Raw genomic sequence first — 1,153,433 nt, forward strand, 5'->3', positions numbered from 1 at the left:
GCCACAAAAGGTGCGAAAGGCAGAAGTTTGCTGCCGTGGGTACGAGAGACCTAAGGACTTGCCCGTAGCCCGGGAGTCCATAAAACGATCCAGCGCAATATCCGCCTTCTTACCACAAAGACCCTTTGGCTTCGTTATTGTTAACAATATAAAGGTTTTTCTATTTTTTTATTCATATTTTCTCCATAAGAAATGACGTTATATTTCTTTCATATTTAATTTCATAAGTTTATCCAGAAACACGTGTGGACACTATCATACGTCAATAGTGGAGAAAACACTCTGTTTAAACACGTACTCCCAAAAGGACTTTTGTTTGCTGCAGCTCACAAATAAACTAATTATATGTCACTCTCTCTCTCTCCCCATTTTTGGCATGCTGCTGCCTCCATCACAAAATACCTCATATTACATGACGTGGTTAGGTATGCTCTATCCAGTATTTAGATTTTGATTTTCCATAATTGTGTATTGTTAGATAATTTTAAGGTTACGCTAAAGAATCTTCCACCGACTCAACATCTGGGATCTGCATCCACATATCTTATTCTCACTGTAATTTCCAACCCGTACTTTGCATTTCTTGCCTCATTGCTTTTGAGGACTAGGAGACAGTCTTCATCCTCAAAGCAGATACAGCAACATATCTAAATACGTCTGAGATTTGCGGCTCAATGCCTATCAATCCCCACTGTTTTCTAATTCTTCTGGAAAGGCCCACATGCGTCAGGAAGTTTCATTCCCGAAATTATTATTCTGCTTCTATTCCATTGAATGTGAGCAGTGTACAATATTGGTATTAGTCCCCTATTTAAATTCTGACCCGTCCCTACCCAGAACTCATACAACGACCACTAGTCTCACTGTGTAAGACCACTTAGTATTGAGATAGGTAGGTCCATGGAGTATGGTGTCTTGACCAATCTCATCTTTATAGCTCAGAAGCTGTCCACCAACATGGTTTACATTGTGTCTTCAAATATGTTCTGCTGCACCAGTAAATGGATATTTGATAGAGCTATGTCATCTGGAGGATCCGTGTTACGTTACCTTTTTTTATTTTTTTTCCAACAACAGACACTGCATCAGCCGGGACAAGTGGCAAGCCATGTAACTTACATCTAAGTCATGGACCGCTAGTCTACCTCCGCTTTGGAGCTATCTAATGACTAATATTGGACTGAGGGGACGCGTTGCACTTCAAATCTATGCAAAACCATTCCTGCCAAATTTTCAGAGAGTACCCACGGAGGTGCCTCTTTGGAATAGAACTGCACTACATGTTTCATGCACATCATTAACTCTAAAACCATGTGGTCCATGAACCAATCAACATGCGCACAGGTGGGCAAAAGTAATCACACCCGGTGTACATGCACATGCATTTTAAGCACGGGGCCTCTGCAATGCCTCATTCATTTCCTTTATACCATAATTTTCATGGTGGTGTAAGAGCTGGCAGTCACAGTGATAATCCAGTGAAAAAGTTGTAATTTCTTGATCGCACTGCCTGAGAGGCATTGGGTAGATGAGCCACCCCCAAGCAGACACAAGTGTTCCGGTCATCCAATTACCAGGAGCATTAACAATTTACGACATTTATCAAAAACTATTTGTGGGAGGGAACACTGTAGATCTGTTAAAAAAATTATTGGTGCATTATGTAAAATGTAAATTTAATAAAATGATTACTGAAAAATAAGTTTATTCTGCTTTCCAAGTTATTTTTATTCACATATTTACAAATATTATTGCAATAAAAAATAAAAAATTACCAGAAATTGATGTTCATCTTCAGGTGACTTCTTTTCGTTGCAGACCCCGCAGAACTCGTCAACAGAATCTAGATGTAATATTCAGTTAAATTAGAACATCTTAATAGTAAAATAAAATAGAAATTACACTTATCTGGTGTTTCAATCACATGTTTTTAACTTTATAAAAATTACTATTTTTTATGCATATGTCTACAATCAAGGAAATTAAGAATATTACAATTTTGAAAAAATTGCATGTTTAACCACAGATTCAGGAATTCTATGATGGCAGATAATGTGCATGTTTAAATGCATACCAAGTAATACATGTAAAGAGAGAAGCATGTCTGTTGTTACATTAACGGATTCATTGCTACAAGTCTAATCATCCATTTTTTAAAAAAGGGTCTCTTTATGATGGCAGCAGGATCACCACCCCCGTGCCGGTGGTGTTGATCCTCCCACCATCACAATGTGATTCAACCACCCCAAAATTAGGATGGCGGCGGAAATCACATTGTTTACACGGCGTGTCTTGCAAGTCGGTCATTTTATGTCTGACTTGTGTAACCCTTAAAAAGGTCTTCATTGCTACGGTGCTTTACACGCACCGCCCTAGTTATTAGTATGAGCCCGTCCATATGTATTTTTGCGGCGGATATCCAGCCTCCAAAGAGACAGACTGATAGTCTATTTTGGTGCACGTTTATTAAGCACTATTTGAGGTCGCACTGTGCCTTTGGGGTGTACGGGTACACACAAATTTTTAACATGAACAAGGTGGCATGCACCACCTTGTGCCTGATACTTTGTACTTTTAAAATGCACATAAGAGCCTTTTAACATTGCGGAATGTGCTGTTGCCTGAAGCACCGTTCGCAATGTTAAATGGCCAGTATGCACCTGCCCTAATGGGGGGCGCATCCGAATTGGGCTATTGGGACTGCCGGAAATCTGGCTGCCGGTCCCATCAACATTAATATGGTGGGCTGACTTATGTCCGACTGCTATCTAAATCAGCCCCTAAGTACAGGTCATATAGGTAATATTCAATAATTACCAAATAAATATATATTTTATATTCTAAACTTGACATACTTCTTTGACGGTGTAATAATTTTTCAAAACTTAATGGGAAGAAAAATGACATTTTTTAACATACTCAAACATTTACATTTAATTTTAAATAATAACTCACTTTTATATTTATTAATAATTAGCAATGGATTCAAAACATTCAGTTGCCACAAAGGGATTACATATAAACCAAAAAGAGACATATACATTTTTAAACTCTAACCTGATGACTCCATTAGATCAAGCGCAATCTTGATTCTTAAATCATCCATACATTTAGGATTTTGGGTAATTTCTGTTAGCGACTGATGACTGAGGTAGTGACCTGCAAACTAAGAAAATATTGGAAATTCTTACTTTCCTTAATGAATTTAGAGTAAACTGTCTATGTTATTAAAAAGATCATGTTTTACATTATTGTGCGTAAAAACAAATATTGTGTTAATAGGATGTCATTTTCAAAGCCATACAACATCTTATTTCCGTTAGTCGGAACAACATCACAGTTCTCAATCAAACCACATTATTACACTACTTTTGGTTTTGTTGATACCCAAGCTGGAATCCCAACCTGGTTCCAATGGGCGATTTAACTTAGTCTGTTCCGCCGTCAGCAATCTAATCTCGGAAAGGCAACCGATACAGCCTTGCTTCCACTTTCAAGGCACATTTTTGTTTTTTATTCAGCACTTTCACACTGGCCAAACAACAATTAAAACTCTTTTGAAAAATGACTTTGGTAACCACTAACAGGGCTGCATACTCCCCTTGTCCTCCACATTGTGTAGTTGTGGGCACATGTAGTGCCACATCAAATACAAGCCACATGTGGCTGCCACCTCAAGAAGCCTGCAAGACTGTGCAGTGTTCATTAAACTAAGCATTTTTTTAATGTGGCTTGTGCTGCGAAGATCAGCATAAGGTGCAATTGAAAAAATTCTGTATCATACAGAAAACTCAGATATCAGATTCATAATTTGAAAATATGAACTTGGACTCCTTGTTGGCAATTCTGCTTACGCAATCATGAAGGTTTAATGCGATTCAAAACCGACATCGTAATCCGGATGAATGTGTGTTTAAGTGTTTTTACATGACGCTGGCTTTTTATCATCAATGAACTCTCCCTCTCCTGCAAATTATTTCAGAAAAAGCACTTGTGACTACTTTATAATATTTGTTTAAAAAATTATTACTAAAAATCAATGCAAACTGTTATTATTTAATTTACAATTATCCACTGTTACATTTCATAACACCAGTTAAGGTTAATAATAACTTGAAAATTCGTTACCATCATGCAAAAAACACCGCAATTGAAGACGTCTCTTTGCTTTTGGGTACATTGTACCACCAATTGCCAATTTTTGTAGCCTGGACGCTTCACACCCTGTAGGAAAGTGCTTTTGAGACATATGAATTAAGATGTTACAAATGTACTGGTTTTCCATCTGAATTAATCCTTAACAAACAATAAAAAAAACATGGTCTCCAATAATGTTATAATGGAAAAACAACATTATATGTTTTTTTTTTTTTAAAGAAATCTTACAAATACAAAATAGAAAAAGCAAATAATTTTGGGGAAAGGGTACCTCCAATTAGTCAATAACTTTTCGTAACTTTTGGGATCGGTTGTCAATGAGTCATACAGTAAAATTTTCTTTGTAAGAGGTTTCAATACCTGTGGTGAATTAAGTGAAATTTGTTGTGAAAACATACTCCGAAAGACAAACGCAATAACTAAATGTTATATTTACTTTAAAATATCTGTTCGTATCAACATAGGTATAGAACATTAAATTAAATTCTATTCTATAGACATAAATATAACCTCATATGAATTGTAAATTTAACACAATTACTAACAAAATTATTAACAATAGTTCTTATTCCTCATTATGAAATTAGACTGTAATGTTTCCATTTATAATGTTTACTATTCCTTATTAAAGTATGTTTATAGGGGTGTAGGGTCGTGCCACATGGCAAAACCCAGGACTAACCACAATAAAAATATTTTTGTATGAAGAATATTATAATCCACCCTTTCAAAAACTGGCTTGGTATATGGTTCTCACTTATGAAAGTGTAGCATCGTGCACCAATAGAGAGAACTTTTTTGGTGATTCCAGTTTTCAAAAACAACTTTACAAAGCTCTATAAGTGGTAGATTTGCAGAACAGATTTCATGTTTACTCGAGAAGGACTATAAAGCACTTATGTTCACAATGCAAAATGATATGGTATAGGTTAAGTGAAAAAAATAAAAAAAAGCACACAGAGGAGCCGATTCAGATTCCGTCCACAAAACGTACCGACTGACACGGAGCCGGACAAGCAACAAACATACATGGACCGGCACCCTATGACCCGTGCAGTACAATGCAACGCGTGTGAATTACAAACGTCATGTACGGAATACAAGCCTTACAAACGAGCCATAGGGAAAACAATGATCTGGCTGGAAAACAAATGCTAGTTGCAACAACCGACACCATCCTGGAATGAACCCGACCGACAACTAACCGCGATGTCCGATCTGTGCTGTACGATGCAATGTGTGTAAACCCTGATCTACTCGCACAAAGCCCAAGAAGCATAACCGACACGCACAGAAAACCGGGAGCACAAGTAATAGAGATCTATGAAACCGACACGTATGACAGTCAGCGCGAACAAAGCGGAGAAACACGCGCGAGTGAACATCAGAGTCCAGATTGCGTGTACGTGTTTTTTTTTTGTGTGGTTGGTGTCTGACTTACCGCCAGCGCTGTTGGCGTCGGTTCCTGATCCGGTCATAGATGTAGAGTACTTCTTTGGCCTCTGCAATGGGATTAAAGATGTGTTCGTGTCGTACACGCTGCTTGTTGCTCTTTTCGTACCTGTTGCAAGCTGGTGCGTCTCGTAGCCGTGGATGGAGTTGTGAAGAGAATTGTAGCTGATATGCTTCTTTTACGGATACTGTGACGTGCCATTTTTAAAAAGACATTTAACAAAAATGAATGACTTAAAAAGTTAAGACTGGATAATAAAATGAAGGAGACTGGTGGAACCCAAAGCTGATAGAAAGTTAAGAGGTACCTGCAAGCAAAGGTAACAGAGTTTAAGACACTCAAAAGTGAACATGAGGCACTGAAGACGAATGTCCAACAATGTCAGAATGCAGGAGATGTTGATGATGTCCTTTAAGTAGCAGCTCTGTGGACGAGGAGACGCCTTAGACGACCAGGGGCCAGATACGAGCTGTCCCAATCTCTGATGTTGAGTACAAAGTAGTCACTGTGCGACAGGAACACAAACATGCCTTGCCAGTTAAAAAGAATGAGGTTAACAAAAAAAAAGGAAGCAGTGTCAAGAACAGCAAGGTCAAAGGGACTCCGCACATGCATGTGAGTCGGAGGAGGCAACATGTAAGTGTTGGAGCACACAGGTGCGTAACCTGAGCCTTGGTACAAGTAACGGACCAAATGAACATGAGTAGCACGAGGACCTCTAGCCAAGAGATGCAGGCACACAAATTACAGATAGTGATGGGGTCGGAGATCTTTGTAGAAGAGGATGCTGGAGTTAGTAACTTATTTGAGCCTGAAGATCTATGGATTAGAGAGCCAAGCAGCCTATGCAAGTTCACTCATTGGACAGGGGTTCTGTTAAAGGGTTTCCAAAGGGTGAAACAGGCCTCAAAGCTATTGTCAAGACTGCGCATGCCTCGATAGTGATGCTGAACTATAATCTGTGTTACTCAGCATGTCGGAGTGCATTGGAGCCCACAATTTGCAAAATTTGCAGCAGCGTTAATGTTTTCGGAGATGCATTGAATTGACTCCTTCTCTCCAAGGAATATTGCTTCTGGTGTGTTTGATAACCACAGGCATGTTCAATAACCTGTATAGAGCACAGACACAGACTTTGCAGAAAAAAAGACAAGTAAGATCACGATACCAGGAGCAGCATGAATCTCCCCTCTTGTATTATGTATTCCTTAAGTGATGTCCAACGGAGTTCAGAGTGTACAGATGGTCGCAACTGAAATGGTATGTTATTTGAATCTTGCACATGAGGATTCCATGGACCCAACCTCCAATAAGTCTTTAAGTACCATCGATAAATGGTTGTGATAAAGACAGTGTCCCTCAAAAAAAAAGTATTTGAAATTCAACGGGTTTCGCCTTTGGGATGATCCTTGCGGGACGCCGCAGATGACTTTGGTGACCTCTGATCGAAAAGGGGGGAGGCGGACTCTCTATGTTCTTCCGGCGAGCAATGATATGATCCACTTCAGTGCCTTCTCTTGGATACCAGTGTTGCTGACGCGTTGGACAGGGGTGCGGTGGCAGACAGTGTCGAACGCTGCAGAGAGGTCCTGGAGCAGGAGTGCCGCTGTTTACCCGTTGTAGAGCAGGGCTTCTATGTCGTCGGTAGCTGCGATGAGGGCGGTCTCGGTGCTGTGGTTGGCTCTGAAACCGGACTGCGAGGGGTTGAGGGATCCATTTGTCTCGAGGAAGGCAGCAAGCTGTCTATTGGCGATCCTCGATGACTTTAGCCGGAAAAAAGGGAGGAGCAAGATGGGGCGGAAGTTCTTCAGATCGGTGGGGTCTGCTGTTGGTTTCTTCAGTAGGGCGTTCAGCTCGGCATGCTTCCAGCTCTACGGGTAGGTGGCGGGGTTGAAGGAGGTGTTGATGACGTCTCGGAGTTGGGGTGCGATGGTGGAGGCGGCCTTGTTGAAGACGTGGTGGGGGCAGGGGTAGGTCAGTCGGAGATCGCGAGTGGATGGTATTCATCGTGTGGGCTGTGTCTTCGGTGGTCACTGTGGTCCAGGTGCGGATGATGGCGGTGGGGGGCGTTGGTTTGACGCTTGGGTGTGAGGGTGGTGTGCCGAAGCTGTTGTGGATGTTGGCAATCTTGCGGTGGAAAAACGAGGCGAGGGAGTAGCACAAATCTTGTGAGGGGGTGATGTCGTTGTTGCCGGTGCTGGGGTTGGAGAACTCATTGACGATGCTGGAGAGTTCCTTGCTGTAGTGGGCGTTTTTGTCCAGTCGATCCTTCAGAGATGTCTTCTTGGTGGTGCGGATGAGCTGGTGGTGCTTGCGGGGGGCGTGTTTGAGGGCGGTTATGTTGTCAGTGGTCTGGTCGAGGAGCCAGCCAGGCGATGATGATGTCGGCTGCGGCTCTGTGACCGATCCTTGGACCTCCTCCTGGACCGGGATCGAGAGGGGCGCGTAGCCGAGTGGCGAAGCTCGAGAAGCTTACGGGACCGCTAACGCCTAGCTTTCGAGGTCAGGGCCTTACAGTCCAAACACGACTCCGCGTCGTAGTAGAGGCACCAGCGGTGGTGATCTGTCACCGACATCAAGCGGTCACAGTCATCGCTGGCCTTGAAACCAGGCATCCTACCGGCACCAGATGTCGAGACAGTGATCAAAAGGGATCAAAATACTTATTAAAAAAAGACTAAAAGGGGAACCTCTACCAGATCGGCACTTACTGGCGCGGAAAAAAGAAGAACTGACATCAGCGCGAAAAGGTGCGTCTAAGTACTCCGACGTCATTCCGGCGCACGACGCCAACGATGGACGCGGAGCCGCAGATGACGCCTAGCGTTGCGCAAGGGGTATTGCTGAAGAAAATTCTTCCGGATCCAGTCTGACGCCTGGGGATATTCTAAGGTGAGGAATCTAACTAACGTGTTTATTATTTTTTATTCAAGGAAATCAAATTTATGGCTTGAAAGTGGGCTTAGCTTCACCCGGTACACTGTATAAAGCATCTCTCGCAGAGCCAGGGCATAAGGTGCCTAGGCAAAACCTAAAAAGATTGGGTAGACAGTCGGGAAGAAAACTCCCATGTCCTGTGTACAGTTTTACGGCAGAGTGGTAGGCAAGGTCACCATCAAGTAGTTGCAAATTGGAGTATGCTGGGAAGGCAACAATTGTGTCGTTTAATTAGTCGCAGTGTTTTTGCCATGCGACCCCACCATAACGCAATACAATAAATAATATCGGGTGGTGTTCATACCTCACTGTGATAGGATATGTTCGGTTCTGCCTTACCCTTAAGAAAGCTAGGCTCTACAGCAGGATGGGAGAAACATGTTTTTGGGCGGCAGATGTTCTATCTTGCTGTACACGTCTATAACAAAGGTCCTGGGAGGAGCTTTAACGTTCATGGAAAGATACATCAAACAATGTTTACATGTGTGGATTTATGAATCCAACATGTTTGGTTTCAAAAATGTACATCGATTGTTAATAACTGTTTTGAGTTGTTTAACCCTTATTGAAGCATGGTCGTAATCACTGATTCACTTGCCACACTGGTGAATAGACTAGATAGGCTGTAGGGTAGTCCGGTTCATGCAATGGCAACCTCCAATTTCTAATGGAGAATAAATTTATGATTTCAACAGCCTGCACTATGTGTAACTTAAATTTTTAAAGTGTATTTACTTTATAAATATGGGACCTTACTTATGTTGTAAGTGGTGCAACCACCGACTTACACATGCTCAAATTATAATTTTTTTTTAAAACAATTTTATTGGGTTTTTTTCTTGTGTGGCACATGACATGCTTCTGTCCTTTGGAGACTGCTGGTGTACCTTTGCACTCTGTATCTTCTTGTTACAGTATAGTTTGGAATTTCAATGCTAACCAAGTATCCAATTAGGATTGTACCTAAGTGAACACTTGGTCAATTGTTTTTAGGAAGCACATAAACTGTGGTTCTGAATTGCTGTAACATAATAAGAATTGACATAAATACATAATAACAACTGCAAACAGTAGGGGAGACCATGAAATGACATACTACTTTCCATTATGGACTCTATAACGAATGCAAGCCCTCTCATATTATTCATATATAATGTTCAAATGTATGTCTTAGAAGCAAAAGAAAAAAAAGTGGCACTTACTAAAAGAATCCAATGAGCACCAGTATTTGTAGGACACACAACGGTTTCCATAGTTTCATAAGGTACCTGCACATTATATAAAGTGGTCATGAATAAATGTACGTGTCTCCTGAACAAAAACCTTGTACACTAACATTATTACTAAGGTATAAATGCCTGTCCAATCGTCTTTCAAAAATAACATTATTGTCTTTGAAGACAAGCAATTATTGTTTTTCACTCTTTAGACATTTGAAATGTAGACCCTTTTTTAAAGTTTGTAATTTCGTATTTGTATGCCGCTTGGACACTTGGCAGTGATTCAAAGTTATGTTGCTAAACCATTTCAGCCTCACAGTGTGACAAGTAACATAAGAAATTTAAATAGTTACCCGAAAAACAGATGATCGATAAGTGCCCATGAAGATTGAGGACGACACTGTCGCCGAAAGTGCTAAACACTAAGGTTAAAAGAAAAAAACATCAATAAACATATTCAGAAAATTGTTTTTTTCTTTGTATTCTTTTTCAAAGTAGAACTATACTTACATTGGGACTTGACAAGCATAACTTTGCAAGGTACGCATCTATAACCTAATAAAAAATAAAATAAAAAAAAAGACATAGTATTTAACTAATGCTTTATTACAACACCGGCGGAGCGAAGAACACAAGACTGGCTAAAGGTTAACAGTGGTGGCTCAGACACCGCAACACGAGCGGTACTGCCAGCACACTCAGAGTATGCAATATGGTTGGCGGACTCACCGCAGTACATCAAAGCATGTTATGAGTGTCCTATAAAACAATGGGTACATGGAGGTTACAACTTCATGTACATTGTGTTGTAGAGGAAACCTAGGGGTGCCTACAGTGCCACTTGTACTTAATCCACATGTGGATGTACAAAGGGTGTCAAAACTTGTGCACTATTGTGTGCATGCACAGTAACTGTTGAACGGTATAGAATTTTCAGTACATGTTTTGCAGGACCATTGTGAGGCAAACTCCCTGTAATTACAAGAGGATCAACTGAATACAAATCAAATATAATGTGGCAGGCAAGCATGATCGTTGGTGGCTATGGGCAGGGGCGTGCATTAGAGAAACACACCTGACCTTGTATAGTTAAAATTCTTAATCAAGCCGTAAGTGTTCACAATCATCTTTTTAATCCTCCTATTTTAATTTTTTCTATTTGTAAATTAGTTTGTATCTATAACATAAAAATTTTGTAGTTAAAAATGAGTTTACATAAAAAACTAAAATTAACTAGTTGATTACAAAATCTCTTAGATGTAATTTTTTTCAGCTTACAGTACCTGTTATTTGGATGTTTTTTCTTTATTAAAACTTATTCTCCATGACTTAAATGTGTTTTTTGGTATACTGAACACCAAAGAAAAGACGTATTATTATTTAAAAAGTTTATTTTTTTTTTCAGAGATAAGTCATCAGTGAAAAAACAAGCATGAAAATTTAAAAAAAAAAATATGTTTACTTTTGACAATTCTAGATTAAATCTCAAATCATTTATTGCAACATTATACCAAAACAATCATTTGTAAATTTTTGTTACAAAAGAACACATTCTATACTCTTAGTTAGGGTCAATTGCTATTACTTTATTGCAAAAAAATATGCTTAAACGCTTGTTCATTTGTGGTTAATTTTGTATAACAGCAGGATAGTTTTTTATTAATTATTTTATAACATGTGCTGTGTATAAATGATATAAAAGCAAACCTCATCAACTATCCATTGGGGCGATTTTAGTGAATGGAATGAGTAATCGTACAATTTTATGTTTGAAACTATTGCTTCCAAACGTCCAATCGCAGGTTTATTCCATACAGCCAAAAGTTTTTCAACGTCTGGAGAAACTTTATGTTCCAAATCTGTGGATACATAATTTATCAACAAAAATTTTAACATACTTTACAAAAATCACACTTGGAATTCGATATTTCAAAACGAATATGTAAAAAGTATTTCACTACATATTAAATTTTTTTTTTTTTTTTAAATGTTAGTTCTCTTGAGTAAAACTATTGTAAAACATCAAATAAATATATATTATTCTGGCATTATTGATATGTGGTTTTGAAATCAACCAACCCATGGTTAGAGACTTTGCAACAGAAATGGTAGCCTTTGAATGTGACCGCAAAATCACAATGAAAACTGTCAGGTTCACATGACTCCTTAAAGGCCATACACATAACCAATGCTGTCTCATCTGTCGTGTTTATGATGTTGATTTTGGACACTAAATCCATGTTGGTCTCTCCGACATTAATTTGGTGTTGGAAAAAAAGTTTTATGTGGGCCAGCATGGTCAAATTCCACTGTGGCACTCCGCATTTGTCCACAAATACCCTGCACAACGCTAAAGAGATGTTTGAAAAATTACAATTTCCATTGAGAGTCTAAAACACGCGCCGATTTATCTTAAGCACAAAATTACATTATAAAAAGGTGGATTTCCAAATGCCCCATTTGCGGGCAGAATCTAATAGCAGTGTGCCATACGCTGACCTGAGGGCTGTTGGTCCAACAACTGCAGCAATGTCAATTTGAGGCAATTTAAAAACTGTATTAACTTAAATAATGTAGTGCACTTTTAAAAAATAAATTGAACATTGTGAAATCGATTTTATAATTTTAATTTCAATAGAAGTTTAACATTAAAAAAGAAAACATGAAACATGCTGAGTAGCAAAATTACAATTATAATGAGGTGGTGTTGCTATGCCACTTGCCGATGGAGTCAGATGGATGGGGTTGCATCCCCACACATAGGCAATTGCCTAGGAGAGCAATGTGTGAACCTCTGCCGGTTAATGAGAACGCTCCTTTGACACTGTGACCTACACAGAGGGCGAATAGCAGCGCAGAGGCCACTCAGGGAGCCAGAGACCTGGACAACCTGACATTGTAGCTGTGTGTGTTGTGTGATGTAACCGGGTTTGCCTGGTATACACAGGTGCCCCTGTCGGTGGAGTAGGTGCTCAACAGAACGAGCGTGAGATAGCTGTCAAGGTGGAGAAGTGACTCTTTGGAGGAGGTCGCAGGCTGAATCACTGTAGTAAGGAGTTTCCTGATAGGCACCGTATTTAATTTGAGGGGAAGAACCTCCCCTACGCAACAACAGAAAATGAATGAACTACTAACTTAGGCAAGGATGTAGGGGACAGCGTCCAATGGTTTTGGAGATAATTTCAGCTGTACTGTACGCTCAAGAAAAATAAACCAGTGCGGTTACATCATCACACTGAGATGTGAGAGGGTATTCAGACTCCTAAAAATATTTTTTCAATGACTACCGGTCAGTAGAGATGCTGAGCTCGATATAGACCAGCCCTTGAGGGAACTACACCGTGTGACGCCAAGTCCGGGGCTGAGGATGGAGCTAGCGGCGTAGCCGTGGTATGAGCCAAAGACGATGCAGTGTCCGTAGCCAAAAGACATTTTGAGTCCAAGCCATTGAACTTATGCCGGAGTTGTCAAGATCGAAGCCAACGGCTGCACCGAGGCTGGATCCATAGAGGCACAGAGGGAGGATACACTGCGGCGCAGAGGCCGGATCCACGGTGGCACCAAAGCCAGATCCATGGCCTGAGCCACATTGCAAAGGTCGCAGACAGCGGTCGTGCATATGCCGACAACAACGGCGGTGTAGCCGAGGACGGAGCAAACAGCTGTGTTGAGGCCATAGCTAATGGACCAGACGGACAACATGGGGAAAGTAAACGGACAATGGCTGAGTGAAGTACCTGTATTTTGCCGGAGTCGCGTACAGTCCCCAAAAATGCGGGTAGGCCGCAGGCAACAACGGAGGCCCCAAAGGAGCAGTGTGGGAGCGACCCCATGCTCCATCTATCGAGTCTCGTGAACAGTGAGGGGAGACGAAGAGCCACGCAGCTTATTCGACTTTAAATGGCATTGGGACTTACCTGTACCTAATTCAAATGAACGATGGTGTGGTCGGAGCCAGCGATACATCGAACACCTACAGGAGCGTGATCTTGAGTGGCGCTGGACAGAGTGCCTGGCTTCCAAAAACTTCCGGGAACACTCCCGCAAGTCTTCCGCGCCATGGCTCGACAATCAGGGCACGTCTCGGGTTGATGGCGTGCCCGAAGCAGAAGAGAAACACATTGTGGGGATCCGTCACCTACATGGTCCGACACCATTCCTGTCCATCCCTACTTCACCAAAGTTGAAATGTATACCAAAAGAAGAAAAAAGTTGTATAAACAAAGCCTTATAGGTGATTGTCAATTGCCGTGAGGGGAAGGGCCAGCTTGTATTCAGTATCGCAGTGACGGGAACGCCTTGGCCCTTACCTCCAAGTGCCATGAGGATAACAGCCCAACGACTCCATGCAAAGAAGTTAGAAGAACAGCCTACAAACTCCAGAAGCCCCTGCTCGGCCCGAGTGGCAGCATCAGACAAGCACAACAATTCCAATCATAATGAAGCGCCCGGGCAAAGTCCGGGCCAAGGGTGTGCCCGTCCTGCACCCGTCAAAGCCAGGAAGAGGAATAGCAGCGCCAGCTTAATTACATGGCTACTGTGCCATAGAAGGGACGCATGTGATTAAAATTAAGGTAATGTGCCGATTTGTCCTGCATACTATTTTTCATAGTGACACTATTGTTTAAATACATTTGAGTAGTGATACTTGGGACAGACTTTGCTGTGACACTGGTTTACTTATAAAAAATAATATTTCCCATGCTCTGACTCCACCTTACAGCATTTAATTAGCTTATTGCTAGAGTAACCATGGAAAAAGGTAACACAATGGAAGGTTTGGGGTGGAGAATGGAGCATCGAGTGAGATAGGTAAGGTTAAAAAGGCAGTGAAAACTTCCAAGCACAGCGCTAATAATTGTGTTATCAACAGGATAGAGACCCTAATAACAGAATGTGAATGGATTCTCATTCAGAGTTACCTGTGGCAGCTATCGTCGAGAGAAACCCATTATGAAGTGACCATGAGCAACCCCGTTGTACGACAATACCGCCTTTGTTTCAGAAAGCTTTTCTAAGCCGTACTTAAACTAGTAGCGAGACCAAACATACCGTGTTAGCACAGGTGGGAATTGCCTCCACACAGTTCAAGATTAATCAACTGATGAGAGATTCTGTAATCGATTTAGAGGCTACTGCTATTTTCAGCTATAACCGGTTTACGTCGTTGCCAAAGGCCTCTGATCTGCTGGAGTAGATAGTGCAAAAATTCAAAATCCTAAGCCCTAACACCATCACAGCTTTGTATAAGCCAGTAGGGACTGGTGACCCATGACTTGAAGCTCTTATGCAGATTGTTAATGCGCTGAGGCTAGAAATAGGTGCAATGGGGGTGATTATTGATTTAGTGTCAGTAGTTAAACTAATAGACCCAAGTGGCATGTAACACCTGCTGGCTGCTAGTGACACACCTATCCCACCTAGGGCACAAATGAATGCACAAAAAGAACAATCTATTGCACATCATGGCTCTCTCTCCTCTCTCAAACCACTTGCTACTCAGGACATTACGACACATGATTGTCAACAGACAGCTCCCTCACAAATCTCTTTGCTCACTGACAAGGCCGCACATCTGCCTCTACAAGGTATTAGAAAAAAAACTAGAACTTTGAAAACACCAGTAGATCCTTGTCAGCAATCTACTGAGTATTCTTATTTGAAAAAACTTTTGTATTACCCACCTGTACAGACGCGAACAGTCTATATGGTCAGTGTTTAAAAGATTAAATCACGTGCTGACCACGAAAACTAAGACTCCTTTAAAAATAAGACCTTACATTTGATTTGCCATGTCAGGGGCTGTCTGTCATTGGTACGGGATGACATAGCCTGGGCTTGGCGATGTACAATTCATTACCGTTCTCTTGACTACATTGAACTTACCTTTACAAAGCCAGATGAGGCTGCAAATTTGTGTGCACTAGAATTTTGGAGTTGCCTTGCATGCTCTTCAGACATTCAATTCAGAAGTTAACCAATACTTACTGATACAGTGGCCCAGGTAAAAGTAATTGAGCAGAGTGTTGAGGGTTGGTGTACATTAGATGGGAAAGACTGACTGAGAGCAGCCGACAGGGCTTACAGAGACCGGTCATAATAGGAACACTGGACCTCAACACCACCCACGCTACATCCTAGTGTCACTCCACGCACTCGACCAAGGAGAAAACAACTACTGCAGTCCAGCATCGCCAGCAGACACACAGAGACCCTTCAGCTGTCAGTGCTGCCGGTACTCCTTCAGCTCCAACAGGAATGCTTATCAAGCACAACACACCAAGAAAGATCTTGCAATACTAGCCACTCAACGTCTTTTCACTGTATATACATGCCAACTAAGTATGTGACCTCCTGAACAGCAAAACCATGGTGGTAAAATTCTTCACCAAAAACTAAACCCACACCACCACGGCCCTGAATATAGCCATCGCCATTCACAAAGGATACAAGATCTCCAGGATGGACAGCCACATCCCCACGGAGTATTAATCACCATAGCCCACAATTCCAACATCCACCTAAGCACACTACCGGAAGAGACGACAGACCTGATAGAACACCGGCACTTAGAGATACTGGCCACCTCTACCATCACACTTATCACGCTGCACCATAATACACCCACTACACGACGCAAGGATGGATAATGGACAAGTCATATAATAGATTAATAGATCTAGCCAGCAGAAAACTAAAAGTAAGTCTACCACCCTTTCTCTTGGGCCCAACACCTACCACCTGAACAATCACCAACAGGTCCGTAAGTCAGTACAACCCTCTTGAACTTATACATGTCTATACTCGCCACCATCCTCTCAGGATACGGAATCAGCATTGACTCGTATGCAGACAACACCCACCTCATCCTCTCCCTATACATCAAAGCCAACGGAGCCACAGAAAAGCAAAACAAATGTAAAAAAAAGGGACAAAAAATTGGCAAAATGGATGAAAATAAGATGGCTACAAATCAACAACAACAAAGCATAAGTATTCATGATAGGGCCACACCCCAAGGCATGTAAGGACACATGGTGGCTACCCAAACACTCACTAGCCCACCTACCCACTCTGTACGTGCATTTAAACATGGATTCCTTCGAAATACCAAGATCAAACCAGACTGACAGATCAACATAGTCACATGCTCCTTCTTTCACATGCTTTGCATCTTACTGAAGACCTTCAATTTGATGTCTGACAAACACAGAAAAAACGCAACACACACACTCGTCATAAGCAGAATAGACTAGAGCAAAGCACTCTATTCCAGAATAAACAAAATCCTCACACGCAAGCTACGAAACATCCACAAAACCGCTGTGAAACCGGTTATCAACATACTGCAACACAGCCACAAATCCAAATACCTGCACACACTACACTGGCTCTATATCGAGGCTATAATCACCTTCCATATGCTGATCCAAGCACATAAAGCTATAAACAACACCAACCCAGCATACCTAAAAACCACTATAAACTTTCACTCCCCACAAAGGACACTAACAGCAGAACAGCTTTCCTATGCCGTGGTTCACCGCACCAGAAAAAAACAGATCAGGAGGACGCCGAATATCCTTCATCACAGCAAGAGCATGGCACAATATCATGCTCCATAGCACACAGGCAAACTCATTCCACATTTTCGCAAGATTACTTAAAAACATGTCCATGTTAGACTAGAACCTACACCGTCCCCTGCATACCCACCGGCTTCAGAAGCCTTACAGGTGAGTAGTCGCGATTCAGCCAACCACGGATTGATTGATTTCATTGTTTGGTATATCGTCAGGAGGAGGAAGTTTAGGGAAATCAATTGGTGGGAAACAGAGAGCTAACAGTATCAGCAATGCTAAGCATCATATACATTTCATTGATAAATTGCGCATAACTTACCCTATGTAGTTTGAAACATAGCGTGCTTCTTCACGATGCAATAATGCATGATTTGAGAGGTGTAAAAAGTTGAGTTTTAACACACGGTGTGTTTACAAGTCTTGATCTCAATTTTTTCTGCGGTAATTGTTTTTTAACTTATTTAAATATAGGGCTGGCCGGTCCCCCTTAGCGGTCTTGACCTTGTCTTGTTGGTGGAGGTGGTGATGGAGGATTGACGTACAGACAGATTGTTTTGATGGACTGTCATCTTGGTGGACCAAACAGACATTGCAGCAGCGGGGAAGGACTCATCATATAAATATATCATTAAGTCTCCAAATAATGGTGGATTGCTGATCCGTTCGATTGAGAATAAGATATGAGTTAAAATGCTGTTTAGCTAGATTTGTGATGATGATCAGGTTTGTGCTTGAAATAATGAGGAAACAGAAACAACAAGGGAGAAGCTTTCGAGGCTCAATATAGTTTTTTCATGTTACATGCTCTTATTTGAAAAATAAAGAGAAATATATGTGACTTGCTTATATGTAATAACATAAATCTGTATTAAAAGTGAATTTTATCAAGCATGCTGCATTTTTTGTTTATTTATTAAATTCTCAACTGACTTTGAAAAATTCGAATAACAGTACATATATTAAAAGCCACAAGCATGTGCAATAAACAGTACAACAAGCTTATGAAGGTGTTATAAAGATTTTTACAACTTCAAATTGCTTTTTAAATATATAAAAAGAAACCTCACCACCAATCATTCCAGTTGCTTTTAATACTACTGAAACATCCATCTCCTCTGAAAGTGTTTCGATTGAATGAATTTCGTGATCTTCTTCACTGGTCATGCTTGCTGGAAAATATTTTTTTTTAACTTGATTAAAGGGCTATAAATTGTTAAAAATTTCCCTAAATGAACGCATTGCAAAGAAGTATGTTAAATAAGGAGGTGAAGTTCAAGTTAGTAACAACTCAGTTTCGAAAAACAAACAATATTAACCAAAACCACCACAATCCATTCATAAAACGAAGATTATAGCAAAATCATTTTTTAAACATACAATTTTTCAAAAAGTTTATTTTATTAGAAAAAACGTTTTGCTTTCTTTGTGTTAAATAAGTACCTTAACAACCAAGCGGGTGCACTCTATCAAGGGTGATGTTATATAATTTAAAAATTCAGATCCAAATTACTCCAAATGGAAAAATAAAAACATACCTTTCTTTGTTTCGCTGATGCCGCTTGATGTATACGGCCTCAACATGTCCAGATTGTATGTTCTACGTAGAGCGATGTTGCTAGCATTAATCAATGTAACGCGCTTCCCTTTTATTTCTGAAATGGTGTACGGTCCGTTAAATTTATGTTGTAAAACACCTCCTTTTCTCGTACCTAGCCTGGAATTTTTCAGAAGCACTAACTGTCCCTCTGTAAAGGTGCAAGGCTTAAATTTTTTGGTTACTCTCTTTTTAAATTTTTCTTTTTGTTTTTCCTGTGCCAGCTCAATGTTCTTTTTGGTCTGCTTCTGCAGCTCTTCTCTTTTTTTTTCCTTTTGGTAGACAATGTCCGCATATTCAGATTCAGTCGGTAGTATAAAGTAAATCTATTAAAGGGAACATCAAACTCCATATGTAATGCTAATCATATTCCTGTTGTTTAATTGTTTTTTAATAATTCTTCAATACATGAAAAAAAATATTTAAAACAAAAAAAACACAATTAAGCATTCTATTTCTAAAAAAAAAATTTAAACTAAAAATGTTAAAATATTTTTGACAATCAATGTGAAAATACATGAAAAAGGGAAAGATATAATTAATTGTTAATAGTTATCAATACTTCAATAATATCCTGCAAGTAAATATCTGTATCAATACACAACATATATGAATCAGAAGAATTAGATATGTGTAAGCACTCTGAAAATAATAGAACATTTTAACCATTTCTCAAATTGAAACGAAAAAAATTATTTCATACCAGGTCATCTGCAACCTCACTTGGAAATCTGGCTTCACGGCCATACATTAACAGAAAAGGGGAAACTTTTGTTGTTGAATGCGGCTTTGATCTTAATGAAAACAATGCATTGTCCAAAAACAAATCCCAATCGTTTTGATGTTCGTTGACATATTTCGCCAATATGCTGCAAAATTATAAAAAAAATAGCGCATAGAATGAATGTAACAGACAATGTATAATCAAGTGTGATATATTATTAGTGAAATAAAAAAGTTACAATTATGTAATGTATTCTTTAATATTGAAAAAGACTTTTCAAAAATGGTATTCAGCACAGTGGTCATCATTAAGATGCTGGTGGGACTATTGTACAAACAGCACAATATAGGAAGTGTGACAAAGTGACACTGATCCGCAGTACCGCTGCCCTCATTGTGATGCGTACGACTTTCACTGAAATTGCGAACACCGTTATCTCTTGTGCTTCTGGCTGAACCACACGGCGCAATCGAAAACATAGAAATTAAATACATTCCTGGACCTAGTGCCAAACATGGTCCATGGATGTTGGTGAACTAGGCAACATTGTAGGCAGACAGGGGGTAAAGGGGCCATGCTATGGACTACCATAGCATCGGTCTAACAGCCATTTCCCGTGATAAGAAACTCTATGAAAGGACATGCAGAAAGGAACTTTGCAATTCCAATGCTGAATTTTCTAGTGATTACCGACCAAGCAATGGTAGGATTGGCTTAATTACTATTATTTAGCATGCTTTATTTCACAGCACAATCCTAATTTGTTTTTAAAGAGATTATTTGTCAGAAACACCAAAATCCGGTCAATATTCTTAACATTAAAAAGAAATTTTTTAAAAATAAAGGTCCAGGATAAAATATTTTAGAAATAAAGACTCTTAAATAGCATTACCTTTTAATGTTAGCATTCGTACGCTCATCTAACCCATTTGTCTGTGGGTGATATGCTGCACTCACAGAACGTTGTATTTCTAATAGTTTTGATAATTCAAAATTAACCTGAAAAATAAAAACATATATATTTTATTTAACGTTGTTTTATTTGACAATAGAAATTATCCAGAAAGTGAGAAGAATGTAATGATATAGTAGATGAAACTCTTAAACATATCTAAATGCATAATACATACAATAATGGAAGAAAAATAATACCGGTCATATAAATAAAGTGTTTTACTATACAAGGTTGAAAATCAAACAGTAAACTTCAGCATAACATGATATTGCCTGTTTTGATTTGTTAACTTTAAAGTCGAATTTGTTCTTAAAAACTAATAACAGGCAAATTTGAGTAGTAATGTACTATTTTTAAAAATTAAAAAGGAATAAAAAAAATTGCACTTTTATCACATGGACTTTTATCAAATTGGTTCTGCACCGATGAGTGTTTTGCAATTTATATAGACCTGATCCCTAAATGAATAAAAAATGATTATGACACAAAGGGTGCAACCATGCACTGACTTAAACTGTGCATACACATTTTTAAGTTAGAAATGTAAATAAATATGACCGATTTATAATTTCTGTATTTATTGTAAAATTCATATCCATTTAAAATATAATTGCTATTTTTCAAAAAATAATAATTTTGCATAGATTATAACAAGATATGACAGATGTAATTACAATTATTTAGATAAAAATATTCAAATAATTGTAATGTAGTATGTGAAAAATAATTGAAGAAACATTGATTTATCTTAATGAAATATTTTAAATTCACCATTTTTTCTGTTATAACATTTAGAAAACATACATCATAATACATTTTTTTTAACCTTTGTAAATCAAAATCTTTAAAAAAAAAAATTAGTCATTGAAATTTTTAAAGATTTTAAAATTAAAAAATATATAATAACAAAACTTTGAAATGTATTTAGGTTTGTCTTGTAAACTCACTTCATTTACAAATTCACGTCCTTGGTCTGATAAAACCCGTTTTGGACTTCCGTGGCGTAGGAAAATTTGAACTAGTCTGGAAGCCACGTCGGCAGCACTCTTGGATTTGAGTGGGAATGCCTCAACCCATTTTGAAAAGTAATCAGTTGCCGTCAAAATGTATTTGTATCCGGAATGGGTGGTTGGTAAAGGTCCCATTAAATCAACTCCTAAAAGTTCCCAAACTTCTTGGACCTGTAAATTAACATATTTGAAAAGACGGTAATCAAAATAAAAACAATTTTTTTTTTCTTTCATTCAAATTTAATAATTAAGTAAAGTGTCAATCCTTTTCAATTGAAATTATAAATCACACATACAGTTAAGGTCATAAAGAATGAAATAAGACATATAGTACCTACTTTAATTGGTTTTAATTCAGCTGCAATCTGGAGTGCAGGTTGTTCTTTTTGGCAACTATCACACTCCTTTATCTATAAAATCAATAGAAATCTATTAAATAACAATTCCTAAATAGGTTAAAAAAATAACCAATTATCATCAACTTTTATAATTATGATCTCTAATAAGTGTACGTAGTATTTTTGGAAATAGAAAAACCTAAAACTTACCGTACATGCCTCACTTATTTTTGAAAAATGTAATTATTTAAAAAACACCTGCAAATCATTAAATATTAAAACAAAATATCCATAACATACAGCGTGTTTAAAATGGTAAACACAATGGTATAGTTGTTAGATTGCTTAAAAAAAAAAATTAATGACACTTTCAAATTAAGGCAGCACTTTTTCATAAATATAAATTTGAATTACTCAATATTCCATATAATTAATGTATGTGGCAAAAGACCGGGGGACCCGTGACGCGATCGTGGCTTGGAAGCGGCTGAGGTGCGGAGATAAAAGGACGTTCGGGGCGGAGAAGGAGCACCCCCCCCAGCTGCTGAGTCGAGTGCCGATAAAGGGCAGAGCTGAGACCCTGGAGCAGTTTGGAGACGGGGAGCTACTTCTGAGATGGGGCATTTGAAGACATTGAGCTGCGGACCTGTGGGGACCACCAATCATAACGGGCTGCTTTCAACAGGGAGTCTGGGATGTATGCACTGCTGGGGTCACTGCCTTAACTGCGGAAGGGAAACGATTTCGCAGACATTGAAGGGCCATCACACGCTTCAGACACCCGCGTTCACCGGTGCAGCCCACCTGGGTGCCGGATATGGATTGTCAAAGGCGTCGATAGTGCTGAGGTTTCAGCGGATCTGAAAGGGTGACCGTTGGGAGCAGGGTTCGCCACGCAGATTGGAGACCCGAAGAGCTGACCTGCGATTATATTACCGAGGGCCGATATCAGAGCGAATTGCCAGGAGGGCTGAGATACTAGCCTGAGCGGAGAACGAAGAGCGCGGCAAGGACTGGAGAGTTTAATGAGCAGCAGGGAGAGGATGCTGGACGGGAGACAGGAGTGTGACCTGGTGCATGGTGAGGTAGATGTGGATCGACGCTAGGCCTATACCACCGATACAGAGACAGTATGGGGAAGACAGATGCCAGTCAAACGAAACTGAATTTTGAGAAGGCGCGGAACCCAGGCACCACAAACAGGTCCACCCCACGAGGGACGGAATGGTCCGCAGGAAGGAGCTGCGGCGCCAGAAACAGACGTCCAAAGTATCCTGCAGGATATCCGCCATGGCTTCGCCACTGTTGTTGAGAAGGTAGACCGCATGTCGACAACAATGGATGCCATAGTCCACAAATTCTAAGGGCATGAGGAGCGGCTAACAGCAGAGGAACGGCACATATCAGACGTGGATGATGTGACCTCCAGCCAGGCCATGCGGCTTGGCCGGATGGATAATCTGTTGAGGGTAATTGCTGCAAAGATTGAGGACTTGGAAGCGCGCAGTCGGCACAAAAATTAAGCGTACTGGTAATTCCGGAATGAACCAATGTTGGACGCTTTGAGGAATATATGGAAAAGCTTCTTTTATCCTCGGTTGCCACAGAAGCATTCTCCAGCTAGTTCATTGTAGAAAGTGCCTATAGAGCTCTTGGAACGTGGCCGCAGCCGGGGGGGGGGGGGGGGGTCCGAGTCAGATTATTTCGAGACTATTAAACTACAGAGACCGCAATGGGACTCTGCGTGCTGCCAGAGGCAAACAGACTCTGACGTATGATGGGAATTCATTTTCCATATATCCTGACTTTACGCCCATGGTACAAGAGGAGAGGCGTAAATTTATGGAGGTCAAGGCTAAACTGAAAAAGGCACAAATTGACTATGCGTTGCTTTATCCGGCGTGCCTCAGGGTGACATATAAGGGAAATAAGCACTTCTTCACCGCGCCGAATCAAGTGGAAGACTTTGGTAAGCACCTGAAAAGATATAATCGTACTGGTTGCGGAGGTCCAGCTGTGAAGCGGTTGGTGTCGGAGAGAGAGGCAGAGTACTCCCTGGAGGCTAATGCAAAGGGACATGAAGGGGTCACCCTCGAGACTTTATTGTACACTGGTTTCGAAGTGGCAACCGTTGAGACTGAGGCTGAGTACTGTTGCTACCTGATGATCTAAGCAAGCGAATTATCTTTTGTGCCGGGCACCCCTCTGGCCCCTGGAGCACAAATGTTTCCTTGGGTTGGGTGTGAGCTTCGGCTTGTTTTTGGGGCGAGAGGTGATTGTGCGTCTACTTTGTGGAAGCCCCCATCGGGTATTACCCTGGGGTGGTTCGCTACGCATCCGAGATGGGTGATGTGGCATATACGATTGTAATGGTTGGATTGGGGAGGGCAGGGGGGGGGAATACATTGCTGGGAATTTGGGGCTGCTTCAGTGGGAGGGGGTGTGAACCAATGGGGAAGTTGATGGTTACAATATGTTTACCTCCAAGAAGGATGCTAATGAACATGGTCTAGGGAGGATTTTGGCTGAGTTCAAAGTTGTGCATCTCGGATTGTCAAAGAGCCTATGTGATATAATAGGAGGGTTGGCACCATACCATGCTGGAATAATACTTGGGGGCATGTATGTTGATCAGGAGTATGGCTGATTGTACGGTAGGCAGTTTGAATGTTGTCACATGGAATGTTCGGGGGCAAGGGGACACGCGGAAGAGGCGAGAATTGCTTGCGAATCTAGACAGGCATCAAACACACATTGCCATGTTACAGGAAACACATTTTACTCCACAGGTGGATGGAGGGTTTGCCACCAAGTGGGCAGAACACAGGATTTTATCCTCCTAATCTTCTTATACGCGTGGGACGGCTATACTTAAGAAAAGACAGGTGGCCTTTCATCTTGTTGGTTCAGTTGGGGATGCACAAGGGAGATATTGTATAGCGTGGGGGAGATTGGGCTCGCTGTCGGTTACACTGGCCTGTTGTTATGGGCCAAATTTGGATGACCCTGCTTTTTTCAATGCACTTTGGCCCAAGATAATTGAGACGGGCTCCTATAATCCAGGGTGTGATAGATTGCACCCGGCCTCCCACCATTACAACAAGGCGCATGTGGATACTCAGGGACACAATTGATGAATATCAATTGGTAGACGCTTGCATGCACACACGAACTTTGATGAAGGCACACATTACACGGCGCAGGCAGCATCATGGGCGAGACTTGATTATTGGTTGTTGTCTAGGGGGCTGGGCCACGTGAACTAGAAGGTGCAACATCTGGCCAGAACATACTCTGATCATGCTCGATTTCTTCTCACGCTGTCCTACACGGACCTCAGGGTGCCGAGAGGTGCCTGGAGGTTGCAGGCCACCATGCTGCTGAAAGAGGTCTTCTGTTGAGGAATTGCTGGAGGAAATACAGGACTTCTTTGCCCATAATAAAGGCTTAGTCGACAGTGTAGTAATTATTTTTGAGGTGTTAAAACTAACGATGCGAGGGTTCTGCATGTCCAAGGTGTTCGGGGTGCTGAAGAATCTCACTAACACATTATACAGGCTGGAGAGGGAGGTAAAATGGATGGAGGAGGAGATGGCACGAAAACCATCTGCCACGTTTCAGAGACACACTCACATAAAAAAAATATAGCTACAGCGGAATGGGAGACATGCTTTCAATGGAAATAATGGGGGGCATGCTGCTATGGAGAGGATGACAGACCGGGGAGGTTCATGGCATCCTCATTTAGGAAAGCTAGCTATTCTAATCATATCCTGGAGATTGAAGAACTTGAGGGTGAGGTGTACAGGGATACAGCTAACATTCTTAGCACATTCACGAGGCATTACAGGCAATTGTATACCACCACCAGAAAGGATGACTTAGATATGGAGGGTTTCTTGGGGGATGTGGCGCCGGGGTCGCTTATTGAGGTGCAAAGATAGTTTTTATGTGCACCGTTTGAGTTGGACGAGGTTCTGGAAGCTATTATGGGTATGCAATCCGGGAAAGCCACTGGAACGGATGGCACCCCTATTGAATTTTATAAGACGTATATAGATATTATGGACCCCGTTCTGAGTGAAGTCTACTAGGAATCGCTGGAGGTGGGCACCCTTCCTGCATCTATGAGGGAAGCACTTAAAGTCTCGCTGCTGAAGCCGGGGAAATTGCCTCGGCAGTGTGATTCCTATAGACCAGTATCCCTCCTACATTGCGATACTAAGGTAATAGCCAAATTAATTGCCAATCACCTGAATTTGCTCTTGGAAAATTTGGGAGTCCCGGAACAGTCTGGCTTTGTGCCGGGAAGGGCAACATCTGATAACTTACGGACACTGTTTGCGATTCTTATCAATGTCTCACCTGATTTGCCTCTAACGGCCGTTTTCCTTGACGCCACTAAAGAGTGCAATTTGGGAGAGTGGAATTATATATTTGGAGTAATGCTACGAATGGGCAAACCCAACCTATTTTTGTCCTGGATCAGACTACTATTATAATGTACCAATATCAAAGATACTTATAAATGGACACAAGTCGCCGCCACTTACAATCATGAGGGGTACCCGACAGGGGTGTCCACTCTCTGCACTAGTCTTTGCCATTGCAGTCGTTCCGCTAGCAGTGAAACAGCGTAAACATTTTAATGATAAGGCATTGAGATGCAATCTGCGGCAGATCCTTATATCATTATACGCAGACGATATTACATTATATATCCGGAATCCTCAAGATAATTTTAACCCGACACTGCGGGAGTTTCAAGTGTTTGGGAAACTGATGGGGATTCATATTTACTGGAACAAATCCAGTATATTCCAACTAACACAGGGAACGCCTAAATTTACATTGGATTACCCCTTGGAGTGGTGTGATAAGGACCTGCGCAAATTGGGGGTAAGAATGACGAGGGTCAAAGACGACCTTTAAAGATTCAATTATGGTAGTGCAATAACACAAATTGCATACTGTGTGACCCGATGGGTCACGCTCCCCTTGTCCATGGAGGTGGCGAATCTCTTTGATTAAAATGGTGCTCCTGCATCAATTAATCTACTTATTTCAAAATATCCCGTTTTAGCCAGGGAGAAATCTCTTTACGACGCTCATGTCGGAGCCAACGCAACTGGTCTGGGGAGGTCGGCAGCCGAGGCTGCAATGGGAGGTGCTTAGTAGCCCATACTCACAAGTAGGATTTGGGGTGCCACACTTTTTTAACTATACTACCTCAGCGCGCAGGACCACTACACTTGGTACTGGGTGACACAGCCAAAGTATATACCACAAGTGACGGATGAACATTGGCTTGCACATCCGATACCAATATTGCACGTAGGGATAAGACCCCAAAGATGGTCACTTGCACGCTCGAGGCTTAGCGTCAAATTTGGCCCATTTTAAAGACACACATGCAGTACGCGGCTTTGTTACCACTCACGTACCATCCAAATCTGCCTTTAATGCAGGAGACAATGTGGCATAAGTTCATGGAAGAAATGAATATTCTGAACTGGGGTGACTTGTATCACGAGTGAAGGTTTCACACTGCAGGTCAGATGTTGCGGTGTCCAAACCAAAGCCCACTTGATCCGTTTCTGTATATGAGTTTGAGATAGGGTATTCGAGCTATTACTCCGAACTTCGAGTGAACCAGTGGCGTGTGCTCCGGTGCAGGTAATTTTGAAGTGCAAGAAGGCGACACGATTGGTCTCATTAATTTACAGAACAGTACACAGTCAAAGGGAAATAGCTGACCCGCTCTCTCGTGCACGATGGGATGCGGAGCTTACTGAGAAGCTTTCAGATGAGAAGTGGGAGTATTGCTGTATGAAGACTAAAAGAGTGGCGGCCAGCAGTACACTCTGAATGATACACTAACATTACCTGCCTAGACTATAATACACACAGGTCTAAATGTATAGGTATCGGCTGAGAGAGACGGATAGCTGTGCATCATGTGTGGACCCTGGGGGACATTTTCTGCACCTGGTGTGGGTGTGCCCACAGGTAAATGCCTATTGGCGACAGGTCTTAGAGGCGCTGACTCATATGGTGCATACGCAGGTTGACCCCACACCATAGATGGCGTTGCTTGGGTATGTCAAGCCGATACAGCCAGCACATAGGAAACATGGGGAAATCGGGCTCTTGATAGCAAAGAGGAGGGTTATTTGTGGATGGGGCAGGGGCCGAGCACCAAAATTGAAGGATTGGATTACTGATCTTGTGACATGCCGAGAGAAGCTTGATACCTACTCTGAGTTATTGCCTAGTGTTTCTGGTCCACGAAACATATGGGCCCCCCTGACCAGTAATTTGCTTGAGTATGCGCTGGTGACATTGGGACCGAAGCCAGGAGGGTTGTCACACTAGAAGGCCGGAGGCTGCGTGTCTGGATATGGAAGAGTACTGGAGCACAGAAATGAAGAGTTGCTGAGTTCTCAGGTGTCGGCCACACACCACTTTGGATAGTAGACTGGAAGGTGTGCTGTGAAAAAATATTAGGAGGCTGACCTACGTGGTTCTCATTGATGATTAAAGTGATGGTGGTGTCATTTAGTACAGTACTTTTGCTACTTGGCCCTCGAAGGTCTCACTGAGTTACTGCCATGTTGAGAAAGTGTATATGTTTATGGCGACAATGCATCAGAAGACATTATTGATGTCTTACCAATGCATTGTGTATTTATGCCACATTTCAGAATATGCAACTTTTTGGTAAAAATAAGAAAAAAAAAAAAATAAATAAAAAAAAAATCCTAACTCACCCATTGTTCAATATCAATGGTCATATGTGGCCAATAAAATCTGCTGGTAATACTTTTTGAAGTTTTATTTATCCCAGTATGGCCACCAATACGGGAAGAATGAAATTCAAAAAAAATTCTTTTTGCAGCTTCTGCACCTTTGATCACTTTTGTGCTTTTCCCTCTACCATTGTACACCAAACTGCCATCTATTAGAAAAAGCAAAAGATAAAAGCATTACCAAAGTATGCATGTCAAATAGAAACAAAATCTACAAATTTATCTCTAAACATACTCAAACATATGTAAGTAATTAAAATATGTCTAAAAACTAGTTGATTCAAAAAACCCATATTTTTTTAACACGGGATTTGGTTATGAAGCCATGTAATAGAAGCCATATTTCTAATATATATATATTTTTTTAAATGTACTTTAAAAAATAAAATGTTAAAAGTTGCACAATTACAAATTGACCGTAAAGGGCTACGAACAAGGGTTGGAACCTTAATGGCCACAACAAAACAGGCTGGTTGTTTTAGTTTGTGAACTGCTTATTTCAAGTGAGGAAGTCATAAATTTAACATGGAAGTTTTGGCGGCTTGCTTGTGACGGGCTTGGAGAATCTGTTTGTCATTTGGAATTTAGCCTGTAATATCAAAGGCATGCATATTCTCCCTTGCAATTAAAATGTTGTGTTTTCAAACACCTTTCCGTGACGACGTTTGTGACACCAAAAGGATGTTGGAAATGGAGTAAGGGGGGGAACCAGCGTTGATTACTTGGGTTGACGGCCTCTGGTTGGAGACCAAGGGTGCACACAGATATGGGGCTTCCCAGTGGATTCCTGTTCAGAATCGCAGGCACCTCAATGTGTGCGACACTGGGTGCATGGCTGAAGAACAAATGTTACTTACCTGTAAACTGTGGTTCTCCAGTATTGGTGTATTTCATAGATTCATCTGCTTGAAAATTCCCGTCGCCGAAGTGGGAGTCAAAAAGCAATAAGACTCATCTATTTTAATATACAAGACTAAAATCCATATATAACTCAACATTATATATTTCATAACAACATACAAAATAAAATGTACCATAGGATAAGATTGACACATAGAAATGGATTGAAAAAGAAATCAGTTTACTGATATATCCATGAAGTTTTTATAGTCCAAACTTCAGACAATGAGGGTCAAACACCCTCTCGAACCTTCTCCTCAGAGGCTCCGGACCTCAGATGTTATTAGCACAAGAGTAAAAAAAGAGTCTTAGGCGGAGAAGAGAGCCTCTGAGGGGAGGAGGGTGGTTTCGGATGTGAATCTATGAAAGACAACAATCCTAGAGAACCACAGTTTACTGGTAAGTAACATTTGTACTTCTAAAGTATTGGGGTGTCTTTCATAGAGTCACATGCTTGAATAGACTAGTGAACAGTAATCATAAACCGTTAAGTTGCAGTCTCAAAGTTGCATGAAATACAATGACATAGCATCATAGAATCAAAAAAACAACCCTAGGAGGAGGGAATTAACAGAGGCTCAACATATTCAAAAAGATTTAGAAGAACTGCTTGGCCCACTGCAGTATCGGTTTCGTTGATTGCCTCCAGGCAGTACTGACTCGTGAAAGTGTGCCTGCTGGACCACGTAGCTGCCCGGCATATCTGATTAATGGGCACACCATCGAATAAGGCAGTTGATGAAGGACATCGCCCTTGTATAATGGGCCCACACTCATGATGGAAGAGGTTTTCGAGGTTTCTGATGGCATAAAAATATTGAAGAAGAAATCCAATGTTCAATAGTTGGTTTGGTAACAGAATGTCCCTTACAGAATCGCCCATAGGCAACGAACAGTTTGTCAGATTGGAGAAATGGTGCTGTTCTGCTGATATAACATTTGAGGCACCTCTTTAAGTCCAAAGAATACAGACTCTGTTCCGCTGGAGATTGCGGATGAGAAAAAAAGTGTTTAAAATCACAGACTCATTAAGATTGAAGTCGGAGGGCACATTTGGCATAAAAGATGGGTTTGTTTGAAGGATAAAACAGTCTGATTTAAATTTGAGGAAAGGAGGCTGGATTGTGAAATTGTGCATGTCACTCACTCGACTTGAGGAAGTCAGAGCAAGCAGGTGGGCAACCTTCCAGGTTATGAATTTAAAATCTGCTGCGTGGATTATCTCAAAGGGCGCATTTATAAGTTGCGCAAATACGATGTTAAGACGCCATGTGGGTGGAGGAGGCCGAATGGGTGGAAACATCTTGAAGAATCCCTTATAGAACTGTTCATTCACTATAGAGGAACAGAGAGAGGAAGAGCCGTCATGGCAAAAAAGAGAAATTGCTGGAAAAAATACTTTGACTTCAATGAGAAAGTCAAGAGTATGGCAAATGCAAAAAGAAAGGCAGATTGTGTTCCGGAGAGGCGTGCACTGGGTGGATGTTAGCAGACGAACACCAATGGCAGAAGCGTTTCCACTTTAGTTTGTAGGTATTCACCGTGGAAGGCGCACGCGCCATAGCAAGAACCTCTATGTAGGCAGGCAAAATATTTAAGTGACGAAATTCAAGGCACTCGGGTTACAGGCCGACAATTTTAGCAAACTGGGATTCAAATGGCAGATACAAATGTTGTTAATCGTGAGAAGATACGGCCCGGGAGTGAAGAAGGATATGCTCGCATTGTGAGCAGAGCAGTAACTCTGAGAATCATGTGTTCCGAGGCCACAGGGGAGCAATCAGGAAAATGTGAAATGGCTGTCTCTGCATTTTCCACAACAGTCGAGGTACCAGCGGGATTGGTGGAAAAGCGTAGGCCAATATCTTGCAACAGTCCCTCTAAATTGTATTCCCGCACAACCGGTTGTGGGTAAGCCAACCTGTGTAAGGCTGGCATTTGCTGTTCTGTGGAGTTGAAAAGAGATCCAAGCACGGGTGACACCAGAGTCTGAAGACGAAATCCAGAGTCGGCTGATGCAACTCCCACTCGTGTATCGATGACGTGGACCGTCTGAGAGAATCAGGCAGAATGTTTGAAATGTCTGGTAGGTGGTCTGCTGTGAGCATGATCTGATGGAGTATGAACCAAAGCCTGAGCTATCTGTGAAAGCATCAGAGATTTGTTACCGGCATGCTTGTTAAGTGCTTGCTGGTGGTGATGTAGGTTTGAATGAGTACTGATTTCTCTAGCCACAGGAGTTCTAACAATTTGATTGCACAGAATATGGCCATCAGTTCTAGCATGTTTATGTGCAAAGAACATTGGGACAGATTCCACTTGCCTTTGATGGACAATCCTAGAAGGTGACCGCCACACCCTTCCAGGGAGGCATACGTGGTAAGGACGAGTTCTGGAGCCTTTGCCAAGCATGAAGTCACATCTGCGAGGTTGCGTACACCAGCACAGAGCTTGTTCGATGAGAGAGGTTACGAAGATACGGTGACTGAATGAACCGGAGAAATGGCGCAACTGCTTGTCCAGTTCTTACTGAATTGGACGTCTCCTCATTCTGCAATGCGGGATCAAAAAAAATGCCGGAGGACGCCATCCACAGAAAGGACTTCTAGATGCAGACTGAAACAGACAGGTTTGATCTGATGTGAGCTGCGAGGAGCAGGATCCGTTTCTGCCGGTGGTCCGAAACAAAAGCCATGGCCATGGAGGGATTGAGAGTAGCGCCTATGAAAGCTGTGTGAAGAGGCGGCGTGAACTTATTTTTTGTATGTTGACTGACATTCACAGAGAGTGGAACAGAGTCCGTAAAAACTGAGTGTCTAAAGATGCATGATGGTAAAACTGAAACTTGATGAGACAATCATCCAAATGTGGGAAGATTTTAATGCGCCGCAATCGTAGATAGGCCATCACCGGGACGAGGACCTTCGTAAAGACCCGGGGGGCGTAGCGGAGACCAAAGTGCATGACTCTGAATTGAAAGTCTATGTAGCCTACACGGAAGCACAGGTATTTTATGTGGCGTGGTAGAATCGGGAAATGGAAATAGGCATCCTATAGATGAATTATCGACATAAAGTTGTGGATAGAGAAGATGAATAATTTCCCTCAGTGTAAGCATGCATAAAGTCTGATACTTTACAAACTTGTTCAGAGCCCTCAAGTAGAGGATAGGGCGCCACTCTCCATACTTATTTAGAATGAGGATAAAACGTGAATAGAAATCCAGCCCCTTGTGAGTCTTTGGAATGACTTAGATTGAAGATTTTTGGAGCATGAGTTTGATCTGATGGAAAAGCTCCTTGAGATGAGCGGGAGGAGGACTGATTTTGGGGCTGTTTCGAGTGAATTTGACAAATTCCAGAGCATGGCCTTTTGAAACAATGTCCAATACCAAACGTTCTGAAGTTATTTGTGACCAATTTGAATTTAATTTCGAGATTCGTCCTCCAACACTGATGGGGGGGGCCTTTAGTCTGTTGTTGATAAGACTGAGGAAAAATGCTGATTTCCTTGATTGTTTGAGCGGTATTTTGTTGATCTGCCACAAAAGGAGTAGGTGGTGCTGCGTCAACGAGCACCCAGAGCAGGCTGTTTTTTAAACTTAAGTGTGCCAAAGGGAACGAGCTAATTCTGTGTCCTTATTTATTATTTGGAGCACATAATCTACGTGCTGGCAAAACAGCAACTCCCCATCAAAGGGCATGTCTAGTATTTTTGCATGTAATTCATGGAGAAAAGAAGTAGAGCAAAGACAACCATGCATCCTTAGAACAGCTGCACAAGCTAGCTGGCGAAAAGCAGTTGAGGGAATATCAACAGAGCAATCGATGATCTATAAAGATGCTCTTTCTCCCTCATGACGTATCTTGAGAGCGTCCTCTCTAGAGTGCTCTGGGAAGAGGTTAATGAAACCAGCCTTCTCGGACCACATTTGTTGGTCGTATAGACCCAAGATGGACATGGTATTCGCTGCTGTGACAGTTGTAGAGGAATTGGTTTAATTATTTTTACAAATGGCATCCAAGCAACGACCATCAAGGTCAGGTGAAGGGGTAATTAGAGAAGAGTGATTGTTTGAGTGACGTTGTGCCAAGCGGGTGATCACAAAATACGTCTTTGTCTGGGATAAAATGCAAGCAGGAGAAGAGTCTGGAGCCTTACATTTTTTCTCAAACCTCGTGAGAACTGAAGGAATTTTATTTGGTGTTTTACTCAATTTCATACCCTTGTTCAGATAAAATCAACTATGGGCACAGCCCGAACATGCTTCTGAAGCTGAGCTTTAGAATGATATAGAAAGCAATCCTCCTCTCTCACTAACATTGGAAGATGAAAACGCTGTGCCGCCCTTTCCATCAACCTGTATTATCAACAGGAGGTGAATTCATTGGTGACCCCGGAGGCAGAGCAGGCGAATTGATCTGGTAATGGTCCCAGTCAGCCATAGAATCATGATCATCGTCACCCGGGAGTTCACCTTCTTCTGTAAGCGGAAGCATTTCAGAGTCACCCTCTGTAGGAGGTACTTGTAAAGGGACAGATTGTGTTGGTTCCGCCAGCGGCCGAGGAGGAGCTGGAGTATTTGGAGGCGATTCTCGATGAAAGGCGTGGGAATAAAATGGGAAACGCCGTTTGTAATCGTCCTGCATAAATTGGAGATTAAAAATGAGGGATAATGGCAAATGTGCCATTTGAATCTGCGCAGGAGGTTCCTCCTCTTGCTCCTGAGAATAATGGTAATCCTGGTCCTGATTGTCAAAATCTTGACTTTTTATGAAAAGGTCAGATGGACTGCGAGCAGCCCGTAATGTTGTATGTATGTCATCCTCCGATGCAGAATCATAATCATTGGCAGAAGGAAACAGTTTTGGCGGTGGTTGAGTTGTTGGTGGCACTGTAATGTAATCCAAAACAGCCTGGCGACGCAACATGAGCGAATCGTCGACAGCAGCAGGCGTTAGCGTAGAAACAGGCACCAATGGAAGAGATGCAAGATTTTTCTTAGACGAGAGACCTGCCATAAAGAAAAGAGACAACACCGTCGAAGAAGCAACCGTGGACGAAGCCACCGTGGAAGAGCCCAACACCGTTAACTAAGCCACCACCGTCGACGATGTCACAAGCGTCGACGAAGCCGCGGTCGACAACGCCGCCTTCGACAAATCCGCCGTCAACGAAACCTCAGTCGCCCCCGTTGAGGAGGATATCTTCTTCAAGATTGTCGATGAAGATTTAGATGTTAACGTGACAGCCACAGGTTTATTAGTTGTCAACGAAGATATAGGAATCGTCGACAAGACAGCTTTCAAAAAGACAAAAACAAACGTCCACAAAGATAGCGTCGACGAAGCTACCAACGAAGGCATAGGGAACCTGCTGAAACCCGTTGTTAACGTCATTGACAAAGTAGTAAAAGCTGCAGATTTATACAACGTAGTGACCGTCAACGGTCTGGCACGTTTATGAGAGGAAACATGCGCTGGGAGAACCACAGATGCCCGAGAGTGTGATATCGGGAGCGTGGGCGTAGCAGCATAGTGTATTGGCACTTCAGCAACCTACAAAACTTGAAGCTTTCTCTTTTTAAGAAAGGGGAAGGGAAAGTAATGCACACTGAGACGCTTAGAGGATGCTCCAGTGCATCCCAAAGCCACACTTTTGCCCTCAGCGAGGATTATCTGAGACTTTAAACTTCTGTATCCACACAAGGAGGCGGCCCTCTCTATCCTTTAGTCTTCTGAGAAAAAATCCTGCAAATTATGGAGTTTCCTACCAGATATTCAGGGTAGAGGCAGTATATAGACTTCTCGTTAGGGTCCTCTGACTAGAGACTCTACTTGACATAAGAAGCGCAAGGATGGAAAATAGATATCTAACTTGAAGACATCAGGAAAAGTGTATGATATACAAAACCTGAGGAAAAAAATGTGCAGAGCTCAGGGAGACTCCATTCACACGACATGCGTTAGAAAATCAGAGGTCCAGAGCCTCTGAGGAGAAGGTTACAGAGGGTGTTTGTGCCCGATTGTCTTGTAATTGTACTATAAGAACGACCTGGCTATGTCAGTAAACTGCTTTATTGAAAAATCTATTCCTATGTGTTATTATTATCCTATGTTACTTTTGACTTTGTATGTTATTTGAAATATATAATGTTTATTTATATATGTCTTTAAATGTTATATATTTGTACTTATTTAAGTAGATGATGCTTATTGCCTGTTGTATGTACTGTGTGACTCACACTTTGACGACGGGGGAAAGACACCACAATACTGTAGAACTGGTTTCCCTTACCGTCAAAGAAGCTCACATTGAGAACAATGAAAGGCGAACAGACAGTGTTATTTGGCATTGTAATAGGCAGTTTGGGACAAACGACAAGGTGTTATTGGAAGGCTGTAACGAGTCGAGTCTGTGCCAGGCTGATGGAATTTTGATAGATATCAAATAAAGGCCCTTCAGATATTTAAAAGTAAAGCTGAATAATATGCGATATGTGTTATTAAAAAAATTGATATTTAAATATAAGTTAGAGGATACCCAAATAATATTTTTTAATTTAAACAAATCCCTTAAGTGCATGTCTAGCATAAAGTTTTAATACATAAACAAATATTTAAAAAAATAGAAATACCGTCTATGGTGAATTTTTTCGACAGTCTACGTAAGCCCTGCTTCTGGATTTTGGTGTAACCTTCCGGATACACATTACTGCGCACATAAGCAAGAAGCTCATTGTATTTTGTAGAATCCATTGCGCCCTAAAAGCAAAAGAAAAAAATTAAAGTTAGGAGGACATCATAGATGGCAGTACACAATTTTTCCATGATAACATTTGTATGAAATATGGTTAATTTTGTACACATGCGTTACAAACTTATGCTTTAAAAAACTGGCAAAGACTTGGAGCCTGAATTTTGTTTTTCAAAGCACGTACCAGGAGGCCACGCAACTAGGAAATAACTGTTAAACAGCACAGCAGCAGACCACACATATCTAGAATAATTTCATGCTCTGGAGGGCAGCGTGACAGTCAAGCAGAGTGGATGTTTAAAGGCTAAAATGTGAGACTTCAATGGCAACCCAACCGGACCATAAGTGGACGTCATGGACTGTTTATGTCATTGTCACCTCCAGGGGTACAACATCCATGATTATGCGTGAATGAGCGGGTCTTTAACTCCGGGGCAGCTAGCTAGTCTCATTACGACCTGAATCCGAAGCTGGGGGGACTCACATGAAAATCTACTATGTTGTTAACACAAGGGGAAAGAATAATGTTTCAATTAATGCTCCAAATGCTACGTGCAAAGGTTGGGAGCCCCTGCTTCGAGGTTGAAAGCTTTGACACAGGTAAGGATATTGATTTAAAATTAAGGGAACAATCACAGTTTGTATAACACCCTCATTAAAAGTAGGTAGAAGTGGTGCAAGGGATCACGCATAATATTGTAACCTGAGAATCTGTGATATAATAGAGGATAGACACCTACATGAACACCTTTCTGACTATAGTCCTTAATTTGTTTACATATTACTTTGTAGATAATTAATGACAAGGAGGAGGTAACTTACCTGACCACTGATGTACACTTCAGCCATGTCAAGGACAACTCCATCATCAATCCAGTTTTCAAAGTATGAGGAGCACTCGAAAGTTAAAAAAGTCAACTTCTTGCCCAGTGGCATCAACTCCATGATTGGTATGAATACGTTTTTGGTATTCATAACACCAAAACTTCAGGTCTGCCACCCAGCACTACTGTAGACCCTAAAAGGAAGCACATTGAAGACTCTTGCGTAGATACCAACTCTGTTGTGGATTGAAAGAAAGGTTTTTGTGATGCCCAGTCACCCTCAACCCATCAAACAAAATTGATGATCTAGCGGTTACCATCTGGATAACACAATTCTTTAATTAGAGTAGATCCATACGAGTCCCACAGACCGCGGACAGAGATGGTGACTCAAGCAGGGCATTGTGCCCGGCAGAGGTAGTTCAGGCTGCAGATCCCTAGGCAGTGAGCAATATATTGAACCCTGATCACATCTTACACCCCAGGTAACCGTAATAAAAAATGGACCATTGGTTAGCAACTTGTATGGCTCCCATAATTTTGAAACGTCTTGTCTAGGAGGTTAGAAGCTGGTAATGGCTGATATTTTAAAGAATGGCCAAGAAGGGGAAATTATCCATCACGGCAGAAGTGTACCCTTCTATGGCAACGTTGGTAGCAAAAAGTATCCGTGATCCTAAAAAGGGCATGGACCATTAGTTGAGGTTGTGACTGGATATACTAATGGACAATCCGGGACATCATGCCTAAAAAAGTAATATTGTGGATGTTTGAAAGTCATAGTTAACGCATATGTATGCAGAGACCCTATCGAGCTCTGAATGCTGAGGAGAAATTTTTCTTGTGAATGCAATTGAAGCACTTTCAACAGAATGTTGGCAAATGTAGATGAACAAAGTTAAACCATTGTTAGAGCACCAGGCAAAGTCTGAAGCAGTCCACATGGTTGTAGCCATTTTTTTTAAAACCAAAAATAGTAAAGTAATTGTGTAAATTGTTAACAACTTCAACTAGTTTGAGAATCAAACGCTTCTCCACCCAGCGTGTTTTTTGTGCAGCCAGGCTTGGCAGGGGGTGCTGGATAGTCCGTCCCAAAAAACAAGAGTCCTCCCGGTATGCAGTATCACGCAGAAGACAGTTACAAGAACAAATAAATTTTTTGATTTTAAACTACCACATCGTCCAAATACCAGATTGTACACATACCCCTGGGGCGATCGAGGAACAGGAAACAGTTCTTCGAAAAACCAACAAGGTGTGAGTTCTGAGTTTCCAAGATCTATAAAAAGTGCGATACTATGATTTTTTGGTACACTATAGTGATTATTTAAAGTGGTATGCATGTTTATTTTTTTTAAGAAAATCTAAAAGACTTTAAGTTAGAGTTTAGAGATCACCCTACTGATTTGGAACGTAAAAGTAAACTTTCCTTCCTTAGGGAAAACATTATATTAATAGACAGAAGATTTAAGATGTCATGCAGAAAAGGACCATGATGTCCGCTACACTCCACCCAGGGCGTTTCATCATCAACATGTTCACGATGAACAACATGTAGGATATCGCCCATCGCCCACTGATGCAGTGGCTCACTTACCACCACTTCAACATAGAAGGTATACGTGTTCTCATGGACCTTGAACCGTGCAAGTACTTGATGGTCTGCCTTGAATTCAAGGATCCATACCTTTAAATCGTTATATTTATGCCCTTCACAGAATTTTATTTCAGTTACAGTGGAAAGCACATATATTTGTGTTTTCCTCGCTCACTTTCTGTCTCTGCTCCCATCCTTGGTGCATAAACCAGTTTATGAAGTTGGTGTTGGAGCAGCTGCGATGTAAAGCCTTCAGACTGATAGTATATAAAATGAAATATGCTTATAATGAACCCATTTGTACTCAACACTTGCACGATCCACTGCAACAAACTGTAAACCATGTATAGTGCCGGATGTTTGTGGTCTACTAATCCAAGTAATATCTCCTTTGCTCTATGTATATGAAATTCAAATAAGACTCAGTCCACGCACATGTGAACTTTCCTTCTCGCAAATTGAACAGGAGCATGGACTAAATGCAACGTACAGTAGCAAAAGCAAAATATCGGTTTGTCATCGGGCACAAGTGGTGGAACTCCTAACGTCATGAATACAGTTCATATTTCTGCTTCAGATCCATTACAGGGCCCTTCATCGCCTGAAGTGATCACACCTACTTAGAGGCCACACTTATTCACAATTCAATGGCCTTTAGGAGGAAGCCATGACAGGAATGAAATGCTGATTCTCTCACATGTAGGCGTGGATCTGTTTGCCAATTTTCTGCTCCCAACCAGACATTTAGCGATAATCACACGCCAGTGGTTCAGACGGGGATGCTCGGTGCATGGCTATATCTAGCAGCGGAAAATGTTGTTATGAAGAACAGTCTGTACTAAAATGGGCTTATTTAATTACAGGATTGTTTGTGGTGAAGTGTCGGAGTTGGGTCAAGGAACAATTCTGTGTATTCCTCAAAATAGACAACGTGACAGCAAACCGATACATAAATAATCTAGATCGTACCGAATAAAAAGCCCTATAGGATCTGGTGCAAGATCTATGTGAATACTGTCTGTCCAACATGAGATGGCTATAGGTGGAAGACCTTACGGGAACGTCAAACAAATGTGAAAACAACCGCTCCTGCCATTATAAGGCTACCAGTGTTTGTAAAGTAGACCACAGGGTATTCTAAAAACTGTAGTAACGTTGAGGGACTTATTCATAGATATGTTTTCATTCTTTACTGGATTGCCAACAGGAGGCAAATTACAGATGCAGCACGGAAGCAATTGGAGTTGTTGAATTGATTCAGGTATGGCATGTGGAGCATGGTTCTTAATTTACCCCATTTAGAATGTGAATAAGAGTTTAAAAACAAATGATGACAACGCTGGCGGATCAGGAGGTGATGCCCACAATATCGAGGGTACAAGGAAGGTTGCCAGTACTATTGAGACCTTTTGTGATTTTTCAATGGGTGTGCTAAAATTTCATAATATCCTCCTTGATTATAAAGGTAATCCCCTTCACCTCCTTTTCACATGAATTCCTCACCTGCACGTCTAGCGAGTAACATTAAATACATTCATTTTGAAGGAGTTTGGACCGAGAATAACTTACTTTTAACAAGTTATTGGTCATAGAGATCTGGCTAAAAATTCCTGCTCAAACTGTTCAAGATGTGTGAGTTGGTGACTTTGACAAAAGAAAGATCGGATTCGGGATGATGTTGTCAATTTCTTAACTTCTTTGCCTGATTTTGTTGAAACCGACAAAAAGTCAAGATTTTTTGAAATTCAACACGTTTGGATCGGAAAGATTGGCTGGAAATTTACCTGAAGATGGTAATCCAATCATACTATCCCTGCCTAGCCGCCGTTGGTAGTACACCCGATGGGATGTGAACAAAGTATTAAAGTAGTTGTAAACATGGATAAATAATAAGTACTTGTACAGAAAAAAGATGTCAATAAAACTGGCAACTATTCTATGTTTTATATCCTGGTGCAGGGTTTCCAACATGAGGAAGTGTAATCTCACTGTCCTAGTTCACGCATAAGGGTGTTCCATTTAATATATTTGTAAGACATAATTGTAATTGAAAGTAATTGTCCTAATCTGCCTTTCCAACTGGCGTCAAATCATGTTTGGTAATAGGGCTCGAGGCTTATGAAGAGGCAACAGTAGATATACGTCCACAGTGAGTAAGACAACTGCTCAAAGCTCACAATAAAGCCGACGATGCAGTTTCATTACCTGCGATTGAGAGATGATTTTGCGGGGCTATGCATAAGAAATGAAGAAACACCGATTAAAATTGAGCCTACTCTGTTAGTGGGGCAATGCCATCCATAGATTTCTGTATAAGGCTATTGCTCAATAATATCCATAATTCGGGAGATTGTTACTCGGATTCAAAATTTTAAAAGATTTTATTTCATCTCAGTTACATAACTGGTATCTTTGTTGTTGGTCAAGCTTTGAACAAGCCTAATCCACAGCCTCACTCAATAACATAGAATGCAAAATTTCCTCTTCTAAAAAGGAAGTGTTCAATTCTATTAAGGATGTGTAGGCAAGGATTCGACCAAGTGATCATTCAAAGCACATACCAGAAATAATACTTATGCATGTGAAATTACATATTTTAATTTATTGTGATTGTACTTGCTTAATTGGATTGTTATCCAGGCTTCTATTTTGTTCTTCAAATGACTTGTTCATTAGGAGGATGAACGGTTTGTTCAAATATTCGAGTTTTCAAAGGATTATTTGATTTGGTTGAGGATGAACGTAAACATCGAAGATCCCAAAAATTGCTGCATGTGATCTTAAAAGCTGAAAAAGAAGGCCAGAGAATGTTTGTTGAAAAGGGATTTAATGCAATGCTGCACAAGTGGACAATTTTGTTGTATATTTTCAGTTGCCATTTTGCAAAAAATACTGGAAAATGTTTTTAATTGCAAATTTATAAAAGAATAATAGAAATAAATTTGTTAGAAATAGAAAATGATAAACCTTTAATCTGCATAGGATTATAGAATAGGTAGTTTCCTTTTTGATAGATTGAAAAAGTTCGATTTTACAACAGGTTTTATGTCTTAGAGAAAATAATTGAACTGTTAAAGAATGGTTTCCGCAGGATGTTTAAAATGAAGAGACAGTTAACTTATAAAAATGCCTGGCCATGATTTAAAAAAAAATGCATTTATAGGTGTTGGGTGATACAGAGAATCAATTGGTTGTAAAAGTAGTCTCCTGAAGTGTAAAGCTAAACTTACACAAAACATATTGGTAACCAGATAAGTGAGACATAACTTAAGTACTATATTAATAGGTGTTAAAAGAAGTACTACAATGGCAGTATTCTCTTTCAATTTACAGACGATTCACACCGAAAGTGAACATTACAAATGCGTTTAGTATTTTCATTTTAGAGGAAGCAAATGATTAACTTTGCTAAGAAGGAAAGAAGCGTGAACTTTAAACGTTTAGTAAGAGTTGTAGTTAATTTCACAAAGTCTGATGGCAGCACAAAACATGTATTAAAGAAAAATTTGGGCTATGATAACAACATGTATATTTGAAGCTGTTAAAACTTTTTACTAAAATAGCCTTTGGGAATGGACGACAGAAAACATGCTTCTTGTGTTCCAGGAAATAGCATACCAAACTTACTTCCATGTACAATGATTAATGAAAATACTACCTTTTGACGAAAATCTGGTACCTCCTTTCAAAGTTTTTCAAGGAGTTGCTTTTGGATTGTAAATTGGTGCTAGAGTGGGAGGAAAAGTGAAATCGAGAACGAAGGAAAATTGTGTGCTGCGTGATGAATTTAATGAAAGACACACTGTCTGAAAATTTAAAGAGTTAATTAGAGGTTAAAAAATATCAATTTCCCTCCAAACAGGGTCCTTGTGGCACATGGTGATAATGTAAGATTGACTTTGATCGATGCGTTGATAAAGCAAGCTATTGGAGAGATAAATGGTGTCTGCACCGTTTTGCTTAGAAGTGGAATCTGCAGCGGCTGGTGGTAGGACTAATGTAGAGGAAAGGATAAGCATCTCTAAAATAAATATTTTCAACCTGTAGAAAAAACGAACAATACACCTTTTTACAAAACAAATATTAATGAGTACAAAACATAGTGAGTATAAAAATGAAATAGAAGCTAATGAACCTATATACCATTTACAATGCCAAATTGAATTTACTCTCAGCAAAAACAAACCAGACATAAAAACATTAAAATCTTGTTCATGTACAAGTAAAAAAAAAACCATTTATATAGTTTTGTCTATTATTTTCTAAATTAAAGCATACTCTCAAAGCAAGCAATGAATACAAGTAAACATGATAAAATGGTAGGCTATGTATAAAACCATAAAGGGATAATGTTGACCGTTGACATTATTAATACATTTTCAATAATTGACATTGCAAAGTATAAAATTTCACAATTAAAAATACGATTGAAAATACTGTTATGTGTTTGCCACATTTGTAATAGCACAGTTTGAACAAAGTATGAACCTTTTTAATTAACGGACACATTTACCAAAAAGTCAAATAGCTCACAGTTTCTCATTTATTTTTAAGGCTGTTAAATCAGGATAGCACAGCTCTCACACAATAGAAAGCGGGCAGGCAGAAGAGATATAATTAAACAAAAATTAAACTCACTGTGAAATTGCTGGTCCGGGATGCTAAAGGTTTTTACTTACAAAGCTGGTCTAAAGTCTAAAAAGTTGGTGAAGAAAAATGGCATTTAAAAAATGTTAATTAATATTTGAAAAAGAGAAACACATTTTAATTGACATACGAATCAGTACTCATATTTTAAAAAAAGTAATGGTTACCCTGAATAATACTGGGGTTAGAAATACTTACACGCCTGTTACAGGTTTGGTATTTGACCGACCGCCAAAGTAGTGAATAAGTGGCGTTGGCTGATGTAGCAAACAAAACATAGGTGTTGTGAACGCCTATTCAAAACTTGGCAAGTCTAGCAAATCTGGTCCCAAATCTCAGAAGTAACTTACGACAAAACCACCCATAAAAAATGTTGGTATCAAAAAAAGGACATCTACTTATAGTAAAGTAAGGATTTTATCTTAATTCTATTTTAAGTATGTCTTAAGTCAAACTTTCGAAAAAATCCTCATTTTAAGATTACTAAATGCCTTTGACAACTTCCAAAATTAATATGGCACAGTATTGATATAAAATCTAAAATTTAATCCTACTAAGTGCCTTCAGTGAATAGTCAAAGTAGTAACTTGAGAATTTTGTTTTAAATTAGTTTGGTGAATCAGTTCACCAGTGTTTTTTTGAGATCTGCAATGGAAAAGCCTAACATAGGATCAGCAGTGAGATCACGCAATATGACCGGGCTAAACAGCAAAGGTTACTACAAGAATATTAAGATTTTCTTCTAAGTAAGGTTTTACATGTGAGTTGAAGCGCAATGAAGAACATGTTGGAGAGGAAAGAAAAGGTGAAGTGCAGAGCACCCCTCTGCCTTCAATGCATGTGTTGTGAATCTGGGGGGCATAACAGGTGGCAAAATGTGTGCATGCACATAGGTTCATGTAAGTCATGCACTTTGTACTTCATAACGTTTAAGAACCTTGTAGTGAAGTCACATTGCAATACCTCTAACAGTGGGGCCACCTTACAATGAGGCATTGGCATGTTAATGCCACGACCCACATGTCTCCTCCTACTATAAAATAACAATATGTTGAGAATCAGGCGTTATCTTTAGCGAAGCAGTGGCAATGGTTTTTCAAAAGCATCAACATTGATATATTAAAACAGGTTTCATAGTCCCTTATTAGGTATTTTAGACTAGGGCATAGGATGGTGTATTTCATTACCCAAAGAATATGCAATTCGAAAACATTGTTATAAATGTTTTGATACCACCAGCAAAGGAGAAATGCAACATATGTGGATTAACGAACAATCTGACTTCCTGCAATAGTATTGTGAGTGAATATGCATACAGTCCCAATAATGCTGATACATGCATATGACCAGTTTACAGAATTATATACTTTTATTGTGGGGAGGCCTCAATGAGAAATATAGAAGTTAATAAGGTAAAATCGTGTTAAAAGTTACCCTGTTTTACAATTCTTCTAGGCGGTGCATGCACAGCGTGAATATGGTAACCCCAGTCCAAGCACAGGAAGAAATGCAGTTTGTGTTTATGTGTCTGCCCCAGTTGTAAAGTGGTTTGTTGGTGCAAAATGATTTCACTGGTAAGTTTATCATAATAGCATTAAAATTGAGGACAGCGGGAACACAATCTAAACAAACATGAAAACATGTTTTTATTATTATTACTGTAGGAGGTGTCACTGCGCTAGCGTTGATTGGCACTACAAGAGTGCCAAACCCCTAATAAAGAGATAAGTTGAAAGAGCAGATTGGTCATGCATTCATATTAAAATGTTAATTATTTAAATGAGTTGTAACCACTGCTTGCATGAGGGATCACACAAGTCGGGAAGTTGATAGAACAGAGTAAGTATTAAATAATGTAGGACAAAAATCTTGTATGTAAACTTTTCGATTAAGAAATAGCCTTGATGAAAACAAACTTTGCTAGTTCAGAAGAATATCTAATAAAAAGCATGGGCTAGATTATTAACTGAAAGTTTACATTAGAATAATCAGAATCAATGGTTAATTGTAATTCTGCGCACACATATCAGAAACAGGAAATGATAGATCAAGAGAAAATAAAATGTTGTGTATGTGATAATGAAAATGTAAAGGATAATTGAAGAGTAATACTGTATTAAATGTGCCGAAGTAATTAAAAGTAGACATAAAATATTTTTTTTTCCTCAAATGACTATGTTGGTAAATAACATAAGTTTGTCCAGTCTCACAACGTTGTAAAGGAAACATAAGCGTCAAAATGATTTTAAAATTCTCACCTGTAACTGAATTTTCTGTGCAAGCAAAAAACAGTGTACTTTGTGATATCCATAAGTTACCGTAAGATGTCAGAATAAGTATGTTTGTCCAAAAAATTGGTATTATATTTTTGGATTATAATAACTCAAAACTACTGATTTGTTATGAGTAACTTCTGAAGCCCTGTCCGCCTTCGATAGAAAAGAGACCTGCTTTGAAAAAAGGGTAAACTAAAACATAAGTGACTAGACATAAGGAAATATTCTACAAGGAGAAAACGTGAGCCACTTTATGCAGTGTTATAATGCGAAAGAAGGACACATGTTTAATAGAGCAAAACAACAATAGCACAAGAGTAGTGAACATGGTGGAATTATATGATGCAGCCCTGTTGCAGCAAAATGGACAATAAAAATGTAACATACAAGACAATATGTAGAATATAAAATGGTTCCGTAGTAAAAAATCTACCACTAAATGACACTTCAGTGAGTGCAACGATAGTGAATGTGTTGGATATCAGTCATGTAAAATATACAACGCTTACTCTGGTGTGTGTAACATTAGGGCAATTGTTAAACATTGGCCATGTAAAACGGAGTATTCGAAATGCAATTAATGCTAAAATAGGCAACGTGTTTGATAAAGGAGGGGTAAATCTTACTGTTCCCAACACGATTAGTGCAACAATAGGTAAATTGAAGGATAGCGGACAGATAAAAAATAATTATACCAAATGCAGAGAGTGCAACAGTAGGGAAAGTGTTGGATAGTGGATGTATAACATTTAAAATTCAAAATTCAGTCAGTGCAACAATAAGCATAGTGTTAAAAAGTGGAAGGGAATAATTTACTAATCCCCATTCAGCTAGTGCATCGATATGTAAAGTGTTGTATAGCTATGGGGAAAATTACATCTTGTAACTGCAATAAGGGGCAGATTCTGATCACGGTCAGAAGAGAAACGAATCTGGTTCGGCAGTCCGATATTTAGATTAAGCTGCATCTTTTAAAACCCATCCGTACACGGGTGTGGGCAACAAAGTACGATCCGAAGATGCACTAATTATCCAAATTTCTCGTTGCACGCTGTGACTCGGAACGTCCAAATATATTTCAATTTAAACGACGCCCGCAATGTAGACAATTCTCAAACTAACGAGTAAGATGCTCGAATAAAAGTGATAAACCGAGTGTAAGCATCCGGCTTGCCAAAGTTCTTGGAGTCTGACACCAGCAGCAATCCGACTCACACACAGGGTGATACAAATGGGTCTCCCACACACAGGCATGTATGGCGCGTATGGCACTGACGCGCACACAGTGCAGGATGCGCACTTTTTTAAGACTTACCCATTCAGTCAATGGGTGAGCATATACGCATCGTACAACTGGATCACATTGACTTCTATGGGAGTGTGAACGAACCAAGTCCAACAGCATACATGCTCATCGTACTCACTCGGTAAAACTGTAGGTGTCCAGGTCGGTCAACAATCACTCCGGATCCAACTAGATCCAAGTGCTTTACCACACAGACAAGAATCGGCACATAAGTGTAACAAAAGTGTTATTTTTGGCTACAGGAGGCATACAATGAACTATTAGCACTCCCGGTTGTTACAAAGTATGGAAAAATGAAAATATAGAGTACTTAAAATAAATATTAACACTAAAGTGAGCGCAAATGCATGGAAAGTGTTGGATAGTCGAGGTGTAAATTTTAGTAATCGTACTCCAAACAGTGGAAAAGTCGTGATACTATAGGATTGCTGTTGGGTAAAAATGTATATTGTCAAGAGTTATTTTTAAAATTTGTAACCCAAACAAAAAAAAAAACTCAAGACATTGTTTTTATAAAAAACCAACAATATATAAAAACAGTAAAAAATAAAAAGCAAATATATTTAATATACCAAATTAAAATAAAACATTGTTATGGCTACTGCAAATTACGCATAGCCACAGATATTACATTTAAGAAAAATAATTTCCAAATAGTATTTATTTATGTGAAATAAATGAAGTCTAAAAAAATGATTGTATTACCGACATGTAGTTTTTAAATGTCATAACCTATAACACCAAAAGATTGACCTGACAGATTTAAATTGAAAAGCAAACATATTACTTAAACTACATATTAACTATAGTTAAAAAATATCAATCATGGAAAAAAATGAAAAGAGATAATCTTAACAAACTTAAAACCTTTACCAACAAAATAACACATATTAAGTTATACTTTTAAAATGTAGTATTTCGTTAATTCTTAAAATGTTAATATTTAAAAAATAAAAGTTTTAAAAAACGAATTGAAAAAAGTTCTAATAAAATGACCCAACACCTAATGAGCTATGTAAAACAGACACCAAAACCACTAAAAATATTTGTGCTAATTAAATATCAATAAATGTTGAATATAAACGATGAAGAAAATGTTCTGAAAATAAACATGACTAAATTCTAAATGTTAAGCCTACAAACGATAAAAGCGACACATACATTAAAATGTGAATATTTCAATTTTAATTTTTCACTAAGTTATTATGATTTCTGAGCGATTAATCTTATTAAATAAAATACCGGAATTTCCAAATTTAAAAACCTGAACCAACCAAAAATAATTAACGAGACAATATGCGTAATACATTTGAAATAAATTAATTATTCTCATTTTGTAAACAGATCTTAATAAAATGTAAGGAATAACGTACAAAACTTAAACGCTATAAACAAAAAAATTCATTAAAAAGTAAGCATTATTAATTTGCATATAATTAATATGCAATAACTAAACATTTCAAATTCAATAGGAGTAAATTAAGTACCTAAAAGGAACAATATTAAAAATAAAGTAAAACAATATTCGAATTAAAAACATGACTTTTAAATTAATGCAATTAATATATCAATCATAAAAATTTGCAATAGATACCCAAAAGAGGGACGATCTTTTTTAAATGTGAAACAATAAAAATTAATATTTAATTTATTATCAATTTGAATAATAAAAAAAAAATACTCATTCATAAAATTGTTACTATTAAATTTGCTTTGTAAGCCATATGTCTGCCAGACACAAGGCATGGAAAAATAACACTTGAAATTTTGTTTTTTAATAAACACGTAACAAAATGAAATATTATTAAACGCACGAACAAATATTGATTTTACATATATAAAAGAAATTCTATTTTAATAAAAAGCTTATATTTATATAAAAATGCCGAATAAATGTAAAGTTAAAAAGTGATATCACCATGAATCTTATAACATATTTGGTATTAATTTCAGATAAAATCAGTAAATGTAGTGTAGTACAGTAATTGCCAAAAATTTCTTATACAGAATGGTACAGCTGAAACTTGGTACGTAAAAAAAAGCGTAATAATTATATACTGAATACAAAAATTTTTAATGTAAAAATGAAATTAGTCATATTATTCCATTTGTAACAAGTTTTTACGACTTATAAAAAAGCAAAAAACAAGATATAAAAAACAAATTAAAAGAAGGTAAATTATATTTAAGATATAAAAAATGTAGAATTAACTTTACAGCACATTCACATAAAATACTCAAAACCTGTAATAAAAACAATAAACACAAATATTTAATTTTACAAATACATTCAATAAGTATCCATGAAGTATATATGAAGCGAATATGATGTGGATCAAAATGTAATTTAACTTAAACGGGTATGGTGTGTCCCGCGAACGACCATCGATTGTCAGTTCTGAATAAATAAGAACAATGCAAGCAAACTTGTTGGCCCATTAGGATGAGTGGCGGAAAAGCAAACAAGCGCAATGGTAGCTGTAAAACACCTCCCGTCACTACAGCAGGAAAACCGCTGGTCTAATTATTAGGGTCCGCAGTGGAAATCCCCAGGCGGCGGTCGGATAGCGGCGGTTAACATTATGGCGGGCGGTGCTGGCAGCAGCACCGGACCAATGACCAAACAAGCATGTCCGTGCACTGTGTTGCAGGCACTGGACAATGCATGACACCTTGGAACAGGGACATGTAGGTTAGTAAATGGGTACCACCACAGTAAACCAAAACACCAGCCCAACACAGTTGGTGTCCCCAATGGACCCCCGAGACATTCTGCGCATTAGTTTACATGGCGGGAGCACCGCCGCGGATAGCTGGCTCCCGCCGCCATCATAATCGTACCGGCGGTGCTTGGCCCTGATCCACGACAATTGTACCTGTACAGCTCCGCACGCCAGGCAAGAGGGCGGACTGCAAACGCCAGAAAAATTGCAGGATGGAAAGCACACCACTGCGGTCACAAGCGCAATGCTAATCTGACGGGCGTTGTTCAGGGCTTCGATGGCGTGCAGATATCCACCACCGGTCTGGCGGTTGCTACCGGACACACGGCGGAGGACATGCAACCTAACATCCTAAGGTACCCCATTGTGAGGTTGCAAACTGATATATGTCTATAGTAGTGTGTGCGTTGTTAATAAAATTGTGCAAATGATTAGAACTTGGTTGGAAGTAGTTCAAAAAACCATACGTCTTGTTTCATAAAGACATGTTATGGTTGTACGACAGAAGAAGGTGACAGCAAAACGTGATAGATAGTTGTAATAAATTTAGTCATGACTGGTGTCTTAAAATATACATAACCCAAGGCAAACCGATAACTACTCAAAAAGGACAGGATGATGAAGTTTATTGAGGGTATGAATGAAAGCTCCTGAATAGTCCTGAAGTTTGCAAAATAAGGAGTAAGATTAAAAGAAAATAATAGAAGAGTGAATAAGTCCCAAAAAAAATTCGGAAAAAGTGTAAAATACGCTAAAAGTCACCATAAAAAATGTGATAAAAAAAATGGTATGCTGCCAGGCAAGGAGTGGAAGTCATAGAACTATGGGCCTATCAAAACAGTACTGCACTAAGCAGAAATGACAAAAATATTTGTTAGAAGACTGGTGGGTATACAAATGTGCAATCAATACTACTATGTCAAGACAGAGACGAAGTTTGTTAAGAAAACAGTTAAAGAAGCAATGAGTCATGAACTGTAGAAAAACAATGATGGATTAATTGTAAGCATGAAAGACAATGCAAAACATTAGAATAGTACAGTTCCTGGGCATTTTTTAAACCATGGGTGGTGTAAAGGCTATGACATTCTTGGTGTTTGGGGGGGGGGGGGATACAAAAAGGCGGCAATAGAAATACATGCCTGAACAGACAGCAATAAAAAAACGGTCGTAAGACGCTAATTAACCCGTCAAGACAGATATCATTGAAACTTTGTTTATGTGTGGTCACATAGGTTTCGAAATTTCTATGCAATTAGCTAAAAAGCATTAACACGCTTACCTTAGCTCAGAAAACCTGTGCTTATATCGACATACCCCATTTATTGTGCATAAAATTGAACAATAGAGTATATTATATAAAAGATCTACCCATTGCATAGTCTTTGGCTTGCGAGTCTAACCACAGAAATTGGGAATTCCTCAAAAATATGTTAGATGTGTTGTATATTAAAATGTAACGATGTTACCAATTTAATAATAAAAAGGTTTCTTTACAGTAATTTATGTGGTGTTTCGCTATGCATTGACAGATGCTAGGGAAACAGAATAAAGTTGATGCATATCCCTTTAAACCATGTCCCAATGAAAAGTCAATTCAATTGTATTTGCAGAGTTTTAGCACATTTAGTGAACTCAGGATACATGCATACACAGAATGAAGTACATTGGTATGCTTATACCATTGTTACCATATCCCCCCAAGCACTTTTTCTTGTAAACAAAAATTAGATGAATATGCTTTTGCACAATGTAAAATATGCTGATTGGCTAGGTTTTATTGGCGACTCATATTAACCTGCACAATATTCTGTTATTAGATCTATAATTATAACCTCAATTCATAATGCGCACAGAGGTTTCACACTTTTAGTCCAATAAGCATACACGCATGAACACCATAGCATTATCTCGTAAAACTTGTAGCAGTATCTACAAACAAACTGCACATCCCTGACTTCTCGGCATGGATTTGAATAATAGGCTTTCATCGATGTGGTATTTGCACTTTTCATGGCCTATCAACTTAACGTTGCATACTCTCATTTTGTATTAAAAATATTGAATTAAATTGATAGTACATTCCTATGTGATTTAACACTAAAAGATAAGATTGTCTGCTTCTGATTGACTTGCATTTTTGAAATTTAAGGGAAATGCGGTATTGTGTATGTTTCATGTAATGTATACGTTTGAATTAATGTTATAAATAAAGTTGGGATGATTAACACAAGTTTACCAAAATGCAATTTTTTTTGTAAAAAATTTGTGTTAGTAACATTTTAAATTAGTTTCAAAAAGAGGAAAATATATGGTTTAATCATGATGGGCAACAAATTTTACAATTTCTTATAAAGTAAAGTGTTACGTTAGGTCCAACGTTTGCAACGTTTATGGTTTGAATTTACAAAGTATTTGAATACTAAAAAAAATAATAAAGTCAAAAAAATGTAGCAAGGCAGATGACTGAAGAAATGGTATTAAGTTAATTACTGGACACCTAAACAACATAAAGTTTAGGGGGTAGTAGAGTACCAATATTAGTGTATGTAAATATTTTTTTTAAAAACTCAAAAAATAAAAATATTTAATGAATGAAAAAAATTGGAAAAAAAAATGTCTACCTCATAAAATTTGTCCGTGCAAAGCGTAATAACAGTTTTAGGTTTTTCAATCATTATTGAAATAACGCCCAAAACAAAGTATAGGCATGTCAAAATGTAATCATGCGTAAAATACTACTTTAGAACTAAAAAAGGCAAATGGACAGTAATGCACATATCTAATCACTGTCAAAAAACACATTGCGAAACAGAAGCTGAAGCAGTTAGAAAGTGGACGAAGAACACCTAAACTCCTCAACCAACTACAACAGATATAAATATAGCGGAAAGAAAACACTAGAAATGGATCACCAAATGTGCCAACAACCTCGCCCCATGCAGAAGACAAAGAGACAAAAAAAAAAAAAATGAGGTTCAAAAGGGATAAAGAGGAATCAGCTAATGCCAAAGACAGGGGAATAAGAGAGGAAAACACCATTTCGACACCCACATAAAATAAAGCTATCAGAGCACAACACCGAAGCAACAAATTCTTAAATATACAAAGAAAAAATTCATCCCTGACATAATCCTCTTCAACGACCGAAAGTCAAAGGAAGTCTTCGCCAACAGACAGGAATTTGAAAAACAAAATAGGGAAAAATCAGACGTCCATCACTCACAAAACCGCGCCAAGAAAGTCAACTGCTTCTTCAAAATTAAGCTGAAAATGCTGTAAGAAAATCTAGAGAACAAAGACGACAAAAGAACCTGAAACCCACACAACCAATGACAACATCCACCTGACCCTTCTCACATAGGAAGAGGGGTATGGAATCAAATAAAATATCTAATTGTCCATGGGGCAGGTTGCTTAATAAATCCAATTGTCGTGTAACAAAATCAACTTGTCCCTTTTGTGCCATGTAATGCGGTGGGAAATCGTAGCAACAATCTCAGTAAGTAAAATCTCTTAAATAGCCTCTCTGATGATGCCAGAGCTACAACCATAGTAGGGTTTGAATACTAGCAATCGACTTATGTAGTCATGTTTCCGGAGAACTACATACTGAGGCTGAAGTTAATGGTAAGCAATAGTTCTGGGGTTTGAATGCAATTTTGAGTCTGTGCAAACCTATTAACTTGCATGTTTTAAGGGGTTTCACAAACTCTGATCTAAGCTTTTACCATACTAGGAAAGCTTGAAAATGTACTCATTACTATAGCAGACATAAAAAGTTATTGAAGGGTTAAGAAAATATTGGTTGAGTGAAAAAGAAATTGCTAACAGTGTGATTTGGCATGAGCAAATCAAAAAATCAAATAATTTGTAAAGCGCAATAAATACCAAAAAAGGTTTCACGGCACTGAGGGTGGAGAGAGGGTGGTGGGGGTGCTGTTGCCAATGGTCGAACAACCAGTTATTAAGTTGTCACATGCAGGTTAGAAAATCTTCAATTTGTTGTAGGTTGAGTGGGAGGGTGTTACAGGTCTTGGCGGCGCAGTGGGAGAATGATCTGGCTCCGGCTGTGGTTATACGGATGCGTGGAACGGTGTCCAGGGAGAGGACTGCGGAGCGGAGTTTCCTGTTGGGTACGTAGAAGGAGAGTCGACTGTTGAGATAGGCTGGGCCGGTGTTGTGGAGTGCCTTGTGAGCGTGGATCAGGAGCTTGAAGGAGATTTTTTTGGCGACAGGGAGCCAATGCAGGTTCCTTAGGTGGGGGGGTAGTGTGGTCGCGGGACGTCGAAGATAAGGCGGGCAGAGGCATTCGGGAATCTTGGCAGTATGTTGATGAGCTTGGTCGGGGGTCCGGCGTAGAGGGCGTTTCCGTAGTCGAGTCTGCTGCTGACTAGGGCATGGGTGACTGTTTTCCTTGTGTCTGTCGGAATCCATCTGTAGATCTTGCAGAGCATACAGAGGGTGTTGAAGCAGGTGTAGGAGACAGCGTTGAATGGTTTGGTCATGGTTCATTTCGAGTAGAGGATGACTCCCAGGTTGCGTGCGTGGTACTTGGGTGCGGGGGGTTGTGCCCAGCGACGCGGGCCACCAGGAGTCATCACATGCAGAGGGGTTGGGCCCAAAGAAGAGAATCTCCGTGTTGTCAGTGTTCAGCTTAAGGCGACTGTCCTACATCCAGTCGGCAACGGACTTCAATCCATGGTGGAGGTTGGATTTGGCGGTGAGGGAGTGCTTGGTGAGGGAGAGGCACAGTTGTGTGTGGTCGGCGTAGGAGATTATGTTGAGGTCGTGATGTCGGCCAATGCATTCAAGAGGCGCCGTGTAGACGCTGAAAAGCGTCGGGCTGAGGGAGAATGGCTGTGGGACACATAAGATGATCTCGGAGGCTTCAAACCGGAATGGGGGGAGGAGCACTCTCTGGGTTTTGCCGGAGAGGAAGGAGAAGGTCCAGTGCAGGGACTTGTCTCGAATCCCTGCTTCGTGGAGTCGTGTGCGTAGTGTGTGGTGGCAGACGGTGTCGAAGGCGGCGGAGAAATGCAGAAGGATAAGGGCAGCCAACTCGCCAATGAACAGTAGGAACATGATGTCATCTGTGGCAGCGATGAGGTCAGTCTCAGTGCTGTGGTTGCTGCGGAATCATGACTGGGGGGGGGGGTCGAGGATGCAGTTGTCTTGAAGGTAGCAGGTGAGATGGATGTTGACTATCCTGTCGATGACATTTGCTGGGAACGTAAGTAGGGATATGGGCCAGAAAACTTTTGAGTTCGATCGGGTACGCCTTGGGTTTCTTGAGTAGAGCATTGATCTGGCCGTGTTTCCAGCTGTCAGGGAAGGTGGCGGTGTCGAAGGAGAGGTCGATGATGTTGCGCAGGTGGGGTAGAATGGAGCTGATGGATTTGTTGAAGATGTGGTGTGGAAAAGGGCAAGACGGCGAGACAGAGTGGATTGTACCCATTTGTGTCTTCGATGCTCACGTTGGGCAAGGTTGTCAGGGGGTCATGGTAAGTGGGGTATGGTGGGTCCAGCGTGCTGGGGCCTGTTAGGGTCGACAGGGGATTGAAGCTGTCGTGGATGTTGGCGATCTTGCGGTGGACGAAGGTGGAGAGGGAGTCGTACAGGGCTTGTGACGGCGGGATGTAATTGACGTTGGAGCAGGGGTTGGAGAGTTCCTTCACGACGTTGAACAGCAACTTGCTTTTGTGTGCGTAGTGGTAGCGGCGGTCTTTGAAGGAGGTCCTCTTGGCGGGCCTGAAGAGGTGGTGGTGGTTGCAGATGGCGTCTTTGTGGGTTGCACAGGTGCCCGGCTAATTCTCGATGTGCCATATGTTCTCCAACTTCCAACAGGTGCATTTAGACACTAGGAGTTCTGGGGTGAACCAGTTGGCTCTCTTGCTGGTGTATCTGAGGGTTTATTTTTTCAGCGGGGAAAAGGTAATAGAGCAGTCGTCCATCCCTCGTATAAGGGTGCGCGCACCATAGTCGGGGTTGGTCGGTGGGTTGAGTGCCAGGTTTGTCTGTAGTTGTACTTTGCTGGTTTTGCCCCAGCAGCGACGAGGGTGTTTAGGGTGCGGTGATGTGCGACGTGTTTCCGGAAGGTGAAGCAGATACAGTGGTGGTTAATACAGGTGGGTTCGGAGACGTGGCTGAAGGAGACGTGGGGGCTTGAGGAGAAGATGGCGTTGAGCGTGTGTCCAGCCATGTGGGTCGGCATCGTGATGACCTGTCCCAGTCCGAGTTAGGCGAGGTTGTGTATCAAGGTGTAGGAGTTGATGTTGTTGTTGTTCTACAGATGGAAGATGAGGTCTCCAAAGAGTATGTAGTCAGTGGAGGTCAGTGCATGTGTAATGATTAAGTCGGCAATGTAGACACAGAATTGAAGTCGGGGTCCGCGCGGTCTGTAGACGAGGGTGCCTCTTAGGGTGCTGTTGGGGTCCGTGTGGATATGGAAGTACATGTGTTCGGCACTGCTGAAAGTGTAGTCTGTGTTTGTTGATTCCCTGATGGTCTTCTTGTGGACGATGGTGATTCCTCCTCAAACTGCGTTGGTGTGGTCTCTGCGGGCGATCGTGTATACATAGGGGCTGGCAATGGCGATGTCTGGGGAGGAAGCTTCATTCATCCAGTTCTCGGTCAGGAAGGCAACGTCTGGTGATGCAGTTTTGACTAGGTCACAGAGATCGATGGCGTGTTTGTATGCGGAGCGAGTGTTGATCAGGATGCATCAGAGCTGGTTGTGTTCTGTCGTGGCGGGTGTCTCTGCATCTTAGATGCAGGAGAAGCTGCAGTTCCGGCAGGCAAAGGGACCATGGGTGCACCTCAAGGTGTCCATGCAGCAGGTGAGGGTCCGTCCTGGGTTGAGAGCGATGAGGGTGCTGGCGTCGTATCGGAGGCGGTCTTTATGGCTGGTGCGGGTGCTAGGGGTTCTGGTGATGGGGGCGGTACAGGCACGGACGGGCGCAGAAGTAATTGACTTATGAGCTACAGCAGCGCACCCACTGCGCGCGGCCACCACTTTAAGGGGAGATGGAAGGGAGGACAAGCTGGGAGGCAGGTGACAGGGGGCAGCGAATGGGCACGGAGGGGGGCGGGGACGCAGGGGATGAAGCGGCGGGAATGGGAGCGGCAAGGGGGGGGCCAGCAGGCACAAAAGGCAAAAATGGGCAGCGGGGCACAGAAGGAACAAGGGAACCCAGGAGAACGGGGAACAAAAGGCAAAATGGGCGGCGGGGAACAAAAGAATATAGAACTGCATATTGTTGACGCTACAATGCAGATAACAGTTATTTTATAGTAATACTATTTCTTGGCCGAATTCAGTAAAGTTTGTGAATTCTGGATAACCGTATATCTGCACTTAATACAAGGACATGGGGGGGGACTTTTGAGAATTTAATAAATAATTAGTCCTATAATGAAGTCGGGTGTTAAATATGACATTTGGCGTTTATTCAATTCTGTCTATCGGATAGATTTACTTTGAGTAACAGCATTCTGTTATTTCACAAGGAGCTTATCTACACAGTCTTTTTGTTCAGTGCCAGGAGCAACAGTGGGAATGTGTGCTTTTAGCGACAAAAAACAATGTTTGTTTTTGCAAATGTTTGTTAAAATGGTGAAGGCCCACCAGCTCCAACACAAATAAGGATTTAGAAAAATAATGCCAAAACAAGTCTCTAATTGACAAAAAACGAAAAGCTGAAAAAGAATTTAAGACCTAAGGGATTTAACAAAGCTTGTTTACTTTGATATTTCACATAATGTTATTAAAACTGGTTATATTGATTTTCTATCACAAATACTTTTGGAAGATACTAACATACATCCACAGAGTTGAATAAATGTGATGCAAAGAAATGGTACCTAAAAGTTGGCAGTAGTTGATTGAAATATTTTGGGATTATATTGTAAACATTTTTGTTTAGAAAACAAAGAATACTCAATCAAGCTTTCAAACTTCTGCAAATATTTGAATATAATCATCGCAATATGGAATCATTACACATAGCCTCATATTGCTAAACATTTAACACGGGTGTATCCATTTTCATAGTGGAACCACTGTCTGTGCAGTTTGAGCTCATAGCATTTACGTAGAGAGCTAACCCTAATTATAAAGACGCTGCATTAATGAACCATAAATACAGGTTTAAACAGCATTAATACATGGACACAAATATTACCTTAACTGCAAACAATCGCTTTCAATGATACATAAGGAAGAAATGTAAACTGGCAGACAAAGTGTTTTATACTGTAGGGGGTTGGGCCTACTTGTCCCAAACACAAAAAAAACATGAAAACTTGAAGCCCATGAAAACAAACATTATGTCCCAGGCATCAGGCTATAGGAATTCTACATCACCTGGGGGGACTTAGCCAGAAAACACACAAAAGACAATGAAGCGCATTCAGTCCAGATCACCTAGTGACCCCAGACAGACGCACATTTTACACAGAGCCGACACTGCCATAGAACCAAAACTTTGAAAAAACTATGAACATGCTCCCTTCAGACCGTCAGATTCACTGGGAACTGGAAGAACGCATAAGTCAAATCCATAATAAAACAAGCCTAAAAAAGAATCAAGAAATTAAAAAAAGTTACAGGCCATGTTTCTGCTCTCTTTCAACAGCAAAAATTCATCGATCATGCCGTCAACACCCAGCACGCACATTTGAAAGGATAAAAAAACATCCTAGACACCAACCAATCCAGATTACACACTAACAGTTAAGAAAACAGCCTCATCAATGACACTAATGACATAAGCAGGCTACTAGCCAAAAGCCACACAGCAGACCTCATCCTCCTGGACCTATCAGCAGGCTTCAAAACCATAACGAACCGCTCACTGGTCAACAGGATCAAGAACGCCAGCATATAGGAAAAAGCATTCAACTGTATACGATATTTTCTCTCAGGCAGAAGACATAAAATACAAATAATGCCCTTCCTGTAAGAAAAAAAAAATATCAGATGCGGAGTACCAAAATAATCCTCCATCAAGCACAAAATCTACAACGTCTACCTATACACCTTAACGAACATTGTCTAAAAAAATTAAACTAAAAATAATCTCGCACAACAATGACAGCAAGCACATCCTCCCACTCAACAAGTAGGCTCACAACACCAGAAGCTATTTCAAAGAGGGGATGAAAGCCATCGCAACCTGGAAGAGCAACCGTTGGATGAAGCTCAACACAGAGAATACAGAAGTAAAAATACAATGCTGCACTCCCTAGGCATGGGACAACACATGGTGGCCAGCGGCCTTTAGAATACCACACAACACAAAAAAGCACACACGCAAACAGGACCATACTGGTCTCTAAACTCACAATAAATTGACAGATTAAAAACTTGTCCTAAGCATGGGTCAAAAACCTCTGCATACTTTGCAAAAAATTAAAATGGATAAAACCGACTACTGAAAAAGAATAAAACATGCACTCAACAAAAGAAGAATGTACTACAGGAACAATCTCTGAGCAGGTAATCAAAAAAAAACTCCTTCAAAAACTCCAGACTGTGTAGAACACAGAGGCAGACTCATCCTCGAAAATTCTAAACAAAACCACATTAGCCAAAACCGGAATGACATCCACTGGCAGCCCATTGCAAGAAGAATAACCTTCAAGGAGCGAAAACATGACTACAAATGCCTCCATAACAAAAAACCACAACAGCTGAATGACCAAACCTCCATCATCCCCCAAGCCCACAGAAACCTCCGGTCAACTGACATAGAAATAGCCACCGTCCCTAGTTTCCACAGGACCAGAGAAAATAAAAGATCGTTATCCTACATCACAGAAAAAATTTGGAAAAAACTAGAAATACACGGGAAAAAAAACAACACAAATTCAGAAAGGACCTAAAGACCTTGCACTAGGAATAATAAAAAAGAAGATGCTCAGAGCACCACCCGAAAAAAAAGAAAAAACATAAACGCCTTGAGACACTAACGGGGGAGTAGTGCGCTGTACAAAAACATGGGGCAGATTTATGTTCCCTGGCGCATCCCTGAAAAACAGCAAGGATGCGCCAGGAAAAATGCTTCACGCAAGTTTACCCTTGCGCCACACATGATGAGCAGCATTTACAATGCGGCGCATCATGGCGCAGGAATAAACAGATGCATAACGTTTAAGATGGAATAAGGGCGGCGCATTGCTAGAGTCGTGTCGCAAGCACGACGCAACTCCAGAAATGCTCAGGGGCTGAACATACATAACATGGAGCGTCATGCCTTAAGCCTGCTTCAAGAAGGCGCATGGTTTTGACCCAGCAGCGTCGGAAAAGTAACTCAGTGAAATCTTATAGATTTCAGTGCGTCACTTTTGCGATTCTTATTTCAAGGGAAGGCCCACCCTGCAAACATTAAACATGACGCAGGTGTAATGTAGCGCAGGGCTTTACAGCGTGACGCATGTCCATAGGTGCGACAAAATATAAATAGAGCGCAAAGTGACGCCAGGTTTAAGCCGCCGTTGCAAGTGACGCAACGTCAGCGTAAAAGGGGCAGAAATCCGTAATAAATCTGCCCCCATGATTGACTAAAAGTTATGGGGATTGAAAACGAGCGTTTAGTAGCAGAGGGTGCTGGATTATGTCCCTTGCATGAAGGAGCTTACCATTTGTGTGCCCATCTTGCTCTTGTGCACACACAATTACAGCAATGTTATTTACTCCTGACACAAATAGGAATAAAGTACTGTCAAAAATTGAACCCACACTGATAACAAAATGAGAATCATTGTCAAAGTCCAAAAACAAGCTAAAAACCCAACCATATATCACCCAGGCGCGCAACACCCATTGGACTAAAAGGGCTTCAGCCCCCCCGCCCCCGTCGTGTGTGACAGAGCCCAGGATGAGACACCTTCCCGGGCCAAAAAGCAGCCGCACCCGAGCACTTCACAGGTCTTTAAAAGACCATTTGCATGTTAATGAGGCCTCGCCGTTGTTTCACCCCGTCTAAGAGCCCCTGCAGCTCCACTCTGCCTATTGCTTACAGGTCAGCCCATTGCTTACAGGTGAGCCCTAGATTCCTCTTAATTCCGAAAAAGAATTCCGCACCCGAGCACTTCACAGGTCTTTAAAAGACCATTTGCATGTTAATGAGGCCTCGCTGTTGTTTCACCCCGTCTAAGAGCCCCTGCAGCTCCAATCTGCCTATTGCTTACAGGTCAGCCCATTGCTTACAGGTGAGCCCTAGATTCCTCTTAATTCCGAAAAAGAATCCCGCACCCGAGCACTTCACAGGTCTTTAAAAGACCATTTGCATGTTAATGAGGCCTCGCCGTTGTTTCACCCCGTCTAGGAGCCCCTGCAGCTCCAATATGCCTATTGCTTACAGGTGAGCCCTAGATTCCTCTTAATTCCAAAAAAGAATCCCGCACCCGAGCACTTCACAGGTCTTTAAAAGACCATTTGCATGTTAATGAGGCCTCGCCGTTGTTTCACCCCGTCTAGGAGCCCCTGCAGCTCCAATATGCCTATTGCTTACAGGTGAGCCCTAGATTCCTCTTAATTCCGAAAAAGAATCCCGCACCCGAGCACTTCACAGGTCTTTAAAAGACCATTTGCATGTTAATGAGGCCTCGCCGTTAATACACCCCGTCTAGGAGCCCCTGCAGCTCCAATCTGCCTATTGCTTACAGGTGAGGCCTAGATTCCTCTTAATTCCAAAAAAGAATCCCGCACCCGAGCACTTCACAGGTCTTTAAAAGACCATTTGCATGTTAATGAGGCCTCGCCGTTGTTTCACCCCGTCTAGGAGCCCCTGCAGCTCCAATCTGCCTATTGCTTACAGGTGAGCCCTAGATTCCTCTTAATTCCGAAAAAGAATCCCGCACCCGAGCACTTCACAGGTCTTTAAAAGACCATTTGCATGTTAATGAGGCCTCGCCGTTAATACACCCCGTCTAGGAGCCCCTGCAGCTCCAATCTGCCTATTGCTTAGAGGTCAGCCCTAGATTCCTCGCAATTCCGAAAAAGAATTAAAAAATAAATATAACTCACCTTGCATTCGCATTACAATATAAATGTAATTCTTTTTACGGAGTGACAGTGTCGACGAACGCCGTTGTTTCACCCCGTCTAAGAGCCCCTGCAGCTCCAATCTGCCTATTGCTTACAGGTAAGCCCTAGATTCCTCGCAATTCAGAAAAAGAATTAAAAAATAAATATAACTCACCTTGCATTCGCATTACAATATAAATCTAATTCTTTTTACGGAGTGACAGTGTCGACGAACGAGAAGTTTTGGGTTTTTACCGAGAAGTTTCGAGAGCGGTGGGAGGGTAACGCGGAAGATATCCAATTGGTTGTGGTAGCTGTCACGGAGGATTTATGTCGCGCGTGTGCGTGGAAATCTGCGCAGGGCAATGCTTCTGCGCATGCGCGTAGACTTGTGCGCTGGGGAGCAGATAATTATAGGCTCAAAGTTTTGTGGCTGCATACGCGCCTGCGCAAACAGATACGCATGCGCAAATGCTCAGGGGGAGCGCATAGCCGAGGGGAGCAATCCATTATGGAACAGGGGTTTATTAATTGAAAACATATACAACGTTTCTAATTATTTATATATTAACAGAATGGTTTCTTGTAAATAGTTGTGATTCCTTAAATGTGCAGTTATGGAAAACAGACGGGTACTCTGTTTTCTTGATTCATTATGCAAAATAAGCACTTGTCACTTTAAATACAGAGAGAAAACTATAGTATGTCATGTGATCAAGGACCCTGGTGGTTCGAAACGCATCATGGCGGCTATGCACAAAAATTAAAATAAGATTGCACTTACAAAGTGGAGTTCATGCCTTTTTCGGTTCCAAGAGAAGCAGGGAGCTGGTTGGAGAAAGGAGAACGGAGGATATATATATATATATATATAATATATATATATATATATATATATATATATATATATATATATATATATATATATATATTATCTACTGGCGGTCGCCAGTAGATAGTTATAGTTATAGTTAGGACCGTGTTTCCATAGGAAATCTCAAAATTCTATTTTGAATAACTTTGGCACCGGTTGATGAATCCTCGCGAAATTTTCAAAACTAATGGGGCGGTACGCTCCGCTCCTACCCTGAAAGTCTCGGGGTGATTCGTCAAGCGGGGGCTGAGAAAAAAGGGGGGTCCCAAAACGCGTTTTCCCCATGCATTTTTCCATAGGACCTTTAGACACAGCTACAGCCCGAACGGCTGAACAGAATTACTTGTAATTTGGCAGAGAGGTAGTTCGCAGGTCAAGGATGTGCCTTTTGTAGGTCTTTTGTAAATCTGTTCAGTAGTTCCTGAGAAAATAGCATTTAAATCAATATATATATATCTGTAAGAGCGCTCCGTACGCTTACCGTAAGCTTACCGTACGCGTACGGTGCCGTGCGCGAGCTCAAATCTGATTGGTTGTCACATGACTGTAAACATTCGAATCGGACGAAATCAGGAAGTGTCGGCTGCCATTTCGTGTGTTTCACACAGAAAAAAAAAGGGAGATAACGTGAAAAGGGGGCAAGGAAGAGAGTTACAGACCCCCTAACATTTGAAAGGGGGTCAAAGAAGGACACAAAAGTACGAAAAAAACATTTATTAATTTTTTTTTAAAAATCGCGGGGTACGGTAGAAAAAAAAAAAAAAAAAAGAAATAAAATTCAGATTTAAGTGTTTAGATATTAGGGGGCTCTAAAAAGAGCCGTTGTGTTTATGAAGTGATTTTTTAGTGGTACCTACAAGTAAGTACCGATGCAGAGTCTAAGGTTCAAGAGGAAGACTCTGTTCCCTTCATCAGTGAAGTGTACACCATCTCCTCTATAAATGTCTTGCATGTTGTAACGCAAGTTGTTGTGGTAAATGGAACCCATACCATAGTCTCGGAGGAAAGCAGAAACAGATTTGTTGACATGCTTTCTTGCTTTGTCAATCTGTGGACAAAAATGATTGGACCAGTTCCATTTTTGCCTTTGGCATATGTTAGAATACGCAAAGGCAGTTTTAGGGAAAAGTGAAAACAGTTGTGCAAAGGTCTCCTTCATAAGCATTTCCAGACCTACCCCAGTCAAAGTGCCTAGGTCATTGCCACCACAGTGCACTATTATGAGGTCAGGGTGTTGGATTTGCATGAAGGATTTCACCAATGGCATCAATTGGTGCCACTTTAACCCTCTCTGACCAATCCATTTAATGTCTACATTTGGCAAAGCAAGATCTCTCACCATACCTGTTTTCTCTGCATACTTTTCACTCCAGAAGACATAGCTGTGCCCTACAATCCACACTGTGAACATCTTCCAAGGAGATCTGGATGCACTCAGGAGGTGTATTTCAGTAGAATGGGAAAAAGAAATGAAAGACAGTTTGGAAATGGAGGCATACATATTTTTTTAAAATAAAAATAACTCATTGGCTGTTTCACACCATTCTACACTAAAAACTAGGCTGCATGTGTAAATTTATAGAAGCATGTTTTGTATTGGTACAGAAAAATGTGTTACCAAAGAACATTACTATGGATTTGCTGTTAGGTTTGAAAAGTCAAGCACTCTTGCACTTTGAAAATGAAACATTGTGTGGTGAACTTCTGACCTGACTCCACACAGCAGTGTTCCATGAGCTGTTGCTATGGTAGCAGGCAGAAGTCAAGTTGGGGGAAGGGTACTTTTGGAAAAGGGTTGGTTTTCAACCAATAGAAATGTGTGATTACATTTGAAAAAAAGGGGGAAGCACTGAGATTTGAAATTAACATGTATATGTGTGGAAAAAGAGAGGGAAACATTGCCATTATCTGGTTCTGCTGAGAGGAGAGAGGTGTACAGAACAGAGATCCTGGCTCTGATAATCTGCTGTTTGAGTGCCACATTTCTTTCACAACTAACTAATTTTAAAGGTGAGTTATGAGTTTGAGAGGGGAGGTATGTGGTAAATTAAGAAATGAATAATAGAATTGGGATTCCTTTTGTTGAAGTTGTGTTTATCATTTTGTGTTTTGGGAGAAATTTAAATGTAAGGAACATGTAAAATATTATGGACTATGTTTTGACCCTAAATTAAGGTGTACTGGTATACATGAGGAATACTGTTTTCTGCATAGAATCAGAAGATGACTCTGTGTGCAAAGAGGAATTGTTGTCAGAGATTTATTGCGTATTACTCTGGTAATTTTCCATTTGCATTAGTAGCAAAGGGGCAGCTATTTTTCTGCAGAAGCAGACTCTTAGCACACACCCAGCTGCTTATCCTGTAGAATCATGCATAGTATTCACAACCGAGTGGGGTTTGAGGTTGCAGTGAGTAATGCAAATACATTCAGCATCACTAAGGCTGGTTGCCCTTGCTGGAGTGTAGTTATTCACCCAGGTTACACATGTTCCTGGTCTCAAAAAGCTGTTTGGACATGTGCTGTTTTCAGAATCTGAAAAGTGGATTGAAAATGTGTCAGACTGTAAAAGTACTTATCACTTGCCCAAAAATGAGTAGTAAGTGTGCTTTCAAATTGGCAAAGAAATTTCGTTTTCTGCCTAATATCAAACCATGACTCTGTGTGCAAAGAGGAATTGTTGACAGAGATTTATTGCGTATTACTCTGGTAATTTTACATTTGCATTAGTAGGAAAGGGGCAGCTATTTTTCTGCAGAAGCAGTCTCTTAGCACACACCCAGCTGCTTATCCTGTTGAATCATGCATAGTATTCACAACCGAGTGGGGTTTGAGGTTGCAGTGAGTAATGCAAATACATTCAACATCACTAAGGCTGGTTGCCCTTGCTGGAGTGTAGTCATTCACCCAGGTTACACATGTTCCTGGTCTCAAAAAGCTGTTTGGACATGTGCTGTTTTCAGAATCTGAAAAGTGGATTGAAAATGTGTCAGACTGTAAAAGTACTTATCACTTGCCAAAAAAAGAGTAGTAAGTGTGCTTTCAAATTGGCAAAGAAATTTCGTTTTCTGCTTAATATCAAACCATGACTCTGTGTGCACACAGGAATTGTTTTTAGATATTTAATTTGTGATGGTTTTATTGTGATTTTCACTTGTAGGAAAGGGGTAAATAGTATTTTAAGATTTGAAAAGATCATAAAAAATATAGTAATATATTTAAATAAAATAAAGGAATTTTTTTTTAGTTTTTTTCAGGTATTGCTGAAGAGCAGTGAACAAAATAAATTTAAGATGCCTACAAAATCCAGACTAAGGAAAAAACACAAAAAAAATCTATATTTGAAGACAACTGGAGGACCTAAGTTAGTTGGAGATGCTCATGTTGGGAAAAAGAGAAAGTCTTCTGGTAAGCAGACAAAAGATTTTTTTAAAAATATCTTCAAAAAAAGGAAAAATGTACAAAATGTCTGTACTGGAAATAATGTTTTAAATAGAAAACAACAGGAAAAAATTGAGCATTTAGTTAATGCAAATATACCTTCAGAAACAATAAAGATTAACTTAAAAAGAAAAACAGCGTTTAAAGAGATTCGTAGAAAAATGTTTCAGAGAAGAGTTATGTCCAATTTGATAAAGGATGTGAAGAAATATAAGAAAAAAGCAAAATTTTATAAGAGAAAAAAAGAAATTGAAGCCATTGTAGTAAAGGCTTTAGAATTAAAAAGGAAACTATTCATTTTAATTTTGAACAGGATGCGTACATTAGATAAAATGGTCAATGTACTGAAATCACAAAGCAAAAGGAAAAGACTAGTGAAAAGAACAAACTTTTGTAAAGTGTTTTTAGGAGAATGGATGCATAGTTCAAGTAGTGAACCTTTTTTTAATGAAGAGAGTTATCTTCAAAGTAATAGTTTGCTGCATGCAGTGGACACCAGATGTCGTGCTTATGAAGTGAAAAATGGTTGTATAATGGAGAAGGAGAAAATGGTTCCAAGAGATGAGGAACAAGTGATGGCGGATGAGGTTATGGGGAGACGTCCTAAAGCCCCAGTGTATACTTGGAATTGTAGTAGTATTTGCACTGTGCGTCAGGAATCTATTGATAAATTTCGTGAGTTTCTAAGAGAATATAGTGAAAAAAGTGTTAAACAGAAGATTAAGGTGCTTCAAAGTCTAGATCCATGCAGAGTGAGAGAGAATACTGGTTTGCAGGGACATTCTCTGGCTTGTCTATCTAGAAAAGTGTGTAAAAGTGTTTTTCATCATTTTAGGATGCTGGCTGTTCATCATACTGAAATGAGAAAGTTTGTGAGACGATTGTATTTTGCTAAAAGTCCAGCAATAAAGTTAGATGAATTGAATAGGGCTCTGTTCCGTGGATCGGTATCAGATGTAGAGAAGGTTACTGATGAAATTCAGTTTAGTTACTTTGGTCCAGAACAAGACAGTGCAGGTAATGACACGGTTATTGAGGAAGATGTGGAAGAGAATGTAGAACCCTCTGTAAGTAAGAAATTTGATGATCAAATGACAAAATTTGCAATAATCTCTAATTAAAGACCAAATATTACTTGTATTTGTTGCCGCAGAACTCATTATAGAAATCAAACCAGGAATGTTGATCTCTACAGAAAAAGTGAAAATGAAGATAATTATAAGTGGAAGGATTTTGCAACATATATATTTCTTGAAAATTGTTTTGAATTGGATGAAGATCAGCGTATTTGTAAATACTGTTATAATAAGTTAGAAGAAAATAGAATGCCGACCAGAGCTGTACATAATAATTAAGGCTCCCTGTTTTCCGTTTTTACTGATTTTTACAGATAAATACAGACAGAAAACCATTTATTTTCTTGTCTGTATTTATTTTTAAATGCGGATAAAAACGGAAATTGGGTGCTTTTTGAATGATTCTAAATACACTTTGCCAAGACCACCAGGCCAATAACTGTGTAGATTGATAGGTAAGGTATTACAAAAGAAAGTGATTTTAGTAAAAAGGCTTAAACAGCAGTGCCTATGCACAAGGGTGATACTGAAAAGTGCATATTTTCATCTAAGTGCATTGATTTATCTTCTGAAAGGTGTTCATATCACTGAAACCTGGCAGGCATTCAAGCATGACTGCATATTTATTGGTTGAATAAATGTGGAAATATACCAGTTTCAGCGTTACTTTTTAAAAAAATGTGTAATAAATATGGATAAATACAGATAAAGTTGACAAAAAATAAATATGGATAAATACAGACGGAAATGACCAAAAAATAAATACCATAAAACCGGGAGCCCTAATAATAATTTAGAATTGGATGCTATTCCTGCCGAACTTTCTGAATTAAATACATATGAGTCTATACTAATTCAATGTGTTCATCCGTTCCAGACCATAGTACGTATGGAGCCCAAAACTGGTAAATTACCTCCTTCAGATTTACTGAGAGGTTTAAAAGGTAGAGTGGTGTATTTGCCCTTGGATTTGAAAAAAAATATGGAAACTATTGATGCAGATACTTTGGAAAGTGAACCATTAGTTATTCTGGTTAATGGTGTACCTACAAAGAATAAGAAGATTTGGCAGGAGCTGGTAGATGTACGGAAAGTACAAAGAGCAAATTTGTATTTGAAAAGGAATAACAAATGGTATGAATCAATTTATATAGAAGAAGAAGAAGAAGATTTACAAGAAGACACAGAAACACCAACTGGACAAATTGAAAAAGTGGACAAGTCAAAGGAAGAAGAAATTTATGAACATTTTAGCATACATCCTCTTCATTCAAAATAAGTTATGGGAGACACTATTGATCTGTTTCAGATGAAGAAAGCAAAAGGAACTCCCGTGAGTGTATGGGAGGAGAGCTTGGAAGCTCGATGTTTTCCCCAGCTGTTTCCTACAGGAAAAGGAGGACGATACGATGAACGTCCAGAACAGATTCCAGCTTCTGAGTATCGGACTACAAGACTATATGCAGAAGATCCAAGATTTCGACAAAGTATTCCTTATTTGTTCCATCTTTTATTTGAAAGCGACTTGTCTGCATTATCTTATGCAGTAAATCACATTTTAAAAAGTGGAGTACATTTACAAAATGTGTCTGCTAAGGATTTTATGGAGAAAGTGCAGCACCGAGATGATCATTTGGAAACACAACTGATCAATCTGATGGCTTGTCAGCGTGGGACAAATGAATATTGGTACCGACGCCATGGTGAATTAAAATGCATGTTACGGAATTTAGGAACTCCAACATGGTTCCTTACCCTAAGCTGTGCCGAGTACGCTTGGGATGATTTACTGGATTTTCTACGAGAGGCAAATTCAAACATTAAAAACATCTAATACAAAACAGCAGGAGAACTGTGCTCATTGCATCCGGTTAATGTTTGCAGATATTTCAATCATAGATTTGAGGCCATGATGTGCTTCATCTGCAATAAAAAAAATCCACCTCTTGGAGAAGTTGTGGATTTCTTTTGGAGAAAAGAGTACCAAGCAAGAGGTGCTCCTCATATTCATATGCTGTTGTGGATCAAGGATGCCCAAAAATTTGGAACAGATACTGATGAAGCAGTGTTATCTTTCATTGAAGAATATGCAACATGTGCTATACCAAAAAGCACAGAAGAGAAAAAGTTAAAGGAGCAAGTTTTACGTTTCCAAAGTCATCGGTGTGGAAAATACTGTCGACGGAAATACAAGAGCAAAGATAAATTCTACACTAAATGTCGATTTGGATTTCCTAGACCTGTTCTTTCAAAAGGAAGAGTAAACAGTTTTATGTCAGCTGTGAGACATACTATTACAAGAAAATCACCTAAGAATACCTACAACCTAAAAAGAAAAGAAGAATCAAAAAATATAAATGACTACAACCCTGTCATTTTATCCATGTGGAATTCTAACATGGATATACAGTATGTAGCTGACAATTCCATTGCTGTTGCAAGATATGTAACGTCTTACATTACTAAATCAGAAAAAACTGAATTAAAAGAAATGTGGGAAGAGATTTCTCACGAGAAGACTGTCAGTAAGAAGCTATACAGTTTCAGTTTAAAGATGTTATCGCATCGAGAAATTGGATCCTACGAATGTTCAGATAGGTTATCTTCTGCAAGTCTCTACTCGAAATCAAGAAGAATAATTTGGGCAAGTTTAGGCCTTGCAGCAATGAGAAATCGGGTACTGAAATCTGTTGGAGAAATAGAATATTTGGCCGAGAATGACCCAGAAAGTACAGATATTTTGAAATCAAACATGTTGGACACATATTACCCAAAGAGAAGTCATCATCTTGAGAACATGTGTCTCTATGAAGTGCTGCAGAACTACATTTATTCACGGAAAGCCACAGAAGACATCAACAATGGAAAATATAAAGTCATTGGTGAGGAAGGATGTTTGGTGAAGCAAACAAAAGGAAGTTTGATAAATCACAGGAAGCTCAGTTGCGAAACTACTGACAAAAAGGAATTTTACTACTTGGCTCTTTTACAGCTGTTTAAACCATGGCGTTCAGAGGACGAACTACTGGGAGAATTTCAAAGCTATGAAGATTCCTTTAATGCTTGCAAAGACAGCATAGAATGCAGTACTTTCATAACTTATGTCCAAATGTTAAATGAAGAAATTGAACAGGAAACTACAATTGCAGCTGAAGTAGCTAGAGACAGTTCTCAAGACAGCCAACGTTCTGGAACACTCAGTCAAGATCCCCTAGGACAACCAATCGTAGAAAATGAAGCTGCAATAGCTATGACTGAAGTGGAAACGGCTATGAATCAAGCTCAAGAAGAATTAATAGACTTACCAAATTTGGAAAGACAACTGAATGAAGAGCAGCAACAAATTTATGAAGAGATCAGAAACAAAATTGATCACGGATTACTACATGAAAAAAAAAATGCTCATGCACATCATTTCAACCAATCAGGATGTATGTAAGCGGACAAGCTGGAACTGGAAAAAGTTTCTTAATAAAAGTCATCAGAAGCTACCTACAGCAAAAAACGGATTCAACTTTGTCTTGTGTGGTTACTGCTCCAACTGGGTTAGCAGCATATAACATAAAAGGAATCACCTTACATCGTTTGCTAATGTTACCAGTGGAGCATGAGAACAAAATACAATACCACAAGCTAACTGGAGAAGCATGCTTGGAAGTTTCAAGAGTATTGAAGAAGATGCAAGTTCTCATTATTGATGAGGTGAGCATGGTATCAAACTTAATGCTTGCCTTTGTGCATTTAAGAATGCAGCAAATTCTAAGGAGAGACTATGACGTGTTATTTGGTGGAAAACATGTCATAGTTTTTGGGGATCTTCTACAGCTTACTCCAGTTAAAGGACAACCAGTGTTTAATACTGTGACACACGAAGACACAAAGAAGTCATTGGGAAGCATTGGTAATGCAAATATTTGGTCCTTCTTTGAGTACAAGGAACTTACTACTAATATGAGGCAAGCAAACGATGAAGAATATGGAAGTATTCTGAAAGATATCAGAATTGGACTACTCACTGAAGCTGGCACGAAAGCATTACAGAGTCGGTTGCTACATAATTTATTCCCAAAGGAAGAAATAGTTGCAGAGAAAATATACAAGAACATTGCAGAAAAGAAAAGTGTAATCTGCTTAATGCCAACTCTACGTGAATGCTCAATATTCAATGAGGAACTTTTGAAATTGGAAAAGGAAGAAATTAGGAAATTGGAAGCAGTGGACAAAATTCAGCATGAAAGAATTACTATTACATTAACAGGCAAACTGAAAAATAAATTGGATTCACTAGAGAAGAACATTTCCAAAACTGCTGGATTAGAAAAAAATCTATATGTTTGCATGAACTGTAGAGTATTTTTAAGGAGAAATTTGGATGTTGAAAAAGGTTTAGTGAATGGAGCTATGGGAAGAGTTGTGGGTTTTATTAATTACCAGAAAAAAGATGGAATTGAATGTTTAAAAATAAAATTTGATCAGATAGAAGAAGTTATAGACATTTGTCATTGTACAGTTCGTTTCATGCTTGTGAAAGACTTATATGTACGTAGGAAGCAGTTTCCGTTTTCTCTAGCATATGCTGTAACTATTCACAAGTCTCAAGGATTGACTGTAGATTGTGCTTTTGTGAACATTGGTTCAACTGTGTTCAAAGAAGGTATGGCTTATGTTGCTTTGTCACGAGTGAAAACATTATCTGGTTCATTTATGATAGACTTTGATGACTCAAAAGTTAGTGCTGATGCAAATTGTGTAAAGGAGTATAATAGATTAAGAAGAACCTATGCTCCTCATTTAGGTCAGTATCCTGTGTTGGAAAAACGTGTTGTTTCTCGAAAAAGGAGAATTGAGAATATCTGTAATGAGGATGTAGAGAGGAGAAAAAAAAAGAAGAGTGATGTAATTGCAAGCAAAAAGAAAAAGGAAAATGTTGAAGAGGTTGTTGGTTGTCATTTTGAAAATAGCTCTGGTGTCAACAGCTACGCTAATGTAGTGCTGAATGTTGTATTTTATCTTGAAAGTTTGCAAGAGCAGATAATAGTAAATCAGAGAAAAAGATTCTGTTCTGAGTTGAGTCTCCTTTTTGAAAAGCTGAGTAATGATAAAACTAAAATAGAAAGTGCTACTGAAATTAGAAAACTTTTAGATGTATGTTCAGGATGTACACAGTTTTCTCAAAATGTACAGCAAGACGCACAGGAATTCTTGATGTATTTTCTTCAGGTACTGGAAGAAGAAGGGGTACAATTCGAAAATATGTTTGGTCTCTCTTATAAATGGGAACATAGTTGTGAAAACTGTTTCAATACATGTGGCTCTAATGTTGATTCTGAAAGGTTTATTTATTTAACATTGCCAGAGAGTAAAACAGTCACTTTTGCTAAATTAGTTAAAGATGCTAATCAGAGCATGGAATGCGGTGAGTGTAAATCTGACATGTTTTCAACGTTAATTTTAAAGGAATACGGACAGTATGTAATTTGCAACGATGTAGAGCTGATGGTTCAAAATTGGATACTTTAATAAAGAAGTTTACAGGACAGCAATTATCAATTTCAGGAAAAACTTTTGTAACAGTTGCAATAATTTTCCATGATGGACCTACTGTAACTTCTGGTCATTACACAGTTTATCTAAAATGTAAAAAAGACTGGACAATGTGTAATGATTGTCAATTGGTTTTTAAGCAACGTTTGCCTTTTGATTTAGCAAATTCCTATCTAATCTTCCTGAAACCTAAATTTTAGAGAGAATTGGCAACATCTGTACAAATCAATTTTAACATTTTATTGGATTACCATTGGAATTTTCTAATAAAAAGATTTTTAAAATTACCATTTGGCCTAAAGGAAAGGTAACCAATTGTATTGTGGACTTATTTAATTCCTAATTAATCTTTCGGAAACCAAAATTTTAGAGAGAATCAGTAACATCTGTACAATTTAAATTTTGGAATTTTATTGGATTACCATTGGAAATTTAATCAAAAAAGAATTTTAAAATTACCATTTGGCCTAAAGGAAAGGTAACCAGATGTATTGTGGAGTTATTTGAGATATATTATTTTTGTGATTATGCTTCTGTAACAAAATTGTCAGACGGTATTTTTTAGAAATAGTTATTGTTATTAGATGATATTTTTTTGAATATTTTGCATTTCTATAATGTTATGTTTAAGTGAGAAGAGATTCTGGGCTTTTTTAAAACAATCTTTGAGATTGTTATTTTTTTTTTTTGCCCGCTGTTAAGTGATGAATGCAATTGCTTTCACGATTTATAGTGAAATGCAATATATTCTGAAAACAGCAAAAAAATGGCAAAAAATTGTTTTTGGAAAATATGTAAATACGTGTACTGTATTATAAAATGTTTTATTAAATATTAATACTTTTTTCTTTTTTTTCAGATTGAGAAAGAAAATTTTAGAAAAATAAAACCATTTTTCAAGCAATTTCAATAAAATTTAAATTGATAATTAAATTTTTGGGTGGTCAGGTTAGTCAGAAATTTGATGGTCCCTTTTTTCCACTTCTCCTCAAACAGATTTTCAGTATTTCGTTATTAATCCCTCAAGGACCTTGTAATGTGGTAATTGTTTTTTAGTGTTTTTTTTTTAAAAAAAAAAAAATACGCTTACGGTAAAAAAAAAAAAAAAAAGTATTTAAGAAAATTTTTTACAAAGTTGAGAGGTAAGGTTGGCTCTTAAAAGAGCCGTTGTGTTCATGCAGGGACAGAGGAAAGGAAGAATGGGAATATTAGCTGGTAGGACAAATGTGCTGGTCTATTCTGTTGTTAATTAGGGGAACACTGGTCTCCCCACGAACAATTAGACCATGGCAATTTGAGCACCGCATTGTAACCCTCGCAAATCGATGGTTAGTTTCCACAGGACTAGAAAAAGGTGAATCTCCCCCCACAGATGAAGGGCTCAGCTGAGCTGCCGAAGATGGACTCGGCTGAGCTGCTGTGGATGTGCTTGGTCGACTTACTGAAGGGTTTCCTCCAGTATGTCGAGCATGTGTCCTAGGGTGTACATCCTCAAGGTGTCTTAACATAGTGTGATTCCCGAAGGAATACTTCTTATTAGGATTACCTCTAGAAAGTACACGCTGGCAAAGCTTGCAAGTCACTAAAGCAACATATACTTTTTTCTGGCCCTCAGGAAACGTAAAATACTCCCATATAAAAGAGCTCTTCTGTTTCCTCCTTCTCTGCCTGATGGTGGTGCTGCTAGCCTCACTCTCAGAAGAGGAGTGCTGATCTGCCATCGTATCCCAAAGACAACTCAGCTCCTTCTCCTAAGGGATCACAAGCAGAAATGAGGGGAATGGGTGTGGTGTAGGAGAGTTCTAGAACTGAAAGTACTTTAAACCAATCAAAAGTTTAGTTTATTGATCACATGACCCACCGTGCGCGTACGTTACGCTTACGGAGCGCTTACGGAGCGCTTACGGTAAAAGTACGCATGCGCGTTTAAAAGACACGCGCACGCGCGCATGCGCATAACAGGCACGCCCCAACACTTCCGCGTAACGTGCGCGTGTAACGTATGTGCTTACGCGCCGCGTACGCAGTACGCACGGCTACGTAAATTGCGTAACCATACGCAAAAAGAGTAGAAATATGACGTACATTACGCAAAACGTACGCTTACCGTAAGCTTACCGTACGCGCACGTAAAAAAAAAAAAAAAAAAAAAAAAATGGAAAAAAAGAATCACTATGTTATACTAATATATCTTACCTGTTTGGTAACAAAAAAAACAAGAGAAAAAAAAATATATTGCAGAATTTTGAAAAATTAAGCATAGTGTTTAAAGAGAATATAAAGTAAAAATAAAAAGATGTAAAAAACCTTCAAAAAAAAAAAAAATCACACGTTTAATATAAGAATTTGTATTTAAAAAACCATACAAAATCACTGAAAATACCATGGGTTTCACACACGTTATAGGTAAGAATTAGCATTTAAAAAACCATACAAATTCACTGAAAAAACCATGGGTTTCACACACGTTATAGTTAGGAATTAGCATTTAAAAAACCTTGCAAGGGGGGAGGAGCCTAGCGCTTGACCAAGATGGCCGCGTGAGCCTTGAGCTCCCGCGACCCTCGTGCCCTCCTGCAATTATCCTGTCCTAAATCCTGATTTTCATGCACGGAATCCTGCAGATGAGTCACAGCTGGGGCGATTGACGTTGTCCGGGCTAAGATCGCCCACCGGGAACCGAAGTTGTGCATGGCGGAAGATTGCGGCCTACCTCCGAAGGATGCCAGGGGCTTGCGTTGGCAGGATGCCCAGCCACTAATTGAACAACAGCGGCCTCGGGAGGTGTGAACTGGCGGACGGGTGCCACTGCACTTTCACTTTCGCTTTCTCGCCCTTTGCTTGCTCTGGGTTGGGAGTGCTTCATGCTGGTCCCCTGCTGTCTGGAAGACCTCCACTCGGCCCTGGCTGGCTGCTGACGTCCTAGTTGACCCTGTTTCCTCTGGCTGAGTGAGGGACGTCTTTTTGCGACTGACCGCCCTGCTGTTCGAGATGTCGACCAAATCGGAGGCAGACAAGTCGAAGTCTAAGACTACCAGGCGGGGAGGATATACCCAATCCAACAATATGGATCGCTATGCCCAGCAGAAGGGGTCGCCTGGTGGATCGGGACAGTCACTGGAAGCACAGAAGGCCGATTCATCCCCAGCCTCGGAGTTATCATTGCAGGATATCAAGGGGGCGATAGATGGGATGCAATCTTCGATTGGGCGACAATTCGAGACCCTGGCGCACAAGGTGGACATGATTCTGGTTGATGTCAACTTGATTCGCGCGGACCTGGGTAAAACCAATGAGCGGGTCAAGTCCCTGGACCTCAAGACTACTGGTCTCGCGGACGATGTCTCGGAACTCCAGGCTGAGGTTCGTAAGCTACGAACCGCGAATGACCTCTCCGCCAACCGGCTCGAAGACTTTGAAGTTCGGGCCCGGCGCAACAATGTGCGCCTTATTGGGGTCCCGGAAACTTCGGAGGAGCTCTCCGTGGATTTACTCGTCGAGGACTTGGTGGTGAATCATCTTGCGCCTAAGGGCCTTGGCAAGTTTTTTGCGGTGGAGCGGGCTCACCGAGTGCCTGGTGGACGGCCTAAGGTGAGAGCCCCCCCGCGGCCGATTGTCGCCCGGATCTTTAATTTTCGGGATCGAGACGCTATCCTGCAAGCATCGAGTGTGACAGGCCCGGTGCCTTTTCAGAATGCCTCTGTGAGCTTTTATCCTAACTTCACCCAGATGGTGCAGAAACAGAGGCAGAGTTTCCTGGGGGTGAAGCGGCGGCTTAGGGAGATGGACCTGAAGTATGCCATGCTTTTCCCCGCCAGGCTACGTGTGGTGTATGAGGATCGGACTTTCTTCTTCGAATCACCGGACATGGCGGGGGACTGGTTGGATGCGCTCCCTTGGCGACAGCCCGGCCGGGACCGCGTGGATGGAGCGGAAGGCGACCGGGATGGACAGAAGTGATACATCCGGTGTCGGTCTGTTTTGACTCAGCCCCGGACAGTGACTCGTACCCTACTGCAATAATGGGAGGGCGGCGGGGGGAAGATAGGAGCTCTTTCCTCTCTTGGGGTACTTTTTGTAGATTTGTTTTTGATAGGGCGACAGGCACACTGCAAGTTGGGGGGGCTTTGTAAGCTGACGCAGGGGTGCAGGGAGGGGGGGATTTGGGATGTTGGGGTTGTTGTTGGGGGTTGTTTTTTTCTTGCAAGGCGTAGCAATGGTTGTCAGTATTGTCCGATCGTGGTTCTCCGGGGGGGGTGGAGGTCTCTTTGTGTTTGGGGATGGGGGATAGGGGCTTAAACATAATTAGCTGGAATGTCAATGGCTTAGGGGATCGTATTAAACGGGGGATAGTCCTGCAATTCTTGAAACGGACCTCGCCAGATGTGGTCCTCCTGCAGGAGACCCACCTTATAGGGAATACATGTTATGCACTTAACAGAAAGGGTTATAAATTCATTGCTCACTCGGGGTTTTCCTCGGGCTCCAGGGGTGCGGGCATACTTGTTAGAGCTTCCCTACCATTTGAGGTTGACTCCACCATCGCTGATGACAGGGGGCGTTTTGTGGCTGTGGCGGGGAGGTGGGAGGGCAGAACGTTGGTATTGGTTTCTGTTTATGTCCCTCCTGCCCTGCAGGCCTCCACGTTTGCTGATCTGGGCAAGGCCTTGTTGGAACTCCCCGAAGGGATGCTAGTGGTGGGAGGAGACTTCAATGCGGTTGGGTCTGGAATGCTCGATAGGTACCCGCCCAGGGACACCGGGGGTGCTCAGAAGTGGCTTCCCGACTTTATAGATACTTTTGGTCTGGTAGACTGTTGGAGGCTACGGCACCCCACTCAGAGACAATATACCTTTCATTCCGGGGCCCACGGGAGTCTCTCTCGGATCGATTACTTGCTCACTCTTGCTGCGCACGCCTCATTGGTATCTGAGGCTAGGCACATGGCACGGGGCATATCTGATCATTCGCCAGTGTGTTACAACAAACAATTGATGGACGGAATGCTGACAATGCAGACATTCTCCCCCAGTCAAGAGATCTGGGTTAAATCCATCGTTCTTTTGCCCACTACGCCACCCCAGTTTAGACATGGCCATATGCAAATCAGTCTTGACCCTGTGCCTCATGGGAACAGTCCAGCCCGAACTGCCAAGCCATGTCTTCCCTGGACCGGAATCAAGCATCCTAGGACCGGTTTCTGGCTATCAGCCGTCATCAGCCAGGATAGCTTGACTCCAGTGGCGTAGTGAGCACGGGTCCCACGTCTGGGAATACCCATCCCACTTAGGGCGAAAAGCGTTACAACAAACAATTGATGGACGGAATGCTGACAATGCAGACATTCTCCCCCAGTCAAGAGATCTGGGTTAAATCCATCGTTCTTTTGCCCAAGGAGTGGGCAAAAGAACGATGGATTTAACCCAGATCTCTTGACTGGGGGAGAATGTCTGCATTGTCAGCATTCCGTCCATCATTTGTTTGTTGTAACGCTTTTCGCCCTAAGTGGGATGGGTATTCCCAGACGTGGGACCCGTGCTCACTACGCCACTGGAGTCAAGCTATCCTGGCTGATGACGGCTGATAGCCAGAAACCGGTCCTAGGATGCTTGATTCCGGTCCAGGAAAGACACGGCTTGGCAGTTCGGGCTGGACTGTTCCCATGAGGCACAGGGTCAAGACTGATTTGCATATGGCCATGTCTAAACTGGGGTGGCGGAGTGGGCAAAAGAACGATGGATTTAACCCAGATCTCTTGACTGGGGGAGAATGTCTGCATTGTCAGCATTCCGTCCATCATTTGTTTGTTGTAACGCTTTTCGCCCTAAGTGGGATGGGTATTCCCAGACGTGGGACCCGTGCTCACTACGCCACTGGAGTCAAGCTATCCTGCCTGATGACGGCTGATAGCCAGAAACCGGTCCTAGGATGCTTGATTCCGGTCCAGGAAAGACACGGCTTGGCAGTTCGGGCTGGACTGTTCCCATGAGGCACAGGGTCAAGACTGATTTGCATATGGCCATGTCTAAACTGGGGTGGCGGAGTGGGCAAAAGAACGATGGATTTAACCCAGATCTCTTGACTGGGGGAGAATGTCTGCATTGTCAGCATTCCGTCCATCATTTGTTTGTTGTAACGCATTCGCCAGTGTGGGCCCGTCTGGATATTGGCCGGGTGGTGGGGGGCAGGGTGGCTCCCATTAACCCCTGGTACTTTCGTGACCCCAAGCTGCGCAGTGCGCTGCTGAAGACAGTTGAACACTATTTTCAAGATAATCAGGGTTCGGTTGAATCTGCGGTGTCCTTGTGGGAAGCTTTTAAGACTGTATTGAGAGGGGAGGCCCTTTCCTTGATAGTGGCCGCCAAGCGGCGGAGAGACGCCGAGGTGACACAAGTAGGGGACGAGATAGGGGCTTTAGAAGTGGCCTTGGAAGAGGATGTTGCAACGGCCACACTGCATAATTTGAGCTTGAAGCAATTGGAATATAGGGATCTGGTGACGAACGCTGCCAAGACCCTCAATAGGGAGCAGCAGGGTCGATTGTACGATGTTGGTGATAAGGCCGGGAAATTGCTGGCGTGGTTGGATAAAAAAGAACGTGTTAATCGAGTGGTGCCGGAGTTGTCGATGGATGGGGGAGAGGTTGTCACTGACCCCGACGGTATAGTCCAGTGTTTCTCGGACTATTTTCGTACGGTATACACCTCGGTCTCGGATAGGCCGACTGAGGACTCGTGTGACCTTCTGCGTGATATCGCTCTGCCCTGCCGTTCTGCCATTGATAGGGATGACCTCGATGGCGATATAACTGTAGACGAAGTGGCGTGTGCTATCCGTGCGTTGCGCTCCGGTAAGTCCTCGGGCCCAAATGGTTTGCCGATTGAGCTGTATAAGCTTCGCCCTGATAAGTTGGCTCCTCACCTGCGCGCCATGTTTGTGGAGGCGCGGGTGAATGGGTTTCTTCCGCTTGATCAACGGCTGGCGACGATTGTGGTCATACATAAAGACGGTAAGCCCCGGGACAAGTGTGGCTCCTATCGGCCGATATCACTTCTCAACGCCGAGCCGAAAATCCTTGCTAAGATCCTTGCTAACCGCCTGGTCCGGGTGCTTGGCGACTTGATCCACCCGGATCAGTCGGGCTTTATCCCGCACCGTAACACTGCACTGAATCTTAGACGTCTCCATGGAGTGATTGCTAGGACGGGCACGATGCGAGAGCCGGCTATTGTGGCGTCCCTCGATGCCACGATGGCCTTCGATACGGTGGAGTGGGCATACCTGTGGGCTGTGCTAGCCAAGTTCGGCTTTGGGCCTGGATTTGTAGGCTGGGTGAGGTTGCTCTATGAGGGGCCTCTTGCTAGCGTCATGGTGAACGGGCGGGCGTCGACACCGTTCGTGCTCGGGAGAGGCACCCGGCAGGGTTGTCCCCTGTCGCCGTTGTTGTTCGCCCTTGCTCTTGAGCCGCTGGCGGCGTGGATACGATGGCACCCCGATATACGTGGGATTCGTTGGTCGCCTGACCACGAAGACCGTATTTCACTTTACACCGACGATATTCTGTTATACCTCGCCTCGCCTAAGAAATCTCTTATAATGGTTTGTGACGTCTTGACTTCTTTCGGTAGGAGCTCTGGTCTTGTCATCAATTGGGGGAAGTCATACTTGTATGTCCTGTGTGGGGATGTCCCGCCTGTCCCGCGCAACTGCTCGATCCAGATAGCCCAGCAGGGTTTTTTGTATTTGGGGATCTATATTTCCACCGACCCCATTTTACGATACGAGAAGAACTTGCTCCCTCCCTTGGCACGTCTGCGACGGGACGTGGCGGGCTGGCGGCGGTTGCCGCTTTCCTTCCTTGGCCGTGCCGCCCTGTTTAAAATGATGTCTCTTCCCCGTTTCCTCTATGTCCTGCAGAATACCCTTGACTTGGTCCCGGCCAGTTATTTCCGTGAGGTCGAAAGCCACCAGCGCGCGCTATTGTGGGAAGGACGTCCGCGCATAGCGATTGCTAAGTTGACGCTTCCATGGTATGACGGTGGTATCGCGCTTCCAGACGTTCGACGTTATTATTGGGCCACTCAGTTGAGCGTGATTAACCATGGTGTATATGGTCCGGCGCTGAGCCCCGGCTTTGCCATGGACCGATGGTTACTACGTGGGGGTAATTACCACAGAGCGTTGTACTCGAAGTCATTGGACTTAACTCTTACGGGGCCCACCAGGGTGGCCGTGCATGTATGGAAGGTGGCGACGGATTCACTGGGCTGGAAGAGTAAGCTTACCCTTGCCACCCCTCTGTTTGACTCCGATATTCTGGGAAAGCTTTGGCATACAAAAGGGTTTGAGAAATGGGACCTGATCGGCATATCCAGGGTTGGAGACCTTTTGGTTAAGGGTAGGATAAAGTCATTCGAGGAGCTGCAGAAGGAATACGAGCTAGGGAGCACGGAGTTCTTCCGATACGCTCAAGTGTGCCACGCCTTGCGATCAGTCCTTGTAGAAGGGGAGAAGGTGCCTGAGTCCTCTCCGTTAGAGGACCGGATCCTGGATGGCCATATGCCAGAGAGTACGATCTCGCTCATTTATAAGAAACTAATTAATGTTCGGGCGGATCTTCTTCTAGGGTTGCGCGATCAATGGACCAGGGATGGCCTCGAACTCGATGATGAGGATTGGCAGTATGCAGTTTCTTCTCCCAAAGAGGTCGCGATCCCCGCGCGCCTGCGGCTGGTGCAGCTTAAAATACTCCATAGGGTCTACGTGACGGGGCCCCGGCTGGTCCATATGGGTTTCTCTGAGGAGGGCTTATGTAAGAGAGGCTGTGGTATGGTGGGCACCTTCCTACATATTATTTGGGAATGCGGTGCGATTATGGAGTTTTGGAAGCGAATCCACGAAGTGATGGGGGAGGTGACGGGCATCGTCATGCAGCCTAAGGCGCGGTGTTGTCTCCTCAATGTTTGGGGTCCTACTGACCACGACGCGTCACAGACTCAATGGGTGACCCTAGGGAACATGGTAGCCAAGCGCGACATCACTCGTCTGTGGGGCTCTACTAGGCCTCCTACATTGACAGCGTGGATGGAAAACATGGATTGGAGCATGTTTAGGGAGAAGACAGTGTATTGTGCTCGAGGGCGCCCTCGGATATGGCTCTCTGTATGGGGGCGATGGAACCAGTACAGAGGGGGCATATGCCTGCCCCCAGACCCGGACCCGCCTGAGGAGCAGCTCTCCCCTTAGCTTTCTTTCCGGCTTTGTACTTCTTGCTGTTATGTGTTTGTCTTCTTGAGTCTCTGACTTCCCCTCCTTTCCCTTGCTATCGACCTGTGTCTGTTGGACGAACTGGGGCTCGCTCCCCCTGATGGGAACCCTTTTTATGCTTTCAGTACTTATCGCCTTGCTTGTGTTTAGGTTTGGGTTTGTGTTTATTTAAAACTGAACCTTTGACTCTCCTGTCAGTGAAATGTGGACGCTCGCATGTGTTGTGTTTCTAAAGCTTCTGTACCTCCAGGTTGTCGGCTGAATAGCTGTGTCACTGATTTAAAAGAATAAAGGTTTTAAAAAAAAAAAAAAAAAATCTTGCAAATTCAGTGAAAAAACCATGGGTTTCACACACGTTATAGTTAGGAATTAGCATATAAAAAACCTTGCAAATTCAGTGAAAAAACCATGGGTTTCACACACGTTATAGTTAGGAATTAGCATTTAAAAAACCTTGCAAATTCAGTGAAAAAACCATAGGTTTCACACACGTTATAGTTAGCTGGACATTTCACTCGTAAAAAACCAATGAAATTCCCCCGTTATAGTTAGTTAAGCTAACTATAACTCGCGCACCCGCAATCCACTGCTGATGACGTCACATATTACATCACTCATGACATGGTCAGTGACATCACTCATGACATCACTGATGACATCTCAAATGACATCACTGATGACATCATCCTTGTGACAGAGTGGCAGACCTCCTCTCACCCTAATATAACCTTTGAAACACACATTCAAAAATAGAGACTAAAATTAACAAAAAAATGGACATACCAATACCAGTTACAACAACCTCTTGAGTAATTCTAAGATCCACATACACATCCACTCATTCACGAACAGTCCTGTACAGTCACTCATACATGTACTCACTCATCATATGTACTCATACACCTATACATCCTGCTACACAATGCCACTCATCCACAGAGTTACTGACACACATACTCACTCATGAAAATAAAGAATCAAACATAGATTTATTTGCATATACAGTTATACACACACCACCACACTTACTTCTACGGAAACTTACACATACTTAGTCTTTTAAACAATCACTTATAGAAACACATACTTATTCATACAGGAACTCTTTCAATCTCTCACTCTCACATATACTCACTTATATACACCAATAGTCACATATACTAGTTTAAAACATATGTAGTTACTCATAAAGACACTATTGAGACAGTCATTCACTCACTAACACACCCATACACACACTCATCCACCGATACAGTCCTGCACACATGCTGTCTTCAACACATACAATCAGTGAGTCACTCATTCATGCACCTATGCACTACGTAATACCCCCCACCGAACCATGCAGACACTCAGACTGATACTCAAAAAACCACCTGATATCCTATATAAACACACCCATGTAGCTACTCACCAACCCATGCAGCCACTTATACACAAAGTGAGAGACTGATACAGATAATTACATATTTAAACATTACTCAGTAAGCCATATATTCACTAAGATACACTTAATCAGTCAGTTATACAATTAATTTTTCAAAAACAAATCATCCATTTAGACACTTATATACCCATTTATTCTTCCATCGTCCGTGAGATATACATATATAAAACATATTTAATTTTCAGAAAAATACACATTCACTGGATGATGTCATCAGTGATGTCATTTGAGATGTCATCAGTGATGTCATGAGTGATGTCACTGACCATGTCATGAGTGATGTAATATGTGACGTCATCAGCAGTGGATTGCGGGTGCGCGAGTTATAGTTAGCTTAACTAACTATAACGGGGGAATTTCATTGTTTTTTTTACGAGTGAAATGTCCAGCTAACTATAACATGTGTGAAACCTATGGTTTTTTCACTGAATATATATATATATATATTATGTACAATGGAGAGGTAATTTATGTAGGGAGGTTGTAAAATTTATAAATTAATGTATTTATGTGACACTAACATATAATGAATTATATTATCATTTTCAATATGTAGAAAATGTAGCATTTCCTCCACTGATTAAGCACTGTTAAGATGGCGCCTCCCTTTACCATATTATTTGAAGTCCGTTGTTTATGTTGTTGCTGGATGCACCGGAAACAAAATGTGAATAGCAGGATATAATGGTGTTTAACTTACGGCACTTTTGTACAGTGGGAAAAAGGCGTGAAGACGAAACGCGTCCTGTGTTCTATCTCGGTGGAATAAACTAACCGAGTTTCACCTTCGTTCGAGTGCGGTCCCTTCATTTTCCGGTTGGGGGTGAAGTTTTGAGCCTAATGTTTATACGTGGAGCCACCGCCGCGTCCAAGGACCTGCACCCACTCCTGCTTCAGCCACTTATGGTGGACTCGAGCTCTGAAACTCTTGTCGCATTACAGCACCGCTGCTCTGCATCCAAGCCGACAACTATGCGAGCAACTGTGACGTGTGAGTCGAAGGACACACAAGTCCGTTGCTTCATGGTATTTTAAATGGTTGAAGGCATTATCGACGAATATCGGATATAATTGTACAGCTGGAGTATTTCAGAATTCATTTGTGAAATGTGCCGAGTTTCCAGTCATAACATGTTTTTCGATGCATGAGGCAGCAGCCGATGTGTTTAAATGCACTCCGATGCAGCGATCGGAACGGGACTGTGGAAATGGCATGCAAGGCTCTCTATGGACACAATTGAACAAATTAGAGCGTCTGTTTGAACGTGAAACCTGCAAGTGATGGGAAGCCACCTCATTGCAGAATTATATTGAGGTTAAACGCAACCACGCAGATTACGGATTTACACAATCCCGTCCTACGAGAATCCGGATCCGGCTCTTCTCAAGGAGTGGTCAGCATACACCACAGATGTCTCAGTGAGTATGCTGAAAATACTCATTAAATTTGCATGAAGCGACCATGAGACATGTTTGAAGGAAATCGATGAGTTGGAAGCTCTGATTGCTCAAAACCAAGATAACAACACTAAAGACGAATTGCGTGAAAACATGAAAATACGTCTTATCAGCTATGAAGAGAAAATCAAGCTGAGAAAACATACAAAGTTTAACAGAGATGCTAGAGATTACGAACAGGGCAGGATTTTAACCTTCGCACATAAGTTTGATGGTCCGTGAAGGGCGTTAAAAAATTCAGCCTTTAAGACCATAGAACCAAAGGACACTTCCGAATCCAATGTGAGCACGGATGCGGAACAATCTGGAGATGATGGTTCAGACAATGCAGCTGCCTTGCCTGTGAGAAGCCGTTTTTTCGAGGAATTCCAGCTTATGCGGGATTCAAGACAACGGGGAGGATGTGGCAAGCCCCCAGAGCAAAAACGCCAAGACGTCGCAGGAAATTGAGAAGGAGCGGTTACAACAAGTCAAAGCCAAGGCATCTCAGGTCAAACACACAGCAAGAGGGGGTTCAGGAGATAGCACCAGTTGAAGATTTGACAATTGTTAATCTCACAACCAAAAAACTGACTAAAGACGAACAGACTGTGCTTAAAAAAGGACTTACCTTCTGTCCAGCTAAGGAATTTGAATACACCCAAACACGCATTGATCGCTACCAATTTACGAGAAAATCAAAACTTCATAAATATTTCAAATTGAAAGGCCTACACCAGCAGGCTACTGATTATGTATCTACAGCAATCTCTAGTTCCCGATCTGAAAACTTAACCGATCTTTTAACGGGTGATGATCTATTGACATTACAAATCATGACTAGTCAACAAGCTGATAATACACAAGATGTTATCCCAGATGTTTCCAACATTGTCAGTATTGGCATAGAACAAAAATCTGCGAAAACAAATTTCAGACCAAAATCTACATATATACCGATGACTCCTTTTGACACCATTGATACCTTTGAAGAATCAGTCAAGAAAGACTTAAAGAAATTACGAACTAACAAGCCTGGTAACACTTGTGCAAATGTAACTGTAAGAGAGAGAACAGAGTTACAACGAATTCAAAATGATCCTAATGTTATTTACAAACCCTCGGACAAAGGAGGCACTATAGTACTCATGACATGATAATACTATGTACAAGAGGCATTACAACAACTATCTGATGTAAAGTGTTATACTCGAATAACAAAAGATGAATATGTGGACAGTATCAAACACTATAATGTACTCATCCAGAAATGGGCAGATAAACATATGATCAATGATAATGAATTCAAATTTTTGACATGTCCACATCCTGTCACTCCAACATTTTATCACCTGCCTAAAATTCATAAGGATGCCCTCTCACCACCAGGACATCCGATTGTATCTTCTAAGGGCAGTTTAACAGAATCAATGTCTCAATATATTGATTTCTTTTGGGCAGAGTTTGTAAGGATGCTGCCATCGTACATCTGCGATACTACTCATTTCATTAGGAATATCATGGACATTTCTTGGGAACCTGATATGCTGATGATTGTTCTCGATGTTACGAGATTGTATACCTGTATCGAACACACGAACAGCCTACGGGCCTTACGGTACTTTATAAAGGGAAGATCTTTAATCTTTAATGAAATGTTGATTGAATTTGTATGGTTCTGTCTAACTAATAACATTTTTATATATAATAAACAACATTACCGTCAGATACAAGGTACAGCCATGGGCACCTGCTTCGCCCCCAGCTATGCGAACTTGTTGGTAGGCTAGTGGGAGAAGCAGGTGGCCTGGGCTGAAAAATGCAATCATTGGGTCAGATGCATAACAGGATGGTATAGATATATAGATGATCTATTTATACTATGGAAGGGCTCCCAAACTGATGCTGAGAGTTACATTGCAGATATAAATAAAAATTCATTGAATCTACACTTTAGCGGACACTTCAGTACCACAGAAGTTGCTTTTCTAGATTTAAAAGTCTTCGTTAGGGATGGAAAAATCTGCACTTCCCTATTTAGGAAAGAAACTGCAGGCAATTCCATATTGGAAGCACATAGCAGTGACCAAAAATCTTTAAAGAACAGTATACCTTACGGAGAATTGCTCCGTTTGAAAAGAAACTGCACCCTAAAAGAAGACTTTGATGTCGAAGCATCAGCAGCAATAGAGAGATTCAAGGTACGAGGTTACTGCCCGGACTTACTGGCTAAGACCATATCTAGAGTAGAGAGAATTCCTAGACACTGTTTGCTACAGGACAAAGAGAGGTTAAATACTCAAGAAAATGAAACCTTTCGATTTATCACCACATTTTCGAATGATGCAGGCAAACTAAGAAAAATATTGTGTCGCAACTGGTATATCTTACAAACAGATTTGGTGATAGGGAAAAACCTGACGGATTATCCACAAGTGACTTTTAGACGGAGTAGATAATTAAAAGATGCACTTGTCACAAGTCATTATGAACCCATCCCGTATAATCCTAGGATAAGTACACTAACTGGTTTTTACCCCTGTTCTAAATGTTAGGCGTGCAGACAGAGCTCGAACATTTTAACATATAGAATACCGGGCATGACACAACCGAAAGTTATAAATAAATTTATGACCTGCAACACCCCGTTCAGTGTGTACTGTTTGTACATTGGGAGCACCATGCACCCCACTAAACGAAAAATCCTAGAGCATGCCAGAGCTATAAAGAAGAAAGACTATACCTATCCCGTAACAAGGCATTTTGCCAAATTTCACAACAGTGATAGAAATGTATTGACATTTTTCTGTATAGATCACTCCGTCCATCATTTCCTTTGGTTTTGCTTTGTTCGCCATAAGTTGCCAGGGTACACTCAGACGTGAGTCCCTTGCTCACATTGCCACTGGATTCAAGCAAGCCTGGCTGAAGAAACCGGTCCTAGGAAGCTTGTTTCCGGTCCAGGGAAGACATGGCTTGGCAATTCGGGCTGGACTGTTCCCATGAGGCACAGGGTCAGACTGATTTGCATATGGCCATGTCTGAACTGGGGTGGCAGAGTGGGCTAAAGAACGGTGATGGATTAAACCCAGATCAGTTGACTGGGGGTGAGTGCTTGCAATGTTCAACACTCCGTCCATCATTTCCTTTGGTTTTGCTTAGATCATGTTCCTGCCAGTGACCGTGGAGGGAATCGTGAATTGAAATTACGTAGGCTGGAGTCTAGATTCATAATTGACATGCAAACCACTATCCGAACGGTTTAAACACTGAAGAAGAACTTGCAATTCACTTAGGATGAAAATCAGTGATGTTAGATATATCTTCTCAAAATGATTTGCACTGCTAAATTTGATATAATGAGAGAATTATAGCAGTATATTGAATTTTGCATTTATAACACATCTACTTTTTTGTCCATTTAGGACTTTATATTTATAATTTATTAGGCATTATTGATTAATTTTTCATTTTATTTTTTTATGTATTTATTAGGATTAAATGTATTACCAAGTACTTCAATATATCATGCCTCACTTTATATCTCTGAACATTTAAAATGCCCATTCAGGGCTCAATTATGTACAATGAGAGGTAATTTATGTAGGGAGGTTGTGAAATTTATAAATTAATGTATTTATGTGATACTAACATATAATGAATTATAATGAATTATATTATCATTTTCAATATGTAGAAAATTTAGCATTTCCTCCACTGATTAAGCAGTGTTAAGATGGCACCTCCCTTTACCATATTATTTGAAGTCTGTTGTTTATGTTGTTTATGTTGTTGCTGGATGCACCGAAAACAAAATGTGAATAGCAGGATATAATGGTGTTTAACTTACGGCACTTTTGTACAGTGGGAAAAAGGCGCGAAGCCGAAACGCGTCCTGTGATCTATCTCGGTGCAATAAACTAACCGAGTTTCACCTTCGTTCGAGTGCGGTCCCTTCATTTTCCGGTTGGGGGTGAAGTTTTGAGCCTAATATATATATATTATCTACTGGCGGTCGCCAGTAGATAGTTATAGTTAGGACCGTGTTTCCATAGGAAATCTGAAAATTCTATTTTGAATAACTTTGGCGCCGGTTGACGAATCCTCGCGAATTTTTCAAAATAGGTGGAGCGCTCCACTCCGCTCCTACCCTGAACGTCTCGGGGTGATTAGTCAAGCAGGGGCCGAGAAAAAAGGGGGGTCCCAAAACGCGTTTTCCCCATGCATTTTTCCATAGGGACCTTTAGTCCAAGGTAAAGCCCGAACTGCTGAACAGAATTATTTGAAATTTGGCAAAGAGAAAGTCCTCAGGTCAGGGATGTGCCTTTTGAATATCTGGAGTCAATCTGTTCAGTAGTTCCTGAGAAAATTTCAGTTAAAAGTACATATATATCTATAGGCCCGCACCGTGCGCGTACGGTAAGCATACCGCACACGCACGCTGCCGTGCGCGAGCGTAATTCTGATTGGTGGTTACATGACAGTAAACATTCCAGTCGGTCGAAATCAGGAAGTGTCGGCTGCCATTTTGTCTCTCGCAGTCTGAGGCAGTGAAAAACAAAGGTGGAGAATGTGAAAAGGGGGCAGGGTGGACAGTTCCTGACCCCCTAGCCTTTGTCAGGAGGTCACTGAAGGACCCCCAAGGATGAAAAAAACATTTTTTTTTTCGAAAAAGCGCAGAGAGCGCGCACTGCGCGCGCACGGCACGCACAACGCATCGTGGGTGCTCGGGGCGCGAAGCACACCGAGCGCCCACAGAGCGCGCACGGTGCGCGCACGGTGAAGAACCTGAAAAAAAAAATATTAATAAATACATAACTTAGCATTTAAAAAACCGTACAAATTCACTTAAAAAACCATAGGTTTCACACACGTTATAGTTAGGAATTAGCATTTAAAAAACCTTGCAAATTCACTTAAAAAACCATAGGTTTCACACATGTTATAGTTAGCTGGACATTTCCCTCGTAAAAAACCAATGAAATTCCCCCGTTATAGTTAGTGCAGGCAACTATAACTCACGCGACCGCAATCCTCTGCTGATGACGTCAGATATTACATCACTGTATTTAGACACCTATTTACCCATGTCTTCTTCCATTAATCTTTAGCTATACATATATTACAAATATTTATTTTTCAGAAAGACACATATTTAATCAGTGATGTAATATCTGACGTCATCAGCAGAGGATTGCGGTCGCGTGAGTTATAGTTGCCTGCACTAACTATAACGGGGGAATTTTATTGGTTTTTTACGAGGGAAATGTCCAGCTAACTATAACATGTGTGAAACCTATGGTTTTTTAAGTGAATTTGCAAGGTTTTTTAAATGCTAATTCCTAACTATAACGTGTGTGAAACCTATGGTTTTTTAAGTGATATATATATATATATATATATATATATATAGATATATATATATATGTATATATATATATATATATTCACTGAAAAAACCATTGGTTTCAGGGGCGTTATATTTAGCTGGGCTTTTCACTCGTACAAACCATTGAAATTCCCCCGTTATAGTTAGTTCAGCTAACTATAACTCGCGCGCCAGCAATGCACTGCTGATGACGTCACATATTACATCACTCATAACATGGTCAGTGACATCACTCATGACATCACTGGTGACATCTCAAATGACATCACTGATGACATCACTGATGACATCATCCAGTAAATGTGTGTTTTTCTGAAAATGACATGTTTTATATATGTATATCTCAAGGTTGATGGAAGAATAAATGGGTATATAAGTGTCTAAATGGATGATTTGTTTTTGAAAAATTGATTGTATAACTGACTGATTAAGTGTATCTTAGTGAATACATGGCTTAGTGTGTAATGTTTAAATATGTATATATCTGTATCAGTCTCTCACTTTGTGTATAAGTGGCTGCATGGGTTGGTGAGTAGCTACATGAGTGTCTGTATAGGTTATTAGTTGTTTTTTTGAGTATCACTATGAGTGTCAGTGTCTGTATGGTTCGGTGTGGGATATTATGTAGTGCATAGGTGCATGAATGAGTGACTCACTGTTTGTATGTGTTGAAGACAGCATGTGTGCAGGACTGTATGGGTAGATGACTGTGTGCATGGGTGTGTTAGTGAGTGAATGACTGTCTCAATAGTGTCTTTATGAGTAACTACATATGTTTTAAACTAGTATATGTGACTATTGGTGTATATAAGTGAGTATATGTGAGAGTGAGAGATTGGAAGAGTTCCTGTATGAATAAGTATGTGTTTCTATAAGTGATTGTTTAAAAGACTAAGTATGTGTAAGTTTCTGTAGAAGTAAGTGTGGTGGTGTGTGTATAACTGTATATGCAAGTAAATGGATGTTTGATTCTTTATTAGCATGAGTGACTATGTGTGTGAGTAACTCTATGGATGAGTGGCATTGTGTAACAGGATGTTTAGGTGTATGAGTACATATGATGAGTGAGTACATGTATGAGTGACTGTATAGGACTGTGGGTGAATGAGTGGATGTGTATGTGGATCTTAGAATTACTGAATAGGTTGTTGTAACTGGTATTGGTATGTCCATTGTTTTGAACATTTTAGTTTCTATTTTTGAATGTGTGTATCAAAGGTTATATTAGGGGGAGAGGAGGTCTGCCACTCTATCACAAGGATGATGTCATCAGTGATGTCATCAGTGATGTCATCAGTGATGCCACTGACCATGTCATGAGTGATGTAATATGTGACGTCATCAGCAGTGCATTGCTGGCGCTTTGGAAACTCGATATATCTTAATCTTAGATACCAAGACCCCTAATTGTCTTAATGCCAGTGAGGACTTCCATACATGCCTATAAATTAGTCTGCCCAAACTATATGAATACTCAGGATAGCGTTTGTTTTTCAAGATCTACCTCTAACAACGCAGCCTCCCCTCATGTATTTTTCATATATGCACATATTTTTTAACACTTAGAATTTTTACACCATTAATTCAACACATGTATTTTTTGTGTCACATCATTGACTTGATATATTATTTCGCGTCTGTGAAAGAATTTGTTGGATATCATCATGTGATGCTGTATTCATTCAGGTACCCAAGGCTATGCCCAAAAATTGGGGCTAGTTAAAATTGCACTATGGATTCTTGTTTTAAATGTTGTTCTATATTTCTTATCTGTATTTATTGACATTTAGCAAGGATTTTATAGAAACTTTTTTTATATGTATATATTGGTATGTATATTAAACTTTTTTTATACATATATTTATATAATATTTTTTTAGCCTTTTTTTAGCCAGTCCAGTATTGGTTTTAAGTTTGCACCATTGAATTTATGTACCCACTGGGGTTTTATTTTTAAAAAATTACATGATGTCAAACACGTAATCTTGAATGAATATTACTAAGCATGCTCAGAAATTTCCAGATTTACTATGACAATTATCTGTCTGGATTTTGTCAACGTGTATTATGTATTATGCATTTCACGTTACAACATTTTTGCATTTTTCCACAGTCGGAAATTAGATAAGGGTGAAAATGTTTTTATATGTTCATATGTATTTTACAATGAGCTGTTTATATTCAAAAACGTTTGATTGACACTCTTCTATGTCTATTGACCATGTGATACAATGAGTTACGCACTTGGCACTTTAAATATTGTTCCTCCTCATGAGAGCGTCATGTGATCAAGGCCTCTTGCAGGCTGAACCACGTCATGGCGGACAAACGGGTCCACAAATAAAGACTTAACCTTTGCACAGATTCTGGGTCTGCATCGTCTTTAAGCTGAGGACTGCAGTGGCGAATACGTTTATATATGTATATATAGGCAATCGTGGTAAAGGCATAGTAGTTGAAAAAAATAGTTGTTGTTAAAACTGTAGTGGTTTAGACTAAGTAGTGGTTAAGGAGTAGTTGTTTAGACTGTAGTTGTTCAAGTGGTTGTTCCATCATGCAATCGCGGGGATCCTTCCTTTGCCTGGGGGACCAGCGTCTGTCCATCGTCCACTTCAAAGGCCATTTGTCCAGACTCGCACTACTAGTCACACCTTTGGCAGAGTCAGAGGAAGAGAAGGGGGTATGTAAACCCTCACTGGCTGCCGCTTGCCTTGCAGAGGTACACAGGGCTCCCTGACAGCAGAGTGACCTTGTTCTTTGGACCGTCACTGCGCTTCAATATAGGTTTCACTTTTATTCAGGCTCCTGTGCAGTGACAGACAGATGGGAGGGACAGTGTGTGGCTTTCTCCAGTGTCGAGCCTTGAGAATAGAGGGTGACGCAGGTAAAGTGGACTGGTGATGAGTATTACCATAGCTGCTAAGTTTGCATTGTTTGACCTTTGGGGTGACATATATAGTACAAGAAGTATTTTTAGACTTGAAAACATGTAACTTTCAAGTCTGCTTAGCAGTGACACTGCACACACAGGCTCTTTAGTAGCAGGCCTGAGACATGTTCAGAAGGAAAGTGGTCTCCATGGCTGAGTTCTCTCTGTGTATTACAGAGCATTGGGGTATGTAAGTCTGTGTGGAACTGCGTCCATTAGGCCTAGTTACATAAGAGGTCTGAGTGTCTGGAAGGGAGTGTTGTAGTTGCTCTCTAAGCGCCAGATGTATCAAAGGGTTTTACCCATTCTGTGTATATGGGAAAACGTGTTCATACATATGGCCCTAAATGTCTCTGTTGCTCTGTATGTGCCTGTACTATATCCTATTCCACATGGGTATATCATCTGCAGAATAGGTGCAACACTGCATGTAATGCTGGGCATATGAACCTATAAGTACAAAAGAAAGATACTGAAACTTGAAAGTATATGTCTTATGTTTAAACAGACACCTCATTGCCTATGTCCTATTTACAGTTTACCTCAGGGGTGACTTATATATAGGACAAGAGGTCGTTTTAGACTTGGAACCATGTTGAAAATATCAAGTATGCCTAGCAGAAACACTTCACACACAGGCTCTCTAGTAGGAGGCCTGAGGCATGTTCAAGGGGAATTGACTAATTGGATTGGCCATTCCTGAGGGTGACCCTGACAAAGCTGGGAGTGCCCTGTGACCTCATTATACTCTTATATGCTGGTCCTACTACGAGTGAAAGATCAACTCACAGACGGCTTTTCCATATCCAGAGGCACTTGTCAAGGATTCTCCATTTCCTTTTCTTTTTATTATAGGATCCTCTGATTAGACACTTGCAAGAGCCTCTTATAAATACAGGACTGCCATTACATAAAGGGCCACTTCTTGCTTCTATATATGGTGATTACTTTTTGTCCGAGACTCTCCCAGACACCTACTCCCATCATTCGAGAAATAATACGATACAGGCATCTCTCGGGTCTATCTATAAATCGGGGTAAATCCGAATGCTTCCCACTCACGGATGCCACTGTACCTTGTGACCTGGAGTATCCTCTTCACTGGTGTACAGATTCCCCCAAGTATCTTGGTATTGTCCTACACAGACAGAAGGGAGAGGTGATATGCCAAAATGATGTCCCTGTGGTTGATAAACTCACTACCCAAATATAAAGATGGATCATATTGCCATCATACATTGCAAGGAGTATTGCTATTATTAAGATGGTGGTGCTTCCATGCCTTCCATATCCATTCTTAAACATCCCGGTTGCATTAACCAGTTCCTTTTCCCTAGCCTGCACAGCCTCCTGATTCACTTCATATGGGCGGGCTGACACCCCAGAATAAAATGGGAGACAGCGACCCTCCCGTATGACAGAGGGGATTTCGGAGTGCCAGCTCTTCAACTGTATTATCTTGCGGCACAATGCCACTACTCCTTCTACTGGTACCACAAGGACCTTAGACTCCCTTATCTGAAACCAGAAGAAGAGCTGGGAGAATAACTCCTCTTGTCCTTGATCCTACCTCCGGGGTTACTGCGCAAACCCTTAGATATATACAAACTCTCTACGACTTGCTGGGCGTGGTCCAAACCCTGGAGATACTTGGGTGTTGATCTCCTATACTCTCCAGACATCCCCCTCCTTAATAATCCATGGTTACCAATGACTCAGGAGGCACTCATACAGCGTGCATTGTCAGACCATCAGTTGCATTCCAGAGGTGCTCTCTTTAAGGACAGCACAGTAGACATGACTACTGCATTTGCAGCCACAGGGGGTGCTACCTCAATGGACAGTTTTATCCGCTGCACCTACAAAGTACTCTGTGGAAAAAAACTGCCCACATACCCAGAGAAACCAGCTGAATTCCCCACTAAAATTAGTGATATCAAGCACTGAGAGTACCAGACTAGTCTCCTGCCCTAACCAATCCTGTCCAGCACTAAAACCAGCATGAGCCCACATCCAGAACCGTGTGGGAATGCGACTTGTGGTACCTCATACCAGACAAAATCTGGTACTATTGCTGCACACAAACAAAGCTGGTTTCCAATAACAGTAGACACAAACTACTCCATTAAAAATACCTACACTGGGCATACACCACTCCCAATGCTGTAGCGTAGTTTGATTTCCCCACGTTCCCACTGTTGTCCTCCATGTGCAGCCTATAATGTCGATTTTGGAGATTTGACTTGGAATTGTGCTATTTATACATGCACTTTGGTGGTGCTATCTTTGCCTCGATCTCTACTATGAAAGAACATACTTTTGACCCCGATCTACTATTTGCATTTGTAGGCTATGTTAAGCCATTGAACCCTGACTTCAGATGTCTTTGCACAATAGCACTGTTGCTAGCTAAGTGATGTACAGCCATCTTATGGGGCAGCATTAGGGGCCCCAACACGGATGATTGACTGAAGGACATGACGTACTGTGACACCACCAGTGAGCAATATGCCTAATTGCAGCCACCAATCTCTAGGCAAAAGAACATCTGAGCGCCCCTTCATAACTACCTCTTAACCTTGGACTCTGATGCCTCTGATGACACGATCGAATTCCAACTGCTTCATAGTAGCTGTCAGACTCATACCCGATCCCTGATGGACTACTTATCCACGTACTCCCCATTAAAAATCACTGTCCACGGGTCTGGTACCCTAATGTCCTCCCCGGCTTTATCATCATGAATGCACATTGTTTATATGCCCGCATCTTGTACTGTGTGTATCTACTAGAAGTAATGCGAGCAAGGATATCTTCATATGAGTGATGCAGCACTGTTTGTTTATATATATATATATATTTTTTTCTTTTACAGAGTTTTATATACCGTGAACTTGACCCGTTATCGGATATCAGAGCGCTTTACATAGCACCAGTTACGTTACATGAGGACACATTCATTTGTGTTAGGCACGGGGAGATTAAGTGATTTGCCCAGAATCACACGATGTTCAGCGTCATTGCCAAGACTCAAACCCAGTTCCCCAGATTCGAGGTCGACCGACCTAGCCGTTAGGCCAACTCCTCTCACCATATGATTTGGAAATAAATAAATACATTAAACAAAAAGTGTTTTAAGGATTGCCCAGTCCTAGCCTATAAGAGGAGTACGGCTCAGAGTAGCGAAAAACAAATGTTGCTGTTTGTCACTACCAGGACAATAAAACTTAAAAATACATCGGCTACTTTTCAGTTACACAGCACCCTGCCCCTAGGGCTGCCTATGGCCTGCATTAGAGGTGACATATATGAAATAAAATGGGAGTTTAAGGCTTGGCAGATGGTTTGAAATGACAAGTCCAAGTGGCGGTAAATTGCACACACAGATCTTGCAATGTCAGGCCTGAGAAAGGTCTGAAAGGCTACTTGTTTGGGTGGCACAACCAGTGCTGCAGGCCCACTAGTAGCATTTACATTTTAGGCCCTGGGTATATGGTATACCAATTTACAAGAGACTAACAAATAAACTAAATATGTCAATTATGTATTCACCAATGTTACCATGTTTAGAGGAAAGGACACATGCACATTAGGTACTGGTCAGCAGTGGTAAAGTGCTCAGAGTCCTAAAACCAACAAAAAAGTCAGAAAATTGGAGAAGGAAAAAAGTCTGGGGTGACTATACGAAGAGCCATGTTCCAACACACAAAAAAAACCCAGAAAAATTTAAGTAATGAAACAGGTTGTACTATTGGCATTTGTATGAAAAAAATATATAGCTGGAGTAACTGAGAACAATAAAGCGGTGAACAGTGGCTGGGAGTCCTCCTAGGCCGCCGGACTGGTGATGCAGACACCGAGCGATTCCTCAGGAGGCGGGGAGGGTGGGGGGCGTTTTTAGGTCTCGCCTGCGAACGCAGCGAGAAAGCGCTGCTGTCCGCAGCGAGATCTATTGTTGCTGACTTGCCTCGGAAGTGGGACAGGAGATGGGCACGCGCAAGGCTTTTGGTGGATTTGAGACGGTGTACGCGCATGTACAGCTATGCGGTGTGCACATTTTCTGTCCCCCTTCCGTCCACGCAAGCCAGCTGCATGCAGTAACTGCGCCAACAAACACAACCAGCCGCCCCCAGCCAGTGCACGCGTACTCGGTCAAACACATGCACCAGCCCCCACGGTACAACTGAGCCCCACTCACCGGGCTCTTTTGTGGCTGCTACACGCTCCGTCTCAGGACTCCCCTGGTCTAATCTCCTCCGCCTCACTTGACCTGGCACACGCGGGGCTTCCCTCACTCATGGGAGCTCTGCACTTGCATCGGCGGCCTCTGCCGCCACTTCTTACCCAGGGCTTCTCATTACTTCTGCTGCCACCGCGGGGCTCTCCCTCAGGCATGGGAGCCCCGCGTCACCACTTCTCCTCTCGGCCAGCCATCCGTGGGCGCGGGCTTCCCGCGGAAGGCCCGCCCAACGACAGGCATGACGCTGCCTGACTTCCGGTTTCTGCGCCGAATCGGGCCGGCGGCGGTGATACCTTCACTCCAGATTCAGCCAGCAGGGTCGGAGCACTGGCGCAGAGAAAGCACTGTAGCATGCAACTGGCTTTCTGCAGCCCTGCAGGCCTTTGACAGGCATCAATCAGCCTGCCAGACAATCTGCTGGTTCCCCCAGAGAGCCTGCACGCGCCACTGACTGGCACAGCGTGAGCAGCTCCTATCTAGTCACCCGCTGTCAAACTTGCAAAAAAAAGCGCTTGATTTCTCCTTGCCGAAGCCCCTTGCCCCAACCACTCCCGGTGCTTAGTCAGCCACAACCAGGTCATTAAGATTAGGGATGGGGGCAGGGGAGAATGAGCTTCAGATTTTCCAACACTCACGCTGGGATATAACATAAAAGTACTTGTTACGAGGGCAGGGCGCATGAGGAGGCTTAAGGGGCAGTGGAAAGGGCGAGGAATTTAGATTGGTAAGGGTACTAAGCGAGTGAAAACACAGTATTTTGTAAGCTTACCTGCAATTTGAAGACTTTGAAAACAGACAAAGGGAGTGTGTGTGCGTTTTTGCGTATGGGAAAAGTTGTGGTGAAATCCGACTTATACCTCTCCATACAAGACTGAAAGCACTTGTACCCAACCATTTACAAGAAAAGAAATGTATTAGGGGGTATAACACTCAACCCCCCCCACGCTAAAACCACCCCTCACCACAGCAGTGCTGTTTGTGTCAGCATGCAACACATTCCCCACTGTACCCTCACCGGATGATAGCACATTGCTTCCAGGCCTACTGCTGGACATGGGCCAGATAAAGGGAATGTGGCCTCAAGCTAGTGCTGCTATATAGGACATGCCACCGGTTTATGCATGGCTCTCTATTTCCTTCTTACCCCTCCTATCAGTATGTTAGTTGCCAGTCATTTTTTTAGGCGCCTGTGGTGACCACTTCGTTTAGGCCCTGTACTTCGATGTACTTTCCGGAGCCTGCTGTTGGGAGTCCACAGAAGATGGTGGTGAGGCCCGAATAGTTCTGCTTCTCTTCCCAGTTTCCAGTAGAGCTGTGCAGGCTGAGAGGATGTGGGGTGCTGGATTCCCTAGCAGCGATTGTGCTCTAGACCAGTGCTTTCAAAAGTTTTAGAATATCCACCCACTCTTTTACATGACAAATATTCACGGTCCGCCTAGTTTCAATGGACATGAGGCTGGCAATTTTTGAATACAACTAAAAGCGTCCTGTGGTAGGGCGCTGTCATTTACAGATAGCATATTTTGCATTGAAATTGGCACTAAATTTGCAGACATGCAGTTTTAATGATAAAACTACATTGCACGCAAATGATATGTATGGAAACTGGGTTTCAGTGAATATTTATCATTTGCGTATCACCAAGAAACAGTGACTTCATTTGTTTAAATCCTATTATTTGTTTCACTCACATTTCAGAATTACCAACAAAATGTGTGTTTCATTGTTGCTTTCCAAACTGCTGAATGTGTACAGTTCATTTGCAGGTATTTACAGTCTGCTGTGTTTTATAAAAAAAATACCATCCTGCAGCCTTTCCTTTCACACTCTGTACTGCTGGGAGATTGTCACATAGTTCACTTTACTGTTCTTTCTTTGACTGCGAAGTGTGAGGAGTTTGTAAACCCAAGACCTATGTTAAACAAGCATATGCAATGCAATAGGTCTCGCATTTTAGAAACAATGACCTATTGGCATTGTAACTGACAATGCCTTTTATTATAGCAGGTTTTTAAACATAAAAAGGCATTGTCATTTACAATGCCAATAACTGAAAATCTTTCAACTGCGAGACCTATTGCATTGCAAATGCTTGTTTTCATAGAGGTTTGGTTTTGTTACAGAGGAGGGGCGATTTTTTTGTGGGCGCAAAATCAGCTCACAGTAACAATATCTGAAGGCCACCGTGACAGTCTGCACCAAGCCAATGTTGCCAGCCTCCCCTTCGCACTCCCGGCTACGACAGCACACCGTGCGCACGCTTCACACGTGACAGAAGCTGTGGCGCGAGGCTGGTCGCACTGGGCCCTCCAGCGCGCTTCCGCCGGATAGTATCTGATTGGCTACCTAGGATGAACACTCCGAAAGCCCTCTTTGCCCTCCTACCCCAGGCCCTCAGCCTCCAAGGAGTCATGGAGAAGGAATTCTCAAGACATCGACATCCCCTGCAACGCTGTTTCTAAGGTGTGCGCACTGGACTTGCTGAATTAACCCTACCTTCTTCTCCCTGCATCATACGTATTCATCGTAGCTACCTAGCGAGCAGCATGAGAGCCGTCGTGCTCATGCTGCGTGAACGGACGGGTGTAGGGTCCCGGAGCCAACGTGTCCGAACTGTGCCTCGCATCGTAGTTTGGCATTGGGTAGTGAGACACTTGTAGAAAATAAATAAAGGGCTTGTGATGCTTGTACCTCGACGACTGGGGTCGTAACTAGAGCTGTCAGGCCAGTAAAGTCCGCAGATAGCATTCAGAACAACCCTACCACAGTCAGTCATCCCACAGCCGGCTCCCAAAGGCGTTCAGCTTACATATGAGGCCCTCGACCTTCATTTGACTCTCGTTTTCCCATTTATTTCCATTAAATATGAACTTTTTCCTTGTGACCCTCAAAAACAGCAATTATGTATAGTCTGGCAATGAGAAAAATAATACTCCTGTATTTTAAATATAACATTAAAGGTTTAAAAGGTTGGCGTATTGGCACACCCTCCAAAAGTAGTACCAGGATTGACACAGTGTCAGCGGGTGAGTACAAAAAGGTGTTATCTCTGGGGCGTTGTAGCACTTTGTCTGATATGTTTGCTAAACATGTATGTATGTGTCTCTGTAGGTTGACATTCCACCACACTCAATTCACCACATACCGGACGTGGTGTGTCTACGAGCTGCTGCAGACCCAGGCTGCAGTCAAAACCAATACTCCCCTCGTGCCATCTCCGTATCAGGCAATATCCTCCTACACGTGAGCCCTCCACTCTGTCTCCTGATGTGCACATGTTGTTCCTCCCTTATTCACACTCTGCGGTGGCTTCTTTCATTGCTGATTCATAGCTGCCAGGTGCCATGGCAGTTTGGGATAATATATAACTTCCAAAGCAGATTTGGACTTGAAATTTTATGTTTTCCAATGTAAGCAGGAGATTAAAAGTCCCAAACTGAAGAAATGTGTTTTCTGAATAGCCAGGTTTGACTAACTGGGCATCGGTTAAAATGCATAAAACCGTTCCTTCCTCTTCTTTCCATCACGCCTCTAAAGTCTAGGAAGTGCTATTTTTTTGCTGGTCCATAAGCAGCAAGCAATCAGTTTTACTGCCTCCTACAACCACTCTCGTGTGACCAGGAATGACTCTTTTGAAGGCTGGATCTGAGAGGACTGCCACATTGCCAAGGAATAAGGATGGGCCAGGGCCAAGCATCAGGTAAGCAGTAATATGCAAATGCCCCTCCTTGTGGAGACAGAGGTACCCGTCAGCCGTCTGTTATAGCAGGGGGTACACAGCCCTGGGTGGAGACCTCAAGGACATAGGGCCAGCCAGAGCAGAGCAGTGCTGAATGAGGGCTTACGGTGGGGATCCTTCCTGTGCTTGGCGGTGGGGGACCAGAGTCTGTCCATCGGCCACTTCAAAGGCCATTTGTCCAGACTTGCGCTACTAGTCACACTTCTAGCAGAGTCAAAGGAAGAGAAGGGGGTATCTAAACCCTCGCTGGCTGCCCCTTACATTGCAGACCTGTACATGGCTCCTAGGGAGCAGAGTGACCTTGAGTTTTGACCTGGCACTGTGCTTGATATAGACTTCACCTTTCTTCAGTCTCCTGTGCAGTGACAGACAGACGCGAGGGACACTGTGGGGCTCTCTCCAGTGTCAAGCCACGAGGATAGAGACCCGCACAGGCAGAGTGGGCTGGTGATGAGTATTACCATAGCTGCTAAGTTTGCATTGTCCAGCCTTAGGGGTGACTTATATATATAGTAAAATAGTTTTTTTAGAATTAAAAACGCTGTAAATGTCAAGTCTGACTAGCAGTAACACTGCACACACAGGTTCTTTAGTAGCAGGCCTGACACGTGTTCAAAGGGAAAGTAGTCTCCATGGCTGAGTTCTCAGTGTCAGTTTTTCAGTACATATTTGTATAAATATGTCAATCCCTACTTGGGTCTGTATTTTTATATTTAAGGAAGTACCCTAGTATCTCACTGCCTCTCTTACTGAGTATATGGCTCTCTAAACGTATGGTGAGAGCTGCATGGATTGCTTGCTTGGTGTATTACAGAGTATTGGGGTATGTAGGTCTGTGTGGAACTGCGTCCATTAGATGTACTTATATAAAAGCTCTGTGTATCTGAGAGTGCATGTTGAAGTGCCTCAGTGAACTTGTGTGTCATGTGTTAGCCACGCTATCGTGTTGTAGATAGGTATATGAGTTATAGTATGGATGTGACACTGGTTCTAAAACTGTACATATAGGTCTGTAAGTGCACTTGGAACACACTTATAATTGAAAGTAAATAATTTACATTTTCACCACATACCTTATTCTGTGTCCCTTATGTACAGTCTAGCTGACAGTTCACTTATATGTAGTACTACAGCAATTCAAAATTTGGCAACGTTTTTAAATCTTAAATCGAGCAAGTAGTAACACTTCACACACAGGCTCTACAGTAGCAGATCTTACCACAAGTAGAGCACTGAACTACAACCTTACAAATAAATTAAATGTACCAATTGTGGATAAGATACTAAAATTAGGATATAAAAATATCCACGTAACCACCAACAATGTTTTGGTCATCTAATCCCAAATACATGATTCAGTGCATGACTTTTTGTGTTACTGACTGTTTCATTATCCAAACGCCTATATACGTCACTCTTTACTTGTATATGTACGTTACTATTGAAATAGTTCCATCTCCACTTCACTTAATCTATAACTAGGCTTTCCTGTTTTCAGTTTCTATTTTTGGAAAATTCTGGTGGGGCTTTTTCAGTGTTTTCAAGTGATTTTCATGCCTTAAAAAACAGTGGTTATCAGTGGTTACACATTTCCGTGCCATTAAAAACAACAGAAACAGTGTTTTTCCGGTGTTTATGTAACGTTTTGCTTTTGTTATTGCTTGCTTTCTACAATGATAATGCATGGTATATAGACAGTTTACGTACAGTGTATATGAGTTCCAAATACATTTTTGCAATTAAAACTTATTGTAGTACACCATACAATACTTCTTCAGTGAGTCTCTGGTCATGTGCACTCGCTTTTTCCTTCCCATGTAAACTATTTTCTGTGAAAAGGCCCTCTAAACATTGGCACTTGAGACGGGCAACACCAAACCAATCAGTACACAATTTGCTAACTCTGGCCACTGACATAGTTTTCCATGCCAGTACCGGTGCACTTGAAGATTGTGATTCTCTGGGCAGGTTCTGCAACATTTGCGTTGAACTGAGCGCTTATGCCCTCAGAGTTATTGAAGCGGTCAAAAATGAAGCAGCACTTTTAAAACTACAGAGAAAACTCCCATTTACGGAAGGGATCTAGAACTTGTACAGAGTACCACACTGAGGTTTCATTGACTTCAAATGCCGTCCTTGGTGATGGGACATTTTTATGCATCATTGCAAGCCATTTCTCATGCATTGTAAAATAAAAGTTCCTGAATTGCTCTTCAACATTGCTTTTTTTACCGAGTGGCAAGCACTCTAACATAGAACATATTGCAGTGCCAAAGTCACTTAAGGTGTGTCGCCCAGCCTACTCTCAAGGAGATGTTTCACATCTACACCAATTATGCTGAACACTTGGCAGACTAGGGTGTTTTCAGACCCTAGTTTTTTTGTTTTATGTCCACTACAACAGTTATGATTTCCTGTAAAAATCTAAGATGCAGTACAGTGTACTTTTTTCACACCACTATCAATATGCAACCAAATATCCTCACATTTCTTGCCTTTGGCATCATTACTCAGCAAACTGTCTGTAAGCGGTTGCCACATTGATAATATAGCCTTCACAGCCCCTTGGACTGAGGACCATCAGTTAAGTGACACAGTTGGGATTACTCTTTCTTTGATGCCACACAAAGCACAAAATGTGAAATATTTGCGTTTTAGTTCCCTCACATAACAAACAGTGCACCAGAATGGACTAAAAAGCCAATAACATTCTTCATTAACTCTGAAGACTGTAGAGACCATCTAACAAGTGACGAGGATCTCTTACAGGGAAGCACTTCAGCTCAGGTGTCAATTTTGACAGGTCATCACACAACTTTTCCATATACGTAGCTAATTCACTGCAAATACAAACAATTTTACTCCAATCTTCGTTGAACATGTAAAAAACCTTTTTGCAGCAGCATTCAAAGTGACACTAAGTTCCATGTTCCATCCTGTCATGTTTTTACCACTATTCCAGATGCTTGGTGATAGCACTCTTTTCACAAATACTTGTCACTATACCTTGCATTGAATGTTTAAAGCCTGAGGTGTTGGCAATTCACCTACTATCAATACTGACTCACTAGAAACTGGGAGCTGATATATCAAGGGTTTTTACCCATTCTCTGTGGGTAAATGTGATTGCACATATCGGGAAAGATTCCTATGAAACCAGCCATTTTACCTATCAGTGAAAGAATTAAACGCAGCCATAATATCAAATATGATTTATATATTTCCTGATCCTCTACAGTTTATAAAATACTTAAACAAGACCTAAAACATGCTTCTAAACCCTGTTTCCTTAGACCAAAGACCACAAAACTGAAAAAAGCAACAGGAAGAAGAAACAGTATTTTAGTGACATCCCTAAACAACGAAACTCAGGCAGAGTAATTTAGCCCATTCTTTCTTGCTGCTAGCTCATATAACAAAGTTACATTGGATTGACCTCTTCAGGAAGAAAAACATGACTCTTTCACTCTCCTTTTTCTTTCTTTGAAAGGCATTTAGTTTGTGATTATGCAGGTGTGTTTTCAGCGTTTATATGTTTACACTAGTGAGGGCTATTTCCCTTTCAGTGTGGTTTTATCAGTTATTATAGGTTTAAACCTAAAACCGGACAGCCTATCTATAAACAAACTTTCAAACCTTTACAGGTACAGGTATGTTCTAGGTTATATAACTAATGTTCTAAATTTAGTACATTGCACTAACACTTATAACTGACTATAGTTATATATATATATATATATATATATATATATATATATATATATATATATATATATATATATATATATATATATATATATATAATCCACAAGTTCCGGTACAAAATGTATCGGTCTGTCACCGGCGGTCCGAGTTTGGAAACCGGATTTCCAAAATTATTCACTCCAAACACTCTTGTTTATCTTGAGAAATACTCGGACTCCAGAAGTAGAACGCAGAAAAAATGTCTTTATTCCAAGTGCAGAACGACGCGTTTCGCCATTACGGCTTGCTCACGCTCCTTATATATATATGACGCCAGTAGATAGTTATAGTTAGGATCGTGTTTCCATAGGAGATCTCAAAATTCTATTTTGAATAACTTTGGCGCCGGTTGAAGAATCCTCGCGAAATTTTCAAATCAAATGGGGCGCTCCGCTCAGCTCCTACCCTGAAAGTCTCGGGGTGATTCGTCAAGCGGGGGCCGAGAAAAAAGGGGGGGTCCCAAAACGCGTTTTTCCCCATGCATTTTTCCATAGGACCTTTAGTCGAAGGTACAGCCCGAATAGCTGAACAGAATTACTTGAAATTTGGCAGAGAGGTAGTTCTCAGGTCAGGTAAGTGCCTTTTGCAGGTCTGGTGTCCATCTGTTCAGTATTTCCTGAGAAAATAGCATTTAAAAGCATATAAATATCTATACGCGCGCACCGCGCGCAAATTCACTTAAAAAACCATAGGTTTCACACAGGTTATAGTTAGGTGGATATTTCACTCGTAAAAAACCAATGAAATTCCCCCGTTATAGTTAGTTCAGATAACTATAACTCGCGCGACCGCCACTCTATCACAAGGATGATGTCATCAGTGATGTCATGAGTGATGCCACTGACCATGTCATGAGTGATGTAATATGTGACGTCATGAGCAGTGGATTGCGGGCGTGCGAGTTATAGTTATCCGAACTAACTATATCGGGGGAATTTCATTGTTTTTTTACGAGTGAAATATCCACCTAACTATAACCTGTGTGAAACATATGGTTTTTTAAGTGAATTTGCAAGGTTTTTTAAATGCTAATTCCTAACTATAACGTGTGTGAAACCTATGGTTTTTTAAGTGAATATATATATATATGAAAACACACCAGGACCTTCGTCTGCTCGCAGCTTCGTATCAGCTGACCCAGCCACCAAGGAACTAAAAACCACCGAATTCAGGCAGATTTCTTTATTTAAAGCTGTTAAATCCTTTGAAGACGCGTTTCGGGCGCCACTCACCCTTGTTCACATCAACGAAGAGAAGTTACATAGCCATTTTTAAATGTGATGCTAAACCCACGTGACCAAACACCATGAATAAACATAGAAGAAACACACATTCTATTGTTCAGCATATATCACAGTGGTATGCATAGTCTTTTTCCTGACTTTTTTCTTTTTTATGTACCCCTTATTGATCTCATTTGTTGTGTATATGCCATACAAATTGAAAAAGTCCATAAATATTCCTATTTGGCTTATTCACAGGTTCGTTGAGACCAGGTCCTGAGGTAAATCTAATCTTTTAAACTGTTTGAAGTACAGATTATTGAAATCCATGAATCCAGTTTCATCTGTAATAATGCAAGTTACAACATGACATAAATATATAAAATATATAAATATAATAAGAACAATTAAATCATTTTGTTAAATTATGTTTTGTGCAAAATACTGCCATTATGTCTTGTCGACCCTCAAAGTCACTATAAAGCAACCTACAGGCAACCTTATAAATTACACAAACATGGATACATATCATCTTCAACTTCTATGTGTGGACCCGGTATAGCGTGATGTCTCTGCATAAATGCATTCTCTAAGCCTTCATCATAAGGCCTTCTATGGTTCTTTTGTATTCAAGAGGATAGGCAACACAACAATGCAATCCATACGACTATGCTAAAAGATAGATCTAAAATTTTAAGTGCTTGTTGAATGTGCAAAACTTGCAAAAATACAACAGTGTGAATACTAATAGTGTTGTCATTATAAAATATATAGATCTTAAAACAACATAGGCCACAAAGTGATCCTAAATTGTAATAAATAGTTTGTATCCTGACTAAGGTCATATAACTATAGCAGCTGTTTGTATAAATGTCCCTTATCTACTAAAAGACAAATAAGATACATTATAGAAAATTATGCAAATCTTCTGTGTTGTTAAGACCAGATGGGAACTTTGTATCAAGCTCAAGAATTAATTTCGATTCCAACTGTCTCAGGGCTTTTTCGCGATCTCCACCTCCACGAAATTTCGTAATGGCTGCTGCCAGAAAATAGTTTAAACAACTAAGATCATTGTTATGAGTTGATTTAAAATGGCGAGCCACTGGGTACGTGGAATCGTTATTGACAGTAGCGCGTAGGTGCTGTAATATCCTGACATGCACTTGCAATTTGGAGCTGCCCACATATCTGAGTCCACAGGTGCATGTCAGGACATACACAGTGAACTCAGTCTTACAGTTGAAATTACCCCTTATGGCTATCTTTTCTGGGCTGAAGGATGAGAAATAATGTGTGGTATTTATACATATATATATATACATTATCAATGTCCTAATTATTATCATACCTGGTAATGTGCTCAGTTGTGGCCAGCATGGCTCGCTGGTGGGGGGGGGCGGGCGCAGGGGGGTTCACACAGGTAGGGGTAGCAGGAGAGGGAGCATAATTAAAAAAACTTACTTTGAGGCTGGGTCCCGCATCTTCTCTGCTCCTGCTCTCCTGCCTCCGACTCGGACAGGAACAGGACGCAGGCAGCCAGGCTCCCTCCCCTAAGCTGATCACCACGCTGCAATGCAGCAATGTGATTGGTCTGAGCGCTGTGACAGGGCACTCAAGCCAGAAGCTGGAGGGGTGGGCATGTTCTCCGTGCAGGCTGTAATGCAGCCTGCATGGAGAAGGGGAACATGCACATAACTTGTTTGGGCGGCCCGAGAGGGCCGACCAAACAGTCATTGCGCACAGTCATTGCGCACTTATGAGTGGGCAAACCACTCCTCCCCAGCCCTGCTCAGTTAGCAGAGCTGCCACGTCCACCCGCCTGCCTGCAAAGGAAACATAAAATGGTAATAATTAAAAGTTATTACCATTTTATGTGTTTGCTTCACGCACTCGGAGGAAGCAGTTGGCGACGCTCCTCCACCATTGCGGAGGAGCCGCCACTGAATGCGCTTTGATGATCCTCAAATATTAACACTCTTTCTCTTCAAATGTCTTCTCACAGAAGATGATTAGTACCACTCTCTATAAGAAAGAACCAGTATTGGCAATTTTACCCTCTTTCTCCAGTGATACTGATGTACTTAGCAATTAAAAATGTTCCCTACATTTTTTAGTTTTCTTACTCCAGTTTTAATTGGTCATTTTCTTTTAACCCTTCATTAGTCCCCTCAGAAGAAGCCCAATCTGGTAGCGTGTCTGAGAGGAGTCATGACACAGTGCGCCCCCCTCTGTAACTTTGCAACAAAATCGCAAATCCTTACAGAAGTCTGTTAACCCTTTGCATGTGTCGGACGTCCGGGTACCATCCAACGCTACAGTGCTCTTGTGCGTCAGACGGTTCCCAGTAGTCCGCACATGGCACAGGAAATCCCTCTGGTGCCCACAGGAAATTCCTCTGTTGCGGGCACCAAAGGGATTTCCTTTCAATCAAAACAATCTTGGGAGCTGGGGAAGAACTTCCCCAGCTCCCGAGGCTGTTCTGATTGTTTCACTGAAATGATGATCAGAACGCAGGTCGCGCTGACGTCATTTCAGTGAAACCGAAACTGAAATGAGCCGATCAACTCATTTCAGTTACACCGCCTTTGTGCTCAGGGGGCTATCTCAGCCTGGTCAACACTAGGCCTATCCACACAAGTGAGGTACCATTTTTATTGGGAGACTTAGGAGAATGCTGGGTGGGTGGAAATTTGTAGCTCCCCACAGATTCCAGAACTGTCCATCACAGAAAAGTGACAAGTCACCCCATCCTAGATTCCACTGGGTACCAGCTGAGCGAGGGTCCAAAATCCACAGCAAGGCACATTGTGAAAAAAGGGACAGCTTTCACTTGAAAAATGTGATGTACCGACGTTGCATTTTAGGCCGTTTCCAGTTGCGGGCACCAGGACTATCCACAAAAAGTGAGGTACCATTTTTGTAGGGAGACTTGGAGGAATGCTTGATGGGTGGAAGTTTGTGGCTCCCCACAGATTCCAGAACATTCCATCACACAAAAGTGAGGAAAATTAATTTTGTTTGACAAAGTTTGAGGTTTGTAAGGGATTCTGGGTAACAGAATCTGATGAGAGCCACTCAAGTCACCCCACCCTGGATTCCTCTGGGTATCTAGTTTTGAAAAATGTACCGGTTTGCTAGGTTTCCCTAGGTGCCGGCTGAACGAGTGTCCCAAAATCCACAGCTAGGCACATTGTGAAAAAAGGGTCAGGTTTCACTGGAAAAATGTGATGTGCCAACGTTGCATTTTGGCTAGTTTTCTGTCTTGGGCACTAGGCCTACTCACACAAGTGAGGTACCATTTTTATTGGGATACTTGGGAGAATGCTGGGTGGGTGGAAATTTGTAGCTCCCCACAGATTCCAGAACTGTCCATCACAGAAAAGTGACAAGTCACCCCATCCTAGATTCCACTGGGTACCAGCTGAGCGAGGGTCCAAAATCCACAGCAAGGCACATTGTGAAAAAAGGGACAGCTTTCACTTGAAAAATGTGATGTACCGACGTTGCATTTTAGGCCGTTTCCAGTTGCGGGCACCAGGACTATCCACAAAAAGTGAGGTACCATTTTTGTAGGGAGACTTGGAGGAATGCTTGATGGGTGGAAGTTTGTGGCTCCCCACAGATTCCAGAACATTCCATCACACAAAAGTGAGGAAAATTAATTTTGTTTGACAAAGTTTGAGGTTTGTAAGGGATTCTGGGTAACAGAATCTGATGAGAGCCACTCAAGTCACCCCACCCTGGATTCCTCTGGGTATCTAGTTTTGAAAAATGTACCGGTTTGCTAGGTTTCCCTAGGTGCCGGCTGAACGAGTGTCCCAAAATCCACAGCTAGGCACATTGTGAAAAAAGGGTCAGGTTTCACTGGAAAAATGTGATGTGCCAACGTTGCATTTTGGCTAGTTTTCTGTCTTGGGCACTAGGCCTACTCACACAAGTGAGGTACCATTTTTATTGGGAGACTTGGGGAAATGCTGGGTGGGTGGAAGTTGGTAGCTTCCTACAGATTCCAGAACTTTGCATCACAGAAAAGTGAGGAAATATATATTTTATTTTTTACAAAGTTTGAGGTTTGCAAGGGATTCTGGGTAACAGAACCTGGTGAGAGCCACAGAAGACACGCCATCCTAGATTCCCTTGGGTGTCTACTTTAAAAAGATTTACAGGTTTGCTAGGTTTCCCTAGGTGCTGGCTGAGCGAGGGTCCAACATCCACGGCTAGGCACATTGCAAAAAAAGGGTCAGTTTTCACTTGAAAAATGTGATGTGTTGATGTTGCGTTTTGGGCCGTTTCCTGTCACGGGCACTAGGTCTACCCACACAAGTGAGGTACCATTTTAATCGGAATACATGGGGAAATACTCGGTGGGTGGAAATTTGTGATTTCCTGCAGATTCCAACACTTTCCAACATAGAAAAGTAAGGATTTGTTTTATTTATTTTTTACAAAGTTTGAGGTTTGCAAGGGATTTTGGGTAACAGAACCTGATGAGAGCCACACAAGTCACCCCATCCTGGATTCCTCTAGGTGTCTAGTTTTCAGAAATGTACAGGTTGACTAGGTTTTCCTAGGTGCTGACTGAATGAGGGTCCAAAATCCACAGCTTGGCACATTGCGAAAAAAGGGTCTATTTCACTTGAAAAACGTGATGTGCCCACGTCACGTTTTGGGCCTTTTCCTGTCACGGGCACTAAGTCTGTTGTTTTTGCACGGGCACTAAGTCTATCCACACAAGTGAGGTACCACTTTAATCACAAAACCTGGGGAAATAGTGGGTGGGTGGGAATTTGTGATTTTCTGCAGATTCCAGCACTTTCATTCACATAAAAGTGAGTGTGACCACTTGTTTGAAATTGGCGCTTAAAGATTACTCAGAGTGGTCTCAAACCCTTGTTTTTCTTTATTCAAACCTGTACAATTATCTTAGTGTTAATGGAATAAAGTTCTTGTTCATGTGTTTCACTCATCTTCTTCTCTTCCAGGTCCTTCGGAGGCCCTCTCCACCAGCACCCTTGACAAAAACAAAGAAGCAGGTAAGTGTCTGCCCTTGTTCTATAGGAATAGTGGTTGCTTGTGCTATTATGGGAGGGGGTGCACGTTTGGAACTCAAAATCAACGCGGTAATTAAACAACAGCAATGTTTGGTAGCCCCAAATAACTGGTGCAAGGCTTTGTATCCCTTTCCTTTTCCTTTCATTAGAGGAATATTACTGTTCTTTTCTTCCTTCAACCTAAACTCTGTATTCTCCACCTGTCTTTGTTCCCACTCTTTTTCTTTGTAAGCCTTCTTTCTTAGAGTTATCCTTTCTCATTCTGTCTTCCCCTTTTATTTTCTTCCTCCCTTCTCCTCCACATACCCTTCTTAATTTAGCTCTTCTAGCAATTTTATTTAAAGAAACGGGCATGCACCTGGTGAAGCCACGCCCCTCCTGGGACGCGGCAGGTATCCGTTGCCAACTGGCGGTGAGGTGGCTCCTTCCCGGCTTGTGCTTCCTGCTCTCCCATGTACGGCATGGACTTGCTTTGCATTGCTCCTTCCCGCGTTCCCTCCCCAGGGTCTTCTTATGCTTGTCCTCCTCCCTCCTCTCGTCTCTGGTCTCCATCTTCTTTTCTCTCTTCACACCAGCGTGATCACCCGTCGTCTTGTAGTTCTGGGTCTGGCGCGACAATGTGACTCCTCTCAGGTGCCTGACTTCCGGGCCAGGCAAGGAGGAATGGGCTGTCTGCTGTGTTGCCGTCACCAGGTTGGTGACAGATCTCCATCCCTGGATTTTCCTGATCGGGAAAAAGGGAAAAACGTGACAGGAAATCTGACCCTATGAGGTCTCTCCCTGATTTATGGAGCACATTAAACTGAAAAGGCTGTAGTGACAGAAATCACCTAAGCACCCTGAGGTTCTTTCCTTTGTTTTTCCTCAGCCAAGTGAGAGGTGCGTGGTCTGTATATAACACAAAAGGTTTACCCTCAAGATAATATCGGAGTTTTTTGACTGCCCACTGCCAAGCACTCCTTTTTTATTGTAGACAGTCTCACGGGGAAATAACTTTCTGCTAATAAATACGATCGGTTTTTCTACTCCTTTATTATCCTTATTGACCAAGTTTGGGTTTGCAAGGGATTCTTGATAACAGAACCTGGTGATTGCCGCACAAGGGACCCTATACTGAATTCCCCTGGGTGTCTAGTTTTAAAAAATTTGCAGTTTTTCTAGGTTTCCATAAGTGCCAGCTGAGCGAGCATCCAATATCCACAGCTTGTCACATTGCGAAAAAAGGGCCAGTGTTGTTTTGGAAAAATTGATGTGCCCATGTTACGTTGTGGGCCCTTTCCTGTCGCGGGTAGTAGGCCTACCCACACAAGTGAGGTCCCATTTCTATTGGGAGACTTAGGGGAACATAGAATTGTAGAACAAGTGTTATTACCAATTGACTTTCTATGCATTTCTGCCTATAATTCAATGTGTAAAAAATAAGTAATTTTGAAAAATGTCCTCTAATTCACATGCTAGTATGGGTTCCCATTTCAGAAGTACATAGGTGTCCTTGATGCCTATTTTTCACTCTTTATATTTTACAAAATAATTTACTATATACCCGGTACACAACGAAAAACCATTGCAAGGCGCAGCTCAGTTATTGGCTCCGGGTACCTCGAGTTCTTGGTGAACCTACAAGTCCTACATTTCACCACAACCAGAAGGGTCCAGCGGATGTAACGTTATATTGCTTTAAAAAATCTGACATACTTAGTGAAAACATTGGCACAAATGGATGTTTTTTTCAACTTAATTTCAGTATTAATTTATTTAGACTGTTAGTGTCTATAGGAAAACTTTGAAGGATCTACACAAATGACCCCTTGCTGAATTCAGAATTTTTTCATCAATGTGTAGCTTTCTGTGATCCATTATTGGTTTCACACCCATTTCTACCACTAACTGGAAGGAGGTTGAAAGCACACAAAATAGGAAAAATAGGCTGTGTCCCATTAAAGTGCCATAACTGTGTAGACCATGTTTACTATATTCTCCCTAAACTTGCTTTCTGTAAACAGGCCTTTAAATCTTGTTACATTTGCTGTACATTGAAAGACAGAGGTCAAATGTCAGGCTGTGTCTTCTGGGGAGCTTGGTGTTTGATTCCTTTCTCTGACTTTAAAGTGAGAGGATTTACGTGACACTCATGCTGGCTACTGGGGTCTGCTTAAGGAAGGCTGTACGTTGTTAATTTTTTCCTAGCACACAACAAAATATAAATGAACTGTGCTGATGATCCAATCAGTACATTGGATGATGCCATTTAAACACATTATTGTTTGTGCACTGTATACTTTTATCAATAAAACTGTATGTGAGTGCAAATGTATTTGTAATTTCAATTGAAGATGTTTTGTCTGTAATGGCAGTATGCTACCTTGCCATGTATACTCCACGTTACCTCACTCCCCTCTACTCTGCACCACTTCATGCTACTGCACTTGAAACCACTCCACACTATGCCTCTCTCCTCCTCTCCACACTGCATCACTGTACTCTTCCCTGCACCACTCCACTCTATGCGTCTCTACTCTACACTGCTCCACTCTACTCTATGCCAATGCACTCTACCCCACTCTACTCTACTATGCGCCACTGTACTCTTCACTGCACTCTGCACCACTCCACGCCACCCTATTCTGCAACACTGGACTCTGTGCCTCTGCACTTTACGTCAATGCACTCTACTCCACTGTATGCCAGTGCACTCCATGCCAATTCCCTCTGCGCCACTCTCATCTACTCTGCACCATTGCACTCTACTCTGAAATAATATACTTTACGCCACTGAACTCGGCACCATTGCACCCAGCACCACTGCCTGGTACTCTGCACCACTGCAGTCTATGCCAATGCACTCCACACCACTTTACTCAAAATCAGTGCACTCTATGCCAGTCTACTCTGCCCCACTGCACTCTACGTCATTGTATTTTGTCACTACACTCTACAAAACTCTATTCTACTCTGCACCACTGTACTCTACACCACTCCATTCTGCGCCACTGCACTCTACCCATTGTACTCTGTTCCACTGCACTCTACGCCCCTCTACTCTGCGCCACTATATTCTACGCCAATGCACTCCACACCACTTTAGTATACACCATTGCACTCTATGACAGTATACTCAGCAGCACTTCACTCTCTGCCACTCTATTTTATGTTAATCTATGTTACTGAACTCAACTTCATGCCACTCTACACCACTGAACTCTATGCCACTGAACTTTGCATCAATCCAATCTATGCCATTGCACTACACCAATGCACTCTAAGATCACTCCACTCTATACCACTGCACTCTACCCAGCATCACTCCACTTTATGCCACTTCACTTTGTCACTGTACTCTGCAAAATAGTTCTCTCCGCCACTGAACTATCTGCCACATTACTCTGCATTTCTCGACTCTATACCACTGTACTGTATGCCACTATACTCTATGCCATTCTACACCATTGCACTCTGTCACTTTACTCTGCTGCACTCAACAATGCACTCCACACCACACCACTCTACTCTATGCCACTCTACACTATGTCACTCTACTCTGTGCCACTCTACATCACTCTACTGCACTCTACAGCAATGCAATTCAGACCTCTTTACTCTAATCTGCAACACTCTACTCTGCCAGTGCACTCTACCCCACTCCACTATGCACCACTCCAGTCTAGGTCACTATACTCTGCACCACTCCACTCTACACCACCACAATCTGCAACACTGCACTTTACACCACTACTCTATACCACTCCACTTTACCCTGCACCACTCCACTCTACACCACTTCACTCTCCTCTGAAACAATCTAGTCTATGCCACTGCCCTCTGTGCCACTGCACTCTGCACCCCTCTACTCCACTCTGCACCACTATGCTTCACGTCACTGCAATCAACTCTGCACCACTCTACTCTATGCCACTGCGCTCTACTCTGAAGCAAATTAACTCTATGCCACTGTGCTCTACTCTGAAGCGATCTACTCTATGCCACTGCACTCAACGCCACTCTGGAATGATTCCTGGTGGCCTCAGAACCCTGGTCCTCTTCCCACCCCAGTCTATAAAGTGAAAAACCTTAGGATAATCTTTGATTCCAAACTCACCTTTGTGGAACAGACAAATATGTTTATTTGTAACTGTTGTTACTAACTGACCATTTTGAAGACAATCCTGCCCTTTATCCCATTTGAGCTACCGAAAATAGTGATCAACTCACTGGTCTTATCAAGACTAGATCACTGCAATGCCCTCTATCTGGGCATTCAGCAAGGATCTCTAAAAATATTGCATAGAGCGCAGAATGCTGCTACAGAGCTTATTTTAAAACAAATCAGGAAATTTCATTCAGTCTCTAAGGATCTAGAGGAGCTTCATTGGCTCACCATAAAAAAGAGAGTTGTTTTCAAGGCGCAGAGTGCTCTACCTCACTGGTCTAGACTACATAAAGAACAAATTCTCTTGGTACACACCTGGAAGATGCCTCAGGTCGGCAGTGTCCAAAATGGTTAGGGTTCCCAGAATTCATTCTCCTCCTGGGGTGGCAGAAGCTTGATATACTCCACCTGCAAGCTCTGGAATCGGCCATCTGGAAACCTCAGAGGCCAGTCGAACCTGTTGACTTTAAGAAAAAAAATGGAAACATGGCTATTTCAATCTCCTATGTAGTCGGGGGGTACACTTTGTTTTTTAGTATTGGCCTTGTCCTTGTAGTCGCTAGTGCCAAGACGCCATTGGGCATATGTCGTGCTTTATAGAAATAAATAAAAAATAATTATCACTCTAATCCACTCTCGCCACTGTACTGTATGCTGTGCCACTCTACGGCTCGGCAGTCTATGCTATGACACTGTACTCTAAACCACTGCACTGTACACCAATGTACTCTGTACCACTTTACTCAAAACCAATAAACCCTATGCCAGCCTCTTTGCACCGCTGCACTTCGTACCACTATACTCTGCAACATTCAGCTCTATACCACAGCTCTCTACGACACTGCACGCTACATCACTCTACATCATTGCACTCTACTTCACTGCACTCTACGCCACTCTAGTCTACTTTGCACCACTGTACTCTACGTCACTGCACTCTATGCCAGTCTACTATGTGTCACTGCACTCTACAGCACTCTACTCTACGTCACTGCTCTCTGCACCATTCTACAACAATATACCATGACACTCTACTCTGCATGACTGCACTCTGTGCCAATCTACTCTGCATCACTTTACTTTATGCCACTTCACTCTAGGCCACCATACTACATTCAACTCTACGAAACGCCACTCCACAATACTCAACTCAATTTTGCTCCACTTCATTAAACTGTGCTCCACTAACAATCTACTCCACTCTATGCCACTGCACTCTACAGCACTCTACTCCACTCTTCTACAACATTACTCCACTTGACGACGCTCTACGCAGTTCCTTCTATGCCACTCCATTCCACTTTAATCCACTCTATTCTGTGACACACTACTACTCCACTCTTTGACAATCTACTCTGCTCTAATCCACTCTACGAAAAATCTTCTATGCCATTCCGCTCTGCTCTACACCACTCCAAGACACTGTATGCCACTCCACTCAATGACACTCTACTCAACTCTGACACTGTACTGCGCTATCTGCCCTTCCACTCTACGACACTCTACTCCCTCCACTATACGCCACACAACTGTACGCTACTCTCCTTCACTTCTTTTCACGCCACCCAGCTCTACTGTATGTCACTCCATTACACTCCACTCTACTTTACGACACTTCACTTCAGTCCAGGCCACTCTCCTTTCGCTGCTAACTTTTAGCCATGCCGAACAGAAGCTACTCTGGTGTACAACATTGCTAAAACATATTAACAAAGCCAATACCTCTTGCATAGGTGAGACCTATTGGCTTTACCAATGCTTGTTTTGTCTATGATGAGAGGGAGCTAGAGTTGTTCCATCAGTGGAGTAATGTGGCTGAACTTCATCAGGCCTTTGCTGAGACATGCTGCAGTGGGTAGGATGTCTTTGTGGATTGCCAGAGTGAGGCACAGAGGAGTGGCCTTCATCTCGGAAAGGAAGGACTAGGGCCTACATACTTATCCTGAAGTCAGTTTCCACTAGACAGACTCACTTTTTCCGGCAGGTGAGCTGAAACCAGGCTGTCTAAGGTTTCTCGGCAATGTGTTCTTTGAAGGAGAGGTTTGTGTAAAGCACTAATTTAAGTGATTTTGCATTGGCTACTACTTCGAGGGTGAAGCCAAATATGATTATGTTACGTAGCCAAGCGTGGACCTGTAGTGTGCATGTTAGGGTTAGAGACATGATTAGGGATGGGAAAGCAATGGGATTAGTGTCATGGTACAGGTTGTAGGGTTCAAGTATCTTTGCATATATGAGTCCCCGCAAAACAAAATTAATTTTTAGAGAAATTAAAACAATTTCAAATGTCTAGTTTTTAAATTCATTGCAAGGTGTACAAAACTACATTACATTTTGAACTTTGTTTCTCACTTTTTCATTACATGTTTTGTCCTTCTTAATTCATATTGTGAGCTTTTTATCTTGATTGGCCTTGGCGCCATACTAAGGAATATCAAGGAATAAAGTTGAAACATTGTGTTCTCCTCTGAGGGCACTAGAGCAGCTTTCGATTCCTAAGGAAAGGATCGCTGCATTTGAGCTTGTATAACTGATCTACGATGCAGATATATGTCTCTCTCCGTAATGTCCACCTTTGATTTGACATGTTTAGGCTCAGGTTATATTTAAACCAGATGGTTAGAGATTTGCTATTCAGCTCTTAGCCCTTTGTTGCATATTTCTACTGTCATTATAACATATATTTGTAAAGCGCACTTTCACTCGTAGGCATCTTGGCTCTGAATAACAGATGTTTATTGTTACCCAACTCAATGGTACTCATTTTATTGACCTCAGATGGATGAAAGGCTGAGTGGCACCACCGTGATTTGAACCTCTAACCACAAGGTCGAACACAGCCTTCTGCAGTGAACGCATTAGTCCACTGAGCCACAAGGTCCTTATGAAATGGTAATTTTGTAAGGATGGGTCCCATTGAGGTGGTCACTCAGCAAGCCGGCTACATTGTGGTGTTGAGGAAAAGTTCTGGTGAAAAATGTTTTCAGTAGAACACAACATTGAGTATTGGTGTCATTTGAAGGGTGTATTCAAACGGCATCCTTGTGAGGTATGAAGGGATTGTAGACCATAGTATGGGAAAACGTCTAGATAGTTGCCTCCTGAAACATTTTGATTCTGATGGAAATACAGGGATGCTTTCCTGCCAAGGAACGTGGTTAGATTTGATCAATATCTTTGGATAATGAGCAGACTTAGGACCTGGCATAGAGTTTGGTGGAGAAGGTATTCGGTCGGAACTTAAGGTAATGTTAATGATATTCATACAGCGCAGTGGTTACCCGGGGGTGTCCTGGCGCTAGTTACATCTCCTTTGGCAAGAAATGGAAGAAAGTTTATTGGGCAAAGAACCAGGTTTTTAGGCTTTTCCTGCAAGCTAAGAGGTCTGTGATATTTCTTAATTGAAACAGCAAGTTGTTGCAGGCTTTGGCCGCACAGTACGAAAAGCTTCTGCCTCCCCATATGTCAGAGACAGAAACTGCTCTGTCTCTTCCACTCACATACTCCAATGGCCCGACGTTGTATGGGCTGTCGGAGGTTTGCCAATGGAGATGTGTAGTGTACTCCCTTTGGTAAGTATTTTTAACAGTTTTCTAGAAAAGCATTACTGTGTGCTACACTGAGATGTATGCTGTCTGTCATATGTAATTAACATGTTGGAGGTTTGGCCATTTGTTCACCCGCTCTTTTTACAGAGGGCAGAAAAATTGGCAATTTTTACTTTCACTCACCGCCATCCAAAACATGGCAGTAAGTGAAAGTAAAAACATTTTAATGACCCCCACGCCATGGGGGAAAACCACAAGGTCAACAATTGGAGGACACTGCTTTTTTATTTTCAGAAAGAAACTTATGCTTTGGGATTTTGATTTTGAAATTCTAAAATGATTTTGAATGTTTGCCATATGGAATCATCTTGTTGACAGAGCTGCATGGTACACTGTCAATGCATTGACAAGAACCTCCGTGGTGGTGGTTGCTACCAATGTAAGAGATGTCCACTGGCACAGCAGACATCTTAAAACCGGAGTATGGTTACTTCGTCAGGGCGACGGAGTACCTTACCTCATGGAGTAAATTTTGTACTCCACTATGTAAATCAGCCTGTTATTGTGGTGGTCATCATATTAATACTGTCAAGCTACTTATTGTGGTGATCATCATGCGAATACTTAATACACTTAAAATTTCCTTGTACTGTTTTCAATAATTTTTTTAAGTTAATAGTTATACAATTATATACCTAGATATTTGATGCAATTATTGCTTCATTCTAGTCTGGTGTTTGTGGTATCATACATTATACAAATCATTTATTTTCATCTTACTTCGCTTCAGTTTCTACCTGGGTAAAAAAAGGTATAACAACAGAGGTTATTTAGGGACTCAGAGATCGGAGGAACACGGGATCTGAGCAGAATCGAAGAACCTCATTGGCATTTGCATAAAGTTTCAAGTCAGAAAATGGTATTTTGGATAAGCAAGATACAAGGCCTTAAAGTAATATTCTATTATTATCTGTGGCAAAAGCAGTGAACAAAGGGTGTTGAAGGCGTCACTGAAACTGATTTGTAAAACTATCAAGGCCCCCATATTTGATTTAGTCTTGCATTGGAGGCTGTTTTGATCCATTACACTAGAGAGGTGAATCAATGGTCCTGCCAGAACCTGTGCTGGACTATCATGATGGTTATTGCCAGACCAATGACCAATATTAGGTCCTGGTTGGAGACAGCTTTGTGGGTATAGAATTAAATTAGTTGGAAGAAATCTAGAGGTTCCAGATTGTTTGAAACATCGGATACTTGTTTATTATGTTCTACACAGAGATTGAAGTCCCCAATTATCAGACTCATAGGTGACAAGTCATGCATGTTTAATATGAAAACAATACTTTTGATGTGGAAGGAGACACGATATCCTGGTTTCTGGTACATGGAATTATGTCCTTCAGTAGGGATTCATGTCAGGGAGACAGACACAGTGGTTGGGGACCAGTGGAAATCTGATACCAAGTGGCTACATAAAGAAAAAGCAGACTCAGAATGTTCCTTGTTTGTGTGAAAGCAGAGATCTGGTGTAGGCACGCCTTTGAAGCTGACATTTTTTCAACCAGGCAGACTGGCTTCACTTACTGTATTGGGGGCGGGTGGGATTGGGAGGTGGGACTGGGGATCAGGACCACTTTTGGTTGGTTTTTTAATGGTAGGGAAAGGGAGATATTCGACGTAATAGCTTACTTAAGACAATTGAATTACTAATGCAGCACTAGCAGTCCTAATATAAACCTGGTACTTTGCAAAACCACTAACATTTTGTTTTCTGGGAGTGTTTTAGCCTTTAGAAAAATAATTTGCTGGAAAGTTGAAAAGGGCCCAATATGGGAACTTGGAGAGGAAAGATTCAGGGTCCTCCAGCAACCCCTGCTGGTCTACTATTATATCTTGGTGGTTCAAACACCTAGACATAAGAACATTCCCTGGAACTTGTTGAAACAAAAGAGAAGAAGACCGCTTGCTGTTTGAAGAAAGATGGAGGCCTTAGATCAGACTTCTCCTGGAACCAAAAGCTTGGAGATATTTTCAAAAGGTCAGAGAAGCTGGCCTGAAGGAGAAGTAAGCACAAGACACTCTCTTGGAATTGGAATTAGCAAGCCCTGTGGGATCGGACTTTGTCTCTGGTTGTGAGGAAAAAAGATGTAGAGTCAACAGACCCTTCCCTTGAACCTGTGGATTGGATCCCCAAGGAACTCCTAAAAGTATGTTACCATTTGTAGCTTACTAGAAGAACTGATCTCTTTTTAAAAGCGTTGGGATTTAGACTTTTATTTAACCACTGGAGGACAAGGACAAGGTGCCAAGGTTATCCTAGAAAGATGCAAGTACGGCAGAAAAGATTTCCTGATTTATCCCACTTGTGCTTTTTTGCTGGAGATAACAAAGCTCAAATCTTATGAATCTCTGACGGGCTGCCAACCGTTGATCTGCTGGAGTTTTTTCAACTTCAGAAAAGCGACTATGTGGTTGATTATGATGTCCGACACCTTTGCGGAATCAGGACCGACCGACTTCTGGTCGGTGGTCCCGACCACATTATTTGGATGCCACCGCACATGGTGCAGTCGCAGACTCCCATTGCTCTATGAAAGCTTGTGCAGTGGTTGGAAACCGGCTGCAGCACAAGCTCCCGTGGAGAAATGGGAGTTTGTGTAAATCCCTGCACCGCATGGCAGGCACCTCACAGTGCCTTCCACACAGCGCAGGGATTTACAGGGGGGACCATGGGTGCCCTCCAAGTCTCAAACTGGAGGATGAGGAGGCATGGGGGCCTTGCTAGGGGGCCCAAAAGTAGCTTTCTGGCAGGCTTTTCATGTCGGAAAGTATGACATGAAAAGCCTGCTGGGAACCTACATCATAATCCCTGCAGCAGAAACGCCGCCCATAGGTGATTATGTGAGGCCTCCAAATGGCCGAAGGGCTCCTGGAGCCCGTCAGAAGCCAGTCGGATTGGCCGACTGGTTTCAAATCCAACAGCCTTCATTCTAATAAGGCTGTTGGATTTGAAACCTTGGATGTCGGTCAGAAAGCCTCAGACCTGTGGTCGGAAGCTCTCTGACATCCAAATCGGCCCCTAAGTGCGAATGTACATTGCAAAAGGTGGCATAGTAACCCTATAGGTAAAATCACACTTTGCGGCTACAGTTTTCAAGTGTGTCCCACTTAGAGCTTTTAGTGCTAAAACCCAATGCTTCAGCAGCACACAGAATTCAACACAGCCAACTTTATGATCCTGCCTTGCGCGTTTGAAATATTTTGACCCTTTTTTTGAATACCAAATTGTAGACTGGGGCAAACTGCTATGTTTTATGTGAGCCACACTTCATCACAGTGAACCTGAAAGGGCACTTCAAATGCAATCACTCATGCCCCATTGACTAATAAGACTTTTTGTATTTCAGGACATTTTAATGGATACTTTTGATTTGCTTTAAAAATGCACAACTCCTGACCACCTTTCTTTGTGTTATAGTTTTGTTATAATTTGAATATTTTTTTTATTTTTGATTAGAGTGTTTTGAAAATGTTATCTTTTTAAATGTTGGACATTGATGGTATTTTGGTGTTGATAGCACACTTTACACTCATTTTTCTGTAAGGGCATCATTTCTTTAATCTATAGTTACTAGGCTTAAGACCAGGACACCTCTTTCAGACATACCTTTTGATTGGTGGGAGCTCATCCACAGTCCTCCCACTACTTAATAAGTTCAATGTCTGCTGTTGAAAGGTGAGGCTTGACTTCTGGCACAGTGTGCAATTTTTTGCTTCAAAGAAGATTAGCTCTATTTAGAGATGTAGGTGAATTAGTGCTACTTCACCAACCTACCTAACAACTTTTCTTTCAGATGATTTTATGCTGAGATACGAACTCACCAAGTAGTGAGGTTGCATTCCCCATTTCTGGTCTCATGATGCAGTAGTGGAAGAGGATGAATACAATTACTGGATCCCTTCTGCTACTTGTTTCAGGTCAGAAGTACTTTATGAACATATTCCTGTTGATGGTAAGGAAAGAAAGATAGAAAGAGATAATGTATGTGGTGCTCCCTTTAATGTGAGCTAAGTAGAGCTGTGTTCAACATGGCATTCAACTTCACACTTATGAAAGAGATGTCTGACCTAGGATAATAATAGGGTCTCGATCCATATACTGTTGGGGTTCTGTACTCTTTGCTGTAGGGGTGCACTCCTAAGAAAGTGCCAGCAAAGATGCTCTTTTCTCTGGGGGAATGGAGAGTTCAGATTTGAAGATAGCACACTTTTGGACTGGACCCTTCCTTTCAACATGTATCCTCAGTTTCAAATATGTTTAGACCATCTATAACCAGGACACTACACATCAGGGAGAGTCTCTAAAGTACCAATGAGTGGAGATGTGCCAGGGTGAGGACCAGTGTAGGTGCTACTGACAAGGTTGTGACCAAGCCTCTTGACCTGAGGATCTACTAAAATCACTGTGAGTTGTCTGGAAGAAAATAAGCTGAGCTTCCTTAAGAACTGTGACCTATTCTTGAACTGGAAAACAAGTGCAAAGATACAACTGAGACAGCACCCTGTAGACCTTTTTAAGGTAGAGCACATACCCAGCAGTCCTCCTTAACTGGACACAGTTCATTTGCTGATTTCACAGCTCAAGAGGAGCACTAGTTTTCGCCCGTAAGCGTCATTCTCCTGGGCTGTGAGCGTGGTTTGGCTGAACTGGGAAGTATTTAACCCATCCCTCTACAACATGTAGTTTCAAGTTATCATGGTCAGAAAATTATGTTGTCACACTGGCCAGAAGGCAAGGTGCCTATATTCCTGGTGGAATCCCAGCAAAAACAACAAAAAAATAGCCCCTGCGTCTCGTCTAAGTCGGGAGCTATAGGAGAAAGAGCAACAGCCAAAGATTGTTATAGACAGCAAAGATCCTGCTCCATCACAGAGATTATAAGAGCATGCGGCTACAACAAGGGAGTGAGGTGGTGGTTCCCCTATGGACCCCTTCGATTGTTTTCAGAACATCTGAGATAAGCCCTAGCGGCTGGCAGCAAGGCCCCAGAATGGAGATCAGGGCAGGAGGTATCTACCAGACTGGAAGATACAGAAGCTACAGGTGAGGAGATTGGTACCTCTGAAGTGGAGGAGTTCTGTGATGTGGAGGCAAACACCCCAAATGCAGAACACTACTAGAGATGAGGTGAGAGTGGATACTACAAAGCTACTGCTAGGGCCTGGTGGTCTGGAAGGTGTGTGTTGGAAGTGAGGATATGGAGCGGCAATGCCACATAAGAAGCATTGCACAATACCGAAAAGCAGTATTTTAAGGACATTAAATATCAGGCAGAATAGAATCATGCTGATCTAGGATTGCAAGGCTGCTTTGATCATGCAGGGCCCTGGATTTAGCACTACGTGACAAAACGGCAAAACTCACTGGGCCTCTGATGACCTGTCACTGTATAGGTATTGCCTCATCTGAGATTCAGTTCTAGTTGAACCAAAATTACATAGCACCAAGATGGAGGGGCGGTTGAACTAGCAACGGGATCCCTGGGCTTCTCCCGATATGTCACAGGTCCACGTAGGCAACAAATTGGGATAATTCAAGAGCTCTCTTTCTCTGAGGACACCAAATGGGATCGTGATGGAATTACTTCAGCACAGAGGCCAGACCTCTTTTACAAGCCTGACCCATATGGTTACTACGAAAAAGCAAAGGTGAGCTTGCGTAGATCTCTGCCTCAACAGAAAGCATTGAGATGCCCAGATGGATACTGCTACAACATGCAAAAAATTTAAATTAACTGGACCGCAACCTTTGTGTCTAATATGAATCTTCAGCCCTGCAACAAGTTGCCCCAGGGCTTTATCATGACCAAGTAAGGCCCGCCTTGGTGTTTCTGCAAATGCTGGGCTCTCCCTTTGTCTGTTTTGGAGTTGCCAGTTATCTGTCAGGGGCTATCAGAAGTAGAAATCGAATGTAGTTTAATATATTTTTAGTCTTTTTATAATGTGTGAGTGTCCGAGACCAGGCCTTTTTTATCTTCTTTCTTTCGAAATCATGAAATAGTCTTTTAAATTTTGGCCTGTTTTATATCTTTTAACACTTTCGCCAATTATTTGTGTAAACATATTCTTATGTATATTTGTGTACTTGTATTGTCTGAATTTTCTTTGTTAATCATCTTTATATGTAACTTTTTGCAAATGAAATCGTCTGTATGCTTTGATGGTTTTAATTATTAACCGAATAAAGCTATTGTTGACTGACTGACATATTGATCCGCTGTGCTATAAAAGAATAATGACGCTGAATAAGCACATCTAGAAGAGGGTCACAATTTGTTTTTTGCTACTGCCTGTTTTCACTTTGGGGAGTTTGTGAACCTTACAAGACAATCTAACGAGACACTGCAAGCTGTAGTGGAGCAAGCTGTAGCAGCAGGGAATATGGTGCTAATTAAAAAAGTCCTCATAGCCAGCCTACAACTCTTAAAGACTGAAGCCCAAGAGGAAAGTAAAGCTGACCTATCTAAGGGTGTTTCAGGTTTATTTCAATACCTGGGCTCCAAAATAGGTGACCCTCCACACTGACATGGGCTCTGTAGGTCCAAGGGTGCTGGACATGCAAGCCAAATTTAAACAGCTAGAGAGGGTAATGGCCGCATTGAGAGCAACTGACTCCCAATTTTCACTAACACAGAGAACTTGCAACCCTCTTCTGTGAAGACTTGGAAAATCGCTCAAGTTGAGATAGCATTCAAATTCAATGACTAGAGGAGGGAGCAGACGTTCTGAATATGCGTATTCTTTACCCTGCTGAGAGAGGATCATCATGAAATCGGTAAAAAAGTGTTCATAGAGTGGGCCATCGGCGAGACCCCGATACATTTTAGCCAAATACCACAACTACAAAGAAAAAGACAAAACATTACAGGCAGCAAGAGGTAGGGATTATGTCTCCTCTCAGCACTCTGAATGCACATTATTTTAAGATATTGCTCCTGCCACCCTCTTGAGGTGCCACCCGTTTGACCCAATCACAGTAAAAATGAGAAATTATCGCACTAGATACAGATGGGCATACCCTGTTGGCATCTCCTTTGAATTTCAGAACAAACTGAAGATAGAAATAAAGCAACATTTTTCTGGGAATCACACTTGCAGAAGCAACTGGGGAACCCTTGCAATCTCCCAGAGGAATCAATGGCACAACTGGAGAGACTCAACAAAACCCATGGACTTAACCTAGAGAAGAAAGTTAAAGAGATGAGAGGCACGGTACAAGGTTGAGCAGAGACAGCAAAGAAATACTGGAACTGTACATGGAACTGGCCCTTTGCCAAAACAAACACAACACAGTAACTCTCTTTATCCATTAATCTTTGGGCTTTACAAAACAAAAAAGATAAGGATGATATATTATGGTTCCGGAACACATACAGCGGTATACAAACTATAATAGCCACAGTTTGTGTCCCCAGTGTGGGCCAAGATCGTGCTCCAGTGTCCTTCTTCAATATACTTTCTGGTTTAGCTTTGGGTAACTTAATTATACCAGGAGACTTTAATCTTGTCAGGGACATGAGGAGCGATAGATCAGTCACACACATGACCTAATCAGGAGCCTTTTCTTAAACCCTCATAAACAAAATATGGTTTTTTGGTCCACCTGATCCCTGGAGCGTGCATCACTTATATCAAGCTGAGTTTATATTTGTCTCCCATGTACCTTGGACATATTCAAGGATTGAGGAATACCAGGAGCTGTACACGAGCTGTACCATGTCGGATGTCAGTGGCTAGGTGGTTGGTGTAGAGGATGCTGTGGGGATGCTGTTCTTGGAGCGAAGAGGTGCTGGAGGCTGGAGCTTCTTGTAGCCTGAAGATCACTGGAGTGCAGAGCCAACAAGCCTTGACAACGGCAACTCGATGCAGCGCATAAGGGTTTAGTCCCAGCGGTTCCGATGAGGGATACTGGCCTCAAAATTGCAGAGAGGACAGGTCAGCCCTTGAGGGAGTTGCAGAATCACCACCTGTGTTGCTTAGCCCTGGGAATTCCATAGGGTGACAGGAGCAGCAGGCCGGTCAGCTTCATTGCAGTGCCTGCATATGCTGTGGAGTGACTCCTTCACTCCAAGGGAGATTTCTTTGGGTGTCCTTGATGCCCACAGGTCTGTGAAGACCCTGGATGAAGCACAGATGATGAAGAAGACTTGAAGAACAGCAAGACCGGGAGTAGCAGGCATCTTCCTTGGTGCATTCTCGGTTCCAGTCGAAGTCCAACGAAGTCCAAGTGTCCCAACAATTAAAGAGCGACGTAGTTTCAGGGTTGAGTCTTGTCCCACTACGAATCTAAGGACCCACCCAAAGGTAAGCCCTTAAATACCCTAGGGAAAGGTTTGGAACAACTCAGGGTCCCTCCCAGAGGAAGGGCAGGAGAGAGGGGCTCCCATGGCCTTTGTCCAGTTTCGCACCAGAGATGGAGCCAAGGGCTCCCTGAACTGGTTCAAACTGGAATCAAATGTGCCCTCCAATGCAGTCTGGTGACACTGGTAAGCGCCCCCACCCCAGCCCAATACACTAAGTCCGCTCAGCAGGAGGCCAGAATTGTGTCTGTGGTCTGCAGACCCTGAAAGGCTATTACCGGGAGTACAGGGGGGTCCCCTAAGGAGCCCCGCAGTACATGGGATCGTACTTTCCAACACTGGAATTGGTGTTGGGGTATGATTCCAACATGTTTGATACCAAACTTGACCGGGTTCGGTGCAGCCACTTATAGTTAGACATCTCGTAATGACTGATGTCTACTACATGTTTAAAAATGGCTGACCGCACTTACAAAGCCTGGAGAATCGACTCTGGGGTTTGTACGGATGTCCTGCTCATGCAGGGGCACACTCACAGTTATAACCAAGCACCCTCCCCTCAGGACTGAAGAGCCTGCCATAGGGGTGACTTAGAGGTTTAAAGTGTAGTGACCTCAGATATAAGGAACATTATATATGTCGTGAGAGGTGCGAGCACCAGCTTACACAGGCTGCAATGGAAGGCCTGTAGTCACAGTTTAAGTAGACTCACTTTTCAATCAGAGAAACAAAAGTAAAGTGAATTATGTGGCAATCTTGCTGTGATTCATAAAGTGTGGAAGGAAAGACTGTAGGGTGTTACACATCAAAATATAAGTACCTCTAAGTCAACTGCATACAGATTTAGCATAGGAAATTCAGCTACATTTTCTAGGGAGTTCTGGGCAGAGGTGTCTAAGTGCAGAGCAATCCCCACTGCGACACTGAGAAACCTGAAACCTGAACCGGACCTTAAAAAGCATCACCCAACCCCATTCCCCTAACTAATTCTTCGCCATCCCCTGCTATTTTACATTTTGATTCCCGCTTTACTAATCTCCCTCAACCTAGATCATTCCCTTTGGTCACATCTTTACTATCATTACATTTAGTTTGCATATCAAGGAGGATGGATGGCATTCCCCCATTTTGCATTGCTTGTATTTTTTTCCCCTGAAGGTAAGAACTGGGAAACTCCCAATTCCCACTTACATTTCTTGAGACGGTACTTGGCATACCGCAAGATATACATTTAACTTCATTGCTGATTTTAACATTGCTATTAGCATTGTCCATAGCTTCATTTTCCTTTGCTTCTGCAGACTTCGCTTGTCCTTTCTCAACTTCCTTAGAATCCTTTGTGCTCTTAAAACCACACACCTTATTTGTTCAAGCATCTTCAAATGATTGCCTTAAGGATTTGGAGGGACTAGTAGCATTCATATCCGTGAAGCCTAGCCTGATCTGGACTTGAGTGTGTAGAGAGCATAGCCTCCTTGATAAGCCTGATGTATTGAACATCCTCCAACTCTTAGTGTAAAAGTTCGAAGTTACAAAGTTCCTCAAAGATTTTGACAAGCTCAAACAATCATCCTTTAGGCACTCTCGAGCACATTCCTTCTCTTTCTCATCAATAGCTGAAATATCCACAGTATGGTGTGGTGTGGCTCACATGCATTCTCCATTTTAGATCCAACTCTTCAAGTTGACATTTCTTTTGTGGTGCCCTTGGCCACACTTGTTCTGCTAATACATGAATGTGCTGTATGTGCATTTGTGATAGGCACTGGCACCCTGCAATCTGTACAGTTCCAGGCTGGCACGTTGTAGAACACAATGTCATTGTTTTCTTTTCTTTTTGTGCTCGCTTGGAGACACTTTATCTTAGCTAGACGAAACCGAATGAGCTGCTCTGCACCTCAACCCCAATTGATAAGAACAATGTTTTGCTATATAAACAGCTTCCATGCTAAGGCTCTTAGTGAGAAGCATTTTCATGCTGGCAATTATCACAGAACCGTTGCTGACTGTGACTGAGATGCAGCTCTGCTGACTCTGATCCCCATCCTGCTAAGGAAGATAACCTGTGCACTGCAACCTGCTTCCTGACACCTAAGGCCAAGGTATGGGAGTTGGACCATCCCAATTGGTCTGGCAGAATAATGTTATTGCTATGCACTCTTAGTGTAGGTACAGATAGGAGTAGACAAACATGATCAACAATTGCCATGGCTGAATTGATCATCCTGATTACTATTCTAACAATTCTGATTACAGTAGCATGTCTCATCTTTCTAATAATCACAGATCATGCTTTTCATGCAAGAATCTGATCTTTAAAATGCATTGTTGTAGCTTTCTTGTGTTTACCTTGGGTGTGCAAGAGTGACAAACAAGAGGGTTAGATCTGTTTTCACTGACTGCTTGAGAATCAGTGTCATGTTTGAGGTTGCCAACAACAACTGTAACCCTATAAAAAGGTTTTAAAAAAACAACAACAAATATGTTAGCCTGTTAGGGGTTAAATGTGGTACTGTGAGGTCGTCAAAATCCCACCAACACTTACTGATGGTATATGTGGACTAAGTCTCCATACTATGAAGTTTGTTTTGGTCTATTATACAGTCCTGCTATAGTTGTAGGAACTGTATAACAATGGGTCAGAGGATTCACTTCTCCATCTCCAGACATTTGTACTTTGGCATCCATGGTTCTAATCAACTTGGTCTGTTTTCTCTGCCACTGCCCCTTACCCTTTAGGCATCTTCAAGCTCGTTAAAAAATGTGGTTGTAAACTACCAGCCGATTGTAGCTAGTAAACTGGCAGGACCAGCCCAACATGCGAAACACACAGAGTGAGGAAGGCTCAACCAAGGACAAACCAAGGAATCACAATGTATAGTGCTAGTACAGAGCACAGAATACTTGACACTGTGGGGTCACTAATTGCAAGAGAATCTTTTATTCCTACACGCTATTCGCTGCACCAAGGGCATGAGCCAATTTCGAACCCAATCCACTTTGCTCTCTTTTACCTTTTCCTTCTCTTAATGGGCGCTTAGTTGGAATATTTGGTGCCTCCGATGGGGGCCTTTGCTCCACAGTGCTTTTGCCCACTATATTGAACAGCCTTAAAATCCTTACAATCCAGCTGAATCAGCAAATTGGCGGGGGATTTTGGGCAGGTGAAGAAGGGAGCAGTAAATAATACCACCAGAGGCCAGAGACCAACAGCAGCCAGCTAACGAGACAGGCTAAACATCCGCATTCTGTGTCCTCTCCCTCCTCTAGGGCCTTAATTTAACTAGGGAGATCTTTTTGTCTAATCATTAATTAAACATCCGCCATAACCCAGCAACCTGGGTAGGCTCTTCCAACCTCCTCTGCAAGCGCAAAGGTGTGGAAGCTAAACGGTGGTTGAGCGGGCACAAGCCACACCCGCTTAATACCGACTGCCTCCATGCAGCAGAAGGAGCCCACAGCCTTCTGCGCTTACTGCTACGCCAATGCTCTATCACCAGGACTGCCTCTTACCTCCAATTTCTGCTTCCCACCCCGTGGCCAGGCAGCTAGCTAAGTCATTGGGCGGTCCCAAAAGGCCTTCTTCACCACCACTTCGTTGCCGCCATCTCGCTAGCGGGCACCGCAAGTAGCCTGCTTTGACACTTTGCTGCCACCTCACTGCCAGGTCCTTGCGATGCCTACAAAACTTCCCAGCTACGTCCTCGCCAAATGCAATGGAAGAAGTAGTGCCAGTTTTCAGATAACGAACAACCGCTGACATCAAAGTGGTATTGTGAATGTCCATAAGAACCAGAACAACATCCTGTGCAGCTGAATGCAACACATATAGAAGATACAGGTCCAAAAGTGATCCTGATTTGGTTTGTAGATGCAATTGAGGATACTGATTACACACTGCTATGTCTGTTCATGAAAAGCTATTTGTGATCTTTACAATTTTTCCCACAAAAAACCTAGATACATTATCACATAAGAGTTGCAATGGAGTCAAAGTAGAGGCAAGATGAGGAGGATTACAAGAGCTTTAGAAACACAGATGGCTTCACATATAGAATGTTTACCTGTATCGATTCTCTTGATGTAATAAGTTGTGCAAGCTTGTTTTATTTTTCTCTTGTACTCCTTCAATTCATTATAGCACATGCTATTAACTGCCAGACAATAATTTAATCACATAGGTCTGTCCATTGCCTTACATTTTCTTTGGGGCTTGCAAGCTCTTCCGAGTAACCGAGGGCTGAGTGGCGTTAACACAACTGTCATAACACCGTTGAATCATCTTCCAAAGCCCTATGCCGGCCAATACTATACAGTTGTATGGAGCATATACATTTTAGCTAATGGCTGGTGCTCTTGCACATTTCTTTTCAGATCTCTTGTTTCTAACTAAGTAGAATTACCCATTCTTTATATAAAGTATACCTCTGATCTCCCAACCCACCAAGCTTCACAAAGACTAGGCAGGGACACGCAAGAGCTGAAATGGCCAGCAGAACATTTGCTGGCTTTGCTTACTTTAAACACAATGGCATATCAATCCATCCTCACCCAGTGAATACTACATTTAATCTCAATACACATATTCTGGACATGGTAGAGGTGAAAAGAGACTGCACAGACTTTATAAGAATAGAACTCTCCCAAGGAGTACAAGTATTTGAGTATATATTAATGCTGTCACCACTGCCAGTGTACCACAGCCTGGGTAGAGAGTGCAGTGCCACACCCTACATAGAGACGAAGTAACCACTCTATAAATGAGAGGTGTTCTTTGCATGCTCCCTCGACCTCAGGGACTAGAGTGTCAAAATATGTAAATAGGGAGATCCTCAGTAGACAAGTGATTCTCATGTTCACTGAGGTAGAAACCAAAAAACCTGCAGCAACTTTCCAGAGATCAACATAGAGCAGGGAAGCAGCCTACATGAAGACTTCCCATCCCAACACCACTATCTTTAGCTTATGTGTGCAAGTGCAGACAGAGAAAACCATATTCACTCGATTTTGGCCTTAACCCAATAGGGACAGTCTGTCGTGAACCAAGCCAGAATCCCTCTAATCGAGACTACGAGCAGTCCCTTACATGTTTTCGTCTTACCTGGCCTTATCAGTGAGACCTAGAAATAATGAACAGCAAGAGGAACTAATCCCATGCCTTCCTATTTAATCAAATCTGCCCAAAAACAACCCTAGGACAGAAATTACCCAATTATTTAAAATATGCAGTGGGGTTCCTATGGCCTCCTCGGCGAGACTCAAGGGTTTTGGCCCTGCCTACTCACTTTGCCTAAGACCACATTTTTAGGTGTCATTTTAACAGAGTTATAAATATAATTTCTGTAGCAGACGAGATGTATCAGGTAGTTGGGTAGAACCACTTGAGAAGCTCTGGTTTCTGGTACATCGTTCACTGACTGAAAGCAAAAGGACAATATTGCTTTTGAATGTTGTCATTTAAATACATCTTGTGTAATAGTTTCTTTTGCACTTAAATTTAATTCAATACTGAATTCCATCTACTAAATCTAAAAAAGTTTATCTGGACACATTGTACATACATTGGTTTTTAGCTCTCAGCTTGGTATAAGATGTGTGCGAGAGTGTGTGTGTATAATGTTTTAGTTTGTGATGCTATAGTATTTCTGTCATCACGATTCATTGTGACAGCATATTGTTTTGCTAATATGACACATAGAAACTAAACGTTTCGAAATACTATCACTTAAAGAGAGAAACAAGGAAACAATTAGATGGAAACTGTTGAAATGGCAGAGATTCAAAACAGGGTTGGGATAAGGGATGGAGTTAGAGTAAGGAAAAGACTAATAGTGTTAGGGTTAAGGTAAGTTAATGTTAGGGATGCAATAAGGTTAAGCAATATGGTTGGCATTGGGGTTAATGACTGCGCTAGAGTAAGTGAAAGGAATTAGGATAAGTATTTGAGTAAGCTGCGGGGCTTAGTACGCGAAGTCCTGCATCATCTGGCATTCCTTATCAAGGGTTCATAATTATGGTTAACTTCATGCAAACATATAAAAAAATATGGTTACAGTTGCTGGATCATGAGGTAGTTACTAGGGTCGTTTTATGACATTCTTTAGCTTTAGGAAAATCCAATTCTAGAACACAAAGCTGATGATAGACGTTGTAAGGGTGATAATCAGATAGAGCATTTCCTACCAAGAACCTCTCCAACTGCTTATGGTTCTTTTCCTGCATGTTTTTTGTATGTGCACTGTAAGTAATTGGGTTACTGGTTGAGTGCCTAAATGCCCTCATAGGTGACAAGTAACGCTCTAAATACCTACTGAATCATTTTTTGATTGAGGGGGGTTAAACCCTACTCAAGCAGGAACCACAATCCTTGTCAGGGTGAAGTCACAAGCAAATCCCTAATTAACCTGTGCTCAACCTCCTGTAGTTTGGCACAGAGCCGTCAGGCTTAACTTAGAGGCAATGTGTAAAGTATTTGTGCAACATTTCAATCAGTGATAAAATGAAAACAACACACAAGATTAGAATAATAGACTACGGTTTAATAAATAAAACAAGACTAAAACGTCAAAAATCCAATCAGAAGAACTGGAGATATGCAGGTTTAAAGATTTAAGTGAAAAGAGATCCAAATAGCACAAAGCGTTTACTGTGGTCATCTGGTTGCGCTGGACCAGGATAAAGTAACAAGTTCAAGCTGACCGCGATGAAGCATGAGCCGGCTACAGGGACTCAGTTTAGCCTGCTGAACAATAGTACCTGAAATCCTGGTTGCAGAGCATTGCGAGGTCCCACATTGAGAATGAACTGCGCAGCCGAGGCGATTCGAGGTCGTGGTCGGGGACGCGTTGCACAAGGTTGGTTCCGTGGAGCTGCGAGGCTGCAATTCGAGGTCCTGCATCATTGTCGAATTGTCGAATTGTCCGTCAAGGAGGGGACTTACAATGTGAAGTCTTGCGTCGAGTATGTGGCGCACACCAGGTGGTTCTGAAGAAGCTGCGGGGCTTACGATGTGAAGTCCTGCATCGTTGGAGATGCCATTGACGTGAGGTTTGTGATGCAAGGACCTGCACTGGGGATGCGTCACGCAGCAACAGTTCCAATGAGACTGTGGACTGTGAGGGCAATGTGAACTTCTTGTGCTGGGAGATGTCTTGCAGCAGAGGTGATGCAACTTCTCCTCTGGGTTGCGCCATGCAGAGGAGATTTGTCAGTTTTGCTGGATCCACAGATGGGCTGGCAGAGCACCTTAAGGCCCACTTCTAAGGGTACAGGACTGGGGTAGTGCCACTTGGCAGGATAGGACTCTCAGTTGCAGAATCCAGGTGCTGGTTACAAGAGACTGGCCCTTGGAGTCACGCTGGTGGTCCTCGGTATAGGTTGCAGGTTCAGTCCTTCTCACCCAGGCAAGTGGGCAGTAGGTCAGCATAGCAGGCAGCAGTCCTTGAGGGCAGCAGTTCAGCAGAGTGGCAGTCCTTTCAGCAGCTTATCAGTCCTTCTTCCTAGCAGAGACTTCAACAGGTCCAGAAGTGCACTAAAGAATTGGTGTTTGAGATCCAGTATATCTGGTGCCTTCTTTCAAGTGGCAGAAACTTCCAGAGGATTCTCTCTGAATTCCTCAGGTTTCCTGCATCCCCTGCCCTGGCTCCAGACTAACTACAGGGTATGAAGTTGTTTGTGTGAAGGCAGGTATAAATGGGGCTGTGCCTAGCTCCGCCCTCCCATTGTGCCAGTGTGCCAGGCACACCTAAGCTCTCTAAAGGGCAAAGAAGTATTTGAGGAATATACAAAGATCAACTGCCAGCTTCATCTAGTCTTGTGACCCAGAGATAGGCTGGAAACATTAAATTGTGAAGGCTGAAAATACCAACTTTCTAAAAGTGAAAAAGAAAACTAAGACAAGTGTCCTAGACACAGGATGCACTACTGGCATTCACTGAAGTAGTGTAAACCATTTAAATTGAATTGGTATACACATTTCAAAACTGTGTGACCATAGACTAAATACAGAAGCAACAATCACAATGCGAAATGTCCATCATGCAATCATCACTGGAACGCTGAATGTTGCTCAATTGTTTTTATTGTGCAAACACAAGTCCATCAATAGGAAAAGCTGTTCTGCATAGACTGAATGGTGATTTAACAATTCCCATGATGGTTAAACAATTCCCAATGCATTTTGGGCATTTACAGTTGCCCTTCGTCAGGGTTTCTACAAACAACAATTGCTACAATGAGACAAACATAATAGGTACGTGTCATAGATTCTGAAACGACTGGTCAACACCGTGAGTAGGACATCAAAAAAGAACATCTCGATATGCAGGGCCCAATGAGGGCAAAACTGCAGCAATATCAGCAAACAGGAAAGAGCAAAGAGTGAAACACAAGAAAAGTGAAACAAACTGTGAGAAAACAAGTGTGTGAAAAACCAAAAAAACATCGACGTATGTAAGGGTTACATAAAAGCCACGAAAGTGCCAAAATGAATGAACATCTAAAATGTGAATATGAACATGCCATACACGAAAAATGAACGGCACAGTCGAATGACAACCAGTCCTCTTATCAGGAACAGAGATCCCCCAAAGCATGACGTCTGTAAGGAAACAAGTGCGGGAAGGAACGGTTTCAGAAAGGAATAAAAGCGATCCTCAATGTCAGAGAAACGGGAACGTGAGCGATTAACTCACCGCTACCGTCTAGCCAAGCCGGGAAAGAAACAAGGTAATCCGCGTCCTGCGCATCGTCGGATCGACACCGCGCTGATTTAAAAGAGCCTGGAAGTGACGTAAAGAATGCCACCCAGTGACTACAAAACATTAAAAGAGGACTTGTGCAAGACTGTTTAAGTTATTAACAATAAAGTTAAAAAGTGAGAGAGACAAAAAGTAACCCACCGAAGAAAAACAAAGTGAAACATTGTAGCAAATTAAAGAAGACACGGAGAAACAAACTATATCACTTCAGGTAGGTATTAAAATATAAACGTTACTGACAAAGCTTGTTGCACTGCACGTGGACATGTAAAAACATTCCTTAATCAAGTAGAAACACATAATGCGGAAATGTACAACTTAAGGAATGTGAATGACTCACAACAAACAAATGTGACTACGCAACTGACCAAATCACAGACAGCTGTGTTGGACAAAGGGATCTCGTTTGTACCTAACTTTCACAGAAAACCACATGAGACCAAGATCGCCCTGTATAAATTTACCAGGAAGTTGTGCCTTTGTTACTTTTTTCCAATCTTGACTCCAGACCTCCAGGGCAGGATGATTCCACCTACGGCTAATTTAAACCCAAGTGTACGTTCATCTCTCCTATCTCCTACAAAGTAATTGACACCTTCGAGACACTTGTCAAAAAGTACATGTCTAAAATACCTGTCACTATTGTCAAACATCAGAACTTGTGAAAAACAGACAAATCGGCACTCAAATCATTAAGAAGGAATGAATCGTTGTTCTTTTCTTCTGCAGACATGGGAGGAGCTTTGGTAGTTATGGACCATCAGGTTTACGCGAATAATGTTGAAACAATCTTGCTAGATGAATCTACTTATCTACCATTAACTCAAGATCCCACTGGGGACCTTCAAGGCATCATTATGACGATTCTGACGCACGTAAAGGACATGGAATGAATTTCAGCGATAACCATGGAGTTTCTTTATACACGGCATCCTTGACGCCCCTCACTCTATATGCTCCCAAAGATACACAAAGGTTTGAAAGATCCTCCCTTCAGACCTATTGTATCAGGGTGCAGTTCTATTCACGAACCTCTTGGGCATTATTTGGATTCCTTTATGCAACCCATTGTACAAGCTGGTCCTTCGTATTTACAGGACACCACTCAGCTTTTACAACTTTTACAGGATGTTCATATACAAGAACTAGCAGAGATTTGGTTATGTACTGTTGATGTTGTAGCTCGCTACACTTCTATTCCACATCTAGAAGGAATTGAATCGATTGAATGGAAACTTCTCTAGCATGATGAGTTGCAAGCAAATACAATTTTTCTACTAGAGCTATTGCATTTTTGTTTGTACCACAGTTAATTTAAGTGTAAACAGAAGTACTTTCTCCAAGCTAACTGAACCTCCATGGGTTTTTCCAGGGCTTCCAACTACGCCAACATCTTCATGATGAAATTTGAAATAGAACACATTTTGTCGGATGAAGAATGGATCAAGCACTTGATACTTTACAGACGATATATTGTCGACATACTTAGCATTTGGCATTGTACACGTCACGATCTGGAAACAAGGCTGAGGTCGTTGAACCTGAGGATTCAAATTACATTCTGCATGGTACAACAGCATATCTCTTACCTTGACGTCAACATTGAGATTGTGGGCACCAACATCAGGACGTCAGTGTTCAAGAAACCCACTGATCGCAACAACTCCTTGTTATACAGTAGTTTTCATCCCCCGTCCCTCAAGTGACATTTACCCTATTCTCAATTCACCATAATCAAATGGATCACAACAATATGCAACCACATTGTGTAAAAAAATATTCTGGCATATGGTTACCATAGTAAAGTGGGGGATACTGCAAAAAAGTGCGGTCAAGCTCTACAAAGATTGGATCTGTTGAAGAAGCAGATAAAGGAGCTGGTGAACAGAGACGTTTTTGTGCCGACTTATTCCACACAGTCACCTGCTATCAAGCACATCATTTTGAAACGTTGGGAACTATTGCAATCTGAAGCCGATTTTCAAGGGATTTTCGCCAATCCTTCACTCTTTACTTACAAGAGTTCGCACAATTTGAAGGAGATACTCACAAGGACCAATGAAATTACAGAAGAGGATAAGGTATGCGCAAATGTTTCAATTGCTCTCACTGCAATAACGTGTTGAATTGGCTGAAACATCTTTCATCCCTGTTCTGGGCAATGCATCAATCTGAATTTCACGGCAGATTGCAATGGTCATCAGAATGTTATCTACGTGATTAAATGCTGCTACCCTGCTTGCCTGGGCCAACGTGAGCATCGAGGACCCCATCAAGACCATGAGCACAATCCACTCTGGCTCCCCGTCAGATCCCTTCCCGCACCACATCTTCAACAAAGGAAGCAGCTCCATCGCACCCCACCTGCACAACGTCATCAATCTCTCCCTCGAGACTGCGACCTTCCCAGAGAGCTGGAAACACGCCGAGATCAACGCCCTACTGAAAAAACCCAAGACTGACCCAAGAGACCTCAAGAACTTCCGGCCCATCTCTCTGCTCCCCTTCTCGGCCAAGGTCATCGTGAAAATTGACAACAGACAGCTAACCCGATACCTCGAAGAAAACAGAATCCTGGACCCTTCTCAGTCAGGGTTCCGCAGCAACCACAGCACTGAGACCACCCTCATCGCCGCCACCGATGACATCAGGACCATGCTGGACAATGGCGAGACCGCAGCACTAATCCTCCTAGACCTCTCTGCCGCCTTTGACACCGTCTGCCACCGCACACTACGTGCACGCCTCCACGCCGCAGGGATCCGAGACAAGGCGCTGGAATGGACCACCTCCTTCCTCTCCGGCAGAACCCAGAGCGTCCGCCTCTCCCCATTCCGGTCCAAAGCCTCCGAGATCATCTGCAGCGTACCCCAGGGATCCTCCCTCAGCCCGACACTGTTCAACATTTACATGGGCCCGCTCGCGCACGTCGTCTGACAGCACGACCTCAACATAATCTCCTACGCCGACGACACTCAACTGATCCTCTCCCTCACCAAGGACCCCATCACCGCCAAAGCCAACCTCCACGAAGGAATGAAGGCCATCGCCGACTGAATGAAGACCAGCCGTCTGAAGCTGAATCGGACAAGACGGAGGTCCTCATCCTCGGCTCCAACCCCTCAGCCTGGGACGACTCCTGGTGGCCGACGGCACTGGGAGCAGCCCGACACCCACCGACCACGCACGCAACCTGGGAATCATCCTCGACTCAATGCTCTCAATGACCAAGCAGGTTAACGCCGTCTCCTCCTCCTGCTTCAACACCCTCCGCATGCTTCACAAGATCTACAGATGGAACCCGACAAATACAAGAAAGACAGTCACCCAGGCCCTCGTCAGCAGCAGACTCGACTACGGAAAAGACCTCTACGCGGGAGCCCCAACCAAACTCATCAAGCGACTACAACGCATCCAAAACGCCTCGGCACGACTGATCCTTGACGTACCACGCCATGGCCACATCACCCCCACCTGAGGGACCTGCCCTGGCTCCCCGTCAGCAAGAGGATATCCTTCAAGCTCCTCATCCACACACACAAGGCACTCCACAAGACCGGCCCAGCCTACCTCAACAGACGTCTCTCCTTCTACATCCCCCGCCACCAGCTCTGCTCTGCCGGCCTCTGACTCGCCACCGTCCCGCACATCCGAAGAACAACCACCAGCGGGAGATACTTCTCCCACCTCGCCGCCAAGACATGGAACACCCTCCCACTGAGCCTACAACAGACCCAAGACCTGGTGACCTTCAGGAGGATGCTCAAGACCTGGCTGTTCGATCAGTAGCGCCACCCCCCAGCACCTTAAGACCCTCGCGGGTATGTAGTGCGCTTTACAAATGAATGTCCGTGTGGTTTGTACTACGTGGGAAAGACTGAGAGAACATTACGAACTCGGATAACTGAGCACACAAGCCGGGTCAGAACCAAAACTACCAGTTCACCGCTTGCAACCCATTGGAATGAGCATCACCATACAATAGCACAGTTTAGGTTCACGGTTTTAGAATTGGTGAAGACACAACATGACAGGGACATGTCTTAGCTATTAACTCAACAAGAGCCCATTGAATACATTTTTTAGGCACCCTCATGCCCAAAGGTCTCGATGACAAACTCGAACTCTCTTGTTTTCTATAATTAGTGATTCTTCCATTATATTTACATGACTCAGCATGCATAGCCAGTGTTTCGCACAACTCTTTCTCTTGCACTTATGTTAGCCACTCAATTCATGTATGTCGGTTCTCCTCTTTTTTGGATATATTTGTCATTTGGGGTTTATGATTCCTGTAGGTTTTTGGGATGTCACTGTTTATGTTCTTTGCATGTTCTTATATTTTGAGGACATGATGGGCCAGCATACAATTTTCATTCTGTTTATCATTGTATCATTCATACTCCATTCAGGGTTTCACTTTTTTCTAGTATATACAGGTCAACCATTGAGTATAGTTGCAGTGCAAGATGGACCTTCTCCCATTTGCACCATTACTGTTAACCGTTTTCGTACTGTGTATTATGTACACTCCTTCCAGCCGTACATTTCCCTGTGATTTTTCTCTATCACGTTGTGGATTGTTTTTTCCATGTTCATGTAAAATGCAATAATCTGTCCATGGTCCTTGCACTATTTAGTTTAGAGGACAGGATGGGTTAGCACACACTCATGAATTTGTTTTTAAATGTTCTTGTATTGTGTTTTATGGATACCCCATCCAGTATGGTTGCAGTGTAAGATGAACCTTTTCCCATTTGCATCATTATTGTTAACCGTTTTTGTGCTGTGAGTTATGTACACTTCTTCCAGCTGCACATTTCCCCATTACATGTCTCTATTTCATTCATTCAGATGTTTTTTTTCCATGTACAATGTAACAATCTGTTCAACGATTCTTGTATTATCTGACACGTTGAGGACAGGATGGGTTAGCACACATTCATTATTTTGTTTCATATTGTTTTGATTGTTTATGTTCTTGTATTGTGTTTTATGTATACTCCATTCAGTGGTCCATTGTGTACAGTTTAACCATTGAGTATGGTTTCAGTGTAAGATGTACATATAGACTGCATCATCAATGCTAACCATTTTTTTGCTGTGAGTCATTCACATTCCTTAAGTTGTACATTTCCAAATTATGTGTTTCTTACTTTATTGTGGATTGTTCTTACATGTCCACGTACAGTGCAACAAGCGGTGTGAGTACCGTTTATATTTTTATACCGCAAACAGTTAGAGTGGTATCAGTTCCTAAAGGGAGAGGAAGAGTGCTCCTGCAGTCCAGATAGGTACTGCGAGTCGGGGTAGGGGTCTCCAAAGCAAAGGTATGAGTGTGCAGGGTGGGGAAGTAATACTCGCACTGCAGTCCCTCACGGGCCCTACCAGAGGGCACTCTGTTGGAGATCTTTTTAGGAGTTGCCGCATTTGTGCATGTGGGTGTGTGGGCCAAGTGAAGGTAGTGAGTGAAGATAAAATAACCAGTTGGTACCCTTGTATGTTTATTCGGGGGTCCTCTGGGTCAGATTAAAATAAAACAGGGATGGAGGCACAGTTTAAAAATGAGAGGGGAAGGAATGGGTGTTCTCCCACTGCTCTCAACCCATATGTAGGTGTGGAATAAAGTGTTATAAGTGATGGGTGGTCGACATGTTTCGCGCTATCCGTTGGTTCCTAGTGGATCCCTTAGCGCTTCATCAGGACCGTGATATAGAGAAAATAAAGGGGGAATCAGGGAAGAAGGCACCCTATATTCCCTCTGAATCGTTGGTCAGGTAAGTATCACAGGTACTGTTAATGGGCACGTCTTATTCGTGTCCTTTACTTCAGACCCTCCCTAGTGTGGAGAAGGGCTGCTTCGGCGGAAGCCGTCGGGTAAAAAGTGGAAGTCTCGCCCTTCTTCCGAAACCTAGAAACCTAGTAGTCCTCCAGAGCCTACCTGAAGTGATATAGTTTGTTTCTCTGTGTCTTTTTTGGTTTGCCACATTGTTTCACTTTGTTTTTCTTTGGTAGGTTACTTCTTGTCTCTCTCACGTTTTAACTTTATAGTTCGTAGCTTAAACAGTCTTGCACCACGCCTCTTTTAATGTTCTATAGTCACTGGGTGGCATTCTTTATGTCACTTCTGAGCTCTTTTTAATCAGCGCGGTGTCCATTCGACGACGCGCAGGATGCAGATTACCTTGTTTCTTTGCCGGCTTGGGCAGACCGCCAAGGTGAGTTAAGCCCTCACATTCCCCTGTTTCTCTGACATTGAGGATCGCTTTTATTCATTTCTGACACCGTCCCTTCCCGCACTTGTTTCCTTACATACTTCACGCTTTTGGAGATCTCTGTTCCTGATAACAGGACTGTGTAGGAACCTGGGGTCACCAGGCCCTATAGGCAGTAGCGTGGCGCGAGCCGGTCGGGCAACCAGAGGGCGATGTGTTAAGCAACCATACACCACACGCTTCTCATGGACTAGGGACACACACAATAAGGGACGCCACACCGTTCAAATTATGCAAATACTTCAAGTTTATCCAAGTTTAGCTGGTCAGATGCAGTTCAGGAAATAACAAGGCAATACAGGACTTATAATACCATCATAACATTACATTCGACACTCTGGGTGATATTCATGCAGTGCCTAACCTTTTTTCTAGCGCTGTGCGCGCTTACGTGAAGTCTTTCCCTGAACGAGCCGTCTAACTAAGCATGATACTTGAACGGGGACACATTGGGCTCACTAACATGGCGCCTGTGGAACTGAGCGCTCCTCGTAATCGATGGCCCCTGATCCTATGAAGTAAAGCATATAAAACAAAGCGCTACGCGCAACCATTTGCAGGTAATTACAGTCGAGCAGAGCATATAATACAATACGTTACTCGTGATCCTGGTATGGCATTACCTTCGTGCAGAACATATAATACAATGCGCTACGCGCATCCCTTGGCATGTAATTACTGTCGAGTAGAGCATATAACACAAGGCGCTACTTGCATCTCCTGGCAAACCATTACTTTCGAGTAGAGCGTATAACACAAGGCGCTACTCGCATTTCCTGGCAACCAATTACTTTCGAGTAGAGCATGTAATTACTGTCGAGTAGAGCATATAACACAAGGCGCTACTCGCATTTCCTTGTAATGTAATTACTGTCGAGTAGAGCATATAACACAAGGCGCTACTCGCATTTCCTTGTAATGTAATTACTGTCGAGTAGAGCATATAACACACGGCGCTACTCGCATTTTCCTGGCAAACAATTACTTTCGAGTAGAGCATATAACACAAGGCGCTACTCGCATTTCCTGGCAAACAATTACTCTCGAGTAGAGCATGTAACACAAGGCGCTACTCGCATTTTCCTGGCAAACAATTACTCTCGAGTAGAGCATGTAACACAAGGCGCTACTCGCATTTTCTTGTGAGGTAATTACTGTCGAGTAGAGCATATAACCCAAGGCGCTACTCGCATTTCCTGGCAAACAATTACTTTCGAGTAGAGCATATAACACAAGGCGCTACTCGCATTTTCTGGCAAACAATTACTTTCGAGTAGAGCATGTAACACAAGGCGCTACTCGCATTTTCCTTGTCGCTCCGGCTGGGGAAGCAGGGTCGGTGGCGGGAAGCGCCACACGAGGGTAAAGTTAGTCAGTTCTTTAGGCGGCTTCCAGCGGGGAGACTGACCGGACTTGCGGAGCGGGTCCCTATGCTCCGGTGCAGTTCACGTCGCACCGCTTTCAGTCTTACAGAAGGGGGGACACGGACAGGATCCCTCGGCGGGGTCTCTCCGTCGCGCAGGCAGGGGAGGGGATTCCCACGGAGGGGACGACCCGGGCCAAGTGCGGTGCGGTTTCCGGACCAGCAGGGGGCGCACCAGGGGGGATCTCGGCCTCCGGGCTTACCTCCGTCTCGGCGTCAGCAGGCGTCCGTCCTCACGACGTTGGGGGAACTCGGCCCCGACCTTGCGCACCTCCTCACTCGGCTGCGACGGCAGCGACGGGGCCCCGGGCTTCTCCTGGGCCTCGCGACACAGCAGGGCACTCCTCCAGGCCTCCAGGCCGCAGCGGTGAGCGCGCTAGCTTCGTCGTCGCAGGGGGGGGGCTCAAATTAAGGATGGGGTAAAGTGCTCAGCGGAGCACGCTGCTGGGGGTCCCAGACCAGGGTAGGAAGCGCGGGGGTCACAGCGCTGGTACCTGGTCGATCCCCGGTGTCCTGGCAATCGGCTTAGTATTTTGCTCACTAGGGTAGCTTGGACACGCAGTCTCAGCTCTGGCATTCAAGGCTTACAGCTCGCTCTTGTCATGCAGTCTCAGTTCTTAAAGTTAGATTTCAGTTCTCAGTTGACAGATGAAGTCTTTTGGCGCAGATGTATCTGGCGCCCTTAAGGGGTTCTGTTACAGGGGTAGGGATGGAGAGGGCGACTAGATCCTTCCTAGTCAGGTTGGCAGAGAGTCTCTGGGTCCTCCTACTACTGGGCAAGATCAGTGGGATTCACAGGGCACCTCACTCACTTAAGAGGCAGTACCTAAATCCTGTCACTCTCAGAGGCATAAGTCCCTGGCTAGGCCCTACCGCCTACACTCCTGGTGGATTCTTCCAGCTCTGCTTCACCCCAATGGCCAACTCACCACAAAAGTTTCCCTCCCACTCTTAAGTAGCCCTAGGTCAGGTGACCTCTAGCCAAGGCGGCAAAAGTAAAACCCCACCTCCCTTCTAGAAGGTTCCAGCTTCTTCCAGGAGCTTCCCCACTCTAACTATGGGACAAAAAGGCGGGCTGGTATCGCAAAATTGTTGTGGGTCCCAGCCAGCTCCTGGCAGCTAGGGTGCTACTATGAAAAACGACCACCCTGCAGTAGCAGGGGTCTGTGGCAGCCATCTTGGGAGAAGGGAGCACCTGCACCTTAACACTACAAAAACGAAAAAAATCAGGGAAAAAGGGCCAAGTCCAACATAACCCCCTTCCAGCCGAAAGCCAGGGTAGACCAATCAATGCCTTGATGGTCTTCCCTGCTTGGGGCGAGAAAAGGTTGACGCAGGCCCGCAACGGTAGGAGCACCCGCAGGTTCTCCTCCGCTCTGGAACCCGATGGTTCCCTAACAAACCTTCCTGGACCAACGAAACCACCCCACTGGGGCTCCCTAGCTAGTTGTGGCCAGGACCGGCCCCTGGGCCGTCCAGATGTCTCTGGCCCGGGTGATCTCGCGGAGTGGGGGGCAGTAGCCCCAGGCCTGTAGTGCCTGTTGACCACTCCGGTCCTCCTCCTTGCAGTCCTAAACTGCCTCTGGTCCTTCCTCCTGGGGTTCACACCCTTAGGCTGACCAGCCTTCAGGGGCGAGGCTCTCCTCCACCTAACTCTCCTTCTGGGGTTCCTCACCCTACCCTGCGAGGCACCCTCAGACCATCACTTCCTCCTCAGTCTAGGGCCTTGACCCTTCAAATGATTCCTCAACCTAGGGTCTAAACCCTTAGGCTGAGTCGGTGCCCGAGGCGAGACCTTCCTCCCTCTGCACCCCCTTCCAGATTTCAGCACCCTCCTAACGGGAAAAGTACCCCTGGAAGTCAATTTCGGGGGAACCCTGTTAGCAGAGGCCCCACCCGCCAAGTCAGGCAACCCCTGAGCCTGGCATCCCAGCACAGGATCTAAACCCTGTGGCTGAGCCGGTGCCCGAGGTGAGACCTTCCTCCCTCTGCACCCCCTTCCAGAGTTCCGCACCCTCCCACCTGGAGAAGTACCTCTGGAAGTCAATTTCGGGGGGACCCTGTTAGCAGAGGCCCCACCCGCCAGGTCAGGCAACCCCTGAACCTGGCACCCCAGCCCAGGACCTTAACCCTGAAACTGGGCCAACCCCAGAACCTCAGGCGCGCTGGTTACAGTCGCCCTGGGTCCTCCTGACACTAGGGGCTCCCCTGCACTGGATGGCACATCGGGACAGCCTAGGATACCAACCTGGGGCTCCCTTGCGGAACTCTCCAGGCCCTGAGACTTCGGTTGGGGCACCTCGGGACACCTCCCCGTCTCACGCCTTCCTATAGATAGGTCGTGAGGCCCTACAACCCTCTCTCCCTGGGACCTAGCTGGGCTATCTGCCACTTCTCCCACCTCGCTGGGTTGGGAGATCCCTGCACCACCCCCTTCAGGTTCACACCCCAATGCCTCCTCAGACACCCTGGTGATGTCATCCTGGGGTAAATAAACTTCTAGCTCCTGTGGAGCTTCCGGTATGCTGCCACCAGTGTCCTCACTGGACACACTCATCTGGAGGGCACGCAGCTCCAACTCCTTCATCCAAAGCTCGTGCGCCATCCTCCTCTCCTCCATTGCCCATTTCTTATTCTCTCTTTCCCTTTCTTTTTCATGCTCCAACTTGGCTAGTTCCCATCTTAATTGCCTCTCTTCCCTTCTGTCCTCGTACTCCTTTGAAGACGCGCTCCTACTAGACCCTGTCCTACTACTGGCACCAGAACGTCTCCCTGGGGGCACATTTTCAGACTCCTCTATGTTCACAATGTCTAGGACTTCTTGGGCGCTCTCCTCCTGAGGTGCATCTGGCGCCCCCTGTCCCTCATCCCCTCTCCCTTCTGGGTGGGCTTCTACCCATGCCCTAATGGCGGTACGGAGTTCCGGCGCTTTGGCCTTCCGCATCACGGGCATCCCCAACTCCTGCGCGAACTCCCTTAGTTGCTTCACTGTGTACCCCTCGAGGTCAGCTAACCGGGATTCCATTCTGGCAGGTGGGGACCTAGACACTAAGGAGAAAATTCCTAGGGTATAGGCAACAGTTACCGGCTCACCAGGCTTCTTGCACTCTCAACCTGGACAGTGGAACTAACAATGCAGCAATCAATGTTTTTAGAGCTTTGGAACACAACAGGCGTTTAATTGTGGCGCCCTTCGCCTCACGGAAGGGTGCTGTATGGTCACAGGTCCCAAGGATCCCACCGCTGGCCAACAATGTAGGAACCTGGGGTCACCAGGCCCTATAGGCGGTAGCGTGGCGCGAGCCGGTCGGGCAACCAGAGGGCGATGTGTTAAGCAACCATACACCACACGCTTCTCATGGACTAGGGACACACACAATAAGGGACGCCACACCGTTCAAATTATGCAAATACTTCAAGTTTATCCAAGTTTAGCTGGTCAGATGCAGTTCAGGAAATAACAAGGCAATACAGGACTTATAATACCATCATAACATTACATTCGACACTCTGGGTGATATTCATGCAGTGCCTAACCTTGTTCTAGCGCTGTGCGCGCTTACGTGAAGTCTTTCCCTGAACGAGCCGTCTAACTAAGCATGATACTTGAACGGGGACACATTGGGCTCACTAACATGGCGCCTGTGGAACTGAGCGCTCCTCGTAATCGATGGCCCCTGATCCTATGAAGTAAAGCATATAAAACAAAGCGCTACGCGCAACCATTTGCAGGTAATTACAGTCGAGCAGAGCATATAATACAATACGTTACTCGTGATCCTGGTATGGCATTACCTTCGTGCAGAACATATAATACAATGCGCTACGCGCATCCCTTGGCATGTAATTACTGTCGAGTAGAGCATATAACACAAGGCGCTACTCGCATCTCCTGGCAAACCATTACTTTCGAGTAGAGCGTATAACACAAGGCGCTACTCGCATTTCCTGGCAACCAATTACTTTCGAGTAGAGCATGTAATTACTGTCGAGTAGAGCATATAACACAAGGCGCTACTCGCATTTCCTTGTAATGTAATTACTGTCGAGTAGAGCATATAACACAAGGCGCTACTCGCATTTCCTTGTAATGTAATTACTGTCGAGTAGAGCATATAACACACGGCGCTACTCGCATTTTCCTGGCAAACAATTACTTTCGAGTAGAGCATATAACACAAGGCGCTACTCGCATTTCCTGGCAAACAATTACTCTCGAGTAGAGCATGTAACACAAGGCGCTACTCGCATTTTCCTGGCAAACAATTACTCTCGAGTAGAGCATGTAACACAAGGCGCTACTCGCATTTTCTTGTGAGGTAATTACTGTCGAGTAGAGCATATAACCCAAGGCGCTACTCGCATTTCCTGGCAAACAATTACTTTCGAGTAGAGCATATAACACAAGGCGCTACTCGCATTTTCTGGCAAACAATTACTTTCGAGTAGAGCATGTAACACAAGGCGCTACTCGCATTTTCCTTGTCGCTCCGGCTGGGGAAGCAGGGTCGGTGGCGGGAAGCGCCACACGAGGGTAAAGTTAGTCAGTTCTTTAGGCGGCTTCCAGCGGGGAGACTGACCGGACTTGCGGAGCGGGTCCCTATGCTCCGGTGCAGTTCACGTCGCACCGCTTTCAGTCTTACAGAAGGGGGGACACGGACAGGATCCCTCGGCGGGGTCTCTCCGTCGCGCAGGCAGGGGAGGGGATTCCCACGGAGGGGACGACCCGGGCCAAGTGCGGTGCGGTTTCCGGACCAGCAGGGGGCGCACCAGGGGGGATCTCGGCCTCCGGGCTTACCTCCGTCTCGGCGTCAGCAGGCGTCCGTCCTCACGACGTTGGGGGAACTCGGCCCCGACCTTGCGCACCTCCTCACTCGGCTGCGACGGCAGCGACGGGGCCCCGGGCTTCTCCTGGGCCTCGCGACACAGCAGGGCACTCCTCCAGGCCTCCAGGCCGCAGCGGTGAGCGCGCTAGCTTCGTCGTCGCAGGGGGGGGGCTCAAATTAAGGATGGGGTAAAGTGCTCAGCGGAGCACGCTGCCGGGGGTCCCAGACCAGGGTAGGAAGCGCGGGGGTCACAGCGCTGGTACCTGGTCGATCCCCGGTGTCCTGGCAATCGGCTTAGTATTTTGCTCACTAGGGTAGCTTGGACACGCAGTCTCAGCTCTGGCATTCAAGGCTTACAGCTCGCTCTTGTCATGCAGTCTCAGTTCTTAAAGTTAGATTTCAGTTCTCAGTTGACAGATGAAGTCTTTTGGCGCAGATGTATCTGGCGCCCTTAAGGGGTTCTGTTACAGGGGTAGGGATGGAGAGGGCGACTAGATCCTTCCTAGTCAGGTTGGCAGAGAGTCTCTGGGTCCTCCTACTACTGGGCAAGATCAGTGGGATTCACAGGGCACCTCACTCACTTAAGAGGCAGTACCTAAATCCTGTCACTCTCAGAGGCATAAGTCCCTGGCTAGGCCCTACCGCCTACACTCCTGGTGGATTCTTCCAGCTCTGCTTCACCCCAATGGCCAACTCACCACAAAAGTTTCCCTCCCACTCTTAAGTAGCCCTAGGTCAGGTGACCTCTAGCCAAGGCGGCAAAAGTAAAACCCCACCTCCCTTCTAGAAGGTTCCAGCTTCTTCCAGGAGCTTCCCCACTCTAACTATGGGACAAAAAGGCGGGCTGGTATCGCAACATTGTTGTGGGTCCCAGCCAGCTCCTGGCAGCTAGGGTGCTACTATGAAAAACGACCACCCTGCAGTAGCAGGGGTCTGTGGCAGCCATCTTGGGAGAAGGGAGCACCTGCACCTTAACACTACAAAAACGAAAAAAATCAGGGAAAAAGGGCCAAGTCCAACAGACTGGTTGTCATTCGACTGTGCCGTTTGGAGGTATCAGTCGTAATTCATTTCCTTGCTCATTTCTTTGTTGTATGGGTGGCTTAATTTTTCATGTATAGCAGATGTTCATTCATTTTGCCACTTTTGTGGCTTTTATGTAACCCTTACATACGTCTATGATTTTTTGGTTTTTAACACACTCGTTTTCCGTGGAGATGGGGTTCTTGGTTTCTCGCACTGTTTGCTTCACTCTTCTTGTGTTTCACTCTTTGCTCTTTCCTGTTGGCTGACATTGCTGCAGTTTTGCCCTCATGAGGCCCTGCATATTGTGACACTCTTTATCTACTTTTTGACGCTCTTTTTTGGTGTCCTACTCACGGTGTTGACCGGTCATTTCAGAATTTATGACATGTACCTATTATGTTTGTCTCATTGTAGCAATGTTTGTTTGTAGATTCCCCTGACGAAGGGCAACTGTAAATGCCTGAAATGCATTGGGAATTGTTTAACCATTGTGGGAATTGTTTAACCAACATTCAGTGTATGCAGAACAGCTTTTCCCCGTGATGGACTTGTGTTTGCATAATAAAAACGATTGAGCAGCATTCAGCGCTCCAGTGATGGTTGCATGATGGACATTTCACATTGTGATTGTGCTTCTGAATTTAGTCTATGATCACACAGTGTTGAAATTTGTATACCAATTCAATATAAATGGTTTACACTACTTCAGTGAATGCCAGTAGTGCAACCTGTGCCTAGGACACTTGTCTTAGTTTTCTTTTTCATTTTGAACAGGGTGGCCAGGCAGAGCCGCCCCACAGGGTGCACACTTCAGAAAACTACTCTGTTTCTTTGGTTTATATTTTGCTATATTTCTGTCGACTCTGATTATAACCCAGCTGTCTTTTCGTTTTTCAACTTTCTAAAAGTGGCATTTTCAAAATTATAATTCAAAATCCGACTTTACCATAAAAGAGTATTTTTCATTACAATTCTAAAGACACCAAACATGAAGTTTTCATCTGCTCCCATTTGGAAGATATCTTTATTGAATGTAGTAAGGTAACTCCAATATTGTTCTATTAGAAAGGTAGGCCCTGCAATAGTCAACAAGCGTTGGTAAATGTATTAGGTTGTGCCTAATAATATATATATATACTTTTTAAAGTTTTAGCTTAGTGAGCAGTTGTGCAATATAAAGATTGGACCAATACCATGCAGCATGTGACGGTGATGAAGCCAGGCTTAGAACCACGTGTCCTGATTTTGAATTAAACAATATAGAGCAACAATAGCAATTATGAATGCTAGAGGGCAGCACTGGGAGTAAGTGACTGGCGCATCAGTGCTTTGAAGCAGCACAATGAAAGCATGAGCCGCTTTATCATGCGGTAAATAAATACATGTTCCACTGCACTTTGCTTCCATGTCTGAAGTCGGGCTTAGAACCACGTGTCCTGATTTTGAAGCAAACAATACAGGGCAACTATAGCAATCATCAATGCTGGGGGGCGGCGGCATGGGAAGATTAAGTGACGGGCGAACCAGTGCTTTGAAGCAGCACAAAGGAAGCATCAGGCGCTTTATCATGCAGTAAAGAAATATATGTTGCCATGCAGTGTGCTTCTGTGTCTCTTCTCTCACAGGGCTATCATCAAGAAATGATTTGAGGAAGATGTTTTCTTCACAATTATTTCAAAGCTCTGTCAGTTACAAAAACGCAAGCCGAAATAATGAATCAAGACCTTGCAGCATGGGAAAGTGGTGAAGCAGGCTTAAAGCCACATGTCCGGATTCCGAAGTAAACAATACCCAGCAACGATAGCAATTATCAATGCTGGAGAGGGCAGGGAGGCGGCACGGGGAGATTAAGTGACGGGTGCACCTGTACTTTGAAGCTGCAAGAAGGAAGCATGAGGCGCTTTAGCATGCAGTAAATAAATACATGTTGCACTGCACTTTGCTTACGTGTCTCTTCGCACACAGGGCTGTCATCAAGAAATGGTCCGAGGAAGATGTTTTCTTTACAATTGTCTCAAAGCTGTGTTGAGATGCTGAATGGCTAAGTTTTTTTGCTGCCCGATGACCACATAAGGTGAAGGAGAAACTAGTCCTCACTGTGGCACTCACGTACTCTAGTTTTATTCTAGTGTGTGTGAGGGTTATTTATAGAAAAGGAAGTCTTGCCTTCCCCGCATCAAGGAACACTAGCATTGCCCAACACACCATAAACAATACTCTAGGTGGGATACCTTTTTGTATGTACGAATAAATAGGGACAATGTATCCCTCCTTGTTTTCCTTCCCTACAGTAGAAGGACCTCTCTACCCTCCGGGTCTGAGAAAGGGACCTCTACCCCCCCCCCCCCTGATCCTAATGTGCAAGGCATGGGGAAACTATGCATAGCTTACAAAATATGAGTGTAGTACACTAAAGCAGCTATATAGGTTAAATTACTGACATCATCTTGGACACTTCGGACTACCCTATCCAGGGCAATATGACTATGGTGTGGGGCCTGCCCACCCTAGTGTATTGCCCTACTTGTTATTGTTGGAAAGTGGGTTATTGTTAGAGGCAAATGTAGGTCTGCCACTGGCAATAAGGCCACTAACACATGATAGGACTCAGCATAGGTCTTAGAAAATTATTCCTATGTTCAACCCTTGGTAACGTGGCTGCGAGCAGACAGGCTTAACTTCAAAGACAGGTATGTAAAGCATTTAAAAACACCATTTCAGTAAATAATTAAGACACAACACAAAATAAAAATCCAACACCAATGTATAAAAATAAGAAATATTTTTATCTTTAAAATGACACCAAAACGACAAAAAATCCAATGTAGGGAACCCGAGATAGGAATTTTCAATGTTTTAATAAAATATAGCACTTAGAAGATTATAGCACCATATTGTGATACCTGCCCGCGATAGACCGGGTCAAAGTCAAAGTTTCAGGCCGACCGCGATGGAGCCCTGGGCAGCTACAGCTTGCGGCAGGTCCCGGTCTCGGTTTTTACCTTCACACTTAGAAACTTTTCTGGAGCTTTTTCTCGCAAGGCCCCTCGAAGCTCCTCATGTAGCCGTATCTGGTGAGGGTTCGCCGGCTTCAGATTTTCTCTAGTCCCGGTCAATCTCTGGAAGTTGATGCGACAGAGCTTTTAGCGGGACGAACCTGGATGGCTTGGCCAGCTCGCGGTTGAGTCGGTCCCTCTATGGAGTTTTTTTTAAAGTTGCTCCAAAGTTCTCCAAACTTCTTGAACTTCTTCCTGAAGTTCCTCAAGGGGTCCCAAAGTGTCTCAAACTGACTCCAAGGGTCTGAAAGCTCCAAGATGGTCCTGGAAAGTTGAGGACCTCAGTTCCCACAATCCACTGGTACAAAATCCTTACAAATCCACTGGTGGTTCTCCAAGTTGCGGAATTAGTTGGTAATGTTCCAGTTTACCTCTTTTCACCTGTAGCTTTCAGGGAGTCCACTCTTTACTTCTTTTCCAGCAAGGTAATCCACAGGGCTGCAGTTTCAGATGGTGCAGTCTTCAGAGGTCAGGCCTCAGAATTCTTTGCACAGCAAAATCTTCTCAGCAGGGCACTTCTTGCTTCAGTAAGTTTCAAGCAGCAGATTTGGAGGGCTCTGCCCCTCTCAGATACTTATTCCAAGTTCTCTGGGTCAAGCAGGAGGTCACTTCTGACCAATAGGAGCAGGGTAACTCCTCATAGTTATGAGCATATCCTGTAGAGTGGGGCATTATTTTGTCCCAGAGTGCATAAAATCCTCCAAATCCATAATGGCTGGTTTTCCAGCAAGGAGGTAAGAGCTGGCTAAACACACCCCCTAGGATGGCTTATTTCCCATAGACTCTCCCCCTACCATCTGCACATACCTTCCCTAATCATGGGTGTGGTGGGGGTCAAAAGTGTAAAGTGGAAACCGACACTGTGGCCATCCCTCTGCCTTTGAAGACCATGGTTTATGACCCCTCCCCCTGGCCTGGCATTCCTACTGAACAGCACACTGCCCTGCCAGCAGAGCTGGTTAACCCCAGGGGCTCTTTATCACCTCTTCAAGGCAACCTGGCTAATCCACTTAACTCTGACCAATCAGGGCAGACCACTGGAAGGCTGAATTTGGATCCACAAACAAGAAAGTCTAATAACTTCGTGTCTGTACATTTTAGGAGAAATTCAACAATATAATATTGTTGGAATTTTCACTACCATTCTAGGAAGTGTTTGAACTGCAGCTCTATCTCCTTCCTATCAGGAGTTATTATTTAATACCTTCCACAATTTACTTTTTAAAAGCAGTCCTGGCACCCAGTTCTGCTTTTAAAGTAACATCAGGCTTCAGCAGTGCACACATGCAAGTGCAGAAAAAGGCTGCTGGCCTCTAAACTGCCATGCCCCAGGGTACTGGGGGCTTATAGGTAGTTTAAATCTCCAGCCCTATTATATACTAGGGGCTTATAGGTTAGGTCATGCCAATCACAGGGGTACCCCACCATACCATTGTGTACCTTAGTGTATGTAGGTGTTTTAACTGTATTCTAATGTGTCTCTTTCAGCATAGCACTGGCCCTGGGCCTGGTTAGGCAGAGCCCAGGGTCAGTCAAAATCAGTTACCACCAGCATCAGTCAGCAAAATGTTGGGGGCTGCCCAGGGCACAGGATGACTTTGCAACATTTATACAGTGTTGTTCTGATTGTTACCAATACTGTACCTGTTACAAAGCCCAATGGGGATAAGGCAGAAGTAGATTACAAGAGCTTTTCTTTAAGTCCTGAACCAGTAAGTAGTCATCGGGCTGTTTCTGTGTTGAATCGTGTTGTTCCCCATTGGTGTTACAGGACTTAAGACTATTTCACTCCATTTAGATGACAGTTATTCATTTTGCAAAGTTGCCCCTCCATGGGTGACAGTTGCGACTCGGCAAGGCTTAATCTCAGAGGTAGTAAATAGATGGGAATCCTAATGCATAGAAATCATAATCAATATGCTCAAAATTCCCAAGAGTTAAAGCTCTATAAAATGTTTTAATTCAGAGGTGTCCTGCAATGAAACCCCCAAAATGTCCTCTGTGACTCGCAGTGTACCCGCTTCTCAGCAAATGTCTTCTGATGTTCCCACACGTGCAAAGGTGTCTGCACGTGTAAAGTATCTGCAGTCGTACACAGGGACCTGTGAAGTGCTAGTGGACAGTTCGGCAGCCTATTCAAACCACAACTGTCAGAAAAACCTTTAGATCTCCGAAACACACAGATTGAGCAAATCTTCGATAGCCTGTTAGACTGATGCAGATGAAAACTCTAAATTGTGGCTCGTTTGGTTAAGAGTGTCAAGCTGTGATACCCAGCTCTCAGGTCTGGCGCAGATGGAGAGTCCAGCAAGATACATCCAATGATCCTTTCTTCGAGATGGTTAAGAACTGGAACAGAGAGATATCTAAAATGGCATTCAGATGAGGTGCACCAGATAAACTTTTCAGATGGCCTAATATTGTGAAAATCAGTTGCCATGTTGATGTAATTCAAGCCTCCTGGTTAGAGAACTAGCAGGGGGACAGCAGTAGGAAAGAACTGTGTAACGTACTGTCCCACATTTATGAACACAAACAGCTGAACTCTCAGTGTAAGCGCATGTGCTGCGTCAAACGCTCACTGTGAATGTTTCAAGAACAATAAAGTCTTTGACCTCTATCTACATCGGAGATAAGGTAGTGCTTCTCTCGGCTTTGTGAGTGAAACTGGTCACTTCGAGGTGGGGCAGCTAATGTACAGCTGTTACCTCTGCCTTGTTTGGTTCCTCCACCGGAGCTGCTTGCTCTCTACTTCGTAGTTCACCACAGTTGTGGTATGTTAAACTATAAGATGAGAACTATAAATGGCTTTTGATTGAGCGTAGCAGAGACAGTGTTCACACGGAACTCATTTTTCATTAAAAAATGTTTTATTTTTGCAGCAATTAGTATATCCTGCTTAACTCAATCAGAACAGCAAATCTAGAATGAAACCTTAGCTCAATAAGGCATACGATTATTTTAAGAGGCCCACAGAATATGATTTTTTGTAGTCCTCACTTCAGCCGAAGTGAGTGTTATGTATTTTGCATAACAGAATTTCACATACAAAAAGGCATAAAATATTTACTGTCTGTGTATTTACATTATATACATTATCACATTTGAAAGTGATTTGTGAACCCCAGTGAAGTGTCCATAACCAAGGCAGTGAAATATAAATTATGCTATTTGAAAAATTGTGGTGGTAGTTATTGGTAAATAAAAGAGTAGCCAATTAGAGATGAAATACAATCAATTCTTCATGGACAACTATGGTTTGTTGGAGGCTCTCCCTTTAAAAAAAAATAGTCAACGACGTTTTGACCCTCTCGCGTTATTGGGTCTCTTCAGGACAGAGATTCTGGGCATTAAAGATAAGACAGAATTTTTGTGATGGTAAATGGAAGTAGAAACAGTGGGCCAATTGGTACAAGGCAAAACATGCTCACTGAGCAACACAAATGTGGCTGCCCAATTTGCAGAAGTCCTTCTGAATAGTCTGGGTTCTTCTTGATGCCAGTAAGGAGACTATATTCCTAATAATGACATGGTGGGGAATTGTTACCACCTGCACGGGTGCTCATGGGAGTTGGTGTTAAAAAGTACTAAGGGATGGCTTACCCTTTATACGAAAGCCACATCTTGGCTTCAGTTGTAGTTCACAGTAATAGTGATTACTGTAGGTCCTATAGATAGGAAACTGGATTAACCCATTATTAAATGACAGTGTGTAATAAGGATCAACCATGTACTCACCAAAATATAGTTCTGAGTAGTTGCCTCTGTTGAGGGCAGTGCTTCATTAATCACTTAGGGCCTGTTGTCATAAATTAGACTGGGACCGTCAAGACCACTGTATTTAGTGGTCATTTAGAATTACATGGTCCTATAATATGGGAGTGACAGTGAGGTTCCAGGCATTAATACACAGCATAACTTAATAATGTGAGAGTACCAATGGATCGGAAGTAAACTCACCTCTTTCAATAGTATGTAGCCTCAAATGTTGAGGTTACTGCTTCAATAATGAGAGGCAAGGAGCGCAGTAATGGATAATACCGGTGAACGTCCGGGAACTGCAATTAATCAGGAGTATAAAGTATAAGTATAAAAGAAGCTTATAAAGCGCTTGAATGCCAGAACGGCGTCTTGGCGCTGGAGTGTGCATAGTCAGCAACAAGGGACGATTACTGATGGATCTGAAACAGGCGAGACTTCAGAGCCTTCCTAAAAAGTGCATAGCTCGGTTGAAGTCGCATCTCCACTGGAAGTTGATTCCATAACTTAGCTGTACAGGTGGCAAATGGAGGGTCATGATTAGCTATTGAGCATAGCTGGCAAGGTTTCAGATTGCTTATGTGGACATTTTCATAATTTCAGTGTAGTTATGAGTGACATTCAACGACTATGATTGACACTTTCTCGCGAATATCAAGCTGTCAAAACAAGGGAAACATCGAAATATCAGAAATTACACCCATTTGAGCAACAAGAAACTCTAAGAAGACCTTAAAACTGCTGCAGAACACCAAAAATGGAAGGGCGCTAACAGTTCTATTGTGAAAGTGAGGTGAGGCCATGTTGGTTCCAAGTGTTAAAGAGCTTCACGTCAAAGAGGAACCACCAGTGGAAGGAGCTTGAGCCGTTCAAGGCATGACTCATTTATTTAGGGCATGTCACCTCTCATGAGATTAAGAGGTTGTGACACCGGTGACTTTTGGTCCCTGGAAAGGTCAGGCATGAGGTTTTATGGGTTGATTCCCTCTCTGAAAGTGACTGATTATGAAAAACACTTCCATCAGCACTCTTCCATCAGTAGGTGACCTGGCCATGAGGTACTCTCCAGGAAGAGCGTGACTGGGTGAGGTGTTGCCTTAGTGATGCAGATTTGTGAGGAGGGACTATTCCACCCTCTGCTGGTGTTGTTGAGTGCAAGATCCTGTATCCAAAGTAGGTACAGTTCCCATGTGAAACACTTCCTTCAAACGGTACTTTGTGCAGTTCCTTCAGCAGATGTTGACTTTCGCCTCTCTTCACCAGGTGATTTAGACTGTGAGGTGGGATAAGGTGGTCCACTCTCCATCCACAGATGATGGTGATTGTGTGAGATGTTAGAGGTTGGTGGGTTGCCCTTCCTTGATACAATGATTTGGGCTGTAAGGTGACCACCTCTCCATGTGATGCTGTAAATGAAAGCCCAGCAGAGAAGTGGTGTGAGACTGTCTTCCCTTTGAGGGGTGATCTTGACAGCGTGTTAGCCTCCCCTGTTTATGTGATGTTGGCTTCAAGAGTGTTTTCTTCCAAAGGAGTGACATCGGCAGTGGACTTTTCTCCTATCACTGTCAGATGTTGACAGTGGGTGTGAGAGGCTCTCTCCCATCAGTAACTAATATTTGGCTCTCCTCTGAAAGATATGCTTCTATGGCAGGAAGGCAGAACTACTCTGCCCTACAAAGGTAATGCTCGGCTAGGGCTCTGGTACACTGCCCTCTGTAAGTGATGCTTGTTTGACGTTTCGCTTGACTATCACTAAACATTTATTGTTGAAAAAGTTGCTACCCCCTTCTTGCAGCGTGGTGCTCTCTCCCTCGGAGAATGTGTTAATGGCAATGGTTGAGCTGCTATCCCTTCAGACTGTGGTATTATTCTGTGCAGTGCCCTCCCATCCCCTGATCATGTGATTTGTGGCAGTGATTGAACTTGCTCTCCTCTCAGCATGTGGTGTTAAGACATGTGGTACCCTCCCATCTGCCGAGCAGGAGCATTGACAGTGGTTGTAGCTACTACCCCCTCAGCAGGTGGAACACAGCTGTGGCGTGATGTCCCATCACCTGAGCATGTGGTGTTGGCAGTAGTAGAAGCTTCTCTCCCGTCAGGAGGTGCTATTAAGCTGTAAGGTGCTTTGCCCTCTGCCACCTGTCCCCCCCCAAGCCACCCCCATGTTACATTGACCGTGACTTAAAGCCCCCGCCGTTTTGCACATGGTATTCGGCTGTGAGGATGTAATGTTGACAGTGAGGTGTATTATTGAGTGGACAAATGCTGCCTCCCCCTCAGCCTGGTATTCAGCAGTGAGGCAGTCTCCCATCCCATTAGCATGTGGTATTAGCAGTGGTTGAAGCTGCTCTTCCCTCAGCAGGTGGTATACAGCTGTGAGGTGGTCTTGTCTGAGTGAGGGGTGTTGGCAGTTGTCGATCTCTGCTCTATCTAAGCAGGTGCTATTAAGATGTAAAGTTCTTTTACCCTCTGCCCCCCCGTCGCCCCAACCCACCCCCATGTTGCATTGACCAAGACTTAAAGCCCCCGCTGTTTAGTAGGTGATATTCGGCTGTAAGGCACTTGTGCCATGACTAAAGTATAAAGTGAGGTACACCCCCCAACTGAGCACGTAATGTTGACAGTGAGGTGTTCTGTTGAGTGAGTGAACGCTGCCTCCCCCTCAGCCCGGTATTAGGCTGTGAGGTGTCATTTCCTGATGTTGACAGTGAGGTATTTTCCTTACCCCATACTATGTAATGTTAACAGGTGCTTGGAACTGAATCAGACTGATCTCACTGGTCTCAGTCAGTTTCACAGTTACCTCCTCATTCAGGTCCTTGGGAGGGAGAGGGCGGAGCAGACCAGACAAGACCATTTTGTTGTGTGAAAAAGGCTGCTTTTATTGAAACAGGTGGACATTACAATGAACATCCCTGGCCACTGTCTTACAAAACTCAAAACCTCACAAATACATCCAAATACCTGACCCCTGACCCCGTACCTGCCCCTACCATTCCCTGAACATGCCCCCACCCTGACATTACCATATAAACAACAATACAATGCATTGCAGTAAAACTATACCCTTTAATTATACACTTCAATTAACCAACATCCTCTGCCTGCCTCTCTACAACAGTAAATCAGCAAACTTCTATAACTGAACTTAAAATAATCTGCCTACCCTTTCTCTGTCCATAAACCCAACTTCAACAATAACCCAAAAACTTCTGCCAACCCTGGCAAACTTTCAATAACCTCCAAACAGCACCTGTTCCAAGCGACAATACATGCTACCCCTTGCTCACCTGTCCCAATGAAAGACAGCCTAACAGAAAAGCCAAAAACCTCACTGAAAACATTCCCCAAAGCCAAACAAAAAAGGGGGGGGGGGAGGTGGGGAAAAACCTAACTACAGCACACGATCACAGCCAGCAGGTCACCAAACATAAAATGGTGGCTGGGAGTGGGCACACACAGCCCTTATAGTTGGGCTATTCTTGGGCTACATTTTTGTAGCCCAACTCACAAAATGGAGGATGGGGGACCGCTCCTCCCAAACCGACCGGGGGGGAGACCTCCCTTCGGTCAGCTGCCCCCTAAAAACCCCCATTGGTAGGGCGAGGGGGGAGCAGACCAGACAAGACCATTTTGTTGTGTAAAAAAGACCGCTTTATTGAAACAGGTGCACATTACAATGAACATCCCTGGGAACTGCCTTTCATAACTTAAAACTTCCCTAATACATCCAAATACCTGCTGACCCCTCACCCCGACTCCACTCCTACGATCCCCTGAACAAGCCCCCACCCTGACATTACCATATAAACAACAATACAATGCAGTAAAATGTTACCCTTTAATTATACACTTCAATTAACCAATATCCTATGCCTGCCTCACTACAACAGTAAATCAGCAAACTTCTATAACTGAACTTAAAATAACCTGCCTACCCTTTCTCTGTCCATAAACCCAACTTCAACAATAACCAAACAACTTCTGCCAACCCTGGCAAACTTTCAATAACCCCTGCCACCCAGAAAATGGGCGGAGAGAGTCTACCCCACTTTTCTGCCCCCCCCCCCCCGCTTGCTAACCATCCCCGGGTCCTCATTTAGAATTTCTCTACCTGATCTCCAAAAGGTATAAATCCATACCGAGCCTGGACAGATGCACTCCGTCATCCCTAAAAAACTCCACTGACTCGAGCTTGGCCAGCTCGTATTCTTCCTCTTTTGATCCCTCCTTAGATCTTACTTCCCTATGTAAGAGTTTTAGCATATCCACATATTCCCCTTTCCATATTCGCTCCTTTGTCGTCAGCATTAAGTGTGCCCCCAGGAGTTTCGTCACTCCCATATAAGGGAGTTTTTTAATTTTCAATTCTTTACTCTTCAGGCCATCTTTTTTGTCTCCTGTCTTGACCCCTTCTCCTGTCACTTTGTCTGTGCTAGTTCCGCTCTCTATTTTAGTACTTTCCGTGTCCTCAATGTCCTTTGTCCCCACCCCTATGTCTACTGCATATTTTCCTTTCCTTAAGCGCCTCTCTTTATTCCCCCATCCCTCCTCCCCCCTGTCCCTACTGACACCATCCTGAGTCTCTCCCGCACCCTATCCGCCTTACCTGGCTCCAAGAAGGGTGCCCGTACAGTTGCAGTCTGCCTCGCCAGTGATCCTTTCATTTCAGATGTCCTCGGTGCCCTTGCCGCATGCCCTCGCTCCTTCCGCGGCTTCTCTGCCGGTGCCTGTAACATAATAGCCAAGACGTGAGATAGCACCCTCCGTTCTTGGACCTCCTCCTCCCGCAGTTAACCTTCCTCGAGGCTTTCCTCGTAGTAATATAATTCCTCTGGCTCCCCAACCTTGGGCCATTCCTGCGTCAACTCTTCCCTGCATGCCCTACCGGAACCGTTACGCCCCCCTTGGGGTGGATCCGACTGTACACTCCAGTACTCCACAGGCGCCGCTGCCCATTCAATATCTTTCTTTGACCGCGTGGCAGTCCACCGAGACCCGCCGGTTGTTGGGGCCAGCGAAGTCGTTCTGGGCCTTCGTCTGCTGGCCGCGATGGGCTCCCCTTACGTTACCAGGTGCACCGCTCGAGGCTCCACACTCGCTTTGCCTCGGTGCCAAAGGGCCACTCCCAGCCCTGCCGAGTCAGCTATGTTGCACTGCTCCGTGCCCTGCAACAAAATTGTCTGGTCTTATGTGCTGGTTCCCTTCCAACTATCTCATATACCTACCTTGCCATCCCCCACCCCATTATGGCCCGACTCACACCGACCTTCCCGCCCCTTCTTCTCTACTGGCCTATTGAGATGGACATCCCACCCATCCTCCTCCCCACCCCACTCCAGCCTGGCTGCTACTACTGCAGAGGCCTGCCCCTGCCTGCGACCCATTCCCCCGGCAGTCCCCTCCACCTGGGGCCCCCTCACACTCGGGCCCCTTGAGTCTCCTCTTATCTGGCCCATGGATGGTGCGCCCTTCGCCAAGGAGCGCCCCCTCGCCAGATAAGTATCTAGCTGACCCACCCTGTCCAGGCCCCTCACCCCTTCATTCCCGGCTGTAAAGATGTCCAACCCTTCCCATGCTTGGCACCCCCCAGCCGGCTCCAATTTCCACGCCAGGTCGTCCTCTGAACTGGTCCCTCCCTCCCTCCTCCCGGGGCCTTCCTCCCTCCCTCCCTCCTCCCGGGGCTTTCCTCCTCTCCCCAGGCAACTAACTCCAGCACCCCCCCCCCCACCTCCCAATAGCTGTCCCCTGGCCCAGCCTTACCGTCTGACTGCCTGGGGCCTCCCTCTAAACCCAAATCGTCCTCTGACAGCGGATGGGACTCCCTCTCATAATGGACCATCCAGCCTCCCCCAGCTAACCCTTCCCCCTAGGCCTTCTCACCTACAGCCCTTGCTGCCTGCCAGCCCACAGTAGCCTCTGTCTCAGACTCCTGGCCATGCAGGTCGAACTGGCCCGCCCCATACTCCCACCTGTGCCTGAAAACCTGACCCCATGCCCCACCTGCCGCTCACAGAAGAGAGGTCTTCAAAACTGAGGGCCCCGGCAGCCAGGACAGACCTCCCTGGCTCCGGAGCAAAAATCGCCATCCCGCCACCCTGCTCGACGCGGCCCGCCTCCCGCTCTCCTTCCGGCCATCAGCGGGATCGGGGCCTCCTAACTGATGCACCGCGGCAGCTGGCTAACTGATGCACCGCGGCAGCTGGGACATGCGCCCCGGGCTCCGAGGCAAAACAAGCCTTTCCTGTGCCTTCTCTCACAGGCAGGGCTTTCAGTGGGATGAAAAAACTGGGGGGTCTCTCAAAGGGGCGTATCAATTAAGGGCGTGGTAAAAAACACGTAAGCTAAAAATCTGTGTTTAGTATAGTGTGCCGCCCGACTTGTATTTTGCTGTTCCTGTTACTGCGTCCAGATATATGATACAAGTCACATCATACCTACAAGTCAGGACTATTGGCTTTGTCAAAGGTTGCTAGTTGCATAAGATAAATAAGCAGGAACTATGGCTTGTATATAATATTGAAAAAACTTCCACTTAAGGCCCTGGTGACACCACGACAATGTTGCTGCTCCCGAGTTTCAAAAAGAGAAGGGAATCCAGAGAGAAAAAATGACTCTCTTTAAAGGATTACCCTTCCTCCACAACGCTCACCATGCGCACATCGATGCGCCTGCTGTCACTGCAGTCCGGAAAAAAAATGGACCGCCTGTGCCAGGGCACAAAACAGAGCCCGATAGAGACCCATTTCGAGGCCCCCTTAAAAAAACTGCCGGTGCTCAGACCCGGTGAGACCCGGCCCACTTAAAGCCCTGCTCACAGGGCACGGCCCAGCTCCCTTTCCGGCTCACTGCAGGCTCAGAGCCCGCATTCTTGGCTGGCCCAAAGGCCGGACAAGGCCTCCCGCGAGCTCATAGCGCCCTCTTTGTGGACTTGCTTCCCCGCGACGCTTGGCCGGGGTCCCGAACGGGGCAGAGTTACACCCTGGTTTTTGTCCTCCTCACAAACCCCCCCTATCCCCCCCCCCGGTTTTCCTTTATCCCACTCTCGTTTGGTACTCACTGTTGTCAGTACTACACTACCAGTGTTATGCAAACCACCTACAAATGTACAGGGCCCAATGGGATGCTGTTCGAGGTATAAGTCTCAATATGTACGCCTTACAACCTGCATCCTCATAGCGCATGTGCATATGTCCTTACCTGCTTGTTATAATCCATGACACCTCTGGAGTTAATGTACGTGGCACCGTTTTGACTGCCTAGTATGTATGGATATTGGTATTACAAGCATCGTTTTACTCTGCACATATATGCATTGATATGTAAACTCTTAACAGTATGTGGGTACCTGTTTGCTCTTCATGAAAAGCCAATAAACAGATTCAAACAAAATTCCTAAAATTTAAAATGCACATGAACTAATCAGAAACCATTTGTTCTTGCTGCAGTCTCTTTCTACCTTTATTCCCTTAAATGCAAAGAAAAAGAAACAGAGCTATTAAGAAACTCTTGACCAGACCTCCAGTTGGCAATTCCCTTGGGTTAGCGGACAGCACCACTCAACCACTAGATGTGTTCCTGTGTGTAAGTTGTAGCCAAAGAACTATAAGATTTTTCATCTAATTATAGCTTCTCAATTTTTGATAAAAGTACTGTAAGTCATTGGGTTGTTAGTTGAGCGGTGTGACTACCCATCTCAAGTAATGATCACAATCTCTGTCAGGGTGAACCATCAAAGTCGCTAAATTAACCTGAGATCAACCCCTTGTTAACTATGACACATAGCAGACTTAACTTGGGGCAATGGGTAAAGTATTTATGCAGCACCAAAACAGAAGTAAAGTCAAAATGCAAAACAATAAAGATCCCAAACTGAATTATAAAAATAAAGTAACATGTATTAAACAAAATGAAAACAAAATGGCAAAAATCCAGTAAGGGGAACTGGAGAAATTAATTTTTTAACTTTTATATAGAAATAGTGGCAAAAAGTTAAAAGCGCAAATGATGGTCAACGATGGCAGTTGACCAGAACCTAAGTGCAATTTGAAGCTGACCATAATGGAGCACAGGTTGGATGCACCAACTAGGTTTGTCTTCGTCAAAGATAGTACCTTCTGACATTTATGGTCCAATCCACAATAGGAGTACACTTCTAAAGCACCCATGGGCTACAGTGGAGGCACTTAAAAACTTACCAGCTGTCAGGCAGAGGCCATCAGCACATTTCACTCCAAGTCCAGTTGCCGCTGGTCAGCTGGGCAGTTGTAGGAAAATCACAGGGACCTACTGTGCAACTGCTGGGAGAAATATTACACCTCATTCACACCTATTCAAATGTTAATCACTGGCTGGGGGAAGTTGGAAAGCAATGCAAATCAGGCTCCAGGAACTTCAGGCAGGGAAAAGGTACATTTCTAAAAGTTACTTTTACATAAAAATTGTTAAAAATCCGCCTTCACCATTTGTTACAAATTATAAAAAATATATGTTTAATTTATTTCTAGCTAGTACATTATTAGGATTTTAATCTGTACTCTGGTTTTCTACATAGGACAGCTAGGCCTGCCATAGTGACAAATAGTTTTTGGGTGCTAGGCATTGTTAGGACATGTTAATATAAAATATCTACATGTCCTAGTTTTAAACCCTATGCACCCTGCCTTGTGAGCAATAAGGCTTACTTAGGGGTATCTTATTAATATTTAAAAGGGTGATTTTGACCTTTCAATAGGGTTTATTGGTACTTAACGTTCAGTTTTGAGAGTCCAGTAATGACTTTATCAAGTACTAGTGCTGTTTGGGTGGGCATACACTTGCATGCTCAGGCAATGAGACGATTAGGCTACTTGACGGCATTTTATTTGACAGGGTGGAATGATAGATTGTCTTTCAAACACTTGGTTTGGTGTCACTGAAAATAGGATCTCCCATGTAACTTGGAATGTAAGAAGGTTGGGCTCAGCCTCTAAAAGGCATACCATCAGTGCATACTTGAAGAGATGTAGTGTGCTTATCGCATTCCTCCATGAGACCCATTTTTACTAAGACTGAGAGCCTTAGACTACAATGAAGATGGAGGGGATCATATATTTGCGACTAAGTACTCATATTTTGCAGGGGTGGGGCCTATCTAAATCTAGGGTGGAGTCCAGTGCTCTGTCTCATATACAGTGGTAGATAAAAAGGGAAGATATATGCTGGTGGCAGGTAAGATAGATGGGCAGTAGTTATTGTTGGGCAGTGTTTATGCACCTACCCAGGAGCAGATACTCTTCCTTGCATTGCTATTTTACAACTAAGTCAGCTGCCTGGGGCTTCTATGCTCATTGGAGGTGATTTTTCCTGTGTCAGCAATGTACATATGGATCGTTCCAAGCCATCTTTGGCAAGTACTCATTCCGTTAAAGTGGACAATGGATTTACTAGTTGGATAGTGGATTGGGAATTGCTGGATGTAAGAACGAAAAGGTCTACTCATTTAACTCCAGTACGTATGAGGTTCATGTGCGATTGAACCCGTTGATCTACTCTAGTATGTTTCATCAATACATGGTGAATTTGGAGTACTTGGGCAGAACACTGTAAGATCATAATCCACTTTTGGTGGGAGTACAGATGGAGAAGATCCCACAACCAATGCCCACTTGGAAATTGCAGCTTAGTGCCCTTAGAGATGCAGAGTTTTGGACTTGGGGGATGTAATTACGGAATACTTCTGCACTAACCAACACATGGCTTCCGACATAATGGTTGAGTGAGAGGCATTTAAGGATGTGGTGTGTGTGGTAGCTGTATTGGAAGGGTGATGCGGTTCAGGAAGGCAGTATATGATAAACAACGAGCACTAGACAAAACAATTCATGAGTTGGAATTGGCGCAGTGGAGGACTGCACTACCAGGAATAAATTTGCTGACAGTAGGGAGTGGTATACACAGATCATCGAGAAGTTGTATTGTTTTATTTATAAAGAGTACACCAATAAGGCACATGAAAGGGAAAGTAGGCCTGGGAGGATGCTGGCCTGGTTGAAGCCCCCAGAAATTAGAGGGTCTCCAATCATGCAGATACAGGATTACAGTGGTCACAAGGTATGTTTTCAGACTCAATTATACCTTCATAGAATATTAGACAGCTCTGTTTGCCCAAACTGACGGGACACTAAAAGAAGAGGTGGAGGCATTTTTTAACAGGGCACCTTCGAGTGTGCTGGACTCAGAGAGCAAAAAGACTCTGGGGGGTCCGATCACCAAAAATCGAAATCAGACAAGCCATAAAAGACATGGCTAGGGGTAATACCTCAGGAAGTAACTGGTTGCCATCAGAGTTTTACTTATTCTACTCTTTAGTTAACTCATTTGGTCAAGGTATAGACAGCATCTTTGAGCGAGCTCCCAGCTTCAACTAGGGAGGTCATGGTGGTACCTATTTGGAGACTTGACTCTACCAACATATGCCGGGGGTGATCCATAGTGAGCAAGATGGGTTCATACTCGCCTGTAACACCTCTAGTAATATCAGGAGACTATATAGAATACTTGATGACACAAATGTAGCCTTATTCCCTGAGACAATGATTGTCTCTGTCCACCTTGAAAAGGCCATCAACACCGTAAAATGGAATTATCTTGAGACAGTTATGAACAGAACGAAGTTGGAGGAGAGTTGGATTAATGCACTACTGCACTTTACTCTAAACCAGTGGCCCAGGAAAAGATGGAATAGTGTGCATCTCAACAATTTTCAATGTAGGGTTGCAACTTTTCCCCCTACATTTTGCTATTACTTTTGAACCTCCGGTGGCTGTGAGCTGGAGGGAGAAGTGACCAGAGCTTCCCATTTAGGGATGGGTGCATATTAAATCCCTTAACGCTGAGCATTTATTGTTTTATGTCCATAGCAGGACATCGAATTTAGGGCCAACCACGCACCTTCTAGGTTAGTTTGGAAGGGTCTCTGGGCTTAAGACAAATACTACTAAGTCTTGTGTCTTCCCAATTCAGGGGTTGGGCCGCAGCCAGACCTTGCTAAGTTCAGGATGCAGTGTGCCCCCATTCCTTTACAAATGTGGGGGTAAATATATTTCATCGATTGATGGTCCTCAGAGACTGTAACTTGCGTTGAAGGGATCAATGGCATTTTGGCACTTCCTCAGCCTTCGAAGTATGTCCAGGATCGCTCTTGCCAAGATGGTGGCCCTGCTCAGGCTCTTATGCTTTTTCAATATCCTCTCGCTTTGGGTCTCGTATCAAGTGGTTTCGACTGTTAGACACTTTGTTTCAATAAGTAATATGAGATGAAGGGAGACATAGAGTTTCGTTGGAGATAATTAAACACACAATTTTGGACTAGGGCCTTAGTGTTCCTCACTTAGTTACATTACCTGGCATCCCACCTGCAGGGGATAGCGAGGTGGATTGATGGGATGAACATTGAAGAAAGAGAGGGGGGGATTGAGGAAAGAACCAAACCAGGGTACATTTCCAATGTGTACTTGCACCAAAACCTTTGGACCCAGATCATTACCTTCGGCAGCAATGAAATGTTGGAAACTACGCATTGCAAGGATTTCTGGACAACAATTGCGCCCAGGTACCCCCAGGGTGACAGTGCTTAGCTTTACAAATGATTGATTGATTTATTGTATGCTTTGGCGTTGTTCCTTATTGGCTTCCCAAGCGCGGAGCTCTCTGCTTTTTTTGCTACACAGTAATTAACGCATTAAACAGCAGTGGGAACACTCACGGTGGGATAACGTTATACCAGTGGAGAAATTATCTCTGTGGAGACATTAATGGATGAATATTGCTTGTACACTGGTGTCACTTTTTGATCTATGGTGTGCTGAGACGAGCATTTGAGTGACTATAGGGCACTGGACTAGCAGAACTACCTCCTATGGATTACTCCAGCACCTCGTGATGTTAGGGAACAGTTACAGGGCTCTATAAGACATTTAAGGGACTGTTAGGAGGGGTCTAGATAAACCTAAAGAAAGATGGGAGACTAGTAAAGGCCACAAAATAGAGGATCAGGAGTGGGAGAAAATACTGGTATGAACAAAGAAAGTTTAGGTAAACTCGAGGCTGAAGTATATAGAATTTAACTTTCCGCACCGGTCATACCTCACCTCCATGAAAAATGATGAGGTGTATGGAGGAGAGCCTATGCATTGTGCCCGATGCCCGTCTAGATGCACATTTCATTCACATGGTGTGTAACTGTATCTGAATTAGGGAATACTGAGTGTACATAACTCTAGATAGAGTGATCAAATGTGAGCCAGAGTTTTGTTTATTAGGTAGGTTTCCTTGTCCTAAACCTAAAATATTGGGCAATAGACTACTATTAGACTTGCCATGTGTATTGTCCAAATAACTGTTGGCAGTCATGTGGAAAACGAATCATAGCCCAACATTCGGAAGATGGAAAAAGGGATGTCGGAGTTTAGGCTCGGGCAGAGGAAGGGACATTAAGGGCAGAGGGAGAAGCACTAAAGAGGCATTAAGGGCAGAGGAAGGGACATTAAGGAGAGAGGAGGCGCCCTTTGTCAGATGTGTTGTGTGAACGGTTAGTGAGCTTCGTTCATATAGGCCTATGCAAGAAAGACTGTAGGACGACACAGAGGTAGATGGGTTTTGTAACACAGCCTGACGCGCTACACTGTAATATGATATTTGTTTGCATTGACTAAGGGGAGCCCCATGTTGTAGGAATGTACTTAAAGGAGCGCAGTCTTGAGGTCGTGTAGCTGCTAGCCCTGTATTCCCGCTGCACAGCCTTGCATACCACCAGTGGAACTGTCTGACTGCAAGCAGAAGCAGGTCACACTGTGTGAAAACACGTCTCTCTACCCCTACTGTAATACGGGGCTGCACTGTATTCACAGAATATCAAAACAGGAGACAGGCCTTCGAAACGCTTTCTAAACCCACTGGACTTCCTGGCTGCTTCCCACAAAGCGACGGCAGCACTGAGGCTTTTGTTTGTGGGCATGCCTGGAAGGTATACAAACAAAACGCGATTGTGCGAAGGTGTGTCACTGTGTAACACTGAGGATGACCCGCAGGGACTCCTAGTGTTTGTTAAGTGAAATGCAAAATAGTTTACTTTGTACCAGTGTACACTCTAATTCTACCCCGAGGATTATAGGACAAAGATGTGTTTTTTCATAAGTATACCACGTGCGTTTGATAAAGAGCTGCGCAAGACATCCTTGCATACCTTTCACCTACTCTCAGACCATTGGCAGCTGCAAACAGCGAGGAGGGCAAAAGGCTTATGGGTGCAGGCACGAGCTAAATTGCCAAAATGTTTAACTTTAAAACGGTATTTGTAACGCATGTCAGCGAATTAGTGCAGGTATGCAGGCAGAGTCACACACATAAAATACATTTAGTAAAAGGTAAATAAAAGTCACTTATCTTCCTTCACGTCCTTGTTCCGTCCCTGTTCTTCGCTCCTGACGTTCAGGGCCCCAGCCAACTCCCCTAACCAATCCTGGCGTTGCTCTCAGGCATGAGAGAATTGCCAGGATAGGATGGAGCGGGCACTCGCAGCACGCCCACGGTCACTGGAGGACTGTGCTTGCTTCTCAACCCAGCTGTAGCTGGGTTGAGGTGTTTAATGTGAGCATGTCTGGCTGCCCCCCTCCCCTCTCCAAGACGGACGGCCATAGAGACATGCGCACTTTAAACTTGAAGTGCCCAGCCCACCACTCTTCCCTGCTGTTGCCACTCAGCAGCAGCCTCGCCCTGTCCTGTTCACTCAGTTCAGGACGGGAGCAGTGAAATATTAAATGGTGATCAATTACTATTTTATTGGGGCTTTTTAATTAGCAGGTCGATGTTCCTCCACTCTAATGGAAGCAAACTAAAACTGCAACAGTCAGAATACAGTCCATATTCAAGTCCAGAACTGGTTTTCAGCCAGGTCATGGAGATTGGTGACCATGCCCAGTGCTTTAAATGGGCCGGTACTCACCAATACTGAGTACCAGCATTTCTCAATGTTATCCCCTTGAGTACCGGAACGTCTCCTTTTGCTCGTAGAGTACCAGTACTCCCAGTAGCTAGGCGAGGTCAGGCTCTGGGGTATGGGGACGTGCAGCGCAGGTGTTATGTTATGGAAGCTTGTAAAGCGCGCAGCTACCTCCAACGGAAGTGTCCCAGCGCTGAAGACCGCTGGGGAACCCGTCCTGGCTTTCCCTGTGAGATGGTCCCTATCTGGGTATCTCCAAGGTGAAACCAGGCATCCCCGGCGTCTGTGGGGGGCCGTTGTAGAGATGAGGCAAGCTTAATGCCCAGAGTTGCCGAGTGTGTTCCTGGTTAGAGTAGGTACCGAGGCGAGAATTATCGAGTCCGTTTTGACCCTGGTCCACGACCCTGCCGCGTCGGGAATTGAACCCTGGTCCCTGGCCGATTCTCTGCATGCGGGTCTGCCGCCTCTAACCAGTGAGCCACACCTCTCTACTGCTACTGAATACGAGGCTTTCGGATGGAGCGTGTCTTGAGGCACTGTACAGCGCGGGGTCGCTGCTGCAGCCTAACTTTCTAACTGACAGCGCAATAGGAAGAGGAGATGAGGCCTCATGGGTAGAACTCCTGACATCACAGCTGTCTCGCTGTCCGTAAGTCTGCAGCAGTGACCCAGTGCTGAAAAACAGTCGCCACAGTCTATCAGAGCACTAAATGCCATTCGGCCATCTTCAGCTCATGTATGCAGTGCATTGTTTAACAAGTGCCTTGTTGAATAAGTACAAGTGTACTTGTTTGCAGTTTTAAAAAGCGTAAACTTGGCTGGTGGGTATTAAAGCATTTTATATGAGAAGCACAACTTCTAGATAAAAGCATTTTTGCTTTTGTTTTTATGGAATGGTTGAGGTCAAATCCTAGCGTCCGCTCAACATCCTGTAAGCCTGGGCAAATCATTTAACATCCCCCTGCCATAAAATCAAAAAAAGTATACTTTCATGTAAAACTTCTGCTTAATTCTCACATTAAGTGCTTTAATGTCCTCGTATTGTTATATAAAAATGCAAAAGAAATGTCAGTAACACCCTGCACCTATGAGCCAAACATGGCCGACGAGCTCTATGGCGCTTTACATGGAAGAAGAAAATGCTGATATTGTTAAATTCCTGCCTCACAACCACACTCCTACCAGACACTCAAGACTCACTCCAATCAGTTTGGTGAGTACCAGCACTTCTCATTTACCACTGCCCTCATATGTTGTCGTGTAGTTCCTATAAATCTAGGATCTGCGCGTTCAGACAACATAGACTGTTTCCAGACACCCCATCATATAATCACTTCAAAACAAGGTAGTAGTGGTTCCCCCTGGGGAAATTTACCGAACTTCAAATATTGTTGTGTTATTCTCCATCAAATCATGTCTGAATATATCTAATCAGGTTGAGGTGCTGTATTGGTTCAACACACCCTACTACCAGAAGTTGCTGTTTGCAAATTAGAAAACTAATGTGCTCCGCCCTTGCTGTGTTATTTCGGCTGAGGATGACGAAAGGGATGACCCTTATACATAGTTATTATGCAGAAGATAGTAATCCTGCTGTGATTCTGAGACTCCTCATGCATAATACATGAGGCTAGTTTTCCGGGAAAACCACACAACATTTATGCAGCACCTTCACTAGGTAAAAGTCAGTCAGTCAGTCAAAGAGGCTTTATTTCGATAAAAATATATCTTAAAAAGCAGAACATCAGCATTGTACAATAAAAAGATAAAAGGGAAGCAGAGCAAAGAAAAATATTTAAACAGTTCATGCTACTACTAAAGCCAATAAATTAGCTAAAAACAGAAATTAAAAAACAGATTAAACAACAAACAAAAGCCTAGATGACCTAATACGCCAAGCCCAGCCTAAGAACTTGGCTAAACCACAAGCAAAGAGGGGCCTTGAATCGTTTTTTAATATTCGTAAGGCTTCTATGCAATGTCTGGTACCAAGTTCTCTACAAAGCGGTTTTAACCACCTACTCCGGGGGGCTGCATAAGCGGGACATTCAAACAGAAAGTGAGGGACAGACTCAGACCGCTTATCACAAAATGGACAGAGGGAAGTTGTTTGAAGTGGGACTTTCCACCTGGAAGTTAATTCTCCTACAGGGAGTAGACCTATTCTAAATTGAAAATATAGGGCCCTGTCTTTACGATTAGAGATAACATCCAGGTAAGGTTCACAAAGGTAAATTTCTTTGACCAAAAGAAAATCCAGAGAGGACCTGCACAGATTGGCATTACTGCTTCTGGTACCCGCCACCCAACCCCAATAAATCTTTTTTAGCTCAGACTTAGGTGGTGCTGTTCTATTGGACCAGGCCTCGCCAAGACCAAGGCAAACAAGGAGACGCTTAACCTCCCTCAGCCAAAAGATCTTGGACCAGCCTGTTAACCCCAGCACCTCATTAAGGCCCTCCGCATAGCTAGATAGTTCAGGTGTTCTCCATATGCGCGCCCATAAAAGGAGAGGGCGGAGCCTAGCCTGATCGCTAATTGGCCGGGTGCCCAGGTCCAAGAGCAATGGAAGAGTTGGGGTACTATAAGGGAGCCCCATGAGATCTTTATGGAATTTATTTTCTGAACGGGACAATTGGTCAACATTATGGACGCCCCAAAGTTCTGCCCCATAAAGAGCTGCGCTGACCCCCCTTGCCCTATATATATCAAGGACAGGAGCAATGGGTTTCAATGATGAGGCACGATGTTCCTTAAGCAAGGCACCCACCACCCTCTTGTGGGTCAGCAACATTTTTTGATGGTGGCACTTCCATCTCATGGAGTCGCAGAGGCGGATACCAAGATAGTCAAATTCTGACACTCTTTCGAGGGTAACAGAGTCTAAACATGGGGGTTTAGCCAACCTTTTCGGGGGGTTAAGGACCAAATACTTGGTCTTAGCTGTATTAATAACTAACCCTCTCACATCACAAAAAGACTTAAAGTTGGATAATAGACTCTGCAAACCCACCGAGGTTTTAGAGATCAGGAGGGTGTCATCCGCAAATAGAAGGGTAGGTATTCTTCTACCAGCCAGGGTTGGTGCATCTGCAGGATGTTGTAGCAGGTGCTCCACCACTCCGTTGACATACAATGAAAACAGAGTGGGGGCAAGAACACAACCCTGGCGTACCCCTCTATTTACTGGAATACGGGGTGTTTTTTGACCCTGATTTCCCCACCTGATCTGGGCAAAGTTTTCCGAATGGAGGTTTATCAACAAGCTCAGCAAATAAGGTGGAATACCCTGTTCGCTGAGCACACTCCATAATTGGCTACGGGGAACTAGGTCAAAGGCAGTCCGTAGATCAATAAAAGCAAGATACAGACTGCCTTTGCCCAGTAGAACCACCTTCCAGTATAACATTAAGAGACGAAAAGATTGCTCTATTGTCCCCGTGCCTGATCTAAAACCAGCCTGGAAGTCCGAGAGATTGCCCTTTTCCTCTACCCATTGTAATATCCTTGCCAAAACCACTTTTCCTGCCACTTTTTGTGAGGTATCTAGCAGGCTTATTGGGCGATAATTAGCTGGGTCGTTACGGCATCCTTTTTTGAAAATAGGAACGACCTCAGCGCCCTTCCAAGAGGTCGGCAGGGCAGCCCCACTGAGGCTGACATTCAATAGTGCGGAGATGAGTTTTCCCCATTCCTCAGGATTGATGCGTAGCAAGTCTCCTGGGATCCCATCCGGACCAGCAGCTTTATTGGGCGTAAGGGAAGTAATCGCCTCCACCACTTCCTTAGGTGTAAACATAATCTCATCCATAGATTGAGAATAAGCGTAGGGGAGGCATATTCTCAGGCTTTCAACCTGGTCCGGGGTCATTGAATAGAGTTGGGAAAAATGGGAAACCCACGCACTCTCGGGAACATTGCAGGTGATCAGAGTATCCACAGGTCTTTCTCTGTTTCTAAGTAAATCCCAGAAACCCTTGGCGTCCTTCCTAAGACTTGCAGCCTTCAGGTCACACCAAAACTGGTCTTCCCAATCTGACTTTGCCTTTAATAGTACCCTCCTATAGTTACCCCTCGCAGCACAAATTCGCGGTCTAGTCTTGGATTTAACTGCCATTAAAAGATCCCGCTTGGCCATACGGCATGCAACTGAAAACCACCCAGCAGGACCCTTCCTGTCACCACCCTTGTTGGCCCTCTTCCCAACATTTGGGGCTATAAATAGTTCGCCTATAGCCTTTGTGGTTTGTTCAAAGATTGTAGGTACCTCTTGCACACTGAATGAGGGGGAATCTAGATAGAGTATGATATTAGCCATCACAGATTGCACCTCCGACATCTTGGCCTCATTGTCAACAATATTTTTCCATTTCAGGCGCCTCCCGCAATTGGCGGGGCGCACTTCATGGGTTGTTTTCCATACATGAGGGGTTTGGGGAGGAGACCAGCCCTTCCAAGGTTGGGACAGAGACAGGATTAGAGGATTATGGTCACTATCAATAGAAGGCCAAACCTCCATGTCCAACAGAAAAGACCACAACCGAAAATTCAACATAATGTAGTCAATTCTAGAGGAATGCCCTATTCTATTATACGTATGTGCCCCCGTTTGGTCCGATTTGGATCTGCCATTTGTTGCTCTAAGACCATGCTCCAGGCAAAGAGCATTAAGGTCTATTGCATTTTGGGTCCATTTTCTAATAGGCGAGATAGACAATGGAGGAATGCCTCTCCTTGCATCATCCTCACCAATGCCCAGCACATCTTCCAGAGCAAGAGGTTCGAATGTGCAATTAAAATCCCCAGCTAATAAGACATGGGAATCTGGACCACAGCGCTTGAGTTCCTCGTCGATACCAGATGGGGCTAGAGTAGATAGACCACCTCTAGTACTCCTAACATAAATATTGAATATTTCAAGCACTCCTCCACCAGACGGGCATCTTACAGTTAGTCTCAAGAGGTCTGGGGAATTGGTGGCTATACTTTTAATAGAGTATCGCAAGGAAGTGCTTGCCCAAATTAACAGTCCACCGGAGGGGCGCCCTTTGCCTCCAATCGGTGGGACAGCTGGTGCAAAATAAGTAGTGTATCCCAGCTTATGTTGTGGATCCATGCACCAGGTTTCCTGGAACAAACAGATCGAAAAAGATTCGATAAATGTGTTCCAGTCTGGGATACTTATATTTCGGGTTAAGCCGGCAATATTCCAGCTTACGACCTTCAAGGGGTTGTTGGTAATCTCTCCGTACTCCGAAACCAAGTCTTCTGTTGAGGGAGTACAATCCGTGAAAATATCCTCATGGTCAACAGGTGTTACCACAGTAGAGAAAGTTGGGAGATTTTCGACAGGCGTCTCCCCACTAGGTTGGGACAACGCCTGAGGGTATCCCCTAAGCATAGGGGTGGGAAGAGGAAGGATAGTGATTGGAGAGTTCACCTGTAGCTCTCCAAGGGGTAAACTTTCCAATAAAGGTTCCCCAGATGGTTCAGCGTGTAGCTCACATATGGGGGAAATTAACTGTCAATTACCCTTCCACATTCGACCCTGCGAGTGCCCAGGGCCATTATTAAATATACTGGATTGGGAGCTACAACCACCAATATGTCTACGGACCCAGCCATCCCTTATATCAGAACCGGTCTGCCTTGGCAAAATTAGGGGATAAAAATAGCTGAGGTCACAAGTGCCAATTGAACCCAGGCTTCCTACTAGACTATGTTCCTTTGTTACACCACTACATATAAAGCTGGCAATCCTTGGATCTTCGAAATTCACTATAATACAATCGCCAGAAATAACTTTTTCCCTAGAGCCAATCCAACTAACTCTACGTACGTGTAGTATCCTGCCCCCCCAAAGCTCGGGCAGAGGTCTGTTCTCTTTGAGCCAAAAAAGGGTCTTATTAAACAGTTCGGCATAGGACTCTTTCTTGCCTGGACTAAGGGCGGGAACCCCTGTCAAAACGACTACATAGGGCTTACACTCAGGGGGAAGATTAATAATAGTAGCGTTTCTCCTGCCGGGAGGGGCCTCACCTGAATACAACACATGGGCTTTTGCATTTTCTGATGGTTCCGTGGTTGAAGATGTAGCAGAGCTAGTAAAATTATTCTCGCCTACGCTAGCCAATGCCGGGGGACCAGCAGTTTTTTTGCCCAAAGTGTCGGATGTAGCTTTGGGGGAATTAAACTTCTCAGCCGGCTTGACGGAAGACAGGCCGATGGCACTGGAATTGCCATTGACAAGCGCCGTAGAGAACAAATTGTGATCAGTCACCTCCAAGACTACTGGTTTATCAACTGTAGGAGCTAGATTGTGTCGGACAGTAGACGTCGCCTTCTTATCAGAGCCCCTACCCAAGCTGTCATCCCTAGTTTTTAACTGCATTTTTATAAAAGATTTTAATGAGAAAAAACTATCTAGGGTTGTCTGCTCCATTCTGTCCATTCGCTCGGATAGCCCTCTGATTTTGTCTAATACTGGCAAAAGTAGGGATTTCATTATTTCCTCCATTTTTTTTGCCAGGAGTGAATCTGATGGAGGGGGCTCTAAACTACCGACATTTTGAGTATTAACGGCAAAAGTTGCATTCCCCTCAACGGTGCCCTCTTCACTATCTACCTGAAATAAACTGGATTCCCCTCCTGTAACCTTAGTGAGGCAGCCCCTCTTAACAGCCACCCGCCTCTTGTTTTTACCAATTCTAGAAAATCTATTTTTCTGTAAGGTGGTAAGTTTTCTAGATTTAAGGGGGGCAGGGTGGATATCCGCCTGTACCATGATAGATTTCTGGTTAGGTATAGTTGGGGGAATGGTGAGGACAGTCAAACGGGAAATAGCAGTAGCAGGCTTACTTGATACTACAACTGGTGTCACTGGGCTTTGGGCATTAAGTGCCGTATCTGACAAGTTTTCAAGCCCTTCTATATTGGCTCTCAAAGCCGCCACACGAGGATGGTCCAGAGGAGAGGGGCCAAGAGGGTGCGAAAGTGGGACCAAAGCATGTTCCGGTGAAGGTATCTGGGCTATCGGGCCAATCGAAGAACGTCTGTCGCCAAATGGGCTTCCAGATAGCCGCCGCTAAGCCATAGATATTTCTTTGTCGATGACATTGGCCACACGGGTAATAAACTGGTCCATGGTTCCAGCCATGCCCCCCCCGTTTCCCCTCAGGCTTTTACCTGAACGTGTTGGCATTAGTAATAATACAGGGCCGGGCCGTGAGGCAGGACGACACAAACCCCGGTCGGGTATACAATAAGCAGCAAATGTATAAATCAGGAACCAACAAGTAAGTAGAAGGGGGGTTCTAGACACAAAAACACCCTACATAAGTAGGGCGGCTAATGCAGGAAAAAGTCAGTCAATAGGCACTACCCAGTCCAATACCACCATAGGTGGTGGGTGACGGTGCTATTCAATCACAGTACCTGTTTAGTGTCCAGCACATCAGTACCAGCGATTTAGAGGGGTGGCCCAGCCCGGCCTCTTCCGTCCCCTGATGGCCACAGACGGTCCCGCCCTTGTCCCGGGCTTCTCCCGGCGCCGCCCGCGCGCGTCCCGCGACGCGGAGGGAGCCTGCCGGTTAAGTAGCGCCTCCGGGCGCACTGGTAGCAGGAAGTGACGCGGGATGCGTAGGCCAGGAGCAGAGGGTGATGGGAGCTGTAGTCCCCCCAGCCGCGTCCAGCGAGGTGAGTAGCGGCGAGGGTGAGACACAGCGTTGCTGTCCCGTTCGAGTTACTGCTGCTATTGCCAGATGAATCCGCCTCCAGGTAGGGAAGAGAAATGGCCCCCGCTCCACCGAGGGAGCCTGCCAGTTAAGTAGTGCCTCCGGGCGCACTGGTAGCAGGAAGTGACGCGGGATGCGTAGGCCAGGAGCAGAGGGTGATGTGAGCTGTAGTCCCCCCAGCCGCGTCCAGCGAGGTGAGTAGCGGCGAGGGTGAGACACAGCGTTGCTGTCCCGTTCGAGTTACTGCTGCTATTGCCAGATGAATCCGCCTCCAGGTAGGGAAGAGAAATGGCCACCACACAACATTTATGCAGCACCTTCACTAGGTAAAAGGTAAAAGGACAATACCTAATCCGTTATGTAGTACAATTGCAGGGAAAATGTAGGTAAAAGGTTAGGTGACTACCCAAGCCTATATTGGGGTACATTACAAAACGTAACACCCACTCCTCATCCGACCGGACAATATACTATATACTATATATACTAGAAAGGAATGTCTTTTTAGTCATAACACATTCTGGTAAATGTTTATAGTAACATTTTCTAAAAAAGGTAAAAATTGCTAAACAAACTCAAAAAAATCTTTTAAAATATGTTTGTATATATGGATAGAGTAAATAAAAGCCCTTGAAAGCCATGGTGCCATAATATAGAAGAGAACATTGTGTTTAAAATTCCAATTTTGGTTGTTTTGGAAAAAGGCCAAATTCTTCCCATCGGAGAACGGAGAGCCAAATGTTTATGTGTGGGAGACACAACATCACTGCTGCTTGCCTTTGCAGACAACGGTCCCTGTAACACCTCACAGATCAGGTCAATTGAGTAAATATGATCTTCTTCAGTTTCCACAGCCGATGCTTAGGAATCATTTGAAATACCCAAAGCCTGTGTGCCTGTAGTGCATCCAGTATCCATTCCAACAGGAGCTGAAGCATCCTGTGGTGGCTCTAATAAAGCCGACATCAACATGGAATATGCTGAGGGCACTGCAGTATGTGGGCCGTTAATGGGTCCAGCAATTCATCCAAGTCCAGTGGCGCAACTGATCGAAATGTTAGGTAAAGATCCAACATGTATTCTCGTCCGCAGAATGAGCAGCGGAGGACAGGCAAAACACAGTTAATCCAGACTGGTCGTAATGATAGGAATCAAGACTCGTTTAGCTCCCGAAGGCAAGGTGTGCCCAGCTGGAGTACCATGCGATCACGGTAATGTCGCTCCAAGAGAATTTTTTCCATTTCCTTGGTGACTGGGATGTTCATTGCGTAGCAGAAAAATTAAAATCAGGATTCCCACTACCAGTAGCAGGATTAGCGGTAGTCCTCCAAAAATGCTCCCGAATACGTAGTGTATGAAAGCAGGAATCATTCCGAAGACTGACTGAAAGGTGCTTAACAGTCCAGAACCTATAGTCTTAAATAGGTGTACTATGCCCTTCGTATCAGACATGTGAAAGATACGCTGTACCCTTTCTCCAAAATGGAAAGGGCAGTTAGTTTGTGCAAGTGCTTGTATCTCAGCTGAGGACCTTACAACCTGGAGATCAAAAGTCTCTTGGGCCGAGGTTAAGGGCACATCTTTCTCTAAAAGCATGGCTTTAATTTGGCCCAGAGTATCAAACCGTATAAAGGAAACATTCAACGAAGGCCATAATGGGGCCTCCCTGACTGTGTGGGTCGGTGGAAACAAAACTTGCACACAACAAATAACCCTGAAACTTACAGTGAAAAGATATGCAATACCTGGAAGAATCCCACAACAACCTTGATCATTCAGCACTAAGTAACTCCCATTTGAGAGCAGTCTGAACACTGAATTAATCACAGCAGCTATGGACCGTTTCAAATGACAGGACACGTTTGCAACTGAACCGTTACAGGCCCCATGAAGCATAATATCCTGGCAAATGAGAGATCCACTCAAAGAATTCTCACAGTCTGTACCACTGAGAAACACTTCAGTGTCCCTGTTTCTGTATCTAAATCTATACGGTAATTCCCAAGATTCATGGATGAATTCCCTACCCTGTGCTTCATACATGCCTACCTGATGGTGTTCTAGGCAATATTGAAACTGGAAAGTTGTTACTGGCAATGTCATATGGCCATGCATTAACCATACTGTGGGCGGTGACTCTGCCACGGTGAAAGGTAATTGGTCTAATTTTTCAGTGCACAGCATTGTATATTTCGCATCCCTTTGTGCCATTGTTATCTGCTTTTCAGTCAAATTATATGCAGGGAACAGAGACATACTGTTGATATATCACCTGGGCACATAGCCAGAGTGCAAGGATTGTAGCGTCCAGCCTAATGACATAATAGAACGTAACTGGGATTACCAGTGTTGTAAAATGGACAGATCCTGTTCTAGTATATCTATAGCAGAAGATACAATGTTGCCCAGTGAATAAATCCAGGATGTTAGTGTGATCATACCATTATCAACCACTGCCAAGGCCTTTTCTAGGTGAATTTGATCTATTTCACGAAGTCTCTCTGCAGCTTCCTGTTGCGAGATTTTTCAAATTTCATTGTAAGTGGCATATAAGAAGCGTTTTGTACGATGTGGCTTATGGGGACCTAGCAAAAATCCCTTACATCAATGTTATCTGAGAGTAGGGACAAGTGTTGTTTCACCTAAGACAGTGTAGTGTTGTGGTTCTTAGCCAATCTATGCATAACTTCTCAACACTTTATGATGTCACCAACATTGGGTGTTCTCATTGCACATAGCGTAACATAGCGTAGCCTATGGATACTAAACCCCTCAGTGGTACCCCTGAATCTACAGGGATAGTTTGGCCTATCAACACCTATTTGTGTTGATAGGCCAAACTAACCATCCCTTCCAATTGGGGTATGTTGTATTGTGTGAAAGGTCATGCACAATGTCATCAAGTGTACCTTTACCATTTTCAGTATAGTTTTGCCAACCCTCCAAGTGTGATAATGAGGGATCAAGAGGTGTGTTCAAGTCCTTAATCTTGGCTAACCCAAGACAGGAAGTCTGTTGCACAGTGTCGTTCAGGAAAATAATCTGTTGTGGTACGAGGCACGCTCTAAATAATGCCTCCTTTACCTGAACCTGCCAGTCCTTAGTACCCCAGACAGATTTTATGTCTATAGTGTCTCTCCATAAGTCGAAACCCTTTTCAGACAGTTGGTCAATAAAGGATGCAGAGTATATCTGTTTTGTGATAGCATACTTTTCTTTGCAGATGTGGGTGCAAGCTTATAATAATAATAATAGTGTGGTTCTGATGTATTAAACCCAGAAGAATAAGCAGACTTCTGTGCAAACGTCTGTGAACTACCTTTCGGTGGAGTTGGGCAATGTTCTCATTGGTGGTATGTAAAAACATTGCGTGGTGAACTTGTTTTATGCAGAAAGCGATGACCATAATGTTGGTAACAGTACATTGTATCAAAATTAGACGAGTCGTCAAACATTTCAATTTTCGAAAATGCTGCAGACAGTTCTAAATCAGACAACATATTATTTAAAGTTTCAAAATCCCGATCATCAGAGTATGTACTGGAGGTGATGATATCATTTAAAGAAATTTTGAATACATGTGGTATTTTTTTAAATAATGTTCACATAGGACAGGTCTTTCTGTTCACGATGAGATGACGTATGAGGTTTCAGTACCAAGTTCACATGTGATGCTGCTGAGCGTTCTGGGAGATAGTGTCCATTCACGAGCAAGAAAAAGACAGTCACTAAGCCTATCCAGAACAGTATTCCAGTTATTATCCAGAGCTGTAACCCTGGTGAGACTAGGTATGTCTTTTTCTGGAAAATTTAGAAATCATGATTTGAGGGAAACTGGAGCTGGCGGTGACTCAGGTTTACTTGGATCCAGAGAAAACATGTCGAAACTGATGATGTAGCCAGATGCAGTTCGATCTATCTTTGGTAGCTCAGCAGGTTTTGATGAACTGGCAGATGTCTCATGTAGAGGCATATTGATGTAGATGTCGATGGTAGGCAGAGTTGATATCTGTGTTTCATTTGAGTTTTGAAGTTCAATTTCAATAGGAACGAGTCCATTTCATTGTTGATAACTCCATTACTATGTATAGAAGACTCTTCAAATGTTATCAGTCTTTCTGTCTGAACTTCCTTTATGGTAGCGAGAGGAGAGCGGTGGCTACCCAAAAGCCCACGTGGCCTGGTATTCAGGATCGGCCACATAGTGTGGTTTGATCAGATCAATTGAGTCAAATGTATTTTCTTTCTTGCTGGCAAGAGGCGGAAGAAGTACTGTTCTTGTTCCTTCGACAGTCAGGACAGGTACAGGCTTTCTGTAGGATGGCCCAATTTTTTCTCTTACCAGATCCTGACCTTTGGGATCCTGGCAAGTATTGCCGTGACTGATTTTACTTCCCCAGTGGTGGTGCGTTTTACTTCACGTTGCTTTGTAGTGCCCGGAATTCATTAACAGCTGTAAAACAGCCAAACGTTTATTGCTGTCTAAAGGCTTTTCATCCGCCGCTGCGCTTTCATAATCAAGGCTAGTTACCCACATTCTCATCCCAAATAGGCCTTCATAAGGGGTAATACCTCCTAGGGAACTTCTTGACTTGTTATTAAGTGCCCTCTGGACCCCATATAGGTGATAGACCCAACTACCACCCGAACCTAATACCCTTGCTGTTAAAGATTGCTTTAAGTCCTGGTTTTTCCTCAATACTACCAAATTTCCCTCGGGATGGTATAAAGAAGAGAACCACACTTCAACACCCAAACTTACCTTGGCTTCTTTGTCAGCCCTAGAGCTAAACGCGGGGCCACGGTCAGAATATAATGTGCCAACTGCATATGTCCCTATGAAGACTCGCAAATCTTTCATAACAGTTCAAGCATCAGCCAAGCGCTGAGGCCAAACCCACAGGAATCTAGAACATTAATCCACTGCCACCAAGATGTATTTGTAAGCCCCATCAGATTGTAAGGGGTGGCAGTGGTCCAAATAGAAACAGGGGAGAGGTCTGTCTGATATTAGTAATGGTATTTGTGCCGGATATGCTACTGCGGAGCCTTTCATCTGCTGACAGATGTCGCACTTAAGTCCTAAATTTCATTAGACCTGGCCACCAATAGCGTTGTTTCAATAATGAAACTGTTGCAGTAATTCTTGCATGTTTAGAACCCAGACCCTCCTGTGCAGATAGAATTAAACCTAATCTGCGATCCATGTTTGGTATCACTCCATCCCCCACTCCTGGAATTTGAGCATACAGAATATTTTATGCATCTAACTTGTAGGAGTACTTGAGCGGAAAGCTCTTTGGTACAGCTGAGCTGGTTTTGCCTGAAGCAAAAATCAGGACAAATGTTTAAGAACCTATTTAAACATCATCTAAGGGACCCAAACTAGCCATATGTATATCTATGCATGTTCTAGGGACATAGTTAGAATCGTTATTAATACTCTATTAATATTCTTTCAATCCTCAGCTCCAAAGATTGGACGTTTTAACTATAGAACACATTGTCAGTAATATATTGCACTGACATCCTTGAGGTACACGTCAAGATCCCAATAGCATCATCATATTAGGTATTTCATTAATTATTAACCACATACTACCTCCATAGTTGCATAGAACGCGTCGTAACATAAAGTTGTTTGTACTCTTTAATGTTCCCAGGTATACCCAACACAAAATACTGTGCTGCAACAATAGTAGACTCAGCACAGGGACATTGGACATAAACCGGGTAACAACATTAATTTACTCCTATGCCTCTTACTGGCAAACACCACTTAGATCACTATGGTGAGATTATAACACTTTTGGATAAGGATCTATCACTATTGTCTATTTTCACATGTAAAATAGATTCACTTTAATCACTTTTCCTTCTAACTTTGCATATTTTTTCAGCTTTTTATCTTTTCCCTTTTTAGTCTTCTGATCGCAATATATCTATCTCACTAAACAACCTGTATATTATAAATAGGTGTATGTCACTCCGTTCTCCCCACATTGCTTTAGAGATCAGCATTTTAAATTTCAGCCATTAGATAAATATTTTTCTATTATCCATAACGCCCGCTACCTGAATTTTGGCATGCAAAAAAAAATAATTCATTATCTAATACATGCCTTGTGCTAGTTTCATGGAAGTTACCAGAAAGAACCACTCAAATGCAGTATTTTCTTCACAGATATCACTGTTGAAGCTTTGTAGCCGTCTTTTCCTGATGAAGGCACTTTCTTGTGCCGAAACGCGCGTAGAAGACCACTGTCAAATATAAATTGTGCCGCACTTTTTTGTCTACGGAAACCATAGCCGAACATCAATGATCATGGACAATGTTTTTAAAAGTGCTTAGTGTGCATGAGATTGTACGATTTTACACATGAATGGATCAGCATGATAGAGTTATTCCAGTTTTACTTCTCTGTTAAATGATTCTCAATAAATAATTTTTGTACTTTTCTAAGAAACATTATTATGTTGGTTTTTTCTTCCCTTTGTCAATTGCATTATGTCGACTGTAATATGAATGTTTTGTATATGTTGCCTGAAGTATTTAAATTGAAATTTGCCTGAAGCAATGACAGCTACCATTATGTCCCCGTCTATTTTTGTGATTGCAGGTACAGCAGCAGTTTGCACTGTCGCCTTGGCGGCTTCATCAGCCAATTAATTCTCTTCAACGTGAACACCATCACGTTGATGTAATGAAAAATGAAATGAAATTCCAGCATTTGTAAAGCGCACAGCTACCTCCGGAGAGGTGTCCCGGCACTGGGGGCCGATGGGAAGATTAAGCGAGCTATTGCCCAGAGTCACATAGTGCTGGGCTAACCTGCCACCGGCACCGAGGATCGAACCATGAACCCCGTGGTCCGGAGTCAGGCACCCTGGCCGCTGCTCACATGTGTATCACGTGAGCTCTTGGCAAGTCTTTTTTCAACTCTGCCATTAGTTTCCAAAGCATTTTGTACTTTACTGTGCAACGTTTTGAGTCTTTAAACCCATTCTGACCCCAATAAGGAAGATATTCATTGTAAGACTGGACACAGTAAAACGAATTGCACACTGTAAGTGTGGGAAATTCCCGATCTGTATTTGTAAGTGCCAGTAATAGGTACTTTTAATTCTGCTAGCTGTGCCGTGCAGTCTCTTAGAGACTGTGTATTTGTACTGCTAGAATGGAACTTGCCTTCCGGCATACATCCTTTTACAATCACACAAACTGCACTGTATTGCTGTTTACCGCGTGTGGCAGGCTGAGCAGAACCGTCAGTGTAAGTCATGTATTCATACTGAACCAGAGGCATTATTTAATTCGGGAGAGGATATGCTTGTTTGTATTGCAGACATGCTCATGTTTTCAATGTAGAATCAAATTTGTAGTCTATATGTGTTGCAGTGAGAGAATTTGATCATTGTATCCATCTCGCATGTAAAGCTTTAGCATTTGGAACGCTAGCCTTTTTGAAGAATTCTTTATTTATTTATTTTATTGCATTTTTCAAAAAGAACAATCAATCTTGGAGTGCATGTTAATGTACAGCTTGTGCAGGCCATAAAATGCCGTAATGACAGTATATAACACTCCCAAATCCTAACAACCAAACAGAATTCAGATGAGCACTTCTCAAGCAATTATAATCACAATGTGGTATATCCATTACATTTATCATAACAATGTTCACAGTCCGTCAAAGTTCGTCTCATTTTTAGTGGTTATTATTATCTAGCCACCCAGTTAGCACCTATTTCCAATTTCCTAACATGGCACTTCGTACAGTTACTTATGCATGCCTATTTCAACTATCATCAAGAGGGTTGGTATGTAAATAGTTCTTCAGCGGTTGCCAGATATCACGAGGGCGTGAAGAGAGGGGTAATAATGTGGCATAGATATCACTCATGGTGTCACAGTGAATAAGGTCACAGAGCCAGGCTTTTTACTGTGGGCGTTCATCATACACCTCCAATAAACTTGGAGCTAATTCGTGTTTATAGGCTTTATGAAATTCACCAGAAAGACGATCAGAACCACGGGCTCGGCTACTAGATAGGTCCTTTATTGCTTATTTGATTTCACGTACATCTATCGGGGAGGCCAGGAATTTGCGCATGCCCCCCTCCAGCCAAACCATAGCTATCTCCTGCAAGTAATCCGTAAAAGCCTGTCCTGCAGAGGGATCGCGTATCAGGTATAAATGGGTAAAGTATTCGAGAAAGGCCGCCGAGATATCTGCTCCTTTTGTCAGCGGAACATCAGATTTGGTGTCTAGATGTGTGAAGAATGCCGATTGATATTGGAGTCTGAGGAGGCGGGCGAGGGTCCTCCCAGGCCTCTCACCCTCCCCGTATACCAGGGCCATTACATATTTGCTGAGATATTTAACTTCTCGAGCGGCTGCATCAGTAAATTCTGTCATTAATTTTGCGCGGTCACGTAACGATTCTGGTGATGAGGCAGTCTGTGCGATTGTGTCTATATCTTTTAGTTTCTGCTCTATTTTCTCCCCGTATAGAGCAAAGTACACCAGCATGTTTCGAGATACAGACCCCACGGATGGATGCTTTAAAGGCATCCCATAGTACCTGTTGTGAATCTACCGTCCCCTCGTTTAGTAGAAAGTATTCCCTGATGGTGTCTGTTAGAAATGGGATTTCTGGTTGGCTAGGGCTTGCGCCAAAGCCAGGCAGAAACCACCACTCTAGACAGGGCTGGGGAGTTACACGCCAAAGATAACCCCTGCTCACCCTCTTGGTAGCTTGGCACGAGCAGTCAGGCTCATCCCGGAGGCAATGTGTAAAGTGTTTGCGCGCGCACCCAGCAACAACACCCAAGGCTCACCACAAAGGAAACTCCACACAAGGTTATATATAAAAATAGCCTTTGTATTATACCAAAACACATTAGATAATATTCACACAATTTACACTGTGCCAACTGGCACTGGGCAGAATTTTACAAGGGACTATTTACACGGGACAGGGCCACATGGGCCACTGTCAGAATTAGCACAAATCACCAAGTGTACATGTAGAACATAACACAAATTAGCACTGTAGAACACAACCAGTAACTACTGGTGCAATCATGACCTCAGCGTCATCACACTAGTGTCAGGTATAAAACCTATCCTGCATCCATCACAGGGGCATAAACACATTTATGCAATTTCTCATCAGTCTAACGCATTAGACCTAACCACCTAAGTATAACTACTCTAGGGGCGTATATCGCACAGGGAAGTACAATCTCCCTAACACCAACCTAAACAGGTAAAACAACCTCCTAGGCAGAAATGACCACATTTAGAGGTATAAAACACAGGGTGCGCAAAAAAATGCTATACGCAGTACATTTCCTAGCACCCAATCACATTAGCATGAATCACCACAACACCTCAATCACATTAGGGTCCAGGTCGCACCAGAACCTAAACGTTGCAGCTGCCCACTACTTGCTGGGCAGCTGGGGACAAGCACCGGGCCTAAACGCTGCAGCTGGCACTAAGTGCTGCGCAGCTGTGGAAGTAAAATGAGGCATGGGCTCTCAAATGGTCCTTGACACACTGTCACAACGTGGGAGCCACCTAGGCTCTAGAAACAACATGTCCCCCAGTACTGTGGAGCCACACGGGGCTCCTAAAATCAATCTGCACCAAACGTTGGAGCCATCTCTGAGCTCTAGAAACAATTAATTTGCCTCAGTCACGTTGGAGCGCACTAGCGCTCTAAAACAAACAATGCGGGGGACGTTGGAGCCCTCTAGGCTCTATAAACAATTTTGCCCGTCGTTGGAGCGGCGGAGGCTCTGAAGATACACATGTCCCCCAGGAGCACACTGGCTCCTGAAATCATCATGCCCCAGCGTTGGAGCCACTTAGGCTCATAGAATACTGCTGCCCAGCGTTGGAGCGGCCCGCTGCCAGGCGGGGCCGCTCTGAAGATAGGCACGGATCTCACCTCCCCCCTTGGGGCGCACGGGAGCTTCAACCAAATCATGCCCCCACTGGAGCGCACGGGCGCTTGTGCCTCGAACAGGCACACAGGGAGCCCCCCTTCTCACCTGCATTCTTCTTCATACCGGTCCCTTGGACTCCTCGGGACACAGCAGGCGGGAGCAGCTGCACTCTTCTCGTGGCGCGGGGCTTCCCTGCACTCCTGGGAGCCCCGCGCTGCCATCGTCCGCCTCGGTCGCCTGCTCCTCTCACTGGCCGGGCTTCCCTGCTCCTGCGAGGAAACCCCGCTCACGGGAACAGTCTTTCGCAACAGTCTTCCGCAATGGAAGAGGTTCCATTGCGGCCCGGCCGCGGCGGTGATTCCTTCAACAGGCAAATCGCGGGGTGGGCACCCGCTGTCAAACAATCATAACGCGCCCCCGTAGATCCGCATAATTATCAGAATAAAGCGGGGTAGGCTCCCGTTATCACAGGCACTATAACGCGGGGTGGGCACCCGCTCCCGGCAGCATCACGGGAAAGGAAGACGCAGGGTGGGCACCTGCGCACCAAAAGCATCACAATAAGCGGGGTGGGCACCCGCAAGGCTGGCATCACGGGGGAATCCCCCAGCTGGGGATTCCCTCACTCTCCTGGGAAGCAGCGCAGCAAGGCCTCCGCGCTCTTCTTCAAATAAAGGGCCAAATAAGTAAAAGCGCTCCCAGGCGCTAGAAGCTGCACCAAGCCCTGGCAGAGTAAAAGGACCAGCAAAAAGGTCCTGAAGGCGTCCAGGTGGCAAAGCAGGGCCCAGGGGCCAGCACACAGGGCCCTCCAGCAGGGAGGTAGCCCCATGGCGGTCCCTCCTGGGCCCCACCAGCAGCAAGCCCCCCTCTGTCAGGATCCAAAGGAGAACCAGGCTCTAGAAACAAAGTCCTTGAAGTCCATCAGGCATCCAGGGCCTGGGCAGGGCCCAGGGAGGCAAGCCTTCCCCTGGGCCCCAGCAGCAGCACGCCCCTAGTAGATTCGAGTCAGAACAAGAACATTTTCATGGGGTCACAGCCTCTCTTTTATACACCAAATCCCTTTGTCTCAAAGGTGCAGGGAAGGGGCGAACCAGATACAACTGGTTCCTGAGCACTTTGTTTTGCTCAGCCCCTCTCCCTATTCACAGAGCAGGCCAGGGTCATCAGTCGCACCACAGGGGGCGGAGCCAGCATTGTGTGGGGAAAGCCCAGCCCTATTCAGGTCCCAGGTATACTCCTCCCACTCATCAACATGCAGCTCTCTCCACCCACCACTGGGGCAGACCCATCCTGACTCCTGGGGCCAGGCACACCAGCCAATCACACGGCAGGCAGTCACTGCCCATTTATGCCAGCGTCTAGAAGTGGCACTTCTACACTAGCTACATTGATGCCGCACACATCATCGCACAGCATTTCATCACACGAGTCCGCACATACCAAACTCGCACCTGCACTCCCCACGCATCAGGAACTACCAGGGACACATACATTCCCCCATGCATTCCTATGGGAGGGCAGGTCAGTCTCACCAAACCATACCCAGAGCGCACGCGCTTCCCACTGGGACACAGTGTGAAGCACCTAGAGGCCTAAAACCACTAGTACAACACAGGAAAAAGGCTAGGATACTGCAAAAAGTTCTAGGGGTGAACTTGCCAGAAGGGCCAAGTCCAACACAACCCCCTTCCAGCCAAAACGCAGGGCAGACCAATCACCACCGTGATGGTCTTCCCTGCTTGGGTGTCCCCTACGTCACTATGAAACCCTGAGTCGAGCAGGGCAGCCGCGGGGAATCTCCATAGTGGTCACTGCTTGGGGATCAGAGGGAAACCCACCAAAAGAAGGACAGGGGCCTGGTCAGATATCGTGCAGGGCAAATATTCAATCTATTACACCTCCAAAAGTAGTTGTGGCGTAAGGTACCAATGATCTATTCGGGACCATGAGCCTTGTGGGGTAGAGTAAAATGAATAGTTACAAACTCTCTGGTGATTCGCACGCCAGGGAACTTCCACCAGTGCAGCTTGTAATAAATTGATAAGTCCCTGCGTGGCGTATGGTTTTGTAATGCGCCCAGGGCCAGTAGTGTCAGTGGCGGGGTCTAGTGTAAGGTAGAAATCTCCCCCATCAGTATATCATCTGCGCCTAGACGGTCAATATACGTAGATATTTTAGGAAAAAATTTAGAGGTGTTGATATTTGGAGCAAAGATGTTAATAAAAAGAACTGACTCTCCCCCCAGCAATCCCTGCACAATGACATATCTGCCTTCGGAATCCGTCACCAAGTCTGAGGCCTGAAAAGAAAGGGAATGGTGAACCAGTACACACACCCCATGAATATGAACTATAGCGGGAGAAGAAGCGATTGCCACCCCACGATGCCACAAACCCATGTGTTGGGAGTGGTACGTAGTGTGTCTCCTGAAGGAAGGCTACCTGAATAGAGTGTTTGGCCAAGTATGCCAGGACCGGTCTACTTTTTTTAGGACCAGACAGCCCTCGCACATTCCAAGGCAGGCACCCAAGGTGCAGGCCGGGGCTTTTTTTGTCATCGAGGATCATCTAACCCCTATTGGTCCAATCATTATAAGCTGTGGATATGTAGCATTGATATACCTTACCATGTAAATTGGTTTGTTCCAGACCAACTTATAGCAAAACAATAACCATCATATAAGAAAACTATACTCCAACCCCACCCCCATCGGATACACAAAAACTAGGCACCCAGTGAATCCCAATCAAGGAATAATAAACATGAGGAAAGGGAGGATGTGGGGGGAATGGGAGGAAAGAGCGGGAGAACATCCTGAGGGGGAAGGCAATGCTCCAATGGAGCCGAGCCATCAGTTCGTAGGATTTTCTATGACAGGGACTTGTCCACCCATCATGCGACCGCATCTCGACGATAAGTGTGCAGCTTGAAGGAGCAATGGAGGAAATCTTCAGTTTTTGAATTTCGTGCAACATCCTCCAACCATTACATACCAGATTTAGTAACTGCCCAAGCGTCCCGCCGCCGCCGAAAGGTGTTCTAAGCGTATGGCAATGTAGAACATAGCCATTAGTCCTCAAGAGCCAGGTTCAGATTCACCATCTTGTCTTTGCTGTTTAGTCATGGACTGTTGTTTCTTCCAGAATTTAGCCACTTCATCGCTACCGATCTGAATTCGAAGCCGGCATAACGTATTTGATATTCGCTTTCTGGAGGGCCCGCTTAATGTCCATGTATTTGCGGTGCGCATCCTGCACTTTTGGCGTAAAGTCCGGAAATATAGAAATGTTTGATCCCTGGTAAGTACTTGTAGCTACGCTCTTTTGACAGCCGGAGTGCAACATCTCGATCGTGATAATTGAGAATTTTGGCAATTATTATCTGCGGAGACGTTCCAGGCGCCTGGGTGGGCGGTTTGAGTGCTTGGTGTGCCCGCTCAACTGCAAAGGTTGTGGAAAAGGCCTCTCTCCCAAATATCTACAAATCGCGCCATGGGGGCCAGTTTTTTTGGTTTCGGCAATTCCGACAATACGGATATTATTTCTGCGCGAACGCGCCTCTAAATCCTCAGCCTTAGTAGCGAGCTGCTTAAATAGGCCTTCTGCTCTCTCCAACCTTCGCTGGACAGAGGGTTGTGCGTCTTCGAGATCTGAGATCCGCTGCTCAGTGTTGCTAATCCGGGTGTCCTGTGACTCCATTCGGCTGTGAATGTCGTCTAGGCGACCGGTGAGCATGTCTAAGCGGGCATCTATAGACTGAAACCCGGCCCAGAGTTTGGCCATTATGGCGGCTGTGCCCTCCAGCTGGATCGGCTCTGGCTTAGTGGCACTCTCAGCATCATCACGCCTAGGGGTCTTCCCACCCTCAAAATTAAGTTGGCCCTGTTTGGGATCATTACGGCCCATTTTGCGATGCAGGTGTAGGAAGGGAGTCCCCCAAGATGAACTGTAATCGGAGTCGGCAGAGCGTTGCGTGAAATTAGTTTGGGTCAGGTGCACTAATCTCAGGCTCCCCCCCTTGCGCGATTCACATCTAGCATATAGTATGTAAGTAATATATGGAAAGACTTATCACGCTCAGACACTGAGTGGGAGTTCTGCACTTCACTGACTATCGAGTGGCCAGAGAAATAGCAATTGTGTCTCCCAAGTGACCAGATTCAGTTATGCAGTGGGTCAAATTTCTTGCGCAGTACCTCTTATCCCAGAAAAAAATGTCTCAGGCAGACAAGCGAGTATTTACCCTGAACCCAGGGCAGAGCGATGTCTGTCTGGGGATGTCGCAAATCAGCCCAGAATCAAAAGGCCTACCAGGCCACACAGCAGTCCCCACCACCCGTTCCAGCCGGCATTGGCACTCGCCCTTTCTCACCAGAAGTTGGACGGGATGGTATAACAGGCTTCTTGGTCTCCCGAAGCAGGTTTGCAGGTGCATCGAGAAAGCACAGCAGGCGGTGTTCGGCAATTCCGCATATGCTCACCAGACCCCGCCCTCAGGCTCGCCTGAGACCCCCGTCATCCCGGGGCATTCGAGGACCGCATCGGGTCCGGCAGCACTGCAGGCCGGGTCTCAGCAAAGCGGGCGTCGTTGGGGACCACACTCGGCCCGACAAGCTACCAGCACCTAATCGGCCTCTACAGCAGTCGGCATGTAGGCGGAGAGAAACAGGAGATGGCTCCGGAGCTTCTGAGTCAAGCGGCCATCTTGGTCGCAGGCTCAGCCACGCCCCCTGGAATGCTTGCCTTTTTAACAGCCTCTAAGGCCAGTACTGGAGTTACGACAATTATTCATTTCCCCTGAGCCAGTGCTCTTTCTCTCACTACAGAAGTCTGTACTACTGACAGAATTATTTCTGCAGAAGCAAAACGCATTTCAGCGTTTGTGTACAAGTGTGATTTGTATGCTATGGGTACCGTTTGCCTTCACTGAAGGTTAGGTAAGTGTACCCTGACTGACCAACGATTACACGGATCACAAGATTTGTGGTATTTATACGTGTGTGTAGGTGTTTAGAAGCTATCATGTCAGCTTTTAAGGAACGAAGAATATCCGTGTGATTCTGTGTCCAATGTCTAATTGAAAAATTAGGTCCGATTAAATCGTAGGAAGGTTCTACTTTTTCTGCGTAATCCAAAATGCATTTTCTGCCAAAATTTAGGAATCCCAATATGGATTGTACATTTTTCAGAGTTTTTGGAGGTTGAAGCAGTGCACACTTTTCTAGAAAGTTAGCTGCTAAGCTTTTTCCTTCACTTGAAAGCTCTATCCCAAAAATAGGACATTGAGGTGGGCTATTTTTGTTTTTCAAAGTTGAATTTGTAGCCCTCAGAGGCGAATCCTAAAATGAGGTTGCTCACCCTGGTCAAATGATCCACTAAATCATCATCCGTCAGATAAATAACGTCTACATAGGACAATGTCTACTCATCAAAGTTTTGAAGTATCTCTGTTTCCCTAGCTGAGAACAGCCCAGGGCTATTCTTATACCCGTGGGGCAGTTTACAACATTAACGCTGGGAGCCTAGGGCTGAGAATGCTGTCAAAATATAGCTCTCAGGTGCTATATTTTGGGAGAAAAATCAATTTGAGATATCTAGTGTCATTTTGTATTTTTTTCGCACAATGTTATTCATTAATGCGGCACTGTGTGCATATGTCTGTAGTCTAAAACTAGACGGTATGAATTATCGGGTTTCATTACAGGAAACAAAGCATTATTCATTGAAGAGGTGTAATTTTCTATTACACCTTGGTATTCAAGTTGATCTAAGATCTTCCTGACCTGTTTCTTTGCTTCTTGTTTAATAGGGTACTGTCTCTGTGGAGTTGGATTAGTTTTAACTAGTGAGATGACACAGTATCCCACCCTACATGGTTGCGATATAATGCAGGAGCAAGTGCTACCACACACTTTTGAATGTTTTAAGTATACTGGAACGAGGTTGGAAAAATCCGGTAAAATTACCGTTTCTCCCTTTGGGCACTCCATAACAATCTCAGGTGGCCAATCTTTTGCAGCCAAAAGGATGTCCTAGTCATAAGTCAGGTTCTCCCAAAAGAGACTTCATTTTTCTGGGTTTGTCCCCCTCCATTTGGAGTGTTATTTCATATAATGGGTGTGGGACACTTACCCTAGTATCAGGTGTCTCCACAGTGATATGTTCATTCAACGCCGCTGTCACAGGAAATTCCATCAGGTTCTGTTGAGCTATTGTTACTTCTGCTGCGATGTCTAGCATCAACAGAACCCATTTCCCGTTCAGAAGTTGAGTCCTCAGTATTCTTGGCATGTCTTGCTTTAAGACCTGCTACCTTCTTCTTCCAAAATTGAGGTTTTGATTTTGGTGTATCTTCTTTTTTGATATTATAGTCCGAAGTATGATGTTTGTCTCTGGACGGTGTCCGTTTTCCTTGTCTGTGTTCTGACCGTCCTTCTCTCTCTGAGTTTTTTTATGAACCCTGAAAGGAATGAGAGGAACGTGTATCAGTATCCTGATACCTGTCAGGTTTTTTAATATTATCACTATTCCTAAGGTTGTACCTCGTTTCGGAGGGCTCCTGTCGAGGAGACCCACTCCTTGATTGTGATCTATTCTCTTTATTCTTTTGTTTTTTATTATCCCATTTCTTCTTGGAAGAATCAGGTGCTTGCTTGGTGTTATCCTTTTCAGGTCCACCCATGAGTTGAGGTTTTGTTGCTTTAGCTCCCAAGTTATCTCTACCTAATTCGGCATATGACTCTTCGATAATTTTAGGTAATTCACGCTTCTGTTGTATAGGAGTGAAATCCCTCATGCGTTGGCATATTGCCACCGCTGATACCTCCCCTTTTATGTTTGCCAATATAATAATTGATACCTGGGCAACATTTCTTAACAATTTCATCCCTAAGATCAGAGCAGGTTCTTCTACATACTCATTCTGTATTTGTCTTAATATATCTGGTATTACTGCTATTGAAGGGATACCATGAGTTCTGGTATACATGGCAGAAAACAACTGTACACCAAGAGGTACAATCCTCTATCTGGGGAGCTATCCCCATTGGCAAACAGATGGTTAGCCTTCTGTGCTTTTCTTGAGGGCCTGTGTTTCGAAACACTGCCTCTAACTGTGTGATTTTCTGAGCTATCCAGAATGGCATTTGCTCACTTCTGGTTAGCATTTTACCCATAACTGCATTTAGCGTTTATGGAGTTATTTCAGTTGCAAACCCCTGAATTATTCCTGCTGGTGTAGCCCTTGTTGGCTGAAGTGCGAGTGTTCTCATTACGAATTGTGTCAGGTTTCTGTAAAATTTTATTATTTCTTTGTGTAGTGGACGTAAGTCTGCTACCGGCATTGTGTCAATGTCTGGATGCGGTGTGTAAGCCGATAGGACCGGCCAAGTGGCTCCATCTCTGCCAAGTGAACCGAGTCTTACTTTATCTTTTGTGTGTGTGGGAGGGCGCCTTTATGTGCTCCTGGTGGGTGAGCGGAACTTCAATGTCCTCGTATGGACAATATTCCTCTGGTCTTGTCAGAGTGGCCATTCTTCCTCAGGCTCTGCACGTGATGCTAAAGGACCCACCTCCTGGCACCTCCAACTCTGCATGTTATTATAACACAGAGTTTTTAGAGTGGCCAAGTAGGAGGAAGGGAATGGGAAGGAAACAGGGGGGAAGGGGACCTGCAAAAGAAAATAATATACAAAACAATACACAAAACAAAATAATACACTCCATCCTGAGCCCTCCATAGCCTCATGATGATCTGAAGAAAAAGTACACAGCTACTGCTGCTGTGGGGGGGAGGGGTCCCAGATGTAGATGGCCCATAGCCCGAAAATCACCTGTCCCCCTCCCCCCAGCGAGGCCCTTGCATACTCCCACCCTCCCCCACCCACCATTGCCTGAATGTGATGGCCTGGCGGGGGAGGGGTCAGGGGCAAGGCACTGCTTCTTGGCCAAGCCAGCCTCACGCGGGGTCGGGGGGGCAAGGTAAGAATGGGCCAACAAATGGAGCAATGCCTCTCACACTTACCACCCTTAACCGCCCACCGTAGCCTGAAGGCAGGAATGAAGCAGAGGCACACATGTCACCCATAGGCATCGGCCCGACTGACCACCTTCCCAATCCGACCCTGTTACACAGGTAGAATTTGATTCCATGCCACCATGGACAGAAAACCACATGCTGAGATCAAGATTGCATAGATTCACTCAAGTGCAGCACAACGTTCTACCAAGTAGCCTTTGGAAATCTATGCAATCGGGCCACTTAACTTTTTGTCCACGGAACTTTGCCGTTCAGTTCCTTAGTACTGCTGGTTTTCATTGATGGGCAGCCACAACCCCGACACCAGAATTCTTTGGACTGTAAAACAGAAATCTCGGACTGTAGCACTACATCCGTGGTAATATGGGGTTATTGGTAACATGCTAAGAACACAGCATGTTTCCCATAGTAGCCAAAGGGCCTCATCTCATATGTATAAGAAGCACCCCCAATAATATGGGGTGTGTCCCCCAGGCACTGGTTAGAGGCCGCAGATGCGGTTTTTAGCTTTTTAGTAGAAATAGTTCATCACAAGTTGAGTTGTTTCCAAAATAAAGTTTTTTATTGTTTTCTATTCATTCATAGAAAAACACGTGGCAGTTTTTAATCCTTGGATGACGGTAATTTCGTTGTAATTTATAACTACATAATCATTCCCATAGTCGTTCCCAATGCATTTCGGCAAAATTTGCCTTCATCAGGGGAGATCTGTAAACAATTATATACACCATGAATTTACGATATTTATACTGAACGAAGATATAATACATCATATACATTTAAGAGAAATGGTGAAACGCGAATTGTTAGTAAAGCGTGTGGTGACGATAGATCCATGACGTGGTAAGATAGTGCAGGTGAAAGCTGGGTAATGGTCTCGGTAACAGTGGAAAAGTAAGCAGTGGAAGGTAACGGAGTGTAACTGGTTACTGAACCGAATAACGGGTTGCGGAGTGAAAAAATAAATGACAGTGGGATGTTATTAACGCGTTAGTGGTGCTAACGGATAGTGAAAAGTGAGAGGTAACTAAGATTGTTAATCGAAAGTTTATAGCGTTGTTACGGATTGTGCCGATACTGGTCGTGAGGGATCATGCGGTTAATGTGATGTTTTTAGAATTAACGTATAGAAACAATGTAACTAAACGTACAAGAAAGTAAGTTGCATAATGCATCGAAGAGTGTGTTAGTTTTCTCTTACCGAGTATGCGAGATTCAGGTGCGTAGGATCAGCGGTGAAGTGGTAATCGGGATTGGTGCGTGAATTTTAAATAACGAAGGTGTAATCATGTGATGTTGATAATATATCAGAGAGTGAAAACAGACTATGTGTTGATGGTGAATAGTCGTGTAAATTAGAAAAAGGACTAAAAATGTAACAAGATGATTGAAATATGTAAAAATATAAGCGTGGTGATAAAATTAAAAGGTAACAGGTTGAAGCAAGGGGACATGTAGAAAACAATAAGAAAATAATAAAGATCAAAGCGAGTTTCTAACTAGAATTAGCAATTATAAAGAAGTTTAAAGGATGAAAGGGTGTAGAAAGAAAAAAAGACTAAAATACAAAGGAAGTAGCATGTTAAAAGACAGTGACAACATTTTTTGAACAGAACATGATTTGAGTAATGCTTCTCTGAGTCATTGGAGATAATGTATTAAAGGTAACAAGAAAATTCTATACGATCATTCATTCCTTTCGGCTTCATAGAGTTCAATAGGTAAATCCAATGATTTTCTCGTTGTAGAAGAAAGTTGTGATTATCTCTCCCTTCTTTTTTCTCAATGGTTTCCAAAATGCAGAACTTTAATTGGCTTACTGAGTGTTTTGCTTCCGTGAAATGTTGGGCAACTGAGGATTTCAATTGTTTGTTTCTTATGTTGGACTTGTGTTCGTTTAGTCTGATTTTGATCTTTCGTTCGGTTTGACCAACATAAACCATGCCACAGGGGCATTTGAGCATGTAGATGACGTTGGAAGTGTCACATGTAGCTGTTGTTCTAATTTTGATTTTATGGCCTTTCAAAGGGTGTATTATGTACGTGCCTTTAATGATGTTATGACAGTTATTACAGTTTAGGCATGGGATTGTGCCTTTTGCTGTTTGTTGGATGGTTGGTGGCGTTTTGAAAGGCCATAAAATCAAAATTAGAACAACAGCTACATGTGACACTTCCAACGTCATCTACATGCTCAAATGCCCCTGTGGCATGGTTTATGTTGGTCAAACCGAACGAAAGATCAAAATCAGACTAAACGAACACAAGTCCAACATAAGAAACAAACAATTGAAATCCTCAGTTGCCCAACATTTCACGGAAGCAAAACACTCAGTAAGCCAATTAAAGTTCTGCATTTTGGAAACCATTGAGAAAAAAGAAGGGAGAGATAATCACAACTTTCTTCTACAACGAGAAAATCATTGGATTTACCTATTGAACTCTATGAAGCCGAAAGGAATGAATGATCGTATAGAATTTTCTTGTTACCTTTAATACATTATCTCCAATGACTCAGAGAAGCATTACTCAAATCATGTTCTGTTCAAAAAATGTTGTCACTGTCTTTTAACATGCTACTTCCTTTGTATTTTAGTCTTTTTTTCTTTCTACACCCTTTCATCCTTTAAACTTCTTTATAATTGCTAATTCTAGTTAGAAACTCGCTTTGATCTTTATTATTTTCTTATTGTTTTCTACATGTCTCCTTGCTTCAACCTGTTACCTTTTAATTTTATCACCACGCTTATATTTTTACATATTTCAATCATCTTGTTACATTTTTAGTCCTTTTTCTAATTTACACGACTATTCACCATCAACACATAGTCTGTTTTCACTCTCTGATATATTATCAACATCACGTGATTACACCTTCGTTATTTAAAATTCACGCACCAATCCCGATTACCACTTCACCGCTGATCCTACGCACCTGAATCTCGCATACTCGGTAAGAGAAAACTAACACACTCTTCGATGCATTATGCAACTTACTTTCTTGTACGTTTAGTTACATTGTTTCTATACGTTAATTCTAAAAACATCACATTAACCGCATGATCCCTCACGACCAGTATCGGCACAATCCGTAACAACGCTATAAACTTTCAATTAACAATCTTAGTTACCTCTCACTTTTCACTATCCGTTAGCACCACTAACGCGTTAATAACATCCCACTGTCATTTATTTTTTCACTCCGCAACCCGTTATTCGGTTCAGTAACCAGTTACACTCCGTTACCTTCCACTGCTTACTTTTCCACTGTTACCGAGACAATTACCCAGCTTTCACCTGCACTATCTTACCACGTCATGGATCTATCGTCACCACACGCTTTACTAACAATTCGCGTTTCACCATTTCTCTTAAATGTATATGATGTATTATATCTTCGTTCAGTATAAATATCGTAAATTCATGGTGTATATAATTGTTTACAGATCTCCCCTGATGAAGGCAAATTTTGCCGAAATGCATTGGGAACGACTATGGGAATGATGTAGTTATAAATTACAACAAAATTACCGTCATCCAAGGATTAAAAACTGCCACGTGTTTTTCTATGAATGAATAGAAAACAATAAAAAACTTTATTTTGGAAACAACTCAACTTGTGATGAACTATTTCTACTAAAAAGCTAAAAACCGCATCTGCGGCCTCTAACCAGTGCCTGGGGGACACACCCCATATTATTGGGGGTGCTTCTTATATGTTTCTATTTTCACTCCATCTCGGAGAGTGATACCCCGTGAGCACGGTGCAACCTCCAAAACTTTGGAAAAATTCAGGAAGTGCGCGTACTACTCTCTTTTTTACTCATCTCATATGTGACATAAAGCTCGATCAAACGGTTCATTGTGCCTACTGTACAGAGGTTGTACACTGGCACGGGAACCAGATAGCAGGGTTTATCCTATCTGTTTTTGGGAGACACTTTCTTCTTTTCTCCTCTCCCGCCCTGGAGCTTTGAAGTTGAAAGCGAACCGATGAAACATCTCTCAAGTGAGGTAATAGCTATTATTGCCAGAGCAGCTACAAACAGAAACTCTGCAGAAACCCTGTCACTGCGGCTCATAAATCCCACTGAAGCAGGCTCGGGTCATCTCAGCCCATCTAAAGCCTCAGCTCTCCTCCAGCCAGGAGCGCATCCAAGTCTCACACTGTCAGAGCTGCAGAGAGCACGCGGTTGCAGAAAGGATCACTAGCTCTCTCTCTCAGAATCTGACCCGGTCAACTCATGCATTTATCATACTGAGGTCGATAAAAATGAATACTGTTGAATGCAGTGTTGGTAAGACCGGATGCCTTCATATTTTCAGGGAAACCATACTCCAGATCTGTAGTTTTTATTTTAAAACACAGTTCTAATAGAAAATGTTAGCCAAACTGATCAATTAAGGTTTAATAGAATGTCAACTACCCTAATGAATTCGGTTGTTAAGTGAAAGCACACGCTATGCATACAAAAAAAGCTAAATATATTTACAATTTTAGCGGCTCCCTCTCATCTCTTTCATACTGCTCCTGACCATTTGTATTTTATCATTTTCCTGATCCCCTGCTGCTTCTTACCTTCACTTCTCGTTTCCTCTCCCATAATGCCCTCTTTGACGGGAAGGAACCTGGACACCTATTCTTAGTTTCCTGCATGCACAGAGACCTCATGTGGTCCAAGGTTAGATGCTGGTAACTAACAGAGTGGAGTTTGTTTTCCACTTTGTATTCTGGAACTCGCATTGTTGCCTTTTGCCATCATTAATGCAAGAGTGCTAGTATCAGAATACACTGAAACATGGTCTGGGAGCTTCCTTATGGAAAACCTGGAGAATTATGTAACCAAGTACAGACCAACAACCTTTTAGAGTCCTCGCCAGGTCATAACTGCGCCAACGCTAGGTTACATCTCCCAGAAACCCTTTTGAAGGAGATGTTTGCTATGCTTCCCTTGACTGAATACCAAGGTGGGCCCTCATGGAGGCAACAGAGACAACGGGTAGTCTAAAGAAATGAATACTGTGAGAAATCACAGCTAGTAACTCAAATTATCCAGATTCAATGGGGAGTAAGATTGCTTCAGTCCACTGCTTAATTTGAGCTGGTGGTTTCCGGTGCTCAGTACTGGCACTTAAATGTCAACACTGGCACTTGTGACAGTCTGCCACAAGGTGACCTGTAAGGATAATTTAGAGGTGACCACACAACAGTTAATAATTAGTTTAATATACCTTAAAATGACTATGACCTGTCACTCAAGCCATTTTTATAGATATGGGGGCCTGAAATAGTCCAAATTGTCACACATGTTTGAGTGTCATAGTTAGTAGTCGTGTTTTTACTATAGTTGGAAGCACTGACAGGGGCAATGTGTGGTGCAAGCTGTGGGGGCCTCCTGACGAGAGCCCTAGCTCTTATGTTTTTTACAAATTAAGCACTGCTTCTGGCATTACACAAATATGACTTACTCCCACTTGACTCGTTATTTCAGCTTAATAAGATGAGTTGCAAGAACGAATCCACAACAAAATAAAGGAAACTTCATATTTCATTGATTTACTGCTGTATTCGCATATAAATGTTTCTATGATTCAAGACTCTATCAACCTATGTATTGTTTATAAACTGACATGTACTTCTCAATAAACATATACCAAAAAAAAAAAAAAGACTCTATCAACCTAAATAGACAATATATGGAATCCAGGCATGATGCAAAAAGAAAAGCTTCTTAATTGAGATTTAGACTTCTGAATGTGCCAATTCAACAAATTGAGGTTAGCTGTATACATTTTAAAAAGGAACAAACAATGTGGCGTTTATATAACGAGATGTAACAGACCTTGCCACACATTATCTAAACTGCTACATATTCGAAAAAAGTACCTAGCTTACTTATTCACAGCTGCAAATATAGGAACAGTTATAGACACCTTTTCATAAGACTTTCAAAGACAGCACAATTGTTTCATTGCTTGTTTAATTAATTCCTTAGCATTTACATATAATTATCTACTAGTACAATGAGAATAAAGAATAACATTCTTTTATTTCTTTCATCAATAGCCCAATGGCTTAAATTAATTTAACTTAAAATAATTTCCCCTGAAAAGATACAACAATTATTGATCCTCAAGTTTAAATCATACCATTACATCTTCATATCCTTTATGAATTATGAATTCAAATGCAAATTTTAATTTGCATTTTCTGCCGATACATGTATTGCGATTGATTGTATTTAAATCTCTACAATAAAACATTTAAGCTCAAACACACAATTTGTTGCCTGTACTCCTGATACCGTACAACTTATGGAAACCACAACAGTTCAGCTCTCATGTAACACCTGACTGTTCACGATCTCTCTTGGTTCCTTCCTCACGTGTCTTTTTTGTAACATGGTCTGTGTGTTTCATGCGCATCTATGGGTCTGGAGCTCATGACTCCATCTGTGTGTGTCATGCCAAAATCAAGCTGTGCTCCCTAGCTTCTCCTTGGAGTTCCTTTTTAGGTCTTGCCTGTGGTAGCGCATGTGCTAGCGCATGTACTCCTGCTTGCAAGACATTGTTTTCTACAAGAGGCTTGGAGCCAGCCCACTGCTTACAATTTATTGACTTTATTGTTACTTTCTCCTACTGCCTTGTAATTGGCCAGCGCGTGCTGGCTTCACTTCCTCTTCTTTCATGTGGGGCATGGACCAAGTACTGATTGCTTCATCTTGATTAGTGTCCTTCTGCTAGTCGCGCTGTGAATGAGGAACTATTTTTTATTTATTTTTTGCTTCTCGTTGTGTTGCTTCTTCTTTTTAGAGTCGAGCCTGCAAGAGCATGAGCTAGTGCATGCCTCTCGCTTGCGAGACACGATTATTAACAAAAAGGGCTTGGAGCCCGCCCATTGCTTACAATTTGTTGGCTTGTATGGCAATCTTCTTTACATTCTTGTAATTCGTTAAGGCAGGCCAAACGTAATTTCCTTCCTCTCTCTGGAGCTGGGACCAAGCAACGATTGATTCAACTTAACCAGTGCCCGTCCACTGCTCCTGAAGGGCTGGAGGTACTATTTTGTTCTGTTTATCTTTTAGTGCCCTGCAAACAGAAGGCGGCGTGTGACTGGCAAAAACGTACCCAGCAGGACAAACAAAATTGCAAAGATATATTTTCTACAGTTAACTTTCTTTTATTTTGTCAAGTCTTCTTTTCTCACTTTGCATTCATGTTTACTTTTATTTTTGCTGGTGGAGGCTGTTCTCAAAAGAAGAGGATTATCTTATTGCAAAATTACGTTTTTTCTTACGTGTAATTTCTAGAATGATGCTTTAACACAAAATCGTGCAAAACACTCCAATCTGCCCCACTCCAATCTGCCCCACTCCAATCCACCTCACATCACTCTACATCAATCCGCCTGACTCAATCCAATCTACCCCAGATCAATCCAGTCCGCCCGACTCCAAACCAAACCATTCATACCAATACAATCCACTCCAATCCTCCCAACGACCCCCCTCCAACCTACCCCAGTCGAATTTGCCCATTCAAATCCAAAACAATCTACCCCACTCCAATCCAGAACAATGTGTCCCACGCCAATCTTCCACACTGCATCTGCCCCACTCCAATCTGCTCCATCCAAAACAATCTGCCCACTCCAATCTGCCCTACTCTAATCCAAAAGAATCGGCCCCACTCCAACCCAAAATAATCTGCCCCACTCCAATCCAAAACAATCTGCCCCTCTTCAGTCTGCCGACCTTCAATCTGTTCAACTTCAATCTGTCCCACTCCAATCCAAAACAATCCTCCCCACTCCCATCTAAAACAATCCTCCTCACTCAAATCTGCCCCACTCCTATCCAAAACATTCGTTCTACTCCAGTTTGCACCACTCCAATCGTAAACAATCTGCCCCACTCCAATCCAAAACAATCTGCCCCATTCCAATATGCCACACTCCAATCCAAAACTCTGCCACACTCTGCACCAATCCACCCCAGGCCAATCCAATCCAAACCAAACCATTCACACCAGTATGATCCACTCCAATCCTCCCAACCCACCCCCCTCCAATCTGCCCTACTCCAATTTTCCCCATTCCAATTCAAAACAATCTGCCCCACTCCAATCAAGAACAATCTGTCCCACTCCAGTCTTCCACACTCCAATCTGCCCCACTCCAATACAAAACAATCTGCTCCATCCAAAAGAATCTGCTCCACTCCAAAAGAATCTGCCACACTCCAAATAATCTGTCCCACTCCAATCCAAAACAATCCACCCCACTCCAATCTAAAACAATATGTCCCTTTTCAATCCGCCAAACTTCAATCTGTGCAACTCCAATCTGCCCCACTCTAATCCAAAACAATCGTCTCCACTTCAAACCAAAACAATCCTCCCCACTCAGATCTGCCCCATTCCTATCCAAAACAATTTGCACCACTCCAATTTACACCACTCCAATCCATAACTATCTGCCCCATTCCAATCCAAACCAATCTGCCCCACTCCAGTCAGCCCCACTCAAATCCAAAACAATCTGCCCCATTCCAATCTGCCCCACTCCAATCCCAAAAAATCTTCCCCACTCCAATCCACCTCACTTCATTCCAATCCACCATATTCCAATCCAATCCAACCCACTCCAATCCAAATTACCCCACCCCAATCCACCCAAAACCAATCTACCTCACTCAAATGCACCCCACCCCACTCAAATCCACCACAATCCAACCCACTCCACCCCACTCCAGTTCACCCCACCTCCTCTCAGTCCACCTCAATCCAATCCACCCGACAGCTATCCAGTCTACTTCACTCCAACCTACCCCACCTCACGCCAATCCAATTCACCTCACTTTACCCCACTCGAGTCCACTCCACCCACCCCAATTCAGTCTACCCCACTCTAATCTAATCCACCCCATTCCAATCCACCCACTCCACTGCACTCCAATCCACTCCACTCCAACTCACCCCACTCTACTTCAATTTACCCTAATCCAATCCACCCCATCCCAGTTCAGTACATCCCACTCAATCCAATCCATCCAGCCCACCACACTCCATTCCTCCCCATCCCACTCCAATACAATCCACGCCACTCCACTAAAATCCAATACACCCCACTACAATCCAATTCCCCTCACTCCAATACAATCCACACACACATATCAATGTTTATTAATGTTTAGGCACTTGTCTCTAAAACATAGCACAATAATACACGTTAAAATGATTAATTAAAAATAACCCCAACACCACCAATGATAAATCCAATTTTACCCGCTCTGTTATAGATTCCCACAGATCCACAATAAAAAATGGATCTTAAAAGAACTTGCATCACTATATATCCAATCTGAAAGAGACAAGTTAGTGATAGATTCCTTACCTTAGCATATCCCCAGGCGTCAGACTGGATCCGGAAATTTTCGTCAGCAGTACCCCAGCGTGTCAGTAGGCGTCGTCGTACGGCTCTGCGTACGTCGCTGTCACCGAGATGTCGTCGCTGGAGCTCCTTAGACGCACCCACGTGCGCTGACGTCCATTCTTTCTTTCCGTGCCAGCAAGCGCAGATCCGGAGAGAGCGGTACCCCCAGTCATTTTTTGACTGAGTTTTTTGGGACTTTTGTCTCTGTTTTTTTTTTTAATACTTACACTCCAGGTGCATAGGGATGCCCGGTTTCAAGTCTTGCGCGGCCTGTCCCCGCACTATGTCGGTGACGGATCCACACCGCGAGTCTCTCTACTGCCTGGGGCGCGACCACGACTCCGAGTCGTGTTCCCACTGCCGAGCCATGGCTCCGAAAACTTTGCGGGAGCGGTCCCAAAAGTGGCTAGAGGCCCGGGAGTCAGCTTGGCGCAATTCTAAGTCCCGGTCCCGTGGGAGGTCGAGGGGCCGGCCGCGGAGCCATCACCACCATTCCAAGTCTTCGCACTCAGAATCAGGTAAGGCGAAGCACAAGAAGTCGAAGAAGGGCTGTCGCTCTTCGCCTTCCCCTAGCCGATCGCGCGACAAGGCTGAGGGTGCAGGTGGCGCCGCCACAGCGGCTCCGGCAGAGCCTTCGCAGTTGCCGATGGCCTACCCGCCCTTTCCGGGTCTATCGGCGACTCCTGCCCAGCTGCAGGAGTTCATGTCAGCCATGGCACGTCTTCGGACCGTCCAGCCCCGCTGGTGAGCCTTCAGGCGCCACGGGCCTGACTGGGGGTCCTCATTCTTTGACGTCGCCGGCTCCGGCCCCGACGTCGTCGACGACTTCGGCCTCTATGCCGAGAGACCCCCATGGATCCATGTAGAGATCCCCGTCCATGTCGGTTGGGCCAGTACGACCTCCACCGACATCGACGGTGCTGCAAACGGCGGCGGCCGCAATGGCGGCTGCAGCGTCAGCCAATGCCTTCCCCGGACTCCTCCCCGACGTGGAGACGGTACCGGAAGGGTGTTGACCGACGCTGATTCCGATACCATTTGGGAATTTCTACCCATTTCTTCAACCACCTCCTTATGTTCCACCTGTTCGGCAGACTTTGGAGGACAGGGAGGACTGGGAGGGGTCTGAGGACCCTCTCGCAGCACAATGCTAGTTAGACCCAGATTTCGATGAGGATCCGGGGGTTGCAGGTGATGAGGATTATACTCCTGAACCGGACTCACTGTCTCCTTCTACCGTGGCAACGGAGCAGGGTGATTTCTACTCTCTGGTGTTGTGTAGGGCGGCCGAGGCTCTCCACCTCGAGCTTCCTACCGTGGCCGTCAGGACTAACCTCCTGACAGAAGTGCTTCGACCGGCGTCTTCTTCTATGGATCCGCTGCTGCCCTTTAATGACGCACTCTCGGACGTTCTTTTGGGCACCTGGTCCAGGCCCAACACAGGTGCTCCTGTGGATAAGAACGTGGCCCGAAGCCATCGCCCGGCCCCGGCGATCCCATTTTCCTCTCCCAACACCCTACCCCTGAGAGCTTGGTTGTCCAGGCCTCTGTGTCCCCGAGCGCGTTTCCTTCCACACCACCGGACAGGGAATCCAAGAAACTGGAGCAGTTTGGGAAGAAGATTCTTTCTTCCGCCAGTTCAGGACTGCGGGCTGTAAACACCGCATGACTCTTGGGCCGTTATTCCCAATCTGTGTGGGACATGGTTGCGCAAGTGCTGCTTCAGTGTCCGGTGGAGGCTCGGACAGTACTCTCCCAGGCTATTGCTGAGGGGAGAGACGCAGCCAAGTTCACGTTCCGTTGTGGTCTTGACACTGCTGACTCACTGGGCAGGGCGATTTCCACGACAGTGGCGCTACGCCGCCACGCCTGGCTGAGAATGACTGGCTTTTTTGGGGATGTCCAGAACACATTGATGGACATGCCCTTTGATGGCACTCGCCTGTTTGGCGATATGGGGTATTGAGCGTTGGAGCGTTTTAAGGACTCGCGGGCTACAGCCAAGTCTTTAGGCTTTTCGGCCACATGCACTCCTTCCGCTTCTGCTCTTTGCTCCTTTCGTGATCAAGGAAGGGGCACCCAAGCACGTTCGCTACAGAGCCACAGGCCTGCGCAGCAACAGTCTCAGCGCAGCCGCGGACATGGGACCCGTAGAGGCGGTCACGGGGCCAGCGTGCAGGTCAGTCCACCACCCCCCTTGCTGCCTCTGCCTCCAAACCTTCCTGGTCCGGTGTTTCAGGCCCACCAGACGCCAGTGTGTGACAGGATTCGCCATCACCTCCACCACTGGTGCACCATCACATCGGACGGAGCGTTCTGCAAATTGCCCGAAGGGGTTACTCCCTCCCCTTCGAGACGACCCCCCCCAGCCATGCCACCTCAGTATTACTGCATGTCGGGGGATCACTTGGCACTTCTCCAGCAAGAAGTTATGGCCCTCATGGCCTAGGGGGCCATCGAGCGCGTTCCAATGCCATAAGTAGGTGGTGGTTGTAACTCCCACTACTTCTTGGTTCCAAAGAAGGCCAGAGGCCTGCGTCCCATCTTAGACCTTCGGAATGTCAATTGCTTCCTCTGGAAGGAGAAGTTCAAGATGCACACACTTGCTCAGTTCTTATCTGCCCTCGACCCGCAGGACTGGATGGTGGCGTTGGACCTGCAGGACGCGTATTTTCATATCCCCGTCCTGCCGGCCCACCGGCGTTACTTGCGATTCATCGTAGGGCAGGAGCATTTTCAGTTCGCAGTGCTCCCCTTTGGCCTTACCCGCGCCCCTCGGGTGTTCACCAAAGTGATGGCGGTGGTCGCAGCTCATCTGCGCCGATCAGGGGTTTCAGTCTTCCCCTATCTCGACGACTGGTTGTTGAAGGCGGGCTCGCCCCAAACAGTCCTCTCCCACCTCCAGACTACGGCCGACCTCCTGCATTTGCTGGGGTTCTCCATCAAGGTGCCAAAGTCGCACCTGATTCCCTCTCAGAAGCTCCTCTTCATCGGAGCGGTTCTGGACACAGCACAGTTTCGGGCTTATCTTCCCAAACAGCGAGTCCGGGACATTCGGGCTATGATTCCGATCTTTCAGCCCTTGTCCTGGGTTTCGGTCAGGATGACCTTGAGGCTGCTGGGCCTCATGGCCTCCTGCATCCTGCTCACCAACCATGCCAGATGGCATATGCGGCCTCTGCAGTGGGACCTGAAGTTCCAGTGGGCACAGCATCAGGGGAACCTGTCCGACTACGTTCAGATCTCTGAGGGTACTGCACAACAATTGCAGTGGTGGCTCACGAATCAGCATTGGGTCAGCGGCAGATCCCTCTCCCTTCCCCAGCCGGAGCACACAGTGGTGATGGATGCGTCCCTCCTGGGGTGGGTTGGGCACATGGGAGAGGCGGAGATCAGAGGCCTCTGGTCTCCGGCTGAATCCCGGCTCCATATCAATCTTCTGGAGCTTCGGGCGATCCTTTTTGCACTGAAGGCATTCCTTCCCTCTGTCAAGGGAAGGGTGGTGCAGGTGTTCATAGACAACACCACCGCTATGTGGTATTGCAACAAACAAGGAGGGGTGGGGTCGTGGACCCTGTGTCAGGAGGCACTGCGCCTCTGGACATGGCTGGAATTTCAAGGAATTTCCTTGACGGTTCAACACCTGGCAGGTTCTTTGAACGCCAGGTGCCTGATGGGTCACGAATTGCGTCTTCACTCGGAGGTGACGCAAGGTCTCTTTCAACAGTGGGGAGAGCCTTGGTTAGATCTAATCGCCACCGAAGACAATGCGCAATGTCATCACTTCTGTGCGTTGGAGTTTCAAAGGCGACACTCGCTGGGAGACGCTTTTCGTCACGAGTCGAGCTGCAGTCTATTGTACGCCTTTCCGCCTATACCACTTCTACCCAGAGTGCTGAAGAAGATCAGGCGCGACCGGGCCCAAGTCATTCTTGTGGCCCCTGACTGGGCTCGAAGAGTTTGGTATCCCAAGCTACTCAGTATGAGCATGGATCCCCTGATCTGACTGCCTCTTCGGGAGGATCTTCTGTCGCAGCAACAGGGGACGGTCCTCCACCCGAACCTGTACAGCCTCCACCTACATGCGTGAAAATTGAGCGGCGACAGTTGATTCCGTTTGACTTACCTCCAGAAGTCTGTGATGTCATTCTGGCAGCCAGGCGTCCCTCCACTAAATCGGTATACGCCTGCAGGTGGAACAAATTTGTGGCATGGTTCACAGCAAAGGCTGTGGATCCCCTTTCTGTCCCTCTTTCAGAGGTCCATTTGTTCCTTCTTTCTCTGGCCCAGTGAGGCTCTGCTGTGGGCACTATTAAGGACTACCTTTCTGCAATTTCAGCTTTTCTCAGGCTTCCTGATCAGTCCTCTCTTTTCATGTTGTGAATAGATTTCTCAAAGACATTACTCACCTTTTCCCTCCTGTTCCGTTTGTAATGCCACAGTGGGACTTAAATCTGGTTCTTACTTTTCTGATGTGCGCTCCTTTTTATTTTATTTTTTATTTTTTTTTCCTTTATTTCCATAAAGCAAACACAACAGAAGAATAAACAAAAACGAGCCATACATCATCATTAGCACTGCAAGTAGTATTTGACAACATCTATTGCCAGCTTTTCATCACCTTTAAGTTCTATGTACTGATACAGATAGATTCAGTTCTCTCAGCTTTCGTCAGCCCCGGTCTTTCTACTGTCCCTCGGCCCTCCCTGACTCTCCCCAATGATACAGGATATTCTTCAGTCACTGAAATCGGTTTCAGAATCTTCCGGTGGTGGGTCACATATGTTACCCCGAAAGGTATTCCAGTTACCCCCTACCCGTTTCCATTTGCGTGGGCATCCCTTGTTGATGTAAACTGTCTTTTCAGCCACCATGGTGCTATCAAGGTCTCGGCACCATTGCCGATGGGATGTGCGCTCCTTTTGAGCCGCTTCACAACTGTCCTCTTTGTTTATTAACTTTGAAGACTGCTTTCCTGGTTGCCATTAACTGCGCAAGGCGCGTGAGTGAGCTCCAGGCTCTTTCCTATAAGCCTACTTTTCTGTCGGTTCATCCGGACAAGGTTGTGCTTCGCACTTGTCGTTCCTTCTTGTCAAAGATTATCACTGCCTTTCACATTGGGCAAACTATCACCTTGCCCACTTTCTTTCATCCTCCGCACCCTTCCAGAGAGGAAGAGAGGCTCCACCGTCTGGGCCCAAAATATGCGCTTTCATTTTATTTGAATCGCACACAGTTCCGGGTGGATGACCAGCTCTTTGTTGGCTAAGTAGGCGCCAAGAAAGGCCGGGCTGTGCACAAGAGGACTATCTACCACTGGGTCGTCTTGTGAATCAAAGCCTGTTATTCTCTGGCTAAAAAGGAACTCCTGGTGGGGTTGTGCGCCCATTCTACCAGGGCGACAGCAGCTACTACTGCACTGGGACGTGGTGTCCCCCTGCAAGACATCTGTCAGGTAGCCACGTGGGCCTCGCTGCCCACTTTTACTAAGCACTATTGCCTTGACAGTCAAGTCCGGAGAGACGGCTTCTTTGGCCGTTCTGTTCTCCGTGACTTTCTGGCGTGATCTTGTATCGCAGACCCACCACCGGGGTTGGTATTGCTGGGGTATCTATTCTAAGGTAAGGAATCTATCACTAACGTGTCTCTTTCAGATGCACAAGTTACTTACTTGTGTAACGATATATCTGTAAGAGACATTAGTTTACTGATAGAATCCTTACCGCCCCACCCATCCTCCCTGTTCTGCGAACTGATTTCTAGGGTTAAGGTCATCCCTTTCAGGGCCCTAGTTTCAATGCACCAGTGGTCAGTATCTTGCATGGCTGTGCGTTCCTGGCGCGGAAAGTCATGCACAGAACTAACGTCAGCGCGCGTGGGCGCGTCTTAGTAGCTCCAGCGACGTCATCTCGGCGAGTACGACGCCAGCGACGTACACGGAGCCGTACGACGACGCCTACTGACGCGCAGGGGTACTGCTGACGAAAACTTTCCACATCCAGTCTGACGCCTGGGGATTTTCTAAGGTAAGGAATCTATCACTAACTAATGTATCTTACAGATACATCGTTACACAAGTAAGTAACCTGTGCTTCTTGCACTCAATCCTAAAATGTGCCATCTAGAGTCCTGACAAATCTTGGAAATGCTATAATCGCACTGTTAGCCCAAAGTTATTCTTACATTTTTTTCGCTAAGGCACAAGCTACATCTAAAAATTCCATATTCAATAAAAGTGTTTAATTCCACCCACTACAATCCACACCCCTCCAGTCCAGTCCAATCCAGCTCTCTCCACTTTAATTCATCACACCCCAAACCATCCTACTCTAGCCCAATCCAATCCACCAGACCCAACCCCAATGCAATCCGCCCCACCCCAAACCAGTATAATACACCTCATTTCAATCCACGCCACTCCTGCCCAATCCACCTCATCCAGTCCACCCACTCTAATTCACCACACCCCACTCCACTCAGTTCAACCCACTGTACCCCAATCCAGTCCACCTCAATCTAGTCCAATCCATTCCACCCCACTGCCTCAGTTCATTCCAACCCATTTCACCCTATTCCACCCCACTCCACTCAATGCCACTTCACTATACGCCACTTAACTCTACGTCACTCCACTGTACTCCACCCTACGACACTGCTCTAAGCAATACCAATGCCAATGAACTCCTGAAATCTACTCTCCTCTACTCAACTCTACAATACCCTACTCCCCCTACTCCACTCTACGACATTCTACTCCAACAAATCCAGCCTTCGACACTCTACCCCCCCCCACTCCACTCTAAGAGACTCCATGCCACTAACTTTTAGCCATTCTGAATAGCAGCCACACTGGTGAACAACATGACAAAAATACATTGCCAAAGCCAATGGCTCTTGTATAAGCGAGACCTATTGGCTTTGTCAATGCTTGTTCTTTTTACAGGATTTAAAGAAGCAGCGGGTGTATCATAGCACATCCTTTCTACATCTACTGCACTAAGCAAGCCGTACATACCAATAGCATTGCATTCTAGGCATCACTGAATGTGTTTCTTTGTACAAGGCAGCAGGGATAGACAGTAAAGCCTCGTAGCAGCAGTAAACCATTAGCACACCCATGATACCGAACCATAACAAACAACCATTACAACGCCGAACGGTCTGGCTTGTAACTGTTTGTACCTAGAAGTTTAGACCCATGCTCTCCCTCATCACCCATCTTTGCATTCAGTCCTTTATCATCCATTCACACAGTCACTCATCCTTGCACTCATTGATCTATTCATCCAACCATTGGCTCATTTTTGCATCCACAATATCTCACACAAACTTGCCAGTCAGTCAAGAAGCCCTGTTAGTTCGCTAGAAAACATTGCCTTTGCTGCTAGTTTGGGGGTGGTGTGAAAATGCTTGTGATAGTGGTCTGCTAGCCTCTGAGGGTTGTGGGAATGATACCAGTAGTGAGTGGCTGTTACTCTATGAGGGATACAAGAATGTTGTTGGCGACTAGTCTATGAGGAGTATGAATGTTTTTGGTTGTGCGAACGTGTGTGCATACTGTCTGTGGTGTCAGACTGCTGCATGAGGGATGTGAGAGCTGTCAATAGTTTGCAACTACTAGTCAATAAGGAGTGTAAGAGTACTTCTGGTAGTGAGTGAGTGCTACTCCTATGGGCGTGTGTGTGCTGTCAGTAGTGAGAAAATGTTAGTGTGCCAAAGGTGTAAAACTGACTATGATCTTTGAGGGGTGTGAGAAAGCTTCCAGTCGTGCGTGGCTGCTACTGTGTGAGGCGTTTGAGAGTGCTGGTAATATGTAGTGTTCTACTTTTCCAGGGTAGGAGCTTTAAGAGTTCCCTTTACGTTTTTGATGAGTTCATCTCTGTGTGTGAGTATATGAGTGAATTGTGCCCTGTTGCTAACAGAGCTGCTTTTGTTCAAGTGAATGAGAGAATCTTAGAGAAAGAAGGGCGCTGCGTGGCACTTGGAGAAAGGATGAAGAAGTCAGACTAAATCCAGAGGAAATCATCTAGGAACCTGAACTGTTTTTTGAGCGATCAGGGCCTGACTCTGCCAGCATGACAATGTGTATGGCACTGTCTGTACTACACAGCACCAACAGAGCAAGCCCCAAACCTATCACAAGGAACAGAGAGCCCTCACTGGCTAGAAGATCAAGCCGGTGGGAGTGGAACAGGAAGTCCATTGGTCTGGTTAACTCTTTCCTGGCCAGCAGAATCTGAAGTCCGAAGGTAGGGAGTGAGGCTGCTGTACAATCAGAGCTTGTCACTTCCTACCTACTGATCCCTCTAGGTCCACTTCATAATGCAGGATACCCCACCTATCTGCATCGCCCCCTCTGCCTGGTTCTGCTCCCTCAGCCTGAATTAGCTCTCACTTACCTCCAGTGTGCCATACAAGACTGCGAGGCTGTCCTCATATCCCTTAGGCCTAAAAAGGTACTTCATGGAGTAGATAATGTCAGTGCCTAATTTGTGCCGGTGCTTAGCAACAGCACTTATTTATCAGGGCCGGGTCTGCACCTAAGTGCTACTACAAACTCTCATCAATGACTGGACTGCACCTCGTGGCCGTAGTGTTGTTTAAACTACACAGTCTGTCTCCAGATGCCCCAGTGATGAGTGCTTCTGCTGCTAAGCTGATAATAAATGCACGCCAGTTTGCCGTCATTTCAATCTTTCTGGTGGCCAGGCCACTGATTGGGCTGGATGTGGCTCTGTGGGGTCAGGGCCATTTCTACCATAAGGCAAGACTAGGCAGCCGCCTAGGGCGGCAAAAGGGGGAGGGCGGCAAAAAACAGGAGTTTTTGTACATCTAATGCATTAATTCTTCTAGCCTGAATGACGGGGAGAGAGTGATGGTAGTAAAAGGGAGGGGGCGACATTTTTCAATTCTTGCCTAGAGCGGCAAAACACCTACAAACGGCCCTGTGTGGGGTAGGGGCTGCAGCACTGTGCGTAGCACTTTTTAGGTCTCGCCTGGCGTTAGCAACGCGCATGCGTTACTCTCGCCATGCAAGGGCCTTTTGGAATCAATATGGATTCCAAAGCGTGCACGCGGAAGGACAGAAGATGTGCACGCGTGGCGTGGGATTACACGTGACATCGCCTACCGCATTCTGTACACGGGCATCGGTGATATATCCGGATTTAGTTACTTAAACATACTTAAGAATGAAGCTTTTCTTGCAGAAGTGCTGTGTGTACTATCAAGAAGCTTTTCTTGCAGAAGTGCTGTGTATCAAGGCTCGGAGTTAGTTCACCGGTGACAGAATGGTTGCATACTGGCAATACATAGATAGTATTTTACACATAGCAGAGCGCTGCATACATTTACCTTACGTGTATTTTACATGCGAGCCTGATGGAGATACCCTTTTGCCCAGGGTCACACAATTACTGCTCAGGTACAGATCTTTAGGTTCAGCAATTCGCCACCCGACACCATATTCTCCCTGAACCTTCATCAGAGAAAGGTTTTAAAGCAGCCGAGGGTAAGTCACCTCATACATTTACCTTACGTGTATTTTACATGCAAGCCTGATGGAGACACCCTTTTGCCCAGGGTCACACAATTACTGCTCAAGTACAGATTTTTAGGTTCAGCAATTCACCACCAGACACCATATTCTACCTGAACCTTCATCAGGGAAAGGTTTTAAAGCAGCCGAGGGTAAGTCACTGTCCAGTGCGTGCAGTGGGTAGATATATTTCTGCCCCCCTAGTCCCCTTTCATAAACTCCAGCAGGGCACTGCATGAACATTGTACGATAAATAGCTCCTTATCTGATAACAAGAACATGGTTGATAAAGCTGGTTGTGTGGCTCTGGGAGTTGAACTGCCACTGCAGAACTATATGGTGGCTTGGCCTAGAGTTCAAATCAAATTCAATGCACCTGATTTTATCAACATTAGAAGGATGAAATCCAAAGTAGAGTCGAGCTGGGTAGGATACATGCAGTGGGCACTGTAGCTCACTTTATGTGGCCTTTCTTAAAATAAAATCATACTTCTTTGTGTAATCTTTATCAAGCTACGGCCTCTCTTAAAAAAGGTACCACGTTGTATATATTGTTATGCAAGTATTGTACACAGCTTGTTTTATTACTTGGTTATCGCTGTTCACTGCGTAAACATTTTATCACAGACAACCAAATAATTGTTTGATCTTCATTTCAGCCTTCTACAAAAGATTTTAATCCAACTATCCTTAAATCTGTCACTTAGAACTCTGTATCTTAATTGTAAGATATTCATTTTATACGGCACATACTACCATTGAGGAGGATCATGAGAAACATGCTACTCCAGAACCCAATATTAGAGTTAAAGTTAAATAGTTAGTAGGTTAGTAATATGTGCTTTCTTTCCTTACTCTGGATTCATTGTGGTAAGGTTGATACGTTGTTGAGTTATCATGCATTTAGTAGAGATTTTAGTATGGGCAGATTGATGGAATTGGATTAGAAAAGGTAAGTTGTATGTTGTAATTGGGAATAGTGGACAGGTGTGCATGTTCAGACAATTATGTAAAAAGGGGGATGAAGTTTGAGAAGGACGTTTGGAAGTTCATAGTAGTCAGAAAAGATGAGTTAGAGAGAGGTGGGTTGGGACAAAGGTTGAACGGGATAGATTTCTTCAAACAAAGAACTGAAATTAACGTGTACATCTATAGAGACATACCACACATCTAAATATGTAGTGATATGCATACATACATAAACGTGTATATATACACATCAGTTAGTAAAGTTTTATTACCAGGCATAAACTCCTCTAGATATGCACCCATATGTACATAGAAGCCGAAATATTTATTCTATAAACCCTTGGGCACTCTAGAAAAGTTATTATATTGGCTATCTGGAAAGTATGAACATGTTTGTATGTTTTATTGGTTATTACAACCCCTGGCAGAAAGCAACCTCAAGAAGGGACTTGTAAAGCTGTATACAAAAATAGAAGATGCCACTTCTGAAAACATAAAATAAACTGCTGCATTTTAAATAACATTACAACGTGGGATCTAGATTGCGGTACACTTTATTTCAAAGAACGAGATAGATAAAAATAAGACATTGCAAAAGTTAGTACTCAATAGCTGGTAGGGGCTGCCATTGTTATCTGCCATGTGACAGATGAGACAGACATCCTAATTGTAGTAAATTATACATCTCTCCCACCCGTAAAAGACATGAATGTGAATCCTTCAGGGAGCGCAAAAAGCCTGATTGATCACAAAGTGAACAAGCATTTGCAATGCAATCGGTCTCGCATTTACGCAAGTTTAAGCTATTGGCATTGTAAATGACAATGCCTTTTCTTTATGTTTTAAAAACGAAAACAAAAATAAAAGGCATTGTTATTTACAATGTTTAATAGCTCAAACTCGCGTAAATGCGAGACCTATTGCATTGCAAATGCTTATTAAAATTCCACGTCATTTGCGTACTGCACGAGTCACCGCCCCACGGTTCAGCATGACATCCAGGCCACTATTATTTGAAGCAGGCACATCCAGCATGTGGTGCTGCAGTGTGCAGGAGCAGGCCTCTTATATAAAGCAAGTGCCAGTGCCTAAGTAACACAGTAAGTAACAAACCTCTGCTGCTATTTCTTGAGCGTGGTCACTAACAGACTTTTTATAAAACCAGTCTGAGGCTCCGAGCGAACAATCATGCCTCCGGCGCTGTGCATCATGTGCAGTGACCCGGCCGGGAGGCTGGAAGGGCATTGCCTTGCCCTTATCCCTTTCTGTCCATTTGTTGACTTGACTGACTTGCATCTGAAGTATTGGTGTTTGGTGTTTTTCTGTTCCCTGTTCAACTGGCCCGTTTCATATCTTTCGGAATCTGTTATCCCCAGTATGCAGTATGGCGGGGTGTGGCGGTTGTGTATTTGGATGACGTGTTGAAATGTAAGTTTATTAATTTCCTGCATTAAGCCTCATAGCTCAGGTTATTTGTGCAGTCAGTGGTTCCTGCTGATGTGGGTACAGACAAACCAACAGAAACTGAGACGGGGCCCTACCGCGATGTCTCACATGTAAGAGTGTGATCCTTGCTGCTAGTTCCTGCTTGTCAAGTGTGCCACTGTAGATGGGAGGACACATCAGATCCATTCAGCTTCGCGCGTTCTTAATGAGCATTAACCAAAAAACAAAAATGTGTGCCACCATTCAGCATCACTTCCGTTCTTTTAAAGCGGGGGCCCAGTGATGTAAACAAGATATTTAAGCGTAAGCTTAAAATAAACCGTTCTGCGCCCATAACTCCATCACTGGAGCCACCTGCAATAAATCTCTAGGAGCTCCCACTCCCCCATGAATAATGAGCCCTCCCTGTATCCACAACCAGTGTTGCTTAATGCTTTTGTTCTTTTACATATTTTAATCTTTAAACAATCTACTTTTTTCTCCAAATGATGCTTTGTCTAATGGAATTATCGCAATCAACTGAGTACACCATAAATTGGCATTATTTCAAAAAGTTTTTTTCACCATCAAAATGTGTATGGAAACGTTTTAATGGACTATGTTATCAAGCCAGTTTATAAGATTATCACATCCTGCAAGTAAAAGTGCATTCATTTCTATGTTCAGTACTCTTAACCACAGAGCAAACACAATCCAATATTTCATAAGAAATTCCAGCTCTTCCACACACGTTGGATGTCAAATCAGATACAAAATATGTTTTGTCCTGATTTGTACTTATGAAAACATTTGATGTATAAGATCTGTAAAATAAGTACAGAATACCAATAAATCACACTATTGCTGCGGTTACAACTACAAAACTACCAATTGTGATAATAATGATATCTTTATTACAGTGTATCATTTTTTCATAAGTGATTGCAAAAACTATTAATTTGATGGCCAAAGTAAATATCACCGAACACAATGAAAAAAAGTCACAGAAACATCAACTGATATTTTTATTTTGGTTTGCTGCAAAAATAAACTTAATTTGGCAGGAGAACTGAAAACGGATATTTCACTTTTTAATTTCATTTATTGTGCACACAATTACCTCATCTACATATTCCACTATGCTCGACATTTACTCAAACAGATGATCCAACTACAACTGGAAGAGTTCCTATACGTCACTGCTTATACCAAACATATATCCACACCACAGCTAATCAGTAGACTTCTGAGCTAGAAAAGATGCAATAATTCATGTCTACTACAGCTTCTAAATTTCACACCTCTTGACAAAGGAACACTACACTGCTTACCCATGGGCAATTAAAATCTAAAACGAAGACAGTGCATGTAAGTTTGCATTGTAACCTTCTAATAAGACAACAATGGCCACCCTTTGGGAAATGATTCCATATGATGGATGACACACAATCTTAGTCTTAATAAAACTTGACATTATTAAGGCTTTTTTTACTCATCCTAAATAAGGATCAACCCCTGCACTTGTTTTCAGAGACAACTAAGCTCTAAACGAAGGCGTAGAGAATAATATTGGTTCCCAATTAATATTGCATTGCTGTGTAAATTTATGTTTTGCCCACTGTTCCTCATTCTTCCAAATATCCCGGGGAGCTGTAAGAATGGATCCTATACCAGAGCAGGCATCCCTTTTACAATTAACCAAACTCTGTGACTATTAGACAGATAAGGATACTTAGACAGGGTTTGTCAGTTTAACGGTGCTGCGGGTTTGCACCACAGCGAGATAACCACAGCAGCAACAGGGCTAGTATGGTGAAGGGGCAGTTTTTCCTGATAATGGAGTACCATTAAATGCATATAACTGCAAACACATTCCCCATAGGTTGGTCTTGGTGAGCACTTTCCATTGTAGACTGTCCAGAGTTGTTCTATGAGTGATGCCCAGACTTGGCATCAAAAACTCAAGGCACGACGAGGAGAGTGGTGCTGGCGTGTTTTTTTTTTCAAGTACTGCTGAGCTGCCACTGAAATGTTTTTGCGTTGGGCCCATTTCATCTCTAATGTAAGTACGGGACAGGATAAAATGTTTGGAAGTGCTGATGGTGTGAAAGAAGAGGACGTTTATTGTTTGCACAGTTCGGATTGTACTGCGGCATTCCAAGAACTGCACTGGGTCCTTCCTCTTGTTTCACTGCTATTTTATTTATGTTCTCCTCTTTATGTTGCCCATTCACCCTCCTGCCAAAAGTCCCTCATGGACCAACCTTCGGTCACTGCCTCATCTAGTGTCATGGTACACCTTTCCTGTTACAACCCATGTCACCCCAAAACTCCCAAATGTGTCCCTCTCCCAACACTATCTACCACCCCAGTCACTTTACCAGCTCTTACTGTGACTGAACATCTCTTCATGTCACCGCTCTAATCTCTCAGCGCAGTCAAACTCTCTTACAACATTATTCACATCCTCTCTGTCTGTCACTGTCCGCTTCTCCTCTTCTGTACCCTTCTCCTCTCAAGGTCACCTTCTCCCATCACTGCCCACCTCCCCAACCACTGATACGTTCTTCGGCATAGTTCATCTTTGATCACTCTGTTTTCTCAATCTCCTCTTATAGTTTCACTTGCCATTTCCTACCACTCATTGCATATCATGCCACCTTTCCTGTCTCATATTCATCACTGCCAACCACCTGATAGCACTGAAAGCCTGGTAATGGAGGGACAGAATTAGCAGGATAAGTCAGTGTGTCACTGACTCTTTCCCTATACCAATTAGACAACCGGTATCCTACAAACCGATACAGGAATTCCAATAGAGGGAAAGTCGTCCCCAATACCAACATCCTTTCAGAGGACTAATGAGGAGCAATTTGTCCACAAGAAACCCCTCACCATCAGTCATGGAATATTTGGAAGTCTGGTTTTGCTTCTTTTCCGTGAGCCATGATTAACATTGACAAGCTGTGCCAGTCAGACTATTGCAGTGTACCAAGACTGCAATAGTCTCCTGCACTTCCAAATGACAAGAATAAGGTTATAACTCTACTTATCAGGGCCCTGTGCCTTAGTTACCCTTCACAAGCACTGAGCAACAAAGACATACCATAGATTTCATAAAAAGCAATAGTCACACTAAAATACATTCTAGGGTAATGAAGTGGTGTTATTGTTAAGACATACAGGGCCTGATTCACAAACTGCATTTTGTAGCACATAATGTACTACTACAGGAGCACTATTTAAATGTTTTATTGTCTTTTACCTTCTTTTCATCTTGCCCTGCACACATGTGCCATACAGTACCCATAGTATGTTCATAATTATCCAATTCTTACATAGTATAACGGATATGGTCGGGGACAACCGAATTTTCCCCTCCCCCCCTGCACCAAAACACAATTGTAATGAGGGCCATGAGAGGTAATGACTTTTTGGAGGCGGGGGTCGAACAACCCCCGGCCGTATTTATTAAAATATGAAAACAAACTTAAATTTTAAGAAATAAACATTATTTACACATATTTTACGCAGAAACATAACACGACATTTGATTACAATTATTATGCTCAGATTTCAGATGGCTAACCTTAACATATCTCTAATACATAGTTCTCCTATCCGAATCTAACACAATGATCATAATCATACATTCATTACTTTCTGCGTATCCTATTTGGGCCTACGGCAAGGTCATTAACTGGTGTCAGATCCTTATCAATTTACCGCGCCCCCCCGTAGGGTTGCGCATGCGCAGGAGGCCCGCTTACCAAGAGGGTACTTCCCCCCCCCCGGTTACCCCGATACGTTCCCTGAACTCCATGCCAATTTGGGGGGTCTTGCACTCTGCGCCATTTAGTGACGTTCATGCCAGTGCAGGGTGGCCAACCAGCCTACAAGAAAGCGTGACTCCCTCCCTTTCCCCGCACCCATCCAGCCAACCGGATGTACCGCCCCTGGAGTTATAGGAGAGACCCCTTGTCCCTCCCCCTGGCCGACCCCATCCGTGAATGAGGCCGCCCCCTAAGGACCTTAAATTTACTGCTTACTAGTCATGACCTTACCGCCTGACCAAGGAATAGCAATAAATATGACGATTGAAGACCTGTAACTGGGAAAAACGCCTAAGGAAGGAACAACACTGTCAATTACAAACACCCATTAACTACCTTGCAACAGGGGATGGAGGGTGGGCAAACAAAGAAGTTAAGCAGCCTCCTAAGGGCTGCGTCAGGATGCTGGGCGAGCGCGGGACAAAGAGACCGAGTCCCGTGCTCCCCAGCCTTTTATTGTGCTATTGGGGGCAGACCAGTTCTAACTGGCCTGCCCCCAGCCCCCCCCCCGACCCGGAAGCGCATCAAGCACTTCCGGGCCATGGGGGTCACTGTCGCGAGCCAATCCCGGAAGCGGCGCGCCCACCGTGTCATGGTGACGCGGTGGCACGCGCCGCCGGATGCACAAGCGAGGGTAAGGGGGGGAGGGGATCGGCCCCGCCATATTTGCAGCGGGGCCGATGCCGGCCCCGCCTTTCTATATGGTCGGGGACAACCGAATTTTCCCCTCCCCCCCTGCGCCTAAACACAATTGTAATGAGGGCCATGAGAGGTAATGACTTTTTGGAGGCGGGGGTCGAACAACCCCCGGACGTATTTATTAAAATATGAAAACAAACTTAAATTTTAAGAAATAAATATTATTTACACATATTTTACGCAGAAACATAACACGACATTTGATTACAATTATTATGCTCAGATTTCAGATGGCTAACCTTAACATATCTCTAATACATAGTTCTCCTATCCGAATCTAACACAATGATCATAATCATACATTCATTACTTTCTGCGTATCCTATTTGGGCCTACGGCAAGGTCATTAACTGGTGTCAGATCCTTTTTAATTTACCGCCCCCCCCGTAGGGTTGCGCATGCGCAGGAGGCCCGCTTACCAAGAGGGTACTTCCCCCCCCCCGGTTACCCCCATACGTTCCCTGAACTCCATGCCAATTTGGGGGGTCTTGCACTCTGCGCCATTTAGTGACGTTCATGCCAGTGTGGGGTTGCCAACCAGCCTACAAGAAAGCGTGACTCCCTCCCTTTCCCCGCACCCATCCAGCCAACCGGATGTACCGCCCCTGGAGTTATAGGAGAGACCCCTTGTCCCTCCCTCTGGCCGACCCCATCCGTGAATGAGGCCGCCCCCTAAGGACCTTAAATTTACTGCTCACTAGTCATGACCTTACCGCCACAGGCCAGCATAGTTGCCCGACTATCTGGCCCCCCCCAAACTAACCCTCAGAAAGGTCATGCCCCCACCCTCAGACCCTCTAGCCAGGACATGAAATTCTCCAACATTATGTCATTACCTAATTTAGTCAGGTGGACCCCGTCTTTTAAGAAGCACGGCTCCCCCCTGACACACGCATGCGCAATGCATTGCAATTTGGAAGATCTGAAAAGTTTCCCTAGGTTATTGTTGACCCTCTTTACCGAGTGGTTCAAGGCCCTCACAGAATCCCCCCCTCTCCATTTAAATCTAGGTATCATGTGAGACCAAACTATGTAACAACCCTGGCAGGCCTTGGCTAACCAACTGATCTCTGAGATTATGTTCTCCAACAAAACCCTCCTGCCCAGCGTCACCAAGTCATTGCCCCCCAGATGTAGAATAACTATAGAGGGAGGACTGTGTCTCTTCAGCAGATCCATCATAAATCCCCTAAATTGACTAAGGCAAAGGCCCCCCTTTCCATGGAAAGACACTGTTAAACCCCTCTGCTCTGCCCTTTGCCTATAGTTACCTGCAAAAAAAACAGATTTCATACGCCGTACATATTAATGGCCCACAATCCACACATTACGTGTCCCTATGACCTGTTGCTTTGTCGATTGTTGCGAAGAATGTTGCTGCTGTGATGATGGCAGTTCCCCTCCTGCGTGACAGGTTTGAGAAACTGTGAAGAAAATGACAGACAGAGAAGCATCAGTACACAATCATATTGTGCAATCACAACATGTGCAGCCGCACATAACGCTTATAACTATTGGACACCCATCGTCCAATCCTCTGTACCTTACTGAAATGCAACCCCCTAGCCGTTGCCTCGGTGGCAGCCCCTATCCTGAAAGAATGCGTTCCAAAAACTCTTGGATCCATGCCTGCCTTGCTGATTGCCATGTTCAATACCTTTTTGAACTGGTACACAGTAAGTGGGGTACCGTCGGCATGTAATAACAATGCTCCTCCCAATTCGTATCCAAATTCTCAACAGCATCCAAACCCATACGAGACATCATCAATAACAGATGGGAAATGTTATCCACAGAGGAAGATTTTAACAACATCTTTTTCGCAAAACCCCTTTTTGCATACACGAGGGGCAAGAACCTCAAGTCACTCCTGGCTACACCGATTCATAAAGCTCCCACTCAAGAATTCAAAGGCACTACTAAATGTAACAATTGCATTCATTGCAATAATGTTATTTGCGGCAATGTAATCACACATCCCACTTCTGGCAAATCCATGAAACTCAACCATTCAAGTGACTGAAATACAACTAATGTTATTTACTGCATTAAATGCCCGTGCGGAAAAGCCTACGTCGGAAAAACAGAAAGAAAAATCAGGGTTAGAATTACCGAACATAAGAGTAAAATCAGGAATCACAGTACTACTTCACCACTATCTACCCATTGGCATGAAGCTAAACATACCATCTCACAGCTTAGATTCCAGATTATTGAACCTGTGACACCCAAACCAGGAGTAGACATTACCCAAAAGCTTCTTCAAAGAGAAATCTACTGGATCAAATTCTTAAACACCCTGTTTCCGAACGGCCTTAATGACCATATTGATATGAGTTGCTACCTCTAGTTGTTTGATTACCTTTTGAGATACACAATGCAGATACTACTTTTAAGTGTTCGACTGGCCATGACAAGCTGATTGTTTATTTGCATTTACCAAGGTATATTGTTCCATTTTGCTTACTTTTCAATAGTAACATGCAACCAATGTCTCCATTATGTATTAGTGTACCTCAAGCGCATTTGCTTAATTTTCACCACCATTTGTCACTGGTGTTGGTCATTTGAGTTTGCTTGTACATATAGCACTCTTGAGTATTGGGTTACATTTCACACATCTTGCGCATATCCATGTGCTCACACACCATACATACTCATTTAGATTTTTCGTAATTAAGGTATGTTATGGTTTATCAGGTCATATTTCATTGAACATTTTTTTCTCTCAACTTTATTAACGTTCACACTCGGCAGCTCTACCCGTTGACTTCTCCATTTCATTTTTAGTCCTATTTCTATTTTCTTGAATTCACGTTTATCACTTGTTTCGTCACCAATTCTCGTTACCCTGTGTCTTCCCGCGATGAGTTCCGGTGTTAGCTGCCATCGACACTACGTTCCGTACACTTCGCCATCTTTTGACTCGCAGGTATTTTACATCTGAGTATTTTTTTCCACTCAGAGACCACGACCGGCATTTTTAAACATAATAAACTACAGTCTCGCCATATTTATAGATTCCAGAATTACCTGCTGATTCATTTCCTCGCCCACCACTGTTGTCGCGATACGGTCCTGCAAACGAACTCAACACGGACTCTCAGCCTTCCAAGTCTCGTGCAGACTTTAGGTACTTGTTTCATGTCATTATTCTCTTGGAAAACATGGGACATATTCATTTTCAGTAAACCATCATGCGTTTTTATTTTCCATTATTGTTTTTATTCCTTTTTAGAACCTAAAGAACTTGTCTTCAGTCCATCATTGACTGACTGTTTGCTTGTCTTCCTTTTTTCGGCATTGCCACTTTAAGAGGTGAGCTACCGATAGATCGTTTCTTTCATCATTTTCTTTTTTTCACTGTTTTGAACTATAGTCACATTCAGTCGCATGCGCTCTCTGTTTTATTTTTTTGAACATCACTGTTTGATTCCTTTAAACAACACTGATGACATTTTCTACACGTGACCTCTTCCCGTTTTCATGATCTCACACTTGGTCTCTTCATTACAGCACCCCATTGATTTCCACCTTGGTCCTAATCCTATGAGCCATATATAACATATTACTGGTTTACTCGTAGCACTTGTCTGCTATATGGAAACTCGGATGGTTCGTACATCGATCTGCATGTTCCTTAGCGTTCACTTGGTTTTCTTTTTCTCACATCGTGGACTTGGCCTATCGAACCCTAAGCACATGAGCTAATCACACAACACCACTGGCGTACACAGTACACGCATTTACTAACAGTACATGTAACTAATTTCTAAGTTTCATGTTATTATGTTTCCACTATTGAGTCATCAGACAGATTTGCATTAATATATTGAAGACATTGTTTAGAGATATGTTTCTGTTTTTTGCTTACGTTCTAGACTGCCCCTGACGAAGGGATTATATCCCGAAATGCATTGGGCTTCAACATCAATGAAGATAAAAACAACTTGATTGATTTTCTTCTTTTCTCAAACGGAACCCTTTGTAATTAACACAAAGATGTATTTACTGTCTAACAAATTGTGAAATTAACAATATAAATGTGATAACGAAACAATTTTCTTTGCTTTTTCACTTGAGGTTTATATTGTTTGAAAGTTATTAATAGATCCCTTGTTTACGATTGACAAGTATTTGTTTGAAACCTGTACTTTGACAAAATATACTCAGGGATTATTTCCCGACCAGTGAACAGTGCGAGGCACTGAGTGGGTTCTCCCACTTTTCCTAGTCTTTATTGTCCTCACATCCGCAGTGACATCGGATGTAGTTCCTTAGCACCCTTATCAAAATGTTCTACCCTTACTAGTTTTAAATCATCTTCAACACTTTGTACAAATTGGAGTGCTCCTTATTACCCATTTTTCTTGTAGTTTCGGCAGGGCACACACCGAGCATAGGTTTATGGTGATTCCCTCCCATTGCCCACTCAGGGTCACTTATCTCCCCAGTGGTCCGATCAGGATTTCCCAGGTATATAAGGGAATGCATTCCTCCCAAACACTCCTACTCCTCTGGAGCTTGTGGTATACCCTGCAAGCCCCAGCAGCGGGTAGCCATACCTGTCTAAGGCCTTACAGTGGTGCCCCAGGAGGTGGATTTCTTACATTACGACAATGTCCAGTGCATATTTTGTAATAAATTGCATGCCAATTGTCTGTTTCACCTTTCCGTTAAGACCATTTACATTCCATGCCTACACTTTCATTGTTTGTGTTTGGTGACTAGCCATTGATGCTAAGTGTGTGTGTCTCCGATGTGCAGATCTCTTTCCTTCTCATTGACTCTAGCGAGCCACCTCCGCCCTCTCTGATGTCGTCCTGATGTCTGCATTTAACTAATAACAAACTATCCCAGTGTCCCAAACTAAATCCCCCCTCCCAGCTACCTTGCTATTATAGTTGTGGAATCCCCAACTGCCCAACCTGCAGAGCGCCTGTACCCCTTATGGTAACCTTCAACTAGGGTGGGCTTGACCCTTCCGGACCAAAACCAGAGGCTTCTCTTAAATTATTGTCTCCCTTTTGTGCCCTTCTTCAGAATTACATCCCCTTGTGGCACTGTGGTCCCTCCCCCCTCCCGCCTCAATGTGCAAAGTTCATTGATGTCTCTTTAAATGTCTTAGATCCTGGACCAAGAAGCTGTTCCCTTCTGAGCGTTGCTCTCTTTCCACAAAGTCCTACCTCCTGGCAGGCCAGAGTCCCCAATGCATCCTCCTCCCTCTCCCCTGGTCAAGGGCTTATTACCAGCATCCCTCTCCCTGAGTTCCCATTTAACCTACTCAAAACTCCGTCTTTGATGTTTAACTTGCAAGGTGAAGTTTGGAAAAAATCGGATTACTGTGTTCTCAAAAAGTATGTCTCCCTTTGATCTTGCCGCTTGGAGGATTGCATCTCTGTCATTGTAATGAAATATTCTTGCAATTATTGTCCAGGGTGGAGCTCCCGGCCTCGGGGAAGGGGGGGGGCACAGGAGCTCTATGTGCCCTTTCAATTGAGAAACATTTTGACAGTCTTTTAGGCTGAAGCTTATTCATGATAATGTCTTCCAGAAAGAGATCCACTCTGGGGCCTTCCGCCCCTTCCAGGACCCCCACTATGCATATATTATTCCTTCTTGCCCTCCCTTCCTGATCCTCCACCCATGCCGCTAGGTGTGTAGTCTGTTGAGTCAGAGTGAGCATCTGAGATTTGAGGCGCTTTGTGATGGCCTTCAGTGGGGTGATGTTTTCTGCCATGGAGACCTTTTCACTTAGTTTTGAGAGGTCTGCTCTGATTAGTGTCACATCCACATTCAAGGAGTCAATTTCTGGTTCCAGCACGCTCTTCACCGCTGTCAAAGGGTATACTGTACTCACAGAGGATGGAGGTTCACTGGAGCAGAATGAAGCCATTATCCTAGCTCCCCACTGGAGCCCAACTCAGCATCACAATCGTAATTGAGGTCTCAGTGAATTTCCAGGGGGGAAGGGAATGGGGACAGAGAAGAGACCTCCGTGTCTAGGTCTTCTTGGGCTCTCCGCTGCTTCTCTCCAATCTGTTCTTATTCTTCTGACTGGAATCTTTTGGGTGTCGCTGGGAGAGCTGTAACACAATAACACTGTTAACACTCTTCAAACCTTCCCTGCCTATTACCTTTTCTGATTAACTTTAAATCTAAAAACTCTCCTTACAATCTAGACTAAGGTTGATTGCCCCTCTTCTTAATTTTTTTCTTTTTAAACTTTGAGGGGGTTCTCATACCAAACTGTTCATTGAGCTCCTCCCTTTAAACTTTTCTTTTGAGCTCTTTTAACCTCTTTTAACCCCCCTCTCATTTCAATTCTCTTGAACATTTTTTCTTTCTATGGCATCTTTTTTTTATATCACTCAAAAAACACAATCTTGTAAATAAAGGCATTTATCATTTTCTTTTATAGACTGCAGTACTTGCATGACCCAAAACGCCTTCCACTTCTCCTGCGACTTAGCAACGGAGCCGCTGGATACAGGTAAGATGTTCTCTAAACTTCTCTCTTCAGAAGCTATTTGATGTCTTTAGCCTCAACCGGGTTTGGTAATGGGGCGTTTCTTTGCTAGAAGGAGTTTTTCTGTAACTGAACCCGCGCACTCAACAGACCATATCCTATTGCAACAGCTAACTAACTAGAATCACGCAAGCACAAAAAACAGGTACACTATGCTGGAGAGACGGGGATGAAGTGTGTGGCTTAGAATGTTACGCGCGCTTGTTACTGTTCTCCAGCAACTCTTGCGACACCTTGTACCCGAAAAGACTAAACCTGCAACTTCGGCGGCATACTTTCTTTCGCTTCCCAATTCTTCCACAAGTCTTAAGAAACCAAGTTGGACACTTATAAGGTATGCCAGCTTTTTTACTTTTAGAATTCATTTTGTTCAGAACTACACATAGCTTCAAGTCACAGGAACACGAGGGAGTTGAGTGAGCTCTGACAACCTCTCTTATCGCTGCCATTAAGGCTGTTAGGGTGGGTTCCGCCTCTGCCTCCCCCTCTGGGGATTTGCTGGCCCTGGGAACTGCATAGTTATCCATCATGTTAGCTTGGAGAGGGCCTGCCTCTTTTGGTTTCACGATCGTCCACCATCGCTTCCCCACAGAAGCGCCGGTAACCTCTATTTCGTTCTCTTTTGGCCTCTGCCTGTAAGCCTGTGCTTGGCAGGCCCACCTCGACTCCTCTCCAACAGGCCCCGGGTAGCCTCTCACGTCATTAGGCTCAAGTCACTCTGTCCTCCATAGGCCAGGAGGTGGGGGCCTGGTGGGGAGTCCCTCTATTCCTGTGCACACTCCAGGTTGTGCCCCAGGCTCCACAGTTGTCTCTGAAGTCCTTGTTACTTGGGGGTAGAGACTCCCCTCCTCCTCTCCCCCACTGCAATCCCCCCCCCCCTCAAGAAAGCCTTAAGGACCCTTCTGGGCCCGTTCGTCTCAACTGATCAGGAATAAGAGGGAGGGAGGGTTGAGAAGAGGGGGAGCCAATCCCTGATGGTGTTGCAGTCCCGCCCCCTCACCTCCAATGTTGTTGCCTCAGTCAGGCCAATAATCTCAATAAAGCGCAACCAGGCCCAATACGGTCAACGAATGATAATCCCTCCGCTCCGCTGGTTTGGGACTCTAGTTCGATTTACGCCACCTACTGGGCCCATCGGCTATTATCGTTTTGTGTCGGATTAGGCTTGCTGCAAGGGCAAAACGGTCCCGTCTATATCCTCCGCATCCGGACGTCTTCCCCCCTTCAAACTCTGTCTGGTCCAGTAATCGGCAGGCTCCTCACAACCCCTTCTGTTCCATTAGTCTCCAGTTCTGTGTGCGAACCCCAGCCCATCCGGATCACAGGGCCTGGCCATGATGCCTCCGGCCGTAATCGTGCCTTCCCGGGGGTCTACCGTGATTTATCTCCCCGTTCTGAGGCACGATCAGGAGGGTGATGGCGCCCTCCCTCTGCCTGGGTTTTACGGTACCCCAGCACCCCTGTGGATGCAGAATTATCGAAGGATTATCGGGCTCTGATGGAATCTCCACTAGAGCGCGGCCATCTTGATCTGCAGTCAAACCACGCACAAGTTATTTTTTCTAAGATACAAATACTTGATATGCAATTCATAAATACACTGCGGGGATATCTGCCAACTGACCCCTAGTTACAAAGGTCACCTTCAGTTAGTTGGTAATTGTTGGAAAGTGAGTTATTGGTAGGGGTAAGTATGCAAGTACCACTAGTAATAAGGCCACCAACATGGAATAATGTCCAGTAAAGGTCTCAGTATATTAGCCCCTTGCTCAACTCTTGATAGTGATAACGAGTAGTCAGGCCAAACTTAGGAGACAGGAGTGCAAAGCATTCAAAATCACCAATACATTAAATAAGTAAGACACAAAACACAATACAAATCCCACACCAATTTATAAAAAAGGAAATATTTCTATGAACAAATAGACACCAAAACAACAAAAATCCAATGTGGGTAACCAGAGATATGAATTTTTAAAGATTAACCACTTTATAGTGGTTAAAAACATATAACGTCACTCTGGGACTTCGGGTTGTGCTTGACTGGGACAAAGTGACAGTTTGATGCAAACTGCAATGGAGCACTCAAACGTAGAAACTTTTCTGGAGCTTCTTCCTCCGACATTGCTTGACATTCCACAGCAGGCCGAATTCGGAGATGGTAGTCGGCGTGAATCTTGATGTTGGGTCGGTCACCTCATGGAGCTTTTTCACAAAGCTTCTCCAAAGTTCCCCAAACTTTCGGAGGTGTTACCTGAAGGTCTTCTTGTAGGTTCAAAGTGTCCAAATCACTCTGGGATGTCTGGACTACAATCCCCACAATACACCTGACCAAATCCTTAAAAAGACCATTAGATGCACCCCAGGATGGTGACTCTTGGTGGAAATGTTGCTGGAAGGCTCTGTTAACTAGGGGTGAGCAGTAAACTCCGCACCGTAGACAGAGTTCACAGAGCTTTGCCACACTGCACTCCATTTATGGAGCGGAGTTCAACAAAAACTCTGACTCTGCCACGTAGCGGAGTTTATTACCACCACCCACCCATGTTCTGGCCAGGCTTGAGCGCTGATGCGCTCTAGGCCGCAGCGCTTCTTGCCGTTGCCAAGTAAACCGGATGCCACCGGAGGGCAACCACTTCAGCCCCATGCCATGCCACCTCCGGTGCAGGAGTCAGGAGCTGCCGCTGGACACAGAGGAGAGTGAAGCAGAGCGTAGAGAAGAAAATGTTACTGCTGGAGGGTTTGGGGAGGACAGTATTGCAAAGGAGGTGTGTGGTATGATAGAGGAGTACCACACGAGGGAGTGAAATCAGATGGAGAGCAATACTGGCTTCTGGCGGACACATGACCGAGCCTCGTCCTGCTGCAACTGCCAGTGTCGGAGCCTGGACTCTCTCTGACCCGATGGACACTCATCTTGGATGCTGGCTGCAATGGCGCACCGTTGATGGACAGGAACAGAAAAGGTAAGGACCCTGAGCCTTTAGTTTACAACTGCCTCCTCTGAGACCCCGAACCAGAGCCTCCTAACATATTTAGAACCAATCTGCCTGTGCAGTGTCGGTGACCCAGCTAAAAAGTTGAAACTGGATCTAAAATTCAAAGCTGTTTCGAACTGGAATCCCCAAAATACATTTGGTCCAGGGCTCCCCAAATCCTTAAGATGTCCCTAATACTGCTGCTGTGCAAGTTGGTATAGTGTCATTCTGATACAGTTCAGTAGTGTCATTCTGATGCAGTTCATTATGTTCAGGTGCATTCAGGTGCTGCTGGACAATGTTCATTCATTCATTCATACTGCATAGTATAAGCATGTACTGCCCCTGTAAAGCAGGGTGCCGTGGCATGCGGCAGCTGCACGCGTGCTACATGCACATACTGGTGAAAGGTATATGGTACACATGTTTATTGGTGCTGTGTAGCAAGTTATGACTTTCAAATCCAACTGCACCATGCGGTGGTAACATGTACACAGAACACGAACATGTGGATTTCATGGTGCAAGCCCTTAATGGTGCTGTACCGTACGGGTATGTACCCAGGCATGGCAGCACAATGTGTGAACACACTAAGGGCTCTGGGGCAGTTCAGCATTACTGGTGCTCACACCGACAGGGCTCCGTGGCAGTTCAGCACTACTGGTGCTCACACCGACAGGGCTCTGAGTCCTAACTGATCCTGAATGTAGGGCTAGCGTCTTCCCTTAAGCAGTGCCTGCATCCCTGGGGCAGGAGACCATGCAGGACATACAGAAGTGGCCAAGATTAGCGGTACACTGCTACATTCAGAGATTCCAGTGTCTCTGGATTAGCCCCAAAGCAGTTTCCTCTGTCCTCTTGTTATTGCTATCCTTACTGCCTTTATGCAGTACATGCCTCAGGAGGAGCCGGTAACTCCGCCTGCTAGCGGAACCATTTTTACTTTATTTTCACTTTGCAGAGTTCCGCAAGGTGCCACCACGCGGACTTCGCTCGGGCCCACTGTTAACCTGTAGCTTGCAGGGAGTCCACTTCTTAATCCTTCTTGAAGCAAGGCACAATCCTAAGGGCTGTATTACTAGATTGTGCAGCAGGCTCAGTCATTTGGAGTGCAGGCCTTTGGGTGCAGATCCAGATTTCAGCAAGGCAGTCCTTCTCCTTGTGGTTTCAGGCAGCAGATCTGAGAGACTATGCAGCTCACATATTTAGTTAGTGTTCTCGGTCAAAAAGTAAAGGGGCACCTCTGTCTAATAAGATGCTGGATGCCACCCAAAAGCATGATACCTTTCTCCAAAGTGTGGCATGTTCTTGTACCACAAAGCACTGTACTTCCAAAATCCAACATGGTTGATTTCTCTGCAGAGGAGTAAGAGATGGCTAAGCCAATCCACAGTGAGGCTCATTTCCATTATCTCTCATCCCCTTGACCTCTACAAATTCCTGTTCTCTGCCTGCCACATCTGGCATGGGCCCAGGACTTGGGGGTAGAAATGCCTGGCATTCCTTACTGATCTGCTCTCTCTTTGAGCTCAGTTTTTTTTAACTTGTTTTTATTACAGTACTGCACTGATATCACATTACATGTCAACCCTGCAATATACAGTGCATTAGATATAGACCAAGTATCAATACATTGTGTCACAGCTGTCTGCTTGGGTGCCCATATGCTCCGTTCACTTACTTCATTGTTTGGCGCATGGTAAAAGCGTGGCATACAGAACAGTGCCCACAAAGGAGAAATATGTGCAGCTTTAGCTAATGTAACTTGTAATAAAAGTAATAAGAATAAATACGAAAATAACTTTGGCAGCGAATGGTGGCGGAAACTCATCTCAAGAGGAAAACAGGATGCCTAGAGTAACATTAACAAGCGGCAGGCAGGGATTTCAGAATATACAGGGGTAAGCCCCTCAGCCCTCCGATGTATATGGAGGTGGGGGGGGGGTTCAACATGTACCACCAGTGCAGCAGACCCCAGCAGTGTAGTCTGAAGGGATAATGAGACAAGTCAGCCGCTAAGTCAGGGCCCCAGTACTAGCATATGTGGGAGTCCAGCATAATCATTGTTTACCAGGCCTGCAGCCCTAGTCATCAGACCTCCACGGTGTTAACCTACTCTTCAATACTGCGGTTTACTCATCCCACACCAGTGTGGATTATATTAGAGCCCAGTCAGTCCAGCATGGGTTCATCCTCCAGGGTCAGTGCATGAGTAGCATGTTCTGACATCTGTGTAGAAACTTCTTCCCTCCTCGCCCTGACCCTCAGCTGTCTGCAAACTTTCCAGCATATAACCCCATTCTTCCAGATCATTCTTAACATTCTCATCTGTAAGTACAGCTCGCAGGCAGCACTCCTCAGCCACACCCCACTCGCATATATCCGCCCTCCCATCTATCCAGTCGGGGGATAGTATGAGTCCCGTGTATTGCAATACTAAGCTTAGCCAAGACAAGGCCAAGAATGGCTAATTTGTATTTCAAACGAGTTCTCTTTTTGGGGACCGGATCCACACCAAGCGAGCACTGCTTACCCAATGCCTCTATTTGCACAGCTGTGGCCGCTCGCAGCACGCAGAGTACTCCTACCCAATATGATAGTAGGCGGGCGCAAGTCCAAGTCGTGTATGAATGTCGTCGGGTCTCTGTTGCATCGAACACACGCTGAGGAGCGTCTCTGATTGAAGCATACTAGTCTCTGAGGCATTAAATAAGTGCGATGTAGGTAGAAAAATTGGGTGAGCTCAAACCTTGTGTTGCTAGCTACCTCACGGACATGTGCAAGCACCCTCTTCCATTCGCCCTCGGTGAGCGGAGATGGCAAGTCTGCCATCCATCTGTCCTGTATTGTGGACACTTCGACCGTACAATCCTCTCTAAAGGCTAAATATATGCGAGAGATTAGTTCTCTAGTGGAACCCGGATCCAGCAACTACGCTAAAGTCCATGTCTCCTCCGGCTCATCCGGAAACAAGGTCCATATTTCGCAAACTGTGCGTGATACTTTTGCGCACTGTAGTAAATAACCATCCGGCACTTGGAACCACTCCCTAGCCTCGTCAAAGGATTAAAAGGTCCCATTGATGTACATGTCTCCAGCTGTTGTGCAGCCTCTCCTCATACCATTTAGCAAGATCCATGACAGACTGGATCTGATGGAAACCCTGTAGCCACCGGAGAGGGAGTGATTGAGCATATGGGGCCCTGTGGACAACCAGGGCAACAACTCACTCCCAGGGCTCCGCAACTTGCTCAATTATGTACGGGCATTCCACAGGGGTTCGGGAGCCCATCATAAGGTATCTCAGCAGTTCTATTCCCATCACCCCAATCCGCCCAATAGTGCCTTCTCTACATTGCGGCCCTCAGTACGGTATTCTACCTTTACTACGCAGTCATTACTTCGCATTACCATTACTATGCATATTTTAGTTCGCAGATGCAGTTACTTAGCATGCATTTACTTTGCATGCACTTACTACGCATAATGGAGTTACTGTGCAAATTAAAGTTTTGGGGTACAGGGGTATTTTTAGGGGTCAGGGTGGGTTAGGGTTTTGGGGTGTAGGGGGTATTTTCAGGGTTGAGGGTGCATTTACGGCTTTAGGGTGCTGGGGAATGTTTGGGGTTCAGGGTGCATTTAGGTTTTGGTGTGCTGGGGTAATTTTAGGGGTCGGGGTTGGTTAGGGTTTTGTGGTGTAGGGGGTATTTTTAGGGTTCGGGGTGCATTTAAGGTTTTGGGGTGCTGTGGTATTTTTGGGGGTCAGGGTGCATTTAGGTTTTGGGGTGCTGGGGTAATTTTAGGGGTCAGGGGGTGTAGTGGGTATTTTTAGGGTTCAGGGTGTGTTTAAGGTTTTGGGGTGCTCGGGTATTTTTGGGGTTCAGGGTGCATTTAGGTTTTGGGGTGCTGGGGTAATTTTAGGGGTCAGGGTGGGTTAGGGTTTTGGGGTGTAGGGGGTAATTTTAGGGTTCAGGGTGTTTATTTTTTGGGGTACTGGGATATTTTTAGGGATTAGGGTGAGATAGGGTTTTGGGGTGTAGGGGGTATTTTTAGGGTTCAGGGTGCGTGCCAAGGGATAGGTTACTATTACGATAAATTTTTTGTTTTAAAGTACCAAAAACACGTTGTAACGGTATGCGTAATAATTAACCGCGAAGTAAAAGCATTTTTAACCCCTTCGATGCTGCGCAGATTCCGCCGCTGTGCTGACGGAATCTTGCGCGGGTGTGGTCATGACGGAATGGTTCCGTCATGAGCACAGCTCAACCGTGGGTCATGACGGAACCATTCCGTCATGAGCACCGAAGGGGTTAATGTATTTGTATTTATTTGCGAACTAAAAGCATGCGCACTAAAATCATGCATAGTAATGGAATGTCGAAGTAAAAACTTCGAAGTAAATACCTGCGGAGTAACGGTATGCTAAGTAACATCATATATTCCTCAGTACACCACTGCGCCGCATACTGCAGCAGCCCTGCAAAATAATAGAGTCTAAATTCCGGAAGAACAAAACCCCCCGAATCTGCATCCAACTTGAGCATCTCAAGCTTTACCCTACCACATCCTCCGACCCACACCAAAGAGAACAGGAGGCTATTCAGGGTGTCAAAAGTAGATTTTGGGATACTGCAGAAAGAATTCTTAAAGTCCTAAAGACAGCGGGAAAGTATAACTATCCTTGCTATGGCCACACGTCCCACAACCGAGAGGGGATGGAGTCCTCCAAACCCGTAATAACTGCTCCCATATTCAGGGCATATTGAGCATCCGCCGAATGAGCCACCTGTATGCCCAGGTAGCGAAAATGATCTCTCTCCCAACCACACTCCACAGTGGGGAGATCCAAGGAATCCCCCCATGCTAGTGCAACCAGTGGGAATATGACTGACTCCATCGGTTCATATATAAACCGATGCTGATCCGAAAGAGGCTAATATGTCCAGGAGTGCAGGTACTACCTCCTCAGATTGGCAAATGTAGAGAAGCGCATCGTATGCATGCAATGAAATTACATGAGTGAGACCGTCTATGGTGATACCCCACTGGTCCATGTCCCGCCGCAGCTAGATCACCAATGGCTCCGTCGTCATGGTGAAAAGAAGCGGGTACAACATGCACCCCTGCCTTGTGCCCCTCTCAATGGACAGACCATCCGATATCAGACAGCAACTGTGGACCCGGGCCCTTGGCTGACAAGAGAGGAGCCGGTCCCAGGCTATGAACTCACAACCCAATCCCATTCTCCTCAGGACCTCCCAGGAGATACTCCCATCTCAGGGTGTCAAATGCTTTCTCAAATGCTTTCTCGACATCCAGGGTGATGAATGCCGCCTGGGTATCACTATCCGCCACCGAGTGTAATACGTGTGAGAGGCGACAAACATTCATGTGCTTCCCTCTTCCCGGCATGAACCCACATTGGTCTTCATGGACCAAGTGCGTTGCCATTCTGCTCAACCGCGTTGCCTATCCCTTGGCGAGCAGTTTGGCATTGACCAACAGCATTGACAAAGGTCTGTATGAGCCAGGGTTGCACGTGTCTCTACCCGGTTTCGGGAGTATAATAATCTGCGGCTTTCTAATAGACTGTGGCAAATCTCCTGCTCGCTTGGCCTCTTGTAAGGTTTCTAATAGGCGGGGGAGTAATAGGTCAGCATAAGTCTGGTAGAACTCTACCGGGAGGCCATCGGGTCCTGTAGGTTTACAGAGGGCCATACTCTGCAAAGCCTCCCGCAGTTCATCCAGCTGGATCTCTGCGCCCATGTCTGCAACGTGCTCCTCAGTGAGGTAGGGGAGGGGCATATTGTTACGAAACCTTAGAACCGCAGCCAGGACAGCCTCAGGACCCTCCTGATATACCACAGGCAGATGTTCTCGCAACAGGGAGTTAACTCCGGCCTGTGTAATGGCAGTGATTTCACCCGAACGCCTAAGCGCCAGAATAAGCTGGGATGTCGTTCCCACCTCAGCAGCCACGCCAACAATCTCCCCGATTTGTTGCTTTCTCTATCCAATAGTTGGCGGCATTTTGTCTAGTGAAGCAGTCTAACCTGTCCCACACCTCCCCCATTTGATGCTGTACCCTCAGTAGGGATTCATTGTGCTGCTCTGATTCCTGTCCCGCATGCTGCAGCCTGGCCAATGCGACTTCCGCCTCAGTAAGCGCCCGTTCCAAACGTCTTGTACCCCTAACATTAGACAGACATTCTCCACCTTAAGGGGGTCCCACTCCACTCCCCTACTGGTAGTGGACAACCAATGCTTCTCGAATCTCCTCTCAAAATACTGTGTCGTAGAGTGTCTCCGGACGCAGGTGCCACACTGGAACTCTCGGGCATACTGCGGTCTAGCCCCCATTCCAGCAACACCAGGGCATGGTCTGATAGGAAGTGGCCCAACAAGTGGGTCTGCTCCACAGCTACTGAAGCCTCCTCAGAGAGCAAGAAACGGTCAAGTCTGCTAGAAACAGCATGGCAGGGTGTATAGCAGGTATATCCTCGTACTTCAGGGTGTGTCTTGCACCAGATGTGGAAGCAATGCAAGCGGTCCATCACGTCCCGCAAAGCTACTGACATATTTTGTTTTGGTATGTAGCTTCCAGGGATGTCGATCTAACTCACCATCACACATACAATTAAAGTCTCCTGCCCGTATGAATGGCACCCCTGTGTAAGGAAATAGGAGCTTCTCTAGGTCTAAATAAAACTCGCCATTGTCTACATTCGGGGCATATAAGTTCACCAGACAAACCTCCACACCATCTAGCACGCTATGCACCACCACTTACTCCCCCCTTTATATATGCTGTGTAGCCATGTACTTGGAACGGGACCTGCAGAGCCACCCAAATCGCCACCCCCCTTGCATATGAAGAGTAGGTGGCGGAGAACATCTCTTTCCCCTACTTTTCTATATAACTTTTGAGTTTCTGGGTCTGATGGGTGTGTCTCGTGCAACATCGCCAAGTGGGCTCCCTGTCTGTGTAAGTCTTCACCCTGTAACGCTTCACAAAAGAGTTGAGCCCCGTCACGTTCCACATCACAAATTTGAATTGCCCCTTTTCTCATAACCAGTGGCCACCCCTACTTCATCCCCCCACCGCTCCACCACCATTGCTGCCAACTAATGAACATAAAGTTTAAAATTGAAACTCTCAAAATCCCCCCTGCCCCCCGAGTAGCCACAGCAAGAACAAAACGTGCATCCCCAAGCATTTCCAACTCCCTCTATGCCCTCCCAGGCCCTCGATACCTTATAATATGCAACATCCATCTCCACAAACTGAACATTGGTGATGGATCAACAATAAATCACAACTTGGAGAAGATATAAAACGACACCAAGCACCACCCAGGCGCTCAATAGAGAGGGAACTGTACTAATCATCATGCTTCCATGCACCTCACAATAAGCCATCGAAAAAATATCCAACACCAGGTTGGGCTGGTGTGCAATATGGCTACAATATGAATCTCACCAACCTTGGCCTCCACTCACACACAAAACAAACACACACAAAACAAACACATCGAATCATTCATCTGACATACCCTTTCGCACAATGAGACTAGCAGTAGAAAAAAGATATTGCAGAGTAAATCAGTGGGGAAGAAAGCGAAGATAAGAGATGAGCAGATGAAAAAGTAAGCAGGAAAAGGAGGAGGGGCATCCACCCGGCATGTAGCAGCACCCATCCCAGTCATACTGTGCACTGGCCTAAATCAGTGAGCATTGACGCCAAATGTTTTTGACAATCAACTCGGCTCCCCAGCACCAAGGTCGGGTACATGACCCATCCCTCCAGCAAAGTATCATCCATACACAGGAAATATCAGTCCACCGCCAATTCAGGGATCCTCCGGTTGGGGGGTCTCTTCCACCACATTCCTCATACTGGCATCGGAATTTGAGGCAGTGACTTCCACCACTAGAGCCCTAGCAGCCTCAGGCTCAGTGTGCTGCAGCAGCGGATCGACTCTGCATGACCGTTTGTCCTCATTACCAGTGTCCGGCTGCTCCAGATCCAGGGATCCATCATGGTGTACCACCACTCGCTGAGTCAAACAAGAGGCTCGCCTGGCTCTCCGTCCACCATCTTTTCGTTCCATGTTTGGTCCAGGAGTCTGTGTCACTGCTCCCCGTCGGTGTAGAGTCCTCCCTTTGCCACGCACCTCCAGCCAGTCCCATGCGGCCTCCGGCAATGTGAAGAAATGGGCACGGTCTCCACCTATGACCTTAAGCTTGGCAGGGTAAAGAAGCATGTACTGGAGGTTCATCGCCCTCATTTTCTGTTTCACCCCTCCTAAGGACGCCCTCTGTTTTCTGCACTAAGCATGTGTAGTCTGGGAAAATGCGGATTACATGGTTTTCAAAGGTGGGGTCTCTGTCTCGATGGGCAGCTTTTAGGGATACAGTAGCGATCACTGTAGTTGAGGATCTTTGCGATAAGAGTTCAGGGTAGGGCACCCGCAGGGGGTGGCAGCTCAAGGTGCCCGATGTGCATGTTCCATTACAAAGATCACAGAGTTGCACCTTAGGGAATGTTTCCTTAATCAATTTTTCAAGAAATAATTCTTCCGCCCCCCTCTGGAAATTCCACAAATCAAAGATTGCATCTTCGAGAACTGCCATCTGCATCCTCGGCTCCACTTTCCAGGCCCCGGATTTAGCGGATACATCTGTGAGAGCCGCCTTCAGGGTGAAGACCTCACTCTGCAGTTCAGTCACAGCCTGTGCAGTGGCTAGGGATCTTTCCATTATAGTGCAAAGGTCAACTCGTAACAGTCCGATATCACGAAAACTTGCATCGAATTTGGCCTGCACGGCTGCACTGGAGCACTATAGCTGCTAGTATTTGGGCTCCAGTAGGATCAGCCTGCGCTTTTTCACTCTCTGAGAGTGATTCACAGGGGAATCCATCTTCGATGTGCCTCTCCGAGCTGTTTGTTGATCTATCTTCGTTTGCTGTGCCCCTCTCTGTGGCCTATCCTTGCCCATGGCTATACGTTCTGGGTAGCTGAATAAGTATGAGCAAGTTCAATGTGTCGAGAACATGCAAGAAATGCTACCAGTGGTTGAGTTAAATCCGTTACCACGGCTGTTTCATGGCTACCATGCCAGACCGACTGCGCAGATCCACCGGCAGTTTGGGACCCCCCACAGTGGCAATAACCGCGGGGAGGACCGAGGGGGTCACCCGTGCTGCCACAGAGGAGACGTTAGGCAGATGGTGCTATAAATCTCAGCCTTCCCAGGTGCTTCTTACCTCTTGATCAATGGCAGTTCAGGATCAGCTCAGCGGAGCTCAGGGGTCTCTTTCTACGTATTCTCCTCTGGTCCTTGGCAGCGTGTGGTGCTGCAATCGGGGGGGGGGGGTCGAGGGGTACCTCAAGTCCATAGCAGCTCCTCATCCATAGCGTGCTGAGACCCCCAGTGGGGCCTGACCACGAAGGAGTATTCCTGGCCTGTTCACATCATTTACAGGCCCAATCTAGTCGTGGCATTAGGCTGGCTGAGGCCCGGCAAGCCTCCACCCGCGACCAGGTTTAGGAATGTAGGCACAGCCCCTCACTAGGCCCACAGTCTTCTCAATGCAATTATGTAGATAGCGAAGAGTTGATGAGGCTATCCCCGCTGTCTTCGTGTGACCCAGCGGGAGCAGCAGCCTTCACGAGAGGCCCCAGGCACCTCTCTGTTGCAGTGGGCCTTGCCTGCTGATCACCTTCTCCTCCTCTGGTTATGCTTGCAAGGGTGCAGGCCGACCTCCCCACCCCACTAGTGAGGTGGTTCTCAGGCACGACCTGACCACGTACCAACTAAACCGGCCGACGCGTGCCTGGATCCGGCCATGTCGCAGGCACCAGAAAAAGGCTCAGATCCTGTGCCTCCTGCCACGGAACTCAACTCTGCCTGATCCCGGCACCTGACTCAGTCCGGGGGTGGCGATGTGGGCCGCGGTGTTGGGATGGGTAGGAGAAAATGGAGGATACTGGGCGGGCGGACTGCGGAGCTTCTCTAGCTGCATCGACACCGGCCGCCATCTTGGTCACGCCCCCCGTTTGAGCTCAGTTTGATTTACCCAGTCCCCTCTTTATGACCTCACTTACAGAAGAGAAAGTTCTATAACTTCTCTTCTGTAGTAGTTATGATAAATTGAAAAATGGCACATTTTTGGAACAGTAAAGATCAACTTTGAGAAAACATAAACCTGTGATAAACTTATTTTCTTCTCGTAAGAAAAATACGAACTCGCTCTAATAATCAGAAACCTCTTCAGAGGACCACAACCAGTGCCCGGGGGACACACCCCAAATCATTGGGGGTGCGTCTTCATGTTTACATTTGCACTCCACCTCGGAGAGTGATACCCCGTGAGCACAGTATATCTTGAAACAATCGTTGACAACTTGTAGGGAGTGCGCGTACTATCTCCTTTCTCAACATTTTTGGATTTACCAGTACCAATCTTAAGTCTTTGAATGACATTTCACACCTTTTCTAGCAAACGTTATACCTAAATAAAATATTGCAATGTAGCTGATGGAGCTAAGTATCTACAATGGGAAAAATGAATGGGGCAGTTTTTTCCTCACAAGGGCAAATAAACCATATTTTATAAGGTCCCTGCTTATAGTTTCATGGCCCCTACACCTAGGACACCTAGGGGAGACCTTGGGGGTATCTAATATTTACGAATAAGGTAGATTATCACTCTTAAAGTGCCCATACCACCAAAGTCAAATTTGCACACAATTCACTTTTAAAGACAGTTTGAAAAGCCAGGCTGCCTTTAAAATGACAGCAGACACTTAACAATGCACACATGCAAGTGCAGGAAATGTTGCTGGGCCTCTAAACGTCCATTCTATATATATATTAGGGACTTATAGGTAGTTTGAACCGCCTAGCCCTATTATACACTAGGGACTTATAGGGTCTATCAATACAAAATGTGAGAATTTACTTTTAAAGATAGGACAGGACTGCCTTTGAAAGGACCTCTCCTTTGCTCCTTCAGTGAGGACAATTTGCCAGTAGCCTGAAGTCAAATCAAATGTCCTCAGATACTTAGCAGCCCCTTACTTATCAATAAATCAGAGGGCTCAATTATCCCCAACTCCAGCATCTTAGCCACCTCCGCCTTGATGCTGACTCTGACCTGGTCTGACAACCTGTACAGTTTATATTTGACAGGTGGACTGTCATGAGTGTCCATGTGGTGCAAACACCTATCACTGACACATGGGGTCAAAGAAAATAGACCAGCAAACTGCCCCAGCACCTGCTTGTAGTCTCTGTGCTACTGATCTGCCATCTTGCACACATTTGGAGAGGAGGTTGTGCACTGGTTCAGTCTCTTCCTCTTCTCCCTCATCTGTGACGAGTTACATGGTCATGTCTGCCTTGTCATGGAAGGGTTCCAATCTATTGACATGCAGGACCCTATGAGTCTTCCTGGGGGTGCTAAGGTCAACCAGGTAGATAACCTCATTCTTCTTTTCAGTGGTTGGATCGGGCAAAGTCCACTTGTCATGAAGGGCCCTGGGGGCTACAGGCTCCAATGCCCCGGAGTAAACTCAGGCATCGAAGCTTTTTGATCATACCTGTGCTTCATGAGCTCCTGGCTGGCTCCAGTTTCCTGCCTGGTTTGTACATGTACTTGCCTTACGAGATCTCAGGCCTAGCACATAGTCAAGTACATTATCCTTTGCTTCCTTGAGAGGCTTCTCCAAAGACACTGACTCTCTCAGCAGGCACAATGGCCCCCACACAAGGTGCTCAAAAACAGCTCAAAGATACTAAAACCAACCCCTTTTTGTGGGACCTCCCTGTTGATAAACAGTAGGCGTAGGATGAGAACATTCTTCCTCCTCATGAGTTTGTCAGACAACCTACTGATTATGCCCTTCAGGGTATTATTGAACCTTTCCACCAGACCACTTGTCTGGAGGTGATATGAGGTGATATGAGGTGGTGAACTTGTAGGTAACACTAGGGGTGGGCGGAATTTGCGAAAGTGACTTTCGCAAATTATCGCGAACATTTTCAAAATCTCCGCAAACACGCGGAAATATCGCGAAGATGCAGAAGTTTTTTCCCGCCCGTTCGCGGTATTTTCTGCGTGGTCGCGGCTAGCCAACTTACCCATGCTCGCGTGCACGGCCATCTTGTTTTCACTCTTCTCGCGGTGCATGATCGCGAGAAGAAAGACGTGATCGCGCGACCAATGACATTACTGCGGACGCAAACTGTCGCGAGACAGCACAAATGGCTACCAAGAATCCAACATCTAGTGGAGAACGCGACCGGATCGGGAAAACTTGTCAGCGAACGCGGGGATTCAGGTAAGGCGATCGCGCGTGCGCTAGAATGTATTATTTTACAGCGCGAGCAAGAAACAAATTATCGCTAAGCTGCGGAATGCGGAAATTTTGACATTTTCGCGCTCTCCGCGGAACGCGAAAATGTCAAATTATCGCAATTTCCGCGAGCGGAACGGAAATTTAGCCCAGGCCTAGGTAACACCACATTCGTCCCACATCATTTTCAGATAGCTGGACGTTAAATTTGTGCCCCTATCTGAAACAACCTCCTTTGGGAAACCCACTCCAGTGTGTGCACCAAGTAGGGCCCTAGCCATTGAAGGAGCAGTGGCTGTTCTGAGGGGTATTCTTTTAGGATTTCGTGTGGCATTGTATTCACCACAAAAATATACTTATTCCCTGATTGAGTTGTGGGTTCTAGGGGGCCACCAATGTCTACCCCCACCCTCTCAAAGGGACTCCTAAACACCGGCAGTGGTATCAAGGGAGCCTTTGACTTTCTCCCTATCTTGTCACTAGCCTGACAGGTGACACAAGACCTACGAGCTCCTTTACCTTCTCAGACATATGGGTCCAGTAGAAATGGTTCATCAACCAATTCCAAGTCTTGTTCTGTTGACTTACCAAGGGGATATCATGACTGAAAGTCACGATGAACTCTCTGTACTTATAGGGCACCACCAACTTCCTTATGGTTTCTGGCCTCAGTAGAAAGCAGTACATCTTCCAAGTAGATCCCTTTCCTTTTGCTTTAAGGCAATCCGCCTTATTCCCTCAAGGGTGAGACAGTCTCTCTGCCCCTGACAAAATTCCTCTCTAGTGGGTCCACTGGCTCCTGTCAGTTCTGCCAAGTCTGGCAGCTCTGGCAGGGATCAGTTTCCTGCTGCACCTCTGGAGTTCCCTCAGTTGGCTCACCAGCCCCAGAGTCCTTGTCCATGGATGCTTGGCCAATTGTTCCAGTGTCCAAGAGTCCATCATTTCCCTTCTGGATAGTCTGTGAACTGGTCACAGCACATACTCACTCAGGTAGCTCCAACAATTTCATATGAAGCCCTCACTCCACCTCTGACCATCCAGATGCTTCAAGATCATTTCCCAGTAAACACTGTACTAGGAGTGCAGGAGACACAACTACCTTCAGAGGGACTGTCACCACTCCCCATTCCAAATCCACCATAGACATTAGATAGAGTTTGGTCCTGCTGTCTGCATAGCTCGCCTGGTGAAACTCACCTGGTAGGATCTGCTCTTTAGACACCAGTGTGTCCATGACCGTAGTCCCACTGGCTCCTGTGTCTCTTAGAGCCCCAGCCTCAGTTCCATTGATGGTAGACCTCTGCCTGTACTTATCCATGCTTGGAGGAACGGTGGCTACGGTTGCAATATCCACCCCACCCAGGGACACTAGGGTTGCCTATGTCACTTTTCTACCCATCTCTGGGGCACTCTCCACCCCCAAACTTACACTAGCAATCCCTAGGGACTTGCCTCCAGTGGGGGCTTCTTTGTGTAGAAGGCATCTCCTTTCTTCTGCCCTAGCTGATTACAGCCAAAGCACTTCCCCACCTTTGAGGAATCCAATAACCTACCATGCTTCCCTTGATACCCCCTCCCCTTGAAGTTGGATTGCCTCTGTGCCCCTCTCCTTGTTCAGATTTAGCTTTTGACCTTCTTTACCCTGGTGGGACCTGTCCTCCCCTTTTCTGAACACTGCCCTGGTGCTGATTGGATACCTGGGTTCTCACCCGCTCATCAGCTAACTCGCTCAGTTCTCTAGGGCTAGGCAGCCTAAAGTCCACTAGATACTGGCAAAGCTTCTCTTGTACACAATAAGTCAAAATGTGCTCTTTCAAAAACAAATTATACAATCCGTCATATGAGTTTACTTGGTAACCCCCAATCCAACCTTCTAGTGCCTTCACTCGATATGTCCGCAAAGTTCACCCAAGAATGAAGCACTGGTGTGTTTACCTTCTGGGCATCCCTGAACCTTACCCTGTACTGTTCTGGGGTCATACTAAACTTGACTAACCATTGCCTCATGTGGGAGTAGGATTTTACGGCACCCCCTCTACATGGTGAGGAGCCTATCCTCCCAGCTACTGGGATCAGTTCCCAAGAGAGAGAACCCTAATACTTGGGGCGGACTTCCCTCATCTCAAGGTCCCTCTCAAATGCAGTCAGTCATGTGTCAATATCATCCACCTCTGTGTACCTGGGCACTATTCCCTTGGGATCAAACCCACCACCCTAGGACATCCCAACCTCCTTGTCATTATCGCTGCCACCATTTCTTCTTGCTTTCTTCTCCTCCCACTGCTCCTTAGCTAATTCCAGTTTCTTCTGCTTCAAAGTTATTAAAGCTAGTTGGGCCTCAAGCTGCCTCTCTGCAAGGGACAAAGAAAATGCAAGCAGATGATGGATGAACCTTTTCCGGTCCAGGGAAGACCTGGCTTGGCAGTTCATGCTGGATTGTTCCCATGAGGCACAGGGTCAACACTGATTTGCATATAGCTGGGTTTGAACAGGGGTGGCGAAGTGAGCTAAAGAACAATGATGGATTCAACCCAGATCTGTGACTGGGCGTGAGTGTCTGAAAAGTTTCAGCGCTCCGTCCAACCTCTCATTGTGTTTGCTTTGTTCGCCCTAAGTTGGCAGTGTATGCCCAGATGTGGGTCCCCTGCTCACTTTGCCACTGGATTCAAGCTAGCCTGGCTGATGAGAAGTGTTACCCTGAAACTGGTCCCAGGATGCTTGTTTCCGGTCCAGGGAAGACCTGGCTTAGCATTTCGGGCTGGACTGTTCCCATGAGGCACAGGGTCAAGACTGATTTGCATATAGCAGGGTCTGAAGTGGGGTGGCAAAGTGAGCTAAAGAACAATGATGGATTCAATCCAGATCTGTGACTGGGGGTGAGTGTCTGCAAAAGTTTCAGTGCTCTGTCCATCATCTTCTTGTGTTTGCCCTAAGTTGGCAGGGTATGCCCAGACGTGGGTCCCTTGCTCACTTTGCCACTGGATTCAAGCTAGCCTGGCTGATGAGAGGAGTTAACCCGAAACCGGTCCCAGGATACTTGTTTCCGGTCCAGGGAAGACCTGGCTTGGCAGTTCAGGCAGGACTATTCCCATGATGCACAGGGTCAAGACTGAATTGCATATAGCTTGGTGTGAACTGGGGTGATGAAGTGAGCTAAAGAACGATGATGGATTCAACCCAGATCTGTGACTTGGGGTGAGTGTCTGAAAAGGTTTCAGCGCTCTGTCTATCATTTTCTTGTGTTTGCTTTGGTCGGTCTCAAACTGTGACTTTGTCCTGGTCAAGCAAGACCAGATGTCCCAGAGTGGCGCAATATGTTTTTAAGCACTATTAAATGGTTAATATTTAAAAATTCATATCTTGGGTTACCTACAATGGATTTTTGTCATTTTGTTGTCTATTTGTTCATAAAAATATTTCTATACCTTCGTTCTGTACTAGTTATGATAAATTTAACAGTGGCAAGTTGTTGAATTTATCAATACCAATCCTTTAAGTCTTTGATATTTCTCCTTTCCTAGCAATAGTTATACCTAAATAAAATATTGCAATGTTAGACAATGGAGCAAAGTATCTACAATGGAGAAAATGAATGGGACAGTTTTTCCCTCACAAGGGCATATAAAACATATTTTGTAAGGTTTAAAGTTTCATGACCTCCCCCCCCCCCCACACACACACACTTGGGACACCTAGGGGAGACATTGAGGGGTACCTAATATGTAAAAATAAGGTAGATGATCACTTTTGAAGTGCCCATACCACCAAAGTCGAATGTGCACACAATTTACTTTTAAAGACAGTCTTCAAAGCCAGGCTGCTTTTAAAATGACAGCAGGCCCTCAGCAGTGTGCACATACAAGTGCCGGAAATCAGTTGGGCATCTAAACTTCCATGCACTATTATATGCTAGGTACTTATAGGTAGTTTGAACCTCCTAGCCCTATTATACACTAGGGACTTATAGGGCCTGATTCACAGAACTAACTTAAGACAAAATCCTAAACTTACTACCATTTTGGTATTCACAGAAGGCACTTACTCATTTTGGTATTCACAGAAGGCACTTACTCATTTCGGTATTCACAGAAGTTAGTAGTCCTAACTTTAGGACTCCTAAATGCCTTCTGTGAATACCGAAAGTCTTAAAGTTAGGATTTTTCTCAGTTTAGGAGTAGTAAAGTTAAGACTCCCAACTTTAGGACTCCTAAATGCCTTCTGTGAATACCGAAAGTCTTAAAGTTAGGATTTTTCTCAGTTTAGGAGTAGTTATAAACTGAGAAAAATCCTAACTTTAAGACTTTCGGTATTCACAGAAGGCATTTAGGAGTCCTAAAGTTGGGAGTCCTAACTTTACTACTCCTAAACTGAGAAAAATCCTAACTTTAAGACTTTCGGTATTCACAGAAGGCATTTAGGAGTCCTAAAGTTAGGACTACTAACTTCTGTGAATACCAAAATGAGTAAGTGCCTTCTGTGAATACCAATATGAGTAAGTGCCTTCTGTGAATACCAAAATGGTAGTAAGTTTAGGATTTTGTCTTAAGTTAGTTCAGTGAATTGGGCCCATAGTGTCTGTCAATACCAATTGTGAGAATTTACTTTTAAAGATAGGCTGCAAGGCAGGACTGCCTTTAAAAGGACAGCAAATTTGACTGACCCAGCATTTCGCTTATAGAAACGAGCAGGTTAAAGGTCCATCGGCCACTTATTTGATATAGAGGGACCGATTACCTTTGAGACTCTCCGCACTGACCATGCGCTGCCTGAAAGTGATCAATGGCACTATAACCAAATTCGCCACTTGGTAATACATCCCTCGGTTCGCCCAGGAGCACAACATCGCCTCACTTCATTCGAGCGCTGGCTGCTTTTGAGCTCGTCTAATGCAAAAACAACAATTGATGGACAGAATGAAGAACAATGTCATACATTCACCCCAGTACAGAGATCTGGGCCTAAATCCATCGTTTTTTTGCTCACCATGCCATTCCAGTTTGAACCCAGCCATATGCAAATCAGTCTTGACCCTGTGCCCCATGGGAACAGTCCAGCCCGAACTGCCAAGCCAGGTCCTCCCTGGACTGGAAACAAGCATCCTAGGACCGGTTTCGGGCTTTCAGCCCTCGTCAGCCAGGATAGCTTGATTCCAGTGGCATGGAGAGCAAGGGACTCACGTCTGAGCATACCCTTATCACTCGGGTGACAAATGCAAAAACAAAAATTGATAGACAGAATGCAGAACAATGTCATACATTCACCCCAGTACAGAGATCTGGGCCTAAATCCATCGTTTTTTTGCTCACCATGCCATTCCAGTTTGAACCCAGCCAAATGCAAATCAGTCTTGACCCTGTGCCCCTTGGGAACAGTCCAGCCCGAACTGCCAAGCCAGGTCCTCCCTGGACTGGAAACAAGCATCCTAGGACCGGTTTCGGGCTTTCAGCCCTCGTTAGCCAGGATAGCTTGATTCCAGTGGCATGGAGAGCAAGGGACTCACGTCTGAGCATACCCTTCCCACTCGGGGTGACAAATGCAAAAACAACAATTGATGGACAGAATGCAGAACAATGTCATACATTCACCCCAGTACAGAGATCTGGGCCTAAATCCATCGTTTTTTTGCTCACCATGCCATTCCAGTTTGAACCCAGCCATATGCAAATCAGTCTTGACCCTGTGCCCCATGGGAACAGTCCAGCCCGAACTGCCAAGCCAGGTCCTCCCTGGACTGGAAACAAGCATCCTAGGACCGGTTTCGGGCTTTCAGCCCTCGTCAGCCAGGATAGCTTGATTCCATTGGCATGGAGAGCAAGGGACTCACGTCTGAGCATACCCTTCCCACTCGGGGTGACAAATGCAAAAACAACAATTGATGGACAGAATGCAGAACAATGTCATACATTCACCCCAGTACAGAGATCTGGGCCTAAATCCATCGTTTTTTTGCTCACCATGCCATTCCAGTTTGAACCCAGCCATATGCAAATCAGTCTTGACCCTGTGCCCCATGGGAACAGTCCAGCCCGAACTGCCAAACCAGGTCCTCCCTGGACTGGAAACAAGCATCCTAGGACCGGTTTCGGGCTTTCAGCCCTCGTCAGCCAGGATAGCTTGATTCCAAGGGCATGGAGAGCAAGGGACTCACGTCTGAGCATACCCTTCCCACTCGGGGTGACAAATGCAAAAACAACAATTGATGGACAGAATGCAGAACAATGTCATACATTCACCCCAGTACAGAGATCTGGGCCTAAATCCATCGTTTTTTTGCTCACCATGCCATTCCAGTTTGAACCCAGCCATATGCAAATCAGTCTTGACCCTGTGCCCCATGGGAACAGTCCAGCCCGAACTGCCAAGCCAGGTCCTCCCTGGACTGGAAACAAGCATCCTAGGACCGGTTTCGGGCTTTCAGCCCTCGTCAGCCAGGATAGCTTGATTCCAGTGGCATGGAGAGCAAGGGACTCACGTCTGAGCATACCCTTCCCACTCGGGGTGACAAATGCAAAAACAACAATTGATGGACAGAATGCAGAACAATGTCATCCATTCACCCCAGTACAGAGATCTGGGCCTAAATCCATCGTTTTTTTGCTCACCATGCCATTCCAGTTTGAACCCAGCCATATGCAAATCAGTCTTGACCCTGTGCCCCATGGGAACAGTCCAGCCCGAACTGCCAAGCCAGGTCCTCCCTGGACTGGAAACAAGCATCCTAGGACCGGTTTCGGGCTTTCAGCCCTCGTCAGCCAGGATAGCTTGATTCCAGTGGCATGGAGAGCAAGGGACTCACGTCTGAGCATACCCTTCCCACTCGGGGTGACAAATGCAAAAACAACAATTGATGGACAGAATGCAGAACAGACTGGGGGAGAATGTCTGCATTGTCAGCATTCCGTCCATCATTTGTTTGTTGTAACGCTTTTCGCCCTAAGTGGGATGGGTATTCCCAGACGTGGGACCCGTGCTCACTACGCCACTGGAGTCAAGCTATCCTGGCTGATGACGGCTGATAGCCAGAAACCGGTCCTAGGATGCTTGATTCTGGTCCAGGGAAGACATGGCTTGGCAGTTCGGGCTGGACTGTTCCCATGAGGCACAGGGTCAAGACTGATTTGCATATGGCCATGTCTGAACTGGGGTGGCGTAGTGGGCAAAAAACGATGGATTTAACCCAGATCTCTTGACTGGGGGAGAATGTCTGCATTGTCAGCATTCCATCCATCATTTGTTTGTTGTAACGCTTTTCGCCCTAAGTGGGATGGGTATTCCCAGACGTGGGACCCGTGCTCACTACGCCACTGGAGTCAAGCTATCCTGGCTGATGACGGCTGATAGCCAGAAACCGGTCCTAGGATGCTTGATTCTGGTCCAGGGAAGACATGGCTTGGCAGTTCGGGCTGGACTGTTCCCATGAGGCACAGGGTCAAGACTGATTTGCATATGGCCATGTCTGAACTGGGGTGGCGTAGTGGGCAAAAGAACGATGGATTTAACCCAGATCTCTTGACTGGGGGAGAATGTCTGCATTGTCAGCATTCCGTCCATCATTTGTTTGTTGTAACGCTTTTCGCCCTAAGTGGGATGGGTATTCCCAGACGTGGGACCCGTGCTCACTACGCCACTGGAGTCAAGCTATCCTGGCTGATGACGGCTGATAGCCAGAAACCGGTCCTAGGATGCTTGATTCTGGTCCAGGGAAGACATGGCTTGGCAGTTCGGGCTGGACTGTTCCCATGAGGCACAGGGTCAAGACTGATTTGTATATGGCCAAGTCTCAACTGGGGTGGCGTAGTGGGCAAAAGAACGATGGATTTAACCCAGATCTCTTGACTGGGGGAGAATGTCTGCATTGTCAGCATTCCGTCCATCATTTGTTTGTTGTAACGCTTTGAGCTCGTCTAACACACGCCTCATTACTCAATTATACCGCTTCATAAGGCCTGTGTATTTGGCACCTAAATCCACAGGCCAGAAACGCTGGGATTCCATAGGACGGGAAATGACATTGCAAGAGTGGGGGAGACATTTATTACCGTGCTCGACATACCGCCTGCAACGTACCTGGAATTCAAACAGCGACACAGTATCTCACTCCCACCAGACTGCAGAAATATAATCCGTCCAGATCACCGGAGTGCAGGTGTCAATGTGTGTCCCCAGGCACGCTCATACGGATTCTAGGGGAATGCCTAAAGTGGTCATCCTACTGTGTACAGGTTCTTAGCGACATCTACACCCACCTTGACACGCCGTAGATTCCCTTCCTACATCCTCCTAGGCCTCCCAAATGCTCACCTTCCCACTAAAATCCCACAGGGGCAGACAGGTTGGGCTGATACTAGGTGAGGCCTTGCAAAACATCCTGTCGCACTGGCGCACAGGGCATATTCCAACATACCAGGGATGGTTACACAGACTGTGGTACACAATGGGAATGGAGTGAATGACCCTTACATTAGCAAACCAAGGCACTAAAATCTCTAAGCTGTGGAGTTCATTTTTGAAACTACTAATATCAGAGCTCTGTGAACTAACCAAACCCCAAGTATCTACGACTCCTCCACATGTCCAAGGCCCCTACAGACACCGCCTAGGAGACTCTCATTCTGACCCAGATTAGATGGGCGACAGTGTTATCTCTTTATTTTTATTTTTGTTTTTGTCCCATCGGGTCCAGGGTTGGTAAGGGAGGGAGTTGAGGGTAACTGCACATGCATATGCACTGTTGCCCTGTTGATTACAGGCCATGCTTAGTGTTACAATCCAAAAGAAGTCCAAAGGTAGCCATGAAGTAGGTTATAAGAGGTTTATTAAGCTTAGTTATTATTATTATTATTATTGCAGCTTGTAGAGTGCACAGCTACCTCCGACGGAGGTGTCCCGGCGCTAGTAGTGCAGTTGACCTGGGCATGGGGTCAGAGGAGCAAAGTGTTTAGGGAAGAACAAAGAGCCATGTTTTTAGAGCTCTTTTGAACATGGATTCCGATTTGGTCTTCCTTAGATGTTCCGGCATTGAGTTCCAGAGTGTAGTAGTTTTAACCGAGAAGGCCCGGCCACCAGTCCTGGCCTTCGCAAATCGTGGAATGACCAGAAGATTCTGGTACTTCGATCTGAGTACTCTGTTGGTACTATATTTTTGAAGTCTTTGCCTCAAATACTGCGGACCAGTGTCATTCATTGCTCTATGGGTCCAAGTGAGTGCTTTATATTCTATCCTTCTTTTCACTGGTAACCAATGTAGACAGAGCAGATGGGGGGTTAATGTGGTGACGCATTGACACATTCCGAACAAGCCTAGCTGCCGCATTCTGAATAATCTGCAGCCTTCTGAGCAGATACTCAGGAAGCCTCAAATAGAGGCTGTTCGCATAGTCAAGCTGGGAAGTGACCAATGCGTGCACCACAGTCTTCCTACAGTCTATTGGCAGATAGTGAAGGAAACTCCATAGAGCCTCAACTTTTAAACGCATTGCACAGAGACATGGGCAATTTGCACTTTGCCAGTCAGCTGCGCATCAAACTTGAAGCCCAGATTCCTAGCAGAGGTAGCTGGAAGAGGAGGTGGATTTAACCCAGCCGGCCACCAGAGCTCTGGCCATGGAGTGATAGGTTGGTTAAAAAACAAGACCTCCGTTTTTTCTGTGTTCAGTTTTAAGCAGTTCTCCGTCATCCATAATGAGATATTCATAAGCCACTGATTAAAATTGACAAAGGCCATCTCGCTGTGGTCTCTGAAGGACAACACCAGTTGTGTATCATCAGCGTACGAGATGACCTTCACCCCATATTGCTCAATAATTGCTGCAGGGGGGGTGATGTACACATTAAAAAGAATAGGACTTAAGGCTGAACCCTGTGGGACCCCACACACAAGGGGGCTAGAGATGGAAAATATGGGGATGGAGGGTCACCTGCTGTGTGCGCCCCTCTAAAAAAGAGCAAAGCCAGGCCCAAACCGTTCCTGACACCCCTAGACATTTAAGTCTATTTAGGAGAATCCTGTGCGACATCATATCAAAAGCTGCGGATAGGTTCAACAGCACCAGCATCGCACAGCTTCCTTGATCTAAGGTTTCACGGATAGTTTCTGCAACTTCCAGCAAAGCAGTTTCCGTGCTGTAACCAGATCTAAATCCAGACTGGGAGTCGTGGAGGTGATGGTCCGACTCTAGGAAGTCCCTTAGTTGTTTCTGGACTTCCTTTTCTAAAATTTTAGCCGGAACAGGAAGGAGAGCGATTGGCCAAAAAGTCTTTGGGCTCTGTTGGATCAGTATCTTCCTTCTTAAGAATTGGCTGAACAAATGCATTTTCCCTTTGGTAGGGTAAATCCCCGTCGCCAGCGAGGAGTTCCAAATAGCATTCAATGCAGGGTTGAGCCAGGGGGCTAGTAGCTTAAAGAATCTAGCTGGACAGGGGTCTGCCGGGGAGCCTGATTTCATTTTATTAAGTTCCCCCAAAGATGCTTCTAGACCAAAGGGGCGAAAGACCAACCACATACTTGACCCACACAGTATATGAGGTGGTAAATCTAGTGGTCCAGAGAGTGAGAAGGAGGAATAGATATCCTGGATTTTAGTCTGAAAAAAAGTGGCTAACTTTTTACAGAGTCTCACAACGAAGAGATAGTGCTCTTCAGTGCATGAGGTTTAATGAAACCCTGGACTATATTAAAAGAGTTATCAGAGGTTTTGATCTGATTGGTGAAAAAATCCCTAATGGTCTTGCGCTTTAGACTATGAAGTTTTCTTTGCGCTACTTTATATGCGCACTTGGCCACAGGTTCATAGTGTTTTCGCCAGGCGCGAGTTACATGATGGTAAGTAGGATAATAAGTTCAGCCCCCACCAGGAACAGCATCACATACTCCAACTGTCTCTCTGTGAACCACACCAGGCCCTCCATTACCTCATCAAACATTCCAACATTCCACACACATCACATTCATACTGGCTGAGCAGCAGGGAACGGGTAACTAAGGGAAAGGGTGCAAAGCAACAATACAAGTTACAACACAAAGCTGCTGTTTTCTGTTGTGAATCAATAATAAAGAAATCATAACCATAAAAGGACAGCAGACACACCGCAGCACACACATGCAGGTGCAGGAAATCTGCTGTGCATCTAAACCTCTATGCCCCATTATATACTAGGGACATATAGGAAGACTGCACCCCCTGGCCTATCTACTATGGACTTATAGGGTCTGTCATTGCCAATACTAAGTTTACACTATTACATATACCTTTTTAAACATAGCACTAGCCCTGGGCCAGGTTAGCAGAGCACAGGGTACAGTTAGAGTGAGTTACCACCAGTATCATTCAGCACAAAATGGGGGTGAACAGGGCAAAAGTATGTCTGTTTAACAGGATTGTTTAGCAAACAGCTCTTATGCAGGTAGGGATTTGCAGGCCAATTCTTATAATGGAGATAGGGAAACTACAAGTCCCAGTAAGCAAAGGGCTGTTGGCCAAAATTCCATGCATGGTTGAAAGGGAGCCTAATGGCATACAACTCGACCTATGCCTCATTGTTTCAAATTCACATGGGATGTTAGCTGGAATACCTCTTTAAGGCGGGGCCCAGACTGATTTGGTTGTGTTTGATTATATTCTTGAATGTCACTAAGAGCAAAAGCAATGGATTGGGACACTACCAGAACAATCATCAGTGCTTCAGATTCACAAAAGCATTCACTCTATCACTTTTTAAATTTCTTAGACAGACTTCCCAAGTGTCACAGCGTTTCCCAAACATGCATTGCGAAGACCTCTGTGGAACAGAGACTGAAGCTGCTCCTCCCTGATCAGATCTTATTAAGATCATCTGGAGTTGCTTATACTCGGGGCCATGCAGTTTAACTGGATTGCCATTTATTTTGTCGTGGGGCTAGGTAAAGACTACGCTGTAAATTTTCTATATATGTGGTCAGCGAACTGGGCAGAAGTACTAAGTTCAGAAATGACCAGTGTTTCAGAATGATGCATCCAACTCTTTTTGTGACAGAGGGCCAACTGGCAGTTGTGTACAGATGATTTCAGCCTGGGTAGGGATAAATGTGTACTCCAAACACTGTGAATACAGGCAACTCTCATGTGTTGTAAAAGGTTTCATTTTTGTGGATAATGTTTTGCTCTTCATTGAAATGTATGTTGTTTAGTTGTGCGTTTTGTCTCCCATTCAAGTAAACTGGTGATCATGGACCTCCACTGCTCCTGGCCTTTGGCGTGGTTTCTCCTGTGTTTGACCTCTTTCAGTCACCCCAGACCATTGCCCAGCGACCGCAATTCCCTGATACTAAAAGAGCTCTTCATCCATACTGGTCGCAACATTGAACTGGATGCACAAGAGGACCTTGCCAACCAGAAGCTCATGCATCTTAAGATGGAAGAGATGAATGAGGCCACCAGAACGGGGGCCTTTCCTCCCAGCATGCACTTCTTCAGAGCAAAGAGTCTCATTGATCAGAGCACAGTCTTTAGCTACTTAAAGAAAATGCCGAAAGGTAAGCATCGGGTCATTTGCACATGAAGCTTTTTATTGAATTTGCACCATAAAATGGCACCCTGGTCTTTGGAGGGTCTCTTTGAAAGTAGCCAATTGCTATATTAATTTCATGCAAAAACAACAGTTGATGGACAGAATGCAGAACAATGTCATATATTCACCCAGTACAGAGATCTGGGCCTAAATCCATTGTTTTTTTGCTCACCATGCCATTCCAGTTTGAAACCAGGCGTATGCAAATCCGTCTTGACCCTGTGCCTCATGGGAACAGTCCAGCCCGAATTGCCAAGCCAGGTCCTCCCTGGACTGGAAACAAGCATCCTAGGACCGGTTTCGGGGTTTCACCCCTCTTCAGCAAGGATAGCCTGATTGCAGTGGCATGGAGAGCACGGGGCCCACGTCTGGGCATACCCGTCCCACTCGGGTGACAAATGCAAAAACAACAGTCGATGGACAGAATGCAAAACAATGTCATACATTCACCCCAGTACAGAGATCCTCGCCTAAATCCATCGTTTTTTTGCTCACCATGCCATTCCAGTTTGAACCCAGCCATATGCAAATCAGTCTTGACCCTGTGCCTCATGGGAACAGTCCAGCCCAAACTGCCAAGCCAGGTCCTCCCTGGACTCGAAACAAGCATCCTTGGACCGGTTTCGGGGTTTCACCCCTCTTCGGCCAGGATAGTTTGATTCCAGTGGCATGGAGAGCTCAGGACCCACGTCTGGGCATACCCGTCCCACTCGGGGTGACAAATGCAAAAAAAACAGTTGATGGACAGAATGCAGAACAATGTCATACATTCACCCCAGTACAGAGATCTGGGCCTAAATCCATAGTTTTTTTGCTCACCATGCCATTCCAGTTTGAACCCAGTCATATGCAAATCAGTCTTGACCCTGTGCCTCATGGGAACAGTCCAGCCCGAACTGCCAAGCCAGGTCCTCCCTGGACTGGAAACAAGCATCCTAGGACCGGTTTCGGGGTTTCACCCCTCTTCAACCAGGATAGCTTGATTCCAGTGGCATGGAGAGCACGGGATCCACGTCTGGGCATACCCGTCCCACTCGGGTTGATGAATGCAAAAACAACAGTTGATTAATTTCCGGAGCATATGTCATTATTACTAATTCCACAACTATCACATTAGTACTGAATGCACTTATGCAAGTGGACAAAATGCGATCACAAGTTGTGTCTTGCAGGAAAGTGATGGTATGGCTTTGCATGGCCTACTTAACCATATAACATGTGTTTGCATGGACATGTTTCCTACATTTCGAACCTCTAAAACATTGATGACATTCCATTTTTTTAAGCATATGTAAGTCTCTAATCAGTGTTCAGAGATGGAAAGAGTATGTACATGCAGTATTCTCTGACTATTATTTTCCTCACTGGTCAGTTGCTTAGTAAAATGTTAGGTTAAAATTCACCATTACGAACTTGGTCCTGCTTAGAAACCCTGCGCTTCAGGGCCTCGGCGGGGGGCTGGGGTCAGACTTGCAGGAGCCCCCTTGGACCAGGCTGGGAACAGAACTCTCGTGACCACTGCTCGATCAACGGCACGCTGATGATTACTGCTACATCTGTCATTGTGGAGGGGTCCACCGCTGCCACGAACTACCCTGCTAAACATTTTAGCTTAGCTTTTGTTGTTATCTATTTTCTTCAGGGCGACAGATGCTTCGGTTCTGGAAGTATAGGGTGGGGGGTTTGGGGGGGATTTTGGGAAGGGGGAGTATCACTGTCCTCAGGGATGTTTTCGAACTGGCTCAGTTCGAGCCATTGTTTTTTGTTGTGTTCTGCACCTCTACACCGACACGACACAGACAGCATATTCCACTGCGCGAGCCGCACCTTCCCGCTCTGGCTGCAAACCACCGTTCTCCCTGAGGCCTGGGTCTATCGGCCCGCCTCGTTCTTCCCACACTTCCGGCCCAGATGTCTACTAGCAGGAGATCCCTTTATGTTCTATCTTGGAACGTGAATGGGTTGTTGGACCGTATCAAACGCACGGCAGTCCTTAAGTATGCTCAGCGCTACGCACCCAACATTCTCCTCCTTCAGGAGACACACCTTCTGGGAACCCAATGCCCCTTTTTAGCGTGATACGGGTTCAACAGGGTGTGGCACTCTGATTTCACACAGGTCTCCCGGGGGATGGCCATACTAGTACGTAGGGGGCCTCCCCTTCACCGTTGAGCGGATAACGAAGGACAAACAGGGCCGCTGTGTGGCTGTCACGGGTGGGCTCGAGGGAAACACCCTGAACCTGGTTTCTCCGTACTTCTCGCCTGCAACGCTTGCTTTGACCCTTCATCATCTCACATCCCTGATCTCTGCCTTGCCCCTGGGTCAGACAATAATTGGGGGCGACTTTAAAGCGGTCATGCAACCGTCTCTCGAAGCGACTGACGCGCCTTCCTCAGCGCGTACAACCTCAGCCAAGAAACTGCTGTACTAGTCGGCGGCTCTTGTTTTGTGCGATGTCTGGAGGGTTTGGAACGCCCGAGGGTCTCAGTACACCCACATCTCGGCGGCACATCACACACACTCTCGTATCGACTTACTCTTCCTGCCAGCCACTGACTGCCAGGTCGTCTCCGGCATCTCAATTCTACCCCGGGGGATTTCGGATCACTCGGCCATGTCGCTGCACCTGGTGGAGCTGTGGCGGGGACGCGGACGGTAGGGAGATTGTATAAAGAGCTCAAGGACACAATAGAACTGGAATTGTGCCACTACTTCCTTACTAACCAAGGCTTGGTTCCCTCCCCGGGCAAGCTATGGGAGGCCGGTAAAGCAACCATTCTTGGCATGGCAAGGGGTCAGGTACACGCTAAGCGCACGGCTCAATCCGAACACCTGACTCTGCTCGAGGCTCGGGCCACGCGACTGGAATTGGCCCTTTCATACTCTACTGACCCCCAGCAAGCTAGGCAACTGGTAGCAATTCGGAAGGAGATCCGACACATTTCCCTTCACTCTGCCAAGGCACTTTGGTGCTCCTCCGTGGCCGTGTCTATGGCTGGGGAGACAAAAATGGGATGCTGCTTCACAACCTGATCTCGTACCCCAGGGCAAACAGGATCATCCCAGAGATCCAGGACGCCACCTGAACCCGCCACCACACTTCTCGGGCCATCGCACAGGCCTTTGAGTATTATGCTCAGCTCTACTCCACTCGACCCCCCCCGAAGCTGCTCTCGCGGACCTACTGGGAAGGGCGGCGGTCCACCTCCCCTGTCTAACTAGGGCAGGGTTGACGGATCTTGATCTCCCCTTTACCCCGGAGGAGATACACGGAGCCATTTCCTTGTTGAATCTGGGGAAAACGCCCGTACCAGACGGTTTCCCGCAGGAGTACTATGCGTCCTACAAGGATTTGTTGGTATTCCACCTACTTGAACTTCTTCAACATGTGGCCGAAGTGGGCTCTTTTCCCCCAGAAACTGACATGGCCACTATTGTTGTCATTCCGAAAACCCAACCACCCTCGGCCTCCTGTGCGGACTACCTTCAGATCTCTCTATTCAATACTGAAATGAAGATCTGTGCTACAGCCCTAGCCCAGCGCCTTTGTCCTCTACTGAATAAGTTGGTCCACCCGGATCAATGCGGTTTTATGCCAGCTCGCGGAACCAGACATTGCATGAGGCGCCTCAACCTTGCCTTAACACACCGTCATCGCCTGACCCCATACCTAGCACTTCTACTTATAGATTTTGAGAAGGCCTTTGATACTGTGGATTGGAGCTATTTAGAGAATGTCCTTGTGACGATGGGTTTTGGAACCCATTTCCGATGCCTTGTTCGCGCCCTGCACTCCGCCTCCAAGGCCAGGGTGCTTACCAACGGCACCACCTCAGATGCGTTTCCAATTCGGAGAGGCACGCGCCAGGGATGTTCTTTATCACCCCTCTTGTTTGCGTTGGCGATGGAGCCCCTGGCCTGCCTCATACGCAGTGACACCCGGGTCCAGGGTTGGTCTTGGGATTCCCACCACGTGGACAAGAATGCCCTCTACGCTGATGATGTCCTGCTCTTCTTGACGGAACCTGAGAGCTCTGGCCCCCGCTGTTTGGAGGTGCTTAGGGCCTGCGGCTTAATCCGGCTAAATCTACCCTGATCCCTCTCCACCTCTCACGGGCATGCTTCGACTGGCAATCGACTATCCCCATCAGGAGGCAATCATTCAAGTACCTCAGGATCTGGGTGGCTCTGCTTCCAGAGCTGGAGTGGGCGCTCAATATTACCCCCCAGGTCGCGAAAGCCAAACATGATCTCAAGTGCTGGCACACCCTACCACTCAATCCTCTTGGAAGAGGAGCCCTTTTTAAAATTATGATCCTCCCTCGTTTTCTATACATTATCCAGAACATCATCTTTCACTTCCCGGGGAGTTGGTTTCGAGAACTGGATGGGATGATCACAAATTTCTATGGAGGGGTAGGAGACCACGTATCATCCTGGCTCGATGCCGAATTCCGCCCTTTGATGGGGGTATGGGTATGACGAATCTCCACCTTTACTACCTAGCCACCAGACTTCTCATTATCCACAACTGGTTCACCGGGGGTGTTCTGACCCGGCCATCCGAGTCGAACTTACAGACATGGACTTTCCGCACATCCAAGCTTACTTATACAGGGCTCCCATACCACAAGCTATGCCACCAATCACCAGAGCAGTCCTGGTGGCCTGGCGCTCCGCCCTGCACCACACACGCTGGGACAAGCATCTCACTCAACACACACCTCTATGGCAGGGTAAATGGCTGCAGGAGACAGCCGCCCTTACAGGATTCTGGCAGTGGGACCATGTTGGGATTTCTCTCCTTGGGGACGTGTGGGCCGGGGATCATATCAGGGCTTTCTCTGACCTGCAGCAGCGAAACACCCTTCACAACTCCCAATTTTTCAAGTACCTGCAGATCCGTCACGCCCTCGCCACCCACGTACCCATGGGCAGATCTCTACCCGAGTTTAGCCCGCTAGAGGCGCCGGTCATGATGGGAAACCTGGGCAGGGGGGGAGAGGGGGGTCTCCCGGATATACCGATCCCTGGTGAACAATGGTCCTACTACTTTAGCCTCATTAAAAATTGATTATCCAAAAAATAATGTTAGGTTAAATGCAGCTGTTTCAGTGCACTGTGCAAGTAACACATGCTTTACCAGCATACTGGGCACAGCCTCATTGTATGATTAATGAGCAGATATATTGTAATGTATTGCAACATTTATATAGGGCATGGGTTCCTGCGAACACTTTTCCAGGGGCCAAATAGTTTGGTGGCTGGTGTGACCGAGGATCACACTGATGCCAGCAGGGTGGTGGTTGTGGGGACAGATTGCTTTGGGCGGGGAAGGGTGGTAAGGTGGGTGTAGGGAAAGCGAAGCACACACATCCAGTTGCTGAACTGCCCAATGTAGAACCAGAAGACCTGGGTCAATTCCAGCTTCCCCACTTGACCTAATGTTGTGATCCTACCCAATTGTTTTATTTCACTTTCCCTCCTTTTTCTTCACTATAATAAAAGAGAATGTCAAAATTCTGGAATTCAGGATAAGCGCTGAACAAAAACTTCTCCTTTGTTTGATTTCATAATGTTGTTCATGTATACTAGCAACTCCAGCCCTGAGAGGGAGAACAAAACAATTTACATGTCATCTTAGTCCACTATCGGTATTGGTGTCAGCGAGGAGGGGAAGTATGAATGTTTCTCAATTCATATTTGAAATCTAGCACTTTAAAAAAAATACTTTTCAATGCACTGACATAATCTGATTTATTTGTTTTATTTCTAAAGTGCAACACATCCCCAAGGAGATAACTCCGCGCTAAGTAGTTGCTTCAACTAACCACTGAGATAATATATCTTAGACGTGCCCTCATACTGTCCATTACACCGGAAAAAGTTCGGCTTTCAACTCCTTTCTAAATCTGGTATGATTCTCAATGAGAAGAATTTCCAAAGGTAAGGAATTGCACCGAACAGCGGCTAAGTACAAGAAAGATCAGTCACCCGATCTAACTTACGTAATATGCTTGGTTTTCGCTAGGGCCATATTATGAGATCTCAAGTCTCGAGAGAGTTTATGAAATTCCACCCTGCCATGTAGAATCTCAAGTTAGATCACTTATGCATAGGCTAAGCATGCTGAAGCAGAGCCGAACCTGTCCGTCTTACATATTAGTTTGGCTGCCACGTTTTGCATAAACTGCAATCTAGTAAAAAGATAGTCACCAGAGAATACAAATAATGCATTGCCATAGTCAGTGGCGGCTGGTGACATTTGAAAGTGGTGAGGCGTACAGTTTGTGTGGGAGTGCACGACGGCGAGCGAGCAAGCGCAGCGAGCAAGCCCAAACATCTTAAGGAGGGTTCGGGGGGTTTTCCCCCCCGAGAAAAGTTTGAAAAAAGAGTGGGTAAATGGTGCATTTTCAAGAAAACTTGAGAAGCAAGAAGGTTAATAAAGCAATTGTGAAAGTGCAGTTATTACATTAATAAAGGGATGTCATAACAACATGTAGATAGAAATGTTTCTGAAGCTAGGCCCTGCCACACAACTATAAAATTAAAAGATGACTCCATATAATCAAGATCAAAATATTCCAACCCTGACCTTTTTTCTTTGCAAATCATTGTTTCTAGGTATGTTAGTTTTATTGCATCAACTACGGTAAGCTAGAGTTACAACTCATAGAATGCATTTTGTTGTAATACAAAAATGTTGACATTATTTGGCACTTTCATGACGATAGGCACAGTGTCAATCCTACACTACCTATTTGTGTGGGGCAATCAGGTCTCCTGATTCCAGAGCTAACAAACTGACCACTCCACCACATCCTCGGCAGTCGAGGTTACATGTTGCCGGCTTCAGCGGTGGATCAACACGCAGTGCTGTGATGTGTTGTTGGTATTAATAATTGGCACTTGTATGCCACTAAATATGTCATTGGTATGGTATTAATGGACAGATGGAAGGCGAACATTTTTATCTAGGGGCGGCCTCCTGATGCCCACACTATGCCTGGAGCTAATGAAAGGAGGAACCCCTGTTGTTGACAGTACAGTTTAGGTAAAGATACCTTAAGAATGTTGACTTCCCAGATCTCTGATCCATCCAGGAATAGCTCACCAAATCTAGAGTTTTTCTTTGCATTCTTGGACCTGTTCTGTTTTTCTAATTGTAAAAGCGAAGCTACAAGTACCAGAAAAAAGAAAAGAAAAAAGCTTGCCTGAATTAACTCACTGCTTGCCCATAGACCTAGAAACACTGAGGGCTCTGAGACAACCGAGGCCAACAAACACAATTAGGCAAAAGAAAATCATTAAAGACCAAAACACGCCAAATAATACACAGAAAATTCCACAAAGGTTGAAAAGCAAACTGGAACAAGATATTTAAAAAGTAAGAACTGAGGGATTTATGATAAATGATATACTGACCGTAGGTAGTCTTGTCTCCTTTGCTGGAAGTCTGTGGTAAGATCCGGGGTGGATTTGGGGCAAAGAGGTTGTCGTTGGCCTGCTTGTTTCCGAACAGTCTGGTCAGGGTCCCTGATTTGGAGTGGGTCTTCTTCATGGCGTCGGGTGCTCTGGGCCGGACCTGGGGTGCTCCGGGCCTGCTGCTCTAGCAGGGCATGCTGTGGTACTGGGGCGCACAGCAGATGTTGCTGTATACTGACTGGCCCAGGTGCAATGCGCTGGGCTGGGCTGGCCCACAGGGTGCAGGGGAGCCAGGGAACACCCAACCCTCTTCCTGCAAGACTGAAACTCGCACATGTAGGGCAACTCTCTCTCCCAGGGATCTACCCTGCTCCAACATCTTCATTCTTTTCAACAAGTGGTGTCTTTCATCTCTCTCTCCTTTTCTGGACTAGAGCAGACTACAAGATCTGAAGATACAAGTGGCTGCTGCTGTAGATAAAGAAGAATTCTTCCCATGCTCGGGAGCAGATGCTACTACTTGTCTGCACAATATGTCACTGCAGACTCCACCTAGTCTTGATTTGATATAAAACCCCCCTTGGCCAGAAAGGGCCTACGCTTTTGTGCTTTGGGATTGGTTAGCAAGGCCTAAGGTACTCTCTCCATGACGGGAGAGAGGGACCAGCCACTGCTCTCCCCGTGGAAAGGGGAACGGATGGCTTCCCAGACTCTTTCAGGACCCACCATTTGCCAGTATACTAGAAGGATTCCTTCAGCCCACCTCGGTGGGTGTGCGATAGCTTGCACTACTATGGAGAAAATTAGCCTCCAGCGCACCAAAACAATTACATACATCTGATGAACAAGTACAACTGCAAATGACGGAACCTAAACACGGTGTCAGCGCAGTTCCTCCCTCCCTCTAGCTTTAGAAACAAGCCCATAATGCAAGCACAAAGAACTACTTACACAGACGGCTAGCGCTCTTGCTCCCATTTCTAAGAGGTTTTGTATTGTTAAGAGTTTTGGAGAAAAACAGTAAAAATATAAATATGTGGAGGCTGGGTGAGACAGCAACAATGAGTGAATATTGTGGGGGTGAAGTGAAACTGAGCACCTAAAGGCAGTTCGAGGGTTTTCAACCTCTATGGTATTTTGCTTCTATTATATGTATTTGGAGATCATGATTTCCCTGACAAGATACCTCACATCAAGGCAATATACTGTAAAGTTGTGCATTTGTGGCACACGGGTCAATGGGTAGAATTAGTGAAGAGACTATATTGTATGTTGCAGGACATGTTCACAAGAGGGGTGTGAGTAGAGTGCAGTTGGTGGGGGAAGATCAAATATTTATGGATAATTGTGGCCTACTTACTGTGCCACCTGGGTACAGCAACTTGGCGGGCCTTGAATCGGGTCCTCAAGCACCTTTCTGTGGAATGAAATGCAGCCTTTCTGGGGAGAATGTGAATGGTAGGATGCACGGCGCTTGACCATGCTGTTGGCATAGAAGGGTGCCTGCTATACAGAAAAAGTGCGGAGATAATAGCAGGACCTCAAGAAAAAAACATTCTTGAGAGGTGGCCTGCCTCCTGAGTGACTCACCCTTGTTTGACCACGGACTGTAATAAAGCATAGGGGCATGCTGGCAGTGCCCTGCATGACGCAATAGTCCAGCAGAGCTCTGGTTACTTAGGCAAAATCATGCAGCTTGTAATTACCTGAGTCCTCACCGGATTCAACGTGATTTCTCCTCCTCTTGATTACATTATCACTGTGCAGTAGGTGAGCCCAGTCAGAATCAGCTAATGAAATGCAGGCCTTCTAATGAACTCGGATTCATCCATCCTCAAGGGAGAAGGGGTCACACCACAAGCCATGCCATTTATTGGGCATCTCTTTTACAATACGGGTACAGTCCAGGCCCCACCAGCCCCATCAATTCACTTCCCTGCCATGTCAAAGAAACAGAAGTGCATTAAATGCATATTATTGGTAAAAATTTAAGAGGTGTTGTGCAGCAGGCCTGCCTCTCTGCGGCGTGGGTGATTATTAGAGAAGGCCAGTGCTTTAAATGGGGGAAAAAAAGTGCAGGTACTCATTAAAATAGAGGTGTGGCAAGTGGGCGGGGCTAGGGGCGGGGATAAGGGCAAAATATCATCATACATCATTATTTCTGTACTAGTTGCAGCACATATTAAAACACATCAGAAATGTGTTTCTGTAAAAAAAAAAAACAGGTTAACTCATTACACAAAATGAAAGTCATGATGGCACTTTCACCCGAATGGTCGCTGCCCATCTGTTTGACAGTGCAGGGTCTGTCTAAAGACCCTGTCCTGTTAATCGCAGCGTGACACAAGCCCTCTCACCCCCCTGCAGTTTGGGGACAGACAGTCACATGGGCGCTGCTGGAATCTTTGCCAGCAAATCTGCTAGGCTGCTTCAGCCGAGTTAATTACTGCCCTGCACTGGAGGAGAAAACTAACCTGAGCCTGCTGTGTCGCCGATCAGGGTACCGGTACTCTCCCTGGCTACAGAGAAGTGTCGGTACTGATGGCAAAAAAATTCAAAAGTGCCGGTACTCCGTACCGGCGAGTACCGGCCCATTTAAAGCACTGGAAGGCATTTCCTTGTTAGCGTCTGTTTGCCGTCACTCCTGGCAGGCCGAGTGATGGATTGCCTGCCTGCACGAGCAAGACAGCTTTGGCCCTGATATATGTTGTTAAGCTTATTACTTCACTAAATAAAATACAAAAAATACTGACTGCCTGTTACAGAGGCCCTCTTTTGTGGCGCTCTTTATCCCCCTAAGCGCCGCGCCGGTGAAGGCTGGAAACTGTTCTCCAGTCTGGCAGCAGCGCGGAAATATCTTGGAAAGCCAAAAATATGTGTATATTCAGTTTACTCCTGCAAGGAATGTAGGCAGTGGGTGTGCAGATCACTCTACCAGTACCTCCGATTATTTTTAATTTAAACTCTCCTAATTAAAGGGGTGTTATGGAAGTGTATAACGGGAAATATCCAGCATTATTTGGAAGACCTCATTGGTGATTGCAATTAAAGTACATTCACACGTGTCGAAAAAACACAATTAATACAGCCAATAAATATTAACAAAGGATGCTCTGTTAAAATATATAAAATAAAACTTACCGTCAGCCACCTCAACTTCTGGATGGGGTCCCGACTCCCGCTCCCACTGTCCTCCGTTATTCCTGCAGCTCTCGTCATCAAGGAAAGGCAGCCTCCCAGCTCCCTCCCTCCCGTCTGCCAATCACAACGCTTCAATGGCAGAGTTGTGATTGGTGAGGCACAGCGGGTCGCGCCCCACCCGGGTCATTTTCTCTATGTATACTGCTGCATGCAGCAGCATACATAGAGAACAAGCATTGGCATAGCCAATAGGTCTCGCCTTTGGGACCTTATAAGTGTTTAGCCATGCAACAGTTGCATAACTAAACACTTATAAGGTCCCAAAAGCGAGACCTATTGGCTATGCCATTGCTTGTTTTAATTGCTGCAATCTATTGAAGCCTCACGGAGAACATCAAAGCGGCCACGAAAGTGATCGCAATCGCGATCAAACATCAAAGCGGCCGCGAAAGTGAAAGTAATCGCCGTAAAGCGTGACACGCGCGCCCACGCACATGCTCTGTAGCTCTAGGCTGGCCTGGTAGCACTTTTTGGAGCCCTCACAAAATGTCTCGCCAGACCAGCGCATGCGCTTGGTCAGGCGAGACCTAAAAAGGGAGAGTGGGCGGTCCTGCACGAGGGTAGGGGGGGAGTGGCTTGCCCACTGTTGTTGTTATTGACTGTTTGGTCGGCCCCAGGGCCGATTAAACAGTCAGTATGCACAACATTGAGCAAGCCACTCCCCCCTGCCCTCGAGCAGGACCGCCCACCCCCAACCAGGCACTTCTGCTTTATTACCATTTATGTTTCTGCCTTCACGCACGGCGAGAAAGTAGTGGGGCAACGCCCCCACGCCCCAATGGGGGAGCCGCTTCTGGCCATAGTCTAGGCTACTTGTTATTGGGGTCTGGACTATGGTTTTTCGTCAGGCTGTAGGAATATATTTGAACATTCTTCTCAGCAGCTTAAGAATGCCGAAGCATTTACCACATGTAGCCCTGACATACTCTTGCATGTAAAGTTGGTAATCAATAATGACTCCAAGGTTTTACTGAGCGAAAATGTTGCTGCGTGTTTATTAAATGCACTTTTTGAATTGTGAAGAGACTATCATACTTTTACACATTTGCTGCAAGATGTCTTTATAGATGAAGGTGTTACTTAAGTTAAGCAGAGCAGGACACACTACTTGCTTCCTTCCTTTAACTGCAATTAGCCTTTAAATTAATGCTTGCCTGTTTATTTACCTTGTTTTAATATTAGTGCTGAGTCGAGTAAACAGCAACCAGTGCTGCTGTTAACCAAGGGAACACACCTAAAGGTCAGGAGGGCCGATTGCGGCCCCCACATTGTACTTTTACTTTGAGTATCACTGATAGAGGGCTTACTACCCCTCTGTGGAGTGCTGAAGAGCTTGTGGTAGTACGCTGCACCGTGTAGGGTGTGTGGTTGGATGGGTGTTGTCTCTGTTTTGATAGCATGTGGGATGTTCTTCCATGTCATGCATAATGACCACCGAGGTGCAATGATGGTGTTGTGGGTCGCTGAGCTTAGCAGCGTGATGGATGACGAAATGTGAGAGACAGGAAGGCAGTTAATGGCTTTCAGTAAGCTGGCAGCTTTGAGCAGCATTGCAGGTCTTCTATTATATTTCTGATTTTCATAGTGCAGTTATCTTGTTACTGCACTGGGTTCTGGATTCTGAGATATCTACTTTAAAGTTTATGGTCCAGAGACGTAATTCTGGGTGGTGAACTCCGCTCCGCTCGCGGAGTTTGCAGAGTTTTCTGCACTCCGCGTTACGCAAAGCTCGCGGAGTTCTGAAAAACTCAGTTTTTTTTCTCGCTCACATTCGTCAACGTCAAGTTGGCGAACGCGACCGAGGAAAATCAACCTCCCAGTGAGATTTTTCCTCGTTCGCGATCGTCAACATCAGGTTGGCGAGCGTGGAAAATCCACATCCAGGCAAGATTTTCAACACAGGGGTCAGGTTTCTCATTACGAGTGGCCGCGTATGCTCACGACAGCTCGCATTGAGAAACTGCCCGTTTGCGTTGCGAAAGCTGCCGCTCAAGTAAAAATCTACTTGAGCGGCAGAAAAGGAAAGCAGGGACCGCTTGCACCGTGCATTGTGCAGTTCGCAATGATTGCACAGTGCAGACAAGCATCCTGCACTGTGCAATTACCGCGAATGGCATTTTTCTATCGGACTGCAGCTGAGTTTGTTTTGCACTTCGCGGAGTTCCGCGTAGTGCAACTCCACGAACTGCGCGAACTCTGCCCAGGGTTACAGAGAAGGCATAGGTTGGAGTAATACATGGATCAGAGAACTGGCTAGGATGCACATTGTTTCCATCCTCCCATATCTGACATCTAAAGATCCAAAGGAGACATTGCGAGGTCACTAGTTCTTCACAAGATCACACTGATTTGTTGGGAACTTTTATAAGTGCAGGCACTCCTCCTTCAAAAGTTATGTTATGGGGGCATGGCCAAGATGGCAGACTGTTGAGACACGTTTTCTAATCTCTCTGTCTCCACAACTTCATTATCATCATTAAGCTCCCTTCCTGCAAGCCTTGAATCGTCCCCATGGCCTTGTCCAGATGGCGGCTACTGGGAAACACAAAGTGGGAGATTGTGGACCCCAGCTGACATGGAGATCTGATCCCCTGAGCAACATCTGCAGGAGGCGAGAGCCGCGCTTAGCTGCAAAATGGTGACTGCCGGCCTGGGCTCAGGCGCTGCGGCCTGCCTGTTCTATCCCTAAGCTCAGATTCCATGGTGGTCCATCTTCGTAACATGTCGGTCCTTACAGAGAATGGGCTTCACAAGCGACCCAGCCTTGACTGCATGGTGAGCCTGCTGCGGGTGCTTGCCTCCAGGACTGAAAGACATTACAAGGCTGGGGCAGTGGTGTGCACCCAACGGCCTTGCTGATCTTCCTCACTAGTATGGGGGGAGCAGATGCCAGTGTTCCCCCCGCTGCATTCTGCAGAGGTAAGGGGGCTGTTTACCCCACACTGGGACATTTGCAGAGGCGACTAGGGCCGCCTGGAGCCCTGTGTGTCCCTCGATGTAATACCTACTCATGTAAGACAGTAGTGTTATTTCTGAGTGATATTCCAAACAATTTTTTCATTAAACCCTTCCTTCTCCGTATTCAAAGTAAAGATCCAAAAGGTTTCCCTTTGTTTACTGATCCGTTCCATCGATGATCCCGCTTTTGATCTTACTGTCTCCAAAATGACCCATCTCAGATTTGTATCTGAGTGGTTTTAATCATGGCAGTGTTGTACAATAGGGGCTGTCATTCTGCCTGTGCGAATTGCAGACTTATGTTCGCTGCATCTTACACGAAATTCCCTGCCTTTCTCTCCGATGTATCCCAGTGGACATGGGCACAATAATGTTCTGGCTTCTATAATTTGTCACATGCTTAAGTTTGCCACTTCTGCCATTGTACAGCCAACAGTCTGCCACCATGGCTGTCTCACAAGCGTGGCATGAGCCACATTGGTGGTTTGATATTTGATATTTGAGGGGGTATTTATAAAGCGCAGCGTTCGCTCCGGAGGGAGCATCATGGCGTTGAAAAACCTGGATGCCCGGTCAAAGGTAGGTGCGAGGGAGGCTAGATGGCGGCTTTAGTCCAGTTGTCGGGGAGATTAAAGATCCAAGTTTTGAGAAGTTTTCTGAAAGGCTTCTCTAAGGTCTGTTGTCTCAGGTGTTTAGGCATGCTGTTCCAAGCTTTGATGGCCAGGGAGCTTAACGTTTTTTCACCTTTTGACTTCAAGTTGTACCTGGCGGAGGACATGAAATTGCCATGGGCAGAACGAAGGGAGCGGCTCGGGTTGTAGTGTGGAAAGCGTCTAGTTAAGTATATAGGACCAGTGTTGTTGAAAGCCCGAAAGGCAACAGTAAGAATTTTGAAAAGTATTCTTTTATGGAGGGGTAGCCAATGCAATGTTTCTAGGGCTGCAGAGATTGAGGATTTGCGGGGTAATTTTAGGACCAGGCGGGCGGCAGTATGGAGAATGCTTTGGAGTTTGGTAAGAGTGGATTTTTTGGTCCCAGCCAGGAGGCCGTTACAGTAGTCAATGCGCGAGATTACGAGGGCTACTGTTACAGTTTTCCTGGCCTCAAGAGGGAGAAAGTCGAAGAACTTTCTGAGAGATTTAATTGTACCGAAGCATCTGCCGGCGACCGTCCTGGCGTGTTGGTCGAAAGATAGATCTGCGTCGAATACTACACCTAGGTTTCTAGCTGATGTAACGGTTTGAGGAGGGGCAACAGAGTTGTCCGGCCACCAGAGGGCTGGGCAGAAGGAGGTGTTCTTTCCGATGGGGAGGATCTCTGTTTTACCAGAGTTACATCGGAGATGGTTAGAGTCCATCCATTGGAAGACCGCAGTTAAGCAGTTTTTAAGATTGAGCTCAGCTTTATTTGAGTTGTCCTCAAGGGGTACAATCAACTGAGTATCGTCGGCATACGAGGTGACGGGTATGCCGAAAGATTCAATCAGAGTAATGAGGGGGACGAGGTAGATATTAAAAAGGAGGGGACTCAGGATGGACCCTTGGGGTACTCCAGAGGAGACCTTTTTCTCCTTAGATTGAAAAGGACCAAGGGCGACGGTTTGGGCCCTATCGCTGAGGAATGATCCTATCCATGATAGGGCTGTGTCTGAGATCCCTATAGCCATCAGTCTGTTGATCAAGATAGAGTGTGATATGGTATCGAACGCTGCCGTGAGGTCGAGAAGTATCAGAATGGCTTTCTTTCTCTGATCTTGCAGCGTTTTAATAGTGTCAGTCAGTTCGATCAGAGCAGTTTCAGTTGAGTGTTTAGGGCGGAAACCAGATTGTTGAGGATGAAGTATATTATGGGTTTCCAGGTAGATTTTGAGTTCCTTATAAACTAACTGTTCAGTGATTTCCCAAAACAGGATCATTTTTATTCTCAGTCATGTTTCTGGTATGCACCAGCACGTCTCTGAGGTTACGGTTTCTTCTGTATGCTACTCTAGGGAGTCTCATATGTTCTTCATCTTCATGTACGTTCAGTATCTTCCAGTTTTTATTCAAAATATTCTTGATTTTGTAATTCAATTGTGAATGGTTAACTACACATACAATTTGATCATTAGGTTCTCGAGTGGTGCCCTGTAATAGCGCATCCGCTTGTAATATTCATCCTGTTTAAAGGCAGTCTTGACTAATCGATGGAGGTACCCTCGATCTAGGAGACGTTTTCTCAGAAGGTCACCATGCTTTTTAAAATCTTTGATGTTGGTACAGTTTCTGCGAACACGCAGAAACTCACCAAAAGGGATGGAATCTTTTTGACTTGAAGGGTGAAAACTCTGATGTTGGAGGATACTATTTTTAGCTGTTGGTTTACTAAAAAAAAGAACTTGTAACGTATCGTATAACCAGAAATAAGTATGTCTAAGAATTCCACTTCTGAGGTGCTGAAATTGGCAGTAAATTTGAGATTAACATCACTGGCATTAAGCCATTCGATGTATTCCTGTAGCGTTGTGGTATTGCCACTCCAAATGAGAAAGATATCGTCTATAAAATGGTTCCACGTTTTAACATTTTCAAAGAATGGCGCTGCCTCATTAAAGATGTGCTTGAGCTCGTACTCTCCCATGTAAATAGTCACTATGCTCGGGGCACAAGAAGCCCCCATGCTCGTGCCTTTAATCTGCTGGTATGTAAGTCCATTAAATTCAAAAAAGTTATTTAACAGGACTACGTGCAAACATTCCAGGATAAAGGCATCTGGCCTGTCGCTAGGAGAGGAGAGATGCGACGGATTGTAACGCTTGACATTGAGGAATGTTGGTGTACAAAGCCTCAATGTCAAGCATTACTAGGACTTCATGATCAGGGTCAAAGGGCATGTTTTCAATCTTATCAATCATATCCCCAGTGTCTCTGATATATGATTCATAGTTCTTTGTTAATGGGCAGAGATACGTATCCACGTATTTAGAGAAGGGCTCTGTGCTTGCTCCTGTCATAGAAATAATCAGTCGTAAGGGAGGATCGGTAGTACTTTTGTGGGTTTTCTGAACCCCATAAAGAGCTGGTACTACCGGGCATGATTTGTTCAAATAGACATATTCTTGCTGGCAAATATGTCCTTCCTCCAAGACCCTCTTGGTTATTTATTGGATAATAGTGTTCAACGTACCCAGCTCCCTGGGGTGTGTTTTTTTTTGTAATGCTCCTGGACCGCTAGCATGTCATTGATTTTATTGTTGTAGTTCGTTTTGTCCATCACTACTATGCCCCCTCCCTTATCACAAAGATTGATGACTATTTCTTTATTGGTTTTAAGGTTACTGAGAGCTAGATTTTCCCTAGATGACAAATTGTATCAATTATAAGGGAGGTGTTTTGTAATACATTGTACTTCATTTAGGACTGTCTTTTCAAAAATACTAACCTCTGGTCCCACCATCTCCAACGCAGGTGTAAAAGTGGATGGTGGTTTATATTGGGATTGGTTAATTTCATTGTTTTCTACTGGATGGTGCATGAAGAATTTTTTTAATCTTACCTTGCGAAAAAAGGAAAAGATGTCTTGATGAAGCTTGTAAATGTTTTTTTTATATTCAAATTTTATTGATTTTGAACATGTAAAACAAATCATCAGGTACACGGAAGGCATTAAATCAAGTACAATCCTGTAATCAATGCATCCCCCAAGCCCGAACCTCAAAAGACATGCACAGACAGGACATGGCGTCAGGCTACTCGAAACCCTCAACATTACCCAACCATTTCCCTCAAACTTTACGATACTTTTTGCCTCACCCCTTGACCATGTACAGGGCGTTCTCATGGGTCGCGCACCAGTCCACCCCTCTACGCTACCGCCCCAGGTCAGGTAGATCGGGACTTATCCAAACCGCCGCTATGTCCCGTTTGGCCACGATCATAGCTGTATTAAAAAGTAACTTTTCATTTCTGGACCCATCCAGCCCATCCGTGATCCCCAGTAGTGAGTGACGTGGGTCGTGGGGAACCTCCCAACCCAGTACCTCTGTAAATTTTGCCTCGAGAGACCCCCAGAACTGCTCCTACCGGGGACACGACCACACTATGTGGAACAAATCAGCCGGGGTGTAAGTACATCTCACACATGACGCGTCCGGGCGCAAGCCCGCTCGGAAAAGACGCAGTGGGGTGAGATACGCAGCGTGCAGGTAGTAAAGCTGAATCAGCTTAAGTCTGGCGGAGACAGTGACTGTCCTGGGGGCCATGAGAGCATCGCGCCAATTTACTTAATCGAGGGGTCCCACGCATTCCACCCATTGATCCCTCAACTTATCTAAGGAGGTGGGGGTGTTGTTAACTAAAGTGCGATAAATGCGGGAGATACCCCCCTTACCCAAGTCACCCATCAATGTCTGGGCCTCAATGGGGCTATATTCGGGGAGCCTAGTGTCATCTGGGATCTGTGTGTGGAGGGCGTGTCTCATCTGCAAGTATTTATAAAATTGGGACGAGTGTAGGGAGTATCGGGTTTGAAGCTCCTGTAAGGAAAGTACATGGCCTTTAGCCCACACGTCTCTTAGTTGTGAGATGCCAATAAGGTCCCAAGTTCTAAATCCCTGCAGTCCGCCAACCTCCCGGAGCCAGGTCCCATGCCAGAGAGGTGTGCATTGGGTCAGTTTGTGCGTCCATCCGATATGGCGCAACGAGCCCACCAGGCCAGTAACACAGAGCGTGTCACCTCAGGCAATCGGGTTGGGATGGACTCAGCTCCAACCTATAGGCCGGGTCAGACCTGCCCCCATTGAACCAATCGTGGACCACCAGGAGACGTACGGCCAGGAAATAAAGGTATAAGTACGTCATCCTCATATGTCCATCAAAGGAGGGAATCCGGCAGGTGGACAGAGCCAGGCGCACCCTCCCACCACCCGAGAGAAACCAGGTCGCTAAACTGTCCAGTTCCTGGAACTAAGTCCTGGGAAAGCAGAAGGGGGTATTTTGGAGGACATAAAGAAATCTGGGGAGGATCAACATTTTAAACAAGGCCACCCTCCCCAGGGGAATCAGAGGTAGCGTTTTCCATTTAATGAGATCTTCCTTGGCCTTCTTAACCAACGGGGCTACATTAAGAAACCAGCCCAGCTCGGGGAGGAGGGTAATCCATGTCCCCAAATACCTAAAGGATTGTCGCTGAAGTGGTATGGTGGATTGCCACTCAAAGCACTCCCTAGTGAGATGCAAGGGGACCAGAACCGATTTCCCAGGGTTTAGTCGCAGACCAGATGCCTGTTCAAAAGAGTGTAAGATCTGGAGGCAGTGCGGCCTGGAAGAGGCTGGGTCAGTCAAAAAGATCAGGACATCGTCCGCATATAATGCGATTTTGTCTGCCTCACTATTAGGCCACTCCCAGCCACGAATGTGATCCTCAGCACGCACTAGGGAAGCCAAGGGCTTCATCGCCAGGGCGAATAACAACGGAGAGAGGGGGCAACCCTGCCTAGTGCCCCTGGCGATGGGAAAAGCCTCCGATAGCACCCTGTTGACCAGCACTCGTGCTCTCGGGCGGGCAGAAAGGACACTGACCAGTGATCTGAAATGAGGCCCAAATCCCATCTCGGCCAGCACATCCATCAAATATGTCCAGTCCACCGAGTCAATGCTTTTTCGAAATCCACGGACAAGAGAGCTAAGTATGGGGTAAGCACGTGCCAGTGGGCAAGAGCCAGTTGCAGCCTCCGGAGGCAGTGGTGGGTCCCCCACTGAGGCATGAACCCACATTGGTCCGGGTGGACCAACGAGGTTAAGTAAGTTTTCAATCGTTGAGCCAGAATGGTGGCAAACAATTTAATTTCTGTGTTGAGGAGGGAGATGAGACGATAGTCCGCGCATCTACGAGATGGAGGCTGGGATTTTGGGAGAACCACAATAGTGGCAATGTCAGTTTCCTGGGGAAAGGAACCATTCTCCATGGCCTCGCGGAATAAGCTGGTCAGGTGGGGCTTTAGCGTGTCTCGGTATGTAACATAGTATTCCTGAGGAAGACCATCGGGGCCCGGGGTCTTACCCGAGGAGGTGAGGGTTATCGCTTCTTCGAATTCTTTGCGTGAAATGGGACGATCCAGGTCTTTCTAGACGGCCGTTTCCAGCTTCGGGAGACGCACCCCACCCTGCTCAAGGAGGGCCAAGAGTGACAGCTCAGGGGATTGCGTTGTGTATAGTTTAGGCCGCGAAGATGTTAGCCATCGCCAAAGGGGCACGGTGCACCTCTCCTGCCTCGTCATCCACCTCTGGGATAATACGATTCATCCTGGGATATGTGGCCAGCCTGTGCAGGATCGTGCCATTTTTGTCCTACCAACAATAGATTCTCGCCACGAGGACCTCCAGGGGAGCTTAGCTGCGTCCAAGGATAACTGTCTAATGTCATCCCGAAGAAGGGCGAGCTGACGGGCTTGGGCGACATCTTCTGATGCGGATAGGAGCTGTTCCAGGCGGAGTGCCTGCGCCTCCTTGGATGAGATCTACTGCGATTGCGCCTGCCTCTGGATCTTTAGCTGCCCTTTAGCGACGCCACGTATGGTCGCCTTCCCTGTCTCCCAACCCGGGGAGGCTACAGAGCACTCATTATGAGTGAAGTATTGTTTAAGCTCCTTCCCCACCACTTTTTTAAAGACTTTATCTTGGAGGAACCAGGCGTTCATCCTCCATGTTTGGTGGGCCGAAGGAGGGGGAGCCCCAGTGCTGAGGAGTACCGGAGAATGATCGGAAATGCCTCTGGGCAGAATGCGGATGTCTAAAATCGCAGAACAGTCAGGCGCAGGGAAGAAGATCGCATCCATGCACGCACGTGTGTGGTGGGCCATGGAGGTATGTGTGAATTGAGTGGTGTGGGGTTGCCATGTGCGCCATGCATCGCAGAGTCCCAGGGATTCGGACCAGCTCTTCAGTTGTTTTGCGTGCGCGCCGTGCAAGCAGCAGAGGGAGGACCCGTTGTGTCAAGAGCCGGGGCCAGAACTGCATTAAAGTCACCCGCCGCAACCATGTTGCACGTGGGCATATTATTTAGCAGGGCAGCTGTGTGCGCAAGTGTGGACGTGAGCATCGAGGGGGGGACATATACTGACATGAGAGTGAGGGGGGAGCCAGCCAGTGACCCAGAAACTGTCACAGACGACCCTTGAGGATCATGAATCACTTGGGAAAGTACGAATTGCAGGGTGCGCCTCAGAAGGATGGCCACCTCTTGTGAGCCCCTGGAAAAGCTGGAGTGCCATACTCTGTCGTAGCCGTATCAAGCCAAGAAGGGGCAGCAGTTACCTAAGAGGTGCATTTCCTGAAGCATGAGAATATCTATGTAGAGACGCTGCGCATATCTTAGAACCGCTGTTCGCTTATGCCGATCTAGCAGACCATTGACCTTCCATGACAACACGTGGAGAGACGCCCTAGGTGTAGTGTTAGCGATCATGGTAGGTGTTACCTTGTCCAGAACGCGCAATCCGATGGGGGTATATAGCGAAGCGTGGGAGCCCACATTGATATGAGCATTCGCCTGCTATATGAGCAAATCCTGTCTTAATAAAAATAGCCTGTGTCCTTCCATGGTAGCTGAAACAAAAACCAACAACAACATAGGGAAAAAAACCTTCCCAAACTTCCCACCCTACACTTCAGGAACGGAAGCATCTGTCGACCCCCCAGGTAACCAATACCAAATTACAATGCGTGAACAACCAAACTAAAACGCTTCGGAATGGGGAAGCATGGAGGACCCCTCCTCTTGTCCGGATATGTGTATACGAGTCCATCGAGAAAAACAAGAAGCGTCTGAGTTAGAGTGCAGTCTCCCGCCGCGGAACCAGGCCCGGCGGGCAGAGACCGGTTCAAGCCGGGTCTTTTAGGAGCATTGGGCTACGTGATAGGTCCGTGTCTGGGAGATCAATCACAGGAGACCAGGGCGAGATACCCCCGCCACCCAGGCGGTCAGAGGAGCCCGAGCGCCTCCCAGTCGAGGATCCCTCAGCGAGAATGATCGACTGTTGAGTGGCCCGGCGGGGAATCTGAGCGGGCCCTGCTCTGCCCACGGCGTCTGTGGGAACAGTTACGCTGAGGCCGAGGAGCAGGTGGACCGAGCTGGCCAGGTCCACCCTCCGCTCCTCCCGAACCCGGGGATCGGCCTTCAGCCCGCAGAGGGCGCTCCTCCGTTGCCCAGGTCCAGGCCTCCGTCGGGTTGTCAAAGAACAATGTCTTGTTTGCGAACACCACACGCAGGCGAGCCGGGAAGAGGAGCCGATACTGAATGGTAAGTGCCCGCAACTTTTGCTTGAACTCCCCAAAAGAGCGGCACTGGCCCTGGACCTCGCAGCTTTAGTCTGGGAAGATCATGATGTGGGAGTTTTCATGATGGAGCCGCTGCTGCTTGCGGTCTTCAGACAGGATGACATCGCGATCTTTTAAATTAAGGACCCGCATTATGATGGGGCGAGGAGGTGCACCCGTCGCTGGCCTGGGGGCCAAGGATCGATGGGCCAGCTCAATTGCGAACCAAGGAGAAAGAGAGCCCCCAGGGACCCATGAGTTCAGCGACTTTTCCAGGAAGTCCACCGCCCGGCCCTGCTCCACCCCCTCTGGAAATTCCACCAGGCAGAGGTTGTTGCGGCGGGACCTATTTTCTGTGTCTTCCGCCCGACGATGCAATTCCTGAGTGTGCGACTGGAGGCGGGCCACCTGCCCCTTGAGCTGCTGGACATTCTCTTCCACAGTGAAGATCCGGGTTTCAGTCTCTTTAATCCTGGCAGTTGCGTTGAGGAGGTCCTGCCGGATGAGCGTCATGTCCACTCGCACTTCTGCGATCTTACCCTCCACCGAGGTCTGAGATGCATGGATGGCCTGCAGGATGGTGGCCAAATCCGCCGATGGAAGAGCCTCCTGCTCGGCCACACCCCCGGTAGCCCCCACATCCGAGGTGGTGAATCGGTCCATTTTTGTCTGGGTGGCAGGGCCCCTCACCGACCTATCCGTTCTGCCCATGGCAGACCCCGGGTAGTCCCGGAACCCTAAAGTCCCCACGAGTGGACCCCATAGTGGGAGGCCGACAGAGTGACTCAGGTTGACCAGGGTCTGGCAGGTGCAAGCAGTCGGTGCGAAGACCAGGGGCGGACCAAGTTACCTCCCCAAACGTACGACTAGCGGAGAAGGAGAAGGCAGCAAAAGGGTCTTGATCCAGAGGCGCTGAGGGGATGGCTCTTCACCACCACAGTCCCTAGAAGGCGCACCAGGAGAGGGGAGTTGGGGGGGGGAAGAGGCGGGGGGAGAAGAGCCACAACAACCTGGGGGCCCCCCTCATCCCACCCGCCGCCCAATCGACGGCCGAATCCATACCTCAGGACCGGATGCCACAGCACCCCCACTCCTTACCTCTAGACCAGCTCACAGGAGAGCAACAACCAGTTTGTGGGCAGGCCTCCCTCACTTGGACTCCGTAGGACCCCCACAAGCGGCCTCCACGACAGGCAATGGCCCGCAATGACAGCGGCCTCTGTCCAGGGGCGACAGGAGAACGCCACCTCTAGCAGGCAGCACAGCAGGCGAAACCAGGGGGGCCAAAGGATTACACCTTGCCACTGAGGAAGGAGGGCCCAGGGCTCAGGCGAGCTGCCCGAGGAGATGCCAGCCTCACTTGTCCCTCTCCCAACCACCGCCGTGGCCTGGGGTGGAGGAAGGCCCACGATAAGGACCCCCCCGCCACCCGATATATGTGGCCAATCACCCCCGTCCCCAAGCACCTCCTGGGGCGTTGATCAGGCAAGCGCCGGGGGAACGTGGTCCGATTGGACCCAAGGCCAGGCCTCCATACAAGGAGGGAGCACCTCTGCCGGGAACCCCCTCCGCCGCTTAAAGATGCGGCCGACACCACCTCTCTGCCCCTTGTCCCAAGGCCGGGGGGCTCTGCTGTCGACAGAGACCGCCTCCAGGGCAGGATTCAGGAGGCCCAGGCTCACCAGAGTGGATTCTGAGCCCCAGAGCCTCCCTCCGTATCAGGCCTTCCGCACCTGCAGAGGGGGCCCCCTCCCAACAATCACGGGACCCCCTCCCGCAGCCGGGACTCACCGCCAGCAATGAAGGAGTGCTGCACTGGCCCTCAGGTCCCAGCCCCCCCCCTCCGTCGGCAACGCACACGGGCCAGGAGGCACCCGGGCTGGATCGAAAACCGGCCCCAGTCAACTCCGGCCCTCCCCGCCACTCAAGCCACCACCACGTGGCCAGCCAACCCCGCCGCACGACACAGCAGCCGAAGGGGACGTCCTGACACAGGGACCCTGGGAGATGGCAGCGATCCCGGGCGGGGAGGGCCTCCTGGCAGCTCCTCGTCACAGACAGCCCGCTCAATCAGCAGGCCCAGCCGGATCTCCAGCCACACGTCAGCCTGCAAGTGCCCCAGGGGGGTCAGCAGCACCCCGGGGCTCGTGGCACTTCGCCAGCACCTCCCGGCACCTCTGCACAGCCCCGGCCGCGAAGGAGTCCAGCAAGGTAGGAAGTTGCGGAGCTCGCCGATCAGCGAGGGCGGCCCGCCATCTTGGAGGTCCGGGCCCGTCGGTCACACATTCTCCCTCGTAAAGGCGCCCCACAGATACAGTCGGACACCAGGGTTGTCGCCAGGCACTCAACAGACACCTAGACGTTAGATTGCGACTGGATGACTCTGTCTTTGGGCGGATAATAAGCGGATAGCGGAGGGGTCCGGGAGCTCACACAAGGTGCGACCGCCATCTTAGCTCGGCAAGCCACGCCCCCCCAAAGCTTGTAAATGTTACATCTAGTACTCGGCACAAAAGACAGTCCTCTTCCAAGTACTGCGATCTTATCTCTAGTTAGTGCCACAGATGACAAATTAAATATCGGTAAAGTATCATCTGTGGTTGTGTGCCATTTGATCTTGGTTCTCCAGTATTGCTGTTTCCAGGTTTTTCAGTAGGATTGTTGATGTTGTGAGGTCACCTGCTGTTGTTCGCCTCTGTCCTATGCCCATCATCTGTTCCTCCCCATGTTCTGACCCCTCTGAAAAAATAGGGGGTTGGCCCTGATAGAGTTGTTGGTTCCCTTGTCTTCCTCTATTTACTCTGTAGTTATATTGAGCTCCTTCAGATGTGTTAGATTTGTCACCATCTGAATCTGTAGAGTATGTGTCGGAGAAGGTGGTAACCTTCCTCCTACTATTTCTGCTATAGTTTTGATAATTTGAGCTCTGGTTCCAGTCCTGATACTACATAGTACTGAGGTAAGGGTATGCTCTATCTTGAGTGTACCACTGTATCTCCTTTCTGAGTTTTTCTGTCTTTTTACTTCAAATGCTCTTCAAAGTCTTTCATCTCACTACTCATTCTCTTCCTAATCTCGCTTTTCCTTCCTCAAGTGCCATAGCTGTTTTTAGTTCTTCCTCCAGTTCAATTATCTCTTGGCTAAGCACTGCCGTCACTTCCTTGGCTGTCTCAATAATCAAGATCATTCAGTCCCTGGAGCAGCAGTTTGCGATATGGGACCACCGCTCCAGGAACTTGCGTATCTCGATAAATAAGGCTGGAACATTACGTACTCTGAGACCTGATGGGATCAGACCAGCTCTCTAATATTCCAGCATAAAATGCGCGATTGATTCCATCCCTTTTAGTTTTTTCCTTATTTTCAAAAGGTTGTTCTATTCCATTCAATATTATTGTTGTACTATCACTAGATAGTGTCTGTCCTATCAGGGCAGAAAAGTCCTCTTCCGAGAAACCAAATGTTTTGAGTCTCTCCATCCTGGATGTACTTGGAATGAAGTGACGAGTTTCCAAATCTTTAGCTAAACTAAATGTGACTTAAGGAGAGAGTGGTCAAAAGCCTATAGTATTATGCTTAGCCGGGCCAAAAAGAGGCTGATGATAGAAATCACTGGTAGGCCTAAAAGGCAAATCTGGGTTTGTCCACACAAGAGTATTGGATTCGGTCAAACAATCCAGTGCAATATAGAGACAAATAAAGAAAAGAAAAAAATGAGTTTGCTCCCGCTCTAGTGTTTTGGTTCAATCAAACAATCCAATTCAATACAAACTGATCAAAATCCCATGGTTAAAAAAAACGTGAACACTCCTGAAAAAGGGAACCCCCTCTAAGGATCAATTAGGTCAGGGAGAAAAGGGGGACGACCACAGCAAACATACTATTGTACAAAACCTCCCACTTGACCTCTATTTCTTTAACATATGGGCTCTATCTACTCCCTTGGGCTATCCAAATATATTTTTTAAGACATTATATATTCAACATAATCATTATATTTAAGAAATATTTTTATTGATTTTTCTAAATAGTTATACTTGTTTTCATTTGTGAAACCAAGAGGTGAAAAATGTTTTTTTTTTAAAACATACATATTGTTACACAGTCTTTCTTTCATATTTTTCCTTTTTATACATTTCATAAATAAACAAACAATTTTATATTTCTTTACACAATAAGGTGCCGATTCCGATCCGTTAAAAATAATTTGCGTACGACCCGTATCCGTATTTTTTTACGTACGAGTCGTACAAGTACCGTACAAACGGCCAAGTACGATTCGTACGTGAAAAATAACTACGAATAGCATCGGGAAAAGTGTACGAGAGGGCGTCGGAAAGTTTTTACGTCCGAATATCGTCGGGAAAAGTGTACGAAAGTGAGCCGGACATTTTTACGTGCAAATCGTAAAACACAAGTCCGAGCGTGCAAGTACAATCCAGACCGTCCGTCCGAATACACAATCGCACGTAAAATGGCCCGTACGGAGCCAACGCAGTAGCACACATGTACACGGGTAAACTTATGCCCGTGTACGAGCCGTACAGCCCCCCACCCCCCAATATGTCAGCACCGTACACCACCCTGTCCGCACTGTACCCCAGCCCCGCAACTGTACGTGCCGTACCCCCCATGTCCGCGCCATACCCCCCCATGTACGCGCCTTACCCCCTCTGTCTGCACTGTACCCCAGCCCCGCAACTGTACGTGCCGTACCCCCCCATGTACGCGCCGTACCCCCGCATGTATGCGCAATAACTCCGCATGTACGCGCCGTACCCCAGGCCCGCACGTGTACGCACCGTACCCCCACCGCATGTACGCGCCGTACTCCAACACCGTACCCCAGCACCCTCACCCAGCATCGCGTATGTACGGACCGTACCTACGCGAAAAAGACTCTTACAGAACCAGGACACTGTAAAACAGCACAAGGAGGGTCAATTCGACTCGCACAACACCACAAAACACGTCTACATGACAAAATACATCTCAATGACTGACCTGGCACATCCAAACAGGCAAACAGAGGCCCTAAATCACAACCACCTCTTATAACACACCCACCAAAATTCAAACACAGCCACACCCAAAAATGGACCAATAAAAAGGGCCCACACACACAACCCATGAGCCTTTGCAACAGACCCACTGCTGCCAGACCCCACAGAGAAACAACTCTACATTACTGATACCTTCACTACAACTTCACTCACACACCTTCACACAACCTCCTTCACAAACATCCCCCTCTTCACATTCACACACACACCGTCACATTTACACCCACACACCCACAACCATCCACACCCACACCCACACCCCACACCATGCCCACAGACAAGAATCCAAAGTTCACAACGGCGGAGCTGGACCTCCTTGTCAACGAAGTCATCAGAGTCGAGCCACAGCTGTTTGGAACATTGGTCAGACAGACCAGCATAGCAGAAAAATCTGCCATATGGCAGAGAATTGTCGATAAGGTGAATGCTGTTGCGCCCATCCGAAGGACCAGGCATGAATGCCAAGCCAGGTGGTACGATCTGCGCAGGGCGGTCAAGAGGAAAATGAACGAAGAATATGCCCAGAGTAACATCACTGGAGGTGGGCCGCCCCGCAGACCCATACACTACCATCCCTGGGAGGAGAAGGTGATGGCCCTGCTCCCGCCGGTGGGAGTACACAGAGTCGAAGGAGTCGCAGAGCCTGGTGAGTACACAAACAACTTACGTAACATGGGGGCAATGGGGCCCACACCACATATACACCAAATGCACGCAACTTCCCCCAAGCACTCACCGCACACAACCACACTCAAAAACCACGCTCATGCCACTAACGTCTCCATGCACCCTTCACAAATCAAGGCAAGGCCATGTCCAAGGCTACAACAACCACAAACACAAGACTGGATGTCCGGGAGGCTGGGAGGCTGGGCCCCACACAACACATTGTGAAAATGAGACGCAGACACCAATGCCCTCAGCCCATATGGCAAAGGTACATACCTATGCACAATGCACAGGGACTGGCAAAGTACTGACAAGGTAGCTGACACTTGGCCCTGCTGTATGCAGCACAAAGCCCTCCTGGGACCACTGTACACTCAAACACCAACTCCACAAGCACAGGTATCTAGCACAGGAACTCACACTCACTGTCATGCCAGCATGCACCATGAGGGGACAGACACATCACCTGGGAGACCCAATGACAACTCACACTACACACAACAGCAGGCCCGGTCACACCCCCCCCTAACACAAGCACACACCCCCGGGGCAGGCAACGGATTTACACATTCCCACAATGGACATGTGACACAACAAGACCAATCCATAGCCAAATAAGCATCATAGCCAACAATCTACAGGTCAAACACTCAGGAGAACATCCCAATCTGTCCCCCGCAACATACCCATCCCCAAGTGGACATTGAGAGGAATGCTAGGCACATCCAACTACCTGGAGGAACTGTGGCAACTTGAATATGTATGAAACATAGATGTCGCATGAAACACCATTAACATTGTCTCTCTCTCACACACAGGGCAACGTCGTCTATCTCCTCCCAACACTGGGGGGGAAGAATCACAGTCCCAGGCTCCACGTGAAGATGATCCCACCGGCAGCGATGACTCTCACCACTCCGTGGATGACCCCGACCAACCTGGACCCTCTGGTGCCCAAGCCCCTGCAGCACCTGCGTCAGGTACATCTGTGCCAACCACCCCCCCCCATTCCTGCCACATCCCAGGACACACCCAGGAGCCCTGCTCGCACTGAACAACAGACCCAGTCTGACCAGGAGGGACAAGGTTCTCCGGGCACCCAGGAGGAGGCAGGCAACCCTGCAAATGCCATCCCTCAGGGGTCCCGTAGACCCGATGTGCCCACAAGGGCAGGCCAGGCTCAAGTGGGCAGGGGTGGTGGGAGTGGAGGCAGGCGGATGCGCAAACCTGACCAGCCAGCTCAGGACACCGGTATGCCACACATACGCAACATCCGGGACACATACCGGCGTGACACCAGAGGCATCAACCAGGTCGTGTCGAGACTCTCAGAGTTGCAGGGGACCCTCGTTGAGATAAAGAACCTGCAGGTCGAGCATCATGCCAGTCATCAACAACACCAAGGACGGATGGAGGCAAGACTGGCTGAGCTCCTGGCGGTGCACAGGGACATGAGCCAATCACTCCGTCAGATCGCCCTAAGCATGGGCAACCCTCCCTGTGCCACCAGGCGTAGACCAGCACCAGACACAGGGAGGGAGGAGGAGGAGGAGGATTCGTCTGACGGAGCGTCCCAAACATCGTCAAGGCCTGCATCTGAGGGTCCCTGGAGGAAGGTGGGTCGTCCACGGAAAAGACCGTGAGAGTCAGCGGACCATCCACATCTCCCAGGTCACCTGGCCTGGCACCTGGCCCTCTGGCGCAACAGCAGCACCTCATCCAATGACATTCTCTGCCCCATGGACTTGCTGGTCACAATCTGACCAATGATGACCAAAACTGTGCCCTGGACTCTGATGACTTCCAATGCCAAGGATACCATCTCCCCCTGTGAACTTTGGATTCTATTCCCCCGGTAGAGCACCTAATTTCATCTACCAAAACACGTACCCCACCGCAAATAAATATATTACTTTGGTCATGAGACATTCCTGTCATTTTGCATTATTCAACAACATATGTGTGTGGAAATGTCAAACTATGCCTGAGTGTTGAACTAACTCCAGCCATCCATACCCTGGGATCAGAGTCTGGTACAGGACACACATGGGTTACAAGGTATCATTCAATGTAGGCATGGAGCACAACACTCACCTGTGATGGCCTCTGGCTGCTGAGGGGGGGGCTTGCTAAACTGTGCGTACAGACCTATTTGGGAGATTATCATCAAGGCGTAGAGGTCATGGCTCATGTGGAGGGTCCCGGGGAGGGAGTCCCAGGTATGTGTGGCCAGGTGGGAGAACAATGTCCTGAATGTCCTGTATGCTGGAGTACGGTGGATGTGAAGAACGGTGGCCAGGGCAAGGTTGGATGCACGGAGATGGCCCAACGGGATCTAGGATGACAGACGTACAAGGTTGGTTTGGGGTCGGGGTTGTGGACTGCCTCCTGAGTGTGGGTGGGGAGTGTGGAGGTTATCCTGCAGCAGACAGTGATCCATTGCAGCTATCTATGGTGGACGGTGAGGTGGCTGTGGCGCATGGTGTTGAAGCTGAGGTGTGCAGATGCACCCTGGATGTGGACAAGTTTCCTGGGAGTTTGGATGTACTTGCTCCGTAGAGGGCAGGGCAGTATTTGACACGGATGTTGTCATGGACCTGGGGGATGGTCTGTCTTTTCTTGGAGTGGATCTATCTGTGGATCATGTGCATAATGCAGAGGGCGTTGCAGCATGAGGTACAGATGCTGTGGACTAGCATGGCAAATGTGAACGAGCCAAACATGATGCACACCATCTTGTGTGTGTGGCCACTGGGTGCTTGTGCAGGGCTCTTGCGGGTGGGACACAAGCACTTGACCCAGCTGGAAGGGGACAATCCTCAGATGATCACCTCAGTCCTGTACAAGTCCAGCCTCAGGTGGCTGGTGTTCAGCCATTCATCAATGGATCTCATGCATACTTGAATGATGGAACTGCCAATGTCTGTGTATTTGTTGAGGGTGAGGAGCACCTGGCTGTCAACGGCATACGAGCTGATGATGAGGTGCTGTGCGCATGTGATGGTGGAGAGGGGGGTCCTGGACACTCTGTAGATTGACATGCTGAGAAATGATACCTGTGCCATGTCCCAGACGATGACACCATACTACATGCTGAAGCCTTGAGTCCCACTCCCATGCCCTTGCTGGGCTACAGAGCCGGTGGGGAGTATTAGGGACGTGACCTGGTTGGTGTGACAGGGCCTGGAAGGCGGGGCAGCGCAGTGTAGGCAGTTGGAGTTGCACACTCAGCATGCAAAGGTGTCGTGTGTGTGCCCAGGGTATGTCTGACAGCAGGCGTTAGATGTGCGGATGGACATAGCTCGGAGTGTGGCTGCTACATCAGACTGTAGTGTGATGTGGGTTATGCAAGGACAGGATGGTGTTGCAATGTGCACCTTGCATGTGCTGATGGTCCAGCCTTTGGCACCGCGTGGCGGCAACAGTGGCATAGACAAGCTGAAGACAGCCAAATGAATGGGTGGAGGGAGGAAGTGAGGAGCATCTTGGAGGCGTGTGTGTTGCCAAATCTGGATACTCTGTGGGCCCTTGCTGCAGGGGCTGCAGCAGCAGGCGGCATCTCCTTGCAAAATGCCAGAATTTGCACACAAAGACTAGGATGTCAGAAGGACAACTGCAACAGGCGCGTGTGTAAAGTAAGGAGTGTCCAGTGTCACATGGCACACCCAGAGACAATGAATGCACAATCACCAAAGAAGCATGACACCGGATCAGGAAACTGAAGGCCGACCTGCGCACAGGAGACACACCCTCAGCAGGTGTTGCTGGCCCATTGTGTGGACCAACATGCCAAAAAACATACACGACCATGTACTTCATGCCCAATAGGGAGCCTAATCCATGAGCAACTGCATGCATGTTGCTAAACTACACATGGACTCCTATGCATAATCTTCTACAACTATGCCAGATATGCCGCATGCAAAGTGGCAAGAGACCTGCATTGACAGAGATGAGGCACCTTGGAGTGTGACGAACACCTTTATTACTCAGCCTCACACTAAGGGAAATGCATCAATTGGAACAGACTCACAGGTCATTTGGATGACCATGTGTGACCTACAGTGGACATGATGAAGCATGACACCTGAAAGGGCATCATTATCCAACAAATGGATTACCAACTTTAGACGCACTATGTACTTAGTTGGATCCAGCCTTCCTTTTTGACTCTTCCTTTTTTGACTCTTCCTTTTCTTGAATTGAGGAACAGCAGGATTAACCCTTGTTTGGTACTGTACACTGGACACCCCCTTCAACACACAGATGTGATAAATCCTACTGAGCTGGCACACAAGTGAAGGGGTTGAGCCTGACACCCCTTGCTGCACACGGAGAGTCTGCAATTCCCCATTGAGCCTCATATGGGGATGTCCCACACTATGTCCACCATTAGCATCCCGTATGTTCCTGAGGGACGTTATACACACATTGATGCCTTCATCAGAATCCACAAACCATTACAGATGACTGTCAGGAAGGGTGACTATCAATTCATGGGAGCCATGCAACACGTCATGTGCCCCATGGTGAGTCGACATGTATGCATGGTAACACAACATGTACCGAAGCAGTCCCCACATATCACAAACACGTACCACCCACAAAATGCCTTGCTGCACTCCTTACCCAAAATGACTTTTCACCATGTCTGTGCATGTAACTCTGATCCAGCACACGTTGCAATACTCATGAGGAATAGCAGGAGGGCAATGATGACATGAGCAGACGACAGCCGCAAGAACCTGGGGAGGACAGACACACAACAAGTCAGTGAAGAGCTAGTAATCCGCAGACATGTACATGTACTCTACAGGAATGATGTTGTCACCATGCTCTTAAAAAATTTAGTATCCCAGCTAAAATGTGTGGAATGACATCATCACTTGAATGACACATCAGAACACACCTCCAAGTCACTTAGCACACAGTCAGCTGGACACACACATTGCAACACATGCCACACAAGGCTCAAAGCGTGCACACTCAGACACAGGGACTCACCATTATGAGAAGAAGTTGTGTATAAGCTGACTCCGCATGTCCTCATCCTCATCCTCACTTGCCCCTTGCCCAAGCCCTTCATCCTCCACGGGTGGATGATCCTGCTCATCCGGATCAAGGATGAGTGGCACGGCCTTCTCCACTGCCATGTTGTGCAGCATGCAGCACACAATGAAGATTTTGCAGACCTTCACCGGGGCATATGGGAGGGCGCCGCCGGTCTTGTGGAGGCACCGGAATCTGCTATTCAGGAGTCCAAACGTCCTCTCAATCACACGCCTCGTCTGCCCATGGGTGTCGTTGTACCGGTGTTCTGCGGCTGTTCTGGGGTTGCGGAGAGGCGTCATCAGCCATGGCATGTTGGGATAGCCAGAGTCCCCTACATGAAAACATCATGTGAAGAAGTGGGTCAGGAGATGCCGTAAGATACAAAGATAGCGCGAAACACAGGACTAACAGAGTATACCCACCAACAAGACATGCTCGTTCCGCGTGCAGCTGCAGCATCATTTCTGGCACCCTGCTATGCCTCATGATGTAGGCATCGTGTGCGGACCTTGGAAAATGGGCACAGACATGGGAAATCAGCATGTTAGCAAGACACACCACAAGGGCATTGATAGAGTGATAATGTTTGCTGTTCCGAAAGGCTACCTCCTGTGCCTGTGGTGGTACCAAAGCCACATGTGTCCCATCAATGGCCCCAATTATGTGAGGCATCCCTCCCAGGGCATAGAACTCACCCTTGACACGTGTCAACTGCTCACGAGTGGGAAAATGGATGAATTCATCCAGGTGCACCAACATGGCTTCTAAAACATCATGCAGGACACGGCTGAACATTGTATGGGACATGCCACCAACATCAGCTATGGTCAATTGAAACGTACCGGTGGCAAAAATGTAGGGCTGCCATCACCTTCATCTTGGGGGTCAGAGCTGTAGGATACCTGTGTTGTGGTTGGAGGTGTGGTTCAAGCCGGCGGGTCAAGTTCTCTATCAACTCTTGTGAGAAGCGGTATCTGCGTATGCAGTCATGTTCAGGCATGGCATCCAGGTCTGGCATTCGTCTGGGGAGAGGCGGTGCCCTGCAGAGATTTGGAAGGAATAACAAAGAGTGAGTACATTACCACACCAATGTCACTGAGGTGAGCACATGTTCAACAGCTAATACACATCTGCTTAATACTGAGTCTGGTCTGTGCAATACATCCAGGACACATAGGCCAGCCAGGTGATACTCCTACGAAGAGCCAGCAACAATAGTTGCATGGCAATGTTGACGTGACATGCCATTAAAATAGCTGTGGGCCAGTGTAAGTGACCAGCCAGACACATTACATGAGTGACAGACATCCACATATCAGCATTTGAAGGATGTTATCTCATACAGACAGCTGGCGGGAGTCTAGACGCACAGGTCACGTCATCTGAAAAAGGACAGATAACACACATTTCCATGAAGGGGTACATGTCAAAAACTGATGACACAGACATTGAGACAACGCAGATATTGCCTCATGTCAGGAAGTCATCTTCGAACCATCATGACACATGTAACGTGTGAGTCCACATGTGGCATGGTGTGCGTATATGTGTGTCATGCACATATGCACACAGACACATGTTGGATGCTGCAACAGCAGATGGAGTTGACGGAACACCAACGGCAAGCTCATGGGAACACGACACACACATGACATAGTCACATCGTGGCACGCTGGTAGTCACATGTCAGGTGTAATTATCCGTGTACCTGGCATCAGGGGACAGTTGCGGGTGTTGGTGACTGTGCCATACCAGTGATGCAGTGCTTGACACGTGTGTCCTACATGCACACATGTGCAAAGTGTGAAGGGGAAGTGTGCCACGTAGTGCCCCATCACACATGACATGTGTAAACAGCTCATCACACATCTATTGTGCCACAACATGATGAGACATGTGCCACATCACTGCCTGACACACCCAGGCCCTGCACATGAAGGACTGCACTGACAATGACTTGATGTCCAGCCTTGTGCGAGTCTGACACCTCCATTCCTTTCGTGTGTGCCTCCTATCACCAGTGTAAGCTGTGAAACGCAGTACACACGCTCTGAGGGCGTGTGTACGGGCCGTACTCACGCGTGAGTACGTGCCGTACACACGTGAGTACGTGCCTATCACTCTAGTTGTGTTACTGTGGGTCCGAGTGATACGGCACGTACTCACGCGTGTATGGCCCGTACACGCGTGAGTACGTGCCTATCACTATAGTTGTGTTACCGTAGGCCCTAGTGATACGGCCCGTACTCACTCGTGTACGGCCCGTACACGCGTGAGTACGTGCCTATCACTATAGTTGTGTTACCGTAGGCCCTAGTGATACGGCACGTACTCATGCGTGTACGGCACGTACACGCGTGAGTACGTGCCTATCACTATAGTTGGGGTACCGTAGGCCCTAGTGATACGGCACGTACTCACGTGTGTACGGCACGTACACGCGTGAGTACCTGCCTATTACTATAGTTGGGGTACCGTAGGCCCTAGTGATACGGCCCGTACGCACGTGTGTACGGCCCGTACACGTGTGAGTATGTGCCTATCACTATAGTTGTGTTACCGTAGGACCTAGTGATACGGCACGTACTCACGCGTGTACGGGCCGTACATGCGTGAGTACGTGCCTATAACTATAGTTGGTGTACCGTAGGCCCTAGTGATACGGCCCGTACTCACGCGTGTACGGCCCGTACACGCGTGAGTACGTGCCTATCACTATAGTTGTGTTACCGTAGGCCCTAGTGATACGGCACGTACTCACGCATGTACGGCACGTACACGCGTGAGTACGGCCCGTATCACTGTAGTGATGGTGCCCTAGGGATACGTGTGAAACGCGCCGTACCTGTGTGGGGATTTAAGAATTACAATGGGGACACATGAGGGACAAGTATTAGGGCCTAAATGCATGCTGGTTGTCATGGATACCGAGTTTCAAGTTCAAAATTTAACATCATGTGGTCTGGAAAAAGCAGTTGGCCACATTATACATTGTTGCAAAGTGGTCGTTGACTTGACATGATGCTGCAAATTCGAAAGATGCTAAGTCTGCCACTGGTGTATGTTTAAAGGGATCGGAGGAAACGTAGGATGCAAATGAGTCTGACCAATCACTCTGTACTCCTGTAAATGAAATAGGCCAGCAAGGCAGATATAAGGCTTCACCCAGGAGGAGAATGAGGCCTTGCTGGATGTGATCCTCCCACGGTACCCCATGCTGTATGGTCGACCAGGGGAGCAGGTGAGTGCTGACTCCACTACCTTTGCCTGTGCACCTTTTTTGTGTCTGTCACTTCTGGCATTGTGTCCAGGTGTGACAGACATGCAATGTTGGTTGGAGTGGGTCCCAGGGGGGTAGGGATGGCTTATGTCTCTCATGCAGGGCTTGATGTAGTTCATGTGTGCACTCCTCACTTGCATTGTGCTTACTGTGACATTCACTGCATAGTGCATGGCACCTTCAGCCAGCCTAATCCTCTTGGGCATTCTTGTTCTATTGTCCTGCGGTGATTGAGTGGTCACCCCGGTGTGACAGGTAACTGCACCCACAGATGTGTGTGAGAGTTGAGTGGAGCTGTGGTGAGAGTGTCCAAATGATGTGTACGCCCCCTGGACATTGATGTGTGTGAATGTTTCTTGTCATGTGGGTGAGTGTCTATGTGGAGTGTTGCACCACAGCTGCATGGAAGAGGCAACTGCTCAATCCATCTGATGTGAGAAGTAAGCCGTGCTGTGTGTCTGACTTGCTGAGCTAGCCCCACACCTGTGACCCCCCCCTGGCAAGTGGCACATGTGCAGAGTGAGGTTTGCATCCACTGTTGCCAATGGCAGGTGATTGATGTGTGCCTGTGTGTGTCTGTATACTCTGCTGAGGTTTCGTCAGTGGCCTGGGGCATGTGACTACTTTGCGGTGCTGTCCATCAGCCTTGTGTTGCTTGGGATGCACAGTGTGTGCCATGATCAGGGATTGTTTCGCACCCCTCATGCCACCTGTGTACTTACTATGCCATGTAGTGCATTGGTGCGTCCACAGTGGAAAAAGTCCCTATGACTAAGGTGCTATTACTTGCCAGCATACTATGCCCTGTTCAGCAAATCAAAGATGTTCAAATGTGTGTCTCTGTGACATGGTGCAGGTGTAGTGATGTTGTCCCACTTTGTCATCCACACAGGTAACCGCCTACCACAAAGGTAAGATCTGGTAGGATGCCGTCAAGGCCGTGCAATCGGTGGAGGGTCGCAGTCGGCGCCTGCCACAAGTGAGGAAGAGATGGCAGGACATCCGGTGCTGGACCCGGAGGATCGCCCGGGTCATGCTGAAGGAGGAGGCTCCTCGCAAGCATGGTGGGCGCCGGCGCCTGACCCACCAGATGAAGCATGTCCTGGCGGTGGTCTTCCCTGTCCTGGATGGGCGGATACAGGAGTTACAGCAGCAGGAAGGGGGTAGGTGCATGTGTGTTTTTTGTGTGTCGCCAGCTTTTGTAGCTGCTCAGTCGCCTGGATACACTGCCAGCGTATATATGTGCAGTGCATATCCTGTTCCCCCAAGTCAACCTGTGCTGTTCGTCCTTCCTTCCCCTCCTTGACATGTGTTACCTGGTCTGTGTGTTATCACTATTGCACATGGTCATCTAGGCTGCCAGTTAATCAAGGTGCACACTGATTTCAGCATCATGTGTGGGGGTGGTCTGTCTGTGCCCTGTCCTGTTCAGTCATTTGGGGGTGCATAATTGTTGGCACTGATGCTGAGTCTCAACATAGGAGTGTGAGGTTTCAAATGAACAGACTTGCAGCATGCATTACCAATGTTGTGGCCTCAGACATGATGTGCGTGAGTGGGATATATGCATAGTGCCGGGACGGTTGCTCCTGTTACAGTCAGCTCATTCCAGGACCATGGAGCAGTGTGCCCACTACAGTCCCCTGACACAGCCTGCCCTCCTACTCATGTGTGTCATCCAACACTGTGCACATTCACTGTGGGTTCAGCATGGCTCTGCCTCTGTGGCATTGTTCCCTGGCCTAGGTAGTATTTTTCACATGTGTGATACATTTGTCCACTGGATAGGGATACACCAGTTTGCTTGTGCATACTCACACTGGGCAGTGCCTGTGTGGCTATTCACAACAATCTGTTGATGTTTGTTTGTGACCAATATGTTTTGGCAGCCCTACAAGATGATGTCGTGTTAATGAAGCTAGTTTTCAAGCACAGTTATTGTAACCCTGAATAAGAGGTCTCACTTCTTGATCGGTATCAGTCACATTGACTCAGGTATGGGTGGGTGTGTGCGGGAGGGGCGTACATGTTCAACCCTGATGTTTCATTGCCAGTTTTGACTTGTGTGTGATGATTCGCAGTACAGAAAGTCATGATGATTCGCAGTACAGAAATTCATCGTGCAGTGCCCCCGTGATGTTGGCTAGTGCTTAATGTTCGTGCTTCGTAGCCTGTGTCAGTTTTTGACAATCATGTATCCTGCTTGTACATTTTTGGCACCTGTGTGTGGTTCAGATGCTACACAGTTGTGACTTTGTGTGCTGACATCTGTGGGTACATTCTGGCTTCCCATGAGGGGGAACCCACAGTACAGCTAGGCTTTTTTGCTAAACAATTGCAGGCTCATTAGCTTATGCATTGTCCTGGGTGTGGACATGTGTGCCACTCCAGATGACAGTCAGTAGGTAATATGTGTAGCCAACTGTGTGATCAGGTGACGGATAGCCATGTGACAAATGACATTATTCAAGTTGTTACTCAGAGAAAATGTCCATTGGCACTCACTACACCTGTCAACATGTCTCAATGTTTCATATGCTTGACAAGACATCACCTTTACACTTTCCAGGGACACGCTGGCACATTTTAAAGTAAGGCACAGTTTGAACAAAACTTATTTGGAGTTCATACATATACATGTTCCCACAGTGTGGTAGCATTTGGGTTAGTCCTTGGTTGTTGCTGATACCAACTTACGAGTGTCAAGTCATCCAGACCACCGTGGTGCCATGTATATGTACATACTGATACGCCATTTCTGCCTAACAGTAGCTGATTTGAATGAGTCTGGCAGCTCAGACAATGACTGTGTACATGTAGTTTGGTGTGCACCTCCTTGTGTGACTTCTGCTATACAGACACATGTGTGTTGTGTTCACAGAGTGGCACATTCACACATTCTAGACATGTCCATTGTGTAAAGGGTTGTGATTCTCCAGGAGTCACAATGTATTTCTTTGGGGTCTCAAAAGTACTCACAGGTCTCTGAGTGTGGGGACACCTTCTGCATTGGCATGTGGTATTTGGCCTTGGGTGCGACAATACTGTTTGGTTCACAGTGAACAAGAGGTGGCATGCCTTCATAGTCTTGCTGTGCTCAACTGATCCCAGATACTAGCTTCTCATGATCTTGTGATTTCAAGTTATTTGCTGTTGTCTCCTAATTTTCATTGTTTCCAAGTGGCATGGTGGGTCAACCAACTGGGGAGTGCAGGGCTTACATATGTGGGGAGTATTCTAGATGTTACTCATGATGCTTTTCCTGATATGCACTGTTGCCTATTTTGTTTGGACTCGTGTGTCAGATGTATACAGGTGACTGATTTTTTCCTGTCTCTTCACCTTGCCCACAGCATCATCGGAAGACACCGAGGGAGATACCGGCACGGACGTGGAGAAGGGATCGAGCAGTGGTGCCACCACTGCTGAGGAGTCGGCGGACGGGTCCGAGGCTGAACTCCCTGAGGGGGCAGAGGCTGCACCAACAGCTGGCAGCAGCACTCCATCCGTACCCGCCCCCTCCATTCCCATCACCGCCCTCCCACTTGCTCAGGTCCCTTCTGTCCGTGCTAGGCCACACCGTGTCTCCTTCGTGCCAGGCACCGCACCCCCTGTCCCTGTCCCCCCTGCTGCCCTCACTGCCGAGTCTGTGGACATTCAGCAGCAGTTGCAAGTTGGGCAGACATCGATCCTGACTGTCCTCCATAGCCACACCAGACTGCTGACCCAGATGGTGTCGTACGTGGAGGGCATGTCATCAGCGATGTCTGACCAACGGATGTTGCTGAGGTCCCTGGACTCGTCACTGACGGCATTAGTGAGTCACCTGCAGTGCTGCGTCCCCCCCCCACCCCTGCCCCATCCACAAGTCCCACACCCATGCCTGTCCCAAGCACACCAAGACATCCACACACACACACCCCACCAGACACAAGCAGCACACCACCACGTAAGGGCAAGCGCACACCTCCTGACACGCACACTCAGAGGGAAGCAGGCACACCCACTGGGTCTGGGGCACACAGGCAGGCACGCAGCCACAGTCCTCGTCCAAATGACTCACTCCCCAGTCCCTCCGATGTCACCCCCCTTGGCTCCCCTGCCCCAGATTCGGAGAAGGAGGCCTACTTTGCTGGGCTGGGCCTCAGCCCCACTAGTTCACCTGGCCGGAAACGGTCAAGGTGAGGAAATATGAATTTTGTGATCAGTTATGTCCCCTATCGTAGACCCCAACGGCTCCATGTACATGCTATAAGTACATGTATGTTCCCTCCTACTCCAGTTTTGAAGACGCAAATATATGTGCGTCCACCGTCAACATGTACTCTTTCAGATCCACCATGAATGGGTCAGATATTCCTTTTCTAAGTATGAAAGGCCACCGACTTTATGTGGTTCACTTTCCACATTTTACAGATTCAGGCGAGTAGGCCCGAATTCTGTCATCAAGCCTTTTCCTGTCTTCTGCCTCCGAAAGCTCCAGTCTGAGCTTGCATCTGTGACCATGAACTTTGTCTCACTCCCTGCGCGGCTAACGGTGCCTGATCCAGCCCGTCGCCTGCCAAAAACTGTATTTCACCTTCAAGATTATCTTCTCCGCCCCTCATCCGATGCATTCCTGTCTAGTAGTTTAGGTAAACATTCCTCCAGCTACCGTGCACAGGGCCAGGCCTCGCTGCCCTCATGCAAGTAATTCATAGCCCCGTCACCATGGAATATTCCTACCCCCTCGCATCTAGTGTAGACACTTAGACGCTTGTACACGCACTAACAGTCAGTATAGTCAGTATAGAATAAAATTCTATCCTAAGAGACCTCTCTTTTTGGATAACACAGTTCTTTAAACATAGGATATTAGATATGATTTGGGATTAGGTTGACATAACCCCAGACTTTTGTCTCCACATGTAGAGCTAAATGTCAAGTCCCTTTCTCCCTCTAGTTGCACGTCAATCACACGTCATGCGGCTGCGCACGCATCTCTGCCAAATATTTCTGCTGACATTGCAGGATTCTCTTATGGATCCACCCACGTATGACATCATGTATGATGACGTTGTCTAGTTACGCCTATTCTAGTTACGCATGCATAGTTTATTTTTCTTATCAGTTGATACGCCTACTGCATTTGTTTCATTGTAATGTATTTTCTATAAAACTGCTTACCTGTCAATAATATATGTTCCTTCCTTTCTGAACTTTCGTGGTGATGGAATAGAAGGCCCACAATTCGAATTGTATTCCTTTGTATAGGAATAAAGCCTTTTTAAACCCTCTAATACCACGGATTCTGCCTCTCATTTTACTGAGTTATTTTTAATAGACTTTACCGCATAAAAAATAGTACCGGTAACGAAATATTTACCACATAAATTGGCGCCCGAACAGGGACACTTTCTCATCTCACGCGCCGGCGGTGCGTTGCAGGCCCGGTCTCTTGCCACAGCTGAACGGACAAAAACGCGTACCCGCAGGATTTCCTGTATCTCCCTCCGGCCAGGCGGGGACGACTGAGGCTGCGATCAACACCCAGACGAGGCGGTGAGAAGTGCGAAGTATCCCGACCAGAGCCTAGCTGAGAGAGCAAGATCCGAGGTATACAGAGACCCGCCAGGTTCCGAAGTTCCGAGTCCAGTCCGGTCCAGTCCAGTTTCAGTTCCGTTCCGAGGCCTTCCGTTCCGAGCTACCCGGTGAGTACCATTACCGGGGAGGCATTTAACGTGCACATAGTCTGTGCCGGTCAAGACGGGTTTGGGTACACAAATCCGGTCTGCACTGTTTTAGCAGTGTATCTGTACTGTTTAGCAGTATATATAGTATGTTTTGCATATAAATAAGTATTATCTAGTGTCAGTATTATGTCAGTAACTAGTTTTCTATTAGTTATCATTGTTCGTAAAACTGTTAAGTGTTAAATGTTTTAAATACGTTCTATATACTGTGGTGTGAATGACTGTTCATTATTGTGTTTATTGTATAAAGTGTGTTCTAGTAATAAGGTCTAAAAATGCCGCTCTTTTCGAAACTAAGACAGATCAAAACTAGAAAAGGTGTACTCGAAGAAGCTGTTCCCATCCCACCGAGGGACACTCCAGGGTACTTTATGTATCATAAGCATGGCCTAGATGCCGTATTATTTCTTGATTTATGGGTGGACTACACCAAAGAATTACCAGAGAGTCAGAGATGGCCCGCAGCGGGGACCTGGGATGCAGATTGCATCATGAGAGTAGAAGAAGAATTATGGAAAAAGAAAGCCAGACAGTCGCAGAAAGATGCCATTGAATTATGGCGTAAAGAATCATATAGACGCACGGAAAAAGCACTCAGACAGGAAGAGAAAGGTAGGGAGAATTCGAATAAAACCCGAGAAAATCTATTACTTGAGGAAGGTACCCGAGTAAAATCAGAACAAGTAGACAGACAAAGAAACGCTCTTATGAATGGTATGTATCCACTTCTGGCCGAAGGGTTACCTAAGGCTACTCCGGAAATACCAAAAGACTTGCCACCTCCATTGTTTCCGATAAAAGCACATCCCAAGGGGCATCCTAGAACCGCAGAAGATGTTTTCCTTTCCCGCTATTTAGATGACGCAGCTCCCGAGTATGCTAATACCGCACCACATAGACCGCTTGCCGATGATGTGCATCGCCAAGATTCTTCGTCTGTACCTCCACAACAACAAGCTTCGACACACATTCCGACAAGCACATCTGTTTCTACAGCTTTTCCCGCAACGACGGTTGCTGTCTCACCTTCAACAAATCCTTTCACGTCCAGCACCCCAGACGGTGCTACAGGAGGTACAACAGACATTTTTTCTACGCCACCCAGAGGAGATACATTTTCCCTTAGAGAATTAGCACACCAGCGTACGCCCAAACTAGCAACCCCCGACATGCTCAAGGAACTCCTAGTAGATTGTAGATACGATCCTGTACCCGGTAAACGGGACGAAATGCTGCTGTCATCATTACGTATTCGACGAGCTGCAATATATTTAACGAAGCTACCAGGAATGGCTACACATTTAGAAAATATATATCACTTTGTCCAGTCAGGACGAAGTCCTGAAAGTATTAGCAGAGCCATGGAGTACCAGAAAGCGGAGGTACAGGGACAACTGTTACGTTTCCTCATAAACTGTGTAATCAGAAATCAAGACCGGCCTGGGGTAAATACGGAAGAAATGCAAAAACTTGTCACTTGGGGTAAGAATATATCAGAAGGGAGACATGATAAACTGTTATGTATAATAGCTATGTACCGAAAGATCCGCAAAGAAGTAGAACGAATACACGAAGAAAGATTAGAGGTAGACCCCACTGACCTAAACAGAGAGGAGGGGGAGCAAGAACCAGACCAAGTAGATACAATAGCTTATGTAGGTAGAGGAAGATCCCATAATAATACCAGAGGTTTTAACGACCCAATACGTCCAATACGTCCAGAATGTAATAGACATCTTCCAAACCCTATGCTAAATACAAAATCCCCTGAATACTTATTCCAAACCGCTGATAAATTACTCCGAGATCGAAGGGGGTACCACGTGCTCGATTCTATGGACGAACAAGAATTAGCCAGGTCAGCAGTACAATGGGCTGACAGTCCCGGCGAATACAATGACGATGTACTTGCACACACGTTTCTGAATCTAGACCCATATGAACAGCGTTTAGCTAGTATATACATGATTCAACACCTCCTTATATTATATAAAGGCCAACACTCCGATCCAGGACCTTTACCTGACGTATTGACAGAACTACTCACGAATATATGGAGAGGGTCAGGTACTGATTTAATTAAGGAAATTCTAGAATCTCTAAATCAATATTTAAATTTCGTATGCCCAGAACACGTTCCAGTTCCCATCATGGGGAGAAAAATGTATCACATAGATAGACAGAACCCGTTACGCGAAGTACACCCAATTAGAGGTGCCGGTGATAATTTTACACGCGTGTTTGTGTACACGCCTATAACTAAACTAGAACTATTAGAAATGAAGAAAGTAGTACCCAGCCATGACAAGGACCCAGCAGGTTTCCACCGTGAGATAAAAGACATGTTACTCATGGGAGAGTATACCTACCCCGACATTATGAAAATATTGAAAGTCCTATTACCCGCCGGTGTTTATGAGAAACTCAAAGAAAAGGAATGGGAGGTGGGAGACCAAAAGATAGATTGGACAGCATTAGAAAACGAAGAAAAGGCCCGAGCTGCAGGAGCAGGGCTTGGGGATAAGACTACAGCATTAGCAGGATTACTAATACAGGTACTGCCACGTTTATTGACTACGAAAAAGGAAGACTGGGGTGCAATCTCAGCCTGTAAACAAAAGCCAGACGAAGACACTAGTGATTTCTATTCCCGATTTGAAAAATGTTTTAGTATAAATAGTGGTATAAAAGCCAGTAGTCATATCCACATCTGTTTGTGACAAAATTAGTCGAAAATTCTCTGCTACAAGTCAAGAATAGAGTATTGAAATTCGAAAGTACCTGGCAAGGTAATACCCCATCACAGATGCTACAGATGTTACAATATCACCACAATAGAATTAGAGAAGAACAAGAACACGAACAAAGACGTATGAAAGATACGAAAATGAAAATGCTTGTTGCACAATCAGTTCCAGCCGATAGTCACCAAAAGGGTGATTCCGCAAGTCCTGCGAAAGGGACATGCAACTACTGTAAACAACCAGGTCATTATATACACGATTGTCCAGTCCTGAAACATAATATTGCCACAGGTAGAACACATGAGAGACCACGTCCACCTAGACAGGATCAGAATCAACAGCAACTGCCTCAGCAGGCACAACCTAGGTTAGCTCCGCAACAATTAGCTCCGCAACAGGCAGCTCCACAACAGATCGTAGCACCACCACAAGCGCAGCCTGCTGCTGCAACACAAGCAACAACACAACAAATGTATCAGTATGCACAAACAGATTATCCCGATTATCAACGATACTCATGAGATAGCCTAGAGAGGGAAGTTGGCTTACCCCTTATAGAGGTTCCTGTAGACCAAGAGGGACCTTATGTACATAGTGAACTATTAGGGGAAGACAGAAAGTTTTTACTTGATACAGGGGCAAGCAGAACAACTATAAGAAGCAGTGAAGTTCCAGGGGCACCCCTCTCAGGCTCACAAAATATTTCCCTTGGATTCTCAGGAAAACCTATAATCAATGACGTAACACAACCTCTCCCACTTACAGTCGGTCCATTAACACGTACTACAGATTTATTACTTACTAAATCATGTCCAGAAAACTTGTTAGGTATAAAAACATTGAAAGCTCTAGGAGCCATAATATGTTGCTCTCCGGAAGGAGTACGACTATTTTTACGTGACTTTAAAGGTCACTATGTATCCAGAGACATGGATCACCGACTGCAGAATCTACCTACACATTTATGGGCACAAGGCCCAACTGATGTTGGTTGCATGAACATTACACCATATCGAGTTACACTGAAATCAGGAGTGGTACTACCACGAATGCGACAATACAAGTTACCACCAGATGCTGTAGTGGCTTTACTGCAAATCATTGACGAACTCATTACACAAGGAGTGGTTGTCGAAACTGACTCCAATGTATGTAATTCCCCGATAATTCCGATTCTTAAAAGAACGGATCCAAAAGCACCACCAGTATATCGATTGGTTATTGATCTGCGCGAATTAAATAAATGCATTGTACCACAATACCCTGTGGTCCCAGATATCTCTTCATTACTCACAGCTATTGACTCAGAAGCAACGTTCTTCACTGTAATTGATCTCAAGAATGCTTTCTTTAGTGTCCCAATTGATCCAGAAAGTCAATACTTATTCGGTTTTAGTTTAAATGGACGAAGTTTTAAATTCACACGCGCACCTCAAGGATTTACAGAAAGCCCCAGCATCTATAGCCAAGCACTGAAACGAGAACTTGACAGTATACACATGCCAGTTAACACTGCCTTGCTTCAATATGTCGATGATCTGCTGATCACCGCCCGAAGCGAACGTGAATGTGAAACAGCGTCACTGACGGTTTTGAAATTTCTGGCTGACAAGGGGCACAAGGTGTCCCCTTCCAAGCTGCAATTCTGTGTCCAGCGAGTTGTTTATCTTGGGCACTCGCTGTCCAAGGAGGGAAGGCAGCTTACACCCGATCGCATTCAGTTAATTGCTAACATGCCACCACCCAAGACACAAAAGGAGGTGCGGGCTTTTATAGGCCTCACTTCGTACTGTAGGCAGTGGATCCCTCAATATGCATTTCTAGCAAAACCACTCATCCAGTTGACAACACAGGAGGCAGCCACATCGACTGTCCTCCCTTGGACTCCAGAACATACACATGCCTTTGAAAGCTTAAAGAAAGCCTTATGTCAAGCACCTGTCCTAGCAACACCATGTTACAGTAAACAGTTTACACTCTTTGTTACAGAACGCGAAGGTACTGCTTTGTCAGTACTCACGCAGGAACAAGCAGGATCACACAAGCCATGTGCTTATTTCTCTAGTACATTAGACCCAGTAGCGCAGGCACTTCCAGCGTGCCTGAAATCAGTGGCAGCAACAGCTTTAGCAATCAGACAAAGCGATGCCATAGTGTTAGGACATCAATTGACAGTACAAGTACCACACGCAGTAGAGGTTCTCTTGAACCGCACACAAACACAACACTTGACTATAGCAAGACTCACCGGTTATGAATTAACATTATTTCAGCCACACATAGAAATCAGACGTTGTAATACGTTAAATCCTGCCACACTGTTACCAGTAGGCGGAACAGATCCATTGGCACATGATTGTGTCGAAGTCATTACTATCACGACGAAACCCAGACAAGATTTGACAGATATCCCTTTGTCAGATCCAGACTTGACATTGTATGTAGATGGGTCATGTATGAGAACAAGAACAGGAGAGTTAGTGGCCGCTTACGCGGTCACAACAGACACTGAAGTCATTGAAACAAATTGTATTAACACTTTGTCAGCTCAAGCAGCAGAGCTCACCGCTCTGACACAAGCCTGTATTCAAGCCACAAATAAAAAAGTCAACATATACACAGATTCACGTTATGCATTCGGAGTCGTCCATGACTTCGGCGTGCTGTGGCGAGAGAGAGGTTATTTAACTTCTCACGGTGCCCACATCCAACACGGACCCCTTATTCAAGCCCTATTAGACGCGATTCATCTACCTACTGCAATATCGATTATGAAATGCAAAGCCCACACAAAGGTTACCGATATCATTTCCCAGGGTAATGACCTAGCTGACAGAACAGCTAAACAGACTGCTCAGAATCAGACTCACACAACTGACATGACAAAGACAATAGTTCCGACACCAACACATTGTATGACAGTTAAGGATCCCGCCCTTGATGTAATTGACATACAGACACATGCTACACCAGAAGAAATAAAGAAATGGACTGAATTAGGAGGGATCCAAACAGATCAAGGATGGATGACGAAGGAAAAATCTATATGGTTTCTTCCCGACTCAATGGTCCAAGTCATCATTAACACTATACATAGTCCAGCGCACCTAGGAGAAAAAGCTATGCTAGACAGCATTCAACACATTTGGTTCAACAAACATTTACGAGCCGCAGCTAAACAAAAAGTTCGTACCTGTATGATATGTTGTCAGTTTAATCCAGGTAAAAGCATCCCCGTAGAACAGGGTGGATTCCAAACTCCCGATCATGCTTTTGAAGTCCTCCAGATGGATTATATCCAGATGGAACGATGTCGAGGATTCAAATATGTTCTCGTAGTTGTCTGTGCTCTTTCCCGTTGGACAGAAGCATACCCGGTTTCAGATTACACTGCCCCGACTACTGCCAAACAGTTAGTTCGAGAATTCTTCCCACGGTACGGTTTACCACGTGTTGTCTACTCAGATAACGGTCAGCCGTTCTCATCCGAACTAATGAAACACGTTTCCCTTCTATTAGGCTATCAATGGAAATTTCACTGTGACCGACATCCCGAAGCGGCAGGTCTCGTGGAACGCCATAATCAAACTCTGAAAATTAGATTGTCCAAAATATGTAGAGAGAAAGGAGTCGATTGGATAGTAGCCTTACCAGTTGCGCTCTTTTACATGAGAATGGTAGCACATTCTCGAACAGGGCTATCCCCGTATGAGGTGATCTTCGGTAGACCACCAAATATGTGGGGGACGCCTATACCTCGTAAAATAACTGACGTTGACTGTAATATGCTGACAGATTACCTGGCTTCTTTGATGTCTGCACTACAATCTTGTCGTTCACAGGTATCCGCAGCTTTTCCCGACAATACTGAGGTGAAACCCCATGACGTGGTTCCTGGGGATCTGGTTTTAGTCAGGAATTTTGACCGGAAGACCCAACTGGATCCGAGGTGGAAGTCACCGAAGTTGGTTTTACTTACCACAAGGACAGCTGTGAAAATCGAAGGAAGAAAAGGGTGGTTGCACTCGAGTCATATCAAGAAATTTTATGGACTACCATCCAGCGTAGAGACTCAACCCTGTATTCCCTCACAGACAGACACAAAGCTCCCCTTTGTTGAGCAATCGAACTCAGAACTATATAAACTAAAATTGAGGTCCAGTAAGTCAGACAATTTGATTGTTTAAGTCCTCTCCAAGGTGAATCGGTTGAATTTGTCTTTGACATGTATCCTCTGGACCGGAATAGAGAAAGAAATAATCAAATGCTGCTCAAGAAGCATGCGTATTGTAAATCATTTCGTAGTCATTGTACAGTAACATTATTAATTTTGTTTTTTCTAAGTCTTCTGATCATCATTGTCAGCATCCTATTGCACATGTATTATCCTATTCCTAAGCGTGCTTATAATATAACTGCAGAACATTCTTTTAGTGAATTACCTCCACATGAATTGTCTTATAGATTTGCGCTGCGCAATAACACTTTCATTAGTATGCTACATCATTCTCATCAAACCAGCAATGCCACAAATTGTTGGATATGTGGCCGACTCCCTCCCTATCAGAACTATAAGGGAGTTTTGCCCCTCTTTCCCTATCCGTTCACACACAATGGCTCCTGTGGAGCATGGTTTAGTTTGATTAATTCCCTAGATTCGAATTCCGCAGTTTATCAAGACAACTGGGTATGGGGAAACCTGAACTTAGTTTTGCTTAAAGTCTGCTACCCTAACAAGGAGGGACTTCCCAAAAGAACAGGAACTGATCTAGAAAATGAAGTATATGGATTAGGTAATTTTACGCTTAACCTCATGATCCTGAACGTTGAATCTGAAGCTACACCAATCTTGCCCGCCATGTCAGTATTCCCAGTAAAAGGGGAATTATGTATAAGAAAGAATGGCTCCATACACATGGGCCATAGTAAATGCACCACTGTAATAAAATTCAGTGATCAAGGCAAGTCTACATTTAGAGCTTCTCGTCACTCCTACTTTATATGTGGCCAGACCGCATATATACGTCTACCTTTAGATTGGGATGGTACCTATTACATAGCATTCCTTCTGCCACCTGTTTTCCTAGCTCCTCCTGATTATCACAGAAATACCCATTTAGTACACAATAGACAGCAGAGAGATCTCCCAATTGTCGATTACACTGAAACAGCATGGGAAAAATATACAGATTTCAATAAAGGTTTCTTCCCTTATATAGGTACAGTCACTAATAGTAAGCTAATACGTAGATTAACCAGAACCCTTGAAGCAGTAGTGAACTAAACTATTTCCGCCTTAGGCAATTTAACAGAAGAGCAGTCTGCTATGCGGATTGTTGTGCTTCAAAATCGTCTTGTCCTTGACGTCATCCTAGCCGATAGGGGCGGAGCTTGTAGGGTCATCGGATCAAGTTGTTGCATTTTCATACCAGAAAATTCACCGTCAGTATATAAAGCCATAACCCGCCTTCATAAGATTGTAAGCCAGATACACCAGAGTCCAGGCACCTGGACTTGGTCCGGTTGGTTCTGGGGCGTGTTGTCAGCCTGGGGATGGAGAATCCTCTCCTTCCTAGGTATTGGCTTTCTCATACTATTCAGTTGCTGCTTATGTCTACAATGTGGGCCAGCGATTTGTGGTCTGTGTGCCACCTCGTGTATCCCACATCCAAGTTTTCGTTCAAGATCCCGGAAGAAGAAAGAAGAACAAATGATGTTATATGAACAGATCGATGGATTGATGAAGATCGATATCTCCTAAGGGTCCGAAGGGGACAAGGAGGGAATGAGGAAATATGAATTTTGTGATCAGTTATGTCCCCTATCGTAGACCCCAACGGCTCCATGTACATGCTATAAGTACATGTATGTTCCCTCCTACTCCAGTTTTGAAGACGCAAATATATGTGCGTCCACCGTCAACATGTACTCTTTCAGATCCACCATGAATGGGTCAGATATTCCTTTTCTAAGTATGAAAGGCCACCGACTTTATGTGGTTCACTTTCCACATTTTACAGATTCAGGCGAGTAGGCCCGAATTCTGTCATCAAGCCTTTTCCTGTCTTCTGCCTCCGAAAGCTCCAGTCTGAGCTTGCATCTGTGACCATGAACTTTGTCTCACTCCCTGCGCGGCTAACGGTGCCTGATCCAGCCCGTCGCCTGCCAAAAACTGTATTTCACCTTCAAGATTATCTTCTCCGCCCCTCATCCGATGCATTCCTGTCTAGTAGTTTAGGTAAACATTCCTCCAGCTACCGTGCACAGGGCCAGGCCTCGCTGCCCTCATGCAAGTAATTCATAGCCCCGTCACCATGGAATATTCCTACCCCCTCGCATCTAGTGTAGACACTTAGACGCTTGTACACGCACTAACAGTCAGTATAGTCAGTATAGAATAAAATTCTATCCTAAGAGACCTCTCTTTTTGGATAACACAGTTCTTTAAACATAGGATATTAGATATGATTTGGGATTAGGTTGACATAACCCCAGACTTTTGTCTCCACATGTAGAGCTAAATGTCAAGTCCCTTTCTCCCTCTAGTTGCACGTCAATCACACGTCATGCGGCTGCGCACGCATCTCTGCCAAATATTTCTGCTGACATTGCAGGATTCTCTTATGGATCCACCCACGTATGACATCATGTATGATGACGTTGTCTAGTTACGCCTATTCTAGTTACGCATGCATAGTTTATTTTTCTTATCAGTTGATACGCCTACTGCATTTGTTTCATTGTAATGTATTTTCTATAAAACTGCTTACCTGTCAATAATATATGTTCCTTCCTTCCTGAACTTTCGTGGTGATGGAATAGAAGGCCCACAATTCAAATTGTATTCCTTTGTATAGGAATAAAGCCTTTTTAAACCCTCTAATACCACGGATTCTGCCTCTCATTTTACTGAGTTATTTTTAATAGACTTTACCGCATAAAAAATAGTACCGGTAACGAAATATTTACCACAAAGGCACTCCACGGGTAGAGGAGTTAAGTCCCCCAGTCTGTCCACCACCTCCCCCAGTAGCGCTGCAACCCATCCCTCCGACCCCCCCCCCCCTCCTTGGGGCCTGTTGTTTCTCCGGGTGCAGGGGAGACGCTTGAAGAACTGGCAGAAGTGTGCAGCGCCGAGCTCACCTCCACCTTTGGCGCTGCCCCACCGGCTGTGATGGAGTCGTCCGTCCCTGCACCCACCACACCTACCCTTCCCCCTCCTGTCCCTGCGGTGCCTGGTCCTGCTCCACATGATGCCCCCCCCCCAGTCGACGAACCTGAGGGTTCTAATGTACAGGCAAGCTAGGGGAGACGCGTGGCCATGTGTCCCCCCCAAGGACTTATGATCTGGACTGGCCATTGGCCTTTGTAAATAGTGTCCTTTAATTATTTTTCGTTGAATGCTGAATAAAGCATTTTGTTTTTACTTTGAACACTATTGCATTTCAGGTATTGATGTTGGTGCTGATGCTCCAGGAGTTGGGGTTGTGGTAATGTGTTATGTTTCAGGGAAATGTTGTAGTCTGAGGCTCATGGGGTGGACCATGGTATCTGCGTGCCATCACAAGGTCTCTGCAAAGAATCTTTGGTCGTGTGTGCTATTTGTGTTTGGAGACATTGTCCCAAGGAGTGTCCCTTCCTCCGTGGCACCTGACATCTTCCCTGCAGAGAGTTGCACAATTGTTGTGCTGACCTGTGTATACATTCCCTTTGTTGGTGACGGATCCCTTCAACTATGGCCATGCCTGCTCAGCAATGTCTCCGGCTGCATCGTCTGTGCCATCCTTGCTAGTCACTGTACTTGTGTATTGAGTATGTTGCCATGCCTTCATGGAGAAATTCTCCCTTTTCCGCACTATACATGTGTGTAATCCCAGACTAGCACACATATGGTACTTGTTCTGCAGGGTATTTGGGCACCTGACTGACAATTGTGGACATTGTATCTGTGGGAACTCCACCCTATTCCTTCTATGAGAGACAACATCTTGGTGGCTATCCCAGCACCTGTACATTCCTATCAGTCCTGAGATGTGCGTGACAGTGTGTGTTCCCTTTGGCTCTCTTAGTTTAGTAGGCATTGACATGACTATACAGTCTTGTGGCATGATGTCTGTGTGTGTATTGTGCTGCATCCGCCAGGGGTGGGTATGCATGTGTCATTTGTCCTCACACCCACATGTGGTGTGTCATGCAGTGGGGGAAAGACATCCATCCTCATGGGAGTGGGACACTGCTGTCAGTGATGTGTTGTTATGGCACTATCAACATAGTCGAAAATTATTTATTTATTTATTATTTATTTTAAGCATTTATTAAGCGCACTGTCACCATTGCAGGCATCCTGGCGCTGACTAGATCAGAGGGAGACGTAAAATGAAGCAAAAAACCAAGAGTTGTCAGACAGAAGTTTTAGGGAATAACCAGGTTTTGATCCTTCTCCTAAATGGGAGAAGTTCAGAAATGTGCCTAATATCAGCTGGGAGCGAGTTCCAGAGCTTGGCAGCGGTTACTTCGAAGGATCTGCCTCCACATCTAACTCTCTTGAATCTGGGAACAGCTGCCAGTTTGGCCCCAGAGGAGCGAAGCTGCCTGGCTGGAGTGTACCACGTGAATTTCGATTGTAGGGAGGCAGGGCCAGTTCCATGGAGCGCCCTAAATGCTATACAAAGGGCTTTGAATTGTACTCTCTGCCTCACCGGCAACCAGTGTAGTTTGCTCAGAGAGGAGAGCCCGTGTGCTCTACTCGAAAGCTCCAAGGCCATCTTAGCAGCTGCTGATTGAACCCTTTGGAGCCTGTCCAGCAAGAATCCAGGGGATCCCAGCAGAAGGGCATTGCAATAATCCAATCTGCTGAGAATGATGCATCTTACCACTTGAACATGAGCATGTAGGGGGAGGAAGGACTTTCCTTAGGGAACGGAGGATAGCAAAGCAGCAAGCAGTAGTCTTATAGATATGTGTCTCCAAACTGAGCTTATAGTCCAGCATGACCCCTAGGTTACGAACTGATTCCACCGGCCGGACAGTGGTCCCAGTTTCAGGGGGCCAGAAATTATCTGGGAAGGGTCGGGGAATCTTAGTTCCAGCGCAGAAGAGCACCTCCGTTTTCCCTGCGTTAAACTGAAGGGAGTTGTCCCTGAGCCAGCGGGAGGTGGCACGCAGGCAGTTGTGAAAGATCTCAACCGAAGAAGAGTCCTCACCCTCCAAGGAGAGGATCAACTGCGTGTCGTCGGCTTAGTTGACAATTTTAATATCGAAACTTTTAATTAGTGTAATCAGGGGTCTAATATTGAGGTTGAAAAGAATTGGGCTAATTGCTGAGCCCTGGGGGACCCCGTGTGAAATCAGAGTAAAGACTGACTGAAAGGGAGGGATAGACACCGCCTGCTGCCTATCCTGTAGAAAGGAGTGGAACCACTGCACTGCCGACCCTCGTACTCCCGCCTCAGACAACCGCTTCAACAGAATCTTATGGTTCACAGTGTCGAAGGCGGCAGACATGTCAAGCAGGATCAAAAACGTTGCCTGCTTTCTATCTGCACGCCTTTGGAGTTCGTCCATAGCGGTGATAAGGGCGGTCTCGGTACCGTGGGCGGGCCGGAAGCCGAATTGATCACCATCTAGTAGTTGAAGGCGTTCCAGATGATTGGAGAGGGTGTTGCTAACCCATCTCTCAACAATCTTGGATGGAAATGGTAGCAGAGAGATGGGACGGTAGTTTTTTGAGCAGTCCGGGTCTAAAGAGGGCTTTTTTAGTAAAGGAGATACTAGCGCTGTAGGAGAGTAGGATCTGCACTCGTGTTGCCCCCACTTTTTTTTCTGATGTATACACTGGTTTCTGGCTATAGTCTGGCTGGGTCCCTGCTAATCAGGGCCCCAGTCTACCTGATCTCTCTAAACAACTTGATGTGCATACTAGATGCACTAGTGATTGGATACTGTGGTACCTTGTGAGCCCCTAGTATATGGTACCTTAGGTACCTAGGGCATTGGTACTTCGCAGGCCTACCAGGGGCTGCAGCATGTATTATGCCACCCCTGGGAAGCATTCTCAATCTGACACCACAGGCCTGCTACTGCAGCCTGTGTGAGGTAGTGTTAGCACTCCTCACTGAGGTATAGGTTTCTATATCTCACCATACACACACATATGAACCTATCAGTCACCCCTATGGTAGGCCCTATCAATCCCAAGGGCAGGGTGCGTGGTTTACTATGTGAGGGGGTGCTTCTGCCTGAGCAGGACCCCTCTGCAGCTGGCAGAGTCTATTCTCTGCTGCTGTTTGTGGATGCGGTTAAACCATATACTCTTAAGTGCATAATGCTAACTTTGGAATAACTGCATCAAAACATGTCGTGTTTGGTGTCAAACGTTTTGGAATCATACCCCCACACCAGTAACTGGTGTGGGAGTATGATCCCACCCTACTAGAGGGGACGACATGTACCCACTGTACCAAACGGTAGAAATCTTCTAGAGCCCTGGCATCACAAAATGGATGCCACCAGCACAGACACCGGGCTGCCCTCCTGCTGCTGACCGAAACTCGCAGTGGAGGGAGCTCAACAAAGGGTTTCCTGTCACAGGGAGGTGTCACAACCTTCCAGACAGGATTTAGTGTATTGGAGCTGGGTGGGTGCACTCTTAGAGTGCCTTTGAAGTCCTGCACTGGGGGAGCAGTAGGCTCCTCTGTGCATATGCCAGCTCAAACCGGTTCAGGGGCCTCTGTCCCTGTCCTGGCGTGAAACTGGACAAAGGGAAGTGGGAGTAACCACCCCTACCCTGGCCCTCCTAGAGGAGTGGCCATAGAGCTAGTCCCTCCCATCTTTACAGTATAAGATACCAAATATTGCCAATGCAATTCAGATTACACCTGGACGACGCTCTACGAAGAAGAATCCGGTCCCTTCAACGTTCTACTACCTTTAGAAGACCGAAGGATCTCCCTTGGAGCCAAGGAGTGGCTCCCCTGCTTTGCAGGCACCTTAAGGACTGAACAAAGGTTGCAAACTTTACCGCTCCTGCCGGAGCCCGAAGTCCCTGCGTCCTCTGAAGTCGATTTCCTGACCTCTCTACGGCCATTTTGAGTCCCCAGCGAAGCTGTGGCGTCTGGACCCCACGAGTGACGAGGAACGACAATACCAAGGAACCGTGCACTGATTTCGAGTGCAAGCCCTGAACGACGAACTACAAACCTGTGCTTTGGACCACTTAATGTCCAAGTCCCGAGCAGGTACTGAACCAAAGATCAGCGGCCTACCCCGTCCCGAGTGACCGTGGGCTGTTGCTGAAGTTTTCCTGCAAAGGCGTCTTTGCGGTTGCTTGCCCGTTGGCTAGTAGCCCTCCTGAAGACATCCTCAACTATTCCAAGGGCTGGCCTGGTTGCTCTGGGCCTACCCTCACTTACCCTCGCTGGGTAAGTTCCTCGGACCTTGCTGGTCTGAGCCATTCACAATCTTTACTCTACACGAGACTTGCAGTTGCCAAGGTTTGTTGGCTCCAATCCGAGTGCCGACACCGCCAACAGCTGCAGACGTTGTGGGACCCTCCAACTCCAGCTGCTGATTGTCCTCAATCCCTCCTGGACGACGTGGGCGAAGAGACAAAACACCATCAGCGACGAAAGCGACGCGACAGTTGTGGTCATCTATCCTGAAGGCCACCGGTCACTGGCAAGTGACTCTGAACTCTGTCCCCTCAATTTCTAGGTCGCCTGCAACCCCAATCCATCGTTGGAACCGAACGGACACCTCTCTCGACGACACAAGCAGCAAGAACACCTCGATTCCCATTGAAATCAGCATCGCAACCCGACACCAAAGGACACCTGTGCACCCGGACTCCCTGGGTGAGGTAACTGGCATTACAGTGCCCAAGTGTGCATTGGCTATCGAAATACTTACCCTGTAAGTTGTGTGCTTGTTGTCCACTCAGAAGTGCCCTAGAACTTTAAAATACAAATCGCGACATTTTTGCATTGAAGTCTATGAGAAACCCGCGTGCGTGTTTAGACACTGCACGCGCCTCCTGTGGGCTGGTTACTTACCTAAACACACTACAGCAGTGAATCCCCAGCGATTCCCAAGGCCCTAGGCCTCTTCATTTTGCTTGTCGAATTTGTTATACCATTTACTTAGTATATGGTCTGGTACGCCCCTAGGGCTACAGTGATTTATGTGCTTAATTTATTGAGAAATGTTGATCTTTTGAATGTTTACCTGGGACTAATCTCATAAAGAGATTAGTAGAGTATATTTAGTAATAAATACATATATATTTCATATATATATACCTGTGTGGTGTCCTTTCATTTGGTAATTCAAGAGATTATAAGGTAAAACAAGCTGCTTTACATTCCTCAGAGACTTAGCCTGAAGGCTGCTCTCCACAGCTACCACTAGGATAGCTTTCTTTTAAAAGGTTGTCTTTAAACCTATCTACCAAGAGTCGAATTGGACTGGTGCAAGGTGGCCACTAGAACTAGTGACCAGCATATGCCAGGCCAACTTCTCACATTGGTGGGCAGCGTGTGGGATTACAGCTTGCCATTGTTTTACCAGAAAATCTCAATTTGAATTACTAACTGAAAACCACTTAAGGTACTCAAGGTACATATAAAGTCAAGCTAGTATCAATAAGTTCTACTGAACTTAGAGCTGTGTGTAAAGGGATAAGCACACCCTTGCTACAGCTCAAGCTAGGTTTAGTAGGCCACAACTAGTGTAGGTAGTACAACACTGCACAACACTAGTATGCCTCACCAGGATGGAGCCAGTGGGTCCATCCCAGCTCAGTACAAAGACCTGGCCTACACTGACCTGAAGGCCTTATGCTTTGAAAGAGGACTGAGGGTGGGCAGGTGTCCCTCATCACAGCACCTGATAGATCTGCTAGTAGCAGATGACCTGAAACAAGCTCTAGGAGCAAGTGGGTCTGGATCAGGGGGTGGGTCAAACATAGTCTCTGGGTCTGATGATGAAAATCAAGATGACCTGGAGTCTGTGATTGAAGGGCCAGACTCAGAAGAGTCTGAAAGGAACAGAGGAATTCTCTCTAAGAGAACTGACAGAGTGGGAGAGAGGCCTAGGTCCCTCTCAAGGGAATCTGACCATTCATACCACTCTGGAAGAGAATCTGTCCCACAGAAGAACTCCAACTTTCCCAGGGAGACCTCTTCTGAGAGAAGGTACAAGTTGCTACAGTATGAGGAAGCTAGGCTTGCTCTCAGAGCCAAGCAACTGGCCTTAGATAGGGAAGCCTTCGAGCTCCAAAGAGCTTCAAAGAAGGAGGGGTTAGATGCCCCTGGTGTCAGCAACAGTGTCCCTAGAAACAGAGATTATACTCCTGACCATAGGAACCTGTCCAAGGTTGTTCCTCCCTACCAGAGTGGGGATGATATCCACAAATGGATAACTGCTATGGAGAGGGCCTGTAAAGTGCAACAGGTCCCCCAGAAACAGTGGGCAGCAATCTTGTGGCTCTCCTTTTCAGATAAAGGTAGAGACAAGCTCCTCACTGTTAGAGAAGAGGAAGCTAATGACTATGAAGCCCTGAAGAGTGTTTTGATAGATGGGTTTGGCTTAACCACTGAACAGTACAGGTTGAAGTTCAGGGATACCCAGAAAACACAGACTCAGAATTGGACTGCCTTTGTTGATTGTGCAACCAAGGCTCTAGAAGGTTGGCTGGTTGGTAGTAGAGTAACTGACTTTAAGGGATTGTATAATCTTATAATGAGAGAACAGATCCTTAATAATTGCCAGAACCAGTTGTTGCATCAGTACCTGGTGGACTCTGATCTGACCTCTTCCCAAGAATTGGGAAAGAAGGCAGACAAATGGGTCAGAACCAGGGTGAAGCAGAAAAACCAGAACCAGGGCGGTGACACTAAGAAGCAAGATCCTAAAGGCTCAGAGAAAGGTGGGGATAAGTCTAAAGACCAGAAGTCTTCACAAGGGCCCCAAAAATCTGCATCTGGTGGGGAGTCACAATCTAACAAGAAAAAAGGCCAAAAGAAGCCCTGGTGCAACTACTGTAAACAGAAGGGGCACTGGACTTCTGATTGTACCAAGTCCAAAGACCAATCCACCGCCACTTCAGCCCCTAAGGCACCTGTTCCCCCTAGTACAGCCAGTGGTGGAGGTAATGCACAGAATAAGGGTGTAGTAGGGTTGACCCTGGGTTCTGATGTGGACTCTGGCCTAGTCAGAGTACCAACACAGGCATTGCTTGTTTGTGAGGGAGACCTTGATATGTCATTCCTAGTGAGCCCCAGTAACCTGGGCAAATACAAACAGCAGCCTATTATAAATGGCAAACAGGCTTTGGCATTTAGGGACACAGGTGCTAGTGTCACCATGGTGGCAGAGGACCTAGTGGATCCTACACAGATCATCCTGGGGGAAATGTACCAGGTAACCAATGCTATCAACACCAGGACCAACCATAGCCTGGCAGTTGTTAATTTCTCCTGGGGAGGGGTAACTGGCCTTAAAAAGGTTGTAGTCAGTGCAGACCTCCCTGTCGAATGTCTGTTGGGCAATGATCTGGAGACTTCAGCCTGGTCTGAAGTAGAATTATGGACTCATGCTGAGATGTTGGGCATACCTGCAGAGGTATTTGCTGTGACCAGGTCACAAACCAAGATGCATAAAGCTGAACCAGCTCTGGATCCTGAAACTATGGACCAGGTGCTACCCAAGAGGAGGAGCAGTAGGGTTAAGGCTGGGCCTTCCCCTCTGCCTCAGATCACAGATTCCCCTCCAGAGGGAGGAGAAGCAGAGCCTGAAGAAGGAACTGCCCCAGAGGGACTTGAGCCTGGACAGGTTGAGTTCTTGGGGGCAGGGGGCCCTTCCAGGGAAGATCTGAGCAAAGAGCAACAGTACTGCCCCACTCTTGAACCCCTCAGACAGCAAGCTGCTGCTGAGGCTGCTGGGAGTGCTAGTGGGTCCCATAAGATTTATTGGGATGAGGGGCTCCTTTATTCTGAGGCTAGGGAACCAACTCCTGGCGCCACCAGGAGGCTGGTGATTCCTCAGAAGTTTAGGGGGTTCCTCTTGACCCTAGCACATGATATCCCATTGGCAGGTCACTTGGGCCAAAACAAGACCTGGGACAGGCTTGTTCCACATTTTCATTGGCCACACATGTCTGAAGACACAAAGGAGTTTTGTCGCTCCTGTGTCACTTGTCAAGCCAGTGGCAAGACAGGTGGCACTACAAAGGCCCCCCTGATACCACTACCTGTGGTGGGGGTCCCCTTTGAAAGGGTAGGGATTGATATAGTCGGTCCCCTTGACCCTCCAACAGCATCTGGGCACAGATTCATACTGGTGATAGTGGACCATGCCACCAGGTATCCAGAAGCTATTCCCCTCAGGACTACTACAGCCCCTGTGGTAGCCAGAGCCCTCATTGGAGTATTCTCCAGAGTGGGCTTTCCTAAGGAGGTTATCTCTGACAGAGGGTCCAACTTTATGTCAGGATATTTGACTGCAATGTGGAAGGAGTGTGGTGTAAACTACAAATTCACCACTCCCTATCACCCACAATGCAATGGGTTAGTTGAGAGATTCAACAAAACCCTGAAAGGAATGATTAAGGGCCTCCCAGAAAAGCTTAGGCGAATATGGGACCTTTTACTTCCTTGCCTTCTATTTGCATACAGGGAGGTTCCTCAGAAGGGGGTTGGCTACAGCCCCTTTGAACTTCTGTTTGGGCACCCTGTGAGAGGACCATTATGTCTAGTGAAGGAGGGATGGGAGTTACCTCTCAAACCTCCCAAATAGGATGTAGTGGACTATGTACTTGGTCTCCGCTCCAGGATGGCTGAGTACATGAAGAAGGCCACAAAAAACCTTGAGGCAAGCCAAGAACTACAAAAAACTTGGCATGACCAAAAGGCTGTACTGACTGTTTACCAGCCAGGCCAGAAAGTGTGGGTGTTGGAGCCAGTGGCCCCAGCAGCTCTCCAGGACAAATGGAGTGGCCCCCATACAATTGTTGAAAAGAAGGGAGAGGTCACCTACCTGGTAGACCTTGGTACTCCCAGGAGCCCTCTTAGAGTGCTCCATGTCAACAGACTCAAAGCATATGTGGACAGGGCTGACATGAGCTTGCTCATGGCAACTGATGAGGACCAGGAGGAGGAGAGTGACCCTCTCCCTGACCTCCTCTCTCAGAACCCTGATGATGGATCAGTGGATGGCGTTGCTTTGGCAAGCAGCCTCACTGAACATCAACAAACTGAATGTAGACAAGTGCTACAGCAGTTTAGACATATGTTCAGTCTGCCCCCAAGTCAGACTTCCTGGTGCATCCATGAGGTGGACACTGGAGACAGTCTGCCTGTAAAGAGTAAAATCTACAGGCAACCTGACCATGTCAGGGACTGTATCAGGACTGAAGTCCAGAAAATGTTGGAGCTAGGTGTTATTGAGCCCTCAGATAGCCCTTGGGCTAGCCCAGTAGTCCTCGTCCCAAAACCTCACACCTAGGGCGGTAAGAAAGAGATGAGGTTTTGTGTTGACTACAGAGGCCTCAATGCAGTCACAAGGACTGATGCCTACCCCATACCAAGGGCAGATGAACTAATAGATACTTTGGCCTCAGCCAAATATCTAAGTACATTTGACCTTACAGCAGGCTATTGGCAAATCAGGTTAGCTGATGAAGCCAAGGCCAAAACTGCATTTTCGACCCCTGGTGGGCACTATCACTTTGTGGTAATGCCCTTTGGTTTGAAGAATGCACCTGCCACATTCCAGAGGTTGGTGAATAAAGTTCTGACTGGTATGGAAACTTACTGCTCAGCATATCTAGATGATATTGCTGTCTTTAGTTCTACCTGGCAGGATCACCTGGTCCACCTCAAGAATGTACTGGAGGCCCTGCAGAAAGCAGGCCTCACTATCAAGGCCACTAAGTGCCAGATAGGGCAGAGTCAGGTTGTGTACCTGGGCCACCTTGTAGGTGGGGGCCAGGTTCAACCATTGCAGAGCAAGATCCAGACCATAAAGGATTGGGTAGCTCCAACCACCCAGACACAGGTGAGAGCCTTCTTGGGCCTGACTGGGTACTATAGGAGGTTTGTTAAGGGATATGGATCTATAGTGACCCCCTTAAATGACCTAACCACCAAGAAAATGCCAAAAAAGGTTCAGTGGACAGCTAGCTGTCAAAAGGCATTTGATGACCTCAAGCAGGCAATGTGCACTGCCCCCATCTTACAGAGTCCAGATTACAAAAAGAAGTTCATTGTTCAAACAGATGCTTCAGAGCTGGGTGTGGGAGCTGTACTGTCTCAACTTAATGATGAAGGTCAAGACCAGCCAGTAGCTTTCATAAGCAGAAGGCTGACCCCTAGAGAGAAACGTTGGTCAGCTATTGAGAGGGAGGCCTTTGCTGTGGTTTGGGCCCTGAAGAAGTTGAGGCCATACTTGTTTGGCACTCACTTCATTGTTCAGACTGACCATAAGCCCCTCCTATGGCTCAAACAGATGAAAGGTGAAAATCCTAAACTGCTCAGGTGGTCCATTTCCCTACAGGGGATGGACTATACAGTGGAACATAGACCTGGGACCCAACATGCCAATGCAGATGGACTCTCGAGGTATTTCCACTTAGAACATGAAGACTCAACTGGTCAAGGTTAGTTTAATGTCCCTGCATTTGGGGGGGGTTGTGTAGGAGAGTAGGATCTGCACTCGTGTTGCCCCCACTTTTTTTCTGATGTATACACTGGTTTCTGGCTATAGTCTGGCTGGGTCCCTGCTAATCAGGGCCCCAGTCTACCTGATCTCTCTAAACAACTTGATGTGCATACTAGATGCACTAGTGATTGGATACTGTGGTACCTTGTGAGCCCCTAGTATATGGTACCTTAGGTACCTAGGGCATTGGTACTTCGCAGGCCTACCAGGGGCTGCAGCATGTATTATGCCACCCCTGGGAAGCATTCTCAATCTGACACCACAGGCCTGCTACTGCAGCCTGTGTGAGGTAGTGTTAGCACTCCTCACTGAGGTATAGGTTTCTATATCTCACCATACACACACATATGAACCTATCAGTCACCCCTATGGTAGGCCCTATCAATCCCAAGGGCAGGGTGCGTGGTTTACTATGTGAGGGGGTGCTTCTGCCTGAGCAGGACCCCTCTGCAGCTGGCAGAGTCTATTCTCTGCTGCTGTTTGTGGATGCGGTTAAACCATATACTCTTAAGTGCATTATAACCTCCCGGTTAATGCTAACTTTGGAATAACTGCATCAAAACATGTCGTGTTTGGTGTCAAACGTTTTGGAATCATACCCCCACACCAGTAACTGGTGTGAGAGTATGATCCCACCCTACTAGAGGGGACGACATGTACCCACTGTACCAAACGGTAGAAATCTTCTAGAGCCCTGGCATCACAAAATGGATGCCACCAGCACAGACACCGGGCTGCCCTCCTGCTGCTGACCGAAACTCGCAGTGGAGGGAGCTCAACAAAGGGTTTCCTGTCACAGGGAGGTGTCACAACCTTCCAGACAGGATTTAGTGTATTGGAGCTGGGTGGGTGCACTCTTAGAGTGCCTTTGAAGTCCTGCACTGGGGGAGCAGTAGGCTCCTCTGTGCATATGCCAGCTCAAACCGGTTCAGGGGCCTCTGTCCCTGTCCTGGCGTGAAACTGGACAAAGGGAAGTGGGAGTAACCACCCCTACCCTGGCCCTCCTAGAGGAGTGGCCATAGAGCTAGTCCCTCCCATCTTTACAGTATAAGAAACCAAATATTGCCAATGCAATTCAGATTACACCTGGACGACGCTCTACGAAGAAGAATCCGGTCCCTTCAACGTTCTACTACCTTTAGAAGACCGAAGGATCTCCCTTGGAGCCAAGGAGTGGCTCCCCTGCTTTGCAGGCACCTTAAGGACTGAACAACGGTTGCAAACTTTACCGCTCCCGCCGGAGCCCGAAGTCCCTGCGTCCCCTGAAGTCGATTTCCTGACCTCTCTACGGCCATTTTGAGTCCCCAGCGAAGCTGTGGCGTCTGGACCCCACGAGTGACGAGGAAGGACAATACCAAGGAACCGTGCACTGATTTCGAGTGCAAGCCCTGAACGATGAACTACAAACCTGTGCTTTGGACCACTTAATGTCCAAGTCCCGAGCAGGTACTGAACCAAAGATCAGCAGCCTACCCCGTCCCGAGTGACCGTGGGCTGTTGCTGAAATTTTCCTGCAAAGGCGTCTTTGCGGTTGCTTGCCCGTTGGCTAGTAGCCCTCCTGAAGACATCCTCAACTATTCCAAGGGCTGGCCTGGTTGCTCTGGGCCTACCCTCACTTACCCTCGCTGGGTAAGTCCCTCGGACCTTGCTGGTCTGAGCCATCCACAATCTTCACTCTACACGAGACTTGCAGTTGCCAAGGTTTGTTGGCTCCAATCCGAGTGCCGACACCGCCAACAGCTGCAGACGTCATGGGACCCTCCAACTCCAGCTGCTGATTGTCCTCGATCTCTCCTGGACGACGTGGGCGAAGAGACAAAACACCATCAGCGACGAAAGCGACGCGACAGTTGTGGTCATCAATCCTGAAGGCCACCGGTCACTGGCAAGTGACTCTGAACTCTGTCCCCTCAATTTCTAGGTCGCCTGCAACTCCAATCCATCGTTGGAACCGAACGGACACCTCTCTCGACGACACAAGCAGCAAGAACACCTCGATTCCCATTGAAATCAGCATCGCAACCCGACACCAAAGGACACCTGTGCACCCGGACTCCCTGGGTGAGGTAACTCTGGCATTACGGTGCCCAAGTGTGCATTGGCTATCGAAATACTTACCCTGTAAGTTGTGTGCTTGTTGTCCACTCAGAAGTGCCCTAGAACTTTAAAATACAAATCGCGACATTTTTGCATTGAAGTCTATGAGAAACCCGTGTGCGTGTTTAGACACTGCACGCGCCTCCTGTGGGCTGGTTACTTACCTGAACACACTACAGCAGTGAAGCCCCAGCGATTCCCAAGGCCCTAGGCCTCTTCATTTTGCTTGTCGAATTTGTTATACCATTTACTTAGTATATGGTCTGGTACGCCCCTAGGGCTACAGTGATTTATGTGCTTAATTTATTGAGAAATGTTGATCTTTTGAATGTTTACCTGGGACAAATCTCATAAAGAGATTAGTAGAGTATATTTAGTAATAAATACATATATATTTCATATATATACCTGTGTGGTGTCCTTTCATTTGGTAATTCAAGAGATTATAAGGTAAAACAAGCTGCTTTACATTCCTCAGAGACTTAGCCTGAAGGCTGCTCTCCACAGCTACCACTAGGATAGCTTTCTTTTAAAAGGTTGTCTTTAAACCTATCTACCAAGAGTCGAATTGGACTGGTGCAAGGTGGCCACTAGAACTAGTATATGCCAGGCCAACTTCTCACAAGCGCCTGCTTCCATTGAGCTGGAACAGTCCCAGTCACAAGTGATTGATTGCAAATAAGATGGAGGGATGGGAAAAGTTCCTTCTCAAATTCCTTCCATATTTTTTGTGGAACAGGGTCTAAGGGCGACCCCGAGGAAATCTCTCTGGCTAGTTTGCCGGAAACTTCATACGTAAGAGGTGGAAACTCGAGTAAGAGATCGTTTGAAGCCAGAGATGGACCTACAAGAAGGTCCACTGAGGATCCCAATCTCAGATCAGGGGGAGAGATAAAGTCTGGCGAGACTTCCAAGTCCTTAATGATAAGCTCAACTTTTTCCTTAAAGAAAACAGCAAGGTTCTCACAGAGTTCTTGCGAGGGGATGATGCAATTTTTGGTGCATTCCGGATTGGTGACACTATTCAGGATATTAAAGATGTTTCTGGAGCTGTTGGTGGAATTACAGATCGTGGAGGAATAATAATCCGCTTTTGATTTATTAATCAGTTTCTTATATTCACAAACTTTATTTTTCCACAGCTCCTTAGAAGTGTCAGAATAGTCACGTCTCCACCTTCTCTCAGCTTGTTTACAGCATTGCTTCAGATCTTTTAAGGATTCATTGAACCAAGGAGCGGAGTCATTGCCCTTACAGCTGCGCAATTTCAAAGGGGCATGGACGTCAAGGATAGATGTCATACCTGTGCAGAGTGAGGAGTAGTTATCATCTACCTGTTTTTTCTCATCAAAGACTTGTTCCAACTGGAACACTACCCCTGAAGAGTGCAGACGAGTAAGAGCTTTCCAATCTCTACAGTTAATTTTTCTGGTCAGCCCAGGAGCCTTATAATGGCAATCATTCACGTGTACAAAAAATTTGATAAGTGAATGGTCCGTCTAATCCATAGGTAGGGTTTCCCCCATCCCAACTAACTGGGGATCTGCGAACAATATATCTAAGAGATGTCCGCCTTTATGGGTTGCTCCGGTGACCAACTGAGAGAGGCCAAAACTGGCGCAGGAGCGAAGAAGGTTATTGAGACCAGAGTCGAGAGCGCCATTGCGCCAGAGGTTAAAATCCCCAAGAATGAACAGTTTGTGATGGGAAAGTGCAATATTAGTCAGGGTGACCAGGAGCGCTTGTTGATGCTGGAGGCTAAACGCCCCAGGAGGGCGATAACACAGTATCCCGGTGACAATAATGCCAGGGAGGGCCTGGAATGATAATCCCAACAATTCAATACCTACGGTCGGGTCTAGAGCGAGAGTTTTAATGCTACAGGATGCCTTAAAAATGACACCTACCCCCCCTCCTCTCCCACTAGCCCTAGGGGTGTGTAGAAATTTATACCCAGGAGGACATGTGAAGCCAGGATCAACCAGGCAATCAGGGCGAGTCCATGTTTCCGTCATGAACAGAACATCTAGTTCATGAGTTTCAATAAGTAACTGGATCTCAATAATGTGCCTAGGCAGGGACCTTACATTCAAAAGGCCACATTTTAACAGATTGTTACCCAGAAAATCGGCTCGCGGAAAGGCTGCATGTAATAAGGTAACAGTGCCTTTGTTTGCGTGTAGCTTACCCAATTGCAAGAGCGCCTCTCTGGAGTAGGGAGGGCCAGCAGGAGGCATGCTGAGGTCGGTTGGGCTCAAACAGGTAGCGTAGCTGGCGCAAGGCGCTACCTTAGCGCGGACGGGCGCAGACGGGCTTGCCTTAAGCGCGCCTTTGGCGCGCAATCGGCGCGTCCGGGCATGGCACATGATTTAAGGAAGAGGAAAATAGGGGAGGGGGGGGGGCCTAGAAAGGGGCGTGGCCTGGTGATGGCGGCAGAAGTGAACCCTGTGCAGCTTCAGCGACAGCGCTGTAACTGCTGCGCGGCCAGGTTAGGAGCACACAAATTGCTTGCAAGGTGCAGGAGGGGGCAAGGGGTGAGTAAAATACACAATAAATTGGTGACACTCAAAGTTATTTAAAAACAATTCACACTCCCGGCTTTCCGCCTCAGGAGATCAGGTCAGTCTGAGCGGCGAATGTATTCCACGCCTTTAAAGGCTCGGAGGGGCCCTGGCCTCAAAAAGGGGCGTGGCCTCAGCGAACGCCGGTGATGGCGGCAGCAGTGAACCCTGTGCAGCTTCAGCGACAGCGCTGTAACTGCTGCGCGGCCAGGTTAGGAGCACACAAGTTGCTTGCAAGGTGCAGGAGGGGGCAAGGGGGTGAGTAAAATACACAATAAATTGGTGACACTCAAAGTTATTTAAAAACAATTCACACTCCCGGCTTTCCGCCTCAGGAGATCAGGTCAGTCTGATTAGAAAATTAGGGATGCGTACATACACCCATGGAGTTGTGGTCATCTGCTAATGATGTACACACCCCCATGTCTCTGTCCACTGCTGGGAGTCCTCTGCACCCACCCCTCACATGTCTCTGTCCACTGCTGGGAGTGATAGGCACCCACCCCTCACATGTCTCTGTCCACTGCTGGGAGTGATAGGCACCCACCCCCATGTCTATGTCCACTGCTGGGAGTCCTCTGCGCCCATCCCTCACATGTCTCTGTCCACTGCTGGGAGTGATAGGCACCCACCCCCATGTCTCTGTCCACTGCTGGGAGTCCTCTGCACCCACCCCTCACATGTCTCTGTCCACTGCTGGGAGTGATAGGCACCCACCCCTCACATGTCTCTGTCCACTGCTGGGAGTGATAGGCACCCACCCCCATGTCTCTGTCCACTGCTGGGAGTCCTCTGCACCCACCCCTCACATGTCTCTGTCCACTGCTGGGAGTGATAGGCACCCACCCCCATGTCTCTGTCCACTGCTGGGAGTCCTCTGCACCCACCCCTCACATGTCTCTGTCCACTGCTGGGAGTGATAGGCACCCACCCCTCACATGTCTCTGTCCACTGCTGGGAGTGATAGGCACCCACCCCATGTCTCTGTCCACTGCTGCTATTCCTCTGCACTCACCCCTCACATGTCTCTGTCCACTGCTGGGAGTGATAGGCACCCACCCCCATGTCTCTGTCCACTGCTGGTATTCCTCTGCACCCACGCCTCACATGTCTTTGTCCACTGCTGGGAATCCTAGGCAGACACCCACCCACCCACCCACACCCTTGGTGCAGTACACTGCTGTCCTGGCCATGAACACACCCCAATATACTGGTCATATGCTGCACCAGGCCCTAAGCCAACATTCGTGGCGTGTGTACGCCTTGTATCACAGATGTACTGGTGCCCTAGGGGTACGGGTGATGCGGTCCGTACCCCCGCATTCATAGGTTGGGTACGGCCCGTACCACACGTACCCCTACCTCACCACTACAATGGTGGTATGCGCCGTACCCACGCCCTCAGAGCGGGGGTACGGACCGCATCACCCGTACCCCTACATCACCACTACAATGGTGGTACGGGCCGTACCCACGCTCTGAGGTCGTGGGTACGGCGCGTACCCCTACCTCACCACTACAATGGTGGTACGTGCCGTACCCACGCGCTCAGAGTGTGGGTACGGCCCGTACCACCATTGTAGTGGTGATGTAGGGGTACGCGTGGTACGGGCCGTACCCACACTGTGAGGGCGTGTGTACGGCATGTACCCCTACATCACCACTACAATGTTGGTACGGGCCGTACCCACGGTCTGAGGGCGTGGGTATGGCCCGTACCATCATTGTAGTGGTGAGATAGGGGTACGCGCCGTACCCACGCCCTCAGAGCGTGGGTACGGCCCGTACCACCATTGAAGTGGTGAGGTAGGGGTACGCGCCGTACCCACGCTCTCAGAGCGTGGGTATGGCCCGTACCACCATTGTAGTGGTGATGAAGGGGTACGCGTGGTACTGGCCGTACCCACGCTCTGAGGGCGTGTGTACGGCGCGTACCCCTACATCACCACTACAATAGTGGTACGGGCCGTACCCACGCTCTGAGGGCGTGGGTACGGCCCGTACCACCATTGTAGTGGTGACGGGTACGCGTACACGCCCACTGCCGTTGTAGCGGGATGCAGGGATTGGTGGATACGCCCCCCGAAGTGACCAGACCCTGGAGGTAATGTATGTACAGAATATGGTATTTTTAAAATTAGGTAGAGGTTATGTTTTCTGCCCCTCGCCCCCCCTTTGCCCCTGGGTGTTGTTCTGACCTTCTGCGGCATGCGCGGCGGTTTCGGTGCACCAGGTCGTAGGCTAGGAGGGCCGGGATGACACGTAGGATGGGGTCCATGACTGTCCGTCGCGTACCGGTGCTCCTTCTTCGCGTCGTCCTCAATTTCCCGGGAGTTTTTGCGGCCGTAAAAAATGAGCCGTGCGGAGTGACGTAGGCACGAATCATACTTGCTGGTCCGTAAAACGCTGCCTGACTCCGTCCGGATATCACGTACACGATGTCCCGGATCCGAATTGTGGGTATTTTTTAGCCGCACGTAGATTTTTACGAATCGTATGGAAATGGTATTTCTGTACGATTCGTACTTGCTGGTTTGTAAGGAGGATTTCCCGGGTACGAGTCGTACAGAGAATACGCTCCGTACGACCATTCGTACCTGGGTTTTACAGGATCGGAATCGGCACCTTTATAATTAAATAAAAAAATTATTTATTAATATTATTAAGTTAATATATACATAACTTTTTTAAAATATGTATGTTTCATTGTTTTTTAATGTTACATTTATTATTTATCATTTTTAACATTATTAAATAATTCTAACTATGTTTTTAATAATTATATTTCATATTTTGTTAATTATATATTAATTTTAAGACATTTAAAAAAAACTATATTTTATATAACAATATTTTAAACAACGATATTTTGGTTTCGATATTTTTGTACTTACCTTTTTAAAGATAGGATGTCGATATTCTGTCCATCGATATTCTTGACATGATAATCTGGTAGGTCGATATTGTTGTCGTCGATATTATGTCTGTGATCTGTTGGTGTCAACGTGTATTCTTGCATATAAGACTACAGGTGTCCAACTCCATGGCATGCCACATGCAATTCTGCCTGTAAGTGCATTACCATCAAAATATCAATCTAGGACCTGTGATATGTGAGAATATGTAAAAGTATGGCCCATCACAAATGAATGTTGCCAAAAGCTATGGTACACTGACCATTTTTCAAGAGTTAGTAAAGTGAGATTGAAGTGACTACAACTACCATGAGGCCTTGTGACTGTAACTCTAAAGAAGATGCTACACTCTGTTTGCCCCTTCTCACTTGTCTTCCATGTTACTATTGATCTCCACTAGTCAGGTTACCATTTCTCAAATGTTGGTAAAGTGAGTTTGAAAAGCTACCACTACTTTCATGAGGCCCTCTCACACCAACTCTAATCAATATGCTAGACTTGATTTCCTACTACTCACTTGCCTGCCATGTCACTACTTATACTTGTCATGTAGCTTAACATTTGTCAAGTGTTGGTAAAGTGAGATTGAAGTTACTACAACCACCATGTGGCCCTCTCACTCCACCCAATATGCTAGTCTCAATTTGCCCCTACTCACTTGTCAGCCATGTCACTACTGATCTCCAATAGTCATGCAGATTACCATTTGTCAAGTGTTGCTACAGTGAGATTGAAGTGACTACAACTACCATGAGGCCTTGTCACTCTAACTATAACCAAGATGCTACATTCCTATTGCCCCCTCTCACTTATCTGCCATGACACAACTGATCTACACTCCTAATCGTCTGTGCAATGTACAGACAATGCTCTACTCAGATATATGTCTGAATAATTTGCTTGATGGTGTCCTGGTATGACCAACTGAAAGTATTAATGGCATGGATGACGCCATAACAAAGGTGTACCCCAATATGTGTTAGCCATGAAGAAAACTCAGCTGTTTAGCAGTGCCAGGTGACCACTTGAATTTGGGTTTCTCACATGATGAACAATACTACATATACAACCAAGCTGGGTGTTTGCCTGTATTAGACACAACTAGGCCTTGGAATGGATAAATACACATGTTATGACTACACTGTGTTTGTAGCAGAGTTTTGGAGATGTCATGTCTATCCTTAAAGCCAAAAGGCCACATATCTGCACATCTAATAAGCGGATGAAATCTGCTACATCTATTGAATGTCTGACTAGTAACCAGCTTCAAACCCACACAAATAGATGACAGTACTAATCTCCATCTATTTTGTTCCGTTCTAGGTCCCTATTGAATTTAACACAAACAACTTAGATGTAGATACCTCACTTCCAACATTACCCGGTTCCGTGCTGAGGACAAAACGGTTCTGTCCTCAGCCACGGTGGTTGTGTGCTGAGGACGGAGCGGTTCTGTCCTCTGCACACAACCTGGAAATCCCTTTGCTGTTTACAGCAGAGGGATTTCCTTTAATCTTTTTCAGCCTCGGGGCTGAGTAAGAGCTTTCTGATCTGTCAGAGGCGTTTTTTTTTCATTGTAATGACAACTGGCTGGCATGGCGCGCTGATGTCCTTACATTGAAAGTGAAAGTGAAATTAGCCACTCCGCTCATTTCACTTTTACTGCCTACGTGCTAGTTGAGGCTATCTCAGCCCCCTGAGCACATACGCAGAAGAGAGAGGTCTCATTGTAAAGGTGAAAATCTCCCCTTTCCAATGGTACTCTCCCCTAGTGGAGTCTTGCCTGGGGATCACCGCAGGAGGGCGATGCCTAAGCAGGTATTCACCACTAGACACCAGGATGGTGGAACGGCCTCTTGGGCAAGTGCCTTTGCTCCCCCCAAACGTTTATGGACCTATTTGGTATTTCTGCACCCCCTGGGTGGGGGGCAGATGGAAGCAATAGACCTTGCTGTGCCCCCAGGGGGACAGAAAGCCCACTAGATTTAGTTTTTAAAAAAAGAGAGGTGGGGGCTGCCAGAATGAGGCATGCCAATGCCTCCCACCCCCCATAAAAATGGGCACAGGCTTTATGCCACCCCCCAGGGGTATATGGGGGCAATAGCCCCTGATATTCAACCTGGGGGATGGAGCAGAAAGCCCACTAGCCACCAGGGACTTTTTTTTCTTAGTGTAGGGGTGGGGCCTGTCCAGACTGGCCTTGTCAATGCCCCCAATCCCCCATTAAAAATGGCCACAGTCTTTTTACTACTAGGCACCAGGGACTGTTTTCTTTCCTTGTGCAGGGGAGGGGGCTACTCTGAAGGGGAATGCGGATGCCACCAACCTCCCACCCCAAAAAAATGGCCACCGTCTTTCTACCCCCAGAAATGGGCAACAGCAACTAGACACCTGTGGCTTTTTTTTACTGTGTGCAGGGGTGGGGCTGCCCAGAATGGGCATGTCGATGCCCCCACCCCCTCAAAAAAAAGAACTTTCAATCACAGAAATGTGAAGAAAATGTGTTTTTTAGGCAATGTTTGAGGGTTGCTAGGAATTCTGGGTAACTGAACCTGGTGAGAGCGACACAAGTCACCCCATCCTTTATTCCCCTGGGTGTCTAGGATTAATAAATGTACAGGTTTGCTAGGTTTCAATAGGTGCCGGCTGAGCTAGGGCCCAAAATCCACAGCTATGCACATTGCAACAAAAGGATCCGTTTTAAGTGGAAAAATGTGATGTGTACATGTTACGTTTTGGGCCGTTTCCTTTCGCAGGCACTAGGTCAACCAACACAAGTGAGGTACCAGAACAAGTGCTATTACCGATTGTCTGTCTATGCATTTCTTCCTTCCAAATGTAAGACAGTGTGGGAAAAAGATGTCATTTTGAAATATGCCCTTTAATTCACATGCTGGTATGGGTACCCACAAATTCAGAGATGTGAAAATAACCAGTGCTTCCAAACTCCAATTGTTGTTCCCATTTCATACATAGGTTTCCTTGATACCTATTTTTCACTATTTATATTTTACCAAATGAATTGCTGTATACCCTGTAACAAATCAACAACCATTGCAAGGTGCAGCTTAGTTACTGGCTCTGGGTTCTTGGTGAACCTACAATTCCTAAATATCCCCACAACCAGAAGGGTCCAGCGGACATAACGGTATGTTGCTTTAAAAAATCTGCCATAGTTAGAAGTTACAGATGAAAACCTAGGCACACATGTCTGTTTTTAAAGTGAACTAAAAAAAAATGTGTATTTAAACTGTTACTTTCTATAGGAAAACCTTGAAGGAGCTACACAAATGACCCCTTGTTGAAAGCAGCATTTTGTCTGATTATAGAAATGTAGAGCTTTCCGGAATCCATTATTGGTTTCACACCCATTTCTACCACTAGCTAGAAGTAGGTTGAAAGCACAAAAAATTGGAAAAATAGGCTATGTCTCAGTAAAATGTCAAAACTGTGCAGAAAATGTCGTTTTCTGTCAAAAGCCTGTTCCTGAAAGCTGGGAAGATAGTGTTTATATCACCAATAACCCTTCATTGATTCAATTTTCAGGGAAAAAACAGAAGCTTTCTTCTGCAGCACTTTTTTCCCATTCCCCGCCCCCAAAGAAAAAATGTAGCTGTATTTGGGCTAATTTCTCAGTCCCCTCTGGGGTAATCGATGACTCTCTGGATACCTTTAGAGTCCTCAGGATGTTGGCAGAAAAGGATGCACATTTGGTGTGGAGAGGTGTGGTGCAGCAGCCAGGGCAGCTGACTTTAGAGCACAGGGTTCACGGTTCAATCCCCGGCTCCGGCAGGCAGCTCAGCACCATGTGGCTCTGGGCAATAGCTCACTTAATTTCCACGGTGGCCCCCAGCTCCTTGAGACCCATAAGGGTGAGTAGTTCGCACTTTACGAATACTGATTTTTACATTTGCCTTGCACGGACAAAAAGTCACTGGGGCCTAAGCACAAATGACCCCAGATAGCGAAAAAATGCTTAGCACTAGGGGGAAGGCCTAGCAGCGAAGGGTTTAACAACGTTCACAGATTCTCAACAGGTCTGCCACTGCACATGAACAGAGGTTGGAAACCGAACAGAATTCCTCTCCACCCCAGAACGAAGCCCACAGTTATGCAACGCTCATGAAGAGTTGGACGTGGATGATGGTCCAGCCTGGGCAGATGTCAACAGTGGGACTTTCTGCACTCACTACAACACCTTCCACCACAGCTGCAACATCACAGCCAACCACTGCACCCTCATCCTGTGCACCTAGCACAGTCAGCCCCATCTTGCGCACCCCAATCCTGGGATCTCAGATCGCTATCACCACCTCAGTCACGGAGGAACCAGGACCAAACGGGAAGGTGCAGTCTGGGCTAAGGGCACAGGGCCATGGGGCTAGTCATCATGGGATGGTAACTGTGGGCCCGCAGAGTGAGCCCACTGAGGCCACGGACACCCAGGCTGCCATCACCCAGGTCCTGGGAGTCTACCAGGACTCCCAAAGTGTCATGGGCCAGGTACTGGCCGAAATCCTGGAAATCAAGGAGCTGCAGAGAGACACATACTGAGGTGACCGGCATCTATACTTAGGTGACCGGCATTCACAATGAGGTGGCCTCCTTGGTTGGGGTTCTGCGGGACATCAACATCACTCCCTGCAGGGCTTTTCCACCTGTATCTACCCCTTCTTGTGATCCACGAACATCCACACCCTCAACATCTTCCATAGCCACAGGAGGGAGGCCCAGTTTACGGAGGACACCCCTGCCCGTGCTCCTCTTTCAGCAACTCCAGACCCCCCTTGGCAAAAAGAAGAGGGGACCTCCATCCAAAAATCCAGGAGCTCAGGATGGCAAGACACCCACAACTGCCAGTAGGAAACCTTTGTGGACTATTTATGCCCCCTTTTCGGAATCTGATGCAAGGAGTATGTTGGATTGGACTCCTGTCTATTTGGACTCTACTACAATGGTTTCATCCACCATGATTGAAGACTTAACTTATTGTTTGCACTCTTTAATTTTATGTTGATTCCTTGGCCTGGTTCACTTCATTAAAAACACCCATCACCAAAGCATTGTCTTCTGTTGTAATTCTCACATATAACAATGGGAGTATACTACCATGTTAACCGTGCAATGTCATACCTATGGACCTCTGGAAGCATGGATATGTTGTATGTAAACAATGTTCAACTCAGGATTACTACCATATCACAGCAACACATACATACAAGTGCCTGGGCTAAGAACATCTTTATTCCATTGTTCAAATCATAGGCTGGCATGATGTCAGACATAGCAAATACGACATGACTCAGTTATTCTGTGTTAGTGATCACATATTAACTGGTATGCTTTTACAGGATGGAAGGGGTAGTACATCTGACAATGTGCTACACAATAGGCAACAATCAATTCGGTCTACATCATCAGCTGGAGCCATATTGCCTACCTTATAAAAGAAATCCTATATCAAATACACAGACAAATGTCAGTACAAATGTTTCTGACCTCAGTCTCATTTCAATGCAGTGTTTCTTGCATCTGGTGGAATGTCACAAGCAAATGTCAGTGATGTGCTACAAGCCCTTTGGCTTACAATGAGGAGTCACATTAACTGCTACATACAGTTCATAGACAATGAGGAATTAGCCTGTGAAGGCAGGGTAGCATGAATTGGACCCAACACAACAATGTGTGTGATCACATGTTGGCACACATATTACATTAGGACCAAAACACCACAAGGGCCAAGTCTAATGGAAGCCAGGTAACTTCCATCTCTGTACAAGCTGTCTTGGTACCGGCTTTGTACATCCAAACACTCTGACAGACATTCACAGGACCATTCAATGTCCGCTTCGTACGTCTGAACAGCATCACATACCTGCTAATGTCACAACACTGAAATGTCCAAACGAAGATGGCATGGTGAAGGTACCTAAAAGAGACAAACACAGAGAGAGATTAGATAAGAAAACATACATATGACACGCAACACAGTGTCACCTTCTAGAGAACACAGTCCAAAACAACATTTACAGCTGAAAAAAGCTACACTTACAAAACAAACGCCTTTCCCCAGATATTTCCAGACACATATATTCCCAGTATGTAGCATTAACATCCTTCTCACAACATCACTACAAGAGTTGCAAGAATAGTCAAAGTCATCCCATCTCATACCATGCTTACACTCAGGGGCCGATTCCGATTTGGGTCGGAAGGGCACCGAACGCGATCCGGCTATGAGCCGTACGCGTGTTTTTCGGCCGACTCGTACAGCTGTACGAGCGAGCAAGTGCGATGCGAGCTACATGAAATTCACCGACCGAGTCGTTTCCGGGTCCGTACCGCTCCATACGTCTCGATCGTAAGCTAACCGTGGCATGCAATGGATGCGATTCACGACCGAGCCAGTACGATGCACGCTTTGGACAGCCTGTGCGAGCCGGAGTGTCCGGCTCGCAAATTGTCTGGGTGGTTGCCTTTGGGGGTCCGCGGCGGACTCCCTGTCACCCGCAGTCCTACGACTCGGACACAGGGGGAGACCCATGGGTTTCCCCAACACAGGCATGTACGCTGTGGATGGCACCAACGCGTACCCACTGTAGGGGGCGCACTTGTCCGCAACTTACCCATTCAGTCATTGGGAGCCGATGTACGGGCCGTACGACCGGCTCCCATTGACTCCTATGGGAGTCCAACCGAACCGAGTCCGGCAGCATACGGCCTCATTGTACTCGCTCGGTCGGACTACAGGACTCCGGCCTGGTCGGAAAACACTCCGGATCCGGCTCTGTCGGAGTGCTTTCCGACCCGGATTGGAATCGGCCCCTCAGTAGAAGTAGTTCTGGATGAGATCCTGATGCAAGTCAGCCCCTTCCTCTTCACCACTATCATCATCTTTAATTTTTCATTTCAGGGTCCCCAACCGGTGGGACTTCAAGGCCTGCATTCTCTGCTATGTAAGGGATGTTCCGTCTCAGGGCAATGTTGTGGAGCATGCAGCAGGCCATGGTTCTCTTACACACATGCCCTGGCTTTCAGGAGCTCCAAAGCCTGCTCCACTGGGTGCCGTGTTCTTCTAAGGGCCTCATTGAAGCTGACTTCCCCTGGCGTTGTAGGATTCCTCAGCGGTGCCATCAACCATGGGCGTTTGGGATATGTGGAGTCTCCTAGATATAAATTAGACAGAAGGGCAACATTTATTTACACACTTTCAGATTATACTACCTGAAATTTCCCACACAAAGTTAGACATATCACAATCACCTACAAAGTCAGGCAATCTCCAGTAGTAGTTGTGACATCAGCTGGGGTATGGTGCTGTTCGGCAGTACGAAGGAATCATGTGCAGACCCTGGGAACCAGGCACATAAGTTTGCATGGTACAAATCTGATAAACAGACAACTTGTACATTGATAGAATGGTAATGCTTCCTGTTCAGGTATACATGCTCCCTGTTGTGTGGTGTTGTTAAGCCAATATAGGTAGAATCAATAGATCCAATTACATGTGGAATGTGACCAAATACATAGAAATCTGCTTTCACAGTGTCTAAATCCTCACGTCAGAGGAACTGGATGTAGGAACATTGCTGTAAGCACCTCTGTAAGAATCCGACTGAACATAGGTTCCACCCGTAATTGAAACAGTGAATTGAAATGAGCCTGTGGCCAAAAAATACAAAACTGACATGGTTTAACTAGTGGTGGTATTGATGTATGAGTAATGATACGAGGTAGGAGGTCATACTAATGACATAGATCCAGGATTGTTTGCCTATTCCGCCGGAACTTCATTATGATATGTCATTCTTCCATGCTGTGTAGGTCTGGAAATGGGCGGTACACTGAAGGCTGGCGTCTCCTCCCTCTCCCAGGGTACCTATGTGAGGAGAAGCACACAAATGTATATTGTATATTGGTAACAGTGTGCAGAGTAACATATGTAAAGAGTAAGGCAAAAGTCATGTGTCCGAACATCAATGCTTCATGAAGCAGTACACATTTTACATCATCATTGTTAAGTCTTGAGCATCCACCTTCCATCCCCAAGGCGGCCTTCACAGGTCTGTAACAGAACTGTGCACATTATAAATTTAGAAAATGTTAAATTTTCACTATAGTAAGGATAGCATAACATGTAATGTGAAAATACCGCCAACCACAGTGCACAGTGCGCAGCGCACATTTTGCCTATGTACAGTATTCCCAACCGCTAACATGGCAGATGCCTGACCTCGCTAATAGGACATGCTGAACATTGGCCGCCGGCAACGGTCGACCGCGCGGTGGGAGGTCACATGCACCGCGGTCACGGCCATAGGCTAACATGTGGGATAGTGACGTCACGGTCCAATGGCTGTGTGTGTGGACACTGATGCCAGCATACATGTATGTAGTGGTTAGAAAAATAGCTCACTTGCCTCTTTACACTGCTGCTATCAAAACCTCCTCCATTTTAGCTGAAATGTTTCACCTCTGGGAGCATTCAGTGCAAGGACTATAGGGGATAGGGTCGTACCTTCACAGACCGAGCCGCTGGAGACCCTGGTAGATGAGGTCCTTCCCCATGTATTCTCAGCTCTGTGGTTCACCAGAGGAACAGGAAGCTATCTAAAATACCGTTTTTTTACTCTGTTTAACTTCTTCCTTTCTGTTCCCATAGGCTACAATGTGGCTGTGAATTCCAGACTGTAGCCGTATTGTGTTGTTTGGTGAAATGGAGTACTCCCTACATAAGACACACATGTAACAGATTCTGAGGCACTGTACTTTGTGAAGAAAAGGCCACCATCGGAATGTGCGATAAGGGTGATTTCTACTTGTGTTTCATACATATTTCTATGCAGGGTTCAAGTTCATAGTAGCTACAGTGAGTTCTCAAATAATATCATGGTTTATGTGCATTGTTATGTATGGGTTCACACCATGAGCCATGCCTGTATACTGTTATAAGCATTTGAGGACAATGTCAGCCAAGTGTACCGTACCACTGATCACTCAACCCATATCAGACTTTGTAAAATAGTTGTCTGGGAGGGATCTATACCTCACAGAACCATTCAGAGTGCCAAACAAGTATGTTCACATATGGAATGGCTAGTAGTTTGACTTGGTTATACTGTGAAAGAGTTATCTGCCCCACTAATAGCCCTGATAGCTGTTATATGGATAATATGAGGCATGGTGACTGAGGAGACCCACTGACCTGATACTTCTTTCCATTGGCCCACAGTGTCAATGTGTGTCTGTCAACAATGTCTGTCCCTCTACCAACACAGGTCTGTTGACACTTTTCTAATAGTGTTGTTTCCACTGTAAATACCTATTGCACATCTAAGACATGAACAGTGTAGATAGTGGGTTACTTTTGAATATATTCAGAAATGTGAGTCATCTGCTTGGCTACAATATTCCCTATCACACAATACATACAATGGTATATTGACTGTCATCACTGTTACGGTACCTGACACAGCAAAGGGGTGTCCTGTGATAGCAGTACAAACCACACAAACTTACTATGACTTACTAGGATACTCAAATAAGTAGTCCACATGTCCACACATCCCCCAGAGACGTAGCTCTCAGTGTCACACATACCATCCCGTACCTTGTTACCTTAGTCTTAGGATTTTGTGTATCCTATGGTACTTGGCTCTATGGACCATATGCATCAATGCATGGGCCTGGCAGGAAAGGAGTCTGGACAGTCATGCACAGGTATTTTACCCAGCGGAAGGTAAAAATGGTAAGTTGTGTGTCATGATACCTCACATCACATTCCGTGTAGGATGGGCCTGGCCTACATGATTGTTAAAATGAAAGATGTCTCATAGACAGGTCACGTAGAAACAAGTTGTAGGTTTGTTTGTCAGGTTATAGGATCAAAAATAAGTTACAGAATGGTAGTAAGATCCATATTATGCCCCACCAGGAGCAGCCTCCTTGCTACTCAGCCCATCCGCTCCAACTGAATTCTCCTCAAGCACAAACACACTCAACATTCCAAATGACATCACCATTGGCTGAGCAGCAAGGCTAAGAACAAGAAAAGGGAGGGTGCACCAACCAACAAGTAGGTTATAACACATCTTCCCCCTTATAATGATTCAAGAAAATCAAATGTAAAAGAGAAGAAAAGATACACATATGTCATGACCAATAATATCATCAAAAATTACATAACCTTCCAAACTAGGAAAAATAAGAAACATCTCATGGCAGGACTAGGGACTACAAACCCCCCTACTGCACTTAGAGAACTCATGGCAGGAGAGCTCCATCCTCCCTTAGAGAAACTAATAGTTGAGTACTCGCCACCCACAAACTCACAGTAATAGGGGAACACACCTCCCTATAGGGGAATACACCTCCCTTAGAAACTGAACTAAGCGTAATAGGGGCAACTACCTCACTAAAGTGGAACACTCCTCCCTTAGAAACAGAATAAGACCGTAAAAGAGGAACTCACAGTAATAGGGGAACACACCTCTCTATAGGTGAAGACACCTCCCTTAGAAACAGAACATCAACATCCACACTGTAATAGGGGAACACACCTCCCTATAGGGAAATACTCCTCCCTTAGTAATTGAACTAAACGTAGTAGGGGAAACTACCTCCCTATAGGGGAACACTCCTCCCTGAGAAACAGAACATCAACACTGTAATAGGGGAACACTCCTCCCTATAGGGGAATACACCTCCCTATAAAACAGAAGACAAAAACTCAGCAAAAAACAGAACAAAGGCGTAATAGGGAAACTCACATCCCTATAATCCAAAATTGGGGCACTCCCAACCCCAAAAAACAATAAATAAAAAAACTCACACAACCACCACAAAGTCAAAGAATTGAGCACTTTGATGGCTCAGCACTAGAAAAAATCAAATTTAAAAGAAACACTGTAAAATGAAAGCTAATATCATGCTTACAAACAAATAAAGAAACAAAGTAAGTATGGTAAATATACATTCAGGCAAGTAGCAAAACTACCACAATAAATACTTAAATGAATAATTCAAATTCAGTTAGGCAATACATTTAAAACATTCTTAAATGCAAATGCAGGACTGTTAATTGAGAAAGTAGCTCCAGTATTCGAACCAAGTACCCGAGTGTCCACCTGTTGGGAATTCAGAGTTAATAAAATCCTTTGTCTAAATCACACAAGTTGAAACATCGCATAAACCACAAGTTTTTTAAAAAAAATTATTCTCCTTATCTTGCACCAAGTGCCATAGGTAGCGCTGTTTTAGAAACGTCCCACGCCTCACAACGGTGATTCCTTTAATGGAAGATTCTCCCCTTCAAGACTTGCCACCATCTTGAGTCTCACAACGCGTTCTTCCGTAATGCTTGGAAGACATGCGAGGGAACGGCGCTTCATGAAAGTAGAACACAATAGCAACTTCAGGCTTCATCCAACCACAAGATGGCGCCACATTTCCACACGTCTCGCCAAATGGTTCACAGCACGTTGGTGCACAAAACATCTATCAGCAGCACAGCTTTGCTGCGTAGCAGCTGTGACGCGGTGAAAAGGCCGAACATCCAGGACACCTCGCAACTCCAAAAGAGAAGATACTGCGCGTGCAACATCAGACTCGTGTCACCATTTTGAAATAATGCGGAACGGTTAAACCGCCCAAAGTTGCTGGATCTCGAATGTGCCCAGGGTCACACAATTTGTGGTTGGCAATACCCAAACGTGAGGCAAATAAATTCACAGGCTGTATTTCCACCCTTTCCAAAGTAATTAAAGAAGATGTAACTGTATTGTTCTCACCGCAAAATAAAACTTGCTCCAGCCACAGGCATCACGGCAGGCTCCATTCGAAATACTATGCATACACCAGCCTCTGCATCTTAAACAAGTATGGCGGCAGTCCAGCGGTGCCGATTTTCCCAAAAATTAACTCCATTGACAGGAAGCAAGGAATAAGCTCCCCATACAGGCTGTACACCATAGCCCAGGGAACAACTCACAGCAGCTGCAGAAAGTTTACACCAATGTTGATCCAGAATAGCCATGTGGGTTCCCTCGTACACACTCACGCAGGTTCAGCACCACAGATGTCAAAATGACAGTAATGCAACTTGAATACTCCATCAGTGTAGCCACTGCACTCAATTTGAAGAGACTATATAATCCTGTGCAGTCACAATATAGGTGAATCCAACATATGGCAGTACATCTCCAACTCATTAATCTTTAATGTACGTCCAATGGAGCATGTCCAGGCAGGACAGCGGCTTCTGGAGACAAGCAAAAGATGAAAAGGGACACTGCAGCTCAAGTAGCATTTGAAACAGACACAGCAAGGACTGGCACTCTTGGGTTGCGACAGGGAAAGCAGTAACAAGGCAGCAGGATGGAGGAAGAGAAAGTCCAACATAAACTGGCACTTACATGGTAGGGCGACCGATGGAGTGGTCACTGGTGGGGCTCAGGGGTGCCAGCTTACTTAAATACACAGCTCGTAAGTTCTCTTGAAGTTCCTTTTTCTTGAAGCTTCTTTAGGCTTCATAGTCCATTAACCATTGAAGTAGCACACACGTAGGTTTTTACAAATCGTTGCCAGTGTTAAAATGGAGAACGTCACGTAGACAGGTTGTGTAGAAAACAAGTTGTAGGTTTATTTGTCAGGTTACAGGATCAAATATAAGTTACAGGATGGTAGTAAGATCCATGTAATGCCCCACCAGGACCAGCCTCCCTGCTGCTCAGCCAATCCGCTCCAACTGAATTCTCCTCAACCGCAAACACACTCAACATTCCAAATGACATCACCATTGGCTGAGCAGCAAGGCAGAGAACAAGAATAGGGAGAATGCACCAACCAACAAGTAGGTTACAACAATGATGTTAGTTTGCTACTTCAGTCAGTGTAGGTCGTGACCAGGGTTGAGGTTAGTCATCAGCTGACCACAAAAGTATGTATCCATGCTTCAGTTGAGCATAGCATGTGACACGGACACATGCATTTTGTTGACTCTTGGTGAAGGTTTTTGCTAGATGTCAACATAATGTGTATCAAGCAGACAGTTATCCTCAAACTTCAATTACAATCAGTTTCTAAATCTATTGCATCCATACAGGTTAACGCCCATCAGAAGAAGTTCCTTTGGAGACCCATTGCACAGAAGGTGTGGACCCTGGGGGTCTACAGCCGGCATAGTACCCACTGAAGAAAGAGATGGGAGAACCTGTGGTGCTGGACTCGAGAGATCACAGAGGTACAGCTGGGGAAATCCTACCAACGTGAAAGGGGCACGTGCCGGACCCTGGCCCCCCTGATGGCCTGCATACTGGTGGTGGCCTACCCGGACCTTGATGGGCAGTTGAGGGCCCAACAGCAACAAAAAGGAGGTGGATCCTGGTCATACAATCAAAAAATGGGGGAGATGGAGGTACTGGTTAGGTTCACCCTCCGATGTACATGTAGTTCAGAAAAAATCTGTAAATGTCAGATCCAAAAAACCTAACCAAGGGAATGGGGATTCCGCTGCATGCACGAAAAAACAAGACCCCTGTCCAAAGAAAATACAAATTCTTTTCTTGAGACCCCATACTCACCCAGGGTTGCCCCTAGGTGACATGCTCCATCATTAGGGGCATCCCAAACAGCTGCTGCTTGGGCCGTGCTCACCTAGGGGCAACCCTGGGAGAGTGAGGAGACTCAAGAAAATAATTTTCTTTTCTTCGGACAGGGGTCTTGTTTTTGTCGCGCATTCAGCCATTCCCTTGGAAGGTTTTTTGGATCTGACATTTACGGGTACTGGTCACAGTCATACATGTTACTTTGCCAACTTTGTGTGTTAGACAGGCATGTCCAAATCAAGATTAGCGGTGGCCCATGTGCCACACACAAGATGAGTCATTGTTAGTGTGAGGGTGATAGAAGGTGCATGTTGCTGTGCCAATTGTTTTTCTGACCTAGAAGACAGCAGAGTCTTGTCCACATCCAATTCTCTCCTTTTAAGCAGACACCAGGCTGAGTGAAGTGAGTGATCATCTTATTTTCTAAGTAAATCTGGGTGACAATTGTACCAAACAGGTAACTGGTCTTGTTTATGTGAGGAATGATGTACCCTCACTACTGTTTCTCATGTGATGGTGGCCCTATTGTATGTGACATGACATAGAGTTCACGGTACAAGCTGTGATTGTACTACAGTTCCCACAGTAAGTACTGGTTATGCATTGAAATGAGAGAACATACATCACTGGTGCCATCAGCATTAGTGCCTACAAGTTGGCCAGTGTACATTTGCCAGTTTTTGTTTAATCTGCAATTGTGTTTCAATACACTCATTTACTGACTGGTGACATGCATGAGGGAGTAAGATGTAGAATTGTAGAGATCATATGTGAGTGTCTACACTGATCCTTATAAGGCAATCTGAGTATGCAATACCGAAGTGTCCCCATTGGGACCCTAGTGATCCCACATCTTCATGTCATAAATCCTATGGGTCACCTAAAACCTTCAAAGGTGTATTGGCTTATGGATATACAATGTATGACTGGCGTCATCTCCTGTACCAAGCAGGATTGGGGATGTTCATATGGCTCTATTGAGTGTTGTCCTGTGTGAGTATCTATCTCCCAAATATTAGGACCTCAGTGGTTTCAGAGAACTTTATCAGCTAAATGTGATACATAGCTAAACTACATGTGTCCAGATTTCAATTGACTTTTCAGTTAGTGGTCATATGATGTGATTTTGAGTGTAAAGTGTCATCAGTGTGCAATGAGCATTTCCATGCGACGTGATGTCTGCCACAACAGTAATTAAAGGCACATTGGTGTTGAACTTGACCTTCATGACATCATATTGTGTTATAAGTAATAGATAGATTTGTTTGACTCTAGGCCTTGTGTGAGCATTGTGTAAATCTCACACTAGGATCCATCCTATATGGTTACATCTTTTTTACAATGGTGTACAACAAGTGCCAAAGTATGCAAGGTGATCAATTATCCTAGTATGGACATACGGTTGGAGTTTAGCCAATTCCGTCAATGCATTTGGGCCTGTTTGTAGTACTGACATGAGTGGACTCAACTGTTTGCAGGTTATGTAGCATGTATGCATATACTCATGCTAACTTGGAAGCCTATTGAGTGAACCATGAATGTGGTGTGATATGTGGACTTCTTCAATGTTTTCTGCAGATTTGTGATGGTCAGGTGTAGAAATGCAGTTGCAGTAAACCCATATTACATGTAATTTCAAAGCCATTCAGGGCAAGCGATGGAGAAGGGGTTAGCAGCGGTGGGGACAGAGATGATCACGGTGGTACTTGACATGAGACCTCAGACATGGAGGGACCCAGTGACCATGAGAGCGTGAGGCGTGAGGCGTGCCGCAGAGGACATCATCCAAAGCTCATCGTCATCTGAGTCCTCCTCCGGTGGACACTCCCAAGATGTGGCAGTCCCAACAGGATCAGTTCCACTTCATCCTTGTTCATCACACCCATTTCCATTGCTACCCACCCTGTTGTCCTCCCGCGATATGGCCATTCCCGCTCTCCTAAGAGGGAAGGGCTCTCCTTCACTCCAGACACCTCAGCCCCTGCCCCTGTTAGCACCACTGCCCTGAGTGAGGAGGCTATTGACCTCCTAAGGAGCATCTCTGCGGGTCAGACTGCAGTGCTGAATGCCATCCAGGGGCATAGCACACAGATGAGCTACCTACCTAGAAGGCCGTCACACTGCCATGTCTGCCCTACAGAGATCATTTCAGGGTCTGGCCTCCTCCCTCATGGCAGCCGTCCACCCATCCCAACCTTCTGCCCACTCTCCTGCCTCTTCCCCATCCACATTCCCTTTTCCCAAACCTATCACAAATACGCACACCTAAGCATGCACACACTTCAACAGACACAAGCATCATTCACAAACACAAGACATCCAAGAAACTCAAACACGTACTCACACCGGAGACACTCACCTCCCTCACCACCCCCGCCACCCCAGCACAGCCCCCGGACACCACAGCAACACTTACAGAGCCCTCCACAGACACAGCACACCCATACACACAGACATCACAGCAACACACATTGACCCCTTCACAGACACAACCATACCTACAGACATCACACCAACACACACTGACCCCTCCACAGACACCGCCATACCCTCAGACACCACACCAACACTGACCCCTCCACAGACACAACCATACCCGCAGACACCGCACCAAGAAGCACTGACCCCTCCACAGACACAACCATACCTGCCGACATCACAACAACACACACTTACCCCGCCACAACGCCCAGCACATCCACAACACTCCCACCCAAAAAAACACATATGCTCACAGTTACCCACACAACAGCCACCAACACTACATGCAGTGCAGATAGCAGACACACCACACACTTCCCCTCCCTCTTCCTCCCAATCCAAACTCCATCCCGAACACCCTACCTGTTTTCCCATTGATGATGTCTTGTTTGCCCTTGCCCTGTGAAACCTGACCCCCAAAGTCCCAAAAACCACCCCCACACTAAAACCCATCCCTTCAAATTCCCTCTCCACCCCTGAAAAACAGCCTCCCCACCCCTATAAACCAAACACAAAAAAACATACAAAACATAAGAAAATACTCCTAAACCCACCCCAAAACCCCCACACCCTAGAAGGCCCCTCCCAAGAAAAAACCCACCCCTCTCTAAACCTCTGCCCTCTGTCCAAGTACCATCTTCGAGGGGCCTGCTGTGCCCAATGGATGCCCCTTTGTGAGGATGTTCCCTGGCAGTGTCATGTCACAGTGACTTCGATTTTTAATAAAACTGATCATCTTTTGAAAACATTGGTCCTGCCATTACTTTTCTGTTTGATGTTATTGTATAGTTAGTGATGTGTGAGTACAGTTGAATTTGTTTGATCCCTGATTGCTGATCCACTTGAAGTGGTTAGTATGACGTGACCTTGGAGCCAGTGCTGAAGTTAGACAGGGCAAGGGGAAATGTTGGATGGATGTCTATGTTAGTTGACATCCAAATGGTGCAGACATTGCATTGGGTGGCATGTTATGTGGTAAGTATTTCAGCTTGGCCTGGCTACTGTCAACGACATTTAGGCAGCACTTCTCGCTATGATATATAGGTTGGATGTGTTTTAAGTGTGTTGAAGTTAGATATCTGTGTATCCACACATGAAGGGTATTAACTTGTCATACCTTTGTGGAGTTCTGCATGGATATGTGTCGATTTTGCAGTGTGTACTTTACAGCTACTTTAGATGTGTGCCACATGCTGTTAGTGCTGTGTTTGCTTTCATAAGTTGCACCTACCCATTGCCTGCACATGCATAGCACTTGGTTATGCTTTTGGTTAATCCTGATATACTTCAATTTCCTGGTCTAGTGCACATGGAGTTTGTCAGGCATGTGGAAAATGCACTGCGCTCCAGTGTCCTAGCCTTTCAGGGTTGTCCCTGAAAGAGGCAATGCTATCCTGCAGAGTGTTTCCATTGTGCCCTTCAAATTGTTCTCACACTGATTCTATGTAATCTCATTGAATGATATCACCTTTTCAATTGGGTGATGTGTGAGAGTGCAGTACAGAGTTGTAGCAGACAAGGTATGTTCGACTTAACTGTCACATCCATACGGATGTTTCTTTGACATCATAACTGGACCTGGGATGTGTGCAATGTGAGTGTGCCATATTTTCTAAGCATTGTGGCTAGAGTTGTAAGTGAGAGGGCCTCATGGTAGTTGTAGCACGTTCAATCTCACTTTACCAACACTTGACAAATGGTAACCTGCATTAGAAGTTAACATCAGTTGGAACATGGGAGACGAGTGAAAAGGGGAACAAGCATTTGCAATGCAATAGGTCTCGCATTTACGCGAGTTTAAGCTATTGGTATTGTAAATGACAATGCCTTTTATTTATGTTTTAAAAACCAAAACCAAAAAAAAGGCATTGTTATTTGCAATGTCAATAGCTCAAACTCGAGTAAATGTGAGACTTTTTAGCATTGCAAATGCTGGTTATGAACAGTCATAAAGGTGACAACCCTCTTCATGTGGTCGGTACTGGAAGCTACATCTAGAGTGTGTTGTGTCTAGATGTGGAAGACGCCTCTGGAGTATGGTATCCAGTTCTTAATCCCTCACCTGCATCAGCATTGCTACTTATTTTAGAGTCTTTATCTAGAATACCTTGCCTAGTTCTACAGGTCACCACTGAATATTGCTTTTACTTCTGCAGGCCTAAGCTGGAGTATTGTGTTCACATCTGGTGCCCTCAACAAGAACGCAGTGCCTAGTTCTGGAGACCACCTACAAATGTATAGTTTTGCAATTCTCGCCTGGCGTATTGAGCCCAGGTCTATGGGCCATATCTGGAACGTTGTGTCTCGTTTGAGAAGCCATATATGGAATTGTGGGTCAGTTTGTGAGAGCTTACCTTTTAGAAGACACATATAGAATATTGTGTACTGTTGTGGAGGTCAGCTACAGTATAATATGGTCAGTTTTGGAAACCTAATGATCGATGCCATCTAAAAAATACTGATACTTGTGTGAGATGCTAAATTTAACCTATTGTGTGAAGATTGCCTAATGCGTAGAGTGTCCAGTTGTGGAGGCTGCATCTCAAGAGTTGTGTCCACCTCAAGATGTCACAAAGGCAGTGATGTACATTGTGTCTTTGGAAGGCAATTTTTTTACTCTGGGGAGAAATGCATTACAAAGAAAATGCCACATAAATAAGTCCATGCGTACAGCTGCCAAGGCCTTATTTTCTCTTTGAAGCCCTGTTTGTAAAGTTGCACTCTGCATGTTCCCTCTTTCTTTTCCTCTGCGCCCAATAAAAAACTATCTCCACCAACTACCCACCTTCAAAACAAGCACCGATCACATTCGCAATAGGCTATTTAGCATCAAGATTCTGAAGAAGGTGAAATGTGTTGCCATTGAAATTATGCTATGTATTACTGTGACTGGACACATCTTTTTGTACAGCTAAAATACATATTTGTTTGGAGAAGTTAGAAGAAAAATGCCAAAGATGCTATATGCATGTGTTGAAACACTGTTGGCTATTAAAGAACACGAATAAAACAAATGCTTGTTTTATAAAATGCCACAAATAAGACATCAGTGTCCGGTTTGAGTACCTTCCATACTTTCTATTCGATCGTGCCTGTTGGCACATTGGATTAGTAAATTGTTGATGCCTGCTACAGTATAATTACATTAAAGGTCATATTGTTAGATCGAAATAATAGATTTGTTTATTTTGATAATGGGTTTATTATGTGATTAAAAGAAGTAGGCCTTATTTATAAGTAGGTGTTTGCATTTTCCAAAGTGCGTTGCTGGCATGTAAAACACGCTTAGTTGAAACCATTTAATTTAAATAAGGGCTGCCTTTCATCCGGCACCAAACCACATCAATAACTTGATTTTACATCAACCAAATATATTTTTATAACGTTTTAAACAAGAATCTTGCGCCACAGGCGTTCATCAATGTCACCAGACTTGCTTCTGGTGTTAATGAGAGATGATTTATTAATATGATAATGTGCACTTCCCTGAAGTAGATGAGTGCCGTGCATGTCTGAGCAATGTCTCACAGACATCAGCTAGGCCTGCAGTACTGCCCATTAGCCCGGGTACACACAAATTGGCATCAATGATGTAGGGGTGAGAAGTGCGAGAAATACAAAGAACAGCAGGGCTCTTTCCTAACGGAAACGGGGAGAGTCCTTTAAGCACTCATCGACATTAACAGTCACCTTCATGCTACCCCGGCGATCACGGCGAGCGCAGGAATAAGGAAGCAGCAGCAAGATAAGTGGATCCAAGTAAATGTAAATGTAAATGTACTTATAGAGCGCACTGTCACCAGACGGACGCCTTGCAGTGTTGCCTTTGCGGTTTCCTGGCGCTGATACTCATACCGCTGTGGAACCCCTCCTGGCTTTCCCTGTGAAGTGTCCACTCCTGGGCACCCCCAGGGTGAAGCCAGGCATCCTTAGCGCTGTTGGGGCCGGTGTGGAGGCTAAGCAAGCTATTGCCCAGAGTTGCAGCGTGGGGCCCGTGATTAGAATAGGCACCCAGGCGAGAATAGACAGGTCTGAGGAAATTGAGCCCGAGCCCTGCCGAGGCAGGAATCAAACCCTGGTCCCTGGCCAGAACTCTGCTTCAGGGTCTGCCACTCTAACCATTGAGCCACACTCCTCCAAGCACAGCAGTTGAAGTGTATCACCATTGGCAAGCTCCCTGCCCTGGGCACTTCCTCCACTTCTGAATACGGCCCCTGCTGGCAGACAGTCTGCAGGCATAAACAACAGGTAACATTAGTAGAGTTGGTGCTTCATGGATACAAAAGAAGGAGCAATCGAGGCCAAAGTAATCCGAGCTGCATGACGTAAATTACACTTATGAACATGTAGTGGCAAAAAGTAATGTTTAGCACTTAGTCGTATGATAAAGTGCCTGTACTACTTGGGTCTCGGCTCTTCTTTACTCGGAATAAACAAGCATTTGCAATCCGTAGTGCACCCACATGGCGATCCTCCAGCTGCTGCGGGTGGGGGTGAACGTGGATCAAGCAGAGCTCAGTGTCTGACCTGCGCATTAAGAAGGCACCGACAGCGGGAGTGCAGGAGAGAGAGCACACAGCGGGAGGGTGAAAGCATTGTGAGCGATGCGGACAGGGCTGTAAGGAAGGGCCCGGGGACTGCGGCTCGGACGCGGTGGGGGCTGCAGGCGCTCAGCGCACTCGGGTCAGCAGATGTCTGTCTGCGAGACTCACAAAACAAGAATGGCAAGCGTCGGGCTGAAAACAATGTTTCTTAAATTGCCTACGGAGCGGATCGGCAAAGGAAAAAGCTACCGTGCTGCTCTGGAAACAAAGTAGCAACTTCCATCGGGAGGCTCAGAGCGGAGAGAATGATACAATGTTGCCGATACGCCTAGGAGCAAAAAAGAAAGCTAGTGGTGAAGGAAACTGACTCACAGGCAATTCCCGGCTGCGGCCGGAAAAGAATTACACGGGGAGGAGTTGTGTGTGCGCGTGCGTCATCGCGATCGCCCTGAAAGCGAAAGTGATCGCGATGACGCACACGAGTTATCAAAGTGCTGCTGGCGGCCGGCTGCGCGCGTGCACGATCGCGTGAACACAAGCGTTAGGCCAGCCAGCAGCACTTTGAAAATCCCACATACAAAATGTCTCTTCGAGCCAGCGCAAGCGCTGGGGCTCAGCGAGACCTAAAAAGGAGTGTAGCATCTTGGTTAGAGTTACAATCACCAAGCATCATGGTACTTGTAGTCACTTCAATCTCACCGTACCAACACTTGAGAAATGGTAAGTTGCATAATGTGTGAAGATAAGTAGTAACATAGCAGACAAGTGTTAAAGGGCAAAATATATATCCGACAGATTAATAGGTGCAGTATTGACAAGGAGGTGGTGTTGTGGAACCCAAAATAATGCACACATCAATTTTACTGTATATAATTTGCAAACACGTCCATTTGTGTACAGTGTGCCTGTGCAGTACCAATGTTTTGGCCTAGGAGGGCATCCTACAGATGTATTTTTGATTATTCTTAGAAAACAATCCCAAACGGGGCCCCTGCATACTTGTATATTACTTAGGGACCCCACCACCCTTGCCTGGTCAATGGTCAATGTTTGTGCATCATTTTGCAGAGGAGTCTATGGCAACAGGTAGTTGTATGACATACCGCCGATTTTGTCTTCAACAGAGTGGGTTATGGACATGGTCGAAGAGGTAGAACAGTGGCAGGACATGTCTGATGGGCTCCATGATGCTAGAAGACGAGTAGAGGTGAGTACAGGTGTGTTTTGGGCTTATATCCCTCCCTTTCTGCCATCTCAGATGTGGTGATTGGACCGCCCCGGTCCCTCCATCTATAAAGCAACTCATAATTGGGCAGGTGGTTTCACTGGTTGTCCAAGCCTCCCCCAGCCTCATTGGCCCATTCCGCAACCACTGCGGTTGGACTTGGCTGGTGGTGTCAGCGGTTGACCAGCTTCGCAAAGCCAATCCACCCAACTCATAATATGGCAGTCAGACCGCTGGGCTCACCGCTGTCAGACTGCCACCACAGGGGTTAGGGTCCGGCACATGCCCCTTCCGCGTTGGGAGGACTTTCCCAACTGGACCTACATGATCATCCGGGACCAGTGCGGCAGGTCCTCTTTTGGCAGTGGGCACTACACCGGTTGTAGACCCCCAGGGTCCGCACCTCCTGGGCGATCACTCTACAAAAGGACTCCTTCTGATGGGCGTTGACCTGTATGGATGCAAAAGATGTAGAAGCAGATTGTAACTGAAGGTTTGAGGATAACTGTCAGCTTGATACACATTATGTTGACATCTAGCTCAAGCCTTCATCAAGATTCTACATATTACATGTGTCCATGTCACATGCTACGCATAATTAAAGCATAGATATACACTTTTTTGGTCATCTGATGACTAACCTCAACCCTGGTCATGACCTACACTGACCAGCCCACTAACATCATGTAGGCCAGGGATATCCTACATGGAATGTGATGTGAGGTACCATGACACACAACACACCATTTTAACCTTCTGATGGGTAAACTACCTGTGCATGACTGTCCAGACACTTTTCCTGACAGGCCCATTGCATTGATGCATAAGGTATATAGAGGCACAACATCCCAAGGGCCTTATTATGACTTGGGTGGTCTCAGAGCAGGGCCGCCACGCCACCGCCTGCTCCGAGTCTGCCAAAGCCAATAAAAATCACCTTCCAGAGTACGACTTTTTAAAGTCTCCGGCAGTCAGTTCCTTGGCAATCCCACGCTGGTGCCTTTGAAAAAGTGTGGCAGTGAGGAAACTCACAATATGCTTGGCTGGGACACAGATGCCCTTCCAAGCATATTGCAGCCTCAAGACCACCGCAACACCGCCAGGGATCTTTTATCCCTGTTGATTGCGGCAGTGCGAATGCGATCAGACCACCCAAGTTGTAACGGGGCAATCGGAACCCCGGTGCGGTGGTGCCCGCACCGCCACCATGGCTACAGCGGTCCACCGACTAGTCATAATAAGGCCCTAAGACTAAGGTCACAAGAAAAGGGCTGGTATGTGTGACACTGAGAGCTACCTTTCTAGGGGCTGTGTGAACATGTGGACTACGTATTTGAGTATCCTAGTAAGTCAACATACATTTGTGTGATGTTTACTGCTATCACAGGACACCCCTTTTGCCTTAGGAGGCACTGTAACATGGATGACAATCCACATACCATTGTATGTGTAGTGTGATAGGGAATATTGTAGCTAAGCAGATGATTCACATTTCTAAATCTATTTAAAAAAGTAACCCACTATCTCCACTGTTCATGTCTAAGATGTGGTATAGGCCTTGTGAGTAAGGGAATAGTCATTAGTGACAGACACTCATTCACACTGTGGGTCAGGTTAGGGGGTCACCTCAGTTACCATGACTCATATTATCTATGTAACAGCTATCTGGGCTACTATGGGACAGATACATCTTTCTGGGAACATCCATAGATCAGCAGGTGTACAGGGACATTACCCTGTGCATCCGTTCTCCTGCCATAGTAACTCTAACCCAAGCTGGGCCGTGGCCCAGCCTGCCCAATATCAATGTCAGGCCTTCCTCTCTGCAGGCTGAGGCTACCTATCCGACATAAAACCCACATTTCCACCAATTCAATACAGTAAAGGGAAACTTCTGCCCATTCTATATGTGAACATATGGTTGTTTGGCACTCCGAAGGGGTCTGTGAGGTATAGCTACCTTCCAGACAACTGTTTTACAACATGTGATGTAGGCTGAGTGATCAGTGGGACATTACACTTGGCTAACATTATCCTGAAATGCTTCTAGCTTTATATGGACATGGCTCATGGTGTAAAGCCTTTACAGAACAATGCACATATACCATAATGTGATTTGAGAACTCATTGTGGCTACTATGAACTTGAGCCCTGCATAGAGATACATATAACACAAGTAGAAATCGCCCTCATCACACATTCTGATGGTTGCCTTCACTCCACAAAGTTCAGGGCCCCATAATCTATTACGTGTGTCCTATGTAGGGGCCACACAATGAATGGAAACAACATAATGCTTACCCTTTGTAGCCTATGGAAATAGAAAGAAAACAGTGAAATGGTGTTAGAAATGTATTTGAGAAACTTACCTGTTTCTCTGGTGAGCCACAGAGCTGAGAATTCAGGAGAGGGTCCTCATCTACCAGGGTATCCAACTCGTCTGGAGTGAAGGCACAGGCCCTATCCCCCGTAGATCTTGCCATGATTGCTCCCAGAGGTGGAAAACAGCAGCTAAAATGGAAAAGGTGTAGCTAGCAGCAGTGACAGGAGGCAAGTGAGATTTTTTTCTAACAGCCGCATACATGTATGCGGTCATCAGCGTCGGCACACACAGCCATTGGACCGCAACCGTCACCATCCCCAATGTTAGCCTATGGCTGTGACCGCCCACTGTGCAGCCAACTTCCTCCGGTGGCCACCTTTCGACATGTCATATTAGTGAGGTCATGCATCCACTCATGTTAGCGGTTAGGAAAACAGTACATAGGAAAAATGTGTGCGGCTCACTGCACAACGAGATTGGCAGTATTTTCAAATGACATGTTATGCTTCCCTCACTGTAGTGGCAATTTGAATCCTCTCTATTGATGATGTGCAGAGTTTCGGTACAGACCTGTGAAGGCTACCTTGGGGGTAACAGGTGGATAATCAAGATTTGACAACGATGATGTCAAATGTGTACTGCTTCATGAAGCATTGATGTTCAGACACATGACTTTTGCCTTACTCTTTGCATATGTTACTCTGCACACTGTCACCAAAATACATTTATGTGCTTCTCCTCACATAGGTACCCTGGAAGAGGGAGGAGACGCCAGCCTCCAGAGTACCGCCCATTTCCAGACCTACACACTATGGAAGAATGACATATAATGACGTTCCGTCGGAATAGGCAAACAATCCTGGATCTGTCATCAGTTGAGCCTGACCTCGTAGGACCACCTCAATAATCCTACATCAATGCCATCACTAATTAAACTCATGTCAGTTTTGCATTTTTTGGCAACAGGCTCATTTCAATTCACTGTTGCTGTTTCTGGTGGAATGTCACAACCTATGTTCAGTCGGGTCCTCACAGAGGTGCTAGCAGCACTTTTGAGACACGTGGGCAGCTACATCCAGTTTCCCCAGACATGAGGATTTAGCCACTGTAAAGGTTGATTTCTATGGATTTGGTCATATCCCACATGTAATTGGATCTATTGATGGCACCCATATTGGCTTAGCACTACCAAAGGACAGGGAGCAAGTATACCAGAACAGGAAGCACTTCCATTCTATCAACGTGCAGGTTGTCTACTTACCGCATTTGTATATATAAAAAACGTCTGTGCCCAGTTCCCAGCATCTGCCCATGATTCATTCGTATTGCAGAACAGCACCATACACCAGTTGATGTTACAAATACTTTCTGAGAGGGCCTGGCTTGTAGGTAAATGTGATGGGTCTTAACTTTGTCTGGGAAATGTCAGGTAGTATAATCTGAAAGTGTGTAACTAAATGTTGCCCTTCTGCCTAGCTTCCATCTAGGAGATTCAGAGTATCCCAACCAGCCATAGTGTTGGCACCGCTGAGGAATTCTACAGTGCCAGGGGAAGTCTGCTTCAATGAGGCCCATGGAAGAACACGACAGCCAGGGGAGCGGGATTTTGGGCTTCTGAAAGCCAGATTCAGATGTCTAGACAGGACTGGGGGAGACCTTCTCTACTCACCCGGGAAGATATGTAAGATTACCATGGCCTGCTGCATACTCCACATTGCCCTGCGACTGAACATTCTTTACATCGCAGGGGATGCAGGCCATGAAAACCCACTGGGTGGGGACCCTGAAATGCCAAATGAAGATGATGATAGTGGTGAAGAAGAAGGAGATCTCATCCAGAACTACTTCGCCTAAGTGTAAGTATGATGTGAGATGTGATAACTTTGATTATTATAGCAACTCTTGTAATGATGCTGTGAGGAGGATGTTCATGCCACATACTGGGAATATATGGGTCTGGAAATATCTGGTTAAAGGTATAAGTGTAGCTTTGTTCAGCTGTAAATGTTGTTTTGGACTGTATTCTCTAGATGTTGACTATGTGATGTGTGTCATAGCTATGTTTTCTGAGCTAATCTCTCTGTGTTGGTCTGTTTTAGGTATCTTCGCCATGTCATCTTAATTTTGATTTTGACATTTCAGAGTTGTGACATTAGCAGGTAAATGATGCTGTTCAGACATATGATGTGGACATGGATGGGTCCTTGCAATATCTGTCTGGGAAGACAAAGCCTGTACCAAGACAGTTTGCACAGCGGTAGGATGGAAGTTACCTGGCTTCCATTGGATTTGTTCCTTGTGGTGTGTTGGTCCTAATGCAATATGTGTGCCATCATGTCATCCAACACAGTGTTGTGTTGGGCCCAATTCATGGTAGTCTCCCTTCACATTAGCTAATTCTTCATTGTCTATGAACTGTATGTATCTGTTGATGTGGCTTTTCATTGTAGGACAATGTGGTTGTTGCACATCATTTGTTAATTTGATGTGGGATTCCTTTTGTGAGGTAGGCAATATGGCTCCAGCTGATGATGTAGACCCAATTAATTGTTGCCTATTGTGTGGTATATTGTCAGATGTATCCCCTCCTTCCATATTGTGAAATTCTGCAAGTTATTATGTGATCACTGACACAGAACAACTGAGTCATGTCTTATTTGCTATGTTCCTGACATCATGTCAGCCTATGATTTGAATAATCGAATATAAATGTTCTCAGACCGGACACTTGTATGTATGTATGTATTGTTGTGACATGTTAGTGATCCCAAGTTGGACATTGTTTACATTCAACATACCCATGCTTCCAGAAGTCCCTAGTTTTGACATTGCAAAGTTCATCTGGTAGTACATTCACATTGTTATATTTGAGAATTGCAAAAGGGGACAATCATACCCATGCTTCCAGAAGTCCCTAGTTTTGACATTACAAAGTTCACCTGGTAGTACATTCACATTGTTATATTTGAGAATTGCAACTTGGGGCAATTATTTGGTGACGTATGTTTTTTATGAAGTGAACAAGGATAAGATCAAGAAATTAACGTAAAATTCAATAGTGCAAACAAAAAGTGAAGTCTACAGTCATGGTGGATGAAACCATTGTAGTAGTGTCTAAACTGTCAGGAGTCCAAGTCCAACATACTCCTCCCAATAGATATGGAAAAGTGGGCAGCAATAGTCCAACAAAGTGAATGTGAAGCACACACAGGAGGACATTAGGGTTGTGGTCTCTTACTGGCAGTGGTGGGTGTCTTGCCATCCTGAGCTCCTGGGTTTTTGTGTGGATGTCCCCTCCCTCTGACAGATGGTGGATCTGGAGCTGCAGAGACAGGGGCACGTGCAGGAGTTTTGTTCTCTGACTGGGCCTCCCTTCCTGTGGCAGCAGCAGATGTTGATGGTGTGGATGTACTTGGACCACAGGAAGGGGTAGATGCAGGTGGAAAAGCCATGCAGAGGGTTGTGTTGATGTCCCGCAGCAGGCCAACTAGGTCGGCCACCTCCTTGTTCATGCTGGCCACCTCATTGTGTGGGCTCACTCTGTGGGCCCACAGTTACCCTCCCACTATGCCTACTCCCACGGCCCATGGTACAGACTGCACCGTCACACTGGTTCCTGGTCCCTCAGTGACTAGGGTGGTGATAGCCGGCTGAGAATCCAGGACTGGGGGGCACAGGAGGGAACTAATTGTGCTGGGTGCATCGGTTGGCGGTGCAGCGGTTGGCTCTGATGTTGTAGTGAAGTAGTTGTACTGGGCACAGTGAGCTCCTCTGTTGGTGTCTGCCTCTGCTAACAAGATGGACCAGGTTCGTCATCCACGTCCACCTCTTCATGAGCATTGTCATCACTGAAGGCTTCGTCGTGGGGTAGAGAGGAACTCTGTTTGGTTTCAAACCTTTGTGCAGGTGCAGTGGCTGAATGACCTGATGAGAAATAGATGACATTGTTATTGGTGGAAGTGAGGTATCTCCATCCATGTTGTTTGTGTCAAAGTAAATAGGGACCTATAATGGAACAAAATAGATATAGATTAGTACTGTAAACTGTTAGCGTGGAGTTGAAGTTGGTTACTAGACATTCAATAGATGTAGTAGATTTCATCAGCTCATTAGATGTGCAGATATGTGGCATTTTGGTTTTAGGGATATACATGACATCTCCAAAACTCTGCTACATAGACTGTGTTGTCCTAACATGGGTATTTGTCCAATCCACGGCCTAGTTCTGTCTAATATAGACAAACACCAACTTGGTTGTATATTTAGCACTGTTCATCATGTGAGGAGTGCAGAATCAAGGGGTCACCTGGCACTGCTAAACAGCTGAGTTTCCTTCATGGCTGACACATATTACGGGTGCACTGTTGTTATGGTGACACTCATGCCATCAATAGTTTCAGTTGATGGGTCCGGAACACCATCAAGCAAAGTATTCAGAAGTATGTCTGAGTGGAGCCTTGTCTGTAGATTACACAGTCCATGATGATTGTAGATCAGCAGTAACATGGCAGACAAGTGAAAAGGAGCAAAAATAGTGAAGCATATTGGTTAGAGTTACAGTCACAGGGCCTCATGGTAGTTGTATTCAGTTCAATCTCACTTTACCAACACTTGAGAAATGTTAAACTTCTTGACTAGTAGTGACATGGCAGTCAAGACAGAAGGCGCAAAAGGAGTCTAGCAACTTAGTTAGAGTTAGAGTGAGAGGGTCTCATGGTAGTTATATATATAAACTTCTTTATTCGGTTATTACAAATTGTAAAACCATAAAAGATACATTTCACAAATAAAAAATATAAATGCACAATAGGACAAAAATCATGATAAAAGTAAAATTTACACAAATCCAGAGTCAAATATTTTGCAAGAAACAGTTCTCTTAGTTTCAATACCATGTTTGGGAGTATTTGTACAGTACGTTTTACAAATTTTTCCTATGCTTTATAATACATTTTAAAAAGTTAAGGACGCGGTAACAGACCAGTTCAGATTCTAGCAGTTGGAGACGTAGCATGGCAGGGCGGCATTGTCTAAGACCCCACTGCTTTAGTAAGGGTAATAGCCAAACCTTCCTATGTAAATGATGGAATTTACAAAACAGTATTGTATGTAGGTTAGACTGTATTGATTCCTCATCACAAGGACAAGTAGGGAGAATTGGATCCCAATTTTCTTTGTCTGGAAAGGCTACTAGTCTGTGAAAAAGATCTAGTCTGAATCTTGTCAATAACATTCTATCATAGGTACTAATCTGTAATGTAAGATAGGGCTGGATGAAGAACGTAAGCTGGGTCATATTAGCATGGAGAACCGAGGGTTTTGTCGACTCGGATGTCAACCTCAATGACTCTAAATGTGTCAGGGCCAGTTGTTTCAGTGATCGCTTGGAAACTTCAATAATGTTTTTAGGTTCACGATAATACTTCTCCAATCCGAGGTCATTGAAGAAGTTTCTGATGTACCGAAGCCATTTAATTTTTTGTGATTGGTCAAGGATCATTGAATCTGCCACAATTTCCTGGGTTAGGATGTTTTTATCAGAAGTCCAAATGCGCCGCCAAAGCAGTAGTGGTTGAATCCTCTAGATAAGGGATTCCAAGTTCTAGATGGGAAGCGTAAGTTGAAGTGCTACGCGGTGTTGCTAAGAGGAATCTAAGGAAAGTGTTTTCAGCTACCTGTAGGGCACTAACATCTGTATATCCCCAGAGTCCCGCCCCATAGAGTGCAATCGCCTGACACTTGGCTATATATATTTTTAGTAATTCCACTGGGGGCCTTCTCCCTAGTCTCTGAGAAAAGCTCATCAGGGAGGCTATGGCTCTTTTAAGAAGATGACATCTGGCCTCTACTGCTGGTCTCCAATTAAGTCTTTCATCGATCATGATACCCAGGTAGCAGTACTGAGTAGTTACCTCGAGTTTTTGATCTTTGAGGTAAATATTCTTTAGGCGTTTTTTCCCGCTACTTGCTACCATGATGAACGTTTTTTTAACGTTTACTTGTAGGTCCAACCCACCCATGAAAGCGACATATCTATTCAGAGACCTTTGTAGTTCTCGCGGCGTGCGTGCCAAAATGACAGCATCATCTGCATACAGCAGAGCAGGAATCAGGCGTTGTTTTACTCGTGGTAGATCCTGAGCCCCCCTCAACATCTCTCCCTCTAGTCCATTTGTGTACAGAGAGAAGAGGAATGGAGCCAGGACACATCCCTGCCTGACTCCACGCTCTACTGCAAAAGGTGCTGTCAGCTCCCCCCTCATGCCAAAGCGGACCCTTGCTGATGCATTTGAATAAAGCTCTCTTAGAAAATCTAAAAGAGGGGGATCCACTCCCATATGGGCCAAGATCATCCAAAGTTTTGCATGTGATACGCAATCGAAAGCGGCGGACAGGTCCACATAGACCATGTAAACCGTATTCTTCTTTGCTTGGAGATATTTGCCCACTATCAAACTGAGGTTAAGAGCCTGCTCTACCGTTCTAAAACCCTCCCGAAATCCAAACTGAAGGTCTGAAATGATGTCTCCCTCCTCTGCCCAGAGCCTGAGTCGTTCAAGCACGACTCTGCCGACGACCTTTCCCAAAGAATCTAATAAGGAGATCGGACGGTAACATTTCACGTCTTGACGATCACCTTTTTTAAAAATTGGGACCATGATCTAAAAGAGGGGGATCCACTCCCATATGGGCCAAGATCATCCAAAGTTTTGCATGTGATACGCAATCGAAAGCGGCGGACAGGTCCACATAGACCATGTAAACCGTATTCTTCTTTGCTTGGAGATATTTGCCCACTATCAAACTGAGGTTAAGAGCCTGCTCTACCATTCCAAAACCCTCCCGAAATCCAAACTGAAGGTCTGAAATGATGTCTCCCTCCTCTGCCCAGAGCCTGAGTCGTTCAAGCACGACTCTGCCGACGACCTTTCCCAAAGAATCTAATAAGGAGATCGGACGGTAACATTTCACGTCTTGACGATCACCCTTTTTAAAAATTGGGACCATGATCGATTTTGTCCAGGATTTTAACAAACCCAGCTTTACGGCTGCAATACAAACTCTCGTGAGGATGGGGGACCAGAGATCTAAATTAAATTTAAAAAGATCCACTGGAACCCCATCTGGCCCTGGGGCTTTCCCACTTTTACTTGCTTCCAAGGCCACTATAACTTCAGAAATATCAAAGTACAGGGGAATTGGATATACGACTGTTGGGAGTAACGGTTGTGTCCCTGCCGGTGTTGCTGTATTTTTAAAAATCTTAGAAAAGTGAGACACCCAGATGTCTTCTTCTATTGCAACTTCTATCTTTGGGCCGTCTTTGTCTTGTAAATAAGGGGTTTTAACAGTTCGCCAAAAAGCGACACTGTTTTTGGAGACGGCACTGGAATGTAAATCATTCCATAATTTCTCTTTTAGGTCTTTAATTCTTTGCTTGCGTGCCCGTCGATATTGATGTCTCAGAGATTGGATTTGCTCCCGATCTCTGACAGTTTTGTTAAGGGCCTCCTTTAATTTAGTTAGTGCCATCGTACAACTATGATTAAACCACCCTTTAGTAGTTGGGTTTGAGTTGTTTGAAGTTACTATAAGAAGTCCCTTAATTTTCTCTAATATTTGTGTGAAGTTATTTAGGACTTCTACATCTGAAACTCCTAAATCCAAACATTTAATTATATTTGCATATGCCTCATTTACCAATTTTCCTGTAATTTCTTCCGGGTTTATTTTCCCCCATTTTAATGTAAAACCATTTTGCCTTCCCAACTCAAGGTTATTTTGTGCGAGGGTCTTCGCTATAGTAGTAGTTCGAGATTGAAAATCAGTTACATAAAGTTCCATCCTAAGGGCAGAATGATCACTTAAATCATTTGTCAAAACCTCAAACGACCTGGCTCGAGGCAACAATCCTATTGACACGAGGATGTAATCTACTGTCGTTTTGTAACCCCGACCCACATATGTCGGTTGCAGGGAGTTTGAGTCTGGACTTGGCTCGTTAGCGATTACAAGTTCCAGGTCTGTTAAAACATTATTCATTGCGTCCCCCCCCCTACTATGAGAGAAATGCATGAGGGGAATATCATTTTCATCCACAATCCCGCAACGATTTTTTCCGACATGTGGGCATGGGTGTAGATTCAAATCTCCTCCCCATAAGAGATTGACTGCCCCTTTTCCTAACCTCAAATTATGGGTTAACTTTTCCTTGATGTTGGAGAGAAGAATCAGGAATTTGTCCTCTTCTAGGTTGTTATAAAGATTAAGCAATAGGATCGACTCTTTATTTTGTAGCACGAGGGAGAGTAACTGGAAGTTTGGATCATATACTACTACAGATACTTTCAAAAAATTAACTGTGTTTGCAATGTAAGTAGTCAACCCTCCCTTAGGTCTGCCTACATTGGTACCCAGAGCGGGGGTAAAAAATGTTTTATAACCCTGAAGATGGAGTTCGGTGGTGGATCATGTCTCCTGAAGACATAGTTGTAGTCACTTCAATGTCACTTTCCCAACTCTTGAAAAGTGGTAAGCTTAAGCTGCATGATGTGTGTAGAGCAGTAATCACATAGCAAACAGGTGAGAAGGGGCAAAAGGAGTCTAGCATCTTGGTTAGAGTTTCAGTGACAGGGCCTCATGGTAGAAGGGGTAGCACTTTTAAACTCACTGTACCAACACTTGAGTAATGGTAAGCTGCATGACTAGTGAACATCAGTAGTGACATGGGAGACAGGCGAGCAGGGTGATGGACGCCCCTACTAGACTGGAGAGAATAAGATGGGAGCCCTGTTGCCTGCAATATTTGGGGACTAACATCTATCATGAGCAGGCGGACCAATTGGAGGGCAATGTGTACAGAGCAGTGCGAGGGGTCAAAGGGAGCATGGCATTTTGGAGTACTTTGCCACTTTCAGTGGCAGGTAGAGTAGCACTACTGAAAATGGTGGCACTGCCTAGACTCTTATATTATTTCAGGACGCTGCCGATTTGGATCCCGGGTGCGGTGTTTAAGACGCTTAGAGCCATGGTAGGCGGATTTCTGTGGGGGGGTGGCAGTCGGCGAGTGGCACTGGCCACGATGATGAGGCCTAGAGCGGAAGGAGGATGGGCCGTCCCGGACTTCGAAGTGTATTATTTAGCAGCCCAGCTGCAGTGGCTCACGCAGGCGGTGGCTCGGGAGTTTAGGGGACCGGTTGGCTCAGAGGACCGTTGGCTACCGAGGCATGTTTTATCGTTTGTAGTTCTCGGTCAGCAATTGCGAGTGGATTCATTGATGACTGAGGAGAAAACATTAAGAGCGTGTTGGAATAGATGCAAGCGTAGGGGTGGAATCACTCGCCCATACGCACCGGAGATTCCCCTGGGCATGTGCACGGCCTTACCGCATGGATGAGACTGGTCAGCGCTAGCAGAATGGGAGGAGATGGGGCTGCAAATGATCGGGGACCTATATGAGGAGGGGGCCCTCTTGCCTTTTCAAGCATTACAGGATAGGTATGGTTTGCGATTCAGAAACATTGGGGTGAAGGGCTTTCGGAGCCACAGATATCTCTGACTTGTCAATATGTGGTAATGGCAGCGGGGACGATAACGGCAGTAACATGTCTGGGTAGACGATGATTGGTGACGGAGGGATTGCAGCCACTGACTCAGTTGCGTGAAAAGTGGGAGTCGGACCTGGGAAAGGATATCCCTGAGACGACCTGGACTAAAATAGTGGAAGGGGCATGGAAAGGCACGCGGAACGCCAGGTTCCAACTTATCCATTTTTACATTATACATAGGGCATATTTAACCCCAGAGCAGATAAATAAATACTTTCAGGTGGATTCAGTATGTTGTCCAAGGTGCAACATGAATGCAGCAGACTTTCAACATATGCTGTGGAGCTGCCCGCAGCTTGGAACGTACTGGGAGGAGGTTGTAGAGGTCCTGGGTGGAGTGACGGATAGGCAAATAGAGCCCGATATGGGGGCATGCATACTGCACTGGTTTCCGCACACGGCGCAAACTAAGATCACAAGTAAGTTCATCGACCTGGGCCTCTTATTAGCTAAACGGGAACTGACAAGGAGGTGGAAATCAAAGCAGGGCCCTAGAGTAGCGCGATGGAGGGCGGAGTTCATAAACTGGGCGGCTAGTGAGAGTATGGTTCGGCTACAGCAGGCCAGGAGAGCGAATAATGAAAAAGCGATGGAAACAGCACAGGCATGGGAAGCATTGGTAACCCTGCTGAAGCTCCCAGAGCCGGACTCGGATACAGATTCCCTGGAGGCTTCTAGGGACAATGATGGAGCACACAGAGTATAGATAGGTTTGGGTGGACTACAGGGAAAAGGAGCAGGTACGGAGCCAGTGGGAATGGGAGCTCGACCCTAATACAATCAGAGGTCTGCACACCCTAGCACGATGATGACGATTGATTATCCTAGGTTAACTTACTTGGAGCACACCGGTGGAGGGGGTTAGGGGGAAGGGGGAGGGAGGGACGAGAGCACGCAGGGGGCACCACGTTTGAGAGCCTTGATTTACTGGGATGGTATTGAATGCAAATATTGATGTTAATATCAACAGAAGGGAGGACGATGGGTAGTTTATTGTAGAATTGATTAAGCTGAGGATGCTACCCAAATGGTCGACAATGAATAATTTTGCAATGTACCAAGAAACGTACCTCCCACTGATAATGGGCCTTATAAGTGTGGGTTTGTGTGAGTTGAAAATCAATAAAATATTTTTTTTAAAAAAATGGGAGACAGACGAGAAGGGTCAAAAGGAGTCTAGCATCTTGATTATAGTTGGAGTGAGAGAGCCTCGTGGTAGTTGTAGTCATTTTAGTCTCACTTTCCCAACACTTGAGAAATGGTATGCTACATGATGATTGTAGATCATTAGTAACATGGGAGAAAAGTGAGAAGGAACAAAAGAAGTGTAGCATTTTGGTTAGAGTTAGAGTGAAAGGCCTCATGGTATTTGTAGTCACTTCAATCTCACTTTACCAACATTTGACAAACTGGTATTGTTCCATGCCTGTTGGCAACATGCATTTCAGATGTACCATACTTTTACATATTCTCACATATGGATTGATATTTTTCTGGTAATCCACTTACAGACACCATTCCAACATGTGCTATGTCATGGGTTTGGATACATGTGCTCTTATATGCAATACACATTGCTACAGACAAACCAACAACTCAGATACTTTGAGTATTGCATGTTAGTGAAGTAAATAGAGAACACAATAGCAAAATCAGAGTTGAGAGCAAACAGGACACTGTGATATTATGGCAGTTATTGAAGTGTAGCTTTCCAGACTCCACTCCCCCCTCTATTCCTGTCAAGCCCTCAGTATGCAGGATGGGCAAGACCTTCTCTGCCCAGGGTAAAAGTTGAAAAGGTGCGCTTGGAGGGCCACCACCAGCCCTCTGAGTTTCAAGGTTGTGGTTGTTGTACTTGGTACAACCTGCACTTCCCCTCCTCCCCAGTGCCTTGAGACCCTCATGGGTGATTAGTCACGCTCTACAAACACATGATTGATTGATTGATTGATTGGTACATACCCTCAGCCTGAGGTTGTTCCACCTCTTCCTAATGTCGCCCTGTGTGCATAAGGTGTTACCAACAGCATTCACTCTGTCGACTATCTTGTCCCATATTTCGTTTTTCCTACTGAGAGAAGCATGCTCGACAAAAATGTGTCGCTCTACTCTAATGATTTCATCCACCATGACTGTCAACTCTTGCTCAGTGTCTTTTTTGCCAGACATGGTGAAAAAATGTTAGTGAGTATATGAACAAAAACAAACAAGTAAAAGAGGTGAAAAGGGGCCAAAAACAATATTACAGGTGGTGGAGAGGGCTAAATTGGAAGATGAAGATGTGTTGCAGTGTTGCAGTTGTGAAGCAAAGGATGCTGGCCAGAGATGGTGTGTATTTTATAGTGTGATCTGCAGGCATGTCCACTTGCCAAAGCACATCAGGTGCGTAGTTTTTAAATGCATCCAATGGTCAATGTTGTTTTGTTTTTTTCGCATGTACCGCGGCAGTCAACCACCATTGGGTAAACGCAGTTTGGGGGCCACTGCTGTGAGACCGTGAGTACAAATGTGTAGTCATAATGTGCTCGGTGGCTGGACCGCGGCGCAAACCTGGTGACATTAGTGGATGCACAGCCGACATTGAAGACCGCCGCAGTCCCGTCAGGTAGACTGCCATGGCTGTGGTCGGCTTTTCAGACAGCACAACTCATAATATGGTGGGCGGTAGATGGCGGCGCAGCGGTGTCGTGACAATGTGGACAACGTGGACGTAGTTCTCGAGCAGTAGGACTATCAAACTCATAATAAGATCCTAAAATTGTTTAAATACTATTCCCATTACAAAATAAAATAATTCTGAAAATATTTTGGTTATTACATTGTATATATATTTATTATACCCACTTCAATATCACTTAACTCAGGGAAGGTACTAAACACCAAAGAGGCAGCATTAACTATTCTCACTGCAGAGAAAACTTATATCAGGGAAGGTTCTGGACACTAAAAGGGGAAACATTCACTATTATTACTCCAATCTAACTTAGAAAGGAGAAGGGTCTCGCCATTAAAGGGGCAACATTTACTATTCCCACTCCAATATCACTTAAGTCAGGGAAAGTGCTGGACACTAAAGAGGCAACATTGTCCATTCTCACATCAATAAAACTTATCTCAGGGAAGGTTTTAAACACTACGAGCCCTATTATGATGATGGGCGAATCGCCAACAAAAGGCTGTCGGTGGCGGTCTGTCCGATATCGGAGGCTGAGGTCAGACTGCTGCACAATGTTGCTGTTGGTTGGAGCGCAGCAGTCAGAGGGACTTACCAACGCCTCCGACAGGCTCAAGGAGCCTTCGGAGCATAATTTCTACAAAGGGGACGGTGCCTGCAGAGGCCCAGCCGTAGGGATTACCATGTCTCTTGTCCCTCTTCATTTATATAGCAGGCCGACTGCAATGTAAAGGCAGACGGAATGGGACTTTGGGGGCCCCTATCCCACACTATGGGGCAGGGGGCTCATGTGGTGTCTCTCCCAAGCAACCATGCACTGTGTGCCAGGCACTAGGTGCATTTAAAACATACCTTTTTCAATTGTGGCTATTGCTGCAGCACTTTTCCGGCACACGCACAAGCTGCAATTGCGAAAGGCATGTTTCTGACTGCCTACATGGTGGTCGCATCATAATAAGCCAATCGTCTGACCACCATCATAATGAGGTCCTGGGTGTCCAGCCGCCCAAAAAACGTGTCTGTGACTGCCAGTAGCTCACAGTGCTGGCCGACTTTAGACTGCCGTATTACGAGTTGACCACATTGCTGGCGGTGTTACTGCGGAGATCTTGCGGCAGTAGTGTTTATTTTTACATATGTATTGATGCCTGTGTGTGCATTTCAACAGCATATGTGTCGGATGCACACACATGCATGATACATGTGGAAAAATACCACCTACCCATTGCTGGAGACGGTCTCATAAGTGGGCAGTCCTGGAGATGGGTATATGGCATGAAAGGGACTCACCTATAGATCGCCGCAAGCAGGGTCGTATTCCTCGGGGTGACGATCCTGCTGTGAAGTGGGGACCTGAAGAAAGGGGTCCATGTCAAATTATGCCTGGAAGAACAAGAAAGGGTTGAGTGCGCACCCTAGATCCTTTGTTACTTTTGACTTGAAGCTGATGGTCGGACCGCCGCGGTCAGCTTGTGGAAAAGCCAACTCGTAATACGGACGACAGTGAAACTCTCCTGTGCCGCCCGATGACAGCTGCCTTTCCCCAACCACGACTACGGCGATCGGCAGTCTGCTGGCAGTCTGGGCAGTTCAGCCACGGTTCTCGCAAAACCAATCCGCACAACTCGTAATACAGCAGTCGGGGAGTCGACCTCTCCACGGTCGGACTGCCATCACTGGTACGATGGTCCACGCAGCGCCAAACTCATAGTAAGGCCCAAAAATAGTTAAATATACTATTCCTACTCCAAGAAAACATAAGTCAGGGAAGGTGCTGGACACTAAACAGGCAACATTCACCTATTAAATGATTCAAAGGTTGGTCGCACACTGCTCGTCACACCAGCAAGTTGCCCCAAGGAACTGTGGTAGATGTAGTGGCGACGGCGAGTACGCCCATGCCACGATGTATGTAAAAAAGTATGTGTTGCATTAGCCATCCCTGGACACGTGTTTCGAGGTAGTTGCCTCTCGTCAGCAGGGAGCAGGTCAATGTAAAGGGGTGCCGCGTGGACTGCCAAAATGTAATTAAAACAGGTGAAGTACCTCTCATGGCGCGCAGGTGCAGATCCATGGCTCGTCAGCCCGTTGGCTCAAGGGAGCCGTAATAAATGATTCAAAGGTTGGTCGCACACTGCTCGTCACACCAGCAAGTTGCCCCAAGGAACTGTGGTAGATGTAGTGGCGACGGCGAGTACGCCTATGCCACGATGTATGTAAAAAAGTATGTGTTGCATTAGCCATCCCTGGACACGTGTTTCGAGGTAGTTGCCTCTCGTCAGCAGGGAGCAGGTCAATGTAAAGGGGTGCCGCGTGGACTGCCAAAATGTAATTAAAACAGGTGAAGTACCTCTCATGGCGCGCAGGTGCAGATCCATGGCTCGTCAGCCCGTTGGCTCAAGGGAGCCGTAATAAATGATTCAAAGGTTGGTCGCACACTGCTCGTCACACCAGCAAGTTGCCCCAAGGAACTGTGGTAGATGTAGTGGCGACGGCGAGTACGCCTATGCCACGATGTATGTAAAAAAGTATGTGTTGCATTAGCCATCCCTGGACACGTGTTTCGAGGTAGTTGCCTCTCGTCAGCAGGGAGCAGGTCAATGTAAAGGGGTGCCGCGTGGACTGCCAAAATGTAATTAAAACAGGTGAAGTACCTCTCATGGCGCGCAGGTGCAGATCCATGGCTCGTCAGCACGTGTCCAGGGATGGCTAATGCGACACATACTTTTTTATACACACTGTGGCATAGGCGTACTCGCCGTCGCCACTACATTGACCAGAGTTCCTTGGGGCAACTTGCTGGTGTGACGAGCAGTGTGCGGCCAATTGAACTTGATATATTACGGCTCCCTTGAGCCACCGGGCTGACGAGTCCTGGATCAGCACCTGCGCGCCATGAGAGGTACTCTACCTGTTTTTAATTTTTGGCAGTCCACTCGGCACCCCTTTACACTTACCTGCTCCCTGCTGACGAGAGGCAACTACCTCGAAACACGTGTCCAGGGATGGCTAATGCGACACATACTTTTTTATACACACTGTGGCATAGGCGTACTCGCCGTCGCCACTACATTGACCAGAGTTCCTTGGGGCAACTTGCTGGTGTGACGAGCAGTGTGCGGCCAATTGAACTTGATATATTACGGCTCCCTTGAGCCACCGGGCTGACGAGTCCTGGATCAGCACCTGCGCGCCATGAGAGGTACTCTACCTGTTTTTAATTTTTGGCAGTCCACTCGGCACCCCTTTACACTTACCTGCTCCCTGCTGACGAGAGGCAACTACCTCGAAACACGTGTCCAGGGATGGCTAATGCGACACATACTTTTTTATACACACTGTGGCATAGGCGTACTCGCCGTCGCCACTACATTGACCAGAGTTCCTTGGGGCAACTTGCTGGTGTGACGAGCAGTGTGCGGCCAATTGAACTTGAAACATTCACCTATTAAACTGCAATACAATTTATCTGAGGGAAGGTTTTGGACACTAAAAGGAGCAACATTTACTATTCTCATTCTAATCTAACTTAACTCAGGGAAGGTGCTGGACACTAAAGGCACAACATTTACTATTCCCACTCTAATTTCACTTACCTCAGGTAAGGTGCTGGACACTAAAAAAGCAACATTAACCATTACCACTACAATAAATTGTACATCAGTGAAGGTTTCCACACTAAAACAAACATTTACTATTCCCACTTCAATTTAACCTAAGTCATGGAAGGGTCTGAATGCTAAAGGGGGAACATTTAGTATTCCCACTCCAATACCACTAAACTCAGTAAAAGTGCTAGACACTAAAAACAACATTAACCATTCCCACTGCAATAAAACATATCTTTAGGGAAGGGTCTGGACACCAAAAGGGGGACCATTTAGTATTCCGACTACATATCAAGTGAAGTCACAGAGGTTGCTGTACAGTAAACTATGATGCCGCGGGCCGTAGCCCAACCTGCGCCACCTCCATCTTCTCCTTCCTCTATGGCTCGCCGCTGATCCACGCGGGGCCCGCTGTTGCTATCCTGGCATCATTTGTGCGTCCTGTGACACCTGCTTGTTCTCAGCCTGTGGCTCTTCCCTTATCATGTTGGGCATGCCGAGGATCTATGCGGTGGCCCGTGGTTGTGTCCCTGGCGTCTTGAGTACGCCACATTGAAAGTTTAGGAGCTATGACTACCTGCAGGTTCACTAAAACACTCACCTGGCGCCTGGGGTAAAACGTTCTAGCAGTCATTCTCCTGCCATGGTGGGCCATTTTTCCTGAAGTTCTTCTTTCCCTAATCCCACAAATCATTTTCCCAGCCTTTGGGTGGATTCCTGAACCATTCTAAGATGGTGATCTTTCTTATCGTTTAGTACAATTGTAGATGGTGCCTGTGCATTTCCTGTCACATCACTTCCTGTCCTTGGGTATTTAAAAGGCTGAATCTTTCTTTTTCCTTGCATTGCAACACTCTTCGCTCGTGCTGGTGTGTCTTCGCCCCTGCTGGTGCATCTTCGCTCCTGCTGGTGTATTTTCATTCCTGCTGGTCTTTTTACTTCTATTCTGGATTCCCTGGGTCCGCGTTTCTCCTGGATTTTTCATAGTTCCTATAATAATGTCTCTGTTTCGGCCTTCTGTCTTCAGTCTTTTGTGCCCTGGTCCTTTCTAGTCTCCATTCTGCTCATGGACTCTTCCCTGCAGCCAGAGGTTTTTCCTCTCGGCTCTGTCCTCTTGGGGTCTCCTTGTGGAAGGCAATGTCTGCCCTGACATGACATTGTCAGCATCACCAGGGCTACCGGAAAGGGTCGCCCCTACCTTGGACAGATCAGAACTTTCAAGAGCCAGAACCGGGAAATGTTTCTCCACACTAGACTCGGTAAGAAGTCCTAAACATGACAGTAAACAGGACATGTACAATTCACACTACAATATCACTTTACAGAGGGAAGGTGACGAACAGTAAAATTTTCAACATTTAATATTCCCAATGCAATGTATTTTAAGTCAAGGAAGGATATGGACAGTAAAAGGGTAACATTTAATATTCACAATAACATTAAATGTACGTATATTATGCAATTTACTTGTAAAAAAAATACATATTATTTAAATGTTTTTATTTTTATCCCAAAAATATTATAATTAGTAAATTAATTTTAACTATATTATTATTTTATCATGACATTTTACAATTTCTTTTCACATTTCAAAATTATAACAAAGTTTAGAATAATTTTTAAAATGGTTTTAACAAAAATATTTTAGAAAATGTGAAATGTTAAATATTTTTTATTACTAAATAAATTTAAAAACATCTAAAAAACAACGTAATACAATATAAATCATACATCACACCTTCAAATTTTAATTTTAAAATAAATGTATCAAATTATTCATAAACACACCAAAAATAAACACTAATTGGCTTTTTTATTTTAAATAATACCAACCCTTATTCCCTCCAAACTGTATATCCCAAATCTAAAAATTGAAAAAACTATTCTGAAATTTATATTAAAAAAAACAACACATTTTTTAAAACACACCCCTCCCTTTTTCCCTATATACCAAACATCCCAGTCCAAAAATCTGTTCAGATTTTAAAAAATAGTTGCATTTTTCTTAATTAACTAAAAAAAGACACAGGTAAACTCTTCAGCACTCTACAAAAACACTGACATATTTTGACTGCAGATAAGTCACTTGTTCCATTCTTGACACTGCACCCAAGTTTGACTTTTAGGAGAGGCCATACTCTTGCCAATTTGATTAGCCTCAGCTATCCCCAACCGACCAGACATGGTAACTGACTGAATGACCATATGAAAAGTTTTCACAAATATGGACATTGTAACACATGCAGATGGGCAATTAATAAGTAACATGCTTTAACTTTAACAACACAGGATTTTACCATTCCCATGTACATCAATTGTGAAACGAGATTTGTTGTATATGTGATTGTATGCACCTGACTTAAAATATATGTTAGGAGCACTATACGGCCTTTAAGGGAATGTTTTGCTTAACAATTCAGAGCACTCAAAACCAATGATCTTAAATATCCTTTTGTGTTGCATACTCTTGACTGTGGGTCTCAAAAACAACTTCACAAATTCAGTTTTCATGGTATTGACCATGTGAAAAATTATGTCCGAGGTGGCAAAAGAGAACTTAAACTCAGAGGATGTGTAGCTATTTGCATAATGAAACATTCAGCCGTGGAACTTGGATCAAATATTGACAATGAAATGCAATACTTTCTAGGGGACTAATTGCCCCCTAGTGGTATACATGTTCCCTTTTCATTTTTTGTTTGATCAAGCGTAATTGATATTGTGCTGGAACCGGACTCATATTGTACCTGCATTCAAATTTCTTGCTTAGTATGTCTATACAGGTTGAACCCTGTGTTTGGTGTGCTAAATGTGTTGGCTGTGGGTGTATTTATTTACACAGTCCATCTGCGAGTTATTATCGATAACACTAGTAAATTAATTGGAGGCAAATTCATATAATCTAGATGGTGTCCTGTCCCTCTAACATGGAGGTGTTTTTAACCATGTCTCCAGACCTCACTATATCCTTGATTGGGAATCATTCAATTTTTATTTGCTGTGACCTTTTACTCTATGTCGATGCTATCATGTCATCTTTGGTGAGGTTCTGATTATTCAATGGCTATAATCTTGCACTCTTTTAGGTTTGTTACAATATGGCCGCCATAGTGACGATCTAGGTCACTACACGTTACATCAAGGATTGCTTAGAAGCTATTTGGATTTGTTATTTTGAAGTACTCCAAGTATATGTAGTGGTCCTATTATCTTGCACTCTTGTACGTTCATTACAATATGGCTACCATAATCACGATCTAGGTCATTACACGTAACATCTAGGATTGTTCCGAAGCTTTTGGATTTTTTATTTTGAAGTACTCCAAGTTATATAGTATGAATTAGGTATTTTAATGGCCCTGACCTTTGCACATAATATTCTCTTTAACTGGTATTGTGTTTTGGTCCGATATTGTTTTTGGTGTATATGTACTTGTTCGTTTTAGTGGCTCTCCTCATCTTGAACTCTGTCACGTTTGTTACAATATGGCCGCCACAGTCACGATCTAGGTCACTACATGTGACTCGATACGTGAGTTGTATGCAATATTGAAAATAGGCTTCCAATCTGGGTAGAGAATAGGTGATATATATACTTTTTCCTATCATACACTCCTATCCTGGACTCCCCTAATGTTGGGTGCATACAATAAATATATAGGAACATATCTGTACTCAGCTGTGTGTGTGTGTTTATGTGTGTGTGAGTGCATGTGTGTGTGTGTGCGTGTGTGTGTGTGTGTGTGTGTGTGTGTGTGTGTGTGTGTGTATTACCTACTGGCGGTTGCCAGTAGGTAGTTATAGTTAGGACCTATTTTACATAGGAATTCCGCAACATTCTATTCCCAATAACTTTGGCGCCGATTGATGAATCTTCGCAAAATTTTCAAAACTTTTGACCAGCTCCGGTCCCCTCCTATCCTGAGTGTCTCGGGATGATTCGTGTAACGGGGGCTGAGAATAAAGGGGGGTCCCAAAACATGTTTTCCCCAGGCAATTTCCCATAGGTCTTTTAGCCGCAGCTACAGCCCGAACTGCTGCATGGAATGAAGTAGTCCTCAGTTCAGACTCGTGCCTTTTGCTTAAATGGTGTCAATCTGTTCAGTAGTTCCTGAGAAAATTACAGTTAAAAGTACATATATATCTGTGGCTGTGCTGGATCTGCGCACCCTGAGCGCACCCTCCCGATCATGCGCTGAATGCTAATTGGCTGTCAAGTGGTTGTCAACATTCGAAACCAGGAACTGTTGGCAGCCATTTTGTGCCTCGGTAGAAGCGAGGCTGAAGAAGTCTGTGGAATAAGTGTGCAAAACGTATAAAGGGGGCAGGGTAGAAATACCAAGCCCTCTAGACCTGCTTAGGGGGTCCCAGAAGGACTCCCAGTGCCCCCCCAATTTTTTTTTTTTTTTAAACCGCAAAGTGCGCGCAGGGTGCACGGATCCTGCGGGGAAAAAGAAAAACTGAGCTTTTTTTATAATTATGCTCCAGGAGGGACAAATCCCGGGGGCAAAATTATTAATTTAAAGGCCCCGGGGACCGCCACCCCCTCAGGGCTACAAAATAAATTGGGAGGGGCTCGAAAGGCCCTCCCAGTATAATTTGTGGGGGGGGCTCAACGGCCCCCCCAAGCCCCGGGGACCACCACCCCCGGTGCTTTATGAATTGAGGGAGGGGGGCTGCGTGGCCCCCCTTCTGGAGCCCTCAAGGGCCCTGGGGACCGCCACCCCTCAGGGTCAGCTCCTGCAGTGTCCTGGGGTGCCCACCCCCAGGAAACTGTTGTTTGCTATGAGAGGGCGGGAGTCTCCCGCCCTCCCATAGCAAACTTGGTTTGGATTTTGAAAGAGAGAGCACTGAAACCTGCTCTCTCTTTCAAAATCGGGCAAGGTTGAAGCACCAATCTTCTGGGAGCCATCGGGACTGATCGGCTACTGAACAGGTCGGTGAGCAAGTGTGGAGCGCGTAGCAATCAAGTACCTGTGTCGCGGGGGTAACGTCATAGCGTTGGGAGCGTCTGCATGAGCGCAGGGAAGTGAGGGGCCCGGGTGAGGAATGTGAGCCACGCAAGAAGGCAAGTGGCCGTCAAAAAGGTCGCGGTGTGCTAACTGAAGGAGAAGGAAAAGCGGAGTCAAGCAGGCCGCAATAGAGGATGAATTGAACACTAATAAATTAAAAAAGCCTTGCACTAAGATGTGCATATACATTCTTGCGTATTGGATAACTTGTAACACTTTATATATATCAGATATAGACAATAATGGTGGTGAGTAAGAAGAGAAGTGTTAAATCCGGCACTTAGATGTGTATATACATTGATGCATTATAGATTTCAGTGATTACTAATAGTCGAGAAATGAAACACTTTGTGGTGTTATACGGAAATATAAAGTATATATGGTGATCCATGGGCAGAGAAGGGAGCATGTGGAACCATGATACTTAATGACTAACCGTACCTGAGATTTAGGAGGAGCTGACAAGAGGTCAGGGTGGGGTTATTGCCCAGAGTCAGGGGGCTGTGTGTGTAGTCAAGGGAATGCGTATTGCGAAAGATTACAGCTTTATAGTATTGTTCCATTCGTCAATAGTGTTCAAACCCTGGTTAACAGAGTTGCATCGTGTGATCCATTTACATTCACATCTGTTGAGCAGTAGTTGTTGATTGCCATCTCTGTTCGGAAGTGTAGGTTGGTCTATAACCTGCCACGTCATATCCAATTCACTGTGTTGTTTGTCCATGTAATGGGCAACCGGGGGGGCACTCATGACCTTGCAATGGATACGGTTTTTGTGTTGAATTATTCGTTGTTTCACCATTTGTTTAGTTTGGCCGATATATACAAGATTTCATGGGCAATGTATGGCGTAGATCACGTTGGAGGATTGGCAGTTAGTAAAAGTCTTGTTGTTGGTCACAAATTCTTTGGTATTCACTGTGAGGCAACAGACAACACAATCAATGTTGGTATTTATAGCATCCAATGACTGGTGGAAGACCCCTTGATGATGTGATAGAGTCCGTGTTGTTAGGTTTGGTTGACCATGTAATGGCATGTACCAGGTGATTGGATAGGTTGTCGCCTCTTTTGTAGGAGAACAGGGATGGTTGTTGGAAGGGTTCATGTGTGAGAAGGATCTGCCAATTTCTCTTGATGATCTTGATAACCTTGTTACTAGAGGGACTGAAGGTGGTGACAAATGGAATCTGCTTATTTTCTTGCCTGTTCTTGGGGGTGAGTAGAATCTCATGGTGGCAGTACCATACTGTTTCTGTGCTTGAGAGACAAAGCGATATGGGTAGCCCCTTTGAATGAGTTTGCTGGACAAGATGGCTGCTTCACAAAAGTAATCCTTTCTCCACCTACAATTCCTTCTGATGCGGATGAACTCTCTATAGGGGAGGCCGTCACGGAGGCCACATGGATTATAACTTGAATAGTGCAGGAGGGTGTTGCATTCCGTTGGTTTAATATAGAGGGCAGTGCCAATTTTGCTATCTTCAGCATGAAGGGTAAGGTCAAGAAATGGGAGATCGTTGGGTCTGCAATCCTATGTGAATCTCAAGTGTGGTTGGGACTGATTGAGCCAAATCAAAAAGACGTCTAGGTTGTCCGTCATGCCTCTCGATAGTAGGAGGATATCGTCTATGTATTTGTGCCACAAGTGTATGTGGTCAAGAAAAGGGTTGTGGGGCATCAAAATGTGAGTTTTTTTAAAATAAATAAAATGGCAAAGTTGGGGGCAAAACAGGCTCCAATAGAGACACCCTTGATTTGGAGATAGAACGTGTCTCTGTTTAGGAAATAGTTGTTGCTAAGGGCAATTTTAAGTAGGTCCATGATAAATTCTGTGGGTATAAGTGTGGGTTTGGGTCTGGTATCTAAGATTCTGGATGACAAGTAAGCCTTCATCATGGGGAATGCTGGTGTATAGGGACTCAATGTCAAGTCCCATCATGAGTTCAGTGTTGGTGTCAAAGGGTTTGTCCTCAATGACATTAATGAGGTCCATACTATTGCGCACAAAGGTGTCCGTCTTGTGTCCTGTGTTACAAAAGTCTTTGATGGCTGCGTCAATGTATTTTCCAAGAGGTTCCAAAATGGAACCACAGCCTGAGACTATGGGGCGTCCAGGTGGATTGATGTCATCTTTGTGTATTTTTGGTAGAACATAGATAACCGGAGTGCGAGGGGTTGGTTTTTCCAGAAGAGGAATTCTTTCTGTGATATGATGTTCAATGTCCTTGCCCGATTGGTCACAGTTTGGATTTTCATTTTAATGTCTGGTAGAGAGTCCTTGGATAGTGGGTGATCATGGCTAACATTGTATAGTTATCTTTTGATTTCCAGATCATATTTGTCAATTTCCATGACTACAATCCCGCCTCCTTTATCTGCTGGTTTGGTTATCAAGTTAGGATTTTTCTTGAGGTTCAACAATGCCTGTTTCTCAGAGAGGGGTAGGTTGTATGGAATGTATTCAAACTCATTCTTGAGGGCTGCAACTTCTTGAAGTACTATACTTTCAAACGAAAGTATTTCAGGTGGCATGGAGGTAGAGTGGGGTTGAAGGTGGAGGGTGGGTGGAAGGGGGATCTGGCAACTGGACCTGAAGGGGGTCTATCGGAGAAGAGGTATCGCAGAACGATTTGAATTTTTTATTAAATACCTGGTATGATAACAATGAATACATTATATGATAAAAAATGAAGCAAAACTAGGCTTTTACATTATTGGTCATAGATAATACAGAGTACAAAGTCGGGTGTTACTTAATCCAATTATATATATAATACAAAAATACATACATTAAGAAGGCAATTAATTAATAAATATTAGAAATATTTAAGAAATCTGAGTACAATCTGAATACAGCTCTGCCTTACCGCTGTGAATCCCTCCACAGCTCAAGGGGAGCCCATACTTCCAACCCCAACTCCCTCAACTTCCTTCCTTTCCGACTATACAAAGCAGATTCTATATTATGTATCCCCAGAAGTCTAGATAACCACAGCTGAAACGTGGGGGCCAGGGCGTCTTTCCAACTTCCCGCTAGCATTATACGCAACACAGCCAAACATAAAAACACAAAAGCTTCCTCCTCCATCTTCAGCCCCAAGTTGCTGTCAATACCTGTTATCATTAGGGTTGGGGATAGGTTGATCTTTCTACCTAGCAGCCCCTCCCAAAACTTTTCAATCTCTTCACGAATTATGCTCAGTTTATTGCATTGATAAAACATATGTATCAGATTAGCAGGCCCCTCCAGACACCTTGGGCATTTATCATCGTCTCTCTTATTCCACTCAAATAATTTGGCCGGTGTATAATATAAGTTAAATACAGTTTTATAGTGTTGTGACTTTAAATTTGTGGAGCGAAAAATATTCCCTGCCATATGCAATGCTTTATCTACATCGACATCTGGATCGCCTAGTTTCAACATCCAGGAAGCTTCAACCTTTTCAATATCATCTTGTAAACTTAATAAAAGGGTATTATATACCATTTTTATTTTTGTCACCCCGCCTAATAAATAGTCAAACATATTAATTCTACCACCTGGTCTGATCCGGGGTCTGATACTCATCAAAGTATTACGTATTTGTATATATTTAAAACTTTGATTATCTTGTATACCGAATTTCTGTTGGATAGTACCGAAGTCTAACAATTGCCCCCCTTCCCAGATATCCCCTATTCTTATAACACCTTGCTGTTCCCATATTCTCCCCAATCTATCATAACTGAATTGAGTATAATAGTTTATTTTAGGGACTCCAATTGTTCTTTGAAGCAGCTTCCAAACCTTACAGGCACTATCCATTAATTTGTATCGTGATTTTTTAAAATATCTTCTATCCGTTCTCCGCAACAGAAGTCCTATGGCTTCCCTACCCAGCATTAGTTCAAATATAGATGGCAAAACATGGATGCCATATGCGTTATTTGTCTGATTTTTGGCCGGCTCAAATAGTATTGCCATTTGGCTAATTAGACAAGCACAATGATAAAATCTAATGTTAGGGATAGCCAGTCCGCCCTTAGACTGAGGCTGAGAAAGATATTTCATGGATCGTCTTATTTGACCATACTGCCATATGAAGTTCATGAATGTTGCCTCTATTAATTTCATTAATCCTTCATCAATCATATAGGGGATGGAGCGAAAGAGATATAATCCCTATTGAAATCAAATGTTGAGCATCTATTCTTTTTAGATCCACCGTAATAGTTGATAGTAACGGAGCAAAGTTATCTTTTATAATTGCTTCAGGAACAGGGCTCACTCTAACCCCCAAATATACTGCAGATTCAGTGCACCTTTCATCATTCATTACGATATTACTAGTGCAAACTATCTGGGTCTTACTTTCATTTAACAAATAACCAGAGCATCGTCCAAATTCACTAGCGATCTCTCTAATACTACTCATAGCCCGGCCTGGTTCGGGGGTTATTATCGCCAGATCGTCGGCATAGGCCAAGAGCTTGGTCTCGAATCCATTACTAACTATTGGTCTAATATTAACACAGCCTATCAGTCTTTGAATTAACAGGTCTATATATAAAGCGAAAAGAATTGGTGAACAGGGGCAGCCCTGACGTGTCCCCCTGGAGATAAATATTCTTTCCGAACTTGCGCCCATTAATTGGATTCTGGCCGTCGGTTCAGAGTACATGGCCTGAATGGAATTTATTATTTTAGGCCCAAAGCCTCTATACTCCAATATCCCCCATAGATACTTCCATGTGACACGATCAAAGGCCTTTTCTGCATCGAGAAGGATCATGGCCATCCGTCCCCCCGTGGCAGCCTACACATCAAAAAGTGAAATAGCCCGCCTAATATGTTCTGTGGTCCCTCGGCCTGGGATAAACCCATGCTGCCACGGGGAGACCAATCCGCCTATGATCCTTCCGAGCCTTTTGGCCACAACTTTTGCATATATCTTGGTATCACTATTAATAAGGGATATTGGACGATATGATGCTGGATTCTCTGGGGGCTTCCCTTTTTATGAAAAACTATTATATTGGTTTCCTTCCATGAATTTGGGATTACCCCAGAGCTCATTATACCATTAAATAAGTCCAGAAGTATCGTGATAATCTCATTCTGAATACATTTGTATACTTCTAGCGGGATGCTATCTGGCCCAGCAGCCTTCCCAGAAAGTAAATCTTGAAATGCTTCAGCAACCTCCCCTTTTTCAAAGTCTTTCTCCAATACCTCTATATCCTGACTACCAAGATGTGGGCATGAATCTGAAAATTCACAACTATCTGCGTCTGGAAGCTTTCCTTCCTTATATAGATATTGATAGAAACGTTTAAAAACATTTAATATATCTTCTGGTTCTGTATAGACCCTTGCCCCCTCTACTATATTAGTTATTTTGTTCTTGATATTTTCCTGTCTGATCCGGAGGGCTAACAATTTTCCTGCCTGTTCTCCTGTCTCATAGAGCTTACCCCTCTGCGTCTGATATTCATCAGCAGATTTTTGTGTTGTCCCTTTATGTATCTCTGCTTTAATACATATAATCTTCTGCTGGATCCCCGAGACCTCTTTTCCCTGACTAATATATATCATATGTTGCTCCTCTGCTAGCTGACCCATTAATCTCTTATTATTTACCCCCTCTACTTTCTTCCCTCTAGCCGAAAAAAACTTATTGTTTCACCTCTTAGAGCTGCCTTAAATGCATCCCAGACAGTGTTTCGGAATGCAATATAACGATTCATATTAAAATATTCCTGGGTCCACTTCCTTATATATTCCACAAAATTGGGATTAACTAATAGCTTCCTTTCAAATGTCCATCTTGTTTGTTTCTTATTCGAGAAATCTGCTGGATGCTCCAGAATTAATGGACTATGGTCCGACAAAGTTTTTGGAAGCTTCTCAATTGTGGCATTCTTAATTTCAGATCTGGTAATCAAAAAATAATCTAATTTGGTATACTTACTATACGGATAGGAAAAATATGTAAACCCAGGTTCATTTGGTTTCTTACTTCCCCAAACATCTATCAGCTCGTGTGAATCCCTTAGTGCTTTTAATGCGCGATATACCTTGGGTTTGCAGCCTGAATAGATACTATTTTTACCAAAATCAACCGAGATATTAAAATCCCCGCATACTATCAAGGGTATTGTCCAGTTAATTAGTTCTATCTCCAACTGTTCAAATAGTTCGGAATCGTCCTGGTTCGAGCCATATATTGTACATATTGTGTATCCCAGATCCAGTTCTACTAATGCCCATCTTCCAAGGGCATCTGACAATTGTCGTTTGGCCCCTCCCAAAGATGATTTAGCCAGAATTGCAACCCCTCTAATGTTAGATGTCTGGGTGGAGCAAGCCAGCAAATCAAATCCTCTGATATTTAATAAATATCTTTTAGCCCAAGGCACATGGGTTTCCTGTATACATACTAAGTCTAGATAATTTGACCATACAAACTGTCCTAGCCGTTGCCTTTTCCTCCAATCATTCAGACCGCTAATATTCACCGTACCTATCCTAAGCCTCCCCATTTTCCTCTGCTAAGTAGCCACACCCTATTTGATACAAACCAACATCAGTTTTATATATCAAGCCTGTTTCAAAGTCACCATACAATACTAGGTATTTCTTTTTCTCCCCTCCATCAGAGACCACCCATCCCAAACCAACCTCCCCCAGCCCTGTGACCCCCCACCCCAACCCATTGTCACCCACCCCACCACCCACAACTCCCTCCACCCTGTTGAAGCGCTCAGACCTTGGTCTGTGCATGTGATGTATGTTGCACTAGCGGCCTGGGTCATTCTAAATCATTCAATTATAGTTTTAGATCACCCCCATAATTCAGACACAACAGATGGCTCATATAACACATAAAAAGACAGGAAAAAAACAAAATGCAATCCGAATCTTTTATATAGTTTTTAGAACCATCCCAAATCCTATGTTTACTGCGTCTTTATTTGTCCAAAGCATCCAGGTACTCTCTGGCTTTTATTACCGATGCAAAATATCTTGTATGCCCATCATGGATTATCTTAAATTGCGCTGGATTAATAAGATAAACCTGAATATATTTTTCCTGAAATGGCTTTATTAGCTGTCTCAGCCTCCAGCGTCTCTCTACAGTTGAGTGACAGAAATCCGGCCGTACAAAGAAAGAGACCTCCCCAACTGATCTCCTTGCTTCTGGTCTAGCTTTTTCTGAGATTGCCTGTCGCAGGAGGAAATTGCCAAAGAAAACAAGAATTGCCCTTGGTTTGTCCCCCTCCCTAGATTGAGCACGAGGTTTGAACGGAGTTCGGTGTGCTCTTTGGATCTCTACAGCCCACCTCCACTCTGACAACTCCGGAAAGGCTGATTTAAAAAGATCGATTTATATATGCCCTCGTATCCTGTCTCTCCTCTCCTTCGGGGATCCCCAGCACCCTGAGATTATTCCTTCTTTGTCTGTTCTCGAAATCTTCCAGCTTCCACTGGATATCCTTTATTTGGGCGCCTTGAGCCACTGCCTGAGTTAGTGCACTGGCCGCTTCTGCTTCTGTTGACACTATTCTTTCCTCAAGGTTTGTCACTCTATCGCCCATATTGGTGCATGCCTTGGAGAGTTTCCTGACAACCCCCTGCATCTTTCTCATCGCGGCCTGTGCCTTCTGACTATCTTGATGTGTTTCTTCTCTATGAGAAAGAATGGCCTGGTGTATTACCTCCAGGGTGGGGGAGATTGTTCCGACGTCAGTCGGTGATTTACCAGATAGTGGTGTAGCAGAAGAATAGTCCCAGCTTAAATCCTTTTTCTCCCGCCTCTGTATTCCAGGACACTGAATTCATTTTTTTTCCGTTACCGGGGGGTCTGGGTCGCTATCCTCAAGATCTGACTCTAGGTTGCTGGCCCCTGGCGATGAGCTTAACACATCCTCTGACCATTCTGCCCCTTTCGAAACAGAAAAGAAGGCGTAGCTGGGCTCCTTATCCGTGTCAGTTCCATTCTTACCCCCTACCACTGGACCTTTTGCCAAAGTCAAATTATTCATCTCAGATGTTGAAGGAGAATACCAAGATCCCTCTCCACCATCCTCAACTCCTTTGGATATGGGAGCTTCGCCCTGCATATCTTTGCCGTTTACTTTCATTTCTTGGTTCCTAGCAATAGCCATTGCATCTGAAGTATCTTGGGGGAGGGAGGCCGAGGGGAGAGTCGCCGAGCTTAATGTATCTAAACTAACCCCCCCCAGATATCAATACTGGGGGGTCCCTCTCGCCACCAGCATCAATGTTAAGACGGGGACCCTCGCCTTCAGACTCACCTCCTAGAGTCTCTCCATCGCCCCCCATGATCTTTGTACTCGGGATCACTAGGGTACTTCTGAAAGTTCCAGAGACCCTTGCTGGGCTCACCTCCTTATTCCGCTTCTGCCTTGCACCAGTTTTCTCCGTTTTAGCCTTTGCTGCAACCGCTGTCGCTGTCTCAGTCTCCGCTCGTGGCTCCTTTCCCCGCATCAGCAGATCAGCTAAGGAGGGGCCAGCTGGACGTTTCTTTCCAGTAGCCCCGCCTCTCCCTCTCCTCGGCGGGTCCGACGCGCTGGGCTGACGCATTCCGTCAAACGATCTTTCCGAGACATCCGGACATGCCGGCGGTTCTCCCCGTGGTCCTCGAGCCGACGCTGCCGCTACCTTGGGGCCAGATGAACTCGCGATCTTCAGGGCCATTCCACCTCCGAGAAGCAGCTGAAGCAGGTATCTCTGCACAAGGCGTTTGATTGACCGGGAGCTAAACTTTAGCAAGAACGCCCAGGTTCTCTTGGTGGAAGCCCGTATAACCAGCATTGGGGAGTAATAATAAATCCAATGGGGGCCTAAATTACAAGTTTTGACCCAGCATAGCCCGCTAGTGTTGCGCTCGGCCACCTAAGCGGCCGCCATCTTGCTTCTCCGGTGGAGGAGATTTTCTTGGAGGTCAAAAAAGTTGCTCTTCTCAGTGGGAACAAAAATCAAGCCTTTGCTCAAGAGGGAAGTTTCCTGTGAGGACAAGGAGTGTTTGGAAAAGTTGAATATGGGAATCAGTTGCTGGTCCGGATTGGTGAGTCTTGTGGAGATAGACGTTGTTGTAGGCTCAGTTGGTTCCATGATCTCGGAAAACTGTTAATTGTTGAGGGACCTATTAGTAGAACTTTCTTTGGGTTTGGCGTTTGCCGGAGTATTGGTACTGGTAGTTGGTTCGAGTTCTGCTTCTTCCACGTCCGAGGTTCCCGTCTAAAAAATGGGGTGGTCGAAGTGGTGGCAGTCTATTTGGATTCCTGTTTTAACTGCTGCCTTCGCCAGTCTTCTACAGAGGTGTTGGAGGAATCTGAGAAGGTGATCATCTGGTTGTTTCGGAACCTGCCCCAGTTACGAGTTCTGGGTGGTTGGTACAAAGTGTTGTAGAAATCGTCAAGTAGGTAGGAATATGTCTTCTCTTTCTCGTAGTTTTTAATATCTTTTTGTATTTTGTTGATTTATTGTTGAGTTCAAAGTAGTTGAAAGTGGCAATAGTGGTATTGATTGTTTCTAAGAGGTTTTTTGCATTCAATAATGTGCTGTCCTCAAGGATGAGTTTCTCAAGTTCTGCAATTTCTTCCAGTTCCCTGCGACTGTGTTCAATGGCTGTTTCGATGTCTAACACCTTCCAATGGTGTGAGCAGGTTGTGGCCAGGTGGCTGAATCCTGTGCTGAATTTGGGATCTTGGGTAAAAATTACAGGGGTGTTACGGATTTGAAGGACAAGTGGAATAATGTGTGCGCGCATGGAGGTTGGTCTGAATTGTTTCTTTTTAAGTTTCTCAAGTCTGTCTAGAAGTACCCCGGATGTGTTGGTGGCAGGAGTGATGGGGGCAGAGGTTGAAGCGGTGGACAGTAAGGAAGGGCTGCTGAGTATTTGTTGGCAGGCAGGAGCGTGAATTATTGACATTGGAAAAGACACTTCCCACAGATCAGACATTTGTAAAGGACTGGAACATTCAAAGGTAAAGGGTTGGGGAATTATGGGACAGACTGGACAAATGTGAGAAGTTGGCCTGGCATATGCTGGTCACTAGTTATAGTGGCCACCTTGCACCAGTCCAATTCAACTCTTATGGTAGATAGGTTTAAGACAACCTTTTTAAAGAAAGCTATCCTAGTGGTAGCTGTGGAGAGCAGCCTTCAGGCTAAGTCTCAGAGGAATGTAAAGCAGCTTGTTTTACCCTATAATCTCTTGAATTACCAAATGAAAGGACACCACACAGGTATATATATCAAATACATATGTATTTATTTCTAAACACACTCTACTGATCTCTTTATGAGATTAGAAGTCAGGAACACATTCAAATATCAACGTTTCACAATAAGTTAAGCACAAATATGGCTGGGGCTCTAGGGGTGTACCAGACCATATACTAAAAAAGAGGTTTAGGAAAGTCGACTTGCAAGGGGACAAAGCCTAGGGCCTGTAGAATCGCTGGGGCTTCACTAATCCACCCAAGGTAGGTAAGTAAGAGACCCACGGAGACGCGTGCAGTGTGAGAACACAGCCGCGGGTTCCCTATTGATTTCAATGGAGCAAGTCGCGGTTGGATTTTTAAAGTTTAAGGGTACTTCGAGGATGTCTACAAGCAAGCCACTTACAAGGTAAGTAATTCGAGGGCCAACACACACTAGGGCACCGGAGTGCATGAGTTACCTCACCCAGGGAAGCCGGGTGCATAGGTGTCTTTTGGTGTCGGGTCGCGTCGCTGTTTTCTATGGAAGCCAAAGAAGATTTGCTGCTTGCGAAGACTGAAGAAGTGTCCGGTGGAATACAAGGCTGGATTCAGGATGCAGATGACCTGAAAGCAGAAGGGACAGTGTTCACAGTCACTTGCCAGTGACCTGGGGCCCAGAAGATGGAGGCCCACAGATGTCGGGTGATTTCAGGTGATCAAGGGTGTTTTGATTCTTCGCCCACGAGGTCCAGGAGGGATCGACTATGACCAGCAGCTGGATTCGGAGTTTTCCACCAAGTCTGCAGCTGACTGAGGTGTCGGCAACCGGATTGGAGCCAACAAGCCTTGGCAACAGCAAGTCTTGTGAAAAGTGGATAAAGTCAATGGTGCAGACCAGCAAGGTCTGTGGGACTCACCAAGCGAAGGTGAGTGAGGGCAGACCTGGAGCAATCAGGGGAGCCCTCTGGTTTGATAAGAAAGTCTTCAGGGGACCCACAAGCCAACGGGCAAGGGATCGCAAAGACGCCTCGTGAGGAAATGCTTTACAGGAGCCTACGGTCACTCGGGATGGGGAAGGCCTCTGATTTTCGGTGCACAACCTGCTGGAGGCTTAGGCCACAAATGGTTCAAAGCACAAGTTCATAGAACGTCGTGAAGGGTTGCACTCGACAATAGTGCATGGTACCCGGATATTGCTGTTCCTCGTCACTCGTGGGGTCCACTCGCCTCAGCTCTGCTGGGGACTCACAATGACCGTCGAGAAGTCAGGAAATCCACTTCCGGGACTGCAGGAACTTTGGACTCCGGCCGGAGCGGGAAAGTTTGTGACCATTGATTAGAGTTTCTGGTGCCTGCCAAGCAGTGAAGTCACTCCTTGACTCCAAGGGAGATTCTTCTGTCTTCCAAAGGTAGTGGAACGTTGAAGGGCCAGGATTCTTCTTGTAGAGCGTCGTCCAGGGATATCTGATTTGCAATGGCAAGGTTTCCCTATCTTATACTGAAGGTAGGGGAGGGACTAGCTCTATGACCACTCCTCTGGGAGGGTCAGGGGAGTGGGTGGTTACACCCACTTCCCTTTGTCCAGTTTCGCGCCAGAGCAGGGGCAGGTAGCCCCTGAACCGGTTTGAGCTGGCATATGCACAGAGGAGCCTACTGCTCCCCCAGTGCAGGAATTCAAAGCACTCTAGGAGTGCACCCGCCCAGCCCCGATACACTAAATCCTGTCTGGAAGGTGGTGACACCTCCCTGTGACAGGATGCCTATTGCTGGGCCTCCTCTACTGCTGCGAGTTTCAGCCAGCAGCAGGAGGGCAGCCCAGTGTCTGTGCTGGTGGCATCCATTTTGTGATGCCAGGGCTCTTTCAGATTTCTACCATGTTTCCACAGTGGGTACATGTAGTCCCCTCTAGAAGGGTGGGATCATACTCCCACACCAGTTACTGGTGTGGGGGTATGATTCTAAGTTGTTTGACACCAAACACAACATGTTTTGATGCAGTCATTCCAAAGTTAGCATTTACCGGTAGGTTATAATGCACTTAAGAGTATATGGTTTAACCGCATCCACAAACAGCCAGCTGCAGAGGAGCCCTGCTCATGGAGAGGCACCCCCTCACATTGTTAACCAAGCACCCTGCCCTCAGGATTGATAGGGCCTGCTTTAGGGGTGACTGATAGGTTTATATGTGTGTGTAAGGTGAGATATAGGAACCTATACCTCAGTGAGGAGTGCTAACACTACCTCACCCAGGCTGCAGTAGCAGGCCTGTGGTGTCAGATTTAGTCTGCTACCCAGGGGTTGCATAATACATGCTTCAGCCCCTGGTAGGCCTGTGAAGTACCTATGCCCTTGGTACCTAGGGTACCATATACTAGAGGCTCATAAGGTACCACAGTATCCAATCACGAATGCATCTAGTATGCAATCCAAGTTGTTTAGAGAGAACAGAGAGAATGGGGCCCTGATTAGCATGGACCCAGCCAGACTATAGCCAGTAACCAGTGTTAACATCAGAAAAAAAGTCGGGGCAACATAAGTGCAGATCCTACTCTCCTACAACAAATATGTCAGGAGTACTGGCCAGAAGCATTGGTACTTAGAGGGAGACAAGTCAGGGCGCCTAGATCAGAGAATCACATTCAGCCTATCCGGGAGGTGCGGGATAGTGGAGGTAATTAGGTATATACACAGCAGGCCATTAATGCAAAATTTTCAAACCCTCTGAGGGAGATTTATGCCCCCGCCCGCTGGGCTCCAACCGCCAGTATTGTAATCTAGTGGTTGAACTGCTGCTATGGATGTTGGGCAAACCGCCACTGGTGACCTGTCAGTGGCGGTCCGCCCAACATCGTAATCGGGCCCTTAATGTTTCATCCATTGTTCAAAGAAAAAGTGCAAAAATAAACTATGATAAAGAACAGTAATGACAAATTCAAAATGAATTGTGAAATTAAGTTTCTGGTATGTAATAATGAAGGAAAAGCTAATGACCATTAATGCAATACATGTTTTTTATATTTTCCAAATTACTGTGTCACATGAATTAACAAGCATTGACAAAGCCAAAATGGATCGTTCTTTTTTCATCTGTCGGCTTTGCTAGCTCTTTTGCAAATGTCTGCAAAAGAATAATGCTTTCGCAGATGTGCGTATTAGTAAAATCAAAATATGAAAAAGAGCACTCTGAGTTATATGCATGCATATAAATCATGATTCCATGATGCTATACCTTACTGACGAGCCCTAATCAGGACGAAACCGGTCTTGGGTTGCTTGTTTTCTAGTTCAAGGAGGATCTAGCCTGGCAGCTTGGGTGGACTGTCCCTGTTTGAGCAGGGTCTAGACTAATTTGCATATGGCTGTAAGTTTTGGGTTGTCCACAATACGTCTTTTCGACTACTGACAGCTAAAACCTATCTGCAGGCGGGCCCTAAAAAGGATAAGAATTTAAATTGGTATTCAGGTATGGGTTAGAAATAGGATTATGTTGGGGTTAGAAATAGGGATAGGGCTAGAGTAAGGCTAACAGTTCAGTTGAGCATTAAGAATAGCCTTTGGGTAAAGGTCAAGGTAAGTGGAACTGTAAAAGTTTTCTCCATTAAGGATTGGTCCTTATTGAAAACATAATGTAAAATAAAACAAATTATTACTATCATCTTTTTGTATTCATTATTCTGTTTCATCATTTTGCCATAAATCCCATGTTAATATTCTGTTACCGTTGCAGTCCTTCATATTTCAGTCTAGGGGGGGTGCTCATTCTCTGGCAAACATGCACAGAGCTTTGCTGAGTGAGAGGTTGGTGTACTTGCATAACCATGCAGAGATACTCAGTGAGGGTTCTTGTGCTTAGAGTCCATCAGAAGACTGATCTCTAAAACCTACACACCTTTCAAGTGGACAATGCAGATATTCTGGAAGGCTACAAAAATCCATATGGAGGGCTGGGGGAATGGGTCTGGCGGTAGCCAAGAGGCTTGTCACACAATTATGGAAAGCTGTAGACCCTCCACCACTTAAAGCTTGGACACAATCAATGCTAAACTGGGCCAAAGTCGAAGCTGTGTCTCTGTTAAAGACAAATACGCTTGGACTGCGCAAATACCCTATATTATCCGCTTGGGGCGCGTTTTGACGGCGCTTCGAGTGGATACAGCTCCAGAGGACCCCTTAGACATTCCTGTTGTTATGTAAATTTGCAATGTGCATTTACTGTTGTGTGCCTGCTCTCTGGTCTGGTATGCTAAGAAATATTTGTGAATAATCACCGACAACTGGCTCACTGTGTAACACTCCATGATTCACATACACAAATTGAGATCTGTTAAGTTGACGTCCTTATGTTAGCTCTGAAATGTATATCATATTATTGTGCAGCTCCTGCCCTCCCTCACCCCTCTTCTTCCTATTTTTTTTCTGTTTTTATTGTTCTTATTTTCTTTTTATTGGATTATTGTTCATCATTTAATGGTTATCTACAAAAAGTTTGATCAATAACCCTGAACGAACGACTGGGTTGACTTCAGTTATCGAACAGAATGTAAATGAGTAGTAATGATTTATGGTACAAGGCCTGAAATTATGTTAGTTCATCATTAAGTGAAAAATGACTGGATTGTTGTAAAGGTATGCTGGTTCCAAATGATTCATATGCAATTGATATATGTACATTGAAATTATAAAACCCAATAAACAGATCAAACAAAAACAAAAAAATGGAGGACTGGGGGAAAGTGAGAAAGGTTTTGTAATGATAGTAGGTGGACCACTCTTGTCATCAGTTTCTGGTCAAAGCCACAAAGACCTGTTTTTATGGATTAGCACACACTACCTATGCATTTCTAATATGGACCAGAAGCAATTATTTGGTGTTGCATGTTAAAATGTATTAAGCTTAAGCAATACAAATATTATAGCATTGCAGATTTAAGATTCACTTCTTGCAAGCTCAGACTTTAAGTCGGAGCCATGTTCTCATTCCATGTCTGCCTTTTCCTTTCACTTGTAGGAGCAGCTTTGCACTTGCATGATTTTGCCATTCTAAACGTTGAGTGGCTGGTGAAAAAGGCATCATACTTGCCCAATTGTTACATTTGCTTCAGCAATGCAGGTACCGTCCAGTTCAAGTTTTCCAATCCGCACTCAGTGGGCCCACCACCACCAAACTGTGCGGACTGGGTGTTGCTTGAGAGCTACCGGAAGAAGCTGATTGACGTAAAGATTTTCGATAACAGGTGGGTTAATAAGGGGACATTTCTCTGGAAAGTGGTAGCTTTGATATTAAATTATCTCTGGGGAGAAAATGAGGCTACTGGTTTGTATTAGTCCTCCGAGGAGCCCATATGGGCACAGTAATCATTCTCTAATGTGAGTTGGGTTTATGAGATTCCTGGTATACTTCTTTACTTCTGGTTCTATCTGTGAGACTGTTTCTGCCCAATTTGTCTTAGGAATGGGGTATTAGACTGTTGCAGGACACAGAATACCATAGCTAACTATTTTATTTGTCTTATCTGTAGTTTTCATACAATAGTATCTTTGTGGAACATGGAGCTTTCGGTACGACCTTATGCTGTCTTAACTTGAGGGTTAAATAAAGCCTACCACACCTCAGTGTCTTATTCAAATCAATATTTATTTACTAAATGCTTAAAAGTGCTATCATATGACCCCCTTACCAGGCCCTTTTATAATTTGAATATATAAATCTTGAGCATTCAGCAGTCAGTGAGTTTGCAGTAAATGAAGGTCCAGTTTTTTGGGTCTGTTTTTGCTGATGACATCACAGTTGTACATTTTGCTAACCTCTCTACATTGTTACTGAGAACGCAATTGGTGGAAGGATGTTTAACTCCTGCTTCAGAGTAGCATTTTGTCGCCCCAAAACATTGGCTCATATCAAATGCCTTCAATGACCTGGACTTAACCCCCCCTCACTAACACCCTCCCTCTCCGCCAGTGGCACCTGGAATGATGTTTCCAATGTGGAACTGGCTCTGAATAAGAAAGGAGATGGCCTGTTATAGAGCAGAGCGATTAAAGACAATTGAGATATTGGGATCAATAGGCCTAAAAAAAGGTAAACTGGCTTAATACTGCAAGACTTGGACAGAGGAGGAACTATCAAAGTACATTTTACAGAAAGTCCAAAATCAAATTAAACTTGTCAAAAGGTTGTCAGTATTTACTGTGGAATAAATCATGTTTGCCTGTCTCCTTTAGAAAGCCATATCTCTGACTATAATAAGTAGATTTTTCACTGATCGTGCTTCATGCGTGATGTGACCGGACTACATATGTGGCACTTGTATTTCCCTGAATCATGCTAAGTATGTTACCAGCCCACTTCTATTGATGACCATTCCCGTACTCCCATGAACACATAGGCTTTCTTGCCAATCTTTATCACACAAGGAACTGCCTGTTAGATTGTGGCATTGAATATGATCCTATATCTGGGTTACTTCATAATGTTTGGGCCCTGAAATCCCTTATCTCATTCTCCATTTGCCTTCACACTACCCACACTTCTATATCATCTTTCCACAATAAGGCTGTGTAGGAGAGTGCACATTTTTGACATGGTCACCCCCACTTTTTGCCTGATATCTGATGCAATTTTGACAGAAGTACACTATGTTCCTGCTGTCCAGGTCCCCAATGCCAGATCTCTTTCCCTAAAACTGTAAAATTGTTCCCCCAATTCGCAATACCTTTAGCACCCCCTGTAAGTCCCTAGAAAATTGTACCCCTGGTATCTAGAGCAAGGAGGCTAAAGAGGGTTCCTAAGGGCTGCAGCATGTATTGTGCTTCCCTAAGGGACCCCTCAGCACCATCATACAAACTGACATTGCAGGTTGTGTGCCGTGGTGCAGAGAAAAGTGAAGACAAACATGGCCCACCCCCTATGTGCCATCTCTGCAGACACTGCATGCAGTATAGGTAAGTCACTCCTACAGCAGGCTTTACAGCCCTAAGGCAGGGTGCACTATACTACATGTTTGGACAAATCTGCATAAGCAGATATGCCCCTTTGATGTCTAAGTCGATTATTAGATATTACAAGTGAACAGGGAAGCCATTTTGAGAACATGTGCTGGACACTGGTATTTACGAGTTCCCCAGCTATATGATGGCTTCACTGAAAATAGAGATGTTTTGTTTCAAACATTTTGTATTAATAAGTCCACACTGATTCCAGTAATGGATTTATTAATACATTCACCCAGAGGACACCTTAGAGGTGCCCCTGAAAACCTACTGACTACTAGTGTACTGGCGGATTGGTGTAGAGCAGCCTGCCACCACAGACAGGTTTCTGTTCCACTGCAGGTGAGAGCCTGCGTTCTGTGAGATCATAAACAATGCCTGCTCCGGATGGAGGGGTTGCCACGCCTCTAAACAGGATGGCTAAGTGATCAGCATAGCAAGGCAGGAGGCTTCAAAGGCCTCTGCTGCCTTAGATATGCAACCCAAGGCTTCCCCCAGACAGGGGAAATACAACCCCCTGCTCCGGGCCAATTTCGCACCTGAATAGGCGGGAAAATTAGCTAATCAGGAGGCCTAAGGAGGGCTGCCTGATGTAAACACAAAACCTAAAATTTCACTATCTTGGTTTTGGTGGCATTAGGCTCACCGGGTCAGGTTTATGCCCACTTCCCACAGGAAGTGGTCATATTGAGGGTGTAGGCACCCTAGAGGTATGTAGCCCATTGGCTACTACCTGTCACTCCCCTTAACGCCCCTAAATAGGAGACACCCTTGATGCCAGGAATTCAGATTAGACAGATCAAGAAGAGTACAACCAGAACTGAAGACCGCTGTGGACTTTTTGCACGAAATTCTGCTTGCCTGCATCAGTCTCAACAGTTGTGACTGAGTTACTTATACTGCAGCTGAGCAACTACCAATAAGCCCAGTAGACTCCCAGCCCTTTGCAAATTGCCAGTAATTTCCATTGGAGCAATGGAGCTTCTCTCGTGCAGTCCATAGGCACCGAAGAAGCCAAGACTGATTCACCAAGTTGCTACTACCCTGTCAGCACAAGCCCCCCTCAGAAAAAGGTACCTGTGCTCCTGAAGGTCATATTTGTTCCCTCATCGAGTGAGAGGACACAGGACTCATACCTGGGGTACCGGACCCCTTGCAGAAGCCTAGGCCTGTTTAAGTCCAGTGGGACTCTAACCTCATCGAGATTGAGCTACCATAAAGGGATGTCAGCACCGCAGAAACTCACTTCCAGAGTTGCCCTGCAGTCCTCCTGTGCATTCCAAATTGATAGCCTCTTATGTCAGGGTAGTAATATTATGGATAAAAAAACAACCACATGAGTGGCACAGAGCACAGTAGTATGACAAAGGAAGGCTAAAGCTGGAGGTAAAGAATTGCTTGTGTTCCATAGAGCAGACCAAAATATGGATAGAGCGGAAACCTGAACCTTTCCTAATCTATTTCAGTATTTCTGATGAAGTACTTTTATACATTTTTGTTGCTGTTTGTCTATGTACAGTCAATCTTCTTCTCCTCCTGACTGCTCTCATCCTGTTGTTTTTCCTCAGTTTGGTGAGGAACATGACCCTGGTGACTGAGAATCCCGAGGAGGCCTATCCAACCCAGAGCTTCATCTGGAGAAGGTTTGAGGGTGCCTTCACTGCTATAGTCAGCCTCGTCACCTACGCCCCGGTCTTCAAGGAGTACTTTTACGAAGGTTTAAAGGAGCTTTATGAGGACAATATCCAGTACATCGAACTGCGGGCATTACTGCCCCAGGTATAGTCAATTTTTATGTTGGTACGTTTGCTGTCTGTTTCTGCCCATTTGAGAAATCTTGCAAATTGTTTTGCCTTGTATCAGTGCTGGGGGTTCGGGAGTTTTAGGGCTCAGGGCAGGGGACAGAAAATGGGCATTTTTCAGGCTGAGGGAGCAAGGGGGAGATGCAAGGGGATGGGGCTGGTTTTAGGGCTCAGGAAGGGAGGCTGGGGTCAGAGTAGTTTATAGGTGGCAGACTTTTAGGGCTCATGGCAGGGGACATGAAAAGGGCAGTTTTCAGGTCGAGGGGGTAGTTGGGCTGGGGCAGGTTTTAGGGGGATGGGGCTGGTTTTAGGGCTCAGGGGTCGGGTTTTAGGAATCAGGATAGGGGGTCGGGTAGTTATAGGGCAGGGACGGGTAGAACAGACTGCAAGAGGGGCCAAATATTAGGGCTCAGGGCAGAGGGTCTTTACCACACATGTCCCTTTACCAATCATGTCTTTACCATGAAATTACGTGGTAAGGGCATATGTGGAAAAGGCATGAGTGGTGAAGACACGGTCGTGGTTAAGACCGCGTGGGTCAGACCTGCGTTGTTGACGCGTGCATTGTTTCATTACACAATCCTAAAAATTATATGTGACGAAAGACCTTACCCATCACTGATGGCAGACAAAACGTATGCTGATTGGCCATGTGAAGGCAGCAATGAAAGGGCACACACCGCCCTGGATTAAACCAGGCTTAATTTTGGGTTTTTTAAAGTTTTATATAGCGCAAACTCAGCTTAAGGACATTGGAGCGCTTTACATTATCACCAGATTACATTACATAAGACCAGATTGTTTCTTTTTTGGCATATGTTGATAAAGTGCTTGGCCCAGAATCACAGGATGTTGAGCCGAAGCTGGGTCACGAAGATGGTTTTTTAGTTCCAAAGTTGGCAGCTCTGGTCGTTAGGCTACATCTCCCTTAACTGGCTTGCCCTGTGGGGTAACTGTGGAGGGAAAATTACAGATCTCTCCAACATACTAACAAATCACAGGGGCTTGGAAGAAACAAGCATTAGCCCAGCAGGAGGGTGGTTACTGTTATAAATTCCATTAAGTAATTGCTGTTGCAAGATGATGCTTAGATGTTTACTAACATTTTATGGGGCTTTTTTTGTCAGAGCCTCCCTGGTGAGTAGCTTTTTCCTTTCAGAGAGCATTTTGCCCTTCAGGGTCCAACATTTTTTTTGGCTAGTTTTTGTTCAACTCGATAGGGTTCTTTTTCACAACTTTCAACAATCTCACTAAAAGGGAAGTAAAAAAAAAAACTCGGACAAGTTAAAGTAATAAAAAGGCACTGTGTCTTTTCATGACTATAACTTGTTTGAGTTTTCTTACTTCCCTTCCAGCGAAGTTGTATTTTGTTTGTTTTTTAATTTTAGTCAACAGAAGCTGTTTATTATTTTACAGATGCCTTCACCTCAACATTGTTAGCACATAGGTGGCTATTTGTCATGAGATTCTGGTTTCTCACCAATACATTTATTGGTCTTCAAAAGAAATCTTTTATACACCTGATTAAGTTATGTAGATATAAATTGAAAGTGCTTGAAAGTGAAGGGCATAGATAAGTCACTATACAAATAGCAGCTAAAACCCCTAATGAAGTTGATTCAGGTCAGCAGTTTGATTTTGTTTGTGTTTCAAGAATCAAAAGAGGGAGGGAGAAGTTAAGGAAGAAGTTAAAGTTCCACTCAACTTCCCCTAAATGAGCTTGTAAAATCAAAAAGAGTTGAAGAGTTGTGTTGAGAGGGGGAGGGTGCGGGGGGGAAGGGGGATGCAACTCCAAAATTGTTGTGAGACCCTCAACAGTTTTGTTCCGCCAAAGGCATGACTCACGTTGGCGTACATAGCCACTGATCGCTACATCATTGGGTCTTTTCCTTCACCTAGAGGGATTGTCTCTTGAATCTGAGACCATATGGAATCCACCATGTGAGGAAAAAAGTTTAAAAATACCTCCTACCTTTAGAAAGGACAAATTTCAAGAAGATCAAAGGAAGTGAAATGATTAGAAAATGTGAGATGTAAAAAGAGAGGTATTAGGTGTCTCTCATATCTATCTCTGGGAGAACCTGGCCAAAAATGTTTCAGCCAATTATTTTGCCCTATGAGTCAATGGCTTTCGTCAGGACCGAAAGGTTGTTTTATAGGATCCCTTCACGAAGTCAAATTAAATCAAATGGGACACTCTCCCTCCATCTTTTGGAAGTTTTTTTTTATTAGTTTTTGATCATATACGACTCTGTTCAGTCCTAGAAGGAGGCAAAAAGACATGGAGAACAATGTGTTATGTATTAGAATTTAGTACTGATATTGTCCCATATTTCTAATAATGTATGCACCCAATAATTTCTATAAATGTGTATTTTTGCTCCATTAAATGCGAACATCTTCATCCCTTTTGGGGTTGTTTGTCTATGTGAGCAAATGCAATAATTGCTCATGTATTCCATGCTAGGATGAATCTTAATTTGGGGAGGCTCTATTATAAAAGCCTCCTTTATGCGAATTTAGGACAACGTATGCTGTGTAGATCTCACTGTATTTTGAAATGATAAGGAGTTTGAGTTTAAGTAGATGTAAACATAGACATTGATTTGAAAATGAACAGTAAGGGTAAAGGAATCTGTGACCGCAGAGTTATGTATGTTGTTTCTTAATGGAGTGAAGTAGTAACAGATTTCCGATTAGTGCCCCTTTAGAAACTGGTAGAAAACTGTCTTGTAAGGCTTCTGCTGCATACCTTAGTTTCTGTTTTAGGTCTTCATAGGTCTGGGCAGAGGCGTGTTATTGCTATTCCTTTGATTAGAGAGGAGAAGATATCAAAAATGGAGATTGTAGGGTTATAAATAGATAAAGGAGTAAAAAGGGTTTCAAAATTACTCCGCTTATTGCGGACACATTTAGAGAGTGACCCTACAGTTGTAGTTTCCCCTTTACCTTAGTCCTTCAGTGTGCACAACATGTCCTCTCCAGCCTGCATGTCAAAGCAAGTGGGGGAAGCTGCCAAGTTGTATAGCAGTGTCTCTTGCCAGGTGTTCCCAATCGGTAAAACATGAAGACAGGAGTGATTTTTTAATCATGACCCCAGGAGACTTAGGGGCATATTAGCAATGATCTGCTATATTTATCGCAAACCAAGTATAGCGCTGTTTTCTTTATTGCCGCATATCGCTGGAATACATCGCCGTGTTAGCGGCGTGTTATCAACGCGCTGCTCACAGGCGATGTGAATTCCAGCGATAGACGGTGATAAACTGCAATAGCAGGTGAAAACATGCGATAAATCTAGAGCGTAAAGGAAATGCTTGATGATAAGCAATGGTGTACTTAGCCCATCAATCCACCTGCCAGTGAAGAGATGGCGAAGTCAGATTTCTAGCAGGAGTTAAAATCCTGCGATAATGGGAGCTTAGTGCTTTTTTTTCCCCGCATCGCGGGTCCGGTGCAGCTTAATAAATATCGCGAAGCTGATTTCACGAGTGTTTCTCATGTATTTTTGCTGAGGTATACCCTCTTTGCATGTCATTAGCGATGTATATCGCTGACATGCAACGTGAGATAAAAAACAGCTACTATCTCAAGAATACACACGCTAAAGCCTGTTAGCGTGTCCTTGATAATAGAGCAATATTTAAATTGGCACTTTTCGGCCGAAAACGGCGGCCAAAAACGGCTGCCAAAGCGGCGATATTGTGCTTGATAATATGCCCCTCAGAGTGGTTTTGTCATGCCCCCGGGGGACTTAGAATGACGTTATCTGCTCTTAAGGTTGATGTTTGTTGGTGCCCCTAGGGTATCTATAATAGTGACCACCGCATGTACTATTCGAAAGTCATTAAGATTGAACTTTTGTCTAAACTTTTGGTTCTACAGGTGTAATGGAACCTTTTTATCTTATAGAATAATCATGAATTCAATGGTGGTTGAATGCAGGTATCATTTAATGTGATAAAAAAAGCAGAAAGATAGGAGCGGTTGAAATCATGACCCAAGGGTACTTAGAGCAGTTTTATTATGCCCCCGGAGGACTTAGAATGATGTTATCCGATCTAATAACTGAGGTTGATGTTTACTGGTACCCCTGGGGTATCAGTATTAGCGACTAGCTCATGCACTATTTTAAAATCATCGAGATTGTACTTCTGTGCAATCATTCGGTTCTAAAGGTGTAATGGAACCTTTTGCTCTTAAAGAGTGATCACAAATTATATGGCGGGTGAATGTAGGTGTCACTAATCGTAATAGATGTGATGTGCTCTTAATGGTGTAAAACAGTGTTTTCTTGGGAGAGATATACATTTTTCGAGTCTCTTGTTGTCTATTCACTTGTAAATTCCCAGGAAAGTATGTAATCTAGATGGCCACCCATTTCAAATTACTAATGCCCAAGGAATATTATAATTGAGTCCTTTGTGGGCTGTGCCTAGTCAGTAGACCCAATGCTGTTCTTTTTGTAGTAAGTTTCTTTCAGCATTTGTGTCCACATAATCTAACTTTTCCAAAATCACCCCGCAAATCCTCAGTTGAGTGTTTTGCGGTGAGAATATGGTTGCTCATTTTTTTTGTTGCTCTGCTGCACCTTATGTTGCTTCTTTGCTCACAAATATGTATCTTGACTTTTCTTAATGTCACGCCTATATATCTTAAGCCACAAGGGCAGGTGATCATGTAGATAGCGTGTGATGTATAACAATGTGTGTGTCTCTTCAAAGTCCATATGAAATTTGGTGTGAGTTGCAGTACTTTAGTAGTTGTTGTTAGAGGGCAAACTGAGCAGGTGCCACATGGATAGTGTCCTGTAATGGGAGGAAGTCCTAGCATTGTTGAAATGTTTTCCTGCCTTAAAACTTTCTTCCTGGTCGGGTGTGAATTAGATGACCCCTAAGGTTCTTTTGTCTTTTATGGGCAAAATGTGGTATAGGCCAATTCAAACTGCCTGAGTTTACTATTCTCCAGTTCTTACGTACTAGGTTTTTTAAGTGATTAGAAGTGCATTAAAGGTTGTTAAGGCTGTTGGCAAGATGGCAACCGGTTGAGACATGCCTCTTTGTCTCTCCGCTTGCGCCCCAAGCCGTCCCTAAATAAAGCCTACAAATAACAGGTCAAACAACAATGCCCCTTGTTCTTCTGTTCTGGTCAGGCCCTTGCACTTAGACACAACATGCAGATGCAGCTGTTGTTTGGGAACATGTACTGTTGTTTGGGAACATGTACTTTGGTCATACGAGGGTACATGGATAGGTGGCACACACTTAGAGAGGGACCTTTCCAGGGAGAAAAGCATGACAGCACCTGTGATGTAGATCTACCATCTATAGACTGAGGTATGGGGTCTTGATAACACCCAGAGATGTTCTAATATATAATCATCCTCCGTCTATACAAAGGGAGATGGTTAGGCTACTCCGTCATTCATTATGTCAGCTCCTTTTATGATTTACGGACTACTTGCTATATGTCACGTATACTGCGTACTAGAGCACGTTAGTTAAAATAAATGTTTTAAACTTGTTCGTGTCTCGGTCTGATCTTATTGTGGACGAGTACAAGAATGTGAGCGAAAGGGTGTGTCTTGCACCCGCGATTCCTGAGAGAGTCAGGAGTGTTGTGTTCTGGGGTGTCTAATTGCTTGTTCCTCTGTGCGTGAGTAGGAGGGCAAATGAGACTCTATAGCTAGTCGGTCCCAAGCTCATTGGTTTTAAGGTGGTAGGATAACTCAGTCCCTGCATACTGAGTTCCCATAATCCCAAGCATAGTTCTGTGTTTGCGCAGAATCCCTGCAAAATGGCGCCTCCAACATTTGGTCTGGTACTTATTCGTGAGACCCCTGAGTAGCGCGTGTGCTCTTCCACGATACCCTCTCACCGGTTACCTGAGACATCCGTGGTGGGAGGGATTTGCCCCCTCCGGTTGTAGGATTCACCTATTGCTGTAGGGTCTCCAAGCTTTAAATCTTTTTGACCCGTTTTCCGCAACCGTTTAGTACTGGTTTTGCTATATATAATGGCACAACCAATCGCAATTCGGGCACATTGCTATGCAGCGGTTACACATCATTTGACGCAACATGGGGTCGCCAATACGAGGTCTCCACTTGTTTTTGTGTTCGAGGCAGAGCCAGCAATCGGCTTCGTGGTCTTTTACTCCTGGGCTACATTTCCCGCTGTGGATGAGAATGATAATTTTTCTCATGCTTACACAGTCGATCCTGCACCAGCGGCATATTGTCCTTGTGCAGTGATTGAAGTTCTTCTTACGTTCGTGGAGCACCAGCTTTGGTTTAATGGCGCCCTTCCTCACCCTGTCTCATTTGTTCCTTTGGGCTCCTTAAGCATTGAAGTGGTATAATGGCCAGTTTTGGCTGGTTTTACGTCACATCTAAATTATCTCAATGCTAATGTGGCAGATGCACGTATGCTATACGCTCAAGTGGTTCTTCTCTATAGAAAAGTGATTCAATTAATTTCTTGTGCCTTTCTGGTAGCTCTGCCTGGAGCTGTGCCCCAAGTATCGATATAGGGCGGAGGCCTTGTAATAAGTCCGTCATGATTAATTCAGTGATTGGCAAGCATCCTCAAAATCGTGAGGACCTTCCTTTTTGGATAGCTCAGAAGATTGAACAGCTTGATGCTGTATTCCCACACACTAGTTCTGTGGGGATTCACAGGATCCTTACTGTGTGTTTACCAAGTGGTCTAATTCTGTCAGAAGTGGCCTTGGTATTTCCTCAGGATCTGTGTGATGCTCTTAATGGCCCACCTTCAGGCGCCACTGGTCTGGTATGCTATTATAGCACCAGGAGTCAGAGTGGCCAGATGGGGGGAAGGGACTGGGAAGGGAACTGCTGGGAAGGAGACCTGTGAAAACAAAAGATACACAAAAGGCAAACAATATAAAATAAACAAAGTATGTAAACTTATTACAATAGCCAATTGCACCTTATTGGCATAATATTTCAAAGGAAATGACCATTAGAATTAAGGAGCGCCTTATTTTCTGTAATTAAATAGCACTTGAACAACAATAATCATGACTTATTACCATCCGATAATATCTCCAATAATGAGTAATCAAAGAATGAACTATGAATTGTTCAGTAGCTTTAAATAAGCAATTATTTCAGTGTTGTAATGAATTTTTCCTTATCTTTTGTCTGTTTGCAATGATTATCTGTAATATGCTAATTAAATCATCTCAAGCCCGAAATCATCGAGTTTCGTTCGGTTATATGTCAACCTCAAAACTTGCCTGTCAATTATACAAGGGAAAACATGCGTCTGACCCACTCTGAACCTGCGTGATTGTTTTTGCACAGAGGAAAGCGTGCCCACAGCAACCCCGAAAGCCGAGTCGGGTTGCAGGAAGTGAGCCGGAGTTCAAGGAATCACCGCCGGAGGCCCGTAAAACGTAACCATGGCAACCCGAACGCCAAGTCAGGTTGCAGGAAGTGGGCCAGAATCAGGAATTCACTGCCAGAGGCCCGGGAACCAGAAGAAGCCCTTTGTAAGCGGGGACGGGAAACGAAGCATCCGCTCTATGCAAGGTACACTGAATAGTGAGCAGTGGTAGAAGGGCGGGCCGCTAACGTCAGGAAAAACCACACCCAGCCGCCCCAAGGCACTTTGGACTTGTAGTGCTGGCACTGCAATAGGGAAAGGGACAAAGTTAAAAGGCATCATTGTGCAGCAGCACATAAGGGCAACGTTAAAAAGCATATGTGTAATATTAAAAGGCACCATTTCCCAACAGCACACAGCACAAAATACCAATAGGCTGCAAAGGACAATTACATATAGAACAATAATGACTGCTAAACAGAAGGCACCATCAGTGTCCCAGGGCAACGTAACCACCAGCGTGCAGAGGTCTTATAATGGAGTTTACCACAACAAGGATAAACCATGGCGCAGGAACAAAACACAGAGGGAACCATGGGGCAATGAGTGGTGGGTGGGGGCCCTAGAACGTGTGGTGCCATAGCGCTGACAGTACTCCCCCCTCCCAAGTGCGTTTTAGGGCCCAGCTTGAAAGGATGGAGGAGATGAAAGCGCCTTAATAGAGAAGGTGCCTGTACATGCTCTGCGAGGACCCATGAATCATTTTCCGGGGGATACCCTTTCCAGGACATCAAATACCAAAGGGTACGCCCACACCGTTTGCTGTATTGTATGGCCTGTACCTCATACTCCCATTCCCCATGCACCAAGAGAGGGTGAGGTCGGGGACAGCAAAGAGGCTGGTTTCAGAAGGGACGTGTGAAAAACAGGGTGAATGCGTAAGGATGGAGGCAACTGCAACTGAAAAGTTACAGGATTGACTTGTTTCACCACTGTATAAGGTCCAATAAACGCAGGATGAAGCATGTGTTTATGTTGAAAAGTAATGTTATGTGTGGACAACCATACTTTGTCCCCAGGATGGTACATAGGTCCCATCCTATGATGTTTATCATATTGTCGTTTGTATTTTGCTTTTGCCTGGTTCAAATGTTTCTTAATAGAAAGGTGTGTCCGATGGAGTTGTTGCAAGGTGTCCTTGACTGGCGCCGTGCTCTCTGCGACAGTAGGGATAGGAAGCGGCAACGTTTGAGGATGATAGCCATACAATCCAAAGAATGGAGTAGTGCCAGTAGATGAGTGACATGAATTGTTATAAACTACTTCCGCTAGCCATAAAAGGGAAACCCAAGAGTCTATGGCCTCATCTGCATAGCACCGCAAATATTGTTTGAGTGTTTGGTTCAAACGTTCAGTTTGCCTGTCTGTTTGTGGGTGATAACTGGTGGAGAGTGTGGAAGAAATTTGTAGCGCTTGACACCATTTTTGCCAAAAGCGGGAACAGAACTGTGAATCCCGATCTGAGAGTATTACAGAGGGGAGGCCATGAAATCGTACAACATTTTGTAACAGTATAAGTGCCAACTGACTAGCGGTAGGTACGTTTGTGCATGCAAGAAAATGAGCGTACTTTGTCAGACTATCCACCACTACAAGGATTACGGAACAGTTTTGTACCTTAGGGAGGCTTGTAATAAAATCTAAAGTTATATGCTCCCACAGTAGTCTTGGGGTTGGTAGGGGTTGTAACAAGCCCTTCGGTTTAGAATGATCTGTTTTACTACTAGCACAAACATCACATTCTTCCACCATTTTTTTAACATCTTTCCTTAAGGTTGGCCACCAAAAATATCTCTGCATTAATTCCAGAATTTTTGGGAAACCTGGATGACCAGCTGTTGGAATGGTGTGTAACCAATGGAAAGCACTTTGTTGCAATTCCGTAGTAGAGATGAAGAGTCGAGACTTGTACAAGGGCAATCCCTGTTTTATGGATTGTTGTGGACATTCTCTTATCCACACTTGCCAGTTGGTGACCTTGAAATGATCACGAAGGGTGTCAAAAAATTGGTCGGTGTCCGTTAAACAAAGTACTTTTGATGGAGCTATGATAGATTGGTGAAATCCATTATTCGGTGTACATGTGGATTCCTGACGTGATAAAGCATCTGCTTTTCTATTGTCTGTTCCTGGCCGATTAGTTACTATAAAATCATATTCTGTGAAGAATAGCATCCATCGCAACTGCCTGGGTGTGCTGAACTCATAAACTGCAAATTGCGATGGTCCGTATACACTGTGATGGTGTGCTTTGCGCCGCTCAAATAATGACACCATTCTTTGAACGCATCTCTGATGGCCAGAAGCTCTTTTTCTGCGATTGCATAATTTTGTTCTGCCTCATTGAGCTTGCGAGGCATGTAGGCTATTGGATGAAGTTGTCCTGTATCAAGGTTTCTTTGTGAGAGCACAGCGCCAATGGCCATGTTAGAGCCATCTGCTTCCACAATGAAAGGTTGTTGTACATCAGGGTGTGCTAGAATTGGTACTGAAGTAAAAGCCTTTTTGAGAGCAGTAAATGCGGTGTCAACTTCTGAAGACCACACAAATAGTTCTTTTTTTCTGAGCAATCGAATGATGGGTGCGACTGTACGAGAAAACTAGTTAATAAATTTACAATGAAAGTTGACAAAGCCAAGAAAGCATTGCACATTCTGAACCGAAGAAGGTGTAGGTCATTCAGCAACAGCTTTGATTTTTCGGTCTGCCATTTGCATTCCAGAAGGCGATAACATGATCCCTAATAACTACACAGTAGTGAGATGAAACTCGCACTTACTCAATGTGCAAAAAGATGATATTTTCTTAATATTTGTTTTACATGATGTTCATGCTCAGTTTCGTTATTTGAGTAGATTAGTATATCGTCTATGTATCCTATTGCGATGGAATCTAAAAAGTCTCTGAGCACATTGTTTAGAAAAAATTGAAATGCAGCAGGTGCATTGCAAAGCCCAAAGGGCATTACTGTGTACTCAAATAAGCCATATCGAGTTTTGAAAGCTGTTTTCCACTCGTCTCCAGATGGCGTGCAAACCAGATGGTAAGCACCTCTTAAGTCCAGCTTTGTGTAAATGACAGCAGATCTCACTTGGTCAAGAAGGACTGGGATTAATGGTAATGGATATTTGTTTTTTATGGTAATTTTATTCAAGGCTCGATAGTCAATACACATCCTCAGATCTCCATTGGCTTTTGGCACGAAAAAGAGTGTGGCAGCTGTAGGGGATTTGGAGGGACGAATGAACCCGTTGGCTAAGTAATGATCAAGGTATTCTTTTGAAAATTGGTTTTCTGGTTTTGATAAGGCCTAAATGTGACAATTTGGCAAAGTGGCCCCAGAAATTCAGTCGATTTGACAATCATACGGCCTGTGTGGAGGTAGTTCTTCTGCTTTCTGTTCATCAAACACATCCTTAAATGCTGTATACTGAGAGGGAAGTTCGATGTCTTTTTCTACTACGGTCACTATATGAGTGGTGGTACAGGATTTGTTTTTGCTATGATTTCAGGTTATGTGGCAATATGATGACGTAAATTGTATTGTCCTTTCTTTCCAATCAACAAGAGGATTATGTTGGCATAACCACGGCATACCCAGTAGAGACCATATTGTGGGGCCTTAATGACATCCAGCTGTATACATTCTGTATTTTCCTTATTGGTTTCTTGATCGTAACACACTAACTGTAATTTGGTTGTTTGTAACCTAACAGGACCCCCGGTCAATGTACTTCCATCCACTGTATGAACCCCTTCTGGAGTTCTCTTTTTAACACAATGTATGTTAAATTGTTGTACAGCAAGAGTATCAATAAAGTTCCCTGTGGCCCCAGAGTCAATGAGAACGATGACTTTATGGCTTTGATGCAAAACATGAAGAGACATTGCGATACGTAAGTCTTCAGTATAGTTTTGTGTCTTCGGTGGTCTTGGGGGAAGGGGAATAGAAGGGATGGACACAACACCCAAGTGTAACCTTCCTTACATCTTGGGTTAATTAGTTTTCCGATGTAGTTTCCAAATTAGCCACAACTTTCTTAGGCGGTAATCCCTTATTTTTTAGTTTTGTTGGACATTCCTTTACAAAATGTCCTTTACGTCCACAGTATAAACATTGTCCATTTTTACGACGTAGTTCTTTTTCCTGCCCCCTGCCAACTGGAGCAGGATGCAGTCGCAGATTGCAATATTGAAATCCTCTCTCGCTGGCTAAATGCCACGCTGGACAAAATAACTCCCATCTCCAGGATATAAAAAAAAAAAGGATATTGTCCCAACCCTGGTACAATGAGAACCTAAGACTATCTAGACAGGAATGTCGTAGTTAGGAACAAAGATGGAGAATAAATTATAAGGTAGAGGAGAAAATTGCATACAAAGTGAAACATGCAAAACATAAAAAAGACATTATGAAAGCCAAAATAGACTATTTTACTAAACAAATAAAAAATGCCCGTGACACCAATAAAACTCTATTTTCGGTGCTCAACAGACTGGTTAAACCTAATAAGGTCAGCCATATGGAATCAAGTCAGGATTTTTGTATCCTGCTAGCGAACTTCTTTCAAAAAAAGGTGATTAACATCTATGACAATTTTACAAGCATTAACATTCAGAGCAGTATAAATCCAACCCCAAGAAAGATATAACTGGCTTTTCTGAATTAAAAAAACCCTGAGATGAACAACTAATAGACCTTATTTTATCAATTAAGTCTGGTTCTCCATATGACCCCTGTCCGCCCAGCATAATGCATCTGATTCCTACACAATTAGCAGTTTATCTGGGCTCTACCATTAATACAGTATTTGTCAGTGGAATTTTTCCCACTCAATGGAAACGTACCTTCATTCTTCCTCTTTTAAAGAAAGACAATCTTGATAGCTCAGAACCCAGTAACTATCGCCCCATTGCAAGATTACCCTTTGCTGCCAAGTGCATTGAAAATTTAATGAACAAACAAATTACTGAACACATTGAATCTAATTTGTTATTAGACGAAACACAACACGGATTCAGGAAGCATCACAGCACTGAGTCGGCCTTAATTACTGCCACTGAAGATATCCGGTCAATTCTAGACGAGGAGGAATGGCCACGCTGGTGCTGCTTGATCTCTCGGCGGCCTTCGATACGGTCAGACATGAAATCTTGGCTGTCCGTATGCAGGAAGCAGGAATAAAAGGCACTGCACTTGAACTCTTAAAATCCTTTCTAAACAATCGGCAACTAAATGTAGCAATGGGCTCAGTAACCTCTAAACAGTTTTCCTTACCATGTGGAGTTCCGCAGGGCTCTGCCCTGAGTCCCACTCTTTTTAATCTATATGTAGTGCCACTAGCCTTGATAATAAAAAAAACAGGATTTGTCCTAGCTTCCTATGCTGATGACACACAGATTGTGGTGTCTTTAACAAATGGAGAAAAGCACCCGGGCGAGGCCTTCAAGATCTGTATGAAGAAAGTGAGTGACTGGATGGACGTCAACTGTTTGAAGTTGAACGCGTCTAAGACAGAGGTTATCATCTTTGGTAATAAACCCTCCCTCAGGACACCTGACTGGTGGCCACCTGCACTCGATGTGCTACCGATACCCGCCGCTAAAACTAAGGATCTGGGCATTATTATTGATAAAGAACTCAAATTTAAGGCCCAAGTCAGTAAAGTCACAGCCATCTCCTTCTGTGCTATAAGATTGATTAATACAATTAAGCAATACATACCAGAGGATCTCCTTAAAACAGTGACTCTGGCTTTGGTACTCTCCCGCCTAGATTACTGTAATAGCCTTTACCTTACCATCAATTCAGGCCTGATCAAAAGGCTTCAGACTGTACAAAATGCGGCGGCATACCTCATCCTAAAAATCCCTTAAAATGTCTCAGCAAGAGAAGCCATAAAAAAATGACACTGGCTTCTAGTCAGGCAGAGATGTAAGTTAGTCTCATGCCTGGCTTTTAAATCATTACATAATCTCGGACCAACACATTTTAGGAACAAATTAAAATGGTATGTTCCCAATAGAACCCTACGGTCTGGAACAGCCAGGAACATGGCAATTACCCCCTTCAAGAAGGCTACCTGAGGAGGCAGGAGTCTCTTAGGATCAGCAGCAATGCTGTGGAATACATTACCCATTACTTTAAAAACAGCACCCTCTCTGATCAATTTTAGGAAAGGTTTGAAAACTTGGTTGTTCACACAAACCATCTGAATTGTTCAACATGATTGCTGTGCTGTACTAGTGTTCTTACTGTTCTTAGATCATGTACAGCGCCAAGACGCCTCCGGGCATGAGTTGTGCTTTATAAATTTCAATTCAATTCAATTCTTCTTTAGTTAAAGGCTGTCGTATAACCCCGATTTCCATGGGTTCTGTTGTATCGTTGACTACAGACGGCAGTCTGGGCCGATCAGAACGTCAGACAACCCTTTCAATTCTTTTCTTTTCTCCTTTTCGTTCTGTGATTCGATGATCCAACCTCAACATTAAATTAATTAGGTCTGTACAAGTAGTGGGTTGAGGATCGATTTGTGCCAGGATGTCCTTAAGTTCTTCTCTCAACCCCTGATAGAATATGGCAGATCTTTTTTCTTCTGGCCATGAGGTTTCTGCCACTAGTCGATTAAAATGTGCTAAATATGTAATCAAGTCTTTATTTCCCTATCGTAACTCCAGCAATTCTCGTTCTGCTGATAATGTGGCAGCCCTGCAATCAAACACTTTTTAAAATTTGTGTACAAATTGTCTCCAATTATAAAGCAAGGTGCTATCTTGACATACTAACGGGACAGCCCAAAGGGCAGCGTCACCAGATAAGTAGGAAATCAAAAAAGCAATGCGAGACTGGGGATCTGGAAAAGCACTAGGGTGGCAGGTTAAATGCAGTTCTACTTGTGTGAGGAATGTTTGTACTTTTCCAGCATCTCTGGAAAACCGCTCTGTGGGAGCCAATGGTATTTGTGATGGTACCGTAAGCAAAATGTTTTTTGATGATGGTATCGGTGAAGAACCTGTTGAATGGAATGTAATTGGAACATCCCCTATTCCTACTCTAGTTTGAAGTTGAGCAACTTTATCCGCTAATGCTGCTGTGGCGTTTTTGGACTCTACCATATCTCGCTGTATTTGTGTTATGGCTTTTAAAAGATCATCGAGGGTGGCCATGATAAGAACTGCGCACAGATCTTGTTGCGGGGATTCTGCTCATGTACAGAACTATGCGCAGGAAACGAGGACCTCAGCGAATTGTGGTGTACCAAAAAACTCACCTCAGTACCTAGAACCCCTATCCGACTAGCATCAGTGTCTCATTCGTTCTCCGTATCATATTGAAGTTACCAATGATTAGACAACCCATAACAAGCGACTTAGAATACTCTCAGGAATGGTGGGAATCAAGAACACATTGTTGTTGTTATTCTTATATCAGTCCACAACGTGAGTAATCAGAGACACGGAAAAAGTTTAAAATGTTTATTTTTAACTACGTGCTCTAAGATGCAGTACTTTGGCTAACATAAGTGATTAGAAATAAAACCATCAGCATTGTTACAATTCCATAAAAAATAAAGGGAGAAATCATATTACAATGATAGTGGAAACAGGTCCTATAATACCTAGTGTACCACCCTCCCCTGGCTTATAAGCTAGTTTTATAATAATAGAAGGTCTCTAGGTTTGAATGGGAAACCCCATACCTCAAAGATCAGCTGAGGTGAATCACATCACAGGTTCAGCACTGCTCTCTGTGTCTGGAAAGGTTTTCTCCAAGTGTGTCAGCATCATGCATGCAATGCAATATTAAAGGCACCCGAGTTTCAGATATTTGCAGCTGTGTGCTTGTTGTGTCTATAGCGTGGGCCGATCAACCTGAATTCAACAGTATACATTTTTATTTGACCTTGACGGTTTCTGCACACAGTGTTCAGACTAAGCTCGTGGTGCACGTCTAGGGATGTGAAAAACAGACCGTTCTCATGTGAAGAAAAGCAAGCAAGCAGTTTTACTTTTAATAACAGCTACCTGTAGTGTCGTGTGCAAAAGCAGCAAAGTGGCAAGATGGTGTTAATATCTAAAATGCTTATGCTAACAAAGCAAGGTGTGCAGGCCAAACCCTGTCTTCACTACAATCTGGAGAAAAATTAATTTGTGGGCTCACTATCCTGTCAGAAGTGGCCTTGGTATTTTGTCAGGATCTGTGCGATGCCCTTAATAGCCCACCTTCAGGCACCGCTGATCTGGTATGCTATTATAGCACCAGGAGTCAGAGTGGCCAGATAGGGGGAAGGGAATGGGAAGGGAACTGCTGGGAAGGAGACCTGTGAAAACAAAAGATACACAAAAGGCAAACAATATAAAATAAACAAAGTATGTAAACTTATTACAATAACCAATTGCACCTTATTGGCATAATATTTCAAAGGGAATGACCATTAGAATTAAGGAGCGCCTTATTTACTGTAATTAAATAGCACTTGAGCAACAATAATCATGACTTATTACCATCCGATAATATCTTCAATCATGAGTAATCAATGAATGAACTATGAATTGTTCAGTAGCTTTAAATAAGCAATTATTTCAGTGTTGTAATAAATTTTTCTTTATCTTTCGTCTGTTCGCAATGATTATCTGTAATATGCTAATTAAATCATCTCAAGCCCAAAATGATCGCGTTTCATTCGATTATATGTCAACCACAAAACTTGCCTGTCAATTATACAAGACAAAACATGCGTCTTACCGCTCAGAGTCCAACCCACTCTGAACCTGTGTGATTGTTTTGCACAGAGGGAAGCGTAACCACGGTAACCCCGAATGCCAAGTTGGGATGCAGGAAGCAGGCCAGAATCAGGAATTCACCAGAGGCCCGGGAACCAGAAGGTGCCCTTTGTAATTGGAGACGGGAAACGAAGCATCCGCTCCGTGCAGTTACGCTGAATAGTGAGCAGCGTAGAAGGGTGGGGTCGCTGACGTCAGGAAAAACCACACCCAAGCGCCCCAAGGCACTTGGGACTTGTAATGCTGGCAGCAATAGTGATAGGAGCAAAGTTAAAAGGCATCATTGTGCAACAGCACATAAGGACTATGTTAAAAAGCATATGTGCAATATTAAAAGGCACCATAGCGCAACAGCAAACAGCACAAAATACCAATAGGCTGCAAAGGACAATTACATATAGAACAATAGTGACTGCTAAACAGAAGGCACCATCAGTGTCCCGGGGCAACGTAACCACCAGCGTGCAGAGGTCTTATAATGGAGTTTGCCAGAACAAGGATAAACCATGGCACGGGAACAAAACACAGAGGGTACCATGCGGCAATGAGTGGTGGGGGCGGGCCATAGACGCGCATCGGCATAGCGCTGACAAATTTCCACCTTTAGTGGACTGCAACACATGGGGGACAGTTTTCGCCTCAGTGTATACCCTGTGTTTTGGCACACCCTCCATGAGCGTTCTACCGAGCATTCTTAAACGTGTGCAACATGAACACGGGGCAGGTCCAGCCATTGATTTGGTGATGAAATTAGTGGGTATTTAGCCCATAGTATCCAATATGATTCTTGCTAAAATTAAAAATGAAACAGTTTGCCTACAAGTTCGCCAATGCCTATTGGTGGTTGCGGACGTGGATCGGGAGTGTCAGTTGCCGATTATTATTGCTGATGTTACATCTTTGGGACGCAATACTGTGGGAGTCAGACCATCTACCCAATCTCAGGGTAAACCCCCTCCTGACAAGGAGGGTCTTCCTGTCTTTCCAAAGAAGACATGGGACAGAAATAGGCAGCAACAGAAGCCTAAGTCTCGTGCTGGTTCTCCTCCACCTGACGCTTCTGAACGTAGGTATGATTTACATGATCGCTCTAAAATTAAGACACATGAGAGGTTCTAAGTTCCTGATCCCCTTTCCTCTTGTTCCTTTCCGGTATCGTTGGATCAACAATTTGTCGGAGGGGGACCACAGGATTGCAGACAGGGTGAGTCCATGCAACAAAGGCGAGACCCGCAGCACCAGTTTGATGGGAAAGTCAAACGGGAGGAACCACCTCAATATCAAGCCCCATTTCAGAAGAAAAAGTTTGCTGCCTTGACAGCGAAATAAGCCACAGACGGTGAGAACCCTCCTCCTGGGCAGGAGTTGGGCGGTGACTCTCCTCAACAGCGCAGCGGAAGTTACCATAGTTCGCCGGACACTCCACCAGTTTCTGGAGGCAAGAGCAACTGACACTTTTATAACTGTTGAAACCGCAGACACCCGTGTAGCTTCCTTTGACAGACTTTATCATGTAGACTTTCAAATTGAGGGTGATATTATACCCACAATAAATGCAGTTTTTTGGGACAACTTGATGTCTTCCTATAATATTTTTTCTGGTGGAGGTTGATTGGTCTCCCCCGTTTATCCTCGCATCTCCACGAGACAAGGATGTAATTCTTCCTTCTTTTTGGCAGTATGTCCCAACTGAGACTTAGCACGCTTATGTTTCGGAGTGGGCTTTAGCCTTAGCCCCTGCTTTGTATCGCAATCAGGCTGGTTTGGATAAGGATTCCTTTGCATGTTGTACCTCTATGGTCAACTCCGCAGCCCCAACCTCAATATCCCATTAAACGTGATGCTAAAGCCTCCATTAGTGACATTCTCACTCAATTGGAAAATCAAGGTGTTATTGAGCTCTGTGCCTCGTCAATGAATAACCCTCTTTTTCCGATATTGAAACCGGATGGTTCATATCGTCTTGTTTTGGACTATAGACATCACGTAGTACAGCATTATTAAATAATATTGTGCGTAAGAAATTTAAAAACACTTTAGAGATTTTGAATGTTTTGTTTAGTCATACTTTGGCTCCGGAGAGCCGTGACTTGACCGCATTCAGTGCTCTCGGCAGTCAAAGACGCTATGCGGATTGCCTATGGGATATAAGAATATCCCCGGAGTTTTGCTGCACGTAGATTGTCGCTTTTGATTTAAATTGACCCTGATGCATTTTCATATGTTGATGACATTTACCTGACAGATGATTAGTTAATTCCTCAGCTGGCTCGTGTGAATTGCATTATTACGCGTTTCGCCGCTGTAGGTTACACATTCAATTTCGGAAAATCACATATTGCATTGACCGTTCTTTTCCTTGGTTATGAGTTGACCAACGAGGGTAGGGGGTTGGCACTCCACTTTTTGAAGAAGTGTTCTCAATTGCAACCTCCAACTACAATCCAAAAATTACAATCATTGCTGGGTTTCTTGAATGGCGGCAGAACCTACATTCCAGATTATGCTCAGCGTATCAAACACCTATACGGTTTGATACATCCTTCTTTTTCGTCTTCCAGTTGGCTCACGGAACACACCGCAGTACTGTGGTCTTTGCAGTCTGATTTGCTTGAAATGCAATACTTGCACACTAGAGTGAATACTACCTATTTGGTCATGTAGATTGTAGCAGGGGCAATCGGTTTCACTTACGTAACTTTTAATGAAGGGGACAATGTTCCCATTGCATTTAAATCTAATTTGTATACACCACTGAAAAGATATTAACAGCTGTACAGATGGCGATTCTTTAGGAATGTCCTCTGGCTCACAGTAAACGCATTTTTGTCGTTTCTCCGGTGTCTGCTTCAGAGACAGTCACAAAGTCCAGCGTTTCAAATTTTATAGCTCTACATCCTCGCTAGATACAATGGGCTACTTCCTTGACATCGGCTGATGTCAATTTTGTTTTTGATCCTTCTTTACAAACCCAATAATTTCTTCAATATGAACATGTTCATCCTCCTTCTTCTTCGCTTCTTCCTCTTGATCAGTAAAAATGTATCATTCACACTGATGGTTCTGCACAGTCGGCCATTGGTTCTAAACATGCTTTTTCTGCAGCTTGTGCTATTGCGGCAGGTACAATTGTGAATGGTGAATTTCAATCTTCGTTGGTTCATACGCAGACCCTTAGAGATTGCACGGCTGAGCTGCGGGCTTTACTTTTAGGTCTGGAATTTGCTGATCCTGAGTTGCCCACACTTATCGTGTGCAACTCTTTTTACTGTGTACAGTCATTTAATGACAATTTGGTTTATTTGGAAACAAAATTAATTTTGAGATTCTAAAAGCATTAAACGTTTTGGGTCCGAGTGGCGGCTCTTAAGGACTATCTGCCACTTACATGTTATCCATACACTAGGGCATCAGCGTGTGAGTGCACACGCTTTTGGGAATTCAATGGCTGATGAAGCAGCCAAATCTGCAGTAGCCACATGTAGACTTAAAGCTGTTACGAGGTCCATGACTAAAATTGACAATTAAATTTTGGCGGCTATAGCCGCAACTAAGGAGGGTACACCTTTTTCCCAAGGTTTCCCTTCATGTCATATTTATCGGTTGACTACAGACAAAGTACCCTGTGTAACTATTCCGACAGACTTTCGCTAATTGTGGCTGCCCATGAAGGCATGGCTTCTGTTCATTAAGGCATATCGGCGACAATTTAGCTTTTACAGCAACGCTATTGGTAGCACAGATTATACCAACAAACTCGCAAACATGTGCTTTCATGTGATATTTGTCAACAAATCAAGAGTTCTACTGTTTCACGCCCATCACAGACTCACAGACTAATCCTTTCATTTCTAATCATCCCTTTGGGTGTGTTTATCTTGATCATTGTGGCCCTTTAACATCCGATACTGCTTTCAAATATATTTTGGTTGCAGTGCCATATAAGCTTGTCTGTAAATATTTCTATACATTAAAACTTCTTTTATTAAATGATCTTGAGTATGTCCTTTTGGCCTCATAGAATTACCGTTTTATGATGGCCGCCATGCTTGGTAGATATGAGGATTCCCTTGGTACACACAAACTTGGCGTAAAGTACGTAATCACGAAATGTCATCTGATAGATATTCATATTAACAATTGTCTATTGAGTCTCGATCTGAGGGTTGTTTGAATGAGCAACGTGTTGTGTTATGTTCAGGGTAGGTACACACTCTACTTTCGAAGTCCCATTTCGATAGCTATTGTGTACGCCTTAAGAATCATTTTAATCTTTGTAGTCCTATCTCGATAGCGACTACGTTCTGACCTCACGCACGCCCGGTCAGTTTTGCATAAATGGATAGTTTTGGTGCCAAAGTCCACTTTCACTTTTCGGGACGCTGAGGCATCTGAGAGAGACGCGATATTCAAGAGAGGAGGTGAGTACTATCATACGACGTTAAAATGCGGTAGCACCTTGTCGGCATCTCCTGTTCCATAATGAATTTGTCGGGGCTTCGAATCATTAACATGGTGAAGGCTTTCTTCCCCTACACTTAAGCAAGTAAGCGTTATGCCCGTATCCCCACCTGTAGACGCGTACTACTCATATCTTTACTTTGAGATAGGTATGCTCACCAATTATTGAATGACGCCACTATCGGTATCGATTCCCCATTATCATAATAGAGATCGGGGTTAATAGTTCAGTCTGCGAAATGATGTGCCTCCTATGGAGGGTTGTTATTTGACCCACATTAAGAACAAGAACAAAAACCTCTTTGTGGTACGGGAAGCCGAAAACATTGAAACTAGGTCATCCATATTTTTGGAGAAGTTCATATTACTATCTAGGTATTCCGTCAGGTTGCGACTTTAAATATGCTGCACCCTTAACCGGTATATTCAAAACTAGTCCTAAGAGGCCCATACACGCGGGCTGCAAAAGATCAGGTCCTCAAGTAGGAGACATTATACCAACTGCACCATTATATGTTTCAATTTCAGGTCAGAATATGGAGGCCTTGGCCCGTAGGGCGCTGGATAAATCTATTTAATTTTCTGCCATCCAAACTATCTACTAGACGATTTAGTAATCGAGTACGGGGTTTTCTTCGGACTACAAAGTATATGATAGTGAGTATACTACATCTGATGCCTTGTTGGCATATATGGGTTATACCCTAGAACATAGCTGGGGTAGGAATTACTATTTTAGGATTGCCATACTAATTTTTGACTCTGGACAATTTCTCTATGTATGTACAGACTTTTTTGGAATAAATGCACAGAAATTGTCTCTCTGTTGCACAGACTTCATAGAAAAGAAAGCGATCATCCCTTGCCAATAGGTAAAAGATTTTATCAGGGTATCACTATTGGTACCCTAAGGTGATAAAGGATTGGACTGAGATAATTGTAGTCTTTATATAAAATATTTCTTTTATCGTTGCATTTATTACAGTACTTGGATTCGCCTCAGATGTAAAAGAATCAGTGCTCTCTGATTTGTTCTATTGGAATCGAATTGGATTATGAATATTCTATGCCAACTTCTAATAGTAAGGGATATCTCAGTTAGTTACTCCGTTAATCTGCATTTTATTTCTGTGTGCTCATCTCACTCTATGAGTACAGTCTGTTCAGCACAAAATGGTGATTACTTTGGGACATTTTTCTCAGGGACAGCTCCCTCTATAAACACTACTTCTTGTTCTGGCACTATGGGCAAAACTCTAGAAAGCTTAGGGTTGCACAAAGCCCACCTCTCAGGTGGGTTTCTCTCTTAAAGTCACTTACCACAAGATGGTCTGATACACCGCTTGTAGCATTGGTTTTAATAAGTGTTGCTTCGTGCATGGGCTGTTTTTGAATAATAAAAAAGGAAAAAAACATACATATTATTTTTTACCATTGTTCCTTAGGTACCCCAACTTTGTATAACCTTGGAGACACTATACCCCAATTGGGCGAGGTCCTGATGAAGGTGGTCCAGTGTTGTGTTATTCCACCGAAACGCGCGTAGACCACGTATGCCCAGACCTATTTAGGTTGATGCCATCTGAACCAAATATTGGAGATGTCTTTATATCTATATGCTCCTTGAACCCATTGAGTATATGTGTTTTTGTGTGATTGTGAATGAGTCAGAGTTATGAATGTGTTTGAGTCTTGATTGTCTGGGGGTTGCTATTTGCACATATTAAAATTTTTCGTTGTGCATATATAAAAAAAATTAACTGTTTTGAACAAATGTTGTTTTCACAATATGAGGTGTATTGTATTGTTTTATAAAATAATGAAGACTGATTTATAGCAGTTATATGATTGTACTCATCGGCAAATTAATTTCTATAATAAAAAGATATATATATTATACAAAAAAAGAAAAAATCATGTAAGAGTATATCTATGTGTGCAAATCACGTATGGACTAATTGTAGTTATCAATCCATGCACAGATACAATCTCATGTAAAGTAATAGAGGTCTAAGGGCAGTTGTTTGTCAATTGATTGTTTAGTTTTCCCCTCTTGCTCCCAGACCTTATCCGCCTTTAGAGGGGGTCCCTTCATTTATAAGTGCCACTTACATGTTATCCATACACTAGAGCATCATATAAAATACTCTTTGGCATTAAAATGTTTGCGGCAGACCTTGACGGTCTAGACGTTGTGGCGGCTGCCACAACATTTGACGTAGATAACCACTATGCTATGTTACAAGAGCTACAAAAGAAACGAGACACACTGGCAAAAGCCCATTTGCCCTCACCTACGGATGCAGCTACGCTAATTCCTGTTGCTGGCTGGCTACCGGAAATTGGTGATCTAGTCCGGGAAAAAGTGGCCAACAAGAATGAATTTGGTCCTGCATACCGTGCTCCGGTCCCGGTCCTTGGCCTTAAGGGCACCAGAACTGTGATTTTACCTCCACTACCTTGATCTAAAGACAATCGCTTTATTTCCATTGAGCATGTCAAGTTACACCATATGGCCGAAACTCAATAGTATGCCTACAAATATCCCACATCGGGATGTTTCGTTACTACTTATGAACTCTGTTAGTACCGATTCTCCCAGGCTTCCAAAAGGGGAGGTCGAGTCTTCAGTTGACCAGTTATCAGTTTTACCTTCTACATATTCAACCATGGAAAGCACTTATACTTCCCTGCCTTTGGAACTCAACAAGACACAATTACGTTCAACTTCTAATACTGAACAGCCCCCATTGTTTTAACTCAGTTGCAGCGGATATTATATCGACCAAGATCATTTTTCTTCAGACACTTCTTCTTTGTCTTCTGCTATCCCAACGTCTCCTGCACGGATTTGTGTATTCATTGCAGAGTTAATACAAACTTATCTAGTCCCACCTTGGACTTACATCTGGATCGTCTTTTCAATGGTGTTCCTTTTCATGTGGATTTGATTTGTGATTGCGTTTTTCCTTTTGATTAATGGCCACTACCTACCTGAACGCTCTGCAGTGGAACTGGTCGATGGAGTATTAGCTCCACATTCTTCCTCCCATAAAATGAAAACAGACCAAGCCCTTGTTAACATTTCGGCAGTGCCAATCACTGATGACATTGTGTGGGATAAAGTGCCATTTGATGTATATGGTCCTCCGGGGACCCAACAGATACCATATGTTTTCCATGTTTCTTTAGGTGATGTTGCTATACCTGGATTGCTTTCACATGATTGGGATGTAAATGCTGTCAATTTTTTGTTTTCTGATTTGCAATATTACACTGTCTTTGATACAGAGGATTTATATATGAATTCCGCTAATTACGCTGATCTATTTTGTTACCAACATTATGGCCATCACTTTCTGCACAAAACAAGCTCTCAGCGTACACCTTTTAATTATACACAATGGGAACATTGCCCTACTCCATCTAAGGGTAGTTTTAAAACACAAAAATGGAATAATACATATTTCACTGGTTACAATCTCTCCAACCATCATCATATGATTTCAAATTGAGTATCACTCCATCAAGTAAATACATGCTTACCCAAACTAAGTTAGTTTATTCTTCATCCTTCCCTTACAGACTTGTCCCTGAAGGGCTATGATTATTGGCCGGAGAGTGTTGAGTTGAAATCTATATGGGGCACTAAGTTTTGGCAAGTGCAGTGAACAGAGTCCTTGCATCGAGCTTGTCTGATATCTACTCAAATTATATTTCTTAATCAGACGGCCCAGCAAACTACTTGTTTTGGTTTAGCAACTGCTAAAAATTTGAATACTCCCCTTTATGAGACATGGCAGACACACACTAACTACGCTGCAGATCAACTTAATTGGATGATTAATAATGGTTGCATTAATTCTTCCTTGATAAATCCCCACAGCTGGGTGTTGTGGTCAACAGACATGAATGCTTGTCACTTTCGCTTTATGAATACTACTAGTGGGTTTACACTACATAGACCGGATCCACACTACCCATCTTCCCCCAATTCCAATATGGGTATCACCTATTCAGTTAGTAAATTGTGTAAACAATGGTTGCAACATTCTACACTGTCTACTGTAAAACAACATATTTTCCTTTTATTGGGAGACATTGACCTTTCTGATTTCCTTCTGGGTCCTAAGTTCCTTGCACTAAATGTTTTGTTTACGCGGCCTATAATTAATTTTGGAAACTGTCACAAATCGAGACAGCTGTACGCTTATGCCAAATAGATTAGAATAATTTGGAAAAGGTTCTTGCAGTTGTTGATAACAGTAAAAACACATTGTCATCTCGTACATACACATTGGATAACATTGTGTCTTCTGTCATTGATATTGTTCAGAATTAAGTGTCTACTTTGTATCATTGTCAAAATCAACTTTGATCTGTTATTCAATTTGGATGGACACTGCAAACACTTGAAAATGGGAGGATACCATGGGATTACCTGAATGCCTCAGCATTGTTTTTACCCTTTAATTTGACGGACAAACATACATTAATGGCCATGAATGATCCTACATATACTATGCTACACATTGAAAAATTGGAACAGTTACCATACACTGTGGCACAGACAAATTCATCAGTATGATTGATACATGGTGTTATTTCATTACCTATCTCACTGTTCAAATTAATGGCTTCCATGAAACATTAAAGGCACAGAAAGAGGCCCCCTACTATTAGGATCTGGTTCCTTAACGTAGGGAAAATCAAAATAATTGTACAGAATTAAGGCAACCAATTGACTTAATAATAAATGATAATGTATATACTGTCAAATTGAAACAAAGATAACAGTAATTTGGACAAAAATACAGAATACATTTTATTTAGCATAGAAAAATTAGACATTATAGCATTCATACAAGAACTTACGTGTCCATCATGCACACTTCCAATCGTACTTTCAATTATACAAAGACATTATATTTATTAACAATTATACATAAATAACAAATAATATTGTAGGAAAAATATCAATTAAAAACAATGTGGCACAGATTAGATTGACTGGAATATTCTATGCGCGTTTCGGCACACCAAAGTGCCTTCGTTAGGAAAAAATGGCCACAGGGAAAAGACAATGTAGGTTCTGTAAATGTAAAAAAAGAAAGTGTCTTATAAATACGGAAGAGGTTCTAAAATGACAGCATTGGTGAATGAAGGTCCAAAAACAATGATTGTGTGCATTGAACTGAGAAGGAGAACCACCAGGGAGGTAATGATAGTACATGAGTCGTATAGTTTGATTAAAGATGAGTTGATTAATAGTGGCAATGGCATGAACCTCATGTGTAATGTAAAAAAATATAATAAAATGAATAAAGAAAATGGAAAGCCACCATAAATTTCATAAAATGAATACACCCGTGTGAAATGTGCTTGTTAGTAACTCTTTTATATAGGTATACGGTACAAGAATTATACCTTAAATGTTTTTTGAGAGAACCTGAATCGTGCGTCAAGGCATCAGCGATAATTCAGGTATCAGAACAAAATGGGCTGTAAGAAATATACAAATGATACATATGTATATAAATTCTAAGTTGATTGAAAATATCTCATAAAGACATAACAGTATAATTAGTGAGTACCTTAAAAATTAAAATCAAAGGTAATCGGATAATCTCCCTAGTTCTAGTTAGGAGAAATGGCAGCGAAGTCTCCAAATGGGATGATAATAGAATGCTGAAAAAACAAACAAAGCAATGCATGAATTAACCAATCTAACATTTTAGTTTATCGGACTTATAATATATAAAGAGCATATTTAATGTAATGTTGGTACCTGTGGGTCTCTGATGTGAGGACCAACAATTGTAAAATGTTAGATGCGTAGAATTGTGGGATATCGCAAATCTTGAGCAATCGTGGCTCTGGGTCGCCAAGCTGATTCTGAGTCAGAATTGATATATTAGGTCCGGCTCTCAATGGTATATATAATTGGATATCTGTAACGAGAAAAATCCTTGTATGGGACACCCAGTCTAGTTCAATGAATGGAAGCATGAAGCATGATAAATTACTAAACTAAAAGTGAGATTGGGAATAAGAATTTAATTAGACGAGAAATAATGGTAACACTACTAAAAACGGGTAGCTAAAACGAACAAACGAAAAAAGGGGGTGCGAGAAAATTAATGTGTCCGTTAGGCAAAAAGATTGCAGCATAAATTTGGGCTGGCCGCGTCGTGGGTGCAGAGCCTGAAACTGTCAAAAATTTAGGTGCATCTAATTACAGCGCCGAAATGCAATACAGCTGAATGAATACAAAACTAAAGTCAATATTTAGCTATAGGATGGGGCAAGAAAAATCATTTAAGAAAGATAAAGCGGGGAGGAGCCTAGCGCGCAACCAAGATGGCCACGTAGGTGCGAGGCTCCCGAGGACCTCCGCAACCTCCTACGTTTATCCTGTCTTCATCCTGCATCGGTTGAGGGGACTGTGTCGGTGAGCCTGAGCCGAGGTGGTACCCGTTTTCCGTTCTCGAATCGGACCCCGGGTGCCGGAGTGAGCACCGACTGAAGTTTGCGGCCTACTTCTCTCCTGACCCCGGATTCGAGTTTGGGGGCGACCCAGTGGCGAAGTGAACAACAACGGCGGGCTGGGCCTGGCGAGTCGCGTACCCCACACTTTCACTTTCGCTTTTGAGTCCCCTTGCCATTATCGCAAGTGGGATCACGGCGCTTCTTTGTGTTGGGGTGGCCTCGCTGGGAGACCCTGCCTGCCTGCCTGCGGTGGCCCGCTCTGCAGTCCTGGGGTGGCCCCCGGGGCTCCCGGCCTTGATTGCTTGCTCTCCACTGCGTGGCTGGTGCGAGTGCGAGGCACGCGACGATGGCAACGAAGCAGGATGGGGATCGGTTGAAGGCCAAGTCGACCCGGCGTGGCACCGCACATCAGGCCAACATCATGGACCGCTACACCCTCCCGAAGGGGTCTCCCGGCGGATCGCACAAGTCCTCCGAGTGCCCCCCGGATGCCCCGGATTTGCCTACGGATCTGACTTTGCAAGACGTCATGGGCGCCATTGCTGAGATGAAGGCCTCAGTGGGCCAGCAATTCGACACTTTGGCACACAAACTCGACGCGGTCCTCATTGATGTCAACCTTGTGAGAGCTGATCTCTCTAAGACTAATGACCGAGTCGACTCTTTGGCCCACACCGCGTCGGGCCTCACGACTGAGGTGGCGGCCCTTCAAACGGAGGTGCACCGGCTCCGTCAGGCAAGTGCGCTCATGGATCGGCGCCTGGAGGACTCCGAGAGCCGGGCCCGGAAGAATAATATCCGTATCATCGGAGTACCCCAGGGACGGGAGGAGTCGGCGGCGGATCTCTTTGTGGAGGACCTGATCACTACCCATCTCCAGCCTCGAGGACAGAGTAAATTCTTTGCTGTGGAGAGGGCCCATAGAGTTCCCGGAGGCAGACCGAAGGTCGGAGCCCCTCCGCGGCCTCTTATTGCCCGTATTTTCAACTTTCGGGACAGGGATGCGATTTTGCAAGCTTCCAGACTGCAAGGGCCGATTAAGCTGGAGAACATGGAGGTGAACTTTTATCCCGATTTCACCCAGGCGGTCCAGAAGCAGATACTGAGTTTCCTGGGCGTCAAGCGGCGGCTTCGAGGCATGAACTTAAAGTACGCCATGCTCTTCCCGGCCAGGCTGCGGGTGGAGGTGGATGGTCGCACTCACTTTTTTGACCGTCCTGAAACGGCCGGGGACTGGCTGGACACTTTGTCTGGGGGTCATGGTCGGGATGATGGGGGGGGGCAGCGGGAGGAGAGTGCCCACCGGACCGGGTCTGAGGTACTGACACGGGGGCTCACTCCGGATGATGCCACTTTCGGCCAAGCTTAGGGTCTTTTGTCTGTTGTGTCTTGTCTCCCCTCCATTGGAGGTTGTGCGGGGTCTCGAGGGGGTTCTCCTTCCTCCTCTAGGGGGTCTTAGTAGTTTAAATTACATAGGGGCGACAGGCACACTGCAAGTTGGGGGGGCTGTCTGGGCTCATGCAGGGGTGCAGGGAGGGGGGAGTTTTGTTGGGGCTGTTGGGTTGGGGTTGGGTATTGTTTATTTGTACCACAAGGCAAAAGTATTGTTGTGCTATTCCTAAAGTGCTCTCTGGGGGGCGATTGATTGAATTCGGCTATGATGGGGGTAGGGGACTGAGTCTTTTGTCCTGGAATGTCAACGGACTGGGGGACAGGATAAAACGGGGGGTGGTCCTGCAGTTCCTAAAGCGAATTTCACCTGATATAGTCTTTCTGCAGGAAACACACCTCATTGGAAACTCCTTTCGTGCCATGAACAGACGGGGCTATCGCCTTATGGCCCACTCGGGCTTCACGTCTGGTTCGAGGGGTGTGGGCATTATGGCTAAGACCTCGCTTCCGTTGGAAGTTGATGAGGTGCTCCATGATGACAGGGGACGGTACACGGTTCTGGTGGGTAGATTGGAGGGTAGAGTGATTGTTTTCGTCTCTGTTTATGTCCCGCCAGGGTTGCAAATGACTACTTTTGCGGATCTGGGGCACCTCCTCCTTGACCTTCCGGAGGGGATTCTAGTGGTTGGGGGGGATTTTAACGCTGTGGTTTCCGGGACTGAGGATCGTCACCCCCCTAGGGATCTCCCCCGTGCCCAAGCGTGGTTGTCCGGCCTCTTGGACACCTTGGGGCTGGTGGATTGTTGGCGGTTGAAACACCCTACGCAGATACAGTACACCTTTCATTCCGGGGCTCATGGCAGTCTTTCGAGGCTTGATTATGTCTTAATGCCAGCGGCACAGGCTGGGAGGGTTGGGGAGGTACGACATTTGGCGCGGGGTATTTCAGACCACTCCCCGCTCCTGTTGCACTTCGACATTGTCCCGAGGGGGGAGGGGAGGGTGGTCCCGATTAATCCCTGGTACCTGCGTGACCCCACAATTCGCACAGATTTGGTTAAATCCCTTAAGCGATATTTTGAAGACAATGTGGGGTCTGTGTCGTCTGCGGTCTCTCTGTGGGAGGCGTTTAAGACGGTACTCCGGGGGGAGGCCCTATCCCTTATTTCCCATTCCCGGAGGCGCGAGCGGGAGGAGGTGACCCGTGTTGAAACTGAGATAACTGAGTTGGAGGGTGATTTGGAGTGTGGGGTGACGGAGGACAAATTGCATGCTCTCCGACTCAAGCAGGCGGACTACAAGGCCCTCGTCACGGAGGCAGCCAGGGGCCTCAGTAGAGAGCAACAGGGGAGACTGTATGATGTGGGTGATAAGGCTGGTAAACTGATTGCGTGGCTGGATAAAAAGGAGAGAGCGAGTCGAGTTGTCCCGTCGATTGAGAAATTGGATGGTGTGTGTGTCACTGACCCAGGAGAAATTGTTGATTGCTTTGCAGAATATTTCCGTGGGGTGTACTCCCCGGTATCTTCCCGCTCGGAAGAGGACTCCCATGCCTTACTTAAAGACATTGCGCTGCCTTCCCTTTCGGAGGAGGATAAAGTGTTGTTGGACGCGACCCCAACATCTGAGGAGATTGCCCTCGCCATACGCTCGGTCGCCTCCGGCAAGGCCATGGGTCCTAATGGCCTTCCCATCGAATTGTATAAACTACGACCGGATACGCTGGCGCCGCATCTCCGTGCTATGTTCCTCGCGGCCCGCTCGGCGGGTTCCCTCCCGTTGGACCAGCGTCTGGCCACTATCGTGGTTATTCATAAGGAGGGGAGGCCGCGGGATCGGGTCACGTCCTACAGGCCCATTTCGCTGCTGAATGCGGAACCCAAAATTCTCGCCAAGGTGCTGGCTAATCGGCTGGTTGGCGTGGTGTGCGATCTGATTCACCAGGATCAGTCCGGCTTTATCCCTCATCGCAACACCGCGCTCAACCTGCGGCGTTTGCATGGGGTGCTCGCGCGGGTCCCGTTCATACGAGAGCCGGCCATTTTGGCATCCCTGGACGCCACTATGGCGTTCGACACGCTTGAGTGGCCATATATTTGGGCGACACTGGCGAAGTTTGGTTTTAGCCCGGGATTCATTGGTTGGGTGAAATTGTTGTACTCCGGACCGCTGGCGCAGGTGGCGGTGAACGGTAGAGTGTCGGCTCCGTTTGAGCTGGGCAGGGGCACGCGGCAGGGCTGCCCGTTATCACCGCTCCTCTTCGCGCTTGCCTTGGAGCCCCTGGCGGAGTGGCTGCGGTGGCACCCTTCTATCCGTGGTCTCCGATGGACCCCCGAGTATGAGGATCGCGTATCTCTTTACGCTGACGATATTCTTTTATGTTATGTTATGTTATGTTATGTTACTGGGTTTTATACCGCGCACAGCTGCCCCAGCAAAGGGGCGTCCTGGCGCCAAAGGTGAACACAACAACACAGTATGCAGTGGGATTACTTTGATTTATTAAAAAGAAACGTAAACGTTTTTATACCTTGCTTCCCCGCGTAAATCACTCATTGTACTAGTTGATGTTTTGCACTCATTTGGCCGCAATTCCGGCTTAGTCATCAACTGGGCTAAATCTTGTGTGTATGTCCTTTCCGGGGAGGCTCCTATCCTTCCGCGGGGTTGTCCTATCCAGATCGCTCCGCAGGGATTTAAGTACCTGGGTATCTTCATTACCCTGGACGCTGAGGCCCGATATCAACAGAACTTGCTCCCCCCCCTCCAGCGCCTGAAGGATGACGTGGCGCGTTGGAGGCGCTTGCCGCTCTCACCACTCGGCCGTGCGGCATTGTTTAAGATGATGTCGCTGCCACGTTTCCTATACGCTTTACAGAACACGATGGACGTTGTCCCGGCGTGCTACTTTCGCGAGGTGGAGAGTCTGCAGCGACGCCTGTTCTGGGAGGGTAGGCCGCGTATCACCCTTGCGAAGCTGACGCTCCCGTGGTACGACGGGGGGGTCGCCCTCCCAGACATCAAACGGTATTACTGGGCCTCCCAGCTGGCTGCGATAAACCACGGCCGTTATGGGCCCGCTCTTAACCCGGCCTTTGAAATGGATAAACTGTTACTGCCGGGCGGCGACTATAGTCGGGCGCTTTATTCTAGGTCGCTCGACGCACGTCTGACGGGCCCTACGCGGGTCGCGGTACGGGTGTGGCACGCGGCAAACTTGGCGATGGGGTGGAAGGATCGGTTGACCCGGGCGACGCCACTGTATGCATCTGAGCGGCTGGGCTCCCTGTGGACCTCGAAGGGCTTTGAGAAGTGGGACATGATAGGCATCAGCAAGGTGGGCGATCTCTGGACGAGGGGGGGATTCAAAACGTTCGAGGTGCTGCAGTTGCAGGACAGGGAGTACTTTCGATATATACAGGTCCGTCACGCACTGTGCTCCGTATTCCCGGATGTTGCCTCCATCCCGGAGTACTCCCCTCTGGAAGATAGAGTGCTGGATGGGCATGTACCGGACGGCACGATTTCATTAATTTACAAAAAGCTCATCAATGATCGCTCGGGACTGCTGACTAGCCTTCGTGAGGCATGGGGGGCTGATGGATTGGAGCTGGATGACGAGGACTGGGTGTCTGCGGTGGCATCCCCGAAAGAGGTGGCCATACCGGCTCGCCTTCGCTTCGTCCAGCTCAAGATACTCCATAGGGTCTATGTTACGGGGCCGGGTCTGATGCGTATGGGCTATGCCGTGGATGGGTTGTGTAAGCGTGGGTGTGGTTCTTCAGGGACCTTCCTCCATATTTTGTGGGAATGCCCGGAGGTGGCGCGATTCTGGCGTGGTGTGCATGCGGTGTTGCAGGCGGTCACGCATGTGACGCTGCTTCCCGAGGCGAGGAGATGTCTGCTAAATGTATGGGAGCCGACCGACTTTTCAGTGCCGCAGACGTGGTGGGTGACTCTGGGATATATGGTGGCCAAGCGTGATATTGCGCAATTGTTGGGGTTCCCAGAGGTTGCCAACGGTCTCGGCGTGGAAGGACAACATGGATTGGTGTATGTTTCGGGAAAAGGTAGTGTATGTTGCGAGAGGTAAGCCTGGGAAGTGGGTGAAAGTGTGGGGCCCCTGGAACACCTACCGTGGCAGAATTTGTACCCCGCCGCTGACGCCTGATCTGTCACTGGCCCCGTCTCCTTAGTCTGCTTGTCTCCCTGGTTCTGGGCATTGAGTTCACTTTGTCTCCGTCCCGACCTATCCCCCCCCCGCTATTCCTGTGGATCGGTAGGGTCCTCCCCAGGGGAGCTCATGCTGTTGCTTTGACTATTGGCTGCCTTGTGGATTTGTTTTTCGTTTCTTATATAAAAATGAAACCGTCATGTGGGGGTCCGGACGGTGTGGCTGCCAACGCTTCTTTCAACTCCTGTGACCTCTCTCACGCCGCAGCGTGTGTTTACTGATTGTATTATATGCTCTTACTGTTTGCTAGCGGCCGGCCTGAAGGTTGTAGGCCCATCTTTGTATATCTTTTGGATTCTGTAATAAACGGTTTCAAAAAAAAAAAAAAAAAAAAAAGAAAGATAAAGCAAAAATGCTTACTGATAAGATATGAGCCTTCGGAGTAAAGTTTCCGGCTTCCGCACGTCCGTCCCAAAGCTGAGTGTGGCGTGCATGAGATACGGTCATATGACCAACGTGTATTATATCACGTGGTACAAATGGTCCAATAGGTGACAGAATGTAAAAACAAACTTTATTGATGCTTTCACAGATGAGCACCAACATTAGTGGATGCGAACTACAAGGGCTAATTCGATATACATGGAATTGGATGTAAGCTTTCACTGAGCATGGTATTGAAATGCTTACAACATATGAAACAAAAGAATTATATAAAAGAACAGTGAAAAAATGATGCGAGTGATGAAGTTAGGAAGGACGCAAAAAAGAGGTTATCCAGCAATTAGTGTCCTACTTAAAAAATGGACACATAGATATTATGTCAGCAAATAGTGTCATATTTAAAAGCAGACACGTAGATATTTTATCTGATTTTAATATGGTTAGAGTATAAACTCGCAATAACGAGGATCCAAATAGGACTTGATGCTATAAATTCTGTGACATGGAAACAGAAAAAGAGGTCTATCCTGTATTATGGCGTATGGCCTGTTCCCATGGGATTTCCTGATTTAATCCCTGTTTTACTGTATCTAAGGAAAAAATCCAGAAAACTTCTCTGCTCTTTCTGATGTTATCAATGTCTCTACCTATTTTGGGGCTAATTTTTTCCAAAATTAGCCACTTGATGTCTTCGTGACTATGATCTTTCTCCATGAAGTGCTTCACTAAAGGGGCTGCCATCTTGTGTGTCCGTATCGCAGAACGATGTTCTGTAAGTCGTGTAGCCAATGTCCTTGAGGTTTCCCCGACGTATCCTAATTTGCACGGGCACAGCAACAAATAAACAATGTATTTGTTTTGCAATTCGTGAGTGACTTTAATACAATGGAATACCCATTGTGTTCAAATGTTGAAGTAATAATTGCACTGTCACATGCCTTGCATTGAGAACATGTCTTGTTGCCCCAAATGGGCGCACTACCATCAATGGTTTTCTGAATAAATGGAAGTTTGGTATTAATGCGCGAATGGACAATGTGATCCTTCAAATTTTTATTGCGCCGCTGTGCAAATAATGGACGTGGTAATTTGTCTGTTTCCTCTGGATTAGCATTCAAAATGTGCCAATTGGCACATATGATTTGGCGTACTTTTTCGTACTATTTCCTGTAGAGTGCCTGGTGTCACATACTAAAGGGGGTTTAGTTTTTTCGTTATCATGATTGGATAGGAGATGGTCTCTATTGTAAAATCTTGCTCCTTTATATGCTTCTCTTATTACACGTCTTGGGTAACCTCGTTGTTAGACCGGGCACCATTGGCGTGAGTCTCCCTTCCATTTTTTCGCTGTGCCTCCTCTGTGTTTCTTGTGATAGATGCTCTGGGCGCTGCGCCACTGCCATTCAGTGCCGCAGCGCGGATGCTCCCTGTGTAAAGATGACATATGAATTGATGTATCCCTGATTGGCTTATTTGGTCTACCTGTTAGTCCCTAGTAATGTGGCCTGAGTGTGCCCAGGGCTGGTAAACCAAATGCTGCTGGTGGGCCTGCAGCACTGGTTTGCGCCACCCACAGAAGCAGCTTGTAAAGTGTGTCTCAGACCTGCCACTGCAGTGTCTGTGTGCAGTCTAGAACTGCCATCTTGGCTGTGAAGTGCACCCACTTCCCAGCCCCTGAACCTTCCCTCGGCATCCTGTAAGCCACCCCTATGGTAGGGTGCATTGTATGTGTAAGGTAGGACATGCTCTGATGTGTGTAGCATGTCCTGGTAGTGAATTACACCCAATTTCGTTTTTCACGACTGTAAGGCTACCTGTTCTCCATAGGCCAGAATGGAAGGTTTGGCTATTACATTCTATAGTCCTAACTGACCCATAGAACATGGTAGAAAAACGAATTTAGTATGCCTGAGCTCAGAATATTAAAATACATCTTTAAGTGAAGTTTATTTTTATATTCTGTGTTTGAAAATACCACTTTTAGAAAGTAGGTATTTTCTTGCCTAAGCCCTCCAGTGTGCTCTGCTGTTATGTGTATTGGCTGTCTGGTTTTGGAGGGACAGGGCAGGCTGAGTCAGACCTGGGTGGAATAGAGAGATCTGCATTGGAGTGTGGGTAGGGGTAGCTCCTGGACCTGAATAGGGCTGTGCCTGGCAAGGTGAATGCTGGCTCCCCTCTTTCTGAAAGGAAGGATGCAGCCTGGTAAACAAAGTGCTCCAGGGCTGGGCAGAACTGGTTCTGGCTGGGTTCAGTGACTTGTAGCTTCTGAGAACAAAAACTTTTGGGGTATAAATATCTGTGCTGAAACCCCTACAATTTGTATTGCCCCTGGATCTCAAGACCAACCTCTGTCCATGGAACTGAAGGAAGCTGCAGGTGAGGCCTGTCCTTGTGTTGTGTGCTGTTCCCTGGATTGGCCTGGAGTATTTATCATTTGACTGTAAATAAGAGGGAAAAGGAGCTGTAAGAGAACTTTTAAACTTGAACCTGCAATCACCCAAGGACTAGAGAGAGAACTAGCCTCCTGACTGAAGTCTCAGGACCAGTAGACTTCATTTTGTCGCTAAGGCCTGTTAGCGAGCCGCCGGAGCCGAGGAGCGTCAAGAAAATCATCGCACTGCTGCCGCTGAGGGCTCGCTGGCCTAATCATCACCCCGCACGCTTACGGGCCTCAAAATTGTCGCTAAGGCCTGTTAGCGAGCCGCCGCAGCCAAGAAGCGTCAAGAAATTCATCGCGTTGCTGCCGCTGAGGGCTCGCTGGCCTGATCATCGCCTCGCACGTTTGCGGGCCTCAAAATTGTTGCTAACACCCGTTAGCGAGCGGCCGTGACCAAGAGCGTGAGGAAAAACATCGCTATTCCGCCGTAGCGGCATTTTTGAGGATTATTGACAACAATATCCCGGAACTGTGAGTAAAAGGGTCGCAGAGACCATTGCCCTGAACTGAACTTTGCATTCCCCATTTGAACTATTTTTGCAGCATCCAGAGAGAATTACTTTTGTACAGTATTGTGGCTTTCTCGTTATTTGGTCTTGTGATAAGCCAATATATAAAGATAACAATTTTTTGATACCTACCTGTGTTGTGTCCCTTTGTAGTGTTCCTCACTGTATTACTGTGTATGGTCATAGACGCTTAACACACTGCCTCTGAGATTAGCCTAACTGCTCGTGCTACGTTACCACAGGGTGGAACAGGGGTTGTCAAAGGGGTGCAGCCCTTCACTCTGACTTAGGAAGAAGGGTCCCTGCTTGGACAGTGGCCATCCACTGCCAACCAGAGACCACCATTTCTAACATTGGTGGTCAGCGGTGGGGATCTGGACTTGCGTTTGTGACCGAATACAGTAATTATAGTGTACACTACTAGTGAGTGCAGAGCATAACGTACCACATACATATTTGAGGATTTTTTTTTTTGTCTATTTTTGATTAAGAGTGCCAGTTGTTGATACAATGGCCAAGCCCAGAGCTGTTGACCCAGAAGAGTTCTCCTGGGAAGAGGAGAAGATAGATACCTACACTTCCAAGGAGCTAAATAAATGTTGCCAGAAATGTACAGTCCCTACCACAGGTTTCACCAGGAAAGAAGAATTTTGCAAGGCACTGAAGGCCTGGCTAGCAGCCAGGGATGCCCCTAGGAATATGGGAGAGCCTGTGGTGGAGGAGAGAATGTGGATGAAGTGATTGATGTAGTAGGTGGTAAAGCGCTTTCCAGCCCGGGCACGAGTGTGTCGGCGAGGGGTCTGTCCCCAGAGGAGATGGAGGACAGGGAAAGAGAGAGATGCCATAATATGGAGATTGCTAAGATGCAACTAGAAGATCAGAGGAAGAGAGACCTTGAGAACAAGAAGCTAAAGTTTGAAATGATGAAAATGAAGCTTGAGCATGAGAGAGCATTGAGGGAGCTGGAGATTAAGGCAAAGAATGGAGAGACCTCCAGTCCCTCTGGTGGCAGCATACCAGTAGTACAGACAGAGAGCAGAGTATACATTCCTAAAGAGGTTATTAAGGATTTCCACAGTTGTGAGTACCCCATTCGAGCGAGAGGAAATTGACATTGTGGGGCCTCTGGACCCCAAGACAGCCATGGGCAACAGGTACATCCTGGTCTTGGTGGACCATGCCACCCGGTACCCTGAAGCCATCCCGCTCAGGACAGTGACGGCCCCTGTGGTGGGACATGCACTGATGGGGATCTTCTCCCGTGTGGGGTTCCCCAGAGAGGTGGTTTCTGACAGGGGGACCAACTTCATCTCCTAGTACATGAAGTCTCTGTGGGAGGAGTGTGGGGTAACTTATAAGTTCACCACTCCTTACCACCCCCAAGGAAATAGTCAGGTTGAAAGGTATGATTATGGGCCTAGAAGAGCCCCTGAGGCGTAAGTGGGACGTCCTCTTCCCATGCCTGTTGTTCGCCTACTGTGAGGTGCCCCAGAAGTCCTTAGGGTTCAGTCCCTTTGAACTACTCTACGGTCACCCGGTCAGAGGGCCTCTGAGTCTGGTTAGGGAAGGCTGAGAGCAATCTCCCAGGAAACCTCCCCAAGACGTATTTAGCTACATCTTGGCCTTCAGGAACCAGACTCTGCGTTTCAGAAAGATTGCTGAGGCAAATCTGGAAGCCAGCCAGGAGGAGATGAAACGTTGGCACGACCAGAATGCCACTCTGGTCGAGTTTCAACCTGGTCAGAAGGTTTGGGTACTGGCCCCAGTGGAGCCCTGCGCGCTCCAAGATAAGTGGACCGGTCCATATGAGGTGGTGGAGCGCAAAAGTCAAGTTACCTACTTGGTGGACTTTCGGTCGCCCAGGAACCCCCTGCGGGTCCTTCATGATAATTGCCTGAAGCCCCACTTTGCGAGGTCTGAAGTGGACATGTTGCTTGCCACAGATGCTGGAATGGAGGAGGAAAGTGAGCCTCTTCCTGACCTCCTGTGCGCAGAAGAGAAGGATGGGTCAGTTGAGGGTGTCGTCCTCTCCACCACGCTGACCCCTGAGCAGCAGAGAGATTGTCACCAGCTGTTGGGACAATTCTCAGATTTGTTTTCTCTAGTGCCTGGTGTCACTGACTGCTCCGCCCATGAGGTAGACACCGGGGACAGCCCCCCTGTCAAGCATAAGGTTTACCGGGTGTCTGACAGGGTCAGGGCCTACATTAAGGAGGAAGTCTCCAAAATGTTTGCCCTAGGGGTGATTGAGTCCTCTAGCAGCCCTTGGTCCAGCACAGTGATCTTGGTACCAAAGGCTGCCGCGCCTGGGGAGGCCCCTGAACTAAGGTTCTGTGTGGACTACCAAGGTCTCTATTCGGTCACCAGGACCGACGCGCACCCCATCCCCAGAGCAGATGAGCTAATTGATCGCTAGGGGCTGCCCGGTACCTCAGCACGCTTGATCTAATGTCTGGGTACTGGCAGATTGCCTTGACTGATGGGGCAAAGGAGAGGTCAGCATTCTCCACCCCAGATGGGAACTACCAGTTCTGTGTGATGCCCTTTGGGATGAAGAATGCCCCTGTCACCTTTCAGAGGTTGGTCAACCAGGTGTTGGCTGGGCTGGAGGATTTCAGTGCCGCCTACCTGGACGACATTGCAGTGTTCAGTTCCTCCTGGGAGGATCACTTGCGCCACCTCTGGGAAGTGTTGATGGCGCTGCGTAGAGCAGGCCTCACAATCATGGCCAGTAAGTGCCAGATTGAGCAGGGTTCTGTGGTGTACCTAGGTAACCAAGTGGGGAGTGGCCAGGTGGCACCCCTGCAGCCCAAGATTGAGACCATCCTGACTTGGGAGCTCCCAAGGACCCAGACGCAGGTGAGGGCCTTCTTAGGACTCACGGGGTACTACAGGAGGTTTGTCAAGGGGTATGGCAACATTGTTGCACCCTTGACTGAGCTGACTTCCAAGAAGCAGCCAAACATTGTGAACTGAACTGACACCTGCCAAAAAGCTTTTGATGCCCTCAAGACTGCCATGTGTACAGCGCCCGTACTCCAGGCACCCAACTTTGCTAAAGAATTTATTGTCCAGACAGACGCTTCAGAGCCTGGGGTGGGGGCTGTTCTGTCACAGATCAATGAGGAGGGACTAGACCAACCTGTAGCCTTCAAAAGTAGGATGTTACTGCCACGGGAACAGAGGTGGAGTGCAATTGAGCGGGAAGCATTTGCTGTGGTCTGGGCGTTGAAGAAGCTGAGACCATACCTGTTTGGGACTCACTTCCGGGTTCAGACAGACCACAGGCCCCTCAGATAGTTGATGCAAATGAGGGGTGGGAATCCCAAGTTGTTGAGGTGGTCCATTTCCCTATAGGGGATGGACTTTACGGTGGAATACTGCCCGGGTACAGAGCACGCCAATGCTGACGGTCTGTCCATATTTTTCCGCCTTAGTGATGAGAACTTCCCAGGGGATGGGTAGTTCTCCCCACATTTCAGCTGGGGGATGACACGTGTTAGACCTGGCACCGTTGGCGTGAGTCTCCCTTCCATTTTTTCGCTGTGCCTCCTCTGTTTTTCTGGTGACAGATGCTCTGGGCGCTGCGCCACTGCCATTCAGTGCCGCAGCACGGATGCTCCATGTGTAAAGATGACATATGAATTGATGTATCCCTGATTGGCTTATTTGGTCTACCTGTTAGTCCCTAGTAATGTGGCCTGTGAGTGCACAGGGCTGGTAAACCAAATGCTGCTGGTGGGCCTGCAGCGCTGGTTTGCGCCACCCACAGAAGCAGCTTGTAAAGTGTGTCGCAGACCTGCCACTGCAGTGTCTGTGTGCAGTCTAGAACTGCCATCTTGGCTGTGAAGTGCACCCACTTCCCAGCCCCTTAACCTTCCCTTGGCATCATGTAAGCCACCCCTATGGTAGGGTGCATTGTATGTGTAAGGTAGGACATGCTCTGATGTGTGTAGCATGTCCTGGTAGTGAATTACACCCAATTTCGTTTTTCACTACTGAAAGGCTACCTGTTCTCCATAGGCCAGAATGGGAGGTTGGCTATTACATTCTATAGTCCTAACTGACCCATAGAACATGGTAGAAAAACGAATTTAGTATGCCTGAGCTCAGAATATTAAAATACATCTTTTAGGGCCATATGTATCAAGCAAAAGTGCGATCGCAAATGCTGAAATTCGCATGTATGAGGCAAATCTGCGTGCAAAATAAGGAATCGCAAAATTTGCGATTCCTTATTTTGCGATTGCATTTAAGGAATCACAAATTTTGCGATTCCTTAAATGCAATGTAAGAAGCACCAAAAAAGTGCAATTTGGCCTTAAGGAATCGCAAATTACCACCAACTTCAAGAAATAATCTTTTACATTACAACAGTTTTCATCCGACAAAGCAAAAAGAGAGTATACCATTTGGACAGTTCCTCCGCCTCCGGAGAAATTGTACAAATATTTCCGATTATGACAGCAGATCAGAAAATATGAAATATCAAAAGCAAGTTTAGTGCACGAGGTTACCCAAGACGTGTAATAAGAGAAGCATACAAACGAGCAAGATTTTACGATAGAGACCATCTCCTATCCAATCATGATAAAGAAAAAACTACACCCCCTTTAGTATGTGTCACCAGGCACTCTATAGTAAATGAAGAAGTACGCCAAATCATATGTGCCAATTGGCACATTTTGAATGCTAACCCGAAGGAAACAGAGAAATTACCGCGTCCATTATTTGCACATCGTTGCAATAAAAATTTGAAGGATCACATTGTCCATTCGCGCATTAATACCATACTTCCATTTATTCAGAAAACCATTGATGGTAGTGCACCCATTTGGGGCAACAAGAAATGTCCTCAATGCAAGGCATGTGACAGTGCAATTATTACTTCAACATTTGAACACAATGGGTATTCCATTGTACTAAAGTCACTCACGAATTGCAAAACAAATACATTGTTTATTTGTTGCTGTCCCCGTGCAAATTAGGATACGTCGGGGAAACCTCAAGGACATTGGCTACACGACTTACAGAACATCGTTGTGCGATACGGACACACAAGATGGCAGCCCCTTTAGTGAAGCACTTCATGGAGAAAGATCATAGTCACGAAGACATCAAGTGGCTAATTTTGGAAAAAATTAGCCCCAAAATAGGTGGAGACATTGATAACATCAGAAAGAGCAGAGAAGTTTTCTGGATTTTTTCCTTAGATACAGTAAAACAGGGATTAAATCAGGAAATCCCATGGGAACAGGCCATACGCCATAATACAGGATAGACCTCTTTTTCTGTTTCCATGTCACAGAATTTATAGCATCAAGTCCTATTTGGATCCTCGTTATTGCGAATTTATTCTCTAACCATATTAAAATCAGATATAATATCTATGTGTCCCCTTTTAAATATGACACTATTTGCTGACATAATATCTATGTGTCCATTTTTAAGTAGGACACTAATTGCTGGTTAACCTCTTTTTGCGTCCTTCCAAACTTCATCACTCGCATCATTTTTTCACTGTTCTTTTATATAATTCTTTTGTTTCATATGTTGTAAGCATTTCAATACCATGCTCAATGAAAGCTTACATCCAATTCCATATATATCGAATTAGCCCTTGTAGTTCGCATCCACTAATGTTGGTGCTCATCTGTGAAAGCATCAATAAAGTTTGTTTTTTCATTCTGTCACCAATTGGACCATTTGTACCACGTGATATAATACACGTTGGTCATATGACCTTATCTCACGCACGCCACACTCAGCTTTGGGACGGACGTGCGGAAGCCGGAAACTTTACTCCGAAGGCTCATATCTTATCAGTAAGCATTTTTGCTTTATCTTTCTTAAAGGATTTTTCTTGCCCCATCCTATAGCTAAATATTGACTTTAGTTTTGTATTCATTCGGCTGTATTGCATTTCGGCGCTGTAATTAGATGTGCCTACATTTTTGACAGTTAGCCTTTTCTGTCTCAGTTTGCGTCTCGTTTCAGGCTCTGCACCCACGAGACGGCCAGCCCAAATTTATGCTGCAATCTTTTTGCCTAACGGACACATTCATTTTATCGCACCCCCTTTTTTCGTTTGTTCGTTTTAGCTACCCGTTTTTAGTAGTGTTACCATTATTTCTCCTCTAATTAAATTCTTATTCCCAATCTCACTTTTAGTTTAGTAATTTATCATGCTTCATGCTTCCATTCATTGGACTAGACTGGGTGTCCCATATGAGTATTTTTCTTGTTACAGATATCCAATTATATCTACTATTGAGAGCCGGACCTAATTTATCAATTCTGACTCGGAATCAGCTTGGCGACCCAGTGCCTCGATTGCTCAAGATTTGCGATATCCCGCAAATCTACGCATCTAACATTTTACAATTGTTGGTCCTCACATCAGAGACCCACAGGTACCAACATTACATTAAATATGCTCTTTATATATTATAAGGCCGATAAACTAAAATGTTAGATTGGTTAATTCATGCATTTGTTTGTTTTTTCAGCATTCTATTACCTTCCCATTTGGAGACTTCGCTGCCATTTCTCCTAACTAGAACTAGGGAGATTATCCGATTAACTTTGATTTTAATTTTTAAGGTACTCACTAATTATCCTGTTATGTCTTTATGAGATATTTTCAATCAATTTAGAATTTATATACATATGTATCATTTGTATATTTCTTATAGCCCATTATGTTCTGATAACTGAATTATCGCTGATGCCTTGACGTACGATTCAGGTTCTCTCAAAAACATTTAAGGTATAATTCTTGTACCGTATACCTATATAAAAGAATTACTAACAAGCACATTTCACACGGGTGTATTCATTTTATGAAATTTATGGTGGCTTTCCATTCTCTTTATTAATTTTATTATATTTGTTTACATTATACATGAGGTTCATGCCATTGCCACTATTAATCAAATCATCTTTAATCAAACTATACGACTCATGTACTTTCATTACCTCCTTGGTGGTTCTCCTTCTCAGTTCAATGCACACAATCATTGTTTTTGGACCTTCATTCACTAATGCTGTATTTTACAACCTCTTCCGTATTTATAAGACACTTTCTTTTTTTACATTTACAGAACCTACGTTGTCTTTTCCCTGTGGCCATTTTTTTCTGACGAAGACACTTTGGTGTGCCGAAACGCGCGTAGAATATTCCAGTCAATCTAATCTGTGCCACATTGTTTTTAATTGATATTTTTCCTACAATATTATTTGTTATTTATGTATAATTGTTAATAAAAATAATGTCTTTGTATAATTGAAAGTACGATTGGAAGTGTGCATGATGGACACGCAAGTTCTTGTATGAATGCTATATTGTCTAATTTTTCTATGCTAAATAAAATTTATTCTGTATTTTTGTCATAATTACTGTTGTCTTTGGTTCAATTTGACAGTATATACATTATCAATTATTATTAAGTCGATTGGTTGCCTTAATTCTGTACAATTATTGCATGAAACATTACCCTGTGGGTAGGTATGAGCTGCTATGGAGCAGCTGCATACATGAGCTATTGTCCTTGATGCTTACATTTCATTGTCAATGTGCTTAAACAGAGGTTTTTCTTACAGGGGAGAAATGTGATTCTACTGTCGGACATTCCCTTGTGTGCCAGCAAGTAAAACCTCACAGCGGTTGCTATGGTTCTGCCCCTAATATGACTTGTTTTCTAAAAGGAACCCCTATTCCCACTATTATTCCTACTCTTACTTTACATTCCAATGGTGGCTATCTCATCCTTAATAATCAGAACTGCTGCAGTTTGCAGACTGGCATCCCGAACATAGTAACAGTTTCACAACAAGTTACTTGTTACAACAACATCTTGTCTCCCCCTCCCACATGGGAGTGTAGATAGTTCGCTGTGACCCTCCATTCCAACTTTGAAAACAGATTTCAATGAGCTATGCAGACTCAAAGTGTTATTGTTTCAACAAGAAGTGACTCTCATGTCAGCTCGTGAGACCTTCGAATTGCAGGTGGCAAGAACATCTAGTGAAATACAATCATTGTTGAATTAATACATTAAATATTTAATCCGTCTGCTACGGCAGGCCTAGTCCATTTTTTTAAACTTGTGGGATCCAGCCTCGAAACCTCCTTTCAAACTATTTTGGAGTAATCCATGCCTTTATTTATTCTATTGTTTCCAGCATATTTGGCAGGTTCCCTCTACTGCTCCTCCTGGTTTGTGGCATTCTTGTTCTGCTACTGCTGTTCCGCGATGGCTGCTCGTTCTGTGGTTCTACCAAGCTTGGAACAGCTGCAGCTGTACCGTGATCAGATGCAACAGCTCTTTGGTTTGATGCCATTGGAAGCTCTAGACCTCGATTTTTGGGAAACCTTCTGTTGTGCCTAATTCACTTGTGTGCAACCTGTGTTTTACTGCATCCGGTGCCCCTTTCAGAGGTCCCTGGATGTCTGCCTTGCTACCATGTCACACGCTGCCCTGGATTTTTGACTGCTGAAGGGTCCGTTGATGTCTCATAACCAGGACTGTTCCTTGGGTATGCTGCTTGTGTACAATCCTTCACTGGGGCCATCCACCAAAGCGAGTCCGTGTGCTCGTGCACAGCGCCTCTGGGATCTGAGTTTCATTGAAATCGACACAGGTTTTCCGGAAATTCTCCTAATGACCACTGGACATGAGTAGCATGTCTGTTCGTTTGAATTACTTAATTGGATGGCAACTCTTTCTACTTTGGAAGTTTATGGGATTCCATTTGTCATGCTATATATTGGGATACGCTATAATTGAGCATATTTTTGGATACAGACATTTTTTTTCTCCCCACCTTTTCCGTTATGTCTTTTGGCCGTGTTCTTTGAATCTAGACATTCAATAGAGACGCTATGGTTCTGCTTACCTCTGACTTCTGTATCTGCTTAGGGCCACCCTCCTGACAAAGGGGAGTGTCATGTGGCCCAGATGGTCATTGTCATCTTCCCTATGTTAGCATGAGCATGTTGCAGACTGTCCGCTGCTTTGCACACGTTACTACACAAGTTTATTTTGCTTGTGCCAAACTGCAACTTTCACATAAGAACTTACTGTTGTTTTTACACTTTGCTTGTTCCTGGAATTTAGTCTGAACATTGTGGACAAGGTCGAACCACAATGCCCCTTGTTATTCTGTTCAGGTCAGGCACTAGCACCTAAGCAAACATGCAGAAGCAGCTGTTGCTTGGGAACACGTACCTTGGTGATATGAGGGTGCACGGATAAGTGCACACACTTGGAGAGTGACCTTTCAGGGGTGAGGAGCATGACAGCACCTGTGATGTAGATCTACCATGGGGGTCTGCTGATAACACCCAGAGATCTTCTAATATATAACCATCCTACATCTATACAAGGGGAGGGAGGTTAGGCTACTCCGTCATTCATTATGGCAGCTCTTTTTATGATTTACGAACTACTTGTTATGCTGACCGTATTTGCGTTATGCATTTTTCTGCTGATTGTGGCACGTATACTGCATACTAGAGCAGGTTAGTTAAAATAAGTATTTTAAACTTGTTTGTGTCTCTGTCAGATCTTATTGTGGACGAGTACAAGAGTGTGAGCGAAAGGGTGTGTCTTGCAACAGCAATTCCTGAGAGAGTCAGGAGTGTTGTGTTCTGGGTGTCTAATCACGTGTTCCTCTGTGAGTGAGTAGGAGGGCAAGTGAGACACTATAGCTAGTCAGTCCTGGGCTCATGGGTACTAAGATGGTAGGATAACTCAGTCCCTGCATACTGAGGTCCTATAATCCCAAGCATAGTTCTGTGTTTGCGCAGAATCCCGGCAACAGCACCAATGGGACAGAGAGGGGTGCAGATCGATTGGCCACCTCTTTGATGAGCCAGAAACCGAACGCTACCACTTAACAGGTGTGACCCTGGGTCATGAACCCTTCACTATGACCCAATGTCCAAAGAACCCTCACCCCCTATGAAAAATGGTTGCTCACCAAATCCTCTAACACATGCCTCATTACCGAGCTCTACAATCTTTTGCACCCACTGGTACCGACAACTAAATTCCCAGGTTAGAGACGCTGGAAGTTAGAACTGGGCCGCACACTGACTCAGAGGTAGCGGGGTGATATATTCCATTGCGCGTGGCACAGCCCGTAATGTTTCTAGCATTGAAACAGCGACCACGATCACCACCTATTGGTACCTCACACCTCCCAGATTACACAAAAGCAATCCAGTTCGCAAACCTGACGGCAGGTGAAACTGCGGGTCCCTAGGCACATTAACCAATCTGCTGTGGAATTGCCCCACCCTCCAACCTTACTGAACGCAGGTCCTCGACAACATGGACAAACACTTTGATACACAATTGCCTCACTTTCAAGCATATGTTGTCTTGAGCCTACCCAACGCACTTACATTTCCGCTCAAATCACGTAAAGGTAGACAAATAGACTGCCCAGAGTGTGGCCTTGCAAAGTGTACTATCCTATTGGCGCTCAGATCAAACCCTACTTATCAGGGGTGGTTATACAAAATGTGGCATTTGATAGGCATGGAACGCATATCCTTTTCACTACAGGGAAATTGATCCACCTTCCCAGATCTATGGCATCCATTCCTTTTCCTTATTGAGCACAGAGCTACGGGGCTCACCTGTCCTGTCCTGTCTACTACGGCTTACAGAGCACCCTTCTGATACAGCCTAGAGTCGCGTTGGCGAGTCAGAGCCACTAGGGGACTCCTTTTTCTTTACTTTGCCTATACAGGGTGTTAGAAATGGGGGTCTGTAGTTGGCAGAGGAGAGATACCTTTGTCCAAATAGGGACCCTTGTTTCTAGGCAGGGTAAGGGGGATACACTCTTTAGATAACCACTGCTCACCCCCTCTGTAGCTTGGCACGAACAAACAGGCTTATCCCAAAGGCAATGTGTAAAGAATTTGTACCAACACTCACAGTAACACAGTGGAAACACCACAAAAGGACACCACACCAGTTTTGAAAAATAAAATATCTTTATCTAAATTAAACAAGACCAAAGTGACAAAAATCCAACATACATTGTTAAAAATATGACTTTCAAAAGGTTTCAAGAACTTGTACCAAAGAAAACTATGGATGTGTGACTTTTCACCACAGTACCTGTAGATGCGTCAAAGTTCCAAAGCCGAACAACCGCTGAGTCGGAAAAGATAGAGATATGACACTCCTGAGACCTTGGGGAGGCGATGCGACAGTTCTGCAACACACAGAGGACGAGTTGCGTTGAATCCGGTCTGTCTGGGGAGTGGTGCGTCCATTCTTCATGACGATTCCTGTTCGAAGGTGATGCGTCGGGAAAGCATGCCTCACAGGTACGATGCATGGAAATCCGGGATGCGTCGGCGATCGATGCAGCAGCATCGTGCGGCACTGTGTTGGTCCTTTTCAGCCGCAATCCCTCGATGCGTCGATGATTCTTGCAGCGGCGACAGGCACTGTTATGGTTCTTCAAGTTTCTTCTTTCTTCCTGCTCCCAAACAGCAGCAACAACCTCCATTAGGCCCAAAACTAGTACAGGCACCCCTTGGGTCTGATACTTATACCCCAAATGTTTTTGTTCTCTTTGTGCAAGGGGCTCTGAGCCCAGTTCAAACCAGTTCTGGGGGGCACTTTCAAAATGCACAACAACATCCATTGTCAGTGTGAGCCTTGGCTCCAGACACACCACATGGGGGAGGAGCCAGCATTGTGGAAGGCAGGCACAGCCCTAATCAGGTACAGGTGCTACTCCTTCCACTACTCCAAATGCAGATCAGGCCTATTCAGCCTAGTGCTGACTCATCCAGAACCCTGGAGCTACTGCACCTTCCCAGCCCCTGTCACTCCAAAGCCAGACAGTCAATCCACAAACAGGGAGAGGCACACAGGATGGTTGAACAAGAAAATAGCCACTTTCTAAAAGTGGTATTTTCAAACACACAATTTAAAAACCTTTACTAAAAGACATGTTATTAAATCCTGTGTTCAGGGAAACCAAATTCCATTTTTCCATCTTATCCCTACGGGAAGATATGCTTGTAAAATGTTACAAAGCATTCCTCATTCTGTCCTATGGGGCAAGATAGCCTTTCAATAGTGAAAAACGAAATTGGCAGTATTTCACTATCAGGACATGTTACACACACTAGTACATGACCTACCTTTCACATACACCGCACCCTGCCCAGGGGGTAACCTTGGGCCTAGGTGTAAGAAAAGGGAAGGGAAAGGGAAGGGTAGGGACTGCTAAGTGGGTGGCACAATCAGTGCTGCAGGCCCACTAGTAGCTAGTAGCATTTGATTTACCAGCCCTGGCACACTCAGTACACTGTACTGGGGACCTACTGGTAAATCAAATACACCAATCATGGATAACCAATCACAATAACAATTTACACAGAGAGCATATGCACTTAAGCACTAATCTGCAGTGGCAAAGTGCCCAGAGTCCTAAAGCCAACAAACATAGGTCAGGAAAAAATAGGAGGAAGAAGCAAAAGGTTTGGGGATAACTCTGCAAAAAGGGCCATTTTCAACACAGGGTCACCTGGGGGGAGGGGATGGGGAGGGTCGGGGAGGGAGAGTTTGGCATTTGGGATTGAGGTTTCAATGTTCTTACAAAATGCTTCTACCCATATGACTTGTTACCATATGCTGCTGTTTGATATATTCAATAAAAAAGATTTAAACTGAAAGGTTATTACAAATATCAGTGTTTCTTGTTCTTGAGATTTTTCTTTATTTTGCAGGAGTACCTAGTTTGTTGTTTCTTTGCCCTTTTATAACTTTTTTTTTTTTTCCTTTTTTTTTTATAAACAACTTTTTATTGAGTTTAAAGGATCCCTCCTGTAGCAGTACACAGCTTGTTCGCCTACAACCTCGGGGGCCGGCAGCTACCACATTCAATTAACAAAGGGCGAAGGCCCAACCGATCAAGAGTATATGCCATGACCCAGGTATAATTGCAAATGTAGGTCCACCGTGCACAAGGTCCCCCGCCCCGAAGCTCCACACCCAGTGACAGCCCCAGAGCATACCAGTGGAGACAGACAATCACAGGGTTGCCGCAGGCCAGCAACAGGCGCAAAGGATGGCTACATCCCCCGCTGTAGGACCTGCTCTCTGCAGGATGTTGGTATCTGAAACCCCCTTGTGACTTCTAAGCCTTATGTATAGGTACTTTAGTTGCGCCTCAACCCCCGCCCCCTGAAGGGAAGCAACGCCCAGACAAGCCAGCCCCGGGCGGAAGTCCCACCATTCCCACCTCACTTCCAGCCGCTCATGTTCACACATCCAGCATGCAGTGGCGGGGGCATAGGGCGATGGGAGCACAGCGTCCTTCACCAGGGGCCTATAAGGCAAGGGGTGGCTTAACCGCTAGTCGCGCCTGTATGAAGCCGACAATAAGGCATTTCAGATTCGACAGCGATAGGGTGGTGCGCAAGGCCCCCGGGACCATCCCTGAGACCAAGAGTGACCACAATACAGTCAACTAACTGAGGGGAAAACTGAGACAAAAGTGGGGGAATAGGAAGGGTACCGGGGGGGAGGGGGGGGGGGGCCCAGGCGGGGTGAAAAGCTGGAAGCGTCCGCTACATTACCACTAAACGATGAGTGCCGCGGTGTCCTGGCGTTGCAGAGACAGGGTCCCCTCGCCATTGGGGTGAGGGGCAGCGGCCGGCTCTCCCCGCCCACCATCCGACAACCCCCAATGACCTCCTGGATCCGCCGGGCATACAACATCATCAAAGAACCTCAGGGCCCGGAGCCGTGGCGGCTGCATTCGAGCGTGTTCCATCCGCCCTAAATGATCCACCAGCTGCGTCCAGAGTCTCCTAAATTGAGTATCACGGAATTGAAGACGGGCCGTGAGCAACTCCATCGCCACCACATGCCACAAGCGAGTAAACCATAGGTTTATGGAGGACGTCTCCGCCTTTTTCCAATATAGTGCCACCGTCTGTTTGCTGTTTGGCGGCGCATAACATGTGGAGGCTAAGATGTCGGTCACGCCCCGTCATGGCTCTCGCAGTCGCCGGCCGGAGGCCCAGGACCGCAACCAGCGGATCCGCAGGTAGGGGGTACCCCAGGACCCGTTTGATATGGCTGAGGATCTCTTTCCAGAAAGTAGCTATCAGGGGGCAGGTCCACCAGATGTGAATAAAATCTCCCGGCGCCTGATTACATCGCCAGCAGAGGGAAGACGTCTTAGGGAACATCTTCTGAAGCCGAACCGGGGTGTAATACCATTGAGTCATCACCTTATAAGCTGACTCCTGCTGAGGGATGCTGCGTAGAATTTTAGGGATGTCTCTCCACAGCCTCGCCCATTGAGAAGGGGTGACACCCGAGCCAGAGACGGTCTGCCACTTCGATTGGTATAGGCGAGGAGCTGGCCGCTGTGCGTGCTGCAATACCCGGTAGATACGTGGGATCAACCCCTTGTATGTGCCGAAAGTGCGTGCTAGCTGTTCGAACGGTGTGAAAGGACGTATGGCCGCCTGCGTCAGGGAGGAGCCCTGGATCCAATGACTAAGCTGGATGTATTGGAACTTGTCATTCTCCGAAATCCCAAATTCGTGCTTGCATTGCGCAAAACATTTAAAACTACCCCCCGTGAAGAGGTTCCCGATCGTCCTGCAGCCAGTCTCTGTCCAATTGGCAAAAAAGGGCGGACGGCAGGCTGGTGGAAACTGCGGGTTGCGCGCGATTGGGGTGTGGGGGGATGGAAAAGAAGTGAGTCCCCTACGAACCGCCACCTTGTCCCAGATCTCCAGGACTCTTCTGGTGGGGACAGCCATATATGCGCTGCGATGTCGCGCCCCTCGAGGCAGCCAGGCATGATCCCACAAAGGGCGGCAGGTGACAGCCCGATCCATGTGGAACCACACCTTTTCACTCTCCCATGCCCCCCATTCCAAGACATATCGGAGATGTGACGCCCAATAGTAGTCAAGCAGGTTCGGGCACGCTAGGCCACCCCTGTCTCGGGGGAGCATCAATATTGTGTTGGAGAAGCGCGGTTTCTTCCCACCCCATATAAACGCCACTAACTCACGTTGGAGCCCCTGGATCTGGTGCTCCGGAATCGGTGTCGGCAGCGTTTGGAAGAGGTACAGGATCTTTGGCAAGATAGACATTTTCACCGTGTTGAGTCTGCCAAGCCAAGAGAGTGGTAAGGCTCTCCACGCGCGCAGGTCCGTCTGAACTGAACACTTATACTCCTGCCAATTGGCCTGCGTCCAGGTGGCCAGATCTGGAGTCAGGTTGAGGCCGAGGTAGCGCACCGAGTGAGTCGCCCACTGATAGGGGGTGCAGGTCCGAAGCACCAACAGATCCCCATCCGGGATCGTGATATTGAGGGCCCATGATTTCGCATGGTTGATTTTGAGCCCGGAAGCCCGTTCAAAGTCCTGGAGCAGCAAGTGGATCGCCGGCAGAGAACGCAGCGGGTCCGATAGGGCAAGAAGGAGGTCGTCCGCGAAGAGGGCGATCTTATGCTCCACCCCCTGAAGGGAGATACCCCGTACGTCAGGGGACCGGCGTATCACGATGGCGAGGGGCTCCACCACAAGAGCGAACAGTAGGGGAGACAGGGGGCAGCCCTGTCGGGTACCCCTACAGATGGGGAAGGCCTGCGTAAGCTGACTGTTTACGCGCACCCTAGCTACCGGCGAAAGATAGGGAGCCATAATGCGCGCCACCATCTTCGGGCCCAGACCCACACTCTGTAGCACCGCGCGGAGGAACCGCCAGTCCACCCGGTCGAACGCTTTCTCCGCGTCAAGTGAGAGCAAACATGCCGGTATCCCCAATGTTTGGCTTTCCCGATGATGTGCGCTATTCGGCGTACATTATCTGCCCCTTGACGGTGCTGGATGAACCCCACCTGATCCGGCTCGATAAGATTGGGCATGTGGACGCTAAGCCGTTTAGCCAAGAGTTTAGTGTACAACTTAAGATCTGTGTTTAGCAATGCGATGGGCCGATAAGAGGAGCAAAGAGTATGATCCTTCCCGGGTTTCGGGATGAGAGCTATTTCCACCATTGCCATATCAGTCGACGGGCCAACCAACTCGTCGAACGAGTTAAAGAGACGCAGAAGATACGGTTGCAGTTGTGGCCAGAAGGTGCGGTAAAATGATACTGGCAACCCATCCGGGCCAGGCGCTTTACCCAACGGAAGATCGCGCAGAGCGCCAACTATTTCCTCCGAAGTGATGGGAACTTCAAGAAGTCCCGACTGGCGCTCACTTAACGGTTCCCAGGCACAGGCCTCCATGGTAGAGGCTATCCGTTCCGGCGCTGGGGGTCAGCGGTATAGAGAGTTGCGTAGAAGTCGTGAAACATTTGGAGCTTAGCCGACTCTGAGGTGGCCCAGGAGCCGTCTGCCCGGTGTAGCTTCGCGATGTGGGCCTTGGCCGCCCGTGTGCGCAGGCGTCGTGCAAGCACGGCACCCACCTTGTCGCCCCCCATATAGTACCGCTGCTTAAGCGCCAGTAAGGCTCACTCCGCCTTGTTCGTTCTGTGAGCTCGGAGCTGGCCTCTAAGGATAGCTAATCGGCGTTTGTGTGCCATCAATGGACGTTCGTGGTCCATCCTCTCGAGCATTTTGACCTCCCGTTCGAGTTTTTGCTCGTACAGTCGAGCCTCCCGTGCCCTCGCGGCCGCGATAGCAGTGAGGGTACCCCGGATAGTAGCCTTGAAGGCGTCCCACAAGAGGGGGAGGGGAGTCCCCGGGAGACCGTTTGACGCAAAGTATGCTAAAATAGCTGCCTGTATTTGCTCCTTGTCCACCGGGTCCCTGAGAACGTGATCCGGAAACCGCCAGCGACACGAACGCGGGGGGCCAGTGCATCGCTCGTGGAAACTCAGCTCCACGTGGGCGTGGTCTGAGATGTAGATGTTGGAGTGTGTCGCCGAAATAGTATCCTTGAGCAGGGAGTGGGAGACAAGTAGCAGGTCTATGCCAGAGTAAGAGCGGTGCGCATGTGAATAGTACGTGTAGTCACGCAAGCCTGGGGAGTGGTAGCGCCAGACATCTACCAAATTGAGGGCACCGAGGGAGCTCTTCACTGCCGCGGACATGGCCCCCACCCCATGAAAAGCCCCCCCACAGCGATCCAGCTCCGCATCCCACACCAAGTTGAAGTCGCCCCCAACTATGAGGTCCGTAGTTACCTGGTCCAAGTGGTCCCTGATCAGCCTGCGTAGGAAAAGATCCTGACCCTGATTGGGAGCGTAAAGGTTACATGGGGTGAGTATGCGATGTCCCCTCCTGACCTCAACCTTCAAGAACCTACCCTCACTGTCCCGAAGCACTTTAGACACCCCTGGTTCGATTCCCGCCCTGCAGAGAATAGCCACCCCCGCCGTTTTAGTGGTCGCCGAGGCCCAGAACTGCCTAGGATAACGAGGGTGCGCCATACGCGTCACATCAGCCTTAAGGAGGTGGGTCTCCTGGAGGAGAATTATGTCAGGTTTCTGGAGCAGGAGGTACCGCCACACTTGGCGACGCTTATTGGGCGAGTTGAGCCCCTTCACATTAAGGGAAAGGACCTTCCAGCACGGCTCACTAGCCATAGTCCCAGATCCCGCTGGCATGCAATGGCCCTCCCATACATCCATACGCCAGTACACCCCCCCGCCAAAAGGGCACCATAGATGGGGAAAGGTAAGGAAAGGGAAAAACCAAGGAAAACCACATACGTTCTTAACCGGCCAACATGGCCAACTTGTCCTATTCCAGTCTAAGGAGTAGCCAGGCCTCGCGGCACAAGCTGTCCCAGAGATGTCACTCTCCCATGGATAGGCGTGGGGGTTTGTCATCGCCCGGCCATGAGATCACAGCACCAAGAGCCCGCTCCGGGCCACCGCCTCTCCTGTAGGGACATCGTGTCATAGCGAAAAGCAGACCCAATCGCATCACCCCGACGGGGCGCCAGAAACAGGAAAAGTGGAGCCACCAAAGCGGCCGCCGGCCCAAAAGACCAGGAGCACTCACAGATGAAATGCCAACAGCCCGGGGAGTTGACCACCCCAGGGGGTCTCAGTCGGGGGCCGAGACCTGCGAGCCCATCAGCGGCGAGCCGCCCTCTAGGGACTTGATGTGCTTGATAATGTCTTGCTTATCCCTTGATGATCTGCTGCCATCCAGAGAAGAAGGGTGCCGGGAACGGCGCACTGTGGACCACTGCGGTTTCGGAGGGACTCCACGAGCAGTAGCAGGGCGCCGCGCCGGACTGGCCGAAGGGGAGTCCGGGATCTGGAGCAGCTGGGCCGCCTCCCGGTAGGAGCGGAGCACTCAGCGCTTGGATTCCCACTGGAATATGAGAGCGAAGGGATGGCCCCACTGGTAGCGGATATTGAGCTCCCGCAGCTTGTCCGTAACGGGTCGAAAGTCCCTGCGGCGTCGGAGGGTCGTGGAGGCCAGGTCTTGGAACAGCTGAACAGGCGTGCCTTTATATAGGATTTCAGGTTTGTCTCTGGCTGCTTTGAGTATCGCTTCCTTCTCCACAAAGAAATGGACCCTCGTCAGGATGTCAGGGATGAGTCCAGGTCTCCCAGGCGGCCCGAGACCCTGTGCGCTCGATCCAGGGCCGGCGGCGAAGCATCATCATCCCCGCGAATCTCCTGGAGCAGGTCCGCCACAAATGTCATTATATCCTCCCCTTCGGCCCCAATCGGAACACCCCTGATGCGAATGTTGTTTCGGCGCCCTCTATTTTCCAAATCCTCCTGTTTGATCTGGAGCTCGACGTGCTGTTCCTCCAGGGTCGCCAATCGCTGCCATAGGTGTTCCTGGTCCTCCGTGCGGGCGTCCAGGGTTTTCTCCATGTCGTCTACGCGATCTCCCAGGTCTCCCACCTCTTTTCGAAGGTCCTTGACGCAGGCCTGGACTTCAGTGTGAAGGGACCCAATCTCTGTCTTGAGTTCCTGCATGAATAGCGCCATGAAGGACTGGGTGACCGGCTCCGCGGTGGCACCCCCTCCCGATGAGGCCACGCCCGACTTTCCCCATAGGTCGACGACTGAGGTATCCTTGGAGGTCGCCGGGGGCTCCTTCCCGGACTTCGTGCGGGTCATGCTGCAAATCTGCCCGTGCCAGTCCTCTCCGAGAAGGCCAAGTCCCCCGGCAGGCATGCCGCCCCCAGGCAATCGCCGCCGAGCGCGCCGAGGCGAGCAGGGGGCCAGAAACACCGGCTTGGCAACCTCTCGCCCTCAGGGGCCCCTCCACGAGCCACCACCGCACACTCCCGAGGCGGCGGGGTCTCTGCAGTGCTTTGCGTTCGATCAGCCACAAGACCCCAAAGCCTGCACTGGTGCCCCGTCTCCCAGTCCAGCCTAGTCAAGGGCCCCACAGTGTCCCATGGCCTCTAGTCTTCTCACCCGTGTCGGGACACCTCGGCTCAAACAAGACGACCAACAGTCTAGGGGCCCGTAGACCACCCCTGGGAACAACTCACTGTGCACAAGCTGGCGTCGTTGTGGGGCTCCGTCGCCGTTTCTCCACGGGCTCCTGCCCCAGTCAAACTGTTCACGAGCGTGAGTGAGCAGTCAGCCGCAGGTCACTCCTCGGGTCCCCAGCGCTGACCAATGGCCCCAACGAGAGCGCAGCAGGCCTCCAGTGATCACGGGGGCAGCCCCGACCCAGCCGCAAAAGACGCAGGCAGGAGCTCCAGGGAACGGTTCTCCACCAGCTCAGGGTCCGATGCAGTCTCCCAGCAGGCCCCCAGTCTCCAGCCGCCAGTGTCGGGGCCTCTACTCGCGCCCCCAGAGGCACTCCCAGGGCCGCCACACCGCCGGACCATAGCTGCTTCAAGAGGCCAAAGTGGCGACACCGTTCCCGGCTCTCCACCTAGTCCTGCCCCGAACCGCCAATCCCCGGGGGCAATGCAGGCAAGGTAGCCGATCTCTATTCAAGGCCCCAGAGGCCCTAAGGGTCCCAAGAGTCACCAGCAATCCGGCAGGGGGCTCCCGGGCTCCCGGAGACACGGGCCCGCCACTCCACCGGGTTCTCCTCAGGGGCCGACCTCGCCACCCAACCTCAGCCGCTCCTGTCTCGGCAAATGGCGGCCAGGCCCTCTTCTGCAACGCTCGGCTGTTCCGGCTAAGCAGCGCCGTCCGAGTCCCACAGCCTGGATCTCCTCACGGGCCCCGGGCCCCGTCTCACCTCTGTAAGCGCCGTCGCTGCGGGCTCAGCTGTCGCGCCACTGCTCGTCGCCTCTCTGATCCGCGCCCCCAGCAGTCCGTCAGGAAGGAAGGCCAGGCCGGGGATAGATGGCGGCCACTACTCCGCTACTCTGCCCGCGGGGACCCCGAGACCGGTATCCCAGGCGGTCTGGGGCCCGCGGCACCACAGGGCAGCTCCGAGGCGGCGAAAGGGCAGCTCCGATGCAATCCGCCCGGTCCACCGGGCCTCCGACCTCGCCCCCACCACAGATGTCGAGCGCCAGAAGCCATGAGCGAGTAGCAGGCAAAATGGCGGGTAGGACAGCGATCTCCGGACCCTCGCCACCGCAGAGTCCCGAGCCCTCCGCTGTCCCAGATCACCTCCGAGCCCCTCGCCGGTTGCCCCTCGTCGTCAGCCCCACTCGGGCGTCGATCTGAGCCCAGTCGCTGCCGCAGAACCGCTGTAAGAAAGCAGATGATCCCAGCGGCGGCCCGGAGCTGAAGCGGTGCACGTCTCACTCCATTCCCGGCGAGACCACGCCCCCCCTTTTATAACTTTTTGTTAAGATCGTTTAGGATTCTTTCTAGATACTAGTTTTTTAGTTAGGGCCTCTTCTTGACTTTGAAAATCTGTCTTCTTAGTACAGTTGCGTCTCAGGCGGAAGTATTGTCTGTAAGGCAGGTTTTCTTTTAAAGACTGAGGGTGAAAACTGTTGTCTAGTAACAGGGTGCTGTTATGTGTTGTAATATGTCCTGGTGTCGATCTGGTGATTCTTGGAAAGAGGGTGATGTCTAGTGGTCTTGCTTACAGTGGCGGCTCCTCCGCTATGGCGAAGGAGCGTCGCCTCACTGCTTTTGAGCATTGCAAAGCACGAAACATAAAATGATAATAACTTCTGTTATTATCATTTTATGCTTCGTGCTGCTTTGCAGGCGGGTGGGCGGGGTGTGCTCATTATTAATTGTGCAATGACTGTTCAGCCGTCTTGGGCCACCGAAACCTGTCATGTGCACTTTCCCTTTTCTCCAAGCAGGCTGCATCACAGCTTGCATTGAGATCATGCCCACCCCTCCACCTCACGGTGTTCGGACCAACCACAATGCTGTATTGCAGCATTGTGATTGGTCAGGGGAGCCTGGGTGCTTACCAATCACAATGCTACATTGCAGTGTTGTGATTGCTGTGCTTCCTGTTCCAAGACGAGGAGAGCAGAGACGCATGACCGGCGACAAGGTAAGTTTTTTAGTTAATTAATTTGCCCACTCAACCCTCCCCTTGCACGACTGCCCCACAACCCCCCAAGACACCCCCCTTGCCACGCCACCCACAATCCATGCCTGCCACCACTGGTTGCTTATCTGGCTAGTGAACTCTAAAAACCCGTCGCATGTATTTAGCCAGGTTACAAAATCATGTGAAGATGTTGTATCTCCTTCCAGGATAATTAAAATGTCACCAATATAATGTTTCCATAGTTTTATCCTATGCTGGTATAGATTGGAGTTCGTTAGGACATTCTTTGCCTCAAAATCAAATGACGTAGAGTCCCGCCAGGCTTGGGGCAAAAGTACTCCCCATCGAAGTCTCATGGACCTAAAGGTACAGTGTGTTTTTGTACTCAAAGTAGTTTTAAGTTAATGCCAGTCTAAAGCATTCCAAGACAAAATGTCTTGGACTTCTGTCTTGCCATTCTGTTTTGTTGGAGATAGATACAGCATCTGCACATGATTTTGTAGCCTGGCTGAATACATGCGACAGGTTTGAATATATTTAAATTCTGTTATAATTGTGACCTCCTCCACTTGAAATGCACTGTAATTAAATGACCACCTTTTATGTGATAATTTACTCATGTTACTTGCATATACCATATCTCATGTTACTCGTGTGTACCCTTCATCATGTTACTTATGTGTTACTTTCTCTGGTTTCCATGTGAAAACATACAGTGATAAAATTCAGGGACTGATTTTAAATTAAGTGGTAATGGAAAATCCTGTGATTTTTAGAGAAAGGGTTAAATCCTCTGTTGGAGGTTTCACTACCGGTGGGGAATCGCCAACAGAATTTCCTCTCCCTTAAACATAGTATGGAAAAGGGTATTGTACCAGATGTGCTGCCTTTCTACTATCTTGGTACCTACTCTCTGGACTCTTGAAGATTTGCTCCTTCACCAGAAGACATACTGGGACTCTGAACAATAAAGAAAAATTCATATAAACAAAAAGAATTCATATTTAAAAATGTTGTCTTGCACTTGCAGTGGATGTTTTTCCAAACTAATTTGCTGTTAATATTGCAGGTCTACGAACTGGACGGGACAGTGCACGACAGTGCGTGGGCACTTCAAGCCTACCAAGATGTGGCCGAGCAGTTTGTCAGAGAGCATCCAGACTTCGTGGGAGTCAAAATTATTTACACAGTGCACAGGTAGGAAGCCCTGTAGCAACACAAGCAGCTTCTGTTTTGTGCTTCTATCCCAACATTTAAAATGGCTAAATGGATGTATGTGGTTGCTCTGTACATGGAGTGCTTAATTTGACCCAGTGGGGCCCACCAGCAGTCATTTTTGGGGACCAGCACTTATTTTTCCTCATCGGACATTTACTGAGCGCAAGAGAGGAGAAAACATACAATGGAGAAAAACTGTCGAGAAAGACGGAAAAATAGTCGGGAAGGGAGAAAACAGTAACCTGAAGAGTGAAATAAAGGGACAGGGAGGGTCATGAAGTGTATTAAAGAGGCATGACGTGGTTTCAAGACCATGTAGCCATTGTATTGAGCACCTTGACATTTAATAGTGCCGGATACGGGCTTCTGAGCAAAGCTCAGGGTACTGGCACTCAATCTTTTAAAAATCAAGCACTACACACACGTGTATGAAACCTGCCAATTAAAATATTAAATCCTTCAGGGCCCCCCAAGACTCACCCATTGCCCTTTCAAGGGTGACAAAATGAGCTTCAAGGTTGCTAGCGATTTTCTTACTACTGCAAACTTTGAACCAGTTTACCAGCCAGGAAGGAGGCAGGCAGGCAATATTTGGGATTATAGCGCTACATATGAGAAGGAATCTATTCATGTGGTGAGGGCTGTGACAAGGAAGAGGGACATGGAGGTTCCACATTGTAAAAACCTGAAGGCGGAAGAGTGGTTGTGTTTAGCATAACATACTTTGTAGTGTAAATCATGAATTGGAGGGTCAGAAAAGTATGTGTCTCGCAAATTTATAGGTAAGGGGTTGCTAGTGTAGGTACTTGGAAGTCTCGTAGCAGAGCAACTTTGTCCTGTGTGCAAGATAAGGACTGGGGTGATGGATACGGTTTTGGAGTCTAAAGCACAACGTTCACGCTCAAAACAACATAATGGTCTTTTTTTGTTTCAGACAAAGTACACTTTCAGAATAGCAAAACAGGGAAATTAGCATTGCAGTCGGTAGTGAATTAGTACATTGAAAATATAAAAAATATTTTTGGACAAAAAAGATTACGACCTAATGAATATAAATGGGTGATTCTTATGGTAGCATCAATCCTATAACTCCCATTTCTCTTCTCCTTTCCCACTTCTACATGCCCTAAATGAATAAATCAATTTCATAGTCAGACAGTCAAAAATATGTTTATTTAGACCATAGTCTCTTAAACAAGGATTCTTAAAACAAAATAAAATAAAAATTTGAAAATAAACAATATCAAACACAGTATAACTATTGCATTTAAAACTCAATTCATCATTCAATAAAATCTACAGTCTCTAAAATTCTTTGTGATAATCAAGCAAATGATTTCACATAATTCAATAAGGCTTTCTTAATCTAACTGTAAAAATGTATCAAGATAATAAAAATCGACCAATGGAACACGCCACATCAAGAAATCTCATTTCCGCCAATAATTTAGTCCTCTATCAATTATGTGATATTTTATAAAAGTAGGTTTTAAAAAGGACTTCCGTTGAGCCGAAAACAACAAGCAGTCCAAAATGATGTGGATTAAATCTCCCATCATATTGAGAGCACACTTACCGTTTCTTCCTTCACCTAGCAACGCACATCCTCTTTCTGACAGGACTTGATTTAACCTACATCTAGACTTTAGGAGGCTTCTTCGCATCTTATTATTTGGGAGTCTCTCCAAACAGGGAAAGGTCTCACCTCCTATCCACGAATTAATCAGGTGAGAGACAGTATGTTTCTTCCCTAAATATAGAAGATCCTCCTCCCTGTAATCCTGCTTTGTTATTTTTTTCCACTCCTCCTTACCCATTCTATTGCTTTTATACCATCTACCAATTCTATTTTTGATTCCCTGCAACATGTTTGAATTCTCTTTCTTACTCTCCGGGCCTAGTTTAGCTCACTTTGTAACATCTCTCTTTTACATAAAAGGAAGATTTTGGGAAGGTAACACTTTCTATTCTCATCCAAAATGTTATAGTCTCTGCCAGTGCTAAATACGTCCACCCCGTCAGGCCCTTTTCCACCATAGCTGCCTACACCATAGAGGTCGGTGTAAGGGAAAGTAGATTATTCAGACACCATCCTTCTTCAAGATCCCAGCTCTTTTTGCCCCCTAAGCTTATCACCGCAGCACCATACTGAAATTGTGGTCATATCATGGCCTGATGGGCCTCCTGCACTGGTCACATGGAGGGCCCCCCATAGCGATAGTTAAGTTTCTTCAACCCAAAGATTGTTTGAAGCACCTTAGCTTGTGTTGAGGCCAGGTGATCCTTACATCCTAAATCGTGAGAGAACCACATTCCTAGATATTTGTATTTTTTTGCTCTTTCTAATTTGACTTTATTTCCCAGGCCATATTTTTCGATTGCTTCCCTATCTGGAGTACCTTGGTCTTTTCCATGTTTATTTTTATTTTTTCCCCTTTCAATAATCCACAAACACATCTAATTTCTTTTGGAGACTAATTCCAGTTCGTCTAGGGTCACTAAATCGTCTGCGTATATAACAGACGGCTGATATGCACCCCATTCATTTCCGGTCTAAATGCATTAGGTAAACTGAGGACTCTCTGGAGATCGGCCAGGAACAAGGAGAATAATGTCGGGGCCTATACACACTCTTGCCTCAGACCATTTTTTGTATTGATCCTCTTTGTTAGAGAACCTTCGCTGTCAAGTTCGACCTGGGCCCAATTATTCCTATTAAATTCCTTCAAAATTGAAAGCAAGTCTTTTGGGACCCTGTAAGCTAATGATGCTTCCCATAGCAAGGTTCAATCAACAGAATCAAATGCAGAACTAAAGTCTACAAAACAACAATACAGGACCCCACATGTCTCCATAGATTTCTTGGCAATGGCCCATAAACTAAAACAATGATCAATCGTTCAATGGTTCTCCTTGAAACCACCCTGTTCCTGAGGGATGATAGTTTGCTTTAACCCACTCCTTAAGCATCCCTAAGGCGATTTTTGAGAAAACTTTCCCACTTATATCCAAGAGGTTAATTTGTCTGTAATTCAATGGAGGGCATAGACGCCTTTTTTGTATATTGGCTTGATCACTGTTCCTTTACAGCTATCCGGAAATGTTCTTGTCAAAGGTATTCCCTGGAAGAGGGTATGAAGCAAGCATGTCCACTATGCCGTAATTGTTTTTATTATGTCTGCTAGCAGATTGTCCGGACCGGCTGCCCATGTGAGTTTTAGCATTTCAATAGTTTTTTTGATTGCCAACTCTGTGAAGCACTCTTTAATCTCTTTTTTAATAAGGAGTCGCATAGGGCGCTGCACAGTTGTGGCATCCTTGTTGTAAGCCTCCTACAGGAATTCTACCCATACATTCTCACCTGCAGGGCCAGACGTTTTGCTCTGGCAGTTTCCCATCCAACTCTGCACCAGCCTCCAAAATGTCCTTATATTATTAGACTCTGTGGTCTCCATCATTGCTTTCCAACATTTTGCAATAGATTTCTGCTTTTTCCTGGCCACCAGATTTTTATATTAGTTCTTTACACTGCAAAAGTATAGTCCCCCCATATTATTTCTTGACAGTCTGATGTGCCTTTCAAGTTTACGAAAGTTGTGCCACGTGGTTACTAGAGACATTATCAACAACTTTAAGTTAGCATGAGCCTGGTAGCCATGATGCTGCTTTTGCACACAACACTGCATGTCCTTATCTTGCATGACTCTGTTTATGCCTTTCACATGAGAACTCTCTACTGTGTTCGTTCTCTGCCTGTTCCTGGAGTTTAGCCTGAAAATAGTGAGCAACTTCGATAAACACTGACTCTTGTTATTCTGTTCTGGTCAGCCCCTAGCACTTAGACAAAACATACAAATGTAGCTGTTTCTTCTGGAGGATCGTACTTTGATATGAGGATGCATGTTTAGGTAACACACACTTGGATGTAGAAATACAATCTATGTCCTGAGGTATGGGGTCTGCTGACAAAGCCCAGAGATCTTCAATTATATAATAATATTTCTGCTTACCAAGGGGAGGGTGGTTAGGCCTTATAGTCCTTTATCCACTGTCTTTATAAAATTATATCTCCTTTTATGATATATGGCTTTGCTGCAATGCTAACTGTATTGATATTATGCATTTTGCTGGTGGTGGTGGCTCGTATACTGCATTTTAGAGCACGTTAGTTAGAAAAAATATTTCAAACTATTTTCGTGTTTCTGTCAGATTTTACTGTGGACAAGTATGAGAATGTGTGCGAAAAGCTGTGTCTTATTACCGCGATTCCCTCCAGGAGTGTTATGTTCTGGGGTGTCTAATCATTGGTTTCTCCATTTGTGAGTAGGAGACCGAGTGAGACACTATAGCTAGTCGGTCCTGGGCTCGTGGGCACTAAGGCTGTAGGAAGTATTAGCCCCTCTACAACGAGGTCCCATAATTCTGCGCATCGTTCTGCATGTGTGCAGAATCCCTACAACATGGTGCCACCAACGTTTGGTCTGATACTTATTCACGAGACCCCTGAGTAAAGCTTGTGCTTGTCTGCAATACCCTCTCACCAATTACCGGAGATGTCCGTTGTGCGAGGGATTTACCTCTTATGTTCGAGAATATAGGTTATTCAAGCTTGGATTTTAAAATGTTTTAGTTTTTCGTCTCAAACCCAAGGTTGCACTACAGTTTTTATTCTTTGCCTCTGTCATAGATAATGGCTATGCTATTGCTGCTCATAATCGCGCAGCATTGACTGCTCAATTGACGCAACATGGAGTACCAGTTGCGAGGGCAACCATGATCTTTGTGGTTGAAGCGAACGCGGCTTTTCGCTTCAAGGTTTTTTATTCTTGGGCTAGGTTCCTGGTGGTGTTTGGAAATGATAATTTCTTTCATGAATATGAACATGCCGCGGTTCCCCGGGATTATAGACCATATCAGTCACTTGAAGTTCCGTTGTCGGCTTGGGAGCACACGATCTGGTTTAAACCTCACCCTGTCACACTGGTCCGTTTAGACTCTTTATCAGTCTTCTGAGCCACATGGCCCATTTTGGAGGGTTTTACACCACACCCAAATTATCGTGGTGTTACACACACAGAGCTGCGTTAATTGCATCAAACATTAGTTCATATACACAGAAGCGTGATATAATTTGTGTCTCGCATGGTACAGGCGGCTCTGGCTGGAGCCCCTCCTCAGCAATCAGGACAAGGAGGAATGGTGATTAGTCCGTTCATGATTAATTCACTGATGGGGAAGCGTCCTCAAAACAGAGATGAATTGCTGTTCTGTAGCTGAGCGATTTGAGCAGCTCGAAGCTATATTACCCAATACTTCTCCTTTGGATAAACATAGAATCCTTACAATGAGTGTATCATAAGGTCTCATTCCCAATTTGGCTGATTGCACCCCCTCCATGACAGTGCTTCCGACTGTTCTTAAGAAAGTTCAAGAGGAGCACAGAGCGGAGGCCAACCTGGAGTTGGGGATGAGACTGGTTGGGGTATTCCCTATAGTCTCTGATATGATACTTGCCAATTTAAAAAGAGATGTGGTTAGTTTGCAAGTGATCCAGAGCCTTGAGGCAGTAGCAGACGTTGACAAACAACATGAATTGACTAAAATAATCGCTAAGGTGTATAAAGCATTAGGGCGTAATAATTTAGGGAATAAACCTTTTACTCAGCCACAAAATAAACCCCCTCCTGAGAAGGAGGGGCATCCATTCTTTCCTAAAAAGAATTGAAATAAGAATAAACAACAGCAACAACCACAACAACAGAAGCCAGGTTAGCGTGCTGGTTCACCGATACCTGATGCTTCGGAACGTAGGTATGATTTGCGTGACTGCTCTAAGCTTAAGACGCCAGAGAGGTTTCAGGTTCCTGATCTCCGTTCTCCTCATTCCTTGCAGGACTCGATGGATCAACAGTCCGGAGGAGGGGAACGACAGGATCCTAGAAAAGGCGAGACCATGCAACAACGACGTGATCTGCCACACCAGTTTGATGTAAAAGCCAAACCGGAGGGACAACTGCCATATCGTGCCCCGTTTCAAAAGAAAAAAGTTGCCTCTTTCACAGCGAAGTATGCCTCAGACAGTGAGAACCCTGCTCCTGGATTGGAGATGGGCAATGACCCTCCTCGACTGCGTGGTGGAAGTTACCATAGTACTAGAGGTTCTTCGTCCTTGTCTGGCGGCGAGAGCAACTGACACATTCATTACAGTGGAGACAGCTGATACACAAGTTGCACGCCCTGATAGGCTTTATGAGATAGTCCTCCAAATTGAAGGTGATATACAATTTTTGGCGGAGATGGACTGGCCTCCCCCATTTGTTTGAGCATCTTCACGAGGTGAGGACGTGATACTTCCCAGTTTTTCAAGTTATGTCGCTGAAGAGACAAAACAAGCTTATGCCTCGGAATGGGCTTTAGCCCTAGCGCCGGCAGTGTATGACAATCAGGTGGACTGGCATAGAGATTCTCCGGCACATGAAATTCCTTTGCGTTCAATGCAGCAGCCGTGTGTTGTGTCACTTTTACACGACATTGATCCGGATGCTTTCTCTTACGTTGATGACATTTATTTGACGGATGACGAATTGATACCACATCTTGTGCATGTTGACCGCATCATCTTGTCCTGACTTAGGATACAAGTTTAATTTTGCTAAGTCTCACACCGCCTATTTGGTGGTTCTCTTTTTGGGTTATAAACTCAACAATGAAGGAAGGGGGTTAGTCCCCCACTTTCTGGAAAAATGTGCTCAATTACTGCCTCCTTCCACTCTTAAGAAGTTACAGTCTTTGCTGGGTTTTTTTAATTTTGGGAGGACATATATTCCTGATTATGCTGAGCGCATCCAACCACTTTACGCGTTGATACAACCCTCTTTTTCGTCTTTCAGCTGGCGCCCTGAACATACAGAAATTCTATGGTCTTTGCAGTCCGATCTGCTTGCGACCAACTTCTTGTTAACTCATGACAGCACAACTAACTTAGTCATATGGATTGTACCAGGTACAGTGAGTTTCACTTATCTGATGTTCAATGAGGTAGATACGGTCTACAAATCGCATTTGTACATCCCAGCCAAGATGAGTTTTCCAGCTGTTGAGAATATTCCTACAGCCGTACAGATGGCGATCCTGAAGGAACGCTCTTTGGCACAGCTAAAACACATTCTTCAGGTATCGCCTGTACCTAATCTAGAAGCGGTCACAAAGGCAAGTGTACCAAATTCTAAAGCCTTACAACCGCATTTGATTAAATAGGTAAGTTCTTTGACATCGGCTGATGTCACTTTCATTTTTGACCTATCGTTGCCGACGCTGGAGTTTTTACAGAACGAACAAGTTCATAATGAGCTGCAGTTTTTGCTTCCTTTTGAACAATACAAATGTATAGTTTACACCGACAGATTTGCACAGCCTGCCGTTGGTTCCAAACACGCTTACTCGACCACCTGTGCTATTGAGGCGGACTCTATGGTTGACGGTGTGTTAAAGTCTACCTTGGTCCACACACAGTCTCTTGGAGACTGCACGGTTCAGGTGGCTGAGCTGCGGGCTCTGGTATTGGCTCTTGAATTTGCTGATCCGGATGTACCTACACTTATAGTGTGTGATTCTTTCTATTGTGTACAGTCCTTTAATGACAATCTATACTTATGGTCTCAAACGATTATTGAGACTCTAAAGGTAGTGCAATCAAGCATAAAACGCTTTGGGTTAGAGTGGCGGCTCTTAAGGAGAGTCTGCCACTCACACATGTTATACATACTCTTGGCCATCAGCGTGTGGGAGCACATGCTGTTGGTAATTCTTTGGCTGACGAAGGAGCCAAAGCTGCAGTAGCCACATGTTCAATAGCAGCAGTTATAAGGTCCATCACTAAAATTGATAATGAAATCCTGGCAGCTATTGCTGTTACAAGGGATGGGACGGCATTCCCACAAGGTTTCCAGTCTAAATATTCTTATCATTTATCACCTGAACAGGTTCCCTTTGCTACTATTCCATCCATTGGGGATCAGCTGATTCCCAACAAGGAACGCAGGCTTCCTTTGAAAATTACTGCGCATGAAGGCATGGTTTCTGCTACAGTGTCTCTTTTGCAGCAGTGTTATTGGTGGGGTGGTCTATATCGACAAACTCGCCATTATGTTCTTTCTTGTGACCTTTGTCAACAGATTAAACCTTCCACGGTTACACGTCCACCACACACGCAGCTATACATTTCAAACCAACCGTGTGGATGTATTTATCTTGATCACTGCGGTCCTTTGACATCCGACACTGCCAATAAACATATTTTGGTTGCAGTGGATTAATGCAATAGATTCCTTTGGGTTTGGCCGCAGCGTAGTGCTGACGCTCAAAATGTCATTAGAGATTTGCTTGTCTTTATCAAAACATTTCCATTCTGACCAAGGTCCTGCATTCGCCTCTAAGGCTTACAAGGATGCGATGAGGTCGCTGGGGTTGCTATTGCTGTTTTCATCCCCATACAGGCCTGAGGGCAATTCTATAGTGGAACAAATGAACCGTAACTTAAAGCAATATTTGCCAGCTAGAGTCTTAGGTGTTGACAGGGTTTGGCTGACTCATTTGTATGCCCTAAATAATCTCCCAAGAAGATCTCTGGGTGGGCGGACCCCATACGAAATGCTCTTTGGCATTAAAATGTTTGTGCCAGACATTGATGGTCTAGACATTGTGGCGGCTGCCGCAACATTTGACATAGATAACAATTGTGCTATGTTACAGGATCTACAAAAGACTCAAGACACTCTTGCTACAGCTGAGTTGCACTCGTCCGAAGACACAGCTGTGCTGATCCCAGTCATTGGGTGGCTTCCCTAAGTTGGAGCTCTGGTCCGGGAGAAGATAGAGAACAAAAAAGAATTTGGTTCCTCCTACCGTGCATCTGTCCCGGTTCTTGGATTGAAGGACGCTCAAACTGTGATTTTGCCTCCACTGCCTGGACCAGACTGGACTCACAAAGAACAGCGGGATAACAGTTAATCTTATTACACTCTTCCTCTTGATTGACCAGGCCGAATCCAACACTAGCACCGTATACATGGGGTTTATAGACTACAAATCTGCCTTTGAGAGAGTCAAAATAAGGAAGTTGTGGCAGAAACTTTCCTTGCTGAACATTCCTAACAGCCTACTTTGGGCTTTGTAGCTTTTGCACCATGAAACCTGGGTCAGGATTAAGATAGGGGACGGCTCATGACTGTCAGGACCCATTGCAACAACGCAAGGCCTCAAGCAAAGCTGTGTCCTTGCTCCTACGCTCTTTTACCTATTTCTGTCTGACCTCTCTGCAGTCCTCGACTCAGTCAATTCGCATCCACCCACACTGGGTAGCCTTCATTTATCCAACCTACTTTATGCCAACGATCTGGTGTCGTGGTCTGGGATGTAACGAGAACCACTGACCTGAAAGCCGGATACAGCAGGAACGATGCTAGTTAATCTCCTCCCCTAAGAAGTGACACCTGCGCGTAGCGTAATTACGGCACAAATGGCACCCCTACCGGGGAAGGGAAAAAAGGGGACAAAGGAAACAAAAACAGCGTTGTCGCCTGTACTTCAGGCCCGCTTGACGGGAAGGGTGCTCTCTCTTGTCTGTTTGTACCACTAAGCCCTGTAACGAGAGTAGAACATACATTCAGAGACAGAAACAATCATGCGCTTCCTCACCCCCTCCCGCTCCACAGGTTGGCACTTACTAGAGGTAATGACAAGGCAGAGGTCGTAGCTACAGGCGAGTTCACCAAACAATAATACCTCTAATATCTTGAAGTAAATCTCACAGTCTCGGAAATAGAGGTAAAGGATACTTATCCTCCTGTCGCGTGCAGGTCTGCGCCGCTTCTACGACGTCTGATTCAAGCTGAAATCCAGCGCTATCATAAGCACAATGTCTAGTATGAATCACGGTGAAGGTATTCCGACAACGGAAGGGGAGACGGGACACAGGGAGCTGGGTCGAAAAGGAATTGTTCCTACGCGACTGAACGCAGGGACACCTGGGTCTTGTAGTCCTCCCAGGAGCCTGGAATCCCCGCGGTTGCGGTGGAAGTGCAACGCGGTGGGTAGGCTCGTCGGGAAGAGTTCTCAGCTCCCGCCCTTTTTCTGTAGTAAGGAAATGGTAGGGTTTACGAAGGAAGGGGGAATGCAGGGTTGGTGTAGCGCTCTTCGTCCGTGCGAAGAGTTCGAGGCGGTTCCTGGAGGCAAGGAGGTGTTGCGAAGGTTGGTCCCGCCAGGACTCCTTGAACTAGTTTCCAGCCCGTAACGGCTGGGGAACGCTGCGAGCGTCGCGGTGCTTCCGCGCTGAGGAACTTCACGGGTTTCTTCGTCTGGTAGGGTTTAAACGGGTATCTCCGCCTGGGAGCTTGGAAATACGTAGCTTCTCTTCAGGTATCTGGTACTTGAGTGACAAGCACCTGATTTCGTGGGGGAGGGGTTTTTATAGGGATGGCAGATCTACCCCATTGCATCTTGGGGACGGTAGTTCCAAAGCCCTTCCGATTCATGCTCATACCGTGCCTGCTCTACGGCGCCCCCTCTGTTGGGCCATGACAGAACCCCCTCTCAATGTCCGCCGTCTCGGCGGACCTCCTGGTTTGGATGGGTGTTGGCTATGAAAACGTCTCACCAGACTGGGACAGTGTAGATTGCCCTTAGGTTCCCAAGATCTATCTTCCGGCCCATACCCCTTCCAAGCTACCAAGTAGTGTAGTTGACCTCGTAGTACTTTGGAATCTAAAATTGCTTGAACCTCATACTCTTCCTCCCCTTCTACGTCTAGTGCTGAGGGTCTAGAGGGAAGGCGCGCACTGGCGCGGCAAGGCTTCAGGAGGGACACATGGAACACTGGGTGGATACGCCACCGGGGTGGCAATGTCAGTTTCATGGCTACTGGATTGATGATTTTCTCAACTAGATAGGGACCTATATACTTAGGTTGTAACCTAGTGTTTCCCTTGATTCTCAAGTGTTTTGTGCTCAGCCAGACCTTATCACCTACTGCGTATGTGGGTTCGGGATTCCGTTTCTTATCAGCCTGTGCCTTAACCCTGGCTTGAGCTTCGTCTAGATGTACCTTAGCCGTGTCTAACACATGTTTGAGGTGTGCGTGGTGCTCTTGAATGGAGGGGAGTTTCGATGTGATGGGAGTATCGAAAGGTAGCATGTTGGGATGGAACCCTAAAAGACAGAAGAACGGAGAGCATCCCAAGGAAGAATGGGTGGCGTTGTTATATGCGAATTCAGCAGTCCATAACAGTGTACTCCATTCTTCAGCATGCATCAGGGTGAAACATCTGAGGTATTGCTCTAAGGTCTGATTGAGTCTTTCCGTCTTCCCATCAGTTTGGGGATGATAGCTGGACGAGAGTCGAGCATCCACTTTCATTATTTTGCACAGTTCTTTCCAAAATCTAGACGTGAATTGGGTCCCTCTGTCTGTGATGATAACGGCGGGTACTCCATGCAACCTAACCACCTGTTGTAGGAAAATCGAGGCGACTTCTGCGGCCGTGGGTATCTTGGGGAGTGCAATGAAATGCCCCATCTTGGTTAGGTGGTCTATGAGTACCAGAATCGTGTTGTTCTTACAGCTAGGCGGCATTTCCACTATAAAATCCATGGCGATGGTATGCCAGGGAGCCGGCGGCGTGGGAATAGGCCTAAGGAGACCACTTGGTTTTTGGTGGGAGGCCTTAGCCTGAGTGCAGATGGCGCAATCTGCCACATAGTTGGCGGTGTCTTGTCGCACGGTGTCCCACCAGAAATAGCGTAACATCGCTTGTTCGGTTTTTTGTCTTCCGCCATGACCAGCTAGTGTCGTATCGTGAACCCAGTGTAAGGCTTGGTCTTGCAACGGCTTGCTGGGAACGTACAACTTATTGTCGTAAAACAGTAGCCCTTCGTGGTGTGTTTTTCGAGGAGGCCCTTCTTGGACCCAGGTTGTCACGTCCATAGTCTTCACGTGTCTTTTGACTTAGTCAAGAAAGAGTTGGGTGGATAATGAGGCCGTTGTTTGAGAAGGGAAGGTGGCCTTCTGCAGAATCCTAGGAGGTTCTTCTTCAGTCTCTGATACGGGAGAACCCTCGTACACTGGCCTTGACAAGGCATCTGCCTTCCCATTTTGTGGTCCTGGTCGATATTTAATGACAAAATCGAAATCTGCAAAAAACAGGGACCATCTGAGTTGTCGAGGTGTTAGGGCCCGGGCACTCTTTAAGAACAGGAGGTTTCTATGGTCTGTATAGATTTCGACGGTGTGTCTTGCCCCCAACAGATGGTGTCTCCACTCTTCGCAGGCACGCTTTATGGCCAATAGCTCTTTGTCAGAGGTGCTGTAATTTATTTCGCAACTCGTCAGTTTCTTCGAAAAGAAGGCAACAGGGTGGAGCTGTCCGGTGTCCGGGTGGCGTTGAGAGAGGATGCCTCCTAACGCGTAATAGGAAGCGTCCGTTTCCAACACGAAGGGCAAGGCGGCGTCAGGATGTCTTAATATCGGTGCTCCAGAGAAACACCTCTTCAGGTCTTGAAAGGCTTCCTCTGCTTCCGCTGTCCACTTGAAGGTGGCTCCCTTCTTCAGCAGATATGTCATGGGTTGGATGCGGGTGGAGAAGTGTTGTATAAACCTTCTATAGAAGTTTGCAAACCCCAGGAAGCTCTGGAGGGATTTGACACTAGAAGGCGACTTCCACTCCTGGATGGCTTGCGTTTTCTTAGTATCCATGCACACCCCATGGGGACCGATGACGTACCCCAAGAACTCAACCTCTCGCGTGTGAAAGAAGCATTTCTCCAGTTTTGCGTAAAGAGAATACCTCTGGAGCCTCTCCAACACTGCAGCGACATGAATTGTGTGCTCCTCTAACGACGAGGAGTAAATTAAAATGTCATCGATGTATACGATGCATGATACGTCTAGTAGGCCCCTCAGTACCTCGTCCATGAAGTACTGGAAGGCGGCAGGGGCATTACAAAGACCAAAGGGCATAACTTGGTACTCATACAAGCCAAACTTTGTTCTAAAAGCCGTCTTCCACTCATCCCCCTGCCGCACTCGGACCAGATGGTATGCTTCCCGGAGATCCAATTTCGTGAAGTAACTGGCTCCCTTCAATTGATCCAGCATTACTGGGATGAGAGGAAGAGGATACCGGTTCTTCTTGGTGACTCTGTTTAGGGCTTTATAGTCTATACATGCCCGCAATCCTCCTTCACGCTTTGGTATGAAGAATAACGGAGATGAAGCCGGAGAGGAAGAATGTCGAATGAATCCGTTGGCCAGTAATGTGCTGAGATATTGCTGTAGATATGTAGTTTCTGCTTCTGTGAGAGCATAGACGCGGCTACAAGGGATACTGGCCCCTGGCTCTAAGTCGATCACGCAATCGTAAGCTCTGTGCGGGGGAAGTTTGTTGGCTTCCTGTTCATTGAACACGTCTTGATACTGCTGGTATTCGGGGGGTAACTGAGACGTACAGCCTATGTTCTTGGAGCATCGTCCACTGGCCAAGAACGTCGCGGGGTTGTCGTTCTTCGTTAGCTCTTCCTTTCGAACATGAGCGCAGTGTTCCTTGCAATAGTCCGAATTCAGGGATATCGTTCGTGCCGCCCATTGAATGAGAGGGTCATGGAGGGTCAACCATGGCATCCCCAATATCAAGGTAAACTGTGGGGCATCAATCAGATCAAAGTGGATGGATTCACGGTGGTTCCCCCCAATGGTCATTGTGAGGTCTTGCGTGTGATATTCTACGGGTCCAGACGTTAAATCGGTGCCATCCACAGCTTTCACCATCTCGGGTACAGCCTTCTTTTCTGTTTGGAACCCTGTTTCCTTAGCATAGGTCTGATCCATAAAGTTACCGGTAGCACCGGAATCGAGTAAAGCATGTACCGTGACCACCCCGACTTCTGTAGTTGCTAATTCCACACATACATTGATATGAGCCACCGCACTCTGGATTGTATTAACAAGGGCAGGACAGACCTCTTTTTTCCTGGGCCTCAAACAAGGGGTCTGGTTCTTGTCTGGGCTCTCTAGTTTTCCGACGGCTCCAACAGGGTGTCTGTGAGGTTCGCTGCTTGCGGGCCTTTTACGTCTTTGTATGGTGCCCGGGTTCGGGCCTTACATTCTTTTATAAAATGCCCTGATTTTCCACAATAAAGGCATAAGCGTAACTTCCTCCGTCGTTCCCGTTCTTCTTGATTCAGTGGGCCGCGTATCCCGCTAATTTGCATGGGTTCTACGCCGTCCATACTCGGGGAAGGAGCCGTGCTAATAGGCCGAGGTCGCGGTGTAGCATAACGGGTTTCTGATCTTGGTTTATCCCCTCTTCTTTCTTGTAGGCGGTGTTCCAGTTGGACTGTGAGGTCGATGAGCTCATCGCAAGAGGTCGGGAGATGCACTACCTGCGCGAGGACGTCTTTCAACTCGCCTCTTAATCCTTGGTAATATAAGGACGTGCGCTTCTCTTGGGGCCACTCCGTCTCGGAGACTAACCTATTGAACGAGGTGATATACGTTAACAGGTCTTGATTCCCCTGTTTCAAGGTGATTAAGTCACGGTCTAGGGAGAGGGAGTGAGCCTTTCGATCGAACAGCTTGCGCATTTCGTCACAGAAGGAGTCAAAGTCTCTCAGTGCTGGGTCGTTCCGTTCAATGAGGGGGAAGGACCAACTGGCCGCGTCGCCTCCCAGATATGACATGACGAAGGCGGTTTTGGTCTGGTCATCAGGAAATATCGCAGGTTTGCACATGAAATGCAACTTACACTGGCCCATGAAAATACCAAATTTCTTTGGGTCCCCAAAGAACCTTTCGGGAGGGGCTAACGGCAAATGTGCTGGCTGAATGACCTGGATGGTGGAAGGTCCCCCATTACTCCCTCCTGCCTGCGAGGTAGAACCTGCCTGGGGACTGCTAGTGTTTGGCGGGGGCAGGGTCCAGTGTCTAATGTACTGCGCTCCTTTCTGCTCTCTGGGACCTGTGCGAGATAGCCCCGCTACCTCTCGTCGCATAGTGCCCATCTCGCTGCGCAGTTCTAGCGCTTCCCCCCGGAACGCATCTACTTCCATCCTAAGGGCCGTCAGGGTTTCTAATACCGACGTTAGTACGGTATTGGTGTCCATCGTTCGGGCTGTATAATTCCGTGGGCTTGTCACTCTGTCGTGGTCTGGGATGTAACGAGAACCACTGACCTGAAAGCCGGATACAGCAGGAACGATGCTAGTTAATCTCCTCCCCTAAGAAGTGACACCTGCGCGTAGCGTAATTACGGCACAAATGGCACCCCTACCGGGGAAGGGAAAAAAGGGGACAAAGGAAACAAAAACAGCGTTGTCGCCTGTACTTCGGGCCCGCTTGACGGGAAGGGTGCTCTCTCTTGTCGGTTTGTACCACTAAGCCCTGTAACGAGAGTAGAACATACATTCAGAGACAGAAACAGTCATGCGCTTCCTCACCCCCTCCCGCTCCACAGGTTGGCACTTACTAGAGGTAATGACAAGGCAGAGGTCGTAGCTACAGGCGAGTTCACCAAACAATAATACCTCTAATATCTTGAAGTAAATCTCACAGTCTCGGAAATAGAGGTAAAGGATACTTATCCTCCTGTCGCGTGCAGGTCTGCGCCGCTTCTACGACGTCTGATTCAAGCTGAAATCCAGCGCTATCATAAGCGCAATGTCTAGTATGAATCACGGTGAAGGTATTCCGACAACGGAAGGGGAGACGGGACACAGGGAGCTGGGTCGAAAAGGAATTGTTCCTACGCGACTGAACGCAGGGACACCTGGGTCTTGTAGTCCTCCCAGGAGCCTGGAATCCCCGCGGTTGCGGTGGAAGTGCAACACGGTGGGTAGGCTCGTCGGGAAGAGTTCTCAGCTCCCGCCCTTCTTCTGTAGTAAGGAAATGGTAGTGTTTACGAAGGAAGGGGGAATGCAGGGTTGGTGTAGCGCTCTTCGTCCGCGCGAAGAGTTCGAGGCGGTTCCTGGAGGCAAGGAGGTGTTGCGAAGGTTGGTCCCGCCAGGACTCCTTGAACTAGTTTCCAGCCCGTAACGGCTGGGGAACGCTGCGAGCGTCGCGGTGCTTCCGCGCTGAGGAACTTCACGGGTTTCTTCGTCTGGTAGGGTTTAAACGGGTATCTCCGCCTGGGAGCTTGGAAATACGTAGCTTCTCTTCAGGTATCTGGTACTTGAGTGACAAGCACCTGATTTCGTGGGGGAGGGGTTTTTATAGGGATGGCAGATCTACCCCATTGCATCTTGGGGACGGTAGTTCCAAAGCCCTTCCGATTCATGCTCATACCGTGCCTGCTCTACGGCGCCCCCTCTGTTGGGCCATGACAGAACCCCCTCTCAATGTCCGCCGTCTCGGCGGACCTCCTGGTTTGGATGGGTGTTGGCTATGAAAACGTCTCACCAGACGGTGACAGTGTAGATTGCCCTTAGGTTCCCAAGATCTATCTTCCGGCCCATACCCCTTCCAAGCTACCAAGTAGTGTAGTTGACCTCGTAGTACTTTGGAATCTAAAATTGCTTGAACCTCATACTCTTCCTCCCCTTCTACGTCTAGTGCTGAGGGTCTAGAGGGAAGGCGCGCACTGGCGCGGCAAGGCTTCAGGAGGGACACATGGAACACTGGGTGGATACGCCACCGGGGTGGCAATGTCAGTTTCATGGCTACTGGATTGATGATTTTCTCAACTAGATAGGGACCTATATACTTAGGTTGTAACCTAGTGTTTCCCTTGATTCTCAAGTGTTTTGTGCTCAGCCAGACCTTATCACCTACTGCGTATGTGGGTTCGGGATTCCGTTTCTTATCAGCCTGTGCCTTAACCCTGGCTTGAGCTTCGTCTAGATGTACCTTAGCCGTGTCTAACACATGTTTGAGGTGTGCGTGGGGTCTCTTGAATGGAGGGGAGTTTCGATGTGATGGGAGTATCGAAAGGTAGCATGTTGGGATGGAACCCTAAAAGACAGAAGAACGGAGAGCATCCCAAGGAAGAATGGGTGGCGTTGTTATATGCGAATTCAGCAGTCCATAACAGTGTACTCCATTCTTCAGCATGCATCAGGGTGAAACATCTGAGGTATTGCTCTAAGGTCTGATTGAGTCTTTCCGTCTTCCCATCAGTTTGGGGATGATAGCTGTGTGGAAATATGGATTTTTATGATCAGTTATGTCCCCTATCTTGGACCCCAACGGTTTCATGTATAAATCACAAGTACATGTATGTTCCCTCCAGTTCCAGTTATGAAGACGCAAACACATGTGCGTCCACCGTCAACATGTCCTCTTTCAGATCCGCCATGAATGGGCCGGATATTCCATTCCTAAGTATGAAAGGCCACCGGCTTTATATGGTTCACTTATGCCATTTTACAGTCCAGGCGAGTAGGCCCTGATTCTGCCATCAAGCCTTTTCTTGCCTTCTGCCTCTGAAAGCTCCAGTCTGAGCTCGCATCTGTATCCATGAACTTTGTCCTACTCTCTGCGCAGCTAACGGTGCCTGACATCAGCCTGTTGCCTGCCAAAAACTGTATTTCACCTTCGAAATTATCTGCTCCGCTCCCTATCCAATACATTCCTGTCTAGTAGTTTAAGTAAACATTCTTCCAGCTACCGAGCAAAAGGCCCGGCTTCTCTGTCTTTATGCAAGTAATTCATAGCCCTGTTACTATGGAAGATTTCTGCCCCCGCATATTGTGTAGACACTTAGACGCTTGTACACGCACTCACAGTCAGTATAGTCAGTATAGAATAAGATTCTACTCTAAGAGACCTCTCTTTTTGGATAACACAGTTCTTTAAACATAGGATGTTAGATATGATTTGGGATTAGGTTGACTTGACCCTCCAGACTTCTGTCGCCACATGTAGAGCTAAATGTCAAGTCCCCTTCACCCCCTAGTTGCACGTCAATCACACGTCATGCCGCTGCGCGCGCATTTCTGCCAAGTATTTCTGCTGACATTGCGAAATTCTTTCATGGAACCACCCTATTATGACATCATACCTGATGACGTTCTTTAGTTACGCCCAGTTACACCCACTTTTGCTACGCATGTATGTTTTATCTTTACTATCAATTGTTACGCCTCCTGCATTTGCTTCACTGTAATGCCTATTGTATAAAAATGATTACTTGTCAATAAAGTAACGTCTTCACTTCCTGAACCTTCGTGGTGATGGAATATGGAGCTCCTCAATTTAAATTGATCTTGGAATAAAGCCCGTTCCGAACCTCTAATACCACGGATTCTGCCTCTTATTTTACTGAGCTATTGTTATAGATTTTCCGCATCAAATTAAGTTCCGGTAATTAAATTATTTACCACATAAATGGCGCCCGAACAGGGACACTTTCTCATCTCACGCGCCGGCGGTGCGTTGCAGGCCCGGTCTCCTGTCACAGCTGGACGGACAACAACGCGTACCCACAGGATTTCCTGGATCTCCCTCCCGCCGAGCGGGGGTAACTGAGGCTGCGATCAACACCCAGACGAGGCGGTGAGAAGTGCGAAGTATCCCGACCAGAGCCTAGCTGAGAGAGCAAGATCCGAGGTATACAGAGGCCCACCAGTTTCCGAAGTTTCCGAAGTTCCGAGTCGAGTCCAGTCCGGTTCAAGTTCAGTTCAGTTCCGAGGCCTTACGTTCCGAGCTACCCGGTGAGTACCATTATCGGGGAGGCGTTCTGACGTGCACATAGGTTGTGCCGGTCAAGACGGGTTTGGGTACACAAATCCGGTCTGCACTGTTTCAGCAGTGTATCTGTACTGTTTAGCAGTATATCAAGTATGTCTAGTATATAATTCAGAATTACCTAGTTAGTATCGAGTATTATGCTTAGTGACTAGTTCCCTAAATGGCCATCATTGTTTGTTCATTAAATGTTAAATGTTAAAAATGTTTTAAATACGTTCTGTATATTGTGGTGTGAATGACTGTTCATTATTGTGTTTTATGGTATTAAACGTGTTCAAAATTAGGTACCAGATCAGTTCTCAATATGCCGCTCTTTTCGAAATTAAGACAGATCAAAACCAGAAAAGGGGTACTCGAAGAAGCTGTTCCCATTCCTCCTAGGGACACTCCAGGGTACTTCATGTATCATAAACATGGCCTAGACGCCATATTATTTCTTGATCTATGGGTAGACTACACCAAGGAATTACCAGAAAGTCAGAGGTGGCCCGCAGCTGGGACCTGGGATGCAGATTGCATTATGAAAGTAGAAGAAGAATTATGGAAAAAGAAAGCTAGACAGTCACAGAAAGATGCCATTGAATTATGGCGTAAAGAATCATATAGACGTACAGAAAAAGCGCTCAGACAGGAAGAGAAAAGTAAGGAGAATTCAAATAAAGTTCGAGAAAGTGTATTAATTGAAGAAGGTACTCGAGTAAAGTCAGAACAAACAGACAGACAAAGAAATGCCCTTGTGAATGGTATGTATCCTCTTCTGGCCGAAGGATTACCTAAGGCTACTCCGGAAATACCAAAAGACTTGCCACCCCCATTGTTTCCGATAAAAGTACATCCCAAAGGGCATCCCAGATCCGCAGAAGATGTTTTTCTTTCCTCTTATTTAGACGACGCAGCTCCCGAGTATGCTAATGCTGCGCCACATAGACCGTCTGCCGAGGGGGTTCAACGCCAAGACCCTCCTCCGTCTGTATCTCTGCAACAGCAAACCCCGACACAAGTTCCGGCAAGCACATCTGTTTCCACATCCGCATCCACACCTATGGTTGCTATATCCCGTTCAACGAATCCTTTCACATCCAGCACCCCAGGTGGTGCTACCGGAGGTACATCAAGCACTTTTTCTACGCCACCCAGAACAAATAAACTTTCCTTTCAAGAATTAGCCCACCAACGTACACCCAAACTAGTAACTCCCAACACGCTCAAGGAACTTCTAATAGATTGTAGATATGACCCTGTGCCCGGAAAAGGGGACGAAATGATGCTGGCATCATTACGTATCCGACGAGCTGCAATATACTTAGGGAAGCTACCAGGAATGACTGCACATTTAGAAAATATATATCACTTTGTTCAGTCAGGGCGAGACCCTGAGAGTATTAACAGAGCCATGGAGTACCAAAAGGTGGAAATACAGGGGGAACTGTTACGTTTCCTCATAAACTGTGTGATCAGAAATCAAGACCAACCAGGGGTAAATGCGGAAGAAATGCAAATTCTTACCACATGGGGTAAGAATATATCAGAGGGGAGACACGATAAACGATCATGTATAGTAGCTATGAGCCGAAAGATCCGCAAAGAAATAGAACGAATACACGAAGAAAGATTAGCAGTAGACGAGCCTGAACAAACCGAGGACGAGGAAGAATTAGAACTGCCCACAGGACAGTTAGAAACCATGGCCTATGTAGGTAGAGGAAGATCTTGCAATAATACTAGATGCTTTACTGATCCGATATGTCCGATACGTCCAGATAACAACAGAAAATTCCAAACTCCTATAATAAATATAAGGTCCCCCGAACATTCATTCCAAGCCGCTGACAAATTACTCCGAGAACGAAGGGGTTATCATATACTCGATTCTATGGACGAACAAGAATTAGCCAGGTCAGCCGTACACTGGGTTGATAGTCCTGGAAAATATAGTGATGATACACTAGCGCACACGTTTTTGAACCTCACCCCAGATGAACAGCGTTTAGCTGGTATCTACATGATTCAACAACTCCTTATATTATATAAAAGCCAACACTCCGATCCTGGCCCCTTACCTGATATATTGACTGAATTACTCACGAATAAATGGAGAGGTTCCGGTACTAAGTTAATTAGAGAAATACTAGAATCTAGAAGGCAGTACATTCTTTTTGGATGTCCTGAACATGTCTCACTGCCCATCAAGGAAAGAACGACGTATTACATGGATAGACAGAATCCCTTACGCGAAGTGCACCCGATAAAAGGTGATGACAATGAGTTTAAACGTGTGTTTGTCTACACACCCATATCCAAAATAGAACTATTAGAAATGAAGAAAGTGGTACCCAGTCATGATAAAGACCCAGCGGGTTTCCACCGTGAAATTAAAGATATGTTACTCATGGGAGAATATACCTACCCCGACATTATGACAATACTGAAGGTATTAATGCCTGCGGGCATTTACGAAAAACTCAAGGAAAAGGATTGGGAGGTGGGAGACCAGAAGATAGATTGGACAGCATTAGAAAACGAAGAAACAGCTCGAGGTCCAGGTTCAGGGCTCGGGGACAAGACCAAAGCACTACCAGGTCTACTAGTACAGGTACTGCCACGTTTATTAACTACGAAAAAGGAAGACTGGGGTGCAATCTCAGCCTGTAAACAAAAATCAGATGAAGACACTAGTGATTTCTATTCCCGATTTGAGAAATGTTTTGGTATAAATAGTGGAATAAAAGCAAGTAGCGAGTCGTATCCACATCTGTTTGTGACAAAATTGGTTGAAAATGCCTTGCCCCAAGTTAAGAATAGAGTATTGAAGTTCGAGAGTACCTGGCAAGGTAACACTCCGTCACAAATGTTACAAATGCTACAGTACCATCACAATAGAATTAGAGAAGAACAAGAACATGAACATAGACGCATGAAAGACACGAAAATGAAAATGCTAGTTTCCCAGACAGTTCCAGCTGATGGTCATAAGAAGGGTATAACACAGTCCAGTGTTTCAACAGGTCCTGTAAAAGGGACATGTAACTATTGTAAACAGCCAGGTCATTATGTACACGATTGTCCAGTCTTAAAACATAATATCGCCATAGGCCATACAAAAGAAAGACCACGACCACTTAGACAGGATCAGAACCAACAAGGAGCCATGCCAGCTCCGCAACAGTCTATGCCAGCTCCACCACCGCAGCCTATTGCTGCCACACAAACAACGACCCGACAGATGTATCAGACCGCACAGTATGACTATCCTGATTACCAACGATACTCATGAAACAGCCTAGAGAGGGAAGTTGGCTTACCCCTTATTGAGGTCCCTGTAGATCAAGAAGGACCTTATGTACACAGTGAACTGTTAGGTCAAGATAGAAAATTCTTACTTGATACAGGGGCAAGCCGAACAACAATAAAACGTAGTGAAGTTCCAGGGGCACCCCTCTCAGGCTCACAGAATATTTCCCTTGGCTTTTCAGGAAAACCTATCATTAACGAAGTATCACAGCCTCTTCCACTTACGATTGGTCCCTTGACACGAACTACAGATTTATTACTTACTAAATCATGTCCAGAAAACTTGTTAGGCATAAAAACTTTGAAAGCTCTAGGAGCTATTATATGTTGTTCTCCGGAAGGAGTAAGATTGTTTTTACGTGATTTCAAAGGGCACTACGTGTCCCGAGACATGGATCACCGACTACAGACTTTACCCACACATTTATGGGCACAAGGCCCTACAGATGTTGGTTGCATGAATATTACACCATATCGAGTCACACTAAAGGCAGGAGTGGTACTTCCACGAATGCGACAATACAAGTTACCCCCAGATGCTGTAGTGGCTTTACTACAAATCATTGACGAGCTTATTACCCAAGGAGTGGTTGTGGAAACTGACTCCAATGTATGTAATTCACCGATAATTCCGATTCTTAAACGAACCGATCCAACAGCCCCGCCAGTATATCGATTGGTTATTGATCTGCGCGAATTAAATAAATGTATAGTACCACAATACCCCGTAGTCCCAGACATTTCTTCATTACTGACAGCCATTGATTCCGAAGCGACATTCTTTACTGTAATTGATCTCAAAAATGCCTTCTTCAGCGTCCCAATAGATCCGGAAAGCCAATACTTGTTCGGATTTAGTTTAAATGGACGTAGCTTTAAATTCACACGCGCACCTCAAGGATTCACAGAAAGCCCCAGCATATATAGCCAAGCACTGAAACGAGAACTCGACAGTATCCACATGCCAGTCAACACTGCCCTGCTTCAATATGTCGATGATCTGCTGATCACCGCTAGAAGCGAACCTGAATGTGAGAAAGCCTCACTGACGGTATTACAATTTTTGGCCGAAAAGGGGCACAAGGTGTCCCCTTCTAAGCTGCAATTCTGTGTCCAGCGAGTTGTTTACCTTGGTCACTCGCTGTCCAAGGAGGGAAGGCAGCTTACATCAGATCGCATCCAGTTAATTGCAAATATGCCAATACCCAAGACACAAAAGGAGGTGCGGGCTTTCATAGGCCTCACTTCATATTGTAGGCAGTGGATCCCTCAGTATGCATTTCTAGCAAAACCCCTCATTCAATTGACAACACAGGAGGCAGCCACATCGACTGTTCTCCCTTGGACTCAGGAACATACACAAGCTTTTGAAAGCCTAAAGAAAGCCTTATGCCAAGCACCTGTTTTAGCAACACCATGTTACAATAAACAGTTTACACTCTTCGTTACAGAACGCGAAGGTACTGCCTTGTCAGTACTCACACAGGAACAAGCAGGATCACACAAACCATGTGCTTATTTTTCTAGTACATTAGATCCCGTAGCTCAGGCTTTGCCTGCGTGCCTGAAATCAGTGGCAGCAACAGCTTTAGCAATCAGACAAAGCGATGCCATAGTATTAGGACATCCATTGACAGTACAAGTACCACATGCAGTAGAGGTTCTCTTGAACCGCACACAAACACAACACTTGACTATAGCACGACTTACTGGTTACGAATTAACATTGTTTCAGCCACATATAGAAATCAGACGTTGTAGTACATTGAATCCTGCCACACTGTTACCAATAAACGGAACAGACCCACTTGCACATGATTGTATTGAAGTTATCACTATCACGACGAAACCCAGACAAGATTTGACAGACGTCCCATTGTCAGACCCAGACCTGACGTTGTATGTAGATGGTTCATGTATGAGAACAGGTACAGGAGAGCTAGTGGCCGCTTACGCAGTCACAACAGACACTGAAATCGTTTAAACAAATTGCATAAATACCTTGTCAGCTCAAGCCGCAGAGCTCATCGCTCTGACACAAGCCTGTATTCAAGCCACAAATAAAAAAGTCAACATATACACTGATTCACGTTATGCATTCGGAGTTGTACATGACTTCGGCGTGCTGTGGCGAGAGAGAGGTTATTTAACTTCTCACGGTGCCCACATTCAGCACGGACCCCTCATTCATGCCTTATTAGATGCAATACATCTACCCACTGCAATATCAATTATGAAATGTAAAGCTCATACGAAAGTTACTGATATCATTTCTCAAGGCAATGATCTAGCTGACAGAACAGCTAAACAGACTGCTCAAACTCAAACATCCGACATGACAAAGACAATAGTCCCGACACCAACATATTGCATGACGGTTAAGGATCCCGCTCTTGACGTAATCGACATACAGACACATGCTACACCAGACGAAATAAAGAAATGGACTGAATTAGGAGGGATCCAAACGGATCAAGGATGGATGACGAAGGAAAAATCTGTGTGGTTCCTTCCTGATTCAATGGTCCAAGTTATAATTAATACTGTACATAGTCCAGCACATCTAGGAGAAAAAGCTATGCTAGACAGCATCCAACACATTTGGTTCAACAAACATTTACGAGCAGCAGCTAAACAAAAAGTTCGTACCTGTATGATCTGTTGTCAGTTTAACCCAGGTAAAAGCATTCCCGTAGAACAGGGTGGATTTCAGCCTCCTGATCACCCTTTTGAAGTCCTCCAGATGGATTATATCCAGATGGAACGATGTCGAGGATTCAAATATGTTCTCGTAGTTGTCTGTGCTCTTTCCCGTTGGACAGAGGCATACCCGGTTTCAGATTACACTGCCCCGACTACTGCCAAACAGTTAGTTCGAGAATTCTTCCCACGGTACGGTTTACCACGTGTTGTCTACTCAGATAACGGCCAGCCGTTCTCATCCGAACTAATGAAACACGTTTCACTTTTGTTAGGCTATCAGTGGAAATTTCACTGTGTCCGACACCCCGAGGCAGCAGGTCTCGTGGAAAGACATAATCAGACCCTGAAAATTAGATTGTCCAAAATATGCAGAGAGAAAGGTGTCGACTGGGTAGTAGCGTTACCAGTTGCACTCTTTTACATGAGAATGGTAGCACACTCTCGAACAGGGCTATCCCCTTATGAAGTGATCTTCGGTAGACCACCAAATATGTGGGGGACGCCTATACCACGCAAAATAACTGATATTGACTGTAATATGCTGACAGATTACTTGGCTTCCTTGATGTCTGCACTACAATCTTGTCGTTCACAGGTAGCTGCAGCCTTTCCCGACAACACCGAGGTGAAACCCCATGACGTAATTCCAGGAGACTTGGTGTTAGTGAGGAACTTTGATCGGAAGTCTCAGCTGGATCCTAGGTGGAAATCGCCTCAACTCGTATTGCTAACGACGAGGACAGCCGTGAAGATCGAAGGTCGAAAAGGCTGGATACATTCAAGTCATATCAAGAAATTTCATGGACTACCGTCAGACGTAAACGACACACCTTGCGTGTCTTCCCCGATTGACTCAAAACTTCCTTTGGTTGAACTGAATAACCATGAACAATATAAACTAAAACTTCGGTCCAACAAGTCAGACAATTTGATTGTTTAAGTCCTCTCCAAGGTGAATCGGTCGAATTTGTCTCTGACATGTATCCCTTAGACCTGTATAGAGAAAGAAACAGAAGGATAAAGTTGAAACGACATGCGTACTGTAAATCACTGCGTAGTCATTGCACAGTGACGTTATTAATTTTGTTTTTCTTAAGTCTTTTAATAATTACTGCAAGTATATTGTTGCACATATATTATCCTATTTTTAGACATGTTTACAATGTTACTGCCGAACATTCTTTTAGTGAATTACCTCCGCATGAATTGTCTTATAGATGCGTACTGTAAATCACTGCGTAGTCATTGCACAGTGACGTTATTAATTTTGTTTTTCTTAAGTCTTTTAATAATTACTGCAAGTATATTGTTGCACATATATTATCCTATTTTTAGACATGTTTAAAATGTTACTGCCGAACATTCTTTTAGTGAATTACCTCCGCATGAATTGTCTTATAGATTTGCGCTGCGCAATAACACTTTTATTAGTATGTTACATCATTCCCATCAGGTTAGCAATGCTACAAATTGTTGGATATGTGGTCGACTCCCTCCCTATCAGAACTATAAAGGAATTTTTCCTCTCTTTCCATACCCGTTCACACACAATGGCTCCTGTGGAGCATGGTTTAGTTTAATTAATTCCCTAGATTCGAATTCTGCAGTTTACCAGAATAACTGGGTATGGGGAAATCTGAACTTAGTTTTACTCAAAGTCTGTCACCCTAACAAGGAGGGACTTCCCAAAAGAACAGGAACTAATCTAGAAAATGAAGTGTATGGATTAGGTAATTTTACGCTTAATCTCATGATCCTGAATGTCGAATCCGAAGCTACTCCAATTTTGCCCGCCATGTCAGTATTTTCAGTTAAAGGTGAATTATGTGTAAGAAAGAATGGTTCCATACATATGGGCCATAGTAGATGCACCACTGTAATAGAATTTAGTGATCAAGGCAAGTCTACATTTAGAGCTTCCCGCCATTCCTACTTCATATGTGGTCAGACAGCATACATACGTTTGCCACTAGATTGGGATGGTACCTGCTACATCGGATTCCTTTTGCCACCTGTTTTCCTAGCTCCTCCTGATTATCACAGAAATACTCATTTAGTACACAATAGAGAAAGAAGAGATCTCCCAATAGTCGATTACACTGAGACAGCATGGGAAAAATACACAGATTTAAATAAAGGTCTCTTTCCCTATATAGGTACAGTTACCAATAGTAAGCTGATACGTAGATTAACCAGAACCCTTGAAGCAGTAGTGAACGAAACTATTTCCGCCTTAGGCAATTTAACAGAAGAGCAGTCTGCTATGCGGATTGTTGTGCTTCAAAATCGTCTTGTCCTTGACGTCATCCTGGCCGATAGGGGCGGAGCTTGTAGGGTCATCGGATCAAGTTGTTGCATTTTCATACCAGAAAATTCGCCATCTGTATATAAAGCCATAACTCGCCTTCATAAGATTGTAAGCCAGATACACCAGAATCCAGGCACCTGGACTTGGTCCGGTTGGTTTTGGAGTGTATTATCTACCTTTGGATGGAAGGTCCTATCCTTCCTAGGTATTGGCTTTCTCATACTATTCAGTTGCTGTCTATGTCTACAATGTGGACCAGCGATCTGTGGTCTGTGTGCCACATCGTGTATTCCACCACCAAGATTTCATTCATCACAGAAGAAAAAAGAAGAACAAATGATGCTATATGAACAGATCGATGGATTGATGAAGATTGATATCTCTTGACGGGCAAGTAGGGGACAAGGAGGGAATGTGGAAATATGGATTTTTATGATCAGTTATGTCCCCTATCTTGGACCCCAACGGTTTCATGTATAAATCACAAGTACATGTATGTTCCCTCCAGTTCCAGTTATGAAGACGCAAACACATGTGCGTCCACCGTCAACATGTCCTCTTTCAGATCCGCCATGAATGGGCCGGATATTCCATTCCTAAGTATGAAAGGCCACCGGCTTTATATGGTTCACTTATGCCATTTTACAGTCCAGGCGAGTAGGCCCTGATTCTGCCATCAAGCCTTTTCTTGCCTTCTGCCTCTGAAAGCTCCAGTCTGAGCTCGCATCTGTATCCATGAACTTTGTCCTACTCTCTGCGCAGCTAACGGTGCCTGACATCAGCCTGTTGCCTGCCAAAAACTGTATTTCACCTTCGAAATTATCTGCTCCGCTCCCTATCCAATACATTCCTGTCTAGTAGTTTAAGTAAACATTCTTCCAGCTACCGAGCAAAAGGCCCGGCTTCTCTGTCTTTATGCAAGTAATTCATAGCCCTGTTACTATGGAAGATTTCTGCCCCCGCATATTGTGTAGACACTTAGACGCTTGTACACGCACTCACAGTCAGTATAGTCAGTATAGAATAAGATTCTACTCTAAGAGACCTCTCTTTTTGGATAACACAGTTCTTTAAACATAGGATGTTAGATATGATTTGGGATTAGGTTGACTTGACCCTCCAGACTTCTGTCGCCACATGTAGAGCTAAATGTCAAGTCCCCTTCACCCCCTAGTTGCACGTCAATCACACGTCATGCCGCTGCGCGCGCATTTCTGCCAAGTATTTCTGCTGACATTGCGAAATTCTTTCATGGAACCACCCTATTATGACATCATACCTGATGACGTTCTTTAGTTACGCCCAGTTACACCCACTTTTGCTACGCATGTATGTTTTATCTTTACTATCAATTGTTACGCCTCCTGCATTTGCTTCACTGTAATGCCTATTGTATAAAAATGATTACTTGTCAATAAAGTAACGTCTTCACTTCCTGAACCTTCGTGGTGATGGAATATGGAGCTCCTCAATTTAAATTGATCTTGGAATAAAGCCCGTTCCGAACCTCTAATACCACGGATTCTGCCTCTTATTTTACTGAGCTATTGTTATAGATTTTCCGCATCAAATTAAGTTCCGGTAATTAAATTATTTACCACAGCTGGACGAGAGTCGAGCATCCACTTTCATTATTTTGCACAGTTCTTTCCAAAATCTAGACGTGAATTGGGTCCCTCTGTCTGTGATGATAACGGCGGGTACTCCATGCAACCTAACCACCTGTTGTAGGAAAATCGAGGCGACTTCTGCGGCCGTGGGTAACTTGGGGAGTGCAATGAAATGCCCCATCTTGGTTAGGTGGTCTATGAGTACCAGAATCGTGTTGTTCTTACAGCTAGGCGGCATTTCCACTATAAAATCCATGGCGATGGTTTGCCAGGGAGCCGGCGGCGTGGGAATAGGCCTAAGGAGACCACTTGGTTTTTGGTGGGAGGCCTTAGCCTGAGTGCAGATGGCGCAATCTGCCACATAGTTGGCGGTGTCTTGTCGCACGGTGTCCCACCAGAAATAGCGTAACATCGCTTGTTCGGTTTTTTGTCTTCCGCCATGACCAGCTAGTGTCGTATCGTGAACCCAGTGTAAGGCTTGGTCTTGCAACGGCTTGCTGGGAACGTACAACTTATTGTCGTAAAACAGTAGCCCTTCGTGGTGTGTTTTTCGAGGAGGCCCTTCTTGGACCCAGGTTGTCACGTCCATAGTCTTCACGTGTCTTTTGACTTCGTCAAGAAAGAGTTGGGTGGATAATGAGGCCGTTGTTTGAGAAGGGAAGGTGGCCTTCTGCAGAATCCTAGGAGGTTCTTCTTCAGTCTCTGATACGGGAGAACCCTCGTACACTGGCCTTGACAAGGCATCTGCCTTCCCATTTTGTGGTCCTGGTCGATATTTAATGACAAAATCGAAATCTGCAAAAAACAGGGACCATCTGAGTTGTCGAGGTGTTAGGGCCCGGGCACTCTTTAAGAACAGGAGGTTTCTATGGTCTGTATAGATTTCGACGGTGTGTCTTGCCCCCAACAGATGGTGTCTCCACTCTTCGCAGGCACGCTTTATGGCCAATAGCTCTTTGTCAGAGGTGCTGTAATTTATTTCGCAACTCGTCAGTTTCTTCGAAAAGAAGGCAACAGGGTGGAGCTGTCCGGTGTCCGGGTGGCGTTGAGAGAGGATGCCTCCTAACGCGTAATAGGAAGCGTCCGTTTCCAACACGAAGGGCAAGGCGGCGTCAGGATGTCTTAATATCGGTGCTCCAGAGAAACACCTCTTCAGGTCTTGAAAGGCTTCCTCTGCTTCCGCTGTCCACTTGAAGGTGGCTCCCTTCTTCAGCAGATATGTCATGGGTTGGATGCGGGTGGAGAAGTGTTGTATAAACCTTCTATAGAAGTTCGCAAACCCCAGGAAGCTCTGGAGGGATTTGACACTAGAAGGCGACTTCCACTCCTGGATGGCTTGCGTTTTCTTAGTATCCATGCACACCCCATGGGGACCGATGACGTACCCCAAGAACTCAACCTCTCGCGTGTGAAAGAAGCATTTCTCCAGTTTTGCGTAAAGAGAATACCTCTGGAGCCTCTCCAACACTGCAGCGACATGAATTGTGTGCTCCTCTAACGACGAGGAGTAAATTAAAATGTCATCGATGTATACGATGCATGATACGTCTAGTAGGCCCCTCAGTACCTCGTCCATGAAGTACTGGAAGGCGGCAGGGGCATTACAAAGACCAAAGGGCATAACTTGGTACTCATACAAGCCAAACTTTGTTCTAAAAGCCGTCTTCCACTCATCCCCCTGCCGCACTCGGACCAGATGGTATGCTCCCCGGAGATCCAATTTCGTGAAGTAACTGGCTCCCTTCAATTGATCCAGCATTACTGGGATGAGAGGAAGAGGATACCGGTTCTTCTTGGAGACTCTGTTTAGGGCTCTATAGTCTATACATGCCCGCAATCCTCCTTCACGCTTTGGTATGAAGAATAACGGAGATGAAGCCGGAGAGGAAGAATGTCGAATGAATCCGTTGGCCAGTAATGTGCTGAGATATTGCTGTAGATATGTAGTTTCTGCTTCTGTGAGAGCATAGACGCGGCTACAAGGGATACTGGCCCCTGGCTCTAAGTCGATCACGCAATCGTAAGCTCTGTGCGGGGGAAGTTTGTTGGCTTCCTGTTCATTGAACACGTCTTGATACTGCTGGTATTCGGGGGGTAACTGAGACGTACAGCCTATGTTCTTGGAGCATCGTCCACTGGCCAAGAACGTCGCGGGGTTGTCGTTCTTCGTTAGCTCTTCCTTTCGAACATGAGCGCAGTGTTCCTTGCAATAGTCCGAATTCAGGGATATCGTTCGTGCCGCCCATTGAATGAGAGGGTCATGGAAGGTCAACCATGGCATCCCCAATATCAAGGTCAACTGTGGGGCATCAATCAGATCAAAGTGGATGGATTCACGGTGGTTCCCCCCAATGGTCATTGTGAGGTCTTGCGTGTGATATTCTACGGGTCCAGACGTTAAATCGGTGCCATCCACAGCTTTCACCATCTCGGGTACAGCCTTCTTTTCTGTTTGGAACCCTGTTTCCTTAGCATAGGTCTGATCCATAAAGTTACCGGTAGCACCGGAATCGAGTAAAGCATGTACCGTGACCACCCCGACTTCTGTAGTTGCTAATTCCACACATACATTGATATGAGCCACCGCACTCTGGATTGTATTAACAAGGGCAGGACAGACCTCTTTTTTCCTGGGCCTCAAACAAGGGGTCTGGTTCTTGTCTGGGCTCTCTAGTTTTCCGACGGCTCCAACAGGGTGTCTGTGAGGTTCGCTGCTTGCGGGCCTTTTACGTCTTTGTATGGTGCCCGGGTTCGGGCCTTACATTCTTTTATAAAATGCCCTGATTTTCCACAATAAAGGCATAAGCGTAACTTCCTCCGTCGTTCCCGTTCTTCTTGATTCAGTGGGCCGCGTATCCCGCTAATTTGCATGGGTTCTACGCCGTCCATACTCGGGGAAGGAGCCGTGCTAATAGGCCGAGGTCGCGGTGTAGCATAACGGGTTTCTGATCTTGGTTTATCCCCTCTTCTTTCTTGTAGGCGGTGTTCCAGTTGGACTGTGAGGTCAATGAGCTCATCGCAAGAGGTCGGGAGATGCACTACCTGCGCGAGGACGTCTTTCAACTCGCCTCTTAATCCTTGGTAATATAAGGACGTGCGCTTCTCTTGGGGCCACTCCGTCTCGGAGACTAACCTATTGAACGAGGTGATATACGTTAACAGGTCTTGATTCCCCTGTTTCAAGGTGATTAAGTCACGGTCTAGGGAGAGGGAGTGAGCCTTTCGATCGAACAGCTTGCGCATTTCGTCACAGAAGGAGTCAAAGTCTCTCAGTGCTGGGTCGTTCCGTTCAATGAGGGGGAAGGACCAACTGGCCGCGTCGCCTCCCAGATATGACATGACGAAGGCGGTTTTGGTCTGGTCATCAGGAAATATCGCAGGTTTGCACATGAAATGCAACTTACACTGCCCCATGAAAATACCAAATTTCTTTGGGTCCCCAAAGAACCTTTCGGGAGGGGCTAACGGCAAATGTGCTGGCTGAATGACCTGGATGGTGGAAGGTCCCCCATTACTCCCTCCTGCCTGCGAGGTAGAACCTGCCTGGGGACTGCTAGTGTTTGGCGGGGGCAGGGTCCAGTGTCTAATGTACTGCGCTCCTTTCTGCTCTCTGGGACCTGTGCGAGATAGCCCCGCTACCTCTCGTCGCATAGTGCCCATCTCGCTGCGCAGTTCTAGCGCTTCCCCCCGGAACGCATCTACTTCCATCCTAAGGGCCGTCAGGGTTTCTAATACCGACGTTAGTACGGTATTGGTGTCCATCGTTCGGGCTGTATAATTCCGTGGGCTTGTCACTCTGTCGTGGTCTGGGATGTAACGAGAACCACTGACCTGAAAGCCGGATACAGCAGGAACGATGCTAGTTAATCTCCTCCCCTAAGAAGTGACACCTGCGCGTAGCGTAATTACGGCACAAATGGCACCCCTACCGGGGAAGGGAAAAAAGGGGACAAAGGAAACAAAAACAGCGTTGTCGCCTGTACTTCGGGCCCGCTTGACGGGAAGGGTGCTCTCTCTTGTCGGTTTGTACCACTAAGCCCTGTAACGAGAGTAGAACATACATTCAGAGACAGAAACAATCATGCGCTTCCTCACCCCCTCCCGCTCCACAGGTTGGCACTTACTAGAGGTAATGACAAGGCAGAGGTCGTAGCTACAGGCGAGTTCACCAAACAATAATACCTCTAATATCTTGAAGTAAATCTCACAGTCTCGGAAATAGAGGTAAAGGATACTTATCCTCCTGTCGCGTGCAGGTCTGCGCCGCTTCTACGACGTCTGATTCAAGCTGAAATCCAGCGCTATCATAAGCGCAATGTCTAGTATGAATCACGGTGAAGGTATTCCGACAACGGAAGGGGAGACGGGACACAGGGAGCTGGGTCGAAAAGGAATTGTTCCTACGCGACTGAACGCAGGGACACCTGGGTCTTGTTGTCCTCCCAGGAGCCTGGAATCCCCGCGGTTGCGGTGGAAGTGCAACGCAGTGGGTAGGCTCGTCGGGAAGAGTTCTCAGCTCCCGCCCTTCTTCTGTAGTAAGGAAATGGTAGGGTTTACGAAGGAAGGGGGAATGCAGGGTTGGTGTAGCGCTCTTCGTCCGCGCGAAGAGTTCGAGGCGGTTCCTGGAGGCAAGGAGGTGTTGCGAAGGTTGGTCCCGCCAGGACTCCTTGAACTAGTTTCCAGCCCGTAACGGCTGGGGAACGCTGCGAGCGTCGCGGTGCTTCCGCGCTGAGGAACTTCACGGGTTTCTTCGTCTGGTAGGGTTTAAACGGGTATCTCCGCCTGGGAGCTTGGAAATACGTAGCTTCTCTTCAGGTATCTGGTACTTGAGTGACAAGCACCTGATTTCGTGGGGGAGGGGTTTTTATAGGGATGGCTGATCTACCCCATTGCATCTTGGGGACGGTAGTTCCAAAGCCCTTCCGATTCATGCTCATACCGTGCCTGCTCTACGGCGCCCCCTCTGTTGGGCCATGACATCTGGTTCTTCTTAGCCTTACAAAGATTGGCCTACAATGTCTCCTGGATGCGACCGCCATATATTACAACAGGAATGGGTTACAGATAAAATGAAAACCAAAATCCTTGCGGTCCGCTCATTTGGGACCAAAAATCCGGTATGGTCCCTAGACCAGGAAAGAATGGAAGCAACCAGATGTCACAAGTACCTAGACGTCCTCTTCAACAACAATAGCAGGTATGTGAATCAGCTGGCAGAACTAAAAAAGAAAGTTACCGCGTTGTCTTTCGCACTTAGATCCATCTACAAAAAACGAAACGGTCCAACATTTGCTCCAATCCTTCAGGTGGCCCAGGCAAAGGTCATCCCAAGCCTAACATATGGGAGTGAAGTTCTAAAAGGTCGGGACAGCGGGCAGTTGGACAAAATAGTTGCAAAAATTTACAGAACGATCTACCAGCTTCCCCCTTACACGTCACCAGCAAAAATCAGACTGGAATTCGGTATCTGCAGACAGGCACTGGCCCGTATGGAGCATTCTTAATAAGCTGCCACAAGCTTAGGGCATCCAAGGAAGGCAGCCTGGCCCACCACTTATGGATTCAGCTGAACACAAGTCGATGGTCGGCGAGGCATCACTTCCTGTCCCGCGGCCTCAGTTCTCTTGGCTTGAGTAACCTTTGGGACTTACAAGTTAGCCAACACAAATTCAAGAGGTTAGCAAAAATCAGTGCGAATCAACTTTCTTCATTAGAAGACAGCGCCAGCCTCTCCGTACGAAACCACGGTTGGATGACTCTACGCACCTACCTACAGCTGAAACCCCAGAGGTATCTAACAATCACCTTTAACGAATGTACTAAGCTCCAGTTTTTAAGGCTGAGAATGGGGGTGATTCCCATGACCTGTCCCTCCCCAAAATGGAAAAGAGACTGTGCCCAGGAAACGTGTCGGCACTGTGGCCAACACAGGGAAGACATAATACACGTGATATGCTTGTGCCCTAATCTTTTAAAAGACAGAAGGACCCTATTACGAAGGAGTTGGATTGCAAAGGACATAAGATCTTGCAGAGGAGTGGTGCTGGCTTGCCTTGACTAGGCCTGGGCATAGTTTGCGGAGTTTAGCAACGCGGAACTTAGTGAAGTTACAAAAAAACTCTGCGAAGTTCCGTGAGTGGCGGAATGCAGTGCGAACTGCAGTTTGTGCTGGTATTCCTGCCGCTCGGATAGAAATCTTACCCAAGCAGCAGCTCGCGCTCGCAAACTTACCATTTGCGATCGCGAGTGGGAAAAAAATCTGCTGCACATTGCGAAGCAAAGTTTTCTGCACTCCGCGAGCTCCGCGGAGTACGGAGTGCAGAAAAGTCCGCAAACTCTGCGAACGGACCGAAGTTCACCACCCTGGCCTAGCCTTGACCCGTTGAACACTACCCTTAACTATGCCTTGGTCAGATTTATGGATTGCTTCACTAAGAAGCTAGAGGAGGCGAGATGTGCGCACGATGGTCGGGCAGGCAACCTGACTCTTTGCCTCACTGAGATTACTGTCCCCGGTCACTGATCTACAGACATGTTTTAGACCCATTATTAAGGCATGGCATAAGCAGAAGTGGGGGCTGGTGATTGCAAAAAGTGGTGGTGCAGAAGTCCATACACAGCATTGCACGACACAATTGAGCATAGTGAGCAAACCTGATGCCTGATTTTCCCAGCGAGTCAGGCTGGGAAGAGAGGGTGAACACAGATGTTCATTTTTACATAACTCAATAGTTTTCTTTTTAATCAACCTTGAGGATGAAAGGCTGAGTTAAGTGCCGGAGATCATCCATCAACTTTGTCAGAAGGCTTAGTGGATGCATTAGTCCAATGAGCCTTCGGACCCAGCTAAGAGGCAAGAGGCCTGACCAGAATCTCTTCAAACCTTCACCAATATTTCAAGCATCTGTTCAGCACAATTTCTCATCAACTCACATATTTCCATTCAGCCATACACACTCATTTCCCCACTAAACTATATACTCCCATCACCCATTCTGCTGTTTACCCACTAACTCATACTCATTCACGCACTCAACCATACATTCTCATCAAACTATCCTCCCACTCATTCACATTGCCTTACCTGCTCACTGTTGTATTTCCAGTTATTAAAGTATGTTATTGGAGGCAACATGTTACATTCATTCAATTCATTGTGTTTTAACAAGCTTTCTTCTATCCACCTTATCATTCCCACAGTCATACGCTAAGTTACTCACTCAACTACTCGAAATCATTCACCTACCTACCACATTCAACAATTATTTCACTTTCTCCCACTTTACATCATTCACCTACTCACTCATATTCACCCATCAAGCATCAAGATTCACACAGTCATTCATCAAAATCATATATCCATAACATCTACCTATTTACACTGACAACCCCCACATTCAATGCCTCACCCATTCACACAAACACACCAGACATCACTTATTGAGTAACCAGCAATTTAATTAATAAACAGTTTCACTTTGTAACTACTTATTTTATTCTCCTTGCAGATTACATCTAGTGTCACAATAAGCAAATATAATCTGCAATGGAGAAAAATCAACCACATGCAGTAGTGTCAGTAAAATGTTTTGCACTGACCCGATTAGTACTGCAGAGGAGTCAGCAATTAGAAAGAAAAATAAAAAGGCAAGAGAAGGAACCGATTTTTTTCTCCAAACTTACTTGGGCAGTTCTTTTTTTGAGGCAGTTGCCGATCTGTTCATCGATTGTAAAGGTTACGTTAGGTCACAGTTAACAGGATTTCATTTTTGTTTTTTTTATAGTTTAATATAGCGCAAACTCGACCTGTTCAGGCTTCTCACAATTGCTGAGCAGGAATGTGCCCGTAAATTCACCAAATCTAGCGCGACCTGACCCCACAGACCATGGAAAATAATTTTGTCTGCAGCGTCTGTTGGAATTGGAAACCTCCTAAACACACCTTTTCACTTCTTGTGATGGGGTGGAGTTTGGCTAGTCAAGCTTGCTGGCCCCACCTCACCCTGTGACATCACTACCGAGTGACATGCAAGTTTGTGGAGCTCGGGCTGTTTTTTTTAATAGCCACATTGGAAGAAGGTGGACACATCAGAGCAACATCACCGCGCTCTGGGGAAAAGGCCAGGGCTGTGCGTGGATAAGCCCTGCTAGTACAGAATCAGGCACGTCCTCACAAAGGGGCGCCCCTTGCAAAAATGCCTAGTGTATGGTAAACTTAATTTCAATTACGTTTTTTACAGTACTTAAGCTTTTGTTCTATAAGCCATGAAAGTAATGGGGGCGCAGCCCCTGCGCCCATATACAGGAGCCGCTGCTGATAAGCAGAGGAGTCTACTCGTCCATACTGTTCACTTATACAATCTCTCCCCCTTACTAGGAAGACTCCAAACCCTCCTCCTTAACTGAACACAATCTGCATTGTGTCATGGACTGTGCATCAAGCAACAGAGCTTTTTATGTCACAATGACTCTCTTTTTCTTAACTCTCAACTGGTTAAATTGGACCTCAGCGTCTTTTTAGATTTGGTTTTCATGATGTTTTTAAATTTTATATCAAAACTAAGCACCTAGCAATGAATCTCTAATATTGTATATTGTTGCAAGGGTTTTTAACAAATCAAGCAATAAAGCAATTTTCTATAGATTTTCTATAGGCCTGGATGCAAGGAGAATCACTATATTTCCTTTGAACATGTCAAGTTGCACCATTTGGCCGATACTGAATAGTGTGCCAAAATCAGTCCTACGGTGAGAGGTTTTACTTCCAATGAGGTCTTCGACAGCAACTACAGTACACCGAGAGCGTGAAGTGGAAACCTCAATTGATGTGCTCCCTGTTCTGTCCTCATCTTTGACGGCTACACCTCAAAATATTGACTTGCCTTCAATGGCGCTCACTGTGGACATTCCTACATGTACGCTCCAATCATCTTTTAATACTGACCATCCACCTTTGTATCGACTGGGAACTGTGGGCTATTACATGGACAAAGACAATTTTTCTTTGCCTTCCTCGTCTTCTTCATTAAATTCAACTACAATAGGAACCCCCCCAGTCGATTTTTAATTTTCTTTTGCTGGTTTCCCAGAAATTATTTGGTTCCTCCTTGGACATAAATTTGGATAGTACTTACAACGGTGTTTCGATTTATGTGGATTTGGTTTGTAACTCTCTTTTTCCTTTTAATTAATGGTCATTATTTACCTGAACGTTCTAAAGTACATTTTGTGGAAGGTGTTTTGGCCCCACACACCTCATCACATATGATGTAAAGGGATCATTCCCATGATAACATTTTGGCTGTGCCAGAAGTACATGGCATTGTTTGGGATAAAGTCCAATACGAAATATATGGCCCAACAGAGATGATTTGAATGCCATACGTCTTTTGTGTTTCATTAGGCGATGTCATCACACCTGGACTGCATTCCGACGACTGGGATGTTAATGCCGTACATTCGTTATTTTCAAATTTAAATGATTACACAGCTTTTGAAACTGAGGATTTGCATTTGAATCCTGCCAATTATGCTGATATTATTCTGTTTTCAACATTCTGGTCATCATTTTTTGCATAAATCTAACACAGTATGTGGTCAAGTTAATTATACACAATGGGAACATTTCCCTGCCCCATTTCAAGGTAGCTCACAAACACAGAAAAATAAGTTTGTCTACTTTTCGGGTTATAATCTAATGGACCCGAGATCCTATTATTATAAATTGAATGCGCAAACACACACGAAATTCATGCTGACCCTTTCTAAATTGGTATATTTTTCGACTTTCATAACCGATTTATCCTTGAAAGGTTATGATTATTGGAAAGACACGGTTGACTTGAAATCAATTTGGGGTACCAAAAGTTGGCAGGTACAGGGAACTGAATCATTGCATCGTGCGTGTTTGATACCGTCACAAATGTTATTTTTGAATCAGACAGTACAACAAACTATATGTTTTGGTTTAGCTACTGCTAAGAATTGAAATGTTCCCTCATTTCCTTCCTTAGCAGCTTATGACGACTTGAAACAATATACATATTGTTCTCTGGAGGACTTACAAAATATGGTCCACAATGGTACCCTCAATTCAACCACTATTACACCCTTGGGATGGTTAATTTGGCAGCTCACTGCTAATGCTTGCTAGTTGCGTTTTTCACATTCTGCGCAGGGGTTTATGCTGAGTAGACCTGACCCTCGCTTTCCACAATCACATACAGTTACTACATATTCTGTAGGTAAATTGTGTCAACAGTGATTGGGACAGTCATCGTTATCATCTGTGAAACAACATCTCTCACTTTTAAATGTTGACAATGATTTGGCGAATTTCCTTTTAGGACCTCAGTCTCCTCGTCCAATCGATTTGCATATGCAGCATATAATGAAATCTGGAAGTTGTCTCAAGCGGAGGCTGCTTTTAGATTGCGCCAAATAGATCAGGATAACCTGCGTAAAGTTTTAGATGTAGTAGACAACAGCATAAATAATCTGTCTTCTTGTATTTACACTTTGGACAATATTGTTTCATCTGTTATTGACATTGTGCAGAATGATGTGTCTGTTTTGTATCATGGTCAAAATCAGTTGTGTTCTGTAAGGCAATTTTGCTGAAATTTGCAAACATTGAAAAATTGGAAAGTGCCTTGGGATTAATTGAACACAACTGCCCTGTTTTAATCATGTAACTTGACCGATAAACAAAAACTTATGTCAATGAAAGATTCCACATACACCTTGTTACATATTGAGAAGTTAAAACAACTACCATTTTCTATTGCGGAGACCGATTCCTCGGTATGGTTAATACATGGGGTTATTTCTTTACCAATTTCCCTCTTTCAATTTAGTGGATGTATGAAACATTTTCCTATCGGGAGGTTTGTACCCCATGGTAGTACTGTTCTGCATGAAATATGGTCTTTACTGTTTACGTTTCACTGTTTGCGTGACAATAAAGAGGTTTTCCTGACAGTGGAGGACTGTGATTCTACAGTGGGACATGCTTAAGTCTGTAAACAAGATGAGCTGCACGGCGCTTGCAATGTATCAGTGCCTAATTTACACCAGTTCCCTCACTAATTCCCACGCTTACTTTGCTTTCTAACGGTAGTTCTCTTATACTAAATAACCACAACTGCTGCGGGTTAGGGACAGGGATTACGTATATAGTTACGGTTTCCGAAAGAGTTACTTGTTGCAGTAATGTTCTTTTTCCTCCCCCGCAATGGATTGTAGATAGCTCGCTGTGGCGTTCCATTTCCACTTTGAAAACAGACTTCAATAAAATAAGCACACTCAAAGCGCTATTGTTTCAACAAGAGGTCGCTCTCACTTCTGCTCAAGAGACCTTCGAATTACAGGTGGCTAGAACGTCTAGTAAAATTCAGTCACTGCTGACCACGAATCTCCCACTACATTTTGGAGAACTGATTCACTAAATCTTTAATGCACCTGATACTGAAGGCCTTGCACATTTTTTTTAAACTTGTAGGCTCTGGCCTTGTTTCATCTTTCCAGACTACTTTTGGAGTAATACCGGCCTTTATACATTCTAAGGTATATTCACAAGAACGTGTGATAACTACCGCAAGAGTAGCTTAAGGCAACTCTCAAAATCGCAGCCTGTCGCGGGAAAACTACGCCGTGCCAACCAAGTATTCACTACGCGGTGGTAGCATGCAATAGTCACCAGATAACGTGTCAAATGGGCGCGCAAAAATCAGCGTCACGCCGCAAAAATGCGAAACATCATGCGATGAGGCTAATCGCGGTACAAAAAGTAGCGAAAACCAGCCACAGGCTTGCAATCCGACGCGTCTGGCGGGAAAATGCACCATAAAAACCACAGAAACAACACACCAGAAGCAAGCCAAAGCATGTAGCAACATGGATGCATCCTGAGCGCAGAGGCCAACACGAACCCCACAACACCCACAGACCACCAGCAAGGAACAACGGGGACGGCCGAGGAGAAGAGGGAGAGGAAGACGGGATGCGGTCCACAGCAAAACCAGATCAGCGTCACGGAGGTGACAGAACACTACCAGCAACTGACCCACACGTAGACCACCTGGAATGCAGTTGGAGTGCCGAGGAGGCCAATCAAGGAGGCCAAGAGGCGCTGGCATGATGTGACAACCTAAACCAGGCACAAACCCACTGCCAACAGGAAGGCCACAATGGCGACAGGAGGTGTGTCAGTCCTGCGCCACAGGAGGAGCTGGAGGAAACCGAGGCCAAAGTCATCAGTGTGGAGACAGTGCAAGGAGTAGGGAGTACGGACACAGCTCGAGAGGACCTGACACAACATCAACAGGGTGAGTAATGACCAGGGACTGGGGGAATGAGGAGAGATGGGCACAATGGCACAAATGCACAACGAGGTGTAGCACACTGCACACCCACAATTACCCTGGATCATGTCCCTCATCCCCTTGGCACACTGCAGCAAACATACATAGCAAGAACAGCAAACCCACATTGACGACAACGTGGTACAATGCGCAGAGCCGACACTGCAGAACAGAGGACACAACTGGCTCCGCACATGCACAGAAACACGCCTATTACATCTGACAGAGCAGCAAACTGTGAGATTGAAATGTACGCGTACGACCTCACATCCATCATGTAGTCCAAATGTACACTGTCCCGCAGCAGTAGTCAGCACCTCCCAAACAGTTACAATGTACATTGTCATGCAGTCTGCATGTAGACCAGAACAATGCGCCAACATACATGTCAACACAATGCCAACATGCATCTCCCCTTCACATTGCAAAGTGGCACACAACACCTCCAGCAGAGCACAGAAGAAAAACACATCTGAGATGCCGAGAGGACCACCACACCTTCGACACTGACACCCTACAACAGCCCATGGACATCCCACACAATCCACCACCAGGACCCGGGCATCCAAGCTACTTAGAGGAGAACACAGACCCTGCAACAGACCACACAGCAGGAAGCACCAGCAAGCACAGCTGGCTCACGACACTTCACCCACCCGCACATGGCACCCCAATGCCATGTGTCAGCAGGCCAAAAGGAGGTGGCCGAACAGGTATGGGTGGGGTCTCAACCCATGGAAAGCGAACTAGATCACACACGTTGGTGTCTATTACCCTTCAGGGACCCCCTACACCCCACAAAGGAGACCCACACTGTCATAGAGACACATGCAGATGCACATTCACAGTACACATCCACGCCCAGGGGCACGCACATATCAGTCACACCCACGTTGGCCCTGCGTACGACGGCCCAGGCCACTCCCCTCATGAATTGAGTGGGTGACGACAAAGCTACATGTCCAAGCTCAAACCCGATGCCTGCGGTGACATGCCTGCATCTGCTGTACACAGCACAATGTAATGTCGTAGGGCCCTGGGCCCTCATGCATAAAACATGACCACAGGTACACATGCAGATATTATGTTGAACTGGCTACGGGCACGTGCGCCCGGCCCCTTTATTGGCAGGGCCACATGTACAGTGACTCCTGTGCTGGGTGTGTGTGGGGTGGGGGCAATCCAGCCCTCAGGGAGTTGTTGGTGCTGGCAACAAATACAACAGTTAACACAATGAATATGTAAACAGACAACAGCATCACGGGGACAACTGTGGAGCATCATGGAGGTAGCCTGAGCAAGACCAGAGGGCACACAATGAGCAAACAGAAGTGTCCGTGAGTTGCAGTGCACTGAGGTTGGGGCACTACAGCTGAGCACGCCCATGTGAAGAAAAACTCTCGGATCGTGTCCCTTCGAGACATTCCTGATGCAGATTCAGTGGGGTGTGTCAGACCTGAATCATCTTCCTCATCAACTTCCCAGGTCTCCCACACTGCTAGAGGTGACATTGATGCGCAAACTCTCAACAACACAAAACTCAATCAGTAACGGATGATGGCTTGCGGTGCACTGAGTCAGTGGCACCTGGAGCGCCAAGCAGGCTATCAGTCTGATGATGGCATCCACGACAGGTGTGAGCAACTCCGTCAGTCTGTCAAGACCACCGTTTTGACTCTGGCAGATGGTGGTTGGAGGTCGTCCTGGCAGTGGTGGCGTGTGCCTCCTGCGGTGATGCGACGTCCTGGCCGGTCAGGACTCGATTTGATATGTGAGCCCTGGTGGACCGCAGTTGAGGCCAGAGGCAGTGGACAGCACAAGGCCATAGACACATGGCGTTGATGACCACAAGGCCATCGCCTCAGAGGCCATTCAATATCTCAGAAGAAGGGGTCCCGTACATGAGCAGCACAGAGTTAGTGGCCCCGGATGCACTGCGGCCGGCACAGGCACCCAGCCACGGGACTGTGACTTGCGGTGCAGTCAGATGGGCCATGCGACCTGAGCGGGTCCATTAATGTCCGAGGTGTATGTTGCGGAGGGTTGCGGGGGACAGTGGAAGGTGTCTTCCAGGGCATGATGCAGAGGGTGGAAGCTGTCCGGAAGCAGCAAATGGAGACGTGGAATGCCACGGCCTTGTTTTCGCCACAAAGTCAGTATCACTGCCATTATGGCAACGACAACCCCAAGTCCATGGACCTAAGTCTCCACCAAAGTCCAACCAGAAAGTGTCCATGGATCTCGGGGAATACTCATAGTGTCACCGGGGCTGAAAGGGGATGCAGACTGCGATGAGGCCTGTACAATGACATCAAGTCTGCAATAAATAAATCAAGGCTGAATTTGAAAGTGTGTGTGACCTATTCGACCGCAGAGTAGGCCGGGGGCAGAGGTCAGCAAGCGCCCACAGCCATGTGTCTTTGGGATGCTATGCACATGGTTGCTGCCACCTGACCAAAGGGAGTACAGTGAAGTAGAATCTTCCTTTTTGTGCGTACACAGACAATGTATGATCAAGACTCAGTTTCAAATGTGTGACCTACTGGACCGTAGTGTAGGCCGGAGGCGGCAGTAGAGTATGTCAACGAGAAAGGACTAAAGCGGGCCTGTGTCGTGGAGGCCATGATGGTCTGAGAGGCAGTAAGGTTGCGGGCCTCGGGCTTAGAGCTTATGCAGGCACGTGGTGGGCCCTCCTTGACACACGCCTGTGTCAGAAGGTGATCAGTGTGGCCTGGCTGCGCAGGGGTGGGCATGACGGATTCGGGGTCCAGTGGGCCGGGGTATGGCAGGCACACAGGATCGCAGGCAACTCCACTCACATGGACAGCGTCGGCCCCGTGGTGTGGTGAGAGGCGCCGCCCTAGCAGAGACGTTGGGCTTTCCGGAAGAGGACCACGCCCAGGGCTAAGTGCTTTTTATTCACACCCCTACGCTGGCCTGACGTACGCCGGGCCATCCAACTCCGCTCGCGCTTACGGGGGGGGGGGACATAACAGGCAACATTTTCGTGAACTCCCCCACTGGCTGGGGTGACATGGCTGCATCCACTGTCCACTACACTCCATACACCAGTGGTGTATGTCAACATGGATATGGGTGTGTTCAGCATACCGCAATCTGTCCAGCACATCTCCGCCACTCGTGGCAATGTGTACATTCCCAATCATGGTCCTCCTGCCTCCTTCACACATACCTGGTTGCCACCTCTCCCCACATTCAGCTAGTGTGGGGCTGAGGTGCCATGCCGTCGATGGCTCATGTTCACGGCTTGCCCAAGTTACCATTGTGAATTGTTCTGTCATGTCTGGTGTGTGGGCATGTTGATTTGCATGTTGGTTGTGATTTTGTGATGTGTGCATTGCCAGAGTTGTGAGTTGCATTGTTGTGGAGTTGAGGTGAGTGGGGTGTTCATTTGGAACTTGCCAAGGGGCTGTGCATTTCCCTTGGTGCCATCCTGGGAAAGCTGGTTGCTGATGGACTGTTGGATGATGGAGGGACCATGCACACTGGCTGGTTATTTGGAGGCGACATTGGTGGAGGTTCCACAGTGTTCGGTTGTTGCCTGCACATTCATGTGAGACGTGTGCTTTCTGTTGCGGTGATTGTGTGCTGTGTCACCAGAGGGCACAGGTATGACATGTGTGCTGTGGATTGGCAGTTCGGGCTGGACTGTTCCCATGAGGCACAGGGTCAGACTGATTTGCATATGGCCATGTCTGAACTGGGGTGGCAGAGTGGGCTAAAGAACGGTGATGGATTAAACCCAGATCAGTTGACTGGGGGTGAGTGCTTGCAATGTTCAACACTCCGTCCATCATTTCCTTTGGTTTTTGCTGTGGATTGCCCCCAACACGTGCGTGCATCCAGCTATGGCGTATGGTCCTTGCTTGGTCTCCAGTGGATCCTGTGCATTGTGTTGGACGTATGGGGACTGGGGTACCAGGCTGATGGTGATGTCCAGGACAGGTATGAGGGACTTGGATGTGGCTGGTTGTGTGACTCCTCCGACTCTTGCGGGTGTTGGTTGGGGGGTACCAGGGGCCAACAGGTGCAGCACAGCCAGCAACTTTGTGTGGGATGGGATGTTGGTTGTCCGCTGTGTTAGTGCTGTCGGCCTGTTGGGCGTTGTTGGTCAGGATGCTTTGCATGGTTGTCCTTTTCAGCCTGTAGTGGGCAATGACATTGTCAGGTGTTGGGTCTGTGAGGCAGGTGTGTTTCCTTGGGGTCTGCTGTCTTTGTCTGCACTGCCTCTGTGGTGGTCCGGGGGGGGGTTGTTCCGGGTAAGGGTTGGGGTCCTGGGGTAGTGGCGGTGGGTGTTGTGGCCCTCTTGGGTGTCCGGGCCGCATGACCAGTGGCTCCATGGCATCTGTTGCCCTTCCGATGTGGCTGTGGGCCGTGCTCCCTTTTGTGGTGCAGGCTGTGGTCAACTTTGCACCAGGTTAGAGCAGGTGTTATTTTCCTGCTGCTAACGCGCCATGTCGCCTGTTTTGTGTTCTTATCACAGTTCGGGCTGGTCGTTGTGAATGTTGTGGAGTGGTGTTGTCGCTGCTTTTGGCACGGGAACGTCTACTCTGCATCTCATTAGCGACAGTTGCGGGGGTCATCTGTGGCAATGTTTTTTGCGGCTGCTATCGCGGGTAAACTGGCGCTGTGGGCTATTAACACCAGCTTGTGATTGGGGTGATAAGTTTATTGCAACTTTGGCTGCGATGAAGTGCCGTTAACTCGGCGATAGATCCTTGTGAATATCCCCCTCTATTTTTTCCTGCGCCTTCAGTGGCTTTCCGCGTATCCTATTATTGGTATGTGGAGTGCTGGTACTTCTGCTCCGGTTACGCAATGGATGTCCATCCTGTGGTTCTACACAGACCCGGCCTATTGTGACTTTACCGTGAACGACTACAGCAACTTTTTGAATGCTTACCATTGGCCACACTAACTGTGAGCTATAGGCTTACCTTTCATTTCGCTTACTTCACTTGCGTGCAACCGTTGTTCTACTGTCGACGATGCCCATTCAACTGGGCCATTGGATATCTGCCTCTCCACTACATCAGGTGCTGACCCGGATTATGATCTGTTGGTGGGTCCCTTACTGGCCCATGACCAGGACTGTTCTGGTGACGCCCGAATGATGCGTGCGGCTGCACTTGGAGTGTTGGTATGTTGGGATACCTGTGTGGTTACACAGCGCTTCTTGCAGGAAAGTTTCATCGAACATCACGCAAGTTGGCCTATTCGACTGCTGGATGCATTGGATTACGGAGAACATGAATGTTCATTCGCTCTGCTCAATTGGATGGCAATTCCTCATTTTTCATAATGACAATGATGCCCTTTTGGAGCGCCTTGGGTTCCATCGTGCACGTGATCTTTTGGATTTATTTTTTACTAGACTCACAATATATATAAATAATTGTCCCTTTTTTTTTTGATTGACCATTTTCTATAAAACATAATGCAATTTGGCTCTGCTTATCTTTGAAACCTGTTTGTCTATGTACTACGACCTGACCAAGGGGCGGGTGTCATGTGGTTACTAGAGACATTATCGACATCTTTATGTTAGCATGAGCCCGGTAGCCATGATGCTGCTTTTGCGCACGACACTGCATGTCTTTATCTTGCACGACTCTGCTTATGCCTTTCACATGAGAACTCTCTGCTGTGCTCGTTCTCTGCCTGTTTTAGACAAAAGATACAAATGCAACTGTTTCTTCTGGAGGATCGTATTTTGATATTATGAGGATGCATGTTTAGGTAACACACATTTGGAGAGGGACCTTTCCAGGGAGAAGAGCAACACGCACCTGTGATGTAGAAATACAATCTATGTCCTGAGGTATGGGGGTCTGCTGACAAAGCCCAGAGATCTTCTACTGTATAATAGTACTTCTGCTTACCAAGGGGAGGGTGGTTAGGCCTTGCTGCAATGCTAACTGTATTGATATTATACATTTTGCTGCTGGTGATGGCTTGTATACTGCATTTTAGAGCACGTTAGTTAAAATAATGATTTTAAACTATTTTTGTGTTTCTGTCAGATCTTATTGTGGACAAGTACGAGAATGTGAGTGAAAAGGTGTGTCTTTTTACCACAATTTGAGAGATCTGGGAGTGTTGTGTCCTGGGGTGTCTAATCATCAGTTTCTCCATTTGTGAGTAGGAGAGCGAGTGAGACACTTAGGCGGTAGGAAGGCTTAGCCCCTAAACACCGAGGTCCCATAATCCTGCGCATAGTTCTATGTATGTGCAGAATCCCTGCAACAGTTGCTTTTTAAAGTTCCACTCTCTTTATCAAACCATCAATTCTTTCTTTATGGATTTTAACTTTTTTGTGTGATGTTAAACGTTGACACTTCTAGTTTCAGGCAAGCAACAACCTTTTATTATTGTTTCATCATGCCAGGATAGCAAGTTCGAGGACTGCATCCCATATATTGGTCCTGCTTAATTAAGTTGTGGGGCCTTTAAATGGCTTAAATGCTTTTCTGAGAGCCTAGTTCGCAATCACTTTGAGTGAACTTAATGGGTAGTGATCACTCCCTTTCAACTGGAGCACCTCAAAGATTCTAATTAGATCGAATGCCCTTAGCTGTACAAACACATAATCAATTAGGCAAGCCTAATCACCATGATGGAACGTTTTCCTTGCGGGAATGTCCCAAGTTACTCGCCCATTTAGACTCACAAAGCCTAATAAAGAAAGTCTAATAATGCTGCATCTTTCCCTAAGGCCTCATTGTGAGCGAAGCGGGCACATTGTATATGAAAAGCATCTAAACTTTCCCCCTATTTTTCCTCCACAGTTTCGAAAAGAAGTTTGTGAATAAAGACCACTGTCAGAATGATCAGAACCTTAGGGTACTGTGCAAGTACGTTATCCACATCCTCCTTGAACACTTCTCCATTTTCCTTATAATTAGAAAAACTTGTTACATGCATATATCTATATTCAAGATAATAATACATTTTCCCCCCGTACATGAAATCGTCAGTTTAATCCCGCAAGCAAGAAGGAACCATTCTGTGTCTCAACTTCCCATGTACTTGTGGCAAGTTACCAGGCACCCTGATGGTCGGCCTAAAGTGCTACCTACTGCCTTCACATGGACCATCAAAAAGCCATCTATCTGTGGAGCTTCATTGCACAGCCATGTGTCCTGGAAACACAAAATTAATATTGCTAAAAGATTTCTTTAAACACCTGTAACCTCATTATATTTTTTAGCATATGAGAGTTCCAGGAGAACAGATTGATTCTGAGCAGGGAACCCCATTCCTAATCCACATTACTTACATTTTCTCACTCATCGATAGCCTCATCCCACACCGGAAAGTCATACCTATTTTGATTGAAGGAAATTATCTATAACTGCCTCCAACATCTTTAGGCAAGATTACCTGGAGACTTCGTTCACTGCTTTCCACTATATGCCTGCGGGTAACATACCCCTCCTGCATATTCCATTTGATTCGGTTAGTTCCAGTCCTCCGTGATATTTCAGAAAATCCAGGTTAAGAGGAGCAGCCTGGGCTAAAGGTGTTTCCCTGGATATTTTCACCTCCTGACATTTTAGCTCAGTTTCTGCATTGCGGAGGGTATCTCTAACTAACCCTGAAAACAACAGGATCTTTGTTATGTCCTTCTCGTCATGATTTTCCAAGAAGCCCGCTTGTTTCAGGTTGGTTGAAGTGACTGAATATAGACTTGGGCAAAGAGAGAGTAGTTTGAGGAGGCGTGACCTATTTAGGGGATTTAATTTTTTCAACCTCTTCCCACGCCTGTTTCCTATATCAAATTTGAAGTAAACCCATAGGGAGCTAGCCTCTTTTCCCTAACCCTTCATTGGTCCACGGTAGTGGGAATTACCTGCCTCTATGACCTTACTCTGTCGTTGTTCCTCATCTGGAGCAGGACTCAATTCAGGCGCAAGGACTTTTCTACCCCCTTTAGGATCCACCCTTTAATTTCCTTAATAGATCCTGCAGTCTGACCGCAATATAGCGTATTTGCCTCCTTCGGCTGGCCCACCAGTCTACTGTCAGCTTGATCAACTCGCTGAGCCTGTGGAGAGGAGGGGTACTTTTCCTTATGTTTATATAAGTTTTTACTAGGGGAACCAGCTGCGGCAGATCTTCCACCTTTACCCTGAGAGGTGCAGATACCCCACCATTCCTCCTTACTGAACTGCTAACTATGGGAGGTGGTTTTTGTCTCACACTTAAGGTGCTCTTTCCCCTTCCTTTTACTGCCACACCATTTCCTCCTTTTTTTATACATTTGTTCGACCTCCATCACCCCATGCTTGAGGAATATCCATAACGGCAACCTTTTCTTTACCAACATCGGTATATATAGATATATAGACCGAAGGCAGCCCTTCAGAGCTATGGTTCGTGTCTCACGCTTCATACCTCCCATACCAGCCCCTTCACACTGACAGACGAGATCCTCCCCCTCAACTGGTCTCAGCAGCTTTAGCATACAGCCATTTATCTGCTTCAGCGCAGAGGCTATATGCTGTAAATAGACCTTAAGTCATTTCAGTGTATCTGTGCCTACCACCACATCCTCAAATGTACCCTTCAAAGTTGTCAGCATTAGGACCATAACATCCAGCATTTAAGATGAAGAGCATGAGTCTACAGCAAAGTCCGAAGGTATCATTGAAGGATGGTCTTCGTTCTCCATAATTATAGGACTTAGCAAGGAACCTCCCAGCTCATAGCCTGGACTCAGGCCTGTGCTTTTTTGCGCATTCAGTGACACATCGCTAGTAGTCGACTCCTCGAGATCCAGAGGATTTTGGCTCCACCACGACCCTGTGATCTCCACTTGAACATTTACTTCCTCAGTTCCTTTGAGGGGCGAGCAGGGAGAGGAAGACAATCTTGGCCCCAACTGTGCATTCCCCCATTCCAGCAAATAGCACGACTCGTGTGACTCTGTTCTATCCATGCCTTGCGAGCTGGGGGTACAGGCAGAAGGAGCGGAGGGGGATTTTTCTCTGCCCTTCTTGGGAGGTTTACCCCTAAAATACTACCCCAAATTCCTTAATTGATTTAACCAAGGGTGACGCTCCTGTTGACCAAGCACCATCCACCTCAAGGGCTCTCCCCAGCCCTGAACACAGTACACTTTCTTGTTCAGGGCATTTCTCCATCACAATCCTAGGGGATTTTGTTTGGGGCTTTGTTTTTCTTCCCTTGGATGTCCTGCATGCCCTTCTAGACTTGCTAGGGGCCATAAAGATAACAATCATTGCCTAATTCAGGAAAAAGGAAGAAAAAGTATTTTGTTTCTTACCTGACCGCCGCCATCACCACAGAACACACCACAGAACCACTTTTATGATGTTCGGGAGTTCTATCACTGTCCTCCTGCGGTCCTCTTACAGCCCTCTCGCAGAATAAATCAGTAGTATTTATGATGAATAGGTGTCTCTTTAGGGGTAGTTAATAAATATTTTCTATTAATGAGGAACAGGTGTCTCGCTAGGGGAATGGGGGCCACCACTCAAAATACCTTCTGATGTTCACTTTTTCTCTCTGCTTACTAACACACTAAAAGTTTCAAAATTACTTTTTTTGAGTAAAACTTTTTGAGACTTGCCTGTTTCACGTGGTTGTATGTGTCTTCACAAAACTCAATGCATATAAATTCAGAGAAAGGGGGGGCGTGACTGGAGCCCGAGGAAGATGGCCTCTTGCTTTGACCGCTTCGCTCCCTACCCTGCAGCACCAGAGTCCTGGAGCACGTCCATCACCCTAATCCACACAAAATTAATCACAAGGGGCACCTTCGTTCCGGGGTCTATGACCGTGATGCAAGGATGGCCCTGGTTCAATGGATTGAACCGGATTAACTTCCCCCTATTCAGGCCCAAAAGTGACAACATGGCGGCTCCTGATGCACTCTCCTGCTGCAGGGTTCCTGACAGTACTGCTACGCCAGCTGGTGCCCACCTGTAGGTAGGAGGTGTTTTCCGCACATGCCCATGCTGTTCCAATACTAGCGCAACTTCAGGCTCCCATGTAGCCCGGCACCCGCAGAACTGGCTGCCGGCCTTTTGTCCACGCATCTGCATCCCTCCCATGCTGCAGCAAAATTGGCAGTAGTATTGGCTATTTGCCATACCAACCTAACTGTAAGACAGAGCTTACCACCGCGGCAGAGCCCTCCCAGACCACCCAGATAGTGCCGCTGGATGCGAACATGTTGCGGCACTGACACCACCTGACAGAACAACGCCGTGCACCAGGCAAGACTCCTGACCCGTAACAAAATGGCCGTGCAGCCCAGTGAGCGCCCCACACCTTAAGCTATGGGGAAAGTCCTGAGCGTCAGGACTGGCGGGCGATCCATTCAAGTCAGAAGTAACCTGCTCAGCAGCATGTAATCACCGCACAACACACAGCCACAGCTGCATTAACTACAGCAGCAGCCTTTGCCAGCCGATCCTGTGGCCCTGATGCCAATCTGATGCCATAGGCAACGGAACACCGGTGCACATCTCGCTGGGACCCCCGGTCACTGCGAATTGACTGTTCGTACTAGCGTGCACACTCCATCTCATGAGGCGTTGCAGCGGGGGGAACAAAGCTACGCACCATGACTACGGCAGCAATCTCCGCAGTAAACTAAGGAAGCAAAATAAGGCAGCATTCTCTGTCCAGTCTGCAACCAGCCATTGAAGCAAATGCCCACTCAGCGACAGAGCACTGCAATCAGGAGAGTGCTTACTCTCATGCCAACACCATGCTTCTACATGAGGAGCTCAGTGTGAGCAACTGTGAGTAATAGAATCGTTTTGAGAGCTCTGGAGGGAAGATCTTGGGCTATCCACGCGGTACATATGGTCCATAAAGCCTGGTGCTCCTCACTCCCACACCCTAGGAAGGTAAAACAAAATTGCGGCTGCTCATGCTCTGTAATCTAGGAGCTCTGCACACTCCTTAACTACTCCTAGCCGTACTTACCTCCAGACCCACAGGGAACGATAACTGGTCAACTCAGCTGTCACCAACCTCTGCCTCTCAAATACAAATCCCCACCTCTCAATCTTAAAATACACCCTTAACTTACAGCAAAAGGGCTCCCTTTGTGCTATCGCTGGAGTACAACCTACCCACCACAACATCCTACACTTGCTCCACCTCGTTTAAGTGAAGATTGCTGTTTCTGGGCACATACATATTCTGAGTCCTCACCAGGCACACAGACTAGCGAAGGAACACAAAAGACCCAAATACCAACCTCTCCACTCCCGGAACGTGGTACCTCCTATAATCTTCAAAATGGCAGATGACAGGGGTAAGAACCCTAAGGACAACAAAGAGAGCAAATCTTCCCTGAAACAAACCAAGACAGAGCCTCTGCTCCCAGACTCTCCTGTCAAAGCAAACAAGACTCAGGTGTCTGCCTAGAAATTATTCTCCAGTGCCTCAATGCACTGCACAACCTGGCTCAAGAGACAAAGACAAATACAAATGCAATGCACCACAACATTCAAGCCTTAAGAAATGACTTTTAAAACATGTCAGGCACGTCTCAGAAGCGGAGACAAAAATTGGTTCACTGGAGGATACCGTCTCACACAAAAAGATCAGAGTGGACAAAACTACCTACTAAATCAAATCACTCATGAAAGATATCTCAGAGTTGGAGGATCGGAATTGCAGAGGGAATCTGCACATCTTTGGACTACCAGAAAAAGCAGAAGATGGTTCAAATTCATATGTCGAGTTCCTGCAAGCTTGGTTACCATGTACCTTGGACATCACATTCGATCGAAAGTTCGAGATAGAGCGGGCTCATCATGTCCCAATGGCAACCCATGGCCCACTCCTCCTAAAACGTGCCCCAGAGCCATGATATTCAAACCACTGAGATATTGTCATACAGAGATCATACTTGCCCATTTGAGGGAAATCCAACAAGTAACTTGGAATGGCTGAAATATCAACATTGCACAAGATTATTCAAATGACACTGTAACAGTGAGAAAAGCTTTCCTGGTCCTCCGCCAATCCTTGAAGGATCATAACATTCCGTACGGAATTGTGGGACCCTTGAAATGTCAAATTACTGTCTATGGAAAGACCTTGCTCTTCACGGACCCATCTGAACTCAGGAAATTACTGCAATCCTCCATTCCATCTGCAATGACCATCTTACCACCCATATCTGAAATGTACAGCTGCACTTAACTTTGGACAGTAGCTACCAGGATCTAACAGCATCCCTAACTGAACTCTGCTCCATTTGTTTTCTAGAAGGGTACTGTTCCTGCAACTACTCTAGCTTGAGTTCTTGCCATCATGCTCTTCCTTTCTGGTGCTGACTCATCCCATTACCCAAGGGTTGACCTTATGTGTTGGCCCTATGATGCAGTCTGAACATCCTGTGTCGCCTCACCGGTCACGTAAGAAATGCAAAAAATTGACATGTATGTATATACTTATAAGCCTGGCATGTATATTACGTGTATGTCTAGTATGCCATCAACGCTTAGCTTGCATTGCATTGCACTATGTATACAGCCTCATGCCACTAGGGGCTAGGGCGCAAGATTCTTTCTTTATTGTCAGTTGATATTTACCTGTAGTTAAGTGTTACAAACAAGCCCTATCTCGAACCTGAAGTTCCAACAATCTCCCTGCCCTCCTAACCTCTACCCTCTTCAGTCCACATAGACTGGAATCAATCTCTTACTTGTCCCAAGGATGAAGCATATGACACTGCCCGGTACCCGATTTCTCAGATGTCCCCTAAAGTAACACAACTTTGCCTTACATTTTATCCACAACACCTCAGAGCAACATATTTCAGATTCCATATGATCACATGTGGATCCAGATGGTACCAAACCAAGAATGATCCCTGTGCCGCCACGACTGATGGAAGTGATCTCTGACCGAGACCTTTACCCGGCGCCTGCTCATCCAGAACCCTCGCCAGCCTAGATTTCCTAATGGTCCATTGCTGTACTTCCCCCTCCTCAGCACCAGGACTAACTCTCCCACACGCTTTCCCTTTACTTACCTACACATCCCCCCTCACTCTACCACTCTGTCTGACCCTCCCATCCCTGCCACCCAACCCCCACAGTTCCTCAACAGTATACATACCTACAGGGCTGGGTAACTTCCGGGCTGGTTCTGGGTTTGGCCAATTCGTGGCCCAAAACACCCCATTTAGAACATGGGTGGGGGGAATGCGTCTCCTACGCATTCCAGAGGTGAGGGGTTTTGTGGGCAGGTCTTGGTTTTGTTAATGTTGTAATTTTGCCAACATCTCTTGTTCCTCAGGCTCTTCTTCGCACCTCTGTCTCTCGAATCTGTTCTGACCCACTCATCTCCATCCAAAATGCTTACCCACCCCCTCTGCTACCTGAGCAATGCTTTCAACAACACTTGGTTAACAGATCCCCTGCCCTTACCTTCCCATATGAATGCCTCCCCACCGTGAAATATCCGTGACAAATTAAAATACACATTTTGTCATCTGCCCAGCTTTATAGGATTTAACCCCCTCATACTGTCATCATCTACACATGAAGATCCCACACACCCGCTATGGAGCATACTGGGAACATAGTCTCATTAAACACGAAGGGTACTAACCAACCAGTCAGCTGGAAAGTAGTGGTGGATTACTGTAACAAATTGAAAGGAGATATTATCCTCCTACAAGAGACTCACTTAAGATCCATCCATGATGCAATATTTTACAGACCTTGGATTTTAGATGTCGGCATTTCTTCGGCCCATATAGAAAAATGGTGTAGTAACTATAGTTTCAATTGAGAGGGCATATGGCTCATCTCCAAAATGAAAAAGGAGGATTTAGAATTCTACATTGTTGTCAAGACTTCCTGTCATGCGAGGGGAGGAAAACACGCCCTTATGTAAACAGGAGAGCTGTTACATAACTCAAGGAAAACACGCCCTTATGTAAACAGGAGAGCTGTTACATAACTCATGGAAAACACGCCCTTATGTAAACAGGAGAGCTGTTACATAACTCAAGGAAAACACGCCCTATAAAGGGAGGAACCGGGAGGTACAACGCTGTCGGATATTGTGTTTACACCGACGTACCTGCTTAGTGAAGAGCAGTGTTCCGGAGTGGTGCTCCAGTAAGGCAAGAACGGAGGTAGGTCGAGTCGTTACTCCCTGGGCCGTGTCTTGCCCCATCGTCACCTGTGAAGGACCCGGAAGCTCTACCGGATAACCATTGAGCTTCGCTTTTTGACTCGGCTGAGTCAAAGCGCAGTGGCGCTTTTGCTGGTTGGAGTCGTAACTCCCAGCCCGACCAGAGATACAGGGACTGCCAGCTGTAACGCACACCAGGAGGTGTTTGCCGCGTTACAGACTCGGAAGTCCACGGGATCGATCGAGCGGCTGCTCTCGGTTCAGTCTTCTTTGCTTGTGATTGGGGGTATCGGTGACGCATCACCAGGAGGTGACTCCGCGTCCCGGTGCAGTCTGAGGAAGAGGTTGAGCGGCTGCTCCCTGCAGGTAGAGACCCCGGCTGGGTGTTTCCCTGACTCCTCGATTCTCCCCAACACTCTTCGTGCCCCTCACAGCCTACCGATTGGCATTGTCGGCCATTTCATTTCTGCCCTCTGTTGGCATACGGCGGGATCGGCGTATATGCAGAGGACGGTTAGGACCATCCGTGCTGTGGGCTGGTAACGTACTTAGCCTGGAGGATTCCAGTGACTATAACCTTTGTTTATTCCTTGTATTATTTTTGCCTTCATTAAAATAACTAAACCTTCACAAGTGGTTGCGTTCTCATTATCGTGTCTGTTAAACGATCCTGAGACGTTCAGGGCGTTACAAAATATCCGACCTTAATAAACACTAACTGTCTCCCGGTCGATAACAGACATGGCAACACTTGATGATGTGCTGGCTGCTTTAGCGACCGTGCAAATTGAATTGTCTGCCTCCAGGCAAGAAACAGCCGATGTAAAAGCCAGACTGGATGCTATCCATTTGGACCCGCTCACGCCCAGCACCTCCCTCACGAACCAGACCCCTGCGGTAGTAGTGGAAATGCCGGTAGCCGTCCCCTTGGCAACACCAGAGAGGTACAGTGGGGATCCTAACACAGTGCAGGTATTCCTCACACAAGTGGCGCTACATTTATCGTGCAAACCAAGGGCGTTCCCCACGAGTCAGGCTCGTGTGGCTTTCCTTATATCCTATTTGGCTGGAAACGCGGCACAATGGGCCGTACCTCTGGTGAGCAGGGACGACCCCATCTTATGTGATTGGGGTGCTTTTCGCGAGGAATTCCTGAAGGTCTTCGACAGAAGGGCTGACTCGTACACGGCGGACCATGAAATGCTTGAGTTGAGACAGGGATCCAACGACCTGGTGCGGTATCTCAACGCGTTCCGAAGGCTGGTTGCGGAAACCAAGTGGCCTGTTGCTAAACAGACGGCGCTCTTCCATCACGGGCTGTGCGAGGAGCTCAAGGACGCCGTGGCTCATATTGACCCACAACCCAAGACATGTGAGGGCCTTATCAACCTGGTATTACGGCTGGAACATAGGCTAAGTGAAAGAAAGGGCGATCATGGGAGAAAAGGAAAATCCCTTCCATCCTATGTGACAGTGGGAAGTCCTGAAACTGCCACCGCATCCAAGGGAGAACCCATGGACATCGGCGCAATACGAGCGAGCCTCACAGCCACGGAGAAAGAGTCACGCCGTAAACAAGGATTGTGCCTATATTGTGGCAAAAAAGGCCACTACGTACGTGAATGCCCTGCCAAACCGAAGACGTCACGTTATCGGGCCAACCGGTCGGTAGCAGCCGTGGTGGACGTACCGGCGGAAAACTAGAGGACTCCCAGACCAAAGAAGGGGCATCTCGGAGTCACTCATCCATCCCTTCACTTTCCAACTCGGTCACTAAGGGACAACGACACCTGTTTCTCACGGTGCACGTGGGAGTGCATGACCAGTGGATACCCGTTGTGGCCATGGTGGATTCAGGGGCCACTGGCATGTTTATGGACCACAACGAGGCATGCAGGCTAGGGCTAGTGCTTCTTCCCAAAGCTGTACCCGAAGACGTCTATGCTGTAGACGGAAGGCGATTGGTGACGGGGCCCATCGGGCAGCACACGGGGGTCCTTCTGATGAGATGTGGGAGGAACCATTTGGAACAAATCGATTTTAACATCATCCGAGCGCCCCAATATGGCGTCATATTGGGATTGCCGTGGCTACAGAAACACAACCCCTCTGTGGATTGGCCAACACATCGCATCGAACTGACGTCACCGTATTGCATCCTGCATTGTGGAATAAGAACGGAATCCCTTGACGCAGATGAGAGCGGGAGTCAGACGGTGGCTACAGCGGCAGAAAAAGATGTGGCTCTCCCCCAGGCTTATCACAGTTTTGAGGATGTATTTGATGAGGTGAAGGCGGAAGTGCTACCACCACATAGACAGTTTGACTGCCAGATCGACCTGGTGCCAGGGGCCAGCGTTCCCAGCGGCAGGCTGTATGCCCTGACGGAGCCTGAAAACGTGCATCTCCGGGGGTACCTGGATAAACTCCTCAAGCTAGGATTCATCCGCCCGTCCAAGTCTCCGGCCGCCTCGCCACTCTTCTTCATCCCGAAGGCTAATGGGGAGCTGAGAGCCTGTGTGGACTTTAGGGCATTGAATGCGATAACCGTAAAGAATCGGTACCCCTTGCCTCTCATCAGTGTACTTCTGGAACAGGTCAAGAAAGCTCGTATCTACACCAAGTTGGATTTGAAAGGGGCATACCATCTGGTGCGCATGAGGGACGGAGACGAGTGGAAGACCGCCTTTAAGACCAGGTTCGGCCTTTTTGAGTACCTCGTCATGCCGTTCGGTCTGTGCAACGCCCCGGCAGCCTTTCAGTACTTTTTGAATGAGGTATTCAGAGAGGAGTTGGATATCTACGTGGTCGTATATATCGACGACATCCTCATTTATTCGTCCAGTGTGGAGGAGCACGTACACCACGTCAAAGCTGTGCTCCAAAAGCTGAGGGAAAACATGCTGTTTTGTAAACTCAGCAAGTGTGACTTCCACGTCACATCCGTGGAATTCTTCGGAGTGATGCTGAGTCCAGAGGGACAGGAGATGGCAGAACGAAAGATCAAGGCGGTGAAAGAATGGCCGGTGCCCCAAAGCGTGAAGGACGTCCAAAGTTTCATTGGCTTCGCCAACTTTTACAGGCGGTTTATAGATGGATTTTCAGGATTGGTGGCCCCAATCACACAGCTACTGAGGAAGTCCAAGGAGTTTGTCTGGTCCCCTGAAGCGAACACAGCCTTTGAGGCCCTGAAAAGCGCCTTTGGTAAGGCGCCGGTGTTGGTTCACCCCGATCCGGATCTCCCCTACGTGGTGGAAGCGGACGCATCGGATGTGGCGCTGGGGGCTATCTTGTCCCAACGCAACCACGACACAGGGGTGCTTCATCCCGTTGCGTACATGTCCCGCAAACTCAACGACGCCGAACGCAACTACCATATTGCGGAGAAGGAGCTTCTCGCAATCAAGGACGCCTTCACCGAATGGAGGCATTGGTTGATGGGGGCAAGACATGTGGTATCGGTGTACACGGACCATCGGAACCTACAGTTCATGACGGCCACAAGACACCTTTCTCCCAGACAGTTGCGGTGGATGATCTTCTTTGCGGGGTTCAACTTCCGCATCACATATCGGCCGGGGACGGAAAACCGGAAGGCGGACGCCCTGTCCCGTCAATCTGCAGTTAAGGAACCATTGCCTGCGACCGAGCATTCCATCATTTCCCCGAGGATGGTATTGGGGGTTATCCAACCGGATACTTTCCTGAGGGGAATAAAGAGAGGGATCAGGTCATTCGCATGGCGGAGGTGGCTCCTCAGTCACAGAGAATGGCAGCTGAAGGACGGGATACCCCTGAAGGGCAGGTGCCTATTGATACCCACGCCTAGGCTAAGGAAACAGGCATTCATCTGGTGCCATGACTCTCCCTGCGCAGGTCATTTGGGCTTTGAAAAAACGGTGGCTAGCATGGGACTGCATTTCTGGTGGCCAACCATGAGAGTGGATGTCAGGAGGTGGGGACAGGAGTGTCCTACGTGTGCTACCATGAAGGCCGACCATGGCCGAACCCAAGGGCTCTTACATCCACTTCTGACCCCGGATAGACCATGGGATAGCATATCTCTGGACTTCGTGGTGGGCCTACCGGTAGACCAGGGGATGACGGCAATACTGGTGGTGGTGGATTACTTGACGAAAATGGGGCACTTCATCCCCTGCAAGAGAGTCCCTACGGCCGGGGAATTGGCGTCACTACTCCTAAAGAATGTGGTACGACTGCATGGATTACCTGGGGTGATCGTGTCGGACCGGGGGTCGCAGTTTACTGCGCAATTCTGGAAGACTTGGTGCACTGCGCTGCATGTTAAGACCGCCCTGTCCACCAGCTACCACCCTCAAACGGACGGCCAAACCGAGCGCCTGAACCAAACGCTCAAACAGTATCTGCGATGTTTTGTGGACCAGAGCAGGGAAGAATGGGTCAACTTGCTATGGGTTGCAGAGATAGCCTATAACAACGCCACTCACAGCTCCACACAGTCATCTCCGTTCTATAGCAACTATGGCCAACATCCCAGGTTCTTGCCATTTCTACATCCGTTCATAGAGGACAGGATTCCCGCCACAGCGGACAGGGTGGCACACATAAAAGACACGTTGATGCGCTCAAGGGCTGTCCTAATAGAGGCCAAGAGAAGATACAAGGCTGCGGCAGACAGGAAGAGAAGGCCCGGGCCACTGTACCGCACTGGAGACTACGTCTGGATATCCACAAGAAACATGAGGTTTCGAAAGAACAGTGTGTTCCATCCCAAGTACATGGGCCCCTATCGAATTACCAAGTGTATGGGTCCCGTGAACATGAAGGTGTGCTTGCCCCAGTCATTGCGGATACACCCTGTCTTTCATGTATCATTGCTCAAACCAGCACCCTCCAAGCCGTCTGGGACACCCAGGCCGGTATGCGTGGAGTCGGAGGTGGAGTATGAAGTGTCGGGCATACGGGCGTCCAAATGGAGCAGGGGGAAGCTGTGGTACCTGGTTGCGTGGAAAGGCTATGGCCCGGAGGAGCAGTCATGGGAACCGGCTGAAGGGGTTCATGCTCCGCGCTTGGTCTCCTTGTTCCATCGGCGTTTTCCTGCCAGCGCTGGACCCGTGGGGAGCCGCTGAGAGGGAGGATGTACTGTCAAGACTTCCTGTCATGCGAGGGGAGGAAAACACGCCCTTATGTAAACAGGAGAGCTGTTACATAACTCAAGGAAAACACGCCCTTATGTAAACAGGAGAGCTGTTACATAACTCAAGGAAAACACGCCCTTATGTAAACAGGAGAGCTGTTACATAACTCAAGGAAAACACGCCCTATAAAGGGAGGAACCGGGAGGTACAACGCTGTCGGATATTGTGTTTACACCGACGTACCTGCTTAGTGAAGAGCAGTGTTCCGGAGTGGTGCTCCAGTAAGGCAAGAACGGAGGTAGGTCGAGTCGTTACTCCCTGGGCCGTGTCTTGCCCCATCGTCACCTGTGAAGGACCCGGAAGCTCTACCGGATAACCATTGAGCTTCGCTTTTTGACTCGGCTGAGTCAAAGCGCAGTGGCGCTTTTGCTGGTTGGAGTCGTAACTCCCAGCCCGACCAGAGATACAGGGACTGCCAGCTGTAACGCACACCAGGAGGTGTTTGCCGCGTTACAGACTCGGAAGTCCACGGGATCGATCGAGCGGCTGCTCTCGGTTCAGTCTTATTTGCTTGTGATTGGGGGTATCGGTGACGCATCACCAGGAGGTGACTCCGTGTCCCGGTACAGTCTGAGGAAGAGGTTGAGCGGCTGCTCCCTGCAGGTAGAGACCCCGGCTGGGTGTTTCCCTGACTCCTCGATTCTCCCCAACACTCTTCGTGCCCCTCACAGCCTACCGATTGGCATTGTCGGCCATTTCATTTCTGCCCTCTGTTGGCATACGGCGGGATCGGCGTATATGCAGAGGACGGTTAGGACCATCCGTGCTGTGGGCTGGTAACGTACTTAGCCTGGAGGATTCCAGTGACTATAACCTTTGTTTATTCCTTGTATTATTTTTGCCTTCATTAAAATAACTAAACCTTCACAAGTGGTTGCGTTCTCATTATCGTGTCTGTTAAACGATCCTGAGACGTTCAGGGCGTTACAATTGTGAACATTTATGCACCAAACAACAACGCCTCGGAATCTGGAGTGACCTCAACGGACAAATTGCAGACATCCCAGACAACTTGGTTGTTGTTCTAGATCGGGACTTTAATTTACCCATTGATGGTAATCTAGATAGTATTTCAGCTCACCCGTTTTTAGCTAATAGAGCACACAAACAAATTATATCCTGCTGTAAAAATAACAATCTAATGGACATCTAGTGACTTCATAACCCCAATGGGAGCGCTATACCTTTTACTCCTCACCCCACTACTCCTTTACGCAAATAGACTACATCATGGTAAGTAGCTCATTACTTCACATGACCCACTCCTCAAAGATTGAGTCAATTGTGATCTCTGATCACGCATGTCTCAACTCAAATTACACGCAAGGACCCTACACCACCTCCTCGACATTGGCGGCTGAAAGACGACCTTCTGGATGACCCTAACAATATAGCACAGATAGAGACGGCCATTGACAACTTCCTCAAAGAAAATGCCCCACATGACACAACACCAACGACTCACTGGAATGCCCTCAAGGCCACACTTAGGAGGATACTGATACAGATCACAGCCGTTAGGAATAAGGTCATCACAAACTGGCTCAAAGAACTAGATCTGTTTATTAAAAACCTTAGCACTCAACTCAGACAATCCAAAGGCTTGACCCTCCTTTCTAATCTGTCTGCAGAACAGTTTGAATATAATAAAATCCTGAGTCAGAGAGCCCAAAAATGGATGGACGTGTTCAAAGCAGGTAGACTATGTAACAATAACAAAGCAGGCAAATCCCTCACTATCTAAAATATCCCAAAAACAAATCTCTTTTATCTCACATGAAAAATCCACATGGGGCAGTCACTACATCCACCTCAGGCACACTTGAGGCCTTTAAAATGTTCTATGCAGATTTTTACAATTCCAACAACCCCACCTCCCACGCTAAAATAAATGAATATCTTAACTCATGTACCCTCCCAAAAATCTCTCAGCATGACCAATTGGCAATTTAATAAATCACAAATGAAGAAATCAATGTCACAATACGCTCCCTTAAAACAGGGAAGGCCCCTGGCCCAGATGGCTACTCCACAAAATGCTATAAAACATTTGCTGATATGTTCTCCGGCCCCTTACATATAGTCTTTAGGGAATTTGCCTCCATAGACTGAATCTCAGGCACGGCTTTGGAAGCTACCATCGTATTGATCCCTAAAGGAGGGAAAGACTTATCGATATTGACTGCAAAATTTACGCAAAAATTGCAGCCCACCGTCTTGAGTCGGTTATTCAACGACTGAGCTCCAACTCTCAAACAGGTTTTCTTATCGGCAGACTAGCTGCAGACAATATTGGGACTTTCTGCCATGTCCTAGAAAGAGCTAAACTATCCCTCTCCTCAACAGCGGCCTTAGCTCTCGCCTAAGAAAAGGCCTTTGATAAGGTCTACAGGCCATCCTACACAAATACCACTTTGGTGAGGACTTTATAGGCATGACCATGGCCCTTTATGCAGACCAGACAGCTAGGGTAAGAGTCAATGGCCACCTATCCCATTCCTTCACTCTCTACCAAGGTATCCGCCAACGATGCCCCCTCTCCCAATTACTCTTCCTACTGGTCATTCACCCAATCATAGCCACCTCTAGGGACAACCTAAGGATTCCAGGTATCAACCTCACCTCTGGCAGACGGGTTTTGGCCTCCTATGTGGATATGTACTACTGTTTACTGAGGATGACCCCCATGCCATACCAATCATGTTGAAAGAACGAAATAGGTACTCACAAGTTGTAGGCTACTCCCTAAACAGGGACAAAACAGAGGTATTTCCCTATACGTCCATTGCACAGCCAATGTCATTGGTGAATCTGGCCTGAAGTGGCAACCGACAGCCATTAAATACTTGGGAATATGGTTTTCTCTAGACCTGAAAGACTCGGTTGCACTGAACGAGCAAAAGACGCCAACCAAAATTAATGAACTCCTTGCCACATGGTCTCCAAAATATATCACATGGTGGGGTCGAGCAGGAATGTTGAAGATGATGATAGCCCCATTGATCAATTTCATTTCCTGCATGCTTCCGATGTCTTTATCCCCTGCCTTTTTTAAGTCATTGGACATCACTTTTATATGGAAAGGTAGAAAGCAGAGGACCTCCATGAAAACCCTGAAGAGCAATAAAAGCTCTGTAGGAATAAATATTCCGAACTACTCACACTACCAAAGAGACTACTTGATTGCTCAGGGTGTGTGGGGGTCAACTCCCAAGAACCAATTCACCCATGGCTTAATATTGAGGCCAACCTCTCAGCACCACTTACCCTTAGCTCCACCCTTACAATCCACATCATCTCGAAACTCCCCCTGGAACACTCCAACCAAATTATACTAGATACTGTAAAATCACTTCTCCTCCTTGGCAGAAGCTTACACAATTGTATATGTGGCTTGACCCTAGCCTCCTTATGGTATAATCACTCAATTAGACTAGAGGGAAAAGCACTCTTTTGGGACATATGGGCCCAAAGGGCATAAATACCATACTTAGTCTCGGATCCCACGCCAATCCGATCCCCATCTCCACTCGACAAAAAAACTTTCCCCTACCTAATATTGACTACTAGAAATTATTACGACTCAAGGGTGTACTAAGTTAACTGAATCCCCCCTCCTCCCCCTGAGCTGGACCTTCCTTCACTGTCAGTCACCCTTAAAAGAAGAGGCCACACCGCCTCCTACCTATATGAATTCCTTGATGCACATACAGACAGGCTCTGAGATTTAACAGGAAATGGGAACCCCATTCTCATTAATTGGGTGCCCGCCTCTTTGATGAATCATCCTAGCGGAAAATCTGGATCTCCCCTTTCGAAGACAAGATCACCCTGCCCTAGCACAATCCAGATTCTGGTCTATCCACAAAACTTACTGGACCCCAGTCAGACCACACAAACTAGAGTTGAAGGACTTGATCACATGTTGGCATTGTGGGGAGGGATTTGGGGATCTCCAGCACATGTTGTTTCACTGCAGGATGACTTTCCCTCTAAGGAGAAAAATTAATGACCTGCTCCACCGAATTACAAAACCACTAATAGAAATCGACTTCCTGACAACAGTCCTAGGTCTACATGCCAACCTCTGTATGGGGGAATTTGACCCGTACACCTCCCCACTTGTAGATCATCTCCTCTCCTTGGGCACAAAGACTGTTCTCTCTGACTGGAAATCCACCACCCCCAGCGCGTTCAACAAATGTCGGAATATACTGTGTTAAAAAACAGGGACTGATAACATACTACACTCCAAATTCTTTGCCCCCCTCAGACTGCAATAACTGTGGGAGGCTTTTGATGAGTATTCACAAAAGAACAAACCAATATAATCCCTTCCCATACTCCCACATCCCCTTCTTGTGGGGTGATATTGACTCCGGAGCATGCCTATACTCTGAACTACTCCAGACACAGCCCAACAGTGCTCAGCGTAGCCTTATACTCTCCTCTCCTCTCCTCTCCTTCCTTATCCCAACCCCTACTCTTTTTCTCTGTCTCTCTGTCCTTTTTTTGAGCTAGAGGTACATTCCATCCCGCCTGTTTTAAGCGTGACTGACTTGATCTACCATCTGCTATATGTAACCATATCCATATCTGTTTTACAATATCAATCCTTTGCTTTCTCCCATCCATGCGCTATTTCGTACACACTGTTGTTAATGATATTGCCATATGGAGTTCGATGTTTTGTCCAATACCACCCAGGACGTACCGCTGTTTTTAGGTTTCCTATATAAAGTAAATAAAACTACCTGAACAAGAAAATAAAATCAGAGAAAGAATTTTACTAAAAACCTTTATTTAAAACATTCAGTATAAGTTCAATTTACTTGCTAGTGAAAATCCATTCATAGTATCTCATCTTTTTCAAAATTGTATTTTATGTGCATTATGTAAGGTGTAAATTAGGTGTAACAAGGTGTGATTAAGGGAGGCGAGAGGAAATGGGAACGTTATCTACAAGTGTTGACTACACCATGTATTAAGCTGGAAAAAACAATAAAATTATTTTAAGAAAACGAGCTGTAATTAAACTTGAAAAGATGTACCCTGGTTAGCTTTTCCTAAAGGTTTAGACAGATCCTTTTCCCAATAGTGCCATCCCTTTCCACAATTTCACAGGATGACATGGTGGATATTTTAAATTAGTATTGGGGTATTTAATGCCTTCCTCTTTATATTGTGTTTCACCTCTTTTGTCCATTTTAAATTGTTGTCCCTCTTCCCCAATGCTTCTTGTTTTCTACCACTTTTTGGGGGTATGTTCTTTCCATGCCCTCATTTCTCTTTCTACCCCATTCCCTACAGTGCTTCCCTCTGCTTTTGACCTCTTACATCCTCTTGAATATTAAAACTATGTTTCTGAATCAGGAATTTGCTGTGAGGTCCACAAAGATTTTACTTTTTTATTAAATTTATATGCATATTTTGTACACTATTATTTGGTTTGTTTTCTATTATCTATGACCACATTATTTATTTATCATTAGTGTTACCACTAAATAGTTTTTTGATTATTTGGGGTCTTAGAAGGGGATTTGTATTATATTCCTTTCCCCCCCCCCCCAACAGAATGTTAGTTAAAGATAGATTAGTCTTAAGCCTCATTTTCAAAATGACAATAATACACTTCATCTTCTTAACTTCATAAAACTATATTCTCCCGTCCCGGTCACAGTTACTCTCCAGTGTGGGTTTAGGGTATTAACATATTGCACATTCAGGCTTTATTTCTACCCTCTACCACATCATCTTTTGCTACTTAATTTGAATTCACCATTAAAAAATTAGTCCACAAACTAACCAGAAAGTCGTATTGATCTCAACAATTTTGGGCAACTTGGTACCGCCAGATAATCTGCCAGAGTTCGCCATATTTGACCCAAATTCTGTTTATTGAGTGTTTCCAAAACAACAATACAGTAAAAATGCAGTTGAAAAGGAAAGGGCCTTCATTAGACAATTATATAGCAATAATAGTACACTCAGGATCTTCTGCTAGGATTCCAACACAAGTGTCCAAGTCTTCTGAAAAAAGGGAAAGTCTTAAGGTGAATAAACTCACTCCTAAGATGAAGCTTGATAGAGCGTGGTCAGAGGCTTGTATAACGCAGGCTCTTTACTCAAGTTCTAATTAACAGATAGCAAAGTAGCAGAACATGTAACAGTGCAAACGACTGCACTCGGGCATAAAGCACAATCCTGTGGGGATAACAGGGTAACTGCATACATGTCTGTGACTAAGATTAAGTAGTGAGGAAGCAAGCGTAGGGATGGCGCTATCGCCCTGTGGAAAATGGTTTAGTGTTCCCATTGATCTAATAGTGCTTTTTTTTGTTTAAATTTGTTTATTGAATTTCAAAATTTTTGATACAATTAAACAAGCATCTGCTCAAGTCGCATGTTTGTGTGCATTGCACAAAAAGACAAATGGCTTTGGTAGTCTGCATATTGAGGGCATGCATGCTTTACTTGTTTGCGCATCACATAATATGTACCGTATTCATCAATGTTTTAAGAAACGGGGAATGTATGAACTGGTAAAGATTTGTGTTGTACCACTTGGACTCATGCGATAGCACCTACCCGGCTTGGTGTTCCGTTGTCTCCCCTGCGATGTGTGCTGTGATTGTAGTCGCGACTCGTCTACCTGCTATAGATACAAGATTCTAGCCGCGGCTGAGTGGATATATACAATATGACCTGGTTATGTTATGTTATGTTAATTTGGATTTGTTGAGCGCTTAATACCAAAAAGGTCTCTAAGCGCTATAAGAAGAGTAGCGTTTAGTCCAGGCAGTACAGTGACGATTAGGCCCAGGCTTCTAAGAACAAGATGGTTTTTAATTGTTTTCTGAAGGGGAGAAGGCGGTTTTCCGCGCGAAGTTGGCTAGGTAGCTTGTTCCAAAGAGTGGGGAGGAGGGAGGAGAAGGCCCTCCCTCCTTTGGAGACATAGTTGAAGCTTGGGCAATATAGGAGACTCCCTGTGGAGGACCTAAGTAAGCGCCCTGGCACGTATTTTGTGAGTCTTTGTTTGATGTATGTGGGGGCTTGGCCATAAATGGCTTTATGAGCGATACACAGGCCCTTAAATTTAGCCCTTTGTTTTACGGGCAGCCAGTGAAGGCGTTGAAGAAGAGACGAGGTTCGCTTGTGTCTTGGTAATTTAAAAATGAGCCTGGCAGCGTCATTCATAGCTATCTGGAGTTTTCTCACTAAGGAGTCAGGAAGTCCAATATACAGGGAGTAGGCATAGTCAAGACGAGCCAAGATGATGGCAGACACAATAGTTCTCATGGTGGAGAATGAGAGAATGGGGTAGAGCCTCCTGAGTAGCCAGAGTAGGCCCACACAGGTGCCAAATACCGTGGAGACTTGGTTGGCCAGGGTGAGTTTGTCATCCACTTTGATTCCCAGGCTTTTAACCACCGGGATCAGGACTGGGGCATCGCCCAACTCCTGGGGCCAGTACAGGGAGTTCCAGGGGTTGTGGTCATCCGACATGGCAAGGACTTCGGTTTTGTCAGGGTTGATTTTAAGTGAGTTGGCCGTCATCCAGTTGACCGTAAAACGTAGGATCTCTTTTGCCCGGGATTGTGCTTGAGGGGAGTTCTCAATATGGAGGATGATCTGGGTGTCATCTGCGTAATTGAAGTTCTGACACTTCATAGCCGACAGGGCCTTGATTAGAGGACTGAGGTAGATATTAAAGAGAAGGGGTGAGAGTGCGGACCCTTGCGGGACTCCACAGGAAATAGAGCCTTTCTCCGAGACCCAGTCGCCCATCTGAATTCTTTGGGCGCGGTCTGTCAGGAAAGAGGTGACCCATTGTAAGACAGATCCCTCAATTCCTATAGATCGTAGTCTTTCCAGGAGAGTGGCGTGGTTGACCGTGTCGAACGCTGCCGACAGGGCTTCTTATTGTCGGCAGTCAGTCTGATATCGTCAAGTACTGATAGCATCACCAATTCAGTGCTATGGTGAGCACGGAAGCCGGCTTGCCTGTCCCCCAAGAGGTGAAGATCCTCAAGGAACCTGGAGAGATTTTGCAGGACATGCTGTTCTAGTATTTTTGCAAGGAAGGGAAGTTGGGAGATAGGGCGGTAATTTTTCATTTTAGAAATATCCGCGCCGGGTTTTTTAAGAAGGGGGATGATTCTGGCTTCCTTGAAGCAGCATGGAACCTCCCCCATCCACAGGGAGGAATTTAAGAGTGCGAGGATGTCCTGCTCAATTTCTGGAAGTGCTAGATTAAAGATTCTTGGAGGGCAGGAGTCGGCTGGGGAGCCTGATTTTATCTTTTTGGCCAGGCATAGGAGGGTTTCCATGTCGAGGGGTTGGAAAGAGAAGAGGGTGTCCGCACTAGTGCCCTGCGAGGCATCCTCTGCATTAGGTGATGGTATACAAGGGGAGTTGTCAATCTCCGTCAGTATATCCTGGATTTTATTGGAGAAATATGCGAGGAAATATATGCATTGTTCCTGGCTGGATGGGGTGGACTGTGATTGTTTTTGACTAAGTTCCTTCAGGATTTTAAACGTTTCTTTTTGTTTATTGGATGCAGACAATATAATATTTTCATAAAAGTCCGCCTTTCTACACAGCAGCGCTTTTTTATATGAGGTAAGTTTTATTTTATAATCTGCCAGGGCCTGAGGTTTATAGTTTTTTCGCCATTGTCATTCGTAATGGCGTAAAACGCGTTTGGAAGTCCTGAGTACTTCCGTAAACCACGGGGCGCCTTTGCCTTTATTGCAGATTTTTATTTTATTTTCAGGGGCAACTGTATTGATGGCCGCACAAAGTCAGTCGGTAAAGGCAATGGCCCCTATTTCAATGTCAGCTGACACCAGCTTCTTAGGAGGGCGATCGCGAAGGGCGCTTAGCAGTGTCGGGCCATCTATTTTTGACCAAATGCGCACGCGTTTCCAGTCCGCAGGGGGCGGAATTATGTGTTTGGAAAGAGGAAGTGTCAAATTAATACAGAAGTGGTCCGACCAAGGACAAGGGGTGACCTCTTTAAGTGTTATGAAGGGGGTGGTGGACCAGACCAGGTCTAAAGTATGACCCCGCACATGGGTGGGGGTTGTAATTAATTGGAAGAAACCAAGATTGGTGAAGTCTCTTCTAGTTGGCGGGCCTGAGCCTCCCTGGGTTGTTGATCCCAGTGAAAGTTAAAATCTCCCATTACTAGGAGATGTTGAAAACGTGAACGGAGATTGGAGATACATTCAGTTAGGAGGTCGGTAAAGTTAGGGGAGCATTTGGGGGGGCGATAAAGCATGGTGATCGTGATACTTGAGGAGTGATGGCAGACCTTAATGGTCAGCATATCAGCCCCAACCAGGGATTTAACCAATACTTTCTCTATCCTTAAGTACTTTTTGAATAGGAACGCTACCCCTCCTCCTCTTTTTCCGGCCGGTTGGTTGTGCCAGACGGCGTCATAGCCATCTGGAACCGCAGCCAGTATAGTGGGTCCGGACTCTTCGTCCAACCAAGTTTCAGACAGGGCAAGGATATCTGGGGCCTCATTTTGTAGAAGCGTGAAGATTTCAATGGCGTGCTTCTGAAGGGAGCGCGTATTCAGGACCATTAATTTCAATGAATCAGACGTGAGAGGGGGGAGTACGACCCTGAATGGAGTTGGAGTGAGCAGTCCTATCCTTCATGGGCACGAGGAGACCTTCTCTCATGAGTGCACTAATAGTCTCAATTTTTAAGGTGCAGTGGTACGTGAGATGCATAGCCAATGGGGCAACATAACTCCCTATATATATATATATATATATATATATATATATATATATATATATATATATATATATATATATATATATATATATATATATATATATATGTATATGTACAACAATTGGGTGTCCCCCTGTGAGAGTGCACATATCAGGCAGGTTGACGAATTCTGTAGTTACAACAGGATTCTTTTATTTTCATTCCGGACATCGCTGTGCTTAGAAGAATTTCATGCCCTACGCGTTTCAGCGCGGCTAGCGCCTTGATCACGGGCTCCTTGGATGTCTGCTTGGGGAAATGGAGGCAGGAAACGAGTCGCTCATTTTAATCTCTCAGGTGAGTTACGCCCTCTGGTGGGTGGTTCCTTGTTCAGAGTTCTGGGACTCGTAGTTTCCCTGTCTCCTGTTGCTTTTAATCCTCCAGTGGATTTCTCCTCACAGAGTATCGTAATTGTTTTGGCTCTCCAGTGAGCTCCGAGCACATGATTCCGGTGCATTTGAAGAGACCTGCTTGACCCAAGGGCTCTCCTTAGTCCAGTCTATGGGAGCCGGCCCGCAGTTTCCTTTGGCGGGAGTGCAACTCTCTCGGCCGGGACGGGCCGAAAAAATGTACAACAATTGGGTGTCCCCCTGTGAGAGTGCACATATCAGGCAGGTTGACGAATTCTGTAGTTACAACAGGATTCTTTTATTTTCATTCCGGACATCGCTGTGCTTAGAAGAATTTCATGCCCTACGCGTTTCAGCGCGGCTAGCGCCTTGATCACGGGCTCCTTGGATGTCTGCTTGGGGAAATGGAGGCAGGAAACGAGTCGCTCATTTTAATCTCTCAGGTGAGTTACGCCCTCCGGTGGGTGGTTCCTTGTTCAGAGTTCTGGGACTCGTAGTTTCCCTGTCTCCTGTTGCTTTTAATCCTCCAGTGGATTTCTCCTCACAGAGCATCGTAATTTTTTTGGCTCTCCAGTGAGCTCCGAGCACATGATTCTGGTGCATTTGAAGAGACCTGCTTGACCCAAGGGCTCTCCTTAGTCCAGTCTATGGGAGCCGGCCCGCAGTTTTCTTTGGCGGGAGTGCAACTCTCTCGGCCGGGGCGGGCCGAAAAAATGTACAACAATTGGGTGTCCCCCTGTGAGAGTGCACATATCAGGCAGGTTGACGAATTCTGTAGTTACAACAGGATTCTTTTATTTTCATTCCGGACATCGCTGTGCTTAGAAGAATTTCATGCCCTACGCGTTTCAGCGCGGCTAGCGCCTTGATCACGGGCTCCTTGGATGTCTGCTTGGGGAAATGGAGGCAGGAAACGAGTCGCTCATTTTAATCTCTCAGGTGAGTTACGCCCTCCGGTGGGTGGTTCCTTGTTCAGAGTTCTGGGACTCGTAGTTTCCCTGTCTCCTGTTGCTTTTAATCCTCCAGTGGATTTCTCCTCACAGAGCATCGTAATTTTTTTGGCTCTCCAGTGAGCTCCGAGCACATGATTCCGGTGCATTTGAAGAGACCTGCTTGACCCAAGGGCTCTCCTTAGTCCAGTCTATGGGAGCCGGCCCGCAGTTTCCTTTGGCGGGAGTGCAACTCTCTCGGCCGGGACGGGCCGAAAAAATGTACAACAATTGGGTGTCCCCCTGTGAGAGTGCACATATCAGGCAGGTTGACGAATTCTGTAGTTACAACAGGATTCTTTTATTTTCATTCCGGACATCGCTGTGCTTAGAAGAATTTCATGCCCTACGCGTTTCAGCGCGGCTAGCGCCTTGATCACGGGCTCCTTGGATGTCTGCTTGGGGAAATGGAGGCAGGAAACGAGTCGCTCATTTTAATCTCTCAGGTGAGTTACGCCCTCCGGTGGGTGGTTCCTTGTTCAGAGTTCTGGGACTCGTAGTTTCCCTGTCTCCTGTTGCTTTTAATCCTCCAGTGGATTTCTCCTCACAGAGCATCGTAATTTTTTTGGCTCTCCAGTGAGCTCCGAGCACATGATTCCGGTGCATTTGAAGAGACCTGCTTGACCCAAGGGCTCTCCTTAGTCCAGTCTATGGGAGCCGGCCCGCAGTTTCCTTTGGCGGGAGTGCAACTCTCTCGGCCGGGACGGGCCGAAAAAATGTACAACAATTGGGTGTCCCCCTGTGAGAGTGCACATATCAGGCAGGTTGACGAATTCTGTAGTTACAACAGGATTCTTTTATTTTCATTCCGGACATCGCTGTGCTTAGAAGAATTTCATGCCCTACGCGTTTCAGCGCGGCTAGCGCCTTGATCACGGGCTCCTTGGATGTCTGCTTGGGGAAATGGAGGCAGGAAACGAGTCGCTCATTTTAATCTCTCAGGTGAGTTACGCCCTCCGGTGGGTGGTTCCTTGTTCAGAGTTCTGGGACTCGTAGTTTCCCTGTCTCCTGTTGCTTTTAATCCTCCAGTGGATTTCTCCTCACAGAGCATCGTAATTTTTTTGGCTCTCCAGTGAGCTCCGAGCACATGATTCCGGTGCATTTGAAGAGACCTGCTTGACCCAAGGGCTCTCCTTAGTCCAGTCTATGGGAGCCGGCCCGCAGTTTCCTTTGGCGGGAGTGCAACTCTCTCGGCCGGGACGGGCCGAAAAAATGTACAACAATTGGGTGTCCCCCTGTGAGAGTGCACATATCAGGCAGGTTGACGAATTCTGTAGTTACAACAGGATTCTTTTATTTTCATTCCGGACATCGCTGTGCTTAGAAGAATTTCATGCCCTACGCGTTTCAGCGCGGCTAGCGCCTTGATCACGGGCTCCTTGGATGTCTGCTTGGGGAAATGGAGGCAGGAAACGAGTCGCTCATTTTAATCTCTCAGGTGAGTTACGCCCTCCGGTGGGTGGTTCCTTGTTCAGAGTTCTGGGACTCGTAGTTTCCCTGTCTCCTGTTGCTTTTAATCCTCCAGTGGATTTCTCCTCACAGAGCATCGTAATTTTTTTGGCTCTCCAGTGAGCTCCGAGCACATGATTCCGGTGCATTTGAAGAGACCTGCTTGACCCAAGGGCTCTCCTTAGTCCAGTCTATGGGAGCCGGCCCGCAGTTTCCTTTGGCGGGAGTGCAACTCTCTCGGCCGGGACGGGCCGAAAAAATGTACAACAATTGGGTGTCCCCCTGTGAGAGTGCACATATCAGGCAGGTTGACGAATTCTGTAGTTACAACAGGATTCTTTTATTTTCATTCCGGACATCGCTGTGCTTAGAAGAATTTCATGCCCTACGCGTTTCAGCGCGGCTAGCGCCTTGATCACGGGCTCCTTGGATGTCTGCTTGGGGAAATGGAGGCAGGAAACGAGTCGCTCATTTTAATCTCTCAGGTGAGTTACGCCCTCCGGTGGGTGGTTCCTTGTTCAGAGTTCTGGGACTCGTAGTTTCCCTGTCTCCTGTTGCTTTTAATCCTCCAGTGGATTTCTCCTCACAGAGCATCGTAATTTTTTTGGCTCTCCAGTGAGCTCCGAGCACATGATTCCGGTGCATTTGAAGAGACCTGCTTGACCCAAGGGCTCTCCTTAGTCCAGTCTATGGGAGCCGGCCCGCAGTTTCCTTTGGCGGGAGTGCAACTCTCTCGGCCGGGACGGGCCGAAAAAATGTACAACAATTGGGTGTCCCCCTGTGAGAGTGCACATATCAGGCAGGTTGACGAATTCTGTAGTTACAACAGGATTCTTTTATTTTCATTCCGGACATCGCTGTGCTTAGAAGAATTTCATGCCCTACGCGTTTCAGCGCGGCTAGCGCCTTGATCACGGGCTCCTTGGATGTCTGCTTGGGGAAATGGAGGCAGGAAACGAGTCGCTCATTTTAATCTCTCAGGTGAGTTACGCCCTCCGGTGGGTGGTTCCTTGTTCAGAGTTCTGGGACTCGTAGTTTCCCTGTCTCCTGTTGCTTTTAATCCTCCAGTGGATTTCTCCTCACAGAGCATCGTAATTTTTTTGGCTCTCCAGTGAGCTCCGAGCACATGATTCCGGTGCATTTGAAGAGACCTGCTTGACCCAAGGGCTCTCCTTAGTCCAGTCTATGGGAGCCGGCCCGCAGTTTCCTTTGGCGGGAGTGCAACTCTCTCGGCCGGGACGGGCCGAAAAAATGTACAACAATTGGGTGTCCCCCTGTGAGAGTGCACATATCAGGCAGGTTGACGAATTCTGTAGTTACAACAGGATTCTTTTATTTTCATTCCGGACATCGCTGTGCTTAGAAGAATTTCATGCCCTACGCGTTTCAGCGCGGCTAGCGCCTTGATCACGGGCTCCTTGGATGTCTGCTTGGGGAAATGGAGGCAGGAAACGAGTCGCTCATTTTAATCTCTCAGGTGAGTTACGCCCTCCGGTGGGTGGTTCCTTGTTCAGAGTTCTGGGACTCGTAGTTTCCCTGTCTCCTGTTGCTTTTAATCCTCCAGTGGATTTCTCCTCACAGAGCATCGTAATTTTTTTGGCTCTCCAGTGAGCTCCGAGCACATGATTCCGGTGCATTTGAAGAGACCTGCTTGACCCAAGGGCTCTCCTTAGTCCAGTCTATGGGAGCCGGCCCGCAGTTTCCTTTGGCGGGAGTGCAACTCTCTCGGCCGGGACGGGCCGAAAAAATGTACAACAATTGGGTGTCCCCCTGTGAGAGTGCACATATCAGGCAGGTTGACGAATTCTGTAGTTACAACAGGATTCTTTTATTTTCATTCCGGACATCGCTGTGCTTAGAAGAATTTCATGCCCTACGCGTTTCAGCGCGGCTAGCGCCTTGATCACGGGCTCCTTGGATGTCTGCTTGGGGAAATGGAGGCAGGAAACGAGTCGCTCATTTTAATCTCTCAGGTGAGTTACGCCCTCCGGTGGGTGGTTCCTTGTTCAGAGTTCTGGGACTCGTAGTTTCCCTGTCTCCTGTTGCTTTTAATCCTCCAGTGGGTTTCTCCTCACAGAGCATCGTAATTTTTTTGGCTCTCCAGTGAGCTCCGAGCACATGATTCCGGTGCATTTGAAGAGACCTGCTTGACCCAAGGGCTCTCCTTAGTCCAATCTATGGGAGCCGGCCCGCAGTTTCCTTTGGCGGGAGTGCAACTCTCTCGGCCGGGACGGGCCGAAAAAATGTACAACAATTGGGTGTCCCCCTGTGAGAGTGCACATATCAGGCAGGTTGACGAATTCTGTAGTTACAACAGGATTCTTTTATTTTCATTCCGGACATCGCTGTGCTTAGAAGAATTTCATGCCCTACGCGTTTCAGCGCGGCTAGCGCCTTGATCACGGGCTCCTTGGATGTCTGCTTGGGGAAATGGAGGCAGGAAACGAGTCGCTCATTTTAATCTCTCAGGTGAGTTACGCCCTCCGGTGGGTGGTTCCTTGTTCAGAGTTCTGGGACTCGTAGTTTCCCTGTCTCCTGTTGCTTTTAATCCTCCAGTGGATTTCTCCTCACAGAGCATCGTAATTTTTTTGGCTCTCCAGTGAGCTCCGAGCACATGATTCCGGTGCATTTGAAGAGACCTGCTTGACCCAAGGGCTCTCCTTAGTCCAGTCTATGGGAGCCGGCCCGCAGTTTCCTTTGGCGGGAGTGCAACTCTCTCGGCCGGGACGGGCCGAAAAAATGTACAACAATTGGGTGTCCCCCTGTGAGAGTGCACATATCAGGCAGGTTGACGAATTCTGTAGTTACAACAGGATTCTTTTATTTTCATTCCGGACATCGCTGTGCTTAGAAGAATTTCATGCCCTACGCGTTTCAGCGCGGCTAGCGCCTTGATCACGGGCTCCTTGGATGTCTGCTTGGGGAAATGGAGGCAGGAAACGAGTCGCTCATTTTAATCTCTCAGGTGAGTTACGCCCTCCGGTGGGTGGTTCCTTGTTCAGAGTTCTGGGACTCGTAGTTTCCCTGTCTCCTGTTGCTTTTAATCCTCCAGTGGATTTCTCCTCACAGAGCATCGTAATTTTTTTGGCTCTCCAGTGAGCTCCGAGCACATGATTCCGGTGCATTTGAAGAGACCTGCTTGACCCAAGGGCTCTCCTTAGTCCAGTCTATGGGAGCCGGCCCGCAGTTTCCTTTGGCGGGAGTGCAACTCTCTCGGCCGGGACGGGCCGAAAAAATGTACAACAATTGGGTGTCCCCCTGTGAGAGTGCACATATCAGGCAGGTTGACGAATTCTGTAGTTACAACAGGATTCTTTTATTTTCATTCCGGACATCGCTGTGCTTAGAAGAATTTCATGCCCTACGCGTTTCAGCGCGGCTAGCGCCTTGATCACGGGCTCCTTGGATGTCTGCTTGGGGAAATGGAGGCAGGAAACGAGTCGCTCATTTTAATCTCTCAGGTGAGTTACGCCCTCCGGTGGGTGGTTCCTTGTTCAGAGTTCTGGGACTCGTAGTTTCCCTGTCTCCTGTTGCTTTTAATCCTCCAGTGGATTTCTCCTCACAGAGCATCGTAATTTTTTTGGCTCTCCAGTGAGCTCCGAGCACATGATTCCGGTGCATTTGAAGAGACCTGCTTGACCCAAGGGCTCTCCTTAGTCCAGTCTATGGGAGCCGGCCCGCAGTTTCCTTTGGCGGGAGTGCAACTCTCTCGGCCGGGACGGGCCGAAAAAATGTACAACAATTGGGTGTCCCCCTGTGAGAGTGCACATATCAGGCAGGTTGACGAATTCTGTAGTTACAACAGGATTCTTTTATTTTCATTCCGGACATCGCTGTGCTTAGAAGAATTTCATGCCCTACGCGTTTCAGCGCGGCTAGCGCCTTGATCACGGGCTCCTTGGATGTCTGCTTGGGGAAATGGAGGCAGGAAACGAGTCGCTCATTTTAATCTCTCAGGTGAGTTACGCCCTCCGGTGGGTGGTTCCTTGTTCAGAGTTCTGGGACTCGTAGTTTCCCTGTCAAATGCACCGGAATCATGTGCTCGGAGCTCACTGGAGAGCCAAAAATTACGATGCTCTGTGAGGAGAAATCCACTGGAGGATTAAAAGCAACAGGAGACAGGGAAACTACGAGTCCCAGAACTCTGAACAAGGAACCACCCACCGGAGGGCGTAACTCACCTGAGAGATTAAAATGAGCGACTCGTTTCCTGCCTCCATTTCCCCAAGCAGACATCCAAGGAGCCCGTGATCAAGGCGCTAGCCGCACTGAAACGCGTAGGGCATGAAATTCTTCTAAGCACAGCGATGTCCGGAATGAAAATAAAAGAATCCTGTTGTAACTACAGAATTCGTCAACCTGCCTGATATGTGCACTCTCACAGGGGGACACCCAATTGTTGTACATTTTTTCGGCCCGTCCCGGCCGAGAGAGTTGCACTCCCGCCAAAGGAAACTGCGGGCCGGCTCCCATAGACTGGACTAAGGAGAGCCCTTGGGTCAAGCAGGTCTCTTCAAATGCACCGGAATCATGTGCTCGGAGCTCACTGGAGAGCCAAAAATTACGATGCTCTGTGAGGAGAAATCCACTGGAGGATTAAAAGTAACAGGAGACAGGGAAACTACGAGTCCCAGAACTCTGAACAAGGAACCACCCACCGGAGGGCGTAACTCACCTGAGAGATTAAAATGAGCGACTCGTTTCCTGCCTCCATTTCCCCAAGCAGACATCCAAGGAGCCCGTGATCAAGGCGCTAGCCGCGCTGAAACGCGTAGGGCATGAAATTCTTCTAAGCACAGCGATGTCCGGAATGAAAATAAAAGAATCCTGTTGTAACTACAGAATTCGTCAACCTGCCTGATATGTGCACTCTCACAGGGGGACACCCAATTGTTGTACATTTTTTCGGCCCGTCCCGGCCGAGAGAGTTGCACTCCCGCCAAAGGAAACTGCGGGCCGGCTCCCATAGACTGGACTAAGGAGAGCCCTTGGGTCAAGCAGGTCTCTTCAAATGCACCGGAATCATGTGCTCGGAGCTCACTGGAGAGCCAAAAATTACGATGCTCTGTGAGGAGAAATCCACTGGAGGATTAAAAGCAACAGGAGACAGGGAAACTACGAGTCCCAGAACTCTGAACAAGGAACCACCCACCGGAGGGCGTAACTCACCTGAGAGATTAAAATGAGCGACTCGTTTCCTGCCTCCATTTCCCCAAGCAGACATCCAAGGAGCCCGTGATCAAGGCGCTAGCCGCGCTGAAACGCGTAGGGCATGAAATTCTTCTAAGCACAGCGATGTCCGGAATGAAAATAAAAGAATCCTGTTGTAACTACAGAATTCGTCAACCTGCCTGATATGTGCACTCTCACAGGGGGACACCCAATTGTTGTACATTTTTTCGGCCCGTCCCGGCCGAGAGAGTTGCACTCCCGCCAAAGGAAACTGCGGGCCGGCTCCCATAGACTGGACTAAGGAGAGCCCTTGGGTCAAGCAGGTCTCTTCAAATGCACCGGAATCATGTGCTCGGAGCTCACTGGAGAGCCAAAAATTACGATGCTCTGTGAGGAGAAATCCACTGGAGGATTAAAAGCAACAGGAGACAGGGAAACTACGAGTCCCAGAACTCTGAACAAGGAACCACCCACCGGAGGGCGTAACTCACCTGAGAGATTAAAATGAGCGACTCGTTTCCTGCCTCCATTTCCCCAAGCAGACATCCAAGGAGCCCGTGATCAAGGCGCTAGCCGCGCTGATACGCGTAGGGCATGAAATTCTTCTAAGCACAGCGATGTCCGGAATGAAAATAAAAGAATCCTGTTGTAACTACAGAATTCGTCAACCTGCCTGATATGTGCACTCTCACAGGGGGACACCCAATTGTTGTACATTTTTTCGGCCCGTCCCGGCCGAGAGAGTTGCACTCCCGCCAAAGGAAACTGCGGGCCAGCTCCCATAGACTGGACTAAGGAGAGCCCTTGGGTCAAGCAGGTCTCTTCAAATGCACCGGAATCATGTGCTCGGAGCTCACTGGAGAGCCAAAAATTACGATGCTCTGTGAGGAGAAATCCACTGGAGGATTAAAAGCAACAGGAGACAGGGAAACTACGAGTCCCAGAACTCTGAACAAGGAACCACCCACCGGAGGGCGTAACTCACCTGAGAGATTAAAATGAGCGACTCGTTTCCTGCCTCCATTTCCCCAAGCAGACATCCAAGGAGCCCGTGATCAAGGCGCTAGCCGCGCTGAAACGCGTAGGGCATGAAATTCTTCTAAGCACAGCGATGTCCGGAATGAAAATAAAAGAATCCTGTTGTAACTACAGAATTCGTCAACCTGCCTGATATGTGCACTCTCACAGGGGGACACCCAATTGTTGTACATTTTTTCGGCCCGTCCCGGCCGAGAGAGTTGCACTCCCGCCAAAGGAAACTGCGGGCCGGCTCCCATAGACTGGACTAAGGAGAGCCCTTGGGTCAAGCAGGTCTCTTCAAATGCACCGGAATCATGTGCTCGGAGCTCACTGGAGAGCCAAAAATTACGATGCTCTGTGAGGAGAAATCCACTGGAGGATTAAAAGCAACAGGAGACAGGGAAACTACGAGTCCCAGAACTTTGAACAAGGAACCACCCACCGGAGGGCGTAACTCACCTGAGAGATTAAAATGAGCGACTCGTTTCCTGCCTCCATTTCCCCAAGCAGACATCCAAGGAGCCCGTGATCAAGGCGCGAGCCGCGCTGAAACGCGTAGGGCATGAAATTCTTCTAAGCACAGCGATGTCCGGAATGAAAATAAAAGAATCCTGTTGTAACTACAGAATTCGTCAACCTGCCTGATATGTGCACTCTCACAGGGGGACACCCAATTGTTGTATATATATATATATATATATATATATATATATATATATATCCACCACAGCACTCCCACAAGGGAAGAAGAGGTCGCACTCCAAACAGCTTTTAAACTCCGTTTTATTCCTTCAAGGTCGCAGAACCAACAAATTACCAACGCGTTTCGTTATACCAGATAACTTGTTCACGGTTGTTGTTTGCTCAATGCATTCGAAAAAAATGTTCATTTAATAAAGTGAATTGAAGGAAGTTGGCTGACATCATTTCCCGACATCTTTCACCATTCACCCTATGACTTATGGGTGATGTAGTCATTGCTTCATCAGTCAATTATTTACATGTTACGAATGTTCCAGGTTACGTGTTTTCACGTTTTTCAATTTTATTTACCATCACCATTTTATGAGTCTTGCAATTTTTAACTCAGGTGAGATGCGTTTGAATTTCTTTGCGTTTGTCCATTTGTACTATGTAAATTTAGGCCCTCTGGTGGGCATATTCTTTGTGTTTAAATACAGTTTGTTGTGACTCATTCAATTTATGATTGCAATCTTGAATTAATTTTCTTGCCAGCCCTCTGGTGGGCATACTCCTTGAGTTGTAAAAACAGTGCATTATAATCCGTTGGATTCATGATTGCAGTCTGAACTTGATTCTGTATGTGCTCAAGAACATTCATTTGTTCATAGGTGTATATACAGTTCTTCTGACTGATTTAACCCGAATGGCGTCATGGATCTCAAGTTCAAAATGTGTCTGGATTCTTTCTGGCGTAGGATTTTCTCCCTATTTCCACCACGCACATTTAAGGGTACTGATTCGATACCATAAAATTTCAAGGATTTCCAGTTGGCATTATGATAAATTTCCATGTGCCTGGCTACTGCATTGTTTTTGTCTTTATTTTTTGTGGCCCGTACATGTTCCAAAATTCGCTTCTTGAGCTCACAGATGGTAGAACCCAAATATTTGAGTGAGCAAGGACATTCTATAATATATACTGTGTATTGGCTTTTGCACGTTATAAGATTTTTAATTTGCCACGTTTTTTTGTTAGCCATTGTGACTTCCATTGTAGGTTTAGCGATCTCACAAACTTTACAATTATGACACTTTACAAAGCCAGTTGTATGTAGCCATGTTTCTTTAAGTTTCTTTGTTTTGTAAAAGCTGTGTACTAAGCGATCTTTTAGATTCTCTGCTCTTCTGAAAGTGGTCACCGGGTAACTGCCCATTTTGTCACCAATTGTTCCATCTAATTGGAGAATTTTCCAATTTTTCTTCAAAAAATTTACAATGTCTTTGGATTCTTGGCTGTAATCCAGAATGAATCTTATGGGTTCCTCTGTAGTGGCGTCTTTTTTGTCCTTTGGCATTAGACATTCCGCTCTGGTTTTGAGATTAGCTCTGCTCCAGCATGTATTAACCGTATTCCTCGGGTATTTTCTCTGTATGAATCTTTTCATCGTGGTTGCACTATGTTTTTGCCATTCTTGCTCTTCGCTGCAAATTCTTCGCAGGCCCAGGAATTCTCCGTATGGAATGCTGGATATTAATGAGGGTTGGTGAAAACTAGTTGCTTCCAAAGTGGCATTGGTTGCTGTATTTTTTCGGTGTAACGTTGTTTCTAAACCATTGTTTTGTATGTAAATTTCCGCATCCAGGAAGACAACTCGATCTTTGCTGAGGTTGTATGTAAATCTGAGGTTGGGTGTGCTGTTATTCAAAATTGTGAAGTACTCTTCAAATGTTTCCTCCTGTCCGTTCCATATAATGAGGAGATCGTCTATGAAGTGGATCCAGCTTACAATATGGTTCGTGTATTGATGATTTTTCCGATTCCATGCCACCTCTTGTTCCCACCATCCCATTACCAGACATGCATAACTGGGGCTGAAAGAAAACCCCATCGCCGCTCCGTTCTTTTGGCGATATATGTTTTCCCCAAAGGAGAAGATGTTATTTGTTAAACAGAGTTTCATCATGTCGAGCAACATCTCATTATGTTCTTTGTAGTGAATATTCCTTTCTTGTAGAAAATATTCACAAGCTTTTAATCCTTGCATGTTATCAATTGTGGTGTATAACGACACCACATCCATTGTAATAAGACAATAGGAGTTTTGCCAAGATAAGTCTTTCAGAATCCTGAGACAATCTGAAGTGTCCTTTATGTAGGATTTCAATTTGGCTACATATGGCATTAAAAAATAGTCAATAAAGTTTGCCACTGGTTCCATGAGCGAGCCCTTAGCTGACAGAATAGGTCTGCCAGGTGGTTTTTTAGAATCTTTATGTATTTTCGGGAGAAAATATATGGTTGCCAGTATCGGAAAATCCACCGTCAGGTATTTACGTTCATCATCATCGATCATGTTGTTAGCCACCCATGTTAATAATTTTTTATCCAGGTCTTTCTTTATTCGCACACAAGAACTTCATCTTAGGCACAGGACATATAGAAGCACTATGCTACACGCAGAGTAAGGATATTACACTGGTTATAGCTCCTAAACTAATTAGAGGAGAATTTTTCTTTTTAGCTATCATAATTAGATAGCATGTTTAACAAATGTTTCCAACTATGAATTTGAAATCAGTTCATACAGCTATACATTGTGTGCATAAATTGAATACAGCACTAGACTGTGTACAAACATTATTTGATATCAGTCCTTAACATTGTGTGCATATATTGAATACAGCACTAGACTGCATAATAATTCGTTTTTCTTTTTGAAGGTACGCTGTATAAATGTTACGAACATGTATATAAACAAGAAACAACTGTTTGAAACTATGAACACAATAGTTCAACAATTATTTGTATTAGACCATATGAGCACTAGACTGTAGACATTATACTTTTTGACTAGTTCAAAATGGCCGCCACAGTAACACACTGGGTTAACAGTTTTCTATGTTGTCCGTTTTCTACTGTTTCCCTGAGAGTATATACGTGTATTCATCCCACTACTCCGTGTGTGATCAAGCCTGCTGTGTCAGGCGAAACGCGTTACCTAATAAACTAGATCTGGTGATAGAAAGCACGGTGGTGGTCGTTATACTTGCTACTATTGTGAATTTCGAAGTCGGCGCGCTCCGCCGACACCGAACGACCTGCCTGCCTGGGGCGTGGGGAGACAGAAGGAGCAACCCGAAAATGAATATATATATATATATATATATATATATATATATATATGTACCCATCAGCGCCCAATATATAATGCGCGAACCATTGGACCTTGGCAGTCATCTACGCTGTATGGGGGTCCCAGATGACTCCAGATCATCTTACCACGAGCTCCGAAGATCCAGCAGTATCGCATCCCATGCCGCTGCCAGCGGGAGCATCCGTAAGCCAAGTGCGTCCTCCCAGCACAATGCCACACTCTCCGCCTGTGCCCAGCACGTCAGTGAGTGCAGCCACGCTTTTTTTGGCTACAATGAGCCCAAGGTCTATAAATGGGGACGTTACTTTATTCTTCTTGGTTTTCCGATACAGGCCCAGAATGCAAACTTCCCAGGAGCATTCTACTGTGCGACCCGTGAAGTTGGCTAAGTGCGTTGTGACCGCTCTCCAATAGGGGATGAGAGTTGAGCAGGCCCACAGCATTTGCAGAAGGTCTGCATCTAGCAATTTGCATCTCAGGCATCCGGCATCTGCCCGATTAAAGTATCTGTTGACCTTGGCTGGTGTCATATATGCCCTCTGAAGGATGTAGTATTGTATTAAATGGAACCGGGCATTCCACAGGATATGTGTAGGTCCTTCCAAGATGTCTGACCACTCGCGGTCAGTGCATTGTCTCTGTAGGTCTGCATCCCAGCGCTGACTGAGTGACGCCAATGGCTGTGCCGAGTGTGTTCGCAGGGACTCAGCGAACCATTTGGTAAGGTGTCTGCCAGTGCCAAGCTCATGGAGATATTGAACAGTGAGATGAGTCATGGGTTCTCGAGCCATGTCTCCCCACAAGACTCGCAGCGTTCACATTAGTGTGGTGTATAACAGGAATTGGCCTTGCGGCAGGCCACTGTCAGTGTGTGGAATGGCACTAATTGCTGGTCTTGATACAGGTCTCCCAGGGTCTGGGACCCCCCTGCTATCCAGGTGGTGAGTTCTGCAGCTGAGACTGTGCGATGATGACTTAGCTTGCCAAGTATGGGAAGGGAGGGAGCATACGGGATAGTCTCTTTTGTGAGCTTTAGGCTCTGGCGAAAGAATTTGTATGCAACCGACGCCAGGAGCTGGGCGGGGATTGCATCCCTCCTGCCAGGGTGGAACAAGGCTGTGATTTGGGGCTGCGTGTGGCCGGGTTGCTGCGTCGCAGTGTCCGCCAGCTGCATGCCACTGATCCAACCAGCCACCCATTGGAGTTGCGATACCAAATAATAATACTCCATGTTGGGGACGGCTAATCTGCCTCAGACAACGGGAAGGTAAAGCTTTGCTAGCGCTACTCTGCTACGAGTGCCGTGCCAAATGAATTGCCCCAGGTCTTGCTCTAGAGCTCAGAAAAACGAGGGTCTGATGTATATTGGCAAGTTTATGTAGTGGTAAAGCAGCCTTGGGAGCACCACCTTTATCAGGAGGGCAATACGTCCCATGGTGGCAGTGGGAGGGTGCTATCCTACCACCGTCGCATCCCGCACAATGTTGCCTTCCAGAAGGTCCTCCGGCTGGCGAAAAATTTGGACTCCCAAATAATGGAATGCTGGACTCTGCCACGGCACCAGTGTACCCCCCAGTACCAATTCTGGATCAGGGGTCATCTCGGCAAATGGGTACAAGCACGACTTCCCCCAGTTTCATCGCAGCCCTGATAGTGAGGCAAACTCTAGCAACGGGCTTTCTACTGCCGAGCATGACCCACGGACATCCCGGAGATAAATCAGCAGGTCGTCGGCATACAGAGAAACTGCGTGCATGCCGGTCTGGCGGAGAGACATGGACAGCTACTCAATGGCGAGCGACAATAGCAGCGGGGAGATCGGACACCCCTGTCTGGAGCCACGCTCGATTAGGACCGCTTGAGGCACATAGGGAACTGTCTTGATTTAGGTTGGGGGCTGCGTATACAGCAGCTTAACCAGATCCAGGAATTTGCCCCCAGCCCTTACTTGCTAAGGGCAGTAAATAAATAGCCCCACTCCAGGGTGTCAAACGCCTTTTACAGGTCTCGAACCAGGCAAACTGAGTGTGCCCAGCTCTCTCTGGAGTAGCAGGCCAGACGGAAGAAACATCGTATATTCAGTGATGTGCAATGAGCGGTCACAAAGCCATTTTGGTCTGCATGCACAAACTGTGGTACCGGGGGAGCAAGTCTACATGCTAGTATCTTGGCCAATACCTTGTAGTCTGTGTTCAATGGCGCCAGCAGTCGGTAGGAGCCTAGTAGTTCCGGATCCCTATCTGGCATGGGAGTGAGACCAGCAGTGACTCGCGAAGTGACTCCAGGAGGACAGACGGCTCCTGCGCACTGTGGTACATTAACAGCAGACACTGGGCCAGGGTCGACTGAAACGCTTTGTAGTACTCAGCGGGGAAGCAGTCTGGGCCGGGCGCCTTACCAGTTGCCAGCGCCTGTATGGCCGCCTGCACCTCTAAGAGTGTGATCGGCTCCTTTAGTTCTGCCAATACTGCTAGCAGAATGAGCAAGTAAGAGTCCAGACCTGAGGGCGCTACCCGAAGGGCCGACCTGTACAGTTTGGCATAGTGAGCTGTAAACTCACAATGTATGTCATGTTGGCGAGTCAATAGGTGTCCTGCCGCTGATCGCAGTGCGAGAACCGGAAGCTGTGAATGCTCTTGCCTAATCAGTCTCGCTGGCAGCCTACCTGCTCTCTCTGCCGTCGCATGAGTACATGCTGCATGTGCGGCATAATTTATGCACCACAGCCATTCCGTGACTTTGGCATGGTCATGCTTCAGTTTATCTAGCGCACGCTGGGTACCAGTTGGATTCACTACATCTGTCTTTAATTGGATGAGGGTGTCTTTGATGCGCGTTGCCTCTTGTTCTACTTGTCGGCGCATGCTCCGGCTAAGAACCGTGCATTGACCCCGGACCACCAATTTGCTCGCATCCCACACAACACCCGTAACCGTGACCGGGTCCGCATTTGTTTTGTAATAATTTTCAATAGTAGCGACTAACGAGGCCCTGAAAGGGGGTGTCTTCCAGCACCGCGGGCTGTAGCCTCCAAATGCCAGTGACCTGCACAGCATGTTCGTCAAGCATCTGTATTATGTGAGGATTATGGTCCGAGTGCGTGCGACCTAAATACTTTGCCTGAGCGCACTCATCAATAAGTGTTGCATTTCCTGCAAATCAGTCAATACGCACGTGGAGCCAATGTGGGTGAGAGTAATGTGAGTATAGGCGCTCCCCTGGATGCAATGCACCCCATATGTCAGCGAGACCCCAGTAGCGCAATCATTCCCCCACGGCTTTGGCGTTAGATGCGGCTGCGGTAAGCTGTAGTGGTGGGAAGGACCTGTCTAAGCTGGTGTCTAGTACCGCGTTGAAATCTTTCCCCAGCAGCCAGGGGATGTCACACCAGTGGGATTATATGCTAGAAAGCGTCTGCCAGAATGCAGCCTGATCGGCTTTGGGGGCATAGTTGGACCCTAGAACAATCTGCCTCCCATTTAGTTTGCCCTGTGATATCACATAGCGCCCATAAACATCTATTTCTGTCTCTTCGGGCGTGTATGGAGTACCCGGGTGAATCCAAATTAGGGCGCCTCTACCGTATGAGGAATAGCCCGTGGCCAATACTTGGCCCCTCCACCTATGCTGAAATTTACAGATCTCCGGCTGTGCCAAATGCGTTTCCTGCAATAGTGCTATGTGGGCAGCGTGGCGTTTTATGTAAGTGTATGTTTCGTATCTGTGTGCTGGCTTATGCATTCCTCTTACGTTCCAGGTAATCCTGGTGGTAGGTGGCATGATATGCTAATGTGGAGCGGAAGCAGGCGCGAGGAGCGCAGCATACATGTGGCAGGCCATGGGCAGCGTGCATGCATTTCGGGCAGGAGGCATGCCTTTAGTAGCTTTTGCGGTACAACAACAGCATGTGGGCCAACTAACAAGGGGGTAAGCATTTCGCTTTGCAACTTAAAACGAGCAGAGGGACAACGTGTGTCTGCCCAAACTGTGAACTGTGTCAAATGGCAAGTATCGGCTGTGTACACAGCGCTTCTGATCAGGGGGTGGGCTGAGACGGTTGGAGAAGGCAGTACCTGCGTGTGCCTAGGCCCTGTCCCAGTGCGTGAGTGGGCCTGCGCTGCCACAAGCATCTTCTGATATGATGCATGCATTTCAATCACGGCTGAGGCCTACGGCCACGGTAGAAGAGGGGCAATGACATAAGCATCGCCATGTTGTGTGTGCATTGTGTGAGGTTGTCAGTGGCGTGTATATTTGTATAACCGGGCAAGGCATCGCGCATGAGCCTCTAATAGAAATCATATTAAGTCATCAGCAGTTTGAGGAGTCACTGTTGGAAGTCTCTACGAGTCATTACCAGACGTCCACTCCACAGATGAGCTGTCCTCACTAAGGGAGCGCACCGAAGAGGCATCCGAATCTTCAAAGCCTCCAGATTTCTGTATCAAGATGTCTGACCACTCGCGGTCAGTGCATTGTCTCTGTAGGTCTGCATCCCAGCGCTGACTGAGTGACGCCAATGGCTGTGCCGAGTGTGTTCGCAGGGACTCAGCGAACCATTTGGTAAGGTGTCTGCCAGTGCCAAGCTCATGGAGATATTGAACAGTGAGATGAGTCATGGGTTCTCGAGCCATGTCTCCCCACAAGACTCGCAGCGTTCACATTAGTGTGGTGTATAACAGGAATTGGCCTTGCGGCAGGCCACTGTCAGTGTGTGGAATGGCACTAATTGCTGGTCTTGATACAGGTCTCCCAGGGTCTGGGACCCCCCTGCTATCCAGGTGGTGAGTTCTGCAGCTGAGACTGTGCGATGATGACTTAGCTTGCCAAGTATGGGAAGGGAGGGAGCATACGGGATAGTCTCTTTTGTGAGCTTTAGGCTCTGGCGAAAGAATTTGTATGCAACCGACGCCAGGAGCTGGGCGGGGATTGCATCCCTCCTGCCAGGGTGGAACAAGGCTGTGATTTGGGGCTGCGTGTGGCCGGGTTGCTGCGTCGCAGTGTCCGCCAGCTGCATGCCACTGATCCAACCAGCCACCCATTGGAGTTGCGATACCAAATAATAATACTCCATGTTGGGGACGGCTAATCTGCCTCAGACAACGGGAAGGTAAAGCTTTGCTAGCGCTACTCTGCTACGAGTGCCGTGCCAAATGAATTGCCCCAGGTCTTGCTCTAGAGCTCAGAAAAACGAGGGTCTGATGTATATTGGCAAGTTTATGTAGTGGTAAAGCAGCCTTGGGAGCACCACCTTTATCAGGAGGGCAATACGTCCCATGGTGGCAGTGGGAGGGTGCTATCCTACCACCGTCGCATCCCGCACAATGTTGCCTTCCAGAAGGTCCTCCGGCTGGCGAAAAATTTGGACTCCCAAATAATGGAATGCTGGACTCTGCCACGGCACCAGTGTACCCCCCAGTACCAATTCTGGATCAGGGGTCATCTCGGCAAATGGGTACAAGCACGACTTCCCCCAGTTTCATCGCAGCCCTGATAGTGAGGCAAACTCTAGCAACGGGCTTTCTACTGCCGAGCATGACCCACGGACATCCCGGAGATAAATCAGCAGGTCGTCGGCATACAGAGAAACTGCGTGCATGCCGGTCTGGCGGAGAGACATGGACAGCTACTCAATGGCGAGCGACAATAGCAGCGGGGAGATCGGACACCCCTGTCTGGAGCCACGCTCGATTAGGACCGCTTGAGGCACATAGGGAACTGTCTTGATTTAGGTTGGGGGCTGCGTATACAGCAGCTTAACCAGATCCAGGAATTTGCCCCCAGCCCTTACTTGCTAAGGGCAGTAAATAAATAGCCCCACTCCAGGGTGTCAAACGCCTTTTACAGGTCTCGAACCAGGCAAACTGAGTGTGCCCAGCTCTCTCTGGAGTAGCAGGCCAGACGGAAGAAACATCGTATATTCAGTGATGTGCAATGAGCGGTCACAAAGCCATTTTGGTCTGCATGCACAAACTGTGGTACCGGGGGAGCAAGTCTACATGCTAGTATCTTGGCCAATACCTTGTAGTCTGTGTTCAATGGCGCCAGCAGTCGGTAGGAGCCTAGTAGTTCCGGATCCCTATCTGGCATGGGAGTGAGACCAGCAGTGACTCGCGAAGTGACTCCAGGAGGACAGACGGCTCCTGCGCACTGTGGTACATTAACAGCAGACACTGGGCCAGGGTCGACTGAAACGCTTTGTAGTACTCAGCGGGGAAGCAGTCTGGGCCGGGCGCCTTACCAGTTGCCAGCGCCTGTATGGCCGCCTGCACCTCTAAGAGTGTGATCGGCTCCTTTAGTTCTGCCAATACTGCTAGCAGAATGAGCAAGTAAGAGTCCAGACCTGAGGGCGCTACCCGAAGGGCCGACCTGTACAGTTTGGCATAGTGAGCTGTAAACTCACAATGTATGTCATGTTGGCGAGTCAATAGGTGTCCTGCCGCTGATCGCAGTGCGAGAACCGGAAGCTGTGAATGCTCTTGCCTAATCAGTCTCGCTGGCAGCCTACCTGCTCTCTCTGCCGTCGCATGAGTACATGCTGCATGTGCGGCATAATTTATGCACCACAGCCATTCCGTGACTTTGGCATGGTCATGCTTCAGTTTATCTAGCGCACGCTGGGTACCAGTTGGATTCACTACATCTGTCTTTAATTGGATGAGGGTGTCTTTGATGCGCGTTGCCTCTTGTTCTACTTGTCGGCGCATGCTCCGGCTAAGAACCGTGCATTGACCCCGGACCACCAATTTGCTCGCATCCCACACAACACCCGTAACCGTGACCGGGTCCGTATTTGTTTTGTAATAATTTTCAATAGTAGCGACTAACGAGGCCCTGAAAGGGGGTGTCTTCCAGCACCGCGGGCTGTAGCCTCCAAATGCCAGTGACCTGCACAGCATGTTCGTCAAGCATCTGTATTATGTGAGGATTATGGTCCGAGTGCGTGCGACCTAAATACTTTGCCTGAGCGCACTCATCAATAAGTGTTGCATTTCCTGCAAATCAGTCAATACGCACGTGGAGCCAATGTGGGTGAGAGTAATGTGAGTATAGGCGCTCCCCTGGATGCAATGCACCCCATATGTCAGCGAGACCCCAGTAGCGCAATCATTCCCCCACGGCTTTGGCGTTAGATGCGGCTGCGGTAAGCTGTAGTGGTGGGAAGGACCTGTCTAAGCTGGTGTCTAGTACCGCGTTGAAATCTTTCCCCAGCAGCCAGGGGATGTCACACCAGTGGGATTATATGCTAGAAAGCGTCTGCCAGAATGCAGCCTGATCGGCTTTGGGGGCATAGTTGGACCCTAGAACAATCTGCCTCCCATTTAGTTTGCCCTGTGATATCACATAGCGCCCATAAACATCTATTTCTGTCTCTTCGGGCGTGTATGGAGTACCCGGGTGAATCCAAATTAGGGCGCCTCTACCGTATGAGGAATAGCCCGTGGCCAATACTTGGCCCCTCCACCTATGCTGAAATTTACAGATCTCCGGCTGTGCCAAATGCGTTTCCTGCAATAGTGCTATGTGGGCAGCGTGGCGTTTTATGTAAGTGTATGTTTCGTATCTGTGTGCTGGCTTATGCATTCCTCTTACGTTCCAGGTAATCCTGGTGGTAGGTGGCATGATATGCTAATGTGGAGCGGAAGCAGGCGCGAGGAGCGCAGCATACATGTGGCAGGCCATGGGCAGCGTGCATGCATTTCGGGCAGGAGGCATGCCTTTAGTAGCTTTTGCGGTACAACAACAGCATGTGGGCCAACTAACAAGGGGGTAAGCATTTCGCTTTGCAACTTAAAACGAGCAGAGGGACAACGTGTGTCTGCCCAAACTGTGAACTGTGTCAAATGGCAAGTATCGGCTGTGTACACAGCGCTTCTGATCAGGGGGTGGGCTGAGACGGTTGGAGAAGGCAGTACCTGCGTGTGCCTAGGCCCTGTCCCAGTGCGTGAGTGGGCCTGCGCTGCCACAAGCATCTTCTGATATGATGCATGCATTTCAATCACGGCTGAGGCCTACGGCCACGGTAGAAGAGGGGCAATGACATAAGCATCGCCATGTTGTGTGTGCATTGTGTGAGGTTGTCAGTGGCGTGTATATTTGTATAACCGGGCAAGGCATCGCGCATGAGCCTCTAATAGAAATCATATTAAGTCATCAGCAGTTTGAGGAGTCACTGTTGGAAGTCTCTACGAGTCATTACCAGACGTCCACTCCACAGATGAGCTGTCCTCACTAAGGGAGCGCACCGAAGAGGCATCCGAATCTTCAAAGCCTCCAGATTTCTGTATCGTGGCTGCCATCAGCATGGCCTCACGCCTCTCCTGCATCACCTGCTCCAGATCCAGAACTAGGTGTCGTCATACGGGCAGTTTTCTAGCCCTCCTTTGGTTCTGTTTATGGGGCAGGTCTGCGAGAGATGCAAACATGTTTAAAATATTTATTTTAACTAACGTGCTCTAATATGCAGTATACGTGCCACAATAAGCAGAAAAATGCATAACACAAATACGGTCAGCATAGCAAGTAATCCGTAGATCATAAAAGGAGCTGTCATAGTGAGAGACAGAGTAGCCGAACCTCCCTCCCCTTGCACAGACGCAGGGTGATTATATATTAGAAGATCTCTGGGTGTTATCTGCAGACTCCATACCTTAGTCTATAGATGATAGTTCTACATCATAGGTGATGTCATGTGCTCTGCTCCTTGGAAAGATCTCTCTCCAAGTGTGTGCTACCTATCCATGTATTCCCATAAGACCAAAGTACGTATTCCCAAACAACAACTGCTTCTGTATGTTTTATCTAGGTGCTGGGGTCTGACCAGAAAGAGAATAACAAGGGGCATTGTTGTTGGACATTGTTCGCAATGTTCAGACTAAATCCCAGGAACCTGCAACAGTGGGTTCTCATGTGAAAAAGAAGCATTTGCAAAATAAGCTCACGTAGTAACGTGTGCAAAGCAGCGGACAGTGTGCAGCGCGTTCAGGCTAACTTAGGGAAGACAACAATGTCCCCACGGGCCCCGTGACACCCTCAACTTGCTCAGGACATCAGCCCTGGACTAATACAGAAGTCACTGGTAAGCAGAACCAAAGGGTCTTTGGCAGGGGACAAGTAGGATCCAAGATAGAAAGTCAAATTGAAATAGGAAATCTATTTCATCGTTACCAACACTTTAAAAAAAAAAAAAAAGAAAATGCATGCTTTTTCCTCACCGTGAACTAACTCTGTTTTATTTTATTTTTTATAAAAAGTTTTGGTAACGATGAAATAGAAATCATAAGAAGTAAGAGAAACATGTTCAACAAATGATTGAGTATGTGTTTATTATTAACATTTAAACCTGTGTGTATAGAGTTCATAGTTGTTTACCATCACAGCAGTGCACACAGTTACTCAGGCACAGCTATACCTGAACATATACAGAGTTAATTCAGGATGAGGCACTGGCAGCCCTCAAACACTGTGCAGCATGCGAAAGAGAGTTGAGTTCACTAAATATTTTGAAATTGAGAAATTCACTAAAAAGTAGAGAAAAAGGTGTGCGCTTCTGGAACTTTGATTTGTTTCTATACTGAAATGTCAGCCAATAGCCGATGTCAAGAGCTCCCAACGGCATCAAGCCAAAAAGCTGTTGCATTCGACCACGGTACAGCTGCAACTGTGCCTGACTGGGCAGTACCACAGATCGAGCATCCATTGCAGAACAGCAAAAGAAGGACCAGCACGCCACAAACCAGGAGGAGCAGCAGGGGAAATCCTCTGAATACGCTGGAAAAAGTAGAATGAATAAAAGCAGGTATTACTCCAAATATAGTCTGAAACGATATAACAAGGCCAGGTCCCACAATTTTGAAAAAGTGTTCGAGGCCTGCCGTATCAGATGCATTAAAAATTTGATAAATTAATTCCCCGAAGAGTAGGGGGAGATTCGTGTTTAATAAAGATTGTATTTCACAAGATGTTCTCGCCACCTGCAATTCGAAGGTCTCACAAGCGGAAGTGGGAGCGACTTCTTGTTGAAACTGTAGTGTAGTTCCAATAGTACCCTTCATGCAGGACCTACGCATTTGCGGATAACAAAAACTGTGGGTCTAGTGGCAGACTGACTCTGTACACCCCTGCCGAATATGTTAGCCTCTTTTCCCATTAGCTAGCTCGTAGTGCTACTAGGATCTCCTGTTATCAGAAAGATTAGTTTTAGCAACCTCAGAACAGAATAACCTCAGACTCGTGGAAACAATATACTACTTTTCACCCAGTCACTTGTGCTTGCTTGTTTTGCTCTCAGGGAGATACACAGAAGAAACAGTCAGGCGTGTTTACAATAGGAATTTACTGCACCGTTGTTCTTCTCATGTAAAACAAATGTGCTGCTACAACTGTAACACAGTAGCAGAGATATAGTATCAGCAGTACAGTGAATAAAAAAGGAATATTATTGTTCTACCATTTTGCAATAGTCATGAACACATACAGGAATATAAAATGCATTTATAAAATAAAGTGCGTACTCCTAAGATGCCTGTCTAGATGTACCTGAGTGTACCTAGCATGTAGTAAGTGTGATAGAGCTACTAAGCCTGAGAGCCTAATAGTCTAGAATCTAAGAGCCAAGAATCCCGCTAGGATTTAGTCGAACTTCCATACCTGAATAGTGAGAGTGTGGGACTTCGTCCTGGACTTGAGTTGGAAACCCCATCAGGGATAGTTAGACCACTGTCAGCTGGAACGATGGCATGCCGGAGCCGCAGCGTCTCTGGTCAGTGTGTCAGTCTTGAAGTCTCAGTTCCCTCCTGCCTACTGATAGCAAGAGGTGCTGTATTTATACAGTCTATGTGTGTATGTTACCCATTGTTCAGTATGAGGATGACGTTGGGGATTAAACCTTTGTGCGTAGACAGGAGAGGTGAAGTATGCCCCCCTGGAGAGTGTACTCATAAATTATTTATATGTGCTAAGGATGACGTCTTAACAATATCGATCGGGCAGAACCCACCCTCGTCATAGAACTATGTGAAAGGTTTATTCCTTAAACGGCGTCAGTCCTTATAAGGCGTTCAGTCCCTATAAGACATTCTGTCCTTATTTGGAGTTATGTCCTTATAAGGCTCGTTCATATGAAATGAAGGGGGGATGATGTAGGGAAAGAGTGCGATGTTCTCTAAACCTATATTAGGGTACCGATATGAAATATAACAAAACAACAGCTCTTTGAGCCTGCTTAGCTTATTGAAATCTGTTTTCAAAGTCAGAATGGAAGGCCACATCGAACTACCTACACTCCCGTGTGTGGGGGGAACAGGACATTGCTGCAACAAGTAACGTGTTGTGAAACTGTTACTATATACGGGATGCCTGCCTGAAAACCGCAGCAGTTCTGATTGTAGAGAATGAGATAACTTCCATTAGGAAGCAAAGTGAGAGTCGGAATAATAGCAGGGACTGGTGAACCTTTTGAAAAACAAGCTAAATTAGGGGCCGAAACGTTGCAAGCGCCGTGGAGTTTTACTTGTTCACGGACAAGGGAGTGTCCGGCAGTAGAGTCACAATCCTCCCTGGTAAGAAAAACTTCATTCTTTGCACGCTGACAATGGAAAGGGAATGGCAATTACCACAATTCATGTATGAAACTACTCCCGAGGGGTTCATATGTACCAACAGGATAATTTGTCATGCAAGCTGTGAATTAAAAAAGTGAGATTGGCAATGAAATAACCCCATGTATTAACCACACTGCAGAATCTATTGCTGCTCCAGTGAATGGTAACTGTTCTAGTTTCTCAGTGTGTAACATAGTGTAAGTTGCATCATTCATAGATGTTATTTTCATACAAATGGTAAAAACAGTGCCAAAGCATTAAGGTAATCCCATGGTACTCACCCATTTTAAGTGTCTGTAAAGTCCAACCAAATTGCATAACAGAACATAACTGATTTTGCTAATGATACAAGGTAGACACTTCATTCTGAACAATATCAATAATAGATCACACAATATTGTCTAAGGTATAAATACAAGAAGACAGTGTATTTATGCTGTTATCACCACTGCAAGAACCTTGTCCAAATTATCCTGATGAATTTGGCGTAAGGGCAGTTCCGCCCCCATTTGTGAAAGTTTCCAAAATTCATTATAGGCTGCATTAACAAAACGTTTAGTGCGAGGGAATTTCGGACACAACAGAAAATCTGAAAGATCAATGTCACCTGACAAAAGGGAAAGATGGTGTTTCACAGATACTAACGGGGAATGTTCCAACCACAGTTGACATAATTTTCCAACAGAATAAATGGTTGTACATTTTGGTAATGAGAATCAGGCCTAATTTGGGTAAAACCTTTAGTAACATTCGAAACACATCAAAGACAATCATTGATGTTTGTAGGCCACAACACCCAGCCCCCCGGATTTATCACAGAGGAGTCGAAAGACCCATTCTGTATAATTAGGTCTCGCCTGGCGAAAGCAGCGCATGCGCTGCCCTCGCCATGGAGAGAACCTTTTGAAATCAATTCTCCCCAGCGCTTGCATGCACGCGTCTGCATGGACAAAGATGGCTGCTTTCGCCATCTGTCCAATGCAGACAGCATGCGCGTGTCTGTAGGGACTGTGGACAGTCCGATTCCATTTTGTTGTCATAGCAACGGAAATGCCGCGTCAGGCTGTCCACATGCGTGTGCAAAGCATGCAGTCTGCAGTAGGCTGGAGCAGCAGCACCCTCTGCTGGACAGTAGGGATGACAGCTTTTTTTAAAATGAGAACACGTTTTTCCTCAAAAGCTTTTCAGACACGGCCCTGTAAAATCAAAGTTGTTCAAGTGGATCACAGGGATATTTTAAAGTTAGGGAGGGTTCTCTTCGAAACCAGCACGAAGTTACGTTTAAGCATTTGTTTTGTGTTCTCCTTTAAGAGCTAAATTACCCACACGCGCCGGGATGACATCAGTACTTACCGCATACCACAACTGCGCACATGCAACAGTTCTGCAGCCTAGGGTTGAAGCTTGTGTTTATTTGTGGTGCGCAGTGCCAGATGAGCTACGTACAGCGGCATAAGCTGTTGGCTCGTAAGAGGACGACAGAACGCCTCTTCTGATTCAGCTTGCGTGCTCGCATGGAAAATATTCTATTTAAAACAAAAATGATGTGTTCGTCTGTCCGTGGCTGCCTTTGAGTCACCTCCAAGGTCACAGATTTTGTTTTGCATAACATTAGGAATAAGCTTGGCTGCAGTGGCCCCGTCCTGGCGTACCTGCTTCCCACTCGGCATCCTCCTCACCTTCTGAATACTCATCCTACCGCCTCCACGGTACCGCTACCAGTCCTCTCTATTTCTCTTCCACCAGCTGTGTGTCTGACAGTCAACAGTGCTTCGTTGCTCCTCCCACAGCGACTCCTCCCTTTCCTCTGCACATCCATTCCATGGTTTTTCCTCAAAAGCTTTTCAGACACGGCCCTGTAAAATCAAAGTCGTTCAAGTGGATCACAGGGATATTTTAAAGTTAGGGAGGGTTCTCTTCGAAACCAGCACGAAGTTACATTTAAGCATTTGTTTTGTGTTATCCTTTAAGAGCTAAATTACCCACACGCGCTGTGATGACATCAGTACTTACCGCATACCACAACTGCGCACATGCAACAGTTCTGCAGCCTAGGGTTGAAGCTTGTGTTTATTTATTTGTGGTGCGCAGTGCCAGACGAGCTACGTACAGCGGCATACGCCGTTGGCTCGTAAGAGGACGACAGAACGCCTTCTTCTGATTCAGCTTGCGTGCTCGCACGGAAAATATTCTATTTAAAACAAAAATGATGTGTTCGTCTGTCCGTGGCTGCCTTTGAGTCACCTCCAAGGTCACAGATTTTGTTTTGCATAACATTAGGAATAAGCTTGGCTGCAGTGGCCCCGTCCTGGCGTACCTGCTTCCCACTCGGCATCCTCCTCACCTTCTGAATACTCATCCTACCGCCTCCACGGTACCGCTACCAGTCCTCTCTATTTCTCTTCCACCAGCTGTGTGTCTGACAGTCAACAGTGCTTCGTTGCTCCTCCCACAGCGACTCCTCCCTTTCCTCTGCACATCCATTCCATGGTTTTTCCTCAAAAGCTTTTCAGACACGGCCCTGTAAAATCAAAGTCGTTCAAGTGGATCACAGGGATATTTTAAAGTTAGGGAGGGTTCTCTTCGAAACCAGCACGAAGTTACATTTAAGCATTTGTTTTGTGTTATCCTTTAAGAGCTAAATTACCCACACGCGCTGTGATGACATCAGTACTTACCGCATACCACAACTGCGCACATGCAACAGTTCTGCAGCCTAGGGTTGAAGCTTGTGTTTATTTATTTGTGGTGCGCAGTGCCAGACGAGCTACGTACAGCGGCATACGCCGTTGGCTCGTAAGAGGACGACAGAACGCCTTCTTCTGATTCAGCTTGCGTGCTCGCACGGAAAATATTCTATTTAAAACAAAAATGATGTGTTCGTCTGTCCGTGGCTGCCTTTGAGTCACCTCCAAGGTCACAGATTTTGTTTTGCATAACATTAGGAATAAGCTTGGCTGCAGTGGCCCCGTCCTGGCGTACCTGCTTCCCACTCGGCACCCTCCTCACCTTCTGAATACTCATCCTACCGCCTCCACGGTACCGCTACCAGTCCTCTCTATTTCTCTTCCACCAGCTGTGTGTCTGACAGTCAACAGTGCTTCGTTGCTCCTCCCACAGTGACTCCTCCCTTTCCTCTGCACATCCATTCCATGGTTACAGTCAGTCAGTTCACCTATAAACTGGTCTCTCCCGAGGCTACTTTTAGTTTACCTCCGGGTCTTTTACCACGTTCTCCAGAGCTGGCAATGGCCGCGCGGCTCCTGCCCTGGACTTTGCTTCGCGCCCCGGCAACCTCACCCTATAGGTGAGTGAATTCCACGGACTAGGGGTTCAGACCAATTTGGAGCATACGCAGGACAACTCTGATGACACTTGGCCCTGCCACACCCCTCCACACGCAGGTTGGACTGGACCGTGCACGAATGGGCAGGTGAAGGACATATATGAGGCCTTGTCTGAACTCCGGGCAGGTGAACAGACTGGGATCAGTGGTGTGGCAATAAGAAGAGACTTTAACCCCTTCAGTGCCCATGACGAGCTGGACTCGTCATGGGCCGCGGTTGCGCTGTGCCCATGACGAGTCCAGCTCGTCATAGACCCCGCCCGCTAATGCAACGGCCGGCACAGGGCGGGGAAAGGGGCGGGCACTGAAGGGGTTAAGGGTGCTGGGGAAGGGTAAGGGAGCGAGCGAGTTACATGTTGCGTCAGTAAGAAAAGGTCGGACAAAAGCGCAATGGTGCTGCTTGTTGACAGTGAGAAGTCAGGTAAAATGCAGCTGAGCGGAGTTATCGATACTGCAGCAGGTGCAGTAGCACAGGACCCCGTTGGGCTTTCTTTGCATCCACTGAACTCAATTTTTGAGTGTATTTTACTATCAGATCAGCCACAATAAAGGCGATGGGGCATTTCCTGTAACAGGGCCCGTAGCACCCTTGCGAAAGGGTACAGTGAACATTGGGTTATTAAGAAGAAAGCAGACAAGCATTAAAAATGCAATAGGTCTCGCCTTTCATTAAGTTAAAGCCATTTGCTTTGCTATACAATACCATTAGCAAAGCAAATGGCTTTAACTTAATTAAAGGCGAGACCTATTGCATTTTCAATGCTTGTTTTTGTCAAGTCATCAATAGTATAATTGGTTTGTATGCCCCACGACTCACACTGAGTCAAAGATTGAATAGAAGTAGCATTTAAATTATTTGCAGTGGCCAAAGCGAAATAGGTAGTTTGTTGCACCGTCTGATTTAAAAACAATATTTGAGAAGGGATTAAACATGCACGTTGCAAGTATTCACTCCCCTGTACTTGCCAAACCTTATTGCCCCAAATAGATTTCAAATCAATAGTGTATTTCCAAAATCATAACCCTTCAGTGACAGATCATCTATAAAAGAGGAAGAATTAGTTTAGTCTGCGTAAGCATATATTTGTTCAATCTTGGGATATTCACTTTAAAATAATATGACGCTGGGTCAGATAGACTGTAACCTGTAAAATATGTACATTTCTTTTTTTGTATAACGGAACTTACTTGAGATGGTGTCGGACAATGTTCCCATTGTGTGTAATTGGAAGTGGGTCTTTGAGTACTGGATTTGTGAAGGAAGTGATGGCTATGATGCTGGTAGCAAAACAGATCTGCATAATTTGCCGAATTTAAATACAGATCCTCAGTATCAAAAACAGTATAATATTGTTCAACAGAAAACAAAGAATTAACAGCACTAACATCCCAATCATCTAAATGCATTCCACGTAAAAAGACATCTCCCAAAGAAACACGGAACACATATAGAATTTGCAAGGTCTCCATCGGACCATATACATCGAAAGGCACTTTGGGGCCGATTACGATGGCGGGCGGACATCGTAGCGGGATCGGGACTGCCCGCCTGCAATGCGGTAGTCCTGCACTCCTAATTATGATGTGATCGCCACCGCGGCGGTCGCATCTGGCAATCTAACATTGCAGCGGGTGCTGCTGGCTGCAGCACCAGCCGCAATGGTAAATGGCTATGTCCTGCATTTCCATGCACAACGTGGCAGGCACTGCGTGGTGGTACAAAAGGGGGTGGTGATGGACGGAGCATCAGAACCAATCAAACACTCACACCCAGTCAACAGATCTGGGTTTGATCCATCATCGTTCTTTAGCCCACTCTGCCACCCCAGTTCAGACATGGCCATATGCAAATCAGTCTGACCCTGTGCCTCATGGGAACAGTCCGCGTGGTGCCTGCCACCTTGTGCATCGAAATGTAGGGGGTACCATGGGTATCCCCAGTGCACAGCTGCGCCCCCACCACAGATGGGGCCTGTTACGGGCCCCCCCGAAGCCAGCCTCTGCCAGCCTTTCCATGGCGGTTCCTGCGCCATGGAAAGGCTGGCTGACGCCAGCATTGTGATCAGGTGGACGATGCCTTCGAGGCACCACCCCCATATCCCCGGTCTTATCCGCTCCGCCAGGCAATCGTTATGATTGCCTGTAGCGGAAGCGTGGCGGACGGGCTTTGGGCATGCGGAGGGACCGTCACTGCCGGGCCGGTGGTGGCGGTCCCTCCTCCATCGTAATGAGCCCCATTGTGCCAAAAAATACAATCAGCGATCGGGACTGCTGAAATATTAACCAGTGTCTAGTCTCTTTTCATTTTATGCGAGGAAGTATGCGGGGCCAGTACTCCTTCAACTAGTTCCACAGCAGAGCGTTCAGGTAAATAGTGTCCATTAATCGTTTATTCAAATAACTTTATTCGATTCAATCGAATCATAAAAGTTTGCATACATGCATTAAGTATTAAGACAGAATATTCATAAAAAGAAACCTTTGTGAAGAGATTAGACATACAGTACACATTTTGTCTTTCCTAAATCAAATTACACCAGTACAGATTCTAGCGAATTAAAAAACCTCCTATTGTTCTACAACACATTTATACAAAATATTAAAATACCATAAAATCACATAAAACTTGAATTCATTTTAAGATTTATAGTTTCCTAATTAAAAAAGCAATTCTAATGAAGTTAAGCACAGCTCTGAAAATAGCAGCAGTAGATAATGACTGCAAGTAATTAAAACCCTCCTGATAAGAACAGGGACGGATTTCCTTTAGAACGGGCTTGATGAAACGTGCCCTTGGGTCTTTATAAAGTGTGCAAAGCAGCATAAAGTGCATTGTGCTCTGATGGGCTAAATTATTGCCCGGACAGGTGGTTTGACTCTCACACCAACCTGCCTGTTTGGGAAAAGCCACGAGAAAGTGCAATGTGCAAAGACGAAGACTAGTCATAAGGAAACGTGATTGAACATGCATAGTAAAAGACAAGTAAAATTGCTGTTGACTTCGAAGCACACGAGCTGATATTCCACAATCCTGATTAGACATACCTAATTCAATGCGATATGCATTTTTTATAACCAGTTTCATGTTGGATTGCATACTATCAGGATTATCAGAATTATCGGAGTATTTTTCTAAGCCTATTTTATAAAAAGTATCTTTAACATAACAAAGCCAGGGGAGTGACATTGCGTTATCAAGATTCATACAATCTCTAAGGATACTCTTCGAAAATAGTAAGTCCTCTGAGGTCCAGATTTTCCCCCATAAAATCAATAGGGAAATATTTATCCTATCTTTTACATAATTCAGACCCACTTCAGAGTGACAGAAAAGTGTTGAAGAACTACTAGGAATCATCAATAATCTTTTTAAAAATGTGTTCTCTAAAATCTGAATCTGGGAGCTTTTATGGTAACCCCATACCCCTGCCCCAAAGGTGGCTACTGACAGACATTTTGATTTATATAAAGTTATCATTTCTGCAACCGGCTTATGTCCAAGCTTGCAAGCAAGGCAAAAGAGCCCCTCAATTATTCTGCTAGTGTATTGAACCCTAGCCACATTTAGATGGTCCCAATATAATTTATTATTAAATACATTCCCCAGATAGGTAAAATTTGGCACCTTATCAATGATTTTTTCTTTCACTATAAACTTTCTTGTTTTAGTTTGATTGGAACCACATACCATAATAAACGATTTGCTCAAATTTACCTTTAGGTCCAATGCCATCATAAATTCAGTAAAAGCATTCAAACATTTGTGAAGGCTATTGGCCGTTAGGGTCATCAAAATTGTATCGTCAGCATATGACAGCAATGTAACCCGTTTGCCTTCCATACTTGGGAAGTCCAATTGCTGTTCGAACAGGAATTATTCCAATCCATTTGTATATATTAAGAATAAAAAAGGGGCCAAAATGCAACCCTGGTGTACCTCAGTAGAGGCAACAGCCTAGTCTTCTCTCCTCCAGGACCAAAACGAATAGCTACAGTAGTAGACGCATGTAGCCTTCGCACCAGGGTAATGAGGGGTTCTTCAAAAACCCATATTTTCAGTGTCTACAACTTCCCTCGGCTCACGGTATCGAAAGCACAGGACAAGTCCATGAAGGACAGGTGGATCAACTCCCCCTGGCCCTCATGTACTTGTCCATGATCATGGACAAGTTGAGGCACTGTTCATTTGTTCCCATCCACCTCCTGAAACCGTATTGAGTATTCGATATGAGTCCAGAGGCATTGGCCCATGACTCCAGATGTGCAAGGATTACCCTCCCCATAACCTTGCACGTGGCGTCAATTAAAGAAATCGGTCTATAGCATGTGGGGTCATTCCTGTTACCTTTTTTAAAGATCAGTACGACTACTGCTTTCTTCCATAAGAAGTGTGGCTCAATGGTTAGAGCGGCAGACCTCGATGCAGAGCACTGGTCCGGGACCAGGGTTCGATTCCCGTCGCGGCAGGGTCTCGGGCTATAAATTCCGCGGACCGGATATTCTCGCCTCAGTGCCTATTCTAATCATGGGTCCCACACTGCAACTCTGGGCAATAGCTTGCTTAATCTCCACAACGACCCCAACAGCGCTGGGATGCCTGGCTTCACCCTGGGGATGCCCAGGAGTGGACATTTCACAGGGAAAAAGCCAGGAAGAGTTCCCTGAGTACAGCGCCGGGAAACCCCGAACCGGAGTAGCTGTGCGCTATATAAGTACATTTACATGATGATGGAATACGACCCACTATTACAGCTTTAAAAACATTAAGCATCAGGGGGGCTCAAAGAAGAAGATTGCTTTTAAAAAACATCCAAGGGCACCCCATCTGGTCCTGGGGCTTTCGAGGGAATACCCTTTAATAGGGCATCCTCGACCTCGCTTAAAGACAGGGATGAACTAAATTGGTTTGCAGTTTGTGAGTTAATGACTATCTCATGCCTTTGCTCTTGTGATGAGACATCCTTTGGGTTGAATATACTCAGAAAATGAGACTCCCAAGCTTCCCCCGTTATGGTTGAGTCAATACTCCTTGTGTCATTGGAAAAAAGGAGACGATTTATGACTTCCTAGAAACTCTTGAAGTCCTTAAGAACGCTAGCTCTTTCAAGATCTTCCCAGGCCAGTCTTCTCAGTTGGTCCTTCACGCTTTTGTAGGTCTGTCTAACAGTCTTGATCAAGGCCCTATCATGGGGGACGGCATGCAGAGCTTTCTTCAAATCTTTTTGCACCATGGAAGACTCAGCATTAAACCATCTTATTTCCGGTGTATTCCGTCTCCTCAATGACTTAGTCAGATTTTTTGCCACATCTTCACAAATGGATTCAAAACATTGTATTATAGCATCAGGATGGGAGTCATAAGCTAAGCATGACTTGATTTAGATTTGCTTTGATAATAACCTCCTCAAATTTGGAGGGATTTATTGTGCTCCACTTTAACCTAACCCCCTGATTGCGATTATGCTTTAATGAGTGATCATCACCCCTACCCTTCTGTGCAATAACATGCATAGAAGCAGTAAGGGGATTATGGTCACTAGCAGGGTTGGGTTCAACCGCAAACCTTCTACAAGATATGCATACTTACTAGATCTCAACATTAAATCAATTGTACTAGCTCTACCACCACCCTGATACGTTGGAAACTGGACAGAAGGAATATTGACCAAAGTATCAATCAAGCATAAATCATTTACTACAATGATGGTATTTAGTGCTTCGCCCTGTGGGGTATGCTTAAAGTGAGACAAAGGTTGATCTGCAGTGTCTACAATCTCACATACTTTGTGCGTACTCTGCTGACATAGTGAGCAATTAAAATCGCCTACCCACATTATGCACAATGGGAAAAATCTCACCGCAACTTTATCGATTTCATCTTTAAGGGTGTGATTAACCCCACAATTTTGTGGATCAAAAATATTGTAGAATCAATGAATCAATAATAGTGTGGCGTCAATCAAATTTGAAATCAGAATAAGCTGGTAACAAGGAGAGTCTGTTATGTTCTCCATCTTTAGTGACTCATATTGGACGGAAATCAAGGTCAATAATCCTCCCTTTGCCCTCCCTGCAAGTGATGGTTTTGCCCGGACATTAAATGAACATTATCCGTCCATAGTGACATCATCTCTGCTCCAGGTTTCCTGGGCACAGATAATGTCAAACGTCTTCACATATTGTACCCAAGCCTCATCTGATAGTTTCAAGGAGATGCCCGCAATGTTCCATGAGATAAGCCTGAGTAGGCGGGTATTGGGATTCCGAACCATTGGGGCTTCCCCTGCAGTATTACTAGTGACTTGCTCTGCGGGCATAATATCTAACTCCAACCCTACATTTCCTGCATTATCATTGTGCGGGTGCAGAAGTGGGTATAGGCTGTTCTCATGTTCTAATATAGAAGGAGAGGCAACTATACTATCTACTTTATTGGTGGGAATCTCTGGAGCATTGTTTAAAATAACCTTTTTCCCTGATTTTCTCAAATTTGGTGTTAGTCAATCTATATCTACAAGACTGCTTAAAGCCTCAAAACAATTTGGGTGGAACCAAGGAGGAGGCTAAGGGTACGAGTTTGCCCATGCACATCTGTTATCTTCCACCGAGTGCCATCCAGGTCTGGGCGGCTGATAGAAAAACCCCAAGGGTAAAATGGAAATCCCCCTCTCATTTGCAAAATAATCGCCCATCCTATCGAATATTGTCCTGACCAAGCCTGGCGATCTAAAAGTTAATGCAATACAATCTCCAGAGAATGTCTTGTTAGATTTCCCCACCCACCCAGTTCAGAAAATAGGAGTTTATTATTAATACCTGTCCTTGCACTCAAAAAGTGTAGGGATTTGTTCCTCAGTGTTGACCAGTGCTCTATGTCACCAGGCAGCAATGAAGGAACGTTCGCCAACACTACAATATATGGGGTTGCTTCCGGAGGTAGGTGCAGGTTGGAGTGTGGGCCACTAGGAGGTCTTTGATCAAAAGACCGACTTTCTATAATGCCTATGTTATGGGGTCTCTCATAATAATTTTTATTTGCCTTATCAGCTCGGGCACTTCTTGGGGCATAAGTGGTCTGTTCATTCCTGTGAGACGAACCCTCTTTCTGGTGTAAAATCTCAATGCCATTCGAGGGAGGGCATGCTACCCTTGAGAGAGGCAGACCATTCTGTATTGCAGATCTTACAGAGGGTTCAGGGTGCTGCACATCCCCCTTCGCAGCAGCACCCTCAGCCCTGTTTTGCCCATGATCTACAGAGGTTAAGGAAGCAAGAGATGCTGGTGTTTCTAAAAGCGCTAACCTGGCCTCAGTTTCAGTTAGCCTTTGCAGTATCGGGTCTAAATGAACTGAGATCACAATTTCCCTCTCCTGAGTAGGTAATGCTACCAATGAAACCCCATCATCGGGAGCTGGTGCTTGAATAACCCCCTGATAATGCTCTTTGCCAGCAGGTTTTCTCCATCGACACAAAGGTTTAGGCAGAAGATAACTCTGTTTATTTAGTTTATTTGGCACCGGCCCCTTCCTTTTCTTTGATGGCGGTGCAAAACTACTCCCATGTAATAACCTTTGCTTTTTGTCCCCGTGTGACAACATTTAGCCTAACTGGAGTATCGGATTTTTCAGTTATATCAGAAGCGTTGATGATTTCAAGGCCTGGGGAATGTGACACACTGATTTGTGGTGAACTAACTTCCAAGCCTGTTTGTGGTTCAGGGATAACATGAGCAGTTCGATTATGAGGGTTTTGTGGTTCCAGGGACAATCTGCGCTCAGTGAGTTCAATTTCGTGAATGAGTGCCGATTCGACCCTCAGTAAAAAGGCGTCCAATGTCCCCACTACCCCTTGCTTATTTCCAGATGTTAGCCTGTTCATTGTATCCCCCCTCCTCAATACAAAATCAGTGCCAACAGTAATAATGTCACAGTACTCTAGAGTCGACACTGATTGAGACCGGAGCGATGAGAAAACGTTAATAACGTGGCCCAGCCCGGCCTCCTTTGGCCTCTGACAGGCACGGATGGACCCGCCCTTGGTGACGCGGGAGCCCTGTGTCCCTTTTTGCCGCCTCCTGGGGCTGTTTGTGGTGTGGGCGCCGCTAAGGCTGCTGGGGATCGTAGGCTGGACCGGCCTCTTCTCTCGAGACCGGCAGACCAGCAGTGACCCCAAGTGACTCCGGAGGATGGTGGCGAAAAAAAGCAGAACAAAATCCGGTGAGTTGTGCTCCCGCACCGCGAGAGCCCTGTGTCCCTTTTGTGCACCTCCTGGCGCTGTTTGTGGTGTGGGCACCGCTAAGGCTGCTGGGGTTTGTAGGTTGCAGGCTGGACCGGCCTCCTCTCTCGAGACCGGCAGACCAGCAGTGACCCCCAAGTGACTCCGGCAGCGGTGGTGGCAAAAAGCAGGACAAAATCCGGTGAGTTGTGCTCTATTAATCAAAAGAAAGCAGGCAGTCATGAAACCAATCCACACAAAAAGGAATACCATTGACAACACAATCCAGGTGTAAGGCCAAGGTGGGACCAGGTAAGTGGTCTTCAACCATGAGATGAAAACACAAATCCGTGTTGGAGGCACAGCAATAGATAAAGACAACGAAGATGTATCCGAAGAAAAGTTATCCTGGTAAAGATAGTAACCACTGGAACTGAGCTGAAACAGTGGAGGTTGTTCATCATTAGAATTTAAATGTAGTACAGTGTCAGGAATATCAACCGTAAGGGCATTTGGCGGGGTAGTAATCTCATTTTCCACAGTTGCAAGCGTTGAAGGCAAAACAGGCGCTAAGTCAATTGAAGACTCCAGTTCCCCTTCCACGTTTTGGAGAGAGTCTGGAGAAACAGCATTCATCTGCCAGAGCGAAACATTCCAGCTTGGAACTCTTCTTGGCATGCTATTTAGAATCTGCCATATGGTGTAGTTTGACATGTTCCACGTAAATGAAACTCTTATCTTTGCATCCAGGCAGTGGAGGTAAAATTACAGTTTGAGTGCCCTTCAAACCAAGGACTGGGAATGGAGCACCGTACGGTGGTCCAAATTCTTTCTTGTTTGCCACTTTTTCCCGGACCAGATCTCCAACTTTAGGAAGCCAGCAAGAATGGGGGACCAAGACTGCTGTATCCGTTGGCGAGGGCAAATTTGATTTTGCTAGAGCATCTCGATTCTTTTGTAGGTCCAGTTACATAGTACAGTGGTTATCTATGTCAAATGTTGCGGCAGCTGTCACAACGTCTAGACCATCAAGGTCAGGTACAAACATATTAATGCCAAAGTGCATTTCGTACTGGGTCCCCCCACCCAGAGATCTTCAAGGGAGATTATTAAGTGCACGTTGAACCCCATATAGATAAGTTAACCAGCCCCGGCCCGTACCTAATACCCTTGCTGTTAAAGATTGCTTTAAGTCATAGTTCATCCGCTCCACAACTGAATTGCCCTCAGGACGATATGGAGATGAGAAATGCTCCTGTACCTCCACCGACTTCTTCGAATCACAGTAAGCCTTAGAGGCAAAAGCCCGACCTTGGTCTGAGTGGAACGTGCCACATGCATATGTCTCTACAAAGACGTGAAAATCTTTTATAACAGTAGGTGCATCAGCACAGCACTGCAGCCAAACCCAGAGGAATCTAGTGCACAAATCTACTTCAACCAAAATGTATTTGAAAGCATTGTCAGAGGACAAGGGACCGCAGTGATCAAGATAAATACAACCAAATGGGCAATTAGAAATAAAGAGCTGAGTGTATGGTGGATGCAAGACAGTAGAAGTTTAATCTGTTGATAAATGTTGCACAAAAGTACATATGTGCGCGCTTGTTGATATAATCTGCGCCATCAATAACGTTGCTGTAGAAGAGAAATTGTGGCTGTCACTCCTGCATGCGCAGAAGCCATTCCTTCACGGGCAGCCACAATAAGCGAAAACCTGCGTTCCTCGTTGGGAAACAAGCGATCATCGAACTGAAGGGATAGTTACAAACGTAAGCTCATCAGTGGTTAAATGATAGGTATAACGAGCAAAGAAACCCTGGGGAAAAGGTGTCCCCTCCTTAGTCGCAGCAATAGCAGCCAAAATATCATCATCAGTCTTAGTCATGGACCTTGTGACAGCTGCTACTGTGCAAGTGGCTACTGCAGATTTTGCTGCTTCATCAGCCATAGAATTATCAACAGCGTGTGCTCCCACAAGTTGATGGCCTAATGTATGGGTTACATGTGTGAGTGGCAAACGTTCCTTAAGTGCAGCCACCCGGACCCAACACGTTTTATGCTTAATTGCACTGGAATCACGAAAATCATTCTGTTTCCAAAAGAATATAATATAATTAAAGAATTGTACACAGTAGAAGAAATCACACACTACAAGGTTAGGCACTAGGGGCTGGACTGTTCCCATGAGGCACAGGGTCAAGACTGATTTGCATATGGCCAGGTCTAAACTGGAATGGCATGGTGAGCAAAAGAATGATGGATTTAACCCAGATCTCTTGACTGGAGGTGAATGTTTTGATTTGTTCTGTATTCCGTCCAACAATTGTGTTTCTTTTGCTTACTTGCCCTAAGTGCGCCGGGTATGCCCAGACGTGGGTCCCGGGCTCAAACTGGAATGGCATGGTGAGCACAAAAACGATGGATTTAGGCCCAGATCTCTGTACTGGGGTGAATGTATGACATTGTTCTGCATTCTGTCCATCAATTGTTCTTTTTGCATTTGACACCCCAAGTGGAACGGGTATGCCAAGACGTGGGTCCCATGCTCTCCATGCCACTGGAGTCAAGCTATCCTGGCTGATGATGGCCAAAAGCCCGCAACCAGTCCTAGGATGCTTGTTTCCAGTCCAGGGAGGACATGGCCTGGCAGTTCAGGTTGGACTGCTCCCATTAGGCGCAGGCTCAAGACTGATTTGCATATGGCTGGGCCCAAACTGGAATGGCACGGTGAGCATAAAAACAATGGACTTAGGCCCAGATCTAGGGACTGGGGTGAATGTATGACATTGTTCTGCATTCTGTCCATCAATTGTTCTTTTTGATCTTTAGAATTGGGCACACTCGTCTTGGTGACAGCTTCCAAAGTGGGCACAGGCGAGACCAAGAAAATATGTTTGCCCTGAGCCAGAGAGCGTTCTTTTAGAATTGCCATCTGCACTGCCATCAAAAAAATGTTGGTAGTAGAAGAAAAACACATTTCAGCAAGAGTATATAAATGTGATTGATAAGCTATGGGAACTGTGTCCCCTTGATTTAAAAGTCAAGTAGGTGAAACCTAATGTTCCCGGTACAATCCTTAAGACCCAATTCGTAGTATTATCACATGTCAACAAAAATCGAGTAGCAAGCACATCAGACTGCAAAGACCCCAGTACTGCGGTGTGTTCCGGAAGCCAACTGGAAGACAAGAAAGAAGGTAGTATCAATGCATATAGCGGTTTGATACGCTGGGCATAATCTGGAATGTAAGTTCTGCCAATATTCAAGAAACCCAGCAAACACTGTAACTTCTTTAGGGTAGATGGAGGTTGCAATTGAGCGCATTTCTCCAAAAGGTGGGGTACTAAACCCCTACCCTCATTATTCAATTCATAACCGAGAAAAAGAACTGCCAAGAAGGCAATATGGGATTTCGCAAAATTGAATTTGTAACCTAAAGTTAAAAAATGTGTATTTATGCGATCCACACGCATGAGATGCTGACTTCATTTTTCGTCTGTCAAGTAAATATCGTCCACATAAGAGAATGCATCTGTGTCAATTTCATGTAAAATCAACATTATGCATGCAGCAAAAACCCCAGGGCTATTCTTATACTCCATAGGCAATCTCGCATATTATTGCGAGAGTGCAGAATGCGGTCAAGTCGCGTCTCTCAGGAGCCAAAGTGTGACTGAAAAATCCATTGGAAATAGACAAAGAAGGGGGTGTTATCTTTAACAGGATATCTGGACCAACACTTACCAAATAACGTGAAGTTACACAAAAAGGAAATAAATGGACGCGATGCCACAAATAACTCCTAAACCCTCAAATTGGGACCCTAGGGTCCGGCTATGTACAACAATAGGTCCCATGTACACGCATAGGAGTAAAATAAAGTACAACAAAACTTCTGTTGGTCAAGGATGAAGACAACGGTGTCCTTTTGGGAATGTTCACTTTTAATGGTGTGTTGCTTAACAAGCCAGCCAACACGTGTTTTGTCAATAGGGTAATAAACCCTTGACTTCTTCAGGGCTGTAACGAGGCAAATGGTTTCTTACACCTAAAAACCGGTGATAATTCCAACCCGGTAGGTCATAAATATTCCACAAATGATGGTCAGATTATAAATCCTTACCTTTCTGCGGTGGAAGTCTTAGCTCAGGGTGTCAAAAAGTAATTCATGACCCATTCTCGCGGTCAGTGTTTCCAAATTAAATGCTACAGCCGAGTATGGCTTGCTATGTTTAGATCCAATATCATCAATGCCAAAGTGTGGCAATCCCAATCCGGCACAATAAGCCGTGAGTAAGTCTGTCACAGGTACATCAGACTCTTGTCGTGTCTCCAGGACCGCGTTTCAACCGGATTCCAGTGTCTTCATCCTTGACCAACAGAAATTGTGTTGTACTGTATTTTACTCATATGCATGTGCATAGAACCTGTTGTAATCCATTAGAAATATCTAGCGTAGCTTTGAATTTCTTAAGAACTATGTTATTCACTAGCGCAGAGCTATGTGTGTTCTGTACTGCAAAAGTACGAACATGACTGTTCAAATGTCTGTAGTCTAAAACTATACAATATTAACCGTCTGGCTTCAATATCGGAAAAAGAGGATTATTCATCAATGAAACACGGGGCTCAATTCCAACTGTGTCAGAATATCACTAACGGACGCTTTAGCATCACGTTTAATGGGATATTGCGGTTGAGGCTGAGGTGCAGATCGCAAAGGAATTACATGCAGAGGTGAATCCCTATCCCAACCCGCCTGATTGTGATATAAAGCAGGAGCTAAGGTCAGAGCCCACTGCAAAGCATAAGCTTGTTTGGTCTCCTCTGAGACATATTGAGAGGAAGATGGTAAAATAACATCCTCGCCCTTAGAGGGAGCGAGGACAAACAGGGGAGGCCAATCAACCTCGGCCAGCAAAATGTCATAAGAAGAAGTCAAATTGTCCCAAAAGACTGCATTTATTGTGCATTTAATATCACCTTCAATTTGAAGTTTAACATGGTAAACTCTATCAGGGGGAGCTACGCGGGCCTCCGCAGTTTCAACTGTAATAAAATTGTCAGTTGCTTTCGCCTTCAGATGCTGGCGGAGAATCTGCTGAACTATGGTAACTATGGTAACTTCCTTCCCCGCTGTCGAGGAGAGTTACCGCTCAACTCCTCTCCTGGAGGAGAGTTCTCACCATCTCCAGCATACTTTGCTGTCAAAGTGACAACTTTTTTCCTGAAACGGTGCATGATACTGAGGTGGTTCCTCCCGTTTGACCTTCACGTCAAACTGGTGCTGTGGGTTTCGCTTTTGTAGCATGGACTCTCCCGGTCTGAGATCCTGTTGTCCCACTCCGCCAAATTGTTGATCGGACGATTCCTGAAAGGAACTAGGAGAACGGGGATCAGGAACCTGAAACCTCTTAGGTGTTTTAAGAGCGTAACTTAAGTCATATCTACGTTCAGAAGCATCCAGTGTAGGCGAACCCACGGGACCTAGGCTTCTGTTGCTGCCAATTTGTGTTCCAGCCCTACTTAAGAAAGACCTGACGACTCTCCTTGTATGGAGGGGATTTAGTTTGTACCTGTGTAAATTGTTTGACTCCCAAATTATTCTGACCTAGGGATGTAAAGGCATCTGCAATAATAATCAACAGCTGTTGCTCCTAATCAGCATTCGCCACCGCCGCTAGGTGTTGTCGCACCTGCAAGCAAACCTCTTCACCTTTAATATGAGCCACAATAATATCGGAGATAATAGGGAACATTCCCACTAATCTCATCCCCAGATCCAGGGCTGGGCCAGCCCCGTGTTCATCCTCTACTCGTTTTAGAAGGCTCGGCAGAACGCTCATGGAGGGGGGTACCAAAGCACAGTGTATACACTGATTCAAACACCATCCCCCAGGTGTTGCAATCCGCTAGAGGGGGAATCAAACCACTTGGCAAACACATTGTAAGAATCCTGTGTTTCTCCACAGGGCTTGTGTGCGGGAAAACTGCTTCAATCTGTTCAATTTTCTGTGCTATCCAAAAAGAAAGATCCTCGCGATTCTGAGGACGTTTGGCCACCACTGAGTTAATCATGAAGGGGCCGATTCACAGAACTAACATAAGACAAAATCCTAAACTTACTACTTTTGGTATTCACAGAAGTTAGGATTTTGTCTTAAGTTTGTCTTAAGACAGACTTAAGACAGACTTAAGACAGACTTAAGACAGACTTAAGACAAACTTAAGACAGACTTAAGACAGACTTAAGACAGACTTAAGACAAACTTAAGACAAACTTAAGATAAACTTAAGACAAAATCCTAACTTAAGTCTGTCTTAAGTCTGTCTTAAGTTTGTCTTAAGTCTGTCTTAAGTCTGTCTTAAGTTTGTCTTAAGTCTGTCTTAAGTCTGTCTTAAGTTTGTTTTAAGACAAACTTAAGACAAAATCCTAACTTCTGTGAATACCAAAAGTAGTAAGTTTAGGACTTAGTCTTAAGTTAGTTCTGTGAATTGGGCCCGAAGGGACTAATCACAAGACCCAGAGCCTGAGCTGGGCCCGGAGGAGCAGCCCCAGCCGGAGCTACAAAAAAATCACAAGACATAACCTGTATGACTCATCTATGAAGATGTACTAATTGTGTATATGGCAAACTTAGCTGTACGATAGTAACATTAAGATAATTGGGATGTCGTGTAAAACCGGCCAAAACAGGCCAAGTAGCCCCATCAATAGATAAGGGGCCCATTCGAACAAAAGAGACAGGGTGAGGAAGTGCACCATTAAACTAAATGGTATGCTCCCAAGGACGTCAACTGAACCTCAATAAAAGCAGAAGGACGATACGCTGCCAGAGGAGCAGTGGCTGTGTAAGTACAAAAAAATTATTCATTGCCATCAACCGCAGGAAATGTAACCAAAGAATAAAATACTTCGAAGCGGTATGCCGGATTTTCGTCCACTACGAAAATAAAGGTAGTCCCACATTGGGGACCCCGTGTTGAGTCAAATCATTTGTAACCGCCGCTCAGCTATGTTCACAATAAGATCTGACAAAGACATGGACAAGTTTAAAATATTTATTTTAACTAACGTGCTCTGATATGCAGTATATGTCCCACAATAAGCACAAAAATGCATAACACAAATACGTCAACATAGGAAGTAATCCGTAGATTACAAAAGGAGCTGTCATAGTGAGAGACAGAGTAGCCTATCCTCCCTCCCCTTACGCAGATGCAGGATGATTATATATTAGAAGATCTCTGGGTGTTATCTGCAGACCCCGTACCTCAGTCTGTAGATGATAGTTCTACATCATAGGTGCTGTCATGCTCTGCTCCCTGGAAAGGTCCCTCTCCAAGTGTGTGCTACCTATCCGTGTATTCCAATACGACCAAAGGACGTATTGCCAAACAACAGCTGCATCTGTATGTTTTGTCTAGGTGCTATCTTCAGCTGCGCCATTCTCTGCAGGCTCACACTTTCCCAGGTGACTCCATTCCTGAGTACAATCTGCTGGAGGCACAGCTTTTCTTTTGGCCAATGGGTACAGGGACAGTTTCAAAAGCTTTACCATTCATTGGTGATCCACGCGCCAGATTGCCTGGAACAGGCCAGATGGAGGTGGGAGGCCTTGGTTGGAGAGCTGAACGAGGATGGCGTGCATGGCACCCTGAGAACTGGCCATCTTGGGGCGACTGCTCATGATTCAATGTAATTATCTTCATGCAACATATCTTACCCCGCAGCATTTACGGCATCTTACATCCGGGACGCCAGCCACCTGTGTTAGATGTGCCCTTCCGGCTGCAGATTTCTTCTATGTGGTATGGGACTGTCCAGTATTGCGGCGTGGGCCAAGAACTGTCAGCTGTACTGGGCCGCACCCTGGAGCTTACTCCCGTAATGTGCTGTTGGGATAGGTGGGGGACTTTGGAGGATCAGCGGCAGAGCGGACCCTCCTGGGGCTGGCCTGTTGGTTGGCCAAACGGGCTGTGGCCTGAAGTTAGAAAAATTGGCTCCTCCGACCATTGGGGCTAATGTAGGGGGTGGACTGGTGTGCACACCAAAGGAAACCAATTTAAACAGCTCAGGGCTGCCCACAGAAACTGAGCCGCATTTGGGGGCCCTGGTGTGACTACTGACTATTGTTATGAATCTGCATTATTTTGCTAAGTTGGTGTCAGATATCACTGTTGACTGTTGTGATTGTAATGGATACCTGTGCTGCAAAATGTTCTGTCGCAAAACTTCGATAATGTTGGTCATAAAAAACACTCCTGGATGGGGACTCTTGATGAAGATGATGCAAGTAGGCTCCTTAATCTTTCTTGAAGCAAGGCAAAGTCTTTAGGGCTGAAGTACCAGATTGTGCAGCAGGTGCAGTCCTTCAGAGTGCAACCCCTTGGGTGCAGATCCAGATTGAAGCAGGGCAGTTTTTCTGCTCCCTGGAGTTTCAGGTAGCAGATCTGAGGAGCTATGCAGCTCCTCCATATTTATCCAGTGTTCTCGAGCGTCAAGCGGTGGGGATGGGGCACTTCTGACCAATGGGATGCAAGGTGCCACCCAGGTGTATGCACGAAACAATCTGCTGTACCTATATTTTTTTAGCTAATGCATCTAAGTCAATTTTTAAGGCAAAGACCACTCTATCTAGACCGTGCAGAAATTACGTTACAAATCAAAATATGATGTTAATCCATCTTTTTATTTTGAAATTAATTGAAAGAAACTTGCTTGATAAATGTGCAAAATTTATAAATTGCAGAGACAATTCAACAAAACAAAGGACATAATAGTCCTACAAGACAAAAATGCCCATGGACAATCTGTGATATAAAATTATTCAAGCATTCTCATTCATACTTAAATCCATTCACACCATAACGACAAATAACACATACATCCTAAAATCTGAAAAGATGAACAATTTAGAGGCCCAACATGGTAGGCGAGTCTTATTAGGCGTGAAAAATACACAAATAGGTACAATCAAGGATATCCAAATGTGGAAAGAAGAATGGAAAAACAAAAGGATTATTCTTTTGAGATTGTAGGGTCTTAGTGGATCTGTGTAACGAACAGTTCAGTTCGAGACGCCGACGCACGTTTCGGTGTAACACCCCCTTTCCCTGGGGTAACACCTTCTTCAGGGCGTGAAATTATTCAAATGCGATTTCCATGGGACCTATCAGATAATAAACAAACATTATGAACATAATATGCTAATTCTAAGTATTTACATTTGAACATCTAATTTTTTAGGCAATTCCACATAACAATAATCGGACTGAATGGGCACTGGTCTAGGCAAATGAGTGGTTGAGCACCGGATACATGATTTATATTTGAAAGTTGCACACATAATGAAAATGAAATAAAACAAGTAGAAAGGATACATGAAATGAAGTAAAAAAATACATTTCTCAATCAATAATGATCTAGTCAGCTAATCAAGAAAACTTCTAGATGTATTAATCCATCTAAATAGCGTTGTGCAAGTTTAGAGGAAGGAAATTCAGTTGAGGAGGGTTAGTCAAAAACACATGCGCTGACCATGATTGAGGAGACGATGTGCATAACCAGTTAAAAAGGGTTGGAAAATGGTTCCAAGCAGTCTTGAAGCGAGAAAAAAGGACAGTTTGGAGTAAGTGCCGATGAATAAAATAGAGTCACTACTTCTATATGAGACTGATGGCTCAGCGAAAGAGAACAATAAACATGCTCACCAAAAACCAGGGGAAAATTATCCTCAAGTTCAATAACACGACTTCAAAAATTCTTACAGGGGGCGAGTATAGCGATAGAGTGAAGCTCGTCCACTAGAGGGAGTACTGAATCTAAAGTTAAATAATAAAAACGAGAGGAGTTAGCGTTTTAATTATTGAGCATATTTTATAAGGCTTATGTATGAAACATGAGCCAAATCCGATGGAACGGATCTACCTGGGGTTAGCAATTCAAGGGTTTTCTTTGTAGGTGCTTCTAGGCAGATGAGTAGAGATTATAAGCCTAAAAACAAGAAAACACACGGACTGTCAATGAGCTGTTCTAGGAAAGACTCCGGATAAGACACGACAGACATAATTAGTGAGGTGGGCCACCTACTTGGTAATTTGAAAAAAGGCACCTCGCTGCTCTGACTGGGCGTGCAACCTGCTTCAATGCTGCAGAGTTGATACGACAATTGTACGGGCTTGGCCGCAAGGTCTGGGAGCAAAACAAAACAAATGACATTAGCGTTCGAGGGGAACGCGTGGGGTTGGACATACTTATATCTTATCAAACCCCCCAATACAGATCAGACGCGGAGAGATACCAAAGGGAGAACCGTTTTTTAGGGAACCGAAGGGGCGGATCCCGCCCACGATTTCAAAACCAATATCGAAATCAATATCAGAACACTCATCAAAGAAACCAATATCAGGAACCAGTCCAACAACAGAGATACCAGGAACAAGCTCAACCACAAAGATACATCAGGACTCGCCAGAACCAATACTGGCGAACATAGCCAAAATCCCAGTGTTCAATCTATCAACACATACGATGGATGACCCCACTGAAACACTACTTACCAAAGGACTTTCCTTTGTCCCTTCAGTTACGATGAACAAATTTGAATTCATGACAGACATGCATGCTTTCTTCCGGAAAATCAGACTAAAAATTTTTTTCCAGAACAGAGATGTGACTGATGACAATGGGAATCGTTCCGGTCTCAAACCTCCGTCCAATTTTACACCTACCATTGACCAAATTGGTAAAGAAGTAGACCTTTTTGAGAAAGCCGTCCTCAACAAGATTGAAAAAATAACGACCTTTGTACCCTTTCCTACCAATAACATCACTAGGGAAGAAAAGAATGCCCTCTCTATCTTAAAGAACAACAAAGATATCACATTGAAACCATGTGACAAAGGGGGAGGCATAGTCATTTTTGACACTGGTGACTATAAGGATAGAATGAATTCGCTGTTGGGGTCACCCAGGCACTATTTAAAAATCACTACCAACCCAGAACCAAGATTGAAACGTAGAATCCTTCAAGTGGTTGTATCAGCCGTAGAGAGGGGAGAAATATGCGAAAAAGAAGCAGAGTATCTTACCCCTACACATACTCGGATCCCCATTATCTATGGAGTTCCCAAAACTCACAAAAATCAGAAGGACCCCCCAATGAGACCCATTGTATCCACCATAGGATCGGCGACAGAACCACTTTCAAAATATATTGATCGGTTCCTTCAACCTTTGGTCACCACGCTCCAATCTTATGTTAAGGACACAGGACACTTCATCTCCAAAATAGAAGGCCTACAATATGATCCTGAACGAGAAATATTAGTCACCATGGACATTGAGTCCCTATACTCTAACATTCCACAAGGAGATGCTTTGAGAGTAGTTAAGGACAAAATCGAATCAGTAACATCATTACATAACAACACATTCCTGACCCAATGTTTGGAAATTGTCCTGGAAGAAAACTTTTTCCAATTTGATGGTGATTTTTATCATCAAGTTCAGGGAGTTAGCATGGGGGCAGCCTGTGCGCCCAGTGTCGCCTGCCTGTATATGGGACACTTCGAAGATCTAAACATCTACAACGAGGTGGCCCCCTTTTATGAGAACATTCGTCACTGGTCACGCTTCATTGACGATATATTCTTCGTCTGGAGCGGCGACCAAGAATCCCTCAATGAATTTATCTCCTGGATTAATCCAGCTGACTCCAATCTCCGATTTATGGCACAAAGCAGTGTTGAAAAACTAGAGTTTCTGGATGTTTATGTTAAACATGAAGACCACCAACTACAGGTTTCACTTTTCACGAAACCTACCTCTAGGAACACCCTGCTCCACTTTGAAAGCTTTCATCCCAACAGCCAAAAATCGAGTATACCATTCAGCCAGTTTTTACGACTGCGTAGAAACTGCACTTCAGTTAAAGATTATCTCCTGCATGCAGAGTCAATGAAACAAAAATTCATTCTAAGAGGATATCCCAACAGGCTTGTTAGGGATGCTCTCAAGAGAGCGAGATACTTCAATCGGGATACGTTGTTCACCCCCAAGGAGAAAGAAAACAAGATGGAAAAACTGGTCTGTGTTATTAAACACTCATCCATAAACCATAAAGTACGTCAAATTGTCAACTCACAATGGCATCTTCTAAATCTAGACAATCAGATACCCAGGATTCCCAAACCGCTCTTCGCATTTCGAAGGAACAAAAACTTAAAAACATATTGGTGAGGGCTAAACTACCAGAACGGAATATTGCGACACAGAGATCCATCATAGGCAATACCCCTATTTTGGGACATTATCAATGTGGAGGCTGCCAGGCATGCCCTAATGCCATTGTCGATGACAACATCGTAATTAACAACAGGACAATCAACCTCAAAGAGATGACAAATTGTAAAACATCTAACTGTATATATGTCATCTTATGCCCCTGTGATATCCCCTATGTAGGAGAGACCGGCAGAGAATGCAAAATACGCATAGGGGAACACAAGTCTAACATCAGGCGGAATAACCTTACAGCGCCATTGGTCAAACATTGGATGGAGTCCAAACACACCGACAAGGACCTACGTTGGACTATCTTAGAAAAGGTCCGAACTCAAAAGGGCACTGACAGTACTCGCATTCGAAAAAAGCGAGAAGTCTTTTGGATTTACCTTTTGGACTCTAAAACAAGGGGTTTAAATGAGGAATTACCTTGGGAAAACGCAATTATATAAGCATCATGATATGGCCACTTATCTGTCTGTGAAGACGAATTTTCGTCATCATGTCCTACCGTGATCTGCAGTACCCCCCCCCCCCCTTTGATTTATCTACCCTGTCTTCTGCCAAGCTGATGGGCTTTAATAGAATTCCATTGGGAGTTTTCTCATACCTATCACCAGAGCTATCTTGATTAGGGTCACTGACTACGCGATCCGAGATGCCCCCACCTCGGTTTGTTGGCGAATGTCAGTTCTGACAGTGCTATCTTTAGCAGTTAATCTCTGTTGCTAATTTAGAAAACTCCGTTCCGATGTCTTAGGTGGAGTCCATAGCCACTCTTTATATATTACACTATGACGCGGCTTGTGCACTGCCCCTAATGGTACTTAAGCAGCTGCGTACTATTAGGCTGCTCGTTTCTCTTTCTACGGAGAGGGGCCCACCGGGAGAGGAGAACCTTCAGCCGCCCATGTATCCTGAGCGAGTTAAGACGAATGATCACACTATTAGGAAACCTTCCTACGGTAAGCGCTTTGTCAACCGGTGTCATTGTCTAAATATAAGTATTTCCAACCCCACGCGTTCCCCTCGAACGCTAATGTCATTTGTTTTGTTTTGCTCCCAGACCTTGCGGCCAAGCCCGTACAATTGTCGTATCAACTCTGCAGCATTGAAGCAGGTTGCACGCCCAGTCAGAGCAGCGAGGTGCCTTTTTTCAAATTACCAAGTAGGTGGCCCACCTCACTAATTATGTCTGTCGTGTCTTATCCGGAGTCTTTCCTAGAACAGCTCATTGACAGTCCGTGTGTTTTCTTGTTTTTAGGCTTATAATCTCTACTCATCTGCCTAGAAGCACCTACAAAGAAAACCCTTGAATTGCTAACCCCAGGTAGATCCGTTCCATCGGATTTGGCTCATGTTTCATACATAAGCCTTATAAAATATGCTCAATAATTAAAACGCTAACTCCTCTCGTTTTTATTATTTAACTTTAGATTCAGTACTCCCTCTAGTGGACGAGCTTCACTCTATCGCTATACTCGCCCCCTGTAAGAATTTTTGAAGTCGTGTTATTGAACTTGAGGATAATTTTCCCCTGGTTTTTGGTGAGCATGTTTATTGTTCTCTTTCGCTGAGCCATCAGTCTCACATAGAAGTAGTGACTCTATTTTATTCATCGGCACTTACTCCAAACTGTCCTTTTTTCTCGCTTCAAGACTGCTTGGAACCATTTTCCAACCCTTTTTAACTGGTTATGCACATCGTCTCCTCAATCATGGTCAGCGCATGTGTTTTTGACTAAGCACTCTTCTCTCAAAATCCAAAATGAAAAAAGTCTCTCCACAGGAGCTGGATTAGGCCAACCCAACCTACTGGTGTGAATAATTTTCCTAAACATTCCCGTTATAACCCTCTTCCTAATCTAATTACAGGGGCTCGTGTGTGGCTGGGGTGGCAGGATGTGGGGGGCACCTTGTGTTGTTCTAAAGTGTCATTCTCCTTTTGAAGACCAGTTTGGCTACCCCTCACCCCCTTTCTGTCATATGCTCTGCAGCTTATACTTCTCCGCCCACAGGAAACCCATTGTCTCTCTAGCAGGGCTTTTCACACCTCACTAGAACAGCCTGGCCAGACGCGGGACAATCATGAGAGAGCAGCTGAAAGGCTGGATTTTGGGACACACAGAAAAGTTTAATAACTTCTTTTCTGTCATAGTTATTATAAATCTAACAGTGGCAAGTTGTTGGATTCATCTTAACATTAATTTCATACCTTGAAGTGCATTTTTATGCGGCTCCTATCAATATTAATACTTAAGTAAAATATTATAATGTTAGCCCAAGGAACAATTCAATACAATGAGGAAAAAGGAAATTGCCAGTTTTTCCCTCACCAGGGCTTATAAAACATATTTTATAACGTCCCTGCTTATAGTTACAAGGCACCATACCCCATGGCACTTAGGGGAGACTTTAGGGGTGACATATGTAAAAATAGGGTAGATTAATACTTCTGAAATACCTTTAATCCAAAGTTGAATTTGGGAGCGAATGTCTGACATTTTTAGAGATGAATATAAGAATTTTGAATATAAGTGGGGTCCACTTGTGTCATATCTTACAAAGGGGCTCCCATTTGCAGTATGTCCACCCACATTGCGAGGTCTACACTTGTTTCAGTTTTAAATCCCGCGATAGAGATAATACAGGTGACATTCAGCTACTGAGGGAATGGCACAAATCTGAAACTGCACGAGAATACAACACTCCACCAGCCGGAGTAGAGTAGCAGCAGGGTAAAGATGGGTATTGCTTCTCCACCACGGTGGGGCAGGGGAGGAGGTTGTGGGAGTTGGGGTTCTTAGTTATTTGTATTTTTGTAAATTCCAATGAATCAAGAGCTAGTGATGAGCTTCAACTGACGATCATTCCAGCACTGTGAGACACTGTGATAGAATTAGCAGAGGGTAGCATGTGGGAATGTTGATCTGGCCACTAGCCAGGAATGTTCGAATTGTGTTAGAAAAAGTTTGCCAATAATCGCAATTTGACACGGTTGAATTTGAATATAATTTCAATTTAAAAGCAGCCTGCAAGGCTCATCATCCCCTTTGGTATCACTTTTAAAATGATAGCAGTCACCACAGTAATGCACACTTCAGTGCAGGAAAATGTACTGGGCCTCTAAACCTCCCTGCCCTATTATATACTAGGGACTTATAGGTGTTTGAATCCCCATTACCTTATTATATACTAGGGGCTTACAGGGATCTGTCATTGCCAATTGCAATTATACCAAATTACCATGTACGTTTTACAAAGAGAACAGGCTCTGGGTCTACTTAGCAGAGCCCAGGGCAAAGTCAGAATCAGAAACATAGCACCTAGTAGTCAAAATGGGGGCAAAAACTGGGGGGACACTCCAAACTGGTCCTCATTTCTGACAACATTTATATTCTTTACCTATTAACATCACACACTATTTTTAACCCCCAAATGAGTCCTTTTCATTAGGATTCACTTTTAAGGCAAGCTGTTTTGAACCGTTCCCATATTGGATGGCGGATGCACAGAAGCTTGTCTGTACATAAGGCTATGTAGGATGGATCTGGAGTATTCCTTAGTAGAGAACTAGCCACTGCGCTGATTAGGAGTGACTGGACATACCTCACTCCTGAGTCAGGGAATGCTAGGCTTTTTTTCTGCTCTGCAAGTAGTATATTACTGACCCCAGAGACAGTATTGATGATGGGCACCTCTTTATACCGGATGTAGGGGTCCTGTGTCCTTGCCTTGCAGAGATTTGGTAAAGATATTCTGTTGCACTGTGGAAAGGTACCCTGTTTCACATTGAGTCTACAGGCATCCTTCAGCTCCTCCACCATACTTCTCCACAGTTATGGGTAACTACTCTTGAAACAAGGAATGTATTTATTACAAAATACACCCCCTGTTAATCAATTATATCTTTGTACATTTTTTTTCCTCCAGGCTCATTAATAAGGACACTGCTAAAGACACAATCCAGGCTGCCATCCAACTAAAAGCCCGATTTCCAGAGATGCTGGCTGGCTTTGACATGGTAACTATAAAGAACCTTGGGTCATGTTAACCTGCTTTCCTCTACTTAGCCTCTAGTAAAGCTTTATCACTCCCATCACCACACAGCATCACCCTTAATTCTCCATCCTGTGCCCTGGATGGTATTATCTCATCACCCTGCACCAGAAACCAAAATCTACTTTGATTGCCATCTGTGGCTCTCCTAATTTGTCCCTGCCACTGCTATGGCTGCCTGAGCCCACCTCCTCAACTTTTGCAAAATCGGTCCCCCTCTCACTCCACTCGGTTATAAATCTAATCACCCCCCTAGTCCTAATTAAACTGGACTGCAATGAAAGCCTCTTTCTACCCAGATTTTCAAACTTTGTAACTCAGGTTCTCTTCAACCTGGTTGCTCACCTCCATGTACGCTCACCAAGATGGCTGGCCATAATCATGTTACTGTTCTTAACCCACTAGTCCATGCCTAATGCTCCCTGGCTCAATCAGTTGTTCTGTACACTCTATCTTGGAGGATCACCCATCAATTATTTTCACGCCTGGCTGCGCCCAGATTCTTATGCACCATGACTAGGCTCTAGTCATTCCCTTTTAGCCCCATCAGTGCATACTCAGCCACAGGACCTAAAGGCATCTCCATCCCTATCCGCTTGCAAAGGTGTCAGCAAAAGCCATCTCATTACAGGAAGATCGTCCATGAACCTAATCCTCTAGAACAACAAATCGTCCATCCCCACTGATCACCTATGACATCCATGTTTTGTTCAACACTGTGTATCTCAATGTCATGCTTCTGATCGACCATGATTTCTGATTCCCTGGCATATATTCTTCTCTGTACTATATTCCATGTCTTCAAGTGATCCTTGAGATATCTTGGTGTTGATAGAAACTTACTCTCTAGAGTTGCCACCTCTTTTGTCCTCCTTTGTCTGAAGTGTAACTATACACCTGAAAATAGTTTTAGCCTTTGTTTTTTGCACCATCGACTCCATTTTGTGAGATGTATCACAGTATAGAAATCTGTTCTTCCTCAAAGTATTGGTCTACATTTAAAAGGCGTGTTTACTTCCACTGACTTCTATGCAGTACAATGCCTGATGCATCTCGCTAATCCTATTTAGTGAGAAACAGCCAACGTCTCTAATTAAAGTCTCTACATATATCTGCAACACTTAATGAAATATGGCAAAGAACACATACTGTGATGGAGATGCTGCAGGGCAGTGATTGAAGGTTTTCAAAATGTTGATCCTCTTTTGTGATGCTTCTAATTCGCTGCACAGCAGAATGAAAACAGTGTCTCAGGCAGTCACAATGGATTAGACAAACATTATATTGTTATTCCTTGCACCCTACTTATTTCTAAACTACTTTTCCATAGAGTTTGCTTCTAGCTGAGAAACATGTGGCAAATTCCCTAAATTCTACCTTAGCACCTTTGGCTTACCACTTCCACCCCTGTGACTTTTGTTGTGATGCCATATTAGAAAAAAACAAAGTGCATGAATGCTAGAGGCATAGTTACTGGCCACAGTTTCTGGTGAGAAAAAAATGAAAGCATACCTTCCAATTCAGCAAGAAATGGCTACCAAAAACAGGTTCCTGCACAGACAGTGACTCTTCTACATTATTCGTGTGAAAAGTGATGGCACAGCTCGTACCTGGAGGTTTGTCACAGAATATGTTTGCTTCAGCTATATTTGTAGTATATACATAGGAGCATTGCCCGAAACGGACAAAGAACTGATGCCGTGAAAAGAAGTAGGTACGTGAATAACTTCAAATCTTTATTATATTCCTCCAACAAGACAGGAGCAACAACCGCAGGACTAATCAACTCCTCAGCTCAACTGTCATTCCTCCCCAGCCGTACTTTCTGTTCTGGAATCCCACAGTGGCAGCATTCCTTACAAGAACGAAATGCACCGTAAATATGAAACATACATAAGAACATAAAAATGTGTATACAACCCAACACATCTTCCTCCTCTGCAAAAGAAAACAAATGAAAGCAGAACATACAAATCAAATATGTTAATGCATGACGTAATCATGAAACTTTTTAGGAACGTTTGAAACCCTGGAAGAAGGAACACGGGTATTGGAACCATGAGCCATTTCAACCTTGACTGTGGTGAGGTGCAGAATCATCATGCATCAAAAGAAGGGGTGATTTGGAAACAGAGATCTTGTTTTTGTTCCACCATCTTCCATCTTCTAATTGTACAGCACTTTTGTTAACTTTTACGACAGACTTAAGACCAGAGAACTTGGATGCACCCTTAGGCACAATACGAGCACATTTGATTCTAACCAAATCACCAACTTTCACATTAAGCCCTCTAGAACTATTTTGAACATACTTGTTTTGGGCCTCTATTCTTTTCTTCCCAACTTCTTTTATCCTATCTACCGGTAGACTAAACTCACCCATCCACTTCCATAACAATTTGGAAGATGGAAGGCGGTCCCTTAGTAAAATGAAGGGAGAAACTTCTGTATCAGAGTTAGGGGTGGTGCGTACAGCCCACAACAAATTTTTAAGTTCATTTTTGCAATTTAGACTACTGGCTTTAGATAATTGTATATTGTCCTTAATAACTCTATTGAATCTCTCTACAAGACCATTACTCCTAAGGTGATAAAGTGAGGTTTTGGTGTGTTTAATATTCATGAAGCTTACAAATTTCTCAAATTCCGAAGAGATAAATTGGCAGCCATTGTCAGAGACAATTTCATCTGGAACACCTTCCTTAGCTAATAAAAATTCAAGAAATTCCACTACACAAGAAGTAGTGGGAACCTTTACAAATTTCAACTCCAGCCAACGACTGTGATATTCTATTACAACTATACCATATTCCACAACGCCACTATCAGACAAAGACAAAGGGTCAATAATGTCAATGGACAGTTTGGACCAAGGTTTGGAAGGAACATTCACAGCCTGGACAGGACTAGGTACTGTCACTTGATACTTGTCACTTACAGCACAATGTAAACAGTCTCTAATGAAATGCTCTACTTGTTTGTCGAGACCGGGCCACCAAAACTGCTCTCTAATCCTTCTCTTCATGGCAAGCATACCAATATGGTCTTCATGGACTAAAGTAAGAACTTTGACTCTCATGTTCAAAGGAACTACAAGTAAAGAAGAGCAATACAAAAGCCCATTTACAATTGAGAGTTCATCAAAAACGTGCTTACATTTACTGATGATTTAATAATTCAAACATTCTTTGGTCCAACCTGTACGAACTATACTCATGATCTTTTTAATGTCCAAATCAGTATCATACGCATCTCTACATTCACTTTCTAAAATGGCTCCATCTGAATGAGCTAATGCATAACAAAAGATTTCTGACTCAAATTCTTTATCGTCATGAACATCCACGTCAAAAGTACTTCCTGGCATCCTGGACAAACAATCAGCTAAAATATTAAGTTTTCAAGGAATATATTCTACATCAAAATTATGTTCTAATAATCTGTATTGCCACTTTGCAATACGAGGAGTGGCTTTATCTCCTTCTTTGGTGGTAAAGAGTTGAACCAAAGGTTTATGATCCATTCTAACAGTAAATTTGGAGCCCCATAAATACTGTTTAAAATGAGCAATCCCCCACCAGCAGGCTAAAGCTTTGCGTTCTATCACAGAGTAAGTAGTTTCAGCACCTTTCAAGCCTCTAGACGCAAAAGCTATCACCTCATCCCTGCCATCTCTATGCTGCATGAGAACAGCACCGAGACCCTTCTGACTGGCATCAGTCATGATTATTGTGTGATCGTTGATGTCAATATGTTTGAGAGGAATAGCATGTGCAATTTCTTTTTTGACTTTGTAAAATTCCTCATCACATTCAGAATTCCATTTATAAATGACATTTTTTTTAAGTAAATTTCTCATATGGAATGTTTTTTCAGAACAATTAGGCACAAATCTAGCATAAAACTCAATGAGTCCCATGAATGATCTTAATTGATCCTTATCACTAGCTGCATAAACATCCTCTATAGCCTTTACTAGACTAGATTTAGACTCAACTCCCTTGGCAGAAATCCTATAGCCTAAATAATCTACATAGGTTACATTTAATTTACATTTTTCAAGACTTACAGTGACACCTTTTTCTTTAAGAATGGAAAAAACATGACGCAATCTTTCATTGTGTTGAATCTGATTAGAACCATGAACCAACACATCATCCTGAAACGCCATCACCCCGGGAGTATCTTTGAACATGCTTTCCACAATTCTTTGCAAAACTGCTGACGCAGAAGCAAGCTCAAAAGGCATTTGTTTGTATTGAAACAAACCCTGCGGGGTGATGAAAGCAGTGTAATGCCTAGAATCAGGGTGTAAATCAATTTCATGATAGGCTGATGTCATATCAAGTAAACTGAAGTATTCACCATTGTTAAGGGTAGAAGTCATTTCAGTGATGTTTGGTTAAGGGTGTTGGTCAACCAAGGTATTGCGATTAAGATAGCGAAGATCAACACACATGCGCAACGAACCGTTGGCCATGCGAGCTAAAACTATGGGTGAAACCCAATCGGAAGATTCTATGGGTTCTATGACATCGCTTGAGCATAGTTTTTTCAATTCTTTTTAAAGTGCATTACGTAAAGCCAAGGGTACTTTGCGAAAATTGTGTATTACAGGTTTGGGGTGATCAATTAATTTAAATTTGTGTTTGAATCCTCTAACTAGACCTAATTTGTCATTAAAGATTTCTGGATATGTTAACTCCCATACATTTTCTTTTACCGTTTGTATACAGACTAAATCTTTCTTCAAAATGACTTGTTCAGGATCATTAGGATCCAAAATGATCCCTAAATTACCTTGGTCATGCCACCCTAATAAACACGTATCAACTTTAGCTACATAAAGTACACCTTGAGCATTATTGCCTTTGAAACACAAATTTGCATGAAATTCGCCAAATACTTCAATGGTTTTACCACCATAAGCAATGAGATGAACAGATGAATGTTCTAAAATAATATCTTGAGTTTGAAACAAATCTTCCCATATTTTGTCACTTATGATCGTAAATGGAGATCCAGAGTCAGCTAACACCTTGATTTCTTTTCCATTCACGGATAAGGTACATAAAGGTCGTCTTCTTCCTTGTGATACAGTAGAATCAACATCAGAGCTTTGACATTCTGTTATTACGCAAATTTGATCCTCCTCACTTGAAGAAGATTCACCTGTGAGTTGCTCGACATTTAGAACTTTTTGGGACGAAGGATCAGGATTAACAGATGATTTACCACTTGATTTACAAACGTGGGTGAAATGACCTTTCTTAAAACATTTGCTACAAGTTTTATTCAAAGCAGGACAAAATTTTGCGCTCCCAAGATGAAAAGTGCTGCCACAACGGTAACACTCCCAACGTTTATTTGTCGGTTTGGTGGTGATATGTGTAGATTTGCTCAAATTTCCAGATTTGTTCTGGCGTGATTTTTCTTTTTGAGATTTGTATTTGCTTTTAACAGCCAAAACATTTGGTGCTGGTGCACTAGAATTTGAAATTGATATTTCTTCTAAGTACGAAGTTGTACTCTCCATTCCAGTAGCAATCGCCAAAGCTTTTTGTAATGTCAACTCAGGTTTTGACAAAAGTGCTTCTTGGACTTTTTTGCTATTAGTTTTTTCCACAAGTTCATCTCTAGTCATCTCTTCTTCGAATGCTTTATAATTGCATGAGTCTGCTAGAATTCGTAAAGCGCCCACGTAGGTAGAAGCAGATTCTCCTGGAAGTTGCGCTCTTTTATATAATTTATGTCTTTCTAATGTAATATTCTTACAGGTTTTGAATCTTGTATCAAAAGACTTAATAGCGGTAGCATATTCATCTTCAACAGCATCACCTTCACCTTCAATGCACAAAACTAAAACTTTAGGAGTGTGTTTTAAAATAGTGCGACCTTCAGAACCAAGACAATGTCTTAAAATTGCGAATTTTCTCTTGCTTGTGAAAGAATCACCATCGAGAGCTTCTAAATATGCCTCGAAGCTTTCCTTCCATTTTTCCCAATCCACCTCAGGAGAAGCATGATTCGGTGAAAAGGCAGGAGGAGGTGACAAGGATTGCTGCATGTTAGTAAATTTTTAAATATACCAGAAATGTTAAGAAAAATGCAAAGTTAATAAATATTGAATTATATATATTGTATAATTCTGAAAAACAGTTCATGAATATGTGTTAAATCCTTGCATAGAATGTTGAACAATTGTATGAACTTGAAAGAAGGAGAACTGTGCACATCAGCGATATTTATGAGCTGTGCGCGTGAATTGTGGAATTGACAATTAAATGAGGATTTTAAATGAGCTGTGCGCATCAGCGATGATAAAATCAGCTGTGCGCCTTGCTGTGTAATTGAATCGCAACGTTGCTATGACTTTAAATGGCTGTGCGCATCAGTGATGTTTAAATCAGCTGTGCGCGTCTCCTGTTGCCAAGCCCGTCTAGTTGTCGTGGTATCATAAGGAATGAAATAGCGTGAAGACGCAACGTGCTGTGCGCGTCTCCTGTTGCCGTGCGCGTCTCCTGTTGCTGTGCGTGTCTCTTGTTGCCGTGGTAGCAGAAAGGTTGAAATTAGCGTGAAGACGCAAAGTGGATTGCAACGTAGAGACGTCAGGCAATTAGCAGGGATCGTGTTCACGTAGTGGTGGACGTCACGATGTCAATGACGTACAATGAATTGAGCGCGAGGAAGAGGCAAAATGGAAAATAGCTTAAACTTGAAAATGTTCTCACCTGCACCACTCTGCAAAGTGCAGTTTGCATTAGGCCTAATCGGAACATGAAAGTCCTCACCACCTCGACAACTCAAATTAGGTCCGTCGCTCCGGTAGGTGAATTACAGGCACGCGTGGACGTTTTGAAGGAGGTACCTCGTCGTCGCCAGTGAAAAGTAGGTACGTGAATAACTTCAAATCTTTATTATATTCCTTCAACAAGACAGGAGCAACAACCGCAGGACTAATCAACCTCTCAGCACAACTGTCATTCCTCCCCAGCCTTACCTTCCATTCTGGAATCCCACAGTGGCAGCATTCCTTACAAGAACGAAAGGCACGGTAAATATGAAACAAACATAAGAACATAAAAATGTATGTACAACCCAACATGCCTCAAAGCATGTGTTCTAGAATCCCTGCAGTCTCTGCACCCACGGATCTTAGAAGAGGAGCTAATGGCATGGTCTTCTTTCCATGGCGCACTAACCTATTCATGGTGGAGGACTAGGGTTGGGCTCCCTGCAGGTAATTGGAACTGCAGTGCATGTTGTGACCTAGGCCCATCTCCTGCCGTAGATGCAGCAGAAGTTCTTCTTTGCCAAAAGCTGGGAAAAAGAGATTAATGGAGAGAGACCATCTCTGGGGTTTCTCTCCAGGTATTTCTATTGAAGCGATTCGCACAGGGTGTTTGCTGCCGGCACCATTTGAGAAAACTCTGGGGCATATTAACAAGTGAATGGCGAAGCGTGGCGCTAAACAAAAATCGCTAACGTCATGGTGCACCATTCTGAAAACGTAGGGATGTGCCGTATTTACAATGGTACAGCACATCCCAACATATTCCCTATCGCTGACGCTAAACTCTCAGCTGCTTCGCACTAATGCAGGCACCCTTGCGCCGTAGTTCAAGGGTGCCTGCGTTGAGGGACTGTGTCCTTTCCTGCACATAAACAATCATTTGTGCAGCAAGCATAGAAGTTGCAAATTGTCATTTATTAAAAGATTGTTTATGTGCAGGAAGGAACACCTTCTTGCACATGATCGTGGCAATTTGCTGTTTCTATGTGTGCTGCACAATTCAGCAAACATAGAAACAGTAAAAACTAGGAGAAATTAATCATTTCTCCTCGTAAAACCTGGTCTTAATTTTGGCGCTGCCCCATATTAATGTCACCCTTGTAAATAGGGGGCAGTGTGAAAATCAATGGGTGTTGCGGCCCATCACAACACCAATGGCTCGCTCCTTTCATGTTAGTGTAGCGTGAAAGGGGGCCTTATTTGCAACGCGCCGTTAAGCCACTTTAGGTGGCTTAACGCTGCATTGTAAATAAGAGGAAGGGCTTATCGTCACAAAAAGTGCTATTTCTGTGGCGAAAAGCCCTTGTAAATATGCCCATCTGTGCCTTGTCAGTGCCATTATGGAGGAAGAACATGGACATCAACCCACTGAAGATGGCAGTCTTCATGGTGTTGTGTTTATATTGCCCAACTAAAGAAGGCATTATTACCTTTTGATTTCTCATATTCACTTTCTTGCTTACTTCTGGTATAAAAAGATTCAGTTTGGATGGAATAGTTTGTCACCATGCTTCGATTTCCATTTTGCCAGTGCTACAGACCCTCAACCCCTCGCTTACCTTTTTGTCCCTTTCATTTTTGCTCCCCCTTGTCCCATTTTTTGTTAAGGTTCAGTTTTCTCCTGACTCTTAGATTTGTTTTTCCTTCCTTCCTTTTTCCCTTCCTGCCTTGTTGCTGCTCTGTGGTCATTGGTTTTTGTGTTGCCTTTTTGTCATCCTTAGCTAGCCTACCACCTCCTTAGACGTTTTTTTTTAATGAAATTGGCTTTTTCCTCCAACTGACTAATTTCTTTTTGGACACACTTATCTGTTGTGTGACATCATTAATCAACCTGTACAGTTGCTACTGAAAGGGATCGCGCTTACCTCTAGGTCAAAAATTCCTGAATAAAGTAGAGACCATCACGACCTGCTCTTGAAAGTTCCTTTAATTATGAACCCCACTTTACTAGCAACCAGTGCGCCACCTTAATTGTAGGGATGATCGGTTCTCCTTTTGGCACACTGTACACCAACAGCAACACAAGTGAAAATGTGCGAAATTCAAGGTTTTATTTTTTCCCTTTAATCGTGTTTGCATTAAGGCTAGTTGTTCTTTAGCACAATTTTAACTTTTTTGGGCTAAGCTGGGTCTTCATTTTGTATTTACCAGATTGTGTTTTTGCCAGCTGTTCTTCCTTAGAAGTATTTTAAATGTTTGAGTAAATCTCAGTCAGGTTGTTTTTTCTTTATAAAACGTTCTATTGGCATGTTTATATTTATATTGCATAAACAAAGGAAACATACTTTCAACATGTCATTAATCAGCACAAGTACATGCTTTTCTGTACATATAATCTTGTTAACACATTTCAGCGGTTACTTTAGTTTAATTAACTTTCTAAATCCCTATGAATTTCTTAGCTTAACATTAATTCAGTTGTTGATCAGCTATTGATTCGCATCCCCATCCAACCACAATAATGAAACCATTTCTCCTTGATTTCCAGGTGCTTCTGGGGGCATCCCCTAGCCTTCCTTATATATTTGGAGTTCAAGGATGCCACATGTGTCTAGGCTAGCTTTTGACATCTCTGCACTCAAGGCCGCTCAACTTCTTCAATTCTAGGCTAAATCTGGTTTGGCAAGAACTAAGCCAAATCACTTGAAGGCCTTTTCGTCCCATATCAATGCTTGCTCATTTTTGCAAGTAGTTCGATTGTCAGTCCCTAGACTTCCCAATAAGGCCAAATGATCCTGCACTACCAGATCGTATGAAGGAAATGTCCCTCTACGGTTTGTCATCTGACACATGTTGGGTCTGAACTTCTCTGCATTCACCATAGTCGGTTCACTGTAAAGTAAATCATTTGCAGATACTTAAATTGTATCATGTGGTCTCCCATGGATATTGCAGATTCTCTGGACGCCATCCCCGCAAATGTCCTTTCCTCGCCTTCGAGAGGGCTTGTACACATTTTACATGCTTCTCTCTGCTTGGTACACACATCTGGTGTGTTAATGATGAATGAAAGTTTTGTATATTGAGGATATTCGGCCCCTTGTGGTAATTTTGACATAGTAATATATACCTCAAGTGGGCTAAAGGTCAGGATCTCTTCAGTCTTGGCTAAGCATGAAGTTGTGGCATGGCCAATTTGTAGGTGGCAAAGGAGTTGAGAGTGCAATACCCCAGCTCCGTAAGGTCTGATGTTTTAAGGGAATTTCCTTTTCGCATATAGAGAATTTTCCTGCGTGCCAGGACTGACAAAGAGTCATAAAAGTAAGGTTGTGCTTTCCGCAAGATGTATGATGCGTCCAATGGCACTGTGAAGGGACTTGCTCCAAAGTTTGCAAAATCCTTTTCGAATTAGGTTACCAACACCTGCCTGTTCTCCGCTTTTTTCCAGGCGGAAAAAGGAATGACGAGGGAGTGCAGGCTTTCTGCCTAGATCTTCAAGTTGCCAATTACCCAGTCGAGCCTGGATTGCCAGGGGGGAGCCCTCCTCCTCAAAAATCTTCCTCAGTTAGTATTTGAGTAAATCTTCAGGCGCTCGCAAGACCCTAATGAAAAACTTTATTAGGTCCCCCTGACTCGCCAAATCTGACCTCCCAAGGCCAACCTCCAACTTCCACCTCACTTTTGTGGTATGCGGCGGGGCTAACAGAACTGCCTTGTATGCCTTAGCCTGTGCAGCATTTAAAAGCCTGTCCAGGGCACCTGGAAAAGCCAGGTGTCCATAGTTGATGGCGGGCATCAGTTTTGCTTTCAAGACTGTCAGCATTGGCTTTGCAATTGGACTTAACAGGCGGTTGCTTAGTCTCTTCAGTGTGTGGATAACATGGTTGGACTTTATTCTCTCAGAGAGCCAGACCCCAAGGTAGTTGTAAGCTGGCACTGCTCCTATTACCAGATTTCCCAGTTGCCAGGGAGTTTGCCTTTGATGTGGATATTTTCCGAACACTACTGTAGGAGGCTGGCTTAGGATATGGTGCACACTTATTCAAGTGAAGCACCTTGCACTAATCCAGACAACCCTGATGGAGATGTTAGATGTCTTAGACAACCATAGAAGGTACTCTAATTGGTAGCTGTGGAGAGAAGCCTTCAGGCTTAGTCCAGAAGGAGGGTTAAGCAGCCTGTTTCACCAGATCTAATCATGTAGTGTAGGTTAAACAAAAAAGAACCACACAGTGTAGTTATAAAAATATGTCTCTTTATTACACAACACTCACTAACACATTGGTATATCTCTTACCTACCCGCAAACACTTCAATTGCAAACTGGTAAGTAAGCACAAAACACAGTGGTCCCCATGGGGAGACCAAACCATATAGTAAGAACGTGGAATGCGAACTGCAACCGAAGTCGGGACTCGGATCAGAAGACTCAGAAAAGCTGGGGACACAAGGAACCACTCCAGGTAAGTACCCAGGAACTCCACGTACACTGTGTGCAGAGTGGAAACACTGCCACTTACTCAATAGAAGTCAACGGAAAAGTTGCGGTTTCAGTTTTGAAGAAGAAGGACCCTTCCCAGACGACCATGAAGAAACCCCATGGAAGACAGAAGGTTGGAGATCACCTCAACCGTGGATACCCCAATAAGCAGGATACCTACACCAGGGAAGCCAGGTGCATAGGTTCGGAGTGACGGCAGAAAGCGCCGTAGGCCACAATGGAGGGCTTCAGTAAAGATGTCGCTGGCGAAGACTGTGCAAGAGCCCAGTGGAATCCCAGGGGGAATTCTTGAAGAAAAGAAATTGCAAGCAGAGGGGACAGAGTCTATGCCACTCAAAGTACGGAGGCAAGGAAGAGCAATGTCCACCAATGACGATGATGCAGGAGTGAAAAAGGTGACCTTGTCGCTGCAGCTGTGAGGACCAGGTGACGCTGAGGAAAGCTAGGAGCCTGCATGAGCTCTACCACGCCGGAAGTCGAGAACCAGAAGGTTGGTGTCCGGCGGGAGCACCAACTAGTCTTGGCAGCAACAACAGTCGTGGAAAACGACGAAGGAGCAACGTTGGGACCTGCAAGTTTCAAGGGACTCACCAAGTGTAGGAGAGTCAGAGCAGGCCCCGAGCAAGCAGGGGAGCCAACTGAATTAGGAGAAGACCCTCAAGAGGACCCACAGGCCAAAGGCACAGGAGTCGCAAGAGGACCTAGAGCACCAAGACGAAGGCCCACGTTGCAGAGGATGTAGTGAGGACGCTGATCTTGGCAGGAAGAGATGCTGGAGGTTGGAGCCCCTTGTAGCACCAAGATCTCTGGAGTGCAGAGCCAACAAGCCTTGGCAACAGCAAGTCGACACAGTGCACAGAGGGTCGGTCCCAGTGGTTCTGACAAGCAATACTGGCCTCAAAATTACAGAGAGGACAGCTCAGGCTTCGAGGGAGTTGCAGAACCACCACCTATGTTGCTGAGCCTCTCGAAGTCCGTAGAAGTCAGGAGCAGCAGACCGGTCAGCTTTGTTGTGGTGCCTGCAGATGCAGGAGAGTGACTCCTTCACTCCAAGGGAGATAACTTCGGGTCTCCTTGATGCCCACAGGTCTGTTGAAAATCCTGGAAGAAGCACAGACACAAATGTCGAAGAAAACTTGCAGAACATTGAGACCAGGAGCAGCAGGAGTCTTCCTTGATGCATTCTTGGTTCCAGGCGAAGTCCAAGTGCCAGACGGTCGAAGAGTGACGTGATTTCAGGCTTGAGTCTTGTCCCACGATGAATCTGAGGACCCACCCACAGGTAAACCCTTTTATACCCTAAGAAAGGGGTTAGAACAACTCAGGAGTATCTCCCAGAGGAGGGGCTGGAAAGAGGGGAGAATACTCCTGTATCCTTTGTCTAGTTTTGCGCCAGAGTGGGAGATAAGGGCTCCCAGAACTGGTTCCAACTCGTGTATTGAAAGAGGGCACCAAATGTGCCCTTCAAAGCAGTATGGTGGCGCTGGCTAGCGGCCCCACCCCAGCCCAATACACTAAGTCCTGTCTGGGAGATGGTCACGCCTCTCTGTGACACGAAACCTATTGTTCTACATTCCCCTGCTCGAGCTCAGCTCAGCAGCAGGAGTGCAGAATCGTGTCTGGGGATGGCAGCAGCACAAGCTTGCTGGCAGACCCTGGAAGGCTATTACCAGGAGTACTGGGGGCTTGCTGGAGGAGCCCCCAGTGCATTAAATCATACCTCCAACACCAGTAACAGTGTTGGGGTATGATTCCAACATGTTTGATACCAAACATGCCCAGGTTCAGCAAAGCCACTATATAGTTAGGCATCGCGTAATGATGGATACCCACTATATGTATAAACAAGCATTTGCAATGCATTAGGTCTCGCATGTACGCGAGTTTGAGCTATTGACATTGCAAATAACAATGCCTTTTTGGCATTGTCATTTACAATGCCAATAGCTTTAACTTGTGTATTTGACAATAAACGTGTATGGGAGAAGTGAAGGGAAAGAAAATTGATTGGATGCAGAGGTCAGAACTGGCAGGTTCTTGACCCTCAATTGTTCCAGATGCGGGGGGCTTCCTCAGGGAATAGTCCATCACCTAAGTGTTTGTGTTTCCTCTTCTGAGCATGGGTTGCAGAGGCAGTGTGTGAATACAGGATGTAGGGACTTCCAGTAGTGTCAAAATATCGGTTACGATGTCCCGCTCCCTGACATGTTCATAGTTTTGAAAGAAATGTTCCTACAGTTTTCGAATATTTTTTGGACGAGCACACCTGAATGAAGCGGACCCTGTGCAGATAGTGAGTGCTGCAAAGCAGGGCTGGCAATTACAGTGAGCAGAGAGCGAGGCTCTTTATCAAAGAAGAGATGAGGGTGAAATGCATCTCGAGTACAAGACAGCTGTTTGAATAAACCTCTCCACTTTCTAAGGCACTTCAGGAAGCTACATGATTGCTTTGCTCTCTTCTCCTGTCTGAATGCCAGAAATACAAACGGAATGATGTCTAAGCAGCTCGCTGCACGCCTCTGAACCCTCAATTGTTCCAGATGCGGTGGGCTTCCTCAGGGAATAGTCCATCACCTAAGTGTTTGTGTTTCCTTTTCTAAGCATGGGTTGCAGAGGCAGTGTGTGAATACAGGATGTAGGGACTTCCAGTAGTGTCAAAATATCGGTTACGGTGTCCTGCTCCCTGACATGTTCATAGTTTTGAAAGAAATGTTCATACAGTTTTCGAATATTTCTTGGACGAGCACACCTGAATGAAGCGGACCCTGTGCAGATAGTGAGTGCTGCAAAGCAGGGCTGGCAACTACAGTGAGCAGAGAGCGAGGCTCTTTATCAAAGAAGAGATGAGGGTGAAATGCATCTCGAGTACAAGACAGCTGTTTGAATAAATCTCTCCACTTTCTAAGGCACTTCAGGAAGCGACATGATTGCTTTGCTCTCTTCTCCTGTCTGAATGCCAGAAATACAAACGGAATGATGTCTAAGCAGCTCGCTGCACGCCTCTGAAATACTTGTGCACTGGGGATTATGTGTTTTTGTGCCAGCTGAACAATGCAGTCTTGCAAAGCAGTCATGTTTTGGGCTCGGGAAAAACAGGAACATAAAACGAAACTGGCTTAGCGAGATAACGGGGAAGATTGCAAGACAGCAAGGATGTGATAACAAGCAGGAAGTGGGATAAGGGAGGGGGTGGCAAACGGTGTGCACTTTCGCGGCTGCTTTGATGTTCTCAGTGGCCGCGCGGCTCACTGAGAACATCAAAGCGGCCGCGAAATCATCACGCAAGCTGCCAAATGGTGCGCGCGCCTGGCGGGCGCACATGCACTGTAGTTGGCGGCCTGAAAGCACTGGTTTGCACTTCCAAGTCCCCCTTTTACAAAAGCTCTTGCGAGAGCAGCGCTAAAGCGCTGGCTCAGGCGAGACCTAAAAAACTGGGGGTGGGGAGGTTTCAACAGGGCGTGGCTCGTATAATTAGAGGCATGGCTTAAAACACCTAAGCTAAAGACCTCTGTTTAGCATTGTGTGCCACCCGACTGGGAATTTCAGTTTTAGTCGTTGCATCCAGATATATGATGCAACAAGTAACATTATACCTACAAGCCAGGACTATTAGCTTTGTCACTTGTTGTTAGCTGCATAAGATAAATAAGCAACAACTCTGGCTTCGTTTTATAGAATATTGAAAATGCTTCAGTTTTGAAATGATGAGACTGTGATAGAACTATAAAGATTCTCTTTGAAGTTACCTCAAAGGCGGCGAAGAGTGGTACTGCTCCAGAGTTAAGAATTTTTTTTCACCCCGAGAGTAGGGCCAAAATGGAGAGCCCGAAAGGAACCCGTCTCATCACCTGCTTTTTAGAACTGCTGGTGCTGAGCACTGGCAGGACCCGGCCCACTTAAAGCCATGCTCACAAGTCTACTTTAAGTGAGTTTAAGTTTACAAGGGTGACACGCTATTTGAAGATCCTTTGCCAATGTCTTTGCATATCCAGACTTTTGCCATTTTATTGGTTCTTCACTTTTGGCAAAGACACCTTCCATGGCATTCCCAAAGGAATACAAATCAGTTTACAATTTAGAACGGTGTACACTAACAGGGACTTATTTTTGACAACTCCTAAAGGAATAACCTAACACTAATGGAATCCTAGATTCAGTTAAAATGTGAAATATAAACATAAACTGACTCCTTAACATGGATTACTGGAACATTTATTATTCAATGTTCGGAAATAGTCTTTTCCCAGTATAGTTAAGGACATGAATATAGGACCCCGTATGGACCCGTTTCAGTGTCTGTTCTAAAATACTACCGGGTCGGACTCAGCCCACTGAAAGCCCTGGGCACAGATGCAAACCTAGACACACAAAATATTTGGCTAAAGGTGCAAAAGTTTTAATATTCGACCTGTGTTTAGCTCCCTTGAATGAAAGTGAAAAATAGTCAAGTGGAAATGCAGCTAGCACAGGGATACTTAGCCTAGCATTTGCAAGCATTTTTTATTAGGTTTTTGTAGCCCTTACGATAAGAAAAGAAATTCCGCCAATGAAGGTAGAAATGCTTGTGCTTGTTCCTTACGCCACTGGGTAATGGAATTCCAATATTAGGTCTTAAGGAAAGGGTGCAGTGCCACAGGCTGTTTCTGGGTGTCCCAGGGACACATAGTAACAACCTGTGGTACTGCACCCTTTCCTTCATTAAAGGAATATATTTTTCTTATTATGCTACTGCTGTCATCATTTTAAACAAAAAAAAAAAGCATTTGCAACACCAATAGCTAACATTTTCACTAATGTGAGACCTATTGCATTGCAAATGCTTGTTCTAATTTCCACAGCTCGTGCAAACATGAGTTTCATACATTAAAGAGAGCTAGTTTTTCTTCACTTTCAGCCATGCTGTTGTACAATATGGCTAAAAACCATTGACAGAACCAAGAGCTCTCGCATAAATGAGACTTGTTGGCTTCGCCAATGCTTGTTTTATAATTGGTACCAAAAAAGGGGGTATGATCCAATAAGGCCTATTTGTGAGGAGGGATTTATGCAATATAGTCCAACAATTATATACCCCACGATGCCATCAATCCACATACAATCTTTCAACACAACATCCACTTGAACCCAGTGTGCTTAAGATTTAATCTCATAATTTATTTTATACATATTCTCTGGATTTTTTTTTTTCCTTTTATCTTGGTCTCTTCATCTGCAATATAAGTGCAACATCAAATCCAAGAAATCAAGCCACAATTAATTACAAACAAACAAAAAAGAAAAATCATGACAACTCAAGACAATGTATTAGACACAATCCAAACTTCTCGTGAAACTTGTGAGGATGTAAAATGTCCAAATTGTTTTCAGCTCACAACGTTCAATATCTTCCCCTCTGGGGATGACACCTTTCTGATTTCTTCTCTTTTTTTTGACCAATTTTTTTATTCTTAATTACTTATATCACTGTTTTATATCCACATGTTGTATCACTTATGTGTAGAGAAGGATCTCAAACTTCTTCCCCAGATATTATGCCAATGCATTTCGACCTCTGTGTGGATCGGGGATACATGCACCTTTATGTCGAAGTCGTAATCTGGGCATAACATTCAATCTGGACAATAATATGAAGACTAAATGAGAATTTGGATAATGGGCTTATTATTAGAACCATTTATTTTTAAAGTACATGCTTTCATATACATCTATGGCAGACATACTGTCCTTTATTGTGCCATGCCTATTTATTTTTACATGCAGAGTCCCATGCATTATATAATGTACAGTGTCCAGTATTCATTAACTACTACCAGTGCAGCAAGGATATTTCCATGCATGTGCAATGGTGGTAAATTTATAATGATTTTATGTTGATATTGCCTTAAGGTCCATTGATCTTGCCCGAGTGTTACGTGCATAATTAGGTCACAGTGAAAGTGAAAGAATGCCGCTGCCCGCGTCCCACGCAGGGGGACATTCAGCAGGGCAGCCTTCTAGTGGCCGCCCCTCGGAGCCTCCCCCCCCTGCTCCGCCTCTCTAGTAGGCCGCGCCTCGGGGAGGGGAGGCCCCAATGGGTTTGTCCTGGGGAGGCTTGCCACAAGGATGGGCGAGGCTTGACCCCCCTTTAGGCGCCTCATCCCCCCCAGTTCTTCCTCTGCTTCCTGCGCCGCTCCTCCTGGCCACGCGAATTGATCTCTCTGTCGCCCCTTTTGATTCGCGGTCGGCGGCGGTGTCTTGCGGTTTCTGGGGCTAATCGATCGTCGTGGAACCCTGAATTGCGGTCGGCAGAGGAGTCTTGCGAAGCAGTGGCGGTGTGGTAGCGGGCTATAGTAGAAGCGTCCTGGGCATCGCGGACCCAGAGGTGAGGTGTCGGGGGCTGGGGGGACGCTGAGCGGCCTTTGGAGCACTGTAAGTGAGTGGACTAAGGACCTTTGGCCCCGCTGGGCTCCGGTGGCTGCACGGTGTCTCCTCTGTGTTAGCGTGCGTTTCCGGGTAATCGTTGTCGATCCGACGCCTCCCTCTAGGACCTGGGGCTCGTGGGCGGTGTGCGGTTTAGGGCACGATAAGCGTGGGAGCCGAGTAGTTGTTAGCGGTGGCACGGTGCTATCTTTCGCAAAAAATGTTTATCCCAGGGAACTGCGTGGGCCGGGGAGCGGTGTCAGCGCGTAAACACTTGCAGGGTTTAATGGTTCAGGCCCGGGCTATGCTGGTATCCGTTAGATGAGCGGGTCCTAGCGGTAGCGCTGTTTTGGGCGTTAGCGCGTTCAGCGGGGTCATCACGTCTGATATTGGTTTAGCGGGTTAATGGTACAGCGTGTCCCGCTTCCCTCCCGTTTGGAGGTAAACAGTACGGGGTTGTTTTCGGTCGTGTGCGGGGCAGTCGCGGGGGAAGCCTTGGATTGTTATGTGGTAGGCGGGGTGGGGAGGACTGGATAAGGTGCCCCTTCACGCCGATGGTCCCAGCGGCTGCCCAGCGCGCAATTGATTTAAATAACGCGCGGGAAAGGAGTGTTCGCTTTGGTCACCTTTCACCCCTTGTACGCTTGTGGGGAGGGAGCGTTGGAGTGTGCCGGGGCTTCCTGTACGCTGGCCGCGCGAGATTTCCGGCCGGTCAACAGCGCCGCCGTCGGGTGGTGGCCGTAGTCAGTACCGGAGCGCGATCGGCGGCATGGCGCTAGGAGGGGTGCTGCAAACGACCAACTAGAGTCTCGGAGGCAGCTGTTTGTATTGGCAGGAGTGGAGTTGCGGCGTTCACTGCGGCGAGAATCCGTGGGGCGCGCCGCCACACCTGAGGGCCGCATGGGCCTTGAGTGCTACTCACCCAGCTCGAGTGATTAGTGAAGTGCCCGGCGGCAGTTCCATGCGGGGGCAGGGTGTCCCCCCCCCCCCCTTTTTTTTGTCAAGGTTGATCGGTGAGTGCGTTCGCCAGCATGGTCAGGGGTAGCCTGATAAGCGTGGGGGGGACCGCATTGGGAAACCGGTGCGGGAACCGGTGCAGGTTGGTACCAGATTGCTTGGCGAGTAGTTGCTGGCCTGAGTTGGCGAGCATAGGCCCTACTATGGATACTCAGCGAGGATAGTTCTGTCTTCTTCTAGCTAAGCAGCTCCTCGTTTGCCTTGGTTATTTGGAAGAATAAGCGGGGATGGCCAGCAGTCAATTTTGTAATTTGGTCATCAGTGGGTGCACCGAGGACAACAGCGAATTTTGGGTGCACACACGGACTTGAGCGGGGACATTCTGCTACAATGATGCTAACAAAGATTAGATATCAGGTTGTCGTGTACGCCTATGGCGCAGGGAACGGCACCATCGCTGTAGGCGACAGTGGTCTGCGATTCAATAGTAGGATGTGTGCATGCATGCAATGTTATTTCGGGCGGAAGTGGGTTCATTGTCCCAACAGCGAGGGTTGTGGGCACACCCTGATTTGAGGCGTTATGAATAGTTTTCATGGGCCCGATGTGATGACCATCAGTTGCCTCATGAAATTTGGCATGGGTAGGTTGTGTGTTGTTACCATGAAATAAGCCCGAGCAGTTCCCCCCCCCCCCCTTTTTTGTAACGATCCCATACCATCCTCTTTCATGCCGCATTTCGCCTTCATAATCCAACGCATGCGCTTACCGATGTTAAACGCGGACATAATGCCGTATTGCTTGTCGCATGGTACGTTTCACAGTTAAATAATTTAATGCGTTCCCATCGCTGGGATGCCGGCGCATCCTCTCTCAAAGGCGCTGTTGACTGCCCCGAATGCACGACCGCTTGGTGGGGCAGCGGAGGAGACTTGGGTATGCCTACTTGCTGTGTCTATCGTGTGGCGCTATTGTTGGTTTCCTTGAGCCCTGGCGAATTATTGGGTTGAGTGTGCGTGTGAATCGGTGTATAGTAGGTGTTGCCTGGGCCGGAGGACTCGAAGTGTGGGAGTCTCGTGTCGTCCCTACTGGTGGGCAATGTAGTTTAGGGTTGCTTGGTGTGGTAATGCACAAGCTCAGAGTCAATTTCGTGCCAAGTTAACCTTTTTGCAACATTAATCAATGTTCTAGTGGTGTATGCTTTGCGGTGTGTATGCAGTCTAGGATGAACGTTATAGCTCACGGTTGAATATTTAAGTTCCAAATGGGAGGTAACAAAGGGATGCCACTTGTAGGGAACAGTGACCTACTGACCTATTTACATCAGTAGCTTGTTTAGTGGGCGGCGTAAGGCTAGGGCAGCCGGCCTTTCAATCTGAGATGACCTGTTTGAGCCCGATGTTCGTTTTATTCAAAGGAATATATCCTGTGTAATGTAACTAGTGCCCTTGTAAAGCGCTCGGCGCTTGCGCTATATATAAGCCTGTAACATGAACTCTCTTGTAATTGCATCCTCAGTGAAGTATATCTGAGGCAGGGTCGGGTTGTAGTCTTCAGACTAAATAGACTGCTGGAAAGTGTCAGCGGGGGCCCGCTTATAACTCCTCAAATGACTCAGGCTTCTATTGAGTTCCCTCCTTCAATTTCTAATGTAATTACCCCTCATCGACCATTGGGGGGGGGATGTTACGCGTTGGCTCAGGGAAATCTGCGAGGCTTGGTAGTGTTGCTCTTTGGGCCATTGGCGCTTGCTGAGGTTTGTGATTAGGCTGCAGTCAGGCAACCTCGCACGCAGCCGGCTTCTCTGGAATTTGCACGTTCATGGGTCATCCTGAAAGTTACGCAGGGCCAGGCCTGGTTAGTACTTGCATGGGAGGCCCAAAGGGGAACACCAGGATGATGCTATTTTGGAAACAGATTTTATAGGTATTATACTGCTCTTGTCTATTTGGCGGCAATGCGCGTAGATCAGAGTGGGTGTTACACCTGGCAAAGGTGCTTGTTGTTTTTCAGTCCTTTGGCCTTTCTTTTCAGTATGCAGATGCTTCCACCCAGGCGCACCCCCTTTTCCTCTCGCTGGTTTCTGATGGTGCTGTCACTCTTGCACAGGGAAGTTTGTGGCAGGGGGCACAAAGGAGCAAATGAATATGCTGCCGAATCCTGCATTTTCACGCAGCATGATTTGCCTATCTGGAATATGCTCTGCGAGATTCTCGGGCCTGTTTTTGCGCGAAGGGTGGTGCACTTTGCTGTGGAGGTGCTTGCTCCACGCCCTCTACTGAGACGGCCATCTCACGGAAGCCGCTTCTGGTGGCCATGGTTTACTTAGTGTTAAAGTGCGGTGAAGTTTGTTAGGTGTCACAATTTGTTGACCTTTTGTGCAGTGTGTGACTCATAGAGGCTACATATACATGGTTACACTTGATGGGTTTCACCCTTATCCAAGGACAATCTTCAGCTCTCCCACACTATTAGAGATCAGTCAATGGCTCTTGGCCGGGAAGGAGGTGTGATTTCTCGGTTATTGCCTGCGTTGGGATAGGCAGGCTGACCTAGTGTGTGAGTTCTTGTGTGGCCAAGTGCAACATCTAGCAGTACCCACTGCTTTACCAGCCTCTTGTGTAAGTCGTTCCTTTGCCTTGCAGTTTGAAAACAGCTGGTGTAATGTTTCTTTCAAATCAGTCATAGTGGCAGCTCAGTCTATACAGAAAGTCAGCAGCCTGCGCTGTTTTGAGACAAGCTGAAGGCCTGGGTTTGTGGGGCATACAGAACATCTTGAAGGTATTTATTACTGTGAGTTCCACGCTTAAGTCAAGAGATGCTGCCGCCTTTCATCTTTAGCCTGCTATTCTGAAACAGCTGGTGTAATATTTTTCTGCAACTCAGTCATAGTGGCAGCTAGTTTATACAGGAAAGTCATCAGCCTGAGCTGTTTGGAGACAAGCGGAAGGCCTGGGTTTGTGTGTCATACATAGAATCTTTAAGGTTATTCTCCCTGTTCCACAGGGAGGCCAGGGAAAGCACAGAGTGACATGGTTTACCGAGACTTAGCCTGGCTTGCCGCTTCTGCGACCTTGTGAGGTTTGTTTATGTATTGTATGAAGGTGACAGAGGCTGTCACTGTTGTTTGATAGGCACCAGGGCCAGATGACATTTAAGTGCATTGTGTGCTGGAAACTAAGGAGCGGATCCATTTAGTAAGCACAAGGAGCACGGGGGGCGTTTCTAGCTCTAAAAGGAAAGTTGAGACAACCCAGTTAAGTTTCAGTGCAAGGCCACATTTGGTGGGGCAATTCCAGGCGTAAAGCATTAAGCCAGTCAGCCCAGGGAATTAGGCAGGCGTACGATTAGCTAAGATTTTGTTCAAACTGAGGGAGAGCATATCGACCATAATTAATTGTGGAACCAGAAAAAGCTTTACAAAGCAATGCTGTAGATTTCCGGTAGAATGCTGTATGGATAGGCTTCAGGGATAAGGCCATGACCTTTCTGGAAGGGGCATCTTCTTCGACCTGTGTCAAACTGGGAAAGGAAGTAAGGTGGGCTTGATAACTCTTTATTCTACCTGCGTTGGCACATCTTGTCAGGAGTGCTTGTCAAAGGTTTTGCCTTCAGCCAGTCTAGGTTGACACCCATCCACTCCAAGCTAATTGTTCATGGTGATATTGGGCCGCATATACACAGCCCAGTATTAGGCCCCTGGGGTTGTCAGTGTCGTGAATTACTAAATTCTACTGAACTGGAGGTGTGACCGGGTTTTTTACACTAGCAGAAGTTTAGGAGTGCAAGCCTCCACCTAGGGGGGTGGCTGGCTGAATTTGATGAACTACTTCAAACGTTTCACTGCACGTGGGAGAGTGTCAATTAGCTGTGCATACTTCAACCAGACACCCCAGAATGAGTGTCAATTACCTGTGCATACTTCAACCAAACACCCCAGAATGGCATGCCCTCATCTACATGGTAATAATTGAGAGAGCAGAGAGCGACCTTACCTCTTGAATTTTGCACTTAAAACTTTCTAGTAATGGAAAGGGCTTAACACCTTCTGAAATGAGCAGGACCAGAGATGTGCTGCTTTCCAATGACATTTGACAGGTTAAATGGGCAAAGCTAGCGGAAAAGCCAGATGTATTGTCCTCATTTAAAGCAGACGTGACCCAGGTATTGGCAAGATAGAGGCACTGCCAACTATGAAGATGTGAACGAAATCATAACTGGGGCTCACAACAAGTTATTTGATAAAATACGAAGTTTCTTTTTCAAGCAACTATGTCGGTGTCACGAATTACCTATAGCACAGCAACACCGGTATAACAAGGAGGGTAGGCAAACCTATTAACTCCTTGCAGCAGCTAATTAGGTCACGGTGAAAGTGAAAGAAGACCTCTGGGTGAATTATATTGTTAACTTTTTTGCCTATCCCATGCTGTAAAATGGTATTAAATAGGCTATTTAAGAAAAATGTATAAAGCGGGCTCACCACGAGTTCTACAGCAGTTCGCATTCAAGATGCATTCTTTTTCATCAGTAGATCTCCTAATGTGCGTAAAGAATAAAGGGATCAAGTGTCGTAAACGATTCGTTTTTTTAATAAAAAAAAAGTGAAGCCTCGTGTAGTACTGCATATATTACATTCTAATTAACTGACTGACTTTAGAGATGTATTTCTGTTGCAGACTGGATTCCCGCTTTGAGAATTCAAAAAACACCGGCCCAACCGGTTCCTTTGTTTCCGCAACCGGCGTTCACGAGTCAGTCACTGTGTGCGCGGCCAAAATGGCGGATTGTTAACTGTAATATCTATAAACTACATTGCCCAGGAGGCAAAACGACATAATAGATACAATTAGAATTTTTGGACCCATAGTGATCGGAATTACGCAAAATACATACAAACTACATTGCCCAAGAGACAATGCGACATTACAGATAACAATCCGCCATTTTGGCCGCGCACACGGTGACTGACTCGTGAATGCCGGTTGCGGAAACAAAGGAACCAGTTGGACTGGTGTTTTTTGAATTCTCAAAGCGGGAATCCGGTCTGCAATAGAAACACATCTCTAAAGTAAGTCAGCTAATTAGAATGTAATATATGCAATACTACACGAGGCTCCACTTTTTTAATAAAAAAACGAAACTAATTGTTTATCATGCTTGGTCCCTTTATTCTTTACGCGCATTAGGAAATCTATTGATGAAAAGGAAAAGAATCGCATCTTGAATGCGAACTGCCGTAGAACTCGTGGTGAGCCCGCTTTATATATTTTTCTTAAATAGCTTAATACCATTTTACAGCATAGGATAGGCAAAAAGTTAACAATATAATTCACCCAGAAGTCTTCTTTCACTGTCACTGTCCACTAATTAAGCACGTAACACTCAGGCAAAAGCACGGGACCTTGAGGTACTATATAAATAACATTATTATAAATCTACCACCGTTGCACATGCATGGAAAGATATTTGCTGCACTGGTAGTATTTAATGAATAATGGACACTGTACATTATATAATGCATGGGACTCTGCATGTAAAAATAGACATAGCACCATAAAGACAGTATGTCTGCCGTAGATGTATATGAAAGCATGTTTCTTGAAAAAAAAATGGTTCTTATAATGAGATCATTATCTGAATTCCCATCTATTCTTCATATTATTGTCCGGATTGAATTTTACTCACTGATGATGACCTCGACAAAAAAAAAAAGCACATGTATCCCCGATCCACACAAAGTCGAAACTGCATTGGCATAATATCTGGGGAAGAAGTTTGAACCCCTTCTCTTCACATAAGTATACCACTTGTGGATATAAAGCAGTGATATAAGTGACTAAGAATAAACAATGCTTGTTGTACAGGGGGGGCGGCGGCGAGGTGTGTACGCGCGCGTTAGGCAGCCGCGGATGCGGTGAGGGGGGTCGGCAGCGGCAGTGTGTGTGTGTGTGTGTGTGTGTGTGTGTGTGTGTGTGTGTGTGCGCGCGCGTGTGTGTGTGTGTGTGCGCGTCTGAGCAAGCGCATCTCAGAAGCGCATCCACAGACCCCGATGGCTGCGCGTGCCCTGGTCTGTCTCCCTTGGGAGCAAACCCGGCAAAAAAAAGGCTGACTGCACCTACAAAGTCTGGAGTATTGACTCTGGGGTTTGTAGGGCTGTTCTGTTCATGCAGGGACACCCTCATACTTATAACTCAGCACCCTGCCTTCAGGATTGAAAGGCCAGCCTTAGCTGTCACTTATAGGTTTTAAGGGTAGTGACCTTAGATATAAGAAGCATATCTGGCATAAGTTGTGCTAGGACTAGCTTACACAGGCTTCAATGGCAGGCCTGCAGTCACAGTTTGAGTGGTCTCTCATGGGTGGCGTAACATATACTGCATCCCATGGGAGACCCCTGGTGTACCTATGCCCTGGGTACCTTAGTACCATATACAAGGGACTTACAGGGGTACACCAGTATCCAATTATGGAGATACAGAAAGTACTTACCAAGTCAAATTTAGGGAGGAAGCACAGTGACTGGGGTTCTTATTGGCAAGATCCCAGTCAGACTAGTCAAAAAACCATACTGACACCAGCAAAAAGTGGGGTTAACCATCAAAGCAGGTCCTACTTTCCTACAACTACTACCTTGGTTTTTCTCTGATTAACCTGTTGAATATTCTCCTGGTTGCAACGATGAAGTGCGTTAAGGGCTCTCTGTAGACCAGCTTTGGTGTGATTCTCAATTGCTGTGTCATCCTCATATTGCAGGATAGAAACTCGCACACTGCCCCGCCTTAGAATAACCAGACTTGCGTCTTGCTGGGTGGCCCCCGGGTCCGCTGTATAAAGATTAAAAAGTAGGGGGCCACAACACAGCTTGGTTGGCTTGGTTTGATTTGGACCCATGTCCCCTGATATGAAGATATGATCACCTAGAGGAGCATGAGCGGAATCCCCCATGCAGACAATTTTAGCCATAATGTTCCTCAATCCACCCTGTCAAAAGCGCTGTTGTTGTCTATAAAACATCAAAACAAGGGTGAATGCTTCCTCTTGACCGCTTGAGTAGATAAATATGTCAATGCTGTGAAATTGTCCATTGTTGAAGAGTCTGCCCTGAATCCTGACTGATAAAACTGGAGAATTCCTTTTTCCTTTACCCATGACTACCCACGTGCGGGGAAACCGGAGCATGAATAAAATATATGCATATAAACACACACACACACAGATATAAACACACATATATAAACATATATATATATATATACATATCTACATATACATATATATATATATATATATATATACATACATATATACATTAATGCATGGTTAACAAATCCAAGGACTAGTCCTGTGCAAATATATATATATATATGAACAAATAGTCCTGCTCCCAAAGAAGAGGGCACGTACACAAAGCTGCTGGAATATGGCACCTTTATTTTCCTCTGTCTCCCTCGACCCCGAGCTCAAAGAGACACGTTTCGGCTTTGCAGAAGCCTTTGTCAATCGAATTGGCGCCCAAACTGGGGGGCATATTATCAAGAGACAGGCGATAAAATTATCGCCGCTTTATCGGCAGAAAACTGCCGCTAAAACGGCGATAATGGGTTTGATAATATGCTCTATGGAATTCCAATTGAAGCCCATGTTAGATGTGAAGGACATGCCAAAAAATATCTGCAAGTTGGGATTGTTAGTGTAACCGGCAACACCATGCCTCTCTCCGTGTCATGTGTATAAAGATGTACATAAAAAACCATATCGATGTCACCTGCATAAATGGGAACATATAACATAAATGCACACAGGGCCATCAATCGCGCCGAAACCTGTACCTAAAAACATCAGATAAAAAATCGTGCTGCATTATTGTAACAAAATTACCCCTCATCCGGCATTTTCAGAAAGGCTGGGTCAAAGGTTAATGGCTGTGTGATCTGTATTGAAAGCCGGGAGACAAAGATCTATGATGCCCTGTTGTCTTCACGTATGCTAAATTGATGTCCTTTGGAGGCGTTGGGGCATACTAATTTACAACTGCTCACCGAGGCTAAAATAAACCCACAATGTGGTATTACAATATAAATGCTGGCCAGCCGGCGCACACTCATGTCCCCACAGCACTACTGCTCCCATAAGGCAACTTGGCAGACCGTTAAATAACGGAAGTCCATAGTCTTTTACCCATGCATAAGTCATTTACATTAGTCCAATCCATCAGGGCTAAAAATATATATTGAAAAGAAAATCAAGTAATGCCTTTTTAAAATGGAAAAGAAAGTCCCAAAGTTCTGGTCGGTAGTCAGCACTAGGTGTGAATTCTATCAGTCAAAGACCCGGGATCGAAGGAGATCAATAAACAAAACTGGATATGCCACACAGCTATCACCGCTTCCGCGTTGGCGTTTGAGGTGCCCAATCACCAGCGGGCACCAGACTCCTGGGTAAGGCATTTCTAGCTGGGAAAATACCACACCCGTGCTGGCAGTCGCCAAAAACGCACCGCTACGGGATCCTGGTCTCCTCACTGCTGTCATCCTTAATCCACTTCCTGGCAACCATTCTGGAGGCACCACCTTTAGCATTTGCATTCTGCACCAACAAGTCATGTTCAGAAGGAAGAGCCACAAACAACTGGTGGTACGTGGACAGCGTTTAGACCGCTAACGCTGAATTAAATGAACAAACAGTCCTGCTCCCAAAGAAGAAGTCACGTACACAAAGCTGCTGGAATATGGCGCCTTTATTTTCCTGAGTCTCCCTCGACCCCGAGCTCAAAAAGACGTGTTTCGGGTTCGCAGAAGCCTTTGTCAATCATATTGGCGCCCAAACTGAGTGAGTATATATAGCGCACTTTTCCCCACAGGTGCAAAGTAGACATGGAAACAATACTATCACGTACATGCAATGCACTGAAGTTCCTCTGTTAAACAATGTAACTGTTCTCTAGGAGCACACATGGACATTTTCACACTGGTGTCATTGGAACTGATCCGACATTTACATTATTTGCACTGTCTGCACATTACAAACAATATCTGCAAGTTGGAATCATTAGCGTAACCGGCAACACCATGCCTCTCTCCGTATCATGTGTATAAAGATGTACATAAAAAAGCATATCGATGTCACCTGCATAATGGGAACATATAACGTAAATGCACACAAGGCCGTCAATCGCTCCGAAACTTGTGCCTAAAAACATCAGATAAAAAATTGTGCTGCAAGATATCACCACATTATTGTAACAAAATTACTCTTAATCCGGCATTTTCAGAAAGGCTGGATCAAAGGTTAATGGCTGTGTGATCTGTATTAAATGCCGAGAGACATAGATATATGATGCCCTGTTGTCTTCACGTACGCCAAATTAATGTCCTCTGGAGGCGTTGGGGCATAGTAATTTACAATTGCGCACCAAAGCTGAAATAAACCCACAATGTGGTATTACAACATAAATGCTGGCCCTATATATCATATGCATATAACTATGCAGCCGAAAGCCCAAAATAAGGTTCAAATATGTCAATATTAAATTGCATTTTTTCATTTAAAATAAACATATATAACAACATTTCCATAACACAGCGAAAATGTACTCTTAACTTATTTGGACACAGCCTGTATTTTCAAAGAAAAAGGCAAGGTGATAGCAGGCAAAGTCACCCAGAAGGCTGCATATAGAACACACATCATAAAAGTAGCGCCATACCTTTAAGACCTCCAGCCTCCCATCTTGCCCACGGGTAACAGTTCGATCAGGTCTTTTTACCAGCGTATTACAATGTCTAGTGAGCATAGGAAACAGATTGCTGTTATAAACATGGTATTTGTTATCATATGATTGGTGACATCGGAAAATGGCGCACACACCAATATGGTTTAAAATTGTCCCAATAGAAATACAAGTTTACAAATGGTGCTTCAGGAGGAGGTAGAGACACCAAGTCTTCCTCAATGGGAAAATAGATAAGTCTTTTCGTCACAATTTGAATAAACTCCAAGCACTCCAAAATCAAATCCAAGTTCGTGCTGTGTGTAGATTGCCTATGTCTTTTATTCAGACATTATATTTTCATATTCCATATGACAGTTCCTTTGTGCAAAGTTCATAGTCAAACATAAAACCTTCATGCCAACACATGTTTTGTCCGTTTTGCAAAGCAGGACTTCATCAGGGCTGAAACAAATATAATAATGGTGTCAGGAATGGGAGGAGTTGGGGTAAGCCCATACACCCTACTAGTCCTCTCCAGTTCAAAGCATAGGAAGGTGCAAACATCTGGTATGTTAACCATCATGTAAAAACAAGACAGATCCATGTGTAGGGAAGCTTGAACCAAATAAGAAATTTGAAGGGTATAACAAAAGAGCCCAAATCGATATCAACACCACGTGTGTATCTTAAAACATTGTAATGAGTTGTTAAAGAGAAGGAGAGACAAACAGCATGTCACCACAAGCGTGTTCTAAATCTGCCTGAAATATGTGCTAAGCATCCCTATACCAGGAATAATGGCCAAGCGTGAAACGCGGCTCACCTTTATCTTCACTATTCTTACACAATTAAACCAGAAATAATAATCCAAATGAGTGGCTGTGTTTTAGAATTGAACCTAAAAGAAAAGATCAAATGCACGATATATCTACGTCTTTGACTAGTGCCAGAAGTAATAAGGCACTTAACACTGTTCTGCTTACCACAGTATTAAGGTTCAATTCACATGGTATATAGAAGTGGAAGATGTAGAAAATGTCCGTGTTCTGAAACATAAATTCAAATTCATGTCACCACCACGACTATGTGTGTGGTTGGAAATGTCAAGTTGGTGTTCTGAAACAACCCGTAACTGTATAAATGTAGATAATTCCTCTGTTAACCTCATAGTATAAATGCAAATAGGCACTTTGCAAACTCAGCAAGGAGTGCACACGACATAAAGCCCTGTCATACTACCCGACCAATCAATCAATCAATCAATCATGGAACTTCTATCGCGCACTACTCACCCGTAAAGGTCTCAAGGCGCTTGGGGAAGGGGGTCTGCTACTGCTCGAACAGCCAGGTCTTGAGCTGTTTCCTGAAGGCCAGGTGGTCCTGGGTCATCCGCAGGTGGACGGGTAGGGAGTTCCAAGTCTTAGCTGCCAGGTAGGAGAATGACCTTCCTCCAGCGGTGGCTCTCTGGATGCGAGGGACGACGGCGAGGGCGAGGTTAGCGGAACGAAGCCGGCGGGTGGGCGTGTAGAAGGTGAGGCGGCTGTTGAGGTACCCTGGGCCTAGGTCGTGGAGGGACTTGTGTGCGTGGGTGAGGAGTCTGAACGTGATCCTCTTGTTGACAGAAATTAAACCGCAACTGACCATAAACGTAGTTCTCCGCTGCTCCTCCAAATTGCGAGGAGCACAGCATTGCGGCAGATGGTACTGGGTTAATAAGTTAAAAGTTCTCACTCGTGAAACAGCAATGCGTGAAATGCGTGTGTCCGTTCTAAAAAGTAACCGGCACAAACCATAAGGGGAAATTAATGAGAACCCGAGTCCCGGGGCACACATGCCAGATAAGATGCCCCTAGTAGCCCGCATATAATACAAACAAATATAACAAGTCACACTACATGGGAGTGGCCCCAAATCTTACCGGTCAGCAGAGTACTCCAACCGCACATGAGTCTTGGCATTCAGCGTGGGCGCCATCTTGAATATTCTTTCAATAGTGGGATTCCCGGAAGCACACCCAAGACGTGGGATTCCCGGAAGCACACCCAAGACGTGTAAGATATTTGACTGCCATCTTAGAGTGTGTTTAGGATAGAATCAAAAGCATCAATCCACCAAGTGCCGACCATATAGCATGACAATTGCAGTCGGTGTCTAAATCATCGGGCGTACGGTCACGCAAGGCTCTCCAGAGTATCAAGGTTAAAGATAAACAAAAGATAACAAAACCAAAGCCATTCGTTTGGAAGTGATTGGCTTTGGTTCGCGGTTCAAATAAATATCAAAAAGTGACCCTTGTCATGATGGGGTCTATCCAAAATTCAAGATATAATATCATTGTGTTTCAGAATATACCATCCCAATTAACATTATCAAATTACCCGTACTGATAAATACAAGTAATCAGTGGACCAAAGTAAAGCCTGATGCCAGCATAGATCATAGAATCCATCCACAGTTACATAGTCGATAATAAAGGTGACATTAAATCCAGATCCAATTTGAGAATCAGGAAGCGTACCTGCTACTAGCTAAGCTCCTGAACACATCAGAATAATAGTGAATTCTGATAATTGTATCACCGAAAGAAGAAAAGAATATGAAGTTCAAATCCTATGTGAGTTGTTAGTATGTGAAGGGACGGTGAGAAAAGGACAGTCGATTCATCCCTACTGTGTGTATTACAAGAGCACAGTCAATATACCACAATTATATATGTAAATGGAATAAATACATTGGTCTGCTATGACAATCTGCACATACAGTCATTAATGCAGTTGTCAATCAATTCATCATAACTATTTATATTGGAGCAAAGTGAGCACCGTCAATACACCACACTTGTGTATATAAATGTAATAAATACAATGATCTGCTACAATAAAACATAGTTCTTGAGTATCTATGATGATCTGCATATGTGTACATGTTCTAACTGTATTAGTAGATACAGATCATGCAGTCATTGTTACAGTTGACATTTGCAAATATGCATTCTTGTATAGAACTATATGCTTGTAACAAAGGAGATTTACATGAGGTGGGAATCATAGTCAGCAGCAGCCGCGGTCGGTAGTAGGAGTACCTGCAGGGCTGTGATGTGGGGAGGGGGAGGGGCAGGGTGGGGGGTAGTAAACTATGGATTACGGAGGTTTACAGGTTCGTTGTGTGCACTGCATCCCCAAATGCTATGCAGTGCACGCAACGAAATTCGTTTTATTAATTTATATGTTAACTTACCTGTAAACTTCCATAGTTTCCTACCCCCCACCCTGCCCCTCCCCCTCCCCACGTCACCGCCCTGCAGGTACTCCTACTACCGACCGCGGCTGGTCAGCAGTCCTGCCTTCTACTCATCTCCTACAAAGTAGTGTAACTCGCTGTCACTATTGAGACCCTGCTCCACTGCTTTGAGGCGCATGATCCAAATCGCCTCTTGGTGTCGTAGTCTAAGTTCTCTGTTCCCACCCCTCTCCAGTGATGGTACCATTTCTAAACCATGAAAGCAGAAGGACCTATGGTGGTCCTGTTTTTCACAGGATAGTGTGTCCCCTGTAAATGGATATCTTGAGTCACCGTGTTTTACTGCCCTGAAATGCTCTTGGATTCTTTCCTTGAGCATCCTGATGGTACTTCCCTCGTAGATTTGTTCACATTTACAGATTAGTATATACACTACAAATCTCGTGTAGCAATTGATGTTGGTATGAATTCGGAAATTGGGACTATGATTATAAGAACATTCCTTCAACTCAACACAAAGTCGGCACATTGAGCAGTTGCCACATTTGTGTGAGCCTTTGTTGCGGGCTGTAAGCCAATCCTGTGTTCTTACTTGAGAAGGGTAACTAGGACTAATAAGTCCACCCAGTGTTCTCCCTCTACGGAATGTAATGCTGGGATTTCTTGTAATAAATGGTGCAATGTTACCGTCACCCTTTAGTAGGTGCCAGTGTCTCTTCATTATTCTACTGATGTCCCCTGTGTTACTTCCAAATGACAATATAGGTCTTATCAAGTCCCGATGTCTAGCAGACTCCTTACCATTATCAGAAAGGGTGTCTTGTCTTTAAAGTTTCATAGCCTTGTTGGTGGCTCTATTGATTAGATGTTCATCATAACCTCTAATCTTAAATCTGGTCCTAATCTGTTCCACATATCCTTGAATTCATCATTACGGCTGCAGTTTTTCCTCGCCCTAACCATCTCGCCAAAAGGCATTGCCGCGATCTGATGGTTAGGGTGGGAACTGGTAGCATGTAACACCGAGTTATAAGATGTTTCTTTCCTGTACATCCTACTATTTAACATATGATCGTACACATACAATTCCACATCTAAGAATACAATATTCTGCTTACTGTAATGGATTGTAAACAACATATTATATGGATTCTCCTCTAGTTGTTGCTTGAAACCATATAAGTCATCCACTGTCCCTGTACATATCAACAAAATGTCATCAATATATCTGCCCCAAAAGTGTATATATTGTACCCAATTAGCACCACTCTTTCCCCAGATCTACTCCCTCTCAAACCACCCCATGAAGAGGTTTGCGTAAGAGGGAGCGAATCTGGAGCCCATGGCTGTCCCACTAATTTGTTGGAACCATTTACTTTCAAACATGAACACATTATTCTGTAAAATGATCTCAATCATGTTTATGATCATCTCAGTGTGTAATAACAACTCTGCAGGTCTCTTATGCAGGTAGTGTTTGATGGCAGTCATTCCAAATTCTGAAATAATATTCGTATACAAGGATACGATGTCCAAAGTAACTAAAATCATCTCATCATCCCACATTATGTAATTCATCATATTCAAAATATGTTTCGTATCCCTGATATACGATGGTAGTTGTGGCACCAATGGTTTTAGAAATGTGGCTACAAAATGTGATATGTGTTCCGTGGGTCCACCTATACTGGAGACAATCGGTCTCCCAGGTGGAAAGGGGGTAGGTTTGTGAATTTTAAGTAGGGTGTACAGGCACGGGAATCTAGGTCTGTCAATTTTCAGGTGAGTACATTCTTCCAGAGTAAGTAATCCCATATCATACCAGCTTTTGAGATCCTTATTTACTATATTTATAATTCGTAGTGTAGGATTGCCATCCAGTGTTTAATAACAAGCTGTATTGGCAAGTTGGGAGTATACTTCATTATTATAGTCAGACCGGTCCATGACCACTATACAGCCACCTTTGTCAGCCTCCCTGACAATCAAATTCTCATTTTCTTTTAAGGTCATTAGTGCATATCTCTCTTGTTTGGTAAGGTTATCCATCCCTTTTTGCCTCCCTATAATCTTTCTAGTAGAGACACTGTCTGAGTCATCACAAATATTTTTTTTTAAGTATCACAAAAGTTGTCTGGAGGGAGATTAGGGGTCCACTTGGATTTAGGTTTCAATCCACTGTCCTTGGTGTTTCCAATGTCAATACCAAGTTGGTGTAATAGACCTTTCTCATCTATAGGACTATCCTCCTCAAGGTCCAATGATGAAAGTAAAAGAGTGTCAACTGTGTTTTGTATTGACATGGTACTATAGGATATTATATCCTTTGTTACAAGCATACAGTTCTATACAAAAATGTATATTTGCAAATGGCAACTGTAACAATGACTCTATGATCTGTATCTACTAATACAGTTAGAGCATGTACACATATATAGATTATCATAGATACTCAAGGACTATGTTTCATTGTAGCAGACCATTGTATTTATTACATTTATATACACAAGTGTGGTGTATTGACGGTGCTCTCTTTGCTCCAATTTACACAGTCGTGATGAATTGATTGACAACTGCATTAATGACTGTATGTGCAGATTGTCATAGATATTCAAGGATTATGCTTCATTGTAGCAGACCAATGTATTTATTCCATTTACATATATGATTGTGGTAAAGTGACTGTGCTCTTGTCACACTAATACACACAGTAGTGATGAATCGACTGTCCTTTTCTCACCGTCCCTTCACATACTAACAACTCACATCGGATTTAAACTTCATATTCTTTTCTTCTTTCGGTGATACAATTATCAGAATTCACTTTTCTTCTGATGTGTTCAGGAGCTTAACTAGTAGCAGGTACTCTTCCTGATTCTCGAATTGGATCTGGATTTAATATCACCTTTATTTTCGACTATGTGGCTGTAGATGGATTCTATGATCTATGCTGGCATCAGGCTTTACTTTGGTCCTCTGATTACTTGTATTTATCAGTACGGGTAATTTGATAATGTTAATTGGGATGGTATATTGTGAAACACAATTTTGGATAGACCCCATCATGACATGGGTCAGTTTTTGATATTTATTTGAACCACAATCAAAAGCCGATCACTTCCAAGAGAATGGATTTAGTTTTGTTACCTTTTGTTTATCTTTAACCTTGATACTATGGAGAACCTTGCATGACCGTACGCCCGATTTAGATACCGACTGTATTCTTTGCTTATAGGCAATCTACGATAGACAAGCATTGGCTTGTTGCATATACAAATATGGCTGCCAATATCAAGTGTCGAGTTGTGCGCTAACCGCTAGTTGTTACGATGTTACGTGGATATTACGTGACATGGGTCTGATGATTCACATATTGATTCTTACTTTTTATTCTGTTTGAAACATAATCTGTGTTTTAGGGATAGGTTTGTTAGTCTAGCACTCCTGGATATGATTTTGGTTTCATCTCACTCAAAGATGGCGGCCTAGACTAAATTCGTCCCGGGTGTGTTTCCGGGGACTGCAATTGTCATGCTATATGGTCAGAACTTGGTCGATTGATGCTTTTGATTCTATCCTAAACACACTCTAAGATGGCCTCCAAATATCTAATACGTCTTGGGTGTGCTGCTGGGAATCCCACTATTTAAAGAATATTCAAGATGGCGCCCACGCTGAACACCAAGAATCATGTGTGGTTGGAGCACTCTGCCGACTGGTAAGATTTGGGGACTGTCCCATGTTGCGTGCCTTGTTATATTTGTTTGCACTATATGCGGGCTACTAGGGGCATCTTATCTGGCATGTGTGCCCCGGGACTCGGGTTCTCATTAATTTCCCCTTATGGTTTGTGCCGATTACTTTTTATAATGGACACGAGCGTTTTACGCTTTGCTGTTTCACGAGTGAGAACTTTAGCTTATTAACCCCGTACCATCTGCGGCAGTGCTGTGCTCCTCGCGATTTGGAGGAGCCGCGAAGAACTACGTTTATGGTCATTTGCGGTTTAATTTCTGGTTGGGTAGTATGACAGGGCTCTATGTCGTGTGCACTCCTTGCTGAGTTTGCAAAGTGCCTATTTGTATTTATCCTATGAGGTTAACTGAGGAATTATGTACATTTATACAGTTACGGGTCGTTTCAGAACACCAATATAACATTTCCAACCACACACACAGTCGAGGTAGTGACATGAATTTGAATTTATATTTCAGAACACAGACGTTTTCTACATCTTCCACTTCTATATACCATGTGGATTGAAGCATAATACTGCGGTATGTACGACAGTGTTAAGTGCCTTATTACTTCTGGCACTAGTCAAAGATGTATATATATTGTGCATTTGATATTTTCTTTTAGGTCTGATTCTAAAACACAGCTTCTCTTTTGGATTATTATTTCCAGTTTAATTGTGTAAGAATAGTGATGATAAAGGTGAGCCGTGTTTCACGCTTGGCCATTATTCCTGGTATTGGGACGCTTAGCGCATATTTCGGGCTGATTTAGAACACGCTTGTGGTGACATGCTGTGTGTCTTTCCTTCTCTTTAACAACTCATTACAATGTTTTTAGATACACACGTGGTGTTGATATCGATTTGGGCTCTTTTGTTACACTTCATATTTCTTATTTGGTTCAAACTTTCTTACACATGGATCTGTCTTGTTTGTACACGATGGTTAACATACCAGATGTTTTCACCTTCCTATCCTTTGAACTGCAGAGCACTAGGAAGGTGTTTGGGCTTACCCCAACACTTCTGATTCCTGATGCCATTATTATATTTGTTTCAGCCCTGATGAAGTCCTGTTTTACAAAACGGACGAAACACATGTTGGCATGAAGCTGTGGTATGAAGGTTTTTTGCTTGACTTTGAACTTTGCACAAAGGAACTGTCATATGGAATATGAACATATAATGTCTGAATAAAAGACATTGACAATCTACACACAGTACAAGCTTGGATTTGATTTTGGAGTGCTTGGAGTTTATGCAAATAAACATGGTATTTGTCTGGGGAGGAGGGAGGGTTGCTTATGACTTTGCTGAGTATACTCCTGGAAGAGAACTAGGATTACAGGTATGTAACTTATCCTTCTCTTCCAGGGGATACTCACCAATAGTCATAAGCACTGAATAGAGTAGCAAGCCCATCCCCAGAACCCTGCGGACGAATACCAGCATAGCGAACACACCCTGAACAACATGTTAACCAAACACATTTCTCAAGGAAGGTTGCCCATTCTGAGCATCCACCTGAGTGTCAGAAACTAAACAGTAATGGCTGGCACAGGTGTGAACTGAGCACCATGTAGCCACTTTGCATATCTCTTAAATGGGTACATTCCTGAAAAGAGCTGTGTTAGCTGCTTTACCTCTAGTAGAATGAGCCTTTGGCTTGCCATGGAGCTGCTTGTGAGCTAACTGATAAGAGAATGTGATACAAGATACTATCCATCTAGCGATGGACTGTTTAGAAGAGAGGAAACCAGTGTGCATTAGACATAGTTTACAAAAAGGCTGTCTGACTTTCTTTTATCCTTCGTTCTATCAAGATAGAATTTTAGGACCCTTTACAGATCAAGTTATTGTAACGCCCTCTCAGGAGGAGTAGTACGATTTGGAAATAATGTGGGTAGAGTGATTGAGTGATATGAAAGTCCAAGATCACCTTAGGTAGAAAACTCAGGTGCGTTCTCAGAACCACTCTGTTAGCATGGAAAACAAGATAAGGCTCTGTAGAACATAAGGCCTGAATCTCGCTCACCCTGCGAGCAGAGGTAATTGCCACAAGAAAAGGGGACTTCCAAGATAGGTGCGGCAGAGAAGCTTTGTGAAAAGGTTCAAAGGGGGGCCCTATTAATTTGGAGAGGACAGCATTAAGCTCCCAGGGAGGGGAAGGTGACCGAATTGGTGGGTAGACCATTCTTAGCCCTTCAGGGAAGTCTTTAACAACTGGCATTTGAAAGAGGCCTGAGTAGGAGACTTTCTATAAGCTGTAATTGCTGCCAGGTGTACTCTAATAGAAGAGAACTGCAAACCTGCTTTAGCAAAGTACAAAAGATATGATAAAATAACCTGTTCTTGGCCCAGGATAGAATGATGTCCGTCAGACAGATAAAAACGCTTCCATTTGAAAGCTTATGATTTCCTCGTAGAGGACCTTCTCACTTCCTCTAAAATCTGCATACGGTCCGGTGAGAGGCCTAGGTGACCATATTGGAGGAATTCAGGAGCCATGCTGTCAATCTCAGTGATGGAAGGTTGGGATGAAAAACCTTCTCTCATAAATTGGTTAAGAGATCTGGATGGGATGGCATCCTCCTGTGTGGCATCTTGGAAAGATGTAGAAGTTCCGGGTACCACCTCTGGCGAGGCCACTCTGGCTCGATCAGGATCATCTATGTCCTGGCTCTGTAGAGTTTGTTGATCACCAGTTGTATGACAGGGACTGGTGGAAAAGCATAGAGTAATTTCCCTGACCAGTTGATCAAAAGTGCATTCACTCTGGAGCCTGGTTGAGGGTACCTGGATGTGAAGGCGCAGTATTTTGCGTTTGACGCGTCTGCAAACAGATCAATGTCTGGATAACCCCATCTCTGAAAAATGTTGTGTGTTACCTCGTCTTTTAGCACCCAGTCGTATGCTTCGACGAAGTTGCGGCTTAGGTCGTCTGCTTGCACATTGAGGGTGCCTGGGAGGTGAACTGCTAATATGGACATGTTCCTCACCAGTAGCCATTTCCAAATCGCTTGAGCCTCCAGAGACAGGGGTCTGGATCTGGTCCCTCCCTGTTAGTCTAGGTATTACATCGTTGTGGTATTGTTTGTCTGAACCAACAGGGAGCGTGACTTTATGGAGGGAAATAACTATTTTACAGCCAGATGTACAGCTCCTAGTTCCAAAATGTTGATGTGGTAGGTTTTGTCCTTTTCGGACCACATCCCCTGAACCTGAAGAGGTCCCATGTGAGCACCCCAGCCCTGAAGGGACACATCTGTGACGAGTCTTTGTCTGGAGAGTTCCAGGGGGAACAGACATCTTTTTAGCAAATGAGGACGTTGCATCCACCATCTTATTGAGACTTGTACTGCATGAGGAAGAGTTATGGTGTCCTCCCAGTGGTTTGAGACTTGAGACCATTGGTCCTCTGGTGCTTGTTGTAATGGACTCATCTGTAGTCTAGCATTTGGAACAATGAATATGCAGGACGCCATCCAGCCCAGCAGAGAGGATACCTGTCTGGCCATGGGATGAGATGTTGGTAGGAGAGTACGACATTTGTGGATGATTGATGATAGTCTCTCCTCTGAAGGACACGCTCTTGCATTTGCAGCGTCTAGGGTAGCGCCCAAGTAGTGTATCCTTTGAGTTAGATTGAGGATAGACTTCATGAAGTTGACGCACAGACTGAACTGATTTAAGAGTTGAATGCAGTATCGCAGATGTTCCTGGAGGAGACTGGGAGAGGCACTCTTGAGCAGCCAGTCGTCTAGATAAGGATAGACAAAAATAAAATGTTTTTGCAGGAAGGCCGCTACCACTGCCATGCATTTTGAAAAAGTATGAGGAGCCGATTTGAGTCCAAAGGGTAGGACTTGAAGTGGAGAAATTGGGATGTGAATATAAGCATCCTGAAGGTCTATGGAGCACATCAGTCCCTTTGATGGATGTGTGGAATGAGTTGGTGTATTGCCAACATTCTGAATCTCTCATTGAGAACAAATGTGTTTTAGAGTCTGAGATCGAGTATAGGCCTGCACTCCTTGTTTGGACCTTTCTTTGGAACCAAGAAGTAACAGGAATAAATCCCCTGCCGATATTGTTTCCAGGGAACCTTTTTCATTGGCATGTTTTTGTAACAAAATGGAGACCTCCATTCGAAGCAGCTTTAGCCGATGTACTGGAGTTTTCCGAGGAGGTACAGCCAGTGGTGGGGATTTGAATCTGATTGAGTACCCATTCCGCACAATATTGAGTACCCAGTTTTCCTGCGTAATTTTGTGCCACTCGTCCAAGTGAAACATTATACTCCCCCACCGGAGTGGGTAACAGAGCTGGGGGAAGCAAGCACTCACTGTTTGGGCTGTTGTTCTACCATAGGGGTTGTCTGTCTAAAGGCCCCTCGTCCTCTCCCAGGCCGTCGGTGATGATGATGCGATCTCGCATGATGTTGTTGCAATAACCAGAGAGGGGTTTTAACGCTGTGCTGTTTTTGGTGTTGGTCATAAGGGCGGTATCGACGTCTAAAGTCTTTTTTTTTTTCTTCAGACCGACCGCCTTCAAGGTGTCCAATTCTGACCTCATCCTTGACATCTCATCTGCATGAGAGCCAAAAAGGGAGGTACCATTGAAGGGAAGGTTAAGAATTCTGTGTTGTGTCTCAGCCAGGAGGATCGCCTAGCGCAGATACCATGCAAATAGCCATCAGCTGCATGGTATGATGCATCTGCTGCTGCGCTTAAATGACTTTAGTATCTAGGCTGCAGAGGGTTCAAAACATGGCAGCCAAGTTGGCATTAGCCCGACCTCGCTCTGCGTCATCCTCAGAAGCATTATCTGACCTTCATTGGCTACCTGTCCAGCAGCGTATTCTTTTTAAAGCTGCCTGCATTGTGTTTAGAGCGCTGCATGGGCTGGGTTCGCTGCCACTCCAACATCTCTTTTCTTGGTACCAGGCTGCTAGACCCTTAAGATCCTCCTCGGCTTTTTTGATTACAGTCCCTAAATTTTGTAGAGTGAGGATGGGCGGACGTGCTTTTGGTTTTGCAGCAGCTAAGCTGTGGAACACCCTCCCTCTGTTGCTAAGGAGTAAGCAAGAACTAATCTCCATTAAAAAAGAGTTGAAGACCTATCTCTTTCCAAGAGCAATGTAGTGTATTTGATCTGATGACTTACATAAGGTCAAGCGCCAGGATACCCTTGGGGTGGCAGTAGCGCTTAATAATAACTTATTACATAATACATACATACATACCTGATTCGCTATGAGCCCTTCTTAATTTAGGATCTCTTGAAAATCCTGTCGATCTTCTTTAGGTAATTTTTCAGTAAATCTTGAAAGTGAGTCCCATAACGAATGGTCATATCGATCCAACAGTGCGGAAGCGCTAGCAACCTTCATGTAAGAGGAAGAGGTGTTACACATCCACTTACTGATGAAGTCCATGGCTTTGCTGTCTTTATCAGGATGGGCTGCAGAGGAGAAAGCCCCTGTGTGTGGTTTCCTTGCTGCTGACACAATGACAGAATCTGGTGGAGGATCAGACCTCTGAAAAAATGGGTCCTGTATTTCTTTTGTATACATGGAGGTGCTCCTCCTATTGAAGCCGAAGTTAGAAAGGAATGGAGCGCTGGTTCTAGTAGCCCATGAACCAAAGGAAGCAGAGGACTAGTGGAAGGCCTGTGATGAAGTGTCTCGAATATGACAGACGTTGTTAGGATAGAGGAAGGCATCTCAATGTTGAGCTTTGCAGTCCCTCTACATAGGACCTCAGTAAAAGTAATGATGTCATCCACTGGCGATACTCTGATAGGCGGAGTGGATGACAAAGTAGGAGAATAATCAGCATCCTAACTCCTAAAACAAAGACCTAGTCTCTCTAACGAGCTAAATGTCCTTGCACCTGCAACAGAAACATGGGAACGAGAAACCATTTCACGTCTTTAAGATTTTACATTTCCCTGTAGCCCAAAGCCTGTACCAAGGGAATCATTTTCGGCCTACAACATTAGCTAACATAAGAAAGAAATAGGCCTTCGCTTCTAACGTATATGCGATCAGGCCTCTACAAAATCAAACACTCTATTAAATCACACTCTAAACATTAGTTCATTGTCCTCATGTGCGTAATTAAGCAATCTACACGTGTAACTTTAACATGGCACACGTTTAACCTAATACATTACATTGTACGAAAACTAATCATTGTGCATTTTACTAAATACATTCACAATAACTTGTAACGTTGATCTTCACAAAAGCGTTATTACATTTTAATCACCTCTATGTTAAACGATTACAACAATACATCTCTATGGCACTTCTAAACATACATCGATTAATATGCAGGTGCTGACTAACGGTGAATATGGTGCACCCCTACAAATCTCATAATCTCATGACGCTCTATCAGTTTCCCCCTTTGATGACAAATGTCATCACACCATCACACAATTTCTTCCCTTGGAGAAAAAACCGGCCTAAACAGTGCTTGTTGCCATCCTCCACTGTCGGAACCTCTCCATTCTCTTAAGATTCTGATATTGACTGTCCTGCAGTCTAGCCATTCGCCTCTCACTCGCTCTGAGAGCTTTTTCGATCCTGTTCCCTCTGTACCACTTATAGGCTCTAACAAGACCCCACAAACAGATCACACAAACCACAACGATAATGAGAGGCTTCAACACGAACCCAAGGAACCCTTTTCCCAAGCTCGCAAACCAACTTCCCACACGACCAAATCCTTTTCCAATCTTCTCCCACACGCCTTCCTCAGTCAGATCCGCAATCTCTTGATGAATCGTGGTAATGTTATCTATATATTTCTCCAGATCCTTGCTATTGTCTGGAATATACGTACAGCATTCCTGAACTTTCAACAATTTACAGACTCCGCCCACTTTTGCCAATAATACGTCTAAAGCAAGACGATTTTTTCAAACCATCGTCCTTATCTACATCTCTCCATCCACCAACAGCAAGGATCTTGCAGTATTCATTGAGAACTCATCAACTACAGTCGCCAACTTTCTTATTTTCACATCATTCAAAATCACGCCCAGACTCTGTATCATCGCTCCAAAGATATCACCAATCACTGCTCCTGCACTTGCAGCTCTCCGTACTTTAGAATGATGTCCAGTCTCCAAAGGATTTAAATCTTCCGCATGATAAATCTTCAGAAAAACGATGGCCAAATAACATGTACCATACCAATTCGCAGGCAACGTCACATAGGCTTTCCTTCCGCACACATAATACACAGTTGGAATCACTTGCACCGCACCTTGCAAAAAATTCTTAGCAGAGTCCTCCATAGTAAAGGTATCTTCACACGTACTCTGTCCTACCGAAACTTTCTCATAATAAGTCTGTGGACGTCTTACACACAACTTTCCCTTCTGCATCTGATCTAGCGCTATGGGTCCTTAACTTCCCTTAGATCTGTGCAATCTCTCCTCATCAGTCCAATCTACTGGACTCTCACCTGTTTTTCGTGTCTGAGTTAGTTTTCTATACCTATCCTCTACTTGACCTATAAACGTCTTCTCTGTGTCTGACAATGAACATGTCAAATTATGTCGGTGAGCATAAGCCATAACCAATTCCAAGGTCGGTATGAAATACTTCTGAAGTCTATCTTCTGACTTGTAGTAATTGTACTTATTCAAATGCTTATAGGCTGGAACTTCAGGAAGTACTGCATCGTAATTGGAAAAGAAATACTCAAATTGTTTTCTCTCATAGAAGATACTAAGCAACAAACTACAAGAAATTCCATAGGTTAATGGAAGATGATGGTATCTAATACCCTCCTCTACTGAAGAAGGTAGCTGCATGCACACATAGCAATCTTTCGCCTCCATTGCATCCACATACTCATACAACAGCTTTGCATAAGCATTAAGTTTAAAGTCGCTTCTAGACAGATCTACATGAACTCTACGACTCTCTTCAAGTAACAAAGCTCTTTGAGCTCCTATAGTAACCTCTTTCTGGCTAGAGGTGGTAGGTGTAGGTGTCCCCTGTACTCCTCCTGCTCATGTGAAACGATATATGAGGCTACAACTATCGCAACTATAGCAACTATCACTACCCCTAAAAGTGTACCTATCACTAATTTAGCTCTACGGTGGGTATTTCCAGCGTCTGCCATCTTTGCACAGTTCTCAGAGTTTCAGTTCAACAGCAACATGTAAGAGTCTCTTTCCCCTCCGGGTGTTGCCTTTCGAACCAGTTCAATCACCACCTTGAAGCTGGAAGTCCCCTAGCAATTTTCAGTTCCTTATTTACACAGTCCACAAAAGACTTCCCTAGCCCTCCTTCATGCGTTTCAACGGAAAGTCCCTAACTTTATTCTTCTTCCACTCGGGCCTAGGTTATCTTCTTCTTTTGGCCTTTTATGTACAACAAAGGGGTTACCTTCAGTCCAGAACGATATTCGCTCCCAAAAGCTCTAAAACCCCTTGCAAAATTTCAAGACGAAGTATCACCAACTCCTGATGTGGTGGCACGATACCAAAAGTCGGAAAAACCAGCGTCTCCAAAATCAACTCACAAACTTTACTCAGAAGCAGTAGATTCGTGATATTGAGGGTCAGTATTCCTTCCATTTCCAATCCTGGAACTCGCAGCAACACCTCTATTTTCAGGTTCGGAGAATTGCTGATCAACGTCAAGAATTGCAGCCTCCCTGTGCTCGGTATGCCGGGCATCAGTCACAGCGTATGTCCACTCTGGTGATGCGTACCTTTGACACGGAACTCTTGCTCTCCTTGACCTTCTCAGATTGCCTCGAGCTTGCGCTTCGTCACTTTGCTCAGATTCAGACGTTTCAGAAACTGGGGCAAGGTCTCTTCCAGGTGCCATTCTCAAGTTTAGCCATTTCTGAAGCACAGGCCAAACTCTCTCTGCTTCTGCGACACCTCTGCTCTCCCTTTGACTACCCTGTGCACTTTTTCCCTCTTCGGCAGAATTTGACTCTACTCCACCCACAGCAACACTTTCTCCGTCTGAGTCAAATTTGGGGCCTCGATTTGCACAACCCCTTTCAGCTCGATTTAGTGCACAACCAACTGCATCAGCAACCCTCACAGCTAGTCTTGCCCTCTCAGATGGCCCTGCCACCTCAGCTGGATTTTCGTTTACGAGAGGGGCTGTATCTCCCAAGGGTGCTGGAACTCTGCGGGTATGGGAGGCGTGCACCCAGTTCGGCAGTCCCCCACACTTCACTGCCATATTCGTGACCAGTATTACTTGGTACGGACCACGCCAACGAACATCCAGGCAACTCTTCCTCACGTGTTTACGGACAAGCACCCAGGGCACAAGTCGTGGCACAGGTCACTTGCGGCTGGAACGGCAGCTGCTTGCACCTGCTGAGACACAGAACGGACTACATCAGCCAGGCCCTTACAGTAGTCGAGAATCAAGTCATCAGTGATGTTAATCAAAGCAGTAGCAGGTATCGCTGGTAATCGCATCGCTCTCCCCATGAGTATCTCATGAGGTGACAACCCAGTCCTCCTATCAGGGACACTACGGAGGCTCATGAGAACTAAGAGTGGTGTGTCGGGCCATTTCAGGGATGTTGAAGAACACACTTTGCCATCCGGGGTTTCAAAGTCCCATTAATCTGTTCCACAGTCCCAGAAGCCTCTGGTCGATAACTGCAATGCAGTCTCTGGTCCACATTCAAGGCAGCACAGAGCAATTTCATGATTTCACTATGGAAATGTGTCCCTCTATCTGACTCCAGAGAGGACGGGAAACCGAACCTCGGGATAAGCTCTCTCAGTAACAGCTTAGCTACAGTGAGTGTGTCACATCTGCGTGTTGGGTAAGCCTCCACCCATCTTGAAAAGACACATACCACAACTAAGATGTACCTCAGCCCATTGCATTTTGGCATCTCGATAAAATCCAACTGCATCCTATTGAAGGGCCCTCCTGACCTCCCGATGTGGCTCAAAGTCACAGCAGGTCTCTTTCCTGCATTCATCTGCTGACATGTAACACACCTCTGACACACAGCTTCAGCAACTGCACGAAACTTCGGATTATCTGTCGAAACACTCGCACCATCGCATCTCTACCAAGATGTACTGCACAATGAATCAATCTTGCCATTGGGCTCAACAGACATTCTGGCAATGTCAATCGCTTGAAACCCACACATCCACATCTCCCTTTTCACATCCTGCTCATATCCAGCCATCTCGTTCCTGATCAGTAACCTCATCCTGCAGTCGCTTTAGCTCCTGCCATGGCCAACATCATGCTGAGATCGGTTCTTTCTTGGCTTTCTCCAGTGTACCCTCCAGTAAATATGCATCCTTGTTCTGCACAAAACCGGGCAACTTCATCAGCGTAGCAATTTCCCAAGGACACGAAGTCGCTTCCTTTGGAATGAGCTGAACATTTGACAACTGCAATTTCTTTCGGACATTGCAATGCTTCCAACACCTATCTCACATATTCCCCATTTCTGATGGGTGAACCAGAAGATGTCATGAATCCTCTCTGGGACCATAACTGTCCAAAGTCATGAACGACACCAAACCAGTACTGACTATCGGTATAAATCGTTAACCGAATCTGGTCAACAGCCAAACAGGCACGGGTCAAGGCGATGATTTCAGCCACCTGTGCAGAGTGTACTCCTTCTAAACAAGCAGCTTCAACCACCCATGTGATGGTACACACAGCAAATGCTGCTCTTAATCGACCAGCACTGTCTCTTAGACATGAACCGTCCACAAAGAAGATTTCATCAGGGTCAAGGAGCGGTTCATCAACAATGTCTGGTCTCGATTTGGTGCACAGTTCAGTCACATCAAGACAGTCATGATCCTCACAATCTTCATCATCTACATTTGGGATAGGCATCAATGTCGCAGGATTTAAAACAGAACACCTCTTCAAAGTCACATTTTCTGCAGCAAGGATGACTTGCTCATAACGAGTCAATCAATTGTTTGTGAGGTGCTGTGTTTTAGTCCTTGTCATCAACAGTTCCACAGAATGTGGTACATAGACTGTAAGCGGATGTCCCATTACAAAGCTCTCACATCTTTCAATACTGACACCTGTTGCCGCAACGGACTTGAGACATCCGGGCAACGCAGAAGCTACTGGATCTAAAGTAGCCGAAAAGTAGTCAACTGGTCTACGGACACCTCCATGACTCTGAGTCAGAACTGCCAATGCACAACCTTCTCTTTCGCAGCAGAATAATGCGAATGCCTTGTTATAATCAGGCATTCCCAAAGCTGCAGCGCAACACAAGGCTTCTCTCAGCCTCAAAAATGATCTCAAATAGTCTTCATCCCATGGTACCGGATCACTCACATCCTTACGTGTCAGCCGTTGTAAGGGCTTCGCTTCAAAGGAGAAATTGGGAATCCATTGGCGACAATAGCCAACCATCCCCAAGAACATTCTGACCTCTCTCTGAGTGGTAGGCACAGGCATATTCATAACAGCCTCGATGCGGTCTGGCGACACCTTTCTCTTGCCTTTCTTAATTCTGTGACCCAAATACTGCACTTCACTCAGGCAATATTGCAATTTGCTCAGAGATACCTTGTGTCCATTCTCTGCCAGATAATTCAGTAAGGCAATGGTATCGATCCTGCAAGCGTCTTCAGTTTCTGACGCAACGAGCAAATCGTCAATGTATTGCACCAGAACGGAGTTCTGCAGCAACACAAGACCTTCAAGATTCTTCTTCAAGATCTGATTAAAGATAGACGGGCTCTCCGTATACCCCTGTGGGATACGACACCACGTTAACACACGATTCTCCAGCCGGAAAGCAAAAAGAAATTGGCTCTCCTCATGTAGAGGAATCGAAAAGAATGCTTGGCACAAGTCAATCACTGTTAACCACTCATCTTCACATGGGATCTGAAACAAGATTACAGACGGATTCGGTACCACTGGACAACATGGAACGACTATTTCATTAATTTTTCGCAGATCTTGTACAATCCTGAATTTCCCACTCGGTTTCTGTAGTCCCATGATAGGTGAATTGCATGGACTACCCATGATCTCTTTTAGAATTCCCTGCTTGATCATAGACTCAATTACATGCTTGATCCCTGCAATCGTTTCAGGTGACAAATTATACTGAGGCGTCCTAGGAAATTCTACATTTGGCTCAACCTGAATTTTTACTGGGTCTATGCCTTTGACCAATCCGATATCTTCTCCACTGAGATCCCACACATCAATCACCACAGAATCCCTCAGATCAAGTGGAAGTTCCTCCACTGTCAGCGCTGGATACATTTCTATGTACACACGCTGATTTGCAACCTTAAAGGTCGCATCATCGTCCCTCGTCTGTACTTCCACTCCCTTCGGGGTACAATAGATGGTGCAATTCAGCTTGCATAACAGATCTATACCTAACAGGCAAACTGGACTTGAATCGCACACCACAAACTGGTGCCCATCTCTGAAAGTTCCTATTCTCACTGGAATTGGCTCCGTCAATTTCTTATTTACTACACCAACAACTTGTATTGATTGTCCCGAGAGGGGTAGGTCAGGGACTACTGCAGATCGTACAGTAGACCGGGTAGCACCAGTGTCAACCAAAAAGTTTGTGGGGTGACCATCAATGTCTGCTTCCACAAATGGTCCCCTCTGGTCTACCTCTAAGACTGCTCCAAGTGTGCAGTCTTCCTCCCCTCTCAAGCACGGTCATGCCAACGGATCTGGGCCGAATTCCTCACTCCCTTCAAACATGGGCATCTGCATGTAAGTTCGTACTCCCTGTTGCATGTTCTGAACCCTAGGTGGTTGAGGAACCTGCACTTGCGGGACACTAGGCCCCCCTTTGACCATCTTGGGTCGAGTCATTGTGAGAACCATCTCGGACACAGGTACCTGAACTATCTCTCCTTCTTGCTGTATCTGATTCAACTGGTTCAAGGGACACTCGCGTTTCCAGTATCCAATCTGGTGACAAAGATGACACGCTGTGGTCTTTTTCAATGTCGCCACATCCTATTTCTTCCTAACGTCCCTCCACTAGACTGTTCCTGAGCTGTTTGCATCTGAACAAGCATCAATTTGTCTTTCAACTTCCTGTGCTTTGATTCTATCTCATCACTACAGTACCTAGCATACCGTAGAATCTCATCCACAGGCTTGTTCTGTCAACAAATTAAATGCTGCTATATCATGAGACTAACCTCTGGCCTCAACCCCAACACAAACTTCGAAACAAACTGTCCCATGTCCTTTGTATCTAACACATCTAATCCACTGTACTGTTTGAAAGCCTGCAAGAGTCTCTCATAAAACTCATGCACTGTCTCCTTTGGGTAAAGATAGATTGAACAGTGCAAGAGCCAATCAATATCCTGAGGTGAAATTTTAGACTTCAACCACGTGATCACCTGTTCGAACTTCTTCATCACTATGGGCGACGGACCATTCGAGATTGGGTCCCTGTCAGGCTCTGAGGTTGGCCACTCGACAGCAATTTTTCATGCTGACCATAAATCACTCGGAACCACAATGTCAAACAATGTATTCAAATCGACCCACAACACCTTCGAGATTTTGACAAACCGATCAACTTGCTTGTACCATTCCACGGGCTTCTCCCTTAACCGGGGAAAATCGTTCGTAAAGGCAGCCAATTCACCCCTACTCCAAGGTACATGCACATATCCTCCATTTCGTACCTCAGGTTAAGGGAAATTCCCTACCTCTGTCATCCCTCCACCTGGAGGTGGCGTCTCTCCTATCGTTCTCCTAGAACTTTCTTTCTTTCCACTTATCAAGCATGATCCATGCACGCATTGCTATGATCAAATCCTTGATGTGGGTCCTCAATCCCATGACCCTTTTCTCTTCCAGTTCCTGATCACTGTACTGTAATCTATGACTTCCCTGCAATGATTTTGTTTTGGACAAATCCACATCATACCTTTTGGCCAATTCTGACAACTTCTCATGTGCAGCTCGTGCCTTGCGAGTCTCATCCTTCGCTACAAAGGGTAACTCATCCTGTTCGTACATGCACGTCCTTTCAAGGGGCAAGTTCCCACTTATTATCTCATCTACTTCTGCTTTCAACCTTACAACATCTAACATCCTTCCTTTCAAAGCTCCCTTCAGTACTTCTCGACACGCTGCTCCATCTCGTTCGTCATAATCACGTTCCCGTTCCTGAGACCTGCTCTCTTCAGACATACTCATAGGAACAGAATGATTCACTATTGTGCCTCGTTCACTTTCTGCGGTTCTCTCACTCTGATTCTGGTTTCTCACTGGTGGTGCCCACATCCGCAAATCTGATCTTGACTCTGCCAAAGACCTCGGCCTCACTGGTCTCGCATCCCCCTGTCCCCTAGAGGAGTCTGCTGTAGCTGGCAATGGCGTACTCCATTCCATAGGCGTTGGAGTTTGCTCCATTCCACTCACTGATCCATTTCCCTCGACCACACTCCTCGCTCCTACAACTGACTGCACTGAACTCCCAATCTTCTCTTGATCTGGGTCATAGACAGAAACAATAGGTCCAATGGTAACCGGTACCTTTAAAGCATCCAGTAACCTCACACCTCTCCCAACCTCTGTGCTAGCTCCCGGCTGATTTCTAGTACCCTCAGCTCCTGTCGAAATCTTCCCTTCTACTCTCACTTCTGACTGAGTCGGTACTCCACTAGTCCCTTCTGACTGAGCCGACCTTCCTTCGTAGGAATCGGGATTGTATGGAGGTGGTCTCTCAGACAATAACCTCTCTAGTAGGCTATTGTCTGTATCACTGTCATCATCGTCCACACTCTTGACCTTTGAGTCATCGGTCTTTACCAATAACGGATACAACCTGCCTCCCTCTATTGTTTGCACTCTCCACCTTTCTTCTTCTGCGTCCCATCTCGCATCCTGAAATGCCTTAATCGACTTTTTCACCCTTTCCTGATTTTGATCTCTTTTCCTGTCATGCGCTTCTCTAATCCATGCATGCAACGCCTCAAACTGTGTTGGTCTCGGCAAAGGTCGTAAAGCCGCCATCACAGATTTTAACTGATACAACACTTCCAACCTAAATGAGCCATATCGTGGGAAAGCTAATTCTCCTTCGCTTGAAAATTGGCATAAAATGTTATGCCAATTTTCAAGCCAAATTATGGTATGCAACCCCACATTTCTCGCCATGTAATGCACCGGAGTATCCTCGGGAGGGGCCTCTTCTCCCCCACGAGTAACCACATGTTTATCACCTCTACACAATTCTCGGAAAACTTTAAAACTTTTCATGATGAGCAATTTTTGATCACACACAATGTTTTCGTTTACTTCCTGATGTCAAACACACCAATAGACGCGCGACTCACACCAACCAACCTATCGCAACGTGGCACCTCCTGACGTCACCCGTCCTCGCAGCAGTTCCCCTTCTTCAACAAGTTACATCTCACCCTCGCATTCATCCCATTCATACGCTGAAATAACCGTTTGTCCCAAACAAGTTACTTCTCTGACTGTCTGTCCACAGTCTCTCGAAATTGTCGACCTCGGCTGGAAACTGTCTGTCCACGACCGACCAGACAATCACCTCTCATAGGTTACAAATGCTCAAATTCCACAAAAAACCCACGACCAGTGTTGGTTCCTCACGCACTCACACATTCGCTCCCCCTATCTCGGTCCAGGTGACCGATGAAGTCTCACGATCCCCTTTCGGTGTTAAAAAAAATCTACCTCCGGTGTCTTCTACACCACAATCGCTTAAGCTACTCGTCGAGCCTAAGACTTTCCCGGGCTGTGCGCGCTCACAGCCTGATCTCACAATCACTCAACACTCACTCCAACTCCGCAAGACATCGCACAACAAATCAACACCGCAATCTACAACATCTCACCCTATTCATACTTACTCCTCCACGAACTGCTGCTTTCCGCCGCACCGCTACTCTCCATCAATCTCCATCAGCCGCCGCCGTCCGCCACTCGCCATCCGATGAGTGACCATCACTTGACTTCTATGGGCCTCAAGGAACTCTTATCCTAATCTGGATTCCCCCTCGCTATCGGAGATAACCATCCTCTGCTACCAACTGATAGGACCGGATTCTTGCCTCCCTGGTTATCTCCAAGAATCCTCACAGGTCGCCAGGATCTTTTTATCTGCCAAATAGAGTGGAGGGGATGAATACAATTATCAAAATATATTTACCATAATTAGATTTCATTTGGAAAGGACCACTGACTCCGAATCTAAAATGTGTAAGATTTTATTACAACCAAAAACAACTGAACATACAAACACCTCAGTACAAGGTGTAGAAGGTAAATGGCCACTAACACAAAAGCAAGCCTACGCAGGATTCTCATTCTACTTAAGACAAAAAGAATCACTGATTCTAAAATCATCAAAAAGGCAATTGTTAGACCAATATCTAAATTATTAATCATTAGTCAAGGAAGGACAAAGCGTTAATCTGTCCCTACACTAACTCTAAGGTGACATCCCTACTTAGCATTCCCATCCCAGGCAAGAGCATCAAGAAAAAGGTGTCAGAAGTGAAGACTCCCTAAGAAGTACATTCACTTAGTCAGAGCTTGATCTAAGATGCTCCTTCTAGCTTCCCGTCTAATTCTCATCAGCTCAACCCACAGGGCACTGTCCCTAATACAAAACCCCAAAATCATAAAACCCGCCCTTCGGCACACCTCTTCAGCCAGGACTTCTCTCGGTAGTTTTCCACAAATTTGTCTGGCGTCCAACGACGGTTAGCATGACCTTGGGTCCCAGGCACCTTCTCCGCTGGAAGTATCATCTCCACATTCCAATGCACTCCCCTGTTGGCTTCTCACAGCATCCTAACTCCTAAAGCAAAGACCTAGTCTCTCTAGCGAGCTAAATGTCCTTGCACCTGCAACAGAAACATGGGAACGAGAAACCATTTCACGTCTTTAAGATTTTACATTTCCCTGCAGCCCAAAGCCTGTATCAAGGGAATCATTTTCAGCCTACAATATTAGCTAACATAAGAAAGAAATAGGCCTTCGCTTCTAACGTATATGCGATCAGGCCTCTACAAAATTAAACACTCTATTAAATCACGCTCTAAACATTAGTTCATTATCCTCATGTGCGTAATTAAGCAATCTGCACGTGTAACTTTAACATGGCACACGTTTAACCTAATACATTACATTGTACGAAAACTAATCATTGTACATTTTACTAAATACATTCACAATAACTTGCAACGTTGATCTTCACAAAAGCGTTATTACATTTTAATCACCTCTATGTTAAACGATTACAACAATACATCTCTATGGCACTTCTAAACATACATCGATTAATATGCGGGTGCTGACTAACGGTGAATATGATGTACCCCTACAAATCTCAGAATCTCATGACGCTCTATCAGAGTCATAAGGGAGGATCGAGGTTTGGATGTCGACTTCTTTGACGTCGACCTTCTCGCCGGTCACCTTCTCAAAGGCGACCTCCACGCCGGAGACCTTCTCGAATGCGACCTCCATGCCGGTGACCTTCTCGAAAGTGACCTCCACGCCAGCGACTTTCTCGACCGAGACCTTCCCGACAGAGACCTTCTCGATTGCGATGATCGAGATCGCCTTGTCGTCGGTGAGGAGGTGTCTTCGACGTTGTGGTGTCCTCGACGTCTGCACCAGGGACTTCGACGGCGACCGTTCATATCGACGATGAGTCTTCGATGTCGAGCGTCTGCACTCTGCCGCCTTATGGGGAAACAAACTTGGACCGTCTTCGGGGGAAGGTCGACATCGGCTGATGAGAAGGTGACGCATTTCTTGTTTTAGACTTACTTGCCATGCCTGGCGTCATACCCTTCGGCGATAGGTTCTTCGACGTCGACTTAGAAGCTGAAGGAGAGCAAAGGAGTATTTTCGACGGTAATCTTTCTCTCGACGGCAAATCCGACCGATGTCTTCGTTTTTCCCCCATTTTCTTCTGCTCTTACCTTACTTGAGAGGAGGGCTATTTAGAGGGATGAAGTTCCAGACCACTTATAGACTCCTTTCCTCTTTTCTGCATGGCATGCAGCTTGATCTTCTCCCTTTCTCGAAGAGTACTTCTAGAAAACTGCTCGCAATAGTAGCACTTGTCAGGTCTGTGTGAGGATGGTAAGCACACAATACAGACCGATTGCGGATCAGATTTTGAAATTTTCTTCCCACAGGAAGGGCACTTATTAAATAGGACTGGCATTTCTGACACAAACATTTACTGGAAAGTCAGGAAGAATTATGGAATAGTACTGCTAGTACTGAAAAACATCAAGTCAAGTCAAAAACTTCTACTTCAAAAAACCAATTAGTGAGAAAAATCCACTAACTGACGAGCTCAATGCTCCAGGATCCTCACAGAAGGAGCAGGAAAAAAGAACTGACCTAACTGTCTCCTGTGGGGCACGATGGGAGCGTGGAGGTCCTAAGGGTCTTAAAGTCACGGCGCCAGTTTTTTGATGTGTGTTCTATATGCAGGCTTCTGCGCTAATTTGCCTGCTCTCACCTTGCCTTTTCTTTTAAATAAATCAGTTAAATGTACTTTTTCTCTATGTCATGGAAATGTTGTCATATATGTTTCTCTTTAATGAAAAAACGCAACGTTATATTGGCATATTTGAGCCTTATCTTGGGCTTTCGGCTGTATATATATATATATATATATATATATATATATATATATATAGGGGTGTGTACATATGTATGTATATATATACATACATGTGTTGCACAGGGTTGATACTTGGATTTGTTAAACATGCATAGATATATATATATATATATATATATATATATATATATATATATATATATATATATATATATATATATATATATATATATATATATATATATATATATATATATATATATATATATATATATATACCAAAGAAGTTCCTTCATACCAAAGAACTGGAGGGACACAGCGGGGAATCCAGGTAAGTTTGTTTAATTTCAAATCAGCAATGGCATGACGCGTTTCAACATAATGTCTTCCTCAGATGCCTGCTGCCACGGCACTCTCCTGCCAGAACACTTGAAATACTCCCCCCTCGTTTCGTCATTGGTGACACATCCAGGTGGGCTGGGTCAGAGGTACTGCACCACTGTAGTCGCATCGGCAAACTACAGTACCCAGAATGCTCCTCTCACAGGCAACTGGGAAGATGTCTCTTAAACGGCTCCCTTTATCCCACATGGGTCCTGGATGAAAGTTAAAAACGGGGTATCTGTGCTCTGGCTAAAATGCTGTGGCTGAAATCAAGCTCCTCACCTGGGCCCCCAAGACGCCTCTACCGTAATGGTCCCAATGCAGCCAGTCCCGAAATAACGGATACAGTGTCCCGGAATTCCTCCGTGCAGTCACGGACTGCACTTTGCAGCGACACTGATTCTGGAAAGGGGTACGGTGGGTTGGAGCACTCCAAATACCTTTGGACGAAAAGAAAATGCCGAAGCTGCCCATGTGACTCCATCCACTTAACGAGGCGGGTCTCCTCCTAGCGCGCCCAGGACACAGCGCGCAAAATATGCCAAAGAAGTTCCTTCATACCAAAGAACTGGAGGGACACAGCGGGGAATCCAGGTAAGTTTGTTTAATTTCAAATCAGCGGTCGCCAGTAGATAGTTATAGTTAGGACCGTGTTTCCATAGGAAATCCGCAACATTCTATTTGGAATAACTTTGGCGCCGGTTGACTAATCCTCGCGAAATTTTCAAAATAGGTGGGGCGCTCCGCTCCGCTCCTACCCTGAAAGTCTTGGGGGGATTCGTCAAGCGGGGGCTGAGAAAAAAGGGGGGTCCCAAAACACGTTTTCCCCATGCAATTTTCCATAGGGACCTTTAGTCCAGGGTACAGCCCGAACGGCTGAACAGAATTACTTGAAATTTGGCAGAGAGGTAGTCCTCAGGTCAGGGATGTGCCTTTTGCAGGTCTGGTGCCAATCTGTTCAGTAGTTCCTGAGAAAATCAAAAGTAAAATCAAATATATATGTGGGCGGAGCCTAACCACACATCTCATCCTGAGATCTGATTGGCTGTCAGCACTTCATCCAAGAAGTGTTGGCAGCCATCTTGGGACCAATATACATGATAGCACCTCATTAAAAAGCATTGCAGTTAATAGAAGGTTTTAAGACTTTAGTTACATTATAAATCATTTGTTGATGGTACCATACTCATTTTAGGAATTGTGGTATGTTCTAAGGTGATTTCACCATGTGAAAAAGCCTTCTGCTGGGATATCATGATTGAGAGAAAAATATTTTCTCATGCTTTTCCCACAGAGGTTTGGAAGGTGATCTATAAGCTAAACTGAGAGCTTATTTTCTGTAAATTCACATTATCTTTCTCAGTCATGTGAGAATGAAGTCTGACATTCTCAGTAAAACATGTACATCCAACAAAGGTAGAGACTGTCAGTTGATTCCTTTGTGTTCTACTGCAGCTTCCCAGAGTGTTCCAAAGAACAACTAGAGCGCTAACAGTCCTACTTATGATAAACGTATGGCACACCTGAAGCCATCTTGCTTGGATTAAAGTGGTAACTCTTAAAACATTTAATTTAAAAAGGAACAAAATGAGGGGGTTCATTTTTCCATAAAAAGTATGATTAGTGCTGCAGAAAGAAAAATTAGGGCACATTTTGAGTGACTTCTCAAATCCTCTTCTATTTCATTAAAAAATTCTGACATGCAGACTGAAACATGCACTTTCAATACCAGCAGCAGTTTTCCCTGGTGAGCAGTTGCTTTACTACAGTGATCTAATGAGCAAAAAGAGTGCTAACATTCTGAATTTATGGCAAATGTGTGACACATCTGAATGCCTTTGGAATCAAAGTAAAAAACTGAAAGTATTTCCTACTGAGGAGACTGCAGTAAATGAGGAAATTAGGAAACTTCATAACAAATAAGTCTGCCAAGATGGCCATCAGAGACAAAAGAGCCCAAATGTAGCCCAAATATCACCCAGATGTAGCCCAAGTATAGCCCAATGACAGAATGTCCCAGAGTGTTCTTAAAAACAACTAGAGCGCTTACTGTCTTCATATGACAAAAGTATGGCACACCTGAAGCCATCTTGATTGGAATAAACTGGTAACACTTAAAACATTTAATTTAAAAAGGAACACAATGAGGGGGTTCATTTTGCCATAGAAATTATGATTAATGCTGAAGAAAGAAAATGAGGGCACATTTTGAGTGACTTCTCAAATCCTCTTCTATTTCATTAAAAAAATTCTGACATGCAGACTGAAACATGCACTTTTAATACCAGGAGCAGACTTCCATGGTGAACAGTAGTTTTACTACAGTGATCTAATGAGCAACTAGAGTGCTAACATTCAGAATTTATGGCAAATGTGTGACATATCTGAATACCTTCATGATGGAATCAAAGTAAAAAACTGAAAGCTTTTCCTACTGAGGAGACTGCAGTACATGAGGAAATTAGGAAACTTCATAACAAATAAATCTCCCAAGATGGCCACCGGAGACAAAAGAGCCCAAATGTAGCCCAAAATCACCCAGATGTAGCCCAAATATAGCCCAATGACAGAAGTGTGCAAAACACTTATTATTTTGTGTTTTTGCAGTGTTATATAGTGCAGACTTGTCAGGTATTGGAGTGCTTTACATGAGCATTGGTTACATCACACAAGAACAAATTCATATTGGTTGTAGACATGGGGAGACTAAGTGATTTGACCAGAATCACAGAATGTCGAGCTGAAGCAGAAACTCCAACCTGGTTCCCCAGTTGCAAAGTCTGCAGTTCTGGAAGTAACACCACATCCTCTCCCCTAAGTGCAACATTTAATCAAGTGGTCAACTGGATAAAAAAACATAAAGGTAACAAATAATTTAAAAGTGCTTTCTCGCTATTTGAAAACTCAGAAAATATGTCCTTATTTTAGTCTTTTAGAGCAATAACCATAATTTAGATGCCAATAAGACCCTCTCATATATGTAATTTCTAAAGGAAATGCTCTAGGTATTACAGTTTTGATTACATCAAGATGACGTCAGGCATTCCACACTTTTGTAATAAATATAGAATGTTAGCAATCTAGTTGTTCATTAGGATACTGTTGAGAGGCAGAGTCCAGGGGCACGGACTCTGAAAATTGAAGGCAGGTAGGAGGGTGCAAAGGCAACAATTTAACCACACTGAGCAGGCAGGAAGGGCCGTGGCAGCACAACAGACTATGGAGGGCAGTGGAAAGGGGGGCAGGGGCAACAAACCAACAATACAGGACTTGCAAGAGAGGCTGTGGCAATGTAATAGACCACTGTGGGCAGAAGGAAGAGGCAATGGTAGTACAACCATACATGCCAACAGACCCGATTCAGCCAGGAAACGTCCAATGTTTTTAAGCTCAAATGGGCTTTATTTTATCTGTCTCCTATCTACAATCTCCTCTTTTTCAATGTAACTCAAAGGGGAAAATCAATACCCCAGTTTTTTTTCAAAATCTCCCTCTTACCAAGTTCAAAATGTTCGCAAGTATGGTACATTGGATCATGGAAGGAAATGGGGTAGGGACATGGACTTGGATAACAGAGGACAGGAGGGACATGGAGAGGTGCACCAAACTGACCCTGCAGGGCAGGCATCAGGGTTTGCAGCAGCACAATACACCACACAGGGCATGCGGGACGGGAGTGCAGCACAACAATCCATAGAAAGCAAGAGGGAGGGGACAGGACCATGCACATGGACAACAGAGAACAGAGGGGCAAGAGGCAGGACCATAATGGACAGACAGGAGAGAAAGCTGCAGCATAACAGACCATAAAGGGCAGGAGGGATGGATCAGGGGCATTACAATGGAACAGACAAGCCAGGAGGGAGGGAGTAGGGGTCTGCACATGTAAACAGAGGGCTGGGGTCAAGGGGGCAGGGCAGGAGTAGCAAGATAGCCATGGAGGTCAGGCAGGATGGGCACTAGAAGCAAGACACACCATGAAGAGCAACAGTGAGACTGTGATGGCATACACACAGACCATGGAGGGAAGGTGGGAGGGGTCCAGGGGCAGCTAACTGACCACACAGGGAAGGTGGGAGGGGCCATGGCAGCACAGAAGACCATGCATGGCAAGTGGGAGGGTTAGTGGTAGCACAATGGCTATGATGGGCAAGAAGGAGGGTGCAGGGGCATGCACAAAGGACGATGGAGGATAGAAGGGAGGGTCAGGACCTGTGCACAGACAAAGTTCAGGAGAAGGGGCCTCACAACAGACCGCACGGGGCAGGCAGGAGGAGCAGTTGCAGCACAACAGACCAGGGAGGGCAGAAGGGTGTGGCAGTACAATGGACCATGTAGGACAGGAGGAAGAGGATAGGGGCATGGCATGTGGACAGGCAGGGTGGAGGTTGCAGGGACAGGTTACAGTCATCTGACAATGCTAGGCAGGTGGGAGGGGAGTGGCAGCTCAACAGAACACTCAGAGTAGATAGGAGTGGCAGGTCCATGGAACATGGTGGGCAAAAAGGATGGAGCAGGGGCATACACAAAGACATCGGAGGGCAGGGGGAAGGAGAATAGGGGCAGCAAGCTAAGCACAGAGTTTAAGCAGGAGGTCAATGATGGGGCATAGAATTGGGCAATGGAGGGCAGGAGGAGTGGACTGGTACATCATACTAAATTGAGGGCAGTGGCAGCACATCAGACCATGCATGGCAGGAGGGAGGAGGCTAGTCCATGGATTCACACAACAGAGGATAGGGAGGAGGGGGATGGGGCAGCAAGCTAACTGTTCAGAGAAGGCGGGTAATTAGGAACTTTATTGTTTTTAAAACGTGTGTCTGTGCGAACTACTTAAAATATGAACAAGTATGCAGCATAATCTCACTTTTATTCAGGAAGAAGAGGACGTTTGTGACTGTTGTGGTAAATAATTTTCCTTTACCCGGACTTAATTTGATACGGAAACATAATAAAATAGCTCAGTAAAATGAGAGGCAGAATCCGTGGTATTAGAGGTTCGGAATGGGCTTTATTCCAATGATCGATTATAATCGGTTGCTCCAAGTTCCATCACCACGGAGGTTCAGGAAGTGAAGTACATACTTTATTGACATGAAATGACTTTTATAGTTCATACATTACAATGAAGCGAATGCAGCAGGCGTAACAATTGATAAGGAAAATGACGATTTGTCTGCGTAACCAGAAAATGGGTGTAATAAGGAGTAAAAAGGAACATAATTGGTTATGATGTCATATATAGGTGGATCTATAAGATAATACTTGGCATAGATGCGCGCGCAGCAGCATGACGTGTAATTGACGTGCAACTAGGGGGTGAAGGGGACTTGACATTTAGCTCTACATGTGGAGACAAAAAGTCTGGGGGGTCAAGTCAGCCTAATCCCAAATCATATCTAACATCCTATGTTTAAAGAACTATGTTATCCACAAAAGAAGGACTCTCGGACAGAATCTATTCTAATACTGACTGTGCGTGCGTGTACAAGCGTCTAAGTGTCTACACTGAATGCGAGGGGGTAGGAATATTCCATGGTAACAGGACTATGAATTACTTGCATGAGGACAGAGAAGCCGGGCCTTTTGCTCGGTAACTGGGAGAATGTTTACTTAAACTACTAGGCAGGAATGCATCGACTGAGGGGGAAGCAGATAATTCGAAGGTGAAATACAGTTCTTGGCAGAGAATAGGCTGATGTCAGGCTTCGGGAGCCGCGCAGAGAATGAGACAAAGTTCATGGTCACAGATGCAGGCTCAGACTGGAGCTTTCAGAGGCAGAAGGCAAGAAGAGTTTGATGACAGAATCAGGGCCTACTTGCCTGGACTGTAAAATGGCATAAGTGAACCATATAAAGCCGATGGCCTTTCATATTTAGGAATGGAATATCCGGCCTATTCATGGCGGATCTGACAGAGGACATGTTGACGGTGGACGCACATGTATTTGCGTCTTCATAACTGGAACTGGAGGGAACATACATGTACTTGTGACATGCACATAGAACCGTTGGGGTCCAAGATAGGGGACATAATTGATCAGAAAAATCCATATTTCCACATTCCCTCCTTGTCCCCTACTTGCCCTTCAAGAGATATCAATCTTCATTAATCCATTGATCTGTTCATATAGCATCATTTGTTCTTCTTTCTTCTTCCGGGACGAAGGAAATCTTGGTGGTGGAATACACGATGTGGCACACAGACCACAAATCGCTGGTCCACATTGTAGACATAGACAGCAACTGAATAGTATGAGAAGGCCAATACCTAGGAAGGATAGAACTCTCCATCCCCAGGCTGATATCACACTCCAAAACCAACTGGACCAAGTCCAAGTGCCTGGGTTCTGGTGTATCTGGTTTACAATCTTATGAAGGCGAGTTATGGCTTTATATACTGATGGCGAATTTTCTGGTATGAATACGCAGCAGCTTGATCCGATGACCCTACAAGCTCCGCCCCTATCAGCCAGGATGACGTCAAGGACAAGACGATTTTGAAGCACAACAATCCGTATAGCAGACTGCTCTTCTGTTAAATTGCCTAAGGCGGAAATAGTCTCATTCACTACTGCTTCAAGGGTTCTAGTTAATCTACGTATCAGCTTACTATTAGTAACAGTACCTATATAGGGAAAGATGCCTTTATTAAAATCTACATACTTGTCCCATGCCGTCTCAGTGTAATCGACAATGGGGAGATCTCTCCGTTCTCTGTTGTGTACTAGATGAATATTTCTGTAATAATCAGGAGGAGCTAGGAAAACAGGTGGCAAAAGGAATGCAATGTAGCAGGTACCATCCCAATCTAGAGGTAGATGCATATATGCAGTCTGACCACATATAAAGTAGGAGTGGCGATAAGCTCTAAATGAAGATTTGCCTTGATCACTGAATTCTACTATAGTAGTGCATTTACTATGGCCCATATGTATGGAACCAACCTTTCTTACACACAATTCACCCTTCGCTGGGAATACTGACATGGTGGGTAAGACTAGTTCAACTTCGGATACGACATTTAGAATCATGAGATTAGGTGTAAAATTACCTAATCCATATACTTCATTTTCTAGATCAGTTCCTGTTCTCTTGGGGCGACCCTCCTTGTCAGGGTAGCAGACCTTGAGTAAAACTAGGTTCAGGTTTCCCCATACCCAATGATCTTGGTAAACTGCTGTGTCTGAGTCTATGGAATTGATTCAACTAAACCATGCTCCACAGGATCCATTATGTGTAAACGGATGTGGGAAGAAAGGCAGGACTCCTTCATAATTCTGATAGGGAGGGAGTCGGCCACACACCCAACAATTGGTGGCATTACTAGTCTGATGGGAATGATGTAACATACTAATGAAAGTGTTATTGCGCAGCGCAAGTCTATAAGACCATTCATGCGGAGGTAAGTCACTAAAAGAATGTTCAGCAGTAACATTATAAACATGTCTAGAAATAGGGTAATATATGTGCAACAATATACTTGCAGTAATTATTAGAAGACTCAAGAAAAACAAAATTAATAATGTCACTATGCAGTGGCTACGCAGTGATTTACAATACGCCTGTCGTTTCATCATTTTTCGCGACTGTCCATGATTCAGGTCTAGAGGATACATGTCAGAGACAGATTCAACCGCTTCACCTAGGAGAGGACTTAAACAATCAAATCGTCTGACGTTCTAGGCCTCAATTTTACTTTATAGAGTTCGGTTTCAGTCTTTTCAACCAAAGGAAGTTTTGAATCAGTCTGTGAGGGAGTACAGGGCACAATGTCTATATCCGGGGATAGTCCATGAAATTTCTTGATATGACTTGAATGAATCCAGCCCTTGCGGCCCTCGATCTTCACGGCTGTTCTTGTGGTCAGCAGAACCAACTTGGGTGTCTTCCACCTGGGCTCCAGCTGAGTCTTTCGGTCGAAATTTCTCACACACACGAGATCACCCGGAACTACGTCATGGGGTTTCACCTCAGTGTTGTCGGGAAAGGCTGCAGCTACCTGTGAACGACAAGATTGTAGTGCAGACATCAAGGAAGCCAAGTAATCTGTCAGCATATTACAGTCAATATCAGTTATTTTACGAGGTATAGGCGTCCCCCACATATTTGGTGGTCTGCCGAAGATCACCTCATACGGGGATAGCCCTGTTCGAGAGTGTGCTACCATTCTCATGTAAAAGAGTGCAACCGGTAATGCTACTATCCAGTCGACACCTTTCTCTCTGCATATTTTGGACAATCTGATTTTCAGTATCTGGTTATGTCTTTCTACGAGACCTGCTGCCTCGGGGTGTCGGACACAGTGGAATTTCCACTGATATCCTAACAGAAGTGAAACATGTTTCATTAATTCGGATGAGAACGGCTGGCCGTTATCTGAGTGAACAACACGTGGTAAACCGTATCGTGGGAAGAATTCTCGAACCAACTGTTTGGCAGTAGTCGGAGCAGTGTAATCTGAAACCGGGTATGCCTCTGTCCAACGGGACAGAGCGCAGACGACTACGAGAACATATTTGAATCCTCGACATCGTTCCATCTGGATGTAATCCATCTGGAGGGCTTCAAAAGGGTGATTAGGAGGATGAAATCCACCCTGTTCTACGGGAACGCTTTTTCCTGGGTTGAACTGGCAACAGATCATACAGGTACGGACTTTTTGTTTGGCTGCTGCTCGTAAATGTTTATTGAACCAAATGTGTTGAATGCTGTCTAGCATAGCTTTTTCTCCTAGATGTGCTGGACTATGTATAGTGTTAATTATAACTTGGACCATTGAATCAGGAAGGAACCATACAGACTTTTCCTTCATCATCCATCCTTGGTCCGTTTGGATCCCTCCTAATTCAGTCCATTTCTTTATTTCGTCTGGTGTAGCATGTGTCTGTATGTCAATTACGTCAAGAGTAGGATCTTTAACTGTCATACACTGTGTTGGTGTCGGGACTATTGTCTTTGTCATGTCGGGGGTTTGAGTTTGAGCAGTCTGTTTAGCTGTTCTGTCGGCTAGATCATTGCCTTGGGAAATGATATCAGTAACCTTCGTATGAGCCTTACATTTCATAATTGATATTGCAGTGGGTAGATGTATTGCGTCTAATAAGGCATGAATGAGGGGTCCGTGCTGAATGTGGGCACCGTGGGAAGTTAAATAACCTCTCTCTCGCCACAGCACGCCGAAGTCATGTACAACTCCGAATGCATAACGTGAATCAGTGTATATGTTGACTTTTTTATTCGTGGCTTGAATACAGGCTTGTGTCAGAGCGATAAGCTCTGCGGCTTGAGCTGACAAAGTATTTATACGATTAGTTTCAATGACTTCAGTATCTGTGGTGACTGCGTAGGCGGCCACTAACTCTCCTGTACTTGTTCTCATACATGAACCATCTACATACAATGTCAGGTCTGGATCTGATAATGGGACATCGGTTAAGTCTTGTCTGGGTTTTGTCGTTATTGTAATAACTTCAATACAGTCATGAGCTAGTGGGTCTGTTCCGGTTACTGGCAAAAGTGTGGCAGGATTCAATGTGTTACAGCGTCTGATTTCTATATGTGGCTGAAACAATGTAAGTTCGTACCCTGTAAGTCGCGCTATAGTCAAGTGTTGTGTTTGCGTTCTATTTACAAGAACCTCTACTGCGTGTGGTACTTGAACTGTCAATTGATGTCCTAACACTATGGCATCGCTTTGTCTGATTGCTAAAGCTGTCGCTGCTACTGATTTCAGGCATGCAGGCAGAGCCTGAGCTACGGGATCTAATGTACTAGAAAAATAAGCACATGGTTTGTGTGCTCCTGCTTGTTCCTGTGTGAGTACTGACAAGGCAGTACCTTCGCGTTCTGTAACAAAGAGTGTAAACTGTTTTCTGTAACATGGCGTTGCTAAAACAGGTGCTTGACATAAAGCTTTCTTTAGGCTTTCAAAAGCTTGTGTATGTTCCTGAGTCCAAGGGAGAACAGTCGATGTGGCTGCCTCCTGTGTGGTTAACTGGATGAGTGGTTTTGCTAGAAATGCATACTGAGGGATCCACTGCCTACAATATGAAGTGAGGCCTATGAAAGCCCGCACCTCCTTTTGTGTCTTGGGTATTGGCATGTTAGCTATTAACTGAATGCGGTCGGGTGTAAGCTGCCTTCCCTCCTTGGACAGCGAGTGTCCAAGATAAACAACTCGCTGGACACAGAATTGCAGCTTAGAAGGGGACACCTTGTGCCCCTTTTCGGCTAGAAATTGTAAAACTGTCAGTGATGCTTTTTCACATTCCGGTTCGCTTCTCGCGGTGATCAGCAGATCATCGACGTATTGAAGCAGAGCAGTGTTAACTGGCATGTGGATACTGTCGAGTTCTCGTTTCAGTGCTTGGCTATAGATGCTGGGACTTTCTGTAAATCCTTGAGGTGCGCGTGAGAATTTAAAGCTACGCCCATTTAAACTAAATCCGAACAAATATTGGCTTTCCGGATCTATTGGGACGCTGAAAAAGGCATTCTTGAGATCAATTACAGTAAAGAATGTTGCTTCAGAATCAATAGCTGTCAGTAATGACGAGATATCTGGGACCACAGGGAATTGTGGCACAATGCATTTGTTTAATTCGCGCAGATCAATAACCAATCGATATACTGGCGGGGCCTTTGGATCTGTTCGTTTAAGAATCGGAATTATCGGTGAATTACATACATTGGAGTCTGTTTCTACAACTACTCCTTGGGCAATAAGCTCGTCAATGATTTGTAGTAAAGCCACTACAGCATCTGGTGGTAACTTGTATTGTCGCATTCGTGGTAGCACCACTCCTGCCTTTAATGTGACTCGATATGGTGTAATATTCATGCAACCAACATCAGTAGGGCCTTGTGCCCATAGACGTGTAGGTAAAGTCTGCAGTCGGGGATCCATGTCTCTAGACACATAGTGACCTTTAAAATCACGCAAAAACAACCTTACACCTTCCGGAGAACAACATATTATGGCTCCTAGAGCTTTCAGGGTTTTTATTCCTAACAAGTTTTCTGGACATGATTTTGTAAGCAATAAATCTGTAGTTCGGGTCAGAGGTCCTATCGTAAGTGGAAGAGGCTGTGATACTTCATTAACAATAGGTTTTCCTGAAAAACCAAGGGAAATATTCTGAGAGCCTGAGAGGGGTGCCCCTGGAACTTCACTACGTTTTATAGTTGTTCGACTTGCCCCTGTATCGAGTAAAAATTTTCTATCTTGGCCTAATAATTCACTATGTACATAAGGTCCTTCTTGATCTACAGGAATCTCGATAAGGGGTAAGTCAACTTCCCTCTCTAGGCTAGTTCATGCGTAACGCTGATACTCAGGATATTCATACTGTGCGGTCTGATACATTTGTCGTGTTGTTGTCTGTGTGGCAGCAACAGGCAACGGTGGTGCAGCTGGCACAAACTGTATTGGCTGTTGTGCGACTGGCATGGCCTGGGCATGCTGCAGAGCTCCTTGTTCATTCTGATCTTGTCTGAGTGGCCGTGATCTTTCTTGTGTTTTACCTATGGCGATATTATGTTTTAAAACTGGACAGTCGTGTACGTAATGACCTGGCTTTTTACAATAATTGCATGTCCCTTTTACAGGTCCTGCTGAATCACCGGAATGTGTCATACCCTTTTTATGTCCTTCAGCTGGAACTGTCTGGGAAACTAGCATTTTCATTTTCGTGTCTTTCATGCGTCTGTGTTCATGTTCTTGTTCCTCTCTAATTCTATTGTGATGGTACTGTAACATTTGTAACATTTGTGATGGAGTGTTACCTTGCCAGGTACTCTCGAATTTTAATACTCTATTCTTTACTGGGGGCAGGGCATTTTCTAATTTTGTTACAAACAGGTGTGGGTATGATTCGCTACTTGCTTTTATGCCACTATTTATACCAAAACATTTTTCGAATCGGGCATAGTAATCACTAGTGTCTTCATCTTGCTTCTGTTTACAGGCTGAGATTGTACCCCAATCTTCCTTTTTCGTAGTTAATAAACGTGGCAGTACCTGTACTAATAAACCTGGTAATGCTTTAGTTTTATCCCCAAGTCCTGCTCCTGCAGTTCGGGCCTTTTCTTCTGCTTCTAACACTGACCATTCTATCTTTTGGTCTCCTACCTCCCACTCTTTTTCCTTGAGTTTCTCATAAATGCCAGCAGGCATCAATACCTTTAATATTGTCATAATGTCGGGATAGGTATACTCTCCCATGAGTAACATGTCTTTGATTTCTCGGTGAAAACCCGCTGGATCTTTGTCATGACTGGGTACCACTTTCTTCATTTGTAACAATTCTATTTTTGATATGGGCGTATATACAAATACGCGCCTAAACTCGTTGTCCTCGCCTTTTATTGGGTGCACTTCTCGTAAGGGATTCTGTCTATCCATGTGATACGTGGTTCTTTCCTTGACGGGCAATGAGACATGCTCTGCACATACAAAAAGAATATACTGCTTTCTTGATTCTAGAATTTCTTTAATTAATTTAGTACCTGCACCTCTCCATTTATTCATAAGCAATTCAGTCAGTATGTCAGGTAAGGGACCAGGATCCGAACGCTGACTTCGATATAGTATAATGAGTTGTTGAATCATATAAATCCCAGCTAACCTCTGTTCATCTGGGGTGAGATTCAAAAATGTGCGTACTACTGTATCATCACTATATTTTCCGGGACTGTCCACCCAATGGACAGCTGCCCTGGCTAAATCTTGTTCATCCATAGAGTCGAGAAAATGATAACCCCTTCGTTCTCGGAGTAGTTTGTCGGCGGTTTGGAACGAATGCTCGTTAGACCTTATATTAATTATAGGTATTTGGAAATTCCTGTTATTATCTGGACATATCGGACGTATCGCGTCAGTAAGGTGTCTATTACTATTACAAGATCTTCCTCTTCCTACATAGGCTACGGTGTCTGACTGTCCTGCGGGCAGTCCTGACCCTTCTTCCTCGCTTTGTTCGAACTCGTCTACCTCTAATCTCTCTTCGTGTAGGCGTTCTATTTCTTTACGGATCTTTCGGCACATGGCTATTATACAATTTTGCTTATCATGTCTCCCTTCTGATATATTCTGGCTCCATCTTGTAAGAATTTGCATTGCTTCCGGGTCTACCCCCGGTCGGTCTTGATTTCTGATCACACAGTTTATGAGGAAACGTAACAGTTCCCCTTGTATCTCTACTTTCTGGTATTCCATAGCTCTGTTAATACATTCTGGATCTCGCCCTGTTTGGACAAAATGATATATTTTATCTAGATGCGCAGTCATTCCTGGTAACTTCCCTAAATACACTGCGGCTCGTCTGATACGCAATGATGCCAGGGTCATTTCGTCCTCTTTACCGGGCACAGGGTCATATCTGCAATCTATAAGAAGTTCCTTCAGCGTACGGGCACTTATGAGTTTGGGTGTACGTGAATGTGCTGACTCTTGAAAAGTAAGTTTATTTATTCTGGGTGGCGTAGAAAAAATATTGGTAGCACCTCCCGTGGCCCCATCTGGGGTGTCGGGTGTGAAAGGATTCGTCGAACGTGACACAGCAACTACAGGTGTGGACACAGCTATAGAAGTAGCTGTAGGGACGGATGCAGAAACAGATGTGCTTGCCGGAACTTGTGACTCGATTTGTTGCTGTAGGGATACGGGTACTGGATCTTGGCGCTGGACCTCCCTGGTATGCGGTCTATGTGGGGCGGAATTAGCATACTCGGGAGCTGCGTCATCTAAATATGAGGAAAGAAAAACATCTTCTGCGGTTCTAGGATGCCCCTTAGGATGTACCTTGATTGGGAATAATGGGGGTGGCAAGTCTTTCGGTATCTCTGGAGTAGCCTTAGGTAATCCTTCGGCCAGAAGAGGATACATACCATTCATAAGGGCATTTCTTTGCCTATCTACTTGTTCTGATTTCACTCGGATACCTTCCTCAATTAATAGATTCTCTCGAACTTTGTTTGAACTCTTTTTACTCTTCTCTTCCTGTCTACGTGCTTTTTCTGTACGTCTATGAGATTCTTTACGCCATAACTCAACGGCGTCTTTCTGTGACTGTCTGACTTTCCTTTTCCATAACTCTTCCTCGACTTTCATGATGCACTCTGCATCCCAGGTCCCCGCTGCGGGCCACCTCTGACTTTCTGGTAATCCCTTGGTGTAGTCCACCCATAAATCAAGAAATAATATAGCGTCTAAGCCATGTTTGTGATACATGAAGTGCCCTGGAGTGTCCCTAGGAGGAATAGGGACGGCTTCTTCGAGAACCCCTTTTCTAGTAGTGATCTGTCTTAATTTCGAAAAGAGCGGCATATTGAGAACTGACCTTATACTTGATTTTGAACAACTGACCTGATACTTGATTTTGAACAGACTTAATACAAAAGCACAATAATGAACAACCATTCATACCACAATATGCAGGACGTTTAACACATTAAACATTAAACATTAAACGTTTTTCTACCCTTTTAAAATAACCAACAATGATGATCGTCTGCATAACTAATCACCAAGCTTAATTCTTAACAATAACTAGATACTTCGGAATACTTGATATACTGCTAAACAGTACAGATACACTGCTAAAACAGTGCAGACCGGATTTGTGTACCCAAACCCGTCTTGACCGGCACAACCTATGTGCACGTCAGAAATGCCTCCCCAGCAATGGTACTCACCGGGTAGCTTCGGAAACGGAAGGCCTCGGTAACTTGAACTTGAACCGGACTGGACTCGACTCGACTCGACTCGTCGGAAACTGGGCTTGACTTCGAACTGGTGGGTCTCTGTATACCTCGGATCTTGCTCTCTCAGCTAGGCTCTGGTCGGGATACTTCGCACTTCTCACCGCCTCGTCTGGGTGTTGATCGCAGTCTCAGTCGCCCCCGCTTGGCCGGAGGGAGATACAGGAAATCCTGCTGGTACGCGTTATTGTCCGTCCAGCTGTGGCAGGAGACCGGGCCTGCAACTCACCGCCGGCGCGTGAGATGAGAAAGTGTCCCTATTCAGGCGCCATCATGTGGTAAATAATTTTCCTTTACCCGGACTTAATTTGATACGGAAACATAATAAAATAGCTCAGTAAAATGAGAGGCAGAATCCGTGGTATTAGAGGTTCGGAATGGGCTTTATTCCAATGATCGATTATAATCGGTTGCTCCAAGTTCCATCACCACGGAGGTTCAGGAAGTGAAGTACATACTTTATTGACATGAAATGACTTTTATAGTTCATACATTACAATGAAGCGAATGCAGCAGGCGTAACAATTGATAAGGAAAATGACGATTTGTCTGCGTAACCAGAAAATGGGTGTAATAAGGAGTAAAAAGGAACATAATTGGTTATGATGTCATATATAGGTGGATCTATAAGATAATACTTGGCATAGATGCGCGCGCAGCAGCATGACGTGTAATTGACGTGCAACTAGGGGGTGAAGGGGACTTGACATTTAGCTCTACATGTGGAGACAAAAAGTCTGGGGGGTCAAGTCAGCCTAATCCCAAATCATATCTAACATCCTATGTTTAAAGAACTATGTTATCCACAAAAGAAGGACTCTCGGACAGAATCTATTCTAATACTGACTGTGCGTGCGTGTACAAGCGTCTAAGTGTCTACACTGAATGCGAGGGGGTAGGAATATTCCATGGTAACAGGACTATGAATTACTTGCATGAGGACAGAGAAGCCGGGCCTTTTGCTCGGTAACTGGGAGAATGTTTACTTAAACTACTAGGCAGGAATGCATCGACTGAGGGGGAAGCAGATAATTCGAAGGTGAAATACAGTTCTTGGCAGAGAATAAGCTGATGTCAGGCTTCGGGAGCCGCGCAGAGAATGAGACAAAGTTCATGGTCACAGATGCAGGCTCAGACTGGAGCTTTCAGAGGCAGAAGGCAAGAAGAGTTTGATGACAGAATCAGGGCCTACTTGCCTGGACTGTAAAATGGCATAAGTGAACCATATAAAGCCGGTGGCCTTTCATATTTAGGAATGGAATATCCGGCCTATTCATGGCGGATCTGACAGAGGACATGTTGACGGTGGACGCACATGTATTTGCGTCTTCATAACTGGAACTGGAGGGAACATACATGTACTTGTGACATGCACATAGAACCGTTGGGGTCCAAGATAGGGGACATAATTGATCAGAAAAATCCATATTTCCACACTGTGACTCCGGGCTCACTTGGCAGAAACACCCCCTGACCCTCCACCCCCTATCGCAAAATGTAATGCCCGTGAAAAGGGTTGGTGAACACAGTGTTATATAGAACATAGTCCTGAGAGCACGATTGAAAATGAAAACTAGATATAGTGTATGGTATAAACTATGCACCAAAAAGTGTGATATAAGATGAACCGGGCGTGAAATATAATATGCAATACATTGTGCGCAATGACAGATTCATTGGAGAGCGCGAGATAGCACAGGCACTAGCGCGTGCTATGCGATATGTGCCTTGGAGTGTAATATGCACAGGGCAGTGTTGTGTAACCTAACTAGTCTCTAAAGTTGTAATATAAAATATGTGTTGTGTAACCTAACTAGTCTCTAAAGTTGTAATATAAAATATGTGCTGGGGAGAGTAACGTTGCATATGCACTGTGACAAAGATATGGATCCCAAATTGTAATATGTATGGCATAGCACTGTGCGTTATAACATAGGCATCGAGGAAGGCACGTTAGATGGGGCAATATAACCCGTGCGAAGACAAGTGTGGCATGACATATTCACGGGGTGGTGTTACAGTGCACATGGGCTAGAGAGTGTCATAGCATATGCACTAGCTAGTGGAATACAATACAGAGGTGTGTGGCACTCAGCAGGCAATGGTGGGTGTAACACAGCATTGGGCTCTGCCAGGAGCGCGCTGTGACTCTCAAGTGATGTTCGTCCCCTTTCCAGAGAGTAAAATAAAAAGTATTACACATCCGGCAGTGGATGTGTGTTTTATTAACCGTGAGGGGGGTTTCTTGCATAGTTTTGGTCGAATTTTTGTCGAATCCCCTTTGAATGGCTTGGTGTGCATGTGTATTAAATGTGCCCGTCAATAGCTAGCCATGTTTGTATAAATAAACGACAAGGGTGTCTACCGGGATTAGGCACGGTAGGGCATCAGACATGTCAGAGCTTCACTAGTGGTGTAAATACATTCCACGTGGATTCATTGTATGCATAGTCGCCTTTTAATGAATATCACGCAAATCGTCATGGTGATAGGTACGTACGGTTTGTCCAGCATGTCCTAGGTGTGTCTATAAATATATATTTTTTAAAAATAATAAAAAACAGTGGCCGGCCCTGGGGATTGGGGTCAAAAAAATATAATTAGGAGACAGGCCCTGGGGGATGGGGTCATCAGGGCCAATAAATTAGAATAAGAAGGGGAACCACGCAGCCCCCCTTCTTAAAAAAAAATAAAAGACTGGCATTGTGCCGGAGGCCACGCCCCCTCCTTGCAGCACTCTGCAAACGCGCCCCCTGGCGAGTTGTAAGTTGGGGAATTAATTCCTCTTCAATACTGAGGGTCCCTGAGGGCCAACTAGCCCAACAGGCATCTCCAGTATGCACCAGGGAGCTGCGCTGCAGACAGGTGTTCTGAGGCCAAGCCCCTTTTTACACCTCTCTGCAACGCAGCTCTGTGGCGCTTACTGGAGGTACCTAGTGGTCTAGTTTGACCCTAGGGACCCTTAGGATTTAAGGGGACTTAATCTCTCAATTTAGAACAGCCACAGGACGCGTTTACACAGTGGTGAAGGGAGGGGACGGGGCCTGAGGTGACATGTGCAAACACGCACTATGGCACGTTTTAAATTGGGGATATAATTTTCCTTCAATACTGAGGGCCCCTGGGGGCTAACTAGCCCACCAAGTGCTTCCAGTAAGCACCACTGAGCTGCATTGCAGAGAGGTGGTCCAGGCCGTGCTACTTTTTACACCTCTCTGCAACGCAGCTCTGTGGCACTTACTGGAGGTACCTAGTGGGCTAGTTGGACCCTAGGGACTCTCAGGATTCAAATGAACTTAATCTCCCAACTAAAAACGGACACAGGGCGTGTTTACACAGTGGTGAAGGGAGGGGACGGGGCCTGAGTTAACGTGTGTAAAAAAGCCCTGTGGCCTGTTTTAAGAGGTAGTTTTAATCCCCCTGCCCTATTATATACTAGGGGCTTACAGAGGAGGTCATGCTAATCACAGGGGGACCACAACGCATAATGTTCCCTAGTGTATGTAGGTGTTTTCACTGTATTCTAAGTGTCTTTTCACATAGCACTGGCTCTAGGACTGGTTAGTCAGACTCAATTACCACCAGTATCCGTCTGAAAAAGTTGAGGGTACAGGATGATTTTGCAACAAGGCTTCTTTCTGCTCTTCTTTTTGTTCTTTCTGCACGTTATCCTTCTTCCTGCACTTTTCTTCGTCTTTGAGGACTTCTGTTGCTTCTTTCTGCACTTCTTTTTTTTCTTTCTGTGCATTTTTTCTTCTTTCTTCACATGTCCTATCTCTGTAGACATAGTTAGAAATTAGCATTTAAAAAACCTTTGAAATTCACAGAAAAAACCATAGGTTTCAGGCACGTTATAGTTAGGAATTAGCATTTAAAAAACCTCAGAAATTCACTGAAAAAAACATAGGTTTCAGGGGTGTTATAGTTAGCTGGACTTTTCACTTGTACAAAGCCATTGAAATTCCCCCGTTATAGTTAGTTCAGCTAACTATAACTCGCGCGCCCGCAATGCACTGCTGATGACGTCACATATTACATCACTCATGACATGGTCAGTGACATCACTCATGACATCACTGATGACATCTCAAATGACATCACTGATGACATCATCCTTGTGATAGAGTGGCAGACCTCCTCTCACCCTTATATAACCTTTGATACACACATTCAAAAATAGAGACTAAACTTTTCAAAACAATGGACATACCAATACCAGTTACAACAACCTCTTCAGTAATTCTAAGATCCACATACACATCCACTCATTCACCAACGGTCCTATACAGTCACTCATACATGTATTCACTCATCATATGTACTCATACACCTATACATCCTGTTACACAATGCCACTCATCCATAGAGTTATTCACACACATAGTCACTCATGCTAATAAAGAATCAAACATCCATTTACTTGCATATACAGTTATACACACACCACCACACTTACTTCTACGGAAACTTACACATACTTAGTCTTTTAAACAATCACTTATAGAAACACATACAGGAACTCTTTCAATCTCTCACTCTCACATATACTCACTTATATACACCAATAGTCACATATACTAGTTTAAAACATATGTAGTTACTCATAAAGACACTATTGAGACAGGCATTCACTAACACACCCATACACACACTCATCCACCCATACAGTCCTGCACACATGCTGTCTTCAACACATACAAAGAGTGAGTCACTCATTCATGCACCTATGCACTACGTAATACCCCCCACCGAACCATGCAGACACTCAGACTGATACTCAAAAAACCAACTAATATCCTATATAGACACCCATGTAGCTACTCACCAACCCATGCAGCCACTTATACACAAAGTGAGAGACTGATACAGATATTTACATATTTAAACATTACTCACTAAGCCATGTGTTCACTATGATACACTTAATCAGTCAGTTACACAATCAATTTTTCAAAAACAAATCATCCATTTAGACACTTATATACCCATTTATTCTTCCATCGAACTTGAGATATACATATATAAAACATATTTAATTTTCAGAAAAACACACATTCACTGGATGATGTCATCAGTGATGTCATTTGAGATGTCATCAGTGATGTCATGAGTGATGTCACTGACCATGTCATGAGTGATGTAATATGTGACGTCATCAGCAGTGCATTGCGGGCGCGCGAGTTATAGTTAGCTGAACTAACTATAACGGGGGAATTTCAATGGTTTTGTACAAGTGAAAAGTCCAGCTAACTATAACACCCCTGAAACCTATGTTTTTTTCAGTGAATATATATATATATATATATATATATATATATCTACTGGCGGTCGCCAGTAGATAGTTATAGTTAGGACCGTGTTTCCATAGGAAATCCGCAACATTCTATTTGGAATAACTTTGGCGCCGATTGACGAATCCTCGCGAAATTCTCAAAATAGGTGGGGCGCTCCGCTCCTACCCTAAAAGTCTCGGGGGGATTCGTCAAGCGGGGGCTGAGAAAAAGGGGGGGTCCCAAAACGCGTTTTCCCCATGCATTTTTCCATAGGACCTTTAGTCCGAGCTACAGCCCGAACGGCTGAACAGAATTACTTGAAATTTGGCAGAGGTAGCCCTCAGGTCAGGGATGTGCCTTTTGAAGGTCTCGTGTAAATCTGTTCAGTATTTCCTGAGAAAATAGCATTTGAATCAATATATATATCTATGGGCGCGCTCGGAGCGCGTACCGTAAGCTTACCGTACGCGCACGCCGCCGTGCACGAGCGCGATTCTGATTGGTTGTTAGATCTCAGTAAACATTCGAATCAGTCGAAACCAGGAAGTGTCGGCCGCCATTTTGTCTCTCGCAGTCTGAGGGGGTGAAAAACAAAGGTGGAGAACGTGAAAAGGGGGCAGGGTGGACAGTTCCTGACCCCCTAGCCTTGGTCAGGGGGTCCCAGAAGGACCCCGAAGGGCAAAAATTAATTTTAATTTTTTTTCGAAAAATCGCCGAATGCGCGTAGCGTACGCGCACGGCGTAAACGGAGAAATTCCGCGAGGAAAAATTCCGCAAACTTCGCGTAACTATTCCGCGATTACGTGTACTGTGCGCGCACGGCAAAAACATTTTTTCAAAAAGGAAAGCTTAAAAAAAAAAATAGAAAAAATTGTGAGGTAAGGTTGGCTCTTAAAAGAGCCATTGGGTTAATACAGGGATGGAGGAAAGAAAGAATGGGAATATTATGAGCGTCTACAAACGTGCTGGTCTATCTTATTGTTAATAAGGGAAACACTGGTCTCCCCAAAAACAATAAGACCACAACACGTTGTACACCTCATTGAAACCCTCCGAAATCGAGGGATAATGTCCAGAGGAGCAGAAGAAGGTGATGCTCCCACCTCAGAGGAAGGGCTCAGCTGAGCTGCCGATGATGTACTCGGCTGAGCTTCTGAGGTTGGGCTCCGGTGACTTACTGAAGAGTTTTCTTCAGTATGTCGAGCAAAGGTCCTGGGATGTTTATCCCTAAGGTGTCTCTTCATAGAGTGATTTCCAAAGGAATACTTCTTCCTTGGATCTCCTCTAGATAAAACACGGTCACAAAGTGTGCAAGTGACCAATGGAGCATTGACCTTTTTCTGCCCCTCTGGAAAAGTAAAATACTCCCACACAACATCCTTTTGTTTCCTCCTTCTCTGTCTGATGATGGTGCTGCTAGGCTCACTCTCAGAAGAGGTCTGCTGCTCTGCCATTGTATCTCAATGTCAATTCAGCTCCTTCTCCTAGGGGATCTCAAGCAGTAATGAGGGGAATGGGTGTGGTGTGGGAAGTTTCTGGAACTGAAAGTAGTTTCAACCAATGAAAAGTGTTCTTTGTGGATCACATGACCTACCGTGCGCGCTCCGTAAGCTTACGGTACGCGCTCGTAAACAAGTACGCATGCGCAAACGTGACGCTTACGGAGCGCGTACGTAAGACGCACTCGCGCATGTGCATTACACGCCCCTGCGTAACCGCGACGTTGCTTCCGCGCAACGCGCATGCGTGTACGCGTACGTCACGTATCACGTAAGCGCACCGTACTTATGACGTACGGAGCGCGTAGCGTCAGCTTACCGTACGCGCACGGAAAAAAATGCATAAAAAAAAATTAACCATTCCATAATGCAGGATATAGTACATATATTATTTTATACAAAAATCTCAAAAAAAAATGTGCATTTAAAAAACCGTACAAATTCACTGAAAAAACCATAGGTTTCACACACGTTATAGTTAGGAATTAGCATTTAAAAAAACCTTGCAAATTCACTGAAAAAACCATAGGTTTTGTTATGGTTAGCTGGACATTTCACTCGTAAAAAACCAATGAAATTCCCCCGTTATAGTTAGTGCAGGCAACTATAACTCACGCGACCGCAATCCTCTGTTGATGCTAATACTGTATCTTTAGCTATACATATATTACAAATATTTATTTTTCATAAAGACACATATGTCATCAGTGATGTAATATTTGACATCATCAGCAGAGGATTGCGGTCGCGTGAGTTATAGTTGCCTGCACTAACTATAACGGGGGAATTTCATTGGTTTTTTACGAGTGAAATGTCCAGCTAACTATAACATGTGTGAAACCTATGGTTTTTTCAGTGAATTTGCAAGGTTTTTTAAATGCTAATTCCTAACTATAACGTGTGTGAAACCTATGGTTTTTTCAGTGAATATATATATATATATATTGTTGTAGGGATTCTGCGTATGCACAGAACTATGCGCAGGAAACCAGAACCTTAGAGAATTGTGGTGTACCAGAAACTCCCCTCAGAACTAAGAACCCCTTATCCGACTAGCTTAGTGTCACATTCGTTATCCGAGATTTAGCTCGGCGGTCCCAATGTATAGACAACCCAGAACATGCGACTTAGTTATTCTCAGGAATGGTGGGAACCCGAAATACCCGTTTGCACATATATATATATATCAGTCCACAACAGAATAACTAAGACACAGTAAAGTTTAAAGAATTTATTCATAAACCTCGAGTCCTGTTATACAGTACTTTGGCTAACATAAGCAGACAAATGGTTAAGATCATTACCATTAGCATTGTTACAATACCATAGAAAATGAAAGGAGCGATCATATTAATAATGACAGTGGAAAACAACCACCCTCCTTTCTCTAGCAACTAATAAAATATTATCAGACTATTAGAAGGTCTCATAGGCTTGCATAGGGGACCCCATACCGTATAGATCAGCTTAGGTGTATCACATCACAGGATCAGCTCAGTGTTCTCTGCTTCAGCTCTTCTATCGAATGCTCTAACAAAATGCTGCGCTGTAATATTAAAGCCTACGACTTTCTGGTATTTGCAGCTGCGTGCATGTTATGACTAAACAGTGGTACGATCACCCTGAACACAATCAGCCGGCACCGTCTAGTGTCCTAGAACAGTTCTTTACTCGATGTACAGACCAAGGGCACTAGCAACTGTTAAGGATGTATAAATAACATTCACTTGAGACAAGAGCGAGTCTGCATTTCTCAAATGAATAACATGTAACAACAGTGTCGGGTGCAAAGGCAGCAAAAGCAGCAAGATGGTTGTCTAACAACTAACGTGATTGAGCTAACTTAGCACTGTAAATAGGGAGTGGCCTAAAACCACGTGACATCCCTCTTTGATCGAACCACGGTATAACCAGGGGCGAATATTTCAACAGAACGCAGAGTTCAAGATCAACGATGCAGACTAAAGAGCTTGAAATGTAAGTTCAGAAAATGAGAGGAAAAAATTCGAAGAGAAAAATATGTAAAAAAGGTTTTCTCCACTTGACTCACCATCAGAGTGTGTGAGCACAATTGTCAACGTATGAAAGTATAAGCAGCATATGCAGCCGCAGCTTCCAGTAGAAAATCATTGGAGTCATCCGCAAAATTGTCTGTCATCCAATTCAGCAAAGAAAAAGAACACACGTGTTCCACAGGGAAATGAGCATCAAGCACTCCACGTGGACAAGAAGCAGGCATCTCGATGTAACTTCGTGCCAGGAAGTCAACTGCTGCCTTCTCGATATCCCATAATCCAAGGACTTCATGCGCCGCACCCAAGGCCATAAACCCGACTCCAGAACAGTCAAACTCATGAACCACTAAGGGATACATCAGTCGATCAAAATCTAGGTCAGGCGACACCAAGTTTGACAAACACATATCCAGAGCCCATTGGAATGGACATTCGAGACAGTGAAAAACAGGCTGTACACAAGTAAAAAACGGGAACCGGAAGGATAATCCATAAGCGACACTCAAGGTAGCCAGTGGTAAAGTCCCATAGGATTCCCACATCCGGCTACGCAGATGGAACAGGCTGAATCCGTGGTCGAGTAGCGCAAGTCGTGCATCCATAGCGTAGAGCGCAGACCAACAGGAGTATGCCAGCAATTAATGCGAGAATCAGAGGAAACCCTCCGAAAACTCCAGAAAAAATAGAATGAAAAATAGCTGGTATTATACCAAAGATAGACTGGAAAGACGTCACAAGGCCAGAGCCTACAATTTTAAAAAAATGGACCAGACCAGTCGTAGAAGAAGCATTGAAGATAGTGTGTATTAATGTGCCAAAATGTAGGGGGAGGTCAGTATTCAAAAGAGCTTGAACTTCCGTGCGAGTGTTCGCCACCTGAAGGAGAAATGTTTCACGTGACGAAGTCAACGCAACCTCCTTTTGAGACAAAAGAGCCCTTATTCTGCTCATCCTATTGAACTCTGCTTTCAAGGTCGGAATCGTCGGCCAGATGGATATATCCAGTCGGCCTTGCGGGGGTGGGAAAAGCACGTTATTACAGCAAATTACCCTTCGTGAAACTGAAACAATATAGGGAATTCCAGCTAACATCCCACAGCAAGCCTCACTATTTAGAAGCAGATAACTACCATTAGCAAGCAGCGTAAATGACGGCGTTATAACTGGCACAGGAATGCCCTTCAATAAGCAAGCTAAATTAGGGGCATTCATATTACACGATCCATGTAATTGGATATGTCTACACACTACGGAATGATCGGGAGCAGTCGTACACTCCTCACCCTTCAAATAAACTTCTTTGCCGTCCCTCTCACATCGATATGTAAATGGGAGAGACCAGACTTCATGCAAAAATGCAGAACCAAGTTTTTCATATCTGCCCAAGGCGTAATGTTTCATGCACGAACTAAACCTATACATAGAAATCGGGAGAGTGACCATCCCATGGATGAGCCACACTGCATACTCAGACTCAGCCACAGAAAAAGGCAAAGGTTCTACCTTTTCTATATGCAGTAGTGAATACGTAGCATCTTTCATGGACATGAATTGCTGCTTTGCTGTCAGATTAAATGGGCGGAATAAAGAAGTAATATTCATGTAATCCCAAGGTACTTTCCCCGCCTTTAACGTCTGCAAAGTCCAAGCAAATTGCATAATCGAACGTAATTGATTTTGACCATGATACAACATAGACACATCTTCCTGGACAATATCTACAACAGATGAAATAATGTTATCCAATGTATATATTCTCGAAGATAAAGTATTAATACTATTATCTATAACTGCCAATACTTTTTCCATATTGGCCTGGTCAATAGCACGGAGCCTGGAAGCAGCCTCAATCTGCGACAACTTCCAAACCTCGTTGTAAACAGCATACACCCATCGTTTGGATCTTCCCAATGCGGGACCTTTAACAAAATCATTCAAATCAATTTTGTCATGCAAACGTGACAAGTGAATTTTAACTGAATCTAATGTGGAATGTTGCAACCAAGACTGACACAATTTACCTACCGAGTAGGTAGTGACAGTGTGTGTGGACAAAAAACGAGGGTCTACTCTATCTTGTATGTACCCGGGAATCAACCCTAAAAATCTACGTTGACAGGAATCCGAACTTCTCTGCCATACCAACCAACCTTTAGGGTCCAATGCACTAATATTAAAGGTGGAATTGGAAATAAAAGACTGCAACATAGTAAGGGACAGATCTGTGTGATTCTCCCAACCAGGATAAGCACCCAGATCCGGGATCGAGGGGGAATTTAATTTTTTAGAAATAGCCAATCCAAAAGAGGTTGTCTGAAAAATTGTGGAATTTAAAAATAACATGTGGTTTGGGATTAGGCAGGCACGATGTAACGCTTCTGTGCCCTGTACTTGCCAAGACTTAGTTCCCCAAACCGATTTGAGATCAATAGCATCTTTCCAAACGTCATACCCTCCAATTGCCAAATCGTCCATGAAGGACTTGGAAAACAACAATTTAGTGTGTGTCAAACGCACCTTTGAAATAGGTTCATCCCTAAGTTTAAAATAAAAGGATGCATTCTTGGATACACTGAAATCCGAAAAATATGAAAATTTGTCAACCAATGTTTTTGAACTACCAATCATCGGGGCAGGGCAATGTTCCCACTGAGTAAAGTTGACTAAACTACGAAATGTGTTAGCCCTATGAAGAAAATGAGTACCATAATGTTGATAACAAAACTGCTCTGCATAGTTTTCAGTATTCAAATACAAATCCTCAGCATCAAATGCGGCATAGTATTTCAAATCAGAAAACAGTGTCTCTATAGTTTTTACATCCCAATCATCAGACCGAATGTTCTGTTTAACCACATCACCCATAAAAACACGATATACAGATGGTACATTAATTACTTCCGTGGGCCCATGAATTTGGAATTTAACTGCATCCCATGCTATTCCATCACGGACAGGCCAGGCGGTGATGTTCACAAAAGTCTGGTCCCTCTTCATGATGTGTGACGATGAATGTGGGGCCAAAGTTCCATTAATTAATCTAATTGTAGAACGTTCATTCAGGTAGTGTCCATTTATAAGCCTAAAAAACACCACCACAAAACCAATGGACATGAACAAAAAAATGCAAATGAGCACCAGCCAGATGTAAATCCAGGGGGGAACCAAAAATTGTCTCTTGAACCAGGCAAAGAATTTCGAAAATTTGGAAGGGGCAGTGGAAGTCAATGATTCAGTTCCAAAGGAAGAATTAGACTGGATAATGCCATTTGAATGCAAAAGGGACAATGGAACATCGGCAGGATAAGAATACTCAGCATCATCATCCGCAGGTGACACAGCAGAATCAGAAAGTACTTGCATTTCAATGGCAACCTCAGGCACGATGTCAGATGGTGGCACCACAACAGAACTGCGCATCATTGAAGGGCAAGAAACTGAAGGTGTCAGACTATGGAGTATCGGCCACCCGGTGTAGCTTGACATTGTCAACTGAAATGTACCTGTTGTCTCTGTGACCAGGAAGAGGAGGCAAAACAATTGTACGGGTACCCTCAACTCCAAGCACCGGCACTGGTGCACGATAAGAGGGGCCAAACTCCTTTTTCTTCTCCACCTTCTCACGGACCAGATCACCAACTCTGGGTAGCCAGCCGACTACCGGAATCTGTAGTCCAGCTTCGGACGCAGAGGATATGTGCGCTTTTGCTAGAGTGTCTCTTGCTTCTTGAAGATTCTGTAAGACAGTACAGTGGTCATCTAAGTCAAAAGGCGCGGCTGCTGCCGCCATGTCGAGACCCTCAAGGTCTGGGACAAACATTCGAACCCCGAAGAGCATCCTGTACGGGGTCCTCCCACCCAGAGACCTTCTAGGGAGATTATTAAGTGCACGTTGGACGTCATACAAATGAGCTAGCCAGTTTTTGCCAGTACCTAACACCCTGGCTGTCAATGATTGCTTTAGGTCATGGTTCATTCGTTCCACAACACTATTGCCCTCAGGCCGGTATGGAGACGAAAATTTGACTTGGACTCCCAAACTTCCCATAGCTTCTTTGTACGCCTTAGAGGCGAACGCAGGGCCCTGATCAGAATGGAGGGTTCCACATGCAAAACTCCCTATAAAGACACGCAATGCTTTGATGACAGTCCTGGCGTCAGCACTCCTGTGTGGCCACACCCAAAGAAAACGTGTGCACGAATCTACTGCAACCAAGATATACTTGTACGCAGTGTCTGAGGAAAAAGGACCGCAGTGATCTAAATAAACACACGCTAGCGGTTGATTAGATATATGCAGCTGCGTTTGTGGTGGACGCGCCACCGTAGATGGCTTTATTTGTTCGCAAATACCACAATTGAGGACATAAGTCCGCGTATGTTTGTACAAACCGTACCACCAATAACGCTGTTGCAACAGTGACACAGTTGCGGACACTCCGGCATGCGCTGACGCAACACCCTCGTGTGCAGCTTGTACCAAAGCTGGCCTGCAGTCCGAATTGGGAATAACTCTATCCCCAACATCATTAATCCTCACTAACGGGACGTTATCAGGACTTAAGTGATAATGGTATCGAGACGGGAAACCCCTAGGGAAGTCTGTCCCAGTCTCTGAAGCAGCAATGGCTGCCAAGATGTCATCATCGATCTTACTTTTGGATCTTGTAACTGCTGCTACTAAGTATGTTGCCACTGCTGTTTTAGCTGCCTCGTCAGCCAAACTGTTACCGACAGCATGGACGCCAACTCGTTGGTGACCAAGAGTGTGAATAACATTCACAAGGGGTCGACTGCCTTTTAGTTCAGCCACCCTGGCCCAAAGCGTTTTATGCTTCACTGTGCTACCTTTTGAATCACGAAATCCATTCGCGATCCAAAACAGCAGATTGTCGTTGTAAGATTGAACACAATAGTAAGAATCACTCACTATAAGAGTTGTGACTCTGTAATCAGCAAACTCCAGTGCAAGCACCAGAGCTCTAAGCTCCGCCAATTGTGCGGTACAATCACCCAAAGTCTGCGTATGCACCGCATCCTGTATGAATTCTCCATTCACGAAAGTACCAACAACAATTGCGCAAGCCGCTGAATAAGCGTGCCTTGATCCAGTTGCGGGCTGCGCGGACCCATCAGTGTAAATGACACAATGGAACTCCTCCAACGGGCGCAATGTAAGTGGAGCCGGATGAACTAATTCATACTCCAAACTCTCCTGAGTCTGTAGCCCTGCGTCAAAGATGTATTCGACGTCAGGCGAGGCTAAGGAGGTCGCCCATTGTATCCACCTTGGATGTAAAGCTTTAGAATTCGGCACACTTGCTTTAGTGACTGCCTCTAGGGCAGGAAATGGTGTCACCACCATCATGCGTTTCCCCTGTGATAGCGCTCGTTCTTTCAGGCTTGCCATCTGAACTGCTGTCAAAACTTTCTCGACAGTGGAGAAACGCATTTCAGCCGAAGTATATAAATGAGATTTGTATGCAATGGGGACTGTGTCACCTTCATTGTATGTTAAGTACGTGAACCCCTCCACACCCGGTACAATTCTTATGACCAGGTTTGTGTGGTTATCACGAGTTTGTAAATATTTCGCAGTAAGAAGGTCAGACTGCAAAGAGTGCAATGCAGCCGAATGCTCTGGCAGCCAGCAAGATTTGGTAAAAGTAGGTTGCACCAAGGCATATAGTGTCTTGATACGCTGGGCATATTCAGGAATGTAGGTCCGGCCGAAATTCAGAAAGCCCAGCAATGATTGTAGTTGTTTCAGTGTCGCAGGGATACGAAGGCGTGCGCATTTCTCAAGGAACTGCGGAGCCAAGCCGCGGCCCTCATTGTTGAGTTCGTACCCCAAGAATAAAACTGTGTACTCGGCAATGTGGGACTTCTTAAAGTTAAACTTGTAACCAAAGTCCGCAAACATAGTAATTATGTTGTCCACGCGAGCAAGGTGTGGAAGCAACTCGTCGTCTGTTAAGTAGATGTCATCGACGTACGAGTATGCCTCCGGGTCTACCATCTCTAAGAGAGAGACCACACGGGCAGCAAATACCCCAGGACTATTTTTATAGCCCATTGGGAGCCTTTTGAACACTTTTTGTTTACCACCCGAAGTAAAAGCGGTCCACTCATAACTATGAGGGGATATGTTATGGCAATAAAAGCCATTGGACAAGTCGAGTGTGGTTTTGAACCTCTTTCTCACAAGACTATCGACGAGAGCCGAACTATGGGTATTTTGTACCGCACAATTCCGGCAGTGCGAGTTTAAGTGCCGGTAATCCAAAACTAGGCGGTACGACCCGTCAGGCTTCGTTACAGTGAATAAAGGATTATTCATTGGTGACACACACGTTTCAATTACTCCCTGATATTCCAATTGTTCAAGGATAGACGCGACGTGAGACCTAGCCTCTCGACGCATAGGGTATTGGGGTTGAGGCTGGGGATCGGACCGCAATGGAATTTCGTGGAGGGTAGAACATTTATCCCACCCCACCTGATTACGATACAACGTGGGTGCTAGCACCCGTGCCCACTCCTCGGCTAACTTCCCAGACTCCTCCTTGGGCACTACGTGTCCAAAAGAAGGAAGAATGACTTCTTCCCCCCTTGGAGCGTTTAGAACGAAAGCCGGGGGCCAATCTTTCTCCGCCAATAGTATATCATAGGTGGCCGTCAGATTATCCCAAAATACCGCGTTAATTTTTCGTTGTATGTCACCCTCAATATTGAGGACTACGTCAAATAATCTCTCAGGGGGGGCTACACGAGTATCAGCTGTTTCTACTGTTACATAGATTTTAGTTGCTGTCGCCTCCAGAAATGGACGCAGTGCTCCCCGCACTACTGTAACTTCCGCCGCGCTGTCTAGCAGCGTCAGCGCCCATTTCATGTTCAGAAGCTGTGTCCGTACCATCTGAGGCATACTTCGCTGAGATAGCAGCAACTTTCTTTTTCTGAAACGGAGGACGTGGACGTGCAGAATCCTCCTGCTTGCCTCTTCCGTCCGCCTGTCGGGGCTGATCTCGTCCTTGAGCACCCCGGCCTCTCCCACGGTCTCCTCCACCAAAGTGTGAAGCCGCTGTTTCCTGTGAAGAACGAGGAGAGCGCTGGTCAGGAACCTGAAACCTATCAGGTGACTTAATACGAGAACGATCACGCAAATCATAAGTGCGTTCAACATACGCCTGAACAGGGGATGCAGGACGAGTCTCCTGTTTCTGTTGCTGTTTATCTTGTTTTTTAGCTCGCCAATTTTGTTTTGGAAAGTTGGGTTTATCGTCTTTTGTAGACGAACTCACTTTAGTGTGCTGTACTACATCAGGAATTTTGATGACGGGTTTCACGCCTAGTGCACTACGTCCAACCATCCTATAGGCTTTTGCAATAACTTTTGCAAACTCCCTCGGCTTATCTTCATCCGCAATTAGTGCCATCATGTTTCCCACTTGAAACTGCATGGCATCTCCTTTGAGATTTCCCATAATCATGGAACATACTATATCGAAGCTGTCGATAAGCCGCATTCCCAACTCAATAGCTGCTTCCGCACCATGATCCTCCTGGACTTTTTTGATAACGGAAGGTAGTACCGACATAGACGTAGTGCCGAAGCACTTCGAATAGGTCGCGGCAAAGACCTTGCCCCAATTGTCACAATCGACAATGTCCGGGACTAGTTCTTTCGGCAAAGTAATAGTGAGTATCCTGTGTTTTTCCACAGGACTAGTGTTGGGAAACACGGCTTCTAGTTGATCGAATTTCTCCGCAAGCCAATAAGGATACTCATCCTTATTCTGGGGGCGCTTGCCAACAACCGCGTTTACCATTACAGGACTGATCACCACTGCATGATGGTGATCCGCCCCGTGTCCCGCAACTGTAGGTGCCCCCACCTGCACAGTGCGCGACACATACTGCACTAAAGCCCTATGGACCGTAATCAGGGTTGTGTGTAGTATACGTAAGCTATCCACACCCACCGTCAGGTAGCGTGGATGAGGTGTATGTCCGGCCAGCACCGGCCAGGTAGCTCCTTCAATTGACAAAGGACCCAGTCTCGCCGGGGTGACCGTGTGGGGGAGGGTGCCATTAAACCAAATAGTGTGCTGCCAAGTAGAAATAGGAATTTCTAAAGCCATATATGGGGTATAATGAAGAGGCACCTGCGTAGCAGTGTATTTGTGGAACGTTTTATCGCCGTCTTCCACAGCCTCAAAGGTAACCCAAGAGTAAAACAACTCATAAGGGTAAGTGGCATTTGCAGTAACGACAAACACCACTGCCATCCCGTCATCAGGCACCCCATACGTCCTCAAATGAGCACGTAGAGACACCCTACTATGAGCGGGAATTTCTACCGCCATTAGGACGAAAAAGAAGATACAACGAGATCTTTAGTAGCACTTGGGCTTAGATTAGTGTAACCTTTTTTATTATCAAGCTTGAAAGAACCTATAGCCTAAAACCTAGGTAGGTTAAACCGTCACTCCCGTTATCCGGAAACCAGAGTGAGGGCGTTGTGGACTAATAAAAGCACTACTAAGGCATCTCAGATATTAAGACCAAACGTTAGGTGCGCCATGTTTTAGGGATTCTGCGTATGCACAGAACTATGCGCAGGAAACCAGAACCTTAGAGAATTGTGGTGTACCAGAAACTCCCCTCAGAACTAAGAACCCCTTATCCGATTAGCTTAGTGTCGCATTCGTTATCCGAGATTTAGCTCGGCGGTCCCAATGTATAGACAACCCAGAACATGCGACTTAGTTATTCTCAGGAATGGTGGGAACCCGAAATACCCGTTTGCACATATATATATCAGTCCACAACAGAATAACTAAGACACAGTAAAGTTTAAAGAATTTATTCATAAACCTCGAGTCCTGTTATACAGTACTTTGGCTAACATAAGCAGACAAATGGTTAAGATCATTACCATTAGCATTGTTACAATACCATAGAAAATGAAAGGAGCGATCATATTAATAATGACAGTGGAAAACAACCACCCTCCTTTCTCTAGCAACTAATAAAATATTATCAGACTATTAGAAGGTCTCATAGGCTTGCATAGGGGACCCCATACCGTATAGATCAGCTTAGGTGTATCACATCACAGGATCAGCTCAGTGTTCTCTGCTTCAGCTCTTCTATCGAATGCTCTAACAAAATGCTGCGCTGTAATATTAAAGCCTACGACTTTCTGGTATTTGCAGCTGCGTATAGGTTATGACTAAACAGTGGTACGATCACCCTGAACACAATCAGCCGGCACCGTCTAGTGTCCTAGAACAGTTCTTTACTCGATGTACAGACCAAGGGCACTAGCAACTGTTAAGGATGTATAAATAACATTCACTTGAGACAAGAGCGAGTCTGCATTTCTCAAATTAATAACATGTAACAACAGTGTCGGGTGCAAAGGCAGCAAAAGCAGCAAGATGGTTGTCTAACAACTAACGTGATTGAGCTAACTTAGCACTGTAAATAGGGAGTGGCCTAAAACCACGTGACAATATATATATATATATATATATATGAAGGCAATCCTACTCCACACAAGGAGAGGTACGTACACAAGGCAGGTAAGAATAAAAGAATAAGGCTTATTTATTGAGCTTCAGGTCTCCTGCGACCCCACATCAAAAGAGAGAAGCGTTTCGCATTAGGTTATATAGCCCTCCCTCCTCATTAAGGCATATGTAAACATAGAAAATGGACTGCGCGGTGAAAAAACATGCCTATTGAAACAAGCTTAATATGGCGATAATATATAAAATGCAAAATGCTTTAATGTATAATAAATATATCTAACAACATAGTACCCAACCAGTTTGATCCACCAAAGATAGAACATACACAATTAAGGAAAACAGCGCAATAAATGTATACATATATTCTCTGCCTTGAGGACGGGCATAACGTAATACTAAGCAAAAGTGCTATGATGTTTGTACACTTGATGGCGCCAAAGCTCTCGGCCCAACCGAAACTAAATCGGTAAAATAAAAAATACATTATATAAAACATGGAACGTGCTAAAACTAATGTTCACGCTAAATAACAGACATCACATCGCCACATTATTGAAGCGAGCACAATTGTAGTTACAAAATACAAAGAGGACTTCAATTGTATTGACTAATCTGCAGGCACATCCTACAACGGAGCACACAAGTAAAAGAGATATTGGGCTAGTAATAAGTCAGCGGGGCTCTAATTACATGTACTCAATGCACTAACTACCTCAGTGTCGGCCCCCGGCCCGTTGGATAATTAAATCATTCCAATGGGACTGTAAAGCCCATAATACCCTTTGTTGGCCTTGCAAATACAAAGTCCGTGAGCAAGTGTTCGTGTGGTAGGTTGAAATATCAGATATTAAATGTTGTGCCACCAGCAAGCCGATAATTCTGTCTGGGTGCCATGATCCAAAGTCTAAACTGGCAATGATGATTAATGTCTCAAATGTCCATGAAAGCGTGTAGCACGAAAATGTTATTCAAAGTTACTTAATCTCAGGCACACTTGCGAGGTCGGAGGAGACCGATGGTAATAAATCCACATTGCCAAACCGACCTCACCGTTTCTGCTTCGGCATTCACAGTGCCCAGTCACCAGATCACGCCAGACTCCTGGGTAAAGCGGTACAAAAGGGGATGGTGATGGACGGAGCATCAGAACCAATCAAACACTCACACCCAGTCAACAGATCTGGGTTTGATCCATCACCGTTCTTTAGCCCACTCTGCCACCCCAGTTCAGACATGGCCATATGCAAATCAGTCTGACCCTGTGCCTCATGGGAACAGTCCAGCCCGAACTGCCAAGCCATGCCTTCCCTGGACCGGAAACAAGCTTCCTAGGACCGGATTCTGGCATTTCAGCCGTCTTCAGCCAGGCTTGCTTGAATCCAGTGGCAAAGTGAGCAAGGGACTCACGTCTGAGCATACCCTGCCAACTTATGGCGAACAAAGCGGTACAAAAGGGGGTGGTGATGGACGGAGCATCAGAACCAATCAAGCACTCACACCCAGGGTTTTATTTTTCAAAATGCAAGGACTATCTCTCTTTTTAGAATAAGGCTAGGGGTTTTATTTTACACAATGAACTCTAACAGAAAGGCTTTCCCTGATGCCAAATGCACAAGATTCAAATACACAAAGAGAGATATATATGTTTATATGCAAGCAATAATAACACACTTGGTAAATATAATGCATGAATAATACTGATGAATAAACAAGCTGCAAATAATATGAGATAAGACTCATTCAAATATACTGGACGGCCTGCAAAGATCAGAAAGATATATATAGATATATATATACATCAGTTGATTACTTTGGATGTGCACCTCAACTCACTCCTACATCACAAAGAAAACATCTCAAATGATCAAAGCCACTGGCAACTTATATCACAATGGCAATAACCAAAACTCAATACATCACCTGGTGCAAACACTGCATCTCAGACTGGGGAAGTAAACAGCCATGATTGAGAGCCTCAGCAACCAGGGTTCACTCTCTGAGGTAGACGTGTCCAACCCCACTCATATCCCGGTTTCCAACTCAGCAACCCCCAGCTTTGAACACACTAGAAGGTTTGAGAAAGACCTCCCCCCAGGCCATTGGAATCTTACCAGAACTGGCCAGGTTCCAAGCAAGCATTCCCACGACAGGAAGGAGTTCTCACGTCCCCTTCTCCAAATCTCGCATGTTCCAGCCTTTATCTTGACTAAGCTCACAAAGCCTTCCGGGTACATTAAACAAAAAACAATCCTTGAACGTGAATAACCCAAACAACTTGCAAGCACTGCTGTGCACGCAGAAAAGCTCAAGCAAGGCAAAGTCAGAAAACAAGATGACATGAGGCCATGTCATAGCCAATAGTAGGAACTTCATAATTCTCATCAATGTACAACACAACGCACTATTGTCCACAACTGTCTATAGCATCACATACTTCATCTCTCAATGTCTTATAGCATCACATACTTCATCTCTTAATGTACAACACAGAGCACATGTGTGCATCACTGCCCACTACTCTGCACTTCGAGACCAAAGAGCACATTCCACACCTCTCTCTCCCTCTCACGCTTTCAAATGCACATCCCACATCTTCTGTTCATGGCAAGGCTGTCCTACTCTGTGACAGCTCCCACTGAAAGACAGCAAGATTACAAGAAAGAAACTTGTAAGAGAAACAGGCATATGCAGGACATTGTACATTCAGGCTTGGATAAAATAACACACTAAAATCAGTTAAACAATGGTAGTCAAAGGTCATCACAGGGTGTCAGACCACAAGAGTGGCTCTAGCACTACAGGTTCCCTTTAAAAAATGAGTCGAGCATAGCTTATGATTGTGAAGAAAAGCATGAAGAGGTGCAGCCCCAACCGGACGCATTGACATATCAAGTGTCTTATCCAGGTGCCGCGTGTTGAAATCCCCAACTAAGATTGCCTGGTGAGAGTCGTATTTGATCAGTACGTCATCAAGCATTCTTATTAGGATTTTCATGGTGACTTTCTTCTGAGTCTTTGCGGGATTGAAGTAGCAGTTAATTAGCAGCAAACGCTAAGGTTGAGAGTTGATCTTCAGGCCTTTTATGAGTACAGCTTGGATGGAGAGTGATGTGATGGATATTTCAGTGACAGCAATTTTTCGGGCGTGCTTTAAAAAAACTGAGAGTCCTCCACATGGTCATCCGAATATATTCCGTATGGAGGCTGCAACATGAAATTCAAAATAGCCTGCAAGTGGTGTGGTGTTCATCGTCCAGGTCTCCTGGAGGCACACAAAGTTGCTGCTGGATAAAAAGTTCTAAACAGACTTGTCCTTGGTAATTTTCATGATTCTTGCTATGTTCCAGGAGATAATTGACAATTGTTGTTGGCCACGGGCTTCCGTCCTTACCCTGTCCTTGACATCTGACTTTGCCTGCTGATAGAAGTACTGTCTCTGTGCTGGCAGCCTGAAAAAAAGACATAAGTGCGCTGCTGGTTGATTGTTATGATCAATTATCCTGATGTCAGTTGGAGTGTTAGAACAAGTTTGACTGGTGCTGCCACCATTGTTGTTACTGTTAGTGCCCCTCAGAACAGAATAGACCCCCTTTGCCCCATTGATGGGGTTAAGAACATCCAGATATTTCTCCAGCCGAGGGGATTGGACATCTATACCCCAATCGGCCAGCTGTGGCATTTCCACAAGACCTGCAAGTTGAAGTCGCTGTTGACTGAATGCCACCAGAATCGAGTCGCCATGAGTATCCCCAGCGAGGTTCTGGAATCTTACCTGCTCCAGGTCATCTGAGTGGATTTGTGCAAGAGATGTTATATGTTTAAATAACCTAAGAATGTTACTCCTGTTCAGAATGTCTTTGGGTCCCTAGATGTGGTCTGGGATTAAGCACAACCTCATAAATGAGCGAAGATTTTATTAAAGGCTGATGATTCTATTGTTCCTGGGCCACCGTCCTTGACTTATGGTTAGGGAGCTCGGGCAAGATGGGTCCTCTAGGGCATTTTCGTTTTGGCGGCTGGTTATCTTTCCTGAAGTAGAAGCCTTACGCTATACTCTCAATCATCATCAGTCTCTGTTTTAAGAGTATGGGAGACACGACCGGAGTTGTTGCCACCTCAGCGCTTGATTTGTTAGCTGCAAGTACCTGAGTGCTAGCCTCTATCTTCGTACAGTTTGGCTCCGGTGTTTCCTTAAGCACCGGGGTCTGGTTTTGCCTGGTCCAGGGCCCGAGGAGCCTGTAACGTACTGAGATGGAGTGAGGTCCTCTGGCCTAGAACTGCTCCGTCTTTTGTTGCCCCTGGTGTGACCCTCTGTTTAGCAGTGAAAAATGAATACAGCAGTATTTCTTTGATGATGATTCCCAGGGTGAGTCTGTTCAAGGTAGATGGCGGTATCGACCCTCTTTTAACTTTAGCCTTTTTTGCTGCTTCCACAACGTTTTCTTAGCTCTCCTAGATAGAGGAGCATCTAGCGGCACAGGGCTGACTGGTGCCTCTGAGTCAAGGTTATTCCTTTTTAGCTCAACCACAGCAGTGAGGCTGGCCTCCAGATGGAAGGTTGGCACTTCAAGCTGTGATGCTGGGCACAAGGGGCCCTGAGTAGAGTTGTAACAGGTGCAAGCATTTTTTATTGGGCTTAGGGAGGGCCCGTCTTCACCTGTTGGAGCCTGCGTCTGGTCATCCAGAGCTATTGATCTGGTAGTTGTCAGATTGAACTCCCGCAACCCCTTAATATCACTACGATTTCAGCAAGAATCTCAGGGAGTGTGGCCCACTTATCGTTTATTGCTGCACATGAACAGGAACAAGACATTGTGGCCGGGTTGCTAAGGAGATTCTCATCCATTGACTCCATTCTGGAACTTAAGTTCAACGGGAGCTGCGCAATCGATTGTAAGAGGTCTACTTGAACCTCCATTTTGTGGACTGCCATATTAGGGCTCTTGCTATTGTGTTTTGGGCCGCAGTTGTGGCTGTCGAGTGCTTGTCTTCCTTATCATATGAGAATTGTGTCTTGGTGGGTGATTCCCTTACCTCATCTATCATTCTGAACAGCTTTAGAGTTAGTTCTAGGGTTCTTTCTTTTTTTTTTTCCTCAAAGGTTTGTAGGAAGGAGGCAGTGAGTTAGCCCGCCTCTATGGAATCGGCTGTCAGACCAGTCACAGGTATAGTGGGCCCTGGAGGGGCTGGCAAGTTTTCTCGCTTTTTATATTCAGAGTCAGATGCGCTGTGATTATGAATTTGAGCACAAATAACTTGGAGACCACCCTCTTTGTTTAGGGCCTCCCTGGCACGTACTGGGTTGTGTATGTTTGTTGCTATTGGTGTCATGGACTCCCTCTCTTGCCATATGGGGGAGATGTTAAGATCATTTGGGTCTTGGTGGGCCTTGGTTGTACCCAGTTCCATCACGCCCCTCTCCCCAGGGCATGAATGTGATCTGCGCTTCAAGTTGAGCTTACTAGTGTGGGGAAAATTGGCCATGCACAGACTTGTGTCAGCCCACTAGGTGGTTGCTTCTGGCCAATCTGTTTCCCCAACCGTGGAGAAGTCTGGAATGGGTCTTGGACTTGTAGATGTTTGAAAAATCTGGGTAATGATACCGGTTTGAGACGGCTTAAGTGGAGGTCTCATTGCTTGCTGCGGCTGGACTGTGCTCCGTGTGACCCTTTTGATTTTAGGCGGTGAGATGACTTTCTCCTCAAGGTCTGTGTCTGAACGAAAGGAGGACTTCTTTTTGGATGCCATCTTGCTGTGCCTTAAAATCCTTAGCAGGGCTGCAGGGGGATTGAAGTGCAATCAGTACTAGGCGGGACATGCCACCTGTTGGTTTAATAGGCCAGTCCTACAAGGTGTGAAAACCCACACTCGGTGCCCACACAGGCTTGTGCTCTTGCTGTGCTGTAGAGCCCCAGAGTTCAGTGGAATAATTTACAGGTTCCTCCGCTGTTCTTCAACTGCTATACCTGCTGCCACAGGGAGGGCGTTAAGTGAAGGTGAGCTCCGCCCGTCCCCACTGCCTCCTGCCGGCCTCGGATAGATAGATAGATATATTTATTTGCACAATTAACTAAAACCATTGCAATTCATACAAAAAGAACATCGGCCTCAGAGGTTTCCTGCTGGAGCGAAGGCCGAGGACACTGCTGCTGGGCAGAGTGGGGTTTTCTAAGACTCCACAAGCCATGCCCAGACCTAGCTGAGCTGCTTCCATGGAGTCCTCGGGACACACTATGTGGCAGCTTACTAAAGCCGCAGCGCTCGCACTCCACACCGAGGAAGAGCTGGGAGGCTGGAGCGGCCAGATCCGACCCCCATCAGTGCAGGAAAATAAACATGCCAGGCCAAGTGACTCAGGCCAAGTAACAGGTCCTCCAGTTATTGGGGCCTCCAAGGAGTTAAACATTTCATAACTGGGACGGCAAGCGGCAGGTTCCAAGCTTCCTCGCTGCCACGCCCCTCTCTCGATCTGCCGAGTCTCTGGGTGGCTGCGGCCGCTGGAACCATCCGCGGGGCATTCCTGCTCACCCCAGAACAGACCTCAATAGTTGCGCTTCCCGGGGAGCCAAGCATGGCAAGCAGCGACCCCATAGTGGTCCAAATGACACCGAGCGCCACCCGGCGCTGCTGCACTGCAGCGTCTCCTGCCACGATTCTCTCACTCACAGTTCTGCGTTTACGCAAATACGGTGCAATTAGTTCACTCCTGAAGTCAGCTTCAGTGAAACAACAGTTTCAGCCACAATGATCCGCATCTGTAATAGAACTCAAAAAAAGTATGTACATGTAAATATAATTACGTCAACAGACAATGTCTTCGATGCAAAGTGGGAAAAAATGTAGAGCACAATAAGGGCTATCACCCAGTTTCCGCCTAGTTTCCTCATGTCTCGAGCCTCCAGTCCCAGCATCACTTAATGAAAACATATATGCGACTTTCAGGTAGGAATAGAAGTTGATGTGTCTATGGATAGGCTCGTGCTCACTAGTTTTTTTTTTCATATTTTTTTCCGGAGTTTTATATAGAGCTAGCCAGGCCCAAAGGTATCGGAGCGCTTTACAACACTTGATAAAGAGGAGAGCACATATTATAGCAGTATGAAACAGACAGGTATTATAGCAGTAGTCAAACAAGAGGCCCCAGGTCGCAGAAGGAGACTTTGCACGTTGTATGCTGCTCGAGGCCAGGAAGTTGCATAGACTCGTAATCGAGAGCACAGTATTTCAAGCCGTGCATCCTTCCTGACGGGGGGATAGTGGGAAGAAGTCGAGCTAAGCGTGAGTAGAAGTCTTAGTTTCAAAGTGACATTGTGCCAACGTGTGTACGCTTGTGAGTTTTCGTGGCATTCTATCCATTTGGAATAGTGTTCTTGAGGAAGAGGTCTTTGAGCTGTCTTTTGAATTTTGGAAAGGAGGGGATGGTCTTGATATGAACTGGGATGGAGTTCTAGATTTTGTGCGCATTTCCAGAGAAGGATCGTGCTGCGGTTTTTTGTTTACGGGTTTTCGGTGGGATGAGGAGTAGAGTGTTAGAACTCCTGAGGCTCCTTGTCTGACTGGCCTTCGTGAGTTTGGAGACCAGGTATGCGGGTTTCCCTGTGTGAAGGGCTTTGTGGGTGAGGCAGGCACTTCTGAAATTGGCACGCATTTCAACTGGGAGCCATTTCAACTCTCTGAGTGCGGGCGAGATGTGGTCATATTTTTTTACTCCGGTGACCACTCTTGCAGCTGCATTAAGGGTTGATCAGAGGGGAGCTAGGTGTGATTTTGCTGTGCCTGTGAGGGTAGCCTTTCCATAATCCAGTCTGGAGAGTACCAAGGATTGTGTCGCTTGTTTGAGGTCATTGGTCGGGATGAAGGGTTTTATCTTGCTTAGTAGTTTCTGGTTGAGGAAGGCACTCTTTGCTGTGTTCTTGATGTGTTTGAGCATGCTTAGTTTAGGGTCCAAGGTGATTCCCAGCGATTTGACGGAGTCGGCCAGGGAGAGATGTCGTTGAGAGCATCAATTGCTTTTAGCCATTCTGTGACTTGGGGGGTTTCCGTTTTGTTGGAAATGAGGAGGTTTTCTGTTTTGTCTTGATTCAATTTCAAATGGTTTAATGAGAGCCTGTGCTGGACTTCTCTAAGAGTGTCGTTGAGTCTCTGGATGTCTTCAATGGAGGAGGTTTCGAGATAGATCTGGGTGTCGTCCGCATAGAGGTGGAAGGGAATGTTGGATCTTTTGAGAATGGTGGTGAGGGGTTCCATGTATATGTTGAATAGTTGCGGGGAGAGGACTGATCCTTGAGAGACGCCTCTGCTGACAGGGTGAAGGTCCGACGTGAAGTTGTTGATTTTGACTCTTTGAGAGCGATTTTGGAGAAAGGAGCCGAACCAATGTAAGACTACCTCCTCAGCCCCTAACCTTTCTTGGAGTACCTTCATGAGTAGTTGGTGGTCAACCGTATCGAAGGCTGCCGATAGGTCTAGTGGCTTGTGTAGATAAATATGTTCGGAGGCGGCCCCATATGCTTTTTGGCCGTGAGGTTATTGGAAGCATCAATGAATAGGTTTGTATTCCATATTTGAAGACTGTCAGGCCTATGATCCAGTCAGTTGCTCTAGGAGTGTTGCAGCTTCCCCAGTATATTGCAACCCTAGGTTTGGCAAAGAGCAAAGCTATTGCTGTGAAATGTCTGATTCCTTTGGGCATGTTTGGCATATCCTAATAGAGTTAGAAGCGGATGGGGTGATAGGTGATAGTATATCATTTGGGCCAATAGTGCAAGAGCTCCCCCCCCCCCCAGTAAGATTGAAGTGAAGGGCACTTCCATACCATGCGGCGAAAACCTGAATGTTCTGCACCACAATGGCTACAGTTATAAGGACGGACAGGTCTATACAGTGCTGGTGTACTGTACGCCCTGTGTAAATATTTGAAGCGTAGGAGTTTATGGCGATGATTTAAAGAACTTCTGCCAGTTTGGGCCCAGCAGTATTTACATTACAAACCAGATAAAGGTACACCTAAGTCACACTCCCATGTTTGTCTGGCTGGCATGGCCCTAATAACTCGATGCTGCACCATACTGGCGTATAGCCATCTCATTATATCAGTCTGGTTATTAGTTGTGTTAGCAGTGGGAAGTTCATCGTTTCAGCCGTATAGCCCAGGATCTTTTCCCGATCTGTACTGCGGAGTCTTGCTAATGTAAAAATATCTAATGCTGTAAGGTTGCTTCGGGGCTGAAATTGTTGTAGCACCTCCACAAAATAGGCGACCTGACTCATATAATGCCGTCTTACGCAGGGTTCTCTGTAGAGTTCTTTCTAAGGTATGTGACAGTAAGGGGTTGTTTAAAAGGGGGTTTGCCTAGGAGCATAAGAAAGGGGTCCCCGCTCTGCGACCCAGTGTGCCCCACACCCAGCTTGTTGTAGCAACCTTTCGCTCCTCTCTTTTGGGCCTTGTTTGCTGCTGGAGAATAACTGACATCACCTGTTCCTGGTAAAGTTTCTGATAGGGAAGGCATACATCAGGATGGTACCAATGAGTTATATAGTGGCACTGTGCCACATAATAATACAGTTCAAAATCGGAAAACTCAAAGCCCCCATGCTTGTACAGGAGGGTCAATGTGTTCCAGCATATGCAAGCCGCCCCGCTGGCCTAGAGAAAGTTCATCAGTAGGGATTGGAGCATCTGAAAGAAGTGCTTGTTAAGGGGGTCCAGAATATTTGAAAAAAGATCTAAAAACTTTGGTAAAACTAACATTTTCAACAATCACACTCTGCCTGCCAGAGATGAAAGAAGCTTTGCCGAGGTGTCGAGTAGGCGTTGTAGGGTACCTATGGTTGGGTCGTAATTTAAACAATTTATAGATTTCTCCTCCCTGTGTAGGATGATTCCCAAATATTTAACCAAATCTGTGACCCACTGAACCGGGTATTCCAGTGGACATGGCCTTGCGTTGTCAGTGAGTGGAAATAGGTTAGTTTTGTCTCAATTGAGGGTAATGCCAGACTGCCACCCAAATCTGATAATTTCTCTAATCAGTGGGGACACATTAGCATCCGGGTATCTGACAAAAGCAGAATATCATCTACATACATTGATAGAGGTTTCCAGAGCATGAAGACAGCACTCCATGCGGGTGTTGCTCCCGGAGGTGATGAGCCAAGGGATCCCTAGCTAATATAAAGAGAAGGGAGAATAGGGGACATCTTTGCCGGGTGCCCCTGTGTATTTTAAATGGAGCGGATATGAGAACATTCACTATAACCCTGGTAGTAGTTTTAATGTAGAGCAATCGGATGAGGGCCAGGAAGCCGCTTGAGATCTCAAATCAACTAAGTACTTCATAAGGAATGGCCACTCCAGGGAGCCAAATGCCTTCTCGGCATCCAATAGTATTGCTGCTGACTTGAGCTCCTGCTTTAGTTGATGTGGAACAGTGCACTCTGTACAGAGATTAATGGAAGTAGATCGGTGTGGTACAAAGCTGGCCTGCACCGGAGAGTCTATTTTGTCGAGCAATAGAGATAGTCTAGTTGCAATAACTTTAGCAAGAATTTTAATATTGCAGTTTAATAAAGAGAGAGGCTTATAGGAGGTACAATGTGCAAAGTTTACACATTTAGGGCACAGAGATTGTCTCTTCACACAAGGTTGGAGAGAGGACACCATCAGTAAGCACCTCTGTAGATACCTCCATATGGTAAGGTGCTAATATATGTTTGAACGCTTTGTAAAATTCAATAGATAGACCATCGGACCCTGGTACCTTGCCTCCCCCACTAAGGCATCTATAGCAGCGACTATTTCCTCCATCGATATTGGGTGACTCAGAAACTTTTGATGGCCTTGGTCCAATCAAACCAAGGCCACCTTGTCTGTGTAGGTGAGTATATGAGCAGCAGAGTCTGTGTGTCGCATTTCAAAGAGACACTGATAATATGTCATAAACTCCACAAGGATAGCTTCACTGTTTACCAGCAGTGTGCCTGTTTGAACTGTGATAATGTATATGGCGCCCTGTTGCTTATCACAACATAGGAGCCAGAACAAGGTTTTACCAGGCCGCTCCCCCTCACCATATTGACGAGCCTGGGCATACTTGCAAAGGTAATGCACCTCAAGGCTCGCTAGGTCTTAGAATTTTTGAAGTAAATGGTGTTGTTTTTTATTGTTTCCAGAGACAGAATGGGTGTAGCTTCGAAGTCTTTGAGATTCTGATTCAGAAATGTAAGTTGTCTCACGAAGGATGACTGCATGTTTAGCTATCACTGTTTCCCCACTATTCCCCTCATAAAACCCTTAAAGGCCTCTTATAGTGTGGCATGCTTTTCAACTGTTCTTTTATTTAACTGGAATACACCAATATGATCAAAAGATCTGGTTTATGAGCGAGTCCGGGGAAGTGCTAACATCCTTTGTGTAAGCGAGTGCTTGTAAACTACAACTGTAATTTGTCTGGACAATGATCCGAGAGCGTGCATGGTGAGACCTCTGTGGCCCATGCCCCCAGGTCAGGTGTAGTTAAGTAGTAGTCCAATCCAGACAAGGAATTGTGTGGATAGGAGTAGTTTGTGTACTCTTCATCGGAAGGATGTGCCTGGATGCGTCTTCCAGGACTCAGTGATTTTGTGTAGCGGGAAGAGTCATGCACCTGTGCTGTCAAGATCTTGATTTACCACTAGATTGAAGTCCCACCCCTAAATATTGTATCAATCTCGAGTGTCGTAATGTAGCAAGGATATATAGGAAGAGTCAATTGGTGCATATATGTTCACTTGGGCCAACTGTACAGTTTCTAAAGATCCTTTCAGAATCAGGAAGTGTCCCTCCATATCTTCGTGGAGAGGATGCAATTGAAAATCAACATGCAGGCAAAACAGGATACACACTCCTTGTGAATATGTGATATATGAAGAGCAAAACTGTTGGGAACTCCATTTTCACCATGACGGGCCTCAGGGGGAGGGAGATGAGTCTCTTGTAGGAGAGCAATAGCAATGTAATGTCAATCTAGATAGGCGAGCACGCGATGTGCCTTGCAGTGGTCATTCAGACTTCCAATGTTCCAGGATATTAGGGAAATGTGCTTGCTATGGGGTAATATCACTGCGTGTAATGACTATGGAGTGTGGTGTGGATTTTTGGTATAAATGTAGAATGGTGAAGCATACGATCAGATCACTGGAATGTACCATAATATAAAACAATGCCCAAACCCAAATCCCCCCCACACACTGACATCCCCAACTGTCAGCTAATACTAGCCCTCAATAGCAACCCCATTTTAGCGATAAACAAATATAAGAGCCAAACGCTGCCTAAGACGATGTGAAAAGAACAGACCGATGTGGTGATACACACCATGGCACTAGGCAGCGCCCTTCGACACACATCTAAGCAGAGATAAGGTACCATGGTGTTCGTAGTGGTCTGTCAGGTCTCGCCCAGGTCATATGTATATATGTTCATCCATCAGGAGAGTATACAGTCGGAGCAGCAGAGGAATAGAATCTCTCCCAACCCCCATATCATGTCATCATTCGGAGGTGAAAGAGAAAGTGGGGGGTGTTAAAAAATAGGAGGGCCATCTCTGCAAGAGTTGTCACTCTTCGTCGGTATGAGCCTCCGCTTCCCTCCCCTCACCCCCCGACAACTGATCAGGGTCACCAATGTCCGGGTCAATTTTAATGATCTGCAAAATGTAGTGGCCTCCTTGGTGGAGGAAAAACAGAGGTATTCCCTCCAAATCCACACGGAGCCGAGTGGGCCATACCATTGCACATTTGACATTGCAGTTGCCCAGTCCAGATTCCGTAATCTCAGAGCTTGTGCGATTATACGTCTCTGGAAGGCATTTAGAGGGGTTTGGGGCATAAAGATCTGTGTGCCCGTTCCACAAGAAACATTCCAGACAGGCTGTCTCGGCCAAACATTTAGACCATAAGTGAGTCAACAAACCTGGCTATCATGCTGGTATTTGTGGAGTCCGCTATGCCCACTTACCAGACATTGTTCCGTCTCAATCTGGCTTCTAAATCCTCATGTTGTGTTAGTTTGGATTTGGTTTTAGTGAGGATTACCTCGGCATTTAGAGGGGTTTGGGGCATAAAGATCTGTGTGCCCGTTCCACAAGAAACATTCCAGACAGGCTGTCTCGGCCAAACATTTAGACCATAAGTGATTCAACAAACCTGGCTATCATGCTGGTATTTGTGGAGTCCGCTATGCCCACTTACCAGACATTGTTCCATCTCAATCTGGCTTCTAAATCCTCATGTTGTGTTAGTTTGGATTTGGTTTTAGTGAGGATTACCTCTAGCTCTGAGATCCTTCTTTCTGCAGCATCAATTCTGACCGAGTGACAATCTATCGATGGATAGGAGGCAAGTTTTAACTTCTCTAAGGAGCGCAGTCGCAGAATCCACCATGTACAGTTGGTATGGTGCATTGGCCTGGGCACCCCTGCCTGTTGATTCGGGCATTACAAGGCATTTTCCTATCGTCTGACGACAGTTTAACCTGTCTGGCATTGATTTTTCCCATGGACGGAGGCACATGAACAGAAGGAATCGCTCGTCAATAATCAACTGTCTGTGCCTATGAGGCAGGGCACCACCTCCTACCATTTGCAGGGTCAGCACAGAAACAGGTACCTATAAGCCCAGGTAACAACAAGCGGTGCAAGAGGAGGGCCCGAAGGAGGGGGCTTCAGGGTAGGCCAAACCACACCTACCTCAACAATCTGAAACATTTTTGGCCCTGGCGACCATTCACAGCCACTGCCCTTCCCGAACAAAAAAGCTCCGTTAGGGGACCATATCAGCAATGTGGCAGTAATAAGTCCACAAGAGCAGGCCTACAGTTCCTGCGGCATCCAAAGCACCCACAACCACAGGCCAGGCCACCCGCCGTCCCCCGGTGACAGAGAGAGCAGCCCAAGTGCACAAAGAAGTAGCTCACCTGCAGCACTCAGGTTGGCCACACCAGCAGGAATGTTGCCCGCAAGGTCCAGGCTCTTATAGACCTCAGCTGTCCTTTCTGCCCCTCGATGCACAAAGGGTCAACGCTCCCGAGGATCCAGGCTCCGCACCAGAGCAGAACAAACTGCATGCATAGCAGATAGTCCAAGGACTTCGAGGTGGTACGCCACCAGGCCAATATAGGAGCGGAGAACCCTGCCTGACACCGTAGGCAGGGCTGGAGGGTGGCCTCAGGCTCACTGATGTCCCCTATCATGGCTGGGACTCTGGGCCCCTTTGGCCCTCAGTGGGTGACGGCTCATGATAGCGTCCACACCCTTCTAGTTATTCCAGAACCCTCCACACCCTGCTGCAGCAACAAAGTCCAGCCGTCGGTCTCCAGTATATCGATCAGGATTTTGTCAGGGCAAGTGCCAGACAACCCACGCCAGTCTTGTGGTCATGGGAGCTCCCCGCAAGACGGTCATCTTGGCTGCTGGCATGGCTACGCCCCCCTGATTTTTTATTTAAAGACTAATGCAAAATTTAAGAGATCTTTTCTGAAAGAAGTCTGGGTTTTTGTGAAGTAGTGTCTTTCTAATTTAGCTCTGTGGTCCAACACGTCTTGTTGGTGCTGTTTTGATGTCTATTTGATGGGTTGGTTGAAATATACGGGCCAGTAGGAAATTAAATTAAACTTATTTCGTGAAATGTGTACAGTGACTACATTGGGATACTTAGACCTCCATCAGAATTCCTCATGGTGATCAGAACATCAACCTATGTAGGCAGGAGTTATAACAGTTTCGGAATTCAAATAGAATCTTTAAAAAGAGAGAACCCAAGAGAGGCCAATATCAGTTCAGGGAATACACTAGGCCTTCCTCACACTTAACTGTTTGGAAAGAAAAGACTTTTTATATTTCTCTAGGCAGGGAATATATTAAGACCCCCTGCAATTGACTGTGAGTGGAAGGGATGGTTGACCCGACGTCCATGTGTTCACATTTCTAGCAGGAAAACATTTCATTCTGAAAAATAGCCAATATCCCTTGAAAGGGACAGGTGCTGCTGTTAAAAAAGGATTTTCTGCAAGGAATGACATCGAGGGGACCATGCTGTAGTCCCCTGGATCACTGTGCCTGCTACCCTTGAAGCCCTCAGGCATGATTTACAAAGGGGAAGCTGTCTCACAGAGACTGCTTCCCATGTGAAAGTTTGGTACCACCTAATTTTGAGAGGCAGTAGCAGATTAATGGTTTGTGTCCACAGTGGAAGTCACAAACTCTTCATATTGAATTGGGAGGATAATTTGTTCCTTACATACATAGTCTTTCACCTTGGAATGGAACATAAGCTCTCCATCCTTGATAAGGAATAAGCATCCTGTAATCTGAGGAACAGTCACTGTTTTTTCATACCCAAGTCTCCATTAGGTACACTCTGAATACTGCCTGGGGCCATAAAGACAAAGTTGGTCGGCAGAGCATGAAGTCAATGAAGAGTTGAATTGCCCTTGCCCTGTGTTCTTAGTATAAAGGGGTATCAACTTTGCACTGTATCTCTGGGGACTGTATGTTCCAAATGAATATCACATCACCAGTGTTTCAGCTGTTGCTCTTTATGTTCATCCAGTATGTGTGCAGGCATTTTGGCTACCTGGTATGAGACACATATGTCACAACAGACTAACGCATGAAAATTAACCTATCCTCTGCATTGTAGCTTCTTGTAAAAGTAGAAAGCAACTGATATTGGCTCAAAAGTGTCACTACAGAATGGAACGACAGTATGCCAATTTATTCGGCAAGAGATGGAATGGAAAGAAAATTGGTTAATGCAATCATACCACATTACATTGTGCTTTGGAAATTTAGAGTTCTAATGCACCTCTGCTGAGTGGAGGGAATATCCATGTCTTCTTACCAACAAGAGTGATTCCTACCTGCGCTTCCTGCTGGACCTTTTACCAGCCTTTGTGGATTTTTATTTATTTATAAAGTTTTATATAGCGTGAATATGACCCATGAGGGTATCGGAGCGCTTTACAGATGATCAGAAGAAATAAACAGGAAAGCAAACAAGAACATAATCAAGAGAAGTACCTTCTGTGAAGCTCACAAATTGAGGAAAGTTACCTCCATAGGACCAAGCTGACGAGACAGTAGACATGATCCAACATTCGAATAATAATTATGGGTGTCAAATTGTGAGACCTAGAGCAGAAATTTGTTCTTAAGTAATATTTTAATTTCTATTTTGAATGATGCAGTTGACGTTATTAGTCTGATTTCAGGTGGTAGGGAGTTCCAAATTCTCTGGGCAATACCCGAGAAGTCTCTGTTCTGAGTTTTCTTTTTATGGAATTTCTGTGGTTTCAACAACAACAAGGTACTGGCACTTCTAGAGAATCTGCATCCACCAGATAATTCTAGTTTTTGTGGCAAATAACTTGGGTTGTTGTAGTGTAAAGTTTTTTGGGTCATACAGGCAATTTTTAAGTGTATGCTTGCCTCAGATGGGAGCCAGTTTAGGGATTTAAGATCCGGAGTGATGTGTTTGTTTCTTTTTGTTCCTGTGATGAGCCTAGCAGCAGCGTTAAGAGAGGAAAAAAGGATCTTATAGGTGCCAACATAGATCTAGGAAGGCCACATAGGGTTGCACTTTAATAGTCCAGCCTAGGAACAACTAGGGCTTGAATCGCTGCCTTGAAGTCGTCATGGGGAGTAAGGGTTTTAATTTCCTTAACATGTTCAGTTGGCAGTTCGTTCCTTTGATGGCGTTACTGATGTGCTCCTGCATGTTCTTGTTCTGGTCAAGTGTAATTCCCAGAGATCTTGTGGAATGTTTAATACGTGGTGAGCAGTTAAGACGAGTTAGGTGATTCATCCGTAATTCGATCTAGGGAGAATATTTGGGTAAGACGATTAGGAGGAATTCCGTTTTGAGGGCATTTATTTGAGGCGATTGCGGGTCAGCCAGTTTTTTTTTTAGAGTTGTGTTGAGGGACCTAATATCTCTAAGGAGGAGATTTTCAAGTACAATTGATGTCATCAGCATACATGTGCTAATAAATGTTGGAAGATTTCAAAATTGTAGCTAGAGGCTCCATGAATACGTTGAAGAGAGGAGGTGAAAGAGAGGACCCATGTGGAACCCCTAACATGACCGATGTGGCATTGGACAGGGATTGGTTATCTTTGATATATTGAGGTCTGTTGTGGAGAAACCAGGTGAACCAAATTTGGACAGACCCTGATAATCCCATCCTCCATTCCAGTAAGTCTAGGAGGCTGTCATGTTTAATTATATTTGAAAGCAGACGATAGGTCTAGGAGGATTGGAAGGCAGGATTAGTTCTGATCCAGCATTTGTAGCATGTCGTCTACTAAGTGGTGAAGTTTGAATTGCTCTATGTGGTTGCACAGTTGGACCTGGACACATTTTTTAAGGAGCTTCACCAAAGTCGGAATGTTGCAGGTTGGGTGGAAGTTGTTTGGGTCTGTGCTATCGGCCGTGGGTAATTTCAGAATAGGGAGTTACCTGCCCTACTTTTAGACAGTGCATTAACGAAGCAATGCGATTACTGTATTGGTCCAAAGTAGGAGTATAGCAGATTTGATCTCCCTGAAGATATTTGATGGTAACGGGACCTTGAAATGGTTTGAGGGTTTCAAAGCTGTAAGAATGTTCTGAATGTCACCTTCGTCAAATATTTTGAATGTGTTCCAACAAACATTGGTTTTTGGGGGGTAGTCCTGGGAGACCTGGGGGCTCAGCTATTCGTGATGGAGGGAGGCTGATATGCTGTATGATCGGAAGGAGCTCCTTTGCTGGTCCCCCTGTTATTTTCACCCTGCCGAGAGGCTTACTCCTGCCTTTCCCACACGTAAATCTGCGTGCATTTCTAGCATGTGAAACTATCCGTGAGAGATGTATGTCTCCACCATCCCCTGCCTGGAAAGCTCCAAACTTTATTTCTAACTCTAAACATGGTGCAAGTGTGACACACAAGCAGGCTCTCCACTGTCATAAGTGTGAAACCCACAAATTAGACACGGAACTTGCTAGACGTAGGTACCACTGTGGGCGGTGCTTGATTTGTAAAAAAAAAAAGTGCCAGGGTCCTCGTCAGGAGACCACCACAGCTTTCATTGCCCCTTCCATGCTGTCAATGACAGAGCCTACAGAAATACTAACCATCACACTGCTACAAGTGTGACAATTCAGACTGCTCCAGGCCCCCAAAGCTATAAGAATGGCTTCGGCGGCTGGTATTAGTTGTTTTTAATGTGTATTGAATTAATAAACAACCTTTGTTCTGCTCATCTTTTAATTAAACAAACAGTGCCACCATGTGGCAGCTATCATAAGTGCAGTGTTGACAACTGAGTGCCTGTACCAGCACCGGAAACCACCTGCTCAAATTAAACACTGACTGTGGAGCACAATCTACAAAGCTTTACTCACATAAGTGAAACTTAGCTGTGCAGAGATCAACACTTGAGAGTGCAAATAAAGATCAGTGACTCACAAAACATGAATTTGCACCCTGAAATGGATTTATCAAATCTACTAGACTACCATGAGTGTGTAGCATTTTTTCACATGTGTGGGTCTGGATGTTTCAGGGAATGGGTGTCTGCCTGAGTGGCTGAACTTCCTGAGCACGGATTTGGCAGGAATATTGGCACCCAGGGTACTGTCTCGGCTTCAGTCCTGTTTATTAGTGGTGGTTCAAGGGAAGGGGTTGCTTTTCTCTGCTGGGAAAAAATACATTCCTGGATGAGGAACCTACTAAAAGTTTTAAACTGTAAATTCACTTCTGCGCACAGATATGTACAAGTGCACATGTCCTTGTGTGATGGCAGCCAGGGCCACTGGAATATTGCGACTGTAAGAGGGCTGCGTTTTTTGCATAATTAAGGATTTGCCACATAATCTACCATCTGCCTCATAATCTTCAGATTGTAACAAAAAAATTGTTTCTAATGCAAATACTTGAAAAGTTACCCAAAAAAGCAGCGACTCAGGTTGCAGCGCAGTGGAAGGCCAAAGTGCACAGGTTGACTGGTCACTTTTCTGCTTTGCTTAGTGCTATTTTTGAGTATAAAACTGGTGTTAATGATGTGCAGGCAGTGCCCAGACAGTGTTTACAATTGTAAAAATTATAAAATAGTGAAGTAATACTATCACTAAATGTGGCGCAATATGCCGCATAATTTGACTTTTCTTGTCGCATAATTTACTCGACCCTGCTGCATAATTTGACCCTCCCATGCTGCATAATTCCAGTGTGTTGGCAATGTACCCACAGAGGTGCCAGATGTCTTTCATTACTGTCCCTGATGGGGGCACTCTCGTGTTCTAGGGCAGATGGAAGTCTGTTTGTGCAAGGCCAAAGGGTTGATCATGTGAAACGGTCAAAATAAGCACAAGATGACCCTCAGACTGTATTGGTACTGGCGCTAGGATGGAAACTGACTTCTCTTCTAGGTGTCTGCATCTTACCTCCTTCCCATGGGCAAAAGTCCAACTTTCCCATCAACATAATTCTTGGTTCTGTTGTACAGTGCTGGCTGCCTGGCGGGCACACTGCCTCTGCCAGATGGGCCAACTTGAAAGGGCAGCGAATGGGACAGTTTTTTGGTCCCATTCAAGAGACCACAAACAAAAACAGCCACATATTGACCATTTCAAACTTCCCCATCTGGAAGTCCCAGACTGCTTAACAGGCCTGTCCACACTGCTACTGGACACAAAAACATGTGATGGTCAACAACAGCATGACCAATAGAACATGATGGAAACAAACCCCCACAACTGTGAGTATAAACATAAGTAGGCATTAGATTTACTGCTGCACTTTGGTGATGTTTGCCAACAAAACATTAACATTAATTAACATTTTTTTTTTAAAAACCTCTTATATTAGGCTGATTCCTCGCCACAAAGGTATTTATTTGTTAGTGAGTGTTAGAAATGGGGTTTCTGGTTGTCAGAGTATGCACCCTGTACAAGCAGGGACCACCACTCTAGTCAGGGTAAGGTAATTTCATGTGTGTACTTGAACTTGCATCTATATCATGTAATTTACACATACATAACACACTCATATATTCTCTAACATCAACATTGAGATGTTCTGGTACCCTTATAAATCACTAGACCAAACGTCAACTTGTTTGTCAATGTCACAGACGTCCACAATGCAGACGTCTACGCTGGCAATATTAAACCATATTGCACCTGTTACCCATTATGTATTTTTATATTACATGCTTATTTTGGGGTAATTAGTTTCAAAACTGTTTTTCTTCAAAGTGCATCTAATAAAGAGCACTGATTGAATTATAACGTTTAGGTTTTGTTTATATTTCATGAATAAATTGTTGCTAAAATAAACAATGGTGAGAACAGCGATTTATATGATTCTGTGGATGCAGCATTTACTACATAATTATGGTTTTACCACATTTGCCAGATAATTTGCATAGTTTGCAGATTTCCCCAAAAATATGCTAGCTCAAATGGAATAAAATAATTCTGCTAGAGAATATGCCACATAATTGCACTTTTTTACCTCCTAATTTAGATAAACTTGCCACATGATGTTGTCCTGCATGCTGCGTAATCCTAGCAGCTCTGCCAAAGGAATAGCTAAGCAGAGTGGTTTTGGGTCATTATACTTATGAAACCCATATACTTCAGAAACTAACTCAAGATTCACTCTCAAACCCTCCAGATAACAACTCAAGGCACTGTAACAACACAACACCCCAACCTTCTGACCATATAGCAACTGAAACTCACCCGTCCATGTCCAACCCAACACTCAACATACCGTTCTTGAGATAACAACTCAAGACTCACCTGTCATGTTGTGCAACCCAACACTCTACACATCATAACAATATAAGACTCACCCGTCTATCTTAACGTACAAGCCTTGAAAAAACAACTTGTGAATGGCATGTCCAACCAAACATTGCATTCTAACGTGGAGACAGCCTCTTGAGACTTACCTGTCCAATGTAACACAAAAACCTACCAGCTTTAAAAAACAAGGCTCACTTGTCAAACCCAACACCAAACCCTACCAGCATTGTACAACGAGCAAGATTCACCTAGTCTCGAACCCAAGACCTCAAACTAATACTCTTTAGATAATTTAAGACTCCTCAGTCCATCCAACACACTGGCCTTCAGGTGGCAACTCAGGGGTATTCTTTCCAACCCTCACCACATTCCAGACATAAAATAAATATGCCTCACTTGTCTTCCCCAGCTCCCCAAGGTGCTGTCCTTCAGATAACAGCTCTAGATTCACTTTACCGAACCCAAAACTCCAAGCTGATGTCAGCAGAAAAAAACTCAAGACTCAGCAGTTTTTCAATACACCAATCTACCAGCTTTCCGAAAAATAATCATTTTCCGCCTCTTCCCACAATATCTCAACAAAGTTGTCTTCAGGGAACAATGCAGGACCATGATGTCAAACCCAACCACCTACAGTTCAGGAAACAACTCAGGGCTTCCTATTCTAATCCGAGAAACCAGCCCTAAGGTGGCAACTCCACACCGGGCCCCTGCCATAAAAATAAAATTTGACCGGTATCTAACCCCCCCCCCAAATATCTGACTTTAGACAACGATCCAGTACTCTGCTGTCTAAAATAGCTTGCCGACCTTCAGAAGCCGTTGAGGCCCAGGGAGAGGATGTGACTTTAGGGCCAGAGCTGCCGACTTTGAAACCGAGGAACCAGGTTTGAGTCTCGGCAGGGATGCTCAACATCCTGTGATTCTGGGCAAATCACTTAATCTCTCAGTGCCTAAAAAACATAAAATGAATCTAACCTTGTGTAATGTAAGTGGTGTTCATGTAAAGCACTCCGGTACTTTCGGTTCGAGGTTGTGCTATATAAAACTGCAACAAAAAAAGACTCAGGTGTTACCCAACACATGGTGGCTAAAAGTGCGTAGTTGCGCTATTAGATTTTAGTGCTGCAAAAAGTGCCTAAAATATAACATAGCATGACAATATATACTGTAACTCAGAACAGCGCTGCACAGTTAAGTAACATACAATCTAATAGATTAGAATAATAGCATATAAGGATAACCGTGCAACATGCCACCATAGCATGGTAAACACCACAACTTAGGCTCAGGCGTGCCAAGACACAGTGGGAGGTTCTGGTAAAGAGGGGAAAGCGCTGAAATTGGTTTTACTTCAGTGCAAGGGTAGGTGTTACTATCTCTAAACATAAACAATCTCCCTGGATGACACCTTGCTTTTTTAATAGATCCTCACATCTTGCTTCTTTATTTAAGGAGTATTCTATAGTGCCAAGGGCCTCGTGAACAGGTCCTGGGCTGGCTTCCATCACATGCACATGAAACTTGTAGGAATTCTATATGATTTTCAGACAGTTCACCAGCTGAAGCCAATAAAATGAGCCGCAAACGGGCTCTGTGCCTCCCTCCTCCACACATCCTCCACACACCCCGGTGTATGGATTAGGACAGGGACCTGGCCCGACACCCCATCCTACAAACCGCCCTACACCCGGCCTCTCAGAGAAGGGACCCTCAGTCAAGCCTTCAGAGAGACAGAGGCAGCTCTGGGGGTGGAGCGCTTGCTGCAGCTGTCTGAGACCAGTCTGCGGTCACGGGTTTGAGTCCCAGCAGGAGGAGCGTGACCGTTCATCCTTCGGACGTCACAAAAGGGGGCACTATTTAGATGCATTTGGAGAGACTGATCATGACAAGGCCAAGGCCGGACTGGCCGTAGCGGGCACCAGGCAATCCCCCGGTGCGCCACACGGGTGGGGGCCGGTTTTGGGCCCCTGGGGGCCGTTTTTGCAGAATAGCTGCAAAATCTGCCCTGTAACAAAATCAGCAGAAAACCGGCCCTGGCAAAGAGCTCAGCGGCACCCCCAAGCCCCCGCGGGGAGGGGGGGGGGGCTGAGCACTTTGCCAGGCCCGGTTTTGGTTCCCAGTCCGGCCCTGGACAAGTCATAGGACGGAGCCTTGTTCTTATAGTTCGACGAAACTGCAAAGTTGTGTTCAGAGGGCTCGTACAGCAAGAAGCATAAAGGGTAAATACAGCACTTCATTCCTTACTTCGGTGACTCTAGGCGCGGTAAGTTACAGAGGTTACTACTAGCAGAGTTCACGGTACACAGCTGACAGATCTGTGACGGACGGGACCTGGAGCCGGCCTCGGCGAGGGAAGGACGTGTGACCTGAGGATCACAGCAGAGATCAGCCGCCATGAGCTATTATTAGTCGTCGTGTTATTATTACTATTTATCTTCCTATTACTTTTATTAGTATTATTAATACGGTTATTATCATTGTTATTAATCCTATTATTTTTAATATCATTACTATTTCTATTATTATTACTGTAATTTTTACTTTTGTTATTTTGTTGTTATAATAATCATTAACGTTGTTGCTGTTAGTATTGTTTTTATTATGAGTATTATAATTTTTACCGTAATTTTTCTTTACAATTAATAATAAGATTATTATTTCTTTAGTTAAGCAACACTTTACGCCTTGCTGTTAAATTAACAGCGCACTGACAATCACCGTGTTTTGAGCCGCGCCGCTCTAAACATTTTTAGACGAGCAAAAAGTGTATTTGGGGTAAAAACAAAAAAAATAATTAAAACTGTAGAACAACTCTGACGGGAATCGACCTCCCTTTTAAATTAAAGAAAGCACACTGAAGGGTCTGAGGGTGGTTTATCACCGAGCGCCTTCTGAAAGGGAAGATGCCAGAAATAACAAATAAAACAGCGCCTCAAACTCTTTCTTCAGGTTCGTAAATAGAAAATCTGTCAATTCACTATCGTCAATAACAGTATGTTCGAGGCATATGAGCTGCAGAATTCACACTGTGCATAGAGCGCCATCTGGTGTTGGGCTCGAATACTTGCACCTTGTTGTTGTCTTGGAAGAAGTCTTTGTAGTCACGAGATAGGTGACTCCTCCCTTGGACGACAGTGCGCATGAACATCGACTCCATCCTCAGATTGTTTTTTTCCGCCATCGGGTTCGGATGTAACTTCAGCGCTCCGGTTCGATACTGTGTTTTTCAAACCTTTCAACGCGCAAACCATCGCAAACTCGACGGTATTGTTTTCGCTTGCGTGCCTTCGACGCGCTAGCTCACATATTCGATTCCAGTCGTCGACGCGGGCCACTGGGTCTATCGACGCCATTCGGGCCTAAGGCTAATGGAAAGGACTCCATTTAAAAAATGCCCCCAGTATGGAGCTAAATTCCCACACAGTGACCAACACAAGGTCTGAAACCTTTGTCTCTGTCTCTCGCTCGAGCATGAGGAGAAGAATTGCCAGGCCTGCGCCTCCTTCCGGTCCAAGAAGACTATCTGTAATCGCCAGGCTCGACAACATGTTATGGCGCAACAGGCTGCTCCGGTGCCAGAGGACATCTTCGATGAAGGCCCGACGTTCCAGAGGCAGAGGATTCGGAGGATCTCGACATCGTATCCGAGGCAGATGACTCCGACTCCAAAGACCACATCACTCCAGGTCAACGAGTGAGTACAACTGCCCCTGTCCCAACCCCACCCGAAAAACAAAAGGCTCCAGTCAAGACTTCGCATGAAGGCCCTAGTCGCGACCGAAAGAAAACTTCAGAAGCCCTGCCCCTGGGCCCGGCTCCGAAGACAAAGGAGAAGCCTTCAGGCAGCTCGGGACCGAGCAAGCCGCACGCCAGCGCCCCAAAAACATCATCGGCACCGAAAGTGGGAGCACAGCCTACTCCCGCTGTCTCCAAAAAGGCCTCGGCACCGAGCACCTCGGCACCCAAAGAACAAAAGGCCTCGGATCCGAAGGCACATCGAAAACCTTCGGATCCGAAAAAGATTTCGGACACGACACCGAGGCTGAAGGACATAAAAACCCCTTCTACGGCTCCGGATCCAAAACCTAAACCACGTTCGGAACCGAAAAAATCGGCGCCGAAAGCTATCATCAAAGAGGAAGAACTATTTTTGCCGGATCCCATCGATCCGAAACAAAAAACTCTCCATGTGGACCCTAAAACAGGTCGTATTGTCAGCATTCCACACAAGAAGAGGAAATTGGACACCCCACACATCCCTGAGGTGCCTGTGAAGAAAAGAGACTGTGCAACTTCACCTTTAAGACCCTCTTCTCCTGTTCTTCCTACTAAGCCTTTCCTCCAAAGTCTCCCATACTTCCCCCATATTCACCACCTCCACAGGATGATGATAACCTAGCGGGTGGGGGAGGAAATAATGACCCTTTCACTGATCCTGATGATAACACTGACATACCACCAGATCCATGGGACGACTACAATGTCCCTGTAGATCCTCCAGATCTTCCTGATCCAGATACATCTCCCCCAGATGACAACATTGGGTTTAGTCAGCTTAAGGATAGAGCTGCCCAATATCATGGCGTCCAAATGCATTCAGACCCCACAGAGGAAGATTTCCTAGTGGACACTTTTGCACATTCACAAAAGACAGTACAAACCCTGCCCATGCTCAAAGGTGTCATCAAAAATGCTCCAGACGTTTTCAAAGACCCATTCAGGACCAGAATTCTCAATCCTCGGATTGATAACAAATATAAACCCACCTCTAATGATCCCACCTACATTAAAGGCAAACTCCCCTTAGATTCCCTGGTAGTGTCCAATGCTAGGAAGCATGCTAACTCTCAAACCTCCGGTGATGCTCCACCTCCAGACAAAGAGTCGAAATTACTAGATGCTTCAGGCAAACGAGTTCCCTCCCAGGCAGCTAATCACTGGAGGATAGCTAATGCACAGGCATTACTTGCCAGATACGACAGGGCTCACTATGACGAACTTGAGACGCTCATGCAGCACTTGCCAGACCAATACTAGGCCAAAGCCAATGATCTGATTCAGGAAGGCAAGTTAATCACAAACGCATCCATTAAATGTGCCTTCGATGCAGCAGATACTGCATCTACATCAATCAACACTGGTGTTTTATTAAGAAGGCATGCCTGGTTGCGCATTTCTGGGTTCAAACAGGAAGTGCAAACTACTATCCTGAATCAACCGTTCAATCAGGAACAACTTTTTGGCCCGGCTGTGGACACAGCTTTAGAAAAAATGAAAAAAGATACAGAGACTGCAAAATCCATGGGAGCATTACAGTCTCCATCTACACGAGGCTCCTTTCGCCGCTCCTTTTATAGAGGCGCAACCAAAACCCATCAGTACAGACACTGCTTCTTCCTCCTATAATAATCCCACACAAACATCCCCCAACAGGGGATATTTTAGAGCAGGGTACAGGGGAAATTACAAAAAGGGAAGAGGATGAGGTAACACTTGTGCCTCTCCCACTAACAAACAGTGACTTCCCTCCACTCCCTCCAGACCATTCCACTCTGGTCGGAGGGAGACTGTCACAGTTCCTACCTGTCTGGAGTTCCATCACTACAGACAGGTGGGTAAGACAAATTATCCAGTATAGTTACTGCCTGGAACTTACTGCAACTCCCCCCAACATACCATCCAAACAACGTCCGATGTCCGCAGAACATCTGACGCTCCTCAAACAGGAGGTTCTCTCACTGCTTCAAAAGCATGCAATAGAGCTAGTCCCTATAGAGCATCAAGGAACAGGGGTCTACTCCCTGTATTTCCTAATCCCCAAAAATGATGGGACTCTCAGACCAATACTTGACCTCAGACCTCTCATTCTGCATACAGTCAGATCATTTTCACATGATCACTCTTCAACAAGTCCTTCCACTGCTTCAACAAGGCGACTTCCTTGCCACATTAGACCTCAAGGACACCTACTTCCATATGCCCATGCACCCTGCTCACAGGAAATATCTAAGGTTTACAGTGGACGGCCAACACTACCAGTTCAAGGTTCTCCCATTCAGAGTCACCACAGCACCCAGGGTATTCACAAAGTGTCTTGCGGTAGTAGCAGCACACCTGCGAAGGCAGCAGATCCATGTGTTTCCATGCCTGGACAACTGGCTAATAAAAGCCAAGACATACAGCCAATGTGTTCACCACACTTGGAATGGAATGGAATAGGTTTTTATATAGCGCGATAGCTACCCGCAGGCGTCCCAGCACTTTAGCAGAAAACAGGTGGGTGAAGCGGGTCGAGGTTATCGGCTGAAGAAGAAGGTTTTTAGTTTTTTTCGGAAGAGCAGGATGTTAGGTTCTGAGCGGATAGAGAGTGGAAGGGAGTTCCAGAGCCTTGCCGCGTTTGTTGAGAACATTCTTCCTCCACTTCTTTCTCTTTTGAACCTGGGATTGATGACTTGGAAGGCGAGGGTCGACCTCAGCTGCCTTTTGGGATGGTAGGGGGTGATCAGGGTGTGAATCAGTATTGGTCCTTTCCTCCAGTAAGCACGGTGGGCGATGCACATGCTTTTGAAGTTGACTCTATCCTTTACTTGCAGCCAGTGAAGTGCTCTTAGTTCAGATTTCACTGATTGCCGGCGGGGAATGCGCAGGAGAATGCGAGCAGCGCAGTTCTGAATAACCTGCAGTTTTTTCAGGGTGGAATCTGGGGCTCCTAGGTATAGGGCATTTCCGAAGTCCAGCCGGGAGAGGATTAGACCCTGGACCATGATCTGTCTGGCCCTAAAAGGGAGGAGCGGTAGGATCTTTCGTATGAGTCTAATAATGCCCATGCAGGTGGCTGCTAGTTTGGTTGCCTGGTGGCCGAATGTTAATGCGTTATCCAGCCAGATACCCAAGCTCTTGATGGTTTCCCTGGCTGGGGGTGCTGGGCCTAGTGCTGGCGGCCACAGAGAGTCAATGGATTTTTGGGGGGAGTTGCCCAGCACCATTAGCTCTGTTTTTTTCGCCGTTCAGCTTCAAATGAGACTGGCTCATCCAGGAGCATACTGCTTCTATGCAGCCTCTGAGATCGCTGGAGTAAGAGGAGGGATGAGTCAGGGTAACCACCAGTTGCGTATCGTTGGCGTAGGACACGACTTGAACGCGGAAAGGGCGTATTATTTCTGCGAGGGGGAGCATATAAACGTTAAACAGTGTGGGGCTCAAGGACGAGCCCTGGGGAACCCCACAACTGAGAGGTTTGCTGGGCGAGGTGGTATTACCCTCACGGACTCGGAAAGAGCGGTCTGAAAGAAAGGAATGTAGCCAGGCCGCAGCAGTGGAGGTTATCCCTAGCTCTGACAATCTGTGGCGTAGGATGTCATGATTCACAGTGTCGAAGGCGGCACTGAGGTCCACTAAGATAATGGCCGCAGTGCCGCCCTGATCCACGATCTTTCTAGCTCCTTCTGTTACTGCTAATAAAGCAGTTTCTGTTCCGTGCATGGGGCGGAACCCCGTCTGTGAGGAGTCCAGAGCGTTGTTTGTTTCCTAGAATTCTTTGAGACATTGATTTACGTGTTTTTCCGCGATTTTAGTTATCCACGGTAACAGGGAGATCGGGCGGTAGTTCCCCGGGTTCATCTGATCTAGATTGGGTTTTTTCAGGAGGGCCTTAACTGCAGCTTGTTTCCACTTCGGGGGGACAAGCGCTGCTGAGAGAGAGTTGTTGATTAGGTTCTGGATGATGGGGAGGATGGTGGGGGTAATTGTTCTTAGGAAACGAGCTGGGGCTGGGTCACTGGGGGATCCAGACTTTACCTGTAGTATTATAGTTTCTAGGCTGGTAGGCTCCAGAGGTGGAAAGGTTTCCAGGGAGGTGGAAGGGGTAGGTCTGGTGTTCTGCTGTACTGATAGGAGGTGAGGGGGTGGGGGGAAGGAGGAGTAGATCGTGGCTATTTTGTTATAGAAGTAGTCGGCCTGTTCATTGCAACGAGTTTGTGCGGTCAGAGGATCTGATAGCTTGTCGGGGAGTTTGAGCAAGCTTTTTGCGATCTGTTAAATCTCCTTGGGTTTGGATGCTGCTTCATTAATCTTATTTTCGAAGAAACTGGCTTGAGCTTTTTTATGTCGATTTTATAGATTTTAATGGACGCCCAATATTCAATTTTGCTGGTGTGTGAATAGTCGAGGCGCCATTTCCGTTCCAGTCTTTTGCATTCTCTCTTAAGAGTGCGCAGGTCCTGTGAGTACCAAGGGGCATTTTTTGGTCTCTGTTTGGATTTGATGTCCTTGAGTGGAATAATAAGGTCTAAAGAGGTGGTGATCCAGTTATTAAAGTTGTCATTGCTGACAATCGGATCAGGGTTGTTCTCTGGAGCAGAGGCTTCCAGTGTGGATGTCCACAAGTTAGTATTGAGTTGCGACCATTTGCGGTGTCTGCTAGGGGCGGGGGGTGATGTGGGGCTAGATCCTGATGGTGCCCAAAAAAATGGGATCAGAAAGTGGTCCGTCCATGGGAGGGTGATGGATGTACTAACTGTGAGATGGGTACAGTTACTAAAAATTGGATCCAAAAGGTGCCCTTTTTCTTGGGTGGGTTGCAGTCCTAACTGGGAGAGATCTAGTGCTAGTAGATTATTATGTAGTTCGGCGGCTGCCGAGTCCAGGGGGTCGTCCAGGTGCACATTAAGGTCACCTAATAGGGTGTAATTAGGTGAGGAGCAGATACCACTGGCAACCTCTGGGGCGAGCTGGTTTATAAAGTTAGTTGGAGTGCCGGGTGGTCGGTAAATAAGAGTCCCTGAAAATGTGCAGGTGGGGGAGAAGTCCAGCGAGAAAGTGAGGTGTTTGCAACTGGATAGGTTGGTTGGAGAGGAGCGGCAGGTGTAGCAATTTTTATAAATGATAGCTATCCCGCCGCCCTTTCCAGAAGAGCGATCTGCTCGGAGTATTTGGTATTCTGCAGGGAGTGCTTGAATGACATCGGGGTCGGAGTCAGTTTGGAGCCATGTTTCCGTGAGGAAAATGGCGTCGGGGTCTTTGTCCGAGATCAACAGGGATATTTCTGTGGCATGTTTAGGGAGGGATCTGCAGTTAAGCAAAAGCATGCGGAACGAAGGGGGGGGTGTGGCTGGGTGGCTTTGATACTTACAGTGTGGGCAGTTGAAGTGTTTTGTGGTGGGATCCCATGATGCGAGGCAAAGATCATTAGTGTAGCCTCGTAGTTGATGTAGCGTGTAAGAGGAGTATTGTGTAGGAGAATTTTGGCCAGCGGTCGTGGCCCCTGGTCCCGGTCGGTCGCGGACGGGCGCAGACGGGTTTGCCTTTGGCACGCCTTCGGCGCCCCGCCGGCGCCGCCGCTGCGCCTCCTGGGAAGGGGGATCATTTTGTAGTGGCGAGGGCCTCTGGGTGGGAGGGGCCTAGCACAGGTGATAGGGTTCCTCACCCAAGATGGCGGGCCCGGAAGTTAAAAATGCGGCAGGAGAGCCGAAGGCTCTGTCGATTTCTCGAGGGGGGGGGGGGGGCAGGATCCGCTCTCACTCAGCGGCGGCCTGGATTGTAAGTACCAGAATACAATATGTAATTTTTAAAAGGTGCTAATTCTACAAAATTCGATTTTCTAAGTGCGCGATTAAAACCAATAGAGGGCTTCTCAATCAAGCGGCAAAGTTTTTAAGCGCTGTCCCGGCTTCCGCCTCAGGACCTAAACAGCACACCACACTCACTTGTAATCAGTGGGGAAATGGTGTTATTCGTTGTTCTTTTGTAGTGGCGAGGGCCTCGGGGTGGGAGGGGCCTAGCACAGGTGATCGGGTTCCTCACCCAAGATGGCCGGCCCGGAAGTTCAAAATGCGGCAGGAGAGCCGAAGGCTCTGTCGATTTCTCGAGGGGGGGGCAGGATCCGCTCTCACTCAGCGGCGGCCTTGATTGTAAGTACCAGAATACAATATGTAATTTTTAAAAGGTGCTAATTCTACAAAATTCGATTTTCTAAGTGCGCGATTAAAACCAATAGAGGGCTTCTCAATCAAGCGGCAAAGTTTTTAAGCGCTGTCCCGGCTTCTGCCTCAGGACCTAAACAGCACACCACACTCACTTGTAATCAGTGGGGAAATGGTGTTATTCGTTGTTCTTTTGTAGTGGCGAGGGCCTCGGGGTGGGAGGGGCCTAGCACAGGTGATCGGGTTCCTCACCCAAGATGGTGGGCCCGGAAGTTCAAAATGCGGCAGGAGAGCCGAAGGCTCTGTCGATTTCTCGAGGGGGGGCAGGATCCGCTCTCACTCAGCGGCGGCCTGGATTGTAAGTACCAGAATACAATATGTAATTTTTAAAAGGTGCTAATTCTACAAAATTCGAATTTCTAAGTGCGCGATTAAAACCAATAGAGGGCTCCTCAATCAAGCGGCAAAGTTTTTAAGCGCTGTCCCGGCTTCCGCCTCAGGACCTAAACAGCACACCACACTCACTTGTAATCAGAAACTTGCCAAACGATTCAGCTACTACACGACTTGGGGTTCACAGTAAACTACACCAAGTCGCACCTTCAGCCCTCCACCCTTCATCAGTATCTAGGAGGCATAATAGACACTTTCAAAGCTCTGGCTTACCCCAATCCAACCAGGATAGCCAGTATGCAAACCCTCATCACAGAATTTCAAACCAACACTCTCTCCCAGCTCGAGTGTTTATGCAGCTCATAGGAATGATGGCCTCTTGCATTTTCATTGTGCCTCACGCAAGACTTCATATGCGTCCTTCGCAGGAATGCTTAGCACCTCAGTGGAACCAGACTCGAGGTCAACTTACAGATCTGGTGTTGGTGGACAGCCGCACACATCGCTCTCTGAAGTGGTAGAACACACAAAACCTTTCCAGAGGGTGGCCGTTCCTAGAGCCAGTTCCACAAATAGTGCTAAGAGCAGGCGCATCACTCACCGGCTGGGGAGCCCATCTCCTAAACCACACAATTCAGGGCAGGTGGAGCACTCAACAAAAAGTGCTCCACATCAATCACCTAGAATTACTGGCAATATTTCTAGCGTTAAAGTCATTCCAAGCACATCTTTCCAACAAGACTGTCCTAGTCCGCACCGACAATATGACAGCAATGTATTACATACAGAAACAAGGAGGGACACACCCTTCGCAGCTGTCTCATCTAGCGCAAAGCATATGGAGATGGGCCATTCCACAGAACATATATCTTCTGGCAGAAAATCTTCCAGGAGTGAACAATCAGATTGCAGATCTGTTAAGTCATCAGACTCAGCAGAAACACGAATGGGAACTTCATCCGCAAGTTCTTCAGCCCTTTTTTCAGATGTGGGGCCACCCAGACATAGATCTGTTCGCCACTTACGAAAACGCAAAATGCCCAACCTTCGCCGCCAGGTTCCCACACCCGTTGTCCAAGGGCAATGCGATATGGATGAACTGGTCAGGCAGATTTGCGTACGCTTTTCCGCCACTTCCGCTCATTCCACTAGTAGTACGCAAGTTCAAACAACAGTCTCTCAAGATGATCCTAGTTGCTCCAACATGGGCACGGCAACCATGGTTCACAACACTCCACAAACTCTCAGTAGATCCGCACCAAAAACTACGTCTCTCCCCAAACCTGCTGACGCAGAACCATGGAGAGATAAGGCACCCAGATCCAGCACAACTGAATCTAGCAATCTGGCTCCTGAAGTCCTAGAGTTTGGTCACATCAATCTTCCACCGACTGTATGAACATTATTAAAGACGCCAGATGCCCCACTACTAGAGCTTGCTGTGCAGCTAAATGGAAAAGATTTGTCATTTACTGCAATAACAACAAAATTGACCCACTACATGCTTCAATTCAGAACATCATTTGTTATTTGCTGCATCTTCAAAGATGCAATCTAGCATACTCATCTATAAGATTACATCTCGCTGCCCTTGCCGCCTACCTACAAAACAGACAGCATTTGTCATTGTTAGAGTACCCGCTATCAAAGGCTTTATGGAAGGCCTTAAAAGAATAATTCTTCCTACACTGCCACCCTCTCCAGTGTGGAATCTAAACATTGTCCTTACTAGGCTCTTGGGTCCCCCATTTGAACCTCTACACACATGTGAACTGCAGTTCCTTACATGGAAAGTAGCTTTCTTTGTCGCAATCGCCTCTCCCAGGAGAGTGAGTGAGAGCCAGGCTTTAACCATACAAGAACTATTCTTACAAATACATTGTAACAAGGTAGTCCTTAGGACAAATCAAAAATTATTTTCCAAAGTAATCTCTGTTTTTCACCTTAATCAATCTGTAGAGTTACCAGTGTTTTTCCAAAACCCAGAATCCGTAGCAGAGAGAGCTCTTCACACACTTGATGTCAAAAGAGCTATACTTTATTACATTGATAGAACTAAACCTTTCAGGAAAACAAACCAATTGTTCGTAGCTTTCTCTCCCCCTCATAAAGGCAATCCCATCTCCAAAGCCGGAATTGCCAGGTGGATAGTTAAATGCATTCAAATATGCTACCAGAAAGCTAAACGCACATTGACAATTTCCCCTAGAGCACACTCAATACGCAAACTAGGGGCTTCCATGGCATTGTTAGGGAACATTCGTAAGGCAGCAACATGATCTACCACACCCACCTTCACCAAACACTATTGTGTAGCTGTGCAGGCAAAGCAACAAGCTTCAGTAGTCCAGGCTGTTCTTAAAACACTTTTTCAAAACACTGCAACGGATACAGGTGACCACCGCTAGGGGAGACACTACTTTACACTCTATGCACAGTGTGAATTCTGCAGCCCATATGCCTTGAACGGAAAATGGTACTTACCAGTATGCATCTGTTCTTGGCATGTAGAGTTGCAGAATCTCACACGCCCACCCACCTCCCCGGAACCTGTATCTGTTCCAGTGTTAACTTACTTAGATACATTACACATGGACATCTTTTCTGTTTCATACAAACGCCATAATTTCCCTTCATGGCCAAAAACAATCTGAGGATGGAGTCGATGCCCATGCGCACTGTCGTCCAAGGGAGGAGTCACCTATCTCGTGACTACAAAGACTTCTCCCAAGACAACAACAAGGTGCAAGCACCGGGCCCAACACCAGATGGCGATCTATCCACAGTGTGAGATTCTGCAACGCTACATGCCAAGAACAGATGCATACTGGTAAGTAGCATTTTCCTTATTTGTGTTTTGTTGTATTCTATTTGATGTAAAGTGCTAACTAGTTTTATTCCATCTCATACAATGTTTTACTAGATTTATTTAGGAAACCCAAGCTCTGCTTCTTTAACCCCTTTACTCTAGCTCATAACACGATTGCGTAAACATGAGAAATATGGAGAGTAAAGTCCTGAATTAAAAAATTTGCGAGAGTCTTTAAATCAACCGGTATCTGTCACTCTCACATTTAGGGGGATATTCTCAAGAACGTGCGATAATCATCGCCAACCAAGGCAAACGTCCGTCACGGGAAACTAACGTCGCGTTAAGGGTGTATTCTCAACACGCCCGCAACAGGTGATAGTTTCCCGATAATGCGTCAAATGTCCGTGGTAAACTCACCGGGGTGTATATAAAAAAGGAAATCCGAACGTGAAAAAAGTTGTGATGGGTCCAACAGCGATAAAAATCTCAGCGATAAGCAGCGCAGTGGGGTGTGGTCCAGCTGCCTTATCTTCATCATCATTGTCCGGTGCATCTGGCACCTGGATCCATGGATCATTGGTGCAGCCACATATGTTGTGCAATACACAACATGCAATGATCATCTTGCACACTATTGTACAGGAGTCTCCCACCTGTGAGGCCCAGGCACCTGAAACGTGACATAAACACGCTAAATGTGCGATCAACAATGCCCCTGGTGCGTTTGTGGGCCACATTGTGCTGCCTCTGGTCCGGGATCTTCGGGGCGCGGAGTGGTGTCATCATCCACGGGCAAAGTCTATATCCTTGATCACCTGTGAGAGGTAAGTGAGATGTGATTGAATTGGTGGTCCTGCATGCCGTGTTGTCAGACTCACAAGTTATGTGGCGTGTGCGACTTTGGGATTCATGTCTCCATGTTTTGCTACTGGCAAATGTGTGTGATCAATGTGTATCACATAGCCTCACAGCTGCTCCTCCCCCCCGAGCCTACTTCCTGGTGTGCGCTGCGCGGTAGCATCACTTGCACTCCTACGGCATGCCATTGTCATGCCTGTCTGCGCATTGCCGCTTTGAACCGCTTGGTAGCGCTTCCATGCCAGAATAATGGGAGCTGCCCTTTGCTTATCGGTGTTTGCGGGAGGATAGAGCAGTTTTTCTTACAGGGGAGTCATGTGACTCGACAGTGGGTCACTCTCATGTGCAAACACGTTCAATTGCACTGCAAATGTAACGTGTCAGGGCAGAATCCAGAATGCTCATAAAAGGGGACACCAGGACCGTCCTTCCCGCCTGTCTTTACATTCCCTACTAGCGTCAGCTAACTTATGTCACACAATCAAGACTGCTGTGGCTTGCGGGGGGGGAGTCCCATACTTGGTAACAGTTTCCCAGGGTGTAACTTGCTGTAGCAAGGTCCTTTCTCCGCCCAGGCAAGGGAGTTTAGATTCTACACTTTGGCCTTCCATTCCGACTCTGACAGCAGAGTTCAAAAAGTAGAGCCGGCACAATGCCCTTTTATTCCAACAGGAGTTGGCCCTCAGTTCCGCCAGACGCACATTCAGATTGCAGGTGCATCGTACCTCGAGTCAGATACAGTCGCTTCTTAACACTGACCTTCCACTTCATTGTGGGGGACTAATTCACCAAATGTACAATGCATCTGAGACGACAGGCCTTGCACTTTTTTTCTAAATGTGTGGGATCTGGCATGGTCTGTACTTTGCGGACTATATTCAAGGTAATACCAGCTTTCATTCATTCTATTCATTCCAGCCTCTTCGGCAGGAGTCACTTGATATTGGCGCTGGAAGCTGGTGTCCTGCTTTGTGCTGCGTGATGGCTACTCACTTTGTGGCTATGCACAGGCCAGACCAGCTGCGACATTACCGCAATCGCCTGTATGAGGCTTTTGGATGCTATGCACAGGCCAGACCAGCTGCGACATTACCGCAATCGCCTGTATGAGGCTTTTGGCAACGATTGGCGTAAGTTACGACTTGACCTTTGGATTTGCATACTATACTTGCGTGCAACCTGTGCTACATTGTAAGAGATGTCCTTTCTCATGGGTGATGGAACTTTGCTTATCAAACACGTGGTGTCCAATCCCTGATTTCAGCCGGTTAATGGGTCACTTGGAGGCGCTTGACCAGGCTGTTCTGTGGATGGTCAGATGACTCGTGCAGCTTTACTTGGAATCTTGGCTTAATGGGATATCTGTGAGGCTGCGCAGACTTTCCTACAACTTAGTTTCATTCAATATCACACAAGTCTCCCATTTCTGGTTTTGGATGCTCCTGCATATGAGGTACATGATTGATCCTTCGACTTATTTAATTGGATGTCATTGCTTTTTTTCTACCAATGACAACAATGAACTGTTAGAGGGAATTGCATTTCTTTCACACGTACCTTGATAGATTAACTGCTTGGGTCGTCACGACTCCGCTGTCTGCCTTATTGACTCTTTTTTCAAAAGCTCTATGTGCCTTTGTCTACGAACTTTCCATTTTGTCTCCGATTTTGCCTTTTTCACAGTCTTTATGAAATGACGACTCCTTTTGTATTCTATGGTATTGTTACAATGCTGATGTTGCTGGCTTCATGCATTTTGATGCTGCTCGTGCTTCGTATTCTGTTTCATGAATCACTATAGTCAAAATAAACATTTTGAACTTATTGGATGACTCTGATTATTCTTATTGTGGACAAGTACGAGAGGGCGAAAGATTGTCTTGTTCGTCGCTGCTTCAGTGATAGTCCGGGGGGGGTTTGTTATGGGGGTGGGTGTGATCCTGGGGGTGGTGGCGGTGGGTGTTGTGGCCCTCTTGGGTCTCCGAGCTGCATGATTGGTGGATCCATGGCATCTGTTGGTCTTCAAATGTGGCTCTGGGCTGGGCTCCCTCTCTACTGCAGGTTTTCGTCCTACTTAAGACCAGGAGAAAGCAGGTCTTAAGTCCCTGCTGCTGACGTGCCTTATCGCCGGTTTTTGTCCCGCATTGCCATTCTGGCTGGTCGTTGAGAATATCGCGAAGTGGTGTTATCGTGAGTTTTTGGACGGGAACGCCTTCTCTGCATATGATTAGCATTAGTTGTCGTTGTCGGCCTTGGCGCTGTTTTTAGCAGCAGCTATTGCAGGTAAACTGGCGATGTCGGCTGTTAGCGTGGATTGTGAATAGGGCGATGTATCTAGTGCCACTTTCGTGGCGGAAGAGTGCCACTAAATCGGTGATGCATCCTTGAGAATAGGCCCCTTAGACTCTCCGTTCAATGGGAGGTGTGGGGGTAGGGGTTGCATGGGTGAGAAGTGCAGAGCTGAGAGGCGGATATTCTTGACACCAGCGCTCATTTTGGGGCCGGAAAGGACACTTCACCATCAGATTTTAACTTCAAGCAAGAGAGAGAACGGGAGGAAATTGAGAAAAGATGAGAAACAAGCATTTGCAATGCAAGAGGACTCACATTTACGCGAGACCTATTCCATTGCAAACGGTAGTGATCACGGACAACAGGAGGGAGGGGAGGGGGCAGGCATGGACAACGGGAGTGCGGGCAGGAGGAGGGGGCGAGAAGGCACGGACAATGGGAGTGTGGGTGGGGGAGGGGGGATGAGGGGGCCAGAAGGCACTGGCAAAGGGAGTGTGGGCGGGGGAAGAAGGCACTGACAATGGGAGTGTGGGCAGGGGGAGGGCGAGAAGGCACAGACTACAGGAGTGTGGGCGTGTGGGGAGAAATGCACAGACAAAGGAGAGAGGGGGAGTAGAGAAGGCATTAGGAGCACCTTATTAAAGAAAATAGCGCTCACAGTCTAAATAACACGTACCGTGTAACACTCAAAGTAAAGGGGCCAGTAGTCATGGGAGGATACAAATGACGACATGGCCATCATAAGGAGGGACTAACAAGCCTATAAACAAATCCGAAGGCGGCATTTACGAAGGACAAAGACACAAGCCAATGAAAAAGATGGGCGGGGCTTCCCTCACGTAGTGAACTACAGCATATCTTCACCAGAGCAGCGCTTGAGCGCTGACTCTAAGCTCGACCTAAAAAGGAGACAAAAAGGAGGCGATTTCACTTGCAGGAGTAAGCCTTTAGATACAAGTAGAGTGTACTTAGCAAATAAATAATGGTAGTAGAGGATGAGAAAGACTTGCTAGACTCTTTCCTTCCAGGGGGACTAAGTTAGAAAGTTAGTAAAAATAAAGTGGCTGTTTGATCGCAATTCCTAGACCTTCTTTAAGGCTCTAGAGAAGTTTGGCTTGCCAGGTATGAAATCTGGTATTGCAGCTCTTCTGCTAAAGACACCGTCCATTTAAGGGAGGTACAAAAGAATTAACATGAGAGGGAGAAACAAGAGGACATTCAAATATGGGGACTTTGAAGAAAATTGCATTCAAGGTGCCCCATATCCAATTCCACCTTCACCACCCTTACTCCCCATCAGTACTTCCTAGTGAAAATATTAACGTTGGCTACAGTATTATACATGCAAGTGATTTGTTGCCCGTCATTAGATTTCTGAATTGTACTGGAAATGGAAGGTGAAAAAGTGAACAGAGTCATGAATAAGTCAAGCCTTTACTGAAGACTAGACTAATAGGATTTATAGAACCTTAGGGGTCAATTAGGTTTTGTCAGACTGCTCCCGCCATTCTACCAGGGCAGCAGAGGCATGCACTCCTCAGCGATGGTGGACTACTACCATATTTAGAGATCTCCACCTACCCGACCAAGATCTCTGTGCCTTCAGAGCAGCCATGGATGCTCCTCTGAAGACATTGTACGTTTTCTGTGCAGCTGACATGTTTCAGGCGGTTGCTCAGCAAACCTTATTGTTTTTTCAAAAACAGTCTCCAAAAGTGAGAGTTTGCTTTGAAAAACAAAACACTACATGCCTTAACACCCTGGTAGCTTTCTTCAAAGGTATGCGGGTCATTTTTATTTTTTCTGTTCATAACTGACATGCATTTCCTGGTGCCCGGAACAAGAAGAACATATGCCTAAACAGGGTGTATGGGCTGAGGTTCTTAGACTGATGGCCCAATGTCTGTGAGGCCATCAGTCTAAGGTTTCCACTGGCAGAACCAGCAAGAATTCCGTAGAGGGAACCCTGAAGGTTCTCTCGACTCTAAATAGACTGGAAGAACTAACAGTTTGGCGGACAGAGTACTCTGCCGTGCTTGTGGTGGAGTGTACCGTCTGCCAAACTTTAAATAATGCCTCTCGTTTCCTGTTAAGCTTCCAAAATGCTTGAGTGAGAGGGCAAAGAGCCTCAGAGCGGTGTGATAGGAGTTCCATGAACACAAAAAGGGCCTGTGTGGTGCTGGACAGTTGCTAGTGGAGAGGAGGAGTAGAAGAATTGGGTGGAAATAAGGAAGTAGAAGCCATGAAATCTTAGTGCACCATGACCCAGCAGTGGTACATGGAGATGGTATGTTGCTGGGAACGATCAGATTAGTGGCATCTCTGAGCCCGGAATAGAGGCTTAGAAGAACCAGTAAATGTTAGGGCTCAATGGGATTAAAGATCATGTGAGATCATCTATATGCATCTCTAGCTCATTGGTGGGGTTTGGAAAGTGCTAGCAAGATGAAGAAAATTAACCGGTTAATGTATGGTCAGGGCAAAGTAGTTAGAGATGAGAGGAATAAACAGAAATCACAACCACAGCACAGTCTTCTATCGGTCCCCTGTGACCAAAATTGTCTGTAACCAAGGGTAGTGCAGGACTAAATTTAGTTGAAGTCATTGGCATACATACAGGATTACAGTGCACTAATGACGCACTGGTACATGCAAGGAAAAAAGATCTGGAGCTGGTTGAGAAGAGACATGCTTGTATTAACAGGATGGCTAATACTATGGAATGCACCACAGGTACCCTATGGAGCCCTTTAAGAATCACCAGACCTCAGCTGACTTAAATACTGAGGGGGAAACGGCAGACCCAAGTAATGAATCAATGGCTTTGATACATTATCCTGGATACACTCTCGGGTTATTAGTGCGCTATACAAATCAATATAATTTAACATTTTTTTTTATTTAACGGAGTTTTATATAGCGCAAACTTGACCCGGTATCGGGTATCAGAGCGCTTTACATAGCACCAGTTGCATTACATGAGGACACATTCATTTTTGTTAGGCACTGGTAGATTAAGTGATTTGCCCAGAATCACAGGATGTTCAGTGTCATTGCTGAGACTCAAATCCGGTTCTCCAGATTCAAGGTCGACCGCCCTAGCCGTTAGGCCAACTCCTCTCCCCAACATTACGAACATTCTGATATACAAAGTGAAACTGATGCTCATAGTGCAAAGCAGCCATAACAATCTTGTGAAAAATCATCAATGATGGGGCAGCTCCAGGTCATTCTGAAAGAAGTAGACAAAGCAAAGACATTTAACTGAGAGAAGAAGCTCATAGGAGGCAGAACTTGATCAATACCTTTAAACCGGTACAACACAAGTATTGCCCAGATAGAATGGAAGATCTGGTGCTAATGAAGGCATATTTTCTTTGCCAAAAGTAGGAGCTAGATCTCTTACTGTAGCTTATATATATATATATATATATCCACGACTTTACAATAAAAGAAAATACCTTTCTTTGTCTATATTCTGGTTCTTACATATTATTGAACCCGATGGCAAAAAGAGATAAGAGGCTATATCCCAGGGCTAAAATGATTGGCAACCACTCTCCATGATAACAATGTGTAATGTTAAAGGTTATTAGCAGGCACATTCTCCTAATTTGTATGATCCTCGGGAGCTTTGGAATTCTTTGGACAAATTAAAGATTAGGTTGAAAAATATATTTCTGATTTAGTTGGGAACTCTTGAGGAAAGAGGACTAGGAGATGGAAGCGAGGGGGGGCAGATTATGGTGAAGCATGCTTCCTCTGAAGAGAATGCCTGTCATTGCATTCTGGGATGGGTCACTGGGAGTAGGGAGATTTCTTGTCGGAAAGGTATGGAGGGGATGGGAGGAAAGGAGAGAGATGGTGGGGGAGCCCTGAAAGGGAGGTGAAAACAGATTCCCAAAAAGGTTTGTTGAGATTTGTTTCATTTAGTTTATTAAAAGAATTCTACTCAAGTGTAAATGGGTTGAATAATGATCAAACCTGCAAACCAGTAATGGTATATTTAGAAAAAGAGAAAACACGTATATTTATTGCAGAAAAACTCACCTCATGCTTTAACCTTCAAAAAGTATACCTTTAGGTGGGTCTACATTTAATAACGGGGACTATGAAGAGATGGCTATCGGAATATAAAATCAAAGGGGAATGTATGTGAAAAATCTGAAACTGATCAGTGTGTAGTACTAGCTCAGATCCATATCGATGTTGGGAAAGGCGTACATTAGCAAAGTTTTATGTCCCTTTAAAGATGATCCCATCTATTTACTAAACCTTGCTTTCATATTAACCGAGTGCCCTGCACCTGAGGTGCTGGGTGGGACTCAGATCACTTCACTTGGAAACCAAAATCACAGCCATGTTTGCTTACGATTATCAGAACATTTAAGTGAAAAGATATATTGCATGTTTAACATACGGGAGTGCTAGCCTGCACGCTTTTATACACAGATCCCGGAGTTATTCCTAGATTCATTGTTCTTGAATCCCAAAGATCTATGAGAAGGGAGTATGCAGAATACCACAACTAATGTGACAAGTTGCGACTCCGGGGCCATACGTTGCAGATGACGTACCTGACTCCAAGCAATCTAAAGTTGTTTCCTCAGGTTTAGCTGTTTCAAGTATTAAGGGTCATATAAGATCTGAAATACATTTTTTTAATCGTGATTAATGATTGAGCACCCATACATATAGCATGGGAAATAATTAACATCGTTTGGCAACATCCTGCTGTTGGAGGGAAGATTTATTACGGGTCAAGGAAGCTAGGGGCGGTACTCAGAGCCCCGGGAGCCACCACAGGACTGAGCAGGAGAGTGAGTCAGGGACAAAAGGGGCACATTAATTTGAGCCGGGGTGCCTAGGAACGCTTGCTCTAAAATTGAAGAAAACAGACATGTGAGACATGGAATTGAAGGCAGAATACAATGGCAGTTTAATGAGAAGATGCAACTTCAAAGAAACTGCAAGACAAAGGCATAAAATACAAAATACAGATTTCAGATAATCACATGGAGCTCATCATGATACCCTCTGTATCTGCACTATTGTACTGTCAGAGAGAAAGAGAACGCATCTATAAGTGCAATTGAAGAAACAGGTTACACCAAGGAGAAATATTTCAGAGTATAAGAACTCTGTCATCTAGGAACTCACGTTTACTCTAGAGCAAGCGTTCCTGCAATTACAATGAATACATTGTGTGAATACAAATAAAGAGAACAATGGTTAAACATAACATGACATTGCATATAGGTAAAATAAAACAAGATACTTCAAGCAAAGCAGAGCTAGACATTTTTAAGCTGGACAAGAGCTCTTTAGCTCTTGGGGAAAAACCTACACAGCCTGTTACCTACATACAGACAGCGAGGTAGTCCGTCGATATCTGTGGGTGCTCCCTTTTTATATCATTTTTAGGCTATGAGAGGCGCCTACAATAACTTCATCTTACGCCACTTCTACCTACGTCAGGCTACCCAAAAAAGCTATGTCTGCAATATTTACCAGACATTTCGTCATTTACCCACTTAATGCTGACCATAAACTTAAGGCGAAAAGGTCAGGTTCTCAGGCCAATCGCTTATCGTAAGTTTCATAGAGCAAGCAGAAAATAATGGGTATTGTACGGGAATTCAATACATTCATGTATAAAATCTCCTCTGTTCTTTAACTTGACGCTCTGCGGTTGCCACTTCCTTAAAAAACGTGAACCTTCCCAGGAAGCAAGTGCCAGGCCAGGATTCAGCTTACTGTATGTCGAAGTCTCAAGGGGATGCTGAACTTTGATACCGAGCACAGAGCACTCGGGTAGGGTGGGGGCTACTAGTTTGGAGCAGGAAGCCTCGCAGAAAGAGGAACTGAATATGAGTTGGGTCAGACCTGCCATCAGCCTGCAATACACTAAAATGGCAGAGCTATGGTCAATTTAACAAAGGCCTATATTTCGAATAGAAGGGCCTACACAGCAGTTTCATGCTGGCTAAGTGGGAGGGATGTCCCAGGGTGATTATATAGCAACACAGGACCCACTGGTCAAATTAATACGGCCTACAAATTAGGCTGGCAGGGCAAGGACAAGGATCTCATACTTCAGGTGTGGCCAGAACGGGCCAGGGGCCCCCTATGACACAAAATCTACCCTCTCTCACTGCCTTTTCTCAAATTTAGAAAATAGTGTGCTGGGAGAGGAAACTAGAAACCCTCTGCAATTTTAGATTGATCAGCTGGCAGAAATTATGTGTAATTTTAATATTGAGCGCAAATGCTTCTCTTAATAGACTGGAAGTTTACTTGGAGTCAGCTGTGAAGTTATCAGAAATAGTTAATTTCTTGGCATATAAATATTAGCTGTATGGGGAATATTGTATGATAGGGGTGCACTTAAAATGCCAGGGCAATGGGGTAGGCAGGGTGAGCATTTTACCCAAGGTAACGAAACAGAGCTGAGCGGGCTACAGAAGAGAGCAGCTATAGGTGCTTTTAAACATGTTTAAGAAAGTCTCATTAAAAAAAAAAGTTTGAGGACTAGTCCTAATCGCAGACAGGCTTCTGTGTTGTAGATAATGACAGTCAGTGTGTGTTCGAGGAGTAGCTTGTTTCTAAGACTGAAAGTGAACTGTTACTGGATCATGATGTAGTGTGTATTGAACTTTTCTTAAATTGGAGCATGGGTGGGACAGTCTGATGGATGCGGGGATGTTGTTCCAGACTCTGGGTGCATAGATGGTGAAGCCTATTCCTTTTTTGTTTTTGCACTTTATCTCCAGTCTTATAGAGTCAGCAGAAACATAAGGGCATTTCTGAAAAGACACTTGGGTACTAGAGACTAGTCAATCAAGTTTTAGCTGTAATAAATCTGGGGTAGATTTATCTACATCCTAGTTCCATTATTTTGGGAACTACTGATGACAGTATATAGAAATGCACAAATAAAAGGGGTCCGTCTTGAGATAACTACACCAGAAGACAAATCCGGAGTTTGGAATGCATCTTTAAAATTGTTAAATACCCACCTGAAAAAGAACCCATCTGGTTTGAAATGTACCCTGGCATGTTAAAGGGGCATAACAAAAAAGCCACAGATGGATTATGTCCAATATGAGTATGCGTTGCCATAAAAAGAAGAGAAGGCATTGAAATTGGTCTATAGTTATCGTGAAAAATAAAAAATAAAAATTCAAATTAAAGAATTTGAGCACTGCTTTGATTATTGAAAACATTATGATGTTCTATTGACAGTCAGGCACTTAGTGACCTATAGGTTGCAGCATGGTGCAGGGTGACACTATCCGCAAATTGGAATGTGCAGTAAACATTTTGGAATTGAGGACTCGGGTGTGCAGACCTATCCTGCTAGCGAGCAAACATTTGAAGCAAAGACTGTAAGAGAATAAATGTTTATAATATAGGAGTAGCACAGGTGGGAACCACTTATCCGAACAAATAAAGGGTATTTCCATACCCTATTCTTGATCTTCCAAGGGCCGCAGCCACAGCATAACGTTTTTATGCATTGAGAAAGAGCAGGATTAATCGTAGTCAGATGAAAGGGTGACAACAAGACTATGGCAGAAACCAGGGGCTTAAGTTGAAATCAAAAATAGATTTTTACGGCTGTGTTTTTTACAGCAGTCACTAGTGAAGATCATGGGTCCATTGCTGAAGATTAATATATGGTGTTCCAATCACCCACACTTAAAAGCCAGCTAGCAATATTGCCATGCTGTTGGACTTATGCTTTAGAGAATGTTTTCACATCCAGTCCCTAACCTGTTATATTAACAGTTTGTAAAGGGCATAGCTGCCCGGAACGGGGCTACCCAGCTCTAGACCCCACAACCCATGTGGACAACAGCTGCCTACAGTAAGAAAAGGAAAAAGAATAAATCTAGATGGAGAGATCTAAAGCGAAGGTGATTCTGGAATTTATCAGGAGGAGGGGAGAGAGAGTTCCAGAGAAAAGGCTTGGACGAGCACCCACCTTTTCTGGAGGGGTCAACTGGGCCGGAAAGGTGTAATGAGGTTAGACAAAATGGGTGCCCCAAAGAATGCAAGATCTTATGAGCAATAGGGATGGTCTTAGAACTGATACGTTTATCCACAGGGCGAGGACGGAGAGGATGTCATAGGTGACGGCAAGGGGTGCGGTCTCGGTGTTGTGGTTGCTTCGGAATCCAAATTGGGAGATGTCCAGGATGTGGTTCCCTTCGATGTACTCGGAGAGTTGGGCGTTGATGGCCTTCTCGATAACCTTGGCTGGGAAGAGGAGCAGGATGATGGGTCTGAAGTTCTTGAGGTCTGACGGGTCGGCCAATGGCTTCTTCAGCAGGGCGTTGATCTTGGCGTGTTTACAGTGCGGCATTGCTCGGGGGTGATGGAGGTGGCTGCTCAATGGAAGATGAGATATGGGCAGGGATCCGAGGGGGCTCTGGGTGTATTTTCTTCATGGTCTTGAGTGTGTCGTTTGTGGTAAGCGGAATGCAGTTGGGCAGGATCTGTTGGGGTGCGGTGTGGACTCATTCACAATAATATCATGGAATGTGAATGGCCTGGGGGATAAAGTTAAACTGAGTTTAGTGCAGAAAGCAACATAGTTAAACCAGATATTGTGTACCTGGAAGAGACACATCACTGACATGCAACACTGCAGTATGGGGCACAGGAGGTGTAGACTGACTGGATATAATTAATATTCCTCAGACTCTAGAGGGGTAATAGTACTGACAAGGAAAACCCTTCCATTCCACACAAAACAAAACACGCCTGGTCAGATGCATAGAGATGCTATATTGTCATTCAGGGCAAATATGAAGTTGAAGAAATACAACTAGTCAATATATATATATCCCCCCGGGCCTTCAGATGGCCACATTACTGAAAGTCAGAGGTTGTGCTGGTGGGCGGAGACTTCTACCTGGTTTTAAACACAAGCCTTGATATAATGAGTGCGAAGGTGGAAGAGGAAACAACCAGAGGGAAACTAGTATGCTTCACACAGACGTTATGCTTGAGTGATGTGTGGAGAAACGTACACCCCTCGGAGGGAGGTTACTCCTTTTACTCTGGGGCACACAATTTGCACTCACAGATTGACTATCCCTTCACCATGGGGTCTCACACAAAAGATTTAGACAAGCAACATACCTGGCCAGGGGCCTTAGCGACCACTCCCCCAAGCTGGCGACATTCACCACCAAAATACCGAAACCTAAAAGGTCCTGGAAAATGGAATCAAAGCATCTGAGAAATAAGCAGGAAATTAAGGGATTAGATAAGGTGACCAAGTTCTACTTTAGGGAAAACAAGACCTCAGTGGGGAGCCCAGTGGTAGTGTGGGAAGCTTATTTGGCCACGTTTAGAGGTATAATTAACGGGGAAATAGGGGACAGTAGGGAAAGACAAGCCAGCCTATCCACCCAGGAAGAAGAACTAAGTAACCTAGAGAGGGACCATGCAGACAACCCATCCCCATTGGGAAAGACAGGCATGGAACTCAAAAGGGCCGAGTACCTATTGGTGGCTAAGCAAAAGGCAAGTATGTCCTATCTAGCAAAATAAAAACGTATATACAAAGGGGGGAACAAAATGGGTAACCTGTTATAATGGCTGGGGAATAGAGAGAGGCAAAGAATGGTGGTAAAATAAGTGATCCCAGGATGCTTGTTTCCGGTCCAGGCAGGACCTGGGTTGGCAGTTCGGGGTGGACTGTTCCCAAAAGCAACAAGGGTCAAGACAGATATGCATATGGCTGGGACCAACCTGGGGTGGCATGGTGAGCAAACAAACAATAGATTAAACCCAGATCTTTGTTGTCTGGGGGTGAATATTTGCATTGTTCAGCATTCCGTCCATCATTTGTGTCTTTTGTATTTGTTGCCCTAAGTGGGAAGGGTATGCCCAGGCGTGGGTCCCGTGCTCACTGCACCACTGGGTTCAAGCTAGCCTGGCTGATGAGGGGTCATGCCCTGAAACCAGTCCCAGGATGCTTGTTTCCGGTCCAGGGAGGATCCGCTTGGCAGTTCGGGCTGGACTGTTCCCATAAGGAACAGGGTCAAGACTGATTTACATATGGCTGGGTCCAAACTGGGGTGTCGTGGTGAGCAAAAGAACAATGGATTAAACCCAGATCTTTGTTACTGGGGGTGAATGTTTGCATTGTTCAGCATTCCGTCCATCATTTGTTCTTTTGGTAAGAGAAGTGAAAACAGAATCTAGAGAATTAGTGAGAAGTAGTGACAAAATTGTGTAAGAGTTTGCCAGATACCTGGAGTCTTTTAAGCCTCCCAATTTGCGTAGCTCCGCTCGCCCCCATCGTCAGAACCCACGGACTCAACATTGTGCCATACGCAGACGACACCCAACTCATCCTCTCCCTATCCAACGAACCCAACACAGCCAAACACAACTTTCAAGAAGGCATGGATGCTGTCGCCAAATTGATGAAAAGCAGCTGCCTACAACTCAACACCGACAAAACAAAAGTACTCATCATGGGCCAAAACCCAGATGCCTGGAATGACACCAGGTGGCCCACCGCCCTCGGAAGCCCACCCATCCCCACGGACCATGCACACAACCTTGGAATGATCCTGGACTCCGAGCTTAAAATGGACCGCCAGATCAACTCCATCGTATCCTCCTGCTTCCACACCCTCTGCCTCCTACGTAAGACCTTCAAATGGATCCCCCCCAGCACAGAAAGACCGTCAGTCACGCCCTCGTCACCAGCTGACTCAACTACGGCAACGCACTCTACGCCGAAATAAACAAAAACCTCACCCGCAAGCTACAAAACATCCAGAACACTGCCGCAAGACTGGTCCTCAACCTGCCCAGACACTGCCATATCTCCCAGGACCTGCGCACACTCCACTGGCTCCCCATCGAGGCTAGAATCACCTTCAAGATTCTCACACATGCACATAAAGCCCTCTAACAACACCGGACCAGCATACTTGAACAGCCAACTCAAATTCCACGCACCCCAAAAGGACCCTACGATCAACCCAGCTCTCCTACGCCTAGGTCACCCGCACCAGAAAGACCAAATCAGGAGGCCGTTCCTTCTCCTTCCTCATGGCCAGAGCCTGGAACGCCCTATCGCTCCACCTCAGACAGAGAACATCGCTCCCCATCTTCACGAGAAATCTCAAACTTGACTCTTCGACAGACCCTCTCCTTGATGGACTGGATCCTGCACCCCCCCAGTGCCTTGAGACCCTTGCGGGTGAGTAACCGTGCTTAACAAACACGTGATCGATTGATTGATTGGCTCCCAGTGGGAAGTAATAGGCCTCATAAAGGACCACCCTATGCGATGGTTAGGATGGGAGAAGGTGGTAGATCTAGAGCAGGACATTACGGTTTATGAGATATCCACAGCGATGAGTCTAATGCAATTTGCTAAAGCCCCTGGACTGAATGGCTCTCTGATTGAGCTGTTTAGGACACTAAGGGGCAGGGTGGTGGCTCCACTCCACGTGACAATAACAAAGGCATTTTAACTTGGGAAGCTACCATATGATATGCATTCCACAACAGTTCTACTGATCCCAAAGGAAGGCAAAATTTGGCTGGACATCCAGTCAAAGGTCAATGCCGTTGGTGTGACCCAGCGCTCCGTTGGTGACCTACGCAAGCGCTAGTATGATATGCGCTCCAGGTCCAAGGACAAGGGGCAACCAGGCTTGCGGAGGCGAAGAAGACTGGCGGGGCAACATCCACTGAGACTGAATCTACGCCCCTTGAGGAGTTGGTGGATTCTACCCTACAGCCAAAGAGTATCAGTGGTGTGGCTGACATCCACAGCTCCGACCCCCACAGCACCAGACAAGGTAAGATGCATGCCAAATCATCCCTGATACATTACCATCTCAATCACACACTCACGAATGCACAAACTACAAAGTAACAACGCAACTCCACTCCACTTTTTTCAGCACACCCAGCATTGCATCATGGGAGATGTAGCCACATGCATCATACAGTGGAGCAATGATACACAGCAATGTAGAATCAGTAGAAGTAAAGTAGTAAAGGCAAAAAAACGCTAGACAGTACTTAGCTAACCCAAAATCAGAAAACTTTATTCAGTGAACAATGTGAACAGAACACACAATTAAATTGTGCCTTTTCATTTCCAGTTCAATCTGAAACACAGGATAACAATGCAGGAGCTGAGGAAGCAGCACACACAGAGGACCAGGCATGGCAAGAGGACACAGCGCAGACGACACTGCCAACACCTGTCCCATGGAGACAACTTCAGATTGTGCCTCCACTTCCACTGTTAGAGGGAGAACCAGAGTCCATAAGGGATGAGGCCCAGCCAGACCAGGAAGAGCATGCACAACAGGTCCATGATCAGCCTCCTGTGCACCGTAGGGAAGAAACATGCAGGAGACACAGGCCAAGGGCAACCACCAGCGCAGCTGCTGCAGGGGAGTCTACGGTGTTTTCAAACAAAATCAATGAAGTCAATAAACAGCCAGCTGGTGTTCGTTAACCATAGCCTGAGTGACATGAAGGAGGGCATCAGAGAAATGACGGGCGCAATTAAAGAAATCTGTGCCATCATGAAGAGAGACCAGGAAGTCAGACGCAGGGATAGACAACGTCTCTACAGCCGTCTGGACACTTATAGCAAGGCGGTCAACCGCCTGTCTAATGCCACTTCCTTGCTGTCACACCGCTCAGTTAGCATGCAGGTTGAAATGGCACACTGCAGCCAGGATGTGGCCAAAGGGTTGGTGCAGGTGACAGATGCTGTAGAATAGTTGCAGACAGCTAGCATAGGTGGCACTGGTCTCATGTGCTCGGGGGATAGTGAGGAGGTCTCAAGCAGAATCCGCATCACCCCACCAATTGCCGAACACAGACAACGCAGTGTGAGGCAGGGAACAACACTGGATGCCTAAAGGGAGAGCAGCCAGCACCCTGAGCGTGTGACAGCAGGACGCTCATCTGCCTCCCAGACTCTGTCAGAACTGCACTGGCTTCCGGTATTGCAAAGAGTACAATTCAAGTCGCTTTGCATACTGTTTAAGGTTCTGCATGGAGCTGGACCTAAACCAATGCAGCACAAATTTGCTTGGTATGTTCCTGTCCGGAGCCTCCGCGCTCCTCCACTGCTAAGATGGTGAAAGTGCCAAGATTTAAAAGAATAAAATCAGGAGGTAGGGCCTTCAACACTGCTGCTGCGAGACTGTGGAACAATCTTCCACTGGAGACGAGACAGCTGGATGATCTTTTTCAGTTCAGAAAAGGGCTGAAGACTTGGCTCTATCCTAGAGCATGGTGTCACTCATTCGGTTAGACCCCCATGTACATTAGCTCAGTTGGGCACACGTATGACAGCGCCAGGATACCCGTAGGGTGATAGCACACTTTATAAGTGATGATAACAATAACAATAGCAATAACAATAACGTGCACGCAAGATGTAAACTATCACCACAGCAGAATGGCAATGTGTGACGTAACCCATTGCATGTGATCTTTTGTTTGGCCTTCATGCATGCACTGGTGACATAACATGTGCAACAGACTGTGACACACATACAGTGTGTTTTAGGCTGTGTGACTGATATTTGTCTGCAGCTAAGGGACATTAAAACATAGTCATGCACAAATCATCTTTTGTATTGTGTCATCATTACTCACCTAGAAATAGTTTTAGGTTATCTCATCACATCTTTGTTGGCCCGCAGCTGCTCCTACACCACCTGCTGGTCTGCAGCGTGGACCTGGGCCCACATCCCCAGATGAATCTGTGTCAGTCAGTTCAACTGGTGTGCCTTTTCTAGTTGCAATGTTGTGGAGCATGGCACAGGTAACCACAATCTCGCAGCAGGTCTCTGGGCTTATTGTAGTGCTCCTCCACTTTTATGCAGGCAGCAGTACCTGCTCTTGAGTTTCCCAAATGTCCGCTCAATTACACAGCGCGTTGATTTGTGTGCACAATTGTATCTTCGTTCCCTTGGATTGGCTGGAATGAGGTACGGTGTGAGGATGAAATTTCGCATGGAATATGCACTGTCACCTACAGGATGAAAGACATGCAGTTAATCACTGTCCTCTCACTTCAGGCCTTAACTGTATGTTAGAGTGTTAGACATGCATTTACCTAGCAGGTAGCCCTGCCAAATTTGCCGCCAGTGAGAAGTATGTATATCCCACTGTGTCTAAATATAAATGAGTCGTGTGTACTGCCAGGGTATTTTGCAACTATATCCGTTATGATATATTTAGCATTGCAGATGACCTGTATATTGATGGAATGATATGACTTGTTGTTCCTGAATACATACTCATTGTTTGAGGGGGGTGAGAGGGCTACATGAGTTCCATCTATATAGCCAATGACATGGGGAAATTGGGCAATCTGGTAGAAGTCCTGTTTTGTTTGCTGTACTGCCTGTTCTGTGGTGGGGAATTGGATATGATGATATAGCCTCTGTACCATTGCATCAAAAAATGCATGGAAGAAGCGCGACAGGCAACTCTGGGAGACCCCTCCTGCTGATGCTATCACCCCCTGGAAACTCCCTGATGCCAGTAGGTGCAGTGAACACAGGATCTGCACATGTGGTGGAATGGTTTGGGTCCTGTGGGTTGGGTGTTCAAGCATGGGTTTCAGCTCAGCAATCAAGTCCATAATGGTAGCTGAGTCCAGCCTAAACTTCTCATGGATCTCTTCCTCTGTCTGCTGGAACAGAGTGATGCGCACTCTGAAGACCCGTTCCTGTCGCCTCCTTCTCTGTGCTGCTGCTTGAATCCGCATCCTCCTGGCTATCACATACAGCGCTGCCATTGTGGAAAGCCCTGTAGCATTGTGGGCCTGTTTAAAAAGGTTGCACCTGGTTACCACCTGCTTAAGAGTTGGTGGTAATAATCATGTGCAAAATAGCGAATTTCGTGAATTCGCTAATTGCGAACTTTTCATACATTGATTTTGTGACTTCGCAATTTGCAAAAATGCATTTTGCGATTAACGCAAATAGCGTGTCTGTATTTGCGAAATCGCAAAAATATTTGCAGATTTGGTGAGTCGCAGAATTGGTAGTCGCTATTTTTGCAAATACCTATTTTACACTGCGATTGTCTGTCATACATCGGTGGTGGCTATTTTGCGATTGCAAACACTGTTTTTTTGCTATTCGCAGTGTTTGCGACCTCAAAGCTTGATACATATGCCCCTTAGTGAATAGACTTAAGGATGTCATGCAGGCGCTGATACACCCAGATCAAAACCAGTTTATATCGAGCCGATCAACCAAGTTAAATTTAAAGAGATTACATGATAATCTGGAAGTTACCCGTAGCTCACCAATAAGGAAAATAATTATTTCCTTGGATGCACATTAGGCATTCGACTCAGTATAATGGACCTACTTCTTCGAGGCATTAACCAAAATGGGATTCAGCCCCAAATTTCTTAAATGGGTTAGGCTGCTATATGACCCACCTAAGGCGAGAGTGAGGGTGAATGGCCACATGTCAAGTTAATTCAACATATGCAAGAGCACTAGGGGTTGCCCACTTTCGACAATGCTGTTTGCGCTGGCTGTAGAGGTCCTGGTGTGTGGGCACACGTGGATGCGCAGGTGTGGGGATGGCCAGGAAGTCAGGGTGAAGACGAAATCATCTAACTATACGCAGATTATATTTTTCTATATTTGACTAATGCCTGTCGCTCCCTGGACAGGCTGGGAGAGCTTTTCCCTATATTTGGGGAGGACTCGAAATTTGCCATCAATTAGGATAAGTTGGATTTGTTCCCACTGGGAGGGTACCTGTGGGAGGGTACACTTCACCTACCATTAAGGTTGTAGACAGTCCAATTCAAATACCTGGGGCTTTGGTTAACACACTCCATACCTATTCTATGAGGCAAACCTTGAACCCCAACTTAGGAGACTAAAACAGGAAGTAAAGCATTGGCAGTCATTGCTGATCTCGTTGTTGGGCAAGGTGGCAATGTTCAAAATGGTAGTGCTCCATAGATTTTGTATATATTCTTCAAAATAGCCCACACAAGATTCAGGAGGGGTTCTTTGCCAAGCTAGCCTCACTGGTCCAGTCTTTGCTATGGGCAGGAGGATACCCCCTTGAGGGAACTCCAGTGGTCATAATACAAGGGGGGTATTGCCCTGCCAAATGCATGTAAATACTATGAGGTGGCGCAAGCGAGTGTGGTAAATGACTGGGCGTGCGTAGACTGGGAAGACCTACCATACAGGTGCGACAGGGAGGCAATGGGAGGTAAGAGCTACATAAATGCATTTTATGAATGTAAAGTATCCCCCACTATGTACCCGGCGACTAGGACAGTAGTAAATGTGTGGAAAACTCTGATAGGAAAATGAGGTGGCAACACTGACATTGACTCCTAAAACACCGCTATGGGAGGGCTCCAGACTTAAGCCAGTGACCAAGCTGCAGGGTTTTCGAGCTAGGACGCAATTAGCTTATCTACTTTGGCCGATGTATGGGATGCAAATGGGGTAGTCCCCTTCTCCCACCTAAGGCAAGAGTACCAAATGTCAGAAGAAACAATGGCTGAATTATGCAAGGCTACACCATGCCCTTAGAGGCTGTGTATCGCTAGAGGCGGAAACACAGAAGGAGTCACTAGAGACTAGGCTCTTAGACGGGCGGGTAGATAAAAACTGATTTCACTGACATACGGTACACTAATGAGGAACACCCAGCCCATGCTAATAACTCTGCAAGGTAAATTGTAGAAGGACCTTGGAGGCCTGCAGGAGGAAGACTAACAGGAGGGGCTGGAATTACCAATAAAGGTGGCAATGGAGGCCAGTTTTAGGTTGAACCAGCTAAAAATCCTACATAGGGTATACTACGTGCACTTGGTTATACAAGATGGGATGAACAGACAGTGCGGATTGCCTTAAGGGATGTCATTTGGAGGGCACCTTCAGGCACATATTCTGGAGCTGCCCCCGCATACAAACATACTGGGCGACACCCACAGAAATGATCCGCTATTTGCAGATCAGACACGCACTCAAGGCCGCCATCACACCAAGTACTATACTTCCAGAGGCCTCCCCGCTGGAGGATAGACTCCTAACGGAATATATGGCTAAAAAAGCCATTTCCCTAACTTACCACAAGATCATCAATAATCAACCAGACCCTACACAGAATCTCAGTGACAAATGGCAGGCCAATATTAGGGACCTAGATGAGACAGACTGGCAGGAAGCACTAGAACCTCCGCGAGAAGTGGCGATATCCTCAAAATTACATTTAATACAACTCCACAGAATCTTTTACACCAGGGTAACCTTATATAAGATGGGAAAGACTGACATTCAACTCTGCTTAAGGAACTGTGGGGCAATAGGCACATTTTACCACACGATATGGGAATGCCCATAGATCACGATATATTGGGAAGCAATTATACGCACAACAATACAAGTTAGCGGAGCTCCCGTACCACCGGAGCCCAAGCGATGTCTCCTGAATATATGGGAAGCAACAGATCTCAATCATGCGGCCCAAGACTGGGCGACACTAGGCATGACAATAGCCAAATGCAACATTGCCAAAAACTGGGGAGCGCAGAATATTTTGGCATACCAGGAATGGTGCAATGATATGGATGGGGCCATGGTGGCGGAGAAGGCAGCGTATGTACATAGAGGGTGCCCAAGAAGTGGGAGCGGGTGTGGGGAAAATGGAACAACTTCAGAGGAAATATCTTTGTGTTACCACCTGACAAACCCACACTAGACAGTAGTTAATAGGAAGAGGTGCCAAATGTTAAACAATTAACCAAAAGTAATTATGTAACAAATATGTATGGAAACCAGAGGAAGCAGTTGTGATGTTAAGCACAAACTTTGTATGTACTTTATCTCTGTATGCGATACCATTACAAGTCCTGTACCTAATGAAAAGAGTTGGGAAAAAAAAACATACTGGAAGGCGATAGCCGCATCACTGGAAAAAGCATCAGGGGTTTTGTTGGAACTGACACCAAAGCTGGTAACCGTGGGGGTGTGGGACCCAACTGACCACACGAGTTACCAAAAATGACTGATGAATATGGGATGCATAGTGGATAAAAGTGAAATTGCGCAGGAACAGCCCCTCTCCCCCAACACATGGTAACTGGGAAACAGGAATGACCTTTTTAAGGTGAAGCAAAAATAAATTGATAAAGCTTGAAGGTGTATGAAAACAATTTAGAAAATATAGTGAGGGTGGGAGGGAACCAAGGGATGAGTGTTGTGGAACAGATAGTAGGGGCTTGAGGTTAACTGCTCCGGCCATCGTTAACTTCAGGAAGGGAGGCGCTGGAACAATGATGATGGACATTTGTGGACAAATTATGAATTGGGAGCAGAGGGAGATCCAGGAGGGACATATCTAATACTGTAGAATGAGTGTATAATGGCTGTCTCAATATGTATGTTGATCGTTCGTTTGCCGTGGGAGAATCTAAAAGAAATACAAATTAATTTTAAAAAAGACTTTTAAAGGGAAAGTGCTGCTGAACCATAACTACACAGTGGTGAAACGTTCATCTTTGCGGAGGAATGAAGATTTTAAACCTGTCGATCCTGGTTGCAGTATACTTGAATAAAAGTCACTATAAGATGATGAGATCTGGTCTGGTTGGTGTCACCGTGTTAGCCTTTAGAGATGCCCATCTCCTGTTCATCCGGCTTCTGATTCACTCCCCATTGTGGTGCAGAGTGTGGTGTGCTCTTGGAATTGATAGTCACAGATAATGTGCTGTTTGGAGTGTACATAAGATGCTCCCCTTCTTTTTCACAGGTTGGCGAGGAAGACCAGGGACACCCTCTATGGTACTTTAAGGATGCCCTTCAAATACCTGCCTCCCAAGGAGTAGACCTGCCTTACTTCTTCCATGCTGGTGAGACTAGTAAGTATTGGGGCACCGAGCAACCGTGTACATTCTTCTGAAGCACCACAGAAGCAGCAGTGGGTAAACGTTGTGCCTCTAAAAGAGATGCATTGTGAGATGAAGCAAGTGTGAAGAGGGGCTGATTTGTGTGGACTCACAATTCGAGTATGTTCAAATATATGAGCGAACACATTCCCCAGGTAATTGTTCATGAATTTTTCATCTTGTAAATGGCAGCATATGTATTGCTCCATCTTGGTGGTTAGAAAACATTTACACCTACGTCTTGATCTCTTTGTTAGCTTATGTGAAACGAGTTGCTAGTCTTACTCAAGTTCTGCAGTTGAATAGATACCACTGGTACTATACTAGTCATGTACATTCTTCCTGGAAAATGTTTGCAATATGGACCTCTTCGCTTTTTAGGAGCATACTTTCAATAACAGAGAGCCCCTGTCCCTTAGGACGTGGTACTGGTAGCCTCATGAGATAATATTTTAGCGATTTAAGCGCTAGGAGGCCTCCGGGTAGCTATGCGCTATACAAATGTAATTTCATTCATTCATTCACTGTAAGAGATTTTTAAAACTTGTTTTTATTAAGGACGTGCACAGTATGTTATATTACATGACAGCGTATATTGAAACAATGTCACAACAAGGAGCACCCAGCGCCATGCAATCGGCAGCATTTCACAGGCAGCTGGTACATGACTCAGGTACCGGTGCCACTGACTCTGGCCCAATAATATCACAAAGGAGTAAATAGTTCCACAGCAATAGCATAAGTAAATGGTGCATCATATCCACAAGTAAACCATTTGAAAGAAACAGAATACCAAACAATTGTGGTAACAGCAGATCAGCACGGATATATAAGCCCTTGGCAGTCAGACAAGAGTATACAAGGGAGAAGAATCCGGGGTCCCAGGTGCTCAATGGGGATATAAAAAGGGGGCCATGAAGGGGGAGAGGAGAAGCAGGGGGCACGGTGCTGCAGAACCCACCATGGCAACAGGTGGCTGCATCTAAATCAGAAGCTAGCAAACACAACTGGTACAGGAGGCACATCCCGTAACACGCAGTACACACTTAGCAAAAGACAGGAACCACCGCCAACCCCACCTGGCCCGCCCCCATGCACAACCCTCACCCCCGAGACATCCATGCTCGCAGCCACCACCTTATAGCAGTCAGGAACAGGAGGGGCCAACCGCCGGTGCCACTAGGGGCGCACTGGACCCCGCAGTCCCGGATAGTCCAGTCCAGCACGTCATCAGTCACAATCCCACCAACATGTCTCCCCAGATCTCTAGGTTTTGTACTGCATTTTCATCAATGTGGACTACATGCAGTCTCCGATCCGCGGCCACCCCCTATTCACACAGATCCGACCTCCATTTGTCTAATTTGGGAGGAGTGATGTGTATCCAATGGATGGCATTGCGGCGTATAGCCAATACAAGTCCCTATAGGATGAACTTCTGTCACATTTGCATCTACGGTCTTGGGTTCGAGAGAACACCCAATAGAAAAAGCTTAACGAAGGGTTCAATCTGATTTCTGTGACACCCCACAGCCCCCCGTCCAATAAACCTGCAACCTAGTGCATTCCCACGTCATATGAAGGAACTTTGCCGGTTCCAAGCCACATAGGGGCATGCTGGTGAGTGCGCTGCATTGAACCGATATATTCGCTGAGGTGTCAGATAAGTGTGGTGCAAATAATGAAATTACATAAGCTTAAAGCGGGCATTGCCGGCACCCTCATGGACCTGTACAAACGCTCACACCACTCCCCATATAGAGGCTAGTTCTAATCTGCCCCTTGGCCCGCAATTCTCAATTGTCTGTGGCCAAGACCCCTGTTGTTGAAATCAATCAGTGTGTACTTGTTTAGTTAAAAATCTTCCCGCCTTGCATGATGTTCAGTGGGGACTTGAAAATCGTCGGTGATAGGAAGCGGCCCTTCTCTTTTGGGTCCTCGCGGATATACACAGTCGTCCAGATTGTAAAAAAACAAACAATCCGAACGACTGTGGATATCCGTGAGGGGCAGATTAGAATTAGCCTCTATACATATCGTTTTAAGGATCTTATGCACAAATGAAACATCAGCATTTATAAACTTATTAAACAGGTTATAGTTGGCTACGCGGCTAGTTTATTTTAATCAAAAAACAGCACCTCATCGAGTTTTTGGACCGGTCTGATGAAAAATACATAGGAGAGGAAAAGATATAAGTGTTTGTTCTGAAGAAGGTGGTTCCATTTTTCTTAATCCACCGAAAAGCGTTGACGCCTTGTTTGTTGTTAAATTTGTATGATACCGAACCACATTCTGACAAAGAATTGATTTCTTGCAATATGTTGGTTTTATAAATTAATGCACTCATGACAAATGTGATTGTCTGTTTTTTAAGTCCTTTCCGATTTTTTGACATTTAAGGCTGGTATGTGGATCAAAATATGATTCAGGAGTTGTAGTGGCTTATGTTAGAAACTTAGAGTTGCTAGGTTATAAAACTCCAATAACTGGGGAGACTCTGCACTACCACCAGGAGGCACTGCATGTGCTATCTTCTTTCAAACTGTTGAAATGTCTCATGAGAAAATGAGCTCACTATCGTAAAGTGGGTTCCATAAATATAGGATCATTTAATCTTGCCATCCCTCCAGAGGAAATGTTTCCTTCTGCTACCTTTAGGTAGAACAGGTTGAGACAACGAAGTTCAGTTACCCATAAAGATCTTCATATGATTACTGGTCACCCCATTCTAAGACTACAATTTTCAAATGCCACAGACAGCCTTTAAAGAAGCATTTGTTCAAAAAGAGGGCTCTACTAGGAATATATTCTCAATCAGACCACCAAACAATGCTGAATATAGGCTTCCCATCTCATGATGTGGAAGAGTTTATAATCAAAAGCCTCTGGTGCCAATGAGGTCAAAAGATGCACATCAGACTTCTGGAGCTCAAGAACTGGACAAGAAGGTCTGATCATGAAAGATGTCAATCCATCCATGATGCATATAGGGAAGGAAGCATCAAGTCATGGCTTCAACACAGTGATGTCATGTTACTGTGAAAGTGGGCACAGAAGCATCAGATGCTCTTATTTGTCTTCCTTTGGCAGGGAAGAAGAGCATCTAGGCATATGTCCTAAGCAGAAAACACTCAGTGCTCTGGTAAGCGAGAGGTTAAGTCGTCTGTTATGGAGGGCATCGTCAGCATGTACAGCCATGCATAAAAAATGTTTGCAGCCAAGGATGACACAGATTGTTTTCCTAGTGCAGAGGGGATGAGGCTTGTTCAGGGGTGTGGAATTTTATAAAATATCTACTTGTCCATGGGACAGGTTGCTTCATAAATCTACTTGTCCTGTAACAAAATCCACTTGCCCCATTGGTACCATGTAGTGCAGCGAGAAATTATGGCAGCAATCTCATTAGATAAGAGCTCTAATATAGCCTCTCTGATTATGCCAGGGCTCATACTATAGTAGTATTTGAATAGTTGCAATCCCCTTATATTGCCACGTTTCTGTGGATCTACATACTGGGGCTGAAGGTAGTGGTAAGCAATAGTTCCAGGGTTAGAATGCCATTTTGAGTCTGTGCAAATCTACTAGCTTGCATGTTTTAAGGGTTTTCAACAACTCTTCTCTAATCTTTTCCATACTGCGAAATGTTGGAAATTTACTCCTGACAATGGCAGACGTACACCTTCTTCCAGAGTTGGGAAAAAAGAAAGTGGTTGAAGGGAAAGTGAACTTGCAAACACTCAGATTTTAACATGAGCAAATCTAAACATGCCCATTTGCTCGTGCTAAAATGCAGTTCACAAATATTTTCTAGGAGTACTATTTCTTGTCCTACTTCTGTAAATTCTTGGGAATTCAAGAATGCCATATAGCTGCACCTAATGCAAGGACATATACCAGACTTTCTTTAATAATTGGGGCCCTAATTTAGTCTGGCGTTTACCGTGACCTTTTGCGTTTATTAAGATTCTGTCTCTCTCGCTGTATCGGCTGGCTTCACTGTGAGTAACCACATTCTGCTCTTTCACAAGGAGCATATCGGCACACAAAGTAGTTTTGTTCAGTGCCAGTAACCACTGTGGCAGTGTGTGCTTTTTGAGACAAAACACAATTTTTGCTTTTGCCAATGTTTGTTATAATGGTGAGGGCCCGGCAGCTCCCAAACCAATAAGGTTTTACAAAAACCATGCCAAATCAAGTCACACATTGACAAAACTAAAAAGCTGACAACACCAATGCTTGTTTTTTTTGTTTCCCATAATCGTATTGAAACTGGTTACACTGATTTTCTATTATGGATATTTTGGGAAATACTAGCATGCATCAACACATGTTACTAAATGATGCTGTAAATAAATGGTACATTAAATTTTACAGTAGTTTAGCAAAATGTTTTTTTCCTGCTTTAATTTTTATTAAAATTTTATTTTGAAAGCAAATAATCCTCAATCTTGCTTTCAAGCTTCTGCAAATATTTGCATCAAATGAGAGAGCATTCTGGGAGCATTATACATAGCCTCATATTGCTGAACTTTGAAAACCGGTGTACACATTTTTATACTGGAACCACTGTCAGTAGTGCAGTCAGAGCTTACATTTACTTGGAGTGCTCACCCTAATAATAAAGGCTTTCAATTAATGAACCATATATGCAAGTTTGAACAGCATTAACATACGGACAAAAATATTACCTTAACTGCAGACAGTGCCCTCCCTGATCCATAATGTGGTACTTCAAACTGGCAGCCAAAGGGTTTGTGCTGTAGGGGGTTGGGCCTACTTGTCCCACGGATAAAATAGACATGACAACTTGTTGCCCTTGACCCCAAACAATATGTCCTGGGCGTCGGGTAATCCCACATCCCAGCTCGTTCTAAACTCTGGGCTGGCACAGTCTGATGAAGGTTAGTGGAGTAAGAAACCAGGTTTATATATTCTCTCTTTTATTTCACACGGTTATTTACGTAATGTGAAATACACAAACATATACTAATTTGTTGGCCAAGCATGAGGACTCATGGTTCAGGTAACATTCTTCAGATTGTGTTCACTTTTACGAAGTCTGCCATAATCTGGTGTGGGCTTTAAGAATTTCTCTCTACCAGATTCCCAGTTTATCAGCTACAGATAATTTAGCTGAACAAAATTTGGTTCATATAAAATTCTACTTATTTAAAAGAGACTCAGTTTCCTAGCTCATGATGTTTCATGCATTGACTCCTTTTCGAGTAGAGGGATCCTTTCAAAGCGCTGCTTCTCAAATGTACATATATTTATAGACTAGCCCACAGCTACTAATGTCCAGCAGTATACCGTAGCATATGTCCTGCAGTCAGATCGTGGAAACAGGATCCAGCCCATGTACTCTCCATGGCTTCCCTGGCACCTACAATATTAAGGAATGGACCCTAATACTGTAGGAGCATATCTGCTAATGCAGATCTACCCTCACCTGTGGCCTAGTGCACCCTGCCTTAGGGCTGCAAGGGCTGCTAGAGGGGTGACTTACCTGTATCTTCAGGCAGTGCTGGCTGGCATGGCACCCAGTCAGGGTGTTGACTTTGTCATTTTCTCCCACACAGGAGCATGCAAGCAGAAAGGGCAGTGGTGTGGTCCCAGTGAGGGGGGCCCAGGGGACCCTCTTCAGATCCCAGGCCCTAGGTACCCAGGGTAACACTTACTAGGGACTTATAGGGGGAAGAAGTACCTATTGTGGATATGTTTTAGGGAAGAATCACAGGCACAGGGGACTTGGTTGGCAAGGACTCAATGCACTACAATTGAGACAACATCCATACCAGTCAAAAGTTGGGGCGAACCATGCAAAAAGAGGCACCTTCTTACATGCCCCCACATTCCACACAAATAAAAGAGGATGAAACTAACCTTCGCCTGGGGAGTCTTCATCTTCTAAGTGGAAGAACCTGGTACGGTCAACTGCATTGGCATGGACAGTCCCAGGTCTGTGTTCCACTGTAAAGTCCATTCCCTGTAGGTGGACCACCTTAGCAGTTTGGGATTATCACCTTTGATCTGTTGCAAACACCTGAGAGACCTGTGGTCAGTCTGAACTAGGAAGTGAGAGTCAAACAGGTATGGCCTCAATTTCTTTAGGGCCCAGACCACAGCAAAGGCTTCCCTCTCTATGGCACTCCAATGCTTTTCTCTTGGGAGTAGTCTCCCACTTAAAAAAGCAACAGGTTGGTCATGTCCCTCTTCATTTGTTTGGGCTAGGACTGCCCCTATCCCAAGTAATCTGGAGCTTTCAGGACTGGGGCAGAGCACATTGCGTCCTTCAGAGTGTCAAAAGTATTTTAGTAATTTTTTTTATCTTAATAAACATAATATATACTCCCACATATAATGTTTATTAACAGCACCCAATACAGTATCATTTGTTGGTTCCAGACATGACCTCGTCCTCCCGGTAATGTTGCACATTTCGTCCTCACAAATTTCACCCTACACATATCAGCAGTGTCAGTGGTTCCATGTATGGCACAAGTCGGAAGGAACAGCATCTCATAATATTCGGTACAATGCACTATCCACCATTCCCGGAATTTGATTGCAAATAAGCTATCAATGGCCCCCGATAGTCTTTCGGCCGTGATGCAAGTGGCTGTTTCTCAGCATACAGTTCCAGTTGGATCTTACAATGAGCCAAATCATGCGGTTTTTGTGGGGCTGGCTCTACTCCCCCAGTGTAGTGCCACGCTATGTTTCGCTATCAGCAAGCCCACTGAGATTAGCTTCTTATTCAGTGATCAAATGTTACTCAGCAGGCCCAGCAGGCAAACCTCCGGCTCGCACTCCACCTTCGCTCCAACCATCTCTGACATGGCTTCAGTAACCTGTACCCAATATCATCCCACATGTGGGCCGGACCAAGCCAAATGCAGGAAATCAGCTCTTTCGGCTCCACAGCGGGCACAGTTAGAGTCTTTCTTTAACCCATATTTGAACAGCTGCAGTGGTGTGTAATACATTTGATGAAGGAATTTGAACTGAATTATCCTTAGGTTACAATTGGATGTTAGGGTGCTTAATTGCGCACAGCAGACCTTCCAGTCCTCTTTCTGTATAGTCTGTGGTAATATTGCATTCCATTTCGCCAAGGGTTTCCCACCTCCCGATGCCCCGTGTTTCTGCACTGCAGCATATAATTTGGTAATAAGATGCTGTCTCGTTGCACTGGTAAGCAGTACCTGCAGTGCCATAAAGGTGGGGGCGTTCCCTGGGGAAGTGTGGGTTGTGTGCACGGACTGCTGTTCTGAGTAGGTGATATAGAAAGGTGAACAATGGGGTGTTTTCTCATCTGGCCACTGTGTCTGACAGTGTCAGAAATTCGCAATTTTCTGTGTAGATCACCCATAGTATGTAGCCCCTCCTCCCGTAGCATCTGAAGCGACCCATTTTTCTGTGTCACCGTTATATCTGGATAGTGTAGCCAGGGCATCCCCGGGGCATACAGCATCGATCTCCCTGCTATTTTTGTAAGGGCACGCCATGCCGTAAATGTGGTAGAATCACCTTGAGTGGAATCGGGTCCGCATCGTCATGTTCGATTGCCACGTGGGGTATAAACTCATGAGTTGTGTACCGGAAGTGTGCAAAGTGGGCCTGCGCTCACAGATAGTGCAGCTTAAAATTCCCAGTCTATGTATAGCAGGGTTAGTTCCTCCCAGCTAATTCTTGGTTTCATGCTGGCCCACACTAATGTAGTTAAGAGGGAATGCAATTGCTTAAAGAAGGTCTCAGTTAACACAATTGGGATGTTAATGAACAAGTATAAGAATTGCGGCAATATGAACATTTTAATAACTGCTAACCTGTCTGCTAAAGAGAATGGAAGTGCAGTCCAGCTCTCAACTCTCCTCCAATCTGGACACTGCCCTACCACAGTTTTCATGTAGCACAATGTTAGGATCTCTGTGCACCCATACCCCTAAGTACTTAACAGGTCCTGCTGCCGACTCAACGGAAATTTGATTGTGCAGGGCTATGTAGCAGGCATTAGTGGGAGAATGATTGATTTGTCCAATTAATACTCAGCCCAGAATAATATTCAAATTTTATGTACTCTGATTACCGGGGCTAAATGGGAGACTGGTTCTCTAATGTATAATACCATGTCGTCTGCGTATAATGAAATATTTGAGGGTTGCACGTGGAATCTGAGAGCGGCTGTGACGTATTTCTATCTAATGATGCAAGCAAGCAGCTCCATGGTAAATACAAATAACAGTGGTGAAAGGGGCAGCCCTGTGGCGTCCCTCTGCATATTTTGAAGGTATTTGATGTGTGGCCATTAACACGTACCAGTGCTGCCGGGCATTCGTATAGCAGTTTAATCCATCTCAGGAACGACTCAGGCATCCCCATACGGCTGAGTACTGCGAACATGTAAGCCCATGCTATAGAGTCGAAGGCTTTAGCTGCATCTAACAGTACCACCACCTCCTGCATTGTGGGCTCTATTCGGTGTAATAGCAGGAATATGGTGCATAGGTTATGCGTGGTCGAACAAGCAGTTAAAAAACCAGACTGATCTGGTAGCACCAAGTGGGGAATCAGAGGTTGTAAACGTATTGCAATCACCTTAGCTAGGATTTTTGCATCTAAGTTTATGAGAGATAGCGGCCCATAAGAGTTGCACCGTTCTGGAGCCTTACCAGATTTCAGCAGTGTTATTATTAGTGCTTCTCTTAATTAGGTTGGCAATGCACGACTGAGATAGGCTTCCTCATACAGTGCGAGCAATTGTGGGGCTAATAATTCAACATACTCTTTGTAAAATTCCCCGGTGAACCCATCTATGCCAGGGGCTTTGCCATTCGGCAGAGTTCGAATAGCCTCTTTTACCTCTTCAACTGTCACTGGTTGTGATAGATATTCTTTCTGTCCTGGCGAGAGCCATGCCAGAGTCACATCTGCGAAGTATTGACTCAGTTCGGTCAATGGTGCCATGTTCCTTGGCTCATAGAGTCTCGCATAATATTTCCTAAAGGTCTCAAGTATACCTGAGTTTGAATATATTGTGTTGCCATCCTCGTCTACTAAGTGTACCACTTGTTCTGAGCTCATCTGCAATTTCAGTTTCTGTGCAAGGCAGTGCACAGGTCTCCCACCCTCCCCAGATGGTCTGGCTACGTGTCGGTTGGACATGAACAGCGATTCTTGTTCTGCAAGCATCTCAAATTCTGTCATGTGTTCTCTAATTGCTGCCAGTTGGTCTACATTCATTCTCTCTTTCTAATGAACTTAGCTTATCTTCAGAACTGTTTAAGTGTGTCCGAATTGTTTTCAGTACACCCACCTGAGTGCCTATGCAAGTTATGTGTATGTGTATTGTGGCTTTAAAGGCTTCCCACAGAGAGCTCTGACTACTTACAGAGCCCGTGTTTAAAGCAAAATATTTGACTATCACTCTCCTCCTTTTTGAAGGCCGCATCTAGGAGTGATGTCAGGTGGAAGCGCCAAGTGAATGGTGGAAGGGTCGCATTCGGTATTTCTAAACGCAGCAGGACTGGCGTATGATCGGACAGTGACCTAGGGAGATGTCGTACCTCCTTTATTCACCGGCACACCTCAGTAGAGATGAGACATTAATCTAATCTGGACCATTTACTGTTGACCTAGGATACAAATGTGCCCTCCTTCTGTGTGGGGTGTCTCTATCGCCAGGCATCAACCAGGCCAGACTCCTCCATCCCACTCTGTAGTACTTCTTGTTTCCCATGCCACACCGTGTCTGCAGAGCGATCCTCCATCGGGTTTAGATATGTATTTAGATCCCCACCCCAAATGACATATGTCGGTGTTGTGGAGTGTAGTTGTCTTCATGTAGACATGAAGAACTGGTCGTCTATATTTGGTGCATAAGTGTTGACCGATGTGACTGCAGTGCCCGCCAACATCCCTCACGCTATGAGGAGCCTTCTTTGATCATCAGCATGGTGTGCAACAAGTATAAACGTGACCCCTTATGTAATCAATAATAGAACCCCGTGAATATGTGGAGTAAGAGGAGGCCAACCGACACGCCGCCCAACGAGTACCCACAGTGCAGTCGGAGCGCCCATCCATGTGTGTTTCCTGTAGTAGAGTGACATGTATATTTTGTCTATCTAGGAACAGAAGCACCAATCTGACCTTACGGGGATCGTTGAGGCCACGAACATTCCATGTGATGAAATTAATACTATCGCCAATTTGGGTCATTTTGTCTTCTCACGCCATAATGATATTGTATTTATTTTATGCTGTGGTAACGGTGTGAGCCAGGGAGCCATATATGTCATGCATGTGTATATAACATCACATTAGCCCAACTTACACCCCCTCCTACTTCAGGAGCCCCAACTAGCCAAAGACGTAAATAAACAATGAACATGCATACTTTCAACAGTGACATAACTTTCAAGCACATTAACTTGCAGCACTTGCGTGCTAGACTCGTCCGGGTGCTCCCTCGCGGGGGTTCACCAGAATCCCAGTCCCCCTCCAGTTTTACGGAGGTGGCCGGGCACATAGGAGCAATGTTGACCTTCTCCAACCAACTGGGTTTTCTATAGCCTTTATGTTTTTCTGTGGTCCCCAGTGCCAGCTCAGCAACTGCCATGACCTCCATTGTACGCCTAGGCTTTGCTCGCACTCTCCAGTGAGGCCCTGTGGTCAGCCTCCATTATTAGTCTTCTCCATCTTCATCATCTGATGCGTTGCGTGCTTGTTTAACCGGCAGGAGCGTCTTTAGCCGCTTTAGGTGTTGTGAAGATTTTCTGTTGTCCATGGTGCTCAACACAAAGGCATGCCGGATACATCATAGCGTATGATAGATTCGCTTTTTGCAGTTGACGCTTGACTGGCAAGAATTCTCTCCGAGCTGTCTGCACCGCATTGTAAAGTCTGGGTAAAAATCCATCTGATTGCCTTGGTATTGGATTTCTCCTTTTTCTCTAGCAAGCCGGTAAACAGTGTCTCTGTTGCGGTAATTTAATTGTCTCGCTATGATGGGCCTCTGTGGTGCCCCAGGCGGAGGTCGTGTCATGAGGGCACGATGTGCACATTCCACCACAAGTAGTTGGGATAAGTGTTCAGGACCAAATACCGTCATCAGCATGCCCTCAATGTAGGTCTCCATTTTCCCAGTGTTGGCGGATTCCGCAACGCCTATTATTCGTAAGTTGTTGCAGCGAGAGCGCGCTTCTAAGTCTTCACTCTTTGCCTGAATGACTGCTAAGACTTGCTCCATATTCAGAGTTTTTGAACTCACCGTCTGTTTCTCATCCTCGACCTTCGAAATTCTATGTTGCGTCTCTGCAATGCACGTGGACTGCTTATCCATTTTTGCCGCCATATTGTCCATTCGTATGTTTAGCATATCAATCTTGCCTTCAATGGACTGTAGACTGCTCTGCATTGCCATGAGCGTTGCTTCAAGTGCACTACCCACCGCCGTTCCCGTTGGCTTCCCTCCCTCTGTATCTGTGTCCGGCAGTTGTTTCGTTAAGTCTCTTGTTTCAAATGAGAATCTTGCCTGCGTCTTATCTGCTTTCCCCATAGTGGATGTGTGTAACATAGCTGCACCTCTACATCCATCGCAAGGAGACACACCTTCCCCCCCCTAATCTGCAACTACTGGTCTTGAGTGGCACGTTTGGCTGGTGCTATTTATAGTGTCTTACTCAAACAGACCCCGGATAGGGGCTATGTGCTAGGATATATTGTAATGTTACTAGTTCGAGGCCATTCTGGTGCTATATTGTGGCTCTCTCTTCCAGTACTACGTTTTCAATTAGTCTGTGTTGCAGGCGTACATGAGCCACCATGTATCCTGCCCTTATTGTCAATGACTTCAATATGAGATCAGCATTCAGCAAGTACTTTGTGCACCCCGTTATTGATGGTGTTTTAATGTGATTACAGCACAAAGTCTAACGGCCCAGCCTGCAGGGAGCCAACAGCCTCACAGTATGTGTGAGAGTCAGGCCCAGTCTCTTACCGGCCATCCGGCGGACTGGTTCTAGCGCGAGGTCTTTGGGCCCTGACTTCGGGGTACGAAGGGCTCTGCAGCCTTGTTGATAAGCGATTACAGGCAGGTAGACGCAATGCCTTATCGGATCTCTGGCAATGTAAATGTCGCTGCTAAAGGGCCATCGGCGCCAACTCCGCTGAGCCTGGGCCCGTCTCCTCTTGCACAGCAGGCCGAAGTGGACCCCGTCCACAGAGCCGCAACCTCTCTTCCAATGTGGCCTGGAATCGTGGTCTGGCTCCACCCACCTAGATGTTCGCTTCTGTAGGCTGACGCCGCAGCCTTAATTTGGCAGCTCGTCCGGCAAGGGTGTCATTGTCCCTCAGTATGCAGCTGGTGGAATGCCATGACAACTTGCACACATCCTCGCACTGCGATTCCGGCTATCAGCCGCATCCTGCGCAACACTCATCAGCGGCGCTCAGTGTTTTGGTCGTGTCTCGGCTTCATAGAACAAGGGCGTATGGGGCCCAGGGGCCCAAACGTAGCTCCCGGCCGGCCGCTTCACACCCTCGGCTGTCTCTCAGCGGTGTTCCCCTCTGCCCAGCTGGTTTATCTCTTACCGAGCACACCAGTCAGCTAAGGCCAGCATACGGATTAGGTTTAACCCCAGATGATGGAGCATGGCCTGATCATAAACAGATATTTAGAACACAGCCGGCAGAGCAGCACTAATGTGTTGCCATCTTGCCATGGGCTCTATGGCGCCTGTCGTCAAAAGCCTTTTGACAGCTCACTGTCCAGGTCACTTTGTTTGGCATCCTTTTTGGGTAAGTTCTGTGAGGTGGAGTCACTATGGACCCATAGTTCTTCAGAAACCTCCTATAGTACCCAGTCAAGCTAAGGAATGCCCTGACTTGGGTCTGGGTTGTTGGAGCTACCCAGTCCAGAATTGCCTTGATCTTGGGTTTGAGTTGCTGAACTTGGCCTTGACCTACCAGGTGATCCAAGTACACAACCTTTCCCTGCCCTCTCTGGCACGTACTTGCCTTGATAGTGAGGCCTGTACTTCTTAGAGCCTCAATGACCTTGCAAAGGTCAAGCAGGTTATCCTGCTAGGTGGAGCTGTAGACAGCAATATCATCAAGATAAGCTGCACTAAAGGATTCCAGGCCAGCAAGGACTTTGTTCACCAACCGTTTTAAGGTGGCAGGGGCATTCTTTAATTGAAAGGGCATCACAGTCAACTGGAAGAGCCCATTTTGTGTGGAGAATGTTGATTTGTTTTGGGCTCCAGTGTTCAGACCTATCTTCTAGTACCCTGCTGTGAGATCAAAGGTACTGAGATATTTGGCTGCCTCTAACCTGTCAATCAGTTCATCTGCTTTTGGGATTAGGTGTGCATCAGTCAATGTCACAGCATTGAGGCCACTATAGTCCACACAAAACTTCATTTCTTCCTTTTCACCCTTCGAGTGAGGTTTGGCGACTAAGACAACTGGGCTGGCTCAGGGGCTCTCTGAGGGTTCAATGACACCCAATTCCAGCATCTCGCTTACTTGAGCTTGGATGCTCTCTTTGACATTATCAGATTGCCTGTAAATTTAGTTTTTGACAGGTAGGCTGTTACCAGTGTCCACACCATGGGTATAACAGCTAGTCTGACCAGGGGTCAGAGAGCAGAGCTCAGAATACTGATTTAGGACTAGCCTGCAGTCAACTTGCTGTTGTTCAGTGAGGGTGTCTGAAAAGACCACACCATCAACAGACCCATCTTGGGCATTGCTGGAGAGGAGATCAGGGAGAGGGTCACTCTCAGTTTCCTGTGCCTCATCTATGACCATCAGCATGGTCATGTCAGCTCTTTCATAATAGGGCTTCAGGCGGTTGATATGTATCACCCCCTTGGGGTGTTTGCAACTGCCAAGGTCAACAAGATAGCTGACTTCTTCTCTTTCAAGGACAAGTAGGTCCCACTCCACTTGTCTTGGAGGGCCCCAGGGGCCACAGGCTCCAATACTCATACCTTCTGCCATGGTTTCAATTCTACCAGAGCAGCCTTTTAGTCATATCACTGCTTTTGAAGCTATTGGCAGGCCTGAACGTTTTGGCTTGCTTTCTCCATGTACTCAGGCATCCTGGAACGAAGGCCAGGACTAACAAAAGTACTGCACCTTCTGAGACATCCCTGGTCAGTAGAAGTGATTGACTAATCGACTCATAGTTTCACTCTGACCAAGGTGTCCAGCTAAGGGGATATCATGGGCCAAAGTGAGAAGAAACTCTCTAAAACTCTGAGGCACTACCACCCTCCTGGTTGCACCAGGCTTGGGGTCTCTGCCCTCAGTGTTAAGGAGCCCATCCTCCCAATTGACTATGTGAGTGCCACTGATAGTCGCCCTTTTCCTGAGCAGCAGTTTGCTGCCTCAGGTTTTCAAGAGTGGGACAGGTTTCTTGTCCCTGGCACAGATCTATTCTTGAGGGTTCCCCTGGGTCGAAGAGACCTGCCTGGTAAGGCCCAACCTCTGCAGGCTCAGTTCCCTCTGAGAATAACAAGTCATCTTCCTGAGAAGAGGCGTTCTGACTTGGGATCTGTTTAGAAGCTGGTCCCCCAGTCTTCTTGCCCTTTCTCTTGGAGGGCCGGTCTATTCTTTGAGGATTCAGCACCTCTTTTTCACCCAGAACTCTGCTCCATGCTCTTGCACAATCCCATCCTGAAAGACCTACATGCTGGCATGGGTCCTCGGTTTGACTTAAGTACAAGGGTAAGCCTCCAAATGATTTTCAAGCAGACAATCTACAGGGACTGTTGCTGACACAACTATTTATTTTTGTCCAACTTCTCTCCCCCCCCCCCCCCCCCCCCCCCCAAGTCCAAAGTGACCTTAGCCATGGTATGGACTGCGGTGATACTGTTAGCATTGGTGATTGGATAGGATCTTCCAATTAGGTACTGATCTGAGTGAACCAGCTGCTGGATCACCATGGTGACACTATCCCCAGAATCCCTCGAGGCCTCTATTCTGGTTTCATTAATCTTGGGAAACTACCTGTATTTTTTAATATTAGCTGGCCAGGCAGCACAGACTAAGTCTACCTCTCCCTCAAGGACTAATGTCGCCTCAGTGGGGCTACTGACATTGTCAGGCCACACCTGGGATCCCATCTGGATGTTAGCAACTGCAGGTACTGCAGGTGTACTTGAGGCATTTTTCTTATTTTTACAGCTAAGGTCTCTAGTTCGGTGTCCTAGTGCTTTACAATCATGACACCAAGCCTTGTTGGGATCTCAGTTCTTACCCTGGTGCCCACCCTTTGACTGTGAAGAGTCTCTAGGCCTACCCTCCTGAGCAGATTTTTGGGGGCCTGTAGAAGACACTTGATTATTTTTAGGGTTACCCTCTTTCCCTTGGGGGGGGGGGGGGTTGTTTGGCGTCTTTCTTTTGGTCTCCCCCACCAGTGTGAGTTTTGGTGACTCTTGTTTTGACCCAGTGGTCTGCCTTCTTCCCCAATTCTTGAGGAGAAGGTGGATCGAGATCTACCTGGAATTGATGTAGTTTCTCTTGGTAACAATTACTTAAAGTGCTCCTTCAATATCAAATTATACAACCCTTCAAAATCATGTACATTTTTACCATTTAACCAACCTCCTAGTGTTTCCACTGAGTGATCTACAAAATCTACCCAGGATTAACCTTGCATTTTCTTGGCTTCCCTGAATCTGATCCTATACTCCTCAGCCCTCAATCAGGGTACCCTTCAGGAGGTCATAGGATGTAGCATGTTTCTTATTGAGTGTCAGGAGTCTATTCCTGCTCTTCCCTGAGAACAGTTCTCACAGGATAGCACTCCACAGCTTCCTGTGGACCTGTCTACCAGGACAGGCTCTATCAAATGCAGTAAACCACTTAGTGATATCATCAGCCTCACTGTATTTAGGGACAATCCCATTGGGGATTTTGGAGTCAATAAATTCTACCTCCCTATTTTGCTGCCACCAGAGATGGTTTCTATACCATCTCAGCTCTTTATTTTTCAATGGCTAGGAGTTTAGCTTCTAGAGCTATCCTCTTGGCCAGTTTCTGAAGATCTGCATCTTCAGTTTCTAACTCATCAGGGATACTACTGGGGACACTTTCATCATTAAGGAATGGGCCCTAATAGTGTTGGTGCATATCTGCTCATGCAGATCAGCTCTCCCCTGTGGTATAGTGCACCCTGCATTAGGGCTGTAAGGCCTGCTAAAGGGTGGCTTACCTATACCTTCAGGCAGTGCTGGCCGTGAGGGTACCCCAGGCAAGCTGCCATGTCGACATGATCGCTTTCTCCCTCATAGGAGCATGCACGGACAGTGGCATGGTCCCAGAGGCGAGGGGGTGTGGGGGGGGGGGGTTCAAGTGACCCTCTTCAGCTCGCAGGCCCTAGGTACCCAGAGTACCACTTACTAGGGACTTATAGGGGGCAGAAATACCAATTGTGGATATGTTTTAGGGAAGATGCACTGGCACAAGGGACCTGCTTGGCAGGGACCCTGTGCACTACAATTGAAACCACATCAAAACAAGGCAAAATGTAGGGGCTAACCATGCAAAAAGAGGCATGTTCTCACACTACTGGTCTTTGGTCACACTTGAAGACAATTCTGTCCGTAGAATTTTGTATCCAGCTTATAATGGCCTGTAATCAGATTCCTCTCTGCTTTTTTGTCTCACTTAGAGATGACTGATTGTGTCACACATGCACATTATACAAGAAACATAAACATGCAGGTTCATCCCTGGTTCATGGCACATTGGTTCACACATCTCCATATTGTTTTGGATCCCACAATACAAGTCTTGTTGGGTCAGTACCTTTTGGAAATAAGGTCTTCATCAGATATGATGCGGGTGACTCTACAGTCTTCCACCATGAAAATGTTTCATCTTGATAATGATTATTATTATTACAATATTTTATCTATTTGGTGTAGGAGCAAAACATTAACTTCTTTGTTGGAAGTTGGTATTGTGAACACAGGCAGCTGATCCCAGTTATTTACTGCTGTGATGCCACTGAAGTGAGGTGAACTTTCTTTCACTGTTGTTCAGTCACAATGTTATAAATCTCTACAGTGCTCTTGCACCCAGTCTTCCATGCCTCTCTCGTGTCTCCAGAGGTGCAAAGGAAGCAGTGGATTCATCACTTTTGATTGCCTTGGGATACCTGATAGCAGTGTTGGAATGGCAAATAATTCACTGTCTCTCCCTGCCTCTTGAGAACATAACCAGAAGCTAACGTGAGTATTCGAGGTGTGGTCCATGACTTCTCTGGGTCCATAGAGACTCCTCCTAGACAAAAAATCTGTATTGTGAGTGACTGAAGCTCAGTGCTGCTTAGCAGAAACCCTACTTTCTGCTGTTGATTGTGCCAAACTATTAATTACAGATACATCATGCTAGCAAAATATCCTGAAGTAACAATGGACCTGTCCACACGTCGATGGTGTATCCAGAGCAATCTCTCTGTCTCAAAACTTCAAACAGATTGGTATTACAGTGTTATCACAGTAAATTACACATGAAGAAGAACATTCAGGAGTATTATGTGTTCTTCTTTTTTAGTTCTGAACGGTTGCCCAGCCAACACGTGTTTTGTCTGGGAAATACCCCACGACTTCTTCAGGGCTGAAAAGATGTACAATAAAACCAAATCAGACACTTACAACCCAATGGGTAATAGTTGCACTATGTACAAGGCGACCGGTGGCATGGAGAGTGAGCAGCCTAAGTGACAAAAGCTGTGTTTACAAGATCCAGTGGATCCACTTTCAAAGTGCTGAATCCCTAGTGAGTTGGTCCATGGTGCTAGTGAGCATACGTATTATTTCATGATCACTAGCACCATAACCCATCACTAAGGATTCAGCACTTTGAAAGTGGATCCACTTCATCAGCACCCAACACATTGTGCACTGGGGACGATATATCGATGACTGCCCCTTACTATGGTCAGGGACAGAAACTAAACTGCAGGAATTTTACGAATACTTGAACACCAACACATTAGGGGTCAAGTTCACACACCATTACAGTAGAACAAATATAGGGGCATATTAACAAGCACGGCGTTAAAATTATCGCTGGTTTAGCGGCAGAAAAGTGCACCTAAAGCGGCGATAATGGGCTGGATAATATGCCACAGAGAATTCCAATAGAAGCCCATGTTGACCCCAGAACATGGGCTTCTATGGGAATTCTCAAGGGCATATTATCAAGCCCATTATCGCCGCTTTAGCGGCAGTTTTATGCCGCTAAAGCAGCGATAATTTTAACGCCATTTCTTTATAATATGCCCCATAGTCTTTTTAGATGTGGAACTGTACATCAACAAAGGGACACTACACAGCAAACTGCACTGCAAACCCACAGCATGCAATGCTGTCTTGCATGCATCAAGCTCACCCTTCCCACCAAATCAGGGCCATCCCTTATGGTGAGAGCCAGGAGAAACTGCAGTGAGGAGAATGAGATCCTCTCCTGCCTTGACTCCATGAAAACCAAATTTAGAGCCAGGGCTTACCATCAATCATCCCTAGACAAGGCAGAAGAACGTGTTCTAAAACTACCCAGAGCAGAGACCCTCAAAGATAAAGAGAGAGGATTAGACCAACCACGCAACCAGTAAGACTGATCACCAACCACAACGAACTGACACTCAAGCTAGCGAAGAGCATGCAGAAGCACTGGAATATCCTCAGTGCTGACAAATCTCTAGAAGGCTTCACCACGCAAAGACCCCGCATCACTTACAGAAGAGGGAGAACATTAAGATCCATTCTCAGTCCCACGGGGTATGCAGGTGGGCTGCAAACAACATTAAAGTGTTTCACGGCCCGGATGGGCGGGAGTAAAAGATCAGACAGAACATCAGCTGTACGTCCAGATATGTCATATACATAATCGTGTGCAAATGCAACAAGCAATATGTGGGCAGCACCATAAGAACGCATCAGTGAGCACACCCGGGCATTCAAGTAAGGTGATGAACAATACCCCACGGCAGTTCATGCCATTAAGTGTAAGGCCCAAGGCCCCTACAAACAATTCTCATTTTATGGCATTGAACAAGTCCCGCTCAATCATAGGGGTGGAAACAGGGAACTGCAACTGCGTCGTACAGAAGCAACTTGGATAATGCGATTAAAAGCAGTAGAGTGCGGTCTCAACACCAACACCAACCACGAGATGTAATACTTCCTGGGTGATTAAGATTAAGATATTTGACCATGTACAGTCTTGCTCCTAGCTAGCATCCCTGGTAATAAATGTGTCCTCCTTGCGTTGTCAAATACCCACTTCCCGATCAACACAGACATGGTCCATGGATGATGCATACTGATGTTTACCAGATCACCGGCATCTGTCACACAATACTTGAAATCTGAATGCAATGTATACTCTGTGCAAACATGCCATTTATGTACAATATGCCTTTGCAGGCATCACAGAGCTGTTCCCATTCCACACGACTAAGTTGTTAATGTACCTGCTCGCAGTAGCCTTCCCGTCACAAATTACTGAATGTGCCTCCTCGAAGTAATGATGTAGTTTTTGTATTCCCATCACTGTCATTCTGTTTTTTGTAGTCCCATCAATATGTACTAAATCATGCTTGTTACATGTCTGGTATTTTCCGAATTGCCCTTCCCTCCTCCCTCTATTCTGGAAACTATTCTCTTTTAAGTGTTGCGGCAACATAAGGCATCTCCCTTGAGCATTGATAGCGGGCCGGTCAAGCAAACAGCATATTGCTATTCCAATGCCGGCCTCTCCTAAGTGTCCTCTTTTTCCTCTCTTCCGAAAATCTAATTTCCCCTTCCCTCTTTGCTTCTCCCCACTCTAATCCTTCGTGGGGATCGCACACATTGGTGTTAACACGCACCAATATAGTTGCGCGGATCTCGCAGTGATTCCGGTTTTTCTCCCATTCTCAAGTTGATGCTCGTGTACAGATGCAGTACGCTCGCCCACTCCCTTCCGGTACATGGGCATCTTTACCACGGTTGGCGGTGCAGCCCTTTCACGCTTACGTGGTACAAATGACCGCACTTCTGGTTTTACTCCGCAGTCGTCAGAACGTGCTGCGCACTCGCTGCGATCGAGCCACTAACAGGTGAAGCTTTCTATTCCCAGGGATGCCCACTCACTTCTGCTGGCCTCCTAGTCCTTCAGGAACCTAACCTTTTTCCATTATTCCCCAGACCGCAATCTTCGACTCTACCGGCCCGATCCCGAACCGGGCTCTCAGTTGTAGTTTCACGCCACCCGTTAAGGCACAGCATAGGAGGTACATCTCTCGCCCCTGTATTCAAATGCACCCTTTTGAATACCCCCTTCCCCTAACGGTCCACGTATTGGTGTGGAGGTTCTCTCATATCACCGCATCCCCCGCAACAGACATAATTAGGCTTATGGTCGGAAAACTTACTACTGGTCCTCTCCAGATGTATTTATTAATGTTATTGTCCCTTTTCTTCACTCTTTACATCATGCGCTCCCGACTTGAAGCATAAACTATGTGTATCTCCTCTTTTGCAGTGAAGCCTTTGTCCGGCTGCACCACATGGTCCACAATTGTGGACCAGCCTTATTTTTTGAATCTGACCTCTCTTCATTTTCCTCACCTGTGGTCGCGCCCTGATCCCCTTTTGATCTGCACTGTCTCCTGATGCTTATCTTCCTCGATTTCGTAATTTTCCCTAGATCAACCACAAATTTGCATCTTGCCTTACAAGGTAGGACTGCGTGCTTGTGCGCCGACATTCCTTCAGCAGTTGCCGTTATTGAATCAGACATGGTGCCACTCTGCTCGTTGGTTCCACCCTGGAGCTTTCTCCAGGAGCGTGCTTTTCTCATCTGCACCCCCTTTCCTCTCCCCCCACCCCCATTTTTTACTCGTAGGGGTCTGTCCCACACTCGCAGTTATTTCTCAAGAATCATTCTTTTTTTCTTCTCTTTCCTTTCACGTTCCCTCCTTTTCCCTCTCTCTCCCCCTGTTTTGTTGTCACTATGAATGTTTCACAGGGCTGTATTCTATTGGCACCAGCTTAAATTTTGCTCCTGTAATCATGAAATAATACGTAGGCTCACTAGCACCACGGACCAACTCACTAGGGATTCAGCTCTTTCAAAGTGGATCCACTGGATCTTGTAAACACAGGTTTTGTCACTTAGGCTGCTCATCCTCCATGTCACCGGTCGCCTTGTACATAGTGCACCTATTACCCATTGAGTTGTAAGTGTCTGATTTGGTTTTATTGTACATCTTTTCAGCCCTGAAGAAGTCGTGGGGTATTTCCCAGACAAAACACGTGTTGGCTGGTCAACCGTTCAGAACTAAAAAAGAACACATAATACTCCTGAATGTTCTTCTTCATGTGTAATTTACTGTGATAACACTGTAACACCAACCTGTTTGAAGTTTTGATACAGAGAGATTGCTCTGCATACACCGACGTGTGCACAGGCCCATTGTTACTTTGTGGACCGTATGTCTGTTTTGTCAGGGGTCAGGGGTCAGGGTCAGCCTCCACCTGTGGCACCATCAGATATTCATTGTAGCTACCTACTAATGCACACCCGCAGCAGGCGCCATCGCATACCGCATACGCTTAAACCCTGTCCCTTGTAGTTCACCAAAATATCCTGGCCAAAATATTGTGAACCAAAATGTTGAGGACGAAAATATCTTTATATGGAATTAATAACAAATCTCTGCGATATAAGCTCTTACCTTCTTGATATTTTGACCACTATATTTGTAGCACAATATTCATGAGTCGCCGTTGAGATGAAACACTTCTCTGTCTCAGTTGAGAAATGAGGAGAAAATAAACTTTAATTTCAGCGGAGGGAGGTGGGGATTGTTGCTGAAAACTAAGTATGTTTTTAAAGTATAGGAAAGGTAACAGTAAGTTATCTACTTACCACGGGAGGGCATGCCACCAGGTAGACTTCACTTTTGCTGTCTATGACATCACCAGGTAGAGTACAACTTTGTTGTTGATGCATAACCATGTAATCTGTGTCTTTTTAAATTAAATTTGAGTCCCTTCTTTCTACTGTTTTATGCAGGTTCCCAGCACATTCATCTCAGGCGGCTACCCCAGTTCTCGAGTAGAGTCATAAGATTGGCAAGACAATATTTTGTCTATGATCTTTTGAAAAAAATTGATCTTATCGAAAAATTATGAAGTCTTTGGGTGTCTGTTTTCTGATGGAAACTTCCAGCTATGGATTCCTCACTTTTCGAGTATTGCCCAGGTTTCAAACTGGATCCTGAAACCTTTCCGCAGTACCTCAGCGCATTGGAAGGTGGACCTGTGCAGCTTCGCATTGATGCTGTTCCGCTCCAGAAATGACGTGCATAGCCTTATATAGGTGCCTCTCCCACCTGCTGACACCCATTCCTTTTCCGTGCCTCCTGGCACTGATCTGGCATTCTCTTCGCATCTCCCAGAGATGTTACCTGGAAATTTCCATCAGTGGAGAAGAGATTTTACCCCCAAAAACATCCAGTTTAAAGCCTTGTAAAGGACTGTTGCAAACAAATTGCTGTGATGGATCTCCAACAGGTGTGCCTGGGGTTGAGCCACAACTCCCTGACCTGCAGCAGCTGCGCGTTGATATGAACGTGGAAGCCAGCAAGGAATGAGAGGTGATACTTTACATTTATAGTATAAAAAGACTTCTTGCTGGGATTGTTTCAAGTTTCACTGTGCGTCCAAGTTTCAATCCTATTTCTAGAGTCGGTGGATCCACTCCTGAGGCCAGTCTTCATTTTACGCCAAGTCTTCAGGTAAGGAAAATAACCACAATAAAATCAAAGCGAGATTCCATTACCTCGCACCACTCACATTTGCCTGAGCAGGCACGGGAGTGGCGCTACTCCTCCCGATCTCGACAATTTCAGAGCCGATCTCACAGCTGGTACTGAAACAACCCGAGTTTCGGGGAAAATCAGCCACATGGCATCAGATCAAACAGTTCCACGCAGCCATGCTCTGGGTCTTTAGATCCCTGCCAACTCCCTCTGGTGCACCTTTAGGCTCCAAGGAGCCAAGAAGCCTTCCACCTGGGATACCACCGGCAGGTTTGCCCCCAGGGCCAGATTGACCCTCCGAGACTCTCTTGCCTCTTGTCCCAATCCCGCTTCTGGCTCTGTGACCTACACCAGCTCCAGGCACGTTGATGCTGAATTCATCAATGACAGAGGAAGCGGCCCTTATAACTTCTCTCCGATGCTGGTTCGAGTCTTGACAGATGTCTTGCCCAAATCTGTCTAACGCGCCATTTCCACCACTTATTTTGCCACAAGAGAGACATCACTCTCTACGATAAATTCTGCTCTGTCGGCAGAGTTTTGGCCTCTTCACATTATTCTTGTGACACAGAGTTCTGGCCAAACTCCGCCAACTGTGGTATGGCGGAGTTTTCTGTCATGCGCAGCTTGTCAACATTAAGTTGGCTAGAGAGAATTGTAATCCTCTAGCGCCATTTTTGGGTGAAGGAGGGCATCTGGTAAGATTTTCTCAACATAAGCGGTCGCAACCGTTCGCGATGAGAAAGCTGCAGCTTGAGTAGGAAATCTACTTGAGTGACAGCAAAGAAGCAGTGCCCTCTGGCGCTCCACATAGTGCCATTCAGGCTGATTTTGAAGCTCTAAACAAGCTCCTGATGCTAAAAATCAGCACGAGCAGTGCGACGTGCCGACTTCCATCTGCTTGCGTAACTTAGTGGAATCTCGCAGAGTTTTCATGTAACTCCTCGGAAATCCGCAGAGTGAAACTCCACCAGTTCCACCCATCCCTAGCCTCAATACTACCCTGGAGACAGGACTCTTTTCTCCCCTGGACCGGCCACAGAGAAATCCACTTCCTACGCCATGGTGATGGGTAGGGTGGATGAAGTTCTTGACCTCCAGCTCCCCATCTTGGAGGTTAAGACGATTGTCTTGACTGAGGTCCTTCAGCCGGGGCAGACATATTTGGAGCCCCTTCTTTCTTTCAACGAGGCACTGACGGATACCATATTCGGGACTTGGCCCAAGCCATTCTCTGGCCCACCAGTTCTATCAACAAATTACTAGTCTCTATTGCCCTGCTACAGGTGACTCAGACTTTTTTTCACAGCACCATTCACCACAAAGCCTAGTGGTGCAAGCTTCCACCATCTGCATTAATCCCAACACATTTCCTACCACTCCCACTCATAGGGAATTTAATTTGGCAAACGTATCTTTTTTGTCTGTCAGCTGTTTGTTGGGATGCTACTCACATGCTCTTTGGGATTTGGTGGCACAAGTCCTCCCTGGTGTGCCGGAAAATCTTCGAACTCTGCTCTCCCAGGTCAAGATCGCTGTAATGAAGCCAAGTTCATGATTCGTTGTTGCTTGGAGCCAGCGATTACATTAGGTAGGCACCAATGTTACTATTCGCCACCATGCATGGCTGTAATCGACTGGGTTCTCCTGCAATGTCCACTCCTCCATGATGAACATACCCTTTGATGGGATTCACCTGTTTAGGGAGAAAGCTGATTCCATCTTCGAGCATTTTACCGCTCGCTCTCTGGCCTTCTGCCCCACCTCGCGAACCGCAACAGTTCCATCTCTCCTCTCGGTGCTTTGGCCAAGGCGTCCCTTACTACCAGCCTGTCCAGCCCCCACAGGGAACCCATGAGTTTTTTTTGTAGAGGCAGAGGTGCTCACCGCCCCTGCGGCCAAGGTCAGGGTGCCGCTCAGTCCCCCTACAGCCCCACCTACCAAACCTCTTTAGTGGGCCCTTACAGGGTCACTATAGCCCCACTTGCCGAACCTCTTTAGTGTGCCCTTACAGGGTCACAGCCATCCAGTGGTGGGCAGAATCTACAGATTCTTACAGGGTCAGCAGACAACTACGTTGGACACGTGGGTCCTACAGATTGTTCACAGAGGCTACGCCTTACCCTTTCTTTCTTCCCTGCTGCACATTCCACCATCCACCCATCAACTGACAGAGGACCATCTGTCCATTGTAGAAGCCCTTTTGTCCAAAAGGGTTGTTGAGGGAGTGCAAGTGCCAGAAGGAGAACATGGCTTTTATTCCCACTACGTTCTGGTGCCCAAGAAGGATGGAGGTCTTTAGCCTGTTCTAGACCTGTGCCCTCTCAATGACTTCCTCTGGATGGAGGAATTCATAATGTTCACCTTGGCCCAGGTATTGTCTGCACTTTGTACTGGAGACTGGATGGTGGTGTTGAACCTTAAGGATGCCTATTTCCATATTAGGGTCTTGCTGGCCCATCAGCTCTACCTGCAGTTCCTGTTGGTATAGGAAGATTTTCAGTTTGCCGTGCTCGCCTTTAGTTTCACCATCGCCCCTCAGGTGTTCACAAAGGTGATGGTGATGGCAGCACACCTTCAGAGATCAGGGGTGCCAGTCTTCCCCAACCTCAATGATTAGCTGATGAAGGCGGGCTGATCTCAGCCAGTTGTCAGCCACCTCCAGACTATGGCAAACCTCTTGTCATTTGTGAGGTTCACTATCAACATACTGAAGTCACACCTGACTCTTTCTCCGAGGTTCCCCTTCATCGTAGCCATTCTAGACATAGTTCGTTTTTTGCCCCTTTCCCCCAGGAAAGAGAGTTCCGGACATTCAGGTTGTGATCCTGATATTTTAGCCTCCGTCCTGAATTTCAGTAAGGTCAACTCTGAGGCTGCTGTCACTGATGGTGTCCTGCATCTTTCTGGTCAAGCACACCAGGTTGCATATGTGGGCTGTGCAGTAGGATCTGAAGTCCCAGTGGGCCCAACATTGATGGGACCTCTCCAGCCACTTTCCGATTTCAAAGGGGACTGCAACAGTTCTGCAGTGGTGATGCTGGACCGAGTTTGGGTCAGCAGCAGACCCCTCTCCCTTCCCCACCTGTAACTGACAGTGGTGACCGATGCATCGCTTCTAGGTTGGGGCAGTCATCTGGGATACGTGGTGATCAGAGTCCTGGCTCCACTACAACCTTTTGGAGCTGAGGACAAACCACCTGACGTTGAATGCCTTCCTTCCATCCACCAGTTGGAAGATGTTACAGGTGCTCACGGACAACACCACCATGTGGCACTGCAACAAACCTAGAGGGGTGGTATCATGGACTCTTATCCATGAGGCCTTGCACCCCTGGAAGTGGCTAGACCACCATGGGATTTTCCTGGTGGTGAACCACCCAGAAGGATCTTTGACACCCGGAGGTGTCACCAGGTCTCTTCCACGAATGGGGAGAACCTTGACCCAATCTATTGGTCATCTCTGAGAACTCACAATGTCAGCGCTTTTGCACTCTCTGCTGTGAGGCTCATTCTGCACCCCCTGCTGTGATAATCCCTGGATCGGAAGACCACCTGCAAGTGTCGATCAGTGTGTTCCCATTCGTGACATCGCTTGGAGACCCTGCTGAGAGAGTCTGCCCTCTCATTGTGGACACCTGGCACGTGTGCCACTTGCAAGGAGATGTGATTGGCAAGGAGCCAATCCCAAATCAGTTGAGCAAGAAGGGAAAACTTCTGAGATCTCGTGCCACCTTGCTTTCGGAGGTAAAACATTGTTGTAGTATTGTCCGTCCTGACGAGCACTGACAAACCCTTGATCCGAGGCAGGAAGGCCTTCAGACGCAGGAATACTGCCTTGAGTTCCAGAATGTGCACCACTTGCAGTGAACCTGTAATTCTAAAGGTGAGCCCCACATCCGTCCATCGACACATCCAAGGTCATTACCAGCTGCGGCACAGTGTGAATGAAAGAGAAACGTTATGAAAGGAGAGGTGTTCCTTGATCATCCACTAGGACATTGCGGCTCTCATTGCTGCTGAAACGTGAACCTTCTTGTTGAATAAACATGGAGACTGGATCCACTGCGCATCGAGCTGCTCCTGCAGCGGTCGCATGAGGAGATGGCAATTGGGGATTAGCGTGATGCAAGAGAACATCATCCCCAACATGGACTTTACTGTCTCACAGAAACAAACTTTTTTGTTGAAAGTAGCTTTGTTGTACCCTGAATATGCAATATTCTCTCTTGAATGGAAAAGGCCTTGCCGATATCCGTGTCAAGATGTGCACCCAGAAAAATCAGTGAATTGGCTGCAATAATGGATGATTTTTCCAGATTAATGCAAAGACCTAGAGACTGGAAGAGATCCCGACAGGCTCTTGTCGAAATGTCCGCTGCTTGAAAAGTTGGAGCTCTTATGAGCCAATCGTCCAGGTAGGGGAACACATGGTGACCTGAACGTCTTAAATAGGCTGCTATTGGTGCCATGCACTTGGTGAACACCCTGGGAGCGGATTTCAAACCAAATGGAAGCACTTTGAATTGGTAATGGCGTCCTTCCACTTCGAACTTGAGAAAGTTTTGTTGCTGGGGATGGATTGGAGCATGAAAATAGGCATCAAGGAGATCGAGAGAAGCCAGACCCTCCCCTTTTTCCGTGAGAAGAAGAATCTCCTGTAGATAGCGCATCCTGAAAGATTGTTTTTTAATGAACTTATTCAGCATTCTAAGGTCCATGACCTGTCTCCATTTTCCCATTTTCTTTTTGATGAGGAAGAAGTGATATTAAAACCCCTGAGTTCATTGGCTATGGGGTACTTCCTCAATGGCCTGCTTGAGAAGAAGCAATTTTATCTCTTTTTTGAGATCCAGAAGGTGACGGAGCAGAACTTTAAATGGTAGAACGTTTGGAGGATGCTGAATGAATTCCAGGGTGTGGCCGTGCTGGTAAATGTCTAAAACCCATATGTCTGAAGAAATGGAGCTCATTTTCAGAAATAATTTGGAGAATGCGGGATTGAATTGGCATGGGCCTGATGACCTTCATCGCCTCCTAATAGAGTGCTGGGATTTTCTGGCAGATTGCTGCATCCTGAAGCCTGTGGATCTTGATTAAGACTGAGCAGCTTTAGCTTGGAAAGTTCGGTTGTATGGCTGGTATGTATTCTGCGGATATGGTTGGTACCACTGTTGGAATTGCAGCCGGGATAAGAACTGCCCTAGCACTCTACCCCGAAAGGACTGAAAACAGCGCTGCTGGAGATTGCCTAAAGCCTTAGCTGTGTCGGTGTCCGCTTTTATGGATTGTAGCGCTTCGTCTATGTGCTTACCAAATAAGCACTCTCCAACAAATGGCATGTCGAGAACTTTGGCCTTAACTTCTGTACAAAAGGTGGCCGCTCTTAGCTATCCCTGGCAATGCAGCACCACCGCTCCTGCCATCTGGTGAAATGCGGTAGATGAAATATCTATGGCGATCTCAATGAGCTACGAAGACGCTCTTTCTCCTTCCAACAAAATGTCCTTAGCCACTTTCTTTTTATCGTCCGGAAGATACTCCAACAGTGTAGGGATGTCTGACCACATCTGTCGGTCATAACTTCCTAGAATGGCCATGTCATTATAGGCTGTAATGGAGGAGGCTGCCAATGCGGAGAACCTCTTACCAATATTCTCTAGGAGGCGCCCTTCCTTGTACGGTGGAGCTGTACATGGAGACACTGGATTCTTGGCTCTCCTTTGCACTGCCTGCATTATGGACGAATCGCCCTGGGATGACCAATGAGGCATGCAGGGTTGTCAGGAGCTGTGTACTTTTTATCCAGCTTTGAAATTACTGCTGGAACGGAAGAAGGTGTTCTCAATAATTTCAATCCTTCTTGCCATAAAAAAATCAACTATAGGGATTGCCCTTATGGAACTTTGGGTGCCTGGCTTGAAATCGTATAAGGAACATTCCATTTGTTTAGCCAGCATTGGCAGATCGAAACGTTTGGAGGCACGCTCCAAAAGATCATGAAATACACGATGTCTGCAGGAAGTGAATCCGCAGAAGGAGGGATAGGAAATGGCGGCATGGGGGCTATATAGTCATCCCATTCATCATTGGCATCTGTGTCCGTGTGTATTTTTCCTTCCTCTGTCTATTGTTGTTCCGCATCCTAGATATCCTCCGTGATGACTACAGGAGGAGGGAAAACCTTTTCCCTAGTGGATTTGGGAGTGCTTTGGCCAGGGAGATCACTAGGAATCTTTTGCGGAGGTAAAGGCCTCTGAGGAGCATTTGCGTCTGGGAAACGTATATCATAATCGTCAATCATATGACGGGGATCCGATACTAGGGAAACTGGAATTTTCACCAATGGCTCCCTAAAATGGTGACGCTCCTCCTCCCTTTCATCATAAAGGTAATGCTACTGGAAGGAATCAGGCTGCTCCATAGAAGGATTTCTCTCTGCAAAATAATGTTCCCCTGCAAGGTAAGAAGATAGATCATTGTCCTCAATGTCATCAGCAGAATCTTGGCACTTGACCCTAAACTGTGATGGACTATATGCAGGACCAAACACACCTTCATGCTCCGACTCTTGGAAGTCCAAAAGGTGAGCAGGGAGCAAAGGGGAAATCTTGGAGAAATCTTGAATTTGCTTGGGCTGAAGGAAGGCTGATCTTTCCCTCCGTCAACAGGCTCGACGTAGGTGCAGTCGCCGATGTAATCATCTGCGACACCCTCTACACTACGTGGACAGCCTTCGTCTGCGGGGCATCGTCATCAGAGTCGTGGACGGACCGGTGGTTGACGGTGAAATTCTCATCGACTTAGAAGGTCTCGTCGACGATGACATAGTAGTTACCATTTGAAGTGAACCCGCCGACGTTGCTGCCGTTGACATCTTGACCATTGTCGTACTAACTGTCGCCGACGAAGCCACCGATGGTGCAGAAACCTCAAATTTTCTTGAGGAGGCTGGAATCTTCGACGACAAAGCCATCGATGGGCGAGAAGACTGGTCTCTGACAGGTGTCAGAGAAGCGTAACCTGGAGCTGAAGAAGATTTTGAAGCCCCTGTCTGAGGTTTTTTGTGGTGTTTCACCTCAGATTTGTCCTGGGACTTTGATCTCTTAGATTCCCCATAATGGGAAGAGGAACTGTCTTCCTTTCTCTTTCTTGAGGAAGAATGGACTTTTTCCTTAGGTACAGAATCCGAATCTGAGGCAGCCTTCTTCTTCTGTAGCCAAAGGAGTAGCCTACCCTCCCTGTCCTTGAAGGTTTTGGCTGAAAAAGTGTGACAATATTTGCATTCCCTTGGTTTGTGGTCAGGGTTGAGGCAATATAGGCACTGTTTGTGGGGGGGTCTTCAGAGAACAGCCTACACTTCCCACAGGGCATAAACAACCCTTTTTTAGGCTCTGGCATCTTAAAAAGCAGGAAAGGCAAAAATATATAGTCCAGAAATACTTTGAAAGTAGCAGAAGCTGCGACTGGAGGTCAAAAGGTGAAGATAAAATACTGTAACTGAGCAGAGTCCAAAGAGGCTCCCTAGCCCCGACGTGCGGTAAGAAATCTAAGGTATGGTGGCTTTGTAGGGGTAGGGAACTCTGAGGTCTCTGCTGTGATTGGCTGAACTTTGGATGTTATAAAATAAGGTTGAAAGGTTAGTGAGTTTTTGGTTCTATGGAGGTCTAAGGTGATGTTTTAATATAGCTATTTCTACTGTTACTGTGGGACTCACACAATGACGACCGGTAACATTCAAGCATGTGAATCTATAAAAGATGCAATACTGGAGAAGGTGGGAATCTCAAATCCTGAAACAGTTTGACACAAGGAGTGGGGTCAAGTGGCAGGTGGGATTCACAAACACACCCTATGTAATTGGTTATATCTCATCGGTCGTGGAGGACCTAGTACACTGGAGGTATTATTGCTGACTGGATCTTCCATGTTGCAGATAAGTTGGGAGGGGACAGAGTTTAGCCTGGTATTTGGAAGAGGATAAAGGAGAGGCTAGCAGACTGAAGGGACTAGATTTTCTATTCTGGAATGTGGAACAGTTCTAGGCTCCAAGGGAAGCCATGATTCTTCATCTTCTATATCAGCAAAATCCTTAAACGTTTCATGGTTTTGTGAACCCTTCACATGAGGAAATGTACAAAATGATGGGTTTATTGAAAGAAGATGTAGTCTATCTGCTGCCATCTTTTCTCAGCAAAATATATATTACAATTCTCTGATAATTTTCAATGTTTACATCTTTATTGTTTCTTCCCACAGACTGGCAAGGCTTTGAGGTCGATGGGAACATCCTTGATGCAATATTGCTGAACACCACTCGTATAGGCCATGGATTTGCCATCCTAAAACATCCAGTTGCATTGGAACTGTCAAGGAAGTTCAATATACCACTAGAAGTCTGTCCAGTCTCCAACCAGGTATGGGTAGTTTGAGCAAGTGGGGGAGGCAATACAATATGATCAGTTGAGTGGAGAGGATCTAGGAGGAAAAGATCCAAATGCTGAGCGGAGAGTCAGCTTTCCTACTTTATAAAGTGTATTATTTGGGGGGGTGGGCTCACACCTTCCAAGATGGCCACATAAATGCTCTAGCCGCTTCCCCCATGATCTGACATTTATCCTTTCATCTCTCACGGATCCTGCAATATGGAATCGCCGGAAGAAGGTGGTGATGAAGTCCAGCTTGCTGCTTCAAGAGCAGAGACCTGAGGGGCCTGTTTTGTGAGGCTACTGCTGAGTGCACAGTGTGCAGCATCAGAGCCCCAGCGGTGGCAGGAACCGCCAGTGAGCCTGGGGTCAGCCCTGCTCTGCCCAGTTGAATGGGAATTATACCTGTGAAGTATTACTGGAGAGTGGGAAGGTGAGGGACCTGATCTGCGTGGCAGGCATGGAGCCATTGATGAAGCTAGGCGACTGAGCTCTGACTGCCATTCGCCATTTTGGAGATTAGGAGCCGGATGTGAGACAACGATAACCTACCTGCTATTATACTCACAGAAAGGAGGCAGATAATGATGGAGTCATAACACTTGCTGGTAGGTGTGAGTGACTGAGAATGCACGGCAGGAGACTGGGAGGATGTGCCTCATTTGCCAGATTTAGTTGGAGATACTTGGTAGGTAAGAGCTGCACACCTCTGTGCTAACCTGAATGAGGGGTTGGTACATAGCCTGAGTCGTGCTAAATGGCACTAGATGAAAACAGGGATATGTGAACTACAAATCAATAAACATCTAAGATAAGCACTAAAATCCACAAATATGTGTGAAGTACGAACCATCGTTGAATTTCGGAACTAGCAGATGGAGCTACTGTCTTGCGTGGCAATGCACAGCGCATTAAAAATATTACTATAGGAGCATAAAATGAAGACCTTGAAGTGAACGCATGCTGCAGTAATGTTTGAAGTACTGACTGCCTCTGTCTACAAAACTGCGAAAACTGGCGTACTTTGTTGAAGCAATAGTTGCTGATATGTACGCCGGTCCCATTTCTCGGATTTGTGTTTGATAGAACAAGCACATAGATCACAGACCCTGGGATGCCACATTTACCAGCAATCGCCCTTTTTTTAACCATAGGGATTAGGAAACAGCCCTACATCTGGCCAGAGAGAAAGGAAGACCTAAGTACCCGGGATCATCCCTGTCTCTATTCCCAGACTTCACCACAGCAGTACGGTAAGCGAGGTGGGCCAATCTAAATCATAAGAAGCAACTGAGGTCCCTAAACATTAAATATGCCAGACTACATCTGATGAAACTACTGCTGCACAATGACAGAGCCACTCCCTTTTTCAACAATCCCAAGGCAAATGGCAAGTTTGCAAAAACTCAATTAATGAAGCAGCACAAAGAGCGCTGAGCAACCTTGAGGTCAACGGGGGAAGAAGGAATGGATTTGCCAAATTGCGACATTGAATGATCGGTGAAGGGAATGACATGATAGAGCCTTAAAGGTCCAAGTTCGTTTTTTTCTTACTGGATTCGTAGAGAGGGGAACACTGTCCGCTTTCCAATGTTTTCTCACTCCTTGGTGCCCTCTTTCTCGCCCAACTTTCTCTCCTCTTACCGCAGACCGCCAGGAGTGCTATGTTACATTTTAAGATACTTCTTTTACGGTGCGCTATGCCATAACCACAAATGAGATGATAGATACTAATAATAGGCGAGGACAGGGTGAAAGGACATGTCTGAGCATTCAAATGTGCATCAGCTAAATGATAACTTACCGTTCAGTTTTGATTTTGTGAGTTGGACATGCGCACTGATAGCTGAAGTAGTCAGCGTGAAAGGTGGATGGAAGGGATTATTTGGGGAATCAAGTGTCTGGCAGTAATGTAGCTGTGACTGATGTCATCATAACCTATAGAGCTCTGATGGGCTGGATCGGTGTAGTTTCTGACACTGATATTGACTGTACAATGCATCTCAGAGTGACCGCCCAAGGTAGATTATGACCGAAACATTACATTCATTACTTCAAATATCAGAGCAGAATAATCCAATAAAGAAACCTTTAGTACTGGCATTTCCATAAGAATATGGAAGTACTCATGTACAAGAAACACACTTGGACTTTCATGCGGCAGCTACATTCGCATATAGGTTACTACAAACTAAGGGGCATATCATCGAGGAAGAGCGGTAAACATCGCTAAGCGCTCTTAGCGCGAGTCTGTTTATCGCCGTCTAACGCTGAATTACATCGCCGTGTTAGCGGCGTATTATCAACGCTTTGCGAACTGGCGATGTAATTCCAGCGATAGAGGGCGAGAAACAGAAACATCCAGCGATAATATTGGAGATGCTTGCTGATAGGGGAATGTGGTCGTAACATGGCGATCCACCTCCCATTATCAGCATACCTAAGTAGAAGAAAAAGCAGACGTAAAATACATGCGATAACCACGGTTAGCACGGTTTTTTACATCGCTGGGGCCACATTGTAAATAGTGCGAAGGTCTGTCTGCCACCTAATTCATGCAGGGGAACGCCCATTTTGCATGTTATTAGCGATAATAATCGCTGACATGCAAAATGGAGGGGAAACAGCTAATGCATCAAGGAAACACGCGTTAGCGTGTCCTTAAAAATAGAGAGATGTTTATTTCGCTGCTTTTCGGCCGAAATCGGCCGCTAAAGCGGCGAAAATAAGCTTGTAAATATGCCCCTCAATACTCTGCATCATACAGCATCTATGCTAGAAAAGTAGTGCAACTGATTCATGAATCTGTCAATTTCAAGGAGAGATGAGTTTGGATGATGGGGACACTACATGACATGCCAGTAGCATTGGTTAAAGTGTATCCCTAAGTTGTTTGAAGCGAGTTTATCCATTTGTAGGCAACAGAACCATGGTAATATAATGTGGAGCAGTGATTTTAATATCGTACTGGACCATACCAGAGTAGATGGAATGAACCTATGACGAACTGGCCCTTTGAGGGCTGTGAAGGTGCTGCAGTAGATACTAAGCATGGATCGAAGTTGCATATTTTTGAAGCGTATGGAAGACAAGAGAGCCTTTTCGTGCTATCTGTCAGGTCATGTCTCTTGCTGCCAGATAGACTTCTGGCATATGTCAAGAGACATAGTGACATGAACATCTGACCTAGACTACACCCCCCCTTCCCCGTCTCCCATTGGACCACTCACCACCAAAATATATATTACAGATATCTTTAAAGCCGAACAGGCTGGGATTTAGAAGCCCATCTGCACACAACTTGGTAGACTAGAGATCACCTTGACCGCTCGGCAGAGGCAATTTAAAAACAAGCATAACGTCTCGATATTTGGAGGAATGAATGCAACATCTCTTTAACTCTAGTTAAAGGTGAAATGGGAGATGTGCTTAGCGGGAGGAAAGTTTGCTAGTGGAAATGTGGAAATTTAAAGGGAACTGGTTAATGTTATGTTATGTTAATTGATATTTGTATAGCGCATAATCACCAACTGTCTCTTAGCGCTTACGAGAGATTAGCTAAACCCTACCAGCAGTTATCTGTCAGTGCACCTACCTGGTCAGAGCATATCCTGTCCCCAGGCCTGTGTGAACAACAGGGTCTTAAGCGTTTTCCTGAACGGTAGGAGAGAGGTTTCCCTACGTAGACTTTCTGGTACCTTGTTCCATAGGTGGGGGATTAGAACTGAGAAACTCATCCGCCCATGGTGGTTTTATCAAACCGAGGGCAGGACAGTAGGCGTGCCTCGGATGAGCAGAGGTTACGTCCAGGCACGTAGCTCCTTAGGCGGTCCATGATGTATTCCGGTGCCAGCCCATAGAGAGATTTATGAGCAATACAAAGGCTCTTAAACCTGTCTCGCTGCTTGATTGGGAGCCAGTGCAGATGCCGCAGCAGTGGTATTGCATGTGAACGTCTTGGGAGTTTAAAAATCAGTCTTGCTACGTCGTTCAGTACTATTTGCAGCTTACCTAACAGCTTATCTGGTAGCCCAGTGTATAGAGCATTGCCTTGGTCCAATAGCGACACGAGACCCACACAGGTCCCTACCAGGGTGGACACTTGGTTTGACGGTGTGAGCTTAGCATCTAATTTAATACCCAAGCCTTTCACGACCGGTACAGGTGTGGGTGTAGTACCCAACTCTTGTGGCCAGAAGAGATTGGACCAGGGATTGCCTCGTGTGGTGATAGCTAGCTGTTTTGTCAGGGTTTACTTTGAGCGATTTGGCGGTTATCCTGTTTACTGTATACCTAAGGAGATTTTGTACACAGGATTGGGCTTGAAGGGAGTTGTCTATCCGGAGGATCAATTGGGTGTCGCCCACATAATTAAACACTCGACAGTCCATTTGAGCCAAGGATGCCACCAATGGCTGAAGATAGATGTTAAAATGAAGTGGAGATAGTGCAGAGCCCTGCGGAAGCCTGCAAGTCAGTACAGCTTTACTGGACACGCGGTCCTCTAGCAGAATCCTTTGTGCCCGGTCCTTCAAAAAGGAGATCCATTGATGCACCACACCACAGATTCCCAAATTCTGAATACAAGCCAGAAGTAGGTCATGATTCACTGTATCAAACACAGCCGTTAAGTCTAGCAGAATCAATGCACAAGACTTCTTCTTGTCGGCTGCGAGCCTGAGCTCATCCAGTACCCAGAGCATCACCAACTCTGTACTGTGGTGGGCCCTAAAACCCGCCTGCCGCACCTGAAGTAGCTGGTGTTTCTCCGTGAATAGCAAGAGGGTTCTAAGTATGTGTTGTTCCACTATTTTGGCCAAAACAAGGGAGCTTAGATATAGGCCGATAATTCCTTAGGTTGTTGACATCTGCCCCTGCTTTTTTCAGCATCTGGGTTACCCTAGCTTCCTTAAAGTTAAGTGGAACCTTCCCAGTTGTCAGGGATTGGTTAATCAGGGAGAGCGATCCCTCCCCATCACTGGGAGAGTCATCTTCAACATCCTGGGTGGACAGGGGTCCTCTGGCGACCCAGACTTGACTCTGGCCATAATGTGGGACATCGCGTCGAGGCCTAGCGTCGGAAAGGTGGAGAGTTTCTTGCTTTGGCGCTCGCTGGTCCTTCCACAGCCAAGGGGCCTTGACTGATATGGGTATTAGATATATCGGTTAGAAGGTCCTTGACCTTATATAAAAAAAAGATCTGAAACCTATTGCAGTCTTCTAAGATGGCAGTGCCTTCTGCTCCTGCTTTTGACTTAGTTCCTTCAGTACTTGAAAATGTCTCCTTCTGCGTGTTATTCGCCTCCCCAATCCTGGTCTCATAGAACTCGGCCTTCCTTGTAATGATGGCTCTTTTGTAAAGGGCTGACATGGGTTTATAGTCCTTGAGCGCCTCTGGGTCGTACAACTTTCGCCACTGCCTTTCGTACTGGTGTAGGGTTTGTTTCTTTCCCCTTAGTTCCTCCGTGAACCAGGGGACACCCTTTCCCTTGTTCCTTACCCTTTACCTCCATGCAGGCGCCACCTTGTTGATGGCGTCTCTAAGCCTATTTGTAAGCCTCTCACTTTCCTGGTCAAGGTCCTCAGGCTGTCTCCCCATAGGCGTTTTCTCTTTCAGAGCTTTCCCTAAGGCTGCCTTCTTCTATTTTGCTCCACTTTCGTACTATCCTCCATTCCAGGGGTAAGTGCGTAGGCCGACTAGCCAGTGGAACTATGAGACTGATCAAGTAGTGGTCTGACCAACTACATGGTCTAATATCTGTCAGATTAGCCGGGGGTGAAGTAGTCCAAATGAGATCTAGGGTATGTCCCCTATCATGAGTGGGAGACTCCACGAGTTGTTGCAGCCCCAGCGTGGTCATGGCCTCTTCCAACTAGATGGCCTGTGACTCTATAGGCACCTGATCCCAATGGTAGTTGTAATCCCCCACCACCAGGAGCTGTTGATACCTTGAACATATGTCGCTGATCACTTTCGGCGAGGGGGGTTTGGAGGGAAATACCACCACCACTGCCAGGGGACGATTTTGAGCTTATCTTTGCTCCAAGAAGCTCTGCTCTGTCCAGGCTTTCTGCAACAAGCCCTTCTATCGCCAACTGCCTGTGGCAAAACAGCGCCACCCCCACCCCTTTCTTCCCACCTTGCCTATTGTGCGTCAAGACATCATAATCCGTGGGGAGGGCTACTACTATATCTGGCCCTGATCTTCCAGCCAGGTTTCTGTTACTGCTACGATGTCTAGAGCTTCTTCCTGCAGGACACAAGAAGATTTCCAGATTATGTTTCTGGAGGGACTGTGTTCAAAACTAAGACCCTTAATCCCGGGGGGTCTCCCTTCCCTCCACCCTTTGAAGTCTTGAACTGTGTGAGTCTTCTCTCAACCACCCCTTTATTAAGTAACAGGTTCGTTAACCATGAAAATCAATAAAATATGTTTTAAAAAAAAACTAACAGGTAATCTAACCTTAATTTTCATCCCACCAATGTATTCAGGGTGTATTCCCTGCTGTCCAGTTCCCATAGTTTGTGAAAATCAATAAAACATGTTTTTTAAAAGAGTAACAAGTTCACTAACCTTAATTTTCCATCCACCAATTTATTCAGGGGGGGTCTCTGCTTTCCAGTTCCCATAGTTCCTCCGCTGAGTAAGCCTGCACTTGACATGGGGTCCTGGCCCCTGGACCAGGTCGGACGCAGACAGGCTCAGATGGGCTTGCCCTTGACGTGTCTGCTCGAGCATGATTAAGAGCACTCCCCCACCCCACCAATCAGCCCTGCTGTGCAGCAGCTGAACTCACCGCCCAACAACTAGACTGCTCACCGGCACAACTACCAAGCCGGGGCGGAAGACTGAAAGTTTTTGGTGCCCTGAAGCATTTGTTTAAAAGGCTGTCATGAATACATTTCAGTGCTTAAAAATAGTTTAAAAAGCGTACAAATATTTTTTTTTATCATTCTTAGTTACAGTGATTCTAGCGTACTCACAACCACCTAGGTGTGGTTTAACGTGCCTCTCCTAATTAATGTCCAGATTTGTACATCAATAGACCTCATTTGAATACTGTGCAAGTTGAAAGGTAAATGCACAGAGTAGCCCTGTACTGGGTTGAAGAGGCTGTAAGAGACCTCCAATCAGAGAGCCACTGACTGACAGAGATTATTAATGCCATAAATAGCTTTGCGGGGTGTTAAGCTTTACCTGCCACTGGTGGACTGCCTGTCTCATTTGATAAAGAATCTGGAGATGAACTGGCCCTGCATGGGATAAAGCTCCGGGCTTTGGTCGGTTGCCAGCCAAAGTTTATAAAGAATGTGGAGAGGAACTGGCCTTGCATTTGTTGGAATTATATGTGGCGCCTTTGCTAGAGGGGCAGCCGCCACAGGAGAGGAATTGTGATGACCGTGCTGAAGCCAGGAAAGTGGTAATGATTGTTGTCACTGTTAAACATAGAGAACAAGATCTTGGTCCACGTAGTGGTGAATAGACGGAACCCACTGAGGGACAAACTAGTCCTAACTGAACAATATGGATGTATTCTAGGTAGGGTGTGAAAACATAACCTCTATACACAGTTTGTATGGCTTCATCTGTCAGACCAGAGATTAGGGCAGTGTCTTTATTTTTAGATACCGAGCGTACTTTCCAGTTGCTTGAATGGCCCTCCCTGATAGCAGTACTGTGTAGAATGGGTCTAGGACAGTACATCATGGGTTTGGTGAGAATTCTCCATGCTCGCCCCACAAGCAGAGTTTGTGTAAATGGGCTCTCGTCTGAGGTATTAGACATAAGTAGGGGCTCCAGGCAGGCTGTCTTCTATTTGCATTGGCCATAAAGTACCTGCTGGCTCAATAGATGTATTTTCACAGATGGGGTTAACCTTTCTAATGAAGAGGTTGCTCTCGTCACTTTGATAACTTTGTGAAGAAACCGGAGGTCTATCTGGAACCCATTACTGGGTAAATAATGAGATTCAGAGAGGTTTGTGGCATTACAATTAACTGGATGTAGTCTAAGATGTTACCATTTATGCCAGCAATTGTGGCTTGGTGGATCTCTGAAATACCAGAGCCTCTACACAATAGAGGTAGAGACCTTGTACTGGGGACAATTATGGGCCTGCAGTGGACAAGCTGATGACAATGCTGGAGAGGCGTATTCAGCTACTCCTGTCCATTATGGGAAGAATATTGCTAATTAAGTTGCTGGCGCTCCACTCATCTTTATACCTGTTAAAAAAAATCCTGATGTGTAATATTCAATGCTTTTTTTGCAAAGCAGCATAGACTGCTAACTTAAATGTCAATGGCAAATACTGATGCTAACATTTGGATTGGGGGTTGGGAAGTTAGCTTTATCTTACTGTGAAAAGTATATCTTCACTACTCAGTTACGCTCTGTGATCCATTGTCTACACTCAGCAAGTTGAGTCTTGCATTTACCACTAGAAAGAGACTAGGTGATAAAGGGCGTGGTTGGGACACTGCTGGTTACCTGACTATCCGAAACCTTCAGTCTTATCCAAACTCTTAGATGTACACCCTGGGCAGTTGATCGATCTGTAGAGCTGGAGGGCACAGACAGCTCTACTCCCCACCATGACTATAGCCAACAACCCGCATTTACCGCCAGCACTAGGCAAAACTGTGGTGAATAGTTTGCTGAACGCAGGATTGCTGCAGATGGAACCATTTTTCCCAAATAGTACTTCCCTTGTACTGGAACAGTTTAGAGAGGAGCGAGGTAGAAGCACACTGTATACACTGGCATACGTTAGGCTAAAACAAGAAGTACCTGCAAGGATTGATTTGTTTCCTTAGGAACCAGGGAAATATCTTCCTTTAACCTAAATGGTGCACTTCTGTGGTTCAAGGCAACGGTTTTGAAGTTGTATGGCTTGTGTACTGAACACTACATTAGCCGGCTGCCTTGGCATGGTGAAAATGGGAGATGCTTCTTGGGTGTGAAATACAAGAGAAATGCTGGCAATACTGCTGTAAGCAGACTAGACTGGTTTCCCTAAATTACAGACACAAACTAAATCCATTTCAATTTTTTGCATAGGCTGTACTACATTCCAGTGCTCCTGTACAGGTTAGACATCTGAACTGTGGCAGGTATGCCTATTACCAGGCAGAATTTATTAATCTGGTCTGATCCTAAGTATACTGGAGGTCAGCTGTAGGTATTATAACAAAAATTACCTCAGTTCCGGTCGAATGCCCTTCATCTGCTCTCGAGGGTAGCATATGCTTCTGCTTGCGAAATGTAAGGTGGTACGAATCTGAACGAGGGGCCCACCCTAAAAGATTGCAATTGGCTGAGAGATGCTGCCATGTGTAATGAAGTAGGGGAAAATTGTATGGTCTTGCAACTGCTGAGGATATCTGGGGGCCGCTGTGAGACTACCTTGCAAAGTGTGAAGGGGAGGGAGATAGGATATAAGGTATCTGGGATAGCAGAGTGTCAGAACCCCTTTCAGCGGGCCACAGAGCAAGCAGGGGCTACTGGGCCCAACCATGGAGGTTATGGCCAGCGGCGGCTTCTCCGCTAGGGCGGATGAGGGTTACCCCACTCTCAAACAGGAAAAATAAAATGATAATTACGCAATGTTATTATCATTTTAATTTTCTATACTGCGCCAGATTGGTTTTTAGTACTGGGTGGGGCGGGGCTAGGCTGTGTCACGGGGAGGAGTGGTTGATGCACCATAAGTGCGCATGACAGTTTGGCCGGCTATGGTCCACACAGTCTCAGTGGCAAAGGGCGATGACCTAGGCAAACTCAGTGGTCCTGTTCTGACATATGGGGGTTATAGACACGGTGACAGCTCCAATGAGATCAGTGATAGTGGGCAACGTCCTGCAACACCACGACCACTCCAAATGGGATACTGGATTTCACCAGAAAGTTGACATCTCTCTCACAGCACTGATCCTGACTGGACTGGACAGGCACCTCACACTCTGGTCATGGGATCTATTTGCCAGGATCCTCATTGGGCATCGTTAATTACACAGCCAATGAAATTTACAGAAGTGAGTCAGTCGGCACCACTCTTGTGACACAGGTAAAAAGGCCTGTACACATTACTAAATCTGTTCAACACAATAACAGGTATGCTGCCACCACCATTTTTGTGTCATTTAAGGTAAGGGCGGTAGCCCTCTATCTCCACGGGGCGACCGCTTGATGTGCCTATTCTGGTCTAAACAGACTGCATTACAGTAAGACAGGCCTAGGTCATGGCGCACACCCATGGCCAAAAATCCGTACAGGAATGAAAAATTTCCTAGCTATCGTAAAGGAAAAATTCAATTCTATTAAGGGCACGGAGACGAGGATTAGGCTTTTCCTTCTTTGCTTTTTTTATTCCAGCAGCTTTCTCAAAGCAACAAATTTTAATAACAAACTACATTTCCCATGACAAATCGGGTATAACAGAAAAAGGTCCATTCAATCAGAGTGCCACACTGTGCAAAACTGTCCCTGTAGACACTCTATCGTCCTCTTTCTTCCTGCGAACACAGCATTTCCGCCCGAAGGCTACTCCTTTATATTGGGTTCAGATCCTGTAATAAAAGGCGTAAAGAAGGTTTAAATTCTCCATCCTCCATAACGGTTCCAATTATAGCAGGTATATATTCCATGTAAACATCACAAGGTAAAGACAGCAGAGGTTTTAGTTAGAACAGTAAACAAATCAAACTTTGAACCATTCAAAAGTGCATACAACGATTGTTTCATTAATGAACCAACTGCCCCATCCTGTCTGAGGGTGGGTACCGGTATATAGCTACAACGGGTGGGCTAATCCTCGCCTCCATGCCTTAATAGAATTGAAATTTTCCGTTACAATAGCTAGGAAATGTTTTATTCTATGGCAGGGCCCGGAGGTGAGGATTAGACTAGTTTAAAGCTGGTTTACCACTACGTTTGCCAGAGATGACACCGGTTTAAAGTAGAATATCCTAAAGGTGGAGTCAGATGACCAATCAGCAGCATTTAGGATATCCTGCAGCTTCTCTCCCAGAGAGAAAGCCTTGTAGGCCATTGCGCCCCTCACTGAATGCGCCCCAAAGTGGGAGACTTTATTGCCTGCTTCTCCCTTTACCCATCTGATCCATCTGTCAATAGTATGAGAGGAAACTGCTCTGCGAGGTTTAGTTAAAGCAATTAACAATTGTCTTTCCCCATGAAGCCAGAACTCTTCCCTGACCGCCTCGTAAATTTTAAGAGCATGACCACTCATAATTTTGGCACTTTTGGAAACTCTGGATATGGCACAATCCTGGAATTACATTTTGTCCTGCGAGCAGTATTAAATGCCACGGCTCCCGGAGTGAATACTCTACCGCTGATAATTGCTTTCTAGACAGGTATATATTAGAAGGCCAGGATTTAAACTGTGTAAGGACCTTCTTCTTTACCCATAAAACTAGGGGGCATATTATCAAGCACTGCGCTAAAATTATCGCTGCTTTAGCGGCAGAAAACTGCCGCTAAAGCGGCGATAATGGGCTTGATAATATGCCGCAGAGAATTCCCATAGAAGCCCATGTTGCCACCAGAACACGGGCTTCTATGGGAATTCTCTAGGGCATATTATCAAGCCCATTATCGCCGCTCTAGCGGCAGTTTTCTGCCGCTAAAGCGGCGATAATTTCAACGCCGTTTCTTGATAATATGCCCCCTAGTTTCTGGGCTCGGGGCAGAGATAATCTGATACCCCTTAGGAGCTTGTATACTAGCAGGTTTTCTCCCACTGGATGTCCCTCTATGGACAAATGTCCTGCTGAGATAGCTGATCTGAAGGTATTAATGGAAAGGTAGACCATGCCCGAAGAAGCCAGGGCTGCCAGAAAATTCAGAATCTGGACAACCTCCACCCCCACAGGATCCACCTCGTGTTGGATACACCAGTGCACCCAACCTAGACCAGGCCGATCGGTACCTTCTAGTGGTGCTATCTGTTCAGGCTCTTGCGAGAAGCAAGGCAACCTCTGCTGAAATTCCCCAGACTTTCCACCGTTCCCAGTAATCCTCCCATGCCATGAGGCGAAGGGAACCCACAGCACCAGAGGGTGAGTGTTGCCTTGAGGGTCCCTCAGAAGATCTGGACACAGGGGTAGAGGGATTGTAAAATCCCAAGAAAGTTCCATCATCACTGCAAACCAGGCTTGCGATCTCCAGAGTGGGGTAATCACCACTAGATCCTTTTACTGCCTATGCACTTGCGCTGACAACCGCATAATCATCGCGAACGGAGGGAACACATAGGCCCATTCCAAGCTACAGTCCTGGAGGAGGGCGCCTGTGGCTATAGCCTGGGGGTCCGGTCTCCAGCTGCAATACCTGTCCAGTTGGAAGTCCAGACGGGACAAGAAGAGTTCCATGGAGAATGGACCCCAACGGTTTTGAAGTTGCTGGATAAACGGTGGGTACAATTTCCACATGCTGACGTCTCTCCAATGGCGGGAGTGCCAATCCACAATGTGGGAGGTGCTCCGCCACCAGGGAAATGCAATTGGCTAGATAGTACTCCCAAAGAGTCTGCGTGAGGTCCAACAGGGTTTTTGATCGAGTACCCGCAAGATGATTGACGTACCGGACTGTCACTACATTGTCCATCTTCAAGATGACTGAACATTGAACTTTGTCCTTTGCCCAGCAGCGGAGGGCAAACAAGCCCGCCATCTACTCTAGGCAGTTGATATGTAGTGATTGCTCTGTGAATGAGCATTTTTCTCCGAAGGTAAACTCGCTGCATTGAGCACCCTTACCCGAACCGCTGGCATTTTACTTTGGTCACCAGGTCGGGCTGGGAGCCGAATATCGCTCGGCTGTTCCATGCTTCCATGTGAGAAATCCACCACTGCATCTCCTCCTTCGCTTCCGTAGAGAGTGGAACCAGCTGAGAGTAAGAAAGCCCCTTTCTAAAGATGTTATTTTCAAGATTTGCAACCCTCCATAGTGGAGAGGGCCTGGGAAGATCGCCTGAATTGAGGTTAACTTCTGAGGTGGGAGACTGAGAGTCGCCTCTACCAAATTGATGAGGAATACCAGAAATTGCAGGGATTGGGAAGGCACCAGAGCTGCTTTCTCTATGTTTATTACAAAGCCTAGCGATTCCAGCAGCTCTAAGGCCATCTGAAACTGCACCAAGAGATTATGGGGGCACTGATTCATAATAAGGATATCGTTGAGGTACACATTAAGGCGTACACCTTACGCCCGCAGGAATTTGGACACCGGCCTTATCATTTTGATGAAACACCAAGGGGCTGACAAGAGCCCAAAAGGTAAGGGGGTGAACTTGGTCAGATAGGCGTCTTTTAGGTCCAGCCGGACCATCCAGTCCGACTGCAGAAGGAGATCCCTGAGAAGGTGGATTGCCACCATCTTGAAATGTCGTTAAAGGAGACAGCCAATGAATTTTTTCAGGTTGATAACCAGACGCTGACTCCCTTTCCTCTATACCACCAGGAACATGTTTCTGAGGAACCCATCGGGGTGCACTGTTGTGGGAACAACAGCCCCTTTCTCCACTAGGCTCGTTATCTCTAGGTCTATCAAGGTCTGCTGTTTTTGTGGAAAGGCCAACGGCCTGGGGCTGTGGAAGTGGGTAGGGGTAGGGGCCCCGTATAATTCTATGCAATACTTTTGCACTGTCTGAAGGACCCAAACATCTGTGGAAAGAGACTCGCAGTTCTGCAAGAATTGTGCCGAATGACCCCCAAGTCAGAGACCCACCAGGCTTTGCATTCTCACATTGTGTATTGCCGTAGTTGTTGTGACCTCTAAGTCCGCCTCTGGCTCCCCTGCTTCTGGCGTAGCTTCTGGTCAGACAGAAATTCCTGAACTTGCTGGAGTCCTGGTATTGGACTCGACGAGAATCTCTTCCTCTGGGGGGCTGATGTTGCGGTCAGCCGGTCGAGCGCCCCTTACCTCGGCCGGCGTTGGCAAAAACACAGGGGTTAAAGATTCTCTTTATAGAGGTCTGGGCTTTGTCCAAAGAGTTGAAAGTATTAACAAACTTTACCAACTCATGTATAAAAGGATCCTAAAATAGGTTGTCTTGGGCGACTGTACCTGCCTCAGAGGTGGAGAGGTCCCCTAACTTGGGGTCAATCTTAATTAACAGTGACTGTGCTGTTCTGTAGAAATTGCGCAGTTCGTATTCCCAAGAAAGATAATTGCCCTTTGAGCCAAGCTTGAGAGGGCCTTGGGAGAGATTAATGCACCGGATTGCTTCGCATCCTCTGCCATATCCATGATTTTGGCTAGCTCCCCCCCAACATCTATCAATTTGTGCTGGCTAGAGCACCAGGACCTGTCGATACCCTTTTTTGGGTCCCAGACAAACTTGGCGACAAAGTTGGCCATCTTTGCATCAATCTCTGGGGTGAGAGCCACTTATCCCTCCAAGGACGGCCTACGGCATTCAGCCTTAAGGCAATTCCTCACCTCCTTGTCAAGGGGCTTCCCGAGTCTGCTTGCCATATAGGGTGCCACTTTATGCACTGGGAACCATTGCGCTGAATGTGAGTGAAGGAGGTCATCCTGGTCTAACAGGTCCGCTGCAGTGGCTGGAGCTGAATTTGTGGAGGCATTTACCTGTGTCATCAGCATTCTCTGTGACTGACACTACAATTTGGATCTCGTCGGCATAAGAAACAACCGAGAAGCCAAGGCCTTTGATCAGTGCTGCCAGAGGTGTGACATACAGATTAAAAAGGGTTGGACTCAGTGATGACCCCTGTGGTACACCACAGGAAAAGGGTGAAAGATGCAGATCTGTGACCGTTACATTCCACGTACTGCGTTATGTCAGTGAGAAATGAGCTGAAGAGCTTAGGGGCAGTACCTCTAACTCCTATCTCGAACAACCAATTGATAAGGAGTTGATGGCTAACAGTATTACACGATGCCAAGAGATTCAACAAAATTAGGGCAGCGTTCCCGCCTCTGTCTAAGGTTGTTCTGACATATTCCGCGGTTGTGATCAAGGCTGTCTCAGTGCTATGTTGACTTCTAAAGCCAAAGTATTCTTGCAAGTTTGAACCCCAATCCTTTTCAGGCTGTGAGGCCGCCCTGTTCAAACTTGCTATATCTTCTCAAACGACCATATCTGGAATGCTTATTTATCGCCCCCCCTGGCCACGCGAAACATTGGTCTTCCTCCTTACCAGATCTAATTGCCCCTTTTATTTTACAAGCAGCTAATTTTATGATTTAGGGTGATCTAAATCTTCACTTGGAAGACCCTATGAGCTTGGATAGCTCCATTTTTTTAGCTGATTTGGAAGCCTTCGGCTTGACTCTTCATAATAAGGGATCCACACACCAGCCAGGGCATCTACTGGACCCTATTTTTTCAAATTTCTCCTTAGTCTGCAATCAGCCTGCCCTTCCCTTAACTTAGTCAGATCATTTTGCGGTCTACTTCCAACTGACTGTTTCTGACCTCCCCTCATCTTTGCCCACCTACAGCACTGGGAACAAGGGACCTTGGCACAAGCTAAATTTAGATTTATTAAATCGCCTTCTTGAAGTAAATCCTCCAGATTTGAAACTCCCACTTAATTTTTTAAACACAGCGGTGTCTGATTGGTTATCCTCATCAATCAATCTCTGCTTGCCTTTTACATCGAAAACCTTTTCCTCCCACTGTACTCCGGCCCCTTGGTTCAACGATGATCTGAAGAGTTTGAAAACAAAATGCACATCTCTGGAAAGAAAATGGCGCAAATCATACGCTCCCAGCTGTAAAGCCGATTACAAGGCAGCTCTCCATATATATCATTCTGCTTGTAAGGCAGCAAGGGTGGCATATGTTTCTAACACTATTAATAATTCACTGAATCATCCCCAAGTTCTGTTCTCCATGGTTAAAAAATTGGCCGGTGCAAACACTCTTCCCCTACCTCCGGTTCTTGACTCCACTAAATGTAACAACCTTGCTAATTTTTTCATCGCTAAGGTGAAGACGATTTATAGCAACTTAATCCCCACTGTCCCTTATGTTTCAAACAAGTCCGGATCAGATCCTATGTATACGGATCCTCTTTCTGATACAGTAAAAATTTCACAGTGGCCCCTCCTTGACGACGTATCTTTTGAGAATTGTCTAACTAGAGTAAATTCAGGCTCCCCTTTGGATCCCCTACCGACTAATATTCTTAAACAACTCTCCCCTGCTGCGCTAGGAACCTGCAGAGGGCTCCTGAATTCTTCTTTATGTGAATCCTCTGTCCCAGCCGATTGGAATCATGCGATGGTGGTTCCTCTATTGAAAAAGCCCAATGCCGATCCCTCGATCTTGGCCAATTATCGTCCTATTTCGCTTTTGCCAATATTTTCCAAAATTTTGGAAAAACATGTTAATTTTCATCTAACCACTCATATTGAAAATTCAGGATTTCTACACCCTTCTCAATCAGGTTTCAGGACACATTTCTCAACTGAAACCACCCTTTTAGGAGTAACGGAACAATTACACTCCCGCCTCGATCAGGGTGAGACCATGGCACTCATCTTATTAGATTTGAGCGCAGCATTTGATACTGTGTCTCACCCCATCCTGTTGAAATCTCTTCAATTAGCAGGCGTGGAAGGTCCAGCCCTGTTATGGTTGACCTCCTTCCTTAGTGACCGTACATTTCAGGTTTTTTCTTCTGGTTCCTCATCCACTTCCCGTTCATCTGCATATGGAGCTCCCCGGGGCTCCACCTTGAGCCCTATGCTTTTTAACATCTATGTGCGACCCCTTGCTACCATCGTTGAGGACGCAGGCCTCACGTTATACTCCTATGCCGATGATACGCAAATAATTTTTTCTCTATCCTCTTCCAAAGACACTCCTGTATCTTCTTTACGGAGCGGCCTACGCCGAGTCTCGGAATGGATGAATGCCAACTGCCTGAAATTAAACGGGGATAAAACTGAGGTCATCATCCTGGGCAAAGATAAACATCTTTGGAACCCTCTTCATTGGCCTCAAGAAATGGGTCCGTTCCCTCAGCCAGTCGCTCAAGCCTGAAATTTGGGGTTTATCATTGATAGTCAACTTTCCATGCGGCAACAAGCAGTTAGTACCGCCGGTACCTGTTTTTCCATATTGAGATGATTACGGAAGATAATTTGGATGCTCCCGTCTTCTACACAGAGAACCGTAGTCCAGTCCCTTGTCATCTCCCGTCTGGACTACGGGAATGTACTCTATTTAGGAAGCAACAAGGAACTTATGAATAAGCTCCAGGTGGTCCAAAATTCTGCGGCGCGCCATCTTTGTCACGTCCCCAGGAAAGTTTCCATCACTCCTTTTCTTTACAACCTTCATTGGCTTCGTATTGGCAGTCGAATTAAATTCAAGACCCTCTGCCACATTTTTAAAATAAAGCAAGGTGCAGCACCAATGTACCTGCAGAAACTTATTTGCCTCTATATGCGGCATCGCGTTTTACGTTCCTCCAATCTAGGTAATCTGGCACTTCCCAGATTTAAATTGACCAGAATGGGTGGACGCTCCTTTTCGTACCTTGGACCTAGACTCTGGAATTCCCTTCCTAACCACGTGAAACAGGAATCTTCCTATCTTAGGTTTCGACGAGATCTCAAGACCTGGCTCTTTACCCAGTAATTGGCTTAGTTACCTAGTCTAGTTCTAGACTCATTTGCGCCGGGAAACCCTGAACAGGGTAGCTGCGCGCCTAATAAATTTAATTAATAAAAATAATAACGGAGAGGAATCCAGTACATTGTGATCCTGTATATAGAGAGAGAGCTCAGTGTTTATAGCTTTCTCTATCAGTTTGGCCGGAAAGGGAAATTAAGAAATTGGCCTGTAATTGTTGGGAATATTGGCCTCCAGATTAGGTTGTTTTTAAAAGAGGAAGAATAGATGCAAGTTTCCAACTTTTAGGGAAATAACCAGACAGGAGCATTTCATTAAAAATACCCAACAGATGTCCAGGAACTATGACTGAATCTAGCTGCAGAACTCTAGGTGACATGGGACGAGAGGCGAACCTGACTTAATTTGCCTGAACAAGTTGGTTACTTGGTCTGTTGTAAAGGGGGAGAATACCAAAAGCGTGGAATTATTAGATTGGGAAGGTCTTCAAAGTAATAGCATTCGTTATAGCCTCTCCTGCTTTAGGGTTATTACACACTGCTACCTGTGGGTTGCCATTCAAGCACAACCACTCGGAGCTGGGGCTTGAAGTTAAAGCATTAAAGATCACTTCTACCTTGGTCTTAAAGAAGGTAGCAAATTTGTTGCAGAACGAGGTATCTGCATTAAGATTACTGGCTGGTGTTGGGTTGCTAAACTTGACCACTGTAGAGAATAACTTCTTCTGAGTATTCAGGGCCGAGTTAATCTTATTTTTAAAGAAAATGGATATCGTTTTGGTCAAGAGTTTTTTGTATTGTAATAGTTCTGCCTTATAAGAGTCTTTATCGTAAAACAATAATTCAACCTCCAATTTCTCTCTAACCTTCTGCACGTTTTGTTGGCCAGTCTAAGCTCTTCATTGGACCAATCATCAGATGGAACAGTTCTCTTGTTATTTCCTTGTTTGACCGGTGCTAGGCTGTCAATGGAATCACTAATCCATTGATGATACTCTTCCATTGCTAGATCCAGATTGGGAGGCACTGGTATGATAGATTCAGTCAGGGCCCTCATGAGTGAGCCTTCCGAAATCAAGTGCCAGGGTCGATAACTAAAACTAGGCAAGCTCCTGGTCTCTTCCAAACTGTGGCCCACTAGGTTCAGTAGGAACATCACTGCCCTATGCTCTGACCAGGTTAGCGGTAAGGAAGGGGAAATCTGAAAAAATGCCATCCAGAGTGTGTCTACCAGAATGTGTGGGACCGCAAACTAGTTGTGATAAACCTAAAAGAGAAAAGGAGGTTATAAGATCCTGAGAATCAAGATCGTCCATATTTTCCAGGTGAAAATTGAAATAGCCAAGAATAGTGAAGTCAGAGGAATTGGCTTTAATGTCCCATGGGGACTTGTCCATATCTAGAAAGAGATATCTAGGGCCAGGGGGTCTATAAGTCAAGACCCCATTGAAGGAGTAGTGATTTGTAAGACCAATTTTAAAGGTCAGGGCTTCGCAACCAGGGTGGGGGAGGGGGTCAAATCTGACTTTGAAGTTGACTTTAAAGATAATTGCTAGGCCTCTGCCTCTGTTCTGGATGCAGTCCAGCATGATTAACAAGTAGGCGGGAGGATTGGCAGTAACAAGGTCTGGCCCAGAGGCGGCATCAGCCCAAGTCTCAGTTATAAAAGCTTTATCAATATTAGAACTGTCTAGAAAGTCAGCCGTTTCCATTGCTTGTTTAATAAGTGAGCGGGCATTTAACAGAGTGCATTTTATCATTTCTGCTCTGCATTTCTGGGTACTGTCCCCAGAGTGGCAGAGTGATTTTATCTTAAGGCAATTAAGTCTGAGACAACAAACAGAACATGTTTGGCATGTTGGTTTATCACTAAGGGATAGAGTGGGCCCTGCACACAAACGTGTTTCAGTGTCAAGAGAAAGTAGCTCTTCCCTACTATATTTACGGTCATTGCAGTGCTGAGAAGCTGTCCCGGGGAGCAAAACCGGCAGGGGGGCTGGCGCTGAGCGCGCCCGGAACGCGGACGGTCATAGACGGAGTTGCCTTAGGCGCACCAGTGTAGCGAAAGAGCACACCAGGCACGCCCAATAGCCGCAAATCAGTTCAGAGGACGCAAATGGGAGGTTAGCAATTAAAGTAATAAGTAAAAGATTTTTTTAAAAATATGCAGAAATCAAGTGCACCTACATCGAGCAGTGTAGGAAGAAAATATGTAAAAACGCTAATAACACCAAACATTGCAATACAGTGCAAGACAGTAATGTTTCAACAGTTAAAAAGCCTACACGGCTAGCAGTTCCTTCCGCTCTCACCCCTGGAGGTCTGTGGCACGTCCGCGCTGCAGCTCCCGTTAAGAAGGTGGAGAGGGTCAGCTGGTCCAAACACTAGACCGCCGACCCTTCCAAAATGGCGGCTGTGAGTGTGTTGTAGCTAGAGAGCACACCAGCCATGCACAGTAGCTGCAAATCGGTTCAGAGGACGCAGATGGGAAGTGAGCAATTAAAATAATAAGTAAAAGATTTTTTTTTTTAAAATGCGGAGATTAAGTGCTCCTGCACCCTGCTACATGCAGCAGTGCAGGAGGAAAATACTTTTAAAAAGCTGATAATGCCAAACAGTGCAATACAGTGCAAGACAGTAATGTTTCAACAGTTAAAAAAGCCTACTCGGCTAGCAGTTCCTCCCCCTCTCACTTCTGGACGTCTGTTGCACTCACTGGAGTGGGAATAGTAATTTTTTACCCCTACACTATCCAACATTTACCCTACTGTTGCCCTAAAAGAATTATGCATTGTAATGGTATGCGCTGTAATGGAATGTTTTAAAAAATGCATTGTAATGGCATACGTTGTAAAATCATGCAAAGTAATGGTAGTTGCGATGTAAAGACTGCGTTGTAAAAGCATGCGTTGTAATTGCATGCATTGTAACGTCATATATTGGATTTAAACACAAGGGCTGCGGAGCTGCAACAGAGTATGAGCAAGAATTCAAGCAGAAACTACCAAATCGTCTCTTTGCTAGAATAAAAACAACACAGTAATATGGAGAGAACTTAGCACTTATTGGTATGCTGCTGGAGCAGCGAAGAAAGAGGAAGATAGAGTGTCTACACGGACCGTTATGCAAAATGCGCCACTCTGATTGGACGGACTTCTTTCGGTTATTCCAGATGTGTCATGGGAAATTTAGTTTGTTATTAACCCCTTCGATGCTCATGACGGAATGGTTCCGTCATGAGCATCGGTGCTCCTGTGCTCATGACGAAACCATTCCGTCATGAGGCCTGGGGCACGAAATCCCTCTGCTGCAGACAGCAGAGGGATTTCCTCTTCTCCCCATAGCCTCAGGAGCTGGGGAAGAGCATCCCCAGCCCCCTCCCTGGTGTCTGTGAAAGGACGATCAGCGCGCACCTCGCGCTGTCATCATTTCACAGAAACCGAAACTAAAATGAACCTGTAGGTTCTTTTCAGTTTCACTTTCTACGTGCTCAGGGGGCTATCACAGCCCCCTGAGCACGTAGAAAGACGGGAGAGGTATCATAGGAAAGGGGAGAATTTCCCCTTTCCAATTGCACCAGTGGATTTCTGCTTGGGAATCGCCCCAGGAGGGCGATCCTCAACAGGGATCCACCCACTAGACACCAGGGAGTCTTTCTGACCCCCCCCCCGGGGGGCCGATGGGGCAGTAGCCCCCAATCTGCCACTCCTGGGGGCAGAAAGCCCACTAGATACCAGGTATTTTTGTTTAAATTTTAATTCTGCACCCCCCCGGCCACAAAATCTCAGACTTTCTGCCCCCCCTGGGGGGAAGTAGCCCCCAATCTGCCCCCGGGGGTGCAGAAAGCCCACTAGTTACCAGGGATTTTAAAAAAATATATATAATTAGTGGTGGGGGCTGCCCAAAATGGGCATGCCAAGGCCCCCACCCCACAAAAATTAGTCTTTCTGCCCCCCGGGGGGCAAAAAGCCCAGTAGACACGGGGATTTTTTTGGGCAAATTTTAATTAGGGTGAGGACATTGGCATGCCCATTATGGGCTGCCCCCACCCTAATTAAAATTTGCCCAAAAAAATCCTTGGCGTCTAGTTGACTTTCTGCTCCCCCTGGGGGGTGGATGGAGGCATTAGCCCCCAATCTGCCCCACAGGGTGGGGGGGGGCAAAAGGCTCACTAGATGCCAGGGATTTTTTTGGGCAAATTTGAATTAGGGTGGAGGCTGCCCAAAACAGGCATGCCCATGCCCCCATCCCCTCTCCCGCAAAAATAACAGCGTTCCTGCTCCCTCTGGGGGGCAGATGGGGCAGTAGCCCCCAATCTGCCCCCCCAGGGGCAAAAAGCCAACTAGACGCCAGGGATATTTTTGGGCACATTTTAATTAAGGTGGGGGCATTGGCATGCCTGTTTTGGGCAGCCCCCATCCTAATTAAAATTTGCCCAAAAAATCCCTGGCATCTAGTAGGCTTTCTACCCCCCCATGGGGGCATATGGGGGCTCCCGCCGCAAAGGTACAGTCTTTTTGCCCCACTGGGGGGCAGATGGGGACAGTAGCCCCCACACTACCCCCCCGGGGGGCACAAAGCCCGCTAGATACCAGGGATTTTAATTTTATTCTAGTTAGTGGTGGGGGCGGCCCAATATGGGTATGCCCATGCCCCCACCCCCCCCCCTGCAAAAATGACAGTCTTTCTGCCCCCCCTGGGGGGCAGAAGGGGGTAGTAGCCCCTAATCTGCCCCCCTGGGGGGAGCAAAAAGTCAACTAGACGCCAGGGATTTTTTAGGGCAAATCTGAATTAGGGTGGGGGCTGCCAAAATGGGCATGCCAATGCCCCCACCCGTCCCCCACAAAAATTACAGCCTTTCTTCACTTGTGTGGGTGTTCAAAGCAGAACTGGATAAAAATGTATTTTAAAAAAAATATAGCGCTTAGAATTCTCGGTGCTATACTTTAAATCCCTATGTTTTGGGCTCTTCCTAGTCACAGGACTTTGGCCTACCCACACAAGTGAGGTATCATTTTACTTGGGAGAACAAGGGGAACGCTGGGTGGTAGGACATTTGTGCCGGTACAGTAATCCCACACAAAAATGTATGGAAAAAGTGATTTTTTTTTTCAGCTAAATTTGGGGTTTGCAGGGGATTCTGGGTAGGAAAACATTGGGGGACCCATGCAAGCCATACATCGCGGGACTCCCCTGGGTGTCTAGTTTTCAGAAATGTTTGGGTTTGGTAGTTTCCCAAGATGGCCGCCGAGCCCGGGGACAAAAACCCAGGTGACCCCCCTTGCAAAACCAGGTTGTTTTGTGATAGGTAATTTTGATATCGACTCAATAGGTTTTGGGCCCTTGCCTGTCGCGGGTACTTGACCCACCCATGCGAGTGAGGTATCATTCTTATTGGGAGACCTGGGGGAACGCTGGGTGGGAGGAAATTTGTGGATCGGCCTAGATTTTAGAACTTTCCCACACAGAAATTAGAGAAAAAATTTTTTTCAGCTAAATTTGAGGTTTGCAGGGGATTCTGGGTAGGAAAACTTTAGGGGACCCACGCAAGCCATACCTCGCTGGACTCCCCAGAGTGTCTAGCTTTCAGAAATGTGTGTGTTTGGTAGGTTTCCCTAGATGGCCGCTGAGCCCGGGGCCAAATACTCATGGGACCCCCCTTTGCAAAACCAGGTTGGTTTGTAATAGGTACTTTTGATGTCGCCTCAATAGGTTTTGGGCCCTTGCCTGTCATGGGTCCTTGGCCCACCCACGCAAGTGAGGTACCATTTTTCTCGGAAGACTTTGGGGAACACGGGGTGGGTGGAAATTTGTGGATTCACTCAGATTCTAGAACTTTCCACCACAGAAATGAGAGGAAAATGCAGTTTTTTAAACAATTTTTTAGGTTTGCAAGGAATTCTGGGTAACAGAACCTGGTAAGAGGCAGTCAAGTGACCCCATCCAGGATTCCGATGTCTAGTTTTAAAAAATGTATAGGTTTGCTAGGTTTCCCTAGGTGCTGGCAGAGCTAGGGTTCAAAAACTACAGCTAGGCACTTTGCCAAAAAAGGATCATTTTTCACTGTGAAATTGTGGTGTCCATGTTGCGTTTTGCGTAGTTTCCTGTCGCAGGCACTAGGGCTACCCACACAAGTGAGGTACCGTTTTTCTCGGAAGACTTTGGGGAATGCGTGGTGGGTAGAAATTTGTGGATCCAGGCAGATTCTAGAACTTCTGACCACAGAAAGGAGAGGAAAACATGTTTGTTTGGACACTTTTTTAGGTTTGCAAGGGATTTTGGGTAACAGAACCTGGTGAGAGGCAGTCAAGTCACCCCATCCTGGATTCCCCTGGGTGTCTAGTTTTAAAAAATGTATAGGTTTGCTAGGTTTCCCTAGGTGCCGGCAGAGCTAGAGTTAAAAAACTACAGCTAGGCACTTTGCAAAAAAAGGGTAATTTTTCATTGTGAAATTGTGGTGTGTTCACGTTGCATTTTGAGCCGTTTCTTGTCGTGGGCACTATGCCTACCCACACAAGTGAGGTACCATTTTAATTGGGAGACTTAGGGTAATTCAGGTTTGTAAAGCAACTGTTATTACCTATTGACTTTCAGTGCATTTCTGCTTTCCAAATGAAAGACAATGGGTAAAAAAGAAGTCATTTTGAAAAATGACCGATAATTATCATGCTAGTATGATTATTCCCAATTTCAGAAATGTGCAAACATCTACTGTTTCTAAACTCTATATTTTGTTCCCATTTCAGAAATACATAGGTGTCTTTCAAACCGATTTTTCCATGTATACACCTTCCCAGAATAATTGCTATATACCAGGCACATAATAAAAAACCATTGCAAGTTGCTGCTCAGTTTTTGGCTCTGGCACAACCAGTAAGGTCCAGCGGATGTAACCGTATATTGCTTTCAAAGAGCTGTCATAATTAGAAGAAGTTACTGGTGAAAACGTAGCTGTTTTCTCAACTGATTTTCAATTTTTTCTATATTTAACTGTTAGTTTCTATAAAGAAACCTTGATGGATCTACACAAATGACCCCTCGCTAAATTCAGAATTGTGTCTACTTTTCTAAAATGTATAGCTTTCCAGGATACATTATTACTTTTATACCCATTTCTACCATTAACTGGAAGGAGGTCGAAAGCACAAAAAATAGCAAAAATAGGCTATGTCCCAGAAAAATGGCAAAACTGTGTAAAATTGTTTCGTTTTCTGACAAAAGTCTGTCATTCGCTAAAAGGTGGGAAAATTGTGATTTCTGACCCACAAACCCTTTTTTGATACCATTTGTAGGAAAAACCCCAGACGCTTTCATTTGCAGCACTGTTTTCCCAAAAAACCCAAAATCTTGCTTTATTTTGGCTAATTTCTGGGTCCCCTCCAGGGAAATCCACAAACTCTGGGTACGTTTAGAATCCCCATGATGTTGGAAGAAAAGGACGCAAATTTGGCGTGGATACTTTATGTGGTCAAAAAGTTACAAGGGCCTTAGCGCACACTACCCCAAATAGCCAAAAAAAGGCTTAGCACAGGGGGGGGGAAAGGCCTAGCAGCGAAGGGGTTAAAATATGTTGCTTTGGGAAAGCTGCTGGAATAAAGAGCGAAGAAGGAAAAGCCTAATCCTCGCCTCCGTGTCATGCCTTAGAATTCATACATTGTTGCAGCGGGACGGGGTACACATCTGTCACCAAGCAGGGGACTTTTCCGTCCGAACACATTGCAATGTATTAAACAAATGCTAACTTTCTGGTGCTACATATAGACAATAAAAAACATGACTGTCATTATATCTCTCCTGTTATGTAGTGATTTGATATATAAGCTTATTTTGCATGAAATGCTAAAACTCATTGATGACTAATAGAGTTCGATTAAATCCGATTTGTGAATGCTGCAATGTAGTCCTTATCTGATGTCTGCTGATAACTGTTATTGATGCTGACAAATATTCAATAAAAAAGGGTAAACAAATGTGTATGTTGTAAATTAAATCACTTTATCTTATTGGGCATATCTAGAATTTGAATTTATCCACACAAATGACCAAATAAACAAGGGTCCGTGCTGCTTTCTTGGGAAAAGTGGCTTCTGCACTGAATGTTCTTAATTTTCCTTGAAATGTGTTATGTTCTGCTGTGTATTTTATTTTATGATATGTTTAGTGTCCCATTAGCTAATTACTTGTCTCTTTGCAATTTGTGCAAACATCACTGTGGCTGTCATTCATTCAGCTGATCTGGGGGTTATATTACTGATCAAGATTTCTTCATGATGGAGGTTTGGGTCTTGAGGCCTCCCACCTAATCTTTGTCAGCTATAACATTGTTGTCATGTAGGGACAGTGGATCCTGTACCTTTGATGCACATCAACCTTGGTTGTTTATAGTGTCTTTCTAGGACAGTGTTTGTGGATCTGTTTCTCATCTGGGGTGGATTGTTCCTCATGTAGGTTCTGATGGAAACATGCCGACTTCGGTTCTAGTTTCCCTGACGCCTTGTAACAAGTAATTGTTAGACTTCCTCATTCTCCCCATACCTCCATGTTGATGGACATCTCATCTTGCATCTTCTGTAGCCCATATTTACATCTCTAAATGAGAGGTCTTCATAATGAGGGGACACAGGCTTGAGGACATGTTGTGCATCTCATCTATGTTACCTGGAACAGGTTCTCTCCATTGACAGACTTGAAGGAAGTGTCACTTGGATTCATTGGTTGATGTGTCTTTTGCTAAGCAGCGCATTGCTTTTTCAGTAGTGGACTGCGAAACCTAGCCGTCTCTTGCTGCAAGCAATCATGGATCCTGATCTGGTCTAGTTGTACAGTGTTCGGACAAGAGGGTTGATGTCAGATGGTGAAATAGGGTGTACCTTTAATAACCCTGACTAGCCTTATCAGGGCCCATCTAGAGACAAGGACCAGCCTTGAAGGTTTTGTTATATACCTTTGATGAGCCTTGACTTCTATACCAGTGTATAACGTCACCCTTAAAATTGTGCCTTTTGCCGTACAATTCACATTCGGAAAGCCTCACTTTCAGAACATTAAAGGGCATAAATGCTTAATTCCGTAAGTTCTACATCTTTGCCCTATTTTTGTGGTGGGACTCCTATGTGCTGTCTGTGAAGTGAGCATCTCTAAAACAAATATAAACACACATATGCTCTCTCCTTGACAGGTGCTGATGCTGATCTCGGATCTCAGGGACCACCCAGCTTCAGTTCTCATGGCTAGGGGGCATCCTCTTGTGATCAGCTCTGATGATCCTCCCCTCTTTGGATCGACAGGGTTGTCGTACGATTTCTATGAAGTCTTCATGGGCATTGGAGGGACGAAGTGCGACCTGAAAACCTTAAAGCAGCTGGCCTTAAACTCTCTGGAGTAAGTATCATTCTGTTTCCCTTTAACTGACTCGGTGCCCAGTGGAATTTATGCTTGGGATGACCCACCCTATTTAAGGCAAGCTTTATAATACATATTGTCCTGCTTAGAACTGACCTTCGAGGCATTTTGGACTGGGAAGGAAAAATTATTGATTCCCCAGCATGCAGGGGGAACAGAGATGTTGCTTTAGGAGGGGTGTTAGGAGTGTGACACCCCCAAATAAATTAGTTCTTGGCTTTGTAGTTGGGTCTGCGGGGGCAGAGTCAGAACTGCAATATCTGTGGCAGTTTTCTTCCAAGAATAAATGGCATGATGGAAAACAGGAGAGAGAGAGAGAGAGAGAGAGAGAGAGAGAGAGAGAGAGAGATAGATATCTGATGGCTGAATTTCAAAACGTTACAGAAACTCTCTTCTCTTTTTTTTCACATATGAAAGCACTTTTAAATACCTGAGTTCAGGATGTGCACCTGTTCTGTTTGATTTAATAGACTTTAATGTTGGTCCATCTATAATAAGAATCTTGGCCATGCATAAGGTTTACTTGACTACTGAATTGCCTCTTAGTTCACTAAAAGCATTGTCATTGGGGGAATAAGCCATGAATGTTTCTAAGTTCATGTTTAAAAACTTTTAATAAATGCTTGTCAATGCAGTGATATCATCTGATCTGCTAAAGTGAAACAATTCCGCGTGTTAAAGAAACACATTTTTGTAATTTACAAGAGACTGTATCATATTACTACATTATTTTTGTTGCACAATATACAGGCCAATCTTTTCATGGCCTGGCTCATTCATGCACTCTTAAAGCTGAGCTAAACCGTTGGCTCTGGCTCGGTTAGCCCTTTTAATTTGATGGTAAGCCCATCTCTTTTTGCAACTCTGGCTTAGTATGTGAGGCCTTTACTCATTCAATAAAATGATTTGTAATAGGCGAGGATGGAAACATGGAACCCTCCCTACATTAACAGATCTGACAACTTCCCTTTCAAGACTTCTTGTAGCAGAGGTGAAGTAGTGTGTGCGCAGGGAAAATACATTTAAAATAAGTGATCCTAGGCAGGGACTCCTAGCCGTTGTGCTGTATGTGACCACAGTCATGAGTTCTCAGGGAGAACTATCAGGCTGAGGCAGAACGGAAAAGGATGTAACTTCACGGGTGTGCAACACCCCCAAATGCATTCTTGGCTTGGTAGTTGGGTTTGGCGACCCTGGGTTGGGTTTGCTATGTCTGTGTCAGTTTGTCTCGTTATTATCATTTAACTAAGAGCTTTTAACTTGTTCATTTTTGGAGATGTAAACTTAAATATATAGAGTCACTGGTTTACCAAAAAAATAGTCCAGCTGCCCCCATAGTAGTACTCCTTAAATAGGTGCAGATTTACTGCTCTTCAAAATTCACAAACATTGGCAGTTGTAGGCTTGCAAAGCTGTGCCAGTCTCAGGTTCCAAGGCATACTACTGGCAATCAAACACCCAAAAGATGAAGCCATAAATGCTTGCAAATAGTCTGACCACTGGCAATTGCTCTGGATAGTATTCCAACCCATTGTTTTCCTCACACTGTACCACTTTAGATACTTTAGGGCCACCTAATGTAGATTTGTACTGACCCTGTTGCTTAACTGTCTATCCCAAACCTTGGTTGTCTCACCCCTCCACCCAGCAGCCCGCTGATTTTTTTTTTTTGTTGGAATCTCACTCACTAAGCAACGCCTCTGAGGGTAAAACACCTAGGTTGTCATGGAGTGGACAGTTTGTCGCAGGATGGGCAGAAGCGGGAACTCAGATCTCTGCCAAAGGCTTCACAACTCTCTTCTTTGCAGACCATACCTAAAAGGATCCTCCCCATGGCACACTAGAGCCGACAAGTTTTATTTTGGGTTGTTTAGAAGGAATGCTTACTCTCATCAGTCTGATTACCTGTCATCCATTTTGCTTGTTTTATTAATGTGCTCATCAGTCTGATTACTTTTCAGTTTTGCACGTTTTATTAGCTTGTTCATAATCACTATTTATTACCCGTTGTTACACAGCCTTAAGCACACGCTACAAATTCAAATGATAGTACAATATAAAATCATAAACAACATTATTTTTCAGTGATTTTATTTTTGCCCTTCTGGCCATCAAACACATGTTTTGTCATATTTAGGTGCAACCCTACGACTTCATCAGGGCTGTCAATGTTGCAGCTCCAAGTTGCAATTCTGACCGGGAGTAGCTGTATCATGTGTTAATATCAATCCATCCAAATCGATCCATATATGATCACTAGTGCAGTATACTGTTAACTCTTTTGTCTACCTTATTAGTATTTTATTTATTTGAAAAGTTTTATAAAGCGCGAACAAGACACGACCGAGTATCAGAATTCTGTACTAATAGGTAAACCATAAAAGAAGTTAAACAAACATACATAAGGTGATCGCATTAGATATAAAGAATTGAAGCATTGCATTGTTGAAAGATGGAACCGTGCTGCTATGGTCCCCATGTAACTTTTCTTTGTGTGGGAACATCCTCCCATATTGGCATCACATTACTACTTGAAGAAACCCCCAAGCTTTCTACCTCACTCCTCTTTAGATGCATTATTAACAAAACCACAGATGTCAATAACAGTTTATTGACACCTTTAGGGCCATACCCAAGAGGGAATAGACAAAGATTGGATAACAGACCCACGTTCATCGAGGATCGTCGCTTAGTTAGCAGGACCCCTACAATCCCTCTTACCTCGTGGGGTACCAAGGGAGTTGGCCCGGTTACCAGTGGTGTGGAAACATCAAACAGATTTGAATCCCCAACCCAGTTAGATGGTAATGACTGACTAACCATTGTTCCCCTTACCCAGGTGCAGGAGGAGGCTACACAGAGGGAGCCGATAATCGATTTGCCCCAACCACATATGTCATATGAAGTTGGATTAGTAAAAATACTTAGCTGGAATATTGCTGGGTTAAGAAACAAAATGGAGGACGTTAATTGGATTACTTTTCTAAAAGATTATGATATTGTTGGGCTTCAACAATCATGGGAAGTGGATAGTACACTATGGTTAGACGGCTTTACCTCTTACTATGAACCTGCTAGACCATCTGCTATGGGAAGACCAAAAGGGGGTTTGATCACCTTGATCACTTTAAAGGTTACAGGGAGTCATCGTAAACTAGAAAGAGGATTAACAAACTGTTTAGTTGTTGAAATTATACCAGTAAATTCAATCAAAGTTTTAATTGTTAATTTGTATAATTCATTTGATAGAAATACAGTCACTGAACACTTGTTTAGCCTTAAAACCTACTTAGAGGGTTATGAGGAGAATCACCCTATACCTTATTCGGTTGTTATTTTAGGGGATTTTAATATACATCTATGTTATAAGAGTTGTTGTGTCTCTGATAGTTTAGGGCCTAATAGGTTCTCAGAGATACATTTTGAACCCACATCACAAGGTGAATTTCTGGAGCAAACCATAGCAGATCTGGGTCTTTCTTATCCAACTAATCTATGTGTTATGGATGTTATTCCTTCCTTTAAATGAAGAGGAAACCATACGACCATTGACTATATTTTTATAAACACTGCCCTTGAACTATATGTTAAAGACTATACCGCCATGTGGTCACAATTTAGTGACCACAATCCCATACATATGATATTGGGGGGGGGGGGGGGGGGGGGGGTGGTATTGGCCTTAATTCGGAAGACAATAAATGGGCGCCCACAGCAGTAATTAAGAATACAGATCAGGGCCGTAGACTGAAATGTTGCATGGTATCCCAGAAGATTTCTGTAATGAATTAGTTAACAAAGTAGGTCCACAAATGGAGCTGTGCTGCGACAGTGGGGCTAGAGAAAATGGGGTTTGAACTGCCTATGGTAAAATTTGTAGACAGGTAGCAAAAGACCTCTTGTATACCCGTAAGGAGTACGCAAATAGAGGAGAGAGGTGATTTGATCATAGATGTTCAGTAGCACATCAAAAATTAATGGCTGCTCTAAAAAACAGACCACAAGATAAGATTCTGATTGCTGCCTGCAGGAAAGAGTATAAATTGACAACAAATACCCGTAAGTCGGAGATTAAAAATGATGCTTTTAATGAATTAATGTCAACTGACGTGATAAAGAACAGCACCAAGTTCTGGACTGTTGTAAACAGACCATTCTTTTCTGATAACAAGGGCAGTTTACTGGAGTGCAACATTCCTGAAGAGGATTGGTTTAATCATTTCAAGGTCATATATGGGGACCAGGGTGATATCAAACCCAGGAGTCCCACCTATGTGGGCAAGAAATATTCCTTGACTTTTACAGATAAGGAACTAGCGATGGCCATAGCCCAAATGTCAAGAAACAAAGTCCCCGGCCCAGACGGGGTTCCTGCCGACCTTTATATAACCAATATACCCCTCTGGTCTAAATTGCTAGCCAATGTTTTTAATAAAGCCTGTGAAGTTGGCATACCACAATCCTGGTCACAATCAGTAATAGTACCGTTTTTTAAAAAGGGGAATAGAACTGACCCGCGTTGCTATAGGCCAATTTCTTTGATAGACTCAGCCGTGAAGGTTTTAGGCAGACTGGTTTTGGTCAAACTTACAGAGTGGCTGAATGACGCTAACATCCTCTCAAATCTTCAGTATGGATTTAGTAAAGGGAGAGGTACTACGGACCAGTGCCTAAATTTACTTCTATTATCTAGGAAATACACAATCGCGAAGAAGGGTTCACTCCATTTGGCTTTTATGGACCTTTCATCAGCTTTTGACCGTGTTAATAGATCCAAGTTATGGCATCTGCTACTGAAGTTAGGATTGGATGAAAATATTGAAAACGTTTTGGCGGATCTGCATCTAGATCTTAGAGCCACTGTGAGATTTGACCAAAAAGGCAACCTAACAAGTAGCATCCGTATTATTAAAGGAGTGAGACAGGGTTGCATTTTAGCCCTACTTTTATTCACCCTATATATTAATAACCTTAAATCAGTTTTAGCGGGTGCTAGTTTGGACATTCCCCGTACAGGAGAGCGATTAATTCTGGCTCTCCTATATGCGAATGACGCTGCTTTATTAGCCAGAACGGCGAACGGCCTACAGCATCTTTTAACAACCTTTGCCACTTTTAGGAAGTCTTTGGACTTGGATGTTAATTTCTCTAAATCCCACATTATGATCATGGGGGTTAAGCGGTAGAAATGTAAGACCCATTATTGTGAAGGGAATGAACTAACACGGGTGGCGTTGTTTTTATATTTAGGAGTGTTATTTGATGAAAGGGGCACATGCATCCCACAAATGAAAGCCAAAAGAAACATAATGGCCAGATCAACTATTGCAGTCCTAGATTTTGCCCGCAGATTGGGACCGAAACCTATACATGCTATGTTAAATATCTACAGGGTTATATATTGCTAGTTATGGTTCTGATCTCTGGGGGTACAGGGATGCCAGGGATGTCCAAATAGTGGAAATACATTTTTTTGAAATTTGCTATCCGTGCCGCCCTCGACATCTACCTATATCATACACCAAGAATTGGGTATAGGTTTTATATCAGACATTGTAGGAATGACTCCTCTACTTAAATGGATAGGTATTTGGACAAACCCAGAGCTTGAGAGGAACCGCGAAATCATTCGCGATTGTTTAACTCTTGATTTAGCTAGTAGTATCCCGTGATTAAATTATGTAAAAAGGATTGCATCTTATTTGGGGAGACCTGAAATATTTAGCTGCCTGGAGAAACTCCTAAAGGTGGACATGCTTTGGGTTAAAAGCACGTACGTACAGATATCACAAATCGATAGAGAGTCCATGGAATTAAAGAAACCTCTTGTGCGGGTACACCAGTTGCTATGTACATCACAGACGATTGAGCCATATTTAACTGTAGTGACAAATCGCCATCATGGTTTTCTTCTGGTGCGATTCAGAATAAATCAATTACATTTACTCCTAGCTGAACCTATGGGATGGAAAAAGCTGGAGGATTTGAAAGTATGTACTTGAGATAATTTTTCCATTCAGGACTCAATGCACTTTGTATTATTTTGTGACCACTTTGTGCACATCCGAAACGGTTCATATTACCTATTTTAAAAGGCAAAGGCTTTACCCAGGCTAGACCGGCTATTCAACCAACTTCCGGTAAGGTCAGCACCAATACTCAAACTGTGCTGGAAGCTAACAGCAGCACAAGAAGGATCCCTGTTAGGTCTCTGCTGGATGGAACTAAAGAACCAGCACAAAAGCAAGATGGCCTACCGTGCTTGAACAAGCATTAACCACCCTAAATATGCATGAAGTATGGGACACAAACAACAGCTTTCCAGTATTCAAAAAATGGTAAATACTGCTACTAAACACAAAGCCTGGCTACTGGACAAAGCAATGCTTGCAAAGAAGAAACATGGATGGATGATTTTATCCCCGTACGGGGTCCGGTCGCCGCAGCCGTGTCTTGTACATCACATATCCTCAACAATACAGCACTTACTGCTCTTGATTCGACTGGGAGCCTTTTGCTCAAAAGATCAAGTCACAACATGGAGACAAACATGGCCGACCAGTCTGTTCCATCTCTGCAGACATGCAGAAGAGTCAGTCTTACATTTCTTGTGCATCTGCCCAGCCGTCAGTACATGGAGACCGCACTTTCTACTTCCAGCCCTCCGTTCTATTCGAATACAATCATGTCGACCTGCCGTAATAGCATTACAAACAACCAGTTGCTACTGCTCGCATGCAGGACAACAAAGTTTTTTCAACAAGTCAGCATACTGTTAAAGACAACATCGAACCCACTTTGCTGACTTCAGACCTAATGTCTTACGGCTGCCCCACCCCATACTGCAAACTGCAATCCCATAATCATTGAAAAAGAGGACAGCAGAAATCTAGCACATCTTGTACACAGATCAGACTCTACCGTGTCAGATGTAATTATGCTCCACGCCTAACTTTAAGATCGTTGCATAACTCTGCACTCCTGCATATTATTTTCAATCTTGTGGCAGCCACAAATTGCACAGTACAGGTCTGCAAATAATGGGAATGGAGGACAGTGGAAGCTTGGCATGCACTTGTATATAGTTGTTTTTTTCCCACCGATTTTAGACACATATGGCTTATTTTAAGATTTGTGCTTGATAATGAAATTATTTATTAGCAGGGATTCTTTTAAAAGGGAAAAGGCAATTTTTGCACATGAAACCCCAGCCCAGTGGCAGCCCCAAATTGAACAAACAATCCGTATCACTAACGTAAACGAGGCTAGCAAACACTTTGCACATTTTGGACACAAATGTGTCATCTTGTTTTCCAGATGTAATGTGTTTAACGTCCTATTTTAAGAGGGTCGAATGAACTCTCTATTTTGCACATCAAACCCTTGTCTGGATGTATCCCAAATGGCACAGTCCACATACATAGTCACCTAAAGTCAATATAGTGGTGATTCTGGATATGTTTGCTTACAGACCCCACTTCACTACTTTAGATGTAACATGTATAATGCTTCATTTGAGATTTTGACCCAATAATACTTTAACATCTGTCTGGACAATATTATCTGTCATTTTAAACTTGGCAATGGTTGAAAACCATCACATAAGGAAATATTGTTTCACGCGATGTCAAGTTAGTGCAACCCAAAGTGTAAATAAGTACGTTGTCATATTTGACGCATTTTATGCTAACATTGTAATGGTTTTAATTAACTACACAATAAAGTTGTTTATTATTTATTGCCATACTCCAACAGAAACCACAATCCTTGTCAGGGTGAGGAACAAGCAAACCCCAAATTAACCTGGGCTCAACCCTCAGGTAACTTGACACAGAGCAGTTAGGCTTAATTTTGTTGATATTACAAGAAGCACCAGACAATCATCAAGATACCATGATAACAGAGGAATATATGCAAGCTTCCTAGGACCGGTTTCTGGCATTTCAGCCGTCTTCAGCCAGGCTTGCTTGAATCCAGTGGCAAAGTGAGCAAGGGACTCACGTCTGAGCATACCCTGCCAACTTATGGCGAACAAAGCGGTACAAAAGGGGGTGGTGATGGACGGAGCATCAGAACCAATCAAACACTCACACCCAGTCAACAGATCTGGGTTTGATCCATCACCGTTCTTTAGCCCACTCTGCCACCCCAGTTCAGACATGGCCATATGCAAATCAGTCTGACCCTGTGCATCATGGGAACAGTCCAGCCCGAACTGCCAAGCCATGCCTTCCCTGGACCGGAAACAAGCTTCCTAGGACCGGTTTCTGGCATTTCAGCCGTCTTCAGCCAGGCTTGCTTGAATCCAGTGGCAAAGTGAGCAAGGGACTCACGTCTGAGCATACCCTGCCAACTTATGGCGAACAAAGCGGTACAAAAGGGGGTGGTGATGGACGGAGCATCAGAACCAATCAAACACTCACACCCAGTCAACAGATCTGGGTTTGATCTATCACCGTTCTTTAGCCCACTCTGCCACCCCTGTTCAGACATGGCCATATGCAAATCAGTCTGACCCTGTGCATCATGGGAACAGTCCAGCCCGAACTGCCAAGCCATGCCTTCCCTGGACCGGAAACAAGCTTCCTAGGACCGGTTTCTGGCATTTCAGCCGTCTTCAGCCAGGCTTGCTTGAATCCAGTGGCAAAGTGAGCAAGGGACTCACGTCTGAGCATACCCTGCCAACTTATGGCGAACAAAGCGGTACAAAAGGGGGTGGTGATGGACGGAGCATCAGAACCAATCAAACACTCACACCCAGTCAACAGATCTGGGTTTGATCCATCACCGTTCTTTAGCCCACTCTGCCACCCCAGTTCAGACATGGCCATATGCAAATCAGTCTGACCCTGTGCATCATGAGAACAGTCCAGCCCGAACTGCCAAGCCATGCCTTCCCTGGACCGGAAACAAGCTTCCTAGGACCGGTTTCTGGCATTTCAGCCGTCTTCAGCCAGGCTTGCTTGAATCCAGTGGCAAAGTGAGCAAGGAACTCACGTCTGAGGATACCCTGCCAACTTATGGCGAACAAAGCGGTACAAAAGGGGGTGGTGATGGACGGAGCATCAGAACCAATCAAACACTCACACCCAGTCAACAGATCTGGGTTTGATCCATCACCGTTCTTTAGCCCACTCTGCCACCCCAGTTCAGACATGGACATATGCAAATCAGTCTGACCCTGTGCATCATGGGAACAGTCCAGCCCGAACTGCCAAGCCATGCCTTCCCTGGACCGGAAACAAGCTTCCTAGGACCGGTTTCTGGCATTTCAGCCGTCTTCAGCCAGGCTTGCTTGAATCCAGTGGCAAAGTGAGCAAGGGACTCACGTCTGAGCATACCCTGCCAACTTATGGCGAACAAAGCGGTACAAAAGGGGGTGGTGATGGACGGAGCATCAGAACCAATCAAACACTCACACCCAGTCAACAGATCTGGGTTTGATCCATCACCGTTCTTTAGCCCACTCTGCCACCCCAGTTCAGACATGGCCATATGCAAATCAGTCTGACCCTGTGCATCATGGGAACAGTCCAGCCCGAACTGCCAAGCCATGCCTTCCCTGGACCGGAAACAAGCTTCCTAGGACCGGTTTCTGGCATTTCAGCCGTCTTCAGCCAGGCTTGCTTGAATCCAGTGGCAAAGTGAGCAAGGGACTCACGTCTGAGCATACCCTGCCAACTTATGGCGAACAAAGCGGTACAAAAGGGGGTGGTAATGGACGGAGCATCAGAACCAATCAAACACTCACACACAGTCAACAGATCTGGGTTTGATCCATCACCGTTCTTTAGCCCACTCTGCCACCCCAGTTCAGACATGGCCATATGCAAATCAGTCTGACCCTGTGCATCATGGGAACAGTCCAGCCCGAACTGCCAAGCCATGCCTTCCCTGGACCGGAAACAAGCTTCCTAGGACCGGTTTCTGGCATTTCAGCCGTTTTCAGCCAGGCTTGCTTGAATCCAGTGGCAAAGTGAGCAAGGGACTCACGTCTGAGCATACCCTGCCAACTTATGGCAGGCCCATGAGTAGCATTTAATTTACAGGCCCTGGTCGCAGGTAGTGCCACTTTACCAAGTACGTATAATTAAATGACATATGCCAATTGAGTATAAGCCAATTTTACCATGTTGTCAAGAGAGAGCACCTTAGCACTGTTTTGTTATGGTAAAATGTGCAGAGACCTTAAACCAGCATAAATGTAGTAAGCAAAACAGGAGGTCTGAAGGCAAAAAAAGTTAAGAAGAAAACCATGCCAAGGATGTCCGGTTTAACACTGGCTGTTCAATGATAGATCACCTTCAGAAGACAATGAACATTTTGAGTTTATTGGGGTTCTTGATCAACGATCCGAAGTTGCACCTAACTCCTTCACAATGACTTCCTTCTATAGGAGCTATCGTGGACACAGTGATGTTCAGGGCCTTTCCTGCACCCCAAAAAATGCAGGACATTCAGGACATTATACTGATTTTTCACCGTCAGGCATTGATCTCGGTGAGAGCAGCACTAAGGCTTCTTGGCCCCATAAACCCTCCTTTCCACTTCGAAAGGTGGCATATATTGGCTCTATAATGGGATCTGAAGTCTTAGTGGTCCCAGCAACAATGAAACTTGTTCAATGTCATCTAGGTTTTAGAGGAGACTGCACAAGATTGGTCTTGGTGACTTCCTCACCAGTGGCAGAATCCGATCCCTTACCCCACCCATACCTGATGGTGGTGACGGATGAGTTGCTGACGTGTTGGGGAGGTCATCTGGAAGAGGTGGAGCTCAGAGGGCTCTGGTCTCAGGCGAAACCCAACTTCATATCAATTGAGTTGAGCTGTGTGCCATTTGCATTGCACTGAAGGGAAGGAAAGTCTGGTGCAGGTTTTCACAGACAGAACCACTGTCATGTGGTACTGGCAACAAGTTCTGGAATAGTGGGGTCCTGTGCCAGCAACAGCGCCTGGCGTATCATGAATGGTGGTTGCACCCTAAGGTGATGTAGGGCATCTTCCAACAGAGGGGAGGACCCTGGCTTGATCTTTTCACTATTGGGAAGAATGTGCAGTGTAAAAGCTTCTGCACCTTGGAGTTCAGATGTCTTATTGTTTTGTCTGTGGCCGAGCAAGGCATTGCATAGGCGCTATTAGAAGGTATTTGTCAGCTCTTTTGGCCCATTTGTATTTGACAGACCAATCATCCTTGCTTAAATCACCTGCTGTGATGTTGTTTATTAAACGTTTGACACATATGTTCCCTCCCAAAGTGTTTGTGATGTCACAGTTGGATATTAGTTTGGTCCTGACGTTCCTCATAGCATCTTCTGATTCTCAAAACTATCTTACTCATTGCGATCATCTCCTCTTATCGCATTAGTAAGCGTCAGGTTCTCTCGGTGCAGCTGCCCTACACCACCTTGTTCCCCAACAAACAAGTGTTGCGGACCAGGGCAGCCTTTTGCCAAAAGTATTCACTACTGCGCTCTGCGTGGGGTCCCTATCTACTTACCTTGGGTGGTTCTGTAGGTCCCCAGTGATTCTACGTCCTCTCAACATCGTCCTGACTCGAGTCGTGGTTCTTATACCACTTTCTTAATGTATGGTTTGGTCCTCCCTGGAGTCCACTGTGTATATCATGCTATTTACTGCATTTCTAACTGAAGTATTGTGTGCATTGTGTTTATCTCCATGTTGGAGATACTTAAAACATACTAAAGTGTATTGTATAATAAATACATATTTTTATAAATACTTGGTTACTTGGCAGCAAAGTGCATGACTACATAGGAATGTACAATTTGATTATGAGGGAGCAGATCCTTAATAATTGCACCAGTAACTGGTGGACTCAGATCTGACTTCTCTTCAAAAATAGGGAAAGAAGGCAGATAAATGGGTCAGAACCAGGGTTAAGCAGAAGAACCCAGGTGGTGGTGACCAGAAGAAAGATACTTCAAAAACCCAAGAGAATGGTAGGTATAAGTCTAAAAATAAGTCCTCTGAAGGTCCCCAAAAGTCCTCCTCTGGGGGTGGGTCCCATCTCCTGCATCTCCTGAAAAGAAACCGTATTGCTTTGTTTGTAAAAAGCAAGGCCACAAGAAATATGATTCTGATTGCTCCAAGGCCAGCAATAAGGAAAACATTCCTTCTACTACTACAGCACCCTCTAGTGCTCCTGGAAGCCACTACACTGTAAATCAAGACGTGACTACCATCCGCCCAATACCAGGGAGCAGAGGTCTCCCGATCTTACGGACTGACACGTCCGTTCGCTCGTGTTTTCAGATTACTTCTGAAACACTGGGGAAGGACGATTTTTACCTTCCTTTCAGTCCATTCGGTCGATGAACCCGTGTCCTTACCGGGTTGGAAGTATCACCGATACTGCGACTTTCGCAACACAGAATTTCCCTACTACAGCCCTGAAGAGTCACAATTGTACCACGTTGTGACGAAACACGTGTCGGCTGTTTTTTCTTTCTATATTGATCTGGTTTGATATATAAATATCCTCGCAAAGACTATCCTGATGTCAACCTTCATATTTCCTGTGCTAAAAGTACTTTAAATAGCGTTTTTTACACTAAAACCATCTACCTAAACATGTGCACAGGACTTGGTTCTAATTGCTCCTGGAAGTAACCCCCAGGTAGTAGTAGCACACCCAAAAATGTTGTTGGGTGCTCATGGGGTACTGAGGTGGATGCTGGCCTAGCCAGGTCCCCCACACCTGCTACTTTAGTCTGTGATGGTGGCATAGGGTATGCCACTTTTACTGAAAGTCCCAATACTTTGGGCAAGTGGTAAGCCTTTGATCAATGGTCAGAAAGCTATAGCCTATAGGGACACAGGAGCTAGTGTCACCTTGGTGACAAGAACCCTAGTGCCCCCACTTCAGCTTCTACCTGAGTACAAATTCCAGGTGACCAACACTGATTGTGTTAGAACAGATCATCCCATGGCCATAGTCAATTTCAGCTGGGGTGGGGTCACTGGTCCCAAAAGGGTTGCAGTGTCCCCAAACATACCTGTAGATTGCCTCTTGGGTAATGATTTGGAGACTTTAGCCTGGGCTAAAGTAGAACTGTAGAACTGAAGGCCCATCTAGAGATGTTAGGCCTCCCTAAGAAAGTTGGTGTGACCCTTAGGGCCCCAGTCCAACCACAGGGAAGCTCAGGAGTAGTGGAGCCTGAAGGAATGGCCCACTGTACTCCACCAGAGAGCAAAGGGGATGAAAAAAAGTTTTTCCCCCCCAAGACTATAGGTAAGGGTCAGCTTCCTCAGGGAACTGATCCTACCCCTTGTGCAGGAACTGCCCCAGAGCCTTACATGGAGGTTCCCAGTCTGGAGCAGGTATCCTGCCCCTCTCTACCCAGCTTCAGTCAGCCTAGTGCTGCAGTGGTCAGGGATGTCAGTTGACCCCATAGGAACCACTGCCAGGAGGAATCCCCTCATCCACAGATTAGGGACCCCCAGCCTAGTAGTACTAGACAGGTGGATAATTCTCAGCAGTCTGAGGGATCCCTCTTACCTTTAGGCAATGACATCCCCCAGATGGACTTTGTTGGGCAAAGAAAAACCTGGGACCAAGCTGTCCCAAACCTTTACTGGCCCTCCATTGTATCAACCAGAAGCTGTAGGCAGCTAGAGGTTGACCCTAGGGATTGATATAAGTCAATCATAGAAAGAAAGGCCTCCATGGTAGTGCTCTGAGGAAGCTGAGACCAACCCTGTTAGGGCCTCGCTTCCCTACTCAGACACCCCATCAGCCTCTTTCTTGGCTCAAACAGCTTACAGGTAGTCACCTCAAATTTTTGAGAGGATCCAAGACCCTACAGAGTAGGAACTTCTTAGTGGACCAAAGGAAAAGGAGTATCCATGCAAATACAGGACCTTCCTTATATGGCCACTTAGGAAATAAAGTCTCAACTGGGCAAGGTTAGCCTTATCGCCTTTCGTTTGGGGGGGTGTTGTGTAGGAAGGTAGGATCCCTCCTACATGGTTACCCCCACTTTTTGCCTGGGACTAAGCTGTGTTTTGACTAGTCTGACTGGGATACTGCTAATCAGGACCCCAGTCTACCTGCTTTCTCACTAAAGTGTTATGGTAAGTACTTAGGTACATCCCAGACTGGATACTGGGGTACCCTTGTCAGTCCCTAGCATATGGTACCCATGTACCCAGGGCATAGGTACCCCAGAGGTCTCCTGTGGGCTACAGTATCTATTGTACCACCCATAGAGACCATTCAAAATGGAACTACTGGCCTGCCATTGCAGCCTGTGTAAGTTGGTGCGTTCACCACTTACTAAAGATATAGGTTTACTATATCTTGGGTCACTGCACTTAAAACCTATAAGTAACCCCTACAGCAGGCCTTTTGCAATCCTGAAGGCAGGGTGCTTGCTTCTAAGTGAGAGGGTGCCCCTGCACGAGCAGGACACCGCTGCAGCCCACGGAGTCCATTCTCCTAACGTGAATAATAAATAGAAAATATACATGTTCAATAAGGTGTGGAGCGATCAGCTAGCCAACCTGTGAGGTAGAGCACTTCTCACATATTCAATGTAAAACATAGCAGTGTAAAACATAGCAGGTGGTACAGCACTCCATGAGGATCATCAATCAACTGAACAGTTTGATGTTCATATGTGTTATACATATAAGTTATGATTGCTTTTCCTATATGCCATGCTTAGTCCTTTCTTTGTTGCCTGTTCCCTTACCTCTATGGAATGTCTTGGGAAGATTCTAGTGTTGTTCTTTCGTGGGCGTTCTGGTTCTGGTCAGTTGCTCGACTGGTCAGCGGTGGGGTGTCCGTTACGCTGCTAGCTCGTAATAAAGTGACTTAACTTACCTTAAGAAGCGTCCGCAGTCACTTTATTCACAACAGATTTTGGCAATGAACTTGTGTGCTGACCAGACGAGTTGCAGCGAAGTTTCTTCCAGCGGGCGGAGTCCAGCAGCGAACACCTCGGACCATTCCGTTATTTTGGTCCCAGCACCGATTCCCTCGACACATTTTGCGGTGTCCAAGCGTGTTGGACATTGGAAGGTGGGAAGTGCAAAGAGGAGCGCCTTCGCATCCACTGGTTTGGGCTCCGGACTCCCGTGACGTCGATATGCAAGGTATTTTGGCCGAGCAGCACATCATCACGCTTGCACGTACGGCGGCCATGTTCTACTGTTGAACTCCTCCTTTCCAGCACCCGCAATCAGCATTGCAGTCTACCTGTTAGGGCTCATACGTCATCACATCAGCACGCTCGGTGGCCATTTTCCTCACCGGAAACAAGTGTCTTCAGTTAACGTTTCAGTTTCCTAGTGGTCATTGCACTACAACGGTGAGGCACAACTAAAACCTAATGTTGTGCTTTCATTCTCGGTAACACGCACACCTTGGGCTTCAGCGTGTCTCCACGAATTCATCGCAGGTTGTACAGTATACTGCCTATTGCATGTTACTCAGGGTGATATGCACATCTACACCATCTGTTCCACATTGATTCTGCAATACTAGGTAGTGCACCTTGTAATTACACGCTCACCTCGTTGTTTTTATCTTTGACATACTAGTTGTGCACGCCTACCTGTTTCATCTTTATTTTTGTCATTAGCTACCACTATGTCTGCTCATCATACTTCTGTGTTACCACCTCCTCGGTGTCTTGTCGAGGCTGGAACGCCTTCCATACCTTGGGAAGACTGGATAGTCATGTTTGATAATTATTTGGTTGCTTTGGATGGACATGAGTTAAGTGGCAAAAGGAAAAAAGCATTTTTACTTGGTACTCTGGGCAAGGAGGGCCAGCGTGTTTTCAGGTACTTACCACAAGCGTTACAAGCCAATGGGGAACCTGTGCCAGACGAGTATAAAGAAGCAATATGTAGGCTTGAAGTTAGGTATGTCAAAGAAGAGAATTTAGTAATGAATTGTTATAAATTTTATACTCACCGTCAGAGGAGCGGGAAATCCATCGATTAATGTGTTGCCAGGTTGAGATAACTTTCTATAAAATGTAACTTTGGTCTTACGGTGGATGAGTTAATAAGAGACCAGTTAATTGTTCAATGCAATAAAAGAAAAATCCAAGAAAGGCTGTGGGCAGCCAAAAATCCTACCCTCAAGTTAGCAATTGATTTCGCCGAAGTCATAGAGCAGTCAGAGGGTTGCATGAAAGAGTTGCATAAACATAATACCAACTCTGATATTTCTGAAGTTTCTGATAAATGTACATGTGAAGGAAGTGACCAGGGAAACTATGATTCTAATAGTGTAGCACTGCTCAGGAGCAAGAACAAATTCACGGGGAAGAAAAGTTTATTCACAAAGATGTGGTAGCAATGGACATACTCCTGATTCCAAATTCTATTTTGCCACGAATAAAGAATGCCTCAAATATGGTCGTTTAGGACATTTTGCCAAAATGTGCAAAACCAGGGCACGACCTAGGCTAGCTGTCATTCAAGATAGTGTGGTGTGGACAAAAGAAAACAGGGATAAAATCCTTAGTGTTGGTGAGAGTGATGATCCTCAAGATGATGACAAAAGGATGAACAGACCCAAAGCTGTGTTCTTGGTTGATGGACAACAAGTCTCCTTAATGGTAGACACTGGGTCCAGATACACTATGGGGCATATTCTCAAGGAACTATCGCCTAGTTATCGGCACTTTACCACAGCCAGAGACGCGATAAATTCATCGCCCCATTCACAAGCTGGTGCTAACATCCCATATCACCAGTTTACCTGCGAAAGTAGCTGCAAAAAACATAGCCACAGATGACTCTGGCTACTAACGCTAATGAGATGCAGAGTAGGCGTTCCCGTGCCAAAAGCCACAACACCACCACTCTGCAACATTCTCAACGACCAGCCAGATCGGCGATAAGAACACAAAACATGCAATAAGGCGCGTTAGCTGCAGGATTTTAACACCTGCTCTTACCTGGTGTAAAGTTGGACGACAACCGGCACCAGACAAGGGAACTCAGCCCAGAGTCACACATGAAGAACAACAGATACCCTGGAGCAACTGAACATGCAGCTCAGAGCCCCAATAAGGCAACAACACCCACAGCAACCACCCTCAGGACCCCCCCCCCTCCGGGGCCCTACCCCTGGTATACCCCACCCCCCTGGACAAAGATATTGCACATCAACGTTACCAAATCATGAACAAAACAATTGGCATGAAGTCACACAATCACAACACCTAACGTACATGTGTGGACAGAAAAAGGAGAATCATACATTCATCTTAGAATATCCAAATAATTCTTTGTTACAGAATAAACCCAAACCAACAATTTTGAAGAGTCATGGCCGGTCTTCTCAGGACATTCTTTAGGCCACAGCCAGCAAGACAAAAAGCTAGATAAGAAGGTGTGTCATGTGCACATCAAAGTACAGAGAGAGTGAGAGAGAAAGAGAGTGAGAGAGAAAGAGAGGGAGAGAAAGAGGTAGAGAGAAAGAGAGGGAGAGAGAGTGCCGACACTGCGGACCCAGCCCCACTGCTCACTTGCTGCCACTGGTGTGTCTTCAACCACGTGCCCATATACACTGCAGTCCCCCAGGTCCCTTATCTGAAACAGTTGCCAGAGACATGAATGGCAGAGTCCATACAGTTGCACACGCCATCATCGCTTGCCCGCCCCTGTGCACACAGGCTGCTGCATCTCAGCCCCTCCCGCCGCCCAGCGGTGATTGCCCGCCCCTGAACAACTAAGCCTCACTGTTCACCTTCCACCACGGGCGTGTCTCCAAGAGGGCCCACCACGTGCCGGTGGGAGATCTAAGCCCGGGGCCCACGACCATGGCACCCTCCACATCATACAGCCCCGCACTGCGGGCCACCAGGTTACACACTTGATTCTGGGTCTTGATTTCGCATTGCAGAGATCACATTAGTGCACACGGCCTCATCACAGGCTGCACACCCGCCCAGCTCTGAGGTGCCACTAACTCTGTGAACCGCGAGGCAACGCCACGTGGGGGTAGGCCAGCACTGCGGTCCAGCAGGGCTCACACTAATCCTTACCAGTCCGGACTGCCAGGATGGCGCATCATCGCAGGCTGCACACCCGCTCAGCACTTTAGGTGCCCCGACCTCAGTGCACCGAAAGACACCGTCCCGTGGCAGTGTGCCTGTGCCTGCCGCAGTGTATCCGGTGCCACCAAGTCTGTGCACCGCAAGCCATGGACCCTTTATGATCGAGTCTCGTGGTGTGGACGCCATCATGTCAACCACGGCATTGGGCAATGTGAGGTGGCAGGGCCCTAGGCCCTCATGCATAAATGATAACCACACAGAGACACCCAGTTAGAGAGTGGAAATGGCATCCAGAACGTGTGCCAGTCCCTATTTATTGCAGGGTCACATGTCCTGTGACGGCTGTGCTGGATGGGTGTTGTGAGTGTAAACCAGCCGTGAGGGAGTGGCTGTGGCATATTTATTTATTTTTAGGTTTTATAAGGTGCACAGCTACCCAAAGGTTTACCGGCGCCGCCTTGCAGTTTGCCAAAATGAGGAAGGGGAAGCCTATTGATCAAAAAGCCGGGTTTTCAAAGATCTATGGAAATGGGTATAGCAGGTCTCGGTCCTAAGTGCAAGAGGAAGGGAATTCCACAGAGTGGGTCCCAAGCAGGAAAAAGATCTACCACCCATCCGGGACAATTTGTGCCTAGGGACCATAAAATTAGCTTGATTAGCTGAGCGAAGGGGACAGGAAGGAACATATGGTTGAGCAAAGGTGCTCAAGTATTGCCGGACCCTGCCAGTTTTGATCTTAAAGATGATAGAGTTTTAAATTTGATACGGTTTTCCACTTTAAGCCAGTGGAGTGTGCACAAAGAACCAGAGGTAGACGTAGTTCTGGGGATACGGCATAGAAGGCGAGCAGCTGCGTTCTGTACTACCTGTAACTTGCGTATAACATCCTTGTTGGATCCCAAAAAGAGACTGTTGCTATAGTCCAGGCGAGAGGTAATCAAGGCCTGGACTACGGTTCTTTGTGTAGAATCTGGCAACATCCACAAGATCTTTCTCAGCCACTTAAGGATGCCAAAACAGGTCGCCGCAACCTTTACTGCATGATGTTTCATCGAGAGTTGATCATGGATGATGAAACCCAAATTGCGTGCTTGGTGGGTAGGCTGGGGGAAGGCACCCAATTCAGGGGGCCAGTGCTGAAGACCACAAAGTTCTTTATTCGTCCCTAAGATTAGCACCTCAGTCTTCTCCCCATTGAGTTTCAGTGAATTAGCCTGCATCCACTGCGCGATATTACGAAGCCCCGTTATGAGAGAAGAAGATTGCACAGCTTCTTTAGCAGACAGGGAGAAGATTATTTGGATGTCGTCAGCATAGGAAAAAATTGACAGTCCTACCTCCTCTGCGATATCAACCAGAGGCTTAACGTAAATATTAAATACCAAAGGGCTGAGTATAGAGCCCTGTGTTACCCATTGGGGAGAGGCATGAATTTTGGATACTGCCGCTGGGGAAAAGACCTGAAACGTACGGTCCATTAAGAAGTTAGCCAGCCATATCAGGGTGAGTCCGGTTACGCCAATAGATTGTAAGGCTTGCAGAAGTACAGTGTGAGATACCGTGTCAAAAGCGGCATTCAAATCTAATAATACGAGCGCCACAGTGTCACCGGCGTCCAAGCGGCTCCACATCATTTCGGTGGCTTCCAGGAGAGTAGTTTCTGTGGAGCAGCTTTCTCTAAGGCCCGATTGAGAGGGATGCAAAAACGTATAGGTCTCAACATATCGGGATTATTGCAAATTCACGTGTTTCTCCAAAATTTGGGGAAAAACTGGGAGCAGAGAAATGGGCGGAAATTGGACATCTGAGCCGGGTCAGCATTAGCCTTCTTCAGGAGTGGAAGAATCATAGCATGTTTCCACTCCGATGGAACCAAGGCTTCCCTTAAGGATGCATTAAGTAGCTCCATAATCAGCTGTAGAGCAGATGTCTCAAGTTTTTGCAGTGTGGTAACTGGGAGGGGGTCCAGAGGGGAACCCGATTTGAGACTTTTTAAGATCTGACTGAAGGAGATGATATCTAACGGGATCCAATGATCAAGTTTACTAAGGCAGACCTCCCCCTGTACCTCTGACTGAAATCCAGAGTGAGGTAAAGAAGGTGCGGATGTAGTTAGCTGTGAAGTAATGATCTTGGAGATGTTAAATGTTAAATTAATTTGCTCCACTTTATTAAGGAAAAACATAGCCAGCGCTTCGCATTGTGATTCTAAAAGCATCGGAGGCGGAGCTTGGGTGGCCGCACCAGAAAGTTCCTTAACCAATTTAAAAAGCACCTTAGGACAGTTTTTGGCATGAGAAATTGTGGAACTGACATATTCTGCCCGAGCGGTATTACAAAGAGAGTGGTATTCTTTAATTGCCTGTTTATAAGTAATTTTAGATGCAGATGCATAGTTCCTTCTCCAGCGCCTTTTCTCTTTTTTTAAAGTAGGAGAAAACCAGGGGGCAGGAGGGCGATGGTTTTTCACCTTCTGAGTAGAGGTAGGAAGGCAGAAATCAACGGAACTGGAGATCCAGTTTTTTATGGTGTCCAAATCGGTCATAGAGACCTGGTTAATGACGGGCGCATTATTAGCTAAGAAATTGTTAAAAATAAAATCATATCCAGTTTCCCCCAGTTTCTTAAGTTAAACTTACAACCCGGAATGGGAACGATTAAATTGGACGATTCAATTCCGACCCTGAAACCAATCAAAAAATGGTCGGACCAAAGGACGGAAAGAGCTGGGGAACAGCTAATACTGGTGATGTTAGAAAAAATCGGATCTAGTAAATGGCCTGCCACATGAGTGGGGCCGGTATTGTGAAGCACAATATTCATAGCCGCCAGATCAGTAATTAAAGTAGTGCTGACAAGGCAGAAGGGATCATCAAAGTGAAGGTTCAAATCACCTAAAATTGTGAAATTGGCTGCGCTGAGCAGGTAGGGGGCAACCAAGTCAGGAATTGCGGAAGCCCCACGACCCGCTGGGCCAGGCGGACGATAAAATAAGATTCCTGACGTAGTAAATTGGGGAGTTAAGGCTAGTTGAAATGACATGGCCTCGCAGTCCTTATAGCTCAAATTTTCAAACTTGCATGTGTAGCGGCTGTTGAAGATAATGGCCAGACCACCGCCAATGTTGTCTTTGCGATCATTTCTTACTATAGAATAGCCGGCTGCTAGCGCGGCCGCTACTTCAGGCCCCCGAGTTCTCGTGGAGCCAAGTATCTATTAATAATATAGCGTCTGGGTATTCACTGGTCAAAAGATCAAATATATCCGCTCTGTGTTTAAGGAAAGAGCGGCAATTTATACAAAAAAAATGTGAATTCAGAGTTATTAAGAGTGGAGTTCCCAGAGGAGACTTTATCCTGTGTCTTTGTTTTTTGCGTAGGGTTATTATGGTTGCCAAAAGTTTTGGGATCTTTATGGGACATAGGTGGCAATGTAAAATCACAACTAACACCGCTCCTGATCAAAGCATCCAAGGCATTAGTATACGCGGGGTATAGTTGTACACACATTGTATGTGAAGTAGGGCGCAGAGCCATTAATTGTTTAGAGGTGTACCTAAGGGGGTCAAGTAGGAGTTGTGCAGGGATCATGGTCCCTGGCCCCGATCGGGCGCAGATGGGCTTGCCTTAGGCGCGCCCGCTGCACGCGTCCACTGCGCATCCGTGCGGTGTCCATTAAGTAGAATAATGGGCGGGTGGCGGGCAGAAACTAGAGTGCTAACCGCCCGAGACGCGTGGCTAAGCGATAGTGGGTGTCGCGTAAGCCAATAAAGATTAAGAGGAGTATAACACACTCCATAAACATCAGATAGCAGCGTTAACAAAATAATAACCCCCAATTCAGTGTTGATAAGCAAAAATAAAATTGGATTTAAAAATAGGTCTAAAACAAGTTCATTTAAAATTCATTGCAAACAGGCAAACCTTTCGGTGCTGCACGACCGTCCTGTGTCCCTTAAGTAGGATAATGGGCGGGCGGCGTGCAGAAACTAGAGCGCTAACCACCCGAGACGCGTGGCTAAGCGATAGTGGGCTTCGCGTAAGCCAATCAAGATTAAGAGGAGTATAACACACTCCTTAAACATCAGATAGCAGCGTTATCAAAATAATAACCCCCAGTTCAGTGTTGATAAGCAAAAATAAAATTGGATTTGAAAACAAGTCTTAAACAAGTTCATTTAAAATTCAGTGCAAACAGGCAAACCTTTTGGCATGCTGACAACTAGACCTGTGAGCAGCAGATCCCTACAGGGAAGACCTGGGACATGTAGCGTTGTCGTCCTCTCCTGTGAGCGTAACCGGAGTGGGCTGGCCTGGCGTATGCCAGTCCAGCGTATGGGTGTGAACAATGACCTCGGGGCGCTGGGCCTGGTTCCGTCCTGGGCTGGACAGGGAAGCAACTAATGCATGTGTCTCCATTGTAGTGTCGGCGCCACCTGGACCGCAATCGTCTATGTGTCACCCGTGACCCAAGTCCTACAACATGAACATAAGGGGGAATCACTGACCCTACATTCATCCATACTTCAACACTTGAAAGATCATAGACATGACACATCTATGTGAACATGAATGTTTATTGCACATTCAGTGGAGTCTTGAAGCTGAAGCAGTACAGGGCCATGCAAACCCCACTTCACATTGTTGGCCCGTGGAGGGCCAGCCAGAGTTCTTCAGGGAATGACAGGTACATCAGAAGAGGAGGAGTTCAGTCCGCATTCTGATAGCTGTGTCATTGGTGACCAAACAGAATATGGCAGTCCATGTCGAGGTCCAAGGTGAGTGTCGCATAGTGCATCGGGGGACAGTGGAAGGTGATGATGCAGGGGCAGAACCAAGCAGGAACAGGCCATATGGCGGAGATGAATGCTACCGCTTCCTTCTCACCACCAAGGCAGATTCATCCGCATCTTCGTCCTCTGCTGTTTCATGTGCCTCACATGTGTATGGTGGTGTTCTGTCTCCAGCACTGTGTGGAACTGACACATCAGGGGCCAGAGGTGGAATGTCTGCCGCACTATGTGTCACTGACACATCAGGGGCCGGAGATGTGGATGGAGTGGTAGCAGCAGCATACATCAGCGCCGGGCCTTGTGGCAGCAATGCCATGAGGAGGGTCTTTATGGCATTGAGGGACCCAGCTACCTCTCGCTGGTGTGCAGCCGTGGCAGCCGCTCTTTCCGCCAGCTCCATGTTCTTCATGAGCCTCCACATGAGTCCAAACTCCCAGGCAAGATCGCTGGAGGCACTCTGACTAGACATTCGTTCTTGTCTCAAAGTCAGGACTCTGGCGATGTCGTCAGCCATGGCTCGTTGGAGAGCATGGAGCAGACTGTGGGTGTCTGTTAGGGACTGTGAGGGGTCCCTGATGGGACTTAGACACCCACGTATGGCGTCTAGTTTGGCTGCCATGCGGTCGAACCCCACCTGCACCTGTTCAGCCAGCTTCTCCTGGCACCCCAACACACGGAGTTGGCAGGCCTTGTGTTCGTCGTAGGGGCCTGGGAGGCAGCCGTGGTGGTGGGTGCTGCCTGCTGTGTTCTCCTCATTGCAGCTGGGCTGCCCTGCTCCTGGAAGTGGGATGCGGAGGCTCTCCATGAGCTGTTGGAGGGCGTCGAAGGTGTGGTGGTCCTCTTCGTCATCAGAGAAGAGAGGTTCGGCCTGCTCTGCAGGAGGTGTTCGATTTCCCCCTGCAAGGTAAAGGGGAGATGCAGCTTAACATTGTGTTTGCATGTATGTTGATGCATTGTACATGTTTACATTCAGACTGCATGACAGTGTACATTGTGAGTGTTTAGGGGGAGCTGCCTATTTGATGCGGGACAGTTGACATTTCGACAACATCACAGATGTGTGTTTGTACTTGTACATTGTCAACTCACATTTCCCTGCAATGCCATATGTGATTGGCCAGTTTCTACACACAAGCGGCACCAGCTGTGTCCTCTGCTCTGTTGTGGTCGTGTTGAGGTTTGTGCCACATCGTTGTCAATGTTGATGTGCTCTGCATGTAATGTGTGTGTGCCGCATTTTGGGGGAGTAGCCCCTGCAGTTCTGATTTAGCTGCCCCTTATCCCTTACATGCGGTGTGCCTCTGACTTCTGTGCTTATACAGTGCTGAGATGTTGCATACTTGGGTGCATTGGTCTATTGGTGGGAGTTGGGGGTCTGGGGCATGGTTTATTCGCAGATGTGCTATACTTAATTGTGCATGTGCGACATTGTGCCCATATCCCCCGTCACCCCAGTCCCTGGTCGTTACCCTGGTGCTGTTGTGTCCGGTCATGTTGAGCAGTGTCCGGGCCACCAACTCCTGCCACCGTCTCCCCACTGATGACTGTGGACACCATTTCCTCCATCTCGTCCAGCCCCTCCTGTGGCGCTGGACTCCCACCTCCAGTCTGCAGTGCTGCCTTCAGGTTGTTTGCACGTTTCTGCTTGGTTTTGCGCTTCACATCATTCTAGCGCCTCTTGACCTCTTCCATTGTCCTCTTCAGCACTCCGACCGCATTCACCTTGTCTACGATGGTTTGCCATATTCCATTTTTAGTTGCCAGTGACACAGTGGAAGTGACGAACAGTAGTTGATGGTGTTCTACCACCTCCGTTATAAGGATCCTGTTTTCCTGCGGACTGAACCCCTTCTTCCTACTCTTCTTGACCTTGCCCTTCACTGACCCCGAGGTCCCAGGCTGGTCCTCCGGGGGGCTTATGGGGTTTTGGTTGTCCTCTGCACTTGCTCCGGCTACCTCCATTGTGCTTCGCTGTTGTTTGGCTATTGTTTGTGTTTTTTTCTGACTTTATGGTGCATTTTCCCGCATGACGCGTGGGAATTGCAGGCCTGTGGCTGGTTTTCGGTGATTTTTGTATTGCGATTGGTGTCATCGCTCCTATTTCCATGTTCGTGTTTCGTGTTTTTGCGGCATCGCGTTCATTTGACAGGTTATCGTGGGTCTATCGCATGGTACCGCCGTGTTGAGAATACCATGTTAACAAAGAGTTATTTTCTCTGCAATAGACTGCGATGTGAAGAGTTGCGTTAAGCTAATTTTGCGATGGTTATCACACGTTCTTGAGAATATCCCCTATAATCCCCAATAAAATGTTTGATCAAGAGTGGTCAGGGAGACCTTTAGCACCTAGGGATATATCTCCTGCGGGTTATCAAGGGGAGTCTAATGACCTGTTAGGCTTTTTCAAAGCACAAATTGTGTTTTCCAATAGGTCCACAAAAAGCAAGGTGTATGTAGTGGTGGATGGACCCCCCATTCTACGTTGGATTCACCAATATGATCTTCATATTGTTCTGAATCCAAGAGCACCCACACAAGTCAAAGTGGGGGAAGATGAGAGTTTCAACGATATTCTTGAAGAGTCAAGTAGTGTCTTTAGAAGTGAGTTAGGAGTACTTAAAGGGTACGTACACAAAATAGTTCTCAAAAAGACGCTATACCAGTCCAACATAAATTGAGGAGAGTGCCCTTGGTGGTGAGAGATGAGATGAAATCTCTTATAAAAGACATGTTAGATGGTGGCGTTATTGAACCCCTAGAGGCCTCTAGTTGGATATATCCAAATGTTATTACTAAGAAGGTCCATGGCAAAGTCAGGTTCTGTGTGGACTTCAGGGACCTTAACAGGTGTGTGGTAACAGATACTTTTCCTTTGCCCAACATAGGTGAGTTGGTCTCCACCTTAAAAGATGCCAAGTTCTTTTCCAAACTCGACCTCAAAAGTGCGTACCATCAAATAAAGTTGCACAACTGTGCTAAACACCTAACAGCATTTATCACCACGGAAGGGACATTTCAATTCACGCGCTTGGCCTGCAGACTATCATCCGTGTGTTCCAGCATATGGTCACTGAAATTTTTAGGGGCATTGACAAAGCTGTGTTTTTTCAGGACGATATTCTTTTTTGGGGAAAATCTGTCATCGAACACAACCAAGTTTTGAAATCAGTGTTGCACAGGATTGCTGAAGTAGGTCTCACCCTTCGTGAACAGAAATGTTCTTTTTTGGTGGAGCACATCTAATATCTGGCCTATGAGATCTCAGCGCTGGGTATAAAACCTAAGAGGAATTTGCTTGCCGCTATTCAACTGGCTCCATCTCCAATGGAAAAGGATCAATTAAGGTCTTTCATGGGCCTCATAGAGTATTATTCTAAATGTGTTCAAAAGGTTTCTGACAAAACTTTGATTTTGAGACAATAGCTTAAAAAAGTTGCCAAATTTGATTGGGGTGAACAACAATCTGTTTGTTTTAACAATATAAAATGTTTTGGCACCATTCGACAAAGCTTAAATCCATCTCTATGGTTGATGCCAGTGCTATTGGTTTTGGGGTCGTTCTCTTACAAAAACACCCCGAGGGAGAGAAAACAGTAGCTTTTGCATCCAGGAAACTCACATCTTCTCAACAAAATTACTCAGTGATTGAAAGGGAAGCACTGGCAGCAGCCTGGGGTGTTGAGTATTTCCGCACGTACATCTGGGGACAAGATTTTTACTCAGGACTGACCACAATCCTTTAGTGAAGATCTTGTCTCCTAGAGATGCAGGTAAAGTGTCGGCAAGGTTGGTCAGACTTGCAGCTAGGCTGCAAGAACACCAATATGAGGTTACCCACATACAGGGTTGGAGAAATCTCCACGCTGATTACCTATCCAGGTTGTCTCTCAAGTGGGCAACTGTTGATGGTTCACCCATTTCCCTAACCCGTGATGATGGTGCTGTCGCTACTGTACATGAAGTAGTGGCAATTGGTGAAGGAACTTTTACTTGTGAGGAGTGGTGTAGGGAAAAGGAAGTGAATCATGTCCTTAAAGCTGTTATGGATCTTATTAAGTTAGGTGTGAGGCATGCGAGTTGTGTGCTTGTCTCTGTGCGTCCTTTTATCAAAGTTTTAGAAGAACTATCCGTGTTTGGTAATGTTCTCATTTGGGGTGACAGATTCGTTCCACCTTTTGTTCTGAGATTCAGACTCCTAGCTCTCACTCATGAGGGACATTGGGTCAATCTTTGACCCAACATCGACTTAAGACTAACTTTTGGTGACCCGGGATGGATGAACAAGTGACCTAGTGTGTAGAGAAGTGTTCTGTGTGCATGGAGGGAAAGAAAAGACTTAAGGTGGGCTCCTATCAAGGATCCAGTCAGAGCTTTGGCACAGCATTTGTTTGGATTTCATAGGACCTATAGATGAGTTACCATCCGGTCAGAGACTTGCCATTGTAGTCATTGATGTTTTTTCTAAATAGTTGATTGTGAAATTTGTGAGGGACATTACCACGGAGAGCACGATTGTGTTATTGAAGTAATTGTTTCATGAAGAAGGTTTTCCCTCTATTATCATCACTGATAATGGTACTCAACTTACTTCACATGTCATGCAATCTTTTTTATGGATTGTGGGGTGGTACATCATTGGACTTCTTTCTGCAATCCACAGGGTAACGGTCTTTGTGAGAGAGCTAACCGTGTGCTCAAGGGTATCATCCAGATGGCTTGTGTCAGTGGTGGCATTACTCAAACCATGGTGGAGGAAATTGTGTCGACCTATAGCACCACCAAACTTAATCTGTGCGATAAGTCTCCCTTTGAACTTATGCGTGGGAGGTCTCCAGGTACCAACTTGGTCCCTGTTTGGATAAAGAAGTGGGTATCAAGTGGGGGTCTGATGGGTGCAGTGCCTGTAAGTGATCCTGGTGGTAGGAAATTTCACATTTCTCAGGGAGATCTTTTTAAAGTCAAGTCTTGTAGGTTAGGCAAGGGTCTTACTAAATTAAGGGGACCCTTTAACGTCAAAATTGCCTTTCTGCACTTTGTCATCTTGGAGAATGGTGACAAGTGGAACCTTCATCGTGTGGCTTTATATCAGAGAGCCACACATCCTTCGGAGTTTAATACATCTGATCCAGGATGTGACAACATGTGTAGGAGTAGTGGTTACGTGTTGGCAGAAGACTTTGGTTCTTCAGCAAGCCCTTCTCGTGGCTGTATAAGGGAAGTAGGTGGTGGTGATGCCTTAGCCTATGTAGAAGAAAACTCATAGAGTGAAGAACCAGAACCTTTGGGGGTCTGGCGGCGCAGGGTACGCCCCAGTCTCCGGAGTTCTCCTGCTCAGCTACACAGAGACACGAGACACTCTGTCGGCGTTAGAAGATCAGATTTATTTAGCTGCAGCTAGTACAGTTATCCTAGAAGTACACAAAGTAGGTTCTCAGGAGACTGCCACTTCACTCTGTGGTGCACAGGGTTAAATACCATATAATGTTCGTATACATTAACCAAAAGCACTCCCAGAGCATACAAGAAAGAGCCAATAAGAAAAGTTGGAAAACAAGATAGAACCAATAGGAAAGGTTTGAAAACAGAAGTGTCGGATGACTCGAAGAGACCTCTCCTCCAACTATGTTTGTCACCCCTCCCTCAATCTAATTTATTAACAGACTCATAGCTAACTTGCAGGTGGCGAGATACGTTTGTGTGTGTTGGAGGACAGTTGTGAAACGAGAGAATGCTAGCAGGAGACAGTGAAGGCCAGACGATAAGATAAGGTCAGGAAAGAATAGTGTGAACCAACAGATAGTTGAGACGGGGATTAGGAAAGCCAGACAGGGATTAGTGTACTCGGCTAGTTCTAACACCAGCTTTGTAAATAGAGGCAGAGAACGTATTTCGACGTCGGTTTGCAGAAAAAGCAGAATAGACTTTGTTCGCCGTGCTGCCTGAGTGATGGCAACACAAAATGGCGGCGGGTCACAAAATGGCGGGTTGATTCGATCGTGATCGAAAATCGAAGTTCCTCAAGAGCTCCGTTGAGGTCAGGAGTGTTAGAAGGCGCAGACCACCTGTGTATTTGAATGATTTTGTTTGTTAAATTTATGCTTTCATGCTTATGGAGAAGTCTTATAAGGGTTCCATGACGTCTGGAATGTAAGAAGGCACAGTCCACCTGCGCCAAGTATATGCCTTTATTTTCTATATTTGTGTTTATTTTAGTTTTTTTGTTTTATTTGTATAAAGGAGGGAGATGTGTTATACATGTAAGTTATGATTGCTTTTCCTATATGCCATGCTCAGTCCTTTCTTTGTTCCCTGTTCCCTTACCTCTATGGAATGTCTTGGGAAGATTCTAGAGTTTTTCTTTCGTTGGCGTTCTCGTTCTGGTCAGTTGCTCGACTGGTCAGCGGTGGAGTTTCCGTTACGCTGCTGGCTTGTAATAAATTGACTTAACTTACCTTAAGAAGCGTCCACGGTCACTTTATTCACAACAGTATGCAATTAGTGGGAGCATGAGCAGGTAGGTGCGGTTTAGGCCAGGTGTTGTTCTAAGAGGGCTTTGAAGTCTTTTTTGAAGGTAACATGACATGTGGCCAAGCAGAAGCACGGCGATAGAGAGTTCCATGTTCTTGTGGCACTTTCAATGAAGGATTGGTTCATGTATCACTCATGCTTGGAGATAGAGGGGCTCGTGGAGGAACAAGAGTTGGTGCTACTATTAATGTTATTATTAACAATAATTATTTTTTAAGCGCAGTGTCAATCTAAAACGGTGTCTCCTACCACTGTGGACCTGCTGCAGACTCCATACATGGTCAACGCTCATAGGGTTTATTTTCTGAGCACAACTTCATTCTGTGGTTCCTTTAAACACACTGTTAACTTCAGTGGCACGTCAGTTCAGCATAGCTTTTTGAGTGTGGCACATCAAGATTAGGCATGTATAACCAGGCCAGCTTCATCCCTTTGACCTCAAGCCTTTCTACCACATTCCCAGTTGAGTATAAAAAACCTTGATTAACAACTAACGTAGAGTAACTTATCACCCTCACTTCCTTAACCCAGATCCTCATTTAGTTTAACACATGCCTTTCAATATGAGGATGCCACCTACTCCTTCCTTATGCCTTAAATCCAACATGTGTGTAAATTGGTTTTAAATACTACTAACATTAATAAATTACAATAATATATCTTTGTTGTCACTTTTAATAAGTTTGTTTTTATTTAATAGAATGTTAACTCGAGACTTCAAACTGAATTTTTTTTATCTACAACTGGTGTTGCTGTTGAATGATCTTGTTTCTTCAAGACTGGGGATGAGCAGTTTACCTTCCTCTTTGCAGGTACAGCGCCATGTCCGAAGGAATGAAGGCTGGAGCACTGGTGATCTGGCGTCAAAAATGGCAACAGTTTGTGGAGGAGCTCAGCGATGCCAAGTCAGGAAAGGAGCTCTAGAGTGCACATCTCAATGCCAAGGACAGCTCTGATTCTTTTAACAAAAATAGGCAATTTTGAATGGACTTTACTTCTATGTGTATCTCAAAAATCAGTTTGACGCAATGCATTTCGGTGGGAAATTGGAAGCCAGCGTTTTTAATCCCAAAATGTTCCTCTTTTCATATTTTTATCGGTGACATGCAAGAGACCCAGGACTAACCTCGCCTAGAAAAATCCATGGCCTTGCTTCACAGGAAAGAACATGGATCCCTGGTCAAACATAGTATCAAAAATACAATATTGAAAGGAATAAAAGATGTAATCACAAAACATAAGAAAACAAGCAATCAATAATAAAATTATCAATAATGAAAACGTGTTTGGTACGCAAGCGTGACAAACAGAGAAACAAGACAGTGTTTCGATTTCACAACTTCCGGGGTAGCGTAAGCCCATTTTGTACAAACGGATTTCCGGCTCTTGCCGGCACTGCTCCGACCTCGGGCGCGATTGTTCCTTGAGTACAAACTGGCTTTGACACACCGGTGCTTATTTATATGCCCCTTGTGCCACCGGTACGTCACTTTTTCCCATTCTAAAGTGACAAACAAGGGGCTTCTAAAAAATCCCTACTGTTTCTGCCCATACCTCTACACCAGAGACTAAATTTGTAACATTTGAATTCGTCCCGACTTTATTAGATACCATGCACCCCTCCACCATCCAGTGATCTGTAGACTTCCCAGACAGCGGCCCCCTCCACACTCATTGCAGTTTCATTGGAATCCACTTTTCCTCATGTCAGGGAATAGAATCTTTCCCGCCTTGCTCCTTTGTGAATGCATAACATCCTTGGGCTCATGATACTAAGGGTGCTGATGATCCCCTACCGTTGTGGGATTGAAACGCCATTGACTTGTTAATTTTACGAACCCTAATAATTAGGATTTTGTTTGATAGGGTTAGATATCGAATATTCATTTTGGGTACAATAACCTATGGTTATCCTCCTGTGTGTGTTACGCTTGAACACCAAGCATTTTTTCCTCTCTGATTTTATTACTGATTATTTTTTTTCATGAGGTCTTGTGATTAAACCTTTTTTTCATTGAACATTGTATATTATGTTTGACCAGGGACCCTTGTTCTGTTCCTTTCTTGCATTACCCAGGTTCCTCGTGATATCTGGGTTTTTCCCTTTTTGTACCTCTCAATCACATGCTATTGTGACACACGTCTTAACGAACTAAGGGGCATATTCATGAGGGCAGTTGCATTACGCTAGCACCACGAAACATGATGCAAGCACAACGCAAGCCCAAAATGCAATTTATGAAGTCACGGAAGGCCACCTTGCGTGGCCCTGAGTGGCGGCATAAATCTGGAGTAACAATACGCAATGCAAATCGCTGTGTTGCGTTACTCTGGTGCTCCCATGCAACTCCCATCGCTTTTGTCACATTCCCAGATTTACCAAAAGTTGTAGAGCTGGGAATGAGCCAAAAAGATATGCCTTCTTAGGGGAGGTGTAACCAGGAAAAATATCTTTATTTCTTCTGGTTACTTCCTCTTTCTATGTGTGCCGCATGCTGCAGCACAGAGAGAGAGAGGAAGATGCCTGTCAGGATTGTTTTGGTGCAGGAAGGTGCCCCTTCTGGCATGAAAATAATCCTGCATATGTCAGCGCTGGGCAGAAAAAACGGTGCCAGCGCATGGACAAAGGCAGGAATGCGCCATGCATTTCTGCCCTTTCACTGTCACGCAGTGCAGCAAGGTGCATTTCTGCCCTTTCACTGTCACGCAGTGCAGCAAGGTAACTTGCTCCGCTGCTTCACAATCTTATAAATATACCCCTGAGTATCCAGGGGCGGTGAAGGCTGGTGTCTGTAGGGAGCAACCTTTGTGAAATCAAGGGAGGCATACACTTTTGGAGTGTGAGAAACGTTTTTAAGGCACATGACCTTCACTAATGTCTATGGTAAGCATGTGACAGCATGTTGGAAGGTGAAAATGACTCAGTGGCTGGCGTCACCATCTGAATGAGGTATGTCGCCAAGCTCGGGGATAGTGCACGCTTCAGAATCTGTACAGTCTCCATTGACATCAAAGGTTCTCTAATAGCTGAATGCATGCAGAAAAACACTGTGGTTGTTTTTCAGTGGACGGGGGATGCATGGATGTGCAAATATTATAAGAGAGAATGTCATGTTCAAACATGCATGCTTACGAGTGCTGAAGTGTGCAAGCACACCATACACGTGTGATACGAAATTGCTATGTATGTAGATAATGTGCTGTAGTATTTGCATTGTACAAGCAAACGTATCCACTGAAGCACACGTGAAAATTCTACTTCGCTAGGATAATTACAGTATGTGGCAACAATGCAGTAGCGCAATCATGCTTGTTGTGCCAATGAACGTTTTTTTTTGCCCTTGAACCTGCCCATATCTAATTGGTGTGACTAAGTGTTGCATTTTGTGACGATGGATGGTGCCATAGTGAGTTATACTTTGTGTGCCTTTAGAAACATAGGCGTAATGGCAAATCAATACCACAAGGTGTGCTTATTCTGGCCTGCCCATTTCCTAATTTCTTAACACAAACATTCACCCCCGCCTCAACCCAATTATGGAGTTGCTTATGCTTACTTAGTGCTGGTGTCCTGTGGATCTCTTTAAGACATCTTGAATAAACCACCTATATGATGGCAGGCTGAGCCATTCGTTCAGTACCCTTTCCGTGGGAAATATATATTTTACTCCATCTTCTGAGCTTCCTTTAACCCTTTGCCTCATGATAAGCTCTCTCTTGGCCTATCTAATGTTCACCAATTTTTTACCACTGCTTCTGCATTATAAACTTATTGATAGATCGTAATGTTCTCTGCTGATGGCACCCCTACAATAACTCTTGTGGGTGCATTTAAGATGTTTGAGAAGTCATCACAGCACCACTCCACAGTACCTCCTGACCTTCAGAGTAGACTGTGTTGCTTCCACCCTTTCCTCCCTGACACTAACTCCATCCCTAACCTAGTATACCTTCTTGGCACCCATCCTAAGGCTGTAGTGATAGTGCAGATTTTCTATGTGGAAGAGTTTGTGATGTTTAAGTAGATCATTTCCATCTTTCTACCTTGACCTGTTTACCTGGTCACCCTTGCTACGGTGAGATAGCAACCTCCTCGTCTTAAGGTATTCTACTGTACTTTCATTTGAGCAGGATTCAATTTATTTTACCATTAGCGATCAGGCATACCAGCATATAGTTACTATTGACCGCCTCATACCTGCTCCTGAGTCGTCAAAATCAGCCATACTCCAGATACTACTCATTTGGAGCAAGACAATACAGATGGTTGATATTGATGCTCATACTACCTCTGTAAACTCCTTCTCTGCCTTAATATGTATTCCTCCCTATATACGTTCAGATTTGCAGGCTCAAGAAGAAACATTTATTTGTAGAGGGAACATCCATTGAAATCCGCTTTCCTTTATCTGCTGCTTGTTTGCGACTACTGATATTTGCATTCTGTTGATACTAGCATACACTATTTCAACAGCTGTAGTTGTTTTATACATATCCATTCGACCTTGTAGTCTAACAACCCAATTTCCTTCTTTCGATGACCTACAAGAAAATACTTTGCCCTTATTACTTAACAGTTTCTGCAGTATTTTCTTTGGTGCCAGCATGTTCCTGACTATTTTTAATAAACATACTTCTTCACTTGCTGCTTATATCTTTGTCTTTCTGAAACACTGTGTGCACTTACCTTTTTGTTCTTCTCCCTTGCCAAAGTCTGTCTTTGTTTTGCTTAATATGAAAGACAGATGTTTCTAGCTTGCGTGGTTATTTGTACCTATATGGTTTTCACATTAAACTCTTTTTTTTTTTTTTTTAACACACCATCTTTATATTTTCATTGTGTACAGCTTTGTATTATGGCGCAGATTTACAAATAAATCACGCGACACAGCATAACAACTGAAATTGCTGCCTTGCGTGAACGGGAGAGATCTGAACAGTGCGATATCTACTAGGACGTGCTGCTGTTCTGCGCTTTCCCATGGCTGGTGCACTTTATGTTGTCATGCGCCAACACCGACACCATTGCACAAAAGTGCGAGGGTATATGCGTTGTAGTTGGCATCGTTTTTGGGCAGGAAGGGAATCCCTTCCTGCACAAAAAGTGTGCTGAAAGGCAATGCAGAATGCAGCGCACTTATTAACAGAAGAACACGAGGAGAAATAAAAATATTTCTCTTTGTTACGCCATCCTCAGATAGGTACTGGATTTTGTTGCAAATCCATGTCTAGAAGTCTGTAGATATGGATTTGTGTCAAAATTATTCTATGGATGCACGTTACAAACCAACACAAACCGACTTCTGAGTAGGTTTGTAAATACCAATCTGGATTTTGCGTCGGTTCTGCATTAAAAAAAAGTTATGCAATCCTGATGATAAATCTTTGTTGTAAACCTGGGCCTATGCTTTTAGCTTCCGACTTGTGCTCTAGAATGTTAACTAACTGTGAATGTATTATCATGCACAAGTCGACTTGTGACCTCATATGTGACAGCAGCAGAAACACACCCTGTCGAGTGTTCCCAATGCACAATTGATTTCAGCACATAGTGAGGGGCTTTTGTCAGTAAATGTTCTTGTGTTGAAAGTGAGATGACACCAACCTACCTTTGATTGTGTAGTGCACTGTCTAACTAAAGAATCGATTCCTGTATTTTCCAGTGTGAACTTGTAAAATTAATTTCTTTACTGTGCTTTCATAATTCTAAATTAGCATAATTTTAATGAATGGTTACATGCTTTCATTACTTATTATTGTGTCCCCTTAACAGCCTACTTATTTTCTAAGTGTATTGTGTACCAGCATTGTTCTCGATTTAGAATGCGGGGACTTGGGAGTTGACTGACTGGACTGAAAGCAGGTCCTGTGCTGTTGCTGCAATATATCCCTTTTTGAATAGCCTTCAGAGTACCTCGATTTACTACAAACTTTTGTGACGATTTATGGTACCTTTCTCCTACCAACAGTACAGGGTTGGTACCATTTTTGAGGCTATTTCAACCTACGCAGATTTTGGAATTCATTTTTCTATTCTACCTGCAACGTTTAAAGGTAACTGCAACTACTTCCTGCATCCTTTTGGATTTACTTGGAACTTCTTTGTACAGCAGTACAGTTCTCCAAAATTGTAAAAATATTTGTCGAACAAGGATTACAGCACGGCATATTTTGAAAACGGGCGTGGAGCTTAAGTGTGCATTACCTGCATCACGTCACTGTGGCATTTTCTCCATGTCGACTTCCAGCTAAATCCATTCTCCTGGTCACTCTGGAAGGCTGGGTCACCACGTTGAATGCGTTGTACGTGTTTGACGTGAGCGCGTTGAATGTTGAGATGGAACCTTCCAGTCTTCCGGACTATGTGAGTCATTTTCCAGAATATGTACAGTAAATTTATTAAGGATTTTGCAACTAAAATGGAGCTGTTGTATACTTACATGTACTCTCTTGGTTCCATTGAATTCAATGTAGAATACTGTGTATGTAATGTAGAATGTTGGTGAGGGATTAGGAGGAATACTGGTCTGCAGGTCGGACGTGTACTACGGTGCTCCTGGCAATAAACAAGTACTTGCACAACTAATCCTTGTATGCTGTACTTAACAAATTTGCGAGCATCTTACGTTTATTCGGGAAGGAACCTGTTCGCTGAATCCATTCGAACTTGATTTCGACGAAAGAAAGGATACTACCGATAATAAGGTTATTGATTGGAAATAAGGATACTACTTTTCTACTCATGTGAGTTCTTTCCTTCTGATTCGACTTTGAGGGAGCGCACTGAGGGATCCCTTTGGGAAGAATTCTGCTTTATTGCACGGATTGAGGTTCCATTTGTCTTAAGGTTGTTTACCTTCAATCCTTCTCATCCGTTTAACTGCCATTGTTCCACGCTCCATTTTTCCTCTTTAGTAGACGTCACGGGAACCTGGAACCATCGGGTTGGAATATGGCGAGCTTCTTTGTTGGAATCTTCTGCTACGTGATCTGAAATTGCCGTGTGTGCCCTTACATTCCGGTCCAGGGAGGACCTGGCTTGGCAGTTCGGGCTGGACTGTTCCCATGAGGCACAGGGTCAAGACTGATTTGCATATGGCCAGGTCTAAACTGGGGTGGCATGGTGAGCAAAAGAATGATGGATTTAACCCAGATCTCTTGACTGGGGGTAAGTGTTTTGATTTGTTCTGCATTCCGTCCATCAATTGTGTTTCTTTTGCTTTCTCGCCCTAAGTGCGCCAGGTATGCTCAGACGTGAGTCCTGGGCTCACTGTGCCACTGGAATCAAGCTATCCTGGCTGAAGAGGGGTGAAACCCCGAAACCGGTCCTGGGATGCTTGTTTCCGGTCCAGGGAGGACCTGGCTTGGCAGTTCGGGCTGGACTGTTCCCATGAGGCACAGGGTCAAGACTGATTTGCATATGGCCAGGTCTAAACTGGGGTGGCATGGTGAGCAAAAGAATGATAGGTCTAACCCAGATCTCTTGACTGGGGGTGAATGTTTTGATTTGTTCTGCATTCCGTCCATCAATTGTGTTTCTTTTGCTTTCTCGCCCTAAGTGCGCCAGGTATGCTCAGACGTGAGTCCTGGGCTCACTGTGCCACTGGAATCAAGCAAGCTATCCTGGCTGAAGAGGGGTGAAACCCCGAACCCGGTCCTAGGATGCTTGTTTCCGGTCCAGGGAGGACCTGGCTTGGCAATTCGGGCTGGACTGTTCCCATGAGGCACAGGGTCAAGACTGATTTGCATATGGCCAGGTCTAAACTGGGTTGGCATGGTGAGCAAAAGAATGATGGTTTTAATCCAAATCTCATGAATGGGGTGAATGTTTTGATTTGTTCTGCATTCCATCCATCAATTGTGTTTTTTACATCACACGCACAGCACATTTTCTTCTCAGGTCATTAACGCGACCTTAAGTTATGTCTACGTGCGTGTCTCCATTCTTTTAATTGTTTTTTATCTTTATCGTCACTTGGAAGCAATACGGAAGTACGCAAGCAACTTGGAGTCTGCAACCAACGATATAGTGAGCAACGCGAAGAGTAACAAATTTCTTCCTTCATATTGAAATTTTGTATTTTACGTAAGTTCAATGTGACTTCTTTTATTAGTACCTTGCCGGCCTGATTTTTCTCATTACAATTTTAATAAATATCTTTCTACAAGATTTTGCATTACAAGAATTAGTACTGCTTACCAAGATTTCCTACCAGTTCTACAAAGAAAAGTACTGTTCTACAATGTAAGCACTGCTTGCCAAGATTTTCTTACTAGTTCTACAATACCGTTATTTTATTCTGGATTATTTTGTGTACTGGTTACCAAGATTTTTCTACGATTTTTACAATTTTGAGTACTGCTTGCCAAGATCTCCTTACTTGTTCTACAAACTGTCATTTTATTTTATTATTGTCCTTACATCTTGAGATGGCAACCCAAAATTTTTCAATTCAGAATCTACATTTATTTTGGGTTACTGGTACAGAACCACCACTCAAATGGACCGGGTGGAAAGACTATTTTCTAAACTACATCGCAGCTATTGATGAAGCTGGTAAAATGAGTGCTGCGCAAAAGAAGAGCAATTTGTTACATTCTTTGGGTCCTTACGGTCTATAAACTTATAATCAACTCTCTAAAATGCCTGTTGTTGGTGATGCTAATGCTCCAGCGCAAATCTGGAAATGGGGAATAACATTTACCGATATCCTCCCTGCGTCGCAGACCCGACGTCACACTAGCTCATTTACACACACATTCATTGGTGGGGCCCATAACACCAACACTCATACGTCTCTCTCACGAGTCTACACACAGGAGGGATGAGTAATTCAAGCGCTGGACATATGGGGGGAGCACCTTATAACCTATAGGGAGAGCAAAGTTATTTTACAAAATATACATTAACATCCTTCGCCTATAGATCCCTAATCCCAAACATCAAGACACTCCACCCACTTGGTCAACGGAACAATTTAGTTGGATTGGTTGATGGTGATTTAGAACCAGCTAAAACACATTTTAAGACTCGGAATCCTTATTTCCCTTAATGAAAAACCACAAACTCATATCTCTTGTTAATCAATAACTGTTTATCTAAATTTTCATAATGATTTATATTTGCATTTGTCTCCTCAAAGTTTAGAATTTCTAGATCAATTCAAGTAAATCGCAGAACATCATATTACCTAATCTGGCTATTTGGAGTCCTCTAATTCATTGGCTCTGCATAACCAAATTTTGTCGTAAATTGTCCGAAAATGCAGGCCAAAGCTCAAAGTCCTCTGCTCAGCACGTTACAGCCCCCAATTTATCAAAGGACCAGAAATCGTGCAAGCATCTATCATAGCCCGTGGATTTAGAAAAAGTTTGCAGTCATCAAGCGGTCGAGCAGCATCTGGATCATCAGGAAAGGCGTCACGAACGAAGGTGAAAAGAGATGAATGAATTAAAAATATGTGAGATGTCCTCCCTATTCTTTTACCCCTTTTTTATAAAAAAATCAAGTCAAAGAAGATACAATTTTAAGCTTTAGAACAGTCGTGATTGGCTGCTGAGATCGTCCGATTTTTATTCCCAGATTCTTAGTACAGTTCGAGGGGTGAGGTCATTGGTCAGCGAAGTGTCGGCTTGTTCCGGTTTACTGTAAGGTCGATTGTTCCCCTGTCTTGGCGAACGTCCCGTTTCATATCCTTGACCGGGTACATGATGAACAAAGGTCGCTATGAGGTTTGGGAGATTTCTTGCACATGCGCAGCTCACTCCGCCCCTCATGAGACAGTGGCCACTTCTGCGTGTGGTGACAGCGGCCATATTGGATTTAGGCCCAGATGCCAACTTAAGCAAAACAAACACAAAAGAATAATTAATTCATAGAAATGGAGATTCTAATGTTAACCCCTTGCTAATCCCTCTATGTGCTTGTATTTATCTAGCATATAGCGACATTTAAAGCAATTATATTCACCTTTTTCGATCCTCCTCGAGGGTGCAACATCACAAAGCAACATATATCATGCAGTATTCTATTACCACATATACTATTGTTAATATGCGTACAAATTTTAGTTATAAGAGTTATTTATCCATGCAAGTAGCAAATCCCATATATAGTTTGTTTTTATAATGTTGATTAGTATACATGCAATACTAGTTTAATAATATTATAATGAATAGATTATATAATTAGTATTTTCATGCAAGAATAGAGGAGGTATACAAGATTTTGCACTACCTGCTTCATCACTAACATTTTTCTTGCAGCCTTACCAGATCTTGACAATTACTTTGCCCCTAAAGTGTGTATTGGCATTATTCGTTACAAGTTTTTTCAACGTAAACAACTTGATGGTGAAACAGTAGATCAATATGTTGCTGAGTTGAAAAAACTTGCTCTTGATTGTAAATTTGGTAACCTTTTAGAGGACATCATAAGAGGTCAGGTGGTGATGCACTCTAATAATCAAGCTGTCCAAGAGCGACTATGGGTGAATGGCAATTCTCTTATAGACATTATCAGTATTGCACGTAAAGGGGAAATGTCTGGCAGGTGTGCCAAAGAGTTAAAGGATGAAAGTAAAAACTCAAATGTTGTTGCTAAAGTTTTTAACAAATCATTCCAAAAGCCACCTTTTAGATGATCTCCTTGGCCTAAAACTTCAAGTTTTGGTAAATTTAAGTGTTATAGGTGTGACAGCAAAGAGTATTTGGCTCATAGTAAATCGTGTCCTGCCCTTAAACAGAAATGTGCCAACTGTGGAATTGTAGGTCACTATGCCAAAGTATGTAAAAGTAAAAAAGTTGGCGTTAAATGTGTTCTTGAAGATAATTTTACTGAGGATGATTACAATACAAATTTTGTTGATGGTGACGTTGACATGAATTTAGCTGAGAGATAAAGTCTCCAATTTTTTTTTTTTTTAACCAATTTTTATTAATACAAACAGAGAACAAAAGTACACCTTTCGTCATTACATGGTACATCCGTGCGGTACATTTTGCTGTCATATTAGTCAATTTCGGACTTAATTCTCAATATTGATGATGATACCATTATGAACAAACCAGAATGTTTGTTAAGCATTGGTGGTGTAGAGATAAAAATCTTTGCTGACTCCGGTTCACCATATACAATCATCAATGAACATCTTTGGAACAGTAAATTTGTAGACAAAGTGGGAGATACCTTACTTGAGTCAGACATACACCCTCAAGGATATTCTGGCAAAACAATTGAAATGTTAGGGTATAGATGGTTCACCTTTAGATTCAAGGGTAGAAGCACTTGAGCCAAATTATACATTGCAAAGAAAGGTCCACCTGTTTTAGGTTGGTTGGACCAAGGAAAACTTCACATTGTACTAGATCCCAATAGCGAGGATCAAGTTAAAGTAATTGATGATGGTACATTTACAGCTAAAACTATGTCCACTTTATTTCCTGAGGTTTTAACCAAAGTGTAAGGCAACTTAAAGAATTTTGAGCGCTACATAGTTATTAAAGATGATGCTAGTCCTAAAATTCATAAGTGTAGGAACGTACCTATTATGCTCAGGGATGAAGTAACTGCTGAACTTAACAAACTAGTAGCGATTGATGTGATAGGACCTATTCATGGATCAGAGTGGATTTCTCCATTAGTGGTAGAGCGACGTAGCAATGGTAAAATTCGCTTATGTGTCGATTTACGCCATTTCAACGATAATATAGTAATTGATCGTTTTCCATTGCCCAAGATTAATGAAATGGTCAGTAGTCTTAAGGGTGCCAAAGTTTTTTCGACAATTGATCTGTCATCGGCGTATCATCAAATTTCATTGTTTTCAATTCAAAAGGATGCCATTTGGACTAGCGTCTGCGGCTGCAGTCTTTCAGAGATTGATGTTTAATCTATTTAATAAAACTGCTGGCACCAGATTCTTTCAGGATGACATCCTTATTTTTGGAGAAAACAAATCAAGTCATGATACTACACTTAAAAATGTAAAGAGTACTCTTAAGGAGAATGGTCGCTCAGTGGAATTATCTAAGTGTAAATTTGCTGCAGAAAAGGTCTCTTATTTGGGACATGAAATTAGTTCCGATGGGGTGAGACCTAAAACAACCTTAGTCAACGTGATTAGAGAAGCACCCACTCCTACCAACAAGGATGAACTGAGATCCTTCTTATGATTAGTAGAATATTGCTTTAAATTTATTCCTCATTTTGCTTCAAAATGTTTTAATATGAGCCAATTACTGAAAAATAGAATCAAATTTGAATGATCCAAGGCATGTAATGATGAGTTTGTCTTTCTCACCAATACCATCGATAAAGTTCAGGCTTTACAAGGTTTTGGTCCCAATCTAGATAGTTACATTACCACTGATGCCAGCGGAAAAGGGTTGGGGGCTGTGTTGTCACAGAAAGATATTACTGGTAAAGAAATAATTGTCTCCTTTGCTTCTAGAGCTTTAACCCCCACTGAGACACGGTATCCAGCAATTGAAAGGGAGGGTCTTGCTTGTGCTTGGGCCCTTAATCATTTTAGAGCCTTCGTGTGGGAAAAACCAGTCACAATATTGTGTGATCATAAACCTATAGTCAAATTGTTAACAACTGAAGGTACTGTAAACGCTTCTGCAAGAATTGCCAGGTTGTCCGTTCGAATGAAGGACTTTAGTCATAAAGTGGTATACTTACCAGGGAAAGATAATGTACTGGCAGACTGTTTATCAAGGTTACCTCTCAAGTTGGAAGATTGTGAAGATGATATTTGTGACAATTTTCAAGTTGCATTTGTTCATGGTGATTGTGCTAAGGATGGTGAGCTCAAAATAATTATGGAATGCATTCAAGATAATTGGACAAGCAAATCCAAACTCAATAAGAAACTGAGACCCTTTTGGAAAGTCAGATCTGAACTTAGTATTGAAAATGACAGTTCTCAGGGGTGAGAGAATTGTACCTCCCTCTGGGTTAAGGAAAACTATTATTCAATTGTGCCATAAAGGTCATTTTGGCATAGTACGAACGAAGAATGTTGTAAGAGATTTGTTGTGGTGGCCTGGAGTTCATGTTGAAGTTGAGAGGTATGTAAGGAATTGTATGAGTTGCTCCACTGCTGATAAAACTTTACAAACCTTGCATCCTCCTTTGTAAGAATATGTGCCTCCTCAATGTCCTTGGGATTCAGTTGCTATTGATTTGTTTGGACCTGTTGGGAGTGACCAGAAATATGTCATTGTTTTACTAGATCTTATTTTTAAGTGGCCGGTTGTGGAGGTGGTGGATGCAATTAATACTGCGGTTGTTTTGGAATTACTTGATAAAACCTTTAGTTCTGAAGGGTTACCGAGAACTATTTTAGGCGACAATGGCGGTCTGTTTATGTCTAATGCTACCAAAGATTATTTTACTAAAGTGGGGATTATTCATAAAACTACCTCCTTAAACAATCCAAGTGGTAACGGTGTAGTGGAAAGATACAATCGCGTGATCAAAGGTGCTATCCAATCTGCATGTAATTCAAGATTAGATTGGGTGAATCAATTACATAAGGCATTGTAGGAGTACAGAGTTACTAAGAATGATTGTACAGGTCTTTCACCTTTTGTAATGATGAGATAACGGAGGCCCAGGTCTAAATATAACCCGGTGTGGTTATGCAGTTCTACCTCTTGCCATTGGTCGCCTTCCTTGGTTCGCAGTAAATTAATGGAACATCATGCTAAAGTAAAGGCTTATTGTGATGAAAAACGTGGTTCTAAATCTGTTAAGGTTGAGGTTGCCGATTGGGTTCGCGTAAAGAAACCAGTTAAAGTGAAAAAAGGTGAAAGCCAATTTTTTGCACCAAAAGAGGTGGTGAAAGTTCTAAATAATGCTGTAAGAGTAAGAAGTGGAAAAGTGTGGAATTTGCACAGTATTGCTTTGACTTCTAAGTTATTTGGTTGTTGCGAATCAATCTTTCTATGCCTGGCGATTTCCATTGGTTGGATTTCTATATCGTTGGGGAAAGTGTGTGTAAGGATGGAGAGACTGTTCCTAATGATGGAGATGTTCTTGTGGATCCAAATATTGAGAAGGTGGTTGCAGAAAACAGTGTGGAATATGTGTATCAGCTCAGAACAGCAGTGATACTAGTCAGTCGTTTGGAAACTCAGAGGAAGTAACATCTGAGCAAGTTACTCCTTCTCAGAGTAGTGATGACAGTGTTACTGGAAGAACAAGGAGACCTCCTAAATGGTTATCAGATTATGTCCATGATGAAATTAAAGTTCGGAATTCTTAGTTCAAAGTGAGATTTCTATTGTATTACAGTGAATAACCTTATTTTCTTTTCAGCTTGTTAGATAGGTATTAACTTATGTATTACATAGGAAATTAATTTTTTGTATTGTTTAAGTTTTGTTGTTTTTGTTTTACTATAAGAACAGAGATGTGTTGTATACTTATGTGTACTCTCTTGGTTCCATAGAATTCAATGTAGAATACTGTGTATATAATGTAAAATGTTGGTGAGGGATTAAGAGGAATACTGGTTTGCAGGTCGGACATGTACTACTGTGCTCCTGGCAATAAACAAGTACTTGCACAACTATTCCGTGTATGCTGTACTTAACAGGAGCTCCTGAGAGAACTCACTCGGAAGAACGTGGAGTTTAAGTGGCCTGTTAGAGACCAACTGGTGTATTCAGACATTGTAAAAGCTCCCACGCTTAAGCCATTCTGTGTTAACAAATAGTGCATTATTAATTATTCAGGACAGGAAGCAGGAAGGACGCAGTTGAAGGATGTCAGACGCGGGAAGAGAGAGGCAGATGAGAGCAGGCGAGGCTGTCGAGGCAGTGCAAGTCGTGAGGCAGAGGGGAGATGGTAGGGAGTGAGGTGAGCAAGGCAGCCAGGACCGAGGGAGCCGAAAGCCGAGACTTTATAGGTATACCGGCCTCCCGTGCCTACACCACCACATCCGGTGTCGCTGCAAGAGCCACAGCAGCATGGTAGTGGGCATGGTAAGGCTAGTGCAATGGGCTTCTCTGTCCGCATGGAAGTGGCCAGCACTAGGCTGGTGCAGCTTGTGTTTTTAGAGAGGTCTGTTCCCTCAACTGTGCCCGCCCAGCTGCCCCTTACCTGCCTGCCTGCCCTCCCGCCTGCCTTCAGCAGTCAACAATCAACAGTCTGCAGTGATCTACTCGGATGCCGGGAGTTTAGCCGGATCCTGACGCCTGATTAAAACAAGAAACAAGTCCCAGCAATGGGGTACACTACAATAAACCAAGTAGCAATGGAAGATACTAAGGACAGCCAGGATTCCTCTACGTCGTTGGAAGCTCTAGACTCCGTGCCAACAAACGTTGATGGGAAGAATAACTTGCAGAAGGTATGGGATAAGATACATGAGCAAATGAGCCCTGCCCAGAGTTTGTGAACAGAAAAAAAGATACAAATAGTGTGGAAATATGGATTTTTCTGGTCAGTTATGTCCCCTATCTTGGACCCCAACGGTTCTATGTGCATGTCACAAGTACATGTATGTTCCCTCCAGTTCCAGTTATGAAGACGCAAATACATGTGCGTCCACCGTCAACATGTCCTCTGTCAGATCCGCCATGAATAGGCCGGATATTCCATTCCTAAATACGAAAGGCCACCGGCTTTGTATGGTTCACTTATGCCATTTTACAGTCTAGGCAAGTAGGCCCTGATTCTGTCATCAAACTCTTCTTGCCTTCTGCCTCTGAAAGCTCCAGTCTGAGCCTGCATCTGTGACCATGAACTTTGTCTCATTCCCTGCGCGGCTCCCGAAGCCTGACATCAGCCTATTCTCTGCCAAGAACCGTATTTCACCTTCGAATTATCTGCTTCCCCCTCAGCCGATGCATTCCTGCCTAGTAGTTAAGTAAACATTCTTCCAGTTACCGAGCAAAAGGCCCGGCTTCTCTGCCCTTATGCAAGTAATTCATAGTCCTGTTACCATGGAATATTTCTACCCCCTCGCATTCAGTGTAGACACTTAGACGCTTGTACACGCACAGTCAGTATAGAATAGATTCTGTCCGAGAGTCCTTCTTTTGTGGATAACATAGTTCTTTAAACATAGGATGTTAGATATGATTTGGGATTAGGTTGACTTGACCCCCCAGACTTCTTGTCTCCACATGTAGAGCTAAATGTCAAGTCCCCTTCACCCCCTAGTTGCACGTCAATCACACGTCATACTGCTGCGCGCGCAACTATGCCAAGTATAATCTTATAGATCCACCTATATATGACATCATAACCAATTATGTTCCTTTTTACTCCTTATTACACCCATTTTTGGTTACGCAGATAAATTGTCATTTTCCTTATCAATTGTTACGCCTACTGCATTCGCTTCATTGTAATGTATGATCTATAAAAGTCATTTCATGTCAATAATGTATGTACTTCACTTCCTGAACCTCCGTGGTGATGGAACTTGGAGCAACCGATTATAATCGATCATTGGAATAAAGCCCATTCCGAACCTCTAATACCACGGATTCTGCCTCTCATTTTACTGAGCTATTTTATTATGTTTATGTATCAAATTAAGTCCCGGTAAAGGAATTTTATTTACCACATGAATGGCGCCCGAACAGGGACACTTTCTCATCTCACGCGCCGGCGGTGAGTTGCAGGCCCGGTCTCCTGCCACAGCTGGACGGACAATAACGCGTACCAGCAGGATTTCCTGTATCTCCCTCCGGTCAAGCGGGGGCGACTGAGGCTGCGATCAACACCCAGACGAGGCGGTGAGAAGTGCGAAGTATCCCGACCAGAGCCTAGCTGAGAGAGCAAGATCCGAGGTATACAGAGACCCACCAGTTCGAAGTCAAGCCCAGTTTCCGACGAGTCGAGTCGAGTCCAGTCCGGTTCAAGTTACCGAGGCCTTCCGTTTCCGAAGCTACCCGGTGAGTACCATTACTGGGGAGGCATTTCTGACGTGCACATAGGTTGTGCCGGTCAAGACGGGTTTGGGTACACAAATCCGGTCTGCACTGTTTTAGCAGTGTATCTGTACTGTTTAGCAGTATATCAAGTATTCCGAAGTATCTAGTTATTGTCAAGAATTATCTTGGTGATTAGTTATGCAGACGATCACCATTGTTGTTTATTTTAAAGGTTAGAAAAATGTTTAATGTTTAATGTGTTAAACGTCCTGCATATTGTGGTATGAATGGTTGTTCATTATTGTGCTTTTGTATTAAGTGTGTTCAAGATTAAGTATCGGATCAGTTGTCAATATGCCGCTCTTTTCGAAATTAAGACAGATCACTACTAGAAAAGGGGTACTCGAAGAAGCCGTCCCTATTCCTCCTAGGGACACTCCAGGGCACTTCATGTATCACAAACATGGCTTAGACGCTATATTATTTCTTGATTTATGGGTAGACTACACCAAGGGATTACCAGAAAGTCAGAGGTGGCCCGCAGCGGGGACCTGGGATGCAGAGTGCATCATGAAAGCCGAGGAAGAGTTATGGAAAAGGAAAGTCAGACAGTCACAGAAAGACGCCGTTGAGTTATGGCGTAAAGAATCTCATAGACGTATGGAAAAAGCACGTAGACAGGAAGAAAAGAATAAAGAGAGTTCAAATAAAGTTCGAGAAAATCTATTAATTGAGGAAGGTATCCGAGTGAAATCAGAACAAGTAGACAGACAAAGAAATGCCCTTATGAATGGTATGTATCCCCTTCTGGCCGAAGGATTACCTAAGGCTACTCCAGAAATACCGAAAGACTTGCCACCCCCATTATTCCCAATAAAGGTACATCCTAAGGGGCATCCTAGAACCGCAGAAGATGTTTTTCTTTCCTCATATTTAGATGACGCAGCTCCCGAGTATGCTAATTCCGCCCCACATAGACCGCATACCAGGGAGGTCCAACGCCAAGATCCAGTACCCGTATCCCTACAGCAACAGATCGAGTCACAAGTTCCGGCAAGCACATCTGTTTCTACATCTGTTCCTACAGCTACTTCTATAGCTGTGTCCACACCTGTAGTTGCTGTGTCACGTTCAACGAATCCTTTCACACCCGACACCCCAGATGGGGCCACGGGAGGTGCTACCAATATTTTTTCTACGCCACCCAGAATAAATAAACTTACTTTTCAAGAGTCAGCACATTCACGTACACCCAAACTCATAAGTGCCCGTACGCTTAAGGAACTTCTTATAGATTGTAGATATGACCCTGTGCCCGGTAAAGAGGACGAAATGACCCTGGCATCATTGCGTATCAGACGAGCCGCAGTGTATTTAGGGAAGTTACCAGGAATGACTGCGCATCTAGATAAAATATATCATTTTGTCCAAACAGGGCGAGATCCAGAATGTATTAACAGAGCTATGGAATACCAGAAAGTAGAGATACAGGGGGAACTGTTACGTTTCCTCATAAATTGTGTGATCAGAAATCAAGACCGACCGGGGGTAGACCCGGAAGCAATGCAAATTCTTACCAGATGGAGCCAGAATATATCAGAAGGGAGACATGATAAGCAAAATTGTATAATAGCCATGTGCCGAAAGATCCGTAAAGAAATAGAACGCCTACACGAAGAGAGATTAGAGGTAGACGAGTTCGAACAAAGCGAGGAAGAAGGGTCAGGACTGCCCGCGGGACAGTCAGACACCATAGCCTATGTAGGTAGAGGAAGATCTTGTAATAGTAATAGACGTCTTACTGACTCGATACGTCCGATATGTCCAGATAATAACAGGAATTTCCAAATACCTATAATTAACATCAGGTCTAACGAGCATTCGTTCCAAGCCGCCGACAAACTACTCCGAGAACGAAGGGGTTATCATTTTCTCGATTCTATGGATGAACAAGATTTAGCCAGGGCAGCTGTCCATTGGGTGGACAGTCCCGGAAAATATAGTGATGATACAGTAGCACGCACATTTTTGAATCTCACCCCAGATGAACAGAGGTTAGCTGGGATTTATATGATTCAACAACTCATTATACTATATCGGAGTCAGCATTCGGACCCTGGTCCCTTACCTGACATATTGACTGAATTGCTTATGAATAAATGGAGAGGTGCAGGTACTAAATTAATTAAAGAAATTCTAGAATCAAGAAAGCAGTATATTCTTTTTGTATGCGCAGAGCATGTCTCATTGCCCGTCAAGGAAAGAACCACGTATCACATGGATAGACAGAATCCCTTACGAGAAGTGCACCCAATAAAGGGCGAGGACAACGAGTTCAAGCGCGTATTTGTATATACGCCCATATCGAAAATAGAGTTGTTAGAAATGAAGAAAGTGGTACCCAGTCATGACAAAGATCCAGCGGGGTTTCACCGAGAAATTAAAGACATGTTACTCATGGGAGAGTATACCTATCCCGACATTATGACAATATTAAAGGTATTGATGCCTGCTGGCATTTATGAGAAACTCAGGGAAAAAGAGTGGGAGGTAGGAGACCAAAAGATAGAATGGTCAGTGTTAGAAGCGGAAGAAAAGGCCCGAACTGCAGGAGCAGGACTTGGGGATAAAACTAAAGCACTACCAGGTTTACTAGTACAGGTACTGCCGCGTTTATTAACTACGAAAAAGGAAGATTGGGGTACAATTTCAGCCTGTAAACAGAAGCAAGATGAAGACACTAGTGATTACTATGCCCGATTTGAAAAATGTTTTGGTATAAATAGTGGCATAAAAGCAAGTAGCGAATCATACCCACATCTGTTTGTGACAAAATTAGTGGAAAATGCCCTGCCCCCAGTAAAGAATAGAGTATTAAAATTCGAGAGTACCTGGCAAGGTAACACTCCATCACAAATGTTACAGTACCATCACAATAGAATTAGAGAGGAACAAGAACATGAACACAGACGCATGAAAGACACGAAAATGAAAATGCTAGTTTCCCAGACAGTTCCAGCTGAAGGACATAAAAAGGGTATGACACATTCCGATTTAACAGGACCTGTAAAAGGGACATGCAATTATTGTAAAAAGCCAGGTCATTACGTACACGATTGTCCAGTTTTAAAACATAATATCGCCATAGGTAAAACACAAGAAAGACCACGGCCATTTAGACAAGAGCAGAATGAACAAGGAGCTCCGCAGCATGCACAGGCCATGCCAGCCGCACAACAGCCAATACAGTTTGTGCCAGCTGCACCACCGTTGCCTGTTGCTGCCACACAGACAACAACACGACAAATGTATCAGACCGCACAGTATGAATATCCTGAGTATCAGAGATACGCATGAACTAGCCTAGAGAGGGAAGTTGACTTACCCCTTATTGAAATCCCAGTAGATCAAGAAGGACCTTATGTACATAGTGAATTATTAGGTCAAGACAGAAAATTTTTACTCGATACAGGGGCAAGTCGAACAACTATAAAACGTAGTGAAGTTCCAGGGGCACCCCTCTCAGGCTCACAGAATATTTCCCTTGGTTTTTTAGGAAAACCTATTGTTAATGAAGTGTCACAACCTCTGCCACTTACGATAGGACCTTTGACCCGAACTACAGATTTATTGCTTACTAAATCATGTCCAGAAAACTTGTTAGGAATAAAAACATTGAAAGCTCTAGGAGCTATAATATGTTGTTCTCCGGAAGGAGTGAGATTGTTTTTACGTGATTTTAAAGGTCACTATGTGTCTAGAGACATGGATCCCCGACTGCAGACTTTACCTACACGTCTATGGGCACAAGGCCCTACTGATGTTGGTTGCATGAATATTACACCATATCGAGTCACATTAAAGGCAGGAGTGGTGCTACCACGAATGCGACAATACAAGTTACCACCAGATGCTGTAGTGGCTTTACTACAAATCATTGACGAGCTTATTGCCCAAGGAGTAGTTGTAGAAACAGACTCCAATGTATGTAATTCACCGATAATTCCGATTCTTAAACGAACAGATCCAAAGGCCCCGCCAGTATATCGATTGGTTATTGATCTGCGCGAGTTAAACAAATGCATTGTGCCACAATTTCCTGTGGTCCCAGATATCTCGTCATTACTGACAGCTATTGATTCCGAAGCGACATTCTTTACTGTAATCGATCTCAAGAATGCCTTTTTCAGCGTCCCAATAGATCCGGAAAGCCAATATTTGTTCGGATTTAGTTTAAATGGGCGTAGCTTTAAATTCTCACGCGCACCTCAAGGATTTACAGAAAGTCCCAGCATCTATAGCCAAGCACTAAAACGAGAACTTGACAGTATCCACATGCCAGTTAACACTGCTCTGCTCCAATACGTCGATGATCTGCTGATCACCGCGAGAAGCGAACCGGAATGTGAAAAAGCATCACTGACAGTTTTACAATTTCTAGCCGAAAAGGGGCACAAGGTGTCCCCTTCTAAGCTGCAATTCTGTGTCCAGCGAGTTGTTTATCTTGGACACTCGCTGTCCAAGGAGGGAAGGCAGCTTACACCCGACCGCATTCAGTTAATAGCTAACATGCCAATACCCAAGACACAAAAGGAGGTGCGGGCTTTCATAGGCCTCACTTCATATTGTAGGCAGTGGATCCCTCAGTATGCATTTCTAGCAAAACCACTCATTCAGTTGACAACACAGGAGGCAGCCACATCGACTGTCCTCCCTTGGACTCAGGAACATACACAAGCTTTTGAAAGCCTAAAGAAAGCTTTATGTCAAGCACCTGTTTTAGCAACACCATGTTACAGAAAACAGTTTACACTCTTTGTTACAGAACGCGAAGGTACTGCCTTGTCAGTACTCACACAGGAACAAGCAGGAGCACACAAACCATGTGCTTATTTTTCTAGTACATTAGATCCCGTAGCTCAGGCTTTGCCTGCATGCCTAAAATCAGTAGCAGCGACAGCTTTAGCAATCAGACAAAGCGATGCCATAGTGTTAGGACATCCATTGACAGTTCAAGTACCACATGCAGTAGAGGTTCTTGTAAATAGAACGCAAACACAACACTTGACTATAGCGCGACTTACAGGGTACGAACTTACATTGTTTCAACCACATATAGAAATCAGACGCTGTAACACATTGAATCCTGCCACACTTTTGCCAGTAACCGGAACAGACCCACTAGCTCATGACTGTATTGAAGTTATTACTATAACGACAAAACCCAGACAAGACTTAACCGATGTCCCATTGTCAGATCCAGACCTGACATTGTATGTAGATGGTTCATGTATGAGAACAAGTACAGGAGAGTTAGTGGCCGCTTACGCAGTCACCACAGATACTGAAGTCATTGAAACTAATCGTATAAATACTTTGTCAGCTCAAGCCGCAGAGCTCATCGCTCTGACACAAGCCTGTATTCAAGCCACGAATAAAAAAGTCAACATATACACTGATTCACGTTATGCATTCGGAGTTGTACATGACTTCGGCGTGCTGTGGCGAGAGAGAGGTTATTTAACTTCCCACGGTGCCCACATTCAGCACGGACCCCTCATTCATGCCTTATTAGATGCAATACATCGACCCACTGCAATATCAATTATGAAATGTAAGGCTCATACGAAGGTTACTGATATCATTTCCCAAGGCAATGATCTAGCCGACAGAACAGCTAAACAGACTGCTCAAACTCAAACCCCCGACATGACAAAGACAATAGTCCCGACACTGACACATTGTATGACAGTTAAAGATCCTACTCTTGACGTAATTGACATACAGACACATGCTACACCAGACGAAATAAAGAAATGGACTGAATTAGGAGGGATCCAAACGGACCAAGGATGGATGATGAAGGAAAAGTCTGTATGGTTCCTTCCTGATTCAATGGTCCAAGTTATAATTAACAGTATACATAGTCCAGCGCATCTAGGAGAAAAAGCTATGCTAGACAGCATTCAACACATTTGGTTCAATAAACATTTACGAACAGCAGCCAAACAAAAAGTCCGTACCTGTATGATCTGTTGCCAGTTTAACCCAGGAAAAAGCGTTCCCGTAGAACAGGGTGGATTTCAGCCTCCTGATCACCCTTTTGAAGCCCTCCAGATGGATTATATCCAGATGGAACGATGTCGAGGATTCAAATATGTTCTCGTAGTTGTCTGCGCTCTGTCCCGTTGGACGGAGGCATACCCGGTTTCAGATTACACTGCCCCGACTACTGCCAAACAGTTGGTTCGAGAATTCTTCCCACGATACGGTTTACCACGTGTTGTCTACTCAGATAACGGCCAGCCGTTCTCATCCGAATTAATGAAACATGTTTCACTTCTGTTAGGATATCAGTGGAAATTCCACTGTGTCCGACACCCCGAGGCAGCAGGTCTCGTAGAAAGACATAATCAGATCCTGAAAATCAGATTGTCCAAAATATGCCGAGAAAAAGGTGTCGACTGGGTAGTAGCGTTACCCGTTGCACTCTTTTACATGAGAATGGTAGCACACTCTCGAACAGGGCTATCCCCGTATGAGGTGATCTTCGGCAGACCACCAAATATGTGGGGGACGCCCATACCACGCAAAATAACTGATATTGACTGTAATATGCTGACAGATTACTTGGCTTCCTTGATGTCTGCACTACAATCTTGTCGTTCACAGGTAGCTGCAGCTTTTCCCGACAACACTGAGGTGAAACCCCATGACGTAGTTCCGGGTGATCTCGTATTTGTGAGAAATTTCGACCGAAAGACTCAGCTGGAGCCCAGGTGGAAGACACCGAAGTTGGTTCTGCTCACTACAAGGACAGCCGTGAAGATCGAGGGCCGCAAGGGCTGGATTCATTCAAGTCATATCAAGAAATTTCATGGACTATCCTCGGATATAGACATTGTGCCCTGCACTCCCTCACAGACTGATTCAAAACTTCCTTTGGTTGAAAAGACTAAAACCGAACTCTATAAAGTAAAATTGAGGCCTAGAACGTCAGACAATTTGATTGTTTAAGTCCTCTCCAAGGTGAAGCGGTTGAATTCGTCTCTGACATGTATCCTCTAGACCTGAATCATGGACAGTCGCGGAAAATGTTGAAACGACAGGCGTATTGTAAATCACTGCGTAGCCACTGCATAGTGACATTATTAATCTTGTTTTTCTTGAGTCTTTTAATAATTACTGCAAGTATATTGTTGCACATATATTACCCTATTTCTAGACATGTTTATAATGTTACTGCTGAACATTCTTTTAGTGACTTACCTCCGCATGAATTGTCTTATAGACTTGCGCTGCGCAATAACACTTTCATTAGTATGTTACATCATTCCCATCAGACTAGTAATGCCACTAATTGTTGGGTGTGTGGCCGGCTCCCTCCCTATCAGAATTATGAAGGAGTCCTGCCTTTCTTCCCACATCCGTTTACACATAATGGATCCTGTGGAGCATGGTTTAGTTTAATGAATTCCATAGATTCAGACACAGCAGTTTACCAAGACCATTGGGTATGGGGAAACCTGTACCTAGTTTTACTCAAAATCTGCTACCCTGACAAGGAGGGTCGCCCCAAAAGAACAGGAACTGATCTAGAAAATGAAGTATATGGATTAGGTAATTTTATACCTAATCTCATGATTCTAAATGTCGAATCCGAAGTTGAACTAGTCTTACCCACCATGTCAGTATTCCCAGCGAAGGGTGAATTGTGTGTAAGAAAGGTTGGTTCCATACATATGGGCCATAGTAAATGCACTACTATAGTAGAATTCAGTGATCAAGGCAAATCTTCATTTAGAGCTTATCGCCACTCCTACTTTATATGTGGTCAGACTGCATATATGCGTCTACCTCTAGATTGGGATGGTACCTGCTACATTGCATTCCTTTTGCCACCTGTTTTCCTAGCTCCTCCTGATTATTACAGAAATATTCATTTAGTACACAACAGAGAGCGGAGAGATCTCCCAATTGTCGATTACACTGAAACAGCATGGGAAAAATACACAGATTTCAATAAAGGTCTCTTTCCTTATATAGGTACTGTTACAAATAGTAAGCTGATACGTAGATTAACTAGAACCCTTGAAGCAGTAGTGAATGAGACTATTTCCGCCTTAGGCAATTTAACAGAAGAGCAGTCTGCTATGCGGATTGTTGTGCTTCAAAATCGTCTTGTCCTTGACGTCATCCTGGCTGATAGGGGCGGAGCTTGTAGGGTCATCGGATCAAGCTGCTGCGTATTCATACCAGAAAATTCGCCATCTGTATATAAAGCCATCACTCGCCTTCATAAGATTGTAAACCAGATACACCAGAACCCAGGCACTTGGACTTGGTCCAGTTGGTTTTGGAGTGTGGTATCAGCCTGGGGATGGAGAGTTTTATCCTTCCTAGGTATTGGCCTTCTCATACTATTCAGTTGCTGTCTATGTCTACAATGTGGACCAGCGATCTGTGGTCTGTGTACCACATCGTGTATTCCACCACCAAGATTTCATTTGTCACGGAAGAAGAAAGAAGAACAAATGATGCTATATGAACAGATCAATGGATTGATGAAGATTGATATCTCTTAACGGGCAAGTAGGGGACAAGGAGGGAATGTGGAAATATGGATTTTTCTGGTCAGTTATGTCCCCTATCTTGGACCCCAACGGTTCTATGTGCATGTCACAAGTACATGTATGTTCCCTCCAGTTCCAGTTATGAAGACGCAAATACATGTGCGTCCACCGTCAACATGTCCTCTGTCAGATCCGCCATGAATAGGCCGGATATTCCATTCCTAAATACGAAAGGCCACCGGCTTTGTATGGTTCACTTATGCCATTTTACAGTCTAGGCAAGTAGGCCCTGATTCTGTCATCAAACTCTTCTTGCCTTCTGCCTCTGAAAGCTCCAGTCTGAGCCTGCATCTGTGACCATGAACTTTGTCTCATTCCCTGCGCGGCTCCCGAAGCCTGACATCAGCCTATTCTCTGCCAAGAACCGTATTTCACCTTCGAATTATCTGCTTCCCCCTCAGCCGATGCATTCCTGCCTAGTAGTTAAGTAAACATTCTTCCAGTTACCGAGCAAAAGGCCCGGCTTCTCTGCCCTTATGCAAGTAATTCATAGTCCTGTTACCATGGAATATTTCTACCCCCTCGCATTCAGTGTAGACACTTAGACGCTTGTACACGCACAGTCAGTATAGAATAGATTCTGTCCGAGAGTCCTTCTTTTGTGGATAACATAGTTCTTTAAACATAGGATGTTAGATATGATTTGGGATTAGGTTGACTTGACCCCCCAGACTTCTTGTCTCCACATGTAGAGCTAAATGTCAAGTCCCCTTCACCCCCTAGTTGCACGTCAATCACACGTCATAGTGCTGCGCGCGCAACTATGCCAAGTATAATCTTACAGATCCACCTATATATGACATCATAACCAATTATGTTCCTTTTTACTCCTTATTACACCCATTTTTGGTTACGCAGATAAATCGTCATTTTCCTTATCAATTGTTACGCCTACTGCATTCGCTTCATTGTAATGTATGATCTATAAAAGTCATTTCATGTCAATAATGTATGTACTTCACTTCCTGAACCTCCGTGGTGATGGAACTTGGAGCAACCGATTATAATCGATCATTGGAATAAAGCCCATTCCGAACCTCTAATACCACGGATTCTGCCTCTCATTTTACTGAGCTATTTTATTATGTTTATGTATCAAATTAAGTCCCGGTAAAGGAATTTTATTTACCACAATAGACCAATATGTACAGAGCTCCGTGAATGAAAGAACACCAACCAGGGAAAACTGGAAAAATCAAACGTTGATCCTGCTATGATCAAAACCGAGAGCATGACAACCAAGGAGGGCAACAAACACGTGAAATCAATCCCAGACCATAAACACTCACTGGACAAATATACAGAAAGAAGGAAGAGGCAATGAAATAATGACCAAAGAGTTAATCTCTTTCATTCATCACAGACGATGACAGAATAAATGATTTCTGTAGCCGGAAACGTTCTTAGTCTTTTTTTATTTCAGTTTTGTATGTATAACAGCAAAACAGCCAACGCGTTTCACCCTTTCAGGCTTCTTCAGGGCAACTATAATGTTTCGCAGAGTCTTCGGCTCGGAGTTTCCCGATACTCATTCTAGACACTTTCAAATTTTAGGGTTTACACTTTTATAATTTAGCATCAGAGTTACTGTAGGTACATATTCTGGTCCACGTTCCTCTTTCCAATTCAGCGGGTCCTACTACCACACCAATAAGTAAATGCGCTGAATCACCCAATCTTTCAAAATCAAAAAGTTGTCGTTCTATGTGTTTGAGTCCACACCCATGGTAAGTCCAAGGACCTCGAGTAATAGACAGTAATGGCGGCGCTCAATCGCTACCCCTAGCATACACTGGACCTGTGTATGGAAGAGGAGTTTCTACGCTGAATAGGGGTAGCGATTGAGCGCTGCCATTACTGTCTATTACTCGAGGTCCTTGGACTTGCCATGGGTGTGGACTCAAACACATAGAACGACAACTTTTTGATTTTGAAAGATTGGGTGATTCAGCGCATTTACTTATTGGTGTGGTAGTAGGACCCGCTGAATTGGAAAGAGGAACGTGGACCAGAATATGTACCTACAGTAACTCTGATACTAAATTATAAAAGTGTATATCCCAAAATTTGAAAGTGTCTAGAATGAGTATCGGGAAACTCCGAGCCGAAGACTCTGCAAAACTTTATAGTTGCCCTGAAGAAGCCTGAAAGGGTGAAACGCGTTGGCTGTTATACATACAAAACTGAAATAAAAAAAGACTAAGAACATTTCCGGCTACAGAAATCATTTATTCTGTCATCGTCTGTGATGAATGAAAGAGATGAACTCTTTGGTCATTATAGCATTGCCTCTCCCTTCTTTCTGTATATCTGTTCTATATTTGAAACCAAATTGGTGGCTGGTTTCGGGAGGTGGGCATTTGTTGGACCACTACTGGTTGAAATAACTAATATGTATTAGATATTGTACAAGAACACAAGTAATTGGGCAGCATCTTATACCCTGCCACTGTTCTCACTGTGTATGTAACTCACAGGACAAATAACTGTCTCAAAAAATATCAACTAGAAAAAAAATTGTGGCCTGGCAGAGTTGCCCCCAAACTGTAGGAGGGATTCTGCTCATGCACAGAACTATGTGCAGGAAACCAGGACCTCAGTGAATTGCGGTGTACCAAAAACTCACTTCAGTACCCAGAACCCCTATCCGACTAGCATCAGTGTCTCATTCGTTCTCCGTATCATCTCAAAGCTACCAATGATTAGACAACCCAGAACAAGCGACTTAGAGTACTCTCAGGAATGGTGGGAATCAGAAATACCTGTTCGTTATTATTCTCATATCAGTCCACAACAAGAGTAATCAGAGACACAGTAAAGTTTAAAACGTTTATTTCATAAACTACGTGTCCTAAGATGCAGTACTTTGGCTAACATAAGCAGACAAATGATTAAGAATAAAACCATCAGCATTGTTACAATACCATAGAAAATGAAGGGAGAAATCATGTTACCAATGATAGTGGAATACAACCACCCTCACTTCGCTAGTAAGCTGGTATTATTAGACTAATAGAAGGTCTCTAGGTTTGAATGGGGAACCCCATACCGTAAATAACAGCTTAGGTGAATCACATCACAGGATCAGCTTTGCTCTGTGTCTGGAAAAAGTATTTTCCAAAGTGTGTATCTCATGCATGCAGACTGCAATATTAAAGGCACTCGAATTTCAGATATTCGCAGCTGTGTGTGTGTTATGGCTAGAGCGTGGGCCAATCAACCTGAATTCAAAAGCATACATTGTTTGTTGGCCCTGACTGTTTCTGCACACAATGTTCAGACCAAGGTCGCGGTGCACATCTAGGGATGTGAACAACAGACCGTTCTCATGTGAAGAAAAGGCAAGCAAGCAGTTTTCATCTAACATCATCTATCTGCAGTGTTGTGTGCAAAAGTGGCAAGATAGCGTTTTAATTTCTAAGACGCTTAACATAGCAATGTGTGGACCTGTAGTTCCGCCTCCACTACACCCTCCCTTGATCGGACCACGAACAAATAGGGATACAATTTAGGAACGCAGAGTTCAAGTTCAATAGAGACAAAACTAAGTGCATGTATTGTCCATCCATATAATGGGTAGTGAAAGTTCGAAAAAACTAGCGTGAAAATTGAAAAAGAAAGAGACCAAAAAAAATATGTAACATCTTGCAAAGGCTCGGCAGAACCTAAACTCGAGCCACAAAAAAAAAAAAAAAAGGGGGGGGGGGGGGGGGGAGGACAAACTCAAAAAATGTGTAATTTAAATAGTGGAAGTTGGACGACCTCACAGTTAATCCATCAACGTGTAAGCACAATAAGTAGCGACCGCCTCCAAGAGGAAGTCATTATAATGTTCTGTAAAAGTTTCCGTCATCCAGTCTAACAAAGTAAATGAACATACATGTTCCTCGATAACTGGAGCCTCTAGCACAATCAGAAGACAACTTGCGTGTTCTTCAAGATAACTTCTCGACAAGAAGTCATACGCTGCCGTATAGATGTCCCAATTCCCTAGGACTCCATGTGCCGTGCCATAGGCCATAATCCTGATACCAGAACAGTCCAACTCATGAGCCACTAAGGGACTCATCATTCGATCATAATCCGGGGCAGGAGACACCGAGTTCGACAGGCACAAATCCAGAGCCCATTCGAAAGGACAATCTAGGCAATGAAAAACAGGTTGCACGCAAGTAAAGTAAAAAAAACGGAAGGACAATCCATAGGCTATGCTTAAAGTGGCCAGTGGTAATGTTTCATAATATTCAAGCATCCGGTTACAAAGATGGAGCAGCCGGGGCAGGCTGTCTTGTGACACATATTGTGCAGCCATTGCGCAGCAAGCAGACCAACAGGAGCACACCAGCCTTGAGGGCGAGAATCAACGGGAGCCCGCCGAAGACGCTGGAAAAAGTAGAATGAAAAAATGCCGGTATCACACCAAAGATTGTTTGGAAGGAGGTCACGAGGCCGGAGCCCACAACTTTGAAAAAATGCGCCAAGCCAGTTGTTGACGAGGCATTGAATATAGTGTGAATCAGAGCACCGAAATGAAGGGGGAGATCAGTATTTAAAAGCGCATGCACCTCGGTGCGGGTGTTTGCTACGTGAAGGACAAATTTTTCACGGGAGGAAGTCAGAGCGACTTCTTTTTGAGACAGTAGAGCCCTTATTCTGCTCATCTTGTTGAACTCTGCTTTCAAGGTTGGGATGGAAGGCCGGCTGGATACATCCAGCCTCCCATGCGGGGGCGGGAAAAGGACATTTTTACAGCAGACTACTCGTTGTGAGACAGTCACAATGTAGGGAATTCCCACTAGCATCCTGCAGCAAGCCTCATTATTTAAAAGCAAATAACTACCATTAGCTAACAGTGTAAAAGTGGGCGTAATAGCTGGCACTGGAATCCCTTTTAGAACGCAAGCTAAATTCGGTGCCTGAACGTTGCATGCACCATGCAATTGGATGTGCCTACAGACTACTGAGTGATCAGGTGTGGAAGTGCATTCCTCACCTTTCAAATAAACCTCTTTATCTTCTCTCATGCATCTATATGTAAATGGGAGTGACCAAACTTCATGCAGAAATGGTTCATATCTGCCTAGGGCATAATGTTCCATACAGGAACTGAACTTAAACAAAGGAAATGGCAAGGTGATTAACCCGTGGATAAGCCACACAGCGGAGTTCAATTCGGCCACAGAGAAAGGCAAAGGTTCCAACTTTTCAATATGCAGTAATGAGTATGTTGCATCTTTTATGGAAATGAACTGTTGTTTTGTAGTCAGATTAAACGGCAGGAATAAAGACGATGTATTCATGTAGTCCCAGGGAACTTTCCCAGCCTTCAACGTTTGAAAAGTCCATGCAAACTGCATTATAGAACGCAATTGATTTTGACCATGGTACAAAACTGACATATCATCATGTACAATATCCACAACAGATGAAACAATATTATCTAATTTGTAAATTCTGGAAGAAAGGGTGTTAATGCTATTATCGATGACAGCTAGCACTTTTTCCAAATTTGCATGATTAATAGCTCTCAACCTGGAGGCAGCTTCAATTTGCGATAATTTCCAAACTTCGTTATAAATAGCATATACCCATCTTTTGGACCTGCCACCCACAAGACACTTAACAAAATCATTAAAATCTATTTTGTCATGCAATTTTGATAAATGAAGTTTAACAGATGCCAAGGTGTAATGTTGCAGCCAGTTCTGACATAACTTCCCTACAGAATAGGTAGTAACCGAATGGGAAGATTCAAAGCGGGGGTCCACTCTGACCTGTGTATATCCAGGGTATAGACCCAGAAAACGACGTTGACAGGAATCTGAGCTCTTTTGCCATATCAACCATCCTTCATGATTTAATTTGGAAATGTTGAAGGATGTATTAGTAATATATGAGTGCAACGCATCAAGGGACAGATCTGTGTGATTATCCCATTTTGGATAAGCACCAAGATCAGGAATAGCGGGGGAATTAATCTTTGTAGAAGTAGCCAATCCAAAGCAGGTGGTTTGGAAAATGGTAGAATTTAAAAATAACATGTGGTTCGGGATAAGGCAAGCACGATTCAGAGCCTCTGTTCCTTGTACCTGCCATTTTTTAGAACCCCAAAGTGATTTAAGATCAATGGTATCTTTCCACAGCTCATAATGCCGTATAGTCAACTCGCCCATAAAGGATTTGGAATGTAACAATTTAGTCGAAGTTAGTCTAACTTTAGAAGCTGGCTCCGCAGTTAATTTAAAATAAAATGCTTCAGGGGCAGATACACTGAAATCCGTAAAATATTTAAATTTGTTCACTAAAGTTTTAGAGCTGCCTTCAACTGGCGCCGGACAGTGTTCCCATTGCGTATAATTAACAAAATTTCTAAATGTATTTGCTTTATGTAGGAAGTGATTGCCATAGTGTTGGTAGCAAAACAGCTCCCCATAATTAGCTGTGTCTAAATACAAATCTTCAGCATCAAAGGCAGCATAATATTTCAAATCAGAAAACAGTGCCTCTATGGCCTGAACGTCCCAATCATCAGAGCGGATGTTTTGTTTCACCACATCTCCCTTAGAGACACGAAGTACATTTGGGACATTAATCACCTCTGTGGGACCATGAATTTGAAATTTAACAGCATCCCACACAATCCCATCCAACACAAGCCAGGCAGTAATATTCACAAAAGTCTGGTCCCTTTTCATAATGTGCGATGAGGAGTGGGGGGCCAAAGTTCCATCAATTAGTCTAATTGCAGATCTTTCGGTGAGAGTGTGTCCATTTACAAGACGAAAAAATACTACCACAAATCCAATGGACAAACAAAAAGATACTTATTAGCAACAGCCAATTAGCAACAGCCAAATGTAAGTCCAGGGGGGGATTAAAAAATGTCTCTTAAACCAAGTAGCAAAAATAGAAACTTTCGATGGGGGGTTGGAAGTCATAGAGTTAGTATCAAATGAAAATCGTGACTGATCAACTGCAGTTGTTTGTAAACCAGGCAACGATACATCTGTGGAATAAGCATAATCAGTATCTTCAGATCGACCACCAGCCGGTGGAGGCAACAATGGATTAGTAACTGTATGCATCTCGATGGCAATGTCAGGCCTGTTGGTATGTGCCGGAGACAAAACAGAATTTCTCAGCATTGCTGGACAAGAGACCGCTGGAGTCATACTAAGAAGAATCGGCCACTCGCTGTAGTTTGACATTGTCAATGGAGATGTACCTGTTATCCTTGCAACAGGAAGTGGAGGTAAAATGACTGTTCTTGTACCCTGCACGCCAAGCACTGGAACCGGAGCACGATAAGCGGGGCCGAACTCCTTCTTGTTCTCCACCTTCTCACGGAACAGGTCACAAACTCGAGGTAGCCAGCCGACTACCGGACTCAGCAGCATCAGTTGTGGAGGGCAAGTGTTCCTTTGCAAGACTGTCTCTGGACTTTTGTAGATTCTCTAGTGATCATCTACGTCAAAGGGTGCGGCTGACGCAGCCATGTCTAGACCATCAAGGTCCGGGACCAACATCTTTATGCCAAAGAGCATTTCGTATGGGGTTCGACCACCCAGAGACCTTCTAGGGAGATTATTAAGTGCACGTTGTACGTTATACAGATGGGCCAACCAGTTCCTGCCAGTGCCTAAAACCCTAGCTGTCAGGGATTGCTTTAAGTCACGGTTCATTTGCTCCACAACACTATTGACCTCAGGCCGGTATGGAGACGAAAATTTGACTTGGACCACCAAAGATCTCATGGCTTCTTTGTACGCCTTAGAGGCGAACGCAGGACCTTGGTCAGAATGAAGGGTTCCACATGCGAAAATTCCCACAAAGACACGCAAATCCCTGATGACAGTTCGAGCATCAGCACTCCTTTGTGGCCATACCCAAAGAAAACGTGTGCACGAATCCACTGCAACTAAGATGTACGTATACGCAGTATCAGAGGAGAAAGGACTGCAGTGATCTAAATAAACACACCCAAGTGGTTTATTAGATATGTACAACTGCGTTTGTAGTGGGCGCGCAGCAGTCGAAGGTTTAATCTGCTGGCAAATGTCACAATTAAGAACATAAGCACAAGTTTGTTTATACAATCCGCGCCACCAGTAACGTTGTTGTAAGAGTGTAACAGTCGCTGAAACGCCGGCATGGGCTGAGGCCATACCTTCGTGAGCCGCTGTTATCAATGAAAATCTGCAGTCCACGTTGGGAATCAATCTGTCACCAACGTCGTTAATTCTCACATTGGGAACTTTATCAGGACTTAAATGATAAGAGTATCTAGAAGGGAAACCTCTAGGGTAATTACTTCCCTTCTCTGTTGCAGCAATAGCTGCCAAGGTGCCATCATCAATCTTACTTTTGGATCTTGTAACTGCTACTACTAGATAAGTTGCCACTGCTGTTTTCGCTGCTTCGTCAGCTAAGCTGTTCCCGACAGCGTGGACACCAACACGTTGGTGTCCAAGAGTATGAATTACATTCACAAGAGGCATAGTCTGTTTAAGTTCTGCACCTCGAACCCAAAGCATTTTTTGCTTGATTGTGCTACCTTTGGAATCTCGAAATTCATTTTGAGACCAGAAGAATAAACTGTCGTTAAAAGACTGAACACAGTAAAACGAGTCACTCACGATAAGAGTCGTAACTCGTGGGTCAGCAAACTCCTGTGCAAGAACAAGAGCACGTAGCTCTGCCAACTGTGCGGTACAATCACCCAATGACTGCGTATGCACGACATCAGACTTGAATTCACCATTCACGAAAGTACCAGCCACAATTGCTCAGGCCGCTGAATAAGCATGCTTTGATACCGTCGCCGGTTGCGCCGAACCGTCAGTGTAAATGACACAATGGTAATCCTCAAGCGGGCGCAAAGACAGAGGAGCTGGATGAACAAATTCATACTGCAAATACTCCTGAGTCTGCAATGAGGCATCAAAGATGTTGGTGACATCTGGCGATGTCAAGGAAGTGGCCCATTGTATCCAACATGGATGCAAAGCTTTAGAATTAGGTACACTGGTCTTCGTCACTGCCTCTAGAGCAGGATACGGTGTGACAACCAACATGCGTTTCCCCTGCGACAGTGCTCTCTTTTAGAATTGCCATCTGCACTGCAGTCAAAACTTTTTCGACAGTGGAAAAACGCATTTCAGCCAAAGTGTACAGGTGTGATTTGTAAGCGATGGGGACTGTATCGCCCTCATTGAACGTTAAGTACGTGAAACCCACTGCACCAGGCACAATTCTTATTACCAGGTTAGTGTGGTTATCACGCGTCAGTAAGTAATTCGAAGCAAGAAGATCAGCTTGCAATGATAGCAAGACAGCTGAATGTTCTGGCAGCCAGCTCGATTTGGAAAAATTAGGTTGTACCAAGGCATACAGCGGCTTGATACGCTGGGCATAATCGGGAATGTAAGTACGCCCGAAATTTAGAAAACCCAGCAAAGATTGTAGTTTTTTCAGTGTTGTAGGAGCACGCAGACATGCGCACTTCTCCAGTAAGTGAGGGGCTAATCCTCAACCTTCATTGTTGAGTTCATAGCCCAAAAACAACCCTGTATACTCCGCAATGTGTGACTTTGCAAAGTTACATTTGTAACCGAAGTCCGCAAACATGACAATGATGCGGTTAACGCGACACAGATGCGGCCATAATTCATCGGCTGTGAGATAGATATCATCAACATACGAGTACGCATCAGGGTCAATGCTCTCCAACAGAGAGACTACACGTGCGGCAAAGACGCCAGGGCTGTTTTTATAGCCCATGGCTAATCTTTTAAACTGTTTTTGTTTGCCGCCAGAAGTAAAGGCTGTCCATTGACTGCTGATAGAGGACAGATTATGACTGAAAAAGCCATTGGATATGTCAAGTGTGGTCTTAAACCTTTTTCTCACGAGACTATCAATGAGGGCAGAACTGTGGGTATTCTGTACAGCACAGGTTCGACAATGAGAGTTCAAATGCCGGTAATCCAAAACTAGGCGGTACGAACCATCAGGTTTAGTTACAGTGAATAAAGGATTATTCATGGGTGACACACATGTTTCAATAACACCTTGATATTCCAATTGTTCAAGGATTTCTGCGACGTGAGATCTAGCTTCACGGCGCATTAGATATTGGGGTTGCGACTGGGGCATAGACCGTAAAGGAATCTCGTGGCTTGGCGATAATTTATCCCACCCAACCCGAGTACGGTACAAAGCCGGAGCAAGCACCTGAGCCCACTCTTCTGCAAACTTTTGAGCGTGAAACTTTGGCACCGTGTGTGCGAAGGATGGGAGGATTGCCTCCTCACCTCTAGGAGCGGCTAAAACAAAAGCTGGGGGCCAGTCTGCCTCTGCTAATAGAATATCATATGCAGAGGTCAGATTTTCCCAAAAAATCCCTTGTATGGTACGTTGTATGTCACCTTCTATTAAAAGGACTATGTCATATAGTCTGTCAGGGGGAGCCACTCTAGTATCCGCAGTTTCTACAGTAATGAACGTGTCAGTTGCTGTCGCCTCCAGATATGGACGCAGTGCTTGCCGCACTACTGTAACCTCCGCTGCGCTGTTGAGCAGCGTTAGTGCCCATGTCAGGTTCCGAAGCTGCGTTCTCACTATCTGTGGCATACCTCGCTGTTAGTGCAGCAACTTTCTTCTTCTGAAATGGGGGACACTGACGTGCAAACTCGTCCTGCTTGCCTTTACCGTCAGGCTGACGGGGTCGCTCACGTCCTTGTTGGGCACCCCGACCTTTGCCACGTTCTCCGCCACTGGACTGCGAGGTCGATGTTTCCTGTGAAGAACGAGGAGAACGTTGTTCAGTAACCTGAAATCTATCAGGTGACCTAATTCTAGTGCGATCGAGCAAATCATATGTGCGTTCACTAGTCGCCTGTACCGGTGACGCGGGACAAGACCCCTGTTTCCGTTGCTGCTTTCCTTGTTTCTTAGTTCTCCAATTCTGTTTAGGAAAAGCTGGATGATCGTCTTTGAAAGACGACCCCACCTTAGTTTGCTGTTGCACATCTGCGATTTGAATAGTAGGCTTAATCCCTAAACTACTGCAACCTATTGTTCAATAAACCTCCGCAATAATTTTAGACAACTCTCGGGGTTTATCGACGTAGTCTACGAGGGCTAGACCATTCGCCACTTGAAAGCGAACCGCATCTCCCTTGAGGTTACCAAGGATGAGAGTGGCAACCACGTCGAACACACCGACAAGCCTCATTCCCAACTCGACCGCCGCCTCCGGACCGTGTTGATCTTGAACACGTTTGATCACGGAGGGAAGTACGTCCATAGATGGGGTGCCGAAGCACTTAGAGTAGACCGCTGCAAAAACTTTACCCCATTTCTCACAATCTGCCACTTCTGGGACTAAGTCTTTCTGCAAACTAATTGTGAGTATCCTGTGTTTCTCCACAGCAGTAGAGTGCGGAAATACTGCTTCCATCTGGTCAAATTTCTCAGCAAGCCAATAAGGCAAATCGTCCTCATTCTGGGGGCGCTTGCCCATTACCGAATTAACCATGACGGGACTAATAACAATCCCGGCCGGACCAGCTGGCTGGCCCGCAACAACAGGTGCCCCTACCTGCACATTGCGTGAAACGTATTGCACTAAAGCCCGATGTACTGTTATCAGTGCTGTATGGAGTACACGTAACTCATCCACCGTAGCATTCAAATAACGAGGATGAGGTGTAAATCCGACCAGTACCGGCCAAGTGGCCCCTGGAATGGACAAAGGGCCCAAACAAACCGGTGTAACCGTGTGGGGGAGGGCGCCATTAAACCAAATACGATGCTGCCAAGCCGAAATAGGAATCTCCTGCGTCCTATATGGCGTATAATTCGCAGGGACTTGCGTGGGAGTATAGGAGTGATACGTACTATCGTCCGCATTCACCGCCGGCATAGTAACCCAGGAGTAAAACAACTCGTAGGGATATGACGCATCGGCACTCACCACAAAGATAACAGCCATCCCATCGTCCGGCACCCCGAACTGCGTCAAATGATGCCGGAGAGGTGCTCGACTATGCGCCGCAATAGGTATCACAGCCATAAGGACACAGCGAAGAAAAACAATCTATTATAACAGTAGCACAAGGGTTCAAAATAAAAAACTTTTTAATTGACAAGCTTGATTGAACCTATAGAGTAACTATTAGGTAGGTCAAAACCGTCACTCCCGCTATCCGGAAACAAGAGTGAGGGCGTCGTGGACTAATATAAGCACTACTAAGGTGTCTCAAATCATAAGACCAAATGTTAGGTGCGCCATGTTGCAGGGATTCTGCTCATGCACAGAACTATGCGCAGGAAACCAGGACCTCAGTGAATTGCGGTGTACCAAAAACTCACCTCAGTACCCAGAACCCCTATCCGACTTGCATCAGTGTCTCATTCGTTCTCCGTACCATCTCGAAGCTACCAATGATTAGACAACCCAGAACTAATGACTTAGAGTACTCTCAGGAATGGTGGGAATCAGAAATACCTGTTCGTTATTATTCTCATATCAGTCCACAACAAGAGTAATCAGAAACACAGTAAAGTTTAAAACGTTTATTTTATAAACTACGTGTCCTAAGATGCAGTACTTTGGCTAACATAAGCAGACAAATGATTAAGAATAAAACCATCAGCATTGTTACAATACCATAGAAAATGAAGGGAGAAATCATGTTACCAATGATAGTGGAATACAACCACCCTCACTTCGCTAGTAAGCTGGTATTATTAGACTAATAGAAGGTCTCTAGGTTTGAATGGGGAACCCCATACCGTAAATAACAGCTTAGGTGAATCACATCACAGGATCAGCTTTGCTCTGTGTCTGGAAAAAGTATTTTCCAAAGTGTGTATCTCATGCATGCAGACTGCAATATTAAAGGCGCTCGAATTTCAGATATTTGCAGCTGTGTGCGTGTTATGGCTAGAGCGTGGGCCGATCAACCTGAATTCAAAAGCATACATTGTTTGTTGGCCCTGACTGTTTCTGCACACAATGTTCAGACCAAGGTCGCGGTGCACGTCTAGGGATGTGAACAACAGACCGTTCTCATGTGAAGAAAAGGCAAGCAAGCAGTTTTCATATAATAACATTTATCTGCAGAGTTGTGTGCAAAAGCAGCAAAAGTGGCAAGATGGCGTTTTAATTTCTAAGACGCTTATGCTAACATAGCAATGTGTGGACCTGTAGTTCCGCCTCCAATACAAAACAATCAACAGGCGATAGTAATAAATGTTAATTTACAAAAGGCTACTCGGATGACCCAAAGACCAACCCCGAAACAAGGGGACATAGAGAATGACTCTCCCTCTGCACAATTGGCAACAAATACAGAGCCACAAGAAAACTCCAACAATCAAATTATATTAACGCCCCAGTACACATCACAGGGTCACCAGGATCATCTTAACAGAGAAAACATCTTGTGACTGTTTGCAGAAATATCTAAATTTAAACACCTCACCTCCTCAGACTTGCCAGCAATCAAATTAATTTCTCTGGGGTAGAAGAAGCAGCCAGAAAAAAATGTCTACTTGGAAAACAGAGGAGATCCTATCTATAATTCTAAATGCTGCCCAACAGTTCGAAGCCCGGGGTATAACATTTTCAAAGTCTCAAGGCAATCTTACCCTCAACCCTTGCTAATTCATATAGAAAACTTAGCTCCGAATTAGGAACTTCTCCTGTATACTCGTACTACAAAGTGCCATCGGCAAGATGGGAGCAGCTGGAAAAGAAATAAAAAAGCAGCTGAAGGGACATAGTGAGTATCAATTGCAATTGATTGCATCAACCCTAAACAACACTGGATACAAATAATCCACTAAAAATAGCGGTGGTAAACCCAAATGCTCATCATTAAACCATAAATCCTGGAACATCACTGGGACAAAACAGGAACTGCAGGGTAACTCCCCACCAGACAACTGGAAAAAATTAGATCATCGCCCTCCAAGAGACTTGGTTAATTGACCCAGTGTAAGTGGCAGGCTACACCCATCATCATGTAAAAGAAACAAGATTGCAACAGTATGGGAGACCAAAAGGTGGCCTCACAGTAAGTGTATCCATGGCACTGAACATCAGCTGCCCAATTGCGCAGCAGACTTGCAAATAATTAAATTTGATGCAAGGCACAAATGTCCAACAATCACGATCATTTTTATAAATGATTACGCACATACAAACAAGGAACAAAAGTGGCCCTATTTAATAGATTAATTTCCACGATAACGGAAATAATTTTCTAGAACCCAATAAGAGAAATAGCAGTAGCAGGCGATTTTAACTGCAGCCTAATTTACACACACGTTGAAGATGATCCTCTAGCAGCAGAAAACGCAATCTGGTCAGTACAACCTCAAGCATGCTCAGCATCCAAGCAACCTGATTTCAATGGACAAAAGTTAGTGACAGCCTTGGAGCATCTCGGTCTGAGAGTTATCAATGGCAGATCCCAGCAAAATAGGCCTCCGATATATACTCACCATGGTGCAAATGCTCGATCAACAATGGATTACACAATTCTTACTTTACCGTTACTTACACACATGAAGAAATACGTAATCAAATACACCACAAGAAGCAACCATTCATATCAACACCTTGAATTGAGCATCAGCCCCCCAAGGCATCCAATTGGCCCAGTTGAAATGGGGGAGGTAACAACTACCAACATGAAACGCCTAAGATGGTCGGGTAACACACTCCCTGAGTTAGCAAGCATGGCTTTGGAGCTAAAAACACATAGAAACAACCTAAAAGTTACCCAGGTATAGACATGGGTGGCCTTCTTAAAGAATCTGTTAAAACATGCTCCCACAATTAACCATGCTCGGAGGCCTCTACACAAGCAGTCCGAATGCATCACAAAAAAGCCATGAATTTTAGGAAAACACTAAGATGGACAGTTAGAACCACAAGAACTGTAAAGGCCTCAGCGGATACATGGGATAAAATAAAAATTCTCAGGAAGAAATATAAAAAAAATTCCTCTGAAGATAAGAGAGTGCAATCAGACACATTTTGGAATAAGCTCCTCTTAATGAAAAACAAACAAACACCAGAGCTTTCTGGGAAACAGTAAATTGGCTAACAAGAACCTCAAAAGTAACAAAATGCCTCGTGTCACCGAAACAGGCTGGGCACCCCATCTAATCAAGACACACATGTAACATCGAGAAGAATAATAGCAAATGTCTGTCAATGTTGGTGCTTAACACAATAGCGGATTCAGACATAAGTGGCCCACCCCTTGTTTCGACCTCATTAGCAGAGCAGGATATACTACAATATCCAGTAGATAAAGTGTCAATGGTAATAAGATCAGGGTAAATGGATGCGGCCCCTGTGCCAAACGGTATCCCGCAGGCCATTTTTAAGCTGGAACCTGACTATTGGGCTGGCTCGCTATCGCGGCTGTTCAACAAGTGGGAATATTGAACATACTCCCTAAGAGCTGGAGAGGGTCAATAATAAACCTGATGTATAAAGTTGGGGACTGGTCAGATCCTGCCATTATAGGGTAATAGCCCTTACAGATTGTGAAGCAAAATATTACACATAGCTCATCCTCAACGAATTGAAAAGCTCTTGGACTAATGACAGATAAGAGCATGTGCACACGTAAAAGCTTGCATTTGTGTTTCATAGAAGTGGCCTTTGATTGTGTAGATCGAGGCCTTTTATGGAAAAAATCAAAGATGTGGGGTCTCCCAGATAGAACTCTCTAAGCCATAATGCAGCTGTACATGGACACGTGAATTCGTATCAAACTATCCGATGGTACTAGACTGCCCAAGAGAATATATACTGAGATAGGCCTAAAACAAGGCTGTGTTCTAGCCCTGCATTTATTTAACCTGTTCATGGCCGACCTTTCCCCAAAATTAGATCAAGTAAACTTGCATCCTGCACGCTTGGGAACATTACACGTAACAAACCTTTCCTGTGCAGTTTACATTGTTTTACCAAATAAGAGTGGGCCTTCAAAGAGCATTTGATGAGCTAGAATTTTCGCCAAATCAAACGCACTTGAAATAAACACAACAAAAACAATGACAATTAGGAACGGCCTCAAAAATAACCCTCTATTAAGCTTGGCAATAAAACTGTTAAGGTGGTCAACAACTATATGTACTTGGGCCTGTATATAGATAATCTATTACATTTTCAAACACATAAACAGTATGCCATTAAGAAAGTAAATGGTCTGATTTACACATTTTGCTCTCTTGCAAAAAAGACTGAATGGTCCTTCCTAAAAGTCACTACGAGCAGTCATAACGGCTAAATTCTTACCAACAGTGGCAGACACGATTGTGGTCCTACACGGGAAAGACAAAACACTGCTCGAAAGCCTTCAAATACAGGCGTTGAAAGAGTTTCAGCCTTCCTCAGAACGTCTCACCAGCACAAGTTTGGCTGGAATTTTGGTCTGTTCCTACAGTCCATAGCAAGAAGATATGCAACAATAAAATCATGGTATAAAATATAGATAAATCGCACAAGTTTATTAAATAATGGCATCTGGCGGGCCCAGGAAGATGATCCTCAATCAGAATCATCATTGACGGTAACAAAAACAACAAACATGTGGCAACAGAACCTGACCTGGCCGGTATTCTGCCAGGTAATGAACAAAGCTGCAAAAAAGAAGTCGCTTATCAAAGACAAAATCAGATTAAGCAAAGGAGCGCAAGCCTGGGTAGTGTTACAATCCTATACCGCACTACAGCTGGCAGCATATTTAAGTACAACATATTCCCCATATTTAACAAGCATTTGCAATGCAATAGGTCTCACATTCACACGAGTTTGGGCTATTGGCATTGTAAATGACAATGCCTTTTATTTCTCCAGTATTGTATCTTTTATAGATTCCCATGCTTGAATCTTCCCCGTCGTCATGGTGGGAGTCCTACGGTGACTGTAAAATAGCAGTATTAAAGCTCAACATTGAAAAGCCCATAAGAATTCATTAACTTTAGTATCCTATAACCATTGTTATAAAACATCCGAACTCCAGCCAATCGTAGACCATAGAATCTCCTTCTCCTGCAGGGCCAATATACCTTTAGATTTCTTACTGCACGTCGTGTGCTAGGGAGTCTCCCTGAGCTCTGCTCAGTCACAGTGTTTCTACTGTTGCCCTTTTGAACTTCAGCTAGCTGTTTATCTCTGCGTTCGTTTTTCCTCTGTGGTACTAGTCAGGAGAGTGAGTACCCATTTTTTCTTCATTATGTCAGAATCTAAAAAAAAGTGTTGTTTAGGCCCTGTAAGACTTGTGGAAAGTCCAGACTTTATTCTGAGGATCCACATAAAGAGTGTCTCTACTGTCTTTACCCAGAGCACAAGGCCAGAGAATGCAAGTACTTTGTCTTAAAAAACCCTCAAGGACCTTGAGGGTAGGCTGCTTCTCTCGCTGCACAGGAAAAAAACAGCAAAGGACTCTGAAGCTGAGGAGAAGCCCCATATCTCCTCCAACAAGAGAAAAGAAGAAGGACTTTCTTCATCTCTTAAAGATCCCCAAAAGTCCAGGTCTCAAAGTAAGGAGAGGGTTTAGGATAAAGGAGTTAAAAAAAAGACCAGCCTGGTCCCTCCTCATCGTCTCGTCAGAGGTCAGGTTCTGCTCCTCCGTTGACGCCTTTCTCTCCTTCCAGGGATTCTTCAGGTGACAAAAAACGCCCGTCGACAGGCTCATCGACGAAGAAATCAGTCTACGACCTCTGGCTCTGCTCCAGGGGGTACTCCGTCGACGGTCTCGTCAGCGACACCTACTACGACAATGGTCAAGACAACGACGGCGGCCACGTCAACGACGGCTGTAGTGGTATCACCTTTGTTGGCAACAGCTAAGCCTTTTCCGTCAACAAGAGTTTCACCGTCGACGGTTCAGCAAGTTTGTTCACTGTTGACGACTATCCTTCCGCCACAGTCTGTTGTCCCGTCGACGATCCCGTCGACGACCTCATCGACGAGGGGAGAAGATTGGTCTGCTTCTGAAACCGGACCTCCCCTTATGCAGGATTATTCAAAGGTTTCTTCTCTACCTCCTGCCCGCCTTCTAGATTTTCAGGAGTCTGAAGATGACGGGCCTTTCGTTCTTGCTTACAGTCCTTCGCAACTCGGAGTTAAGTGCCAGGACTCATAGGAAGAAGAGATGATGCATAATCCATCAGCTTATATGGAAGGGGACTATTCTTTTTCAGATAGGGAACGTCCTGCTTCTCAACGTTTGGACGCTTTCCAAGAACACTATCCATATGAGAAGCAGGAAAAGCAAACTCAAGCACACTTCATTAATATTCCGGTATCCTTGGTGTCTGATCTTCTGCTAATGGGTATGCTAGCATTCCTGCCAAAAATCAGGAGGTCATCGATCCTGATTTGTACGGACAACAACACCACCATGTTTTATGTGCTAAAGCAAGGTGGGACAATGTCTTAGACTCTCTCAATCTTGGCTCAACAAATATGGGAGTTGTTGATAGCCAACGAGATATCGATTCAGGTTCAGCATGTGCCAGGAGTCCAATCAATCAATCAAACATTTTGTAGAGCGCACTACATACCTGTGAGGGTCTCAAGGCGCTGGGAGGGGGTGGGGGTGCTACTGATCGAACAGCCAGGTCTTAAATAGCCTCCTGAAGGTCAGCAGGTCTTGGGTCTGTCGTAGGCTCAGTGGGAGGGTGTTCCAGGTCTTGGCGGCAAGGTGGGAGACGGATCTCCCGACGGGGGTTGTTCTTCGGATGCGCGGAACGGTGGCGAGTGCGAGGTCGGCAGAGCGGAGCTGTCGGTTGGGGATGTAGAAGGAAAGTCGTCTGTTGAGGTAGGCTGGGCCGGTCTTGTGGAGTGCCTTGTGTGCGTGGATGAGTAGCTTGAAGGATATCCTCTTGTTGACGGGGAGCCAGTGCAGGTTTCTCAGGTGGGGGGTGATGTGGCCGTGGCGTGGTATGTCGAGGATCAGTCGTGCCGAGGCGTTTTGGATGCTTTGCAGTCGTTTGATGAGCTTAGAGGGCGTTTCCGTAGAAAAGTCTGCTGCTGCCTGGGTGACTGTTCTTCTTGTATCTGTCGGGATCCACCTGTAGATCTTGCGGAGCATGCAGAGGGTGTTGAAGCAGGAGGAGGAGACGGCGTTGACTTGCTTGGTCATGGAGAGCGTTGAGTCGAGGGTAATTCCCAGGTTGCGTGCATGGTCATGGGTGTCGGGCTGCCCCCAGTGGCGTCGGCCACCAGGAGTCGTCCCAGACTGAAGGGTTGGAGCCGAGGATGAGGACCTCCGTTTTGTCCGTGTTCAGCTTCAGTCGGCTAATCTTCATCCAGTCGGCGACGGCCATCTTTTCTTCGTGGAGGTTGGCTTTGGCGGTGATGGGGTCCTTGGTGAGGGAGAGGATCAGTTGAGTGTCTTCGGTGTAGGAGATTATGTTGAGGTCATACTGTCGGGCGACATGTGCGAGCGGGGCCATGTAAATGTTGAACAGTGTCGGGCTGAGGGAAGATCCCTGGGGTACACCGCAGATGATCTCGGAGGCTTCGGATCGGAATGGGGGGAGGCGGACGCTCTGGGTTCTCCTGGAGAGGAAGGAGGTGGTCCATTCCAGAGCCTTGTCTTGGATCCCTACGGCGTGGAGGCGTGTGCGTAGTGTGCGGTGGCAGACGGTGTCGAAGGCGGTGGAGAGGTCCAGGAGGATGAGGGCTGCGGTCTCACTGTTGTCCAGCAGGGTCCTGATGTCGTCGGTGGCGGCGATGAGGGCGGTCTCGGTGCTGTGGTTGCTGTGGAACCCTGACTGGGATGTGTCCAGGATTCTGTTTTCTTCGAGGTATCGGATTAGCTGTCTGTTGACGATCTTCTCGATGACCTTGGCCGGGAACGGGAGCAGAAAGATGGGACGGAAGGTTCTTAAGGTCTCTAGGGTCTGCCTTGGGTTTTTTGAGTAGGGCGTTGATCTCGGCGTGTTTCCAGCTCTCTGGGAAGGTCGCAGTCTCGAGGGAGAGATTGATGACGTTGCGCAGGTGGGGTGCGATGGAGCTGCTGGCTTTGTTGAAGATGTGGTGTGGGAATGGGTCTGACGGGGAGCCGGAGTGGATTGTGCTCATGGTCATCGATGCTCACGCTGGCCCAGGCTAGCAAGGGGTCGTGGTCGATGGTGTGTGGAGAGTCTGTTGTGTTGCTGTCTGTTGGGGCTGTCTGGGTGTTGAAGCTGTCTTGGATGTCTGCTATCCTGCGGTGGAAAAAAGTGGCGAGGGAGTCGCACAGAGCTTGCGACGGCAGGATGTCGTTGGTGTTGGAGCTGGGGTTGGAGAGTTCCTTCACGATGTTGAAGAGCTCCTTGCTATTGTGTGCATTGTTGTCGAGGCGGTCTTTGAAGGAGGTCCTCATGGCAGTCCTGATGAGGTGATGGTGGTTGCGGGTGGTGTCCTTGTGGGCTGCATGGCTGTCCGGAGTCTGTTCGCTGTGCCATTTCTTCTCTAGTTTCCGGCAGGCTCGCTTGGAGGCTAGGAGTTCTGGGGTGAACCAGCTGGCCCTCTTGCTGGTGTCTCTGTGGGGGGGTTTCTTCAGCGGGCGAGGGTGTTGGTGCAGTCGTCGATCCAGCGTTTGAGGCTGTGGGCAGCGTCGTCGGTGTTGGAGGGTTCGGTGGGTGGGCTGAGAGCGAGGTTTGCGTGTAGTTGGTCTTCGGTGATTTTTCTCCAGCAGCGGCGGGGGATCTGTTGGGTGCGGTGGTGTGTGGCGGGTTTCTGGAAGGTGAAGTGGATGCAGCAGTGGTCGGTCCAGAGGAGTTCGGTGGTGTGGCTGAAGGAGACATGGGGGCTTGAGGAGAAGACGGGGTCGAGCGTGTGGCCGGCAGAGTGGGTAGGCGTTGTGACGAGTTGCCTCAGTCCGAGGTTGGCGAGGTTATCGATCAGGGTTGTCGAGTTGCTGTCGTTGTTGTTCTCAAGGTGAAAGTTCAGGTCTCCGAGGAGGATGTAGTCGGATAGTCGGAGGAGGGCGTGCGTGCTGATGAAGTCAGCGATGGAGTCGTTGAACTGGGATTGGGGTCCGGGGGGTCTGTAGACGAGGGTGTCTCTGAGGGTGGAGTTGGGGTCTGTGTGGATCTGGAAATGCATGTGTTCGGCGGTGCTGGGAGTGTCGGCGGTGCTGGTCGAGACCCTGATGCAGTTCTTGTGGACGATGGCGAATCCTCCTCCGACTCCGTTGGTGCGGCCTCTGCGGGTGATCTTGTAGCCGTCTGGGATGGCTATGGCGATGTCGGGTGCGGAGGAGTCGTTCATCCAAGTCTCTGTCAGGAAGACGATGTCCGGGAACGATGTGTCGAGCAGGTCCCAGAGCTAGACGGCGTGTTTGCGTGTGGAGTGGGTGTTCAGTAGGATGCATCGGAGGTGGTTGAGGTCTTTCTTGGCGTGTGGTTCGGCGGCTCAGAGGCTGGTGTAGCTGCAGTTCCGGCAGGTGAAGGGACCGTGTGTGCGTTTCGGGGCTGCCTTGAAGCAGGTGTGGGTCTGTCCGGATTTGAGAGCGTGCAGTGTGCTGGCATCATAGTGGCGGCGGTCGTCGTGGCGGGCGCGGGGACCAGGGGTTCTGGCGCGGTCCAGGCCCGGACGGGCACAGACAGGCTTGCCTTAGGTGCACCTTCGGCGTGCCAGCGGTGCGGCCGCGCAGTGGCCTCCATATATGGGGAGGTGGGAGGGAGGAGCAGTAGGGAGGCGGAGGCAGCGAATGGGCAGTGTGGGGGTGAGGCCACAGGGGACGCAGCGGCGGGAACGGGAGCGGCAAAAGGAACGGAAGGCAAGGGCACGGGGGTAACGATGGGAACAGAAGGAAAAAAGGGTACAGAATAACGGGGGCAACGATGGGAACCGAAGGAGAAGGGCACAGAAGGGTCCAGAATAATTTGGCCAATTCACTCAGCAGAGACACAAGGCAGGGTCACGAGTGGGAACTAAACAACGAAGAGTTGCAAAGGGTTTTTCACTGCTGGGGGTTTCCAACCCTAGATCATGTTCGCTACATCTCTCCAAAAAATGCAGATTCTTCGCCAGCAGGTTCCCTCAACCAGGCTCTCTGGGAAAGGCCTTCCACTTCTCTTAGAAGGGAGCGTTTGCCTACGCATTCCCTCCATTTCCTCTCATTCCAAAAGTTCTCCAAAAGATCAAACAGAAACCTTGCCATGTCATCCTAATAGCCCCGGCGTGTGCGCGACAATACTGGTTCACAGAGCTGTTTCGCCTATCAAGGTTTTCTCAAATTCCCTTGCAACTAAAAGAAAATCTCCTTTCAATGAACCAGGGTCAAGTAGTTAATCCCCAGGTTTGCATGCTCAACTTGTCAGCTTGGCTCCTCATCACACAGAGTTCGGCCAATTAGAAATTTCTGAGGAATGCCAGACAATACTACAGAATGCTCATACTCCTTCTACAAAGAAATGTTACTCAGCCAAGTGGAAAAGATTCTGTATATGGTATGTCGCAAACTCTCTTGATCTGCTTTCTTCGCCACCTGAGGACGTTTTGCCTTATTTATTATCTCTTGCCAAGGCTGGTTTGGCGCATGCGTCCATCAAAGTCCACTTAGCGGCAATTTCCAGGTACAGACGGCATTCTTGTTCTTTGTCCCTGTGGTCTAATAGACTAATAAAGGGGTTCAAGCAAGGCCTTTTCAAGGTTTATCCTCCTGTAAGACCTCCTCCAGTACAGTGGCAGTTAAATACTGTCCTGTCGCAACTTATGAAGTCACCTTTTGAACCCATTCATAAGTGCAACTTAAAGTATCTCTCTTGGAAGGTGGCTTTCCTGTTAGCCATATATATATATATATTTTTTTTTTACAAATTTTATTAATATGCAATAAGACAGTGAAAACAGCCTGCAGGGCATTGTGGAAAACATGATGACCATCCTGTTATCTATCACGTCAGCGAGACGCATTAGTGAAATTCAAACCTTCACGACAATGGAGCCTTACCTGCAATTCTTTCCAGACAAGGTAATTCTTCGGACAAACCCATCTTTTATTCCTAAAGTGCCTTCTGTATTTCATCTAAATGAGCAAGTGTTTTTGACCTTCTTTGCAGCTCCTTCACCGGCACTCCATTCTCTGGACATTAAAAGATGTCTCAAGTTCTACTTGCAAAGGACTCAACCTTTCAGAAAATCTACTCAGTTACTTGTTGCCTTCTCTGCCCTAGAAAGGGTCAGGCTTTGATGTGGGCGCCTATCGCTCCTGTGTCTCATCGATTATTCTCTTCTGTCATGTTAGGGCTGGTTGCCAAAGCCACAGCGCACTCAACACGTAAGGTGGCAGCTTCCTCCGCCCTGTTCGCTGGAGTCTCCTTGCCTGATATCTGCAGGGCAGCGACGTGGGTGAACATCCATACCTCCACAAAGCATAACTGCTTGGATGCCTGGCACAAGGCGGATGTGGCAGTTGGTCAAGCTACTTTGCAACGTTTATTCGCATAAGGTATGATGCTTGAAGTCTATTCCCTACTGTATACGTTTACTGTTGTTGTGATGATATTTTATATGTTCTCGAATATTTTCCATGTTATATATATGTCTTTTAGCATTCATATGCATTAATGTGAGTTCATGTTAACTGCTCTTTTTAATTATCATAAATGATTAGGTTTTGGGTCGCATGGTGGGATGGTTCGCCTTCCCGCCACCTCTGCCTTTTGCTTCTGCTACTGCTTGCTATTCTGATTAAAGCATGTGAATCTATAAAATATACAATACTGGAGAAAAAACAAGTTACTTACCTGTACACTGTGGTTCTCCGATATTGATATATTTTATAGATTCACATGCGACCCTCTCTCCTCCCCTTTTCAGGTTCACTTTCCATACCTCTTCATTACCTGGGACACTCATGCTCGAAACCTGAGGGTATGGTGGCCCTGCAGGGGAAGGAGATTCTATGGTCTACTCTCTGATTGGCTGGAGTTTGGATGTTTTATTACAATGGTTATAGGATACTAAATTTAATGAATTCTTATGGGCTTTTCAATGCTAAGCTTTAATACTGCTATTTTACTGTTACCGTAGGACTCCCACCATGACGACGGGGAAGATTCAAGCATGTGAATCTATAAAAGATAACCATACTGGAGAGACACAGTGTACAGGTAAGTAACTTGTTTTTTATGTTTTAAAACATAAATAAAAGGCATTGCCGTTTGCAATACTATTCGCTTAAACTCCCGCAAATGCTAGACGTATTGCATTGCAATAAAGGGCCTTCTCGACCGCTTGTTAGATTGTAAATATCAGAGGAAGAGACCGGCCGGCGACATCTTCAAAGTAGTGATAAATAGTGCAGTGAAGAAGATGTGTAAGTGTTGTAAATTACACAGACACAAAGCGTGAAGTGAGAGTTACATATGATCCGAGCTATAAACACTAACAAAGTACTCCAACGCCTTTCGCTCTATGATTACACTGTCGCAGCTTAGGAGGAAGAGCGGGGAGTGGGCTATTTCCTGCCCCCTCCGTGATTTGAGTGTGCAGTGTGGTATTGTGTAAGGTCATTGCTATCTTTGGCCTAATAAAAAGACTCCTGCTGTAGTAGGGCCCTCGCCTCCTGGTGCAGCACGGGCTGTGCTTTATGACAGGCATGGAAGGAGGGAGGGAGGGAGGGAGGGAGGGAAGGAGGGATGGTCTTGGCTGCAGCTCTGGCCTCATACAGTGCCTCTGCTATTACTAGTGAATGAGAGGCGCTGAGGTGGTGGTATTGGTGGCGGTATTGGTGGCACTGGTGGTGGGATTGGTGTTGGTACTAGTATTGGCGGTGGTGGTATTGGTGGTGATGGTGGTGGTATTGGTAGTATGGTGGTGGTGGTATTGGTGGAGGTATTGGTGGTGGTATTGGTTTTGGTGGTGGTATTGGTGGTGGTATTGGGGGTGGTATTGGCAGTGGTGGTATTGGTGGTGATGTTATTGGTGGTGGTTGTATTGGTGGTATTTGTGATGGTATTGGTGGTGGTATTGGCGGTGGTACTGGTGGTGGTATCGGTGGTGGTATTGGCGGTGACATTGGTATTAGTGGTGGTGGTATTGGTACTGGTGGTGGTAGTATTGGTGGTGATGGTGGTATTGGTGGTGGTGATACTGGTGGTATTGGTGGTGGTAGTATTGGTGGTGGTGGTATGGGTGGTGGTAGTGGTATTGGTGGTGATGGTGGTTGTATTGGCGGTAGTTGTGATGGTATTGGTGGTGGTGGTATTGGTTGTAGTATTGGTGGTGGTGGTATTGGTGGTGGTGGTATTGGTGTTGGTGGTATTGGTGGTGGTAGTATTGGTGGTATTGGTGATGGTGGTATTGGTGGTGGCGGTATTGGTGGTGATGGTATTGATGGTGGTGATGGTATTGGTGGTGGTATTGGTGCTGATGGTGGTATTGGTGGTGGTGGTGGTATTGGTGTTGGTGGTGGTATTTGTATTGGTTGTGGTGGTATTGGTGGTGGTGGTGATATTGGCCTTGGTGGTGGTGGTATTGGTGGTGGTGGTATTGGTACTGGTGGTGGTGGAGGTATTGGTGGTGATGGTGATATTGGTGGTGGTATTGGTGCTGGTGGTATTGGTGCTGGTGGTATTGGTATTGGTGGTGGTATTGGTAGTTGTGGTGGTATTGGTAGTGGTGGTGATATTGGTGGCGGTGGTATTGGTGATGGTATTGGCAGTGGTATTGGTGGTGGTGGTATTGGTATTGATGGTGGTATTGGCGGTGGTGGTGGTATTGGTGGTGTTAATAACAGGCTTTTGAAAACAGCCCGTCAGGTGGCTTTAGTACAGATGACATGTAACAGATGTGCTGTTGTCAGCTACAGCCCATTAGCACAGGATTATGTGCTACCTGGATTTCACATGACTCAATTCGCGAATCATTTCTAAATCCGTTTTACTTGGAGGGTTGAAACAGAAACGAAATAATGCCCGGTTAAAGTGATTGAAAGCAGGCACCCGTGTCATAGGGGCTGCCGTGCTGCTTAAAAAAACACAAGCGGTTTCAGCTGAAACAGCGCACGTCCAGCCTGCAGTAAGAGAAACTTCATAAAGTACATAGTGCTTACAGACTAAATAACAGGTCCAGTGTAACAACCAAAGTAAAAGGGCCAGTAGCCATGGGAGGTTACAAATGAAGACAAGGCCGTACTAAGGAGGGACTAATAAGCCTATTAACGAATCCGAAGGCAGCATTTACGAAAGACAATGACACAAGCCAATGAAAAATAAGGACAGAGAGTGGGCGCGGGTTCTCTCCCATACTCTACTACAGCAGTCTTGCAGAATGAGCAGCGCACGCGCTGCCGCTAGGCTCGACCTAAAAAGGAAGCTATTGGCCACTCGTTTCAGAACATTACCTTCTTTGGCTGACTTACCTGCTTGGAAAAATAGTGGTCCAAAGTCATGTTGTTTATGCAGAGCTGCGGAACAGGATTTTATACATTTGATTTGCATATGCCTGGTTTTAAAATCAAGTCAGATCTTACTGTTAAAAAAACCTTTCAATGCTAGGGGCATACATGTTCATGCAGCTCTGCTATAGTAAAATTTATTGATCCCACTGACCCTCAGCTTAACTGTAAATCGCTGAAAGCCTTGCTCTGATATGAAAAATTGATTAGCTCCAAATACTTGACTGATTAAAATCACGTAATTAAGAGTTACTGCTGTCCTAATTATACACGACTCAAGACCACATAATCAAGAGTTACTGCTATATAAGAGCTATATAGGAAAAAATAGAGCACTAATATCACTCAAGAACTTTATCCACAAATCATTGATCATTTATTTTTAGCGTTTTTAAGGTGAAGTTGTTTATCATTAACAATCATTTTTCATGCAATCCTAGGATGCCAGTGATTAACAAAGTTCAAAATTAATTTGTCATAATACCCATTTAATATACTCAAGGACGATTATATTTTTTTATGTTTTATTATTATTGATCTTATCCTTACAGTTTTTATTGGAATATTGTTATGCCTTTCATTAACTTAAACAATAAAGAATTAATGAATAAATTAGTGCATTATTACTGTAGATGCCAGTTTGTATGGAGTGGTAAGTGTATTGTCACAGAATTGTGGAAGCAAAGAGTGGAATGTAGCTTTTGCATTAAAAACTCTTAGTGAAACTGAACGAAGCTATGCAGTAACCAAAAATGAGCTTATGACATGTGTGTGGGCAGTAGAACACTAGAGGATTTATGTTTGGTGCACTTGTTTTTCTCTTAAGAAAGATCATAAGCCATTAGTCTGAGTACTACCTCCCGGTGGGGGGGGGGGGGGGGGGGGAAGAGGTGTGCCACTGCACATATTGCCCGGCTTATGTCCAGACTTCAAGAGTACAACTACAAAATTGAATATGTACCAGAAAAAAAAAAATCCCTGCTGATTGTCTCTCTAGTAATCCTGGGCAGAGCTGGCAGAGCGGCACTACGTGGAGGTCCACGGAGTTGGGAACCAACTCCGTGGAAACTCCGCTCCGCCACCCGCCTCCAATCCCCTAGGAATAATTACATGAAATATATTTTAAAGGTTAAAAAAAAAATCGACACTTACCTTAACTGCGGCGTCCCCGGGCTACCGTCCTCCTCTTCCTCAGGTTTCACGATGATTTGCGCGTGCGCCCACGCATTTCTCGCAAGGAATGCACATGTGCGAGCATGCGCAGATCATCGTGAAACCAAGGAAGAGGAGGACGGCAGGACGGGGACACCGCAATTAAGCTAAGTGTTGCTCTTTTAACCTTTAGAGTATATTTAATGTAATTCTCCTGGGGGGGGTGGAGGCAGGGGCTGGGCAACACTTGGAGTGTGTGGAGTTGTGCCTATCCCGCGTTCTGCACGGAGTAGGCACAACTCCACGGGTGGAGTCTCCGTCCACGGTTACTCTCTAGGCCAACCAGAGACAGTGGGGAGGAAAGTAAGAGAGAGGAGGAGACAGAAGTAGTTGCCATTATTTTCAATGTTATGTCCAAGGAGTTTGAGGGTGTGGATGAGGAGATGTGGAAAGCTGCAGTGAAAGAGGATTCGCTACTTTTGAAAGTGTGGGCATTTGTGAAGAAAGGTTGGGAAGTTCCCGTGGAACTATACCCTTTCTGGAAGGTTTCTGAAGAGCTTGAAATTGAAGGAGATATGTTATTCAAAAGTGTGAAAATGTGTTCCACCCGTGGGTTTACATGATCGCATTTTGAAATTGGTCCACAAAGGACACTTAGGCATGTCGTCCATGAAGACACTTATCAGAGCTACCTTTTGGTGGCCAGGTTTGGACAGGCTTGTGGATAGGATTGTACAAGAGTGTGATGTATGCAGTGACAGTGACAGAATACTCAAAGTGACTACGGCTCCTTTATGTCCTGTTGAGTGGCCAGAGTTTCCTTGGCAGAAGGCAGGATTCGATATTGCAGGTCCCTTCATTTTTCTACCCCATGAGTGTAGACTCGCCATGGTTGTGGTGTATTACCATTCCAAGTGCCCAGAAGTTAAGTTTGTATCCCATGTCACCACTTGGACTGTGATTGAATTCTTTAAAGAACGTTTCGCTTGGGAAGGTGTACCCGAAGTTCTTGTCACTGATAATGGGCTGCAACTTAAGTCACAGGAAATGGGTGAATTTCTCAGATTTTGTAATGTACGTCATATGACTACTGCTCTTTTTTAACCTAGCGGAAATGGTCAAGTGAAGCTTTTCAACCGCGTGTTAAAGCAGAGTATCCCTGGGCACGTGATTTTGGTTGAGAGTGGAAAAAAAACTTGGAGAGAAATTATGGTTGTATCGCATCACCTGCATACCACAATTGAAGTTAGTCCTTTAAAATTACTTAATGGTAGAGATCCTGTAATTAAACTGTGTCCTTGGTGGTTCAATAGGTGGCAGTTAGACAAGGATGAAGGAGTTGCAAAGGGGAGGTTGCTGCTAAGGTGGGAAAGAAGCAAGATACGGCTAAACTGCTGTATGATTCAAAACTAAGTTACCTGATTTTGAAGTTGATAACTGGGTCAGGATGTGCAGGCCAGGTGTGTTGTCTAAGAATGAAACTAAATTTGGACATGCTATGAGAGTGTTTAGGGCAAATAAAAAAAGTGTGGTCATTCAGGATGAAAAGGTATGGAATGTCAGGAGGGTGGCTAAATGTAAGAATGGAGGAGGGGTGGGATTGTGTTGAAATGGGTGTGGAAATGGCGCTCTTGAAAGTGAGCCTCAAGGATCAAAGCTGGTAATTAGGTCAGGCGGTCTCCTGAAAGGTTTAAGGATTTAGTGTATTATGCAATATTATGAGAAAGTTTGTGGGTGCTGCTTGGTAGTTGTTTGTGTTGTTCTGGGTAGTTGTGTGTGTTGTTCTATGTTTGTATGGGGAAGGTGTGTTACATGTGCTTTCATTACTTATTATTGTGTCTCTTTAAGAGCCTTGTTATTTTCTAAATGTATTGTGTACCAGCATTGTTCTAGATCTAGAATGTGGGGACTTGGGAGTTGACTGACTGGACTGAAAGCAGGTCCTGTACTGTTGCCCCAATATATCCCTTTTGGAATAACCCTCAGAGTAACTGAATTTACTACATAAATAAAAATATGAGCAAATTTGTTTTCCTAGTTGTCCTACTTTCCAACGTCTGACCTGCCATTCCCCACACTAAGTGAACAAAGGACAAGGGAACCCTGTATGTCAGAAGGGACCAAGGGTAGCAGTTTGTTTTTAGAGACGTGGTCCCTATCAAGAAAAATATACAATCATAATCACAAAACTACAATCAGAGCTGTGTATGTCAATATCCAAATGGAAAAAATGTATTTATTTAAACATTCAATAAACACGAAAAAGCATATAGTATAATGCAGTGAGCTGAAAGTGACAGGTTTACGGAAATCAACATATTTCCAGACCCAAATCGACCCGGCGTGGCGCCGTCCATCAGGCCAACAGTATGGACCGCTATACCCTCCAGAAGGGATCGCCCGATGGACCGCGCAAGTCCCCTGAGAGCCCTCCTGATGCCCCAGACCTGCCCGCAGATTTGACTCTGCGAGATGTTATGGGCGCCATTGCCGAGATGAAGGCCTCGGTGGGCCAGCGGTTTGATACACTGGCGCAGAAGATTGACTCGGTCCTCGTGGATGTTGGCCTGGTGAGGGCCGATCTTTCCAAAACCAATGACCGAGTAGAGTCTTTGGCCCACACCGCATCGGGCCTAACGACAGATGTGGCGGCCTTGCAAACAGAGGTGCGCCGGCTTAGTGGGGAGACTGCGCTAATGGATCGACGCCTGGAGGACTCCGAGAGTCGGGCACGGAGGAACAACATTCGCATTATCGGGGTGCCCGAGGGACGCGAGGAGGCGGCGGCGGATCTCTTTGTGGAGGACCTGATTGCTACCCATCTCCAGCCACGGGGGCTGAGCAAATTCTTCGCTGTGGAGAGGGCCCACAGGGTTCCTGGGGGAAGGCCGAAGGTCGGAACCCCTCCGAGACCTCTCATCGCCCGGATTTTCAATTTTCGGGATAGAGACGCTATCCTGCAAACCTCCAGACTGCATGGACCGGTCAAGCTTGACAATATGGAGGTTAATTTTTATCCTGATTTCACCCCAGCGGTCCAGAAGCAGAGACTGAGCTTCTTAGGCGTCAAACGCCGTCTACGGGATTTAAACCTCAAATACGCCATGCTTTTCCCGGCCAAGCTGCGTGTGGAGGTGGATGGTCGCACGCACTTCTTTGATCGTCCCGAGGCGGCCGGGGACTGGCTGGATACTCTGCCCGGGGATCGTGATCGGGGGGCGGGGGGGGGGGCGGGGGGAGACGGCACGCTGGATCAGGACTGAGGGTCTAATATTGGGTCTCACTCTGGACGAAAATGATGCCACTTTTGATTCTGCGTCAGTTTTTGTAAGTTCCCCTCCTATGGAGGTTGTGTTGGGTCTATTGGGGGTTCTCCCTCCTCCTCTAGGGGGTTTAGTTAGTCTAACTATATATGGGGCGACAGGCACACTGCACGTTGGGGGGGCTGTTTGGGCTCATGCAGGGGTGCAGGGAGGGGGGAGTTCTGTTGGGGTGGGTGGGTAGGGATGGGGTGTTGTTCGTTTTTATCACAAGGCAAACGTATTATTGTGTTGGTTCTAAAGTGCTCTCCGGGGTACGAATGATGGCTTTTGTATATGATAGGGGGTAGGGAACTAACTTTGTTGTCCTGGAATGTGAATGGACTGGGGGACAGGATCAAACGGGGTGTGGTCCTGCAGTTTTTGAAGCGAATCTCGCCCGATGTAGTCTTTCTGCAGGAGACACACCTCATTGGCAACTCCTTCTGCGCCATGAATCGGCGTGGCTATCGCCTAGTGGCTCACTCGGGCTTCACGTCCGGCTCACGGGGTGTGGGCATCATGGTGAAGAACTCGCTTCCGTTGGAGATTGATGAGGTGCTCCACGATGATAGGGGACGTTATACGGTCTTGGTGGGAAGACTGGAGGGCAAAGTGGTTGTCTTTGTGTCAGTATACATCCCACCAGGGCTGCAGTCGACCACCTTTGCGGACCTTGGGCGCCTTCTCCTTGGCCTTCCGGGGGGGCTTTTAGTTGTGGGGGGGGATTTTAATGCGGTGGTATCTGGATCTTTGGATCGTCACCCCCCCTAGGGACCTCCCCCGGGCACAGGCGTGGCTACCCGGCCTCTTGGATACATTTGGATTAGTGGACTGCTGGCGTTTAAAACACCCCACGCAGCTGCAGTATACTTTCCACTCGGGAGCCCATGGTAGTCTCTCACGACTAGACTATGTCCTTGTCCCGGCGGCCTATGTTGGGAGGGTGGGAGAGGTACGCCATTTGCCACGGGGTATTTCGGACCACTCCCCGCTCCTACTGCACTTTGATGTCTTTCCGAGGGGTGAGGGTAGGGTGGTCCCAATCAATCCTTGGTACCTGCGAGACCCCTCCATTCGCGCTGCATTGATTAAATCCCTTCAGCGATATTTTGATGAGAATGTGGGGTCTGTGCCTTCGGCCATACCGCTATGGGAGGCCTTCAAGACAGTACTCCGAGGGGAGGCCCTATCCCTTATTTCCCACGCCCGGAGGCGCGAGCGGGAGGAGGTGACCCGGATGGAGGCTGAAATAGCCGAGTTGGAGGGGAATTTAGAAGGTGGGGTGACGGATTCTGCATTACATGTCCTCCAACTCAAGCAGGCGGCCTACAGGGCCCTCGTCACGGAGGCGGCCAGGGGCCTCAGTAGAGAGCAACAGGGGCGACTGTATGATGTGGGTGATAAGGCTGGTAAACTTATAGCGCGGTTGGACAAAAAAGAGAGAGCGAATCGTGTGGTCCCGCTGATTGAGAAAACGGATGGTGTGTGTGTAACTGAGCCAGAAGAAATTGTCTCCTGCTTCGCGGATTATTTCCATGGGGTGTATTCCCCGGTGTCTCCCTGCTCGGAAGAGGATTCCCGTGCCCTGCTCAGTGATATCGCGCTGCCGTCCCTTTCCGGGGAGGACAGGGTGTCGTTGGACGCCGCTCCCACCTCCGACAAGATCGCCCTCGCCATACGCTCGGTCGCCTCCGGCAAGGCCATGGGTCCGAATGGTCTCCCTATCGAGTTGTACAAGTTGCGACCGGATACGCTGGCACCCCACCTCCGGGCTATGTTCCTGGCGGCACACTCGGTGGGCTCCCTTCCGCCGGACCAGCATCTGGCTACAATCGTGGTCATCCACAAGGAAGGGAGACCTCGGGACCGGGTTACATCCTATCGGCCCATTTCGCTGCTGAATGCGGAGCCCAAGATTCTCGCTAAGGTACTGGCCAATCGGCTGGTCGGCGTGGTGGGCGATTTGGTTCATCAGGACCAGTCTGGCTTTATCCCCCATCGCAACACAGCCCTTAATCTGCGCCGTTTGCACGGTGTGCTCGCACGTGCCCCGTTCATACGGGAGCCGGCCATTTTGGCGTCCTTAGACGCCACCATGGCGTTTGACACGCTTGAATGGCCATATATCTGGGCGATGCTTGCGAAGTTTGGATTTGGCCCAGGGTTCATCAGTTGGGTCAAATTGCTGTATTCGGGCCCATTGGCGCAAGTGGTGGTGAACGGAAGAGTATCGGCTCCGTTCGAGCTGGGCCGGGGCACACGCCAGGGCTGCCCCTTATCGCCGCTCATCTTTGCACTTGCTTTGGAGCCCCTGTCGGAGTGGCTGCGGTGGGAGCCTTCCATCCGTGGTCTCCGCTGGACCCCTGAGTATGAGGACCGCGTATCCCTCTACGCTGATGACCTCCTCTTGTACCTAGCTTCCCCACATAAATCACTCATAGTGCTGGTTGATGTTCTGCATTCATTCGGTCGTAACTCCGGTCTGGTCATCAACTGGGCTAAATCGTGTGTGTATGTTCTCTCTGGGGAGGCTCCTGTCCTCCCGCGGGGCTGTCCGATCCAGGTCGCCCCGCAGGGATTTAGGTACCTGGGTGTCTTCATTACTCTGGACCCGGAGGCTCGGTATGATCGGAACTTGCTTCCCCCCCTCCAGCGTCTGAAAGAGGATGTCGCGCGCTGGCGGCGCTTGCCGCTTTCGCCGCTCGGCCGGGCGGCATTGTTTAAAATGATGTCGTTGCCGCGTTTCCTATACGCGTTGCAGAACACTATGGACCTCGTCCCAGCGCGCTACTTCCGCGAAGTGGAGAGTTTGCAGCGCCGCCTGTTCTGGGACGGGAGGCCACGTATTGCCCTGGCTAAGCTGACGCTCCCCTGGTATGATGGGGGGATTGCCCTCCCGGATATTAAACGGTATTATTGGGCCTCCCAGCTAGTTGCGATTAATCAGGGCCTATATGGGCCAGCCTTAAACCCGGCGTTTGAAATGGATAGGATGCTACTTCCAGGTGGCGACTATAATCGAGCGCTCTACTCTAGCGCGCCCGACGCTCGCCTAACGGGCCCCACGCGTGTCATGGTGCGAGTGTGGCACGCGGCCAATGCTGCAATGGGGTGGAAGGACCGTTTGACCCGGGCGTCACCACTATACGCATCTGAGCGGTTGGGCTCCTTGTGGACCTCGAAGGGCTTTGAGAAGTGGGATTTAATAGGCATCAGCAAAGTGGGGGATCTCTGGGCAAGGGGAGGATTTTAAACGTTCGAGATGCTGCAGACGGAATTTCAGTTGCAGGGCAGCGAGTACTTTCGGTACTTGCAGGTCCGGCATGCGCTGGGCTCCGTCTTTCCGGACGTTGCCTCCATCCCGGAGTGTTCCCCCCTGGAGGATAGAGTGCTGGATGGACACGTCCCTGACAGCACGATCTCACTGATCTACAAAAAACTGATCAACGACCGCTCAGACTTGTTGACTGCCCTTCGTGAGGCTTGGGTAGCCGATGGGCTGGAGCTGGACGACGAGGACTGGATCTCCGCCTCCGCGGTGGCCTCCCCGAAAGAGGTGGCCATACCGGCTCGCCTTCGTTTCGTCCAGCTCAAGATACTCCACAGGGTCTACATGACGGGGCCAAAGCTCCTGCGTATGGGCTATGCTGAGGACGGTTTGTGTAAGCGTGGGTGTGGTGCGCTGGGGACTTTTCTACATATCTTGTGGGAGTGCCCGGAAGTGGAGGAGTTCTGGCGAGGTGTGCATGAGGTGCTGCGAGTGGTCACGCATGTTGCGCTGTTGCCCGAAGCGAGGAGATGCCTGTTGAATGTGTGGGAGCCTACCGATTACTCGGTGCCGCAGACGTGGTGGGTGACTCTGGGGTATATGGTTGCCAAGCGTGATATTGCCCAGCTGTGGGGATCCCAGAGGCCCCCGACTGTCTCGGCCTGGAAGGAACATATGGATTGGTGCATGTTTCGGGAAAAGGTGGTGTATGTGGCGAGAGGTAAGCCTGCGACATGGGTGAAAGTGTGGGGCCCCTGGAACGCCTACCGCGGGGGAATCTGTGTTCCACGGTTATTGCCCGATCCGTCGCCGGCCCCGTCCCCTTAGCCAACTCATCCCCCCGGGACCTGGGCATTAGGTGTCCCCAGCCCTAGTTTTGATCTCTCCCCCCCCCTCTTGAGATTCCTTTGGATGGCTAGGATCCCCCCTCTAGGGGAGCACGTGTTGCTATTCCGATTGAGGATTGCCTTGTGGGTTTGTTTGTATTTGTTGTTCTTTAAGTTTAAAATGGAACCGTATAATGGGGTCTGGATAGTGTGGCTCGCAACGATGTTACCTCCTGTGCATGCTCGGCCGCAGCACCATGTGTTTTATAAATGTATATCGTATGCTCCTTTTATTGCTAGCGGCCGGCCGGAAGGTTGTAGGCCCATATTTGTATAATTTTTGAGTCTTGTAATAAACGGTTTCAAAAAAAAAAAAAAAAACATATTTCCAGACCTCAGGCATATATTTGCAGAGTGACTTTTTAGTGATACATAATTCGCAGTAGTCACATTGAGGAAAACATATTATGCTCCAAATTAATCATAAGCAAAAGGTTGTGGTTGTCGACAGCGTTTCGATCCCCAACTGCGGTCATGGGATCATCATCAAGACAGAAAGATCAGAATACCTGAGAGGTTGCCTTAATAAAGCCAGGGTAGAGGGGGGAGAGAAAAGAGGGAGAAAAAAGGGGGTTGAAAGGGAAAAGTGGAAGAAAAGGAAAAAGAGGTTAAAGGGGGAACGGTGGGTCTTGCATTGTCTCAGGATGTGTGACCAGATGGGGGGTCGTGTGGGGGGTGTGGAGGTAATGGGGGTTGTGCGTGGCATTACAGTGAACCACATACAGTTCTGGCTATCCCCTTGTGGAACACACTGAACTGGAGCTGTACTCATGTGCAGGCAGGTGTAAGGGTGTGAGGGTGCGGTCATGCTTGATGAAGGTTGTGGAATGCGTCTATGGAGCCATGGTGGGGTGAAGGTGACATATGAATCTTGAAAGCCACTCTATGCCAGTGAAGTTAACTGGTTTGAGTGCAATGAGCGAGGTAGCACGTGGGAGACGGCGAACTTACTGCTGGTCTAAGTTGAGGACCGAGAGGTAGGGGGTGAGTGAAGGAACGATGTCCTGCCCGCAGAGTCACGGGAACACAGTTCGCGATGGGGCAGTAGCGTTGCTGAAATAAAGCAAGAAGTGTGACGAATCACGTATAACGGGGACGCAAGATAATTAAATGAAGACATGGTCTCTGTGGCGACGCTTACCCAAGGGTCCAGGGTGAAGCAGGGTCGGAGGCGCGGTAGAACAATGTCTCACCCGTAGCATCCTACTGGCATTGCTTGGAATCGAGCAGAAGGTTGGGAAATCCTGAAAGTAAAGAGCTCAACGAGTCGCGTGTGTGATGTAGCAGCCGGGAGTGGGTAGTGGTTATCCTAAGAGTGAACTTACCTCAGGGCTCCTGAGGTTCCTGATGATAGAATCAATGCTGTGGATCCGGGACTGCAAGAACGTTGTGTGCGTGTGCCAGTGCCCGAAATAAATGTGGAAGCGCCTATGACGAGTGCGCATGCATGCAAGGGGTGAACACTAGAGTGGAAGGTGATCAAGTAATGGAAACCAGTAGGCTCCTTGATAGGTGTTGTGCGTTTGAGAGCTCCGGTTAGTGAGTGGGGGGGAAAGGAAGGGAAAGACAGAAGGTAGTTAATCGCGTCACGGAAGACAGATAGAAATGGTGCGCATCACTGCACAGTTATGTTGGAGTAAAATATATACAATTAATGAGTTTCAAACAGCAGATATAATCTGAGTGCGTACATTGTGGCAATTTATGCAATCTATAATAACTGTAACATTAATACACCCAAATGCTCAAATAAATTGAAAACAAATAAAAAAACGGTGCCGCTGGAGTAGAGCAAGAATTGGTACAACATAGGTAATTGCCAAATTTGCGCGTGAAGCATACAAATTATATATTGAACATTGGGTTAGTAAGTTTCCGACCAGTGTGTTGATGGTCGCAGTTGCCACATTGTGAGTGTCTCTACCCTGAAGTTAAGGGTACTCGACAAGTAGGTAGGCAAAGGGGTGACTGGCTTAGCAGTCAGTTCAGGGAAACACACAATTAAAAACACACAGAATTTACTGAGGAAAAGGAGAAACAGCTGTTGTTTAAACCAGGTTAGTCCAGTCCTCCATACGATTCCGTTCAGTATGGAGACTGTTGGTACGTAAAATCCATTTGAGCTCCTCCTTATTGAGGATTTCATTGATGAAGGTGCTACTTACTTGCCATTTTAAATCATCCTCCGTATGCCATTGACTTGTGAAGTGGTCCACCAGAGGTGCGTTCGGTGTTTGGCATCTCAGCCTGCATCGGTGCTGACATATTCTAATCCTGACTTTCTGCGTGATTTGCCCAATATAGATTTGATTGCATGGGTATATAATCGCATATACAACATTATTTATATTAAAGTTAGAAAACCTATTTAAGGTACATTAATACTTCCCTACACAAATTTCTTGCTTTCGATGCTCAAGTGGCAAACTCTACAGCTCCCACAACGTTAATGGCCCAGTGTAGGTGGTAGGCCCCATATCTCAGTAAGTGTTTGTGAGGTTTTTTTGTGAGGTAATGCTGCTCTGACTAGGTGGTCCTTTATATTCTTGTTTATCCGGAAAGCGAATAGAGGACGTTCTAGTGTTATTTTTCCAGCATTAAGTATTGGCCAATGTTTTAAGATACCTATACATGGATTAGCTTGAAACCAACAAGATTTTGTCCATGTTCAATCCTTTTGCCCCGAGCATTCTGGAATGGAAGAGATATATAGACAATATTTTCCTGATTTGGAAGGGACCTGAGACTACTGTTACTATTTCTCGAATGGCTTAATGCCCACTTTAAGGGTCTCAAATTTACATTGACACACAGTTAAAAACAGGTGGCCTTCCTTGACCTCCTACTTATATCCCAGGAGGGCAGGCTATACACTACCCTCTTCTGTAAGCCTACTGAGAAAAACACCCTACTTTTATTTATTTATATATTTATATAGAGCACTACTAAACGAGGGTGACTAGGCGCTTGCAGCCCAACACACAGAGCAACAGAGAGATGTTGAGTCTCTAGTACTTGAAGAGAGGTTATAAGGTATATAGCCAGGTTTTCAGTCCTTTCCTAAAGGAAAGTAGGTCAGGAGAGTTTTTTAACTTTATTGGTAGCTTATTCCACCATCTGGTTGTAATACTTTTTTATTTTAAGATTTGATTGGTTTTCAAATACATCATCTACAGTCGTAGGAATTGTACATCATCAGACAGGTATAAAAAACAGTCTGCCGTTGTTTCCTGGTGCATTTATTCAGAACTTACCCCCAAACATAACTATCCCCCCTCCCTCCTTGAGTTGCACTTAGGTGGATACAATTTGCTCTCCAAATACTATTGGGCTCTTGTGTGCAGGGTGCCAGCTCAGGCTTACTACGGCTTCTGCCTCCCCTCTTCTTGGTGTCCCTGTCTGCTAGTTTTTTCTGGACTTGCTTGTGGCTGTGGGGAACCTACTCCAATCTGGTTGTAATACTTGTGAAGCTTTTTCCACCCCATCTACGAAGTCGTAAATTTGGTTCTTTCACCAACTTCAGAGAGGTCGACCGAAGTATACTTACTGGGATGTGCCATTGGAAGCGATAGGTCAAGTAGGTGGGGCCTAGGTTGTATAGCGCCTTAAAGGCGATGCATAGTGCCTTAAACGTGATTCACTTCTCCACAGGTAGCCAATGTAGGGTGTTGAGGGCATGTTTGACTGATGAATATTTGGCTAGGCCAAAGAGCAATCGAGCTGTCGAATTTTGGAGTACCTGCAATTTTGCCACTACTGTTTTGTTTACTCCAACCAGAAGCCTGTTACAATAATCGAGTTTAGACAGAACTAGAGCTGCTACCACTGTTTTCTGTAGTTCTGCTGGTATAAATGGAAGGATTTTCCTCAGAATTTTCAAGGTAAAATAGATTGATGCAGTAAGCATCTTTACATGATGGGAGAAAGATAGAGTAGTGTCAATAATGACTCTGAGATTTTTAGCCTTGGTGACTAGGGTGGGAAGAGTCCCCAACTCCGCTGGCCACTATTCTGAGGACCATAACGATGTGTCTCCTAAGAGTAGAACTTCTATTTGATTTGAGTTCAGTTTGAGGCAATTCTCTGCCATCCAGTCGCATACACATCTCATGCACTCATTAAAGTTGTGAGCTGTGTCATGATTTTTGCTTGAGATAGATACAATAATCTGAGTATCATCTGCATATGATATTTACTTGAATGCGTGGGCTTTAATCAGACGGTCCAGAGGTGTAACATATATTTAATAGGGTAGGGCTCAGAGATGAGCCCTGTGGCACCCCACATGGGAGTCTGAAGCACTGTGATTTAAAGCCTTCTTCTTCAACAAATTGTTCACGCTGTAACATATTTTACTTGCTTACAACAGCCATCACCACCTGCCTGCACATGAGTACAGCTCCAGTTCAGTGTGTTCCACAAGGGAATAGCCAGAATTGTATGTGGTTCACTGTAATACCACACACTACCCCCATTACCTCCACACGACCCCCCATCTAGTCAGTCACGCATTCCGAGACAATGCAAGACCCACCATTACCATTTTAACCTCTTTTTCCTTTTCTTCCCCTTGTTCCTTCCTACCCCCTTTTTTCTCCCTCCTTTCTCTCCCCCCTCTCCCCTGGCCTTATTAAGGCAACCTCTCAGGCATTCTGATCTTTCCATCCTGATGATGATCCAATGACCGCAGTTGGGGATCGAAATGTTGTCGACAACCACATCTTGACTCTAAACTTTTGCTTATGATTAATGTGGCACATTCACTCTGACTTGTTGCAGTAGAAAGACGGTACCACGGCCCGTCTGCCCAACCTTCTTCACCGATCTTTCTTCATTACGCAGGTGAGCGCGCAGCTAGCACCCCTCTGCCCCTTCAACCGGGCTTCTTTATCAAATTATTTTAGCCTTCCCGGTTTGCACTGTAACTTTTTTACCCATCACGCCAATTAACACGCACGCCCATGATGCGGTGACTGCTTTAGCTTGCACTTTAGCCCAAATTATGTGGCACCACCCTAGCCAATATAGACATCACTGTGATTTAGTCATAAGCCTTTTAATTCACTACGCCGGTTTATTTCTTTTTCACTTTAAGCGATTTAACCGCAGCCCGCACATACACGGTGCGATGATTGGTTGTTTTTAACCTGCACTGTAGCCCGTTCTCGCGGCTTCTAACCAGCATACAAACGTGGTTGTTAATACTAATTTAGCACAGTAGCCAGATTGCACCTAGCGGCCCTGGAACGCACATAGTATCACGCGCACTCCATGTTTTCAACCTGCACTGTAGCCCGATCTATTAGCTACCTTCACGCTAATTGAATGCCCACCAGCATGGATAAATACTAAACAGCCTTGTGAAGAAGCTTACCCTCACGTTGTGGCATTTAGTCACCACATCACTCCACAAAGTTGCACCAAAAATACGGAGTCGGTCATCTCCCGCTAAGGGGACTATACACACACCCCGTTGGCTCTTGCTTGATGATAACTAGTATGCTCAAACGCACTCTTAAGGTTTTTTAAGTAGGAGCACTTGCATGGCCCTTCTTACTTCCCATTCCTGAAACACTGGTTTTACCCCTTTAGAGCAATAGCTGCTTGGACCCGACATTGAAATTTCCTCGAGTGTCCCCCGTCCTTGGCTGAGACACGTCCGGCCTCCATAGGGTGAGTACTGATGCCCTAAGTAGACAGTGCATCTGTATGAGCACACCAGCAACCTCTCCTTTTCATATGCGCCTCCTCTTACAATTTTAGGCTGTCACCACCCCTCCCAGACACATTGTACTGATGAAGATCTGTCGTGACCACCGACCGGGGCACCACTAGGGTTGAAACGTCGACGCATACTCCAGGTCCAGACATACCAAGACTCCATACAACAAAAGATAGGAGTCGCTGGTGTAAAAGCATTATCTAGCCTATCCCCCACCTGTACATAGAAACCATTACCACCCTGTATATACACTTGTTGAGCACTGAGCACTAATGTCACATAATCACCCCATACCATGTAAATATTTCATGTTGACAGCTTGTGTTTACTGTGGTTATCTATGAATGAATCAATTCTGATAAAAAGAAACCAGTACAAAGAACTCAAATTTCTGTTTCAACTTCTTCAAAGAGAATTTCTTTTTACTCCACAGGTGTAATCTATAGGTTGCTTCAGTTTGTACAAATGCACTATGAGCAGCATTAAGTAACGTACTTTCTACCCAACACAACCACTTGTTGTTCAATTGATACTTACCCAGGTTCTGAGGGACACAGGGTTACCCCATTATTGTCGAATTATGATTAATGTGGAGCATAATATGTTTTCCTCATTGTGACTACTGGGAATTATGTATCACTAAAAAGTCACTCTGTAAATATATGCCTGCAGTCTGGAAATCTGTTGATTTCCATAACCCCGTCACTTTCAGCTCACTGCATTATACTATATGCTTTTTCGTGTTTATTGAATGTGTAAATAAATACAAATATTCCATTTTCACTTAAAGTAGGTGGTAAACCACTTGCAAACGGGAAGAGGTCCCCAGAAGACACCTTCCTCTTTGCGAGTGTGTGAGGAAATATTTTTTAGGCGCAGGCAGTGGCCCAAGGGACCACTGCCTGCCCTTAAAAAATGAAACTGAAATGTTTCCTTTTTTCTATTAGGTCTCGCCTGACCCAGCGCACGCGCTGGTCTGGCGAGACATATTGATAGGGCTCCAAAAAGTGCTACCAGGCCAGCCTAGCGCTACAGTGCATGTGCGCGGGCGCGCGGGCGCGCTTGTCGCGATTACTTTCTCGGCCGCACGGCCGCGTGTTTCAATTAGCGTCCCTGTCACTGTGTCCTGCACTCTCTCCTACCACTTTTCCTCATGCTTTTCACTCCCCATGGCTGTTACTCTGCTTTGTTGTTGCATATTTATATAGCGCGAACTCGACCCGAAGGTATTGGAGCGCTTTACATAGCACCGTATTTACATTACACATTCAGGCACGGGAAGATTAAGTGATTTCCCCAGAATCACAGGATGTGGACACGACCTCGAGGCTCGAACCCTGGTTTTCTGCATCAGAGGCGGCAGCTCACAGTTACACTTATTTTCTACACTCGCTATGCTTGTCTCTCTGCCTTGCACTCTGTCCTGCCACCTTCTTAAATAGGCTGGAGACCTACAAAACGGCTCTGCGCATGCCGCACTTGTGCGCAACTTACAACTGAATCACCGTGAAATCATACTCAGCCTTAGGCCTCACGCTTAGGGGGAGCACTGGGATGCTAACACTTCATGAGCTCACTTAAAACATTACCAAGATTGCTCCCGCAAAGGCGCCCTTTTTGTAAATTTTATGTATCGCAAAAACAACGATGGGTGTACTGGTGGCCTTCAGTCCTTTCCTTCAATGTCTACAACGCGACTGAAGAGAGGGGGTTAATAAAGTGCTCTTGAGTAACTAAAGATGTAAACAGGACGCATCGCAAAAACAACTCGCCTATAAATATAATCTAGGGTTGCTACCTTGCTTGCGCCTTACTCTATTCTGTTAGGAAATCATGTTTCTACTACGGGCTTGTTATCCGGTGTGTCTGTTCTATTACTTTATCTGACATGGTAGTCCAGCTGGTTCAATAGAAAAGAACATCACAAGTCCTCGCACTTTCTCCTGCTACCAAATACAGTTCGGCCATTGCTTCCATGCTCACTTCACCCTCCCTATGTTTTTCACTCCCCGTGCCTGTCCCTCTGCCTTGCACTCTCTTTGCCACTTATCCTCATGTTATTCTCTTGTGCCCAGTCCCTCGGCTCCACACTCTGCTTTGCCACTTACCCTTATGTTCTTTAATCATTGTACCTACTTGTCTATCCTGCACTCTGTCCTAACAGTTATCCTTATGTTTTTCACTTTTGCCTTTCACCTGCCCCGTACTCTGTCCTAACAGTTATTTTCATATAAGTGCTCGTGAGTAACTTCAGTTGTAAACCGAATGCAGAGCAAGGACTACTCTACTATAAAAATAATCTAGGGTTGCTACCTTGCTTGCGCGTTACTCCATGTTGTTAGGACATCAGGTTTCTGGTACAGGACTTGTTATCCGGTATGTCAGTTCAATTACCATATCCGGCATGCTAGTCCAGCTGGTTCAATAGAAAGAAAACACAACAACTCCCAGAACGTATAACGTTGTCTCACAAATATTCAAAAAACTTTATACTTATCCCTCTGTCCCGCAATCTCCTCCCACTTAAACATATGCATACAGTCTACCTTTCCTTACACCTCGTTGCTTGCTCCCTTTTTTTGTCTTTATTAGGTCCCTCGTGTTTTATTTTCTGCCACATAGTACTTACATTGCATTTTTTCGCTTTTGCTGCCTAAACACGCACCAGTACAATATTCTCTCCCTTTTGCCTTACATTCTAACTTACCACTTATCCTCATATTCTTCAATCATCGTGTCTATCTCTTACTACACACTTTCTGCTGCCACCTCTCCTCATGTTTCTCCATGATCTGTCTCTCTGCTTTGCACTCTCTACTGCCACCTATCCTTATATTGTACTACTGTGCTACTTACACATTTTATGTTTCTTTCATTTTTACTTTTTCCGTTAGCCAATATTTTGCCACTACAGATTTTTTTAGAGTGCATACCTTAATGTCCAACAGTTATCATTGCACACGCACACATCTTTAACATAACAGCTCTATTATACCAGCCTGTTTACAAACATTACGACAAAAAGACATCAGATTACCTCTTCGTAATACACTCCAATAGATTTGCAATTATACTTAAAAAAAACTTTTCCCAGCATGCTTTTAAACCCCTACCACATCTAAAAAAAACCTTCACCATTACATACCGTATTTTCAAACACGTTAATATACCACATGTCTTTACATAACAGTTGCACCCTTCTTACACACATTTAGTCTTCTATTCTCTATCATACCATACCTAAGAAAATAAACCATTTCTATACACACATATTATATGGCTTTGATACCTCTGCTCAAAAAAGCATACATGCTGTAGCTATAATTATTACATTTACCCACTGTGCTACTGCATTAATCTGACAATGCATACAATTACTTCTATTACATATATCTGTACATATAGAAGCCATTTTTTTGTAAACTCTTTCTCAAAATATATTTTTTTGTTAACAAGCTAAACAATCATTTGCAATGCAATAGGTCTCGCATTTACGCGAGTTTGAGCTATTGGCATTGTAAATGACAATGCCTTTTATTTATGTTTTGGTTTTTAAAGCATAAAATAAAAGGCATTGTCATTTACAATGCCAATAGCTTAAACTCATGTAAATGCGAGACCTATTGCATTGCAAATGCTTGTTTTAAATGCATCTCGTTTTCCTTTAAGGAAAAACGGGCTGCATTTAAAAAAAAAATAAACTGATTCATTTAAAAAGCAGTCCCAGACATGGTGGTCTGCTGACCCCAGCAGGCCACCATCCCTGTGAGTGCTAGCCATTCCCAATGGGGTCGTAAAGGGGAACAACCTTTACAACGCAACTTTTACAACGCACTACACTTACAACGCAGTTTTTTACAACGCAAAATCCATTGCAACGCATTCCATTACAACGCATGACACTACAACGCATTTTTAAAAACTACCTTTACAACGCATTCCATTACAACGCATACTACCTTTACAACGCATACCATTACAACGCATAATATTACACTACACTATCCAACACTTACCCTACTGTTGCACCCCCTGGAGTTAGAATAGTAATTTTTACCCCTATACTATCCAACACTTTCCCTACTGTTGCACCCCCTGGAGTTAGAATAGTAATTTTTACCCCTATACTATCCAACACTTACCCTACTGTTGCACCCCCTGGAGTTAGAATAGTAATTTTTACCCCTATACTATCCAACACTTACCCTACTGTTGCACCCCCTGGAGTTAGAATAGTAATTTTTACCCCTATACTATCCAACACTTACCCTACTGTTGCACCCCCTGGAGTTAGAATAGTAATTTTTACCCCTATACTATCCAACACTTACCCTACTGTTGCACCCCCTGGAGTTAGAATAGTAATTTTTACCCCTATACTATCCAACACTTACCCTACTGTTGCACCCCCTGGAGTTAGAATAGTAATTTTTACCCCTATACTATCCAACACTTACCCTACTGTTGCACCCCCTGGAGTTAGAATAGTAATTTTTACCCCTATACTATCCAACACTTACCCTACTGTTGCACCCCCTGGAGTTAGAATAGTAATTTTTACCCCTATACTATCCAACACTTACCCTACTGTTGCACACCCTGGAGTTAGAATAGTAATTTTTACCCCTATTCTATCCAACACTTACCCTACTGTTGCACCCCCTGGAGTTAGAATAGTAATTTTTACCCCTATACTATCCAACACTTACCCTACTGTTGCACCCCCTGGAGTTAGAATAGTAATTTTTACCCCTATACTATCCAACACTTTCCCTACTGTTGCACCCCCTGGAGTTAGAATAGTAATTTTTACCCCTATACTATCTAATACTTACCTTAAATGCAATTTAATATTATGTGTTGTAATGGTATGCGTTGTAAAGGTAGTATGCGTTGTAATGGAATGCGTTGTAAAGGTAGTTTTTAAAAATGCGTTGTAGTGTCATGCGTTGTAATGCAATGCGTTGTAATGGATTTTGCGTTGTAAAAAATGCGTTGTAAGTGCATGCGTTGTAAAAGTGTGCGTTGTAACGACATACATCCGGTCGTAAATTGTGCTTGCCTCATAAATATCGATGAGGCGTGCAATTTGCAACCCCATTGGGAATTGCTAACAGTGTCTGTGACACTGTTTTACATTACATTTTGCGAGTCGCAAAGTGACGCAATTTGCGAGTCACAAAATGTAAGGGTTGTACATCAAGCCCATTATCGTTTAAGTCCAAATGCGATAAATTGATAATGGTAGCTGATGTCCCATTCATTTTTTTTGCCTGGTTTCCTTGGACTTGACTCTGAGTATAGTTCCATGCCTTCTCCGTCATCTTTTACATTGCCTCAATTGTTTTTTCCTTTCTTTTGTGGTCTTTGTCTGACATTCATCGTCCTGTCTAAACGTAAAATACTGAGCTCATCAATGACTGAGGAAGGCTCCCGTATACTTCCGCTCTTATTCAACATTCCAGACCCATCTTCTTGGTCCGTATCTAGTTCAGAGCTAAACTCAGAGCTAGTTTCTTCCACTGCTTTCCTAGTATGATCTTTCCTGCCCGGACCTTCATTGTCAGACAACTTCTGTTGACGTAAATGGTCAAAACGTTGGGCAAACGTATATTTCTGGCCTCTCTGATAGTCCAATCGATCCCTTGTAAATGTGGTCGCTTTTCTCTCTCAGATTGTGTGTTCATGTTTTTTCAATGTAGTTTCCAAGTCTTTGCCAAATTTTGGACTACATCTGGTTTGGCTAGTTTACTGATTTCTTCTCGTAGAAGTTACATTTTTTTCAAGTATTCTTTCTCTATCCTGTTTCGCATATTTTAAGAGGATTCTCATCATGTTTAGAGAATACTCCGTGCTCTTATTTGCCGACTCCTGCAACATCTCAGGGTCTGGATTTTCAAAGGTGGGGGCTATCAGTACTCACAAAGCCATCGGTACTCTTCCCACCTCTAAATATCTCCCTGTGATTTTCATTCCCACCATTTGGATATTTCCGTTCTATTCAGTTTCTCTAATCTGCGCATTTTTACTTGCAAATCCATTTCCGGTGGGGCTGCACTGATGAGTCTACTTCGATCCGACCCCCGGCCGCATTTTCATTAAATATTGCATTGGCCGCTCCCTTTCCTTGAGCCAATTCTCCATTTTCGTTAACTTAAATGGAACGTTTCTCCGGCTCAATATTACAGCTACTTTGGTGCGAATCAATTCTCGCCAGTATCCTTTCCCGCCGCTTCTCCCCGACACGATTTGAAAAACCCGCTGGGAGAGTGAAAAGCTACCTTCTAACTGGCGTCCTCGGTCGCTCCGTGCGCAGGGGCTCTTCACAGCCAAAAGCAGTCTCTTCTGGGGGACTTCACATTCTGTGCCGCATTTACTTCCCAGGTTTCTTGCTGATCTCTGTGAAGCTCCAAAACGAGGGCGTGTCAGTGTGGCCGCACTCAGCAGTCGGCGGCTGAACACAAATTCCAATTTCCAGTTTCCCTTTTCCAAAACTGTACACCGACATAGCAGGTTTGTATAAGTCTCGCCCTCTTTATTTCTCACTGTAACGCGTTTCGGCAGAATCTCCTGCCTTGCTCATAGTACCCCCAGGGGCAACCCGCTGTCCCCCCTCCCCCATAATAGGTTACCCAAATGACACACACAAGACAGTTGGTGTTGGGTAACACAATGCTGCAGGTTTATTACATAATTCCAGTATATGTAATGGGTGGGTTATCTTACGGGCGATCCAAGGGCAGGCAACCAACTGGGTCGCCTGCCCGCCTGATGAGCCGGGCAGCGCGGGAGCATTGCCCGCCGTTGCTGCCCCCCAGGTGATTCTTTCTACGATCACGTGCCGTTGGTAATTCTACTCACGCCCCCCCCTCTCGGGGCGGAGCGTCGCATAGCAAACCCCCGGTTGTTCAGGCCCACAACCGCCCGCAGGACTAGAGGGGCGCCGACACGGCTTCCGGGACCTCCCTTGAGGCTCCTCGGTTTTGGCTCAGGCACCCCCTATGGTGCCGCGCAGAGGTACCCTTTGTACCGGCCTGCTTCCAGATCGCCCTGTAACTCCGCCTGCAACGAAAAAAGAAAACATTACAACGCTCAGAAAAACCCCCCCACCCAACGCCTACGCCGGGTAAGCGGTAGGGAGGGAAAAGGCGAATTTGGCGACAAAGAGGTCGCCAGGAGAGTGGGGGAAGGCTAAATAGCCTCCCCCTCACCCCAGGGCCAGGAAGTGACACGCCTTGCGCGTCACTTCCGGCCATCCCAAGGAGGGGGGCTCCGGACTGCGACCCCGCCCCCCCCCCCCGGTGGGGAGGGGAGGGGAGGGGTGACCGGTGCCCCGGGGGCACTAAGGCGCCGACCGCCGATTGGCCCCCTGCGGGGGCCGCGGTCAGCGGCACATACTCAGTGTCATTGTTCCCTGTATTTTGTCAAGAGCAGTCAATCACATAATCAATAGACATGGAGAGCATACTTCAATGAGGTATCGGGTAAAGTATAAATGCATACCATAGTTTTATCCTTTGTTCTCTTATTGTTTTTCTTGGTGATACACTTTTTTTAAACATATATATTATACAATACTTTTTATTTTATTTTTAAACATATATATTATACAATACGTTTTAAATTTTTTTAGTAAATATCCTATTTTGCTCTTATTATTATTGTTAATTATTCCTGAATATCGAATGTCAAATTGAATGCAGCATTTGACTCGAATTCTAAATAACATATCTCGGTAACTTTCAAATTCATAATTGTACAATCTAATTTCTTCAACAAATTAAAGTGCAAGGGCTGGAAAATGGTGTCATTGAATATTGCACATTTTCATTTCTTTGACAGATTAAAGTGCAAGTGCTGAAGGTAAAATGTCATTCAGTATTACACTGTTTAAAGCAGTTCGTCAAAATAAAGTGCCTATGCTTATACTGCCCTGTCACTTAAGGTATCCTTTACATGTAATCTCTAAATATTGCACATTTTCGACCTCAGACAATCTTTTTCTCTAAATATAAAAAGTGCAAGTGCTATATTCCTCCAAAGCCATTGAATATTGTAATTCAAAGATCCAAAAGTGCAATTGCTTAAAATGTGCACTCTTTCGTAATGCACTAAAGTGCTTGTACTTAACACATCAACAAAAATCATGAACAAAAAATGCTGCTTTTAACTGATCCCTCAACTATATTTTTGTCGAGTACTGACACCATTCGTTCTTGTTGTTTTCAAAGCAGCATGGTACATCTGGTTTCAATAAAAGTGCAAGTGCATATCTTTAACTCTTTTAAGATCAAATGTGCCATTACACAATTTTATGAATTCCGAGATGTAAGTATATCTTTCTTCAATTTCATCATTGATTACGTTTTCTTTTGTGATTTCCTGCTACATACATGCGGCCCCAAGGAAATCTCCCTCTAAATATGGACATACATGTCTTCTGAGTTAAGGTCATGCGGAATCTTAGTGTTCAACATTACGATGTATCTTGACTCTGTCTTAGTTTTAATTGTTGATTTCCCCCTCTTCTACTTTTGAGGACTGAGTCAATGACAAAGTAAAAAATATATATATGCAATTGTATAACGGAATAATATTTCCGACCATGTATTAGGAGAAAACAATTAATTATGTAACTTTACTTTAATTAACTTTTTCTTTCTTCACATTCATGGTAAATTCAGAATATAAAACATATACATTTATAAGCATTGCATGTCATAACTCCCACACTTGACTACCATGGAGTGAAGTTGAAATGGCAGTGTACAAGACCACGCTATCAGAAGGACTGAGCTTTTAGCAGAAACCAATGTTGTCATTTCAACAACTTTTTGGTGCAAAAGAAGGACGGAGGCCTTGGTCCTATTATGGATCTTAGCTCTCTGGATACCTTCCTGGGGAAGGACATATTCAAGATGCTAGCACAGGCCCAGGTCTGGGCTCCTCTCGACCCTGAAGACTGGATGTATGGCAATGCTTATTTTCACATCTCCATCCTGCAGCCCACTGGTGCTATACGTGGTACACAGTGAGTGCAAGACATTTCCAGTTCGCTTTGCTCCCCTTCGGCCTGACCTGTGCCCCTTACGAGTTCATGGAAGTGATGGTGGCGGTTGCAGTGCTTCTTCAGTGGCAGGGTTTCCAGTCTTTACCTATCTCGGCGACTAGCTGTTGAAAGTGGGCTTACCCGAGGCAATCATTACCCACCTCCAGACTACAGCAAACCTTCCAACATTGCAGGGGTTCACTATCATTATGCCAAAGTCCCTCCTTATTCCTTAACAGATGCTCCCCTTCATAAGAGACATACAGGAGTTTTATGCTTTCCCTGACCCCACCCCCAAGCGGATAGTCCAGGGACTTTGTGATATTGATTGCGGTGCTTTAGACTTTGTCCTGGATCTCAGTGAGGATGTTTCAGAAGCTGCTGGGACGGATGCCCTCCTGCATCCTGTTGGTCAAGCACACCAGCTGGCATATGCTGGCTTTGCAGTCGGATCCCAGTGAGCACAGCATCAGGGGGACATCTCAGATTATTTATATATTTCTGAGGAGACTGCAAAAGATTTGCAGTAGTGGTTGCTGGTCCACGGGAAGTGAACTTCACTGATATCTGGTCTCTGGCGGAAGCCCAGATCTGCATCAAACATTTGGAGTTGAAGGCCTAATGTCCTCTACTCCACATCCACTTTGTGTTGAAGGCCTAATGACCATCAAAGGGAGGCTGATGGAGGTGCTCATGGACAACAACTCCACCATGGGGTTGTAGACATGGTGCCAAGTGACTCTATGGCTCTGGAAGTGGCCGTACGGCAGGAGATATTTCTGTGGGTACAGTCCTATCAGGATCTTTAAATGCCAGGAAGGATGAACTCAGCCACCGACGCCTAGATCACAAATAGGAGTTGCACACAGAAGTGTCGCAAGTTCTCTTCCGTAAATGTTTGGCCCAAGCTTTTCGCTACTGCAGAGAACGCATAATGTCAATCATTTCGCAGATTGAATTTCCAAGACATCTCTCTCTCTCTCTCAGAGACGTGTTTCATCTGGAGTGGAGCTCAAAACTTATGCACACCTCACCTCTGATAGCTCTTCTGCCCTTAGTCCTGAAGAAGATCAGGAACAACCAGACCCAGGGCATTCTAGTTGCTTCGGTTTAGGCAAGCAGAGGGTGGTATCTGGAACTGATAGGCATGAGCATCCTTCCACCAATTAGACTGCCACTTTGAAAGGATCTTCTGTTGCAACAGGGCAAGACAGGGCACGGTACAGAGCCCTGCAAAGTCTCCACCAACCTGCTTGGAGACTGAGTGGCAGCAGTTGACTGCTTTTGCCCTCTCCCCCTCCCACGTGGTTGTTGTCATCTTGACAGTCAAGCTTCCAGCGACAAAATCAGAATGCAGCTGCTGTTATGATAAATTTGTGAGTTGGTGTGGTAACTGTCCCACTTTCACGCCATGCTGTGCAAAGGGTTATTGTTTGCGTTATCTTTAGCCCAACAAGGCCTTACTCCGGACATAGTTAAACAGTACCTTTTTTCCTCTCTTGGCTTTTTTGACGTTGCCAGATCAGCCTTCTTTGTTTCGGTCAGATGTTTTGATGCATTTCCTGAAAGGTTTATAACATATGTTTCCACCCTCTCTGTTCATTATGACCCAGTGGGACTTGAATTTAGTCCTTACTTTCCTCATGAGTACTCCGTTTAAACGATTGCATAGCTGTCCCATGCGGCTTCTAACTCTGAAGTCACTACAACTTTGGTGCAGTGGGTGAGCGAGCTACAACTCCTCTCCGTCACCCCTCCATTCACCATGTTTTAATCAGAAAAAATGTTCCATCGAATGCTTGCTTCCTTGCTCCTGAAAGTGGCGATCCTGTTTCACATGGGTTCAAAACATCACTCTGCTGGCATTCTTTGCTCCAAGTCACCTCTAAAGAGTATATAGACTCCATCGGTTGGACACTAAAAAAAGCTGTTAGCTTTACATCAAACAAATCAGGGAACATTGTGTGGATGATCAGTTCTTTGTGTGATTTGCTGCAGCAAAGAAGGGCATGCATTGCAGAAGAAGACCATCTCACCGTGGATCGAGATCTGCATTAAAATCTGCTAAGCACTGGCCAATAAGCCGTCCTGGAAGCTTAGCAGGCTCATTCCATCAGAACTAGGGCTGGCGCATGGAGTGCCTGTTCTGGATATTTGCCAGAATGCTACATTGGCATTGCTCCATATGTTCATGAAGCACTACTGTCTGGACAGACAAGACCATCAAGGTAGGCATTTTCCCCACACGGTCCTGCAGGACTTTTTGTTTTGAAGCAGCTCACAGACCCATCTCCAGGGAAGTACTGCTTTGGTATGTATTCAAAAGGTGAAGAATCTGCGGTTAGAAGAATTATCAGGAGAACAAGTTACTTGCCTTCTGTAATGCTCTCTGCGGTAGACACTGACTGCCGATTCCTCACCGACTTTCTCATCCATCTACCACCTAAAACGGTCCCAAGTCTGAAGAGCTACAGAATAGTCCAAAACAATCTGCTTTTGACTTTGCATTTGGGAGGGTGAAGAGCCAGAAAGCAACTGATGTCAACACAAATGGGTGGCGTTTATATGCGACTCTGCTTTTACTCCCGAAGCAGAACAGTGTTGGCGAGAAGCCACACAGCACCACCCGCTGGCACGCAGGAGTACTGCTAAAGATTTTCTAAATCCAGGCCGATGTGGGGGAATACTCAAAAGGTGAGGAAACTGCCGTTTGATGGAGTGTCTACTAGAAAGAGCATTCCCACAGGTAACTAACTTCATTTACAATCCTGACTTCTACAATATCTTGGCTACCATTTAAGAAAAACACCTCTAGGACAGGTAAAGGGCAATAATGTATAAATGAAATGATCATGAGCTTGCTAATATGTCGGATGTGAAAAATAGCAATACGTGCATATATATATACAAATTAAAAACAAGGTTTAGAGCTCTGAGTTCAAAAAGTGTATTGATCCTAAGTTAGTATTTCCTTCATCCTGGCATATATCAATTACTGGAGAAAGGGTCTTTGTCACGTTCATATTCCACAGTTAATGAGCTTACAGTGCACTGCTGTTAGGTTCTCTATGAGCTGGTCATTAAAGCCTTTCTCTATTAAAATAAAGGCAAATAGGATCGTACATCTCTCCTGCACCTATCTTGCTCCGATTGCTCTCCCTCCTCTTCTCTCATACTTCCTCCTAGCCCTTTTGTATGCGGAGGCACCAGACTGTATACCTAAAGGAAGAAAGTTGTTTATACTCCTCACCCTCCAGGTTTGTCTTGGAGCATCTCTAACAAGAAACTCGCAATTCAAATATTAAAGCAGACACAACGGCCACAGTCCAAGCTGGGCAGACAATAGGAAGCAATATAAGACGTAACAGGATTAATGTTGAGTTATTGAAGCATTGCATACCATGACATTCAACCAGAGATGTCCAGCCATACCACAAAAGGCCAATACAGTCCCATGCACCAGTGCAAGAGCAAAGTGGCACAACTAGAACACCCAGAGTGGATATCAGCATGAGGCAAATGGAGACCTAAGAAAGACCAAGCCAACTACAGTGTTTACTAACCATAATGGACATCCCACAACATAGAAAATAAAAGAAATAGGCCCACAAGGTAGCAACATCAAGATCATGGGTTGTGGGCACAGATGCCCCTCATCACAACCGGCGTGACGAAACAAAATGGGAATTCATGTAAAAGACAATGACAAATCCTATACTGAGAGGCTGGGTGTAGAAAAGCCAAGTAAGGAAGCCATACACCATATTGTGACTGGCACTCTAAAAACCAATATAAAGTACTATTGAGAACTACAGGAGAAGTCCTTGTTAAGGCGCCATGCCTTGCGCAAAAATGGGAGTATGCCAGTACTAGCTGGGTAGCAAAAGCTAGCAAAAAGCAGAGCCAAAGTCCAGAAGTAGAGGCAACAGCCAGTCTCAAACTACCAGATATCGCCTGGCAGGAAGATTTCCAGCCAAATGAGTAAAGCACCTCATGGCAAAGGATGAAGAGGGCGTGCAGCCAGCAGCCAACCACACACAAAAGCTAGGTCTTGGCATGCAACTGAAGAAGACAAGCGAGTTTGCAATACAAGTGCACACAACTCACCAAGACATGCATGCCCCCAGAAAAAACAGCCTTGCAGGGTAGAGAAACATCAGAAAACCTAATTCAAATCACCAAAAAGCATTGTACTGGAACAGGATTGATCTACTCCCCATCTCCAATAGATAGGATAGAGGACAGCCAGTGACCTCACCTCATACCCAATAATGGCAGAGAGCACAAAGTCTAAACAAGAAGAGCTTCTAGCACTTTCTGGGGCAAATATACAGTCCCACATAGTTTGATATTGTCTTGCAGGCAGATGTAACAATTCACAATAACATCGTGTCCTATAGACTGTGTTATCTTTTGAGGTATGGATAATCAGTTCTTAGCTATCTTCAGAAACCTTGTGACCTTAATTATATCACTGTGGCATTACAAACCCTACTGGATGGAGCAAGGGTGCAACACAGAATGTTACAGTGCCTGTTATGACATAACTGCCTGTTGTCCTAGTTTCTCAGTAGTCAAGTGATTGTGGGGCAACTCAGTGAGTGAGTTTGAATCCAGGCAGCTGACAATCTGCCAAACACGTTAAAGACATCAAGGGTACTGTAAAAGCTATCAGCCAAAGCAAACTGGAGTTAAGACCGATAATGTATGTTTCTATTTAGGACATCAATTGAATGCTTGTCATAGAGAAAAGTTTAGTTGTCTTGTTAGTCCCACCGACTTTTGGTGGTCAGCGCCTGAAAAGCTGAACACAATTTCACTTATTACTACACCCAGTGGTTTCTTCAGTTAATGGCTTAAGCAGTGATAATGTGAATGCTTGTCATAGAGAAAAGTTTAGTTGTCTTGTTAGTCCCACCGACTTTTGGTGGTCAGCGCCTAAAAAGCTGAACACAATTTCACTTATTACTACACCCAGTGGTTTCTTCAGTTAATGGCTTAAGCAGTGATAATGTCTGCGTCGGTTTTAGGCTAGAAGCACCTGTAAATCCCCTGGGCATGGTTGATGGTGCCCTAGTTGGGCTAGAACACCCCCTAGTTTTAGTTAGGGTGTGGTAAATAATTTAATTACCGGAACTTAATTTGATGCGGAAAATTAATAATAATAGCTCAGTAAAATAAGAGGCAGAATCCGTGGTATTAGAGGTTCGGAACGGGCTTTATTCCAAAATCAATTCGAATTGATGGACTCCATATTCCATCACCACGAAGGTTCAGGAAGTGAAGGACCAACTTTATTGACAAGTAATCATTTTTATACAGAGGCATTATAGTGAAAACAGATGCAGGAGGCGTAACAGTTGATAACAAAGATAAAACATACATGCGTAACTAAAATGGGTGTAACTAGGCATAACTAAAGAACGTCATTTAGGTATGATGTCACAAATGGGTGGCACCATGAAAGAATTTCGCAATGTCAGCAGAAATACTTGGCAGAAATGCGCGCGCAGCAGCATGACGTGTGATTGACGTACAACTAGGGGGTGAAGGGGACTTGACATTTAGCTCTACATGTGGAGACAGAAGTCTGGGGTTATGTCAACCTAATCCCGAATCATATCTAATATCCTATGTTTAAAGAACTATGTTATCCAAAAGGAAAGGTCTCTCGAATAAAATCTATTCTATACTGACTGTGAGTGCGTGTACAAGCGTCTAAGTGTCTACATTGGATGCGAAGGGCAGAAATCTTCCATAGTAACAGGGCTATGAATTACTTGCATAAAGACAGAGAAACCGGGCCTTTTGCTCGGTAGCTGGAAGAATGTTTACTTAAACTACTAGACAGGAATGCATTGGGTGGGGAGCGGAGCAGAGCAGATAATCTTGAAGGTGAAATACAGTTTTTGGCAGGCAGACAGGTCGAGTCAGGCACCGTTAGCCGCGCAGGGAGTAGGACAAAGTTCATGGATACAGATGCGAGCTCAGACTGGAGCTTTCAGAGGCAGAAGGCAGGAAAAAGCTTAATGGTAGAATCAGGGCCTACTCGCCTGGACTGTAAAATGGGATAAATGAACCATATAAAGCCGGTGGCCTTTCATACTTAGGAATAGAATATCCGGCCCATTCATGGCGGATCTGAAAGAGGACATGTTGACGGTGGACGCACATGTGTTTGCGTCTTCATAACTGGAACTGGAGGAAACATACATGTATTTGTGATTTATACATGAAACCGTTGGGGTCCAAGATAGGGGACATAACTGATCATAAAAATCCATATTTCCACATTCCCTCCTTGTCCCCTACTTGCCCTTAAGAGATATCAATCTTCATCAATCCGTTGATCTGTTCATATAGCATCATTTGTTCTTCTTTCGGGATGAATGAAATCTTGGTGGTGGAATACACGATGTGGCACACAGACCACAAATCGCTGGTCCACATTGTAGGCATAAGCAGCAACTGAATAGTATGAGAAAGCCAATACCTAGGAAGGATAGGACCCTCCATCCCTAGGCTGACAATACACCCCAAAACCAACCGGACCAAGTCCAGGTGCCTGGATTCTGGTGTATCTGGCTTACAATCTTATGAAGGCGAGTTATGGCTTTATATACTGACGGCAAATTTTCTGGTATGAAAATGCAACAACTTGATCCGATGACCCTACAAGCTCCGCCCCTATCGGCCAGGATGACGTCAAGGACAAGACGATTTTGAAGCACAACAATCCGCATAGCAGACTGCTCTTCTGTTAAATTGCCTAAGGCGGAAATAGTTTCGTTCACTACTGCTTCAAGGGTTCTGGTTAATCTACGTATCAGCTTACTATTGGTAACTGTACCTATATAGGGAAAGAGACCTGTATTGAAATCTGTGTATTTTTCCCATGCTGTTTCAGTGTAGTCGACGATTGGGAGATCTCTCCGTTCTCTATTGTGTACTAAATGAGTATTTCTGTGATAATCAGGAGGAGCTAGGAAAACAGGTGGCAAAAGGAATCCGATGTAACAGGTACCATCCCAATCTAGAGGCAAACGTATATATGCAGTCTGACCACATATGAAGTAGGAATGGCGAGAAGCTCTAAATGTAGATTTGCCTTGATCACTGAATTCTATTACAGTGGTGCATCTACTATGGCCCATATGTATGGAACCATTCTTTCTTACACACAATTCACCTTTAACTGGAAATACTGACATAGCGGGCAAAATTGGTGCAGCTTCGGATTCAACATTCAGGATCATGAGATTAAGCGTGAAATTACCTAATCCGTATACTTCATTTTCTAGATCAGTTCCTGTTCTTTTGGGAAGTCCCTCCTTGTTAGGGTAGCAGACTTTGAGTAAAACTAGGTTCAGGTTTCCCCATACCCAGTTGTCTTGATAAACTGCGGAATTCGAATCTAGGGAATTAATTAAACTAAACCATGCTCCACAGGAGCCATTGTGTGTGAACGGATATGGAAAGAGAGGCAGAATTCCCTTATAGTTCTGATAGGGAGGGAGTCGGCCACATATCCAACAATTTGTAGCATTGCTAGTCTGATGGGAATGATGTAACATACTAATAAAAGTGTTATTGCGCAGCGCAAATCTATAGGACAACTCATGCGGGGGTAATTCACTAAAAGAGTGTTCAGTAGTAACATTGTAAACATGTTTAGAAATAGGATAATATATGTGCAACAATATACTTGCAGCAATTATTAAAAGACTTAAGAAAAACAAAATTAATAACGTCACTGTGCAATGACTACGCAGTGATTTACAGTACGCATGTTGTTTCAATTGCATCCTTCCGTTTCTTTCTCTATTCAGGTCTAAGGGATACATGTCAGAGACAAATTCGACCGATTCACCTTGGAGAGGACTTAAACAATCAAATTGTCTGACTTGTTAGACCGTAGTTTTAGTTTGTATAGTTCCTTATTACTCTGTTCAACCAAAGGAAGCTTTGAGTCAATCGGTGAAGACACGCGAGGTGTATCGTTTACATCAGACGGAAGTCCATGAAATTTCTTGATATGACTTGAATGTATCCAGCCTTTGCGACCTTCGATCTTCACGGCGGTCCTCGTGGTGAGCAGTACTAGTTGAGGCGATTTCCACCTAGGATCCAGCTGAGACTTCCGGTCAAAGTTCCTCACTAACACCAGGTCACCGGGAACTACGTCATGGGGTTTCACCTCGGTGTTGTCGGGAAAGGCTGCAGCTACCTGTGAACGACAAGATTGTAGTGCAGACATCAAGGAAGCCAAGTAATCTGTCAGCATATTACAGTCAACATCAGTTATTTTGCGTGGTATTGGCGTCCCCCACATATTTGGTGGTCTACCGAAGATCACCTCATAAGGGGATAGCCCTGTTCGAGAGTGCGCTACCATTCTCATGTAAAAGAGTGCAACTGGTAAGGCTACTACCCAGTCGACACCTTTCTCTCTACATATTTTGGACAATCTAATTTTCAGAGTTTGATTATGTCGTTCCACGAGACCTGCTGCCTCGGGGTGTCGGACACAGTGAAATCTCCATTGATAGCCTAACAAAAGTGAAACGTGTTTCATTAGTTCGGATGAGAACGGCTGTCCGTTATCTGAGTAGACAACACGTGGTAAACCGTACCGTGGGAAGAATTCTCGAACCAACTGTTTGGCAGTAGTCGGGGCAGTGTAATCTGAAACCGGGTATGCCTCTGTCCAACGGGAAAGAGCACAGACAACTACAAGAACATATTTGAATCCTCGACATCGTTCCATCTGGATATAATCCATCTGGAGGACTTCAAAAGGGTGATCAGGAGGCTGAAATCCACCCTGTTCTACGGGAATGCTTTTACCTGGGTTAAACTGACAACAGATCATACAGGTACGAACTTTTTGTTTAGCTGCTGCTCGTAAATGTTTGTTGAACCAAATGTGTTGAATGCTGTCTAGCATAGCTTTTTCTCCTAGGTGCGCTGGACTATGTATTGTATTAATGATAACTTGGACCATTGAATCAGGAAGGAACCATACAGATTTTTCCTTCGTCATCCATCCTTGATCCGTTTGGATCCCTCCTAATTCAGTCCATTTCTTTATTTCCTCTGGTGTAGCATGTGTCTGTATGTCAATTACGTCGAGAGCGGGATCCTTAACCATCATGCAATGTGTTGGTGTCGGAACTATTGTCTTTGTTATGTCAGATGTGTGAGTTTGAGCAGTCTGTTTAGCTGTTTTGTCAGCTAGATCATTGCCTTGGGAAATGATATCAGTAACTTTCGTATGAGCTTTACATTTCCTAATTGATATTGCAGTGGGTAGATGTATTGCATCTAATAAGGCATGAATGAGGGGTCCGTGCTGAATGTGGGCACCGTGAGAAGTTAAATAACCTCTCTCTCGCCACAGCACGCCGAAGTCATGTACAACTCCGAATGCATAACGTGAATCAGTGTATATGTTGACTTTTTTATTTGTGGCTTGAATACAGGCTTGTGTCAGAGCGATGAGCTCTGCTGCTTGAGCGGACAAGGTATTTATGCAATTTGTTTCAATGATTTCAGTGTCTGTTGTGACTGCATACGCGGCCACTAGCTCTCCTGTACTTGTTCTCATACATGAACCATCTACATACAACGTCAGGTCTGGGTCTGACAATGGGACGTCTGTCAAGTCTTGTCTAGGTTTCGTCGTGATAGTAATAACTTCAATACAATCATGTGCTAGTGGGTCTGTTCCGTTTACTGGTAACAGTGTGGCAGGATTCAATGTACTACAACGTCTGATTTCTATGTGTGGCTGAAACAATGTTAATTCGTAACCGGTGCGTCTTGCTATAGTCAAGTGTTGTGTTTGTGTGCGGTTCAAGAGAACCTCTACTGCATGTGGTACTTGTACTGTCAATTGGTGTCCTAACACTATGGCATCGCTTTGTCGGATTGCTAAAGCTGTCGCTGCCACTGATTTCAGGCACGCAGGCAGAGCCTGAGCTACGGGATCTAATGTACTAGAAAAATAAGCACATGGTTTATGTGATCCTGCTTGTTCCTGTGTGAGTACTGACAAAGCAGTACCTTCGCGTTCTGTAACAAAGAGTGTAAACTGTTTATTGTAACATGGTGTTGCTAAAACAGGTGCTTGACATAAAGCTTTCTTTAGGCTTTCAAAAGCTTGTGTATGTTCCTGAGTCCAAGGGAGGACAGTCGATGTGGCTGCCTCCTGTGTTGTCAACTGAATGAGTGGTTTTGCTAGAAATGCATACTGAGGGATCCACTGCCTACAATATGAAGTGAGGCCTATAAAAGCCCGCACCTCCTTTTGTGTCTTGGGTATTGGCATGTTAACAATTAACTGGATGCGATCGGGTGTAAGCTGCCTTCCCTCCTTGGACAGCGAGTGCCCAAGGTAAACAACTCGCTGGACACAGAATTGCAGCTTAGAAGGGGACACCTTGTGCCCCTTTTCGGCCAAAAATTGTAAAACCGTCAGTGAGGCTTTTTCACATTCAGGTTCGCTTCTAGCGGTGATCAGCAGATCATCGACATATTGAAGCAGGGCAGTGTTGACTGGCATGTGGATACTATCAAGTTCTCGTTTCAGTGCTTGGCTATAGATGCTGGGGCTTTCTGTGAATCCTTGAGGTGCGCGTGTGAATTTAAAGCTTCGTCCATTTAAACTAAATCCGAACAAGTATTGGCTTTCCGGATCTATTGGGACGCTGAAAAAGGCATTCTTGAGATCAATTACAGTAAAGAATGTTGCTTCGGAATCAATGGCTGTCAGTAATGAAGAAATATCTGGGACTACGGGGTATTGTGGTACAATACATTTATTTAATTCGCGCAGATCAATAACCAATCGATATACTGGCGGGGCTGTTGGATCAGTTCGTTTAAGAATCGGAATTATCGGGGAATTACATACATTGGAGTCGGTTTCCACAACCACTCCTTGGGTAATAAGCTCGTCAATGATTTGCAGTAAAGCCACTACAGCATCTGGGGGTAACTTGTATTGTCGCATTCGTGGTAGTACCACTCCTGTCTTTAGTGTGACTCGATATGGTGTAATGTTCATGCAACCAACATCTGTAGGGCCTTGTGCCCATAAATGTGTGGGTAAAGTCTGCAGTCGGTGATCCATGTCTCGGGACACATAGTGCCCTTTGAAATCACGTAGAAACAATCTTACTCCTTCCGGAGAACAACATATTATAGCTCCTAGAGCTTTCAATGTTTTTATACCTAACAGGTTTTCTGGACATGATTTAGTAAGCAATAAATCTGTAGTTCGTGTCAAGGGACCAATCGTAAGTGGAAGAGGCTGTGATACTTCGTTAATGATAGGTTTTCCTGAAAAGCCAAGGGAAATATTCTGTGAGCCTGAGAGGGGTGCCCCTGGAACTTTACTACGTTTTATTGTTGTTCGGCTTGCCCCTGTATCAAGTAAAAATTTTCTATCTTGGCCTAATAGTTCACTGTGTACATAAGGTCCTTCTTGATCTACAGGGACCTCGATAAGGGGTAAGCCAACTTCCCTCTCTAGGCTGTTTCATGAGTATCGTTGATAATCGGGATAGTCATACTGTGCGGTCTGGTACATCTGTTGTGTCGTTGTTTGTGTGGCAGCAATAGGCTGCGGTGGTGGAGCTGGCATAGACTGTTGCGGAGCTGGCATGGACTGTGCATGCTGCGGAGCTCCTTGTTGGTTCTGCTCCTGTCTAAGTGGCCGTGGTCTTTCTTTTGTATTACCTATGGCGATATTATGTTTTAAAACTGGACAATCGTGTACATAATGACCTGGCTGTTTACAATAGTTGCATGTCCCTTTTACAGGACCTGCTGAAACACTGGACTGTGTCATACCCTTTTTATGACCGTCAGCTGGAACTGTCTGGGAAACTAGCATTTTCATTTTCGTGTCTTTCATGCGTCTTTGTTCATGTTCTTGTTCTTCTCTAATTCTATTGTGATGGTACTGTAGCATTTGTAACATTTGTGACGGAGTGTTACCTTGCCAGGTACTCTCGAATTTCAATACTCTATTCTTAACTTGGGGCAAGGAATTTTCAACTAATTTTGTCACAAACAGATGTGGATATGATTCGCTACTTGCTTTTATTCCACTATTTATACCAAAACATTTTTCGAATCGGGCATAGAAATCACTAGTGTCTTCATCTTGCTTTTGTTTACAGGCTGAGATTGCACCCCAGTCTTCCTTTTTCGTAGTTAATAAACGTGGCAGTACCTGTACTAATAAACCTGGTAGTGTTTTGGTCTTATCCCCAAGCCCTGAACCTGGACCTCGAGCTTTTTCTTCGTTTTCTAATGCTGTCCAATCTATCTTTTGGTCTCCCACCTCCCAATCCTTTTCCTTGAGTTTTTCGTAAATGCCCGCAGGCATTAATACCTTCAATATTTTCATAATGTCGGGATAGGTATACTCTCCCATGAGCAACATGTCTTTAATTTCACGGTGGAAACCCGCTGGGTCTTTGTCATGACTGGGTACCACTTTCTTCATTTCTAATAGTTCTATTTTAGATATGGGTGTGTATACAAACACACGTTTAAACTGATTGTCATCACCTTTTATCGGGTGCACTTCGCGTAAGGGATTCTGTCTATCCATATAATACGTCGTTCTTTCCTTGATGGGCAGTGAGACATGTTCGGGGCATACAAACAGAATGTACTGCTTTCTGGATTCTAGTATTTCTCTAATTAACTCAGTACCTGAACCTCTCCATTTATTCGTGAGTAATTCAGTCAATATATCAGGTAAGGGGCCAGGATCGGAGTGTTGGCTTTTATATAATATAAGGAGTTGTTGAATCATATAGATACCAGCTAAACGCTGTTCATCTGGGGTGAGGTTCAAAAACGTGTGTGCTAGTGTATCATCACTATATTTTCCGGGGCTGTCAACCCAGTGAACGGCTGACCTGGCTAATTCTTGTTCGTCCATAGAATCGAGTATATGATAACCCCTTCGTTCTCGGAGTAATTTGTCAGCGGCTTGGAACGAATGTTCGGGGGACCTTATATTTATTATAGGTGTTTGGAAATTTCTGTTATGGTCTGGACGTATCGGACGTATCGGATCAGTAAAGCATCTAGTATTATTACAATATTTCCCTCTACCTACAGAGGCCATTGTTTCTAACTGTCCTGTGGGCAGTTCTAATTCTTCCTCCTCCTCGGTTTGTTCAGGCTGGTCTACTGCTAATCTTTCTTCGTGTATTCGTTCTACTTCTTTGCGGATCTTTCGGCACATAGCTACTATACTTAATCGTTTATCATGTCTCCCCTCTGATATATTCCGACTCCATGTGGTAAGAATTTGCATTTCTTCCGGATTTACCCCTGGTCGGTCTTGATTTCTGATCACACAATTTATGAGGAAACGTAACAGTTCCCCCTGTATTTCCACTTTCTGGTACTCCATGGCTCTATTAATACTCTCAGAATCACGTCCTGACTGGACAAAGTGATATATGTTTTCTAAATGTGTAGTCATTCCTGGTAGCCTCCCTAAATATATTGCAGCTCGTGGGATACGTAATGATGCCAGCAGCATTTCGTCCTCTTTGCCGGGCACAGGGTCATATCTACAATCTATTAGAAGTTCCTTAAGCATGTCGGGAGTTACTAGTTTGGGCGTACGTTGGTGGGCTAATTCTTGAAAGGAAAGTTTATTTACTCTGGGTGGCGTGGAAAAAATGTTTGATGCACCTCCTGTAGCACCACCTGGGGTGCTGGATGTGAAAGGATTCGTTGAACGTGATATAGCAACCATAGGTGTGGATACAGCTGTAGAAACAGATGTGCTTGCCGGAACTTGCGTCGGAGTTTGTTGTTGTGGAGGTACAGACGGAGGAGGGTCTTGGCGTTGAACCCCCTCGGCAGGCGGTCTATGTGGCGCAGCATTAGCATACTCGGGAGCTGCGTCGTCTAAATAAGAGGAAAGAAAAACATCTTCTGCGGTTCTGGGATGCCCTTTGGAATGTGCTTTTATCGGAAACAATGGGGGTGGCAAGTCTTTTGGTATCTCCGGAGTAGCCTTAGGTAACCCTTCGGCCAGAAGAGGATACATACCATTTATAAGGGCATTTCTTTGTCTGTCTATTTGTTCTGATTTTACTCGAGTACCTTCTTCAATTAATAGACTTTCTCGGACTTTATTTGAATTCTCCTTACTTTTCTCTTCCTGTCTGAGTGCTTTTTCTGTACGTCTATATGATTCTTTACGCCATAATTCAATGGCATCTTTCTGTGATTGGCTAGCTTTCTTTTTCCATAATTCTTCCTCTACTTTCATGATGCAATCTGCATCCCAGGTCCCAGCTGCGGGCCACCTCTGACTTTCTGGTAATTCCTTGGTGTAGTCTACCCATAAATCAAGAAATAATATGGCGTCTAGGCCATGTTTATGATACATGAAGTACCCCGGAGTGTCCCTAGGAGGAATGGGAACAGCTTCTTCGAGTACCCCTTTTCTAGTTTTGATCTGTCTTAATTTCGAAAAGAGCGGCATATTGAGAACTGATCTGATACCTAATTTTGAACACGTTTAATACAACAAAACACAATAATGAACAGTCATTCACACCACAATATGCAGAACGTGTTTAAAACATTTAACATTTAATGAACAACAATGATGGCCATTTAGGGAACTAGTCACTAAGCATAATACTCGGCACTAACTAGGTAATTCTGAATTATATACTAGACATACTTGATATACTGCTAAACAGTACAGATACACTGCTGAAACAGTGCAGACCGGATTTGTGTACCCAAACCCGTCTTGACCGGCACAACCTATGTGCACGTCAGAACGCCTCCCCGACAATGGTACTCACCGGGTAGCTCGGAACGGAAGGCCTCGGAACTGAACTGGACTTGAACCGGACTGGACTCGACTCGGAACTTCGGAACCTCGGAAACTGGTGGGCCTCTGTATACCTCGGATCTTGCTCTCTCAGCTAGGCTCTGGTCGGGATACTTCGCACTTCTCACCGCCTCGTCTGGGTGTTGATCGCAGCCTCAGTTACCCCCGCTCGGCAGGAGGGAGATACAGGAAATCCTGTGGGTACGCGTTGTTGTCCGTCCAGCTGTGGCAGGAGACCGGGCCTGCAACGCACCTCCGGCGCGTGAGATGAGAAAGTGTCCCTGTTCGGGCGCCATATATGTGGTAAATAATTTAATTACCGGAACTTAATTTGATGCGGAAAATTAATAATAATAGCTCAGTAAAATAAGAGGCAGAATCCGTGGTATTAGAGGTTCGGAACGGGCTTTATTCCAAAATCAATTCGAATTGATGGACTCCATATTCCATCACCACGAAGGTTCAGGAAGTGAAGGACCAACTTTATTGACAAGTAATCATTTTTATACAGAGGCATTATAGTGAAAACAGATGCAGGAGGCGTAACAGTTGATAACAAAGATAAAACATACATGCGTAACTAAAATGGGTGTAACTAGGCATAACTAAAGAACGTCATTTAGGTATGATGTCACAAATGGGTGGCACCATGAAAGAATTTCGCAATGTCAGCAGAAATACTTGGCAGAAATGCGCGCGCAGCAGCATGACGTGTGATTGACGTACAACTAGGGGGTGAAGGGGACTTGACATTTAGCTCTACATGTGGAGACAGAAGTCTGGGGTTATGTCAACCTAATCCCGAATCATATCTAATATCCTATGTTTAAAGAACTATGTTATCCAAAAGGAAAGGTCTCTCGAATAAAATCTATTCTATACTGACTGTGAGTGCGTGTACAAGCGTCTAAGTGTCTACATTGGATGCGAAGGGCAGAAATCTTCCATAGTAACAGGGCTATGAATTACTTGCATAAAGACAGAGAAACCGGGCCTTTTGCTCGGTAGCTGGAAGAATGTTTACTTAAACTACTAGACAGGAATGCATTGGGTGGGGAGCGGAGCAGAGCAGATAATCTTGAAGGTGAAATACAGTTTTTGGCAGGCAGACAGGTCGAGTCAGGCACCGTTAGCCGCGCAGGGAGTAGGACAAAGTTCATGGATACAGATGCGAGCTCAGACTGGAGCTTTCAGAGGCAGAAGGCAGGAAAAAGCTTAATGGTAGAATCAGGGCCTACTCGCCTGGACTGTAAAATGGGATAAATGAACCATATAAAGCCGGTGGCCTTTCATACTTAGGAATAGAATATCCGGCCCATTCATGGCGGATCTGAAAGAGGACATGTTGACGGTGGACGCACATGTGTTTGCGTCTTCATAACTGGAACTGGAGGAAACATACATGTATTTGTGATTTATACATGAAACCGTTGGGGTCCAAGATAGGGGACATAACTGATCATAAAAATCCATATTTCCACAAGGGTTAGGGTCTAAATGTACTGTAAAACGGGGATTTTTCATTGTGGGCTACAAACACTAGCTGCAGATTCTGATGGCTACTTCTAATCACAGATTCCTCACCTTTAGAAAAACCCAGGTGCCAAACTTGATCTGGAAGATTTGAACAGCATTGCTCTCATGCACTGATAGGTGGTGTCATGTGGCTCCATGTTGACTTTGTTCTGCCCCGGAATTGACTGCGTATAAAAGCCACATCGGTTTCAGTTCCTTTCTTGCTGTACCTTTGTACGTGGATAGAAACACATCCCCCGGCAACTCATCTATATACATGCATCTCTCAGCAAACATACAATATATAGGGGGCTGAGAATCATGTTAGCCCCCAGCTATGATACCCCCAACCCACGCATGTTGGCTGAGTGGGCTGAGTGCAACCTGGACTCCTCCCGCAGATTGATGGAAATACTGGTAAAGTATGCGGAGGTGGACAGGTTGGAGCTACAGAAAAAAAATCGATGGTCTCAGTGAGGAAATATAACAACAAGGAGACATACAGTTGAGGAAAAAATATCATGAAGAAATGACAACAAGGCTCAATAAAGAAGAAGACAAAATTAAACAAAGAAAAATATACAAGTTTCAAAGAGACAAGGATGACTACGCCAACGGCCAGATATTTACTTTTGCCCGTAAATATGATCTGTACAAAACTAAATCTATGAGAGGCAACAGATTACAACAAGAGCGAAATGATGAACAGGGAGGTGCATCGTCAACCTCAGTGTCAGATTTAAGTTCCGCTGTTGAAAGTGAAACTGAGATGGAGAACATGAGGGGCAGACCAGTCTCAGGAACAGTTAAACCTTCTTTGGGGGAAGAACTGGATTGCTTCAGGAGGAGTCGTAGGGAGACTCTCAGACCCAGGGCCACTAAAATGTCAAAAAACGACGGATCAAAAACAGGCAGCAATGAAGGAGGGCAGCCAGAGAAAGGTGGCAGGAGCAGAAACACGAAACAGGTGAGAGGAAGGGGACAATGGAGGAAAAGATAACACCCCTAGAGCAGGACAACCAAGGGGTTACAGAAACCGAAAAAACAGTCAGTCTCAACAACACCATCATCAATCTTACTGACCTTGATCTAAATCCTTCTGAGCAACAGATCCTTTCATTAGGTTTGTCATATTGCCCCTCCACAAATTTTGACTATACAAATACTCGAGCTGACATTTACAAGTTTGTCAGGAAACTTAAACATATGAGGGTGAATTCCCCAAATATGCTACAAACAACAAATTACATCAGTAATCAAACAGCTGAGACTGTGGTGGGCAGTCTATATGTGGCCGACTTGAGAACACTTAAAGACTTGTATAATCTAGGCAAAGAATGCGAAATAGATGACGGGCGTGAATCAGGGGCAGGTGAATATCTGGAGTTGGTAACTCAGGATTTACTATCACCGGGATTTGAAACCTGTGCCAAACCTGAAACCAACTTCAAAGAAAAGTCTAAATTCACACCAATTATGCCCCGTGATGCCATAGATTTATTCAATGAACAAGTAGTGGCGGAAATCAAACAGCTCCATACGGAAACCAGTAAGAACAAGATACCTATTAACAATCAAGAGCGGAAGTACCACCAACTGATGGAAAAAATAAACAAGAACAAACAGATTGTGTCAGAAATGCAGATAAAGGGGGAAATGTGGTGCTGTGGACACTCAAAGATTATGCAGAGGAGGCAGCTAAACAACTGAATGATACGGACTGTTACCGCAAAAGCTCCATGCAAAAATTCAAACAGGTAGAAGATCATTTGTTTGGGAAACTGTTGGCATGGAAAAGCACGGGCCTCCTGAATTTACAAGAACTCAAGTTTTAAAAAAAGCAGAATCTATCCATCCCCCTATTATACTTTGTGCCAAAAGTACATAAATCATTGTTGAAACCACCAGGCAGACCTATAATCTCTGCATGTGATGGTCCATTAGAGAACATATCTGTATATACTGACTCTTATTTACAACATCATGTGAAATCTCTCAAATCCTACGTACAAGACACAAGCGACTTCATCCGAAAAATTGAAAAAAATCAACTGGCAGGAGAACTATTGTCTCATAGCCTTGGACGTTACTGCACTATATACCTGCATACGTAATCACGATGGAGTCAAAGCTGTAGAGAATTTCTTGGCAAATCGACCCTTAAAATTTGCCAAACACAACCAGATGTTAATAGACTTACTGTCTGGAGAATCAAGTCTATCAACAAATACAAGGTGTGGCAATGGGGGCCAGTTTCTCCCCCAGTTATGCCTGTCTATTTAAGGGATGGTGGGAGGAGCTGGTCCTCATGAAAAAGTATGCCCACATATTTTCTGGCAATATAGTAGCATGGTTACGATTTATCGATGACCTCTTTGTTGTTTGGAATGGGTCAATTCAGAGTGCTCAGGATTTTGTTACAGAGATAAACTTAAATAACCTGAATCTTAAATTAACATGTGACATCAGCTGTGAGACTATCACATTTTTAGACACCAAGGTATACATCTCCCACAAAGGTCTGGCAACAACCCTATTTAGAAAACCCACAGCGGGTAATTCTATATTGCATGCAACAACTGCCCACCCTCACTTAATTAACGGCATCCCCTATGGGGAGATGTTGAGAATTAAGAGAATTTGCAGTGAGGAACATGATATGCGGGAAAAACAAGAACAATGTAAAAACAGATTTTTACAGCGTGGGTACAAAAAAATGAAGCAGCAATATCTAAATCTAGATCTAGAGCAAGACAGGATTTATTACAATACAAATCCAAGCCTAACACAGCAATGGGTGCCACCCTGACGGAACCAACCAGATTGATACTGGGGTACAATTGACAGGAAGGACAGATCAGGGCTATAATAAGACGCAAATGGCCCGTACTAATGGGAGACCCTGTCATAGGGGGAGCCATACCTAAAAGACCATCTATTACGTTTAGAAAAACAGCATCTATGGGTAACTCATTAATGTAAAACAACCCAGAAGTTATGGAATCTAACACGTGGTTGGCACCCAGGACAGGTTTCTATAAATGTTCCAATTGCAAGGCATGCCAATTTGGTATGAATACCAAGCATTATCAAACAGCTTTTAGTTCCAAGCAACACACCATATCTAAATACCCGTCATGTAAAACAGATTTCGCTGTCTATGCACTGATGTGTAGTTGCAATCTTATGTATATAGGCAGTACTAAACTGCCAGTCCACAAAAGAATCTTGCAACACACACGTGCAATTGTAAACAAAGACCCTAGTTACCCGGTGGCCAGGCACTTTAAGGAACAACATCAAAGTAGCCTCAAACATTTTAAATATTATGTGTTAGACACAGTGCCCTTTAACAAAAGGGGTGGTAATAGAGAAGCAAGACTACGGCGCTAGGAGACTAGATACATATTAGAATTTGATACCAAGCAGCCGAAAGGTCTTAACACCAGTGAGGATTTGCATACATATTTATGATAGACACAATCATGATTTGTTTATTACTATCGCCGTGTTATTTATTCTGCACTTTTATATAATATTTAATCGCGTATTTATTTATCCAGTTGGTTAGGTATTTACGCTGTACTATTAGATAATTGATTGCAGTACTGTCCAAACTACATAGGGGAACATCTGAGATAAGATTCTTTGCCCCTAAATCTTGGACAAGAGAATAGAGGTCCTTTATAACTTGTTTATATCTCAATATTAACTTTGTTGGTGAATATTGCATAATTGGAGGATTTTAGTTAATTTATTGAGATTTTAGGTTGGAATGATCTTTTAACAATGTTATTATTGTGAATATCATTTTGTGGGGATCAGCCTATTGATCTTTTATTTTATCTTATTCAATTAACTGTCGTCCTCCTTTCCTTTTCCTTTGTGCATTTAGGCACTTATGGTAACAGCAATTTTCCAAACCTACAGCCCTGGTCATATATTAATATATGCAATGCTGCTTGCACTCTCTTTACATATATGAACCATTTTGCACTTTTTGCACATTTGCACAAAATTTTATGTATATGGGTTTCGCACTTTAGAAAAATGGGGGGTAACCTTCAATTAGCACTTAGTCACTTTATTTATACAGCAGCTGGAAATCTTCTGTATCAACCAGAACAGTAGGAATGTATACACGATTAAGGGGTTTCATTGGTATTTTGCCTGCAATATATCCCCGTATCTATTACTTCTTAATATTGTATTTTAAAGAGATCTGTTTTCTGGTTTTATTACAAATAGCAATGCCATACGCACATTTTTTATCATGATTTTAGCATTTATGCTGTTAATAATGGGAATATTTAAATGTGCAGTATGTTTTTCATTTCTATTACTGCTGTGTATTGCACTTTAAAAGGAGGTAATGCCGTCAATGCGCTGTCATGTGATCAAGGCCGTCTCTACCGGCCGAAACGCGTCATGGCGACATGGTGATTGCAAAATAAAAATCACTTGGAAGAATCTGGGTCTACTCTTGCCTTCTTTAAACGGAAACGGAGAAAACAGGCAAGCGCTGATATATATATATACATATATATATATATATGCGAAATAGAAAGCAAAAAGGAATCTCCTACAAACAAGTATTTCTTTATAAAAATTGTATTTGTTTTCACACCACCATACATATAATGCAGTAAAATACATGATACAGTAGACATTTTATATTTCCTTTGCAATTTTATACAAACAGTACAAAAAAACCAATTGTTGTCATTTGTTTGTCGTTTAGCTCATACAACAGAAAAGTGCAAATTAAAATGTTTTAAAACTTTAAAAACACATATATTACCTATTGTCTACACATTCCAATGAACTGATCATATATACCTTCATTCATACCCAAACAACCTATAAACACTGAATCACAACAATAAAACTGAACACGGACCTTCAACCACAAAATATCACGCTTTTGGATGACATATACATTGTACCATCAGAACATGCTTGCTTCCAACTTTTTTGTCATTTGTCGATGAGTTTTTTTCTCACACATTTTGAATGTCCAATGTGCAAGGTAACTCAGTCCCCTACTAAAACTACATTGTTTAAGTCCTGGGGGAATGTCGCGAACAAATGCATGTGATAGATTCACTTGAGGTTTGCCTCTGGTGTCTGGGTACAGGGCATGACTCCAAGTCCTGCAAGGCGTGTGTCTTTATGAATACGAAGGCGATCCACTTACGTGAAGCAAAGTTGTATATCACTGAACATCAAAAGAAGCCTTGGAAGTCCAGCTCTCACTCGAAGTACAGGGCTGTTTCGGGGCTTCGCGGGGCCTTTCCCATGACAGGTTCTCATCATGCTCCAAATCCTCTGCTAAGTCGAAGTTGAAGTGGAAGCACAAGAAGGCCAAGTGGGATTCGTCCCAGTCCAGCAACTGTCTGCCTGAAAAGTCATATGAATATGAGGCCACATGGCAGTCTCGATTCCAGACCCCTACGAGAAGCCAATCCCACACCTGATCTGGATGCATCTCAAGTTTCAGGGTCTGTAGGCGACATCGCAAAAGATGAGGCCTTTTGAGAGCCCATGTTGCAAATCTTTGGCACTCTTCTAGCTCTCTCTGGAGTGCCTTTGTGTCCCAGGGATCTGTGAAGGCCCTCAGTAGGGTTACCGCTAGCAGGTCCACCCTCAGTGCCAACTGTGATTCCTTGACCCGCCTCAGGTTCCACTCTGATGATGGAGCTAACTTTCCTTCCGGCACCAAAAATCATACCGGCCCCTGCAACATTGATGCCAGCACCATGGGTGCTAGAGGCCAATGCTGTTCCTATAGTGCTCTCCGACTACGAGCTGAATCCATCTCTGCCTCACACAAGGTCGCAACCCGATGCCATACCGACGCAACTGGCCCCAGTTCAATCAGACTCAGACAGAACCATGCCTTTGCCACAGAGCTGACCCGAGAGCTCCAAGACTTTTTTTCCGCAACTGTGATTGGAGTGAACCGGCTTTTAGAGATGACAATGGAAATGAGGGGTTTATTATCATCCCCAATACTATGATGATAACCTGTACTTACACAAGGCCAGTCATTTGGACACTTGTGTTCTCCCTCTGGGCCATCAAAGGAAGAGAGTGCCTCCTTCACTGTGATGATGTGACTGGTAACAGCGGTAGTGGATGTAGAGCTGCCAACACTGGAAGTCAAAACAAATATATGGACAGAGGTTTTTCAAACTTGGTAGACCATCTCTAAGGCCCTATCACTATTTAACAAAACCCAGACGGACTGCCTATTGGGCACCTAGTTTAAGCCTTGTTCCTGCCCCCTAATGGGCACCTGGTCTAGACCTCTTTGCTGTCCGCTGGTGAACAGGCAAGTTGCTACATGTTTCAAACTGCCAACCTGGACTTTCTAACATAGCTTCCCACACCGGAACATTTGGTGGTGCAGGGTGAACCCCAATTCCTTTCTTACGTCTTCCCCTGAAGGACAGTCAAAACTAATTGAGAGGTTTGGGAAAGGAATGTTCTCCTCAGCCAGTCTAGCCCTCTGGTCAGTCAATGTCACATGTTTGCTTCCTGGGGAGAAATTCTCATGTTTTATGGGGCAAGGGTGTCTTACTGGCAGTCCCCAAGGAACTTTGGGCCAACCTGGCGCAAGCCATTCAAGATGGTCAGGGTGTGGCCAAATACCGAATATGCTTAGGACTGTACACCAGTGACTGCTTGGGCAGAGCAATCAGCACTAATGTGGTGCTTTGGTGCTATGCTTGGGTAAGATCCACAGGCTTCTCCAGGGAAGCGTAGGCCTACTTAATGGACATGCTATTTGATGTATCATGCCTGTTTGGTGGGAACGCCAATTCAGCGTTGGAAAGCGTCACGGAAAGCTGGTTCCTTAGGCCTTTCTAATCATGAGAGACATCAATAATTTCTCCATTTTCAAGGCTACTCTAGAGGGCTGGCAGACCGGCAATGCCAGAGCCCATCGCCCCAGGCACCCTAGTCCTTTTAAGGTTGGGGATTTAGCAGACATCGTCCATGCCACCACGAGCAGTGAAGGTCCCAGTCTCCACCCCACCAGCATCAGCCTCCAAGCCGTTTTAGTTTACCCTTAGTGGCACACAACCACCCAGTGGGAGGCAGGATCAGACATTTCTTCTAAGGGTGACAAAATGTAACCTCTGAAAGGATACCTTGAGAATGTCCAATGCATCTATGCAGCAACTGGCCGCATCTGCCACCTACATCAGAAAGTCTTTCAGAGGAACACATTATCTAAGAAGTGCAGGCTATTTTGGTCAAAAGAGCCATAGAGAAGGGCCTGGCCCCAGGCATAGGAACAGTTTTTTACTTCTGTTATTTTCTCGTGCCGAAGAAAGACGGAGGCCTTCTTCCTATTTTAGATCTACACCCTCTGAATATCTCCTTGCGGAATGACAAATTCAAGATACTCACGATGGCTCAGGTTCTGGCTGCCTTGGATCAAGGTTCTGCCTGTCTTGGATCCTCGGATCGTGGCATTTGATTTGTAGGATGCCTACTTTCATGCGTGTCCTACATTCCCACAGGCGCTACTTGCTGTTCTAGATATGCCAGGGACATTTTCGGTTTACCGTCCTTCCGTTTGATCTCACCAGTGCCCCAAGGTTGTTCATGAAAGTGATGGTGGTGGTCACTGTGCAACTTTAGCGGTTGGATATCCCAGTTTTTACTTACCATGACGACTAGCTATTGAATGCGGACTTGCTATAGTTAGTCATAGACTATCTTCCGATGACCACAAACTTCTTGACTTGATTTGGGGTTCACAATCAATATGCTAAAGTCGCACCGGACTCCTTCGCCAAGGGTTCCTTTCATTGGAGCAATCCAGCATATGGTGTCATTTTGGGCTTTCCATCCACTTCCACAAGTCCAGGAAATTCTGGCTATGGTCCCGATTCTTCATTCTTCGTCCTAGATCTCAGTGAGAGCAGCTCCAAAGCTTCTTGGCATGTTGGCCTCATTAATCATACTTGTCCACTTTTCTAGCCAGCATATGCGTGCTCTGCAGTGGAATCTGGAGTATCAATGTGCCTAGCACCAAGATAACCTGTCAGATGTCATCCAGGATTCGAAGGAGACTCCACAAGATCTGCAGTGGTTGCTGCACGATCACAACCTGACCTGCGGCTGACCAGCCTTCCTTTCCGACCCAAGCTGACAATATTGACGGACACATCAGTGATAGGCTTGGGGTTTTTGCTTTTTAAAGTACTGTATTCTTTTTAGGTAGCCATGAAGTCAACATAGACATAAGAAACCTAACTTCATGGCAGAAGGTACCTAAGACCTGTCAACTACTATTGGAAAAGCCTACAGGGAATCAAACAAGTTGTGGAGTTTAATTCACCAAGGTAACTTACACTTTTGAGTAAGTTTACTACTTTTTCGTATTTACAAACTGCACTTTTGTAGTAATTTGCACTCTTGTAGTAAGTCTAGCACTACACATGGCCAACCACTGGTACTACAACACCCTCCCATAGAAAATAATGGAGGAAGGGACTTAAAACCCCATAGGGAATAATGTTATACGAAATTCAATTATTTAAAATAGTTAAAAATATAAATTAATGTAAAAAGAAGCAAAAATAGCAAATATTTCAATTAAAAAACATTTTTAAATTCTAAATGTTTTCAATATTTTATAATTAAATAATAAATATGAGAACACCTGGAGTATTAACAAAGAACATTTTGACGAGAATCAAGGATCCTATGATATTGTTTTTATTATAATAACTTAAGCAGTTTTCCAACATTCATGTTATAAATTAGGTTTCATGATCCGTATGTTCAATAGTGCATCTAAACAATGTAGAAAGGAAGAAATAATTCAGTCTCTCATCATCTTCCTCCATGTATTTGTCTAGGACTACATACAGTATTTCCTGTCAGGGTTGTTACTAAGCTTCGAAATGAGATAAAAAGTCTCAGGCTGCAGTAACTCTCAATTTCAACACATTTCCATGATTGCTCATCACAAATGACATGGACACGTACACAGCAAACACCACAAATTGCAATTTTCACTGTAAAGAAGATGTGCTTCCTGATGCATGGAGGACATCCACTGAAGAATGAGGAAAACCAGGCAAACAAGTATCCTCAAAACCAACAAGAGACATAAAGGTGGATAAAAAATACCCCAGGGGTCAATTATATAAAATGCTTCTGAGATCCAACTGCATCAGCATAAGGCCACACTGGTGATATGACCACATGCCAATATGGAACTCCGTTGTATTGTTTTGTACGGCCATAGGCTCAAAATGTCCTGCAAAGAACAAAAATGAAAAATGACAGATCATTAAAATTCATCTCTGGAGTTGATGTATACTTACAGAGCTGACCCCGTCGTCTGCTGATGGTGAGCTTTGCAAAACCTTTGCCCACTTTATGGGAAAAAATACAAATTTTTTGTATACAGCAAGATCTCTAGAAAGTGTGGATTTGAGTTTCATGTTTCTATTAGTGTTAGACTAGTTGGAATTCTTGATATTGAAAAATGCTTTGCTAACTCTGCCATTAACTGTATGCTAGAGAATTATAACAACAGTCCCGTAGAAAGAGGATACACATTTGAGTCATTACCACCCACCCCCCTTATTTTTTCTTTATTTTAGTTGCCTCTTTTGTGGTTTTACATTTTTTTTCCAATGACATTTCCAATAGACAGAAATGTTAAAGTGACCCTTGTATACAGGAAATTGTATTTTTAATTGTTATGTGTTTTATGGATTTTAATCCGAAATAAACCATTTACATGGATAGGAACACCTGCTTTTTAACGATCAAGCTGTGAAATCTGTTGTGTTGAAGTCAATGAAGAAGGATGTTTTGTAATGACTGCGATGAGGTGAAAGTAAGTAATCCCACCTCTTTGTGAAGCATATCAAATATTGTAGTCGTTCAGACACTCTTACAGGGAAAACGTAGCTCTTGTTGTGAAACCAGTGTTTTTAATAATCGAAATAAATTGCTATGATCCTGCAGGGATTAAAAATCTGGAGGTTTCGGCTTTCTCCTGTAATGCTAAACAAATGTGCATGGTGCAATCCATTTTGCCAGTGTGACACTGTCGGGAGTGCATTACAATGAAATGATTGATCTGATCCATCTACTTAAGGTGATTGTTATAGCCTTCCTGCCATGGCCAAAAGCCGGAAGTATCACAAACAGATTTCCTAAAACTACTTGTCTTCATGAATGGTTAAGACTCCAAGTTTTACATCCAGAGAATGTGCCTGCATCACCCAATCCAATCCATGTTTTGCTCCCAACGCCAGAATTACCACTTCTTGTTAACAGTGAAAGGATGATTATAATTTAGGATTGAAAGAAGGATGCATCTATAAAATTAAAACTTAAATGTATTAGATACACACACACATTCCTACATTGTTATGTCCCCATAACCTAAACAAGTAATACTTAACAGGTTGCTTGACTAGAGAGGAAGTATGGTTTCTGCTTTGTCAGTGGCTCAAAGGGTGGGATTGTAAAGCTAGATGTACTGCAGTGCAGGTCATTATGAGAATAGTATTCTTTCTGGAAACTGGGCAATAGAAAAACCTGCCAGATAAACTATCAATTACATGTTCACCATGTACTAGTTTCTCCCCGGTGTCTATACAAGCCTTCATACTTCACTTCAGTGCTCCTAATATGTGACCAGCTAAACATATAAAAAAGAACATGTGGCTATCTTCACTGGATGATGAACTGCTCTGCTCCACTGGACAGTGTGGGGAGGAGAACAAAGATTTGACAGGATTGCTGTTTGATCTAACAACAGAAGTTCAGATCAATTGGGCCAACTGGAGCAACCAACAATACTTCTCCCTGGTGATTTGTAGCAGGAATGTGTATCAAAGATCCTTATAGGAGACCTGTAGCCCAATGAATGCCTAATGCATCACATGAATGAACATGTAGGTACAGTGCCTAGAATGTCAGAGTTTTGTTTATATATTTCAGTACTGTATAAACTGCAGCATGTTGCCTTTCTCTGGCTAGGTACACAGGTTGACCAGTGGCACACTAAATTGATGCCAATCTTCTGTGAACATTTCCAAACATGTTCATATCTTGGGAGGATAGAAATGCAATCAGTAGTCTGTCTGGCACAGAGGTCTCTGATCACAGATATATCTCCACCTAGGCCATGAAGTTTATGATATAACAGACTGAGCCCTGGTACTCCCCCATGTTCAACTATTAATATAAACTAGTCAAAATCATCTGCTGCGACACTAGATTTCCTTGTCCAGAGTGGCTACCCACCCCATTCTGCTGGCATTCATTATTAAAAAGATGGGCAAGCAAGCTTCAGGGCAGAAAATGATTCCAGTTAGGCATATTGTGCTTCCCAACGTGCCATGGTATGATACATTTACCACTGCAGCAAATTTAGACTGAAGAAATGCATAGGCCCTCATGAAGAGCTTGTCGGAATAGCGTGGCGTATTTACCACATGTAGTAAATAAATTACACCACGGTGAGGTAATTACCACATGTGGTAAATACCTCCTATTCTGAGTTTCTAAACGGGAAATGGAGCAAAACAGGTGGAATCAATTTTTAACACCAAATTTCATGTTTTGACTTTTTCACGGGCTTCTTCCCCCAAAGGCTTGACCTGATGGAATTCATCAGAGAAAACTGCAAGAGTAGCACACAACTAGTAATTCTGATCCCTGCCAAACGTATTTGCACATGGTTGAAAGTTTACCCTTAATTTGTAAAGAGGGTCGGTCATAAGAGTTTTATTCGCTGACTAAGATTATATTTGAAGGTGGCAAATTCATTTAGAAGCACTGGTGCTGGGCAGGAGGCACAAGTGGAGCATGTGTGGTTAGCATCAGAATCGTTCACAGATTTGTCTTATGTGGACGGCAGTGGAACAAGTTTGAAGAAGATCATGCATGGGATCTTGCTGTGTCCACTCTTCATCAATCATAAATGCACAGACATCGCAGAGTGCATAATAGACCTGTATTGGAATCACACTTTTGAACAGAAATGCATCACAGCACTGCCCAAGATCTCGCACAAGTTGTCACTGATTAAACTTACAACAGATTGCGCTCCACATTCTGCACTGGCTAGTCTACCTGAGAACAGAGAACTCACATATAATGAGTCAAAACGCGAGCTTCTACAGAGGGTGTGCAGCAGTGTGAATATAGTGGTGGGTGCCATAGTTTTGATGCTGCTCAATGATTCCAAATCCCTATTTTTGGGGGCCGACACTTGGTTTTCTTCGTATCACATTTAAAGAGAGGGAACAATGCACAATAGGGAAAGAAGGAGGAATAGATAGATAAAAAAACTGTCACAAAGACAGAAAGCAGGAGTGAGATAAAGGAGAAGGGAGTGTCCGGTACAATATTAAAGAGGCATGATATGGATGCAAGACTACGCAGCCTTGGTATTCAGCACGCTGGCATTGTATAGCGCTACCTGTGGGCTTCTGAACACAGCTTTAAGCATCAGCCCTCATTTTTTTTCAAATTAAGCACTGGGTAGCAAAATAGTTTTTAATGTGTTTTTGAAATCCCCAAGACTTTCTGGAGTGATGCATTTTAGGAGAAGTTGTATGAGCAGTGTGTTGGAAATTTTAGGGTGCAGATATCAAGGGAAGTTAGGTACAATTCTGAGATCTGGTTCGTAATATCAATCATTAATAGTTAATATAGAAAATACAGTGTCTGAGTCTTCTGAAGTAATTCTGTGGAAGCACACAGCAGGTGTTTTTTACAAGCTGCAAGGTGAGATCAAAAAAACTGAATATGTCATCAGGCTCAAAGACGGTGTTGTGCCCGTGAATAATAAGCTGAGGTATCTACCTTTCAGCACCCAGAAGGAATTATCTAATAAAAAATAAATTGAAAAAAGTGTGAATTATTTCATTCCAGTACAATCATACACAAGCAAAGATGCACAGTTCCACATATTTAGCATAAAATGGAATATTTGGCGTATCATAAATAAATACATTCTCCATCTTCATACCCCTTAACTTGTGCCTTTCCAATAAGTAGTGCAGTTCTGAGGGCTCCATTCAAAGGTAATTCTGCCTACTACTTTCCCGTAATGTTTTAGATCAAGGTGTCAGAGAACTAATCGAATCTTCAGTCTAGCTGCCTCTATTATCCCTATTGTTGTAGAGGCCGAATGATGAAATGCGCACATGAGCAGACCTGAAGAGTATCAAACCAGTCATTTTGGCTGAATGGTTACTTTTTTCTCAAGATCAAAGAAGTCACTGACATTATGCCCCAGTGAGGTTTTTATATTTTTTTTTATGTGCATCTGAGACTAGGCTACTACCAAGTTGTTTAGTTAAAGGAGTCAAGGTGTTTGACAGGCTGTTACTCCTGGGTTGTTGGTCCAGTTAAAAAGAATTGTCAACAAACAAAACACACCCATCCATCAATCATGGACTAGACCTCCAAATCTAGTTAGAAAACAGTATGTTTTTTAGATAACCATCACCCACCAGGGTTTCTCCTTGGTGGCATTCTTCATCATTGGGTCCTTCCCGTTCCGCAGCGGAACAGGGCACGCTGAGACCTAAGGGTTACGTGGGAGCACATATAGGTGTAATATAGTAGATGAATATTAGATGTAAACAATAGGGGCGGGGGGTTGTGGAATTCAAAAAATATCTGCCTAGTAACAACAATATTCTTTATTTGCACCTCTAGTCGGTATGGTTAAAAACTAAGAAAACAGCAAGACTCAAAGGAATTATGTTCCTTAGTCTCTAAGGGACTAGATGCTTCAAGCCCTCCCCAATGCTTTTAATCAGGACCAAGGATATCTACTCCTTGATGCCACCCCTGATAAATCATGTAGTTGCAAACCATCTGCATGCTAAGGAAAGTAAATATACATACAGCACCGTTTTGGTGTTATGCCTGGATGATCTGAAATTACATAATGTGAAAGTTAATCAGCCAGAAGTCTGTGGTTATATTTCAAATTCTATACAAATTTTCTGGTACATTGTGTCTACTCCTTAATAAACATAACCTCTGAGCTAGAAATAACAACAGGGAAGCACTGTTGGAGATCTCACCTCCAACAGAGAAAGAGGAAAGACCCATCTGCATCACAACTTTCAATATAACTTCAAACCAAGTGAGCAAAATTATTAACAAACAATGGCGCACGTTAAATAGTGGCATTTTACAGTTACCCAAAACCATGTTCTCACACAGACGGGGACATAGTCTCCTAGACATGCTGGTACATACATGTCCCCCCCAAACCATTGACAGAATGGAAAATCAGGGTGTCATAACCCCCGTGAAGGGACACTACCCGTGTGGCGGGTGCAGCGTTTGTATTCTCACTGAAGAAAATAAGTTACCAACCTGTAACTATAGTTTTCCTGTACTGGAATCTTTCATGGATTCACATGCTTGACTCAGTAATATCCCAGGCGTCTCAGAAGAAGTCCAAGAACCCAGCTGCTCCCGTCACAACACCTCTGGACAAGGAAGGCAAACACCATAAATCTCATATCCGCCTTTTGGATAGGTTTGAAGCGATGTTCCATGAGTTGAGACAGGACCACGTTAAGGTGCGAGCGTACTGGAGGAGACATGACAGGTGTAAAGATCCTAAAAAGTCCCTTCATGAATTGTTTGATGATTCTCGCTGACCATAGAGAGGGGCCTGAAGAGGTTCTTTTAAAACGTGAAATAGCCATTAGATGAACCTTAATAGATGCATGAGCCAGACTAGTGTTCGCCAGTGAAAGGATGTAAGGAAGGATCTCATGAGCTGAGGAGGAGAAAGGATGAACGCCCGAATCCTGGAACCAAAGACAAACCGTATTCCATTTCATCCAAAATGTTTGTTAGTGCTCTGCTTGTTAGTGCGTGCCCGGGCGTGTCAAGGAATGTCTTTACATTCAGTGGAAAGGTCCAGATGATTGAACACTCTGTGTTCAGAAGCCATGCCGCTAATTGAAGCAATTTGGGATTCGGGTTCAGCACTTGACCCCAGGACATTGTCAATAGCGATGGGATAGGATCCAAGAGAATCGGCTGTCTCTCCGAGAAAAGAAGGATTTCTGTGTACCAATACTGGCGCAGCCAAGACGGAGTTTATGAGGAACATCTTGCAGGGCTCTGTCTTCATCTTCATGAAAAGCCTTGGCAGGGGAGGAATGGTAGGAATAGCATAGGCAAAGGTGCCTAACCATGCCATCGAAAACGTATTCCCCCAGTGTGGAAATGTGGATTTTCCTGATCAGTTATGTCCCCTATCTTGGACCCCAACGGTTCTATGTGCATGTCACAAGTACATGTATGTTCCCTCCAGTTCCAGTTTTGATGACGCAAACACATGTGCGCCCACCATCAACATGTCCTCTGTCAGATCCGCCATCAATGGGCTGGATATTCGATTCCTAAGTATGAAAGGCCACCGACTTTTTATGGCTAAGTGACTCCATTTTTACAGTTCAGGCAGAGTAGGCCCGATTCTGTCCTCAAAGCCTTTCCCTGCTCTCTGCCTCTGACAGCATCAGTTTGAGCCCGCATCTGTATCCATGAACTTTGTCCTACTTCCTGTGCAGCTAACGGTGCCTGCCTCGGCCAGTTTCGCCTGCCTGCCAAGAAGCTGTATTTCACCTTCGAATTATCTACTTTGCTCCTCAGCCGATGCATTCCTGTCTAGTAGTTTGGGTAAACATTTCCTTTAGCTCCCAAGCAAAGGGCTCGGCCTTTCTGTCCTCATACAAGTAATTCATAGCCCTGTTGCCATGGAAAGTTTTCTGCCCCTCGCATCTCATATAGACACTTAGACGCTTGTACACGCACTCACAGTCAGTATAGAATAGATTCTGTCCGAGAGTCCTTCCTTGTGGATAACATAGTTCTTTAAACATAGGATGTTAGATATGATTTGGGATTAGGTTGACTTGACCCCCCAGACTTTTTGTCTCCACATGTAGAGCTAAATGTCAAGTCCCCTTCACCCCCTAGTTGCACGTCAATTACACGTCATGCTGCTGCGCGCGCATCTATGCCAAGTATTATCTTATAGATCCACCTATGCACAACATTATGACCAATCATGTTTCTTTTTACTCCTTATTACGCCCATTTTCGGTTACGCACTTATAGTATCGTTTCTCTTATCAATTGTTACGCCTTCTACATTGGTTTCATTGTAATGTATGATCTATAAAAGCAATTTCCTGTCAATAAAATATCGTACTTCACTTCCTGAACCCCCGTGGTGACGGAACCTGAAGGCCGCGACTCGAGTCGGCCATTTTGGAATAAAGCCCATTCAGAAACCTCTTATACCACGGATTCTGCCTCTTATTATTCTGAGCTATTTTATTTTAGATTCCGTATGAAATTCAGTCCAGGTAAAAGAATATTTACCACATAATGGCGCCCGAACAGGGACACTTTCTCATCTCACGCGCCGGCGGTGCGTTGCAGGCCCGGTCTCCTGCCACAGCTGGACGGACCATAACGCGTACCAGCAGGATTTCCTGTAGCTCCCTCCGGTCAAGCGGGGGCGACTGAGGCTGCGATCAACCCAGACGAGGCGGTGAGAAGTGCGAAGTATCCCGACCAGAGCCTAGCTGAGAGAGCAAGATCCGAGGTATACAGAGGCCCACCAGGTTTTCGAAGTCCCGATGTCCAGAGGGTCCGATGTCCGCAGTCATCGAGTCCAGTCCATTCTCCGAGGCCTTCCGTTTCAAGGAGCTACCCGGTGAGTACCATCGCCGGGGAGGCGTGTTGACGCGCACATAGGTTGTGCCGGTCAAGACGGATTTGGGTACACAAATCCGGTCTGCACTGTTTAGCAGTGTATATGTACTGTTTAGCAGTATATCAAGTATTCCGAAGTATCTAGTTATTGTCGAGAATTCTGCTTGGTGATTAGTTATGCAGACTGTCATCATTTTTGGTCATTTTTAATAATGTTTTATGTTCAATATTTAATGTGTTAAAATGTCCTGCATATTGTGGTATGAGTGATTGTTCATTATTGTGTTTTTCGTATTAAGTGTGTTCAAGACCAGGTATCAGACCAGTTGTCAATATGCCGCTCTTTTCGAAGTTAAGACAGATTACTACTAGAAAAGGGGTGCTTGAAGAAGCAGTTCCTATTCCTCCTAGGGACACTCCAGGGCATTTTATGTATCACAAGCATGGCTTAGATGCCATATTATTTCTTGATTTATGGGTAGATTATACCAAGGGATTGCCAGAAAGTCAAAGGTGGCCCGCAGCGGGAACCTGGGATGCAGAGTGCATCATGAAAGTCGAGGAAGAATTATGGAAAAGAAAAGTCAGACAGTCACAGAAAGACGCTGTTGAGTTATGGCGTAAAGAATCTCATAGACGTACAGAAAAAGCACGTAGACAAGAAGAGAGGAGTAAAGAAAGTTCAAATAAAGTTCAAGAAAATCTATTAATTGAGGAAGGTATCCGAGTGAAATCAGAACAAGTAGATAGACAAAGAAATGCCCTTATGAATGGTATGTATCCCCTTCTAGCCGAAGGATTACCTAAGGCTGCTCCAGAGATGCCAAAAGACTTGCCACCCCCATTATTTCCAATTAAGGTACATCCTAAAGGACATCCCAGAACCGCAGAAGATGTTTTTCTTTCCTCATATCTAGATGACGCAGCTCCCGAGTATGCTAACCCCGCACCACATAGACCGTCTGGCGGGGGGGTTCAACGTCAGGATCAGGTATCTGTCCCTGTGCAACAGCAAGTCCCGACACAAGCTTCGGCAAGCACATCTGTTTCCGCATCTGTCTCCGCAATCGATTCTACAGTGGTGTCCACACCTATAGTTGCTGTGTCACGTTCGACGAATCCATTCACACCCGACGCCCCAGATGGGGCCACGGGAGGTGCTAGCAATACTTTTACGCCACCTAGAATAAATAAACTTGTTTTTCAAGAGTTAGCGCATTCACGTACACCCAAATTCGTAAGTGAACGTGCGCTTAAGGAACTTCTTATAGATTGTAGATATGACCCGGTGGTCGGTAAAGAGGACGAAATGGTCCTGGCATCATTACGCATCAGACGAGCCGCAGGGTATTTAGCGAAGTTACCAGGAATGACTGCGCATCTAGATAAGATATATCATTTTGTTCAAACAGGGCGAGATCCAGAATGTATTAATAGAGCTATGGAATTCCAGAAAGTAGAGATACAGGGGGAACTGTTACGTTTCCTCATAAACTGTGTGATCAGAAATCAAGACCGACCGGGGGTAGACCCGAATGCGATGCTTATTCTTACAAGATGGAGCCAGAATATATCAGAAGGGAGACACGATAAGCAAAACTGTATAATAGCCATGTGCCGAAAAATCCGTAAAGAAATAGAACGTATTCATGAAGAAAGATTGGAAACAGACGAGTTCGAGCAAGATGAAGTGTCCGAATCAGGGGATTCCGTAAGACAGTCAGAAACCATAGCCTATGTAGGTAGAGGAAGATCCTGTAATAATACTAGATGCTTTTCTGATCCCATACACTCTGTATGTCCAAATAATAGCAGAACGTATCCGACGCCTATAATAAATCTGAAGTCTCCTGAACATTTGTTTCAAGCCGCAGATAAAATACTCCGAGAACGAAGGGGTTACCACCTCCTCGATTCCATGGATGAGCAAGAATTAGCCAGATCAGCCGTCCACTGGATTGACAGTCCTGGAAAATACGGTGATGAGACCGTAGCACACACGTTTTTTAACCTCAGTCCAGATGAACAACGTTTAGCTGGAATCTATATGATTCAGCAACTCCTTATATTATATAAGAGCCAACATGCTGATCCTGGTCCTTTACCTGATATATTAACGGAACTACTCGCGAACAGATGGAGAGGTTCTAGTAACAAGTTAATTAAAGAAATATTAGTGTCACGTAAACAGTACGTCCTTTTTGTAAGTCCGGATTCTTTCTCGCTGCCCAGCAAGGAAAGAACGCCGTATTATATGGATAGACAAAATCCCTTACGAGAAGTGCACCCAATAAAAGGCGAAGACAATCAGTTTCACCGTGTATTTGTATACACACCCATAACAAAAATTGAATTGTTAGAAATGAAGAAAGTAGTACCCAGTCATGACAAAGACCCAGCGGGTTTTCACCGAGAAATTAAAGACATGTTACTGATGGGAGAGTATACCTATCCTGATATTATGACGATATTAAAGGTACTAATGCCTGCTGGCATTTATGAAAAACTGAAAGAAAAAGAGTGGGAAGTGGGAGACCAAAAGATAGATTGGACAGCATTAGAAGCAGAAGAAAGGGCCCGAACTGCAGGTTCAGGGCTCGGGGATAAAGTTAAAGCATTACCAGGTTTACTAGTACAAGTACTGCCACGTTTATTAACTACGAAAAAGGAAGATTGGGGTGCAATCTCAGCCTGTAAACAAAAGCATGATGAAGACACAAGTGATTATTATGCCCGATTTGAAAAATGTTTTGGTGTAAATAGTGGTATAAAAGCAAGTAGTGAGTCGTATCCACATTTATTTGTGACAAAATTAGTAGAAAATGCATTGCCTCCAGTGAAGAATAGAATATTGAAATTCGAGAGTACCTGGCAAAGTAACACTCCGTCACAAATGCTACAAATGTTACAGTATCATCACAATAGAATTAGAGATGAACAAGAACACGAACAAAGACGTATGAAGGATACAAAAATGAAAATGCTAGTTTCTCAGACAGTACCAGCGGATGGTCACAAAAAGGGTGTGACGCATTCCGGAGAATCAGCAGTTCCTGTAAAAGGAACGTGCAATTACTGTAAACAACTAGGCCATTATGTACACGATTGTCAAGTCCTGAAGCGTAATATAGCTATAGGTATTGCAAAAGAAAGACCACGACCACTCAGACAGGATCAGAATGAACAAGGAGCTACGCAGCATGGACAGTCCATGCCAGCTCAGCAACAGTCTATGCCAGCCTCACAACAACCCATACAGTTTGTGCCAGCTGCACCACCGTTGCCTGCTACTGCCACACAAACCACAACACGACAAATGTATCAGACTGCCCAATATGAATATCCTGAGTATCAGCGTTACGCATGAACTAGCCTAGAGAGGGAAGTTGACTTACCCCTTATTGAGATTCCTGTAGATCAAGAAGGACCTTATGTACATAGTGAATTATTAGGTCAAGATAAAAAATTCTTACTCGATACAGGGGCAAGTCGAACAACAATAAAGCGTAGTGAAGTTCCAGGGGCACCCCTCTCAGGCTCTCAAAATGTTTCCCTTGGTTTCTCAGGAAAGCCTATTGTTAATGAGGTATCACAGCCACTTCCACTTACGATTGGTCCCTTGACACGAACTACTGATTTATTGCTTACCAAATCCTGTCCAGAAAACTTGTTAGGTATAAAGACATTAAAAGCCCTAGGGGCTATTATCTGTTGTTCTCCGGAAGGAGTAAGATTGTTTTTACGTGATTTTAAAGGTCATTATGTATCCAGAGACATGGATCGCCGATTACAGACTTTACCAGCACATCTATGGGCACAAGGCCCTACTGATGTTGGTTGCATGAACATTACACCATACCGAGTCACATTAAAGGCAGGAGTGGTACTACCACGAATGCGACAATACAAGTTACCGCAAGATGCTGTAGTGGCTTTGCTGAAAATCATTGACGAGCTAATTGCCCAAGGAGTAGTTGTAGAAACAGACTCCAATGTATGTAATTCACCGATAATTCCGATTCTTAAACGAACTGATCCTACTGCTCCGCCAGTATATCGATTGGTTATTGACTTGCGTGAACTAAACAAGTGCATTGTGCCACAATTTCCTGTGGTCCCCGATATCTCATCATTATTGACAGCAATTGATTCCGAAGCAACATTCTTTACTGTAATTGATCTCAAGAATGCCTTTTTCAGCGTCCCCATAGATCCGGAAAGTCAATATTTGTTCGGATTCAGTTTGAATGGGCGCAGTTTTAAATTCTCACGCGCTCCTCAAGGATTCACAGAAAGCCCCAGCATCTATAGCCAAGCACTGAAACGAGAACTTGACAGTATCCACATGCCAGTTAATACTGCACTGCTTCAATATGTCGATGATCTGCTGATCACCGCTAGAAGCGAACCCGAATGTGAAAAGGCTTCTCTGACAGTTTTACATTTTCTAGCCGACAAGGGGCACAAGGTGTCTCCTTCTAAGCTGCAATTCTGTGTCCAGCGAGTTATTTATCTTGGTCACTCGCTGTCCAAGGAGGGAAGGCAGCTTACACCAGATCGCATTCAGTTAATTGCTAACATGTCAATACCCCAGACACAAAAGGAGGTGCGGGCTTTCATAGGCCTCACTTCATATTGTAGGCAGTGGATCCCTCAATATGCATTCCTAGCAAAACCACTCATTCAGTTGACAACACAGGAGGCAGCCACATCGACTGTCCTCCCTTGGACTCAGGAACATACACAAGCTTTTGAAAGCTTAAAGAAAGCTTTATGTCAAGCACCTGTTTTAGCGACACCATGTTACAGCAAACATTTTACACTTTTTGTTACAGAACGCGAAGGTACTGCCTTGTCAGTACTCACTCAGGAACAAGCAGGATCACGCAAGCCATGTGCTTATTTTTCCAGTACATTAGATCCCGTAGCTCAGGCTTTGCCTGCGTGCCTGAAATCAGTGGCAGCAACAGCTTTAGCAATCAGACAAAGCGATGCCATAGTGTTAGGACATCCATTGACAGTACAAGTACCACATGCAGTAGAAGTTCTTGTGAACCGAACGCAAACACAACACTTGGCCATAGCAAGACTTACCGGTTATGAACTGACATTGTTTCAGCCACACATAGAGATCCGACGTTGTAATACATTGAATCCTGCTACACTCTTACCTGTAATTGGAACAGACCCACTAGCTCATGATTGTGTTGAAGTTATTGAAATAAAGACGAAACCTAGACAAGACTTAACAGACGTTCCATTGTTAGATCCAGACCTGACTTTGTATGTAGATGGATCGTGCATGAGAACAAGTACAGGAGATTTAGTGGCCGCGTATGCAGTTACAACAGACACTGAAGTTATTGAAACAAACTGTATAGATACTTTGTCAGCCCAAGCAGCAGAACTTATTGCTCTAACACAAGCCTGTATTCAAGCCACAAATAAGAAAGTTAACATATACACTGATTCACGTTATGCATTTGGAGTCGTACATGACTTCGGGGTGCTTTGGCGAGAGAGGGGTTATTTAACTTCTCATGGGACCCATATTCAGCATGGGTCTCTCATTCATGCTTTGTTAGACGCAATCCATCTGCCCACTGCTATATCGATTATGAAATGTAAAGCACACACGAAGGTTACTGATATCATTTCTCAAGGCAATGATTTAGCTGACAGAACAGCTAAACAGACTGCTCAGACTCACACATCCGACATGACAAAGCCAATAGTCCCGACACCAACACAATGTATGACGATTAAGGATCCCGCGCTTGACATAATTGACATACAGTCACATGCCACAACAGAAGAAATAAAGAAATGGACTGAACTAGGAGGGATCCAGACAGATCAGGGATGGATGACGAAGGAGAAATCTGTATGGTTTCTTCCTGACTCTATGGTCCAAGCCATTATAGCTACAATTCACAGTCCGGCGCATTTAGGAGAGAAAGCTATGCTAGATAGCATTCAACACATTTGGTTCAATAAACATTTACGAGCAGCAGCTAAACAAAAAGTCCGTACCTGTATGATATGTTGTCAGTTCAACCCAGGAAAAAGTGTTCCCGTAGAACAGGGTGGATTTCATACTCCTGATCATCCTTTCGAAGCTCTCCAGATGGATTATATCCAGATGGAACGATGTCGAGGATTCAAATATGTTCTTGTAGTTGTCTGCGCTCTCTCCCGATGGACTGAGGCATACCCAGTATCAGATTACACTGCCCCGACCACTGCCAAGCAGCTAGTTCGAGAATTCTTCCCACGGTACGGTTTACCACGTGTTGTATATTCAGATAACGGCCAGCCTTTCTCATCCGAATTAATGAAACATGTCTCACTTTTGTTGGGATATCAGTGGAAGTTTCATTGTGTCCGACACCCCGAGGCAGCAGGTCTCGTGGAACGACATAATCAAATTTTGAAAATCAGATTGTCTAAAATATGTAAGGAGAAAGGTGTTGACTGGATAGTAGCCTTACCAGTTGCACTATTTTACATAAGAATGGTAGCACACTCTCGAACAGGGCTATCCCCGTATGAGGTGATCTTCGGCAGACCACCGAATATGTGGGGGACGCCTATACCCCGTAAAATAACTGATGTTGATTGTAATATGCTGACAGATTACCTGGCTTCCTTGATGTCTGCACTACAATCTTGTCGTTCACAGGTAGCTGCAGCCTTTCCTGACAACACTGAGGTGAAACCCCATGACGTAATCCCGGGCGATTATGTCCTTGTGAGGAACTTTGACAGAAAGACTCAACTGGAGCCCAGGTGGAAGACACCTAAGCTAGTCCTGTTGACCACAAGGACAGCCGTGAAGATCGAAGGAAGAAAAGGTTGGATCCATTCAAGCCACATCAAGAAATTTCATGGACTTCCTTCAGATATAAACAGTCCTCCTCGTGTGTCTTCACCCATTGACTCAAAGTTACCTCTGGCTGAGGCCAGTAGCACAGACCTCTACAAACTAAAACTTAGACCCAGGCCGTCGGACGATTTGATTGTTTAAGTCCTCTCCTAGGTGAAGCGGTTGAATCTGTCCCGACATGTATCCCTTAGGTCTGAATCATGAACAATCAAGAACAATGTTGAAACGACATACATACTGTAAAGCACTGCGTAGCCACTGTATAGTGACATTATTAATTTTGTTTTTCTTGAGTTTTATAATAATTACTGCAAGTATATTGTTGCATATGTATTATCCTGTTTCTAAACATATTTTTAATATAACTGACGAACATTCTTTTAGTGACCTACCCCCACATGAATTATCCTATAGACTTGCGCTGCGTAATAACACTTTCATTAGTATGTTACATCATTCCCATCAGACTAGTAATGCCACTAATTGTTGGGTGTGTGGCCGACTCCCTCCCTATCAGAATAACAAAGGAGTTCTGCCTTTCTTCCCCCATCCGTTCACACATAATGGCTCCTGTGGAGCATGGTTTAGTTTACTAAATTCCATAGACTCAGACACAGCAGTTTATCAACACCATTGGATATGGGGAAATCTGAATCTAGTTTTATTCAAAGTCTGTTACCCAGATAAGGAGGGTCACCCCAGTAGAACAGGAACTGATCTAGAAAATGAAGTGTATGGATTAGGTAATTTTACACCTAATCTTATGATTCTGAGTGTCGAATCCGAAGTTGAACTAATTCTGCCCACTATGTCAGTATTTCCAGTTAAGGGTGAATTATGTGTAAGAAAAGCTGGTTCCATACATATGGGCCATAGCAAATGCGTTACTACAGTAGAATATAGTGATCAAGGTAAATCTTCATTTAGAGCTTCTCGCCATTCCTACTTTATATGTGGTCAGACCGCATATATGCGTCTGCCTCTAGATTGGGATGGTACCTGTTACATAGCATTCCTTTTGCCACCTGTTTTCCTAGCTCCTCCTGATTATTATCGAAATATTCATTTAGTACACAATAGAGAGCGAAGAGATCTCCCAGTTGTCGATTATACTGAGACGGCATGGGACAAGTATGTAGATTTCAATAAAGGTATCTTTCCCTATATAGGTACAATATCAAATAGTAAGCTGATACGTAGACTAACCAAGACTCTTGAAGCTATAGTGAATGAGACTATAGCCGCCCTAGGCAATCTGACAGAGGAGCAATCAGTGATGAGAATTGTTGTTCTTCAGAATCGTCTTGTCCTTGACGTCATCCTGGCCGATAGGGGCGGAGCTTGTAGGGTCATCGGATCCAGCTGCTGCATATTCATACCAGAAAATTCGCCATCTGTATATAAAGCTATAACACGCCTTCATAAGATTGTGAGCCAGATACACGAGAATCCAGGCACTTGGACGTGGTCCGGGTGGTTTTGGAGTGTGATATCAGCCTGGGGATGGAGAGTTCTGTCCTTCCTAGGTATTGGCCTTCTTATACTATTCAGTTGCTGCTTATGCCTGCAATGTGGACCAGCGATTTGTGGTCTGTGTGCCACATCGTGTATTCCATATCAAGGTTTTCGTTCAAAATCCTGGAAGAAGAAAGAAGAAGAAATGATGCTCCATGAGCAAATCGATGGATTAATGAAGATCGATATCTCTTGAAGGGCAAGTAGGGGACAAGGAGGGAATGTGGAAATGTGGATTTTCCTGATCAGTTATGTCCCCTATCTTGGACCCCAACGGTTCTATGTGCATGTCACAAGTACATGTATGTTCCCTCCAGTTCCAGTTTTGATGACGCAAACACATGTGCGCCCACCATCAACATGTCCTCTGTCAGATCCGCCATCAATGGGCTGGATATTCGATTCCTAAGTATGAAAGGCCACCGACTTTTTATGGCTAAGTGACTCCATTTTTACAGTTCAGGCAGAGTAGGCCCGATTCTGTCCTCAAAGCCTTTCCCTGCTCTCTGCCTCTGACAGCATCAGTTTGAGCCCGCATCTGTATCCATGAACTTTGTCCTACTTCCTGTGCAGCTAACGGTGCCTGCCTCGGCCAGTTTCGCCTGCCTGCCAAGAAGCTGTATTTCACCTTCGAATTATCTACTTTGCTCCTCAGCCGATGCATTCCTGTCTAGTAGTTTGGGTAAACATTTCCTTTAGCTCCCAAGCAAAGGGCTCGGCCTTTCTGTCCTCATACAAGTAATTCATAGCCCTGTTGCCATGGAAAGTTTTCTGCCCCTCACATCTCATATAGACACTTAGACGCTTGTACACGCACTCACAGTCAGTATAGAATAGATTCTGTCCGAGAGTCCTTCCTTGTGGATAACATAGTTCTTTAAACATAGGATGTTAGATATGATTTGGGATTAGGTTGACTTGACCCCCCAGACTTTTTGTCTCCACATGTAGAGCTAAATGTCAAGTCCCCTTCACCCCCTAGTTGCACGTCAATTACACGTCATGCTGCTGCGCGCGCATCTATGCCAAGTATTATCTTATAGATCCACCTATGCACAACATTATGACCAATCATGTTTCTTTTTACTCCTTATTACGCCCATTTTCGGTTACGCACTTATAGTATCGTTTCTCTTATCAATTGTTACGCCTTCTACATTGGTTTCATTGTAATGTATGATCTATAAAAGCAATTTCCTGTCAATAAAATATCGTACTTCACTTCCTGAACCCCCGTGGTGACGGAACCTGAAGGCCGCGACTCGAGTCGGCCATTTTGGAATAAAGCCCATTCAGAAACCTCTTATACCACGGATTCTGCCTCTTATTATTCTGAGCTATTTTATTTTAGATTCCGTATGAAATTCAGTCCAGGTAAAAGAATATTTACCACACCAGGAGCCCAGATGGAGATGGCAACTTGCGAAGTACCAGCATTTCCTGTTTTCCGGAGTTGCAAATAGGTCTATGATTGGCTTGCCCCAGTGCCAAAAAATGTTGTTCAGTGTTTCTGGTGCAGTTCCTATTAATGGCATGCAGACTTGAGCCTGCTGAGTGTTTACGCTGTCGCGTTGAGATTCCCTGGAAGATGTTCTGCTCTTAGTGATACTCCATTCTGGATCGCCCACTCCCAGATGCATTAAGCTTCCAGCGACAGAAAAGGAGACCTTGTGCCCCCTTGCTTGTTGACATAATGCATCGCCGTTGTATTGTCCACCCTAATGAGAACCGATGAGTTTTGTATCCTTGGTAGGAATTCTTGCAGGGCTAAACTAATTGCTCCTCTTTCCAACAAACTGATGTGGCGAAGGCGAAGATGTTGCTAACAACAGCCACTTATTTGAAGGTCTTGCAGGAAAGCTCCCCATCCTTCTAGAGATGCGTCCGTGGTTATTACTAGCGGAGCTGGGGATGCCAGAAAAGACAGACCTTTTGAAATCTTTTTTTGCTGGGTCCTCCAAGAGATGGCTTGAACCATAACCGGAGATACTTTGATGATGTCCTCGAAAGAACCTTTCACTTGAGCCATTGTAAGTATAGTTGTTCCTGAAGGGGACACATCCTCAGGCAGCAGAAGGGAATGAGGGGGTTGCAAGATGACATTGACCCTAGAAGCAACTTGTAACGGCGAACAGAAAGTTACTTTTTTCTTAGTAAAATTTGAGCCATAGACTCAGCTTGGTTTGTCTTTCTAGCAATGCAAAGGCTTTTTTCAGAGTTGTGTCCAATATAGCTCCCAGAAAGGTAGTGCTTTTGGATGGTTTTAGGTTTGATTTCTCCTTGGTTAAGGTAAGGCATAGACTTTCGAACAGACCTGTTCAAGCTGTTGTGAATGCCCGGGCTTCCGAAATGGATGGTGCTATTATCAGCCAATCGTCCAAGTAAGGACACACAAGGTGATGTTGCCTTCTGAGGAAAGCCACCACCGACACTTAGTAAATATCCTTGGTGCCGATCTTAGGCCGAATGGCAGGACCTTGAATCGGTAATGGTCCCTGACTCCAGTGAAGCGGAGATACTTCCTGTGCGATGGATGAATTGGAACATGGAAGTAAGCATCCTGTAAGTCTAGAGTGGCCATGAAATCTCCTGAATTTAGAAGCAGTAGTATGTCTTGCAAGGAGACCATACGGAAGGACTGCTTCTTGAGGTAGGTGTTTAAAGTCCTCAAGTCTAGGATAGGCCGCTACTTTCTGAAAATCTTCTGTACCAAAAAGAAACAGGAGTAGAACCCTTTCCCTCTCTGGGATGCCAGAACTGGTTCTATTGCGTCTTTTTGGAGTATCAACCAGACTTCTAGGCACAGGAGGTGAACATATCTTGACGCTTGTAAGCGAGGTGGAGTGGATGGTGGAATTTGAATTGACTTAGCATACGGCCAAACTGAATAACGTTAAGCACCCATTGATTCGTTGTTATATTTCGCCCGTTCTGAATGTATAAAGAGATTCTTCCTCCCAACAGGTGCCTGAACATGGGAAGGAAAAAGAGACGGAGCCTGAAAGTTGTCATTGGCGACGTGAGGAATCCTTCCCCTGTTGCCCTGCTCTTCCTCTAGTTGCAGATCTGGAATAAGTTGTGGATTGAGATTGCCACTGAGTGTATCACTGTTGATAAGGTTGTGTAGAGGAGGTGTAAGAGGGATATCTGTATTGTTGGTATCCACCTCTATATGAGGGCAGACCTCTTCCTTGAACCCCTCGAAAAGGTACCTTACGGTACTGAAACGTCCCCAACAACTTTGTTGTTGCAATGTCCTTCTTTATATCCTGGAGAGCCTCATTGATATGTTTACCAAAAAGTGGCTCTCCGTCAAAGGGCAGATCAAATATCTTATTCTGAAAGATGTCGCTCTGAGCCAACCTTGTCAGCGTAAGCCTGCTGCTCCTGCCAGAGACCCAAAAGCTGTTGTAACGATATCCATTGCGCAGTCTATAACCTCAGAGGTGCAGGGGTGTCTTCTGGCGTCAGGTTTTTCTTACCAGCTCCGGTTGCAGTCGGGGGACCCTTCAGGTTGAGGCTGGAGGCATCATCTGGACTCTTGAGGGAGGTGGGGGATCACCAGATCACAGGTCAGGATTGCTGAGGAGACCTCCTAGGGGTTTTGGGCCACTCGAACTCGGGCCGTGGCGTCAGGTGCAGAAATCTCAGTCGACGGAATCCGGAATCTGGAGGTGAGTCTTTGGTTGAGCAAATCTGGTGCTCACAGGAGACAGTCTGTGGGAAGGTCACAGGGAAGGTCCTATGGGCACTGGGGTTGCTGGCTGCTGGACTCGCCGGGGCTCTTGCTGTAGTCAGGCTGTCTACGGGACAGGCTGGTAGTGCTGGAGCTAATGCAACAAATGCAAAGTAGCGTAACATTTTTAAATTAAAAAAAAAATAATCTGTTCCAAAGTTCGCAGATGATTTTATAATTCTCCAGTAATAGAGCAAAAAGTCATGATGCAGTCATTCAAGAGTCTTGCGAGTTGCTTTGAATCCACTTTTATTCAACAAATGTAAACCTGACAGAAGCAGTCTTCAACACATGTAACCTTGGCACAAGCAGTCCATTCATCCCAGCCACCCTCTTGGAGGATCTTCTTGGCGTCTGATTTACTTCCATCAGGAAGTTGGTGGATGTAAGGGCCTAGGTCATACCATATCTGGTGATCATAGCGAACTAAAATCGCTAGAGCATTAGCTACCCTGACCATCAGTCCTGACGTCGAAGAGAATTGTTTGCCTGCGTTGTCAAGGTGTCTGCCTTGCTTGTCTGGAGGTGTTGTGACTGGAGCAACTGGGTTCTTGGACTTCCTTTGAGTCTCCTGGGATAGTACTGAGTCAAGCATGTGGATCTATGAAAGTTCCAATACTGGAGTAAGTTATTTTAACAACAATACTACATAAGACTTAAGACAATTCACCAACTGTAACTCCCAAAGAGTTGTATATCTGATAACATGTCCCTGTAATTAGCATTATGTAGGGATCACTACACGCAATATCAAAACAAGGATCTGCGGACACCTTAGGTGTGGACGAGCGACAACCAAAATGTCAGTCAATTACATTGAAAACAAACACACAGTACGGGATTATCGATGGGTAATCCTGGGACAAGTAAATCTTGAATCCCAACTGTTCGAAAAAGAACAACGTTGGGTGTTCAGATTGAAGACACATATTAAAGGCCTCAACGACAACATACCTTGGGGTCAATTCACATGTTAGTGGTCATTTTACCATATACCTTACATCTTTCTGGCAAATAAGACCGACTACCAAGGTCACACTATATGTGATATGAAACAGATTCAAGACTAAAACAAAGCTGTACCATGTCTCCATGGTGTAATATATTTTATAACATTTTTATAATTTTAATAAAATTTGATTTTTTCTTGCTAAGTTTTTGCCATCTCTCCCTTTTTTTGCACTACAGTTTTTTAAAAATAAATCATAGATTAAACTTCCAAGTGCCCCATTGGCCCCATCCACACTAGGAACTCGGAAGGGGTTCCGTCTCCCGGCGGCCATCTTCGAAGGCTAGAATTCTAGCCTTCTAGAACACGAGCGTGCTGATGCACGCACACCACATTCGGCATAACTGGCCCTGGGGAAAGCCGGACGGCAACATTAGAACCTCGGGCCGCCTACTCTATGTGATGCCACAAGGGAGTAGCCTTGGAGTTGTAAGTATGGCATAACCACTTTCAGCAGACACAATATGCGAACTTGGGCATTTGTTATAACTACCATCTTGCTCAACGGAGTCACACGTTTCTCAAGTTCCCGCAGAGTGTGACTACAGGCATCCTTTCCCCCCAGAGGACTCATGATGCCAGATTTAGGCATTATACATGTATGTGGTGCATTTATCCTTATTTTAATTTCATGTCCTGGACATTGATATTTAAATGCAGTTTCTTGTCCTTCATATCTATGTTTGGTGTGTGTTCTCAGTGTAATATTTTGCGCGTCACAAGTTTTTGGCTTCACTAGAAGTGTCCACCTCTAAAAACGTTTATAGTTCAACACGAGTTTCACACTGAGGTGATGTTTATTAAGGAGGAGACACAATGTACCTGAAGATTTGTAGAGAATTTGAAATATAGCCAGAGACCACTGGCTGACTAACTTTCACTTTATGTAATTTCAGATCATCCAGGCATAACACCAAAACGGTGCTGTATGTATATTTACTTTCCCTAGCATGCAGATGGTTTGCAGCTACATGGTTTAACAGGAGTGGTATCAGGGAGTAGATATACTTGGTCCTGATGAAAATCCTTGGGCTACGGCTTGAAACATGTAGACCCTTAGAGACTCAGATACGTAATTCCCTTGAGTCTTGCTCGTTTCCCTGTTTTTTTAACCATACGGACTAGAGGAATAAGTATATTTTTCCTACTAGACAGATATTTTTTTAATTTCCATGAACTGCCCCCTCCACGCACTCCTATTGTTTACATCTAATATTTATCTACTATATAACACCTATAAGTGCTCCCACACAACCCGTAGGTCGCAGCACGCCCCCTTTCGCAGCGGAAAGGGAAGGACCCAGTGATGAAGCATACTACCAAGGGAAAACCATGGTGGGTGAGGGTTATCTAAAGAAAACATTCTGTTTTCTAACTAGATACGGAGGTCTAGTCCATGATTGACGGATGTTGACAATATTGATAGGAGGACGAGTCCCTCTGTTTCTTTCCTTTACCACCCTTGCACCCAATACCCCAGGGCCTTGGGTGGCCCAAACAACGGTGTCTAGGCATCCCTCAAGATCCCAACTTACCTCTCCAGCTGGTGGTCCTCTTCAGGAAGCCTCCCTGCCCGAGCCTGCAGAAACTTTCTGAAACCGAATGTCTCCATTTGAAACCACAGGGTTCCCGACATCCGACTTGCACCCTGCACCCACCCGCCCCAGTGCAGCTGGTGGTGCAGCTCCTGTGCTGGTCATTGGCTCCCTGCAGTGCTGACCTTAACTCCAGGAGCTTGGCTCCCACCACCGAGTGCCCTGCTTGTCAGCAGACCCTAACCGAAGGCCCCCTTAGCCCCATTGGCTAACATTGGGCCCCTGCACTCTGCACCCAGCTCCCCCAGTGCCACTGGTGGTGCAACTTGAGTGCCCTCCTAGACCTTGGGGAACCTTGGTCCTAACTCCCAAAACTCCTCCTTGTGAGTCGAGTACCCACCTCCAAAACCGATGACCATTTTTCTCCCATAGAAACCCATGTCATAGGATGTTGGGCCTAAAATAGTTTTTAAGTGCGGACTTGCTAATGTGTGGGAAAAAGTGAATTTGATTGCCAAGTATAAAAAGTCGTACTTACCTTGTATGTAGGACTCTTAGGGTGTGGTATCTAGGCTCAAAGTAATCTAAAGTAACAAACGTAATCTAAAACTTACTGTATGATACAAACTGCATTGCAAAGTGATACAACCCTGTAAGAATTGTAATTCCAAGCACCAGTGCATTTCCTTGAACAGTTTTGCACTTGAAAGCATATTTTACTCACTTGTGCCAAGTCCTGCTTGGTTCTAAAATAAAACATAAGTGTATCTTTTTTATACTTACCTAATTGGTCTGGATTCTGTCTCTGAGTGTGTGCATCAGTCCTTGATTGAGTGAATACAATACATGCTTAACACACCCTCTGAATAAGCCTAACTGCTTGCCCACACTACCATAAAGAGAGCTGTTAGTACTTAAAGAAGGTATAGCCTTTGCTATACCTCTGGGGACTCCCTTGACTATATGCACACTATACCTTATATTGGAATAGTGTATACAGAGCCAGCTTCCTACATCAAGTGTTTTTTTCAAGCATTGTTAATGGGCTGCACAGAGGTTCTTGAAAGTCAAATTCTCTGTGAATGCTAACACCTTTCACACTGTCTTGGCTGTGATTGTGGATTTTGTATGCTCATTTTCTTTGTATTGAGAGCATTGTCAGTCCCATTTGTGGCTCTGAGCGGGTCCTTTTTATTGAGTAAAAAACAGGGATGTGTGTTCTATTCTATTTGCATTGGTGCTCAATCGCTCTTTGCCAGTCCTTCTCTGAGTTCCTATGCAGATGTCACCGCAGAATTTGGCCTGCTCAATGGAGGTTTTCGCAGTATCTTGCGCTGTGCGGTTGGGCCTCCTGCTCACCTGTGTGGGTCAATAAAGTGAATTTCTTCACTCTTGCTTTGTCTGAGCAAGGGAACACACACACACACATTAACTCAGTTATCTACATCTGTTGGAAATGGCCCTTTTTGCAGGGTTATCCCTAAACTTTTTGTTTTTTCCTCCTATTTTTTCCTGACCTGTTTGTGTTGGTTTTAGGACTCTGGGCACTTTACCACTGCTAATCAGTACTAAAGTGCATATGCGCTCTGTGTAAACTGTGTTATGAATTGGTATTTCCCTGATTGGCCTATTTGATTTGTGTGTCAGTCCTTAGTAAAGTGCACTGCAAGTGCCAGGGCCTATAAATCAAATGCTGTTGGTGGGCTGCAGCACTGGATTGTGCCACCCACGCAAACAGCCCGTAAAGTGTAACTCTGGCCTGCCATTGCAGAGCCTGTGCGCAGCCTGGGGCTGCCATGCCGACTTGGCAAGTGCACACACTTGCCAGTCCCTGAACCTTCCCTTTTCTACATGTGAGTCGCCCCTAGGGTAGGCCCAAGGTACCCCCTGAGCAGGGTGCATAGTATGGGAAAGGTAATACATGCCCTGGTGTGTGTGGCATGTCCTGATAATGAATTACAGCCTACTTCGTTTTTCACTATTGTAAGGCTACCTGTTACCCATAGGCCAGAATGGGCAGTTTGATTATAACATCCTATAATCCTAACTGACCCAGGGAACATGGTAGGAATTCAAGTTTAGTATGCCTGAACTCAGAATGATAAAATACATATTTTAGTGAAGATGGTTTTAACATTCTGTGTTTGTAAATACCACTTTTAGAAAGTAGGTATTTTCTTACCTAACCATCCAGCCTGCCTCTGCTAGCTTGTGTATTGTCTGTCTGGTTTGTGAGTGACCGGGGCTGGGGGAGACTCCAGGAGACAGGGTGAGTCAGCACAGGGCTGAATAGACCAATCTGCACATAGATGGGTGGGAGGAGTAGCACCTGGGTCTGAATAGGGCTGTGCCTGCCTTCCACAATGCTGGCTCCACCTCCTGTGGTGCGTCTGATGACCCTGGCCCACACTGACAAAGGAAGAAGGTGCACACTGGCAGAATGCACCCAGAACTGGTTTGAACTAGGTACATGCCCCTCTGCCTTCAGAGGACAAAGGATTTGGTGGGATAAATATTGGGGCCCAGACCTCAAGATTTCAGAACTCTTTTGGATCAAGAAGACTGCCAAGAAGAAGAGCGGGTGAAGCTGTGAGGAGGAACTACCACTTTGCTGTGTGCTTTGCTGTGTTGGCCTGCAGTGGCTGCTTCTGTCTTGGGCAGTGAAAGGACTGGACTGAACTTTCTGCAATCTACTTTTGTGCGTTTCTCCAAGGGCTTGAGGTGGAGCTTGCCCCCTGTTCAAGAAGTCTCAGGAACAGCAAGGACTTCAAGCTCGACGCCGTCTACGACGCCGCGGCCGACTCCGTGTCCTGAAGGCACCGCAGAGGGCAAGGCCGCACCGCGACCCTGGTCTCATCGACGACACCTGCTGACAACGCCACCTGCTCGCACTGCCACCTGTGAGCACCGCACTCTGCACCGCTTCGCGACGACACCTTGGTATCTCCAACGACGCCGCTCCACGCCGGAATCGATGCCTTTGCTTGCACCGTGGTTTGAGGGCGCCGCTCGTAAAGCTACATGACGCACTGCGCTCATCCCGCACCGCAGCCTTGGCCTACTGACGCCGGTGCAATCGACTCCAGTTCGTCAGCCGACGACCGCGCCCCAGCAACGACGACACCGCTGCTTGCACTGTGACCTGCCAGCATCGTGACGAGCACCGCCTTCACCTCACATCGCGACCCTGGTCTCACTGACGATGCCATCTGACACCGCCACGAGCCGCTAATCGCACCGCGACTTGAGGGCACCGCACGCCGCACTGCAGCACCCGACACCTGCCAAAATGCCAGCGCTCTTGACTTCAACAAAGAGGAGTTCGATCTGCAACGAGTGTAACTTCGAGGGCCCCGGTGACTCCTGCACCAACCTCCGGAACCGATGCCTGCAGACGCCGTGGTTTCGGAAGCTCAACGAGAGGTGCCGTGCATTTCTGAACGGTACTGTTTGCGGGTCTCCCCGACACCGTAGCTGGCCCGCAACGCCGCGGTCAGCCAGAACTGTTTGGATCTGTTTGGTCACGACGCCGTGATAGCCCCGGACGGAGCTATCGACTGTATTGTGGATTTTTACCGTTTTGGTCTTGTCTTAAGTATATAAAAATATTGGATATTTTTCTAAACTGGTGTGGTGTCCGTTTGTAGTGCTTACACTGTTTTACTGCTGGTTATGTGCAAATGCTTTACACACTGCCTCTAAGATAAGCCTGACTGCTCGTGCCAAGCTACCAAGGGGGTGAGCAGGGGTTATTTTAGGAGTGTAACTCCCTTATCCTGACTAGGAAGCAGGGTCCCTATTTGGACAAAGGTGCAAGCCCTTGCCAACTAGAGACCCCCATTTCTAACAACATCCAAAATTACCCAACCAATATCCTTAGGTATCACTATACACCAGTTCAAGTAAGGCAGTATTGCAGATTTTTAGGTTAATCACTCACTTTGTATATGAGCTGTGTGTGTGTTGCTATTTGCTTCCAAGTAGTTTTTTTTATAACTGCAAAATTACGTTGTAATTTGAAGTCAATGTTCCATGTATTACGATAATTGTTTTTTATACCCGCATGTAAGCAAAAGCTTTTTGGTGACATTTAGAAAACAGCTAACTATGAAAGCAAACATGCACAATTTAAAATACAAGTACACATAAAACCATACCATTACGAAGAGGACTAATGATCAAGAGACTGGTTTTAACAACGGCTACTGATCAAAGAGACTGGTTGAAGTACTTTTCTGAAGGTTACCATTGCCCTCAGTGGATGAAATCAGGGGAAGTGAGTTCTAGCATCTGGCAGCGACAATGCAAATACTTATCGCCATAGGTCACAGTTCTAACTTTAAATGCATGTAAGTGTCCTTGAATGGATGAATAAAAGCACTTTCTCATGGAGTGCCAGGTAACTTCATTGGCTAGAAGTCAGGATTGTTCTGATGCATTGCTTTGTGCAAAATCGTCATGGCTTTAAACAAAACTCCTGATAGCTGGAATGGTCTGAGAAGAGCAGTGAAGTGTTCACCTGTAAAATGCCTGGTTGTTAGTCAGACACATGCATTTTGCATCAGCTTGAAATGGAATGGCTAAGCAGAACAGATTGTGACAGTATAATCAGGACTGGATTAGGGCATTTATTACAGGCCAGGGAGCCGAGAATCAATAGAGGGAAACATTCCCTTCACAGTTTTTAAATGAGGAAAGCAAACACTTTGCACTTTCTCACTATGAGTGTTAAGAGAAAACTAAAGTCAATATAAATGGCGAGATTTTGAACTGCCATGGCTTATGTGGGATCGGAACCCATTGCCTGTGGTCAAACAATACTATGTCAATGGGAAACATCCAGGGTAGTGATTTACAGCTCAGTTTTTGTGGGATTGAGCTTGGACAACCTAGCTATCTGCTGATGTTCAGGGATTAGGGCCATGCAGTAGAGGTCTGGTTAACCTTTTCAGATGGGTAATGAGACAGCCCGAAAAAGCTGGGTGTCATCAGCAAATATGTGAAATCACGTAGCTACCTAGTAAAATGGTTTACTCACACAGAGGACTGCAAGTGAGTAAATCTCCTGTGGGTTTGGGAGTATGGATCAAGCGCAGGAATGCTCTAGATGATGGTGAACACTGACAAATAGACAGATTTGTGCTTATTAACATATCAATTTTATTATCTCTTCCTGCCCTGAAAACGATTTCCGGGATGGAAGAACATGTCCCACAATTGGTGAGTATATTTGGGCAAGGGTTCCTTCACAGGTAAAATATTTCCCTCTTGGGAGGGAGGGTGGCTGGAGTTTGCAAGTGCAAAATTAATGTGAGGTTAGGAACCCGAGGGTGAAGGTTTCCAACTATTTTGTCAAATCTTCAAAAATATGTGGTCCCACGCGATACCCAGAAATCTGGATACGGTTCAATAATTATGCGACCCGAGGAGCTAAAGCACTACTTACCAAGATATAAAATGTGTCTGGCAGGGTGTCCTTCCCTGAGACACTGTTGCTTTTCATTTGCTGTATTACGCCTCCAATTTTGCTAATTTTGATCACCTCAACCAATTCCTCTCTAAAATCAGTGTCTGCATATTTCAGGCTTACTAATATTCACTTTTTTCATTTCCTCAAAGGCATTGTCTTTATGGGAGCTTATTTATCAGGATTATTCTGCCTCTGGGTACCCATGTGTTAATACAAGTCTGTATTCTCTATCCGGTTGTACATTTATTAGGCACATCCCAAATTACTTGAGTCTCAGGCAATATGTGCAGCAAATTGAGGCACATATAATATAACTTCACTTTTTACTATTTGTATTATTAAATTTAGCAAGACTAAGACCTATTTGTTAACAAATAAAACAGTATCTGGACTGATTCAGGGGTGCATTAGAGGATAAAAGGATGAGTTTTGCTTTTATAAGCTGGAAGATACAGAATGAAAGTAGGTGTTCTCTCTGTGGGTTATTGTGAATAAAGAAAATGTGTCTGAGAGGATTTGACTGTCCTCTTTTAGGACAAATATTAACAATTTTTAAGATTGAGCAGATATCTCATCACTCACAAAACACTTGCCTGCCCATTGAATAAAAGATGGACAATTACTGTCATATAGTGGAACAGATTTAAAGCAAGAATATTTACAGAAGGGGAAAAACTCTCAGTACCAACAACAGTTGCCCTTCAGTGAATGCTTTTCAAACTAAGATGGGTGCATCATATGAAACGCACAATACTTTTTCATTTTTTTTTAGCGTAGAACCAATTTATTTATGGTTTACAATCTTAATATCTGGAGTCAATGCATTTTTTTTTATCCTTCTTTAGAACAAACAATTTTAAGATTAGAAACGGAACTTGAGTTACCTTCCTCTAATAAAAAGCTGGCCAGGTCATGCCAATTAGAAGCACAATAAACAGAACAGACCCAGTTTCTACTTTCAGGAAGAAGTACTATGTAAATATGTGTAAATGAATGTTGCCATGAGGCTGAAGAAGAAACGCGTTACTTACCTGTAACAGCAGTTATCCAGTATTGGTGTCTTTCATAGATTCACATGCCTGAATCATTCCCCGTCGTCGAGACGGGAGCCTCCGGTACATAAAAAAGTAATGTCCTATAGACATACATAGAGAAAAATAGGCCTAAGGGCCTCCCCTTAGCCGCCTATCTTAGTCCTTATGTAAAAAGGACCAAACTCTTAGAGTCAGCCAATCAGCTATCACCTCCCTCTAGAACCTTCCTGGCAGGAGCCTCAGTCCCTCAGATTTTCGTACGCACCAAGCTAGGTAGGCGTAATATAGTTAGAGAGAGGCGTGAGTCCTTCCAGGGGAGGCGGGAGGGTTGTATGTGAATCTATGAAAGACACCAATACTGGATAACTGCTGTTACAGGTAAGTAACGCGTTTCTTATCCAGTATTAGGGGTGTCTTTCATAGATTCACATGCCTGAATCAGAGTAGTTAGCAATACATTATGCACATTTCTGATGAAACATGCCGTATAGTTATTTTAGATAATACACATATTACCATAACAGTTTGAAACATTGGCATACATCAAACAGTAAAACAGTAAATAATGTGCATACCAGGAAGGCGGGTTGTTGGAAGGCTCACCTCACTGGAACAGATGGCGGAGCACCGCCTGGCCCACTGCCGCATCCTTCGTAAGTTCGGCATCCAGGCAGTAGTGTCTGGAGAAGGTATGCGGTGACTTCCACGTCGCCGCTCTACAGATGTCCAAAATCGGCACTCCAGCAAACAGCGCTGCTGACGTGGACATCGCTCTGGTGGAGTGTGCTTCCACCCTGTCTCGCAACGGCCGTCCGGCCCCTTCATGGCAGAACGCTATTGCAGAAGAGATCCACCTTGAAATGCTCTGTTTTGTTAGAGGCATACCCAGCCTTGGTCTGCTGTAGGCCACAAATAACTGCGAAGACTTTCGGAAGGTTTTCGTCTTGTCTATATAAAACTTAAGACACCGTTTGAGATCCAGAGAATGGAGCGTCCTTTCTGCTGCCGTGGTAGGGTTTGCAAAGAAGGAGCGTAGGACCACCGGCTCGTTGAGGTGAAAGTCTGAAGGCACTTTCGGTATGAACTTGGGATTTGTCCTCAGCACCACCCTGTCCTGTTTGAACTGCATGAAGGGCTCCCGAATGGAGAGAGCTTGCAACTCGCTGACCCTCCTGGCAGATGTTAGAGCGAGTAATAGAGCCGTTTTCCATGAGATGTACTTGATGGAAGCTCGGTGAATGGGCTCAAAGGGGTGCTTCATGAGTTGGTTAAGGACCAAGTTGAGGTGCCATGTCGGTGGGACCCGTCGAGGTCTTGGAAAGGACCTATAAAGACCCTTAAGGAACTGTTTAACAAGTCTACTGGACCAGAGAGACGGGCCTTTGAAAGTCCTGGTAAAACGTGAAATTGCCGCCAGATGCACTTTTATGGATGCATGCGCTAATCCGGACTGTGCCAAGAGCAGGAGATATGGTAATATCTGTTCGGGCGTGATATGAAGTGGTCTCAGGCCCTTCTCCGAGCACCAAACGCAGAAGCGCTTCCATTTGAGAGAGTAGGTTTTGTTGGTACTGTCCGCCCTCGCTTTTGCTAGCACGTCCCTGCATTCCTGCGGGATGTTCAAATGGCAGAACTCTCTGTGCTCAGGAGCCAGGCCGATAACCTGAGCGATTGGAGGTTCGGGAATTGCACCTGCCCGTTGGACATTGTCAGCAGGTTCGGGTGCTGTGTTAGACGAATCGGTGTCCTGATGGAGAGGCGATGAAGGTCCGAGAACCAGTGCTGCCTCGGCCAGTACGGGGCGATCAGAATTAGGGTACAGGGCTCCGCCTTCATCTTCCTGAGGACCCTGGGAATCATCGGGAACGGTGGAAAAGCGTACGCAAATACGCTGAACCAGCCTATGGAAAAGGCATTTCCGAGCGACTCCGGTTGGGGATGCCAGCTTGCGTAGCTTGGGCATTTGGCGTTCTCCCTGGTGGCGAACAGGTCGATTCGTGGAACCCCCCACTCCGAGAATACGTGTGTTAGTGCACTCTCGTTGAGCTCCCATTCGTGGGAGAGGGATTTCTGCCTGCTTAGGGCGTCCGCAATGGTGTTGTCCTTTCCCGGGACGTAGTCCGCCCTGAGGGTGATCCCCTGAAGAACAAGCCAGTTCCAGATCTTCTGCGATTCGCGCGATAGAGTGAGCGAACGCGTTCCTTCCTGCTTGTTCAGATAATGCATCGTCGTGGTGTTGTCCGTTCTGACGAGCACCTGGGAGTTCTGGATGCGTGGTAAAAAGGCCTGCAGCGCTAGATACACAGCCCTCAACTCCAGCAGATTGATATGGAGGCGTTGCTCCCGATCCGACCATTTGCCACTTACTCTGAGGTCCTGAAGGACAGCTCCCCAGCCCGCTAGAGATGCATCTGTGGTGATCACCAGTGGCGCTGCTGGAAGCAGGAACGGTAGTCCTCTCGAGAGGTTTCTGCAATCCTTCCACCACTCGAGACTCTTGGATATTTGCGGTGTTATGCTTATAATGTCCTCGAACGAACCTGTACTCTGAGTCCACTGGTTCGAGAGAGCCTCCTGCAGTGGGCGCATCCGCAGCCTGCAGTGAGGGATGAGTAGTATACAAGAAGACATCATTCCCAGGAGTGACTTGAAGGTGCGAACCCTCAGGGATTTCCTTGATGCCACCGTCTTGGCCAGCGATATGATCCTGTGTTTTCTTTCGTCTGAAGGAAATGCTCTTGCGCATTCCGTATTCAGGGTAGCCCCGAGGAAGGTGATGCTTCTCGTTGGGGACATATGTGATTTCTGAAGATTGAGTGTCAATCCTAGATGTTGGAAAAGATTGGTACAAGCGTTGGAGGATTTGGTTGCGCCTACGGCCGTGGGCGCCTTGACCAGCCAGTCGTCTAGGTAGGGGAAAACTTGGTGACCCATTTGACGTAGGAAAGCTGCCACAGGAGAAAGGCACTTGGTGAAAATCCGCGGAGCGGATTTGAGGCCAAACGGAAGGACCTTGAACTGGTAGTGCTGTCCTGCCACTTCGAAACGTAGAAACTTTCTGTGCCCCCTGAGTATTGGGATGTGATAGTAAGCATCCTGAAGATCCAAGGATGTCATGAAATCTCCTTCCTCCAGAATGCCTAGGATTTCTTGGAGCGTCACCATCCTGAACGACTGACTCTTCAGGAAAGAGTTGAGTGCTCTGAGGTCCAGGATGGGCCTCCACTTCTTTTCTTTCTTGCGTATCAGAAAGAAACGGGAGTAGAATCCTTTGTCCCTCTGAGCTGATGGAACTCGCTCGATTGCTCCCTTGCTTAACATCTCCGATATTTCCCGGAGCAGCAGCCGCAGATGTCTGTGTGGAAACCTGCGGGGAGGGGTTGCAGGCAGGATGGCGGTAAATTCTAGGGACTGGCCGAATCTGAGGAGTTGGAGCACCCAACGATCTGAGGTGATGATGCGCCAATTTTTTAGGAAATGGGTCAATTTTCCTCCAATTTGTGAAGAAGAAGATGGTAGCTGGACTGGCTGGAGTAAGCGGTCACTGGCGTCCGCCGGTGCCCCTCTTCTGGTTCTTACCCCTGAAATTAGATCTTCCGTAAGATGACTGTCGACCCTGTTGATGCTTTTGCTGGTACTGGGTCTTATTCTGGAAAGAATATGAGGACTTATTCTGGAAGGATCCTCTGTAGGAGGACTGACCTCTAGATTTGTTGCCCCGAAAGGACTGGTTCCTTGCCTGCAAGGTTCCAAGCGCTCTAGCCGTGTCCGTGTCCTTTTTAATGGCTTGGAGCGCCTCGTCAATTTTATCTCCAAATAGATGCTGTCCGTCGAAGGGCATATCTAGCACCTTCGTCTGCACTTCCTGCCTGAACGACGTCGCCTTGAGCCATCCTTGGCGGCGCAGGACTGCAGCCCCAGCCAGTTGACGAAAGCCTGTCATGGCTACATCTATGGCGCAGTTGATGATCTCGGCCGCAGAAGTCTGGCCTTCGGAAAGTAGTGCCTTCACCTCATCCTGAACCGCACTCGGAAGTTCTGCTAAATATGGGGCAATATCCTCCCAAAGTTGGCGGTTATAACGCCTTAAAAGGGCTATGCAATTGGCCACCTTGATGGTCATTGCCGAAGTGGTCGAAAACCTTTTGCCTATTGTGTCTAATTTTCTGCCCTCCTTGTCCGGTGGTGCTGACAGAGGCGAGGAGGGATTTCGTGAATTTTTCTGGGCTGCTTGGGTCACGACAGAATCCGGCTTCGGGTGGCCAGTCAGGCAAGCTGGTGCCGTGGACGGTGCCTTATACTTCTTATCCAGGCGCGGAACAACCGCAGGAACTGAAGCTGGCGTCAGCATCAACTTCTTTCCCTGGTCCCAGAGGAAGTCGATGATAGGGATTGATTTGGTCGTCTTCTTCGTCTGCTCTTTAAAGTCATGGAGGAAGCATTCCGTCTCCGCCGACTCCATGACCATATGGAACCGCGTCGCAGCCCGTTCAACGAGCTTATGAAAACCACCAATATCCACAGGTGGTGAATCCGCCTGGCGCGGTTGTGGGGAAGGTGGTGAAGATGCTACATACTCCTCCTCCTCATCCTGGTCCGAATGGTCTCCCTGGACCTCTCCTTCTTCCATCTCCTCAGCCTCCTCATCCGATGACTCTATCACCTGAGGTGGCGGCTCATGGCAGACCTGCGTAACCGGCCGTGATTGCCTTGGGGCTGTCGTTGGGGGGTTTGTAGTTGGCACTGGGACCCCTGTATCCAGCCTTTGTGGTTCCGGGAAACGTTGTTTGTAATCCCTGATAAGGAACTTGAGGTCCTTAACTATTGCCAGAGGGAGGCAGACCATTGGAGTGACCTCCGTGCGGACTTGTTCCTGGACGGGGCGCTCCTGCGCGCTTGAGTCTTCCTGCTCCTCGTCTGTGCTTTGGCATTTGACAAACAGCTCGGAAGGGGAAGTAGCTTGTTGAAAGAGCTCCTCTTCGGACTCTTCACTCTGCAGAATCTCCAGAGGTAAATTGGTTTGGACCTTGCTTGGAGATGTTGTTTCCGGGGTAATCTGTGGTCTGGAAAGTTTGCCAGCAGATCCTTGCACAGAAACCTCCGTGGTTTTCCGTCCCACGGACGACGACGACATTCCCGTCGATGGCTCCGTCGTCGACGGTATGGCTGTCACCAACGGCGTCCCCATCGACGATATTTTCCTCGTCGACGAAGTCTTCGTCGACGATGCGGTCGTAGACGATTCAGTCGTCGTCGATGCCTTCGTCGTCGACGCTTTCTTCGTCGACGCTTCCGTCGTCGACGCTTTCGTCGTCGGCGCTTTCGTCGTCGACGCCTTCGTCGACGATGCCTTGGTCGTCGACATCTTCGTCGACATCTTCGTCGACGATGCCTTCGTCGTCGACGCGCTCGTCATCGATATCCTCGTCGTCGACTCTTCCGTCGACGGAGGGCTCCTCATCGACGAGGTCCTCGACGGGACTATCTTCGTCGTCGACGATGATTTAGACGACGGTTTTAAGAGTATAATAGACGAGATAGGGGTACCTGCAGACGATGATGAAGGGGTCGTCGTCGTCGACGAGCAGACCGACGCCGCTGTGGATGTGGACACGGTCGTCGTTGCTGTGGAGACATGTCCTGATGGCCTTTTTTGCGCAAAGGATGGTGTCGCAATTTTTGTGGCCGACAGAGTAGGCTTCTTGAACGTGAGAGAGACCTTGTCAGACACTGAAGATTTCGAAGATCTTGCCTCTGAAGACGTCTTGTGTGTCTTCTTAGGAGGAGCGTCTGAGGGGCCAGGAGATGTCACTCTCGGCCTCTTCAGGGAGACTTCAGAAGCTCCGGAAAAGCTCGCCTCTGAGGACACCACACTCTCTCTGTCCTTGAGCCAGTCCAGCCAAATAAGCAGGCGGCCCTCCCTGTCTCTCAAGGTCTTATGTGGAAAAGACCTACATATTTTACAGTCCTTAGGGACGTGGTCCGGATAAAGGCAATACAAGCATAGTTCATGCTTGTCGTCCACATGAAGCCTCTTCTTCCCACATGAAGAACAAGCCCTGAAAAGGGCTTTCTTCTGGGATTCAGACATGCCAGGAGTTGTAGATGAAATAAACACTCACTGCAGCAATAAGAGGCCTGAAGTAGTCAACGTTGAAATCCTGAAGAAGAAAGTCACCAAAAAACGTGAATAATCTGGCTTGAAAGAAATCCTGAGGAGAACTCAGGCTGGAGACTCCCTAGCACAACGTGCGGTAGAAAATCTGAGGGACTGAGGCTCCTGCCAGGAAGGTTCTAGAGGGAGGTGATAGCTGATTGGCTGACTCTAAGAGTTTGGTCCTTTTTACATAAGGACTAAGATAGGCGGCTAAGGGGAGGCCCTTAGGCCTATTTTTCTCTATGTATGTCTATAGGACATTACTTTTTTATGTACCGGAGGCTCCCGTCTCGACGACGGGGAATGATTCAGGCATGTGAATCTATGAAAGACACCCCTAATACTGGATAACATAAGTTACTTACCTGTAACTGCGGTTATCCAGTATTGGTATCTATGATAGATTCACATGCTTGAATCATTACCCGTCGTCGAGATGGGAGTCCCATGGTAAAATAATCAAGCAGTATTTAACAAACATCATAGGCTTTAATGGCCCTTAGCCATGTTATTGATAGCCTATCTATGTCCTTTTCAAAAAAGGACCAAATGTTGAAAATAGTCAATCAGCTGTCAGCACCCTCTAGAACACTCCCAGCAGAGGCAGATTCCCTCAGATTTTCTAAGCAAAAGTGGGAAGTCAGTATCCTATAAGACTGTAGAGAGACGCCTCTACGGGGAGGAGGGTGGGTTGCATGTAAATCTATGAAAAATACCAATACTGGATAATCGCAGTTACAGGTAAGTAACTCATTTTTTTAACCAGTATTGGGGTATCTTTCATAGATTTACATGCTTGAATCAGAATAGTAAGCAGGACCCTAAAGATCGTTTTGTCGGTAGCGGAAGAAGGGAGACATGTAAGATCTGAATACATAAAAGTCAGTGTATCAAAACAGAGACATTAGTAAGTATCCAAATACCCTTCCAATCCTAGAATATATGTACCACATGTCTAAAATAAGGCATTAAACACCTATACTATTCTACATGTATGAGGAATTCTATGGATTGTTTACAAAAATATAAAAAAAATAGGTTACCATTGTAAACAAGAATCTTGGTTTAGAATCTTACTTCCTTTCTATCTCATAAGTTTAAGAAAAAAAGTTTATCAAATGAAACTCAAGCAATGCTATACAATTTCAATAAATTAAAATATATAAAATTCCTCTTTAATAGAAAGAGGCCCACCTTAATTGAAAATATGAAGCAGTACTGCTTGGCCCACAGCTGCATCTTCACGCTGCGTAGATTACAGACAGTAGTGCTGCATAAAGTGTGGACACTTTTTCATGTTGCAGCACGACAAAACTTGTCCAGCGTTACTCCAGCGAAAAGAGCTGCCAATGTGGACACTGCTCTGGTGGAATGTGCCTTTGTCCTTCTTGTTAAGGGCTTGTTTGCCTTGTTGTGGCAGAATTGGATTGCTGCAGAGGCCCAACTTACAACAGTGATGTTAGTAACTGCTGTTCCTTCCCAGCCCTGTCCGTTAGCCACCAATAGCTGATCAGTCCTTCTTATGTCCTTAGTCTTATGTAGGTAGAATTTGAGACATATTTTTACATCTGGCATATACAATGCTTGCTCTGCTGGTGTAGATGGATTTGGAAAAAAAGATTGGAGTATAACTGGTTCGTTAAGATGGACCGGTGTCTGAACATTTGGTATAAAAGTTGGCTTTGTCCGCAGATCCACAACATTTTCTGTGAAATGAAGAAATGGTTCTTTGATGGTAAAAGCCTGGATTTCGCTAACTCCCCTCGTGGAAGTGAGAACCAGGAGGACAGCTACCTTACAAGTCAGAAATTTTAGCTCGGCCTTGTGATTGGTTCAAAGGGCTGCCTCATCAATTGCGCAGGGACTAAGATCAAGAGAGGGCGCTCGCACCAGAGGGAAGGCATGGAATAGTCCCCTCATGAATTGTTCACTAGACTCGAGGCACAGAGAGACGGAACTTGAGGAGATCGTCTGTAGCGGGTTATAGAGGTGAGGTGCACCATAGCTGAAGAGAATGTAAGAACTGATTTTGTTAAGGAGAGGAGATATGATGATCAAACTCGAAGCTGGGGAACCAGGTTCGAGTCTCGCAGGGATGCTCAACATCCTGTGATTCTGGGCAAATCACTTAATCTCCCTGTGCCTACCAAAATTAATGTGTCCGTCTGTAACGGTGCTCATGTAAAGCACTCTGATACCTTCGGGTCGAGTTCACGCTATATAAAACTCCCCCCACCACAAAAAATATCTGCCCGGGAGATGTTTGAAACAGGTGTAAGTCGTTCCTTTGGCACCAGCAGCAGAACTGTTTCAACTTTAGGCGGTACGTCTTATTCATGCTTTTGGCTCTGAATCTTGCAATAATATCTCTGCACTCCTGTGAGATATTCATATCTTGAACTCCAAGAACTCAGAAGCCAGATATGGAAATGAAGAGACTTCAGGTCTGGTTGACATACTTGGTCCTTGTCTCTGGTCAGGAGAGATGGTGACGGTTGTAGGCGTATGGGTTTTGATTCCGACAACAGAAGAAGTTCTGGTAACTAGTGTTGCCTGGGCCCTCGTGGTGCTATCAGGATGAGACAACGGCATTCAATTTTCATTTTGGTCAGCACTCTGGGAATAAATTCCATGGGGGAAAGGCGTAAGCATATATTCCTGACAATCATATTAAAGGGGCATTCCCCCACGGCCCTGGGCAAGGAAACCTGCAGGCATAGGACTGGTATTTGTCATTCTCTCTCGTGGCAAAAAGGTCTAAAGCTGGTTTTCACCACATCTGGATAATCTTGTTGAGCTGGCACTGTTCCAGTTTCCATTTGTGGCAACTGAACTGTGTTCTGCTTAAGGTATTTGCTAGCTTATTGTGTAGCCCTCAGACATGCTCGGCTCTGAGCGCGATTCTGTGTTGCGCTGTCCAGTCCCACAGCTCCTGCACTTTCTGCGATAGCGTGATGGATTTGGTTTCCCCTTGCTTGTTGATGTAGTACATGCTGGTCATATTGTCTGTACGAATCAGCACTGAGGAACGTGCTATCCTTGGCAGGAAAGCCTGAAGAGAGAGAAAGATGGCCTTGAGCTCTAGCCTGTTGATGTGCTGTAACCTTTGCTCACTGAAACATTGGCCATATATCTTTAGCTCCTGCAGATATACCCCCAGACATCCATAGAGGTGTCTGTGGTTAAAATGAAATCTAGGATGATTTGAAGGAAAAAAAGGCCCTTTGAGATATTTGTTCTGTGAAACAACCATTGCAGGGCTTCCTTTATGCGAATTGTGATCTGTATTATTTATTTGAATGATCCAGATGCTTGCAGCCATTGCTCCTGGAGTTCTTCCTGAAGAGGTCTGTCTCATCTTTAGCCTGGCATGAGGTACTAGATCTATCGCTGATGTACACATTCCTAGGAGCGATTTGCATGTTTTGGTACTTAATCAGACCCTTTTGTTGATATGTTCTTTAATAGCTATCCTATCTCTCTTCTGATAGGAAAGCTTTGCACTGGATGGTATCTAGTGTAGCTCCCACAAATGATATGACTTGAATGGGAAGGAGTGAAGATTTTTCTTTGTTCACAGTGAGGCCTAAAGCCCAGAACAACTGAAGGCAAATGTTTGTAATTTGAGTGGCTTTCCGTGATGTTGGTGCTTTGAGTAGCCAGTCGTCCAGATATGGAAATACCTGGAGTCCTTGAGATCGTAGGGCTGCAGCTACCGGGGCCAGGTACTTGGTAAAGATTCTTGTCGCCGATTTGAGGCCAAACGGAAATACTTTGAATTGGTAGTGGGTACCAGCTACCATAAATCTTAAACATTTCCGATGCTTCTGATGGATAGTGATGTGGAAATATGCATCTTCCAATGACGAGCAAGGTCATGAAGTCTCCTTTCCTGAGACGACGAAGAATCTGAGAGAGTATTACCATCCTGAACGTCTGTTTTCTGAAGAACTTGTTAAGATTTCTTTATATGGAATAAATGGGACTACAAACCTCTTCCCCTTTGAGATAAAGGGACCTCTTCTATTGCTCCTTTGGAGAGCAATACCTGAGCTTCCTTGCTTAGTAAGTGAAGACAAGGTGGGGTAGGGCTCCCCTGGGTGGAGTATTCTTTGGTCACTGAGTGATTTCTAGGGTGTTTCCAAAGGTGACATGGTCTAACACCCACTGATCTGTTGTTATATTGTGCCACTGATGCACATAGCTGGAAATCTTCGCACCCACAGGCTGGGACGGGAGGCATGCTGGTACCCGGACGTGATCATTGTTTTCTGTTAGAGTCACGACTTTGGGAAGGCGTTCTGTTGCGGCCTCCTTGGCAAGAGAAATCAGCTGTAGAAGACTAGTTGTATGCTGGAGGGTTTTAATTTTGTCGGTACTGAGATTGGTAGGGCTGATACTGTGGGTTTCTCAGGTAACTTCCTATGTATGAGGTAAAACCTCGTCCTCTAGCCCCTCTGAATGGCACTTTCCGATATCGTAATATGCCTAAGGACTTTGTCGTGTCTGTATCAATCTTGATAGCTAAAAGTGCCTTGTCTATGGGATTCACCGTCAAAAGCTGTATCCAAAATCGTTGTTTGCACCTCTGGCCTGAAGGCGGCACCTGCCAATTGTCTAAAACCAGTATTGGCTACATTCAGAGCACAGTCAGTGGTTCCGACGCTGCAGGTTCTCCCTCCAACAGGATCTTTCTAGCTTCCTGCCTTTTTTCCTCTGGTATGAGAGCCACCAAAGCTCCCATGTCTGACCACATCTGGCCATCATAACGGCCGATAATGGCTAAGGCATTAGCTGCCCTGATTTAGTAGATGTGAAGGAAAAGAGGGAGTTGGTATGATATACTCATCCCAAGGATCTGGCGCTGGGAGAGGATTAAGGAGCTCGTCCTTCTCTCTTTCTTCTTCTGAAACACACGCATCCTCTGTGACAGGATCTGTTGCTAAGGGGCAAGGAGTAATCGTTGGTGTAATATGAATGTGGCAAAACTGGAGTACCCAGGTAGTGTCCTCTCAGGTCGATCTTTTGGGGCAGAAAACTTTGCCTGTTCCGCCAACATAGCCTGCATTTCTTGGATGAGAGAATTCCGCAGATGGGCCAGGTCTCTAGGACGCGGTTCAGGCTGAAATCCAAGTGATGAGGGGGAGCCACATAGCTCTGTTGAAAATACTGATTTTCATCATGATAATCCTCATTTTCCTCATCATTCTCATCTCATCTTGACATTTTAAGTGCAGCTCTGATGGACAATGAGCTACAATACCATTGTCGTCAGAGACCTGTATGTCCAAGAGATGTGATGGGATTAAAGGTGATACCTTACTGTAGTCTGACATGGCTGGGCGCAGAAATGTTTTGGTTACCTTACTAATATGAGTAAACCTTGTAGACAATGTGGATATAGCCAGAAGAGCAGATTTCATCGTCAAAGGTGTCTTCGACGACGGTATCTTCACCGATGATGTCCTTGTCAACGGAAGGGTGTCGACAGCCTTCAATGATGTTGCAGTCGACGGTGATCCCAACGTTCGCGGGCTCTTAGAGAGCGAGACTCTCGTCGAGGGTAAGGGCCCAATATTGCTGTTGTTTTCACACTTACCGACAAAGGTGGCAACGTCATTGGGAATTACTTTTTTCAAGATTTATGCTTCACAGGGTCTGAGAAGGAGACTGGAACAATCTTTGTCCTTTCTGGAAGGCATAGAGGGCACAGACAATGCAGACTCTGAGGAGTGTTTCACTCCTTTCCCCTTTTTTGAGTCCTTGGTCCCATGCGAAGGTTTGTGGCGTTTCCTACCTTCTCCGGAGGAACTGTCCTGCGACCTGGCCCTCTTGTGAGACTTGGAGGGTCTATCACTTTCTTCATCTGAAGAAGTTGTTTGATGTTTAGTGGTCTGGAGCATCAATACCAACCTCCCCTCTCTATGGTCTTTGAGGAAAAGGTACATCAGATTTTGCATTCTCTTCCCTCATGTTTAGGATGGAGGCACTAAATACAATCCTTGTGTGGATCATCCGCATAGACCCTTTTTCTGCCACAGGTCTTACATGGGCAGAAAAGGCCTCTTTTGTAAGACATGGTGTCAAGACTGTAGAAAAAACTGAGTAGCACTCAGGGAGGCTCCCTTCCACACAACGTGCTGTGAAAATCTGAAGGAATAATCCTCTGCTGGGAGTGTTCTAGAGGGTGTTGTGCTGATTGGCTATGTTCAACATTTGGTCCTTTTTTAAAGAGGACATAGGCTATAAATAACATGGCATAGGGCCATTATAGCCTTTGATGTTTGTTACATACTGCTTGATTATTTTACCGTGGGACTCCCATCTCGACGGGAGGGAATAATTCAAGCATGTGAATCTATGAAACATACCCCAATACTGGATAAATTAAGTTATGTAAACCTTGCCATAAGGATCTATACCTACTTGGCACCCTCCATGAATCATTCTATGAATGGGCTCTATAAAACTTAATGTTTAAATATTTTGGTACTCTGGTCTCAAAACAATACCAGTCTTTCTCCATCCACGTGTTTCTCCAGTCCCATTAGAAAGTGTGCATTGACAACGGTACAGCCATTCCATTTCAACTACAGAAGTAATGACACATGTGGCTTTGCATTCAATACATTTATCCAGGTATGATACAGAAATGTACCCCACTCTCTGTAAGAGGTTTCAATTGGACAGTAAAGTATTCAGGGTCTATTTCTTTAAAAAGCAGGTGGCTTAAAGCTTTGGTAAGAACTGCACGGTACAAAAGTAAATTCCATTACATAAAACATAACAATAAAAACAGTTTTAAAAACAGTGTTACCTCTAGAGAGATATGAATAAAGAGGTTCGAAAAGTGTATTTTTGGGTATAGGATGGATATGGTGCCATGTGAGAAGATTTGGCCACTAACATTGTCCTCGTTCACATCTGTCGGAGGTGACAATATCTAAAGTGCTAAAAATAGTATCAGCCAAAGTGCACCTTCTATTCATTTAAAAACACAACTTTAAAATCAGTGCCATCTTGGGTAAACTTACCAAGTTCTACTGATCAAAACACAGTAGCTGCAGCACATAATTGTGATCTCGGCAGTTCTCATACAGGGCACCAGTTCTCCTTCTGAAAAACCAGGTCCATAGCCTCGCTGACATCTTGCACAATGTAGGAAGCCTCCACTAGGCTGGGATCAAAGTGGAAGTCCCGATGTCCATGGAACACTGTCTCTGTCACACTCTCGTTTGGGTCACTGGGCACATCACCATGGTTCTGGTAAACACCAGTGCAGACCAGGATGGAGGTGCAGCTCTGTGCATGGTTCCCAGAGGAATGCTCCGTGCTACCAAAGCTGGGAAGCGCATGATTCATGGCAATCACATCCGTAAAGCTGCCCTTTGCCTTGGCTTGTAAACCTCCTTGCTGGTTGGTTTTAAGGTGTTGGTTGTATAGGTTGGCACCATAGATATCAGCCATAGGATTATCTCTGTAGGAAGGCAGATAAAAGACAAAAAATAGCCAAGTCCCTAAAAGATTAAAGATGACAATTTTTGTTTTGACGTGTGAAAAGTTACTATATTGACATATCTTCAGTATGTTACCCATTATGCCTTGCGAATGAGGTGGGACACTCATTGCAATAAACAGTGACACAAGAAAGTAGAGAGAAACATTCACATAATTACTCCATGGAAAATGGAGAATGACACATCTTGTCAGTAGGTTGGTGTGTGAATGTAGGTGAGGGACATAAACACACTGGGTGCACGCTGTGACTAATCTGTCACAATGCACTACTGGCATTTGGTAGGATTCACAAAAATGCTGCCTTATACAGCACTATGATTCAACATTCTCTTTGCAAGTTCTACCGAGTGGCAATGAATGCAGGGTTAGTGGCCTTCGAAGGACAGCAGGCCTCCATGCCTACACTGGCATTCACACATTGCAGACAATGAAGCCCCTGCTCCATAAAGCAACAGGAAATGTAAGTTAAAAAAATGGAATGATAGAAAGAGAGTTGGTGGAGCACGCTGCTGTACCCTGGATTGCTATGGGCTCTTCCCAATGACTACAGCCCACATTCACAAAGTGAAAACTGCCACTTATAGACAGATTCCTCTGTTAATGGATACCACCCCCTTTCAGATGTTGATATTCAATCATTTATTTGGAACTGCTGCTGAAAACCACTGTTAGTTTACAATGCAAATAGTTGGTGGGGTGCCCATTTCATGTGCCCCTTTCCTAACAATTCGTAAGAACTTGCAAAGTGTAAACAGTAACTTGCAGACACTTAAATTGTAATGTGCCTTTGATACATTGCTCCTTTTTTGCATTCATTGGCTTTGCACTCAAAAGATCTATTTGCACATCAGCTCTAAAAGAAGATATATTCAGCCCACAAGGCAATTAATCCAACCATGTGCTTATTGCACATCAGACCTAAATAATATATATATATATATATATATATATATATTCGGCCTACAAGGCATATGGGGCCTGCAGTCCTTGCAGGCTGCTCTTTGGTGGAAGTGGAGAAGGTAGTCAATCCAACTCTGTGCTTTCGGGATAAAATAAAGTTCAAAGCAGAAGATTCAAAGCAAGTATTTGTAATGCAACAAGAAATTGCTCATCTAGAGAGTGCAAGAGAAATTGCAGAATAAACCTAATTAGTTTTAACTCACCTTTACACTTTTTATTTGAACGTCCCTTACCACACCCACTTCACTTAAGGTATTTAGTATACCTCTTGGGCACAAACAAAACATCCCTGAACTTCTCCGTCTTAGAGAGGGGGTTGTAGCCTACACTATGACTAGGTTCACAGTGCGAGGAGGTTACCCTACAATGAAGCATGCTGCCTTCGGGTGGGCGAGGGAAACTCCTTTAAACAGGACACCCCATTAGCATTCTTCCAGTTCAATGGACCCAGGGTTTCTTTAGTGTTGTTTGACTCACAAAATGTACCAGTGTCATGGTGCAAAGAGCAGTACTACAACTAGTATATAAAGTGGAGGCATCTTATGAAAGTATCCATGCGTTTAGGCCCAGCAGTCTCTAAGAATGGTGCAAAGAACTTTGACCTTGATCCTACGATTCACCAGCAGTTAGTGACACTCTCAGAAACCTGGATGAATGTGATTAAACGTGTAGGTAGATGCATGGAGATAGAGCATTACCTCATCAAAAACACCTCTATGGTCCATTACTTTTACACTGACATCAGATGTTTCAAGAATACAACTGATAAAAAGAAGCATGAAGTACTTCCAATGCTCATTTCATAGACCATGTAGTTAGTGACTTCCAAAGCCTCCTAGCAAGAGATGCAGAGCCTTAGTGTTAGTTGGTTTTGCAAACTGAAGCATAAAACAGCCATCATGTATGGAGTATAAAAGTAAAGCATACGAACAGCAAGTGTGCCAGAATCAACAGGAGAGCATGGAGATAGATTTACAAGCATAAAGGCATGATTGCCTGTCTGCACTCTATAGGAGCAGTGCCTGTATACCAATCCGAGATTGAAGTAAAAGTGCATTTTACCCCTTCACACAAATATCTTTTTTTTGTAAACACTTTGTATTGAACAACGCACAGCAGCGGAACATAACTGCATACAATTATTCCCAGATATTTACAATGCAAGCATGGAGAAAATGATCAAATAACAGAGCCCTCCACAGCAGGTTAAGAGTTTGATGATAAGTCCACCACAGGTCCCACATCTTGTAGTATTTCTGTGAAGAACCCTTGGAGGCATTCAATGCTCCTCCGCTTTGACAAAGTGGTCCATGCCACGTGTCCATTCATCCATGGAGGGTGAAACTTCTGATAGCCAGTGGCGGGCAATGTCACCTTTGGCTACCAAGAAACCCATAGCAACAAAGAGCCTTGTACATCTTGCCCCCTACGCCCTAACTCATCCATAAGTCCTCGTTGGGCCATTTTAAGGCTGGAGGTAATATGCTTGGTGATTGCCTCTGATATTACCGTGAACACTTATTGCCAGAAAGCGTATATCAAAAAGCATGACTAAATGGTGTTAAAGAAGGTACCCTGGCTCTCCCCACAGTGCAAACAGCGTTGATCCACCACCTTTGCAATATCTTTATCTGCAAATTGACTAATGTCTTACCCAACGGCGTAGAGTCTTCCGATAGGAAGTGGCCATCCATGCTGCTCCGACTGCTGCCTGATCAGGTGCTCGGCGTAGCTGTATGTGACAATGCTGGGTTTGCCTATAAGGGCTTCATACTTCAGTTCACGGCCCGTCACCTTCTTGTAAATGTTTTCCAAGCAGACGAGAAAGGTGCCATGTCCAAACCTGCTCCGATCAAAAGAATGAGAGAATGTTTTTAAAGTTTAGTATCAATCTCTGGCAATCACATGGCATCATAAACCAAGAAGTCATCACCTCATATTTCATGGGGAAGAAAGGAGCTTGTTTATTTTCTTTCATTCTTTAAGCCTATTGAAGGCTGAAGTGGTAATGCAGGCATCACAACAGATTTCTCCTGCTAAGCTGCCTTGAATGCCAAGATGAGGACTACCCTTGCCACTCTTCTTAAATACCCACATAAGAGGAGAGCCCATTGGCTGCAAGACTGCATCTCCGGTACCATTTCACACCATTTTCTTGCAGCCGATGCATCAATTGTGACAATTAAATCACAAAGAATGACTTTTCAAAATCCTCTTCCAGTTTTAAGGTCATTAAGGGAGGTAAAGCCACAATTCTGCTTTGCAAGAATAGGGACACATCAAAAAGCCATAACTATGCCTGGTACAAATGATAATTTTTCATTTCGTGAATATTTACATCTGATTTAGTAGCCTGAAGGCTTGACGACCAGGAACTGCACTGAAACAACTTACTCATTTCTCATAGTATGAGGAACAGGAGGTTACATGATAATGAACTCTAGCCATAACTGGATTTGGACAGGTTTGGGCTAGTGATATAGTGGTTAAAGTCTCTTGAATGTCGTCTAATAGCCACCAAAGTTTTATTTGGCATGTCCGCAAAATGGTTTTTCAAGCAGTGTTGTTGTCAGACATTCCAAGCTTACTAGCGGGCAGATCAACAGCAGACTCCCTTTGAAGGGATTATATTATATTGTATTACAACTGTGCTTATATTACACTTCTTACACTTCACATAGTGGAAAGGTGCATATCAGGCATGTAGCTACACCGTAGTGAGTACTTGGGGCCTGAGTACAATGGCGGAAGGCCAGCCAGATTACTATGGCAGTCTTTTTCCGGCCGCCTGTTGGAGCTGCCGCATTGGCCAGCATCTGCCATCTGGATTATGATATCCCTTTTCCGCAGGTCGTTCCGTGGCAGACAACCCGAGACTAAATGGCAGGCACAAAACAGATTTGGGGGCCTGTAGTGGGGCCCCCTTAATCCCTGGGCCAGGGGCAAGAGCACTGGGGGGGGCACCCTACATTTACCTGCGCCATGTGGCAGGCACCGCATGGTGCCAGCCACGTAGTGCAGAGAAATGTCTAAGGTGCATTTTTAACATGGCAATGTTACATATAGCAGATGCGACCGCCATGGTGGCGGTCGCATGGTAATTTCATATGTGGGACTGCCGCCTCATAGGTGGACGGTCGCCATCCCCAGGATGATGGTGGACGGGCAGAAGTCCGTCCGCCATCGTAATCAGGCTCTAGGTTTGAAGAACACTGAATTGCAGCGTGTCCTATGGGGAATTGTTTTGTGTCATGCATGATGACCAGAGTAGTGTTCTTCTCCCAACATTGGTTGCTGCGCATTAGCAAGTAGTGGAGCACAGATGAGTAAGGAATAGAAGGCTTGAGGTTCGTATTAATCGACTGATGTGTGTGGTTGGAATTTTGTGGGCTGTGATTGATATCCATGTAGGAAGTGTTTTGGGGTTATGCCTGATGCATCAAGGAAAAGATTATTTGCCTTTTAACCAGCTCAAAATCAAAGGCTATCAAGTCTGCGGAACTTCTATTATACAAGGTTGATCCCCTTGCTTTGTCCTGCGTGCTCTACAGTATAGTTGATAATGGTAATCGTAAGTAGCTCAGTGAAAGTTTAATGCCGTCACTCTCTACCACTACCACAAAGCAAACTTGTTGTTTTCTCCTTACTTCTTCCACAATTCTATTTGAGCGTTCAGGATAAAGGAGGCTAAGTCATAGTAAAAAATAATCAGATCACAGCAGTTATTTTGACTACACTGCATTTGATTTTCTTTCCTACCTTGGCATCTTGGCTTCTGCCATCCACATGAGATCCATGTTACATGCCAAGACTGGGATATGGGGATAAGGCGGCGGTGAAAGCCATGCTGCAGGGTTCCCCCCACTCAGGAGGACATCTGTAATTAACTGCAGGCTGGTTTCCCAACGGATGGGCTCTCCGAACAGGACCACCGCTTAGAGAAATAGAAACATGGCCATTCGGTCACTTCAAACAACATTCATTTTAATTTTAGTATCAAATGCATACAAAAATGTCTGAACTGCAAATCAGATCTCCACATCTATCACATTGCTAGGTTGCATTTCAGCTTAGTTAACACTATGTAAATATCACACACATATATACTTTTTGAATCTGTCAAAGTACACATGTACTTCTCTGTAGAAGATGTATCAAACTTTATGTAAACTAAGCTGGGCAGCGAACAAAGTTAGCTTTATAAATGGCTCAGATTCAACTGCAATACACCTAATGTCTTATTTTACTGCTCCAGCGTCCAAATAGATTGGGAGAAATCTGACCAACCAATAAATCTGACAAATAATCAATAGTGTCAGATCAGTTGTTGGCCTTTGTTACTGAAGGGCAGTTAGGAAATCCTAGTAGCAAGCACTGCTGATGTTCTTGGAAACAGAGGAACCAGATACTGTTGCAAGATCACTGAATCGTCAAGTACCTCCTCTTCATGTTTACTTTTCTGAGGGGCAGCGAGGTCGAACAGTCAAGGTTTACTGTTGGAGAGTGGTTTGGGGTAGAAGGACTAGTTCAGGCAGCATATGTATCACTAGCAACAAACACAGTATTGAAGCAGTGTTATTATTTTTAAAATATATAAAATTTGTATTATAGTAAGGTCAATATGCATATTAACTTTAAGATGTTTTATACAATTTAATATTTTGCATAACCACTACAGCCTCTGCATGCCCAGCTGAAGAGGAAGTTTGTGGAGTCAAATCAGTGTTATGATCACACTTGATTTCAACCTAAAATTACTTAAGCAAAGGGTCCATTCAGTGGGTATGTGTGTGTGATATATATATATATATATATATATATATATATATATATATATATATATATATATATATATATATTTATATATATTACCTACTGGCGGTCGCCAGTAGGTAGTTATAGTTAGGACCACGTTTCCATAGGAAAACCTCAACATTCTATTTTGAATAACTTTGGCGCCGGTCGACGAATCCTCGCGAATTTCTCAAAATAGGTGGGGCGCTACGCTCCGCTCCTACCCTGAAAGTCTCGGGGGGATTCGTCAAGCGGGGGCTGAGATAAAAGGGGGGTCCCAAAACGCGTTTTTCCCATGCATTTTTCCATAGGACCTTTAGAACGAGCTACAGCCCGAACGGCTGAACAGAATTACTAGAAATTTGGCAGAGAGGTAGTCCCTAGGTCAAGGAAGTGCCTTTTGTAGGTTTGGTGTAAATCTGTTCAGTAGATTCTGAGAAAATAGCCTTTAAATCAATATATATATCTGAGCCCGCTTACGGTACGCTTACCGTACGCTTACCGTACGCTTACCGTAAGCTTACGGTGGCGTGCGCGAGCGCGATTCTGATTGGCTCTTAGATCTTAGTAAACATTCGAATCGGCCGAAACCAGGAAGCGGCGTCCGCCATTTTGTCTCTCGCACTGAGTGTTGTTTATCAAACATGATGGCCAAAAACATGTTACGAGGCTGTTTTGACAACTCCCTCCCACATAGTCATGTTGAGGGAGTCCCCAAACATCCCCCAAGAGCAAAAACGGTTTTATTTTTTTTTTCGGCAATTTCGCGGGGTACGCTTACCGTACGCTTACCGTACGCTTACCGTAAGCTTACCGTACGCTTACGGTAAAAAAATAAAAATAAAAAAAACACTATCCACACTTACCCCACCCCCTGTGCTTTTGGTGGCCGCAGGCCACCAAATGTGCAGGGCTTATTAATAGAGAAAAAAAACGTAATTTTGGCAACATGAAATTATAAAATCGAAATAAAAAAAACACTATCCACATTGACCTCACCCTCTGTGCTTTTGGTGGCCGAAGGCCACCAAATGTACAGGGCTTATTAAAGTTGATAAAAACCGTGCACGGAACGAACTGCGTTAAGTGGGCGCACACGCCACAAATGGCGTAAAGTAACTTAGCATTTAAAAAACCGTACAAATTCACTGAAAAAACCATAGGTTTCACACACGTTATAGTTAGGAAATAGCATTTAAAAAACCTTGCTAATTCACTGAAAAAACCATAGGTTTCACACATGTTATAGTTAGCTGGACATTTTACTGATAAAAAACCAATGAAATTCCCCCGTTATAGTTACTGTAGGCAACTATAACTCACGCGACCGTAATCCTCTGCTGATGACATATGTGTCTTTATGAAAAAAAAATATTTGTAATATATGTATAGCTAAAATTTAATGGAAGAAGATATGGGCAAATAAGTGTCTAAATACAGTATTAGCATCAGCAGAGGATTGCGGTCGCGTGAGTTATAGTTGCCTACAGTAACTATAACGGGGGAATTTCATTGGTTTTTTATCAGTAAAATGTCCAGCTAACTATAACATGTGTGAAACCTATGGTTTTTTCAGTGAATATATATATGTATAGATGCAAAAAAAGCAGAGAACTCTGGGTATTTCTCAAGTTTAGGTGGAAAGTAGCTCCTGTCAACACCAGCGACACTACACTTGCTCACCTCAAATGTCTGCTTTTCTATCAAAGTCTATTTTTAAAAACATTCTTTATTAGTTTTCAACGAATTGTACAAATAACATTCATACGTCAATAATCATATGCATAACATTACAATGACAATTGCTTGAGTGGCTTAGGCAGGATGTCAGGGTGTAATTAATACCGTTAGATTAAATACAATATTGACATTGGTCGCCTATAGTTTCGCAGGAGAATATAAAGAATAATAAAATACAAGTTTGTATAATATTGCAGAACATTCGAACTGTTAACTGTATAAAGGAATGAAAGAAAAAGAAACCAATCTCGTCTGTCTGGTCAGAGTGCAACCTCGGTCACTGGTATGTTAGGACTAGGGACCGAATATGTAACCGAATCAGTGTGTGGGTGTGTGCGAGGGGAGGAAAGGGGGGGGGACTTAATTATGTTTGTGGGTCATCTCAAGGGGCCCAATAGTCACCTCCCCACGTAATGTGGAAATGTGTTGTGTGGACATATTTGTGTGAGTATGGTCCGCTAAGGGCTTCTCGCAAATTTACAGACAATGTCGGCAGCGGTTGTGTCGTGGTTAATTTGGTTTTGATGGACAACAAGTACTCTTGCCATTGAGTGGGATTGGTTCTCGTGGGCACTCGTGAAGCAGTGGATTGCTGCTCTCTCTGGAGGGCCCACATGTGCCAGCGTGCATGGGTGACAAACAGAGAGCAGGAGGCCATCAGACCAAGCAGGCGTAAGACCTTCAGGACTGGAACCATAGTTCCATAGTGAAACGTCAGAATCATAGCCTGAATGTCCAAAATCCCCTGAGGAGGCGGGTAGGTTTGACTCACTGTAGTGTCCAGTACTGACCCTATGAAATGTGCGCTAAGAGGGCTTTAGGTGAGATTTGGGCACGGTGATAGTGAAACCCAGGTTGAACAACAACTGCATTGGCAACTGCAAATGATGTAACGCCAACTATGGAGTCTTGGCTTTGATCAACCAATCACCCAGGTAAGTGAATACTGGTATTCCTGACCTTTTGAGATGCGCTGAAACCCCAGCCATCTCCTTTGCGAAAACTTGAGGCGCGTAAGTAAGTTCAGTCAGAAGGACCGCAAACTGGTAATGCTGAGACCTCTCGTAAAACGGAGATTCCTCCTGAGCTATTTCAGAATAGGAATGTGAAAATACGCATCCTGCAAATCGATCAAAACCATCCAGTCTTCCTCCTTCAGCGCAAGAAGTACTTGAGCAAGAGTCAGCATCTTGAACTTTTCCTGCTTGAGGAACCAGTTCAAAATCCTGAGGTAGAGGAATGGCCTACCTTCTTTTTGTTTTCTTAACACTTTTTATTGGCATTTTATACTCAGCAATATTGTCCGGAATATTGTACAGTATACCCATTCGCCATTGTACAGTGTTACAAGAGATAAATTGCTGTAATTGCATTCCTACAACATAAGTGTTCTTTTCTCATCAACAGTTCCCCCCCCTTACCTCCCATCTCCCCATGTCTCAGTGTCCAGAAATTAACTTTTGTCTAAGACTCCGTGTACCGTTCATCCAGAGGGTCGTAATGCCAGGTATCTTCCTCGTCTGCCTATCACATTTCCTGTTCTGGGGTGCCTTACACCATCCTCCTTCCTCCTCGTCTGTTCCCGCAGTATCTTGTACATCCGCAATAATTGCGGACCATGCTCGTGGGTCCTCCTCAAGTCTATCATCTCTCCTACGGTGCTTCATTCTGATCAGTTCTGCGGTTGCCAATTCGCCTAAGTCTTGCATCCACTTGCATGTCAATGGAGGGGTAGGGCTAAGCCATGATCCAGTAGGTAGGCCTTGGAGTCTCAGAGACCCCTCTGAGAGAGTCCACTGCGTAAAGGGAGCCTCTTGCAACGGAGTTGGGGGAATGATACCCCTTCCCCTGGTATCACAGTTTACTGGACTTTAGACGCAGCTTTTACTCGTCTACCGGTCTGTGCCCCTGTCACCCTCCCCCTCGTCGTTCAGGCTGTGTCTCTCACCCTCCCCCTCCTCTTTCCCTCCTTCATTCGTTGTCTACTTCCCCTGCCCCTACCCCCGCTCCCCTGAATCTCTCCCCTTGCCTGCTTTTTCCCCTTACGCATATGTCCTTATTGTTTGTCTCCACCTAACATGTAACTATGTAGCTATGCTCTAATCACTGTGTAACCTTTGTAATGATGTAACCTGGAACTATGGTCTGATACTCATGTAAAGCGCTCTGATACCTCCGGGTCTAGCCAGCGCTATATAAAACCTTTCAAATAAAATAAAATAAACCATCCTTTTTGGGAATCAGGAAATACTGAGAATAACATCCTTGACCCTGTTCCTGCTCTGGAACCAACTCTACTGCGCCCTTCTAAGGCAGAATTTGAACATCCTGTTCTAGGAGCAGGAGATGTTCTTCTGTACAAAAACCCTGTTGGGGAGGAAAAGGTGGAGGAAACTCTTGAAGGGTAGGAAGTACCCATTTTCCACAATATATAAAACCAAAAGATCTGTTGTCACAGATCTCCATTGAGGTAGAAAATAGGTCAACTGTCCTCCCACTGTACAAGCATGCTCCAAGATGGCGGAACTATGGCTGCTTTCCTGTGACATTGGCCGGGGAAGAAGAAGAGGAAGAAGGCCCCTTAACATTTCTGTAGACTTCTGCAACTGAAGGGCCTTCAGTTGCAGAAGTCTACAGAAATGTTAAGGAGCCTTCTTCCTCCTCTTCTTCCCCGGCCAATGTCAAGGCCACACTACCAGAAGAAAACGTTTGCTTTGCAGACTGTTCCATTCTCTTGGTCTCCCCATCTACAGGAGTCATTGGAAATGATCCTGGTGTTAGCTAACAAGAACAGGAAGCTTGTACCACCAATCTCTCAGGCGTAGGATGAGAAGACGGGAATGGTGGATCCCCAAGAGCAGGATTATACCTTCTCACAATAGACCTAAACACCGCTGCAGACGTCACAGGTTTCTGCCAAATTTCAAGATCTGACTCAGAGAGAGGTTCATTGAAATGCAGCAAGGCTCTGATGAGGATGTTGAAGAATGCAATACTTCTGTAAGCAAATTACTATTGAGTTCAGTAGAAGGCAGAGGCAAGTCCAGCATCACAGAAGCCATCTTTATCACAGAATGATATGTTGTGACTTCAGGTGGTTGAATACCTTTTGAAAACAGCAAATCCCATTCCAGGGAGGTATCCAAACCACTTACTACCTCCAGGCCTTCACACTCCGGATCCAAAGAAGCAATTTCACCTTCTTCCATATACATATTTGTGAGAAGTTGGCCTGGTATATGCTGGTCACTAGTTAAAGTGGCCACCTTGCACCTGTACAATTCGACTCTTATGGTAGATAGGTTTAAGACAACCTTTTAAAGAAAGCTATCCTAGTGGTAGCTGTGGAGAGCAGCCTTCAGGCTAAGTCTCAGAGGAATGTAAAGCAGCTTGTTTTACCTTATAATCTCTTGAATCACTAAATGAAAGGACACCACACAGGTATATATATAAAATATATATGTATTTATTACTAGACACACTCTACTAATCTCTTTATGAGATTAAAAGTCAAGGACATATGCACAAATCAACATTTCACAACAAGTTAAGCACTTATATGGCTGGGGCCCTAGGGGCGTACCAGACCATGTACTAAAAAAGAGGTATAAGAAGAACGACTTGAGAAGGGAGAAGGCCTAAGGTCTTCAGAAGCGCTGGGACCTCACTAATCCACCCAAGGCAGGTAAGTAAAAAAGGACCAACGGGAGACGCATGCAGTGTGAGAACACAGCCGCGGATCCCAATAGACTTCAATGGAGGAAGTCGCGGTTGGAATTTTAAAGATTTAGGATACTTCGGGAGAGTCTACAAGCAAGTCACTTGCAGGGTAAGTAGTTCTAGAGCCAACATACACAGGAGCACAGGAATACTCGAGTTACCTCACCCAGGGAAGCCGGGTACATAGGTGTCTTTTGGTGTCGGGTCGCGGCGTCGTTTTCAATGGGAGCCAAAGAAGACTTGCTGCTTGTGAAGACAGGAGGTTGGATCCAAGTCTGGATTCAGAAGAAAGAAGTCCTGAAAGCAGAGGAGACAGTGTTCAAAGTCACTTGCCAGTGACCCGGGGCCAGGAAGCTGGATGCCCACAGTAGTCGGGTGATTTCAGGTGATCACAGGTGTCTTGACTCTTCAGCCACGAGGTCCAGGAGGCGTCGACGATGACCAGGAGCTGGATTCGGAGTGTCCCACGAAGTCTGCAGCTTACTGAGGTGTCGGCAACCGGATTGGAGCCAACAAGCCTTGTCAACAGCAAGTCTCGTGGAAAGTGAAGAAAGTCAGCGGTGCAGACCAGCAAGGTCTGAGGGACTCACCCAGCGAGGGTAAGTCAGGGCAGGCCTGGAGCAACCAGGGAAGCCCTTTGGTTCTGTAGAAAAGTTTTCTGGGGACCCACAAGCCAGCCGGCAACGGATCGCGAAGATGCCTCGGAGGATTCACTCTACAGGAGCCCACGGTCACTCAGGACGAGGTAGGCCTCTGATCTTCGGAGGAAATCCTGCTGGAGGCTTGAAACAAACGTGGTCCAAAGCACAAGTTCGTAGAATGTCGTGAAGGGGTTGCACTCGAAAATAGTGCCCAGTACCCAGGTATTGCAGTTCCTCCTCACTCGTTGTGTCCACTCGCCTCAGCTTCGCTGGGGACTCACGATGGCCGTAGAGAAGTCAGGAAATCCACTTCCGGGGCTGCAGGGACTTCTGACTCCGGTGGGAGCGGGAAAGTTTGCGACCGTTGATGCAAAGTTTTGGTGCCTGCCAAGCAGGGGAGTCACTCGACTCCAAGGGAGATTCTTCTGTCTTCCAAAGGAAGTGGAACGTCGAAAGTCCAGGATTCTTCTTCAGAGGGATATCTAGTTTGCAATGGCAAGGGTTCCCTAACTTATACTACAAGGAAGGGAGGAACTAGCTCTACGGCCACTTCTATGGGAGGGTCAGGGGAGTGGGTGGCTACACCCACTTCCCTTTGTCCAGTTTCGCGCCAGAGCAGGGGCAGGTAGCCTCTGAACCGGTTTGAGCTGGCATATGCACAGAGGAGCCTACTGCTCCCCAGTGCAGGACTTCAAATCACTCTAGGAGTGCACCCACCCAGCCCCAATACACTAAATCCTGTCTGGAAGGTGGTTACACCTCCCTGTGACAGGATGCCTATTGTTGGGCCTCCTCCACTGCGAGTTTCGGTCAGCAGCAGGAGGGCAGCCCAGTGTCTGGGCTGGTGGCATCCATTTTGTGATGCCAGGGCTCTTCATGATTCTACCGTGTTTCCTCAGTGGGTACATGTCTATCCCTCTAGAAGGGTGGGATCATACTCCCACACCAGTTTCTGGTGTGGGGGTATGATTCCAAAGCGTTTGACACCAAACGCGACATGTTTTGATGCAGCCATCCCAAAGTTAGCATTTACCGCTAGGTTATAATGCACTTAAGAGTATATGGTTTAACCGCATCCACAAACAGCTACAGAGAATGGACTCTGAGAGCTGCAGAGGGGCCCTGCTCAGGCAGAGGCACCCCCTCATATGGAAACCAAGCACCCTGCCCTCAGGATTGATAGGGCCTGCCTTAGGGGTGGCTGATAGGTTTATATGTGTGTGTGTAAGGTGAGGTATAGGGAACCTATACCTCAGTGAAGAGTACTAACACTACCTCACCCAGGCTGCAGTAGCAAGCCTGTGGTGTCAGATTTAGCCTGCTTCCCAGGGGTGGCATAATACATGCTTCAGCCCCTGGTAGGCCTGTGAAGTACCTATGCCCTTGGTACATAAGGTACCATATACTAGGGGCTCATAAGGTACCACAGTATCCAATCACTAGTGCATCTAATATGCACTCCAAGTTGTTTAGAGAGAACAGAGAGGCTGGGGCCCTGATTAGCAGGGTCCCAGCCAGACTATAGCCAGAAACCAGTGTAAACATCAGAAAAAAAGTGGGGGCAACATAAGTGCAGATCCTACTCTCCTACAATATTCAGCTCATAAAAATACTGCTCCTCCTCTAAAAGCCTTTGGGCCTCTCTCCAGGACCCATGCTTAAGCATCACCATCGAGGAAGGCGCAACGTCGGCAATGGCACTGGGGACTTAGCCACCTCTTCAGCAGATATCAGTGGCACCGGAGTGGAGTGGTATGACGCTGGCACAGATCCAGTGGACAAAGCAAAAACCAAAGGAAATGATGGACGGAGTGTTGAACATTGCAAGCACTCACCCCCAGTCAACTGATCTGGGTTTAATCCATCACCGTTCTTTAGCCCACTCTGCCACCCCAGTTCAGACATGGCCATATGCAAATCAGTCTGACCCTGTGCCTCATGGGAACAGTCCAGCCCGAACTGCCAAGCCATGTCTTCCCTGGACCGGAAACAAGCTTCCTAGGACCGGTTTCTGGCATTTCAGCCGTCTTCAGCCAGGCTTGCTTGAATCCAGTGGCAAAGTGAGCAAGGGACTCACGTCTGAGCATACCCTGCCAACTTATGGCGAACAAAGCAAAAACCAAAGGAAATGATGGACGGAGTGTTGAACATTGCAAGCACTCACCCCCAGTCAACTGATCTGGCTGACGAGGGCTGAAAGCCCGAAACCGGTCCTAGGATGCTTGTTTCCAGTCCAGGGAGGACCTGGCTTGGCAGTTCGGGCTGGACTGTTCCCATGGGGCACAGGGTCAAGACTGATTTGCATATGGCTGGGTTCAAACTGGAATGGCAATCATGAGCAAAAAAACGATGGATTTAGGCCCAGATCTCTGTACTGGGGTGAATGTATGACATTGTTCTGCATTCTGTCCATCAATTGTTTTTTTTGCATTTGTTACCCCGACTGGGAAGGGTATGCTCAGACGTGAGTCCCTTGCTCTCCATGCCACTGGAATCAAGCTATCCTGGTTGACGAGGGCTGAAAGCCCGAAACCGGTCCTAGGATGCTTGTTTCCAGTCCAGGGAGGACCTGGCTTGGCAGTTCGGGCTGGACTGTTCCCATGGGGCACAGGGTCAAGACTGATTTGCATATGGCTGGGTTCAAACTGGAATGGCATGGTGAGCAAAAAAACGATGGATTTAGGCCCAGATCTCTGTACTGGGGTGAATGTATGACATTGTTCTGCATTCTGTCCATCAATTGTTGTTTTTGCACAGATCCAGCGGACGCCATAGGTTTAGTTGTGCCTGAGACTCTTGTTGAACCTCTTCCACTGGTGATGGTATCACCTTTCTCTGTGCTGGAGGAGGCCAGGAAACCTGGGCTATGGCATAATTGGCACAAACGGTGCCTCTGATAATGTGCCAGAAAACCTCCTAAGGAATAGGAAAGCAGACCCATGAGGCCTGCAGGCACACCAGATGGAGCTACAGCCCTACTGAAAATGCTATACATAGCATTCAGAAAACTCGAAGGGTCAGACCCTGAAGTCGGAAATGCAGGATACTACTGCTCCTGTCTATGAGGCATAGGCTGTGGCAGTGGTAAATGTAAATTGTAATGTAAATGTAAATTGATACTTGTATAGCGCACTACTCACCCACAAGGGTCTCAAGGCGCTTGTACGAATACCGCTGTGGAACCCATCCTGGCTTTCCCTGTGTGAGGCGTCCACTCCTGGGCACCCCCAAGGTGGAGGCCAGGCATCCTTAGCGTTGTGGGAGCCGTTGTGGAGATTAAGCAAGCTATTGCCCAGAGTTGCAGAGTGGGACTCCATGATTCGAATGGCACCGAGGCGAGAATTATCAGGTCCGTGGAATTTTTGAGCCCAAGACCCGCCGAGGCAAGGAATTGAACCCTGGTCCCGGGCTAGATCTCTGCATCAGGGTCTGCCACTCTAATCATTGAGCCACACTTCTCCACGATTGAGCCACACTTCTCCACATAGAGAACTGGTAGAACTGGATCCGGTACTGACTCAGAGTCAGGACGTCCAGGTGGAGTCAAGGACCTTGGACTCAAGGGCGACACCAGAACGACCTCTGGCGATAGAGTCGGAGGCACTTCACCTCGATCTTCACAAGTCTTCAGACCCCGAGACATCGACCCCAGCGAATCATCCCTCGAAGAGCGATGCTGGGAACCATGCATCACTTCTTATGCTTTCTCTTGGACGACTTCGAAGAGTGGAGAGACCGAGAGTCCGACCTCCGACGAGACCTCCGACGTCCTCTCTTCTCTTTTCTCGCCCTGGCCACATAAAGCTTCGCCTCCCCTTGGGTTAATAATCTGGCAAGAAGAACAGCCATTGGCATTGTGGTCCAAACATAAGCACTAAAGACAGTTGTGGTGAGGGTCTGTGATTGACATTTGACCCTCACATTCCCTGCAAGGCTTAAATCCAGACTTTCTCAGAGGCAACATTCTTCCCCTGCAACAACGTTGCTATTTTCTGGAAAAATGTTGCAAGATTTCCCAGAACTATGGAGAGCCTAGATAAAAACGTTACACGTTAAAGAATAAGAAAAAAGGAGACTGATATCAGTGCACAGACGAGGGCTTCTGAAGTACATTATTAGTTCACTACATGGCTTTGCAATACTACAACGCCTAGACGTCCATGGGCCTTTGTGCAATTTACAAATCCTGTTCATTTCATTTCAGGCTGGAGGTCTGGTTCTAAAAGTTGTAGGCCAATTTTGTTAACAAATTTATCCTTCCATAAGTTCTCATTCACAATTGTGAATGGTGAACCAGAATCCGAATACATTTTCATGAAGACACCACCAATTTTCATGTTACATTCTGGTTTAGTTTTAACTAAATTATCATTAATGTTCCGAACTAGTTTACTGCCTAAACTAATGACATTAAAAGACTTTTTGATTTCACTTCTAGAGTCACATTCATCCGAGTTCCTGGTATCCTCGAACACACTTCACATGGTTATTCTTCTTCCTGTAAACTCTGACATAATGTGTTACAGCAAACAAATGATGGACGGAATGCTGACAATGCAAACATTCTTCCCAGTCAAAAGATCTGGGTTAAATCCATCGTTCTTTTGCCCACTATGCCAACCCAGTTTGGACCCTCTGACATAATGACCTTGTAGTCCACAATTGCTTCAATGGAAAGTAATTTCTAGTATATGCCAGTGCTCCTTGCTGTCACAGCTGAAACACCTGTTACTCTCCTTTCCACCAGACCTATCTGTATTCCACCTGTGGAAATTCTTATCCTGCAGGCGATCCCATAATTTGTTAACAATATCATGCTCCTCGTCATGCTGCTTCAAAGCACTTGCACACCTACCAGACATCTTAGCTTTCCTTTTAATTGCTAAAACATCATCCAGAAGCAAGTGTCTGCTAATCGATAACCATTCTTGAATGGCTGAATTACCAGTGTGCATGACCACTTGGTCTGCAATTTAAATCATCATGTAATGCTCAGAATTTACAGTAAATGGCAAGCTTCTTAATGTCTGCAACAAAGTCATCCGCAGATTCATTCTTTCCTGTTTCCTTTGAAAGAACTTAAATCTGGTTATACCTATCCAAACCTTTGGCGCAAAGTATGTCTCAAGGTCCCTTATAGCAACATCAAAAACATTTGTGTCACCAATTGCTGTAGCCTTAGGCATTCGGTTGTAAGTCTTTAACCCATGTGGACCCAGTGAATGCAAAATAATACATTTCTTCTGTTCAGTAGACATAACCCTAGTTTCACTAATGGCTTCTATATAATTCACAAAATAGTCCTTCCATTCAACCCGCTTAATGGATGGTTCTGACTAAGAAGCCCAAAAGGCACGAGGAAGGCTGATAGAAACATTTTGTTGATCCATGTGATTCACTATTCCTTATAATGCGCAATCATATTTTTAATAATGTACTCCAACTATTAGGTCACAAAACCAAAGTACATACAATGTGCAGTCTGTTCTATTCCCAGACCTCACCTTCTGTTCATTTCCATACGTTCAGTTAAAATTAATTATGGCATAATTTCACCACAGTACAAATGCAAATTCACGTCAATTTCAAAAGCCGTTTCCACTCGCTGTTGCCAGTGCGCCATCGTTCAAAAATGGAGGTCACACAAGGCGATGTTGTTGACCTCGCGTACTGCTGTGATGACGTACAGCTGGATATGACTGCGATGATGCCCAGTCCAGATTGAGTAAGCGGTGGAAGTCAGGGAGATGCGTGTGCTGGAGAGGTTTAAACAGGGCGCAGGCATGAGGAAATCCAACGGTAAGGGGTCCCAAAACAGGTGTTCTATGCAGAAAGGTAGAAAGGCGCAGCAATGCTCCTACCGCTGCACTTCCAGAGTCCTAGTGGCTCTTCTCAGGATGACCTCCTGTGTAGTAACACACATTATGAAGCTCCGCAATTAAAACTGTACAGTGGCATGTTACAAAAAAAAATACACTTGCAGTTTCCAGGCCAATATGACTTCCCTTATTATAATACCCGTCAACAATTTGTTGTGTATGCACCACACTGCACAACAATTAGTTCCAAAAGTTTATTCCAGCAAAAATAACACAAGGTAGGACTCATCTGCTCCTCCGCCTACAGTGTTCTGTGCTCACACAGTAAACTCCATGCATCCACAGAGTTCTGCACAGAACCTTATTATATAAGAAAGAATCTAATTGAATCAGGCAACACACAACATTGGTTCTGATCCTTCCTGTCCTAGTTCCCCTGACTATGGTCACTCATGTTCCTTCTGTTCCTCTTTAGATCCTATGCCCTACTCCTTCAGGTTGTAAACTTGTTCTCTTTTTCCTGGTCCTCTGTACCCTGGCACACTCAGCCAACACTCAAGAGTCTGTCAAACCCCATTTAGTCCGCCCCAATGCTCCCACCGGCATCTTCAATCTGGCATCAGCCCAGCAGACTACACCCTCAGCTGGCCCTCAGAGGATCAAATAGTCCCTTAGCTGACCACAGAGACTGATAAAGGCTCATGGGCCGTTTATGAGCTGGCAGTCACAGACCCTCGGCTCTACTCTGACACCTCTTGAAGATTACCACAGCTCGATACCATTGCTGAGCCTCATTTAAGCTCAAGCACCTCTAGTTCTTAGACGCTTACTTTGAGCTCCAAGAGACTGGCTGACCTAAACATGTGACACATTACGTGTTACTTAATGTATGTGCCATTTCTCATGATTATAATCAAGGCTCCTAGTTTTCCATTTTTACAGATAAATACAGACAGAAAACCATCTATTTTCATGTCTGTAATTATTTTTAAATATGGATAAATGTGGAAAATAGGTTTTCTTTTAGACGATTCGCACTACTGTCAATCATGAGTGCTAGGTCAATAGCTGTACAGATTGACAGATATAGGAGTTAAAAATCGTAAAATATTTCCCAATAAAACTTAAATAACTTTAGTAGGTCAGCTGTTTAAGGTGTAGTTTCACATGATCGCATTGTAATGCAAATGGGTAAAACCCATTAGCCACTAAAACATGAGTAAACAGTTTTCGGTTAAATAAATGTGGAAATATACCCATGGTGGCTTCATTTTTTACATTAAGCACAATATAAATACAGATAAATACAAATAAAATAAGCTAAAAAGAAATATGGATAGATACAGACGAAAATGTCAAAAAAATAAACACTATAAAACCGGGAGCCCTATTTATAATTAAGGCTTAAAGTTTTCTGTGTATACAGGTATTTACAGATAAATACAGACAGAAAACCATCTATTTTCGTGTCTGTATTTATTTTTATATATGGATACATTTGAAGAATATTTATTTTTTATTTATTTATTTTTATTTATTTACTTGAGTTTTATATAGCGCTGGCTAGACCCGGAGGTATCAGAGCGCTTTACATGAGGAGAGTTACATGGGTTACAAATTACAAATTGTTACTGAAGGTACAATAGTTACAAGTTACCTTCTTAGGTTAATGGCGTGTAGAGGGGTAGGGGGTAATGTAAAAGGGTGAGCGGAGGGAGTATTAAACAGAGCATAGGCATAAGGATAGACAAAGCAGGCAGGTGGAGAGGAATTCAGGGGAGAGAGGAAGGGAAAAGGGGAGATAGCAAAAGAATGAAGGAGGGAAGCGGAGGTGGAGGGGGTAGGGGACACAGCGTGGAGACGGGGAGGTAACTGTGTCTGATGTCCGGCTGGGTGGGACAGGGTCCTTCTCAGTCCTCAGTTATGTGTAATTCCCATTTTCACGGTGGACTCTCTCAGTGGGGTCGCTGAGACTCCAGGGCATAAGATGCCGGATCCCTCCCCAACAAGGGAAGAGGAGTGCTTTGGCCACAGGCACACTGAAGAATGATGGAGGGACGAGGTGGGGGAGGGGGGAGGAAACCCAGCAGGAACACAGTGTCCAACATCCGTCAGGGTAGGAGACGGCTCCCAGTGGTAAGGGGATCAGTCCCAGTCCTCCACTATGTGTGACACCCTTGTCACTGTGGACTCTCGCAGAGGGGTCTCGGAGACTCCAGGGCAAAGATGCTGGATCCATCCCCAACAAGGGGAGTAGGAGTGCTTTGGACAAGGGCATAGTTATGGGGGCCTTTTAAGGGAGTCAAGCTGGTAGAGACAGGCACTCCCTGTAAAAGGGAGCAATCTGCACAAGATGGCGGACCAGGGCACCACTGCCCAGGCCACCACATTGTCGCAGCCGGCTTCTACATATCAGCAGCGGCCAGAGAACAATGCGAAGAGCACGCACACCCCAGGGAAGAGCTGTCAACGACATAGCCCCTGTCTGTTTGGCGGTGGGGGAAGCAGCTCGCTCATTTCGCGGGTGCAAACCTGGCAGGGAGCGGAGCAACAGACGTGCAAATGGAAGACACGCTCACCCCAGAAACAAGTACAGTCCGGCAGTGGAGCAGCGAGTCCGATGGTGAGCCACCGATGGAGTAGTGACACAGCGGAAGTCTGTTTGGAGGTGAAGGAGTTGCCACTCGTCCCCTTAGGCAGGCTTGGTCCTGGTGATGAGCGGAGAAGCAGGCGACTAGTTCCTGGAGTCACTGAAGATCATCCCCTCAGGTAAGTGGGAGTTCCGGTGGAACATGTAGGTTAGGTGATTACAATCCGGGTGGAGGGTGGAAGGCCGGGCAAACAGGGGGATATCTACAGGTTTGGTAATCCTCAGCCCGGGAGCTCTGGGGTAGAGCTCCTATTCAGCGGCCATCTTGTTGATGGCCCCCGGGGCACCTAGGGATTTCCCTCTGCATTCTTCAGGTGTCCACGCATGGAGTCTCCGTACTCGGCGGAGAGTTTGGATCAAGCAGTCTTGATACTAGTGAGCCTGACCTGGCCCGGAGCTCTTTTTACAATTTCCACCGGAAGGACGGTCGCCGATGCTGAAACATAGACAGTTTATTGTATGTTTCAGGAGGGTACCGAGAATAGGTTTACTTTTAGATGATTCCCAATACTGTCAGTCACGAGTGTTAGATCAATAACTATACAGATTGACAGATAGAAGCCATCCTACCTTATCCCACTTAGTAAAGTGAAGCAGAAACTCTCTTGTCTACACAAAAGCCATCGTACCATAATCCACTCCATGTTGAACCCTAGGCCAGGGTATCTGTTTCCCCTGATGGCCTCAGCCTGGAAGTGAATGTCCAGCTGTGCTCCTTACCCAGAGTGAGGGGTGGAAGTTATCCTACGCCAGCATTGTTTAACTCTTTGACTTCTGTTGACCTCCACAGAGTCATTACTGGAATACGGGGACCCCCACTGCATCATTATTGAAAACTGGGAACCCCTGGCCTAAGCAATTTCTATGATTGGAACTTCAAAACAGATTCACAAAAATTAAAAAAAATTGGACCTCAAACAAATGCTCAAATATTGAAATATTTGGTGTAATTCAAATAAAGAAAAAGTGTTCAGATTTTCACTTTTGCATGTTTATTAGTATGTACTTTATTCATTTTAATGTATTAATTGTAATAATATTTAATTTGGTAACACAGTAGCGGACCCCCTGAGTAGGCCTCACGGACCCCCAGGGGACCTCGGACCACAGATTACGAACCACTGTCCTCCGCTAATTACAGTGGAAGCCATCATTAACTACCTCACTCAAGAACACATAATAGGAGATAATGTACCCTAACTGATGTATGCAGCGCAAGCTGCCCTACAAGGCTATTCCACCTAGGAGAAGTGGAAGGCATAACATCTGCCCCTCCTGGGGGACCATAGCAGAGGTTTTTCTACCTTAACCATCTCAGAAGATAGTAGTGAAAACGATGCCATTTCACCCACCTTTTTGAGAACAGCAGAAGTGTCACCCACCAAACAGACATCTACAGAGGGCATCCTAGCCAAGAGAGAGCATGTAATCCATCCACCCAGGAGGGAGCATTGAAGGGTATCCTTCTCTTTCATCTTACCTGAAATTTCCAGATTGACCCCATTTTAAATTAATTTAGGTAGGCAAGAAACCCCTGCAAGATATAATATCAGGACACCAGGAGGAGGGTTGTTAATTCTTCATTATCAAAATGTACCCGGTTCAAGGAGTTGTTCCTCCAGGCCTATTCTATTAAAGCCATTCCGATTCCAACTATTTTGTAATTTCTTTTATTACAGTAGCATATGTAGGGCCCAATAATCCTGAGAAGGGCCAGGCCCAACTCTTGGATGAGACTGTGCTTAGTTGCTACTAGGTGGACTTATATAGCGCCCTATCTGGAAAGAATGTTGGTGTTGTGAGTAACGACAGCTGGGGTGTTCCTATCGTGTTGCAATGAATTTGTAGTTGTATTTAATCATGGAGAGAAGCAAAGAGGGATAAGAGATACAGTTGTATACATCCTTACTGAGTATCAGTGGATCCAGAATGTTCAATATCTTTGCTTGCAGTGAGTTACAGAGCTTTAAAGAAAGACATACTGTCAATGTGCCTATTCTTGTAGGGCGGGATGGATAGGAGTGGTGCCAATATTGAGTGGAGTGGCTTATTTTCCCCGCATTGCTAAAGTTTCTCTTGAATGAATGGTAGTTCGGAGCAGTGGATGGCCCGATGAACAAAGCAGAGTACCATACCGAAGGAGGAGGAGTACCTGACTTAGAGTAAACAGTTAAGAGCTTTTATGTTAGGATCAATGTTGTTGTGGATGTGTAATAATTTTGAGGCTACCACATTCGGAATTCCCTGTACTTTCCAAAATAGATAATAAGCAGATGCAAGGTAAAGTTGTTTGGCAGCGACCAGAGGTGGTCCAGGTTCCTGGTGCAGGCAGTCACACTATAGTAATGTGCCCACATCCCACATGTTAGGATCTGGGCTTTTGATGAGGTGAGTTTTCAAGGGGTTCCTCTACATCCATTGATTGACCTCTCAAAGGCAGTGGTCTGAAGCAGAGGCGTCTTAAGTGCTGGGTTTTTTAACTTGAGGATTATTTTATTTGTTGTAACAGATTAAAGTGAGAGGACACCAGAGTTACAATCCAATGCATGTCCTACTTAGTATGCCAAAGTGGAGAAATAGTAGTAGTCAAGAAAACAGAAGGCAGAAACGTGTTGGTTTTCAATCTGGCGGTCAAGGTGAAACTGTCACATGTTGAAATAATCAGACGCGAATGTGAGAAGGCCAAAATAGAGGCTAACATACGCCTCAATCTTAACATTTCAAGACTTTAAAAAAAAAACTGTGCATTGTTGGTGGTGAAAGCTAACAACTTCCCCTGCAACCACTAGTTTTGGCATGTTCCTCACTTCACAGACTTGGCAAGTTATTTTTTATTTTTTTTATTTTATTGATTTTCAATAAAGCAGTTAACAACATAACTGAGTCATGTAGCGCTACTAAGTTTGTTAATCAACTGTTTTGTACAAAAATCACATTAGATAAATACACGGAGCGCCACAATCATTACTTATACAGGGTTTACAGAGTCACTGGCGGGCGTCGTGGATATAAGGTCTCCGTGATCCAACAGGTACGTGGCAAGAGGTGCCCAGAAGTCTTTCGGGCGAGACCTCGCAGGTAATTCCTCTTCATAAGTCTTTAGAGTGTCTCTGCAGTACACCAAGTCCGATACCCAGTTGTGGAACGTTGGGTAGAGTCTGCTGTCCCAGTGCATGCTCACCCTACGTTTCGCCACTAACAATGCTATTACCAGCAGTTTCCTCTTGGCTGGCCGTGTGGAGAAGGCCCAGGAGGCACACCGTAACTGAACACTTCAATGCACATTGCGTTACCTCACATAAGAATGATACCACTTGTTCCCAGTAGTCTCTGACTTTCCCACAGCTCCACGCTAGATGTACAAAATCTGCACCCTGCGCCCTACATCTGCGGCAAGAGAAATCCGCTCTTAGGCCCTGTCTCCATAGTTTCATCGGCTTGTGGTAGGTTTGGTGAAGATATTTATAGTGGATAATTAGCAAATTACCATTAGGAGTCCGCATTTCAGTAAGTTTTCAACAAAACCTCCATTCATCTTGGGTTAGAGGCACGTCTAGCATCTGGTTCCACCTACTGAGTGCTCTATGGGTGGGTTGTGCTGTTTCGGTTTGCATTGCTTGGTATAGTTTGGCCACTAAATGTTTTTTGTTGGAGTCTACAATATTCATTTGTAGCGGGGCCAGCGCAGGTGGCTCCACCGGGAAGCTGGTGTACAGGGCTTTCATGGCTGCCCGCAGTCTGTGATAGGTGAACCTAAACAGCAGCGTTTGATTGCTAATGTAGTGTAGGGCGGACGCCTCCACAAACTGCCCCACCTCATATAGATCGCCCAGAGTGCTAATACCCACATCTCGTAGCATTACAATGATGCCTGCATCCTGCGACACTGACCGCGCTGGGTGGTTGGCAAGCGGCATGCTTGGTGCATATAGCGACAGCTTACGGGCTGTGCCACCCAACCGCCTCCACGGTGGCTTGCACCGGGTTGATTTCTGTGTGAGGGTCTTCCTTGCGCTTGTGAGGTAGGATGTGGTGTAGTGGTATCGGATGAGCATACCCATCTTCTACAGCCAGATGTGGCAGATAGCGCACCGGGTGATACCAATAATGGGCATAGTGTGCTTGAGCACATAAATAGTAGAGTTTGAAATCAGGGGCGGCAAATCATCCTTGCTCATAGGGGAGTTTTAGTGTGTCCCATCCTATTCGCGCTTGCTTACCAGCCCAGACCATTTTGATTACGTGCGTTTGTATTGTTTTAAAAAGATGATTAGGTAGGGTAATCGGGATGTTTTTGAATAGGTATAAAAATTTGGGCAGCATGACCATTTTATAATAGCTATCCTGTCTGCCAGTGTTAAGGGTAGTTTAACCCATTTGTCTACCTGTGCTTCAAGCTGGTCAATTGCCCTTCCATTGGTAATCCTGATGACTTCCGCTGAGTCCCTGTGAATCCAGATCCCCAGGTATTTAACTGGGTCGGCTTGCCACTCCAAGGGGAAGTCTAGTGAGCATGGCTGGGTGCCCTCTGTTAGAGGAACAACTGTGGATTTGCTCCAGTCCAGTTGATTTGGAGTACGGAGAATCTACCAAAGCGGATGTACTCTCTCAGGAGTCTCGACAGGTTATGCTGCGGATCTTTTACGTAGAGCACCATGTCGTCTGCATAGAGGAATATGCCTATTTGTCGTTGGTAGAATCTAAGTGCTGTGTCTGTATATTTCTGACTTATTTTACAGGCCAAGGGTGAAAATTAGCAGAGAAAGCGGGCATCTCTGCCTCGTTTCATGCCGTATCCGCACCGGCCCTGACACCCTCCCATTTACTTTGATCTGGACCATTGGGTCGGTATAGAGGAGCTTTATCCAGTTAAGAAACACACTGGGCATACCCATTCTTTGCATGATAGCGAAGGGAAATACCCACTCCAACGAGTCGAAGGCTTTGGCCGCATCCAATAAGAAGGCCGCTGCTTCTAACTCTGGGTTTAGTACATGCAGGAGTACAAATGTTATGGAAAGTCGATCTTTCCGGGATAAATCCCGATTGATCGGGAAGAACAATGTTGGGCATTAATGGCGTCAGTCTGATGGCTAGCACCTTAGCCAGTATTCCCATCTATTCTGCGCTTTGTCGGGCTTGAGTAACATTATTGGTCGCGCTTCTCTTAGAGTTGGGGGGAGAATTTGTTTCTCATGGGCGTGAGCATACATGGCCACAAGATGCGGGCTGAGCAGGTTGCTATAAGTTTTGTAGAACTCATTGGTGAGCCCATCTGGGCCTAGTGCTTTACCGTTCGGTAGCGATCTGATGGCCTCCTGAACCTCCGGAACCTTTATCGGATGAGCCAGACATTCATGTTGGCCATCCGATAGCCACGCCAGGGCTATATACTCCAAATACTCCGCAAGCTCAGTATGTCTGTGTCCCCTGCCAATGTGTACAGATTACTGTATGCAGCCACGAATGTGATGGTAATCCCCTCATTATCAAAGTGCGTCATTCCTTTGTCATCAGTAAGGGGCGTTACTGTATGTTGCGTGCTTCTAGTTCGGATTTTCTGGGCTAAGGTGTGCCCTGACCTACTGCCCTCTCCATAAGCCCTCGCAGTGTGCCTCTTCGCTAAGTATTTGAATTTGTCCCCCACAAAGTCGTTGTAGAGTGTAAGCGGTTCCTTAATTCTTCCTAGGACGTCGGTGTGGGGCGTGTGTTCATATTCTGTCTCCAGCTTTTTGATGGTTGCCTTTATACTCTGCAGTTTGGAACATATATCTTTCAGTATCCCTGCGCTGGTGCTTATACATATCCCGCGGATGGTGGCCTTGAAGGCCTCCCACACTATGCACAGATTGTCAACCGACCCCACATTTATCTGAAAGTACTCCTCCACTGACCTCCATATAGTGTCATTGTACACAGGGTCCAACAGAGACCTGGCGTTGCAACGCCATGTGCATCGTGGTGGAGTGTAGGTGGGTTTGCCTACCACTAAAAGCACTGGCTTGTGGTCGGAGAGTGTCCTCAGGAGGTGTCTGACGTCTGTCACCCAGCCATTGACGTGTGTAGTGGCAAGCCAATAGTCCAGCCTAGACTAACTGGCATGCAACGTCGACGTGTATGTGCCCTCCCTAGTGCCTGGGTGGCTGAGTCGCCACCTATCTACCAAGTTGAATTCATCCATACATGCCAGCATTTCCTTAGTAGCCCGCCTGTGCTGTTCTATCGCATTCGGCGATCTGTCTTGCTCCGCGTTGAGTGTAATGTTTAAGCCACCACCCCAGATTAGATTTGTGTATGACAGGTCTCTTAGCTTGTTATGAATGGCAGTGTAAAACCCGGGGTCGTCTGTGTTTGGTCCATATGTGTTGATCAGCCCAATTCTAAAGCCCCTTAGAACGCCTGTGAGGATTACACATCTACCCTGATCGTTCCTTTACACCGTGTCCAGTTGAAATTGTACTCCTTTCTTGATCATAATAATGACACCCCGCGAATATGTGGAGTATGAGGACGCGGCTGTCAGCTCCGCCCTGCCCCGACCCATTGTCTTGTCAGTATGTGTGGTGAGGTGCGTCTCCTGGAGCATTGCTACCTCTATGTGGTGTCTGTTAAGAAATGCACATGACGGGCCTGTCTGGGATTGTTCAGCCCCTGGACAATCCATGTTAAGCATGTTAGTAGTCTACATCTGTTTGGCTCCGACATATTACATTGTAACAGGCATATTTGTACAACTTTAAAGTAGACACTCTTGCAATACCTATGCTGCATGACTCATGAACAGAGAAAAAACGTTGACATCCAAAGTGAACAATACCCCCCTACCCCCACTCCTGCATGGGGGACATCCCTTTTACTTGATAAACCTGTACTTTCCGAGCAACGCCTAGTACGTTCTCGGCAGTATTATTAACCAAATGTATAACAGTTCGGGGCTTAACCATTTCGGGGGCACGCCAGCAACCCATCTTACACCCCGGTTGGCAAGGGGGTGGGCCGTGAGCGCCATGTTACCGTTACTACCAATAAGCTGTGTGAGCAGTCAATAGAATATGCAAAAGGTGTGTGGGCGTTGGGGCATCCTGTCACGTGGCAAGCGACTCACCAGGTCAGCTGAGGTCCCATGTGCTGTCCCGTTAGCCGTCTGGATCAGTCTACATCCCGAGTTGATGGTCCTGCCTGTCGCCCTTCAGCAGCAAGTCAGTGTAGGCCATAGCTGCCTTAGGTGCACTGAAGATCTTATCCTTGCCTCTGTGCGTTATCTTGATGCGAGCAGGGTATAACATGGCATGTTTGATGCCCGCCTTCTGTAGACGATTTTTCACCTGCTGGTATTCACGTCGAGCCGACTGTACTGCCATGGTGAAGTCCAGAAAAAAAGCAACTTGTTGCCTTGATGGGTGATGGTCCCTTTTTCCCTCGCCAGGCGTAGTATTGTGTTGCGGTCTCTGTAATTTAGTAGCCTAGCCACGATGGGGTGCGGTTGTGCCCCTGGCGGAGGCCGAGGGTGCGGTGAGCTCTTTCAACTATCATCATGGGGGAGAGTTCTTCTGCTCCGAAAAAGTCTTTCAACAGAGTCTCAACATATTGTTCCATACGCACCGTGTTCGTCGACTCTGGCACCCCTGTGATGCAGACATTGTTGCCCCGGGACAGCGCTTCTTGACCTGTATTATGGCCAGCACTTTCTCCATATGGAGGCTTTTGTTCTGCAACTCTTGCGCTACATCTTCCGTGGACGCAATAAGGGTTTCCATTTCAGTGATCCTGCTCGCTTGTTGATCTAGTTTGGCCATCATGTTGTCTATGCGGAGGTTGAGGTGATCTATTTTACCATCTATGCTCAGCAAACTTTGGTGCACGGTCGCCAGCGTGGTCGCGAGTGCATCTAGGCTTGTGCCCTGTTCCGCCATGGTTGGAGCAGTCGTGTGGGTGGTTTTCCTTGCCTCGAAAGTTAATTTCGGCTGGGCTTTGTCCGTCCTCCCCATTCGGCCAGATCGCTGCCCACTGCTGTGCAGCCGACCGCTTCCCTAGGTCCAGGGCTATACTGTGTGTTTGAGCCAACTGGTGAGGTCTTAGCTCCTCGCTGAAATCTAGCCCAGACCATCCCTATCCCACGCCGCCTCGGCCCAGGAATGTCTTGTCGCGGTGTAGGATTCGACTCCCGCAGGTCAGCCGCGATGGAGTGCGCCGTGAGGGCACTGGTTGTTTGTTGTTCCGTTCCGTCAAGCCCGTCTCAGCAATCCAGAGTGTGCCAGGTTATTCAGCCCAGGCGGCGGTGCGACCGTGCAAGCAGTAATCGTGTGGTGACACTGCCCCACAGCGCTGTCGGCGGACTGGAGATTACCAGGCAGAGGCCGCCTGTGGAGCGTACTCGGTGTTCTCTCAGTGCCACTCAGGCCGCTCGTGGGCCACTTTGTCAGCGGCGCGCCTCGTGAACCAACTGTCCCCCCTCCGCCGCAGATAACTGTAGGAATGGGAAGAGTGTGTGGTCCAATTTGCGTCAGTTTCCGTCAGCTGATGCTGGTGGGCGATTTTGCGTGTCTCCCAGAATGGACCTGGGGAAGGTGCCGGGCGGTCGCGTTGCAGACTCCCACTGTTTGCTGACCACCGGCCCCGGCGTCTTAGTCTTGGCGATTTGGTCGAGAAATGTGCGTCTGGCTGGCCTCTGACGCCCAAAGCAGTACAGGAAAGGCTGATAGGGGTTTACATTCAGGGCCCCAGCCTGCTGTTAAAATGGTGCTTCCCTGTTGCAAACTCATGGGCCGTCCGCAGCCAGGCCCGATAGCGACTTCGCACCCAGCACTCAACTAGGCGCTCACACCCGCTAGAAGGCAGGAGTCGATCCACACTGCTCAAATGGTAAAGGTGGAGTTACAATGCTCTGTTAATCACGGCCACGCAGATCCAGCTTCGTCCACAGCTGCGCACTTGGGAGAGGACTTCCTGCTGAGTGCCGCTTATCAGCTCATTAGGCTCTGCAGGCAGTGGCAGGTGTGGTAACGGAGCCACCCGGCCCGTTCCAGCACGCCGTTCACGCATCCACGCACCCGGAGGGCGGGCACGCCCGACGGTATAAATAAAGGGGCGCGAGACCGCTCGAGGTCTTCGGCCCACACAGTAACCCCTGCTGTCGTGTCCTTATTTGTCCCATGCCCCTAGGCCTCCCCTACCCCCCACGTGCCACCGAAGAACACTACATTGGCGACGAGGGCGGAGCCTACCCGCGCCTCGCCTCTCCGGCACTAACAACTTGCCTGGGGGGATGCCCGGCGCTCTCCGCAGAGGCGGAACGTGGAGGACCTCGCCGCGCGCGTCCTCGCGCTGGAGGGCAGCTGGCGCTCTGCAGGTGAGCTCGTGGCTGGCTCTGGCTCTGCCGGGGAAGGCCCCGAAGGCAGTGTGCAGCAGAGGCGTCCTCAGCGGTGCCTGAGGGGGAGTGATACTACTGAAGCCCATCTCAGAGAGAAAAAAAAAAACACAGGAAACCGGCAGGTCTCGCCTACGCGCAGCATCCAAGGGGGAGAGAGACTAATAAAGCACATCACAAGAAAAAAATACCCGGCAGGTCTCGCCTACGCGCAGCATCCAAAGCAGCGCAGGTCTCGCCCACGCGCAGCACCAGCAGCAGCAGAGGTCTCGCCTGGACACCTGCCACGCAGCGACGGTCTGGGGGCGCGAGCAGTGAAGGGTGACGAACATGACGACCCCGGCCCCCAGCGGAAGTGGCACGGCGCAGCAGCCTCCGCCGGCAGCCGCCGCGCAGCCCGCGGCCGCCGCGCCTGGACACAGCGCGGTGGCCCCGCTGCCGCCATTCAGCGGATTGTCGGACCCCTCCACGGCGGCAGTGCGGTGGCGGTCATGGATCGGACGGCTGGAGCACTATTTTGTCGGAGTGCGGGAGACGGACAACACGGTCAAACGATCTCTCCTCATGTGCTACGGGGGTGAAGAGCTGTACGACCTCTTCGAAACTCTGCCGGACCGGGGGAACGACGACGACTATGCGGGCGCCATAAGGGCCCTGAACCGCCATTTTGATCCCCAAACGAGCCCCGATTTCGAGTGGTTTAAGCTTCGCCAGGCGCGACAGGAAGAAAACGAAAGCATTGACGTCTTCTATGCACGCCTGCGGAAACTCTCGCTGTCCTGTGTGCTGCCAGACCAGAGGGCAGAGATTCGGGCTCAACTCATACAAGGGTGCAGGTCGGTCCCGTTGCGACGTCTCATCCTGCGGGAGCCAGGTATCACCCTTGAAAACATCCTGGTCCTAGGCCGGTCTCACAAGCTGTCCAATGCTCGGGCGGATGCGATGGAGGCGGCCCTCAATCGGCCGGCGACTGCCCCGAAACCGCCAGTGGTCAAGGAAGAGAGAGTGGACGCGCTGCAGAAGCGACCGAATCAACAGCGAGGAGCCGCGAGAGCTCCACAGGGCAGCACGTGCGGCAACTGCGGCCTGGGTCACCCACCTGACGGCCGGTGCGTCGCGATGGGACAGACATGCCTGAAGTGTGGCCGAGCGAACCACTTTGCGAAGGTCTGCAGAGGTGGCCGAAGGGGGCGCGGTGGTGCTTCCGGCCCACGGGGGGCAACGGCGCGTGTACACCAACTGACCGCGGAGGAATCCGCCGCCCTGCGTGAAAACTCCAAGCCAGAGTTCGATGAAGAGGGAGAAGAAGAGGAAGTCTTCTTCGTGTCGTTCGTAGGCCGAGAAGGCACGAGGAGAAGACCGCCGCCCATGTGTGACATCATGGTGGCCGGGTCCCCGGTGAGTGCTCTCATTGACACGGGGGCGTCGGTGAACGTCATGGACAGTTGCCAGTATGAGAGGTTGTCGCCACGCCCACCCCTGAGACCCTCCAAAGCCCAAATTTTCACGTACGACAGTGACCGGCCACTGTCTCTGCGAGGGGTGATCGACGTTGAAGTCGTCAGCGAAGGCCGGAAGTTGGCCACGACATTCCACGTGGCGGAAGGCAAGAGGGGCACCCTGCTGAGCTGCCACACCGCCGAAGATCTGGCGCTGGTATTCTTCGCAAATCAGGTGCACGATCTGCATGCAAGGGAGATACTGAAGGACTTTCCGATGCTGTTTCAAGGTCTAGGATGCCTACGCGGAAAGCAGTTCAGACTACACGTGGACCCGACGGTCCGGCCCATGGCGCTGCGTCACCGGAGAATACCATTCCTCCTGCGCCCACAGGTAGAAGAGGAGTTGCAAAAATTGGAAGACTTGGGGGTGATTGAGAAAGTATTGGGTCCGACCCCGTGGGTGTCCCCCCTGGTCGTGGCGCCCAAACCCAAGCAGCCCGGCGCCATCCGACTGTGTGTAGACATGCGCCTCCCAAACAAGGCAGTCAAGCGCGAAAGACACCTCACGCCCACCATGGACGATATTGTGGCCGACCTCAACGGCGCACAGTGGTTCACAAAATTGGACCTCAACGCGGGGTACCACCAGCTTGAGCTCCACCCCGACAGCCGCAACATTACCACCTTCTCCACCCACGTTGGCCTGCGGAGGTATAAGCGGCTGAGCTTCGGAATCTCGTCAGCGGCCGAAGTTTTCCAAAACGCCATACGGGAGACTCTCTCGGGTCTCCAGGGAGTCATCAACCTAAGTGACGACATTCTAGTGTTCTCACGAACTCTGGAAGAACACCATCGACATCTGCGTGACACGCTGCAGCGGCTGGCGGATAGTGGACTCACCCTTCACGAGGCCAAGTGCTCCTTCTACCAGGAGTCGGTCGAATTCTTCGGCTACATCTTCTCGAGGGAAGGCCTGAGAGTGGATCCGAAGAAAGCGGTAGCGATCCGCGCTGCCCCGAGGCCCACATCTGCCACCGAGGTCAGGAGCTTCCTGGGGATGGCAACCTACTGCGGGCGGTTCATTCCCAATCTGGCGTCCCTGTCGGAGCCGCTCCGGCTTCTCACGAAGAGTGGTCATCCGTGGACCTGGACGGCCAAGGAAGATATGGCGTTCCAAGCGGTCAAGGACGCGCTGATCGATGACAAGGTGATGGCGTACTTCAGGCCCCACCGGCGGACAGAGGTGGTGGTGGACGCGAGCCCCGTGGGGCTGGGCGCAGTCCTGATGCAGGAGACGGAGGCGAAAGAATGGGTCCCGACCGCGTATGCCAGCAGGGCTCTGACGGCTACGGAGATGAGGTACGCGCAGATCGAGCGGGAGGCGCTGGCCATCAAGTGGGCCTGCCAACATTTCCATCTCTACCTGTATGGGCACGACTTTCGGGTGGTCACCGACCACAAGCCCCTGGTTCCGCTCTTCGCTGGCACGGCGAGGCTAGGGCCCCCGAGGATCGAGAGATGGGCGGTCCAGTTACAAGCGTACCAATTTGAGGTCGTGTTCCGACCCGGGGCCAGCAACCCAGCGGACTTCCTGTCCCGCCACCCGGAGCCGGTGCGCCCTGATCAGGCGGAGGAGGCGGAGACGGAGGAGTTCGTCCGACTAGTGTCGCAAGCTGCATGCCCGGTGGCACTCACGTTGGAAGACATCGGCAAAGCCACGGAACTGGACGACTGCCTCGTGAAGGTGAAGCGCACGCTGGCGACCCACCACTGGCGGAACTTCCTGGATGGAGTGCAGGCCCTCACCGAAGAGGAGAAAGTGTATCGACAGCAGGTGTGGAACGCGCGGAGTGAACTCAGCGAGGGGCCGCACGGGGTGGTCCTGAGAGGAGCAACCCTCGTCATTCCGATGAGTCTCCAAGGAGAGGTGGTCAGGTTGGCACATCAAGGGCATCAAGGCATCTCCAAGACCAAGGCAAGGCTGCGGAGCAAGGTGTGGTTCCCGCGGATGGACGCGCTGGTTGAGGAAGCCATCCGCAGCTGTCACTCGTGCAACATCACGGGGGGGGAACCGACGCCTCACCCAGTGATCACGGAGGAACCCTGTCTGGAACCCTGGTCCAAGCTGAGTATAGACTTTGGTTCGTTCCCGGATGGGCGACACACCTTAGTGGTGGTGGACTCACACTCCAAGTTCCCGGTGGTGGAAGTAGTGTCATCGACGGCGTTCAGCCAGGTGCGAGCGGCGCTAGATCGCATATTTGCCATGATGGGCCTGCCTGAGGAAGTCCGATCGGACAACGGGCCCCCGTTCCAAGGGCGAGAGTTCCAGGAATACCTTGCGGCTCGAGGGGTCAGACACAGGAAGATTACCCCGCAGTGGCCCCAGGCGAATGGGGAAGTGGAGCGTTTCATGCGCACGATGAACCGGGCGCTGAGAATTGGAGTCGAGCAAGGAGAAGATGCGGATCAGTGCCTCTCGCAGTTCCTAAGTGCCTACCGGCGGACCCCCCACTGTACAACCAGGTGTGCGCCAGCGCACCTTCTGTTCAAGAAGGCCCCCAGGGACAATATCCCGGCGAGTCATGTGTGGCTGCCCACGCCGCTAGACCAAGAGGCGGCGCAAGGAAGAAGGCGGACCTCCAACGAGAAAGCCAGTCTGAAGAGGAGAGCCCGGGGGAGGAGTCTCCAGGTGGGAGACAGGGTCATCCTGAAGGACCGGTACCCGAATTGGAAGTATCGTACCCCATTCGAACCGGAGGTGTGGGAAGTGACCGGAGTGCGGGGCACCATGGTGTCCGCCAGGAGAGGGACGCGGACGGTAACGCGAAATGCGTCTTGGTTCAAACGAATAACATCTGGCGTCCCCGAGACCGACCAGGAGGAGGAAGAGTTTGAGGCCCCGGAGGGGGGCGGCTCACCAGGATTGCCGGCTAGCCCGTCACAGAACGCACCCCCACTGCCCGGGGCGAACGAGAGAGAAGGCGGGGCCCCCGCCGAGGCCGAGGCGCCCAATGGCCGAGGAGATGTTCCACGGAGTCGGCCGTATGGACTTCGGCCAAACCCGGCCCCTAGTAAGAGACTGAGAGACTTTGCGTGGTGTGCGCAAGAACTGAACTGTCCAGCGAGAAATGATCTCTGTATCTGAAAGATTGGAGGGATGTGGTAACGGAGCCACCCGGCCCGTTCCAGCACGCCGTTCACGCATCCACGCACCCGGAGGGCGGGCACGCCCGACGGTATAAATAAAGGGGCGCGAGACCGCTCGAGGTCTTCGGCCCACACAGTAACCCCTGCTGTCGTGTCCTTATTTGTCCCATGCCCCTAGGCCTCCCCTACCCCCCACGTGCCACCGAAGAACACTACAGCAGGGATCCGAGTCCCGTCAGTGCCGTACAGGTTAAGGCATGCAGGAGTCGACAACTAAAGGTTCAGATGGGCCGTCGCCGGTGTTCCCAGTACCGCCCCGGTGAGTAAAGCGCTCCGGCTGCCCAAGGGGCCTCAACTCGCAACCAGGACGTAGCGGTGAGCGCAGCTCTCAGTGTTGGGGCCTGGCAGCATGAGGCGCGCCTAAGTCAGTGCAGCCCACTCGGCAGTGTCACAGTCGCGGCCGCGATGGCGCCCCACAGTCACAGGCCCATCGCACAGCACAGTAGAGTGTTCCGCACCAACGGCCTGCCGCTATCCTCACTGGGCTCACCTGCGGGCAGTGAGGCTACCACTGGTCCCCGCTGACTCAATCCTCTCACTCGCTGGTCTTACCGCGAGACGGCCGCCATTGGCCCGGTCATCTTGACGAGGATACAGTTAGCAGCAGCAGCGTGGGCTCTCCGATGGCACTTTAAGGCTGCTACGCGTGTCCTCAGCGTTTACGGAGGCTTATCTCCCAGTATCACGGCGTTATGATGGCAGTTGTGCAGGATGATGGCGGATATTGTACTCACGGCCGGCTGAGCTGAACTACAGTTCGGCCATCTTGCCGTGGGCCCTCTAGGACCCCCCAGACTAGCCAAGTTAGCTATGGTGGTATTTCACCAATAAGAGGGGGACCATTCAAAGACTGGGCCGTTCATTTCCTTTCTTGATCCCACTGGCCTTAACTCAGTTGAACTCTTCAACCCTACTATGGCCCTGATTACAAGTTGTGGGGAATAAGGTAGGGTATTTATGACATAGGTAAAAACCAATAATATTACTGTGTTGTGAAATATTTCCAGGATATGGCAATACCTCTTATTCCAAGTATTGAACTTTCAAATGAGGCATAACAGGCAGTATCATATTTAACACACCGAATTCCACGTGCTTTGCCTTTTTGTCTTGGCCTCTTCTCCTACTAACTTTCAGCAGGTTTTAATTGTTGGAACTTATCGGGATAAAACTGCGAGGAGGTGGTATTCATCACGCAAATCATAATTCCAATCTCTGAGCAAACCGGTTTGATTTGTGAAGCATAAGAATAAATGGAATGAGGTAACAAAGCCAAACATGTGCATAATGAACAGTGAAATGCATTAATAGATACAGTGTGTTAATTATCAGTTGTTGATTAAGTGTATGCAACCTTTTCTCACACTTACCTTCAATGGGGGAGAAGTCCACGGTCAAAGGAGGCTGATGAGAAACACAGAGGAATACATCACTGCTCCTGTCATGGCTCACGTTATCTGTTCATCAACAAAAGATCTTGTTTACTGTTATACAATCTGTCTTGGCCTAAGTGCTTCCAATAAAATGTACTTCTTGAAAGCGTGCTCCTTCTAGCCAGACATACATTAGCAACCAGGAACAGCAAACAGAGTTTACTTTGTAACCACTGTGAGGACAAAGAGCAGCTTGAGGAAATGAGGCAAAAAACCACTGCTTTGTCTCTTCTAGTCACAGTCCAAACTTTATGGGTGTCAGCCATGTCCGGAAAACAGGAAACCTTTTTAGCCCTTGGCTCAACTGGAAATCCCTTTTGTCTCTTTCTCCTGATTTGAGTGCTGTGCTGCTTCTAATTACGTCCCTCTTCTATCTCTCTGTACATTATGTTTTGTTTTCTTGCTATGCTTGTGGGTGCTATAGAGAAATCATACCTCTGTACACACACCAAGAAACCAGATTGGTTAGTTGGGATGAGCCTTGGCAAGAAGGGAACCTATCCTGTAGATTTGTGCTCTCTAGGAGTGCTGACTGGGACACATAGGTCTCAGTGTTCCTTTATTGCCTTTTAGAAGCATACGGTTCTGTAGATTGCATGGATCCACCTTGTGATATATATTCCTTTTATCCTATATAAATCCCAGTGAGATAATTGGGTATGCTGGACACTCCCTGAGAATGTTTTCTTGGCACACGGATCACATGTTTTTGTTACATGGAGGGTGTAGTATCTCGCTGTTGTGTTAATACTATTCCTATGTTACCTGGTTCCTAGCTGCTCAGCCAGTGTGAGTGTTCCGTGTGGAATGTTGGTGTGATGTGGAATGTTGGTGTGATGGACGTGAGTGGAATGTTTGGGTGCCTGGTGTGAGTGTTGACAGTTGAAGTTGGGTTGAGCAGCAGGGAGGCTGCTCCTGGTGGGGCTGCTCTACAGGCTCTACAAAACTTGTGATTACAACTTAATAAATCTACTTGAATCTACACCTTGGCCACGGACCTCATTACTTCAGAGGGCAGACCCGGTCTTCTGGCTTTCCGGGGTTGGCAAGTTGGGTGCCACTGGATTGGGGAAACAAACACACTAAAAGGGGAGCCCCAATCAACAAGAGGGTTCACTGTATACCTTATTCTATCCAATGAAATCACTTGTCTCACTAGGTCTTTTTGAAATACTTGATACCATCCAGCCAAATTCAACCCACTCCTTACCTAGTCAATGTGGAATTTATGGAAAAGCTCACATGCTGCACGTGTTTTATAATCCATACCCATCAAAGACACAAGGAGACCATTCTTTAAAAAAATCTGAAACTTTAAAATGCTGAATATACCAACATGTATATAACGTTCCTAATGCACTAGACACACATATATTCCAATTCAATCCAAATTGTTGATGACTTAAGAACCATCTTACAAACATGCTGTTCATTTGTAATTGTGGTGATCGCTTGTTAAAAAAAAAACTCATTAAACTCTGAGAATGAAAGAATATTCCAATTCAATCTACTCTTCTGAACTCTGATATCTAAAATATCTCATATTCTTTCAACCACAATCCTTACGTTAGCTACCCCAGCAATCTGATCACATGCAAAACAAAAGCAGAATTCCCTCCTTCACAATGTTACAGTGATAGGTACAGTGGGTTAAAAATATGTCAAAGCATCTTTTATGTGTTCCTTTTAGGTATGTGGCACCTTCAGCATGACATAATATTCATATATCCTTCTATAGAAGACATATGATTATAGCACAATTCTGAGAGAGTGGTCTCTACAATACACAACATATACATGTTTGTTACAAATAGGTAAGGAAATGAGCAGTAGAAAGCAGGCCCATGTCCCCAAGTGGATGAACGTTTACAAAGTCTTTCACCACACCACATGAAAGTGCTCACTCACACTTTCAACAGCTCATCCACCTTATGACAAAAATCCCTCCCTAATCCTGTGACTGAACAATCTAGAATAGCCTCACCTAATGCTGAACCTTTCAATGTTTCTGGCATACGAGAGGGTAACCTTTATATTTATTAGGTTTTGACCCATACGCAATGTAGACCCTTGTGACTATCTCACAGTTACATTTAGTGTATATATTATATTAGAGAGTGTGTGTGTGTGAGTGTGTGTGAGTGTGAGTGTGAGTGTGAGTGTGAGTGTATGTATATCTAAATACACATTTTATCTACACTTCAGCTCCAGGGGTTGGGGTCCCTGAGGCCTAATTAGGCTCAGGGAGGGGAGGGGGTCACGTGGCCTCTTTCCCTTTAATAATTACTGGGCCACAGGGTATGGGGTCCTAGGGGCCCCTAAATGCTCAGGAGGGGATCACGCTGCCCCCCTCCCTGAGAAACCCCAACTCCTGGGGCCGAAATTTAAATAAAATTGAAGGTGGGCCACGTGGCGCACCTACCTTTATTAATTACTTGGCTGAACACCCCTCCCTTTATTACATGCTGGGCCCCAGGGTATGGGATCTCCTAGCCTAATAAAGCTCATGGACCTCCCCTTCTTAATTAGCTTTGGCCCCGGGGTCTGGGGTCCCTGGAGCCTGATAAGTCTTGGGGAGGGAGGCAGGGCAGCCCCCTCCCCTTATAAACAAAGAAAAGCCCCTGGCTGATGGGGTCCCCGGGGCCTAAGAAGGCTTGGGGAGGTGGGGGGGCATACGTCCCCTCCACTTTTGAAATTATATTCGGCCACAGGGATGGGGCTCCGGTGTCTAATAAAGCTCGGAGAGGGCCAAGCGGTCTTGTTCCCCTTTTGTATTGTACGTAGACCCAATAAGGGTTAGGGGGAGTGCTGCATTCCCTCCTTCCCTGTTCATTTCTACTTGTATTATGCTCCAGAGGATAGGGTCTCCGGGGCCTTACAAAGCTTGGGGGGGGGGCACACGGCACCCTCCCCTTTTCATTGGAACTGGCCCTGGGGGATGGGATCCCCGGAAGCAGTTATGGGTTGGGGAGTAGGCTGGATGCCCCCTCCTTAATATATTTGTTTTGGCCCCAGGGATGGAGTTTCTGGGGTTTGAAGCCCAACCCAACACTGTGCATGCCAAAGGCTGTGAACTGTGTGTGGTTGGCAGCCTGCTGGGCATTTGGCCACAGGGCCTGGTGGCAGCCAAGCCCTGTTGTCCACCCCCTGCTGCGCACGGCCAAAGGCTGTGCGCAGCATGGAGTCGGCTGCCTGCAGGGATTTGCAAGCAGGGCCTGGCTGCCAGACTAACTCTCCGCCACACACGACCAAAGGCTGCAAGACTAACCACCGGCCGTGCGCAGCATGGAATTGGCTGTCTCTGGGTGGGTTGGAGATATATATCTTTAGATAAATATGCCACCCATTTACATAGGTAGCCCTTAAAACAGGTCTCAGGCCTGCCACTCCAGAGCCTGTGTGTGTAGTTTAAACTGCCATTGCGAACTGGCAAAATAAACATTTTGCCAGGCCCAAACCTTCCTTCTTAATACATATCAATTACCCAAGGGTAGGCCCTGGACAGCCCAGAAGGCAGGCTGCAATGTACTTAAAGAGTAGGACATGTACTTTAAAAATGTTACTTGTCCTGATAGTTAAACTCTTAAATTCATTTTTCACTACTGCAAGGCCTATCTCTCTCATACGATAACATTGGAGTTGACTTATTACATTTCATAAGTTTAATTTCCACATAGGAAAAGATAACCAGTTCATATTTGGTGTCTCTCTATAATCCCAACTTAAAAGCCTTAGCCATTTGGTACCTGCAGCCTATCTCTGGGTGACATGAATGGGTGTTCGGGGAGAGTTGGGCTTTGTGTATTCCTCCTAGACAGCCACACATAATGGTAGCTTAGGTTTATTCTTTAAAGAATCATGACGGTTCTACTGATTGGATTTTTGTCATTTTGGTCTGGTTTCATTTATTAAATTAAACTCTATTTTCTAAGCTGGTGTGGGATCTTTTTGTGTGGTGTTTTTACTGTTTTACTGTTTGAAGTGTTGCACAAATACTTCATATATCGCCTCTATCCTACGCCTGGCTGCTCTGTGCCAACCTGCCATGAGGTGAGCACAGGTGGTTGCTGTTTGAACAGGGCTTACACCCCAGTCAACCAGTAACCCAATTTCTAACAATGCCCTACCATGGACAGTCTTAGCCTGTATCAAACCCCTAACAGTTAGTGAACCTACAATGAGAAATTAAGTGGCTATAAGTAGAAAAATGGGTACTGTAAACAGTGTTTACTATATGGAGAGGGTTTACTCTGTATCACACTGTTTGCAGACAGTACAACTCTCATGAGAATAACACTACAGAGCATTAAAAAGTATCTACTAAGAGCAGTGTACGCTATATGCAAAACGTCTCCAAAGAGAGAATATTCACTTAAAATAACCAAGGTCTAAATAAGCTAAAAATTATACTACCTACAACCTTCATACTGTGATGAAACCTTTAGCGATAAACCATCTTCTGAAGCAAAACAAGCACATGTACATAGGTTAGTACCTGGTGCACACAGTCTTCTATGTTATGTAGAAAATGTCATGCTAAGACAATTCTGCCTAATGATTCATGGCTGCTTACAATACTTAGTATGTAGTACGTAGAATCTTTGCCCTATTGGACACTTTTTCTGCAAAGCCAAACAACTTGTGTAGAACATGCCGAACACAAGACGTCAACTTTCCCCTGCACAGAGTTACTCTTCAATACAAAGATTTAGAACGTGTTTAATACCTCTACACACTTATGATGCATTTGGAGCTCATGCATTTTGTAGACACTTACACCCATTAGTTGGTCACAAGCTGTACAAAATTAGGTAGATAAGTAATAAGGGAGTTACCCACCACTATGTAAACTATAAAACCAGCTAACACACTCTTTGGATGATGTCATAAATGTCATAGAACTTGTAATGAGTGATGTGAGGTCAGCAGTACATGGTGGGGCGCAAGTTATAGTTATCTCTGCTAACTATAACTGGTGAATTTTTGTGTTTTTTTAGTTCAAACCGTTAATGTTGTCACTGACATATTCACTTAACTATAACGTCACTTTAACCTTTGTTTCTTTCACTGAATTTCTAAATTTCTTTTGTTGTTGTTTTTTAAACAGAACCAGATTTTATTTTTATACCTGGTTGAGTCAGTTAATTACTACTATTTTTTTTAGCACAAAGTAATATTTTATTACAATACATATAGGCAACTCCCAGCCAAGGACATGCTACGCAGGGTATTGGCCATAGGGCCTGGACAGGCTCTGCAGCAAACACCCCCCCAACACCTCACAGGCAGCCAACAACAACTATGTGCATGGGGGATGGTTGGCCACAGGGTTTGGCTTGCAGCCAGGCCCTGTGGGCCAACCCCCAGCAGACTGCCAGCCCCCATGCTGCGCACAGTCTTTGGACATGCTCAGGAGGGGGTTGGCCACATGACTTGGCCTGCCGCCAGGCCTTGTGGCCAAACCCCCAGCAGGGTGTCAACCATATGCCACGCACAGCCTTTAGTGTATACAACATAGGGTTGGCCTTCAGGTCCCAGAGATTGCATTGCCCAAGGCCAAAACATGTATATTAAGAGGAGGGGGTGTGCAGCCCCCCGAGCATTAATTTGCTCCAGGGATCCCATCCCTGCGGGTGAATTCCAATAAAAAGGGGAGGGGGTAGCGGGTCCCTCTCCCCCAGACTTAATAGGCTCTGGGAACTCCATCCCTCGGAGCAAAATACAATGAAACAGAGGAGGGGGGAGTGCAGCCCCTCCACCCCAGCCTTCTTGGGCCTCGGGACCTCTTTCCCCGGGGCCAAAGCCCCCCTTCCCGAGCCCAAATAGACCCCGGGGACCCCATCCCGTAGGGCCAAATCCAATAAAAAAGGGGAGTAGGACCCCAGTAGGCCTTAGGGACCAAATATGGAAAACAGGGAGGGGGCCCTGTGACACCTCCCTTTCCCAGACGTCTTTTAGGCCTTGGGACCCCAACCCTCGGAGCTGTCCGTTTCTTAAAAGGAAAGCGGGCCTCGGGACCCTATTCCCCAAGCCTTACTAGGGTGTGGTTTTTTTTTTAATAGGAGAGGAGGGTCGCGCTGCCCCCCTACCCAAGACTCTTTAGGCCCTGATAGCCTTATGCCCCAAGGCAGTCTGCTTTTTTTAAAAGGGGAGGGAGGGTGCACGGCACCCCTCCCCGAGCCTCTTTTGGCTCCGGGGACCCTATCCCCCCGGGGCCTCCACTATTTATAAGTGGGTGCCCTGGTGCCAAAGGCCGTGCATGGCAGATGGTTAGGAATAGGGCCTGCATGTATGAGTATATATAAGGTGAGGATGCGTGTTCTAGGTTATTCAAACAAAATATAAACTATACAAAAAAGCTAATTGATACCTTAACTAGGCTAACAACTTCATTTATTTGCAGTTTTCGTGACAAGTGTCACTTCTTCAGGCAGGCTCGAAATTAAGCTTTTCTAAGCTAACAGTGCAACAAAAAGGGAGATACCCTTATTATCACATCCTTCCACTTGATTTGCGGAAATTGCATTCCTCTCAATGAGGCCCAGTCTCAGGTTTACTGCTACTGCCATGCAGCACATAGGAACAAAGAATAGTCCATTTCCAATGAGATGTTCAAATGCATTTTTCTTTAAAAACAAATTTGAAACTAAGACAAATACAATATTAATATGAGGGAATGATGAGCCATCTGTCCCCATCTCTCTTGTGAGTCATGGCCACTCACCATCCTCAACAATGTTGATGGATAGCAGATTTTCTGTATATATTGATGTTGGAGTGATTGCAGTGTTGTTACTTTTCATGAAATCATTTTCAGGTTTTGGGCCCATGTTTTATGGTACACTGCTTTGCCCTTGCTGATCCAGGTTATGCATTATTGAGGCAATTTTTTTTGGTCTTTCCACAAAGTATAACATGCTCTATCTTAATTTATTCACGAGAATTGAGGTTGTTTTTCTTTGCCACTGGTTAGTACAATTCTATTTCAGAATATCAGTGATGACACAACGTTCTGCTTGTTCAGGTCTCATGAACTTACCTTCCATTCCTCTGCAGGATCATCTCTGGATATTAAAGGCTTTGAGGGTCATTTAGACCCTGGACAACCAATCACAGTTAGAGATCAACGCCTCCCTGGCGGGAGCTCTAGACCACTCTGGCAGCTCCTCTTTAGGATTAGTGAAATGCCATGTTGTTTTTGCCCTGCTCAGCATTGCTGTTGGTTTTTATACAAAGTCCTAAAGCAGGAGTTTGTTTCCATAAAACAGCAAATCAGTGGCCCTAACGTGAAAGGAGATTTTCTCTGTGGGGATATTGACTGTTTTTCTTGCCTGTGTCCCCAACTCCTCGCATGGAGGTCTTGGGTATGTAAATCTACTGATTTTCTTTTTAAAAAACAAACTTTTTATTTTATTTTTATACTCAACACAATCCTGGCACAGTACACCATTTATATTTGTTTCAATATGCACAGTACATTAATCGTGGAAATGTCCAAGTATACTACCACAGGGTACGAAATCAATGTACACAATGCAATATGGTAAATCTTGTGATGTTAGCCAAACAGTGGCTAGAACTTGGCAACTGTCACAATCACCTGGTGGGCCACTGATGGACAGATTTCCACTTGTGGAGCAGCAACTCTTGGTCCATCCTAGGGCTGCTCTCACCAGCATGAGAGCAGCCGTAGAATTGGTGGGATCAGCCTCACTCGGCGCTCCACAGCGCTCTGGAGCCTTTGGCTTGCTCAACCTCAGCTATCTTAAGTGTGGATGTGTGTCTGGCCGTCTCAAGACGGCCGGCCTAAAATACATCTGCACTTTAAACGGTGCTTTGCCAGCCCAACCTCCTCCCTGTTGAGTGACATGCTGCTGTCAGTCAGCAGCGGCCTCACCCCTGTCTTGATGCTCTGTTCGGGACAGGGCATGAAAAATAAAACCATTTTATTTTTCATCTCTGGTGTTACGGGGGGGGGGGGTTTAAGTGGGGCAAAGCTCCTCCGCCCCTGTCTGCAGACATAAATAAGAAACTGCCACTGAGTTTCTGCTGGTCAGGCTGAATGCTAGCAGTGGCTCAAGATTTCAAATCAGATGATTTGAAACAGGAATTTTAGACCTTTTGTTACTTTTAATTCGTTTTTTCATCTGTGAGTGCATTCTGTATCTGGTTGCTATTTCTTTCATGGGGTCAGCAGTGGTATGATCAGTTATTGAATGTGGTTGCTTTAGAACCTTACTATAGAAGCCAAACACTGGTTCAGTTCTCCCTTTCTCTGTTTGCTCTACTTCAAATGAACAGTCCCTTTTTGACCACTGCTCTTCCTCTACAGGTTTGGAGTTTTCTGGCAGACTCCAGGGTCTTGACCTTTGGAGGTATAGAGTTTTCGTTCTACTCGCTGATGGTGATATCGGGTAATGTTCTGAATCTGGCTCTCCAGTAATTCACCAAAAACTCCCCTCTGTGAGCATATTATCTGCAGACTCGTAATAAGGCAAGTAGCTTGAAGATGTGGTCTGGCACACTAATTTGTTTATTTATTTTATTTATTTCTAAAGCACAACACTCATACCCTAGGGGATGTCACGGCGCAGAGTAATTGCCCGAACTGACCACTGAGATATCACACTGAACAAGAGACATTGTACCGTCCATTAGCCTGGAAAAAGACAGGGTTTCATTTCCTTTCTAAACCTGGTATGATTATCAATAAGACGAAACTCCAAAGGTTCAAAATTCCACTGAACCGCAGTCAAATATGAAAAAGATTGCCCGCCATATCTGACTTTTCTAATACGCTTGGTTTTAACTGGGGCCATTTTGTGTGATCTCAGATCGCGAGTGGGTTTATAAAATTCCACCCTGGCTTGTAGGATCTCTGGACCCTCGTTATGCAAAGCTTTATCAGCATACCATAAGAATTTGAAATTAGCTCGCTGAAGCAGATCCAATCCTGTCCATATTACAGATTAATTTAGCTGCTGTGTTATAGATTACCTGAATTCTTTTGAAAAGGTAATCACCCATGCCTACAAATAAGGCATTGCCATACTCTAGTCTACTTGTTATGCGGGCCTGGACTATGGTTTTGCGCCAAGCTCGTAGAATCCATTTAAACATCCTTCTCAGTAGTTTAAGAATGCCAAAGCATTTGCCACATGTAGCCATGACATACTCTAAAGTTTTTTAAATATAAAATAAAATCTTCTTACCATACCTAACTATAACGTCACTTTAACTTTTGACTTTTTTTTAGCAAACTTCTGAGGTTTTTTGGTCATATTACCTTACTGAGCATACCTTTTGACAGTGCACAGTTGAGGGTTGGATGTAGGGCACCAAACCCCGTGTCACACCACCTTTGGCTGTGCATGGCATTGGCCATCGGGCTGGAAATGTGGGCAGGTCCTGCACCCAACACCCATGGGCAGCCAATCCGCCGGAGAGCAACAAACTCCATCGAAAGGCCAACTGGCCACGGACCCCCCACCCCACATTTTCCTTTTCTTTAAATTATTTTCTGTCCTGAGGTAGCACAGAAGTCCAAGCTTTCCATAGGAAGATTGTTTGTTGTTTTGTTAAGAATTTTGGCGCTGGTTGACAAATCTTCATGAAACTTACCACACAAAAAAAAGAGGTTATTCACCTCAGCTCTTTACTACGAAGTTTCAGGGTTACCTGTCAAGCAGGGGCCGACAAAACCAGCATTGGCATAGCCGATAGGTCTCGCCTTTGGGACCTTATAAGTGTATAGTTATCCAGCGCAATATCCTTGGTGCAACAACATCAACTGTTGCATGGCTAAACACTCATAAGGTCCCAAAGGCAAGGCCTATTGGCTATGCTATAGAATAGTAGCTTCCAAAAAGTTATAAACATTTTTTATTGAAGATGCTTACTGGGATCAGATGAATGGCTTCAAAAGTGCATCTTGATGTCAGAAAGTTGGCCTTGTAAGAGCATGGCAAGAAGCAATTATAAACTAGAAAATGAATGATGGGGAGGGATCATCATTGGGCTCGCCACAAAGAAGGAAATAGAAAAATAAATAATAAAATCAAAATTGGAAAAATAAGGGGATAAAATTGGGAAAATAAAGTGTCCGCTAATCTAACCTCATTGATATATAAAAAGTCAATGTAAGGATGTAAATGGTGTTTCTGCATTAAGGTTTTCGCATACCTCTGTTATATCATCACCTCGGGGTTTTAAGTGACCTCATAGACTACTCAAGCTTTGCTCTTGTTTTCACCCAGAAAACCTAGTTGAAAAACATCCCTTTCGCCACTGTTACTCTTCTACAATTTTCTGTATTCATAGCAATCAAACCTACTGCATGTTATTGCTTATGAACCAGTTGTGCTCTCTTGGTTAAATATAAATTGTTACAGAGAGAAAAATATTCCACATGGGTGTCAGTGACAGGGTAGGTGAGGTTAGAAGCCATTGCCCCTTGCTCTATGGGGCATTGCCTACGCGCTAAGGTTTAAAGGTTTATTGTCGAGAATAATCCCAAGGTAATTCATCGGCCAGAAATAAACGAATGGAATTGACATCACAACTTCACTATGATACGTAATTAAAGTAGGGCAGTAATGAGATTTTGTAATTACAGAGGAGCAGTGATGGACCAACTAGACTTTCAAAAGGAAATAATGGATAGGTTTCTATGCAGGTACTGCTGGCTTCTGTGGATTGAGATCCTTTCTGTACCTCTCAGGATATATGGAAGACAAATTAATTTGCAAGAACCTAGAGGATGCTCAGTTTCAAGAGTGGTTACTGAAAAACAGATGGTTTGCTGCTGCTGCATATGACACAGCCTGGTAACGACCACTGCCAAACACATCTAGGCTCCAAGCATAGTGAGATGCTCGCAATCCACTTGGCATGTTGTATCAGAGCCCAGTGACCATGTGGCATCCATCTTGTTTGAAAAATGTGTCTTCCTAAACCTAAACCACACGTACACATCCTTGCCAAAGACAATATAGCAGCTGGTGCAGTGCTTCATTTGTAAAAGAATGAATGCCAGTGCCCAAAACACTGCCCAGAAGTCTGCTACGTGTGCAGTGAAATGTTGCGCGCCAAATACCAAGGCTGTGCAGCCTTAAATCCAATTAATGCCTTTTCATTCACCAACAGGCACTCCCCCCTTACCCTATATCTCACAGTGGCGGGCCATATTTTCTCCCTTAGTGACGGTTTTCCGCCTTGGGTATTTTCCCTGTTTCTGCTTTGTGTGTGTTTCCCTCTGCTGTGTCGGTAAACATCTAATTTCCGAGAAAAAAACAGCTGGTTCCCAAAAATGAGTGCCGTGGCCCCCAGTAGCAAGAACCGCTCAAATTAAGCACTCACTTGTGTTAGCACAAACGTATGTCGGTCTCCCAGTCCCAGCGGCATGCATGTATAGTTAGTATGTGACTTGGCCCATTTGTTACAACCTCAACAGAGAGGCTAGTTTGGAGAAACAGTTGTCAAGATGGACTGTTGGGGTAATGCACTTGCTGCGGAGGTCCGTGTGGAAACTGCGACTCAAACGTTCAGATCTAGGTATGAGGAGCCTCACTGCTACCCAGGGACTGTGGAAACAGTGCGCTGGGCTGGTTCCTAGTGGAGCCTTTCGTTAATGCGGTGATTTAATGCAGTTTAAAATCCTTAGCGGCAGTAAAGTCTCACGTGAAGTCTTTTTGAGGAGGAAAAGGGTTAACAAGAGGAACTGTAAGGTAAGGCTGGAACTGAAAGCGCTGCCGGTGGACTATCACTGGGTCGAAGGACTGCTGGTTCCACATGCTTCTCTGAATCTGAAACAAGCAGGAGGAAAGAGTTAAGGGAAAACCAACGGCAAATGAGGGCAGACTGGATGCGTGGTACGGCGTTGAGAGGAGCCGACCTGTAGCAGCGGGGGAGCTGGCCCAGGGACTTGCTCAATGTGCTCGCACTGCGGCCTGCATTAAGTAGGTTCCTGGGAGGGGGCAGGGAGGTGGGTGGGGATACGGGGAGGGGAAGCGGTATTTCAGTCATGGGTTAAAAGGGCAGCAAGAATAACACGGGGAGAAATGAGAGTAGGGAGGCATAAGTTAAGGGAAAAAACAAGCAAGGAGGCAAAAGTTAAGGGGAAAAAATGAGCAAGGAGGCAAAAGTTAAGTTAAGTGGGAAAAGGGGCCAAGGACGGAAAAGTTAAAGGGAAGTGCAGCAGCAGTGGGGGTAGCTTGCTCAATGTGGTTGTGCTGGGTCTGCAATGCATTAGATAGGTTACTGGGAGGGGACAAGGCAATGGGCGGGTTACAGGAGGTGGTAATCGGAATAGAGATCGTAGGAAAAAAGGCAGCATGAATAACACACAGAGGTATGAGAGCAGCCAGGGAGAAAACGAAAGGGCAAAAACGAGTAAGGAGACAAAAGTTAGGGGGGAAAGGGGGAGAAAAGGAGCAAGGAGGCAAAATTTAAGGGGAAAGACAAGCAAGGAGGCAAAAGTTAAGGGGAACCAGCACGTCTGGGAACGAAAGTGAAAGCGCGAGGATGTCGAGCCGGCAAAAAAACAGATGGCCCCTGAACGCGCCGTTGATCGAAAAAGAACAAACGTGAAAGCTCATTAGCAAAAACAGATGGCCCGTGCGCGCGCCGCTGCTCGCTTCCACAAGATGGATGCCGCCACATGCACAAGTGTGTGGAAAAGAGTTGAACAATTTCTAAAGGTCATATCCTAGAGCAGCGCATGTGCACTGCCTAGGTGAGACCTAAAAAGGGGCACTTTTCCCCCCAGGAATTTTAGGCAACAATACAGAAAAATTGGCTAAAAAGAATTAAACCAAATTTGACAGAAAGCTACATCTTTACCCAGAAATCATACTTTTTGCTACATGGTGTAAATCAGTTCAGCTGTTTTCAAGACATTCACGTTTAAAGAGGTGCACGCAATGGTCATGAAGGGGTTAAAAATATGTATATCTGGACTGCAGGTGTCCAGATATGCTCTTATTAGCCACTTTAAAGGGGACTATTCAATTCTGCTAGGCAGCCCACAACCTGAATAATATCTTGTCGTAGCCATTACAAGGTTAGGGGACATAGTACCTGCGTACGGGAAAATGAATGAAAAGCATATATATATTAGGGTGAGCACACTCTGACCCGAAGAAGTACGTGGGGGTTCCCAAAGGCACCCCCGATAGGCTAGCTACAATATAGACAACATATTGTGGCAGCCAATTACAGTACTCTGGGAAATGGTCCCCATTCAAAATACATTGTAGTGAATGGCAGGTTTTGAGGTTCACAAAAAGTTGCACATATAAAGAGTTACACAAGATTTTATGATTTTAGTAACAATATAAATCACTGCTGGTGGTGCCTAATTGATTGTAGGAACTGTGGTGTGTTCTAAGGTGATATTACCATGTGAAAAATGCTGATCCTCTGCTGGGTTTGATGAACCATGTTTGAGAGAAAACGGTTTTCTCTCATGATTTTCTCACTGAGATTATATAAGGTGTCCCAGAAGCTAAAATGAGAGCACATATTCTATAAATTCACACTATCTTCCTCAGCCATGTGAGAATAAAGTCTGACATTCTAATTAAAACTTACTTCAAACAGCAGCAGCAGCCGGTCAGTTAATTTCCCAGTGTTCTACTAAGACCTCGCACAGACTTCTGATGAACAACTAGAGCATTAACATTTTGTATTTAGTAGCACCCAAACGAGGACACATTAGAAAAAGATTCATGGAGTTCTGTGGCCAGGATGTTAAAATGGGAGAAAGCTAAAATAATAACCCAGTCTCTTGTTCAAAGTGTCAGCAGTTTGTACCTTCTCCTTCGGCCTGCGGTTGTGATCAACCATATCCAGCAGGGGAAACGCCTCCCTCAGGGCATCGATGGTGACAATATCCTGGAAACCTAGACTATAAAGTTGGAGGGGGAAGTTAAGGAACATCACTTCAAAGAGCACGTAAGGCAGCATTTCATCCACTTACCGATTAGCAAAGAGATGGATCCTGCTAACAATACTTCATTATTCTCATGTAGATATACTTGCTACCTTTACAAATATATCTAAACATTATAAGAAGCATTAACATGGACCTCTTACAACTTGATTAATCGGTCCACTTCTGGCAACCCTAAGCTTCCAGTAATATCCCCCATAGAGAACAGAAGCAGTTTACATGTTTACGTAAGACCCATAATAAGGGAATGTTAAGAAATGCAGCTACTTAGGGATGACTTTGAATCAACCGATAGTGTTGACGTGCCCTGTCTAAAGTTAGCATGAGTTAGAGGTGTGCAATAGTTCTAAAGAACCTGAAAGATTAGTAATCGATTCCATCTGGTAGGATTATGCAAAGACTGGATGTACCAGTGGCACCAATGATAATCTTGAAAACCCAGATTAGGTGACTAGATGCTTCTCCTTTTGTAAACCAAAGTAACATTAGACACCAGTACATCTGTCATTGAGCTTACAAACGAATTAAACCATCTAGCTCTCATTTTACCAACCAAAGAACATACTTTCCACACATGAAGTCCTCTGAAGGCCCTTGAAAACAGGTAAGGACTTGCCATAATGTTAAATTAAATACTGGCTGAGTTTGCAGCAACAGCAGCACATGAACAGCCATGCAACAATGACTTGCTAAAGTGCCAACCTACACTGTTGTCATGTATTGACATTGATGTGTTGGCCAAAGATACACCATGCTTCAGAAAGCTGCTGGTCTTCAACAGTATGGAGAAAGCCCGGCCTTCATGTTCACTTAGCTGGTCACAAACACTGTATTTAGCCTCTTTGTAATGTCAGCTGTGTAAGAGATGGGTTCCATTTGTCCTGCGACTATTGCCTCATGAAATTCAACTACTGAGTCCACATTTTACAATCTCCTCTAAGCACATCTGAATTTCATTACTCGGTACGATTGCCAACTAAATCACACTGACAAGGAACAACCACTCTGAAAGAATAAAACTATGAAGGATGTTTAAAGAGACTGTATTTGTACTTTTGCTTGTCATCGCTGACACTAATAAGTGGGTTTGCACAAGCAGAACCTGAATAGCACTGCCTTTCCCTTGGCCAGGATTCTGCAGTGAATCTTTCCGTAAGCGAGTACAAGGGTCTGTGTGATGTGTAAATTATCAGGGGGAACAACCAGATTGTCCTACATGTTTTAGTATGGTTGGCATCACCCACATGAATAATAAACAGTGTTTCCTTCCTGTAATGACCCAAAATATGTCATTCCCACTTTTTATCGTAAAGGCTTGAAAACCTACCTGGATTTCACTCTAAGCTGAGTGAAGAAACTCAAATCTATATCATTTTAGTTATTTTTTCCAATTTGTTTCACCTAATGTTTCACTGTTTTCTTGCTACAATAGTTCAAATACTGAACCACTTTGGTAGTTGAATATCCTCTAATTTTCCAGTTCTGTTGATTTAGTTCTTAAATAATCTCTGAAACATAAGATCAGACTTCACTACAGCGGCACCAACTTCATTTTCATTTTGTTGCTAATAAGAACAGTTATCAAAGGAGTAAATGTGGTAAATCTGCAAAATGTGTTCAACATTCTGCCTTCACATTCAGGTATGCACCATGCTGCAAACGTGGCACAGTGAGCCTTCTTTATAAAGCTAGGATTTAAACCATCCCAGTGTCATTGGCTGAAGTGGGGAGGTGAACATACAGGTCAAACTTCGAGGGTGTTGCAGGGATTATGCTCAGAAACAGAACTATGCTTCAGACCATTCACCATCAGCATGCAGGGACTGAGTCACCATACCCCATCATTACCTATGGCCCAGAATCCGACTAGCTTATAGTGCCTCCTAATCTTTCCAGAGAACAGGTGAGTTGGCACCCTAGAACAAAACATTCTTGACCCTTTTAGGGATCACAGTAGCAGGTCACCCCATTTCGTTCTCTCACTTTTACTTGTCCACAATAAATAGAGAAGAGACATGAGGGAAGTTTACCATATTTATTTCAACTATCGTGCTCTGATATGCAATAATTGCACCACAACATGAAAACAAATAAATATAGGTCAGTTGTGTCATTAGCATGGTTAGCAGACCATATGAAAAGCCCTGTCATATTTGCTGACAGATTTGCCTAAACCCACCCTCACTACAGATGCTAAGTGATTATAGATTATAGACTATAGATCTCAGGGTTAAGTGGAGGACCCTATACCTTAGCATACGTAGGTAGCTGCTCTACATCCTATCTAACACAGCCCTCCCGTCTCAGGACCTTTGCTCAGTCTGCAAGTCTCCACTCTGTCCCCTCCAGAATGACAGCAGCTGGGTGTCTCTATTATGTTTAGATGCTCGTGTCTGGCCACTGAGAATAACAAGGAGCAATGTTGTTTGACCTTGGCTAGGCTGTTCAGACTAAATCCCAGGAAAAAATAAAATACAAAACATGTGCTGATTATGTTTGAAAATACAATGTGCCACAAAACCAAGCATGAATATTTGATAATGTGTGCAGAGCAAAAGCAGCCTACAACGTGCATAGTTAGGCTAGCATAGGGTAAACGACAATGGTCTATACAGGAAAAACACAACAAGGTAGGTTGCATACACAATACTGGCTTTTGCCTGGGTGTCAGCTAAAAGGGGTAGGGGTGGTTCTTACAAGCAGGTACTGGGGGCAGGGTTTCTGCTACATCCTTTCTCCTACCATGAGTACACGCACTACAAATAATACCTTCAGAGCAGAAAAGTGGTGCAGAGCCACTCTCACCACTCTCTCAGAATCTTCACCCTAGTCCATTCCTTCCACTAACTCATCTTCCTGACCTGTTCTAGGCTACTACGGAATTATTCACCAGCAGTTCATTGACACCAGTTATTCCTCCCCAGACCTGTGTCCTACTGGCCGGCAGTTACAATGTGACAGAGGAATGGCTGCCTCACTGCTCAATGCATTCTGATGCCTCCAGCATGCATGTGAGGCATCAGAAGCATCAATGGCAGAAGTTATGATATCGACCAAAGTGAACAGGTCCTCAAGGTAAGATGGTGGCCTTATTGGGCTATTGATTCACACCCTGCCTCCTTTTTCCTGGTCTGCCAGCAGAAAGCTGTGGGGGAGAGGAGGGCGTAGGAAGATGTGGTAAACATGCTTACAGGTGACTGGCTATAATGTACTTAACTAGAAATTGACAATATTGATCTAACTCTAGAAATGGAAATTATGACCTTATGCAGGTATGTATGTGCGTTTTTATAGCTTAAACCTATTCGTACGATAGCAGAGCACTTTCCAGGATTAAAAAAAGGCTGATCTTCGTCTTCGGACTAATGGTGTCCTGTGAGGGATAATGCCAACAGCAACTTGATATAGTGACAGGCAGGGGTGCCAATTGTGATGGCTTTGTAAATGATACAGCTGATTTGTGGACAGTTCCTTCATTGGGGGTGATGTGATCATATTTTTTCATAGCTTGTTGAGGTGAACTGCTGCATGCAGGGTACCGTTAAGGGGGACCACTGTGGAGTCTCAAAGGCCAAGGCGAACGGTATTGCCACTATCCAGATTCAGGTGCACAAGGGTTGGAAACGCAGTTCTGAAGTGGCTTTCTGTGAGGAATGGTTTCCCTTTCTTAATAGAGACTTTCTTGGTTTTGTTGGCGCTCTGTTCCTTAAAAGTGAGATCGGTGTGAATCAGTGTCTTGGCACTGGGTGAAAGTTGGGGATCAAATCGGTACAGGTTCATGTTGTTGAGCCAATTTTGGCTCTTACTAAGAAGTGGCTTACTGGGAAATGGCAACGATGTGCTAATTGGGAAAGGGCAATGATATGCTAACTGGGAAAGGGCAATGACAACCTAACAAGGGAAGGGCAATGATAACCTAACGAGGGAAGGGCAATGATAACCTAACGAGGGACTGGCAATTATAAGCTTAAAGAGGAAATTAAATTAAGGAGATTACACAGAAACAAAAAGGAGGATCTAAACATAAACCTGCCATAATAAGCATACAGGCAAAGGGCAATAATAACCTTACTGAGGAATTACAATGATGAATCCACTGTTAAGTGGCAGCAACGCGCAAACCCAACAGCCAACAATGACTTCACTAGAAATGTCAATTCTAAGCTTCTAGAAAATGGGAACGATCATCTTCTTGGTGATGACAATTATACATTAACTGGCAAATACCAGAACACTGCCAACTAGTAATGCTGTGGTACTAGGCAATATGGACACTGGATGTTATGTGTTAAACAGGCATCATGGAACCAGCCAACGTGCATTGTTGTCTATACCAGAAACATGAGTGTTGGATACATGTTGCACTTTGCACTTGTTTGTGTTGTAGAGTAATAGATAAAAACAATCAATAAAGGGTTCTGGCCCAAATCAGCAAGGCTAGGCCAACTAAATCATCAAAAAACAAAGAAGTGCCAATACTGATACAAATCACACAAACAAATTTGGCAATCACTTGTGCCACTCATAGTGATTGAAACCATCTTATTTGAAAAAATATATTTATTTTATATTTCGTATTCAAATATGTCTTTTAACAGTTTTTTTGTCATTAACGATGTAAATAAATCATTTTCAATGGACCTGACAATAATATTTATAGTTCAAAACAGAAATAATCGACATATAAAACACAATTTACAAGATACATTCATAAACAATCCATTTAAACATGGCCATAATCCCACACAGAGTAAAAAGAAAAAGGAAAGAATTTAGAATAAGTAGGAAAAGATTACAGAGTTTCACAAAGAGAAAGGGAACAAAAAAAAAAAAAGAAAGGGAACAAAAAAATGGAACAAAATAAAGGGAACAAAAAAATCCCAGCAAAAGTTTGGCAAAACAGTGCGGTATTCAGGTTATTTGATCTAAACCTCTAGCTCATACATTATTTATAAACCTGACACCCCTTCTTTAATAGCACCACTTGTTTTAACCAAGCAATACGGTCTACGCATTTCAAACCCTTGTTTATTAATGGGTTATCCTCAGGACCTGGGAGAATGAGCTGTGAAAATAAAAATAAACAAAACAAAAATGTATATGTTACACTTGTGTATCTTTCAAACATTCTCATACACCTCTGTTTGATTCGGCGCAATCAGTACCTTAGCAATTTCCTGTGATGACACCCATGGTGCTTCACAGCCGATGTTATATCACCCACGTAACATCTAATGGTATTCAGAGAGTACCAATCAAATTTACTCTTTAACTATATGTCACTCAATTCGAAAGCAGAGTTAGAATGTAAGTAAACTCCGTTTACCTTCAAACAATGGCATGTAGGTCCAACAATAATCCTCTAAACAGGGGTGTCAACCTGGCTCAATTTTAGACGCTTAACTGAAACGACAGATGTCCGCATTTATTTAAATGACACAATATTATTTAAAGCAACTCTAAAGCAGCGAACCGCGACAAGGCATAGCGCATACCTCAATAGTAGCCTCTAGTCATTCTAGGATATCCTGCCATCATTAATTTCAGCAAGGCGAGGTCTAAAACAACGACAAAAACGAGAAGACATAGAAGGATGTTGAATATAAAGTCCATGAAAAAGTTAACTAAAACCAGTCCTAAACGAATATATCGCTACCTTCAAATCCTCGGACAAACCGCTGCAGCACGCTTTCCTCTCCTGAAAGACGATGTATCATACCCGAAACCTGGTTCCCTTTTGAATTTTACTTGTGTCGCTCTATCCACGACTGGCGTGTGACGTCATCACTCATCGACAACACCGCAAATGAAATTTCAAAAGACTTGCAAACAACTTTATTATGCCAAACACATCAACAACAAATTGATGCTACGTTCTTCTCGAATCCATTACACATCGTGCATGCTTTATTGGTTACAGACACGTCTTTTTTGTTTTTGGATTTTTGTTTTTTGTACTCGGTTTGAAGACCTAAAGTGCAAACAAAATCAGAACATCACATATAGGGCATCTGACACTTCAGTCAAAATGGTACGCGGGAGAACCTCACCGCAATAGTCATTACTAGGACAGCTAATAAGTCCATGCTGAATATATGTGTTAACACTATATTATAAAGGGTCAATATGCTACTATTTGGAAGCAGAAAGACCTGAATCATAAAGTCAACCCAGGGAGCCTAAGGTTACAAAAATCACACCGGTTGATGGGAGCCAACCCAGACAGCCAGAGTTTCATTACATTCTAAGTTTGAAATTTCGTTGAGACCATCTACGGAAGTATTGTACTTCACAATGAGCATAGCGTCACGTTGCAGCAGTAAACTTTCCATATCACCACCTCGAGAGTTTTGTTCAATTTTCGACAGGATAGTCCATTTTAAATCATTTATAACACGATTTTTGGACATCCAATGGTTCACTAAGGATGCATTGATAACTGTTCTTCGAATTCTAGACATATGTTGCGTGATCCGTTGACGAACTTCTTGAGTAGTCTTACCAATATATTGTTTAGGACAAGGATATTTAATTCCATAAACTAAATTTTTGCTCTTACAATTAGTAAATGAGTCATGCTTCCATTTAATACCTTTGTACTGAAAAAGGGAGCCTTCAATGGTCTGTGGGCAACAGATACAAGTTCCACATTTGTGGTGGCCACTGATAGGCGGTAGACTCAATTGTGATCTCAACGTGGTTTTAAGAACAGGCTGCTGGACAGCGGCACGTACAATTTGATTGCCAACACTTTTATCTCTTTTTAGGGCAAACAAAGGTTTGTTCCATGTTGTATGTATTTTTTGTACAAGGTGCCAATTTTGGTTAAACACACGTTTGAGAAAATTAGTACGGGAGCAGAACGTGGTAACACAGACTAACCGATCAGTGGGCTCTTTTTTCTTCTTTTCTAGTAATGTTTCCCTCAGTGTCCACCAAGTGCGTTTCAGAGCCTGTTTCAAAAGCTTTTTAGGATAGTACCTTGAGATTTTTAACAAATTACTTGCATGAAACATATACTCTCCCTTAGTAGAACAATTCCGTTTTATTCTTAAAAATTGACCAACCGGAAGGATGTCACGCAAACAGCGAGGATGGTGGCTTGTATAATGGAGCGCTTCATTTCTATCAGTGGATTTGATGTGCAATGATGTGAGTAGCAAACCATGAGAGCTGTATACCTCAACGGCCAAGAATGTTATTGTACTTGGACTTGAATGTAAACTGAATTGAATATCTGGCGACCGCTGGTTCAACCAATGGCCAAATGATGTTAATTCTGACAAAGAGCCAGTCCAAATTAAGAATATATCATCGATATATCGAACAAATGATGTAATCTGAGACCAAAACGGGTTATTGTTATAAATAAAGACCTCTTCAAATTGAGCCATAAACAACACGGCAAACTCTGGCGCAAAGGGACAGCCCATGGATGTCCCTTTCATTTGTAAGTAGTACTCATTTTCAAATTCGAAATAGTTTTTTTTCAGAGCAAACTTTGCTAATTCCATAATAAATTCACTAGGGACTCGTACTGGTCGAGGCCGTCTCTCAAGATATATTTCAATGGCATTTAAACCGTCATCCTGTGGTATTTGGATGTATAAGGACACCACATCTAGAGTTACCAATAACTGATTTTGTGGTGAAAACTCGACAGTTTGAATCCGATTTTAAAAATCAGTTGTGTCCTGCAGATGCGATGGTACATCAGAAAGACAAAAGGCTTTAAAAAGTAATCAACGTATTTAGAAATTGGCTCTAGTATAGAACCACAACCAGCCACGATGGGACAAACTGGAGGTGATGTATCATTTTTGTGAATTTTTGGGAGCGTATATAGCAGCGGGACCTTAGGTTTTTTTTATTTAAAAAACCAAATTCCTTATTACCAATAATCCCAAGATACAGGGCATTACGTAGAATCACAGCAAGTTCACCTTGTATGTCTGAAGTGGGATCAGTCCTAAGTCTACGATAGCATTGAGTATCGTGTAGTTGTCTTAACACTTCTGTCTGGTAATTACTTGTACTCATGACTACAATTGACCCACCTTTATCCGCAGGTTTTATTGTTATCTGGTGATCCGATTTTAAAGTGGTTATAGCTTCTTTCTCAGCTTTTGAAACATTGTATTTAACAAAATCTTTTTTATTTCAATTTGTTTGATGGCTGATAATACTGTATGTTTAAACGTTCGTATTTCTTTAGGTATTTTGTTTGCGGGGGACAAAACGTTGATTTTTCACGGAAGGAGGTAGCCTCTGCACAAGTTAAGTAGTCATTTTCCAGAAAGTAAGACTTTAATCGTATTTTCCTACAGAACTTGATAGTTTCCATTTTCATTTTAACCAAATCAGTAGTTCGTGTCGGCACAAAAGCTAGGCCCTTTTTCAGAATAGATTGTTCAACATCCGAGAGGACCCGATCGATCAGATAAATTGAAAATAGGTGAAGTTGTTAAGTCTTGTAGTATTGATTCCTGATTTTCATTTCCCATCCTTGATTTTGGTATCTGTTCCTGGCACGAAATTATTGTTGGCCTCTGCCTAAAAAAGGCTGTTGTTGGTTGTTTTTTCGTCGATTTTGTTGTTGGTTTCTGTCCGAGTTTTCAACCTCTCCACTAGAGGATGAAAATGTATCTGAAAAGGAAATGAATTTTTTCCTTGATCGTTCTTGGAAAACAGTGAGAAAACGTCTAGTGTCCGGGCGTGAATAAAAATCCGTTTGTAAATATGGATATGTGGTATCCAATGAAAAGTTACTTTTGTCTTTCTCAAATTTGGTTGCTTTTTGATTGATAGTGAAATCTTTAAACTCAGCTATATCTTTTTCTACCTTAGCCGAAAGGATTTTAGAATCCGTGATTAATTGGTTATCCTTAATTTCTTGTTCTAAAGTCAAGATTTCCTGAAGTTGTTGTGCTGATAACCTTTGTGCTGTTTCTATAGTTAGGACCATAAGATCTCTGCTGCATTTGGTCTCAATGTATCTATAGTTTTTTTTTGTAGATAGGGTCTTCAGTGAATATTACTGGTATATTACGTATTTGAAGGCTAACCGGGATTGCCCCTGCTTTTAAATGCTCGAGCAGGAAGCGACCGTGTAAGTCTGTACGTATTTGTTTCTTTTTTAGTCTAATTAATTTTTTGGCTTCATTTTGCTGTTTGGCTGACGTACTTAAAGGAGCCGAAGTGAACAGAGAAGGAGCATTTAATAGCTTTTGAATATGGTCCTCTGAGTAGGCAAAAGTGTCCTGGTCTGACATATTACATGAAACAACTAAAAAAACGAAAAATATTTAACTCAAACAAATTTTACAAGCAGAGTACAAACTCCTACTACCAAGTGGAGTCAACAGAACCTCGTGAGTGACAACCCGCTAATCAAAACAATCAATATAGGGATCTGGCCCATAATCAGCAAGGCTAGGCCAACTAAATCATCAAAAAACAAAGAAGTGCCAATACTGATACAAAACTTTTCCTGGGATTTTTTTGTTCCCTTTCTCTATGTGAAACTCTCTAATCTTTCCCTACTTATTCTAAATTCTTTCCTTTTTCTTCTTCTGTGTAGGATTATGGGCATGTTTAAATGGATTGTTTATGAATGTATCTTGTAAATTGTGTTTTATATGTCGATTATTTCTGTTTTGAACTGTAAATATTATTGATCGGTCCATTGAAAATGATTTATTTGCATCGTTAATGACAAAAGAGTTAAAAAACATATTTGAATATGACATATAAAATAAATAAATATATTTTTTCAAATAAGATGTTTTCAATCACTATGAGTGGCACGAGTGATTGCTAAATTTGTTTGTGTGATTTGTATCAGTATTGGCACTTCTTTGTTTTTTGATGGTAGAGTAATAGATAGCACTCCATAGGATTAGATAAAGAGGTGTGTTAATGCATGTGTATGTGTGTGCGCTACTGTATTGTGAGCTCTTGCAACCTGTGTGTGTGTATCCAGCACTGTTGCCACCTATACTTTGTGAGAGTGCTGCTTGATTGTTCATACCTATTCTATGCAAGTTCAAAATGCTTACTCAGGGCCTCTTTGGTAAGTATATCTCATACTGCTGCTGCCTACACTGTAAATGTTGCACTTCCCTGCCATATAGTCTGTGGGTTTTACTGTAACTTGAGAAAATCTTTTCATCACATGTAAATTGCCACCACCATATCAGGGTGCTCAAATCATATTACTACAAAAATGACACTGCTACCATCAAAGACTACCCAACTGTTCCTCTCTGTGACAGTCATTCCTACTTTTCACACAACTTGAATCCTTATGTTGGCATAACACTAACACTTTCCACTGCGAAGTTCCACTACTGCTAACAGTATACAAATGTTACTGCTCAATTCCTATCTCTTACAAAATACCTCTATTCGCACAATTGCTCCATTATTTATCAGCACCCACTTTTTATTTTATAAACTGATTTTATGATTTTCAAATGCAAGTACAGGTTCAGCAAGGATAAGAACATGAACACAAGCCTCGCATATATGCTCAGCAATGCTAGTTCATCTGTATTAACCTACAATTCCCACCACATAATACCCACCCACTTCCCCAAGTCCCGTCCATAGATCTATATATCAAACATCCATGGAAATATGTCATTTTGACATTTATGAGACAGTTGGTAATCATCGTTTGTGGTCTTAAACCGACTTCTTGGAAGTCAATCAACAACAATCAGTGACACAAGTGTTCCAGCAATTCTAAGCAGTGGTCATCTCTACGGGACTACCCAGTGACGACGCTGGCAACAGGGAAACTGGATCTTTCATACAGTCTACTAATGCCTTCCAGGCCCCAGCCCTGTCTAGCCTCCTGGAGCAGCACTTCACTCTTATACTCCGCCCATCTCTCAATCTCTCTTCACCATGTCTCTGCTCGGGGACCTCTAGCAGCCTTCCAATTTCTGGTGAATTCCGTTTTGCCAGGATAAAGGCCAAGCCTTGAAACCTACTCGTGGTCATGGTCTTAGCAGTGTGCGGAACCAACTTAATAAACAGTGCCCCAGGGTGCATGGGAAATATCAGTGACTGTTTTCATGACTGCTCCCCAATAAGCAGCAAGTAACGGGCAACTCCTCATATGAAGGAACTCCACCCCCACCTCCTCGCATCTTGGGCATGCTGCACCTAAAGTGTGAAAATATCTATTGATTCTTCTGGGGGTGAGGTATGTAAGATATAGAAGTTAATTAGCTTGAAACAGGCATTCCTCAGGGTTTGGGGATCCTTCCCAATATAGTTGCCCAGCTACCCTCTGGTATGGAGACCTCCAAGTCGTCCTCCCAACGGGTCCATAGGGGCAGCAGTATGTCTTCTCTTACCACCCTATGTAAGCAGGTGACAGGCTTATAAGTGCCCGAAGACGTGACTATTGTTAGACCTGTCAGCCCTTTGGGTGGTCCCTCCTCATCATTATTTATTTTGTCCCACTTTTGCCTCAAACCCTGTTTGAATTTTTCCTTTTTGGGAACCACCAGACTTTTTAGTGTTGCTGCAGATTCAGGGAGCCATTTTATCTACCCCTGAAACTTCTGTCTGAGGGCCTGGAGCACAAAATGGTGGCCACCTGTGACATCACCAGCATCCACTGGAACCTACTAGCACCTTCCAGAACATTCCAGAACCCTGTGACAGTTGGAGGCGGTTTAGAATGTTGGGAAGCTAAGACAGAGAGTTGGCAGTTGGAGCTGGCAGTTGGCACCTGACCGGTGAAGAGAGAGCAGCAAAAACCTGAAGGAGGAAGGAGTGAGGCAGCAGGGGTGGAAACTTGTGCCTGGAATGGGGTCCATAAACCCACCCTTGATACCAGTCCCTACTGACTGAGCCCAGCCTGGAGCCCTGTGTGGGAAGAAGCAAGAAAAACCATCTTAAGGACCTGGACAGCAGGAACAGGCCTTAGAAACCAAGAACAGCAAGATCCTGACCTGGATACTGGTTTCCCTGGAGCCGGACGTCGAGTAGCCTGGAGACCTGGAGCCCGAGGTGGAGAAGCGGCGCTGACTGGAAAAGCAGACGTCGTACCCGGAGCCGCCAGAGATCGTGAGAGGGCGCCGACGGAGGTCGTGAGGAGTCCCAGAGGTCGAGGAGGAAGTCACCCAAGGTCGAGTGAGCGGCGTCGACGGGGGAGTGAGGTCAACCCTCCGGAGTCGCCGGAGACCGAGGTGAAGTGTGCCGGAGGTCGGGAGTGGAGATCGCACTCCGGAGTCGCCGGAACCTGAGAGAATCGTGCCGGAGGTCGGGAGTGGAGGTCGCACTCCGGAGTCGCCGGAAACCTGAGGAGAGGAGCACCGGAGGTCGGGAGTGAGGATCGCACTCCGGAGTCGCCGGAAGTCGACATCGAGCCAAGGCCGGCCGACGTCATCGAAGCTGAGGTCGCCATCGGACCGGAGCCGCCCGAAGTCGACATCGAGTCAAGACTGCCCGACGCCATCGAATCGGAGGTCGAGATCGAGCCGAGGCCGCCGACATCGAACCGGAACCGCCTACCGGCGTCGTCAAGAACTGACATTGTGCCGAGGCCGCCGACATCGAACCGGAACCGCCTCACGGCGTCGACACGACTCCAGCGGTGTCGGAACTTCAGAAAAAGGGCAGTAAGTGGAATAGAGGGCGCCAAAGGCCCTGTGGAATCCTAAGAGACTACTCTAGGGGTTAGAGAGGTGCTGGAACCAGCTGGACTGTGCCAGGGGTGAGCTGAGACTAATTTAGAGGGGTTGTGTAGAGTGAGAGAGCCAGGTCTCTGGTATTCCCCCCTTGATCTACCTCAGTTTAGGCCTCAGCCTTGTCCAAGCCAGGGAGTAGACACCCTCAAGCCTTCCACATCCCCACAAGCTGTGCCTGGGCCAAATTAGCCCATAGTAATCTCAAATGTGATCTGATTCTATGAGTGTCACTGTCAGCTTTTAATTATTTATTGGGGGCACTGTATTTATTGTATTTAACCTATTTATTGCTTCACTGTATTTATTGGTCCACAGTATTTATTGATGCACAATATTTATTGGTTTGCAGTATTTATTGCCTCAGAATATTTAATTGCCTGTATGTATTGCACTTATATTTATGCCTTTATTATTAATGATCACCCCTATTTATTGAATCATTAAGCCAGTATTTATTTGACCTGCACTATTTAAAAAGCTTGTATATTGTGATTGTGTTAATATTTATCTAATCAGCAACTAAGAGAAAAAGAAGATAAAGCAAGATATTTTCATAATTTTTACGGTGTAGAGTCGTTTTTGGAACGGATGCACGCATGGTTATTGTATGGGTATGTCGTATGCTTAGCACGGTGCCCGATTCCTGACCACTCGAGCCAAGCTACCACTGTATGTCCTGGAAGTACCCCGTTACCACCAACCCTTACCGGTGTGGGAGTGGAGTAATTTTCTAACATAATTGGTGTTCAGTGGTGGGATAGAGCTGTGCCTACGTATACTCAACAATAACTGTGGGTAGTCCATAGGCCTACACCGGGAGTTTTCTCAAAGCGGCCTTCCTAATTGTGGGTTTTTGTTTTTTCCAAATTTACTCTGGTGGTGGGAGGAGGTATTATTAAAGGTACCCCCCTGCATTGTTACTGCAAATAACTGTCCTCTGACCTGAGTGGGCAAGATGGAGTTTGTACTGGAGAATTTAGAAACGTACACTGTGGCCCAACTCAGGGAGTTTTGCCAGCGGGAGGGGGTGTATTGTCCCCCAGGAGCAAAGAAGGGTGCACTCCAAACCAGCTTAAGGGCTTGGGGGGAGGCACGCCGAGAAAGCAAGGCTGAGGAGGAGGACAGGGATAGAGAGCCCGACAGTGAGGGAGCTGGTTTGTACCAACCGGAGGTGGGGAACCTGTCAGCGGGGCCCAGGACACTTTCCAGGAAGGGCAGCAGTGCCTCTAGCGGTGGCTTGTCTGAAGTGGAGATAACAGATCGGAGGGAGAAAAGGCAGCTCACATGGGACTTAGCAAGGCTGGAGAAAGAGAAAGAGGAACAGAGGATGGCTCATGAGATAAGGCTGAAAGAGATAGATCTTCAGATCCTGAGAATCGGGGCACACCCTGTACCTAACGGTGGCAGCGAAGAACGAGAGTACACCAGGGAACCCAAACCCTACCTGCCAAAGGACATAGTAGCTGGCTATGGAGTGGGCGACGATATTGCCAAGTGGCTAGCGGCCTATGAGGTCTCGTTAAGGGCCCATGTAGTTCCAGAGAAGTACTGGGGAGGGGTATTGTACAAGTACATGCCTCCAGCTGGTAGGGATGCATTATTGGCCCTCGAGGAGGATGAGCAGACCCACTACCCCACCATGAAACTGGCGCTCATAAGAAAGTTTGGACTAACACCCGAAAAGTACAGACAGAAGTTCAGGGGTAGTCACAAACTGGGCACACAGAATTGGGTGGACTTCCTGGACTATGCAAAGAAGGCACTAGAGGGTTGGATTCAGGGCAGTGAAGTGAGGAACTACGAGGGGTTGTTTGACCTGGTACTGAAGGAACACCTGCTTGAGAAATGTTTCCCTGAACTGCGTCAACACCTGGTGGATAGCAAGCTGACCAGTCCCCGGAAGCTTGCTGAGGAGGCGGACATTTGGGCTAGTACCCGGGTGTCCACAAGGGGGACTGGAGGGGATACTCAAAAGGCCGGACAGGGCGCCCCCCAGAAGAAAGAGGGAGGGGAAAAGAAAAAGGAGTTCTCCAAAGGCCCCCAAAATAACTTCCAAGGGAAGGGAACAGGATTCACCCCTAGGGCTAACCCACCCAGAAACCCTAATCCTGGCCAGAGTCAGCAGCCAAGGGTTGTCCATTGCTACGAGTGCGGTGGCGTTGGACACTATAAAGGAGATCCGAAGTGCCTGAAACGACCACCCCCTCCCATTGGAGGAAAGACCCCCGGAGTAGCTAGTGCAGTGCTCGGGGAGGAGATGCCCTTAACTAAGGGAAGGGAGTGGGCGGGTGTCACTTTAGTGTCCCTGAGAGAACGGGAGATGGTTCCTAAGATCCAGGTGCCCGTAAATACCGTAAAGTATGGGCAGTGGGTCACCATCAACGGCCAAAGAGGGGAGGCTCTGAGAGACACAGGAGCCAGTATGACTATGGTGCGTAGCCAACTGGTGTCTCCAGAGCAGGTAATTCCCGATGTACTCCACCCAGCCGCGATGGCTGACGGCAGAACAGGCCACTATCCAGTGGCCGAGGTTCCCTTTGAATGGGGGGGGGGTTGCAGGTTCACTTCGAGTTGCCGTAAGCCCTGCCGTGCCAGTCGATTGTCTGCTGGGGAATGACATGGAGCACAACGCTTGGAAGGAGGTGGAATACCGGACTCACACTGAGATGCTGGGTACACCTGATTGGGCCTGTGTGAGCACAAGGTCCGCGACTACCCGAAGAGGGAGTTCGTTTCGGCTGGAGCCTGGAACAAAGGCCCAGCCAGCTGCCAGTCAAGGGAAGAACCGAGGACAGGAGGAGCCTGCCTCGGCGTCCACACCCCGTAGGACGGATAGGCCACCGGAGGTGGTGGACCAGGAGTCTGCGGTGGGGGACGTTACCAAACTGGAGGACCTACCCATCCCGGCCGAGTGGCACGTGGAGGGAGGCCCGTCCAGGGAGGAATTCTGCCAGGGCCAGAGGGAGTGCCCTACCCTTGAGGGGCTGAGGCGACAGGCCGAAGCCCAGGCAGCAGGGAATGTTGAAGGGAACTACAGTGTTTACTGGGAGGATGGCCTCCTCTACAGTGAACCCAAGGCACCCCTACACGGATCGTCACGAGCCTTGGTAGTCCCTCAACGTTATCGAGCCTTCCTTCTGGAGTTGGCTCACGAGATCCCATTGGCAGGACACCTGGGGCAAGACAAGACCTTCGCCCGTCTTGTCCCACACTTTTATTGGCCTCAGATGAAAGTGTCGTCCGATACCTACTGCCGGACATGTGTGTCTTGCCAAGCCAGTGGGAAAACAGGGGTGAAGCTGAAAGCTCCCCTGGAACCACTTCCTGTCGTTAGCACCCCCTTTGAAAGGGTGGGCATCGACATTGTGGGTCCGTTAGATCCGCCAACGTCAGCTGGTCACAGGTTTATCCTGGTCCTGGTGGATCATGCCACACGGTACCCAGAGGCAATACCTCTGAGGACCATAACAGCACCTGTTGTGGCTAGGGCCCTAATGGGAATCTTTACCCGAGTGGGTTTTCCCAAGGAAGTTGTGTCCGACAGGGGGACCAACTTCATGTCAGCGTACATGCGGGCGATGTGGAAGGAGTGTGGAGTGACCTACCGGTTCACAACTCCTTACCACCCCCAGACCAATGGTCTGGTGGAGAGGTTTAACAAAACCTTGAAAGGCATGATCAGAAGTCTGCCTGAAAGCCTGCGGAGGAAATGGGACGTCCTCCTACCCTGCTTACTCTTTTCTTACAGGGAAGTGCCACAGAAGGGAGTGGGCTTCAGCCCCTTCGAGCTTCTGTATGGGCACCCTGTACGTGGACCTCTCAACCTGGTGAGAGACGGATGGGAAAGAACTCCCAGAAAGCTTCCCCAGGATGTGGTGAGCGACATGCTGGCCTTCCGGAGCCAAATGGCTAAGTTGTGGAAGCAAGCTTCTGACAACTTGGAAGCCAGCCAAGCAGTGATGAAGGCGTGGTATGACCACAATGCTCACCCGGTGGAGTTGGAGCCTGGCCAGAAGGTGTGGGTGATCGAACCAGGAGAGCTTAGTGCCCTCCAGGATCGCTGGTCAGGACCCTTTGAGGTGTTGGAGAAGAAGGGTAAGGCTACCTACTTGGTGGACCTGAAGACCCCTCGTCAGCCCCTGCGGGTGCTGCATGCCAACCGCCTCAAACCCCACCACGAGAGGCCCGAAGTCATCTTGATGATGGTGACTGACGGAGGAGAGGACGTGGAAAGCGAGCCTCTCCCCGATTTGTTTGCGTCTCAAGAAAAGGATGGGTCGGTGGAGGGAGTGATTCTCTCCCCATCTCTAACTCCTGAACAGCAGGAGGACTGTCGCCAGGTCCTGGGGCAGTACTCTTCGTTGTTCTCCCTTGTCCCGGGTAGGACTCACCTGTGCGTCCATGACGTGGACACAGGAGACAGCCCACCTGTGAAGTCCAAGATCTACCGGATGTCAGACAAGGTGAAGGCCAGCATTCATAGTGAAGTCACTAAGATGCTGGAGCTAGGAGTGATCGAACCTTCTAGCAGCCCCTGGTCCAGTCCGGTGGTACTAGTACCAAAAGCTGCACCACCGGGTGCCCAACCGGAACTGAGGTTCTGTGTGGACTACCGGGGACTGAATTCAGTGACCAAAACTGATGCTCATCCGATCCCTAGGGCGGATGAATTGATTGACCGGCTGGGAGCTGCCCAATATCTAAGTACCTTTGACCTTACTTCTGGGTACTGGCAGATCTCTTTGACTGATGGAGCAAGGGAAAGGTCAGCCTTCTCCACGCCCAATGGCCACTACCAGTTCTGTGTGATGCCCTTTGGGCTCAAGAACGCACCTGCCACGTTTCAGCGCCTGGTAAACCAGATCCTCACCGGAATGGAGAGTTTCTCTGCTGCTTATCTGGATGACATAGCCGTCTTCAGTAACAGCTGGGAGGATCACTTGCGTCACCTGCAAGCTGTTCTCCAGGCCCTGAGACAAGCTGGATTGACGATCAAGGCCAGCAAGTGCCAGATCGGGCAGGGGTCGGTAGTGTACCTTGGACACTTGGTGGGTAGGGGAGCGGTGCAACCCCTCCAGGCGAAGATCGAGGCCATCATGGCCTGGGAACCCCCCAAGACACAGACTGAGGTCCGAGCTTTTCTGGGCCTCACGGGATACTACCGCCGCTTCGTGAAGGGGTACGGTACCATCGTAGCCCCCCTCACGGAGCTCACGTCCAAGAAACAACCTCGACGGGTAGTCTGGACGGAGGCTTGTCAGCAGGCCTTTGTGAGATTGAAGAAAGCCATGTGCGAGGCCCCGGTCTTAAGGGCCCCAGACTTTTCCAAGGAGTTCATTGTCCAGACAGATGCATCAGAACATGGCATTGGGGCAGTGTTATCGCAACTCAATGAAGAGGGTCTGGATCAACCCGTGGTCTTCCTATCCCGGAGACTACTTCCCAGGGAACAGAAGTGGAGTGCAATAGAGCGTGAAGCCTTTGCAGTGGTATGGGCTCTGAAGAAGTTGCGGCCATACCTGTTTGGCTCGCACTTCCTGGTTCAGACCGACCACAGACCCCTTCGTTGGCTGATGCAAATGAAGGGGGAGAATCCCAAGTTGTTGAGGTGGTCTATTTCCCTACAGGGAATGGACTTTCAGGTGGAACATCGGCCTGGAGTGGACCACGCCAATGCAGACGGTCTCTCAAGGTATTTCCGCCTTAGTGATGAGAACTCCCAAGGGGTCGGGTAGCTCTCCCCACTTTCAGCTGGGGGGGACGCGTGTTAGACCTGTCAGCCCTTTGGGTGGTCCCTCCTCATCATTATTTATTTTGTCCCACTTTTGCCTCAAACCCTGTTTGAATTTTTCCTTTTTGGGAACCACCAGACTTTTTAGTGTTGCTGCAGATTCAGGGAGCCATTTTATCTACCCCTGAAACTTCTGTCTGAGGGCCTGGAGCACAAAATGGTGGCCACCTGTGACATCACTAGCATCCACTGGAACCTACTAGCACCTTCCAGAACATTCCAGAACCCTGTGACAGTTGGAGGCGGTTTAGAATGTTGGGAAGCTAAGACAGAGAGTTGGCAGTTGGAGCTGGCAGTTGGCACCTGACCGGTGAAGAGAGAGCAGCAAAAACCTGAAGGAGGAAGGAGTGAGGCAGCAGGGGTGGAAACTTGTGCCTGGAGTGAGGTCCATAAACCCACCCTTGATACTAGTCCCTACTGACTGAGCCCAGCCTGGAGCCCTGTGTGGGAAGAAGCAAGAAAAACCATCTTAAGGACCTGGACAGCAGGAACAGGCCTTAGAAACCAAGAACAGCAAGATCCTGACCTGGATACTGGTTTCCCTGGAGCCGGACGTCGAGTAGCCTGGAGACCTGGAGCCCGAGGTGGAGAAGCGGCGCTGACTGGAAAAGCAGACGTCGTACCCGGAGCCGCCAGAGATCGTGAGAGGGCGCCGACGGAGGTCGTGAGGAGTCCCAGAGGTCGAGGAGGAAGTCACCCAAGGTCGAGTGAGCGGCGTCGACGGGGGAGTGAAGTCCACCCTCCGGAGTCGCCGGAGACCGAGGTGAAGTATGCCGGAGGTCGGGAGTGGAGATCGCACTCCGGAGTCGCCGGAACCTGAGAGAATCGTGCCGGAGGTCGGGAGTGGAGGTCGCACTCCGGAGTCGCCGGAAACCTGAGGAGAGGAGCACCGGAGGTCGGGAGTGAGGATCGCACTCCGGAGTCGCCGGAAGTCGACATCGAGCCAAGGCCGGCCGACGTCATCGAAGCTGAGGTCGCCATCGGACCGGAGCCGCCCAAAGTCGACATCGAGTCAAGACTGCCCGACGCCATCAAATCGGAGGTCGAGATCGAGCCGAGGCCGCCGACATCGAACCGGAACCGCCTACCGGCGTCGTCAAGAACTGACATTGTGGCGAGGCCGCCGACATCGAACCGGAACCGCCTCACGGCGTCGACACGACTCCAGCGGTGTCGGAACTTCAGAAAAAGGGCAGTAAGTGGAATAGAGGGCGCCAAAGGCCCTGTGGAATCCTAAGAGACTACTCTAGGGGTTAGAGAGGTGCTGGAACCAGCTGGACTGTGCCAGGGGTGAGCTGAGACTAATTTAGAGGGGTTGTGTAGAGTGAGAGAGCCAGGTCTCTGGTATTCCCCCCTTGATCTACCTCAGTTTAGGCCTCAGCCTTGTCCAAGCCAGGGAGTAGACACCCTCAAGCCTTCCACATCACCACAAGCTGTGCCTGGGCCAAATCAGCCCATAGTAATCTCAAATGTGATCTGATTCTATGAGTGTCACTGTCAGCTTTTAATTATTTATTGAGGGCACTGTATTTATTGTATTTAACCTATTTATTGCTTCACTGTATTTATTGGTCCACAGTATTTATTGATGCACAATATTTATTGGTTTGCAGTATTTATTGCCTCAGAATATTTAATTGCCTGTATGTATTGCACTTATATTTATGCCTTTATTATTTATGATCACCCCTATTTATTGAATCATTAAGCCAGTATTTATTTGACCTGCACTATTTAAAAAGCTTGTATATTGTGATTGTGTTAATATTTATCTAATCAGCAACTAAGAGAAAAAGAAGATAAAGCAAGATATTTTCATAATTTTTACGGTGTAGAGTCGTTTTTGGAACGGATGCACGCATGGTTATTGTATGGGTATGTCGTATGCTTAGCACGGTGCCTGATTCCTGACCACTCGAGCCAAGCTACCACTGTATGTCCTGAAAGTACCCCGTTACCACCAACCCTTACCGGTGTGGGAGTGGAGTAATTTGCCCAGCTACCCTCTGGTATTTAGACCTCCAAGTCGTCCTCCCAACGGGTCCATAGGGGCAGGAGTATGTCTTCTCTTACCACCCTATGTAAGCAGGTGACAGGCTTATAAGTGCCCGAAGACGTGACTATGAATTGACAATTCTTGTGATGGTGTGGCTCTGATAGGCCAGACACCCAGTGTCTGCAGATCGTCGCCATCACCGCTCCATGTAGTAAGAAGAGACCCTGGGGTAAATCGAATGTTAAGAGGAACACCTCGAACGAAAGAATTTACTCCTCTCAGAATAAGTCTCCAACATTGGATGCGTCCACATCTATACAATCTTATAGGCCCCGCCAGTACCCCAGTGAGTGAGTACCCCATGCATACTCAGGTATGTCAGGCGAGTACGGAACCTGCACCCAAGTCTTCAGCAATCATCAAGCCCAACAGAGCTGCAGCACTTGGAATTCAGTGATATCATTCTGAGAGGATATCCCAGGCTCAGTAGTACCCTGATCAGCTGGTGAAGATCGGGTATAGAAAGTGCCATCACTCGTCCTGCTGTCAGTCTATCGGCTACCCATTGCATTAGCCATTGGAGCCGCGCCACAAGGTAGTAAGACTCAAATTCAGGGACAGCCAGTCCTCCCTTTTCCACAGGCCTTTGCAAAGTAGTTAGAGCCATCTGTCTACTGCCTGATCCCTATATGAAAGCAATGATGAACAAGTTGAGTTCTCTGAATAGCGCCTGAGGAAACCACACCAGCAGCTCTACAAAGAAATACAGCAACCAGGGGAGTGCAATCATTTTAAGCGGTGCCACCCATTCCACCACAGAGAGGGGGAGCATCTTCCAAAAGTCAGCGATCGTTCTAAGTGACCAAACCGCCTTCCCAACATTCCCATCCAACAATTCAGCCTGGTAGTGGCATACTTTTTTTTACACCCAGATATTGTAGGCACTGTAGTAACTCTAGTCTCTCTGGGGGGGATGCAAATCGCAAGCATCTTAAAAAAACGCGATTTCTGCCAGTTGACCTTTAGTATGGACAAGGAGTCAAACTTCTCTAGTAATTTTCTAGCACCCACCAGGTCTGTTGTCGTGTTCTGGAGGAAAATTAAGAGATCATCCACATTTAGGGCGATGTGGTGGGTCTGCCCAGAGAGCTCCATTCCCTGATAGCTGTCCCTAGTCCTGGCATAGCTCGCCAGCAGCTCCATTGCCAACGCAAAGAGCAAAGGGGACATCTCTTTCTAGTCCCCGCGGTCCACCTTTAAGCTCACCGAAATATTCCATCCAGTCCGGCTGTGGGATCTGTGTATAGCAACCGAGGCCAGGTTAGAAATCCGCGCCCCAGTTTGAAGTGCTCAATTACACCATAGAGAAAGTCCCTCTCTAAGCTGTCAAAAGCTTTGTCTATGCCTACTGCAAAGACCACTGCTTCTGAGCGAGCATAAGTATTGGCTTCCAGCAGTGCGAGCAGTCTCCTAATGTTGAGCACAATCTTCCATCCGGGAATAAACACCGCTTGATCTGGGCAGACGAGTTTTGTCATGTGAGGGAGAAGTCTAGTGGCAAGGATCCAGCTAAGGATTTATAATCAATGTTGAGCATCAATAATGGCCGGTAGGCTTTCATGTAATACGCAGGTCTCAATAGCGCTTCTTGGGTGGATGACGGCAGAAGGTCCGCATCATTAGCCGCTTTGTACAAATCAACCAGTCTAGGGGCCAGCTTTACTCTTATGTGGCGTAAAGCTCAACCAGGAGCCCATCATTTCACGGTGTTTTTTTCTCATGCCAAGGTTTTTATAGCTGCCTGAACCTCTTGCAACTTAATACCCCCTCACCCCCCCCAGCTCCTCCGCCTCCTCAGGCATAAGAGCCGGGAAATGTAAAGGCGCTAAAAATGTACCAATGTTGTTACCTGAGTGCTTGGAAGTACTCATATAGAGTATAGTAGTAGGAAGAAAATTATAGGTTGATTTCTACCCGCCTGTATAGCCTTGTTCCCTGGGCAGTTTCGAGTTCCACAGTGCCCGATCGCCTCTTTGCAGGGTTAGCGAGCCAGGCCAATAGTGAGTTGGTGCGGTCACGCTCTGCGTGTGCCCTTGTCATGTGAGCTCTGTAGTGGAAACATCTAAATTTCTCGACATGTTTCACTACTGTCTCCTTGGTGTCTCGCAGGCTTTCATGTAAGGCTGGACGACCCGGTCAAAGCTGTTTCACCTCCCTCCGTACTTCTTCTGATACCTTGACTCCAATCAATACCGTATGCCTCACCCCCACCGATTCTGATATGCACTTCCCCTGAGCATAGTGTTAAATGCATCTCACTCTATCTGGCAGAGACGTTTTAAGGCATGGGCAATGTGGGCTCTGGCCCAGGGCCCCCGCCTTTCAGGGGGCCCCTGATAGAGCCAGCTCTGTTCTGCAGAGAGTCTTGCACTGATGACCTTGAATATTTCTTAAACAGATTGTCAAAAATACTGTTTCCCTTTAATTTTTAATGTGAGTGGCATGTGAGAATTATAACAGATATTCTACAGAGAAATGGTGTGTTTATGTTTTTTTTAGTTCAAAACAGGACCTCACATATAAAAAATGGGAGGGTGTCACAGAGATTATTTAGGTAATATTAGTGTTACAATATTGAAAACACCGGGCACTATTCCTGAATATTTGATGTAACAACTTTAGAATTTGGATGATCTTCACCTGTTCACTATCAGTGACCTGGCCAAAGACAGCATGAAAGACCCGAAATTGGATCATAAATTCAAAGCTGTTCCAAACAGGGACTCGGGCCCCCAAAATCCTTAAGAAGTCCCTTCTATCGGGACGTAGAAGCTGTTCCAGCATTACTCCCAAAATACTGCCGTATGCTACCCCCTATAGTGTTTCGAAAGACCGGGTCCTCCAAGGACTCCATCAGCACCCACTTCTACCACCTGTGCTCACTTTTTTCGAACTAGTCCAATTCTACCACTATCTTTTGATCACCTTCCACATCGCAGAACATTATACCTGCAAACATCATACTATTCTACAACTTCCAAAAGCTAACATCTACCCAAACTAAATTTCATAAACCTGCCAATGCCCCCAAATGCCATGGCACTTAAACAACTCACACTGTACATTTACTCACCTCACAGCCTCAACATTACCTAGAGCACCTAGGCCTCACTCCAGCTTCCTCTGTACAAGCCTTGAATTGCTGTTGACTGTGTAGTATGTGCAGAAGTCATGTACTCACTTCCTCATTACCAATCCCCAGTTAACTCGACGTGGAGTGTGACCAACTGGCATGGGTGCAAATTCAGGACAAGGAGTGTAAAAATTCAGGACAGGAGGTCAAAATTCAGGACAAAAGTTAAGTTTTACAGACACATCAGAGGAGGTTGCGCAATAGTATATAAGTAAGTAAATAGACAAACACTTAAGTACAAGTATAAATAGGTTTATATTAGGTTGAGACTATTGTGCACTTATGGTTTTTCAGTATGCGCACAGCTTTAAGCAAATGTGCAGGTCTTTTTGTGGCAACAAAACCGCCCCCACCTTTCCAGCTCCCAGAGAAAATGCCTGATACCCGGTCTGGCCAGTCTGGCCTTACAACCACCCTCCAATGACTCCCCTCATCTTCACATCGAGCCTCTCTCACTTGTATTTAATTTCTTCTATAGTGCTACTCATCCTAAGTATGTGGGGCAGTGTTGGAGTGCGTTGCAACACACACATATTATATAGAGACAATGACTCATATCAATGTTAAAGTCAATGTATAGAAAATGTTGCTTAAGATAATGAGGCTTGCAATGTGTAATCATACTTTCATCCATCATTCAGTCTTTCACCATTCATTCTGTCCTTCCATCTGTGTGCCCATCCATGTCCATATTCAACCATTTACAAACCTATCCATCACGTATCCTTCCATCCATCATTTCACACATCCATCCCTCCATCCACCCTTTTACTCATCAATCCATTATCCATCCATCCACCCTTTCACCCTATCTATCCATACACTCATCCATCCACTCTTCCACCCATCCATTCACTCATCCATCCAGCCATTTACCTATCCGGCCATCTTTTCACTTACTCATTCATCAACCCAGTCCCTCATCCTTCCAACCATTTACCCATTCAGTCATCCATTTACCCATCCTCCCTTTCTCTCTCAATTCCCCTTTCACTTAGCCATCCATCCTTCCATCCACCCACCCACCCATCCATCCATCTACTCATCCACTCATGAATCAGTCCATTGAACCCATCACTCATCCATCCTTTCACTCATCCATCCTTTCTCTCATCCATCCATCCATTCATTCCTTCACTCATCTATCCATCCTTTTATCCATCTACAAGCCCTTACATCCACCCTTTCACTCATCCGTCCATCTATTCACCCTTTCACTTATCAATTCATCAATCCACCCTTTCACTTATCAATTCATCAATCAATCCATCATTTCACTCATCCATCCATCATTTCACTCATCCATCCAGCCATCCATCCACCCATCCCTTCACTTACTTACTCACTCACCTTTTCACATAAATTATGAGCTGAGCCTTTGCTGCAGAGTCGCAGACATAAGAGACCCATCAAGAACTCCACCCTCGCTGTAGTTCCTAAATCAAGGGGTGGGGTGGGGCAGAGTTCACTTTGCCACTGCACATAGGTAATCTGAAAAAGTGGAAGGCATGAGTCATGCATGATGCACAGTGCCTGGACGTGGGGTGACTGTGACATGGGGTTGTTTCCAGAGCTTTAAGTGGGATGAAAAAACGAGGGGCGTCTCTCCAAAAGGGTGTTCGATGTAATTAAGGGTGAGGCTTAAAACACATAAGCTAAAAATCTGTGCTTAGTATAATGTGCCGCCCGACTGGTATTTTTTGTTGCTTCTGTCATTGCATCCAGCTATATAATACAACAAGTAACGTTACACCTAGAACAAGTAACGTTACACCTACAACAAGCCAGAACTATTGGCTTTGTAAATGGTTGTTAGTTGCATAAAATAAAAAAGCAGCAACCATGGCTTCCTTGAATATAATATTGAAAATGCTTCAGTTTAAAATGAGGACACTCTGAAAGAACTATAATCCTTTCCTTTGAACTTCTTTCACCGCCTTCCTTTGATTAACTGGATTCTCAGGTAGCAGCAGCATGGGCGTTTTAGCACTTCCATGGGACAGAATGCCCTGCCCTGGACTGAGGCTGGAGGAGGCCACCACATGCTGTGCCATCCCAGACTGACCCATTGTCATTCTGTATGTGGCAATCAGCCCCGCACAGTATGAAAATGGGCGGGAGGGGCTGCTCTTGTGATCAGAAAAGTGCGAGGCGGCCCCATCAGGGGGCTGAGGCCTCTCGCAGGGGAACAGCTCTGAAAAACCCAAAATTACGGACAAAAGGCGTCCGTAAAAGGGATCCTCACGTACAATACGGACGGTCCGTGAAATTTACGGACGGTTGGTCACCCTTACGGGGAGGTACCCAGGCCGTTATCTCCTCCCGACTAACACGGATTACAAGTTATTTGTCCCACAATGAAGGATAACACCCTGACCTGGGAATGACGAATTTGATTACGGGGAAATAGCAGGGCCAAACACACACATTTGCAAGGAGTAGGTGGTAAATCCTGAGAGTGGCTAGGGACAGTCTATTTTACTTCAGCTGGGGGAGCTTTTCCTGCTACTCCAATGCGGAAGCATGAGGGTGGACGAGACAGAGAGCAGTTGCCCGTACCCTGTGTTAACACATGCTCACATGTTTCTGGGCCCGGACTCACCAGAAACCTTGTAGTAACCTGTAAGTTATTGCCACCCCTTCTCTCTGGCTCACCCCCAAACCCTCTCCCCCTTCCCCTAACCTCCCCCCATAATCTCACTGGGGATACTGCTCCGGGTGACTTGTAATGTTGCAAAGCATATTCTGCCACTCTTTACTCCACCCATTAAATAAAAGTAAAAAGTTATGTTACTGTTGGTAGGATGGATGACGTCTGTGTAACAAAATATCAAGCTTATTAAGCGTGGGCTTTCATTGTTGACATACAATATGAATTTTGATATTAGTTGAAAAAGAAAGTACATTACCAGCTTGATAGGAAAATAACCTCCTTCCTCCGGCACAATGTACTCCCCTTAATTCCATCCTAATAAATTACTATTAATTTCCAGACTATGCAGTCAATTTCAGTAGCCCAACCACAGAAAACACAGACTCCACTGGCACGTTCAGGAACCAGTCAAAGGATACTTGTTAGCAATCTCCTGCACGGGCCCTTGTCCAGACACAAGGACGCGCTTCTTGTGGAAGCCAGGGAACATGCACAGGGGGCTGTGCGACAAAACCATCTGGTCCTGGGATATCTGCAAGGCAAAGGATACAACCATTGGGAATTCAAACAGTGTCCTGCTACCAACCTGCTGGGGATTTCCTGGCACAAGCAGAGTCACATGGGCTCAGCAAAAGTCAATAATAATATATATGGACCAAAACCAATTTTATTGACAAAAGTACGGGTTACATCTTCTTCCCTCCCCCTACTTTTCCATCCCACCATTTGTCTTCGATCAGAAGGCTTGATGCTGCTCCCTATGATCTACCCCAGCAACTTCCCTTGAGGAGTTTATGCTTTTCAATGGTGGGCGGGAATAATGGTTCACTCAACGCAGAGTCACTGGGCATTCTCCTGACCACCACTTCCAGCACAGCAGATTGTAGATGTGCCCTGCCCTTTCCTTTGTCTCACTCTGAGACACCAAATAGCACCCGTCCATTTGATGTCCACCTCGAGAACAGCAGGGCCACGGCTTACCCCTAATATTTCAACAGAACCTCAGTCCAACAGATGGCTCCCTAGCTGGCCTTCCCACTGGCCTCCACTCCTGATACAGCAGCATTCGCCTCCTTAAGCCTCCTATTTTTCTAACCTTCTTTCCCTTGTATAACTTGAGACTACTGCTTATCGGTGTTATTTCTCCTTACCTCCACTCCAGGTAAAACAGCCTGTTCCCGGTCTTTGTTTTCACAGCCTGTTAGGTTCCTAATGTATAGTCAAAAGTAAAGCCCTACTTCCATCTGGAGTGTTTTAGCCTGGCTGTGATTTTTCTGCTCTCAAATCGTAAAGCCAATGTGGTTAGGTTTTAATGATTATTGTGTTGCTCCTCAGCAGATTGTTAGACTCAGCGGCACTTCAGTGACACCCAAAGGGTGTCCACTCATGACCCCTAGTCTGTTTGGCGATCAATGGAAAGAGTCCTCGAAATGCGGAATCTTTAGGGGTTTCTTGATCCACATGTAGTGTGACTCAGCTCTGCTTAAGGCATTCCATAGACTGGGTTTTAGACTCCCAAGGATCTGCCTCCAAGTTTAAGTCACTTGAGAGTTTGTTGGTTAATTAAGTGTATAGCAGTTGCTGAGTGCGTTCAACTTTCTTTTCAAGAAGGAATATACCTCAAAGAAGTGAATAGCTACCCAGGAGGCATGATGTCTTTGCAGCCCAGCTGGTCCTGAACAAAAAGCAGGATTTCTAGACAACAAGAGGATAAAACTGGCCAAACACATCCCAAAGTTCACCTATTTATGTCATGAAAATCATTTTTCTGAACTCCACACGAGTGATCTTCGGTGCCTGCCTGGTCTGAGTGAGAATGAGGTTGGGGCACCACCAGACAGAGGAAGCACTTTTAATACCTGTTGCTGTAGTGCGAGGACTGTGGAAGGCTACTGTGAGCATGGCACCAAAAACAATGTGAGGGACAGCGGCTCTTCCAAGTTTGCCTAAAGAAAATATGACAGCAATTGTCTTGATTTGTGCTGGTCTCTTGGACTTCGGATGATGAGCGCGATGCCTACGTAGAGAGTTTACTGCAGTGTTTTGGCGTCAGCCCAGAAGCTGCAGTAAATATACGTAGGGGCTGGACTGTGGAGAGAAGTCTGGGAGACAGAGATGGACATTTCTCCCTTTCCTTTCCTGCCCTTTTGAGTATTTATTTTTGCTTTTGCGTGTGGGAATAATCTAACCTGGTATTTGAGTCATTATTTGTGGGCAAAAGAGACCGTCTACGCAGTGCCTATAGGTCAAGAGACTTTGTGGCACCAGCAATTTTGCCCTCAACCAGCATACTGGGTATGACATTGGGTATGTGGGGATTTCCTTCATAGCTAAAATAGTGGAAACACCGCTTGTGCTTCTACCAAGGCTATGGGAAAACACAGGAAGAGGCACAGCCTCAGCCAAGCTCCCAGCACTGAAGCAGATGAACAGTGCTGCCTTGGTGGAATAGTTCTTTCAGTAGTCTACCTCCATGTTGGAAGGACAACCAGGAGAGATACAGCAGGTATGGTCTTATGGGGGGAATATGACAGATACTCGTAACCTCCATTGGAAAGATACAAGTCCAATTCAAAACCTTACGACAGAGACTGGTCTCCCTACCATAGAACTATCCCCCTTCTCTTCACCCGTCCCATTCACACAGTTTTGTTCATACGTCCTCACGAGAAGTCTGGCATCCTTGCAGCTTCCCAACATAAGTGATTTCAGCACCCTTCCTATCTAGGGGTTGGTGTCCCCAGAACTGTGGGAACTATGACCCCCCTCATCCCAAACGTTAGTTTCTGTGGATACCGACAAATATGATTGGATGTCAAAATGCATGGTCAAGGGAAGCACACATATGGGAGTACGGATATACTATTCTAACTCCATCTCTACTTACCTTGACGGTGTTGTGTATATTGATATCCTGCATTCAATATTGCTCCACATCGATATTTTATAGGTGAATGACCCAAAGACATATCGTAGCACACAAAGAATTTGCATACATCTATTGTGGTTATTTGATGCATTCCATATGCACAAATGTGGTATTTACTTTCTCTAGTGCATGTATAATGTGATTCTACCAAGAGTGCAATAAAGATACAGTTAAAAAGAAAAAGAAAAATCCTGCATCTTTTTAATCACTGAATGCTGCCAAGTATGTCTCCACTCAAAGCACAATGGACAGATCATCGCCTCAACCCTTCACCACCATTCACAGCACAGCAGGCAGCCCACGTCCACCTCGTCTTACCTCCACTTGTAGCACAGCAGACAGCTCCTCGGCCCTAGTCTTGCGCAGGGAGTTTCCAGAATTTGTAACAAAAACCACTGGCACTTGGAGCTTCCCATGCCCATCAGAGAGTTTCTTAAAAGCCTTGACTGCGGCAGGTATAGGGCTCCGACCTCTGACCAGGACTCCATCAATGTCAAAGAGGAAGCCAAACGATGGTTGGTTCTGTGACAAAACAATGAATTGAGAAAGTAGTTCAATGTTAGCTTGTCTTTTAGCGCAATGTGCAATATTTCCAGACCTTCCTCTCTGGAAATGTACTAAATACATTCTGATGTTAAGTTATTCAATTCTCCAAAGAAGACAGAAAGTAGGATCTCATCGCATGCCTGCTAGCGGAGGTGCGTTTCCACATAGTCTGAGGCTTCCATCGCAGACTGGAGTCCGAGCCATCCTGTGATTATATGTTTTGTGCAGTGGTGTTCTGGCTTATCTCCAGGTTGGGCGGCCATGTCTACATCACTGAGCTGTTTGTTCATGATTGTGGAGTGACAGATGCGAGACTGGAGTGTGATTTCGATTGCTTACAATTTGGTTGGTAAACCTGCAAGTTGCCTGGTGGTTGAAGATAGTCAGGGCCGGACTGGGAACCAAAACCGGCCCTGGCAAAGTGCTCGGCCAGCCACCCCTTGGGCTTGGGGGTGCCGCCGAGCTCTTTGCCAGGGCCGGTTTTCGGCCGATTTTGTTACAGTGCCGATTTTGCAGCTTTGCTGCAAAAATGGACCTGTAACAAAAACGGCCCCCAGGGGCCCAAAACCAGGCCCACCCATGCGGCGCACCGGGGGATTGCCCGGTGCCCGCTACGGCCAGTCCAGCCCAGAAGATAGTCTAAGAGTGGTGCTAGATGTATGATTGCTGTTCTAGTTAATCAATCAAGGATTTGTAGAGCGAGGCAAATCGCCTGTGAGGGCTCAAGGGGCTGGAATTGCTGCTTGTTTTGTGGTGATCTGTTCATTCGAACAGCCAGGTTTTGAGTGCTTTCCTGAATTGCTGTGTTCTTTGTGACAGTGATACAACTGTCAGAGTTTCTGGTAAATGTGTTCTTTGTTTTGTGGGTTTGTTATTAATCAATAGTGAAGGATGGTGTGGGATGCTTTGTCCAATATGTTTGGTGCTGAGTGATGCCGCACAGTAACTAGTGCAGAAAGTATGATTATCAGTCTGACTGATGTTGTCTTGCATGTCTCTGAAATGTTCTAACTAATTATCGGAAAGCTTTCAATTATATTTCACGTTGTTTTTCCATTTAGTTATTGGGCCAGTGTTACAATTAAATGAAGGATACGTAGTCAAGAGATGTATATTAGGATCACAGCTTTATTCTTCAGATCAGATCCATATGATAGGCCCCACCAGGAGCAGCCACTTCGCTGCTCAGCCCTTTGTGGAAATTTAGCGTGCAAACTGAACATTATCTGCGCCATCTTGCCTCTCCCCAGCGCCACGCACAGCGAATGCACGGCCGCCATTTTAGGCACCCCACTCTCTCCCCGCTCACTCTCGACCGCCAGCGCTTTCCCCTGGCGCTGCAAGCATCCCCCGCGCGCTGGCCACCCCCGCTCTCTCATACAGGCCATAAAACCCTCTCCTTCTGCGCGATCCTGCTACGGAACCACTTCCGACCGACAACCCATACATGGTCATGCCTCTCCTTTGATAACCCCCTTCCTCTGCGCCCCATTGTCTGAACTGGTCCCAGGCCATCGCCTAGCCCTGCGGATGCAGTTTATTGCCCCTACTGTAAGGGAAACACCCCACATCAAAGGGATTACAGTAGAATCAAAGCCCCTACCCCCTGAGACCCGGCCGGTTGCACACACCCCCGGGAATTAGCGGAATTCCCTGCTGCGCGATAGCCATCTCCCACTGCGGGTAGGGTGGGAACCTCTACTGTAACCATGTGTGAGATCGGATCTGAGCCGGGGCTTCAGGGGATATTTCCCCGCACATCAAGGGAATCTCAAGAATGTACTATGTATAATAAAGCAATAAACCAGTGTATAAGAGACCAGGTCTCAGAGATGCAGTTAGAGCACCTCGTGACGATACCTTGCTGTCTGATCTGATGTGTTCTGCTCCGACGGAATAAAACTTTGTTTCCTGCCTTCCAGTCTCCGGCGCCTGCCTCTTTTATTGGTAAATTATCGAGTGGTATGAGAGGCGATTACCGCCGGGCAAATACTTGAAAGGTTATCGACTGAAACTGCCGCTACCATTTAACAATTGGCGCCCAACGTGGGGCCCATCAGCGACACGTGGATCCAGTGGGAGAGGTCCCGACGACAGAGTGAACGACTGCAACGATCGGGAGAGCTCCTGCCCAATAGACCCTCGTCTGGCAGCCGATCATCCGAACTTCACTGGTTCCGAGCAGACCTCTCTCGAGTGATCTACGGTCCTGACTGGGAACCATCAGGAGTGCCGCGGCAAATACGGAGAGTAGAGGACGATCGGGCGCTGGAGGCGGAAGACGAGAAACTGTCCACGCGGTCCGGGTAAGGTCGTGAAATACGACAAAAGTGCGAAATAATTGATTGATTGTTTGAATACTAGTATTGCTCATTGATTGTTCTCTTTGAGATATTCGCTGTCTACAAACGGGGAGGAGTAGAAATACTCTCTCTCTCTCCCTTTGCAGATAGTGAAGGGTAGGTAACGCAGACTTTTGTCCCCGTTGAAACCCGTCGTGCCTATCTTTATCTCCCCATTGATTGATTGTCCGAACATTGATTGTTTTGAAGAATAGTGCTTTTTGAGATATTCTCTGTTTGCAAATAACGTAGAATAGGAATATTCTGTCTAGTCTTTGCAAATAGTGAAGGGTAGGTAACGCAGACTTTTGTCCCCGTTGAAACCCGTCGTGCCTATCTTTATCTCCCCATTGATTGATTGATTGATTGTCCGAACACTAGTTGTTCGATATTGGTTCTTTGGAGGTATTCTCTGCTTACAAATAACGAAGAATAGAGATATTCTGTCTAGTCTTTGCAAGCAGTGAAAAGATAGGTAGTGCTGACTTTTGTCCCCGTTGAAACCCGTCATGCCTATCTTCTCCCCACTGATTGGTAGTTGGTTCTGCCCGGACCGCTTATTAGAGGTGAACCACCCGGCTCCACTGGAAGGCACCCCTAATAAGGACATGTTCACTAAATATGGACTAGTCGCCGTAGCTTATAGCAAGCTGTGGCATAAATATACCAAGAAGGACCCCGAAAGTCAGTGGCCACTGATGGGATCCTTCGACGACCGCAAGATAGAAGCGCTAGAAGTAGCTCTGCGTAGCAATAAGACGACGCCTACTATGCTTGACAGTATTGGCATGTGGCGCAAAGAAGCAACGCAACGGAAAAAGAGGGAAGAAGTAAAAGCAGAAAAGGAATTACGAAAGGCAGCTCACCTTGCCGCTAGAAAGTTAGAAGAAGACATAAAGGAGAGAAGGGAAACTAAACTAAGACAGGAGCCCGAAACCTCAGGCCAGTACGCTGTTAGGACCCCTTCTTTGCTCTACCCTGAGTTGTCCTCCAAGCAGCGAACGAATGACGAATTACTGTTAGGTCCCCCGATCATTTACATGCCCCCTCCGTATGCACCCTCCCAATCAGTAGTGCAACACCCACAACCCCCGAACACGAGCGAAAGCAGTACAGGGGCCTCGGCCCTCACGGCCTCCGCGCCGGCTGAGCCTCTTGTACTGAACCCAATGTCGACTACAACGCTAGATGACCATGAGATGGGAAAGAAAGAGTCCACCAGAATGAATCGATTAACTAAGGATGAACGAGCAGGAATCGATAGGATAGTAGGGACGCTAGTGGAGCGAAAAGAAAGTGAGGAGTATATAACAGACGTGTATAGCTCGTATGCCGACAGCCGCAGACGACACTTCGTCGTACGGCTCTGTTATCACGCCCTGAATGCATATGAGGACAGATACCACGATAAAGGTCCCGAAGGCTTAGCGGCCCTATATAGGAAGGTAGACATTGGGGAAGAAGGAGAGGGCGATGTAACGAACCTCTTCACTCGTACACTCGAGGTCTACCGACACCTTAAAGAACATGGACAGACCACCAAAACAGAAACCCCCATAGCAACTAAGCCCCAGGGAGGAAGGGCCGATGCCATGATGCCCATTAAAGAAGCTGCCCCCTACTGGGTCCCCCCACGGGGTCAGGGAACACACGACGACATCAACCACCAAGATGCGAAGGGAAGGGTTGTATATAACTGGGTCTACCAGCCGTGGGACCGGCAAGATATTTTGACTTTTAGAAAGACTCTACCCGACTTAAGAAAGAACCTGACTGCCTTCTACACGGAATTAGGTACAGCCTTAGGCTCAACGATAATGACGTTAGCAGATATCGACTTGTTCTTTGGGCTATGTCTGCCGGCTGATGTGTGGAAACAAATCCGGAAAGTTGACCACGCTGAGCCGTTCGGATATACCTGGGTACAACTCGATACCATAGATAAACAGCGAGAACCAGGACAGAAACCCCCGAAAGCCATCTTAGAGCTCCCAGACAAGATTGTACAAAAGCTGAAGACTCTAATCCCAGAAAGAAAGGTAGACTGGTCGATAGTGACGGCTTGCCGCCAGAAACCCCAGGAGGATGTGTCTGAATACTTCTCCCGATTCGAGACTGTGTTTTCCGATTACAGTGGCCAAGACATGACCACCGCAACCGGACACCACCTCTTTGTCCAGAATTATGTAAAGGGTCTGTCTCAAGAAGTTTCCCAGAAGCTACAGACCAGCGAGAGCAGTTGGGCAGCCTCCAAACCCGCAGCGATTCTCCAGATGGCCCAATACTACGAAAACCAGAAGAACGAGAACGATAGGGCGTCAGAGAAGAAGAAAAAGGAATTCAAGGAGAGGGTGATGATAGCACAGTTGCAAGGGGTGACCATAGGAAGGGAACCCCCAAAAGAGAATTACCAACCAACCGCCCCTAGAAAGCTACCCCCTAGAGACCATACACCTACACCCTACAACGGACGGAGAGACTTAGATGGAAATCAATGTGCGTTCTGTAGAGGGTTCGGACACTGGAAATCCCAGTGCCCGGTCCTTCTGGAAATGAACAAGAATAGGGACCCCAGAGACACAGCATATGACCCCAGAAATAGAGGACAGGGACGAGGGCACACGAACAACACCATCAACGACAGGCCAGGCAGACCAAACACCTTTGATCGCCCCCGCCAAAACCAGTGTCAGCAGTCCGACTATGAGAGCACTCATGACTTCGCATAGGACCGCCAGGGGCAAGGAAGGGATCCAGTCGAACTCCGTGTTGACCAGCAAGGTCCTTACGTCACCGCTAAGGTCTTGGGCACAAAATCTCCATTCCTGGTAGATACTGGGGCGACACGTAGTGCGTTATCTAAACGACTGATTCCTAGGGCACCCTTGTCTGGCTCACACGTAACCTCAATAGGCTTTGACGGAACGCCCTCCACTAACCCCTTATCAGCACCAATCTCCTTTGACTTAGAAGATAACACCACTGACACGACCTTTCTGCTCTCCTCCAACACCCCCGATGCTATTATGGGACTTGATTTGCTAAAGCATTTTCGAGCCACCATCAGATGCTCCCCAGACGGAGTTCGAGTCATCCTACACGATAACCCAGATCTGTCCAGACCCTGTCACACACGGCGTATGCTCTCTATAACCGATGCTGATATGTCCCTACTCGACACATTACCTTCACATCTATGGGCTAAAACCGACTCAGATGTAGGGCGCATGGTTATCAACCCGGTACACATAACCGTCCGACCGGACGCAGTGCTCCCAAAGCTTCCACAGTATCGGATATCACCCGAAGGCGAGAAGGCATTGGTGGAAATCATCGAGTCCCTGGTCGAGGCAGGAGTGGTAGAAGAAGTAGTCAGTAATGTTTGCAACAGCCCTATCCTACCCATTGTAAAGAAGCAAGGCGAGGGGGATAAGAAAGCCTACCGTTTCATTGTTGACTTGCGAGAGGTTAACAAAGTAGTCATACCCCAGTACCCCGTAGTCTCAGACATCACCACCATCCTCACCCTGATTCCATCCACTGCCACCATCTTTACTGTTATTGACCTCAAGAACGCATTCTTTTCCATCCCCATCCACCCAGACAGCCGCTACCTGTTCGGCTTCACTTTAAAAGCCCGTTCGTACAGATTCTGCAGGGCACCCCAAGGCTACACTGAGAGTCCCAGTATTTACAGCCAAGCCCTCAAGAGGCAACTGGATGCAGTCCAACTACCCGATGGAGTGGTGTTGATACAGTACGTCGATGACATTCTTTTGGCGGCCGACACCACTCCTCTTGCCGTCACAGCCACCATTCACCTCCTCCGCTTCCTTGCGGAGAACGGTCACAAGGTCTCCAGAAAGAAATTGCAATTCTGCCAGCCCCAGGTAACGTATCTGGGCCACCTACTATCCAAAGACGGGAGGAAACTTACCCCTGACCGAATTCAAACCATCCTAGAAACCCCTGTTCCCAAAACTCAGAAGCAAGTACGATCCCTAGTGGGCCTCACCTCCTTTTGTCGACAGTGGTTGCCAAACTTCAGTCTCACCATAAAGCCTCTGCTTTCCCTGCTGGCTAAGGATGTCCCCTTCCCCCTCCCCTGGACACCCGAATGCCAATCCTCCTTCAAAGAATTACGAGACGCCCTCTGCTCGGCCCCAGTCCTAGGAACCCCAGACTACACTAAACCTTTCTCCCTCTACACCCACGAAAGGGAGGGATGTGCGTTGTCTGTCCTAACCCAGTCCATAGGCCCTAAGCAACGCCCTTGTGCCTACTTCTCTGCCACTCTCGACCCCGTAGCCAGAGCCTTGCCCGCCTGCCTTCGAGCAGTAGCCGCCGCTGCTGTCTCTATCCGCCAAAGTGAGGGGATCGTGCTCTCGAACCCCCTCACAGTATTGGTACCCCATGCTGTTGATACCCTCCTGAACCAAACCAAGACTCAACACCTGACTAGCGCACGACTGACTGGGTATGAACTGACTCTGCTTGCACCCCATATCACATTGAAACGATGCACCACTCTGAATCCAGCTACTCTACTACCTCTCCCTGACGCTGACCCCAATGCATCCCCTATACATGACTGCGTGACCCTCACCGACGAACAAACCAAGAGTAGGGTTGACCTCCGGGATACTGCCTTCCCGGACCCTGACGGAGAACTGTGGGTGGATGGCTCATGCATCAAGCTCCCTGATGGCACCACCTCAGCTGCCTATGCAGTCACCACAGCTCGAACAGTTGTTGAGACAGCCCGCATCACACAGCGATCCGCACAGGCGGCTGAACTAATTGCCCTCACACGAGCCTGCATCCTGGCAGCAGGGACAACCGCAAACATTTACACAGACAGTCAGTATGCCTTTGGGGTAGTTCACCACTTCGGGCTCTTATGGAAAGAGAGGGGATTCTTGACTTCTCATGGCACACCCATCCTGCATGGAGATCTAGTCTCTGCCCTGACCGAAGCAGTCCTCCTCCCCACACGGATAGCTGTGATCAAATGCCAGGCACACAAGAAGGTGACAGACATTATAGGTCAGGGAAATGCACTAGCTGACATTACTGCCCGAACCACAGCCGAGAATAGGTCCACGACCCGCATGTACGTGACCAGGTCACAAACTGAGAAATGGAAGGATGCTAGGGAAACGATTAGGGATATCCAACTAGCCAGCACACCACACGAATTAACTGAATGGGCCCGGGTAGGATTGAAGGACGATGACGGTTGTTGGCGAACTAAAGACTCGAACAAATGGTTGCTACCCGACTCATACTTGATCCCCATGCTGCCCATGGCACACTCCCCCACACACATAGGGTCTGCCCCCATGATCGAACTCATCTCCAAAGTCTGGCACAACGACAGAATACCAGACTCAGCCAAACGTCTGGTCCAACAATGCCTAGTATGCCTCCAACACAACCCTGGGAAAGGAACTGCTGTACCCCGGGGAGTGTTTGGGGTCCCCAATCACCCCTTTGAAGTCCTACAAATGGACTATGTCCAGCTAGAAAGGTGCCAAGGTTTAAAGTATGTGCTTGTCGTTGTGTGTGCCTTCAGCAAGTGGGTGGAAGACTACCCAACCCATGACAACACCGCTATGACTACCGCAAAAGTACTACTGAAGGAGTTCTTCCCCCGATACGGCCTTTGTCGAATTTTGTGGAGCGACAATGGCCCCCACTTCGTAGCCGAAGTTATCCAACTCATCTTAAAGGGGTTGGGTGTAAAACAGAAGTTCCATGCGGTCTTCCATCCCCAATCTGCAGGCCTGGTTGAGCGACACAATGCCACATTGAAGCTTAAGATAGCAAAAATAGTCGCCACCACAGGACTAAGATGGCCAGACGCTCTCCCACTAGCATTGCTATCAATGCGTTCCACCCCCACCAAACACCACTTAACCCCCTACGAGGTCGTCTTTGGGCGGCCCATGAACCTTTGGACTGCACCAAAACCATCATCCATCCACGACGTCCCGGACGTCCTCATGTCTGACTATTTGTATAACCTAACTAAGACGTTGTCTGTTATCCATCAGCAGGTGCTGCACGCCATTCCCGATGTTTCCAGGGGCCCGGGACACGACATCCAACCCGGTGACTTCGTCTTAGTGCGTAACTTCCAGCGCACCAAGAGTCTGGAGCCCCGGTGGACGGGCCCCCTGCAAGTCCTGATCACCACCCGAACAGCTCTTCGAGTGGAGGGGAAACGCAATTGGCTGCATGCACACCACTGCAAGAAGGTATCACCGACCCGGACAACCACGGACAACATCACCGCCCAAGAGGAACTACTGGACAAAGACCGACCATCCCTGAGCCGCTGCCCGGATACAGAGACACTTGAGTTGATTGAATATCCCGATCCCACTGTCCCATCCAAAGAAGGGTATAACTTGCGACGAAAGGAGAGAACTTCGGCTAAGCAGACCACAGGCTAAGTGGAAATCTCAGAACGGTAGCCTAGTCACTTCAAAGGCCACCAGGAGAGAAACTAAAACAAAGTCTGTGGTTCTGCCCGCTACCGAGTCTCTTGAAGGTGATGGAAGCGCCCGACATGAAGATGATGGAAGCAACCGGACGTCCGAAGATCCACTTCAAAAACCCAAAGACTGACCGAATGCACAGCTTTAAGACAATAGCACTTTTCATTTCCCTTCTCTTTTGCCTTCTCCTCGTGGTTACCTTCTGGATCATGGAGGAGAGCACACCCGCTCATAAGACATTGCTGACTACCGTTCAACCTACCACCACGAAAGAACACCATCTGATCTCACTTTCACCCCAACTCCGAGAAAGGCGTAAGGAGTTCTGGAATAACTCTTTTGTGCAGTTACTCCACCAACACAATCTTGCCACCAACGCCACTAACTGCTGGATCTGTGGATTGCTACCACATGCCACTGGGCACTCAATCCCTTTCATCCCTTCACCTTTTTCTGTCCATGGTTCCTGCCTCGCCTGGCTGATCCTCCTGCAGGAGAGCTACAAGGACAATGCCACTTCCGGCAGAACCATGTCACACTTCTACCATGGGTTCTGGCTGAACAAAACTGGTAGAACTTCCGCCCTCTTCTGCCCTCTGAGATCGAACACTTCCTTTCACATGGACATCCCTGCCAAAGAACGAGTTGAAATGCAAGTGTTCAACAATCCAGCCAGACCCACCTTCTCTTACCTCCGAAAACGGACGGCCGCCACCCTAACAGTGGCCCTGTCCGTCATCAACATCACTGGATCTGTATGCCTCGAAGGCCTGGGGGCACAGCTGGTGGGCCACAGCTCCTGCCTCATCACCCGAACATTGGACTCAGTTGACCCACCTTCCTTTGTTGCCTCCCCGAATATGTACTTCGTGTGTGGTACTAAGGCCTACACCTGGCTCCCGAAAGGTTGGGGAGGCACCTGCTACATCGCCTTTGTCCTTCCTCCGACGTATGTGGCTCCAGCAAACCATCACCGACAGAAACGTGCCAAAGACATTGTACAAACCGACTCCACCAGAGCACAGTTCATGGACGCAGTAAAGGGTCTTGTTCCGCTCTGGGGTCCGATGGCAAACAGCCGTGCCATCCGCCACTTAACCCAGGCAGTCGAAACAGCAATGAACATTACAGCTGGCGCCCTCGCCAACAACACCGCTGAGCTTCAGGCCGTCCGCCTGGTGGCTCTCCAGAACCGCCTTGTTCTAGATGTGGTTTTGGCTGACCGCGGAGGAGCATGCCGCATCATTGGGTCCAGCTGTTGTACCTACGTACCGGATAACTCACCCTCAGTCTACAAAGCAATTGAACACCTCCACAGACTGTCCACAGAGGTCCATCAAGAACAAGAGGAATGGTCACTGGGGAGTTGGTTTTGGGACGCTATTAAAGGTTGGGGATGGAGGCTGTTTTCATTTATCCTCATACCAATCATGATACTATGTGGATGTTGCTTGGGGATTCAGTGTCTGCCACCTTTATGTTCGCTTTTTATGAACTGCATCTGCCCTAAGACTTTGGACTTTGAAACTGAGCGGATGAAAGCTCTGAATGAGGTGGAGGTACGGGGTATTATGGGGATAGATCCAAACTAGGCAAGCTGGCGAGACATGTTAAAAGGGAGGACTGTGGAAATTTAGCGTGCAAACTGAACATTATCTGCGCCATCTTGCCTCTCCCCAGCGCCACGCACAGCGAATGCACGGCCGCCATTTTAGGCATCCCACTCTCTCCCCGCTCACTCTCGACCGCCAGCGCTTTCCCCTGGCGCTGCAAGCATCCCCCGCGCGCTGGCCACCCCCGCTCTCTCATACAGGCCATAAAACCCTCTCCTTCTGCGCGACCCTGCTACGGAACCACTTCCGACCGACAACCCATACATGGTCATGCCTCTCCTTTGATAACCCCCTTCCTCTGCGCCCCATTGTCTGAACTGGTCCCAGGCCATCGCCTAGCCCTGCGGATGCAGTTTATTGCCCCTACTGTAAGGGAAACACCCCACATCAAAGGGATTACAGTAGAATCAAAGCCCCTACCCCCTGAGACCCGGCCGGTTGCACACACCCCCGGGAATTAGCGGAATTCCCTGCTGCGCGATAGCCATCTCCCACTGCGGGTAGGGTGGGAACCTCTACTGTAACCATGTGTGAGATCGGATCTGAGCCGGGGCTTCAGGGGATATTTCCCCGCACATCAAGGGAATCTCAAGAATGTACTATGTATAATAAAGCAATAAACCAGTGTATAAGAGACCAGGTCTCAGAGATGCAGTTAGAGCACCTCGTGACGATATCTTGCTGTCTGATCTGATGTGTTCTGCTCCGACGGAATAAAACTTTGTTTCCTGCCTTCCAGTCTCCGGCGCCTGCCTCTTTTATTGGTAAATTATCGAGTGGTATGAGAGGCGATTACCGCCGGGCAAATACTTGAAAGGTTATCGACTGAAACTGCCGCTACCATTTAACACCTTCACACCAACTGATTCCATCTACACTCAAACCTTCTCAACATTCCGATGACATCATGTAGGCCAAGCAGCAGAGCAGGGAACAACCAGAGGGAGGGTGCATTAATCTTTGCTAGATTACAACAGGCCCCTAGAGATGGAATAATGGGTTTGGATAGTTTTCTTCAGAAAGACAATTGCCTTACATCACAATTACATATTTCACTTGTGAGAACAATTGTGAGATGACATCAACTAAAAATATTTTTTTTCATCTGGTCAGTATAAAAAAAAAAAAATCAACGGCCAAAGCTTCTCATCATTAGACACTATATTTTTCAGAAGGTAAAATCAAAAAATATAAATATAGCTAAATGAAGGCCTAAACTACGGTAGAACCGCTGGTTTGTGCCTATTGTTTTGTAGAGTTGTCATAGGATCATTAAAAAGTAAAGTCGAGAAAGCTTGGGTCATCAGAAAAAAAAATGTATGCTGCTGAGGAAAACTTTGCACATACATAAAATGGTCAGTGGGATGCCAAAAATAAGAAAGGTCAATGGAAGTTCTGGACATTTCAGTTAGTGAAGGTGACAATATAATCTTAAATAAAGGAAAACTGGCACATCGAAGAATTAACATTAAAAAGACATAATGACTCTTTGATTTACTTGGGGGGAATGTTCATTACTACTAGTCTCCCCGTCCATGCTCTATTCCTGGCATAGTGAGGCATGCGGCCAGGATAACAGAGCTCTGGAAGCCTGTGGTATCTCCTACAAAAGTCTTTCTTCTCTCCGTCTTGCTCTCTCCTCTAGGTTGGCCCACCTCATCTCATCCCATATCCTGTGGGGAGGGGAAGTGATCTAACAATCATACCACTAATGACATGGCGCCTCAACCATGAGTGTGGAGGGATGGCGGTCAGGAGTGGAGTAAGGACAGGGAGTAACACAGATTATCTCATGTAATCCAAAGATTACTTCCACGTCTCAGCCGCCCTTGCTCTATTGCTAATGTAGTGAGGTCTACAGAAACACTAACCAGGTTGAAGCATGGCCAAATACATTAATGCACAACAAACCCAATCATCACGTGACGCAATGCACAATGAACTTTATTGGCTATCAAATGTTAAGTCACAGCCCAAGTGCCAGCAAGAAAAACATCAAACAGTGGAATGCCTGAAGCAGAAGACAGAAAGCAGCCACCTTCCACACCTCATAGGAGGAAGCACATCCCCAGATACCTAAGAAACTTCGAAAATGATGCATTCACCTACGAGCTCAGGGTAGCCATAGTTGATTTCAGCCTTGTTCTGCATGACAAAAATTGACAAACGCTTCACAGTTAGGGAAATCCTGCATCTGTGCCAGTTAAATCACAACAGCACACCCAACATTCACCCACAACGGGGTCAGAAATATATCCTCCCCAGACAGAGCCAGGAGAACAACTTCTTGATCAAAATGGAACGAGAGAGCACTCAGGATATGAAATAAGGACCAGTCTTTAAGACCGATGCATCTGATAAGACAGCTGACTGGGGCTCAGAACATTCCAGAGAACCCAAACCCCCTAAAGACCTCCGAAGACCTTATGCCATCAGAAAAAAACAGCTTTATAGGACAGTAGACCCAATGCAATTAACTCCAAAGGCTTAAAGAGGGAATCCTGCAACACCTGCAAAACCAGATGCAAAACCCAGGGGAGAACCAGCACCTTCGCAGTGGGATTCAGCAGGAAACAAACGTTCAAATGACAAGACATCAGGGAATCCAGGCCCTACAAAGCGCCTATCTTAAAAGGAGCCCATTGGACTTTGACAGTAGCCACCACCAGACAGTTACGAAACCCCTATAAGTAGGAAATAAAGATTTCTGGTAAATGGACAAGAAAAGGACTGAACCTCGGCAGACAAATGTTCAGGTAGTGCGGGCCTAGTCTTTCAGCCTCCACACCCCAACCTCAAATGAGACAGCTGCAGCCTGGACATGATTGAAGAACTCAAAGGACTTGGAACTACCTAAAGTAGCCGCAGCGGCCCCACTGCCAGAGCCAACACCCTGGGAAACCATTCCCTGAAAACCAAGTAAGGTATGTGATTACCACATAACTGTCTCCTCTAAATCAAACAGGATGCTGAAGCCCTGACGTGTGAATGCCAGGAATCCTTCCTGAAAGCTTGAAGTTTCCTTCAATTGTACATTGACTGACACAAGACTATGGACCACCTCCCTTGGGCTTCCAGATCCTCCCAAAGTAGCCCCCAGTCTGAGGCACTAGAATAGGTTATCACCACTCAAGTAACCACGTTTCCTGGAGATGATATAACAAGGGCATCAGGTGAAAGCGAGCACCAGGAGCACAAGGAAAGCTGGGTCTGTCTTTCAAAGGTTCAGCACCTTTTTGTATTGGTGCTTCACCTGAGACAACCTCCTGTTTCCAAAAGAAAACCCCTACTTGCTGCTGTCTGGAAGTCTACCCCAATGAACCTCATTAATTGGGTAGGCTCCAGATATTACTTTGGGGAGAGCGAGTAGGAATCCATGCACCTGCCACTGCCACCAACTCCAGGAGGGAATGACAGCTTGATAGAAAGACGAGGCACAGATCAACCAATTGTCTAGGTAAAGATTACCTAGTAGAATCCACAGCCCCACAAGGGAGGAACTAGACATACACTATTCTTCTATACCAGGCCTAAAATTCCTTGGTTGAGTCACCTTGAACAAGGAATAAACATCACCCTGACTCCACTGTCATGCAGTGGAAGGTTTCCAACAGCCTATCTAGGAACCGAGCCTCAGACAACCAGGTCTCCCAAATACGTCTGCAGACGGTCTCTCAACAGACTAAAAAAACAAAAAAGGCGGGAGGCAGATTGCCTCCCGCCTTCACAGAATATGGGGAAAGAGAGGTAAGCTCGACCTAGATGAGGGTGGAAGAAGAGAAGAAAGACTTCCGAAGAGTAAGCCAGGGACTTCTTGAGGTCTGTTAGCAAGCAGCTTGCCTCACTTTTTTTTTCAGAAATGAAGCAAGTCAAGTAAGACGTGAAGGGAATCATATTTTAAAACAGCAAGGAAATGAGCAACATAGGGATGGAGGGGAGAATCAAGAATGGATGAATAAGCAGAAACCGACCAGCGGCAGGGGTAGGTTACTAAACGCGCTTACCATGGATTGAAGGGCAACATACATTTTGTCCAGGTTCTGATGAGTCATAACTTAATAATTATTTAGTTTCCTCAACCGTGTAGGGATTGACCTACATTGTTACAACGTGGGCGATAGGTTCCACCTCACCACGGTGTGTAGATAGTTTTTTATTATCACATTGGTCCTGAAGAATTGCCACTGATCCTCCTGACTTCGAAGGCAAGAAACATGTTGACCTATTGAGAGTAGTGGGTAGAATTCTAGACAAATAGCCTGTAGAGATCCCCTACTCAGTAGTTTTTAATCAGGCAGTTTACCTACCAGAATAAATTTGCACTAGGACTAACTGACCTGTTTTAACCACTTGTTCCACCCCTACACTACATCTACACGAATTAGACCCCTCATCCACACTGCACCAAACGGCAGGAACAAAAGATCTCCGCTAAAGAGCCCCTCATTGGGTGCCCGTCGGGTATTGCAGCGCCGACCCGACGAGGAGCAGGCCCAATGATGAAGCATGACACCTAGCTGGCTGGGTGTGTGAGGACCCTAGTTCCGAAAGGAGGAATTACCCTCACTCTCTACCTCAGGGGGGCTCTCCCCCGTGAGACAACAAGACGTATCCCTCTTCCCTAGACTCTGATTCAACTTTAGGAACAGCATACCCTCTTCTGTTTACTTGGTCTTGAGCATGTATGCTGGACCTGTTAAAAAGCCCATTGGTTCCCCCCCTTTTTTGATATATAACCTTCTAAAAGCGGCATTTTGAAAATTGTAACTTAAAATACAACTTTGCAATTAAAGAGGATTTTTAATTATAACTCATTTGAGTGTAAAAATAATTTCTCTATCTGCTTACAGTGTGACATTAGCACTTATCAAATGCAACAATGTAACCAAGTGTTAGTCTATGGGGGGATTTACAAGTAAATTGAATGTACCTATCAAATGCACACCAGTTTTACCATGTTTACAAGGGAGAGCACAAGCACAAGCACTTTTTTCCACTGGTTAGCAGAGTCCTTAAAGCCAACAAAAAAAAGTTCAGCAAAGGAAGGCAGAATGTCAGATGAAGATTGATGATTTTTTAAAATACTTCGAGTGTTTTCTTTTGAATGTCTAACCCAGCAACACAGCTCAGAGCGCATGTGTGTTTGGCCGGCCACCCCCCCTCCAGGCACCACTCCCCCTCCAGCCTCACAGCCTGTCACTGTCTGCCCCGCCTCTCAAGACTCGTTCGTGCTGTAAAATAAAACGATAATAAACATGTTATTATTGTTGTATTTTTCGAGTTTTAGGGCTGCTGGCAAGGAGGGCACTGCTCCTTCAGGAGCCACTGTCCATTAATTGCTCCCAAATTATTTTTAAAGCATCTGACCCTTTGGGTACGACTTTCAGCACGTCGTCCTGGAACTTCTAGGACTGTGCAGGGCATTGCTACCACATTCATTACTTCAGATATTATAATAATATACCACCACAATGTAAGATAAACGAAATTACTCTACTCAAGTAAGCAGTGAAACAGTTTAACTTTGATGAAGATAGAAGTAGATATGTGTAATTGAACGTAGAATAATCTGATTTATTTCGATATTCACTTTTAATATTTGGGCTCCCTCCAGTGGGCACACAGGGTAGTGGTTCCCTTGAAAACTGAAGAAAGCATGAGCTCATTTACTCACTGTCTCAACATTAGCTCTTTTCAGGGGCCAATCAAAGGGGGGGCGGGAACATAATGCAGGAAGGCCGATAGACAGTGCGTGACGTCTCCTCCCATGGGCCGGTCGAAGACGGGCACACCATCCAGAGAAGACTGGTAGGCAATGTAGCAGGCCGAATCAGGAGTGTCACACAGGAAGGCTAACGGGCATTGGTTCACCAGGCTCTCCTTCCACCTCCACACAAGTGAAGAAGCTCGGGGCTAGCAAGGAGCGGCTGATGCAGCCAGGGAACCTGCAGCTTCAAGCTCAGCAGCACCGCGGCAAGTGCGGTTCTAACTAGATTGACGCGTAACGATACCGCGCTCGTCGCCAGTTACCTCATGTAGGAATGAGGAGACAAGTTAACTCTGATATTCGTTATTGGCACCGATCCAGACAACAACTAAAACCGTTAAAGTTCTCTTTGCACATATATCCTGCCAACATTCCAGAAACTGACCGTGTGGCAGCGCCACGCGCACAGACATAAAGGAGGAAGGACAAGGGGGAGACAAGAGGCCAAGGAATGAGACAAACATAGAGGTTAGAAAGCCTATAACAACACGTGGCAATACAGCATATTAAAGCAGACAGAAGCAGGGGCGGCTGGTGACATTTGAAAGTGGTAGGCGTAAAATTATTGCCGTACTGCAGTATGGCGAGCGAGCATAGCGAGCGAGCCTGAACAACTTAAGTGGGGTTCGGGAGGGGTATTACCCTGAGAAAAATTTGAAAATAAGAGTGGACAAATGGTGCATTTTCATGCAAACTTGAGGAAGCAGGAAGGTTAATAAAGCATGTTAGACCTGTCAGCCCTTTGGGTGGTCCCTCCTCATCATTATTTATTTTGTCCCACTTTTGCCTCAAACCCTGCTTGAATTTTTCCTTTTTGGGAACCACCAGACTTTTTCGTGTTGCTGCAGATTCAGGGAGCCATTTTAGCTACCCCTGAAACTTCTGTCTGAGGGCCTGGAGCACAAAATGGTGGCCACCTGTGACATCACCAGCATCCACTGGAACCTACTAGCACCTTCCAGAACATTCCAGAACCCTGTGACCGTTGGAGGCGGTTTAGAATGTTGGGAAGCTAAGACAGAGAGTTGGCAGTTGGAGCTGGCAGTTGGCACCTGACTGGTGAAGAGTGAGCAGCAGAAACCTGAAGGAGGAAGGAGTGAGGCAGTAGGGGTGGAAACTTGTGCCTGGAGTGGGGTCCATAAACCCACCCTTGATACTAGTCCCTACTGACTGAGCCCAGCCTGGAGCCCTGTGTGGGAAGAAGCAAGAAAAACCATCTTAAGGACCTGGACAGCAGGAACAGGCCTTAGAAGCAAAGAACAGCCAAGTCCTGACCTGATTGTTGGTTTCCCTGGAGTCCGACGTCGAGAAGCCTGAGACCCGGAGCCCGAGGTGGAGAAGCGGCGCTGACTGGAAAAGCAGACGTCGTACTCGGAGCCGCCAGAGGTCGAGAGAGGGCGCTGACGGAGGTCGGAGAAGTACCAGAGGTCGAGGAGGAAGTCACCCGAGGTCGAGTGAGCGGCGTCGACGGGGGAGTGAAGTCCGCCCTCCGGAGTCGCCGGAAACCGAGGTGAAGCGTGCCGGAGGTCAGGAGTGGAGATCGCACTCCGGAGTCGCCGGAACCTGAGGAGAGGAGCACCGGAGGTCGGGAGTGAGGTCGCACTCCGGAGTCGCCGGAACCTGAGGAGAGGAGCATCGGAGGTCGGGAGTGAGGATCGCACTCCGGAGCCGCCGGAAGTCGACATCGAGCCAAGGCCGGCCGACGTCATCGAACCTGAGGTCGCCATCGGACCGGAGCCGCCCGAAGTCGACATCGAGCCAAGTCTGCCCGACGCCATCAAATCGGAGGTCGAGATCGAGCCGAGGCCACCGACATCGAACCGGAACCGCCTACCGGCGTCGTCAAGAACTGACATTGTGCCGAGGCCGCCGACATCGAACCGGAACCGCCTCACGGCGTCGACACGACTCCAGCGGCGTCGGAGCTTCAGAAAAAGGGCAGTAAGTGGAATAGAGGGCGCCAAAGGCCCTGTGGAATCCTAAGAGACTACTCTAGGGGTTAGAGAGGTGCTGGAACCAGCTGGACTGTGCCAGGGGTGAGCTGAGACTAATTTAGAGGGGTTGTGTAGAGTGAGAGAGCCAGGTCTCTGGTGTTCCCCCCTTGATCTACCTCAGTTTAGGCCTCAGCCTTGTCCAAGCCAGGGAGTAGACACCCTCAAGCCTTCCACATCACCACAAGCTGTGCCTGGGCCAAATCAGCCCATAGTAATCTCAAATGTGATCTGATTCTATGAGTGTCACTGTCGGCTTTTAATTATTTATTGAGGGCACTGTATTTATTGTATTTAACCTATTTATTGTTTCACTGTATTTATTGTTCCACAGTATTTATTGTTGCACAATATTTATTGGTTTACAGTATTCATTGCCTCAGAATATTTAATTGCCTGTATGTATTGCACTTATATTTATACCTTCCTTATTTATGATCACCTCTATTTATTGAATCATTAAGACAGTATTTATTTGACTGGCACTATTTAAAAAGCCTTGTATATTGTAATTGTGTTAATATTTATCTAATCAGCAACTAAGAGAAAAAGAAGATAAACAGAGATATTTTCATAATTTTTACGGTGTAGAGTCGTTTTTGGAACGGATGCACGCATGGTTATTGTATGGGTATGTCGTATGCTTAGCACGGTGCCTGATTCCTGACCACTCGAGCCAAGCTACCACTGTATGTCCTGGAAGTACCCCGTTACCACCAACCCTTTCCGGTGTGGGAGTGGAGTATTTCCAACAAAGCACTACAATTGAAATATTTATCATTTAAGAAATTGCCAATTTTTATGAGTTATAGAGGACAATCTTTGTGTATTTTACCAGCAGAGTGCCCACTATTTTACTAACTGGCCTGTCAGCACTAAAATGAGTTTCTTCCCGAAACCGCTTTTCAATAAAGAAACTTCACTGTTCTTGTTTTACTCAGAAGATCCATCAGCGCTCTGGTCTGTTTTAATGCAATTTCTAAACCATTTTAATATGCGAAGTGGGAGTTGCCCAATATTTATCTTATTTCATGGTTATATCGGCTTTATTCAATTCACAATAAAGGGTCACTCAAAGTCTCACACATATGGCCTTAAAATGTCACACATAAGCAAACACAATCACTGGAAATGTCACACATAAGCAAACTGGAAACTTGGCAGCTATGAGCAGGCAAGGGGGGGCTTCAAGAGAAAGACGGAGAGAAAGAGAGGGGGGTAGAGAGAAGACCATCGGAGAGAGAGAGAATGAATGGATGGAGAGAGAGAGGCAGTTTGAAGGTCCTTGATATGTTCTTCCCTCTCACAGAGGGCACTGGTCCATTGCCAAGTGGAAGCACCGAAACTAGTGAAGAGTACAGTAAATGCACCTTCAGGGAATGTAGCGTTCAGCGATCCTTCGTGCGTGTCTTTGTGTACAGTTAGATACGAGTTTGTTACTCAGGAAACTGAAATCAAACCATTCATGCGTGCAGCTCATAGAAACAATCTGCCGTATCGTGAAGAATAATAAAACGAGCAACACCTATATAATTAAAATTCCACTAAACGAATCCTGAACAAAAGACAAGATAAGACCACAATTAAACTCCACAACGTCGGGCTGCCCATGGTAGTGGCTGAGGAGTTTCCTGTGCTCCAGGAAGCGCTAGGTATGGCTGCTGCTGTCTGTGGAAATGGAGTGCAGGCAGAAAGTAACTAGTGAGTGGGTGAAGGGAGAAAACGCCAAAAGGTCAAGAGCGCAGAAGAAGCGCTCTTCCTGAGTGCCAGTCTGCCACATTTCCTGCCATTATGGCCGCCCGAAGCACTGTGGGCACGGTTTCTGCAAGTCAGTAAAGACATTATTACGACTATTTACTCAGCACGGACATACCCAACTATTTGCTTAATATATAGCATTGCACTTGTCATAAAAACCACTTGCGCTTGAATCGGTCAGTGGACATCCAAGCATTCAGCAAAGCACAAATATAAATAAATCAATAATATTGCACACTTCTGTTTGCGTATACACGAACACGTACACTGATACATTTCTGTGTGCTCTACTTACACATGGATAGCTATGTAAGTGGTACACTTGCTGCTGAGCTGTGTGATGGTCTGTCGTTCACAACTTCGAACCTCGGCATGGTCGACTGAGCCTTCCACTCACGTGTGGTCTATAAATTGAGTATCATTAAGTTGGCCAATAATAATATGTTTTATAGCGCTTTGGTGTGGTAGAAAAGCGACACAAAGAGCTGTATAAATGATTTTAAATTCATTAATCCAGAGATGTTTATTGATATGCCTTTACACACCTCTCTCCACGCAACCGTTCACATACCTCAGGTATATTGCCACAGTATACAAGCATGCATCGTTTTGTTGTGCAATTTTACATGGCGTTCCAATCCATGCATACAGAAACCCTGTGACGTTACAGAGTTGTCAGGAAAGCCCGCACTGTAGCAATTAGAGCGAGGGAGGGAGATGCCACTGGCTAGCATATGTAACATAAAATCTTTAAAATGTTGTCTATGAGCAGTATCTTCAATCAAAGTCAAAGAAGCCATAAATACCTCTGAAAGACAATAGTATGATGGAGCTGTGGGGTGAAGGAACACATGCAAATAGGGAACATGAGTGGAAAGATAGTAAAAAGGGTGGAAAGAGGCTGGATACTTGGAGACAAGGATGGGTGAACTGAGAGAAGGAGGGGTGGATGAATGGATAGTTGGATCAAGAGATGGGTGAATGAATAAACGGATGGTGCCTGCGTCGATCAATGGTAAGAAGGATGGATGGATTGATAGATCGAGCAATCAATGTAGAGAAGCAAGGATAGAATGATGGATGGAAGAATGTATGTCATGGGCAAAAGATGGATGGATGGAGAGAATCAAAGATGACTGGAGAACGGAAGGATATTTTGAAAGATGGATAGGGGAAGTGAAGGAAGTATGGATGGAGAGAAGGAAGGTAGATTAGAGAGGTGAACAGATGTTTGGCTGAATGGATAGACATTTAAATCGTAAAAGGCATCGTGGGCCACAATGGTTTTGGCATTCCCCCAGGAAATCACCTGACGTGTGCCCGACTTCATTCACTGCCATTCGGTTCAGAGTTTCAAAGTCAAGGTGGGGTAATTTATTTTTGTGGCTACTCCCATTGCTTGACTCTGAACGTTGAGGTTGATCTACTACACAAAATTGCAGCTCTTCTCACATAGATTATTTTTTCAATGCAGGAAAAAGAAATTTTTCACCTTTCTGGGGAATGTGCAACAGTTGTACATTGTTAGGGTTGCCACCGGGCTGTGTTTTTTACCGGCATGACCAGGATTGTAATGTCCTGGCTGGCACAAAAATTAGTTAAATTTCCAAGAGCTATTATTGCTTCTCCTTATCAGTACATAGTTTAAAAAGAAAATGTAAGAAGAAAGCACTTTAAAATGTATTCTAAAGCTTCCATAATAATACTTGACTGATAATTAAAGTAAACAAAAACAGGAAGGGCATGTAAAAAATGAATATTGGCAATTTTATATAGAAGTCTTTGCGAAATCTTAAAATGTGAACGTATGGCAGCTATTTTTCATTGGGAAAGGCAGTATCCATACATATTGTGTCTAGCAGTACATTCCAGGTAATTTTTTACCTGTGCGGACAATGGCCATATAAGGGACAAACAACAGCTTTTGTATCTGGGTTTAGCCAAACATACAGAATCTAGAGAACACAAGCAACACAAGGGTAGAGAGGAGATAAATGTATTCCTTAAAAGGGCCAACCGGTGAATGATGCCACAATACAGCCCACAACATCAGAATACATCAAACAAAGCAACATTTTAGATTGCCAATAGTTCGTGACTGTTAGGAATGCAGGACTAGGAGAAGAGAATTGTTATTTTTCTGCAATCTGACACCCCCTTTAAGAAAAAAGGGCCCAGTCTAGGCACTTAATATTAAACAATGAAGAAGGTATAGAAAGGTGTAGTCAGCTTCACCGGATACAGTAAAGCGAATCCAGGGATGGAGATAAGCTCCTTCTGTCTCATGAATAGAAGACGTGCTGCTTTTTCATGAACCTGGCAACTGTCAACATGCATTACAATTTTTATTAGAAGCCAACAACTGAATAATTGTAAAAGCTAAAGGATAAAAAAACATTGGCAAAACAACTTTTTATTTACATAGGTTTGAAAGTTACAATTACCAAATTATGTTCTTCTGCATTGGCCCTGTTAAGAAAGCACAGAAGGTCTTTGAAACGGTTGATAGATGTGTTGTTCAGTCTGCTGTAGCGCTCCAGAAGTCATTGCATTAACATCAGACTAGGGGGATTCAGGAGAAACAAATGTCAGGGCTTAAATGAGATCTTTGACTTTGAAAGCCCAGGCTCTAATCATATCATACCCTGCCTCTTTGGCAATGAAAAGCAGCATATTAAATACGAATCATTGAGGCAAACTGCTTATAAAAGAACGGGCTGGGCTCTTTCTGCATTTTGATCAGCCACACTGAAAATTGCTATTTCTTTCTGAATAACTATTGTACCTAAGAAGGACAATCACTTTTAAAGAGCATTGAAAAGCTCTGTTTTAGATTATAATTCACTCAAATTACAGCAAATTAAGCTCTGAATTAAAGTGTGAACAGAATAAAAAGGGACCAAACCACAACTTAACTTTGCCCAAAAGAGAAAGTAATATTTGTTTTCTTAGAAAAGGATTGACGTGCATAATGCAGGCCGGTTAACCCACAACTAAAAAAACGAATCCACCTGTAATGCACTATTCATCAACATGTTCATTCTTTATATAACGAATAATGCAAGCTAAACCAACCTCAGAAATATAAAAAGTAGGCAGGCATCCAACGAAAGTAACTCTGAATAGAAGTTTTCTTATTACGTGTTACTAGGGTAATAATAAACAAGCGGAGGAATGAGGTCCTAAAAGGATGCAAATGGATGGCAAAATGCAGCAAGGGATTTTAAAGTTTAACATACAGACGTGGAGGAAACGTGGAGAAGGAAAGTGGGACGGACTCCACGCAGGGACGAGAGTCAGTAATAACCAGGCTTCTGCCTCAATGAAAGCGTGCGTGACTAATTTAGAAGGAGCACCGGCCTTTCACAGGCAGACAGCCTGTGAAAGGCCGGTGTTCCTTCTAAATTAGTCACGCACGCTTTCACGTCTTGGTAAACTGAACTCACTGAACACACCGAAAGAAGTCATATACAAACAGGACTGGCCATATATAGTACAAGCTACCTGTAACTGTAACCCGCAGATCCAATCCTACAACTTGCAAGTTCGATAACGCGCCGACCAGTGTTCTCTCGCTCCGGGCTGGCTCCTCGTGACTGCAGAAGACAGCATGGCAATGAGCACGACGAGCCAAACTGGAAAATGCTGGATTGACACCTCCCCCAGACTCCAGCACACCTCACCAACCAATCACCTGATAATAAACAACTGTTGCTGGGTCTCTATCAAGGAAGAGGCAGAGGCCACTGCCATGCCCCACTACTTTCCCTGAAGCCGGACTGCCCCGCCCCCAGCCATTGGAATGAATGGGGAGATCCTGACTCCTCCCTGGGCTTTAGAAATAACGCCCAAAATCCAAAGCTATTCTGGCAGTGAAGACCAGGCCTTTCCCACCTGTTTGTCGTCACTGCCCTGCTTTCTGGCTCAAGTGCGAAGAAATCTTCGCCCAGCCAAAAGCATGCGCAGCAGAGGAGCCAAGAGCCATCCTCCCCCACCCCCTCAAAAACAAAAACGGATTTGCCCATGTTTGTTCACCGAGCAGCCAGCACAATTTATTGCTGGCTGCTCAGTGTTCCACCTCACATTTTTTTAATCCCCCAGGGTGGCAGGGTGACGCCCATTTCGCCCGTGTACACCAGCCGCCACTGGACAGAAGGATAAATGCCAAAGTATGCTCAGCATGATTATTGGCCATAATGACAGGGAACCCTCTATAGATATAGCATATTGATATTATGCGCACTAGGACCCTCATAGTTCTGAGCGGACTCTAAAGAGTAAATACGTAATATGCAGGGAGGTGCTAGGGTGTGTTTAATGGGAATTATCATGTAATGCACAATGCTTGAGTGTATGCTGAAAAATAATGGTTGGCTGCACCTCCTGTGTGGTGTAATTTATCTGCATACTCCTGGGTTGGGGAAAACGCTACAACTGGCGATGAGTAGGGGATAAGTGCTCTCCCTGATAGTTTGCAACAATAGGGCAAACTGCTTGTGCGTGCCACGTATGCCCAGAATCAAAGAAGAGCAGTCTGCAACCTGTGGAGTCGAAGCCCTGACACCAACCCGTACAGGGCTGCAGAAGAGACCGAAGGCCCTGAAGAGGAGCACATTCAAAACGCCCACCAAAACCACTGACAAGATGGTCAACGAAGACGCTACGCCATGCCCCAAATACAGAACGATTATTCAGACGAACCAAAAAAATTACAACAGTGACAACAAGGTACAAGAAACAGAATTCACTCACCATCAAGGGCAATCGAAGCATTCTGCGACCCAGGTTCAAACACAAGTTGCAGAAGTTGTTGGTGCCGCCCTGTACGGCGAAAGCAGTCTGAAAAGCACATGCTCTCAATGGCGGCACAAGAGAGCAGGAACTACAATGCAGCAGTGTTCCTCAAGCCACCACCTTTCGACACTTCTAAGAAACAGAACATTGGTACCAGGTGGCCTACGTGGATCGAAACACTCAATGACTTTGTAGATGTGCTAGAAGAAGAAAAAGATGACAAGAAGATTATCAAATATTTTGAAAGAAGTGCTATAGAAAATCTTACTGATTGATGTAAAATCGTACCAAAAGAAAAAAGAAGCACTGGAGACCAAGTTCAATCCAATGCTGAATATCGACTATGAAAGGTATGTTTTCAACCAAGCAAGACAACAGGTTGGTGAAACAATGGACGAGTTTGTTGAAAGACTTAATGCATTCATTAAACGTTGCAAGGTCTGTGACTTCACCGACAAAAAAAGTCATAAGCCTCAGAGTCATTAATGGCTGCCTTTCAGATGCATTTAGAAGGTGCATGCGGAGAGAAAACACGCAGTCTACAGAAAATGCTGGTAGCTGCGAGAGCAGAAGAACAAGCAGACTGACAAGCTGCTGACATGGAAGCAGGAACAGCACAATGAATCGCCTTTGACCGTGAAAAGCAAGCATAAACAAGATAAGTCGATGTCTTCAAGGAAAACAAAGCTATGCTTTTGATGTGGATTTCCATTTCCCCATGATGGGAAATGTCCTGCCATATGTCAGTCAGTCAGTCAGTCAAAATACACTTTATTCGATTTGTTAAAATCATAAAAGACATAGAAATTACATACATACAACATGAAAACGCCCAATTATATGTATAAAAATCAGTTCAATAAAAAAACATTATCAATTAGTGCAAGACAATTAATTATGTTAAAATCCACATAAAAACATAATTGATTAAAATATTACATTGGGTGAGGCTTTAATTTTCTTGATCCTAATTGCCGCCACTAAAAAACTGGCTGAACAAAAGATGATACGGGTGGAGCCCAGGAGCTGGAGATAGATTAATGCAGGCCTAACCTGAATAAAGCCAGCCTCTTTCAGAATTGGTAACAGATATCTTTTCCTTATATCCCTATATGTCTCGCAAAACATGATAAAATGCATAGTATCTTGCTGCGAAAATTTATCACAGTTACAGGGAGGGCCCAATTCTGGTTTTGCCCATGATGGATAGCTACCCAGCGTCAGATGGATCAAATTGAACCTAAATTTGGTCAACAAAAACCTATGTAAGGGTTTAGTAACAATTTTGAGATAAGGCTCTAGAGAAGGAGAAAAAGTTAGCATAAAATGCGACCTAACAGCTGGTTTCTCAAGTTCCTGCTCTTCTCGAACCAATCTGGCCCTATCTAAAAATTGTATCTTGATCCGATTAACATCCTCCCTCCTAATACAGGATGGCGACTGGAAGAGTTCTATGCGGCCCAACTGTTGAAAAGTTTTTTTCAAATAAACCAGCCAAGGTATTTTATTTGCCAGATCCATTGCCATAATGTCAGACATAATGGCATGATTCAAAGTTAACTCTGAGTTAAGCCATGTTTTTAGCCAAAAGATCAATGGGGCCAATTTCAACCTGTCTGTAACATAATCCAAGCCCACCTCCGAATGAATAGAAAAGGTCGGGGAGGATTTAGGGACAGACAAAAGGTATCTAATGAATCCATTCTCCACTCTTTGTATTTTTTCCACAGATAGATAACCCCACAAAGGTGAACCATAAGAGGCAATCGAAATACATTTGGTGTTATAAATTTTCAAAAGAGCCTCCATAGGCCTAGACCCAAGTCTCCTTGAGAATCCCATAAGGGCTGATGACGAACGGGCCATGGATATACTCTTCGCCTTAATTTGGGGGCCCCAAGACCCCTTTTCGTCAAAAAGGACGCCCAAGTAGGGAAAGACAGCCACTCTGGAGACCACCTCCCCTTCACAGAAAAAAGTTTTTACTTATAACCTACTTCTGTGATGACCAACCACCATCGTGTGTGACTTTTTGGCATTTATCTTTAGGTCTAGTTGGACCATAAAGGCCCCAAATTTGTCCAGCAATCTTTGAAGGCCGACGCCTGTACGAGCTAATAATACTGCATCGTCCGCGTATAGGAGAGCTGGGATTAAAGTCGCTCCTACACGCGGAACGTCAGCCCCCACTTCCACCAGGTGTTTTCCCAAACCATTGATGTAAATGGTAAAGAGGAGGGGGGCCAGGATACAGCCTTGGCGCACCCCCCTTTCTGACTTAAATCGTCTCGTGCACCTACCCTCCCTGGTGACCCTGACCACAGCAAACAGCTCCTGGTGAAGGGATGCCATAAAATGGACGAGTGTTTGATCAACCCCAAGCTCTAGTAAAATTAGCCACAACTTAGACCTATTAAACAAGTCGAAAGCCGAGGAGAGGTCCATAAATGCCAAAAATAAAGACCCCACCTTGGCCACCGTATACTTGGAAATCAAGAGGTGGAGATTCGAACATTGGTCCATGGTGCCTCTTTTCTCTCTAAAACCATACTGGATATTAGAGAGGCCCCCATTACTCTCTATATTATCCCTTAGCCTGTGCAATAAGACTCTGCCCAATATCTTAATCGCAGAGTCTAACAGGGAAATGGGTCTGTAGCACCCTGGGTCATCGCGCTGCCCCTTTTTGAAAATCGGCACAATAATTGAGGTAGCCCATGTAGAGGGGAGAATATTACCATTAGCGGCACAGAAGACGTTAGTTAGCACCTTTGCCCAGAGTTTCGGTAAGTGGGTGTAAAAATCTGCTGGCACACCATCAGGTCAAGGTGCTTTGTTTCTAGAGGTCTCCAAGATTGCGTTCTCCACTTCCTCACAGTTAAAAACAAGGGGAGCACACGCAAAGGCCACTGAAGGGTTATGTTGTATGTCAGTGGCTAGATTCCCATAGACTTCTTGAAAATGGAGCAGCCATTTAGAATCGCTAATTACACAATCCATTACAGTATTATCTGATTCAGAGAAAAAGGGCTGATTAATGATAGCCCAAAACTGACTGCTATCACGCAGAACATCAATTGTAAGTAGTTTTTCCCATGCGTCATTTTTAATAGCATTTTTCCTACTAGTAATGGTTAGCTTATACTCCTTCCTCAATTTAGCAATAAGGGCCTTGTCTCTCGGGGTAGATAGCAGTGCTTTTTTTAACACCCTATGAGCTTTCGAGCAGTTTGAGTCAAACCATTTACGTGGTTTGTTGCCTTGCTGGCTCGATGTGGTCATCAGGTCATTAGATATTTGGTCACATATTCCCTCGAAGGCCCCCATAATTTCTGACTTTGTAGCTTTTGTATCCTGACAAATAGCTATATTGTTCTCAATTTTGGGGAATAGGGTTTCAATAAAAATTTTCGGGACCACTTTTGCCCACTTAAGTCTTCTCCCTTGATCCGTTGGTGCTAGGGCAGTCTCCCCACGAAGGGAGCAAGACCTATTAGCCATCAGTTCACCCCAGAGTAACTCAAGCAACAGCGGATTATGGTCACTATAAATAGAGACAATCACTTTATAGGTCACTGCCCTATGTAAAATACCAGGAGTCAAAAAAATATAATCAATAACCGAGCCATGGTCGTGCCCCTTGTAGGTATTTGTGCGTATCCCCCCCTCGGTGTTAATCAATTCCAGTATGTTAAAATTGGCCAACAACTCTTCGAGGGCCTCCCCTGTTTTGGTATGCTCAAAATGAGGGGCCAATGAGCCCGACGGTCCCTCATGCTCACCAAAGTGGCATAAATCACCACAAGGGTGAATATTAAAATCACCCATTAAAATAAAATCGAACTGAGTATGATTATTTAGACTGAAATTAGACAGGAATTTTTCCAATGAGACAATATGCTCATTCCCATCTTCCCTTTCCCAGGAATTTTAAAAGTTAATTAATAATAATTTGTGGGTGGTAGAAACTACCCATTCTACAATTAAAAAGTTAGGCGAGCCCGAGTCGATCATTTTTAATTGCCCTCATAATTTTAGAGAAAAAAGGGAAATAAGACCACCTTTAGCTCTACCCGCACTACTAGGGGTTGCTGGAATAACAAAGCTAGTATAACCATCCAGCCAGAAACTAGGGGAAGAATCCCAGGACTCCTGAAAGGCAATAATGTCATGATTGGTGACAAAATCTAACCAGGCTGTGTCTGTCCTTTTTGCTCTAATGCCAGCTATGTTCCAGCTGATAAGTTTACAGACTGCTGGTACATCTGTTTTAAGGGCCCCATGGGGATCTGGCATTGTTAAGGCAGACCGTCAATCCAATTCCTCTATATCTGAAAGGGGAGAAAAACGGTTGCTCGGGGCTGACCCGGGCCCCGTTCCCGCTATGTGCACAGGCCACAAAGGAGGTCTAGTAATAACATTTAGGCCCCCCTTTACAAGATTTGGGCGACGATTCTTCCCTGGACCTGTATCGCCTGACACTGTACTCCGGACCCAGCCCTCATTTTCTAACCTACGTAGAACATGATGTGTTGGGGGTAATAGATGGTGTGTGTCAGGAAATGGGTAAAAGAATCCCAAAGGGACTGGTCTCATAGGGCCGAAGTCTGAGATCACCGAGCCATCCCAGAACAATCTATCGGCCATGTCAGGGGTGTCGAAATTAACTATAACACAATCCCCATATATGTGCTTAGTAGAATTCCCGATCCAACACACCCTTCTTGCCATAATTATCCTGTCTGAGATGTTCAACCCACCACTGGAAAATTCTGCACACCATTGTTTGGCCTTATATATTAGGTCAGTAACATGTTCTGATTCTCCCAGTTTAAGAGGCGGAACTCCTATGAACGTGGCGACTAGAGGAGCAGCCTCCGGGGGCAGGTTTATGATCAGCTGACAGCCTTTTGCCCGGGAACTAATGGGGGAACATTGTGGCAGTAGATGTCTATCCGGGGGGCCTGGGGTAGGATGGATAGGATCTAAACTACTAGGCACTAAACAAGAATCCCGAATCCCAGGGTTGTTTGAAACCACACCACTGTTGGTCGACATACGGCTATCCTGACTTGCTGAAACATTGGCACTATTGTCTAAGGGATCCCCAGACACTTTATAAGGTTCCCGGGTCTGGACGTGTTTGTTGGCCAAAGTTTCAATGAGAGCACATTTCTTTAATAAACTCGCTAGGCAAGTATTCAATGTCTCCACAATGTCTTTGGCGATGCCCACCAACAGAGGTTCAATGCGGTCAATAAACAATTTCTCTAGATGGTCACCAAGATCATCAATTGGCACAGACACTATTTTTTGGGCCCCAGCTGCCTTCTTCCTCCTTTTTATAGTCGTCCTAGAATCAGAGATGGACGCCTGAGCCTGCTGTGGCAGGGTTGATGCAAAAGTATTGACAGCGAGTGGACTAATGACCTCAGCCTCACTGGTGTTATGGTTCGAAACTACAACCTCAGGTTCCAGGGGGACATGTTGTACATGGATAGTGTCGCTATTAGCCAAGGGAGCTGGTGAGCAGGGAAGTACTATGCCAAGCTCCTGTTCCGCATTAGCGATTTCCTTAGAAAGGGCCCCCACAGCAGATGAAAGATAAGATATAATGTCAGACTTTCTTGGTAATTTCGATTTTTTTCCTCCCTCCGTATTTGACACGTTTTTACGCTTACCCATTGTCAGATGTTAGGGTCCAGGCCCAGCCCTGCCTCCTCCTGCCCCGGACGGCCACAGACGGCCCGCCCTCTGCCCGGCGCTGCCCGCGCGCATCCCGCGATGCGGGAGGTGCTCCGAGTTCTTAAGGCGCCTCCAGGCGCGTTAGTGGCGTCAATGCTGTGCGCCGGCCCCGGGACTGCTGGGCAATGTAGTGCTGCTGTTCCCCTCACGGCGCTCCGGGTATTGCCAGTGATACTGCCGTTCCCCTCACGGCGTGCGTTGTTTACGGGCCATATGACAAGTCTGCAAATGTTGGGAGAAAGAGAACCATTTCATAACTGTGAGCCGAGCTAAAGAAAATTCAAGCGTGTCACGACGGCAAGAAAAGATGGACGCAAGTACATTCCAGAAGCATTCTTGCCATGCCCCTAAAACCAAAAAGCAACATCAGCTACAACAAGTAGGAACCAGACAAAATCAGTTGTCGTGAAGCTCATTGTACAATGATACTTCAACGTCACTATTGAGTACCTGCAAAGACGATGGTTGTGCGCTGATGATATCTACCAAAAGATGGTGTGCACATGTGGGGTTAGCTACATGTAAAGATCACAGTTCAAAGAAATCTCACCAAACAAAGCTACAGACTTAATTTGGACACTGTCCCAAAATCACATTGAAAGTGAATATTCACCCAATAACTTTCATCATAGACAGTGGTGCGTTGATTAATATCATGCCAGTGGAAAAGTTTATCAGCCTATCCCCCGTGTCTCACCTCACTTCGTCATACACAAAGGTATATACCTGGCCTGCTTTTGAGTTAATTCCAAGCCAAGGGTCATTCACAGCGACAATGCAACACAAAAAAGAGTGCAAGCCACCATTCATGTTCTACAAGGGACTTCGTCAAGCGCCTGTTTGCTCAGTTTTACAACGCTGCTGACATGGGGTTGATATCCCTCAACTACAACCTCTGTGCTCCGTTTGAGATCACGAGTCGATTCCTGACTTTATTCCATGGCCTTGGAAAACACAAGAAAATGAAAGTGCAGCTTCATATTAATGAAGACGTTCGCCGTGTTGCTCAGCGGCAGCGTAGAGTTGCTTTTCATCTACAAGAAGCTGTAAAGAAAGAGTTAGAAGCACCCTTAAAACATGACATAATTGAACGCACCACAATCCCCATGGCAAGGGTTTCGCGCGCAGCAGTAGTCCCAAAAAAGGACAGTAGCATTTGTGTTGATATGCCCCAGGCAAACAAAGCCATTGAGTGGGAAAGACTCCCTGGTCCACACATAGCGGACATGATCATGCAACTGAACAGAGCCCAAGTGTTTTACTGTCTTGACCTGAATAAAGGATATCATCAACTCAAGTTGGAGGTGAGCTGCAGGTACATTACTACCTTTTTGACTCATGTTGGTTTGTTCAGATATAAGCGACTGAGTTTTGGACTATCTCCGGCTGTTGAGATGTTTCAGGATGGCCTTAGCCGAGTAATGCAAACTGTTACACATGCTTTTAATTATAGTGATGACATAATGGTTTTGGGAGAACACAGAAAGTGCATGACTAAGCCCTTACCCAAGTGTGCCAGTTATCTGCTGATGCAGGGCTCACTCTGAACTCCGCAAAGTGTGAGTTTCACAAAACCAAACTCAAGGTTTATGGGCACATATTCTCTGATGGGGGAATGACTCCAGACCCAGACAAGGTGCAAGTACTGTCATCCACTTGCCCTTACCATGCTGTGATCCTTTCTAGGCATGGCCAGTTATTGCTCAAGATACATTCACAATTTTTCTGCAGGAGTGCCCCATTGAGAAACTTGACAAATCGAAATGTACCATTTCAGTGGTCTCCAGAATGCAACCAGAGTTTCAAAGACATTAAACATGGGAGTAAGAATGCAACTGAAATGGTCTACTTTGACCCCCAAATTACATACTGAAATAACGGTTGATGCGAGCCTGGTGGGGCTACGGGCAATCCTTCCTCAACACAATTGTCATCCGAATGTTCAGAGACCCATTGTGGCCCATGCCAGTCGAAACCGGTCTGAAACAGAATGTGCCTATTCTCAGTAGAAGGAAAGTCTGGCTGTGGTGTCAGCCTGCAAATGTTTTCATGTATTCCTCTACGGAAAACGATTCGCTGTCATCATAGATCACCAGCTGTTGCTTACAATTTTTGGAAACCCGAAGGCTAATGTGCCCCTCGCATCTAGATGTGAGGGTTAAGACTGCAAGAGTTCAACTATGAATCGTGCACAAACCAGGGAAAGATTAAAACCTGCCAGTTTCATTTTCACGACCTCCGCTATCTCATCACAGTACGACCTCAAAGACAGCTGAAGCATATCTCAACTTTATTGTTGAGATCCAGCACACCAGCGGCTCTGTCTGTGGAACAAATCATTGCTGCCACCCATGCACATACGACATGACCATAATCAAAGAACTTATTGCCACACAAACATGGAGTTGAAGTACTCAACCCCTTGGTGATGATGTTGAATTTCAAAAGTTAAAAAATATGCTGGATGAGTTAGAAATCACCCAAGAAGGCGTAATTCTGCGAGGCTCGAGAATCGTCATACCTGGAAGCCTATGATAGCGGTCATCGAGCAGGCCCATGAAGGACACTGTGGGTTGGTTACTACCAAGACAGCCTTAAGAGATCGAGTGTGGTTCCCTCGGCTAGATGAGGGAGTTGAGAAAGAGCTGAAGGCGTGCCACATTTGCAATTGTTTGTCCCCCAAGATTGCACAGCACCCAGTGAATGTCTGACCTTCCTGCCCATGTGTGGGAGAGGGCTACAGTTGACTTTTTTGGGCTTTTATGAAATGGACACCATCTCATGGTAGTCATAGAGGAATATCATGTTTTCCTTTGGTGGAATACCCATCTTCGACAACTCATGCAAATTCATAGAACGGCTTAATGACATCTTTGAAAAGTGGGGTATCCCTAAAATCCTCAAATCAGACAATGGTCTGCCCTTAACAGCTCAGAGTTCAAAGAATTTCTTGTCCAACTCAACGTAAAACACCAAAAGAGTACACCCCTCTGGCCCCGAACCAATGGTGTAGTTGAACGATTCATGGCAGTGACGGCTGGTGACACTTCAAGATGGTGAGGCATAAACGTTTGGGGAGTTTTATTTGATGTGCATGGGCCCCCTAAATTTGCTGGGCCGTAGAACCACTGAGCCTGTTGTACTAGTAGTTGCTATGCCCAAGAGCAATTTTTGTCTAAAAGGAGTTAACACGCAGTAGAAATATCCTATCTCAAAACATGTCTGCCGGGGTGAATTTACGTTGTTGGGAGTGTTTATGACAGGGCAGTATTAAGATCTCTGAAACTGAGTACCTATCAGTGGGCCATAAAGCTGTTCCCGCTACAGGCACATTTAATCCTTGGCCTCTTTGCAGAGTACCTTTACCAGGTAAAATGTGCCAATTGTGGGAAATTACATAAAGAAGGTCACACAGTTGTCAAAATATATACAGCTGCCAAGGAAGAGAACGTGTGTTGTGTGCACAGGGGAGGCAGAGAAGTTGAGCAGATGAAAGTATGAAAAAGATTACATTATGTGCAAAAGTGATTAAGTGAAAACTTTGTTGAAGAGAAAAAATAGTATACGAGAGATATTTAAATGCAGTTTTCCATAAGATGTGGGGAAAACAATGAGCCCACGTTCTCAACAGAAAGAGACTGCAGAAGAAAGTGGTGTGAAAAGGAGGATGAGGTTGACTGAGGCACTCTGAAGACCACTACCCCGAACAAAGACTTCAGTAATATTTAATCCACAGTGCTTCGCTCCATTTAGAGCATAACCATCTTTCATCCCAATTAATGAACTGAGCCGTTTTTACATTCGCCTGCTTTTTACTGTGACAATACAGTCTCTCCACTTACGAGTTGAAGAGTTTATTAACAACATTTAGTATCACTGAACAGGAAAGTGCTTTACGTTAAGGTTTGGAACATCAAATGAATACAGTAATTTGAAACATTCAGTTGTTTTGAAAGTTCAACAATAGACTACTTAGTTTAAGACGAGAATTGCAGAACTGTGAACCCTACACTGTCCCATCGTGAATTAAATACCGCACACCAGCGAAGCATGTATTCATTTAAATTAAACCAAGACTCTGTTAGAGTTAAAAAGATACAATGCATCTGCTGCACGTCACTACTACTACGGAAATGCCATTAATGCTTTGCCTAATTTGACTTAAGTACTTTACAATAATAGCCATAGTCTGAAGCGTCTTAATATACGAATCTTCTTTTGTCCAGTGATTATGCCTCAGACCTCATATACACTACTGGTCACATATTTAGTTAAGCTAAGTGAGTGCTGAGCAGGCCGGTTTTATTCTTTCGGAGTTCCTTTTTATAACCCCCTTACCTGGTACCTTGAACATTTCTGGCTACGGATGGGGCGCCTAGATTGCCTATCAGGCAAGGCGCCCTATCCGCAGCCAGAAATGTTCAAGGTACCAGGTAGGGGGGTTAAAAAGAAGAACTGTGCATTTGTGGCCTGAGAAGCAGCAGTTCAGGAAACTATTTCTCTCTTCTGCTCCCTTGTGCGCAATGCCGTCACTGGCGCTGGACACAGAAGTAAGAGAGAGATCAAGAAACAGAAAACGGCCAATCACTGCATGTTTCAAAATAAAGCCATGCAGTGATTGGCCATGTGCAGTGGGCCTCCCACCCCTGCACTGTTTTGTGTGTATGGCCTGCACCAATCAAAGACGCTGCTCCCTTTCTGTTTATGCTAGTAAACAGCATGAGAGCAGTGCACAGATTGGCAGGGGCATTCAAAACCAGGGGTCCTTAGATGACAGGGGGGCTGTGGTTGTGATCCCCCGTCTCACTAACGGTGCGCTGGTATGAAAGGCCTCAGGTGCGCATGTTGGGATGGACAAGGAAGGACATCAGTCAGAGACAGTGAACAAAGTGAAAAGCACCACCATCTTGCTAATACACTGTATATATGCAGGCATATAAAACAATAGAGATATATTCAAATATAGATATATGGTACTTCTACTATACGTTCCCTAACCTAGAGACCTAAGGTGTAGGCATATGTCTGTTCTGCCAAGAACCCCCAATATGGTTGGTCCAAATCCATTACCTGAAGGGAAAGAATGTAAGTTCCTGTCTGGTCACAAGCTGGACATCCCTCACCGAGGGATCAGTGGACAGCTGGGCTGAGGATTCAGCCTGCAGTGACATCACAATCTGTAAAGTGCTCCTCTACCTAAACTCGGAGATGCTTCTTTATTTATAATGAAAAGCATCCTTGTGAGTCGTCAGGCAAGCCGGCATTGTTATGGTCTATAGATAGCTATTTTGCCTCGTGGATGAAAAAGTAGTTTATTTGCACAATGTCTGTTGAGGCCTTGTACATGGAGTTCAAGGAGTTGTGACAATGTTCTCGCTTAGTGGAAACTGCAAGCGAAGCAGTTTCAGAGCAACTAATCCAGCATTGTCACACACGCAAATGTGTGTTAAAAGTCATTGTGTTAAAGGGAAGGCAATTTAGGAAACATGTACATAGTGAAAGATGGCAACGTTTCTGCATGGGCCTAACTAAGACACATGACAATTCGAAATGCGCACTTCAATGTTGCTTGCCTGGAGTCCCACCCCTGACTCTAATAAAGAAAGATACACCACCTGGCCACAAATCTTATAGAAGAGCATTACGGTTGCAGAATATATATATATATATATATATATATATATATATATATATATATATATATATAGCGGATTGACAATGATGAGAACCAAAGCCCATCCAGGGCAAGATATTTTTGTGATTTAAATAATTAATGCGGGTGAAATGTAACATAACAGAAAGGCCCATCCAGGGCGTGATTTTTGTTGCATGAACCGATGATATTGAAATGTTCTTATGTTATTTACGAACCAAAATGCATATTTACAAATGGCCGACACCTTCGACTGAAGCAAGTCTGGTGTCCTTTGTTTTTGTTTAGCAGTTGTGAATATTTAAGTCTGCTTTATGTCGGCGCCGGCCACTATGAAAAAAGGCGGCAGCCGAAACGCGTCTGGTCGTGTTAGAGATCCCAATAAAATCTGGGAAACTACGTTCCTGTGAGTGCTGGTATTTTCTTTACCGTGAGCCTTGGATTTTGAATCCGCGCGGTGTCCGTCACCGCGCTACAAAGCACCCGGTCGTGAGTGTAAGGGAAAAGTAAAACGGAATTCTGAGCACGATGTCCATTTCCCTTCACCGCTGAGAGGAGCAGAAAATTGCAACATTGTATCACCGGTGATCAAGTACGGCTTCAGCAGGAACGCGGAAGCTCGGTGTTTGACAATCAAAGGAAACGCGTTTGAAAACTGGGGTCATTGAAGAAAGCCAGCGCTCGGTGGTGCGCACGAGGAAATAATCAATCTCGGCAGATCGAAGGAACGTATAACACACTTGTACTGAGCGACATGCTCTAAGTAACATGTTTGATGAAGAGGCACAACGTGAAGCAGCGACTGAGATTTTTAAGACAAGCATTTGCAGTGCAATAGGTCTTGCATTATAAAAGTTTGAGCTGCTGGCATTGCTAATAATAATGCAACACTAGAAGCTCCAAGATTCAGTAATGTGAGACCTATTGCATTGCAATTGTTTTTTTTTTTAATTGTTTTTTTTATATAACACGAACTTGAGTGAAAGGTGTGTATTTATGTTGCATTGAGTACAATGTAATTATGTGGCATGGTTGCAATTGTGTGGAGTGTATTTATGTTGCATTAAGTAGAGAGTAATTACGTGGCGTGCAATTATGTAGTACTGAGTGGTATGTAGAGTGTATTTATGTTGTACTGAATACAGTGTAATTATGTGATGTGTAATTATGTGGTACTGAGTGGTATTATGGTGAGTGTAGTTATGTACTCTACTCAATGCAACATAAATACACACCTTTCACTCAAGTTCGTGCTATATAAAAATAAAACAACAAAAAAAAAACAATTGGCCCTGAGTTTGTCCTGAATCCGATGCTGCTGGTGTCCGTCTGGTGAAGCCACCACACAGGTCATCGCTCCCATCGTAGATGGTAAATCACCAATAGAATAATTAGGGGGTTGAGGGGTTATGCGGACTAGCACATAGTAGCACCATATCCACTTTACAACAGCGGTCACTGCCCTACTCCCATACCGGCCGCTGGTAGTGGTGCTACTATGATGAGTAACAATGGTAGGTGATTGCCCAGTGTACAGCAGAGTAAAGATGGTCTGCTCGGATGAAGATATGGCGAGTGTTATGCCCAGCCTACAGTGCAGAATACAGAGGCTGAGCGTGGGGGCTGCAGCCGGGAGTGATGTAATGAGCAGTTACCCATGCAGAGTGGTGCGGAATCCCTACCAACCCGCCTCTCCCGTGTTTCTGGCTCAAATGCTGGTATTTGTTGTTTCACCTCCACTTCTAATTAGTGCAGTTCCTCACGTTCAGACTTCATACCAGATGTATCTGTGTGTGTGGTTTGCTTGTGTGTGCGACGTCGCTTGTGTGTCCTTGATAATAAAAGTAAAGTGAACCAGCTGCAATACTTCACTGGGATTCCCCTCGCTGTGACCCAAATATGCTTGCAATACAAGGGTTCTTTAGTTTCAGGTTGGGAGGGGCAGTGCAGTACATGTTTTGCATAGCTGCTGAGTGGCGGTGCGTGTGTCGTGGGATATATTTTCAGCCAAGCCTCACTTGTTAGCCAGCAGTACCGTTCATAGTTTCATTTTGAGCAAATGTTTGCATTGTTGTTGAAAGTTACGCGTGCAAGCTGTGTGCATCTGTGAGTGCACACAGCGAGTCCCTACGGTGCGAGGGCCGTGATCTGTGCGTTCTGTTCAACATCCTGTGATTCTGGGCAAATCACTTAATCTCCCTGCGTCTACCAAATAATGAATGTGTCCTTGTGTAACGTAACTGGGGCTCGTGTAAAGCGCTCCAATACCTTCGGGTCGAGTTCACACTATATAAATCTGCACACACAAAAAAATAGAATGAGTTACCTGCGCACTAGCCGTGTTCTCTTGGGTCGTTATTTGCATTCGCTCCTGTGGTAGTTTACAACTTTCATAAATGCAGTGAGTGTCCCTTGTCCAGATGGCTGGGATAAAACGTATGCAGTTCGGCCGACTTCCGTAACATTGTAAAGACGTGCTGCCCAATATTCTTTCTCCACAACAATCTGCCGTGAATAGGAGGGCTTGTTTATGTATGGCTGGCTGACCGCCTTGTCATCACATGGCGGCTAGCCGCATCGCCCGGGAGAGTGTATGAGGTCATAACTGACACGTTTTCAGGGTGCATATGTGTGATATTTCTAGGTTTACAGTGTGCTGTTGGGTGACATTGACCTGCCTCCCGCGTGACGCTTTAAGTGACAATTTTTGCAAGCGATTCAACAAGAAAACGGCTGTAATGCTAAGATTTTCAGAGCCGTTTTTTGCTTTGCCCGGTAGGCATTATCTAGATGCTATCCATAAAATGACAGCTGGGAAGTCCATCATTTATTACTGCACGTCATACTATCTGCAGTGGACTACCAGCTGTTCCCTGTACAATGCTAAAAGAAAGGCACAGCGTAGAGTGAAAAGGGCTAGTCATACAAACTCTCTGATGTACTTTTTCAGTGTAAGAGTCTGCGTCCAACGGAGATATTGCTTTCACTTTGATTCCCGTGGCATATTGGAACAAGCGAGCGCTGAAGCTGACGAGGAGGGGGTGGGAGGGGGCAGTGGGGGCGGGCACAGTGGTGCGGCCGCAGTTGTAAAAGGCAGGGAGAGGGTGAGATTGAGAAAGGGAAAGATAGGGATCAAAGGAGAACAAGCGCGCGCTGAAGCTGACGAGGAGGGAGTGGGAGAGGGGGGATTCACGCACTGGTCCCAAATGCGAGACCTATTGGCTATGCCAATGCTTGTTTCTTTTGGGAATCTGGTCACCCTACCCATATGGAAGTGCGAGAAGTTTCTGAGTGAACGATCACTGAGTGCTGCAGATGAATTCAGCGCCCGTATAGGTACACCGTATAGAGAGGGATATCTCGAGCAAGGTCTAGCTGACAGAGTAACACGTGTCACAATACTAAATCCGAGCTGCACAATGGTGTAACCCGAAGCGGGCACACAAGAGCCCGTTCCCAAACAGTGCCTGTCTAGCACCCATGCCTCGTGGCTGATCCGACACTGGTGCACGCGCTGCAGGACGGGCACGAGCCAGCTGCTCGGCAGCTCTCCCCTGTGGGTGTTCTCCTGTCGGAATCATGTAAGTGCACATCACAGTACTCGCTGGTAGACCACACATGTGTGCACCGGTGTTGTCAGCCATCGGAGTCTCACGGAGCAGTCCTCCCCGGTGGGCACTGGTAACAGGCCCTCAGCACAGTACTACGGCACAGAGAGCCATGGAGCGCACTGATACAGCCACTGCTGCCTGCGCAGGAAGTGTGCTCCGCTGGGCCCCATCCACACGCTCCCTCGTCAGCTCTCAACAAACATTGGCGCATGCAAACTGAACAAGCGTGCGAGTTTATACTCAAACGAGAAGGAGGCGCAGACATATGTTGTGGTACAGCACGGCAGCTTTGCGCAGAGGTAGATTACACAGACCAAAAGCCATGTTGCATCTGGGCGCACCCAAAACACCAAACCCTCTGCAGCCTGCTGGGGAAGAAAGCTTCACTCACAAGCATCCAGCGCAGAGGAAAGGACGAACGGAGTCACACAGGATGGTAAACAAGCATTGGCCAAAAGAAACGAGTGGTGCGCGTGCATTCGAGACGCAGGCCGAAGTGGATGCCTGCTTGTGCCCCAGGGGGACTGTTGAGTGCGAGTGGTGCATTGGCCGCGCGGCCGTGCCATATGGCACCTCTGCTCAAGCGCGCGCCCGCGCACATGCACTGCAAGCTGTAGGCGGTGGTAGCATTTTTTGAAGCCCTTACTTAAAGTCTCGCCAGACCAGCGCAAGCGCTGGGTCATGCGAGACCTAAAAAAGGATTCACGCAGAAGTGGCGAAAACAGTGGTAGTAGCCACGTGACAGCCAGCGGCACAAATCTGTTGAAGGAGCAGTTTGCTAAACTGGAAAAACTCTATGAAAGACAAACCCGCAAATGGTGGGAGGCCACCTCACTCCAGAATTATATAGAAGTACAAAGGGTGCCGCGAGGATTACGTATCTACACGGTCCCTGCTTATGAGAACCCTAATCCTTTGCTCCTCGAAGAATGGGCGGAGCATACTGCAGCGTCGTCGAAAGGAATGCTAGTGATTCTCATAAAATTTGCCTGGAGCGATAGGGAAAAAGCACTACATGATATTAGTGAATTGGAGAAGGAAATTTCCAAGGACAGCGACAAGAATAAACAGGGAGAACTAAGAGAGACCATGAAAAAACGTCTCTTATCATATGAGCAGAAAATAAAACAAAGAAAACAAGACAAGTTTGAACGGGACGAAAGGGACTATCAGCAAGGCCGTATTTTGACCTTTGCCAAAAGATACGATCAACCCAGGAAACAAGTACTGAGCGGTAAAAATAAAGTCTCAGCGGAGCATAAAAATACGTCTGAATCGGAAGTTACTGCTATAGAACAAAGTGAGGACGAAAGAGAACCCGTCACATCGGTAACTGCGAGAACTGCAGCCCCCACATCGATCCCTTTTTTCGAGGAGTTTCAGGTCATCAGGGAAACATGGGGCAAAGGGGGGAGAGGGAAACCACCAGAGCAACAAAAGAAAAAAACAAACGCCGGACGAGGAGAGGCGGCTGGCATAGGCGGCAGCAGTGCCTCACCAAGAGTAACCCAGGGCAAACGGGGAAGCAAGCAAGCAAGAGACTGAGACGCTCACGATTGTGAACCTAACTTCTAGAAAACTGAATAAGGCAGAGGAGGAAGTGTTACAACTTGGATTAAGCTTCTGCCCTTCAAAAGTGTCTGAATACACGCAAACAAAGATCGATCTTTTTAACCCCTTCAGCGCGGCGCGGATTACCGCGCTGTGCTGAAGGTTCTATTGCGCGGGCGGGGCCATGACGGAGCGGTTCCGTCATACGCATCGAAGGGGTTAAGTTTTCCAGAAAAGTTACGTTGTTCAAGCATTTTAAAAGGCAAGAAGCATCAGAATCAAGGATGAACAATAACTGATGTCAGTGACACGGATAACCTCACAGCTGAAGACTTGGAACCTCTGGCAGTATTGGAGGATCTGGCAAACGAAGGGGACCCGATATCATTAATTCCATCATCTGTGTTAAAGAAAGATCGAACAGGGATTGTACAAGTTAATCCTGGTAGCCCTTTCAAACCCACATCAAAGTTCATTCCCCTTATGCCATCTGACTCCATTGACGTCTTCACTGAAGTAGTAACAAAGGAATTGTTAAAACTTCGCAGTGTCAACAACAGAAGAAAAGGTGGTGGCAATACCACGGAGATGCAGAGGTAGGTTATTGTCTGCAAGCCGTCTGACAAAGGCGGAAATGTAGTGTTAATGATGAGTGATTATTACAAGAAAGAAGCCCTGGCACAGCTCAACAATGAGTTGAGCGATAAGAGAGTGACAAAGAAGGTATTTGTTGACAGTACCAATGCATACCAAGCTCTCCTCAATAAATGGTACCACAAAGGCATGTTAAGTTTTTGGATTGTAAACATCCTCATCTACCCACGTTTTATCACCTTCCCAAACTGCACAAAAATGCGACTTGTCCTCCTGGCCGTCCTATTGTTTCATCCCTGGGAAGCCTGACAGGACATATGTCCAGGTTTGTGGAATATTTTCTGTTTGAATTTGTGACCAAACTGGTCTCGTATATCAGAGACACTAAGGATTTTTTTACACGAGTGGAGAACTTGGTTTGGGATGAGGAACTGGTAATGATAACATTAGACATCTTAAGTCTTTACACAAGTATTGATCACTTGCAGGGAATCGAAGCTGTCAGATTCTTTCTAGGGACAAGACCGATTAACTTGGCTGAGCACAATAAAATGCTGGTTGAATTCTTGAATTTCTGTCTTTGTAATAACATCTTTCTATTCCAGGAACAACTGTTCAAACAAATACGCGGTACTGCGATGGGCACCTGCTTCGCCCCCAGCTACGCAAATCTTTTCGTGGGCTGGTGGGAGAAGCAGGTGGCTTGGGCAGAAAACAATGGAAATTGGACCCACAGGGTACTTAGCTGGAACAGATACATAGATGATTTGTTTATCATCTACAGAGGCACAGAGCATGTGCTCAACATGAATGACCTCAATCTAACATTCACAGGAGAAGTAAGCAAGGTATCTGTCAATTTTTTGGACCTTAAGGTTTTCCCTGCGGAGGGCAGACTGTGCACTTCTTTGCACAGAAAACCCACCGCAGGGAATTCCGTGCTACACGCAAGCAGCTGCCATCGTGGGAAAACAATAACAAGTATCCCATATGGCGAATTATTGAGAATAAAAAGAAACTCCTCACGCACCTGTGATTATGAAGCAGTAGCGAAAGAAAGCATAAGGAGGTTTGAGGTCAGAGGTTATCGAAAGGAGACCCTAGAGGAAGCCAGGTCCAAGGTAAACAGAAAGCCCAGACTAGACTTGATAATCAGTAGTGAGCCTAATACAAGCAAAGAGAAAGAAGAGAAATCAAACAGTTTGAGGATGATAACGGAGTATTTTAGTAATGCTTCGGATATCAGAAGAATTTTTGCTAAGAACTGGCTTATTCTAAAATCTGACCCAATAATAGGGAAAGAATTGCCTAAAGTACCTCTCATGACATTTAGGAGAGCTAGATCACTACGCAGCAGTCTAGTCCAAAGCCACTGCGCTAACGAGAATAAATCACCACCCTTTGGAAGGTTAGCAGGGTTCTATCCATGTCTTAAATGCAGGGCATGTAAAAACAGCAAAAAGGTTTTGAAGTACACAGTGCCCGGGATGACGGATCCCAAGAAAATCAAGAGGCTCATGAACTGTGTCACAAGCCACACGGTATACTGTTTAGTGTGTCCGTGTGGCTTGCGTTACCTCGGAAGCACAATCCATCCAACCAAAATACGAATTCTGGAACATCGCAGAGCCATTCAAAACAAGGATGTTACCTACCCTGTGGCTAGGCACTTTGAGATATTACACCAGAGTAATAGAGACTTGTTAAGTTTTTTCTGTATTGATTAGGTTCCCACCAATGTGAGAGGTGGTGATAGACAACTGCAATTACGTAGATTGGAGTCGAAACATATTATCGACAACCAAACTAAAATACCAGGAGGGTTAAACAGCGGTGAAGAGATGGTTGTCCATTTATAACATCTTTAATGTCATAAATGTATACTTGTTTGTTGCGTATGAATCCGATTTTGACTGCTACTGACAAATTGATTTTGATAATACTGTTTTGTTTATTAATTTTGGTTTGGGGTGCAATTTCCATATAGGACGGATTGACAATGATGAGAACCAAAGCCCATCCAGGGCAAGATATTTTTGTGATTTAAATAATTAATGCGGGTGAAATGTAACATAACAGAAAGGCCCATCCAGGGCGTGATTTTTGTTGCATGAACCGATGATATTGAAATGTTCTTATGTTATTTACTAACCAAAATGCATATTTACAAATGGCCAACACCTGCGACTGAAGCAAGTCTGGTGTCCTTTGTTTTTGTTTAGCAGTTGTGAATATTTAAGTCTGCTTTATGTCGGCGCAGGCCACTATTGAAAAAGGCGACAGACGAAACGCGTCTGGTCGTGTTAGAGATCCCAATAAAATCTGGGAAACTATGTTCCTGTGAGTGCTGGTATTTTCTTTACCGTGAGCCTTGGATTTTGAATCTGCGCCGAGTCCGTCACCGCGCTACAAAGCACCCAGTCGTGAGTGTAAGAGAAAAGCAAGACGAAATTCTGAGCGCGATATATATATATATATATATATTCACTGAAAAAACCATAGGTTCCACACACGTTATAGTTAGGAATTAGCATTTAAAAAACCTTGCAAATTCACTGAAAAAACCATAGGTTTCACACATGTTATAGTTAGCAGGACATTTCACTCGTGAAAAACCAATGAAATTCCCCCGTTATAGTTAGTGCAGGCAACTATAACTCACGCGACCGCAATCCTCTGCTGATGACGTCAGATATTACATCACTGTATTTAGACACCTATTTACCCATGTCTTCTTCCATTAATCTTTAGCTATACATATATTACAAATATTTATTTTTCATAAAGACACATATGTCATCAGTGATGTAATATCTGACATCATCAGCAGAGGATTGCGGTCGCATGAGTTATAGTTGCCTGCACTAACTATAACGGGGGAATTTCATTGGTTTTTCACGAGTGAAATGTCCTGCTAACTATAACATGTGTGAAACCTATGGTTTTTTCAGTGAATTTGCAAGGTTTTTTAAATGCTAATTCCTAACTATAACGTGTGTGAAACCTATGGTTTTTTCAGTGAATTTGTACGGTTTTTTAAATGCAATTTTTTTTTTGAGATTTCTGGTAAAAAATAATATCCAACCTATGTATAAAATAATATATGTACTATATCCTGCATTATGGAATGGTTAATTTTTTTTTAAATTAATGTTTACATACAGTTGTTATCTTCTACAACTCTTGAAACTTGTATTTTTTTTTTTATGCATTTTTTGCCGTGCGCGTACGGTAAGCTGACGCTACGCGCTCCGTACGTCATAAGTGAGGTGCGCTTGCGTGATACGATGCACGTACGGTAAGCTGACGCTACGCACTCCGTACGTCATAAGTACGGTGCGCTTACGTAATACGTACGTGACGTACGCGTACACGCATGCGCGTTGCGCGGAACCAACGTCGCGGTTACGCGGGTGCGTGTAATGCGCATGCGCGAGTGCATCCTACGTACGCGCTCCGTAAGCGCTCCGTAAGCGCATATTTACGTCACGTTTGCGCATGCGTACTTGTTTACGAGCGCGTACCGTAAGCTTACGGAGCGCGCACGGTAGGTCATGTGAGCCACAAAGAACACTTTTCATTGGTTGAAACTACTTTCAGTTCCAGAAACTTCCCACACCACACCCATTCCCCTCATTACTGCTTGAGATCCCCTAGGAGAAGGAGCTGAATTGACATTGAGATACAATGGCAGAACAGCAGTCCTCTTCTGAGAGTGAGCCTAGCAGCACCATCATCAGACAGAGAAGGAGGAAACAAAAGGATTCTTTTGTGTGGGGGTATTTTACTTTTCCAGAGGGGCAGAAAAAGGTCAATGCTCCATTGGTCACTTGCAGACTTTGTGAGCGTGTTTTATCTAGAGGAGATCCAACGAAGAAGTATTCCTTTGGAAATCACTCTATGATGAGACACCTTAGGGATAAACATCCCAGGACCTTTGCTCGACATACTGAAGAAAACTCTTCAGTAAGTCACCGGAGCCCAACCTCAGAAGCTCAGCCGAGTACATCATCGGCAGCTCAGCTGAGCCCTTCCTCTGAGGTGGGAGCATCACCTTCTTCAGCTCCTCTGGACATTAACCCTCGATTTCGGAGGGTTTCAATGAGGTGTACAACGTGTTGTGGTCTTATTGTTTTTGGGGAGACCAGTGTTTCCCTTATTAACAATAAGATAGACCAGCAAGTTTGTAGACGTTCATAATATTCCCATTCTTTCTTTCCTCTATCCCTGTATTAACCCAACGGCTCTTTTAAGAGCCAAACTTACCTCACAATTTTTTTATTTTCTTTTAAGCTTTCCTTTTTGAAAAAAATGTTTTGCTGTGCGCGTACGGTACGCGTAATCGCGGAATAGTTACGCGAAGTTCGCGGAATTTTTCTCGCGGAATTTCTCCGTTTACACCGTGCGCGTACGCTGCGCGCATTCCGCGATTTTTTGAAAAAAAATTAAAATTAATTTTTGCCCTTGGGGGTCCTTCTGGGACCCCCTGACAAAGGCTAGGGGGTCAGGAACTGTCCACCCTGCCCCCTTTTCACGTTCTCCACCTTTGTTTTTCACCCCCTCAGACTGCGAGAGACAAAATGGCGGCCGACACTTCCTGGTTTCGACCGATTCGAATGTTTACTAAGATCTAACAACCAATCAGAATCGCGCTCGCGCACGGCGGCGTGCGCGTACGGTAAGCTTACGGTACGCGCTCGGAGCGCGCCTATAGATATATATATTGATTTAAATGCTATTTTCTCAGCAAATACTGAACACATTTACACCAGACCTACAAAAGGCACATCCCTGACCTGAGGACTACCTCTCTGCCAAATGTCAAGTAATTCTGTTCAGCCGTTCGGGCTGTAGCTTGGACTAAAGGTCCTATGGAAAAATGCATGGGGAAAACACGTTTTGGGACCCCCCTTTTTCTCAGCCCCCGCTTGACGAATCCCCCCGAGACTTTCAGGGTAGGAGCGGAGCGCCCCACCTATTTTGAAAATTTCGCCAGGATTCGTCAATCTGCGCCAAAGTTATTCAAAATAGAATGTTGCGGATTTCCTATGGAAACACGGTCCTAACTATAACTACCTACTGGCGACCGCCAGTAGGTAATATATATATATCACCAATGTCACCAGACACGAAAGGCTGCACACTCGGGCTCAATGCATAAATAATCTTTTTATTCCAGCTTGCTCCAAGAATTCAAGAGCTAACACACGCGTTCCGGCCTCCTGGCCTTCGTCAGTGTTAGTTACCATGCACATTTTTCACCTTTAAATAAGAAAACATTTGATTTGTCATTCGAAAAAATCACCATTAACACAAACAAAGGACATACAATCCACTACACTGGATTTATATGGTCGCGTCCTTGCCATTTTAAACAGTACAATTTCAAAACATTCATCATGTATATATGGGACGTGGTTTCTCCAAAATTTATAGAAAAATCACAGTAAATTATTCTAGGAATAATTCATTACAATTATTCAAACTGGTCCTTTTGAATGTGGCTCAACCGTCTTACATGAATGGAATTCTATTCACGAGGCATCGAAGTTATGCCCATTAACTCCTGCCAGCAAGGTTATGTTTTTTTACGTTTTTTACATTTTGTGTTATTATATAATCCTGCCCACAATGAGCCTATCATTTATTTATGTGTGGAGTATATCATTCTCCACATCTAGTTTCAATTGCGCCCTCCAATGGGCAAACGGACCCTGAACCCACCCATCTATATATGTTAAAAGACAAAAGTATTGATCCAAAAAAAGCAAGAAACGTCAATGCAAATTATGCCATTGTTATCTAGGGTAAAAAAAAAAACTATCTTCACCAATTACAAAAAGGGAAGCTTTCACTCATTTTGGCCTTACACCTTTTCAATGTTCTAGCTAAGCTTTATCATTCATTATATAATGCATCACAGTTTGTCACAATTTTCATTACTTTTTCCAAAGCAGAATCATGCCCCGTTAGACCTGGCACCTTGGCGTGGGTCTCCCTTCCATTTTTGCTGTTGCCTCATGTGTTTTTGCTGGTGTTAGATGCTTTGGGCACTGTGCAACTGCTGTCTAGTGCCACAGTGCAAGTGCTCCCTATTGTAAACTGATGTTTGAATTAGTGATTTCATGATTGGTTGGTTTGGTTTCCCTGTCAGACCCTAGTACAGTGCACCAGGAGTGCCCAGGGTTGGTAATCCAAATACTGCTGGTGGGCTTGCACCACTGTTTGTGCCACCCACAGAAGCAGCCTGTAAAAGTGTGTCTATGGTCTGCCATTGCAGAGCCTGCGTGCAGTCTGGTACTGTCATGCTGACTGGGCAAGTGCACCCACTTGCCCATCCCTAAACCTTCCCTTTTCTTCATATCAGACACCCCTATTGAAGGCCCAAGGGCAGGGTGCATTGTAAGTATAAGGTAGGACATGCCTTGGTGTGTGTGGCATGTTCTAATAGTAAATTACAGTCATTTTCGTTTTTCACTATTGCAAGGTTACCTGTTCTCCATACGCCAGAATGGCCAGTTTGATTATTACATCTTATAATCCTAACTGACTCAGGGAACATGGTTGAAATTCGAATTTAGTATGCCTGAACTCAGAATGATAAAATACATCTTTTAGTGAAGTTGGTTTTAACATTCTGTGTTTGAAACTACCACTTTTAGAAAGTAGGTATTTTCTTGTCTAACCTTTCAAACCTGCCTCTGCTAGGCTGTGTATTCCTTGTCTGGAGTTTGAGTGACAGGGCTGGGGAATTCCAGGAGACAGGGCGAGGTAGCCCAGTGGTGAATAGAGAGATCTGCATCTAGATGGGAGGGAGGAGTTGCACCTGGGACCTGAATAGGGCTGTGCCTTCCCTCCACAATGCTGGCTCCACCTCCTGTGGTGCGTCTGATGTCTCTGCCCTGCACTCTGAAAGGAAAGAAGGAGTCATGTAAACAAAGTGCTCCAGGACTGACCAGAACTGGTTTGGACTAGGCAAAGGCCTCTCTGCCTTCAGAGAACAAAGGAAAACCTAGTATAAATATTGGGACCCCAACCCAAGAACTTTAGCTTTACTGAGGAGTGGAACCAGAAGAAACTGAGGAGAGACTATCCCTAAGCTGAAGTGCTGCTTGGGGGATTGGCCTGCAGTGGTTGCCTGACTGCCAAAGAAAGGAGAAAGGGCTTTGTGTGCATTTTCATTCAACTTGTGTAAGGATCTCCAAGGGCTTGGAAAAGAGCTTGCCTCCTGCTGAAGTCTCAGGGACAACAGACTTCAACCCCCAGCTCCCCAGAGTTTTTTGGAAGTGCCTGCTGCTGTTTTGGGCCTTCTGAGGGACTGCGTGTCGCAAGGAGCTGGAAGCGCGACTCACGGAGAAGAAGCGTGTCGCCGTCGCAGCCACTGCCGTCGCCTCCCGGAACAAGGGTGACGCCGCTGTAGCTGACGCATTGCACCACATCACAAGAAGTGTCCCGCAACACCGAAGAAGCGCGTCGCCGTCGCAGCCGCTGGAGCTTTCGCATTGCACCACATCAAGAGAAGTGTCTCGCATCGAGGAAGAAGCGTGTCGCAGCCGCTGACGTCGCATTTTGGATGTCGCCGCTGTAACTGTCGCATTGCACCGCATCAAGAAAAGCGCCTCGCATCCACGAAGAAGCCTGTCGCCGTCGCAGCCACTGCCGTCGCATCCCGGAACAAGGGTGACGCCGCTGTAGCTGACGCATTGCACCACATCACAAGAAGTGTCCCGCAACACCGAAGAAGCGCGTCGCCGTCGCAGCCGCTGGTGCTGTCGCATTGCACCGCATCAAGAGAAGTGTCTCGCATTGAGGAAGAAGCATGTTGCAGCCGCTGCCGTCGCATCTTGGATGTCGCCGCTGTAGCTGTCGCATTGCACCGCATCAAGAAAAGCGCCTCGCATCCACGGAGAAGCATGCCGCCGTCAGAGCTGCTGCCGTCGCATCATGGAACAAGGGTGTCACCGCTGCAGTTGTCGCATCGGGCAGAAGCGTCTGGCAACATCGGAGTGACGCTGCCAAGGCCGCTGTCGTTGCATCACGGAACAAGGGTGTCGCCGCTGCAGCTGACGCATCTAGTCGTCTCGCAACCTCGGAGAAGCGTGCCGCATCAGGAAGATCTTCACGTCTTTATTTCTTTGTACCACACTGTCATCGCATCACCATCGTTGCAAAACTTTCGCTGCCCTGCGTGTCGCATCTAAAGGTACATTGAACTAAAAGTGTCGCATTTAAGAACTAAAGAGAACTAAGCTAAAACTACCATTTTAAGTAGCGGTATTGTGGATTTTTGTCATTTATGGTCTTGTGTTAAATCTATATAAAGAATACTTATTTTTGATATAAAACCTGTGTGGTGTCCATCTGTAGTGTTCTCACTTGATTACTGTATGTGTTCACAAATGCTTTACACAATGCCTCTGAGATAAGCCTGTCTGCTCGTGCCAAGCTACCAAGGGGGTGAGCAGGGGTTATTTTAGGAGTGTACCCCCTTACCCTGACTAGAGGCAAGGGTCCCTATTTGTCACAAGTACCTACCTGTGCCATATAGAGACCCCCATCTAACATGCCCTTAATGAGCAATTGCCTCCACCTTTTTTATCCCACAAAAGACCAAAGTTCTTCTTCACTATTTAGCCCCAGGGGTTACGGGTCCTGAGCTCAACAATATACTTTGCTTCCAATTGCCGTAGCAGCTTCACCCTATCTCCCCCCTTTCCTTTATTGGGACCTGATCAAGGCGAAAAAAACGTTGTTTGCCACTACCAGAAATGTGGATTTCTGCAAAATGTCTGGCGACTGGATATGCACTGTCCTTGTTAGAGATTGCCCGTGTGTGCTCCAAAATCCGTTTTTTGGCAGGATGAATGGTACACAAAACTGGTATTCCAGTTCAAAAATTTCTCAATAGGACGCTTTGCTATTCTTCCAGGCACACTATAATCTTTCACCTTAGAACTGTTCTTACAAGCTTTACATGTGGTACATGTAAAAAACCCTATTACAGGTGTGCGTGTTGTGGGTGTTGCATCTGTAAAGTGACTGTGCACCAATATATCTTTTAATGATGCACTTTTACGATAAGTCACATCTGGTCTATTAGGCAATAGTTTTCCAATTGTATTGTTCGTTAACAAAACCTTCCAGTTCTTATTAATTAGATCTCTGATTTGGTGGGATTCTGCAGAAAATCACAAGATAAATCTTGTGGGTTCCACATCTCTGTCTGTTACAGATGGTTCGGCTGTTCTATAGGTAGGTAAAGATTGTCTGTCAGTGATCTGTACCTTCATTGCAGTATCATGAGGAATATGATTTTGATACCCTCTCTGTCTGAATCTACTCAGTGATTCACTTGCAGCTATTGTGTAATCCTCTGGGAGCGTACACTTTCTTTTTAGCCGCAACAGCTCCCCATACGGAATGCTATAAATTAGCCTGCGTGGGTGTTGACTTTTATAATGCAATACTGTATTCCCTGCAGGGGGTTTCCTGTATAATTTAGTACAGATTCGGTCTTCTGCTACGAATACCAATAGATCTATAAAAGGTACCTCTATTTCACTGATATTATTCGTAAATTTGAGGTTGAATGAGTTATTGTTCCTGCGCTTCGATGCTAATTGGCCCCCGGGGGGCCAAATCCCGGGGGCATGTTGAAAATAAAGTGTGGGGGGGCCCAATCCCCCCCCACACTGCCCCGGGGACCGCCACCCCCGGGGCAAAGTATGAATAATTGCGGGGGGCACACGGCCGCCTAGCGACCAATCGATCAGAGAGTACTGACAAGGTTCAAGACACTGATGCGATTCGGAAAAGGAAAAAAAAAACATATGTAGATCAGCATTGCCATGCCCAGGAGACAGGGTACTGGTTAAACAGAGACAAAGACAGAAAACAGACACACTTTTTGCCACTGATCTTTTACAGGTCATGGCATACAAGGCATATATGGTAACAGCACAGGGTCTTGGACATTCCATCACTCAGGACACATCACATTTTAAACACCTAGCACAACACTTGTCAAGTCCTGAAACCACACGAGCTGAACCCTGCCAGCAGGTCTGGCTCAAGTGCCAGATGTTATGCGCACTAGGTCCCTCGTAGTTCTGGGTGGACTCTGAAGGGGAAATATGTAAAATGCAGGGAGGTGTTACGGTGTGGTTAATGAGAAATATGATGTAATGCGCAGAGTGTGAGTGTGTGCTGAAGAACAAAGTAATGCTTGGCTGCAGCTCCCGTGTGGCATAATTCATCTGCATGCTCTTGGGCTGGGGAAGACACTACACCCTTCAACATGTGAAGAGAATTAGCTGCTTTTATATGTTTGAGAATGTTCACATGTATTTTGGTCACACAATCTTTCAGTCTTCCATTCTCCAGCATACAGCTTTATACAGTGGCGGTGCGTCCATTGGGGCGCTGGGGTGTTGCCTCACTAGCCACATCACCCTAATTCGTGCAAGCACCACTCTCACGCTGCTGCCGCTGAAAAAAGACGGCAGACGCAACTAAACATGCGCGGCAATCGGCCGCTGAAGGGGGTGGGGGCGGGGCTGCGGCAGCACTCAACAAGTTTTGAGTGACAGTCAGACTGTCACTAATAGCGGTGCGTAGTGCGCATGCTCGGGTTTGGGCTGATCATTTTTATTACCAGCACGAACATGCGCAATGTCAGCTACTAGTATAGCTTCAGTAGGAGAGCGAGGGAGGGGGGACCGGTCTCCTAGTTGGCGGGCCGTATCTGTGCCCTAGCTAATGAATCCAGTGGCGCTGCTAATGCAGCAGCGTCTGGATTGGCTGAGAGTCTCAGCCAATCCAGATGCTGCAGACACCGGCCGCGCAGTCTGAAGTTGTTCCTGCTGCGGACGGACCTTCCCGAACCGGCCCAGGAACTGGACGCAGAGGCAGCGCGCGCGGGACTGGGATGAGGATCAGGTAAGTCAAGTTTTTTATTTTACATTACACACCCAACCCCCCCCCCCCTGATAATTGCGAGCCGCGACTGGCTGCAAAACAGTAATTGTGCGAAAGAAGGGAGAGCTTCCCATTATCAGACAATTGGAGCAGTGATAGCGGACATTGTGTAAAGCGTTGCACTACAGTTTTCACAGTCCATTTCTTTATAATGAACAGTGTTTACATCTTAAAAAATGTTAGAAGGAATGGCTGCCACAAAGAGCTGGTAAAAACCAGGGGCACGTAGGACATGAAGTAATACATTTATTTTTTCTTTTTATATGTACTCTGATCGTTTTCCACACCGTCCAAAAAATAAAACAATTTAATTAAAAAAGGCCGCCTTCATGCAGTCAGAGGCCACTGTTCACGCAGCCCCCCATTGAGGAAAACTGTAAATTTCAGGACACAGCTTTTCGGCATCCAGTGCAGGAACGTATTTTTATGTTTGCTATTTAAATAATGTATTTGGCAATGCCACGTATTCAAAAAAGCTGCATTTTCAATATATTTTTCTTAAAAGTCTAAAGTATCATCAGTGTATGCGACGATTTGTACTTTTCAAAGGAGGGGGTGGATATTGCTAGGGTTGTTTTGGGTTGTGACTAAAGGGTGATAATTGAAGCCATTTAAAGGCATTATATTTTTTAATATTTATATGAAATTGTTAAAAGCACATGTTTACGACAATTAATGAAAGGTTTGGGGTGCAAAAGGGCCGCATAATGTGCTTCACGTCATGTCTTGGCAGTTCGGGCTGGACTGTTCCCATGAGGCACAGGGTCAGACTGATTTGCATATGGCAATGTCTGAACTGGGGTGGCAGAGTGGGCTAAAGAATGGTGATGGATTAAACCCAGATCAGTTGACTGGGGGTGAGTGCTTGCAATGTTCAACACTCCGTCCATCATTTCCTTTGGTTTTTGCTTTGTTCGCCATAAGTTGGCAGGGTATGCTCAGACGTGAGTCCCTTGCTCACTTTGCCACTGGATTCAAGCAAGCCTGGCTGAAGACGGCTGAAATGCCAGAAACCGGTCCTAGGAAGCTTGTTCCCGGTCCAGGGAAGACATGGCTTGGCAGTTCGGGCTGGACTGTTCCCATGAGGCACAGGGTCAGACTGATTTGCATATGGCAATGTCTGAACTGGGGTGGCAGAGTGGGCTAAAGAATGGTGATGGATTAAACCCAGATCAGTTGACTGGGGGTGAGTGCTTGCAATGTTCAACACTCCGTCCATCATTTCCTTTGGTTTTTGCTTTGTTCGCCATAAGTTGGCAGGGTATGCTCAGACGTGAGTCCCTTGCTCACTTTGCCACTGGATTCAAGCAAGCCTGGCTGAAGACGGCTGAAATGCCAGAAACCGGTCCTAGGAAGCTTGTTCCCGGTCCAGGGAAGACATGGCTTGGCAGTTCGGGCTGGACTGTTCCCATGAGGCACAGGGTCAGACTGATTTGCATATGGCAATGTCTGAACTGGGGTGGCAGAGTGGGCTAAAGAATGGTGATGGATTAAACCCAGATCAGTTGACTGGGGGTGAGTGCTTGCAATGTTCAACACTCCGTCCATCATTTCCTTTGGTTTTTGCTTCACGTCATGTGCCAAAGGCTTACAGTCTTTCTTTAGTTTTATGAGATCGGGATATCTGCACGCTGTCATGCTGTCAGAGGGAGCTGAATACCATTCCTGCATGAGCGCGCTTGAAATCTCACCACAATGTGCCCATGCGCATTAGCGTGTGAACCGAGTACTAGTTATCGTTGGCATCGCTGAGATTCGTAAATGTTCGAGTACATGATATTTTCCCATAACCGTTGGTTTCCACTGAGCAGTGTGGTGATTTGCAGATCGCATATTCCTCCATTGCTGACCCAGTTTCCGGCCTTACTTCACACGTGGACATCATAGGCAGCCTGTCAGACATTTACGCTGACGTTGTTTGTGTTCTGCTTTTGAGCAAAATTATGCCATGTGTTGTAATAGAGGATTGCTTTGGATAAAAAAAAAAAAATTGTATAGCAGGAGCACCAAAACAATGCAAAGGGAGCGAATGCGAGTGACTCTTGTTCTCTGTTTTTGAGCATTTTTTATTTTTATGGCAAATTCTATTCTCACGACAGTCTTGGTCCCGAGAACACATTTAGCGACGGAAAATAGAGCAAAAAAAAGCCAGTAATGCATACAAGTTGGTTAATGCACCTGTTGTACAAATCTACAATCAATGCATTGATTCTAATGCCTGCATGTCGGCCTCAGCCTTTCATCCAGAAATTGTAAATATAGTAGGTCAATCGAGTAATACCAGCATGAACTCCTGATATTTACAGCGCTCCATAAGTACAATCTTTTATTTTACATGTTTACTTGATCGTGCATTCCCACGAGTGAGCTATTTTATAAAGTTGTTGTTTATCTGTATTTTTTTCTGTGCATACTTTGAGGCTTGAGCCATGCCAGGTGTTTATGAGGGTGTTTGACTGAGCACGCAGACGCTAAGGCTAAAGCCAAACAAAGTGCCTGTCAGTGGGTTGGCCTCTCTGACTGCAGAGCACACAGGACAATATTTGTGTATTCCATTTGCAACTGAAATTCATTGGAAATGTGTGTGAAGGCAAAAGTAAGAGAAATTAAATTTCTTATATTTAAGGGAGTGCAGTGCATGTTGGGGGGGGTGAAGTGACAGATGTGAGGAAAGGCATTCGGGGGAAGAGTGAAAAGAGGAACGGAACATAACATAACATAACATAACATGCTGAAGAGGAAAGAGAGGGTTGTTGAAGATGAGCAGATGGACAAGATTTGCAGAGAAAAAGAGGATATATATCTAACATAAAGCACACATAATTGAAGGCCAAAACTCCTTCCACAGGCCTCAATGCTTCAGAATTTCAACATTTTCAATGTTAATTGTTTATAAGAAATCATTGTTGTTACTCATTTATCTTAAACAGCTAACACCCAGTGACAAAGCCAATCATACTGACAGGCTTTAGGCATATGTCAGTTGCTGTGCCATTTATCTGGATAAAACTACATCTCAGAGAGAAACCAAAGAACCCCCCTCGAATCCCCCTTATTGCCGATGTGTTGATTCATTCTGCATACGCCGCACCAGTTTCAAATTCCACCAGCCGCCCCTGACTTTATATATAATTCTGGCATCCCCAAGGATGCCGGCACGTCAGCCAGCTGAAGGAGCATCGATCATGGCTGTCGAACAGCTAAGGTCCTGAGGGTGACTTTCAGACAGCCCTGTCTGCTCTACAGTCAATATCAGTAAACACGCTGGGAACTGTACCCCCGTTCTTAAAGTGGGAAAGGCGAAACTACAAAATCCAGCTGACATGGTTACTAGCTAAAACACAGGCGCTGTCTAAACGCCTCCTCAATACATAGGCGCTAGTTGGCATCTACGTTATTTTCAGAACAGGGCGGTGCTTTTCTTACCTGAATGGACACCCCGCCTATGTTTCTGAGTCCTATGAACAGCCTGCCCTTAGCACTCCAAGGAGCACAGACTGACTTAGTTACTGCTGAGAAGAGGGAGCCGGTGTTCCTAAGCAGAGCCATTAGATCTCCACCTGAGGGAAGTCTGCGTTTAGCAACAGTGCTGCTGTTGGGGTTCGAACGGGTAAAAGTGAACGTGCTCGTCCTTGAGTCTTGACAGCTAGCAACCGCTGTAATGACAGCTCCATTCGAGCCTATGTTAAGTATCGCAGCCATCTTGGACTAGAAACAGGCATTTCACTGCCTTACGACGTTTCAAAATGCGCCGTATTTTTCACTTTCAGTAGTAAATAAACATAAGTTGCTATCATTTTACAAACATTTTTTAATCTACTCAAAGTATTTTTTAACAGATCTACTATTTCAAACTCCGTTTGTTAAAAATATAAGTACAGCTACCTTACCTGTTTAAAATGTGTTTTGGTTGTAAGCCCGTGGACATCAAAATTAAAGTGTTCTATAGTACTCTGTTTACCTCTTCATGCGAAACTAAAAGACACTTTGCACCCAGAGGGCTGTTGTTTATATACAAACGATTGTGTTTACAGTCTAGTCCTTTCTCTTTTTCAATGTAACGCAATGTGACATCCAGAGAAACCTGTCTAGGTACTATCTAGAAACAGAATTACAAGCAGGTTTCGCGTGACTATCTAAAATGATGGTCATAAATGGTATTCTTAGTTTTTGTCTTCAGCAACCCCCTCAGAGCAAGCAGCCGACATTACTGCCCTGTCACCCAGGGCTTTAAGTGGGAGGAAAAAACTAAGGGGTCTCCCAAAGGGGCGTGGTCAATGTAATTAAGGGCGTGGCTTAAAAACACGTAATCTAAAAATCTGTGTTTAGCATAGTGTGCTGCCCGACTTGTATTTTGCTGTTTCTGTCATTGCGTCCAGATATATGATACAAGTCACATCATACCTACGTGTCAGGACTATTGGCTTTGTCAGTGGTTGTTAGTTGCATAAGATAAATAAGCAGCAACTATAGCTTGTATATAATATTGAAAAAGTGACACCACGACAATGTTGCTGCTCCTGAGTTTCAAAAACAGACGGGAAATCCATAGAGAAAAAGACTCTCTTTAAAGGATTTCCCTTTCTCTACAAGGCTCACCACGCCAGGCGCGCAACACCCATTGAACTCAAAGGGCTTCAGCCCCCCCCCCCCGTCGTGTGTGGCAGCCCGGGATGAGACCGCTTCCCGGGCAGGCACAAAGCCGCGCCCGAGCACTTCACAGGTCTTTAAAAAGACCATTTGCATGTTAATGAGGCCTCGCTGTTGTTTCACCCCTTCTAAGAGCCCCTGCAGCTCCACTCTGCCTAGATTGAGCCCCCCCCACCCCCGAAATCAGCGCCACTCTGCCTACTGTTTAAAGATTCAGCCCCCCCCCCCCGAAATTTTTGGTTAGCCCCCCCCCCCCGAAATTTGTCTCTAGTTGCGCCTCTGCACCACGCGCACATCGAAGTGCTGCTGTCACTGCAAATCCGGAAAAAAAAACGGGCCGCCTGTGCCAGGACACAAAAGAGAGCCCGATAGAGACCCGTTTCCAGGCCCCCTTAAAAAAACTGCCGGTGCTCAGACCCGGTGAGACCCGGCCCACTTAAAGCCCTGCTGTCACCTTAAATTACACTTCAACCGCTTTTTACAATATTAAGCTGCAGGAGAAAGCAAAAATGAAGCTGTTTTTTCTTTAAAAATAGTGGTCTTTCTCCTACATCAGTTGTGTTGGCGTGTGTGCCAAAATATTCCAACAATGGAGTTAAAATAGTAAGTCTCCCGGACTATATTTTGGGGGACGTTTTACTTTCCGAAGCAGCCCTCTGTAGTGTTGGCGCAACGGACCAAACCATTGCCCGAGGGTCCGTGTGTGTGTGTCAGGGTCACACCCCCCCTTCAGCGTGGCCGTAGTTGGGTCAGCCCGACGTCCCCACGGACGGCACGCATGTACATCAATAAAAAGCCCAGGGAGCTGGGAGTGGCAGGCATTCCACTGACCACTAGCATAACACACGTGTGCCCCTGCGATTTATTCCTAGGCCCTAGGCACGACTTTACACTGGCGACGAGGTGGTCTCGCCACCCCATCGTGCGATCTCGAACCCACGCTCTTGCCCAAGGAGCGGTTCGCACCACCTGCAGCTGGCCTGGCCCCCGCGCTACCTCTGGCCCCTGGACGCCCTGCGAGGTCCCCCTGCTGGCCTCACCTGTTTGGCTGTGCTCCCGGTGGCTTCCCCGGGCCCCGACGACTGCCTCCTCCCTCTCCGGCAGCCTGCCTCTCCTGCGGAGCCTGCGCGCGCGGAACGCTGGGACCCGCCTGCCAAGTCTCACGCATCTCGCGTGCAACACGCGGCCCAGGCCTGCCATTTCTCACGCATCTCGCGTGAGGCCCGTTTTTGCTGTCGAGAAGGTCCCTGGTCGACCCTGCCTACTCCCCAGCGGCCCCTGGCCCTCAGCACGGCCTACCTGCCCACGGACGACGCCAGGAAGGTTGGTGTGCCTCCCCGAAGAGAGCTAGTGACGCCCCCTGCAGCCATCCTCGGCGACCATGGCCAACGTGCCTCCCCTGGAGTCCTTCGAAGTCACCGGCACCCCACCGTCTCAAGCCGCACGGTGGAAGAAGTGGGTGGAACGCCTGGAGAACTACTTCGTGGCGGCAGACATCGCGGTTGTGCGGAGGCATGCCATGCTGCTACACCTTGGAGGTGAGGCGAGCCATGACATTTCAAAAGACGTGGTAGAAGGTGGGCCGCCCATGACGTACGCCACGCTGCGCGACGCTATCACGGCGTACTTTGAGCCGTTCGCAAGCGCTGACTATGAACGATTCCTGCTCCGCCAGGCCCGCCAACTCCCAGAAGAGTCGGTGGACGTCTTCTATGCCAGGTTGAAAAAGCTAGCCAGCACGTGCACTCTCCCTGATGCGGACAACGAGATCCGCGCACAGTTCATCCAAGGCTGCGCATCGTCCAAACTCCGCGAAAGGGTGTTGGAGGCGGACAACATGCCCATGTGCGACATCCTTACGCTAGGGCGCTCAAAGGAACTGTCCAAGGCCAGAGCCGCGCACATGGAGCCAAAGCCGGCGGTCGCAATCAAAACGGAGCCGGTGTGCGCCCTCCAAACGGAGGTGGCCGACACTCGCACGAAGCAACCCCAGCGGAGAAACCCAAGACCAGTCCAGCCGTCCCCCGGCCGAGCCTGTGTGTGGTGCGGAGGAGTGACACCGCACCGAGGAGCCTGCCCGGCCCAAGGCAAAATCTGCAGCGCATGTGGCAAAGCCAACCATTTTGCGAGTGTGTGCCTGTCATCGTCAAGAAAGAAGCAAGGAGGCCCGCCTGGGAGGGTAAGACAGCTGGTACCACTACCCAGCACCTCCACCAGCAGCGACATGGACGACGACGACGAGGCGGATGTAGCCTCTGTGCATGTCGTACGGATGCTCAACACCCTGGCAGCGACGCCTTCGACAGGACCCATGTGCACAATTACTGTACAGGACCAGGCCGTAGCCGCTCTGATCGACACCGGTGCGTCAATCAACCTGATGGCTGCCAGCGTATACCGGACGCTGAGGAGCGCACCGCCACTCCATCCAACGAGGGTGCAAGTGTACGCCTACGGCACCCATCGGCCCCTACGCCTGTGTGGGGCCTTCAGGACGGATCTGTCCCACAACACCACTCGGCTGCAAACCAAAGTATACGTGTCGCAGGAAGGTACGGGATTCCTGCTTGGGTGCCGCACAGCCCAAGACCTGGGCCTGATCCACTTTGCACTCACCGTCCAAACCCGCAACTTGGACCACCTGGTGCAGGAACATGTGGCCCTGTTTGAAGGGATCGGGTGTCTCAAAGGACCTGCCATACACCTCCACATCGACAGGACAGTCGCCCCGGTGGCCCTCCGGCACCGACGCATTGCGTTTCACCTACGGCCCAAGGTGGAAGCAGAGCTACGGACACTCGAGCAGGCAGGAATCATCGAAAGGGTGAGTGGACCCACCCCATGGGTGTCACCCATCGTAGTAGCCAAGAAGCCGAAACAGCCGGATGCAGTGCGGATCTGCGTTGACATGCGCATCCCCAACCTGGCCATCAGGCGCGAGCGCCACAAGACGCCGACCATAGACGACATAGTCGGAGAGCTATCGGGCTCAAAGTGGTTCTCCAAAATGGACCTGAGATCGGGATATCACCAGATCCCCTTGCACCCGGACTCCCGCCCCATTACCACCTTCTCCACGCACGCAGGCCTCTGGCGCTACACCCGGCTCAACTTTGGGATATCGAGCGCAGCGGAGGTGTTCCAGAACATTATCCAGAACGTCCTGCAAGGGCTGGACGGCGTCTTAAACGTCAGTGACGACATTCTAGTCCACGCCCCAACCCTGGACGAACATATCCGACGCCTCCGAGCAGTGTTTTCCCGGCTTCAGGAGCGAGGCCTAACTCTCCACAGGGACAAATGCGATTTTCTGCGTAAAGACATTAGCTTCGGATACCGATTCTCCGACCAAGGAATAGGCCCGGATCCGGATAAAGTCAAGGACATCCACGAGGCCCCCGTGCCTACCTCCGTGACGGCTGTCCGCAGTTTTCTTGGGATGGTCACCTACTGCGGGAGGTTCATCAGAGACCTGTCCGACCTCACTGGGCCCCTCCGCGACCTCACCAAAGCCTCCGCCACCTGGGAGTGGGGCCCGGCACAGCAAGAGTCGTTCCAGAAAACCAAGGAGGCGCTCTCAGCCGACACGACCTTGGCGTATTTTGATCCTCGGCTCGAGTCACAACTCGTAGTGGACGCCAGCCCGACAGGCCTAGGGGCCGTGCTAGCCCAGCAGCAGAGGTGTGGAGAGTGGGCCCCCGTCGCGTACGCAAGCAGAACCCTCACGCCGACGGAGCAGCGGTACTCGCAGATCGAGAAGGAGGCCATCGCCATCCTGTGGGGGTGTCATGAACATCCAGACGGACAGGGAAGAAGCAGCGCGCAATCTAGCAACGGACGTAGAACAAAACACTACATTGCCCAGAAAGCAACGCGCCAAGTTCCCGCCAGGTACAAGGGAGCAAACAACATAAAAGACGACCGTCTGCAACGGGGCGGTGCCAATGATTCCGAAAACTACCTGAGTTTCCAGTCAACGGCCGGCGGCAGCTCCGTGTTCGTCTCAGCTACGAAAACCCCAGCGTTCCTCTGCCCGTGCTTCTGTCCGGGGAAACCTGCACGCCAACCTTCCGAACCCCTCCCAGATCGTCGTCGAAGGCAGCGGTCCGGGTGAGTGAACCGTCACGCCCTCCTTCCTCAAGACCCGCTGGTTTACAGGTGATAAGTCCCTGGAGGGTCTCTCCCTCTCATCACCTTCTACCTCCGTTATACTTGCTCCTTCGGAACCGGTACCGCAGCGCTCCCCAGCCCCAAGGATTCCTGGGCTTGGAGTAGAAGCGCGGGCACCAGTTACTCTCCTTCCGTTTCTGTACTACAAACCGCCTTCCCGCGCTCCCCAGCCCCACGGATACCTGGGCTCGGAGTCGAAGCGCTGGTGGTTATTCCTTGCTATCAGTACCAGTTCTTCCAGATCTCATCCCTACGTGGTGCGCCCAGGCCCCAAGGATTCCTGGGTCTGGAGCGTTCTACCATTCCGACTAGGGCGCAGCTTCAATAAACTCATTGGGCTGGAAGCGCTCGTAGCCGGTGTTCGCGGCCCCATCAATCTCTCTGGCCAAAAAGGAGATCGGACTTCGCGGCCCTGCCAGGCAACGAAGAAACAGACACCCCCTACCTCGTCTAGGGAGGAGAAAGAGACAGGTGATTAGAGGAAGCTCCGTGGAACGTATTCCAGCTCAGAGAGAGACAGTATCGTTCCTAACCCTCTCCTTCTCTCGTTTCAGGACCCTTTCCCTGCGGTCTCCTCCCTTCCTTCCCTCACCCACCTGTCTCCCAAACCCGAGGGTCTGTTATACGAAACCGGGTTGGGGACGGATGGGAGGGGGACGCCCTATAGCATCAGCGTCATCCTGAGGAGCAGTCTCGAGGAGCCACGCGACAGAATCATTGGCCCACGAATTACTCTCCTCCTGATCACGCTGATACAGAAATGGCCACGTTAGAGGACGTGATGGCCGCCCTAGCCCAGATGCAGGTAGAACTGGCCACGTCTAGGGCAGAAACAGCGGCCTTGCACACCCGCATGGACCGCCTCCAGAAAAATCCCTTTGATGCCGGGAGTGTATTCCCATCAACCTCCCCCCAAGTGGTAGTGGAGATGCCATCCCACGTACCTTTAGCCCCTCCGGAAAGATACCATGGGGAGATCCAAAAAGTGCAGGTATTTATGACGCAAATATTGTTGCACTTCCAATGCAAACCCAAATTGTTTGTAACCAACCAAGCCAGGGTCGCGTTCCTCATTTCCTACCTGGCGGGAGAAGCCGCACAATGGGCTGTCCCCATCATCAGGAGAGACAATGCCCTCCTATATGACTGGGACTCCTTTAGGGTGGAGTTTGAAAAAACCTTTGATCGCCGTGCGGAAACCTTCTCAGCCGACAGCGACCTCCTTGACCTTCGCCAAAACTCCAACGACTTCATTGGGTACATCAACAGTTTCCGACGGTTGGTGGCCGAAACCGACTGGCCGGAATCTAAGCAGACGGCGATATTCTATCGAGGACTAACGGACGACCTCAAAGACGTTATCGCCCAAATAGACCCACAACCCCGTACCTGTACGGCGATGATTGAATTGGCGTCCCGTCTCGAGTACCGCTTGAGGGACCGTAAAGGAGATCACAAGCGAAAAGAAAAGACCTCGGGTTCATTCGAAACCCCCCGCACCGTGGAGCCCAGGCCATCCCGCGCCGAACCCATGGAAATAGGAACTGTCAGAGCATCGCTGACACTCAGTGAACGTGACCACCGACGGAAGCAGGGTCTCTGCCTTTACTGTGGTAAGAAGGGCCACTTCCTCCGAGAATGCCCGGTACGTCCCAAGACCGGCCGCAACCGCGGCGGACAAGCCGCAGTGGTGTCGCAAGATGAACCGGCGGGAAACCCACGAGCTTGAGGGTCCAGGAAGGGGCATCTTCAAGCTACCACTCCATCCCTTCGACCGAAGCCAACCTCACCACGGAACCCAAACACTTCTTCATTTCCGTTTCTGTGATTGTAAACCATCGTCCCCAACCCGTTCGCGCCATGATCGACTCCGGCGCCACTGGGTGTTTTATTGACAAACAGGAGGCCGAGCGACTTCAAGTTCCACTACGACTCATGGACAAACCTGAACTCGTCTACGCAGTGGATGGGAAAGAGCTGGACTCCGGTCCCATTACTCATCAAACCCCTCCCCTATGGGTTACCATCGGGGAAGACCATGGCGAGTGGCTCACGTTGAATGTCATCAAGGCTCCAAGATGTAACCTCATATTGGGGTTACCCTGGCTGAGAACGCACGAACCTCACATAACGTGGGCGAACAATACGATAAAGTTCAACTCCGCGTTCTGCCACCTACGGTGCCATCAGCCACCTTGGCCAAGGGACACTAACCAACCCCCACATCAGCACGTGGCCACGGCAGCCGAGAAGGAGGTCGCACTCCCGCCCTGGTACTCCGCTTACTCTGAAGTCTTCGATAAACAACGAGCCGAAGAACTACCACCACACCGGCAGTACGATTGCCGTATAGACTTGATCCCGGGAGCCACCGTTCCATGTAGCAGGATTTATGCCCTCACGGGTCCCGAAACCCAGCATCTTCGGGAGTACTTAGACGAATTTCTGAAATTAGGCTTCATTCGTCCATCCAGGTCTCCAGCGGCTTCACCCCTTTTTTTTGTTCCGAAGGTCAACGGCGAGCTCCGTTGCTGCATTGACTACCGGGCACTGAACGCCCTAACCATAAAAAACCAATACCCGCTTCCACTGATCCCGGTGCTCCTGGAACAGGTACGGGAAGCCAACATTTACACCAGGTTGGATCTTCGGGGGGCATACCACTTGGTCCGCATAAGACAAGGGGACGAATGGAAAACCGCTTTCAAAACTAGGTTTGGTTTATTCGAGTACCTGGTCATGCCCTTCGGGCTTTGTAATGCCCCGGCCTCTTTCCAGTTTTTCCTCAACGAGGTGTTGAGGGACTTCCTAGACAAATACGTCGTGGTGTATATTGATGACATTTTAATCTTTTCATCAACTGTACAGGACCATATACACCACGTGCAAAACGTGCTGCAAGCCCTGAAAAAACATCAGTTGTTTTGTAAACTCACGAAATGTGAATTCCATGTCACAACCGTGGAGTTCCTAGGGGTCCTATTAACACCCACAGGGCAGGTCATGGCCAACAGGAAGGTACAAGCAGTGGTGGAGTGGCCTCAACCTAGAACAGTGAAAGAGGTCCAGAGCTTCCTAGGTTTCTCGAACTTTTATAGGAGGTTCATCCACCACTTTTCACAACTGGTAACCCCTCTCACCAGGCTAACAAGAAAAGGGGTTCCTTTCGTCTGGTCTCCTGAGGCCCAAACGGCTTTCGACCAACTTAAGAAAGCATTTACCACCGCGCCCATCCTACGCCACGCCAAACCCGACCTACCATTCATCGTAGAAGCCGACGCCTCCGATGTGGCGGTTGGGGCCGTCTTGTCCCAAAAACAACCTGAGACCGGACTACTTCACCCAGTCGCCTTCATGTCCAGGAAGCTGTGCCCGGCCGAACAAAATTACACCATCTCAGAAAAAGAGCTGCTGGCCATCAAGGAAGCCTTCCTGGAGTGGCAACACTGGCTAATGGGCGCGCAACACCAGGTGACGGTGTTTACCGACCACCGCAACCTTCAGTTCCTCCGCTCGGCTAGACACCTCTCGCCCCGTCAAAAAAGATGGATGCTCTTTTTTGCGGAGTACCATTTCTTAGTCACCTATCGACCAGGAGCCCAAAACAAGAAGGCAGATGCCTTATCCCGTCAGGACCTTTGAGACACTCCAGCACAGTCCATCGACCAACCCATCCTGTCGTCCAGTCAAGTAGTGGGTGGCCTCCAAACCACAACGGTCTTGCAGGAGATAAAGAAGGGGATACGCACGTTTGCCTGGGCAGCTTGGCTGAAGAGGCACAAAGAATGGCGAATGTGCAGCGGCCTTCCCATGTGCGGTTCTCGAGTGTTGCTCCCTACTCAGCGGCTCCGCAAACTCGTATTCACCTGGTGTCACAAGGCACCGAGTGCAGGGCATATGGGAGGGACGAAAACCCTAGAACTAGTGTTGAGACAATGCTGGTGGCCCACGGTCCGTCCCGATATACTGCTTTGGGTGAAAAGCTGTCCAGTATGTGCCCAAATGAAAGCGGATCGCCAAAAAGAACAAGGCCTCCTCATGCCTTTGCCGACCCCGACGCAACCGTGGGAAAAAATCTCTGTTGATTTCATCGTCGGTCTACCTACGGACCAGGGCTGCTCCGCGATAATCGTAGTCGTCGACTACTTAACGAAAATGGCCCATTTTATCCCGTGCAAACAGGTGCCCACAGCAGGGGCCCTGGCAAAAGAACTTCTGATACACATCGTGAGGCTCCATGGGCTCCCCCTAGGAATCGTATCAGACAGGGGATCACAATTCACTGCACGCTTTTGGAAGGTTTGGTGTGAAGAACTCGGCATCCAATCCTCACTCTCAACCAGCTTTCACCCACAAACGGACGGTCAGACAGAAAGACTGAACCAGACCCTGAAACAATACCTCCGTTGTTACGTTGATCAAGCCGCAGGTACTTGGGTGCATTGGCTCTGGATAGCCGAAATCGCCTACAACAACTCCGTGCACTCCTCCACGCGCTTCTCGCCCTTCTTTCTTGCTTACGGGCATCACCCCCGATTCCTCCCGTTTTTCTTACCGCTCGCACAGAATAAACTGCCCGAGGTGCAAGACAGAATAAGGCACATTCGCGTTGCAATCAAAAAGGCCAGGGACAATCTGAACCGTGCTAAAGCGCGCTACAAAGACCAAGCCGACAAACACCGACGAGCCCCACCAGTATACCACAAAGGCGACAAGGTGTGGTTATCAACGAAGCACATCCGGTTCTGTAAACCTAGCATCTTCAACCCGAAGTTCATCGGACCGTATCCGGTAGTTCGACACGTGAACCCGGTGGCGGTGCAGCTGCGACTGCCCAAAACGATGAGGATTCACCCTGTGTTCCACGTCTCCCTGCTGAAACCCTCCTTCTGTCCGGTTCGGAAGGTTACGGCCCCTGTCTGGGTCCATCATGAACAGGAGTACGTGGTTCGCCGAGTGCTTGACTCCAAGTGGTCTCGCGGCAAGCTGTGGTACCTTCTGGCCTGGAAAGGCTATGGTCCAGAGGAAAACTCCTGGGAGCCCGCTTCAGCGGTGCATGCTGACCGTCTGGTGGCTGCCTTCCACCGTCGCTGTCCGGATAAGCTCTCTCCTTCTCTCGCCGCGGGACGCGGTGTGAAGGGGGATGTGCTGTCATGAACATCCAGACGGACAGGGAAGAAGCAGCGCGCAATCTAGCAACGGACGTAGAACAAAACACTACATTGCCCAGAAAGCAACGCGCCAAGTTCCCGCCAGGTACAAGGGAGCAAACAACATAAAAGACGACCGTCTGCAACGGGGCGGTGCCAATGATTCCGAAAACTACCTGAGTTTCCAGTCAACGGCCGGCGGCAGCTCCGTGTTCGTCTCAGCTACGAAAACCCCAGCGTTCCTCTGCCCGTGCTTCTGTCTGGGGAAACCTGCACGCCAACCTTCCGAACCCCTCCCAGATCGTCGTCGAAGGCAGCGGTCCGGGTGAGTGAACCGTCACGCCCTCCTTCCTCAAGACCCGCTGGTTTACAGGTGATAAGTCCCTGGAGGGTCTCTCCCTCTCATCACCTTCTACCTCCGTTATACTTGCTCCTTCGGAACCGGTACCGCAGCGCTCCCCAGCCCCAAGGATTCCTGGGCTTGGAGTAGAAGCGCGGGCACCAGTTACTCTCCTTCCGTTTCTGTACTACAAACCGCCTTCCCGCGCTCCCCAGCCCCACGGATACCTGGGCTCGGAGTCGAAGCGCTGGTGGTTATTCCTTGCTATCAGTACCAGTTCTTCCAGATCTCATCCCTACGTGGTGCGCCCAGGCCCCAAGGATTCCTGGGTCTGGAGCGTTCTACCATTCCGACTAGGGCGCAGCTTCAATAAACTCATTGGGCTGGAAGCGCTCGTAGCCGGTGTTCGCGGCCCCATCAATCTCTCTGGCCAAAAAGGAGATCGGACTTCGCGGCCCTGCCAGGCAACGAAGAAACAGACACCCCCTACCTCGTCTAGGGAGGAGAAAGAGACAGGTGATTAGAGGAAGCTCCGTGGAACGTATTCCAGCTCAGAGAGAGACAGTATAGTTCCTAACCCTCTCCTTCTCTCGTTTCAGGACCCTTTCCCTGCGGTCTCCTCCCTTCCTTCCCTCACCCACCTGTCTCCCAAACCCGAGGGTCTGTTATACGAAACCGGGTTGGGGACGGATGGGAGGGGGACCCCCTATAGCATCAGCGTCATCCTGAGGAGCAGTCTCGAGGAGCCACGCGACAGGGGGTGCCGCCACTTCCACATTTACCTGTATGGACACCCGTTCGTGGTGCTCACAGATCACAAACCCCTGGTCCCGCTGTTCCAAGGCTCCTCGTCACGCCTCCCCCGCGGATAGAGAAATGGGTACTCCAGCTTCAAGAATTCCAATTCACAGTGGAGTATCGTCCAGGCGCCCGAAACCCAGCCGATTTCCTGTCCAGGCATGCCCGCCCGGCTCCGGACGTGGAAGCCACGGAGGCTGCAGCCACAGAGGAGTATGTCCGGATGATTGTGGAAAGGTCCCGACCCCTGCCGATGTCACTGGAGGAAGTAGCGCTAGCTACCAAAGAGGACGACTGTCTCCAGATGGCTATCCGAGCGGTCGCGTCAGGAAACTGGAAGCCGCTCCAAAGTCCGTCGTCTTTTCGCACGCCAGAGGCTCAAGCATCACTGAAGGCGCTCCACCTCGTCAGGAATGAACTGTCGGTGTCCCCTGAAGGCTGTCTCCTGAGAGGCCCCCGCCTAGTGCTGCCTAGCAGCCTCACCCAACAAGCCGCCCTCCTGGCGCATGGCGCCCACCAAGGCATCGTCAAGTCAAAAAACCGCCTCAGGTGCAAGCTCTGGTTCCCGGGACTTGACAAGATGATAGAGGACACGGTCCAGCGGTGCCCGGTGTGTTTGGCGACCAGCCTACCCGACCCCCCAGCACCCGTAATCACTGAAGAGGGCCCTACCTCACCCTGGGTACGAGCCAGTGCCGACTTCGGCAGCTTACCTGGAGGACGATACATGCTAGTAGTGGTAGACGATTACTCGCGGTACCCAGAGGTAGAGATCCTTCTCTCAACAGCCGCAACGGAAGTGATCCCCAAGCTGGAGAAGATCATGGCCACCCATGGACTCATAGGTGAGCTGCGCACGGACAATGGTCCACCGTTCAACGGCGCTGAGTTGGCCGAGTACCTGCAGTCCCACCGCATCAAGCACCGACGCATAACCCCGAGGTGGCCGCAAGCAAACGGAGAGGTTGAGAGACTGATGAGGACTCTAAACAAAACTATTCAGATCGCCCTAGCAGATGGCCTAAACGTGGAGCTAGCTCTCTACCAATTCCTGCGCGAGTACAGGCTGACGCCTCACTGCACCACAGGGGTCCCTCCGAGCCGCCTGTGTCTGGGCCGAGCAATCCGGGACACCATCCCGCACCACCCCGTGTGGGAGTCGTTACCAAACCCACCCAACCGCTCCACGGAAAACCGAACAAAGACTAACCAGGAAGCCTCCCGGAAGAGGAGAGCAGCTGACAGTACAATCCAAGTCGGCGACCGGGTGCTAGTGAAGGACCGCCACCCCGGGGGAAAGTTCCGCCTGCCCTTCGAGCTAGCCCCGTGGACTGTCACCAACGTCAAAGGGACCCTGATCACGGCAATCAGGGGCGGTGAAGAAGTCACTAGAAATGTATCGTTCTTCAAGAGGGTCCCGCATGAAGTGGAGGAAGACTTTCCGGAGATAGAAGACTACTACCCAACGCCTTCTCCCGGCCCTCGGAATCCCACGGGAGCTGATGAGCCACGCGTGGCGGAGAGTGCAGGAACGGGTTCTTCCACGCAAACCAGAAGAGGTGCCACATGGAATGCAAAGCCGCCCGGACACGGTGGAGGCGGACAGTTCAGAGGACATGTCTCTCACCCCACCGGACGGGCGCAGCCAGAGCAAATACCATCTACGCCCGTGCCCGCGACCATCCCAGAGGTATCGAGACTTTGTGGCCCGCTGTCAACCACTGGAGTGATGGGAGGCTGCACCTCCACCAAAGCCAAGCAAGACTGTTCCATTGTTTTCCCTCATGAGACTCGTAGAGACTGTTAAAACTGTTGGGTCGCGCTAGGCAGCATGTTTGTTTGTTTTTCATTTCTGGGTAAAGGAGGAATGTAGTGTTGACGCAACGGACCAAACCATTGCCCGAGGGTCCGTGTGTGTGTGTCAGGGTCACACCCCCCCTTCAGCGTGGCCGTAGTTGGGTCAGCCCGACGTCCCCACGGACGGCACGCATGTACATCAATAAAAAGCCCAGGGCGCTGGGAGTTGCAGGCATTCCACTGACCACTAGCATAACACACGTGTGCCCCTGCGATTTATTCCTAGGCCCTAGGCACGACTTTACACCCTCTATTAATAACAAGCATTGAAAATACAATAGATCTCGCCTTTGATTAAGTTAAAGCTATTTGCTTTGCTAATGGTATAGTATAGCAAAGCAAATGGCTTTAACTTAATGAAAGGCGAGACCTATTGCAGGGAAGGGTGGCAGCGCAGGGGGGTTTGTAGCGCGGTGACTAGGAAGGCACATCATAAATCCAGGTACCAGTTGCGTGGCTCTTTTCTCTTCCATTGCACTCTTTCGATTAATGCTTCACTTCTACAGCGCAACAGCGACATTATTCGCAAAGTGCGCAATCAAACAGTGTTGCAGATTTCCTCTGATAGCATATTGTTCTACATGTGCACTTTTGAGCAGGGAGTTTTAGGATATCATAAATCAAACAATGGGGTAAATTCTGCAACTTATTCAAGGGAATGTTTGTTTTAGCTCACGTTTAATTAGCTTTTCTGGGAAAAGGCTCTTGCTTTCTGGTTGACAAAAAACATGTAATTTACAGTAAACTTACAACCTGGTGGTCCTGGTGGTGGAAAGGCACACAGTGTGTCCTGGTGCACGTCACGGGACGTAAAGCTGCACGTGGGAAGGCACACAGCATGTCCTGGTGGGGGGAAGGCACACAGTGTGGCCTGGTGCACGGGGATATAAAGCTGCATGTGGGAAGGCACACAGTGTGTTCTGGTGCACGGCACGGGAGGTAAGGCTGCACGTGGGAAGGCACACAGTGTGTTCTGGTGCAAGGCAATGGATGTAAAGCTGCACGTGGAAAGGCACACAGTGTGTCCAGGTGCACGGCACGGGAGGTAAAGCTGCACGTGGGAAGGCACACAGTATGTTCTGGTGCAAGGCATGGGACATAAAGCTGCACATGGGAAGGCACACTGTGTCCTGGTGCAAGTCATGGGACGTAAAGCTGCACGTGGGAAGGCACACAGCGTGTCCTGGTGGTGGAAAGGCACACAGTGTGTCCTGGTGCACGGGGAGATAAAGCTGCACGTGGGAAGGCACACAGTGTGTCCTGGTGCACGGCACTGGAGGTAAAGCTGAAGGTGGGAAGACACACAGTGTATTCTGGTACAAGGCACATGAGACATAAAGCTGCACGTGGGAAGGCACACTGTTTCTGGTGCACGCGAGACATAAAGCTGCATGTGGGAAGGCACACAGTATGTCCTGATGCACGGGACGTAAAGCTGCATGTGGGAAGGCACACAGTGTGTCCTGGTGGTGGAAGGGCACACAGTGTGTCCTGGTGCAAGTCACGGGATGTAAAGCTGCACATGGGAAGGCACACAGAGTGTTCTGATGGTGGAAAGGCACACAGTGTGTCCTGGTGCAAGTCACGGTACGTAAAGCTGCACGTGGGAAGGCACACAGTGTGTCCTGGTGGTGGAAAAGCACACAGTGTGTCCTGGTGCAAGTCACGGGACGTAAGGCTGCATGTGGGAAGGCACACAGCGTGTCCTGGTGGTGGGAAGGCACACAGTGTGTTCTGGTGCACACGGGACATACAGCTGCATGTGGGAAGGCACACGGTGTGTTCTGGTGCACGCAAGACATAAGGCTGCACGTGGGAGGGCACACACTGGTGCACGGCACGGGACGTGAAGCTGCTCGTGGGAAGGCAGACAGTGTGTTCTGGTGCAAGGCACGGGACGTAAAGCTGCACGTGGGAAGGCACACAGACTGTGTGACACAGTGTATCCTGGCGCAAGGCATGGGAAGTTAAGTTGGGTGTACTGCGAGCAGAGGGCCAAGGATGTAGTGTGCAGTGCGAAGAACATGGTGTTCCGAAGGTCACTGGTGCATCGATCATCAGAGCCGGGATTCAGATCTCTCCGGCCCACGACCTGGCAAGATTTGTTGTTGTTTGTCAGTAGTTTCCATACCTTTTGTTGTTCACTGTATCCTCTCACACGTGTTCCATGTGTTTTTACAATGACCGTCTTGCGCTTTCGTGCAAATCTCAAATAAGGTGTGCCCAGCGCCTTGACGCCCACGAGGGCTCATGCCCACTACACTGAACTATCGATATAAATACAGGACATTGGCGTCCTGCAGTCACGAGCACAGGGCACAATACCCATAACTGTGAGGTACACAGCCCAAGTGTATAAGACACAATACACACAACCAGGGAGAGGGCGGGGCCAAAAGGCCAGAGGCCAGACCCTGTGTAGTGCAGAGTTCAGGAACAGAGGGCACCTTGTGCGTGGTCACAAGAAGCAAGTGAGCCATTAGTGAGACCTCTCCTTCCACCGGGGTGAGGGGCCTTCCTTCTCAGGGGGGGCTGCACCCGGTGCTTTGAGCCCTGTTCTTATCAGGGCACCCTAGGCACACGAGCACAGAGGCGTGGCACTGAGTGGCACCCAGAGATAGCTGGCTTCAGGGTGCTGCACAGAACACGGAGAGGGAACAGGAGAAAGAGTTTACATCTCAGTCCCGTACTGGACAGGGAGATTCACCTCCACACCGCACCATGGAAGGTGCACAGGGTCAAGAGGTTACATCTCACTCCCACACTGGACAGGGAGATTCACCCCCGCACCACACCATGGAAGGGGTACAGGGACAAGAGTTTACATCTCACACTCACACCGGTGAGGGAGATTCACCCCCACACAGCACAACCGAAGGGTACAGGGTCAAGAGGTTACATCTCATACCCTCACCGGACAGGGAGCTTCACCCACACACCGCACCACGGAAGGGGTACGGGAGTAAGAGGTTACATCTCACTCCCACACCGGACAAGGAGATTCACCCCTACACCGCACCACGGAAGGGGTACAGGGACAAGAGCTAACATCTCACACCCACACCGATGAGGGAGATTCACCCCCACACCGCACTACGGAAAGGGTACAGTGGCAAGAGGTTACATCTCATTCATACTGCAGGAAGCAGGGAGAGTGAAAGGCGCTAGAGTGGAACCCCACATGGAAGTAGTATAGCACCAAGAAACAAACTCAGTGTCAGAAGAAGAGGCACTTTAACTCTGGCAACAGCTGTCCACGGGGTCTGCCTGGTGCATGCACTGCTGACACAAGCGGGGATTGAGTAGGAGTGGGATCCCGTGATGGACAGAGGGGAGGGTTGTGTGATGGATGGAGTGACGAGTTGTGTGGTGGACAGAGGGAAGGGTTCTGCGACAGTGACGGGTTGTGTGACGGAAGAGTGACAGTTTGTGTGACGGACAGAGTGAAGGGTTGTGTGACAGACAGATGATGCTCACAGAACCCATACCATAAAGGATGCTCTGACCCCGCCTTGGACTCCTGAGCCCGACCACGCCCGCAAGCTCTTCCCATATGATTGATATGCACAGACTGATGCCTTATCGATCAGGTGCTCATTACCAGCAGGCTCGAGTGCACGGTGCACACATCAGTGTGTGATGTGGGACGCCCGTGCTTGGGACTGCAGACTCCATAACAAGTGGAATCTCTGTTATCTGGCGCGGGCTTCTCTTCGTCTGCCGCCCCCCTGCACTGCTGCCCACGGCTCGCGCTGACTCCCACACCTACTGCCAGCAAAATACCACGCACATTAATGGCTGGCAAACTGTTTGTGGATCCAAGGATGTGAGAGCCAGAGCTGGGTGTACGGCGGGCCGAGTCTGCACGGTATGCTCAGTAGCTGTGGCGCTGGTGGTGTACACCGAGGCTGGGTGGTGGTATGGGAGATGACGGTGGGGACGACAACACAGAAGTGGGGACGACGACACAGAAGTGCATCTCGCAGTGCAATGAACAAAATAAATAATTGTGAGAGGCATGCGCTTACCGTCATGGTGGCAGAGAATAAACAAGCATCCAAAAAAAAGTGCGGCAACCTAATAAAATACCTACTGTGTGACGCCGCGGTAAGAGATCCAATCCCGCTTGGCGTGGCTAAAAGGAGACAGGGTGGCAACAAGCAGCGATTGACATGCCTCGCATGCAATCATTGCACTGCCTTCGGCATAATTTGTGACGCCAAATGACGAGCACGAATCAAAACTGAAGGCGGAGCTGGGACGAGGCTTCTGGAATCGTATCGATTCCAAGAAGCCTCGTAAAATGAGAGCAGCGCATGCGCTGCTTCCGTCAGGCCGAGACCTAAAAACGGATAATATTTGTGCTCAGCTTGGGCAACAATCCCAATCTAAAAGGCTAACAATCTTGCCTTTTTCCTTCTAAAAGTTTCCAATGCAAGTTTTTAGAAACATTTATATATATATATATATATTTCTTTGTTTGTTGCTAAATCACCCTGATATGTTTAGGAACATTTAAACAGGACAATCTGTTCTGTGCATGCATAGGTCTGCTTCTCATGTCTGAGTTCTGGTGGAACTTTGTGGTGCTATAGCTACATTGTCCAAGAAACCGCAAATGCTGCAAACATTACTGCAAACTTTATTTCCTTGAAAGTAAAACTAATTAGTCAGCAGCATGGTGGTACATAGCTAGCAACATCGAGGTTTCTGCTTTTTACATAAAATGGTTCCTTGAGCCAATAGCTGTGCAGCAGAGGGAGATGACCCTTGTAATAACATTCTGTTTGATGAACAGTTAAGAAGGCACTGGTCTTTACATGTCAACAAGTTAGGCTCTCAGTATCTGCTGTGCTCCACCAAAGAGCGAAACACATGTCTGGGGCTAAGAAAATGAAAGATTTGAAGAAATGAATAGTGATCATACCAAGAAATGAAAATGCACTGGGAGGGCCACTGAGTTGTGTTTCACTTGCAAAACCACAGATAATGGCTATAAGTGAGTGCAAGGTCCGTTTTTAGTGCTGCTGTAATAACAAGGCTGCACACAACTGAGACTAATTAAATGAGTTTATTCGCAGAGATTACACACCCATGATCAGGAGCATCTGTCACCTGCAAGCCTCTCCTGCAACTGATTAACGTGGCCATAGCCTCGCAGACGCCGTTCCACTGCTCGAGCATGGAACACAGTCCAAACAATAATAATGCATTATAAAGGAGACGCCTCCTGAGGGGGTGCGCTTAAATCCTATGAATCTCGTAGCTATATGAGACTAATCACTACTACATTTCCTCCCTCAAAAAGAACAAAATTAGAACAATAAGGAGGCATCATAAATAATCAGCGCTAAAAATATATAAGCAAATCCTTACAGCATCACAACTACAATGCAGGTGTTAACATGCACATGTAACATCACTAAATATAAAAGTATAAAGGAAACAGTAACACAGCAACATCGTAGGCAACATCATACATTATCCATGCAGAGAAATAAGAAGAAGAATCCTGTACAGCAAGGACTTCTTTAGTTCAATACATAGGGGCTGATTAGGATGTCGGTCGGAGTTTTCTCCAACCATCATCCCTGAGGTTTAGAGACCAACCGACCGACCTCAGGTCGGCGGTCCGAACCCGAAATTACGATGCGGCCACACAAGGTGCGGTCACAGACTCCCATTTTCCTATGGGACCTTGAGCGGCGGTCGGAAACCGGCCGCAGCTCAAGCTCCCATTGAGAAATGGGAGTCACTGTAAATCCCTGCACCTCACCGTGCCTGCCACACAGTGCAGGGATTTACAGGGGGGCACCATAGATTACCCCTCAGCCCCCAACCGGAGGCCGCGCAAAAAGCAGGCCCTGCTAGGGGCCCCCAAAGACATGGAAAGCCTGTCAGAAACTAACATCATAATCCCGACGGCGGAAACGCCTTCTGCACAGGATTATGTTTGGTTTCCGACTGGACAGCGGGCTCTGTGAGCCCAATGGAAGCCAGTCAGAATGACCAATTTGTTTGAATTCCAACCGCCATAATCCTAATACGGCGGTCGGAATTCAAACCAAGCATGTCGGTCGGAAAGCCTCTGACCGCTTTCCGACTGACCTCCTAATTAGGGCCATAGTCTTTAAGCTTGATAGGAAACCTTTTCTGACCTCTGACTCCCCTCTATCACAGTTGTAAGAGGACAAAGTGTCTTCCTCCAGGGCCGAGTCACCCTTTCAGATGACTGTACCTGTGGCTGATAGTACCCTCCTTTTTGCAACCAATTAAACCCCTCACACTGGTCTGTATCAAGGTTGGATTGTTTCCTTATGATATCTGATTATGAGCCAGTGAGGCACACCACACTTCTCTTACTCTACCAACCCTTATCTTGTAAAAGGCTGAAGTGACAAAAATCTCAATGTCCCTTCTTGTATTTTTCTTGGATTCTTTATGAGTATCCAATCACCCACTTGCAGGACTGTACTGTCAAATCGCTTTCCAGCATCATGCTGGACCTTCTTGGCCTCTTGTTTCTGGCATACACGTGACCTGACACCTTCTTCAGTTTCCAACTCCTGATTGCTTTTACACAACACAACCAATTAGGAAATAAATTGGTGAGCACCTTTCTGATTCTAAGCAATGTAAATGGTGCCACACCGGTAGTGGTATGAGGTGAGGTGTTGTAGGACCATATTTTATTGTGCACAAAATCGTGAACATTTTGGCCAGAGGAAATTGCCTTTTTGCCCACCCACTTTCACCAATGTATTTCCTCTCTCAACTAGCTCATTAAAAGAAGGAGAGTAAAGAGCCACTTTGAGATGGTGTGTGTCATGAAGCTTAAGAAACCTGCACATCCAATGCAACATGAAGAGTTTATTGCCCTACACATCAGACGTACTCCACTGCCTTTAACAGCATTCCAATTAACAATTGGCTAAAGAGAGGCAGGGGGTTAATCCCTTCGAGGATTGTGAATGATTTTATATCAATAGCCTTGTAATCTCAAGCCCCAGCTCTCAATGCAAGAGGAAATCCTGGCGTTGGGGGTTGTCAGAAATGGGCACTAGGGCTTGATAACGACTGTGATGTCCTTCCCATATTCAAACAAATAGATGGGCTCATATCTTCCTTCTCTGCTTACAATTATTTCTTCTCTAAGCTTTTCAGGCTACGGCTGACTTTTGACCCACAATGTTGCTTCAGAGTCAGGACCATGCTGGACCAGGATGGTGCAGAGGCCAACAGAACTGTCATCCACAGTTATTGCAGTGTGCAAGTCAGTGTCAAAAAGTCTCCATCATTTGCTTTGGCAATGTGGGGGCTTCATCATTCCAAATGACTAATGTATGATGTTACAACGCGGTCTTTACACTGCGATACGTTTACAACACAGTCATTACAACGCAAGTCGTTGCAACGACTTGCGCTAGAGGCACTGGACTTAGGAATAGTATGATTTACTATTCCAACTCCAGTGTGTGCAACAGTAGGGAAGGTGTTGGAATATTAAATCATACAATTCCTTAGTGTAGGGCGCTATTCAGCGCAAGTCGTTGTAATGACTTGCGTTGTAATGACCACGTTGTAAACGTATCGCGGTGTAAATACCGCGTTGCAATGGATGTCTCCCCAAATGCATGCTGAGATAGTTAAGACTGTGGAGCTGACTCTTCTTAAGTCTTGTAGCAGCATACTTATCGAAGCAAAGTCTTCTTGAATGTACTTGGTGCAATAGTTGGCCATGTCCAGGAGTGATCGCAGCTCAACATAATGTCAGGTTGGCCAATAAGATGAGGGCTTCCACTTTGTCTGGGGTCACTGTATATGCCATCTTTAGAGAAAATATGTCCATAAAACCTGTGTTTGCAGAAGTCTCAATTAGCCTTGCTTAACATTAGCATGTGCTATTAAGTCTTATTTGATATAACATTTCATACTAAATTTCTGCAATTTAATTTCCGAGTGCTGCATATAAAGGCTACTGTTGCCCAAATCAGAGATGCTCAGATTATCATCTTCAGGAAGAACTACTCTGCATTGTCTAGATTAAGACTTCTGGTTTGCATATCATTGTAAAATGTAAACAGTGAACATTAACTTGCTAAACTATCTTTGCTTTGTGAAGATCTTTCGTCATATATGAGGGGTCCAAGGATTTTTATTTTTATTAAAAGTCTTTTTTTTTATATAGAAAATGTTAAAAATAAAACAATAACTGGAGTAATTTGCACCGTACGCTAATTAAACAGGTTGTTGCCTGAGGGATTGTTGTTGTAATATGGTACACATATGTAAACAATGATTCAAATTTTATTATGATCAAACCAATTGAATTTTTAGAATTGAAAATCTGAGTGATGTGGTAGAAAGAGCATTACATAGACAAAAACACCCACCAATAGTATTCTAAACGCTCAAAGTGTCCTTCTTTCGAATCTAATCAGCAGTATACCATTATGGGAATTAATCTATGTCAAACTAAACTGCTCTAATGATCAGACAAGAACGTGGTAAAATGACAATGTGATTTCAGAAAAAAGCGTATACAGAACATCTGATATATCAGGCTGTCAATACAATGGAAGAACTAAAAGAGATGATTGCTAGTCATCAATATGGATGAAATAACTAATCAAGTCATTAGGCTGCTGATGAGATTTGACACTGAGATAAAACATATCAAAGATATTTTACATAGATGCTGGCATCTCTTTTTGGAAGATCAAGATTTTGAGTAGTTAATAACAAAAGCCCCTCTACCACATAAAAAATACAACAATAGGTGACAAGATTGCACATTGCTTCTTATCAAATTCAACATTACATGCAAATGGCTCCCCTCAGCTCTAATGGGTTTGTCCCTTGTGGGAGATTTGAAGTATGTGACTATGGGGTGTAAAAATAAAAGCAATGACAAAATGAGCAGAATTCTGAATGAATCAAAGTTTATTAATTCTCAAGCAACATATGTCGTAATTTGTTTTACAGTGTCTTTGTGGGCTTTAATACCTAGATACTACAGTATGGTAGCTGAAATGAATAACTTCTAAGCACTACGGAACAAATAAACAAGTAGAGGAGACATGGTAACAGACTATCAAAAGTTGCTTTGCAGAGATTATCAGCAATTTAAATTTGTAGGTCTATGTAAGGTAGAAAGAAATGCAAGAAGTGAAAGACATCAATAATGTTAATCAATGTATTTAAGGGCACATAAAAGCCGCTCTGATCATTGAAAGGCAACGTGTCCTCCTTTTTAGATTTTGTCCTAAGGGTTTCCTCAAGAGGATGCTCCTTTTTCATGACTGATCACAGGGTAAGTCAACCTTGTAGGAAACTGGCTCTATATATACTACACCAAAATTAGGTATAGTGTGTATAGAGTCCAGGTGTCCCCAGGGGTAGGCAGAGGTTAAAGTTAGATAGAACCTTACTCTCTATTTGTGGTAGAGTGGTCGAGCAGTAAGGCAGTATCAGAGGACAGTGTTAAGCATTTGATGTACACACTCAGTCAGCAAATGAATTCACACACTCAAGAACGGAACTCTAGACCAATTGTTTAGTATAAAAATATATACTGTTGTTTTATTTTAGAACCAATCAAGCCTGGCAAAGGTAAGCATTACATACGTTTCAGTAATAAATTGCTGAATATAGAACAGTTTGAAAATGCAATAGAAATTGTACTTTGTTTGATTTACAGGGGATGCAGTAGGTTGCAACACTTAGCAAATACAGTACATTGAAATGAACAGGCTTTTTCAGTAAATTACTGGTAAGTTATTTTTTACGTTACTTTTCTAACTCAGTGCTGGATACCTAGATTCAGTACTGGGACATTACCTGCAAACAGGTAAGTAAATACGGTTTGGTTATTTCTTGCGATTTTTAAAGAATATTTTTAGATTTCAAAATTCCACACTTAGAAACTTTTTGGAAGAAAATTGTCAATGTTATCTTATGGAGGAAAAACAGGTTATCGGTTCACAGGTAAGTTCTCGACTGTAGGAGTTAATGTTCTGGGGTTAGACTCAGGTTCCCCCAGGGTCAGTGATGCACTGTTGTTGCACCCTCAGCGGCACTAGGGTGGCCAGGTGCAGAGTGTTGAGGCCCAATGTTATCCAATGGGGGATGGGGGCCTCCGGTTAGTGGCTGCTGGCAAGCAGGCCACTGGGTTGTGGGAGAAAAGCTCCTAGGATTTAGGTCAGGGTAAATGGGGAAACAAAGTAGCACAAAAAGTGCACCCTCAGCGGCACTAGGGCGGCTGGGTGCAGAGTGCTGTTTCAACGTCGGGCGCCCTGTTGTTTTCTATGGAGAACCTACGGTTTGCAAAAGCACTGCAGGCAAAGAAACGAAGGACTTCTGGGTGCGACCACCACGTGGAGAGTGTTAGAACTGGGGGTCTCTAGTTGGCAGAGGTAGGTACCTTTGACCAAATAGGGACCCTTGCTTCTAGGTCAGGGAAAGGGGATTACACTACTGGATATTCCCTGCTCAACCCCTTGGTAGCTTGGCAGGAGCAGACAGGCTCATCTTAGAGGCAGTGTGTTAAGCATTTGTGAACACATACAGTAATACAGTGAAAACACTACAGATGGACACCACACAGGTTTTATAAAAATAAGTATTCTTTATATAGACTTAACACAAGACCACAAATGACAAAAATCCACAATACTGTACTCAAAATTGACTTAAAGATGGTAGAATTAACTTAGTTCAAGTTGATGGTAAATGCGACAAAGTTCTCACAAAAGTACCTGGATGCGTAACGCAAAATAAACAAAAGGCTCGCAGCGTGGAGATGCGTCGGTTCCTTGCTTCAGGGGAGACGATGCGTCGCGCCTCAGTGCTTGCGCAGAGTAGGGGATGTGTCTTGATCCTTAATGGAGAGGAGGTGATGCGTAGATTCTCGTACCGCGGCCCGGTTGCGATGCGGCAAGATGGCGCCTCGATGCGATGCGACAATCCGGCGCGATGCGATAAGATGGCACCCTTGATGCGACGATGTGAAGACGATGCATGCACGCCCTGGCAGCCGTGCGGGGAACTCTGTACTTTGGAGCCACGACGCGCTTCTCCAGTAATGCGACGGCGAACCTCACGGTGGCGACACGCTTCTCCGGTGATGCGACGGCAGACAGCTGCGACGAAGACACGCTTCTCGGGAGATGCGCCGGCGGCACGTCTCTCCGGCAATGCGACTACAGCTGCGGGGCAACACGCTTCTTATTGTTGCGTCGCGCTTCCAGCTCCCAGCGACACGCAGGCTTCTGCAGATAAAATTCCCAGCAAGGAAATTCAGAGGGGAGCTGTGGTGAAGTCTTTTGTCCCTGAGACTTCAGCAGCAGGCAAGCACAAGTTCAAGCCCTTGGAAAAATATTCTGCAAGATGATGAAAGTCCTTTGAAAGTTCTTTCTCCTCTCCTTGGCACTGAAGACACCACTGTAGGCCAACCCAGCGACACAGCACATTGGCAGGGCGGCAGTACAACTCCTACAGCTTCCTTTGGTTCTTCTACTTGGCAGAGGTTTGTTTTGTTGTTCCAGAAGTGATCTAAAGTCTTGGGGTCTGGGTCCCCATATTTATACTACTCTTCTCATTGTTCTCTGAAGGCGGAGAGGCCTTTGCCTAGTCCAAACCAGTTCTGGTCAGTCCTGGAGCACTTTGTTGACAAGACAGAGACATCAGACGCACCACAGGAGGTGGAGCTACCATTGTGGAGGGAAGGCACAGCCCTATTCAGGTCCCAGGTGCAACTCCTCCCACCCATCTACATGCAGATCTTTCTATTCAGCCCTGTGCTGACTCACCCTGTCTCCTGGAATTCCCCAGCCCTGTCACTCAAACTCCAGACACACAATACACAAACTAGCAGAGGCAGGCTTGGATGGGTAGACAAGAAAATACCTACTTTCTAAAAATGGTATTTTCAAACACAGAACGTTAAAACCAACTTCACTAAAAGATGCATTTTATCATTCTGAGTTCAGGCATACTAAACTCGAATTTCTACCTAGTTCCCTGAGTCAGATAGGATTATAAGATGTAATAATCAAACTGCCCATTCTGGCGTATGGGGAACAGGTAGCCTTGCAATAGCGAAAAACGAAAATGGCTGTAATTCACTATTAGGACATGCCACACACACCAGGGCATGTCCTACCTTATACTTACAATGCACCCTGCCCTTGGGCCTACAATAGGGGTGTCTGATATGAAGAAAAGGGAAGGTTTAGGGACTGGCAAGTGGGTGCACTTGCCCGCAGTCAACATGGCAGTCAGAGACTGCACACAGGCTCTGCAATGGCAGGCCTGAGACACACTTTACAAGCTGCTTCTGTGAGTGGCACAACCAGTGCGGCAAGCCCACCAGCAGCATTAGATTAACAAGCCCTGGCCACACATGGTGCACTGTACTAGGGTCTGACAAGTAAGTCAAATAATCCGGGCATGGAGTCACTAATCAATACATCAATTTAACATAGGGAGCACTTGCACTGGTGCAGTGCCCAAAGCATCTAAACCAGCAAAACATATCAAAAACAGAGGAGGCAATCAGAAAAAATGGGAGGGAGACTCACGCCAATGGTACCAGGTCTAACAGAGAGGTACGTTGGGAAGTTAACGGTTGGTTAAGCACCGTCGGTTTTGGGCACACAAGGCCGTGGGTTGTCGGATGCAGGGCTACCTTTTGGGGTTGGATCTTCTTACCAGCTCCTGGTCGTGGTTAGGGGGGCCTTCTGGATTTAGACTGCAGGTGTCGGCTGGAAGCTTGAGGCAGGTCAGGGGTCGCCGGATCTCAGGTCAGGATCGCCGGGGTGACTTCCTCTTGGTGTTTTTACACTCAAGCTCAGGCTGGGTTCAGCGGGTGCAGAGTGGGCTGGATTCGCGGTCTCTGGCTGCTGCCAGAGGTTGCAGTTGAACAAATCCGGTTTTCATGGGAGAAGCAGTCTTTGGAAGTGAAGGCAGGCAGGTCCTCCGGGGGTTTCAAGGTTGCTGGCTGCAGGACACACCAGGATTTTGAAGGAGCAGGTTCGAGGGGGAGACAGGCCAGTAGGACTGGGGCCAAGTCAGTGGGCATCTTCCTCTTGTTAGCTGCTGTACGGCTCTTTGGTCCTTCTTCGTCTTTTCTTCTTGTTTCTTGTCTGGATCTGAGGAAGCAAGGTTTAGGGTGCCCCATAAATACTAGATTTAGGGGCGTTACTGGTAGGTTAAGGCAGGGACCAATGGGTCCCTTCCCTGGGGTGGGTACACCCCCTATTGTGCCACCCTCCCGTGGGAGGGGGACAGGAGCCTGTCCCTGGTTGGTTGGGTCCCCCCATCCTCAAGATGGCGGGGACACAGAGTTGTGCTTCGGAGTTGAGGGGTGGATTTGGCAGAAGTGGGCACACCTCTTTCCCTCACTTGTTTTTCCCGCCGGCTATCCTGCCCAAAGTGGGGGTAGAACCAGTGGGGACCAGTTTCTGAAAGCAGCAAATGGTCTGGGGAGGCTTAAAAAGGCAGCAAGCCTTTGAAGCTTCCCCTTCGTGAACCCTGCCTATCCTGGGGGAGGAGGCTTGGCACCGTGTCCCAGGATATGCATTGTTTCAGGCCCCCGAGAGCAGCAGGCTCTCGACCCAGGGATCCAGAAACATGTCTGTTGGTGGCAGCCTAAGCAGCCACTCAGTTGGGACACTAGAAGTTGGTCAAGTTTCAGGGGGCATCTCTACGATGCCCTCTGTTGTGAATTTACATTAAATTCCACACTGGCATCAGTGTGGGTTTAATGTGCTGAGAAGTTTGATACCAAACTTCCCAGTTGTCAGTGAAGCCATTATGGTGTTGTGGGGTTCGTAATGACAAACTCCCAGTACCATATACTCTTAATGGCAGCACTGCACTTACAATGCCCAAGAATGGACTTGGGTACTGTAGGGGTACAGGGCTCATGCACCTGTACCCTCACCACTGGCATAGTGCACCCTGCTAGAGGGGTGACTGATCTATGCCAGGGCAGTGGTTTTGTGGGCATGGCCCACAGGGATGTGTGCCATGTCGACTCTTCACTTTGTTCTGCACCAAGACACGCAGCCTGCAAAGGCAGTGTGTGTGTGCCAGGATACAGGACCTCTGAGGGTGGCACAATAAGTGCTGTAGCCCTTAGAGGCCTTCTCTGGCCACAGTGCCCTGGGTACCTGTGGCACCATTTACCAGGGGCTGACATGTGGCCAGAGATGCCAATTGGGTTTAGGCTTCAATGCAATTTTAATGAAGGAACATAGGCCCTGGGTACCTGATTAGCAGGAGCCCAGGGCACACTCAGTCAAAGAACATCAGCAATTCAGCAAAAAGTGGGGGCATACCATGAAAGAAAGAGGGCACTTTCTTACAAACCTCTGCCAAGCTGAGCATAAAAACATAATTCCCTACAATCCACTTTGCTGAAAATCCGCTTTTTGCGCCCAAATAGGACTTTTCTGTGGCACTTTTCAGGGTGTCATGACTTTGTAGCCAACCATCGTCCTGCTGGCCCTGGGGTCTCAGACGCCAGTCAATCAGTGGGAATATGCCTAGACAGCTTGTAGAAAGGGATGGGTGTTGAAGGTGATTTAGGGGACAACTCCATGTGCCTTGTTCCCACTGCTCAAGGTCAACAGTCTTGGTTCCAGTGGAGCCATAGTAATTTCTTCCTTCACATGGAACAAGACACCAGCTCTCTGGGTAGTTGGTGGGGGTTCAGCCCAGAGAATCCTCTTTCTCTGGGCTGCAAAATCAGTAAATCTTTAGCTTTCTTTATTTGTCACCATTGGATTTCTGGCCATTTTTTTTTATTAGACACTTGTTTCCGAGTTTTTACTTATAGTGAGTGCCTTGGATGCGCTAATTCAGTCTAAGAGAGCAGAGAGTGTATAGAAAGGCCAGTAGGAAATTTTTGCAACAAATGGCTAGAGGGAATGTACAAGAGAAGATATGACTAGATCTGGAGGAAAGAAAGATAACTTTAGCTCACGACCAATGGCTGAGGAAGATGGAACATGAGTTCCAGCAGGCTCCATCACCCTGTGTTCCTGGTGGAAGGAAAAGTGTGGTGAGTAGATCAACAGGGTTTGGGAAGGCAAAACCGCACTTTCCAAAATAAGTGGTACCCAGTAATGTTGCTGATAAAGACAAAAAGGGGCTGAAGCTTTTGAGTTAAGATGTCCAAAGCTCCAAACAGAAGAAGAGTGCTGGAAAGTGTGATTATGGGGCGATTACCTGCAGCCAAGAGCAATGACATTCTTGTTCTTGACCTGAATCAGTGAACATGTAAAAACGAGGTCCTTTTAACGGGGTTTGGGGCAACCAGTGTGAAGTACTTTAGGGACAGGAAAGCCCCGTAAAACCGAGGCAGTGAAATCTACAAGATTTCACTGAGTCAGTTTTACGACTCTGCTGCATCAAGTCCTTACACCTGCTTGAAACAGGTGTAAGGAGTGACGCACCACATTAAGAATCGGCGGCCCGGAGGAGGAGCCTAGCGCGCATCCAAGATGGTCGCGTAAGCACAGGGCTCCCCGGACCCTTTCTGCTCCTCGGAATATATCCTGAGACTATCCTGATTTGGTTTATGGAATCTGGGAGATGAAGACCAGCTGATCATATATCTCTTTTCAAAACTCTAATCGGACCTGGGAATCCTGAGTTGTCGTCGTCGGAACTTTTGGGACCCACCCGACGGAGGTGGCCGGGGTGAAGGTGACCCGTGGGGCCGGGCTGCAATTGAACAACAGCGGCCTCAGCGCGGTGCCAGTTGCCGATTCAGCACTTTCGGTTTCGGTTTTGGCCTTCAGGAGATCAGCTGGCGTGCGTGCTCAGGGTGGCGAGGTGCCTCCTGGGCCTCTGCCCGAGGCTTGCTTCCATCTGCTACTGGTGGGCCTAACGCCTCCGACCCCTACACCGACAGTTTGTGGTCCTTTCGCTGGCGCCCGGCACACCTCTTGATCGGAGGTCCCATTGAGAGACTGCGCTCACATGGCGGGCAAAGGGGGTCCGGAGGGGCGCAAGACCAAGGCTTCACTGCGCGGGGGAGCGGTCCAGAGCAACAACATGGACCGCTATACCCAGGGCAGGGGGTCCACTGGCGCTGCTGGCCTCTCCCTGGATGCTGCAGGGGGAGGCACGACCGTCTCTGCGGAACCTTCCCTACAGGACATTATGGGCGCCATCGAGGGCATCAGGGAAACCATCGCGACGCAATATGAGGCCCTGGCCCGTAAGATCGACACTGTCGCGATCGACGTCACCCTGATTCGGGCCGACCTCTCTAAAACCAACGAGAGGGTCCAGGCCCTTGATACACGGACCTCCACCCTGGGTGCGGAGGTGTCGGATCTGAGGGCCGCGCTTGGGGACATCGGATTGGTCAACGACCATATGGCCCGGCGGCTTGAGGACTTCGAGGGACGGGCCCGACGCAACAATATCCGCATCATTGGGGTACCGGAGTCCTCCGACAGCCGCCCGGTGGACCTCGTGGTCGAGGAACTTATCCTGCAACAGCTGTCCCCGGTTGGCCTAAGCAAATTCTTCGCTGTGGAGCGGGCCCATCGAGTTCCGGGCGGCCGGCCGCGGCCGGGGGCCCCCCCGAGGCCTATCGTGGCTAAACTGTTCCACTACAGGGACCGCGATGCTATTCTGCAGGCTTCACGGACCCGTGGCCCGGTCCGCTACGAGAACTCGACCATCAACTTTTATCCGGACTTCACACAACTGGTCCAGAAACAGCGGATGGGATTCCAAGGGGTGAAGCGCCGTCTCCGCGAGCTAGGCCTGAAGTATTCGATGATCTACCCGGCGAAACTTCGAGTGGAGCATGGAGAGCGGACAGCCTTTTTTGACTCTCCTGTGGCCGCAAGTGACTGGCTGGACTCGCTGCCGGACGGGGGCGGCCGGCCCGGGCCCTCTGGGGGCACCGCAGGTGACGGGTCCCCTTAGACTGACCTTTGGTCCTTGCTTCTGCGGTTTTGCACTGTACAGTTGGGTCTTACTTCTTTTGCATACTGTGTCTTACCAGGACCCGTGAGGGGTGCGGGCGGGTTCGGGTCCCTTTCCTCCTCCGGGGTCTTTTTGTAGAATGGGGTTGGTGGGGCGACAGGCACACTGCAAGTTGGGGGGGGTCTTTGGCCCGCAGGGGTGCAGGGTGGGGGGCGTTGGACTTGGGGGGGGGTCGGGGGGGAAGAGGGGTTGTTTTGTTGTGTGTTTTTTGTTTACAGGGCGAGGTATTGAATTTTATCCATATTTGGGAACAGTGCTGCGGGCTGGGGGCCTCTTGATCTATTGGAGGGGATGGGGGGAGACGGGTTGAGGCTTATGTCGTGGAACGTCAATGGGTTGGGGGACCGGATTAAGCGGGGTGTTGTACTGCAATATTTGCGTCGTTTGACTCCTGATGTGGTGTTTCTCCAGGAGACGCATTTGGTCGGCAATGTCTGCCATGCGATGAACAGGGGGGGATACCGCCTCGTAGCCCATTCTGGTTTCACAACTGGCTCCAGGGGGGTGGGCATTCTCCTGCGAACCTCCCTTCCGGTGGAGATCACGAGGATAGTCTCGGATGACAGAGGGCGCTATGTGTGTTTGATTGGGAGGTGGGAGGGGCAGCCCCTTACCCTGGTTTCAGTCTACGTCCCCCCGGGCCTCCAGAACTCCACCTTTACTGACTTGGGTCGAATGCTGCTTGACCTTCCGGACGGCCTCCTGCTCATGGGCGGGGACTTTAATTCTGTTGTTTCGGGTGAACTGGATCGTCACCCACCGAGGACCCTCCCCGCTGCCCAGTCATGGCTGGGTGGGATGTTGGAGACCTTCGGCTTGGTGGATAGTTGGAGACTAATGCATCCGACCCAGTGTCAGTTCACCTTTCATTCGGGGGCGCATGGGAGTCTCTCCAGGTTAGACTACTTCCTTATGCCCGCGGCGCAGACTGGTCTGATTCGAGAGGTCAGACACCTGGCGCGTGGTATCTCCGACCATTCTCCGCTGTGGCTTCTCTTTGACATCGGGTCGCGGTCCGCAGGGCGGATAGCTCCCATTAACCCCTGGTACCTGCGGGACCCTGTGACTCGTGACAGCCTGGTTAAGGCCATGGACCAATACTTCAGTGAAAACGAGGGGTCGGTGTCGTCTGCGTTGTCCCTTTGGGAAGCCTTTAAAACTGTGATACGCGGACACGCCCTCGCCCAGATAGTGGTGGCCAAGAAGGTTAGGAGCGAGGCGGTGGTGAAGCTGGAGACTGACATCTCGGGGCTGGAGTCGGCCTTGGAGGCGAATGTTACTCCGGACGGGCTACATGCCCTTAGCCTGAAACAGTTCGAATATAGGTCCCTGGTCACTGACGCGGCCAAAACTATGTATAGGGAGCAGCAGGGCCGATTGTATGACGCGGGGGACAAGGCGGGAAAGTTGATTGCGTGGCTGGACAAAAAGGAGAGAGTGAATCGTGTGGTCCCCGAGTTGCGTGCTGCGGATGGTGTGTGTGTGACTGAGCCGGATGAGATTGTGGAATGCTTCGCTGACCACCTCCGGGCGGTGTACTCCCCGGTGACCGACAGGGATGAGGATGACTCTCGCCTCCTACTGAGAGATATTGCTCTGCCCGGCCTGTCCGTTGAGGACCGGGAGCGGCTGGACGCCCCCTTATCGTCGGATGAAATAGCGACCGCGATTCGTTCCCTTCGTTCGGGCAAGGCTATGGGTCCTAACGGTCTGCCCATTGAGCTATACAAATTGCGTCCTGATAAGCTTGCGCCCTTCCTCAGCCGCATGTTCCGCGACTCTCTTGCGGCGGGTTCCCTTCCGGCCGACCAGCGCTTGGCCACTATAGTCGTTATCCCCAAGGAGGGCAAGCCGCGTGACCGCTGTACTTCTTACCGGCCTATTTCACTGCTCAATGCGGAGCCCAAAATCCTGGCGAAAGTCCTGGCCAATCGATTGTTGAGTGTCGTGTGCGACCTTATTCATCCGGACCAATGCGGCTTTATCCCGCACCGCAACACCGCTCTTAACTTGCGGCGTCTGCACGGTGCCCTTGCCAGGGCGGAGTTCCTCTCCGAACCGGCCGTGCTGGTTTCTTTGGATGCCACGATGGCATTTGACACTATTGAGTGGCCATTCCTCTGGGCCGTCTTGGATAAATTCGGCTTTGGAGAGGGATTTATTGGCTGGGTGAGGCTCCTTTACACGGGACCCATGGCTCAAGTGGTGGTGAATGGGCGGGTCTCTCGGCCCTTTGCCCTTGGCAGGGGCACGAGGCAGGGGTGCCCGTTGTCCCCGTTGCTTTTTGCTCTCGCCCTGGAGCCACTCGCTGCCTGGCTCCGTTGGGAGCCCTCGCTTGGAGGGATCCGGTGGGGCCCGGGCTTCGAAGATCGGGTCTCGCTTTATGCGGACGACATTCTCCTGTATCTCACCTCACCGCGGCAGTCACTCAACGTCCTCTTTGACGTTCTGACCTCCTTTGGGAACAATTCGGGTCTCACGATCAATTGGTCTAAATCCTGCGTTTATCCCATCTCTGGTGGTCTTCCTCTCCTGCCGCCTCGGCTCCCGATTCAAATATCTCTGAGCGGCTTTAAGTACCTGGGGATATACGTTTCGCTGGACCCGGTGGCTCGCTATGAGCAGAATCTCCTGCGTCCACTTCGGCGACTGCGGGAGGACACGGCCCGGTGGTGCAGGCTGCCCCTGTCCCCGCTGGGTCGGGCCGCGCTGTTTAAAATGATGTCCCTTCCCAGGTTCCTCTATGCACTCCAGAACTCCTTCGACGTTATCCCAGTGGCCTACTTTCGAGAGGTGGAGAGCCTGCAGAGGAGACTGGTGTGGAACGGACGGGCGCGTATTGCTCTTGCCAAGCTCACTCTCCCCTGGTATGACGGGGGCATCGCGCTTCCTGACATTCGCAGGTACTATTGGGCCTCGCAGCTATCTGCCATTAACCACGCCACTTATGCGCCCGGCTTGAATCCGGCGTATGAGATGGACAAGTTCCTGCTTCCCGGCGGGAACTACAACAGGGCACTTTATTCTCGCCTGGCTGGCCGGACCCTTACGGGTCCTACTAAGATTGCTGTGCGGACCTGGAGGGCTGCCACTGCGGCCATGGGCTGGAGTGAGCGATTAACATGTGCTACTCCCTTGTTTGCCTCCGACCGCCTGGGCAGCTTGTGGACCACCAGGGGGTTTGACCAGTGGGACACGATTGGTATCAGCAAAGTGGGAGACCTGTGGCACAAGGGCGCGGTCAAGACTTTCGCGGTGCTCCGGGCCGAATACGAGCTGACCGACAGGGAGTTCTTCCGCTACGCCCAGGTTCGACACGCCCTGCTCTCGGTCTTCGGGGAGGGGACCAAGATCCCTGTTTCTTCGCCCCTCGAGGACCGCATACTTGACGGACATGTCCCTGATAGTACTATTTCTTTAATTTATAAAAAATTGATTAATCACCGGGCGGACCTCCTGGTGCGCCTTCGGGAGGCTTGGACTGGGGATGGGGTCGAATTGGACGACGAAGATTGGCAGTCTGCACTGTCGTCCCCCAAGGAGGTTGCCATTCCGGCTCGTCTCCGGTTGGTACAGCTCAAGATCCTCCACCGGGTGTATGTGACGGGTCCGCGCTTGGTCTCGATGGGATTTTCCGACGACGGGCTCTGTAAGCGAGGCTGTGGGCTCAGCGCCACCTTTCTTCATATCCTTTGGGAGTGCCGCGAGGTGGCGGACTACTGGCGCCGGGTCCACACGGTTATGGGACAGGTCACTGGGGTTGTGCTGCTGCCGGAGGTGCGTCGCTGTGTCCTGAATGTGTGGGAGCCCAATGACTACAGCGCGGCTCAGACTCGGTGGGCGGCCCTAGGGAACATGATTGCCAAGAGGGATATAGCGCAACTTTGGGGCGCTCAACGGCCGCCCACCGTGTCAGTATGGAAGGAGAATATGGACTGGTGTATGTTTAGGGAGAAGACAGTGTATGTGGCCCGTGGCAAGCCGGGGGCATGGGGTAGAATTTGGGGGCAATGGAACGCATATCGCGGAGGCATCTGTACGCCCCCCCTGGTAGACACTGATATCGCCATGTCCCCCTGACCCTTGATGGCTCCTGGCGCTTTTTGTAACAACTACATTTGGACGTTCATCTCCCTTGACCCCCTTCCCCCCCCCATCCGTCCCAGGCCTCCCGGTACTCCTCTCTTTAGCGGATTGCTCAACTGTCCTGACTGGAGTCTCCCGGGGGGAGCCTGACCCGCACTGGTTTCCCTCATAACTCGCCTTTTGTTTTTATTGTCTTTCCCTTTGTTTTTGTTATTGTTGGACTGACGATTGCTGTTCTTCGAGAACTATCTTGAGCCACTGTGGGGCAGTGCCCTGGGAACTGATTGTAGCCTTGATATGTGTGTATTTCCTTATGTACCTAGCGGCCGGCCCGGGTGGTTGTAGGCCCATACTTGTAATCGAATTATTGTTCAATAAAAACTTTTTCAAAAAAAAAAAAAAAAAAAAAAAAAAGAATCGGCGGCCCCTGTGCATTGCAGGAGTAGCATCGCGCTTGCGACGACACTCCAGCAATGCGCCGCCCGTACGCCACAAGATGCGTCACGCATCTTCCCCTCTTTGCACCATGGTGCGCCGCATTGTAAATGCGACACATCTGTGGTGGCGCAAGGGGGTATTACGTGACGCATCTGTTCTGGCGCATACCTGCTGATTTGCAGAGATGCGCCAGAAGTTGTAAATCTGCCCCAATGTACGCACAAAAGTCTAAGACAAATCGTTGCACATGCTCTACCACTGCTATTTTAATCTTTGTCCTGACATTGGCCTGTATTTTATTTTTTTGCAATAGTAGTGAGGCCCGTCCCCTTAGGGGCACCTCAAACTGCTAACCTGGTGCTTCTTACAGAGACCCTTATAAGTCTTCAGTTTGAGCGACTCTCCATTGGACTGCATGTGCTGCAGTCTCAAGTGGACAGCAGCCTTCATCCCCACTTGGGCTATTTGCTGGCTAGTAGAAGCTTTAGAGTTTGGGGTGCAGAAACTGTCCTTATCTAAATTTAAATCCAGAGGCTGAGCAAATGAGTGTCTTTCTTGTCATGCCTCTTTTTTAGGTGGAGACTACCGGACAACAGAAGCCATCTGGTTGCAAAGGACGTGTTGTGGGCTTTCCAAGAAATTACAGGGGCTTACAACATGCTCATTGCTTACCGTTGGTTGGATCACTGACACAATATTGTGGTAAACAATATTGTTGTCGAAAATATTGGGTCAAAAATCTCATTTACCATAATATTGTTATCCTATACTTTTTTTTTTTTTTACACAGTGTTATATAGCGCAAACTTTACCCAAAGGTATCGGGTATCAGAGCGCTTTACATGAGCACCAATTGCGTTACATGACGACACATTCATTTTTGTTAGGCACGGGGAGATTAAGTGATTTGCCCAGAATCACAGGATGTTGCGCATCCTTGCCGAGACTCAAACCTGGTTCCTCAAAATTGAGGTCGACCATTAGGCCAATTCCTGACCCCTTATAATGGTAAGTACCAAAATATCCCAAAATAAATATCGTTGACACTAATATACAAAAATATACTAAAATATCGATTTTTTATAGAGTTTAAAGTAGTAAATGTTAAATATGTTAATATAACATTTTAAATACATTCCACTAATATTTAATAATATATATATATATATACTTATACAAACACACATACATGTATTTATATTTATATACATATATATACAAATATAGATTGCTAGTGTAACACCATTTAAAAATATTTATTTATATGAATATCTTTATATTTATATATATTTATACATATAACATATATACACAAACCATAAAAAATATAAAAACAATGAAAGAGATAAAATATATTAATGTACGCAATAAATGAAATATTAAAAATTGAAAATAAAACAAAACACATTTGCAAAAAATACTATAAAAATTCAAATAAATGTTACAAAAAATACAAATAATGTTAAGTATAAAAAAATCCAATAATAAATGCTAGACACTCTATTTAACCAACCTTATTAAAACAATTGGTGTCTAAGAAAATGTAATATACTATTCCTATTCTAGTTTATGCATCAGTAGGGAAAGTGTTGGACTTTGGAGGGATAAAATTGACTATTCTCACTCCAGTCTGTGCAACAGTAGGGAAAGTGTCGGATTTCGAAGAGGTGAAATGTAATATTCCCACTTCAAACACCACCAAACACCACAACAGTAAGAAAAGTGTTGGCCTTCGGAGGGGAAAAAAATTACTATTCCCACTCCACGCAGCAGTACAACAGTAAGGAGAGTGCTGGACATTGGAGGGGTGAAATTAACTATTCCCACTGCAGTCTGTGTAACAGTATGGAAAGAGTTGGATTTCGGAGGGGACTGCAGTCAGTGCAACAGTAGGGAAAGTGTTGGACTTTTGAGGGGTAAAACTTACTGTTCCCACTCCAGTCAGTGCAACAGTAGGGAAAGAGTTGGATTTCGGAGGGGTAACATTTTCTAGTCCCAATCCAAACAGCACAACAGTAGAGAAAGTATTGGACTTTGGAGAGGTTAAATGTACTATTCCCATTCCAGTAGGTGAAACAGATTACAAAGCGTTAGATTTTGGAGGGGTATAATTTACTATTCCCACTCCAAACAGCACAACAGTAAGGAAACTGTTATATTGCAAAGATGTTAATTTTACTATTCCTGCTGCAGTCTAATCATTCAAAATCTTTATTCGGCACAAAGACAAAGGCAATAAGAATACATAAAAAGAGGAAACTTCATCAAAAGTCTCCAGTAAATACACAGCAATATTAGAAAACTAATAAAAGCTTCTAAAAAAAGCTATATAAAATACATTACAGTACAATACATATCCTAAAATGTATAGCTTCCCATATTTAAAGTGCAGTTCTAACGCAAACCAGAGGGTTCTCTAGTGCATATAGTTTTAAAGGCCTCTCTGAAAACCCTAAATCTGCAGTCTAATCAAGAGTAAGGCAAGTACTTCACTTCAAACACATTACATATACAAATAAGTAACACCATGAATGTAAAAACATATTTGAACTCCTAATATGAAAATTAATATTCAACATAAATGTATATGTATATATGTAATTCAATCCATCAGGGGGTTTAAAGCTCGCTACTCACCCGTGAGGATCTCAAGGCGCTGGGGGGCTGGGGGGAGAGAGTGGGAGAAGGCTCTTCCACCTGCTCTGGTTCTGCGGATGCACGGGGTTTCTGCTAGGGCAAGGTCGGCAGAGCAGAGGTTCCTTTTGGGTACGTGGAGGGAGACTCTTTCGTTGAGGTATTTGGGTTCGGTGTTGTGGAGGGATTTGTAGGCGTGAGTGAGTAGCTTGAAGGTTACCCTCTCCGTGACTGGAAGCCAGTGGTGGTCTTGCAGGTGTTGGGTGATGTGCTCATGTCGTGGGATGCTGAGGACGAGTCTGGCCGCGGTGTTCTGGATGGTCTGGATGGTCTGGAGTTCGCGTAGCAGTGATTTGTTGATTCCAGCATAGAGGGCTTCGGGGGGGATCAACTTGAAGGTCTTGCAGAGGATGCAGAGGGTGTTGAAGCAGGTGGAGGTGACACCGTTGATCTGTCGGGTCATCATGAGGGAGGAGTCGAGTATGATGCCGAGGTTCCGGGCATGGTCCGTGGGGGTGGGGAGGTTGCCGAGGGCGGAGGGCCACCAGGAGTTGTCCCAAGCTGAAGGGGCAGGTCCAAGGACGAGGACTTCTATCTTCTCCAAATTGAGTTTCAGACAGCTGCTGCTGTGAGGATAAGCTGGGTGTCGTCGGTGTAGGATATAATGCTGAGTCCCTGATGTCTGACGATGGTAGCGAGGGAAGCCATGTAGATGTTGAAGAGCGTGGGGCTGAGCGATGATCCTTGTGGTACTCCGTGAGGAAGGAGGGGAGCCAGTCAAGGGCTGTTCCCTGTATTCCGGCGCCGTGGAGTCTGGCTGCGAGAGTGCGGTGGGACACGGTGTCGGAGGCTGCGGAGAGGTCGAGTAGGATGAGGGCTGCGGTGTGGCCCTGGTCGAGGAGTGTGTGGATGTCATCTGTTGCGGTGAGGAGGGCGGTCTCGCTGCTGTGGTTGCTGCAGAATCCGGATTGGGAGTGCTTCGATAAAGTTTGTCAGCTGGGCATTGACGATCTTCTTTGTGACTTTTGCTGCAAAGGGAAGGAGAGAGATTGGTCGGTGTTTCTTCAGGTCCGTCGGATCTGCAGAGGGTTTCTTGAGGAGGGGCTTGACTTCTGTGTGTTTCCAGTCTTCGGGGAAAGTGACAGATTTGAAGGAGGCATTGATGGTGTGTCGTAGCTCGGGTGCTATGGCGGCGGCGGTTCTGTGGAAGATGTGCGGAGGGTGAGGGGCCGTGGGGGCTCCTGAGTGAGTGCTCTTCATGGTGTTATCTTCGGGGCTGACTGGGGTCTAGGCAGTGATAGAGGGCCGGCTGTCATCGCTGGAGGGAAGGGTGGTGTCTGGAGTCTGCTCGCTGAAGTTGTCATAGAGGGCCTTGATTTTCAGGTTGAGGTAGGAGCCAAGCTTGTTGCAGAGGTCCTGGGAGGGAACGATGTACGTGGTTTCGCTGGGGGGTTTGGTGAATTGCTGGATGATGTTGAAGAGTTCCTTTGAGTTGCTGGAGTTGGTGAGGATTTTGTTCCGCATGAAGGTCTTCTTTGTGGATCTTATGCGTTGGTGGTATGTTATCATGCCGTTCTTGTAGGTGGTCAGGTCTTCAGTGGTTTGCTGTTTCTCCATCGTTTTTCGAGACGTCTGCAGGAGCGTCTGGCTTCTTGGAGGTCGGTGGTGAACCAGGTGGCCTTCAGGGGATGATGTTTGTCGGTGGTGCGGAGGGGTGAGAGCTTGGCTGCCCAGTTAGTGATCCAGCGGTGTAGTTCCTTGGTTGCAGAGTTGGCATCGGTCGAGGGTCGTGAATGAGGGTGTAGTTGAGGTGCTCTTCTGTGACCTTGCTCCAGTTCCTTTGCGGAGGCCGAGGAGTGGGTTTGAGAGCTGTGGCAGTGTTTAAAGAGAAGTGTATACAGTGGTGGTCTAAGGCAAGCCCGTCTGCGCCCGTCCGCGCCTGAACGGGCCCAGGGGCCAGGACCCCTGGCCAATTTCGAGCATACTCGGGTGATGAACTAAGGTCTCTTGATCTCAGACCTTGCCCTTTAAAACTTGAGACGATTATCACACTCAGGAAAGAAGACTTCCTCATCCCACAGGGGGAGAGTCACTCAGCCCCACCCCGGTACACAACCAGGGCCACTACAAGCCTAGCGGAATGATATCCTGAAACTCTCGGTCCTGAACACACACTCATTACAGAAACATGCTATTGAAATCCTCACGCTCCTACAAGATGATGCCCCGGACATACTAGCTCTAACCGAAACATGGCTTGATGAAGACTCCGGTCCTACCATCGCGGCAGCACTACCCGATGGCTATGCCGCCTTCTGGCATAATAGGCCAACGGGAAAAAGAGGAGGTGGGGTAGCGCATCTGTATAAAAATCACCTGACCATTGAAAGGTGTCAGGATATAACCTAGAAGGAGCTGATATTTTAACAATTAAGGTCTGCCACTACTCATCCAGTCCAGTAATCATGGTAGTGTATCGCCCACCTAAATGCCCCCCTCGCTTCTTAGACCTCCTAACCGGATGGGTTTCTAACCTCCGCTCACGCTTCCAACTATTCCTGGTGGTAGGAGACTTCAACTACCACTGGGACCAACAACCCAGAGAGGCACAGGCCCGACAGCTAGAGGAGTTGCTCACCGCGCTTGAGCTTACACAGCCAGTAACTACCTCTACGCATGAGTTAGGACATACCCTTGACCTGGTCTGGTCTACCCTCCCTCTGGTGACCCTAAGGGATATCACCCCTTGTGCGTGGTCAGACCACCATTGTATCAACCTTCTACTCCCCCTAGTTAGACGCACCACACACCCACCGCCGGACTGGAAATATTTTCGTAGGTGGTCAAAAATTGAGGACCCGTCACTAAAAAGCACGCTTAGAGACAACCCCGTCAGGAGGCCGGAGACAGCTGATATTGATGATTGGACCAAAGCCATCTCCGACCAGCTTCTATCTGCCACCAATAAACTAGCTCCAGTCAAAAAAATAAAAACTGGTAACAAAGGCACCGTTGTTTACGGCAGAGCTCAGGACTTTGAAACGCACGCTCCGCCACCACGAACGACAGTGGCGTAAAGACTATGAGCCACAGGCTCTCGTAGAATATAGAGCAAAAGTCTCCACTTACAAAAAGGCTCTCCTTAGCAGGAAAGCGGTATACTATGAAAACTGGATCTTAGTAGCAACCAATAAACAAAAAGAAACGTTTAAAATCCTGAAAGAATTAAGCCAAAAGCAGTCACTGGTGGCACCATCCAACCAGGAACAGCGTAATCAATTCCTATCATACTTCTCCGATAAAATACAAAACATTCTGATTGAGATCGACAAATCCCCATTCAAACAATTCCTCTCTGAAGTGGAGGCAACCCAGGGAAAGAGGGTAAAGTTGCTCTCTTCCTTCCCAACACTCGACATTGAGACCCTCCGATGCATTGCTACAAAAATCAAATCTGGCTCACCTGCTGATCCCTGCCCTCCGAGGAATTTTAAGTTAGCTCTCCCAGAGATTGAGAGAGATATCCTTGCCTTGTTGAACCTCTCTTTGTAGACTGGGAAGGTGCCAAGACACTTTAAGGAAGCCAGAATAATCCCTCTGCTTAAGAAGACAGGTGCGGATACTTCCAATATGAAAAACTACCGACCCATTTCCCAACTCCCATTCCAGGCCAAAATTTTAGAACAATATGCCCTGCAGACTCTTTCCAGGTTCATGGAGGACCACCACCTCCTGGGGGAAAGGCAGGCTGGTTTCCGAGCGCACCATAGCACAGAATTGGTGATGATATCAGTACTCGATGATATTCGGATGACAGCTGACAACAAGAAGCCATGTGTCCTAGTCCTCCTAGACCTGTCGGCAGTGTTCGACACGGTCAATCACGCTCTACTCCTGGAAAGATTGAGACATATTGGGATTGGTGGGCCTATCCTTCAATGGTTTACCTAATTCCTGACCAACCGCACCCAGAGAATCCAGATGGGCAATTGGGTCTCAGAGAGGGGGCCGATCCCCTGTGGAGTCCCACAGGGGTCGGCTCTCTCGCCTCACCTGTTTAACATATATCTCAGACCTCTGATAAATGCCCTCGCGGAAATGGACTGCCAAGTCTGTAATTATGCGGACGGCACACAAATCATTCTGCAAATAGAAAACACCCCACAGGCCCACTCAAGATTAATCCGGACAAAACAGAGGTCCTGGACGTGACCAATGATCACAACCCTTGGAACTTCTTCTACTGGCCTCATGAGCTGGGTGAGGCTCCAGTCCCAGCTCCAGTGGTAAAAAGTTTGGGAATAAAAGTGGACGCGAAACTCTCATTGGCCAATCAAGTCTACTCTGTGTTTCGAACTTGCGTGGGCCTACTCAGGCTATTAAGGAGACTCTCCCCCATCCTCTCCTTCTCAACCATGAGGACAGTCATAGCTGCCCTGATCCTGGCCCGCCTGGACTACGGCAACTCGCTCTACATCGGTTTAGCTGACTCATTGGTGGGTAAACTTCAGATAGTGATGAATGACGCTGCCAGGCTAATCTTCAAACTACCTAGGTGCACACGGGCATCTCCCTTACTGCAACAACTCTACTGGCTACCCATAAAGCAGAGGGCCAAATTTAAGGGCCTCTGCATTACACATAAGGCCCTCTACGGTCAGGCACCTATCTACATCAAACAATGACTTGAGAAATACACACCAGGCCGCTCGCTAAGGTCCTCCACGGAGGGCCTTTTAAAATGCACACGATTCAATTACGCCTCCAAAGGGGGCCGAGCTTTCTCAATCCTCATACCCACACTTTGGAACAGGTTGCCTGGTCAGCTCCGCGCGGAAAACTGCCTTCTTCCTTTCAGAAAAAAACTGAAGACCCTTCTATTCACAGAAGCTTGAGCCTAACTGTATGCTACTCTCCCTCGAACTGATGTTGCTCTTCTTGAAGCGCCTATAGACCTTTGGTATTAAGCGCTCTACAAATCAAAATTAACAATAACAATTAACTAATTAACTTCTAAGTCTATCTCCCTATAAACCCAACAACCCACTACGACACTATACATTTCTATAATTAAATAAAACATTCTAAATCACCTAAAATTACAAGCTATATTTAAAAAAACATACCTTTATATAAACAATACTAACACATAAAATTAATATATCAACTAAAACACAAACAATAAAAGAAATTACACTATATTATTGAAACAATATTAAAATCATTGATAATATTAAAAACCTTATTTCTTACCTGAAAAAACTATATTCTTGTCAATGATATTTGAGCATCACTATATTTGTGTATCACAATACTTATTTTCCAATATTTCTGCCTCCCAATATTTTTAATACAATATTTTGTCCAAACACCTCATTTGTCGTGGCGGGAGGTGATTCTCTTGGCCATTGAGGCTGAAAAAGCTTTTGACAGAGGGCAATGCCCACATCTGTACACAACCGTGGGCAACTCTGACTTTGGGAACCTATATCCCAACTGGGTACTAAGCAGCTACAGCGGCCCGAAGGAGGATGTGCAAGTCAACGGAACACTTTCAGCCCACTTCTTGATACGTTGGGGGACACAACAGAGGTGTCCACTGTCTGCTCTGTTGTTTGCTCTGTGTATGGAGCCTATGCCACAGAGAGTCAGAGATGACTTGCGGGATCCTCTGGTGCTATTTGGGGGCAGGGGTGGCATGCACACAATACGCCTATACGCAGATCGTGTTCTAGTAGTGCTTTGCAAACCCCCTGAGTTCCCTACCACCCTTCCTAAAAGAGCTGGAGCAATTTGGGAAGGCTTCAGACTTCAGGCTTTCACATCAATCTTCAAAAGTCATAGGCCCTTAAGCTATCAGCCATGGCCCATTCGCAGGAGCAGCTAGCCGCCTATTACCCATTGTCATGGGTCAACTCCTCCATCTCATATCTCCAGATACAGAGCCAGGCCAAGGCGGACCTCGCCCAGTGGAAACAATACCACTTCTCCTGGCCTGGGAGAAATGCTGGCTTAAAAAACCACACTCCCCAGGGCCCTATTCCTGTTTCAGGCCGTACCACTGACCCCAATCATGGGCATGCTTAGATCACTTCAGACAGAGCTCAACTGCTTTGTCTGGGAGGAAAAACACCCACACATGCACCCCAACCCAGACCTATTGCCCCACAGCTAAAAGAACTTCACTTCCTGATAGAATGGAATCACCCAGAAACCAAAAAGCATTGGTGCTTGATGGATTGCTCTACAGCCGGGGACCATCTGAGAAGTGCCCTGGCTACATCGGACACAAAGGGTCCGATGTAGCCAGGGCTATATTCTTCACTTGGCACCAGGGCTACACGGGCGGTTTGGAATAGCATGGCTACCCAGAAAGGCCTGCAAACCAGACTTACCTGTTTCCTTCCAGCCCATAGCTTTTTCCTCATGGCAGCAATCCAGTTGTAAGTTCATAACAGAGCACTTTTTTGACGTTGATGGAACCATTCCATTTGAACAACTGAAAACAGACCCCCACCATCTCCTCCAAAATCTGCACTGAGTAACACACCCCGACATTCAAAGCAGTGCATTGAGGCTGTTCACGCCATACAGAATATGGCTCCTCACTAAGGGAAGTGATATGCAAATGTAAATGTAAATGTCAAGGTACTTATAGAGCACACTGTCACCAGACGGACACCTTGCGGTGTCGCCTTTGCGGTTTCCTGGCGCTGATACCCATACCGCTGTGGAACCCCTCCTGGCTTTCCCTGTGAAGTGTCCACTCCTGGGCACCCCCAGGGTGAAGCCAGGCATCCTTAGCGCTGTTGGGGCCGGTGTGGAGGCTAAGCAAGCTATTGCCCAGAGTTGCAGCGTGGGGCCCGTGATTAGAATAGGCACCGAGGCGAGAATAGACAGGTCCGAGGAAATTGAGCCCGAGCCCCGCCGAGGCAGGAATCGAACCCTGGTCCCTGGCCAGAACTCTGCTTCAGGGTCTGCCGCTCTAAATATTGAGCCACACTCCTCCACTATAGATATGCGTATTATTACTGACTTATGCCCTCCTAACAAAACCCCACAAAGAGGAGAAAACAACAGGGCAGAGTCGAGGGGAACAAGAGTTGGGCCATACCCTCACACATAAAGAATGGAAAGACATGTGCTATAGGGCACGCCTTAAAAAGTGCCACACAGCAAGTGTGGAAACAACTACCATGATAGCGACCTACTGGTACCTCTTCCCTGCTAGACTACACCGGGGTAATCCTGCTCGTACCATGCACTGCTGGCAAGGATGTGGTGTAACCAGTACACTATTGCACCTTTTGTGCACATACCCGAAATTAACCAGATACTAGGGCGCAGTTGTGACAGACATGGATACCTATCTAGATACGCAGCTCCTGTGCTTCCAGGCGTATGTTATCCTGGTGCCCTTTTCCTTGTAGTCCAGATGTGATCAGACCATTAGCTTGGAACTAGGAGCAGCGCTCCAGGCGATACATTTGGGCTCAGATAAAGTCCCCATTCACACGACTTGGTTACACAGAATATGGCACACCCTGGGCATGGAAAAACTGACCCCGGGGACGACCTATAACCTTGAGGCCTACCGTGATTTGTGGGCCCCATAAATTGCGTTACTATCCACTGACCTTAATAAACTGACATGCTCTAGATATCTGTGATTGCTGCATCTAATGGCCACGGGACATAATACTCACAAGGCAGGGGGAGATACTTAGTTCTGTCTTGAGGTTTCTGGAGGGTGGCAACTGCCCAGAGCACACTAACGAAGACTGAGTACAAGGTTGGGGGTAGATTAGGGGGGATGGGATTGTGTTATGTTGAAACCATTGTGTTTTTCGGAATGGCTTTGCATGGCTGGCCCCTGTTGGGACGAGGCCTTTAATGATAATGGTTTTGTTTTAACTGACTTTTACCCTGTGAAACAATAAAACAGATTTAAACCATAAAGTTAAGGGGCTTTAAGGGGTTTCATTTGTTGGTATGCTGGAAAAATGGAGGAGCAGTTTGTTTTGCCTTCAAGCGTTTGTGGAACACCTCACTCAGTCTTACCCCACTCTAAGGGATAGATTACGATGCCAATCGGAAGGGCTCTGAATCAGATTCAGGTTTGCCGAATCCGATTCGGAACCCTTGTTGCCGACTGAATTGTACACAGTTCCCAACAACCGATTACGATGTCCGTAAACCGGTAGGGCTGTACGAATCTGTTCCGAAAGGCATTCGGACAGGTTGCGTCTTTTGGATTTGAATCGTACAGCTCTATGGACTCGTTTTCCGAGCGAGCGATTACGATAACCAATTCGGATAGCCGTTGCGATTCGGTTTCTCCAGAACGAATCGGCTGCCGGAATGTGTCTTTGTGGGCCCATAGCAGGCCCCTCGCCACCTGGGGCCCTCCGAATTGGGCCTCTGGGGGTACCCAAGGGACCCCTCTTTCCAACCATGCACAGAGTGGTAGGCACCATGCGGTGCCTGCCACAGGGTGCAAGGTATTCCCCAGCCACCCCTTTTTTCCTGTGTTCTCGTTCAGAACACAGGCTCCCATTGAAGTCAATGGAAGTCCGTTAAATCATTCGGATACATCGAAATTACTCGGTCGGACTCACCCGAACCGAGTCGTTAGGAAAGCATTCCGGGACCGATTCGGTAGGAATGCTTTCCGGACAGATCGTAATCAGCCCCTAAGTCTTTCGACCCATCATTAACACCGCAGCCCTCAAGGTGCAAGGTAATGCAGGCAGCCTTCACCTCTGTTGTAGGATGTAGCCGTCCCAAGGGGCTGTGAAACCAGATTTTCACAAATGAGTGTATACTTCAGAAACCTGTTTTTAAGATTCGTGTTTTTTTAAATATTACACTGCCGAGCATATTACAAGTTTCCGCACTGCCCTCCTTTTCATGGCGGTGAGCCAGACATGAAAAAGGTGGCGATGACGAAACTAAGGCTCTGTGCATGGGGGTGCATACTGTCCCGCCCACCCCTGTATTTTTGCACTCCCTGTTCCTGCAAAAAAAGAGATGCACAACATTGTGCATTTCTTTTGGTGCAGGAACAGGATACAGCAGTCTCATGGGGATTCATGTCTAAGGCACACCTATGTGCTTTAGACATGCACTGCCGTGGGACCGCCATCACAGGACCGTGCAACCTGAATTCCAATTGGAATACGGCGGGTGGTCAGACAGCGGGGTGCTGGCATTGCAGCCAGCTGTGAGACTGACAAACTTGTAATCAGGCCCTAAGTCTTGATCTATGACTACCCTTACCTGATTAAGACATTAGTCTGTCCAGGACTCAAGTTTTTTTTGTTTATACAAGGTGGAAACACCACTGCACATTCATGATCAGCCTAAAGAAAGCCATTGTTACTATGTTAGGAAGTGCACATTTTGCTGTCTAGCACTTCATATCTTTCCTGTTTCTCTTTCTTATACATACATATTGCCCACTTTATTTTATACTTATGAGCACTTTACATTTATTGTTATATGAATAGCTGCAGAATGTGATGCGATATGAACAAATGCATTCATCATGTGAAAAGGACTATTGAGCTCTTGATTTTTACCTGGGCAATATCTGTGCCACGGGAGTTTCTTATTTCTTCCAGTTGAAATAAGTCCTCTATGAACCACAGTTATTTGTTTACCCATAAACATACAGAGGAACATAAAGAATGTCCTCAATACTAAAAGAAAATTAGTAACTGCCAAACAAAATATATAGAAGGAGAAACCACCAGTTAACGGAAGCTTTCTATTGACTTATATCACTGCTTCCCTGGTACACTCTCAGAGAAGGACACAACAGTCCCACACACCATGAGGAAGGCCATAAGAACAATGGTACTGAAACCTGACAGACACAGAATCGACTCCTTATCCTACCCCCCACTATCAATGGTAAATATTGATATTAAAATATTAAGCAGAGCATTAGCAATGGATTGATGAGAAGGGTGGAAAGCCTGGTGCATCCTAATCACTGTGGTTTCAAACTGCAAAAGAGCACAACCCGGAATTTAGAAGACTTACACATGGGATGCATTCTCTGGAACTGACTGACTTTGTATAATGGGGTGAAGCACATATTGGAAGTACTTTCTTAGTGGAACAAAGTTATCCTCCACTCGTTACAACAGCCAGAGTGAAGGTAGACTGGATAGTGTCCGAGACCTGGGTCGTAGGGAGGGGAACATAAAAGGGTTGTCTCCTCTCGCCCCTGCTGCTCCTATTAGCGATGGAACTACTGAGTTGCAGGAAGGTTAGCATGCTGATGTCCATAGCTGGGGTTTCGGCCACCTTATCAGGTATGTCGGGTTTGGGACAATCCACCCGAAAGCGGTTGCGCACTTGTTTATCAAACCCTTTCCTCAGATTCTCATGAAGGTATTCAGATACTTCTGGCACCGGGGCCCAATCCGTTAAGTGGGGGTGGACAGTATCCGCAGGGTTAAAGGTAAAGGGATTAGAGGGACTCAGTGCAGGAACACAGGGCATAACCAAGGAAGATTTTTTCGCCTTTTTCTTCTTAGGTGGTTCACCATGATCTGACTGGGTAGAATCTGTGTCAGTAGTATCAGTGCCAGTGTTAATTTTCTCTTTGACTGCGCACCTCCTGAAGATGATGGGACTGAATAACCATGATCAGTCATTGGACACTGAGGGAGATTTGCTAGGACACCTGCATGAGGCCGCTCTGAAGACTTGGCTTTATCTTTATGTGGCGCTTCTGAGGAGCCTGCTTGGGGGTATGGAGTTGGAGAATTCTGCAAACCATGACACTTCACAAAAGGTACTAATTGCGCAGTAATAGGTTTGAGGGCAGCTGTCAAAGCCTGTTGCACTGTATTGAGTACAGTATACTCAATAGCCCTGTTGACTTGACTGCTGGATGGAAGCATCCAGAGCGTCAACTAAATTGTCTTCCAGACCAGATCCCTGTTGTTCCTCATAATAGGATTCGTATTCTTCCTCCTCAAAGGGAACCCAGTTTTCCATTATTAGGCAGCTAAAGTCAAATCAAGGAAGAATGCCAAGTCTATCCAATGAACGATCAGTAAGGGGGGTGCCAGCCCGACGTGCACACAAATTGAAAAGCAGATCAACACTTAGCTCCTCAGCACAAGCTGTAATCACCAATTGCTGCAGCCCCAGATTCCAGGACGTCATGAGCCAAAGGTTTTATTGGAGCGTGCACTCACTCCAAGGGCAGATAGTTTTTGCAGCCAGGCCGGCATCAGAATATCCCCACGCTGCCTTGGAAGCAGCGTTCAGCTGGACGTAATAGTGAACTCCGGTGATGAGGGATTATCTAATGCGGACTTGCGTAGCCCAAATCCACTCAAAGCAGCCCAATTGGGCTACGCACGTCCGTTGGTATGTGGAGGCTTAATTGGGATCGGGCCCAATCAGGGAAGGGGGGATTAGGGCGGCAGCTGAGCACCGCGACGTCTGCCCCCCGGGCAGATGGGAGGGGGAGGGGCTGGCTGATGAGCGGCCATTTTGTGATACTTGGGATACTTTGGGACTAGGCCAATAGTAGCCCAAAATTTGAAGGATAGCCCAATAGTTATATATCGGTTTTTGGCACTTTCCCAGCCACCATTTTAGGTTTGATGACCTGGTGGCTGGGAGCGCTGCGCAATGTAGGTTTTTTGTCTGAGGGCCTAGCGGTAGTGTTGAGGCAGCTTCATTAGCTTAATTGCTTTATCTGCGGAGTATTGTGTGCAGGATGGCTGGAGAGGATTACCGTGTGCTGGAGGCAGTAAGGCTGTTGAGTGAGTCCAGCCGGCTCGATCTCCTGATGCCGGAGGCCTCCACTGGAGCGCGCCCGGTGAGGCGCGCGTCGGCAGGGGTGGCGGCCGCTGTCACGGCTTGCTCGCCCCCCGGAAGGTGGGCAAGGTGAAGGTGAGTCTGGGGGGCCGTGCGGACGTTAGGAGCGCGGCCTCGACAGGTGTCGTGGGGCTTCGTTGGGGCAGGGGAGGGTGTGTGTCATCTGTGGGCAAAGGCGGTGGAGCGCGGTCCGCGTCTCCCCGCTGGGGTCGCATTCTGATGGGGGCCACTTGTATGTGAGAAGAGCAGCCCGAGTGCGGAGCGCGGTGTTCGGCAGTGGGGCAGTGCTGAGGTAGAAGGCGCTGCCCCAGCGGGAGAGGCGGCACATTGGGGGAGTGGGAAGGGGCCCAGTACGAAGGCATTGATGGGCGGGAATGCCCAGCGGGGGAGCGCGACGTGCGTCTCCCCGCCGCGGTCTCAAGCAGAGCAGGGCCGCTCGTATGTCAGGAGAGTGGCCCTGCGGTGTGATGTTGGGCCTGGGCGGCGCGGGGGAAAGGTGGTTGGGGCTCTTGAGTTTGTGGAGGAGGTGGAGCAGCGGGGGCCAGGGGCACACAGGCCCTGCATGACGCTGATCGGGTTTCTTTACAGCTTGGTCAGGGGAGGTCCCCAGGGCATGTGAGCATGAAAGTAGAGGCTCGGGTAGGCAACTGGGGGGGTGTGGGAGGCTCTTTGATGCAGAGCAGGTGGGGGCAGTAACGGAGGGGGCTGAGGTGGGGGTTGCAGGGGAAAGGGGGGTTTCTTCCTTGTTGATTGACTCGGAGGGGAGCGGGAGGGACTGGGACGGCCTGGACATTTTTGCGTCATGGGCGGAGGGGGTTACGGGTGCGCAAGGGGGTAGCGGGCTGGAGGGGTGCCGCTGGAGGGCTGGGTCGGCTGGTTCGGAAGGGGGGATGAAGGGTTTACGGCAGGGGGTGCCAGTGGGGGGGGTTCAAGGGAACTTGGGGGATGCCCATTTGGACGAGGAGGCTGGGCCGAGTTGGGCCGGTGGGCAGGGTACAGCAGGTTGGGAGTGGAGCGATGGGGAGGGGGAGTCAGTGGACAGGGAGGGGGTGGTGGATCTTAGCGCGGTGGGGTGAGCATGGGTGGCTAGCACATTAGGTTTAGGCAGGAAGCGGAGCTGGGGTGGGAGGGAGAAGAGAGAGGGGCCCAGCACACCAGACCATGCTTTTCTTTTGCAGGCGGCAGAGCGATGCGGGGCACCAGACTTGGCAGGGCTGGGAGCGGTCCATTGGCGCCAAGACGGGAGGTTGGAGCCTCATGCGGCGTACCCAGTACCGGCGGGGGATCCCGGCGGCTGGCAGAAGTCGGCCCAAAGCAGGCTCACCGGCCCCACCACCCACTTGGCCTCAACGGTCTGGGGGACACCGCAGGAGGAGGAGCGCAGAGGACGTCAATTTCAGTAATTCTAGGAGGGTGTAGTCTGCACCCCCGGCTGTGAAGGCCGGTGGTTCCAGGGAGGAGGAATTAGACTATGAGGAGGATAGCATGGAGGAGGGAGAGTTGAGGGACATGGAAGGCGAGGGAGAGGGGGGCCGAGCAATGCTGTGCGGAGCTCACGGGTCGGACGTCGCGATGGGAGGAGAGGTCGGCTCCCTCGGCAAGACGGGCAGTGGAGCAACGGGTGGAATCTTTAGCGCCAGGTAAACAGACAGCGAGATTGTATCCTTTAATATTGTCAGTGGGTGGGGGGGTTGAGGAGGAAGGGGGGGCAGGGGGTAGGTTGAGTAAAGGGGCTTATGTGATGGATGTGAAAGTAGGGACGGATGACCCAGGTAAGGGGTCAGCGGAGGGCACAGGTAAGGCGCCCGGGAGCGCAGGAGGCAGCCAGACTGACACGAAAGTGACGGTGGCGTTAACAACGGCGGAAACAGAGACCAAATTAGAAAGTAAAGAGTTAAAGATAAAACGGTTGCCGCACATGGGCGTCACTAAGCCATTGGGCGCGCATTTAAGGATGACTACTAAGGAACGTATATGGAAAGGTGAATATGTTGAGATCCTTAAACTCCTGCACAGAGAAGTCAGGGCAAAAGAGGGGTCTAAAGAGGAGGAATATGAGTTGGCAAAAAGGCCGAAGGTGCCTTTGACGATAGAAAATTGGACGGCGGTGTTCCTTATTTATGCCAGCGTGTATTGTGAAAAATAACCAGAAAGGTCTGTGGCCATGTTCAAGTACATGGTTGTGATTCAGAAGGCCCAGATTACTGGGGGCGGTTATTCATGGGCACAATAAGATGAGGAGTTTCGGGCACGCATGGCGTGGAACCCGGAGGCCAGATGGGGTGAGCTGAAAACAGACTTATGGCAACACACAATGGGGTTAGCTGGCTCTCGGAAAAACCATCTTCACGGTCAGCGGGCTCCTGCTCGTTTATTGGCCCTTTCAGGGACGCCCCACCCAGTGAGGGGTGGGGGAGCAGGAAGAGGTCAGATGGGTTCAAAAGGGGCTTGCTGGGACTACAACAAAGGTTTGTGCACTCAGGAGTAATGCAGGTTCAGGCACGACTGCTCAGGGTGTGGAGGCAGGCATGCGTTGGTCAATTGTTGGGGGGAGGACAGGGACAGCAGTAGGGGAACCAGCTGTGGCAGGCAGGAGGGTTTAAGATGGGAAGTCAGCAGCAGCAACCGCTCGCGGGAGGGCGAGGAGCTAAGGGGCTCCTGTTAGAGTTGACAACTTGATTGCAGCCTTACAGGGGTATACTGATGTTGAGGCTGCAGAACGTTTGAGGGTGGGGTTTCTGGAAGGGTTCAGACTGGGGTACGACGGACCTAGGACAAGATGTTGGACAGGCAATTTGAAGTCAGCAAAGGAGAACCCTAGCATAGTACAGGGAAAACTGGATATAGAGGTGTGTGAGGGCTGCATGGTGGGACCCTTTGAGGATTGGCCTCTAGAAAATTTTATTGTGTCACCCATTGGAGTGGTGCCGAAAAAAGAACAAGGACAGTTTCGCCTAATACAACACTTGTCATGGCCTGAAGAGGGTTCGGTGAATGATTTCATAGATGAGCGTGAGGCCACTGTGTCATATTCATCTGTTGACGTAGCCATGTCACTGGTAGTGACTGCGGGCGCAACGGCGATGATGGCAAAGAGCGACATAAAGTCAGCTTTCCGGCTGCTTCCAGTCCACCCAGATGATTGGGATCTTTTGGGTATCCAGTTTAACGGTCACTGGTACGTGGACAAAGCATTACCGATGGGCTGTTCTATGTCTTGTGTACTTTTTAAATGCTTCAGCACGTCCCTGCAATGGTTGTTTTCGGAACGGATGGGTCACCAACGAGTTACACACTACCTGGATGAATTTTTCTTTGTCGGCACCTCAGACACCACGGACTGCCAGAAAGCACTGGACAGTTTCAATGAGATCATGAGGGAATTGGGCGTGCCGTTGGCACCGGAAAAAACTATGGGGCCCTGCACGGCTCTGTCTTTTTAACCCCTTCAGTGCCCGCCCCTTTCCCCGCCCTGTGCCGGCCGTTGCATTAGCGGGCGGGGTCTATGACGAGCTGGACTCGTCATGGGCACAGCGCAACCGCGGCCCATGACGAGTCCAGCTCGTCATGGGCACTGAAGGGGTTAAGGCATTGAGTTGGACTCTCAATTGATGGAGGCACACCTTCCGACGGACAAAAATCAGCAAATGTTGGGGCTGCTGCAGACTATGTTGTTGAAACATAAGGTCACTGTGAAGGAGATTCAGGTGCTATTGGGCCACCTTAATTTTGCTTGTAGAGTGGTGAGAGTAGGGAGGATGTTCTGTAGGCGACTGGGCAGGGCACTAGCAGGACAGAGACCTCCGCATCTTCATGAGCGTCTGTCGGCGGGGGTGAGGGAAGACTTGAGAATGTGGCAGTTTTTCTTACAGAACTTCAATGGCATCCCCTTGATGGGGGAGGGTGACATGGTTTGGGTTGTGCAAATATTTTCTGATGCGGCAGGGAGCAAAGGCTTTGGTCTGTATTGGCAAGGGAAGTGGTGCGCAGAGCAGTGGCCTTCAGAGTGGGTGGGGGGGCAGGAGCATAGCCTGTTTGGAATTCTTCCCTCTGGTGGTTGCGGTCACTCTATGGGGGGAGCAGCTGGCACACAAAAAGGTATCTTTCAGAATTGACAACATGGCGGTAGTAGAAATTGTGAACCGCCAGTCCGCCAGGGATGAACAAGTTTTGAAATTGCTCAGGGTGTTTGTGTTGGGCTGCTTACGGCACGATATTGCCTTTCGCGCAGTGCATGTGCCAGGTGTTTTTTAAAGAGTTTTAAAGAATTTGTAGAGCGCTCGTACACCAGGCGGTTTCTTGGCGCTATGTGATTACTACTGCTCAAGGGGCATGACAGCTGAGGGATCAGGGTGGTTAGGATTGGAAGGCTTCAGTAAAGAGGAATATTTGGACAATGACATAGCGTGTGGACAATGACATAGCGGATGCTTTGTCTCGTTCACAGTGGGGGAGATTCCATTGGCTAGCCAAGGACGCGGACAGGACCCCACCCAGAATGCCGCAGCATTTGTGGTATGTAGGCAACACAGGATGTTGCAGCTGGTTTTAGGTTCTGTTGCGCAATCCACGAAAGCAGCATACCGGACAGCATGGGATGAATTTTTGCGCTCAGGTGCTAAGTGGCAGGACTCACCAGCGCTCCGACGGGAAGACGTGATTCAGTTTATTCTGGATCTGATTGAGAGGGGGCTTACTAGGGTTACAATAGCAGGTAAACTGGCATGGATTGCTTTTGTTGGGAAATTGTTGTGGGGTTATGCGCCATCCGCAGGAGAAATCGGGACGCACATGCTGGAAGGTTGGGCCCGTGAATGTGGCCGGGCAACCAGGGTAAGGAACCCCTTGTCTTGGGATCTTTTGGAGAGGGTGCTTCAGATTTTGCCTGGGATATACACAGACGGTATTGAAGTTTGTCTTTTCTCCACGCTGATGTCATGGATGTTCTTTGGGGCCTTTCGGGTCTCTGAACTGTTAGGATCCAGATCTGACCCGGGGCTGTTATGGAGTGAGGTGTCCCTTTGTCGGGATAGGATCTGCATTTGGCTTAGGAAATCTAAGACGGATCAGAGGGGAGGGGGTAAATGGGTTTCTTTGCAAGCTGCCGATCCACAGCTGACTTGCCGTTGCAGGTGGGGAGTGAGGTGGAGGTCCTTGGCCCCTGATTTGGTTGGTTTAGTTTCCAAGCATGCAAACGGGCGGCGTGTGAAAGTTTCCCAGCTTTTGGCTGTGTTGAGGAAGGCGCTGGCTGGGGATTGAGGGGAAAGGTTTTGGGACGCATTCATTTCGGATTGGGGCAGCATCGGAAGTGAGCAATCGGGGTTGGGGGTGAGGTGACATCATGAAGTTAGGTAGGTGGTCCTCTGACTGCTATCAGCGTTATGTGCGCAGCACTTCTGGGGTGTTGTAGTGCGGTTACGTTGTTTTCCTTTTGTTTATTCATGTTTCTCGTTTCAGGTTCGCTGATGGGTCCCTTCGCCAGGGAGATGTCTATCTGGATTGCAGGACATTCCTTTGTGAAGTGGGTACAGGTCCAGGCCCGCACCAGTTATTTTGGGGACAACCTTGGTTTTAATAAAGAAATGTTTCAAGTTTGTTGGCGGGGAAAGGGGGGTATGCGATGGAAAGAGTTGATACATGTTTTAAATGGGATTATGGTGGCTGGTAGGTGCCCTGACGTGTTGGTCATTCATCTCGGAGAAAATTACATGGTGAAAGAAACTGGTTTGGTGCTGATGAGATGCATGAAACGTGATTTGACTTTGATTAGGCGACAGTGGTCTGGTTGTGCTGTCCCGTGGACAGAATTTGTTGCCAAGTTTGGCTGTAGTTGTTAGTTAAATGTTGGGAGTTTGTGAACAGGAGCAGGGAAAGGGTAACCAGGTAGGCTAAGTTTAGATTAGAGGTTTGTTAGTTACACTTGCACAAAGGCAGGTAGGGGTTTGGGTCATGGGAGGTTAGAAATTGTAAATGCTATATTGTGTAAGATTGTGTAATATTATTGTTATGTAATGTTGTTTTGTATTCCTTAAAGGAAAATGGGATGCATTTCAAAAATAAAAATGAAAAGTACCTTCTCATGTTTTTAAGAGCAGGCAGTGGTCCACAGGACCTATGCCTGCTCTTAAAAAATGTTGGCACTCACATTCACAAAAGGGTAGGGATCCCTTTGGGACCCATTCCCGTTTGCGAGTGGGAACCACCAACTTGAAGTTGGTGGTAACTGTGAATGTTTTGCGATCGCATTCCTGGTCGCAAATCATTCATACATACCAATGCTATTCAGTATTAGGAAGGGACCCCCGAAGCACGCCCCTTCCTAATACTAATTCACAAAAGCAAAACGCGATTCGGTAACAAGTTACCGAGTCGCATTTTGCCTTCTGTACATGGGAAAATGCATTTTAGCGATTGCAAGTGGCCCGATGGGCCGTTTGCGACCAGTAAGATGCTTCGTATATCTGGCCCAAGAGGCTTTAAAGCACATTGTATGAAAGAGCAGGCTACTCTCCAGCAGCAGTATGGGTGGAAGAGTGTGTGTTTGTCATGTGGTCTATAAGGGCAGTGTTTGGTACCATGCGTGATGAGCCCAATTGACCTTTAATGTGCCTTGTCTCTGAAACTATATGTGGAATTTCATGACATAAAGAGGGTTAAGCATTAGATGCTTCTATATAGATGGAAAAAATGTGTTACAGCAATGTGGGCTCTGTGGGAAGTGTTTTGGTATCATGCGCCTATGGCAGAAACTGCTCAAATCATGTTAAAGCAAGTATGTAGCTGACCCCACACATGAATGTAGAAAAATGCATGAGAAAAGACGCTGTTGTGAATGCACAGGGATACCTATCAGTTCTGGATTGTCAGTTATACCATTAAAACCAGATTGAGGCCCAGATTTATTAAACATTCGCCCAACGCAATGCAACAAGACACCTTGCTGGGCTGTGTGAAAGGGAAAGAGCAGGAATGTGCCATATTTAACATTATTTGGCACATTCCAGTCCTCTCCTTGCGCTGGTGCACAATGTGCTGCGTTGCGCCAAAGCAGGCAGCCTTGTGCCATGGTGTAAAGGTGCCTGTGTTGCAGGCAGGATTGTTTTTGTGCAGCAAAGGACACCTTCCTGCACAAACAGGTTTTTTCCTGTTTCTACGTGTGCTGCAAAATGCAGCACATGTAGAAAAAGGAAAACATGAGGAGAAATAAATATATTTCTACTCATTACGCCTCCCCGGGGAAGGTATAGCATTTTGACGCATTCCCAGGTCTACCATGCATGGTAAATCTGGGAATGCACCAAAATCCATGGGCGAATGCGTGGGAACACCCATGCCCCACCCGTAGAATGCCTCCCTGGAGCAGAGTAAGCTAAGGCTGCGAGTTGTGCTGCCTTGGATTACTCCAGATTTACCAAGCATAGCAGGGCCACACAATCTGGCCTTGCGTTGTTTGGCAAATCTGACTTTGGTGTTGCATTGCCCTTACGTTACCTCGCATGACGCAAGAGCAACGCAGCACAATGATAAATATGCCCCTGAGTATGAGCACAGGTAGTGCCAGGAGGTGAATAATGAGAGCTTTAAGAGAATGTAATCTTGCATCATATGTAGTAAAGGCTGTGGTATTTACACAGGCATAGCAGAGGAGCAACCCAAAGCAATGTGTACAATCACACACAATGGTATGCCAGTCTAGGCATACCATTGGCCCCTTGGGGCGTTAAATGAAACACATAAAAGGTGATGGGAGGATGCTTGCAATAAGACTATCCACTGGTAACCGCTTGGGGAAGCATTCAAGCACATCGTTTTGTTGTACATCACGCTACCTCAGTTTGGACACAACCATATGGAAATCAATCTTGAGCTTGCTTCAATGGGAACAGTCCAGCCCAAACTGCTAGGCCAGGTCCTCAGGAACACAAGCAACCCAAGAGCTGTTTCACCCCAATTGGAGCTCTTCAGATGGGTATAGCTTGGTTCTAGTGGCACAATGAGCATGGGACCCACATCTGAGCATTCCCTTAGCCACTAATGAGCATCAATCAGAGCGAAACAGCTATACCGTACCTGTGATAGGTCACTATGGAATAGCAGAGGATTGACCATTCTACGAGCAGCTATGATATACAGTGGCGGCTCGTGGAGGGAGTTCAGTGAGGCGGGCGGAGGAGGGGCAGGGTGGGGAAATGTAAACACCAGAATATGGATGAACGGAGGTAAGTACACATTTAAATTAATAAAATGAATTCCTTTGCGTTACTTTGTCTCTAAAAAATATAGCAAGGACATTACAACTTTCCTCAGAAGAAGGACTATGGGCTGAGACATGGTCCAAAGAAGACAGAGGCTTTACAATGGAAACAAATCCCCGTTGTGAATTCTGGGCCCCTTCAATGTTATTAGTCTAGAATGCCTGCCTTACTTGTTTCATGCGCTTAGGATACATTTTTGAAGCATGGTGATACTGAAGTTTGTTAGCCTTGGCAAAATCCTTGCACCACATACGCGCAGAGTTTACATTGCTTTTTAAGCAAGACTAGTTCATCGTTGAACCAGCCTACCGCAGACTTAGCTCTTCGAACTACCTCATCAGCCACGGGAGCAATGAGATCTAAAGGTCCCCGTGATGAAGTCTTCAACCTGGGTGTTCACTGCGGCAATACGATTGGCCAGTTTTGGTCGGCTGAAAGCCAAGGCATTAGTAAACTTAGTAGCGGAAATATAGGTCTTGTTCCTTGACCTAACCCAAATTCCAGTAACGGCCTTAGAGGGTACAAAACCTAAAAGAACCTGAAAGGCACTGCAAAATGGTCAGACCACATGATAGGTAAAGGAGGATCCACAGCCAAATCACTCAGATTAGAAAAAATAGGTTCAAGAGTATGACCACCTCTGTGCGTAGGAGAGGGAACTAATTGAAATAGCTCAAAACCTTTCAAATCCACAATTAATGAGGCTATCACAGGGCACCCAATATCTTCAAATGAAGATTACGGTCACCTACCACTATAAACTTAGTATACTGCATTATTAGGGGAGGAAGAGATACAGGGATATATTCTAAAGAACGTGTGATAACCATCACAAAAGTTACTTAACGCAACCTACAACATCGCAGTCGATTGCATGAAATGTACGCCGTGTTAACCAGGTATTCACAAAACGGAGGTACCATGCGATAGTCACCAGATAACGCGTCAACTGACCGAGATAAAATCAACGCCACGCCACAAAAATTCGAAACGCAAACGCAAAAAAAGCTGCGATGAGTCCAATCGCTATAAAAAAAACAGCGAAATCCAGCTACAGGCCTGCTATTCACATGCGTCAGGTGGGAACAATCACCATAAAAGTAGGAAAGAAACTGACAAACAAATACCAAACAACAGCCAAGCACAATGGATGTTGCCGGGGCAAGTACGGAGTAGAACCAGAACCCCACAAGCCCCCCGGATGACCTGCCTGGGACCTCGGGGTCAGGGAAGGGCAAGGAGAAGAAGACTAGGGAAAAGCGCTTCAGTCCGCAGGAAAACAGGATCCTGATAACGGAGGTGGTCGAACACCATCAACTACTGTTTGTCACCTCCACTGTGTCATTGGCAACAAAAAATGGACTGTGGCAGGCCATCGTGGACTAGGTGAATGCAGTCGGAGTGCTGAAGAGGACAATGGATGAGGTCAATAGGCGCTGGGATGATGTCAAGCGCAAAACCAAGCTGAACCTCGCAAACAACCGGAAGGCAGCAATTCAGACTGGAGGTGGGAGCTCAGCGCCACAGGAGGAGCTGGAGGAGATGGAGGAAATGGTGTCCACAGTCATCAGTGGGGAGACGGTGGCTGGAGTTGGGGGACCTGACACTGCTCAACAGGACCTGACACAAAAGCACCAGGGTGAGTGACGACCAGGGACTGGGGGGACGGGGGAGATGGGCACAATGGCACACATGCACAAGTAAGTACAGCATATCTGCGGACAAACCATGCCCCAGACCCCAACTCCCACCAAGAGAACAATGTACCCAAGTATGCTACATGTCAGCACTGTACAAGCACAGAAGTCAAAGGCACACCGCATGAAAGGGATAAGGGGCAGCAAAACAGAGCATCAGGGGCCACCCCCCCAATGCAGCACACACACATAACATGCAGAGCACATCAACACTGACAACAAGGTGGCACAAACCCCAACACGTCCACACCAGTACACAGCACACAACTGGTGCCGACTGGGTGTAGACACTGGCCAATCACAAGTGGCATTGCAGGGAAATCTGAGTTTATATTTTACAAGTACAAACACACATCCGTGATGTTTTCGAAATGTCCACTGTCCTGCAGCAAATGGGCAGCCCCTCCGAAACTGCCACGATGTACACAGTCATGCAGTCTGTATGTAAACATGTACAATGTGACAACACACATGTGAACACGTTGTTAACCTGCATCTCCCCTTTGCAGAGGGACAATTAACACCTCCAGCAGAGCAGCCAGAACCTCTCTTCTCTGATAACGAAGAGGACCACTACAGCTTCGACTCCGACGCCCTCCAAGAGTTCATTAACAGTCTCCGCAGCCCACCTCCAGGAGCAGGACACCCCATCCCCTGCACAAACCACACAGCAGGCAGAACCCACCACTACGGCTGCCTCCCAGGACCACCACGAAGAACACATGGCCTTCCAACGCCGTGTATTGGGATGCCAGGAGCAGCTGGCTGAACTGGTGGGGGTAGGCTTCGACCGCATGTCAGACAAACTAGATGCCATACGTGGTGTCCCATCAGGGACCACTCACAGTCCCTAACGGACACCAACAGTCCGCTCCAGGCCCTCCAACGAACCATGGCTGACATCGCCAGAGTCCAGACTGTGCAACAAAAACAACTGTCTTGTCAGGGTAGCTCCAGCGAGCTTGCCCGGGAGATGGGACTCATGAGGAGGCTCATGAAGACCTTGGAGCGGGCCAATGTGGAAAGAGCAGCTGCCACGGCTGCACACCAGTGAGAGGTAGCTGGGTTCCACAATGACCTCAAAACCATCCTCATGGCATTGCTGCTACAAGGCCCGACGCTGATGCATGCTGCTGCTACCACTACTTCCAAATCTCCGCCCCCTTCAAGTGTCAGTGCCACACAGTGCAGCAGACATTCCACCTCTGGCCCCTGAGGTGTCACTGCCACACAGTGCTGGAGAAAGGCCTGCACCACCCACACGTGAGGCACATGAAACAGCAGAGGACGAAGATGCGGATGAAACCGCCTTACTGGTATGGAGAAAACGGTAGCATTCATCTCCGCCATATGGCCGGTTTCAGCTTGGTTCTGCCCTCTGCATCATCACATTTCACTGTCCCCCGATACACTCTGCGACACTCACCTTGGACCTCGCAATGGACTGCCATATTCTGTTTGATTGCCAATGACACAGCTAACAAACTGTGGACTGAACACTTCCACTTCCTTTGGACTTGTCATTCCCTGAATGACTCTGGCTGGCCCTCCATGGGCCAACATTTGAAAGTGGGGTTTGCATGGCCCTGTACTGCTCCAGATGCAACACTCCACTGAATGTGCATTAAACATTCCGAATCACACAGATGTGTCGTGTCTATGGTCTTTCAAGTGTGGTATTATGGCTGAATGTAGGGTCAGCGAATTCCTCTTACGTCCATGTGGCTCATGTCGTTAGACTTGGGTCGCAGGGTGACACATTGCCGATTGTCGTCCGGGTGGCGCCGACGCAACAACAGCGACACACGCATTTGTTACTTATCCAGCCCCGTACGGAACCACGCCCAGAGCCCCGTGGTCATTGTTCAAACCCTTACGCTGGACTGGCATACGCTGGCCAGCCCACTACGCTTAAGATCCAGAGGGGGGCAACAACGCCACATGTGCCAGGACTCCCCTGTAGTGATCTGCTGCTCACAGGTCTAGTTGCCAGCATGCCACAGCCACTCCCTCACGGCTGGTTTACACCCACACCACACCCATCCAGCACACACGTCACAGCACATGTGACCCTGCCAATAAACAGGGCCGGGCGCACGTGCACGACGCCATTTCCAACCTCTCTCGAAGTGTATCCGTGTGGTGTGCATCTAGGCATAGGGGCCCAGGGGCCTGAGACATCACATTCCGCAGGCCCGGAGGTGACATGATGGCCTGCGCACCACGATACCCAATCATAGAGGGTCCATGACTAGCGGGGCACAGACTTGGTGGCAACGGATACACTGCGGCCGGCGCAGGCACACCGACATGGGACGGTGACTTTCGGTGCACTGAGGTAGGGGCACCTTAAGTGCTGAGTGGGTGTGCAGCCTGCGATGATGCCCTGTCCCGGCGGTCCAGACGGCTCAGGTTTTGTGTGCACTGCTGGACTGCAGTGTAGGCCTGAGCCAGCGGGCAGCGCGGACCTACTGCCACATGGCGTTGCCGCCTGGATCACAGAGTTAGTGGCACCTATGAGGCTGAGCGGGTGTGTAGCCTGCGATGATGTCGGGTGCACTGGTATGTCCTCTGCCATGGAGTAATCAAAACGCAGCACCAAATGAGAGACCCGGTGTCCTGCGGAGTGGGGCTGCATGATGTGGAGGGTGCCATGTCCGCGGGCCCCGGGCTTGTGGCATGCAGCGGCGCGTGGTGGGCCCTCATTGCTACCCGCCAAGGGCAGAAGGTGAGCAGTGAGGCCTGGGTGCGCAGGGGCGGGCATGCACCACTGGGCGGCAGGAGGGGCTGGGGTGCAGCTGTCTGGGTGCGTAGGGGCGGACAGGCGATGATGTCGCGTGCAATTGTATGTACGTTGCCATTCAGGTATCTGGACTCTGTTTCAGATGACGGGTCTATCTCAGATGTGGGACCTCGTGAACTACACTACATACCGGCACGTGGTTGGAGACACACCAGTGGCAGCAGGTGAGGCCTGGGTGTGCAGTGTCGGCACTCTCTCTCCCTGTCCCTCTCTTCTTTTCTCTATCTCTCTCTCCCCCTCTCTGTCCGTCTATCTCTCTCTCCCCCTCTCTGTCCGTCTGTCTGTCTCTCTCTCCCCCTCTCTGTCAGTCTGTCTCTCTCTCTCCCCCTCTCTGTCTGTCTGTCTCTCTCTCTCTCCATCTCTGTCCGTCTATCTCTCTCTCCCTCTTTTTCTCTCTCTCTCCTTCGCTCTCTCTCTGTCCCTTGATGTGCGCAGGACACACCTTCTCATCGTGATTTTTGTCTTGCAGGCTGTGACCTAGGGAATGTCCCGAGGGGAGCCGCCATGTGTCTTCATTTCTGTTCTGTGTTTATTTTAATAAATTATCAATTGTTGCTTTGAAGGTGAATGTATGATGCTTATTTTTGTGACGACACATGCATGTCACCAGATGTGATTGTGCAACATCATTCGGGTTATTTGGTACATGATTCGGTGTAGTTGATGTGGCATGTTCAGTGGCTCCATTGCATCTGTTGTTCTTCAGGTGTGGCTCTGGGCTGGGCTGTCCTTTGTGCTGAAGGTTGTAGTCCGAAATTTGCACCAGGTCGGAGCAGGTGTTAGTTTCCTGGTGCCAACGCGCCTTATCGCCTGTTTTGTGATCTTATCATAGACCAGGCTGGTCGTTGAGAATGTTGTGGAGTGGTGTTGTCGCGGCTTTTTGCATGGGAACGCCTACTCTGCATCTCATTAGCGATAGTTGCCGGGGTCATACGTGGCGATGTTTTTTGCGGCTACTATTGCCGGAAAACTGGTGAGATGGGCTGTTAGCATCAGCTTGTGAATGGGGCGGTAAATTTATCGCGACTTTGGCTGCGTTACAGTGCCGTTAACTCGGCGATAGCTCCTTGAGAATATGGCCCTCAGTCAACGATGCACCCTCGGGTATAAGTGCGCTCTATAAATATTATCCTATCCTAATAAAACTAATGGCTGGCCCTGGCGGGCGATAAATGAGAGTCCCAGATAAGGTAAAACTGCTAACTCAGGCTAAGGAGAAAAGAGCTAACTCTCATCCAGCTATGTCTAACTCAGTAAGCATACAGGAAAAAGACTGGTCATCAATAATGGCGATACCCCCACCACGTTGACCTCGCCTATCAAGTCTAGTTGTTACATAGCCCGGAGGAATAGCTAAAAGAATGTCTGGCTCCGAGTTCTCTGTAAGCCATGTTTCAATTATAAAGAAAGCTCTTGGCGCGTGATCTATTATGAAGTCCGACACTTCAATTTGTGTTTAACCAATGAGCGACAATTTAAAGAGTAAAATAAAGCAGAGGATGACGCCTGCGACGCCCCGCTCACCTTAAGGGCAGAGGCAGGCTCAGTCTGAAGCACATACCTGCAAGCATCACACGCTAACACAGTGCCAAGCAAAGCCAGTTTAAGCTGATAGGCATGAAAAGGTGTTCTAGCTAGCCCCTTAAGTTGAAAAGAGAGTAAGTCCTCCGAGCTGGCATATCAGAACCAGGTATCCTAGCCCCTGGCACCATCTTGGCGAGAACGGGCTTGCCTTAGGTGTGGACGTCCCCGGTATTTCATGCATTTATAAGAAAAAAGAAACTCCATTCTAAGCACTAGAGCCCACCAAAAACAGAGTAACAGTTCACAGTGGAACAAGCAGTGAAATATCAGAAACGAGAGCCGGAGCAGCGCGGCGCTAGGAAAAAAGCAGTCAGAACAAAAGACTGCTAAACATAAATTTCCTAGTAGTACTATTAAACTTTATATAAAAACACCCCTTTTTATTGCACTAGCCCCAGGTACCTAAGTTGTAAAATTCACACTGGATTTGTTACAAAATTAAAAACAACCCCCCAAATTTAGCCCTTCACAACAGAATTAATACAAAATAAAACTATTAAAACGCCTTTTCCTTCTTTTCTTTCTTTCTTTCTTTTTTGTCTCCTTCTTTCTTTCCTTTGTCTTTTTTTCCTTCAGATTTTCACTCTATCTTTTTTTCTTTCATTCTTTCTTTCTCGCCTTCTTTCCCAAAGGCAAGAGGCTGGCAGCCAATGCCAAACCGATTGGCTGTTTCAAGCCTGTGTTAGCCAGACCTTTTGATTTTACCAAAATTATGTGTATAACATAGTTACCTGTATGGGTTTGGTTTTCAGCCAGATTTCTTCCATTAGTCTGTGGTTCTGTCATTCACATTTTTCTTCCAACCGCTCCAGCATGCATCAAGGGGCAAGTGTATACCCATCTCAGCCATTGGCTAACGTCACTATAGGTTATGGCTTGCTACCCTTTCACAAGGAGCACCAAAACACACAACGTAGGTCCCTTCGGTGCTAGGGAGTACTATGGCAATGTGTGCTTTTTCGCGACCAAAACAACATTTTCTATGGTATCCAATGTTTCTATTTAAATTATTTGACCACCCAGCGGCATACTAAACATTAAAGTTGCAAAAATCATGACAAAACAAAACAATTATTGCCAAAAGGCTGGCTGCCAATGCCAGACCTTTTGGCTTTGCCAATGCTTGTTCTTTTCTTTGCAATTTTTTTAACAACTTTATTTATGCACTTGTAACCATAACATGGTTGCAAAAAGGAGCAAGAGAGCATGACACGACATTCAAAGGTATTCCTGCTGAAACAGGGGTAAAATCAAGGGTTAGTCATACAAAACCATTGGGCAGCAGTTCATTCAAACTTCTGCATCCCAACCAGACCCACTCTCAAGCACCTCTACCCCAGCTTGCAGGAACAAGAAAGGTGGCTGTGCCCATACTTTGGGCTGTTTGATTTACATTACAAATGGTGTGCATATTTTTTACCATTTACTGACTATGTCCCTCACAGAAGCCGCCAGTGTTTCCATCGCGTAAATGGACCAGACTTTCACTCACCACTGGTCCATGGTTGGCGACTAAGCACTCTGCCAGTTCTGGGCTATCACAAGTCGAGCAGTATAAAGGAGAGGCATGGCCAGCTTTTCCTCTGCCCGGGAAGGAGAAGGTACTTCCTCAGCATCCATGTGGCCCAAGAGCACCGCCTGAGGTGTTCAAGGCAAGCTTATGCTGGCAGTGTTCCTTATGGACACCAATACTTGCTCCCAAAAGGACCGCACCTGCAGGAACTCCCACCGCATGTGTATATATGTCTCCTTGGTGACACACCCCCTCCAGCATTCATCAGGCGTCCCATACATCACTTTACGGCAGGTGGGGGTCAAATACCACCTTAACATAAGTTTAAAGTCATTGGCCTTATATTGAAGACAGACTGAAGACTTAGCAGCCCTATCCCAAATCAAAATTCAATCAGACTTGGACAACGTGAGGGACAGATCCTGAGACCCCCTGCTCACATAAGACATACCTGCTAAAGCAACAGGCCGGTTCAGGGCGCGATACAGCCAGGAGAGAACTCTATGTGTGTCACCATCAGTCATAATGTCTTCCATACTCGTAGTCTCCCTCGTCCCCCCTTCCCACACTTTAGGACTTCGAATTCAGTGGAGCAACTGTGTAATACGATAAAGGTCTGTGGGTCGGAACTTAAAATCGTTAGCACATTGATCTCTAGTATTGGGAGTCCCATTATAGTTGGCCGAGGCAGATTGGGCCACGCCCCTCCGGTTTCTATGCTATCATAATCATTTATCATTGTCATTCGGTTTAGCTCCTTTGCCCACCACCAAGCAGATGTGACATGGCATCTTGATTTCTTGTACTGTTTATCACCTTCTGCCTCTGCCCTTCCAGCCACAGAGCAGTTTAGAAAGGCCACAAAAGGCACTGATAGCACCCCCAACGAAGCTGATATAGATAGTGCTTCTGTACGCCCTTGTGCCAGCCTGTGACAGACAGCAGACCACCATTTCTGCATTCACATTCAAAAAAGCATTTGCAGTGCACGAGGTCTTGCATTTACGAGTTTGAGCTATTGGCATTATAAATGACAATGGCTTAAAGTCTTGCAAATACGAGACCTATTGTGTTGCAAACATTTGTTTTTTTAAAAGCGCCCATACCGCGATTTCATGTTAATGGCGGCCACGCCCCATTCTTTAAACAAGCCGCGTCTAAACAAAGGGGCGCTGCCGCCATTAAATTGAAAGTGCGGAATGGGGCGCTTTTACAACAAAAAATCAAGCATTGGCATAGCCAATAGGTCTCCCTTTTGGGACCTTATAAGTATTTAGTTATGCCGCACACTATTCGTGGTGCAACAACATCAACTGTTGCATGGTTAAACACTTAGAAGGTCCCAAAGGCGAGACCTATTGGCTATGCCAATGCTTGTTATGCTTTGCATTGGTTCCTGCGCATCGATTGCCTTTCGGGTGCATCAGGGAGCATTTTTTGCATGACTGTGTCCGGGCCAAATTTAAATTAGGGCAGCATAATTAGCGCAGTGTAAGGAATTTAGTGTTTACGCTTGTTACAGCAAAATCCCGAAATTACACCATGTTGCTTAAATATAGAAACTTCATAGCGTGGTAGCGCAGAAATAACTCCTAGAACAAAAGCAGTTGCTGTTCGTGGAAATTGAATTTTGGTGCCATTTTTTTGTGAGAAATGCATCCTCACATCCAAAATGCACACAAGAACACATTTTGTACTAAAATATAGCACTATGTGCCAGATTTGTATTTCATGTAATTACACATAGATCTGTGCAACTTTCCCAAAATTATGAATAATTACACAAAAGCAAATTATGCAAATTTTGCATACTTCCACACGACTGAGTTGGACCCTGAACATCAAAGGTAGGCACTGGGTGGATCTGTGACCACCATCTGCTTCCTGCAGGCAAGGACCGGCTCGAAGACTGTTTTCATGGCAGACATTTTCCTTGACATACTGAACGAAATGAGATTTAATTATTTACCGTTATAGTATTAAGGCATTGAACACTTTAACTTAAAAGATTGAAAGTTTAAATGCAGCATATGGAAGCTAAAAAGTGGCAAGGAAATAAATAGGAAAAGCAGCGATAAAGTAAATAATGTTGCGTCGGCGTGACAAGTAAATAAATAGATAAGGTGTCCCACGCTGCCAAAAAACTGTGCGAACCATCCCACGAGGGGCCCATTGTGAAAATGAAAGCGCACTGCAAATTTAAAAAAAGCGTCCGCCATTGCTTAATTTAGGGTCCCACGGTCCCATCAGTGCTGTTCGGATTAATTAAGCAAAGAGTTCTCCCAAAGTGCTAATGCAAGCTATAAAGTAAAGACACATGTAAAAAGGCCAGTCTTGATGGGATGTTACAACAGAAGACAGGGAGGTACTAAGGTGAGACTAGGCCTCTTAAAAAATCTAAAGCCAACATTTACAAAGGACAGCCGCAGCAGCCAATTGAAAAGATGGCGGAGAGTGGGCGGAGCTTCAAGTCCATACCTGAATACAGCATGCCACGCAGAGCAGCGCATGCGCTGCCCAGGCTCGACCTAAAAATGCTGTGACTGCTGCCCGTCACCATTTGAGGGACAGGACCTGCAAGTAAAAAATATAAAGGTGAACAACACAAAGGGACACCAGTGAAAACAGTGAGCTTTTTCATGGGCCACCGCGCAATCTGCCCAATCCTCAATAACCGACATTAATAAATATATGTTTGTGTTGTAATGTAGTGGGGGACACTTCCTTCCTGCCACCTTTTCCTAGTGATGCAGAAGAACTTGAAATGTGGACAGTGTGAGTCAGAAAGCAATTTGTGACTCGCAGTGACTCTTTGAGAAATCTCGTCCGTGTTCTTATATTACCACTAGAACCTTATAGAATCTTCCCAGACGCGCTCTCACCTCATTCTATTGCCACCAAGTGGGTTAAATCTCAGTAAAAAATAGAGCCCTTTACTGTTTACTGACAATAATATTCAAAAGCGTCCATTGCCTATACCCTGACCATCTTTTTGAGACCTTCACTTGTCTCACTACTATCTAGAACCTGACATCTGCCACCAGGAACCTCTGGCTCTCATCCAAACCTTGTGGTCCAAGGTTCTGGTCTTTTCTCCTTCTGGGTCTCCTCCTGCGGATGTCACTGCCACCTGATAACTGTGATTGCCCATCACACCAGAAGTTCAAAACAGCCCTATTTTACGTCACTTTTTTTGGGGCTTTACATTATGTTTACAGTACAAACATTCACATGTGCAGGAGGGTCCCATAGAACGTTTGTCAACATTTAATGACTAATAAACCAGATAACGAGACATACAACTTAAGCTCATTTACTAAGCATTGTGAAAGGGTTGGATGGTGCTTTAACTGGTTTCTCCAAGAAAAGATATGGAGATGGGCTCAGGCAGCTAGTACAATATCCCCTATATTCATCCTAAACTGAGCGCTTCTATGGAGATGTGGGGCATGCAAGTTCATGCATACTAGCAGATTAGCTGAGAAACCACCAGTGGTGTCTCGGTTAAACTCGTGTTGAGTGCGTGGAGACGGGCGGGGGGCATCTGTGTGTGCACTTTGATAGATGAATCATTTTGCGTAGGCTAGTCCCTCTGCTGTCTTCAGGAGTGTTCTTATCTCACTACGCCTTTCATCAGTCTTGCTTGCCAAGGACAACAAGCTGGTGTCCCATGAGTTCCATTCTACGCGCCATGCCCTTGCAATATCCCATTGTGTCATTTGCTGACTTTGCCTGTCTTTGTAGGTCCTTCAGACGAAGAGATATAAGGACTGCTGGCGAAGCTTTCCAAGCCTTGGCTGCTCTTCTCCAGGTAACTGACCTGTCAAGCCTCCATGTGGCCATTGAGTTCATAAAGCAAAACAAAAGTTAGAATGCCAAAGAGTGTGGAGTTGCCAGCAAGATGTGTGTAGCAAATGTGCCAAGCACGAGTTAATGGAGGTGCTCTGGTCCTACTGTGAGCAAATGTGTTCGAAGTGTGAGTGGAGTTCGGTTCAGTTTCTTAAATCGTGAACTAAACCCGACAATTTTTTGCCCATTTCCCTTTTGTTTCACAAATCTTCATTATTTTATTAGCCTGATCTATCACCATAGTTTGGAACTAAAGCAAGCCCTGCGAGTGTTAAATCGTCTGACGATGGCTCTCTTTTCCAGTATTGAAGGAAATCCTGGTCCCTTTATAAAACTGGCTTTTGAAATGTAAACATTCAGCCCAAATGAACACGTATATGTGTGTGTTGGATGTCAAAGGTGACATCTCTGAGGTCAAATGATACTCTAATCTTTGGCAAGACGATCTATAGATGCTTTAAAATTACTCTTGAAAAATATATGAAAACTGATCTATTAATATTGCAGATTGCTATCTGGAAATACATCAAACCAGCTTCATTTCCATCTATAATGATAGACATGGTCCGATGTCTTCCTAGGCGTCTCTAGCTGTGAGCAAACGTGTTCGCATCAACTGTGCAGCTCAAAATGATTGGTCTTCCGGTGACAGATGCGGTCATGGGAGGTTAGTTTAGTTAAGAGTCCTCTAGGGTTCATTGGATGCATGTTCTTGAAGTCTGACCATAAAGCAATTTAGTCACAGTGCTGATTATGACACTTTCTACGTGCAAGAAATATGTAATGTATGGAACCAGGACTGGATTGAGACAGATGTGGAAACAGCTAGATTCATTGCATCAGCGAAGGCAGAAGCGCTCTTTGCTTTGCTTGGGATAGGACAGGAGGAAGGATCTGCCCTTTGCAGGGTATCTCTGAACACACATACCTTACAAAGAGTGATCCCAAGGAGGCAGCTCCAATGCCCCACCATTGCAGGGAGCCATGATGTCCCTGGCCCATGTCAGGACAGAGCTCAGCACATTCATTCCCCGACAGAAACTCCCCTCCAGTTACACAACCTGGACCCCTGGCACGTGCAGGGACGCCTGCCAACTTCAAAAGGTGGGGGCACAGAAATGTCGACAGTAAATGACTTCTTCTCCCACAGTGCACGTTCAGTATGTGAAGGCAGGAGTCTCAGATGCGCCATGCCGGACCCTGGTGGCGCTTCCATACCCGGCCACTATTCCCTGATGAGCACGAGGTCCAGCGGCTCCACACATCTGGGCTCAGATGCGCCATGCCGGACCCCTTGTGGCGCTTCCACACGTGGCCACCATTCCCTGATGAGCACGAGGTCCAGCGGCTCCACACATCTGGGCTCAGATGCGCCATGCCTGTCCCCTGGTGGCGCTTCCACACACGGCCACTATTCCCTGATGAGCACGAGGACCAGCGGCTGCACAAATCTAGCCTCAGTCTTCAAGCCGGAGCAGTCATCTGGAACTCTGGACCTGCCCGACAGGGAGCAGCAGCTAGACGTAGTAAAATGCCCCTACACGGTCTCAAGGTCGTTGACAATGTGGGCCGGTGGCCGAGGAGCATTTTAACCCTGCGTCTCACTAGGGCCGATTGGTCACCCACCCCCAGCCCCTGGAACAACCATAAAACCCCATCCCGTGCAACGAGAAGGCAAAGAGTGAGCACGTGCCCCCAGTGATGCAGCATAACAGACACGTGCATTTTGCACTTGCGTTTCCTTTTAGTCACAGTTGTGTGCTGCAGTTTTTGTTGTGACTTTTAATCTGTCACACAACCGCACACCTTACCTCAGTCACTCGCTTTGGTGTATTTTAACCACCTAATCTGCCTATTGTTTTATTGTCTTTTCATACTTTTCTGTTTGAAATGCTTTTGACACTAAATAAATAAAACAAAGTTAACCTAGGTTAGGAATATAAATCCGTTGCTTCGGTAATGATAGGTGAGTTGCACAAGTGACCTGGTGTTCTTGGTGTATGATATTCCACATGGCCAACATTTCTGAGAAAGAGATAATTTCTTATACCCTAGGATGGTGGTGGCTGAGTTCTCAGTTTTCCCAGGTCCACATGAGAGTAGCTTGTCCAGTCCAGGGTGTACCCTTTCCTTCTGGGACTTGTAGTCCTAATTATATACCAGGCTCAACAGGACTTCAGTTCCCAAAATGCAAAAGAAAACAAGCATTTGCAATTCAATAGGTCTCGCATTTGCGAGAGTTTAAGCTATTGGCATTGTAAATGACAATGCCTTGCATTTATCTGTTTTGATAATTAACACATAAATAAAAGGCAGTCATTTACAATGCTAATAGCTCAAACTCTAGTAAATGTGCGACCTATTGCA

The 1,153,433-nt window shown here is 45.7% G+C and overlaps 3 protein-coding genes across 7 annotated transcripts; 1 reads left to right on the top strand and 2 right to left on the bottom strand.

The window, feature by feature from the left end:
* Positions 1 to 4,262: 4,262 nt before the first annotated feature.
* LOC146854823 (uncharacterized) lies at positions 4,263 to 37,382 on the bottom strand. Its single transcript, XM_085651048.1, has 15 exons — positions 37,260 to 37,382; positions 36,319 to 36,445; positions 34,042 to 34,695; positions 28,743 to 28,930; positions 21,973 to 22,044; positions 21,572 to 21,805; positions 20,562 to 20,668; positions 19,649 to 19,814; positions 18,887 to 19,271; positions 11,476 to 11,627; positions 10,279 to 10,323; positions 10,122 to 10,190; positions 9,751 to 9,816; positions 4,430 to 4,518; positions 4,263 to 4,296 (listed from the first exon to the last, which is right to left on the bottom strand). Exons 1-15 carry the CDS (start codon positions 37,380 to 37,382, stop codon positions 4,263 to 4,265), a joined length of 2,511 nt encoding a protein of 836 aa, XP_085507174.1.
* Positions 37,383 to 256,106: 218,724 nt separating this feature from the next.
* On the top strand, positions 256,107 to 807,218 carry LOC146854824 (adenosine deaminase 2-like). Its single transcript, XM_085652184.1, has 9 exons — positions 256,107 to 256,413; positions 386,463 to 386,688; positions 390,013 to 390,223; positions 448,838 to 448,965; positions 571,334 to 571,424; positions 714,781 to 714,889; positions 746,013 to 746,170; positions 772,991 to 773,193; positions 803,390 to 807,218. The coding sequence occupies exons 1-9, from the start codon at positions 256,107 to 256,109 to the stop codon at positions 803,499 to 803,501; spliced, it is 1,545 nt and encodes a 514-aa protein (XP_085508310.1). The 3' UTR covers positions 803,502 to 807,218.
* A 95,823-nt stretch (positions 807,219 to 903,041) lies between these two features.
* HDHD5 (haloacid dehalogenase like hydrolase domain containing 5) lies at positions 903,042 to 1,082,377 on the bottom strand. 5 transcript variants are annotated; one of them, XR_014981216.1, is made up of 9 exons: positions 1,081,809 to 1,082,024; positions 1,025,256 to 1,025,459; positions 1,022,428 to 1,022,540; positions 995,530 to 995,623; positions 981,655 to 981,688; positions 950,661 to 950,835; positions 948,556 to 948,744; positions 945,458 to 945,900; positions 903,042 to 903,609 (listed from the first exon to the last, which is right to left on the bottom strand). XR_014981216.1 is itself a non-coding variant. In XM_085652187.1 (9 exons), exons 2-9 carry the CDS (start codon positions 1,050,228 to 1,050,230, stop codon positions 945,516 to 945,518), a joined length of 1,215 nt encoding a protein of 404 aa, XP_085508313.1. In that variant the 5' UTR covers positions 1,050,231 to 1,050,451; positions 1,082,273 to 1,082,377; the 3' UTR covers positions 945,045 to 945,515. The 5 variants fall into 5 exon arrangements, 3 of the variants coding, with proteins under 3 accessions (XP_085508313.1, XP_085508312.1, XP_085508311.1); XR_014981217.1 differs by having other exon boundaries at positions 903,042 to 907,208; XM_085652187.1 differs by lacking the exons at positions 903,042 to 903,609; positions 1,081,809 to 1,082,024 and adding exons at positions 1,050,210 to 1,050,451; positions 1,082,273 to 1,082,377 and having other exon boundaries at positions 945,045 to 945,900.
* Positions 1,082,378 to 1,153,433: the final 71,056 nt, after the last annotated feature.

Source organism: Triturus cristatus, chromosome 4_1 (assembly GCF_964204655.1).
Source record: "Triturus cristatus chromosome 4_1, aTriCri1.1, whole genome shotgun sequence".
Classification (NCBI taxonomy): Eukaryota; Metazoa; Chordata; class Amphibia; order Caudata; family Salamandridae; genus Triturus; species Triturus cristatus.

Excerpts from the sequence above, each read along its gene's own strand:
- LOC146854824 (XM_085652184.1), top strand. The coding sequence starts at position 256,107 with ATGGACCTCCACTGCTCCTGGCCTTTGGCGTGGTTTCTCCTGTGTTTG. Across the intron at positions 256,414-386,462 it reads CTTAAAGAAAATGCCGAAAG|GAGCAGCTTTGCACTTGCAT; the intron begins GTAAGCATCGGG and ends TTTCACTTGTAG. Across the intron at positions 386,689-390,012 it reads GTAAAGATTTTCGATAACAG|TTTGGTGAGGAACATGACCC; the intron begins GTGGGTTAATAA and ends GTTTTTCCTCAG.
- LOC146854823 (XM_085651048.1), bottom strand. The coding sequence starts at position 37,382 with ATGGAGTTGATGCCACTGGGCAAGAAGTTGACTTTTTTAACTTTCGAG. Across the intron at positions 21,806-21,972 it reads CTGAATTAAAACCAATTAAA|GTCCAAGAAGTTTGGGAACT; the intron begins GTAGGTACTATA and ends GTTAATTTACAG. Across the intron at positions 11,628-18,886 it reads CATCAGCGAAACAAAGAAAG|ATTTGGAACATAAAGTTTCT; the intron begins GTATGTTTTTAT and ends ATGTATCCACAG.
- HDHD5 (XM_085652185.1), bottom strand. The coding sequence starts at position 1,081,931 with ATGGCTCTGCTTAGGAACACCGGCTCCCTCTTCTCAGCAGTAACTAAG. Across the intron at positions 1,025,460-1,081,808 it reads TAGGCGGGGTGTCCATTCAG|AACCAACCATCGTTTGGCTT; the intron begins GTAAGAAAAGCA and ends GTTTTGTCACAG. Across the intron at positions 945,901-948,555 it reads GGAAGACTCTACGCCGTTGG|AGATAATCCTATGGCTGATA; the intron begins GTAAGACATTAG and ends GCCTTCCTACAG.